General features: G+C 42.7%; 11 protein-coding genes and 3 pseudogenes across 40 annotated transcripts; 7 read left to right on the forward strand and 7 right to left on the reverse strand.

Moving 5' to 3' along the window:
- The first annotated feature begins 8,677 nt into the window (after positions 1–8,677).
- On the forward strand, positions 8,678–96,392 carry SYT6 (synaptotagmin 6). Of its 8 annotated transcripts, none has more exons than XR_008630123.1 (8): positions 8,678–9,518; positions 19,496–19,844; positions 21,955–22,513; positions 51,316–51,436; positions 55,752–55,923; positions 57,059–57,209; positions 71,740–71,987; positions 72,100–72,244. XR_008630123.1 is itself a non-coding variant. In XM_055137479.1 (7 exons), exons 1-7 carry the CDS (start codon positions 9,362–9,364, stop codon positions 71,818–71,820), a joined length of 1,590 nt encoding a protein of 529 aa, XP_054993454.1. In that variant the 5' UTR covers positions 8,678–9,361; the 3' UTR covers positions 71,821–72,244. The 8 variants fall into 8 exon arrangements, 5 of the variants coding, with proteins under 5 accessions (XP_054993454.1, XP_054993457.1, XP_054993458.1 ...); XR_008630125.1 differs by lacking the exons at positions 71,740–71,987; positions 72,100–72,244 and adding exons at positions 60,933–61,001; positions 62,793–64,049 and having other exon boundaries at positions 8,683–9,518; positions 57,059–57,188; XR_008630124.1 differs by lacking the exons at positions 71,740–71,987; positions 72,100–72,244 and adding exons at positions 60,933–61,001; positions 62,793–64,049 and having other exon boundaries at positions 8,689–9,518.
- A 53,949-nt stretch (positions 96,393–150,341) lies between these two features.
- On the reverse strand, positions 150,342–239,914 carry HIPK1 (homeodomain interacting protein kinase 1). 5 transcript variants are annotated; one of them, XM_055137478.1, is made up of 16 exons: positions 239,732–239,914; positions 219,375–220,452; positions 206,810–206,933; positions 202,331–202,450; positions 201,355–201,441; positions 198,832–199,016; positions 198,346–198,508; positions 196,143–196,368; positions 191,816–191,937; positions 190,787–190,921; positions 188,047–188,189; positions 187,527–187,709; positions 186,840–187,061; positions 181,491–181,729; positions 180,396–180,526; positions 150,342–152,479 (listed from the first exon to the last, which is right to left on the reverse strand). In XM_055137478.1, the coding sequence occupies exons 2-16, from the start codon at positions 220,448–220,450 to the stop codon at positions 152,459–152,461; spliced, it is 3,177 nt and encodes a 1,058-aa protein (XP_054993453.1). In that variant the 5' UTR covers positions 220,451–220,452; positions 239,732–239,914; the 3' UTR covers positions 150,342–152,458. The 5 variants fall into 5 exon arrangements, with proteins under 5 accessions (XP_054993453.1, XP_054993452.1, XP_054993450.1 ...); XM_055137477.1 differs by lacking the exon at positions 150,342–152,479 and adding an exon at positions 174,161–179,119 and having other exon boundaries at positions 186,840–187,046; positions 188,047–188,186; XM_055137475.1 differs by lacking the exon at positions 150,342–152,479 and adding an exon at positions 174,161–179,119 and having other exon boundaries at positions 188,047–188,186.
- On the reverse strand, positions 160,153–164,346 carry LOC129404802 (ornithine decarboxylase-like). Its single transcript, XM_055137484.1, has one exon. The coding sequence runs from the start codon at positions 161,369–161,371 to the stop codon at positions 160,730–160,732; it is 642 nt and encodes a 213-aa protein (XP_054993459.1). The 5' UTR covers positions 161,372–164,346; the 3' UTR covers positions 160,153–160,729.
- Positions 166,846–171,651, reverse strand: OLFML3 (olfactomedin like 3). The gene is made up of 3 exons (XM_004616251.2): positions 171,458–171,651; positions 170,495–170,780; positions 166,846–170,204 (listed from the first exon to the last, which is right to left on the reverse strand). Exons 1-3 carry the CDS (start codon positions 171,569–171,571, stop codon positions 169,384–169,386), a joined length of 1,221 nt encoding a protein of 406 aa, XP_004616308.1. The 5' UTR covers positions 171,572–171,651; the 3' UTR covers positions 166,846–169,383.
- A 17,468-nt stretch (positions 239,915–257,382) lies between the features above and the next one.
- On the reverse strand, positions 257,383–267,028 carry DCLRE1B (DNA cross-link repair 1B). Of its 6 annotated transcripts, none has more exons than XM_055137671.1 (5): positions 266,338–266,453; positions 265,742–266,011; positions 264,424–264,589; positions 263,362–263,544; positions 257,383–259,155 (listed from the first exon to the last, which is right to left on the reverse strand). In XM_055137671.1, exons 2-5 carry the CDS (start codon positions 265,928–265,930, stop codon positions 258,071–258,073), a joined length of 1,623 nt encoding a protein of 540 aa, XP_054993646.1. In that variant the 5' UTR covers positions 265,931–266,011; positions 266,338–266,453; the 3' UTR covers positions 257,383–258,070. The 6 variants fall into 6 exon arrangements, with proteins under 6 accessions (XP_054993646.1, XP_054993648.1, XP_054993652.1 ...); XM_055137673.1 differs by having other exon boundaries at positions 266,314–266,446; XM_055137675.1 differs by lacking the exon at positions 266,338–266,453 and adding an exon at positions 265,392–265,517 and having other exon boundaries at positions 257,384–259,155; positions 265,742–265,880.
- On the forward strand, positions 266,719–284,001 carry AP4B1 (adaptor related protein complex 4 subunit beta 1). The gene is made up of 10 exons (XM_004616253.2): positions 266,719–266,848; positions 269,259–269,483; positions 270,706–270,836; positions 273,321–273,468; positions 274,882–275,378; positions 276,973–277,056; positions 280,458–280,561; positions 281,638–281,845; positions 282,021–282,302; positions 283,346–284,001. Exons 1-10 carry the CDS (start codon positions 266,736–266,738, stop codon positions 283,771–283,773), a joined length of 2,220 nt encoding a protein of 739 aa, XP_004616310.2. The 5' UTR covers positions 266,719–266,735; the 3' UTR covers positions 283,774–284,001.
- Positions 284,002–287,450: 3,449 nt separating this feature from the next.
- BCL2L15 (BCL2 like 15) lies at positions 287,451–294,222 on the forward strand. 2 transcript variants are annotated; one of them, XM_055137678.1, is made up of 5 exons: positions 287,451–287,578; positions 289,193–289,295; positions 289,601–289,722; positions 293,009–293,227; positions 293,847–294,222. In XM_055137678.1, exons 2-5 carry the CDS (start codon positions 289,247–289,249, stop codon positions 293,862–293,864), a joined length of 408 nt encoding a protein of 135 aa, XP_054993653.1. In that variant the 5' UTR covers positions 287,451–287,578; positions 289,193–289,246; the 3' UTR covers positions 293,865–294,222. The 2 variants fall into 2 exon arrangements, with proteins under 2 accessions (XP_054993653.1, XP_004616311.1); XM_004616254.2 differs by lacking the exon at positions 287,451–287,578 and having other exon boundaries at positions 288,706–289,295.
- Positions 294,223–304,688: 10,466 nt separating this feature from the next.
- On the forward strand, positions 304,689–376,768 carry PTPN22 (protein tyrosine phosphatase non-receptor type 22). 4 transcript variants are annotated; one of them, XM_004616255.2, is made up of 21 exons: positions 304,689–304,775; positions 326,208–326,316; positions 326,636–326,712; positions 326,794–326,889; positions 327,964–328,002; positions 329,992–330,063; positions 330,173–330,232; positions 330,807–330,949; positions 331,659–331,725; positions 332,940–333,017; positions 336,564–336,650; positions 347,499–347,575; positions 347,721–348,538; positions 351,662–351,745; positions 351,903–352,033; positions 353,308–353,335; positions 356,373–356,456; positions 356,704–356,810; positions 361,098–361,128; positions 365,135–365,212; positions 376,704–376,768. In XM_004616255.2, the coding sequence occupies exons 1-21, from the start codon at positions 304,689–304,691 to the stop codon at positions 376,766–376,768; spliced, it is 2,418 nt and encodes an 805-aa protein (XP_004616312.1). The 4 variants fall into 4 exon arrangements, with proteins under 4 accessions (XP_004616312.1, XP_004616313.1, XP_012789888.1 ...); XM_004616256.2 differs by having other exon boundaries at positions 351,903–351,947; positions 353,306–353,335; XM_012934434.2 differs by lacking the exon at positions 329,992–330,063.
- Positions 376,769–379,223: 2,455 nt separating this feature from the next.
- Positions 379,224–432,149, forward strand: RSBN1 (round spermatid basic protein 1). Its single transcript, XM_055139390.1, has 7 exons — positions 379,224–379,920; positions 391,584–392,257; positions 416,530–416,667; positions 417,403–417,545; positions 424,620–424,787; positions 426,103–426,211; positions 427,143–432,149. Exons 1-7 carry the CDS (start codon positions 379,239–379,241, stop codon positions 427,614–427,616), a joined length of 2,388 nt encoding a protein of 795 aa, XP_054995365.1. The 5' UTR covers positions 379,224–379,238; the 3' UTR covers positions 427,617–432,149.
- A 2,394-nt stretch (positions 432,150–434,543) lies between these two features.
- Positions 434,544–495,084, forward strand: PHTF1 (putative homeodomain transcription factor 1). 3 transcript variants are annotated; one of them, XM_055138740.1, is made up of 19 exons: positions 434,544–434,682; positions 434,850–434,924; positions 435,545–435,601; positions 465,180–465,249; positions 465,862–466,020; positions 470,487–470,643; positions 472,702–472,836; positions 473,929–474,088; positions 475,279–475,452; positions 475,561–475,650; positions 476,410–476,631; positions 482,123–482,251; positions 482,550–482,822; positions 483,838–483,969; positions 484,562–484,648; positions 485,873–486,028; positions 492,885–492,980; positions 493,557–493,682; positions 494,560–495,084. In XM_055138740.1, the coding sequence occupies exons 2-19, from the start codon at positions 434,880–434,882 to the stop codon at positions 494,578–494,580; spliced, it is 2,289 nt and encodes a 762-aa protein (XP_054994715.1). In that variant the 5' UTR covers positions 434,544–434,682; positions 434,850–434,879; the 3' UTR covers positions 494,581–495,084. The 3 variants fall into 3 exon arrangements, with proteins under 3 accessions (XP_054994715.1, XP_054994714.1, XP_054994716.1); XM_055138739.1 differs by lacking the exon at positions 434,544–434,682 and having other exon boundaries at positions 434,785–434,924; XM_055138741.1 differs by lacking the exons at positions 434,544–434,682; positions 483,838–483,969 and having other exon boundaries at positions 434,785–434,924.
- Positions 495,085–502,566: 7,482 nt separating this feature from the next.
- On the reverse strand, positions 502,567–817,524 carry MAGI3 (membrane associated guanylate kinase, WW and PDZ domain containing 3). 8 transcript variants are annotated; one of them, XR_008630223.1, is made up of 22 exons: positions 816,811–817,524; positions 625,146–625,262; positions 604,246–604,365; positions 588,600–588,809; positions 585,258–585,435; positions 578,779–578,858; positions 567,619–567,676; positions 560,517–560,611; positions 555,454–555,642; positions 552,314–552,919; positions 550,880–550,911; positions 548,517–548,673; positions 539,555–539,646; positions 535,850–536,042; positions 534,263–534,433; positions 525,543–525,728; positions 514,273–514,378; positions 513,526–513,655; positions 512,949–513,092; positions 506,973–507,111; positions 506,159–506,277; positions 505,512–505,648 (listed from the first exon to the last, which is right to left on the reverse strand). XR_008630223.1 is itself a non-coding variant. In XM_055138736.1 (22 exons), the coding sequence occupies exons 1-21, from the start codon at positions 817,121–817,123 to the stop codon at positions 506,200–506,202; spliced, it is 3,366 nt and encodes a 1,121-aa protein (XP_054994711.1). In that variant the 5' UTR covers positions 817,124–817,524; the 3' UTR covers positions 505,512–505,648; positions 506,159–506,199. The 8 variants fall into 8 exon arrangements, 7 of the variants coding, with proteins under 7 accessions (XP_054994710.1, XP_054994708.1, XP_004616316.2 ...); XM_055138736.1 differs by having other exon boundaries at positions 506,159–506,249; XM_055138738.1 differs by having other exon boundaries at positions 506,159–506,249; positions 514,273–514,375; positions 585,258–585,432; positions 816,811–817,523.
- Positions 709,503–709,598, reverse strand: LOC129405451 (small nucleolar RNA U13; annotated as a pseudogene).
- An 801-nt stretch (positions 817,525–818,325) lies between the features above and the next one.
- Positions 818,326–837,069, forward strand: LOC129404977 (glycerol-3-phosphate acyltransferase 1, mitochondrial-like; annotated as a pseudogene).
- Positions 837,070–876,457: 39,388 nt separating this feature from the next.
- Positions 876,458–876,553, reverse strand: LOC129405163 (U2 spliceosomal RNA; annotated as a pseudogene).
- Between the last annotated feature and the right edge of the window lie 145,947 nt (positions 876,554–1,022,500).

Consider the following 1,022,500-nt stretch of genomic DNA (forward strand, 5'->3'; position numbering starts at 1 on the left):
TCCCCTTCTGCCCCACCCAGAGACTGGGAGTGCAAAACAGACAAAAAAATGGAGTGTGCACAGGGGTGAGGAGGAGCAGAGTGAGAATTGGGAAGGAAGGAGGAAAGGAGCAGGAAGGGAGCGCTGCATTCCCCATTAATGATGCTAATTGCACAGTAATGACTTTGTGTTATTATCAGAAATTTATCCTGCAAAACAGTCAGCTGCCCCAGCAGACACATGCTTGCTTCACGGCGACGCCTTGACACTTGAGAGAAATGAGCAATTTCATCCCATAAAGAAACTTTCTATGACCTAAACTGGGCTGAGTTGACAGAGGAACTGGGAGCAGTTCCTGGGGCTTCATCATCTATCAGAGCCTGGCTGGGGTGGGTCTCAGCTTCCGGGCTGCCTGGGCCAACCTGAGCTCGCCACAGAAAATCTAGTTGAGGGCCCAAAGATGATGCAAGGGCCAAGGTGTAGGCCTCATGGGCATGGGGCTCGTTTGAGCTCCCCACTCCCTGGGGCGGGTAGCAGCATTCAGTACCACCCTGGTAGCTCTGACTAGCAGCCAGGTCCTAGCACTGAGCTGCCTGAACCTCTGGCCAAGAACCAGCAGGAGTGAACCACTGGGCACCATGAGCACTGCTTGGGAGCATTTCCAGCTGACTGAGAGTGCATGCTGGAAACAGAAATAGGAAGTCACAGCACTGAGGGTCCTTTCCCACCTTGTTCCCACCTCCCCCACCTCTGTGCATGAAGTTCTTGTTTTGGGCTGAAAAATCTTATCACAGGTTGTTCTGCACCCTTGTATGATCTATTTCCTCATTCCCTCCAGTTCAAGTCTCAGATGACTAAAAGATCAAGAATAGAAAAGCCCTACTCTCCCAGAAAGTCTTCTATGCCTTGACCATCTCTACTAAGATGATTCTTGTTCTTGCTCTCCTCCTCCTCCTCCTCTTCCTCCTCCTCCTCCTCCTCCTCTTCGTCCTCCTCCTCCTCCGCCATCACCTCCTCTTCCTCCTCCACCACCTCTTCCTCATTCTCCACCTCTTTCTCCTCCTCCTCCTTCTCCTGCAAGGCAAGCACCCTATCACTCCCCCAGCTCTACTCAGATTCTTCAAGTGCTCACACTCACTTTAGTCCATTTTGCATTCACATTTCTCCCTCAAACTAAGGAGCTCACTACCTAGTCAGAGACAGCTATTGCTACACTCCATGCAAAGCTCAGCTTTGAGTGCAATAGGTTTCCAAGAAAGGGAACATCTGCATTATCCTGGGAAAAAAGGCAGGATTTGGGGCTGTATGTCTATCATCATTCATTCCAATGGCTTAGTAAACGTATGATATGGGTTCTATTATCATTTCCATTTCACAGACAAGAACGCTGAGGCACAGAGAGGTTTAATGAACTGTCCAGGGTTACATAGATACTACCTGATGGCATGAAACCAGGCAGCCAGGCTCTGAAGTCCATGCTCTTAACCTCTATGCCCTACTTCACCATGTTGGATCCAACTGGCTAATAAGGAAAAGAGAAAATGTGTTCAGGCAGGGACAAGCAACTTAAAAGTCCCAGAATCTAGAATGGAAGAAGAAAAATAACAGGAACCACACTGCACAAACTGGAAAGGTGAGGAGGGGTATGGACAGGTGATGGGGGAATTACTGACATCACAGCCCAGGCTGCTAACAGGTGGAGCAAGAGCATCTGAAGTGGGGCTGGATGGGAGGAGGATGGGGGCCAGGGGGATGGCTGGAGCGGGCAGGGTCTGAAGGGGCTCCCATGGCAGGCCCCAGGAAGTGCCCAAAGGGTTTCTAGTAGGAGGGCAACATGACCATGGTGCCGCACAAGGCGGGGCTGCCAGGGTCCAGGAAAGAGATGGTGAGCTCAGAGCTCAGGTATGGGTGGTGGTGGCCAGGACAGGGATTTCAAGAATTCAGAAATAAAAGCGAGAGGATTTGGCAAGAGATTCATGTGGGTGGGGGAGAGAGAGTGAGACAGAGACAGGGAGGGGGAAGATTCAAGGGAAGGGAGCTGAGATTTTTGGTTTGGTTTGGTTTGGTTTGGTTTGATTTAGTCATGTCCTTCTGAATGAAGGAGGCTGAGCGGTCTTAGGAAGGACAATTGGAGTTCTGTCTTGGATATACCAGATTCAGGAGGTTTGGGGCAAGGTGTTCGAACAGGCATGCAGAAGAAACTCACAGGAGAACCAGGATGAGACACGGGAGTCAGAGGCTCAGATCCAGCTTCTGAAATGAGACTTTTGGGATTCCTATTATGGCACCATCCCCTGATATCTGTGAATATTCTCACTTGATACCAGAAAATACTTGCAAGCTGCAATAAGAGAAAAGAAATAAAATCTATTTCCATATCATATATGGTAAATGCATATGAAGCAAACACAATGGATTCTAGATCTCAGTAAGTGCTCAGCTATTGTTTACCAAAATCATGACTAATATTCATGTTACATTTGATTGACCCTAGTGCAATGTGGGGATAGGGATGTACACCACCTCTGCAGTTAGAAATTTGCATTCAACAATGACTCTCCCAAACTTAATTTTTTTTCTTGAGGAGGGTCTCCCAGGGGTACTAAAGAATAGGCCCTGGGAACTCCCGGCCATTCTTGACCAGCTACACTGACTGATCAAAGCAAGGGCCTCAGGGAAGTGGTGCTACTTGGGCCTACTGGTGTTGGGCTTTCTTTCCCTGGACATATTGGTAGTGCTCAGGGTTCTCTGAGCCCTGGTTTTAGCCCATGGTACTGCTCTGGGGACCGGGGGTTGCTGTGGATCAAACCAGGGTGAATTTCATGCATCTTAACCTCTGTGCTATCTCTTCTTTCCCACAAACTTAACTGTTAGTAACCGGTTGTTGACGAGAAGCCTTACCAATAACACAGACAGCTGATTGGTATATAATGTGTATACTACATGCGTGATACTGAATTCTTACAATAAAGGTAGCTGGAAAAAAGGAAATCTTTTCTGAAAATCATCAAGAAATATAAAGGCACATTTACAGTGCTGTTCTGTATTGACTATAAGTTGATGTTATCTGTGTGCAAAAACAAAAAAAAAAATCTATCGATGGGTTTGAACACTTCAAACCCTGTTTGTTTCAAGCTCAATCCTATGTCATATTTGGAGCTCTGGGAGTGGATGAGATCCCTCAGAGAGAATGTACCAAGCCAGAAAAAAAGAACAGATTAGAGCTGACCCCAGGATAAAATGGCAGGGTCAGGAGGAGGCAAAGGAGAGAGTGAGAGTCAGGAGAGAGGCAAACCCAGAGAGAAGTGTGTCACTGAAGCTAATTGTGCAGTTGATGCAGATGTACACTTCTGGCACCAACAAGGCAAAAAACTCATTTGAAACCAATTTCAGGTGTGGCCTCTCTATGCAACCAATTATGTGCTCTCTCCAGGGATGGAACCCATGCTGGAGGCTCTGAGAACTGTGTGGCAGGGACGAACACAGCACAGAAACACTTCCCTCAGGCCTGGGACACAGCAGGTCTTAGTAGGGCCTTCACACACGTTCACAAATGAATGAATGTGTGACGCAGAAAGACAAGCTCCAGCTCTATTCCTGACGTCTGCGAGCTTGCAATTCCAAATCAGTTATTTTTATTCTCCCCAAGATTTCACCAGTGAAACTAGGATAATAATAGCTACTTCTTTGGGTTACTATGAGTATGAAATCAAGTAACATATGTGAGAATAATGTTTAAACTCTACCATGCTTCCCAAATGTACGGGAGTATTCATAGAATGGGGGTGGGGGCTGGCTTTCTAAAACCACTTACTGTGCCTTTGACAAATAGCGAAATACAGGGGCTGGGATAGAAGAGAATTTTTTATACAATTGAATTGTGGGAGCTTAAATTTGGTGAACAGCTTTGTTCTCTCCAGGGACTCTGCTTCCTCCTTCCCACAGGGGTTGCAGGTCGTACCCCAAGGCTAAGGCTCCCAGGATCCTTCCTGTCTGGATTCTATTCAAATGAAGGATTAAGATGTCCTAGTTTTGACAGGGCCTTTCACACTTGTTGTTTTAATGAGTTTTGACATTTTATCTGGTTTCTTTTCATTAGTGGAGAAGTCAGAAGTTCTGAGCTTGGACAGTCTCTGAGATCCCCAGGAAGAATTTGCATCTGGGGTTGGGGATGGGGGGGCATGGTCTTAGAAGAATCTTGACTTGGCCTTTCTGGGAAGCTGGCTCTGACCACAAAATGAGCCACGTGCAGCTCGCTCCCCACCTGCCCTCTGAGGGGCTCCCAGGCTACAATGATGAAGCAACTGTGCCTGTCTAGAGTCCTGGAGCTGCCTGGCCTGAAGCTGTGTTTATCAATGACACAATCTTTCTTCTAGAGTTGTGAGTCGGGTCAGAATGGCTAAGACAGAGGGGATACAAGGTTTACAGAGAGACATGGGAGTAGAACTTTCACTGCCCTGTAATTTGTTTCCAGATATATTTTATCTATTATCAAGTCAATTAAAATATATATCTTGTAAGCTCTCTCTTTCTTTCTCTTTTTGTTTGTGTTTGTTGGGGGCCGCACCAGGAGTGCTCAGAGAGTTACTCCTGGCTCTGAACTCAGGGTTCAGTCCAGGCAGGCTCAGGAAACCATATGCGGTGCCTGGGGGTCAAACCCAGGCTGGCTGTGTGCAAGGCAAGTTCTTTACCCACTATATTATTTATATTATTTCTCCAGCCCCCTCCCATATTTTATTTTATTTTTTAAAGAAAATGTATTCTCACTATCCCAGAGTAGCAGAAAGGGGGCAGCAGCAAGGGATTCCAAACCTCAATTTCAGTTCTCTGCTAACTGTGGGACCAAGGACTGGCCACTTGACCCTCATTCACCAAGTGGATCACTAACACCCATGTCTTCTGCCTTCTGGGTCCATGATAGAGTTGGCTGATGTCAATTTCCTTTTGACAATCTCCAGGGTCTTTATGAAAGAGCGTGGGTTATCTTGGGACAGTGTGCTATGGAGAGCCCTCTATGATCTGAGAGGAAAAAAGGGAATTGTCATTTGTTAAATACCTGCCCATGAATCATTTGCAGTATATTAGAAATTTAACCCAAAATCACTTCATCCTTCAACACTATAATGCAGGCCTTCTCTCTCCCACTTCACAGACAGGAAAGCCAAGGTTCAGAGACCAAAAGTCTAAACCAGTATTCTTGCTTCTATATAAAGTCAGTATAAAAAAAGTAGCATACTAGTTTATTCCTAGCCTGCCTTCTCTAATATCATTTTTACTTCTTAACTAATGCAGAGCCCTGGCCATGCACATCCCACCCCTAACCCAGCTCTGAAACTGTCTGGGGAATGATGCACCCTCCTGACTTTTTTTTTTTTTTTTGGCTTTTTGGGTCACACCTGGCGATGTACAAAAGTTACTTCTGGCTCATGCACTCAGAAATCACTCCTGGTGGTGCTCAGGAGACTATATGGGATGTTGGGAATCAAACCCGGGTCGGCCTTGTGCAAGGCAAATGCTCTAGCCGCTGTACTATTGCTCCAGACCCACCCTCCTGACTTTTAACCTGGTCAGCGTCCCCTCTCCCCAGACAATCTGAGCCTCTGAGCCCACATAACCAGGTTGTAAGCATCACACCCTGCCTAGTTTTCCCAATTCAGATCTGGAATATTTTCATATTTGAGCAAAAAGCATAGAACAGAGAGGAGACCTTTGAGATGCAGAAGGCGTAAGAGAGCAGTGAACAGGGCCCTGCCTCAGGAAGATGGAATTGTCCAGGATCTTTCCTAGGAGAAAAAAAAGCCAGCTTGGGCACCTGGGTCTTGTCTCAGCACTCTGCTCTGTCTTTTGCATCTTTTCAGGCAAGGAGGAATCTCAAAGTCATGTCTTATTTACTATGCTATGAAATAGCCTGGCTCACAGAAGTCGCCCAGATTTGAGGAGGGCTCTTAGGGTGGTGCAGGGGTTCAGCAGCACAGGGGTGTTTGCAGAAGACACTGTGAAACAAGTTTGGGTTGAAACTCCAGAGGGATTTCATGGCAGAGTTTGTACCAACTAATGATGCAAAGTTACTTCCATTTTCCAATATAGGATATCAACTAAATTCTTCAGCAGCCATAGAACAGATTCTAGAAATGTCTGTTTTTTAGAGTAAAATTTAAACCTTTGCAGAAATTGACCCTGGGTCTTGGTTAGCAGGAGATGGGGGCGAGGGGGAGAGAGTAGGGCCTTTTCAGGGTTGTGGGGCAGCCTTTCTGGCTCCAGTCCATTGGCAAAGCCCCGGTCTGTTAGTCACTATTTCTCTCTGTCAGACAACTCAGCTACCCACGTCAGAGGCTGTTTCCATCTCTGTGGGGGGAGGGGAAAAGAGAAGGGGGCAGGGTTCCCTATTTAGAAATGGCAATGAGATGAAAAGGCTGCATGACACATCGGTTCATGTCAAAGGAGCTCATTTCTCCCTCCTCCAACATTAGCAGTTTTCCTCCGAGGCTTAATTTTCTATTAGAAAGTATTGTTTTGTTTTTATTCCTTTTATTTGCATAGTAGCACAGCAGGACAGGCTATGTTAGTACTCAGAGCAATGTGGGAAACTGGCTGAGGACAGGCAGGCCACTGCCTGGGAGAGATGGCTAGACCGTGCAGATGAGCCCTTAGCTGCTCTCTGAGATGAGAAGGGCAAAGGCGTGGGAAGCCTTTGGTTCCTACCATGCTTCTCCTTTCAAGCTGCCTCCCACCTGCCTCCAATCCCCATGTCTGCTGCTGAGCAATCTGGCTGAGGCGTGTGTGCTGAGGGTACCAGGCCCAGGAGGCTCCAGACAAGGCTGAGGGGGAGAAGAGAATCGTGTGACAGGAGAGACCCAAGGTCTGGACACACACCAGCTTCTGCCTTGCTCCTTTAGAGCCAGCGAAGACCCCTAACTGCCTCCCTCTTTCCACCCTCTCCTCCCCCCCTGCAGCATCCTCCTTGCTGGCAGGAAAATAAAATCCTAGAGAGCAGTTAAGGACCCCAAAGACCTCAGAACATGGACTGCACTGTCCCCAGCTGGTTTCCTTCCCTGGCCCTGGAGGACAGCCTGGGGGAGGTGTGTTTGCTACTGGGCCACATGGTCTCTGCTCCCCATTCTCTTTTCTGAGAAACAGCATGAAAGGGGAGGGGTCATTCCCCTTCTCTCCTCGCCCACCCTGCTGGGCCTAGCTGTCCCCCCAGACCCCAGTGCAAACTTGAAGCTTGGGGAGTAGGGACTGTGATTACTGGTTGGTGTACTGTAAGCAGTTGAATGGGGAGTGGGTCTAGGGGAGGGAAAAAAGACAAAAGAATGGAGGTGTTTTATTTTAAGTAGGAAATTTACATAAATTTCTTTTCCATCTCTCTTTCTGAGCAAGTATTCCTTTAGGTATCCTTTTGGATCTCTGGCAGCCCCTCTACCCCTCTTTGGGCGTCTCCCACGCATCTGTGTCTTCATGGATCTGTCCCATCTTCTGCTTCTCTGTCTCTTTCTCCTCCGACCTGGTTTCTTAATCTCTGCCTCTTGTCTCTGCCAGAGTGTCTCTCTCATCATTCCCTCACACTCTAGATTCAGTGCTTATTCACTGACTGAACCCTAGCCCTTTCCCACACCCTATCAGAGCAGAACCTCCTTCTCTTGGTTCTGCTGAGAAAAACCAGGACTGGAATTGCTGCTGGGTCGCTGAGACACTGCAGAGCCACACTGCTCGTGGAGGCTGAATCTGGGAACAATGAGAAATTATCTGTTAATTCCCGGCTCCCGTCCACCACCTGCTCTGCTCTGAACAGGCTCCTTTGCCTTCCGTCTAGATGCAAATTCTCCCACTCATCCGTAAGCAAAATATTGATTTCTCTGCATCAGAGGCCCTGGCCCTTGGACTGGTCTTGTGTTTTTTCATTCTCTGCAAAGGCAAAAACAAGGCGTTTTGTTCTGCAAATTTCCCTGGGCACCGGAGAGGGGGAGGGAGAAATAGCCACGGAGTGACAGAGTTGCTACAAACATGTGCAGGAAGGCAGTTCGGCTCCATTTGTGTTTTATATAAACAGGAGCCGGTGCGAAGGGGGTGGGGGGAGGAGGGATGCTCACCCCACCCTGAAACTGCTAATGAGCTCAAACAAGGAGCCTTTAAGCTCCGTTTCTCCCAGGTGCAGAGCCGGCTCTGGGTTCCTCGGCTGGGTCTAGACGCACTAGCGGGTGTTTGGGGACTGCTCACCCCCACATTCTCTTTTTAACAGAAAAGGAACACCTCCAGCAAAAAGGCTGCCTGGATCACTTCTTGTCTCAGAATGCCTTGTACTGGGTCCCTAGCCCTCACCTATGCAGGCTCCAGAGGTCTGGGGACAGATGCCAACCCATCGCAGTAGCCACCCCCACCTCACTCCGCCCTTTTTAAATTCTTAGTCTTCAGCACCGTGGACAGAGGCAGGACTCTGGTTCCCGGAGGGACGCTAGGGTCCCCGCTGACCTGGGGCTCTCCAGCTCTGGGGCAGGCCCGAATCTCCTCCACAGGGGATGTGAGTCACCCTTCCAATTAGCCCCTCCTCCGCACCTGCCGCGGGGTGCACTCCAGTCCCGCGCTTTCCAGCTGAAGTTTCCCCCTTCTCAGCTATGGGAAGGCACAAAGACAGGGACGCGAGCCCCCAGTCTGCTAAGCAAACCGCACACTGGGAGAGTCGGGGCACCCTGGAGACGCTCCAGCAGCCGCGCCGGCGCTGTCTAGAGAAGTCCAGGGCTGCGGGAGGCCAGGTTCCCGCGCAGGGGCCAGGGTCCGGGGTCTCAGACATAATAGCTAGCCGCATCCTCCGTGCGGGCGCTGCACTGACGGGGTCCTGGCTGCAACGGAGCGCCCTCTAGAAGTGCCCCCCATCCCTATTCGCCAGAAACTTTACCCTCCCGTTGCCATGGAGAGAGACGGCCGCGGCCTCCCGTCGCCATGGCAACGTGCGGTCCGGCGGCCGCAGGATTGCGGGGATCGCAAAGTCTTTTTGCAGTTGTCCTCGCCCCGCCGTTCTTAAGGTCTTCTGCCTCCTGGAGCGAGAGTGACCAACTTCTCCGGTGGAGCGCTGGTGGCCGCTCTCCCTTCCGCAGTGCCTGTCTGGCCGCCACTTGCGCGGCGTGCGGAATGTACCCCGTGTTTTCATAACCACTGTCTCCGTGCCCCGGCCGCCCGGGGGAGCCCCGGCCGCGCACTCCCGTGACAGGAAGGAAAATTGGGGCTCACAGAGCCCAAGGTCACCGTCTGCGGGACCCCCGGGCGACAGGGGGCGGCCGGGAGGCGCCAGACCCGCCAGCGGCGGCGGGATGCCACGTGAGGGGCGGGGACCCCGCGGGGAGGGGATTAAAAGCCCCCGGAGCCGCGGGCAGCGCGGGTCCCGGGCATGAGCGCTGAGTGGGGCCCCGGAGGGCCTCGGTGCCAGGCGGCGCTCGCGGTCCTGGCTTCGCTCTGCCGGGTCCGGCCGCCCCCTCTCGGACTGGACGCGGAGACTTGTCAGAGCTTGGAGCGACCTGAGCAGAGTCCCAGTGCGGCCGACGCAGGTAACGGGGACCCCGCGCCGCCCCCCCCCGCGGGCGCCCGGGAGCGAACCCCGAGCCCAGAGCCCCTCCTGGTGCGTGGTCCACAGCCCAGAAACCAGGGAGCTGGCCCCCGAGCAGATCAGGGGCCCCAAGGCCTCAGTTTCCCTTGCGACTCGCCTCGCCTGCACACCGGGAAAGCGGCGGGCCCGGGCGCGCGTACCGGACCCTGCGTCCGCGTGTCTGTCCCCGGTCGCGTCTCTGCCGGGGGCGGGGGCACAGGGTGTCGCGGCCGCTCCCCGCCCCCCGCCCCGGCCCTATAACTCGTTCCTCGCGGTCTCCGTGACTCACTCGGACTCGGGGCCACTTTGGTAGCGGGCGCGGCCCACGCCTGCACCGCGCAGCAGCCGAGCCGGTGAGTCCCCAGCTCGCGGGGGTCGCGCTCTCCCCGCACAGCCGCGCGGCGTCTCTCGTCTAGATAGCGCGGGTGAGGGGTCCCGGGGGCGAGGGAGCGGAGCCAGCGCCAGGCCGGGGATGCGGTCGAGGTAGGGGAGACCCTGAGGAGAAAGGTCCGAGGCGCCGCAGAATGCCCCCCTCCCCTCCGCGGCGCGGAGCCTGGAGTGAGGCCCAGGGGGTCGCGTGAGACTTGGACGCGGAGAAGGGAAGCCGCTTCAGGTCGAGAGGGAGCGTCCCCCGGCGGCTTCTCCCGCAGCGGCTCTCCCGCAGGCACAGGTGGGGCGGGCTCCGGGCCCTTCCACCTGAAGTTAAAGGTTGGAGGGTGAGCTCCGTCGGGGCTGAGGAGCAGTGTCAAAGCGGCGCGGTGGGGGGCTCCAAAGGGGGCGTTTCTGAGAGAGGTGCTGAGCCCACTCCAGTGAATGGAGCCCCCTTCAGACTGATCTGTGCTTGTAGGGGGCGCTGCACGCTCTCTCCTTCTGTTTCCCCATCTCTCTGTCTGTCTCTCCATCTCTCTATCTCTGTCTGTCTCTCCATCTCTCTTTGTCTTCCTCTCTCTCTCTCTCTCTCTCTCTCTCTCTCTCTCTCTCTCTCTCTCTGAGTCTTTCTGTCTCTCATTGTGTCTGTCTCTGTGTCCGTCTGTCTCTCTCCCTCTCTGTCTCTGTCTCTCTGGTAATGCTGGTGAATTGATGGCTGTTTCAGCCTCAAAAGGTACTGAGATAGGCACAAAGAAGTCCTCTCTTAGGGTTTGGGTACTGGATGAAGTTAAGCTTGACTGACCTGCCCTCTGGAAGACTCTCTGGATTGATCAGACCCAGCAATTACTAGATTCTGCTTCACCTCGAACCTTCACCTTGGACCCCATCCAGCTACCCACCCCTCAGCAGGCACACAATGTCCAACAAGCCAGGAGCCATCCTGCCCCCTCCTGGGGGTCCCCTCCACCCTTTCCTGCAGCCATCTACTCTGTACTGCTCCTGACTCCTTAAGGGGATGGTTCAGGGTGAGAACACACCTGTTGGGTGCAGCTGGAGGTGAAGGCTGGCCCTCCTGAGACCTTGCAGGAGGCACATTCTCATTGGGGTGTGGCCCCAGGTTCTGTCTTTCCAGGGACACCCAAGCCTGGAATGACTCTTCTGAATGGAAGGCTGAGCAGAGCCAGAAGCCAATGAATCAGTTCCCTTCCCAGTTTGAGTTGTCAGCCTTGGGGAACTTTCACTTTGGCTGCTGAGTCACTCACTGGCTTTAGGAAGCCCCAAGGACCAAGCTGAGACCAGCTCAGAAGGGTTAGGGTAGGCAGAAGAAGACCCTTAATCAGAGAGACAGTGATGGAGAGTGACTCTGGGGGTCTCAGGATTTCCAGGGATCTTCAAAGAGGCAGTAGGTTTTAGGATCCACTCCCTCCCCCCAAAAAAAATAAGCCTGCAGACTGGAGGCATGACTGTCAGCATGGTGCCGACATGATGCCCAATCCTTCCTCCTGTTCCATGGGCAATGCCTGTGGCCAGAGCATGCCCAGTTCCCGCCACCATTTTAGGCTTTCTGGGATCTTCCTCCTGCTTTAAGTCTTGTGTGTTTTCTAAGAACACCCCGAGACTCAGTCATTGGGATTCACACCCACTTGCATTTTCTAAGACTCTCCCATGCACAAGATGCTAGAATGGTGCAGAAAATCTCAGCTCCCCAGCTTTCAGCTCCTGTTGTGGAAGCACCTCCCCTTTTCTTTCAAAACCCTAAAAGTGGGCTGGAGAGGCCAACCCGTGTTTGATTACCAGCATCCCATATGGTCTCCCATACACCGCCAGGAGTAATTCCTGAGTGCAGAGCCAGGAGTAACCCTGGAGCACCACTGGGTATGACCCCCAAAACCAAATAACTAAAACCCCAAACTCTGAAGGCAAAGCCTCTGGTCTCCTCCTTAATTAATGCACCACCCTGCCCTCAGATGGATGCAGGCAGTTCTCTACTTTTCTTTGTGTCTTTTGTGTGGTGGTGAAGAGATTTTCCCTAAGCTAACTTGGTTTCTGGACCTGGGTGGTGAGCAGAGTCTGAGTGGTGTTCCAGAGGCGACGGAAATCCACCCCACCTTCCCCAGCCGATGGCTTCTCCAGCTTACCTTGGTCCTGAGTCAGCTTGACACTTGTTCACCTCTCTAATGGTGCTGGAGATGTTCCATGTGATTCAACTGCCTGGCTTTGAAGTTGGCCTTTTGCAAACACACATTATTTTTCCTTCTCAGAGATGGCAAATTAACTGCACAACATTTCACCACAATACCCAAGTGCTGTTTGCATAACTGAATGGTCAGGTACTCTTGCCTTGCTGAGATGACTTTAAAACCTACAGCCTGACTCTAAAAGCAGGGCCCAGGATCCAGGAGGGCAGAGTCCTTGGATTTGCTGTTCTAGAAGTCTGCTTCTCTGTCTGACTGTGGAAAGTTGGTCGGATGGGGGGTGGGAGTCCAGGATGTTCCATTTTTTCAACCCTATACAAGTGTGTTCTTTCTGGGCCATTCAAATGTCACTCTGTTCTCTCTGTCTACATGTTGGAAAGAAAACATGTGGCTGCAAATAACCAGCATAGCGAATGAGATTTCTGAGCCAGATCGGGTTTCTTTGGGACTGTATAGGGCTATCTGGAGCAGAGGAAAGTGGAGTGAAAGACAGTCCAAATTGTTTGCTCAGAAAAAGGCCTCCAAGGACTGGGAGTGGACTGGGCCACTCTGGGGAGCTCAGATGCCAGTTCAGATACCCCAGATATCATGACATTTGCTCACTCCTCCCTTCTTCACAGTACCCCCTTCAGGGGTACTCTCTGTGTGCCCCAGCAAATGTCATACCGCTCATGGGCTGTGGGTATGCCCCACTTACCATCCCCCCCAACCTTGCCGTCTTTTCAAAGATGCTCTGAGAAAGTAGGCAGAAGGAAAGGTACTGTGGGACAGTCAGCATCTGCCGAAATCCTACTGCTAAGAGTTGTTATTATTGCCTCAGCTCTGTCAGCGCCCAAGCACTTCACATTAGTCTCCAATTTATCTCTGAAGCCCCAAACGATGGTGGAAGCAGGACCCAGTCAGAAAGCTCCGAGTGGCTGTAATTAGCCTGCATCCTTCTTTCTCGTGGCTTTTTATCAGGAGCATTAATTCTCTTTCTGTTTGGACTCTGCTAATTATTCCCATCGGTTGTGCAGTCTGAATCTCTGAAAAAATAAAGGAAGTGAAAGTGCTCCATTTTCCTTTCCCCAATGCTGAATTTTAATGATACCAGGTTATCCTAATAAATTCACCAGCCCTGTTAGAACTTATTATTAATGGGCCATGCGTGGGAGCCTGGGAGAATAATAATGCTACCTCCCAATACATACATGCATGCACATTTAACATGCACACACACAGTTTCACTTGCACACATGCATGCAGTCTACTCACATGGGTATTTCACAGGTATGTTCCTCAGGAGAATCCCTCATGAGAGTCTCCCAGCAGTCCTTGCCCAGTGATTGGTGGATAAACTGGCTGTCTGTGCCCTTTGCAGGGAGCAAGAGATGGAGCAAGGAGGCAGCCATAACCCATGGTTCATGAGGTCAGACACAGGCAGCCCACAATGGGGGTGCAGAGCTGACCATCTGGAAATAAAGAACAAACTGCATGGCTGTTGGTTCTGCTCTGCCTCTCCGCATGCCTAACTGGGTCTTGCCTTGTCCAGCCTGTGTGGTGATCTCTATTTCAGTGGGTGTCTGAGTGAGAGCACTTCTCAGCACAGCCAGGCCCTCATTGGCACACCTGGCTCTGAAGTCAGCCTTTGCAGAGAGCAGAGGGATGGGTAATTTCTTTTCTTTTTTCTTTCTTTTTTTTTTTTTTTGCTTTTTGGGTCACACCTGGCGATGCACAGGGGTTACTCCTGGCTCATGCACTCAGGAATCACTCCTGGCAGTGCTCAGGGGACCATATGGGATGCTGGGTATCGAACCCAGGTCGACCGCGTGCAAGGCAAACGCCCTACCCGCTATGCTATAGCTCCAGCCCCATGGGATGGGTCATTTCTTGTAACTGCCTCTCTCCAGTTTATCTTTTCAACGGCCTTTGATGAAGGAGCAGGACTCGGTCTGTCTGGATGGATTTTCCCCACCTGAAAGCCCATTAGGAAGGAGAGCAGGAGACAAAAATGTGGATGATCCTAATGCAGCAGTGAGAAAAGTGGAGGGGAGTGGGGCTCTGTCTTTGGTTGGAGGTGTCCGTGGGGAGATATCAAAGCCCTGGAAGCTAATTAATAACCCAGCATCTTCGAGGGACCAAGGGCAGCTGTGACCCATTGCTTTTGCCTGAAGGTCCCACCTAGTAACAAGTAGGTACTGCCTACTTGCTTCTGGGGAATCCTAACTTTCTGGAGGAAGAAAAGGTCCTGAGGTCCCCCAAAAAGTTTTCTATCTAGTCTCCTGACCCTATTCCTGCCCCAGAGGGTTCAATAGATTGTTAGATATTATTGTCAGAAAGAGCAAAAGTCAAAAAGGAAACCTGAAAAGCAATGCAGCCAGAATAGCAGTTCCTATCTGGGGTACACTTACACCTTCCAGGCACTATGCCCCAAATATCAGCTTATTTTTTATTCCCAGTGGTAGTGTTATTTCTGCAGTGGAGACAGGAGATGCCCCCTGAAACAAAGATAGGACCATGATTAAGAGAAGTCAAGTCACTGTTCAAAGTCACACACAAATGGGAGTACAGAACTGAGACCACCAGGGATTGCTTCCTGTGAAATCAGGACTCCCCGATGGCCTGAAGCTCCCTCTGGCCGTCCTGTCCCTGGCCACTGGGAGTTTCTGTGTCCAGTTCCATAGCACTGTGTTCTCTCACACCTGGTGGGTAATTGGCCAAGAGGGGTTCTCACACCAGGTACCTGTGAAATGCAGGACAACACAGATCTAAGTGAAGGTGCCTTGCACCGCATTTTCGATGATGGGTCCCTTCCCCCCAGTTTTCAAGAAAACTTGGCCAAAGCACAGCTTCATCGAACCGTAGGGTTTTCTATCCCTGGTTTTCTTTTTACTCCTCTGATGCTCACTCAGCTGGCAGAGGACAAAAACAGCAAAATAACTGGATAAATAGTAAACAAATCAGCAGAAAAAGTTCAGATGCAAGATCTTTAATCAACTGTGAAAGATCGAGGTATATGTGAAATTCCAATATTATTCAAGCTGTTTTATGATAAAGTTAAGCCACATTTACTTATTAGTTTTTTTGACTTGCAGAAGTTCTGCCTGTTAAACAAATTTCAGAGCTACATGGGGCTGGAGGGAGGACTCTGGCCTTGCATGCTGCTAACCCTAGTTCCTTACCACTGCATAAGATGCTCTAAACACTGTCAGAGGTAACTCTTGTCCAAAAAGCCAGGAATAGCCACTGGTCACCATGAAGTGCATCTCACAGCCCCACTACCAAAATGAAAAGAACTAGAAGATTTAAAACTAGAATCGCAGGGGCTGTAGTGACGGTATAGCAGGTCAGGCACTTGTATTGTGTGTGGCTGACCTCGGTTTGATTCCTGGCATCTCATATGGTCCCTGGAGCCTGCCAGAAGTAATTCCTGAGTGCAGAGTCAGGACTAACCAATGAGCATCTCCATGGGTAGCCCCCCCAAAAAAACACACCAAAATTAGAGTGGTAAGCAAGGCAATTCTAATAAAGATAGCTAATATTATTGTGCTTATTATTCTTGGTATTTCATTCAAACCTCACAATGATCCCAAGGAGGAAAACACTATTATTGTGCTCATTTTCTAGTGATGAGACTGAGGTATGAGCCAGTAAGTAGATTTTCAAAGTTATTCAGTTTAAAGTCAGTGGAGATGGGGCCAGAAATATAGTAAGAGAGGTTAAGGTGCTCGCCTTGTACGTCGCTAACCCAGGTTCCATCCCCAGCACCACATGATCCCCCCAGCACCACTGAGAACAGCAACCAAGCACAGATCTGGAAAACTGTGGGGTGTAGACTAACCCTCCCTCCCCCAGACAATAATAATGCCAGTAGAGAGGGGCAGGGAATAGCCCAGTCTGACTCTAGGGCAATGCAGCTTTTGCTCCAGAGAAGGAAAAAGAAAACATTCTTAGAAAGTACTTTCTCAGTGCTTGGCTCAGGAGAGTTACCTCTCTCTGTATTGCCACAAGGAGCCCTGGATGCATACTCAAACACTGGCTGGGTTATTCTTGGAAATGTTATGTGCCTCACAGGGTGGGGTTCAAGTCAGGTGTGAGTGGGGACAAGGCTCCAAAAGATCCTTGCGGCCTGGGATTCGCTTGAAGGTGATGTGCCTACAGCCTGGGTTAGGAGGAGAGTTATCGTAGGTGACCTGGGCCTCTGCAAGGCCCTTTGGTCACAATGGGTCCTTGGTGTACCTTCAACCAGGCTGTGTGGGCTGGCTGAGTCCAATGTGCTAATTCTCGCAGCCCCATTCTAATTCTGCTCTAACCAACTTTGCTCACTGCCTTGTATCCCTGTGGGTCTAAACCCACTGGACCTTCAGAATCCAGTACTTGCATCTCCAGACTGTGTGGTGGGTATTTGGGAAGATGATAATCCAGGCAGAAGTACCTCTGGTCTTATATAAGCAGTATCGAGCGCTAGTACTAATTCCCAATAACCTATACTCTGCCTTCCCTAATCTCTGCTCCAAGGGAATAACAGCAGGGTCACATGGAAAAGCATTCAAAATAGCAACCACTGAGGAAAAATTTATTCCCCTGCCCACCCCTTCTCCCCACCTTTCCTTTCATCTATGAATTCTGTTTTTTTGTCAGGTTGAACATTTAAATGCACTGTATGCTTGCTAGATTCCCCCTTAAGTCTCCCCCTTTCTCATTAAAATTCTAATTATTACCAGAACAAGTAAGATGTACGATCAAAGGCAACCACAGCTCTAGAAGTACCTTTTGTTTTAAGGTGACTCATAATGCAGAGAATACAACCAGAACTGCTGTACTGGAGAGCAGGGGTGAAGGTTCTGGAAGAATACACAGAGGGGTGATTTGTTTCCTGGTGACCCCCAGAAGGATCAGGGCCCTAGGACAGTCTCTAACCATTTAGATCAGGAGCTGATAGCAGCAAAAATGATTTTGATTTAGTGTCTTCGGTACACGATTACTTGTTCCCCCATTATTTATGTGTCTGCAGATGCCAGTGCAAGCTGAGATGCCTGGCTTGTATCCCTCACCCATTAACTCTATGACCCTGGATAATTGACATAACCCACTGTGCCTCAGTTTCCTCATCTGAAAAACGAGGAAAGTAATCATCCATCTTGCTAGAGAAAATTTAATCAGCGAGTAAGTAAAGCACTTCATACCTTGGACATAATTCTCCATCAATGAATAATAAAATACTCTCATTTCTTTTGCTCTCTGCCAGTATATTAAAATTTTGATTCTTTGCTTTTAAGAGAATATACATTAAATAACTAGAAAGTAATGGGGGTGAATACAGTCCCTGGAGACCTTTAGTTCACCAAGAATCCATTTTCCTGTGTCTGGCAGTACCTGGGTGAAAGACTCGCCTCAGCTAGGCCCCAGGGTGGGCTAAGTGGCCCAGGGAGGAAGAGTTGCTGCTCACGTCCTTATTTGTGGAGAGGGAGGCTGGCCAAGGCCAGTGCCTGCCGGCGAGCGGGTGGGAAAGCAGTGAGTACACCCCGAGAGGATAGCTGACCCCCTCACCTCCTCAGGGTTTTCCTGGCCTCTCTGCACATGAAGCCCCCAGAAGGGACCTGCAGGGGCTGGTCTAGCTAAGAACCAGGAATGCATGCGGCAAGAGCTGAGGAAATGGTGGAGTGATTACTGCAGCCCTGTGTGAGTCCCCTGTTCATTCACTCATTTTTTCTGTGCAAGTTTCTATGCGAGGCCAGTGTCAGAAAACAGAAAACACAGAGTGACAGCAGCCACCGTTTCATGTCATTCAATCGTATGATGCTGGAGACGGGACCTCATGTCTCACACACTACCCATCTGGACCACCACCCTAAGTGGAATCTGGGATAGACAGGCTGAGAGGTAGGACCTCTCACTGAGTGCTGGACAGCTGGACTCCTGTTCAGGTGCTACCTCCAACCCATACAAATTACTTTTCTGTCCGCCACCCCCGTGGTCAAGCTCACAGGCTGGTCTCAGCACTGGGTCGGGGGTGGGGGGAGCTATTCCTCAGCGTAAATCTGGAAAGTTTTATTGGTTGGTTGGTTTTCGGGCCACACCCAGTGATAGTCTGGGCTTACTCCTGACTTAGTGCTCTGCAGTACTTGGAGGACCCCCTGGGGACAGGATGGAATCTGGAGCCTCCTGCATGTGAAGCATTGACTCCAGCCCTGTGAGCCACCTCCCTGACCTCCTTTCCTTCCTCAGACACAGGCGAGGCTCTCTCAGAGGCTGTAGGGCCCAGGCTGGGCAGAGGGAGAGGAGCTGTGAGGACTCCCCCCAGTAGGAGGAGGTGCAGCCACCCGGCAGGACCACAGATCCGGTGACCTCTGGCCAGAAAAGTGTGGTGTGAAGGTGATGATGAGGATGGAATGTCCCAACTCTGAAATCATTGCACAGGAGGCCACAGAGCCTGTGAGCACGTGAACTTGGTGCTGATGCCTCCACGTGTGATGGGGCAGAGCCCTGCCACCTCTCAGGGGGAGGAGACAAGAAGCCGTGGCCATAAGGGGTCATTTATAAGGGGGAGGGGCATCCGTTTCATCCTTGCCCTGAAAGGAAGGCAGCCCTCAATCTCTCCTGGATTCTAGCTGTCTTTCCAGGGGAGTATTGGGGTAGGATCCCTCACACCACACCCCCCCCCACCTTCAGAGCTACCATTGTCCCAGCAACCTTGAAGGCAGGTAGCAGGACAGGAAGCACCGGGGAGGAAATCCCTGCTCTGACGGGCATGGTGGTCAGATTCCGACCTTAGACAAGCTCTTCTGGTGCATGTGCAGGATTGGGGGGGGGGGGGAACAAGCAAGCCCTGGCAGTGATCAGGCTCAGCCCACAAGCTCCCTTGAGCTCGGTTTTGTACCCCCTGGGGGCCATTCGGGAAGAGGATGAGTAAGCCAAGCCTTTCTGTCCCCTGGTCTCTTGGCCTACCGAGGAGGGGATCTGGACACCCCCAACACTCCACACTCGGCCTGCTACTCTGGGCAGTGTTGACCACCATGCAGACAGCATCGGGATGGGAACGCATCACACATTTGCACAGTTGCTGCTTACAGGACTGGATCCTGCCTATTCAAATGCCAGCTGAATGCTGGGGCAGCCTCTGGGGTGCTCCTGAGCTGGTAGGGTGGGGAGTGGGTGACCTGGAGACCAGTGTGAGGCAGTCATGAGACTGCAGATATTTCTCTTTGGTGGACTCCGGTGGGTCACTCTCACAGCCCCTTCCTGACTGGGAACCTTTCTCATGACCCTTCTTCTCTCTTCTTCCGTCTCTGTGCCTTATGTGTGTGCCCTGTCCAATGCCCTGGCTGCTGCTCACACCTCTGTTGTCTCCGTTCACCTTTGTCTGTCTGTCCCTCTGTGCCTGGCCCCTGGGCAGGTGCTGCTGGCAGCTTCCTCGCTGTGGTGGTGATTGTGTGTGGCGTGGCCCTGGTGGCACTTTTTCTCTTTCTCTTTTGGAAGCTGTGCTGGCTGCCCTGGCGGAGCAAGGAAGCCTCCAGCCCCTCTTGTGCTGACTTCCCCCTGGAGGCCTTCCCGAGCCCCCACTCCCGGAACACCATGGCTGACAAGCTGAAGGACCCGAGCGTCCTGGGCTTCCTGGAGACAGCAGTGAAGATCAGTCACACGTCCCCCGACATCCCGGCCGAGGTACAGATGTCAGTCAAGGAGCACATCATGCGCCACACGCGGCTGCAGCGCCAGACCACTGAGCCTGCCTCATCCACCAGGTGAGGGTCTCTGGCCCTGACCTCACTGCCCTGTCATCCATGCAGGGATGAGGTGTCAGCCTGGGGATGCTGGAGGAGCAGATGACATAGTTCAGTTGCTTTGGGGCAGGCAGTCCTGCTATGCTTCACCATGGGGACACATTCTGAGAAAACTATGGAGTGGGGGTTTTGGGGTGCAAACATCAGAGAATGTGCTTACCTGCACCCCACCATCACTAGCTGCCATATTGTTAGGACACATGTGGCTAGGTAACAGAGTGCATGTTACGTGGTGGGTGATCAAGCTGGAGATGGGCACCAAGGAAAGCATCAGGGGCTGGTCTTTGAGGTTGTACATGTTGTGAGCAGGGGAATGTGAAGTGCCGGGGGTGGCAGGCAAGATTCAATCCCTAGCATCGTGTATGAGTCCCCCCAGTCTAGCCATGAATGATCCTGAGCGCAGAGCCAGGAGTAAGCTCTGAACACTGCTGGATATTGTTCAAAAATCAAAACAAGAGAAAGAAAAATCTTCAAGTCTGAAGTGTAGGGTAGAAATAAGGTGCTATTTGATGCCTAACATTTGGAAAATGAGAATTCCTTTATATCCCTGACACAGCTCCCCACACAGCGGGTGTGTACAAGCTTTCTTTACCAGAACAGAAAAACCCAGAAACAATCATAGGAAATAGTCACCACATAATGATGGAAACCTACTCTAAATTAAGGAACACTTTGAGAAGATGGGGTGTGGGCCAGAGGGAGAGCTCAGAGAGAGGCTGAGTGCATGCTTTGCATTCAGAAGGCCCAGGAACCATTCCTGGTACCGCATGTGCCTAGAGCACTGCCAGGATGACCCATCCAGAACGAAGCTGGGAATAGCCCCTGAGCATTGCTCAAACCAAACAAAAGGCAGAGGTGCATGCAGGTGTGCAGCCTTGTATTGACTTGAAACATAGGACTCTGGAGGCTCCCTGGGTCCCTACCTCACTCTGGTGTTCAAATTGGATGTCAGAAATAAAATTCTGTGGGCTCTATTTCCAGGCTTTAGGAGATGATGACCTTGCAGAAGTCGCTCACCTTTTCTGTGCCTCATTTTCTCCAACTGAAAAACTGGTTCAAGACTCTCATAGGGTTATCTGAAGGTGCTTGAGCAAGAATTGGGGGTAGGGGGTTGTTTGCTGTTTGCGAGCGCTAACAGTCATCACTCATGCTCCTGCCCCCATTCTGAGTACCTCTTCTCTGTGAATTCCCCCTCTCTCCCTTTGGCCCCCTACCTCATGCGACTGCTTCTTCCTGGTCTCCCATTTGATATCCGGAACAGTTACTAGATCACAGTAGAAAGTTGCAGAGCCAAAGCGAGTCACTGGGCTCCAAAGGCAGGTCAGAGGTGGTCCTGGGGGTAGTGTGTAGTGGAGGTGAAGGGAGCGTCCAGAGAAGGCATGTACCTTCTCTTAGATTTCATAGTTTAATGGGGTTCAGGGTTAGATACATTTGATAGGAAAAGTTAGGAGAAGGGAACTGAAAGACAGGGGAGTGACAATAGCAGTGTCTGCCATGCACCAAGTCCCCTTTCACTCACAACTATTTCACTCACAACTATGAATTTGAGCACATTTTTTCTCTCTCAAGGTTTTTATCCTCAAGTGCCCATAATTTCAAACAAGCCCTGGAGTGTCTGAAGCGGGGCTGCGGGAACTTGAAGACAGGAAGGCAGACTCTAAATTCTACCAGATCTGGAGTGCTGGTGGTGGTCAGGAGGTCTGAGGGATGCATTGCTGATTGGTTCAGTGTCAGGCCTGAGGATGTAGTGCAGCTCAGGCCCTGTAGTGCTGGGGATTCCCGGGACACCCCGGCAGTGCTGTGGGCCTCTGAGGCTGCTTGGGGGATCAGGCGGTGCTGGAAATTGAACCTAGGTTCAGCAGCGGTAGCCATGCACCCTAACTGTGTCTTAACTCCTGGCCATTGTACTAGATGCTTGACTGAGTGGGGTTGAGGGTGCTTGTAAGCCCTGCTGTTCATCGGTCCACTGAGATGCCATACAGTGAGGCGTGTGATATGCCTGGTCACAGGAAAGGAGCTGGTGAGGGCCCCTGAGCCCTGATGCACCCCCTTGTTCTTCCCTGGTCTCCAGGCACACTTCCTTCAAGCGCCACCTGCCCCGGCAGATGCACGTCTCCAGCGTGGACTACGGTAACGAGCTGCCGCCCGCTGCGGAGCAGCCCACCAGCATCGGCCGCATCAAGCCTGAGCTCTACAAGCAGAAATCTGTGGACGGGGATGACGCCAAGTCCGAGACGGCTAAGAACTGTGGGAAGATCAACTTCAGTCTGCGCTACGACTATGAGAGCGAGACCCTGACCGTGCGCATCCTGAAGGCCTTCGACCTCCCTGCCAAGGACTTCTGTGGCAGCTCCGACCCTTATGTCAAGATCTACCTCCTGCCCGACCGCAAGTGCAAGCTGCAGACCCGGGTGCACCGAAAGACCCTGAACCCCACCTTCGATGAGAACTTCCACTTCCCCGTGCCCTACGAAGAGCTGGCTGACCGCAAGCTGCATCTCAGCGTCTTTGACTTCGATCGCTTCTCCCGCCATGACATGATCGGGGAAGTCATCCTGGACAACCTCTTTGAGGCCTCTGACCTGTCACGGGAAACCTCCATCTGGAAGGACATCCAGTACGCCACCAGCGTGAGTACAGTCCTGCCCCTGGGCTTCCTGTCCACCCCTTCCCTGTGTCTCTGGCCCTGGTGCCTTCAGCATGTGGGGGGAGAATCTGGAGGCTTCTACCTGGGGATTCCTTGCCCTTTAGCACAGGTTGGGGATGATGGTGTCCCTGAGTGGGAGAGACCGGGGGAAGATTTGGCGTGCTCTGGAGGTGGCTCTCTGTAGGTGGGGCTGCTGGTTTACCATAGCCGATAGAATAGTGCTGTGCATTTCTTGGGTCATGGGTCAAGCTTGGAACAGGCTCAGAGATGGAAATGGCAGCACCTGACATGGGCTTTGACAGGTGGCAGCAGCTGGAAAAGGCCGTGACAACTGGCTATATTAGCAAGGAAGAACCAGATTTAGCTGCAACAACAAATATCCCTAGGTTGGCTTGGTTTTATTTTTCAGTGCAGGGGTTTGGGCCATACCTGGATCACTCCTGTAGGGCTCAGAGGACTGTATGGGATACGGAGGGACCCAGGTCAATCACATGCAAGACAAAGGCCCAACCTGCCGTATGATACTTTTGGTCCCTCAGTTGTTTAAAAAAACCAAGGCTTAGTTCTCATTCATATCACATGTGCTCTGTCACCTGGTGGGGGTTCCCCTCAATCTTGTTACCCATGAAAACAGGCTGAAAGAGGTGCCTTCTCCCCATGGGTTCCGAGTTAGCACATATGGAGGAAGAGAGTGTGGCAAATCAAGCATTATTTCATTCAGCTTTCAAGAAGTGTCACTTCTGCTCACAAATTTCATGAACCAAAGCAAGACCCTTGGCAACTCCTGATACAAAGAGGGCAGTCATGTGCTCAGAACTGGGACTACTTCCTGAGAGACAGTGATGGCTACTACACAGTGGGGGCCTCTCTTAGGCATGGTCTGGGGTGTGGGGGAGTGAAGGAGACGTGGCAAAACCTTACCTGGAAGCTATACACTGCCCACTGGAATTGACCAGGGAATGTTCGAGCTGCTGAGGCTCAGGCTGCCTTTTAGGAGGAGGAAGGGAAGGTCTGACGTAGAAGTTGGAGAGGCCCATTCAGAGCCCTGGCGTCTGTGCACGTGCCCTGCTACATCTGCCAGGCAGTTGTGCAGGAAACTGGGGTCTCAGCTCCTATGGGTGCAGGTGGTGTGAGTCACCTAAGTGCCCCAGGCAGCAGAGACCCCTCCAGGGATTTCCTACCAAGCCCCAGTGGTCTGGTCAATCTCCAGCATCTTGAGTTGAGTGAGTGTCATTCTGGGTATTGTTGGCACCATTTCTCTGGAGTAGGGGACAGCCCCACTCTTTAGCTGCAGCCTCATTTCAGTCTCACCTGCTGAGTGTGTGAGAGAGTGACTGCAAAAATCAGTCCCTCTCAGGTGAGCATCTTGATCTGTTCAGCTCGAGGGAGCTCTGGGAAACCCCCTCCTATACGAGCAGACTTTGAGCCTTCCTCACTTTCCTCTGCAAGAGCAGCACAGGCAACAGACCAGCAACGGAGGCGGCTGGAGCAGCAGCTGTGTGGCAGCCCCAGCCCAGAAGCTCGGCTCCATAAATCACTTGGAAGTTTTCATCTGCTCTGCTCTTCCTGGGGGTCTCAGAAGGCAACTGCTCCAGTATGGCAGTCACACAGGTGAAAGCTGCAACTCAGCTCCTTGTCTTCTGGGGCCAAGGTCCTGGTATCTAAGAGTTAACAGTGGGGAGCAAGGCTATGGTGAGGTGGGGGCCTCTCCTCTCCTTACCGTGCTCCCTCCCTCTCCTGTGATGTCGCACAGAGCAGGAGTGGAAACTGGTCCCAGAGTACAAGTACACATCTCTCCTGCATGCCAGCAGGAGACCTTAGCCCCTGCACCTAGAGTTGAGAGATAATGAGAAATCAAGGCGCTAGCCTTGCATGCAGCTGCTCCATGTTCAATCCCTGACACCACATATGGTCCTCTGAGCACTGCCAGGAGTGATCGCTGAGCAGAGCCTGGAGTAAGCCCTGAGCATAACTAGGTGTGGCCCGAACCACTGCCCTCCCACAAACACGCCCACCCCCCCCCACACACACACACACACACCATCCCACAACCCTTCACTTGTTCTGCCTGCTCTAATCCCTTCCCTCTCCACTTATAGCTCACAGGACTGGAGTGCAGGAGCTCTGGGGTCAATTCCAGGACTGCGTATTCTCTGAGCACCACACCAGGAGCAGCCCCTAAACACTGCCAGGTGTGGCCCCACACCCCCAAAACCCATCCTCCAGCTTAATATTAGGGAAAAGGCAGATTGTCCCCCGGACAATGGACAAGTTATTGCCATCTTCTTCATCCCTGGTCGGTGCCGTTCTAGTCCTCTTGTAGCTCATCCTGTCAGAACACAATGCCTGCCACTAGGGTGGGGGTGGGGGATGTTGACAAATGACAACACCCTTGGACCTCAGAAATTTAGAATCTAATCTCAGAAACAAAAGGGAATGTCCATGCAGTGTCTAGGGATGCTAAAACTATCCAAAGCACAATTCTTTATACCCTCAGCAACATATGGTGTGAGGTTGCAAGCCCAGGGCCAGGTCAGCAAGGGCAGACCTTGTGGATGAGGGAGGAGAAAGGGCAGCACCTAAGTTGGAGCAGAGAGAGTCCAGCCCAGCAGCTCCCAAGGCTGACGAGTGGCCACTACATTCCCATCCCGCCAGCCTTAGACTGTCTCTAAGCAGGAGGTGGGGAGTACCCTGGACTCTCCCATCACAACCTCTAGGGCAACCCTGCTCTCAGGGGCAGGCAAAGGTGACCCAGACATGGGCACAAATGGCTGGTGCTTCCTCCTATTCTTCAATACGGGCTGTAAAATGCATTTCTTGGGGGGCAGGAGCGATAGGACAGCAGTTCAGACGTTTGCACTGCACACGGCTAACCCAGGTTCCATCCCTGGTACCCCATATAGTCCCTTGAGCCTGTGAGGAGTGATTCCTGAGTGCTGAGCCAGGAGGAACCTAAGCACCACCGGGTGTGGACCAAAAATCTAAAAGTAAAATAAAATGCATTTGTTTGGGGACAGAGAGGCCTAAGCCACAGTCACCAGAGACGACTGTGCCATCATGAGGATAAGACCCTGCAGTGGGTGAGGGCCAGGTGCTGTCACCTCCCCTCCAGAACCTGTCCCTACATTTTAGCCCCTGAGCTTGGAACTCTAGCAGCCACTGTACCGCTACCTGGTCCTCAGCCCATCACCCTGCCTCTTACCTAACTCTCCAGCTTCTCTAGCTGCAGGTGAGGCATTCCCCCTCTCCTTCACCTCCCCAGCCCAGCACAGATGAATCCTTCTCCTAGCTCTGAAGTCCTGCTTCATGGCTGCTGTTTGTCCAGATTTATTCTCTGGATTCACCACCCACCCAGCCAACATACCCCAAATCACATTCTGCCTCATAAAGTTCTCCCAATGGTTCTGAAACAGCCTGTTTTCTGCATTTGACTTTCTCTTGTATGTTCCCTCCTGACTGAGTATCTCATTTTATGCAAATGTCAGGACTTGGCACATTCTTATTGAATGGCCAGTGGCTTAGTGAATTCCGTTGAAATATGTTCTGGTGTACAGGGAAAGGATTATAAAAGAAGTGATGAGAACTGGGTCAACAGGAACCGAGGAAGGCTTCCTAGAGGAAGAAGACCAGCCATGTTTGGAAAATAGCAGAGCCAGGCTGTGTGGGGAGAGAGCTAGTCCACACATACCCTTAGAGAAACGGTTCCTGGAGAGGACTAAAGTCCAGAGTGGCAAAAAGAGGAAAGAGGGGGATGGGGGCAGTTTGGAGTGAAACAGAGCACAGAGGATCCAGGGAGCTGTGCTGGAGGTTGCAAGCCTGAGTGCTGTGCTCTTGTTGCTCTTTGACCGTCCAGAGAAGAATCTTTCTTTCTTTCTTTCTTTCTTTCTTTCTTTCTTTCTTTCTTTCTTTCTTTCTTTCTTTCTTTCTTTCTTTCTTTCTTTCTTTCTTTCTTTCTTTCTTTCTTTCTTTCTTTTCTTTCTTCCTGCTTTGGGGCCACATTCAGTGGTTCTCAGGACTTACTCCTGGCTCTGTGCTCAGAGATTCTTTGCAGTTCTCAGAGGATGTGGTGCCAGGCTCACCATATGAAAGGCATTCTCCTTAACACTGTACTCTCAGGCCCCGTGGTTTTCTTTTCTATGTGTTATTAGATACTTTGGGTTTGATTATACTGCACCAGGCCCAGGCTAGTTTGGGATATACCACTTCAGCCTAGTCCAGCCTAAATTGAGGAGGCAGGGAATCAGCTTTGGTGTCCTAAGGGACATGAGTTCCCCATGGGCCCAAATGCTAAAGGAAGTCTGACTTCCTAGATTGATGCCAGAGAAGGCCACCTGCATTCTCTTCTCAGCCCCACAGATGCATGTAGAATGAGATCCAAGGGTAGACATAAAGGGCCTTTCAAATCAAGCCGAAAACTGTTCTAAGTCAGTCCACTTGAGTGGAGGCTCCCACAGGGTCACTGAGCAGGAGGTTGGTGCAGCCATCTCAGAGAACCTGCCCTGAACAGCAGCCCCCATCTGTTCTGCTCAAATGTGGACAGGAGGGAGAGGGAGAGACATAAAGAATCTCTATCCACACAATGCATTATCATTAGTGCCTCACAGAGCATGGGTGAGTGCTAGAAGAGCTAGTTATTAAGGGAGAAACAAGTCTTGCTTTCTAGGAGCAGTAAGCTGAACAGAGGTATCAGAGCAAGTAAAAGGTTATTAAAATAGGGCCCCGAATATAGCTCAGAGGTATAGCCCATGCCTTGCATGTGTGAGTCCCTAAGCTTGATCCCAGGCACGTGTATGCGTGCGCGCGCGTGTGCACACACACACACATCCACATCATCAAAATAACATAATTATTTCAGTTGCATTAAAAGAAAAGGAGCCACACAGAGGTGGTTATCAGAGCAAGGAGACTGGGTGAGTGGACTGGAGATGTAGAGAGTAGGGAGAGAATTTGGGAATAAAAACTAAGCTTTGGGGGCACTGGAGCAATAGCACACCTGGTAGGGTGTTTGCCTTGCACGCAGCCAACTGGATTCAATTCCCAGAATCCCATATGGTCCCCGAGCACTGCCAGGAGTAATTCCTGAGTGCATGAGCCAGGAGTAACTCCTGTGCATCGCTGGGTGACCCAAAAAGCAAATAAACAAAAACAAAAAAACCCCTAAGCTTTGGGGAAGAACCTCTATGATCAAAAAGAAAGAAGAGAAGTCAGCAGTGGATACTTAGCAGGAGATAGAGAAAAAAACAAGTTTTTCAGCCCAAAACACTCAGGAGCTATCCCTAGTCACTGAGCTGGGAAATGCAAGAGGAAGGTACATTTGGGGAGGAAGGTTGGGGGCTCAGAGGTGGGTATGATCTGTGTAGATATCTCTGACATATCCAAGACAAATTGGAACTTGGGGATGGAAGGCAGAACCCAGAAAAGAGGCCCTAGCTAAAGAAATTAATGTATGACGTATGAAAATGCATGAGAACCCAGGTTTAGAGACAATAAGAGGCCCCAAAACTGATCGAACAGTGGGTGCCTCTTATGTCTAAACATGGGGAGCACAGGAGACTGAGAAGCAGGAGCAAGTGAAATGAGAGGGAGATGGCGAAAGTGGTGCATCCTGGGAAAGAAACAAAGTGTTCCTGGTAAGGGGAGAGAGATCTTACATGAGAAGCTATGACACATCATGTAAGACAGACCAGACTAACCTTTTTGTTCCAAAATAACCTTGACTAGAGCCTAGTTGGTGGAGCCAGTTGGGGAAAAGATCATTCGGGAATATGGGGCCTGGATTAAGTCCCTTTAGGGTAACTTTCTGGAATGGGCAGCTATAGGAATGAGATTTAAACTTTCGGGTAGGCTTCCTAGGTGGCTTGGGGCTGGAGGGAGTGAGGAGCAAGACCCTGGCACTCAGACCAAGAATTCTGGTCTGAACCCTAGAATTCTGCTGTAAATCTCTGAGTGTCTGACTTCCTGCCTGCAGGACCCAGGTAGGACAGGCCAGAAGACCCCAGGAAAGGAGGCTGCAGGAGCTCCAGGTCGCAGGGAAGCCTCAGGAGACAGGAAGGGAGCAAGGCCGGGTCCTGTGCCGCCTGCCCAAATCCCCTGTGACTGTTCCTCTGAGTAATGCGCCAAGGCAGCCAACACTTCCCTGTCCTGGCGCAGCCCAGTCCACCCTGCCTCTGCCTGGCCCACTGCCTGAGTCAGGAGCTGCCAGGTCACCTCAGGGCTCCCTTGTTTACTTGCTGCTCAGTGGGAGCTGCCTGTGGCCTGCTTGTGCCTGCTGTTCACTTGCCCCCATCTCCCCGGGCCCGGACTATCCTCATCACTAGCTAACCTCTCCCACACCTGCAGCCTTGAGCCCAGAGTCATGTGCAGAGTCTGTGCCCCTGCCCTTGTGTCCCTGCAGCCCCACGAGCAGAGGGCATCAGCCATGCAGGGCTCAGTGCGACTCTTCCTAAAGCAGAAGGGTCTGGTTGCCCCTCTGGCAGGGGCTTAAATATGAGGGAACTTGAAAGCTGGGAGCCACTTTTCTACTTCAGAGTAATAAGAACTACAGTCCTGTTCTGCAACTTACAGCCTGTGAGGAAGGGAGACAACTAGGGCTGCAGGGCACCTGGGGGCTCTCTCTGCTCAAGGCGCAGAGCCTGGGTCTGCAGCTCATCTCATCCTGCCCAGGTCTTGCAGTCAGTGGCCTCTGTGGGAACTGTCCACAGGCCATGTCTCCTCAAGAGATTGCTGAGCAGCCAGAAAGAGGGAGAAGCAGCATGTGGGGTCTGAGCGCCAGCCTCCAGCACACGGTGTTTAGAGACCCCCTCACTTGAATATTTCCTGCCTTGTAGGGTCTGCAGAGTTCAAGGTTCCCCATGCAATGCTGGAAATCCAAGCTATGGGCCCAGATACAGTGCTCAGACCCAGATGTAAGCAGTTGGCTTAAGTTCCAGCCTTAAGTCCCTTTAAATTCCCCTTTCACTGTAGATCCTTTCTGCTGTAAGGAAGGAAAGAGCTGTAAGAGGCTGCTGGAGGCTCAGAACAGTGGAGCCAGTTCCATTCTTCCCCTTGAGAGAGTCCTAGCCCCAGACAGCCCTGCTGCCCCCTCCAGCCAGCTTCCTGCAGAGCACAGAACCCACAGCCACCAAGCAACTGCCCAGCGCTGCCTCCAGCCTCTGAGCCGGCAGCACTGCTGACCTAGCCCCAGCCCGAGGGCCCCTGATTGGTATGCAGTGCATCTCCGCAGCATAAATATCTAATCTTCCCCTTACACGAGAATGAATGGCAAATCATTAAGCAACAAGCTCAGGCATCAACCAAAACCTGTTTGCTCTTCTCTGGCTGGGAGGAGCAGACACTTGCCTTCAAGCAATCACCAGATGCCTCTCAGTGGCCTCTCCTCCCCTGGGAGAGATTTGGCCCTGATGCTGGCACTCACTGGGAAGGAGGCTTCCCCAAACCAGCAGCAATCTGAAGAGATGGGATGTAACTCTGGCTCTCTCAGAGAACTAGGACCATTCCCAGGGGCGTTCCAGTTTCCTGCAGAGCAAAGTGTATAGACCTCAAGTGCTGTGCTTTGGGGAGGTCAGCACTGGAAAGGGATTGATCGGAGTCTTCATCCTCCTGCTGCAGGAGAGTAGGGAGCCCAGAGAAGGTACAACCACGTTCCTGGGGTGATCCAGTACGTCTGTGAACACCTGTATCCCAAACTCAGATCTCATGAGACATAACCGTAGGGAATTTCTGTTGCTCCTGTGTCTGTGCTGCTGGGAGTCTGCCCTAGCTTTGCTTTTCCTCTCTCCTTCATGCTTCCTGCACCACTGCCTGTTCATGCTCTTCCCTGCCCACCACTGAGCCCGTCCCTCCAGTGGACATGAAGTGTCCAAGGGCACAGAGCTGAGGCCACATTCTCTCCCTCAACAGTTAGTCTCTTCCCTACATGAGAGTGGGAATAAGCAAACCAACTAGTGACATCAGCAGGAAAATTAAAGAAGAGAGAGAAGGGAATGACCCAAGTTCATGGGGCCCTCAGCTGACCTCCGCGTGCCTGGGGGGGGGGGCGCCACACACACACCTCAAGCATTTTAATATGCACATGCATAATGACACTCTGGAGCAGGAGGGGGAAGCCAGGCTGGCAGCAGGGCTCTGGGGAAATATACCCAATTGCAACCCTGTTTTTCTTTTCTGGTGCCCAATATACCCAGTTCCTGGCATATTTTTCCTGGTGCCCAACCTACCAGTTGCTGGCATAATTTTTTCCAGTGCCTCAATGTCCATGATGATGGAAGGAAACGTGGTTTCTCTAGGCGCAGCTGCTCCCTCTTCAACCCCGCCACCCCTGGGCCCATCTCATCCCATTCATCCTCCCCCAGCACCCCTGGAGCCACGTTTTCCTTTTGGGTCACTATGGAACATGGGAGGGAGGTTTTTCACGGAGTCCACCTGGCCTCGAGACCAAGAATTCCCTGGATAAGGATGTTGCCCATTCAGGGTGCCTCAGTCTTGACGGCCTGGAAAGGTCAATGAGCCACATCTGGCAGAGCTCAGGGCTTATTCCGGCATCTGTCATCAGTCATCACTCCTGGAAGTGCTGGTGATCACACTGAGTCGGCCATTGCAAGACAAGAGCATCCCCGTGTCCTATCTCTCTTACTCCCAGCAGCTGTTTTGTTTGATTTGAGGTCACATGGGGCAGTGATTAGGGACTGCTCCCAACTCATTGCTGAGTTGCTCCTGATGGTGCTTGCACAGGGTGGAGGGGAGGGGAGGGAGATGCATATGCAGTGCCAGGACCCACCTGGACCTCCTACATACACTTGGCCTTTCTGTCTTTCTGTTGAGGAAAGGATGGAACCTCCAGGAATTCTGGTACTGTATTGTGTGTTGAGTGCAGGGGAAGAAGAGATCTGAGAACCAGACTCAGATCGCAGCCTTCGGGCCGAGTCTCTGTTGCAGGTGAAGGAGGGCGGGGTGGGGACTGAGACATCTCTGCCACCTACAGGACCAGGCCCTGAGTAACCTTCCTGTCTCAGCCTCACTACTCAGACTGTCCTTAGGGCCACCTAGCAGTGAACAACGGGGCCAGGGGTCAGTCTGCGCTCCCATGCTCCCCTCTGAGACCCCTGGGATGTCTGTCCCAGCTGTCCCACGAGTCTCCTTGGGCCCCATTATCCTGCCTTATTGGAAAGGTTTTTCTCTGCTGGCCTCAGAGATGCAGCCACAGAACATAAGTCCAGTTCCATCACCCTGAGCCTCAGACTGCAAAGTGACGATCTTGAGAATAGAGTCAGTCCAAGGATGGCCTTACCTGGCCTGAAGCACATTGGTGGGCCTGACCTGGGGCTTCTCCCACCAAACCTCCTGTCAAGTGCTCACTGCGATGGTCTTAGAAACACAGACTGGCACTGCCTGGCTGGTAGAACCCTCCTCAGTTACTCCTGGCACCTTCTCTGTGGCTGGGGTACATCATAGAGGCACTGCAGTGCTCACACGTGTTTTGTAATACCAGCCACCACCACCCCCCCGCCCCCAGGTCTCCAAGACACATCCACCAGCGACACATCTTTAAAGTCCAATTTAGTTCTCTTGAACCCCTCTAATCACCATTGGTGCCTGTGACCCCTTTGAGGTCCTTGTATAAGCTGAGAAGCCTCTCTTTAGGGGGGAAAGTGAGGCTGCCCTGAGGGAGGAAGGGGTCCCTGCTCCCATCCCACCTCCCATCTCTGCCTATAGGGTAAGATGATCAGCTCCACCCCCGCCCTGCAGTGAAGGTTGAGGGGGGTTGGGAGGTGGGAGGGGTGAGAGGGCACCAGGGACAGGAACAGGTTGAGAAATGAGAGAGGACCCAGTCCCCAGAAAAGAGTAGGGGTGAGTGAAGCCACCTCCACCCTCCCAGGGCTGGGGCACAAATGACTCAGGTCTAAGATGAGTCTCCTGAGTGCCATTCGCATCGCCTAGTTCTTTCCTTCTCTTTGCCTTTTGTATTTAGAAAAGTTCTATTTTTTCACACATTGCTGTTTCAAGAACCAGGAAGGAGGGAATAGGGAGCAGGTCTGGGCTTGGGATGCTTTAAAGCAAGCCCAGGGCTAGACAGAAGGGGCAGCTGGGGCCAGAGATGACCCAGAAGGGCCGTACAGAGATACTCATGGCTGAGGGACAGAGGGCCAATGGCACCCGCCATCCCTGCTGCCCGACTTCTCGGAGGGAAGGAGCCTCTTTCTGGTGTGTGGGGGCAGAGGAGGCCAGGCAAAGCCCCAGGTGCTTGAGTAGCATCACCCCTTCCCCACTGTCTGTTCCCTTCGTGTCCGTGTTGACACATTGGACCATTTGTGCAGTCTGACTCCCCAGGAGAAGAACAGCTCTGCTGGCGCCTCCTGGAAACATGAGAAGCATCTCCCCTCTGGAGAAGCCCTGGACAGACCAGCTTGAGCCTTAAGGCACCTGGTCAAAACTGCTCCCTGACTCAGTCCCAGCTGAGTCACCCCAAGGGCTGTGCTGGAGTGACATCACACTCCCCACCTCCTGGCTCTGTCAGCCAGGGGAAGGGGGAGAAGAGGGGATGATGCCACAATAGCCCCAAGTGACTCCCTGAGGAGAGTGGGGACAATGGGGACATTCTGGAAAATTCTGGGGAAGCCCACCCGTTGTGGACTGTTCAGGCTGGGGTTGGCACATTAGAAGGGTATTTTTAAGATAAAATTTTCTTCTTGCTTCTGCTCTTTGGTATGTTTGAGAAGAAAAGAGACCAGAGGAAAAGTTAGACAGTGAGAATCTTTGTAATCCAATTTCCTGTGACAGGGCTGTGTGTATGTGCGTGAGAGAGAAAATCCTATCTAAACTAGGGCATGCAGTCAAGGCCCCTAGGGAGGAAGCTCTTGTTCTCTAAGGAAAATTACTCCCAACCCTCCTTGGGATGTTTACTAGAGAAAGTCTGACTGTTTCTTCTTGCATGAGATAAGAAAAAAGAATCAGCCTGGAGAGACAGTCGAGAGGGTAGGATGCTTGCATTGCACGGGTTGACACAAATTAGATCCCTGGCACCCCATACGGCCCCCCTGGTCCTGCCCAAACGAAAGGAGAATCTTAGCAGTGTCACTGGCCAAAGCCTTGGCAGGGCTTATGTTTCTGCACACACACATATGCACACTCATACCTCACACACATGTATGCACACACATACCTGCACATGATGTTTACTCACACATGCACTCATGTGAGTATATACATAGGCGTACTTACACCTACACACACATGCACACCCACACATACACTTATGCGCACCTACACACCTTCACATACATGTACATACACATGCATGCACACACATGCACTCACACATACATGCACAATGCTCATCTTTGCATGCTCAGACATGAACACACACACTCATGAACTTATACACATACTGGGTCCCTCAACCCAGGACAAAGTGAGTTGCTTGTTCCCATCTTGGCTTGCAGCTTCTTGTCACTCCCTTCTGAGATGTCTCTGGTCTCCTGGACTCCCTTTGGCTACTCTAGGGAACAGTCTGGAAAGGAATCTGAGAGTTCTTGCCAGACTCGTGCAGGCGTCGGTGGCCCTGGGCCCTCTAGTCTGTTCACTGTGGCCTCTGCCTGAGAAAGGACCGAGAAGTGAGCCAGGCACTTGCCTAGCCTGAGCATCACCCTGAGATCAGTCCCGGCACCACAGGCCTCTGCCCCAGCACAGCTGGGTGAGGTCCTGGGGGCCTCCAGCATCGGACCACGACACCGGGCCTGAGCCATTTACAAGAGACTCTAAGCATGCTGAGGACCACCAGGCACCCCCCACTCCAAATTCTGCACATTGCTCATGTGGAGACTGAGGCACCAGTAAGAGATTGGGCCTGCCCTCCGGAAGGGAGGACTGGGCGTCAGAGACCAGGGCTTTAGTCCTGTCTCCACTGTCTGACCTCAGACAAAACCCTTTGCCTCTGTTTCTAACTGGGTAGCACTGTAGCACTGTTGTCCCGTTCATTGATTTGCTCGAGCGGACACCAGTAACGTCTCCATTGTGAGACTTGTTGTAACTATTTTTGGCATATGGAATACACCATGAGGAGCTTGCCAGGCTCTGCCGTGGGGGTGGGATACTCTCAGTAGCTTGCAGGCTCTCCGAGAGGGACGGAGGAATCAAACCTGGGTCAGCTGCATGCAAGGCAAATGCCCTACCCGCTATGCTATCATTCCAGTCCAGTAGAATTGGAAAATAACCTGTTCACAAATTTTCCAGGAGGTGGCCATAGGACCTTGACAAGAAGGGGCCTTCTGAGGTTCTAGCCAATTTATTCTCCTGAACCTAACTCTAACACCTAGCATGTCTATAAACACTTTCCAAATATGTTACTCTCATTTAACTTCTTCGATGTAGTAAGAAAATAGAATTACTTTGGAGGAGGAGGAAAAATATCAGAGGAGGAAAACTGAAGAAATTCCCCAGAGTCACAGAGTTTTAAAGTGATAGAACAGAGAGCTAAAATGGAGATAATTTTCACTCAAAGCTGTGTGGCTATCTAGAGTTTACCTTGCCTTGCCTCAAGGCAAAGTATTACATTCTTGTTTTGGATGTTGGAAAATGCAGCAAGTCACAATAAAAGAAATACAATGCTCTATAAACCCAGTACCTGCCATAACCACTACTAACATCTCTGAAATCCAAAGTCCTCCCAGGCCGGGAAAGTCATGTGAGCACCTCGAGAGACAGAACCACTGAAGAATGAGAGTGGGGACTGATATGGTGACAAGGTTAGGCCTGGACATTTCTGGAACACATTGACTCCAGAAACAAGCTGGGGAAAAGGGAAAGGTGAAGGATGGAGAACAGCAGAAAGGCTTGTGAGGGTTTGTAAAATCCCAGGGGCTGATAGCTTTTGAGTGAGCCCTCCACTCTCAGAGTCCCTCAGCAACCTCCGGTGGCCCTGGGGACATCAGGTGGCCCTCTTCAGTCTGTCTCTCCAGGGGGGCAAATAAAAGCAGAGGTGGCTAGGAATGAGGCCTTACCGCAGGTGAGAAAAGCATGTCCAGCTCTGTCCCAGCTCTGTCATCCCAGGAACCTCAGTATCCTCTTGGGCCATTTTCCCAGGCAGCACAGGGTCCAGAGCCTCCCTGTCCATCCTGTATCCACAGTGATACAGGTCTTGCTACTAATGATATTCTGAACAAGTCCCTGTCATGGAGAACTGTGGGTGCTCCAGACCACTTTCGTGCTTCCCGCGTCATTACTCTTCAGCCAGTCTTTGGAAGACCTTCATCCCAGTTCCACAGAAAGAGAAAAGTAAACTTGGAGAGGGGCCGGAGTGATAGCACAGCGGGTAGGGCATTTGCCTTGCATGCGGCCGACCTGGGTTCGATCCCTGGCATCCCATATGGTCCCCCCAAGAACTGCCAGGAGCAATTCCTGAGTGCAAAGCCAGGAGTAACCCCTGAGCATTGCTGGGTGTGACCCAAAAAGCAAAAAAAAAAAAAAAAGTAAACTTGGAGAGACTTAGTGAATCGACTAAAATTATACAGCAAAGGCTAAAAACATTAAAAGATTTTTCTTTTCACAGCCGGAGAGATAGCACAGTAGGTAGGATACTTGCCTTGCATGCAGCCAGCCTGTATTCAATCCCCAGCATCTCATATGGTCTCCCAAATACCACCAGGAGTGATTTCTGAGTGCAGAGCAAGGACTAACCCCTGAGCATCATTGGATATAACACCCCCCTCCTCCAATTTTTGTCAATGCCATCAAACTCTTGACCTCACATATACAAGGCCACATCCTTCCTCCCCAAAACATCTACTTGGGGTTGGAGACCTAATTCAGTGGAGCTGAACACATACTTTGCACATAGGATACCTGAGTTCAAGCCCCAGCACCACATCATCACCCCCAGGAAAGGCCCCTGAACACAGCCAGGCCCTGAGCACTGCTAGGTGTGGTCCCCAAGCAAAAACAAAACAAAACAAAACACAATAACAACAAACCCTCTCATTTTTGTCTTTAATTTTTACCTTGTTTCTAAAAAGATTTAGCTAGGTCACAAGACCTATTGTGTGGTTAAAAAGAAGTTTAACACATCATAAAAATGTCACAAAAGGATGAATAAGAGAATGTAATCAGGGTTCAAAGAAGGCAAACATGACTGGGGCTTCTGCCCTTCCCCCATGGCTACTGCTCCAACCCACCTCCCCAACCACCACACACCGGAAGGTTTGACACCCTACCCACGTGCAAAGGGGGAGCAGTGGTGAAAGACCATGAGCAAGAAACAAAGATAAATAGATGCCAAGGGAAAACAAAGCTGTTCTGCTCTGCAGGAAGGCTCTTCAGGCTCCCGCCCAGGGCAGTCCATTTAGGAGAGGGAAGGAAGGAGCAGGGAGTTGTTGCATTCTCACATTGGGCTGTGCGCACCCTCCCAGCTCCACGCCCTGAATCCCACCATACCCTGCCCCTGGGGCTGTCTCTCACCTCACGAGCTCTGTTTCTGCCGCTCAGCATTTGGGGGCCCTGGGAGGGAGGAAATAACCATTAGTGTCACCTGCTCACCAATGGGAGCCATTAGCCTGTGCTGGCAGAACATGCAGCCTATAATTTTTGGAGGAGTTACAATAATGGAGCTAATTTGGTGGTTCATCATCATGCTCCAGGCAAGTAGGAGGGGCGGGAGGCCCAGGGCCCGGCTCTGAAGAGCCTCCTGGTGTGGAGCCTGCAGTTCTGCTGGCAGCAGGGCTCCTGCCACCCTCTGCTTTTTCCCAGGAGGCATTTCTGAACGTCACTTGCAGATGTCCATCCTGGCCCAGCAGGACAAAGCTGTAGGGGCCTCGAGGCTCAGCATTTCCCCATGCAGGGAAATTCAGGTTCACTCCTCACCCCATGAACTGCGGCTTCTGAGAGAGGAGCTGGCCTGCACGGTGCATTTGCACCGACACTGGGGGACCCTGCAGCTCAGGAACTGTGGGACTTGCCTTGGTCACTGTTCAGCAGCAGGGCTGGGCAGAGGGCAGGCCTCCTGGCCTTCGGTTCAGTTCTGTTGAGCATAGTCTCTTCTGCTCCATGTGAGCTGGGGCCGGCACTCAGAGCAGATCTAATACTCTATCTGTTAAAGGTGCTACCTGGGTGGGCCGTGCAGAGTACCAAGGTGAAAGCATCTTCCTAGCATGTGGCTGTGGTTGCAACAATGGTTCAAATACTGACACCACATCTGGTCATTCAAGCACTGCCAGGCATGATCCTGAGCACATACCCAGGTGTGACCCCTAAATTAAGACCCAAGTGTGGCCCCTGAGCACCACCAGATCTGGCCTACAAATAAAACCCTAAACAAGCAAAGTCCTGATGGTGGGCTGGAGAGATAGTACAAGGATCAAGACATTGACCTTGCAGGTGGCCAACACCAGTCCTATCCCCAGAATCCTGAGCACTTCCTGGAATGATCCCTGAGCATAGAGTCAGGAGTAAGCCTTGAGCACCACTGAATGTGATCCAAATCTCCCACCTCCCAAAAATATGTGCTGCTGATGGGAAAACCCGGAGCTGCAGGGAAGGAAGAAGCAGCTCACACACACACACACACACACACACACACACACACACACACACACACACATGCGCGCGCATGCACGCGCCAGAGCCAGAGGGAAGTCCAGGCTAGATGCCATCGGGGTCCTCTCTTCCATCTCTGTCATCGTCTTCCTCCTCCTCCTCCTCTTCATGCTCATCATCATCGTTGTTGTTCCCATCCCACGGAGCTGCCCCATCCTTCCCCCTGACTCTGGCCTCGTGGGCCTACTTGGTCTTTGCACAAGTGCGCAGTGGGCGCAGGGATGCTGAAGGCAGCGTTTGCAGCAGGCAGCCTTCATGCACTTTCCTCAAGCTTTCAAGCGAGAGGTGCACCACTGTGGGCATGGGGGCGGGGGTGTGCTGCTCAGTGATAGGGAAGGATCCGATCAATTCAATGGCATTAGCAACCATGCCACTGAAAAGCAGGGGCTCAGACCCTTGACTTCTTGGTTTTGGAGAAAGGGAGATGGAGGGTGTTTTGTCTGTGCACACGTCATGTCTAGGATAGGAGGTAACAGCCACTGAGAAGTGGGAGGCAGTGGAGAGTTCCCTGAGCTGGGCTGTGTGGCTCTGAGCCCCAAAGCACCCCCACCACAGACATAAACCCTGAGATGCAGCTATAAATTTCCCAGGGGCCCACAGGGACCCACCCACGTAAGGATCTAAGCTGCAGGAAAGAGGGGGAAGAGTGCAACCCTGTAGGAGACAGCAGAAAATGCTTCACCTGCTCAAACTGATGTCGGTGGGCCCCACAGTTGGCTTATGTGAAGCAGGAAGGAGTGGAAGGACAGTCACCTTCTCCCCATCTGCCTCCACCCCTCGGGACCCGCAGGAAGACTAGGACTGGCAAGTCTGTGATGAGACCCTGCTCGACTAGGGCCTGAGCTCCACCAGCCCCACCAGGTGGCGGAGGCCATACCTGAAGTCCGCTTGGTCTGCAAGGCACGGGAGTCGATCCCCACCACTTGATTTCTTGGGAAGCCATGGACTCAGGCTGGAGCGAGGATTTACTCTTTGCAGGAAAGGAGAGGCCAGTCCCAGGCCTGACCCAGGGTTTCAGGGTTCTTGTCTCGCCTCGAAGAAAAGAATTTCAGGAGTAGACAAGTAGTGAATTAAAACAGATTTTATTTGGAAGTTTTAAAGGGGAGGAGAAAGAGAGAGAGAGAGAGAGAGAGAGAGAGAGAGAGAGAGAGAGAGAGAGAGAGAGAGAGAGTAATGCATTCAGCACTCAAGGGAGAATGCTAAGGGATTCCCCAAAAGAAGCCTTGAAATGGCCTTTAGGACTGGCTTTTGTATGCATATTCCTAAGGATGCCTTAGTCTGGAGTTTTCTGACAGAGGTGGAGGTCGATCAGGAATTGTATCAAAGGAACAGCTTTGAAGTTTCTGGTGAATCTCTTTCAAGCCCTTAACTGTGCCATCATCTATGCTGAAGTTCATCATTTCTGTAGGGGTCCAGCCTCCACAGGGTCTGTTCCTGTCTTTTCCTGTTTTTTTTTTTTTTCCTGGTTTCTGCTGAGGGTCTTATCAGGCTCTGGCACCTTCGGAGCTATTTCTTCCCAGGAAATTTTTGCCATTGCCTTGGAGGGGCCTCCCTGCCTGCCTATATCAAACCTCCCCAGGAATAGTTTCCTCTTGCAGTCCAGGAGCTGCAGTCAAGAGTCGCTGAGGTGGAAACTGCAGGGGAAGACCAGGGTCCTTCCTCTGCACTCCTGGCCCAGGGCTTCTGTGCCCGATGGCCTGACTTCCTCCACTCCAGCTCCCAGCTCAGCAGTGTCAATTTGTTTTACTTGTTGTTGTTGTTCTTTTGTGGTTTTTTTGGCTTTGGGGGTTGTTAGAATTGAGACCACCCTTCAATATTCAGAGACAAAGAGTCTAGCAGGATTGCAAAACACATACTGAGACTTAATTATTCCAGCTAGCTGGGGCCGAGCTGTCCTGCCGAAGAGGAGGTCAGAGCTCGACCCCAAGGGCTTACAGCCAAGGGTTTATGTAGCCATTCTGGGCACACAGGCCTTAGAAGAAGGCACAAAGATAAACAATTCCAAAGGCAGAAATAACTTCAGACATTTCATAAATAAACAAAAGCATACAGGAACAATATATCAAGAAAACATTCCCAATTAGGGAGTCATTCCCGATTCCCATACATCAAGAAAGCAAGGCATTCCCATACATCAAGAAAGCATCTTCACAATGGAATACTATGCAGCTGTTAGAGAAGATGAAGTCATGAAATTTGCATATAAGTAGATCAACATGGAAAGTATCATGTTGAGTGAAATGAGTCAGAGAGAGACATACATAGAAAGATCTCACTCATCTGTGTAATATAAAGTAACAGAGTGGGAGACTAACACCCAAGAGTAGTAGAGATAAGAACCAGGAGGTCTGCCCCACAGCTTGGAAACTGGCCTCACATGCTGGGGGTAAAAGGCAGCTGAGATAGGAAGGGAACACCTAGTAGAGGATGTTGGGAGGACCCATTCGGGTTGAAAGACGCGTGCCAAAAATAGACTATAGACCGAATATGAAGGCCACTCAATACCTCTATTGCAAACTACAACACCCAACAGGAAAGAGAACAAAAGGGAATGCCCTGCCACAGAGGCAGGGTGAGGTTGTGGGGGTTGGGATGGGGGTGGTGAGAGGGATACTGGGAACATTGGTGGAGGAGAATGGGCACTGGTGGAGGGATGTAAACAATCACTGTATGACTGAAATGCAAACATGAAAGTTCATAAGTTTGTAACTGTACCTCACGGTGGTTCACTAATAAAAATTTTTTTAAAAAAGAAAGCATCTTATCAGTTAGACACTTACCAGTTAGACACAGGTTACAAGACACGGGTGCATCGACTCCTGACTTTTCAGCTCTATGTCTGTGTAAACACCAGTTAGTACCTTTAGTCCATTAGCTCAGTCATATATCCTTCATGGCCAGAGCTGCTTCCCACCAAGTGGTACTGTTAACCAATTCGTTCGGTTAAGTTATATATCCTTCCTGGCCTGAGCTGTCTCCTACAAACTTTATAGCCAGAGTGAGAAGAGGCGTCACACCCAGCAATGCTCAGTGGTTACTCCTGGCTTTGCACTCAGGAATTACTCCTGGCAGTGCTCAGGGGACCATATGGGATGCCGGGGATTAAACCCAGGTTGGCTGAGTGCAAGGCAAATGCCCTCTCCACCATGCTATTTCTCCAGCCCCTGTTTTGTTTTGTTTAAGGGTCACATTCAGCTCTGCTCAGGGCTTACTCCTGGCTCTGCACTTACTCCTGGTGGGCTCCTGAGACCATAGGGTCAGTTGCATGCAAGGCAAATGCCCTACCCCACTGTACTGTTGCTCTGGGTCCCATTAGCAGTCTTAACCCTTCAGGTAATAACAATGGCCAGATGCTTCTGGTGAGGACTATTAGTCCTGAATGCCAGCACTAGCTGCCTTCAGGCCAGGAGACCTGTCCACTCGAATCTGTAGTGGAGGCCCTTTAGCAGAGCAGAAGGATCAGGGGGAGCCTCAGAGGTACCCTCTCCACTGCCTCTCACTCTCAGAACATTAAACAATTCTTTTGCCTTCCAAACCAAAGTCTCAACATTCCCTGATCCTCAATACACAAGGCTGAGGGTGGGGGTGGAGAGGGGAGAACATGTCCAGTTCCCATGGAGGCTGCTGGGATGGTGGAGAACAGCAAGGTTTCAGGACCCAGAAACTGGATCTGGTTCCAGACTCCAGCCACCATGTGGAGGTCATAGACAAGTCACTCAATCTACACACAGCCATGTAGCAAGTCATTCTCGTCGGACATCTGCTTGAATGAAATGAGGTGAATAGTTGTCAAGTTCCCCACAAGGCCACTTCAAACCAGCAGACACTTCCTATCAGACAGCTCCCCTTCCCTCTCTTTTTTTTTTCTTTTTTTGCTTTTCAGGTCACACCCAGTGATGCACAGGGGTTATTCCTGGCTCTACACTCAGGAATTACTCCTGGCGGTGCTGAGGGACCATATGAGATGCTGGGAATCGAACCCGGGTCAGCCGCATGCAAGGCAAACGCCCTACCCACTGTGCTATCACTCCAGCACCGCCCCCCCCCCCCTCTTGACTGTAGCTCTGATCACCAAATAAGTAGGTTACACGAAATAGACCTCAAAATTCAGGTCAAAATGGACATGCTCAATTGATTTTTTAAATTCAATTAGGTAACAGTTTTTGGTTCCTAAGCTTCCCCTCGAGAGCTTGTTGGATCACTGATGATTGGTGCCATGGTCTGGAGGTGATGGAGGCAAGAATCTGTTTCTGGCGAGTGGTCAGGCAGCCACATGTGGAGGGGAGTCTTTACAGGACGGTGCTGGCAGAACGAATACGCTGACTCCTAAATGCTCTACTTTGAACAGGCCCCTTCTTTCTAACACTTAGCAGTCAGTGTAGCAGTGGTCATAGGTGAAAGGTGATTGTGAGGCTTCCCCAGCCCCCTCCATGGCTTGATATGTTAGAACGTAAGCATGAGGAGCCTGTGGATGACCTTGGCTTCCCGGGGTATCACTGCTCTGCGTGGCTCTGGGCCTGTTCCTTGAGGACACATGAGACTGTAGCAACACGGGCTGCAGGGTAGCCTTGGGAGCTACTTTTTTGCAAGGTTATTATGTAGTGAGGAAACAGAAGAAGGCCCTGGAAGGTCGACAGTCACCCCCACATCCAGGCCCCCTCCAGAGATGCCAATTTACTAGACTGTGGATGCAGCCCAGGAATCAAATCCGCAGCTCCCAAGTGAGCCCAGTGAGTGGGTCCCCTGAGACTCTACCTCCAGGTGGTCACACTGGGCCTTGTGCAGACCAGAGGCGGCAGCTGAGCCGACCGCCAAGGTCAATCTTATCACCACCTTCATAGGTGACCTCCACAAAGCTGAGTTCTTTTAACTCAACTAAGATTTGTTGCTTGTGTGCACAGTACTAGGATGCAGTGGTGAGGAAACGGGGGAAGCGGATTAAGGTAAGATCAGCTGGGCGCTGGGAGCCAGTGTTTTTAGTAGGAGTTGGGTGGGGAGAGGCGATGGGCTCTTCCCAGGAGTTCTGGGGCAGTTCCTGACTCCATCCCTGGAAGTTTCTCCCAGCAGTGCTCAGAGGACATGTGGTGTTGGGGATCAACCTGGGCCTCCCGCTAGCAAAGTATCTCTAGCCCTCTAAGCTCCCTCCAGCCTCTCTGGGGGTGTGTCTGAAGCTCAGCATGACGCAGCGAGCCTCACTCTTGCACCCCATTCATGTGGCTTGTCCCCCTCTTCTTGTCCTGAGTGAAACAGCCCTGGTCCCCAACCTTTGGGAATGCAGGGTCAGTCATGCTTTGCAGGAGTCCATCTAGGCTGAAGGGACATCGAGAATGTTGGACCAAGAATGGGGGCGGGGCAACATGTGGGGATCATGGGGGCGGGGGCTGAGATGCCAGTCTCATGAAGGGAGCTGAGAGCCAGTCGTGGGGCTGTCTGCAGGTAATGGAGGTGGGGGGGCGGCACCAAGAAGGCTGGAGGGCAGGGCCTGATCTAATGGTGGGGGGTTTGGATTTTATCCTTATTATAGAAGAAACCTTTGGGAGATCTTATCCACCTACTTATGTATTTATCCATTTATTTGCCCCTTATATAGTGACATTTGTGTTGTCTCTCTCATCCCTTTGGAGAGTTTTGAAGGACAGTGTGCCAGGAATTAAAAGCTGCCAGGAGGCAGATGAGGCCAGAGCAGGAACAAGCAGGGAGGGCTTTCAGGAGACGGTGAGAGAGGCGTTTGTCCATGTAACTCAGGAGGCGGAGAAATGGGGTCGAGGGTAGGCTTGAGATGGGACTGGAAGGAGCTGGGTGATGAGTAAAATGCCCAGGAAGAAGATGAGAGGGCATGATGTAATGATGTCTTGATTCCACCTCCAGCTGCTGGGTGGATGAAGAGTTGGGAAAACCAGAGTATGCAAACAGAAGGTTCTAGTTCATCTGAGAAACCTCTAGACTTCAGGGAGAGGTCGACCTGTACAGCTTGGGTTGATGAGTCTGGAGGCTGCAGGCTAGTAACAGCCATGGTAATAAAGTCGTGAGCTGCAGTGGGCGGGCACATGGGCGAGGAGCCCTGACCGGAGAGGAGACTCCTGCAACTGGGGAGGAGGAAGTAAGGAGTTCGGGGAGGGAGGTACAGAGCGTGGTGCCCAGTTTTGTGGAAGGCTGGAAAGGGCTCTTGGGGGTCTGAAGTTTCTGAAGGAAGGAGGGAAGCCCGCCAGTGCAGCCAGCAAAGCCATTAAGTTGCCCAGCCCTAGGAGGGCTGTGCCTGCCCGTTTGGGATCTCAGGACACCCATCAGTGGGCCCTTCCCGGGCTGCTCCCAGCACCCACCCAGGACTGGGGACCTTCCCTGCCACCCAGAGCTCCTTCCACCATGGCCCAGCATGGGCCAAGATCAGGCCTGCTCAGCCCTCTCAGTCATGTCCGCCGACTCAGGGAACTGACAGCTTCTTGGTGGCCACACGGGACTTCTTGAAGCAGAGGCCCATGGAGACGGATTCTCATCATTGACTGCATTGACGTGACACTTAATTCCTCACTGTCACTAGCGACAGTGTCAGTGGACGGAATGAGGCAAGAGCAGAGGTGAGGCCTCCCCAGCCTGTCACTCACAGGCTCCACATGGCCCACTCCCACCCAGGCCAGACTTCCCCTCACCTCTTATAGGCGGTCCCCAAACTCGCTTCCCTCCAGCTCCTCCTGCCCCCTCCTGGCCCATCTCCCTTTCCTCCCACCCTGTCCAAAGTCCCTTTGAGGAGCAGTCACCTCCCAGAGTGAGTCTGACTCACTGCTGTTTGCCCCAGGAAATGGTGCCTCTCTAGGCAGGTTGGGAAAACAAGGCTGAAAAAACGGTTCCAGACTCCAACCATCTGCTTCCCTGAGGATGCTCAGAGACAGACACATCCCAGGTCTCTCCATAGAACAAACACTTCTCAAGATTCACCCCCACTGCCCTGCATCCCCACCCCCTCCACTCCCGACGTCCAGGTGCCCTCCAGCTCTCTGTCCACACCACAGTTGCAGTTCAATCTGCTGGAGACACTTGGATGCTGCAGGATTGCTGCCCAGAGAGAGAACCCAGAGGACTCCCCGCAGCAGCCAGCAGGTGCCCTGAGTGGCACAATTGCCACCCCTACCCTCTCCTGGAGCCCTGGCCAGAGCGGAGCGGGGAACCACCCCCCATCAGCCCAATGAGGTGCTCACAGCCGGGAGCCCATCAGTACCCAGGGAAGGAGTGCCCACTGCTTAGGCTTCCCTCAGAGCCAGCACAGAGCCAGCTCTGGGGCGTGGGGCGGGCAAGTGTCAGCCTCACCACACCTCTGCACGCCCACCTCGACAGAGGTCACAGCGTGGGCAGTGGGGCTGTGCAATGGGAGTAGGAATGGGAGGGCAGTGACCCCATGCCAGGAAGGAGCAGGACTGTCAGAGGTGGGGAGAGGCTCCTGTGGGGTCAGGAGAGTGGGTGAATGAAGGCAGGGGAGCGGGGAGTGGGGGCCTTGGGGCCGGGGAGGTAGACTCTGCTGGAGGGAGCTGTGTGTGCCTGGCCAGGCACAGACTCTGACCTCCCTATGCCCAAGGCCCCTGGCCCCAGAGCCTGACAGGACAAGATTGCACTCTTCCAGGACAAGGCAGAGGGACACAAATGAGCTCCACAGAGGCCTTTGTCTTTGTGGAGGAAATACTTGAAGGAAGAGACAGTGACCAGGGAGAGGGAGAGGGTACTCTAAGGGGAAAGGACCCATGGGGCTGTGGGGTGGTAAAAGTCATGCCGGCTTAGGATTTTCGAGCATGTCAACTAAGGCGTGAAATAGTCCTGCACTAGCGTGGGGAGGCTGAACTGTGCGTGCTGGGACTGCAGGGTTCTCATACGTCACACTCTCATTAGCGTCTCACTCCACAGTGGGGGATGCAGCTTCCCGGTGAAGGGACTGTGACAGACACTAGCTCCTCGGAGTTCCCTTATGAATGCCAATTCTAAGTATTTTCATCTTCTCTCTTATTTATTCGCTGGGGGAGGGGAGTCACCTTTGGCAGTGCTGGAGGTTGCTCACTCGTGACAGTGCTTAGAGGACCACACGGTGCTGGGGATTGACTCTGGGCCTCCTGCGTGCAAGGCCTGTGCCCAGCCAGTTAAGCAGTCCTTGGCTCAGTCTGGGGAATCGTGAAGACCAGAGCTGAGGAAGTAAAGTGGGATGGAGAAGGCAGGGGGAGAGGGGGAGGGATAGTTCAGAGTGTTTGGGACTGTGTGAGTACCAGCAGACCGGATGGAGGAGAGATTGACTTTACCTCCTCCCCTACCCCATGCTTCATAAGCCTGCAGTCACAGGCTCGCCTCCAGGACCGGACAGCTTTCAAGAGCGCTGGCCTTGCCTCCCCACATGTGTGTGCCCATTCCTCTTGATTGGCAGCCCAGGGCTCCCCTCATACCGCCCCCCCCACCCCCGCGCTGCATTCTCAGCTTCACCCTGCATCCCTGCCCTGCCGTGCTCTGGTGTGTCGCTTACCTTTGCCTCCATCCCCGAGCCCCTTCCAGACCCATCCCTGAACACTGTGTAAGTGCTTCACGAGAGAATGAACCATTTGAGACACGTGATGTGGAGGGTGTCTGGAGGGAAGAGGACACTGGTCAGAATGGAAGATAGAGGTGAAAGCACGTGGACAGCGGTGGTGACCCCCAGGATGGCCGGGAGTCAGTCAAGGCAGGCAGGCCCGTCCTTCCCCATTGTCACCCTCAGATGCACACCCCCCCACCCTCTCCCCCAGTGCTTTGTGCTGCCTCCACCCCCACTCTGCTGTTCTCACCCCTGGTCCTGCATCCCTCCCTCTTTGTGGGAAGCCCTGCCCTCACCCCCTGTCTCTGCCCAGTTCCCCTGTCCCTTTCCTGGAACTCATGTGGCCAGATGGAATCTGAGAAGCCTGCCCCAAATCCCTGGCACAGTTTCTTTTTTAAAAAAATTTTATTTAATGTCGGAAAAAAAGTGGCAACTCTTGATACAGTTCTAGGATTAAAACTGAAGAGATAACTAAGTTGCAATATTAATATCAATAGAAAGTAAATTTATGTGAAGTTATATCAGATTGCAAAATTGGTAGGTCCTTATTAAGCTTTACGTTGCTTCAGGGGTGCATATGCTGTCACATGTTACAGACATTTTCAGATCTATGGTCTGGAAAGAGAGTCTACAAGGTGGCAGATGTGGGTGGTGGGTGGGACTACCGGGGCTTCCAGAAGTATGGGGCATGGTGGAGATATAGCCCACCAACTCCAAAGAAATAATCCCAGAGTTTTTAGCCCAGGCACCAGTGCCTGGAATTATTTGGAGACTGGTCCCCCAAGCCTCTGTTTCCCCATGGGCCACCTTAAAGGCAGACCAGGTAGACCCTGTGCCACTCACTGAAGCTCAGAGGCTGAAATGCTGAGCCACGGCCACTCCATGGTGACAGAAGCCCAAAGCTGGGGGCTCCTGCCTTGTGGCTCATGCTCTTTCTGTGCAGTCCGTGAGAGGAATTCCTCCCCGTGTCTCAAATTCTGAGTGCACCCAGGTGAACATTCTTGAAGGAGCGGTTGAGAGCAGCTCTGTGGCGCTGAGGGAGTCTGCCACCAGCCCCGGCACTGCAGCTGAGGGAGCAGTGGCAGTCAGTGGTGGGTGGGGGTGTGTGTAGCAACAGATTCTCCGTGTAGCGACAGATTCTCCGGGACCCCCAGCCTGACCCCCCATTCCCAACCACTGGTCAAGCAAGACTTTCACCTGCTGCTCCCTGACTGTGGGACCCCGACGGCCTTGGGTCAGGAGTCGAGGGTAGGGTCTGGGGGCCCCGGGAGCTCTTTATCACCCAGATTCCCAAGGCAGCCGCCTCGGAGAGCCCATGCAGATGAGAGCAATAAGGCCGCCCCTACTCATCCCGTTTTTATTAAAGCCAAAGTCTCAGCATATTTAATGAGGGCAGAAGGTGGGAAGCACTGGGCCTGAGCCCTCCTGAGAAAGGGCGCAAGGCAAGGAGAGAGCTAGCCGGAGGGTTGCAAACTGCAGGAGAGGCTTCCTGCTTGCTTACCTCCCTTGTCCTTTTTACTCAAAATTAACCTATTTGTTTTCCTTAATCAAATAAGCCGGTTCTCTGCTATCTGCATGCAGGGTAATGACATTCCCGGAAATAGTGAGCCCAGAGCAGCCAATTTGCCAACAAGCCCTGTGCAGGCCAGTCACACGAGTAGCTGGTCCCCGCCAGGACTCGGCTCCAGTTTGTGGATGGGGTTTCTGAGCTCGGTCCCTTGCCTGTCCAGGACCACTGGTGGGAGCGAAGTTCAGTATTGGGATGGGGAAAGGAGTTCTAACTCACACTGCCAACTCAGCACATCCCCGTGCCCCAGCTGCCCCCTGCTATTAGGAAAGGCACCCCTGCAGGACAAAAGGTCTCCTGCTGGATCTGCTCCCTCCCCAGAGAAACCATTCTTGTTTTGTTTGGGGGCCACACCTGGTGGTGATCAGGGTTTACTCCTTGCTCTGTGCTCAGGGATCACACCTCGTGGGCACCAGGAGAACATATGGGATGCCAGGGATTGAACCCAGGTCGGCTGCATACAAGGCAAAGGCCCTACCTGCTGCACTATTGCTCCAGCCCTAGAAAACCATTCCTGAGAGAAGTTCCTAAGCCCCGGGCAATCCTGGTTACCCTGCAATATACCCCCACCCAGATCCATCTCCCAGTCCCAAACAAGACTGCCTCCCCGAACCCACTCCTGCACTGGAGTGGAAGCCAGCGGGCAGGGAGAAGGAGAGCAGTGGGACTTTTTCTCCTCCTTCTCAGGACCATGGAAGCTTCCAGATTGTTCCCCGGAGCCTTATTTTGTCCAGAGATCTGAAAGGAGTATGCTGTGTGGGTTCTTCTGTCCATCCTGTCCATGGGGATGTGTGTGGTCCCTCTCATGTGGCACCTCAGATGCACTAGCTAGTGAAGCGCAAAGTTTTGGCCCTGGGGTCTCCATTCACCCACCCACCAGAGCTCAGATGGGACTTGGTGTCATCTGTGAGTGGCTCAGGGGCTACAGCTTGGGCCAGAGGTGCGTGTAGCACTGGGTGCCACACACACTGGGTGCCTCAGATTGACCAGGCATTTGGGAAGCAAAGTAACCCCAATCCTGTTAAACAAAGACATGGAGAGACAGTGGGTGAGGTGGTGAGGCAGGGCCTGGCCCAGGAGGGTCCTGAGTGAGAGCTCATAAAGGCCTTGAATCCAGAAGCCAAATGAGGGGAGCCAGAGAGGGTTTTGGGGCATCGGCCTTGAGCTGTGAAAGCCCTGCACCACCAGTTTCCAACCTCAGGTGAATCCTCAGGGGAGGCATCTCATGGAGACTCGCAAGCCTGGCAGAGGTGGACACGGTGACCACCATCCCTGCCATATGAGGGGCTGGTCATGCACCCACCAAACCATGTCTCTTTTCCATTTTCTTGCTCTTGGGGACTTGGAAGATAAGAGCCAGTCACAGTGGGGACTGGCGGGGATCCTGACACCCTTCTAACTGGCCAGACCCCAGGGGATTGTGTGTGTGTGTGTGTGTGTGTGTGTGTGTGTGTGTGTGTGTGTGTGTGTGTGTGTGTGTGTGTGTAGGAATGGGTGCCCCCTCGGCAGAGACGGTGCCTCTGGCAGCCTCTGTGGAGACAAGTAGATGAAGAAGAGGATGGGGTTGCAGTCTGAAGTCAGAGCGGTCAGGGTCATCGGTCCTGCTCCTGGAAACAGCTGGAAGAGTGAAAACTCTCTGTCCAGCTGCGTCTCTAGCCCATTGCACATGCCTGGGCCAGGCTCTGCCACATGCTTTTCTCCAGTGCAGGGAGGGAAGACAGCAGTCTTCCCAACAGCCCTGAGCTCCCAGCTGAAATGGAGCTTGTGGGGGTTGGTTTCTGATCCTTGGCCCTACAGCGACAGGGTGGGACTTTCTCCACAGTGAGTCCAGCTCTGTCCGCCTTCAGAAGCTGCAGAGATTCATCCTGAGCTCCCCTGGGATAGACTGGAGCTGGGGCAGTTAAAAAAGAACAAACTCAAGAGGAGGGAAACATGAGAGTGTCTGCGCCACCTAGAGGAAAGTACCGGAACTACACACTCTGGGCATACAGAGTTTGGGTTATTCTATATGGAGTCTCCAGTCCAGATTGGTTCACTGTGAGAAGAGACATAATCCTTGGGATTCCCCTGTGAAAGCCCCCTGGCTTTCTCAGACACCACTTTCTCTAGGATACTGACGAAAACCCCAGAAGCAAGGAAAGCCTCTTGTTTCCTGGCCTTGTCTTACCTTTTTCCCCTGAGGTTTTACTATCTAGCTTTATCTTTCGCTCCGGAAATGCATATCCTCCATGAGAGCAGGGATTTCCATTTTATTCTGTCCATACTCTAGCACCCGGAGTAATGCTGAGTTCACAATTTATGTTGAAGGAATGATCACTATTTGCTGAATGGATGAATAAACACAGGAATGAAAGAACACAGAAATGAATGGACAGATGATGGTCCCCTGTAAAATCCAAGCCCCAACCTCATCCTTTCCCACTCCAGATCAAGGTTCCTTCAGAATGAAACCTCTCTGTCCTTGGTAAGGAGCAGAAAGCAGAGGCTGCCCGGTCAGTTGCATGTCTTCTTGGGGGTTCTCCTGTTCTTTGTTGCTCAGAAACTTGCCAGAATAGGCTTTCATAGCTCTGGTGGTTCCAGGGCCGGGAGAAGCCACAGCATCCACATCATGTGGGGTGCACGGTTACAGCTTTAAGGAGGAAGAACCAACTGGAGTGGCTGTGTCCTTGGCCTGCAGCATGTCACTAGCAGGGTCCTCACTTCTCATCTTTCCACTGCAGACTGGAACTGCTAAGGCCCAGAGATTGACAAAGACTGACTGAGCCAATGACAGGGAGCTAGTGTTGGGTCAGGGTGTGTACAGAACTCTGGCACCCAGGTAAGGCAGGTTGGGAGGTCAAAAGGACAGGGACAGAAAGGGTCAGCAGGGAGCTGGTGGTCTGGAGCAGTGAGGAGTCAGCAGCTGGCAGTCAGACTAAGAGACACAATATCAATCGAAAAGTAATGCTGCCATCATTGCCTTTTATACCCAGCAAGACCATGGTTCTGTCTCAGAGACCCCACATACTTCTTCCCTGCCCCGCCACCCAGTGGACCCCCAGAGACTGCATGGGGATGCCACCCCTCATCTGCCCTCCCCTCTGCTTTTTTGCAGGAGAGCGTTGATTTGGGAGAGATCATGTTTTCCCTCTGCTATCTGCCCACAGCCGGCAGGCTCACGCTCACAGTGATCAAATGTCGGAACCTCAAGGCGATGGACATCACAGGCTATTCAGGTATGTCATTCCTTAGTGCCTTCCCTGCACAGGCATCAGGAGTGGGAAATGTGTCCAGAGAGAAGAGGGAGGCATCCGCCCTGCTGAGAACAGAAAGCATGGCACTAAAGGTCTATGTCTTGGTTTTGAGTTCTAGCTGGGAGACCTCCTTGTGATGCTTCAGTTTCCTAATTTGAAGGAATGCTTTCATCAGTAGCATTCAGGATAAACAAGTTCCTTCATGCGAATGCTTCGAGCTGTGCCAGAGACATAATAAGCACTCAGTCCCCGTTAGCTATTGCAATCATTCTTTCTTGTGGAGGGAGAGTAGAAGAAGTCAACATAGAAAAGGAAAATAGTTAAGGATCTTTTTTTCTCTAGTTTATCAGAGGCCTGAAAACCTGCAAATGTTATATTGAATTTGAGGGTGTGAATGTTTGTAGCCCATTCAACCCCATGACAGTCCTGCAGACAGTCAGAGGGCCAAAGTTACAGAAGAGGCAAGCATGTTTGTCTTTGAATCTTCCTGCAGGGCTCGGCACCAAGAGAGGTATAGCAGGAGAGACAAGTCCTACTCTAGTAACCAGGGAGCTGCTTGTCTGTGGTCGCAGCAGAGTCTGCAGGCAGGCTTGGTGTCAGAATTCTGCTCCTCTTTGTCTGAGAAGGTAGTGGAGCCTGGAAATAACTGAGGAAGAACTCGGGCCCTAGGGTCCTCCTGTCAGCCCAAATTAGCCTGACGAGTGAAATGGGGGTGAAACTTCTTCCCCCAGAGCAGATTGACCAGAGCTGTGCTCAGAATCTGCTTTTCCCTGGCACTCACCTCACTCTTGAGGTGCCTCTGTGTGAGGGTGGAAGTAGCTGGAAGACATTTTTCCCCTTTTTGCTCATTCATCATTGATTTTCTGCAAACCCTCTCCATACAGAGACAGTTGCCACACAGAAGTGACCACCCAGAGGGGTGAAAAAAAGACATCTAGTGCAATTGGAAAGAAGCAGTAATGGGCATGAGAAAGGAAGGTTTCCGGGAAAGGTGTTTGGGCAACGCCAATATCATGCATGTTCGTTGCTTTGCTCCCCGGCCCCACCCAAGCCTCTGCCCCCAGCCTTCAACCCCAGCTCTCTGCAGTGCCCAGGCTCCAGCATCAAGGCTTCCCAGCCAGTGTGTCCCTAAACTCTCGGCTTCAACAGAGGCAACACACTCAATTGGGACGTGATGAGCTTAAAGGGCTTCGTTCAACCTGGGCAAATCTCTTCAGCTACAGTCAGCCTCTTCCCCAAATAACGCCAATGTGGATTTAATTTTAATATAAAAATAAGTGTGTGCTAGGGGCACAAATTCAATGAGGACTCTTGAGGCTGCCAAGGGAAATGGGATTTTACTGCCCTCATCCCTGCACTATCTCCTCTGGTATAATTAAACGGATGTTCTGGAGAGAGCTTATGGGAGGCTTGGGGGTAAGCCTCAAGGCAGCTGCACAGGGGAGTTTTAGGGGGGAGAGAGCTTCCTCCTACTCATTTCCAACCCCAGCTGACCCTCTTTCCTACCTGAGTTGGAATCCAAAATTAATCTCAGCTTGATTCTGAAAATGTGGGGTCCTCTTATGAGGAGTTCCTGTGTTTTGTTTTGTTAGTTTTTGGTTTTTGTTTTGGGGCCACACCTGGCAGTGCTCAGGTGTTACTTCTGGCTCTGCATTCAGGAATCACTCCTGGTAGTGCTCAGTTATGGTCCATATGGTCGATATGATCCATATTGGATGCTGGGTATCAAACTCTGGTGGGCTGCAAGCAAGGTAAATATCCTACCTGCTATGCTATCACTCAGGCTCATTTTATTAATTTTTTAACCAATGTAAACAAGTGTCTGCAATAATACATGAAACAAAAGAAGAATTATTTAATAAATGCATTTTGAGTGAGTGGAGAAATGAATGAATGATGACTGGACATATTGTACTATGCAGCGACAGTGTATATTGGAAAGGTCTCCCAAACTCCATCTGGGTTTTGTTGTTGTTGTTTTTTGAAGTGGGGGTGGAGGATGGGCCACCTTCAGCTGTTCTCAGAACTGACTCCTGGCTCTGTGCTCAGGGATCACTCCTAGCAATACTCAGGGGACGATCCACAGCGCTAGGGATGGAACCAGAGCTGGTCATGTACAAGGCAAGCATCGAAGCCCTTGAACTATCCGGTTCAAACTAGATCTGGTTCTGAGGCTGAGACTGGGGTTGAGGTTGCCTTCAGTCCAGACTGCTCTGGTACAGAACTAATTCAGGTAGTAGAAGGAGTTGGTAAGTTGTCAATTCAGGTTCACATGACATGGACCTCTAAAACCATGGGATCTTCCTATTCTTGATCAAGTCAGGAACCAACCCACTCTCTACATGTGTCTACTAGAACCATGACGATGAAAAGAAAAGAAAACAACAGTAGAAGGCTCAGCGAGCCGCCAAGGTGGGAGATCTGTTCTGCTATACCTGCTCTCTTCTACTCTGAGTAAAACTGGCTTTGGGGTCAGACAGACCTGAGTTCAAATCTTAGGCAAGACAATCTCACTAAAACTCCATTTCCCCAACCTCTAAAGAAGAGATTGGAAATTGGAAGAGAGGGGGGATTTTTTTTAATTTTTGGTTTTATTTTTGTTTTGCTTTGCTTTTTGTTTTTGAATCACAGTGAGACACAGTTACAAAGGTGTTCACAATCAGGTTTTAGTCATCTAGTGTCCCAACTCCATGCCTTCACCAGTGTATGTTTCCCACCAGCAGGGTTCCCAGTTTGAGGGGAAATATTTTGAGGGGCAAATGTGAAGTTTAAACAACATAGTGCACATGAATCCCTTCACACAGGGTTGGCACATGTTAAACCTGAATCACGCAGGTGCCCCGGGCCTCTGAGGCTGCTCATCAGCTCTAGGCAGCTGCTCCCACCATCATAGGCTCTGAGGGTGGAGCAGACATCTAGGCTTTCTGGAGCTTTCCTACTGCAAGCCACAGACTTTTGCCCCAGAGTCCCCCTCAGGATCCATCTGCTTATCCATGTTGAACATCGACAAAGTGGCTGTTTCAGACCAGGAAAAGGTGTGCAGAGTCTGATGAACTGGATGTGCTTCGTGGGGGTGAGGAGATTTCGGGAAGGAAACTAAAAATCTCTGAGTCAGAATGAAAGCATTTGCTCTAAGTCAGGATCAACGTATTCCCACAGGGGATCAGACCCAATGTGGTGGTTTAACACACCATGGTCTGGCCTGCCCGTTCCCCCACAAACCCAAGTCCTCTGTGGTTGGGACCCACACTATCACATTGGCTCACTCATGTCTTCTGCACATGCTTACAAAATGCCTTTCAGATTGGGGGTTCCAGCCAGAGTTCCCAGTTCGCTCTAGCCTCTCTGTGGCCTGGTGGGAGACAGAGCCCTGTGCCCAGGCAGCTCTGCCCCTCCTAGGGCCGCTTCCAGGCTGCTATTACCTATGTGCCACCTGCCCTCCCAGAGTTGGATAGCCTAAATAGCAATTATAATAGCATCCAAGACACCTGCCCCAAGACACAATAGCAGTCACTTCCCTCAGATGAGGAGAAAATTTCAGGGTGGAAAGATGACCCTGAGCTACCCATTCAGATTATAATAAAAAAAGGCATGTCCAGGAGACACAGGGGAGCTGAGTAAAAAGAGGCTCTCAGGAGGCATGGAGAGAGTCCGGACCTCACTGAGATATGAAATGCCAGCAGCTGCCCTGATCTCAGGGGCCACCCCGAAGGGGGCAGGTGCAGCCCCCAGAGAAGCAGAGAGCAACCTTCTGAGAGCTGGGCGGGAGAATGAGACAATGGGCCTGCCAGCTTGCTGTCAGGTAGTGAGGACGCAGGGGCCGCGATTGTCGCTGTTCACTCGACTCGACACACTGCAACGCCTTGGGCATTATGGAGTTCTATTTTTACTCCCCTTATCCTCTGGTTAATCATTCTGACAAAAGCCCCAGAGAAAAGAACTCCACGTAACTGAAAGAAATAAAGTGCCTTGGTTGAGCCTTGGCACTCTTTGGAGCCAGCTGGCCATCACAGTTTGCCGTGGATAGCAGAGCCACGGCAGGTGTCTGGGGGATGGAGGCCATTAGTGAAAGCCCATTAAAGGCTCTCAGGGACACTGAGGTCACTAACGAGTCTGTTTACCAAGCAGAGTGTCCTTAGAGACAGGTGTAGGTGTGCTACATAAATACAAGATGGGTTAATTACTTTGACAAACACCGATGATCTGATGAGCCACAGTGGGTTGAAGGCTGCCAGTGATGTGCACGGATGTGAGTTTCACATGCTTCCTTCCCTCCCCACCACCCCCGGTGACACAGATCCATATGTCAAAGTGTCACTGCTCTGTGATGGGCGGAGGCTGAAGAAGAAGAAAACCACCATAAAGAAGAACACACTCAACCCTGTCTACAATGAGGCCATCATCTTTGACATCCCTCCCGAGAACATGGATCAAGTCAGCCTGCTCATTTCAGTGATGGATTACGATCGGTAGGTATGGATGCCCTTGGCCCTAAGCCCACCTCCAGGGCAGCTCCTTGACCTGTGTGCCAGGACTTGGCTACCCAGTCACCTGAAATATGTTCCCATCCAAGAAGGATACAGTGTTTGAGGTCAAGCATGAGTTGTCCCAGGCAAATGCTCTGACTTTGTTTCCCAGATGATGCATTGCCACCAAGAACCACCTGAATCAACTTCTGCCCCTTCTTGGAACTGTATCTAGCACTAAGTGCTGTTGTCTACCTAAAATGACCCTCTCTAGGGGCTGGGGAGGTAACTCAGTGGCAGAGTTCTAGGCTTGCATATCCTGGGTTGATCCCTGGCACCACAAAACAAAATAAAATGCCTCCCTATTCTCTCCTTTTCTGCTGTTGCTCCTGTCTCCTGGGATGTTGTGAGTGTCCTTCACCCTGACCCTCACCTTAATCCACCTTCATCACCTCTGGTGATGCCTGGACCCAGTCAATATACCAAATATACCAACTATGCTGGATGTACAAAGACCTGGACCAACCCTAAGAACCCATGGTGCCAGTTCTTCCTCTGGATTCTCAGGCTTCCAGAATCCAGACCCAGCATTCCCATTCTGCTCAGCTTCCCTGTCCTCTCTCCAGACTAGCTCAGAAGCCCAGCCAGGATGGGTCCTTCTCTGCTACCCTATAGAAGAAGGAAGCAGTAGCCAAGCATAAAGGCAGCGAGGTGGGATTGTTAGGCATCCACAGTCCTAGTAGGTGTGGGTATATGTATCTGAGTGATGATTGATGGTCTTGCTGAGTGAATAAATCACCTTTCAGTCACTAGGGGTATAAGGAAATTCTGCTCCAAAATGGGTGACTTATTACCAAAGGCTGATGTCTCAAGTCAGAGTCTGATGCCCACAAAGACAGATCTGGGAACAAACTGAAACTCTCCCCTCCTCAGAGCCAGACCATCTACCTCCAAGCAACTTTCCAGTCTATGGGTCATCTGCCTGTGACCACCCTCTGCCCAGGCAGGCTGAGCAGAGCTTCCCTGCCCCTAATGCCCAGGGGATCTACTGTTTCTTTTTCTGAGCTCTGTGTTCTGAGTCCTGGACCCCTGAACCACGTGTGTGTCACCAGTGCCATGGCCTTTCTTTCTCCCACAGAGTGGGCCATAATGAGATCATAGGAGTCTGCCGGGTGGGGATCCACGCCGAGGGGCTGGGCAGGGACCACTGGAACGAGATGCTGGCATACCCGCGGAAGCCCATCGCTCACTGGCACTCCTTGGTGGAGGTAAAGAAATCCTTCAAAGAGGTGGGTGAGGTCACACTTGGCCTCTGGCATGCTTGTTGCATGACAGCGTGGGCTGGAGAATGGCAGGCACTGCTTCAAGACCCTGGCTTTTGTGGGTCCTCCCCGAGGCAGATTTGGGGGCTTCTCACCTGGCTAAGGACCGGCAGGAAGGAAATAAGGTGAGGGAAGGAAAGGACCTGGCCAATAGCCTTTGAGGTTGGGTGTGTTGAGAGCAATGTTGATTTCTAAATGGAAAACACAAAGAGGAAGGAACCCTTCCCAGAAGTGCCACCTCGACAAACCAGAAAGCTTTCACAAGGTCCCCGGAGACAAAGTCAGCCCTTTAGGAGAAGCCCCAAAGGAATGAGATCAGAACTGGCAAGAAATTCGACCACTGTGGAAGCAGGAAATTCCCTGAGGCTGAAGCCAGACAGTCTGTAGTTGTTCTCACTGCAGGACTGTAGAGTGCCAAGAGCAGGCCCTGCTTGCTGGCATGGCGTCCCATGGTGAGCCTCAGCTTTGCTGAAGAAGAGAGCATGATCGGAGGGTGTCCTGCTCTCTGGCCGGGTCTTAGCAGACACAATGGACAGTGCATTGCCTGGAAATCTCAACACTAGCTTCTAATGTTGGCCCTGCCTGATTTCCTTAAAAAACCTGAACTGGTCCCCCCCCCCCCCCCTCTCTCTCTCTCTCTCTCTCTCTCTCTCTCTCTCTCTCTCTCTCTCTCTCTCTCTCTCTCTCTCTCTCTCTCTCTGTCCCTGTCTCTCCATCTCTCATTTTTGGGGTATATCCAGTAGTGTTCACAGCTTACCCTTGGTTCTGTGCTCAGGCATCATTGCTGACAGGGTCCCAGGACCATATGGGGTGCCGAAGATCAAACTTGGGTCATCCATGTGCAAGCCCTACCCCACTATATTATCACTTCAGCCCACCAGCCATTTCTCTTCTAGCTACAAAGAAAATGTCCCTCCTGAGAAGTCTCCCCAGATCCACCAAACCCTCTGGCCTTCAGGTCCTACCATTGGTCACTGTGTTGGTTCCCCAGACCTGCCCTTTCTCAAATGAATAGAGACTTGAGGACATTCCAGTAATTTCAAAGTTTGTTTTCTGTCCCTTATATACTAGTCTCTAGGTTGGAAAGCTGGGGAAATGAGCTGGAAATCCTTCACTCATCTTCACAGGGTTATGTAAGCATAGAGTGTTGTATAAAACTGAAATGTCTACCAACATGAAACAAAAAAATTCAACGCCTTCCATTACATCCCTGCACTTAAAAAGAAGAGTCAGCTTAGAAGGAAAGTCCTCCCTCCCCCAAGCTCTATGACACAAAAAGTGTGGGTGACAAGTGGGATTCCACGCCTAAGAGCGGGTATGCTCAGTCCTGTCTCCTTCCAGGAGAGTGAGGTCTGAGAAGGGTCTTAAGGGACCAACCATGTGGGATCCTGTGAGACTGAGGCCACCAGGGAGCTGGGCTAATTGATTTCCTGCCCCAGGTAGACATGTGCTCAGTGCAGCCCCTGGCCTGCGCCTTTGAGGTCAATGTGAAGGAAAAAGGTGTGGACGCCAAATTTCTGTCAGCTGGAGGCCTCACATCTCTGTCTGGTGCTCACTTTAGTTTTACCTCAGCTGTGGTGTATTAATGAGGGAGGTGAGTGCTTGGTCTCTCTGACTCTCCTCCTCAGGAGAAACCCCCATCTCCAGGCAGCCTTCTCTGAGAGACTGTAGGTATGTACCATCCCACCAGCACTTCTACCCGCCCAAGAGGCAGTAACAGGTAGGACTGAAGAGGCCCTGGAGCCATTGGGTCTCTCACTGAGCACAGGATTGGTTCAGCCCAGGAGTCCTCCTCTCCTGTTTCAAATCCTTTCAAGATATTTAAGAACAGAAAAAAGCATCTTAAAATGCTCAGGATAGTTCAGGAGCAGGAGTAGGGGGTGGGACTAAGAGGCATGGGGAAGCCTCTGGAGCCGCAGCCACACTCTGCTTACTTGGGCTTCAGTTTCCTGGTTGCTAAGATGAGAGGCAGGCTCCTCTCATCCCCACTTTTCTAGAAAACTCTGAGCCCAAATTATGACTCAGTTTGAGTGAGCCTCATCTTGGAGTGCCTTTCTAGACTTGAATCCATCGTCACCCCTTTCTGCTGCTGCACTGCTGTCCATGCAAACTGGCAGCAGGTCGAGTTGGGGTAGGAGGGGGTGTGGCACAGAGAGCACAGAGGGACTGGGACTGGGTCCCAGAGTCACCCTCCGTGGTGAATCCAAGCTAATTCAACCAAGAACTGATTCCAACTCAACTCTCCAATCCAGACTACTGAAGAAAGATAAAGTAGAATCAGCCCTTGGAAATGAATATTTGATAAAAAGTAGAGGGAAAGTAACAGGATATGGAAAGTAAAAAGTGAATAAATTGATTCCAAACTTCTGACCTAACGCACTCTACTTGGAGGCTCCTCCTCTCCTGGGCTGGGTGGCCCCTTTCTCCCCTGAGAAAGCTTAAGGAAGTTTAAGATGACTTTGGTCTTGGCACCTCAGGATCTCATCAATACAAATCTGTAGACAATTTGTTCCTATCCTTTTAGCACCCACAGTTTAAGCATCTTTATTAAAAATGCATCAAAAAAAGCATGGGGCTAATAGTAAGTAACTCTCTCTGTGCTTCCATGATGCATTATCCTTTCAGCTCAGTCATCCTCAGAGTTTACATCTTGCCTTTCTGGTTCCTGTTCTGGACACAAAGCTAAAGGCTTGTCCCAGGAACTTGATTCTGCCCTTTGTATAATGCATGAAGAAATCTTTCTTTTTAACTCCTGCAAGATAAATGGCACAGGCTCTGCAAAGGATGCAGAGTTTGTATTACACTTCTCTTAGAGGAGTTTCAAGTGCTATGATTATTTCCTTTTTATTAATGAGAACAAAGAGGACCACAGTTGCTTGCTTGTTTGGGGTTTGAAATAAGGTTAAGGGGAACAAGCAGCATTTTGCCCTGCCAGGAATTTTTTTTAATGAATAAAAATGGATTAAACCACCACCGGCATCTTTGCCTGTGAATGCAGCTGAACCTCTCCCTCACAGCTCTTCTGCTGGGCGGGGGTTGTCCCCACATACAGCCCCAGTGGACCAGCAGCCTCCTCCAAGGTGTTTTATGACAAAGGGCCAAGTTCAGATCATCTGCAGAGGATTTCAGATCTCTGTGGAACAGGCCCCATTTCAAAACAATGAAGATCATTCTGGAACACAGCCACCCTCTAACGATTCTCTTCCTGTGGTGGGGGCCAGTCTCTGCTATTTCGGAGCCACCAGAAAAGCCTCTTTCACCTTCACTTTGTACATGAACCCCACCTCTTCCCTTTGTTTATCTTTATAGAAAAAAAAAGCAGGGCTACCTGGGGAGCCAATGCGCCTTTTCCATTTGTCCTGGATAAGCCACTATGCCCCTAGTTACTTCTCTTGGGTTGTTACATAAAGAGGAAAACTGTGCTCTTTGTGGTCACCGCTTTCTCCCTCTAAACTGGCCCATCAGTCAGGTTACTGAAGCATCATGCTTACCCAAGGGAGAAGCGGGTAATTGCCACTTACTTTTTACCAATCTGAAATGTTGTAACTGAAAAAGTAAAGCTTCCCAAATGAAGGACTGGTCCATGAGAGCTAGTTGTCTTATGTCACCTTCCTTCTGGTGAGGAAACAGGAGTCAGCACTCACAGGAGCTCAACAAGCAGGCATTTATTTATCTAAACTATTTCACCAGGGAAACCCTCGGTTGTGATTTCATTCACGTGGATGCTGCGAGCAGAGAGACTGGCACCCGGAGTTAGGAGTAAGTACCTGGTGTGACCCAATGAGGTTAAGTTTTTTTCTTATATTTTGTGTCTCCTCCTTCCCCGAGGGTGGACAGCTGGTAAGATGACAGCAGGAGTGAGTGGATGGAGCACTGAGTTACAGTTAGGAAAACTGGTTTTGGATTCTGGCCCTGCCCTGTTAGCTGTGATTGACTTCTCGGTGGTTTTTTCCCCTTCTGTGCACATAAGTGAGCACATTAGTAGGGATGAGCCTTCAGCCTATTTAGGCGTCAGCATGCCAAGGTCGCTTAGGGCTAGGGCCCCTCCATCTTCACTAGGATGGCCAGCACTCTGTTAGTTGTAAGGATCTCCTGGTTAGTCCATAAAAGACATAGTAAAGGTCATGGGAAATGAAGCCTAGAGATTAGTGAGAAGGGTAACTTGGAACAGAGAGCCAGGTCTCTCCTCAGCATCTACTTCAGAGCAGAAGCTGGATGGCAAATGGTCTGTTTCTTTCTCTGCTGGTTCTATTCTGGAAATGGCTGTGTTAAGGGGGTAACTGGGTCCTTCCCCATCCCACCCCATAATACACAAACTCAACATTGCAGCTTCTACCCTGCTCTCCTCCCTGCACAAGAACCCTAAGACCCAAGAGAAGCAGGCGTCCCCTCCGGCTCAGAAGGGCCATCCTGCCCTATCTTCAGGGAGCCTGTCCTTGAAGGCACCTGAGAGAATCTGGGGTCTCCTCAGCTCACAAAAGGAGAGAGCAAGCAGAGAACACCAGCTCGTACCAAATGGGTCAAGAATCTTCACAGGGTTAGTTCGGGGCTCAGTTCTAACTGGTCTCTTAGTTTAGAGGATTGCTGGGCTCCAGCGCTGGCCTTCCCAGTCATCAGCCCTCTCCATTGCTCTTACCACATCACACACTTTCACACAAAGGTTCCCCTGTGAGACAGGGGAGCTGAGGTGAAAAGAAAATGGAAAGGGCTGCCCCGACCCCAGCCCTCTGCCTCCGACAGCCTGTGTAAATGCCCTTGGGAAGTGTTAGAACTGGAGAAGAGAGCCCAAAGCCAAAGCAACATCAGGGCTTTTGCTGTGCTAACAGCTCCAGACAAACTGCTAATAATTCATGATCTTGGATTCTTGGCAGTAAAAGTGCATTCTACTGACAACCTCTCTGCCTCATGGAATCCGATTTTCAGTGTGAAAAATGGCTGAAGCCCTCTGAAACAGTTCAGTCAGAGCACCTCATTAAAACCAAGAGAAGAAAGCGTTAATTAGCCCTGCAGTTGGCCTCGCTGTATGTTTGTATGGAAGCAGCTCTCTTCCATACTAGGGGCACTAGCTGTTTGTTCTTGTTCTCCTCCCATCTTTGTCTCTGCATGGCTGATGGCACAGTTCATGGAAGCTTATGAAGACCCTGGAAAGGTTAATTCAGTGCATGGTCAGAAAAGTCTTACAAGTTGCTGGCTCTATTCCCTGGACAGGTTGCTCGTTGATATCTCTGTCTTTCTCTCTCCCTCCCTCCCTCTCCCCCTCTGTCTCTCTCTCCCTCCCTCCCTCCCTCTCTCTATCTCTCCCTCTCCCTCTCCCTCTGTCTCTCTCTGTTTCTCTCTCTCTGTTTCTCTCTCTCTGTTTCTCTCTCTCTGTTTCTCTCTCTCTGTTTCTCTCTCTCTGTTTCTCTCTCTCTGTTTCTCTCTCTCTCTCTCTCTCTCTCTCTCTCTCTCTCTCTCTCTCTCTCTCTCTCTCTCTCTCTCTCTCTCTCTCTCTCTCTCTCTCTCTCTCTCTCTCTCTCTCTCTCCCCCCCCATCACTCCCTCCCCCTGACAGTGGCAGGGCCGAGCCGCCAGCTTTGACAGCGAGAGCTCGTGTCCATCTCCGAAACCACCTCCGACACCATGAGTCGCCTGACCAAGCGACACACACCAGACTCTGAAACGCTCACTTTGCACTTGTTCAACCGTCTAAACAGTGTTGTAAGGTGGTGGCAGTAGTCGCGGTGTTCTCAGCGCTCTTTCTCCAGATTCTTCACTGCGCCCTGTGTAGGTCAAGGCCGAGACACTTGTCATGTGTTCAGATGTCTTAGTCCTGTCTGTCTCCCCAGGTGATGTTTTATGTGGTTTTTCACTTCTTATGAATCCATGATCCAAGAGAAGGGGGGGGGGGTTAAAACAGGGGCAAAATGGCAAGAGTTGAGAACTCAGAAGTTTGTTCCACCTGAGACAATGTACAATATTAGCTCAGAGAGGTGACCAGAGCCTCTGAATTTTGCCTCTCTCAAGATGGTGAAGAAGCAAGTGGCATGGGGCAAGCGTTGCTTTTTCTGGGCTCTGCTGGAATGGGCTGGATGGATTGAAGAAGCTTCCCAGCAGTTCTGACTCTTTGTCTCCTGGAGCCTGTTACTTGGACAGGAGTACCTGGCCCTGGTCTCATGCCAACCAGGAGTGCCATCGGCAGGAGCTGCAGGGCCCAGTCCTCATTTCCACTCCTCATGAATTGAATGTGGCTCCATTCCTCCTGTGAACTTGATCCCTTTCTTTAGGAATGATTCTGCAAAATAAACCTTGCCATATGTTCCCCAACACTCCACAGTCAGTGACCACATTTGTTTGAAAATAAGATCATTGCTCTCAAAAATAACCTGCATTGTAAAGGAAAGGTGGCACCTAGGCCCCCAGAGTGATTTCTGCATTATATATAGCTTTATAATTCTCCGAAGTACCAAGCTGTTGTATCAAATGCTTAAACAGATCAAAGAAAATTCGAGATGAAATGTTCCTTTCTGAGTTGGAAGGATTGATTGAAGGGGGTAGGGAGTGAGGACGAAATCCAAGTTGCAGCTGGGGTCCATCTTTCTATGAAATTGTCTTCTAGATTATCACTGAGTCAGCTTAAACCTATTCCAGCCCGCCTGACTCCAGCACAATATTCATCTTAACCTTTAATTCTAGAAATTACTAAGTATTTCAATGTTGTTCATTTTAGTAGTAGTGAAGAGTTGTTTGTTTTGCTCTGTTCTCTTTTGATCTCTACCTTAGGTCAAATTCAGTTTAGGAAGAAAAATTAAACTTCTGTATTGAAACCATGTTTCTGTTGAATTCCTAGTGGTCTTCTCACCAATCCTTGCATCATTAGATCAATCAGCTCAGCCTGCCTAGCCCTGGTGTGTGTGCTCTCCAACCTGTACCTACTCAATGCTGACTCCCTGAGTTGTGCGTGTGCTAGCAAAAGGCCAGCCTGTTGAAGAAGGCCTTCTCAAATACCGCAAGATCAAGAACTAAACACCACTCACACTTCTTGTGTCTTATTCTTGTTACATATATGTCACTTGCTTTGGGGAAAACAACCCAAAACAGCCTCTTCTTAAGCCCAGTTATTAGATTTCTCTGCTGATAGAACTCTTGGGTTTTCTCTAATTTTAGATAGGAGGTCTCTGGATATGAAGGTAAAAGAAGTTTCTAGCTTGAAAAAGAAGTAACTGTATGGACTGGAGAGATAGCTCGGTGGATAGCGTGCTTGCCTTGCACATGACTGACCAGGTGTTGACCCTGGCATTCCATATGGTCCCCTGGGCTCACCAGGAATGATTTCTGAGGACAGAGCCAGGAGTAACCCCTGGGCATCACTGGGTGTGGCTCAAAAACAAAAAAGCAAGCAAAAGTCTACAAACCCACACTCCCCTCTAGGGACCCTTACACTAGCACTGGGTTAATGTATCATTAGTAGAAAAGTCATTTCTCCATAACGGCTCGTGGCTGGGGGTGCTGTCAGAAAATCCCAGTTCTCACTCCACTCTGACTCTTGCCTTTGGATGGATACCCTTAAAACACCCTGTTTGATCACCACGCAGATCCGTGGGGTCTGCAACTCTGGAGAGGACAGTTGAGCTCCTGGGGCGTCAGGACTGCAGCAAGGTGTGTGAGTGGGCCTTTCTGGAAATGAGCTCTGAATGCATGCCAGCGTCGGGAATGTGGCCAGTGGCAGAGCATACCTCTGTCCTAGGCGAGATGCTGGGCTTGATCCCCAGCACAGAAAAACATGAAAAAAAAATTAAAAGCCTGGTTAGCTGTGGTCACCTCCAGACCCCAGGCAGAGCAGGATAGCTACTCTCCCCTTTTGCAGACAGGACTGTGCTTAGCGAGGCTCCTAATCAGATTCCTTTGAGCCCAGTAAGCTGCCCCACATGCTTGAGGACCCACTGGAAAATTATATCCTGAGCAAACTGCGGAGCCCAGCCCCACTCCCACCTGACCTCAGCCTTGCAATGGCAGCCTCTCCTGCTCCACTGGAGCAACCAGTTTCTACAAACTCTGGAGCACACCCTGTGGGAGATCTCAGGTCCTGGAACCCACCTTTAGTGCTCTCAGGGGAGACTGGTTCTCTACCTGAGACGTGAAGGAACCCAACCGTCAGCCAGCTCCATTATCAACCCCATTCCTCTCCCTCTCAGACCAGAAGATTTAGAATAAATGTAAAATGAAATCCAGAGTTGATTCATTCATTAGCATCCTCAGCCTTGAGAAGCCTCCCAGGCAGCTGTGAAGTTGTGCTAACCAAAACATTTGACATGTAGATCTTTTTTTCCTTCTTAATGCAAAGTTCCCTTCTCCTTTATTTAGCAGTGTTCCTGGGCTGAAAGCTGCCTCTCCCCCACCTTGCATACTAGTTGTTAATTAATAGCCTCATCATTAAAAAAATTATGTTGCTAATTACTGCTTTGTGTCTTCCCACCCCTGGTCACAGCCTGGAGTTTTTATTCAATTAAATCTGTCTCTTGCCCATTCTCCTGTCATTGTGTGTTCCTGAGCTTCCGCAGTCGGCACACACCCCCGAGACAAGGCAAAGCTTCTGTTCCTAAGCTTCGGTTCCCAGCGCTAACCCTTTCCCTTCAGTGGGTGGCTTTCTGGATTTCTGTTCCTGCCACGAGGCTGTTGGGGGAGGCTCCCGTCTCAGGGGGAGGTGGGTGCATGGGCTCAGACGGGTCCCCGGCCCTTCTTCCGACACACCATTCCTCCAGCGGCCTCCGGGGGCAGTAGAGAGCAGAGGTGTGCCGCCCACCTACCAAGGAATCCTGCAGAAAAAGCAACGCGGCGTAAAGATGAGAAAATCTGAGAGTGGGACTCAAAATTAAAACAGAGCGATCTCACTCCATGGAAGACCCTCTCTGCTTGCCCCTAGTATTTGTGATTAATTTAGAAGGCAGCTCCGAGAGAGGAGAGTGAAGGGACTATCCTACATGCTACATCACGTCTGTATCAGCGGTGGCCGGTGGGAGGCCCGGAGGGAACAGAGCTGATGAGAGAAGCTTGACTTCCTCATGCTTCTGCATTCCCGCAAGCAGGATTGGGGAGGGGTCGGACTGATCTGGGGCTCATCAATTTTCAGGTCCACGTGGCTAGCTAGGCTGGGCAGCAGGAAAAACCTTCAGGTGGGGACTGGAGAAATAGAGATGGTAGAACATTTATCTTGTATGCAGCCCAGCTGGGTTCATATCCTGGACACTGCAACTGGTCCTGCAAGCACTGCCAGGAGCGGACCCTGAGTACAGAGTGAGGAGTAAGCCCTCACGTTCCCCATGTACCATTGGTAGCAACCACCAAGTGTGGAGCCAAGAGTAGCTCCTGAATACTAAGGGATGAAGCATGAGGTCTACCCGCCACTCCTTCCTTGGACATAAAGGAAGGGAGGGAGGGAAGGAGAAAGGGAAGAGGGAAGGGAGGGAGAGGGAGGGAGGGAGGGAAAGGAAAGAAAGAGAAAGAAAGAAAGAAAGAGAGAGAAAGAAAGAAAGAAAGAAAGAAAGAAAGAAAGAAAGAAAGAAAGAAAGAAAGAAAGAAAGAAAGAAAGAAAGAAAGAAAGAAAGAAAGAAAGAAAGAAAGAAAGAAAGAAAGAAAGAAAGAAGAGAGAGAAGAGAGAGAAAGAGGGGTAGCAAAATCCTTCTCATTCTTTGCTCATGTCGGAAGAACTGGATGGGGGGCTCTGCTCATGGGAGCCAGAGGCTGTAAAAAACTAAAGCTCGCCGATGGGCATGTGCACTCGTGGGCTCTCTGGGCGGCTCTGTCTCACGGCCCGCATTCGGTGCCCAGGAACTGCTGTGTGTGCTGTCGGTCAAGGACAGGCAACTGAAGAAAGAAGGCCAAACTGGTTGCTCAATCAGTTTATTTCATTCTCTCTCTCTGCTTCTCTCCCGGCTCTCAATCGCTCTCAGGATCTGTGGATCTGCCCCCCCCACACACACACACTCTCACAGACTAGTTAAATCCCCCCAGCATGAGGGGGTTGGGGCGTACACATAGGTGTGGTCACAATCAATAGGGTAAGGTTCCTTTCCCTCAAGGGATGCTTCTCCTAGGACTGATTCTCTTTCAGCAGGAGGATCCACCCAAGGGCGGAGTCCCATGAGTGTGTTTCTCCTCTCCTCATCCAGCAAACATATAAGCATTCATAATATTAATCATTTTGTATGGACACAATAAGAAATGCATTAAAGCTTATAGAATTGCTCTCCTGGGGCCATCTCGATCTCAGACTACAGTGCTCAGGCCAGATCAGTCTTTCCTATCCCTAGTAAGGTCCTAGTCTTGTCATTACTTTTGGATCATGACAGCATTTGTCTATGATCAAGCTCTTAACTTATAGTTAAGAATTAGGCACTTTGGCCAGACCCATCTCAATGCCAGGGTAGCACATAACTCACCACTTGCCCTGGATCCGTCCCGTCCCTCGTCAGGACCCTGCTTTTGGGGTGCTAGGAACTGAGGGCAACTGAGGCTTAAGTGGAGAAAGTAGATGCCCGGGAATGAATAATATTCGAAGCCAATTAAGTCCCAAGTTACAAAAGCATAATACTGTCTTCTTGTGTATATACAAAAAGGACATTGCTTCAAAGTAAATTAATCAAAAGGCATAAGGAGAGGAGAAAGGTAATATTAATTTATAATATAAGTTCAGTATCCTAGGAAGGTCTAACCTTACAAATTAGCAGAGTCAGATTAAGGGGAGAAGCTGATTAACTCTTTTTGGGGAAGAGAGCATAGAGAAGTGATTATAGCTAAACAAAGAGATGGGAGAGATTTGGGAACACCTTGATGGGTGAGACTGGGGTAAGCCTAAACTCCGGGGAAATCCGGGACAAGCTCCTCGTGGCAAGGTGGGAAGAGGACAAAATAATGTCATCCTAAAGGTCTGGGAGTGATGATCGCCCATATCTGCGGCATTGCTGTCAGGCCCTAAGGACAGTCTCCCACCAACCTAAAGGCACTGGTCCAGCAGGAAATACATCTCTTCCCCTCATAGCTCATTCCCCCCCCCCCCACATCAGCCTGCCAAACCTAGAGGGTTTGAACAACCGGAGGAAGAGAAACTGGGAATATTTAGAATTGATCTCCAGAAACCATGGGGTCTTAGCTCTGTAGAGCTGACAGTGCCTGCATAGCTGGTCCAGAGAAATAAGGAAAGAGGAGCTGTTCCCTCACAGGGCGGGGAAACCAAAGACACGTGATAGAGCTGTGCAGGCAGTCTCCCTGTGTCCTGCCCCACCCCACTCCACACCCCTCCCCCCACACACACAAATATTTTCAGTCTTGTGAATTGGCAACTCAAGTAATCTCTGTCCATGGGAGAATATGGGAAATGCAGTAAGGAAAGTGCATCTTATATCAGCCTTTGAAGCAGGGGAAATATTTCAAATGTGCAGGTTAGGAGGAGGAGGGGACGTTCTAAGCCAAAGGCTGCCTACAAGTGAGGTCTCAGTACCAGGAGCTGCCAAGTACTCTGAATCTGCAACAACAGTCGCACCTGTTGTTCGCACCCACCTGTTTGTACTGATCAGCCCAGGCCAGAACCTGGACTTCTGCCCCAGGAGCCCTCCTTTCCTTTGCTGGAACCCGGCTTGCTCCTCACGTGCACACTCGGGCTCTGCCCATGCTGATTCTGACACTTCTAACCAGCCAATGTGTCACCCACTTACTCTGCCTCAGCTCTTGGGACCGTTCTTCAGCCAGAAGCCAGCTGGGTGGTTCTGATGTGTGCAGGACCCCTCCCCTCAGGGCAAACGTGCCCAGATAGTCTGCCACAGGGGGCAGGAGTGGCCTCAGGCTGGTTCCTGCCCACAGCTCTACAGGAAGCGAGAAGGTGAGGTGACCAGCCTGCAGTGGTCTGCTGGAGAGGCCCAGAAGCTGAGCTCAAGATAAGGGCACCCAGGATGCGGAGTGAGTGGAGAGAAATGGGACAGGGCTCGTCGCTAGGCAGCTGGGAGATGTGGAGCAGAAAGAGTGATTCAAAATCATATATTTCTCCCCTTGAGGCACTTGAGATAGGGTAGTTGCGCCGGTAGAAAGCAGGAACTCAAGGTCCAGAGTGATAGTATAGCACAGAAGGTGCTTGCTTGCCTTGCATGCACTGACCGAGGTTCGATCCCCAGCACCACATAAAGTCCCCCAGACACTGCCAAAGTGATCCTTGAGTATAGAGCCAGAAATAATCCCTGATCACAGTCAGGTGTGACCCCAAAACAAAACTAAGTGAATAAAGGCAAAAACTCAGAGGAATTAGGGAAAACAGTGCCTCTTGCTCGGGCCCAGGTGAGTTGCACGAGATGTCGAGAAGCCAGCTCCTGTTTCACGTGCAGTTGGGCAGAGATGTTGGCATGAGATATTTGTTTATGGAACCAAAATGAGCTGTGAAGACAGACACTGCCTCGGCCACACGGGATCAGGCAGAGAAGGAGAGACTCTGAGAGGGTGTTCTTGAGAGATCCATCAGCTGGGCTGGGGGAGGTGAGAAGGAAAGCTGTGTGAATAATAATGAAGAGGAGCCCAAGCCAAGATGATAATAAAAGCACTGAATGAACAAAAGCAGATAAATGAAAGCCTTCAGAAAATCATGCATCATGACAGGCTGATCCAAAGTACTTAAAAGTAACTTGATTCACACATTTATTTTCTCCCACACAATGCAGGAGCCCAGATCTTAACCCATACCCCCTACTTGGTTCTTCTCTCAACTTGTTTTTTTTTTTTTTTTAAAGAGGCAGAGTAAGGACTGAAATGGAAAAGAAGGGGATAATGAGGATATTGGTGATGGAAGGTTTGCACTGGTGGAGGGATGGGTGATCGATCATTGTATTGCTGAATATCAAACATGCGGCTTTTGGCAGAAATGTGTCTGGAATACGCATTAAGTTTCCAGCACCGGACCACCCCAGGTGGAAATGGGTTTCATGCCTTGGCCTGTTTCCCCTGGTGGCTCGGTTGCTGCTGCCATCTTCCAGAGGCCTAGGGACAGCCATGGAGGGGCCCGCAGTGATGAGGACCTCGGGGTTTTTTGGGGTGGGGGGGTCAGAGCAGGCCCTTTCCCCCCAGCCCTATGAGACCCCCAAGTTGCAGCTCACAATGAGCCCTCTGGCTGCTGATTGAGCTGCTTATCAGCCATGATCCCAGAGACTCAGAAACAAAGCTTTGGAACCCAGCAGCTTTTGGCAAAAATGCGTTCCAGACTATGTATTAGGTTTCCGGCACTGGACCACCCCAGGTGGGAATGGGTTTTGTGCCTTGGCCTGTTTCCCCTGGTGGCTCGGTGAGGAATGTGGGGGCCTCATGGGATGGGGAGGAGCCAGCCCTGTGCTGCCCCTGCCCCCGCTCCTACGAGCCCCCAAGACCCAAGTTGCTGCCCATGAACGAGCCCTTTGGCTGCTGATTGAGCTGCTTAAAGGCCATGACCTCAGAAACAAAGCTCGGAACACAGCGGCTTTTGGCAGAAATCCCTCTAGATTTAATTATTAAAACTTCAGAATTCCAAAACTGTGTAGCTGCAATAGCGGCCGCGCATCATCATATGCAATTCAAAATCATCAATAGAAAACAAATTGTCTAATGTTGCCTTTTCGGCAAAAGAGTCTCTTGCCTGCATGCCTGGCTATCTTCCTGGGGGCCTCAGAGGGGATGGGCTCCAGCTTCCCTCCCTGCCCTGAGCAGAGCTCCCGGTGGCCGAAGACCACCAGAACCTAGCCACAGCCATGCTCAAGGCCCCTCTCCACACATTCAGACAAGCCTCACGCATGAAGGTACCAGCAGAGAAACCCAGGTGTGTAATCCCATCAATGGCCAACATCCAGAGACTTAAAAGCAAGCTTCCAGAAGTGATATTTTATAACCTAGTTATCCCTGTGGGAGAAACTAACAAGCTACTGAGAGTTTCCTGCCCACATGGGACAGCCTTGCAAGCTTCCCATGGTGTATCCATAAGCCAAAGCCAAGCTGGATCTCATTCCCCTGACCCTGAAAGAGCCTCCAATGCGGCACCGTTCGGAAGGCCGAGTAGAGAGAGGCTTCTAAAATCTCAGGGATAGGATGAATGGAGAGGTTACTAGACCACTCGAGCAATTCGACAATCAATGGGATTTTGTGATCGTGATCGTGATCATGCCTTTTAGGCAGATCTGAGTGTTGGGGTAAAATCCCAAATAATAATGGTGAGTTTTGTGTCAAAATATTGAATGTAATCAAAGTAGAGAGAGAGTAACGTGGAAATTGTCTGCCACACAGGTAGGGGGAAGGTTCAGGATGAGGGGGATACTGGAGTTTTTGGTGGTGGAAAATGTGCCCTGGAGAAGGGTCAGGTGTTTCATCATTGTGTAACTGAGACTTAAACCAAAAACTTTGTTAACTGCTCTCACAGTGTTTCAATCACTTGTCACTTGTCATCACTTATCACCCCGTTAATCGTCGATTTGCTTGAGCGGGTGCCACTGATGTCTCCATTTGTCCCTGTTGTGTGCTAGTGTCGCCCAATGATATCTGCTCGCTCCAGGAACAGGAAGAGGCTCAAACCATTCATTCGGGTTTTTGATGAAGAAGTCTGACCATCTCGTAGTGGGCAGCCATGCAGTCTTTTGACGAACTGTGGAATCCAGTCGGTAACAGCTCCAGTCCAGCGGTGGTTTCTGAATCGCATTATGTGTCTGGCCCATCTGATTTTTAACGCCGTGGCAAACAAGACAGCGTCCCTGATTCTTGACCATAGACGGAGGTTGGAACTCCAGATTTTTTCTCTCACTTGAGTGAAACATGATAACTCCAAACATAGCTCTTTGGATTCCTCTTTGGGATACCCAAATAGCGTTCTCATCCTGTTTTCGTAGGGCCCAGGTCTCTGAGGCATATGTTAGTGCAGGAAAAATGGTGGAGTCAAAAAGATGTGCCTGGCTCTCCGCAGCTGCTCGAGCGTGAATCCAGACTCTGCAAAACCTCTTTCGGCATGGGCAACTCCTCGCAGAATGTCTCCAGCCTGAGAACTAAGCCTCGGCCCCGTGCCTGCCCAGGAGAGGAAAGGTATTTCTCTCTCTCTCTCTCTCTCTCTCTGGGGATGAAGGGCACGGTGTCCGCCATATTAAGACAACCACAGATGGGATTTATGACAAAATCTGCAGCAAAAGGACACGAGGGTGCTCTTGGGAAGGTGGGAGGCACCGGCCCCTCCCACCGCCAAGATGTGATCCCGGGGGCCGCACACATGTGCGGCCTCTCCGCAGCTGCTCGAGCATGAATCCAGACCCTGCAAAACCTCTTTCGGCATGGGCAACTCCTCGCAGAATGTCTCCAGCCTGAGAACTAAGCCTCGGCCCCGTGCCCGCCCAGGAGAGGAAAGATATTTCTCTCTCTCTCGCCTCTTTCTCTCCGGGTTGAAGGGTGCGGTGTCCACCATATTAAGATGACCACAGATTGGGTTTTGAAGCCTGCAATGATCCAATATCTGGAAGAAATCTCCCTGGACTTAGTTGTTAAAGTACAGAAATTCAAAACCGCGCGGCCTCATTTGTCTTCACAGTAGGTCTGACTCTAGTGGGGTACTCCTAACAACAATAGTGAGGTTTGTGTTGAAATATTGAATGTAACCAAAGTAAACAGAAAGTAAAATGAAACTTATCAGTTACAAGGCGGGGGGTGGGGGTGCGGGTGCGGGATGGGAGGTGTACTGTGTGTGTGTGTGTTTTTTTTTTTGGTGGTGGTATATGGACACTGGTGAAGGGATGGTTGTTTCAGCATTGTATAACTGAGACCTAAGCCTGAAAGCATTGTAATCCTCCAAATGGTGATTTAATAAAATAAAAATTAAAAAAAAAAAGATGTGCCTGGAGCTGGAGGTTCTTTGTCCTCTTAACCACTTCTTTGATGCTCTTGAAGGCGTTCCATGCTGCTCTCTTCCTCCTGCACAGTTCTGGTGCCAACTTGTTCCTCATGTTGAGTTCTCGACCCAGGTAAACATAGCTGCTGCATTCGGAGATGTTCGCTCCATTGAGAGCAAATGGAACATCAGGGACTAGTTTTGTTTTTCATGAACATTGTTTTGGTGAGATTCAGCTGCAGTTCGACCTTTCCACACTCATGGTCAAAGTCAGCCAGCATTTGTGCCACATGGTGTTTGATGTTATGAGAACGATGTCATCAGCAAAGCGGAGGTGGTATAATTGCCGACCGTCTGTCTTCACTCCCATTCCTTCCCATTCCAGTTGTCGCATGACTTCTTGAGGGTGGCACTGAAGAGTTTCGGTGAAATGGTACCCCCCTGCCAAATACCTCTCTTTATGTCAATGATCACTTCCTTGTAGAATGGTGAGATCCTGGTGGTGAATCCGTAATACAGCTCGAGGAGGATCTTGATGTACTGAGTTTGAACGCCCTGTTTGGCTAGGGCTTCGATGACCACTTCAGTCTCAACAGAATCAAAGGCCTTCTTTAAATCAATGAACGTTAGACAAGTTAGATCTCTTGCAAAACTTCAATGAGCTTGGTCACTGTGTGGATATGGTCAATCATGCTGAATCCTTTTCAGAACCCGGCTTGCTTGTTTGGACACCTTCATCTAGTGTTCTGCCTATTCTACTCAGGATGACTTGAGTGAACAACTTGTAGACGATGGACAACAGGCAAATTGGGCGATAGTTGCCAATGTTGTGGATGTCTCCCTTCTTGTACAACAGAATGGTCCTGCTGGTTTTCCATTGGGACGGAACCTTACATACGGACAGGTAGCGTGTGAAGAGCCGAGCCGGTGTATTGATGAGTACTGGCAGCAGATTCTTCAGGTATTCTGGTCTGACCTTGTCTGGACTGGGTGCTGTAAGCGTGTTTACTGACGAAATGGTGTGTCGGATTTCAGAAAGGAGGATGTTGGGAACGACATCCATCCTGTGGAATTTGGTATGTGGGCAGGTGGACGTGACTGTCAAAGAGATCCGAATAGAAGTCGTAAATAATCTTCTCCATTGCCCTTCTGGAAAATGTGATAGATCCATCAGGACGTCAGAGGGCAGTCATCTGGTCTTGTAGTTGGCGAAGGACAGGCAAGCGTTGCAAATACTTTCCCGGCTTCTGCCGCATCAGCCAACACTGCTGCTCTTCTCTCTTTGAAATCTTCCTTTATGGCTTCTCTGCACAGCTTTGCAAGCTCAGACATTAGCTTGTGGTTGCCTGAGGCTCGTGCCAAACCACGTTGGTGAATGAGCTTGAGAGTTTCTGAAGACAGGCGTCTGTGGCTTTCCCACTCTTGGCATTTTTTGCACAGTCATGGAGGTGCTGAACCAGTCAATCGTATTCCTCATCAATGTTGTCAACAACAGCATCTTCCCACATTGCCGCAATAGTGCCAAGAGTTCCCAGTTGGTGGTCATTCTGGGAGTTCTCTTTTTAAACTTAAACTTTGAAGACCTTTCTCCCTGCTCTGTGAATTAGAATTTTGCATGAAGGAGACAGTGGTCGGATCCTGTTTGGAATTTTGGAACAACAGCGACATCGGTCAGGCAAAACCTTTGATTGAATATGATGTGGTCAATTTCATTGTGGAACTGTCCACCAGGAGACTCTCATGTCCAACGTTTAGATTCAGCCTTCTGGAACTGAGAGCTACCATGGATGGTCTTGGTCGACATAATGAACTCAGATAGTCTCTCATCCTGTTCATTCCATTCTAGGCCATGGGTCCCAATGTGGAATTCTTCAGCCAACTTTTTCAGTCCTATCGTGGCATTAAAATCACCAACTATGATCTTGTAGAAGGTGTGGTCTTCTTTATAAAACTTCTCCAGCTCCATGTAGAACTCCTCAATTTCTTCTTCATAGTAGTTGGATGTTGATGCGTAGACGATGAAGATAGAAACTTCAGGCAGTAAGCCACATCTATTCAAGTGTAATAACCTGATTCACGTTGTTAGGCATTCGAATGAATCAATGCTCATGGTCAAGTTTGTGTTGACAAGGACACTGATGCCACTGACGCCTCTGTTGTCGCATGTTCCGAGGAACAGTTCTTCTCCAGTGTCAAAAATGGCGTGATGTGATCGATGCCTTCTCGTTTTGGTCAGACCTATGATGTTGTACTTGATCTTCTGCACTTGCACCATCAGGTCCTCAATGGAAACTTCCAATGCCAGTGTACATGCGTTGAAAGTACAGTCATTTTAGTCTTTCTTTGTTTTGGCAGTCTAGTTTGTCCCTGAGAAAAATCTCAGCCTCTCCTTGCTGTTATCCTTCTTAACACTACTGTATAGATTGCTCTTTCAGTGTCAGGAGGATGAGGCCCATTGTTGTTACTGTTTTTGGCATATCAAATATTTGATATTTGGTGTTTCAACAAAAAAAATTAAAAAGTGTAATTAGTAAGATATACATGTTCTAGAATTTCTCTTTGGGACCGTTTTGCAAGTGTCCAAATCAGTGACGTCAGTGACATTCACATTGTGCCATTGGTGGTGGCCGACATTCACCCGGAGAAGTTCTGTAGAGCCCCAGCCCCAACCCCTGCCTCTGGCTGCCATCCCTCTTCTCCAGACTTTGGGGAATGCAGATGAGTGAACTTACCCATTGTCCTTTTGTTGAGATGATTTCATTGAGCATGATGTCTTCAGCGTTCATCCAGGTCAGATTTGCCTTTTAAAGTTTGAGTAATATTCCAGTATCTGTGTATTTTACATTTGTCGTCTCTTCATCCATCAGTGGCTATATGGGTTGCTTCCTCCTTTAGGCTGTTGCAGAGAATGCTGCTATGAAAGTGGGTGTACTCTTGTCACACACCTTGTACCTTTGTGTATCCTTGAAAGATGACATTGCTTTCAGGTCTTCTGTGGGTTCCAGAAATGGAACGACTGTGTCATGCAGTTATTCTACTATTTTTAAATTTTTCTTTTATTTTTATAAAGTTGTTCACAATAATTGATTACATCTACTATTCCAACACCAATTCCACCACCATTACACCTTCCCATTACCATATTTTGAATATTTCCACCCTAATCTCAAAGCCTACTTTGAAAGAAAGACCTAAATAATTTATTTTGTATTGCTTGTTATGAATATTCTGCTAAAAATGATCCAAAAATGTCCTTAGAGGAAAGTGCATGAAGATTGTTGTATTTCACCCTAGAGCCATCAAGTCCTTATCTTGGTACAGACACCCTTGTCTTGGTATAGAGTATGAAATGATTCAGGAATTCTAAAATTTTAAATACAGTGATACAACTGAGGTAAATTTAATATTTTTTACTAGATATTGACTTTGGAGTCTGGAGGCATCTCTGTGGCATGTTGCTCTTGTGTTACTCTCTCCCAAGATATTTATTTGTTATTCTCTGGATCATGGCTGTTAATGAGCTTTTATGGTCCCACAGGCAGTTTGTGAGAATGACTGCCAGGCTTCCAGAAGCACAGCGAAATGGGGAAGGTCGCCCATTCCCTACTCTGCGACTCTGGAGATTTCGGTCACAAGTCACCGATACCTGGGTTTTTCAGAAGATTCATTCATGGATGAGGCTTGTCTTACCTGTGGAAATTGGCCATCAGCATGGTGGGAATTGAGTTCTGCAGATCTTCAGCTGCTGGGGCTAGTTGGGGTGGATGGGGGAACTCACCGTCCCCCTCCAGGTTGCCCGGGAGTCATTCTACTTTTAATATTTTGAGGAGCCTCCATACAGCTTTGCCTAAGGCTACACCATTTTACATGCCCATAAATGTGCGTAGATGGTCCATTGTTTCTAAATCCTCACCTGTGCTGATGTGTTGAAGGCAAGAAGCCTAGTGGGTGGAGAGTGGTAGCTGATGGCTTTGATTGTATTTTCTTAATAATCATGTGCTTATTGGCCATTTGATTACCTTTTGGGGAGAAAGGCTTACTCAAGTCTTTTGCTCTTTTTTATTTGGGTTGTAGCTGTGTTCTAGAATTTTTCCATATATTTTAGGTATAGCTTCTTATCAGATAATGATTTATAAGCATTGTCCCCCATTTGGTGGTATACCCTCATAATCTTTTTTTTTTATCATGTCTCTTGGTAGTGTGGAAGTGGTAGATAAGGTCATACCAGCAGTTCTCAGGACTTACTACTTGTTCTATGCTCAGGTGTCACTCTCAACAGGTGCGAAGGGGATCCTATGTGTGCCAGGTGCAAGGAACTGAATCTGGCAAGGCTTATCTCTTATCTCTTGTGATATCTCTCTGGCCCCTCATTCACATTCTACGATGCACAAATATTTTAAATTTTGATGAGGTTCAAGTTATCTAAATTTTTCCTTTTTATTTCCTATGGTTTTCTTTTATTGCTAGGAAATCACTGCCACATCCCAAACCATGAATCTTTCCCCATATCTTTTTTTTCTAAAAATTTTAATTTCTTAAGGGTTTTCCCCCTCTATTTCCCCTCTTTTTTTTGTTACTTGTCTGTTCCTCTTGCAATAACCAATAACTGGGATCACACACTTGAATGCAGTGATCCCTGAGGGATGCCCATTTAGCTGCGATGTCAGCACACTAAAGTTGAAGTTGCATCGAATCTGTAGATTGCACAGGGTAGCACTGCCAGGGACCCAGATATCGAAGATGTTATAATCACGTGTGGCTGACATTCTGTCCACAAATTTCCAGTGTCCCTCCTGTGTTGTGCTCATTGGCACAGAACTCAACACAGTCATGGAGATCCAACCAACCAACAAGATCTTTTATACCAAAATCAACTCTTCCCTTGGGGCTGGGGGGTAGGGTATTTGCCTTACACATGGCAGACCCGGGTTCGATTCCCAGCATCCCATATGGTCCCCTGAGCACTGCCAGGGGTTATTCCTGAGTGCAAAGCCAGGAGTAACCCCTGAGCATCGCCAGGTGTGACCCAAAAAGAAAAAAAATCAACTCTTCCAAGTTTCCTGTGGAATTTGCCCCCCACAATCACAAATGTCTTAACTCAACTTCCAAGCTGCTAATGAGACTCAACTGTAAGGCCTAATTTCTCTCTTCTGTCCTACTTCAGCCCCAGAACACTCAAAAATCTCTTCTGGACTTAGTCCATTTGATGAAGACACATCTCATTTTATACACACATCTAAGCATTCACTTATTCACTCAGCATGCGTGAGCAGTGTAGATTAAGTGATATACTAAGACTGAAGGCACAAAAATTAGTAATGACTACCATCTTTGAGGCACTTATTACATGCCAAGCACTGTTCTAAGTGCTTTACATGCATTTTCTCACGTAATACTACCTCTAACTCTTACCCAAGATTACACTTTTGAACCAAGATGACCAAATCCCAGAGCTCTCTTGCTTAAGCATAATGCACAGCTGCTTTCTAACAAAATACAGCTTTTTAAGAAAGCCATTATTCAGGAAAGAATAATGACACATAAATTGGAAACTATAAAATATTGCCTACAATAGTAGTGATAGGCCAGAGAGTTAAAGCACTCTAGAGCAGGATTGCCTAGCTTAGTCATCTATGCACAGAACTTCCATGAGGATCCACAAACACACAGTCTGAGGCCCCCACATCCTTCCTAGAGAGACCTCTGGGTTGACCATTGGGTGAAACATTGGTTATTCCTGCTCCTGCGACTCCCCTATATCCATTACTCCTCCAGGAACAGCTGAAGAACTGTGAAGCCCACCATCACCCCAACCCCAGTTAGTCACCTTAGAATCAGATTCTAGGTTGAACATCCAAGAGTGAAGTCTTAGTGGGACTCAACAGCTCCACTAGAAAGCAGTGGTGGTGTTGAGTGCAGAAAGGATGGAAGGAATTTGAGGGCTGGGGTACTCATCACCCTTCAGCAAGTAACCCCAAACAAAGCCTCTGACAGGGCCATCAATGAGGAGCCGCCATGGAAAAGAACAAGAGGAAGAATGCAGAGGGCTCCAAAGAAGCCTGTCAGCTCTCTGCTCACCCTCCTTTCAGAACCCGACATTGCATTTTCCCTGGTTAAGAATGTCACTGAGAGTGCCTCACTCACTGGAAGTGAATTTTAGGGGGAGAAGCAGAGACATGTGTGACTCTGCATCCCGAGGTAAATCTTTCTGCTGCAGACCAGAGTCGTGTGGGGACACATCACGGATTATCCAGAGAGACAGAGGGTGGCGCAGGCAGGGGCCTCTGGCTTTCCCGAGACATATGGAGTCTCTTCTTCCTGCCACATCTCTTCTCTGTGGCTTCACAGAATTGTCTGGAGGGGGGGCAGACTATTGGGGACCCTCAGGAATGAAAACCTGGGGCAATATTTTACAAGTGTTGGAAACATACATTCCTGAGATGACAGAGGACTTGCTCATGGCTGTTGAAAGGGCAGTGACCCTTTGTCCTTCATGTCCTGGAGGAATTACTGACACATCACCGTGACAATGGTCTTTAAAAGCAAAGGAGCAGACAGATTTTCTCAGATGGCCCAAGGACATCTGAGTTCCTGAACAGAGAATCCTTCCCACCCTCTACTTTTGAACCAGCAGTTTCCTCTCTCCCTGACAATGAAGCTGGTCATTGTCAGGAAGACAGGGGTGGCAGAAGTGTGTTCAACCTACCAGTGGCCCCTATGTCAAATCCTGCTTCATGCCAGGTTGGGATGGCTCTATCACTGGAATGCTAATATTTGGAAACCTCAAGGGTCGAAGTCAGAAGCTCTGGGATAACATCTGAGAATATCTTGCGACACAGCTGCCTGAACCATCTCATCAGTTTGGGGGTCTGGTTCACCCTTCACAACCAGAGCCCCGGAGACTACAGGGAGTCGAGCCTTTCTGGAGAGAGAGGGTGGGAAGGAGCAGCAGGGAAGGCATGAAGAATACATCAAGTGTCTGTAATTAATTTGGAATAACTTTAGCAATGATCACTGAAGAGAAACAAAAGTGGTGACATATAATGAATGTGTCAGCCTATATCTCACTCATTCCAGCTGTCTTTTTAAATGTCAAGCAGCTCACAATGCTTTTAATTTTTTTGCTTTTTGGGTCACACCTGGCAGCGCACAGGGGTTACTCCTGGCTCTGCACTCAGGAATTACCCCTGGCTGTGCTCAGGGGACCATATGGGATGCTGGGATTTGAACCCGGGTCAGCTGCGTGCAAGGCAAACGCCCTACCCGCTGTGCTATCTCTCCAGCCCCTCACAATGCCTTTTCCTTGATGTTCTTGTTTCTGCCCAGTAGGCTAGCATTTCAGAAGCAGGAGGTTCCGAGGCTGCAAGAACCGGACAAAGCCCATTACCCCAGAAAGCCAGTGCTGCAGCTGCTCCCCCAAACTCCCCACCAACCCACTCTTACCCTCCATCTTTTCTTTTCATAAGCTGTGAAACACACAGAATCCAGATCAAGGGCCGTCAGTGTGTTTTTGTGTCGATGCCCCTCTGTCCCCATTTTGCCTCTTCAAACTTCGCAGAGTTTGAAAGTTTTCAAACAACACTTTAGCTAAGCTTCAGAGAATGCCAGAGAGTCAAGAGCCACTTGTTCCAGAGAAGGAAAAGAGGCTCTGGAATATTGTCAGTCCTGACTGGTGAGGGTTGAGAAGGAGTGGGGGCTGAGGGAGTGGGAGGTTGATCTTGAGTTTTATTTCCTCCAGGGATGTAGCAAAACTAAGAAATTGTCTAGTACCTAGAATGATTGCACTCATCTGTGGAATATAGAAAAACAGTATGAGATTAATTCCCAAGGGCAGTAGAAATGAGGGCCTGGAGGACTGGTTCATTGCTAGAAGCTTGCATAAGTGGCGGGGAGCAGGGGAGGAAGGACATTTAAGATAGAGAAGGGACCACTGTGACAATGATAGTTGGAAATGATCACTCTGGACAAGAACTGAATGCTGAAAGGAGATAAAGGAACAAAACCTTTCAGTACCAGTCTTGCAAACCACAATCTCTAAAAGGAGAGAGAGACAGAGACAGAGAGACAGAGAAGTATCTGCCATGGAGGCAGACTGGGAATAGGTGGCGGTGAGAGGGAAACTGGGGACATTGGTGTGGTGGGAAATGTACATTGGTGAGGGGACAGTGTTGGAACACCGTATGACTGAAACCCAATCATGAACAACTTTATTTTTTAATGTAGGAGTACTGCTATTTATTCAGCCATTAATTAAGCAGATTGAGTTGGGCATTGTGTAATCATAAAATAAAAAGGGGGCACGTGCTATCTCTCCACATGTGTTCAGTGGTTAGGCTGTTCCTCCCCCCAACCCCACCATGGCCAAAGGCGATGGGTGAAAGAAGGATAAAGCAGGAGTCAGGCTGATTGGTGATCGGTTGCTGTTTATTCTTCCTCCGCCTCCTTTCAGTCTCACTCACTGCCCATATCCTTCTCCTTAGCCTAGTTTCTCCCACAGCCTAGTTATTCCCCCTCTCAAGGGTTGAGGATAGTAATTACACACAGTGAGGCAGCACAATCAAAAATGTAAAGGCCCTTCCTTCCGGGGAAGCTCTTCTAAGATAAGAGCCAAATACCATCTAGAGTGTGTTTCTCCTTTCCCTAGTCCAACAACCATTTAAACATTCATCTTAATTCTACTTCTTAGTATTAGTCACTATATATGGACACAGTAAGAGATATATTAAGTTTACAGGGTGGCTCTCCCGGGGACATCTCACTGTAGATCTCAGACTACAGTGCTCAGGCCAGATTAGTCTTTCCTAACCCTAGCAGGGTCCTAATCCAGTTGTTCTCTTTGGATCATAACAGAATTTGTCCACGATCATGCCCTTAACTTATAGTTAAGTATTTTGGTGCTTGGCCTGACCTGTTTCAATGTCAGGGTAGCTTAGAGCTCACCCTGGATCCATCCAGTCCCTCCTTGGGACCCTGCTTTGAAGTGGTAGGAACTAAGGGCAACTGAGGCTTAAGTTGAGAAAACAGATGCTCAGGAGTGAATATTACTTGGAGTCAGTTAACTCCCAAGTTACAAAAGCATAGCATTAACAGTCTTCCTGTGTCTATACAAAAAGACATTGCTCTGAAGTCAACTATGCAAAGAACATAAGGGAAGGAGAAATGCAATATTTCACTACAAATACAAAAACAGATTTCTGAGGAATTTGGCTTTACAAGTCACTTTACAAGTCACTGCTTAGGGGAAATGAGTGACTCACAGACTGGGGAAGCATAACAAAGGAGAAGTTAAAGATGAATACTGAGGAAATGGGAATGCTTCAGGAGCGTTGTAATGGGTGTTACTCAGTAAAACTAAGTTCCTTGTTGTGAAGGAGAAAGGCCAGAGGAGAAATGGCAAACAAATGTTAAGCCTAAAATGTTTAGAACCATAATCCAACAGGGCATGAACTCCACATTACTTTGTAAAAAAAATTTTAATTGCATATACATGAGATAGACCATTATAAAACGGTTCTTAATTGGGTTTCAGTCATACAGTGGTCCAGCACTCATCCCTCCACCAGTGTACATTTCCCACCACCAATGTCCCCCCGTTTCCCTACCACCATCTCATAACTCCCCACCCCCTACCCATAGTCTTTCTCTATGGAAGGTACTTTCCTTCTTGCTCTCTCTCTCCTTTTCCTTTTGTGAATTATGGTTTGCAATACAGGTGCTAAGAGGTCATGGTGTTTGTTCAGGGCATTCGGTATTTTTATTGGGTCGGCAAGGCTGGAGTAACTTTTAAATTGGGTGACAGCTTTGAGGTGTGGATGTGACTTGCTGAGGCTTTGGAAATACAGGGAGGTGGGGGGAGGTAGCCCATCCCATCCCAGATAAAGTCTGGAGATTTCAGTCCCTAAAAAAAAAAACCCAAATACCCAAATTTTCAGCAGATTATGTCTCAGTGAGATTCATCCGGTCGAGTCGGGCCAGGAGTATGGCAATGATTTTGGATTGTGGGAGCAAGCAGCTGCCGGGGGCTCTGCTTGGGCAGGCACCAGGCCAACCCGCCCCCCCCCCCCTCTGATTTACTCCAGTCTGTTCAGTCATGCTCGGGTCTGAGATTAACTCCAGCTTTTGATCTCTTTTGAGATTTATCTATCGGTCTTTGAAATCACTGTATCACTGTCATCCCATTGTTTATCGATTTACTTGAGCAGGTGCCAGTAATGTCTGCATTCGTCCCAGCCCTGAGATTTTTAGCAGCTCTCCTTACTCATCATCCCCAATGATTGGAGGCTCTTTTCGGGTCAGGGGAGTGAGACCTACTATTGTTACTGTATTTGGCATATCCAATACGTCAGGGGGAGCTTGCCAGTCTCTTCCGTGCAGGGTCGTTGAAATAAGGCCAATGAATGAGCTTATATAACTGAGCCGGAGGTGGTTTGTTGACATGGCTCCCACATACCTAACTTTTGGCCATTTAATTTATTGTTAAACTTGGTCCCTAGTTGTTGGGGACCAGCCAGAAGCACAGCAGCAATTTTGGGGTATCAGGAAGTCTGAAGGCACCATCAGGCTGCTGATGCACTTGCCCCGTAGGTACAGGTTGACCTGCTGGCAGCACCAGACCCCCTCATGAACAACTTTTATAACTATCTCACAGTGATTCAATTTAAAACAATAATAATAATAATGATAATAATAACAATACAATTGTCTAGTACCAGCCCACATTCTTTTGTGATGCAAATACTGAGTTCTTGGAGCTGAAGAAAATAAGGCCCCACCTGGATGCAGAAATGGAAGTGCCAGCCAGAGAAGAGTTCATGCCTCAGAAAAAGAGAAACTCCAAGAGATTCTAAAGGTCCTGGTGAGGATATGAAAAAGACCATATCAGGAATCCAAGGCTTTTCTGACAGCACCCAACAACAGACTCTTTCCCTGGTGGAGTTAGTTTGTGAGCTACTCAACTATAAGGCCAGGGGTGGGGTGTTAGAATAATGGACATGGACCCACACCTCAATCTGGGATGTGTACTCTTGGCTTTTCACCTCTGGAAAGAGAAAGAGAGAGAGAGAGAGAGAGAGAGAGAGAGAGAGAGAGAGAGAGAGAGAGAGAGAGAGAGAGAGAGAGAGAGAGAGAGAGAGAGAGAAAGAGAGAAAGAGAAAGAGAGAAAGAGAGAGAGAGAGATGTGAGCACATGTGCATGCACGTGCGCGTGCACGCGCACACACACACACACACACACACACACAGAGAAAGAGGGTGGGGTAGTGCTCAGCAGGTAGCACACAGTCAACCTGGGTCAGTACTCAGCATCTCATATGGTCCCTTGAGCACCATCAGGACTAATTTCTATGGGTAGATCCAGTAGTAATTCCTGAGCATTGCCAGGTATGGCCCAACACCCTCAGAGTTCCCCCCCCCCAAAAAAAAAGCTTTAGGGCAGAGAGACAGCATGAAAATAAGGTACCTGCCTTCCAAGTGGCTGGTCCAGGTTTGAGCCACATCACCCCATATAGTCCCCCAAGCCCCATGAGGACTGATCCCTGAGCACAGAGCCTGGAGTAACACTGATGAGTGTGGTCCAGAAATCAAATAAAACAAAAATGCTCTTTTACTTCACTATTCACTGTATCACTGTCATCTAGTTGCTCATCGATTTGCTCAAGCGGGCACCAGTAACGTCTCCATTGTGAGACTTGCTGTTACTGTTTTTGGCATATCCAATATGCCACAGGTAGCTTGCTAGGCTCTGCCATGTGGGAGGGATACTCTCGGTAGCTTGCCGGGCTCTCCAAAGGGGGCAGAGGAATTGAACCCCGGTCGGCTGCATGTAAGGCAAACACCCTACTGGCTGTGTTATCGCTCCAGCCCTACTTCACTATTCATCTTCCAAAATTATTTTCTGGAAAGGAAGATGATGTTCCTGAGTACACAGCTCCCCCAAAGATGTCTGGTGGTGGGGACAATTCCCATGTTGTGCAGACCAGGTGGATTTCAGATGCAGCTTGATAGTTGCCTCATGGTGCTGGTGGGACACTAGTTTCCATGCCATGTAGGTGCTCAAAGCTGACTTTACCAGTCCTAAGACATTCCAGGCATTCCATCGGGGGCTGAGGTGGGCCAGGCTGGATATGGAAGCCCTCTCTTCTCTAAGCTACCTCCCTTCCTCCCCAGCTGACTCCAGCCACCTTTCATAGAATTGGTGATATTTCAAGGAGTCAAGGGACCACCAAGATAATCTGTGATCCAGTAGTTTTCTCTTCAAGCATGTAATCTCCCTTGAACACATTGTTTGCTTGTTTCTCTGTTTATTCACTTGCCTCTTTCACTCTGAAGAAGCCTGTGTTTTCTCTTGAATACATATCTTTCTCTCCCCTCACATCTTTCTAAATAAGTTTCAGTTAAGACTATGTTGCTTCAGGGGCCTGAGACATAGTACCAATTGTTGTATGGGACCTACCCACGTTCCATCCCTGGCATCCCATATGGTCCCCCAGGCACCACCAGGAGTGATTTCTGAGTACAGAGCCAGGAGTAACCTCAGAACATTGCCAGATGTGGCCCCCAAAAGATCAAAACAAAAAACTATCTTGTTTCACCATTTGCCTCTTTCAGAAATTCTTTTCTGTAAGGGAAAGTGAGAGGCCCACAATGCCTGTGCTGAGGTTGGGACTGGCCTGCTCTACGCCAGGCATTTTTCCAAGGTTGGTAGCTGAGGTGGGTCAAGAGGAAAGGTGGGACACTCTTTCCTTGGGTCTGTCTCTGATGCTCCCCATCTTACTGAGTCACCAGCAACGTAACCAGGATCTTGGCTCAGGCACTCAGCCTTCACAGGCCACTCCACTGGGCTGTGCTGGTGCTAAAAAAATAATTAGCTTGTTATTCCGAGTGTGTGTCTTTGTCTCTCCCCTTTGCCAGAAAATTCTGCAACAAGTGCAAAGCACTGTACTTTGAACTGTCTCTCCCTTGGCCCTTATATTTGATTTCTGAACAACAGATTAAATTCAACTTCTGAGAAAAGGCTGGTCCCTATGAGCCAGCTCTCTAGGGACTAGTGTGAGAAACCTTTAATTGCCTGTGAAATCACATTTTTAAATCGATTGATAGGTTTAAGGGTGACCCTCATTAACATAAAAGGGATCAATATTGACTTATGTTTCTTCTTATTTTTAATGGGGTGGGAGGAGCTCAAGGACAACGTATAAGTGAAGATGTTCATTTCAAACTTATCAAAAATAAGCTTTGTGAAATTAAAAAAAAATATTTTTTTGAATCAGGAAACCTGCCTCTTTCTGTGGGGATGCTTCTCCTGCTCACGTGACAGGGAGGAACAAGGGAGTCAACCAACTGGACTTGGGGGGACCATGAAGCCAAGAGTACTGGGTAGTTTTTATAACAGACTCTATCCCTATGCCCCGCTGCCCCCAAAGAGCACTTCCCTGCTTCCAGCCAGAGCTAAGTGGTCAATCTCTGCAGCCAGATAGGCCCCCAGGGGCACTGTGGAAAAAGGGCAACCCCATGCCCAGTGGAAACCTGGCAGGCATCCAGCCAACCTGGGGTCGAAGCCACTTCCCTATCCAGGCAAGCTGAGGCCCCGGATCCCTGAGCCTCGCTAAGGGCGACTTCTGGCTGGGGCAACAGGAAAGCGAGGGGCTGGAGCCAAGCCAGGCCAGATGGCAGATGGCTCAGCCAAGGCCAAGCTTAACTGCTCAAGGAGATTGTAGAGCTGTGTCTGGACTGAGACCACCTGCCCTGTCCAGCCATGAGGGGTGTGCGTGCCAACCCCCCAGGCACACCCCCTTAAGAGCAGAGCCAGCCCCTTCCTGCCCATCTGCAAAGGCCATTGCTTACTCAAGTGAGTTCTTGTGGGGTTTCTTCCCACCTCCTATGGCACTTTCTGTACTTTCTCCCTTCTTGAGTTTCTCTCCTTACCTGTGTGGAATTGAGTTTGGACAGAGGGGAAAAAAAAAAAATCCTTTGGACTCTGAAACCTCCAACCCAAACCCCCAGCCTCTGGCTGAGATGTTTCTAGTAAGACTATTGAATACTGGGGTGTATCTTTCTAAAAACATTCCTTCTCAACAAGGAAACCTCTTACATTGCATTTCTTTCTCCACCTACAAAGCTTCAGCATCAGATCTCAGAGGCCAGAGACATTCTCTCTTCAGTAAGAAAGCTGGAAATTGCCTTGAGGCACTTAGAGAAGTGCTTCCTAAGTCTTTTTCTGTGTTCTGCTTCCCATGTAAAATTCTCTTCTGTTGAGAATGTCCCACTTGTCAAAATGGTAAGGAAGTGAAGTGTGTGCAGACAGCAGTGGAGAGTCACTTTAAACTGACTTTGAGACCCATAAATAAATCTCGAAAGAGATCAGAAGCCAGAGACACAGCAGAGAGTCCCAGAAGATACAAGACTGGAGATCTTTCCAGGCCCCATTCCTAGCTAGTTTCACAGAGGTACCCCAGATAGAGCAGGTACAGTCTCCCCACCTATTCCAGATAGAATCCCGGCAACCAAGAGCTTCCACAAGCAAGGCTCAGGTATGCGGGTTCCAGGATTAAATCTCTATGACACATGGTGGCAGAGGTCCCGCCCCAGGTCCCTGCCTGCTCATCAGTCTGGCTGTCACACCCACAATGTGCCTCTGGGAGCCATCTTAGCGCACCAAACAGCCCTGGTTCAGAGATGCCCAGTTGAATCCCAAATGGTTGGTGCCCTACAGAAATGTCTCTGGAGCCCAACCACTTACAATCTAGGATTCCAGAAGTGCTCAGCCTCAGCACCTAAGATTTTCAAAATGAGCAATGGACAATAATGTAGCATCCGCCCTTGGCAGGCAGGCTTGAACGGTGGTGGGAAAATTCAAGCAAAACATAATGCCCAAAAGTAGAGAGAGTATTGGGGAAATTGCTTGCCATGGAGGCAGGGTGAGGACTGGGATGGGGGGGAGATATACTGGGGACACTGTGGTGGAAAGTGTGCACTGGTGGAGGGATGGGTGTTCAATCATTGTAGGGCTGAATCTAGGACATGAAAGCTTTATAACTATCTTACAGTGATTTGAAAAAAAAAAAAAAAGGTAATGTGGCAGAGTCTCTTGCCCCCATGCCTAGGGTCCATCAGACGGGGGCGGATTGAGTTTCCCTCCCTGCCCTGAGCAGAGCCCCAGCAGCCGAAGACCTCTGGAACCAAGCCACAGCCATGCTCAAGGCCCCTCTCCACACATTCGGATGAGCCTCACGCATGAAAGAACTGGCAGAGGAACCTAGGTGTGTGGGACCCGGGGCTGAGATCTCCAAGCCTGCTTGGATCGGAGCTGGGCATCCTCCACCCAGATCCCCCATTTTCCAGTAGCTTGGCAGCCACACTCACAAACTACCCCTGGCACTGTGTAATTCCATCAACGGCAAAGATCCAGAGACTATAAAACAACGACCTCTTATAGCCTAGTTCTTTCAGAGAACCTGGCAAGGTACCGAGAGCATCCTGCCTGCATGGCAGAGCCTGGCAAGCTCTCTGTGGCTATTTGATATGCCAAATACAGTAACAATGGGCCTCATTCCCCTTACCCTGAAAGAGCTTCCAATGAGGCACTGCTGGGAAGAACGAGTAAAGAGAGGCTGCTAAAATCTCAGGGCTAGGATGAATGGAGACATTACTGTGTTAGGGCGCGGATCGAGATCTCCCTATAACGACAAAGAGACTCCAGAGACTGCAAACAGCAAGCAGGGTTTATTGTAAGACTGGCTAGCCAGGGTCCGGCCGCCTACACGGACACGCAGGTCCAGCAGGTTGGGCCAAAGACCCCGAGCTTCTTCAAAGGAGATCTTATATAGGCCTTCCCCGGCCGTTACAGCAGAGCCCGCGCATTTCATAGCCAATAGATTTGTAATATTGCAAACTTTCTTAACCAATCCATTTAAAAGGACATCACTCCTTAGCCTATGGTTTTAGAGATCAGTATTCGCGCCAATATTCAGCAATGTCCCAGTTCTGGGGGCAGTTCTGGGTCTTGTGATATGGGTCATGTGATATGGGTCTGGTTATCTGGTCTGACCACCACCCTTCTTGCGAACCGGGGTGCCTGTATCTGAATTCCTTGCTCAGGGGCAGAAAATCAAGTTATTCTAGAATGCGGGCTCCTGTAAAAAGAGTCTTAAGAAAGCTAAATAGATTCCTGTGGTCTGTCCTGGGCCAGATCCTCACAACTGACACCCACTAGAGCAAATTGATGATCAACGGGAGGACAGTGACAGTGATATAATGAATGTGGAGTTCATGCCCAATTCAATTAGTTTAATCAATGGCTGAATAAATAGCAGTACTCCTACACTAATAATAATAATAATAATAATAATAATAATAATAAACAACTGACTCTGAGATCCTTCCTCAAGTTCAAAGCTCTCAAGTTCAAACTCTGTAAAAATCAAGTTCTCTTTCACCCCTCCAGAAATACTGCTTAGTTTTAATTAACACCAATCTCTGATGCCTTCATGAGTTCTTTTTTGCCTTCATGATGTCCCACCCTATTCACATGCCTTTAAAAGCAAGAAACTCCCCCACTCCGTGCCTGAAATGACCACTGGTTTCCAGTGATACAAGTCAGAGTGGTTTCATCGATGGAAGAAGGATGTTCCAGCCGAGGTGCCAGGATCTTTCTGTGTATAGGGACTAACACATTGTACTATTTAGATCAGGGCACAGTTGGAGAAGTGGAGTCATTTGCCCAAATTCAAAGATTCACATCTAGATGAGTGTCACCCAACTAGCTCTATTCTACTCCATGGAGGACCAGAGCATCACCACAGTCTGTACCCCCATTTGCCCTCCTTGAACCATCAGCACTGACAACAGATCCAGATCTTGGCTACCTGCCCTTCTGCCCAAAGCGAAGGGCCACCACATACACCCTAGGAAATATCTACCCTTTTTCCCAAGAAACTTGAGCCATGTTACTGAAGGCTTCCAGGTTGGAAGTGCAGCTTGCACTCCATGCTAACTTTCTCCCTTCCACGAGGCCAACCTGGGATGAGCTTCTCCAATCAGGAATGCTTTCAGTATTTTGGCCAGTGGCCATGAAGAAAGTTTGAGCAGAAACTGGGCCGGTAAGAATGGTCATTAGGCAATGTTTCCTGATGAGATGGGAAATCAGTGGGGGTGAGGTCAGGGATCAGAGTCCTGGTATACATTTAATTAAATATCTCAGCTCTGTTCATATCCTGGATGATCAGGCTCAAACAGAATCCTAACCCATCTCCTTCCTAGTCCAGGCAGGGCAGGAGAGGAAGGAGGCCAGTGAGGGGGAAGGGGGAAATCAATCAAACAAAACTCCCAAAAGCAGAAGAAAGTGTGAAAGACAGCCCATTCCTTTGAGAAAAACAAACTGCTTATTTTTGGCCTTGGCATCTAGAATGGATGCGCTCAAAATGCAAAACTCAGGTGAATCCCTAAAGAGTGAGTATAGTTCACCATGTTAAAGAAAGTAACTAACCATTTTTAGTTTTAGAAAAGAAAAACTATTTTCTTTTCCATTTTTTTCTCGCACCAATAAGTTGATTGTTTATCTTATTGCTGTTTAACCATTTTATTCTTTGTTTAACTATCATATTTCTTGTTTACTTAACTTTTTGTTTAACCACTTAACCATTTAACTCTTAGTTTATTAACCACTCAATTACTTGACTCTTTGTTTAACTACTTACATTTTAGTTCTAGTTTGACTATTTTATTTTTGGTTTCTGTGTCTTATTTAGCTAACCACGTTTTGGCTTCAGTAAATTTGTTTGAGTTAGTGAAAATCCAAGAAAGTGGTTGTGCCCTTAAAAACTCTTGCTGTTTGCACTCAGGGCTGCCTTCAAACCCGGGCTGGGATAGAGAGCAGTTGCTGGCCAGCTAACACAGACTCCTTGATTTGAGACAAAATTCTGACTTTGTGGAGCATGTTGGGGTGCCTAGTCTGTAGCAGAAAGCAGCTAGGATCTTGAATCTTCTACAAGCTCAGCCCTTGATGATGAAAAGAAGAACCCAAAGGAAAAGGGTCAAAGACTGGGAAGGAAGGAAGGTTTGGATTCTGGGCACCAGCAGTATCCCCATTTACATCCTAACAAGATAGAACTTCCAGATAACAAAGGCCACTGTGTTTAATTAAGGGTATAAATGGAAGAAATATGAGACAGGAGTTCTTACGAGCTGTTAATGAGGTGGATGGAGAACCTCTAAAAATAAACTGAGGCAAGTTGAAAGGGTAGTTAGGGATGTAAAAATAAACAGAGATTGTTGATCTGAGAGAAGTTTGCAGCCAAGTCTCCTCCAATATGCCTGGGTGGCTAGGGCAAGCCCCAGGGAGCACACAGGGGTGCGGACCCACTACTCAGGCCTCCCTACCTGTCTTTTCTCCTCTCTCCTTCGAAGAATGATCATGAGATCCACACCTCAATCCTCTGGAGGCCTGTGAGCAGATGGCAGATACTGCATCATTTAACACAAAGTCCCCAAAGAGGCCTGAGCAAATATTAGGAGTTGAGAGACTTTCCCAGCTAAGTGATCCAAACCAGTGTTGTTCCTGCCTTTGAGTGGACTGCCAAGAATTGTGTCTACGTGCATGAGAGAGTGGACATGCAAATTCACGGCACACACACACACACACACACACACACACACACACACACACAACAGAGCAAGCCTCTGGGGAAGCTCCAAGATGCTCTGGTAAGCCCCCACCCCCACAGTCCTCACCCCTCCTCTCCACCCACCACTGCCTTCCATTAAGGCTGCAGTCAAGCAAGTTAGGGAGATTCTTTCCCTAATTCTTTCCCTAATCTCAGGGAGATGCTCCAAGAACCATGGCAGAGAATCCCCTTGGCTTTTATTTAACTCATTATGTCCCAGCTCATGTAACCATGTAATCCTTTTCTACAAAACGCTCTTTACCCCACTCCCCACCCTCAACTACTAACGTTGGGGGACATTAAACACAACCCTGAAGGTCTGGGCATTGGCCTGATGGGGGTTAACTTGGAGGACACAGGCCCTTCCTTCCCTGCTCTGAGGAGGGGGCCAGTCTGTGATCTCCCCAAAGACACTATATGGGGGTGGGGCATAAACGCCATGGGAGGGGGGATGGGAGAAAGGAGGGTAAACACACACAGGGACGCCAGATGGGTAAACACAAAAAGGGGAGCAGCTCTATCTCTCTCCCGCCACTTACCCATGCTGCAGCCTTACCCTTGAGGCTTTTAGTTAGATAGAAAATTCTTATTTTTGGGGCAAAGCAGAGTGAGAGATATTTGAGAGGGGCTTGTTGGGGGGGTGCTCTGTTCCCCCACAATTTCTTCTCCTAAGATCTACCCTTGTTGACCATAAGTTTAACTTTGGCACTAATGATTCAGTGAAACAGAAAATTAGCAGCAGACCACAGTTTGGCAAGCCCTGTTGGTCTGGGCTTGGCCCTAAGGAACCTGTAAACGTCAGTTACCAGCATGATGAGCAGCTTCCCTGCATTACATAATCACTCTGCTTTCTCTCTGTTTTCCTTATTAATCGAGAGACAACCTTTCTGGGCAGAAACCTGTGTTGGTAGTGCAGGCTTTTATCCAAGACTATAGCAAGAAACAATCTGTTTTTTGAAACTCCTCACTGTCTGCCCTCAAGCCTTCCTGAGCCCCGTCTTAGTGTGCGTGGTCTGGATCCAAGGGAGAGTAAGCCCTGACTTAGTTGTTTTTGCACCAAAATGACAGACTGTACTGCTAGTATCCTACAATGGTACATTATTTTGCTACATCTCATACCTATGATATTATGGCTAGTTTCATTTATTTCCTAGGTTTTTATTAATTATTATTATTATTATTATTTTGGTTTTTGGACCATACACAACAGTGCTCAGGGCTTACTTCTGGCTCTGAAGTAAGAACCTTATCTACTATACTATCTCTCCGATCCCTGGTCTCATATTTTAATACTTTAGGCTTGAAATCCCACTCCTGATTCCAATTTCTATTCTAATTATGACCTTTATGGTTGCGCACTTAAAAGAGCTTTAAAGTAAAAGGGCAGGAGCAATTATACAGTGGGTAGGGCATTTGTCTTGCACATAGCTGACCCAGGTTTGATCCCCAGCATCCCATATGGTCCCCCAAGCACTGCTAGGAGTAATTCCTGAGTACAGAGCCAGGAGTACACACCCTGAGCATTGCTGGGTGTGACCCAAAGAGCCAAACAGTTTATTAAAAAATTAAAATAAGGGGGCTGGAGTGATAGCACAGTGGGTAGGGCGTTTGCCTTGCACGCGGCTGACCTGGGTTCGATCCCCGGCATCCCATATGGTCCCCCGAGCACTGCCAGGAGTAATTCCTGAGTGCAAAGCCAGGAGTAACCCCTGAGCATCGCTGGGTGTGACCCATAAAGCAAAAAAATAACAATAAATAAATAAATTAATTAATTAAAAAAAATTAAAATAAAAGAAGTAAAGTATTAGACATGAGCATAATTAATATTCAAGTGCATATATAACATAAATGTATTTATGTTCTATAATATTTAATATTATTTTATATATTTAGTAGTGTAGCTACATAGCATAATTTTTGCTAAATGGTTATCTATAGAAACGTAGTCATATATGAAATACATAGCTGGATTTATATATTAATAGAGATTTATATTACATAAAAGTTACTTGTATACACATATATTTTTACATGTTTGTATATATACAGAGAGAGAAGGAAAAAATAAGAGAACAAAAATATCCAGGCCCAAGGTAATCAAAACTGGAAAATATGGGCCAGAGAGATGATAAGACATGGGAATAGGCTCCCTTAGCACACACAGTTGATGATATGATCCTGCATTTTCCTGCCTCCTCTGGTTTGATAATCCTATTCTTTTGTTTCTTGCACAAAGATCTAACTGCAAAAATGGTCTGGTAATGCGAGCTGTCATTCACTGGCCATCTTTCCCCATGCTCTACCTTATATGCAGGCCATATGGTGTTGCAAAAGCCAGCAATAACCTAAGAAAAGAGATGAAAACCTAAAACAGGATGGTTTCTTAGCAAAACTTTTCTCCAGAGTTCTCACCTTGGATGGCAGGGGCTGAATAGGGAGATTAGTAGGCTCAGCGGAACAAAGGCTTGTCCTCAGGGGTGTCAGCTTTCAGAGAGCTGTTCTCTGGGGATCCGCTAAGTCTCAAGACTGAGAGTGTAAGATCTCTCACAGGTTGTTTAGAAAGAGAGAGTCCTTGATAGCTCCCTTGGTACAACCATGGGAGGAAGTGGGTGGGGTGGGGGGAGGGATAGGCAACTCTCTAGTACTCCCCCAACCTGACCGTTTGCGGGATCTTAAGGTTCCCTTGACATTGAAGCACAGGAATTCCCCACCCCCAACCCCCGCCAGTCTCCTTCAGCTGTTACCAGATCCATGGAACCGTGGGTTGGAGTCCATTCAGACCCCATAGCCAAAGCTGTGGGGCCTTATTCACTCACTATCCAGACACTCATTGGCACCCCTCACTCACATTCAGAATTCAAACCAAAGATGAGGGAAAAGAGGCTGTGCCAGCACTGTGCTGGCATGAGCTGGGAATGAACAGAGAGAGACAGCTTGAGATTGTGAATACACAGCCATTATACATACAAGTGTATGAGAAAGGTAGAGAGAAGGGCCAGATGACACTTGTTGCGTCCTTAAGGACCGAAAGAGCAGGAGAAAAATGAGACAAGGAAACAGATCGGGTCAGGGAAACTCCCCCATCTGAAACTCCTGGATCTGGTGTACAATGTGCCCAGGCACCTGGGGAAAAACTGTTTCCCAACATCCAAGGTCATCAAAACTGGGAAACATGGGCCAGAGAGATAGTACAGCAGGTAGGGTGCTTGCCTGGCATGTAGCTGATCTGGGTTTGATCCCCAGTGCCCCCCTATGGTCTCTGAAGCCCACCAAGAATGATCCCTGAGTGCAGAGACAGGAGGAAGCTCTGAGTATTACCAGTGTGGCCCCCAAACCAAACAGAAAACCATGCTGGTATCTCTCTTTGTCTCGGTCTGTCTCAGTCCCTTTCAAGGGAACAGTGATGGGATCACCCAGTTCGTCCCTAGTCTGAGTCTGACACATCCTCTTTCAGGACCTTTAGGAAAACAAGAGAGACAATCTGCCGCCATCTTTCCGCTCCCGCTGCAGCTAGCTTAGCTCCTGATGAAGACATCCCAGCGCCAGTGTCTGCTGGACAGAGACTAGCCAGCAGTGTTCAGTGGCGTGACTGAAACTCCCCCGAGAGAAACTTGGATTAACATCGTTCATTTGCTTCAAGCAGATCACACCTGAGAAGTCATCGCTCAGCCACTGCCTTGCACCTGTCACCTGAGCCTGGAAAGTGAGGGAAGGAGAGCCTCTGGGCAGTCGTCCATAGCACCTGAAAGTGAGCCACGAATTAAGGGAAATTACTGCTCTGTATACGTCAGCCCTCTTCCCCTTTGTCCCCCTGAGCAGAAATTAAAGGCCCACCTCCCACAAGTTCCCCAAATAGGAACTGAGGGTGATGTCCTTTAATGTCTTCTCCACACCTATGCCATAACTGACTATACATCATCTTTGATTAAGTTTTGCTTCCCAAATAGCTCTTGAAGCCATTCATTTTTTTCAACCTTCTGGCATTCTCTCAGATCCTGCAATTATTCCCTCTTAACTTAGTTATCCCAGCATCCTTCTAACTCATCTTCCTTCATCTTTCCTCCTCCAAAATATTCCCACTTGGTTTTCAGACACATCTGTTCCTGTCCCTGTTGGCTTAAAATCTTCCAACAGTGGCTGCTGTTCCAAACCCTCCAGAACCTGTTTCTGCCACCTCATCAGGTCCCCTCCTGCCCCCCGAAAGCTGAACTGAGCTAATTACTGTTCCCATCTCTCTCCTGCCTCAACCTTGCACATGCCCTTCACCTTTTCCAGGAGCCCCTCCCAACTTCTCCTAGCCTAGGTAAGATCGTTTTATTTGTGCTTTCATACAAGCCTAAAATGATTGGAGTTCTTATCAAGTCATATTGTGACTTAATTCCTTACCTGTCTGTGTCATAACACTTTAAAGTTCCTTAAGGCAGAGCTTACCTCCCACTGCTGTGTGTGGTGTGTCCAGCTAGGTGAAATAAAGAAAGGATGAGCTCTGACATGTACAGACATTCATATACTTGCACCTCCCACAGCCTCTTCTTTGCTATTATGATGACCACCAACTCTTGCTCAGAGTCTTGTTATTTTGTCAAGGGCATCCACGAATTGTGTTTTATTGTCTCAATCCCCGCAAACCTCCTCCAGGCTTCCCAGTGTTGGCATGATAACAAGAAAGAAGAAAGGGAGGGATATTACTCTTGTTTGAACACAGCAAGGTGCCTAATGGCAGTGGGCAAAGCTGCTTCTCCTTGGGGAAATCCATTGGGTGGGAGCAAGTGCCAACCTCCAGGAGCACTGAAGTACATGGATGAGCAACATCCGAAGGAAAAGTTTGCTGTGGGTAGTGATATTTGAGACCCTAACCCAGAAAACACTAATGTTTCCAGGAAGACAGTGAGTGACCTGTCCTCAGATGTTTGCAGCTGCCACTTTGTCCTGCCACAGGACATGTGGAAAATTCTGTTGCAGCCATTGGAGTGGATGTTGTGGTCCCAAAGCCATGAAGATGTGTTCTCTTGTGGAAACACAGAGCGGTGCTGAGCAAAGATCAGATACAGTATGAAAATCTCAGTGAGGATCAAAAATCAGTGGTCAGAGAATGGCAGAGACAGGGGTGAAAATGTTTGTAAGATTTTCAACCTAACAAAGCAGAGGGAGGAAATCAAGGGCCAGGGAAGGTGGCCGAACACTGACCAGGTTAAACAAATGTTGACCCAAGCTGGGTGAGGTCAGCTTAGTCTCACCAGGCTATGTCCCTGCTGTGTCCCCATGCCACTGAGAGCCTCCTCCCTCAATGACCAATAAGAGCTCTTTGTAGTGTGTGTGTGTGTGTGTGTGATTTAATTTTTTTAATTTTTAATGGGGGGGGGCACACTTGGCTGTGCTTAAGGCTTACTCCTGGCTCTGTGCTCAGTGATCACTCTGGACTAGACTTGGAGGACCATATGCATTGTTGGGAATCAAACCCAGATCAGCTACATGCAAGACTAGTGTCGTACCCACTCTTATCTTTCCTGCCCAGTGTCCAGTGTGTATGTAATTTGGAGCTAGCACTTTCATTTTTAAAGTAATACTTTAGTAACTGAAAAAAAAAGGCTTTACAGAGGTAAAACTCAGAAGAAAAAAATAGATCTTGGCACAGGAGAGAGTACAGGGAGTAAAGCAGTCAGCCTAGGTTAGGTTCTCAAACCCTTCCTGGCTTGATCCCTTAGCATAGAGCCAGGAGTAAATCCTGAGCACTGTCAGGTGTGGCCCCCAACCAAGACAAAATAAGAGACCTGGGTCTGGTAAGCAGGATCACACCCAGAAACACAAGTGATCCACAGATCTAGTACTGTGTGCACACCTCCATTTGTCTTCCAGTTCTGAAAGGCCAACAAAAGAGTGGGACCAAACCCAAACAGCTATGCACAAAAGCTTTGCCTCTGGGCTGACAGCAGGTGGTTGGAAGGTCCTTTGTTGGGCACAGGAATTGGGGCTGCATGAATGCTCCCTAAAGGCAGGGTGAATGGTTCTCACGGCTAACAGGGCCTCTGCACCACTGGATCTGTCAAGAGTAAACTTATCTGTATTTCTGGGTTCCACTGCTGAAACAGACTATTAGGATCTCGTGTGGGGAAAAGCAACTTATTCCAGAAAAACCAAGAACTAGACCCCTACATTGAGAACCATAACTACTACTGAGAAGATGCTTCTTTTAGTAGTTGTCCACCTTGTAGAATTAAAAAGTGTCCAGTTAGTGGCCAGAGAGAGTGTGCACTGTTTTGAACACATCCCACATCAATTTGAGCCCCAGTGGCCCATTTGGTCCCCTGAACACCTCCAGAAGTGACCCCGGAGCACAGAATCAGGAGTAAGCCCTATGCACCACTGACTGTGGCCCCCAAACAGCAGTAAACCCACCCCCAAAGCAACAAACTGTCCATCTATTTCAAAGCCTTTTTTAATTCTCTAATTGCTTGGTTAGTTTGGCCTCTGCCCGAGTCCAAACACCTGATTTGCTAGGACACACCCACCAGCCAAGGAGTCTTCATTTCCCCTTTCTCCTTTTCATTGTCTCCAAAGTCCGGCCCAGTTGGGAGTGCCAGGCTCTTGCCAGACCTCGGGGATGTTTCCAGGGGCACAGTGAGAGCCTCCCTGTGCACAGAGGCCCCACAGCAGCACAGGAATCAAGCCCTGGCCAGACCACTCTTCCCCTCAGACCACTTCTGAACCGCCACTGGTGCAGGCCATCACCTCTGCTAACCCCCTGGAACACCCGGTGTTCACTCCCACTGAGGTGGCATTGTCCCAATGGCCCGGAAGCCCCTCCAGGGCTTCTCCCTCAGCCACTCCTGCTGCACATGCAGAGCAGACCACGGGTTCTCCTCAGGCCTCACATGCACCTCAGCTGGAGAAGGTCAGGGAAGGGGCCTTTAACGACTGCGTTTACTGCTTCTCCCTTCTCTCTCTCTCTCTCTCTCTCTCTCTCTCTCTCTCTGCTTCTCCTCTCTCTCTCTCTCTCTCTCTCTCTCTCTCTCTCTCTCTCTCTCTCTCTCTCTCTCTCTCTCTCTCTCTCTCTCTCCCCCCCTCCCGCCCCCTCCCAGCCGCCCCACCCTGGTGGATGAGGAGCCCTCGGCTCGAAGGGCCTTGGAGTCCTGGAGTCACTGTGGCACAGTTGGAAGGAAACAGAGGCCGCCTGCCTTTCCAGCAGTGTCTGCGGTCAGAGGTCAGACCCTCTGTCCAGTCGTCAGCAGCCTGGGCTCTCTACCTTGATCAGGGGAAGCAGAAGATGCTGGGGAGCTAGTCTTCAGCCAATCGATAAACTTTCAGCCTGAGAGAAAAGGGAACTTTCCCTTCCATCTGACAGGAGCTCTGAGGGTCCTGTCCCTCAGCTTCATAAGCAGTGCCAAGCCATCAGGTCACCCACCTGAGCATGCCCCTTTGTGCCCCCCATACCCTGCTCCCCTCCCTCTCCCTCTCCTTCTCCCTCCCACTCTCTGCTCCCCATTTTAATAAAATCCTTGTGTCCAAGTCTTTGTGTCTGGCCCTTCCATCTGGGGACAGAGTGAGTCCCCTGAGGACTGCCAGCAGCACAGAAAGAAGCACTGAGCAGTGACAGTCATGGATGGCCCGCCCTTCTCTCATTGCTTGGTTCAGGAACTTCATTCATTCAGACTCCATTAGGGACCTCCTCCAAAGGATAGTTTCTATTCCCCAAACTCCCCCCATATGAAAGAGGTGGACAGGCAGGCCCTCTGCAGAGGACTGCAGAGCATCACCCAACACACTTCTCCCTGGAGGCGCCTCAGAGACCAGCGCCTTTCTGAGAAAGTAGCAATGGCCTGAACACACGTCTTAGTCAAGAGGGCCTCATCACAGAAGTAGACTTCCCGAGGCCATCTGATCTGCTTAGCCAAGTGCATCTCTTCCTAAATAGACTGGCCCCATCACATCCTCACTTTATGCCTCTCTATCATTGCTATTTTTTCCCATTGTTATTATTGTTGTCATAAAAGAGCAATTCTTTGAAATTTATTAATGTGTATCTCTCTTGCTTTTTAGAAGATATCACCCTCCCCTTGGATGGTGATATGGTGATGACCCCAAGCATCCATCTGCCTGAGGAGAGATTAAATTGTTACAGAAAAAGCCAAAAGAGATAAAGAATTACTATTCTGCTATTGACATTTAAAATGAAATTTTCTTGCAAGACACTAATCATTAAAGATTAAGGCAATTGTCGTGAGAGAGGCAGAATTTTCCGTTTCTAACATGACAGACTCAGAAGCACAGGATCTGGGCTCAAATCCAGGCCCCACCATTTATCGGTTGTGTGACCTTGATCGAGTATCTGGATTTCTCTAAATCTTACTTTCCTTATCTAGCAAATGGGGGCAATCAGACTGCCTATCTCAGGGGATTTTAAAGAACTTAATCAGCTCAAATCCATAAAGCATGCATCCAACAAACTGAGTTCCTTTAGATGCCACGCACTATAATGCTACACAACCATTAGAAGTGACTGAAACTTAGTGAGTGCTCAATAAATAGAAATGATCATTTTCAAAGGTCCTTTTTCTTGCTCTGGAGTGCACCAAGAAGCAAGAGGCAACTCTTCGAGGTTCCAGTGAAGCCATCAAATTCCCTTTGAGGTCAGTGAAGGGAAGTGAAGAAGCCTTTCCTGTCTGGCCCAAGGGATTATGGATGGGAAGTGGAAGAGAGAAAAAGGAGGAACACTTCACTCCTCCCTTCCTCCCTTCCTCCCCTCCACTTCTCCCATTTTTCTCTCTCTCTCTCTCTCTCCCCCCACCATACTTGCCCACAAATGCGCATCACTAAGCATCTGTAATCCCCTCAGAAAGCAAAAAGCATTAAGAATATAGAGACTCCATTTGGCAAAGCCTAAGTAATGGGGACCAAGTAGCTATTTGAGAAGGCATCAGATTCAAAAGACCTTGAGCAAGTTATCTAGGTTGCAGAGCATTGAAACACTACAGATCTTTCCCCGGGCAGCAACTTTAAATAGAGATTGAGATAACAGGTGGTCCTGTGGGGTTCTAAACGGGCTGAGACCAAATTCCCATCCTTCTAGCTGCTGGCTTTCACAGTGCGGGCAGAGATCAGGATCAGAGACAGAACTCCATGGCTGCAGGAATCCAGGAGACCTCCAGAGGAGGACGCGGGGTGCGGTGACAGATGCCCCCCAAGACTGGAAGACCACACAAATTAGCAGAGAGAGATGAGAGGTTTCCTAATGGTGGTATTTACACGTTTGTCTTGGATTTCATTGAATCCTAATTTTTTTTCCAGTTACCCGAGGCCTGAGGCAAAATAAAGACTCCAATTTCTCCTGCAGGTCCAAGTTACTGAATAAGCCTTCAAGCCCACATTTTCATCTTCTTGTTACTCCAGTGGATGCTGTCATCTGTGAGGTGGTCTTCTGTGGTATTTCTTTCCCTCCACAGGGCAGTCCCAACACACAACACATTCTAAAGGAATCCTTCTTGAGGCAGAACGATAGTACTATAGACATGGGGAGTTGCCCAGGGTCTGATCCCTGGCATCCCGTATTGTCCCCTGAGCCCTCAAGGAGTGATCGCTGAGCACAGAGCCAGGAGTTAGCCCAGAGCATTAGCAGGTTGCCCCCCACCCTCACCCAAGCCAAAACAAATAAATAAATAAATAAATAAATAAGAAAAAAAGAAAAAAGAAAAAAGGAGAGGTCTTCTCACTCTCTTTTCATCCCTACCCCTGACCATTGGCCTCAAGTAAAGTCAATTAGATGGTATCTGCTGGGAATTTGGAGATTTGGGAAGAAAATGTTGTTTGTTTGTTCTAGTTTTTATTTGGGGGCCACACCTGGTGGTGCTCAGAAGCTACTCCTGGCTCAGTGCTCAGAATAACTTCTGGTCATGCTCTGGGAACTAGCAGTGCCTAGGATCAAACCTGGGGCGTTCCACATGCAAAGCATGTGCTCCAGTCCTGAGCTAATTCTCTGGCCCTCAAATATTTTGATCTAAGGAAGATAAACTGGTAGTTGATGGAAATCATGACTGAAGAGCTCTTTGATGAGCCACGAAGCAATGGGAGGAAATAAGCAAAAAGAAAAAAATCCTTCTTTCTATTTTTGTTTGTTTGAGGGCTATACCCAGAGATGTCCAGGACTTAGTACTTGCTCTGCACTCAAATATAACACCTGGTGGTGCTCAGGAGACCGTATGGGATGACAGGGATCAAACTTGGGTTTGGCCACATGCAAGGCAAGCACCTTCCCCATTACACTATCTCTCAAGCCCCACTTTTTTCTATTCTTATTTTCAGATGATTTTTCTATGCAATGCCCTCAATGTTTACATATAACAAGAGGGCAATTTCCTAATAAGCTACTGAGTAGGTCATTATGAGTTGCCAAAATTTAGGTTCACATTCCAAAGTGGTGATTCCAAGTGTGTTCTGAGAACTCCAATTTGATTTTCTGCTGAGGAGGCTGTATGGGGCCAACTTGGCAACAACATGATGCTGTTACAAGGTGGCAGGAAAGACAGCTGGAATTCCCATGTTTGAGGGGAATGGCCCTGTATTGCCAGCGCTTCATCAGGGGTGTTTTGAATTGTGAAAACTGAGTTTTGATGGCTTAATGACTTTTGTCATTAATTATAAATTACATTAATTATAAATTATGTAAATGTGTCTTCTTGATGATTTCACTTCGTGCTGGTCCATTTAGTTCCATGTGGTGGTGTGTGCCATGATCATCTGCGTCTATGGCTTTCAATCATTAGTCTTTTAAACTATGCACACAGTTCAGAGAATACTCATTGTGCCCTGTAATATGCATTACTATGCATATTTCTCTCGTAATTTTATTAGCCATGATATCGCATCATCGTGCTGACTTTCAGCCTCTGGGAATTGACAGTGGTTGAATGATTTGTTTTCGATTTTCTGAAAATAATTTCTTTTGCTCTCCTCCAGGAAGCCACAGTAAAAGATCTGAGACTTTTCCTGAGGAGACAAGACTCACAAATATCCACCCTGCAGCCCCTTGAACTACCCCTTTTAGGTTCTGCCTCAATCTACGCTTTTTTATTTTAATTCCATGAACATATACAATGCAATCTTCTCCAAATTTAAACTAGTTTGAGTTGGCTTGAGTTGCTTAGCAGAGCAATTTTAGATAACACTAAATAACAATGTTTCCATAATTCTTCCTCTGCACTGCAGGGGAAATCCATTGCTTTTCCACTCCCTTCCTTTCCCTCCAGTGTTGTGTGATGCCTGAGCACCACACCCATGCCTGCTGTGGCATGCGCACACTTGGCTGTAGTACCAGAGGTGAACACCAGGCTGTCATGCTCACTTGCCCTTACCTCGGAGCCCATGGAGGCTGTGTTCCTTCTCTAGTGCACACACACATCCTGGGAGTGGTGCTCGCCCATGCACTCACCAGGTTGCACTTCCTAGCTTGGGTGCTTGTATATCTTTACATCATGGGTGCTAGCCAGGGTCATACCCCTTATCTACTTTGCTGGCACTCACAGGGCTGCAGTGTGGCGAATAATCACCTCCAGTGCAAAGAGATCATAGAGGAGAACCACCAGGATCTCACTCAGCAAGTGAGGGGCTTGGGGCTGAAGTCTAACCATTGAGCATTCTCACCTGCCCACATCTCTCTCTCTGCCTCTCTCTCTCTCTCTCTCTCTCTCTCTCTCTCTCTCTCTCTCTCTCTCTCTCTCTCGGTAAAAGTTGATCATATTTATGTGACAAGAGGATGGGCAGGAGTGAGAAGGTAAGAGAAAGATGAAACAAAGGCAGTAAAGGAGTGAGATGGCTAGGCAGATTCTTCCCTACTGAAGCCCTGGCCCCAGGTGCCTGGATTCAGCTCTAAGGAGATGATGAGGTGAAATGACGTTATCCAGTTTTTTTTCTTGAAATGGGAGCGATAATCAGAACCAGGTCACTCCATCTCTCCTCACTCAGGGACATCACAGTCCAGTCTGGGATGGACTGTCAGTGTCTCAGGATGTGAGAGAGAGCATCAATACTGTGGGGGTTGGAGGATTGCAGGTAGTGTAGGAACCAAGCCTCAGTGAGGGAGAGACAGGCCCATGGAGACAGTGTCAGCATCTAAGGAGGGACAAGAGAGACCCAGGTGATAGTACAGTGGGTGGGCACTTATCTTGCAAGCAGCAGACTTCATTTCAATCCCTGGCATCCCATATGGTCCCCTGAGCCAGGAATGATTCCTGAGTGCAGAGCCAGGAGTTAGCTCTGACACCGCAGGGTGTGGGCACAAATGTGTGTGCGTGTGTGTGTGTGTGTGTGTGTGTGTGTGTGTGTGTGTGTGTGTGAGAGAGAGAGAGAGAGAGAGAGAGAGAGAGAGAGAGAGAGAGAGAGAATGCACCAAAGGTAGAGTTGCAACATTGGGGAGCAAGGAAGCATTTGCATAAGGGAAGCTTAGGAAGAGATCAGGGCATGTGAGGACAGAGAAGAGGATTCATGTGGGGTGAGGCCGACCACCAGGAGCACTGGAGCTGGAGAGGAACTTGGCGGGGGGCCCCTGATGCAGGCAGGGGTGGCCCAGTGCTTGGAGTTGGTGTCCTGGCTCAACCTCATGGAATCAGAACCCAGAAGGGGTGAAGGAGGGACCCTCAGTGAGGAGGAGGCAACACGGAGGCTGATGACATAGAAGGGAACTAATTAAATGAATAAATAAATACGATGCATAGTGGAGCAAGGTCACTGTCTCTCAGATCCAAGGATTATAAATGTGGAAAAGGAACAAACTAAATTAATACTGTGGTTTGGGACTTCACTTGGTGCAAGGTATTGGTGCAAGTTCCTGGTTTTCTGCACAAAGAGAGGAATAAATCCAAATGTAACTGTATGTACATGCGCACACACACATGAGTCTATGCAGGGACTCGTACCCCAGCTCCGTCCCCAGGGCTGCATAAATTCCCTGAGCATCTATAGGAGTCAGTCACGAGTACAGAGCCAGGAAGAGACCCTGAGTACCACTGTGTATATATGTTTGAGGCCACACACAGTGGTATGAGGTCATGCAGCCGCAATTTATTCTGTATTTAAAATACAGAAATTTTTGGATTTCTGTATTTTAGCAACTAAGTCCAGGAAAATTTCATTCAGATATTGGATCACTGCAAGCTTGTAACTCTCATTTGTGGTCATCATAATATGGCGGTCGCCACACCCTTCACTCCTGGCAAGGAAAAAGGCTAGAGAGAGAAAGAGAAATACCTTTCCCCTCCTGGGCAGGCATGGAGCTGCAGCTTAGTTCTCAGTCTGGAGACATTCTGCAAGGAGCTGCCCATACCAAAAGTAATTTAGCTGGCCTCTGGAATCATGCTCATGCAGCTGTGGAGAGGCCGCACACAAGCGGTCCCCAGGGTCACATCTCGGCGGCGAGCGGGGCCAGTGCCACCCCTCCATGTTATAGTTCTTATAACATGAAAAAGAAAATGAGTTTTCTCTGATAAATATAATTGAAAATTTGATAAGGAAAGGCATAGTATTGTACCCCCCTTACAAAATACTTTTGGGTTACAAAAGTGATAAACTACTTTATAGAGGATACGGTAAGTAGGCTTCAGTTTTTCCTCTCTTTGACTTTTGAGCCATGTCCAGCCATGCTCAGGGCTGCTCAAAGTTTGGTGCCTGCGGGCCATCCCATGCGGTGCTCAGAATCCGACTTAGGCCCTGTGTGCACAGTGTGCTCCCCAGACCTCACTTTAGCTCAGTTAAGGTCACCACTACAGGGGCAAATACAAAAAATTGCCACCCAGTAAGATGCAGTGAGAATATGACTCTGGTGACGTCCAAACCAATGATTCATAACTGAGATGAAAGAAGAACAAGCTCACCAAGTTTAGAAAAAATTGACAGAAAAATGACCTAACTCTTCAAAAAATGTCAGTACCATAAAAATCAAGGCAGGAGTGAGAAAATTTTTCAGGTTAAAAAGAGAGTAAAGAGGAACAGAAAGGTGGTATAGCACACAAGACGCTTGCTGTGCATGCAGCAGACCCAGGGTTAATCCTCAGCACTAAAGACGGTCCCCTGAGCCCTGCCAAGAGTGATCCCTGACACAGAGTCAGGAATAAGGCCTGAGTACAGCTGGATGTGTCCCACAGACAAGGTCCCACAAATGAGAGAGAGAGAGAGAGACTAAAAGGACATGGTGACGGGGGCTGAGAGATAAGTACTGCAGGTAAGATGCCTGCCTTGCTTGATACTGACCCTTGTTCAATTCCTGGCCCTCCAAATATCCCCCCAAGTCGGCCAGGAATGATTCCTGAGTGCAGAGCCAGAAATAACACCGGAGCAGAGCTGGGTGTGGCCCCAAGACCAAAAAAGTAAACAAAATAAAATACAGCACAATAAAGTAAAATAAAGGGACATGACAAACAATACAAAGCCTGATTCTAACCTGAATCCTTTCCTCTGTTGAGTATTACTGGAACAATGTCTGACAGGACTGAAAATTTTATGGCAGCAATACACCTACCTCAGTTTCTGTATTTTAGTAATTGTGTTGTCATTTTATTGGAGAATATTCTTTTCTGTAGGAAATGCATACTAAAGTACTTAGTGGTGGTGAGACTTCCTGTTGACTGCTTGCTCTCACATGTACTTTGAGCTCCATAAGTGACTTTTTTAAAAAAGATTTTTTTAAAAAGAGATTTTTTTTAAAAGAGAGATGTGTTTCAAAAAAATTTTAAGAAACTTTTAAGACTTGGAAACAGTAGCCTAACTAACATGTCTCCACCCCTGAAAGGACCTCTCTTTTGACTCACAGGACCACAAACTTCCTCCACAGAGATTATGGAGGCCATCAAGCTGGACTTCCATCCTAGATCCCATTGACTTTCTCTTCCTTCTCCTTCTCCTCAAAATGTCCTTTGATTATAAAATCCCTTCTGTGTGGACACATTAAAGTCAGAACCGAACCTTGAACTCACCACTAGGGCTAGAAGACTGAAGCTCTGACCAGTGTTGTTGATGTGGGAGAGCCACATATTCCCAATTGAGTTCTGACAGAGAGAAGAGGAAAGGATACAAGGGAGCTAATTTGGATAATTATCACACGTCCAGCTCTGAACCCAGATGTGAACTCAGAAACTCAAAAGTTATTATTGTCCCCTCTTTGACTCTCAGTCCTTTTGTTTCTCTCTTAGAACAGCTGTCCATCCTACTTCCTCCCCCCCATTGCCAGTACAATGTGCTTTGTTTCAGGCACTCATTATTTTTCTTCTGGATAATGACAAGTCTGTGGATGGATGGTCTTGCTTCATTGTGGATTCTTTTCATTTATTTAATGACTATATACAAAACAGCCACTGCACACCAGATGCCCTCCTGGATCTCTTTGACCAGAAGAGAGGAAGAAAATAAGCAAGTAGAGAAAAATAAGAGAAAAAGGATAGCTTGATCTAAGTACTAATCAGTACTTGAATAAGTTCATGAGGGAACGAACGGGTTTCCTCCTAGAACAGGGTGGTTGATCAAGTCTTTCCATGAGGTGACATTTACCTGAGACCTGAAATCTGAGGACGAGGCAGTGACATAAAAAGAAGCAAACAAGATAATGAGAATATCTAGGCAGAGAGAAGAGCCTTGCCAATGCCCGGAGTGTTTTAGCAACTGAAGAGTGATGGGATGGATAAAGCTGGGGAAGAGGAAGGCAGGATCAGAAGGGGGGGAAACCAGAAGGAGACAAATATGCTGACATATTGGGCATGGTGAAGAATCTACATCATGGGGCCTGGAGCAATAGCACAGCAGGTAGGGCGTTTGCCTTGCATGTGGCCGACCCAGGTTTGATTCCCAGCATCCCATATGGTCCCCTGAGCACCGCCAGGAGTAATTCCTGAGTGCAGAGCCAGGAGTAACCTCTGTGCATCACCGGGTGTGACCCAAAAAGAAAAAAAAAAAGAATCTACACCATGGACTGTATCCAAAGTAATAATAAAAAAAAAAAGTCCCTCTAGACTGTTCCTCAAGACCGCCATTTGTCCCTAAATCAGGAAGTCCCCAAAGCGGAGGGGGAAGTGGCATACTACTAGATGCCCAGCTGGCTCCTTCCAACCCCAGTCCCGAAAAAGCAGCGTGGCACCAGGGCACTCTTTTTTCCTCAAAATAGCCGTTTGACCCCCAGGTTGAGAAATCCCTCTCAAAGTCTCTTCACATCTCACTGAGCAGACAAGACATCCTAACTCCAATCACCTAGCCATGCAACACACACAAGTAAAACCCTAGCTGCAAAGGTCACAATGGGAAAGCAACACAGAAGCCCACAGGCTTAGTGACCAAAAGTGGTCACCCTGAAGGCTCAGTGAGTAAAAACAAGCTATATAATCTCTCTGATAAGGACTTTAGAGAGGAAATTTGAGAATGTTTAAGAAGCTCAAATAATGTAATGAGCTGCCAATATGGACATGGAGAGTATCATGCTGAGTGAAATGAATCAGAAGGAGAGGGACAGACATATATATATATATGTATATATATATATATATATATATATATATATATCCACTGTCATCCCATTGCTCATCGATTTGTTTGAGCGGGTACCAGTAACAGCTCTCATTGTGAGACTTATTGTTACTGTTTTTGGCATATCCAATACACCACGGGTAGCTTGCCAGGCTCTGCCGTGCGGGCGGGATACTCTCAGTAGCTTGCCCAGCTCTCTGAGAAGGGCAGAGGAATAGAACCTGGGTCGGCCGCATGAAAGGCGAACACCCTATCTCTATATATAAAAAACATACTATGAAACTAATACCCAAGGACATCAGAAAAAGGACAGGAAGATTGGTTCATGCTTGGAAGCCTGCCTCAAGTGCTGGGGGGAAAGGCAGCTGGGATAGAAAAGGGGGACCACTATGACAAATTGGTTGGAAATGATCACTCTGGATAAAAACTGCATGCTTAAAACAGGTAAAGGAACAAACATGACAACCTCTCAGTATCTGCATTGCAAACCATAATGCCCAAAAGAAGAGAAAGAAGAAAAGTGCCTACAATAGAGCCAGGCAGGGATGGAGGTGGATAGGGGTAGTGATGGGGAGGGAAAGTGGGGACATTGGCGGTGGGAAATGTACACTGGTGGAGGGATGGCTGATGGAACATTGTATGACTGAAACCTAATCATAAACAGCTTTGTAACTGTGTGTCTCTTGGTGATTCAATTTAAAAACAAAACAAGAGAATATGAGAGAAGAGATGAGAAAACTACAAACAGAAATGACAGAACTGAAAAACCTGGTGGGTGAAATCAGAAGTTCACTAGAAGGCCTCAGCAGTAGAAAAACAGCTGCTGAGGACAGAATCAGTGAGATCCAAGATGAGGTGCAGAAAACCTCTAGACAACAACAGATGATGGGTCAGGGGGAAGCCTCAAAAATAAATGAACAGCTGACAAGATAATTTTGAGGTGAATTAAAGAGGAACAACACAAGACATCAGAGTTCTAGAGAGCCAGAAAGGCAACCTTGATGAAGAAGCAAGTCAAAAGCATCATTGCTGAAAAGTTCCCGGAGCTAGACCCAGAAGGCCAGCAAGTGCCAGCTAACGGAGACCCAAATGAAAAAGGGCCATCAAAGAATTATATTTGCTTACCTTATTAAAGCATATCTGACATGGAATAAACTGTATGTTTTGAAATATACAGTTTTATATTTTATAAAGGGGAAATATTTTATCCCCATTATCAGCAAGGAATATATTCCAAGATTCCCAGTGGATTCCTGAAACTATGCATGATACCAAACCCTGTACATGCTGTCTTTTCCTACACATGCAAAATCTATGATGCAGTTTAATATATAAATTATATGAGAGATTAGCATAGATAGATAATAGCAGAGTAGAATAACCAAAATGACGTACTGTAATGAAGGTTGTGGTGTGCTCTCTCTCTCTCTCTCTCTCTCTCTCTCTCTCTCTCTCTCTCACTCTCTCTCTCTCTCTCTCATTCTCTTTGTAAATATCTATTTCAAGGAATATCTTCAGACCACTGGTAGGCAGACCACCAATTACTTAAGATAGATCCCCAGTCCCATAAATAAATTTTTGTATGTGATAAGAGATTTGGCTCAGTTTATTTTCTTTAGTGTGAATATCAAAAAGTGCCAGTCCCGTTTTCTAGAAAGACCACCCATTCTCTACTGAACTGCCTTTGTGTCTTTGTCAAATATTAGTTTTCCTTATATGTCTGGGTCTATTTCTGAACTCCCTATTCTGTTCCATTAATCTGTCTAGATTCACATTGATATCACATTGTTTTGATTATAGTACATTTATAAGAAGACAAAATTAGATAGCATTAGACCTCTAACTTTTTTCTTTTTCAAAGTCATTATAGCTATTCTAGTTCTTTTTTTCCCCTCTAAGTGAATTTTGGAACTCACTTTCTATTTTCTGAAAAAAAGGGGGAAAAAAAGAAAGTACTTTATAAAACATCTTTTGATTGACTGAATCAATTTGGGGAGAATTAACACCATAACCATACTGTGTTTTATTGCCATAAAAAAGGCAATACTTAGGCCTCTAGTTCCCTTTGGCCATAGCTTATAGTTTAAAGTATACAGTTCTTTCACATCTATTATCATATTTATCTCTAATTCACTTTCTATTTTTTATGCTTTTTCAAATTGTATTGTCTCTGTACGTTTTTTTTTTTCTTTTTGGGTCACAGCCGGTGACGCACAAGGGTTACTCCCGGCTCATGCACTCAGGAATTACTGCTGGCAGTGCTTGGGGGACTATATGGGATGCCAGGAAATCGAACCAGGTCGACCACGTGCAAGGCAAACACCCTACCCGCTGTGCTATCACTCCAGCCCGTCTCTGTAAATTTTATCTTCTGATTCTTCATTGCTTGTGTACAATTGATTTTTTTATCCTCACATCCTACAACTTTGTTAAACTCACTTACTAATTCTTGTAGCTATTTTGTTTTCTAGCATAACATCACTGACCAACAATTACAGCACAACATGGAATAGAAGTGGCAAGAGAATATGAGAACATCATGATCTACAGATGCAATTGATAAAGTCATTTAATGGTATTGTCAAGTTTGCTGAATCCTAATCTGAGTAGGAAAGCACTTTGGTTTTTCATCACTGGGATTCCACTCGAAACCTATGTTTTAAGAATTTTCCTACATCTATTACTAGACACTCATGATGATGATTTTTTAACTTATTAATGCAGTGAATTACATGGACTGATCTTTGGTAGGTATAATGTAGGGTCCCTGGGTTACTATTAAACAAGGGCTTTGTACAAGTGAATCCTTGCCACTGAGTTACACGACCCCCCTGGTTGGATTGATTTTTCAGTACTAAACAAGTCCTGAATTCCTGCAATCAAATCTATTTGGTCATGGGGCTGGAGTGATAGCACAGCGGATAGGGCGTTTGCCTTGCACGAGGCAGACCCAGGTTTGAATCCCAACATCCCATATGGTCCCCTGAGCACCGCCAGGAATAATTCCTGAGTGCATGAGCCAGGAGTAACCCCTGTGCATCGCCGGGTGTGACCCCCCCCAAAAAAAAAAACAAATATATTTGGTCATGATTTGAATATTATTGAATATTGATGAACCAGATTTACTAGGGAGCCAGAGTGATAATACATTGGGTAGGGTACTCGCCTTGCATGCAGCCCATCTGGGTGTGATCCCCAGCATCCTACATAGTTCCTGAGCCCCACCAGGAGTAATTCCTGAATGCAGAGCCAGGAGTAACTCCTGAGCATGCTGGGTGTGGCCCAAATAAACAAACAAAAGGAAGTTTTGCATTTTTATTCATGAGGAAGAGTGGCCTGTAATTTTCTTTTCCTCATTATCTATGATTTTGGCATCAGGTACTACTGGTCTCAAAGAACCGCTCCTCCTCTTGGAGCTAATGAAAGTTCATATTGACTTGAGATTGTTTCTTAACTATTTATATGACTTATTAGTCAAGTCGTTGGGCATTTGTAGAAAGATTTTAAGCTATAACTTCATAGTATTTAGTAGATAAAGAAATAATTTCTTCCTAAAATAACTTTTTTAACTTAATTTTATTTTTATAAAGTAGTTCACAATATTTGATTACATTTAATATTTGAACACCAATCCCACTACCACTACACCTTCCCATCTTGAACCCCAAACCCTGTCCCAAAGCAGAACCAAAATAATTTATTTTGTATTGCTTGCTATGAATAATCCGCTAAAAATTATCCAAAAAAGTTTTATTACTACTACTACTAATTAGAAAAAAAAAGTTTTCTTAGAGGAAAGTGTGTGAAGATTGTTGTACTTCACCCAGGAGCCATTATGCCCTCCTATAAGAAATTACTAACATGTTGTTAAAGGTTGAGCCTTGTGTGCTTATATAAAATAAAATTTTTATATAAATATATAAAATTATATTTCTCCCTAAGATTGGTTGCCTTCTACTTGTTGCCAGTTCTCCTCAAGATTTTCTAGGAAATTGAAAAGACAGGAACCCTTCCAAACACTTTCTATGAGGCACATATCTCCCTAATACCAAAAGCAAACAAAGACACCACTAAGAAAGAAAACTATAGACCAATATCCCTGATGAACACCGATGCAAAGATCCTCAACAAAATACTAGCAAATGGAATCCAACAACTCATCAAAAAGATCATACAGCATGACCAAGTGGGATTCATCCCGGGGATGCAAGGATGGTTTAACATTCGGAAATCAACCAACATAATCCATCATATCAACAAAAATAAAGATAAAAACCATATGATCATATCAATAAATGCAGAGAAAGCATTTGACAAGATCCAACATCCATTCATGATAAAAACTCTCACCAAAATGGGTTTTGGAGGAACTTTCCTCAAGATAGTCAAAGCCATCTACCACGAACCTATGGCAAGCATTATCATCAATGGGGAAAAACTAAGGGCCTTTCCTCTAAGATCAGGGACAAGACAAGGATGCCCACTCTCACCACTTCTCTTTAATATAGTACTGGAAGTACTAGCAATAGCCAGTAGTCAAGAAAAAGATATTAAGGGGATTCAGATAGGAAAGGAAGAAATCAAGCTCTCACTATTCGCAGATGATATGATACTATATCTAGAGAAGCCTAAAAGCTCTAGTAAGAAACTCTTAGAAACAATTGACCTGTACAGTAAAGTTGCAGGCTACAAAATCAATACCTAAAAATCCATGGCCTTCCTATATGCAAACAATGAGACAGAGGAAAGGGACATGAAAAAAGCAATCCTGTTCACAATCGTGTCCCAGAAAATCAAATACCTTGGAATCAGCTTAACTAAAGAAGTAAAGGACCTCTACAAAGAAAACTATAAAACGCTACTCCATGAAATAAAAGAGGACATGAGGAAATGGAAAGTATCCCCTGCTCACGGATAGGGAGAATCAACATTGTCAAAATGGCAATACTCCCCAAAGCATTGATCCCTATAAGGATACCCATGACATTCTTCAAAGAAATGGATCAAGAAATCCTGAAATTCATATGGAACAATAAACACCCACGAATAGCTAAAACAATTCTTGGGAAAAAGATGATGAGAGGCATCACCCTCCCCAACCTTAAACTTTACTACAAAGTGGTAACAATTAAAACAGCATGGTACTGGAACAAAGGCAGAGCCGCAGACCAATGGAACAGAACGGAATATCCCTACACACAACCCCAAACGTATGATCATCTAATCTTTTATAAGGGGGCAAGAAATGTGAAGTGGAGCAAGGAAAGTCTCTTCAACAAATGGTGCTGGCATAACTGGACAACCACATGCAAAAGAATGGACTTAGACCTTGACCTGACACCATGCACAAAAATCAGATCAAAATGGATTAAAGACCTCAACATTAGACCACAATCCAAAAGGTACATCGAAGACAAGGTCGGCAAAACCCTTCACGATATTGAATATAAAGGTATCTTCAAAGATGACACGGAACTAAGCAATCAAGTAGAAACAGAAATAAACAAATGGGACTATATTAAACTAAAAAGCTTCTGCACCACAAAGACACAGTGACCAGAATTCAAAGGCAATCTACAGAATGGGAAAGGATATTCACCCAATACCCATCCGATAAGGGGTTGATATCAAGGGTATATAAAGCACTGGTTGAACTCTACAAGAAGAAAACATCCAACTCCATCAGAAAATAGGCTGAAGAAATGAACAGAAACTTTTCCAAGGAAGAGATACGAATGGCCAAAAGTCACATGAAAAAATGCTCCTCATCACTAATCATCAGGGAGTGCAAATCAAAACAACCATGAGATACCACCTCACAATACAGAGATTGGCGCACATCCAAAAGAACAAAAGCAATCGCTGTTGGAGAGGATGTGGAGAGAAGGGGACCCTTCTACACTGCTGGTGGGAATGCCGACTGGTCCAGCCCCTTTGGAAAACAATATGGACACTTCTCAAAAAATTAGAAATTAAGATTCCATTTGATCCAGCAATACCACTTCTGGGAATATATCCTGGAGAAACAAAAAAGTATAGTCGAAATGACATCTGCACTTACATGTTCATCGCAGCACTGTTTACAATAGCCAGAATCTGGAAAAAACCCAAGTGCCCAAGAACAGATGACTGGTTAAAGAAACTTTGGCACATCTATAGAATGGAATACTATGCAGCAGCTAGAAAGGATGAAGTCAAGTCATGAACTTTGCATATAAGTGAATCAACATGGAAAGTATCATGCTAAATGAAATGAGCCAGAAAGAGAGGGACATACATAGAAACATTGCACTCATCTGTGGAATATAGAACAACAGAGTAGGAGACTAATACCCAAGAATAGTAGTATATAATACCAGGTGGTTGGCTCCGTAGCTTGGAAGCTGGCCTCACACGCTGGGGGAAAGTCATCCCAGATAGAGAGGGGGACAGCAAGTAATATGTGATTGGAGATCCTGCGCGGGAAGGGAGATGCGTGCTGAAAGTAGACTAGAGACTGAACAGGATGACCACTCAATATCCCTATTTGGAACCACAACACCCAAAAGGAAAGAGAGATATCAAATTGGAATGCCCCGCTACAGAGGCGGGGTGGGGTGGGGGATGGGATTGGGGGGTGGGAGGGATACTGGGTTCATGGGTGGTGGAGAATGGACACTGGTGGAGGGATGGGCTCTTAAACATTGCATGAGGGAAAAACAAGCACGAAAAGGTGTGAATCTGTAACTGCACCCTCACTGTGACTCACTAATTAAAAAATAAATTAATTTTAAAAAAAGATTGGTTGCCTTCTGTTTAAACCCCATCAAATGTGGTGCACTACTCTTGGAAGATTAGTAGTGTGAGGTATGACATGTTGTGCAAATGTGGCCACGTGGTCCAGGAATAGGTTTACTCATGGGTGAGGCTAGACCTGAGCATGTGGGAAGTGGCCATGAGCATGGTGACAGTTGAATTCTGGAGGTTTTAGACTGCTCGGGCTGGCTCCATTGGGGTGGAAATTGGCCTTACCCATCCTCCTTCAGGTTGCCCCAAATGAAACAGCTTGGTGAGGGATCTGGCAGCCATGGCTATGGCTTATCATTGTATGCTCTCTTCCAAGAGATTTATAATGAGTCTCTGGATCATGGCTGTTGATGATGCCAGTCAGAGGTGGCTTGTGGGGGTGACTGCCAAGTTGCTGGAAACGGGGGGGAAATAGGGGGAGGTCACCCATTCCCAGTTCCATTGAGCCTGGAGTCTGAAAGAGCTCTAATAGCTATTGGTTTCCAAGGAATTTATCTATTTCACCTATGTTGTCAAACTGGAGTTGAGAGAACTCTCAAGGAGTGCTCATGAGGTCAGTAATGCTTGTTCAGTTGTATGAAGACTCGCCATGATAACACAAATCAGATTGGCACCTTTGACCTCCACCCTGCAGGGTCAGTCATAAAGAATGAGAGAGACAAATTCTGGGCTGGGCCCACGTTGCAAGCTAGCCTCAGCAGCCAGGAGCAAGGGGATAGGCTATCCACTAATTGAATACAGTTTCTCTTCGCTCACCCTGGTTCTGTGGCTGCAGACACTGAGCCACTGTGTACTGTTAGGAGCAGTTAGCCTCAAGAGCAAAGGCTGGAGTGTGTACATAGCTGAGGATGATAAACAACTCAGCACATACACATTTAATGTATAGCATTTAGATCATGGTAATGTCCTATTTATTCCTGCCTGAGTGCAGATTTTCAGCCCTCATTGTCTAAACTAATATTAATTTGTTTAACCCAGGAACTATCCTGACCTTGGGGTTTTAAAAGGGGATGATTTTCACAGAATTGTACCAGATATTTCAATGCTAGGCCCCAAGGATATGGAGCTGCTGCATAGGCCTGGGGTTGCTGAGGGCCCCTAGAATGACCCCAGCAGGAGTCAGGGTCCTCCAGGGCCACAACTGATAGTAATAGGGTAGGTAAATAGTTGGCATTGAAATTCAAGTTCCAGCGCATGCCAGCTGCACACCCCTGACTGCTAAACTGGACCTAAGTTGGTCAGTTTGGGGATATAATAACATTCAAAGCATTCCCTGGTAATCTGCTAAAATCTATTACTTGTCGTTTCTGAGACCTAATTTTGTTTTTTCTGGAAACAATAGACTAGTAAGGGATGTCAGGGCTTGAAAGAGGAAAATGTCATAGCGAACGCTTCTCCAGGTAGGTTCAGAATTAGGGGAAAGTCTCTGGAATGGTCCATAAACTTGGAAATCAAGATACTATTTGTGTTCTCCACCAAAAAGCTGAACTGGATCATGGTACTAAGTATGTCAATAATGACCTTTCCAGGACTTAACCCCAGAATTAGTCTTCTGTCCTGTCCCATTCGGAACAGGCCACCCTGAAAGGCCATAGTCAGCCTGGGGGAACTTCACTGACTCCTTCCCATGATGCTGATTGTGTGGAAACCCTCAATTTTGGGCTCAGGCAGATCCTGTGGTCTGCTTTGACTCAAAAGGTGGCACAATGTCACTTGATTGCTCAGGTTGCCTGACACGCCAAGGGGATGGACTATTGCCTTCCGCAACACTCTATCATGGCAGACTGTTCAAGAAATCTTTTTTAGTTTTCTTTTTGCTCTGCTTTGTTTTACAGTCAGATGCTGCGGTTCTCAGGACTTCTCCTGGCCCTATGCTCAAGGGAATACGACTGGGGTGCTGGGGTCAGAGGGTACACCGTAGCACTTCCAAACTCAGACCTGTGCTCCAGACCCTTGAGCTCTCTTCAGCCCTGGAATCAAGAAATCATGCTGAGTGAAATTACCCAGAGGGAGAGGAACAGACTCAGAATGATCGCTCTCCCACATAGGATAAAAAGAACGCTACTGGAGGGATATCAAATGCTTAATGCAATGGAAATGCAGAATGCAAGAACTGGTCTTCAGTAGGAAGCATGGCACTGGGGAAAAGGGGCAGAGAGGGATGATAAGTTAAGGAAGGGATCACCTAGACTATGGGTGAGGAGGAATGGGTGGGGGGCAGAAGGGAAACTGAGGACATTGGTGGCGTGTAGTAGTGGGCTACTGGTGAAGGGATAGGTATTGGAACAATATGCGCCTGAAATTCAAGCATAGCTATTTTCAAAACTTTGTAATACATGACAATTCAATAAAAGGGGGCCAAGAAATATGGGTGAGGGCTGGAGCCATAGTACAGTAGGCAGGGCACTTGCCTTGCACATGGCAGACCCAGGTTTAATCATCAGTATTCCTTATGGGCCCTTAAGCCCTGCCAGGCCAGGTGGAAGCCCCAAGCACAGCTGGGTGTGCCCCCACACACACCAAAAAAAGGAATATGGATGAAGAATAAGAATATATTCTACATGGCAAGGAACCACGGGCAACGGGCAGCCCTTGAGGTCTGGAGCAGCCTCAGTCACTGAATTACTCAGCCTGAGTAGACGCATTCATCTGAGCAGCTGAAGAAACAGTTCTTCCCTCTCTGCCCATAGAGCAGCTGCAGTTCCATGTTCAGATACCATCAGGTGAGGCTGTGGCTGGACTCACCCCTTAGGTACAGTCATGAGAGAGAGAATTCGGTTCAACCATGCCTGGATCTGCAGAGTCTCTTGCCCAAGCACCTGGCTGTCTTTCCTGGGGCCCCTCGGAGGAGATGGGCTCCAGCTTCCCTCCCCACCCCGAGCAGAGCTCCCAGTGGCGAAGACCTCCGGAGCCTAGCCACAGCCATGCTCAAGGCCCTCTCCACACATTCGGACGAGTCTCACACATGAAGGTACCAGCAGAGGAACCCAGGTGTGTGGGACCCGGGACTGAGACCTCCAAGCCTGCTCGAATTGGGACTGGGCCTCCTCTGCCCAGATTTCCCATTTTCCAGTAGCTAGGCAGTCACACCCAGGGACTGCCCCTGGCACCGTGGAATCCCATCAATGGTCAACATCCAGAGACTTAAAAGCAAACTCCCAGAAGCGCACAGCCGCTTTGCAGCCACATAATATCTTATAGCCTACTTCTCCCTTCTGGGAGAAACTGGCAAGCTACCAAGAGTTTCCTGCCCACATGGGAGAGCCCTGCAAAATCCCCATGGTGTATTCATATGCCCAAACCTACTGGTTTTGGCATAAGATGGGTCTCATTCCCCTGACCCAGAAAGAGCCTCCAATGTGGCATCGTTGGGAAGGAGGAGTAGAGAGAGTCTTCTAAAATCTCAGAGCTAGGACGAATGGAGACGTTACTGAGACCACTCGAGAAATTTGATGATCAACAGGATGATGATGATGATGATGATGACACCTGGATCTGGCCCATGGGAGCTAAGAGAACAACTGAAATTCCCAGATGTGTAGTGATGTGGTGCACTGCATTAGGAAACAAGTAAATACGGCCTCCTTAAGATAAGTAGACCATTGGAAGAAAAGCTCAGCCACATAACCTAGTCCATCTCCTAAACTTACCTCCCAGACACTGAGTGGGGGCAGGGCTCAGCCTCTGGAAGCATAAGGCCAATGAGAAGAGAAATCTCCCACTGCACCCCTCCCACCCAGGCCTGTCTTAGTGGGAAGAAAGGAAGAAGAGAAAACTGTTTAGTAATGACCACCTTAGTCTAGGCAGTGAATGATGGCAGTTAGGACCAAGAGATATAGACAGATTTGCAACATACTTGGGAAATACATAGATTATCACGTTGCTAACTGAAGGCAAGAGAAAAGGAGCTAAGATAACTGGAAGCCTTGGGGTTACAGTGACGTCATATACCAAGACAGAAAGAGGGGCAATTTTTACAAAAAGTGGAAATCAAGAATTTCTTTTGGACATGTGAAGTCTGGGTGTCTGAGAGACATCCAAGTGGAGATGGCAGATAGGGGGCTGGATACGCCAATCTGGAGCTCAGAAAAGAAGCAGGGACTAGAGATCTATGTGTGTGAATCATCAGCACGAAGATACTATTTTAAGCCAGGGAAAGGGACAAAGCACTGAGAGAAGCAGATTCCCGCCTTTCACCTCTCTTTCACACGGCCCCCAGACTCATCTCTCAAAAGTGCAAATCCAACCTTCTTCTGATTCCAATTATGCAATGGCAGAAAAAGATTGGGTTTTTTCCCCTTCTTCTTTTAGGTTTCTATTTTACCAAAATGTTGCTTAAACTGTAAAAAGAAAGTTATGGTAAGGTGTTGTTCATTGACCTAGTTTCAAAAAAGAAATCATATAGCACTGATTAAAAGTCAGTACAATATTTGGAGAGTCAAGGAGAGACAAAGAATGCAAAGAATATATAATAAAGGCAACCAAATAATTAAATTAGAGAAAATGGGCTGCTTTTAACATTGCCTCCTATGAGCAACTATGATAATTTATATGCCCAAGAATTTTAATTGCTTGAAAAGGCCACTTGATAACTGTGTGACCTTGTAAACTGCTTTAACCTCTTTTTCTTTTCCTGTAAGGTAGGAATAATGCTCACTTAAAATGGTGGCTACTAGGGTCAAATAAGAACACTGGAAAGTTTGCAAAAGGAGGAGTTAGAGGTTAAAAAGTTCATGTACTGTGATTTCTTGTACTTGTAACCTGTCTGTCTCACCACAGTTCCTGCAGTTTATTGAAAGGATATTTTCAGAAAGGAGAAACATGCTTCAAAGACTCCTGATTGCCTTCATAATAAATTTCACTGGAGTTCCCCATCTGAAAGCAGAAAATACATTTAAGACTTGGGTGCAAAGTTTTTAAAAATTATCCAAGAAACCAAGAGTATGGAAGCAGAGACAGGCAAAGAGAAGAAGTGAATGTGGGTATGTACCTAAGCATACCAGTGCTGAAAGAAATACCATTGCCAAAGTGCAATAGAGCACACTAGGAAAGAGAATAGTCACAGACATGGAAGGTAGAAGCAACCTACATTTGCAAGACATGCACAATCTAGAGAATAGCTCAGAGAGAGTGGGAGGGTCTGGGCCCATGCCCAGGAAAGTCAGCACAACATTACAATCTATATAGATCCTAGTAGGTTTTCAGAAAACTCAGAGAGAAAAAGGTGGTCATGAACAGCTGAGGAACATGCAGTGTATCTGTATCACATGCACAGGAAATGGTGGGGGGACTAACATGAGCAAGTGTGTCCCATCTTGTAATGAAGAGAAAGGGGTCAAGGTGGAGAGACTGAGTGCATAGGCTCTACTGAAGGTACTCTCAGGCCCAGGGACTGGGTTCCTAATCAATACAGAAGTGTTCTGGCAATTCTGCTTTGGCACAATCAGAAGCAAAAAATGGTTAGGAGGCAGCTTCTCCCAGGAAGAAGTTGACACACCGTCTAAACTACAGAACCCAGCTGTCCAGAAAAATAGTGCAGCGCATAAGGTGTTTGCCAAGCACTAGGTGACCCAGATTCGATCCCCAGTGTCCTATGTGGTCCCCCTGAGCAGCCAGGAGTAACCCCTGAGCATTGTTGGGTGTGGCCAAAAAACAAAAACCAAAAAATATAAACCCAGTCTGCTTTAGTTATTTTTCCTCTCCCCAGAGAGTCCTAAGTTTTCTCCATCTAAAAAGAAAAAGGATAAAGTTGCAACAACAAAAGCTTTTCTTACATTTTTCCAAAAGACAATGGGGCTAAGCTCTAAGAAGATTCAGATGAAATGTGGGCTAGAGCAATCAGAGCTGCGCTCAGGAGAAGCTGGCAGTTTCCCTGCCAGTGGACCAGTGCAAGGGACAGTCCACTGGCACAGGGTTTTGAATTGCCGGCTCTGCCTCGCTATATCACAGCTTACTGCACTAAGGACAGACACTCATCCTGCCAGTCTTCTCATGTGACCATAACAGAACATTACTGGCTGAGTGGAACTCTGTCATTCTTTTTTTTTTTTTTTTTTTATTTTTGGGTCACATCTGGCAATGCTCAGGGGTGTGTTAAGGGTATGCTAAGGGAAGCGCTGTGCCCAATGTACTATCTCTCCAGCCCCTATACTTTTTTTAAAATTTATTTTTAAATTTATTTATTTATTTTTTGCTTTTTGGCTCACACCTGGCAATGCACAGGGGTCATTCCTGGTTCTGCACTCAGGAATTACCCCTGACGGTGCTCAGGGGACCATATGGGATACTGGAAATTGAACCCAGGTTGGCCGCATGCAAGGCAAACACCCTACCCGCTGTGCTATCTCTCCAGCCCCCAGCCCCTATACTTTTAAAACTGGAAAGTTTATTTCCTGTAGTTCTGGAGTCTCAGATAGTTAAGACAAAGGAGCCAGTCAATTCAGTTTCTGATAAGGTCTTTCTTCCTGGATTACAGATCTTTTCATTAAACCTCAAATAGTTGGGGTTGAGAGAGAGAGAGAGAGAGAGAGAGAGAGAGAGAGAGAGAGAGAGAGAGAGAGAGAGAGAGCTCCATTTTCTCTATTCATGTAAGAACACTGGTCCATTATAAGGGTTCCTTCCCCATGACCCCATGACCGTATTTAATCCTAATCACCTCCCAAAGCCCCACATCCAGTTATTATTACATTGGGATTTAGGGTTTCAACATATGAATTCTGAAGAGACACAAATAGTCTCAGTTTATAACAAGTTAAAGTTGAAAATCATAACAAATTCAATTCATGACAAGTTCCAAGGTGGCAACCACACTTCAGACCAGCTAATCACCAACAGTCAAGTAAGCCTGACCAACCAGGTTCTCACTCTAGGAGAACTGGTCCCAAACCAGGAATGAGGGAACAGGAAGTCCTTCCCAGTGGGTATTGAGGCTTGTAAGATGGAAGGGAAAGATGGGGTTGGGGGTGAATGGGCTGAGATGTGACTCACAGCTTTGAATTACATGAGTCCAGGCATAAAAACTGCAGGTAGGTGATCAGGAAAGTTTATTACACACACACACACACACACACACACACACACACACAACACACAAGTGCATGGGCTAAAGCACTTGTCTTGCACCCCCACAGACCCCTTTCTGAATCTCTGGAACTATATATGTATCCCCAGCAAGATCAGGGGTCACTCCTGAGCACAGAGCACCATTGGGTGTGGCCCCCAACCAAAACTAATATATGACTGAATATAAAAAGTGACCATATGTTTGTTAGTTGTGCATTCAAAATGAATTATGATGGGACCATAGGGATAGTAGGGTGGGTAAAGCCTTGCATGTGCCAAACCAATTCAAACCCCAGCACCACATTTTGTCCCCAAGCCCCTCCAGGAGTGGTCTCTGATCACTGTAAGAACTGCCAACTGTTGCCCAAAATTAAACAAGCAATAAACCTTATGAGCAGACCAAGATTGGGAAGAAATCAAAAGTATAGTAGAGAAAAGGTAGGTTAGGGTAAGGACAAGGCAGCCTTGGCCTTACTCTTGTGCATGTTCTAAGTACATGGATTGAAGAAGCCCAAAGAGCTAGAACTTCCTAAAAGGCCCAGCACAGTTCTGAACAGGGTGTTCCTGCTGATCTGGGGCACAACCAGGAACTTCCCCATCCTGGTATTCTGATCACCCCTCACTCCTTCAAGGAAATGGTCCAGGAAGCTCCAGGCACAGACACATCTGCTTCTATTACATGGTCTCTCCTGGCGACTCTAACACCCTGAGCAACTTTGTTCATCCTTCAAAACTCAACTCACTTCTCAGTGTTTCCTGGATCCATTATAACCCTACTACCCCAAGTTACCAGCCTCCATAACACCTCATTTTAATCTGGGTTCCAGCTCTCATGAAGTTCCAGTGATATTTTGTCTGCTGCCATTCCATTGAGAGCCCCCAGAGGAGAGGAACAATTATCTTCATTATATTAATTAATTAATATATCCCAGTGTAATGACTGAGGAAATGTTCCCTATATTGAGAGCTGATGCTATGTCAAGGGACTCTTTTAGACACTGGGAGTATGAAAATGAGTAAGCCAGGGCCAGATAGAGGTAAGGCACCCACAAAAGGGTTGTGACCTGATTGTAATTCCCGGCACCACCTCCCATAAAAAAGAAAGGAAATTAATAAGGCAGCCAGAGTTTCATCTCACAGGGAATTTATACTCTGAATGGATTACGGATATATGTATAATATGTATATAACACACACCCCCTGCCCCTGCCCCAGTGCCAAGCTCCTACTGAAGACCAATTCTCCCACTGAATGTGCAAGATAGGTGATGGATAAGCGGATGAAGGGAAGAATGGGTGGATAGAAAGATAAATGGGTGGATAATAGGATAAATGAATGAATGAGTACATGGATAAAAAGGTGAATGAAAACCCTGGTTCAATCCCAAGCACCTCATATGGTCCCCAAGACCATGACCTTCCAAATCTCCAGGTGGAGGCCAGAGTGATAACCCAGTAGATAGGGGGCTTGCTTTGCATGTGGTCAACCAGGTTTGGTCCCTGGCAACCCATATGGTCCCCCAAGGTCACCAAGAGTAATTTCTGAGCACAAAACCAGAAAAAACTCTGAACACCACCAGGTGTGGCTCTAAAACAAAAACAAACAAACAAACAAACAAAAATAGCATCTCCAAGTATTTCCTGTCAAAAATCATTCTCTTTGCTCAAGGAAGCAAAGCTATGGACCTTGGGAGTCAACTGGCCACTGAATGTAGATGCCCCTTAGACTCTGCTCTTCACCAACTTGTACCGGTACATTTCTAATGGTCCTGGCACAATTATAAACAAACATCCGGTTACACTGCTGGTCAAGGGCCAGTCAACCAACTGACAGTGATGGATGGAGAAAGAGCCCTAGTGGCAACCAGCCAACAGGACATTGCCTCAGGGAATTTGCTGGGGTTTTCACTTTGAATATGGCCATTCCTTAGGGCCAAGATCAACAGGAATAGGTCTATAGCAAAGTGTCGAAAGGATGGACAGTTCCATTGTGCTTTCCTCACCTTATACCTGGACAGTTGTAAGGTTGGAGAACTCAACTGCAGACTCACACAGCTCAAGATGGTTTCACCCTTCATGAGATGACCTGGAACAAGTCTTGTGGACTTTGAATCTTTTTCTTTATAATTGAAGACATAACAATCATCCCTTCTCATAGGATTATAATGAGCATCATGTGAGATGACCCACATGCAAGAACTTGTCATGGACTAGTTTCCTAAATAAATGATGACCGCTATTGTCTACACAGTAGGAGGGATAGAGCAAGGATTAAAGAGCTTGCCTTGCATGCCACCAACTCAGATTTGATTCCCACCATTACATATGGTCCCCAAGCATAAAGTCAGGAGTAGTCCCTGAGCACCACCAGGTATGACCCAAACCTTACATCCCCCAATAATTTTTTTAATATGAAGAGACAAACTAGCTGGAGCGATAGCACAGCGGGTAGGGCATTATTTGCCTTGCACATGGCCGACCTGGGTTTGATTTCTCTGTCCCTCTTGGAGAGCCCGGCAAGTTACCGAGAGTATCCTACTCGCACGGCAGAACTTGGCAAGCTAGCCATGGCATATTTGATATGCAAAAACAGTAACAACAAGTCTCATAATGGAGATGTTACTGGTGCCCACTTGAGCAAATCGATGAACAATGGAACAACAGTGCTACAGAGGAGATGAAGTTTGTATAGAATCTTGCTCATTCTCTAATTTATTCCTTGTCCTTGTTACCTCTTCTCCTCCTCTGCAGACCCCATTATCTTTCCTTTAAATTTCTTCTCTGCCTAGACATTCTTCCCTTCCTGGGGATGCCAAAAGACCTCTGAAAGCAGCTCTATCTTCTTGGCTTCAGCTCCCTAAGCTCAATAACAGTGTGATTCCTCTGCAGCATTCTGCAGCTTGGGGACTCGTGTGTGTGTGTGTGTGTGTGTGTGCACGCACGCGCATGTGCCAATGTGTTAAGGAGGCTGACCAGCAGACAAGGATGTTCTAAATCCATTTTAGCTTTTCCTTTGCAGCAAATGCTACAGCCGCTCTTCTCTGAATGACCTCAAAGCAAACACCTCTGGCTATAGCCATAGTTAATTTTCTTCCAAAGAATTAAAAAATGAATATAATTCTTCCTGTTGAGGAGACAGAAAGAGCACACCTTCTACCCATTCATTTAGCTCTGATCCCACTCTCTGGGAAGCAATTATCCAGCCTGAGGCTTTCAAAAGACCCTTTACCCACTTCCTGGCCTGGTTTTCATTCCAAAGACTCTCCCTAAAAACATAAAGACTTCTAACTGAATCCCAAGACTAATAGCACCATCTCCTCTGAATAATCTTGCCAATTCCCAGATTTCTCATTTAATAATCACTCATTTAATAATCACTGTTTGGCTTTCTGCTCATCCTAGCATTGACGTCCATCTTCCAGTTTTGGAGCTCCAGTCCCCTGTGGAAACTCCCCCTCAGTCACAGTCACTGTTCTCAGACTTTGGGGCACTTTTGGTCCCATCTCACTGAAGAGATGACTAATACATCTGAAACTCAAAGATGAGTCACTGAGCTACCAGCTTCAACTAATTCTCTCATTCCTGGCACCTACCAGGTCTCCTACTCATTCCCCTGAAACCCCCCGAAATTTCATGCATCCCTCTTAGCACTTGAACATATATTCCTTACACCAGGGCACCCCTGGGTGCTCTGCTTCTTGACTGGAGGTAATGCTCAATCCCCAGTGGTGACTTTAACTGTAAATCTCCCCACAATAGACCCGCTCTTCCCACATCCCATGGACACCCTCAGTTCTACCGTCTACTTGTGCTGTGATGTCTATGAACGTCCTCAACATACAACAACAGCAAACATAATTCCTTTCAGGATACAAGAAAGGCCTCTCTTCCCCAAGTTCCCCCAAAACCAAGGAGGGTTCATTCCACTTAAATCCTAGGCCCACACTCCCACAGCCCATTATGGTTGCTCCAGCTCATCCTTCTTCCCCAGCCTACTCCCCAAAGTTCTAAATTGGCTCAGCAACCAGAGCTATTAAATCCAGAAACTAATTTGTAAGAAAACAATGCAAAGAGTAATCAGGTTTCTCTGTAGGATTCCAAAGGAGTGCCCCTATGGAACTGGTACTCTGTAAAGAATGGAAAAGGTGCCCAGAGAGAAATGCCTATTAATGCTCACAACCACTGTGGAAAGGAGGCTGACCCACTACAACATGGAAATCGGAAATCGGTGCCAAGCCTCTATGAGTCAGTCCTCAGGTTCATATTATTTATCCTGCAAATAGAGTTGCTAATAGGAAGCAATTATGAGGCTGATCCGGCCAGCTCCCGGGCAGCCTACAGAGCTGGTCCCCAGTGCATGTGCAATTTGTAAGCAGAGAAAAAGAAAGTGGGGGAGTGGGTGGGAGAAGAGAGTGTCAGAAATGCAGAGAGCCAGTGGGAGGATAAAGAGGACAGACTGGAGGTCTTCATAGGGCCTCCAGAAAGATCCTTCCTCGATTAGGGGAGACACTGCTTGTGGTCTTGTGTTCTTCACAGCCAAGAGCCCAGCAGTTGCAGAAAGGTAGACATTCCCATTGGGTCATCCATGACTCATAGACAGGAAGCATAAATAGATCTCTGACCCACTATCCCTTATCACAGCTGTCTGGTAGAATCTTTAACCAGGACTTTTGCATGGAAGAGATTCCTGGGGCTCCTGTAAGCCAGGTTGGCCCAGGTAATAAGATACCTACCCTTGTCCATTTCAAAGGCAAGAAGAACCAGGACTTCCCTGGCCCAGGTTGTCAATCTGTCAACCCACATCAGGAGACTCTGTTCCCATCCTGTTTCTTCTTTGACCCTATTGCTTTCTCCCTCCCACATACCATACACACCAAAGCCATATAAGGACTTCTAGATCTTACCAGAAGCTAGCTCTTGCATTCCAGCAAGTTTTGTGATGAGACTGACCAAATTGTAATGTTTTTCTCTTACATGTATTCCCTTAGGGTTCATGATGATGCTGCAGACTGCATAGCCCACAGCCAAGTTCCCATCACTTCAAGTGAGTTCTGCTAACACTCTCCCCATGTGTCCCAGGAAATTTTTCCTTCTCATGACTACACATGTTTTTGTATAGATTTAAAGTACAGGCTTAAGAGGGCTGCAGTGGTAGGACAGCAGGTAGGGTACTTGCCTTGCACACATCCAACCTACATTTGATCCTCGGAACCACATGGAATTGTCCCCTAAAATCAGCAGGAGTGAGCAGTGACTTCAGAACCAGGAGTAAGCCCTGAACACAAAAATAAACAAAAAATTGTTGTGGTACTAGAATAAAAGCAGACATCTGGATCAATAGGATGGAGAGTCCAGCAATAAACCCTCAGATATATGGATGGACAAAGGAACAAGACCATAAAATAGGAAATAGAGCCTCTTCAACAAATGAATGCTGGGAAAACTGTTTAGCCACATGAAAAAGAATGAAACTGAATCCCTATACCACACCATTAGAAGCGCTATCTCATGGTTAATCCATAAAATACATAGAAGGAAACAGAAAAATTACTCGATGATATAGGCTCTGAGTTACCTTCAGTAATTAAACTCCACTGGCAGAGAAAACAAGACCAAAAATAAGCAAATAGGATTCTATTGAAATAAAAAAGTCTGCACTGAAAAGAAATACATTTCTAAAGCAAAAAATACATGACACTGAATGGGAGAAAATATCTATGCACCACACAAGATATATAAAGAGCTCACAGAACTCTACAATAAACAATTACCTCATAAAAAGATTGGGGGACATGAAGATGGCTAACAGGCACATGAAAAAAATTCATCATTATTAATCATCAGGGAAATACAAACCTAAATAACTCTGAGATATCATCTCACACCAGTGAAAATAGCCTATACCAAAAAACCAAGTAATAAATGCCGACAAGGTTGGGAATCCAAAGGATCCCCCATTCATTATTGGTGGGAATATAAACTGGCTAAAACTCTGGGGAAAATGGTATAGCAATTTCTCAAAAAAATTAAAAACATAACTACCATATTGTTAACAGAATTTAATCACACCAAAACCATCTTTAGGTAAAACAACAAGAGTTTTAATGATTTAACATCAAGGCTGACTGCAACTAGGCAATCACCTGAAACTGCAGTTCTAAACAAGGGTAGAGAACATTTTTATAGGAGCTTTTATGGCAATCACAGAAATGGTGAAATAAAGAGAAGAAGGACACAAGAAAAGAGTTTTGTAGCATACTTCACCACAATATCTGAGGAACATTGAGGCAGAAGGGAAACAACATGGGTCTTAGAGGGACCCTTTGTTGCTGGGAAACCGTATGGTGGAGACCTTCTGCTTTAAGTCCTTAGAGACATTTATTAATTTGCTAATTGCTTTGGTGACCCCACTTCGCTTCCCACCTAACAGGTGGGGTTGGGTTCTGTTCTGTTCTGTTCTGGTCAGCATTATGATCGACGACCTAATCATCTCTGCCCAGTTCCCAGAATGGGTCACTCAGAGCACTCACCTCTGGCTGCCTCCCTTGTTACCTGGGCTTAGCTCCCTGCTTATGTTTCTAACTTTCCTCTCAATATAACAATACATGAAGATAAGACATTTCTTCATTCAAAAGGTAAAAGCAGAGCAGAGCAAAACTTGCAATTTAACCTTTCCATATTGATGGAAGGCTATCACAATATTAATTGTAATAACAATTTTTTATTACAATAACTTTTTATTATTTTTTACAATATTAATTGGAAACAGAGGGCATGCTATAGACAGAAATAAGTCAGCAGAAAGGCAAATACCAGGGTGCAGAGCAATAGCACAGCAGGTAAGGCATTTGCCTTGCATGTGGACAATCTTTATTGCTGCCATTTCTGCAGGTCAGAACAGCCAAGTGAGATAAGCAGGAATTGGGTTGGCTAGTTTAAATATGTCTGGGGCCTCTGGAGCTAAGGGGCTGCCATCTGGTTAGCCCTGAGATAACATGGGTAGGTGGACGTGGACCAGCGGGTGAGAGTCTTAGGAGAAGTTGACAAAGGAGGGGCTAGGCTGGGCTACCCTAGCCTCTAGGCTAGGCTGGTTTGTAAAAGTGAGGCCTGTTTACAAGTAGTTGACTGTCACTAGAAATCATCTCAACCCAGGAAGGCCCATTTCCCCCAGGGTTAACAAGAGTTCAAGAGGTAAAAGCATCGGGCATGCCAGAAATTAAAATGTACATGATACCATTATTCTTGCAGCTAGTGCAGCCATCCAGTAAAAAGAAAAGGCAGAGGAATCCAGAAAAGCCACCTCAGGCCTCTAGAACTTGTTGAACTCCCAAGCATCCATGGATCCTTGAATTGCCTCTCTTTGACACACTTTTATTATTTCTCATTTTATGTTCAGTTTGTTTTATTTTGATTTTTTAAATTTTATTTTGGTTACCAGGACTGGAGCGATAGCACAGAGGGTAGGGCATTTGCCTTGTATTCGGCCAACCCGGGTTCAATTCCTCCGTCCCTCTCAGAGAGCCGGCAAGCCACTGAGAGTGTCCCACCCACACGGCACAGCCTGGCAAGCTACCCATGGCATATTTGATATGCCAAAAACAGTAACAAGTCTCACAATGGAGACGTTACTAGTGCCCGTTTGAGTAAATCGATGAACAATGGGACAACAGTGCAACAGTGCTATTTTGGCTACCATGATTTGCAATACTGTTGATGGTAGGGCTTCACACATATAATGCTCCAACACCACATCCCTACCAGAGTGCCCATTTCCCTTCATCATTGTTTCATAGTTCCCTTGGCATCCCCTTTGCCTACCATGGTAAATCAGTTCTGGGGATCAGTGCACAGTTTCTACTGGTTTGGGCCTTTTGTTATTACCTTCCTGTGCTTCATTATATCCCACATAAGAGAGATGTCATTCTGTATCTGTCCCTCTCCTGGCTGATTCCACTCAGCATAAATATCCTCTAGTTCCTTCCACATAGCAAAAAATTGTGTGATTTCATCATTGTGTATAGCCAAGTAGTATTCCATTGTGTGTGTACTATAGTTTCCTTTCCCAGTCATCTGTTCTCAGACATGAATTGTTTCTAGATTTGAGCTGTTGTGAGTAGTGCTTGAATGAACATCACAGCACAAAGCTGAAGGGAATGTGGCCTGGTTCAATCCTTTCAGAAAACAATACAGGAACTTCTCAAAAAAAATAATAATAACTGAGAATTGAGCTACCATATGACCTAGCAATTCTCCTTTTTGGCATTTACCCCAGGGTCCTCAAAATATTTGATGTTGGTGCTGGAGCAGTAGCACACTGGGTAGGGCATTTCCCTTGCACACGACCAACCCAGGTTCAATTCCCAGCATCCCATATGGTCCCCCGAACACTACCAGGAGTAATTCCTGAGTGCAGACCCAGGAGTAACCCTGAGCATCATCAGGTGTGACCCAAAAAGCAAAAATAAATAAATATACATACATATATAGCTTGCCAGGCTATATATATATATACATACATATATATATTTGATGTTGATGTTACTGTTGCATGAGATAAAGTCATGACATTTCATTCACTTTCCCTCAACTATTGTAACTTGCAGTTACAAGTTACAACTATTGTAACTGAAAGTACCCTTAGTCTACCCTTCAGTACCCTTCAATCTACTGTCAAGGCAGAACTCCTAACTCAACTTTGTTTAATTGCCCTAGAATTGCTTTCTAAAGAATGAGTAACTTGAAATATCAGGATTTACAAACTCTCACTATTTGCAGACGATATGATACTATATCTAGAGAAGCCTAAAGCCTCTACTAAGAAACTCTTAGAAACAATAGACTTAGACAGTAAAGTTGCAGGCTACAAAATCAATACCCAAAAATCCATGGCCTTCCTATACACAAACAATGAGGCAGAGGAAAGGGACATGAAAAAAGCAATCCTGTTCACAATCGTGCCCCAGAAAATCAAGTACCTCGGAATCAGCTTAACCAAGGAAGTAAAAGACCTCTTCAAAGAAAACTATAAAACGCTACTCCATGAAATAAAAGAGGACATGAGGAAATGGAAACATATACCCTGCTCGTGGATAGGGAGAATCAATGTCATCAAAATGGCAATACTCCCCAAGGCATTATACAGATTCAACGCGATCCCTATAAGGATACCCATGACATTCTTCAAAGAAATGGATCGAGCAATCCTAAAATTCATATGGAACAACAAACGCCCACGGATAGCTAAAACAATTCTTGGGAAAAAGACGATGGGAGGCATCACCCTCCCCAACCTCAAACTTTACTACAAAGCAGTAACAATTAAAACAGCATGGTACTGGAACAAAGGCAGAGCCATAGACCGATGGAACAGGGTGGAATATCCCTACACACAACCCCAAATGTATGATCATCTAATCTTTGATAAGGGAGCAAGAGATGTGAAGTGGAGCAAGGAAAGCCTCTTTAACAAATGGTGCTGGCACAACTGGACAACCACATGCAAAAAAATGGGCTTAGACCTTGACCTGACACCATGCACAAAAGTCAGATCAAAATGGATTAAAGACCTCAACATTAGACCACAAACCATAGGGTACATTGAAGACAAGGTCAGCAAAACCCTGAACAATATTGAAGATAAAGGTATCTTCAAAGATGACACACAACGGATCAACCAAATGGAAACAGAGATAAACAAATGGGACTATTTTAAACTAAGAAGCTTCTGCACTGCAAAAGATACAGTGACCAGAATACAAAGACAATCTACAGAATGGGAAAGGATATTCACTCAATACCCATCAGATAAGGGGTTGATATCAATGGTATATAAAGCACTGGTTGAACTCTACAAGAAGAAAACATCCAACCCCATCAAAAAATGGGGTGAAGAAATGAACAGAAACTTTACCAAGGAAGAAATACGAACGGCCAAAAGGCACATGAAAAAGTGCTCTACACCACTAATCATCAGAGAGATGCAGATCAAAACAACCATGAGATACCACCTCACACCACAGAGACTAGCACACATCCAAAAGAACAAAAGCAACCGCTGTTGGAGAGGATGTGGGGAGAAAGGGACCCTTCTACACTGCTGGTGGGAATGCCGACTGGTTCAGCCCTTCTGGAAAACAATATGGACGATTCTCAAAAAATTAGATATTGAGCTCCCATTTGACCCAGCAATACCACTGCTGGGAATATATCCCAGAGAGGCAAAAAAGTATAATTGAAATGACATCTGCACATGTATGTTCATCGCAGCACTGTTTACAATAGCCAGAATCTGGAAAAAACCCGAATGCCCTAGAACGGATGACTGGTTGAGGAAACTTTGGTACATCTATACAATGGAATACTATGCAGCTGTTAGAAAAAAGGAGGTCATGAATTTTGTACTTAAGTGGATCGGCATGAAAAGTTTCATGCTAAGTGAAATGAGTCAGAAAGAGAGAGACAGACATAGAAAGATTGCACTCATCTATGGCATATAGAATAACAGAGTGGGAGACTAACACCCAAGAATTGTAGAAATAAGTACCAGGAGGTTGACTCCATGGCTTGGAGGCTGACCTCACATTCTGGGGAAAGGGCAACTCAGAGAAGGGATCATCAACTATAATGTAGTCGAAGGCCATGTGGGGGAAGGGAGTTGTGGGCTGAATGAGGGCTAGAGACTGAGCACAGTGGCCACTCAACACTTTTCTTGCAAACCTCAACAGCTAATTAGAGAGAGAGAACAGAAGGGAATGCCCTGCCACAGTGGCAGGGTGGGGTGGGGGGAGATGGGATTGGGGAGGGTGGGAGGGATGCTGGGTTTACTGGTGGTGGAGAATGGGCACTGGTGAAAGGATGGGTTCCCGAACTTTGTATGAGGGAAGCATAAGCACAAAGGTGTATAAATCTGTAACTGTACCCTCACGGTGGTTCACTAATTAAAAATAAATAAATTTAAAAAAAAAAGAAATAACAGGATTTACAGGTTGCAGCAGCCACAAAGAAAGTCACACTCGGGGCTGGAGTGATGATAGCACAGCGGGGAGGGCATTTGCCTTGCATGCGGCCAACCCGGGTTCGATTCCCAGCGTCCCATATGGTCCCCTGAGCACAGCCAGGGGTGGTTCCTGAGTGCAGAGCCAGGAGTGACCCCTGAGCATCGCTAGGTGTGACCCAAAAAGCAAAAAAAAAAAAAAGTCACACTAATCTGTTCAGTTTTTATTGTTATTTTTTTTAATACAATCTTTCAACTACTATCTAACCTTTTCTGGGTTAAATAGAAAGTGAAAAATAAGTGTTCTGAATCTAACTGAAGGGAAAAAAAGGGCATTTTTAAACTCTAGGGACTTCTGGATCTTCTGAAATGGTATTTCGTCCTAGAGATAGGTTTGGGCTTTAGGTAGGTGAGACAGATGAAAGGGCAAGAATGATTCAGAAGATGTAAAGGTAGTAAAATCCAATTCCTGTTTGACTATAGGTCCAAATAAGCATAGCAGGTAATGCACTAACTTAGAAGTAAAATGATAAACTTAGGTTTTGCTTCACTGTGTCCAGATATGCACAGATCTGTGCCCTTTACCTAAACACATCATATTTTCAGGTTTCCATTTTCTCAACTACAAAGTAAAGGCATTGGACTTAGTTCATCCCAGTGACATCAAACTCTGATATTCCATGATTCTAAATACATATAAATCAGATCAACTCTCTATTAAAATGCCAACCACATACAATAAAAGCCCTCGTGAGAGAGACAGACACGATAACATGAATTGGAAGAACTGGTTGCAAGCAACTTGGTTTGCTTGAGCCTTTTACCAAGACATGGAAAAACTGGGAAAAAAATACTAGTGATACTATACTTGGAACATACTTGCAGAACCGAGGACTGTAGAGAGCAGACTTGCCAGGATTACACTTGACCCATTTATCAGCGGGGGGGGATCAAATTCATGATCTGATACAAGCAAGACAGTTACTTAAGCCTGTGAGTCTTCTCCTAGTTCAATTTTGGTTGTTTTAAGTTACCTAGTTTGAGGTACTTCACTACAACAGCCATATCAACTTAATGCAATTACAAATTGCTAGTATTTATGGAATATTTACCATTCCTGAAGAGTTCTGTTAAAAATAAAAGAAAGCTTAACAAATTGAAATATCTAAGTGAACTGCACTGTATCTTTTTTATAGCTTTGGGTAAGTTAAATTGTGTCCACATTCTCAGCAGACCCACATCCACAGCTCAGCCCCTCTGCTTGCCTACTCAGCTTTCCAGGGGAGCATAACTTCCTGACTGACATCCATGAAACCAATGGTAGATTCTTTTCCTTCATCCTGGGTCCTGGCATCCTTCATACCTGATCGTCACCATTTCAGCAGGCCCACAACCACATCTCTAACCCTCTCTTTGCTCATTCAACCTGTCAGGTCCACAGCCACACCCTACACCCATAACTCCACTCACTGTTGACTGAACTGCACGATCACTTACATGACCATATTTATACCTCCATCACTGGATGAGGACCAGCTGGGAAGGAGGAGAGAAATACTCAACCTAATCCCTTAGAGACTAGCAGTGGGCAAACTACAAAGGTTCACCCTGAGAGCACAGCAAACATGATGCAAGCTGTGTAGAAGCACATCAAGTTTAACAAGTGAAAAATAATGGCACAGAAGGCCTTATATTACCAACCAGCTCTGTAATTTCCAGTAACTATAGAGATACCATGCTGGGAATGTTTAATGATCTCAAAGAAATGATGGTACTGATGGTCAGCAAAGCACAAGAAAAGTATTAGAGTGGAAATGAGAAAAACTATAATCAAGTGATGAACTGAAGAGCACGTGAGTGAAATTAAAAAACTTAACAGAAGGTCTGAGCAGCAGAATAACAGCAACTGAGGAAACAATAAGTTCCAAGACTAGATGCAGGAAACCACTAGAAAATAGCAGAATTGAGGGAAAGTCTGAAAAGAAATAAATGGTGCACCAGAGAACTATGGGATGAGTTCACAAGGAACAATATAAAAATCATCCCTTAGGAACTTGAGGGCAAATTCAATGAAGAACCACTAGTAGTCAAAAAAATCTTAGATAAGAATGTCCCTAAGTTAGGTAGAACAGGCACTCAGATTTAAGAGGTCAAAACATCCCAGCCAAAATAGATCCATATAGAAAAACTTCAAGACACATTGCAATCAGAGGCCAAAGATAGAAATAGAATATTGAAAACAGCAAGATCAAAAAAGGAGGGCTGGAGCAATAGCACAGCGGGTAGGGCATTTGCCTTGCACGCGGCCAACCCGGGTTCGATTCCCAGCATCCCATATGGTCCCCTGAGCACCGCCGGGAGTGATTCCTGAGTGCAGAGCCAGGAATGACCCCTGTGCATCGCCAGGTGTGACCCCCCCCAAAAAAAAAAGATCAAAGAAGGAACTTTCATACAGAGAACTCCAGTAAGATTCACAGCAGATCTAGCAAATGAGAATCTAACAGACCAAAAGATAATAAACAGTGGTGGATATAAACAGTCTTAAAAACAAACAAACAAACAAACAAACAAACAAACAAACAAAAAAACAGACACTCCATAATCACCACCATGCTCCTGACTGGACTCCACTGCGTAGTTCAAGCTCCACCCAGAAATTAATTTGCTGAAAACCTCAGGTATGAGGGGTTTTGTGACTGAAATCTTTAGGTTTTCAGGGAGTCGAGAATGGGCTACCTCCCGCCATCTCCGGGTACTTCCAGAGGCCCTGGCAGTTACACACATGCACCAAAGCTGCCACCCAGTTAAAAATTTAACTCCAACTGTATCACCCCCTTAAAAATTCTGGACTTCCTAGAGTGACCTGTCAAACTCTACAGTACTAATAGACCAGGAGGAGAACACAAGATTGCATGGTGTATAAGGACATAATGCAGAAGGCAGCCAATCTTGATTATCAAAATAAAACACAGAAGGCTTTTTAATTTTATTCATTTATTTTTCTTTTTGGGTCACACCCGACAATGCACAAGGGTTACCCCTGGCTTATGCACTCAGGAATTAATCCTGGCAGTGCTCGGAGGACCATATGGGATGCTGGGAATCGAACCCAGGTTGGCAGAGTGTAAGGCAAACGCCCTACCAGCTGTGCTATCATTCCAGCCCCACAGAAGGCTTTTTAATCTCTTTTACAAGTACTCAATGGCTCCGTTCTTCACTAACTTTCTTCTAAGGAAAAATTTTTTGATAATTCTGTTAACAACTTATTGATAACAAGCAACTTAAAATAAATTATTCAGGGCCTGCTATAAGGGCAGGCTTAAGGGGTGGTTGGAAAAATTGGAGACAATGGTTGAGGTAAATTGTAATGGTGGTGATACTGGTGTTGGAATATTGAATGCCTGCAACAAATCATTATGAACAACTTTATAAACCACAGTGTTTATTTAAAGTGCAAGGGGAAAATAAAATTTAAATAAATAAATAAAAGTAAGAGACAAAAAATTCAATGAATGAATGTGTTACTAAGAACATTCTATCCAGCTAGGTTGATCATTCAGTTTCGAAGGAGTGCTACAAATTCTCATAGACAAGTAACAGCTTAGAAAATTCATAGTTGGGGATGGAGTGATAGCACAGTGGGTAGGGTGTTTGCCTTGCATGCTACCGATCCAGATTCGATTCCCAGCATCCCATATGGTCCCTCAAGTCCCGCCAGGAGTAATTCCTGAGTGCAGAGCCAGGAGTAACCCCTGAGCTAGTCTTGAAGCCAGTTTTGTCAAAAAACATTAAATGAGCTTCTTTAAAAGATAAGACAAAATTGGGGCTGGAGTGATAGCACAGCGGGTAGGGCGTTTGCCTTGCACGCGGCAGACCCGGGTTCTAATCCCAGCATCCCATATGGTCCCCTGAGCACCGCCAGGTGTAATTCCTGAGTGCAGAGCCAGGAGTAACCCCTGTGCATCGCCAGGTGTGACCCAAAAACCAAAATAAAATAAAATAAGATAAAATTATAAAAAAAAAAAAAAAAAGAAAAAAAAAAAAAAAAGATAAGACAAAATTTACAAACACACATACCTTCTACAAAATTATGGTAATAGATTTCTTCATCTCAGTAATCTCCCTCAAAATCAATGGTCTGAACTCACCAGTCAAGAAACAGGATGGATAAGAAACCAACTTTCTGCTACCTATAAAAGAGACACATCTGAACTCTCAGGGTAAACATATATTCAAAGTCGAAGGCTGGAAAACAATCTTACAGGCAAACAATTCCATTAAAAAATCTGAGGTATCTGGACTAATATCAGGCCACAGAGTTCTATTTTTAAAAAGATGGAAGGATCATGGATGGTCATTTCTCAATAATCAAGGAATAAATACATCAAGAACTCCTAAACAGAAATGCATCTCATGATGAACTATCAAAATATTTTTAAACAACTATGTTGGAGCTAGAGAGATGGTACAGCAGGCAGGATGCTTTCCTTTCCTCTGGCCAGCCCAGATTTAATTCCCAGTATACCCCATATGGTCCCTCAAACACCACTAGGAGTGGTCCCTTAGCATAGAGACAGTAATTAGCCTCTCAATAGCACAGAGTGTGACCCAAAATGAAACAAAATATAAAATCTGCTAATAGACCTGAGGAAGATATTGACAGTAATGCAGTAGTAGCAGGAGACTTTACCACTAGTTCATAACTCTGGGTAGGGGCTGGAGCAATAGCACAGCGGGTAGGGCGTTTGCCTTGCATGTGGCCGACCCGGGTTCGAATCCCAGCATCCCATATGGTCCCCTGAGCACCACCGGGAGTAATTCCTGAGTGTAGAACCAGGAGTAACCCCTGTGCATCGCCGGGTGTGACCCAAAAAGAAAAAAAAAAAAACATAACTCTGGGTAGATCAACAAGGCAAAAATATCAACAAAGAAACACTAGACCTGTTTTTTGTTTATTTGTTTTGCTTGGGAGTGGGGGGGTCACACCTAACAGTGCTCAGGGCTTACTCTTGACTCTGAACTTAGGAGTCAGTTCCTAGGAGAAATGCCAGGAATAGAACTTTGGTGAACCACATACAAGGCAAGTGCTCTACCCATAATACTATCTCTCTGTTCCTGGAAACACTAGTTTTGAAGGGGAAAATGGAAGAGATGAACGTAGAAAACATAAAGGGCCCTTAATTCCCCAAAAGATAAGTACACATTATTCTCCAGTGCACACAGGACATTCTCCAAGATAAATTAAAACAGCCTGGGTCACAAAATCAAGAAGATAGAAATAAAATCATAAAATCAAGAAGATAGAAATCATATCAACTATCCTGTGAGATCATGATGTTTTGGAAATCAAAATTAATCACACACATAAATTGAGAGAAGGGAACTCAAATACTAGGAAATTAAACAATAAATAAATATGAATTTTTTAAATTTATTTTTAAAAGGTTATGTCCACAATCATCCAGGAAAATGATAGAACTGGGGCTGTGAGATGTAGGAATCTTAGGTATCGAGTGTATTTTACATATCTTCTTGTAAATGACAAGTCGTCTTATCTATTTGTGATGTGTTTGTCTAACCTAGCACTTCAAATGTAACAATACTAAAATACATTCATCATATGCCCCCTACCCAACCTCTTCTTCAATTTCTTGCTAAAATATTTCCTTCAGCCTCACTTCAGTCTTATTTGGTGATTCTGAGCATTAGTTCATGTCAAAATCCTGCGAGTCATTCTCTGTTCCTCCTATCTTCCCAACAGGTACCTGTTCCCTTGGGCATATATTCAGTCCTTCACTTCCCCTTCCTCCACTTACCCTAACCACCAATAGTATCCTCCAAACGTACTGCTTCAAGCTTCACTAGTCTCCCTTCTAGAAGTTTCCACTTCTACCCTCCTGGAGTTCATTTGGTCTGAGTGACTTTCTCATTTTAAAACAGCCAGGTGTGGCTCAAATACCACCCCCTCTCCCACACACACAACCCAACTCTCTATCCTTTATTCTCTGAAAATTAGCAGCACTATTGGTGTTTTTTATTTATTTATTTTTATTGATTCACCGTGAGGTACAGTAACAGAACTTTCATGTTTGAGCTTCAATCACATAGTCATCAATCATCCATCCCTTCACTAATGCATGTTTTCCACCACCAAAGTCCCCAGTATTCCCCACCCACCCCCATTCCACACCTCCCCCTGCCTGTGTGGCAGACAATTTGCACAATACTCTCTTTTTCTACTTTAGTTACCTTTGATATTTTGAGAACAGTCCCACCACCCCTCATACCAGGCAAAAGGCAATGCTAGACAATGTGTTTTGCATTGCTTGTTATGGATACAATATAATGTCACGCAGCCACGTGCTCTAGGAATTCGAAAATTTTTTTTTAATTTTTATTTTTTTTGCTTTTGGGGTCACACCCAGCGATTCTCAGGGGTTACTCCTGGCTTTGCACTCAGGAATTGCTCCTGGCAGTGCTTGGGGGACCATATGGGATGCTGGGGATCGAACCTGGGTCGGTCGCGTGCAAGGCAAATGCCCTACCCGCTGTGCTATCGCTCCGGCCCCGGAATTCGAAAATTTTAATAATTTTAATAATTAGGGTCTTAAGAGATCGCTGCAGCAAGGTGCTCAGGTCTGAGATTCGTCTGTGTGTCTCTGGATCATGGCCGTATGAGAGCTTAAGTAGATGGTGGCTGGATGTGGTATCATCTCGGAGTCCCACTGGGGTGGGGGGGAGGAGAAGGGCCACTCCTCCCCTGTCCCAAGAGGCCCGGCATTTGCCACCACCACCTCTTGTACCTGGAGCTTGTCACTGACTTCTAGAAAATGGTGGCCACCGGGGCTCCTAGAGGGCAGACGGAGGGATGGCACCTGCCCCCGTCTAGTGCAGCCCAGTGGAAATGGCTTATTGCAAAGTCCAGGGCCATCTCTGCAGCAAGTTTCTCAGGTCCAAGATTCGTTTGTGTGTCTCTGGATCATGGCGGTGTGAGAGCTTAAGTAGATGGTGGCTAGATGTGGCATCATCTTAGAGTCCCCTCGGGGCATGGGAGAAGGAGATATTGGTGTTTTAACTTACTTTTCCTGCTTGGCTTTTGTCCTGCATTGAACATTAAACTCCATGAACTCAAGAGCCTCCTCTTCCCTAGAAGTGGTTAAAGTCTCATGGGGCTCACAATAGGACTTCAGATATGCATGAATTACCCAAAAAGAAAAAAGAAAAAATCTGGGGCTGGGGTTACAACTCAGGAAGCAGAGCACTTTCCTTGTAACTGCAAGGTCCTGGGTTCCACTCCCGAACACACACAAACACAGTTAAGTTTGGGCTTTCAGCAATTCCCCAGTTCAGTGTTGCGACTCAAACAGGTCTTCAGTGAACACTCAATGGGGTGACCAGAAATATGGGTCTTGAATTTCTGACATTGATCATATAAGATCTTGGATTTTCAAGATTTTGCATTCAGAAATTCACCATCCAGTAAGTAGAGATGCAACTGAGAAATTTGTTCTCATTTCTCCTCTAGAGTATTCTGTGTTCTAGGAGACATCCTCACCCACCCCCACCACAAACTCACACCCAGACATACATACACACTCTCTCACTTGCATGTACATACACACTGAATGCACTTGCCCATATACATGCAAACACATGGGCATGACCTGTTCCAAACCCTGCACCTTGCAATCCTCACTGAGCTCACATGTGTCAGTATTTTCTGGGCTTGTGATTACTTCCAGCACACAGAATACATTTGGAGCCCCTTGCCAGGCATTCTGCCTCTCTTATCACTCTAAACTGCTGTGGGAAATGAGTTTTTCTGCCACAGGAGACACAGAAGATGAAAACTAGGAAATTTTTTTAAATTAAGTTCAGATTTGGTGCCATTCTCAGATGCATTGCATCTATTTGTAATAAATGGAATGGTCTTGTGGTTCTTGGAAATGGATTCTTCTGCTCCCTTAATATATTAATATTCTATTTTTGTTGGTCCATCGACTTTGGCACCCTACAAAGCTGTTCTTAACTCTGACCCCACTAGGGAATCCCCCTTATTCCCTGGGACTGCAGCTTCCTTGGGAGCCTTGGAACATTGGCAGGAAGAAGAGTCAGGGGAGAAACTGAGTTTTAGATGAGTCCTGGACAAGTGATGGCCTTTCCCGGAAAAATCACCCAGACCCAGTGGCTCTACTTGGTCCTGCCCCTGCTCCACATCCATCTCTGCCCATTCTAATACCCTCATTCCATATCAAAGAGAGAGGAGGGCCTCAGACCTCACATACCGCCCACCTGAGATCCTTCCCAGCCCCCAGCATTGCTGTGCATCCTGGAGGCCCCCAGAACCACAGAGCTTGAGTAGCCACAATATTCTCAGACCCTCACACTGACCCACAGTCCCAGAATCCCTGGAAGGGGCACCCAGGGGCCTCTTGACTGGGAGATGCCACGCCCCAAAATGAAGGAAAGGAGCAAATGCATTTACAGAAAGTTAAGTAATCTTGACATTAACCTCTAAGAAAGCACTAGTGGTGTTTTTTGAATTATATTATGGGTAATGCTGTTCAGTTCGAGGGCTATTAAATTTGGGTAAACTGTTTTAATTCCCCCTACTTTTGGTGAAAGGAACTGGGAAATCAGTACAGAAACGCATTGTGTTTTGGGTAAGAGTCTATAATTACAAGTACTAAAACTCCATTTAAGCTAGTTTAAACAAACCAGATTCTGGGTTCTATGATCATAAGAGCATTTCAATCCAAGATGCAGGCAAGGATAATGGGTTTCAGGAGAGATCGGCACCAGAAGCTGCAAACTGCACATGAACCAGAAAAGCCCAATTTACCTGCCCCACACCACCATGGGATCACATAGACCTTCATCTCTGTTCTCTGTGTGGTTCTATTCTCTCTCTCTCTCTCTCTCTCTCTCTCTCTCTCTCTCTCTCTCTCTCTCTCTCTCTCTCTCTCTCTCTCATCTCTGTTCTCCATGTGGTTCTATCTTCTCTCTCATTTTTATTCTCTGTGTGGTTCTTTCTCTGTCTCCTCCTCTCTCCTTGTCTCACTCCCTCTCTCCTCTGTACATGACTAGCCTTCATTTGATGCCCAAAGTTCCATTTCCATGCCCACAGAGAGCACTCAGCATCCCTGAATTCGAGTCATAAGTTCCTGAATGAGTCAATGGGCTTAATTGCAGTCAAGCACCCATTGCCAAGTCTCTCCAGTCATGCCAAGTGAAGATGGTCTCGGCAAAAACATCTTGGTATTAGGACAAGCAGGGAAGATGCTGAGATAAAGAGTCCCTGAGGGCAAGGAAGCAATCCTTCCTAATTTCTATTCCATGTGATCAGTCAATGTGGACAGAGCCATTTTTCATCATTTCACATGTGCACTTCTGTTCCTTTCACTTTGGTAACCCCAGAGAATTAAAAACAATCATAAGGGCCAGAGTGGACATCACAGTGAGTTGGGCATCTGACTTGCATGCAGTTGACGGGTTTACTCCCCAGCATCTTTATGGTCCTCTGAGTCCCACCAGGAGTGATCCCTGAGCACGGCCTAGGAATAATCCCTGAGAACCATCAAAAAATAAAATAAATTAATTAAAATGACCACAAGCTGGCTCTCTACTTACTGCTTATCTGATCTGAGAAAATACAATTTGTTAGTAGAACTTCCCATTGAACCCTAATATCATTTTAGAGGAGTAGCCCCCCTCCTTTCTGACTTCTGAATGAGGGTCTTTAAGTCACTAGATCCTAATCACCTATCCTCAGACACTGTGTAATAAAGGAGTGCTTTAGGACCATTTTCGTTCATGCTAAAAAATACTAATGACAATCATAATGGAAAGAGGAGGAGAGGGGCCAGAGTGTTAGTCAAGGGATTAAGGTCCTTGCCTGGCACACAGCAAGGGAACGCAGCATCTGGTCCCCTGTGCACAACCAAGAATTATCCTTGAGGGACCAAAGACACAGTACAGTGGGAAAGGTGCTTGTCTTGCACATGGCCAACCTGGGTTCCATCCCTGACATCCCTCATCCCACAAACGATTCCTGAGTGCAGAGTCAGGTGCAATCCCTGAGCATCACCTGGTGTGTCAAAAAAAAAAAAAAGGAGTGATTTCTGAGCACAGAACCATGAGGAAGCCCGAGAACTGCTGAGTATTGCCCCCCCCCCAAATAAAGAAGAATTATAGGACGAGCAGGAGGAAGAAATGGACAGAAGTTACTCTCCACTTAACCCATAGAACTTCTAGGCATGGAGTCCACATCTCAGAGCCTCAGTGGACAATGTTCTCCTCGTAAGTTAGACTCCCTGAGAGTTAGTATTAGATTACCACCCACAGTAAAGATTACTGCTCCCCCCAGTTACCCCTAGAAACACTTGGTTTGATTTCCCAAAATATTACTACTTTCATTTATACAAAATAGCTTTAATTTACATCTAATCACCTTGTTGCACAAAGATGATTATGTGTTGATTAACTTTGCTTGAAGATTAATTTCAACATTAAACTCTGGGTGCTATTTTCAGTCTTCCTCCTAAATTATTGTTTGTAGAAGATTGATTGTTTCCTTGCACTTAAAAAGAGAGGAAACCACAAGCCCCAGGACTCTAGACAGATGGTACACTGGGTCTTCTCCACGTGGCAGAGAACTGATCAGAACTGGTCCCCACATGGGGTGGGGGAGACAGCTCAGGGGCTGAAGTGTGTGTTAGAGCCCCGACTCAACCCTTGGTACTGAATGAACCCCCAAGTACAGCTGGGGGCAAGCCCTGAGCTGGGAGTGGTCCCCAAGACCCACTCAGAGTTGCTCAACAACAAACAAACAGGGCCAAAGAGTTAGTGCTTGGGTTTAGATGCTTGCCTCACAGCCTGTGGACCACACATGCTTCGAGGACCAGGCATCACCAGGAATCACTCGTGAGCACAGAGCGGGGAATAGTTCCTGAGCACCACTGGTGTGTCTTATAAAAACAAAACAATCCAAAAAGAACACTGGATATTCTTTTTAAAATGGAAAAATATATATGTGGTCTAGTTGCATTTTTTTGTTTATTGGGGGTTCCATCAAGCAGTGTTAGAGGAGTGGATATGAGGTGTCTCACATGTCAAACCCAAGGTCTCACACATGCATGTATCCTACTGGCACTTAAACTATTATCAGCCTTCTAGTTGCCTAAATAAAGAAGAGGGAGGTGAGATGATGTGTATTGATACAGTATGAGGAGTATTGGTACTAACATCAAAGTCAAGGCAATTAGTTTCTGTGGTGCCACAGGAATAGGGATGTGGGCCTGAGGAGGAGGAAATAAGCATCTGTTGAACGTATATTATTATAATAGTATTGCCAGTTTGCTTAGCAATGACAATGGGAATAAGAGAGTATCCACTGAGCTCTTCCTGAGTGGTACAACAATCATGCAATCGCCAGAATGCCCTGAAAGGATCGACATCTTCCTCCTTTGATACAGGCACCTAAAGCTCACAGATGCTAAGTCAACAGAGACTAGGCTGGTAATTCATCAGCAGCTGACATCTGAATCCAGGTCAGCTGGGCATCAAGACCCAGAGTTCTTTCTGGCTATCTCCATGGTTCTCTGGTTAAACTGCTCAGTGCACTCAGTTCTGAGTGCTCAGGCAGAGGACAGAAAGGAGAAGACTGGATTCCATAGAAACTTTATTTGAAGAAAGGGAAGGACATGGAGGCTGGGCTGCAGAGTCTCCTTGAGCAGGATGCCCTGGAAAAATGAAAAGTCTCCTGTTATAGCTTCCTCACTAGGGCATTAGTGAGCACCTTGCCCTGGGTTTAAAGCATGCAGTATGGTAAAGCAAAGGGGTGAGAAGGGCAGGATGTCTGAGACAGCTGACCTCTTCATATCCTGGTTGCATATACTGTGCCCATTCTCCTGGCATTCTCTTTGAGACTATTCTCTTTCAAATCTCACTCCACATAGTCTCCTCCTGTCTCTACCTCACTACGTCAAAACAACTCTAATCTCCAAGGATCTGTCTGTTTCCTCATTTGAGAGTCGGATAATCATACATTTTGCCTAAAAGACACAATCTTGATGATGGTTCATAGGCTCACATATCTGATGACACATTGCAAAATAACACTGGTATAAATTTGCTAGAGGCATAGAAAGTTTGCCTGTTCTTCTTTTGAAGAAAATAGGCAAGAAAATAGGTCCTCCTCTCTCCCTTCCTTCAATCTCCCATTGCTTCTCTCCTTCCCTCCTGTGCCAATCCCTTGAGTCCCTCTTTTGTTCTTCTGCTTTCTTCCCATCTTGCACCTACCCTACCCTCACCCTGACTCCTGCCTAGTCCAGGAGTGTGGGAAGTGTGTGCTTGCATGCATCATCTCAGATTCCCTGGGAAGTGGCTTTGTTACTCTGCAGACAGCAGACCTGAGTGTTTCTCACTTATGGAGCTGACTGGTCACACAACCAGCAGGGGTGAGACATGGTTGCTGAATGATGAATGACACTGTTCCCCCCGTTAGAGTACCCACTAGATATATGTGAGCAATTACCCTTTAGAGAATCATCTTCATGCTGAGCTTCAGGTACTGACTTAGGATTCTCCTAGTGAAAAAATGAGATGTCTGCCCTTGACAAGAGCGATAGCAAAGCGGGTATGGCATTTGCCTTGCATGCGGCTGACCAGGTTCGATTCCTCTGTTTCTGTCCAAGAGCCCAGCAAGCTACCGAGAGTATCTTGCCCACACACAGAGCCTGGCAAGCTACCCGTGGTGTATTCAATATGCCAAAAACAGTAAGAACAAGTCTCACAATGGAGATGTTACTGGTGCCCGCTGGAGCAAATCGATGAACAATGGGATGACAGTGCCACAGCGCTACAGTGCCCTTGACAGGGTGGATAAAGCAAAACCCCTGTGGCTGGAACATCTAGAACAGAGTCCCAGTTGTGTTCCATTTCTGCTGTGTGACCTTGGGAATGTTATTTTCCCTCTCTGAGTCTTGAGTTTCTCTTCTGTGCTAAAAGGATGGTGGTAATATCTGTTGGGGACGTATTAGAAGAGGAAATGGGTCCTTCAAACACAGTATGTTTGTGATTGATCACAAAGAGAAGTTGTGATGATTGGTTTTCCATTAGAGGCAGAGACCTAGAGCTTGGAAACTCTCCCTCCCAGGTATAACCTACAGAGAGTTCATCCAGCTTCAGGGTCGTTCATTTCTAGCCTATTCAAATGTTCATTACTTAGAAAAATAAGCACAGACGGCACTTGTGGAATTTGCTGAGCAGACATCAGCACCTGAGACCAAGCTGTGGTGAGGGGAGCATGTGGGTGAGTTCCTAGAACAGGCTGGGGTGCAGGTGTATGGGATGGGGACCCCACAGTGGCTCAGAGAGATAAGGAAGTGGAGGGAGCCAGGATCTCTGCACACAGTGATCACACCCTAAGCATACTCCACAGAGATCCCAGACCCCAATGTTTGAGCTTTTCAGAGTGTCTCCTCCTTCTCTTCACTCCAATTGCCCAGAACTTCCTTTAACCCAGTCTGGGGGAGGCAGGAGGAAGTTGGGTGGGAGCACAGACCTCCCACCTCTCGCACTGCTCAGCACTTCTCTCACCTCCTTTTCTTATCTCCAGCCATCATTCATGTCTGCGCCAAGGGAGCACACTGAAGACCAACTTGCTTCCCCTCTTGGTAATCACAGCACTCAGAGCAATCCCAGCATGAGGGCGCAATGCTGTCAAGTTGCATTCATTCATTTTGTTTTGAGGTTTTGGTTTGATTGTGCTGTGCTAGGGGGTCAAGCCCAAGGCCTTGACATGTGAGACTTTGCTCTAACCCTGAACCACAGTCCTGGTCCTCAAATAATTTTAGTTTGAAAATGAATGATGGAACTGGGCAATCATTCAAAGGACTGGCATGCCTGTATGTGAGCCTTGCATTCAGAAGTCCTGAGGTATATCCCTGACACCATATGATTACCTGAGCACTGAAACTTCTGGGCTTCACAGCCAGGCAGAGAGAGTGTCATCAGGAGTGGTCCCAGGGTCCTCTAAACATTGTTCGGAGGCCCAATAAATAAGTAGGAGTCAGATAGCACAAGGGCTAAGGCTCTTGCCTTGCATGTGACCAACCCAATTTCAATCCCCAGCAATACATATGAGGTGATCCCTAAGCACAGAGCCAGGAGTAAGCCCTGAGCACCACCAAGTGTGGCCCCAAACCCAAATTAATTCATTCATTTTGAAATATAAGGGCAATCTCTTTTCTATCTTCTTCAAACTCAATCCTTTATGCTCACAATCTTTCCTCCTCTCTTAAACATTTCCTTGCATTTAAATTTTAGCAGTACTAGGCTGGAGAAATAGTAGCAGGTAGGGCATTAGCCTTGCATGCAGCCAACCAAGGTTGGATACCCAGCATCCCATATGGTACCCCGAGCACTGCCAGGAGCGATTCTTGAGTGCAGAGCCAGGAGTAAGCCCTGAGAATTGCTGGGTGAGATACAAAAAAGCCAAAAAATAGTTAGCAGTACCAAAGTCCTACCTATAGCAGTGGTGAGTGTTATAAGCCACTGTAAGATGATAAACTGACCAGGGACTGAGATGTGATACTGAGACCCACATTCCATCCTCATCTCTGTGTCTCCAGGAAAGAAGGCTTGCAGGGGAACATCCTCCTAAAGTAAAGGCTATAGGCTTTGGGAGCAGATTGACTTTGGCATTGGGGCTTTCTGGCCCATTAGAACTGATTGGCCAATTTCCCACTCAGCTTAACTCTGCTGTTTTTAGAAATGAGGGTGGCAATGCCCATTTCACAGCACTATAAAATGAGAAATGCCCTTGGTCACTCCTGATTAAAGCCTCAGCAAAGACAGCTCTAATCTGTGAGTAGTGTTTCACAAGCTTGCGTACAGTTCAGTTTTTGTATGGGTTTGGGTTTGTTTTCTTTTGTGTTGTTTTGGGTCACCCCCAACAGTGCTCAGGGGCTACTCCTAGCTCTGTGATCAGGAGGAATCATGTGAAATACAAGGGAGTGAACTGAGAGTGGCTGCAAGGCAAGTTCCCTAAGCCCAGTACTATCTCTCCAACCCAAGTTCAGTACCTTTACAAAAAGATCTTTAAAAAAATTTGTTGTTTTCCTGGGGCTGGAGCGATAGCACAGCAGGTAGGGCATTTGCCTTGCACGCAGCTGATCCAGGTTCGATTCCTCCGTCCCTCTCAGAGAGCCCAGTAAGCTACCGAGAGTATCCCACCTGCACACAGAGACTGGCAAGCTACCCGTGGCGTATTCGATATGACAGAAACAGTAACAACAAGTCTCCCAATGGAGATGTTACTGGTGCCCAGTCGAACAAATCAATGAACAATGGAATGACAGTGCTACAGTGCTACAGTTGCTACAGTTGCTGAATGGCCAAGATCCCAGAGGCACACAAACCAATCTCGGAACTCAGTGACTTTTGGCAGATATGTATCTGGATTGTGTATTAAACTACGGTACCGTACCACCCCAGGTGGAGAGAGTCCAAGGTCCCAGACCAAGATTGCCTTTTCTGTCACTTTTTTCTTTCTCTTCCAACTGCCTTCAACTTCCCTGTGGTCAATCAGAACCATTTTCAGGGGGCAATTTGGCAATGTTTGCCTTTGAGGAATCTATCCCAAGAAAATCATCTGTTTTATTTTATTTAAAACCTGTGGCAGGCAGGTAGCTAGGGTGCCTCTGGCAATGAGTTTTCCAGGGAAGTAATAAAACCAAGATGTAATTTAAAGAAGTTGCCTTGTCACCAGTCCTAAGGTAGCCCAAAGGCACAAAGGCAAATCTCCCAAGAGCTGCAGAAAGAGGTTTGAAAACACCGAACAGCACCCTGAGAAGAGTAGACTCTTCTAGAAAGGAAAATCTTCCAGAGAAACAGAGGCCATGATAAGAGTATGAAGAACAGTGAGAGTCCTAAGCTCTTTTCCTGTGACAACACCCTGATTTAACTTTATCTTATGCAGACAAGTCCAACCAAAGCAATTTAGAAGACATCCATTTATTACCAAGTCCCAGAACCTTTCATGGCTCTCTCCCTTCTTCTTTTCTTTTTGGGTCACACCTGGCAATCTACAGGGGTTACTCCTGGCTAATTCACTCAGGAATTACTCCTGGCGGTGCCCGGGGGACCATATGGGATGCTGGGAATCGAACCCAGGTCGGCTGCGTGCAAGGTAATGCCCTACCCGCTGTGCTATCACTCCAGCCCTGGCTCTCTCCCTTCTTAAGAAGCTGTGTTCTGTCTTGAATGAGTCTCTCTCCTCTCTCCTCTCTCCTCTCTCTCTCTCCCCACCCCACCCCCATCTTCCTAAAAACTATTTCACATCACTATTTTCCTCTTCCCAAAATTATTTTCTGTGAAGGAAGATGTGGTGCTGGGAGGACTATTTTCCTACAAAGAGCAATTCCTCACTCCAAGCGAGGCCCAGGCTCACCTAGAGCTCAGCTGGTGGAGACCAGTTCTTACACCAGCAAGATCAAGAGGACCTCAGGGGCAGCCTGACAGCTGCACAGTGCACCTGATGGGACCCAAGCATCCACTCTGGTCTGGTTTCCCTAGTCCTCACTCTCCCAGGGAGGCCAAGGTGGGTGGGCAGGAAGGGGTAGCATCCCCTTTTAGGCTGGCTTCTACCTCCGTCAAATCCTTGGATAGTTATTTGGAATAAGAGCAAATGACACAACAGCCAGAGATTGAGAAAATGTTGGTATTTTTGTACATCAGAAGACCCTAAATATTTGGGAGGGATAAGTATGAAGAAAAGCACACAATGTGCTGATATTTTTGTTGTTTTAAAGTACCAATGGTGCTTTGGGGCTACTCCTGGATTGATACTTAGGGGTCCCATGGGAGAATTCCAGGATCATGCCGTGCAGGGGAACAAACCTTTGCCTCCTACATGCAAAGCTTTCACTCCAGTCCATTGAGCTCTCTGAACTCTATGCTAGAAATTTAAAAAATTCCTTTCAACCTTATTTCTACATTTTTAGTATTATGTAAATAAAGAAAAACAACAACAAAAAGTTTCAAAAATGAGATCAGTGTGTGTTAGATACATAGATGATTTTTTTATTGGTGAATCATCATGAGGGTACAGTTACAGATTTACACATTTTCGTGCTTGTTTTCCCATCATACAATGTTCGAGAACCCATCCCTCCACCAGTGCCCATTCTCCAACACCGATAAACCCAGTATCCCTCCCACCCCCCAATCCCATCCTCCCACCCCACCCCTTTTGTTCTCTCTCTCCTTTTGGGTGTTGTGGTTTGCAATAGGGGTATTGAGTGGCCATCGTGTTCAATTTATAGTCTACTTTCAGCACACATCTCCCTTCCCGAGCGGGTCCTCCAACCACATTTTACTTGGTGTTCCCCTCTTTATCTGAGCTGCCTTTTACCCCAGCATGTGAGGCCGGCTTCCAAGCCATGGAGCCAACCTCCCAGTACTTATTTCTACTATTCTGGGTGTTAGTCTCCTATTCTGTTATTTTATATTCCACAGATGAGTGCAATCTTTCTATGTCTGTCTCTCTCTTTCTGACTCATTTCACTTAACATGATACTTTCCATGTTGATCCACTTATATGAAAAGTTCATGACTTCATCTTTTCTAACAGCTGCATAGTATTCCATTGTATAGATGTGCCAAAGTTTCTTTAAACAGTCATCTGTTCTTGGGCTCTTGGGATTTTTCCAGATTCTGGCTATTGTAAACAGTGCCGCGATGAATATATAAGTGCAGATGTCATTTCGACTATACTTTTTTGCTTCTCCGGGATATGTTCCCAGAAGTGGTATTGCTGGGTCAAATGGGAGCTCAGTTTCTAATTTTTTGAGAATCCTCCCTGTTGTTTTCCAAAAGGGCTGAACCAGTTGGCATTCCCACCAGCAGTGTAGAAGGGTCCCTTTCTCCCCACATCCACGCCAACAGCGGTTACTTTTGTTCTTTTGGATGTGTGCCACTCTCTGTGGTGTGAGGTGGTATCTCATGGTTGTTTTGATCTGCATCTCCCTGATGATTAGTGATGAAGAACATTTTTTCATGTGCCTTTTGGCCATTCATATGTCTTCCTTGAGAAAGTTTCTGCTCATTTCTTTGGCCCACTTTCTGATGGGGTTGGATGTTTTCTTCTTGTAGAGTTCAACCAGTGCCTGATTAACCCTTGATATTAACCCCTTATCGATGGGTATTGAGTGAATATCCTTTCCCATTCTGTAGATTGTCTTTGTATTCTGGTCACTGTATCTTTTGCAGTGCAGAAGCTTCTTAGTTTAAAATAGTCCCATTTGTTTATCTCTGTTTCCATTTGGTTGATCCGTTGTGTGTCATCTTTGAAGATACCTTTAGCTTCAATATCGTGGAGGGTTTTACCGACCTTGTCTTCAATGTACCTTATGGATTCTGGTCTGATGTTGAGGTCTTTAATCCATTCTGATTTGACTTTTGTGCATGGTGTCAGATCAAGGTCTAAACCCGTTCTTTTGCATGTGGCTGCCCAGTTATGCCAGCACCATTTGTTAAAGAGGCTTTCCTTGCTCTCTTATCAAAGATTAGATGATCATACATTTGGGGCTCTGTGTAGGGATATTCCACCCTGCTCCATTTGTCTACAGCTCTGCCTTTGTTCCAGTACCATGCTGTTATAATTGTTACCACTTTGTAGTAAAGTTTAAGGTTGGGAAGGGTGATGCCTCCCATCATCTTTTCCCCAAGAATTGTTTTAGCTATCTGTGGGTGTTTGTTGTTCCAGGCCATAAAATCAATACCCAAAAGTCCATGGCCTTCCTATACACAAACAATGACACTTAGGAAAGGGACATGAAAAAAGCAATCCCGTTCACAACCGTGCCCCAGAAAATCAAGTACCTCAGAATCAGCTTAACTAAGGAAGCAAAGGACCTCTACAAAGAAAACTATAAAACGCTACTCCATGAAATAAAAGAGGACATGAGGAAATGGGAACATATGCCCCATGGATAGGGAGAATCAACATTGTCAAAATAGCAATACTCCTCAAAGCATTATACAGATTCAACGCCATCCCTATAAGGACACCCATGAAATTCTTCAAAGAAATGGATCAAGCAATCCTGAAATTCATATGGAACATGGATGATTTTTTTTCTTTTGTGCTTTTCAAATTTTCCACAATTGACATATATTTTTTTTAGAAGAGGGTACAAAAAGCAATAAATTACCTTCTCCCAAAGACATCACTGTCACTGTCACTGTCATCCCATTGCTCATAGATTTGCTCAAGCAGGCACCAGTAACATCTCCATTGTGAGACTTGTTGTTACTGTTTTTGGCATATCGAATATGCCACAGGTAGCTTGCAAGGCTCTGCTGTGCAGGTGGGATACTCTCAGTAGCTTGCTGGGCTCTCCTAGAGGGCAGAGGAATTGAACATGGGTTAGCTGCATGCAAGGCAAAGCCCTGCCCGCTGCACCCAAAGACATACACATATTTTTATCCAATACATACATTTTAAAGGGCAAACCTCATACCACTTTGCCTCCTGAGAAAAGTCAAATGTTTTCACCTGCTGTGAACAGATTTTATATTTTTGCTTGTTTGTTTTGGGGCCACACCTGATGGAGCTCAGGATCACTCCTAAGGACACTATGCAGAACCAGGCATGGACCCAGGGTCAGCCCCAGTCAAGGCCAAGTGCCTTCACCCCTGTCCTCTCTCTCCAACCCCTACAGAACATATTTTCATTCTTCCCGAGTTCCTCTTCCTGGCAATCAGCATTTGGAAGAACAGCATATTTTATCATGTATATGCAAATCAGAAGCCAGTCAAGATTACTTACACCCTAGATCATAACCTCCCTTCCCACCCCATTAGAATGACTGCTTATTTATTCTATTTTAAGAATATCAGAAAAATGCCAAGCCATCTTTTCCACAAAACTAATGACTTTCAACAGAGAATAGAATGTTGTGGGATTTTTTCTTAAGTAAATTCTGATTGTTTTTGTTCTGGAATCACCTAGAATCCCCTGATTTTACTACTCATGATCCTTTTCCTGGTCAGAGAATGTTTGTTTCCTCCAGTCCCACCCCCACCTCTTTCTTTGAGGTGGAAATTCATTAACAAATTCACTCCAGAACACTCTTCCTTCCTACAGTTCCCGCAGAGGTTTTCAATATCAGGCATTACAGTAAATCACCCTGTATTGTGATCAGATGAATCTAACAAGGTGCCCCCAACCGCATCCTTGCTAATGACCCAAGGAAGCCAAGGTTGGAGGAAGACGTAAATTGCCTGGGTCTGCAGGGAGCACACTCATTAACTAACGCTTGGATTAAATTACGTGCAGAGCAAATCTCTCCCTTTGCAACCAATCACAGAGGCTTCCCACCAACTGAAATGCAAACAAATCAGAGTCAAACCACAGCAGACACTTGCCAGGGCCAGAGCGTGAAACAAAAGTACACAGGGTTGCAGGAACAAAATACAAGCAGCAATTCTACCTCCAACAGCTCATGTGTTCCCCGAGGCCAGGTGGAGGGGGGCAGGGCCTCCATTCCAACCCGGACCCAAGGCCCAGAAGAACCCTGTCATCTCCTCAAAGGCCACGCTTGAGGACTGGCCCACGTCAGTCATTCCACTTTTCCTCTTCAATATTTTGTTGAAAAATGAAACCGAGTTCTCAAGTGGAAAATCTTGTGAGACTACCTCTAGTTTCCTTCTCTAACATTTGCACAGCTCTGTAAACCACCTGCCTCCTGCCCCCCACTCCCCACCCCAACATTTACCCCCCACCTCGCCTTTACATGAGCAATACCCCAAAAGGCAATGCAAACCGTTCTGGCACACACTGCTAATGGTTATGTGTAATTTCCTCTCATTCTGAGACCTTACCTTGGTTTTGAGAACCAGTGCCTGTACTTTGGGGCTTGAAAAAAACAAATATGGGGACTGGAAAGATAATCCAAGAGTTAAGGCCCCAGAACACAGCAATGCCGGTTCCATTCCCCCCGCCACCTCCCCGCAGTGCTTGGTCCCCTGAGCACCTCCTGGATTGCTCTCTGAGCACAGGGCCAGGAAAAAGCCCCCGTCCCCCAGCAAGGCCTTCATCTTGCAGTGCCAAGCTATCAGTAGCTACTTAGAACCTCAGAGCAGCCAAAACCCTTCAGGCATTTTGGATTAAACCTGTCCTGCCACTCTAAGGACATACAGTAAAGGCTCCCTAATGCAAGCCAGCCAGGAAAAGCTCCAGCAAGGGCTGCGCCAGGCCTCAAGCTCAATCTCCTGAACCCTATGGTCCCCCCTCCCACCCCACCCCGCTGTGGATGGCTCCAGTGTTCCCCACCTGCAGAGCTGGATATGGCCCCAACCACAAAATTGAGAAGCTGCAGACGGCTCCCAGCTGCCAAGGAGGCCTGGAGAAGCTGCTGGACTTTCTCAGGGGGCTCTGCAGGGCGCTCTTCCAAACTCCCCCCAAGGACCCCCGTGGTCGATCCATGCTCCCCCTTCTCTTAGGCTCAGCCCCACAAGCTGTTTGCCTCCTTCCCCAGCAACCCGGGAATGCTCTGACCAGCCAAGACATCATGTCCCCCGAGCTGATACCTCACTCACCTCCACCCTCCTCAGTGCCTGGCTCTGCTCCTTCCATTCCTTCTCTTATCATGTACCTGGGGAGGGTCTCCCTACCCCTCAAGCCCCTTCTCTCAGCGGCTAATGAAGGCAGTACCGAGACCCACAGGGTGGCTCCACGGCCCACAGGCAGTGGGAGGAGGCAACTCTGGTCAGGGAGGGTCCATGGCAGAGCCCTGTGGTGGGGATGCACGCGCAGGGCAGACGGCAGCTCTTCCTCCCCGGGAAGTGGAGGAACTCGCCCATAGGCACAGGCCATGCAAGCCAGGATGTCTCTACAGCTCTGTCCCTCCGTGAGAAAAGGAGGACCCTGATGCCCAGCAGCCTGGGAAGGACACGGCTCTTTACCTCAAGGGCTGTTCAAGTGAAGACCCCTTGTGGCAGACTCAAAACAATGCCCAGATTGCATTTAGAAAAAAAAAAGTAATTGGGGCCAGACCTATAAGTACATGAGAGAGGCACTTACCTTGCATATGGCACACCCAAGTTCAATTCCCAGCACCCCAGTGGTCCCCTGAGCCTACCAAGAGTGATCCCGGAGACCACTATGACAATGACATTTGGAAATGATCACTCTGGACAAGAACTGGGCACTGAAAATAGGTAAGAGATATGCATGATAATCTGTCAGTACCTGCATTGCAAACCATAATGCCCAAAAGGAGAGGGGAAGAGAGGGAGGAAGAGGGGAGGAAAAGGAAAACCATAGTGGCAGGTTTAGGGGGGGCAAGGGAGGTGGGCAGGAAGGAAACTGGGGGCATGGGTAGTGGGAAACATCCACTGATGAAGTGACGTGCTGGAACATTGTGTGACTGAAACTCTGAACAACTTTGCAACAGTGTATCTCACTATGATTAAATAAAAAAAAATTCATCCCTGAGTGCAGAGTCGAGAGTAAGCCCTGAGTACCACTGAGTGTGGCCCCAAAACCAAAAAGTAAGAGGGAGGCAATTTTAGGGTCCATACCCCTGCAGCAGGAGGAACAGCCCTGCCCTCAGGGCTGGTGCGCAGTCCCCCGCCTCACCCATGTGGAGAAATGTGCCCACAAAGGAAGCATGAGGTCTCCTCAGGGACACCTATGGGAAGGGGCTGAGGCCAGGAGAGCGGCTGGGCAGGGAGGTCAGTGGCCGCCTCTTGCTATAGCCGGAATGCTTGTCCTCCCTCAGGAGAGGTGGAGGCCCTTCCTTCCCCCCCCACTCCACACTGCTCCACACTGCAGTGTAGATATCTGTTTACTCAGCTCTTTGGTGGGGTGGTCAGGGCCAAACCCAGTAGTGCTCAGGCTCTGAGCTCCGGGATCACTCCTGGCAGTGCTCAGGGACCCTATGGGGTGCCGGAGATCAAACCTAAGTTGGCATATGGAAGGCAAATGCTCTACCTAATGTACAATCAACTCCTCCCAGCACTGCACCTGCTGTGAAAGCAAGTCCGCATCTGTCTTGTTTTTGTGAATAAACACAGAGTAAACATTTATCAATATTCATGACATTTTTTTATTAGTTTATTTTTAATTAGAGAGTCATCGTGAGGGTACAGTTACAGATCCTTACATCTTTGTGCTCATGTTTCCCCCATACAAAGTTCGATAACCCATCCCTTCACCAGTGCCCATTCTCCACCACCAGTAAACCCAACATCCCTCCCCCCCTCCCCAGTCCCGTCTCCCCCCACCCCACCCTGCCACTATGGCAGGGAATTCCCTTTTGTTCTCTCTCTCTGATTAGGTGTTGTGGTTTGCAATAAAGGTGTTGAGTGGCCATTGTGTTCAGTCTCTAGTCTGTATTCAGCCCGCCTCACCCTTCCCCCACATGACCTCCAACCACATTTTACTTGGTGGTCCCTTCCCTGAATTACCCAGAATGAGAGACCAGCCTCCAAGCCATGGAAACAATCTCCTGGTACTTATTTCTACTATTCTTGGGCGTTAGTCTTATAGTCTATTATTCTATATTCCACAGATGAGTGCAATCTTTCTATGTCTGTCTCTTTCTTTCTGACTCATTTCACTTAGCATGATACTTTCCATGTTGATCCACTTATATGCAAACGTATTCATGACATTTTAATGAATCAATTATCTGCCTCAGTTGGACCTGCCACTGACGCTTGACTTAGATGCCACCATGTCCATGTCCACAATGCCTGCACACTGGACGCCTCCCACAGCCTCTGCAACCTCCTTTCGGCCCTGCCCCAGAACCAGGAGTCAGGCCTCATTCTACACCACCGTGGGGCTACACCACTGTGCAGCTGGACTCCAGCTTCCGCTTTGACTCCTCTGGCCCCCATCACACCTGTCCAACCCCACTACTGGGGTCTAAGTCAGAAGAACTCCACCTCCCCACCCCCTTTAATGGTCTGGGAGTCAATAAGCTTCTTCTGTTTAGGACCATCAAGTCTTCTCGCCTTCTTGGCATTTGTACACAGGATCCTTTTGCTTTTTTTTTTTTTCCTTTTTGGGTCACAGCTTGCGATGCACAGGGGTTATTCCTGGCTTTGCACTGAGAAATTACTCCTGGAGGTGCTCTGGGGACCAAACAGAATGCTGAAAATCGAACCCAGGTCAGCCGCGTGCAAGGTAAATGCCCTACCCGTTGTGCTATTGCTCCAGCCCCAATAATAATGATTTTTTTCTTTTTGGGTCACACCTGGAGATGCACAGGAGTTACTCTTTGCTCTGCACTCAGGAATTACTCCTAGGGGTGCTTGGGGGAACATATGAGATGCTGAGAATCCAACCCGGGTCAGCCATGTGCAAGGCAAACACCCTACCCGCTGTGCTATCACTCCAGCCGCTCCTTTTGCTCCTTCTGCTCCTTCTTACAAGATCCCCAGCCTGTCCCAGGTCTTCAGTGCATGAAACCCAGCACAGCACCATATGAGGACAGGTATTAAATGAGGAACAAAGCAGGCACAGGTGGGGCTTTCAATGAGTCACAAAACACTTCACACCAACTAATACCCTTTAGTCATCACCTCATCTTCTCTGAGAGGAGGGTGCTAATGCTGTCGAGACCGCAGCCTGCAATGAGCTGAACCCAGATGTCTGCTCCCTGCCCTCAGCTAAGGGGGGCCCAGGGCCAACCTTCTTGGCCCATGAATCAATAGCATATTGAGCTGCCTCACTTGCCTTCATTAAGAAACCCAGAGAACATAAATCTCAATGTATGGCTGCTAATTTGTCAGCCATTTAAAAGCTTGCGAATGCATCCTGAAGTTTAGTTTAAATGAGATTACTCCTATCTCAATTTAAAATCTGGTGCTACAAAATGAACTTTTCTTTTTTCTTCCCTTACTGGCTTTTCAGGTCTGTCTCTAGTTTACATCCTTAAATTTGCCCTCAGTATCTAAGCAATGTAATGACAGTGACAGTATTTCACCTCTCTCCAGACTAAGAAGGGCTGGAAGGGCCAGAGAGGGAGGAGAGGGGGATCTGCAGGTCAGAATCAGGAATGAAGAAAGAATCCTCTGTGCTTAGGGCTGCAGTAAGAGAACAGTGAGAAACGCTTGCATGCATCTGACCTCGGTTTGATCCTTGGCACCCTATACGATCTCCAGAGATCAGCAAGAATGATCGCTGAGCACCACCGAGTAACATAAACAACAACAGCTGCAATAACAATAAAATCCTGTGTCCATTGACCTTTCCTGTGAAGGAAGAAATAATGCTTAAGAATACAGGTTCGGGGGGCCGGAGCGATAGCACAGCGGGTAGGGCGTTTGCCTTGCACGCGGCCGACCCAGGTTTGATCCCCGGCATCCCATATGGTCCCCCAAGCACTGCCAGGAGTAATTCCTGAGTGCAAAGCCAGGAGTAACCCCTGAGCATCGCTGGGTGTGACCCAGAAAGCAAAAAAAAAAAAGAATACAGGTTCGGTGGGCTGGAGTTCTAGTACAGCAGGTAGAGCATTTTGCCGTGCATGGGTGCAGCTGACCAAGTTCAATCCCTGGCAACCCTAATGGTTCAAGCACTGCCAGGACTGATTCCTGAGCACAGAGCCAGGAGTAACTCCTGAGCATCGCTGGGTGTGACCCCAATACACCCAAACACACACACACACACACACACACACACACACACACAGAGGTTATGGGGCTGGAACAATAGTATAGCAAGTAGGGCACTTTCCTTGGACACAGCTAAACTGGATTCGATTCCTGGCATCCCATATGGTCCCCAAAGCACTGCCAGGAGTAATTCCTAAGTGCAAAGCCAGGAGTAATCCCTGAGCATCTCCTGGTGTGGCCCCAAAACAAAACAAACAAAATGAATACAGGGCGGGTGGTGGTGGGAAGGCAGTGGGAACATGCAACACTGGAGGAAGGAAGTTGACATTGGTGTCAGAATAGTATAGGACTAAGACTCACCTGTCGGTAACTTTGTAGATCCTGGCACTTTAATTAAAGTTAATTTTTTTAAAGATTTTTTTAAAATATAAGTTATTGGATAAGAACATTGATCAAAAGATCTTAGATGCTTTGGTGTCATCAAAACCATAATTGTTAACACATTATAAACATGTAACGCAAACTGTAGTAGTTTTTTAGATATGTTTGCACTGGGGGTAGTTTAGGGTGGGAGGGGGCCTTAAGACAGGGGTAAGGGAATCTGGCACTGATGGATATGGTGGTGGAAGATTTTTAGCCTGAAATCCTACTATTAACGTATTGTAGTGGATAGACAGTGGGCCTCTGGAATCTGCTGAAAGTCGAAGCAGCAGCAACTGTGTAAGCACCCATGTTTTCTTTTTTTTTTTTCTTTTAAAAGATGTTTTATTAGAGAATCATTGTGATGTAGTTACAAACTTATGAACTTTTGTGTTTGCATTTCACTCATACAGTGATCGTTTACCCATCCCTCCACCAGTGCCCATTCACCTCCACCAATGATCCCAGTATCCCTTTCACCACCCCCACCCCCACCCCACCACCCCACCCTGCCTCTGTAACAGGGCATTCCCTTTCGTTCTCTCTCCTTTTGGGTGTTGTAGTTTGCAATAGAGGTATTGAGTGGCCATCATGTTCAGTCTACTCTACTTTTAGTTTGCATTTTCCAACCCGAATGGGTCCTCACAACATCCTTTACTTGGTGTTCCCTTCTCTATCTGACCTGCCGTTCCCCCCAACATGTGAGGCCAGTTTTCAAGCTCTGAGGCAGACCTCCTGGTGGTTAAAGAAACTTTGGTAACTTTATTTTTTTTTTAAATTTATTTATTTTTAATTAGAGAATCACCGTGAGGGTACAGTTACAGATTTATACACTTTTGTGCTTATACTTCCCTCATACAAAGTTTGGAACCCATCCCTTCACCAGTGCCCATTCTCCACCACCCGTAAACCCAGTGTCCCTCCCACCCTCCCCAATCCCATCTCCCCCCCACCCCACCCTGCCACTGTGGCAAGGCATTCCCTTCTGTTTTCTCTCTCTAATTAGCTGTTGTGGTTTGCAATAAAGGTGTTGAGTGGCCGCTGTGCTCAGTCTCTAGCCCTCATTCAGCCCGCAACTCCCTTCCCCCACATGGCCTTCGACTACAATGTAGTTGGTGATCGCTTCTCTGAGTTGACCTTTCCCCGGAACGTGAGGCCAGCCTCGAAGCCATGGAGTCAACCTCCTGGTACTTATTTCTACAGTTCTTGGGTGTTAGTCTCCCACTCTGTTATTCTATATACCATAGATGAGTGCAATCTTTCTATGTCTGTCTCTCTCTTTCTGACTCATTTCACTCAGCATGGAACTTTTCATGCCCATCCACTTGACTACAAAATTCTTGACCTCCTTTTTTCTAACAGCTGCATAGTATTCCATTGTATAGATGTACCAAAGTTTCCTCAACCAGTCATCCGTTCTGGGGCATTCGGGTTTTTTCCAGATTCTGGCTATTGTAAACAGTGCTGCGATGAACATACATGAAGCACCCATGTTTTCAAAGAGCATCTAATCATTCTCATGCATCTCGGGCAGGTCACAGCGTTCAGCTATACCATCCAGGCCATCACATGTTGGCCCCCATATGCTAGAGGAGTAATAGTCTCATCTGGTTTGGGTCTCTTGCAGAAGAGGCTTCACGTGTGCATGATCACAAAGGATGCAATTAAATGATCCATATACTCCATCATTCGCATAATACGTAAAGGTCTGTTCACTCGGCTCATCTTCATCACCAGAGCCCATCTGTTCCTTTATAACAAGTTTTTTAGCAATTATATTAACTGCAAGTGTAAATGCTGAGGCAACACAGTATCTTCCCGGCTCAGCTATAATTCTCACTCCCGAGTCAGAGAGAAAATACTTGTCAAGTGCTGGGTTGACTACACTGGTGATCTCTCCAAATTTAAGCTTTATATCCTCAGATGCAGGAAAACCAACATCAATATCAAGCAGATACATACTGAAGCCAACCTCAGCCACCATGTCAAAGGTACAGCAAGCATCAGAAGTGGCCTGCACAAAGGTCTCAGTGTCAGGACAGCCACTGCCCACATGGAAGCTGACACCAAGGACATCAATGTTCAGTTCTTTTGCCCCTTCCAAGAGCAGCCTGCTGGTGCCAAATTTAACACTAAGGTGACAAATTGCTTTGGAATCATCTGTGGCAATCCGCAAAACCAACTTTGCCTTGGGATGTGCCCTGGCAACTTTCATCAGCTCAACTTCACTATCAAATGTCATCATTTGGACTCCATTATTGGCACATACTTAATTTGAGACACTTGTTTACAAGGATTTGCATAGATAATCCTTTCTGGAGGCACCCCAAGACTCTGCACCAATTGTATTTAATTCTTACTGGCACAATTAAACCCTGCCCCGATAGCAGCAAGGGTCTTCAATATGGTTCTGCTATCATTGCATTCATCATCATCATCCTGTTGATCATCGAATTTCTTGAGCAGTCTCAGTAAGGTCTCCATTCGCCCTAGCCCTGAGAGTTTAGAAGCCTCTCTTTATTTATCCTTCCCAATGGTGCTGAATTGGAGGCTCTTTCAGGGTCAGGGGAATGAGACCCATCATTGTTACTGGTTTTGGCATATGAATACACCATGGGGAGTTTGCGAGACTCTCCCATGTGGGCAGGAAATTCTTGGTAGCTTACCAGGTTCTCCCAGAAGAACTAGACTATAAGATGCCTGGGTGTTTGGTTTTTATAGTCTCTGGATGTTGGCTGTTGGTGGGATTACATGGCGCCGGGAACAGTCCCTGGGTGTGACTGCCTAGTTACTGGACATTAGACAGCATAAAAGGAGGTGTAGGCAGAGTCTCTTGCCCCCGCGCCTGGCTGTCTTCACCAGGGCCCCTCGGAGCAGGGCAGGTTGAGTTTCCCTCCCCACCCTGAGCAGAGCCCCGGCAGCTGAAGACCTCTGGAACCCAGCCACAGCCATGCTCAAGGCCCCTCTCCACACGTTCGGACGAGCCTCACACATGAAGGAATCGGCAGAGGAACCCAGGTGTGCAGGACTCGGGGCTGAGATGTCCAAGCCTGCTCAAATCGGGACTGGGCCTCCTCCACCCAGACCCCCCATTTTCCAGTAGTTTGGCAGCTACACCCACAAACTGCCCCCAGCACCGTGTAATCCCATCAACGGCCAAGATCCAGAGACTATAAAACAATGCTCCAGGACCACTTATAGCCTAGTTCTCCCTCTCAGAGAACCTGGCAAGGTACCAAGAGCATCCTGCCTGCACACAGAGCCTGGCAAGCTCTCCGTGGTGTATTTGATATGCCAAATACAGTAACAATGATAGGTATCATTCCCCTTACCCTGAAAGAGCCTCCAATGTGGCACCACTGGGAAGAATGAGTAAAGAGAGGCTGCTAAAATCTCAGGGCTAGGATGAATGGAGACATTACTGGCACCCGCTTGAGCAAATCAATGATCAACGGGATGACCGTGATACATGATACAGTGAATGTATTGTAAATTACAGGGCCTCAATACAAAAAGAATGCAGGTTACTGGACAGGGATTGCAGGGGTGGAAACCACCCATTGTCAGCGGACAGTGGCCATAAACCAAGACCTGCTTCCTCGGCACCAGTTAAGGCACAGCATTCATGGAGCATCACTAGAGGGAGTGTGAGGCTGTTCTAGGGATTCCTGTGGTTCCAGTGCAGGGCATAGTTGCAAAGCTGAAGCTACGGGCCCACCTGTCTGTGCAGGGCTGCAGTGATTCCCTCCGGACGGGATGTTAGACAAGAAATGAACCCTCTCATGCTAATCTGAGTCTACCAGATCCCCAACACCAATGGGGAGGGCCCCCAAATAAACAAACAGGAATAAACTAAGTGATCTGAGAGCTAGAACAGTTGGTAAGGCCCTGTAGATGGTCCCAGTACCACGTAGGATCCTTCAAACACTACCAGGAGTGACTCCTGAGCAGTCAGGAGAAAGTCCTGAGCACCGCCAAAATCAAATTAATGCAATGAAATAAAATGAATAAGCAAAGAGAGTTATTCAGCTAAGGATTCAGCATTCTGCAGAATCTGCAGACCAACATGGAGTATGCCCGGGGGAGACTGGAAGACAGGACCGTCTGCCCCACCCTGCTGCCCGTCTCTTCTATCCAGTGCCCGATTCATTCTCTGTTGGGTGGAGAGGCAGGATGCAGGGGGTTCAGTTGTACCCAGCTGTTAAGAGACTACTCCCAGCTCTGTGCTCAGGGATCATTCCTGGTTGTGTTGCAGGGGTGAAACGAGGGTCGCTGCTGTCCTGGGGCCCTCTCCCCCAGCAAGCCTGCCTTCCCCAGAGCAGGTGAGCATGCTGTAGAAATTCCTAGAAGAACGGGTTTGCTGGCCTGGGGTGTGCAGCGTAAGTCAGGGGCAGCCTTAGAGGCAGTTAGAGCTGAGACCCCAAGGCCACCCTCGGGCTTCTCTCTAGACCTGCCTCCCCTCTATGTGGAGAGGAGACGCAGGAGGCCTTTGTTTTTATTTTCTCACTCTGCCCTTTGAAGGAATACACTGGCCTCCGCATGAATAATTCTCCAGCAGTTATTAAATCCATAAATACAGATTTCGTCGTTTAAGCACGGCCTTATGAGAGCAACCGTCAGGGAGCAGCAGAGCTCACTAGGAGCATGGCCAGGGCAGTGCAGGAGTGTCCAGGCCCGGCTGCAGCCACAGACAGGCCTGTATGATGGAGGAAAGGTGCAGTCATCAGCCCTGGGACAGTGCCCAGGGTGCCCAGGAGACCCAGGGGGAGACCAGAGCGGGGTGGAGAAGGGACACAGATGCCCGCAGCTGGCTTAGCTCAGCACCCGAGGAAAGGGGTCACAGATGGACCCACAACTTCACTTCTGAGACCTTCGCTGCCAACCCCCAGGGACCATTTAGTGTTAATTCAGTCTCCTCCTGGGAAGGACACATGAAGCAGGGACCAAGGGATAGCTCAGCAGGGGATACTGAGGCCAACATCAGGGCCCCAGAAGCAAAGAGCAGAGCCTCGAGTTCTGATTTCTACCCCCCACCACACACAGAACCTTTTCTTAATTCTTTTTACTCTTACTAAAAGTTGCATTTGCAAGATTTATCTATTTCATATCATTTTTATTGTGTGTGTGTTTTATTTTATTGAATCACCATGTGGAAAGTTACAAAGTTCTCAGGCTTATGTCTCAGTTATACAATACTCAAACACCCATCCCTTCACCAGTGCCCATATTCCACCACCAAAAACCCCAGTATACCTCCCACCCCCCGCCCCTCCACCCCCACCTGCGTAACTGATGAATTTCACTTCATTTTCTCTTTACCTTGATTACATTCCATATTTCAACACAAAACTCACTATTGTTGTTGGAGTTTCTCCCCAACAAAGACAGCCCTACTACCAAGGAAGCATTTGATAATTAGTTTTCCATTGCTAAGAATGAAGAGATATGAAGTCCCACTGTTCCGAGTACATAACTCTTTTTTTTTTCTCTTCCCCCTTCCCATGCCGCCCAGTTCGTACCTGCTTAATAGACCTCATAATATGGTGGATGCCATGCCTGTTTCTCCCCAAAAATGGGAAACAACCAGGAAAGACGGATATTTCCTTTCCTCGGCCAGCGTGGGGCTATGGCTTAGTTCACAGTCTAGAAAAATGGCTGCTACTTTGATTACCTTCAATATTTCAACAAAAAACTCAGTTATTGTTTGGAGTTTCCCCACAAAGTCAGACCTGCTAAAAAGGAACCGTTTCACATTGCTCACAATTAAGAGATGTTAATTGTCATCTTAATGACAACTGGTTAATTGGTTTTGGATTTCTGTATAAAGTCCAGGGAAAATTCTGCCAGAAACTGCATCGCTGCGAGCTTTTACTTCCCTTTTGTGGTGCTCATAAGATGGAAAAGCCTGGAGGGGGGGGACAAGAAAAAAAAAAGATGGAAAAGCCTGCACCGCATGGAGCAGTGGCTCCGTTCACAGTCCAGAGGCCTCTCTGCGAGCTGCTAGTGTCCAAAGTTGGCCTCTGGGATCATGCTCGTGCGGCAGCTGAAAGTATTTCATATCATTTTTGATGTGCTAGCACAGAATTCTTCCTAAATGACATATTAGGACTGTCATATGTCATTTTAAAATTTACATAGTTGTAAGATTTCTTGAAGGAATTTTACCTGATCAACTTTTGATTTATAATTTTGCAGAATCTCAGGAACTTAGATCTGTTCATCTATAGGTGCATGCATGACATCAAGTACACCAAAAAAAACCCCAAAATTCCCATATGTGGGATGAAAAGAAATAAACAATATACAGTCAAAGCACCAGTACTGGGGCTGGAGCGATAGCACAGCGGGTAGGGCGTTTGCCTTGCACGCGGCCGACCCGGGTTCGATTCCCAGCATCCCATATGGTCCCCTGAGCACCGCCAGGGAGTGATTCCTGAGTGCAGAGCCAGGAGTAACCCCTGTGCACCGCCAGGTGTGACCCAAAAAGCAAAAACAACAACAACAACAACAACAACAACAACAAAAAACCAAAGCACCAGTACTGAAAACTTTATCTAGGACTGAGCTTACATGGGAGTGAGGGTGGTTGGGAGGGACCTTGGAACCCAGGTGGAGTGATGGATGTGGGTTGGAATGACAGACCTATGCACGAAAAGTGTAATTAACAGGGGCTGAGATAGTACGGTAGGTAGGGCACTTGCCTTGCATGTGACCAACCTGACATCCCACATGGACCCCCAGGCCCACTTGGAGTGATCCCTGAGCACAGAGCAAGGAGTAAGCCCTGAGACCCACATGTGTGCCCCCCCCACCCCTGCACACACTCACACACATACACCAACCAAAAAAGTGTGATCAACAGAATTTTAAATCTCAGTACCTTAATAAAAAGTGAAAAAGAAAACAAAGATCAGAGCCTATAAGTTAAGGGCAGACCCTGACAAGTCCCCTTGCCTGGAGCCACGCCTTCCTCAGACAGAGAAGCACCTAGGGCAGATACCGAGACCAGCTGGCTCCACAGCAGGAAAGCCCTCCTGTTTCCGGGGATTCCCCAGCACCCCCATTCCCAGGCTGCTCACTCCCTAGAGCCCGGTGTGCAGATGGCCACTTCTCTCTGGGGTTTCAGCTTCCGACTCCCCCAGGCCTCAAGGTGGCCTTGGCTTATCTTCTGGTCTCCTGGTCGACCTTCTGTTCTACCCAAGTCAGAGTTCCTACGTCGAGCCATGGCCGAGCTCAGAAGGCTGTTGTGGGAGGCAGGTTGGCCCAAGGTTGTCCTTGGGTTGTCTAGGCTAATGCGTGCAGAGAGTTCACAGGATCTGCCCACACTTCACTCACCTTCCAAAATGCTCCCAGCACAGCACCTGCAACTGGAATCTAGCCCCAGAGCTTTCTGCCCTTTCAGAGAAGTCCAAGTGACCTTTTCCAAAAATGCTGTATGCCTCCTTCTGCCAAAAGAATTGGGAGCCACACTCAATAGTGCTCAGAGATCACTCCTGATGGTGTTCAGGGAACTCTGTGTGGTGTCAGGATTGAACTTAGGTCAGCTGCATACAAGGCAAACACCCTACCAACTGTATTAGCTCCCTACTCCCTGCCACCACCCACACCCCCACCCCAAATTTTAAGCTTGCTTTCCTCTTCCTTCCCACCTTCCAACCCCGCCCCCCACCATCCCTGATTTCTCCAGACTTTCTCCTAGAGGAATCAGGCCCCAAAAAGATGCCACCAAGGCAGGCACACATAGTAGAAGCAGATGACCAGGTTTGGGGACTGGAATGATGGTAGAGCCCTTGCCTTACACACGGCTGATTGGGTCTGCTCTCTGATAGCACACGATGCAGAAGCTGTGAGGGCGAACCTCTGTGCTTGTCCACAGTTCCCGGGTTCTTGATAATACTGAGTAATAAAGATGCTCAGACCCAGAGTTATAAAATTACAGTACAGTTTATTGGAAAATAGAAACTTGCCGTGCAGGGAGGAAATTAGTATAGGACTAAGTATGGCTCATTTTTCTGATTTTATTGAAAAACTAGGTCTTTGTGCTACTTATCCAAGTGTGACAGGATTTCCATTTCTTTCCCAGAGATATTTTGTTAATTTAGGGCCCATCCGTGTCTTTGAGATAAGATTAACACCCTATATGTGTTTGGGGTCTTTTAGGTTATTTATTCCACCAGCTCCCTGGCTACTATCTATATTTCTTGGTCTCCTGTGAGAATTTACGGTCTTGGGAAAGCGTGAACTACCCAGTGCCCAAGAGTCCAGGAATTTACAGGGGAACTAAACTATAGACTTGAATCAGCTAGAGAGGAGCTGCAACAGCAGTGGGCAAGGGGGACTGGGCTGCCCCTTCCCGGTGAAGGGAAGTACTTTCACACACATGGCCCCTGAGCCCACAGGAGTGATCCCTGAGCACAGAGCCAGACAGATGTCCTGAGCACAGCTGAGTGTAGCCCAAAAACAAACTAAAAAAAAAAAAAAAAAAGCAAGCAGGCTGTGGGTTTTGCTGGCAGGGCAGGGATGGAGCCAGGGGCGTCACAGTGCAAAGCACACATTCTCCCAGTCACATCCTGGGCACTTATACTTGCTCCTGTCTGGCTGTGTCAATGACACATCCCTGATGTTCATCTCTCCTCAGCCACCAGAAGAAGGTTGCTCCCGATGTGCCACGCTGTCAGGCAGCGGCCCAGACGAGCCAGCCCAAGTCACTTACCTGACGCCGACGCGGTGTCAGTGGGAAAGAGCAGAGCATGTGCCCACGTTCCCAGGGCACGCCCCCCCCCCGGGGGGCCCTCGCCCTCTTCTCTCCAGGCCTCCAGGAAGGGGGGGGGGCGGGAGACTCCTGCTCCTCACACCAGATGTTCCGTGGGCAGACCCCAGCACAGCTGACAGGCAGTGATTACTGCTGCCAACCCCACATTAGGAGAGAGTCGAGGGGAGTGGCCCAGCCCTCCGCTTTGTGAGGGGCCTTTCTCTTCCCCCATCACCCTACTGTCAGGAGCAGCTCTGCTGAGGAAAGGAAGACAAAAGGCGCATCACAGGGCCTGACTGCTTCACTCCATCCTGGCTGGGGTGCTGGGCGGGGAGGACCCAATTCCTTTCCCCTCCCCCTAGGGGAAAAGCATCCTGAGGGCTCCTGCCGCCTGAGGACCCTAGGCCATCCGTGCTCCTGAGTACGGGGGTTTAAGTCAGGAGAGACTCGCCTCTCGGGGTCCATGTCCCTGCCCAGGATGGTCCTGCAATTTAGACCCTGGGGCTCAGAAAGCAGGCCAGAAAGGGTTAAATCGCCAGGAGCCAGGACTGGGGTAGGGAGCTAGAGGCTGTGAGAGAGGAGAAAGGACAGGGCCTCTGGGAAGCTGGTCAGAGCATCTGGGGCGGGTCAGGGCCCCTCCTCCTGGCCGAGCCACAGACACTGGCAGCAGAAAGCCACAGCAGCCCAGACAACAGTTGTGCAACCTGGCCCTGGAGAGCCGGGCTGGACCCAGAGCCGGGGGCAGGGAGCAGGGAGAAGGGCAGGGGGCTTGGTGAGAAGGAAGATTGTCCTGACATGAGCCTGAAAGCCCTGGATCCCACACAGCAGAAACAGGCTGAAACTGGTTGCTGCTTGCAACTCTCCAGGCGCCGGGTTGGAACTGAAGGCTCAGCCCAGGGCCTGAGGCCTGAGGCAATGTGCCAGGAGCAAGGCGGGACCCAGGGCTTCCCTAGGCGCCTCACAGCCTGGACACATTCCCTCTCCCTGCCAAGGCCTAACGGGGCTCAGGGCTGAGGGTGGAGGAGTGAGATGAGGGTTAAGGGGAGAAACCTGACCTGAGGGCTGCCCCCCAACACACAGGGAAGAGAGGAGCCATGGATTTCTGTTTAATGTGAAATGTTACCGTACAAAATGACGTGGGCAGCGTTCCGCTCCTCAGGGCTCTGCAGGGAGGTGAGGGCAGAGCTCAAAGTCGCCTTCTTTCTACCTCCTGGGACCCACAAGACAAGACATACTCTGTTCCATTCCCTGGGGTCACCCCCATCCGGGGCTCTATCTCAGGCCTGAACTGCACTGGCCTGGGGTGGAACAGGAAGCAGCATCTCAGATTTGTTCCCTTTCAAAGTCCCCAGGAGATGAAGGGAGATGAGGATCTTGGCTTCCACTGACTAGAACCAGGGGGCTGGAAGCACAGGTGGCCCTCATTTAAAGGAAGCAGAGCAGGCACTTGAGTGGGGCTGGAGACCAGGGCGGACAAGAAAGCCCTAAAGCTCAAGGCTTGCTCTTCAAACCTCTTCCTCCTTCTTTGTCATCTCCAGCTTGTAGAGGATCTGGTAGCCATCATCCCAAGCATACAGCTGCCGCTCACGGGGGTTATAGCGGAGGCTGGCATGGGCACCGTACCGCCGGGGGAAATAAGGCTGAGCTGCCCTTTCCAGGCTCAGGGTGCCACTGGCATCAAAGGAGCACTGGACTCGGGCCCGACTGGCAGGGCGAGTGTTGTAGACGACATAGAGAGTCCCACAGATGACAAAGGCCGCCTCTGCGTTCTCTCGGGGACAGGGTGTGTCCCACTGCTGCTCTGTGTCCAGCGTCTGTGGGTCTAACTTGGCCAGACACAGATGCCTGTCATCCTCCTGGGTGGCATAGACAGCCCACAGGCCCTCCTCGTCGGCTGCCAGGTCAATGTAGGTGTTGGCTGTGAGCCCGTAGGGGGGGATCAGGCCCTCAGCCGGGAACACCGAGCTATCCACCACCGTGCGGTTGGCCAGATGGAATTTGATGAGCTGCAGTGTGTTCTCCGACTCTCCACCCCCACCAGGCCCCCCGGGGGGCCTCCGGGCATAGTACAGAAAGCCACCATAGACCAGCTGGCCCGTGCCCACCCAGGGGAAGGGCACACGCACTCGGGCAGCCTTCCGGGCAGCCATGGCCAGGGTGAAGTCACGCAGCCTCGGGAAGATGAAAGCTGTGTCATTGTGGGTCCCGTCCAACACGAAGATCTTCTCTGTCGGGCCCAGGGGATCCTTGGTCCACAGACCCGTGGGGCCACCAAACCGCTTTAGGATCTTCATGGATCTCACCTGAGAGATGGTGTAGCCACAGTCTGGTGGGGAGGGAGGAAAGCACAAGCCAGCCCAGCTGAGTTAGGGGCCTACCCGGAACCCCTGCCCACAGCAAGAACATGCCACTGGGGACCAGAAGGTGGGAGGGGCAGGAGGAAGGTACGACAAAGGCCTGGCTCCCCAGAAACTCCTGCATGAACCTGTCTGACAGCAACTTCCCCCCAACAGACCCTAAAAGCTAGAGCCCACATGGACTGGGATGAGGAGGGGAAAGGAGGAGGGCGAGGAGCCACCGGGCGTGGAGTCTGAGGCTGCTCTCATATCCCATTACCTGTCATCATGTCATACTTCTCATTTCTTCGGCCCTTGCTTTTGGTCCCTGTGCCCCCAGTCCCCTTCTCGTCCACCTCGACACAGGGGAGCGTGGGGTTCTGGGTCTCCAGATAGTCCACCTCCCGCTCCAGACGGTCCACCCGGCCCGAGATGGAGTCGGCTTCGGTGCGGAGTGCCTCCCGCTCCTTCTCTGCCACCTCCAGCAGCGGGAGCATCTTGTTCTTGAAGTCCCGCAGCTCGGCTGCATGCCGACTACTCTGGTCGTGGCACTGCGCCAGACGCTCCTGCAGGGATGAGGGGGGTAGGGGAGGCCTGAGGCCTCCAACACCCCAGCAGGAGAGGCCTGGCTAGGGAGTACCATTCAGCCGCGCTTCCCTGTTACGTCCACCCCCACCACATGTCCAGGGATGCAAAGTGTGCCAAGAGCCCAGCTGAGTCCCCCAGGCCTCTTGTCCTAAGATGCAGGCCCCGCATGTTCTCGGTGAGCCTTTGGCACTTCTCAGGGACCTGAGGGGAAGAGGGTGTAGGAAGGGGATCTCTGCTCCATGAGACAGTTCGCCTCCTGGGCATCTGAGAGGCTCTGGAGGGCTAAGCATGAAGAAGGATGGGATGTGGCACAAGGGTCAAGAGCATACCCTGCACACAGGGGCCTGAGTTTGACTCCCAGCACTACTTAAAATATCTAAATTTTAAAAAAGAAGAAAGTTGCACTCTCTGGGAACTTCCAACTTCAAGAGAATCATCAGCTCATTTCAAGATGCATCCTCCCCACCTGAGCTCTCATTTCCACTGTTCCCTTCTTTCATGCCACTCCCAGGGGTGCCCCAAACACATGCCTGTTTGCTTTGGAATGCCTTGATCGGTCTGAGTAGGGAGAAAGGAGGGCTTGGCCAGGTTTGGGGGTGAAGCAAGAGGAGATGGCGAATCCTTCCACGCTGACCTGGAAGCAGCCGTCACTCACCTCTAAGGCAGCCAGCCGGCGTTCCATGTACTCCACAAGGTGGTGCTGCTGTCCCCGAAGGGGACCAGTCCAGGACAAAAGGAACCAGAGCAGGAGAGGAGTGCCAGGCCCCATGGCAGCGGAGAGTAGGGCCAGAGTATGAGGAGCGAGCCCTGGCTCCGCGACTTGGGCCCCCGGTTAGCTTCGGAGGCGGAGTCTCCTCTGGATCTCTGGGCTCTCTCACTACTCTGGAATGCCTTTCCTCTCCTCCCCCCACCCCCACCCCTTTCCGCCTGGACTGATCAAACACAGATGGCCTAGTGCAGAGCAGTCAGAAGCCTTAACCACCTCCTGCCTAAGCTACAGGCTCCCCAGAGAAGGGAAGGAGATGCAAACGCCAGGGCAGTCATGCAGAAAAGGAGTGAGCTGCGAGACGGAAACCAGAGAAATCTCAGTAAACTCTTCTCTATTTTAGGTTTCTTGGACTGAGTTAAGAAATAACCTGTTAGTCTGTCCTTTCCCCAGCAATAATATCACAAACTGCTTTGTGTCCAGCCCAGTGGAAGCAGAAAGCAGGGGAAAAGAGAGGAACGAAAAGAGGTGGGCAAAGGCCACAGTGGCTGTGGGAAACACGTTCTACAGCTCACTGGCGCCACCTCGTGCTAAGTACCAGTACCTCTGTGCTCTCAGGGTTAACTGGGAAATGCAGGCCTCGACTCTTGCCTGAAAAAAAAAGAACTTTCCTCACTGCAAATGGAGCAGATTAAATTTACAAAGGTTCTTCCCATCATTAAAAGATTCCCCAAGAAAGGGATCCTTCTACACTGCTGGTGGGAATGCCGACTAGTTCAGCCCTTTTGGAAAACAATATGGACGATTCTCAAAAACTAGAGGTTGAGCTCCCATTTGAAGTTTGCATATAAGTGGATCAGCATGGAAAGTATCATGCTAAGTGAAATGAGTCAGAAAGAGAGAGACAGACATAGAAAGATTGCACTCACCTGTGGAATATAGAATAATAGACTAGGAGTCTAACACCCAAGAATAGTAGAAATAAGTACTAGGAGGTTGACTCTATGGCTTGGAGGCTGGTCTCTCATTCTGGGCAACTCAGAGAAGGGAACACCAAGTAAAATGTGGTCAGAGGTCATGCGGGGGAGGGGTGACGCGTGCTGAATGTAAACTAGAGACTGAACACAATGGCCTCTCAACACCTTTATTGCAAACCACAACACCTAATCAGAGAGAGAACAAAAGGGAATACCCTGCCATAGTGGCAGGGTGGGGTGGGGGGAGACGGGACTGGGGAGGGTGGGAGGGATGCTGGGTTTACTGGTGGTGGAGAATGGGCACTGGTGAAGGGATGGGTTCTCGAACTTTGTATGGGGGAAACATGAGCACAAAAATGTATAAATCTGTAACTGTACCCTCACAGTGATTCACTAATTAAAAAGAAAAAAAAAAAGAAAAAAAAAGAAAAAAAAATTCTGAGCCTTAAATTTTAACCATTCTCTGTGCAAAGTTCGTCTTAATAAAAAAAAAAAAAAAGATTCCCCAGATGATCCAATTCCTTTAGGGAATATCTCATTCTTTTTCTGTTTAGTGTCCAAGAAAATACTTAATTGAGATAACAATATTAAAAATCCTTGAGAAGTTAGAAAATAAATCCCGTATTACTAGGAACTATGATTGACAGCAGAGCCTTTCTCTGTCGCTTTCCTTTGCCAGAAAAACTTTTAGGGATATTCTCTTACACGTTTTATTTGGGGGGAAAAAAAAAACAAGGAAAGTGTTTGCCATAGTCTTAAACAAATTAATGTATCTTGACTTCCCCACTAATGGAAGAAAAGAGGCATTTCTCTTGGTCCAACAGATGTTTCTAAATGTTCCTCATTTTTCTTTTTCAGCTGCTACTGCAATGAGTAAACTGCCTGAAACATGTCAAAAGAAGCCAAGTAAATTTATTTAGAGGCCTGTAGTCATCAATCTAAACCACCATTTCTCACCTAGGAGCTCTGAGGTTCCCTGTAGGCCCCAGTACACATCCCAAAAGGGTCAGGGTTAAATCATATAAATGGGGAGCTGAGCATGAGACTGGGATGGGAGGTTTAGTCTGAGGGGTCAAAGAAAGGAACAAGATCAGAAAGAGGGGATGATCAGAAAAAGGCTGAGAAACACTCATTTAGACAGATCTTTTGTTTTTTGGTTTTTGGCAGTGCTGAGACTGAACCCAGGGCAAGGCTAGTGCTCTACCACTGAGCTACACTCCCAGTCCAAATCGCAAATTCTACACTGGGAAAGTGTATTCATTTTAGAATTGAGAGAAATCTGACCAGAAGCACTCCCATAAACAGAAGTTTATGCCTCTGTGTGATTTTTTTTCTTTCTGAGAGGAAGGACAAAAGCATTGTCTTGTGATTACTTTTATTCTGCTACCTTTGATGTATGACTGAACATACAAGAAAGCAAAGTTCACTAGCATGTCAAAAGTGCCTGCATCTTTTCAAGACCAGACCCAAATGGTAATAAGTTAGGACCCTGGTAATTCATTCCATTTTTGGAAAGTTTCTACCAAGCCCCATTTATTTCTGCTATAGAGATCTGTAAGAACAAACTGTCTCTAATCTACTGATGTTCGGCTGCAATGTATTTAATTGCTCCCTAAATGCCAGTAAGCCGACCCTGTTAACACCCTATAACAGAAGTCAGAAACAGGCACACGAATCAGAAAATTTACCCATTTTATTGATGCATTGCAATTGCTCTACATTTTACCATATTATGTAGAAAATACTGAAAATACAAGCTACTTTGTAAAACCAAAGACAAACATTGAATCCAAAGATAAACTATGTTTTACACAATGGACCCTTTTCCCATAGTTAGTATTAAATTTTAAATATCTATTATTTTTTGTTAAAATGATTATTTTACATACTCCCTAAGTACATCTGCATTACAAACATAGCTCAGTAATTCTCAGAAACTGTTTCTAGAGGCTTGTTGTAAAAGGAAGCGCACAACCAGAAAAGGAAAAAAGGAAAATTTTTAAAAAAGTTTAAATCACACACATTAACTAGCATATCAAATTACATTTAATCAAGTTGGAACTTCACTGCAATATCAAGGGTTCAAAGCAGAAATACTAACATTACATATAATGTACTGCTACATGTAGTGAATTATTCTTCAAGCTGAATCAAAAGCACACATTATATAAAGTTCAGCAAAAAAAACCCATCTAGACATGCTGCACCATCCATCAGTTAAAAAAAAAAAAAGAAAGAAAATCAAAACAGGAAGCAGGCTTGGGCCATTCCAGTCACTGAGAGGCAATTTCATTTCCTATCTGAAAACAAACCATCCAGTGGGTTTTGCATAATAATGCTGAATAAAACACACATTATGATGCTGGCCTGGTTAAGGACAGTCAAGCTTAGCCCCTGTAGTGGAGGATGAAGGACGATGAATGGCTAGAGTTGTTTGGAAATCTTATTCCTGGGCTTTGTCGAAATGTATCACCTCCCGGGAATAATTCCGAACTCTGGAGGATAAAGTGTCCTGATGAGCCTGGAGTGGCTGTACTTTACCCTTCCCCACTCTCTCACTCTCAAAGGGAGAAGGTGGAAATGCAAGTTCAGAGAGGACTTAAAGCCTTAAGTCCTCACTGTGATCAGGACCGGCTCACTAAATTCACAGAGCTTCTCCCATTTGGTCATGCCGACAATGTTCAATGTTCCAGAGACAGCATCGAAAGCCACACTGAGCTCGTACACATTCAGCAGACACGGGAGGATTTTTATCACGGTAAACCTTAAATGTCAATTTCCAAGCCAAAACAGAAAAATTTCTAAACTCTCGAATGCTACTAGTAAGGTGATAGCTCTTGGTTTTGTCTTTTCAGTGTGTGGAAGTTAAAATTACTATCAAAAAAGACACTGGATTAGGGGGCAAGTGGAATGTTCAATTTTTTTTTTTCTTCCTGCATCTCATTTCTTACAAAAAACAAATCTTATTCCTTGTAGAGGAATGATAAGGAACAAAATATGTTTTCTTTAAAAAATCAGATCTGCCTTTGAGCAAGGAAATCTGAATGTGCTTCATAAAAAGGAGACAGATCACACATGCTGACTAGTGACAAAAACCATACAAACTTCGTGGGGATCTTGACCAATAGAGTACTGCAAACCAATTCAATATGATTGAAAAAGAAAAGTATCTTGAAAACACCAACAGGTCCCTGGCAGGCTGTACTGACCACCCCCCCCCCCCCCCCCGCAGTCCTTACTGCTTTCAAAGAAGAAACTCCAAACCCTTGACAGCTCCTTGAGGTTCCACCTGGTGCAGTGCTGACCAGGCTCCAGGAAATCTCCCATCTCCATCCTGCACCTCCTTGACACCATCTCCACAAAGAACCAGTCCTAGACTTACCCCTCAAAGACGACATTTTCAATTCTGATGGAACACACCAGTATCTTAGGGTTTACCTTCTTCCTGAAAGTCTCTTAGTGGCAGGGACATACATCCCAACCCCCAGTACCCTCTATTGGACCCAGATCCATGCAGGAGCCGAGAGTACAAGGACAATTTCACAGCTGAAGGGCCCCAAGAATATCGTTGTTAAAGAGAAACCACAAATGCCCAATGCCTCAGTGGGCTTTGGGTCCTTCTCATCTTCTTCGCTGGCAGAGAAACTTTTCTGTGAGTTCCCTGTCACTAGCGGATTACCAAATAACTCTGTAGCATGGGGACGTGGTAAGCAATACAACAGGCTCTTTGGTATAAACACATCTGTTTATCTTTTTTCAACAAGTATTTCACTAGGAATGTCAACTATTTGCAGGAAGGACTACCACACGGGAAAAGGGAGAGAGAAAGAAAAAAAACCCTCTCATTCTAAATGATTGCACATACTTAAAAAAAAAAATTGCAGACATACTATTGGCTTGACTCCTCTCACCTGCTTTCTGAATTCTCACAGAAGCAAGGTAGCAACGCACAGTGAGAGAGCCGCAAGGGGGAGATGCTTCTGTGAGAACTTCTGCTGGGATTCCAAAATGGAAAGGGGCAATAAAGGAGAAAAATGCTGTTTTTCTTTTCCAATGCCAGCAGGGAAACTGAGAACAATATATTTACACAACACAGCTACTAATCCTGCTCTGGTAAATCCCAGTGAACAGCACAGGGTCCACGGGGGCTTGCTGTCCATCCTAAGGCAAGCTCACTGTAAACTCTATTAACCACTACGTTATCATATAAGGCACTACAATAAGGGAAGGGAGAGAGGGAAGGAAGAGACACACGAACAACTCCTCACCAGACACACCTGTGCAAAACAAGCCCAAGGGTCTGCTCTCCTGGCAAGCAATGCCCCTGCTCACTCAGCACTACAGTAACAATGCGCTAATATAACTGCAATTAGTTCACATACATTCCAACGAGTATCAGTTCATTTTGGTTTAAATACAATGGAGACATCAATTCTATCTCCCGGGTAACACTGGAGGATCAAATACACACTAAATACACAATTCAAGTGTAATCACTACACATTTGATTACAAATAACATTTGGGGTTAGCAGGAAAAAAATTGCTGTTATAGTTTCTAATCAATATGTACATATTTAATTATGCAAAATATTAAAACACCACCATTACAAAACTTCTAAAATATTTTAAATTCAGTAATAAATTTTTAAAATATTTTTTTCCAATTCCTACATGCACTTATTGTATGAGTCTTAATAAGAGAGCATTCAATTTGCTGCTGGCATACAAAGGAAGCTACTTTAAAGTATAAAAGCTATACACAATAACGTTCTTATCTGGTTTCAGATTCTTTAGCTTTCTCCCCAAATAAATCACACAGAACAGAGAGAGGTGATGCAGAGAAAGGCGAGGAGAAAGAGATAAAGAGAAAGAGAGCGAGAGAGGTGTATTACTGAAATTTCATACTAATTTGTAGGCAAAGCTCATCGATGCCGATATCACATAATACAGAGATGTTGCATATAATAAAACCACCACCACCACCACACAATAATAACCACCTTGATGGCTTTTCCAATAATAAAATTTAAACTGAATCAGAGAGAAGGGTCTTTAAAATATAATCTTAAAAGACTGCACTGGTGCTTCATCTAACAAGAATACCTGACACATTCAATCTCTCACACTAAGAATATCAGCCACTGGTGAGCTGCCTTTTCAACACCACTTAGATTAAAAATGAGAGAATCCCAACAGCAATACAGAGTAGTATGTAACCAGTTTACAACAATAACAATTTCCCATTAAGTTTAATGTGACATGAAAACAAAATAAACACACTGAAAGTTTAAATGTCCTATAAACAAAGGTAAAATTTTGAGGAGAAATGCCTGATAGTAAATACAGACTTGCTCAAGAGGCCTGTAAAACAAAATGGCAAATTTTTAACATTTTAATTTAAAAGAAGAGTGGGCTGGAGCAATAGCACAGCGGTAGGGCGTTCACCCTGCACACGGCTGACCCGGGTTCGATTCCTCCGCCCCTCTCAGAGAGCCTGGCAAGCTACCAGAGAGTATCTCGCCTACACGGCAGAGCCTGGCAAGCTACCCGTGGCGTATTCAACATGCCAAAAACAGTAACAGACAAGTCTCAAATGGAGACGTTACTGGTGCCTGCTCGAGCAAATCGGTGAGCAACGGGATGACAGTGACAGTGACAGTAAAAAGAAAAGAGTAATTCTTGCTTGTTAACCAGATTTCAAGTCCAATTTCTATCGGCATTTTCCCTCTGACCAGCAATTCTAAGAAACAAAAGTTAAATTTTCAAAAGAGCTCGTTTTTTAAAAGCAGTTATAGAAATCAAGTCAGAGACACAAAATATTTTTCAATGTTATTATTTTTCAGAGGGTAACTTCAGAACCATTTATCTTCCTTAGCAACTGCAGAAGATGGACATCTGAATCCAAATATCAAAAACGCTATCACAAAAATAAAGAATTAAAAAACAGGACAGACTTCTGTAGACTACAACAATCAGTCAGCATCGACATGGCTCCCTAGAGAAAGATCTGCATCGGCGGGCCCTGCAGACGGAGCTGCTGGGGTTTCCAAACAGGGCCAGGGAGGAGCGCGGCCGAGGCGTTTATCACGACTCAGGCCAGGGCAGGGCAGGCAACCAGGGCCTTCCTTCCTCACACGCGCCAACTACAAGTAGGAATATTGGCTGATCTTGGTGGGACTCAGAGGGTATCCAGTGTAAATTGTCGAGCCTCGGGAAGACCCAATGTAGGACTGGGTGGCAAACTGGTGTTGGTACTGAGCGGGGGCCACGCTGGCAGAAGTGAGGAGGCTGGGCCCAACACTGACGGGGACCTGGTGCACTAGAGTGCTGGGGTGTGTGGTATAAGCTGCAGCATGCCGTGAGGAACCCTGGGGGGAGAAGAGATGAGCAATGGAGCTGGTGGAGCCCAGTGCCGCTGCAGAGGTAGGAGCAGCGTACGTGTACAGGTGAGGCTGGCTGGACAGGTGAGCAGGGGCCGGGGCCAGGTGTGGGTGGCCTGTTGAGTGCAGGGGGCTGCCGTGCTGGAAGGCATAGGGGGCCTGGGAGAGCGGGGCGACAAACGCCTGCTGCCTGCGGGGAGCAGGGTTGCTGCTTCTCTCCTGGGAGGTGGGAGCTGCCGATGACTGCTGGTTCTGGAAGAAGGAAGAAGGGAGTGAGGAATTCTAAGGCCACTCTAAGCCTGGAGCACCAAACACCAACTTGAGAGCAGAGGTTCAAATGTGTCCTACTTCTGGGCTGCCATAGCACACAACCTGCCGGGACTGGAAATGCTGTCAGAAATCAGCCAGCCAGCCTTCTGCCCCCTGGTAGAATGGATCCTAACCCCGTCCTCACCCAGATATCGCCAGTCTGCAGTCTGGTCTGTGCCAGAGGTACAACAAGAGCAGGGCGGGGAGCGGGAATACAGTCTTCATAGGTTTACCCACACCTGCAATTTAGGACCCTTGACTCAACTTCATCCTGTTACGGCAGTCAGTGACTAGGGATCTGTCCTACCCTTTCTTGCCTGCCAATGCTTTCTTCATACCCTCTGCAAATGTTGAGCCTGAAACACATGTGTTAACTTGAACTTCCATTTGCACTTGCATGCTCTCTCGTTCTTGTTCTCTCTTTTGCACGATACAGGTTCTCTTTCTCTGTCCATACACACACACACACACACACACACACACACACACACACACACACCTCCTCACATTTACATTTTCTAAATACTGGAGGTCAGATAAGCCAAACTCAGTTGAGGGGAAAAAAATGAACACAAAAAACAGTAACCTTGGGGCTGGAGCAATAGTGTAGCAGGTCTGGCAAGCAGCCGGCCCAGGTTCAATCCCTTGCAATCCATATGGTCCCCTAAGTACTACCAGGTGTGATTCCTGAGCGCCAAGCCAGGAGCAAGCCCGGGTGTGGCCCCAAAACAAAAACAAAACACAGTGACCCTCCACAGTTCATCAAAAGATTAGATGAAGGGAAAAGCTCCAGACTCAAGCAACATGGAGAACTACAACCAGTTAAGTGGCCACAAAGTTTTTCACTGTCTCTTGAATCAAGTAAACATTTAGGTTCAGATTATTTATGACCTGGGAGATAAAGGAAGAGAATCTAGTCTCAAAAGTACACTGAGAGCCAGGTACAGATGTAAGCATCCTAGGTTCTTTCCAAATTCCAGACGTTCTCTCATCTTCCAAAATAGATCAGAACATTCTGGCAGAAAACATGGGAAGTCAATACTAACTAAACATACTCAGTAGAGGGAAATAAAATATGCAGATATGACGCAGGCTACAAAAACTGCTTGATACAAAGGCTTCATCTGACTTTATTCAGCTGTCCGACCAGAAGCAGGGTTCTCCAGAGAGGAACAACAGGGGGGACCCCAATTGGAAGGCAGCAGCCCCTAGCTCTTACCTGGCTAAGGTTGAGTGGCTGTGCTGTGCTGGTCCCCCCACGTTGCATTCGGTACCCTGTGGGGGTGATACAACATCCAGATGACTGTCCACTCACTGAGGCCACTGGCTTGGTCTTACTGCTCAGGAGGCCTATACAAGGGCAAAGGCTTAATCAGTGATGAGTAGCTATCTGGACATAGGAAATCTCAAGTGGAATCCATCACATTTTCATGTGGTACACAAGACTTAAGATTTCATGAGAATCTTATTTTTTTCAATCACATTTATGCTAGAAGAATAGAAAATGCATTATATATTATTTTTCTGTCTTCACACAAAGCTCCATAAAGAAACCTCAGAAGTTCCATTTCAATGAATATTATCATAATCTGTCAAGTGTGAAGGAACTACTCGAAACACAAATTCTATACACTTAAGACAGCCCATATTCTCATAGAGCCTAGACTTTTATGTAGGAAAAGAACTTATGACAATAAGTTCTGACCCACACATGGCAAACCCCCCACGCAGGAGCATTGCACTGTAAGTCACTGAAGAAGTCAGCTTCACTTGTTGACTTCTTCAGTGACTTGCTGGGAATCAGAGGCCTGCTGCTGCAGTGAATGTTGTCCACCCAGTAATAGTGACTGAGCCTGGGAGTCTAGTCTACCACACAAAAAAGGTGGCATTATTTAGTCTGATAATAAGATGAACAAAAGACACAGATGCATTGATGTTGGGTGAAAAGAGATGCAAACTATATGTCTTTTCCCAAAAATACTACTTTCTGAAAAATTACTGTTATGTCCACATCTGCAATGTGAAATCTGAATCAGTGGCAAATGCAGCATATTAATTCTCCCTCTATATAAAGTATAAACCATCAGCTACCACAAACATGAATATATCTAAGAAAAAATTTTTATGCCAATTCAAGTTAGATGAACACAGGAAGATAAACTGATGGCCAAACATAACTTCCTATCACACAAAATTAATTTCTGAATGAATTAAAATAGCGGTTCCACAGGATGCTGCCATACATAAGCAGATCCCAGCAAAGCAGGAAGCACACACACATCCAAGGATTCCACTGTCGCTACGCAAACATCACCTGAGGCCTGGGTTGCTACAGTGCAGTCGCCAAGCTGAGTTTTCAGTGGAGGCACGATGATGGTGCGGGTACTAGTGCCATCCCCGACTTTGCTGGGCCCCTCCGCTACCGGGCCATTGTTGCCCCGGAGCGCACTCAGGTTATCCGTGGAATAAGGGCTGCTCAAGGAAGAGTCAGAGTCCGGAGAATCATTGACAGTGACATAACTGATGACATTGGACCTTGGCTTCAGGCCAGAGCTGAAAAGAAAATACAGGAAAATTCAGTACCCTTTCAGAAGTGTTTCTTTAACAGTCTCTAGTCCTCCCCATGGTAACAATGACTGATAAAAAATGTTTTTATGAAAAAATGCTTATCATCACTATCAGTGAAATGCAAATTAAAATAACAATGAGTTATCAGTCACACCAGTAGAATAGTCTATTTCTCAAAGACTGGAAACAACAAGTTCTAGTGGAAGTGTGAATAGGAACCCTCACTCGCTTTTGCTGGGACTGCTGCATGGTTTAACCTCTTAAACCAAACATCTGGAGACTCCGCACAACACATGACGGAACTTCCATAGGAGCCAGAGCGATAGTACTGTGGGTAGGACCTTGCACATGGTCAACCCAGGTTTGATTCCCAGCATCCCATACAGTCCCCCGAGCACCACCAGGAGTAATTCCTGAGTGCAGAGCCAGGAAGAACCAACCCCTAAGCATCGCTGGGTGTGACCCAAAAAGCAAAAAACAAAAAAAGAACTTCCATATATGACTCCACTCCTTGAAATCTACCCCAAGAATGCAAAAACACTAATCTGAAAAGACACAAGCACACCAAAGTTCACTGATGCTCAAGATCTAAAACAATCCAAGTGCCCAACAACAGATGAGTGGAATGGAGAGCCTGCACTACAGACACAAGGGAATACTATTTAGCTATGAGTAGAGATGAGACTTTGCAGTCTGCTGAAACTGGGATGGAACTGGAGAACCAGAAAGTAAAAGATAAGAATCTGGTGATCTCATATATGGACTTTAAAGAAACAAGGGAAAGGATTAGACAATTTTCTAATGGAAAGGAATTCTGAGGCATGACCAATAGAACTGGAGGCTAAGGAGGTCCTGGGGGAGAGCGGGGAGGGACAGTGGGACAATGGTGAAGGGGTCTGAAAAACTAGCGGAGTGGCAGTAATTCTGCAACTATAAAATTAACAACGTGAATACTACTGTACAGTAGGTCACCGCATAAGTTAATTTTTAAAAAAGAAACTCAAAATGTTTTGAATTTAAAATTAATTAACAGTAACAAATGTCTGAGTTCTTATTACAAACAAGGTTTTCTTTTGGGAAAGGTGGGGGAGTGACCTGACCCACACCCAGAGGTATCAAGGCTTTCTTCTGGCTGTGTTCAGGAATCACTCCTGGCAGGGCTCAGGGGACCATATGAGGTACAGGGGATCAAATATGGGTCAAAGATGTCCTATCTCTCTGGCCCAAAGGCACTATTCTTTTTTTTGTTATTTGTTTGCTTGGGAAGGGGAGCTACAACTGGTGGTTCTAAGGGATTATTCCTGGTGGGATCAGAGGATGATCTGGGGTGCTGGGGACTAAACCCAGGTCGGCTATGTGTAAGGCAAGCACCTGACCCACCCACTGTAGTATCACTCCCACCCCAGGTACTGTTCTTTAAAAAAACTGTTTTCTTTTAATTTAGTCACCATGAACTTAGAAAGTTATTCATGATTATGTTTCAGGTAAACAATGTTTCAACACAACCCCTTCCTCAGTGTCCAAGTCCCTCCACCAATGCCCTGTACCCCATTTGCCCCCGATCCATCAGTCTGCTTTTAAAAAAGGTGCTTTATTTTTTCAGTTCGTTTTTATCCTGTGTTTTACAGTACTGTGCTGCTATGAAACTATTCTTGTGCTCTACACATACCTCAGGAATCTCGTTAACACTTCTACGAAGTGGGTACTACTTATTCTTCCTCTTCTGCAGATGCGACTACTAAAGCACCAGGAGACTAAGGTACCTGCCCAAAGTCACACAGGTACTAAGCAGTTAAGACAGGATTCAAACCCAGGAAAAATGACTCCAGGCACACCTCTATTCTCTACTGCCTCTTAGCTACTGCCATTCAGTTATTTCACTGACATTCTTTACCACCCCTGAAGCAGAGTGGAGGGGGAGGGCAGCACACCTAGTAGGGCCTAGGGTGCCAAGTGGTGCTGAAGATAGAACCTAAGTCCTTGACTATGCAAGGCTAGTGCTCTACTATTTGAGGCTTATCTCCTGCCCGCAAGTACCATATATTCTTCATATTGCCCCACTGGGCTATAAATAGTTCTTAATATAAATAGTAATATAAAATATTAATATAAATATAAATAGTTATATTAAAATATCAATATTAATATAAATATAAATAGTTCTTATACCTATTCAAACTTCTGTTTTGTTTCAAATTTCCTTCATGCAAAAAAAAAAAATGTAGTCAGAGAGTACAGGGGTAAGGCTTCGCATATGGGTGACACTGATTCAAGAACCAGCACCCACGTACAGCCAGGAGTGACTCCTGAGCATACAGTCAAGAGCAGTCCTCAAGCACCAGTGGATATGGTCCCCAAAATGGAAATTTAAAATAAATTTTATTCATGATACATAAACAATTATTGCTTTAAAATAAATTAAATCAGGGCAGCAACATGGCTCAAAGGGCTGGAATGAATGCTGGGTTTGATCCCCATCACAGCAGGCCTCCCTGATGACTGGCAGGAACAGTCCTGGACCATGGGTGCATGTGGCCCAAGTTGGGGGAAGGGATGAAATCAGACCTTCTGAGACAGAAGTAGATAGAACTTGAGGCGATTATGAGAAGTGAAATGAGAAAGGAAGTTACCAATGATTTCAGTCACATGCACAACATAACTAAAAACTGACAATGGTCACCAAAGAACTCAAGACTCAGTGAAACAGAAAATGAGCACCAGCTACAAGAGACATGAGTATCACGGGCTTTTGAATGGGGGGTAGGTAGTACTGCAATTTTGGTAAAGTGTGATATTATAGGGAAATAGTGAAAAGAGCCAGAACAAACAGCTAGCCAACCCAAAGTATAATTCCCAAGAAAAACAAACACATACAACATATGTGCTAAACCCCCGAAAATCTCTCTCTCTCTCTCTCTCTCTCTCTCTCTCTCACACACACACACACACACACACACACACACACCCCTAACCCCTGAAAATCTGTAATATTAAAAAAAATAGTAATTTTAAAAAGTATTCTCAGGTGCCAGAATATAGGAGTAAAGGCACATGGCCTGCATGCAGCAACCCAAGTTCAATTCCTGACATCACATGGTACCCGGAGCATGATTAAGTGCAGCCCTGGAGACCTCCAAGCCCTGCCAAGGAGGCCCAGGTAACTTCCAACATCTTCTGGATCTCCAATTAAAACACTAGCCTAATTGGACAAGATTCACTGATCCCCACCTTACTAATTTTGTAAATTTTTTAAAAATTATTTTTCTTCCTTTTGGCCCTGCTGCGGATCGAGCATGATGGAAGAGCCCAAAAGAGCGCCCTTGGACTCCAAGCAGCCCACTGAACTAATTCCAGCACGGGATCGGAGATCCCACAGCGGGCTGTGACAGTGGAAACAGGCATTCCCCAATTCTTTTAGCCTCTCTCTCTCAACCCCTTCCTCCCGAGCACAGCACAGGGTCCACGGCTTTCTGAGCACAAAATGGAGACGCCGAGCCAGCTGAAACAGGACACGCGCTCGGGAGACCCCAGGGGGGCGGGGACGGTGACCCCCGCCCACCGCAGATAGATACTTAAACCCACCTCCCCAACGTGTGCGTTCCTTTTGGCCCTGCTGCGGATCGAGCATGATGGAAAAGCCCAAAAGAGCGCCCTTGTACTCCAAGCAGCCCACTGAACTAATTCCGGCACAGGATTGGAGAACCCACGGCGGGCTGCGACAGTGCAACGGGCATTCCCCAATTCTATTAACCTCTCTCTCAACCCCTTCCTCCCGAGCACAGCGCAGGGTCCACGGCTTTCTGAGCACAAAATGGAGACGTTGAGCCTCTCTCTAGGTTTCTCCATCTTATGAGCACCATAAAAGGGTAAAAGTTTGTAGTGATGTTATTTCTGGTTGTACTTTCCCTGGACTTTATACAGAAACCCAAAACCTAATGTCATCTTAGCATCAGCAATATGTAATGGTTCCTTTTTAATGGGTCGGACTTTTGTGGGAGATCCTAACAAGAATAGTAAGTCTTTTGCTGAAATATTGAAGGCAATCAAAGTGGTAGCCATCTCTCTAGACTGAACTAAGCTATATCCCCACGCCGGCTGAGAAGAAATATCCTTCTTTCTCGGGAAGAAACACGGCGTGGCGTCAACCATAGTGTGATGTCCATTAAGCAAACAGACCTGGTGGCGTGGGAATGGGATATAAGGGGAAAAATTATGTACATGGAACAGCGGGACGCTGGTGGAATCTTGAGCCGGAGCCAATACCAGCGCAAGACCTTTGGTTCCAGAAACTGCTTGCAGACACTCTACTAGACTATCAACTAAGCCAGAGCCCCACGCCTGCTGATGACGGGAAATAACCATCCTTTTTGGTTTTTTCCCCTTTGTCAGACAGCGTGGCGATTACTAAACAGGTGTGAACTCGGTGGCGCGGGGCAAGGGGGAAAAAGAAAAGTTATGTAACAAACAGCGGGACTTAATATCTCTATATTCTTAGCAATGGAGAACTATCAAATGCTTCCTTGGCAATAGGACTGTCTTTTTCTTTTGGGGGGGAAACCCCAGCAACGGTAGTGAGTTGTGTGTTGAAACATGGAATGTAATCGAGATAAAGCGTAAACGAAGTGAAACTTATCACTTACAAGGGTGGGGACTGGGGAGGTGGGAGGGGGCGGCAGGTATACTGGGGGGGTTGGTGATGGAAGATGGGCACTGGTGAAGGGAAGGGTGTTTGAGTATTATGTAACCCTCCACATGGTGATTCAATAAAATTTTTAAAAAAAAATTATTTTTCTTTTTTTAGTTTTGGGACCATACCTGGGAGAATTTCAAAGACCATGCATTACCAGGAATTAAATCCAGGCCTCCTACATGAAAAGCATGTTCACCCTCAATGGCAGAATTTTATTCTACTTTTTAACAGACATTGCTCTAATCAAAACAATCCTAATGATTATATGTTTCACTCTTTTTTGGGAGGTCCACACCCAGTGACATGTAGGGGTTACTCAAGGTCAATTATGCTCAAGGGTTAAAGTCTACTATCTAAAATCAAGGATAGGGTTCTCTAAGGCAAGAAACCACACACTTGTCTTACCTATTAGGCTTGTATTTGTTGTCCTCTTCCTCATCAGTGTCACTACGGATAGTAATAACACTTACAGGAGGGCTGGGAGTATCCGGAATGATGATTGGCTGATGCTGATCTTGGACAGGGACTAAGGAATTGTATGAAGATGTAGACCGGAGGGGACTGCTTCCAACCAAAGAATAGACTTGAGAAGGCAGAACATCCAGAGAGGACCTGGAAGGAAAAGTCCTAAGAAAGACTATTCAAAGAATGCTGTTTCCCCACCCCCATTCCTACATGCCTGCCCAACTACCCAAAACTCTTTCCAATGTGCTCTCTCTTTTGTTTTTCACTTAATTACTGTAGCAAGCTACAGTAGCTAACTATAATACTTCAATAAAATATAAGCTCCTCTAGTCAAGGTCTCAAGAAATAAAGAGCACCAAAGGCCAACATCAATTTCATTTTGTATGCCTTGGTTGGATTTCCAGATTCAAAGTGGGAGCAAGAACCAGGTTCAAAGTGGAAGCAAGCAGCAAGGACTTAGCATGACCAGGACAAATCTGATATGCAAGTCTAAGTGGAAAGGTGAGGTTATATACCTAAGTTTAGCTGTTACTTATTCTGCCTCTACTGAACATATCCAAACCATGACATTCTAAACGCCAGCAACACCTCCCTCCATACAGTACAGTCGTTATGGCAGAGACTTACTTAGAAGAAATTGGAGCAGACTGCTTGTTCTTCTTGGAAGGGAGGGAGCTGGACTGCTGCTGTCTGACCACATGGGCAACACCAACATTCAAGGGCTGAGCAGTGGCCAGTGTCACGTGGTTCGTGAGCAAGGACGGCTGCTGCATGATAGTGCTATACTGGTTCCCATGAGAGTGGGCATTCCTACAGCAACAGGAAGAACAGAGAAGGAATGAAGGAATGCCACAAAACACTAGGAAATCTGGACCAAACATAAATTTATAATTACAACAACCAACCAAAAACAGTTTCTTTTTATCTTCACAAGTGGTCATCGGATATCAAGTTTTCAGGTTTTCACTACATACTCCTTTTAATTGCCTGGGGCTTTCCTTAAAAAACATTTAAGCCTGATAGGGTTTCAAACAAAGATAAATTCCATGTTCTTCCCAGTCTCACCAAACCACCATGAGCTCCTACCGTAAGGGACCTTATGCAAAAATCCTTGCAAATCTCCCTCAGAGGGACATAGGGCACTTGCCTCCAGTCTGTGAGCTGCTGGCCACTGCCCATGGCCTCTGGAATCACTGCTGTAGGCTGGACAGAGTTGTGCAGAGCTACTCCAGGCAACTGTTGCCAAGTTGAAGGCAGGAGAATTTGCTGGGTTCCCCCAGGCCAAGCCTGCTGTAAGGAAACACACAAAAAAGGACCAGGACTTGACTCATTCTTGGTTTTTTCTTCAGTATTCCAGATGAACAAAATTTCGTATCTTAAAAGAAGTTTCTTGTAGATTGTTAACTTGCAGAGATTGAAAAAGAAAGGTCAGAGGGGCTCAAGGTTAAAGTCTCATGAATAAGGAAACGACCACAGTGCTTTTTCTTGGCCACCTTTCATAACCTGACCACCAGGATAGTAAAGAGAAGAAGATCCTAGTGGTTAAGAGTGCCTATCATACTATACAGGAAAGCAGCTTAAAAGTTCAGAGGTAAGCTCTTGTTAAGTGCTGGAATGTCATTTTTGCAAAGACTCTAAAATAAATCCCTGCAAACAGTTAAGAACGCTCCATGTTAAAAATAGGAACCTTTAAACTTGAATGCCAATCAGATATGACACCAGGTCAATCCAGTCATTAAACAAAGGGGAGAACAGTTCCATTTTAAGAGAGTAATGCTTGGAACATAGTGCCAGATATGGATGACCAAGGCCAAAACCATTTGGCAAACAAGCTTATGCCAGCAAGAGAAAGCAAACTAACGTCATTCTTTATAGTCATCACAAAATTTTAAAATATGCCAATGAGTAAAACATTAGACAACAAAAGGCATATTTTATTATCTAAAATATATTGCCCTATGTGTTATTTATAAAAACATAACAGGTTAATTACTATGAGAAAAAATTTTAATTTAAGTCTTTGAAAGCCATGTCACTTGAAAAAAACAACTAATGTTTTCTGTACTTTTTAAAGAAATTCTGTTTTTTTCTGAAAAAATGGGAACAGATTTGAAAGTTTCCTTTTAAAACTTGAATTCTACAGTACAACCACCTAAAATGTGTGGGTACATATGGTTCTGTTTCCAAGGCCATCAACAACACACTGTTTTAAAAACATTTCTGCAAGTAACAGATCCACTTGTTACAATACTGGTTCCAAACAAGAAGCCTTCAAAAGCAGAGAAACTGCAAACACGTCTGCTACCATAAGCAGAATTGAAAACAAAACAAAACAAAAATAAGAGAAGTATGTTAAGTCACACCATGCGTCTTTCCATAAGCCAACACCTGCACAAGACAAAGCATATAGTTTAATGCAGAGCAAGAAATAACATTCCAATGTGAGGCAGAAATCTGGCGTTCCAAGCGACGAACTGTTTTGACAGAAGAAGAACAAAATATGCAAAGCTTAGCAAATGGCTAGTGCAAACTGAGGAACAGCAGCAGAGGAGGAGGGCCAACTACCATTCCAACCTCGGAACTACAGGCGAGCAGTGACCACTAACTTGGGTCGGTCAAGGCAGGAGTATATCTGACTCCCTTGTATGGAGGTTCTGAGTTTAAGATGCAATTAATGTGGAAATGACAAAGACTTTTAAACTGAAAATGAATACATTCCAACAACCAAAGTATGTTTCTGCACGTGTTTTCACCACATGAGCCTTTAAGAAACAATAAAAGATTTTAAAGTCTCTTTAAAAGATGTAGAAATATCAGGATTCAATAGGATACTGGGTTTCCAAAATGCTTACCTAATTTTAAATTTCAAATAATAAAATGCTGGATGTCTAATAAATAATTCAAGCCCTCCCAAATAAACTAAAACACATCCAACATCACTCAAGATTATATAATCCTAAAATATACTTCAAAATTCTGTTGTTTTTCCTATCTTTAAGCCCCATAAAAATACACCTACTGCCTTATTTGGTAATCTTACTTTGTTACCATGACATTTAGTAATGAAAATAACTACATTTGCATCAAGTTTTTCCATCTTATTTTCACCTCTGTATAAAGACTATCTGTAATTAATTTCTCCATAATCTTCTACAAATGAATTAGCCTTTAATTTCAACCAACAAATGAAATATGGCCTAAAAGCATTCTAAAGGGAACATTCTTTAAATGGAAGATACCATTTAAATTACCAGTGACTACAAGTGGCAAAAAGAGTTATCTTTATGTGTTCATGAAAGAAAAGTTACTATCAACTGATAGAGCAATAAAATAAGAGCATCTTAAACATTTTGACATGCAATTTTAGAAACTAAAAAGAACAAAATATGGAAGCTAACTTGCCAATGAGTTCAAATTTTGGCCAACTGAGAAGTGCCAGGAACAGAGCCCAAACAGGCACTTCCTTCACTCTCAAAGATCAGAGAGGGTAAAGATAGGGCAGAAAACAGGCAACAGTGCAGAAGCTCTTCTCAGGCTATACCAAGAGCTTTTATCACACTAAGCTGGCAAAGAATCAAGGAATCTGGCTCCTTACAGAACCACACTGAACATCAGAATCAAACAGTGCTTTAGCAAATGTTGGGGAGGAAAACAATGAGACATTAAAGATGTAGCAAGAACACAGCCACAAGACGGCACATGCTTCCATGCCCTCTGTAAAGACTAAGTATTTTTTTTAAAAAACGAAAAAAGAAAAAGAAAAAGGAAAAAAAACTTTTTTGGCAAAATGAGAAAACCAGAATAAAAGAAAACAAAAACAAACAGGGAAAAATAAAAAAGAAACCAAAGAAACTCCGTTAGTAACACAATCAAGTGAGGGGCATTACCAGTACAGCGGCAGTCTGTTCAACCAGCGCCGGCCGGCCGGCTGCGCAGCTCAGAGTAAAGGGCACCGCATACTGCGGTGTGATGGTGGCTACTTGAGGGTGGAGAGTTGCTACCATTAGTGGTGTACAGCTTCCCTGAAACGTAGATTAGGCAGGTGAGTGAAACAAACACGGAGGCAGCTTATCTGGATTCAGAAGGGTTCTCATTCCCCCCAAGTTATGGCCAATAGTAAACATATTTCTTTTCACCTAAAACACAACTTCCCTTTTATACTCTGCACAGCACAAACCCATTAGGTCAAGTGTCAATAACCTAAAGCAAAAACACAAAACAAAACAAAAAACCAGGAATCCTTCTTGGACCAGATTCAGAAGATCAGTTCTATAAAAAATAGTCAATAGGGTATGTATCAAGAATTTTTCCTCTTCCTACTCACAGAAGTGGGTTTTAGGATTTTAAAATTTCCTATCCAGACATATTTTTATGTAAACTAAAAAGATAGTATATATCACTTATATAAATATGTCATGATTTTGACCACTTTAGTTTTTTGTTTTATATAATAAGTATAAGCCTTTAAAGCTTCCCTACTGCTTGGCTGAACGCAATGAAAAATAACCTCTAATACTTGAAGAGACCATGATTAATAACTTTTGAAAGGGTAAGCAAAAGGAGTCAAAAGGGGAACCTTTTATTTTAGAAATGAAATGTTATTATATGTGTATTGGATCCTTATGAACACCGAAATAAATTAACTTTATCCCACAAAAGACCATACTGACTCAGAAAACAATTTCTCAGTGTTTGCAGATTTTTTTTTAATACCTGCAAGTCTGAAAAAGATACTGGCAGTTGTGTTAGTATTAGGAACAAGTACACTGTTCCATGTAGATGTTTCATTTTAAGTCCACTGAATCATAACCAAGAAAGACCTTAGAATTAAAGCAAACAGCACTTGCTAGGACAAAATATCTGATTCTCAATAGTGCTTCAGCAGTACTGAGTACCCCAGTTGCTCTGGCGTTTACCTGTGTAAGAACTCCTGACTGTATCTGCAGTGGCTGAGCCGCCGGTGCCTGGGGGACAATTGGCACAGCATTATCCATCCTCACAGGGAATCCAGAATGTTTTGTGGTTGCTTGTAGTCCAGCTATAGAAAATAACAGTTAAAGTTGCTTGGCTAGGACTGAGGGTACTATTTTTGTGTTGCGTTATTGCTGTTGATTTTAGCTTTTCTGTTTAAATAATCTACTACTCAGGTTTTAGTTCTAAACACTTAAGAAAAAGGTATTTTATAGAAATCATGAGAGTTAAGAAAATAGAAACTTGGTTTCCCTAGAAGTTAGATAAATGGAGATATATTTGGTTAAAGGGAATTCTAATTTCCTTTTTATCCCATAAAACTTAAAACACAACATATATCCCATTTCCATTAATAGCACAGTAGTAGGTCAAGAGCAACTGAAAAAACATTCGCTTACTATGTTACATTCACCCTTTAATCTACTGGGGACGGAGAGGGAAAAAACCTCAAATATTTTTTACATGCAAAACACTAATAGCATAATTTTGAATATAACCATTAACTTTTGACTCATTAGATAAGTTTAAAAGGAAATTTTCATCAAAATTATACTTGTTAGGAATATTTTTAGAAAATACTTTATTCCTCAAAATAAAATTTAACTCACAAATTAGTCATATGTTTTATCCATAAATAGCATAGCAAATCAAATTATGCCCAGGATCAAAGATTTAAAAGATATTTTTGGTTTACAAAAATCACTTTTCCTACTTAGATATTTTTCTTTTTATCATTGAAAGCTAAAAAAAAAACTCGTGTGGGCTACTGGACATTCAAGTCATAAAAACCAATACCTTATTGCTGTCTTTAAAACAGTGACCACGTCAATTTATTATGCTCTGTGCACAAATGTTGAATGTGTCCTACAAATATAAACATTTCATTCTGGAGAAAAGAGAAGACTCTGCAGAGCTTTCTCTTTAAAAAAAAAAGTTATTGTTTTATACTATATCACTAATACCTATAATTTTTTTTTTCTTTTTGGGTTACACCAGGCGATGCACAGGGGTTACTCCTGGCTCTGCACTCAGGAATTACTCCTGGCAGTGCTCAGAGGACCATATGGGATGCTGGGGATCGAACCCGGGTCGGCCACGTGTAAGGCAAACACCCTACCAGCTATACTATAGCTCCAGCCTCCCTATAGTTTTTTTCTAAGTAAGTATATATTTATTTCTTTGACTATATTTTGTTTGTATGGCCCAGGGAATTGAATCCAGGGCCTCACATACAAGACCAACTATATTGCTGTGTGAGGGTACAAACATTTCAATTGGGTTACTTCTTTGGTAACCTTTCCTAAGCTCTAATTTCTCAGTATTACTAAATAGCTATAAGTAAATAAACTCAAAATTCTAAACAATACTGTTTTTATTAAATGTTCTAATTTTCCATTTCTATCACTTAATGTACATTAGTAGCAAACTCATATAGGACACCGCAATCCAGGAAAATTTTACAAAGTAACAGGGACTAGAAAAGGAATTAAAACATTTAAACTCTTTTCTTTTTTAAGTGATACTTAAGTAGCAGCTTAAGTATTACATAAAAGGTAACAAATTCAGATACCAGATTTTAAATTTTGTTTCTAATAGGAGAGTCAGATAACATTAAAATTTCTGTCTATAATACCAGGCTAACAAATGGTAAATTCAAATTAATCACATCCTCATCCTCCTTCCATTATTAGGAAATAAAGGGGCAACATTCAGGGGAAAAAAAAACACCTCATTCACTATAAAGGCTTATTATGAGGTCCAAGATGAGGAAGTACAAGGAGACAAAAGTATACAATAGTTACAACTAAGCAAAATGTGTATCCATTTTAGTTAAGTGGAATAGAATGAAAAGGAGTACTTTTAGAACTGACCTACAAATGTAACTCCTCTAAATAGGTACTGCTACAGTAACTTAGAACTAAGTCTATGCAATCAAGCTTCTTTAAAACAGCGTTGAGGGGACCACAATTGAAAGACTTAACAAAAACAAAACTTTTAGAAGGTTCTCCCTAACTCTAGTTTTGCTTTGATTCTTTTCTTAAACACAGCCACTTACATTCTAACAAATCACAGAATTATGGGAAGAAAACTAAACCTGTCTAGCTTGAGGGTCTATCCTCTTCTCAGAACTGGCATTTTGTAGAAGAGCAGGTGGTGAAAGGAAAGAGGTGGCTGTTGGGCAAAGAACACCACATGGCTGTGGCTGGCAAATCAATGACCAGCTCTCTGCAACCATCTGAGTTTAAATACTGAGAAGTAGTACTAAAAATACCTAACACACAGGTCATAAAAACCACTACCTGAGTTCAAATCGCATTCCTACTAATTAATCCTAAAGACTGTGGACAGATAGGGGAATTGTGATCCATTTTTAATTGGGGCTAATCAAATTACCCACTTTGTAGCATTGGTTGTGAATTAATACATACAAAAGCATTAAGAACATTATCTGGCATACAGTTAATACCTATTAGTTATCACTATCATTACTGCCTTAATTTCAAAACTCCTTTCCAGGTAGAAATTTTTGTATTGTTTTGGGGCCACACCTGGCAGTGCTCAGGGCTCACTCCCAGCTTTGCACTCAGGAATTACTCCTGGCAGCGCTCAAGGGACCGTATGGGATGCTGGGGATCCAACTTGGGTCAATGGCACACAAGGAAATGTCCTACAGCCACATGCTGTACTTTCACTCCAGTCCCTCAATTGGATATTTTTTAATTTGTTCTCCTTATCTCCAAGTTATTTAGACTTCCTGGATAGGAAAAAATTTTTCCAAAACTTATACTTACCTAATTACACCAAACAAGTTTTTTAATCTCTTCCCCCTCTACCTCTTCAGTTTATTTTGTTAAAGCAGAGGCAGGGGTGGGAACCATTTTCCTGCCATGGGCCATTTCGATATTTAAAACATCATTCACAATACAGTAGACAGGTCATGGGCAACCGACTGAAAGCATACATGTCTGCCCTGCTGTGTACCACAGTCAGACTGCATGATCTTGCAGGCCTCATACAGCGCAGAGGCTAGACATTCCCCACTCCTGTTAAATTAGGAACTCAAGCTTTTCTGTCTCATCTCTTGGATGTTGCCAGAGAAAAATCAGAGAACTTCAGAATTCCACATTCAAAAATTGTTCTAATTAAAGTCACCTTAAAAGACAAGGGGGAAGGAATGTCTAGTCTTCCAAATTCAGCAGAAAACCCCTCAACATATGTAATCCAAAGTACAAAATTTACGACTATGAAGTATACATAATAAATAAGTTGTTATGTTAGGCTACATTTGCATTTACAGGTTTTGAATCTGCTCCTCCGCTCTCCCTGCGGGTCCTCCCTGGTTTACATGGCTATCGCTCTCCTGTCCTCCCGGGAATCTCTCAGTCTCCCCTAGCCCCTGTTTTCCTTCTGCATGCTCCGACTCTGTCAGAAACCAAACAAACAAAAGAGTCACAGTCAATCAGTAACTGAAATAAAAAATTAAAAATGCTACCTACTTCTATGTAAAGGGATAGAAAGAGCCAGACTCCTCCCATTTTAGTCCACAGGTTATTGATCTTGACTTTGGGAAAGTCAAGGATTTTAAAACATCCCTAAAATAATGTAGTCTTTTAAATGCCTCACCAGATCAATAAACACACATTTCCCAGATTTCAGAGGAAAAAAAGAACTGGGACAAAATGGATTATAGGATAAAGAGAAAATGATAAAGGATGGGATTGTGAAAACTAAAATCTTAGAGCAATACAAAGGCCTCCTTCTTCCAACTATTCTATTCCTCTGTTTAGAAAAGTATGTAGGAAGTATAAGATGCATAAGCTAAAGAAATAATCTTAATGCCTTCCCATACAAGCACCTTAACATATTGAATTTTTTCAGATCAATATAAAGTGATCTTGATTTTTTTTAACTTGAGGTTTAAAAGGCCCACATGATTTTTACATTTAGAATAAAATTACCAGTTATTTGGAAACTAATTTTATTTTAAAATATGATACAATGTAAATAAGGTTTAGTATTCAGCAATATGCTCCAAACTTTTTTCAAGCTGTATATAATTTACATATTCTAAGACATGCTCATGAAAGAAATGTGGTATCAGTTCAAGATCTCAATGGGCAAGAAACCTGATTACCAAACAGTTCAAGAAAGCATTAATTAATAATTTCTGTTATCTCAGAATTAAAATTTAAACATGTCAAAGGTCAAACAAATAGATATACATTGAAAAAAAAGCATAATACGAAACAAAACAGAAGTTTCCCCACTTACTTTGAAAAGCAGGTGGACATACTATAAACGTTTGTTGGAAAGGGTCTGTCTGTGTGCAAATCTGGGTGGTCCCAGGCTGCAAGGAAACACCCTGTTGGGCAACTCCAGGAACTGGCGCTGCGGATGACGGGTACAGAGCTGACTGGTAGTTGAGCAGGGAAACATCTGAATTGGCCAAAGAAAGCGTAGCAGCTGCTGCCGTAGAACTGGAAGCTAGAACACTAGCCTAAAGATGAAAGAATGATAGCTGTATACCAGCCTAGTGTGAAGATACCAATATTTTTCACACAGAGAACCTATCCAGGCAAACTTTTAGAATACTTTAAAATGTAATGTTAGCTGTTTTAGAAAGAATTAAAAAATATTTTGAATCTCTCAATTCAAGACACAGTATAAGTTGAGGAAGAACATAAACTGAAAATCAGCCTTGCGTTGGTTGAGGCTGTATAAACATCTATACTTCTTTCTGTTCAGAAAGCTATGGATATTCAATCCCACTAAAATCTCATATACTCTTCCATTTAAAAAGCAGATCTTTCCAAAAAGCAGCGTAGGTGGCAACTGTATTAAGGACAAAGAAGGGGGGTGAGGGTGGGGAAATGACTTGGCAAAAAAATTAGAAAGCTTAAGTCATCCCACTGTTCATCGATCCGCTCAAGTGGACACCAGTAACATCTCCATTGTGAGACTTGTTGTTACTGTTTTTGGCATATTGAATACACCACGGGTAGCTTGCTAGGCTCTGCCATGCGGGCAGGATACTCTCGGTAGCTTGCTGGGCTCTCCAAGACGGATGGAGGAATTCAATAGGCATTTGCAAGGCAAACACCCTATCCGCTGTGCTCCAGTCCAAGGTCTTCAGAAACAAAGGTAAATGTAAATATCACCATTTAGCAAATAAACTGCAAAACCCTTAAGGTTAATTATTGGGAACACCTGACCATTGTCAAAGACAGAGGAGACTGGCAGCTGGTACACGAAGAGGATGGGAGAAGGGGTTTAAAGAGTGAAAAACATTTAACTATGATAATACAAGTACAGGAAAAAAAGGACGGGAGCGATAGTGCAGGGGGTAGGGCATTTGTCTTGCATGAGGCCGACCTGGGTTGGATTCCTCCGTCCCTCTCAGAGAGTCCGGCAAGCAACTGAGAGCATCCCGCCCACACAGCAAACCTGGCAAGCTACCCGCGGCGTATTCAATATGCCAAAAACAGTAGCAACAAGTCTCACAATGGAGACATTACTGGTGCCCGCTCGAGCAAATCGATGAACAGGGCCAACAGTGCTTTTTTATAGTGCTACAGGAAAAAAAAAAACACTGGACATATCTTCAAAAATATGAGATACAATACAGATGAAACATTTACAAAAGTCAGCATATATCTTTTTCAAAATAAGAAACATTATTATACAAGATCACTGACACAAGTATTAGGTCTCAGTGGGATGAGGATCTCTATTGGGTAGTTTAATAAAGAGAACATTAACTGAACCCCTATAACATCACAGGTAGATTCATAATTAGGTAAGTAACAAATGTAAGAAAGGTAAATCCAACTAACTGCAATAAAGACCATAATCAGGTTTCACTTATTTCACTATACTAAGGGCTATAAAGGCAAAGATGTAGCTTTTATGTTTAATTTAGTCAGCACATGACTGGTAGCTACTACCTACCCTATCCACTGTTCTAGCAAAGTAGAATATTCTTCTTGATGAGATAGACTTCCTTTGCACGTAGCAAATTCTGGTTTAAGAATTCATGACCTGCTGCAATGCATGGCCCCCCCACCCCGCAAGCAAAACCAGAAGTGAAGCCAACACACTGATGGGTGTGTCCCCAAAACCTATCAAACCCGTACCCCCCCCCCCAAATAAATTCTTTCCCCAAATAACTGCTGGGTGCAGCACTGGCAGCCCACAGACATTGCTGAGCTTAACAGCATATCACTGGGTCCAGGCCCTGAATTGCTTGCCCTGGGTAACCGAGGACCACTGGGAGAGGCCCAAGGACTTCCTAAGCACTCCTTGGAAGACATATTTCCCTTCCTCCACAATAACCCCAATTTCTTTAATTTTTTCCAAAAAAAAAAAAAATTCTTACAAAACAACAAAACCACCAAAACAAGCCTAGCCTCGCCCTAGGCTTTTACTAACATCTACCCCACCTGGTCTGAAGATTCCGAAATCATTTACTGAATACCTGATTGTGCACTGTGTTGAGCTGGTTGCTGAAGCTCATGGTTAGATTTGTGCTTGTATTGGGGGCAACATGTGTAGTGAACGGACTCTTGATCTGACTCACTGTATCATACATGTGAACCCTCCGCTTGCAGATCTCCATGTTCTGAAAACAAGACTTAACACTGAAAAAAAGATATTAAAAATTTATTAAAATAAATGAGAATACATAACTTGTAACTCAAAATGAATCAACAACTATCAACATTCAACAACAAATCAACATCCTTTTTTTTAACGTACTTTTAAATATAATCCAAGTCTTTTTATAACCAAAAAGAAAAATACAGATCTAATTTTTAATCTTGTGATTCTTTTCAATGATAAACAAAATCATAAGTGAACAAAAAATGCAAGCACTAAAATGACTGCTTAGCAATAGTTCCAAGATGGTAACTGAACAGAAAACTAGGTCATAGCAAAATGCCCCAGACCATATCGTACTCACTGATTGCTATGTGGAAAATCCAGAAGGTGAGTCATTGTCACAAACTGATGATTGAGAGTTTTCAGAGGAGTAATTCTCTTATCTGCATCAATTGTTAGCATTTTTTTTAACAGATCTATGTATTCTCTTCGATCTGCCTTCTCGGCCAACATATCTGTTCCCTCTAAGTCTGTAGACATATTCACCTTGCAAAGAAAATTCAGAAGTATTATACACTTAACTCTTAATGCTGACACTAAATATTCATTTTCTTTTCAAACTATATATGTGTTCAAGAGAAAAATCTGAAACAATCCTTTCTATTTCAGAATAATCATCCAGGGTAGAATCTCTTACACCATCTAATGAAGAATTTTATTTTAATAACATTTGTGGTAGAATAAAGTTGAATACAAAATTTTCTATGTTCAATATTTGGTTTAAACAAGTTAAAAAAAAGTAACAGCTATTATAAGTTACTATTACTAAAAAGATTAACAACATGCAAGGTTTTTAAAGAATTTAAAACATAAAAAATAAACTTATGTGGTTATGCATTTAGTCCAGAAAATGAATAAGAAAGTATTCCTTAAGCAGAGGTGCTTCGGAACCAACCCCCTGAGCCAGGCTGAGTCTCATTCAGGGCACCCCAGGGCACCCCAATAGAGCCCCAACAGCTGAAAACCTTCACACTCCACAATCGCCACCATGCAGAAGGCTGGACTCCTCCACAGCTCAGGATAAACCTCATCCAGAAATTGATCTGTTGAGAAACTCGGGTATGTGGGTTTTGTGACCAAAATTTCCAGGTTCTCAGAGAGTCAGGAATGGGCTACCTCACCCCATAACCCTGTTCTTTCTGGAGCCTGGTAGTCATGCCCATGAACTGCCTCTAGTGCCATATAAGTTCATTAACTTGGCCATGACCCAGAGACTCAAGAGATTAACAAGCTGCAGAGATGCTTCCAGACCCCAAAGTCACCATCCAGTTAAAAATTTAACTCTGGCTGTATTACCCCATTCAAAATTTTAGAATTTCTGGAGTCCGTGACTGTGAAATGCTACACTACTAATATACCAGGAATCATATTGCATGGGATGTAAAGTAGAAGGCAACCAATCTCTATTAAGAAAATATTACACACAAGTCTTAACCTATAACAACATGTTAGTAATCTCTTATACAAGGGCTTAATGGCTCCATGACACGCTTTCTTCTAAGGATACCTTTTTTGATCACTTTTAGCAAATTATAAAACAAAACTCCCAGAAGAGAGTGATGTAGAATCTCCTGCCCCCGTGCAGACTGTCTTCAATGGGGCCCCTCAGAGGGGGGTGGGCTGAGTCTCCCTCCCCGCCCCAAGCAGAGCCCTGGCAGCCGAAACACTCCAGAACCCAACTACAGCCATGCTCAAGGCCACTTTCCACACGCTCAAACAAGCCTCACGCATGTAGGAACCAGCAGAGGACCCAGGTATGCGGGACCCATGGCTGAGATCTCCAAGCCTGCTCAGATCGGGACTGGGACTCCTCCACCCAGGTCCCCAGTTTTCCAGTAGCTGGGCAGTCACAACCACAAACTGCCCCCTTCGCCCCCCTCCATGCCATGTAATCACATCAACAGCCAAGATTTAGACACTATAAAACAAAGCTCCCAAAAGAGAGCAATGCAGTTTTTCTCTGGCCCTCTCCGAGAGCCCAACAAGCTACTGAGAGTATCCCACCCTCATGGCAGAGCCTGGCAAGCTACCTGTGGCATATTTGATATGCCAAACACAGTAGCAATAACGGGCCTCTCTTCATGTTCCTGGAGCAAGCAGATGCCATTAGGCTACACTAGCACACGACAGACGAATGGAGGCACTACTGGCACCCATTCAAGCAAATCAATGAACAACAGGACGACAGTGCTACAGTGCTTTTAGCAAATTATTCATAACAAGCAATAAAAAATAAATTATTTAGGGTCAGCTATTGGGGCGAGCTTGGATGGTGGTTGAAAAAGTGGAAAATAATAGTGGTAGAAAAGTGCAATAGTGTTGGGATTGGTGTTGGTATACTGAATGGAACAAATCATTATGAACAACTTTATAAAAATAATTTTTAAAAATTCATTATGTAATATTTCAAAATATTCAAACAAAACCAGATAAGCAAAAGCAAAGGAAAAGACATAAAATCCCAAAAGTATTCTTTCTTCAACCAATTTGTTGAACCAATAGTAAATAATTGGTTAGTACATTTTTTCCTATAAAAAATAAAAACATGGAAGATAAGAGATTAAATCTAAAATATAAACCAAAGGGTGTCTCTGATTAAAGAAAGAAATCTCTGGCTTCACAAAACTGCCTATTTTTGTGGTTTTTAGGTCAAACCCAGCAGTTTCAGGTTTTACTCCTGTCTCTGTGCTCAAGGATCACTCCTGGCAGTGCACAGCAGACCATATGCAGTACCAAGGGTGAAAGCCATCAGCCTCATGCAAGACAAGCAAGCACTCTGGCCCCTCTACTATTTTTCTAGCCCCTGAAACTTTCTTATACTTACCTGAGCCATGTCATCTAAACAATTAAAAATGTACTTTCGAGCTTCTTTTGATTTGATTCCAGTCTCCATTTCATGTTCTTCAGGTGTCTATAAAAAAAACATTTTTTCAAATTTCATTTGAATGTTATTTTCATATTTTATTCTAAATTTAAGAATACCAAAAAACAAGTATCACCACCAAATAGCCAGAAAAGCTTTTAGTAAAGAGATATGACCTTACTATATAGTCACCCCTTCAACAATGATAATGTAAACATGGAAGCAATGATGCAGCGTATTTCCCAAAGAATAGGTAAGAAAAGACTACCATTCTTCTCTTAGAGCAACTTTCCAATAAAATGATAATGCAAATACTGATAATCAACCAGCTCAGAGGCAGTATATCAAATTATTCAGATTTACTTCTGATGTTCAGTAGTAAAAAAGTATTTATTTGTAGAAAACCACATGGTTTTATCATACTAAGAATTCTCTTGGGGTCTGAAAGACAGTACAGCAACCAATCAGGATCAATCCCCAGCATCCCATATGGTTCCCTCGAGCACTACTAGGAGTAATTCCTAAATGCAGAACCAGGAGTAACTCCTGAGAATTGCCAGGTATGGCTCAAAAAGCAAAAAACAAAAAGAAAAGAATTTTCTTTAAAATATCCATTACTGGAAAGATAGTACAGTGAGTAGTCTGCCTTGCACGAAGCCAAATGGGTTCAATTCCCAGCACCCATACAGTCACCAGAGCCTGCCAGAAGTGATTCCAGAGTCAGGAGTAACCCCTGAGCACTCCTGGGTATGGTCCAAAAACAAAAGAGAAAAAGAGAGACAGACAGACACGACTTTTCAAAGTATCCCTCCTCTAAACAAACATCTTCTCTTTCGTTTCCCTCATAAGCCTCCAGAATTTCATAACTGGATTCTAAGTTCAAAGCTAGGAGAGGAATACAAGAAACAGCAGAGACAGCATAACAAGGGAGATATACCTTAAGCCTCCACAGTGGGTATCCCAAATTAGGATCTCTGTTGAAAAACCTGGTGGTTTTTGTCCCAGCACTGAGAAGATATTCAGCTGGCAAGCCCTGGGTTTGTGAAATGTAACGGATCTGAAAAATCAAAATACTGATTTGAAGTAAAAAGCAAAATTATTCAAGAAATATTTACACTAAAACATTATTAGCTACTCATCAATGTATGGCTAAAAATATCTGCAAATATATGCACAAGCTAATTCCCAAATATTAATTCACTAAATTCATTGTTACTGTTATCTGCAATTTACAAGGAAAACTCACTTGGAAAAATGCTATGTGTGTCCTCTTTTGCTTATAATTTCAGACTTTTCAATACTAAATCCAGAAAACTAGGTCATTTCCAGGACAAAATGGTTTCCAACAACAACAAAAAAAATCTCATGCATTACCAATGTTTGTTTTGATTTTTGATACAATATCACTTTAAAAGATCATAAAAGGGGCTGGAGCAATAGCACAGCGGGTAAGGTGTTTGCCTTGCACATGGCCGACCCGGGTTTGATTCCCAGCATCCCATATGGTCCCCTGAGCACCGCCAGGAGTAATTCCTGAGTGCAAAACCAGGAGGAACCCCTGTGCATCGCCAGGTGTGACCCCCCCAAAAAAAAATTTTTTTTAAAAAAGATCATAAAAACTGGGGCTGGAGAGATAGCACAGCGGGTAGGGCGTTTGCCTTGCACGCGGCCGACCCGGGTTCAAATCCCAGCATCCCATATGGTCCCCTGAGCACGGCCAGGGGTAATTCCTGAGTGCAAAGCCAGGAGTAACCCCTGTGCATCGCCAGGTGTGACCCAAAAAGCAAAAAAAAAAAAAAAAAAAAAGATCATAAAAACTTCCATCAACTATTTTTTTCCCTTTGATTACTCCAGCTGTTGTCAATTATCCCTTTTCTAAACTGTTACAAACTTAACTTCTCATGCCAAAAAATGAAGCACTTTTCCTTTAATTCTACTGTTAAAAGGCAGGTACTACATTCAGCTTTTGTGGAACATCTAATATTAATGAGGCCAGCAGTTTCCAAAGTGTAGTCCTGGGAAACCAAAGGTCCCTATCATCCACTCCAGGTCTATGAAGAAAAAACTAATTCCCTGATAACATTAAGAAGTGAACTGCCTTGCTTTTCATTCTCTTCTCAGGAGTGTACAGATTTCCAGAGGTGATAGGTTTTAACATCACTCCACTAACAGCTAAGTTAACATCTGCTTGTGTATTCTTGTATCTTAAAAATGTCCTAGTTTTGGGGCTGGAGCAACAGCACAGCAGGTAGGGCGTTTGCCTTGCACACGGCCGACCCAGGTTCGGTTCCCAGCATCCCATATGGTCCCCCGAGCACCGCCAGGAGTAATTCCTGAGTGCATGAGCCAGGAGTAACCCCTGTGTGTCGCCGGGTGTGACCCAAAAAGCAAAAAAAAAAAATGTCCTAGTTTTACTGTTCATATACCTGCTTGCTTCTGCAACTCTCTCCACCCATAAAATGAACAAAGGAGGTGGTGTGTTTCTCTCCCTCAATACAAGGGACCTTTTCTCTCTCTCCTTCTTTCCTCCCTTCCTCCCTCCCTCCCTTCCTTCCTCCCTCCCTCCCTTCCTCCCTCCCTCCCTCCCTTCCCTCCTCCCTTCCTCCCTTCCTTCCTTCCTCCCTTCCTTCCTTCCTTCCTTCCTTCCTTCCTTCCTTCCTTCCTTCCTTCCTTCCTTCTTTCCCTTCCTTTCTCCCTCCCTTCTTTCCCTTCCTTTCTCCCTCCCTTCCTCCCTCCCTTCCTTCCTCTCCTTTTCCTTTTTCTTTTACTATTCTCCTTCCATATATAAATGGTTCTAATTACAATGAAATTGGAAACTTCTAAGTATGAAAACATCTGAAGTCCCATCTCTCCTCCCTACACAGTCTTTCAATTCTGGAGCCATACCTAGTGCTACTGGAGGTTATTCCCAGCTCAATGCTCAGGAGTGAATCCTGGTGGTGCAGAGGGAACATGTGATGCCAAGGGTCAAACCTGGGCCTCCTGGTTGCAAAGCATGAGCTCTGACCAGCTGGGTTTTCTCTCTGGGCCCTTCAGTCTTATTTCTAATGTGATATATATTAATAGACATAAGCTGTATGTACAGAGCTCTTTGGGGTCAACACCTAAGAGTGTAAAACAAAGATTACAAGCCAACTCCTGGCCTATGAGACAATTTTAGCTAACAGTAGATCATTACTCCAAATCTTTGGGAGCTACTTAAATGACAATTACACAGCAGCAAAACAAAAAAAGTCATTAAAATCTTTGAAATATAAGCATCGTTTTCAAATAACAGACGTGAACTATTTTTTTAATCAAGGATGAAATCGGGGGCTGGAATAACAGTACAGCAGGTAAGGTGTTTGTCTGCACAAAGTCAACCCACCAATCCCCCAGCATTCCATATGGTCCCCTGAACATCACCAGGAATAATTTCTGAGTACAGAGCCAGAAGTAAGCCCTGGGCATCACCATGTGTGGTCCAACCTCACTGCCCCCGACTCAAAAAAAGAATGAAATCTATACTTTCATTACAGTCTGTACAGGTTCGTGTGTCCAAGAACAAGACTGAAAGCATAGGACAGGAGACTTAGATGGCTGAAGTCCACAGAAACCTTACTTGAAGAAAGGAAAAGAAGGATAGGGTGGTTGGGAAATAGGATTGCCGTTAAGTAGGATGGATACCCCGAAAAAGTGAAAAAACTCCTTCCGCATTTTCCTAACTAGGGGAAAGAGTGAGCACATTGCACTGAGTTTAAGGAACAAAGATGGTGAGACAAAGGAGTTGGGGAAGAGCAAGGTAACTGAGAGAACTGTTATCTGCATAACCTGGACACACCTCCCAGACCCATACCAGGAATTTTCTTTGGGGCCAATCTCTATTTTCCCTCCTGTCCCTATACTAGTATATCACTATGAAATACTTTGTATATAACTGAAACAATAAGCTAAGGTTTGGGAGATAGCCAAAGAAGTAGAGCACATGCCTCTCATGCCCTGACTTCGATTCCTGCCACCGACCTTCCCTCCCTCCCGCAGCATAACGGAGTGGTGGTCCTCTGCCAGGCCCAAATACCTGGCACCTTTCAATCAATGGGGTCTGAGATTTCATAAAAACTTCATAAAATATGATACACATGCTCTCAACAACCTTCTTTTTATATTTAAAACATAACTACATACACATTCACTCTAATTTTCTACATTGATGCATTTATGGAATTGAAAGTTAATATTTTTAATAGGACAGGTGGAAAGTAGCTAGCAGAAACTGCCTTTCACATATATGCAAACAAAAAGTATTAGAGAAGTTGTTATTTAACAGCTAAGGGCCTGCCTAGAAGAGGAGCACCGGGGCTGAGAATTCCCTGTGCAAATGGGTTATCATGCACTCGGGCCTTCCTGTGCTATATGCACTGACCATGCACTCACGCCTTCCTGCCCTGGATACAACCATCATGCACTTGCACCTTTCTGCCCTGGATACACCCATCATGCACTCTCGCCTTCCTGTGCTATATACACTGATCATGCGCCTGCGCATTCCTACCCTGGATGCACCCATCATGCACTCACATTCCTGTACTAGATGCACTAAGACCCCAGCAGCTCTGCCACTGGAGTCTCACAGCACGCAGTCTGTGATTCCAGATGCTGAGATTTCTAGCCACATGTGTCCATGCAACACACACAAAAAATTGAGTTCAAGCAGCATCACTAAAATCTGTGCAAGTGCCATTGCCATAAGGTACAATCATCAGTGAGAAGCCCCAATGAGTATGAAGGCAAACACTACAAGGACAGAGTGCAGACCTCAGCGAGCACCTCTGCAATGTGCAAACACAACAACCTAATGTGGGAACACTAGCAAGCACGACAGCTCAAAAAGATGTGAGCCCAGAAGCCAGGTGTGTGTGTGACCCCCAGTCACTGCAACAGTAACTACACCAACAGCAACAACACTGGAGGTAAAGGGGAAATGGAAAGGGAAAAAAAGAATACAAATTAAATATGAATCTTGTACAACAAATCTGAAATCTAATTATCTAGAGAATACACACATTTAACTTAAAATTCACAAGTATCTGCCATAAGTCTAGCTATAAGGCTGGAGAGAGAGCACAGTGGGTAGGATGTTTGCCTTGCACGCAGCCTGCCAGGTTCTAACCCAGCGCTGTCAGAAGTGATCCCTGAACAGAGCTGGGAGTAAGTCCAGATCACTGGCAGGTGTGGCCCCAATCTCCCCCAAAGCAAATCAAATTTTTTTAAAATCATTTTTAATTGCAGGATTTCAAAGACAATTTTATAAAGCAGGCAGAGAAATTTCAATTCATTTCTTACTATTTAAATGCTTCACTAGTATAATCCTCTTCATCTCAAACTACTTCACTAGTAACTTCTTGCTTTCTATTTCTATTCACGTGAACACACTTACCTGATCATACTCTGAAGCACCAGGATAAAGTGGCCATCCCAGAAACAGCTCGGCTATCACACAGCCCAGTGACCACATATCAATAGCTTCACAAAACGGCAATCCAAGAACAATTTCAGGTGCTCTAGCAAAAACAAAAGTAGAAGATTTAAAAATAAGCATTTGGAAAAACTAGGCTTACTGAAGTTTTTTAGTATCAAGTTCACTGATTTATGAGACCAAAAAATTTTCGGTATAAAATCTATCAACCAGAACTCTTGGGACAAGAGAAGCTTTAGAATTCAGAATTTTTCCCATTTCCATATACATTAATAATTCTTAAACATTTACAACTCTAAAACATTATAAATACAATAATTCTGAATAATTTCAGAATAATAATTTTGGAACAAAACATAAGATTCATATATGCTACAATCGAAATAAAGGTTTAAATACTTAGATCAGTTCCGGTCTTGCCAATAAATTAGTTTATATCGAACTCAAAAAACAATTTTTATTTTTAGAGATTTATGAATTTTGAAATCATGGATAATGGTTCACAGGCTGACTCTCTTACAGTATGGATGAATTAATTAAATGGCCTGGTCAACAAATTACCTTTTGTGACTGAACTGCTTTCTGCAGAGACAGCAGTTGACAATACAAATATAGATCCAATCTATTAACTAGGATTCAACCCTAGTTCCATCATTTAAGAGCTAAAGTAGTTACTTAATCTTAGTGCCTCAGGTTCTTAGTAAGAATTCCTACTGCCAGAAATTGCCCTGCTTGCATGAAACTGACCCAGGTTTCATCCCCAGCACTGCATATGACCCCCAAAAGTCAGATGGCAGTGATCTCTGGGCACACAGCAGAAGTAGCCCCTGAATACAGCTGGGTGTGGCCCAAAAGAATGCCTATTGCACAGATTTTTGTTTTATTTTGGGGTCACACCTGGTGATGCACAGGGGTACTCCTGGTAGTGCTCTCAGGGGACCATATGGGATGATGGCAATCGAACCCAGGTCGGCCACCTGCAAGGCAAATGCCCTACCCGCTGTGCTATTGTTCCAGCCCCCAGCACAGATTTTTTTTTTAAGGTGTAAAAAGGTTAATAGCAATGGCAGTTATCATGTTAATGATGTTCAAATATTAAGGTCCCAACTAGTGCTTAGTTTATAGTAAACCCTATTACAACTTTTTTTTTTTTTTTTTTTGCTTTTTGGGTCATACCCAGCGATGCACAGGGGTTACTCTGGCTCTGTACTCAGGAATTACTCCTAGTGGTGCTGGGGCAGCCATATGAGATGCCAGGGATTGAACCCAGGTCGGCTGCGTGCAAGGCAAATGCCCTAACCACTGTACTCTGGCCCCTAAAATTACAACTATTATACCAAAACTTTGAACTCTAACACTGGAGAGAGAGAGAGAGAGAGAGCAATTTACATGCAGGAGACCCAGGGTTCAATCCCCAAACACAGAGCAAGAAGTAACCCCTGAGTACCCCAAAACAAAAACATATGGAAAAAAACCTTGAACTCTGTTATTTATTCATTTTCATTAGTGTTCCAAGTGAGGTGCCTAATCCTGGGGATCTGTATATAGTATTTAGTCTGTATATCTGTCTCTAGACAGTATTTAGACAGATATAATATATAACATATATATGTATATATTTAAACAAATCTAAGGCAAAATTACAATTTCCACTTATAGAAGAGGAAAACAAAGAAAGATTGAATAACTTGTCCAAAGTCAAGGTTAACAAATGGAAAATTAGAACCTGAAACTGGCAGACTGGTGGCAAAGCTAAGTATACTAACTAGCCATTAAAGGCAAAAGGATATATCTATGTGGTATGGTGTATATAAATAGCATCTTCATAACTAAAATTGAGATGAGTTCAAAAAAGTATTAACAGCACCACTAATATTAATGATCATATGCCATTTTAGCAGACTATGCGCAACAGACCACACAGTCCAAGACCACCACAAGGAACAACCCCAATCACAGAACCAGAAATAGCCCTCAAGTGGGAGGAGGTGATGCTGAGAGATGGTCAAGTGTTTTATATGAGACCCTATCAGAAACAGTAATGTGAACCACAGCACAGTAACTTAAAAAAAAAAGAGCTTCTCATAGTAGACTGGCCATTGGAAGGCAAATGGGGAGAGGGGGCATTGGTAGAGGGAAGTGGACACTGGTGAGGGATCTGTAATTGAAACAGTGTATGACTGAAACCCAACCACGAATACTTTGTGGTTTCGTGATGACTACATTTTTTTAAAAATCTCCCTCAAACACCAGCTGCTGTGGCACAAACTACCTCACCACTCCTAAAAAGTAATAGTGGAGCCATTTAATCCTTACAATAATCCAATGAAAGTAAACATTACTATTAAATCAATTTTAAGATGTATATTTTTTCACATTTAGCATCTCCAAAAATAAGATTCTTGCAAATGGTAGTAAATTTTAGTTTTAATGGCATTGCTTCTACTTGGTGTGTAATGTTCCTCTTATCTGTGGTATCTTATACTTTATCTAATTAATTTTATTTTACAGGTAAAGAAACTTGGAACTAAGAGATTAATTTGTGCATGGTCACAGAATACTAAATGATGGAGCCCAGGCAAGTCTGGCTCCAACACCTATGTTCTTAAACACTTTATCATGTCAGGTAGAGAGAAGGCTCACATGCCAAGTGCTTGATCTGCGGGAGGCCCAGGTTTGATACCTGGCACTGCATGGTGCTCAGAGCACTACCAAGTGCACTCCCCCCAAAACAATGTCCCTTTCCCAAAATTATTTCTCCTTTTCTTCTAACATAAGAATCTGAATCCATAAAGACACTCCAATCAAACTCCCTCACTTAATACAGAGCTGAATGGAAAAGATCTCTTCATAAAGAGATCTCTTTGTAAACAGGCCAGGTCTCCTCAGGGAGTGCTCAGTTTCCCAAATTATACTTCAAGCAGTGTGTGCTTACATTGATTTGTGTATGCCCTGAAGTGGAAAGTAAATAAAGGATAGGTAGACAGAGAAGAAGCAAAGGAGGATGAAAGATAGCTTTCTAATAAGAGTCTCCAGAGAAACAGCAAAGTGGCTTAAGAGCACTGGCCTTGCAAGCATATAGTCATGAGCTCAAATGCCACATGTGCTAAAGGTAGTTCCCGAAGCTCTGCTACTGAGCCTCACAGCCCAACTATGATCCCTGGCCCCACCACAATTTCCTATCACACACAGACAGGCATGGGTGAGTACCACAAAGAGGGGTGTGACATCCCCTCTCGCCCAGAAAACACAACTAAAAAGATGCATGAGTGACATGGCCAGGAAGTTCACTCTCTGGCAAGCACTTGTCTGAATACTGCAGAGATCCCCAAGGAGAGGTGTGGGGGTGAGGAGAGTGGGAGAGGCACACCATTGTATGCCTCAGTAGGTGAATAAGCCACATATTACTGATGAAGTTTCAGAGTTCATTACTAGTATACCCTAACTAAGTGTGTTCACCCAGCAAGTAAGTGTGCAAGCACTGCAACAAAAGAATGCAGACCTCAATGAGCACTGAGTTAAATGTGAGGGTATCTCAATCTGGTATGCAACTCCCAGTGCAACTCCCACCATAGCAGAGGATGAGCACCTCCACAGCCAAGTGAATGTGAGATCCAAGACAACAGCAACAAAGAAGTCTGGAAGTGGGTGAGGGGTCAGAAATAAAGTTAAGTAATGGTTTGGGGCTTTGGGGTGATTGGGGGGAAGGGATGTGGATTTTGGTTTCGGGGTTACACCTGTTCAGGGGACCATATGTGGTGCCAGAGATCAAACCTAAGTTGGCCATGTGTGAGGTACACATACACTATCTGCTGTACTGCTGCCCTGGCCCCAAAATTTAAATACTGTTTTTTTTATTGAGGCTATAAAACTAGAGTATCTGTTTCTTTTAAGGAAATAGACTCCCCCAAGTAATTACAGTAGCTAGATCTTAGAAAACAGGGCTCAGAAAATAGAAGACTCCACCAGGTCCAAAAACTTCCCCAGTGCTTGGCTAAAAGTACAGCAGAAAGCTTGCTGAAACTTACACTGCTTGGCACCAGTGAGGGAAGTCATTAATACCTTCAGTACTAGCTGATGAGGACTTGGGGCTTTGTTAGCTAAAGAAACAGCCTTCAAAAGTGGGATCCTGTTGCAGGTGACTAAGCCACACATTACTGATGGAATTTCAGAATTCAATTAAACCCAAACCACTGTAGCATGTTTCTGTAACAGCATAAGTTTGATAGCAATAAGAAATGGGATGAGTAGGAGTACCAAAAAACACAAAAGCTCTTCTAAAATTGAAAGGGAATAAAAATGTTTACTTTTAAGTAAGCAGAAGAATCATTCACTTCCAAAATCACAACAGTGCCAAAACTTAGCTAGCAGGAAGAACGCAAATGGCTTTGTGCCAAAATAAAAACTGGGTTTAGAACATTCCTAAGCATCAACTGAAAAGCAGCTGATTGATTTTGTCATTCCCCCACTACAGAGAGAATTAAGCCCAAAAGGCAGGGTCACAGGAAGGGGTCAAGCCTCTAACAATTTACTTCTTTTAAAGGGAGCAATAATATGTGATCAGTGTGAAGCTTCTAAAACCTAGTTTCCAATCACTGAGCACATGCCATTCCTAAAGAACACTAAATAGGACATAATCAGTATAGCTATATGGAACAAAAAGCAATCAATGTCATTTGATATTACTGTAGCACTGTCACTGTCACCCCATTGTTCATCAATTCGCTCAAGCAGGCGCCAGTAACGTCTCCATTTGTCCCTGTCACATGCTAGTGTAGCCCGATGGAGTATTGAGGGCCCTTTCAGGATCAGGAGAACGAGGACCATCATTATTACTGTTTTTGGCATATCGAGTATGCCATGGGTAGCTTGCCAGGCTCTGCCGTGCAGGAGATACTTTCGGTAGCTTGCTGGGCTCTCCAAGAAGGACAGAGGCTTTTGGGGCAGCCTCTAATTGCCTTTACAGGTGTTCCCAGACTACCGAATATAAGCTTTTGGTCGACAGGCATGCTGTAATGATCTGCATATAGACAAACACGCACCTGCCTGTGTCTCTGGGCAGCACCTGGGACATCTGCGGCCTCAGGCTGATCTCCTTGAGGTTGATGGAGTGCGCCCGGAGGTTGCTGAGCAGCTGGCAGAGCAGGACCTATCTAGGAGGGTCTGTGCCAGGTCGAACACTTGTGCCAAGTCCCAGGTCACCCAGTGGTTGGCTGACAGCAGCCCACAGTGGATGAGCCACTGAGCACATTTGATATCACTGTAACACTGTCGTCCCATTGATCATCAATTTGCTCGAGCGGGCGCCAGTAACATCTCCATTCATCCTAGCCCTGAAATTTTAGCAGCCTCTCTTTACTTGTTCTTCCCAGCAGTGCCACATTGGAGGCTCTTTCAGGGTAAAGGGAATGAGATCCATCAATGTCACTGTATCTGGCATATCAAATATGCCACGGAGTTTGCCAGGCTCTGCACATTTGATATGCCAACTTAAAATTTCTTTAAACTGAAAAATTTCGAACCCAGAGCAAACCAATGTAAAATGACTTTACAAATGATTCTCCAACCATTTTCACCACTTTACTCTCTTTCTGCCCATCTCAAAGCATAAAATCTACCTACTAGATGTTCTGTCCATCTCCAAGCATCAAATCTATCACAGTCTAGCTTTCTGCATCTGTAGGTTAGGTGAAACTACAATTTCAGTCACACAAAATTAGACTGCTTTCCTAAAATTAATTTGAAATATGGTTTTCTTCTCTAAGCCCTACCTTTCTATGTATAATAAAGTGAGCTCAGCTTTAAATAAAGACCAGGAATTTTGTTCAGAATGAAGATGCATTAATTTGTAAGTATGGCAAACCTCTGTCCCCAAAGCACAAGCCCCAAAGAGAGCAACTTTTCTTGGAAGCAGTCTTCATTTACATTTATGCCAAGTTTAATGTGAAGTCCATTATTTCCACGACCTGGGTCATTTAGACATGGCCATGGCCAATCAGTGCAGGATGATAGAAAAAACTTAAATCAGCTCTTCTGGCATGTTATCAGCAAAATGAATCAGTATAAATTAAAAAGGTAAGAGGAAAGCTAGCTTCAAAATCAGAAGTAACTAGCTAAGAAGTTTGCACAAAGGGTTTCTAAAAGGCAAAAAGGATAAAAATTTAACAGACTCTCGCTAGAGTGACAGTGAGTAGAGCATTTGCCTTCCACGTGGCCAACTCGGGTTTGATCCCTAGCACCCTAAGGCGAGATCCCTGAGCACAGCCAGAAGTAAGCTAGAGTAATACCTGGTCTTGGCCCAAACATACATGGGCATGGCTCAACCCCTTCACCCCCAAAAAGTAATTTCATAATATCTTATTTCTATTGCTCTGCTGTTTTTCAATGTTTTCTTTCTTTCCTTTTACATTTTTTCTTGGTTCCATACCTGGCAGTACTCAGGGGTTAGTTACTCCTGGCTAGCTCAGGGGACCATATGGGTCACCAGGGATCGAACCTTAGTTGGACATGTGCAAGCAAGCACATGGTACTATCTCTCCAGCCAGTTTTAATTATTTCTGGTGCCACAAGAAAATGTAATTTGTCTTTGACAGGGTGGACAGAAAGTTATGAACACCTGCAAGAACTGAATAAAGAAAACCTCAGCTTCTGAACCCTCCACTGCAATCACCTTCTTACTTCCCCAATGCTCAGAGCCGTGCACAAATTTCAGTGCACCTGTGGAAGGGCTGTCTGTATATGCATGCAGCGGGGTGTTGTGGGGGCTCAATGGAGAGCATCAGAAGCAAAAAGTAATTACAATAAAATTTCCAGACCGTGAATAAGTAAATGGAGGTGAAATTCTCAAAATTAGCCAAGATACATAGGGCAGCAGAAAACCAAAATCTAAATGCTTTCAGTTTTATTATTCCATCTCACTGAAGTCTTATAAAACTATATAAAGATGTATAAAAAGAGTAGATTAGAAGACTTACCATTATGATAACAATATTACCCAAAAAAAATTCAGTGCAATCCCTATCAAAAGCCAATGAGATTTTTTCACAGTCATTTATATGGGATCCCAAGGAATCACAAATAGCTAAATAACTCTGGCAAGCTACCTGTGGCATATTCAATATGCCAAAAACTGTAGCAACAAGTCTCACAATGGAGACATTACTGGTGCCTGCTCGAGTAAATCGATGAACAACAAGACGACAGTGCTACAGTGCTACAGTGCTACAGCTAGAATTAAATTTTTAACTGGATGGTGACTTTGGGGTCCAGAGGCATCTTTGTGGCATGTTGCTCTCTTCCTCTTCAAAGGTTTATTTGTGAGTCTCTAGTTCATGGCTGCTAACAAGCTTAATGGTGCCAGAGGTAGTTTGTGGGTGTGACTGTCAGGCTACCAGAAGCCCAGGGAGATGGGCAAGGTCACCCATTCCCAACTCTGTGCAAACCTGGAGTCACAAGTCCTACGTGTGATTTTTTTTCAGCAGATTCCCTCATGGATAAGACTCGCCTGAGCCCATGGAGATCGGCCATGAGCATGGTGGCAACTGAGTTCTGGAGGTTTTTGGTTGCTGGGGCTCTGTTGGGATTCACCCGCCCCACTCCCACCCCCATGAGCTGACCAAGATGAGACAGCCTGGCACAGGGTCTAGTGGCATCTCTATGGCTGTTGCTCTCTTCCTCATCTGAGGTTTATTTCTTCTGAGTTCTTTTATAGGCTAAATGCGTTATTTTGGGACAGGGGTCACAACTAGCAATGCTCACTATGCAGATCTCAGAGGACCTTATGTGGTACCAGGGATTGAACCCAAGTGGGTGGCCTACTAGGCAAGCACTCGACCTGCTCTCTCTGGCCCTGAAATATGTTACCATGTTATTTTCACATACAAAAATTTTAGTTCAAATTTCCATCTCCTCCAAATCTATCCATGGCATTGTACATGTGAGACATAACTCCTGAAAAGTACAGTTTTTTGGATTATGTTTCTTTTGTCTAATGTTTCATTGTTTTTCATTGCCCTAAGATTATTATACTTATTATTGCACTGATTTAATACTAAATTTTTTTATTCAATCACCTTGAAATAGAGCACTACAAAGCAGTTCATGATTGGATTTCAATAAATGTTCCAACACCAATCCCTCCACCAGGATAATTTCCCAGCACCAATGTCCCCAGTTTCTCTCCCACTCTCCCACCCAGCCAAGCCACCCTCTACCCTAGCCTGCCTGCCTCTAAACTGCGCATCTCTCCTCTCTTTCTTCTCACTCATTTTAGGCAGTATGCATTTGTAATACAGATGCTGAAAGGTAATCATGCATATCCCTTTACCTACTTTCAACACTCATTTCTTGTCCACAGTGATCATTTCCAACTAATGTTGTCATAATGGACCCTCCTCTACCTTGACTACCCTTCACTACTCGAACCCTTGTGGTAATTTCCAACCACTGACCAGTCCTCCTGGCCCATTTTCCCTGGTCTTGGATATTAGTTTCATTTTTCCTAACAGCTGTGTAGTATTCCTTTGTGTAGATGTACCATAGTTTCCTTTATCCAGTCATCTGTTCTATGGACATTTCTCAAAAAACTAGAAATTAAGCTCCCATTTGACTCAGTAATGTTTCATTTCTTGATTGGGTAAGAGTAAGCCTTGTATTTCATGCTTGACTACCAAATTCCTTTAAGTTCCTTAAAAGGAACTGATAAATAAGGGCTTAGAAAGTCTTTCCCAGGTCAGAGATATAATACAGTGGGTAAAGTGCTTGTATTGCATTGGGCCAACCAAGGCTTGATCCCCAGCATCCCATATAGTCCACCAAGCACCACAAGGACTGATTCCTGAGTGCAGAGCCAGGAGTAACCCCTGAGCATCACCAGGTATGGCTCCAAAACAAAACAAACAAAAAAGCCTTTCCCCTCTTTTTCCAGTAAAGCTTAATTACGAATAGTCAAAACTTTATATAATCACCATTTAAGCACTGTCACAATAATTAGTTTATGTTAAGAAAAGTAGTCATGTCGATATGATACTATACCTAGAGAAACTTAAAAGCTCTAGTAAGAAACTCTTAGAAACAATTGACCTATACAGTAAAGTCGCAGGCTATAAAATCAATACCCAAAAATCCATGGCCTTCCTATATGCAAACAATGAGACAGAGGAAAGGGACATGAAAAAAGCAATCCCGTTCATAATTGTGCCCCAGAAAATCAAATACCTTGGAATGAGCTTAACTAAAGAAGTAAAGGACCTCTACAAAGAAAACTATAAAACGCTACTCCATGAAATAAAAGAGGACATGAGGAAATGGAAACATATACCCTGCTCATGGATAGGGAAAATAAACATTGTCAAAATGGCAATACGCCCAAAAGCATTATACAGATTTAACGCGATCCCTATAGGGATACCCATGGCATTCTTCAAAGAAACGGAGCAAGCAATCCTGAAATTTATATGGAACAATAAACGCCCACGGATAGCTAAAACAATTCTTGGGAAAAAGATGATGGGAGGCATCACCCTCCCCAACCTTAAACTCTACTACAAAGCGGTAACAATTAAAAAAACATGGTACTGGAACAAAGGCAGAGCTGTAGACCAATGGAACAGGGTGGAATATCCCCACACACAACCTCAAATGTATGATCATCTAATCTTTGATAAAGGTGCAAGAGATGTGAAGTGGAGCAAGGAAAGTCTCTTTAACAAATGGTGCTGGCACAACTGGACAACCACATGCAAAAGAATGGGCTTAGAACTCGACCTGACACCATGCACAAAAGTCAGATCAAAATGGATTAAAGACCTCAACATCAGACCACAAACCATAAGGTACATTGAAGACAAGGTAGGCAAAACCCTCCACGATATTGAAGATAAAGGTATCTTCAAAGATGACACGGAACTAAGCAATCTAGTAAAAACAGAGATCAACAAATGGGACTACATTAAACTAAAAAGCTTCTGCACCGCAAAAAATACAGTGACCAGAATACAAAGACTATCTACAGAATGGGAAAGTGTTAGGGACTGCTCAGGACCCTGAACTAAAGAGGACCCCGAAACCTTTACCCTGGACAAACCGGAAAATTCCATTACCAGCTTTGCATAACCTGAGGCACAGGTGCCCTTGTGACAAAGGAAATAGCTAAACTCAAGAGGTAAAAGTAGCCCAGGGCAGTTAACTAAGAGACCCCAAAAAGCCCGTAAAGTAGAATGCCTTCCTCTACACTAAAAGCCTTGTGCATTCCTCCTGACAGATGCTCCTGCCAGATAAACCCTTGCCTTCCTCTCCCCACTATTTCTCAACCTACTCTTGGAGAATGTTGTAGGCCCACTAAAGTACGCCCCGAACCTTTCCTTATTTGGTCTGAGAAGACACTTCCCTGATGATTGACAACTTATGTACCAACCCCCTGCTAAGAAAAGTCTAAAACCAGCATGGCTGTTAATAAAGTTGCCCTTGATTGGCATGTGTCGTCTTGGGCCCCCTATTTATTATCCTCACTAGTTTTATTTCAGATCGGGACCGCTCTTAGAATCCACCCAATTAGGAGCGCTTTCCACTGTTGTCTCTCCGCGGGCCGGAGAGATCTCCGGGGGAACGCGCAGGAAAGGATATTTACACAATACCTATCAGATAAGGGGTTGATATCAATGGTATATAAAGCACTGGTTGAACTCTACAAGAAGAAAACATCCAACCCCATCAAAAAATGGGGCGAAGAAATGAACAGAAACTTTACCAAGGAAGAGATACGAATGGCCAAAAGGCACATGAAAAAGTGCTCTACATCACTAATCATCAGAGATGCAGATCAAAACAACCATGAGATACCACCTCACACCACAGAGACTAGCACACATCCAAAAGAACAAAAAGAACAAAAGCAACCGCTGTTGGAGAGGATGTGGGGAGAAAGGGACCCTTCTACACTGCTGGTGGGAATGCCGCTAGTTCAGCCCTTTTGGAAAACAATATGGACGATTCTCAAAAAACTAGAGGTTGAGCTCCCACTTGACCCAGCAATACCACTGCTGGGAATATATCCCAGAAAAGCCAAAAAGTATAGTCGAAATGACATCTGCACTTATATGTTCATCGCAGCACTGTTTACAATAGCCAGAATCTGGAAAAAACCCGAGTGCCCTAGAACAGATGACTGGTTGAAGAAACTCTGGTACATCTATACAATGGAATACTATGCAGCTGTTAGAAAGAATGAGGTCATGACGTTTGCATATAAGTGGATCAGCATGGAAAGTATCATGCTAAGTGAAATGAGTCAGAAAGAGAGAGACAGACATAGAAAGATTGCACTCATCTGTGGAATATAGAATAATAGACTATAAGACTAACACCCAAGAATAGTAGAAATAAGTACCAGGAGGTTGTCTCCATGGCTTGGAGGCTGGTCTCTCATTCTGGGCAACTCAGAGAAGGGAACACCAAGTAAAATGTGGTTGGAGGTCAAGTGGGGGAAAGATGATGCGGGCCGAATATAGACTAGAGACTGAACACAATGGCCACTCAACACCTTTATTGCAAACCACAACACCTAATCAGAGAGAGAGAACAAAAGGGAATACCCTGCCATAGTGGCAGTGTGGGGTGGGGGGAGACGAGACTGGGGAGGGTGGGAGGAATGTTGGGTTTACTGGTGGTGGAGAACGGGCACTGGTGAAGGGATAGGTTATCGAACTTTGTATGGGGGAAACATGAGCACAAAAATGTATAAATCTGTAACTGTACCCTCACGTTGACTCACTAATTAAAAATAAACTATTAATTTAAAAAAAAGCAGTCATGTTAGAAGTATCAATCTTGGGGCTGGAGTGATAGCACAGCGGGTAGGGCGTTTGCCTTGCACCCGGCCGACCCGGGTTCAAATCCCAGCGTCCCATATGGTCCCCTGAGCACCGCCAGGGGTGATTCCTGAGTGCATGAGCCAGGAGTGATCCCTGTGTGTTGCTGGGTGTGACCCAAAAAATTAAAAAAAAAAAAAAAAAAAGAAGTATTGATCTGGATGTATACAATATCTGGATGAATCAAGGTTATTCTGAAAAAACTAAACTAATCAAGTGAGTTCAAAATATATCGTGAATGTTAAGACAGAAAGACGTTTCTCACAGTCATTTTATCAAACTCTATTATGCAAGAAAGAAAATACAAAAGAAGAAAATATTGCTAGAGTTAGATCTGGCATTATTCCCAAGCACTTTACCTGCCAAGATTAAGAACTTGGGAAAAACAACAGCATATGCCCAAATTCATTACAAATAAGCAAACATCTCTACATATTTAGAACAAGAGCATTTTCAGTAGGAACTAGAAGTAGAAACAGCCTTCAGATTCAGACTGAATTATATTTTCTAAGGGTAAAGAACCAAACATATTGTCCTATTTCTACCTTATTATCTATAAATCAATTATTACATAGAACCCAAAATATGCTATGTAACATATGTAAAATACAAGGACAGCTTTCCAAACAAAGATATGCTTTTCAGCACTTACCACTTACCTATAGTAACGGGACTGTAAGTAGGTTGAGCACACAGCTTTGGAAACATGACTGGCAGAACCAAAGTCAATGACCTTCACTCGGTAGGGCTGGCGCACAGGATCAACCAACATAATATTTTCAGGTTTAAGGTCAGCGTGAATTAGCCCGAGACTCTTGAGCTTCATCAGGGCAGTGGCCACCTGCTGTAAGATTGGTCTAATGTACTTGAGTGGCAGTGGACTGAACTTGTTCTGCTTTAGGAAGTCATATAAATTCTGCTCCAGCATCTCGAACACAAGGCAGGTGTGATTCTTATGCTGAAAGCACTCGTAAGAACGCACAAAATTATACTCATCGGCATTTTCACTGCTTAAGCGGGAAAGGATGCTCACTTCAATCTGTCCTTGTCTGGCATAGGAAGGATGGTTCTTCAAAATTTTAATCGCCACAATTTCCTTGGTGCTCCGCTTCCAGCACTTAGCCACTTGTCCAAAAGTCCCCCTGCCTAGAAACTCCAAGACTTCATAGCTATTGGTCATAGAGCAAAGGATCTCGTGCTGGACAAGCTGGTAATCCCCTTCTCCGCTGGAACTGCTACTCTTCGTGGTCACAGTGGTGGTTGTGGCAGCAGCACCCACCACAGTCCTGTTTTGCAGCATGAGAGGGGGATGTTCTTCTATGATCTGCACGCTACCGTTGCTGTCAACTTCCTCACTTTTTCTTTTCAGTCCACATTTTTGATATGGCTCAAGTAAAGAAACGTTGCTTCTGTGAGTCAGAGTTTGGCTGCTCTGAAAGGTCGAAGTAGCAGCACTGGCGGAGCTGTCGGCGGCTGTCACAACAATGTGCTCCACTGCGGGAGCTGGGAGGAGGAGACCCTGGTCGTAACCAGGAAGGTTGAAATTTGCTACCTGGTGAGAGGAGTTTGCTTGTCCTTGAGTGGCTGGGAGGGTTTTGCTGTGGGTATAATATTTGTCGTTGCTGCTCTGTCCTGAAACATCCCAGCCAGAGGGTTCTATTTTCAATTTCTTTGCACTGCAGAAGGCACTCGACGACACTGATGGGGGGGAAAACACCTGCAGCTGTGATGCCATACCTACAATGAGAGAAAGGAAGAATTAGACCCTCAATTGAGAGAAGAAACTCTTAGCTTGCAGAGGAGCCAGGAGTAACCTCTGAGCATCACTGGTTGTGACCCAAAAAAAGGAGGGAAGGAGGAAGGAAAGTGGGGGAGAGAGACAGAGACAGAGAGATAGAGAGAATGAACATGAGGCCAAAGAAGAGCTGAACAGGCTGAGTATGGTCACCCAAGCACCACCAGAAAGGTACCCCAAGCACTGAGCTCAGAGCAGACCCTGAGCAACATAGGATGTGGTCTCAAAACAAAAACAATAGGAATGACCATCTAAAATGATTCCAAAAACAGTAACAGTACCAAAAATAACTTGGATGACTGATCACTTACAATATGGGAAATAAAGAGTCTAAGCACTTCATCTGCATTATTCTTTAATCCTTACTACAGTCATTTGGAAAACATACTACCATTATTTCCATTTTACAGATGAAGGAACTGAAGCTCAGAGAGGTTAAAGTAATTTGCCCAAAATATCATAACGATTAAGTGGTATCACTGGAATTCAAATCCAGGCTCTTTGGCACCAGAACTCATTCTACAGCTGTCTTCATTCCTGCCCTGATCAACTTTTTAATTATTTAAATTATTTACTTTTAGACACAGAGGGCCTAGTAGAGTAGCTTAGGGGCTTAGAGTGTCTGCCTGAGGTGTAAGAGCATGGCTGCTCTGTCGTCTGTGATCACCAGCACGTGTGTGTGCGCGCGCACACACACACACACACACACACACACACACACACACACACACACACACACACACACACACACACACACATGAGCCCCACTACAGCCAGGCATGTGTGCACCTTCCAAAGAGATGTGTACTCTGGCAGTTAAAAAGATGTGCAGGTGTCACAGCCACAAAGTTCAACCAGGGGTTGAAAAAAACAGTCCAGCAGGTAAGGCATTTGTCTTGCAAGCGGACAGACCGGCGTGAATACCAAATACCCCATATGGTCCCACAAGCCCGCAGGAATGATTCCTGGGTGCAGAACCAGTAATAAACAATAAACCCTGAGCAGGGCCGGATGTGACCCAAAAATCAAAAAAGAAAGTATGATCTCTTGTGAGCACATGTGCAAGCACCACAACGAAAGGAGTACAAAATCCAGAGAAACGTGAGAGTGTGCAAGTACACAGCCCAATGTGTGACCACCCTGCCACCTCCACAGGCACCACATCATTTAAAAAATACATGTATACTCAAGAACAACAATTCGGTGTATGTGCAATCCCAAGTTATAGCATATCAATCACCATGAAAAGAAGTGGGAAGAGGACGAAAAATAAGTTAATAAAACGGGGGCCTCCTACGCAATACTCAGGGGCCCAAAGACCCCCCGTCAGCCATTCTAGTCAACCCTGTTGGTAGTTCAATTACCAGGACCTGAGGAAGCAATACTACTTGGGCCTGACAGAGATTGCCTGGGCCACCTCAGCAGGGCTGGAAGTCTCCAGGGTCATACTCAGCAGTGAGGGGGGAGAGGAGGGTGGGGTGGTCCACCTGTTACCAGGGCTACACTAGGTAACAACTGGAGGACCAAGTGGTTCCATGGATAGAACCAGTATTGGCTACATGTAAGGCATGTACCTTTACCCCTGTATTATCTCTCCAGCCTTAAGAATTTTTAATAAAAAACTGTGAGAAATAGCTCAGCAAGTTGAGCACATTCTTTCATGCAGGAGGGCTGAGCTGAAACTAAGACACGATCCCCGATCACCCCAAGCACCCCATTATCTCAGAGCCAACAAGTATCCTCCAGGTATGTAGAAGTCAGCAAGCAGTATCAGGTATAGTCCGAAAATCTAACTTAGACATGATGGAATACTGATAAAACGAACAAATGATCCAAATGTGGGGATGATATTCAATATCATTAAGTAATGTCCAAAAAGATAATGGATAGAAATAAGATGATAAATATAACAGACAGGGTCAGAAAGATGATAGAGAGGTAGAGGTGCTTGTCTTGCACAGTTGACCCCAGCACCGAATGTGCCTAAAGCATCACCACGAGTATCCGCTAGCCCCACAATCAGGAGTGAGCCCTGAGCACCACCAGGTATGGGACAAAATAATAGTAACAAAAATAAAGACTCCTGCTTAGATACAAAATATGAGAAGCACAAAGCACAAAAATAAAAGAGGCAGGGCTTAGCAGTAAGTCCGGCTGGTATAAAAGGCATGATATTATTCTTTCAAAAGTTAATTCAATCTTAAGCTATATCCATAAAAATGTCTGGAATGCAGTGGGAAAATTAAAAGTCATGCCCAACTCCTAAGGCTGAACCAAGAAGACCTGGAATACCTGAACAGCCTATCATCATCAAGGAAATTGAAACGGTAATAAAAAGTCTCCCCAAACAAAAGTCCTGGCCCAGATGGATTCACTAGTGAATTCTTCGAATCTTTAAAGAGGATTTGCTCCCAATCCTCTTTAAGCTTTTCCAGGAAACTGAAGAATCTGAAATATTCCCAAACAGTTTCTATGAAGTAAATATCACTCTGATACCAAAAGCAGACAGAGACAGAGATACCACAAAGAAAGAGAATTACAGGCCAATATACCTGATGAACACAGACACAAAGATCCTCAACAAAATCCTAGCAAACAGAATCCAACAACTCATTAAAAAGATGGCACACCATGACCAAGTAGGATTCATGTTGGGGACTGGCCTTGGTAGCCCCTGCTTGTTTCCTCTGAGAAGGAAATGAGCAGAGGGGAAACTGGGCCTGTGGGAGTGCCATGCCCTGGCGGCTGACCCTGTAAAGCGGGGCAGAAGGGAAAGCTGCACCTGATCAGCCTTAGCTGGGCCAAGGAGCCAGCCACATTCTCGTCCCTCAGAGTTCAAGGAACTGCCCGCATACACAGCTGCAAAGCAGAATAACAGATAATATAGCTTGCTTAACTTGTAACCCTTGGCTTTCCCATGGAGTGTTCACTGTATATTATAACAGAAAATGAGCTTTGGAATAAAGTTGCTGAATGTTTCATACAGTCCTCCCTTGTCCAGCCTTCAACTCTCATTCCCTCTCTCTGGCCGAAGTTCAAGTTGGCTGCACAGGAGGCAGCAGATTCATCCCGGGGATGCAAGGATGGTTTAACAATCGAAAGCCAATCAACATAATCCATCAAATCTGTAGCACTGTAGCACTGTCATCCCGTTGTTCATCAATTTGCTCGAGCGGGCACCAGTAGCATCTCCACTGTGAGACTTGTTGTTACTGTTTTTGGTATATCGAATATGCCACGGGTAGCTTGCCAGGCTCTGCCATGCGGGCGGGATATTCTCGGTAGCTTACCGGGCTCTCCGAGAGGGACAGAGGAGTCAAACCCGGGGCGGCTGCATGCAAGGCAAATGCCCTACCCACTGTGCTATCACTCCAGTCCATCCATCATATCAATAAAAGAAATGACAAAAACCATATGATCATATCAATAGATGCAGAGAAAGCATTTGACAAGATCCAGCAGCCATTTATGATGAAAATTCTCAGCAAAATGGGCATCAAAGAAACTTTCCTCGATATAGTCAAAGCCATCTACCACAAGCCCACGGCAAGCATCATTCTCAATGGGGAGAAAGTAAAAGCCTTCCCTCTAATATTGGGCACAAGACAAGGTCGCCCACTCTCACCACTCCTATTCAAATAGTACTGGTAGTACTTGCCATAGCAGTTAGGCAAGAAAAAGATATCAAGGGCATACAGATAGGAAAGAAAGAGGGCAAGCAGACAATATACTATACTTAGAAAATCCTAAAGACTCTACAAAGTCTTTATTGTTTAGCTCCTAGAAACTATTGTTTCTAGCTCCTAGAAACAATAAGTTTGTAAAGTGGCAGGCTATAAAATTAACACCCAAATATCCATGGCTTTCCTATACACAAATAATGAAAGAGAGGGGCTGGAGTGATAGCACAGCGGGTAGGGCGTTTGCCTTGCACGCGGCCGACCCGGGTTCAAATCCCAGCATCCCATATGGTCCCTGAGCACCGCCAGGGGTGATTCCTGAGTGAAGAGCCAGGAGTGACCCCTGTGCACTGCTGGGTGTGACACACACACAAAAAAAAACCAAATAATGAAAGAGAAGAGACATTAAAAAAAAAAGAATCCTGTTCATAACAGTGCCTCAGAAAATCAAGTACCTCGGAATCAGCTTAACTAAAGAGGTGAAGGACATTTACTAGGAAAATTTCAAAACACTACTTAATAAAAGAAGACACTAGGAAATGGAGACATATCCTTTGCTCATGGATAGGGAGGATTAACATTATCAAAATGGCAATACGCCCCAAAGCACTATACAGATTTAATGCAGTCCGTATCAGGATACCCATGACACTTTTCAAAGAAATAGACAAAACACTCCTGAAATTCATATGGAACAATAAACCCCCACCAATAGCTAAAGCAATCCTTGGAAAGAAGATGGGTGGCATCACCCTCCCCAACCTCAAACTGTACTACAAAGCAGTAGTAATCAAAACAGTATGATATTGGGCTAGAAACAGACCCGTAGACCAATGGAACAGAACTGAATATTCTGCCACAGACCTCAAATATATAATCACTTAATCTTTGACAAAGGAGTAAGAAATGTGAAGTGGAACAAGGAAAGCCTCTTCAACAAGTGGTGCTGGGAAAACTGAATAGCTACCTGCAAAAAGATGAACTCTGACCTCTGTCTAACATTAGACAGAAAATTCAGGTCAAAGTGGATTAAAGATATCAATATCAGACATGAATCCATAAGGTACACGGAGGAAAATGTAAGCAGAACCCTCCATGACACGGAAGCTAAAAGCATCTTTAAGGATGAAACACCACTGATCAAGCAAGTGGAAACAAACATAAACAAATGGGACTGTAGCTTCTGTACTTTAAAAGAAAAAGTAACCAATATACAGAGTGCCCAGAGAATGGGAAAGAATATTTACCCAATACCCATCTGCTAAGGGATTAATATCCAAGATATACACGACACTAGTAGAATTGTACAAGAAAAAAAACCTCCAACCCATCAAAAACTGGGGAGAAGAAATGAACAGAAGCTTCCTCAAAAAAGAAATACAAATGGCCAAAAGGCACATGAAAAATGCTCCGTATTGCTAATCATCAAGGAAACGCAAATCAAAACAACAATGAGATATCATCTCACACAACAGAGACTGGCACACATTCAAAAGAACAAAAGCAACCAGTGCTGGCATGGATGTGGGGAAAAAGGGACGCTCTTTCACTGTTGGTGGAATACCGACTGGTTCAGTCCTTCTGAAAAACAACATGGACATTCCTTAAAAAACTAGATATTGAGGGGCTGGAGTGATAGCCCAGCAGGTAGGGCGTTTGCCTCACACGCGGCCAACCGGGGTCCAATTCCCAGCATCTCATATGGTCCCCCAAGCACCAGCAGTAATTCCTGAGTGCATGAGCCAGGAGTAACCCCTGTGCATCACCGGATGTGACCCAAAAACAAAACAAAAAACTAGAAATTGAGCTTCCATAGGTCCCCACAATACCACTTCTGTGAATATATCCCGAGGGTATACAAAAATACACAGTAGAAATGACATCTGCACCTATATATTCATTGCAGCACTGTTCACAATAGCCAGAATCTGGAAACAACCCGAGTGCCCGAGAACAGAAGACTAGTTAAAGAAACTTTGGTACATCTATGCAATGGAATACTATGCAGCTGTTAGAAAACATGAAGTCATGAAATTTGCCTGTAAGTGGATGGACATGGAAAGTATCAGGCTAAATGAAATGAGTCAGGAAGAGAGGGACAGACATAGAAGGACTGCACTCATTTCTGGAATATAAAATAACATAATATGGACACCCAAAGACAGTAGACACAAGGGGTAGGAATACTGCCCCATAGTTGTAAGTTTTTCTCATGAGCTGGGGGAGAAGGCAGCTGGAATAAAGAAGGGATCACTAAGTCAATGATGATTGGAGGAATCGTTTGGGATAGGAGATGTGTGCTGAAAGTAGATAAAGGACCAAACATGATAACCTCTCAGTATGTATTATAGACCATAATGCCTAAAAGTAGAGAGACAGTATGGGGGGAAATTGTCTGCCATGGCGGCACAGGGAGGAATGGAAAGGGGGAGTATACTGGGGACATTGGTGGTGGAGAATGTGCACTGGTGGCAGGATGGGTGTTTGATCATTTTATGATTAAAACTCAAACATGAAGCTTGTAACTGTAACTCACAATGATTCAATAAAATAAATAAAAACAAAAAGCCATGCCCAAATCACATAAATTAGTGTCTAGTTTTATCTACTACATTATAAGAGGACTGTGAATAAAATGAACAAAAAAACACTAATCGAGATGCAAAGCCTGGAAAAGATCTTCTGAAGAATTACTGGTTAGCCCTTTGGATCCGGCTGCGGAGCGAGCATGATGGAAGAGCCCGAGGGAGCGCCCTTGGACTCCAGGCAGCCCACCGAACTAATGCCGGCATGGGACCAGAGACCCCACGGTGCGCTGAAACAGTGGGAACCGGGCATCCCCCAATTCTTTTAACCTGTCTCTCTCTCTCAACTCCTCCCTCCTGAGCACAGCGCAGGATCCGCGGTTTTCCTGAGCGCAAAATGGAGCCGGCGATCCAGCTGAAACAGGACGCTTTCGCGCGCTTGCGGGAGACCCCAGGGGGCGGGGGCGGCGACCCCCGCCCACCGCAGATAGATATTTAAACCCACCTCCCCCACGTGTGCTTCCCTTTGGATCCGGCTGCGGAGCGAGCATGATGGAAGAGCCCGAGGGAGCGCCCTTGGACTCCAGGCAGCCCACTGAACTAATGCCGGCATGGGACCAGAGACCCCACGGTGCGCTGAAACAGTGGGAACCGGGCATCCCCCAATTCTTTTAACCTGTCTCTCTCTCTCAACTCCTCCCTCCTGAACACAGCGCAGGACTTCTCCATCTTATGAGCACCATAAAAGGGTAAAAGTTTGTAGTGATGTTATTTTTGGTTGTACTTTCCCTGGACTTTATACAGAAACCCAAAACCTAATGTCATCTTAGCATCAGCAATATGTAATGGTTCGCTTTTAATGGGTCGGACTTTTGTGGGAGATCCTAACAAGAATAGTAAGTCTGTTGCTGAAATATTGAAGGCAATCAAAACGGTAGCCATCTCTCTAGACTAAACTAAGCTATATCCCCATGCCAGCTGAGAAGAAATTTTCTTCTTTCTCGGGAAGAAACGCGGCGTGTCGTCAACTACAGTGTGATGTCCATTAAGCAAACAGACCTGGTGGCGTGGGAATGGGATATAAGGGGAAAAATTATGTACATGGAACAGTGGGACGCTGGTGGAATCTTGAGCCGGAGCCGATACCAGCGCAAGACCTTCGGTTCCAGAAACTGCTTGCAGACACTCTACTAGTCTATCAACTAAGCCAGAGCCCCACGTCTGCTGATGACGGGAAATAACCATCCTTTTCGTTTTTTTTTTTCCCTTGTCAGGCAGCGTGGCGATTACTAAACAGGCGTGAACTCGGTGGCGCGGGGCAAGGGGGAAAAAGAAAAGTTATATAACAAACAGCGGGACTTAATATCTCTATATTCTTAGCAGTGGAGAACTATCAAATGCCTCCTTGGCAATAGGACTGCTTTTCTTTTTGGGGGGAAACCCCAACAACGGTAGGGAGTTGTGTGTTGAAACATGGAATGTAATCGAGATAAGGCATAAACGAAGTGAAACTTATCAAGTACAAGGGTGGGGACTGGGGAGGTGGGAGGGGGCGGCAGGTATACTGGGGGGGTTGGTGATGGAGGATGGGCACTGGTGAAGGGAAGGGTGTTTGAGAATTGTATAACCGACATAATCCTGAGAACTATGTAACCCTCCACATGGTGATTCAATAAAATTAAAAAAATATAAAAAAAAAAATAAAAATAAAAAAATAAAATAGTTAACAAACTCAAAAAAAAAAAAGAATTACTGGTTAATTAATCTTAGAAAAAATAAAGGGAAAACAACTGAGAAGGGCCCAAGGTTCTGTCACTGAATGTCCCGCTGACACCTCAATAAACCCAGTTATTACCTTCAGAATAAAGATCACTATGTCAGAGCAAGTCACTTCATATTTGTCTTCTCCCCTGCCAAACATAAAAACCTCAGATACTCTGGGCTCTATGCCATCTTACTTTTCATGTAAGTCTATAAGTATACTTCCCAGGATTAGACATTTGAAAAAAGATTCCCTAATCTTTCTAATCCACTCTTCTCTCTCTTGAATTTTAAATCTTTCTATTCATACTGCAATTTAGTTTGATATCTTACAAACACTCAAATTCAGCATGTACAAAAAGAAAGGCAGCAGTCTCCAGCCCACCCTAGTTTCTCAGTTATGAGATATAGCCATATATATGCCCAACAACTCAAGGCAAAATTCGGGTGAACAAGTCAGTTTCCTCATCTAAAAAAATTCAGATATTAAAACCTACACTTCACCTCATAGGATTGTTCTAAAAACAAAATGACTAAGTACCTGGAAAGTGCTCTGTGCCTGAAAATTACTGATTTTTATTTTGCTGGGCCACCCCAGCATTGCTGGAGTCACCAGAACTACAGCCAGTCAAGATCATGCAGTGCTGAGTGTTGGACCTGGGGTTCTGTGTGCAGCAAGATTATGCTGTCTAATCATTTGAATTCCTAGCCCTTATTATTATTACTCTCCTAACCCACTGCTCTCCCTTGTTCACCCATATCTAATACCTCCTAAGCTTAAGTCAAAGCGCTCACAGTCTCTAATCTTGAATGCACTCAGAGATCTTTACTTTGAATTTGTTTTTTATTCTTAAGTATTAATCTATTGTTTTCCTTTACTTACTTCTCCCCCCCCCCGTCTTTTCTTCCCCTTTTTTGCCCTTTGGGGTCACATCCGGCAATGTTCAGGGATCACTCTTGGCTCTACACTCCGGAATCACTCCTGGCAGGGCTGGGGGACCATATGGGATGCTGAGGATAGAACTTGGGTTCAGCCATGTGCAAGGCAAATGCCCTACCTGCTGTACTATTGCTCCAGCCCCCAAGAGATCTTTACTTTCAAACTACACAAATCTTGGGCCAGAGATTTGGGCATAGTGGGGAGGGAGCTTGCTCCACACACATCTGACCCAGGTTCAATCCTTAGCAACCCAGATGGTTCCCCCAGTCCTGCCTGGAGTGATCCCTAACCGGAGAGCCAGGAGTAAGCATGAACACAGCTGGGTGTAGGCACCCCACCACACAAAAAAAATCTAAGTCTTCTTCCTCCCCTCTCCCAGTCCCCCGCACCCCTCTCCCCACACACACACTTTGGGTTCAGGGTTACTTCCTCTTTCTTAATCACCTCTCTAGCCCTGCACACCCTGACCCCGGGGTTTTCCAACACTTTGGGGAGAGAGTCCAAAATCTTCAACAGCCTCAAAAAGTTCTCCCAAAACCTGATTGCTGCCTTCCCAAATCCCTCAATCTGATTTCGCTACTCCAATGATACTGCTCCTGTCAGTTCTTGGAAAGCAACTCCATTTCTTTTACCTCCAGGTCCTAACATGCTCAAGATTTTCTGCTAGAAAACTCATCCATTACAGAAAATACACAAACTCTTTCCCTCCTCTCCACACAATCATTACCATCAAAACTGTCTCCCCTCACTGTAAACTCCCCATAGCGCCCTGACCTTCTCTTATAACTTGAATTGATTTCAACTACATTCCAAACTACAGTTATCCTATCTGTCCTGTTCTGAGGGTGAGTCACCAGGGCCTACCAGACAATGTGACGGTAAAAACATTCTCTTTGCAGGATGCACTGACCTGCCTGCCAATCTTGTATCTACCCGCCAACATTCTATTATACAAGATTTTCATAGCTGGGCTTTATTTTTTAGTGTTCCTTCCTTTATCTGTGTGGTCCTAAAGATATGGGATCACCACTCCAATACACAGTGTTAATTTTATTTGTCACAAGAGAATAAACACACACAACTAGAAAGGAAGGAAGCATGACAAAGGATGTTACAAAACATGAAAAACAATATGTACATTTCTTTGGGCCTGAAAGCAACTAAAAACAATCTGCACTGAACTAGTCGGCTGGAAAGAACAAACCCTCAGCCTTTAATTTCTAAAATGAGGTCTGGATATACTTTAAGCAAGAGTTCCTGTGATTTATTTCTCCTTGAGGAGAAAATGTGTAAATTAAAAGCTAAAGTCAGTACAATTTAATTCTGAGGCTTCTAATTTACAAATCATTTTGTTCTACCTATACCACTGACATAAAACCAAATAGTAAAAGAAAAACTGGTGTCTTTATAAAATTTACCTATTAAGAGTATTTCTTGCCACCATAAAAGTTAGCCTAATTCTGAACAATGAAAGGAAGCATTTTTTTTCTTCTTCTTGTTTTGTTTTTTTGGGCCACACCTGGCTGGGTGCTCAGGAACTACTCCCAGCTGGGTGCTGGGTGGGGGTCGGGGGCTACAATACAAATTATGCACACCAACCCCTTGAGCTATCTCTCTGGTCCTGAAATAAACTTTCTAAATTTGTTTTCCATTGCATATTAGCTTACTAGTTTTATCTATTTATCAAAGAACATAACCACAACCTTATAGACCTAAAAGCATTTAGTTAAAACAGGAATACAAAATTCGGTTTGTAAGCAAATCTGGAAATATATCTAAGAATACAGGGGCTTAAAGTAATAATATTGGAACAAGTCCATGATAATCTAATATGAAATATTTTCCATTAAGTTTACAAGTAGAATAAATACTTTTTAAAAGACTGCATTAGCCAGAATAGTATTTTTAAGCACTTTCCATATAAGCAGTCGGGGTGCCAAACAACAAGACCCTGGTTGATAAGGCATGGCCTTTCTTGCACACCCACATGGTCCTTCCCCCACACCCCGTAGCCAGCCAAGAGTGATCCCTGAGCAGAGTAAGTAATCCTGTGCACTCGGGTGTGGTTTAACTCCTCCCCCATCCCACTCCACCACCCCCCCAAAAAAAACAAAAGCAAGCAGGCACTTAAGTAGGGCAGTCCATTGGCAATGAATCTCAAGTAAACTACATCAAGTCAGACCAGTTTAGTCCATCAAACGCTCAACAAGAACCCATAGAGGAACACCTAGCAATCAACCCCAAAGCTGGGTAGCTTGGAAAAATCCCTGCAAAGCTAAGCTTTGAAAAAACAGGCTGCATACTCCAGCTGTCTCAGAGGCAACGGTACTGTCCACTTTTGGCAAGACAGACATAAGTGAACAGACAACTACAACTCTTATTTAGTAAGACAAACTTACATGCGTCCATCATGTCTAGGGTCCTGAGTTCAATTCCCAGCAAGGGGGCTGAAGGTGGAGGAGCAAACCTAAAACAATTCATAGTTCACAGGAACAACCCAAAACTCACTGGTCTTCCCCACTGCCAGGGCATACTGCTCTAAAGTCGATTCAGGTATCAGGACCCTCACAGTGTGAGTCACATCTGACCTCAATGAGCCAAAGTTAAAAGCACAGACTCATAAACTAATGAGAAAAACCACCATTCTTATTTTTATACCCCTTTGAAATTCAGATAGAGGTACTATGTTTCACAAAATTAGCAAATGAAGGAAATTCTTTTCCTGGCTGAGCCTCCTAAATAAAAACATGAAACAGAATTAACATCTGCTAAAAACTTATTAGACAGTAGGCTCTGTTAAGCAAATTAGAAACATTTTAACTTACAGGAAAACTCTCCCAGTAAACTAACTTCCTGAAAATGGTACAACTCTGGACTCCAGCAATAAAACTGCCTTTTTGACTCAAACCTGGCTTTCCAAGGATTAAATCAAATACCACAAATTTCACTGCCTTAATCTCAAACTAGTACTTACAGGTAAGAGGCCACTGGTACTGGTACTTGTTGCTAAAAGAAAAATGTGAGCCTTACTAGAATCCAAGGCTTTCACCCAAACTATCTCCCCAGCCCTTTTACAACAAAACTATTTCCAGTCCCTGCCAGTCGTCTGTTTAACGTTTGCTGAATGTCCCTACACAATGAAGACTAAAGTTAAGTGATCAATAATATACAACTATATGATTAGATGATCTCAGAGTTGGATATGAAAAACCAAGATAGTAATTTTTCAATATTTTATCCTTAACCAGTAACTTCTACCTTTTCCCTAATGTGCCAGTAATAATCACCTACTCCTACAGTCAGTGTCATCTTTGCCCCTCTGGTTCAATTTAGCAACTGGTAATCTAAATAACCTAAAATCAGTAGTGAACAGTGATTTGCTCCTCCAACCTGTTTTTTTAGTTGACATGTACTGATATGGACATATTCAGCAACACATGGATATACAGGGTTTTCACATCATTAAAGAAGGTAACACATATTCTACAAAAATAAAGTAAAAAGGCTAAGAAAGTTTTCACCTCAATGCCAAATAATAAATCTCTAATGCACCCATTTTTCTACACCCCTGAACAATCTTGGACTACTTTCACTTTCTTCAACATAGTAAGTTGTCCCTCAAAAAAAATGCTCTGGATCCCTTTTTTCCCCCCTAATTTGTTGCTGTTTGTTGTGGGAACCACAACAATGGTGCTAAGTGTGCCACAGGGTCATGTCTGGTAAATGCCTTGCAATGCACTCTACCACTTGGGCCATCCCAGCGCCTCAAGTCCCCTTCTTTCTCTTAAGCTCCCTTCTTCTCTCACTCAATCTTATAACTGAAACCTTCAAAAATGTGTTTCCCATTCCCTTGCTTAAAATCTTAGGATAAAGGGGCTGGAGCAATAGCACAGTGGGTCGGGCGTCTGCCTTGCACGCGGTCGACCCGGGTTCGATTCCCAGCATCCCATATGGTCCCCCAAGCACCGCCAGGAGTAATTCCTGAGTGCAAAGCCAGGAGTAACCCCTGAACATTGCTGGGTGTGACCCAAAAAGCAAAAAAAAAAAAAAAATCTTAGGATAAAATTAAAAAACTCCAAATTGGATCTCTAGACTGTGGAAGATCTGGACCCTGGTAATATCTGTTGCCTCGGTTCATCCCATCTTTTCCCAGGAGCACTCACTCTTCCTGTTTTACAAATGCCTCTGGATTCTCCTGCCCTAATCCCTTCATATATTACATTCATTCTTCTGAAATTCATTTTTAGTTTTTGTTAGGGAAAGGAAGTTCATTTTAGTCTCTGTCTAAATCTCATCTGTTTCAGTGTGGGGAGAAGCTACTGGTTTAGATCATCATCAGCTCTCATTTTCCCCAGCATACAGCTAGACCATGTCTCCCAGTCCCTCTCCAAGAGCAAAGTGGTACGTGGGTGAGCCTCTCGGGTTTCTTTCTGTTTCCACGAGGAGGCAGTCATGGATAGCTACCTTCCATCACATCCAAGGCATAGAAGAGCCACAGGAATAGAGCAGAGATTTCCTAAAAGATTGTGTAGGGCAGCTTCCTGTTTAGCAGGAATGTTCATCTTAACCTAGAACATTTTCTTCAGGAGATTACACAATAATTATTTTCCCTCGGCCAGGTTATAGTTTTAGCAACATTACGCTGACAAATATAACAATCAATCCAAAAGCCCACTGGCCACTTACAACATGTGTTGGGTCTGGGAGGTGTGGGGAAAGGGGTTCAGCTGCTTGTCCTGCCATTAAGTGGGGTTTGGGAGGAGTCACATCACCTGGTTAAGAACAGATCAGATTCTCTTCAGTGATCCAATATCTGGACCATTTCATACATATTAGGATGTCCACTACTACTTTTTAGCACTTGACATACTTGTACTTATTTATTTAGCTATTCATTTACCAAATATTAAGCACCCACTATATGTGCCAGGCATGGTTTTAGACAGTAGGTTAACAGCTGTTCAAGACGAACAAGAGCCCTTAACTCCTGGAGTTTACTTTCTCGTGGGGAACAGGCACATTTTGCATGTTTCCATACACATAAACACACATACGAATACAAGCAGAAAGTGCTGAACACTATGATGAGAAAACACAAATTACAAGACAGATGAGAAAGGAGAGAAAATACTCTAAATTTAGCATCAGAGAAGGCTTTGTAAGGAGGGGACACTAAAACTAATTGACCAAAAGGAACCACATTCCAGTGAAAATAAACAGCACAAAGGCAAACTCTTGGCCTATCTGAAGAAAAGACCAATATGGATGAACAGGAAGCAAATACTCAAAACAAAACCCAAAAAAGCAGACACAGGTCAGATCACATACCGACTTCTGAGTTTCTCTGGACTTTATTAATTATAATTATTTATTTGAAAGTTGACTTCTAAGCCGAGAGAGAGTACTTTGGGAAGGCACTTGCCTTGCATGTGACTGACCCTGATTTGATCCCTGGCATTGAGTCCCCAGTACAGTGTAAGGAGTGAACCCTGAGTACAGAGCCATGAGCACTGCCGGTGTGAACCAAAAACAAAAAGCTGGCTTATCAGGCTGGAGCCATAGTACAGTGGGTAGGCCATTTGTCTTGCATATGGCCCACCTGGGTTTGATCCATTATCCCATATGGCTCCCCAAAGGCACCACCAGGAGTAATTCCTGAGTGCAGAGCGATGAGTAACCCTGAGTGCAGAGCCAGGAATAACCCTGAGCATCAACAGGTATGCATCCACCGCTGCCAAAAAAATTAGTTGATTTATCTGCTAAGTTCTATGGGAGCAATTTCAAGAGCAGAGTTAGGCATGTTTGGTTTGGTCTTTGGTTTGTTTTTCCTTTTTCTTTTTTTTGGGGGGGGGGGTGGAGAAGGGGTATCAACAGCATCAATCTATTGATAATGACTGGCATATAATATGTATGCCAAATGTTTGCTAAAATAAGTGGTTACAAAAACATATTACTTATGCATACGTAAATATAAGGAAGAAGTGGGCCTGAGTGATATTACAGCAGAGAGAATGCTTGCCTTGCAACTAATTTGGGTCCAATCCCCAGCACCCCCTATGGTCCCCCTAAGCACCGCCTGAGTGCAGAGCCAGGTTACCCCTGAGCATTGGCAGGTGTGACCCTCAAAAAAAAACCAATAAATATAAGGAAGACTCGAGCATCATTTGATTAAATTAGTATTTACAAGAAAATGTTATAGTCCTACTTATAAGTGAATATGAGTATTCATTTTCTGAGACACAGAATTAAAAAATGAACTTGACAGTGTGAAAGAGACCAACAGGCTGGGCATGTGCTCTGCATGCAGGGAGGCTGGGTTCGATCCCGGTACTACATATCCCCTAAACATCGTCAGTAGTCCCTTAGCATCTACCTGGGAGTAGCCCAAGCACTGTACCCCCGCCCCCCAAACCCTACTCAGCCTTCAATTCTAAGAATCTGAATCCAAGCTCTCCATACGAAACATGTCAGGCAAGCATGGTGAATGAACTATACCAATTTCCCAGCTAGAAAAATAGGGGGTGGAAAATGTATAATGGGCCTTGTATTAGTCCACAGATGAGGTATTTAGTACTCTATAATTCTCTGTGATTTTCAATCATTGAAACTAATTTTCTAAGACAGGAAAAGACAGCATAGTGTGTAAGACTTTGCATGTGGCTGACCTGGATTCAATCCCTGGTAGCACATATCCCTGGTCTCAACCCTGCCGGATGAGAGTGACCCCAGAGCACAGAGCCAGGAGAAAGCTCTTAGCACAGACAAATGTGGCCCCAAACAGCAAAAACAAACACAAATGTATAATATTTTGGCAATCTGGTTAAAGTGTCCTTTCCTTCTAGGCAGAGCTTTTTGACCCCAATTTTAATGGTTCATTTAGTCAACAGTGCATAATAAGTGTATTAGGCATGATAAAACTATAGCAACAGAAGAAGGTGCTTTAAGGCTGTTAAAAAAAAAAACCTATATCCTGAGGAGTTTCTAACACAACATCAAAGTAAAGCAAGATAAAAGGACCAATTTAGATGAACAAGCAAAGGCCCAAAAAATAGAACTTAAGTAAGGTAAAAATAGTTTGACAGATGGAAAGTGGAAAAGCTCCTTCAGATGAATGAGAAAACTTCTGCCAATTTTTTTTTTTTTTGCTTTTTGGGTCACACCCAGCGATGCTCAGGGGTTACTCCTGGCTTTGCACTCAGGAATTACTCCTGGCGGTGCTTGGGGGACCATATGGGATGCCGGGGATCGAACCTGGGTCGGCCGCGTGCAAGGCAAATGCCCTACCCGCTGTGCTATCGCTCCGGCCCCAACTTCTGCCAATTTGACAGGGAATATGGAAGAATTTAAAAAAAAAAAACAAAAAACCTGAGTAAAAGAGATGTGTTTCATTGGAAAAGACACTGACAAAGAAAAAAAGTATGTGGAGATAGAACGGGCTTAAGGAACTTGATTTACACATAACCTAGCCTGGTTTGATGCACGGTACAACATATAGTCCCCTGAGCACTGTCAATGCTCTCTGAGCACAGAATGAGGAATAAGTCCTGATACCACCACATGTGGCCAAAAACTGAGGGGGGATGCAGGCAGGGGATTCTTACCAAAAAAAAAAAAATTCTTACATTCTTAATACCTAAAAATCCCAAATTCCAACATGAGAAAAAAGGAATTCAAGAATTCCAAGCAAGTTTTCTATTTTCTTTTTGGAGGGAGCTGGGCCTTGCTCAACAGTGCTCAAGGCATACTCCAACCTCTATATGCTCAGGGCTCACTCCTAAAAGGACTCAGGGGATCAAAATGTGGTACTGAGGATCATACTGAGGTCAAAGGCATGCAAAATAAGCATATCACCCACAAAACTATCTCCCATCCCAAATAAATTTTCAATAGCATTCTTAAATAGCCTTGCTAGTAAAGAACCCTTGTATTTGGATTCTTTCTCAGTAAGCACTCTGAAAAAGCACTATACCAGGTGTACTTCAAGACTTCAAAAGAAATACACATTGTTTCTTTATCTTCCAAGTACTAATAATGTTGCTTCCAGGGTAAGATATACAAAATATATACGTATATATGTACATATATACATATAAATACAGGATATAAAAATATTTGAGTAAATATAATATAAATAAGGTCGCCAGGATGCATGCAGCTCATCAGCACAGCACCTGCCTTGCATATGTGAGGTACTGGGTTCAATCCCTAGCTCCACACACTAAAAGAGTAAGGTTATCCAGAGGGTTAATAACTACATAGAAATGGAGTAACTAAGATATAAAAGCAAAGCTAACCTAAGAAATTAGCAGCCAGAATGATAACACGGCAGGCAGGGCACTCACCTTGCAGGCAGAGGACCCAGATTGGATCTCCCGCATCCCATATGGTGCCCTGAGCCTCCATGGAGCAATTCTTGAGTGCCAAGCCAGGAGTAACCCCTGAGCACTGCCAGTGTAGCCCCTCCCCCCAAAAATTAATTCATATAAATGAATCTGCAAAGTAATTGATAAGCTTGCTTATCCTTAATTTGTTGCTCATATAATACTTTTTTTGGGCTAGAGCGAAAGCACAGCAGATAGGGCATTTGCCTTGCATACGGCTGACCCAGGTTCGATTCCCAGCATCCCATATGGTACCCTGAGCACTGCCAGGAGTAATTCCTGAGTGCACGAGCCAGGAGTAACCTCTGTGCATCACCGGTGTGACCCAAAAAGCAAAAAATAATAATAATAATAATAATACTTTTTTAAAGTTTCACTTGGCTATATATTTTTTTAAAGACCATAAGTACCCAAAAACTCATCAGTGATTACAGAAGCAGTGGATGAGAGAAAATTTTACTTTGATGTCCAGAATGGCAATAAAAGTGAGGAAAACAAATGGAGAGGCCAGAGAGATAATACAAGGGGCACGGGGTTTGCCAATCAGTATTCAATTCCTGTACCCCAAAAGGTGTACCCCCAAACCCTGCTAGGAGTGATTCTGAGCAGAGTCAAGAGTAAGCCCTGAGCACCCCTGGGTGTGTTACCCCCACCAAAAAAAAGAAATTGAGATGGAATCAATGACTTTCAACAAAATTACCAAAAAATGATTGTTTTACATAGCCAAGAAATAAGAAAGAGAGCAGATCAGTAAGCTTTTATTTGCAAAATTCAAACCACAAAAAGACTAGTTACAGTACAGAACAAGTTGCATGAGTTCCGAGTATTTGAAGTTTATAGGGCAGGCTCAGCTCACTGATTTCCACCAACACCACTAACTGAGAAAGGCTTATGAAAACAAAACCACAGAATGAAAGAATTCTGTTTTCTACAGAATAGTGAACTTTGAGCTTACCTTTTTTCCTTTAGGAGGTAACTGGTTTAGTTTTAAAATCTCAAGTTACCAATCAACTACATAAAATTACAATGCCCAAAGATGGGATTAAGTACTCTGAAAACATGACCAGCAAAAATCCTACTTGTCAATCAGAACCAGTAATGTTTACAAAATTTCATTCACCATTTTACTCCTCCAATGCCTTATTTCTGGCCTGACTGCCTCCAGTTTAGCACTTTACCAAAATATTATTTGGGAAAACAATAGTCTCTTAACAGTCAATGATATCCTTCATCAAACTAGTAAAATAAGAGTGGGGGAGATTAATTACATACTAAGATCCAAAAATCACCAGCCAAGTAACGATTTGGGAAAATGACTCATTAGTAAATTTCCAATCTTTAGCCATGTATCTAAGTCTACACACAAACATTTTTTACACGGTTGATGCTTTGCCTTCTCTAAAAAAAAAAAAATCGACAGACCAGGAATCCAAAATAGCTTCACACAAACAGCAAAATTGCAGGTTTTGCTGAGGGCTCGAGCCACTTCCCTCTAGCCCGTCTTCGCGGGGCGCAGGAAGCCACAGCGCTTGTTTCCATCAGTTTCTAAGAAACCCACAGATAAAAAAGGACTGACGGACAGCAGCGTCCGGAGAGTGGAAAGGAGGCGGAGAGGCAACCGCGGGGAACGCCCGGGGTCAGCGGGGCCCGCGGGGCGCGTGCGGGACGCGGCCCGGCGCAGGGAGGCGGCCGCCCGGACAGCGCCGCGCCCGGGTCCGCTGGTCCGCGCCGGTCCTCCCCCCTGCCCCTTCCTAGCGAAAGCCGCTACGGGCAAAAGTTTCCCGCCCCCGGCCCGCGGCCCCGCCGCCCGTCCGAGCGCGCCGGGCCGCGTCCACACCCACCCGAGCGCCCGGTCTCTCCCCCGTGACAGACGCGCAGCGCGGCCGGCGCGGCCCGTCCCCGAAGAGCCCCGTCCCCCGGGCGGGCCCACTCACCGCCGGCGTGTTTGGGTCTCAGCCGCGCGCGGGGGCTGCCGTGCCGAGGCGGCGTAGGAGACGAGATCCGGGGCCCCGCCGCCGGGTCATCATAGCCCCCGCGCCAGCCGGCCCGGGCCCCGGCTCCCGCCCCCCGGAGCGGCGCCCCCTCAGCCCCGCGCCGCCCGGGCCCCCGCCGCCGCCCCCGCCGCCACCGCCGCCGCCGCCCCGCGCGCTCCCGCCTCGGCCTCCCGCCGCCGTCCGGGGCCGCCGCCGGGGCCCTCGCGCCGCGGCCGCCGTTGTCGCCAGACCCGACCAGCCGAGTGCCGAGCCGTCGCCCCATCCGGCCGGCCCCGCCTCGCGGGAACCGTTCAGCCGCTCGGCGCCATGACACCTACTGAGGCGGAAGTGCCCGAGCGCGGCGGGTCACGGCGACTCCATGGTGGGCGTGCGGACGGGGGGGCCTCCGTGCGGCGCCAGCGTGGACGGAGCGCGCGGATCGGATGCCCGCCCCCTCGGCATCGAGTGCTCGGCTGTGCGGAGCGCAGGTGTTGAAGGGTGGCCGCTGAGGCTGCCGCTGCCCGGTGTGATCCCAGCCTGTGTGACATCACCGGGCCAGTGTGACCGCCCGGGGACGGGGCAGCGCCTCCCTGCTGCGGAGGAGTTCCCACCGCTTAGGCTTTGAAGTTTCATCACCCCCCTCCCACCATCGTGCTAGCAGTAAGCCCTGACATCTGGGGCACCGACGCTGCGAGCACCCGCGAGCAGACCCCGCCGCGGCCTCGGAACCGGGGTTGGCATCCGTTAAGGAAAAATAGACTGCTCCGGAGCGAACGTCCGCGAAACGCAAAGCATGCCCGGGGCCGGTGCTAGCGCGGCTGTGTTGCCTCAGCCGGGAGCCTGAAAAGGACAGGTGCTAGGGAAATGGAACGTCGGGAGCACGCAACGTTCTGTAGAATTGGACGCTGTGAAAACGAAGTGGCCCTCAGACAGCTGCCGTCTCCCAGCAGTGAGAGATTCCTTGGGACTTCAGATATACCCGGGTTTGCTCCGGCTCTACACTGGCCATCTGTCCTGCCTGTCCTCGGGCAGATCATATTTGAATCAGGGGATCGAGCCCTCATCGCCCACCGTGTGCAAAAGAAGCACCTTACCTACCCTGTACTCTCTCCATTCCCCACCATTTTTTGTTTGTTTGTTTGTTTGTTTGCTTGCTTTTTGGGTTACACCTGGCGATGCACAGGGGTTACTCCTGGCTCTGCACTCAGGAATTACCCCTGGCAGTGCTTAGGGGACCATATGGGATGCTAGGAATCCCAGGTCGGCCGAGTGCAAGGCAAACGCCCTACCCGCTGTGCTATCGCTCCAGCCCCTCTCCACCATTTCTTTATTCTCATTCTATTTTGTTTCGTCTGATTTCTCTTAAACACTCTGAGCCATCTTCTTAGCCCCTCAGATAGTTTGAAGGAAATAGGTGCTTTCAGGAGAAAACCGGTAGTAGTGAGAAGGTTGGCTGAAGGAACAGAAGGGACTTTCAGAGCATTTAATTAGGAAAACACAATGAGGGTGTGATCAAGCACAACACTAGAGAAGGGACAGTGTCGGGTCAGCAGCAGAAAGAGAAAGAACTCTTGTTTGTTGCAGTCCGAAGAACAGAAGGGGTCAGCGGGATAGTGCAACAGGTAGAAGGCACTTGCTTTGCACATGGCAGTCCCAGGTTTGATCTGACATCCCATAGGGTCCCAAGCCCACCGGGAATGGTCTCTGAATGCAGAGCCAGGAGTAAACCCTGAGCACCACAGGATGTGGCCCCCAAACAGAAACAAAGCAGCAAAAAAATTAAAAAATCTCATCTAGTATATTCTATGCCAAGGGCCAAGGGCCTAGACTCAAAGTTGCAGGTAAGAACCACTGGCTTAGGAGCTGCAGTCAAGTCTGACCAGCTGAAGCAGAGGCAGGCAAACCATCCACACAAAAAATCAAATCAGCAAGGAAAAAAAGGAACTTTAAGCAGAGCCCACTTGTAAGACAGAAAAAAAAAAAAAAGATGAGGGGCTGGAGAGATAGTACTTCAGACATTCCCTCTCACCTGATTTTTTGGGTTTTGGGGCCACACACGCAGTGCTCAGGGCTTACTTCTGGCTCTGCACTCAGGATTCATTCCTGGAAGCCCTACCTATCTGCCTGGCCCATCTATTAATGATTCTTGACTGTATATTTCTTCCTTATCTATTAATTATTATTTGTCTATTTAATAATTAGAGGCTCGGGGCTGGAGCGATAGCACAGCCGGTAGGGCGTTTGCCTTGCACGCGGCCGACCCGGGTTCGATCCCCAGCATCCCATATGGTCCCCTGAGCACCGCCAGGAGTAACTCCTGAGTGCAAAGCCAGGAGTAACCCCTGTGCATCGCCGGGTGAGACCCAAAAAGAAAAAAAATAATAATAATAGTAATTAGAGGCTCATTTATATTACTGTTTCAATGGTTTTATAATTACTATTTTGATGGTTTATAATTCCTTATAAACCTTAATTTATTTTGGTGCTAAAATTGTTCAGATTTAGTCAGTGTGTACCCATTCAAAGCCCTGGGCCATTTTTATAATGTCCCTGTACTAGCGTGGTTCAGCTTCATCTACCCTTTCTCTTCCCAAGCCCTAGAACCAGTCATTTCTCTGCAAAGCCCTGCCTTCTTTTATGAGTATATAAGAAAGCAAGACCTAGACACTAGGTCCATATTGATCTCTTTTGTTGTTGTTGTTGTTGTTGTTTTAACTTTGGTTTGTAGGCCACACCCAGGAGTGCTTAAAGCTTATTCCTGGCTCTGTGCTCAGGGACTATTTCTGCTGGGACTCAGGCAACCCGATGGAGTACTAGGTTTTACACTTATGTTGACTGTACAAGGCAAGTGCAAGCAACCTATTGGCTGTATTATCTCTCCTGCTTCCATATTGATTTCTTATGACCAAGCTTGTGACCTTGGGAGTGAAAGCCAACCTTGAATGGGCAATTTCCCCACCCACCCCTTTCCTGCAGTTACAAGAATGGGATGTGCCCAGACCTTTTCCTTTCCATGGTTTCTTCAAAATGTCTTTAGTAGGGGCCAGAGCGATAGCACAGCGGGTAGGGCGTTTGCCTTGCACACGGCCGACCCGGGTTCGATCCCCGGCATCCCATATGGTCCCCCAAGCACTGCCAGGAGTAATTCCTGAGTGCAAAGCCAGGAGTAACCCCTGAGCATCGCTGGGTGTGACCCAAAAAGCAAAAAAAAAAAAAAAAAAAAAAAAAAAAAACGTCTTTAGTAAAGGAAACTCAGGAGGGGAGCGTGACATTTGTTCTTTGTCTATTCAGTTAATACTTAGGGTTAACCAGCTGCTATAGAAAACAACTCCATGTCAATGATTTAACATACTTTGGGGTATTTGTGGGGGGGGAGTGAGGAGGTTGTAAGAGCTATGCTTGGCAGTCCTTTGGGAGCTACTCCTGGCCCCCTGTGCTCGGGTGTTGGTGGGGAGGGAACCTAAATTGGTCACAACCCCTGTACTATCTCTCCAAACCCTTAACACAACTTCTATTGCCTGCTCATATTGCCCATATATTGCAATTAACTAGAGCAAAGTCCCAGGATGAAAGGATTGCTCTGTTCCATGGAGTCATTTAGAGGCTCAGGCACCTTCCATCTAGATTCTTATGTCTTGGCCCCATCCCCTGGAGCCTTGGATTTCTCCACTGGGTTCTTTGCATTTGGCCAGAAAAAAAAGAGAAAGATCAAAAGAAAGAAAGAAAAGGAAAGGAAGGAAAGAAGGAAGGAAGGAAGGAAGGAAGGAAGGAAGGAAGGAAGGAAGGAAGGAAGGAAGGAAGGAAGGAAGGGAGGGAGGGAGGGAGGGAGGGAGGGAGGGAGGGAGGGAGGGAGGGAGGGAGGGAGGAAGGAAAAATGTGCAGAGAAAAAAAGTTTTTTAATCCAAACTCATACTTACACTCTGCATACATGACATTCATTAGTGGGAGTTCAGGACAATGGATACAGATAACTATTGGGAGATTAAGAGTCAATGCGATCAAACCAGTACCCAGGATAAAGGAGATTTGATTTAGTAGAAATTTTACCAGTCTGCCACTCTTTTTAAAGAGCCATTTCCTATATTACTTCTTCCCTAGTAATAGCATCTCAGTTTTATTCACAAAGGAAGATCTTTTGATTGGAGACGAGGAAAATCCCTCTGCCCCAAATCATAGGATAAATCACTTCTAAACAATTCTAATAATTCTTTCTCTTCTCGTCCTCCTGTTTATGTTCCATCAATATTATTTCCTTATTGGTTTAAATCACACCCAGCAGTACTTAGGGCTCACTCCTGGATCTGCACTCAGGAATCACTCCCTGTGTTTGGGGACCATATGTGGTGCTAGGAACTGAACCCAGGTCAGCCCTGTGCAAGGCTATGTACTGTACTATCCACTGTACTATCTCTCTAGCCCCATTGTTCTTATGTTTTAATCCACCTCTCAGACAAATGGCCTATTCCTTGGCACTCAAGACAGTTTTAATTCATACAGAAGAAAACCAAGAACTTTTCTGAAAGTTCTCATCTATGGCAGACACAGTCTGCAAAGCAAAGGAGAATAAGGAGTGAAGCTTGTGAACTGGGTAATTCAGATGTTATTGGTGGTCTTGGTGAAAGTGGTTGTATTTTTTATTATATTAATTTATTTTGTTTTGGGGCCACACCTGGTGATACTCAGCCTTTACTCCTACCTCTGTACTATGGGATCACTCCTGGTGGGCTCAAGAATACATATGGGATGCTGGGGATTAAAACCAGGTCACAAGACAAGCAGCCCCCTCCCCCAGGATATTATTGCTCTGGCAGGTATATATATAATATATATACATATGTATATATATACACACACACACACACACACACATATATAAAGAGAAAGAGAGATTTTAAAGTGAAGCAAGATAGGTTTATCGAAACTTACTTAGAAAATATGTGTTGGGGAGAGAAAAAGATAATACGTGTTCAAGAGAGAACACAGGCTTGCAGAGCAAGCAGAGTGGGGTTTTAGTGGTATGGCACAGGCCTGAGCTACTTGCTTTTCCATTCACAGTACAAAGGGAGACTGAAAAGCTGGGGAAATGGTTTCATACAGCTGGGTGAAGCAGTCTCTTCTGGCCAATTCTCACCTCCTTATCTCTAGCTGCAAGGGAGCTGTGTGGCTCTGTGCTGTTCACTTCCCCTGCATCTGAGAAATCATGAGCTGACTCATTCTTTCTTCATTTGACTCATCTGTATGAGGTCTTAATTTTGATCCCCATCACCATTAAATATATAAATAAGTAATTCACTATTTTTTTCTGTGGTCAGAGAAATAATTATGGGAGTTCAAATTCTGGCCTTGAATGCAACTGACCCCGGTTTGATCTCTTGTACCACATAAGGGTTCCCAATCCCTTCAGGAGTCAGCCACCAGTACAGAGCCAGGAGTTAGCCCTAAGCACTGCTGGGTGTGGCCCAACAGTCCCAAATACCACAAGGGGAAGGGCAATTAAGACAGGAGCTTGAAATCTGCTGATCAAACATTATTTGTGTGGCGTTGTGTTGTACTTCCTACAAACTCAGAAATGATGAAGACCTGAGTGAAGTACCAATTTCTAACACAATTTCTCATATGTAGCTGTGCTAATGACTTGTGCTAAATTAATGGCTGCTTATTCCCAGTGCTGAAAGCATCAGAATTCAGTTAACTATGGAATGAAATGCATTAAATCTCAGATAACAATCTTTATCTTTGGCTGTGAACGTAACTTTTTTGTTTATTACTTTTAGAATCATTTGCCACACTGTCATCGGTTAGTTCTTTCCATCGTTTAGTTCTGCACCATTGGGGGGTGCAGGAGAAAGAGGAGTGACACTCAATCCCTGTCTGGCAGACTGTGTAATGTGAAAATAAATTTCTTGCCATTTGAGCTAACTCAGTACTCCCAGAATGTTCAGGGCAAAAAAAGACAGAACACACACCTGGACTTTGTTTGGGGTATGGGTAGGGATCCAGACTATCTATAGAGTTTGACAAAAGGCATGCTCCTGCACCCCACTATCATCATGCTTTAAAAAGGAATGATACCTTTCCTCACACAATCAGAAAACTGTCCACCAGGAAAGTTTTTCTGTTACTCCACTCAAGTACTCTGACTCCACTTTCATTCTTTTTCTCTGGTACTATACCACTCCAAGGTGTGGCCTAAGAAACAACAACAAAATAAAACAAAGCAAAAAACATTCCCACTTTCTTCTAAGTTCCAGAGAGAGAATAACACCCAAGAAGGCAATTACCTTGCACATGGCCAACCCTGATTTGATTCCTAGCTGCGTATGGTTCCCTAAGCCCCAAAAGGAGTGGTCCCCCCCCACACACACACACAAAAAAAAACTTCATTATATTTGAAATAACTTGGGCAAAGAAGGCTGCACAGCTATGCTTATGGGTCATGGGATCTCTCCTCACCATATCAGCCAACTAGTTGGACTGTTTAGTGGTTCAATGCTCAGCCCAAGCGTGTGAGGTGGCACTGTTCAAGCCCAGTGGTGCCAGGGACCCCCGCCAGAGCCATACTCAGAAGTGTTTAGGGGGGCCTCCAGGCTTACACCAAATGATACTGGTTGCAGGGCATGCAGTGCCAGGGATTGAACTGGGTCCTGCACAGAAAAAGCATTCACTTGGGATAATTTTAAAACTATTCACTGATAAATGAGTTTTTTTCTACAGAAGAGCCTAGTCTCTCAGGAAATGCAACTTTAACCTAATGGCTTTGTTGACTCCAAAGCAAGTAAAACATGTTTTTCCTCTTAAGTGCACAGTTAGAAAACATGTCTATTATAAGAAATAGTGTTAATTCCTAAAACATTCCAGTTATTTGTATTGTGAACAAACTCACTCATTTTTTTCTTCTCCCTTTTTTCATTTTACCAAGTATGTAACTAAGTGCTACATATACTTTTTCCTTTGTGAAAATGTTGAAGGGAAAGTTTTGCCATCCTCTCTGTAACTGCGTGTACTAAAGAAGTAACCAAAAAACATAATGCAGAGCCTCATTCTCCAAAATTCCACCATCTTTCACTGCAAGGACTTCCTAACTCAGATTCTTGTCTTCAATTTTGCCCCATTAGTCATGTGTTACTTTTTGCTTTCTTTCTGGTTGTTTTGTTTTGGGGGACCACACCCAACAGTGCTTAGTGCTCTAATTGCACTCAGGCATCACTCCTGGTGACTCTTGGGGGACCATATGGGGTGTCAGGGATCAAATGCAGGTCTACTGAGTGCAAGAAAAGTGTCTTAGCCACTGCCCTATCCCTCTAGCCGTTTTCCTTCCCACTCTCTCCCTCCCTCCCTCCCTCCCTCCCTCCCTCCCTCCCTCCCTCCCTCCCTCCCTTCCTTCCTTCCTTCCTTCCTTCCTTCCTTCCTTCCTTCCTTCCTTCCTTCCTTCCTTCCTTCCTTCCTTCCTTCCTTCCTTCCTTCCTTCCTGTCCAGTGGCCATACCCAGTTCTCAGAGGCTACTCTGGCACTGTGCCTAGGGATCACTCCTGTTGATGCTCAAAAGGATCATGCAGTGCAGGGGCTCAAACCCAGGGCCTCCTTGCATGCAGAGCACGTGTTCAGCCTGTTGAGCCCTCTCTCCAGCATCATCTGTTACTCTAAGAATATGTATCAGGAGGCCATAGAGATAGTACAGGGCTAAGGCACTTGTCTGGCATGTGGGCAATCCCACTCAGATAGATCCCCAGCACTTTTTATGATACATGAGCACCACTAGGTGTGGCCCCAAAAGTGTAAGAAAAAAAGGAAAGAATGGAGGGAAGGGAAGGGAAGAAGAAGGGAAGAGAGAAGGAAAGGAGGTAAAAAGATATGTTCAAGGTAGAGTCAACAGAATTCAGTGATGAAGAGTAGTGTGCATGGGAGAGGGAAGCAGAGAAGTGAGAACAGGGAACCAAGCCTCCTAGAAAAGCAACAGGCTTATTAGCTGTGTGGAAGGCCACTTTGATGGATGAGATCATGGATTTAAAATTAAGCCAGTCATGGGGCTGGAGTAATAGCACAGCGGGTAGCAATAGCACATTGGCCTTGCACACAGCCGACCCGGGTTCGATTCCCAGCATCCCATATGGTCCCCCAGCACCACCAGGAGTAATTCCTGAGTGCAGAGCCAGAAGTAACCCCTGTGTATCACTGGGTGTGACCCGAAAAGCAAAAAACAATAATAATAATAAAATAAATAAAATTAAATTAAATTAGATTAAACCAGTCGGCTTGGTTGAGTCATTTCTCCAACATCCTAGCTATCCCAGTGCATGCACAGAGTAGATAGAATGAGTTATACTGATTAAAATTTTTCAAGGCAAGAATGTCTATGTTAGAGAGAATGATACACTGCTACAGAATCACAGTTAGTATACATACGGCTTCCTTAGGGGAGAAGGTGAAGCATGGAGAGAACTGACAAAATGTCAGACACAGACACTAGAGGTACTTGGGCAAATAAGCTGGGAGAAATAAAGAGGTTTTATTTTGTTTTGGTTTGGGGGATACAGCCCACTATGCTCAGGGCTTCCTCCTGGCTCTGAGCTCAGGTGCTCAAGGGACCACATGCAGTGCTAGAGATGGCTACAGTGAGGCAAGTTACTTCCCTTGAACTGTTCCTCCCATCCCAAAGAAATGGAGGGAGGGTTTTAATTAAGTTTGAAGAGGAAGACACTTTCTGGCAACGGGATTGCTGGCAGTGGGTGGTGAGGAAGAGGGAAATGAGAGCTCTGAAGACCAGGAGGTGAAGGAGCCTGGGAGGTCAGAGTGCTGAAATGACCCAGGGAAGAGCAGGAGTCTGCAAGAGGAGAAGGCCGAGAGTGAGTGGCTGCCGGTCCTGCTAAGTGAAACCGGGAGAAGACAGGGTCGCCAAAGGCACGCCCTGCCAGGGAGAGACCTTCCCAGGAGTGCATGGGGATAATGCCAGAGAACAGCGAGGCTGGCAAGAGGACCAACTCTGGATCTCCTCACTTGTGAGCGACAGTGGGGGTTGGGGGGAAGAGGGCAGAGAAAAACAAGTTGGCTTGAGAGACTGGTCCGCAAGCTCATCTTCAGTTGAGGAAAGGGCCTTCCAGATGTTGAGAGCAGAGAAGGAAACTTACAGCCCTGAAAGGAGGATGGTGAAGAGAGAAAACTAGGTGGTGAGGACCCAGACTTCTGACAATGTCTGAGGTTGGTTCTGCTATCTCTGCTGTCAAGCTGCACGGCCAGATTTATCACTATGGGACAGGGAAGTCACCTCAAGGCAAGGGACTTGGTACCTTTGATGCTCAGAGATATCTTCCTAACCCTTTCAAAGCTGTAAGAGACGGGAGTCATGAAGGTTTGGAAAAGCCATCAAGGTGCATGGGTAACTGAATACGGAAATGAGAAGTAGCACCCAAGTAACTTGTCAGGTATGTAGTAGTGTTCAGGGGAGCAATGCTGCAGAGCTCATCTCTGCTTGCTGAATACACCAATTGGAGCTCCCCAGGCTTCTGATCCACCATTCTGCTGTGTTTGGGCCTTGTCTCACAATTAAGCTTCTAAGCATAGTATTCAAAATTCACTGTGATTTGCAACTCCACTCTTTTCCCATCTTGAAATATCTATCTATCTATCTATCTATCTATCTATCTATCTATCTATCTATCTATTTAGTTGTTCAGCCTGATTTCAGGCTAGACCTCATTCTAGGATGCTCCCTCCTAGGAAATACCTTAATCAACCCATTTCAGTCCCATTTCTAGGTCTGGAAACAGAATTAGCCAGGACCTTTATGCAGGAGTAGAACCTGAGCACCGCCCAAACCTCCACATCCTGCCTATATTTTGTCTCTATTGGATCTTTTCATTTGTTATTGTCATTAGATTTTTTGTTTTTGTTTTAACGTTTGGTCCACACATGGCAGTGACTGGGGGTGGTTGAAGGGTGCTGGGTAACTGTGCAGCACTAGAGAGAATCCAGGCTCCACCCCCTCCCCCCCATGCTCTCTAGCCCTTGGAGCTATCTCCTTGGTCTTATTAAGTAACGATTTTAAAAAGTACCCATGTGTTCCTTCCTCCTTGGGTGTGGGCAGGGCTAAATCCGGAATGACATGTTTACTGAGGCAACTGAAAATTAAATCTGCACAACATGAAAATGAATACCGGCACATTTTTCCTCTCATTTTTGAATTACTCTATTAGCTAATGATTGATGTTGAAATCACAAGCTTGATGCAGGAAAAAAATGACAAATTTTTGGAAAATCAACAAAGATTTAAAAAGATTTAAAAATACAAAATTATAGCACTGGGGACAAACTCTTTATCCACCATTCATCAAAGTTACTGTAAGTTAATGGGAAGGGTCAGGACACTGGTAAGACAGCTAATATAACAACTTTGGGGGGACACTCAGGGGTTACTCCTGACCCTGTGCCCAAAGATCACTCTTGGTGCTGCTTGAGGAAACCTGTGTTCTGTGGGCATGAGACCTGGGTCATCAGAATGCAAGGCAAGAACCTAACCCCCACTGTGCCAGCTCTCTGACCCTGATATAATCCTTCCTTCCTTCCTCCCTTCCTTCCTTTCTATCCTCCTTCCCTCCCTCCCTCCCTCCCTCCCTTTGTGCTGGGAACTGAATTCAGTGATTCACAACTGTGAAACAAAGGGTTCTACCACATAGGGCTGGAGCAATAGTGAAGCAGGTAGGGCATCTGCCTTGCATGTGGCTAACCAGGTTCCATCTCTGGCACCCCTTATGTTCCTCCAATCACTTCCAGGAATAATTCCTGAGTGCAGAGCCAGGAGTAACCCCTGCCAGTGATGACACAAAGAAGAAAAAAGGGGGGAGCGGATTCTACCACTGAGAGGCCCCCTGTATGCTCCCTGCTAAGCCCCACCGCCAAAGAAAGTTATGGAAAAACAAAAAACTCCATATCTCCAGATCATTTGTCTTCTCTTATGGGGATTCAACCTGATTCTCTATCTCAAGTCCACTCAAAGAGTGTGAGTGAAACTCTGTATCAGAGTGGTTCTTAAACAGAAGAAATTCCATTCAGGGTTCAGTGCACACAGACACACAGACATACACACACTCACATAGGTTTTGGGGACACACTTAGCAGTGCTCAGGACTCCTGGTTCTACACTCAGGGAACACTCTGGCAGGCTCAGGAGACTATATGGGGTACTGGGGATCAAACCCAGGGCAGCCAATTGTAAGACAAGGTGCTACCTACTGTACTGTTTCTCCAGCTCCCAGTGCACATAGTTTTGTTTGTACTTAATTTTTGGATCACACCTCACAGAATTCAGGACCTATTCTTGGCTCTATGCTCAGGGATTACTCCTGGTAGTACTTAGAAGACCATATATGGTGCCAGGAGTTAAACCCAGTTCTGCTGCATGCAAGACAAGTTACTTAATCTCAGTAATATTTCTCTGGTCCCTAGTAGACACACACTTGCACGGGGCCAACCTGGGTTCAATCCCCAGCACCCTATATGGTGCACTGAGCACAGAGCCAGGAGTAATCCCTGAATACTATGAGGTGTTCCTTCCATTTTTGCCCTCCTTTGTGTGACTGAGTGGCTTTCTGAGACCCCTACTTGGCAGTCAGGTTTTCCAGCTTTTCTTAGTGATTGGTTGGTTATCTCTATTTCAAGGGAGGAAAAACATCAGGTGATGAAACTTTCTTCTAATTCTGCTTATGAGATTCTTGCTCCCCACTAGATCTATCTATAACTGTCTTTTGGCCGACAAACAAGGTTGAGAAGTGGTTGGTTACATTTGCTCACCGACATACAGAATTTTCTTTTCTTCTTTTCTTTTTTTGCCACACCCAGTGGTGTTCAGGGCTTACTTCTGACTCTGCACTTAGGAATTTCTCCTTGGCTGTCTTGGGGGACCATATATGATGCTGGGGATAGAATCTGAGTCAGCTGTGTGCAAGGCAAGCACCTTACCTGCTGTATGATCACTCTGGCCCCAGACTTGGATTTTTCTGCGCAACTTCTTAAAGAAGCAAGGCAAGCCTAAACTCCATGCCAGGCTCATACACTTTCTTCTTAAAAAAAAAAAAAAAAGTTGTTTTTTTTTTTCCGCTTATTCCTGGCTCTGCACTCAAGGATCAATCCTAGCAGGGCTTCCGGACTGTATGTGGTCCTAGGGATCAACCCCAGGTTGGTCACATGCAAGGCAACACGCTGTACTCCCTACATGCTGTACTATCACTCTGACCGAACTCTGACATTTTCTTTCAGCCTGTCAGAGTCCAGAATGACAAAATCTCAGTCTTCACTACCACTGGAGAGTAGCTGTTGCCAATTACTGGCCTCTTACCCCTCGGTCTCCCCAGACACCACCACCACAGCGAGCTGTTTTATCTCTGGTTGGTGGCACTTCCCTGTTCTTTCCAAGGATACCTCATCCTTTCCTTCTGCTCACCCTTATAAAAGTATACTTGCTCTGGAATTCTCAGAATGATTAAGTTCATTTCAATCATGCGGGAAGTCTATGTTCAATTCCCAGCTTTGCAGGATCCCCCTGAAACTGACAGCTGCCCCCCAAGCACAGAGCCAGGAGCAGCTCCCTAACACTGTGAGGTGTAGAGGCAAAGTGAAGGGAGGAGAGAGAAGGAGAGAGGAGAAAAAGGGAGATAGGACAGAAAGGAAACAGACTCCCTATTACCTAGAATAAAGGACAGACTGGGTCATGAGTGAGAAATGGTCCCCAAAATCTGCCAGGCAGGTATTTTTTCCCTAAAGGGACTTAAGTCACTTTCAGTGTCCTTGTGGAAAAGTACAAGTTTTCCCACTGATCATGAGACAAATAAATAATTAATCCCCAGGGAACTTCTTTTCTCCCAGCACCTTCACATCTAGAAGCAAGATCTTCCTAGATCTCTGGAGTCATGCTGAGTTTCGAAAAACAAACTGACTTCTCAGAAACAGATGCAAAGCAGTACTGTTCTATGAATGTGGAGAAGCCAAATCAGAAAACTAGCAACCCCCCTCTAGAAACTGGACACATGTTCTTAGACTAGTATGGAATTTTCCCATTACTACAAGACAAAACATACCTCCAATATGCAAAGCATGCCCTTGGCTGTGACCCCGCCTGGGCCATCTCGATTTCCATGCTGCTAAGAGATAACAGCAGTCTGGGGCCCCGGCCCGGAACACCTCCTATCTCTCCCAGCCACGGCCCACAGCACTGAAATGTCAGCGGCTCTTAGAAGAAATCGGCTTCAGCCTGGCTCACACTTCAGTAAATATTTACTAAGAGATGAGCTTGTGTGCGTACGCTTTCGAGACCATTTGAATAGAATGAAACTTGGTTATTTTAATATCATATCCTTCAGTGAATAGGACGGGAAGGAACTCCTATTTCAAGAAAGCAGGTAGGGTATTATGCAACTATTAAACATAGTTTTTGTTTTGGGTGGTTCCCAGCTGGGGGCCACAAGGGCTCCATCCAGGAGTGCTAGGGAGGTTGTGCCACGCCAGACCTCAAACCCAATCCTTGTGTATGTCAGGCGGCCCTTTGAACTGTTTCCTTGGCCCCTTAAGATTATTGTTAGGGGGCTAGAGAGATAATATAGAGGTTAAGGCACTTGTCTGCATGTCATCAACCCCGGCAGCCTATATGGTTCTCTGAACCCCACCAGGAGTGGTCCTTGAGTTCGAAGTCCTGAACACTGCCTGGTATGGCCCAAGCCCCAAAACATATAAATATATATAATAAACAAAATATACATATTATTTTGAATAATATTTAGTGATAGGACAAAATGCTTAAAATATTAAGTAAAATGCAGGATCTAAACTATATAATTACCCAAGTTAAAAAAAATCAAATTGTACACATAATTGCTCTATATGGAGTGCTACAATTTTTATGTATGACTTCAAAGTCTATTTTTTTTTCTCTTTTGGGTCACACCTGTTGATGCACAGGGGTTACTCCTGGCTCTGCACTCAGGAATTACCCCTGGCAGTGCTCATAGGGCCATATGGGATACTGGGAATCGAACCTGGGTCGGTCGCGTGCAAGGCAAATGCCCTACCCACTGTGCTATCATTCCAGCCCCTCAAAGTCTATTTAACACATAGAATGCTTATATTATTGGGGGTTGGGTTGTGGTGGGGCTACTCCAGGCATAGTGCTTAGGGGGTTGCTCCCTAGTTGAGCTCAGCCAAATGTTCAGCATCGAGACTGGAAACTCCCGCATGCAAAACCTGTGCTCCAGTCCTTTGAGCATTTCCCCAGCCCCGAGTAGTATTTGGGCGTGTGTGTACTGGGCGTGAATCACACCTAGCAGTGCTTGGGTGATCAAACTCGGGCCTCCCAGATGCACAGCAGCTCTTTGAGTCATCTTCCCTGCTACAGAATGTTTTTTTTTTTTTTTATCTTTAAAGACTCAAGCTAGAGAGACAGTACAGAGGGTAAGGCCTTAGCCTTGCATGCCGCTGACCCAGTTTGATCCTGACATACCATATGGTCCTCCAAGTATGGCCAGGAGGAATTCCTCAGTGCAGAGCCCTGAGCATCTCTGGTTATGAACTCCCCTCCCAGCCAAAAAAAATCAAGAAACCAGTATTTGAGATGCCCACCATGTGACAGGCACTGAGCTAGGAACTTAGCAATTGTGTGAGCTCTGGGTCAGTGGGGATGACAGGGCCATTATCGGGCCATCATCGGGACATCTCTCCCCTGCCCAGGGAGACCATATGGGATGCTGAGAATCGAATCCAGATTGGCTGTGTGCAAGGCAAAGGCCCTACCGGCTGTGCTCCAGGCACCCTCCTCCCCCCCCCCCCCCAGCCCACTGGAGGTTTCTAGGGAAAGTTACTGAGAAACAGACCTGTGTACGACTTTCCCCAGAGTCCGGCCTTATCTTGCTTCTTACACTCTGTACATCTGTGGGTTAGAGAGATAGTACAGCAGGTAGGGTGCTTGTCTTACACACAACCAGGGTTTGAATACCAGCACCCCATATGGTCTCCAGGACACCACCAGGGGTGATGCTTCAGCACCAGATAAGGAGTAAGCCCTTAGCACCACCTGCTGTGGCTCTCTTCCCCTAAAATAAACAAATTCACATCTCTAAGCATAGAATAACCCCTCCCCAAACCTCTTCCCGCCCTGGAAACAGCCTGCTTTATTGCAAAGGCTCTGGATCCATTTGAAATCGGTTCTTACCCCTGTGTCCGATCCCCCAGGCTGGTGCCCTCTGACCTTGCTTACTCTTTGGCATTTTGTTAGGCTGTGAGCAGGACAGGTCAGGGCAGAATCACACCCTCCCTCCTTGTCCCAGCTGGTCTCAGCCCTGGGCACTACCACATATAGGCTGTGAGCTCTGGAGCCCCAGTCAGACCCAGAGGGGACACAGGACAGCAAGCATCTCAGCGATGTGCACAGTGGGCAGTCTGGCAGCACATTTGATCTTTTGTAACTGTATTTCACCCAAAGTCAGGGATTCTGGGCAGTTGGGAGACCACTGGTATCCTAAGACTTCATGTCTACTTGGGTTCCAGGTACTGCCTTGGGGGGGGTGCCCAACCCCACAATGGGCTGTTCCAGAGAGGTCCCCAGTGACAGGACAAACTCTCAGAGGAAGTGGTGGAATTTTTCTCACTGTTCCTAGGCTTTTTATGGCTTCCTGTTCCCTCCCAGAGATAGAGACAGTAAGTCACTTGAATGGGGTCATTGCAAGTCACTGGCATTCAGGATCTGGAACGTGCTGCCTGGATTACCACTTAGCCTTCAGTAGCACAGTTCACAGTTCCTAACTGTGTTTTGTTGTTGTTTCTGGGCCACAGCTGCTCAGTGCTGCAAGGTGTATGTGTTTGTTCATGTGTGTACTTACCTACTTTGGCTCTTTGAATCATCTCCCCAGCTATTTTCTAACATTATTCTTTTTTTGTGGGGGCCACATGCAGTGGTGCTCAGGGATTACTCCTGGTTCTGAACTCCTGAATTACTCTTGGCAGTGCTCAGGGGACCATATGGGATGCTGAGGATCGAACCTGGGTCGGATGCATGCAAGGCAAGTGCCCTACCTGCCATGCTATTTCTCCAGCCCCTTTAAAAGCAGCACTACCTAGGGACTTTAATCTGGGAAGAGAGAAGGGACTTGAGGAATGGCACTTGGCACACCTAGGAACTTGGTTCTATTTTTGCTTTATGGGTCACACCTGGCAATGCATAGGGGTTACTCCTGGCTCTGCACTCAGGAATTACTCCTGGCGGTGCTCAGGGGACCATAAGGGATGCTGGGAATTGAACCCGGGATGGCTGCGCACAAGGAAAATACCCTACCTACTGTACTATCGCTCCAGCCCTAGAACTTGGTTCTTTCTGAATCAGGCTCTTAACCTTTTCTTTATCCAAGTAAGAGGACTGCCTGGGGCTAGGGCTAAGGACCAGTGGGAAGCATGTCTCACAGGCATGAGGCCCTGATCCCTGGTACCACCAAACCAAACCAAACCATGCCATCTCCCCAATACTCCCTTCCCTTAGCTCCAGTATGTTGGGGACTGCTCAGGATCCTGAACAAAAGAGGACCCCGAAAACTTTACCCTGGACAAACCGGAAAATTCTATTACCAGATTTGCATAACCTGAGGCACAGGTGCCCTTGTGACAAAGGAAATAGCTAAACTCAAGAGGTAAAAGTAGCCCAGGGCAGTTAACTAAGAGACCCCAAAAAGCCCGTAAAGTAGAATGCCTTCCTCTACACTAAAAGCCTTGTGCATTCCTCCTGACAGATGCTCCTGCCAGATAAACCCTTGCCTTCCTCTCCCCACTATTTCTCAACCTACTCTTGGAGAATGTTGTAAGCCCACCAAAGTACGCCCCGAACCTTTCCTTATTTGGTCTGAGAAGACACTTCCCTGATGATTGACAACTTATGTACCAACTCCCTGCTAAGAAAAGTCTAATACCAGCATGGCTGTTAATAAAGTTGCCCTTGATCGGCATGTGTCGTCTTGGGCCCCCTGTTTACTAACCTCACTAGTCTTATTTCAGGTCGGGACCCTCACAGAATCCACTCAATTAGGAGCACTTTCCACTGTTGTCTCTCCGCGGGCAGGAGAGATCTCCAGGGGAACGCGCACCAGTAACCAAGTAAAAAGTTGGGGTATGTTGGAGTTGGAGCTCCAACAGCAGGTAGGGCGTTTGCCTGGCACACCGTCCACCCAGGTTCGGACCCCTGGCATCCCATATGGTCCTCTGAGCACCACCAGGAGGAATTCCTGAGTTCAGGATGAGGAGTAACCCCTGAGCATTGCGAGGTATGACCCAAAAAAGACTGTCACTGTTACGTCATCCCATTGCTCATCTATTTGCTCAAGCAGGCACCAGTAATGTCTCCATTTTTTTTTTTTTTGAGACTTGCTGTTACTGTTTTTGGCATATCGAATATGCCACGGGCAGCTTGCCAGGCTCTGCTGTTTGGGCGAGATACTCTCGGTAGCTTGCTGGGATCTCCGAGAGGGGTGGAGGAATCGAACCTGGGTTGGCTGCGTGCAAGGCAAATACCCTACCGCTGTGCTATTGCTCCAGCCCCCAAAAAAGACAAAAAAACAAAAATAAAAACAAAAACAAACAGCTGATAAGTCTATGAGAGAAAAATAATTAAACACCACACACACACAAATTGTACATTCAAAAGTTGATGATATATAGGGTTAAACAGCTAACAGATTGTTATTTCAAGTTTATTGAAACCATTTCTGGGGGGTGGTACTAGGGGCCACACAGTGCTGAAGACTGAGCCTAAGGCAATGCTCCGGCCAAGAATGCTTGTTTACTATGGGGTACACCCTCTGGTACTCAAGGGACTGTAACTGGCACTCCAGCACGCAGAGCATGGGTGGATTCACCCCCTGCATGATCTCCCCAGCCTCCTGCATGGTATTGATATACCACTAGGGCCAAATCTCCAGCCAGTATCAGATCCACACCCCAGACCCAGCCCTCTACCCCTTTCTGTCCATGTTAGGGATGGAGCCCAGGGCACCCACAGGCAAAAGCCTTGCTGCCGAATATCATCCTGGGGCCAGGCAGGGCACACCTTTACTGTGCCTGAGAATGCTGGGCAGAGGCTATACCAAAAAGTGTCTCCTAAACATAGTAAGACACTGAGGATTCCATCGCACTAAGTTGTCATATTAAGGGTTGGGGCCAGCCCATGAAAATCTTGTGAAGACAGAAATGTAAGGCTCCCAACAAAACCATCGATCAGCCATTAGCAACTCTTTCCCAAAGTGCAGTGTTGGGCCAAAAAGGTGTCCATTCTGTCCTCTACTACCTGTCCTTTGGCAAATGTTTATGGTACTTTTGTACTTGCTGGTCAAACTGCCTGGAAGAGAACCTTGCCTGGAACTCACTCACTGGAATCAGGAGATATTTTAATGCCAGGTCTTGGGACCCAGGAGTCAGAATACTGTTCCCCTTGTCATGAAGCAGGTGAGAGTTCAGCCCCAGGAAAGCACTCTGGCTCCCTGTGGCTTTGGGTGCATCTGTGTGTCCCTTGAGTACCAAGTGGGGTTCAACAATGTCCTCTTTGGTCTCCAGAGAGACTGCAGACCTTAAGTGTTCTGAAACACCCCATACCAGGGGGGAAATTTGTATCAGACCTCTTTTCTGGGGGGAAGTCTGTACAGGACCTCTTTTCTGGGACTTGGAAAAAGGGGATGCCCCATCCCACTGTCTGCCACAGCAGCTGGGGAACACCAGCTTCTGGATTTGCACGGGACGGAGGCAAAGCTGCTTCTCCAGGTGCTCAGGGACAGCCTCGTGTGCAGCCTTGACCTTCTCTGGGGTGCTGCTAGCTCGAGACTGCTCGGCAGTTTCGAGGGGCTCAAACATGACTCCTAGAGTCCTTGGTCTCTTCAGTCTCTTTTCTAACCAGAACCAGAGAAAGTCTGCTTTCTGTGAGGACCTCCTGAGTGGCTGCAGAGCGCGGGGGACCGGGGGCGCTAGGGGCTCAGGGCTTAGGCTGTCCTGAAAGCAGTCCTGGTAGGGTTGCCGCTGCACGATGGGCACCACCCGGCAGGGTCTCAGCGCCGCCACAAAGGTGCGCAGCTCTGAGTAGGAGGAATGGTCGGAGTACGGGATGACGTGGATGTCAGGGTGTGACCTGTGGACCCTCCGGCTGGTGGGCAGGATGGCGATGGTCGGGTGGATGTGGTTCCAGCAAAGCATGGCCGAGTGGCAGATCTCCATGTGGTCCACAGCATGGATACGGCCGGCCTCCTCCTCCACCGTGAACACATCTGCCAGGCCCAGCAGCTGGACCAACTCTAGGCGCTGGGGACTCAGCACCACCCAGGTCTGGAACTCGAAGGCCAGGCGCTCCAGCAGAACCTCCTTCCCCAAGCTGTAGAGTCCTGAAAAGGGCATTGGAAGAAGTGAGTGGAGGAAGCTACTGGGGAATCCTGACACACCGACTAAAACGAATTAGGACCTGAAAGTACAGGGGTTAGGTGCTTGCTTTGCAGGCAGCTGAATATGATGCAGGCAGGCCGGCAGGCAGGGAAGGCCCCTCCCCAGGCCAAGGCAGTTAATTTCCTGAGAACAAATAGCTCTGAAGTTGCAAAGGCCAACCTTGGAGAAAACAGGAACTAAGAAGACCCTCACCTATTTCCAGCAACAGACCCAGAGAAGCTCCTGCAGAAACAAAAGGCCAGGAAAAGAATCTCAAAGAAGACCATCACCACTCCCAACTCTACCTCCTTGACAACCTCCTTAGCAACGGACTTTTACCTTGGTAAAAGTAGAAGTACCTATCTTTCACCTAGGTAGAAGCCCCACATGGGGGCTGGTTGGAGAAACCCTATAAAGGCCACCTTGAACAAAGGAAGCGCTTGCGTACGCTGCCAAAGTCCATGTGGCGGAACATGTGTCGCCTGAATCTCCCCTCTTGAGATGTGTACTTTTATGCTTTTGTGTCTAAAGCTGGGGTGTGTAGGGGCTCTCTCCGCCCTTGGAGAAGCCCAAGTTTTCTCTCTCTCTCTCTTTTTTTTGCTTTTTGGGTCACACCGAGCAATGCATAGGGGTTACTCTTGGCTCATGCACTCAGAAATTACTCCTGGCGGTGCTCGTGGGACCATATGGGATGCTAGGAATAGAACCCGGGTCGGCTGCATGCAAGGCAAACACCCTACCCGCTGTTCTATCGCTCCAGCCCCCTGGGTTCTCTCTTGAGCATATTATTCTCCACTCTCTCCCACTTTCTCTTCCTCCCTTCAAAAAACCTCCAAATAGAATCTGTTTTACTTCACTGCATGGCTACTTCTGAAATTCTTTTCTGTGAGGTGAGACAAGAACCCAGTAACCGTGGGTCCCAAGTGGCAGAGGCGGAAGGGGAAAAAGTGACCATCTTTCTTCTCTCTGCTTCACAGAAGTCACCAGTGGGGCTCACCGACATCACACCCAATTCAATCATCGGCATCACATGTGGTTTCCAGAGCCCACCAGGAAAGATTCCTGAGCACAGAGCCAGGAGTCAACCCTGGGCACTGCTGGGTGTGGCCCCAAACCTAAACAAGAAAATAGAATTTCCAGGAGGAGGTGGCAATTGAGAAGAGATTTAGGGAGAAAGAGGGGAGATAACACACAATCCATTAATTCATTCACTTATTCAGCACAACAGAAAGACCACCTCCCAATCCTTGCGCACTGGGAAAACAAAGTCTTACACCTTAGGAAATATAATCTATAAGAGATGTTAGAGATGATCACAGCAAAGGATCTCTCAGTTGAAGGAATTAGGGCCACATCCTCTGGTGCTTGGAGTTTACTCCTGGCCCTGCACCCTGGGATCACTCCTGGTGATGGGTTGGATTAGCCCAGGTTGATAAAGAGTAAGGCAAAAGCCCTACCAGCTTTACTATCTCTCAGGCTTTCCTCAATCCTTTCCACTTATCCTGTTCTTCCACCCTCCCCAGGTCCTTTTCTGTAGGATAACATAGCCTCAGGTAGTTTAGGTTTATTGGGTTACTCCCATCACAGTGCTCTCATTCATCTTTGTTTATTTGTACCTTCTTTTTTTGTGTTTTGTTGACTTGTAAATATTGTTTTTCTCTTCTCTTTGAGTCCTTTGCATAGTTTATTCAGGGCCATGTCCTTTTGTATGGGCACAGGAAGACTGTAGCAAATGCTAAGCTTTGTAACCTGGGAGTCATTTGACGCTACATGATAGTTTCCTCCTGGGCATCTGTTCTCTAAGCCTCAGCTGCCCTTACTTCCTAGCACCCCCAAAAGCAGGGTCCAGACGAGGGACCCAGGGCAAGTGGTGAGTTATGTGCTACCCTGGCATCAAGATGGGCCTGGCCAAAGTGCCTAATGCTTAACTATAAGTTAAGAGCTTGGTCATGGACAAATGCTGTCATGATCCAAAAAGTAATAACTAGATTTGGACCCTGCTAGGGTTAGGAATGATTAATCTGGCCTGAGTGCTACAGTCTGAGTCTGTGGCAAGATGTTGCCAGGAGAGCTGCCCTACAAGCCTCAATGTATTTCTTACTGTGTCCATACAAAAATAACTAGTATTAAGATGTTAATGAGTTCTTGGGCTAAGGAAAGGAGAAAAACCTTAAGAGGTATTTTGCCTGCTGGCAGTCAGGAAGGGCTTTGGAAAGCCTGGCCCTCAGGAAGGGCTTTCTTGTGCTGATTTTGCTACCTGGCTGCCTGTATAGCCTAGAGGGCAAGGTGGAGAGAGAAGCAGGGGAGAGAGGGGTGACGGAAGCGGAATCCAGAGTGAAGAAGAGAAACCAGAGAGCGGGGATGGAGGAGTGAGGTGCTAGGAAGGAAGAGTGCTGGGGGAGAGAGAGGAGAGAGGAGAAATGGGGAGCTCAGAGAGACTGGAACAGGCGTGTGGAGAGAATGGAATAAACAGCATCTGATCAATCAACTGGCTTGGTCCTCCCTCATTTCCTCCTCCTTCCTCCTCCATCTGCCCCATGGCCTGGGAACGACCCCCCCCCAACCTGGGTGAGGGGGGCCGGGCGGCCAACGGAGAGAGCTGCTGGGTATTCAGGGCCTGATCTTGACTCTGCACTTGGGGATCCCTTGTCTCCCCATAATTGCTGTGGTTCATTTAGCAGAATCTGCGGAATCACTGCCCCTCAATTTACCAGCAGCTCAGGCTAGATTTGGGGTGACTTTCCTCCCTCGAAGAGAGCTTATGTTAACTGAATTACAAATCACAATTGCTACCATTGTTTCACCCCCTGCAATGCTTCCGAGGCACATGCAACTCTCAGGAGCACTCCAAGTCTCCATGCTCATGCTCAACTTGTCCTTTGTGATAGGTTGTTTCCCATTCTATCCCTGTCACTGCCCCCCTTTTTATTGATTACTCACTGTAGGTACAGTAACAAAACTTTCATGTTTGAGCTCCGATCATACAGTCATCAAACACCTGTCCCTTCACCAGTGCATGTTTTCCACCACCAAAATCCCCCACACCCAATTCCATACCTTCCCCTACCTGTGTGGCAGGCAATTTGCACAATACTCTCTTTCTCCACTTTAGTTACCTCCGATATTTCGAGCCCAGTCCCACTACCACTCATACCTGCCGAAAAGGCAATGCTAGACAATGAGTTTTGTACTGCTTATTATGGATACAATATGTTTTGCGGCCGCTCTTGCGGATTTCTTGCTCTAGGAATTCTAAAATTTTAATAATTAGGTCTGGAGAGATCGCTGCAGCAAGTTGCTTGGGTCCAAGATTTGTTTGTGTGTCTCTAGATCATAGCCGTGTGGTAGCTTAAGTAGACGGTGGACAGATGTGGCATCATCATCCTCCTTCCCCCACTGGGGCGGGGGGAAGGTGGAGGGCCCACTCCTCCCCTGTGAGGCCTGGCATTTGCCGCCACCGCCACTCATACCTGGAACTTGTCGCTGACTTCTAGAAAATGACAGCTGCTGGGGCTCCTAGAGGGCAGGCAGAGGGACAGCACCTGCCCCCATCTGGAGCAGCCCAGCGGAAATGGCTTATTGCAAAGTCCAGGGCCATCTCTGCAGCAAGTTTCTTGGGCCCGAGATTCGTTTGTATGTCCTCCCCCCATTTTTGAAGCAGCTCCTCTTTCCCTGTGTCAGCCCAGTTTAATTTCAATGTAAGCGTTGCCAGCCACCAGCTTCCATCCATCAGTTGGGGGAACACACCAGGGAACCCTGTCACCACAAGAGCAGCAGTGAAAACACTGAAGCAGTATTCAGGGGACCACGAGGTCATTACGAGGGTTTAACAAGGGGTCTGGCATCAAAGCATGCACTTGAATCCTCTGTGCATATCCCCACCACAACCGACATTTTGTATTTCCTTTCCACTTGAGCCGCTCCTAGGGGTGCCCAGGGATACTCCCAGACCGTGCTTTGTGCTGGGGGACCGTGTGCCAAGGACCAAGCCTTGACCCCCTACATACAATACCCACATGGGCAGCCCTTTGTCCCCAGATCCAGAGTGCAGCTTTAAATAGATCAGTAAGAGTAAATTTCACAAGAAGAGGAGAAATATACAAAGACATAAAGATGTGAGGCATCTAAACTCATTTGCTACAAGAGAAAAAGGAGACACAGCTACTCACCAATCTTCACAGTATGTTGAGGGTGCTTTCGAATGAGCTCAACAATCTGGTGAGCAGCTTCTTGCCGGGACGGCAAAACCAGAGCTGGGTTGCAGTTGGTATTATCGAGGTATAAGGTGTCAATCTGTTTCCCCACTGCCAGGGCTGGTTCCTTGAGCATGGATGGTGTGTATCGAAAATCACCTAGAAAAACAATGTTTGGGAAGGTACAGAGGGTCAGAGCCAAAGGGATAGCAGGAGAACTCGCCCGTCTTCAGCAACAGATGGCCACACCCTCACTGGACACAGGTAAAAGAATCATGGAGTCTGGCATGAAACTAAGATAGCAATCCTGCTTCCCTGTAGAAATGTCTGCATCCTGTCTCAGCTTTTCTGGATCAATTCTTTTTCTGGGGGGAGGGCTGGTAGTATTGGGCCATACCTGGTGGTGCTCAGGACTTACTCCTTGCTCTGCATTCAGGATCACTCCTGGTGGGCTTGGGGAACCATCTGGGGTGATAGGGATCGAACCAGGTTGGTCCTGAGCAAGGCAAATGCCCTACTCCGTACTATCACTTCTAGCCCCAGGGTCATTCTTCATAAGAGGCTTGCAAAGGAGGAACGGAGCTGAGAGAGTATTGCTGAGCTCACCTCAGCAAGCAGAGTTCCAGACTTCCAGGATCAGTTAAGGCTGCTCAAGAGAGTGTCTGGTGGGGCTGGAGCAATAGCACAGTGGGTAGGGCATTTGCCTTGCACGTGGCCAACCTGGGATCGATTCCCAGCATCCTGTATGGTCCCCAGAGCACTGCCAGGGAGTAATTCCTGAGTGAGCCAGGAGTAATCCCTGTGCATCGCTGTGACCCAAAAAGCAAAAAAAAAAAAAAAAAAGAGAGAGAGAGTGTCTGGAGGGCCAAGAAAGATAGCACAATGGTTACGGCACTTGTAGTTGCAAGCAACTGGCCTGAGTCTGATTCCGGCACCCCATATGGTCCCTGGGCACCATCAGGTATGGCCCAAAACCAAATAAGGAAAAAAAAAATAGTGTGTGGGCTAAGAAAATGGGAGGAAGCATGAAAGGCCCACCTGTATAGAGGATGGTCCCAAAGTAGCCTTCAAAGAGAAACATGACAGAGCCCGGGCAGTGATTGGCATCCATGAGGGTGACGGTCATGGTCTCTCGTCCAAATTCATCTAAAGGTAGCACATGACTCTCACCAACCTCCAGGGCGTGGATCCACTGCTTGGATACCTGGAGAAACAACCAGTTAGTTCACAGGAACTAGGCTCCTGCCCAGGTGCCCCTTCCACAGCAGGGGACAAAGGCCAAAACTCTCCTGCAACTGCTGCCAAATGGGGATCCCCAAACAACTACGCATCTTAAATGAAGAGCCCAGAAAAGCCTAGTGGGCCAGTATCAAACTTCCCTGGATCAGGGTAATGGGGGAGAGAAGTGTGTGCGGATGTGGTGGGGGGTGAATAGTAGTTCAGTTAAAAACATTCTGACCAAGAAAAGAAAAAAACCAACATTAAAAACCCAAGAAAAACATGATGTCCACATGAACTGGTCACTGGCAATATTGTAGATTACAGCTCATTATTCAAAACCGGTGGGGGAGGTGATAAAACAAAACCAAATTCCAACCAGTTTCAAGACCCCGTACCCACTAATTAGATGAGAGCTAGGGTAGTGAACCATCACTTTCTACTCAGCATATTGGGTAGCTTTCTTTTCTTTTTTGGGTTTTGGGCCATATCCCATCAGTACTCAGGGCTCACTCCTGTGGCAGTGCTCGGGGAAACATATAGGTCGCAGGGGACTAAACTCGAATGGCTGTCTGCAAAGCAAGTGCTTTACCAGCTGTACTATATCTCTTTAGTCTTCTTTCTTTTTGGTTTCTTTTTTGGTTTTGGAGCCACAGCCGGTGACGCTCAGGATTACTCCTGGCTGTGCTCAGCGGACCATATGGGACAGAACCAGGGTCGGCCGCAAGGCAAACACCCCACCCTCCATACCATCGCATGGGCCCCTCTCTCGGGGTTTTGACCCGCACCTGGTGGTGCTCAGTTGGCTACTCCTGGCGTTGCTAGGGTACGCTCCACGGGGTACAGGGGATGAACCCCGCACGGTGAGCCCGCTGAGCCCTCTGGGCGCCCTCCAGGTGGGGGCTCAAGGCAGTCTATGGGCAAAAGAACAGAGTCCTAGGTGGGCTCACAGATTTCCCCATTCACACAGGAAACACGGCCCCGGTGGGCCAGCTGGACGCCACAGTGCTGCTGTGGACCGAGACTAGATAATTTTTGGTAGATCGCCGATGCTGGCCACTCTGGTCCGAGGCCGTTACCGAGCAGACGCCCCCACCCAGATGGGCCAGCACTCAGAGGCCGACTCGGGTCCCCATACCTTTAGGTGCCGGTTCAAGAGGTGGGCAGTGATGGGGGAGCAGTAGAGGGGCCGGGTCCAGGTGCTGGACAGACCCACGGTGTGGTCCGAGTGCATATGGGTCAAGAAGAAGAGCCGCGCCGAACCTGCCCGGCGCAGACTCCAAAAGTCCACGGCGATGGGCGTATGGGGGATCACGACCCCGTTCATGGTGGCGAGGCTGGAAAAATCCCCAGGCTGCGGGGGTGGGGAGGGTCTACATGCGCATCCGGCGACCCCACAGCAGACAGGCTAGGACGGGAGAGGAGTCAGCAACAGCCAGCCCGATCGCGGAAGCGCCCCGAGAACGGGCGGGAAAAAGGGCTCGCTCGAAAGTGCGGGGCCGGCGCCGAGGCCCAAGCAACCGGCCGCCCCGCCCCGAGCGCCGAGCGCCCCCGGTCCACGCGCCCCCGCCCCCAAGCGCCGAGCGCCCCGCCCCGCGCGCAGAGTATCCCCGCCCCGCGCGCCCTCACTCCCGCGCGCCGAGGGCCACGCCCACTCGCGCGCCGCGCGTCCCCCACCCCCACTCACCGAACGCCCCCGGCCCCACCCACCCGCGCGCTGAGCGCCCCGCCCACCCGCTCAGAGTCATCCAGGTCCTGGAAGCGCGCTCCGTGGGGCGGGGCCAGGCCCGAGCAGCCGAGGCCGGAGCGCGCAGCGCGCGGCACCCGGGCGGGCCGCGCGGGGGCGCTGGGCGGTGCGAGATTGGGGGAAGCGCACGAAGGTGGGCCCGGGCTCCGCTCGGCGCTTGTCTGAGGAGAGTGAGTGGCAGCCGCTCTCTCCGGGAGACGGGACTTCCGGCGAGCGTGTTCTCCGGCCTGTCGGTGACGGCCGCCGCGGGGAGGCGTCCGGAGGCTGCGAGGCGGGGCGGGAGGGCGCCGGCCCGGGGCTCGCTGCGGCTCGGAGTCTCTGGGCGGGGGAGCGGCCTCCGTCAGCCTAGCCGGCGGGCTTCCCCACGGGCCCCGCGGCCGGAGGCATGCCGTACCTCGGCTCCGACGACGCGGTGAAAGAGCTGAAGAAGGCCCTGTGCAACCCGCACGTCCAGGCCGACCGGCTGCGCTACCGGAGCGTCATCCAGCGCGTGATTAGGTACCCGCCGCTCGCCGCCACCCCCTCCCCCGGGCCGGGGAGCCGCGTAGCTGCCGGCACAGACGCCCTCAGTCCTGCCGCCAGGGGCGTGGCCGCCCGGGACTCCGGGCGCGCAGAGGCGTCTTCGCCGCCTGCTCCCCGACCTTCGCTTCTGCTCGTGTTGTGCCCGTGATTGTCACCCGGCCGACCCAGCTGCGTGGCAGCCCTGGAGTCAGCTGACCGTCACTCAAGTCACAGTTCTACCAAATCCGTCCTCTTTTTAACTTGTTTTAAAGTTTTCACTGATGGGAGACTGGAATTTGAGCCACCCCTGGCAGTGCTCATGGCCTGCTCCCGACTCTGTGCTCAGGAATCACTCCTGGAGGGGCTTAGGGGACTGTGGTGTTGACAGAACCAGGGTGAAAAAATATAAAAATATATTTTCACTGCTTGTCTGCCCGCCATCCTCTTTGGAAAATACCATTTTATTTCATTTGGAGCTACACTAGTGAAGCCCACTCCGGGCTCAGTAGTAGGGGGCTGCTGGGGTGCTGTGGAACCCTATGGTACTGGGGTCAGACCAGGGCTCCAGCCCACTGACTTAGCTCTCTGTTCTCCATCTTTTTTTTTTTTTTAAACTTTGTACTACCTTTTGTTCTTATTTCATTACCAAAGCAATTGCAGTAACTTATTAGCTTATTAGTAGATCACTTTTCCTCCCATTTTTCGGTCAGAATTTTTCCAGTATGTAAATTTGAAAGTAATTTGTTTTTGGTTTGGCTTCTGAACACACGAGGATGTTCAGAAGTCATTCTCTGTGGTGCTCTCAGACCGTGTCCTGCCTGGGGTCGCACCCAGGGCTTCTGCACATAGGCGTGCGCTCCAGCTCTGGGAACCATCTCTCTGACACACCTGGGCTCACAAATTATAGAATGCACAAAATTTGTTTGGGTTGCTTTTTTTAAAATGCAAATTTTTCATGAAATCTAGTACTGATTTCAGTAGAGTGGGATAGAAGCCAATATCCACGTCCTTTAGAAGACCACAGTTAAGCAATAATCTACAAAATGAAGTCCAAATTTCTTATAGAACCCCAAAAAATAACCTTTTAACTCAGCCAATTGCAGACTCTCAAAGGAATGTTCCATTCTTGCTAATGTCTGCATGCATTGCAGCATGTATTAAGACCTATTCACCATACCTGTGAGCTGAATTCCTGCTCACTTAGCTCGTTTTACTATTTCCCCATAGAAATACCTTGACTTCTAGGCAGTATTAGACATCTGGATTCCCACAGTACCTTGCCCATCACTTCCCTCTGTTACCCTATAATTAATGTTGATCTTTTCTGGCTCCTTAATAGACATCTCTTTTTTTTGCTGGGGGGGGTGTGGAGGGACACCCACTGATGTTCAGGGGTTACACCTGGCTCTGCTCTCAGGGATACTCCTGGTGTTCGAGGACCCTATGGGAAGCAGGGGATCAAATCCAGGTCGGTCATGTGCTGGGCAAGGGCTCTATCTGCCATACTATCACTCTAGCCCCCTTAATAGACTTGAGTTATGCATATCTTAAGGCATGACTTTTTTTTTTTTTTGCAGTGGATGGGCCACATCCTCAGTACTCAGGGGCTGTTCTTAGCTTTTTTCTCAGGAGTGACCCCTGGAGGTATTGGCAGGGCTGGGGTGGGTTGGAAGAGGAAGGACAGCAGTGAAGACACCATATGTTTATGCTGGGGATTGAACCAGGGTCTGCTGCATGCCAGGCAGGTGTCTCCCCTCTGTGCCATCTCTCCTGCCTCAAGCCAGGACTTCTGTAAGATTATGTCTTAAGAGCACGTGGTCACGTGACATGTTATTCATAACAAACAATACAAAAGAGCATGGGGGAGACCGTTTGCCATAGAGGCAGGGGGAGGGGTGGGTTGGGGGCGCCATACTGGGGATTTTGGTGGTAGAACATGTGCACTGGTGGAGGGTTGGGTGATCGATCATTGAATGAAATTCAAGCAGGAAAGGTTTGTAACTATCGCACGGTGATTTAAAAAAATAATAAAATGAAACTAACATACTGAATAAAAAAAATGTAATGTGGAGTTCATGCCCAGTTCAATCAGCTTAATCAATGGCTGGATAAATAGAAGTACTCCTACATTAAAAAAAAAAAAGATTATGTCCTAAGGTCCTATTCTGAAATGTAGAAGCTGAATTTTCCTAGCATGAACTTGAGATTCTATGAGTATGTGTTGAATGAGTGGAAGAACAGCATCGATTGCAGGTGCAGCACAGGGCAAACTGTGTTGTCATGTGCTAGACAAGGCAGGTCTTCACTCAGAGGTCCTAGTCTGGTTGGCCACGTGGATGTGATGTGCCCTCTTTGATGAGTAGGGGGGTAGATGTTTACTTCTTCCTGCTCTGTGTATTGGTTTCAGGCACATGACTCAGGGATTGGACATGTCTGCCGTTTTCATGGAGATGGTGAAGGCCAGTGCCACCATGGATATTGTTCAAAAGAAGTTGGTTTATCTGTATATGTGCACCTATGCCCCTCTGAAACCAGACTTGGCTCTCCTGGCCATCAACACTCTGTGCAAAGACTGCTCGGACCCCAACCCGATGGTGCGAGGGCTGGCACTACGGAGCATGAGCAGCCTCAGGTTAGCCCTGCCCTGCCCACTTCTCAGTGACTGGGGAGGCTGAGGAGGTTAGGGGAACCTTTTTATTTTGGGGAAGGGATGGTAGAGGGGGGTACATTTTTCAGTGCACAGGGATCACTCCTAATAGTTCCCAGGGAACTACAAGTGGTGCTGGGGATTTAACCCAGGTTGACCACATGCAAGGCAAGGCAAGCCTTAGAACCTGCTGTACTATGGCTTAGGCCCATGGGGCACCTTTTTAAGGATAACAATTTATTTAATCTCCTCAGTACTGGGAACACACTGTTGCAACTCTTAGGTTTTCTGCGTTGCTTCAGAGTTCTATTTTCTTATTTGTTAATTTTTAGACCACCCTTAACTGTGCTCAGGACATACTTTTGGCTCTGCACTCAGCCTCACTCCTGGCTCATTCAGGAGACCATATAGGATACCTGGGATTGGACCTGGGTCAACCACCTGCAAGGAAAGTGCTGTACCCACTGTACTTTCTGTCTGGCCCCTGTTTCAGCTTTCTAAACTATGTCCAGTGGGGTCACTGTCACTGTCATCCCGTTGCTCATCGATTTGCTTGAGCGAGCACCAGTAACGTCTCATTGTGAGACTTATTGTTACTGTTTTTGGCATATCCAATACACCACGGGTAGCTTGCCATGCTCTGCCATGTGGCGCAGTACTCTCGGTAGCTTGCCGGACTCTCCGAGAGGGGTGGAGGAATCGAACACAGGTCGGCCGTGTCAAAGGCTAACGCCCTCCAATGGGGTGCTTGATGAAAAGTACAGCAGGTATGGAGGGCACTTGCCTTGCATGTTGCACACCTGGGTTTAATCCCTTGCACTCTGTGTGGTCCCCCAGCACTGCCACAAGTGCTCCCTGAGGGCTAGGAGAAAGCCCTGAGCTTAACTGGTATGGCTTCAAAACAAAATAAAACAAATTCATGAGCAGTGGTTTCATTAAGGGGAGTCTTCCCTCTCTATGAATTAATTCTGGGTTTGGGTCATAGATTTCTAAACAATTCCATATGCATAATTTTCTTTGCTATCTGTGCAACATTTTTCTGAGTGAAAGAGTCAAACACAGCTTAAATTCGGCAGCTTGTCTCTTAGTTTCTAATGATCTGATAGATGTACATTCAAACATATACTCAACTCTTTGTTAACTGTGTAGAGGCTAAATGATGTTAAAACTAGTAACTCAGGATTGGCTGACTCTCTGTATTTCTTAGGATGCCTGGTGTACAGGAATATATCCAGCAGCCCATTCTCAATGGTCTGCGGGATAAGGCTTCATATGTTAGAAGAGTGGCTGTTCTTGGATGTGCCAAAATGCACAATCTTCATGAAGACTCTGAAGTGGGTAAGTTTCCATGTCGTAGTGATATTTGCCTCTCCATTTTATAAATATATATATATATATATATATATATATATATATATATATATATATATATATGCAGTAGGGCGTTTGCCTTGCATGCGGCCGACCTGGGTTGGATTCCTCTGTCCCTTTCGAAGAGCCCGGCAAGCGACCGAGGGTATCCCACCCACACAGCAGAGCCTGGCAGCTACCTGTTTCGTATTCGATATGCCAAAAACAGTAACAAGAAGTCTCACAATAGAAACGTTACTGGTGCCTGCTCGAGCAAATCGATGAACAACGGGATGACAAGTGCTACAGATATATATATATATATATATATATATATATATATATATACATATATATATATATCAGAGAGTTTCTTGCCCACACGCCTGGCTGTCTTCCCCACGGCCCCTCGGAGGGGATGGGCTCCAGCTTCCCTCCCCACCCTGAATAGAGCTCCCGGTGGCAGAAGACTACCAGAACCTAACTACAACCATGCTCGAGGCTAGAGGCCCCTCTCCACACATTCGGACAGGCCTCACGCAGAGGAACCCAGGTGTGTGTAATCCCATCAACGGCCAACATCCAGAGACTTAAAAGCAAGATCCCAGAAGCGATATCTTGTATCCTGCTTCTTCCTCTGGGAGAAATTGGCAAGCTTCTGAGAGTTTCCTGCCCACATGGGACAGCCTTGCAAACTTCCCATGGTGTATTCATATGCTAAATCCAGTAACAAGCTGGATCTCATTCCCCTGACCCTGAAAGAGCCTCCAATGTTGAGTCGAGAGAGACTTCTAAGATCTCAGGGAAAGGACAAATGAGAGGTTACTGAGCCCGATCAAGAAATCTGCCCTTTGGACCCTGCTGTGGAGCGAGCATGATGGAAGAGCCCAAGGAAGCGCCCTTGGACTCCAAGCAGCCCACTGAACTAATTCCGGCACGGGATTGGAGAACCCACGGCGGGCTGAAACAGTGGAAACCGGGCATCCCCCAATTCTTTTAACCTCTCTCTCTCAACCCCTTCCTCCCGAGCACAGCGCAGGGTCCTCGGCTTTCTGAGCGCAAAATGGAGACGCCGAGCCTCTCTCTAGGTTTCTCCATCTTATGAGCACCATAAAAGGGTAAAAGTTTGTAGTGATGTTATTTCTGGTTGTACTTTCCCTGGACTTTATACAGAAACCCAAAACCTAATGTCATCTTAGCATCAGCAATATGTAATGGTTCCTTTTTAATGGGTCGGACTTTTGTGGGAGATCCTAACAAGAATAGTAAGTCTGTTGCTGAAATATTGAAGGCAATCAAAGTGGTAGCCATCTCTCTAGACTGAACTAAGCTATATCCCCACGCCGGCTGAGAAGAAATTTTCTTCTTTCTCGGGAAGAAACGCGGCGTGGCGTCAACCATAGTGTGATGTCCATTAAGCAAACAGACCTGGTGGCGTGGGAATGGGATATAAGGGGAAAAATTATGTACATGGAACAGTGGGACGCTGGTGGAATCTCGAGCCGGAGCCAATACCAGCGCAAGACCTTCGGTTCCAGAAACTGCTTGTAGACACTCTACTAGTCTATCAACTAAGCCAGAGCCCCACGCCTGCTGATGACGGGAAATAACCATCCTTTTCGGTTTTTTTTCCCTTGTCAGGCAGCGTGGCGATTACTAAACAGGCGTAAACTCGGTGGCGTGGGGCAAGGGGGAAAAAGAAAAGTTATGTAACAAACAGCGGGACTTAATATCTCTATATTCTTAGCAATGGAGAACTATCAAATGCCTCCTTGGCAATAGGACTGTCTTTTTCTTTTTTGGGGGAAACCCCAACAACGGTAGTGAGTTGTGTGTTGAAACATGGAATGTAATCGAGATAAAGCGTAAACGAAGTGAAACTTATCACTTACAAGGGTGGGGACTGGGGAGGTGGGAGGGGGCGGCAGGTATACTGGGGGGGTTGGTGATGGAAGATGGGCACTGGTGAAGGGAAGGGTGTTTGAGTATTGTACAACTGACATAATCCTGAAAACTATGTAACCCTCCACATGGTGATTCAATAAAATTTAAAAAAAAAAGACTGAATAGGAAAAAGAAAGAATGAATAGGTACACACACACACGAATAAAAAGAAAAGAAATCTATGATTAGTGGGATTTCGTGATTCGTGATATATATATTTATATATATACATATATTTTTTTTTTGTAAAAGATGATGTGATCTTAAGAGAAGAATAATTTGGACTGACTTTTGTACATAGCTCTTTAGGGTATGGGGGCTTGGTGTTTTTTGAAATTAGAGAAGTCCATTCTTTAGGGTCCAAGCGTGAGTGTTTGTATGGTTATTTTAAATCATCTGGAAGGGACTCTTTCTTTTTTTTTTTTCTTATAGCAGAGAAGTTAAACTTTGTGTGTCTGGAGCAATTCCTTTAGTTTGCTCTCTCAACCTCTGAAGATTAGCTCCTTTATCTGTGATCTCTTTTTCTAGATGGTGCCCTGGTGAATGAATTATACAGCCTGCTGCGTGACCAAGATCCAATTGTGGTTGTGAATTGCCTGAGGTCGCTCGAGGAAATTCTGAAACAGGAAGGCGGTGTGGTCATCAATAAGCCCATTGCTCACCATCTCTTAAATCGGTTTGGCCCAGCTCAGTTCTCTTTTTATTGTGATGAACTTGTTGCATCCAACAAGTGAGAGCTTGTTGGAGCAGTGAATTAAGGAGAGGTCTGCTGCACCTTCTGTAGGGCAGAAAGGGAAGTTAATCATGATTAACATCCTCATCTTCTATTGAATTTCTTTCATTTGCATTAGTGTCTTTTGGTGAGATGATAGAACCAGCCTCTGGGGATAAATTCTGTCCTCCTAAAGGAATCTCCCAAGCCCAAATGATGCATTTTTATTTATTTATTTATTTTTTTTTTATTTTATTGAATCACCATGTGGAAAGTTACAAAGTTCTCAGGCTTATGTCTCAGTTATACAATGCTCAAACACCTGTCCCTTCACCAGTGCTCATATTTCACCATCAAAAACCCCAGTATAGGGGGCTGGAGCAATAGCACAGCGGGTAGGGCGTTTGCCTTGCACGCGGCCGACCCGGGTTCGATTCCCAGCATCCCATATGGTCCCCCGAGCACCGCCAGGGGTAATTCCTGAGTGTAGAGCCAGGAGAAACCCCTGTGCATCGCCGGGTGTGACCCAAAAAGCAAAAAAAAAAAAAAAAAACCCAGTATACCTCCCACACCCACCCCCACCTGCATAACTGATAAATTTCACTTCATTTTCTTTTACTTTGATTACATTCCATATTTCAACACAAAACTCACTATTGTTCTTGGAGTTTCCCCCCCCCAAAAAAAAACCAGCCCTACTGAGAAGGAAGCATTTGATAATTAGTTTTCCATTGCTGAGAATGAAGAGATATGGAGTCGTGAGGCCGCAGTAGCGGCCTTGCGGTTTCAGATTTCTGTATTTTAGTATTTCAGTAATTAAGTCCAGGGAGATTTATGTTAGAAATTGCATTATTTCCCTTCCTGGGGCAGCATGGGGCAATAGCTTGGTTCACCGTCTAGAGACATGGCTGCAAGCACTTGCTGAGACCAAAAGTAGTCTAGCTGGCCTCCGGATCTTGGTCGAGCATTTTATTTGTTCTTAACTTTACAGTGGGTAGGGGGCTTGTCTTGCACACCCAGGTTCTATCCCAGGCATCCGTTATGGGCTCTCAGACACTGCCAGGAATAGTCTCTGAGTGCAGAGCCAAGAAGAGTAAGCCCTGAGTTACCACTGAATATGCCCAAACACCAACCAACAAACAAAAAATGTAAGCTCTAAATCTAGGGTGTCTTATCAAGTCCACATTTGTCCTGTAATCAAGAATTTAAATCCTATTTTATGAAACCTTTAACTAGTATGAAAAAGGAGTGGTCTAATTTATTGCCCAACCTATTTTCATTCCTTGTGCACTTATCTTTTGGCAACATGGTACTTAGCTAGGGGTGGGTTGAATTTCTAAAATGACATCTTTGTTTTCTTTTGGGGTGGGGGGCTAGCATGTCAAAACTGGACCAGTGGGGCCAAGCTGAAGTACTGCACTTCCTTCTGCGCTACCAGCCCCGCAGCGAGGAAGAGCTGTTCGACATCCTCAACCTCTTGGATGGCTCCCTCAAGAGCGGGAGCCCCGCTGTGGTGATGGCAGCCACGAAGCTCTTCCTGATCCTGGCCCAGAAGTTCCCTCATGTCCAGACAGACGTGCTGGTGCGAGTCAAGGGGCCCTTGCTGGCTGCTTGCTCCTCAGAGAGCCGTGAACTCTGCTTTGCTGCTCTTTGTCATGTGCGCCAAATCCTGCGGAGTTTGCCCGGCCATTTCAGCAGCCACTACAAGAAGTTCTTTTGCTCCTACTCGGAACCCCACTATATCAAGCTCCAAAAGGTGGAGGTGTTGTGTGAGTTGGTGAATGACGAGAATGTGCAGCAGGTGCTGGAGGAGCTTCGAGGGTACTGTACCGACGTGTCCGCCGACTTTGCCCAGGCTGCCATCTTTGCCATAGGTACGTGTCTGCCACACAGCTGCAAAGCCATGGGGAGGAAAAGGAAGTGTGCACGGGAATACTTCAGCCAGAAAATGTAAGTGCCTAAGAGCTGGGTCACTGATTCCATACAGGGCAGTGACATGGCTGAGCTGGGTTTGCTTTTGTCCTAGGGACATATCTACTGGTACTGGGGGCTACTCCCAGTGGAGCCTGGTGGACTACTAAGCTGAGGATCAGACTGGGGCCTCCCACATGCAAAACCTGTGCTCTGGCCCTTTGGGCTCTCTCCCTGGCCCTACTTTTGCTTGGTGTTTGTATTTTTGTTGTTGTTATTGTTGGATTTTGTTTTGTTTTGCCACACCTAGCAGTCCTCAGGGCTACTCCTGGCTCTACATTCAGGAATCACTCCTGGTGGGGCTCCATAGAGATAGAGCATCAGGGATAAAACTCTGGTTTGCTACATGCCAGGCAAGCTTCCTGCTAGTGTGTATTAGCTCCCCATCCCCTTTTGTTGTTGTTTGTTTTATCCCCATCAACATTAGTTTTCCCTATTTTCCAGGAGAGGAAATACAGGTAACTCAAACTATTACTTAAAATGTGTGTCACCTTTTGCTGCCTATTTACAAAAATACTTACCCGGCGCCAGAGAGATAATACAGGGGTTGAGACACGAGCCCTGGTTTGATCCTCTCCTCCTACCCCCCTCATACCTCAGTCTCCAGAGCACCACTAGGAGTGATCCCTGAGCACAGAGCCAGGAGTAAACTCTAAGTACTGTAGGGTGTGGCCCCAAACAAAACAAAAAAAATGCCTACCATAGTTCTGTGAGGTATCAGGAAGTACATAAGTTATTAATTTGTTTGAAATATGAAGAAACTAAAGCAAAAAAAAAAAGGAAAAATATTATTTACTTTTGCCTGGCGATGCACAGGGGTTACTCCTGTCTCTTGCACTCAGGAATTACTCCTGGTGGTGCTTGGGGGACCATATGGGATGCTGGGAATCGAACCAGGGTCGGCCACATGCAAGGCAAACGCCCTACCTGCTGTGCTATTGATCCAGCCCTGCAAAAATGTTACTGCTGAAAGCTTGCCTCGTTTCCAGCCTGAATCTGGAATCGACTTTCCTGAGTCAGAGTCTTCTGTCAGCTCACCGTTCCTTCTGACCTCTGAGCTATGTGCAGTAACGAGTACAGACAATACAGGATAAGTCTCAGCAATTTTGTCACATTACCATGGCAGGAGTTCACTTCATAAAACGAAAGCAGTCAGGTTGTGGTGGAGGAGAAGGAGCAGCTCAAATTGGAGAAGGAACCATCATGTTAGACTCAATTATGGTTCTTTTTTTGAGGCAGAAAAGAGGGATAAAAGAGGAAGGCAGAAATCATAACCAGGAGCTGGCTATAAAGTGTTCCTCTGAAATTTTTTCCCCATGACATTTCAGCTTTCTACTGAACAATGAAAGAAAAAAAAGACTTCTTTTGTTAACCAAACTTCCATTAGAATAAAATTACAGTATCTGATTAGAATGTCTCTGCCTTTGGCTGGTGAGAAAGTGTATTAGAAGGACATGGTATTTGACTCCACACCTTCTGCTTTCCTGTCTTCCATAGGTGGCATTGCCAGGACCTACACAGATGAGTGTGTACAGATCCTCACAGAGTTGGTTGGTCTTCGACAGGAGCACATCACCACTGGTACTGGCTACCTTTCTTTCTTTGTTGTTTGTGTTTGCTTTTTGGGCCACATCCAGAAGTGCTCAGGGGTTCCTGGAGATTCAGCTGGCCAGTGCAGGGCAGGAATGCTACCTGCTGCATAATGCTCTGGCCCCATGTTTTGTTTTGTTTTCTGTTGTCTGACTTATAGAAGTTGTTCCACTATTTATTGTTGAATAACATAGAGGCATAAACTTTTCTTTGTTTCCTTACATTGTCATCAGAAAATCATCAAGTTTTTGAGATCCAAGAGTCCAGGTTGCCATGAGTTTCTGAGACTCTATGTGAAGAGTACTTGCTTGTCATCACCCCACTTTATTCCCCTTTTGGTTGGCGGAAGCCATCAACAGTGTTTTCCTGGGCTGGAGCTGAGGTGAAGCAAGCAAGGTACTTAGGATGCAGAGATAGAAAGAGACACTCCCTCTTGGGTTTGTGTCAGTGCTAACCTGGCATGTCTTAAGTTTTACATGGTCATACTTTCTCCTCACCAAATCCCTGCCCGAGGTCCTGCGGGGTATCTCCATTCATACTGCCTGGCTAGTATGAATCAAGAGCACTTCCCACAGTTGCATACAGTGTTACAAAATTGTCCCAAGTGCTTTTGCTTTCTGTAGCTCCTTTATCTGTGCAGCCATCCTACAGGAGTAACCTTCACTGAGGAAAGTATGTTTTTGTTGACAGCAACAATACTTTTCTGTCATTAACAAATATAGTTATTTTAAAATTGAAAGAAAGAGGGAAGAAGCAGTAGTACAGTGGTTTGGAATCTTGCTTACATACAGACATCTACATATTCCATATTTATGGTTCCCAGGAATGATCCCTGAGCCTGAGAGAGAAAGGGGGAAAGGGGGAGAGAGAAAGAGAGAAAGAGACAGAGAGGGAGGGGGAGAGAGAGAAAGAAAAGAAAAAAGAAAGAAAGGAAGAAAGAAAGAAAGAAAGAAAGAAAGAAAGAAAGAAAGAAAGAAAGAAAGAAAGAAAGAAAGAAAAAGTCACTGTCATCCCGTTGCTTATCCATTTGTTCGAGCGGGCACCAGTAACGTCTCTCATTGAGAGACTTATTGTTACTGTTTTTGGCATATCCAATATGCACGGGTAGCTTGCCAGGCTCTGCTGCGCGGGCTTGATACTCTCAGTAGCTTGCTGGGCTCTCTGAGAGGGGCGGAGGAATCGAACTCGGGTCAGCCATGTGAAAACCCAACCGCTTTGCTATCGCTCCAGCCCCAAGAAAGAAAGAAAATATATATTAGGGCAGAATATACTTCTGCCCTGAGAAAGGAAAGGCATCTTATATCAGCCTTTGAAGCAGGGGAAATATTTCAGATGTGCAGGTTAGGAGAAGGAGGAGGGGACATTCTAAGCCAAAGGCTGCCTACAAGTAAGGGCTCAGAACAGGAGGATTCCTGGAGTTGCCAAGTACTCTGAATCTGGAACAACAGTTGCACCTGTTGTTCAAACCCACCTGTTTGTACCGATCAGCCCAGGCCAGAACCTGGACTTCTGCCCCAGGAGCCCTCCTTTCCTTTGCCTGAACCCGGCTCGCTCCTCACGTGCACACTTGGGCTCTGCCCATGCTGATTCTGACACTTCTAACCAGCCACGTGTCACCCACTTACTCTGCCTCAGCTCCTGGGACCGTTCCTCAGCCAGAAGCCAGTTGGGTGGTTCTATGCGTGTAGGGCCCCTCCCCTCAGGGAGAGTGTGCCCAGATAGTCTCTGCCACAGGGGCCAGGAGAGGCCTCGGGCTGGTTCCTGCCCACAGCCCTACCAGAAGCCAGGAGGCCAGGTGACTGGCTGGCAGTGGTCTGCTGGAGAGGCCCAGAAGCTGAGCTCAAGATAAGGGCACCTAGGATGCAGAGCGAGTGGAGAGAAATGGGACAGGACTCATCGCTAGGCAGCTGGGAGATGGGGAGCAGAAAGAGTGATTCAAAATCATATACTAATCCACTTGAAGCACTCGAGGTAGGGTAGTTCCGCCGGTGGAAAGCAGGAACTCAAGGTCCAGAGCAATAGTATAGCACAGAAGGTGCTTGCTTGCTTGCCTTGCATGCACTGATCAAGGTTTGATCCCCAGCACCACATAAAGTCCCCCAGACACTGCCAAAGTGATCCTTGAGTATAGAGCCAGAAATAATCCCTGATCACAGTCAGGTGTGACCCCAAAACAAAACTAAATGAATAAAGGCAGAAACTCAGAGGAATTAGGGAAAACAGTGCCTCTTGCTCGGGCCCAGGTGAGTTGCAGGAGATGTCAAGAAGCCAGCTCCTGTTCTACGTGCAGTTGGGCAGAGATTTTGGCATGAGACATGTTTATAGAACCAAAATGAGCTGTGAAGACAGACACTGCTTTGGCCACACGGGATCAGGCAGAGAAGGAGAGACTCCGAGAGGGTGTTCTTGAGAGATCCATCAGCTGGGCTGGGGGAGGTGAGAAGGAAAGCTGTGTGAATAATAATGAAGAGGAGCCCAAGCCGAGATGATAATAAAAACACTGACTGAACAAAAGCAGATAAATGAAAGGCTTCAGAAAATCATGCACCATGACAGGCTGACCCAAAGTGCTTAAAAGTAACTTGAATCACACGTTTATTTTCTCCCTCACATGCAGGAGCCCAGCTCTTACTCCACACCCCCTACTTGGTTCATCTCTCAACTGGTTTTTAAAAGAAGTGTAATTAGTAAAATATACAGGTTCTAGGATTTATCTTTGGAACCGTTTTGCAAGTGTCCAAATCAGTGACACTAGTGACACTCACTTTGTGCCATTGGTGATGACCAACATGAGAGAGAGAGAGAGAGAGAGAGAGAGAGAGAGAGAGAGAGAGAGAGAGAGAGAGAGAGAGAGAGAGAGAGAGAGAGAGAGAGAAGAGAGAGAGAGAAGAGAGAGAGAGAGAAGAGAGACATTGCGCATGTCAGATGCTTAGAGATGGGGCAGGGGGAGAGAGAAATTACCCATGTCAGATGCTTTGAAAGAGGGAGGGAGAGGGGCTGGAGCAATAGCACAGCGGGTAGGGCGCTTGCCTTGCACGCAGCCAGACAAGGCTGACCCAGGTTCGATTCCCAGCATCCCATATGGTCCCCTGAGCACCGCCAGGGGTAATTCCTGAGTACAGAGCCAGGAGTAACCCCTGTGCATCGCTGGGTGTGACCCAAAAATGCAAAATCAAAAAAAAAAAAAAAGGAAAGAGGGAGGGAGAGAGAGAGTACCCTTGTCAGATGTTTAGAGAGAGACAGAGACAGCCCATGTCAGTGCTTCCTTGAAGTGCCTTTCCAGCAGTTCTGTGGCAGGAACTCTGAGCAACGTGGTGTGGGTCTGTGGCTTTGCTTCACACTCCTCTGTGGCAGTGCTAACCTGGGCTCTTGTCTCCCATGTGGTGCTGTAGCTGTGGTGCAGACCTTTCGAGACCTGGTCTGGCTGTGTCCTCAGTGCACGGAAGCCGTGTGTCAGGCCCTGCCCGGCTGTGAGGAGAGCATTCAAGATAGTGAGGTAGGCTGGCATTCTTCTGTTGTTTCTTTGTTTGGGAGCCACACCCAGAGGTGCTCAGGGGCTGCTCCTGACTCTGTGCTCAGGGATCACTCCTGGCCATGATCAGGGCACTATATGCCGTTCCGGTGATTTGAACTGGAGTCAACAGGGTACAAAGTAAGTGCTTTAACCCCTATGCCTTCCCTCTGACACCTAGACTGTAATTGTTTACTGACAGGGAGTAGGGGAATGCTTGGGACTCTGCTGTCTGAAATGGAATCTCTTCTTCTTACCCAATATCTAAACTAAATTTTTTAATTTGTAATTATTTGTAATGATTTTTATTATAATTTCATGTATCATAATTTCCAAAACTGTTCATGGTAATTTTGGAAATTATTACATTGTCAGCTTGGATACCCTTCAGGGTCTAGCTGGCATATAGATGATTACCAAAACTACAGACTTAGTCTAGAAGCTTTGATACTGTTATTCTCTTGAATAGTTTTAAGCTTGAGCCCTGGAGTTGTCAGCTGGAATGAAAATCAGAATCATTTGTGGAATTTTGCAAATAGTTGGTCTTCACCCAGGTCTCCTGACTCAGATCTCCAGATGTGGAGTAGTTGGGCCCTTCTGTATGTTCTCCCCTCTTTTTCTCTTGGTTGCTGTTGGGTGCACACTTTGGGTTGTACTTGTCCACTGGGTTGCTGTGCCAGGGGTCTCAGCATGTGGAGTGGTGCTAGGAACAGAACTCAGAGCCTTACAGATGAGTCTGATGTACAGTTTAGGTTTGTTCCCACTCTCCTGAAGTAATTTGGGGCCATTTTTGAGTTACTAAAACATGAACTCCATGCAGGGGGGCAGAGGCGACCAATGTGAGGGAACCTGTTGTTCCATTAGCATTGCCTGTGGAAGTCCTGCAAATCTCGGGAGACTCAGGAGTGGGGTGGTGTGGGGTGTGATAACAGTACAAACTGAAGGGAGGAGAAGAGGATGGCTGGGGGGAGAAGTGGACCCCGTGCCAGCCTGCGGTTTCTGGGATCTCATGGCCCCACTGTGAGCTCCTGCTCCAACCCCTTCATTTTTCCATTCTTCAGGGGAAGCAAGCGCTGATTTGGCTCCTGGGCATCCATGGGGAAAGAATTCCCAACGCACCTTATGTGTTGGAAGAGTTTGTGGAGAATGTGAAGTCAGAGACGTTCCCTGCTGTCAAGATGGAACTCCTCTCAGGCCTGCTGCGCCTCTTCCTCTGTCGTCCTGCCGAGTGCCAGGACACGCTGGGCCGCTTGCTGTGTTACTGCATAGGTGGGTTCCTCGCTGACACGCTGCCTGCAGCTTTCCTTGTTTGGTGAGCACTGGGCGCCAAGAGGAAGAACAGGAGTATCAGCACATCCTCCCTCCTGTGTTCATCGGCAGCGAGGTTGGAGGATAGTGTGTGGGCGATGGTTTTCCTTCACAGTCTCTTGCCTTCTTCCCTCAGAGGAAGAGAAAAACATGGCAGTTCGGGACCGAGGGCTCTTCTATTATCGCCTCCTCTTGGCGGGTATTGATGAGGTGAAGCGGATCCTGTGTAGCCCTAAATCTGACCCTTCTCTTCGGCTTTTGGAGGATCAGGCAGAAAGACCGGTGAATAGCTGGGCCTCTGACTTCAACACTCTGGTGCCCGTGTATGGCAAAGCCCGCTGGGCAACCATCTCCAAGTGCCAGGGGCCAGAGCATCGTGGCCCAGAGCCTGCCAACCCTGCATCTTTTGCCACGTCAGGTAAAAATGGCCCTTATTGACTGTCAGCCATAAAAAAAATGTTCACCTTGTGCAGTGACTGGCAAAAAGCGGAGTACTGCAGCAAAGTCTCACATAGTTGCCTGAACTTGAACTCTGCACAAGAAAATTTTCCATTGTGTTTTCCACTGCTCTTTATTGTTGTTATTGTTGCTCCAGTGTAGAGGGGTTCATTGAACTCAGCTGCAGTACTCACACACTTGGTTGGAGTGTTCCCTGGGGACTGCACACTTGATGGTAGAACTGGGACCTCAAACCTCAGGACCACCTGGGCTCATACTTGGGCATGTGGAGGAATGCCAGGGATCAAACCTGCAGTCTCTGGGACCTTGAGCTTGGAAGATAGGCTGTTACCACTGAGTAACTCTGGGCCTTCTTTGTGTTGTTTTTGTTCATTTTTGGGCTATTACTTGCTCCATGCTAGGAGATGTTTACAGCAATGCTCAGGGAACCACATGGTGACAGGATTTGAGCCTGGGCCTCCCTTATGTGGAGCATGGTTCTCTCTTCAGTGCTTCATTGTTTTTTATTTATTATTTATTTTTGTTTGTTTGGGGGACACACTGAGAAGTGCTCAGGACTTACTCCTGGCTGTGTACTTAGGGATCAGTTTTAACAGTGCTTGGGGGACCATATGGGGTGCTGGGGATTGATCTCACACTGGCCATATGCAAGGCAAACACCCTCCCTGCTGTACTGTCATTCCAGCCCCTCATTATTATTATTATTATTATTTTTCTTTTTGTGTCACACCTAAAAATGCTCAGGGGTTGTTCCTAGTTCTGCACTCAGGAATTATTCCTGGTGGTGCTTGGGGGACCATATGGGATGCTGGGAATCAAACCCAGGTCCCTCCGTGTGCAAGGCAAATGCCCTACCCGCTGTGCTATTACTCCAGCCCCTCATCATTGTTTTTTAATGCCATTTATCCAAAGAGGAAAACCCAGTTGTGCAACTTTGGTTGTCAGGGTGTTGTTTCTTAGTGACTAAGAACATGACTTTCACAAGCTTTCTGACCCTTTCAGGACCTTTGATTCTTGAAGAGAACCAGGAGAGGGGGCAGGAACTCCCTGACTCTGGAGCCCTCATGCTCATCCCCAATCGACAGCTGACGGCTGAGTGTTTCGAGAAAACATGGCTAAGCCTGGAAGTTGCTCGGCAACAGGTGATCCCCTGGCAGGGAGCAGTTCATGCTGATACCCTCCAGATGGCTCTGCAAGTAGTGAACATCCAGACCATCGCAATGAGCAAGCCTGGTGCCCAGCCATGGAAAGCCTACCTCAGTGCGCAGGATGAGGTGGGCTGTCTATTCTTGACAGAACTCTTGGTGGAGCCCGAGAACATGGAAGTGCAGATCTCTGTCAAACAAAGTAAGGCGAGGATGGAGACCCTGAACGGTTTCATGTCAGTCTTAGAGATGGTGATCGGGACCGTCGGAAACATAAAGTCCTAACCAGACCTCGCAGCTCTCCGAAGCTTCTTCCTAGAGGAGTTGCTTACAACCTGGATAATGTCAAGTGCAGTGAAGAATGGGGAAGGCAAGAATCAGGATTTTTATGTTTTTGCCTAAAGACCATTGACTTACTCCTTTCATTCTTACGATCAAGTGAATGCTTCTCCCAGGCCCTCTCTCCCCCATATAGTTTTTTAAATAAAAGTTTATGTGGGTAAGGTATAGAAATGGATGATGAGAGGATTTGGATTCAGTCTTAGGGGCTGGTTTACTGATGTGTGATATGTGTTGAAACTGGAATTGTCACTTGCGGAGGGTCAGCTTTTCTGCCTTGAATCATTGTAGTGAGTTCTGGGCTATTCTCGTAGTGCTACTCCTGCTTTGGAAGCCAGAAACCAAAGTCCCTGGAGCATTGTGCGCAGAAGCTCTTCAGTGTCCTTCCTCACCGTTCTCCGAACACCTTCTGTTCTGGGAAGGCACGCTGTCCTGGTCCTTCCCTAGGCATGCCCTTTCACCTTGGGCCTCTTGGACTTTGATTTCTTGCCTAGGACATTTCCTCACCTGCCTGTCTTCTTTGTTTATTAAGTAACACCAAGGCTATCTCATTGCTCAGCTCAATCATGGGCTCTTTCTGGAAGTTTCCTGGGGCACAGCTTTCACAGAGGCTCTCAGTCAAGCAGAGCCTATGTCTCACAGTAACTGTCTAAGTTGTGTTTTTTTATCACTCCACCTCACTTTAAATTTTATTCATACCGAAGGGGAGATTGGAGAGATAGTACAGTGGGCAGGGTACTTGCCTTGCACATAGCTGGCCTGGGTTTGACCCCATATAGTCCCAGAGCACTGCCAGGTGTGGATCCCCAAAACAAAACAACAACAAATTTTTATTTATATTTGACTGCACTTTATATGTTTAGTTAAGGCAATGTATATGTGAAGGAAAAACAGATGTAATTAAAATGAGGATTAAAGTATATCTAACTAGATAGGCCAGATCAGGGAGAAGGAAATACCAATGAAGACCAGCTGGCCTAGGGAGTGATTTAGGTCCATAAAGCTGAGCCTTGGATTTAACTCTAAACGTTCTGATAAAGAAAAATAATTATATAGTTGTCATCAGAAAAGAATAAACCATGGGCCGGATCTATGGTACAGTGGTTAGGGCGTTTGCTTTGTACATGATTGATCCGGGTTGATCTCCAGCATCCCATATGGTCCCCCAACCACCACCAGGAGTATTCCTGAGTGCAGAGCCAGGAGTAGCCCCTGAGCATCACTGGGTGTTACCCAAAAAGAAAAAGGAATAGACTATCTGATTCTAATTTCTAGAAGGAATTTTTTACTTATGGTTTCACTTTGGTGGCATTATTAAATTATAAAGGGTTCCCTTGGTTTTCCAGGACTGTTTATTTTCTGTGTGTCCATGAAAACAGAGACTAAAGCTTGAACATAGAGCTTCTTAAGGCCTGTTGTTCAAAGACTTAAGATACATAATTCAGATATCATGCCACTTAATTTGAGGCCAGGGATGTGCTCAGTGATAGAATTCATGACTTGCAGTGGAGGATCTGGATTCAATCTTTGACATCACATTTTAAAAAAAAATGTGTGGGACCAAGAGATGTAGAGTGCTTGGCTTCACATGACAACCTGGTTCCATCTCTGGGCCCCAGCACTGCCAGGAGTGATCCATGAGTGCAGATCCCTGAGCTCTGCTGGGTGTGGCCCAAACAAAACAAAATGGATTGAGTAAATTGAGTTTTAAAACTAAAGACTGAGCGTAGACATAAGAGATACTAAGTATCATTCAGTAATTGGAAAAATAAGTGACCTAACTCTTAGAGTGTTTAGGAGATTAAATTCTGGGTCTGGGAGGTGAATCAGTGGTAGATCACATACCTTGCATGTATGAATCCTTGGATTCAATTTCCAGCAACATGCACTTTAAAAAAATTAAATTATACTTTCTTTTGTATAATGAGAAGAGAAGAGCATGACAGCATAAGAAACTTGCTTTTGGAAAGTGTAAAGTTAAAATGATTCAATAATTTCTTTTGGGGGGCCGGAACGATGGCACAGCGGGTAGGGTGTTTGCCTTGCACGCGGCCAACCCGGGTTCGATCCCTGGCATCCCATATGGTCCCCCAAGCACTGCCAGGAGTAATTCCTGAGTGCAAAACCAGGAGTAACCCCTGAGCATCACTGGGTGTGACCCAAAAAGCAAAAAAAAAAAAATTATTTTGGAACAAAATAATTTCTATTGTTGGGAGGCGGGGGGCCATGTCTGGCAATGCTTGGGGGAATGCTCCAGGTGCCATGGATCAAACCCAGCCTCTCACTTGCAGAGATTTCTTTCAGCCCTTTCAGCTATCTTTCTGACTCCAGAACTTTATTTCTCTTGATTCCAATCTTAGAAATTCACAAGCAAACTGACAAAAGCTTATGCAAACCCAAGGCTGATTACTTAACATTCCTTCTCCCAGGAGCTCTCTCTAGGCTCAGTAAGCTCTGGTTTAAAGCTGTGACAGGACTAACTAGGTGCTCATCCTGGAAATGCATAAGGATCACTGTACTGTCTTGTGTGTCTTGGTGAGTTGTAGGTGGCATGTGCAGTGACGGTAGTGTTTTTTTTTTTCTTTCTCTCCAGTGAAGTAAACCAGCTTTATTGGAGAAGGATAATAATTTTCTAAAGGGGAATGTGCAGAGAGAGAGAGAGAGAAAGCTAAAAGGAGAGGACATCCAGCCAGGGAGATGGCTCAGAGGACTGGACCCAGGCTTTGCATGCAGGAGGCCATGTTTGAATCCTGGCTGCCCAGTTCCCTGAGCAGCACTGGAGATCACCCCAAGCACTGACTCAGAGTAGCCCCAGAGTCCTGCTAGGTGTGGCTCCCAAATGAAACCAGAAATGTCCCCCCAACAAGGTGGAGTGTTACAATGTAAAGGTTGCACTCCCAGAGTAGTGGGTTGAGTGGCCCAGATGGAGTGCCAGTAGCGTGCAGAAGCCAGGGTTTGCAGAGCTCTTGAGCTTAAGTTTGTTGCCATGGACTAGCACAGGAGGAACTGTGGGGCCTGGGGGCAGTATATGGCTTGCAGATGGAACTCAAAATTCAATCAATCTAGTATTTTCCACAACAACACAAATATGTCAAGTGAATCATACATTTTTGTTTTGTTTTGGGGCCACACCAGGCAGTGCTCAGGGCTTATTCCTGGCTCTGCACTCGAGGATCTCTCCAGGTGCTGCTCTTGGAGACCATATTGGGGGGTCTCCCAAAAAGGCACAATGCCACCTATAACTCACCAAGACAGACACAAGACAGTACAATGATTCTCCTGCATTTCCAGTCATGTCACAGCTTTAAACCAGCGCTTACAGAGGCTATAGAGAGCTCCTGGGAGAATTTATTTAAATAACCTAAATAAACCAGGTTATTCCTATGCAAGGCTAGCACCATTCTCACTGTATTGTCATTCTGGCCCCTAGGTATAAAAGTATATGTTATAAGTGTATTTTTTGGAATCATTAAATGGGCAATGGTTCATTCTAGCAGAAAGGAGATTGGCTTAGAATTCTCTATGTGGGACCTTCTGCTATTAGAGACCTACAGTCAGCAGAATGTCCTGACCCCGGCACCAGGCTGTCTTCACTGGCGCACTCGGAGGGGGCAGGTTGAGTTTCCCTCCCAGCCCCAGGCAGAACCCCGGAAGCCAAAAACTTCTAGAACCCAACTGCCGCCATGCTCAAGGCCACCCTCCACATGCTCGGACGAGCCTTACTCAAGTGGGAACCAGCAGAAAAACGCAGGTATGCGGGCCCTGTGACTGAGACCTCTAAGCCCACCCGGATCAGGACTGGGCCTCCTCTCCCAGCTCCCCAGTTTTCCAGTAGCTTGGTAGTCACACCCACAAACTGCCCTCTGGCACCATGTAATCACATCAATGGCCAAGGTCCAGAGACTATAAACTAAAGCTCCCGGAAGAGAGTGATGCAGAATTTCCTGGAGTATAACAGAATGGGAAAGGAGTACGCTGCTGCAAATGCAGCTACTCAACCTCATACACTCTAGCCCACTTACGTACCAAAAGTAGCATACATTTGTTCGGTTTTAATATATTTGCTTGTATTCTCTTATATATGGGCTTAAATATCCTTCCCCATTTGTATTTTGGTCACTGTTTCTTTTGAGGTGCAGAAGCTTCTTAGTTTGAGATAGTCCCATTTATTTATCTCTGTTTTCACTTGCTTGGCCAGTCAGCCCTGAGATTTTAGCAGCCTCTCCTTACTCATCTTTCCCAATGATAGAGGCTCTTTCAGGGTCAGGGGAATGAGACCTATCGTTACTGTTTTTGGCATATTGAATATGCCACGGGTAGCTTGCCAGACTCTGCCCGTGTGGGCGGGATACTCTCGGTAGCTTGCTGGGCTCTCCGAGAGATGTATGTATATATATTTCTCTATGATTTGTTGCCTACTGTTTGAACTCCATCAAACATGGTGTGGTAATTATGGAAAATGGGTAGGAAGTGTCTTATAATGTTATAAGATGTTACTATTTCATGGAAACCTTCCTAAGCCCTAGGTTTACTTTTCCACTACACACTAAGATCACGTATTTTCCTCTCAATCAGCACCAGAAATAAGGTGATTAAATATTTACACTGTTATTCTTGAGGGCAGGAACTGTGTCTGTGGACTTTTTCTGTTATTTATACTGCTGCATATAATCTTATACATAGGTATTTAGTCACTAATCACTATATGATTATGGTAAATAAATGTCATCATCAGGAGTTCAATATCTCTCTTTAGAAAATGTCAAAACCTTCCTTTTTTAAAAAAATTACACCATACACAGAACCTAACAGAAAGCATTTTCTTTGTTTTGTTTATCGTTTTATTTGTGGGCCACCCCCAAGCAGTGTTGTGAGGAAGGGCTGCTCCTGGCTTGTTCTGTGCTTGAGGGTCCCTCCTGGGTACAGCGCATGGATAGAAACTAGACCTCCTACATGTAGAACATGCCCTTAGTTCGTTGAGCTATTTCTCCAACCCAGGAAATTTCTTAACAAAATTACCCAAGATATTCTTCCTCAATTCTATTCTAGACAGACGAACTATAAAAGTTATTCATTGACTTAGATACTGACTAGGGTGTGGTTCAGAGATAAGGAACTGAAAGTCTTCTACAAGTTTAGTGTGGGTGAACTCTTTCAGAGAAGTTCCACCTGTCATGTAGCTGTTTTTCAAGAAAGGGGTGGAAAACTTCGCTCAGGAACTATCTGTTCCATTAAGGCACATTACAGAAGGTGGACACCTCTGCTAGTCTACCAGTGTTTTTGGCTTCCTGTTGAGCTGAAAACAGATTGTTTTGTGCAAAAGCCAAGCCAAGCATTTGAAATGAAGAATCCCCCATCTTTTAAGGAACAAACAGAATGCATTGTGAACTTTCTGATTGAAGAATTCAGCGGGAGCAGAATGCAGTGTGCTGCTAATCGAATGTCTTTTGGAGATGAAACAGATTCAGGTAAATTTCCTGACCTGCGGTGGTGATTACAAGTCAATGAAAGAATCTGGGTATGTTTTCTAATTTCCACTCACATTTCAGAAGGGAAAGTAAGCTTTCAGCAATACAGCCCCTCCCCCCAAAAGAAACTTCGTGGAATGGTCTCTATGATGAAAAAATTTTCTAATGGGGTTGGCAGAACATTGGAGACATACTTGGGAAAGAATGATGCCAACATTGTCTCAAAGTCTAAAGAAATTTCTTCAATACCCAGACTACATCTTGTCCAGCGTTGTGACATGTACGATATATGTTCCCTGTCTTAGGAGGCGCTCACTCTTTTGATGTGGCCATCATTGCTGGTCGCCTTCGGGAACTGGGTGACAAGTTCAATGAGGATTTGGAAGCTCCTGCCCGAAGCATTGCAGAAAGCAGTCTAAGACAGGAGGTCACGTTTCTACTTACTTTATGCCCCCACACCCCCTCCCTATTTGCTGATTTCATTTTGTTTTCCTATTTCAGAGATACTTTTTCTTATTACTCCTCTATGATCACTAGAAATGTTAAGAGACTTAGGGGCTTATATTCATACAATGAAATACAGCAGGACTCCTCTCTAACTGCCAATTCCTTAGGTGTTAATCAAAACCCAAGTGGTATTGGATGGTAAGATTTTGGCATATGCTGTTCAACCTTCAGATTCTTTCAGTTTGAGTTTTAGCAGCACTATAATTAGTGATATAGGGCATACATATTGCTCTTGATTCGTTGTTTGTTTTTTTCTTGGTTTTGATTTGGGGGCTAGACTCGTCAGTCTTAGGGCTTACTCCTGGCTCTGTGCTCAGGGATTACTCTTAGAGGGGTGAGGAGAACCATATGAGATGCCACAGATTGAACCTGGGTCGGTCACATGTAAGACCAGCGTCCTACCCACTGTACTATTGCACTGCCCCTCTTTGTTGCTACTGTTGAACCAAAATGGAATTTTATTAAATAATTCAAAAAGTAAAAACAATTTTTCTAGGTCTTCTTTAATGCTTCATTTTAATAATATCTGGTTTTTGTAAATTATTTTCTATTTAACAATTTTCCAGTATAGAACACCAAATTCAATTTAAAAATCCAAACAGTCAGCGAGGTTTGAAACAGTTGTGGAACTATAGATATTTTAGTACCTATTCTTGATAAAGCAACTTATTATCTTATATGATTGCTTATGTGATACCAGTACTTACTTTTCTGGGAGTGGGCATCACTGTGTTTCCCCCCCCCCAATGTCAGTAATGAAAATATATACAGGAAGGAGGATGTGCCATTGCTGTCTCTGATGCAAAGAGGAATAAGTTCTTTTTTTTTAATTTAAAAATTTTTTTAATTGAATCACCATGAGAAAAGTTACAAGGCTTTCAGGTTTAAGTCTCAGTAATACTATGATCAAACACCCATCCCTTCACCAGTGCACATGTTCTATCACCAAGAACCCCAGTATACCCCCAATCCCACCCCACTCCCCGCCTGTGTGGCTGATGATTTTCACATTAATCTCTCTTTACTTTGATTACATTCAATATTTCAACAGAAAACTCGGCTATGATTATTTGGAATTTTCCCCCAACAATCAGATCTGCCGAAAAGGCATCATTTGATAATATGTTTTCCATTGCTGAGAATGAAGAGCATATGAGGTTTTGGATTTCTGGTATTTAGTAATTAAGTCCAGAGAAATTTCTGCCAGAATATTGCATCACTGCACTCGTACCTCTGTTTAGTGGGATATACAAGATGGCAGTTGCCACGCTGTGGGCGAAAGGAAAAGCCGAGAGAAAAACCTTTTCCTCCCGGGGCGGCATGGGGCTGTAGCTTAGTTCACAGTCTAGAGGCATTTCTGCAAGAAGCCGCTGGGTGTGTAAAGTAGTCATTTGGTCTCCGGGACCATGGTCGCTCAGAAATGGAGGGGCCATTCGTGTGTGGCCAAGAGGGATAACTTTTTTCAGCAGCTCACTAGTGCATATCTGGCTTTCATCAGAACGTTGATCATTGGATTTTTGGATTTTTATTGGACATAAATACCACAGAAAGTGTTCTAGATGTTGCTGATAAATAATGTACTCACAGCAAAAATCAGTGTATCACTATATGCCAGATAGTATTCTAAATGCTTTATATCCATGATCACATTTGATTTTTTAAAATTTTTTGGCTTTCTGGGTCACACCCAGCGATGAGGGGTTCCTTCTGGCTCTACACTCAGGAATTTCTCCTGAGAGTTGCTCAGGGGACCATATGGGATACTGGGGATGGAATCTGATCGGTCATATGCAAGGCAAACGCCCAACCCACATACTACCGCTCCGGCCCTCACATTTGATTCTTATACTTAAACTATACTCTATAGTGCAACCTCTCCTCAGCTACATATAACACTGATTTTTATTTTGTTTTGGGACCACACTGGACTGTGCTCAGGCCTTACTCTTCAGGTATCACTCCTGGTAGACTCAGGAGACTATATGGGGTGTTGATGATAGAACCTAGGTCAGCCATGTGCAAGGCAAGCACCTTACCCACTGTACTATCTCTTGGTCCCCTTCTACATATAACATTAAGAGCAAACACTTAGCCAGTTTTGTTCACTGCTATATTAATACAGCCTAGAACTGTGCCTGGTACAAAGTAAATCCTCAGTATTTACTGACTTAACATCCACATAAGTGGATAAGGAAACTGAGAAAGAGGGAACCAAAGTAATTTGATTACACAGTAAGGTTAGAATTTGAGCCTTATTCTAAACTCTTCCCTGACCACTTACCATTGTGAGCCCCTATAGTACATCACAACAGATTTTTTAATGGATCATTGTAATGTTTATTACTAGCAGTATTTCTATTTAAAAAAATTTTTAATTGAATCACAGTGACATACACAGTTACAAAGTTGTTCATATAATATTATTATATAATAGGATTTCAGTCATACAATATATAATTGGGTTTCAGTCATATAATATATAATTGGGTTTCAGTCATATAATATTCCAGCACCCATCCCTTCACCAGTCACAGCTGATCTTTCTTAGCCCCATTTTACAGTGGGTCTATTAGGGAAGTAATGTAATTACTTTACATTAAATATGTAAAACTATTTACATTTTACATTTACAGTTTGTAGCCCAAAGTTTTGGGGAAAGAAAGAGGAAGAGGAGAAGTGAATCTATCTTTTTAGCTTAGAGTGTCCCAGACTTTGGCTACTCAGGCAGTACCTTCACAAATTGACATTTTCCCCCTATCGTGTCCTTCATAGTTTTTTTCAATCATCTTATCTTTCTTTTATTTTGTTCATCCTAATCAATGGTGTCTGAGGTCACAGATTTGATGAGTACAAGTTTTTTTTTTTCTAATACCCATTATAATACCTAGAGAGTCATACAGGGTAGGCACTTGCCTTGTACACAGCTGATCCCCTGCTTCACTTTGAATCCCCAGCACCACCAGAATTGATTTCTGAGCTCAGAGCTAGCACTAGCCTAGGAGCACCACTACATGTGGCCCAATCCCCTTTTAAAAATGTTGCCAAAGATGATCTGAGATACAGCTGGTGATAGGTACATTTTCTGCTTTTGGGGAACGCTTGCTTTCTGGATTCCTGTCCTTAAGTCACAGTATCCTGTGTGATATTTTTTGTTTTATTTTGTTTTTTGCTGATACTCCACTGATATATCTGATGTCTCTCCCCAGGCAGGAACTAAATTCCAGGAAGTAGTGGAATCTCTCAGCAAGACCTGGTGTGCTCAGGATTCTAGCTTAGTTTATGAAAGAGTTTTCTTGGCAGTGTCAGTGAAACTTCTGGAATATGTGGTCCACAAAGCTCCTCAAATATCAAGGCAACTGGCTACCTCCATGACAAATATGATCATTCATGGCCTCCAGGAGTACATCCAGGGCCAGGGAGGTTGGGTAAGTGTGCAGGGGCCCCTGACTTTGTTCATCATTTGCCTTATTTTGAGATTCATACTTGGGTCTCCTAATCATGACTCCTTTTGTAGGCTAGAAACCTAGCAGGAAAACAGTCCCCCAGACTCTGTTGAAAATGCTGGAATTTCTTGCCACGGATGAAGGGAACAGTCAGAAGTTTAGGCTATAGATTGATTGGAACCCAGAGTCAGGCCACCTAAAATGTTGATTGCCAGTTTTGTAAAACTAATTTATACCTCCAACGTATATACCTCCAACATATATTAGCCATGGAGTTCTAATCTCATCGTGGCTTCATTCTGTTTGCCTGGTAAAATTCTGGGTCTTTCTTCCCTAATGTCTTTAGTTATGTGTTGAGGAAGGTCAGAACCATTCTACTATTATGCACAGGGATAAAAAGTGTCATCTACTGTAATGATAATGACAAATGACCCCTCATTTGAAGCCCATGCCTTAATACTAAACTGCACTCCAGGGGCGGGGCAGTGGGTGTCTTAGCAGAGCTGCACTCCCTGGAGGGATCTGCAGATTGGCCCTGGTTTCTTTAGAGAGCTCATGAAGTGCATCCCATTGATTGTAGGATATTCACTGTCCTTTCTAGGAAAATCTGGAGAGCTGAAGAAGAGGTCATGCTGATTCCCAGCTAAGCATTGCTTCCTCGTGGATCAGGAATTGATTTCTAGCGACCAAAATGATGCCCAATGATGATCTCACTCAACTGCAGTGTACAGAGAAATCAACCATTGGTTTTGGATTGCAAAACTCAGATTAATGAGCCCCCGGTGCTGAGTCAGGGAGGGCATGGGAGACTATGATGCTGCAGTCTTGGACACTCTGGTGCTGGTCACAGTGCAGCAACCCTGTACATTGAGCATTTTACACGTGGTACAGGATTCCCAATGTACAATCCAGAAGCAAAACCGAAACAAATGTGTAAAGAGACATAAATAAAATGGCAACCCAGTCAGAAAAACACATTCTTTGAGACAGCACTGAACTTAATGGGGTCAGTTTCTTTGTCTGTCCTTCCTTCTCTGTCTGTCTCTGTCTTTGTCTCTCTCCTTTCTTTCTTCCATTTTCCTTACCTTTCTCTCCCATTTCTTCTTCCCTCCCACCCTTCCATCCTCATACCCGGCAGTGCTCAGAACTTACTCCTAGCACTTCGCTGAAGGATCACTTCTGGCAGGCTCAGGGGACTGTATGGACTGCCAGGGATTGAACCCTCGTCAACCATGTGCAAGAAAATTGTCTTTTCTGTTGTACTGTTTCTCCAGCTGTTAATGTATTCTTAATAAATTTATTTGAGTAGCCCCCAGAGATCTACAGCAATTTTATACTTTATATGTGAGTTTGAATGAGGTTTTGTGGAGGGAGTTACAAAGCAATGACTTGTTAGTAGTGAAATTCCAGGTAGTAGGACAGGTCTTTGCTGGAGCTGTTTTGAAGGAAAGGAAATGCAGTCGGCTATTCCCTCAGCCTTAGAGATCTCCATCCAATGTGCAGGCTTAAGAATTTTAGAGATTTTAAGTTGGAAAGACTTGTTATTTTTATTTATTTATTTATTTACTTTTTGGGTCACACACAGGGGTCACTCCTGTCTCTGCCCTCAGGAATTACCCCTAGCGGTGCTCAGGGGACCATATGGGATGTTGGGAATCGAGCCTGGATCGGCCGCGTGCAAGGCAAACGCCCTACCCGCTATGCTATCGCTCCAGCCCCAAGACTTGTTATTTTAATCATACCTAAAGCAGGATTATTGTATGCATTGTTAAGGTTGGAGGCAAAAATAGAAATTAGCCTGTGTTCAGTTGCCCTTCACAGAAAAGGTCAAAGAACAACAAACCAGTTCCTGTGCTTTTAGGATCCCAGGATGCAGGAAGTCCTGACCCACAATTAGAACAGTGCGGGCTCCCTCAGCTGCAGACAGTGTGTTTAAAAGTGTGGTTCACCTGTCCTTTGTGAATATCTAAATTGCTGATTTCCAGGCCATATCCATAGAGTTTTGATTCTGTAGAGGTTTACTTTCAACTTAAACTACTGTTAAAACCTGTTCCATGGGGAGCCTAGTTTTGAGAACTTTCACCTTAGAGCAGAGTTGCAAATGACTGCCCAGAGGCCAGATCCAGCCTTCTGTGCTTTAGTAAATAAAGTTTTATTGGAATGCAGCTACACTCACTTGTTGGCATATCATCTGTGGCTGTTTTTGTAACAGCAGAATTGAGTGGTGAGGGCAGAGACCAGAGACCATATGGCTCAAAATATCTATTTGAACTATTGGGCCTCTGAGACTCAAAATAGCTATTTAATCCTTTGAAGAAAAATTTATAGGCTCCCTGCTCTAAACTAAGTGAACATTTCTCCTTAAGAATTTAAATTCTGCTGCAGTCTGGCTTATTTCCTGAAAAACACTGTTGTAGATGCTGTTTTCACTACAGAATTTAGTTTAAGAATGTTTGTGAGCTTTTGGCATAGTCCAGTCTTCCCTACCTGTGGCGCAGTCAGAACTGTCTCCTGAGGAACCGAAAGACAAATCATTAGAAGCTAAGCATGTGGGGTTTATGTCTGTGTATCTCAAAACAGTCAGTAATAACCTCATAGACTAGGAAGCAATCATCAAGAAACTCTTTCAAACATAAGTATGTTTCAAACATAAAGATAGTTTACCTGAATGTTGAGAAGAAAGGCAATGCTATGCTTATTCTTAAAGAGCAACATCAAAGGCTTTGATTAAAATAAAGTTTTTTGTTTTGGGGCCACGTGTGGCTCGACTCAGGGCTGACTCCTGGCGGGCTCCAGCAGGCAATATGAGGCGCAGAGGATCCAGCCTGCGTCGGCAGCCCTGCCCATTCAAGCACCTTCCTTACTTGCGGTACTATCTTTCTGGCCCCAGAATTTAGAAAATTTAATCACAATTTCACCCTACCTTCAGCCTTCCAACTATCTAGTTCACCTAAATACACAGAAATAAAGATGTAGCTAATATATTTTGACATTTTAAGCAATGTCATTTACTTTATTCTTGAATAAATCACAATAGGTTAGTAATCCAGAAATAACATTCCATGTTTTCTTTGGCACAGGTTTTTTCCCTCCACCACTATATGACACTTGTATTTCTTTCCCTTTTTTTTTTTGTACAGCACTTTTAGTTTTTATATTCCACAGTGTTAAAAGGCTCGTGAAACATAAAAAAATTTATAAACACAATTGAATACACACAGTTTACTAGGGATCACAGACTTGGTTATGGTGCCGACACTTCATTACGGTATGCTAGAGATCACAATTATTATTGATGTCGAGATCAGGAAAATAGTCATCACGAACTAGGTCTTTTTGTGTCATATTTTCCCACACTGCCTCTCCTACAACAGTATGAGAGCCCCTTTAAGACCAAACCATTAAAAACCCCAACCCCCTGTTTTCAAGTTCATAAAGTTCTCACCCGACTTTCTTCTCTCCAGTAACTCTGCCTTTCCAAGCCAATATGTGGCTTTACCTTTCACCTTGAAGTGGGTGGATCCAAATCTGAGCTATTTCCCTTCTTGGCAAGTCTATTTTGTTTGTTTGCCCAGCAGAGCCTGGCAAGCTCCCCGTGGTGTATTCGATATGCCAACAACAGTACCAACAAGTCTCACAATGAAGACATTACTGGTCAAATCGATACTCAAGCAAATCATTACTCAAGCAAATCGATGAACAATGGAACAACAGCGCTACAGTGCTACAGTGCTACTTCCATATACCTTTATTATTCCCACCCTTTTCCCCGGCTTCAGTCCAGCCACTTGAGAACCTGTCATTTTTTTCCTTTTCTCTTCCCCTGTCCTACTTACTGAGTTTCTCCCAACATAGTTCTTCCTCTTTTTGCCTTTTTTATCATGATTTTTCCCTATAAGAGTCATTACCACCTGCCTGGACTCTTGGGGAAGTTTCCTAGCTGTGTTCAATGTTCCCGTTCCATTCTGTCTTCTACATTGCCACCACATTAGCCTGGTGAGTTGTCTGCTTATTTTTTTGATTAACTTTTTATTTTTGATTGGACAATACCCACTTGTACTCAGACCTTACTTCTGGTCTGCACTCAGGAATTACTCCTGGCAGTACTTGGGGAACTATATGGGATGCCACGGATCAAACCTGGATTGGTTGTGTGCAGGACAAGGGCCCTCCCCACTGTGCTCTCTCTCTAGCCGCAGTTTTGATTAACTTTTAGATATGGCATGTATGGTATTTTTTGAGAATTTACGTAACAATTAAGATCATGAAAATCTTTTTAAACTATGTACTAGAAGGGAGTTTTGTTTTTGTTTCTTAGATTCTGGGCCAGTCAGCAGTGCTTAGTGCACCATATGACACAGAGGCCCAAACCTGGCATCCCACATTATCTCATTAAGCTATCTCCCCAGCTCCTGAAAAATTATTAGAAGTTTTTTTTAAATCCCCGAAGAATTGCTTTGGTTGCCATTCACTTAAAACCTTTTGGTGGAACTATTGAAGGTGATTAGATATGCTTGTTATCTTGACTGTTTCATGGGTGATGGTTTCAATGGTGTATCCAAGTAGCCAAATTTAAACCACACACTTTGAAATGCATAGTTTACTATAGGTCAACACTATTTTAACAAAAGATTTTTCTAAAATACAAAAACAAACCTTCAGTGTTTTTTCCATTGCCCATGAAATAAAGTCTGACTTTCCCGCCTAGAATTCAAATCTGGAGGCCCCCCCCTCTCCCGCCCCCTCCAAGTCTGTTCTCAACTGGTCTTTCCAACCTCCATGAAGACTCTCTTATCCTTCACAAATGTTCCAGTCACAATGAGCTCCAATCATGACTCACAAAACTCTCTTCCTCCTACCTTCTCTGTGTCATACTGTTTTCTGGTAGGTTCTGGAGACTTCTTCGAAAACCCAACTTAAATACCATTACCTACGTGACGGCTATTCACATAACTCATATGATCTTTGTCTTCTCAAAATTATTTATGGCCTTAGATCATAAATGGCCATAAATCTTTTCCACTCTAAGAAATGATCCTTGAATGAAGTCGCTTTGTTGTTTACTGTCTTAGCCCTCCTCCCTGTTCTCTGACCTGTATGTGGATTTCAGAAACATTTATTAAATGAGTAGCTAATGAGTCAATATTGAATGAACAATCAAATGAAAGATGAACCTTTAGACTTGTTATGTTTTTTTGGAGGGGGCCACACCCAGCAGTGTTCAGGCTTATTCCTGGCTCTGCACTCAGTAATCACTCCTGGTGGGACTTGAGGACCAAATGGGTGCTGGGATTCAACCTGGGTAGGCCACATGCAAGGAAAGAGCCCAACACACTGTACTATTGCTCAGGCCAGAAGCTAGTTTTGAAACAGAATGCCAAGTTTTATCAGGATTCTTCCTTCCTTTTGCATTTCCTTTCTTTTTCTCTTCTTCCCTCCCTCCCTCCCTCCCTCCCTCCCTCCCTCCCTCCCTCCCTCCCTCCCTCCCTCCCTCCCTCCCTCCCTCCCTCCCTCCCTTCCTTCCTTCCTTCCTTCCTTCCTTCCTTCCTTCCTTCCTTCCTTCCTTCCTTCCTTCCTTCCTTCCTTCCTCTCTCCCTGTCCCTCTTTCTTTCTCTCTTTCTCAATTTCACTGAAAGCTATCAGTGGACCTTTGCTTCTTGATGATTTGGTTTCTGTGGAACAGGCAGAGTGTGGGTCCTTGGGTGGAATGTGGGAAGCTGGCTAGGAAGTTCACAGCAGGTGGACTAAGAGTTGCTAGATTGGTTTCTGCAGGTTAGAAAATGAGTATAGAGTTGCATGCCATTGGTGATATGAAAATACAAGTGAAACACTTCTTGGGTGTGCTTTATCATCATCATCATTACTACTACTGCCACTATTAGTATTAGTTTGGGGGCCACACCAGGTTGTGTTTGGGGCTTACTTCTGGCTCTGTGCTCAGGGATCCTGGTAGGCTCAGGAGACCATATGAGGTACCAGGATCGAACCCTGGTTGGCCACATGCAAAGCAAACACCCACCTGCTGTGCTTTGACCCCCCACAAGCCTCTTCCTTTTGTGCCTATTTGTAAAGGGAGAACACAACAGGTGTCTTCAGAGATAGAGGCCTTTACCACCTTCCTGGCTGCACTCTATGGCTGAGCAGGGCTGTGTTCTTTGCAGGATAGGGCCTGCTGCTATGGTGTGGTGCTGAGGCAGTGCTCTGCCAGGTTCCTGGACTCCCCAGAGGAAAGGCCCATTTGTTCTTGGCCAAATTTGTATGCCTGGCAGGAGGCTGGCATGGACTCGGGAGGAGAGAGCTGGAGGAGCTGATGCAGTGAGAGACCAAGTTAGAATGGCTTTCCACTGAAACCTGACCATGTGTGATGGTCCTCCATGGACTTATTTCAGGTCTCGTCAAGAGCAGATGAAGGGCATTTTATGTTTTCCTCTGAATAAACTTTTATTTCTTCTTTTGCAGTGCTAGGGCTCAAACACAGGGTTTCACCCAGTCATGGAAATGCTTCACTACTGAGGTACACAACCTTGGCCTTGTTTGGAATCAATGTTGACATAAACTTATGTGATACAAGGAATATGCACAGGAATTCACATCTCTATGGGCTGAGAGAAAGTGTATGGGTTAAGAAGCCTTGCCTGTGACTGACCCCAGTCTGATCCCTGGCACTGCCTATGGTCCCAAAGTACTGCCAAGAGTAATATCCAGGCACAGATGTGAGAATAACCCTTGAGTGCTGCCAGGGGTGGCCCAAAAGTAACAATTTAAAAAGTGTGCATCCCTTGCTGAGTGTTATAACTGAAAAAGTTATGTGAGTGCTAGAGCTTGGAAGTGACTCACTGGTGCACATTACAACCAGAACACAGCTGCCACAATTAAAGAGTTGGTTCCCAGGCTGGAGAGAGAGTGTAGTGGGCAGGATGTTTGTCTTGCCTGCGGCTGACCAGGGTTTGATTCCTCAGGTTCCCATTTGGTCTTCCAAGTCTTCCAGTAGTAATTCCTGAGTGTAGGGCCAGGAGTAACCCCTGAGCATCTCTATGTGTGGCACAAAAGCAAAACAAAACAAAACAAAAAATGGTCCCCTGGTAAGAGCATACACAGGAGCACAGCCAAAAGTACAATGCACAGGGGAAGCCACCAGTGTTGAAACATTCTGTGACTGAAACCCAATCATGAACAATTTTGTAACTGTGTATATCACTGTGATTCAATGAAAAAAAAATGAAGGGGTATAGTGCTCAGGGAGGACCTGGGAAGAGTGTGTGCAAACCCAGAACCTTGCCGTACGGCTCTGGCGAGCACTACTAGCAAATGGAAAGTGCCAGCCCAGTAGCCAGGCCTGGGTGTGACTCTCAGGCCTCACAGCATCAGTGATGGGGGCTGGGGAAGAGGGCGGGAGTGATAAATGCCTCCAAAATCAGTGAAATAAAGGGATTCAGCCTAAGAGAAACTCAGGGTGAAAGGCAGGAAAAAGTAACTGAAGTCTATTTTTATCTGTGTGATATTTAGGGGCAAAGGTGAGAAACAGCAGAAGGAGTGGCGGTAGAATGAAGAGAGTCTGTGGTCAGACAAGTTGGGTGGGTGCAGGAGAGGGGGGATGTCGCTGGAACTGGACTTGCTGCTGTGGACAATGTTAAGCATTGTGGCTCCTAAATACTAAGAGCTTTTGCAAAATTTCGTCCAGCCACGCTTACCTGGAGAGAGCAGAATGGAAGTCACAGAGTTAGGAGAAAACCAAAGAAAAACCAGCTTACTGAAAACGGGAATGGTGACAAACTGGGAATGGAAAACACAGATTTAAGTGAATAGACACGGAGGAGAAAGAAGCTCCTAGGGATCAAAGGGATGTGTACAAGGACTGAGTGCCACATGGACAGCACACTCACACTCATCAGTGACTCTGGGCTGGAGGGGAAAACACTAATGTGTAGAGTGGTGACTGCCCTTCCAGGCGTAGAGCATGCTCCCCTGGAGAGAAAGAGGAAGGCACTGAAAGACCCAAACATTTTTTCTTCTGATTTGATTTTTCTTGTCCTAATAACCTTCTTGGACTTTCTTTTAGCTTAGTTATTTGCATTTATTTTGGTTCTTTTCTATTTGTCAACCCATTCCCCAAATCCTCAGTGCTGTGTCCCAAAAATGGCACACTCCCCTCTTGCTACAGCCAGTGATGGGGTGAGCAGCTGTCACCATCCTTCCGAACAAACACCAGAGCCACAGGTGGCAGCAGAAAGAAGTTCCTTACTCTTCTTCAAGTGCTCATTCACAATTTCTCTTTCCGTTACATGCCCGTATTGGTACTGACAACAGATTGGTAAGTCTTTGACAGCATGGAATACCTGTGTTCACTTGGGGTTAATACCAGAGTGGTTTTAATGTCTCATCAAAATGTTTTAGTTCTTTTAGGTATTTGCCAGTTTCGGCTTCACATGACTTCCTTGTGTGCTGTGTGCAGCACTTGATCTTCCCACACGTTATAAATGAGTCAACAGATTCTTCATTAAAAAAGCACTCTCTTCCTATTACCCTCCATTTCTGAAGAAGGAAGTGTGAACATTTGAAGTAGTGGCTTAGATTTTCAAAAATAAAGCAGAAGTTTTTGTTTTTTCCTACCGTTTGCTTTTTCTGCTTGTTTGAGAGGTCTGCTCAGGAAATGGCCTTTTAACTAAGTGGGTTTTTGAGGTTTGGTTATTTCACAATGTTTTTATATCTTTGGTTTTAGAATAAAACAGACTCCCATAAATTGTAGCCTCCTTTGAGAACTATATCTGAAGTTCTGCTAAAATAATATTTTCAGATCTTTATATTTTAGCTAAAAGAATTCTGGATGACTTATGAGTGTGTTTATTTCTGGTTTCTTGTCTCCTCCCCATACCGCAAGGAGATAATGACAGTCAAAAAGAGATTGTTCTGAATTATGGGTCTGAGAAAAATAGATTCACATTCTATTTCATTAGGAATCTTTTTCTCCATTAATTAGTAAAATTCTGGCTTCAATGGAACTAAAGCTATTCTAAGGCACAGAGAGATGATAAGACTATATTTCTAATTGTCCAAATACAGAAAATCACTTGCCCTTTATGGTTTGCTATTCTGCAAATAAGGAAGTTATTCTGGAATGTTTTAATTTTTTAACCATTAGCTGAGCTTGAATCTTTCATTCTGAGATACCTTTTACCTTTAACCTGCTAACCATGGTTGTTTTGTTTGCTTGTTTGTTTTTCCATATTTTGACTTTTGCTTATTGTTGAATACATGCATCCATGATGTATAACTGGTCTCTAATTTAGGGGTGATTTGATCTATTTGTTGAAAAAATATTAATCAATTTTGTGGAGTTTTTGCTTTGTTTCATTTTGTTTTATGGGGCTAGGAATTAAACCCAGGGCCTCACATATGCAAGTACTCTGCACTGAGCCACATCCCTGGCCCTATAGTGCTGTGCTTTTTAAAATTAGTTTTTAAAAATTATTTAATTTTATTTATTTATTTTTAATCTAATTTATTATTTATTTGTTTAATTTTGCTTTTTGGGTCACACCTAGTGATGCTTAGGGGTTACTCCTGGCTCTGCACTTAGAAATTACCCCAAGCCGTGCATGGGGGACCATATGGGATGCTAGGGATTGAACCTGGGTCAGCCACGTGCAAATGCCCTACCCAGTGTACTATCGCTCCGGCCCCTATTTTGTTTTATTTTTAATAATAAAGGAAGATTATAAAATGAAAATTTTAATTTAAAAATAAAAATTTTTTCAAGTAACCTTAATAACAGTGCTTACAAAGATTCTCTTCACTTAAACATATGCATGCATTCATGGCTACCTGGTTCTAGTTACTGTAAACTTGAGATTTTGTGTGGTTTTAAAATTTTGGTTTTGTTTTTGGCCACACCCAGGGCTACTTCTGATCCAGTGCTAGGGGGTCACTCTGGCAATGTAGGGATGGGTTGTGATGCTGAGACTTGAAACCCACCTTCTGCAAGCAAAGTAGGAGTTCCAGATTTTTTTTTTACCTATTTCTATAACCCTTACACATTTGTTTAAAAAGAAAAACTAGTCAAACTAAGGGTCCTGAGTGTTAGTACAGTGGGTAGAGTGCTTGTCTTGCACATAGCCAACCCAGGTTTGATCCCTGGCACTACATCTGGTCCCGTGAGCATAGAAGGAATGATTTCTGAGTACAGTCAGGAGTAAGCTCTGAGCACTGCTGGGTGTGGCTGAAAAAACAAACAAACAAACAAACAAACAATAGTAGCCACGTTAAATATTGCATTATTTAAAATAGCAAGAAGAGTTCTTTACACTGAATGAGAATAATTTTAGCAATACCGTCAAATTCTCAACGTATACTGTTGAAGAATTATGGTGTACTTATATTGACAATGTGGGACTGAAACTTCTCATGCACTCCACATTGCCTAGATCCAGGTACCTTAATTACTGTTCCTTTTGTCTTCTAGGGGTCGAGAACTTGGATGCAGGAGGTCTGCCCCACAGCTTGGAAACTGGCCTCACATATTTGGGGAAAAGGCAGCTGAGATAGAGAAGGGAATGCCAAGTAGAAGATATTGGGAGGACCCAATCGGGTTGAAAGATGTGTGCTGAAAGTAGACTACAGACCGAACATGATGGCCACTTAATACCTCTATTGCAAACTGCAACACCCAAAATGAGAGAGAACAAAAGGGAATGCCTTGCTGCAGAGGCAGGGTAGGGTGGTGGGGAATGGGGTGGGAGTGGTGGGAAGGATACTGGGAACATTGGTGGAGGAGAATGGGCACTGGTGGAGGGATGGGTAAACAATCACTGTATGACTGAAATGCAAACACGAAAGTTCATAAGTTTGTAACTGTACTTCATGGTAATTCACTAATAAAAAATAAAAAAAAAGAATTTGGATGCAGCCTAACAGTATTCGGAATCATGACAATGCTAGGGGGGGGGGGACATATTTCTGGGCCTTAGTGGCTTCTGAAGTTCATTTGGGACCAGAGGAAACAAGTGTCAACAGGCCTTGCGCCTGCTGAGTGAGAAGAGGCAGAATTTACTCACTGGTTCTATAATTCTGTCTTATCTCTTGGAAGCAAGAAAAAATGGTGAAATTTTCTCAAGAGCGATGAGGTGGAACATTTCAGCGCTTAGAAGACCACAAGCTATATTCTGGTTAGCCTTTTGTTTGCTAAGAACTTGAGTTGTAACTGGTTGCTTGGCTGAGAAGGAAGGCGCTAGGGCCCAGGAGAGAGGTGATAGCTTCGTTGTGTGACCACAGAGGCTGGTTACATACTAATTTCCTATAGGGCTTGTGATGAAGTCAGTAAACCACAGCCTTCGTTGCTGCTCCGGCTTGCAGTGGGGACTTGACTTCTCCGTGGTGTCTTGGCCATGACACACAGTTGATATGCTTCCCTGTAGCCCACTGGGAACAGTCTCTCTTGTCCTGCAGCATGGACCAAAGAGAAATTCTGCAAAAGTTCCTGGAAGAGGCCCAGAACAAGAAAATCCACAAAGAGGAATTTGCCAGTGAATTTCTGGTGAGTCTTACCAGTGACCCTCTCAGGGCGGTTGGAGAAAAGGTTTAACTGATGAGGATGGTCCCAGTCTACTGGTCCAAGTTACTCTTGGGATAAAGTGAACAGAAGAGCTTTCAGGGGAGGGAGGAGCAAAGCAAACCAAGAGTCTGATTTGGGTGAGTGAGTGTGTTTTAGATATTGTCTCCAAACTACTGTTTTCACTCTTGGGTTTGCCAGTTCTGTGACTTTGCTGAGGGATTCTGCAGAAGACAGATGTGATTGCAGGTGTCTAAAAACAATGTGAGTTGAGCAGCCAAGTTCTCGGATACCAGTGCTGGGAGTTCTGCTGTTTCATTTAAATTGAAACGAAGAGGAGAGAGACCCAGATGCACTTCTTATGGTCTCTAGTTCTCTTGCAGGAAGACAAAGGCTCATGAATAGCACCCAAAAGTCCCCGCTGCCATATTTCTTGACTCCCCCTCCTTTTATTATTTGCTTTTAAAGAAGAAAAAAAAATTTTTTTTATCTATTTGTGTGTATAAAGCGATAAGGGGCTGGAGCGATAGCACAATGGGTAGGGCATTTGGCCAACCCGGGTTCAATTCCTCCGCACCTCTCGGAGAGCCTGACAAGCTACCAAGAGTATCTCGACCGCACGGCAGAGCCTGGCAAGCTACCCGTGGCATATTCGATATGTCAAAAACAGTAACAAGTCTCACAATGGAGATGTTACTGATGCCCGCTCAAGCAAATCGATGAGCAATGGGATGACAGTGACAGTGACAGTGATTTGTGTGTGTGTTTGTGTGTGTGTGTTTGTGTGTGTGTGTGTAATAACAAGGGTTCCTTCATCTTCTTTGGCTTGGGGAGGTGAAAGGGTGAAGATAGGAAGGAAGCATAGATAGGGAGAGCCTTGATGTGAGACACGGGTCTGGAGTCTCTTATCTCCAGACCCTTAGGACACCAGGGTCCATGGAACACAACTGACCTCCAGGGGAGAGAAGTCACTGGGACACTGCAGGGGAGCTTCATTTGTCCTCACACCGGTGGCGTGGAATGTCCGAGGGGACTGTTCTAGGGTTTGGACCACTCTCAGTGGGATTTCAGAGTTAAAAAACACTTCAAAGAAGTGGCAAAGCAAGAAAACTGAAGTATAAATCCTGATTAGATTATGATTTGGGGGCGGGGGTGCGGGTGGGAGTTGAGGGGAAGAGATAACAGGCTCAGTGCCTACTTGGCATGCAGAAGGCCCAGGTTCAATCCCAGCACCACGTGGTCCCTTGAGCCCTGCCAGGAGTAATCCTTAAGCACAGAGCCTGAGAAACCCCTATTCCTCAGTGCTGTCGGCTATGACTCTGAAACAATCAAATTTTATCAACTATTCTCCACGCTCCTTAATCTCCCCAGTCTCTGCTATCTTTGAAACAGTGATGCTAACACTTGTCTTTCCCACCCTCACAGGAACTGTTGTGAAAATTAAGTATCAGTAGGCATAGGTCACTGTGGTCATTTGTTCAGTGACAGTTACTGAGCACCAAGTGTTTGTGCCAGGCAGTAGCAGGCACTGTTCTGAGATGCAGCCGTGAATACAGCAAAGCCCTGTACTCTTGTGGAGCTGACATACTGTGACCAGTCAGGTGTGAAAGCACCGCAGAATCTTGAGGGATTAGATATTAGGGTGAAATGATGACACATCCAGCATAAAGCCCTGTGTTAGCTCACCTTGGATAATATGCCATCATCATAAATATACTCTTGTCACCACTAACTAGGCAGGCTGGGTTCTGGGTTGAATTGCTAGGGAGGGGTCCCGGTTCAAGAGTGGACTCAGACACACCTGTCCAGGAGGCTCTCACACCTGTTCAGGCTTAGTTTCCATGCACAGGGCAAAGGGCACCGAAATGTTCATTTGGATATTCTTTGGGAGCCGAGAGGAAGCACACCCAGGGGTGCTCAGGGCATACTCCTGGCACTGCACTTAGGGACCATTCCTGGTGGGGCTCTGGAGAACTATCTGGGGTGCTGGGAATTGAACCTGGATCAACTATGTGGATAGTAACTGCCATAGCTGCTGTAGTATTGCTCTGGCCCCTGGAATGTTTTTTCTTTTAAAAAATTTTTTTCACTTGAATCACCATAATATACACAATTACAAAGTTCATGATCGGATTTAAGTCATACAAATGTTCCAAAACCCATCTTTTACCAGTGTACATTTCCCACCACCAATGTCCGAAGTTTCCCTCCCACCGTCCCCCCGGCCCCAACTCCTGCTTGCCTCTTTGACAGACTTTTTTCTCTCTCTCTGTCTCTTATTCTCTCTCTCTCTCTCTCTCTCTCTCTCTCTCTCTCTCTCTCTCTCTCTCTCTCTCTCTCTCCTCTCTCTTTTTGGACATTATGGTTTGCTATACAAATAATGAAAGGTTATCATGCATATCCCTTCACATCCTTTCAGCACTCAGTTCTTGTCCAGAGTTATCTTTCCAACTATTATTGTCATCGTGGTCTCTTCTCTATCCTGTCTTCACTCTTCCCCTGCCAACTTGTGGCAAGCTTCCAACCATGGGCCAGTTCTCCTGGCCCCTGTTTCTTATGTCTTTGGATATTAGTCTCGTTCTGGTTTTTTTTTTTAATGGCCTGAATTGTTTTTAAAAAATGGTGTGTGTGTGTGGGGGGGGGGGTTGGAGTCATAGTACAATGGGTAGGGCATTTGCCTTGCAGGCAACCAATCTGGGTTCAATCCCCAACATCTCATATACCCTCTGAGCCTTCAAAGGAAAAAAAATATTATGTAGAGGATGGAGGATACTCAGTAGCAGAGCACATGCCTGGGTTTGATGGTCTGCATCATCACACAATTTTAAAAAAGGATTGAGGTCGACTGCACCCATTATAATGTAACAAATATGATGTTTATAATTATTGTAGGGGCCACACCCAGAAGTGCCAGGGCTTGAAACCCAGACCAGGCTCACACACACAAGGTTGTACCACCTGAAGCCAGCCCCAGCCCCTGGAGCCCTAATATTTGACCTTTTGTTTTACTTAGTTATTTAGCTCAGTCATTATTACCACTCACCAAATCATAGCAGTCACCTTGCCTATTTTTTTTTTACCTCACTTTCCATTTATTTAAATTCAAAGTGATCTTTAACATAAATCTGGTCCCTTCTACTTCCCCACCTTGCTTTTAAAATAAAGTCGTGTAATATCTGTAGATTTTCCCCAACAAGTTTAAAGTTGGGAAAGCTAATGCTTTTAGAAAATCACGCAAATGGCATCAACTGGGAAAGCAGCACACACAGGCCCAGAAGCGCCCCCCTCCCCCCCCCCCCCGCGCCATGCCTAGACCCCTGGCCCACCTCTGCACCATGTCCCACGCTGGAGAGGGATCATCAGCCTGACTTGCCTATGAATCACTTCCTCACTATTTAAGCTCCTGATTTGGAGGAGCTAGTTTTGGGGGATGATTAAGTGGAACCTCACTTTTAACTGAGTCATATCCTCCAGTGGGAAAGCAGAATCTTGTCCTGCCTTTCCTTCGGAAAGAGCAGAGAGGAGGAAGAGCTTTAAGAGAATCAGGATCAGGGTAAAGTGGTTGGGGGCAGGCTTGGAGGGACCTCCCTTTCTTGCCTCACACTCTGCACTGAGCCTAGAACCCTTGAACTGGGTCCTTGAAGCAGCTGATGTTTCTGAGGTTTGAGGACAGATTCTTTTTTTTTTTTTTTGCAAATTTTATACATTTTATTTTCGTAAAGTAGTTCACAATAGTTCATTACAGATAATATTCAAACACCCACCCCACCAGCAAGCACCTTCTCACCACAATGAGATAAATGTGTGAAGGTTGTTGTCTTTCATTCTGGGGCCATTTAAGCCCACATATATATATGCTAAAACCAAACAAATGTGTACTACTTTAGATGCATCAATGGACTAGAGTATAAGAGGTCCAGGAAATAGTGCATGTCTTCAGGGAATTTTGTTTTATAGTCTCTGAATCTTGGCCGTTGATGAGATTACATGCATGGTGCCAGGGGTAGTGTGTGGGTGTGGCTGTCTAGCTACTGGAAAACTGGGGATCTGGGTGGAGGAGGCCCAGGCCTGATCCAAGTAGGCTGGGAGATCTCAGCACTGGTCCTGCATACCTGGGTTTCTCTGTTGGTTCCTTCATGTGTGAGGCTCGTCTGAGTGTGTGAAGGGTGACCTTGAGCATGGTTGTGGCTGGGTTCTGGAGGTTTTTGGCTGCCGGGGCTCTGCTTAGGGTAGGGAGGAAAACTCAACCTACCCCCCTTCGAGGTGCCCCGGTGAAGATAGCGTGGCATGGGGGCAAGAGATTCTGCGGTTGAGGACAGATTCAATGCCACAGGGGTACTGCTCCCATCTGGGTTTTTGAGATTTTGGCGGGCATGATCAATGGGGCGGGTTGGGGGGTTGGTGGTGCTCTATTTCCAGGTAAGCACTCTATTTTTTTTTTTTGTAAGCACTCTATTGACTCAGCTCCCTACTGCCAAGCTCAGGTTCTCCCCAGATTTTGTGCAGAGCTTATGGTCTGCTCTGTGGAAAACCCTGCTGGAGTCTTTCCCTGGGTGTGAGTTCCATAAACTTCCCATAGTTCTTGTGCCACTCCTAGAAGTGTTCCACTTTCAGGTGCTGGCTGCGTGCTTGTCTCTGCAAAGTCTTATGCTAGATTCTCAATAAGCCAAGCCAGGCTCCACTCTTTGGTGGAGATTATTTTCTAAAATATCCAAATGCCTCTGAGATGCAGGTGTTAAGCAACTCATTGCTCTTTTCAATATTAACTGTAATTGTGATAGTCTTGGTTAAGCTGGGGTGTCGAGGAAGCATAGCATTCTTTTGTGTTTGTTTGTTTGAGGCACACCTGGTGATGCTCAGAGCTTACTACTGGTGCTGCACTTGGGGATCACGCCTGTGGACTTGGGGGTGCTGGGAATCGAACATGATTTAGTTGCATGCAAGGCAAGAGCCCTCCCTGCTATACTATTTCTCCCTCCAGACTCCAGCAGAGCACTCTTTATCTAACTTATTCTTCATTAGCAATGCCCTCTGGGCTGCCTCTTCAAGTCCAGGTTCCAGACCAGGTTCCCCGTGAACACGCATCTTGCTTGCTTGTCTCTGTTTCTTTCCACTCTGTGAAACCTGTGTTCTTTCTTGAGCCTGTACTTCTCTCTTTCTCTCCCCTCATATCTTTCTAAATAAGCTTCAGTAAAAACTATCTTCCTTTCGTGTTTTGTCTCCCCCTGAAATTGTTTTCTGTGAGGAGAAGGTGACAGACCCAGAACCCCCATGCTGAGGCTGGGACTGACCCGATCCAGGCCAGCACTTCCCAGAGTGCTGGAGACCTCTTAGGGGGGTCTAGCTGAGTGGAGGAAACATTTTGTTCTTGAGTCAGTCTTCCTAGCTCCCCACTTAGCCAAGCCACCGGCAGTCAGACCACCTCAGCACCGTACCCCACCTTCCTTCTGCCTAGTGTCCCGGTGGCCCCCACACTGCCAGGACTCAGGAGCGCTGGGTCATAAGACTGAAACACTGAATAATTTAAGCCTATAGAGTGGGGCTGAGTAGTGGCTGGGGTGGCTCTGGGTCCCATAAACATCACTTGGGGCCTGTCTCCCTTAAATACATAAAGTTTCAAAAAGAAAAACAAATTAAAAAGAATTTTTTCAGTGCTCTCTGTGGGCCAGAGTGATAGCCCAGCAGGCAGTGCGCTTCTCCTGCACATGCAGACCTGGGCTCAGTCCCCAGCCCTCATATGGTCCCTCGAGCCCCACTGGGAGTGATTCCTGAGCATCACCAGTTGTGCCTCTCCCCTCTGCCCCCCGCAAATAAGTACAATTTTAAGATATATAAAATGAAATTTTCCTCTGTGAGAGCACATGCTGGGTGCAAGCTTTGATCCTCACCTGCACGGCCTCTGAGCAGTGTACAGAGCAGCCCCCATCCCAGCAGGGCCGCATGTGTGCCCCAAATGCACAGCAACGACCACAACAGAACAGAGAGATTCTTCCCTGTCTGATTTTAGACTGGAAGAGTCAGATAGAGAGCAGAGGATGCTGAGGCACTGAGAAGGGAAGTTATTGGCTGAAACTGGGCTGCAGGGCCAGACATGAAACAAGCCTAGATCTGTTATATCAGAGCTTGACATTGATAATTAATTGCAGAATTGATCCTTATGCAAAAGTGTCTTACTTGAGCCAATAGCAAAGTCCCTCAAGTCAGAAGATAATATCCCTTCCCCCACCAGCTAAAACAGAAATGCAAAGAAAATAAAACCAGTAATGCAGCCAAAATAATTGTATACAGACATACTGTTAAAATTTTTATAATTAGAAGTAAAAGAATAGGTGAGAGAAACTGGGGGAGGAAACATACACTAGTGAAGGGAAGGGTCTGGGAACTGCGTTTGACTAAAACCCAATCATGAACAACTTTGTAATTGTGTATATCATGGTGATTCAATTAAGGAAAAGAAAAAGAAAAAAATGGGAATCACACTCAGCAGTTCCTGGTTGTTCTCTAAAGCTTTGCATCGGATTAAGTGCCTCCCAGGGGCTCCAGGGATACACCTAGTGATTCTGGGGAGGGGAAGGGCCCTGCCATGCTGGGGAGCTAACTCAGGGTCTCACATATGCAAAGTATATGCTCTCTCCCGTCAGCCATCTGCCCACTTCTTACAGTCGCATTTTATAAACCCCCTTATTGTTATTTTTATAAAATAATATTATTCAATTTAAACAAAATAAGCTCACCAAAGTACCAACATTTCAGAAAATACAATTTGAGGTGGAGGGTGTTTAGGGCCACACTTGGTAGTACTTGGAGCTTAGAGTCACACCTGGGCTCAGACAGTCATACCTGGGATAAAACCTAGGTTCCTGCTTGCAGAGCTGTGCTTAGTCCTTTGAGCTATCTCGCTGAATACACTTTTGATGTTGTATGTAGTTCTTACCTATTTAGAGGGTCTTCTGTAATATTGTAATCATAGCTATAATTTTGCATGCTCATATTTTCATTTAATACTATACCAAAATTATTTATCATAGTTAAAATCTGTAAAGCTACCATGGTGTATTTGATATGTCAAAAACAGTTGCAACAAGTCTCACAATGGAGACATAACTGGTGCCTGCTCGAGCTTATCGATGAACAATGGGACCACAGTGCTACAGTGCTACAGTTAAAATCTGCATTAGAGGCCAGGGAGTTGGCGTAAAGGATTGGAGCGCATACTTTGCATCTGGGAGTCTTGGGTTCAATCCTTGGCACTAGGAGTGCTGTCTGGAGCAGCCCCTGAGCAGTAGGCAAGGAGTAGCCCCAAGCACCACTAGCTGCTCCCCTCCCAATAAATGTTTTATTAAAATCTTCACTAAAGGCTCTCGATAAAAGAATAAGTCATAATATAAGCTAATACTTCTATACCTCTTACAGAATCTGCTCTGGTTTTATTTTTCCACACCTATTAGTGCTTAGGGGCTACTGCTAGCTCAGAACTCAGGATCAAAATTGGGCCTCCAGCATGCAAAACAGGGGTTCATTGAATTGAACTATCCTCTGGTCTGCTGATATCAAAGCTTCTTCCCCTCTATATATTAAGGTCAGTTAACCTTTGACCTTTTTCAATTAACTAATATAATTATTGTTGTTAATTTCAAGTATTGAATTTCTGAGTCTGAATTTCTTTTTGGGGGGGTCACACCTGATGATGCATAGAGGTTACTCCTGGCTCTGCACTCAGGAATTACTCCTGGCTGTGCTCGGGGGACCATATGGGATGCTGGGAATTGAACCCGGATTGGCTGCATGCAAGGCAAATGCCCTACCCACTGTACTACTGCTCCAGCTCCCTGAAAATTTTTTTCATGATTTTTTTCCCCTTTTGCAGTTTGGGGACCACACCTTGTAGTCCTGGGTGCAGCTACTCCTGCTCAGAGCTCGGGTCACTCCCTGCAGTACTGGGGGACCACATGGCACTAGAGATCGAACCCAGGGCTCCTGCATGCAAAGCATGTGCTCCAGTCCTCTGATCCATCTCCCTAGTCCCTTCATAGCCAACATTCTATCTGTGGTTCCTCAATACATTCTCTGTCCATCTCATTTTTATAACAGCGAATACATGGAACTATATTCTAGGCTTCTAGCTTGATATCAGAACCTGACTTTCCGAAGAACCCTTTCCAATAAGTTACAAAGCCCTGCATGGATTAGCCCTCAAGTACTTCTGAGGTTCCCTTTCCCCTCCCCACTCCCTCTCTCCCTTCCTCCCCTCTTCATTCCTTCTTCTCCCAAGCAGTGCTTAGGGGTCCAGGGTTCCCTCTGACCTAGCATGTTGGAGATTCAGTGCTAGGGTGTGAGAATGCTGTGCTGCTCTGGTGGTGCTCAATGTACCACACCACACCATGTCTGGCAAGCAGCCAGGGTCACACGTATGCAAAGCATGCACCCCTAGCCCTGTACCATCTCCCCGGCCCTCTAGTCTCTAGCAGATGCACACTGTCTTGTCCTCTTCCTCATGCTTCCTCCTCTGTCCTGGCCTTTGTACACCAGCTGCTATGTCTGCTTGAGGTCCCTAACCTCCTTCCCTTTAGCACTCCATAGTTCTTGGCTGCTTCCTCAAAAAGCCTTAACCTTCCTTGAGAGAGAGCAAAAGACAATGCCCTGCCACAGAGGCAAGGTGGGGTGGGAGGGGGTGGGGTGTTGGTTGTGGGAGTGACTGGGATCATTTGTGGTGGAGAATGGGCACTGGTGGAGGGATGGTTACTCGATCATTGTACAACTGAAACGCAAGCACGAAAATTTATAAGTCTACAACTGTACCTCACAGGGATTCACTAAAATAAAAGAAGCCTTAATCTTCCTTAATAGTTCAAATATACTCTTCTAGGTTCTCATCTGCCATTTTAAAATCTTCTTTCCTACCACTTCTTGGCCTTATAAATGTAGACACAGCATGAACTGCAGCTCCAAATTACATTTACTTGTGGGGTTGATTTATGCTTACTTTCCTATCAGATAGATTAAAGTTCCGTAGAGGCAAATCTCAGAGTTCTGCTTGTCAGCAGCTCGCATGGTGTTTGGCATGTGAAAACTGGTGAAGGCCGGAGAGGTTAAACCATCTACCACAGGCTGTGCAGTGCATAAGTGGTCAACCTTGGATTGGAAATAAAGTTGATATGCACTAAAGCGTGAGGCTTGTCCGAACATGTGAAGAGGGGCCTTGAGCATGGCTGTGGCTAGGCTCCGGAGGTCTTCGGCAGCCGGGAGCTCTGCTCGGGGCAGGGAGGGAAGCTGGAGCCCATTCCCTCCGAGAGGCCCCAGGGAAGACAGCCAGGTACGTGGACAAGAGACTCTCTTCAGATGAGCCTCATGCATGAAGGTACCGGCAGAGGAACCTATGTGTGTGGGACCCGGGGCTGAGACCTCCAAGCCTGCTCGGATCGGGACTGGGCCTCTTCCGCCCAGATTTCCCATTTCCCAGTAGTTAGGCGGTCACATACAGGGACTGCCCCTTGGTGCCGTGCAATCCCATCAATTGCCAGCAACCAGAGACTTAAAAGCAAGCTCCTAGAAGCTGTATCTTATAGCCTACTTCTCCCTCTGGGAGAAACTGGCAATCTACCGAGTTTCCTGCCCACATGGGAGAGCCTCGCAAACTCCCTATGGTGTATTCACATGCCAAAACCAGTAACAATTTGGGTCTCATTCCCCTGACCCTGAAAGAGCCTCCAATGCGGCATTGTTGGGAAGGACGAATAGAGAGAGGCTTCTAAAATCTCAGGGCTGGGATGAATGGAGACATTACTGAGACCGCTTGAGAAATTCGATGATCAATGGGATGATGATGATGATGATGATGATGATGATGATGATGATGATGATGATGATGATGAACTAAAGCAAATTTTCATAGTCCTTCTCTCCTTCTCCCACTCGACATCTTCCAGTTCATTCAGTTTTGCTTTTTTTTTGGATCATACCTGGCTAAGCTCAGGGCTTACTCCTGGCTCTGCACTCTCAGTGTGGCACAGGGATCAAATGGAGTGTAGAAGGTCAAGCTGAGGTCAACTGTGTACAAGTCAAGCATCCTACCTACTGTCCTACTCTTCAGCTCCACTCAACTCAACTCCTTAAGCATATACACAGAGAAGTGTTTTGAGTACATATATAGGACTTAATAATTAATTTAAAAGCAAGTATCTAGGGCTGAAGCTATAGTACGGTAAGGCCTTGCATATGGCCAACCTGACACTCCCTATAATTCCCCCAAGCACTTCTAGGAGTGATTCCTGAGCAAGAGTCAGGAGTAAGCCACAAGCACTGAAAGATGTGGCCCCACACACAAAAACAGAACAAAACAGGCAGAAATCCATATAAGCGCCAACCAGACTGAGAAATCGAGCACATGGTATAGGGTGCGGCTCAGTGGCAGAGCATGTGACTTTCCTGGGTGAGGCTCTGGGTTTGAGCCCCACCACTGCATGGCCCTGAGCACTCCTAGGTATGACCTCCACTGCAACAGGGAAAAAACTAAAAGGAAAGAAAAGGAGAAAAAAAGAGAAGAAAAGGGAAGGGAAGGAAAGAAAAGAAGAGTACATTGCCCTGAAAACCCCCTTGGTGTCCTCCTGAATCACAGCCCCCCCAAACACTACCAGACTCCAGGGAAGAATTATCTCGAGATTATTTTCCTCTTCTGAAATCGTTCAAAACTTATGACTTACTACTACACAGTGGCCATTAAGTTTACCATTTTTTCAAATCTATGCAAATAAAATGAGTTTTTACATGTATTCTTTTTTTTTAATTTATTGTCCCACATTTATTCCTGAATGAATATTTATTCCATATTCATTTTGTATGTAGCTAGCTGGGTCTTCATTTTTTTTCTAATCATGTTGATGAAATCCAGCAAGGTTCAATAGAAGCTATTGTTCCTTTGATCCTTGAGAGAGATCAGGGGTCACTTAGAGTGGTAGGATCTATTTAGAGCTTCATATATCCTGTCTTAGCTTTATCTTTGCAGGTATGTGAAAGAAAGTGTTTCTGTCAGTGTGGTCACCCTCTTACTGCATAGTGTTTGGGGCACAGTGACGAATGTTTTATTTGTCTGCTAAGCTTGGTAAAAAAATAGGCTTCTAAGCTTAATGAGCTTTGCTCTCTAAAAGTACATCTTTATCACAGAGATCCCAACTTACCAAGGACTTAGCATTTCGGAGGCCCGGTTACAAGCGATTGTAACTTCTGATCAGTTCATTTTAGTTCTTTTGCTAAATGGGGGTTGGAACTTGGTATTGTACCATATATTGGTGAATTTGCTGCACATCTTCATATTTAAAACTTTTGGATTCAGTGTAATAGTGCAGTGTGTCGGGCACTCGCCTTGCATGCAGATGACCTGGATTCAATACTTAGTATACCAGGTGGTCCCCCCGTATCACCAGGAGTAATCCCTGAGTGCAGAGCCAGAAGTAAGCCCTGAGCAACAAGACTTTTAATGTATTTTTTTCTTTTACCTTGGAGGCAATTGAAGCTCTTAATTTAGAAAGCATTTGTCACTGTCACTGTCATCCCGTTGCTCATCGATTTGCTTGAGTGGGTGCCAGTAACGTCTCCATTGTGAGATTTGTTGTTACTGGTTTTGGCATATCAAATATGCCACAGGTAGCTTGCCAGGCTCTGCCATGTGGGCTAGATACTCTTGGTAGCTTGCCGGGATCTCAGAGAGGGGTGAAGGAATCGAACCTGGGTCAGCCGCGTGCAAGGCAAGCACCCTACTTGCTATGCTATCGCTCCAGCCCAGAAAGCATACGTCAAAAGAGGAAATTTAGAAAAGTGAGAGCCTTGGGCTCAGGAGAGCTGCCAATAGTAGAGCACTTGCCTTGCATGTCTGAGACCCTGGGCTCAATTCCTACAGACCCCACAGTCTCCTGAGCACTTCAGAGAGTGATCTACAGAAAAAAGCAGGGAAAGCCCCAAGCACAGCCCTGTGTGGCACCAAACAAAAACATGCTCAAATTTTATTACTTACTTAGGTTTGGGGGCAGTGCTCAGAGCTTACTCCTGGCTCTGCACTCAAAGATCACCTAGTGATGCTCTAGGGATTTTATCTGGTGCTGGGGATTGAATCCTGGTCAACCGGGTGTAAAGCAAGCATCCTACATGCTATACTATTGCTCCAGCCCAAAACAAAAATTCAAAAGTGAGAACTTGGCAACCTTCAAGTACTGTGCAAATATGTCCATGTGAACTCACTGAATGTCTCTCTATATATTTGTACATACATGACTATATATTATTGTACATATATATGCATATATACATATTATATATATACACACTTGTAGTCTGAACAGGAATACAGAAGTAGGAGCACTGTGTAAGTAGCACTGTTGTCCTGTTGTTCATCGATTTGCTAGAATGGGCACCAGTAACGTCTCCATTGCGAGACTTGTTGTTACTGTTTTTGGCATATCGAGTATGCCATGGGTAGCTTGCCAGGCTCTGCCTTGTGGGTGAGATACTCTCGGTAGCTTGCAGGGCTCTCAGAGAGGGGCAGAGGAATCAAACCCGGGTCGGCCGCATGCAAGGCAAACGCCCTACCTGCTGTGCTATCGCTCCAGTCCAAGTAGGAAACAACTTTATTGTATATAGGATCATTCGATGATTATGCTGTATCTTCTGAAAAAATGTTTTGGAGTGAATACTACAAATAACAAAAATACTGTTAATGACATTTTTATCAAATAGACCTCTACACTTGTATCGGTCAGAGTTCAAAACTATGCAGTCTCAGACATTGCTTTTATTGCGTTTCTGGATGCTAAATTTGTACAATTCTGATAGATACTTGGATCAAAAGTCTCTATGTTGGAAGAAATTCTTTAATCACTCCTAAGAATTCACCTAAATTTAATAATAAATTTTATGTATATAGATTTTGGCTATGTATTATATTGTTTATAATTATTTGTTGAGAAAAATTAAATTAACTTAAGTGTCTTAACAAACAGGTTAAGTCACTTAGGTCACATGCCACCCAATGGAATACTCTGTGACAAGTGTTTAAAAATACTGCAGCAGCAGCACTGCCATCCCATTGTTCATCAATTTACTCGAGCGGACACCAGTAACGTCTCCATTTTGAGACTTCTTGTTACTGTTTTTGGCATATTGAATACGCCACGGGTATCTTTCCAGGCCCTGGTGTGCGGGCGGGATACTCTCGGTAGCTTGCCGGGCTCTCTGAGAGGGACAGAGGAATTGAACCCAGGTTGGCCTCATACAAGGCAAATGCCCTACCCATTGTGCTATCGCTCCAGACAAAAAAGGTTGTCTGGCTAAAAATACTAATTATTAAAAATATTAGACACCAATCCCTGAAACATATAAACATTTTTTAAATTTTAAATTTTTATTTTTTTATTAATTCACTGTGAGATACAGTAACAAAAATTTCATGTTTGGATTTCAATCATAAGATCATCCAACACCCATCCCTTCACCAGTGCACATTTTCCGCCACTAAAATCTCCAGTATTCTACCCGCCTCCCCCATTCCATACCTTCTCCTGCTTGTGTGGCAGACACATTTGCAAGGTATTCTTTCTCTACTTTAGTTACCTTCGATATTTCAAGACCAGTCCTACCTCCCCTCATAGCTGCCAAAAATACAATTGCTAGACAATGTATTTTGTATTGCTTGTTATGGATATCGTGCGCTTTAGGAATTCTAAGATTTTAATAATTAGGGTCTGAAGAAATTGCTACTGCAGGTTGCTCGTGTGCGAGATTCCTGTGTGTGTCTCTGGATTGTGGCCACGTGGGAGCTGGTGCTCCTTGCTGGCTTCTAGAAAATGGTGACCACTGGAGCTCTTAGAGGGCAGGTGGCGGGAGGCACCTGCCCCCGTCTGGAGCAGCTCAGTGAAGAAGGCCTATTGCAAAGTCCTGGGCCAGCTCTGCCGCAAGTTGCTAGGGTCTGAGATTTCTGTGTGTGTCTCTGGATTGTGGCCACATGGGAGCTCAAATAGATGGTGGGCAGATGTGGCATCATGTCTGCATCCCATGGAGTGAGGGGAAGGCCAGCACACTCCTCCCCTGTCCTACGAGACGGGATTTAAAGTCACCGCTGCTCATACCTGATGCTTCTTGCTGACTTCTAGGAAATGGCGACCGCTGGAGCTCTTAGAGGGCAGGCGGAGGGACAACACCCGCCACCGTCTGGAGTGCCCAGTGGAGAAGGCCTATTGCAAAGTCCCAGGCCATCTCTGCCGAAAGTTGCTCGGGTCCGAGATTTCTGTGTGTATCCTAAATATTATTTTGAAAGGATTTATGCACACTATCATTACTAGGGCTTAAACATAATGTTTTATTGTCAATCAATCACAATATCCCGTTTATCACCGATTTCTTGGGCGGGCTCAGTAACATCTCATTTCGTCCTTTCCCTGAGATCTTAGAAGTCCATCTAGACTTGGCCCTCCTAACGATGTTGCACTGGGGGCTCTTCAGGGTCAGGGGAATGAGATCCAGCTTGTTACTGGATTTTGCATATGAATACACCTTGGGGAGCTTGCAAGGCTGTCCCATGGGGGCAGGAAACTCTCAGAAGATTGCCAGTTTCTCCTAGAGGGAAAGGTAGGCTATATGATATTGTGCGGCCACAAAGCAGCCCCATGCTTCTGAGAGCCTGCTTTTAAGTCTCTGGATGTTGACCGTTGATGGGATTACACACATTGGGTTCCTCTGCCGGTACCTTCATGCATGAGGCCTGTCCGAACGTGTAGAGAGGAGCCTCCAGCATGGCTGCAGCTAGGTTCTGGTGGTCTTCGGCCGCCAGGAGCTCTGCTTGGGGTGGGGAGGGAAGCTGGAGCTCATCCCCTCTGAGGGGCCCTGGGGAAGACAGCCAGGCGTGCGGGCAAGAGACTCTCTGCCCATTTATTGCTAATGTTTTATTGGTACTGACTAAAACAGCCAGGATATGGAAACAACCAAAATGTCCTACAATAGATGGATTGAAAAGAAGTTGTGGCATATATACACAATGGAATACGATGCATCAGTAAGAAACATGGAATTTTGAAGTTTACTGCAACTTGGTTGGAAATTTGAGGTTATCCTGTCAGGCAAAATAAGTCAGAGGGAAAGGACAAATACAAGATGATCTCATTCATTTGTGTTTTATAGAGCAACAAAACAAGGAAATAGTACAGAATGGTGAAAAGCCCTTGTCCTTGCATTACAAAAGCAGGACTATCAAAGGTGGGGGGGCAGTTTGGGGGTTGGGAAAGGATAGGAATGAGGAGGTGGCCTAGATATAACATAAGAACATTGGTGGAGGGCTCTTGAACACTCTGGTGGTGAGTTAGAACAAAACCATAAATGTTAACACTATTGCAAACTTGTTATCTAAACTCTAAAGAAAAAACAGACCACAATAGAGGCCAGGGAAGTAGTTCAATAGGCTGGACATAAGTTTTGAATGGTTCGTTCAGACCCACACAACTCCCAAGCACAGCAGAGAACTCTAAAGACCCATGGATCACTGAGAGGGTGGCCCTGGTGGTCCTCAGCACTTCAGGGCTAGCGAAGTGCCACATTCATGGGACCTGGCATTAAACAGCACAGTCCTGTTGGCTGAGAATTGCTGGAAGTGCCCCCTGGATGCCTGAGCACACTTGGGGGTTCTGCCACAATGTACTAAAGTTGGATACAAAGTGGTCAGTCATAGAACAAGTTACAAGTTCACACATGCAGTGTGGTTCCATCTTTTTTTACACAGAGATAAAACATGGAAAGGTAATAAAACATATTAAGAATAATTAACCCTGAGTAATGGGATTATAAGTTTTTTAGATTCTTTGCTGATTTTTGGACCACCATCTGAGGGGCTGAGGGCTACACTGGGCTCTGTACCCTGATGTTCATGGGACCACACAATGTCGTGGGCCTAGCCTGGCCCTCCCTCCCTGGCCTTTCCCTGGAAAGCCTATGATCAGCCCCACAGCCCAGCTCTGATTGCCCTCTCCTGACTGGCAGGACGCCAAGTTGGACGGCTGCCACCCCTGACTATCATTCATGCTACTCTATGGCCCAGCTTTTTGGACTTTTTACTACTTGTAGCGCATTCATTTCTGAGAAATGCAATTGAGGGTAATTGCTTTTAGAAACACCTTAGATTTATGACGCATTTGATTTTTAGATTAAGTTTTGGTCTTTGGGCTTCAGAAACCTTCTACAGTTGCCATCATCTTTTTGCAAATCTCTCGCATTCAGCTACGTGACCCTGTATGAGAACACAGGCCGAGGTTTCAGAAACTCGTCTCTGTACAATAGCGTCATCTTCCAAAGCAAAGTTAACTGTGGTCTTGGGTTTTCTTATCCTTTCTGTTTTCTCTGGGGGGGTAACTAAATAGATTACTCATACAGTAGGTCCTCAAACAACATAGTTCTGTCCAGTGTTGTTCTGTTATAATGTTGATGAGAAGAAAAAAGGGGGGAAAAGCCAGCTAACCTTGAAGGAAACAACAAGATTGAAGAATTCATGTTTTCCTTATACCTTGTTTCACTTAAAGTCACAATTTCCAAGAACCTTCTCATGAAAATAAGGACTTACTATAATTTGCTAGTCAATAAGAAAACATGCAAAAGACTTAATCCTGGGCCTAGAAAGGTAGCTCAAAGGGTTGAAGCACCGGCTTTCTTGTGGGAGCCCCAGATTCAAGCCCTTGCATCACATGGTCGCTTGAGCATTGCTGGGTGGGACCCAGAAACAGCAGTGAAACTCAGTCCTGAGGCCAGGTACTCAGTTCTGTTTTTCCTGACTTGAAATGAAAAGTAGTGTGAAGCTACGAAGCAAAACTTCCTAGCTCAGCAAGCACACAGAAACTGGCTTCTACCTTCTACTCACTCAGAGTGCAGGAAGGTCCTGCCTGCCTCTTTTCTTGTTCTCTCTCTCAGCAACTCTCCTGATTTCTGTTGCTGGTGCTGGCTCCAAGGAACTTGGAACCACGTATCCTTGGGGTAGCAGAGTGGTGCCTTCCCCTTTGATAGAACTTCCCCCCTATCCCAATTCACACTTACAATCCTGCTTTCTCTGTTGTCTTTTGTATCATACCACTGTTTTTTCTTTTAATATTTTAAAAAAAATTGTTGATTTGGGCATAACTTCCCATATTGTTTAAGGGATATTCCTGGTTTTGTGCTTGGGTGTGTGTGTGGTGGGGGTGGAAGTACTTTCGTGATATCAGTGTTGGAGATTTTCTGTGTTGGAGATAGAACAGGTCTCCTATATATAAAGCACATGCTCCAGGCCATTGAGTTATCTCAGACCTCAAACCTTATTTATTTGTTTTTAGTTACTTTTCAAGCAGCTCAGATAGAGAAGGGACCAACAAGTAAAAGATGCATGGAGGACCCGCTCGAGAGGGGAGATGTGTGCTGAAAGTAGACTATAGACCAAACGTGATGGCCACTTAATACCTGCATTGCAGACCACAACACCCTAAAGGAGAGAGAGTGTAAAAGGGAATGTGCCTGCCACAGAGGTGGGGGGAGGGGGGTAAGGGGGTGAGAGAGATACTGGGAACATTTGTGGTGGAGAATGGGCACTGGTGGAGGGATGGGTACTTGATCATTGTATGACTGAAACATAAGCACTACAGTTTGTAAATCTGTAACTATCTCACAATGATTCACTAAAAAATAAATTTAAAAAAAACACCAAAAAAGAAATAGAGTTACTTTTCTGTTTTTTGCTTTTTTGTTCCTTTTTGGGTCACACTCCACAATGCCCTGGAGTTACTCCTGGCTCTGCACTCAGGAATTACTCCCAACGGTGTTCAGGGAGCACCATACGAGATGCTGGGGATCAAACACAGAGTGAATGCATGCAAGGCAAAATACCCTGCCTGCTGTACTATCACTACAGTCCCCTTTTCTGGATTTTGGAGTCACTCCCATTGGTGCTTAGAGGGACTATGTGGTATGAGGAGTTGAGCCCTGGCCTCCTGCATGTGAAGCATCTTCTCCAGTTCTTTAAGGGCACTCTCTGGGCCCACACAATGCCTGACGTAACTATTATAGGGTTAGGACTAGGATATTGGGATCAAACTCAGTGTTTAGTATTTGAATTATCTCCCTGGCACTCAGGTACACTTTTGTTTTTTGGAACTCAGGCCTCATGCAGCAAAGTACATATGTTGTTGTTAAACTTAATCTCTCACCTTCAACTATGCTTTTATGAATAAAGGAAAGCTATTTTTCTGTTTTTTGTTTGTTTTTGTTTGGGGCCACATCCAGAGGTGCTCAGGCTTACTCCTTGCTCTGCACTCAGAGATCACTCCTGGTGGGGCTTGCGGGACCAAACCCAGGTTGGCTGCATGTAAGGCAAGTTTCCTACCTGCTATACTATCTCTCCAGCTCAGCAAAGCCACAGTTTTACTTTTATTATTTTTTTTGGTAAAAAATGGAAAAATCTCACTTATTCAATTACATAAATACTAAATGAAGACACAGGTTGTTTTTTTTTTAATTTTTGGGTCACACCCAGCGATGCATAGGAGTTATTCCTGGCTCTGCACTCAGGAATTACTTTTGGCAGTGCTTGGGGAACCATATGGGATGCTGGGAATTGAACCCGGGTTGGCTGTACTCTTGCTCCAGCCCGGAAGCCACAGTTTAAAAAATACATTTTTACACATGATTTTCAGTAACATTGATTTCTGTGAATTTGAAAGAACCTGGGTTCTTTAGAATGCTCATTATTTTCAGACAGTGTTAAATAGGGGGCAAATGCTTAAAGGTCCAACTGTAGAGATTCATGAGTATGTGGCGAGAGAATTTGGACATTTTCTTAGTGGCCAGAGGATTCAGCTAAGATGATTTGAGTGTGAGCAAGAGAAGGGAAGCAGTCTTTTAGAAAGATTAATATGACATCTTTATGCTAATGGATTTGAATGGGAAAAAAATAGAAGAATGTGAAGATGAGGTAAGAAGCAACTGAGAGTCTAGACGAAGGTAAAGATAGCTCTTGGGGGCCCTGGAAGGAAAGTGGATGCAAAGTTTATTGATGTGTGAGGAGAATCAGTTGAACTCTCTGACTCAATAAAATGGGAGCTATGGAAAGGAGAGATCAGTAGTTATGCTCACTTTCTAGAATATGGTTGTCTGGAATAAAGATAGTGCCACAGGTATAGGCAGCATGTAATATGGGTTATGAATGTACTGTGTTTCAGTCTATAAAGAAGATACCCAACTAGAAATGTCTTGAACATGTTTAGGAATTCAAGACTAGTATTAAGTCACTGGATCTTAATATAGGAATTTGAGTTTTCTACTAAAGGTTGAAATTATAATTCAACTTGAATCAGCTGAATGTTTTATTGGGGGGGGACTCACTTGGAGATGCTCAGGGGTTACTCCTGGCTCTTCACTAAGGAATTACTCCTGGTGGTGCTCAGGGGACCATATGGGATGTTGGGGATAGAACCCAGGCCGTCTGCATGCAAGGTAAACACCTACCCACTGTACTATTGCTCTGGCGCTAGTTGAAGGTTTTTTAATCCCAGGGCTATGTCTTTGAGAAGAATAAATAATATTCCTTGAGCACTGGCCTTATGACAAACAAATAGTCTGTGATGATACCTCTGAACAAACGCATCTGGTGAGAGAAGAGCAGAGTTGAAGAGTTAACCCTGGGATTTAGCATAGCTCAGTTAGAGGATAGAAACAGGCAGAGGGAAACCCTTCCTTCAGAATAGGAAGTGGGAAAAAGAGATCAGGGAAAAAAGAAGAAAACCAAGGTAGCACAGACTAATAAGTCCCTAAAGAGAAGGAAATGTCAAAAAGGAAGTTGAGGACCATGAACACACAGTAGAGTTTAAGGAATATGACCCAGAGGAAGTAATTAGTGTTCAAGTGGCCAAGAGTGGGCAAATAACAAAAGTTATTTTCTGAAATTCAACTCAACAAATATGTATCACTGTCATCCCGTTGTTTGTTGATTTACTCGAGTGGGTACCAGTAATGTCTCTATTACACTCAGCCTTGAGATTTTAACAGCCTCTCTTTACTCGTCTTTCCCAACGATTGGAGGCTCTTTCAGGGTCAGGGGAATGAGACCTATCGTTAGTGTTTTTGGCATATGGAATACTCCATGGGGTAGCTTACCAGACTCTGCATGACTCAACATGTTGAATCAACAAATATGACTCTCACAAAATGTTTTTCCCTTATCATTCTCAAATTGAATAATACCACATTGTTTCTTTGAGGGATCAGAAAATGAAACAAAATTTGGAACACTGTTGGGTTGGTTTTTTTTCAGGGGGACAGGGGCGCACCCAGCAGTACTTGGGGCTTAATTCTGGCTCTGAGCTCAGGGATCACTCCTGGTGGGCTTTGGGGACAGTGTGGGGTGTCAGGGATCGAATCTGGGTTTGCTACATGCAAGGCAAATGCCCTACCTGTTCTATTATCTCTCTGGCCCTGGTGCATTGTTGATTCCTAAAAAGGAATTGAAGAAAGGGTTATCATTTTTCTGATCTGAAATGTTGTCATGGTAGAGTATAATCCAGTATAGTTGGTATAATAGTAGCAAATGGGGATAATTTAAAGTAGTTACTTCTCTATCCTGACTAATCTATTCAGCCCTATCATGCTAATCTCAGCTGGCCCAGCTCACGTTCTACCAACAGAATCAATTTCATGATTGTTTGATTGGAGAGCGGGTTTGAAGTTTGTCATTAGAAAAAAGTTTTTTTTTTTTTGATGTTTTAAAATATGGCCGGCATAGATTTTATTTATGTATTTGTATTTAAATTAGAGAGAAAGAGGTGAACAGGGCAACAAGTTGAAATGAGTGGGGAAAAGAGAGAGCAACAGTTTACATCGAGCATGAAAAATGTACATATTCTGTGTGGCTCTGCCACAAATTTGCTGTATGAGGCACAAAACATATTACCCAAGCTCTCACAACCCCTGTCTCTGCATGTGCAAAAGGATGCAATGAGTTAAACTTGAAGATAGAAAAAAGTTTTTTGCAAGCTCTGAGAGTTTGCTAGATGGAAAGGAATGTTTTTCAGCTTGAACTCCAGCTCCTCTTCAAATAGTTCTAGAGCCACTGAAGAGAAAGCAAATTAAATTTGTAATATTGTAATATTGTATTTCTCTTACTTCAGGGTGGTTTGCTTTCAGAAGATGTTATTTTTTAATATTCACCAGTTTTACCTCTAAATTTTAGCTATTTGTATATCAGCTACACAGTGTGATCTTCTCATTACTCCAAATGTCACTGAACTTTGAGTAGGATTAGACTTTAAGGTTTCTCCTAAATGAAAGCAGCCCTGGTGATGCTAAAAGGGCTGACCACAGGTGTTCTTGAGAGAATGCCTTTCTTCTTTTTTCTATGAAGATTTTATTGTTGTGGAAATTTTATTACAGAAGCTGAAAAGGCAATCCACCAAATACAAGACAGACAGAATCTTTCCCACCACAGTGGCTGAGAAGCCCAGGAATATCAAGAAAAACCGATATAAGGATATCTTGCCCTGTAAGTTTTATTCCTCCATGTTAACTTGTACTTATACGATTGATCATGCCAATGAAAATTCACTCATTTGTGCATCAGACACTGATAAGTATCCACTACATACAATGGTATTTTCTCAATTATAGAAAACTCAGTAAATCCTCTTTATTTCTCTTTATCATCTGTCTTTCTTTTTGGTAATTTTATTATTATTTTTGGTTTGGGGACTATACCTGGTGGTGCTCAGGACTTAGTCCTGGCTCTGAGTTCAGGGGCCACATGCAAGGCAAAAGCCCTACCTGCTGAACATTTGCTCCAGTCCTCTATGTCTTTCTTCTAGATGATCATAGCCTGGTTGAACTGTCACTGATTACCTCTGATGAAGATTCCAGCTACATCAATGCTAACTTCATTAAGGTACACTCCATAGTCCTTACTGTACTAAGTTTCTAAAAAGAGGGAGGAAATCACTGCAAGTCATTTTCTCTTTTTCTTTAGGGAGTTTATGGATCTAGGGCATATATTGCCACCCAGGGCCCTTTGCCTACAACTCTCCTAGACTTCTGGAGGATGATTTGGGAATATAGTGTCCTGGTAAGTGCAGAGCTATGGTTGTTGCTATATCCTCTAGTTTTGGGTTTTTTTGTTGGAGGGAGGAGGGAGAAGGTGGAATTTTAAGGGATGGAGTGAGTAGGAGGTCAGACAATGTGACTGAAGTTTCCTATGGATTAAAATGAGCACTTCTTCGAGGCCGCTATTGTGGCCACACGACCTCATATCTCTTCATTCTCAGCAATGGAAAACAAATTATCAAATGCTTCCTTTCCAGCAGGTCTGACTTTGGGAGGGGGGAAAGTCCAAACAATAATAGTGAGTTTTTTGTTGAAATATTGAATGTAATCAAAGTAAAGAGGAAGTAAAGTGAAATTTATCAGCTACACAGGCGGGGTGGGAGGCTGGGGGGTAGGGGAGTTGGGGGGAGGTTTACTGTGGTTCTTGGTGGTGGAATATGTGCACTGGTGAAGGGATGGTTGTTTGAGTATCGTGTAACTGAGGCTTAAGCCTGAAAGATTTGTAACTTTCCACATGGTGATTCAATTTAAAAAAATGAGCGCTTCTTTTGGTTCCTGGCTAGATTTTCAATATTCAGGCACCTTTGAAACAAAATTCAATGTTATTCTTGTTGAAGGAAATGAAAGTTCTCCTGACAGCCTCATTTGTTAGTAAGAATGTGATGATTTGACTAGAGAAAAGGGAAGTGTGGACAGAAAGAAAGAACGTTGGGAGCAACATTTTGTCATTTACCAGGATTTGAAGGACAGATTACAAACTAAGGGGCTGGGGGAGAGCTCTAAGGCTGAGAGCAAATGCCTGGTGGGCAGAATCCCCAGGTTTGAGGTCAGGGGATCCCTACAACTGCAGGCCTAAGAGGCACAGGCTGAGATCCTGAGAACCTCCGCATCCTCCCAAAAGGCCAGTGATACAGTTCAGGGCAGAGTGTGTGCTTTGTATGTAGGCGGCTCTGGGTTTGATTCCTGGTATAACACACACACACACACACACACACACACACGAGAAATAGTTGTTTCTAGCCCTGGGGCTCCTGTAAATGCTGCTGCTGATTGTTGATGCTATATGGATATCTAAGTTCCTATTTGTACCCCGCAGATCATTGTAATGGCATGCATGGAATTTGAAATGGGGAAGGTGAGTTGCTTTCTCATATACATAAAGGTAAAGGAAAGAAGAAAAAAGGTGGGACAAGAAGTCAGAGTAAACTTATCCTTAAGTGCACCTAGGGAAAAATTATTTGCATCTTTCTGATGTTCCATTTGGGGATATGAGATAACTCCAAAGGTTTTTTTTTTTTAACTCTGAAAGGACTTGTGTTCATTTCCTATGGATGAAAAAGATAAGTAATACAGCTATTTATTTTCACAATATTTAATCATTCATCTTTAATGGCTAGTCTGAATTTCTAACTGCTGTCCAATGGGGCAGTATCCTGTAGCCACTGACAGGCCAAGGTAACCAAGGAATTCAATGAGTTTATTCTACTCTAATTAAAAAATTTAATACAAATGTCAGCAATCAATTCAGCTACTGCATGCTGTTCAGTATGTTTGGAACAACTTGAGCCTGCTGTTTTAAGTTTTCAAATTTTATAAAATCTAAATGGAAACAAGATCAACCCAGTGTAAAGTCACAGTACAAATTGGGGCTCTGTGCAAACACAAATAAACACTGAGTCTAGATTTTAAAATGTCAAATGTTTAGGGGCCAGAGAGAAAATTAAGGGGTGAAGACATTTCCCCGAGCACCACCAGGACTCACTTCTAAGCTCAAAACCAGGAATAGACCCTGCACAACACTTGTGTCCCCAAACACAACAAACAATCAGAAGTCTAGTATCTAATAACTTCTATAAAAATTGCATGCATTGGGGCTGGAGTGATAGCATAGTGGGTAGGGCGTTTGCCTTGCACTCGGCCGACCCGGGTTCGATTCCCAGCATCCCATATGGTCCCCTGAGCAGCACCAGGGGTAATTCCTGAGTGCAGAGCCAGGAGTGACCCCTGTGCATCGCCAGGTGTGACCCAAAAAGCAAAAAAAAAAATTGCATGCATTGGGTTAGGTAAGACATGTTATATTTATCCCCTTTTCAGTTTTAAATGTGGTTATTTAAAAATTTTTAGTTATGTGGCTCATGTTTTATTTCCACTAATCATCACTCTTATCTACAGATGTCATTCTGAATTACACATTGAAGTTTAACATCCATATTACGTTTAGTGTAAATTAAGAATGACTAGATTTAATTAAAAGTGTGGGCTTTTGGGGTTTGTTTTTGGTTTGGGGGCCACATATGCAGTGCTTTAGACTTACTTTCTCTTGGTGGTGCTCAGGGGACCATATGTGGTGCCAGGGATTGAACCTAGCTCCACTGTGTGCAAGTAAAGCACCCAACCCACAATACTATCTCTCCAGTCCCTGAAATTTAGTGTTCAAATTAGCTTGTGCACTTTTGTTATTGTAGCAAACAGGATTTTTTTTTAAAGTTTTTTTGGAGGGTCACACTCAGAGATGCTCAGGGGTTACTCTCGGCTCTGCACTCAGGAATTACTCCTGGCAGTGCTTGGAGGACCATATGGGATGCTGGGAATCAAATCCAGGTTGGCCGCGTGCAAGGCAAACGTCCTACCGGCTATGCTATCACTCCAACCCCGCAAACATGATTTCTTTTCATCCTTTTGAAGTATGGAATGTCTGAAATGTCAAAGATCCTCGTTTCTACTTTTCCATACTTCTAGGAAGTTTCTAACTTAATTATTCTTTACCATTTAGTTTCTCATTCTTGAAAATTTCATGGTGGGAATCATGCTATTGGAGTTCAAGTTCAAGGGGGATTGGAAGGAACTAATCTAAGATGGAGGGAGCAGAGTGGAGGGAGGCCCAGAGAGGAAAGCTCAGTGGAGTGAGCATGTGCCCTGTGTGCGGAGGTCCAAGTGTGATCCTTGGGCACTTCTCGGGATGACTCCCCACCACTGCTGGCTATAGCCCCCAAATATAAAATAGCCACCACCACTGCAAAAGGCAACAGAGCTGAATTTGCTTCCAAACGAGGCAGTGAATCTCATTACACAGAAGAGAGGAGACTACATGAAGAAACTCATTCTATTTTGCTTTGTGCAACAGAAAAAGTGTGAGCGTTATTGGACTGAACCAGGAGAGATGCAACTCCAATTGGGTCCGTTTTCCATATCTTGTGTAAGTATCATGCCTGTGTCCATTAGGACTGAGCAAGTGTTCTAGAACCTGCTTAGGAGAGAGTTGTCACTAATCTCTGAAATAACCAAAAGTTTAATCTACTTCTTAGGAGGCTGAAAAAAGAAAATCTGATTACACAATCAGGATTCTAAAAGCCAAGTTCAATAGCGTAAGTACAGAACAGGGACTGTGAGAACTTGACAGTGTGGAGATCCAGCAGGTTATTTGGGTTGTGTCTGAGACAAAGGGGAGTGATGGGGCCTTTGATGTCTGAAATAAATCTTCACATTCAAAAGAGAGTTGTGGTCTAATCTGGGCTCCCCGATCTGTTCCACCCCATGACACACCTATGAAATGAGAATACTCATAGGGTAAATAGAGACTCCACAGTGAACAGAAGTTGGGAACTGATCTGAGGCTCAGGCTGCACATTCTCTAGAAGCAGAGGGATTTAATGTCTCGCTGTGTCTGTGACCCATTTGAAGCACACCAGTTGGAAAGCTTGGTTTGGATTATTTTCCTAGACCTCCTCTTGTGAGAGAGACAAAGCCTGGCAATAGTTAAGTGACCTGAAATGACTTTTTTTGTGTTCCCAGAGGGCACCAGAGGTCTTTAGGGAGGAAAGCAGCATCAATTGCAAAAAGAAAAAAGTAAAAATAAAAAAATGTTGATGCTAATTGGTAAAATCAGAGGCACTGGAAGTAAAATGACCTCTGAACTGTGCTTTCTCCTACCTTTTATAGGAAACTCGAACCATATACCAGTTTCATTACAAGAATTGGCCTGATCATGATGTACCTTCATCAATAGATCCCATTCTTGAGCTCATTTGGGATGTGCGCTGCTACCAAGAGGACGATGAGGCTCCCCTTTGCATTCATTGCAGGTATGATGCTGGTGTGTGAACCTTCCTCTCAGGCTTCAGAATGAACAATGTCAGTCTGGCCAGGATTTCCAACTTAACTGAAGGAAGACCGAGTTGTTTGGAATGGAAGGTGGTTTAATTTCATAGAATATAGATTACTGTTACTTAGTTTTGCTTTTCCCAGCTAATTAGAGAGGAATCATGCCTAGACAAAAGTGAAACATAAATAGTAGCACTGTAGCACTGTGGTCCTGTTGTTCATCGATTTGCTAGAGTGAGCACCAGTAATGTCTCCATTGTGAGACTTTTTGCTACTGTTCTTGGCATATTGAATATGCCACGGGTAGCTTGCCAGGCTCTGCCATGTGGGCTGGATACTCTCTGTAGCTTGCCGGGCTCTCTGAGAGGGATGGAGGAATCGAACCCGGGTAACATAAATAGTAGAACTTAAATACAATAACCTGAACATTAAGTCAATATTGTTCTGATAAGTAAGCTATTTGTGAACTGGACAGTTTGGGATACACAGGCTGGGAGAAGTGACTTAGGATCTGTCCTGAGGTTTAGTGGGACTGGTCACCATTGACAAATATATTCAGGGAAATACTAAGATTTAAGAAGTTTCACTGCCTCCAGGTGTTTCTCCCCTTACGCCTGCTGGCTTATTCCCAGTTGCAATGACCCACTCTCCTCGTCTATACATACATTCTACTCTGGTCTTTCATTTCAGCGCCGGCTGTGGAAGGACGGGTGTTATTTGTGCTATTGATTACACATGGATGTTGCTAAAAGATGGGGTGAGTTTCAGTGAGCACTTGTCATCTGTCTACTTCATGGTTTTCACACTTAGAAATTGCTTGGTTCTTCCAAATATTTATCTCCATGCTCTTTTCTAGAGCATTTATTGGGAGATCTGCTTTATCAGATGATTAAATTAATTACTCAGTTGGTGGTTCCCAGACAAACAGCATCTGCACAGCTGAGAACTTGTTATGAATGCAAAATCTTGAGGCTCACCAGATAAATCGAAACAAAATTTGTGCGGTCAAGGTCGGGGGCTTCCAGAAAAATTTCCTGGTGCTTTCCAATGCCTTCTAGAATTTGCGAAGCACTCCCTTAAATTAGTACTTTGGTGGGGAGATTTGGGTCCCACATGACAGTACTCCGGGATTCCTCCTGGCTCTGTGTTCAGGGATCACTTCTGGCAGGCTCAGGAAACTGCTCTGGTTCTGCTCAGTAATAGAACACAACCCCTTTCATGCATGCAGGCCCTGGCTAGTAATGCAGCGCTTCCAAATTTAAGAAGGGGGGATGTTTAAAATATGGGCTCTAACCACTAACTGATTTCATAAATGATTGTTTTCTCAGTGTTGAAGCTTCTCCTTTATTATCTTTAACTCCAGACACTATCACCCCATGTGAAATAATTCTGCACAATTTCTTCATTCGTTACCAGGAAAAGTACCAGGTTTTGTTTGTTTGTTGCATATGCTCAGGGGTGACTCCTGGCAGTGCCCAGGGAACTGGTGCCAGAGATTGAACCTGGGTCTACCTCATGCAAGGCAAATGCCTCACTCCTGTCCTATCTCTCTGGCCCTGAAAAATAGCAGGTTCTAAATCATAGTGCAAATATTGAGATATGTCACTGATTTTTAAGATGCAATTTGAGATGGACAGAGAGCTCAGTGGGCTGAGTGCGTGTTCTCCATGCAGGAGAACTGGGTTGAATTCCCCCCAGTGCATGTCTAGGAGAAAGTGTAAGCAGAGATATGCACAGCCTCTGATACTTTGAGGTGCAGCCCCATAACCAAAGAATAGGTAAATAAAAATGCGTCCTCTGGACTGGGGTCGTGACTCAGTGGTAGAGTGCTTGTCCTGACACTGGAAATAAAAAAAAAGCTTCCTTTTCCTGATATTCCTAGTGAAGACAGTAGATGACAAGTAGCAAGACTACAACAGTTTATGAACAAAGATAGAATCAATTACATTCTGTCTTCTTTCTTTTTGATAGATAATTCCTGAGAATTTCAGTGTTTTAAACTTGATCCAGGAGATGCGAACCCAGAGACCTACATTAGTTCAAACTCAGGTACGGACTATGGCAAATAGATCTTGAATCCTGACCCCTCTCTCTGTTAACAGTAAGGATCCCTAATCAGCTCACAGTTCAACAATCTATACCACTTTATTATTAAAGTGTATTGGCTGCTTTCTGTTAATTCTGAATATCTTAGTATTTCCATATCCATTGTCCTGAGTCCAATTTCTTTCATTCTCATATTTCACTCTGTTCAGAAAATCAGAGACTAATATAGTATCTTTTAAATTGAGATACAGTGACCTATAATTTTTTTATTTTTAATTAGTGAATCACTGTGAGGGTACAGTTACAGATTTATACATTTTTGTGCTCATGTTTCCCTCATACAAAGTTCGAGAAACCATCCCTTCACCAGTGCCCATTCTCCACCACAAATAAACCCAGCATCCCTCCTACCCTCCCCAATCCCATCTCCCCCCACCCCACCCTGCCACTGTGGCAGGGTATTCCCTTTTGTAGTGACCTATAATATTGTTAATAATGGTTTTCCAAATACATAATTCCAACACCACACCCACAACCAGTTCAATATAGTATTTCTTAGAAAGGATGTTGAACATACTCTACAAGTTTGATGGGTTTGATCCCCATCATTACATGATCCCCTAAGCAGTGCTAGGATGCCCCAAGCTCCCAGTACTAAGCTACTAGCCCATGAGTACTGCTGGGTATAGCCTCCCCACAAAGCCTGTAACTGAAAAATAAATTAAAAATAAATAAAATCAGAGATGTGTGATTCAGGAGAAGCAGAATTTAGAAAATTTAATTTATGTGTGCATTTTAGGAAATGCTGAAAAATAATAAGTAAAGTCAATCATAATCCTATTACCCAGAGATAAACACTGTTACTATTTCTCTGTAACCTCTTCTGGTATGTTATTTATACTTTAAGAAGCATAATAGTGGGGCTGGAGCTATAGCACAGTGGGTAGGGCGTTTGCCTTGCACGAGGCCGACCCGGGTTCGATTCTCAGCATCCCATATGGTCCCCTGAGCACTGCCAGGAGTAATTTCTGAGTGCAGAGCCAGGAGTAACCCCTGTGCATCGCCAGGTGTGACCCAAAAAGCAAAAAAAAAAAAAAGAAGCATAATAGTGTCAGAGCGACAGTATATCAGGCTGGGCACTTGCCCTGTATGTGGGCAACCCGGGTTCAATCCCTTTAATTTCATATGGTCCCTCGAGCACAGCCAGAAGTTATTCCCAAGTGCAGAGCAACCCCTGAGCATTGCCTGGTGTGACCCCAAAACAAAAACAAAACAAAACAAAAAAAAGGAGAAGCTAATTACAATAGACTATAGAGTTATATGTGCCTCTTGAGTGGCTATAGTATTGAGGGTACTACAACCACTCAAGATGTTTCATACTTGTTTCTTCCATTAGAAAAGTTCTCTGTTTTCCCCTTTTTTTTCTAGTTCAAGTTTTATCTCCTGGGTAAACTCTTCCCAAATATCTCACTATCTACAAGATTAATTTCACTATTATTTCTAGACCAGAAATGTAACCCAAATTGTAAAATGGTCTTCATCTTTAAGATAATTAAGTATTTACTTACTCATTTGTTTCTCATCAAACATTATTAATACTCATTATATAATACTCACACAAAATGTGTTGTGACTACACATTTTTACTTAAACAGCAAGGTTTTTTTTTTGTTAGTAAATCACCGTGAGTACAGTTACAAACTTGTGAACTTTCATGTTTGTATTTGGTTTACATCCCTCCACCAGTGCCCATTCTCCTCCACCAATGTTCCCAGTATCCCTCCTACCACCCCCACCCCAACACCCATCGCCCCACACTGCCTCTGTGGCAGGGCACTCCCTTTTGTTCTCTCTCCTGTTGGATGTTGTAGTTTGCAATAGAGGTATTGAGTGGCCATCATGTTCTGTCTACAGTCCATTTTTGGTACATAGCTTTCAACCCAAGTGGGTCCTCCCAACATTCTTTACTAGGTGTTCCCTTCTCTGTCTCTGCTGCCTTTTGCCCCAGCATGTGAGACCAGTTTCCAAGCTTAAACAGCAAGTTTTTAAGGTGTTTAAAACACTCCGGAATGACTTTGCTCATGACTTAAGAGGTAAAACAGTTGACAAATGGTAGTTCAGATACATTCATCTTGAAGTTGTGAATTGAGGGGAAAAAATGAAGAGCTTTTATCATATAAAAATATTTTTGACCACAGGTTTTCCACTAATAGCTACTGGAAAAAGAAGAGCTTTTTTTCATGTGTGTTGACTGTAGGTGTTTTATCTATATTCAACTCAGCAAAGGAAAGTTTGTGTGACACGAGAGCATTGGTTGGTTTAGCGCTTAGATTTAAAAGAAGGCTGATCCATGTAAACATATCAAGGCTCCAAGAAAGATGCCAAGTAATTGTCTAACATTAAATTGAAATATTGAATTCTTAAAACCTCATTCCAAATCAGAAGTTCATTTCAGACCTCCTTTGAAGAGTTGGGAGACAGGTGAAACAATCTGGCATTATCAATTAAAGACTAGCTGAATAAATATTTCATTCATTGCAGCTGCTTTTTCTGGCACCCTTCAAACCAGGAAATAACTCTGTAACCAGATAAGTGCTTCCTGTCTGATTTTTCCTTTCCTCTAAATGAAACTAAAAAAAATTTCAATGCTATGTGAGTTATTTAGACTCTACCCATTTTTCCTGCTTAAACTATCTTTGGAAAAGTTGTACTTTATTTGTACAAATGGGGAAAGACTTGTTTAAGTCCATTCACATGCAAGGCAAAGCAGAACAGTAAAACCCCATTAGCCTTGTCATTGTAGAGGTCTATATAACTTCTTTATGTGAAATCCTTTTTAATAACCACACATTTCCAAATTCCATTTAGCAATCTATCTTTACTTTGGAATTTTATTAGGCAAATGTTCAAGAACCTGACTTAAGGCACCCAGTTTAGAGTCAGAGAGCTTCAAGTTCTAACCCAAGTCCTGAAGATTACTTAGGAATTTCCTTGGGGAAATTGTGTATGAACAGGAGTACTCGTCTAGCTACTTTGTAGATTAGTTGTGAGGATCAAGTTAAGTAATACACACTGAAGCTATCTGTCTCCCTACCAAACACAATCTACCTATCTTTTTCTAGAAAAGATGAATATGTATTAATAAAAAACAAACCCACCATGAAATAACTTTTTTTCCAAGTGTGAACAAGAAAACAGAATTAGAGGGATGATGGAAGAAGGAAAAGTAAGATCGTGGGCTTAGAACATAAAAAAAAAAACCCAAAACTAAAACAGACTACAGAAAGGTCTTGTACATTAGTTAGAGGTAGATCCAATATTTATATGTTTTAGCAGGAAATTTGAAATCTGAAATGGCTATTCAAACAGAAAACAGAACACAAATAAAACAGGAGTTAAACTATGTCTTTATCTCTTTATCTGTACTGCCTAGATATATACTAGTATACACACAATATCTATAACATAGAAACTTGGCATTCTTCCTCCTGAAATATGATTCTGTCAAAGAATCATATTTTTGTTTATTTTCATTTCTAATACTTTCAGGAACAGTATGAACTGGTCTACAAAGCTGTATTAGAGCTATTTAAGAGACAGTTGGAAATTATCAGTGATAACCATTCTGGAATGGAGGTAAGCCTTTTTTATTCTTAATTTTTTTCCTTTTCTAATAATTTTTTAAATTTTTTTATATGAATCACCGTGAGGTAGTTACAGACTTACAACTTACGTGCTTACGTTTCAGTCATACACTGATCAAGTACTCATTCCTCCATCAGTGCCTATTCTCCACCACCAATGATCCCAGTATCAATTCCCACCATCACCACCCTTCCTACCCACCCCGCCCCGCCTCTGTAGTAGGGCATTCACTTTTGCTCTCACTCTCTCTCCTTTTGGGTGTTGTGGTTTGCAATATAGGTATTGAGTGGCCATCTTGTTCGGTCTATAGTATACTTTTAGCTCGCATCTCCCATCCCAAGCAAGTCCTCCAAGCACCCTTTACTTGGTGATCCTTTCTCTATCTGAGCTGCCTTTTCCCCCAGCATATGAGACCAGCTTCCAAGCTGTGGAGCAATCCTCCTAGTACACATCTCTACTATTCTTGGGTGTAAGTTTCACATTCTGTTACTTTATATTCCACAAATGAGTACTATCTTTCTATGTCTCTCCCTCTCTTTCGGACTCATTTCACTCAACATGATACTTTCCATGTTGATCCACCTATATGAAAATTTCATGACTTCATCTTTTCTAACAGCTGCATAGTATTCCATGTATAGATGTACCAAAGTTTCTTTAACCAGTCTGTTCTGTTCTGAGGCACTTGGGTCTTTTCCAGATTCTGGCTATTGTAAACAGTACTGCAATGAACATACAAGTGTAGATGTCATTTCTACTATATGTTTTTGCCTCTCTGAGATATATTCCCAGAAGTGGTATCGCTGGGTCAAATGGGAGCTCAATTTCTAATTTTTTGAGAAGTGTCCATATTGTTTTCCAAAAGGGTTGAGCCAGTCAGCATTCCCACCAGCAGTGAAGGAGGGTCCCTTTCTCTCCACATCCTTGCCAACACTGGTTGCTTTTGTTCTTTTGGAAGTGGGCTAGTCTCTGTGAGTTGAGATGATATTTCATTGTTGTTTTGATCTGCATTTCTCTGATGATTAGTGATGAGGAGCATTTTTTCATGTGCCTTTTGGTCACTCGGATTTCTTTGAGAAAGTTTCTGTTCATTTCATCACCCCATTTTCTGATGGGGTTGGATGTTTTCTTCTTGTAGAGTTCAACCAGTGCCTTGTATTTCCTTGATATCAGCCTCTTATCAGATGGGTATTGGATGAATATACTTTCCCATTCTGTAGATTGTTTTTGTATTCTGGTCACGGTATCTTTTGATGTGCAGAAGCTTCTTAGTTTAGATAGTCCCATTTGTTGATCTCTGTTTCAACTTGTTTGGTCAGTGTTGTGTCATCTTCGCAGATACCGTTAGCTTCAATTTCAATGTCATGGAGGGTTTTGCTGACCTTGTCTTCAATGTACCTTATGGATTCTGGTCTGATGTTGAGGTCTTTAATCCATTTTGATCTGAGTTTTGTGCATGGTGTTTGGTAGAGGTCTGAGCCCATTTTTTTTTTTTTGCATGTAGTTGTCCAGTTTTGTTAGCACCATTTGTTAAAGAGACTTTCCTTCCTGAACTTCACATTTCTTGCTCTCTTATCAAAGATTAAATGATCATATATTTGAGGGTGTGTGTATGGGTATTCCACCCTGTTCCATTGGTCTGAGACTCTGCCTTTATTCCAGTACCATGCTGTTTTAATTGTTACCACTTTGTAGTAAAGTTTAAGGTTGGGGAGGGTGATGGAGCGATAGCACAGCGGGGAGGGCGTTTGCCTTGCACTCAGCTGACCCGAGTTCAAATCCCAGCATCCCATATGGTCCCCTGAGCACCGCCAGGAGTAATTCCTGAGTGCAGATCCAGGAGTAACCCCTGTGCATTGCTGGGTGTGATCCAAAAAGCAAAAAAAAAAAAAGTGATAAGGGGGTGTTGAAGCCTCCAACTACTATTGTGTGGCTAGTAACAGTCCTCCTTAAAATCTGTTAGCAGTTGTTTTAAGAATTTAGGTGATCCCTCATTAGGTGCATATACGTTTAGGAGTGTGATTTCTTCCTGCTGTATATATCCCTTGATTAATAGAAAATGGCTTTTTCTGTCCCTTCTAATCTTTTCAACCTGAAATATATGTTGTCAGATACTAGTATGACCACCCTGGCTTTTTTGAGGGAGTTGTTTGCTTGTAAAATTGTTTTCCGTCCTTTGACTTTGAGTCTGTGTTTGCTCTGACTGTTCAGATGTGTTTCTTGTAGGCATGTGAGACCAGCTTCCAAGCCATGGAGCCAACCTACTGGGTACTTATTTCTACTATTCTTGGATATTAGTCTCCTATTCTGTTATTTTATATTCCACAGATGAGTGCCGACCGGAGTTCGATTCTTCCGCCCCTCTCGCAGAGACCGGCAAGCTACCGAGAGTATCAAGCCCGCGCGGCAGAGCCTGGCAAGCTACCTGTATGTATTGCATATGCCAAAAACAGTAACAATAAGTCTCTCAATGAGAGACGTTACTGATGCCCGCTCAAACAAATCGATGAGCAACGGGATGACAGTGACAGTGACAGTGACAGATGAGTGCAATCTTTCTATGTCTGTCTCTCTCTTCCTGACTCATTTCACTTAGCATGATACTTTCCATGTTGATCCACTTATATGCAAAGTTCATGACTTCAATTTTTCTAACAGCTGCATAGCATTCCATTGTATAGATGTACCAGGGTTTCTTTAACCAGTCATCTGTTCTCGGGCACTCGGGTTTTTTCCAGATTCTGGCTATTGTAAACAGTGCTGTGATGAACATATAAGTGCAGATATCATTTCAACTATACTTTTTTGCTTCTCTGGGGAATATTCCCAGTAGTGGTATTGCTGGGTCAAATGGGAGCTCAATTTCTAATTTTTTGAGAAGCGTCCATATTGTTTTCCAGAAGGGCTGAACCAGTCAGCATTCCCACCAGCAGTGTAGAAGGGTCCCTTTCTCCCCATATCCTCTACAACAATGGTTGCTTTTGTTCTTTTGGATGTGTGCCAGTCTCTGTGGTATGAAGTGGTATCTCATGGTTGTTTTGATCTGCATCTCCCTGATGATTAGTGATGTAGAATTAGGTAATGGAGGTTGAGCTGTAAGTCCAATGTGCTGGGAAAGGGGAAAATAACTGCGGCCGGAGGCTACGCCCAGCACGCGGGCCTACCTGTCAGTGGGAGGGTGGGAGGGGCCACTTATGTTCCTGCTGCTGCTTTCCTCCAATTCTCTCTGCTTCGATCCTGAGGCTTGGTGGGCGGGTGGGGGGGGGTGCCTTTTGGTGGCGCTCCTCAGGAGCCTCTGCTGGGGCTGGGGTCTTGCAGTTTCCGGGGGTCGGGGGGGGGCTTACTTTATTTTTTAACTGAATCACAGTTACAAAGTGTTCATGTAACTTATGTTCATGGTTACAGTCATAGACTGCTCCACACCCATCCTTTCACCATTGTACATTTCCCATCATCAGTGTCCCCAGTTTCCATCCTGCCCCCACCCACTGCCTGTCTCTATGGCAGACACCTTCCTCCCTCCCTCCTTCCCTCCCTCCCCCGCCCCTTTCTCTGCTTTCTTTTAGGCAAATTGTGGTTTGCAACACAGATACTGAAAGGTTATCAGGTATATCCCTTCATCTACTTTCAACATTCAGTTCTTGTCCAAAATGATCATTTCCAATTATTAATGTCATACTGATCCCTTCTCTGTTCTAACTGCTCTTAGCCCCCAGACACTCTTGTGGCAAGCTTCCAACCACTGACCAGTCCTCCTGGACCCTGTTTTTCTTGGTCTGGGATATTAGCCTCATTATACACACACACACACACACACACACACACACACACACACACACACATATATATAATAGAGGTAAACCATTAGCTTGTTGCTACTTTTTTTTTTTTTTTTTGCTTTTTGGGTCACACCCAGTGATGCTCAGGGGTTACTCCTGGCTTTGCACTCAGGAATTACTCCTGGTGGTGCTTGGGGGATTATATGGGATGCCGGGGATTGAACCCGGGTTGGCTGCGTGCAAGGCGAACACCCTACCCGCTGTGCTATCACTCCGGCCCCCAGGTTGTTGCTACTTTTTTCCCCCTCTCATATTTGATTTTGAGGGATCGCAAAAACAAGGGATCTCAGATTAGATGGATGATACAACTTTTTTACTATTTTGGGGATAGTAAAACGTTTTGGGGATCACCAGGGGAGCTCCAGAATACTCCCAGCTCTTGTGTTGAGGGTCACACTGGTGGTGCTGGGAACCATGGGGTGAGAGACACATGTATGATAACTATCTTAACCACCATACTACCTCTCTGGCTCCAACTTTTTACAGTTTATGATATTGAAATGGAGACACAGATGTTCAACTTGGACTGCATTTATAAACTTGCAGAGAACAGATGGATGGTGGCACTTTAATTTAGAAATATTATCTCTTAGTTATCTATAGTTTCCAGCCATATTTAGGAACAATGAGAGTGAATGAAAGGGCGAGTGTATATTCTGATCCCATGTTTTAGATGTGTTGTGAGTTAGAAAAGAGACTGACAGAAAGCGAAATCATGGTTGAGTCCTGATGTCCTAACTGCTCTTCATCTCCAGACACTTATTTGTGATGTGTGTGTGTGTACTAAAATAGTTTTGTTTAAAGAAAGTTTTCTAAATAGGGGACCAGAGTAATAGAGCAACAGTACAGCGGGTAGGGTGTTTGCCTTGCACATAGCCAACCTAGGTTCTATCCCCAGCATCCCATATGGTTCCCCAAGAACCACTAGGAGTAATTCCTGAGTCAGAGCCAGGGGTAACCCCTGAGGATCATTGGGTGTGACCCCCAAAGAAAAAGAAATAATAATAAATATAATTTTCTAAACAGAAAGGAAATGGTGGAGGAAGGACATAGTAAGCAATGATGTAGGTAAATATAATAAGCTCTCCTTTCCCTTGAGTTTTCTAAATTGATGATTAGAGCAAATTTAACACTGATGTGGTTGGTGGGAAGGTATTTAAGATATTATAAACAGGGTAGGCTTAAGGACTTAAAGCAAAGTAAGTTTTCTATACTTAAAATAATAATACCTGTTTAATCAGATGTTACAAATATATATTGATTGTGTATAAAGTCTATAGGTACATATAAGTGTTTGTCCAATGGACCACTACTGAATAAGACATAGAGACATTCAGAAACACTATAGGTAAATAAAAATGAAATTTTAGGAGCCAGTGAGATAGTACCTTGTGTGAACATATTCCAGTTTGATCCTGAATAGTAGCAAGAGTGATGTTGAGCCAAGAGTACGATTGCTTGTGGCCATCAATTAAAAAAAATTCTAAAAATTTAGGAAAAGGGTGTAAAATAAAGAAAAATAATGCTCCAGGGGTCAAGGTTTTTGCCTTGCATGCGTCTTACTTGGGGTCCATTACTGGCACCTATATGGTCCCCTAAGGAGTGATCCCTAAGAGTAGAGCAAGGAGTAAGCCCCGAACACCACCAGGTATGACCCCCAAAGCAAAAAGTAAATAAATTAAATAAAAATATGATTGAACTTGATGCTGTCTATAAGAAACACACTTCAAATAGATCAGTTGGCTTAAAGAATTGGAAAAAAGATGTATCTGAAAACATAAATTAAAAAAAACAGGAATATCTTTAGTAACATCAGTTAAAATAGACTTCAGAGAATAGAAAATAATCACAGACAGGGAGATTATATATTGATAAAGAGCCAAACTATCAATTAAATATAGTAGTCCTAATTGTGCAAAACCAAACAGCACTGCAAAATATGTGAGGCAAAATGGAAGAATTGAAAGGAAGAACAAATAACTGCTATGATATAAGAGACACCAATGCTTTCTTCCAACAACTGCTATAAATCCAAAGAAAATTATCAAGAATATATAACTCTACTGCTTCAGCAACCATCAGGATCAAGTCCATAATCAGGAAACTTCACACCCAAGCTCATCCTTCCACCTAGGGAAGTGCTGGAAGGAACCCACTTACCCATCTGACACATCCCATCAACTCCAGCCCACAGCCGAGGTCCTGAAAGGAAAAACAAATCCTCAAGCCAAGAACAGCACTTCCTGAGTCAGAAAGAGAGAGACCGACATACAAAGATCGAGCTCATCTGTGGAATATAAAATAATAGAATAGGAGACTAACACCCAAGAATAGTAGAAATTTGTACCGGGAGGTTGGCTCCATGATTTGGAAGCTGGCCTCACATGCTGGGGGAAAAGGCAGCTCAGGGAGACAAGGGAATAACAAGTAAAATGTGGTTGGAGAACATGCTCAGGAAGGGAGATGTGTGCTGAAAGTAGACTATAGATTGAACACAATGGCCACCCAATACCCCTATTGCAAACCACAACACCTAAAAGGAGAGATAGAACAAAAGGGAATGCCCTACCACAGAGGCAGGATGGGGTGGGGAGGATGGGATTGGGGAGTGGGAGGGGTATTGGGTTCATTGGTGGTGGAGAATGGGCACTGGTGGAGGGATGGGTTCTTGAACATTGAATGACAGAAACACAAGCACGAAAATGTGTAAATCTGTAACTGTACCCTCATGATAATTCACTAATTAAAAAATAAAAAAGGAACAGCATTTTCTAGGATAAAAACAGGGGAAAGGCTAGCAACAGAATGAATGAGAAAGAAATCTCTTCAGAAATAAATCTGAATGTCACAGAAGTGGGGAGTCTTCTAGACAATGAATTTTAAGTATCTTTCATGAAGAAAATCAATGAAAAGCATCATCTGAACACTAACACAGAATGAAACATGAATGAAATGAAACAGAGAGAGTTTCTCATAAGAGATCAGAGAAAAAAACCCAAAAAACTTCAAGCAATGATATGAAAAGCAAATGAAGACACCCATTGGGAAATACTAGAGTCTTTAAAGCCTTAAGAGATTGATAGAAATCAAAGTCTTTTAAGTACATTAGAAAAATTAATGTTGGGCTGGAGCACAGCAGGCATGGCATTTGCCTTGCACGTGGCTAACCCAGGTTCAATTCCCAGTGTCCCATATGGTCCCCTGGGCATCACCAGGGGTAATTCCTGAGTGCAGAGCCAGGAGTAACCCCTGTGTATCACCAGGTGTGACACAAAAAGCAAAAAAAAAAAAAAAAAGAAGAATGTTAGAATAACGAGAATACCAGAAGATGAGAGAGAGAAGGGAAGAGTGTCCAGTTAAGGAGATAAATAGCTAAAAACTTCCCAAAGTTAAAGAAAGATCTAACCACAGAAGGTCAAGAAGCTGAGAGAACACTCACATTTCTAAATGCAAAAGTATATACCCAAGACATATCATTATTCAATTCTCAAAAGTCAGCAAAAAATGCAGAAAAAATATTTAAAGCATCTAGTGGGGGGAAGGAAAACATACAAAGGCACCCTGATCAAACTTTCACCAGACTTCTCAGCAGAAGCGCTGTAGCATATGAGAGAGTGGAATGATTATTCACAGTTCCAAAAGATCTTCCAAAAATATTTTACCTTGGGGCTGGAGAGTTACTACGCAGGTAAGCATTTGCCTCACATGCAGCCAACCTGGGTTCGATTCCTGGAACCCCCTATGATACCCTGAGTCCACCAGGAGTAATTCCTGAATGCAGAGTCAGGAATTCCTGAGCATTTCTGGATGTGGCCCTCAAACAAACAAGCAACAACAAAAGAATATTCTACTCTCTAACCCTGCAAAATCATCATTTAAATATGATGGAGAAATAAAAATTTTCCTACATGAACAAAGAGCTAACAGAGTTTAGCATCATCAGATCTGAAAATGCTAACTACAGTCCTTGAAAAGAAAAAAAAATTCAATACAGCACTAAATTTTGAGCATGGTGATAAATAGGAACACAGAGTTACAAACATAGCCAAGAATCAGATGAGTGAACAGAACATCAGAGGGAAGGAAGACAGTGTCTGTTGTCTGAATCTGACCAGTTGGTACTGCACAGCAAAGTCCCTCCTTGTTAGAGGGATATACAGTTCCCATAGCACCACAAAACAAAAATCTGGAGCAGAGATACTTAGAAGAAAAAAAGGATCAATATGGTGGAATCACCAGGAAAAATAACATCAACAGCCAAATGGAAAGACAAATATTAACAAATGGCGGGGCGGGGGAACAGATATAGAAAACTGTCACTGTCACTGTTATCCCGTTGCTCATCGATTTGTTCTAGTGGGCATCAGTAACGACTCTCATTGAGGGACTTATTGTTACTGTTTTTGGCATATCCAATAAGCACGGGTTGCTTGCCAGGCTCTGCCATTCAGGCTCCATATTCTCGGTAGCTTGCCAGGCTCTCTGAGAGGGGCGGAGGAATAGAACACAGGTCGGCCTCGTGAAAGGCAAACGCCCAACCGCTGTGCTATATCGCTTCAGCCCAGATATAGAAAACAACTAGAAAAAAATAGAATGGTAGTTAGCCACCAAATATCAATAATCACTCTAAGCTCAGCTTTAAGGGGTGTGAACAGAAGTTATTTGTGCACATATATATACCAGTCCTCTGTTTTATTGTTCTGGGTCCTGTTTTTCCATTACTGAAAGTGGAGCACTAAAGTCTTTGTATCAGTTTCCTAGGCCTGCTGTAACAAGTACTACTGTGAGGTTGCATTAAATTTAAAGCAAACTTACTTTCTCACAGATCTGGAGTCGGGAAGCCTGAAGCCAAGGGGTCAGCAGAGCCAGGCTCTGTGACGGCACTAACTTTGCTGGCCTCCTGCAGTTTCTGGACATAGCCAGCAATCCTCGGGTTCAATGGCTGACAGATCCATTACTCCCATCTCCCGTTCAGCATCATATCACATTCTCCCATGTGTTCCTGGGTCTCTATTTCCTCTTCTAAGGACACAAATCATTGTACTGGATCCCACTCTAATCCAGCATGACTGACCTTAACCAATTACATCTGAAAAGACCTATTTCCCCTAGTATCAGAAGTTAGATTTCAGGGTATCCTGCTGAAATAGATGCTTAACAGGTGGAATGTTACAATTGTCTATGTTTTCAGCCTTTGCACATCTCTGGAATCAGAATATATTTTACAATTGACAATTATCTTTGATTTCATGAGCCACAGCATCAAATGTCATAATGTGATGTGCTACGAAAAAAAATCAAGATTAAGGGCTGCTAGGAAGGCATGTAGAATGTGATTTTAGGTTGAGTGCTTAGGGATAAATTTCTTATGCAGGTGATAATTAAACAGATTAATTATTTGAAAGAAACTGGCTATGCAAAGTTGGAAGCAATACTATTTTGATCTGAGGGAGTAGTAGCTATAAAAGCCTTGAGTTGGAAATAAATTTGGCATGCTTATGGAATGGCAAGAAAACCCAATAGCAAGAATGTAATGATGATAAGGGTAAACTAAGACCAAATTAGATGAAGAACCTAAGAACTTAATAAGAAACTACTGGAACTTTATAAGATATAATACAGGGGTTAAATTTCTTGCCTTGCAAGCTACCATTACTAGTTTGATCCCCAACACTACTTATGGTCCCCGAACCATCACCGAGAGAGATCCTTGAGCACAGAGGCAGAAATAAGCCCTAAGCCCTGCTGAGTGTGGCCCCCAAACAGAACAAAACCAAAAAAGTACCTATTAGCTTTAACTTGATAAATTCCTAAAGGTTATCTTGCAAAACAGAAAGATCCCCACATTTGTAAGGATACTACAAAGCAAATTCCTTCTAGTTTCTAACACAATTAATCATTTATTCTGACCCTTTTGTTCTACATATGTGAACAAGCTCTTACTAAGTTTAATATTTTGGGGTTTTATAAAACTTAAACGTGGTAAGAGAGAGTCCACCAAATAGTGCTCAGAGGCTACGTGTGGCTCTGTACTTGAAGATTGCTCCCAGTTGTTCTTGGGAAACTGTGGAACCAAGAATCTTTAAAAAATTTAGGGGAGGAAGAGATGGTATAGCCAGGAAGGTGCTTGCCTTGCATACAGCTGACCCCAGTTCAACCCCCAGCACCACATATGGTTCCCCAAATGCCACCAGAAGTGATTCCTGAGCACAGAGCCAGGAGTAATTTTTGAGAGCCTCTAGGTGTGTTCCCCCATTAATGAAAACATTTTTTCTCTCCACTCATACTTCCCTTTGTTACAGCTGCTTTGCTGCAGTGACAGAGAACCTGGGCGGTGTAGGGGTGGTGTTCACGTTCTCAGATGCAGTGCTCTGGGCGGGTGTGCATATCAGATTGCAGTGCTCCCATTCCCACACCTGTGCTCACTAAGGTTTGCATTCCTTTAGTGATGGTGCTGGTACACATGCCTACTGTGGCCACACACCCCTTTTTTGTTTAGTTTTCAGACCACACCCAAAAGTACTGAGGGCTTACTCCTGGTTCTGTACACAGGGATCACTCCTGGTGGGGTTTGGGGGACCATATAGGGTGCTAGGGGCCAAACCCAGGTAGGCTGCATGCAAGGCAAACACCCTACCCACTATACCACACCAGCTCTCACACCAGCTCTCACCCCATCCCTTTGGTGCTACTTACACTCCTGGCGGTGGTGACAAAGAGCTCAGACAACAGAGTTGCCAGATTCAAAGACTCAAGTTGCTAGGATTCTAGTTAGTGCATGTGGGACACCAGGGATTTTAACTTGTGACCATGTGTGCAAGGCAGTGCTCAAGCCCCTGAACTATTCCTCTGGGTCCTGGATTTAATATTTTGGAAAGACATTTAACCCAAATTTTAAGAAATCTTTATATTTTCTTAAAAAGTACTTCTCAGTAACATATGTGTTGAAATATCTCATTGTCATTGATTTATAAAAATAAATCTCTTGTTTCTCTTGAAGTTTCCTGCAAAATATTCAATTCCTCAGCAAAACCCTACTCTACAACAAGACTATTACTCTTCAAATTTACCAAGCATGTGAGTATAATTTTATACATGTCAATATTGTCTAATTCTGTCTGGGAGTGCCAGCTCAAGCTCCTACTTCACTGAGATGCTGGGTTGAAGATACGGACAAGGGTTCAGTGGGTGTGATACCATTATTCCTTTATTTTTATTTTAGCAGCATGAAAGAAACAAAGATGAATCCACAGACAAAACAAAGAATAGAGGGGACAAAAGCCAAAGCTTCTTCCACTGATCTCAGGACTTCTGAATTTAGTGAAAAAGAAGGGTTACCTCTGTACCATATGAAAGAGAGCAATTCTTTGGAGTTTGGGGAGCTTAATAGTGGGTCTACCAAAAATGCTGACACCACCATAAAACAGGAGCCAAGGGCGTTTCCAATGACTGGAGAGCTTCGTCAGAAGCATCAGAGTGTGGACTTGAGTTCCATTTTGCTGGAGGTGCATGCTCATTCTAAATCTGCAAAGGCCGCAGCAGGATGCTTTCCTTCAAAGGGTTCAATCACAAGGACCAAATCCACTCCCTTTGAATTTACTCATCAGAGAGACACAAAAGACTTGAACAGAAAGGAAAATTTTCCTTGTTTGGACTCTCAACCACATTCTTGTTTCAAACAGGATCAAAAAATGACGCGTCTTTCTTCAGCAGAACTGAATTATTCACTGTCACATGACTCTAAGCACCAAATATGTAATGCCTCTGTAGAAGAATGGCATGAGTCCCATGCTTTCAACGAGTATTTCTACATGTCTTTAGTGGAAGATCCTTATTTTTCATCATTGTCTCCAAGTAGTACTGGCTCTAAGATGTCGCTGGATTTACCTGAGAAGCAAACTGAGACTGTCTTACCTTGTTCTCTGTTGTCAACATCTGCTACAACTCTCTTTTCTCATCACAACAGTTCACAGGATTCTTTAGCATTGACACATCCAACTAATTTCCCCCTTTCATTGAACCAAGAGATAGCAGTTGTAGGTAAGTTAAAAAAGAAAAATTGTAGGAAAATTTCTCTTTCATTTGTTGTGTTATTTTGCTAGGAAAGTTAGGGGTCAAATTACTGTTCTGGGGAGCAGACAAATTAGGGCTGCATCCAACGCAGGACCTCACACATGAAAAGCAAGGGTTCTGCCACTAAGTCATGCTCCAGATTCCTCAATTTCACTTTATTTCTATAAGGAGATTTGTGCCTCTTCTCATTCTTCTGTCCTTGCTTTTCTCTGTCTCTTTCTTGTTTTCCTTTCCTCTGCTCAGAAAAATGCTTCAGGAGTTTTACTGATGTAATAATTTGAAAACAGCAATAGAGAAATAGGCAGTATTCCATAAAACAGGCAACCATGGAGGCAGTCAGATGTGGAACAATAACCATGCCATCAGACGTGCGTCCAGGGGGATCATCCTCGCTCTTAGAAATGTGTGTCAGAAGTCAGAAGTCATATCAACTCTCAATGTGTAGGAAACAACTTCAAAAATAAAGAGCCAAAAAGATCTGATGAAGAGCATCACATGGTTACTCAGAATTTTAATTATATAATCATATGGCTATAATGAGTTGAACAAATTCCTAAGAATTTAATTTTCTTCCTGAAGAAGGCTGAGGATCTGATTTCTCGTGCATTTGTAGTATCTATGTAGAATGAGATTGCATTTAGCATTCTGTGTGAGATTTTAATCCTACATACACCATATTTCCATACTTTTTTTTTTTTTTTTGCTTTTTGGGTCACACCTGGTGATGCACAGGGGTTACTCCTGGCTCTGCACTCAGGAATCACTCCTGGCGGTGCTCAGGGGACCATATGGGATGCTGGGAATCAAACCCGGGATATTTCCATACTTTTAAAAGTTTGGGGTTTTGCCTATGACATATATTATTTTTGCTTTATGAGTGGTTTGAAATAATTCAGGTAGAGCTCATTATATTAGTTTGATGTGGAAGATAGTATAGAAAGTAAAAAGCTGGGGTCAGCAGGGAAAGAGCCCCTGAGCACATCAGGAGCAAGTCCTGAGCAGAGAGCCAGGAGAAGCCCTGCGTAAAGCAGGGTGTTCCCCAACCCCCCACCGGCTACCCCTCCCCTCCTGAATATAAAGGAAAACAAAAAGCAAGTTTGGCTTTTGTTTTCGCAGAATTGAAAGGGAGTGACACCCCAGTGGGGCTGTGAACCTAGACACTCAGTCCTAGGGTGCAAGGCTGGAGTTTCATGTCTGGTCCAACAATATGGTGCTGTTCGGACCCCAGTGAGCTGGGACCACCAGGACCATATTTGGCAGTACTTTGGGAACTGTGTGTGCCTCCTCTGAGCGATTGCCCCAACCCCAACTTCAGTTTTCCTATGTATACTATCAGAAATCTAAACATTTCACCTGGATAGTGTTATAATTTTTGCCCAATAACATTATTTGTGCAGTGTTTTATTTTATTTTATTTTATTTGTGACTTTGGAGCCACAGCTGGCGATGCTCAAAGGTTACTCCTAGGTCTGTGCTCAGGAATCACTCCTGGTGGTGCATGGAGACCATATGGGATGCTGGGAATCAAACTCTGGTGTCCACATGCAAGGCAAGTGTCTCACCAGCTGTACTATCGCTCCAGCCCCGCCATACAGTGTTTTAATACAGATGCATAGTTTTGTTACTAAAATATCCTATATTATTTTAGCATGTTATCTTATTTTGCAGCTTACAGGAATTTTATTTTTCTCGATATCTTTTTCTAAGCATCATCATTAAAAAGCATCCTATTTAAGATTAATAACATCGACACCTCTGCCATCTGGTGGCACTTTCTTATAATAACATTTAAAATTTTCTACGAAAAAAATCAAAATACTCTTAAAAAGTGATAGAAATAGAAAACCCTGCAAATACCCATGTCATTAATATTTGTAAAATGAGAGTGGGAGCCATAGTACAGTGGGTGGGGTTCTTTCTTTGCTCCAGGCCGACTTAAGTTCAATTCCTGGCATCCAACAGGGTCTCCCCAAGCATTGTCAGGACTAATTCCTGAGTGCAGAGTCAGGAGTAACCCGTAAGCATTGCCAGGTGTGTTCCCCCACCTCAAAACATTTTTTAAAAAAGCTAAGAATGTGTTTGTAAAATAAAGAAGAGAGCGGTACTAGGGAGATGACTCAATGGACTGGAGCACGTGCTCTGCGCGCAGGAGTCCTAACTTGGACCTCAGGCACAGTGTCGTGCCCGAGCACTGCTGGGAGTGACCCCAACCACAGAGCCAGAACTATCTCCAGCTCTGGCCCCCAAATCAAGACATAAATTACTTTTTTTAATTCAAAGGACAAATAAAGTGATAAAAAGAGGGCTGGTGCTTTGTATATAGAAAGTCCTTGATTTGACTCATAGCACTGCCAGAAAAAGAGAAAAAAAAACTATTAAGATCTTTGTAGTTTTACTTAGTAAAATGAATCTGGTGTCTCAACATATTTTAGGATGTGTTATTCTGTGTAAAATTAAAGTTATATAGAAACAACCTACTGCCTCCAAAATTAATGTTTTATATTGTCCGAGCTGATACTAGGCAATACTCGATAAAATACTTTTGAGCTCCTAAAGGAAAAAGAAAAATCCTGCTAAGTTCACCACTGAAAATAAAGTTTATTTTGTCTTTTTCTTGAGCAGATGTTTTCTTTGGAATTAAAGGAGAGTCCTGGGTATTCCTTCTAATCCCGCACTCTGCTCAGCGCTAGGAGGCTAAGGACGGTGGCCCTGGTGCTGAGACCCAGGCGATGAGAATTGAATGTGGGTTCTCTACATGCAGGCATTTGCTCCAACCCCTGAGCTATCTCCCAAATTCTAGATTAAATATTGTAACAATTCTTTACATCAAGATTACCATGTAAGAATTTTCTTTGGGGGGCTGGAGAGATAGAACAGCGGGTAGGGAGTTTGCCTTGCACGCAACTGACCCAGGTTCAATTCTCAACATCCCATATGATCTTCTGAGCACCACCAGGGGTAATTCCTGAGTGCAGAGCCAGGAGTGACCCCTGTGCATCACTAGGTGTGACCAAAAAAGCAAGAGAAAAAAAAGAATTTTCTTTGGATTTTTCTAATTGAAAAATGTTATATTTCTGGCATCTTGGACAGTAACTTCTCCACGGACAGATGAAGAAATACCCCCGCCCCTTCCTGCACGGACACCTGAGTCTTTCATCGTGGTAGAGGAGGACAGTGAGTATGAGTCAGTGAATGTAAAATAAAGTGTGAATTATTCCAGTTCTTTCTCTTTGTGTCATATATTCTGTATGCTGAGTTGCAGTAGTTTTCTAGAAGAATCACTACCTTCGTAGTGAAGTGTTTTGTTTTTTTTTTTCAAATGTTTTTCCAGGGGAAATCTTACCAAGTATTCCCAAATCCTTACCTTCAACTCTGAACACAAAAATTGGAATATCCCTGGAATGGAGTGGAACAACTGAATCAATGAAATTTGATGATACTGTGAGACTTAGGCCAAGCAAGGTCAGTAGCTTTTTTTTTCTGATACTACTCATCTTAATTCAACAGGCGATGGTCCCGCTCCTTGTTTTGGTTGGTTTTTGACCAAACATTTTGACCAAACATTTGACAAAACATTACCATACCTGATAATGTTCCGAAGTCACCAGGCTATGCTCCAGATTAGATCCCTGGCACAGCATGGCCTCCCAGTTATGCTGTGTCAGGCCTTGGTGGCTGGCTCCCTGAACTCCTGGGCTCAGGGAGCAACGCTTTGTCAGGTAACATAAGAGAGTGTCACTGTCTGCATAGCCAGGAGTGGCCCAGATTCTGGGAGTTTCCCCAGAAAATAAATAAGTTTAGAAATTAGAAAAATTATTAGGGACCAGAGAGATAGTTAAGGTGCTTGCTTGCCTTGCACATGGCTAACCTAGGTTCGATCCCCAGCATTGCCCTCAAACCTGCCACTCAAATGATCCCTGAGTGCAGAGCCAAGAGCAAGTCCTGAGTACTGCTGAGGTGTGGCCTCAAATCAAAGGAAACCCAAACAAAAAAGTTTTTACCTAAGCAAACATTGAAAGGTGCCTGTAGTTGTAATACTACAGGCAAATGTGTATGTATTTGATTGAATCAATGGTCTCATACATACAAAGTAGGTCACGCTGAATCACATCGCTGATCCTGTACCTTTTTAGTCATACTTTAAATTTATGAGTAGTAATTATTACTACTAATAATATGCATACAGGTAATTGTTTTAAATCAGCATCTCTCAGAGCAAAGAACATTAGAGAGGTAATGGGACTAAGTCCAATGTCATGAAATAATTTCAATTTTAAAAACTTACTCCCAATCAAAATTTCAAAAAAATGTTCTGAGTAGGAAAAAGTCAAAAAGGACCAATTTAGGATCAACTTTCATGCCATATAAAAATCACTGTAAGAGTTGCCAGAGAGATAATACAGTGAGTAAGGAGCTTGCCTTGCATGTGGTGACCCACCCAAGTTTGATCCCTGGCATCCCATATGGTCTCCTGAGCACTGCTACGAGTGATTCCTGAGTGCAGAACCAGGAGTAATCCTTGAGCACTGCCAGGTGTGCTCCTCATGCCTCCCCAAAATTCACTGTAAAAGTTAAGAATATCTTTTCACAATTCAGCACACTTATAACCTCAGGAAAAATAGGGTCAACATTTTATATCGGACTATATAGTAATATGAAAAATAATTTTATACATGTTTACTTGAGTTCATACATTTTAGAATATATTCCTTTTTCATTTCTCTCTCTCTTTTTAGAGTGTAAAACTTCGAAGTCCCAAATCAGGTAAAAAAAACTTTTGTTTGGTTTTGTGACATTTAGTCACATTTTGTGACATTTAAGTTTTTCAGGTTTTGCCATTGTGTTCAGTGTGATTTTAAAAACTTTTTTGGGGCCACTTTGATCTTTAACTTGTCATTGCTTCTTTACTTTCCTAAGCTTTGTTTTATACATTCAATAGCAGCATTAGTAGCTAATATTTATTGGGCACAAATAGGTGCTTTACAAGCATTACAGCAGATGATGGCTCTCATAATAGAATATTATTCAATGCATAGATTGGTACATGAAATGAAGTTTAAAAAGCATAGCTCTAAAGTCCACAGCCTACCAATAGTTATTGAAATTCTTGATTCAATTCAATGCCAATTTTTTTCATTCATAAGTTGAGGGTAGTAGAACATCTTTCTTAGAAGAGTTTTGTGAGAATCCTGATAGCACATTAAAGGTTTTAGCATAATAGTTGTCAAATAATAATAATCTCTCATTCAATGTAATCCATTATACTTTTCATTAAACTTATTATTCAGTCTTGCCCTCTTCAAGCCCATATTCTTCCTTGAGCACGCATCTCACTTGCTTACCCCTACTAGCTTCCTTTGCTTGCTTCTTTACTTGCTCTTTCAAGCTTGTGTTCTCTCTCTTTGGGGGGGGGCACACCAGGCAGTGCTCAGGGTTTACTCCTGGCTCTGACTCAGGGATCAGTCCTGGTGGGTGGGGGTGCAGGTGTATTAACGAGCTGACCTCATGCCAGGCAAGTGCTATGCTATCATTCCAACCCCAGTTCCTGCTCTCTTGAACACACATTCCTTTTCTTCTTCACTCACATCTTTCTGAATAAGTTTTATTCAATAAAAACTATCTTCACCCAAAAAAAGTCATTCAATGAGCTTCCTATGCAAATTATATGTGCCTTATACATGTTAGAATGGACAGGATACATATAATACTCATTTTTCATCAATAAGCAGTTTTCTGTTGATGATCAACATCAGAAGCCTGAGGCAAAAGATGCTGTCACTGAAGTGGGTAGGAAAGGCTTCCTTGGGGAGAAGAAATAATTCAAGGATAGGCATAGAGGAAAAGATATTTCCGGGTCAGGGATCAGAGAAATAGTGACTCAAAGGTAGAGGAAATAGGCATGATAAATAGAGCACTACGGTGAGCAAGTTAATTTGTGAGAATTAATTTTGGAAATATAGAAACTAAGTTTGAGAAAATGTGGGTAGCATAAATGTACTAAATGTCATTTATGCATGCTGGGGCTGGAGCGATAGCACAGCGGGTCGGGCGTTTGCCTTGCACTCCGATGACCTGGGTTCAATCCCCGGCATCCCATATGGTCCCCACTCAGGAGTGGTTCCTGAGTGCAAAGTCAGGAGTAACCCCTGAGCATTGCTGGGTGTGACCCAAAAAGCAAAAAAAAAAGTCATTTATGCAATTTTATGTGTATTTTATCACACACAAAGTGAGGCAGAAAAATTTAGACTTAATGCAGTAATAATTACCATTGCTTTTTTTCTGTCAACAGAGTATTAAGGTTAAAGTAGCATTTTAGGAAGATATATATGGCTGTTTGTTAACCAAATGTGAGCTTTAGTTCCTAGAATACTCCCTTACAGCAAAATAGAAGATAATAAGCTACTTCAGAGTAGTAATTAAATATTTATTAAGAGCCAGCAGATTATTCTAGTTATTGCATTCATTTCTGGAAATAAGTATTATGCTTTGCACGTTACCTAGCAGATAAGGTATAAACTAGAGAATTTGCTGTATAGAAAAATTCTATGACCTAAAATCCTAATGACCAAAGACAACTAAAATTAGCATTTAATCCAGTTTTTGTTTTCAAGATAAAAAAGTATACTAATAAGTTATGTAGTTTATACTCAGCAGTGTGTAATGGGGCACGTATATAAGCAGAACATCATTTGTGTCTTTAGAACTTACATCTTGGGGAAATAGGTTCATTAAAGTTATTTACTATGGAAAATTTTAAAACATTATAAACCTACCAAAATAGAATTACTAGACCAATAAAATTGGCAATAATGCCTTAGTATGTTTTAATAGACAGCCTTTGTTCCAGTGTAGAAAATTCTTTTCAAAATGCTTTTTCATAAAAGTTTATTTTTTCAATCTGTAGTTGGGCTTATTATTCTTCAAGCCTGTGTTCTCCCTTGGACACATCTCTCATCTGCTATCTTTATATCTCTCTGCTTGTTTCATTGCTCGTGTTTTCTCTTGACAAGTACTTCCTCTTTCTCCTCCCCTAACGCCCTCACTTGCTAAGTTTCGTAAGTTTCAATTAATACTATCTTTCTTCACTTCCCCTACTCAAAAAATAAATTACACTAGGTTTATATGTTTTTTACATTAAAAAAAATTAGTAACATTTCTCCTTTTTTTTAAAAAAGACATTTGTTTGTTGAAGAGAATGGGTTCTTGGTCCTAAAGACAGCTGGTATTTTAGATTTGGATGCTTATATTTTTATGGTTTTATTTAATCTGTTCCTCTAGTCTCAGGACTCTATATAAAATGGTATTTAAAACTAGAAGCTTAGGGGCTGGAGCGATAGCACAGCGGGTAGGGCGTTTGCCTTGCACGCGGCCGACCCCGGTTCTAATCCCAGCATCCCATATGGTCCCCTGAGCACCGCCAGGGGTAATTCCTGAGTGAAGTGCCAGGCGTAACCCCTGTGCATCGCCGGTGTGACCCAAAAACCAATAAATAAATAAATAAATAAAACTAGAAGCTTAATTTTATTGAGGTTCAATTTCTTTGTAGGTATACTTTAAATGAGCTTCAAGTGTTTGATGAATCATTTAGGCTTATTGGCTATGAGCTAGAAGAATTAAGTTCTTGAAGTCCTAGTCATTGTTCAGAAACTTAAAATAATTTTTTTGATTGTTACAGGTTAATACTGAAAAATCATACAATTTTATAGTAAAATAAAAGTTATACCAAACAAAAAATAGGTCATGACTTATGACTTACAATAGCTGGATTTCCCCCCCACTTGTTAATATACATTTATTACAGATGTCCAGGAAGAGCGCTCTTCTCCCCCACCTCCTCCACTCCCAGAAAGAACCCGTGAGTCTTTCCTTCTTGCTGATGAAGATGGTAAGAGAAAATACTTTCTCTCAGTGAAATTACAGAAATGACACCGTTAAAAGTAAATATAAAGAACTTAGATAGAAAAGGAACGGAGTGTCTAAGTGAAAAGTAATACACTACAAAGCCCATACCATATTATAAAAGTAATGTGAAAAAAAGACAACTAAAAATGATTGCATATATACCTATACATCACCCAAAGACTTAAGAAAACTATGCAACAAAACTAACAAAACTTTTTTTTTTCTTTCAGAAATGCAGGCTCAATCTATCGAGATTCATTCTACCTACCACACGGAAAATTCAACCTCTTCCAAACAGACATTGAAGACACCTGGAAAAAATTTCACAAGGAGTAGGGTAAAGAGTCTCAGGAAACTTGCTAGAGGCTTTCCTGTTCCCAGCTGCCTCAACCCCAGTTGCCAGCTTTAATCTGTAAAACTGGGCTAAATGTCTCCATTACAATTGATTGTTGATCTCAAATAAAAATAGAAGGGTAGGGGGCTGGAGCAAGCACAGCAGGTAGGGTGTTTGCCTTGCACGAGGCCAACCCGGGTTCGATTCCCAGCATCCCGTATGGTCCCCTGAGCACCGCCAGGAGTAATTCCTGAGTGCAGAGCCAGGAGTAACCCCTGTGCATTGCCAGGTGTAAGCCAAAAAAGAAAAAAAAATAGAAGGGTGGCAAGGATGGAATTCAACTTGGAGGACATTCTTTGCAGGCTGGAGCTCTGACTTCAACCCTTTGTCTCTACTTGGTCCTCAAACAAAATTAAATTAATAGGAAAAACCAGGGCCAGAGCAATAGTATAGCAGGTAGGGTGCTTACCTTTCACATAGTCTACTTGGGGGTAGGTCTCCAGCACCCCATATAGTCTCCTGAACCCGCCAGGAGAGACCCCTGAGAACAGAGTCAGGAGTAAGCCCTGAGCCTTGTCAGGTATGGCCCCAAAATAAATCAAAAAATGCAACTTAGTTTGAAGCATGGCTTCATATCTACTACCCTTACCCAAAAACCAGATTAAGTGACTCCAAAGTTCATATGGTTGAAAAGAGCAAGAATATTTACTAGGACTAGAGAGATAGTACAGGGAGTAAGGAACTTTCTTGATCTGCATGCTGTCTACTGTCCTTTAGGTTCCTGACACTGCATATGGTCCTCAGAGCACTGCCTAGAGTGAGCCCTAAGCACAGAAACAGGAGTAAGCTCTGAGCATCACCCATGTGACAAAAAACAAAATCAAGCAAACACGCAAACACAAAATAGGAGAGAGAATAGTTAATAACTGCAAAATACAAATAATAGTAGTAAGGCAAGGTAGCCATATCAGATATTAAAACATTAAGGCTGCAATTATATCAAAATGGTATGATTATTGGTATGTTAAGAGAAACATACCAATGAAGAAGGTCAAGCTCAATAATAGACCCAAATAAAGTATAAACACTGTATGATGATGAAGCAGCATCTCAAATCAAAGGATAAAAAATGGGTTTCAATAATTATTTGGTCAACTGGACCAAAAATTAAAGTAGAATCCGTACTCAGAATTATCTCACTGTATTTTTGATGCTGGAAAGATTTAAGTATGGAAAAAAAAATAAGAGAAATGGGGCGAGGTGGGGGGAAAGACCCACAAAGTGCTTAGAAAAAGACAAAACTAGCAGGCCATGGAGGCGCCTGGCGGCAGAGGGGAAGATCTTGGTGAAGAATCTGAAGGGTAACCTGTAGCTTCCAGGGCTGAACCCAGTGACACCCCTGGAATGTCAAAACCAAACCCAAGACAAGCATGACGTCCCTCCAGACCAGCGGCTGCTGCTTCCATCTGACAATCCCCTGGCATGTGCCACACTCGAATTACACAGTATCAAGAAAGTGTGCAGCCTGCATTTGAATAGTGCATCTGTGGCTGGCACCATGCGGCCTGCCCTCTGCCAGCTTGCCCTGAACTATGACTGCGAAAGGTGATGTGCCTCAAGTTGCCTCAGTCTGCAACATCAACTGCCATAAGAAGAAATGGGGCAACACACATTAATTTTTTTAATGTGTTAATTTTTTGAAGCCAAAAAGAAGGTGGAACTGGGTAAAGTGGACTCCCTCCACATCCTTGCCCTGCAGACAGTCTTCTGCCAATGTGCCAAGGCCTTCATACCTCACTCTGCAAAGTTTCCCTTTTTTGTTTGTTGACAAAGCAGTCAACAAAATTTAGGAATGGTTACTTGACTACCTGGGAGTGAAAATGACTTTAAAACTCACAAGCCAGAAGCTGTTAGACCAGAGATTTATAAATTTGGCTGAACAAATAGCACATTTCTTCATGACAAAAAAGCCGTATTAAAAATCAAAAGACAAAAATTAAAAACCATATTGGAGAAAAAAATGTGAAACTCACATCATAACTCCTAGAAGTTACAGAAAATATTATCTGAAAGAAAAATGGTCCAAAACACATCATCAGACAATTCAAAGTTAATGCCGTTTAAATATTTATATGTTCAGCCTCTCAGAATGACAGAAATATGAATTAAAACCAGGGTGACATGCAATTGTACACCTGTTCAAATGTCAAATTTCAAAAGTATGATTACACCCTGATAAGGAAACTCTGGGAATCAGCACATTCCTGGCATTTTGGGGAGGACTAACTGATATAACTTGCATACAGGACAATTTAGTTATGCCTATCAAAATTACAAATGTGTATTTCCTTTGACACAATAACTACCTCTAGGAATTTATCCTACAAATATGCTATGAAATTATTTATAAAAACAAATGATTTGGATCATAAATATTAGTTATTAGGGTAACTGATTAAAATAAATTCTAAGTCATGCATGCTATGGAATGTCACACTGTTTAATTAAAAATAAATAAACACATTAACATTTTAATGTGTTATATATTATTTATTAATTTTTCTTAAAAGGGATTTTAAAAATATTTCTATATATATTCATTTATACTGTATAAGTGACTGTGGAAGGATATGTAGAAACTAATGACCAGGGAAGTAAATCAGAACACATGTTTTGCATATATGAACCCCTAGGCTCATTCTTGGGACCAAACCAAGCAACCAAGTAATAGTGATTATCTTCTGGGAGAAGTGTTAGAAATGAGTAGATGGAGGACAAGAATGAGGATTTATACTGGAATATTTTGCATTAAAAATAAATAATCCAATATAAATATTAAAGAATAAACGACCCATTAGAAAAAATTTAAAATAGTTTATTAATGATGCCTCATATAGATTACATTTAATAAAGAATACCAACCAAACTTTGAAAGAGTACTACAGTTAAATTAGAATGAATATAATGAATTGATTGTCTTTATGAGAAACAAAATGGAAATCACCAAGAAGACTATTGTGGGGGACTGGAGGAATATCTCAGTGGCTTAGCATGTACGCCTTCATGCATTTCTCAGTTCAATCCCCTTGTTCCATGAGACTATTTCAGTTCTAGCAGTTCTGCTGGGTAGTTCTGCTATCTATGATCTCCCATGCAGCAAGTGATTTCCGGCCAGACCACAGACCACAAGTGCAATTCATGATAGATGTATGTGAGCACAGCAACAAACCCTAGCAAGCAATAAAACCAGGACATATATGCCACTAGCGTGCAAGCCCCAGGAAGCATGTGCAAGTTCAGCCACTAAAGGAGTGCAAACCTGTGAGCATGAGGAGTGTACAAGCACCACAATCTCAGGTTCGATCCCCTGGTGGGTACCTGGGCTCAGCTTGTGTTCATCACCTCTGGTCATCACAACATCAACAACAAGGAAGAGAAGGAGAAGCGGTAAAGAACAAGAAAAGAAAGAGAATGCAATATCACGGAGGAGATGAAAAACATACGTGTGGGGGGGAAGGGGGGAGGTATAAGAAAAAAAAAACTGTAGCACTGCACTGTAGCACTGTCAAAAAAAAAAAAAAGAAAAACATACGTGCTGTAGAAATGAATTAAATGTAGACATCTGGATTAGCTCCTGGAATTAAATCCATTAGACACTCCATTGTAAAGAAGGTAGAGAACAGGGATCTGCTGAAAAGAGGAGAAAAGAAGTAGCAGAGCTAATAGCAGGGCACGGACCATCCTGCTTTCAGATCTAAATGTGATTGGCAGAAAGTATTGGTGATAATGGGAATGACTGTGTATTAGAGCTAACAGAATGAAGTTAATGGCATTCGGAGTTCTAGAATGGACTGACCAGAAAGAACTTCCTCACTTCCTCTAATATTCTTATAGCATTGTTTCTAAACATATATTTTGATTCTTACATGGTGGGGTAAATCTCAAGATAAAATCAAATGGAAATTTTGTACTGAATTAAAAATGGCAAGATAGGTGTTCATTTCTATGGCTTATTTATTTATTTATTTGGCTTTTAGGCCATTCTCAGCAGTGCTCAGGGTTTACTTCTGGTTCTGAACTCAGGGATCACTCCTAGTGGGATCTGGGGACCATGTGTGGTGCCAGGGATCAACCCAGGTTGGTTGTATGCAAGGCATGTGCCCTGCCCGCTCCACGTACTTTATGGCTATTTTAAAAGAAACTAGTCCTTTAAATCAAAGTCTGTATTTTCACTTAGTTATCTTGGGTTTCAAAGGAAAACTAACATTTTTCTTTTTTCCATTTTTGTAGAGTATGAAAATTTTGCAAAATATGAAAAAGAGTAAGTTTAAAACATTTTTAAAAATTTATATGCCACTTTCACAATTATGTAATTTATCCTTACATAATCACTCTCTGGAAAAATTGAACAATATTCTTTCCAAACAGAGCTTCCTGAGGGCTCTGTGGATTTGAGTAATCATCCTCAAGACCTATACTTTTCTGGGTTCCACAATGCCAATATCAGATAGGGGAGTGTGGGGAGGATGACTTGATAGGAATAATAAGGCACTTTCTACCCATCCTAAATTATATCCTGTGTTATTTTAAATTCTCAGTAGTCTTTAACCTCAGATTAATTTTCTTTGCAAATAGTTACAGCAAAGCATATTGTCAAACAAATGTGGTGATTTAATGAAATAAGCAAAGAATTTACACAATTCCATTTTTATGTATTGTTAGCAATAAAAGTCTGCTGCTTACTATTTTGCTAATTTGTAATAAAAATAAATATCAAAAGACTCCCCAAACCATGGGAAACTGATTAACTTATAAATCTTTATTTATAATTATGAAGTATATAAAACAGTGATATATGATATACACATGTATATAGCTGTACATATAATATATACATATATATACCAAAGCATTAAGATAGCTGAAAAACAGAAATTAGCCTAGATCTAATTCGTCTTAAATGAAGAACAATATCTAATCCTCAAACACTGATTATGAAACTCTAGGTTTGTGTCTACATTTACATGTATGTTCTTTTCATTTTCCAGATGGTTTGTAACTCCTAAATTCTATGTATTCTCCCTTTACGGGTTTATAGTTTAAGCTGGTCCTGGGGTTGGGGAAAGAGTACATGGGTTAAGGCACTTTCATTGCATCTCACTAACTCTATCAGAATCCTGGCATAATATATGGTTCCCCAAGCACTGCCAGGTGTCACCCCTAAGTACTGAGTCAGGAATAGTTCCTGAGTATGCCAGTTGTGGCCCAACACCCTAGCCAGGGTTTGCTGACTGGCCACATGCAAGTGCCTGTCCCATCTCTCTTCCTTCTTCCTGCAATCACACTCCCTGCACTCTTTTAAAGTGAGTGACTTCAGAGGAGATCCTCTCACAGAAAATGAAAATCCTGAGACTTGCACAAGCAATCAGATGAGTAGCATGGTATCCAATTAGAGGGAACAGCATATACTCAAGCGCCTGGGTATAAGTTTGCTTATTGTGAGAACACAAAGAAGTCACCAAAGTTGCCAGGGATTCTTAAGAGGAAAGTGAGAAAAGTGTGACTGAAAATATGGTGGAAGTGGGGCAGGAATTGGATAGATCTTGTGTTAAGTAGTTTAGAATTAATTCTATGTGCAACCACTGGGAAGGAACAGAAGAAGAGTTTTAGGCACAGATGTTACAGGATCTGTTTTTTTCAAAAGATCATCTGGTTGCCTTAAAGAGAATGAATTATAGGGTGACAAGAATTGAAGCTATCAGTATATGGTATATGATTTTTACTGTTGGTGGGAAACTTTACTTGCTCAGAAATTCTTCAGTTGCAAGTGACAGAAAACCCAACTTCACTGGTTTAAACAGCAATGGAAGATTAATTGGCCAAAAATTTTAGTGACATAATTAGAACCAAATCTCCTTGTTTTTTAACTCCTAGATTTGTCATACTTTGCATTATTTTGCTTATATGCGGACAAACATTTGCCATGTTAGTTTCAGGCTTACAATGGGAAGAAAAAATAATTGGTTGCTCAAGAAACAGATTGATCACTAGTGAGAATTGGGCCAGAATGTCTTGCCTTAGTTCATTTATACATCCCTGAAGCATTCAGTTTTGATTAAGCATTTGTTCACTTGCTTTTGGGTTACACCTGGCAAGGCTAAGTGTGGCTTTTGGAGCTTCCCCCACCCAATGATATGATGTGAGAGATTGAGTTGGTGCTTGGAATCAAGCTGAGGCTCCTACAGGCAAGCATATAATCTCCGATTATATGCTCCAGGCCATTGAGTTATCTCCTGAGACTTATTTTCATTGATCAATAAAGAGTGAGATCAGAGTTAAACTGGTGTGAATATGAAAATATACTAATTGAAAAATCAGCCTTGTTATTTATTCATAAGGTTTGATTGATCTAAGGGTTTGAGTAGATACTAAATTCAAGATTAGAATCAGCTCTACCAAAGTATGGGAAAATTGGGGAAAGGTGATTTCCTAAAAGAAAATCAAATGCTATTATGAGAAGAGGTAAATTTTAGACAGCATAAATTTTTGACAAGTCAATATGTAAAGCAACAGTTCTCTATAGTACATATTTGCACAGTCTTTGTCACTTGCTATAAAAAAAATTGGGACAATTCCTTAAATGAAGTATAAAGCTGTATAAGGATGATTAATATTTCCTGAAATTTCTCAGTTCACCCAATTCTTTCACCCATTTCTTATTTTTGTCCTTGGTTCCCAGCACATTATAGGTATTAAGTTTTATTTTTCAGCCACACCTGGTGGTGGTCAGGGCTTACTCCTGGATCTGTAAGGGATCATTCCTGACAGGCTCAGGGGACCCTATGGTGTGCCAGGGATCAAATCTGGGTCTGCCACCAGCAAGGCAAGTGTCTTACCCACTGTAATACCACTCTAGCCTCCAGGAATCAAATACTTGGGACCTCCTGTGTGCAAGGCATGCTCTCCATTCTTGTGTGTTATCTCCCAAGAAATACATATGTAAAGAAACCTGACTGAAACTCAACTGTGTTCTGTTGTGATTCATGTTGGAGTACCCCGTGAGAGGGGAAGGTGGTTTTAGAATCCTAAGTTTAAGCATGTGTGCATAGACATATAAAAAGGCTCCCGACATTCTGAAAATGTTACAACAGACAAAAAGTAGAAACTTAACAATTTCTCTCCAATTATATGCTGTTTCTTAGCAAAGTTTATGCAAACTTGAAATTATCTTTTTCTTTTTTCTTTCACTGCTAGACAGTGTACACAAAAATGTGGAGGAGAATTGTTAACAGACCTGAGCAGAACAGATATAAAGTGTATTAAAGTTCTGGGAAGAGAACTACATTTTAAATCTACGTATATGTCATTAGGGCTGGAGCTATAGTGCAGCGGGTAGGGTGTTTGCCTTGTACACGGCCAACCCAGGTTAGATTCTTTCTGCCCCTCTCAGAGAGCCTGGCAAGCTATGGAGAGAATCTCGACCGCACGGCAGAGCCTGGCAAGCTACCCGTGGTGTATTGATATGCCAAAAACAGTAACAACAAGTCTCGAAATGGAGACGTTACCGGTGCTCGCTCAAGCAAATTGACGAGCAATGGGATGATAGTGAGTGATATATTTCATTAAAATAGCAAAACAAACAATATAATAATGCTTTTGGGAGAATCTGAGCCTGACCAGCATCATCTGTGATGGGAAAGGGAAGAAAGAAAAATACCAGACTTGCCAAGGATGAACTAATGTCGAGAATAAAATGATGAAAAATGGTCAGAGTGCAAAGTCAGATGAAGTTCAAAGCCCAAATGTGCATACCCCTAAAGTTGATTCACAATGTAATGAATTTTTTTCCTGAATCATTTGGTGATTCTCTTTAGTGTTTTTTTTTTTTTTTTTTTGGTTCACACCCAGCGATGCACAGGGGTTACTCCTGGCTCATGCACTCAGGAATTACTCCTGGCGGTGCTCGGGGGACCATATGGGATGCTGGGATTCGAACTCGGGTCGGCCGCGTGCAAGGCAAACGCCCTACCCACTGTGCTATTGCTCCAGCCCCATAGTGTTGTTTTTTTAACTGGACAACCTGTTTGTAAAAAGAAGAACTCTTAAAAAAAAATACTCACACCATGAGATTAGTTTTAACCTACTTTTTATTTTTATTTTGTTACATTTTATTTTATTTTGTAACATTTTATTGTGTTCTATTTATCTGGGGTTATTAATATCTTAGGGGGAAGTGTTTAACCTCAATAATGATGTGGTTTGATAAACAGTAATGTGTTTGCCTGCATTCTTCCACTTACATGTTTTTTTTGTTTGTTTGTTTCCAGCTCTCTGTAATTCTTCCCCACAGAACAAGCCTGCAGACTCTGTTCAGTCAAGTAGCTCCATCTCTTTTCTGAATTTTGGTATGTGTACTACTTCCCAGAAGAATTAAATATATTAATCTAAATGTAGTATAAGAATAAAACTTTCAATGTTATTTAAGGTTGCATGTATAGGACCTTATATTTGAGGTACAATCATATTTCTATTCTTTTCTATAAATTTTGTCTTTTTCTATTTGACCTAAGTTACTTATCTTAATTAGAAATGAATTGCCTAGAATTTGCAGAAAATAAAACTTGGTAGTCAAATTATTATATTGGCATGCAGTAAGAAATGTGACTGACCAAATAAGGAAATCCTGAGATACTATGAACCCCTCTCTAGATGCTAGAAACTAGACCCTCTAGGGAGCCTTGCCCTGCGCCTTGATAGTTTCTCGGGCGTGGATCAGGGAGGATCACAGTCACGGGCCCCCGCTGCCTCTGCCGGTCAGCCCCGAACCCTTTGCCCCTTAGGAGAGGTATTTGGTCATAGATGTTTACTTCAGTTCTTGTCACTGAAGAAACAATAGCAAAAAAGAAAAAAAAAAGTAGTAACACCGTAGATGTGAAGACTTAGAGTACAAAACACATAAAAACACAGCCTCCCGGCGCTGCGGTCCTGCTGTGTCCCACCCGCTGCAGGGACATCCCCGACCTTGTCCCAGCCCCTGTTCCCCCCTCACTACCCCTATCCATCGGTGCTTCCCAGAAGCAGCTGAGCTGACCTATGGGGCGTGGGGGAGCCTCCTGGATGGGGCCAGGGCCAAGGTTCCAAGAGGGCTTCCCACCAGGCCCACCAAGCAGCACCCCAATCTGCCTGTGAGCCCTGCTGCATGGGGGGCATGATCTCCAAACCCGCTCAGGCCCGGGGCTGTGGGGGACCTACTCCTGTACTACCCCCCAACCTGTGTCTGTAAAAACTTTGGCATCCTTTGGCCCTGAGAAGGTTTTTAAATGTTATTTACTTCTCTAATCATGACAATTGTTTATAAAATAAACAAAAGTTTAGAAAAATGAAAAAAGTTCATAATAATTATTAAGAAATCTACACCAGTTGCTGCTCTCTAATCTTGTGACATATTCAAAAATAGGAGTTGAAGCACAAATTGAAAATTTAAAGGAGCTATTTGCCCAACTGCACCCAAGTATAAACTAGCAACTTAAGAATAATATTATGTATTATAATCAATGATTCTATATGGCATAAGTTACCAATACCAGCTAAGATAATATAATGTAATTATTTGTAAAAAATGTAAAATTATTACTAAACATATTATTGTGGGTTTTCGCTTTGTTTTGTTTTGTTTTTATTTATTTTGGGGGCTGGAGCTATAGTATAGCGGGTAGAGCCTTTGCCTTGCATACGGCCGACTCAGGTTTGATCCCCAGCATCCCATATGGTCCCCTGAGCACTGCCAGGAGTAATTCCTGAGTGCAAAGCCAGGAGTAACCCCTGTGCATTGCCGGGTGTGACTCAAAAAGTCAATATATATATATATATATAAATTTTATTTTTAAAATTTATTTTATTTTATTTTTTGAATCACCATGAGAACAGTTACAAAGCTTTCCAGTTTAAGTTTCAGTCATACAATGATCAAACACCCATCCCTTTCCCAGTGAACATTTTCCACCACCAAGAACCCCAGTATACCCCCCATCCCACCACTCACCCTGCCTATGTGGCAGATGATTTCCACTTTACTCTCTCTCCACTTTGATCACATTCAGTATTTCGACAAAAGACCCACCATTATTATTTGAAATTTTCCCCAACAATCAGACCTGCAGAAAAGGCATCATTAGATAAACTGTTTTCTATTGCTGATATGAAAAGCATTTTGGATTTCTGATATTTTAGTAATAAGTCAGGAGGGATTTCTGCCAAAAGCCTCTGGGTTCCAAGATTGGTTTGTGTGCCTCTGGGATCATGACCTTTCAGGAGCCAGGAGCCATTCATGGGCAGCAACTAGGGGCCTCATCGGGGTGGGGAGAGGGCCTGGTTCCAACCCCCATCCAGTGAAGCTCTGAGTGTCACATCACTGCAGTCTCATACAGGCTGTCAAACAGGTTTTAAAAAAGTGGTGGCCACCGTAAAGGAAGTAAGGACAAATGTCTTTCCCCACCAGGGGTGGCATGGTGCTGTAGTTTAATGCTCAGTCCAGATGCATTTCTGCTAAAAGCTGCTGGGTTCTCAGGTTGGTCTGTGTGTCTCTGGGATCATGGCTGTTCAGGAGCCAGGAGTCATTCGTGGGTGGCAACTCGGGGCTTTGTCGGGGTGGGGAGAGGGGCCAGTTCCACCCCCATCCTGCGAGGCCCCGCATGTCGCCACTCTCTCTCTAGTTTGGGCAGGGGCAGATGCTAGATCATTTATTTTCCATTGCTCACTCTGCATATCAGGAGAGGTCATGCGGCCACGCACTTTGGAGGAATAGTGCTGATAGCCACATACCGGAGCCATGTTTGTAGAAGGTCACGGTCACCTGGATTCCATCTGGAGAAGGTGGGGAGACTGTACCTGCTCCATCTGGGGCATCCCGGAGTATGGGGCCCAGAGAATTCTCTGGTGTTGTGGTGCCCGTCGAGTTTCTTCACTGCTGAGTGTGGCCTTTGTTTTGTTTTGGTTTTTCATTTATTATTATTATTTTTTTTTATTGAATCACCATGTGGAAAATTACAATGCTTTCAGGCTTAAGTCTCAGTTATACAATGCTGAAACAACCATCCCTTCACCAGTGCCCATATCCTACCACCAAAAGAAAAAAACACAGTACACCTCCCATCCCGCCCCCCCACACACCCCCGCCTTGTAACTGATAAATTTCACTTTACTTTCTATTTACTTTCGTTACATTCGATATTTCAACACAAACCTCACTACTATTGTTAGGAGTACCCCACTAGAGTCAGACCTGTTGTGAAGAGATATGAGGTCTTGGATTTCTGTACTTTAGCAACTAAGTCCAGGGAGATTTCTTCCAGGTATTGGATCATTGCAAGCTTGTAAACCCCATCTGTGGTTGTCATAATATAGTGGTCACCACGCCCTTCACCCCTGGCAAGGAAGAGGCGAGAAAGAGAAATACCTTTCCCTCCTGGGCGGGCATGGGGCTGCGGCTTAGTTCTCAGTCTGGAGACATTCTGCGAGGAGCTGCCCATGCCAAAAACTTTAGCTGGCGTCTGGAGTCACGCTCGTGCAGCTTCGGAGAGGCCACACATACACACGTGTGGCCCCCGGGATCACATCTTGGCGGCAGAGCCTTTGTTTTGTTTTTATGGGCCACTCCTGGCAGTGCTCAGGGCTTACTCCTGGCTGGACTGAGGGGGACCATTTGGGGTGCAAGGAATTGAAGCTGAGCTCACCGTGTGTAAGGCAAGCACCCTACGGCACCTTATCTGCTGCATTATCTCTCTGTTTGTCCCCCTACTACATGTATTATTAACAGAAAAGTAGATCTTGTGAGAAAATCCTGGAGACTCTGGGTCCCTGGATCTCATCTTGAGAACTACAACTCTATGGTTTTGTCCTTCTCTGTAAGGTCAAAATTGGATTATTGTAACATCCATATGACAGATGCCAAAAATGAGAAAGAAATGCCATCTTTTGCTGACCTTAAGACATTGGTCTAGAAGTGACAACATTATCTCATCTCACAGTCCTTGAACGTAATTCAGATATAATCTGTACCTAAACTGCAAGAGAGCTGGGAAGTGTAGCAACATACAGGTACTTGTCACTGTCATCCTGCTGCAGTTTAGGTATAGCACATATCTGAATTACCTTCAAGGGACTGTGAGATGAGATGTTGTTACTTCTAGGTCAGCAAAAGACGGCATGCCTCTTTCACATTTCTTTCTCACAGGTACTTTTATGTATAGGGCTAGAGTGATAGTACAGTGGGTAGGGCATTTGCCTTGCACGTGGCTGACCTGGGCTCGATTCCTGCATCCCTCTCGGAGAGCCTGGCAAAAGCTACCAGAGTATCTTGCCCACAGGGCAGAGCCTGGCAAACTACCTGTGGTGCATTCCATATGCCAAAAACAGTAACAAGTCTCACAATGGAGATGTTACTGGTGCCCGCTTTAGTAAATCAATGAGCAACGGGATGAAAGTGACAGTGACTTATTATATAGAAATATTTTCTCACTGAAGCAAGGAAAGATTTTAATTAAACAGTAACATTCTTTGTCACTTAAGATCTGGCTTTTATCCCACCTTGATCCAGCAAAATCAATACCATTTTATTGGGATGACAGTTACTGGGTCTTACATTATGACTTGTAAGAGCTTATTAGAGTGGGGCTGGAGAGATACTGTCTGTGACCTACCCAGGTTTGATGCTGGCCCTCACATGGTTCCCTAAGCATCATTATGTGTGGCTCTGGAGGCTCTGAGCACTGCCGGATGGCCACGATACCCCTGGCATTGTCCAAGCACAATGTACGCTTGGTTTCCTGGTATTGAACAACCAGTTCAGTTGGCTGAGAATTGCCTGGAAAGGCCTAGGGCCGCCTCTGCACCTCCCAGGAGTCCTTACCCTCAAGGTATTTTTGTCTTGTTTTGTTTTGGGACCACTCCTGGCAGTATTCAAGACTTGCTCCAAATTCTGTGCTCAGGGGTCTCCATGTGGTGCTGGGGATTGAACCCGGGTCAGTTGTGTACAAGGCAGGCTTTATACCTTGGTACTACCTTTCTGCCCAAAAGTTATTCTTGTTTTGTTTTGAGGGCAATACCGAGCGGTGATCAGGCCTTACTCCTGGCTCTGTGCTCAGGGATTACTCCTGGTTGTGCATGGGGACAATATGCAGTACTTGGAATCAAGCTGGGGCAGACAGCATGCAAACACTTTTCTGCTGTATTATCTCTCTGGCACCTCTTTTATTCTTCAGCCTTCCTTTTATTGTTGCTGGAGGCTGCGCTGTTTGGTTGTGGAGCACCAATGTCACATGCTTTGTTGTGGTCCTGGGGATTGTGCTCAGTGCACTTAGGCTAACAGGATTGAATCTGTGGCCTTGCATTGCAAAGCAGGCACTTTTGAGCTACTGGTACTCCTTTTATTTTTCAACTGAGAAATAATTGATATACATTAGTTTCAGGTCTACATGATTTGCAATTTGTGTATATTGATAAACGGTCATCTACTTAGGTCTAGTTTTTGTAACTATGTCTGTCCATAGTTACAAAACAATTATTTTTGTGAAAAGATTTTGGTAGGACAGAAGCAACGGTTTGGGTCATACCCAGCAGTACTTAGGACTTACTACTGGTTCTGTGCTCAAGAATCACTCCTAGTGGGGCTGGGGATGCCAGATATCAAACCCTGGACAGCTGCGTGCAAGGCAAGACCCCTGCCTATATACTTGCCCACTCAACCTTCTCTTATGGTAACCATGAATCTATTTTCTGTATCTATAAGCTTGGTTTTGGGTTTTTTTTAGAATTACACAAATGAGATCACACAGTATTTTTCCTTCACTTGTCATAATGTCCCCAATATTTTTCCTTCACTTGTCATAACATCCCCAAGATTCATTTATATTGACACAGTAGAGGAGTGTGTGTGTGTGTGTGTGTGTGTGTGTGTGTGTGTGTGAGAGAGAGAGAGAGAGAGAGAGAGAGAGAGAGAGAGAGAGAGAGAGAGAGAGAGAGAGAGATCTTCATCATTGTTTCCATATCTTGGGCATTGTAAAGAAAGTTGCAAAGAACAGAGAGGTCCATATTCTTCAAGTTAGTGTTTTTCACTTTCTTTAGATACTCAGAAGTGGAATTCCTGGATTATATGGTAACTCTAATGGAAAAAACTATTTTTGGGGCTATATCTGTCAGTACATATTCTTCAAGTTAGTGTTTTTCACTTTATTTAGATACTCAGAAGTGGAATTGCTAGATTATATGGTAACTCTAATGGAAAAAACGACTTTTTGAGCTATATCTGCCAGTAAGTACTTGGGGGCTGTAACTGGCTCTCTGCTCAGTGGCTATACTTCAAGGTGCCAAGGGTCCACATGCAGTGCTAGGATTAAAACCAGGGGTGTGGCTGTGAGCTATGCAAGCTCGCTCTTTTCTTTCTCTTCTTCCTCCCTCCCTCCCTCCCTCCCTCCCTTCCTTCCTTCCTTCCTTCCTTCCTTCCTTCCTTCCTTCCTTCCTTTCCTTCTTTCCTTTTTTCTTTCTTTCTCTCTTTCTTACTAAAATTTATTATATCTCAAAAAAATCTATTTCACTTTCCCAGAGTAAGCATTAACACAACCCCAAACAAATCCAAACAAAACTTTCTATTTCTCTCACATACACTAGATCAACGTTTCTCACCTGGGGTCCGTGTGCCCCCCGCAACTTGTGGACCTCAGGATTACCTTAGATGGTCACAGGTCAAAATCTGGTAAATGGTGGGGAGGGGCGCAGTGTGAAACAAAATGGCAAACCAATAGGTTATGGGGGTCAGAGGAAGGAAGTGAGGCTGGAAGGGGCCAATGGTTGATAAAAGGTTGAGGAACGTCACACTAGATGACTCAGATCCCAAACTTAGATTGTCTCCCCTTCCCTCATACCTCATTATCAATGTTGTATTGGTTCTAATTGTAAAAATGCACATTAAATTGATCTCATTGTCTAAATTGCCTCACATTACTACACTGAGGTGTCCGAGTCATATTCTTGCCTTCGTTCTCCACTCTATTCTTCATGGATCCATTAGTAAAAATGAGTCTCTCATTAAAACTTTACAACAATTTTGGGTTCTATTTTGAAAAAACACCAGCTGCATTTCAAGTTCCGACAGCACTGTTTACGCTGCCCATCTCCACTATTGCCTTACAGCCAAGTTTTCCAGCCCTCAACCCACCCTTCAAGTGGCTGACTCATTCACTTGCATTATTTGTACTATTGTTTCACTTGCTAAGAGAGTTTCTATATTCCATTAAATGGACTATTTTTACTTAATGAATTCTTTCTAACAAGAATTTATTTTGTTTGCTATATTTCAGCTCTTTCTAAAATCTTTAATTACCTTCTTTTTCGGGGGGCTTGTTTATTAGGTAATTTATCTGTCCATAAAAGATAATTTAAAAAAATACTTTATTATTGAATCACTGTGAGATAGACCCTTACAAAGCTGTTCATGATCAGGTTTCAGACATACTGTGTTCCCACATCCATCTCTCCACCAGTGTACATTTCCCAGCACTCGAGTCCCTAGGTTCCGTCCCATCAACCCCCAACCCCCTGCTCTCCTCCTTCCCTCCCTCCCCCTTCCGCCCCTTTCTCTCCCCCCCTCTTCATTTTTGGGCATTGTGGTTTGCAATACTGATACTGAAAAGTTATGCAGCATATTCCTTTACCTACTCGTTAAATTCAGTTCTTGTCCATTACTGTCATCCTGGTCCCTTCTCTATCTTACCTACCCTCTGCCCTACACACGTGTGGTTGATTCCAACCATTGACCAGTTCTCTTAGTCCCAAGCTCCTTTTTAACCTTTGTGTTTTCACTGGCCTCTATTTGTAATTTTTATAAGAAACCTCCCTTTTCTCATAGTGATTAGGACAAGTTTTTACAGTCCCAACAATGCAAAAGTATTTCTATTTCTCCATTTTCTTGTCAGTGCTTATTTCTTGTTTACTTGATATTACCTGCTAACCATTCTAAAAGGAAAGAGGTTTTGTGGTTTTGATTTATATTTTCCTGATTAGTGCTGCTGAACATTATTTTATGCACCTATTAGATATCAACCTCCGTTATCCAAAAGCCTCTGTCCCTCTTGGAGAGCCCAGCAAGCTACCAAGAGTATCCCGCCCACATGGCAGAGCCTGGCAAGCTACCTGTGGCATACTCAGTATGCCAAAAACAGTAACAATGGTCCTCATTCCCCTGATCCTGAAAGAGCCCGTAATACACCATCAGGCTACACTAGCATGTGACAGGGATAAATGGAGACGTTACTGGAGCAAATTGCATGAGCAAATTGATGAACAAGGGGATGACAGTGACAGAGTGATTAGATATCAGAAAACCTTCTTAGGGAAAATGTCAATTTATATCCTTTATCCATTATGTAATCAGATGATTTTACTTTTTTTGGCTTCTGATGAGCATTAGCCCCTCATTAGACACATGCTTGCCAAGTTTTGTCTCATTAAGTTGGATTGTCCTTTCATTTTGTTTACAGTTTCCTTCTGGTTTTACTTTTTTGACCACCAAAAGGGGAAAAAGTTGTGTAAACTAGGCTATCTGCCCCTTTCCCCAACTTTTATAAAAAGTATCATCATTAGGGGCTGCAACTAATGACAGCAGGTAAGGCATCTGCCTTTCATGCAGCTGACCTAGGTTTGATCCCTGGTACACCATATGATTGCCTGAGCACAGCAAGGAGTAAGCCTGGAGCATAGTTGGGTATGGTCCAAAACCCAGTCTCCCCAAGGTATTACCATTAATAAACTTAATTACAGTGTTTTAATTTTGTTTTGGTTTTTGGGTTACACCCGGCGATGCACAGGGGTTACTCCTGGTTCTGCACTCAGGAATTACTCCTGGCGGTGCTCAGGCCCATAGGGGATGCTGGGAATCAAACTCAGGTTGGCTGCGTGTAAGGCAAATGCCCTACCTGCTGTGCTATTACTCCAGCCCATCAGTGTTTTAATTTTTTAAAATAACTTTATTAAATCATTAGTTACATTCAATATTCCAGCACCAATCCCACCACCATTGTACCTTTCTACCACCATTATTTCTAATTTTCCAACCACCCCTTGAGCCTGTCCCATTAGCAGGTCCTCAGTAATTTATTTTACATTGTTATAATTTGCTAAAAAGATAATCAAAAAATGTTTCCTTAGAAGAAAGTTAGTGCAGATTGTTGTATCTCACCATGAAGTCCTTAAGCTCTTGTAAGAGATTATAAAATATTATTACAGGTTAAGCCTTCTATGTTCACATTTTGTTAATCGAGATTGGTTACCTTCTACACTACATCCCATCCCATCTGATGTGCTGCTCCTGGCTTACCAGTGTTTAGAGTTTGAGATGAGGTATGGCCAAAATTGTGGACTGCACTCGAGTGTACAAAATTAACAGGGTGATACAGCTGGAGTTACATTCTTAACTGACTGGTGGCTTTGGGCTGTATTCGTGATTTGGGCTTCCAGAGGCACAGGGAGATGGGGGAGGTAGCCCATCACTGACCTTGTGAAAGCTGGAGATTTCAGTCACAAAACCTGCATATCTGAGTGTTTCAACAAATTAATTTCTGTATGAGGCTCATCTGAATAGTGGGATCTGGCTGGGAGCATGGCAGTGATTGTGGAGTGTGGAGGTTTTCTATTGCCAGAGTTCTGTTGGGTGGGAGGTAGGCTCACCTGTCCCACTCTGGGTGCCTCGGGATGAGTCAGTCTTGTGCAGGACTGGGAAAAATTCTGCCACTTGTAGATTTCTTTTGAGATTTGTTTTTGAGTCTCTGGATCATTACAGGTGAAAGGTGCCAAAAGTGCCCCATTCATTATTTAAAGAAAATATTTAAAGAAAAGTATTTTTTCTTTTCTTTTTGGGCCACACCCAGCAATGCTCACGGGTTAGTCCTGGCTCTGCACTCAGGAATTACTCCTGTTGGTGCTTGGGGGACCATGTGGGATCGAACCCAGGTCGGCCATGTGCAAGGCAAATGCCCTACCCTCTGTACTACTGCTCTGGCCCTCAACATTCTTATATTAATTTCCATGTCCATCTTCAAATAGAAGATTCATCAATATCTTGCATTGATTCACATTTTGAAATAAAATCCAAATCAATAATTCCTGACAATTCCATCAGAACCAACTGCTCCTCCTCATCCATGGCGCTAATCTCCCTCTGTATGTTTGTTTTCAATCTTCTTTTCTTCCCCTCAGTTCTAAAAGGATATTTTTCTTTTTTTTTTTTAAGGATGGTGGTGATGGTTCAGATTTAATCAACACTTGAGCAGTCACTTTTTAAATATATTTTTGTTTTTTGGGCCATGCCTGGTGGTGTTCAGGGCTTACTCCTGGCTCTGTGTTCAAAGATCACTCCTGGGAGGGCTCATGGGACTATATATGGTGCCGTGTTCTGAACCTAGTTCCCACTTGCAAATACCTTATTGGATATATATCTGACTCTTGTCTACTTTTATGCCAGAAATTGTGACTGATGCTATTCATTATTTATTTTTATAGCACCATAATTTACTGAGTTCCTCATACAAGTTGTTTCAGGCATTAAATGTTCCAACACCAATCCCACCACCAGTGTGACCTTCCATCCACCAATATCCCACTTTCTACCCACCACTTCTGCCTGCCCTCTTGGCAGGCACAAAAATTTGACTTCACATTGTTCATTACAAAATAAAGGCAAATGAAATTATCAAAACTGAGATCAATAAAAGTAAATTTGTGGTAATTATTATACCTCACAATGGTGTTACTGAAGTTATCTGAAGATTTGATTTACTGGACTGGTGTGTTGGTGCTAGTTGAGCCTTCTATGTTGTTTTCGCTCACTGAGCTTGGTGAGTGAAATTTTCCCATCAGATTTGCTGTGATCCTACTGAGCTGACAGTACTATGAAATTTGTAGGTGTTGCATGGCCAAGTATGTGACCACTTGGTTCAGGGTCTATGGAGCTGGAACAACTTGGTGGCTTAGCAGCTTGGTGAGGTTCAGTTGAGGAGCTGGGCCAGTTCTATGTCAGAGGGTATCCGGTGTGGCTGCAGGCTGCTATGTCTTCAGGCAGGAGGGGGAATCTGCCCACCTCCATTCCTAGAGGGCCAAGAATTGTCAGCCTGGACCAGTCTACCTGGAAAGATCTGATGGAATCATGTTCTTTTCGAGATTAACTGTGGAGCCGGGCAATTTCTCTGCTAGCAAGATCAATACTCTATTTTTAGCAAAAATGAAATTAATCCTGAGGCCACTATGTTAAATTAAGTCAGAGAAAGACAAATACTACAGGTCCCAATTATATGTGAAATTGAAAAAATCCCAAATCATAGAAATATCAGCATGGTATTTGTTATGGGTGAGGGATGAAAGGGATAAAGAGGATGAATGATAAACTGTAACATATATACTATAACAATTGTGCATTACACTTAGAAATCTGAAATGTAATCACACATAAAGAAGATAATTATGAGGTGAATTCATGAAGATATGAATTAATTTTGTTGTGGCTATCATTTTGCAATGTATATGTATAAAATTAACTTAAACTGATGTTTTATTTATCAGTAATATCTCAATATAGGTGGATAAGAATATGTTGATTGCTAAATGCTATGAATGGGTTCTTCACAAAGTAATAAATTTACAAATTTAAAAATGTTATTAGGTTCTGTTATAATTTAAGTTTGAACTTCCTCAATCAATGCTTTTATAACCTATTACCAAACTAATACAAAATATTGCCTACCTTTTTGAAAAATAAATCATTCATTTGCACGTTACTATATACTCTAAAATTCAAATATTCTTTTCTAGGTAAAGCCTCTCATTTTCATTCAAATTTACTTTTGTTTCCAGGTTTTGCAAATCGTTTTTCAAAACCCAAAGGACCAAGAAGCCCACCCCCTACTTGGAATATTTAAGGCAATTTGGAATATGACTGCGAAGCATCTGTGAACTTCTAGAATTCTGCTAAAATGTAAAAAATAGGGGGCTGGAGCGATAGCACAGCGGGTAGGGTGTTTGCCTTGCACGCGGCCGACCCGGGTTTGATTCCCAGCATCCCATATGGTCCCCTGAGCACGTCCAGGAGTAATTCCTGAGTGCAGAGCCAGGAGTGAACCCTTAGCATCGCCAGGTGTGACCCAAAAACCAAAAAAAAAAAAAAAAAAAAAAAAGTTAAAAATATACTCATAACATCAGCAATAAACATATGCTAATGTGCTAATAGTTTTTAAAAGAAAATTAAGTGTACAATTAAGGCTCAAGTTTTTACATTTTCATCTAATTTTCATTAGGTTGCAAACTGAAAATAAAATTCTATCACTTCAGCTTATGTAGAAAATCCTGCATGGAAAACAATTTTCAGGTGGACTCATTTTTCATTTTTGAATTTTTGGTGGGTTTTTTTTTTTTCGCTTTTGGGTCCTAGGCAGCGATGTTCAGGGGTTACTCCTGGCACTGCAGTCAGAAATTACTCCTGGACGTAATTTCTCCTGGGGCTCAGGAGAATTATGGGATGCTGGAAATTGAGCCCTTGTCTGCTGCATTCAAGGCAAGTGCCCTGCGGGCTGTACTACTGCTCCAGCCCCTCATTTTTCTTTTTGGAAATGGAATAAAAAATTTTGTTTTTCTGGCAGTGCTCAGGGCTAACTCCTGGCAGGGCTTGAGGTTCAGCTCACACAAGGCAAGCTCCCTACCGACTATACTATCTCTCTGGTCCCTTAAATAAATTTTTATTCTAAATTTCTCCAGACACACAGACTTTAAAGAATTTGGAAAAATTGGATACCAATGTCTACCTTGCTAGAATTTACTCTTAAAAATGGGTTAAAAAAATCTTAGCTTGTAATTGTAGTACAAGATTGCTGCTTTTGATAATGACATTTCCCCTTCAGTTATTTTTTTTTCTAGAAGATTGTATCTTGTCTAGTTCCCCAAAGGTTGTGGGTTGTGGGAAACTAGCGTTGACAAATGAATATTTTAGAGTATGTAAAGAGAAATTAGTATTACATTTTATTCGTATGTACCAACGAACAATGTTTCCAACTACATTCCTGAGAAATGTTGGTGGTTTTATTTTGTGTTTGTTTTTGGTCAACCCTGGCGATGATCAGGGCTTGCTCAGTACTCAGGAATCACTCCGAGTGGGAGACCGTATATTGTGCTGGGAACGAAATCTAGGTCAGCTGCGTGCAAAGCAAGAGCCCAGCCGGCTGTACTATCGCGCTGGTCCAGACACTGCGGAGAAGTTTAAACCAATTATTCAACTGCCCATTCGGGTTAGAGAGAATGCAAGGGCTGGAGCAGGAGCTTGGCACGCAGTAAAGGCAGGCACCCGAGCAGCACGCTGGGGAGCAGCCTTGAGCATCTCAGGGTGTGGTCCCCAAACTCCAAAATCCACGAACCATGGGTCTGTCTTAAGAAAAGCTGATTATTTCAAGTCAAACTTTGTGTCATAAATGCCAGTGTATAATTACTACAAAAGAGTTACCTAAGTTCCACTGAGGACTATTTGTAAAAATCATCTGTGTCTCTTTCTCTCTCTCTCACACACACAGAGCATTTGTTTCGTATTTTTCACCAGGAAGGCTGACAGGGTACATTGAATGCAATGTTTATTGTGTGTCATATACACGGCAGGTGCTCAATAAGCCTTCCAGTTTCCCACTGTCTTCCATTCGGCCCGACGCCTCCTAGCACCGCGATCTACCTAGTCCTCCGCCACAGTCCCCAGGGCTTCTCCCCAGGCTGCAGCAGCGCCCGCGGCGGGGGTGGCTCCGAGCTGGAAGAGAAGGGAGCGGCCACCTCGGGGCTCGAGGCACGCGTCGGGAGCTTCTGCCCGATACTTACCGTTCGATCAAAAACTCGGAATACTTTGCAGCAAGGCTTCCCGCCCACCATCTCTCCGTCACTGGGGAGCTCAGCCGACCGGGCGGCAGAGGCGGCCGACGCCGTCACCATAGCGACGGCCGGAGCGCGGATTTAGCAGCCACCCCGACCCTACGCACGGTTCGCGCGCTCCCTTCCCTCGCGTTCCAGGCGCGTCCGCGGCGGCGAGGCGAGAAAGGGCACCTCTGACCTCACAAAGGGGGCAGGGGCACGCGCGCTTTCCCCCAGTAGCCATGGAGACGGCCGGCTCCGGGTAAACTGACGGCGGGCCCGAGCTAGCCGCGGCCGAAGGGCCCACACGGCGCCCGGAAGCCCTCGACATTGTCCCGGCCGTTAGGGCGGTTGGCGGCAACTCTCCGCCCCGCGGCCGTTGCGTCTCCGCCCGCGCGTGCCGCGGCGCACGCGCTCTGCACTCCGGCGCCCCAGGACTACGGACTACGGCTCCCAGGAGGCCTTGCGCGGCGCGGCCTGCGGACGGGCGCAGCCACAGCCGCTTCCGGCATGTTCGGCTCCGGACACAGAGGCGCCGCGGAGTGGAGGGACGCGGCGGAGGCCGAGAGACTCCAATGCCCAGCGGGCCGTGCGCGGGTGGCGCTTGCGCGCTGCGCCGACGGGGGGGCGGTCGGGCCATTTAAATGTGTGTTTGTGGGTGAAATGGCTGCGCAGGTCGGAGCGGTGCGCGTCGTGCGGGCGGTGGCGGCGCAGGAGGAGCCGGACAAAGAGGGCAAGGAGAAGCCCCACGCGGGGGTCTCGCCGCGGGGCGTGAAGCGGCAGCGCCGAGCGAGCAGCGGGGGATCCCAGGAGAAGCGGGGGCGACCCAGCCAGGACCCCCCGCTCGCCCCGCACCGGCGGCGCCGCAGCCGCCAGCCCCCCGGGCCGCCGCCGCCGCCGCCGGCGGCCGCCGCCAGCCTGCCGGGCCCGGGGGAGCCGCTGCTGCTGCCGCCGCCGCCGCCGCCGCCTGCGCCCGTGGCCGCCCCGCTGCCGGCGCCGGGCGCCGCGGCCCTCTTCACCTTCTCGCCGCTGACGGTGAGCGCGGCCGGGCCCAAGCCCAAGGGCCACAAGGAGCGGCACCGGCACCACCACCACCGCGCCGCCGAGGCAGAGCCCGGCGCCGGGCACCAGGACCAGCAGGAGAACGGCGAGCGGGCTGCCGGGGCGCCCCCGACCAAGGCCCCCAAGAGAGGTGAGGGCGGCGGGGCCCGGCCCGCATCCCGCCCCTTCCCCCGCAGCGCCGCCCCCTTGCCGCTCCTGCAGCTGCGGGGCCGGACGGGCCGCAGCTTCGGGTCGCGGCCGCCGGCTGACCTACTTGAGGCTCCTCGTCGCAGGCCGAGCTGTCAGTGCCCACCCTGCCCGCGCCCGAAGCCTGGCCCACGTTCTTTGCAAACCGGGCCACAGCCCCAGCTTGAGTCCGGCCCACGGAGGTTGGAAAACCGCCTTCCGAGCGGGAGATTTTCTTGCTCCCAGTTGCCCTGGGTGGAAAGCGTCTCACGCGCTTTTTCCTCGGCTGCGCCCCAAATTGTCCCGGGTATCGCAATGTTCAGGGCTTTTGGAACAGTTTGTATTTTTAATGGAGGTTCCTCCGGGGGTTGCTTTGCCTTCTTTATAGCTCCTTAAAAAAAAAAATGCTGGGTGAAGGAAGAATGATTTTATTTTTACATTTAAATCTCCATGACCAGAGAAGGGATTGGGGAGCTGGTAGGCTTTCTTTACTGTAGGTAATTATTGGGTCCACTTGTCCGCTGAAAAGTGAGAAGTGTGCAGTAGATAGTAGACACGACAATTCCATTTACATTTGATTCTGTCTTGCGCAACAAGATTGAGAATTAATTTAATTTCCAGGACCCCCACTAAAACCAAGAATATTCAACCATAAAACATAGGCTTACCTAATTAAGTGTGGGCCCCAGGGAAATTAGATTAGCCAAAACTGGTGACTGCTACTCCCAAGTATTTATCATTTGTTTATATTTGCCATAGCTTGGATTGACATATTTGTATTTTGTATATGATTCTACATTGTTCTTTGTAAAATCTTAAGAAAAGTTTAATATACTTATGTTTCCTAGTAGGAGACCGAGTTAGATTATTACATGAATTAACTAATCTTTTGATAGGACTTCTTGTGAGTCTGGGATTCCTTCCACATACTTGGTTTTTTTTTTTTTTTTCTTTTTTGGGTCACACCTGGCGATGCACAGGGGTTACTCCTGGCTCTGCACTCAGGAATTACCCCTGGCTGTGCTCAGGGGACCATATGGGATGCTGGGATTTGAACCCGGGTCGGCGGCGTGCAAGGCAAATGCCCTACCTGCTGTGCTATCTATCCAGCCCCTGGTTTGGTTTTAACTTAGGGCTAATCTTTTCCTTTCTTTCAGTGCACTTTGTTACAAATCATTGCCTAATGAGTGTTTGTTTATTGAATTAAATATTTCTTTGGTAATATCCCCATCTTTTCAGCCTTAGAACTTTTGCCAGACAGACAGGAAAAGTAGTTTCCACCAGCAATCTGCCAGGTTTTGCAGTCATGCTTTTACTTTTTTCACCTTACTTTGTGTGTGTGGTGTGTTTTGGTGGAGGGGGATGGCCCGTGCCCAGCTGTGCTCAGGAGTCACACCTTGTTCTTTGCTGGGTATCACTCCCACCATAGCTCCGGGGGACAATATGCTGTGCCCTATTCGAACTCGGTATACTGCATGCAAAGAATGTGCCCGGCCCATTGAGCTGTCTCTGTGTGTATTAAGTTCACAGAGCTAGATGAAATGTTAGACATCAGCCAGTTTAAAATTGTGTTGTATATGTGGAAACCAAGGCCCAAAGAAGTGAAGATACTTAAGTTACAATTTATTAGTACTGAGTACACGTTAAAGAAAAGTTAAGTAGATTTTTGGCATAATAGACAAGTACAGGCTCTGTACTTTTACAGATCTACGAAGTTTTACTTCAAACTTCATCCCTACTCCCGTTCCACTTCACGTTGCTCTAGTTTTGATATGTTTTCCACTTTTTCGCTTACCTTTTCCTTATGCTTTGGTGCTAGAGTAGTTACAGTAGCCAACTCCATTAAGATTTATTTTTTCTTTTTTAGGGGGACTTGGGGGTACACTCGCCTGGCTGTGCTCACAGCTAATTCCTGGCTCTATGTTTAAGGATCAGCCTGGCTGGCTTGGGGGACCATATGGGGTGCTGGGAATTGAACTTGTATCAGCCATGTGCACGGCAAGCATCTTGCCCTCAGTACTATCTCTGGCCCCTAAACATTTCTGACCCATTGCCTCTTTTTGAGCCAGAGATTATTGGCAATACAATGTGCAGTAGTAGTTCACAAGGTGCTTCCGAAGATTGCATAGTTCTTAAGTTCTTTAAAAAAAACAGAAAGCTTTTACCCAGTGCTGTGGACACAGCTTTCCGTGATGATGGAAATGTGGCTAAGGTGACCAAGGAGCTAATTGTTAAAATTTGTGAATAGTTCTTTTGGCCAGTGAGTATCTCCTTGGACAGCACAGCTTCAAGGTTTTGAAGTTTGTTAATATGTGGTGAAGAGAAGTGGTTTAATCTAGGAAATCTTGAATCTTAGTATTTGGGAGGGAAAGGGCTCCCTGCCCAAATGCGTTCAGAAAAAACTGTGCTGTAGACTTTAAGGTACATGACACATTTTAAGTGTTTGGCAACCTTATTTTGTTTCCTCTATTTTTGAACAAACTCAGATCCTTCTCTTTCTCTGAGCATCATTTGCCTTGTCAGTGGTATGGCAGGAGACATGCTTGTGGCTGTGCCGTAAGCTAAAGACTCGAACCTTTAGCTTTAGTTTTCCTGTCTGTAAAAGGGAATTGTGATATTTATGTTTTATAAGACTGCTGTGAGGGTTAAGTGGGGACATACGCAGAAAGCACTTAGCACGGTTTCTGACAGATAGTTGGCACTGTTAAAACTGCCTTTTGTTGCCTTATTATGTTGTTCCTTGAAACAGCTCAAAGACAATTGAGAGTGACTAGATCTTGTTATTTACAGAGGTTTATCTTTCCTTGTCCACGGATTTTCAAAATAATTATATATTCATAGGAAATGACAAATACAATGTAGAGAGGTTCTTACCTTTCACTTGCTTCCCCTACTGGTTACATCTTACATAACAGCTGTATAATATCAACACCAGGAAATTGGCATTGGTACAACGTGCATATGTATTTTGGTGCCATTTAATCACTTGCAGATTATTTTAACTCCCACTGCAATCCAAATACACAGCATTCTCACCACAAAGGTCCCCTTCTGCTATCCCTTATAGTTTTAGACACCTGCTGTCTCCCTACCTTTCCTAACAGCTATATAATGTAACACAGTATGAGATCTTCTAAATGTGACTTTTTTACTCACTCTAATGTCCTTGAAATTCAGTTAATTTTTATGTATCAATAGCTCACTCCTTTTTATTGCCAAATAGTATTCTGTGTTATGACTGTACTACATTTTAGCCATTTGCCTATTGAAAGACTTCTTGGTTGATTACAATTTGCCTATTAGGAATAAAACCATAAATATTCATATTCAGGTTTTTGTGTGGATGTCTATTTTCAATTTGTTTTGTTTGGGGGCCACAGCTAATGGTGCTCAGGGCTTACTCCTGACTGTACTCAGGAATCACTCCCGCCTGAGAGACCATATGGGGTACTGGGGATTAAACCCAGCTTGGCCATATGCAAGGAAGTTACCCACTGTACTACCCCTCTGACCCCCATTTTCATTTTCTTTTGAAATGTAATTGCTGGATCACTTAAGTGTATATTTAATTTTTTCTTAGACGATATTGCCATGCTGTTTTCTAGAATATTTGTCCCTTGTTGCATATCTTCCAGTCGTGTGTTAGACCCATTCTCTACCTGCCCTTGTCAGTATGTGGTGTTACAACTATTTTAATTTTAGCTGTGTTAATAGATGGGTTGGTGCTATTTCATCATGGATTTACTTTACATTTCCCCAATGGCTTATAATATTGAAAGCTTTTATTTGCTGTTCTTATAGCTGCATTTACAAAACGTCTATCTTTTGTCTATGTTCCAGTTAGGATTTTTTACTTAAGCATTTTTATACTTTTTATATACTATAGAGTTTTGTCCCTTGTTAGATATATGGTTTAGAATATTTTTCTCCACTCTCATTATCTTTTCTGTCCTCTTAAATGGATAGGGTCTTTCTCACAGCAAAAGTTCTAAATTTTGTTTAAATACAGTTTTTTTTTTTTTTTGCTTTTTGGGTCACACCCTGTGATGCACAGGCGTTACTCCTGGCTCTGCACTCAGGAATTAACCCCTGGCGGTGCTCAGAGGACAATAGGGGATGCTGGGAATTGAACCTGGGTCTGCTGCGTGCAAGGCAAACATCCTACCCGCTGTGCTATTTCTCCAGCCCCACAATTTTTTTTTTTTTTAGTGGTTCATTCATTTGGTGGTGTTTCTAAGGTCTCAAGACCAAATGATTTTCTCTTTTTTTCTTAATAGGTTTCAGTTTTAACAATTGAGTATCATCCATTTGAGTTAATCTTGTGAAACATTTATGGCGGAGGTTCCTTTTTTGAGGCCTTTGGGGTATCTTATCACTCCAGTACCATTTGGGGGGAAAGACTATTCTTCCCATAAGATTGTGAATTGTTTTTGCATCTTGTAAAAACTTAGTTTCATTCTTTTTCTATTTTTGTAGCACCCATGAGGTAATAGTGGTGTTTAAATTTTGAAAGAAAAAAAAACCCAAAATAAAAATGGTATGTTAAATCTTATGAAACTTAGTGTTCCCATTAACTTTTTTTTTAGCATACTACTGCTTATTCAAAATCTATGTTCTCTTTCTATCCTTCTCAGCAACTGAGATAGAGACCTTATGTCCTGCAAAGGTCATTAGATATCTCTTTACGAAGTTTGCGGATTCCTGAGATAGTATGTTCCCACATACCAGCTCTAGATTATGCAGTTCAAAGTTATGCATAGGTAACCACAATTTAGAAATTAGTAAGAGAGAAACTGAATGTAGGGCCCAGTACTTTTGGTTTAGTGGTCCACATGTCTTTCATTTCTTATGGAACACATTTGAATTGTTAATAGAGATATTAAAATTTGTTTTATATATATCTTATAAATATTAGTTCCTGAATCTAAACTGACAGTTGCTTGTCTCTTGGAATCTTGATTTTTTTCCCTCTCCCTTTTGTTCAAGAAAATCGTGGAACATACTTCCCCCCAGAAGACAATGAAAGTAATGCTTTTTAAATAATTCTTGTTTAGTAAGTATGGTTTTTAGCAGTATTTTAGTATTTTTTGAAAGTGAAGAAGGAATTTGATTCCTGTGATTCTCTCTTCAGTGTCAAGAGAAGAGAGATGTGCTCCTAGCCATTTCCTTCAGAGTTAACCTTCTTTCTCTCGTTTTTTCATCTTTGAACACCACCCAACTGCTATTACAGAGTAGGTGTCTGTAAGCCAGATACTTACGAAAAATTTTTGTGATGTCAAAGAAAATTTTAATTCGAAAACAGTTGATCATTTTTGGTGATAGGAATTGGTAATTACTTGGGAGTATCTTGAAATAAACAGGTGATTCTTTTAGTAGAGCAACAACTTTAGGGACTCATAGTTGTTCCAGATTTACCCAGAAAGGCCAAAAGAAAAAAAGAAAAATGAATTACCCTTTAGTGAACAGTAAAAATAAATTAAGTGGTGCTTCTTTTTATTGGAGGGGTCTTCTAACCCTGCAAGTCCATTAACTAGGAAATTTTAGTTGTTTGTTGGATGTGAGTATTGTAGGGAAGTGTTAGCTGAGTTAGAAGAGAATGAAATATATAATGCATTGGGAATGTTTGAATTCTAGAATCAGACAAGAGAAAGTTTGAATGTTGGTTATTATCTGCTAACTTTGTGACAATATAGGTGATTCTTGATTTTACACTGTTTTCTTCTTTGACCTGATTTTATGTATACTTCCCTGGTTAGAAGCTTAAAATGAGATTGGACACATCTCCAAACATTGGACCTTAGGAGACTGTGAAGCATAGTTTTATTCTGTTTTGGAATTTTTTTCCTTTTTGCATGATTTCTCGTGGTAAATCACATGATGCTTTGGGTTGGTAGTTTCTTTTTCCTTTAATTTTTTTTTTTTTAAAGGAGGATGGTGGCTTGAGCAACAGTACAGCAGGTAGGGCACTTACCTCAGATGCCGCTGAGCTGGATTCTATCCCTGGCATCCCATATGCCCTGCCCCCCAGCATCACCAGGACTAATTGCTGAGTGCAGGGCCAGAAGTAACTCCAGAGCATTTTTAGATGTGGCCCAAAAACAAAACCAAAATTTTTTTTTTTTTATTTGTTTTTGGGTCACACCCAGCGATGCACAGATGCACAGGGGTTACTCCTGGCTCTGCACTCAGGAATTACTTCTGACGGTGCTCAGAGGACCATATGGGATTGCTGGGAATTGAACCCAGGTCGGCCGTATGCAAGGCAAACGCCCTTCCTGCTGTGCTATTGCTCCAGCTCCCAAAACCAAAAATTTTTGAAGCAAAAATTTGTGCTCCTAGCAGTGCTCAGGACCTGCTTCTTTGCATTACTTACTCCTCTGTGTTCAGGGATCACTCCAGGCAGTGCTTAGGGAACCATATAGGGATCAACCCAAGGAGGCCGTGTGCAAAGCAAACGCCTTAATTCCTGCACTGTATCTTTGGTCCCTGGATTGGTAGTTTCTTACTCTAAGTTTTGATATTCCAGAATTGTTGCCAATTATTTCAATGATTTTTATCAAATATTATTATAAAAATGATGATATAATGGCACCGTTAGATACTGCAATGAGGGCCTTCTAGTCATTGTCTCATTTAAACCTTACAGTAACTGTGAGATACTGGTGTTAATATTTTAAGATGATGAGTGTTTAACGATTTACAAGCTTACACAGATTTTTAAAAAAGGTAGAGCTGAGAAATTAACCTACTTTGGTCACCTGAAAGGTTCTCTTCTTACGTAGTTTACTATGTTGCCTCCAGTACTAATTTTGGGGCAGGAGTAGTAGTTAACATGCATTGAGTATTGGGGCTGGAGAGATAGCACAGCGGGTAGGGCGTTTGCCTTGCACGCGGCCGACCCGGGTTCAAATCCCAGCATCCCATATGGTCCCCTGAGCACGGCAGGGGTAATTCCTGAGTGCAAAGCCAGGAGTAACCCCTGTGCATCGCCAGGTGTGACCCAAAAAGCAAAAAAAGAAAAACAAAAAAAAACATGCATTGAGTATTATGTTCTAGGACTTTTTTGGAGTACTTTGCATACATCGTTATCCTGCACATTATTTTAGGAGGAATTACTATAATTTTCCAATGAGAAACAAGGTGGAAAGAAATTAACTTGGATAAGATTACACTGCTAGGAAGTAGATGGACAGGAATTCAGATCCATCATTCTAATGGATGTGGGGATGCAGAGGAAGGGATGCTGGCTCCTGTGTGTGGTAGGGCAATCTCTAGTGCCGCAGCTGCTAATGGTTGGGGGCCATGTTGTGCCAAATTATAACTTGGGTACCTGCTCATGCAAAGCCTGTGTCTGCAACCACTGGGCAATCTGCCTGAGCCCTGTAGTAACTGTACTCTGTGTGTGTGTGCTTGCGTGCGTGCGTGCATATATGTGTGTGTGTGTGTGTGTGTGTGTGTGTGTGTGTGTGTGTGTGTGTGTGTGTATGTGTGTATGTCCGCATGCGCGTGCGGATTCTGTGTGGGTGCTCAAGCATCCTAGCCTACATAATTGAGGAGGTAGGTAGGTAGTGTCTCCCTATAATGACTGGTAATTTTTAAAGATAGCTAGCAAATTGTCTCAGGTGAATGTATCTCTCTTTGTACAGTAACATACTTCCTTTGTCCTTAATCATAGTTTGTTATGTGCAGACTTTGCTTAATCATGGAGTATATCTTGGCTCTTTTTCTGTAAAAAAAAAAAAAAAAAACTGATGTCAGTAAATCTTAGCTTTTGCACTAAATTTTACTTCCTGCATACATTTTGTTGGGAAGCTTAGGCCCATGTCACCAGAAATGGAAATACTGTGAAGATATGACCTTTACAACATTTTCTTTCTTTTTTTTTTTTTTTGGCGGGATGTGGGGCCAGGCACCAAAGGTGCTCAGGGCTTATTCCTGGCTCTGTGCTCTTGGATCACTCCTAGAGGGTATTGGGGAACCACATGGGACTCTTGAGATCGAATCTGGGTTAGCTATGTGCAAGGCAAACACACTATCTGCTATACAATCACTCTGACTCCCTTTACAAATTCTTTGAGTATAATTAACACATAATATTGTGTAAATTTAGTGATCTGCTACATTCATTTTGCAAAGTGGCTTAGTTGTCAAACCAGGTAACTTAGACATCATCTCATAAGGCAAGGGCGACCAGCTGTACCTTTAACAAGGTTCTATCTGTAGGCTGTTCTCAGTGCTGCCACAGTAATTCAAAAATATATTTTGATTATTCGTGGAAATGTAATCACTAACAAATTTATAAACAAAGATAAATATTGTATTTTAGCCTTAGATAAAAACTAAAATTTGAAAAACAAGATTAGTAAGTAGATTGAAATTCACATCTTATACTTTCATGTTTATGTGTGAGATTACAATTTAGGATCCTCCTTATTTTCCTGTACAGTGTTTACTTTTTGATATAGACCATGTTGAATTAGCTGAATAGTTCTCCTATAAGTGAGTTTTTGAATAAAACTCACAGAAACTCCACCCTGTTAGAAATAGACCCTGTTAGAAATACCTTTGGTAAGTTAATAGTAATAGAGGAAATATGTTACAGTCAAGGTAGCACCTTCGTAGTGTTAATTTCAGTGGCAGATCTAGGTCATAATTCATTTTCTGCATGCCAAATAATCTGCATACCTCTTCTGAAGCTTAAAATAATAGCATCTATTCAGAGATAATGTTTTTCTGTGAAATTGCAAAAATAATTGTAAAAATTAGCAGAGGCTAATTAGATAACTTTAAATATTGTTCTGATTTTTTTATTTAATGGTATTTACAGATAGTTGCTTGAAGAATTGCTTATATTAATTTTAATATGGGATGGTGTTTAGATTAGTTTTATTGCTAAGAAATAAATGACTTACTAATATCAACAAGTTGTACATAGAGAAAAAGATTGCTTTTTCTCTTGCCAATATATTGGTATGAGATTTTATTTTAATTAATTAATTAATTTATTTATTTTTGCTTTTTGGGTCACACCCAGTGATGCACAGGGGTTACTCTTGGCTCTGCACTCAGGAATTACCCAGGCAGTGCTCAGGGGACCATATGGGATGCTGGGAATCAAACCCAGTTTGGCCACGTGCAAGGCAAACGCCTTACCTGCTGTGCTATTGCTCTAGCCTTGATTTTAGTTTAATTTTAAGTGCTGTTAGAAAATTTTGTGTTTAAAAGCAGAATGAAGGTCATTTGTATTTGTACACTTTAAAATCCTTGATATAAGCTTAAAAAAAAGAAAAACTAGGAGCTGGAGATGTAGCTTGGTAGTAGAGCACTATATCAATTTTTTTTTTTTTTTCTTTTTGGGTCACACGTGGTGATGCTCAGAGTTTACTCCTGACTTTGCACTCAGGAATCACTCCTGGTGCTGGTGCTGCTCATGGGACCATATAGGATGCTGGGAATTGAACCTGGGTTGGCCGCGTGCAAGGCAAATGGCTTACCTGATCCAGCCCCTACATATCAAATTTTTAGTTCCCTTGTTCTATTCCCAGCAGCCACCTGACCCCCAACACATAGGTATATTAATATAATATCCTCTTTAAAAACTGGATAATCTGATTATTTGAAATAATTTTGTACAGGATACTGGAATCATAAATTTACATATTATGCAATTAAAAGTTTTATTTTGGGCCCATGCCTGGCGGTGCTCAGGACTTCTTCCTGGCTTTGTGCTCAGGGGGCACTCCTGGAGGTGCTCAGGAAACCTTACATGATACTGGGGATGGAACGATTGTCTGCTGTGTGCATGGCAAGCAAAATTTTAATTATAATATATTTATTTTGGAAACTTGAAAATTGTAGATAAGGAAAAAAGAAAGTTAAACATTTGTATTCCTCTAACCTAGATAACTGAATACCCTGGCATCTATTTCTCCAGGTATTTTTCTCTGTGGTGTTTATACAAAGCGCATATAGGTCATTTAGAAATTTTTTAAAGTTCTTTGCTTCTCCGTGGAATATACCTCCTAAACAGTGACATACCTAGCTTGTCAGGATTTACAGCTCAGCCTAAATTCATCTTTCACTGAGAGCTTCCTCAACATTGTAGTCTACTAATACTTTTTCTTGTCCAAGTAGACCGTAAAGTTTAAGATAGTAGCTATTGCTTGTCTTAGCATCATATTCCTAGTGTCCGGAAGTGTCCTTGGCATAGAGTATGCATTTATTGGTTTTATTTATTTTGCTTTTTTTGGGTCACACTTGGCAATGCTCGGGTTATTCCTGGCTCTGCACTCAGGAATTATTCTGGCGGTGCTGATGGGGTTGGGGAGAGATAGATGGACCATATGGGATGCTGGGGATTGGACCCTGGTTGGCCAGGTGCGAGGTAAATGCCTACCCCCTGTACTGTGGCTCCGACCCCCAGAGCAAGCATTTAATGTTTGAGTGAGTGGATGTTTGACATTACAAAAATAGGATTAGATTGTGCATATGTTAGATGCTTGTGGAAATAAAGTGTTCTAAGATTACTTACAGTCCAGAGGAAGTATCTGTTAACTATGTTAATTTCTGTGGTAGGGGAAAATATAGTGCTCAAGGAACACATGACAGAAATAGCTATCCAGATTGGGTGCAAGAGGATGGTTAAGACTATTTAGAAGAGGGACAGTGTATTTTTGTGACCTTGTCTTTGTTCATTCTTTTTATCTGTAATAGTAGTTGGGTATTAGTCTGTAAGTGCTAGAGTTTCATCGATATCTTATCATTAGACAAGTTGGGGATTCCCTTAAATTTTTTTGAGGGGGTATATGAAACATACTTACCAGTTTTAGGAGGCTACTCTGGACTCAGTGCTTGGGGATCTTTTTGGCATTGTTCAGGGAAGTCATGTGGTGCCAGGAGTCTGACCCAGGACTCTATTATGCTGAACGTGTGCTCCAGCCTTTGGAGCTCTCTCCCTGCCACCCTCATACCTTTTTATTTTAAATAACACTGTCACAATATTTTTAAGTATTTCAGTCATTTTCATAGGTACATTTTTTGTTGTTGTTGAGTATGGAATTTTTGAGTCCGAGAATTGTAAATATCTTCAAGGGCCCCATGAAAGTTGTCCCGGTTTATACTTTTAGCAACAGTATATCAGAAGGCTAAAAAAAATTTTTTTTCCAATTTGTTAGGCAAAATTATATTTATATTTGTTTGGTCTTGTTTGATTTGCCAATATATTTTGTGATAACCTTAACCTATAAATTGACAAAATGTGATAGGCTTTATTTTAGATTTCACAGTGATTATTGAGATATTCCCTATTACAGGCATATTTACATTACATACATGTATATTATATAATTTCATGTATAATTACATACATGAAATTATTTGGATATTTGCTTTAGTTTTGATTGTGAAGTCACATTAAATCTTAATGCTTACCTTTCTATTGTTATCATAGCCTTCAATCTCATAAAAATGATTATTTCAGTATTTTGTGTCATTCATTTTATAAACATTTAAGTGTATTGATAAATTTAGACAAATTTAAGAATTATTTATTATGTCATTTGGGATCAGATATCTTGTATGCTACTTCTTAGTCCTAGCTACTAACTTCTTTTTAATTATTGTGGCCAGAAACACCAGATGAAAATGGTAAAACCCAGAGAGCTGATGATTTTGTCTTGAAGAAAATAAAGAAGAAAAAGAAAAAGAAACACCGAGAAGATATGCGAGGAAGACGCCTTAAAATGTACAATAAGGAAGTACAAACCGTCTGTGCTGGTCTGACCCGTATCAGTAAGGAAATTCTCACCCAAGGACAAATAAATAGCACTTCAGGAGTTAATAAGGAGTCCTTCAGGTATCTGAAAGATGAACAGCTGTGCCGGTTAAATTTGGGAATGCAAGAATATCGGGTACCCCAGGGAGTACAGACACCTTTTATGACTCACCAGGAACATTCTATTCGTAGAAATTTCTTAAAAACAGGTACTAAATTTAGCAATTTTATTCATGAGGAACACCAGTCCAATGGTGGTGCTCTTGTCCTTCATGCTTACATGGATGAACTCTCATTTTTGTCTCCAATGGAGATGGAGAGATTTTCTGAGGAGTTTCTTGCTTTGACATTCAGTGAAAATGAGAAAAATGCTGCTTACTATGCTTTAGCAATAGTGCATGGAGCAGCTGCTTATCTCCCAGACTTCTTGGATTACTTTGCTTTTAATTTCCCCAACACTCCAGTGAAAATGGAAATTCTGGGCAAGAAAGATATTGAAACAACCACCATTTCAAATTTTCACACTCAGGTAAGGTGAATTGTTAAATGATGTAGTAAATGCAGTTACAATATCTTGACAATGTTAACCCGATTTTGTTGTATAGCATATACCAGCATACTTTTGATACTGAATTCATGGTTGTAAAAGTTCCTCTAATTGAAGGATCTCCGTTGTTGAATTCTTAGGGATATGGCTTGTTTTTTGTTTGGTCTGAGAAGGACTTTGTACATGGTTTCAAGTCTTTATGAAAAACTAGCTTGAAAAGTAATCCAGTCTTTCACATATCTAGTAGTGTTCCTAAGAAGGATATAATTTAGATCTGGTAGTCTCAAGATAACTTTATTAAGACTTACCTTTTACAACATAATAAAACACATGAAGACTTTGACCTTTTCATTTTCCAGGTTTTTGCTGTTTTTATTTCTCTTCTTTCAGTAACTTGTTGGCAGTCTATCCCACAAACATACCTCATTTATGTGACTGAGAAGTGTCACTAGGAAGACCGCCATAGCCTCTGCTCCTTTTGCCTATGCTCTATTGTGGATAAAGATGTTTTTCTGAAGCCTTGCTTGGGCAGCTAGGCTTAAGTCAGCAGGGAAATTACGCCTTCCTAATTGGTGATTTTTAACCAAATTTTTTTTATGAATATTATTAGGGCATGTGAGTTGGTAATGTGTCCTAGGTTTTTTTTTGCTTGCATTTCTCATAAGAATCATGAGTATGAATGGTCAGCTATAAGTTTGTATTATAGTTATAAGGTCTACTTAAAGCTAATGAAGAATTTGATTATATAACCAATATTTTTTCAGGTTATCTTAATAATTGCTGCCATTCTTTCCTTGAGTTTTCTTTTTTATTTTTTAGGTAAATAGAATGTTGCATAAGACTCTCAGCTGCCTGTGTTATAGTGGTTTCAAGCCACTTAGATTTACTTGAAACCTATAACATGAGTCTTTTTAGTGATTCTTACCTTCCTTGCCTCCAATGAGGGGAGTATCCATTCTAGATTTATGGGCATCAGAATTTCTCTAATTGAAGTTCTCTCTGCAGTAGAGAGAGCAGGAGCAGCCAATCTGGAGAGGTCGCAAGATGGGGCTGCCCACGATGTTGGAACACGATGTGCAATAAAGGGCTTCGTCTTGGATTTTGGCCTTGTTACCACAATCAGGTACCGAAGTGCTGACTTTTGTAGTAGATTTTGGTTTTTCTTTTTTCTTTTTTTTTAAAAAGGAATTTGGCCCTTTGCAGGTTAAGAAGTCCTATTTTTATTACTATTGCAGAAGAGACTGAAAACAGTTCTCCCTAATACAGCTCATAACCTCTATAATTTCCACATAACAAACATATTGCTGAGAGCAGAACTAACATGCTCTATTCCTTTTTTAGTTTAGAAAAATGGAGCAAAATTTCTCTTCTGATTAATAAACCCGCAAGCATAAATGGGAAATAAGCTAGAAATTTTGGTGGTGGTGGTGGGGGAAATCTTGGTTTGTAATGGTGACTTTTTAACTTTCACATTAGTTCATAGTGAACCAAAGTTTATCAGTAGTCAGTATTCAATCTAAATAGCGAAAAGAAATTCTCTAGATATTCCCTGCTGATTTTTGTCCTCCAGTTAATTAAAAATTTTTTAATGGAGCTGAAATTTAAATGACTGTACCAACAACTTACCTTGAGAGTTACTTTGAAATTTATAAAATAACCAATTTTTAAGTACTTAACAGATTATTAATAAATTAGATATCATTAAACACCTCAACCACATACTAAATGTCTTGTGCCCCAGTGATTCTGGAACTTAATTTTATTTATGAGAAGTCATTGGATAGATATGAAAGGCTGGATTAATCCATGAAATTTAATTAAAATATACACTACAAAAGTCTTTGGCAGAAGTTGGAATAAAAGCTAACACAATAATTTATATGCATTTAGCATTTTCTGGTTTATCGAAATGCTGTCACAGTCATAGCCGAATATTTAAAACAGTCTATGAGGGATAAGCAATTTCATGTTTTCCACTGAAGAAACTGAGGCTTGGAAACTCACTGGTATTCAAGGTCATGTAGTAGTAAGTAGAAGAGTGCAAACCAAGATCTCCTGAACACTGTATATCATTTTACATTATTTTTTCCTTCTTTTAGCCCTTGGATAAGAGTAATGCTTATATTTGTTTAACACACTACTCAATGAAATCAAACTATCTTGATTTAAAACAAGATTTAGAAGTGTTTGTAATATTTTTAACAAATACCTTTGGATTTTGGGTAATTAAGTGAAAACCTTGGATATTTTGAACTTCTGTGTTCTGTGAAATTTTATGAAGTTCTGTTAGATCTAGAGAATTGTTTTTAATTACCTTAGAGACAGTTATTGGAAATTGTTTATTGTTTAATTTGTAGCCATAATAATTATTCATGACTATTTCAAGATACTCACAAAATATTGAGGACCTACCATATATTGGACTTTCTGTTCTTAATAGTGCTAATTGATGAGCTCAATTGAATGGAGGAGATGAATAATCCAGCAAGTATAATACAGTCTTTTAAGTGCTAGAATAGAGATATGCATAGGAAAAACACTAATAGGCACACAATTTGTGGTGTTACCTGACTTGAGGTGATTAGAAAAGACATTTTAAAGTTTGTGTTGCATGACTAGAATATTAAAGCAGCTTAGTACTTAGCTTAGGAAGGGCATTTTATTTTAAGTTTTATTTTATTGAATCACTGTGAGATAGTTACAAAGTTTTCATGTTTGAGATTCAGCCATACAATGATTAAACACCCATCCCTCCACCGGTGCACATTTTCCACTACCAGTGTCCCCAGTATCCCTCCCTCTCCCATCCCAGTCCTCACCCTGCCTTTACGGCAGACAGTTTCCCCAATACTCTCTGTCTACTTTTGGGCATTATGTTCCGCTTGAATTTTCTCACCACCATTCAAGCCTACCTGCCAGGGGCTGACACTAGATAATGCGTTTTCCATTACTCATTTTGAATATCATGAGAGCTCACATCGCTGCTGCGTGCTTCTGGAATTCTAGACTGTAAATGGTTGGGTTCCAGAGACATCTCTGTAGGGCACTTGAGATTCAACTGGGCGTCTCTGGGCCAGGGCTGTTGATGTGCTAAGATGGCGCCCGGAGGCAAATTATGGGCCTGACAGGCCAGTCTGCTGAGTGGGTGGGGACCCGGGGAGGGATAGCCCGGGTCCTCTGCCCCACACAGCCTGGAGATTCAGTCCTGGAACCCGCATACCTGGGCCTAGCTTGTGGAAGCTCATGGTCACTGGGATTCCGTCTGGAGTAGGTGGGGAGACTGCACCTGCTCCATCAGGGGTGCCCTGGTGACATTGGCTCAGTATGGCGCCCAGAGAGCTCGGTGGCACTGTGGTGTCAGGAAGGGCATTTTAAGCAAAGGGAATTATTGTCTATGCAAACACACAGAGGCTTTGGAGACTGTGACTCTGTCAGGGAGCTTCAGATAGCTTAACAGGGCAAGTGTCCATGCTGACTGATAAGGGGTAGTTGGAATTAAGATCAGAGAGACAAAATTATATGATATGCTTAAAAATAAAAAAGGTTAAGGGATCAAGAGGTAGAGCACATATCTTACATGTGTGAGTCCCTCGGTCTGATCCCTGGCACCATATGATTCCTGCAACAGATGATGATAATAGAGAGATGAAAAAGAAATGAATAAAAACTTGTTTTCTTGAAAGATATGGAGACTTGGTGGTGAATTTTAGTAGAGGAGTGGTATTAAGCCATGCTTGCAGAGATTATACTATTGTGTGGAGGATAGACTTAGGGGGAAAATGTGATTGGAAGCAAGACTGATTAGTTAGTGCGGAAATCAGATCAGCATCTATGTTCAAATAGTATTGATATTGGAAAGGAAGGAAATAAAACAAGGAATAATTAAAAGATGAGATTAAATGTCCTTAATGACATGGATATAGGTGTGATTTGGGAAAACAGGTAGCTTGTACTGGTAACAAGATGCATGTGAGATGAGAAAGCTGATTAGAGATGTCTATTAGGTAGTTGAATATTTAAATTTAAGATTGGGTGACATGATTAGGCTGTTGGCTCCATTAATGTGTAGGTGATTCAGAGACAGCATTAGGATGGAAGAGCAGTGAAGATAAGAATTGACTCCTGGGTTGAAGAGAGCGCAAAGGACTGAAACATGCTTTGCATGCAGGAGGCCTAGGTTCAGTGTCCAGCACTGCATGGTCCTCTGAACAGAGTCAGGACCAGCCCTTGAGCACCACTGTCTGTAGCCCACAAACATTGAAAGATTGAAAAGGTGGAAGAATGATTAGGATACACATTTTCTAAGTTTTAAGGATGATGGGAGTGATCAGTTATCTTCATATGAAGAATGAAGGCTAGAGATGGGCTGGGGAGGAGGTTCAGAGATTTGGACACATGCCTGGCACCAAGTTCTGTTTCCAGTTCTCAGCATCCTCTGGCTCCCATCACCTCCTGAGCAGTGTCAGGGAGACCTCCAGTCTGCTGCGTCTGAGCAGAACTGCACCACTGGACTGAAACATTGAACCATCAAGAATAATTAGAAATAGTTACTATGAATAGAATAATAATTAGTATTACAGGGCGTGGCCCTTGAGCCCCCTGAGCAATGCTTGGTAGCTTGTCTCCTTTCTTCCTGAGATGAATGGAAAATACTGGATCATTCAGTTGGATTTTTTTTTTCTTTTTGGGTCACACATGGTGATGCACAGGGGTTACACATGGTGATGCACAGGAATTACTCGTGGAGGTGCTCGGGGGACCATATGGGATGCTGGGAATTGAACCCGGTCGGCCACGTGCAAGGCAAATGCCCTACCCACTGTACTATCGCTCCAGCCCCTGTAGTTAAATTTTTAACTGGGTGGCTTTTTGGTCGTGTGCATGACTGACAGGACTTCTGGAAGTGCAGGGTGGTGGGGGAGATAGCCCATCCAACTTTGTGAAAGCCTGGGGATTTTAGTTACAAAACGAGCATACCTGAATTTTTTAACAGATTAATTTTTGGATGAGGCGTTTCCAGAACAATGGAATCTAGCTAGTAGCATGGTGGCCTATTCTCCGAATAGGTCTATTCTCTGAACAATCAATTCAGTAGATACCTTCCAGAACAGTGTCATTACCCTCCAGTGTTCCCTAAATATTTTTCTAGTTCATCAGATTGTTGTTTTGGGGTCACACATAGCTGTGCTTAGGACTTCTGACTTTCTGCTGTGGTTGTGCTGAGGACTGAGCCCAGATCAGCTGCGTGCAAGGCAGGCACCTTACCCTTTGTCTTACCTCTCCACCATGTGCTTGCCCATTCTTCAGAGAGAAGAGAGTGATAGCTTTGTGGCCCCAATTCTCCCCTCCAATTGGAAATTTGCATATTAGTTGATTGGATCCTAAATGTGGAACCCACTGAAGGGGAAAATTTTAGTATCTTTGTTGGAACAATTAAACAATTACAGTTCAAATCCCAGTTGTTCACAAGTCAATTATTTATCTTTATACACTCTGTTTTAATTGGGGTAATATCCTACCTCTTTCTCTGAAACTGATCCTTTTACTTAATGTTCTGATTCTGCCCCTCACCCTACTTAGGTTATTTTGGGGGTCAGAAAATTTACCTTAACTGGCCAGAGTGATAGTACAGTGGGTGAGTCATGTTTGCCTTGCACTCGACTGTCCTATCTTCAATCCCTAGTATCCTGTAAGGTCCCATGAGACCACCAGGAACAGTTCCTGAGTGCAGAGCCAGGAGTGCCCCCAGAGCATCACTGAGAGTGGCCCCAAAACACCGGCAAAAAGGAAATATACCTCAAAAAGGTACTGTTTAAATTATTTTAAGTAATTCAGTGGCATATAAGTACTTTCATAGTATTATGCAACCATTATCACTATCCCATTTCTACAAAATTTTTGTCACTCAAAATAGAAATTATGTACACTTATTGAGGATCTTTAGCTACCTCTATTGCCTTGACCATCCTGTCTTCATTCTCATATAAAGAGAAGTGCAGATTATATGAAGTGAATTCCTGTTTTATGTATTTCCTTTCCTTACTAAAAAATGTTATATATTTTTTGCCAATTTAAATCTTTTAAAAAAATTTATTGAATTTTTTTATAGATAGTTACAAAGCTTTCATGTTTGAGTTTTAGTCACACAATGATTGAACACCCATCCCTCCACCAATGCACATTTTCCAGCCTTGTTCTCCCCGCTTCCCCATCCCAGTCTTCCCCTGCCTCTATGGCAGACAATTTCCTCCATACTCGCTCTACTTTTGGGCATTATGATTTGCTCACATTTCACCACCATTCAAGCCTGCCTGCCAGGGGGAGATGCTAGATCTTTTGTTTTCTATTGCTTATTATGAACATCATGAGAAGTCGGCCAGTTTCTGAAATTCTAAAATTGTAAATGGTTGGGGTCCAGAGACATCTCTGTAGGGAGCTAATCTGTTTTGAGATTCATTTGGGAGTCTCTGGAGCAAGGCTGTTGATGGCTCAGTGATGGCGCCCAGAGGCAGTTCATGGGTGTGACAGCCACGACCCCGAGTGGGCGGGAGAGGGACTGCCAGTCTCTGCTGCTGCCATATGGCCTGAGTCTTAAGTTCTGGAACCCGTATACTGGGTTTTACTTCTGGAAGCTCATGGCCACCGGGGTTTCATCTGCAGCGGGTGGAGAGGGCACACCCGCCCCATCTTAGGTGCGCCGGTGGTGGAATTGGCTCAATATGGTCCGTTGAGATCTCCTCAAGCTGCTGTGTTCTGGGATTCACTGCTGTGTCTCTGGATCAAGGCCATCGTACTGAGGTGGCGCCCGGAGGCAGATCATGGGCTGCCAGTGTAAATCTTTATGCTCAATTTATAGTTTTACTGTGTTGCACTATGAAAATATGTAAATGTTTTTTTCTGAGACACATTTCTGTATATGCATCCCCAGTGTCCTTTGCATGCATAATCCTGAGATTTCTGCTTTCCTTTTCTTCCCTCTTAATGACTAATCTGTTGCCTGAATTCAGAGTCTCAGATGACACCACTTATGTCTTTAAAGTCTTCTATCATTACATTTGATTGATAGATAGGTGGGTATTGTGTCTTAAGGTAGGTGTTTTTTGGGAGGAGGCAGGGGGTTTTGTTTTTTTGAGCCAGAGATGCAATAGGCCTCATATACTTTTATCTCAGAGCTACATCTTTTTTTTTTTACTGAAATATATACATACAAAGTGGTATAAAGAATAATAAAAAATTTGTGTTACTGTCTGGTCAAGTTTTGTTACAGTTGAAGACTATAGTCTACCCCACCCTGTAATTTTCTTAGACTCTCTTTCTCAGACTCTTAGCTGTATATTCAGTGAGGAGCACAAGGCCTTTTCCAATATCGATATACGTATTCTTCTGTTAAAAGAGTAAAAGTTCTTTTTTTGGGGGGTAGAGTGTTGGTTTGGGCCATTGGTTGTGCTCAGGGGTGACTTCTTTTTTTAAAAATTTTATTTTAAATTTTATTTATTTTTAATTTATATAAAATTGTTCACAGTGACTTATTACAGTCAATATTCCAATGCCAATCCCACCACCATTACATCTTGAGAGCACCATTATTGCCAATTTCCCCAACCATCACCCAAGCCTGCCCCAATAGCAGGCCCTAGATAATTTTTTTTGTATAGCTTGTTATGATTAATTCACTAGAAATGGTCAAAAAAGATTTCCTTAAAAGAAAGTTTGTGAAGATTGTTGTATCTCACCCTGGAGCCACTAGGCTCTTGTGTAAGGGATAACTAATGTGTTGTTACAGGTTAAGTCTGTGTGCTAATGTATTTTTAATTGAGATTGGTTGCCTTCGACTCTATATCCCATCCAATGTGGTGTGCTACTCCTGATATATCAATGATGTAGAGTATTAGATGTCAGGCAGCTGCTCCAGGAATTCTAAAATTTTGATGGGGATACAGCTGGTGTTAAATTTTTAATTGGATGGTTGACTTTGGGGTCTGGAGGCATCTCTGCAGCCAGCTGATTTCTTTTGAGATTTATATGAATCTCTGGATCATGGCTAGTTAGTGAACATATTTGGCCAGCCAGAGGCATGACTGCCAGGCTCTGGAGGATCAGGGGAATGGGGTGAGGTCATCCATCGCAGGTGCTACTTCTGAGTGTTCTCAGGGGTTGGCTAAACCCAGTGGTGCTCTGGGAGTCATGTGGTGCTGGGGATCAAACGTGGGTTGCTGCATGCAAGAAAAGGACCTTAAATCCTGTACTCTCCTGCACTATGTAAATGTTTTTGTATTGTTGTTAATTTCTTTATCTTAGTTTTCATTGTTCCTTTTTTTGTTTGTTTTGTCATGGTGTTGCTTGGGATCTACTTCTGGTTCTGTGGTCTTTGGTTTGTGTGTGTGTGTGTGTGTGTGTGTGTGTGTGTGTGTACTGTGCAATGCTAGGGATCAAACCTTGCCCCCCCACCCCCCAAAAAAAAGCATATGTTCCTTGTGAGCCATCTCTCCATCACTAAAACCTTTTTTAGGTGAATGTTACGCTTTTTGATTCCATCTCTGGTCTTTCCTTTCGTTTCTGTTTTTTTCTTCTTTCTTGGGGAGTTCAGTTAGTTTTTCTCCTATCAGTTATTTGAGTTGTGTATTTAGTTTGTTCTGTTTTATTTTTACTTTAAAAATGTATATAATTGATACAGTGTCTCTGATATTAATAATACTTGTTTTGAATTTTTTCTCTTGTCTGTTTAATCAATTGTTTTTTGTTTTAACCTTCTGTTTATGTTACATATTTTCAAATGTCTGATGATTTGTTTGCATGTTTATTTAATTTGGGGGTTTATGCCTACAGTGCCCAGGGGAGTTATTCTTAGCATCATGCTATGGGGTGGCTCCTAGTTTGGTTCTTGGGGGACTCCTGCAGGTGAAGTATGAGCTCAGGTCTGAGTTCTCTTTCCCAGCCTAATCTAGTTACATGAAACTGGTTAGAAACTCCTTGAACGTTTAGGTGGAACTTAATCATTTGATGAGTGGATGAGGAAGCTTGCCACATCATGTGGTAAAAACTTCAGACATCATTGTTAGAAATCTTTGAGACTTTTATTGTTTTTTTTCCTGTTTTGTTTTTGGGTTTTGGGCCCTATCCGGTAGTGCTCAGGGCTTACTACTGGCTCTTTGCCTAGGGCTTATTCCTGGTGGTGCTTGGGAATGTAGCTGGCGCAGCTGCTTACAAAGCAGGCACCCTATCTGCTTGAGTTTCTACCCTATCAGCTTTGAATTTCTACAGTTAAGAATTCATCACTGTGGGGGATGGAGGTGAGGTGGGAAGCCATAGTACAGTGGGTTGTGCATTTGAAGGCATCCCATATGGTCCCCCAAAGCCTCCGGTAATAAATCCTGACTCCAGAGCCAGGAGTATTGCTGGTTGTGACCCAAAATATGCCAAAACAAAGAAGTATTCATCATGGGGCCTGAGGGATAGTACAGCTGGTAGGGTGCTTGCCTTGCATGTGGCCAGTGTGGATTTGATCCCCGGCACCCTGTATGGGTCCCCTGACACTGCTGGGTGTGACCTCCCCCCCAGAAAATTACCATATACTTTTAGGATTCTTCTCCTGTCTGCCTGAAATCAGTCAGTTGACTGATTAGCACATATTTGTGCTAATATTCTGGAATGTTTTAACTCTAATGGGCTCATCCGTACTGTGCAGTATCTTTGTTTCTGTTGACTCTCAGTTCACTTTCTTCACAGAAAGATAGGTTAAGGAATCTGAGAAGAGTGGTAAGTGGAGAGTCTAATTCATTCTTTATACGTACTTTAAACCCCTATTCTTCAATTTTGGTATATGCTCTATTTTCCACCCCTGTGATACTTAGAATTTTTTTTTTTTAAATGATTCTGTAGCTCAAACTATGTCATATAAATAGATGTGTGTTATTCAGAGTTCTCAGACTGTTGATTTCCCTGTATACATTTTATCCTCTTAACATGTTTAGAAGGACTGGGGAGATAGTGCAGGGTTTTTGGTCCCTGTCACCAGTGGTCCCCAGTACTGTCATTCTGAGTCCTTTCAGCTCCCAATGATATTTGATGTTGCATCCTTGGATCCTGGCATCGGTCAAGTGACCCAGTTGGCTAGGAGTTGAGAATTGGGAGGGGGGGCGTGGCCCCTGGACTCTCTGAGCACTGTTCCTCTCCCGAATGTTTTGAGAGGTCATAGTGATCTAGTACCTGTTGTGCAGGTGTGAGACCATGACTGATCCTCAGTAGCACTTCACGTGTGTGAGTGCCATCCTGGCAGCGCTGTCTCTCACGACCGAGTGTGTGTAAGCACCACAACTAAAAGTGTATGAAAAGCAGCATTCAGCCCCTGAGGAGCACCACAATGTTGAGTGTGAACACTGCCACCAGGTGTATGAGCCCTGGGAAAAGCCTCAGCCAAATGAATATGACCCCAGATCATCTCAGCAGCAGAGCAGCAGCAAAGGGAAGGGAGTATAAAGTTTAAAACGAATTTGGGGGGCTGGAGCAATAGCGCAGCATGTAGGGCGTTTGCCTTGCACGTGGCCAACCCAACCCGGGTTCAAATCCCAGCATCCCATATGGTCCCCTGAACACCGCCAGGAGTAATGCCTGAGTTCATGAGCCAGGAGTGACCCCTGTGCATCACCAGGTGTACCCAAAAAGAAAAAAAAAATAAAAAGAATTAGGGCGATACAGATGCTGTACGGTTATCATGTATATCCCTTTATCTACTTTCAACACTCAGTTATTGTTCAGAGTGATCATTTCCAACTAATAGTGTCATAATGGAGCCTCCTCTATCTTAACTACCCTCCATCTCCCAAACCATAATGACGAATATGAGGCGGGTGGAGAGAGGGGAAGGGAAGGGGAGAGCAGAGAGGGGGAGAGATGCACGCTATAGAGGCAGGCTGGGGTTGGGGGGGCGGTGGCTTGAAGGGGTGGGAGGGAAACTGGGGACACTGGTGTTGGAAAATTACACTGGTGAAGGAGTGGGGGATGGATGTTGGAACAGTGTATTACTGTATCACTGTCATCTCGTTGCTCATTCATTGATTTTCTCGAATGGGCACCAGTAACATCTCCATTGTGAGACTTGTTACTGTTTTTGGCATATCGAATACGCCACAGGTAGCTTGCCAGGCTCTGCCATGCAGGCAAGATACTCTTTGTAGCTTGCTGGGCTCTCCGAGAGGGACAGAGGAATCGAACCCGGGTCGGCCGTGTGCAAGGCAGATGCCCTACCCGCGGTGCTATTGCTCAGCCCTGGAACAGTGTATGACTGAAAAGTAATCATGAACAATTTTGCTCTATCTCATGGTGATTCAATAAAAAAAAATAAAAAATGCTTTGTACAGTGGGTAGGGTGCTTGTCTTGTAGGTAATTAACTTGGGTTCAATTCTTGCCACTCATATGGTCCCCTGAGACCTGCCAGGAATGACTACTGAGAGCAGAATCAGAAGTAAGTCCTTAGCACCATCGTGTGTGGCCCAGAAGAACAACAGCAATAACTAAAAACGTTTCTTGATAACCTTTGTTTTTCATTTTTACATCAGCCCTTTGAGCTGGGATTTATAGCCTTTTGATTTTAATTCTCACTTGAGTGTGGGGTTTTTTTTTTTTTTTTTTTGCCTTTTGGGTCACACTCGGTGATGCACAGGGGTCACTCCTGGCTCATCACTCAGGAATTACCCCTGGTGGTGCTCAGGGATGGGATGCTGGGATTCAAACCTGGGTCGGCTGTGTGCAAGGCAAACGCCCTACCCACTGTGCTATCATACTCCAGCCCCTTGAGTGTGGTTTTGACAGTAGAAATAGATTACATGTTGCTTCTGCCTTTAAAATTAGTCCTCTTTTGGGGCTGGAGCAATAGCACAGCGGGTAGGGCATTTGCCTTGCATGCAGCCAACCAGGGTTCGATAACCACCATCCCATATGGTCCCCTGAGCACCGCCAGGGGTAATTCCTGAGTGCAGAGCCAGGAATGACCCCTGTGCATGGCCGGGTGTAACCCAAAAAAAAGAGAAAAAAAAACTAGTCTTCTTTTTAAAAAAAACCCACAAACTAGCTCTCCATGCAATTCATTTCTGGGATCTCTTGCATCATTTTTTTAAAAAAATGGTAGCTTCTCTCATGTCTTCCTTCCCTTTTCTTCCACTTCATCTTTCTTCCTCCTTAAGTAAATTTTTTTAAAACACAGATCCACACACATAAAAAATTCTCCCAAATGAGTGGTCCGCTCTACCTTTGTTACTTTTACCAATTTCTTCCCATTGACTTTAAAACGTCACACAAAGGAAAACTAAATGAATTAAAAAGTCAGCATTGAGAAGATGATTTTGCCTACATTATAAATTAAGCACAGTTTTAATAAACATTCCAGTGTTGTTTTTTCTGGAACAGGTTAGCAGATTCTGAAGTTCATATGAAAAAAAAAAAAAGCAGACAAAAACAGCCAGGAAAACTTTGAGAAAGGAAAACAATGATGGGGCCTGGGACTGTAGAGAGGATGGAAGTTACGCGCTTGCTTGCTCCTGCCCAGTGAGCCTGGGCCTGTTCCGGAGCCTTTGCAGAAAGTCTCCAGGACCCAGCTGGCAGTAGGCTCGGAATGCTGGCTCAAACAGAACTAAGGTACAAGAAGCAGTGATGAGTGTCTCATATGATTCCTGTACATCCTAAGGATTTACATGTTAATTAGACATTAGTTTTCATTTAGTCATTAAATTAAGTTACACATGAAACAGGAAAGTAAATATAGAATTAGACCTGGGGACTGGAAATGTGACTTTGTGATACCTCATGTGAGGTCCTGGAGTTAATCTCCTTAACTGGGGTGGAAGTGGGGGAGGGGAGATTTCTAGAATTAGGCTCAAATGCACAGTCTTTTGAATTATACCAAAAAAGATAGTATTTCAAAATGGGAGGAAAGGTATTGTTGGGACAACAGGCTATCTAGAATTTATCTTGATATTCCTATCACTGTATATTTGTCAAAATGAGTTTCAAATGGGATCAAAGTTTAGGAATGTAGGAAAGCAGACAAAAATGTAATAGAAGAAACCGTTGAAGAGCTCTTTGATTAAGTTTGGGATGGGAAAGATCTTTATTTTAAAACCACTGTAAAATGACAAACTGAAAAACTGTTTGCAGATCACATTACTGAGTGATGGTTAACCTTTTTCTGTTTGTTTGGGGGCCACACCCAGTGGTGCTCAGGGCTTCGCCCTGTGCTCAGGGATCAATCCTGTCTATGCTGGGGTGACCATATGCAGGACCAGTCATCAGACATGGGTTTACCACATGCAAGAAAGTACCTTAATCTTTGTACTCACTCTCTTTGGCCCAAACTCTCTTAAACTATAAATGCTTTAAAAATATTAAGAGCTATGCTAAGAATTCAATAAAAAAAATGCAGGCATTGCTGGTGGGCAGTTGACAGAAGAAAATATAAATGACCTTCTAAACCTCTCACTGGAAAGGATGCAACTTGATTCCTGAGCAAATAAAAACTACTTATGATCCTAGTTTTAACTTAACAGTTTATTAATACCCACAGGTTTGATAACTATTAATAAGGTTGCGGGCAAGAAAGTTTATGCAGTCTTCTGAGAATTGTATTTTCATCCTAAATTTCTCTCTTGGATCCTCCTCTGACTCCTGTCTTTCTTATTTTTACACCCACATTTCCTGAGAGAATTGTTCACCCTTGCTGTCCTCATTTTGTTACCTCTTCTCAGCACTGATTTGTTCTGAGACATCTGTTGTTAGAGTCAGCAGAGGGCATCTCTCATCTTTTATCTCAAGAGTCTCAATAGCATTTTCATCAGTCACTTGACCCAGTACTTCCTTTGACTTTCAGGAATCCTACTATGTTTTTTTCCTTTTCATTTGGTGGTGTGAGGACTGAGTCCGTGGCCTTACACACACCAGCCAAGTACGCAACTACTGAGTCAAACCCTAGACTTAGGGCGTTTGCTCTGCATATGGCCGATCCAGGTTTGATCCCTGACATCCCCATACTGTCCCCTGAGCACCACTAGGAGTGATTCCTGATTGCAGAGCCAGAAGTACCCACACCCCCTCCCCCACTCAATCCCACTCTTAGTCTTAGTTTTCTTTATTATTACTGAGGTTGTTGTTGTTTTTTGTGCTCTTGCCCCATGCTCAGGGACTGGGGGTCTGTAGTGCAGGCTTGAAGATTGTGTTTGATCCTGCAGTGTAGGGCCCAGTGACTCTCAGGGACCACTCAGGGTATACCCAGTAGTAATAGGGTCCTTGTCATTGCCAGGGTTCTAAGAGCCTCACATTTATGCATTTGCTCCACCACTTGGAGCTATCTCCTTGGCCTTTGATTTTTTTCATAACCTTTGAAGCACTTGACAGCTTTCTAACTTAAAATCAATTTTTTTTTATTCTAACACCGTGATTTGCCAGGTTGTTCATAATACAGTTGTTTTAGGCATTAAATGTTCAACACCAATCTTATAATTAGTGTGACCTCCTCTCCACCGGTGTTGCAATTTCCCACTTACCACCTCAACTTGCCCTCCTGTAGGCACAAAAAAAATTTGTTTGTTAAATGAAGGCAAGTGGAGTTATGAAAACTTAGGTCAATAAGTGTCAATTTGTGTTAATAGTTATATTTCACTATGATGTTACTAAAGTCATTGTTTGAGGATCTAATATGCTGGTTAGAGCTAGTTGAGCCTCTGTTATTTAGTCTCTCCGAGCTTGCTAGGTTGATCTGCAACTTTCCAGTCAGGTTTGCTGTGATACTTACTACTGAGCTAACAGTACTATGAAGTTTTGAGGTTTCTAGGAGCTATAGAATTGGAAGGATTTGGTAACTTGGCAGTTTGATGAGGTTCAAGTTGTGGAACTGGGCTGTTTCTTTGTTGGACAGTGTCCCATATGACTGTGGGCTGCTGTGCCTTCAGGCAGAAAGAGGAATCTGCCACTCCCATTCTGAGAAGCCCCCAGAGTTTTCAGCCCGGACCAGTCCACCTGGGAATAAGATTGAGCAGCATTCTGTTCTTTCAGAGATATGATGCTGGGTTGTCTCTCTGGCAAGGTGGTGGGTGTGCAACAATTGTTTTTATGAACTTTTTTTGGTCAGCTTTTCTGTTTCTCTTGTGATTTAAATTGGAGCATCCCCAAAATCCTGTTCTTTGATTCTATTTTTCTCTGTTCAAGTCCCTTTAAGTCTGTAGTTCCAATTTCCTGTCAGTGACTGGGCTCTAAGTCTCAGTCCAAACATCATCTTCGTTCAGGTCCAACTGGTTTCTTGACCAATCCACTTGGCTGTTGCAAGGAAGCCTTGTGTTATTTCTTACCACTTGGACTGGAGCAATAGCACAGTGGGTAGGGCATTTCCCCCTTGCACACGGCCGACCCGGGTTCAATTCCTCCACCCCTCTCGGAGAGCCTGGCAAGCTACCGAGAGTATCTTGCCCGAACGGCAGAGCCTGGCAAGCTACCCGTGGCGTATTTGATATGCCCAAAACAGTAACAAGTCTCACTATGCAGACGTTACTGGTGCCTGCTCGCTGCTCGAGTAAATCGATGAGCAACTATTGGGATAACAGTGACAGTGTAACAGCACATCATGGCATAATAGTGTATACTGAGGCTCTCACTGAGTTCTGAAGGCTGACCACTCATTTTTTAACCTTGTTTGTAGGATAACATAGCCTCAGGTAGTTTAGGTTTATTGGGTTACTTCTGTCACAATGCTCCCATTCCTCTGTGTTTATTTGTAGCTTCTTTCTTAGTGTTCTGTTGACTTGTGAATATTGTTTTTCTCCTCATTGAGTCCTTTGCATAGTTTATTCAGAGCAATGTCCTTTTTGTATGGATGGAGGAAGACTTAGCAAATGTTATGCTTTTGTAACCTGGGAGTCATTTGACTCTACATGGTATTTTCCTCCTGGGCATCTGTTCTCTTGACCTAAGCCTCAGCTGCCCTTACTTCCTAGCACCCCAAAAGCAGGGTCCCGACGAGGGATGGGATGGATCCAGGGCAAGCAGTGAATTATGTGTTATCCTGGCATCGAGATGGGCCTGGCCAAAGTGCCTAATTCTTAACTATAAGTTAAAAGCTTGGTCATAGACAAATGCTGTCATGATCCAAAAGTAATGACGAGACTAGGACCCTGCTAGGGATAGGAAAGACTGATCTGGCCTGAGCACTGTAGTCTGAGATCGAGATGGCCCCAGGAGAGCAATTCTGTAAGCCTTAATGCATTTCTTATTGTGTCCATACAAAATGATTAATATTATGAATGCTTATATGTTTGCTGGATGAGGAGAGGAGAAACACACTCATAGGACTCAGCCCTTGGGTGGATCCTCCTGCTGAAAGAGAATCAGTCCTAGGAGAAGCATCCCCTGAGGGAAAGGAACCTTACCCCTATTGATTGTGACCACACCTACGTGTATGCCCCCAAACCCCTCATGCTGGAGGTATTTAACTAGGCTGGAAGAGTGGGTTGGGGGGCCAGATCCACAGATCCAGGGAGAGATCCAGAGCCGGGAGAGAAGCAGAGAGAGAGAATGAAATAAACTGATCGAGCAACCAGTTTGGCCTTCTTCCTTCCATCGCCTGCCCTTGACTAACAGCCACACACAGCGCTGTGTTCCAGAGCACCGAACGCGGGCGGTGAGACAGAGCCACCCGGAGAGCTGAGAGTGCACATGCCCTTCGGCGTGCTTTAGTTTTTTACACTTGTTGAAAGTTGTACCAGCCATCTGTATTTCCTGACTTGGGGCTCTTCCACTTTCAGAGTACCTCATACTAGCTTCTGCTTCTGTCATCCTGTTTTCTTTCTCTGTAGTCACATTTTCTTCACTCCCTTTTAGAAGGAGATCTGAGATTATGTGTAGGGTTTACTTCCGTCTCAGGATTTAATTTGTGAATTTATTCACAGCAGCAGATTTCTTTCTGTCACATCCGGTAGCAATCATAGGTCCCAGGGATTAGGATCTGGGTAGTTTTATGAACTATTATTCAGTTTTCCACACATTTCAGTCTCATATCCAAAATGGAAGATGCCATCACTTTAGCCAGGTCTGCCCTCATCCAGTCGAAAGAGTGCTTCCTCCGTTTAGTTCCATGGTCAGAATACAGGCAGCATCCTTGAAAAGTCCTTTCTCTTTTCTGTCATATCCATTTCCCCCACAAGTCCTAACAATTTTTTCTCCTGGATTTTTTAATTAATTTATTTTTTAATGTTTTACTGCTGTTAGCTTTAGTCTTTCTTACTTGCAGTATTATACAAACCATCTGTTTTTCTTTATGTGTTTTTCAGGGCTCTACGTAATTTAGCCACAATTGTTTTCTCCAGTCTCAGTTTTATTTTCCTTTATTAGCATCATTAACTTTCTTGTAGAACCTGGAAATGGTGATTCTTAAGGAATTTTGTTTCCTTTAATCTTGTTCTACAGATTTTAGCTTAACTTTACTCTAAGAGCACTTTGTCTGCCTAGATCAGATGTCCATCTTTTCTTTCATCCTGTCTTATGGTTCATTCTGAAGACTTGTCACAGTTTATTATTCAACAGTTTAATCTGCTTTTTCTTATTATAATCATCAAGGAACCAAGAATGGATCTGGTTTGTTCTGTCTGTATTTAAGACAATTCCTGCTAATAGTATATAATGAACTTTGAATGAATTAATAAAATCTGCTTTCCTGTAACTTTTTAAAAGTAATGTAAGTCTAAGGACCGGGTCTTTCAGGTTGGGTGCTGCTGACCCGGGTTCCTTCCCTGGCACCACATATGGTTCCTATCTAGCACCGCCAGAAGTGATCCCTGAGTGCACAGCCAGGAGTAAGTTCTAAGCACTGCTGGGTGTGGTCCCAAAACAAGTGTCAACAACAAAATTTAAGGTTACATAAGTCTACTCTTTGATATGCCCTCCAAATGTTTGAAGACTATTATTTTCTTTTCTTTAATGCAAGTTAAATATGTTTACTTTTACCTGTGTGTGATCCTGGGGAATCTTCTAATCCATGACCTCACGTGTGCAAAGCAGATGCTCTGTGAGTGACCTGCACCTTCAGCCCTTAAGTTAAATATTGCTGGAATACTTTTTATTTATTTTAGAAATACCTTGTTTGTTTTGGTATTTGGAAGTATCCTGCACATGGCTGGGGATACTCCCAGTTCAGTGCTTGGGGTTCATTCATGAGATGTCGGGGAACACAGTTCTGTGCTAGGGATTGAAGCCATACCTTCCACATATGATGCATGCGCTGCAGCCTTTTGAGCCATCTTCCCGGGCTTGAAATAGTGTTTTCTTCAGTCTTCAGGTAATCTTTTGTTTTATTTTTTGGACCATACCTGTTGGTGCTCAGGGCTTCCTTGAGACTCTGAACTTAAGGATCACTCCTGGCTGTGTGTGGGGACCATATGGGATGTTGGGGATGGAACCTGGGTTGGCTGCATGCAAGGCAAGAACTCTTCCTTTTATACGTCTCTGGCCCCTTCCAAGTAGTTATCTTAATGATTGTCTTTGGGGGTGTGCGCTAGTGATAGATTTTCTATAGCAGATTTCCTATTTTTCCTAAAGCAGGAAATATTACTTGGTGTCATCTGTGCCATACAGAATGTTGCCTGCTTTAGTGAAAAATAGATATAGGCTAAATGGCTATAACAGATTATTCATATAGTGACTAGATTAAATAGAAAGTTTCAAGAATGATTCAAGAGATATAAGCAACTCTTATTCTGTATAACTCTCATTATCCAGAATTTCACTCTGTTAAGTTTTGCTATTCTCTTTGGTATTGCCATATGCATGACGTTTGAAACTGGTCTTCAGAAGAGAGAAAGAAGAAGTGGAGAGCACACTACTTCCTTATAAAGGCATGCTCTGGAAATTGCATATGTAATATGTGCTAACATCTTATTTTCTAGAACTTAGTCATGAACCACACGTAGCTGCTAGGGACCATAACTCATTGGCTCTATGCCCAGGAAGTTCTTTCACTAAATGGAAGGATAGAATAGATACTGGGGGATAATAAATAGTTTGTTGGGTATTAGCTTCACACTATCTGCACATTTTGAATTTCAGGTCATATATGCTGTCTCTTCCAAATTATATTGTTAATTATTTAAATACATAAAAATTAACATTTTTGCTGACATTTTAATGCAAGTGTTAGTCACTCTGTTAATCAGCTTTATTACTCTCACAACTTTTTTGGCCACAGTTTAATTGCTTATTTAATTTCTAGCATCAGCAGACAAATGGAGCAATTCCCTTTTTTGGGTGTATTTTCTTATACTTTCCAAATAAGAAAGTATGCTTTGTATTAATTTGTGTGATATTATTTTAGGTGTTCGCACTTTTAAAGTCATCTTCAAGTTCAGTGCTGTTGAAATTTTTGGTATTTTAATTAGGTTAAACTTGGAATCTTATGATGAAAATATTCAATCTTAAAAAATGTACAAAATTTAGAGTACTGTGAATTCCTTCAAATTAATAATGTGTTAAGAGTTGCATAATTTCAAAGCCAGCAAGCCAAGTAAATGAAATTTTTCTACATAGAGGTGTGCTTCTTCAGGATTAGTCTTGAGTTAGGTGAGCTTTAAACTGTAATCATAAAATGTTACTGTTCTGTACAGTTTTAAACTTTTTCCTGATAAAGGAGTAATTGGTATGGTTATGTTGTGCAGGATAGCTGATTTTTTTCTTCTTTTTTTTTGGGGGGGGGGTTCATACCCGGCAATGCACAGGGGTTACTTCTGGTTCATGCACTCAGGAATTCCTCCTGGAGGTACTCAGGGGACCATATGGGATGCTGGGAATTGAACCTGGATCGGCCGTGTGCAAGGCAAGCGCCCTACCCCCTGTGCTACCATCCCAGCCCCTTTTTCTTCTTAAAAACATCCTTGTGGGGGCTGGAACAATAGCACAGTGGGTAGGGCGTTTGGCACATAGCCAACCCGGGTTCAATTCCCAGCACCGCCAGGAGTAATTCCTGTGTGCACAGCGAGGAATTGTACCCTGTGTACAACATCGGGTGTGACCCAAAAAGGAAAAAAAAATCCTTGAACTGAAAATTAATCTGCTTTAATATTTAAATTAAATATAGGGAGTTTCCTATTTCCTCTGCTTATCTTTATATCCACGGTTTTAAGTTTTCTCTAATTATATCATATTCATGGTAGGTCCAGTCTTTCCCATTTTGTCTCCCTCAGTATTTTATAAAACGATGATCAAACAAATGAATGGAAGTTGTGTAAATATGTGCAAGAAAATACTGGCCTCAGTGGTTGCTGCTTAGGGATTATCTAAGTTATCTAGAGGGAAATATTTATAAGGAAACAAGTTCCTGCTGTTTGAAAACAAGATTTAAGATCTGTTTATGTGTGTAAGTGATGTTTAAAAATAATGAATTGATTTTGAAAATGTTGCTGAAGAATTAATAATAAAAAGCAGTAAAATACTTGATAGTCATTTATGCTTCCTACTTATCATGTAAGTGGCATTAAAAGTAATAATGGGCCAGGAATGTGTGTGAGAACTGTGGATTTGATACAAAACAGACCCACACACAAAACAGAATTGTATGCTTCCTACTGATTATGTAAGTGGCATTAAAAGTAATAACACACACACACACACAAAACAGAAGTATATGCTTTCTTCTGATCATGTAAGTGGCATTAAAAGTAATAATGGGCCAGGAATGTGTGTGAGAACTTTGGATTTGGTAATTGGGAACACACACACACACACACACACACACACACACACACTAAACAGAAGTGTCTAGTAACAATAAAACTTAATTCTGAAAGTTTGTTTTTGAATGTTTAACCGAGGTATACCTTACAATGGTATATCATCATTTAAAAATTAGTTTACATCTTAAGATAGAAAATAGTATGTTACTGATTTGAGGTAGAAATATTGGTGAGAATTCACCATGCAATGATCTGTCTCTGCTCTTGAGAAATATTCTGAATTGAAGGTAGTAGAATAAGAATATGCATACAAAAAATATGCATACAATGACAGAAATGATATTAGATTGTTGTGGAATCTTTTGGGAGATGACATTTGGGTTCTCTGGGTTTCAGAAAGTATGTCTAGAAAGTAAGCCCTTCCCGGGGATGTTTCAGTGGTTCAAAGTACCTGCTTTTCCAGTTCTGGAAGCCATGAATTTGACCCCTTAGTTTTGCCCCTATGCAGTGAGTCTGGTCTCAGGCTGGGATCCTTGAGCTGCCACATAGTGTGGCTCTCTGACCCACAGTTTGTGTCGGTCACTGTATAAAGCATAGCAGCCAAAGTGTGAGTACCATAGCCAAGCATGTGTGACCCTGAAGTCATTGAAGCAGAAGGAAGGTAAGGAAAGGGGAAAGAAAAGAATCAGAAAAGAAAACCAGAGCCAGGAGTAACCTCTGAGCATTACCAGGTGTGGCCCCCAAACCAAAAATAAATAAAAAAGAAAATATGCTAAAAATTCACTGCAGAGTTGAGTACTTGTGTTTGGGGGTAGACTTCAGAAAAGAGAAAGTGCATGGAGGGTGATCAGAGAAAACTCCACAAGAAAAAAATCCTTTTGTTTTAAAGATTATTTTAAGTTGTTTACTACTTTCCTTTTCTTGTTACTGCAGTGTCTGTACATTTTTTGGGGGAGGATGAGTGTGGGGTTGGGGGTGGAGGGTTTGGGCCACGTCCAGTGGCAGAGCTTGGGGGAATGTGTATGGAGCCAGCTAGAACTCAGATCTGCTGCGTGCGAGGTGCGTGCTTCACTGTTGTGCTGTAGCTCTGGCCCCCAGTCCACTTGAACTGGCGCTTACACATACTTGGTTGTGATGTGCTGGGAGTCATCCTCAGCATGTGGGGCCATGCTGGGCATGGACTCATAACATCTTGCCTGTCGTCCTAAAAAGCTTTGAGTTGATATTTAAATGATAAAATCTGGAGCTGGAGAGATAGTACAGTGGGTAGGGCATTTGCCTTGTACATGGTTGACCCAGTTTGATCCCTGGCAATCATAAGGTCCCCCAGGTCCCACCAGTAGTGATTCCTGAGCACAGAGCCAGGAGTAAGCCCTGAGCACCACCAGTGTGGCCCAAAACCAGCATAAGATTTGAGTTGACAAGAAAGAGAACATTCCGCCTTCCTTTCTGCCGCGGCACGAGCTCGACCCCGGAGGCAACTGAACTATTTTGTACACGAGCAGCTCCCCCAAAATGCCTTCAGACTGTGTGATCGGAGCTACTGGCCCACGTGCTGCCAGCGGGGCAGGGTCTCTTCTCTCTCAACTCTTTCTCATTAAACGCAGCGAGGCGACTGCCGGTTTTTAGAGAATGCAGGTACCCGCGGGAAGCCCGGGAGAGTCCAGGGGGCGGGATTTCCGGATCCGCCCCGTGCCGATATTTAAGCACAGCGCCATGTGGGTACGTTCCCTTTCTGCTGCTCACGAGCTCGACCCCGGAGACAACTGAACTACTTTGGACACAAGCAGCTCCCCAAAAATGCCTTCAAACTGTGTGATCGGAGCTACTGGCCCACATGCCGCCAGCGGGGCAGGGTTTTTCTCTTCAGGCTTTTCCATCATATGAGCACCACAAAAGGGAAGTAAAAGATTGCAGTGATGTAGTTGCCAGCAGAATTTTCCCTGGACTTCATATAGAAATCCAAAACAGCGCGGCTGCGATAGCAGCCGCGCGACATAATATCTCTTGATTGTCAGCAACGTGAAAAGGTTCCTTTTTAGCAGGTCTTACTGTGGGGGGAGACTCCAAACAATAGTACTGAGTTTTTTGTTGAAATGTTGAAGGTAATCAAAGTAGCAGCTATTTCTTTAGACTGTGAACTAAGCCAAAGCCCCACGCCGGCCGAGGTGAGGAAATATCCTTCTTTCTTGGTTCTTTTCCCTTTTCTGGGAGAAACACGGTGTGGTGTCCACCATATTATGAGGTCTATTAAGCAGGCACGAACTTAGAGGCTCGGGAATGGGAGGGGGGAAAAAATATGTACTTGTAACAGCAGGACACTTGGGAAGTCTCGGGCCGATACCAGCGCATGCTCTGCCGAGACTCAAACCGGGTGGCCACACTTTTGTGTGGCCGCGTTGCTGCTGATCAACCAGAATCCGGAGCCTAACTAGACTACTTCCAGCTCCAGAAACTACTTGCAACCATGTTCCTATACTGAACTAAGCCACAGCCCCATGCCGGCCGAGGAAGGGAAATATCCTTTTTTCTGGTCGGGCGGCGTGGTGTCAGCCATAATATGAGGACTATTCATTAAGCAGGCATGAACTTGGTGGCGTGGGAAGGGGGGGGGGAAATTCTATATACTTGAAACAATGGGACTTCATATCTCTCCAGTCTCAGCAATGGAAAACTAATTATCAAATGCTGCATTGGCAGTAGGGCTATCTTTCTTGGGGGAAAACTCCAATAATAGTGAATGTTGTGTTGAAATATGGAATGTAATCAAGGTAAAGTGAAAATGAAGTGAAATTTATCAACTAAGCAGGGGGGGTGGGGGGTGGGGGGTGGGGGGTGGGAGGTATACTGGGGTCTTTGGTGGTGGAATATGGGCACGGGTGAAGGGATGGGTGTTTGAGTATTGTATAACTGAGACATAAACCTGAGAACTTTGTAACTTTTCACATGGTGATTCAATAAAATAACATAAAATAAAATTTAAAAAAAAAAGAAAGAAAGAGAACATTCCAAGAAGGGTAAATTCAAGACAATAGTCACTGCAAAATAGAAGTGAGTTTCATGAGAAAAAAAGGTTGGTATGCTGAGGGTGACAGATCGTTTATGGGAGTTGCGGGCAGTTGAGTTTGCTTAGAGTCAGCCTGGCCTCAGGCCTGCTGTGAAGACTTTGAAGCTAGGTAGGGAGAGTGCTGACTGTGGGCTTCCCCCTTCGCTGCCAGTTTCACTGCTTATAACTCATTTGTGTTTTCTTAAACAAGGACCACCTTAAAATGTTGACAAAGATCAAAAATCATCCTGAAAGAAGTTTTAAGTATGTTAAATGGGTTCAGTATTTCTTTGTGATGATGGTACCTTAGACTAACTTCCACTTGAAATTCCATTTTGTAGCACAGTAGTATCTAGCATGTTTTTTAGTGACTGTTGACTTCATCCCTAGGTACTGACCAGTGAGTTCTTAGTATATAGAAGAAATAGCAACATTGGAGACAATACCCTTTTCTACCTTTAAAATGACAGTGTATCTTTGTTCTTTCTCCCTCTCTTTCCTGTCATCTCAGGTCAACAGGACGTACTGCTGTGGCACCTACCGAGCAGGCCCAATGCGGCAGATAAGTCTTGTTGGAGCAGTAGATGAAGAAGTTGGGGATTACTTCCCAGAGTTCCTTGATATGCTAGAAGAATCACCATTTCTGAAAGTGAGTGTTTATTTAGAGTTTTAAAACTTTTTTCTCCAGGGTTTTTTTTTTTGTGTGTGTGTGTGTCATACCCTGCGATGCTCAGGGCTCCTGGCTCTGCACTGAGGAATCACTCCTGGCAATGCTGGGGGACCATATGGGATGCTGGGGATTGCACCCAGGTTGGCTACATGCAAGGCAAATGCCAAACCTTTTCTCTGTACTATTGCTCCCTGCCCCTCAGGTTGTTACTAAGGGATCACTTTGCATTAAAAAATACTAAGCTAGGGGAGAGGGGGTGGGAAAAAAAGATACTAAGCTAATCTTTTCATTTATAATGAAAATGTAGGGGCTGCAGAGATAGCACAGCGGGTAGGGCATTTGCCTTGCATGCGGCCGACCCGGGTTCAAATCCCAGCATCCCATATGGTCCCCTGAGCACGGCCAGGGGTAATTCCTGAGTGCAGAGCCAGGAGTAGCCCCTGTGCATTGCCAGGTGTGACCCAAAAAGCAAAAAAAAAAAAAAAAAAGGAAAAAAAAGAAAATGTACTCAGTGTTACAAAAATTGAATGTTGAGAAAATTTTGGCATAAAATTCATTCATTGTTCTTTTCTTTCAGTATAAATGACTATGTAATACAGTTTTATGTCATATGTATACAATATTAACTTCCACAAGCTTACTTTCGGGTGGGAGGTTAACTGGTAAATAGTGTAAAAATATTTTTGTTGATGTGCCACATTTGTCTCCTCGTAGATGACTTTGCCCTGGGGAACGCTTTCCAGCCTCCGACTCCAGTGTAGGTCCCAGAGTGACGATGGGCCTATTATGTGGGTGCGGCCTGGGGAGCAGATGATCCCCACAGCAGATATGCCAAAGTCACCCTTCAAAAGACGACGGTAAGCATTTCTTCCTTAGATAAGCAAAAGCACATTTTAAAAATACAAATTACTTTTAAAAATGATTAGACAGTGCAGTTTGAAAATCATTTGTGTTTATTTAAGAACTCTCAAATATTCTAGTGGTCATTTCCTTAGTCCAGTCTATTCATTACACAGGTCATCAAACTGAGGTATTCTTCTAAAACATAAACTTCCCTCAATATCTGAGTTGAAAGTAGGTAAAGGAAAGGAATATTCTTGATAACCTTTCAGTATCAGTATTGCAAACTGTGCCCAAGGGTGGGGCAGGGAGAGGGAGGAAGAAAGGGAGAGAGAAAGAGGGAGGGAGGGAGAGAAGAGAGAAAAGGAGAGAAGGAGAAAAGCGCCTGCTGTAGTGGGGGGTGGGGGCACTGGTGCTGGGAAAAGTACACTGGTGGAGGGATGGGTGTTGGAACACTGTAATACTGTATGACTGACCATTAACTGCTTTGTAAGGGTCTGTCTCACAGTGATTCAATTAAAAAGTAAAACAAAAAAAAAAACAAAACTGTCCCTCCCTTTTTCCTTTCCTCCCTCCCTCACATATGACTTACTTTTAAAAAGTATAAGTCCTAACTAAAATTCACACTCCAAAAGTCCAAACTCCTTTGTATGGTCCACAAGGATCTCATAGTGCTCCAACAGGGCTTCTTCTAGATGGAGCTGCTTCTACTTCTAAATCAATTCCCAAAAGTGTGTCATGACCTTGCGTTTACACTGTTCTTGCACTTGGCATGTCATCCTCCAATTTCTTCTCTGCCTGGTGAACGCTTAGTACATTTTCAAAAATTTCCATGGTTATCAATTCTTTTGTGAGTTTTTCCTTTGTTCCGCTAAGTAATGAATTTTCTTTCATGTAATTCTTGTGTTGCGGGGAGGTGGGGGGATAGGGGGAGGTATACTGTGAATCTTGGTGGTGGAATATGTTCACTGGTGAAGGGATGGGTGTTCGAGCATTGTATAACTGGGACTTAAACCTGAAAGCTTTGTAACTTTCCACATGGTGATTCAATAAAAGAATAAAGTAAAAAAAAATTCTTGTGTTGCTTTCAGATAATTCTGTTCGTTAATGGTCAGTACACATGTTTTTGTATTTTACAAGATTTTGAGTTTCTTGATGACAAGGACTATGTTTTATTCTCTGAGCTAGTATGATGCATAGCAGGTGATAAGTGCTTGCTAATGAAACCATAAAGTATTCTCCTATAATAGCTTTTTTTTTTTTTTTTTTTGCTTTTTGGGTCACACCTGGCGATGCACAGGGGTTACTCCTGGCTCTGCACTCAGGAATTACCCCTGGCCGTGCTCAGGGGACCATATGGGATGCTGGGATTTGAACCCGGGTCGGCCGCGTGCAAGGCAAACGCCCTACCCGCTGTGCTATCTCTCCAGCCCCAATTCTCCTATAATAGCTTATTGAATAGCTTATTCATATTGTGCTGTTTGTGTTTCAGACACTTATAGGAAATGTGGACTAACTGTAATACTACCCAATTATATGTGCCTAGGTTTTATAAATAGGTTTTTATAAACACAATAAGTGCTCAGGTATATTTATAAGGACTAGATTAGAATTTAACTTAAAGCTCACGAATGATGCTTAAGCTCAGTTTGAAAAAGCTTAGGCATCTGAGATAATGCGTGAAAATACTTAAGAAAAAAAAAACAATATAAATGCAGGATGCTGGCTTGGTAAAACCAGGTAGTAAACTACAGACCAACCCCAGATGAACAGGCCTGAAGTAGGAATGCTGCAAGGATTAAGAAAAGGGACAGAAAAAGTCAGGGTCCTCACAGCCTCACAGCCAATATTTATTGCTTAGAACCAATAATCATCCAGTAATCATCAGAAGGAGAAATGCCTGTGGTCAAACGCCTATCTTAAGCTCTTCGGGCTAGACTTTCACACATCCTGGATATGGGGGACAGCCATCTTTGGAACTGGCTTTCTCAAGGGAGATTCTTTTGGGAGTAGAGCTCTAGGACCCCTGCTGGGGCAGCATTCCACCAGGGGTGTGAGAGGTGCCAGCAGTCTGAGTTTGAAGGTTCATACACTGCCCCTCTTATTCTCCTTTATCTCTCTTAGTCCCCAGCAGTAAGACCATGATAATGAATCTCTTGATGTGCTAAATTCTTCAGTACTGTATTTTTTGTTGTTGTTCTGTTATCTTTCCAATAAGGAAATAACCATGGTCTCCTAATTATTATAAACTTAAAGAATAATAAAAAGGGACAACATAGTCATAATTCCACCCATTTACTAGCCTTTTTTAGTCCATATGAAGTTCTCATACATTTTCATTGTACACACAAGAACTCATTCTTTACATGATGCTCACTTGATTCTCTTGCTCTTTTAGGCTTATGCATTATGTTGTAGCCATACCATTTTTTAGGGGGTGGGGAGAGCATGGCTCTATGCACAGGGATCACTTTGGCAGAGCTTGGGATTTAACCCAGGTTGGTCATGTTCACGGCTTGCGCTTTATCCACTGTACTATTGCTCTAGCCCCACATCCATATCACTTTTGCCTGTCTTCCGCCTGTTGCCTTAATTCATTAGGCATAATATTTTCTAGGTCAGTGTTCTTAAGCTCACTTGGCCTACCCAACCCCTTTTAAGGGAAAAAAAAATTACTCAATGGGGGCTGGTAGCGTGTTTGCCTTGCATGTGGCTGACCCGGGTTCGAATCCCACCATCCCATATGGTCCCCTGAGCACCGCCAGGGGTGATTCCTGAGTGCAGAGTCAGGAGTAACCCCTGTGCATCGCCGGGTGTGACCCAAAAAGCAAAAAAAAAAAAAAAAAATTTACTCAATGCTCCCCTGGAAATTTACCTTCTTTAAGGGTACAAACACATTAAAATGTCCTGTAGTTGCACTGGAGGCCAACGTATTGCTTCAGTGCCCAGTGCCCATTTTGGGAAATGCTGCTCTTCAGGTCCACCATGGTGTTGCAAAGGGTTATATATTTTAAAAATTTTTTTAAATTTAAAATATTTTTAATTCACCAGGAGGTACAGTAACAAAAATTTCATGTTTGAACTTCGATCATACGGTCATCCAACACCAATCCCTTCACCAGTGCGCATTTTCCACCACCAAAATCCCCAGTATCCCCCTCGCCCCTTCCACAGCTCCCCCTGCCTATATGGCAGACAATTTGCAAAATATTCTTTCTCTACTTTAGTTACCTTTGATATTTCGAGACCAGTTCTATCACCCCTCATACCTGCCAAAAACACAATTGCTAGACAATGTGTTTTGTATTGCTTGTTATGGATATAATCAACTGCGCGCTCTAGGAATTATAAGATTTTAATAATTAGGGTCTGAAGAAATCGCTGCCACAAATTGCTGGGGTTCGAGATTTGTTTGTGTGTCTCTGGATCGTGACCACGTGGGAGCTTAAGTAGATGGTGGGCAGATGTGGCATCATCTCGGTGTCCCATGGTGAGGGGAAGGCCAGCCCACTCCTTCCCTGTCCATGAGACTTGGGATTTGCTGTCAACGCCACTCCTCCTGGTGCTTCTCGCTGGCTTCTATAAAATGGCAACCGCTAGAGCTCTGAAAGGGCAGGCTGGGACAATACCCCCGTCTGGAGTGCCCAGCAGAGAAGGCCTATTGCAAAGTCCCGGGCCATCTCTGTGCGAGATTTATTTTGTCTGTCAAAGGACTCTATTTCATCTCGTGTTTTTAATAGCTGAGTAGCTGTGCATGTACTTACATACCTGCCAGTAATCTATTTAAAATTTTTTAAAAAATTTTTATTTATTTATTTATTATTATTTTTTTTAATTTTTATTTTTTTAATTGAATCACCATGTGGAAAGTTACAAAGCTTTCAGGCTTAGGTCTCAGTTTTACAATGCTCAAACAGCCATCCCTTCACCAGTGCACATATTCCACCACCAAAAAAACCCCAGTATACCTCCCACACTCCCACCCCCCCAGCCCCCCCCTCCTGTGTAACTGATAAATTTCACTTTACTTTGGTTACATTCAATATTTCAACAAAAAACTCAGCATTATTGTTTGGAGTTGCCCCCCCCCCCCCCCCGAATCAGACCTGCTGAAAAGGAAGCATTTGATAATTTATTTTCTATTGCTGAGAATGAAGAGATATGAGGTTGCGCTGCTATGATAGCTTTTGGATAGTTTTGGATTTCTGTATTTTAGTAACTAAGACCAGGGAAATTTCTGGCAGAAATTGGATCATTGCAAGCTTGTACCTCTGTACCTCTCATTAGTGGTCCTCATAAGCTGGTGAAAAAACCTTTCCCCTCCTGGGCAGGCATGGGGCTGAGGCTTAGTTCACAGTCTAGAGACATTTCTGCAAGAAGCTGCCGGTACCAAAAGTAGTTTAGCTGGCCTCTGGAATCATGCTCGTGCAGCTGCGGAGAGGCTGCACATGTGTGGCCGCCAGGACACATGTGTGGCCGCCGGGGTCACATATCGGCAGAGACTGATGGGCGCTACTTAGATTGTTTCAGACTCTTGGCTCGTGCTGTGATGATATTAGGATGCATGGTGTTTTTATCTATTATAAACAACTGGCTTATGTGGAATTTTTTCACTTGTTTTGAGACATCACAGTACCATTGTCCACAGTGACTACATCTCACTGTACACAAGGATTCTCTTCTCCCCATTTCCTCTTCAGTACTTGTTTCTTGCATTTTGGATGGTAGCCATTCTTACAGGTATGAGGTCTTTTGTATTTTTCTAATTAGTGGTATCATTCGTTAAACCTGATGGTCATCGGTATTTCTTCTTTGGGGAAGTATCTTTTCAGATCTTCTGCCCATTTTAAAATTTGATTTTGTTGGTTGTTGAGTTGTATGAGTTCTTTGTATATTTTATTATTAACCCCTTGTCAGATGTATGGCTTATAAGTGTCTGCTCCCATTTTATAGGATACCTTGTCATTTCAATGATAGTTTCTTTTGCTGTAAGGAAGCTGTTTAGTTTGAGGTAATCTCATTAGTTACTTTGTTCTTGTTTCTTGCTATTGGAATCAGATCTCTGAAGATAACTCTAAGGTCATTGTTTCAGAGCATAGGGCCTGTGTTTTATTTTATTTTATGGTTTCAGGTCATACATTCAAGACTAGATAATTTTGAATTAAATTTTGTGATTGGTGTTAAAAAGTACACTAGTTTTATTCTTTTGTATGTATTTTTCAAGCATCACTTGCTGACTTTCGTGACTACATTATGTGCTCCTGGTTCCTTTGTTGCATATTAGTTATTCAGATATATGTAGACTTATTAGTAAACTGTTTCCTTTTAAGTTTCAAAATGATAACTCAGTTTGTTTTTTCTTTTCATTCTTTTTTGGTTATTGTTTTTTGATAGGGTCCTCAAACTTAAAGATTCTTGTCTTTCATTTTTGTTCATTTTTCTTTAGGGTTTTTTCCCCTATTTTTTTTCTACTCTTTTTAAAACAACTATTGGTTGTATAATAGAGCTCCAAGTCAGATTATCATTATATTTTCTATTTTTACTTTTGATCCATAGACATTTACTTGACATTTTTGTTTTCTGGCCTTTTATTTTGAATTTTAAAGTTTTAGTTACGGTTTTTTGCTCTTTGGCTATTACAAACTATCCCACATAGTGAGTGATTCTTGATTGACACAGCCCTATTTAGAAATAAAGTGTTGAGCTTACTGGACATTCTATTTATATTTCAGTGAAGAGTGTCAGTAGATAAGCTTTGTTTTAAAGTTAACTGGCATAAACTGGATATTAAAGAATATGTCCAAAATTTGAGTTCATGGCATAAATATTCTATTTGTATGATTAGTTCAAAGTATTTAGAAACACTTATGATTCTTTGAAGTTTATGAAGGTGCCTTTGGCTATAAACAGCAAAAATCTTGAATAAAAATTGGTTCATAAAACAAAATGTTACCCTGCATATCAGAAAATCCAGAGAGATTGACTCTAGATACCATGTGTATCCTGTGATTCACTGCTGTCCTTGAAGAGAACCAGGTCTTTTTCTTCTTCCTTCTGGCATTTTCTTTGGCTAGACTCTGTACTCAAGATGCTTCCTTTATGGTTGCTGGGTAGTTGACCATGGCAGCCAAGGCTTCACATCTAGATCTGCTTATGTCTAAGAGATGATCTTTCTTGTAGTTTTTGTGTGTATGATTATGGGGATCAGACCTTTTGCAAGTGAACCACATTCCTGGTGCCATTCCTTAACTTCTCTCCGAGGAGCTGAGAACCCCTTAGAATTCCTCTAGTGGTTGGTGCCCATGCTCAAATGTCACGGGTGAGGGAAAAGGAGGCTTACCACTGTTTGCCAAGATTTATCACTGTCTAGCAATGAATGAATTCATACGTGGATATGGAGCAGATACCTAATGAAAATCAGGGTTCAGTGAGGAGAGGAATGGAGATAGGTTACCCATATATTTCTATGTGGCATAGTTGCCCAACTATCTATATTTGTATCCATAGAGTTGGTAGGTTACTGGGCTTCTTGGGAAATTTCACTTCTCTGTTTCACAGTCATACTTCTTTTTAATTTATTTGGATTATTTATTATTTTGAAGCTCAGGCTGACTGGTCTACTGCTTTTTTAGCTATAGTACCTGTCTCGTGTATTCTATACCTGTGGTTTTAGGTAGTTTAATCAATCCAAAACAGTTTTAATCATTTTCCATTGGTCTGTGAGTCCGTTTTTACTCTTAATACCATGCTGTTTTAATTACTACTGCTTTGTAGTACAGTTTGAAGTTGGGGAAGGTGATTTTATTTTTCCCAGGGATTGCTTTAGCTATTCATGAGGGTTTATTGTTCCATATGAATTTTAGTAGTGTTTTATCTATTTCTTTGAAAAATTTCATGGGTAATTCTTATAGGGACTGCATTGAATCTGTAAAATGCTTTGGGGAGAATTGCCATTTTGATAATGTTAATTCTCCCGATCCATGAGCAAGGGTTGTGTCTCCATGAAAATATGCAGACGTCCCCCCCCCCCCTTACTGCTATTAACACTGTGTGCTAACCCTCTTTTTACTTCACTATCAAATAAACTCTAGATCAATGAATGAAATAAAAAACCTTCAGTACCTACCTCGGACCAGTGAGCCCCGTGAAGTCCTCTTTGAAGACAGGACGAGAGCGCACGCTGATCATGTGGGTCAGGGGTTTGACTGGCAGAGTACGGCTGCTGTTGGGGTTTTGAAAGCTGTACAGTTTGGTGAATGGTAAGTCCATCAAATTCAACTGTGGGGTTGGTTAATGTCTTACAAATATGCCTTCAGTTAAAAGATTGGAGAGGGGCCAGGGCCATATGGGCTCCGATGGTCTGAGCGTATGCTTTGCCCAGCACCGTGTATTTCCATGTGATCCTGAGTACCACCAGACTGGCCCCCAAACAAAAACCAAAAAATTAAAGATTTGGGGTCTTTTTTTTTTGATGAGTAGTCACACCCGACGATGCATAGGGGTTACTCCTGGCTCTGCACTCAGGAATTACTCCTGGCTGTGGTCGGGGGACTATATGGGATGCTGGGAATTGAACCCCAGACCGGCTGCATGCAAAGGCAAATGCCCTACCCACCGTACTATCACTCCAGCCCCATATTTGGGATCAGTTTTAAAAATTGTGGTAAAATACTCATAACAAAGTAAGAAATGTAAATTCTACCATTTAAGTGTACTATTCAGAGGTAGTAAATAGATTCACATTATTGCAAAACAGATGTCCAGAAATTTTTCAAATATTATATAAAATATGATTTAGGCTGAGACTGTAACTCACTGATCCTGTATGTTTCACAACTTTAAGATTTGTTTCAGTCTCAGACATTCTTCAAACATAATGAAGCTTTAGCTCTGTGTCCATTAAAAGCCAGCTTCTCTGTTTATTCTTTCTTTGCTACTCATAATGTTATTTCTTTACTGTTTCTATGAATTTGACCATTTAAAATACTTCATATAAATGGGGTCTAGTGTTTGTCTTTTTGTGACACTCAATTTAGTTAGCATAATGTCTTCAAGGCTTTTTTATTATTATACCTTGTATCATTTCCTTTATTTTAATGCTAAAGATTATTCAGTTATGTGCTCCACATTTTGATGCTAAATAAGTAATGTTAAAGATGAGGTTTTTTTTTTTTTTTTTTTTCTTTTTTGGTTCACACCCGGCAATGCACAGGGGTTACTCCCGGCTCTGCACTCAGGAATCACTCCTGGCGGTGCTCAGGGGACTATATGGATGCTGAGAATCGAACCCAGGTTGGCTGCGTGCAAGGCAAATGCCCTACCCTCTGTGCTATCACTCCAGCCCCCAAGATGAGTTTTTCTTGAGCTGCTCAAGCTCCTTGAGCCATCTCCCTGACCTGAATTTTTATTTCTTAAACAGCTTTTCGGAGATGTTTTGTTTACTTTTAAGTTAAAGAAGCAAATAACAAAATAGCTATTTGTGCTAGTAGCATTTCCAAGAATAGGAAAAGTGAAATTTGTTACTATATTCCATTGTGAGATGCCACTTGTTTACATTTCATTTTGTTATTTTAGGAGTGACCAGCCTCGCATAACCAAAGATGTGATTTGTTTTCATGCTGAGGATTTTACAGATGTTGTACAGAGACTTCAATTAGACCTTCATGAACCTCCAGTTTCCCAGGTAATAATCTCATGCTTTTTCAAAATTGCACTCTTAAAAGATACAGAAAATAAGAATCTCTCTCAGTTTTGTTTTATGTTATATTTTAACTTGAATACGTATAATAAAATTCTAACATTTCTAATTGAAGACTTTGTATGGAGGGTGTTGAAAGTATTTAAAATATAAATCTTCTGGCTGAAGAGATAGCTAAGTTGGTTGAGTGCAGTGCTTTGCATGCTGGAGCCCCAAGTTAATTCTGTGCCATCAAATGATCTCCCTTGATCCGAGCCAAGAATAGCCCTAAATACCACAGAGTGTGACCCCCAAAACAAAATATGTTAAACAAAACAGACCTTCCCATGCCGAATGCTTAATATATATATTTTAATCTTGGAGATGCCAGGAGGACCAGGCTTGCTCAGAGAGCCCTCATTGCTTAGGTCTGTTTCTGAGCTGTCTCAGTTAACCCCAATGCACTGTGTGTGCAAACCTGAAAAAGACTGAAAAACATTAATGAGGAAGATAAAAGTGTTGCCCTTGACTGGGGAACATGGCTCAGAGGTAGAGCACTTCCTTTGCCTGTTAGAGGTCCTGGGTTTGATCCCTGGTACTGTGAGAAAGCGTAAAAGGTTGCTCTTCCTTTTGTAGAGCTATGGGTATTGATGTTTAGCTGCATTTTTGAAAGATATAGATGCTATCTTTGACCTCTTGTCTGTCTCTAGAGAGGTAATCCAGAAAGAACATTTCTCAAGCATTAGAGCTGATTTTAAAGTAGTGGATCACTTATTGATATTGCTTAGCTTTATTTTGAGCCCCCCTGTTGTTGTAATTAATCTTGGAATTTGGATGTCCTAAATATAATATTGCTGATTATATATCCTAATGATATATATATTGACTAAATTATTACATATTTTAAAGTCTAATGCAACTCTTGTCTTCTCCTCAGTGTGTGCAGTGGGTGGATGAAGCTAAACTAAACCAAATGAGGCGGGAAGGCATTCGTTATGCTAAAATTCAGCTATGCGACAATGATATTTACTTCATCCCTAGAAATGTCATTCATCAGTTCAAAACAGTGTCTGCAGTGTGCAGCTTAGCGTGGCATATACGACTCAAACAGTATCACCCTGTGGTGGAAGCCGCTCCGAACTCAGAGAGCAATTCTAGCACGGACTGTAATTTCATTGGAAAGCGAGAATTAGAAGTTGACTCTCAATGTGTGAGGATAAAAACTGAATCTGAAGAAACCTGCACAGAGATGAAGCTATTGACAGCTGCTTCATCCTCCTTCCCACCTTCATCAGAACTTAACCTACAGAAAGACCAGATGACTCAGCCTATTCCCATTCTAAAGGTGGAAAGTAGACTGGACTCCGACCAGCAACACAATCTACAGGAACATTCCAGCACGCCTGTGTGATTTGTACATATCCAAACACATTTTTTAACTTTTTTAAATTTTGATGTGAAGTTATAGTTTTATAACTGGCTTAAGTTAAGTTTTATTGGAGAAATCTTGCCTATAATTCTATAAAGAGAAATGACATTCCACAAATGTCAAGCATATCTTTTTTACACAGATTATGCAAAGTTAAGAGTTGTATCTTATCCCGTTAGTACAGTATGTAATAGTGGGTCTGCTGCTACTTTCTGTTTTAAGGTGTGAGGTAACAATTCAATCTCTTCTTCAAATCAAAATGAGAATTCTCTGGAATAACAGATTCTTATTTGGTAAATTATTCAGGTCCCTTAACTTTATCTTGCCCTGTCTCTTGCCATATTTGCTGTTTTCTGAAGACCAGATTTATGATTTAGTACTTGTGTCTTTATAGCATAGACTGAATTTCTACGTAAAAATGGCTTAAGATGGCAGAGAGAATACTTGCATCTTTATATATGGGCAGATAAGTTAATTTACTTCCAAACATGAAAAAAAAAAACCCGCAAAACCCGAAAACAAATAGTTTCTAAGGAAAATTCAGTGGCTCTCTGGTTTCTTAACAAAAGAGAAAGCATAGCACTTTCTGATTCAAACTGTCTTTTTTTTTGTATCTGTTGTTTAAAGCCCAGTGAATATTTCAATTAAAAATATCTAAAGATGAATAGTCCTTGTTCATTCATTATCTACGGTTCATGAATCTCTTCTATACATGGTAACTATGGAAGATATTTTGGGTCAAAGAGCTGAATGATACTCTGTTGTTCTGCTTCCTAGCATCCTCACATATATGTGTGGATCCTTACGCTTCCTCTAGTGATCATGAGTATCAAACTTAAAAAATGATATCTTTCTCATGAGGCTGCCATATTTTGTGCATAAAACTTAGGAAAAGCTACTTTTGTCACCTGACATCAGCATCTGTGATAAAGACCTACTGTTGATACATTTCAGTTCACAGTTTTAACTGGTAAATACACAGATTTACTAATTTTATTATTTACTACTGCTTTGTGTTGCTATTTTCTGACAAAGAATATAGCACTAGACTCATCTAGAGTTTCAAGGTAGCCTCAGGTTTAGTGCCTGAGTATTAAAAAAAAATTGTTTTTCTTGAACAGGCACAGTTCATATAGCTAGTGTATTCTTATTATTTTAGAATGTTAGTACACACTTTCACTTTCTCTTAGTTAAAAATACAGTAGGCCTTTTGGTTTATTAATGGAAGAGTATTCCCCACACCTAAGACCTGTATCTACCTGGTTATAGTGCAATTTGGAGATTTTCTTTCCTGGAGGGTGAGATTTGGAATATTTACATTAACATAGGCAAAAAAAAAATGCTGATTTACTATGTCTGTCACCATGAAAACTTGGCTGCATCTTTTGAAATATCAAATATGAATTTTCTCTAAAATATTCTGAAATAGGTTAAATATTATATAAATATTACTTTGTGCAATATTGTTGTGTAGTTAAATGCATATTAGCAAAGTATAGGGGTCACTGTGTAAACCGATAGAAAAGTAAACATCAGCAAATACTGCAGTGATAGTTAGAATCTGTATTATTCCTTATATATATGTATATGTATGTATTCTCTGTTACAAAGGATGAAGACAAATAGAGAAACATTTCAATGTAAACCATTTATGAATTGGAAGTGATGTTGGTTTTAGTTCTCTTTGTAAATAAGGTAATTAGGATGGTATGAAAAGTAATGTGATTATTGCAGGGGTGTTTTTAAATCTTGGGTATAAATTCTAGGTAAATTCTAGTTTATCAAGACTAATTTTTAAGGAATCCGCCTTCAGGGGTGGTGGTGTCTTTTTTAATTATTTTGGGAGGGAGAGGATTAAACACAAAGTATATGGACTTGGGTTTTTCTCTTGGGGTTTTCTTTTTCTTTTTCTTTTTCCTGTCCAGAAGAATTTCATAGAGCTTTACTCAGCTGTGCAAAGTAAAATTCTTCTCAGGCAACAATTGCTTTTTCAAATAATCATGAATAAGATTGTTAAAGCAAAAACTTTAAATTTTCCTTGTCTTCCAAGATCCAATTTTCCCATTTCCCACTTGCCATCCAGCAGATGCCATCTGTCATCTAAGCTGGTCATTGCTAATAAACAAGGAGACTGTCTCCTGACAGCCAGCACTATGTTTAACCACTCAGGAACCAGCGGATCTGCAAAGACCTACAATAAAAAATAAATCCCCATTTTCCTTTTATAAAACATTCACCCTCACGTCCAATATAAACATATAAAAGAGTATAAAAATGTTTAAGATCATGTACTAATGAATTCATTGTATATTAGGATTGCAATAGAATGAAGAGAGAAACATTTAGCTAGTAATGTATCTGAAAACTGAATGTCCTATGTGAGTATTAGATTTTAATAGCATGCTTTAAAGACTGATGACTATAAAAGCAGCTTTCAAAGTTGTATCCTAGTTTAGTGATACAAATGATTGCAACTTTTCTAAATCATTAAATTACTTGGTTTTGGTGGAGTGAGGCATGGAGCAATCGGGCGTCTTCTGATTTGTAAAGTAGTGATGGCAGTGAAGTTGTAACTGAAATTGAAACTAAACTTCCTTTTTGGTATATTATTTGTTGTGCCAACTCTTTGAGATTACTTGCAGAATGTGGCTATAAGTTTTAGTATTTTGTGGAGCAGAGGGATCTTTTAAAAATGTATTGATGCAAAGGACCCAAGAAATGAATATTCCTAATTTAGTAAGTAGAATACTTTTTCTGAAAAGAGTCTTCCTCCTACCCCGGCAGTCATTCTGTAATTACCAAGATATGTTAGGAGTTAGGATTATGGCTCAAAGAGGTATTCCAAATTCATAAAGCAATAATAAAATCCTACATACTAGTTTTCCCCTCAAGAGTTTTATCTCTAAAAATGAATTCCTGTGCTTAATTGTACTTGTAATATGCTTGTTCAGTAGTCAATTTGTTTTATGGGTACAAATTTTATTTGTATAATTATCTTTTATTTTTAAAGACTTTTTTGCAAGATGCCCGTTCTCCTTAGAGACACTTGGCATATCAGTTGATTAATAAAACAAACTCATGTAGGAAAAGTGCTTGTTAAAGAAATTTACTTCCTACATCTTAGGAGAAGCATCAGTCTTAATAGACTTAACATTCAGACTAACTGATCAGAGAAATTTGTTTAATTTCCCTCTATAAATGTTTAGAATGAAAGTTTGGACTCTTTGGAACAAGAGTCCAAAATTCAAGAAAGTCCTTAAGAATATTCTTGATCATTGTTTTCATCTGTATCTGCCGTTACAAACTTTCTTGCATTTTTACCTATAGAATAATTGAGTTTGCGTCTAATCTGTTTTATCATTGCTACAGATTTTAAAAAAGAACCTTTCACAAATACTTGCCCGAGGTTCATATTTCTGCTTTGTGTCTTGTCTTTTCAAAACAGGTAATAACTATATTTATTGGTCATGAAGTAAAAGGAGAAAATGTAAAGACAGAATTTTTCCTTTAGCATATAAGGGACCTATCCTCATTTTGAAAGTTTGTTGCTTTAAAAGCAAGTATCTCTCCATAAATGACCTTCCATTTTCTTCATACACTTTTTAGGATCCACTTGTGCATGTAGTTGAGACCATTGTCTCTTAATATAGCACTTTTCAATTTTCTCGAAAGAAATACGTACTGCTTCTATCACGTTGTAAATTTTCATGTAATAGTGTTTTCTGTGACTAAACTCCATTTTGATTGGCAGCTAAGACTTTTTTTTTTCCCTGTGGCTTTAATTTATCTAAGAGGTCTTTACATATAGATGAAATGTATAATTTGCCTGGCGGACTATTTGCGTTATGTGGCCTTAGTTTATTGACATTAACAAGTGTTTTAAAAGGTTTTTAATGAATAGTCTTAATCTAAATTTGTGTGAATAATAATCCTTTTAACAGTGCTTTTTTGTAGCTGTCTAAGTGTGTTAAATTGTTAAGCTATTTCTTTGTAAAATAGGACAATGGAATGCATAGATTTTTTTTTCCTGTAAAGTATTTTTTTAATAAACAAAGTTTGATTTGTCCTTTACTGATGTTTCATGAAAAAAAAAGTGCAGATGAATTTTAGCTACAAGAAACATGCTTTTAAAGTATGACATAACACTCAGCTTTTGTTTTCCTCTTTTACTTATTTTTTATTATTTCTAAGAATATGTTTTCTACCGCATTGCACTCCTGGCATTGCTCAGGGCAGCAGTGCAGGACTGCTGCTTCAGGGAATCAGGGCCGCGCCTGTGAGGCGGGGGTGCTGATGTGCATTGCAAGGGCTAGAACTCAGGGCCCCACACATTTTAGCGCATAGCATGTACCGCTGGAACCATACTTCCTGTCAAATGGGTTTTTATCTACTTGTGAGAACTCACATTTTTAATCTGGTGACGTGGAGACTTTTGTAAGTGCATGCATGAAGTGTTTGTTTACAGAGTGTAGAGACTTCGATGCCATTATTGTATTAAAATTATTTTTTTCTTTATTGGTTTTTATATGGATTTCTTTATAATTGAGGTAACTGTCCTAAATTATGAGATTTTAGTTCTCATTAGCAAAAGGAAAGAAGGGGATGGGAAGGGAACTAATGTTCTTAATTGCCATGTACCAGACACTTAGGCAAGGTTATCATTTAATTCACACAGGAAGGTAATAAAATGTCCATAATAACAAGACAAAGCACTTATTTCAGGTTAGGTTAAAGGAATGGCCCAAAATGACATTGTGGAGCCGGATTTGAATGCAGTTCTGGCTTTAGAGTGCATGCTTTGGGGCTGGGCAGAGCATTCAAAGGCCAAGTGTGTGTGTTTTTGCTCGAGACCTGAGATTGATCCCCAGCCCCCTCAGAGCACTGTGAGGGTGACAGCCCCAGGGTGACAGCCACAGTACTGCCATGAGTGTGGCCCCGAAACTAAGCCCAATCTTAACAGTGACTACTTCAGGAAGCCCTGGAAAGTTGTAAAGGGGCTCCAACACTGGTTTGTAACTTTATTACTCCCTGGATGTGACTGATTTACCTGACTTGTTTTTCCACAAAATTCTCTAAAAAGACTTCCTGGGGTGAGCAATGGAGTAAAATGATAATGTTAGATCTTAAGGTTTAGACACCTACCTTTGTCATCCAGTATTTTAAAGTTGGTAATCTTAAAACCCAATTGAGAAAGAAGCTGTCATAAACCGTTGCTAACAACAACAGCAAAAAATCAAGCCTGGGTGAAATCTAAATTCTGTAGGCTTTATTTTCATCTCTTTATTTTTCTCATCAGTTAAGTGGGGTTAAACCTCCACCTACCATTGGGTATGAGGGGGTCATAGGAAACAAGGTCTAAAACCCTTAGTACAGTTGGTAGGATGCTTGCCTTGCACGTGGCCTGCTGGGTTTGGATCCTTGGCATCTCATATGTCCCTCCCCGCCCTCACTGCCAGGAGTAACCTCTGAGCAACCCAGTTGTGACCTAAAAACCAAAATAAAATTAAAATCCCACAAAAGCCCTACATAGAACATAACCATATCTCATTGAATTTGCTAAAGTGAAGCTTTATTTTTTTAAAAGGCTATGAAATTTGGGGCTGGAGTGATAGTAGAGCCGGTAGGGCGCTTGCCTTGCATGTATGATTCCCCAGGAGTGATGACTGCGCAGAGCCAGGTGTAAGCCATGAGCAAGCGCAGTTGGGTGTGGCCCAAAAGCAAACAACAAAAATGGCTATAAACCAGTGTTTGGACTTAACTAGACTGTACGATGATTACAGGTGGGCTGGAGTGAGAGCACAGCGGTGAGGCGGTCGCCTTTCAGGAGGCCAACGCGACTTTGATTCCTCCGCCCCTCTCTGAGAGCCGGGCAAGCTATGGAGAGTATCGAGCCCGCGCAGCAGGGCCTGGCAAGCTACCCGTGTGTATTGGATATGCCAAAAATAGGAACAATAAGTCATCTCAATGAGAATCGTTACTGGTGCCCGCTCGAACAAATCCAGCTAAGGGATGACAGTGACAGTGATTACAGGTGGTGGTTATGTTGTGAAATACTGAGAATTTCTTAAATGGTAATCCAACCATAACTTGTTAGTTTTAGCAGACCCAAATACTGCCTTCTTCATATTGAAGGGTCAGTGTTCCATAGGTTCCATATATATATATGCATACATATGTATACACACATACATAAATTCCATTTCAAGTATTCGATATGGCAAAAACAGTTACAAGTCTCACAATGGAGACGTTATTATTGGTGCCCGCTCGAGCAAATCGATGAACAACGGGCAACAGTGCTACAGTGATATATATATATGTATATATATATATGAAACGATGTAAAACCTCAACGCTAGCCATCCGTATTACAGGGGGCAGCTAAGCTGCCCTTTCTCCTGGTCCTGTTCTCAAGCAGTTTGAATTAGAAGCGCGCATTTCCAAGGAGCGCGCCCGCGCTGGGGCTGCGGTGGGCGAGGAGGTAGCCCCCGGCGGCCGCCTCCGAGTCCCGACTGTGGCTCTTCCCGGCGCGGACCGAGCGGGCACGGAGCCCGGGAGGGAGGGGGACGGCGGGGACCGAGCGGGCACGGAGCCCGAGGGGACGGCGGGGACTGAGCGGGCGCACAGCCCGGGAAACGGCGGGGGATTTATCGCAGCACAGCTGACGCCGCGGACGACAGACCAGGCTGGCGAGGGCCAGCCGGGCGGGGCGGGGCGGGGCCAGGAGGGCCGGGGCGGGGCCAAGCCCGGAAAGCGGAAGTGGCGGCGGCGGGTCGGGGGCTGCGGCTTGAGAGCGACCCTCCTGAGCTCCGGCCTCCCTCAGGAGCAGCTTCCCGGGCGCGGCCCGTGGCCAGATACCCCTGGCGCCCGCGCTCGGCTCTCGGGGGCTGGTTTCGGCGGGGCCCGCGAGCCGGCAGGTCGGCGGCCTCCGCCGTCTCCATGGTGACGGCCGCGCCGGCGGCGGCTCGGCCTCGGGGGAGGATGCGGCGTGCGGGGCCCGGCCCGGGCCTCTGAGGAGGGTGGCGGCCCGGGCTGCGGGTGGCAGCAGGTGAGGCGGGGCCCCCTGCCCGCTCCCCGGGGGCCCGAGCGCCGGGCGGGGCGGGGGCCGGTGCCCGCCGGACCAGGCGGACGGAAGCGGCGTTTCGAGTCCGACCCGCTCCGGGCCAGGAAAGACCTTCGGGTAACCGACTCAGCCGGCTCCGCCGTCCCTTGCAGTGACATCCCATTCTCGGGCCGGAGACGCAGATGGCCTCCAATGAGAACGATGCCATATCGTGGTACCAGAAGAAGGTAAGACTCCTGTTCCTCCGGGTAGAGCCCCCTTCCTACCCCGAGCGCCGGAGCCTTGGCCGTGCCCCCCCGCCCCAGTCCGCGCACCGGCGTGGCGACGTCTGATCCCAGCGCCACCCGTGCACAAGGCCTGTTGAGGTGCAGTTCCAGAGTCCCTCTGAGCAAGGTTTCTCCCAGACACCTCTGCTGGTCACTGCTGCAAATCCAATGCCCCGAGGAAGCTTTGGAACTTGGCTCCTGCTCAAACTGCCTTTGTTTTTGTTATTAGTAGGAATGCTTTAAAGCTCGAAAACTGCCTGCCCTGTTCAGTGCCCACAGGAGGCCTGGACCCTTTATTCTTCTCTTGTTTTCCTACTGACTTTTCCCTTAAGAATAGGAAATATCTGGGAAGGTCTTTTTTTTTTTTTTTTTTTTTTAACGTGATGTATTTGGGATGTTGCTTTTAAATTTGCTTTTTAATCTACCTATTTTAGAGTGTTGAAGGAATAGTCCATTGGAAATATTGATTTATTGTAACGGAGAAACAAACATTTTCCGTGTGGCTTATTGATACTTTATAATTATGTGACTTTTGTGAGATTTGAGTTAAATACAAGGATTTCCTGACTTCAATATTTCAGATTGGAGCATATGATCAGCAGATATGGGAAAAATCAATCGAACAGACTCAGATTAAGGTAAATTGATTTATTTACTTCTAGTTTTGTTGTACTGTATTAGTGTGAAGAGTAAGCTGTGTTTACCTTTGGAAAAATGTTCTGTAGTTAACTGAAAAGAATACCAGCTGGAGCTTGCTTTATTTATTGAAGTTTATAGAGAAGACAACGCTGTTGTTATAAATGACAATTGAATGTTCCCTATAAGTAGGACTGTAGCTATTTTGTCAGTTTTACTTAGGGGCATTGTGTACCTAGTATTTCTGGAGCTTCATAGTTTTCACGAGAACCTGGATTATGCATTTTATTTTATTTATTTATTTATTGCTTTTTGGGTCACACCCGGCGATGCTCAGGGGTTACTCCTGGCTCTGTACTCAGGAATTACTTCTGGCGGTGCTCGGGGGACCATATGGGATGCTGGGGACCGAACCCGGGTCGACCGCATGCAAGGCAAACACCCTCCCTGCTCTGCTATCGCTCCAGCCCCTGGATTATGCATTTTATATGGACTTTATATATGGATTTTAGCGCACTCAGTCCTCTTCCTATTTTTCTCTATTTCTTCTTCCTTCATTGTAATTCAAATAAAAATACACCTATGGCCTGAAACACTTTTACAGTTATTGATATAGAATATGATCTTAATTTTCTTAGGTTCTAGAACTTTCTTTCCCTTTGCTCGTAAAACCAAGCAGACTCTTGAGTGATGATTCCTTTTTTTTTTTTTTTTGAGTGATGGCTGACCTGTGTTCAATTCCTCCGCCCCTCTCGGAAGCCCGGCAAGCTACCGAGAGTATGGAGCCTGCACGGCAGAGCCTGGCAAGCTACCCGTGCGTATTGGATATGTCAAAAACAGTAACAATAAGTCTCTCAATGAGAGACGTTACTGGTACCCCCTCAAGCAAATTGATGAGCAGCGGGATGACAGTGACAGTGACAGTGATGATTTCATGCTAACCAAGTGATCCAGACAAATGTGCAATTCAGAATGTCAGTTTATTACTTTAAGGAAAGTGGAGAGTTAAATAATCTAATGTTCTATATTCAGGTCAACGAGTATTGGTGTGGGAGGAATTAGGTTGGTGTAAATTAATCATACTAACGTTACTTGGTAAACAAAAGTAATTTGATTGTTTTGGAGACAAGGAAACATTATAAGAACATGCCTTCCTCTAAAAAAAAAAAGCCTTTGGATTGACTTGAATACTTAGATCTATTTAGGATTCAGGATCTTTCTTACTTTGGAAAGTGCTGAAGAATGGCTGGTAGATTCTTGTTTCTGGATCTTTTTTAGGGATGGAGCGATAGCTCAGCGGATAGGGCGTTTGTCTTGCACATGGCTGACCGGGGTTCGATTTCTTCGCCCCTCTCGGAGACCCTGACAAGCTACTGAGAATATCTTGCCCCACGGCAAAGCCTGGCAAGCTACCCTTGGCCTATTCGATATGCCAAAAACAGTAACAAGAAGTCTCACTATGGAGACATTACTGGTGCCCGCTCGAACACAACGATGAGCAATGAGGATCTTTTTTGGGGAGGGAGTTTTGGAGCACATTGGAAGTGCTAAGAGGCTACTCCTTACTCTGTACTTGGGCGGCAGTGGTGGGGAGCTGCTCCTGGTGATGCCTGCTGCTGATGTTGCTCAGGGGACCATGTTGTGCTGGGGATTGAACCTGGGCCTGGGCCTCCTACATGCAGAGCATTCACTTAGTCTATTGAGCCATCTCTTCAGCCTTTTGTCCTTGGATTTTTTAAAGATTTGCTACAGACTGAATATTTTCCTTTCTGGGTTTTTTTTTGGGGGGGCGGTCACACCGGCGTTGCACAAGGGTTACTCTTGGTTCATGCACTCAGGAATTACTTCTGATGGTGCTGGGAATCGAACACGGTTCGGGCAGATGCCCTACCCGCTGTGCTATGGCTCCAGCCCCATATTTTCCTTTCTGTATATATCTAGGTTCAGTTGTATAGTTCAGTTTATTCCTAAGTCACATCGTTCATACTGACACATTTAAATCTAGTAAAAATACATTTAACTAGTTCTTTTTTTGGTGAGGGTCACAGTGTTGCTCAGGGATTACTCCTGGCTCTGTGCTTAGGAATCACTCCTATCGGTTCTTGGTGGGGGGGGGCAGGAAAGGAACGACCATATGTGGGTTGTGGGGGATCGAACCCTGGTTACCCTGCACTATCTCCAGCACTCAGTGCATGCCTTTTAATTCAGCAGCAGCAGTAAAAAAGGAAATGAAGAGGCCAGAGCGATAGTACAGCGGGTAGGATGTTTGGTGCTTTGCACATAGCTGACCCAGGTTCGATCTTCCGTATCTCATATGGTCCTCCCCCTGTCCCCCCCTACCCCAGCCCCAGTACTGCCAGGAGTAATTTTTGAGTGCAGAGCCAGGAGTAAACCCTGAGCATCGCAGGTATGATCCAAAAAGCAAAAATTTATAGAACTAATAAACCAACATACTGTAGTATTAAGAATGTAATAAAAAGAACAATGTAGGGAGTTAAAGGTATCTTTTTAATTATATTTGGATCTTAGATAAAAATCATTAGTGCATGTGGGGGGAATGAACGTACCAAAGTAATGTGATTTAAAGATTGATTGCAAATATTTTTCATACAAATAAAAGCAAAATGTAAAAAGTAAATGCTAAAATCGGATCATAATATAATACAATTAGAAAATATATACCGTTAAGTATTATTAAAAGACATACAATTTATACATCTTCACATCATTGTGAAAAGTAGTACGAATACTTCCAAAACCATTTATTGAGTTACAGTATTTAAGGCATTTAGCTAAGTTTTGAACACAAGAGGATTAAGTATCAACAAATGTAAGTACAGGAACTTTTTTAAGGGATGAAAAAACTGCTCCTTCAATTAGATGATAAGGTATAGAAAGCCCCGAGAGATGTAAATCAGTTTAGTCCTTGTTTGACTGCTTTCTTAAGAATGATTAGATATGGAATTTTTTGGTGCGTTTTTAGTCAAAGGGCCACATGTTTGTTTCTGAAGGATAGAAATAAGTAAAAATAGGGACATTGTAACAAAAACTGAAATGCTTCTAAAATACTATTTGATAAAATTGTATCATTCTAAGTGTATTAGCAAAAATGCTTAAGTTGTCTAAGAAAGTCATAGTAAATCAAATTAGTATGTGAATAAGCTAGAAAATTAAAATAAGTTAAAGTAGAGCAAGGGAATAAAGGAAAATAGGCATTCTTTCTTTAACAAGGAAGAACTCCTAAGAGGGATGTGTCAGGTAGTAGACTGTCTACAAAATAATGAGCAAAAACACCAATTTTCCTTTTTAGTGCAGATTAGTAGCTTTATCGTTGTTTATCGATTTGCTCGAGCGGGCACCAGTAACATCTCCATTGTGAGATTTGTTATTGTTTTTGACATATCAAATAGCCACGGGTAGCTTGCCAGGCTCTGCTGTGCAAGCGGGATACTCTCAGTAGTTTTCCGGGCTCTCCGAGAGGGATGAAGGAATCGAACCCGTGCTGGCCACGTTTAAGGCAAATACCCTACCTGCTGTGCTCCAGTCCCAGATTATAGATAGAAAAAAAAAACAGTAATAAAGGTAATCCTACCAATGGGCTGGAGCGAATATATTCATAGGAATATTCTTATGAATGTAACCAAATTCAATAATATAAAAGATGAATTGCCTATCGTAAAACCATGTGATCGTCTCAGTAGGTAGAGAAAAATAAACTTAGAAAATTCAGTGCCCTGTCAAGAGGTCTCTGTTAAAAACAACCTATAGCTAACATCACACTTAATAATTAAAAGGTTGAGTGCTTTGTCCTTAAAACCATGAACAAAACAAGATGTATGCTCCAGTTAATGTGTTAAACATCTTGTGGGGTGGGGGTGAGGTGCATGCCACCAGTGAAATAAGGCAAACAAAAGGAGTAACAGGCACTACGATGGAAAATAAATTGACCTATAAAGTATGATGATATGATCCCTTATGTTGAAAATTCTATGCCATGAGTAAGACCTTGCCACCAGGGAGCACTTGTTGGTATCTCAGCAGTGGAGCACTTGCTTTGCACCTGTGATTCCATACGTTCGATTCCCAGCCTAATGCAGCATGCCTCCCCACCCTAGGAAATTAGTAAATTCTTTTTTTTTTCTTTTTGAGCCACACCTAGCTATGCTCAGGGGTTACTCCTGGGTTTTGCACTCAGGAATCACTCCTGGCGGTGCTCAGGCGACCATATGGGATGCTGGGAATCGAACCTGGGTTGGCTGTGTGCAGGGCAAACGCCTTACCTGCTGTGCTAACATTTTAGCCCCCAGTAAATTCTTAAAAATGAAAAGACTTTCTTTTATCATAAACACGATCAATTTTAATACATTAGTGCTATTAAATGTCTTTCTGGATGATACATTCAAGAGTATTTCTTTCAGTCCTATAATATTTGTGGCCTTCATTCATTATTAGGCAGATGCAGACATTGGAGTGTGTAAAAACAAAAAAAGGAAAAGATGAGAGGGCCATGCAGGGCACACCGCACCGTGGGCACTGGGCACAGGGCAGTGGCGCTGTCTCTCCTGCCGCCTCGTTCAGTAGTCTCCAGCCACTTCCCCCACCCCGGGGAGGGTGATGGCGATGATGAGGCAGGCGAAGGAAGGAACAGAGCTAAGCTGGTTGGTCTCAATTGCAGTTTATTCCAGTCTCCTTTCTATACACTCCCGTCTCTCTCTGCTTCTTCCTCCCCCATCCTACTTCATTCTCTTTCTCCTCTGGGTCTGGATCTCAATCTGGCTTCTCCAGATCTGGCTCTGGGACTCTCCGGCACTCGCCCACTCTCAGAGCCTAGTTAAATCCCCCAGCATGAGGGTTTGGGGCTTACCATCAATAGGAGTAGTCACCAGTAGTCACCAGTAGGTGTGGTCACCATCAATAGGAGTAAAGTTCTTTCCCTCAGGGGATGCTTCTTCTAGGACAGATTCTCTTTCAGCAGGACACCTACCCAAGAGTGGAATCCCATGGATGTTTCTCCTCTCCTTGTCCAACTAACATATAAGTGCGCGTTCCCCTGCAGATCTCTCCGGCCTGCGGAGAGACAACAGTGGAAAGCGCTCCTAATTGGGTGGATTCTGTGAGTGTCCCGACCTGAAATAAGACTAGTGAGGTTAGTAAACAGGGGGCCCAAGACGACACATGCCGATCAAGGGCAACTTTATAAACTGCCACACTGGTTTTATACTTTTCTTAGCAGGGGGTTGGTGCATAAGTTGTCAATCATCAGGGAAGTGTCTTCTCAGACCAAATAAGGAAAGGTTCGGGGTGTATTAGGTGGGCTTACAACATTCTTCAAGAGTAGATTGAGAAATAGTGGGGAGGGGAAGGCAAGGGTTTATCTGGCAGGAGCATCTGGCAGGAGGAATGCACAAGGTAGAGGAAGGTATTCTACTTCAGGGCTTTATGGCGGTTCTTAGTTAACTGCCCTGGGCTACTTTTACCTCTTGAGTTTGGCTATTTCCTTTGTCACAAGGGCACCTTTGCCTCAGGTCATGCAAAGCTGGTAATGGAATTTCCTGGTTTGTCCAGGGTGAAGGTTTCGGGGTCCTCTTTTGTTCAGGGTCCTGAGCAATCCCCAACATATAAGTAACCATAATATTAATCATTTTGCATGGACATAGCAAGAGGTGCATTAAGCTTATAGAATTGCTTTCCTGGGGTCACCTTGATCTCAGACTGCAGTACTCAGACCAGATTAATCTTTCCTATCCCTAGCAGGGTCCTAGTCTCGTTGTTGCTTTTGGATCATGACATGACATGTCCATGACCAAGCTCTTAACATATAGTTAAGCATTAGGCACTTGGCCAGGCCCATCTCGATGCCAGGGTAGCACATAACTCACCGCTTGCCCTGGGTCCATCCTGTCCCTCGTCGGGACCCTGCTTTTGGGGGTGCTAGGAAGTAAGGGCAGCTGAGGCTTAAGCTGAGAAAGCAGATGCCCGGGAGTGAATAATATTTGAAGCCAATTAAATTCCATGTTACCAAAGCATATTAACAACTGTCTTTCTTTGTCCATACAAAAAGGACATTGTTTTAAAGTAAACTATCCAAAAGACATAAGGAGAGGAGAAAGGCAATATTAACTTACAATACAAGTTCACTGGCAAGGTCTGACCTTACAGATTAATAGTCTGATTAGGGGAAGAGCTGATTAACTAGTAGAAGTGGTTACAGATAAACAAAGGAATGGAAGTGACTCGGAGCACTTTGATGGGTGTGACTGATATACCTAAGCTCCTAGTGGCAAGGGGAGCAGGACATACCAATGTAGTCTAGAATTGTTTAGAGATTATTACCAGATAAGCCCAAACTCTGTAGCAAGGGAAAAAGGACAAACCAATGATATCCTACAATGAGAACTGAAAAAGCTTCCATTTCCCTGCATTACTCTAAGAAGAGATGATATATAACCTCCTGGTATTATCTCGCTTTCTCTTCAAATATCCATTTTCTGCTGGAGAGAGCATCATAGCAATGGGTCAGGAGCCTCTTAGAATATTTCATTGCCATTCCTTAAGCCTCACTTGACGTCAGTGATCACCCAAGCTTCGCTAAATCACTGTGGGCCCATATCATTATCTTTTTTTTTTAATTTATTCTTTTATTGAATCACTATGTGGAAAGTTACAAAGCTTTCAGGTTTAAGTCTCAGTTAAACAATGCTCGAACACCCATCCCTTCACCAGTGCACATATTCCACCACCAAGAATCACAGTATACCTCCCCCCTCCCCCCCACCTCCCCAGCCCTCCACCCCGCATGTGTAACTGGTAAATTTTACTTTACTTTCACTTTACTTTGATTACATTCAATATTTCAACAAAAACCTCACTATTATTGATTTGGAGTTTCTCCCCGCTAAAGTCGACCTGCTGAAAAGAAAGCATTTGATAATAATTTGTTTTCCATTGCTGAGGTCATATCATTATCTTATGCCCATATCAAACTCCCTTTCAAAGAAGCCCCACCATACTTCCTCCTTTTCCTTCAGCCATCATCTCGACCAGGGTTTCCCAGATCTACCAGATCTAGTACAACTAACATTTGGGCTTGGGCTCTCTTGATTCTTTTAGTTTGGTTTTGTTTTCAATGTATTTTTTTGTCTAGTCATCAGGAACTCACAAAATTATTCATGATTGGGCTTCAGGTATTCAATGTTTCAACATGGATCCCTTCACCAGTGCCCACTTCCCTCCACCAGTGCCCCTCACCCAAGCCCACTTGCCTCCCACTGACCAGTCTGCCTCTACCAAGGGATCCTTTTTTTAATTTTTTCTAAGTACTTCCTTGTGGTTAACAGTACTATAACACTGTAACACTTTACCACTTTTCCGCACTCCCTCCTTGTTGATTGTTTCCCTCCACTATAGATGTTGCCATGTCCTGTCCCCCAGCCCCCTGGAGTGGCACTGTGCGTACTGAATACCAGTTCTCATGTTCTTTGTTTTCATTGTCTTTGGGTATTCGTTTTAATGAATATTATTTTAACAAAGTCTCTAGATTCAAGTTCAAATGTCAGAAGTCATTTGTATTTTTATATATCAGAAATAAGTAATCAAAAAATGAAATTAAAACAATATATCATAATTTATGTGCATCAAAAGCACACTTAAGTTTAACATAGAAAGCATAGTACTTGTATGCTAAAATATAAAAATGCTGAGCAACTAAAGAAGTAATAAATGAAGTAAATAAATGAAGTAACATTACATATTGATGATCTGAAGATTCAAATTAACATAGCCTTTCTCCAAATATATTTATAAATTCAGCATAATCCCTTCCAAATTCCAGGAGACTTTTGAAAAATAAAACTTGATAAATAATTCTAAAATTTATATGGAATGTAAAGGATGCAGAACATTTAAAACAAAGTTTAAAAGAATAGAGTTGGAAGTTCTTTTGTTGGTGGGTCTAAAAATGTACTCAAGAACTACAGTAATCCAGATAGTGGACTGTTGGTAGGAGTAACAGACCAGTAAGAATGAACAGGAAATCTAGAAATAAAGTCTTCCAGTTTTGATGATTTATTTTTTGGAGGGGCATATACTGGCAGTGCTCATGGCTTACTCCTGGCTTTGCCCTCAGGGATCATTTTTGTGGGATTGGAAGAACCATTTGGGGTGCTGAGAATTAACCCGGGTTGGACATGTGCAAGGTGGGCACCCTCCTACTGCACTCTCTCCAGCTGTGATGAGTTGATTCTTGACAAAGGTATTAAACCCATCCCATGAAGAAAAGATAGCCTTATGAACAAGCAGTACTGCAACTGTTGAATTGAATGTGTGAATGTATGAAAACAACTTAGGTCTTTACCTCAAGCCATACACAAAAATCACTTAAAATGTATCGAAAACTTAAATATAAGAACTAAAAGAATAGATTATTCTAGACCAAAAAAAAAAAAGTGTACTCTTTGCAAGCACAGCTACAGAATAAAAAAATACATTGGGCTTTGTCAAAAAAGAAAAATAAGACAACACCTTTCTTAAAAATAGACTGGAAGGCCTGGAGAGATAGCGCAGGGGTTAAGCCTGGTGCCTGCTTGCCCTGGTTTTACTGGCAGGAGTGACTCCTGAACACAGATATTGTGGCCCAAAGCACACCTGCCCCCAAATCTCTCACCCCTCACCAAAAAAAAAAAAAAAAGATCTGAAGATTGAAGAGATGATGTAGTAGAAGTTAAGGTACTTGCCGTAAATGCTGCCACTTTTGTCATTCCTGGTTTGATCCCGAGCATATCTGGAGTCACTCCTGAGCACAGCAGCAGCCATAGCCCCGCAGCACCTCCAAGTATAACTTACCCCACCCCCCCCAGAGATAGATAATTCTGTAATAGAACTCCTTGCTAGAATTTCTGCCTTGTATGTGTGAAGCTCCTCACACATCATCAGTTATAGTCATCTGTCCGGGCCCTTACTGCAGAAAACAAAACTCAAAAATTTTGAGGTAGGGTGTGGGTGGGAATGGTGAACATTGGTGGAGGGAAGTAGAAGCTGGTAGAGGGATTGGTGGAGAGCATTTTGTGTTAAAAATAGAATTGTTGGGACCGGAGCGATAGCACAGCGGGTAGGGTGTTTGCCTTGCACAAGGCCGACCCGGGTTCGATCCCCGGCATCCCATATGGTCCCCCAAGCACCGCCAGGAGTAATTCCTGAGTGCAAAGCCAGGAGTAACCCCTGAGCATCACTGGGTATGACCCAAAAAGCAAAAAAAAAAAAAAAAAAAATAGAATTGTCAGTAACTTTGTAAGTCCTGGTTCTTTAATAAGCTAAAAATATTAAAAAATATATAACCATATTTTTAAAAAAGAAAAAAGTTTCATTTTTGACTGCAGTGGTTTGGGCCATGTTTGGCTGTGCTCAGGTCTTACTGCTGTCTCTGTGCCAAGGGATCATTCCTGGTAGAGTTTGGGATACCTACACAGTGCCAGGGATTGAACTTGACTTGGCCACATGCAAGGCAAGTGCTTTATTCCCTGTACTGTCTATCTAGCCTTTGTATTCCACTGTAACTCCCCAGAACCCCCCCGCACACACACACACACACACACACACACACACACACACACACACACACACACACAGTGCTGGGAATTCTGGCATGTTTCATGAATTGCATTTTGCTGCTGAGCCATATTCCTGACCCAGAATATGCCCCTTAATTTAATTTGTTGGGGTTTATTTTTTTCCTCCTAAGTGGTATTCAGGAGGCCTGGGGACCTTCCTAGCAAATCTCCACCAACTGGCCAGAGGTTCCATGTGAGGGCCTGAGAATGTGGTGCTGCAGACTCCCATAGGAGGGGATCACACAGCCCACTCAATAGTGCTTAGAGTCTACAGGGTGCCCTTGATGAAGAGTCGGCTGCATGCAAGGCATACCTCTTTACCCCTGGACTGTTTCTTCAACCCAAAATACTCCATTTGAAAAATGAGAAAAGGGCCAGTGGGATAGTACAGCAGGTAGGGCATTGCCCTTCATGTGGCTCAGCCAGGTTCTGTCCCTCACATCCATTTGGTTCCCTGAGCCTGCCAGGAATAACTCCTGATCACCGCCAGGTGTAGGCCAAAAACCAGAATAAAAGGGAAAAGATTAGCTACAGATTGGGAAAAATTATTTTTGAGTCATAAATATATTCAAATACTATATTGGAATATTTATATGTAGCTATAAAGATAGTAGTAAGAAGACAAAATCATTTAACAATGGGCAAGGGTCTTGGAGTGTTGGAGCATGTGCATTTACAGGGGCTTGGGTGAGATCCTGGCATCACAAGGTCCCCCAAGCACCACTGAGGGTGATTTCCTAGGCATCATCCAGTGTAGCTCAAAAACAAAAAACAGAAGAAATGGCAGAAATTAATTTTTTTAATTTAAATTTATTTATTTTTTAATTAGTTAGTCACAGTGAGGGTACAGTTACAGATTCACACATTTTCGTGCTTGTTTTTTCCCTCATGCAATGTTTGAGAGCACATCCCTCCACCAGTGTCCATTCTCCACCATCAATGAGCCCAGTATCCCTCCCACCCCCCCATCCCATCCCCCCTACTCCACCCCGCCTCTGTCGAGGGGCATTCCAATTTGATATCTCTCTTAACTTTTGGGTGTTGTGGTTTGCAATAGGAGTATTGAGTGGTTATCCTGTTCAGTCTCTAGTCTACTTTCAGCACGCATCTCCTTTCCTGAGTGGGATCTCCAATCACATCTTACTTGGTGTTCCCTTCTCTATCTGGGATGACTTTCCCCAGAAATGGCAGAATTTTTTAAATATGTGTCTAAATTAAAAATACAGAGAATTTTTGAATATGTGTCTACCGCAAAATTAGTGACTAATGGACACATGGAAAAATTCTCAGCATTTTTATATTAGTCATTAGGAAAGCGCAAATTAAAACACCAGTAGAAACTTTAGAATGGCTAAAATTAAAAAGTGTAATTAAAAAGACCTGGAGGAACTAAGTCTGAGGAATTGCTGGTGGAAATGGAAAATGGAAACTGCTTTGGCCATGTCTTAAATTTAAATATATATTTCCTGTATTATCCAGCATTCTTATTTCTGGGTATGTACTCTCAGAAATAAAAATGTGAGCACACGTAGAATTTCATGACAACAGTATTTATAATAACCAAAGCTGATAAAAAAGACCCAACAACTCAAATATCTTATGAGCTGGCAAATGGAAAACAGATGTCTTAAACCTGTACCATGGAATATGACTCAGCAATAAAGCAATTACATGTGTTAAAATGTGGATGAAGTGTTAGGCTGAGTTAAAAAGCCAGATAATACACCTGTGTATTATGTTATTCAGTTTACATAAAATTTCTAGAAAAGACATATCTTTAGGAAAAAAATATAAATCTGTGGTTGCCAGTGGCTGGGTAGGTTAGTGATTTATCAACTTTATTATTTTGAAGTGACACAAATGCTCTAAAATGTGCATATGATGATGGTTGGCACATCTATATAAATTTACTATAATTCTTTTAAAGTAGTGACAGATTGTACACTGATGAGTGTTTTAAGTATGTAAAAATAATAGTTCAATAAAGCTATTTTCTCCCCTCTTTGGTTTTTAGGCAACACCTAGAGGCGTTTAGGAATTACTCCTGGCTCTGCAACCAGGAATTACTCCTGGTGGTGCTCAGGAAACCATATGGAATGCTAGGGATTGAACCCCAGGCTGGCTGCACACAAGGCAAAAACCCTACTACCCATTGTACTATTTTTCTAGCCCTATTTTCTTTTCTTTGTTCTGGGCCATACTTGGTGGTGCTCAGGGATCACTCCTGGAAGGACTCAGGGAACGTTCTTTCTAGGGTGTTGGGGATTGATCCAAGGTCAGCCACATGAAGCAAGTGCCCTACCACTATACGATACCATACTATACCATACTATACTATACTATACTGTACTATTTCTCTGGACTCTCAATAAAGCTATTTAAAAAAATTTACGCCAATAGAAATAAATCATAATAAGTACTCAACTCACAAATTCCCAGTGAAACTGTCATTTAATATTTTTTTGAGGAAATACATTAAATATAGTCCTAATATTTTCAGTGATAAAACTCATCTGAGTCTCAAAGAATACTAATTAACATGTTTGAGATACACTCATGATCACAATCACGAAATCCCCTTAATGATTGATTTCTCGAGCGGTCTTAGTAACTTCTCATTTCCTCCTTTCCTTGAGATCTTAGAAGTCTACCTTGACTAGGCCCTTCCAAGGATGATGTCGCACTGGGGGCTCTTTCAGGGTCAGGGGAATGAGATCCAGCTTGTTACTGGATTTAGCATATGAATACACCATGGGAAGCTTGCAAGGCTGTCCCATGTGGGCAGGAAACTCTCAGAAACTTGCCAGTTTCTCCCAGAGGGAGAAGTAGGCTACAAGATAGCTGCTTCTGGGAGCTTGCTTTTAAGTCTCTGGATGTTGGCCGTTGATGGGATTACACACACCTGGGTTCCTCTGCTGGTACCTTCATGTCTGAGGCCTGTCCAAACGTGTGGAGAGGGGCCTCAAGCATGGCTGTAGCTAGTTTCTGGTGGTCTTCGGCCACCGGGAGCTCTGCTTGGGGTGGGGAGGGAAGCTGGAGCCCATCCCCTCCGAGAGGCCCTGGGGAAAACAGCCAGGCGTGCGGGCAAGAGACTCTCTGCATCACTCTCTTCTGAGAGCTTGCTTTTAAGTCTCTCTCTGGATGGTGGCCATTGATGGGATTACACACACCTGGGTTCCTCTGCCACTACCTTCATGCGTGAGGCCTGTCCGAATGTGTGGAGAGGTGCCTCGAGCATGGCTGTAGCTATGTTCTGGTGGTCTTCGGCCGCCGGGAGCTCTGCTCGGGGTGGGGAGGGAAGCTGGAGCCCATCCCCTCCGAGAGGCCCTGGGGAAAACAGCCAAGCGTGCGGGCAAGAGACTCTCTGCCTGAGATAACTAAAATGTGCAAATTAATAGGTTTATTTTTTGCTTTTTAAAAATTAAATTAAAATATTTTTTTCCATAACATTGTTCACATTAATTGATTACATTCAATATTTCAACCCCAATCCCACCACTGTTACACCTTCCCACCACCATTATTTCTTTGTGTCCCACCACCATTCAAGCCTGCCCCACAGGGAGATGCAAGATAATTTATTTTGTATTGCTTGTTATGAATAGTATAAGATATCTATAAGGGTCTATCTTGCAGTGATTCAACAAAAGCGGCTATGTGCTCTGTCTGAATTTCTAAAAATTAATATAATTGGCATCTGAAGCCATCTCTGCAGCGAGCTGCTTGGTTCCGAGATTCATTTGTGAGTCTCTGGATCATGGCCGTTAATGCACTTAAATGACACCTGGAGGCAGTTTGTGGGTGTGATAGCCAGAGCCTCAGAAGGGCAGGGAGATGGGAAGGGATGGTTCAGTCCCGACCCACGAGGCCTGGTTCGTTGGTGGCCGCTCGAGGTCTCGAATGGGCAGGGAGCAGTGCCAGTACCGCCCCCCCCCCCCCATCCTGAGATTTTTCCATGCGTCCCATCATTGCAAACTAGTACCTCCATCCAAGGAGCTCTGAAAGATGGTGGTCACCAGGCCGCTGCCGCCAAAAGGAAAGGCTGAGAGACAAAAACCTTTCCCCTCCCGGGGCGGCATGGGGCCATAGCTTGGTTCACAGTCTAGAGGCATTTCTGCAAAAAGTCACCATTTTCTGAACTTGGTTTGTGTGCCTCTGGGGCTGTCTCTATAGTTTTGGGCATTATATTTTGCTTGGATATTCAACAGCACCATTCAAGCCTGCCTTCTATGGACATATGCTAGAGCATCTATATTCCATTGCTCACTTCATATATCAAGAAAGGTCTTATGCGGCTGCGCGGTTCTGAGAAATAGTCCTGGTCCCTACATACCGGAGCCATGTTTGTAGGAGCTCAGTGTCTCTGGGATTCCATCTGGAGAAGGTGGGGAGACTGCACCTCCTCCATCTGGGCCACCTCGGTGTTATTGGCTCGGTTTGGGGCCCGGAGCATTCTCCAGTGTTGCGTTGCCTGCCAACCAGGGTTCTTCACTCTTGAAAGGATCTTTTGAGTGATTGAATGACCATACAAAGAAACATGAAATTTCAGAACATTTGGGATTAGAGTATGGATTATGCTAAAGGGAAAATAAAAAATAATACTACATTGGGAGTCAGTGACATTGGGCTTCTTTGGAGCAACTTTTAACTCATTTGGAAGGTAGAAATACTTAAAAATACTTTTCAAGCTAAAGTTTTATATACAACTTCTTTACCAAAGGCAAAAATGCCACATAAAGATATATTCAAACCTTTAAAATAATAACAAACAAACAAACAAAACAACTATCACCCGTGGCCCTTCTCTCAGAAAGTGTAGAGGACACTAAGGAGTAGACAAATGAAAATCCATAGCATCAAACAGGATGGTGAACAGAGAGGAAAAATATGTTCTGGTACTATGTATCTCAAGAGGCAATTTATTTTCAGACCCAGAAAATTAACAGACCAAAAGGCGTGGAAGAATAGAACACTGGTGAAAATGTCTTTAGGAGGGAAAAATAAACTGACATCAGTGTGATTGAGCACACCTGGAGATTTGTAATCCTTGCAGAGAGGTTTAAGGTGAGTTAGATATAGATAGGAAACAAAATCAGAATTTATAATAAAAGAGTCTTTTATTACATGGCATACTCAAAATGTTTATGAAACCATAACATTTGAAACACCAAATACTGATAATTAAAATTGTGATAAAACGGTATGGGGAAACTAGTTTAGGAAAGCATTTGTCTGTGTGTTTGATGGAATAAAAAAATAAGTATTAGGCCCAGAGCAGTACAGCAGGTAGGAAGCTTGCCTTGCATGTGACTGACTCAGGTTTGATTCCTGGCATCCCATATCGTCCCCTAAGCCTGCCAGGAGTGATCCCTGGGCACCGAGCAAGGAGTATGCCCTGAGCATCATTGAGTGTCCCCCAGCCCCCGAAATGATTATTAAGATTTAACACTGTGTTTCTTGCATTATTCTAAGCACTGTGCACATACTGTTCATACTGTTTATTTTTGCTGGGGCTGAAAGGGGAGAGTTGCAAGGATTGAGTCTAAAGCCTCATAGGAAGAATGTATGATATCACTTAGCTATATCCTGGCCCCCCACCCTCCCTTTCTTGATTGATCCTTAAAACACCTATGAGGTAGGTATATCATCATTTCCATTTTACAGGTGAAGGAACTGAGGTACAGAAATGCTAAGTAAGAAAGTTACCTTCTCATCATCAACTGTACGAAATGAATGAATAGCATCTAAAATTGAAGAAAGCCCTGTACACATCTTATTTAGAAATAAGAAAGAAGAAATAGCTAGGAAGTAGGAATCAAGGGTAAGGAAGGGTGAGGCTAGAAAGAGTTATTTTTTGTTACTAGTTTTATAATGGTATTATTTGAATAAAAATTAAGATTAGACTAAAAGTTGCCCCTACCCCCTAAAAGAAATTATACTGCTACTTGAATATAAGTAATATATGTATGTGTATACAGATATATTATATGATCTATAAGAGCTAGATGGGTTGAATGGTAGATATTGAAGTATATGAATATATAGGTATATAACTATAATCTTACTCATTCCAGTAACAAAAATAATAAATCTCACCATTTATGTATGAGCATTAGAGTCAGACTTAATGTGTATTGTAATAATTCTCACGCCCCTGTGAGATTTAGTGCTCCTTGCAACTTGCAGTACTTACTTGTAGGTGGAGAATCTGCCCCCACCTCAGATGGGTGGTGCCTAGTGAGTGGAGTGTGAGAGGATTGAGGTCCCTTTTCTGACACAGTGCCGTGTGTACTCTCTCTAGCCTTTCTTCTTGAGCAGCTAGAGTGCTAACGTTGAGGTTTAGTTTCTGTGGCTTCATCTTCAGGTTTTCAGCTACCAAGACCTACGGATTCTGACTTCTCATAGCTTTTCTGGGTGGTGAGTGGGGAGATGCTGGGATTTGCACATAGGCTTAAACTCTGCTGTTGGATTACATTTATAGCCAATTATCTTTGGAATATGAATGCTTTTCCCATTTCTGTTTGTATAGCTGGTCTCTCCTATTGTCTACACCTGATTGTTTTCAACCGTTTTACTCTTGTAGACTGAGCCAGCATTAGGTTCTTGCAGAAATTAAAAACCACTGATCTACACCCATTTGGTCTGAAAACTGCCTGCTGGCCAGATGCCCTTTAACCTCATGTTTTACTTTTTTTTTAAAGTCTGTTTTAGACTTTAGTGCGAAGGTGGTTGAGTTGAGTTGCTGGAACCCATTGATGCGAAATGCTGTCTGGCTCTTCTCAGAGAACATTTGCCTACTCTACTGGAGTAGCTTTCTAAATTTTTATATTTTATGGCTTCCACTCTTTGCTTAGCACTGTCATCATCGCTGAAGATCGCTCATTTCTGTCTTTAATACAAATGAGATTATTTCTTTCATCGTTAAAATTTATTTATATGTATCATGTTGAATGATTTGATTGTAAGTAATATTCAGGGTCTGGAGAGAGAGATGGTAAAGGGGTTAAGACATTTATCTTGCACACAAAAAGCTGACCCCAGTCTAACCCCAGCACCGTATATGGTCCCCTGAGCCCTGCTGGGAGTAAGCCCAGAGCATGGCTGGCTGTACTCGCCACCACACACCCAAATACATCCTTATAGTAGATTTACTCTTCGCATCATTATGGTCTTCACTACCTGCCTTCTATTTACTTGTCCTGTTCTCTCATATTCATACTTAACCCCTTACCACTTTTACTCTGCTACAGGCCTTTGGAGCTTTTATCTTTAGTTTTTGTCATAATTGTCTCTAATTTCTGGTTTTAGCCACATCTCTCTTTGAAAATACTCATATGTCTCTCATTGCACTTGTTACATATTAATTGCCTTTGGGAATCTATCTTGGTTTCTTAAGCCTGATTTAGGTGCCCTTTACAATGTTCCTATGGTATGGTACTTGCTTTGCAGTTTTTCTGCTCTGTTATCTTCTCTAAATCAGGGATGAAATCCCTCTTTGTACCATATTAGTAGTAATTTGATCTCTTTTAGTAACAATTAAATGGAAATTTCTGCACCTGATGAGAACTGTGTTACAGTTTCTCTTTTACTCTCAGTTAAATTCAGAATCTGAAAGTACTGCAGCAAACTTTTCCAGGGCTTTTGTATGTCAAAGCAGGAACTTCATTCTGAGCTGTAATGGTGGTGGCCAGTTCTGTTGGGGGACCAGTCATTCAAGAAGGTTGAGACTGACCTGTGTGTGGGGCTCAGCAGCATATTCTAGACCTCTATTCTGGCAACTGTGCAGGGTTATCTTCATTCTATGCTATAATTTTCTTCTGTTCTGTTTGGGGATCACACCTGGCAGTGCCCAGAGCTTACTCCAGGCTCCATGCTGCATGCAAGGCAGATGCCCCTTATATTGCACTGTCTCCCCGGCCCCTCTCTCCTATCATCTTTCCTTGGGTTCACAAGTAATTCCTGTGGCCAGTAATGAATTCTGTCACAGCTCCCAGGACTTATTTATGTTCAGTCTTTCTAAAGCTAAGACTCTTTAAGCCAAGAAAGCTATCTTTAGTTGGAACAGTATTAATGCAAGTATCCACAAAACCTGTATTTTTTGTGGACACAAAATATACAGACTGCAATGCAGATGTATTTCCTTATTACTGACTTACAGTGAGATAGAATAGCTTCTAATTTTGAATACTGTTACTGAAAACAGAATTTGAGCTCCTTGATCTAATTTTGAATATAGCACAAATAATGGTTATTCCAATGAATATTGTATATTTTAAATATGGGTGTTTATTTTTCTTCAAAGGCATATTTTAGTTTAGTTTTTGTTGTTGTTAATATGCCTGGGCTACTTTTGGTGCAGTGCTTGGGGGACTGGGTGGTACTGGAACTCAAACCTGAGTTTCTTGAATGGAGAGCATGCACTCCAGCCCTTTGAACTATCTCCTTGGGTCCTAATGGAGGCTCCCTCCACCACCCCAGTTTTAAAGATTTAATTACTTCTTGGATTTAAATTGATTACATTTAAGGTTTAAGAACATTTTTCTTAAAATTTACAGTTTGTAGTAAATTTTTAGTTGTATTGACTGGAAATATGATTTACTTCACTTAAGAAAAACTATTCACCTTTGGACCCGGCTGTGGAGCGAGCATGATGGAAGAGCCCAAGGAAGCGCCCTTGGACTCCAAGCAGCCCACTGAACTAATTCCGGCATGGGACCAGAGACCCCACGGTGCACTGAAACAGTGGGAACCGGGCATCCCCCAATTCTTTTAACCCCTCTCTCTCTCAACTCCTTCCTCCTGAGCACAGCGCAGGGGCCTCGGTTTTCCTGAGCGCAAAATGGAGATGCCGATCCAGCCGAAACAGGATGCGCGCGCGCTTGCGGGAGACCCCAGGGGGCGGGGGCGGCGACCCCCGCCCACCGCAGATAGATACTTAAACCCACCTCCCCCACGTGTGCTTCCCTTTGGACCCGGCTGTGGAGCGAGCATGATGGAAGAGCCCAAGGAAGTGCCCTTGGACTCCAAGCAGCCCACTGAACTAATTCCGGCATGGGACCAGAGACCCCACGGTGCACTGAAACAGTGGGAACCGGGCATCCCCCAATTCTTTTAACCTCTCTCTCTCTCAACTCCTTCCTCCTGAGCACAGCGCAGGGGCCTCGGTTTTCCTGAGCGCAAAATGGAGACGCCGAGCCTCTCTCTAGGTTTCTCCATCTTATGAGCACCATAAAAGGGTAAAAGTTTGTAGTGATGTTATTTCTGGTTGTACTTTCCCTGGACTTTATACAGAAACCCAAAACCTAATGTCATCTTAGCATCAGCAATATGTAATGGTTCCTTTTTAATGGGTCGGACTTTTGTGGGAGATCCTAACAAGAATAGTAAGTCTGTTGCTGAAATATTGAAGGCAATCAAAGTGGTAGCCATCTCTCTAGACTGAACTAAGCTATATCCCCACGCCGGCTGAGAAGAAATTTTCTTCTTTCTCGGGAAGAAACGCGGCGTGGCGTCAACCATAGTGTGATGTCCATTAAGCAAACAGACCTGGTGGCGTGGGAATGGGATATAAGGGGAAAAATTATGTACATGGAACAGTGGGACGCTGGTGGAATCTCGAGCTGGAGCCGATACCAGCGCAAGACCTTCGGTTCCAGAGACTGCTTGCAGACACTCTACTAGTCTATCAACTAAGCCAGAGCCCCACGCCTGCTGATGACGGGAAATAACCATCCTTTTTGGTTTTTTTTCCCTTGTCAGGCAGCGTGGTGATTACTAAACAGGCGTGAACTCGGTGGCGCGGGGCAAGGGGGAAAAAGAAAAGTTATGTAACAAACAGCGGGACTTAATATCTCTATATTCTTAGCAGTGGAGAACTATCAAATGCCTCCTTGGCAATAGGACTGCTTTTCTTTTTTGGGGGAAACCCCAACAACGGTAGTGAGTTGTGTGTTGAAACATGGAATGTAATCAAGATAAGGCGTAAACGAAGTGAAACTTATCATGTACAAGGGTGGGGACTGGGGAGGTGGGAGGGAGCGGCAGGTATACTGGGGGGGTTGGTGATGGAAGATGGGCACTGGTGAAGGGAAGGGTGTTTGAGAATTGTATAACCGACATAATCCTGAGAACTATGTAACCCTCCACATGGTGATTCAATAAAATTAAAAAAAAAAAAGAAAAAGAAAAACTATTCAGCTGTCTTTAGTAAATTAGATCTAGCTAGCAACACTGACTCAGTGTCTGAGATAGGAAGTAGCAAATAACAATCTTTACTTTTAATCTAAATTTTAATCATTAAATGTCTAAATTTTATTTTATTTTACTTTTATTATTTAATCACCATGTGGAAAGTTACAAAGAATTCAGGCTTAAGTCTCAGTTATACAGTGATCGAACACCCATCCCTTCACCAGTGCATATTCCACCACCAAGAACCCCAGTATACCTTCCCTCCCTTCCCCCTCCTCCCACCTGTGTGGCTGATAGTTTTCACTTTACTTTCTCTTTACTTTGATTACGTTCAATATTTCCACAAACAACTCACTATTATTGCTTGGAGTTTTTCCCCAAAAATCAGACCTGCTGAAAAGGAAGCATTTGATAATTTGTTTTCCATTGCTGAGAATGAAGCGATATGATTTTGGATTTCTGTGTTTTAGTATTTTAGTAACTAAGTTCAGGGTAAATTCTGTCAGAAGTTGCATCATTGCAAGCTCGTACCTCTCTTTAGTGTTCCTTATAATGTGGCGGCCTTCCTCCCCGGAAAGAAAAAGCCGAGAGAGAAAAACCTTTCCCCTCCTGGTGTGGCATAGGGCCGTGGCTTAGTTCACAGTATAGAGACATTTCTGCAAGAAGCCGCTGGTACCAAAAGTAGTTTAGCTGGCCTCCCGGATCATGTTCATCCAGCAACGGAGAGGCAGCACATGTGCAGCCACTCGGGTTACCTTTCAGCAGAGAGCGGGAAATGTCTAAATTTTAAACTTGATCAACAATTACTATTTGTTAGTTGAACTTTAAATTTATATTTAAATGTAATATAGCATTGAAACAAAGCTGTTAGGTAAGCCAGGTATTTACTTTCTATTCATGATAATACAAATTATACCTTTCAAATCCTATTACATATATATTTTTGCATATTAGTGAAAGTGAATACCAGCCTTTTGGAGCAGTACAGTTGAGTTTAAGAGGCATTAGAAACTTTGAGATATAACAAGATCTCTGTAAAAAGTGCCTGCATTTGTATTGTAAGAGGAATTAATACAGTATGTGATAACATTATAAATTAAGCTAATTTAATAATATCACCGACAAATGGTTAAAGATAAAAGCACTGAAAGGATTCTCCTTTCATCCTTTGAAAGAAAGTTCATACCTGGATTTCTGGTTACATAGTAGACTGGTGATACATATTTCTAGTCTCTTTCTCTGAATTACATCAAAGTAATACTTAAAGTGACACATCCACAGAGTCAAGTAATAAGACTAAGGAGGGAAATTGAGAGCAGTGGGTGGGAAATCACATTTTTCTGAAAGATGAGAAACGAATAGGAGAATGTTGGGAAGCAGAGCAGAAAGCCGCAAAGAAGAAAGCCAGCTGAGCCTGTCCAGAGAGGTGAAAACTTGAGAGCTTCAGGTTCTGAGTGAGGCAGAAGTGAGGGACTAGAAATAAGGAATTGAATGAACTTTATATACAGAGAGGTGGGACTTCTTGATTCTCTCTTTAACCTCTCAAAGACAGGCAAGGCAAGGATACTTGGGATATTTCTTGAAAAGTTCTCAGGTGGTTTGCTGTTGGCTTGGTGGTAAGCACATGCCTTGCCGCATGAAGCCTCAACTTTGATGCCGGGCATTGCACCATATGTGATATGTGATTCTACCAGTGCAGTTGTTCGTTATCCATGGTACCACAATAGTTGTGTGGTCTCTGATATACCACAGCCAAGTATGTGCAAGTACTGTAACTACTGTGCTAGTGTGTCTCTTAGCAAGCTCTGCAGTTGACATGTGCAAGCAGAACTAAATTCATGAGCCATCACCAGAATCATAGCCGGGAAGGTGAGGAGGACTGGGAGGAAGTTCTTTGGAAAGCCTTTGGAGACACAGAGGGTGGAGCTGTCGCTTGATACTGAAAACAGAATTTGAGCTCCTTGATCTAATTTTCAAAACCTACAGAAAATGTCAGCTTCCTTTGTCATTAGTCAAGTAGAGTACAGGAGGATTCTTTTTGTACTCCTCAAATGATCCCAGAAAAAGTAATGCCTGCAGGTAATTGACATTTGGTGATTTTCTAAACTTTCTGCTTGCTTACCCCACAGTGAAGCTCTAACTTTGTAATTTATACCCAGGCAGATCTTACTGTTAGTTTATTTGGGATGGGTGATTCCCCAGTGGTGTAGACAGGGTCCAGGGGCCCCTCCAAGCAATATTCAGCCTAGCCCTGTGGGCCTGATGGTTCAGTTCTAGGGCCTGTGCATTACTGCTCAGGGAACTATGAGTGTGTGTGTGTATTTTTATATGTATATAAAATGTGTATATATATATATGTATTTATCATTGTCACTTTCTTCCCGTTGCTCATCGATTTGCTCGAGCAGGCACCAGTAACGTCTCTCATTGTGAGACTTATTGTTACTGTGTTTGTCATATCCAATATGCCACGGGTAGTTTGCCAGGCTCTGCCGTGGGGGCGCAATACTCTTGGTAGCTTGCCAGGCTCTCCGAGAGGGGCGGAGGAATAGAACACGGGTTGGCCGCGTGAAAGGTAAACGCCCTACCTCTGTGCTATTGCTCCAGCCCATATATATTTATATTCATATAAAATGTATATACATAATGTATATTTATTGTTACTATATTTGGCATATTGAATGCGCCACGAGGAGCTTGCCAAGCTCATTCAGGTCTCATTCCCCTGGCCCTGAAAGAGCCTCCAATCATTGGGAAAAATGAGTGAGGAGAAGCTGCTAAAATCTCAGGGCTGGGACGAATGGAGACGTTACTGACACTCACTGAAGTGAATTGGTGAACAACGGGATGACAGTGACAGTGATATTTAAGGGGAGCAATATATATATATATATATATATATAGGCACACAGACACACGTTTTTAGGCCACACCTGCCAGTGCTTAGGACTTACTCCTGGCTTTGCACTCAGGAATCACTCCTGGCAGGCTCCGGGGACCATGTGGGATGCCAGGGAATGAATCTGGGTTGGCAGCATGCAAGGCAACTGCCCTACTTGTTGTACTAAGCAATAGATATTTTATTGAAACTTAGAAAGTATGTGGCTGGAGCTATAGCACAGCAGGTAGGGTGTTTGCCTTGCATTCGGCCAACCCAGGTTCGATTCCTTCACTCCTGTCAGAGATCCTGGCAAGCTACTGAGAGTATCTTGCCCGCACGGCAGAGCCTGACAAGCTACCCGTGGCGTATTCGATATGCCCAAAACAGTAACAACAAGACTCACAATGGAGATGTTACTAGTGCCTGCTCGAGCAAATTGATGAGCAACGGGATGACAGTGACAGTGATACAGTGATAGAAAGTATGAGGGAAGAGAAGGAGAGAAATATGTCTTGAAGATGGAGCACAGGCTTCTCCAGAATGGAAATAAGAAAGCAAAGAAACATAGAAACAAGCAGGCGAGTTCCATGTTAAAGGGAGAACATAGACTTGAGGACCAAATCCAGCGAGGGAAGTCTTCAGAAGCTAAACAATCATGTCTTCAGAAGCTAAACAATCATGTAACCAGAAGTGGAGATTTAATACTACCAGAGGTGCTTTCCTCACATTTCCCTGTCACTCCCACCAGAAAAGTTACTAGTATCATGACTACTGGTACCATCGGTTAATTTTGCCATTTAAAACTTTTATGTAAATGAAATTTGATACAAATACATTTAGAGTCCAGATTCTTTTGTTTAATATGTGAGGTATTCATTCATACTGTTCCATAATTATAGTGTATTTAATACTGTATCATGGTAATTTATCTATTTTGCCTCTTTTTGGCGGGGGCAGGATCCTCCCAGGTGATGCTCAGGGGTCACCAGTTACCGAGGACGGATGCTGCTTGAGCCCCGAGGCAGCCCAGCAATATTTGGGACCATGAGGTGGTGTGGGTATCACACTGGGGGCTGCTTCGTGCAAGGCAATGCTTTAGCCCCTGCACTTTCTCTAACCCTTTCCATTCGACTCTTCAGGCACAATTTGCCATTGTTCTTGGTGGGCAGTTTCTGATTCGGGGCTCTGAGTAATTTTTCTATGAACATTCTGTATACTTATTAGTGAAAACATACGTTTATTTAAGTCAATACCTAGAAGTAGAATATTGGGTCCATTGTTTTTTGTTCTTCATTCTAGTAGATAATTTGTAAGCTAATTATTTTTAGGTACGCGAAGTCATCCTCAAATATAGAAGAGAATTGAGAAAAATAATTAAGTACAATTTCTGAAAACTTAAGAAAGTAGTACAGGGGTGGAGAGATAGTACAGAGCAGAAGATGTTTGCCTTCCATGCAGTCAACCTGGATTAGATCCCCCAGCACCCCTATGATTCCTTGAGCCTGCCGGGAGTGATCCCTGAAAACAGAGCCAGGAAAAAAAATTTGAAAACAGCTAGGTGAAGCCTAAAGACCATTAAAAAGGGGGGTGGGGTGGGGAAGAAAGCAAAACAGAAAGAAAATAGGAGTAAAAAGTTAATAACCTTAGATGAATAGAAATAGAAAAATAAATTATTAATAGCTCTCCCTAAAATAGAAATTCATGAGTTCCTATGTGGAAGAGATTCTCAGGAAAATAGAGCAATAAAAACCTCATAAATTATGAATTTCTGGACACTTTAAGATTTCAGAAGAAACAATTCATGTTCAAAGCATCAGGAATCAGAGTGACATCAGAGGTTGTACTAGCAACATTTAAGAGCTTGAAAATAAGTGAATACTGTCTTAATTCCTAAGGAAAGTAATTACTTAGAACTTTGAATATGGCATAAGTTTATCTAGGGTGATTTCCAGTCAGGTATGAGGGTGGAATGAATCTTTGTTACCCTTTGTCAGGAAGCTGCAGAGGATGAACTCTGAGAAGACAAGGGCCATAGTTCCTCGTGGTTCCCAGAAAGGAAGTTGTCAAGATGCCAGTGCAGAGAAATTCTGGAATTTCAGCTGTGCCCAGAGAGTGACTTGTATTTTTAGAGCAGAAGGATAGAGGTTTTGGGAAGGATGTTTCCAGCAATTTTTTTTTTTCTTCTGGGGGCACACCAAGCAGTGCTCAGGGCTTGCTTCTAGTTCTGTTTTCAGGGATTTTTTTGTGTGTGTGTGTTCTTTTTTTTTTTTTTTTTAAGAAATATTTTATTGAACCACCGTGAAAAAAAAGAAAAAAAATACAAAGCTTTCAGGTTTAAGTCACAGTCAAATACTGATTAAACCACCATCCCTTCACCAGTGCACCCGTTCCACTACCAAGAATGCCAATACACCCCCCTCCCACCCCACCCCCCATCTAAGTAGCTAATGATATTCCCATTATTCTCTATATATATTGAGTACATTCCATATTTCCATACAGAACTCATTATTATTGATTGGAAATTTTCCCCAACAATCAGGCCTGCTGAATAGACATCATCTAATAATTTCTCTTCATTGCTAAGAGTGAAGACTTTAAGTCCGTGCGGCCGTGATAGCGGCCGCGCGGTTTTGGGTTTCTAATATTTTAGCTCAGTTCACAGTCAAAATGCATGGCTGCAAGAATCCGCTCTGGTGCCAAAATGGGTTAGGAGACCTCAGGATCACAGTCAATAGGCACGGAGGGTCTGTTTCTCGTGCCGCGGTTCCCGGTTCATCTCTGGGCAGAAGGCGCGCCGGGAACGCCCCCCCTCCCAGGACCACCTACAGGCTACGTCACTAAAGAAAGTCCTACCTCCTGGTGGAGGGGTCTTAGAGGGTGGCTCTTACCACGTGGCTGCTACCGCTGCCACCATTTTCACTCAGAAAAATGGGGTGGAGAGGGGAAAAAAATCCCTCCCCGGGCTGCACGAGGTTGTAGCTCAGTTCACAGTCAAAATGCATGGCTGCAAGAATCCGCTCTGGTGCCAAAATGGGTTAGGAGACCTCAGGATCACAGTCAATAGGTGCGGAGGGTCTAGGGATTTTTTTTTTTTTTTTTAGATAAAAGTGACTTTTGATTAATTTTCTGGCATTAAGTATTTAAAAAATGTTTTTGACTAAACTGTAAATGAAAGATTATAACATAACTTATAGAAATAGTGTTTTGTGTAATCAGTTAAGTTGGTAGAGCATTAGTAACCACTAATTACAGATTTATCAAAAATATAATTACATAGTGAAGACATAGTTTTTTTTTAAATTTATTTTATTGAATCACCATGTGGAAAGTTACAAAGTTCTCAGACTTATGTCTCGGTTATACAGTACTCAAACACCCGTCCCCTCACCCGTGCTCATATTCCACCACCAAAGACCCCAGTGTACCTCCCAACACTCGCCCCCCCATCCCTGCCTGCATAATTGATAAATTGATAAATTTCTCTTTACCTTGATTACTTTCCATAATTCAACACAAAACTCACTATTGTTGGAGTTTTCCCCCAAGAAAGACAGCCCTACTGCCAGTGAAGCATTTGATAATTAGTTTTCCATTTCTGAGACTGGAGAGATATGAAGTTCCACTGTCAAGTACATAGAATTTTTTTCCCCCTCCTTCCCACGCCACCAAGTTCATGCCTGCTTAATAAATAGTCCTCATACAACCACATGCAAAAAAATGGGTTTAGACCTTGACCTGACACCATGCACAAAAGTCAGATCAAAATGGATTAAAGACCTCAACATTAGACCACAAACCATAAGGTACATTGAAGACAAGGTCGGCAAAACCCTCCACGATATTGAAGATAAAGGTATCTTCAAAGGTGACACGGAACTAAGCAATCTAGTAAAAACAGAGATCAACAAATGGGACTACATTAAACTAAAAAGCTTCTGCACCGCAAAAGATACAGTGACCAGAATCCAAAGACTATCCACAGAATGGGAAAGGATATTTACACAATACCCATCAGATAAGGGGTTGATATCAATGGTATATAAAGCACTGGTTGAACTCTACAAGAAGAAAACATCCAACCCCATCAAAAAATGGGGCGAAGAAATGAACAGAAACTTTACCAAGGAAGAAATACGAATGGCCAAAAGGCACATGAAAAAGTGCTCTACATCACTAATCATCAGAGAGATGCAGATCAAAACAACCATGAGATACCACCTCACACCACAGAGACTAGCACACATCCAAAAGAACAAAAGCAACCGCTGTTGGAGAGGATGTGGGGAGAAAGGGACCCTTCTTCACTGCTGGTAGGAATGCCGACTGGTTCAGCCCTTCTGGAAAACAATTTGGACAATTCTCAAAAAATTGGATATTGAATTCCCATTTGACCCAGCAATACCACTGCTGGGAATATATCCCAGAGAGGCAAAAAAGTACAATCGAAACAACATCTGCACATGTATGTTCATCGCAGCACTGTTTACAATAGCCAGAATCTGGAAAAAACCCGAATGCCCCAGAACGGATGACTGGTTGAGGAAACTTTGGTACATCTATACAATGGAGTACTATGCAGCTGTTAGAAAAAAGGAGGTCAAGAATTTTGTAGTTAAGTGGATGGGCATGAAAAGTTTCATGCTGAGTGAAATGAGTCAGAAAGAGAGAGACAGACATAGAAAGATTGCACTCATCTATGGTATATAGAATAACAGAGTGGGAGACTAACACCCAAGAACTGTAGAAATAAGTACCAGGAGGTTGACTCCATGGCTTCGAGGCTGGCCTCACGTTCCGGGGAAAGGGCAACTCAGAGAAGCGATCACCAACTACATTGTAGTCGAAGGCCATGTGGGGGAAGGGAGTTGCGGGCTGAATGAGGGCTAGAGACTGAGCACAGCGGCCACTCAACACTTTTATTGCAAACCACAACAGCTAATTAGAGAGAGAGAACAGAAGGGAATGCCCTGCCACAGTGGCAGGGTGGGGTGGGGGGGGGAGATGTGATTGGGGAGGGTGGGAGGGACGCTGGGTTTACGGGTGGTGGAGAATGGGCACTGGTGAAGGGATGGGTTCCCGAACTTTGTATGAGGGAAGTATAAGCACAAAAGTGTATAGATCTGTAACTGTACCCTCACGGTGATTCTCTAATTAAAAATAAATAAATTAAAAAAAATTAAATAGTCCTTATATTATGGCTGACACCACACTGCCCGACGAGAAAAAGAGATATTTCCTGTCCTCGGCCAGCATGGGGCTATGGCTTAGTTCACAGTCTAGAGACATGGCTGCAAGCAGTTTCTGGAACCAAAAGTAGTTCCACCGCATTCTGGTTGATCTGCAGCAACGCAGCCACACAAGAGTGTGGCCACCCGGGTCGAATCTTGGCGGAGCATGCACTAGTATTGGCCCGAGACTCCCCAAGTGTCCCGCTGTTCCAAGTGCATAATTTTTTTAAATTTTAATTCCACCCCCCATTCCCGCGCCTCTAAGTTTGTGCCTGCTTCATAGACCTCATAATATGGTGGATGCCACACCGCATTTCTCCCAAAAAAGGGAAAAGAACCAAGAAAGGAGGATATTTCCTCTCGTCGGCTGGCGTGGGGCTATGGCTTAGTTTACAGTCTAGAGAAATGGTTGCTACTTTGATTACTTTCTATATTTCAACAAAAAACTCAGTATTATTGTTTGGGGTTAACCCCCACAGTCAGACCTGCTAAAAAGGAACCCTTTCACATTGCTGACAATAAAGATTGTGGCCGCGTGGTTTTTGTTTTTTTTTTTGTATGAAGTCCAGGGAAAATACTGCCAGTATTTGCATCCCTGCAAGCTTTTACTTCACTTTTATGGTGCTCATATGGAGAAGCCTGGAGAGAAAAACCCTGCCCCGCTGGCGGCGAATGGGCCAGGGGCTCCCATCCCAGTCTGGGGGCCTCTCCGGGAGCTGCTCGTGTCCAAAGTAGCTCAGTTGCCGCCGGGGTCGAGCTTGTAGGGCAGCAGAAAGGACCGGGCCCTCGTGGTGCTGTGCTTATATATCAGTAAAGGGCGGGACCGGCAAACCCGCCCTCTGGGATCACCTGGACGTCCCACTGGTACCTGCATTCTGTGTTCTAAAACTGGCTGTTGCCTTGCTGCACCCAATAAGGAAGAGTTGAGAGAGAAAGCCCTGCCCCGCTGGCGGCGAGTGGGCCAGGGGCTCCCATCCCAGTCTGGGGGCCTCTCCGGGAGCTGCTGGTGTCCAAAGTAGCTCAGTTGCTGCCGGGGTCGCGCTCGCAGGGCAGCAGAAAGGTGAATACATAGTTTTTGGTGTGACATAATTATGTCAGGATTAGGGGTGTAAGAAGACTAAGTTGTTATGTTCTACATTAAGTTAGCAGGTGATTTCTAAAGTAGTACATTAAGAAATAGCTAAACAAATAAAACAAGGCAGGTAATAAGAGTACATGTCCAATATTTAGAAGTACAGAAGCAACAACCAAAGTAACAGCTACTAAAAACAATAGAGTGTATTTGATTTAAATAATTGAAATTGGACTGTGAACTTTTAATGCCCTTTGGTATTTGATTATTTTTAAGTGATGCAACTGTATATGCATGCATTACTTGATAAAACTGTAGATAGATATTAATAACAAGTTCCTTTAAGGAATTTTAGAAGTAGAGGGTCTATAGTCGAGTGTGGGTATCTATCTATTTGTATAGATATAGATATATACAACTCGGTATATTCCATAAGTCTACCTTTTAACAGGACCACCTCCCCCTCCTCCTCGTCCTCCTCCTCCCCCCCTCCTCCCCCCCACTCCCCCCTCCCCCTCCCTCCTCCCCCCTCATCTTCCTCCTCCTCATTATTGTTATTATTATCATTATTTGAGTTTGTTTTATTTTGTTTTATTCTAGGGCTTCAAAAACAAACCAAAAAAGATGGGTCATATAAAGCCAGACTTGATTGATGTTGACCTAATCAGAGGTGAGTGATAAAGCTGGCTTGTTTCTTGTGTGTATATTACTTTATTATTACATGGTGGTACTGTACTAAAAATTGTTTTTAGATCTCTTTCCAGTGTGATAGTATAATTTCCAAAAGTACTGTCCTTCTCTCATATAAGTGTTAGCATTTTATCTCCCTTTATACTCCCTAATACTGTGTGAGAAACTTCATAGTTTCTGTAAGACTGAAAGAGGGGTAAACATGGAGACTCTGTTATGTAATTGAGAAAAATATATATATTCAGGTGAGCCTAATTTATTTTGGCCTGTCCTAGTGATTGGCAAGTCGTTAACTGCATTTAATGAATGTGCTGGAAAATTGTTCTTAACTGAGTAAGTTTATGTTGATATAATGTAGGACAATTTCTAGGCTTATTTGGCCAATAGCTCCTTGTCAGGAAAAAAATTACTCAGTGTCCCATAGAAATCTCTCTCCTTTATTCAGATAGAGCACCGCACCCCTGCCTTGCTCCACCGCCAAGTAGTCTTGCACCCAGGATACAACTGCCCCCTTGGGTGCTCCAGTGTCATGGATGCGCATTAGTACAATATAGAGGAATGTTTGATGTTTTGTTCTGTTACATATTTAAAGGTTCAACATTTGCCAAAGCCAAACCTGAAATTCCGTGGACCTCACTCACTCGGAAGGGACTTGTTCGAGTTGTATTTTTCCCCTTTTTCAGCAATTGGTGGATTCAGGTCACCTCTTTAAGGATCTTTGTTTGGCTGCTACTGCTTTACCTCATGCAAGGTAATTGGCAAAGCTAAGCTTTTTCTTTTTTTCTGCTTTTGCTATTAGTTGATATGACCTTTATTATTCTAATGTTTGCCTTTTCAAATATTAAGAATTGGAAGAAGGGGCTAGGAAAGGAGCTCACTGGTACAGCATATACCCTGCATGGGTTTGATCTTCAGATGTTGGGAACCAGAATCCAGGATGCTGGAATCCAGCTTTGGAATGCTGTTCTCAGTGGGGGTCCTGTCTGCTCTCTCTCTGTTCCCTAGGAAATTCTCCTGGGGCAATTTCCTGAAGAAAGCCCTTTACATTTCTTTTTATCCCAATAAACTAATGCCTGCGGATATGTAATAGTGTAACTTGGATAGATCAGAATTATTTGGCACCTGACCAAAGAATGCTGTTCACCTCCATTTAATGATATTGGTTCTGAGCAATAAATACTGTTCATGGAGGACAGTTGATGCTCTCATTTTCTGAGGCTGTTAGCTCCCTGATCTATGCGTTTTCTCTCTTCTTCTGTCTCTAATCCTCATGGTGCCCTTGCTTCAGGCCTCTTCATCCAGGGCTGGTCCCAGTCTCATGCACACACAAAAATAACAATAAAATAAAGAATAAAATAAAATAAAACAACAAAAATAAACAATAAAAACAAGAAGAAAAGAAATGAAGGAACATACCAGTTAGAGACCATCTTAAAAATCTTTGCTCAGGGACATTAAATATGATTGTTAAACTCTCTTCTTGGATATTTTTCCCCACCTGCCTTACTGGCCAGGCCATTTACTCCTGTGTCGGTGCTGGGGACTATAAGATGCAGGGGATGGACCTGGAGTGATAGCAGAGCTGGTAGGGCGTTTGTCTTGCACATGGCCAACCCGGGTTCGATTCCCAGCATCTCCCATATGGTCCCCTGAGCACTGCAAGGAGTAATTCCTGAGTGCAAAGCCAGGAGTAACCCCTGTGCATCGCCGGGTGTGACCCAAAAAGGAAAAAAAAAAATGCAGGGGATCAAACCAAAGTTGGCTGCATGCAAGGCAAGTGCCTTACCTGCTATACTATCTTTGGCCTTCTATCTTTTCTTATGGCTGACCTTGTCTGCTTCAAGATTGCAACCTTCAGGTTGCATTCAGATTCTTTTCTTCTCTAGGTACTGCTATCAAACCTCTGTGCTTAAAATATTATTGACACATTCTTGATTCTCAAAGTTATATCTTTAGGCCAGATCTTTTTGCTGACCTTCATACTTGCAAATGCCTGTTTAACATTTCAATGTGGAGATTCTGTAGGTATCTAGAATTTAATCATATCTAAATGGGTCTCTTGTTTTAAAACTTTTCACTGGTACACATCTTTTCCTCTTTAGTTCTTTCCCTATTTTATTAAATGTTGTCACAGCCATTGGTTTTCAACACTCACACCCAGTCTGTTATCAAGTTCAACCTCAAAATTTCTTGACTAACTCTACTACCACTATCACAGCTCATATTGCCAACATTTAATTTTTTTTTCTTTTCTTTTTGGGTCACACCCAGCGATGCCCAGGCTTTACTCCTTGCTCTGCACTCAGGAATTACTCCTGGCAGTGCTCGGGGGACCATATGGGATGCCAGGGATCTAACCTGGGCCTGTCGCGTGCAAGGCAAACACCTTACCTGATGTACTGTTGCTCCGGCCCCACATTGCTAACATTTTTCAGTTCTTTTTCCAGTCACTAGAGCTATCTTTTTAAAAGGGAAAACCCATGTCATGTTTCTGTTTAAAACACTAGTGACTTCTCATTGTGCTTTGTATGAAAATCCTTACTCTTGGGGGTTGGAGAGATAAGGACTATGGGTAGCCTGTCTGTCTGTGTTCTATCTTTGGTCCCACAAGCACCCCCAGGAATGATCTCTCAGTGCAGAGCCCCTAGGAGTAAGCCCAAGCACCATTAGGTGTGGCCCCAAAACAAAACAAAAAAATCCAGGCTCCTTATCCGGTGTCCTTGACCTAGAAGGCCATAGATCTGTTCCTGGCTAACTCCCAGAGGTCCTTTCTCACCACTGGCCAGCTTGCCTGCTTTAGGCATGATCCCTTTTTGATTGTTTACTTATTTCTCACACAGAGCTTTTCTTTTTGTTTGAAAATATCCTGACTTTCCACATCATTAAATCTTCGTTTTGGTAGAACTTATTATTTAATGAATCTGTCTACAAATCTGTGTTTAATTCTGTGTGTGTGTTGCCAGGGAATTGAATCCAGATGGCAAGTGCTGTACCACTGAGCTATATTCTTGGCCCCTAAGTTACATTTTTAAAGGTTGTAAGAGTACTATTGAATAGAATTTCTGCCTTTTCTATAGATATTTCTAGATTTTCTTAATCTGTACTGCCCATTACAGTTAGTTATTAGTCATATGTAGCAGTTCAATTGATTCCCTAAGATTCAGTCTGCCTGCATATGAGCTGAATCTCCAGATCAGCAAGTAAAAGGTGCATGGGACCCTCCCAGCAGTCCTTGGGGAAGTATGTCATGACGAGCATCAAACTTGGGGCTTCCACACACAAAGCATGCACACAAGCCCTGTTTCCTATGTTATACATATTTTACCACAATAAAACTTGAGTTAAACAGGATGTAAAAAAGAAAAATAACAATCCTGAGGCAGAGAGGTAGTACAGCAGGTTGGGCCTTGCACGAGGCTGATCCGGTTCAGTCCCCTGGAATCCCACATTATCCCTGAACACCACCTGGAGTGAGTCCAAAGTGTAGAGCCAGGAATAACCCCTCAGTATATTTGGTAGGTCCCCAAAACAGAACAATAAAAACAAAAATGACAATCCTAAAAAGCTTTTTATGCAGATATAAACAACAAAAGACTTGATTATAAAGAGAGGGGGCTGGAGTGTTAGCACAGCAGGTAGGGTGTTTGCCTTGCATGTGACCAATCCGAGTTTCATTCCTCTGTCCCTCTCAAAGAGCACGGCATGCTACCAAGAGTATCCCACCCACACGGCAGAGCCTGGCAAGTTATCCATGGCATATTCAGTATGCCAAAAACAGTAACAAGTCTCACAATGGAGACGTTACTGGTGTGCACTCGAGCAAATTGATGAACAACATGACAACAGTGCTATAGTGCATTTCCCTTCAATATATCTGTATGTCAAGAGACTTGGGGAGAGAGAGGATTCCACTCCAAATTCCAAATTTGTTTCAGTTCTGATTAAATAATTTTAACAAAGTATTCTGCAATGAATACACATGTAAGAACACTTAAAAGAAAAGAGTTAAAATGCAACAGAGAAATTTATCCTGCTCAATGTCACCACATTTAATAACCTACAGGAAGCGAAGAAACGTGGCCCAGTATAGCAGTGTGTCGATGCAGCCCTGTTTGGGCACCATACCACATGCCAGATGTGGTTTCGGAAGCTCTGATGGTAAAGATCTCTGGCCCCTCAGCAAAGTGTGTGACCTCCAGTGCACTCAACCAAGTGTGTGTGATCCCCAGTTACAACAGAAGGGAAGGAAAGGCCAGGAAGAAATACACAACAGATGAGACTAACCAGACAAATTGATAGTGCACAATATGTATTTCAGAATTAGCCCATGGTATATAGGAAACAGTGTGCATATTGTGAACCAGGAAAAAAAATCAGCTCTTTAATAACAAACATGAGGAAAAATATTTAATTTCAACTCTACATGACCAGAGAAAAGCCCTATTATTTATGTATCAGATTAAGTAACAACTTGTAAGATTGCAATAATTAAATTGCAATAATCTGTTAAGACTATGGTAATACAGGTACTGCTGCACGATTTATTTTCCAATAGAATTGCACCACCAGCAAATATTAAACATTTGATATATATATGTATATATATACTTGTTATATACTTTCACTATAAACACTAAAAACCTTAATATGTATATATTCTTTGATTTATTAATCCTATTTAGATAATTCTAAAACATAAAATGTAAAGATTTTGTTCATTTCATATATCAATAATGGTGCCATTAGTAGCAAAAAAGCTTACATATGTGAGCAGTTATGGAAATTACTGTACTTCAAAGAATGGAAACTTGCAAAGGTATAAGAAAGCAGTTAAGACAGAGCACTGTCAGGGCAGCCAGATGATACCCTGCACCCCAGGATATGAGCAGCAGCTCTGGCCCTAATATTCAACCCAGTGTCCTGGTTGGCAGAAATAACTGCTAGGAGGGACCCCCAGGCCTTCTGTGGTGTTGGAATGTCAAAAAAAAGGGGGGGGTTGTTTTTTTATTTTATTTTGGTGTGGGAGGGCATGCCTCTTTCTGTGTCCTAGAGTCACTCCTGGCAGTGCTGGGATCACATCTGGACAGGCTGTTCTCTCTCTCTCCGTCCCCATGTGTGCCTTTTCAAATCTGGGCTTTTATAGAAATAGTGATTAGACTTGCTAGCATTAGTTCTGGAGACTCGGCCTGATGCTTTGCATTCTGAAACCTCTTTCAGTTATAGCGCTCGTGTTATATTATGTGATGCCTCTTGTGAATGTAAGTGAAGTACTTGGACCCTTATGCCTTATGTTACTCATGGGAACTGTCCACTGTCAGATTGTGTCCACTCAGATAACAAGATCATCAGGAAACAATGGTAATCGAAGAAGAAGGTAAAATGAGAATTTATTCTTGTAGTTGTATGTTTTCTGGAAGGGAGAATTTATAGAAATTTATATATACATATATATATGTGTATATATATATATATATATATATATATATGTATGTATGTATACTTTCCACACCTGGTGGTGCTCAGAGCTTTCTCCTGGTTCTGCACTCAGGAATTATTCCTGGTGGTGCTCTGGGGATTTGATGGGATTGGACCCAGGTCAGCTACTTGAAGGCATGTGCCCTACCCTCTGTACTATTACTGCTTTGTAAAATCTTCGAATTAATTTATTCAAAAAACCCTTCCTTTTTGAGTAGATATGTTTGTCTTTTAAAAAGTTAATTTTCCACTTCTCACTTATCTATTTATTCATTTTTGGTTTGGGGCCTCCTTCTGGCTTGATGCTTGGGAGCAGCTCTTGGCAGGCTGGGGCTGGCGGGGTTGACGAGGGGCAAGCCCTGCTCTGCCCTCCTCGCGGGCTCCTCCGCTCTTACCAGAAGCTTTCAGGGAGCTTTTTGTCATCTGTTTAGTTGTTTATAAAAGAGAAATTCCCATTCTTCCTTATAATTTACCTCAGTGATTCTGAAAAAACATTCTTCTATCTCATTCTTAGACAAAATTTATTGGAACTTCATTATAAATAAGGATCTTAATAGATGGAGTGAGTGCTATTTACATTTTTATAATTTTTTGGTTTGTATTTATGTTTTAAACTTTTGTAAAAATTGCTTTAACTGTCTACAAATGTAATTCATGTCTTTCTTTTTTTGTTGTGCAATGTGTAGGTTTATGACTCTCAAGATTTTTAGGGGGGCCCCTCAGACCAGCACTCAGTGAGTCTAGCACTTCCTAGGGATGATGGGCCCAGTCATGCATGTCGGATGGTTCACTGCCCAGCTAGCAGTGCAGTCTTGCTGAGACCACCAAGGTTTTCTGGCATTTCCTCAGGTTTATGGATGTCAGGAACTGAACTCCAAGTTTCCACAGGCAGAGCATGTTTCTATGCACAGCCCCTGTTGGAAGGTTTCATTGCATATGTGGTAATATCTTCCAAAATTTATATTTTCTTGCCTCAGAATATCTGTATATTTTTGTTCACATAAGCAGTAGTTAAATTTTCTCATTTGCTATGATGAATTTTAATGTTTATATTCTTATTTTTTAATGTTATTTTAAAAACTTTATTCTGGGGCTGGAGCACATGGCAAACCCTACCCAGGTTCAATCCCTGGCATCCCATGTGGTCCCCAGAACCCACTAGGAGTAATTTCTGAGCACAGAGCCAGGAGTAACTGTGAACATTGTTGGATGTACCTCCCCTCCCCCAACAAAAAGCAAAAAACAACTTTATCCTGGGTACCAAGAGATAGTCCAGGAGGTAGAGTGCTTGTCTTGCGCACACCTGACTTGGGTTGGGCCTTGAGCCCCACCCATCAGGAGTGATCCCTGAGCACAGAGCCAGCAGGTGTGGCCCAAAAAACCCAAATCTAAACCTATTTTTTCTCCGTAAGGAAGAATCTGAAGGGGATAATATTAGCTCTGATAGAATATATGCTTTGATTACTGGTACCCTTTTCTTAATGTTTTTCTAAAGAATTTAAATGTTGTGGCTGTATATTTTTGTATTGATAGGATCGTTAAAGAGTGTATGGGACATCAATGAAAATTATTTTATGTGCCCCTGATTAGGTGTGCCAAATGAGTAGATAGCCACATCTATATTTAAAGTATTTATTTCCTTTGCTGGTGGTAAAGGAAAGACTGTTGGCTACACCTGCAAAATTTTTTTTTCTAGTAGTGTTTTGAATCAGTGCTTAAGACTGAACAGAATGATTTAATGATTGAACTTATAATATTATAAAACTTTCGCTTACAATCTGCTTTTGTCACTTAATCAGAAGTTTTCTTACATAATTTATTCTCATGAAGTTCACTATATTTAATTTCAGGTAGTAAACAGTTGGTATAATTTTCTATAATGATATTTTGGGCAGAAATAGAAGAGGTCTTAAATAATTTAAAGTTTTTGAAAAAAATTTCTTTTTTTTTTTTGTAGAAAATTACGAAAAACTGTAAATGGTGATGGGAGCCGAGAAAATGGAAATAATTCCTCTGATAAAGTCAGAGGAATAGAAACTTTGGAACCTGCACCATTTATTGGTGGTTTTTGGGGGACTCTTTTTGGTAACAGGTGGGAAGACTTACATTGGAATTTTTATTTGATCTTCTATTCACATTAGTGTTTACATAGTATATAATTTGTCTAATCAGGTCATAGGAATACACAGTATGGGCATATTATTGTTGCATAAGTTTTAAGGTTTCTAAACAAATCTGCTTAATCAAAATGTCTCCATTGTCTTACCATCTATGGTTCTAGTAATCTGCTGTTAATGTCTTATTCTGCTTTTTCATTAATGAGGTTTTAGATCTCAAAATTACAAAAATATGAACCGAAAAGGTAAATGTGGTAAGTTCTATCAATGAATATCTTAAGAAAGGATTTTTACAAAATCGGTCTTTTTTAGCATGAGATAAGATACTTTAGAAATGGGATGTAGGGTAGGAAGTTGGTGTGGATAAGATTTAGTACACAAAGTGGACTCAAGGCGAATTCTATCATTATGATTTTACAGGTCATGGGGGCCCTAAATGTGGCTTAGATACTTTCCTTGCTGTATATTTGTGATTGTGACCCAGAAATTAAGTTCTTCCGTGTTTATTTTTGAAAGTGAAGTATATTTTTCTAAGGACATTTACATCCCTCCCCCCTTTTTTTTTAAAAAAAAAAATTGAGTTCTTTGTGCAGAATATCATCATGGTGGACACTGGGCTTTCCTCAGATTTTTTCTTAGTATTTTGCTATCAAACAAGGAAGGTAAATATTGCAAATCTGATGCAGTTTCAGCTGTGTGACATTATTATAAATGATGCCTACTGGCCGTTAATTAGTGACAGTGATTTTTCTGGGGCGAAGTGACAGCAGTCATGAGAGAATTGAGAGTTGCTGGGCTTTGAAGGGGGCACTGGCCTGGTGTGCCAGCTGCAGAGTGTGAGATGGTGGGGGTGGCACTGTATGAGAGGGAAGTGAGTGGGGGTCTCAGCTACTCTGCACGAGGCCTGAGAGCCTGAAGGTGAGTCTATTACGTTCTGCTTTTCTACACCCTTTGCAAGTGGGAAGACTGGACAGTATATTTTCCAGACTGATCTACTTCTTAGAAAAAATTGATTTATTGAACGATACTGCTTTCCAAAAATGATTTTTATCTTTTTTAAAATATAGAATTAAAAGAATGAAATTAATATGTAACAAAGGGACTGAAACACAGAATGACAAAAGCTGTTTACATCCCATCATTAAGAAGAGACAATGTCGACCAGAGATTAAAATGTGGCAAACAAGAGAAAAAGCAAAAATTTCAGATGGAGAAAACTATCAAAGGGTAAGATTTAGATAGTAATAAATAAAGCAAAAAAAAAAAGTGTGTGTGGGGGTGTTGTGCCTACTTCCAGCAGTGCTCAGGGTTTACTCCTGGCTGTGTGCTCAGGAATCACAGCTGAAGGGGCTTGTGACTACTTGTGGTGCCAGGGATTGAACCCAGGTCAGGTGCATGCAAGGCAAATGCCTCACTTGCTGAACTAGTTCTCCAGCCCCTAAAACAAAATTTTTCCTGTGTAAAATTCTCTTATTGTTAGGCTGTCAGAAGAAGAAAACAGGTTTGTTTGATTTGTTTTAATAAAGAAATGAAGTGTAAAACAAGCGACTGTGAAGAGAGCTTTCCATGAAGACTACAGTTGATGCCTCTGATTTGTAGGACTGAAACTGGTGGCAAGTTGACTGCAACCTAGCAGAGTTCAGAGTCAGATTGTGTAGAGGCTACTGTGTCATGTCCCAGAGAGGCCATGGCACTGGGGAAGGTTCGGGAAAACAGCCTCAGTTAGAGACAGGTTTCTGCTCTGTGTGAAGCTAACCACACTCAGGTTTACGTCTTGAAATACCTTAACATTTTATGCACAGTGGCATTTAGTAATTACAGAAAATTAAATGTCTACTGTTTTTCACACTGCTGCTCAACCCGGCATTATTCTAAATACTTTATAGGTAGTAACTTATTTAAATTCTTCAACAAATCTGTGAGGTGGGTTTTTTTTTTAACTCATTGATTTTTCAGATGAGGAAACAAGAATTTCGGAAAGATGTAATAACTTGCCTAAGGCTACATAACTAGTAAGAAACTGTCATTGAGTTATAGTGTGGCTCAAAAACATCTGAATCACTATCAGGGTTTCCCACACTGGATGATACTACCCCCAGGGATGCAGGAACAGTTTTGTGGGGGTCGGTGATGCCAGAGGAGTGATACCAGTCTGGGGTGCTATTGTTTGTTTTAAGAAGGTGTATTCCCATGGGCTTCCCAGTGAAGAGGAGGCAGCAGGACAAATCTGTCTGGGAACCGCCGTACTACAAAATATTGTTTCTTTAGTTGGACCGCTTAGTTTCATGGTCAGTACTTTTTTCTTTTCATTTCTGGTTTAGTTTATTTTTATTGCTTAGTTTTCCCATGCTCTTTTGTTGTGGCATATGAAGATATCTTGATTCTCTCCAGTGAAGAAATCGCTGTTTTCTTTGTAGGAGGAGACTTTTAGGTATTTGGGTAATGGCGTTTCAGATGATCTTTCAAGTGACGAAGATGGCGAAACCCAGACACAGATGATGTTATTGCGGAGGAGCGTGGAAGGGGCCTCCAGTGACAATGGCTGTGAGATTAATAGAAGATCAGTACTTTCAAGACACCCGAACCCTCAGGTAGCTTTAATTTCAGTTTATCAAGTTTGAGGACTAGCTTCTTACGTCACTTAAAACTATCAGAAGATACTTCAGGTTTTCATCTTTAGTTGGTTTGATTTTTGACAGGTAAAGAAAACCTCCCCCAGGTGGTGCCATATTATGCGGGATTCAGATAGTCTTGCTGAATCCGAGTTTGAATCAGCAGTCTTCAGCCAGGTAATGTATCCTTGTGAAAGGGAAGTAAGTACTAGAGCAAATTCTCTAGCATTGTATTTCATTCCTCTTTTCTATTTCTTTGTTAGTTTCTCTTTGTTAATTTTTGCCTGCTCCTCCCCCAAATAAGGGAAGATTATTCATATTACTTGGGATGTTGAGTTAATTTTTAAGCATTGTACTATCTCAGTGGAATTGACATTGATGAAGACAGAATTTTGAAAAAGGACCTCTGAAAGATGGAGTAGTAAATCTCATCATGAAAGTTTATGGGCATATTGTTCATTTAGAATAGTATATTTCACACGTGAGCAGAGTAGATCATGGTGTGAATTTTGTTTTGATTGACAAGGCATTCGGGCTTGTGGAGCAGCTCCATGTTTGTCCAGCGTTGCAGGACTGCCCTCTCTAGCCTTCTCTTGGCTTGCTTGTCTGGGCCCTTAAAATGAGTAGATCTCTACAAGCCTCCCACTGCCGGGGGTCCTCTCACTGTGCTTTCCCATCGCAGGGATGCTGAGTTGAGCAATCCTTTTACTTGGCACCGAGTTTTTAAGGGAAGTCCTTTTAAGGCTTGTTGAGGAGTTATCAGAGCTCAGCATTTCATTATTGAAATAATGTTCTGTTATGTGTAGTTCTATGAACAGATGAATACAGGGCAAACAACTTGAGAAAGCTGTGCGCTGTCATCATTGCCTGTTTGCATTTGATTGTAGGTATATACTTTTTTTTTTTTTTAATGAGCAGGACTTTTTCTCTTTAAAGGGCTCTAGATCTGGTGTGAACGGCAGCTCCCGAAGCCTGCATATGTCCAGAAGAGACTCCGAGAGCACTCGCCATGACTCTGAGACAGAGGACATGTTGTGGGATGACCTGCTGCATGGCCCAGAGTGTCGGTCGTCAGTCACCAGTGACAGTGAGGGGGCTCATGTGCACACGCTTCATTCGGGGGCCAAACGCGACCCCACAGAGGATGTTTTCCAACAGGTCTGTGTATTGCCATTGAAATAACAGTTCATGTTTTCTGTATGATTATCATGTGCCAGTGTTTATTATCTTGTTTAACTTTATCATCAGGTAGATGCAGTTATTGTCTCTGATTTTTTTCTTTTCTTTTTTAAATGTTTTTTGGGCCATAACCAATAATGCTCAGGGATTTCTCCTGGCTCTGCACTCAGGAATCATTTCTGGCAGTGTGTGTGGGTCCTTATGGGATGCTGGTGATTTAACCCAGGTCGGCAGCATGCACGGCAGCACCCTACCCACCCTACTATCTCTCTAGCCCCTGTCCCTGAGTTAGAGATGAGGAAACTGAGTGTAGTGTGTAAATAAGCAAAAACTTAGTATTAGGATAGTTAGCTCAAAGGTTGAGCATATGCTTTGAGTGCTGGAAGCCCAGGCTCACTTCCTGGTATCCTAAGACTGGGAGTGACTCTTGAGCACAGGGCTAGAGTTGTCCTGAGCATTATCAGGTGTGGCCCTAAAACAAAAAATAATAACAGATAGCAGATATTCGATTCAGGGAGAAGTACTAGAACCTAAGGTTTTGGTTCTTCTTTTAATTTTATATTCTTCCTTCGTGTTTTTAACCTAAATTATATTTTCTGTAATGCTTCTCATATTCTTTTGCTTAGAATTATCCTTTCTGCTCATTTTAAAAGTTATTTGCAAAATATGCCAGATTTGTGAGCTTTACTCACCAGTGAGATGGTTCAAATGCATCAGTTTTTAAAGACTCCACATAGAGGTCAAGGAAAATGGCTCAAGTGATAGAGCCCTTGCTTAGCTAGCATACACACCCAGAGTTTGATTCTCAGCACTGCTGTTTGTGACCCTTGTCTGTCCAACAAGAACTGCTTGGTGGAGACTCTGGGCAGCACCCCTGTGAGAGATTTGCTTAGAGAAGAACCTTGAAGATGAGGGATTTTAGCAATGACAAGGGAACAAAGCAATCGCCTTGTTTGCTTTAATCATGTGATTAAAATAACTATCCTCATGAAATGTTAAATAAAAAAATCATAATTATTTCTCATTGTAATCAGAAAGGTAACTTTATTGGAAATTTATAGAACATGGTCAGGAAAATATTGGATACCTTGAGGAAGAACTTTCCTGTTTTAGCAAAAGAATACTAGAGTCTAGATCCTTTTTGGACAGTATATAATTTTATTTTATCTAATCCATATTTATGATTTGATAAATTTTTCTACATATAGCTAAGTAAAACCTTCATCATTAGATTATTCTGCCTATGATGACATTAGACAGAGTACACTGGAGGATACTTAAGGAGAGACTTTGTTTGGGAAAATACTATGCAAAGTGAAATATAGTAACTATGACTGTCGTGATCTTATGTCTTCTTCTACCTTTAGTTATCATGCTGATATGTTACGGTAAAATACATCTCTTAATGACATAAGAAAAAGTTTCCATGTTCATTTAGTATTAACAAGGTTGTTAATTATGGTTTTTTGAACAGTGGGTATATCAACATGATATTTCCATAAACATGTCTGTATTATATATGAACTGCTAGGAAATGACATGGTTTGCTCTTCTAGTGATATATAAGTCAAGTGATACTATTTTTTCCTTTTGGTTTTTTTTGGAGGGAAATGATGCTGGGAATTGCTGTGATGCTTAGCAGGGAACCATATGCTGGTGATCAAATCAAATCTAGAACTTCCACAAGCAAAATACATGCTTCAGCTCTTGGGATCATCTTTGCAGCCCTATAAAAACTACTATATTGATTTTAGTTTTATGTTAATATCATAGCATCAGGCAGCCTAGAATTGGAGAAGGTATTTAAATCTTCCAAACCTGAGGGAAATTAGTTCTGTATTGGTGAAAATTTTTATCACTCATCACATTGTGATAGTAATTTTTACTTCTGAGGACTTTTTTGTTTTTAATATTCTGATATTTTCTGATACTTTTTTTGATATTTTCTTTCAGTGTTTTTCTTTTACTATTATTATCATTATCATTATTATTTTGATTGAATTACCATAAGATACACTGTTATAAAGTTGCTCATGATTGAGTTTCAGTAATACAGTGTTCCAATAACTCTCCTTTCACCAGGTACATTTCCCACCACCAATGTCCTGTTTCCGTCTTACCACTAACCCAACCCCAGCCTGCAGATTATCATATGTCTGCCTTTAACCTACTTCCAGCACTCAGTTCTTGTCCAAAGCGATCATTTCTAACTCTCATCGTCATGATGGTCCTTCTCAGGACTGTTGTAATAAAATTGATGAGATAATACAGTGTGCTCAACACAGTGCTGACAAAGACAAAACACCGGTGACTTCGTTATTGGTGTTTCCCTCAGATGGTCAGTCAGCCTCTGTCAGTACTTCTGGAATGATTAAGAAATGGTCCTGTTTTGTTCTCTAGGCTACAATATCTCCACAGTGACTTACAAATAGTGAATGATAGATATACAGTATTTTGAATGACTGAGTTTTTTTGGATCTAAGATATCACAAATTCAGGTTATACATTCTTATGCTCAGTCTATTGAATGGTCTTATTAATTAGCCATCACTTCCTCTAGTCTGTTGTCCACCTGGTCTGCCCTGCTACTTACTGGCCATCATTTGCTCTCGTCTGAATCATGTTGACAGTTTCTCTGGGCTTTTTCCCTCTTATTTTCTTTTCCACATTGCAGCCAGGACCGTGCTTCTAAAATTTAAAGTGGCGCCTCTTTCCTTTAAGTCCTCTAGCTGTTTTACCCCTTCTGCATCAGTCCTCTTCTTTCTTTTTTTAATTTTGTCTGTTTGTTGGTTTGGTTCTTAGTTTTGACTATCCCGTTTCTCCTTATGTGATCTACTGAAACTCACTTTTCATTTTTTCTAGTTTCTAAAATGTACCTTTCTTTACTATACCTCTAGGCCTTTCCACATATATATTCTTGGCTTTGACTGGAACGTGTTTCTCTAATACCCATTCCTTTTGGTTTTTCTTTCTTTCCTTCTTTTTTTTTTTTTTTTTAAATTGAGTCACTGTGAGGTAGATCTTTGCAAAGCTATTCATGATTAGGCTTCACTCATAGAATGTTCCAACACCATCCCTTCCACCAGTGTTCATTTCTCAGTGCCATTGTCCCCAGTTTCCCAGTTTCCCTCCTGTTACCCCCATGCTCCCCAGCCTGCCCCTATGGAATTTCGCCCCATCTCTCTCTCTCTGTCTGTCTCCTTCTCTCTCCCTCTCTCTCTTCCTTCCTCTCCCCTTTTGGACAATGTGGTTTGCAATACAGATACTGCAAGGTTATAGGTTATTGTGTATATCCCTTTACCTACTTTAAACACTCAGTTCTTGTCTACTATGACCATTTCCAGCTATTTTTGCCATACTGGTCCCTTCTCTATCTTATCTACACTCCACCCCACACACACTTGTAGTAAATGCCAACCATTGACCAGTCCTCTTAACCCCTGTTTTCCCTGGCTTTGGATATTAGTTTTGAACTATAAATATTTTTATATCCCACAAATAAGTGCAGTCATTCTATATTTGTTCCTCTTTTCTCTCATTTCACTCAGCATGATACTGTCCATGTCCATCCATTTATAGGCAGATTTCATGACTTCATTTTTCCTAACAGCTGGCATAGTAATCCATTGTATAGATGTGCCGTAGTTTCTTTATCCATTTGTCTGTTCTTGGCCAATCAGGTTGTTTGCAGATTCTGGTAATTGTGAATAATGCTGCAATGAACACAGGAGTGCAGACGGTATTTCTGCTTTGTGTTTTGGGGGCCCCAGGGTATATTCCCAGAAGCTGGGTAAAATGGGAGCTCAGCTTCTAGTTTTCTGAGAAATGTCCATGTTGTTTTCCAAAAAGGCTGGACCACTTGGCATTCCCACCAGCAATGGATGATAGCCCCTTTGTCCCCGCATCTGCACTAGCACTGGTTGTTCTTGTTCTTTTGGATGTGTGCCAGTCTCTGTGGTCCTTTTGATTTTTCAAGTCTTGTCTTGAGTTGTAACTGTGTGCGTGTGTATGTGTGTGTTTATATATAAATGTATATATTATACTAATATATTTTATAATTAACATGGGTGATTAATATATAAAGTATGTATTTATGTATAGTATATAAATATGTAGTGATACTATATATTTCTGTAGCACTCTTTCCTTTTCTTGTCATGCTGTGTAGTAACATTATTTGTGTCTCCTTCATATGTCTGTAATCTCTTGATGTCAAGGAACACATCTGTCTTATTCTTCAGTGTATCCTCACTATATGTTACATAGTAAGTGCTTAATATTTTTTTTAATAAAACAATGAATAGAGCTGGAGCAATAGTACAGTGGGTAGGGCATTTGCTATGCATAAAGCTGACCCAGGTTCAATCCCTGGCACCCTGTATGGTCCCCCAAGCTTGCCAGCAGTGATCCCCGAGCACAGAGCCAGGAATATGTCCTGAACACTTCTGGGTATGGCACAAAAACAGATCAATGAACATTCAACTTCTTATCAGTATTATGTTAAGCATTGTGTAAAAGAAAAGAAGTATGTCATATGATTCTTTTTTAGAAGCATATCTTAGGGCCAGAAAGTAGTATAAACGTTAAGTATAAGTATAAGGTGCTTTGCAAGTGACTGACCCTGATTCAGTTCCCTGCATCACACTTGGTTTCTCGAGCACTACAAAGAGTGACCCTGGACCAGGAGTTAGCACTGAGCACAGCCAGGTGTGATCTAAACCCTCCCTCATCCTCCCCACCAAAAAGAGTTAAATTGGGGTCGAAGGTGACTGATGACTGGCTCATAAAAGTATAGCATATGACCGTATGCCAATTTTTCTGAAAGAGGCTAATTAGGGTTTTTAATTTCAGAGAAGGACAAAATTAGGGTTTTAGCAGTAAGGGAGGATCTTGTTGGTAACATGGAACTTGATCTGACACTTGAATAAGATATGACAGAGAAAATGGGGGGCTGTTTTCACTGTGAGCTTTTCTTGAGATTTCTCTGTGTGACATGGTTAGAACAGAGAAACGTTTAACTCTTCAGTCATTCAAGTAATACTTGAGGCCCATTAACACTTTCTATCTAATTTTCTTCTACCACCACCACCATCACTACTACTACTGTATTACTTCTAGTTGTATTGCTCTGGAAATGCATTCATCTTTAATATCCGATGAGTACACCAAACTTAGCTTCATTTCAGATGTTCAGAGAGGAAAGCAGTCTTACAAATCAGGAATCCTATTCCCTCTCAAAATAGAAGATATTTAGTCTCTTTCCATATAAGAAAATGGCTTCGTTTAAAAAAAAAAAAAGCATCAGAGGAAGTCAGCAGCTAGAGGTGGTAATTCAGTGTTGAGTTTTGCAAGGGAGAAAACAGAAGTGAGACTAAACATTGGTGAACAACATAGCCTGTTCAAGGGGGGAAACTACCTAATGGAAGTAAGAGAGGACTTGATGGAAATAGTTTGATATTTCTTTTTTCAGAACCATTTATTCTGGCTTCAGAACTCAAGTCCAGCCTCTGATCGAGTCAGTGCAATAATCTGGGAAGGGACTGAGTGCAAAAAGATGGAGATGTCGGTGTTGGAGATGAGCGGCGTCATCATGGGCAGGGTGAGGGCTAATGTGTTTCCAGGTCAAATAAAAAGTAATTTAGTGACCAGCAGCTGTTACTTGAGGCCTGTTCAGGATAGAAAACTTCAAACATAGCATATTTTCAATTTTCTAGTTTTCTCTTTATTTCGTATTTTTTTGCATACTCTGCTTCTTAAACTTAATATTGAATAGTATTCAAAGTCATAATGTGTCTATCACTTGTATTTCTTTTAAAATATACTTTTTGTTTGATAATTGTCACCTTCTGATTTCTTTATCTATGCCATAATAATGGACATTTTAAATTGATTCCCAGGTTAATGCATATCAGCAAGGAGCTGGTTATCAGATGCTGGGAAACGTTGTCACCATTGGATTAGCATTTTTTCCTTTTGTATATCGACTTTTCCGTGAGAAGAACTTTGACCAGCTAATGAACATTTCAGCTGTGGAGATCTTGACACTCTTTTGTGGAGCACCACCTGTTATGCCTGTTATTGTTTTGTCTTTAATTAATTTTTTTGAACGATTGTGTCTTACTTGGATGTTTTTTTTCATGATGTGTGTGGCTGAGAGAACATATAAACAGGTTGGTAGTAAATGAATTAAAATTGCTTCCCACTGGTGGGGATGTAGTTGAGTTTGGTAGAGCACTTCTCCTGCAAGGGAAGGCCTGGGTGGGTTCCTGACTCCCAAGTCATTCCCTCAGCACCATCAGTTGTCAACCCAGAACAAAAGCAGACAAGCCAAAAATTGCTTATCTCTGTTTTGGTATGCAATATTCAGTTGAGTTTGTTTTTGTACTCTCTCCAAAAGTTGATGTAGGTAATGCAGGATTAATAAGTGTACTTCTGGTATCTGTGGTTTCAAACACTTTATTGATTATTCACAAAGTTGGTTGTAATCTAAACTGGACCAGTGTGTGGGAGTTTGTCTTTGCTAGCACGAAAACTTGCTGTTAGTTCTTCTACCTCAGTGTGACTTCACTGTTACCTATAATATATGTGGTAATTCTTAAAGTAATATTTTCTGTGAACAATGGCCATGTGAGGAATAATGAAGTTTGACAAGAGGATTGAGAATATAATATATTGATTGATACATATAAGAAATAAGACTTTGAATGAAGACAAAATTTATAAATAAGTCAGAATCCTGCATATACAAATTTGGAAATTTGTGAAGTTTGGGATTCACAAAGGTCTACAAAGAATATTCCCTGAAAATGTCATGAGTGAACAATTATGTGGAGAATTATCACTATCATCCCGTTGCTCATCGATTTGTTCGAGCGGGCACCAGTAATGTCTCGCATTGAGAGACTTACTGTTTTTGGCATATCCAATACACACGGGTAGCTTGCCAGGCTCTGCTGTGCTTGCTCCATACTCTCAGTAGCTTGCTGGGCTCTCCGAGATTTATATTAGTATATAATGTTTTTGGGGAACAGAGTAGCGAGCTACGAATGACATTTTCCATGGTCTCTCAAGTGACTAAAATTTCATTGTCTGACATCTTTTATATGCTTGGGGATGTTGTTTGTGAGTACCCATTTGGAAACACATAGATACATTTCACTTTGTATTTTTTTTAATCTCTTTTAGAGATTTTTATTTGCAAAACTTTTCAGCCATATTACTTCTGCCAGGAAAGCTAGGAAATATGAAATACCTCATTTCAGACTCAAAAAGGTGGAGAACATTAAGATATGGTTATCACTGCGTTCCTATCTCAAGGTCAGTTTGTCTAATTAACAACAGAATAGATGTAAGAATTTGCAGAGAATGTGCTCATTGGAATTTCTGGCAGCACATAGACGATAATAGTATAGTTCTGGGTATTGGACAGTTCACCGGTTTGCTGGGTCCCAAACTGTAGCTATGTGCAGAGCAGGCAAGAGCTGAGAAAGTGAAAAAATATTCTGGGACAGACTGATAATAGACTCTTTCTTATATATAAAAAACTGACATGACAAATGGAACATTATATTTATTGGTTTTAGCCCTGACTGTACTCGGGGCTACTCCTGGCTAAGCTCCTTTGAATTCTCTCTCTGGCCCCAGAATATTATTTTTTCTGATCTTGGGAAAAGTATTTCAGCTGAAAATATACTGAATCAGTGACCTCAGTCTGGAGCAACATGGATTTCCTAACTTTAAGTTAAAGCTGTTACAAATATGTCAGAAAATTTTGGTAAATGATTATTTTCATGGTAGTAAAATTCAGATTATTACTGATGAGAGGGCTGTGCTGTTTCTGATCTTAATCTGTTAGCCTTAGTCTAATATATTGACATAATCTGACATTAAAATGTGTATCTCTCCACAGAGACGAGGCCCACAACGTTCAGTAGATGTGGTTGTATCTTCAATTTTCTTACTGACACTTTCTATTGCTTTCATTTGTTGTGCCCAGGTAAAAGTTTCATATCTGGTTTAATGGGCAATAAAAATTCTTTTATAGAGTTGTTTTTCTTTATTATTTTGAATACCTGTTAATTTTTCCTTTTGAAAATAGAACCAAGGTAATTGTGAAATGCTTTGAAATGCCAGTTTTAATAGTTAAATTGGTGGGGGCAAAGGTGTAGTCACTCCCACCAGTGCTCAGGGGCTATTCAGGAATTAGTGTTTGGGGGACCAGATGTGGTGTTAGGGCTTGAACCATGGTTCAGTCTGGAAAAAAGAAAGAAATAAAGGAAGCCTATTTCGCATCTATTATGATACCATGGAACTATCACCAAAATTTAGCTATTATATAATAGTATAAGAGGCAAGGCCTCTTGCCTTGCATGCAGCTGAACTGGCTCAGTCCCTGACACCATGTAGATCACACCAGTGTGTTTGAGAGAGTGGGTTTCTGTCAGCCTCTTTGCGCTTGTGGACAGGCCGAGGGCTGCAGGCTGGCAGCTGAAAGCTGCTGTTCCAGAGCAGCATAAATAGCTTCACCCCATGAGAAATTTATATGTGACACCTAGGGTGTACAGGTATTTAAAATAGGTATATAAATCAAATATTTACTGATAATAAATCAGAAAGATATTTGTAAACAACTTTTAAAGATGTTTTACCATCTCCACCTTCAGTTACATAACTCTTCATGGGGTTGGCAACCCACAGTTTAAGAAACTAGATTCTGGGGCCCCTATAGTGCCCGACCTGGGGGTTCATCCTCGACATCCCCCCTGGAGCCCACCTGGTGTATTTCCTGAGTGCAGAGCCAGGAGTAACCCCTAAACATTGCTGGGTGTGGCCTCCAAACAAAACAAAACAAAACAAAACAATAACAACAAAAAAGGAAACTAGATTCTGGGGAGCCAGAGATACTGGTCACATTGCAAATTTAATACTGGAAAAAATCAGTCATCATAAAATTGTAAATACACACATTGGTTTAAGGAGACAGGTGATGTGTTTTCTTATTTCACTACTCTTTTCATGCTGTTTTTCATGAAAAGAAGAAAATATAGGAAACTTAGGTAATACTTAATGACTAGTGGAACCAAGTAATACTTTGAATATGAAGACTTCCCTGCTTTAAATATTACTGCTTTTTCATAAATGTTTTTTAAATTGCTAAATGAGTAATTACAGATTTTAAGACAGATGGAGAATTCAGATTTATTTTGGTGCTTTTCTATAGGTTCTCCAAGGACATAAAACTTTCCTGAATGATGCTTATAATTGGGAGTTTTTGATCTGGGAATCAGCTTTATTACTTTTTTTGCTGCGGCTGGCCTCATTGGGATCTGAAACCAACAAGAAATACAGCAATGTTTCAATATTACTTACTGAACAGGTATTGATTTGTTCTTGGAATTTTTTTAGAGTATGATATACTGTAGGATAGTGTATGGGTTTCGATAAATTCTGTCACTTGCTATCTTTGTGACTTTACAAGTTACTTTGCCACTCTGAAATGATTTCCTTCTTGTAAAATGAGGAGGTCTCTTTCCCATTTGCTCTTCAAAGAATTAAGATCTAATAGATTGAAAAGACTTTGTATGCTATCCAGTTACATTTACTATAGTAATGAAGCATGGTTTTCACCTCATTTTGATATCAAGTATTAGCCCTGTAGGGAACTTGTCAATTAAATAGGTTTAATACTCCTTTTGAATTTCTTCTACATCATCCATAGAATAGTGTTCAGTAAATGCTTGCTTTTATTATGTAAATGAATACTAATATATTTTTAAATTTTTTTATTATAGAATCACTGTGATGTGCAGTTACAAACTTATGAACTTTTGTGTTTGCATTTTACTCATACAGTGATCATTTACCCATCCCTCCACCAGTGCCCATTCACCTCCACCAATGATCCCAGTATCCCTTTCACCAGCCCCACCCCATCCCTACCACCCCACCCTGCCTCTGTGGCAGGGTATTTCCCTTTGTTCTCTCTCCTTTTGGGTGTTGTAGTTTGCAATAGAGGTATTGAGTGGCCATCATGTTCGGTCTATAGTCTACTTTTAGCTCGATCTTCCAACTTGAATGGGTCCTCCCGACATCCTTTACTTGGTGTTCCCTTCTCTATCTGAGCTGCCTTTCCCCTAGCATGTGAAGCCAGTTTTCAAGCTGTGGAGCAGACCTCCTAATCCTTATCTCTATAACTCTTGGGTGTTAGTCTCACTGTTATTTTATATTCCACAGATGAGTGCAGTCTTTCTATGTCTGTCCCTCTCTTTCTGACTCATTTCACTTAACATGATACTTTCCATGTAGAAACACTTATATCCAAATTTCATGACTTCATCTTTTCTAACAGCTGCATAGTATTCCATTGTATAGATGTACCAGAGTTTCTTTAACCAGTCATCTGTTTTTGGGCACTCTGGTTTTTTCCAGATTTTGGCTATTGTAAACAGTGCTGCAATGAACATAGAACTGCAGATGTCATTTCTACTATACCTTTTTGCCTCTCCAGGATATATTCCCAGGAGTGGTATTGCTGGATCAAATGAGAGCTCAATTTCTAATTTTTTGAGAATTGTCCATATTGTTTTCCAAAAGGGCTGAATGAGTCGGCATTCCCACCAGCAGTGAAGGAGAGTCCCTTTCTCCCCACATCCATGCCAACACCGGTTGCTTTTGTTCTTATGGATGTGGGCCAGTCACTGTGGTGTGAAATGATATCTCATTGTTGTTTTAATCTGCATCTCCCTGATGATTAGTGACATAGAGCATTTTCTCATGTGTCTTTTAGCCAGTCGAATTTCTTCTTTGAGAAAATTTCTGTCAATTTCCACCCCCCATTTTTTGATGGGGTTGGGAGTTTTCTTCTTGTAGAGTTCAACCAGTGCCTTGTATATCCTTGATATCAGCCCCTTATCAGATGTGTATTGGATGAATATCCTTTCCCATTCTGTAGACTGTCTTTGTATTTTGGTCACTGTTTCTTTTGAGGTGCAGAAGCTTCTTAGTTTAAGGTAGTCCCATTTGTTTATCTCTGTTTTCAGTTGCTTGACCAGTGGTGTGTTATCTTTGAAAATGCCTTTAGCTTCAAAGTCATGGAGGGTTTTGCCAAACTTGTTTTCCATGTACCTTATGGATTCTGGTCTGATGTTGAGATCTTTTTTTTTTTTTTTTTTTTTGCTTTTTGGGTCACACCTGGAGATGCACAGGGGTTACTCCTGGCACTCAGGAACCACTCCTGGCGGTGCTCAGGGGACCATATGGGATGCTGGCAATTGAACCCAGGTTGGCCGAGTGCAAGGCAAATGCCCTCCCCACTGTGCTATCACTCCAGCCCCATGATGTTGAGATCTTTAATCCACTTTGACCTGACTTTTGTACATAGTGCTAAGTAGAGATCTAAGCCCATTTTTTTGCATGTTGCTGTCCAGTTTTGCCAGCACCATTTGTTGAAGAGGCTTTCCTTGTTCCAATTCACATTTTTTGCTCTCTTATCAAAGATTAGATGATCATATATTTGAGGGTGTGTGTCAGGATATTCAACCTTGTTCCATTAGTCTGTGGCTTTGCCTTTGTTCCAGTACCATGCTGTTTTAATTATTACCACTTTGTAGTATAGATTGAGGTTGGGGAGGGTGATTCCTCCCATATTCTTTTCCCTAAGAGTTGCTTTAGCTATTCGTGGAGCCCCCATATTGTTCCATAAGAATTTCAGGATTGTTCGCTCCATTTCTTTGAAGAATGTTATGGGTATCCTTATAGGGATCGCATTGAATGTGTACAGTGCTTTGGGGAGTATTGCCATTTTGACAATGTTAATTCTCCCAATCCATGAGCATGGCATATCTTTCCATTTCCTCGTGTCCTCTATAATTTCTTGAAGTAGCGTTTCGTAGTTTTCTTTGTACAAGTCCTTTACCTCCTTAGTTAAGCTGATTCCGAGGTACTTGATTTTTGGGGCATGATTGTGAATGGGATTGCTTTTTTCATGTCACTTTCTTCTCTCTCGTTATTTGCGTATAGGAAAACCATGGACTTTCGGGTATTGATTTTATAGCCTGCAACGTTACTATATGAGTCTATTGTTTCTAAGAGTTTCTTGGTAGAGGTTTTTGGGTTCTCATATCATCTGCAAATAGTGAGAGCTTGATTTCTTCCTTTCCTACTTGAATGCCCTTAATATCCTTTTCTTGTCTAACTGCTATTGCAAGTACTTCCAGTACTATATTGAACGCAAGTGAAGAGAGTGATCATCCTTGTCTCATCCCTGATCTTAGAGGGAAGGCTCCTAGTTTTTCCCCATTGAGGATGATCCTTGCCGTAGGCTTGTAGTAGATGGCTTTGACTATATTGAGGAAAGTCCCTTCTTATACCCATTTTGGTGAGAATTTTCATCATAAATGGGTGCTGGATCTTGTCAAATGCTTTCTCTGCATCTATTGATATGATCATATGGTTCTTTTCTTTTGATGGATTATGTTGATTTATTTTTTCTTATGATGGATTATGTTTATTTATTTCCAAATGTTAAACCAACCTTGCATCTCTGGGATGAATCCCACTTGGTCGTGATGTATGATCTTTTTGACAAGTTGTTGAATTCTGTTGGCTAATATTTTGTTGAGAATCTTTGCATCTGTGTTCATCAGGGATATTGGCCTGTAGTTTTCTTTTTTTGTGGTGTCTTTGTTTGCTTTTGGTATTAGGGAGATATGAGCCTCATAGAAACTGTTTGGGAGGGTTTCTGTTTCTTCAATTTCCTGGAAAATCTTGAGGAGAACTGGCAATAGGCCCTCTTTAAATGTTTGGAAGAATTCGCTAGTGAATCCATCTGGACCCGGGCTTTTCTTTTTGGGAAGACTTTTGATTACCGTTTCAATTTCCTTTATATTAATAGGACTGTTCAGGTATTTCAGGTCTTCTTGATTCAGCCTTGGGAGATTATAGGAATCCAGGAACTTATCCATTTCTTCTAGGTTCTCTTGTTTGGTAATGTACAGATTTTCAAAGTAGTCTCTGATAATCTTTTGAATTTCTTTGGTTTCTGTTGTGATATCCCCTTTTCATTTCCGATTTGGTTTATAAGTGTTCTCTCTCTCTTCTTTCTTTGTGAGTTTTGCTAGTGGTTTATCAATCTTATTTATTGTCTCGAAGAACCAGCTTTTGGTTTCATTGATCTTTTGGATTGTTTTCTGGGTTTCCATGTCATTGATTTCTGCTCTAAGTTTTATTGTCTTTTTCCTTCTGCCTGGCTTGGGCTCGTGTCTTCATTATCATTTGTTTCCAAGTACTTTTTGATTTCTTCCTTGCTTTCCTTCCTGATCCACTCATTGTTCAATATAGAGTTGTTTAATTTCCAGGTGTTTGATTTGTTTTTCTGCATCTGAACATGATTCACTTCTATCTTCAGTGCATCATGGTCTGAAAAGATAGCTGATACAATGTCTATCTTCCTGATTCTGTTGAGGTATGTTGTGTGGCCCAGCGCATGGTCTATTCTGGAAAATGTTCCATTCACTGGAAAAGAATGTGTACTCTTTTTTTGGGGGATATAACACCCTGTGTAAATCTATTAGCCCTCTGTTTTCTATTTCTTCCTTCAAAGCCAGTATTTCCTTGGTGAGTTTTAATCTTCTTGATCTATCCAGAGGTGATAGGGTGGTATTGAAATCTCCAACTACTATTGTGTTGTTCACAATGTCCTTCTTAAGGTCTGTTAGCAGTTGTTGTAGGTATTTAGCTGGTTCCCCATTGGGTGCATACACGTTTAGGATTGTGATTTCCTCCTGATGTACATATCCCTTGATTAATAAAAAATGGCCTTCACTATCCCTCCTAACCTTTTTCAACCTGAAATCTATGTTATCTGATACTAGTAATGCCACCCCAGCTTTTTTGAGGGAGTTGTTTGCTTGCAGGATTGTTTTCCATCCTTTGACTTTGAGTCTGTGTTCTGGCTATTCAGATGTGTTTCTTGCAGGCAGCAGAATGTTGGGTTCAGTCTCTGAATCCATTTTGCCACTCTGTGTCTCTTAATTGGTGAATTTAGACCATTGACATTGATAGAGATTAGTGTTATTGGATTTTGTGCCATTTTTCTGTAAGGGTTTGTTGTGCTTGTAGGGGTTTTCTTGTTTTACAATAGACCTTTTAGTCCTTTTAGGTTTGGTTTTGAGTCAATGAAGTTCCTGAGCTGTTATTTATCCACAAAATAGTGTATTGTTCCTTCGAGTTTGAATGAGAGTTCAGCCAGATAAAGTGTTCTTGGTGAAGCATTCATTTCATTGAGTTTTTTCACTATAGCCCACCACTGTCTTCGGGCTTGGAGGGTTTCCTCTGATAGGTCTGCTGTGAATGTAAGGGGTGTTCCTTTGTATGTGATTTCCTTCTTTGACCTTGCTGCTTGCAGTATTGTGTCTCTATCCATGATGTCCATCATTCTAACTATGATATGTCTCGGAGTTTTTCTGTTAGGGTCTCTTTTATCTGGCAGCCTTCGTGCTCCTTGAATCTGGATGCCTGCATTCTCCAGCTCTGGGAACTTTTCAGCAATAATTTCTTTGACTGTGGCTTTTTCATTGGGGTTGGTTCCCTGTCCTTCTGGTACTCCAATGATTCTAATGTTGTTCCTCTTGAGATCATCCCCTAGGACTCTGATTCATTCTAGAACTATTTTGAGGTCTCTTCCCATTGTTTGTTGTTGCCTGTAGACTGCCTGCAGCTCATCTTCAAGCTCACTGATTCTGTCTTCTGCTGCAGTCATTCTATTGTTGAGGGCACCCACTGAGTTTTTAATTTCATCTACCGAATCCTTCATTCGTGACATTTCTTTTTGTAGCTTTTTTATTTCTGCTCTCATTTCTTCCCATATTTTCTCGGCTGTCTGTTGTATTGTTTCTGTCAGGTCCTCCTTTAATTTAATGGATACCTTTTCAATCTTTACGTTGAGTTCATTGAACATCTTCAGCACTTCAACTCTGAATTCTTTATCGGAGAGCTCAAGTTTGTAGGAAATAACTATTGAGGCTTCTGGACTCCTTTCATTGTCCTGTCCTTGTGGTGGGGATTTGCGCTGTTTCTTCATGTTGTAGTAGTATGAAAGAGGGACTTTCAGGTTCACTATCCCTGTTCCCTCTTGTTGCGAAACAGGAATCTGGATGGTATCGGTCAATTGTAGTAACCTTTTTATTATCCCCTTCTAGAACATGTCCTTCCTCTCACATGTTCCTCTAATTCTTTGGTAAGGACTAAGATGATGCTTTTGGAGAATGTGCTCTTCTACATTGGGCTTTGATGGGTACTTATACTTATTGGTATTTGGGTGAAATTAGGATAGACTACTGGCTTATTATCTTACTGTTCTTTGGATAGTTAGGATGTTACTCATGCACATAGGTAATAAAGGCTGAGATGTAACAACAGATTGCTTGATGCTGGAAAATAACTGCGACCGCAGACCCAAAAGAGGCCACGCCCACCTTTGCTTAGATCACGCCCCCTGACGTTTAGGCCACGCCCCTCCCCCCCCCCCCCCCCCCCCCGCAATAGCACATACTTGTGCCGGAAGAGAGAACAATAGAGAACGGGAAAGGCTGCCGTGGTTGGGGGCGGCATGCCGGCCACTAGGGCGGCAGTCCGGAGGTGGGATGGCTGCGGTGCTCGGGGTCTGAGGAGCAGGCTGGGACGCAGGAAGGGTGGGGCGAGGGACGTCACACACCTGTACTGGAAGAGAGAAAAGGCTGTGGTGCTTGGGGGCAGCGTGCTGGCCACTAGGGCGGCAGTTCGGAGGGGGAGATGGCTAGAGTGCTCGGGGTCCAAGGAGCAGGCTGAGACACCTAAATGAATACTAATATTGAGAAAAATATAATGTTGCTTTTTATTTTAATTTCATGATTATTACAAAACTTAAAAAAATTGGTATCAGGGGGCTGGAGCAATAGCACAGCGGGTAGGGCGTTTGCCTTGCACGTGGCCGACCCGGGTTCAATTCCCAGCATCCCATATGGTCCTCTGAGTACCGCCAGGAGTGATTCCTGAGTGTAGAGCCAGGAGTAACCCCTGTGCAGAGCCAGGTGTGACCCAAAAAGAAAAAAAAAAATTGGTATCAGATTATTTTTTGCCTTAGAATTATTGATGAATTAGTGGGGAACTCTTACTATAATATATGCACATATATAATGTATATTCTTTATATATTTTTCTTTGACATTTGCCATAATCACTGTTTCTTCCCTTAGATTAATTTATATCTTAAAATGGAAAAAAAGCCAAATAAGAAAGAACAACTTACTTTAGTAAACAATGTATTAAAGCTGTCTACCAAGTTGTTGAAAGTAAGTAGCATCTGTATGATACACATTTTTACTACCAGTTAAAATTAAAGCATTGTTAACACTTCTTGGAAAAGATCCTAGTAACAACTAGACATTGCAAATTCAAATGTTGGTAGTTTGCGGTTAACCATATAAGAAAAATTTCTCATCTTGATACTTCTGTTCTGATGACCATTTTATAAATTGCATTTTAAAATCACACTGAGTAAGAGAGTATAGGGAGGAGTCAAGGTGTTTATGTTGCTGCAGCTGCCTGTAGTTTATCCTAAGCACTGATCTTCACAGTTGTAACCTAGTACACCAGGAGTAGCCCCTAGCACTACCAACCCCTGCCCAGTACCTCCGGCCCTCTTGTTCCCCAGATTCACAGATAGCATATTCCTTGGCTCCACCTAAAAATTTTGCTAATAGAAAAGTAGGTGAGAATCTCTTATAGGTTTTTTGAAAATAGAAATTGGTCATTAAGGAAAGAAAGCCTTAAGCAGTCATTCTCATGCAGTTCTTAAGTAGCCCAGAAATCACTGAAAGCTATTGTGAAATCATGTATTTCATCTCAGTTCTTTCATGTGTTTGTAGGAACTGGACACACCATTTAGACTCTATGGATTAACAATGAATCCCTTAATCTACAATATCACACGAGTCGTTATCCTTTCTGCTGTCTCAGGTGTTATTAGTGATCTTCTAGGATTTAATATAAGAGTAAGTAAGACTTCTGGAGCATCTGCCTTAGTCTTCAAAATGTATAGTTGTCTCTGCTCTTTATGTGTATTTGTGTGTGTGCATGTGTGTGAGACATAAGAGTAACTCTTGAAATCAAGAAGTAGAGTTTGTTGGGCCCACGGACTTTTGGGCTTCAATTTGTTTGTGTGGTTTGATTTTTTGGCCACATCTGGCTATGCTAGGAACTTACTCCTGGCTCTGTGCTCAGAAATCACTCCTGGTAGTGCTTGTGGGGACCATTTGGGATGCCGGGGATCAAACCTGGGTCAGCTGTGTGCAAGGCAAACGCCCTACCTATCCCTCTGGCCATCTAAATTTTTAACGTACTGGCTTTTTGGACCATGGGTTTTGGGCTGTGCTTAGGGGACCATGTGGTGCTAGAATCAGTTGAACCCTCGCAAAGAATGTGCTAAACTCACTGAGTTGTCTCTCCAGGTCAGGTCTCTGGCTTTTATTATTTGAAGGTCTAGGGATTGCGATCCATAGCCCCGCATGGGCAGGGCAAGTGCTTCAGAGCCGAGCTGCATCTCCAACCCTGCCTTCACTTTCTTTTTGTAGTGCCAGAGTACAATAAACTTTACTAGTGGATTAGACTAAAAACTTATTTGAATCTCAGTTCAGTTTAATGGATTAGCTATGGATCCTTAGATCCAGGGAGATAGACAAGGATAGAATGAAAGAAAACCTAAAAGACATGATGTGCAGTGTAATTTTTACCTGGAAATCAAAAAGTTTTTTCCTTTATCTCTGTGGTTGCAATTGCCAGAGTCTATCCTTTTTCTTCTTTATGTAAATGAATGGGTTCATAGTCATGTAAATGGACCTATTGTCTTAAAACTTTTCTTTTTTCCCTTAGTTGTGGAAAATTAAGCCATAAGCTGAGCCATGTGCCTGGACGCTCTCACCTTGCTGGCCTCAGTGATGACCAAGGGTGGGGTAGCCGCGGAGCCCCTGAGATGCTGCTTGTTCACACAGAGCTGCCTTGGCTCTGCTTGATCTGATGGATGGTGTTTTCACAGGAACAGTTTCCCAACTGGGTGTGCATGCAAACTAAAAGCCTGTACTTTTCTATTTTCATGGTTTTCAAACAATGTGAATAGTCAGGAGGTAAGATTGTGTTATGGTAACTCAAGGACAGCTTTCTAAGTTAGAAAGTTTACTCTGGGCATTTCAGTATGTGACACTTATATTTCCTGGAAATAGACTTTTGGGTAACTATAGTAGATGCCCAGAGCATGAAGCAAATATCCTTTATTAGAGATATGCAAATTTAGTACTTTTCTATTACAGACTATAGAATTGGAGATTTCATTAACCTAACAAAAAGATCAAATTAAATTATTTTTAAGTTAAATCCAAATAAAGGAATATTACTGGAGAATTTCAGTTTCTGTTTTTTTTTTTTTTTTAATTGGTGAAAGAAAAATGTTTTGGACTGGGGGTCTGTAAAACTGTGGAGAAAACTTTGACTGCTTACAGTTTTAGAGTTAGTCCTAATAACTAGTTGGTGAGTCATGTGTATACTGTGCCATGTAACCTTACAGGAGAAATATAAGAATAAGCACTCTCACCCAGTACATTGTTTTTTTTATTGTTGTTTAATAAATTGTCTGAGTTGTTTTTCCTATTAGAACACTAAGTGATACATTGATGATAATTTATCTTCTGTGCAACTTAATGTAGCCAACCCTCAGTACTGTTTCAGGTTCTCAGTGTCTGTAGGTAGCCAAACAATGTCTGTTGATTTCAGGTGTTTTACATGTTGTTCCCTGTGTGTATGCACATATAACTAGATGTAGTCACTACTAGATATAGCCCCTAACCATGTATATACACTGAATAGTTTACTTGTAATATACTTATATATATACATCTAGTAGTCTTCTTGTAATCTTCTATTTAGTTACTTGCTTTGAGGAATCTCTTGAGGCAGATTGAAAGCCTGAATATTTGAGTGATAAGATTTTGTGAAATTTTAAATGGGAATAATTTAGAAACTTAGTTATTACTTGCAAAGCATGTATTCATACAAAATCAGTTATATATCCTAATCTGCAGGAAACCCTGGGTTGGGGGCGGTGGTTAGCCTTTCTGGGTCCAAGTCCTTAGCTTTGCCACTTACTAACTTTGTAATCTGGTGCAAGTTTCTTTCCATCTCAGTTTTCTTACCATTTTAGAGGAAAAGACCACTAGGTTTGTTAAGGTTGAGATTATCGAATATGACACTTACCTCAACAGTATTTTTTGTTACCTAGTAAATTCACGATGAACATTTGTTATTACTGTTTAAGACTTTTTAAGTCTCATGGATAGATGCCATACTGTGAAGAAGGAACATAGGAAGTTTCTGAACTAGAAGTACATTTCCAAAAATATGCGACCATTCTAAATGCTGCACGAGAGTTACAACTTTTTTAAAGATAAAAACCTATAATAGTGGGGCTGGAGCAATAGCACAGCGGGTAGGGTGTTTGCCTTGCACGCGGTCGACCTGGGCTCTATTCCCAGCATCCCATATAGTCCCCTGAGCACCGCCAGGAGTAATTCCTGAGTGCAGAGCCAGGAGTAACCCTTGTGCATTTTTTTTCTTTTTGGATCACACCCGGCGATGCTCAGGGGTTACTCCTGTCTCTGCACTCAGAAATTATTCCTGGCGGTGCTCAGGGATGCTGGGAATCAAACCCTGGGCGCTGCATGCAAGGCAAACGCCCCACCTGCTGTTCTGTGGCTCCTGCCCCTAGTGATTATGTTTTGAAGGAACTGTTTGTTGTCTGAACAAATGGTACAGGAGAAATTATGCTTTTACTGTTTTCCATAAGCAGCAATAGTAGACCCAAGATTGAGCACAGTAAATATTTCAGATAAAACAAGCTGATGCCTTTGTTTTGTTTTTGTTTAGTTTTCTAAAAAACTGGCTAGTGCTAGTATCCAGGATCCCTTTGAGCTCTGCAGCTGTGCCCTTGGGGCCTTTATCCTTTGATACTATTCAGAAATGGGGCCAGCAGCTGCTCAGGGGCTATTATTCGTGCTTTGCATCTGAGAGACCTGGATTGGACTCCTGCAGGCCATGTCCTTTCCACCTCTAAGTGTGGTGTGCTCGGAATAGTAGCTCCTGCAGTGTAGGTGTGGCCCCAAAAGAAAAATCAAGAAATTTTTTTTAAACCTCTTTTGCTCACTAAGTTCTCTAGTTTAAAAGCAGTATTTAGTTTAGTTTTATTCCTTGAGGGTTGTGCAGTTATGATTTTATGTATAGCTATTTTTTTGAGCTGGGTAAAATTATATGTAAGTTTTTCAAGTTCAAAACTTGGGGATTATTCTTTACTTTGGTTTTGGGGTCATACTTGACTGTGCTCAGAGATCACTCCTGGCGGGCTCAGGAGACAACATTTGGGGCACAGGAGATTTAACCTGGTCAGCTGCATGCAAGGTAAGTGTCGTCCCCACTGTAGTAGCTCTCTGACCCAATTTGAGAATCATTCTTGATTTCTTCCTTCTAGCATCTCACACCTAGTCACCAGGTATTTGAATTATTAACTTACATTTTTGTGTTTCTTTATTCCTCTTATTCCTCATTTCCTTCACTTCCTCCACTCTAGTCCAAGTCAGCATCCTTGGTTTTTTCTTTTTGGAGGGGTGACACCTGGTTGTTCTGGGTTTTACTCTTGGCTTTGTGCTCTGGGATCATTCTTGGCAGTACTCAGGAGGGGACCTACCATATCTGGTGCCAGAGATGGACTGGTCACGTGCAAGGCGAGCACCTTATCCGCTCTGCTTCCTGCCCTTCCCCATTTTAAAACAAATTTCTCCTCTTTGTTTCTGCATGCCTTGCCCTGCTTCTTCCTCTGAGCTCTAGTCTGTTCTCGACAAGGTAATCTGTCTTTTCTGAATTAGGAGTTTTGTTTAGAATCTGATACATATTTTTAGTGGTGTGTAAAGGTTACAGAATCTGCATTTGAAACATTTTTGCTGGATATGAAATTTTACAGATGTCGCTTACTGCCTCCTGTCATGCATTGTTTCTGTCAAGAAGTTGGCTGTCTTTGTTCTTCTGTATGTTTAATGTTTGTTGTATGTGCTTAAACTCTAGCCTTCCTGTTGAATTTGTACTACTAATTATAATGTGCATTTGGTACATTTTTCTTCCTTGTTTTTGTGCTTGTGGGTTTATTGATTTCATTGAATTTGGGATTTGTTGCCTATTGGTGGGGAAGGGAGGCCCAGGGCTCCCCAGGGGCTCCAGGGACATTCCTAATTATACTCAATAGTGTGGTCCTGGTGCCACCAGGACTACACCTGGATGCTTTCAGGGGGCCACGTGGTGCCATGATGGAACTTGAGGTCTTTTTTTTTTCCTTCTCTGTTTTGGGTCACACCTGGCAATGCTCAGGGGTTACTCCTGGCTCTGCACTCAGGAATTACTCCTGGCAGTGCTCGGGGGACCATATGGGATGCTGGGAATCGAACTCGGGTTGGCCGCGTGCAAGGCAAACGCCCTACCCGCTGTGCTATCACTCCAGCCCCTGGAGATCTTGTTGCTTCAGCCCTTTGAATTAGCTCCATGATATAACTTTTCCTAAATTTTTTTTTTTTTTTTGGAGGGGGTGTGTGTCTGCACCTGGTGGTGCTTGGGGCTTATTCCTGGCTCTGCACTCAGGAATTACTCCTGGATCCCTCAGGGAATCATATCGGGAGCAGGGGATCAAGCTTGGGTCAGCTGCATCCAAGGCAAGTGCCCTACCTGCTGTACTACCAGCCCGCATCCCAGTTCTCATTATGGATTTTTCTAATTTAGATATGGAAACATGACTGTTCCCAGTTGAGAATTGTTCAGTCTCTTTGGTGGTGGACTTGTTTATTGCTCAGGCAACGTCCTTGTCTTATCTGTTCCCTATTTTCATATGTTGGTTTATTTTTTTTCACTTTCAAATATTTTGCCTGCTATAATTGGTTTTTCAGAGCCATAAGATAACTTAAAAATATGAATTTATTTCTTTATTTTTTATGTGTAGTGGCAGGGGGTATTGGGTTCACATCCAGAGGGTGCTCAGGGCTTTTTCCTGGTGGTGACTCAAGGATCACTTGTGGCAGTGCTGAAGTGACCATATCTGGTGCCCTGGATCAAACCTGGGTCAGCCGCAGGCAAGACAAATGCCTTCCCATTGTACTATCTCTCTGGTCCGTTTTAATTTTGACTTCCCCTGGAGTGCAGGGCTGTCTCCATCTCCTCAGTCCCTCCTGGCTGGCCTCTCTAGGTTCCGTTATGTCATGGTCTTCCTCCCGGTAGGCTTGTGCTTAAATGTTTCCTTGGTTTCTTCCCAGTGGCGGCTTTTTTTCCCTTCAAGGGCCTTCTGATGAGTGTTTGTAGCAGCTCATCTTATTCTTGTTACCACTGAGAGGATCCTGGGTCATTTCTTCCTCCTGACACAGCCTATTTTCCCCACTAGTGGGAATGTACACCCCATGGGCAATGCCTTTGTTACTATTCACTGCTGATCCCCAGAATGCAGATAAGTACCTAACCCCATAGTGGGTATCTAGAATAAATGGACTGGAGATTACATTTCAGTTCACTTACCATTTGTGCAGTTCCTCCTCTATGATATGTTTCATATCTTGATGGTTATAAACTCAGTGCTTCATTTTCTAGGATGTTAGGGTTTTACTTTTAGGCCACACTCAGCGGTACTCAGGGCTTACCCTTCCTCTACACTTGGGTCACTCCTGGAGAGAGTTGGAGGACCATGTGTGCTGCCGGGGATCAAACCTGGATCCGCATCATGAAGGCAAGCAAGTGCCTTACCCAACCTCTGGGGTTTTATTTGGATCCCCAGAAGAGTGAGAAATAAAATGCTTTTAGTATTTATCTGTTACTAGGAAATTAAACCCAGATATAAAAACAAAAGTAGAAAAATAAAAACAACTAGATCAGGTAATTTGCATTTAGCTAGAATAACCATAGAAGAAACATAGCTGTTCATTTGGTTTTATGATTTGTTATAGTATATGGAAAAATTACCCCTCAAATAGCTGTAGCGGTGTAATTTCAATTTTTAAGATATGCATTATGTATAACCTAAAATAAAAACTGAATATCCTAATACTTGCTTAATAGGGGTGTGATCATCATAGAAAAATTCTATTTACCAGGCTCTCTTATAAACTTAGGTATTTATGTTTTTATTTTCAGCTCGTTATATGCAGAGAAAGATAGGTGGATCTGTGGACTGAAAAATTACCTTCTTTGAAATTAATGAAATTGATGTTATGAACTTTTTAGGTCTTTACATTCAGATAGGGCCAGTAGGGCCTGCCTCCCAAATGCAGCGTATGACTTGGGGTTATTAATCTCTACATTTGTTGACTTGTTTGTCATTATAAGTAATCCTTTGTTCTTTGCCCATCTTGAAAAATGAAGTTGAAATTTCTAAAATGTATATTCTTCCTAAAATGTACATTCCTTATATACCTTTTCTATAGTCTATCCTGAGCCAGAAGCTGTAAGTAGGTACTACTCAAGGCACTTGTTAAGGACACAACTCTTAATAGTTCTGCCTGGCTTTAGATACAAGCATTGTAAATCAGATAAATATGCACAGGATTCTTAGAATGTAATTTTAGGCTATGTTTTCATATTTTAATATATATCTGAGACGGTTTTTAGCAGGTAAGATTCTTAAGGCTGTTCCACATAGCAGCACTGAAAACTGATGAAAATCAGTGAAGCTGTTAAACCAGTTAAAGCAAAAATGATCGATGTCAAAATGTAAGCAAGTTGTCGTATTGCAAACTTTTAACAGCAGTAAAAAAGTTCGCCGAGAGGGGCTGGAGTGATAGCATAGCGGGTAGGGCGTTTGCCTTGCACGAGGCCGACCCGGGTTCAAATCCCAGCATCCCATATGGTCCCCTGAGCACCGCCAGGAGTAATTCCTGAGTGCAGAGCCAGGAGTAACCCCTGTGCATTGCCAGGTGTGACCCAAAAAAAAAAAAAAAAAAGTTCGCCGAGATGTGATCCTGGGGGCCGCACATGTGCGGCCTCACTGCAGCTGCACGAGCATGATTCCAGAGGCCAGCTAAACTACTTTTGATACCGGCAGCTCCTTGCAAAATGTCTCCAGACTGAGAACTAAGCCACGGCCCCATGCCTGCCCAGGAGGGGAAAGGTTTTTCTCTTTCACCTTTTCCGTGCCGGGGGTGGGGGGGGGTGGCAACCGCCATATTATGAGGACCACAGATGACAGTTACAAGCTTGCAATGATCCAATTTCTGGAAGAAATTTCCCTGGACTTAGTTGCTAAAATACAGAAATCCAAAACCTCATTTCTCTTCACAGCAGGTCTGACTCTAGTGGGAAACTCCTAACAATAATAATGAGTTTTTTGTTGAGATATTGAATGTAACCAAAGTAAAGAGAAAGTAAAGTAAAAGTTATCAGTTACACAGGCAGGGGGTGGGGGAAATGGGAGGTATACTGGTTTTTTTTTTTTTTGTGGTGGAATATGTGCACTGGTGAAGGGATGGTTGTTTCAGCATTGTATAACTGAGACTTAAGCCTGAAAGCATTGTTATTTTCCACAAGGTGATTCAATTAAAAAAAAAAAGTTGCTCCCTAAGTCAACTTTACTGTCTAAAAGTACAGATGATTCTGAGGCACTGGTGTGTGCCAGGAAGCAAGAGCTGCTCCCAAGCAGCCTCATACAGGCTGGGGGATGACTTTCGTGACTCTCTCTCAGCATTCCTTGTTCAGGAGCCAGCGATGCACCAGACTTCAGTCTGGGCCACTCACTGTCCTATAAGCACTGACTGCAACTAATTGAAATATTCCTTGCCTTCCTAACACTGATTCTCTTTGAATGTTTAATTTTCTTTTTTTGTTACTTTTTCTCTTTTAAAAATGTATTTTTACTAGTTAACAATATTATTTGACATCATTAGCGTAATGTATCTGTTTGCACAGGATTCCCCACATCTACCCCCTTCAGTCCAGAGACCCTCTACCCTTTGCTCCCCACAAATGCAAGGTAAATAGATCTAAAAATAATGTGAGAGAATCTAGGCGTTCTGGTAAGCGGTGCAGCAGGCCGGAGACTGCTCTGGACTCAAAACCGGGCCAGCAACACCAGGGAGCTAGCAACACCGGAGGAGGCACAGCCAGTACGCCTTCTCCAGACGGAGCCCCGGCGACAATGAGCAACCACTAACACGGCTCCGGGATGCGGGACTGGGACAACTCTGAATCGCGCGCCTGCTAACGTGGCCATGCGACCTCTTCTGAAAAATGAAAACGTACAATCTATTGATGCCATCCAACATGTCTGACTGGTGGAGGAAAACCTCCAAATAATGATAGTGAGATCGTTGAAAATTGAATGTAATCAAAGTAAGGAAAGAGTAAAGTGAAAAATGTCTGCCACACAGGCAGAGGGGGAGTGGGAGGGGAGTATGCAGGGTTTGGTGGTGGATCAAATATGAAAACTTCGTAACTGTATCTCACATTGATTCAATAAAAAATAAAATTAAAAAAAAAATAATGTGAAATGCCAGAGTTTTGTCAGCATCTGATGAAGTAAATGACCGTGATATGCCTAGTGTAATGTCTTACATTTCCAGTAAGACAAGAATTTTGGGGGCAGCAAATTAATTATAATGAGAGATATAAAATGGGTATAATATTTAATGCAAGCTAATTCCAAGCTTTCTATACAAATAAAGGTAAAGGTATTGCTATGTAAGAAAAATCACCATTAGAAGAATCTTCCTTGTTGGACTCAAATTTTGTTCCTTGAATAGAATGTAACCATGATGGAAATTAGCGCCACAAAGGAAAAAACAATATCAACACCTAACAGTTTGTAAAAGAAAGGCAGACAATGAACTTTTTTTTTAATATCTATATAAAAAATAGCGAGCGATTTACAGATCTCTTTCTCTAATCAGAACCTCAAGTGTATATATAAAGGTACTGTACAATATATAAACATTTACAACCAGTACATCCATACTTTGCTTAGCATTCCAAGGCCACATTGCTAAGTCAGTATAATAATCAGTACAGTGACAGGTTACTTAGGAAAAGAGGAAAAAGCCACATCAGACTGACAACGTATGACAGAGTTATGTCACAGTTAACAATACCAGTAAAAATAGGATTTTTATCACTAATTGTGGACTACAGGGAAAATATGTCATTTCTGTGATACTAAATTCTTAGCATTTATCAAGCTTCCTAATTTTGCTATATTCAAGTAGTTAAAATAGGTGGGTGAAAAGGAATTTCATAATTTTCACTCTGGAAAGCATGTCTTATACTACAGGGGCTGATTCCGATGTTAGAGTAATTTATAATCAGACTTTGAAAGGACTGACATAATGAGTTTCACAATAACAAGAGGAACCCAGGGTGACAGAACCAGTATGTTTAAATACTCCATTAGATGGTTTTAGTCTGAGGATGCCCCCTTACTTATAGATGCTACTGAATGTGACGTCAGTGGACGGAAAAACCTGGGTCTGTTTCATAGAGTAAAAATACCATCTCCACCTGCCAACAAACATCTTTCCTTAGACTTTTAAAAAGAACTCATGATGTAAATGACCTACTCAGATGCTTAGTTATCCTTTCTAGTTTTTAAACAAACTAGGCAGCAACTCAAGAGAAGTCAGATCTAACAGTCCCTGTCTCCCACCTCGTCTGCCATTACTACTGAGCAGGTCTTGCTTGGCTGTGCTGTTTCCAAACAGCCCCACTTGTACGACTGCTCTGGGATGAGCTGGTGCTCTTCCTGGCACTGGGCTGTGAAACGTGATTAAGTCCTTCACACAACAAGTATGATATTCTGACTCTTTTAAGTCTGTACTAATGGGCCAGAGTGATAATATAGTAGACAGGGCACACAGCCCTGCACACAACCAAACTGAGTTGGATCCCTGGCACCCCATATGATCCTCGAGCCTGCCAGAAACAACCCCTGAGCATCGTTAGGTGTGGCCCCTCTCCACCCCCACCCCCCAGGATATATTAAAAAAAATGTTTGGTAGTAAGTGCAAACAAAAAACATCCAGAAATCAAAGTTGTTTCTTTGAACAGCAATAAGCAATATCTCTATCTGCTTCTTTGTGTTTTCATACTGGAATAAAAGACCTGAGCGGCAAGAACTACATCAGTGCTGGGTAACAGCAAGAGGTGAACTTTTCATTCTAAAAACAGTTCCTCATTCTGGACATTCAACTGTAAGTTATTTGAAGTATTTTATCCTGACAAAATACTAAGCCACAGGAAAAACAATACTTGACTATTTTTTCCCCCACCCCCCCTTTAAAGTAGTGATATTTGGAAATTTAGCTTTTGACCGGGGCCATCGTCAGAAGAGGCAGCTGCCATGGCTAATGCTGAGCGAAGTCTCCTGCACGAACTCAGTCTCTCTGTACACATGCAACATGCTATTGAGAATATGAGCTTCAGGCCAAACCTATGTTTTCATCACTGTGGGAATATCTGAGAAGGGTAAACTCGACATGATACAGCAGATTAACTTGGCACAAATACAAAGTGAGCTGTGAACACACTGTTACTCTTCACAGATGTCAGTTGTCGGGATGCTCATGAGATGGCTGGGCTGCCTCAGGGGAGGCTGGCATGTGAGGCGAGCGAGCGAGGAAGGCGGCCAGCGGCAGACCAGCCTTGAGCAATCCGAGGCCCTTCATGCAACCTGGTCACTTAAAGCTCAAAATGTATTGACATTTATTTCAGAACTCCCGTTAAACAGAAGACACTTTGGGGGAAAATGCTGCTTTTCAGTAAGGAGAGATTACCTTTTCTTCTGTTTTCACTAAAGGTCACAGCCGCTTCTCTGCCACCCCAGCAGTACCCGCCGCTTTATTTGCACTCGGCACCTTCCAGGGCCCAGGGGTAATTGGTGTTTTCTTAGCCAGGGGAGCGCTTTCTGGTTTGAGCCCTCCGTTCTCTCTGTTTTTGTCCACGGCCTCTGCTTCTTTGCCTCTGTGAGCTTCTGTTGGGGTTAATACCATTTTTCCTTCAGGTTCCTGCCTCAGCTTCTTTTCTGACACCTGGACATTTTCTCCCGTTCTCTCTTTACCGGAACTCATTTCTCCCGAGGTTGCTTTCCTCCCCTTCTCATTCTCCGGCACTGCTCTAGCAGTACTCATCTTTTTGTGTGGGAGAGACTTCTCATCTGTTCTCTTGGGTCTTTTCTCTGGAGACCTTGTCCTGTTTTTCCCAGGGTGGCTCTGCTTCCCCTCTTTCCCGATAATGCCTGCCTTTTCTTTCCCAGCCAGGCCCTGCTCGGCTCTGTCACTGGCACAGGCCTCCACTCTTTGCCTCTCGAGCTCTGATAGTTTGGTGTCAGCATTTGCTCTGTCTTTGCTTCCTTCCATTTTTTGCTGCTTCTTGGGGCTTGAAGAACGTCCTCTGCCTTTTCTGCAGTGATCTTGGCCGGAACCTGCGTGGGTGCCAACCCCAGAACTTTTACTCTCCCCTTTCCTAGGACTGAGGGACTGCTCTCTGGGTTTTCTTTTTGGCTCATTTTGAAGCTGACAGGGACTCTTTTCTAAATGACCCTCCAAAGAGTGACTGACTGGATTTGGGGGACTAGCAGATCGACCTCTATGTGTAAGACTATTCTCGGCTTGCAAGAGATGTTTTTTGTCACTGTGTCCATGACTGTGGGGTGGGTCCCTTTTATTCATGTTTTTCTGGAGAAGAGACTGATGCTTTTCATCATGCTGTTTTTCATTTAAAATGCTTTTCTTTTCAGGCACAATGTCCTTTAATTCTTCTGCTTTTTCACATATCTGAACTCTTGTTAAAGATTCCTCAGTTACTGGTACATGAGATTCTTCAAATGTGGAAGCAGAATGTGAAAATGGGGAAAATGGTGACTGTTCATCATAAATCACATTTGGAGATGAAGGATTACTATCCCAAACACCTAAAAAAAAGGGATTTGAGTGGAACAGTGTTAAATTTTAGAATTAAAATAGAAACAGTACGTTTTGAACTCTTGACAGCCATTTGTTTGTATTGTACAAACTGCTTAAACAACCTGAGTATTTAATAAAATCTATATATATCTCTGTAAAGGCAGATGTATAAGAGACAGCTGTTTCAGTGATATGTAACTCAATAATATATGTGTAAATTTTTTAAAAGCAGTAAAGCCCAATTAAAAAACAGAAATAACAAAGTTGGTCCAAGTTTTCTTGTCCACTCAGCCATTAGTGGATTTAGTTTACAGAGATGTCAAAATAAATGAAGCCAAACTGTAGTAACCAAAATAAGGTTCATGGGCATTTGTAAATAGTTTTTTTTACACTAAGCTGTCAAATTGTCGAAAGGAACTGAAAAGTGCAGAAGATAGAATTAGATGTACTTAATAGTATCATTTTTAACCAAAGAGAAAAAAAGAGAAGGAAGTGATTTACAAGACATGCAAATTTACCAAGTCTTTTTAAGGAAAGACCAAGAAAAGCCCTGAAAGCCTTAATGTTGTTCAGGTTTCACGTAGGAGCACAGACCGGAAGGAGCCAAACCTGAAGAAGGAAGAGAAAAAGCCTAGGACTACGTGAAAAAAAAAAAAAGAAGAAAATCACAGAGCAGTTAGCAAAGATGTCACCGGGAATGCATGACTTACAAGCAGATGGTGGAAGATACAAAACACAGTGTGAGTGTCACAGGCTGGAAGTGGGTCTGGGAGGGCGTGTTTCCCGTTACCTCAGCTCTCCCAGGCAAGAGTAGCCGAAGGCAGGCACTGAGTGGTGTGGTGCTCTGCTCAGACTAGGGCACTTACTTAAAAACATCTTGCAAGCACTGTGACACCAAAAAGGCTCGATCAGTGCAGCAGTGCAGATAATGCCAGAGTCTAGCTCTGCTCTGAGTAAGGTGCTGGCAGCTTGTTTCTCAGGACTAGAGAAGTCGGGCATTCTGACTGTACTCACTGAAAGACTAGTTCACTATTAGGAAACAACTAATGTCTGAAGAGATCTCAAATACCTCATATATGTCCTTTTACCCCCCTTTTGTAAGCATATTTCTTTACCAAACTATGGTTGAACTTAGTTTAATGTATATTAAATTCCTACAGTAGTCCTGCCTGAAGCCACTTATATTGTGATATTATGATGATGCTATATGATGGTTGTGGTGTTTTACCTTTGAACGTAAAATAGCTGTCTCCCTCGAAACCCTTCTTTCCTCCCACCTTTCTTTTCCTCACACACTCAACGTTTTAGGTGCAGATAAGTCACTGTACTTACCATGATCAGGTATCAAGCCAGTTCCTGGCCTCAAAAGAAGAAGAACTTTATTTCCACCGGCCTGAATGAGCTCGATTGCGCGCGTATGTGTGATGCCTTGTGTAGGTTCCCCATTGATTTCAACAATCTGGTCACCAACCTAGACAGGAAAGCATCACAGGGATAGCATGAAGCAATGCATCATCCTGCAGTTCAGCTCTTATCACTAGAGCACTCACCTTGATACCTACCTTTCACCTGTAAGATACCTGAATTGAATAGTATCACCTGTAAAATACATGGCTGAACTGTGTGAGTATGTGGACCTAGGGCACATAGTAACAATAGTCAAAGACAAAAATCCCCCCAAATCGTACCTGGCAAAGTTACATACTAGCAATCTGGATCTGGGCCTCTTGAAATCAAGGTTCAAATCTGAAGTTTCCCAAAGGTTAAGCACAGGAGAGGGGAGGTCTTGGCACCCCACAGGGTAGCAGAGAGCTGTACCTGAGCCACACCTTTCACCTCCTAAAACCTGGGTAGGTTCCCTCGAGCACCACCAGGAATAAGTCCTGAGTGCAGAGACAGGAGTAACCCCTGTAATCGCCAGGTGTGACCCAAAAAGAAAAACTCAGAAAAACCTGAACAATGGAAAATTATTGAAACCCTGAAAAGTAGTTCATATATTTATAAGAGCTTATTAAAAACAAGTCTTCAAGCAAAATTCTCAAGCAAAATCTAGCACGAACCCAACAGAGAGGGTCTCGGGTGATACTCAGCAGAGGTCGGCGGGGCAGCTGGCACCACCTTGCAGCACCTGTGCCTCCCTGGAACAGCCCTCTCTAGCGGCATCCTGGTTTCCCAGTGTTCCCAGGGGCCCATTCATTAGTACAGACCTTCTAAGAATTTCGGGGGACAATGTATATTTTTCCAAGTTACCTATTTTCTGAACTGGAGCGATAGCATGGTGGGTAGGGTGTTCTGCATATTTATGAAAACAGTCTTGATGCAAGAGGTCATCAAAAATGAAGTAAATGGATTTAATATAAAGTAAGGGAATATTTAAAACATAGCCAACAAACAACATCAGACAATAATAAGCCTAACAGATGGATTAAAAATAAAAATAATAGAGATTATATAAGTGAGAAATTCCCTTAAAAAGAGAACTCAACTTCATGACAAATACAGATGATAAATTACCAATACATACATAATTCTGATGAAGAAAAAAAATTAAAATACATGGAGCTTGCTTTTTGGGTATTACATCTTGTAATACATAACTGAGGTTAAAATGACTTTTATTCATATTATTTGATTTAATTCACTGTCCAAACATGAATTTCTTACTCTTGCGTTACAATGAATAAATTGCAGTGAAGGCTGTAATTGACTATTTCTGCCACCAGGTGTCACTTTTGCTTAACCGGAGGGAGGAAAGAGTCAGGGCATTAGGATTACAGTTGAAAGTAGGGAAGTTCTATTAGAAGACACAAGCTCAAAAATGAAAAAGCAGCAGTGTGATAGAGCAATGTAAAGGCTTTTTTCTTTCTAGTATCATATATTTAAATAATGAAGAATTTTAACAAAACAGGAAATAAATCTTTTAGTAAATAAAGACTCAAGTTCAGGTTTGTATTGAAAAATTACAGAAGATAGAGGAAAGAAATGACCCAAGAGGAAATGAAACGGGAGCAAGAAAGGAGAGAGAAAAATTCTGTTTTTTTTTTTTTCAAATTAAAAACTCTTAAATTGAATATCCGTGAGGTATTATATTACATTTTATAGTTACCATTACAAAACTGCTCATAATTGGGTTTCAATCATACAGTGGCCTAGCACCCATCCTTCCACTAGTGTACATTTCCTACCACCAATGTTCCCTGTTTCTCTACCACCCACCCCGCGCCCCAGCCTCCTCTATGAGAAGCACTTCATGTTCTTCTTGTTCTTCTCTCCCCTTTTCCTTTTGTGCATTATGGTTTGCTAAGAGGTCATGTATTTGTTCACGGCATTCAGTATTTTTATTGGACGGTAAGGCTGTAGTAGCTTTTCAATTTGGTGGCAGCTTTGGGATAAGGATGCGACTGGGATAAGGATGTGATAAGGCTTTCAGAAGTACAGGGAGGTGGGGAGAAGTAGCCCATCCTGACCCCGAGAAATCCTGGGGATTTCAGTCACAAAACCTGCATACTTGAATTTTCAGCAGATTATATCTTGGGGAGGTCAGTCCTGAGATGGTGAAGTCAGGCAGGAGGTATGGCAGTGACTTTGGATTGTGGAAGCAAGTGGCTGCCGGGGTCTCTGCTTGAACAGGCACCAGCCTAACCCACCCCTCTCCGATTTACCCCGGTCTGTTCAGCCATGCGCAGGTCCCAGAGTAACTGTGGCTTTTGATCTCTTTCAAGATTTTTCTATGGGTCTCTGAAATAAGGCCAAAAAATGAGCTTGTATAGTTGTGCCAGAGGTGGTTTGTGGGTGTGTCTCCCACATACCTAACTTTTGGCTGCTTAATATTCTGGTAAACTTGGCCCCAAGTTGTTGGGGACCAGCCTAAGGCACAGCAGCAATTTTGGGGTATCAGAAAGCCTGAAGGCACCATCAGGCTGCTGATGCACTCACCCTGCAGGTACAAGTTGACCTGCTGGCAGCACCATACCCCCAAATTCTGTTTCTTTGAAAAAGAAAATTCATCTTTTTTAGGTAGTCTCCCAGGTTTTAAAACAACATGCCCTAAAAATATATTGCAAACCACAGTGCCTAAAAGGAAAATGTGGGAGAGAGGGGAGAGAGAGCACGCACACAAGAGAGAGAGAGAGAGAGAGAGAGAGAGAGAGAGAGAGAGGAGGGGGGGGAGTCAAGTGCTGAAGATAGTGGAAATGCCCAGAGGACACTCAGCGCAGGTGCCCACTTAGCAGGAGAGCAGAGAAGAAGCAGAGAAGCAAGAGGAGACTCAGGTGGTTGTAGGTGCGAGAGCTGGAGGGAATCTCAGCTCTGGGCAGTGGCCCCAAGCTGTCAACACACTCTTCATGGCCCTTAGCAAGGTAAGATTTTGATAGTTTTATAGCAGAGAAGAAGCCTTCTCTGAAGAGCTGATTAGAATGACTTGCTTTATTTGCAAATTTCACAGCCTATTTTTGCAATTAATGTTGATTTACTCAATGGAGTTGTAAGTTTCTGCTCACTGTGTAAAGAATGGCATGTTTTGGGAAGTCTGTGGAGGCCTACTGAACTTTTAAAGAGGAAGACAGGCTTTGGGGGCTATGTAAGAACCCCAAGGGCTAGTGCACATGCTCTGCATGCAAGAGGCCCAGGCTTGACCCCCACACTGCAAGTGCCCAGAGCCCAGAGCTGGAGTAGCTCCTGAGTGCCTTTGGGTGTGGCCCCCAAATAAGAGAATTGCATGTTTTAAAACAGACTTTGCTTAAAGGCCTTTATTTTGGTGAAATTAGTGCATCTGAGGGTGATATTTGGAATTGGTACATATTTTATAATTATAATTAAAGTTTGGGCTTAATTGCATTTTTTGTATGACACTGTAAACGAGAGTCTAAAAAATATCTCACAAGACTTGGGGCCGGAGCGATAGCATAGCGGGTAGGGCGTTTGCCTTGTATGCGGCTGACCCGGGTTCGATCCCCGGCATCCCATATGGTCCCCCAAGCACCGCCAGGAGTATTCCTGAGTGCAAAGCCAGGAGTAACCCCTGAGCATCGCTGGGTGTGACCCAAAAAGCAAAATAAAATAAAATAAAATAAAATAAAATAAATAAAAAATATCTCACAAGACTTAAAAGTGCAGAAATATTTTAGGAAATAGAGGGTGGGGGGAAGAAAAAGGTGTCAGTGATGTGCAGAAGCTAGTACAGGGGTTAAGGCGCATGTCTGCACATGGCCAGTACTGGTTTGATCCCCATCCTGGGCCATTTGATCCCCCAAGCATACTGGGTGTGACCCAGGAGGCTCCCCTGAGTACAACAGTGGTGACCACTTGGGCCCTAGCACCAAACCACTGACTGGGCTGGCTGAGAATCACTGGAAGGGTCCCGGGCTTCCTAAGCACTGTTTGGGGGATACTTCCTCCCCATCCCACCACCCCCTGCCACACACACAAAAAAAAAAGCTTTAAGAAAACCAAGAAAGGGGCCGGAGCGATAGCATAGCGGGTAGGGTGTTTGCCTTGCACACAGCCGACCCGGGTTCGATCCCTGGCATCCCATATGGTCCTCCAAGCACCGCCAGGAGTAATTCCTGAGTGCAGAGCCAGGAGTAACCCCTAAGCATCGCTGGGTATGACCCAAAAAGAAAAAAAAACCAAAAGAAAAGAAAGCCAGGAAAAAAATATGCCTTCCCTATGTGTGCAATGCCTCAATTTTCTCTTACTAAAACTTTAAATTTGCTTGGGCTGTGCCTTTCACTATCTATCTACGTTTTTCAGACAAGATATTGGGTTCAGAGAAGCTACTCAGCTGTAGACAGCTGTAGGGGGCAGGGCTGGAGATCACATCCTTGGGGTCCTTCCTCCTCCACCACTGGCTGCCTCAGTCTCCCTCGCCCACTCATGCGCAACAGAACCACTTGATGGGTGTGCAGCTCCAATGGGAGCTTGCTGAGGCCTCTGCATCTCCATTTGGACCTGGCTAATGGCACCTGGGCTGCCGCTGTGGTGCTCTAGGCCCTGTGCAGTGCAGGGGCTCAAACCCAGGGCTCCAACATGCAAAGCCTGTTCTCTAGCCCTTTGCACTAGCTCTCTATCCTGGACCCGTCCTGCTTTGGAATTCTCATTTTTTTCTACTCTCCCTTCTACTTTCCAAGTACACTCCAGGGAAATTTAACCACTTAGGGTTCCCTGTATCTCTGGCAAACTCCCTTTGGGCTTGTCCTCATTTCTTTAGTCCAGACTATGTTCTCTCCTCAATCTCTTCCTACTGAAAATGAACTTATCTTTTTATCACTATTTTCATGAGTGGTAGGAAAATAAATTAAAAGTAAAAAGGATAAAAAACAAACAAAAAACATGAACTCTTCCCCTGACCTGAATACCTGGCAGTAGAGGAAGCACTTTTAGAGTTCTTGTACGTGAGCTGCTTAGAGTTAAAAAATTCTAAGTAAACACCAGTGAATTAATTGGCCATTAAGCTTTAAGGCCAGTAAATGTCATTCATATAAAATTTCTCTTGTCTAGGCGGTGGTATGTACCCAGTAGGGCTCGGAGGCTAGTCCCAGCTTGGTGCTCAGGCATCGCTGGGGGCACTGGGGCCTGGAGCTGGGCCACCTGCATGCACAGCAGTGCTCAGCCCTCTGACCGATCTCTCATGAGCTGCTGCTTTTAAGAAGCATCCAAAGATGAAGCATAAGTCTGCTGTGTGAGGAGGCCCTGTACAATTCAGGATTTGAGTGCTTCAAGGTTGCATGGCTGGCCTGAATCTAACACTCAATAACAGTGAATGGTGGCGATCACTTGTTCCCGACTGTCTACCTATAAAGGTAGCTAAAGGAAAAAGACTTGGGCTATTCTTGGGGGGAATCTAAAGATTCCATTTTATCCTCGATTTTTCAGATTTTATTTTATTGTATTTTTTTGTTCTTGGGCCATATTTGGTCACGCACAGAGCATACTCCTGCTTCTGTGCTCAGAGATCACTTAGGGGACCATATGTGGTGCTGAACCAAGGTTGGTCACGAACAAGGTGAGTGCCTTGGCCTTCGTCCTCTTTCTTCAGCCCTCAGAGACTTTGAAAGGGTGAAAGTATATTTGAGGGACATTTTGGAATGCCCAGTGTTATGCAGGCCATGAGTAGCTCAGCTCAGAGGCAAGAAGCCGCAGAAAACGCCCAGAGGAAGGGGTGTGACCTGCGTTTGCCTATGTGGGGCTGTAGCAAATAAGTGCTGCCCGCATGCAATCGGGTTCCTCACATTCATTCCTTTTAAGCAACTCTTTCCAGAAGTTTTGTTTGCAGCCAGAACAGAAGGCAGCAGAAGGAAGTCAACTCACATGAATCCTGCCATCCTTGATGGCCGGGCCATCCTCAGCCAGCCGCAGGATGAAGAGCCCCATGTTGTACTCCTTTCCGCCTCGGAGGCTGAATCCAAAGCCCCGGGGGCCTCGCTCCAGTTCCACCGGGTAACAGCCGAGGCTCTGCAGGGAGAAGAGCAACATGAACGAGTTTCCTTTCAGGGAGCAGAAGCACTGCCTCACACTGTGGCCCAGTGATCCACATGGAGCTCCTGAGGCAAAAATGTGAGTTTTGACGGAGGGGCAGCTTCATATTTATCAAAGCAGCTGAACTTAATCTGTAGGCCATGTGACTTTTCCAAATAGAATTTTGCAAAATGCTTTCGTGAAGGAGATTTAGATTCAGTTTTCCTGAAAGAGGAAAATGGGAAAAAAGCAAAGGCAGACCACTACAATGAGCTAGAACTCCCTTGGCCTGAAGCCCACATTTCTGCAACAAGTTGTGACTTCCTCTGTGCTCTCTTTCCTCCTTGGGCGAGAACAGGAGGCACAGCAAGCAGGGCTCAGGGAGGACATGGTGAGACACACAGAAGCGCCTTCTCACATCTGCTCATACCTGCCCGTGCCAGCCGCCCACCACTGAGATCACCGCCGTGTCGGGCTGTGCGAGCTGCCGATGGTCGGACCACGAGTGTCTGTATGTCACCGAGGCATCACCTTTTCCACTGTCCCCTTCTAGGGTGCTTCTACAAGACAAAGACAAGTCACTCTAAATCGAGAACATAAACGCTAGCACTGAGGGCAGAGAGCTGGCCTTGCCCTCTGCTGATCAGAGTTTGATCTGGTATTCCCATATAGTCCCCTGAGCACACCAGGAGTAAGCCCTGAGCACTGCTGAGTGTGGCCCAAAACATAAAACCAAAAACCAAAAAGAAAGCCTTCAATTAGGAACATAAAACTGCACGTCATGAACTGGCCTGGAGGGCAGAGGAGTGATCTTGTCACCAGGTAAACGCATCAAGACCTCTCCAGATGTGAAATTTCAGAGAACACAGTTTTTGTTCCCGGGTTAATCTTCCCAACAGGAGAGTAAAGAAACCCACGCCACTGTACTCAGCAAGGACATGGCCTGGGGTTCCCCTCCACAAATCCCGACTCTCTCCCCACACTGCAGGCACATGGGATCATTCACAGGGGCTGCTGGGGCAGGGGAGAGCCAGGAAGAAGCCACGGAGGGCCTGTCTGGGGCACAGGGCAGCTCTCTGGTAGCCACATGCTGGCTCTGTCTGACCGCGCGGAATGGGCAGGGAGGAAGGTGGGGAGACAAGAGCACAAAACTCACACCCCAGGCGAGCAGCCTCACCTGTCCCCAGGTAAGTGGTTGACCTGGGACTGTCCCACAGGCCTATGTGGCAGGGCTGGGCTTTGCCGGGCTGAGTTTGTTCCTGATGACGGACCATGATGCTCTGTTGAAATGAGAGAACAGCAATTAAAGGTACATCTGAGCCGGCTAGGAGAGCGAGGCCAACAGCAGCCGTCACTGCTTTTCTGACGGCAGCCACCGCACTGGGACATCAACACCCATCACTGTGGCTCTGGAGGCATGTTTGTGTTAGAGACGAGGAATCATGTTCTGATCACACACACCCTTTTACCTCTGTCAATACAACATGAAACAAAACATACTCGATAACGGTGTTTGGGGTCTTGGAGTCAAGGGCGGGGCTGAGGGGCACAGGAGTGCAACTCCCCGCTGAGACTCGAGTCTGCTTCTGAACCTGCACCTTTAATCCAGGAGACATTTAGGAGAGCATCTGGCTGGGACAGCCAGGGAAAGGCTTGGCTGCTCTGGAAGAGAACTAACACTGCCGCCCAGCCCCGCCCCCGATTCCTGAGCTGAGGGCAGAACCTTTTCCCTCACTGCAGTGCTTGGCAATGAGCAAAGGAGCAAAGAGCAGGAGTGTGACTTTAGTACAGTGAGTCTCACCATCATCCACAGACCCAGGAGGACCGTCTGGTATGAAAAAGTGAAATGAGTGTTACCTGCTGTACTATCTCCCCAGCCCTGAAATATTCTTATTATATTAATAACTTGTTATTGTCATAATGAAGAGCTCAGTTCTTATCTGGAACAGTATTTCTTCGAAGTTCTATCTTCTATTCAATAGAGGTAATTTTCAGGTTAAAACATTTGGAAACAAATAAATGAAAGCTTGGGAAATAAAGGTGGTAAAGACTAATGCTTAAAATAATCATTTTGTGAGTGCCTACCTAAGGAAGCAATTTCTACTAAAAAAGCTTAAATTTCAGCTTTTGGTGATAGTTTCTTCTAAAAAATGGTTTAATTAATGTTTTGGTTTTGGGGTCACTTCGGGTGGTGCTCAGGGTTTACTCCTGGCTTGGTGCTCAGGGATCACTCCTGATGATGCTTGGGGGGGGGGACCATAAGGCATGCCAGGGATCAAACCCAGGTTGGCTATGTGCAAGGTAAGTGCCCTCCCAGTTGTACTGTTGCCCTGCTCTGGCCTCTAGTTATTTATTTGGGGCCACACCCAGCAGTGCCCAGGGACTGCTCTAGGCTCCGCGCTCAGGGACCACTCCTCTGGGGAACTATAAGGTGCCTGGGATAGAACTAGCATCAGCTGTGTGCAAGGCCAGCGCTCTAACCACTGAACTATACCTCCAGCCCTGAAATTTTAGGCTTTAAGGCAGGTACCACTATTATTTGGGGCCGGGGGCGCCCAAGTGCTCCTCTGGGATTGCACAGGTCACCTACTTCATCAACCAGACCAGCAGTTAAGTGCTTGGCCCCGTGGCGCTGGGGACCACCAGGACCACCCCAGCACTGCTCAGGGGACCATGTGTCCCTCGACCTCTTGCTATGTTCCCAGCCCACCTATCATTATTGAGTGGCTAGGGCTGATATGTTTCTCTTAACATGCTGACACCTGTAGCACCGGTGGCTCACTCCTGAATATGGTTAACGCAATTAATATAAACTATAGCACCAGAGTCAGTGTGTTAATGGTCTTGGGGCTAAAAGCCGAGAGAGACCATTTCCCAGCTGCTGCACTGGTGGGCGATCTCAGCACTGCGTATCAGACAGTGACAGGACCAGCCTGTGCAGAACCCAGCAGAGGGGCGAGTTTACCATTTTGGTTTGTTTGCTTTGTTTTGGGGTCATGCCCTGGCAATGCTCTAAGGATACTTCTGGCTCTGCACTCAGAAATCACCCCTGGCAGGCTCGGGAGACCATATGGGGTGCTGGGGATTCAACCTGGGTCGCTGCATGCAAGGCAAACACCCTCCTCACTGTACTATCGCTCTGGCCCTGGGCGAGTTTACTCTTTAAAAGTCAGAGTTCCAGGGCAGGGGGGCTGGGTGGGGGTAAGGCATTTGCCATGCACGAGAGATGCTGGTTCGATCCCCAGTAGAACAGGCCCCACGCAGCTGTGATCTTCATAATCTGGGGGTCACCTGGACATTTTTTGGTTGTTTTTTTTTTAATAAAACAATCATGAATTTTACTTTCTTAATTAACTTAAGTTCTGAAGAATGTTGAAATAAATGCTGGCCTCCTAGCTGGTCTATTAATCTTGTCTTTATTAGGGTTCCAGTGTTAACACAGAATGAAATATGCCATGTCATTAAAAATGGGTCTTAGGGGCCACGTGGCTATACAGCAGGTAGGGTCTTTGCCTTGCTTGGAGCCAGCCAGGGTCTGATCCCAGGCACCCCAAACGATCCCCAGAGCATTGCCAGGAATGATCTCTCAGCACAGTGCCAGGAGAAAGCCAACCCCTGGGTATGGCCCCTCAATACGAACAAAACAAAACAAAGAAGAGAAAGCAGTTTGGCAGTTTTCAACAGGTTAAACATTGTTACTATAGAACCCAATAGCTACAGACACACCTACAAGGAAAATGAAACCACATCCACACAAAAAACATGTAAACCAATCTGATAACAGCATTATTCAAAATATAAAAAAAAACCCACCCCAGTGTCTATCAAATGACGAGGTAAGTAAAATATACGTGTGCTTAATGGATCATTATTCACTAGTCATAAACAATCTACAGCATGAATGAACTTTGAAAACATTCTGCTAAGTGAAAGAAGTCAAACATAAACAAACATATGTTGTATAATTCCATTTATGGGAGATGTGCAGCAGATCTGTAAATACAAAAGTGGTGGACGGTGTCTTGGAGAAATGGCAGGAATGTCCTGGTGAGTGTCAAGGTGCCCTACCCACTGTGCTATCTCTCTGGCTTCTCAGTGTAGAACATATCTTACTTACAAAGAAAAACAAATATACAATAACTGTTATTTAAGAGCCTGAATTAGATCGTGGGATGAGAAAGTGACATTGAAAAAAAACAGTGTATGTTTTGGGGGGGTGGGATGTATAAAATTATAAGACTTTATCTCTAACTCAGAAATGAATGCCAACACACATGAATGTATTTTAAAAGACACACAAAAATACGAGGCACATAAAATACACTGAATTGGTGGCTAGTAAAAGTAGGGAGAAAAAAATAGGTGAGAAATGGAGGGTCTGAATAAGCAGGAATTAGGAAACAAAACTAAACAAAAATTATTGCATCAAAACCAGAACCTTCTCACACAGCTTCGAACAGCCTCTGAGAACTCATGCTCATTCTAAAAAATTGAGTAGACAAGATCTGAAAGAAGAAATCAATCTTGAAAAACAACACAACTTAAGGATGTCTTTGCCAGGCTGGGGGTACAAACTGATATCCAATGTGTGTTGCCCCTGAGAATGCTCTGTGTGCGGGAGCGGGGGCCGGTCGGGGACAGGGACATCCTGATCAGAAATTCCCCTGAGCGCTCCTACCTCACACGCCACTTGGTAGCCGAGTGTGTGGCACGGTCAGCACAAATGTTACCCAGCCCGCAAAGGGGGCGGGAGCACGCGCTTGCCTCACTCCTATCAGCACTCAGGGTGGGGGGGGGGGCAGCAGCAGTCACTGCTGACACTGGCTGCACTGTATGACACACTTGGAAGTCTTGAAACTGCCACTACAGAACTTTTGGGACTCAAGGGACACTTTTTGTCCCTAGAGGTAATGAGATTTTGTTTGTGCTCAAGGCTCTGTGCTTGGAGATCGTTCCTGGAAGTGCTGGGGAGCTAACCAGGGTCAGCCACAGGCAAGGCAAGTGCCCTAATGCCTATGCTATCCTTCTGACCCTTGAGTGAGTGGTATCTTTTTTGGGGGATTGGCAGGGGCACAGGCTGGGCGATGCTCAGGGGTTACTCCTGGCTCTTCACTCAAGAATCACTGCTGGCAGTGATGGGGAACAGTGTGGGATGCTGCAGATGAAATCTGGGTTGGGTGAGTGCTAGGTAAGTGCCCTACCCACTGTACTATCTTTCTGACCCTAATTAAGAGATTCTGAAAGGTTCCTAGTTAATTAAAATATTAAGTATAGTAATATAATACATACCTATGAAATGTGATTTCGAATGTGACTGTGCCAACGGGAGGAATCTACTTTAGTGGCAGAACAGGCAGCACTGCACTTGCCTAACACAGAGCTGACTCTGGTCTGATCGTGGCACCCTATAAGCTCCCCTGAATCCTACAAAGAGTGAACCCCTGAGCACAGTCAGCAATGGCTGAATACAACCTTTAAAAGGATGGCTTTCAATTTCATTCCACATGCAAGCCAGTACAATCAGGAACAGTATTTCACAGGCTACCAAGGCAGAAATAAGACCATGAGCTGAGCTGGAAGATTCATTGGCAGACTCCTACGAGAGCATCCCTGGCAGCAGCACCACACACATGCCAAGATAAGAGGCGGTAACTTCTGGGCCCAGCAGGAACTTTCTTTCCTAAGTTCATGAAAAATGGCTGGAAAACCAGTGGTTCAAAGTATGTACTCGCGAGGTAGTTTCCTTCTATCCTTATGTTCTGTAATGAAAACATTTTTGGTATGTTCAGAAGTCTTTGGATCAAAATGTCAAAATTAACTATTACCTTAAGAAAAATGACACATTTTGGAAAACCTCTCAGAAATGTACCATTAACGTAAAGGGCAATTTTGGAAAAATTAATTATTCTAGTGGAGAGCAGAAAGTGAATTTTTCTTTTAGGGGGGTGAGGTGGAGGAGGGGTTTTTGACCACATCCCCAATGCTCAGGCTATTCCTGGCTCTGTGCTCAGGGTATCACTCCTGGCATATGCTCAAAATGAACTGGGGTTGGGTGCAAGCGCCTCCTATAGGATTTCTTTTTTTTTTTTTTTTTTTTTTTGCAATTTTTGGGTCATGCCCAGCGATGCTCAGGAGTTACTCCTGGCTCTGCACTAAGGAATTACTCCTGACAGTGCTTGGGAGACCATATGAGATGCCGAGAATCAAACCCAGTTCGGCTGCGTGCAAGGCAAATGCCCTACCTGCTGTGCTATTGCTCCAGCTCCCTTCTGTCACTGTCACTGTCATCCTGACATCATTGACATAGATGTTAAATGCTCATCGATTTGCTCGAGTGGGCACCAGTAACATCTCTAAGTGAGACTTGTTGTTACTAGCATATTCAATACGCCACGGGTAGCTTGCCAGGCTCAGATGTGGAAGCGAGACATTCTCGGTAGATTGCCGGGCTCTCCGAGAGGGGTGGAGGAATTGAACCCGGGTCGGCCGCGTGCAAGACGAATGCCGTACCCACTGTGCTATCACTCCAGCCAGCCCCCTTATAGGATTTTTTTTGCCCAACAGAAAATGATTTTCTTGAACTGAATTAATATGGTTTGTGGAACATCCAGCATTATGATATATATAGATACTGAGAGTAAATATTGAGAAAATCCTACAACAATTTGTGTTTTTTATCACTGTCACTGTCATCCCGTTGCTCATCGATTTGCTCGAGCAGGCACCAGTAATGTCTCCATCATGAGACTTGTTGTTACTGTTTTTGGCATATCAAATACGCCACGGGTAGCTTGCCAGGCTCTGCTGTGCGGGCGAGATACACTTGGTAGTTTGCCGGGCTCTCCGAGAGGGGCGGAGGAATCGAACCCAGGTCAGCCACGTGCAAGGCAAATGCCCTACCGCTGTGCTATCGCTCCTGCTTTATTTTTCACTTAGCTTTTATGGTATTTTACTAAAGTGCTGACCTGTGATGAATTATGAAAAACACACACTGGCTATTCTCTATATTAAAAAGCCCCACTGATTTAGCCTATTCTTAGTTCCACTAGGAATAGTTCTAGCAACTTTGATCACTACTACATGCCAAGTATGGTGACATCAGCATAGTGACATCAGTATTTTCACATCAGTGCACTATGTCATTTTTCAGAGCAACTTTCAGGAGTCAGAGAGAGAGCACAGTGGATAGGTTGCTTGCCTTGCACACGGCCACCCTGGATTCGATCCCCAGCATCCCCTATGGTCCCCAGAGTACTGCCAAGAGTAGTTTCTGAGTGAAGAGTCCAGAGTTACCCCTAAGCATCACTGGGTGTGGCCTAAGAAGCAAAATAGATAATTTTTAAAATATTAAAAATTAAAAGAATAACCCTGAAATATTATTTCCTGTGGGTCTGTTTTTCTTGGTGGGTCACAAAAATAAGCATAAGGCTAAGATGCAAGCTGCAGGTATATGGGTGAAGACACAAATGAAGAAATCTGATCCAAACCATGATAACAGTAGTTTGACCACTTACAGTGAGGAGATTCACCTCAGACCCACATACTAGGTGCCTGACATTGTTTGACTTGGGATTTAGCACTGAACAGACAAATTTCTTGAACTCTGTGAATCTGATGACTCTGCATTGTAGCTGGGATTGGACAGTCCAGAAGAGCTTATGGATGTCAGGGAGCAACAGGGGCAATGAGGCAATGAGGCAGGATAAGGCTCATCTGAGGAGGTCTGGGCAGGCCGGAGGGCAGGAGGCACAGCCCTGCTGCCTCTTGGACTGATGCATACATGCTTTCTGATGACAAGCCGAGACCCAGAAAGGGCCGTGGGGAGCAGCCAGGGAAACTCATGTCTTGGGAAGGGCCCCCTCCAGGGCTGGGGGCAGTGAGGAGGCTCACCTCAGACCCATGCTACAAGCAGACCCCACTTTACTCTTCACACAAACACAATTCACAGGTGGCAGGCGAGTGTCCACCAGTGTCCAACAAGTGTTCTGGGGCTGCTGTCCAAGGGCATGTGCTTCTCTTGTGTCTGCGTCACATGCTACATTCTCACAGGATCCAAACTTTTCTTTATTTTATTATTGTTTTTGTTTTATTTCTTAACTCTTTTTGCTTTTCATTATTACTATTATTTCTGTTACCATGATCCATTATCATGAACTATTGCAGTTCTGGGGTACTCCAAAATGGACCCACTAAAGAGTGTGACCTGAGTAAGTGTGTTCTGACCGCCCCACAGACGCACAGGTGCCCATTTCCTGACATTCTCCTGAGATTCCCTAATCCCTGAGACACCACACAAGTGCCCCACAATGGTCCTGGACCACCCACGTGAAAGGGAGAGCATTGAGCCTCACTCTAGATCTAGACATGATGAAGCTCAATGAGAAACGCATGTCAAAAGTCAGGGGCGGAGAGAGCACAGTGGGGAGGGCACTTACCTTGCATGCTGCTGCCCCGGGTTTGATCCTCAGCACCATATATGGTCCCCCAAGTTCTGCCAGGGGTGATTCCTGAGCTCAGAGCTAGGAGTAAACCCTGAGCACTGTTGGGTGTGGTCCAACCCTCCCCTTCCCTCAAACAAAAACAAAAACAAAAACAAAGCCAGCTCCACAGGAAGCCAGGCAAGCCTCTTGTGCCAGTAAGCCAACTGTGAACAGAAAGGCAGTTAGAGAAGGAAATGAAAGCACGGCTCCAGTGAACACACAGATGCTAAGAGGCGGAAAGAGCCTTATTGTTGACATGGATGAAGTTTTTCTGGTCTCATACAACATCAGTCCAGTCACAAAGTTCCCGTTAGCCAAGGCCCAGTGTCAGGCATGAATTCTCTCCAGAGCTATGAAGATGGAGTGGTGAGAAAGATGTAGAAGGAAGGTTTGAAGCTTGCAGAAACTGGCTGGTGAGGGCTCAGGAAAGAAGCATCTCTGGAACACTATGGGCGCTGTGAAAGCCCTGTAGCTGCAGAAGCTGCACCGAGTCATCACACGGAAGAGGTGAGATCACTGCCGGGCAACTCCACGAAGCAACACGGTATCCTTGGAGATGAATCGCAAGAAGGGGTCATCTTGGGCTTCACAGAGCACAAAGACATCTTGAATGCAGCCTTCAAAGGACCTAACTCTGGTTAAAACTGATACAGCTGGGGACTACAGTGAAGCCCATGCATAGCTGCTTCCCCCCAGTGCCAGGGCTCTTAAAAATTAAGCTGTCAGGGCCAGAGGCTTGCGGGCACCTACAGCGGGCAGGTGCTTGCCTAGCACATGGTTTCAATCTCCAGCATCCCATATAGTCCCCTGAGTCCCATCAGGAGTAATTCCTGACTGTAAAACCAGGAATATGCTCCAAGCACTACTGGGGCCCCCAAACAAACAAACAAACAAACAAAAGACTTAAGCTTAGTCGACTCCATTGTTTAAGCAGAACAAAGAGCCCAGATGACAGCATATCTGTCTATGCCATGGTTTCTTGGGGGGTGAGGGACGCACCCCACAATAGTTGGGTTTACTCCTGGCTCTGCACTCTGGCAGTGCTCAGTGACCACATGAAATCCTGGAGGCTGAACCTGGGTTGGCCATCTGTAAGGCAAGTGCCCTACCCACTGCACTATTGCTCTGGCCCCTGCTCAGGCTTTTACTTTATTTTTAATTTCTTGTACATTTTATTTTATTGTATTGAATCACAGTGAGATACACAGTTACAAAACTTTCATGATCAGATTTCAGTCATGCAATGTTCCAACACTCATCCCTCTACCAGTGCACATTTCCCACCAATACTGTTCCCAATATCTCTCCAGTCCCCTCCGTTCCCCCCCGCCCCCCCCCGCCGGTCTCCCCAACCAGTCTCTCTCTCTCTCTCTCTCTCTCTCTCTCTCTCTCTCTCTCTCTCTTGGGCATCATGGTCTGAGGCTTTTAAGCCCACCCGTGGTCCACCTTTCAGAATACTGATGTTCACTGACAAATGCACCCAGGTCCCCAAGAGCTTTGATGGAGATGCGGCCCAGGAACCAGGGGGGCTCTTCCAGCTCAAGCTGAAATGCCTTTCTTAGTAAGAGACTCATTTTGTAAGGCTACAGCTGCTGTAGACAGTGATTTCTCCTGATGGACCAGGGAAATGTCCATGGAAAAACTTTTGGAAAGGATTTGCCATCTGAGATGCCTTTCATGATTCATGGGAGGAGGTGAAAAATCAAAATTCAAAACTTGCTGAGAGGAAAAATCGTCACTGTTAGAGATGATGTTGAAGGTTCAACACTTGAGTGGAGGAAATTACAGCAGGTGTAGGGAAACATCAAGGGAACTAAAATGAAAGGTGGAGCTGAAATGTGGCTGATTTTGGTCTTACAGCCTCAAAACCAAACTTTATCAAGTGTGGAATTGCTTTTTTGTTTTGGGGGAGTTGGGGGGGTTGGGGCCACATTTGGTAGTGCTCAGGGTTTATTCCCGACTGTATACTGTGGACCATATGTGGTAGAAGGGATTGAACTGGGTCAGCTTCCTGTACGACTTCTCCAGGCCTGGAATTACATCTTATCAATAAGCTATCTCTTCAGATGATATTGTCTAATAAAGCTGCTATAATAGCACAGCGGGTAGGGCGTTTGCCTTGCATGCAGGCCAACCCGGGTTCGATTCCTCCGCCCCTCTTGGAGAGCCCAGCAAGCTACCAAGAGTATCCCGCCCCCACAGCAGAGCCTGGCAGCTACCTGTGGCGTATTCGATATGCCAAAAACAGTAACAAGTCTCACAATGGAGACATTACTGGTGCCCGTTCGAGCAAATCGATGAGCAACAGGATGACAGTGACAGTGACAGTGATATCAAAGAATTTAGGTTAATACATGAGAGTAGCTGCGAGGCAGCAGCAGAGTGTAGAGGGTCAACATCAATGGCCTGTTGCTGGGTAATTGCTTAGAAAGGAAACACTGATGGAGGCAACAAATTTCACAGTTGTCAAATTTTAAGGAACTGCCACAGCCACTGTGACCCTCTGCAACCTCTAGCCCAGTCAAGCAGCCACCAAAACCTTCCCCAGTAAAGAAATTTGGATGACTCAAGGCTCACTTGCGTTTAGCTTTAATAGTATTTTTCTTTGTTTTGTTTTGGGGCCACACCTGGCAGTGCTTAGGACTTACTCCTGGCTCTGTACTCGGGGGAACACTATGGCGAACTGGGAGGGTGCTCTAAGTGTTTTTATTACTGTCAGGGCCAATCTTGAAGTTGTGATGCTGTGGGGCTACCAAGTGATACCCAAAAAACAGTACTGTTAGAGGAGTCACCTCAGGGCCTCCCCCAGGTAAGGCGCATACTCTGCCACATGGGCTATATCTCCAGGCCCTATTCCCAGCCCCTAAAATTCTTTTTTTTTTTTGTGGGGGGGGCCCACACCTGGTGATACTCAGGGGGTTACTCCTGGCTTTGGCTCTGCACTCAGGACTCAGGAATCAGGAAACCATATGAAATACTGGGGATTGAAACCGGGAAGAAAATGCCCTACCCACTGTACTATCACCTTGCCACCAAGCCCCTAAAATTCTTAAGCATGATGTGTGAATTGTTTCTCAGATGCAACAGTACTGCACACTTAGCAGAGCACACTCTAGTGCAAACATATCTTTCACATGCACTGGAAAATCAGAAGGCTGGTGTGACTCACTAAATTGCAACCCTTGCCCTATGACAGCAGGCTGTAGCCCAACCCCAGGTGTGCCTCAACAAACAAACAGAATAGCAGAAATAAGAGAAAGAATTAAGGAGCAAGGGACTTGCACACTGGCCAGGGAGAGAAATACCCATTAAACGACAAGGATGCTGAGTGTCAAAACCCCGCCCTTTGTAACTTGCTGTTTTTGTCTTCTAACAGGTTTTGCAAAATCAGGGGGGGGGGGAAAGGCATTATGTAATGGTTACCTTGTAGCTCATAAGCAAAGAACATGAACACATTCTATTCCAAATGGTTCCTAATTAGAAATTCTTAATGATCAAAAGGCAGCTTTCAAGAGAGGCAAGATGCCCAATGTGTTTCATGTCCTATTTCCTGTACCCCCTCCCCCTCATTTTCCTGCAGCAGCTGCCTGGGACAGAGCCTGCCCTGAAGAAAGGCACTCAGGCACGGCCCCCACCAAGGGCTTGGGTTCAAAAGTGACTTGCTTTGAACTTGCCAGAGGATTCCTCTTGCACTCAAGTAGAGACGTAAGCCACGACTTTAAGAAAAGAAGACCTGAAAGTACGAGCAGTCTTTTCCACTTCCGGGTGCCTGTTCTGCCACTACTGCCGAACAAGCCACTACTCAGCCTGTTTTTCCTGAAGTGTTAACAACTTTTCTGATAGACTGTCATGTCGCTGAGGTTCACTTGGTGAGAAAGGGGAGATGGGTCTGGAGGGTCTAAGGGTCCCCTGCTGTGAGGCTCATGCAGGGCAAGGCCTACACTCTGCAGCAGGGGTGGTGCCTTACCGTCCTCTGGAATGACCGTCAGTGTGACGCTGACGCCGGCGTCTTTGATCAGCTGGACTATGTTGTCATGGGACAGCTCAACGATGGACTGCCCATTCACTGCTGAGATATGATCGCCGACTTTTAACCTGCCACAGCGATCCGCGGGACTTCCTTCTATGACTCGGCCAATTTTATGAGGAATAACTTTGGGGGTAAAAAAAAACAGGTTAAAAATTATTTACAATGTGCGGCTGGAGAGATAGTACAGCAGGTAAGGCACTTGCTTTGCACATGTCTGACCCAGGTTCAATCCTTGGCACCACACACAGGGTACCCTGTGCACATCTCCCATCCCCCAAAGTGATCCTAAGTGCAGAGCCAGGAGTAAGCCCTGAGTAGCTTCTGGAGTGGCTCAGAAACCAAAGTATAAGCAAAATTATCTACAGTGTTATACACCAATAATCTGTTATAGTCTGCTATAATATTGAATTGGTAAAGGAAATTTCATCCACATACTGTTGGGTCAAGCAAAGGCTTAAAAGTTAATCTCTGGAATTTATGGGCACCCACCTGTGCTAACTCTGGAAATATCTGAGAGACCTAGGAATTTGTGGGCAATCATTTATGCAGAGTCCCTTATCAGTGACGGGGATATGTACCCTGGCTCTGATAGGGTCAGAAACAGTCTCCCTCTTGAAGAGCGACTGTGACCACACCATGTTCCCCTCGCATTTCAGATGTGGAAAATGCTTTGTTTGACTCCAGATTGTAGTTAATCTTGCACGCTCCTAACTGACACTCCAAAATGCAGTTTTAGGGGATAAATGTGACTACAGTCATCGAGTCATTTCTCACAGGTTTGAGGCCCAGGCTCACCGCTGTGAACTGGGAGTAAAACTTCTCTTTCATCTCTCCCATGTTCTGGTCTCAGTAGTTCTCATAGAGTTTGGGTGGACTCGGGTGTCAAAAGGATATAGTGAATACTTGTGAGTTATCATCATCATTTTAAAATTCAACATAAAACATCAAAAAAATTCTTGAAAAATGTAGGGTCCCAGGAGATGTCTCAAAGGGTCAATGTGCATGCTTTGGTGCGGGGGCCTAGGGCTCGAACCACATGGCTGCCTAAGGAACACTGGGAGCAACCCGAGTACAGAGCGAGGAGTAGCCTCTAGGCAGTCCTAGGGTCGCCCCAAAACAAAACAAAACAGAGTAGCAAGAATGACTGGCATATGATGACTAACCAATTGCAATGAGTTCCCTATTATCTTCCATAATGGGCAGAGGTGCTCTTTATACATCTGGAGTCATGGCATACAACCAATGTTATTTTTTAATTACCATAAACCTTGCTCCCATTTTTATATTGTCACCCTCAAACTTGTGTTGGAGGCACCCCACTGAAACTTCTGGTAGTAGCTCCTAAATCAGACATGTCTGATTTGCTCTCAGCAATTGAGACTTTCCCAGGTTTGAACTCTCTTAGGAGCACATGAACCCAATTCATGCCTGGGGCTCACAGGTTACAGTCGGAAATCCAAGGGTACCGAGAGGACGGATTAAGTCAAAGGCAACTTCATTTCTCTTCTTTTGAAATGCTTCCAGATCTTTTTAAGAGTCAAAAAACAGAGTGAAACTGGAACATTAAATGCGTAAGATCATTTGGCCTGTGGATAAAATCCCACCCTGCATGAAGCTGAGCCTAACACATCTGCCAACAATACATGGGCTCTTTGCTCTTTCAAGCCTAAAATGCTAAAGGCGTCCTCAGACTAAATAACTGAGACACTCTGCTCTTATTACTGTGCGCGCTTTATTTTTACAAAGTTGGGAGATACTGTCAAGTGCGTTTTACCTTTTAATAATGGGCCCTGTAATGGTTCTTCCTACTGAGAAAGCAAATGTTCTTTCTATATTCTGAGAACATTCTTTTTTTTTTTCAAATTTTAAATTTCTTTATTTTTTAATTAGTGAGTCACAGTGAGGGTACAGTTACAGATTCACACATTTTTGTTCTTGTTTTTCCCTCATGTAATGTTTAAAAGCCCATCCCTCCACCAGTGTCCATTCTCCACCACCAATGAACCCAGTATCCCTCCCACCCCCCAGTCACATCCCCCCCCCCCCCCGCCTCACCCAGCCTCTGAGGTAAGGCATTCCAATTTGATATCTCTCTTTCCTTTTGGGTGTTGTGGCCTGAAATAGGGGTATTGAGTGGTCATCCTGTTCAGTCTCTAGTTTACTTTCAGCACGCATCTCCCTTCCTGTGCAGGATCTCCAGTCAATATAACTTGGTGTTCCCTTCTCTGTCTGGGATGACTTTCCCCTAGCATGTGAGGCCACCTTTCAAGCTATGGAGCCAACATCCTGGTAATATATGCTACCATTCTTGGGTATTAGTCTTGTACTCTGTTGTTCTATATTCCACAGATGAGTGCGATCTTTCTATGTGTGTCCCTCTCTTTGTGACTCATTTCACTTAGCATGATACTTTCCATGTTGATCCACTTATATGCAAAGTTCATGACTTCATCCTTTCTGACAGCTGCTTAGTATTCCATTGTATATATGTACCAAAGTTTCTTTAACCAGTCATCTGTTCTTGGGCACTCAGGTTTTTTCCAGATTCTGGCTACTGTAAACAGTGCTGCGATGAATATATAAGTGCAGATGTCATTTCGACTATACTTTTTTGTTTCTCCTAGATATATTCCCAGAAGTGGTATTGCTGGATCAAATGGAAGCTCAATTTCTAATTTTTTTAGAAGTGTCCATATTGTTTTCCAAAGGGGCTGGACCATTTGGCATTCCCACCAGCAGTGTAGAAGGGTCCCCTTCTCCCCACATCCTCTCCAACAGCGATTGCTTTTGTTCTTTTGGATGTGTGCCATTCTCTGTGGTGTGAGGTGGTATCTCATGGTTGTTTTGATTTGCATCTCCCTGATGATTAGTGATGCAGAGCATTTTTTCATATGCCTTTTGGCCATTCGTATCTCTTCCTTGGAAAAGTTTCTGTTCATTTCTTTGGCCCATTTTCTGATGGGGTTGGATGTTTTCTTCTTGTAGAGTTCAACCAGTGCTTTATATACCATTGATATCAACCCTTTATCAGATGGTATTGGGTGAATATCCTTTCCCATTCTGTAGATTACCTTTGAATTCTGGTCACTGTGTCTTTTGCGATGCAGAAGCTTTTTAGTTTAATATAGTCCCATTTGTTTATCTCTGTTTCTACTTGATTGCTTAGTTCCGTGTCATCTTTGAAGATACCTTTAGCTTCAATATCGTGAAGGGTTTTGCTGACCTTGTCTTCGAGGTACCTTATGGATTGTGGTCTGATGTTGAGGTCTTTAATCCATTTTGATCTGATTTTTGTGCATGATGTCAGGTCGAGGTCTAAGTCCATTCTTTTGCATGTGGTTGTCCAGTTATACCAGCACCATTTGTTGAAGAGACTTTCCTTGCTCCATTTCACATTTCTTGCCCCCTTATAAAAGATTAGATGATCATACATTTGGGGTTGTGTGTAGGGATATTCCGTTCTGTTCCATTGGTCTGTGGCTCTGCCTTTGTTCCAGTACCATGCTGTTTTAATTGTTACCGCTTTGTAGTAGAGTTTAAGGTTGGGGAGGGTGATGCCTCCCATCATCTTTTTCCCAAGAATTGTTTTAGCTATCCGTGGACATTTATTGTTCCATATAAATTTCAGGATTGCTTGATCCATTTCTTTGAAGAATGACATGGGTATCCTTATAGGGATCACATTGAATCTGTATAATGCTTTGGGGAGTATTGCCATTTTGACAATGTTGATTCTCCCTATCCATGAGCAGGGGATATGTTTCCATTTCCTCATGTCCTCTTTTATTTCATGGAGTAGCGTTTTATAGTTTTATTTGTAAAGGTCCTTTTCTTCTTTAGTTAAGCTGATTCCAAGATATTTGATTTTCTGGGGCACGATTGTGAATGGGATTGCTCTTTTCATGTCCCTTTCCTCTGAGAACATTCTTACCTTATGTCAGTAAACTTGTCAAGCAACTTGGGCCCAGGAAACCACTGAATAGACAGGGACAATATCTTTTGTTTTGGGGCCACGCCCAGGGGTGCTCAAGGCTTACTGCTGGCTCTGCACTCAGGTATCACTCCTGGTAGGCTCGAAGGAACATATGGGAGGGTGGGGTAGAACCTGGGCTGGCCGAGTCAGGGCAAGCACATACTGAATGTACTGCAGTGCCATGACCTGGGCAGGGTCAGTATCTTACACGGCCTATGACTGTTCTTTTTCCGGAGTGCAATGGGCTCCTTGGTGAGAATTATGAGTTGGATCTAGAGGGAGGGCAGGACATTTAATGGCTCTTCATCTGGATGGTGAGTGAGTCTCTACCTTGGCTTAGCAGCCCCCCAGAGCAGCACGGTCCCCAGGCAGTCCTAGGATTACGCAGTCAGAGATTTTATCTTCAGAAAGTCAGTCAGTGTCAGAAGACAGTGGCCCTTTGCTCTGAATTCCATCAGGCACATGTCAGGCCATTTTCCTTACAAGCAAAATAGCTAGAAAAGCACCAGAGCTGTGCTGGGCCAGGCTGTGTGAATTACCAGCAGCACAGCGGAGCTGCTGGTGACTCAGACGGGAACTGAGGCCCCTTCTTAATCAATACTTAAGTTATTCCTCTGGAGAAAAGATCCATAAGCTGTGTTCATGCTGGATCCCCCAAGAAGAGAAAGGGTATACGCTGTCTAGAAAAAGCCTCTAACATAAATAATCTCTGATGTCCCGGGGTCTCGTCTCATGGTATATGCGGCATGGTCAAAAGGCCGAGTCTCAGTACAGGACTTCTGAAGGCTTAAGTAACAGCAAGATCGCTACTAAAAGTAGCTGAAGGGCAGAAAGTCCTTGACAAGACAGCACATACTTTAGATGCATGAAGCCCTGAGTGCAGAAACAAAAGCATGAACCGACCAGAACAGGGAAAGCCAGGTAGATGGAGCGGCTGAGGAAACCTCTGAGCATCTTGGCACATCCAGGAGGCTGTCAGGTAAGTGGCCCAGTCCTCATGGTGGCTGCCAGGTCTACAGGCATTTACCATATTTGTTCATCTTCACTCATCCTGGGCCTAAATCTGTCTCACAGGGGCTCACACCACTTTTGTGTTCTTAAGACAGTTCTTTCATGGAGAAGTAAGGACAAAGTCCTCTTCTCAAAGAAATCTCTTGCGACCAGAATTGAAGAATATATGATAGAAGAAAAACTAAAAGCTCGAAAGTGCCAGCAGAGAAAACACTGGCCAAGTCTTTTGCATATGAGTTGAAGTCTTTTCTAAGTACTCCGTTCATTCATCCTGCATGCAATCTAGGTCCAGGGCCGAATGGATGCTGGCTAGAGTCATAGTATTTGACAAAATCAGACAGAGTCTCAGAATTTTATATCTGGTAGAAAGATATTACTGGGAACACTTCTTGTGATAAATATCACCAGAAAACAATATCAATTTATGCCAACAATCTGTCTTCTTAACCTGGACCAATAAACTTCCTTCCTTCCTCCCTCCCTCCTTCCTCGGTGTGTTCAGGGTTTACTTTGCTGGGTTCCTGGGAGAGCCAGGGATAGAACCCAGGAAGGCTGCAGTGTGCAAGGCAAATGCCCTCCTGCAAACATCCTCCCTGTTGTATTGTTTTGGCACCTCCACCATAGCTTTCTATCTTTTCTTTTTGGGCCACACCCTGCAGTGCTTAGGGGTTACTCCTGGCTGCATACTCAGGAATCACTCCTGGCAGTGCTCAGGGATCCATATGGTCTCCTGGGGGTTGAACATGGCTCAGTTGGCTGAGTGCTAGTCAAGTGCCCTCCCCTCTGTATTCTCTCTCCATCCCCTCCTGCAATAGCTTTCTGAACCAAACCTTCTCTCTGAGGCACTTTCTAGCAAGTCACTCAGTCTCTGTGAGTGAAAACTTCCAGCGAACTTACTGCAGGGTCCCAGAAGGCCCCTTCATCTCTGAGATAAAGGTGGGCCACGAAGGATTCCTGCAGAGCTCAGCATTTTGTGAGGCGATTAGCAAGCGTTTCAGTGACATTGCCAGCTCTGGTTTTGCACTGTGAATAAAAATCTTGAGTCCTCTACATAAAATGCATTGACAACCAAAAGTCTAATTTACCGTTCAGGCGGATAATTAATGAGCTGCAAACACTCATTTCCTGCCACACATGAACTGTTACCTCAATCTTACATTTTAATTGGGCTTTCTTTCCCATCTCATTACTCAAATATTGATAAACTTTTTCAAGTTCCTTATTTAAAAAGTGAAGATAGTGACAAATAAATTTAATAAATAACAATGATGATAATGGGAGCAGAAGTCAGCAGCAGCAACAATAGAAGCTAACATTTCTGAAGGGGCCAAGCTATGGTTTTATCTTCACAGCCTTTATCTCCTTTGTCCTCAGCCTCAGATGAGACAGAAATGTCATTTGTCCAGGATGAGCCAGTTATGAAAAAGTATAAAGAGGGCTTGAATTCAAATCTATCTGCTTGCATGGCCCAACTCTAAATCATACTTATGCAGACATCTAACCATATTATGGCAGGCAAAGCCACAGAAAAGTAAGGAAAAAAACAAGCAACTCTAAAAGTATCATAAAAACTTAAATGTAAATGAAAGGTTTGGAGTTGGCTTATAATCTGTGGCCCCTAGTGCCTCCCAAGAACCGCGGGGTGTAGTCTGTGGCCTAAAGCACCACTAGACCCCAAATGCTGTGCTGGACCATCCTATTGGCTGAATAGGGCCATTCTAGGAGTGGCCCCAATTCCCTGAGCCCTGCTTGGAAAAATCATGCAAAAATTAATTTAAAACATGCCTGAGAAATAGTACAGCAGTTAATGTGCTTGCCTTGCACATAGCTGACCTGGATTTAATCCCTGGGACTGCAGATGTCCCCAGAACACTGCCAGGAGGAATCCCTGAGCACAGAGCCAGGAGTAATCCCAAAGCACTCCCAGGAGTGCTCCCTGACTTAGAGCCAGAAGTAAGCCCTAAGCACTGCTGGGTGTAGCCCAAACACATCTCTTCACAAACAAATCTAAAAATTGAAATATAAATGAATATTGTGACACATTAGATATTACAACATATTAAGTTGTAGCATACAATTTAATTCTAATCAAAAATATATAAATAGCTCTATTTAGGAACTGTAACTTACTTAACTGAACCACTCTAAATTGATTTTTTTTTTTTTTTTTATTTTGGGCCATGCCTGGTAATGCTCAGTGGTTACTCCTGGCTCTGAACTCAGGAATTATTCCTGGTGGTGCTGGATACTGGGGATCAAACTTGGGTTGGCCACATGCAAGGCAAATGTTCTGCCTGCTCTTATCACTCTGGCCTCCAAATTGCTTTATTTTTATGAACACCAAACTCTTCCCTAATTTTTGTGGTATAAGAAAAGGAATATCCTTAGTATTAAAAGGGGGTATGGTGAATACCCTGGGCAATAGTGATTTTTTCCCTTGGGTTCAGGTGAATGCCTTGGATTCTACTATGCAGGAGGAAGGGAATTTGAATGTACAAATGGTTATTTCTAATGAGACAACATAATACACATCTACAAGCAGCTCCTTTCCTTTTTCTGACACAATTGTCCTCACAGCATCGGTGGCAGTTCTAGTTCCAAGTGTTACCATGACAACTGCTTTTGGAAAATGGAAACTTATAGCAGTGAGCAGTGACCTGATACTGTAGTATAACTCATCCATGTCACAGAAGCTTCTTCCTTTGCATACTTGCATTATTTTTAGTAAGACTTTTGCAAATTGAATTTTTCCCCCACTAGACTTCTTTTGAAAGTGCTTTCTTTTTTAAACTATGTTTTTAAAACCACCTAGCTTAAAAGGTTCTTAGTATCCCACATATGATAAATTCCTACTGGCAATGGCAAAGGCACATTTTCCTGGGGCTGAAGATTTTTACCATTTGGCTTGAAAAACTAAAGTGATCAGATAAGCAGAAAGCAGAAATATCAACTAAGCTGCTCCCATCTTACATACAAATGGACTTTATACTTAAAGGCGGTTATTTCTTTTTTATATAATTTTTTTCTTCTTAGAAACAAAGACAAGACAAATATTTAATTTAGTAAATCATAACAACCCCGAACACACAAGAGATAATCCCTCTTTTGTGGAGAGAATCAATATATACATTCATTCTTGCCAGATAAGGCTATTCTGCTAAACTTGGTTCAGGATATTAAGATTAATTTTTAAAGATTTTGACAAAAATTTTTATATTTCAATGAAGCATAAGTGAATGGCAGAAATGCTTTTATCCCTTGAAAAGGCTGCTTTTAGAACTAGATGGCAAAGAACTACTTAGGGCACATCTGGGTAATGTGCCTTACGGTCATCTGTTTTGCTTCTTAACCACCCCTAGCATTCAGTTCATCTACCTACAATTTCTCCTAATTAAAAAAAAATCTGCGATCCCACTTATAAATATATAGCATTGTCCTCTAAATAAATTCTGTAGGTCATGTCCATGATCTATCACACAATATACTTGATGCAAACCAGGCTGAGACTGTGTCACGGGCTCTGACATGAGGGTCACACCACCTGTGAGATTGAGTTCCGGTCACCTGACTTGGCAAAGATAAAAAATGTAAGCTGAGTCTAAAGGCAATTTAAATGTGATTCCCAACACTTTCATATTCTCAAGGGGGCAGGCAAGGACCCTGAGAGCCTTACCTCCGGGAGGGGGCTTGCTCTTAGAGGTGAGGATAACAAAGCCAAATCCCTCGTTTTCTTTTCGTTGCAAGACCACATCGTAGGCATCGTGCGGAGCCGGCCGGGCCAGGCGGGGAGACCCACTCTGCGATAGTGTGACAGGGGCTGCTCTCTCATCCTCGGCTGCTTTCTCTAGGAAAAACACCACCTTGGTTACGATTTCTGGGGTGTTATCATTACAACAAACCTCGGTATTGTTTCTTGTTGGCGTGCAGAGTTTACAATCAGAGTGAAGTTGTGTTTTAGGGCTGCAGGACTGCCATACCAACCCCTCACCAGCCAACACCCCCCACCATTGTCCCATGGCACCGTGATTTTTGAAAACTCAAGTGCTTTTGTGCTGAGTTGCACAAGAAAAATTTAGTTTCTAATAACCTGAAGATCAGGAAACCAGTGACCCCTCCTTTGCCCCTGGCTTTGCACACAATCTGAATTATGCCTCAAGTTTATCATTGGAAAAATATGCAGCATTATCTCACTTCAAGGGAAAATTTTCAAAGCATTCATGAAATTCTGTAGTTAAAAAAAAATCTTGAAATACTTTTTAAACCTCCATTGAGGATTTTACTTAAAAAATTATTTTCAATATTTGGGGGGGGGGGAATGTGTGTCATGCCTGGTGGTGCTCAGGGCTTACTCCCAGCTTTGCACTCAGGGATCACTCCTGGCTGTGCTTAGGGGACCATATGGAATAGCAAGGGTTGAACCTGGTTTGGCTGTACGCAAGGCAAACACCCTACCTGCTGTACTGTAGAATTCTGCTTTTGAACCTTGGCAAGCAATTTTTAACAGAACTTTGAATGAGATCCTGAAAACCAACACAGCAAATATTCATTTGGAAGCAACTTTCAGTAAAACTTAGTGGCAGGGACGTACTCTAAAGGGTGAGAGCACATGCCATGTGAGCAGAAGGCTGGGGGTCTAGGCCAACACCACCTAGCCCTAAGCACTGCTGTGTGTGAGCCCAGAGCACTGAGCCAGGAGCAGCCCCTGAGTTTAGCCCAGTGTGGCTCCCGAACTGAAAAATATGATGATAAATCTAAAGGCAGTAACTGCTGTGCACCGCTCTGGAGTGGCCATGGCATCAGGACTAAGAAGCTGCCGGGGAGCCAATTGAGAATGATTTGCCACCTATACAAGATCAGCCTGATGCAATGACCTTTTACCACTGCAGTTTCAGATGGATTTCTCAGATGGGTAAACTGCTCTACTCGCCCCCAGCACTGCCAGCTGTGGCCCCTATTACAAACAGATTCAACCTTATACTGTCATCTACAAAATTCACCAGTTTTCATACAAGCCCAAGTCAGTAGTCTGCTCATCCCTTTTTTGATTGTGGTATAACTTTGTAGTATGACTATTTCAGGATTCTTTGACCTTATATGACCATCCACAATGGGGCCTTGGATCACACCAAAGAGATCCTCTATTAGGTATAATCAACTAAAAAAATATATAAAATCATATTAAGAAAGAATAAGATACCCAGCAAAGCCTTAGAGAAAAACTAATTCTAAGTCTCTGTTTCCGCTTTAGCTTCTGACATACCCGCAGAGAAGATCTTTCTCCTCACGGTCAGTAGCACATGGCCATTCCGAGCAGCAGTTGTCATGAGGTCGAGGACTTGCTTGTGGGATTTCCCCTTGACAGGAATCCCGTCAATGCACATCAGCTCATCTGCCGCTCGCAGCCGACCATCCTTCTCAGCAGCCCCCAGAGGAATGATAGCGCCAATATATATCTGAAAGGATAGGAGAGTGGCTCGTATACAGCCTACTACTGACAGCAGCAGAAGCGGGAAGGACTCCTGAATGGTGAGGGACATACCACACCACTGTTTGTCGCTTAACAAGGGAAAGAGCCACACTTCAGAAAGACTCGAAATACAGAGTAGGAGACTAACACCCAAGTTGGGAGACTAACACCCAAGAATAGCAGTATTTTACCAGGAGGTTGGCTCCATGGCTTGGAAGCTGGCCTCACATCCTGGGGGAAAGGCAGCCCGGATACAGTAGGGAACACCAAGTAAAATGTGGTTGGGGACCCCGTGCGAGAAGAGAGAAGCGTACTGAAAGTAGACTAGAGACTGAACACGATGGCCACTTAATACCCCTATCGCAAACCACAACACCCAAAAGGAGAGAGAACAAAATGGAATGTCCTGCCACAGAGGCAGGTTGGGGTGGGGGTGGGGGACGGGAGTGGAGGGTGGGAGGGATACTGGGTTCACTGGTGGTGGAGAATGGACACTGGTGGAGGGATGGGTTCTCGAACATTGTATGAGGGAAACAGAAGGACAAAGATGGGTAAATTTGTAACTGTCCCCTCATGGTGACTCACTTATTAAAAAATAAAATTAAAAAAATAAAATAATAAAAAAAAGAAAAGACTCGATCAGAAGGTGCCACTTTCCCACATGCAAGTGCAAATAAGCACATATGTGATCCCTTGAGGATCTAAGAAAGACAGAAAGAAAAGGAAGAAAGAAGGAAATAAGGAAGGAGGGAGGGAGGAAAGGAGGAAAGAAAGGAGAAAGGAGAGGAGGAAGGAAGTGAGAGAGATAAGGGGAAGGGACGAAGGAGGGAGGAGGGAGGGAAGAGGAAGGAAGCAAAGGAAGGAGGGAAGAAGGGAGGGAGGGAGTGAGGGAGGGAAAGAGGGGGAGGAAGGAAGAAAGGAAGGAAAAGGGAGGAAAAGAGAGAAGGGGAAGGGATGAAAGGAGAGAGAGGGAAAGAGGAAGGAAGGAAGGAAGGAGGGAGGGAAGGAAGGAAGGAAGGAAGGAAGGAAGGAAGGAAGGAAGGAAGGAAGGAAGGAAGGAAGGAAGAAATAAAGGGAGGAAGGGAAGGAGGGAAGGGAGGGTGGAGGAAGGGAAGCAGAATGGAAGACACCATCACCTGCATCACCGGCACAAGGGAATAAAGCAATTAGACTTTGGAAATGCAGTTCCATGGAGCCACTACTTAAAGTGAGAGCCTACTTAAGCCATCAGGAAACATGCTCATTTTCCAGACTGTCACAGTTGGGGGGTCTCTCCACACTCCCACCAGAAGCTCAGGGCAAAGTGGTTTGCTGCAAAATGGTTTGCACCCAAATCCCAACGTGGTAAACAATGAATAGGGATGCAGGAGCCTGAGGGTTACTGGCATCTGGTGACACAGAGCCAGGCAGCCAGGTGGGTGAACAGTCTCCCATCCCCCAGAGTCCTGAATGTTGGATGTCATTCCTGTTGCTAACACTTGGCATCAGGAGACAGGCAAATTCTGAGAAATACCAAGCTGTTTGAGGTACGTTTGCAAAATACCAAAGCGAATGCTATCAAGTATCAACAAAACAGGAAGCAATGAAACAAAAACACAGGTGTCACCAGGAACCACTTAGCCCAAGATCCACCTCGAGATCTTATATTTGTCCTTTGCAGAACAACCTGCTTTAAGCTTTGTGTCTGATTGTTCTAATTGCTACCGATAAGACTAATTAGAGTACATTTAATGCTAGCTAAATCAGATGTTTCATACAGAAATAGAAAGAAGGTTATCATTTTAAGAGATAATTGTTATTTACCTAACTTCCAAGCATGACAATAGTAAAATCTTTTTTGACATTATACAAAGAAAATTTAAATATGTTCTTGAAATTCTATAAAGTACATAGCTTCTTTGTCTATACCAATAGAGAACAAAGCTTAAAAATAAAACCTTTTTCATTTGTTCTCTAAATTAACTTTATGTGAGACTCACATATAAATAAAATTCTAGATTTTAAATACTTTGCAAACACAGTCCTTCTGCTTCTGGATGGAAACTCTAGTTTCAAAGGTAAGGATGAGATGGCATACAAAGTACTGAGCATGAAAATGTCAGCCCATGAATAAGATTACATGCCATCAAATGCACAGGCTCACACCAACTGTCTATGGGATATATGGGGGCTAGAGGGACTCCTACATTGGACTCTGAATTACATTTCTCTTAGAGAAGAGAGTGTCTTAAGACCAGTTTAGCAGGGAGTGACAGAACAGGGTTCAGTGGCTAAGGCACTTGTCTTTCACAACGCTGGTCCAAGTTTGATCCTGGAATCCATATGGTCCCCCAAGCACTGCCAGGAGTGACCCCTGAGCACAGGAGTATGCTCCAAGCACAGCCAGGTGTGGTCCCAAATCCAAAACCAAACCAACACCCTGTGTCATCCTGTTGCTCATCGATTTGCTCGAGTGTGCACTAGTAACGTCTCCATTGTGAGACTTGTTGCTGTTTTTGGCATATCGAATCGCCATGGGGAGTTTGCCAGGCTCTGCTGCGCAGGCGAGATACTCTCGGTAGCTTGCCGGGCTCTCCGAGAGGGACGGAAGAATCAAACCCAGGTCGGCCATGTGCAAGGCAAACACACTACCTGCTGTGCTATGGCTCTCTACCCCCGGCAAAATAACAGTTTGGCAAAGTCAAAGAAATACTTATGCACAAATAGAAGTAAAAAAATTGTTGTGTAATTTTTAGCTGACTTTCTCACTTCTTACCTTCAGTTTTCATGCTCAGCTGGGACAAGAAAACTAAGAACCCTGGTAACTAATAGAATGCAGTTTCTCCTAATATAATAATTCTTAGATAAAACGGCCTTTTGAAAAAGTTTTGCAGACAGGGCTGGAGAGATAAGGCAGTGACTGTTCCTACTGTGGCTGGCCCTGCTTGGTCCCTGCCACCACATGGGTACCTAAGTTCACCCAAGAACAATCCCTTGACACTCAGAAGTCCCTGAGCACTGCTGGGTGTGGCACCCGGCCCCAACAAGCACAAATACAGGCACAAACCACACAATATATTTCTAACAAAAGGCTACTTCATTTTTGTCTGTTTGTTTTGGGCCACAACTGGCAATGCTCGGGGCTTACTCCTGGCTCTGCACTTAGGAATTACTCCTGGTGGTGCTTAGGGGACCATATGGGATGCCAGGAATGAAATCTGGGTCAGCTACATGCAAGGTAAACACCCTCCCACTGTACTATCTCTCCGGCTCCCAAGCTGCCAAAGTCAAAGTGTTCGCAAGTATAGGGGCTGTGCTGATCGCTCTGGTGTGAAGCATGAGTCAGGAATGCAGGGGGGCCTGAGCCAGGCACCAGTACTGCAACACCAAGATTAGCACTGATTAGCCAGCCACACAGAGCATCACCGGAAGAGGCCCTCTGACCACCCACTCCAGGTGCGGCCCATGTAAGAAAATGTTTCAACAGGAATAACCAGGTTCCCAAGAATTCAAACTTACAGATTGATCAGGCCCATCTCCTCCAAGCACCCTGAAGCCAAACCCTGATTCCTGCTTTCGAAGAAAGACATCCAGGTCTTTGGTGTTTGGAGCTACCAAAAAAGTCAGAACATATGAAAATGAATACTTTGGTATATCATGAAAGGCTTAAAATAAAACAAAGTTCAATAGTAGGATAACTTTACAGAGCACTATAACCCAAGAACTCCTAATATATGAAAACTTACACCTGAATATAGCCCTACCACAAATTTACAGTAAATCCTTCTTGAGAAACCTACGCAGAACTTTATATTAAGATTAATTAGGGATAATTATTACCTGCCCCCCTCATGTGTTTGGTATTAGGTTTTACCACTACCCCCTAATGCTTTCAAATCAATACTATAGTATTAACTACAGTATTATACTTAAAGTCCTAAGAACAGATAGCCCATAGAAGGCCTTAGTTCTATTCCTAAGCTTTATCTCTGAATATCATTCCTTATGAACGGACAACTTAGCTGAATTCTACAAAATGACACTATTAGGCACATCCTGTGATGCTCAGGGCTTACTCCTGGCTCTGTGCTCAGGGCTCTCTCATGGCGGTGCTCAGGGGGAGAATATGAAATGCAGGGAATCCCACTTGGGTCAGCTGTGTGCAAGGTAAATGTCCTGTCTTCTGTACTATTGATCTGACCCCACAAAATGACATTATTTAAAATTAACTTCTGCAGTGCTGTTGATCAAACCCAGGGCCTCACACCTGGCAGACCAGCACTCTACAGATGGGCTACTTCTCTGGCCAATATTACTCTTAGAGAAAATATGTAACATGGTTGGAGAGAGAGTACAGCGGGTGGGCCCCTTGCCTTGCACCAACACATCTGTGTCCTACCAGACTCCTCAGCACCATATACAGTCCCCTGAACACTACCAGGAGTTATCCTTGAATGCAGAGCCAGGAGAAAGCCCAGAGCACTGCCACATGTAGCTCAAAAGAAGACAAACAAGAAACTAAGTCTGTAAGAGACAATGAGGTCTGAATCATTTGTTTATCTCACAAAGCAAGTCAATGGCAGAGTGAAGGTTTAAACTCCCTCCCCTTAATATCCACAGACCAACTTCCTCTGCTGAAAAACAGGTAGCATTAATCAGAATATTAAGTCAGGGAAACCTACTTCATGGTGAAAACTTTATTTCTTGGAAAATATTATTGTTACCTGCAAGTACAAAGTAGTTGTTATTTCTAAGAAAGCAAAAGAGAACAGCAAGGGAGTATAGGAAAAGGGGGCTATGGATGAGTCAAGCCTAATAATGTTCTCAAAAGCAGGGTCTATTGATGAATTTTCCTATTAGAACTATAGAACCTTAGAAATAAAAGAGACTCATGAGGCCCACACACATGAGATAAAAGCAGTGAATAGTTTACCAGTAGCTAAAAATTTACCAGGAAACATCAAGAAAGGAATCTTTACAATTACCCTAAAAACTAAATGATGGCTTTGCTGTGCTCATACCTGGTTTTTTTTTTTTTTTTTTAAATTTATTTATTTTTAATTAGAGAATCACCGTGAGGGTACAGTTACAGATTTATACACTTTTGTGCTTATACTTCCCTCATACAAAGTTTGGAACCCATCCCTTCACCAGTGCCCGTTCTCCACCACCCGTAAACCCAGTGTCCCTCCCACCCTCCCCAATCCCATCTCCCCCCCACCCCACCCTGCCACTGTGGCAAGGCATTCCCTTCTGTTTTCTCTCTCTAATTAGCTGTTGTGGTTTGCAATAAAGGTGTTGAGTGGCCGCTGTGCTCAGTCTCTAGCCCTCATTCAGCCCGCAACTCCCTTCCCCCACATGGCCTTCGACTACAATGTAGTTGGTGATCGCTTCTCTGAGTTGACCTTTCCCCGGAACGTGAGGCCAGCCTCGAAGCCATGGAGTCAACCTCCTGGTACTTATTTCTACAGTTCTTGGGTGTTAGTCTCCCACTCTGTTATTCTATATACCATAGATGAGTGCAATCTTTCTATGTCTGTCTCTCTCCTTCTGACTCATTTCACTCAGCATGAAACTTTTCATGCCCATCCACTTGACTACAAAATTCTTGACCTCCTTTTTTCTAACAGCTGCATAGTATTCCATTGTATAGATGTACCAAAGTTTCCTCAACCAGTCATCCGTTCTGGGGCATTCGGGTTTTTTCCAGATTCTGGCTATTGTAAACAGTGCTGCGATGAACATACATGTGCAGATGCCATTTCGATTGTACTTTTTTGCCTCTCTGGGATATATTCCCAGCAGTGGTATTGCTGGGTCAAATGGGAATTCAATATCTAATTTTTTGAGAGTCGTCCATATTGTTTTCCAGAAGGGCTGAACCAGTCGGCATTCCCACCAGCAGTGAAGAAGGGTCCCTTTCTCCCCACATCCTCTCCAACAGCGGTTGCTTTTGTTCTTTTGGATGTGTGCTAGTCTCTGTGGTGTGAGGTGGTATCTCAAAGTTGTTTTGATCTGCATCTCTCTGATGATTAGTGATGCAGAGCACTTTTTCATGTGCCTTTTGGCCATTCGTATTTCTTCCTTGGTAAAGTTTCTGTTCATTTCTTCGCCCCATTTTTTGATGGGGTTGGATGTTTTCTTCTTGTAGAGTTCAACCAGTGCTTTATATACCATTGATATCAACCCCTTATCTGATGGGTATTGTGTAAATATCCTTTCCCATTCTGTGGATAGTCTTTGGATTCTGGTCACTGTATCTCTTGCGGTGCAGAAGCTTTTTAGTTTAATGTAGTCCCATTTGTTGATCTCTGTTTTTACTAGATTGCTTAGTTCCGTGTCACGTTTGAAGATACCTTTATCTTCAATATCGTGGAGGGTTTCGCCGACCTTGTCTTCAATGTACCTTATGGTTTGTGGTCTAATGTTGAGGTCTTTAATCCATTTTGATCTGACTTTTGTGCATGGTGTCAGGTCAAGGTCTAAACCCATTTTTTTGCATGTGGTTGTCCAGTTGTGCCAGCACCATTTGTTAAAGAGGCTTTCCTTGCTCCACTTCACATCTCTTGCTCCCTTATCAAAGATTAGATGGTCATACATTTGGGGTTGTGTGTAGGGATATTCCACCCTGTTCCATTGGTCTACGGCTCTGCCTTTGTTCCAGTACCATGCTGTTTTAATTGTTACTGCTTTGTAGTAAAGTTTGAGGTTGGGGATGGTGATGCCTCCCATCATCTTTTTCCCAAGAATTGTTTTAGCTATCCTTGGACGTTTGTTATTCCATATGAATTTTAGGATTGCTTGATCCATTTCTTTGAAGAATGTCATGGGTATACTTATAGGGATCGCATTGAATCTGTATAATGCTTTAGGGAGTATTGCCATTTTGACAACATTGATTCTCCCTATCCACGAGCAGGGTATATGTTTCCATTTCCTCATGTCCTCTTTGATTTCATGGAGTAGCGTTATGTAGTTTTCTTTGTAAAGGTCTTTTACTTCCTTGGTTAAGCTGATTCCGAGGTACCTGATTTTCTGGGGCACGATTGTGAATGGGATTGCTTTTTTCATGTCCCTTTCCTCTGCCTCATTGTTTGCATATATGAAGGCCATGGATTTTTGGGTATTGATTTTGTAGCCTGCAACTTTACTGTATAAGTCTATTGTTTCTAAGAGTTTCTTAGTAGAGGTTTTAGGCTTCTCTAGATATAGTATCATGTCGTCTGCAAATAGTGAGAGTTTGATTTCTTCCCTTCCTATCTGGATGCCCTTAATCTCTTTTTCTTGTCTAATAGCTATTGCAAGTACTTCCAGTACTATATTGAAGAGCAGTGGTGAGAGTGGGCATCCTTGTCTTGTGCCCGATCTCAGAGGAAAGGCCCTTAGTTTTTCCCCGTTGAGGATAATGCTTGCCGTAGGCTTGTGATAGATGGCTTCGACTATCTTGAGGAAAGTTCCTCCAAACCCCATTTTGGCGAGGGTTTTCATCATGAAAGGATGTTGGATCTTGTCAAATGCTTTCTCTGCATCTATTGATATGATCATATGGTTTTTATCTTTACTTTTGTTGATATGCTGGATTATGTTGATTGATTTCCGAATGTTAAACCATCCTTGCATCCCTGGGATGAATCCCACTTGGTCGTGATGTATGATCTTTTTGATGAGTTGTTGGATCCTATTTGCTAGTATTTTGTTGAGGATCTTCGCATCGGTGTTCATCAGGGAAATTGGTCTGTAATTTTCTTTCTTAGTGGTGTCTTTGTTTGCTTTGGGTATTAGGGAGATATGTGCTTCATAGAAACTGTTTGGGAGAGTTCCTGTTTTTTCAATTTCCTGGAAAAGTTTGAGGAAAACAGGCAATAGGTCTTCTTTAAATGTTTGGAAGAATTCGCCAGTGAAACCATCTGGGCCTGGGCTTTTGTTTTTGGGGAGGTTTTTGATTACCGTTTCAATTTCCTTAACATTGATGGGTCTATTCAGGTATTCCAGGTCTTCTTTCTTCAGTGTTGGGAGATTATAGGAATCAAGGAATCCATCCATTTCTTTTAGGTTCTCCTTTTTTGTGGCGTAAAGACTTTCAAAGTAGTCTCTAATGATCTTTTGAATCTCACTGGTTTCTGTTATGATGTCCCCCTTTTCATTTCTGATTCGATTTATTAGAGTTTTCTCTCTTTCTTTCTTTGTGAGACTTGCTAGCGGTTTATCAATCTTATTTATTTTCTCAAAGAACCAACTCTTTGTTTCATTGATCTTTCGGATTGTTTTTTTGGTTTCGATGTCATTAATTTCTGCTCTAATTTTTATTATTTCTTTCCTTCGGTCTGGTTTGGGGTCCTTTCTCTGGTCCTTTTCTAGGGTCTTGAGTCCTGAAGTCAAACTATCTATGTGGATCCTTTCTTCCTTCCTGAGGAATGCTTGGAGAGCTATAAATTTTCCCCTTAACACGGCTTTAGCTGCGTCCCATAGGTTTTGGTAGCTCGTGTCTTCATTCTCATTTGTTTCTAAGTATCTTTTGATTTCTTCCTTGATTTCCTTCTTGACCCACTCATTGTTCAACATGGAATTGTTTAATTTCCAGGTGTTTGATTTGATTTTCCGTATTTGTGGGTGGTTAGCTTCTATCTTCAGCGCATCGTGGTCTGAAAAGATGGTTGATACAATTTCTATTTTTCCGATTCTATTGAGGTATGTTCTGGGGCCCAGTACATGGTCTATTTTTGAAAATGTTCCATGTGCACTGGAAAAGAATGTGTATTCTTTCTTTTTGGGGTGTAAGGCCCTGTATAGGTCTATTAGGCCTCTCTCTTCAATTTCTTCATTCAGAGTCAGTGTTTCCTTGTTGAGTTTTGTTCTTGTGGATCTATCTAGAGGTGATAAGGCCATATTGAAGTCTCCGACTACAATTGTGCTATTAGTGATGTCCTCTTTGAAGTCTGTTAGGAGTCGTTTTAAATATTTAGCCGGTCGTTTGTTAGGAGCATATACGTTTAAGAGTGTGATTTCTTCCTGTTGTATATATCCCTTGATAAACAGAAAATGACCTTCGCTGTCCCTTTTGATCTTTTTCATCCTGAAATCTATGTTGTCGGATACCAGGATGGCCACTCCAGCTTTTTTAAGGGGGTTGTTTGCTTGGAGGATTGTTTTCCATCCTTTGACTTTGAGTCTATGTTTACTCTGTTTGTTCAGGTGTGTTTCTTGCAGGCAACAGAATGTTGGGTTTAATTTCCGGATCCATTTAGCCACTCTGTGTCTTTTGATAGGTGCATTTAGGCCATTGACATTGAGAGAGATTATTGTGATGTGGTTTTGTGTCATCTTTCTGTGGGATTTGTTGTTCTTATGGGGCTCCTCCTTGTCTTACAGTAGCCCCTTTAGACCTTCTTTCAAGATTGGTTTTGAGTCTATGAAGTTCCTGAGCTGTTGTTTATCCGAGAAATAGTGTATGGTTCCTTCGAGTTTGAGTGAGAGTTTAGCTGGATAAAGTATTCTTGGTGAGGCATTCATTTCGTTGAGTTTTTTCACTATGTCCCACCATTGTCTTCGGGCTCGGAGGGTTTCTTCTGACAGATCGGCCGTAAATCTGAGGGGTGCTCCTTTGTATGTGATTTCCCTCTTTGACCTTGCTACTTGTAGAATTGTGTCTCTATCTACAGCATCCGCCATTCTGACTATGATATGCCTTGGAGTCTTTTTATTTGGGTCTCTTTTTGCTGGCACTCTTCGGACTTCTTGTATCTGGACGCCTGCCTTCTCCAGCTCTGGGAATTTCTTGGTGATGATGTCTTTGACTATGTTTTTTTCATTGGGGTTACTTCCCTGTGGTTCTGGTACTCCAATGATTCTTATGTTGTTCCTCTTGAAGTCATCCCCCAGGGCTCTGATTCGCTCTATAGCCATTTTGAGGTCTTTGGCCATTATTTGTTGCTGTCTGTAAGCTTTCTGCAGCTCATCCTCAAGCTCGCTGATTCTGTCTTCGGCTGTAGTCATTCTGCTGTTGAGGGCATCTAGTGAGATTTTTATTTCATCTACCGATTGCTTTATTTGTGAGACTTCGGTTCGAAGGTTTGAAATTTCTGCTCTCATTTCTGCTCTCATTTCTTCCTGTATTTTCTTGGTAGACCGTTCCAGCGCTTGATTCATCTCCTCCCTTAATTTATTGGATGTCTGTTCCATAGTTGCTTGGAGTAGGTCGACTCTCCTCCATATTTCCTCTCTGAATTGTTTATCTGAGAGGTCGTAGATGTTGGGAGACTCTTTTGAGGTTTCTAGTATCTTTTCTTCTCCCTCTCTTGGTGGAGGGGATTTTCGCTGTTTCTTCATATTGTCACGGAAGTGCAGAGTTGGAACCTTGTAGTTATTTATTCCTCTTCGTTTTTGTGGGAAGAAGGGGCTCTGATTGTGCTAAACTTCCCTTATTCACTGATAGCTTTTCTACTGTCAGCCTAAGCTAATGGCTATTTTGCGTAAATGTTTGAGATCGCAAAAGTGAGTTTTCAAAGGAATCCACAGTACGGATTGAGCTGAGGTAGCCAAGAATAACTGCGGCCGCGTTAGCGTTGGCCGCTCTGAGAGGAGGCCACGCCCACTTTAGACCACGCCCACTAAGACACAGATAGAATGAATTCTATCAATTGTGGCCAAAGGAGAAGGCATGGAATGTTAAAAAAAAAAAAAAAATAACTGCGGCCGCGTTAGCGTTGGCCGCTCTGGAAAGAGGCCACGCCCACTTTTTAGGCCACGCCCCCTGAGATGAGGACACACCCCTAAGCAGCAGAGTGGGGATTGGTCAGGATCGGACGGCGGCGGCGGAAAGGTGCCAGGCAGGGGCTTCAGGAGAAGCCCCGAGCCGCGGCGGGCAGGGGGCGGGGAGGGGGGCTTCTCCGCGCTGAGGCAGGCTCTCCAAGGGATTGCCTGTTTACCTGCAGGATGGAGATTGGTCAGGATCCGACGGCGGCGGCGGAAAGGTGCCAGGCAGGGGCTTCAGGAGAAGCCCCGAGCCGCGGCGGGCAGGGGGCGGGGAGGGGGGCTTCTCCGCGCTGAGGCAGGCTCTCCAAGGGATTGCCTGTTTACCTGCAGGATGGAGATTGGTCAGGATCCGACGGCGGCGGCGGAAAGGTGCCAGGCAGGGGCTTCAGGAGAAGCCCCGAGCCGCGGCGGGCAGGGGGCGGGGAGGGGGGCCTCATACCTGGTTTTTATCTTTCCAATTATGGTCAGGGACTTAACAAGATAAAGCTCTGCAATTGGTTCAATATGTATGAAGTCAATGACATAAAACGTTTATGAAGTCAATGACATAAAACATTTCCACCTAGATTCATCTTTTCCAATGTAGACTTCAATTTTTTAAGAATAAATGGAAAAAAACCCCATCCTACTTAGAGCTGCTTTCTGACTGTGGAAACTGTAGCAGTAGGTGATTTTGACTCTGGTCATCTGCTTTGGCAATGCCCTCTCCTCACCACTCAGCTGCATGCTGGCACCCGCCTCATGCTGCATGCACTTTCTCCACAGCACAGCTCCCTGACTCATCCTAAGACTCTTTCTAAGGCACAAGTCCAGTAACATTGTCCTAGGAGACAAAACAAGAGCATGGCTCTCTGCGTTATGTGACTAAGTCAGCTTCCTGAGGATGGTGGAACGGGGGTTCACACTCTGACCTTGGTTCCTCGTGCCAGTCACAGCCAGTCACACAGAACTAACATGCAAGTCACTATGCAGATGAGGGTCCTTCTTTCAGTCTTTTTCATCTGTTTCATAAATGCTTCTTACCTATGAACACTGGGTTGAATCTTAATGTCCTACATGAATCGTATCAGATACTTCTTAACCCCTACACTGGTAAAATCGACCATTTCCTATTTTGATCCAAATTAATACAAAACTCCCTTCTCTCACAGCCTATTAAGCTTGTTTGTCCTTCTTCCATTACATTATGTCTTTTCCACCAAGGGTCAATCATTTTTTTGGATGCAGTGCCTATGTCTGATAGTATCAGGTAGATAATAGGGACAAAATAAAAGGTTTTGAATAACAAATACTTAATATAAATCCAAGAAGCCTAGAATTACAACAAAATGGGAAGAAAAGGATCAAATGACAGATGGGATAGTCCTAGGTGTTTTCCTTCCTTTAAAATTGTATTTTTCTATTTTTCTTCTTTTCTTGAAAGATTTTTTAAAATTCCTTTAAAAATTAGGACTATACCTAAGTTTTAAAGGAATCCTCCATGGGCCAGAGAGATCGCACAGTGGGTGGTAGGGTACCTGCCATACACACAGCTAAACTGGGTTCGATCTCTGGCACCCCACATGGTCCCCCAAATCCCACCAGGAATGATCCCTGAGCTTAGGGCCAGGAGTAAGCCCTGAGCACCGACTGGTTGTGCCCTCACCCCCCAAAATAAATCAAAACACCAAAACAAATATTATAATTAATTTTAGTGCATGTTCTCTTTAACTACCCCACAACTACTTACGTTTATCTTCATATAAAGTTTTGGACTTCAAGTAGACCTCAGAAGGATCCAGTTTGGGGGATCCTGACCTGACGATGCTGGGTGGGAAAGGCATAGGCTGGGGAAGAGGCTCATTTGTGGCCTCCAAACATTCAGAATTTTCTTTCTTATCCGTTTTCTGAAATGGAAAAGGCCTTTACTTAGTATTTTAGAGGTGACTTACTAGTGACTAACTAGTTCATAAATGACCTAAACCAGGTGCACAGACATATTACAGCTGTGTGGGTGGTGGGGTCAAGGTCATGAGAAGTTTCCATTCTTAGAGGAATTCATATGCAGAGCCAGGTATATCTGGTTAAAAGATACTTAACTTAAATCAGAGAAAAGTGTGTGATGATTTCAACTGAAGGAAAGCACTCTTACCCTTTCTCCCAACAAGACCCAAATCGACATTGAGAAGATGGACAGGGCACTGTGTTAGGCAACAAATAAACAGAAGGACTCCACAGGGATCCATCAGGACATTCTTTATTTTTAATTTTAATTTAAAAAATTTTATTTTTTTATGAAATTCTTGGTATGTCCTACCCTTCTTACTCACTGAATTTAATTCCCAGTGAAGATGTTTAACATCATATTTTTTAAAGAAATGAAACTAGGAAGTGTTTAAATAATAAGGATGGCACTGTGAAAATCCTATATTGCCAATTCCAACTTATTATGGGAAAAATGCACCAGCAAGGTAATCAAACAAGGAAAGAGAATGACATCTTTTCATAATTTTTCTTCTCAGCTAGAACTTACTGCAAATAACAGTCGAGCAAAATGACTTTAATTAAAATATTTTCATGAAATCCAATCAATATTTTAAGAAAACAATAGATGGTTTTGAGGACTGTCTGCTACTCTGAATTACTGCTAGAGACATCAGTGATGCTAACTAGATTAGAGGAGCAGCAGTTTCTCAGGGAGTGGTGAGGGACAGTGCTGTGGCAGAGGTGACCCTTCACTGCCCCACATCCTATCCAGTCACAGGGAAGACCACATCAGCCTTCACTCCACGGGCCCTGAGGTTCTGTCAGAAACAGGGACAGTCCATCAGGTCCCCCAAGAGGAAACGTGGCAATACAGACCTGGAAACTGTTTACCACAGAAAGCAGAGAGACATGGGCAAACAATGTGACTTTCACTGAAAAGGAAGAAATGGTTTCCGTTCTCGCAGGAACTAAATGGCATAGACTGGGTGTCCTACCTGGTGGCCTAAAAGGATGAGCCCCTTTCTATCCAAGTGTCTTTGAGAGCCTATAGTTGATAGCTTTGGAGGTGGCCATCTTTCTCTTGTGAGAAGACAGGTAAGTGGTAACTATACAAGAATTCTGTACACAACTGTCTTTATTTACATTTAATGGTGGATATTTAAGCAGGTACACATGTGTACCTCACAGTTTTCTTCCAAATAGTAGGGATGGGTGCACCCATTCTCTTTAGCTCTCATTCTCTAGGGTAATAGGCTACTGGGATAAAGAATGCCAATGAAAACTCTGCCCAGTGGCCTTGGATAACAATCAAATTGAACCCAGGACCCAATTGTTCTAGAACACAAGTTTTCACCACCAATCCATGGACCCACATTGCTGCTCCACAAAAAATTTCTTGTCTGTCCACCAAAAATGTACTGCTACTAATACCTGGTGCACCTGGACCACACAGCAGTGCTGATACATAAACATGCCTATGATCAGTAATGGTTTTTATTTCTGCCTCAGCAGACTGTGAAATATTTCTCTTATTTCCCTGGTCCACAAGTGGAAAGGAGTGAAAAACTACTATTCTGGGTGTTCCTGTGTCTTTGGGCACCAAGAAGATGGAAGTTTATTATCTGCCCAAACATTCAGCTTCTTACCCTTGTTCCTCTGAAACATCAAGAAAGTAAAAGAACCTCTAAAGGGGGCTGGAGCAATAGCACAGTGGGTAGTTGCATGCGGCCGACCCGGGTTTGATTCCCAGCATTCCATATGGTCCCCTGAGCACCGCCAGAGGTGATTCCTGAGTGCAGAGCCAGGAGTAACCCCTGTGCATTGCCAGGTGTGACCCAAAAAGAAAAAAAAAAGAACCTCTAAGTAGGTCCTCTGCCATCTCTACTTGTACTAATCAGAGGACAGAATCCTGTCAGGTCAGGCTGCAAGCAGTACAGCAGTAGAGTTATAGAGGCAAGCACACCACTTCTTATCTCTCATACTTCCAGGATTTCTGACACCAGCCCAGAAAATTTGCGTTGGCTTCTCCCAGCTGAGAATCATTATCACCACCTCCTACAGAGGATGATGTGGCAGCACCTCTCTGCTGTGTTTGGAAGAAGAATGTGAGGGCCACGATATACTCACCATTTTGGTAGTTTTTGTTGGTGAAGGAGGACCTTCAAAAAAAAAATAGAGTCATATTTTTAAAAGCAGAGGAAGCATTCCCAGATCACACATACTGCTAATATTTATGCTATAACTAGCTTCAACTTTTCAGTGGCTAGTAGATTCTATATCTTCTAGTAATAGGCTTTAAACATCTAAGATCTCATCTGTATGATATATGAAAGCATAAGTGTTACTGCCATTTCATAGATCAGGAAAACAAATGACCCACAGATTCACTTCCTGTCTTATACTTTGGAAGTTCAAAACAGCAAGGTAAGAAATGGACATCAAACCCGTGTGATACCAAACCCTGGTGTCCTTGTTAACTCTTGCTGCAAGCTGGGATAACTCTCCATTACTTACAGAAAGATGACCACTGAGTCTACCATATGACCCGGAGGTAAAACAAAAATGGCGGAAAGAAATGAGAATGATGGAAATACTCCAAAGAAGTTAACTTGCTCAACAGTCTCCAAAATGAAAATGAAATGTCAGAGATTAAAAAAAGAAAGTGAAGGGGGGAGGTAAATCGTGATACTTGGTGGTGGAATATGTGCACTGGTGAAGGGATGGGTGTTTGAGCATTGTATAACTGAGACTTTAACCTGAAAGCTTTGTAACTTTCCACATGGTGAATCAATAAAAGAATTAAAAAAAAAAAGAAAGTGAAGGGTCCACTTTATTCTTTAAACTATGAATCTTCATAGGTATGGATTTAAGAAAGCCTATTAAAACACAACTTTGTGATTAATCCGTGAACTAATTTTTTGGAAGTGAATTTTTAATGTCTGGGGAGCAGTTCATGTCAGCTGATGACCTTGAAAATAAAAACTATCTCTTTCACATGAGCAGTATGGGGCTTAATTAACATTTCCAGACAGATCCTAACGCTTAAGATAAAAGCTTTATGAGCACCAGCTATCATGACTGCTTTTACGGAACAGATTAACACCCCATCCAACATTTTTCTTATTCACAGAGCTGTTAGCTCTTTGAAAACATCTTTAGTACATTACAGAGTACAGATGAAGTATCCCTGGTTGAAAAAGTCAATTTCTATTACTGTCATCAACAGAAAAAAATTAAATTCAGAGGCTTTTTTTTTTTGGCTTGAAGTAGCAAAATGCTGTAACTCTCTCTAATCAGGAAAGTCATAAATCAGGTTTTAAAAGGAACTGAAATGAGTGGAAAAGAAACCCATAATGAACATGGCTAAAACCACTAATAGCTAAGAAAAAGTGCCGCAAAAGATAGTGCTTACTGAAACAGTCAGAAACTGAAAGGAAAATATGCATTTATAATACAAGTTAATTCTACTGGGAAGAGAGGCATTTTGACCCTAAGAAAGGACAGTTAACAGGCAGACACGAATATACAATGGCGAGTTTGCCTTGACGGGCTATTACTCACCTCCTCTCAGGATCAGCAACGGCACGTCTGCTCCTACTGGGAACTGCTTCAGCACCTCTACCACCTGGAGGTGCGTCAGATTCTGCACATTTTGGTGGTAAATTTCTTTAATGATATCCCCCTTCTGTAGGCCTTGGCACCACTGACTATCCAAGATCATTTTCACCTTCTGTCCTGTGGGGCTGTCAGCAATTGCAAACCCAAAGCCTTTTGGGCCCTTCACCAGAGGGATAGTCACGAGCTCAGGCTGGGAGCCTCCTGAGGAGGCCATGGAGGCTCTCTGCTCACTGGGATCTGAGGGTCCATTGAGACGATCACTGAGCAAGATGTGTCCTGATTTTCCATTCTGGTCCAGAGCCACTGTCCCTGATTTACACTCCTGAGGATTCATGCAAGTCTCTCCCTTGGTTAATGGCTGCCCATTGATGGCTGGAGTGGCAGTGATAACTTCTGCCACTGTGTCTTCACTGTCATCAGGAAGTGGATATCCACGGCACAGAGTGAGGTTTACATACTGATTGACAGGTACCAACTGAAACATCTGCACAACATCTGCATGGGTGTGACCCAGAACACAGCTGCCATTGATATCTACGATAACATCACCTGGTGAAACAATCACATTCAGAAATATTAAAATGATCAAATGAGCTAATCTTGTTTGGGGAAGGGGATAACTTATGTATAACATCCAAATTTAAATTATGTAATGAAACTCTTTCCTGGGTCTGGGGCTCAGCTATAGAGCACATGCACTGCATGTATGACTCCCTGGGTTCAGCCCCAGTCCCACCTCCTACTCCTAAATCCGTCTCTGGAAAATGTCTTACTACTCCTTAACTGCTAAAAAGGTAGATTTCAAATGCCTGTCACTTTCCCTTTTGGGTTTCCTCTCTTAAAAAAAAAAAGAATATACAAATGTATAAAATCCTTGAAAAATTAAAATAATTTATTTTTTGGTTTGGTTTTGGAGCTATGCCCAACAGTACTCAGGGGCTAGTCGTGGTTTTGTGCTCAGGAGTGACCCCTGGAGGTACCTGGGAGACAGCGGCATGTGAGGCAAGCACGTTAATTCCAGGACCATCTCTCTGGCCGAAAAACTTGTATTGGTGGCAAAAGGTTATGATGCCAAGATCAAGCAATTAATAAAAAATGTAACTGAAAACTTCACATTATTATTGTCAGGACATCCTATGAGTCCATACCTAGGGGGTCATACACTGGGCATGTTTTGCAGGTAACAAAGAACTCCATTGGCTACTACTACAAATAGATAATTTTTAAACATCAACTAATTATTTGAATTTCAAAAGGCAATAACTTCAATGTAAATAAAATTTCATTCTGGCTTGGAAAATGTAGGATTGATAATTAGAACGTTTAACATTATGAATGGGTTTTCTTTTCATCTCGTTTTTCCTATAAAGGCTGCCAACTTACTGAAATGATGATTTCAAGAAATTCAAACTTCAAAAAGAAAAACAAGTGACAAAAAAGTCTCCATAAGCAAAGAATAGATTACTCAAGACACTGAAAAGTCAACTGCCTCCCTCCTTGCAGTGCTTGGCTTTGCACCTTTCAATGCTACTCTCCTAACTTTGGTTGCAAAGTTCTGACTGCTTGACATTCATTAGCTATGAATTTTCTAGTGCGGCTTTAGCTTTTAAAAATTGTCCCGTAATGTCTTGTACATTTGGATATGATTATTTCAAAGGTTATTGCCAAAAAAAGTGTGCTGATTGCAGGTAAGCTAAAAAAAATCAACATGAATGGTATTCAAAACAAATGTTAGTCTTTGGAAATTTCTCCCACAATCTAGAAGAAGATAGAGGAATTAGGACAAAGCTCTGATTTGCTTCCTCTGATTAATGTTGCCCAGATGTTCATGGAAGTGCAGCATTGCTATCCAGATTAGATATTAGTTTTTGCTAAATTTATATTTCCATTATGAAATCTTAATAGAATATGCAATAGTTAAGAGACATGTTTCACAGACAAAATGTTGAAAAGCCAAAGGACTGAAAGATAAATCCTTGCTACTTATTTTAATCTCTAGAATCTTGTAAATTATAAATACACACACTGTTACTGTTTGTATTTAAATTATAAATAAAATCTAAAATTAATCTCATTTATAAATATAACTCTTGGTTCTTTTAATTCCTCTTGTTCTGAGTCTCTAACAATATGTGTGAAGCACAGTATGAGAGATTGCAAACCCTCATTAAATATAAATCAATACTGTAGCAATGATCAAAAGTACTGTGGTAAACTGGAAAATCTAGCAAGCTGAGTAAAAAGCAAACTCAAAATCTTTCTGGAAAAAAGAAATGCTCACTCCCCCACCCCCCAATCAGAGCTAGTCTTGAATTCCATTTAGTTCCTTTGTCATAAACACTGTCTGTCACATAAACATGTCTAATGATTACCGAGTAAAGACTTTGGGAAAACTATAGTAGCCTACACATAACCAGACAGAATCAAAAAAATAAGTTGATTGCTTTTGTTTGTTTTTGGGTCATATCCAACAGTACTCAGGGTTTACTCCTGGCTCTATACTCAGGAAGCCCTCCTTGCAGTGCTCAGGGGACCATTTGAGGTACTAGGGATTGAATCCAGGTCTGCCAGGTTCAAAACTCTACCCACTGTACTATTACTCTGGCCCCAACTAATATAATTTCTCTCAACTTAATGAGAAATCTTTGGCTTGGTAATGCAAAAGGGTTCATTTTCTACACTTTTTGAACCTTTTATTATTTTTTCTTCTATTTTGGGAAGGGGAGATATATCTGGCAGTGATCAAGCACTGCTTGGGAGTTGACCCCTCGTGGTGCTCAGGGGACAAATGTGAATCTCTATTATTAGATCCTAACAGTATATGCAATAGCTAAGAGATACGTGTCATCAAGAGGTACCTGGTATGGAACCAGGGTGTCCTGCATGCCAAGCAAGGGCTTGGCTGATACTTATAACCTGCTCTCTCTCAAAATCAGTATGCACTTTATATTAGTAGCCTGAACTATTTGACTACAGGAATCTGCCACTTCAGCTGTATAGTTCATGCCTCTCTTTAGAAATAATTTCACAGTCAATTTTGGATGGGGTGACAGGGCTGCTGGCAGTCGTAGAGCGAGGGTCACCTGGAGCCATCTTCCCGTCCTGAGCCGCAGGCCCATCCTTCAGCACATTCTTCACCTGCAGAAACTCATCGGGCCGATCCCCACCGATGATGGTGAAGCCGAATCCCATTGTGCTTTTTTTTAAAGATGCTCGAACAAGCACACCTTTCAGCTGAGAGGGATCTCGAGTGAAGTGTGACTTTTCTGTATCTGTGCCAGAACAAGAATGAATTTGGGGACAAACAAAATGAAACACCCCTGAAAGCCAAGCTCCCAGGCAATTTATAGACCTTAAATACAACCAACTAAAAAGGAATGAAAATGAGACACACAAACTGTAGGAATGATTCTAATTTAAAAACATAATGAAATCACTGAAAATTCTAATTAAGGAATCCTTTCTCTTTTATTGTACCCTTTTGCTTAATCTGAAAGATTAGAAGCACCTGCTAACCTCTTCCTCATTGCCCTGCTCATTCATACCTACTTTCTCTCATCCCAGAGTCCATTAGATGAAGTCCAAATGATGCACCTACAGGATTCATTATTAAGTGTCCAAAAGTCTTGAACAGACACTCAACTGTGCTGTGCTTTCTTCCTTTCCTCCAACAATTTTTTACTTTTTTCTTGGGAGGGGGGGTGGTGTTGCACCTGCTAGTGCTTGGGGCATACTCCTGGTTCTGTGCTGGAACCTTAAGGTGTTGGGGACTGAATCTGGGCCTCCAGCATGCAAAGCAGGAACTCAGCCACTCTGCCCACTGGACTCTCTCGCTGGCCTGGGACACTGGCCATTTCATTTAAATTATCGCACCACTAACTTTGGTGAAGAAAACACTACATGAGCAGATCAAGGCAACTGTCACAGTTGTGAAGATGTTCGTGATGAAAAGGAGTGAAGCTGTGCGTGCTGAGCGAGTGGCTTCATGCTTCCTTTCCTTTCACTCGGGTGTAGTAGATTCTTGAGGAAGGAAAAACTCCACAGCCATGTTGAAAAGTCTAGCTTTAGAGATTTCCCTAGGAAATCCTAGAACTAAAAGTAATCCACAGTGCCAAATACGAGCAGACCCATCTCCCCCCCATCCTACTGCCTCTTTATCCCACAAGAACACTGATGAACACCATACATAAGCAGATCATGAAGCTTTATACTTTGCAAACCAAGACTTTGAATTATTTTTAAAACGATAAACTTATTTTTTTTATTTTAGGCACATTGTAAATTTTATGGTAGGGCTTCACGCATGCAATATTCACACCTCCTCACCCCCCAAGTGTTTTCTTTCCTCTTTCACTGTCTCACACCCCCCAGCCTTCTCATGGCAAGCTCGGTTCTGCAGGTTCCGCTGCCATTGGCCACTTGCTATTCCCTTACTGTGTTTCTCTACCTCCCACATAGGAGAGATCATTCTGTGTCTGTCCCTCTCCTTCTGGACTGATTTTACTCAGCACAATATCCTCCAAAATCTCCAACTATTTTAAAGTCTTATTGATATAAAATTCACACCTGATAGAATTTAACCAGTTACAGTATAAAATTCAATGTTACACAATCTGCTCATAGTAGAATTTTAGAAAAGTTTTTTCCCCCACCAACAGAAATGACATTACAGCTGTCACCACGACACCTGCCTCACCACTCCCTCATCTTACATGATCTCTTAAATATCTTCTTTCACTGTGCATTTTTGAGGGTTAGCTGTGCTTATAGCAGGTGTTACTTTCTCCCCTTTTGTCATGTGACACTTCACCTTGTGGTTACAAACCATTATAAATTGAGATTTTCACTGTTTCCACTATTTGCTATCATGAATAACATTGCTATAAATGTTGCATCCAAAGTTCTGTGTGGGCCTGTGTTTTCATTTCTTTTAGGTACTGCAAGAACGGAGCTGCAACAATTACCATAAACATGTTGTGACTACACTGAACATTGAAAGCTTGCCAAATGTTCCCCAAGGGGCTGCACCCTTTTATAGTCCTAGAAACATAGGTGGGTTCCAATTTCTCTCCCTCCTTGCCAGCACTTGTTACTATCTGTCTTCTTGGTTACAGCCGCTTTCATGGACATGGCTGGACAGTTCTCCTTTAGTTCCCTAAGAACTGGAATGAACTAGGACTGCTTTTCAGTGTGTAGCCCGCTGCCTGCGGATTAAGCTCAGCATTAGTTGTTAAGAGCTAAACATTAAAGTTCACTATCTGTGAGACAAAAGCAACCCTTTGAGTGGCTGGACCAGTGGGACAGATCATGTAGAATATAAACAGCACAGGTAGGGAAGGCTGACTAAGCCGCTTTATAATTCCTCCCAGACTGGCAGATCTCTTACAAATGAAAGCATTGGGTAACTTTAAAAATAAGGTATTTGGGGCTTTTCAAAGAGGACGGCACCTCACCACAGTAAAGTACTATTTCTGAGGCTGCTCAGAGTTTGGCCCACCTGTGTGCACTGGGTGGGGGTGGGCGGGGGTAGATGTGTCCGTGAGCAGTCAGACAGACTAGCAACCTGAATGCAAGTAATTCAATTGGCATATTCAAAGCCCATTAAGTCATCTATAACTGTCCACCAGGGTGGCTTTCCAGAGTGCAGACAAGACTATTTGTTAGTTAGAAAGGCACTGAGAACAGAATGTTAGATGAAATGTACCTTTCTTATTTTAATGTCAAATCTTGACATATCTCTGTTTACCAATCCCATGCTCTATGCTCTAGACCACATCAAAACTGAAGGAAGAATGGTTACCGAGGGCTAGAACATCCGTATCTATGGGCTGGAGAGATAGTACAGTGGTTATGGCACATGTCTTGCACATAACTAACCCAGGTTAAAGTGTGGATACAATAATCAAAGCCAATCAGATGTTCATCAGAACATAAAAGTTCTTCTCACATAAAAGTTAGAAGAGGAAGAAGAAAAGCACAAAGAAAAGCCTGAGTCTAGTAACTTGGGCATCTCTTACTCTGCTGCTGGAACTTGAAAGCTCTGTGGTTTGGGACAAGTTATGAGGCAGGTGTGTGGACACCACAATGCAAGGAGAAGACTCTTGGGGAGCACCGCAGAACAGAACAGAGGCATGAACACCATCTCAGGAAGTAGCCCCTGGTGAGCACGTGGGAGCAGCGCTCTCTCTCTCTCTCTCTCTCTCTCTCTGTCTCTCTGTGTGTGTCTCTCTATCTCACACACACACCTGCAACCTGAATGGACATAAGACCCACAACTTAAAAGTGTGGCTTCAGCAAGCACCATGGCCATCTGTGTAAGTGTCACACCTTGGGGCCGACCACACCCAAATGAGCTAGCAACACAGCCATGGCACATGTGTGAGCACTGGTCATCGTGACACTGCAGGGCTGGGGAGAGGGTAAGGCAGAGAAAGAAAATGAAAATGTTATCCGCCTGACTCTTAAGAACCATTCAACGTGTCCCCACTTTGAAAGTTCCTACACTTTCTGATTTTTGGAGACTCTTCCTTTATGCCAGCCCTGCACCATGTATGTTTCTATAACAACAGTGGTGGCCATTTCTGGGTCATAATGCTAGATGTCACTGTAAGTACTTTACATTATTCCTCAGCATATTCAGGACCACCTCAAGAGGTAGTTCCTATTTTAGGCACAGGGCACTGTGCAGGAACATACCCAAGGCTGTGCAGCTGGGATTCCAGCCTGCTTCCCATGAACATTTAATTCTGATTCTAAGTGGCACCTACCCCCACTTTGAAAACACCAGGTCTTCATATTAAAATGCATAGGGCTGGGCTAAGGATGTGCTCAACATTCAAATATATAATTCACAGATAGGAGGACATGAGTTTGAGCCCTAGCACTGCGAAAATAGACCAAAAATATATCAACTGTGACCTTTTCAAGGGAAGATCTGTCTTACTCTAAGTTATTTTTGATACCAAGTGCCTAGCAAAGCACTAGAATACAGAAGATGCTCAAAAATATTTATTCAACTAAAAATACTTGCAAGATTAGAGATATAGTATAGTAGGCTTGCCTTGCATGCCACTGACATGAGTTTGGTCCCTGGCATCCCATATAGTCCCCTGAACCCACTGGGAGTGATCCCTGAGTGCGGAGTCAGGAGTAATCTATGAATCCACACCTCCAGGTGTGGCCCAAAACCCAAAAATAAAATAAAAAAATATTTGCTGCACCAAATGCAAAAATGAAGGGAAAAGTCTATGTTTTTGAAAAATCCAAGCAAGAGATCTATGGGCTGGAGAAAGTATAGCATATAGGGGATTGGCCGTGCATACTATTTGATCCAGCTTGATCCCCAGCATCATGTATGGTCCCCTAAACTCCACCAGGAGTGGTCCCTGAGTAGAGAGCCAGGAGTAAGCCCAAGGGGAAAAAGTGTTTGTCTCAGGCAACATAAATGGGGAAGCTGCAATATGACCACAAAGACCTCTGGTTGTTAGTAATGATCATGGAGGAGAAAGAAATGGCAAGTGATGAGTTCAATGGAAGAAATTTCTGGGCAGCATTCAATACACATATGGTTAGCTAATCAAAGTCTCAAGACCCATGATTTTTAAAACCATCCCCTAAATGGAACTGGGAATTGTCTCTGGTGCCACTAGTATGTTAGAGGTGACCTCTATATAAAGAATTCTTCTAAATGAGCCTGATGATACCAATAATCAAGCATCCCAGGTGAAAATCAATAACACAGGCAGAGAGCATGGTGGGAGCATGCAGTGCTTGTACAGAACAGTTGATGAAGAATCCTTAATGGTTACTGATTTTTAGACCGAAGCAATTAACTTGGAGAAAGCTCATAATTATTTGAAATCTAATATTGACCTTAAACATCAATTCAGTCTTTAAATCATAACTTCAGATCCATAATGAAGCTCTTAAACCCCTTTCCCCATCAAGCTCCTACACGCTGAGCAGTCTGAGAAAAATCTGTCTTCTCAACATTTTCAATGTTTATTAAGATTATTCCCAACTTTACAGTAATGAAAATTAGATATTCTCTGTTAAATTTCAAAGCCCCGAAAATTAATTTTTATTTATTCAGCATACACATTTTAGAAGTTATTATCAGAAGAAAATGATTAAGAAAAAGTTGTACCTGGTTTTGAAGACCCAGTATCAGCCTGTCCTAATTGCTTTTTCCTTTTGGCTTCCTCCACAGGGTTTTCAAATTGGGTTTTTTGGTTAAGGTGACTATGAAAGAAAGAAAAACAAATTTTGGCTTAGAACAAAGAGAAACATATTTAAAATAGTCCATTATGCCATCTTATCACCATAGTATATGGGACAAATATGTATGTATAGGCTATGGAAACTGAAAGATCACAGTGGGAAAAACTGACAACTATGGGAAGGTCCAGAGAGATGTCTGAAAGTCAAACTGTCGAAGCACTCATTAGAGCTTTTACATACATGCCTGCAATAAGTCAATGACAGCTTTCTGAAACAGAAGCCAGATTCATATCTACTGAATTCACAACTGTTGATAACATATAAAAGTATCAGTAAGATACTTTTTTGTTTTTGTTTTAGTGGTAGGGCGTTCGCCTTTCCGACCCAAGTTCGATTCCTCCGCCCCTCTCGGAGAGCCCGGCAAGCTACCAAGAGTATCGCGCCCGCACAGCAGAGCCTGGCAAGCTACCCGTGGCATATTGGATATGCCAAAAACAGTAACAATAAATCTCACAATGAGAGACGTTACTGGTGCCCGCTGAACCAATCGATGAGCAAAGGGATGACAGGTTTTTTTTTTTACACACACTTGGAGTGCACAGAGATTATTTCTGGCTCTGTGCTCAGGGAGTACTCCTGTGGTCTCCAGGGACCATATGTGATGCTGGGGATTGAACACAACAAGGCAAATGCCCTATCTGCTATACTATCTCTCTGGCCTGGTGGGTTTATTTTTTAAAGGCAGCCAATTTAGAGAGGGAGATTCTAAACTGAACTTTCTCTAAAATGAAACAGCTGTAAAGACACTTTTGAAGAAATCTGAGTACAGAAGTCTTGGATCATTTTACTATTACTCTTCCTGCTGACTCATCCACATCAATTTAGCATCAGCTAAGAAAGTAATTTATTTTATCTCCTATCTCAGAATAATCTTTCACACTTAAAGTTCTTCATAATTATATAATTGTTAAATGAATGATATAATTGCAACATAAGTTGAACTGGTATTTATAGTTGGAGAAAATTCACAACTGACTCTCGGGAAAAGTACAGCCGAGAATGAGGACAGCCAGAGGACTTGGGACTAGCCACTGTCCATCCTGATACCTTGTCTTAGGGAACAGAGTGTGGGTTACTCTGGCTGCTTGGGTAAGAACGCACCTATTGTACAAAGATACTCAAGTGAACACACAGGTCTACCACAGAAGCAATGGGAATTATGCTCCAGTGATTGCCTGGCATGTGATTCCATCTCTGGCCCCCAAATGGTCCCCTTGGCCCTGTTAGGGCGTGATCCTTGGCAGAGCCAGGAGTAAGCCCTGAGCAAAACTGGGCATGGCCCCAAGCCCCGGACAAATAAAAGAACACCCCCACCGCCCCCCCTTCCCCAATAAAAAGAAAATAGGTATTTTAGGGCTGGAGATAGAACAGGAGGTAAGGCACTTGCCTTGCATGCAGCTGAACCTGATTCTAATCCCTGGCACTGCATATGTACCCCCAGCATATGGCCAGGGGTCCTACCTAAGCAAAGAGCCAGGAAGACCCCGAAGCAGGGTCAACTACGGACTCAAAGCTCAGACTTCTTCTCAGTGTCTGTGTTCCAAGCCATAATGCCCCAAAGTAGAGAGTATGGGGAATATGGTCTGCCATGGAGGCAGGGGGAGGGTGAGAAAGGGGGATATACCGGGGATATTGGTGGTGGGGAATGTGCACGGGTGGAAGGATGGGTGTTTGATCATTGTATGACTGTAACCCAAACATGGAAGTTTGTAACTATCTCACAGTGATTCAATAAAATTTTTAAAAAACTAAAGCTCACACTTCCCTCTCCACAACAAGGAACAAAGGTGATTCAGCACCAATCTAAAGCATTTTAACAAGAAGTAACAGTGACTTCCAGCTATTAAACAGCAGATCTTTACTTATGTAAATGAAGAGACCAGCTTCAAAAAACAAAAGCTTCCCAGAGACAGGAATTCTAGCTTTCTGCCTGACTTTGTAGGCTGTAGGCTTTTAGTACAAATGAACTCTGCAACAGAAGTGGCCGTATCAGAACTCAAAAATAAGGCAAGCTCTACTTGACACATTTAGGTTCTGATTTCTATGAAACTGAGCATGTGTCTCTTATTATGGAGCAGCACCTTCTATGTGAGTGGAGAGAGAGAGAGAGAGAGAGAGAGAGAGAGAGACAGAGGGGGAGAGAGAGGGAGGAGAGAGAGAAGTGTTATGCTAGGTTATGCTAGGTATTACTTTGGAAAAATGATTTATTAGCCACAGACATTAAAATGTTTATTTCTCTTAAAAATATCTATGTAGAAAAGGACACTTGGAGAAGAATAAAGCAGTTTAGAATCTTGGTTTACTTTAATGTCACTGACTAGAATGACTCACACATTCCTCCCAGGCATTGGAACATAGAAAGTAGCAATCTGGAGTTATATACTATGTGTAAGGAGTGGGACAAGAGAGTAGAAGCATGCAAATGAGCAAGAGTGTTCCTGAAAATTGTTTGACAAAAGAAAGTAAGATTTTAGATAAGAAAGTAATTGCATATGTTATCTTAGACAACCTAGATTAAAATGCCCCCCACCGCCCAAAAAAAAACCAAAAAAACCCAAAAGAAAGCAAGAACACTTTCCTTTGCACAGAGCACTTATGTGCATGATATTATTAAGATGTAATATTTTGTTTTCTATACAGCTAAGTGTGGGAAAGGAAATATTATAGTTTCTCAATAAAATTAAACCAGAGTAGTAAATGTAGAGATAGTATATGATAAGAAATTTGGAATCTCAGTTGTATTAACATTTTGTATATATGTGGATTTGTTTGTTTTCAATTTTATCTTGGAGCCGCACCCAGCTGTGCTCAGGGCTCACTCCTGGAGGATGCTCAGGGCTTCACTCTTGGCTCTGTGCTCAGGGATCACTCCTCATAGTGCTTGAGAGACCACATGGGGGCTCAGACATGAGAGTGCAAAACACCTTAACCCTTGTACCATCTCTTTGGCTCCAAAATGTGGATTTAAAAATTCATTTCAACAAACAGAATCTTTTTTTTTTTAATTTCTGCTTCCCCAGCAATAATTCAAGGGCCCGGTGGTCACTTCCTGTGATTCTTGGCCAGACTAGTGGACAGGTGAATGAATGCACCCGGTGCATTGCTGCTTAGACTTAGAGCCACTGGGGAAGACACAGGTGCAACCAGGGTCACACACATGATGTGGGGGAGGGGAGATGCCAGGGCTATTCCTCATGGTGTTCAGGGTGCCGTGTGGCACTGCAGATACATGCAAGGGGTCAGGTACATGCAAGACATGAGCCCTACCCCTGGACTATCACTCTGGACTTCCAAAACCATTTAAAGAAGAAACCCAGAGACTAAATCAGATGTGTATGTGCTGCCTTGTCACGCAGCTGCATTGACAGTGGAGCCCATTGAGATGGCCTTTGTGAGAGTATGGGGAGCACCCCCAAGGGCAAAAGCTGAGAGTTTGGTCTTAGTCTACAGGTACTTGGTGGCGACCAGAGATTTATATGGTGGTGCCAGGGGGACCAAGTGATGCCAGTGAGCAAACTCCGGAACTAGGACATGTCAGTTAAATGCTCTCCCACTTGAGCCATTTGCCAGGCCTTAAAAGTACTTTATGGAAAGTCTGTAATTCAACCTTTGGAATATTTTTTTAAAAAAAATCAACATTTTCAAAATCTCATCTTCTATAATAAGACACAGAAAAAATGCCATTGTAATTAGTGGTGCTAGTATAAGGCTTCTGTCAAAAGCAATCATTGAGCCATTGGTTTGACAAATGAAGGAAGCCAAAGAGTAGCCCGCGAGTGTTGGTCGCCACTGGTGCTCTGCAGATGCCTGTGGTTGCGATTCCATACCTAACTAACCCAGAAGTAAAGCCACACCACATAGCTCAGCCGACTCCATGCTTAACGTGTATCTTGAGCACAGCCTGTTCATTCTAAATCTAATAAATCACCCTCCTGTAAAAGCAAACCATCTGAGAACAATCAAACAATTCCGTTGCTGTTTGTAATCCAGGCTCACGCACACACCTCTGTCATACTTGTGAGCAGGTTGCATCCACAATACACTCTCGATTAATGAGGGCTGGATGATTTGGCCTAAGACTCTTATAACAAGAAAATGACTTGCCTCTCTAGACCATGAATTCAAACACACTTGGAGAACTGGGGCAATAGTATAGTATAGTGGGGGGATGCTTGCCTTGTATACAGTTGATGTGGGTTTGTCTCCAGCACCCCATATGATCCCCCAACCCCACCAAGGGTGATCCTTGTGTGCTGACCCAGGAGTAAGCCCTGAATATCACCAGGTGTACACTCCCCACACCCACCTGCCCCCCCAATACCAAAATCAAATTCGCTTGGAGTGGGCAATAGGACAATGATAATCATTATCTCAGAAGTGTTTGGCAGTGTCAAAACACAGTTGACTGATGCTCAATTTAAACAGAACAAACTACTAGCAGAACAATGCCACAAAACTGCTCCATATTTGGATTTCAAAGTTCCACTGACCTGGAAAATGGCTGTTTCTTGATTTTAACTAAATATGCTTAGGAAAAATAAACTAACAAAAGAGCTGCTGCATACTTTTAAAAATCACAGTATCAGAAAAATGTTAAATAACATGATAAAAATAAAATCAGCACAGCCTTCTGAAGGAACCAAAATCCTGACACTGCAATCAGAGCTAAAGGTCAAACAAACTGAGTTGTTCCCATAGGGTCCACATTTGAGTTTAAGAAAGCATTCCAGGAGCTTGGAGAGATAGCAGAGTGAGTAGGACACCTGCCTTGTACGTGGCCCACCAGGGTTCCATTCCTGACATCCCATATGATCCCCTGAACACTGCCAGAAGTAATTCCTGAGTGCAGACCCAGGAGTAAGCCCAGAGCACAACCAGGTGTGGCCCAAAAAAACCAAACAAACAAAGAGAAAACACTCCAAAAATCACTATATTATATTAGAATAATGGCAGAGTTAAAATAGGAATAACAGGTAACTTTAGGGATCAATACCAGAAAGTGTTACTGATTTATGCAACATGTTTCTGTGTATTCTTTTTCTCTCTAAAGACTGATATTATCTATTTTCTCTGTATATAAATGAAATGTGCTTAATCTTTCATTATGGGGAATTAATTTCTGGGAGTCGGGTCGCGCCTGGCTGTGCTCAGGACTTACTCCTGGCTCTGTGATCAGGAGTGGCAACCTGATGGATCATATGTGAGTTCTCAGGTTGTCAGACTGGAGGCAGCCAGCATGCAAGGTAAAGCACCTTACTCCCTGCACAATCTCTTCATCCTATGGGGAATATTTTTAAAACAAAATCAAGCAAAAAGAAAATATAAAAAGAAAAGATTCTCATTCTTGCTATTTTTTAAAGGTAATATCACTTTGTCACCATATCTCAGATATAGATTCAGATCTTTAACTTCTATATAAATAGCAACATTTTTTTTTAAAATTTTTTTTATTGAGTCACCATGAGGAAAGTTACAAAGTTTTCAGGTTTAAGTCTCAGTTATACAAAGCTCGAACACCCATCCCTTTACCAGTGCACATATTCCATCACCAAGAATCACAGTATAGCTCCATCCTGTCCCCCCACACCCTGAGCTCCCCCCAACACCCCCGCCTGTGTAACTGATAAATTTCGCTTTACTTTCACTTTGACTGCATTCAATATTTCAACAAAACTCACTATTATTGTTTGGAGAATCTCCCCCCTAAAGTCGGATCTGCTGAAAAGGAAGCATTTGATAATTTGTTTTCCATTGAATAGCAACTTTTTTTTTTTTTTTTTTTGCTTTTTGGGTCACACCTGGCGATGCACAGGGGTTACTCCTGGCTCTGCACTCAGGAATCACCCCTGGCCGTGCTCAGGGGACCATATGGGATGCTGGGATTCGAACCCGGGTCTGCCGCGTGCAAGGCAAACGCCCTACCCGCTGTGCTATCGCTCCAGCCCCGAATAGCAACATTTTTATTGCAATTATATAGCGGGTCAAATTAGATGCCTCAGCTCAAAATTCTAGCTAAAGAATCTGAAAAGATTCAGTGGTTATAATAGTACTGAAATTTGATAAACAAAAAGAAAGAAATATAGATGATATCCTAAGTTCTCTGGCTAACACAGGCAGGTATCTGGTACTCCACTAAGAAAAGGGACAAACATTTATGTTTAAATGTAAACATGGGAGGTGGGGGTGAGAGAAAGTATAAAGGATAAGGAATTTGTCTGGCTTAAAACCCCAGTTCCATCTCCAGCACCTCAAATGATTATCCTTAAGCACAGAGCCAGGATTAGTCTTGAGTAATATGGAGCCTAATCTAACTCCTCCTTCCCAAGATATATAAATAAAGAAATGTAACCAGAATAGCTTGTAAGAAGCAATTCTCATACCCCCAAAGAATACCAATTTCCTTAAAAACAGAATACTGTTAGTCATCTATTCAAAACTTTGGATTTTTACAGTATACTGTCCTTCAAGTCTTTTTATTGCTGTCAGAACTGCACAGAGGTTGTGACTGGAAAGAACTTTAATACAATTATCTACCAACTGCCCTAAACTAGCTTTCTCTAAAGGTAGTGGCAGGCCAGCATAGGGGTAAGGTATTTGCCTTGCCGGAGGCCAATCCTGGTTTGATCCCCAGCGCTCCCTAAGGTCTGCCAACCCCCAATAGGAGTGATCTCTGAGCACAGACCCAGAAATCAGTCGAGCACTGCCAGGGGTGGGCCCCCAAATATCAACAAACAAAATGACAGCAGTGGCACTGATAACAATCCCAGCATTAATTAGGGACACCATTGCCTTCTGGCTCTCTATACTGACTCCCAATTCTGGGGAGCCTGGATTCAGGGAAGTCGAAGCTCATGGCCTTTGTCTTCTTGTTCTGCTAATGGTAAGACTGTACAGGCTGAAGGGGAGCAAAGAGCTGTGGGATTAAAGAAAAACATCTGGGAGAGGATTAGCTGAGGTAGCTAACTTACTCAACATAGTACGTTCCATACTGAGGGTCTTCTATTTTCTCCCAGCCATAAGGAAGTTCTAGAAAGAGAAAGAAGAACAATTGAGTAAAATATCAGATTCAAAACCAACAGAAAAGAAGTCAGTACAAAGGGTGTTCAACTTCATGATGCTAATGTTGGGGAGACCGTGAGGAAGCTGAGGGTTGCTTTCAAATTAAATTTGAACTTGTGTATAGCTGTCTCAATGTCAGTGTCTAGGCAAGTAATTAGCTCACCCATACAAAAGGTGACATTGCACTCAAAGATGTGAAGCACCAGCAAGGAAGATTCTATGTATTAATCATCAGGCAAATATCTTTTCCTAAAAACACCTGGCACTGCTAATATGAGATGTTTAGTGCAATACAGGAAGCAGTTGCTGTTATAAAGTTTTACTGTTTAAGAGGCTGGTGAGACAGTACAGTGGGTATGGTGCTTGTCCTACAATGCGACTGTTCCAGGTTGGATCTCCCCAAGCACCAACAGAAGTGATCCTCAAGCGCAGAGCCCTGAGTAAGCTCTGAGCAACACTGGGTGTGGCCCCCCCAAAAAAACAAAACAAAAATTTTCACTGTTTAGATAAGATCTGTCAGTTATTTTTATACTTTTACACTGTGACCCCCTCCATCCCAAAGAGAAGTACAGCCTTGAATGTTTTCCAACTTAAATGGGCAATCTAGGTTTGCTTAACACCTAAGAATGACTTTCCCTTGCACAAACTTAAACTCAGTACATGAAGAAAAGTCCACATAATTACCACAGTGATTTCTATAGAACCAATATTTGTGCATAGTAACAAAGAAATAGTTTACCCCGAATTAAGTCTATACTATTTACCTTAAGTAACTGAGCAATAAACTAAAACCCAAAAAACTGAAGTCAATTGAGTCTCTGACAGTTAAATTCAGGTCTTTTCAACATAAGCTGATCCTGTCAGTAGAGAATTCTTTTTCCTCTCCTGCTCTGCCCATTTCCCAAGTGAAGGCTTCTAAACATAATTTAATTACCACACCTGAATTATGTTGGCAGGAATGTTCCCAGGAATGTTCCAGGTGGCTCTTTTGCTACCAATCACACGCAGATGCCCAACCAGAGAAAAAAATTAAAACCAACAATAAATCCCCCAAACTCCAGTTTTATTCTATGATAGTCACACTTTTCTAAAAAAAATTTATTTTAGAAAATTTTGTTTGCTAGGCTGAAACACGGACACAGTGCAAACATGCATATACACCCACACAAATGCAATAAATAGGATGAAAATTAAGGATATGAAGAAATTGTAAAGCATTTAGCCACAGTTATGTTTCGAAACACCATTATCATGAACCTGACAAGCTATACAAATTGTTGGACTCATAAAAATTTTTAAACATTTAGAATAAAAGTATAACAGATGACAAGCCTCTTAGCAAAAAGTTTTGAGTCCTTTCCATCTATATTCTCCTTGTGTATGTTTATCTATTGATTGGTGGTTTGGGAGCTTGGCTGGGATTTTACTGTCATGCACCTGGCTTAATGTCTGAGGTGGGAAAGAACAGAATGATTGAAAAGTCACTACTAAATGAAAACAAGAGAAAACAAATAAGAAAATATATATACTTATATTTTTCATATATATTATATTTACATATAAAATCATATAAAATCATTTATAATTATTTTCTTACAAGATGTACTTCAGTACATCCATGGCTAGAAAGCAAAGAGTAATCAACAAAAACTGTTTTATGATTAAGCAACTGCTTAATATTTAAGGGTTTTATATGCATGTATCTTAAAAAATGCTCTATGATAATATCACTAAGCATTATCATTATAAATCTTCTACAAAAGATTTTTTTGTTATTGTTGTTCTGATTTCTGGGCCAAACTCAGTGGTGTTCAGGACTGATTTCTGGCTTTTCACTCTGTGATCACTTTCAGCAGTGTTTGGGGGACTATATGCAGTGCCAGGAATCAAACATGGGTTGGATGTGGCCCTGGGATTGCTTTCAGCAGTGTTCAGGGGACCATATGTGACATCAGGGATCAAACCTGGGTTGGCTATGTGCAAGGCAAGTGTCCTACCTGCTGTACCATCTCCAGCCCTGAGATTTTCTTTTTTCTTTTTTTTGGGGGGGGGGTGGGGAACTACATCTAGTGGTGCTCAGGGGTTATGCCTAGCTCAGCACCCAGGAATTACTCCTGGTGACACTGGGGAACCCAGTGAACCCAGGTGGGCCACGTGCAAGAAAAGTGCCCTACCTGCTGTACTGTCCATCGAGATCCCAATTTAAAAAAAATTTTCTTAATGGTATGGCTAATGTTCTTTCTTTATTTTTTTAAAATTTTATTTTATTTTATTTTATTTTGCTTTTGGGTCACACCCGGCGATGCACAGGAGTTAACTCCTGGCTCTGCACTCAGGAATAACTCCTGGCCATGCTCGAGGGACTATGTGGGATGCTGGAAATTGAACCTGGGTCGGCCGCATGCAAGGCAAATGCCCTACCTGCTGTGCTATCGCTCCAACCCCAAGGGACCCCAAGTTTTTTTTTGTCTTTAATAGAAGTTTTCTTGGCAGCATGGAAGCGAATGTTGCCAAGCAGCCATACCCTCAGATCTGCGCCTCAGCCAAGCTTTTGCTTTGTCTTCGGAGAACTCTGGAGGACCAAAGTAGCTACAGAGACCTGAAACAGACTATCTGACATCTGAACAGGATGTATTACCATTTCAAAGGGATGAAAGACCAATATAAATATATTTCAATGTTATTCAGGAGGCTGAGGAGCATTTTATTTAGCACTTACAATAATTACCAACTCACACAGTGCATATTATGCTTTCTTAAGAGAATAAAATGGGTAATTTATTTTCTGGATTACATTCAGTAATCAGTTCGAACCTCTAGTATTTTTTAAAACCACATTAATTAACCAGTTTATGGGTTTTTGTGTTGTAGGGCAGATTGTATAAATAAAGAAATAGTTGCTGTTTGCCCACTTAAAACAAAGGTAAATGGGTGCATATGCTGCCTGAGCCCATGTGCTGCTTGCGCCCGCGTGGCCAAGCACATGTGTCGCCCGAGCACATGTGTCACCCGCATCTTCCCTCTTGAGATGTGTACTTTCATGCTTTCATACTTTTGTGTCTAAAGCTCGCTTATGTGTAGGGGCTTCCTCCACCCTTGGAGAAGCCCGTGTTCTCCCTTGAGCGCGTTATTCTTACTATTTCTCTCTCCCACTTATCCCTTCCTCCCTCTCTCAGAAACCTCTGAATAAAATCTATTTACTTCAAAAACAAAAACAAAAACAGGGGCTGGAGCAATAGCACAGCGGGTAGGGCATTTGCCTTGCACGTGGCCGACCCGGGTTCGATTCCCAGCATCCCATATGGTCCCCTGATGGCACTGCCAGGAGTAATTCCTGAGTGTAAAGCCAGAAGTAACCCCTGTGCATTGCCGGGTGTGACCCAAAAAGCAAAAAAAAAAAAAAAAAAAAAAAGTATGTTGGATATCATTGGTTTGTCCTTTCCCCCTTGCCACTAGGAGCTTAGGTTTATCAGTCACACCCATCAAAGTGCTCCCAAGTCACTCCCATTCCTTTGTTTATCTGTAACCATTTCTACCAGTTTATCTGCTCTTCCTCTAATCAAACTCTGTTTATTGGTAAGGTCAGAACTTCCTAGGACACTGAATATTATAACATTGCCTTTCTCTCCTCTTTATGCCTTTTGAATAATTTACCTTAAAGCTATGTCTTTTTTGTACAGACACAAGAAGACAATATTATGTTTTTATAACTTAAGACTTAATTGGCCTCGATATTCCCTCCTGGGCATCTGCTTTCTCCACTTAAGCCTCAGTTGCCCTCAGTTCCTAGCACCCCAAAGTAGGGTCCCCGACGTGGGACGGGAAGGATCCAGGGCAAGCTACCCTGGCATCGAGATGGGCCTGGCCAAAGTGCCTAATTCTTAACTATAAGTTAAGAGCTTGATCATAGACAAATGCTGTCATGATCCAATAGTAATTATGAGACTGGGACCCTGCCAGGGATAGGAAAGACTGATCTGGCCTGAGCACTGTAGTCTGAGATTGAGATGGCCCCAGGAGAGCAATTCTATAAGCTTTAATGCATCTCTTATTGTGTCCATACAAAATAATTAATATTATGAATTCTTATATGTTTGCTGGCTGAGGAGAAGAGAAACACATTCATGGGACTCTGCCCTTGGGTGGATCCTCCTGCTGAAAGAGAATTAAGTCCTAGGAGAAGCATTCCCTGAGGGAAAAGAACCTTACCCTATTGCTGACCACACCTATGTGTATGCCCCAACCCCCTCATGCTGTGGAGATTTAACTAGGCTGTAAGGGTGGGTTGGGAGCCAGATCCACGGGGCCAGATCCACGGGGGCCAGATCCACGGGGCCAGATCCACGGGGGCCAGATCCACAGATCGAGAGAGAGACCGAGAGCCGGGAGAGAGGCAGAGAGAGAGAATGAAGTAGGATGGGGGAGAAAGAAGCAGGAGGAGAATCAGAGGAGAATGGAGATGGACATGAAATAAACCGATCGAGCAACCAGTTTGGCCTTCTTCCTTCCTTCGCCTTCCTCGCCGCCTGCGCGCCCCTTTCTTTTTATTTTTGTGTTTTACACAAAGGTAAATGAAACTAACTCTAAAATACTTGACAATGTTATATGTTATATGCTACCTAGAGGATCTATTCTTTCATGGATTTCCTTTTTCAGGGTCCCTTTTCTCTTTTCCTTCTACCTCAGCCTCCGCTTTCCTTCAGTTTTATATAAAAGTAAGACTTGAGAATACAACTTCATTCTTGACCTCAAAAAATTCATCATCTACATGAGAAAGAGAAGTGATAAATGACATAATGAAGATCAATGAAGCTTCTATAAGGTGCCAGAAGAATGTCAGGAAATGTCTGGTGAAGGAGCCACCAGGAAAATCTTCTAAAGAAATGGATGTCAGAGCCTAATCTGAAGGACCCAGGGAAACTGGGACAAGAAAGGCCCTTCCCGGGATTAGAGAGCATTGATTTTGAGACTCCAGGCAGCTTCCCTAGTAACAAATAATGCAGCAGGGCTGGAGTAAATGTGATGAGAAGAGGGTGTGTCTTCTAAACAACACAGAATCATCTTCCTGGAATACACGGGAAGCAAGTGTGAGCTTTATTTTAATAATGAAACTGATTAAGGCATAGAATGAGAGTAAAGGCAAACAAATTAGAACAATCTGAAGAGCCTAGAAAGCCAGAGAGACAGTACTGGGGTTCATGAGCTTGCCTTGTATGCAGTTTATCTGAGTGAGTTCTCAGCATTTCCGGGTGTGATCCCCTCTTCCAAAGACTAAATATCTGCTTAATACCTATTATGAAAACAGATTTTGGAACTAAATGGTGATGTGAATTTGTATTTGGGGGCAATAATAAGGAAGAACATAAGTGAGGAAAGTTACTGTTCCCCACCGTGCCTGATGACTCAGGGATGAAGGATTTTTGTCAAGTCAGAATTGCCTGAACTCAAGTTAACTGTCATGAGGAGGACCCAGTAATGGAAAGCTGACCATGATAACCAGCTTGTGAGCAAGGAACTGGGAGGGTCTGATGTCCTTTGTCCTTTGAAGAGATCAGGAACAAAGATATAACTCAAACTATATCTCTTACAATTGAGGGATCTACAGAACATCCTGCTTAGAATATCCAACAAGACCTTAGAATCTAAACCTTTAGGTCCTCAAAAGGGAAATTTTGGAGAAAATCTAGTTAGAGCCATGGCAGTGAACAAGAGGATCTAGATAATGAATGGAGAGACAAAGACAAGCCCGGGAACAGCACAAGTCAGATGGCACTGAACTTGCAAGTACAAGTCAACAAAGTGTGTTGTCTCTGGCAGATGCCACAGCTAAGAGTGTGAGCACCACAACCAAGTGTGCATCCCTCAGTCATTGCGACAATAATAAAGGGAAGGGAACTTTTTTTTTTTATAAACAAAACTTATCATACCAAGCTGTTTTTTGTTTTGTTTTGTTTTTGTTCTTTAAAACCATGGCAGTTAAGACTAAGCACATCTGGGGCCGGAGCAATAGCACAGCGGGTAGGGCGTTTGCCTTGCATGCGGCCAACCCAGGTTTGATCCCCGGCATCCCATATGGTCCCCCAAGCACCGCCAGGAGTAATTCCTGAGTGCAAAGCCAGGAGTAACCACTGAGCATCGCTGGGTGTGACCCAAAAAGCAAAAAAAAAAAAAAAAAAAAGAGTAAGCACATCTGGCAAGTGCGAGGCTCTGGCTCTGTTCTGCTGCACTGCAGGCCTCCTTAGCACTGTACATCTCTTCAGCACTGCTGGCCTCAGGCACTGTACCATAAGTTTGGTGTGAAAAAGATAGTCTGAAACCCCAGGAGAAGAACAGGGTCATGAGAAAGAGTTCTTTCCTTTTGAGATAGAAGAGATCTCACACCACCGACATCATACAAACTCATCTATGGGCCTTGTTCCAGAGAGTTGTAAGTAAATCTCAGAAGAGATCAACTAGCTGCAAAAATTTTTCGGACACCCACTCCTGGCTGAGACCTCTGGGGTTATCTTGGAGTGGGGTGGGCTAGTTTCCGTCCAAGCAAAGACCGGGGAGTCATTCCCGCATCCCAGAGCTGCCACCATGCCTCCAGCCAGACTGCCTAGTTAATTACTCTGGACTTACGGGAGCAGTATCTCCAAACTCTACAATACTGATACTCCAGTAGAAGCACACCACATTGGGTGGGATGTAACACAGAAGCCAACCATCTTATCTAAATAAAACACTAACACAGAAGGCTTAATTTGCAACAGCAATTTAGCAAAACCTCAGACTAAATGGCCCCTTGTTGAGATAATTCACAAATTTTCTTCTATGGAATTTTTTAATCATTCCATTACCCACTGAATGGTAATAAGCAATATAAAATAAATCACTGTGGACCTGCTATGGGGATGGGCTTGAGAAAATGAAGACAATGGTGGAGGGAAGGTGACAGTAGTGGTGCGATTGGTGTTGGAGTGTTGAATGTCTGTAACAAATCATCATGAACAACTTTGTAAATGATGGTGTTTAAATAAAGTGGGGGAGAAAAGAAAAGATTTTGTTGGGTCATGAAGATGATTTAAGGGGGCTGGGGTGCAAGCTTTGTACCTCAATACCACAAGATCCTCTGAGCAATGCTGAAAAGCAACCCCACCACCAGTATTATCCAGGGGGAGCCCCCAAGCAGATCTGGGTATAACTGCAAAGCAGAAATTTCCAAAAACGACCTAATGAAATTTTTCTGTATCAGAAGATACAATATTCCTCCCAAAAGTTGATGCAAAAAGCAAAACTATTTCTGGCATATCAAGCAGCTGTTTAATTCTAAAACCCATGAATTTCCTTCTTTCTTTACTCTTCCCAAAATAGAATTCTTTTGATTTGAACATAGGAGCTACAATTGTTTTTCCATGTGTCACTCTATTCAGTTGATAATTTCCTTTTATCATTCTCTAAGCTCCACAATGACATCAGCATTCAGTACATTTTAGTCAAAATGCCGTTAGTGAAATTTCATCTTTCTTTCACTGTAAGAGAAGAGGGGGGGTTGAGAGTAAATTGGATTCCTGATGTTACATTTTTAAGATTACTGCTTAACCAAAACACTAATTATTTTATTTGAATGGAAGATAAATATGTACATCAATTTAAGCCATCAGATAGAGTATGAAGAGTCAGTTGGGTTCTGAAGTCTGGGGAGAAAATGGCAAGTTTTAGAAAAACAAACAAACAAAACAACCTTTAAGTGTTCAGCAGAATATAAACAATATCTTCCACCAGAGTGACTTGACTGGGAAGGCTATGTGGCCCCTCTGTCATGCCCAGGATATTCCAAAGGGGGTCACAGGTCTAAGGGGCTAGAGAGATAGTAGAGTGGGTAAGGCACTTGCCTTGCAAGCACCAACCCAGGTTCAATCCATGGCATCCCATCTGGTCTCCGAAGTACCACCATGAGTAATTCCTGAGTGGAGAGCCAGGAGTAACCCCTGAGCATCACCAGATGTGACACCTCTTCCCCTCCCCCCCCAAAAAAAAACAAAGAAGAAGAAGAGGAGGATGAGGAGGAGGAGGAAGAGAAGGAGGAGGAGGAATACTCAGGGACTATTCCTGGCTCTGATTCCAAGCATCCCTCTCCATGATGCTCAGTGGACCGTATGTGATCCCCTCCTAATTTAGATTAAGATAGGCTGATCTCATTCTAAATGATTAATCTCTGTTTTTCACAGGGAGGGGAATCTTGGGTTGGGGTCACAGCAATGGTGCTCAGGGCTTACTCCTGGCTCTGCACTCAGGGATCACTCCTGGTGGGGCTGAGGTAACCATCGGTGGTTCCAGGGATCTAATCCAGGTTGGCTACATGAAAGGCAAGCACCCTAGTCACTGTACTACCAGGCTGACCACTTTTAAGTCAGCTTGTTCTGTTGTTGTTGAATTTTTGTTTATATATAAGAGAGTAAACCCTTTTCAAAAATATGCAGGTATTTTTAATTTTTTCTTCCCTGACTGCTCTGGGTATGACTTCCACTAATTACCTTCTTGGAGAAAGTGGAGCAAAGAAATCTCTTAGACTTGTTCATGCTCTCAGTGGGAAAGATTCAAGTTTCTTACTACTGTGATGCCAGATGTGGCTGTGTCACATATTGGCTGTTGTGCTACTGAGTCCCATTTTTGTTTTGATGAGAGTTTGCTTTGGTTTTACCAGGCTTCTGAGCAGGGAACAATCTATGACTGAGCAACAGTCACTCTTGTGACATGCAGCCTGGCCGTGCAGGTCTGCAGATCTGTGTTTAGGCCCCGGCAGTGAGGTGCTGAGGGACACAAGGATCCCACCCAGTAATGGAGGGAAGGGATGCTGGGCAACTGACGCAGAAGAGGCTGGTTCATGAAAGACATGCTCTCCAGCCTTTTGAGCTACCTCTTCTGTCATTCCTGAGTTTTTTTTTTTTAAATCATGAATGGCTATTGAACTATTAAATGCTTCCTATCAGAGGATTGTGTTTTTTTCCCCTTAATTTTGTTATTTTGATGCATCAAATTGATTGATTTGAAGTGCTGAACCCTTTTAACATCCCTAGGATAAATCTCACTTGATCATGGCATATGATTCTTTTGCTGCATAGTTGAATTTGGTTTGCTGTAATTTTAATGGAACATTTTTATATCCCTGTTTGCCAGGAATGTTTGCCTATAGCTTCTTGTGGAGAAGGTCCTTATTTTGTTTTTGGTATAATCCCCTTATAAAATGAGTTTAGAGATGTTGCTAGATTCTTCTTCTTCTTCTTTTGGAAATGTATAAGGAGGATCATTATTAACTCTTTTTTACATGTCTAGTTAAAATATACCAGTATAGTTATCTGGTCCTGATTTATGTTTTTTGGAGATTTTTAAATTATCAATTCAATCTCCTCTTATCATGACTCATTTGTTCAGACTTTTTAGGCCACTCATATTTGTCTCTTTGTTTTGGGTGTGTGTGGTGGGGGAAGGGATGGTTCCAAACAGTGCTTTGGAGACACAGGGGTCTTCCTGGTGATACTCAGCTAATCAGACTTGTGATTCAGTGCTAGAGTCTGAGCATGTGGTGCTGTTCAGGCCCTACAATGCTTGGTGCTGCCAGGGCCATACCTAGAGATACCTGGAGAGGGGGTCATGTGGCATCGGGGATATCCCAGGGAGGTTGCACCCTACCTCTTATGCTATCCCCACCCCCAGATCACTTTTTGAAGGAGAGTAAATAAATTCTGGTAAGTGCTACAAGCAAAAATTTGATTCTTTTGTACCCTATAATGAAGAAGGTACAGTAAACTATTTTTGTTGAACAACTGTTTTGTTCAATTAAGTTTTTGTTAGGTCGTACAGACTATACTAATAAACAGAATCTGTAAATATACAAGAAAAGCAAGCATTATTATCGAGTTATTCCTAGACAAGTGATTTTTCTACTAGTGAATAAAAATGTGTTGAGGGGTGGGAATGAGGTAGGATTTCTCCTTCTCATTGTGCTCTAAATGGTATGGATTTGCTACAGATATGAATATATTGATTCTAGTACATACCAAGTTATTTATATATGTATGTCACTGTCACTGTCATCCTGTTGCTCATCGATTTGCTCGAGCAGGCACCAGTAATGTCTCCATTGTGAGACTTGTGTTACTTACTGTTTTTGGCATATCCAATACGTCATGGGTAGCTTGCCAGGCTCTGCCGTGCAGGCGAGATACCCTCAGTAGCTCACGGGGCTCTCCGAGAGTGGCAGAGGAATTGAACCCTGGTTGGCCGCGTGCAAGGTAAATGACCTACCTGCTGTGCTATCACTCCAGCCCTATTACATACATACATACTGGAGGGAGGTATTGGGGTACACCCAGTAGTGCTCAGAACTTACTCTTGCTTCTGATCCCTAGGCTGTAAGTGGCACCAGGATCAAACCTAGATGGGCCACATGTAAGGCTTAATGTTGGTGCTATCTTGTAGCTCTAAATTAAATATATTTTGATGGCTTAGCAGATTTGATAAGGCTATACATGGTTGAAAATGTACCTGACAAATTAAAAGATGCATAATTTAAAAATTTTTTCTTTGAAACATTTTTTAAAAAATGCATTATTTTTATCTTTACTTATATTCATCTGAATACTTTTTTTATAATAGGGTCCACACCCAGAGTTGCTGGGAGTGGGGCAGAGGGCCATCTTAGTGGTGGCACTAAACCCTGGTGCTGGCTCAAATTTGGTGTTCATGGTCTACTGTGTTCTCCCCGGGGAATGGGAGAGAGGGGTTGTGTTTGGGCGAGGTGGGGGGGGAGGGCAAGGATTTCACACATGCTGGGCATGTACTTCACCACTTAAGCCATATTCTAAGCAACTTAAAGGTTTAATTTTTATAATCCTCGAAATGAGAAGGATGAAATTCCTCACTAAATTTGATGTAATGGCATAATTAGCAGGCAGTCAATTATTTCCAGCTTATGTGTTACGCACATCAGGGTTTGTTTAGGGCTTTTGGAAAACTCATGATCTAAGCATGAAGAGTACAAAGGTATTAAGAGAACAGGGTGAAATGAAAGGTTTCTCAATCTCTACCTCCATCTTCACAGTCTTCGGGGGCTTTGGCTTTCTTACAAAGGCGAGGATCCAGCCAGGTGGTTGTCTTGGTATTATGGCTGTAGAATAAAGATTTCAATTAGAAAGTGTACAGTCAAGGAGAGAGGATTTTAAAAACAGAGGTTCAAAGGGACTAATAGGTATATATAAATGATGTCTGGACTGTCAGTTCCTCCTGGCTCTGTGTGTAGCCCTCTGTTTTAGTACCCCACTATTCTCTATCTGTTACTTCAGAACTGCCAAATGAAAAAGCAAAGATAGAGGCACTCATTTGAGAACGGAGACTAAAGGCAAGCTAAAGCACCCATGACAGAACAACAGACATGGATTTAAACAGTCAAAACATTTTTTATTCTATTTTTCTTAGTTGAATCACTGTGAGATACAGTTACAAAGCTTTCATGTTTGAATTTCAGTCATACAATGGTCAAACACCCATCCCTCCACCAGTGCACACCCTCCACCACCAATGTTCCCAATATCCTTGCCCCCCCACCCCCCCTTCACCCCTATGGCAGACAATTTCCCCCATACTCTCTACTTTTGGGCATTATGGAACCCTTATTTTAAAAAGAGAAAGAAGAGAGAGAGAGAGGAAGAAAAGGAAGGGAAATGTGAGAGAGGAAGGGAGGGAGGAAGGAAGGAAGGAAGGAAGGAAGGAAGGAAGGAAGGAAGGAAGGAAGGAAGGAAGGAAGGAAGGAAAGAAGGAAGGAAGGAAGGAGGGAGGGAGGGAGGGAGGGAGGGAGGAAGGAAGGAAGGAAGAAAGGGAAGAGGAAGGAAAAGAGGGAGGGAAAAAGAAACCCTGTTTGCTTGCTGGTTAAGTTCCTTCCTCCCTTGCTTCAAAAAATACTGTATTTCTGAGTGCCTGTGTGGTGTGGGCTGGGAGAGTAATCAGGCAACACCTGCCCTCATTTTTTAGAACAAAATTAAAGTTTGCACATATGCTTCTGCAACATGCAAATAAAAATGAGAGCATAGTTCAACTCACCTTTACAAAACTAAGCTTTCATTTGTAGATATATTAAACAAGAAAAAAATGAAAGATGGAACAGAAAAATTCTTCCTTATACCCCTTTTTATGAAGTAGGGCACAGAGGCTTTCTGATGATCAGTATTGTTTGATTTCATTATCATCACAGTTACCATCAGGCCAAGTTAGCACGTAGCAGGTACTGAGTCTCAAAACTATCACACAATCAAATAGGCAAAGAATCTGAAATGTGAGACTATTAAGGAAAAAAGTTACGGAGAAAATGGACGTAGGAAGTACATGTAGGAATAGATAATGAAATGTTTTATCAAAGTGATGCGAGAATAATAATGTGAAGAGTTTGGTGTCTTTAAACTCATAAATCTCTACCTAGATTTCTCTTCAGCCCTGAAGCTAATGGTTTCATTTCTTCTAAACTTTTTTGAGCTACTCATAGATAGAACTATTCAGTCCCTTCTTATATAGATAAGTTGGAAGACTGTGCTAACACATTTTTATTTATTTATTTAAATTCTTTTATTGATTCACCATGTGGAAAGTTACAAAGCTTTCAGGTTAAAGTCTCAGTTATACAATGCTCAAACACCCATCCCTTCACCAGTGCACATATTCCACCACCAAGAATCACGATATACCTCCCCGCTTCCCCCCACCTCCCCAGCCCCCCACCCCGCATGTGTAACTGGTAAATTTCACTTTACTTTCGCTTTACTTTGATTACATTAAATATTTAAACAAAAAATTCACTATTATTGATTTGTAGTTTCTCCCCCCTAAAGTCGATCTGCTGAAAAGAAAGCATTTGGTAATTTGTTTTCCATTGCTGAGAATGAAGAGATATGAGGTCAGGAGGCCGCACCAGCAGCAGCATAGTTTTGGATTTCTGTATTTTAGTATTTTAGTAACTAAGTCCAGAAAAATGTCTGTCAGGAATTGCAACATTGTAAGCTTGTACCTCTCAGCTACTATTTATATTCCACATATGAGTGCATTTTTGTATGCTAAATAGTGGCCAATCAAAGTGGGAGAAATCAGAATTGTTTTTAAGAAGGTCTGTGTTATTCCTTTTATCACAGAGATAATTTTCCCAAACTAAAACTATTAAATCAATTTTAGTAAAATGAAAAGGATCAGGACTTTAAAGAGGCACAGAACCATGCAGGCTGTTAGAAAAAAAATCATGGAACTATCTTTCTAAACTAAGTACAAAGTTAATTCTTAAAAAAATCTTAACTTTGGCCCCACTGACTCAAACTGCTATTGCTAAAATAGGGAATCTACTAGGATTTTACTCATTGTTTCTTAAGGTAAAGAAATATTATACCAAAGCACAACAACTAAGCCTACAGATGTCTCTGACCATTCTTGTCTTAAGAATGTGAGTTAATAGCAGCAGTAACAGATCAAATACATTAGCTAAACATTCAACAATAATGTTCAACATTAGCTAGAGGCAACATTAGATACTAGAACTTTAGTAGCAAATGATGTTTAACTATATTCAGGATATTCATCCCTTATTAGATATAGTTTGCAAATATTTTTTAAAATATTTTGCAGTATGCTTTTTACTCTATTATTTCCCCTTTCTACACAGTTGGAAGTTTGTTTTTCTTTTCTTTTTCCTTTTGTTTTGTTTTGTTTAGGAGCCATACTCAGTGATGCTCAGGAGGGCTTTCTCTGGTTCATGCTCAGTGAATGAACCAGATCACTTCTGACGGTGCTCAGAGCATCATACATGGTTCCAGGGATCAAGGCCAGGGTCAGGCAATCTTTTAGGCCCACCTTTTATTTGTGTGGGGTGAGGGGGGGATCAAATACAGGGACATGGCATGTAGTATATGTCCCTGTAGCTCAGCAGGTGCCCTACTGCTGAGCTACATCCTCACTCTTGCTCCTGCTTCTTTGAAAGTTTCTCACTTTCAGGTCTTCATTTATTAACATTTTTTATTACTTCTTTTGTTTTTAGGCCATTCCCAGTGGTGCTCAGGGATCACTCCTAGCAGGGACCAGAGATGCTGGGGATCAAACCCAGGTCAGCTGTGTGCAAGGCTGTGTGCCTTACCCCTGTACTATCAGCCCTTCAGGTCTTTTATTAAATCTGTAATCCATTATAATAATGTTCAACAATAAAACTTAAAAAAATTCCTTCTCTATAGTTTATTACTTTATCCCTATTTATAGGATGATGTACTATCAGATTCAATATCTCATAATTTGCTTCTAAAGACATTCTTCTGGTCATTTCTAGTAACTTGGGAACGTAGTTCTCAAGTTACCATGAAAATCAAAATTCTAAAAATCCACGAAAAGACTCTTAAGGGCTGTACAGACAATACAGGTATTAAGACATGGTTCAGCACATGGTTAAACCTGGCCTGAATCCCAGCACTAGAAATGGTCCTTTGAGCAACAGCAGGAGTGAACCCTGAGCACAGAGCAGGAGTAAGCCCTGAGCACTGCTGGATATGGGCCCCCACCCCACCCCCCAAAAAGAAATGTTCTTTAAATTGTCCACAGAAGGTACCAATTTTATCTATTTGCTTAATCCTGGTCATTAATAAGTAAATAAATGTGTAGCCTAATTAATAATCTACTGTGAATCTATGGTAAAAAGTATACCTAGTCTATAATAGAAAGTGTACCATGAACATAAAATCTTTGTTGTTTAAGCACCAGAATATTTCTTGAAACAGCAAAATGCTTACTTTATGGGAAGGAGTGAGTGTGTCTTGGAGAACCAACTGAGGAAACAAATTCAAATTTTTCCATCCCTAATTCAATTGATTAATTACTGATGCAACGTTGGCTTACAAGACCATACATTTAAAAAGCATATTTCTCCCCCCCCTTTACCAATATTTAAGCACAATGCCACGCGGGTCCAGTCCTTTCTGCTGCTCTATGAGCTTGACCCCGGCAGCAACTGAACTACTTTGGACACGAGCAGCTCCCAGAGAGGCCCCCAGACTGGGATGGGAGCCCCTGGCCCATTCGCCGCCAGCGGGGCAGGGTTTTTCTCTCCAGGCTTCTCCATATGAGCACCACAAAAGGGAAGTAAAAGCTTGCAGGGAAGCAAATACTGGCAGAATTTTCCCTGGACTTCATACAAAAAAAAAAAAAAAAAAAAAAACCACACGGCCACAATCTTTATTGTCAGCAATGTGAAAGGGTTCCTTTTTAGCAGGTCTGACTGTGGGGGTTAACTCCAAACAATAATACTGAGTTTTTTGTTGAAATAGTGAAGGTAATCAAAGTAGCAGCCATTTCTCTAGACTGTAAACTAAGCCATAGCCCCACGCCAGCTGACGAGAGGAAATATCCTCCTTTCTCGGTTCTTTTCCCTTTTCTGGGAGAAACGCGGTGTGGCGTCCACCATATTATGAGGTCTATGGAGCAGGCACGAACTTAGAGGCGCGGGAATGAGAGGGGAAAAAATTAAAATTAAAAAAAATTATGTACTGGAACAGCAGGACACTTGGGGAGTCTCGGGCCGATACCAGCGCATGCTCTGCCGAGATTCAACCCGGGTGGCCACACTCTTGTGCGGCCTCATTGCTGCAGATCAACCAGAATCCGGAGGAACTACTTTTGGTTCCAGAAACTGCTTGCAGCCACGTCTCTAGACTGTGAACTAAGCCACAGCCCCATGCTGGCCGAGGATGGGAAATATCTCTTTTTCTCATTGGGCGGTGTGGTGTCAGCCATAATATGAGGACTATTTATTAAGCAGGCATGAACTTGGTGGCACGGGAAGGTGGGGAAAAAAATTCTATGTACTTGACAGTGGAACTTCATATCTCTCCAGTCTCAGCAATGGAAAACTAATTATCAAATGCCTCATTGGCAGTAGGGCTGTCTTTCTTGGGGGAAAACTCCAACAATAGTGAATTTTGTGTTGAATTATGGAAAGTAATCAAGGTAAAGAGAAAACGAAGTGAAATTTATCAATTACGCAGGCGGGAATGGGGGTGGGGGGGCGGGTGTTGGGAGGTAGACTGGGGTCTTTGGTGGTGGAATATGGGCACGGGTGAAGGGACGGGGGTTTGAATATTGTATAACTGAGACATAAGCCTGAGAACTTTGTAACTTTCCACATGGTGATTCAATAAAATAAATTAAAAAAAAATAAAGAACACCACACAGAAAAAAAAATTTAAAAAAAGCATATTTCTTCAAATATGTTGTCTTTAGCTCATATCTGAATTCTATAAGTACAGTATATAACCCTCAATATTTTAATATATTTTAATTATAATTATAACATTATAATTAAAAATATTTTAATTGTAATTATAATATTTTAATTATAATTTGTTAAATTCTTTAGCTTCATTATATTCATATCCTCTTGCAGAATAAAATTACTTGAAAGATGAAATCACCTGATGAATGAAGACCACAGCTGCACGAGCATATAAAAATACCTCAGAATAAAACTTCCAGTTTCTTGCATAATGTTATCCTCTGGTGCAAACCATACGAAATTCTAGGTTGACCGAACAATGTGGTATTCCATCTCAATAAATTTATTGTATCAGTATGATTATATAATAAATAAATATATTACTGTGGTCCTAATTCCCCATGAAATAGACTTGGATTTTGCGAATTTTATAGTGTACCAATTATAAAGTCCACTGATAATTTCCTCCTAAATTATACTGTCTAAATACATCAGATTTAAACACTAGCACCTAAAATATTTCATTCTGTTAACAAACATATCCTCTTCCAAAAAACTATAATCCCTAAGATGCTGTTTAAGTTGGATGATCCACCAAAAAGTGATTTAAAAAAGCAAAGTGAAATATCCTTTATTCTTTACATTTCTTTATCATTAGTGATAGACCTGTTTTTAAATATTCCTGTTTTTCTAAGACTAGAGTTTTAATAATATATCATTCAGAGACATAATAAGATTAAGAATCTCCTGGTGCCAGAATAATAGTAGAGTGGCTAGGGAGTTTGTCTTGCATGTGGCTAACCAGGATTCGATCCCAGCATCCCATATAGTCAGTCCCCGGAGCACTACCAGGACTAATTCCTCAGTGCAGAGCTGGGAGTAATCCTGGAGTATCACTGGATGTGCCCCTCCCCCCTAAAAAATCAACTATAATGTGCAATTAAAATATTTTTAAGGGAAAAAAGGAGCTGGAGCGATAGCACAGCGGGTAGGGCATTTGCCTTTCATATGGCCGACCTGGGTTTGATTCCCAGCATCCCATATGGTCCCTTGAGCATCGCTAGGAGTAATTCCTGAGTGCATGAGCCAGGAGTAACTGGGTGTGACCCCAAAGAGCAAATACTAATACTAATACTAATACTAATACTAATACTAATAATAATAATAATAATAATTTTTTAAGGGAAAAAGAAGAGAGCTTTGTGAAACAAGGAAAAGATGTTTGAAAGATCAGCCTTACAGTGATGGGGCACACTAGAAGAGATAGAAACATTTGCTTACTCAATGAAGTAGATCATCCCCGTATCGGTATAGGCCATTTCCCAATTTGGGGGCAGTGGTTCCAGATTCTCATCTCTCATCATATAATTTCTAAAGTCCATGGAGCTGCTGGTTTGGTTGTAACTTGGGATCGTCTTCATCCAGTCAGATGGCTCAGAAAGCCTCTCTCTAGTTTCTGCTGTTCAAAATACAACAGTTTGAGGACAGGTAGAATGATGCTCCACTCACACAATTCCCTTCATTCTAACAACATGCCAATAGCTGATTGCAAATCTCCTTCTCTCTTATGTTCACTATTTGCTATCATTTTTGAAACAGCAACTAGACATACTTTTTTTTTCCTCATCTGCTTGGTAGCATTGGCCCTTTACAACACTTCTGATGCTTGTCGGTAAATAAGCAAAAATCAACAACAGAATCAAATCAGTAAATACTGAATATAATACCAACAGCCACTGCAACAGATGCACTTAAAGTTCTTTATGTGCCAAGGGCTGTTTTAAGCATTTTACTTATATGAACTCGTTACCCTCATACCAAGGATATATATTTCAATATTATAGTTCCCATTGTGCAGATGAGGAAGCTAAGGTACAATGATGTTAAATGTACTCAGTTAACAATACAAAGCTAATAAACAGGATTGGAATCTAACTGGCTCATGCTCTTAACTACTATGACCAAAAGCAATACAAAATGCTTTTTTTTCAATTTGGAATTAGTTAACAACTATAATTATTGCTTATTCAGAAAAGGCAGAGTTCTTTTGACCATGTCTTCTAATATTTTATAATAAAAAATATTCTTCATCTTTTATCTTACAGAGAAAATAGAATCCAACAGAAGTGTGCTAAACTACTGAATGCAAGAGATAGGATACAAAATTGCCTCCCACACATTCTTGGATATATACTTAAATATTAGCATCAAAGAATATGTAACATCTGGTATAACAACATACTATGCATGACAAGCATAAACTACAGAGATTATAGAGTTACTTCTAAGGGAATTGCAGTCATCTCAAAAACTCTACATGAGATAAAAAAAAGAAACGGTAAATAATTTTCCTTCAAGTTAAGAACATGTAAACTCCCATATTAGAAAAGATTCGTGACCTCTAATCCCAATCTTAACCATTTAAAAATTTTAACAGACAACTCTGTAGAATAACAAAGTTGACATCACGAAAAGGTTCTATGATTTGATGATCTCTTTAGTAGTCCCTAAAGAATTCGGTGTGACTGTACCTAAACCTTTCCATTTGGGCAAGGGGGAGGCAGAAGGATGTATTCCTGGTGGTGACAAGGAGACCAGGCAGTGCTGAGGGTCAAAGTCAAACCTGGGACTCCCACAAAGCACATGCTCCAGCCCATTGAATGATCTCTGCAGGCTTCACCTAATCTATTTAGATCTGTTCTTGGTCTCCCAACACCTCCAGGGCTTAGTCTTGACTCTGCACTCAGGGATCACTCCTGGTAGAGTTCAGGCGACTATCTATGGGGTGGTGGTGTGGATACGGAACCCAAGTCAGCCGCTGGCAGGGCAAGTAACTTACCCTGTATTATCTCCAATCTTGTACTCAGTCTTTACACCCAAATACTTTGGGTCCTTTCATTCAACACTAGATAAATGTGTCATAATTATCCGAGATGTTGTTTATAAAACCAGACTTATACTCCAGAAAGGAAATATACACATTAAATGTACTGAAGCAATTAACACAGAATGTATAGCAAATTTTAATAACTGATGAAGAAAAACCACTAGGATGCTTTTAAAAGAACATGGTATGACTACTATAAATATGAGGATATGATCAAATTTCATTAATTTACTGAGTACCAATAAAATATTTCACATCTTACTATAGTAGTGCAAGACAGTGATTAAAATGCAAAGAACACAAGAATGAACAAAACAAGCAAAGCTTCAGCTCAAGTGAAGCTCCTTTCTAGTGTCTTGAATGGAATTATTATAATAATTATAATAATGAAATTACAATTAGAATGAAAATTAGTTCTGCTATGACTTCTGAGTTCCTGACACTCAGAAATAGAAGTCCAGGAATCTTCTAAGCCATAACCTCACCATTTAGGCAAACTCAAAAAAGAGAAGATTCCCTACCACCAAATTGTTGGTTTGGAATTTAATGAAAAAACACAAGCCAAGTTTGGAAAAAAATTTTTTTAGGATTTAAATTTAAAACATTGCTAAGAAGGCAAAGGAGAGAGCAAAAAGTGCTGAAGGGCATGATGGAGGACCAGGTTCAGTCCTGAGCACTCTATGGTCTCCCCCCAAAAATAGCAGCAGAGTAGCCGGATTGATAGGACATCGGGTAGGGTGTTTGTCTTGCACGAATGCACGCATCCCATACTGCCCCCCAACACCACGAGGAATAATTCCTGAATGCAGAGCCAGAAGTGACTGAGCATGACTGGGTGTGACTCAAAAAGAAAAAAAAAAAACACCAAAAAATACCCCACAAGCATGACTGACTGCTCCAACCACTGTGGAGCTCCTGAACACCACCAGGTATGGCCCCAAGCAAACTTTGCCCACAAATCTTTCAGAGAATCTTGACTTGAATATTTCCAACTCCATGTAATTAATTTTGGTCAAAGGCTGTATCTTGCAACATCTACATTTGGTTCACATTCTACAAAGTGGCATGTTAGCCAAAAAAAGATTTCTGCATTTCAGCAACAGATATAAATGCCTATCAAGCTGCAAGTTCATGGCATATGCATTACTATCAACAATAGTTTATTGTTGATTTATCAAAATTGCCATTTGGGGCAACTTACTTCAGATGATCAACAAGATGGCAACAGAGAAGGTTTGGTTTCACAGACATTCTTTTAAAGTCAGAGTCTGTAGAGAAAACATAACAAGCAAGGCACTTGCCTTCCATGAGGCTGACCCAGGTCCAATTCCAGATACCCAGGAGGGAATTGGGGAGCATAGCTGAGTCCCACCAGGAATGATCCCTGAGTATAGAACCAAAAGTAAGCCCTGAATACTGCCAGGTATGGTCCAAAAACAAAGACAAAACCCATCGGAGGCTGAAGAGGTTAAGGTGCTTGCCTTGCAAGTACTGACCCAGGTCAGTTTTCTAAGTGCTGCCAGGACCTCTGAACACAGAGCCAGTAGTTGGTCCTCAGCACAGCTGGGTATGGCCTAACAATCATGTTCTATCCCCTACACACAATAAAATAAAAAACTTAAAATTTAAATCTCATCACTTGTTCTGCATATACCTGTGAACATTTTTACTACTTCTAATTCAGCATCATGTCAAAATGGACCTAAAAGGTTGGCAAAAATTCATCATTTACTAACCCGCATTTCCACTGCCATTAACAGCTTCCTTTTCCTCATCTTCTTCCTCTTCAGGAAGAGAACTGTCCATTCTTTCCATTTTGCTGACAGATGTAGTTCGTTTTCTTTGGGATTCAGTGTCAAACTCATTATCAAAAAGGACCTGGTCAACTGGGTCAGGCTGGAAAGGGCTGGGCTCTGCTGGAGGTTTAGGAGTCCCATAGAAGTTTCCTGCAGTGGGGAAAACAGTATATAATAAAGCACTAATGTTGAATCAAGAATCAGAACAATATGATTTCATCCAGTATCTCTGCTTTGTTACCTGAGGCTTCGCTAAATACCAACCAGAGGCCAAAGAGATGCCATAACCCTGCTGGGGTGAGGGCAGGTGAAAGAACAGGACTGTGTCTCAAGCCCTTTGCTGCCTGATTATGTAACATCTAACATTTGAATATGATTTGTGATTTGTACCCAGGCCAGGAAGTTATTTTATATATGTAGATTATTTATTCCTACAAGGCTTGCTATGCAGCGGTTCTAAATTTGGGTCTAATTTGTGAATTTAAATGCATCACTGCTCTCATGTTAAGACTAACTGGCATAAAAAGTGGGAGCAAAGGAAGAAAAAAATGAACTCATAATTTTTCTCTGATGTGTAACTGATGTATAATATAATGAACTATTTTGGTAAAATGAAGAAATATGTGGGCAAAAGATAGAGCTAAGAATAAAGTCTGTTGAAATGTAGGCTGTTTATATAAAAGCAATTTCTAAAAGTTTTCCCGAGCATTCTAATTATATTATTATATCTGACAATTTATTGAATAATGACATTAGCATAATTCAATATTGACTTGCTTTCAGGAAAGCAAGAAATACTTTAAAAGGTTAAATCTTGGGAAGCAGTAACTGTTTCAGAATAGAATGAAAACAACTGGATATCTTCTCAATTTGTTATGCAAGTCCCACAAGGAAGACAAATACACTGAGAAAGCATTCAATAGAGTTAGTTAAACTAATAACTTCTGGCCCTTGCTACTTCTTATCTTATTATCAATTACCATGCTAATGTTGTAGAAGGAAAAATATGACTAGGCAATAAAATATTTATGATTTTCTCCCCTGTAAATTACACCTTCTAATAAAATCCCTTGGTTCCTAATGAGGTAATTAAGATGTTCCTTCATTAAGATAACAGGGTATACAATGAATTATTTTTTCCAGATTAAAAAAAAAAAAGAAAAAGAAGCACTGGTTTGGGCCAAGAGACAGCTCAATGGGCTGGGCACATGATTTGCATGAAGTTTGCTCCCTGGAACCACATGGTCCCCCAGTGCCTCCAGAACAATCCCCAATCGATCCAGGAATAGTCCCTGAACACTGCTAAGTGTGGCATAAAATTCAAAACAAAACAAAAACCACAACATAGGTTGGTTTACTGAGGCAAGTCTACAAATAACAGGGTTACATAAAGCCAAGAACGGTGTGGCGGGGAGCATTAACACAAACAACTCGGGTATCTGGCTTTGAGCTGTCATTGACATTAAAATAATGAAGAGAAAATAATTTAGTTAAACTAAAAAACTTTCAACTACTTTTATAAAATTTTTTTATTAGAGAATCACTGTGATGTACAGTTACAAACTTATGAACTTTTGTGTTTGCATTTTACTCACACAGTGATCGTTTTCCCATCCCTCCACCAGTGCCCATTCTCCTCCACCAAAGATCCCAGTATTCCTCTCACCACTCCCACCTCTTCCCCCACCACCCCACCCTGCCTCTGCGGCAGGGCATTCCCTTTTGTTATATCTCCTTTGGGGTGTTGTAGTTTGCAATAGAGGTATTGATTGGCCTTCATGTTCGGTCTCTAGTCTACCTTCAGCTCACATCTTCCAACTACTTTTTTTCAGGGGAGGGAGGCACATCTGGTGGTATCCAATGCTTACTCTTGACTCTGTGCTCATATGGGGTGCCAGGAATTGAACCCAGGTCAGCCGCATGCAAGGCAAGACTCACTATATTGTTTCTCCAGTCTCCTCAACTACATGTTGGCCCTGCCCACGCCTTTGCTGATGTTCCATGTCTGAAATGGAATTATTCCTGTTGTGCTTTAAAATACTATTCAGAAGAGCTTTGCTGGGCTCTGACTCAGGCTAGTGCACTTGCCTTACTTGTGTGAGGTCTTGTGTATAGTTACTGTCAACACATGACCCCTTAAGACACACTGGGTATGCCCCCAAAATACAAAAGAAAAAACTCTTAAAAAACTTTTAGTTAATTATATATAATTTACTAAAGCTGGATGGGCTCCAGCTTTCCTCCCCACCCCGAGCAGAGCTCCCGGCGGCCGAAGACCACCAGAACCTAGCTATAGCCATGCTCAAGGCCCCTCTCCACAAGTTCGGACAGGCCTCATGCATGAAGTTACTGGCAGAGGAACCCAGGTGTGTGTAATCCCATCACAACATCCAGAGAGAGACTTAAAAGCAAGCTCTCAGAAGAGAGTGATGCAGAGGCTCTTGCCCGAATGCCTGGCTGTCTTCCCCGGGCCCCTCGGAGGGGATGGGCTCCAGCTTCCCTCCCCACCCTAAGCAGAGCTCCCGGGGGCCGAAGACCACCGGAACCTAGCTACAGCCATGCTCAAGGCCCCTCTCCACACGTTCAGACAGGCCTCATGCATGAAGGTACCGGTAGAGGAACCCAGGTGTGTGTAATCCCATCAACGGCCAACATCCAGAGACTTAAAAGCAAGCTCCCAGAAGCAGATATCTTGTAGCCTACTTCTCCCTCTGGGAGAAACTGGCAATCTTCTGAGAGTTTCCTGCCCACATGGGACAGCCTTGCAAGCTTCCCATGGTGTATTCATATGCTAAATCCAGTAACAAGCTGGATGTCATTCCCCTGACCCTGAAAGAGCCCCCAGTGCAACATCATTGGGAGAGTCGAGAGGAGACAGACTTCTAAGATCTCAGGGAAAGGACGAAATGAGAGATTACTGAGCCCACCCGAGAAATCAATGATTAACAGGATTTTGTGATTCGTGATATATAATTTGGATTGGAGCGATAGCAGAGCGGGTAGGGCGTTTGCCTTGCATGTGGCCGACCTGGGTTCGATTCCTCCATCCCTCTTGGAGAGCTTGGCAAGCTACTGAGAATATCCCGCCCGAAAGGCCACAGCCTGGCAAGCTCCCTGTGGCGTATTCAATATGCCAAAAACAGTAACAAGTTTCACAATAGAGATGTTACTGGTGCCCGCTCATGCAAATCGATGAACAACGGGACGACAGTGCTATGACAGTGTGACAGTGCTACAGTGCAAATGGATGCAAAGATTCATCTACAGACTGAAAAGATCTGAGCAAACTTTCTGGCTCAGAGGTAAAGCAAGAAAACAATCAGTTCACACTTACCTGGAATAGAGGACAAAGAAATGCTTCTGAATTTGGGATGGAGTATGCTTTAGGTTTTACTCTGTCCTGCAGCATGTCCAATAATCATTCTATGAGGAACCAGGACATACTGCGACAAAATGTAAAGTCTGGGATTTTGTGGTTTTTCTTTTTTTTTTTTTTTTAAGGATGGCAGTTTCACTAGAAAACTCTAGAAACACATTTTACTTTTACTGTTTACTTTTTTGATTTTTTTTTTTGAGGGGGGTGAGTGGGGTAGGGCCACCGGGCAGTGCTCAGGGCTTTGTGCCCAGGGATACTCCTGATGTTGCACAGAGGGCCAGAGAGGTTCTGGGGATTAAACCCAGGTTGAGCCCATGCAAGAAAAGCACCTTAACTGCTGTGCTATCTCTCCAATCCCTTATGCTGCAGTCTTAATAATAATCACCTACTATAGGGCCCTTATCTTTTTTCTAAGGGGGAGATCAAAAGAATTCGATTATTATAACTGTCATCCTTAATCACCAATAAGCCTTTCCGGCCCCGCGAGAGATAGACCCCAGAGGCAACTGAACCACTTTGGACATGAGCGGCGCCCCCAAAATGCCTCCAAACTGTGTACTCGGAGCTTCTGGCCCAGGCGCTGCCAGCGAGTGATGCAATTACCAAAAGAATTTTCCCTGGACTTCATATAGAAATCCAAAACCGAGCGCCTGCGATAGCAGCCACGCGACCTAATATCTCTTGATTGTCAGCAACGTGTAAATGTTCCTTTTTGGCAGGGCTTACCGTGGGGGGAAACTCCAAACAATAGTACTGAGTTTTTTGTTGAAGGGTAAAAGATTGTAGTGATAGAACTTTAGGCAGAATTTTCCCTGGACTTTATATAGAAACCCAAAACTGCGCGGCCGCAGCAGCCTAATGTCATCTAATCATCAGCAGTATGAAATGGTTCCTTTGTAATGGGTTGGACTTTGGGGGGACCATAATAGGGTTAAAGTTTGTAGCGACGTGTAATTTCTGGCTGTACTTTCCCTGGACTTTATACAGAAATTCAAAGCCGCGAGGCCGCTGCCATGGCCGCGCAACCTATTGTTATTTAATCATCACCAATATGAAATGGTTCCTTTTTAACGGGTCGGACTTTGGTGGGAAATCCTAACAAGAATAGTAAATCTTGTGCTGAAATATTGAAGGCTACCAAAGTGGTAGCCATCTCTATAGACTGAACTAAGCCATATCCCCACGCCGGCTGAGAAGAAATATCCTTCTTTCGCGGGAAGAAACGCAGCGTGGTGTTAACCATAGTATGATGTCCATTAAGCTGACACGGACCTGGTGGTGTGGGAATGGGATACAAGGGAATAAATTATTATGTACTTGGAACAGTGGGACGCTGGTGGAATCTCGAGCCGGGGCCGATACCAGCGTATTACTTTTGGTTCCAGAAACTGCTTGCAGACATTCTACCAGACTATCAACTAAGCCAGAGCCCCACGCCGGCTGATGACGGGAAATAACCATCTTTTTTGGTTTGTTTTCCCTTTGTCAGGCAGCGTGGTGATTACTAAACAGGTGTGATCTCGGTGGCGCGGGACGAGGGGGGGAAAAAAATAGAAAAGTTATGTAACAAACAGCGGGACTTAATATCTCTACATTCTCAGCAATGGAGAGCCATCAAATGCTTCCTTGACAGTGGGACTGTCTTCTCTTTTTTGGGGGGAAACCCTAGCAACAATAGTGAGTTATGTGTTGAAACATGGACTGTAACCAAGATAAAGCGTAAACGAAGTGAAACTTATCACGTACAAGGGCGGGGACGGGGGTGGGTGGGAGGGGGCGGGAGGTATAATGGGGTGGTTGGTGATGGAATATGGGCACGGGTGAAGGGAAGGGTGTTTGAGTATTGTATAACTGACATAATCCTGAGAACTATGTAACCCTCCACAAGGTGATTCAATAAAATTTAAATTAAAAAAAATCACCAATAAGATTCAGAAGAAACTTTATAAACTGACATAAACTGACGGTTTCCTTACTTAAAAAAAATATGTGTCTTGAAAAAGTGCTCTGCATCACTAATCATCAGAGAGATGCAGATCAAAACAACCATGAGATACCACCTCACACCACAGAGACTAGCACACATCCAAAAGAACAAAAGCAACCGCTGTTGGAGAGGATGTGGGGAGAAAGGGACCCTTCTTCACTGCTGGTGGGAATGCCGACTGGTTCAGCCCTTCTGGAAAACAATTTGGACGATTCTCAAAAAATTAGATATTGAATTCCCATTTGACCCAGCAATACCACTGCTGGGAATATATCCCAGAGAGGCAAAAAAGTACAATCGAAACAACATCTGCACATGTATGTTCATCGCAGCACTGTTTACAATAGCCAGAATCTGGAAAAAACCCGAATGCCCCAGAACGGATGACTGGTTGAGGAAACTTTGGTACATCTATACAATGGAATACTATGCAGCTGTTAGAAAAAAGGAGGTCAAGAATTTTGTAGTTAAGTGGATGGGCATGAAAAGTTTCATGCTGAGTGAAATGAGTCAGAAAGAGAGAGACAGACATAGAAAGATTGCACTCATCTATGGTATATAGAATAACAGAGTGGGAGACTATCACCCAAGAACTGTAGAAATAAGTACCAGGAGGTTGACTCCATGGCTTCGAGGCTGGCCTCACGTTCCGGGGAAAGGTCAACTCAGAGAAGCGATCACCAACTACATTGTAGTCGAAGGCCATGTGGGGGAAGGGAGTTGCGGGCTGAATGAGGGCTAAAGACTGAGCACAGCGGCCACTCAACACCTTTATTGCAAACCACAACAGCTAATTAGAGAGAGAGAACAGAAGGGAATGCCTTGCCACAGTGGCAGGGTGGAGTGGGGGGGAGATGGGATTGGGGAGGGTGGGAGGGACGCTGGGTTTACGGGTGGTGGAGAATGGGCACTGGTGAAGGGATGGGTTCCCGAACTTTGTATGAGGGAAGTATAAGCACAAAAGTGTATAAATCTGTAACTGTACCCTCACGGTGATTCTCTAATTAAAAATAAATAAATTTAAAAAAAAATATGTGTCTTAGATTCAAAATGACAACTGAGAATTGTTTACAAGTAGATCTATTGTCCTTAAGTTATTGGTAAGTACCAAGATTTTCACATACAGCAGGGAATAAAATGACAAAGTTTGTGAACCCAGACTTTTGTTCATGAACAGAAAAAGGCTTTCATCTTTTGAAGCTGTTTGGAGGTTTTGCTTTATTCCCTTCCTTTTTTGAGGGGTTATTATATTTTTACAATACAACTACTAAATATTTTAAGCATGTATATTAATTTCCAAAAATAGCTTTAACACATCTCATTTGTGCACCTGGTTACAGATCACCCAGATAATAGCTCTTGCCTGATTACTCTCAACTCTCTCCTTTGCTTCTTTAAGGACATACATACAGGCATATCTTATTTCAGTGCATTCCACAATAAAAATAACACATCCTTTACAGGACTCTCCTCCAGCAGGAATAATCTGAAGATGATGATTAGTCCAGGTGATGACTGAGCATTTCAAATTTATGCGTATTTAAAAATGTATTTATTTGTGGAAGTCGGAGTGGGGCCACATCCAATGGTGCTCCAGATCTAATGTCCGGGGACACTCCTGGCAGTGCTTGAGGGGCAATATATGGTGTCTGGAACGAAGCAGGGTTGACTGATGGAAGGAAGCACATTAGCCTCTATTCTATCTTTCCAGTCCTGTGCAAGCTTTTTAAATGACAACTGTTATTGCAAATTTAACAGACTATAGCACAATCTGAATATAACTTTTATGTGACTGGGAAACTAAAAAAAAAATGCAAGTGACCATATTGCATATCACTTTATTATGGTGGTCTGGTACCAAACTATCAGTATATCTAAGGTAAGCCCACTCTCTTCCTGTGCTGTGCCAAAGTTGGTATGTGATATCTCCCTACAAACAGTATACATTTAGGACATGCAGATATGCACCTGTAACACATGCATAAAATCTTCATTAAGTGTTTTTATAACATTTATCATTTTTCTGAACTATATGAATGCATATCCTATTGAAAATTTTGATTTTTATAAATTAGGACTTTGTTCGAAATTTTATTTCTAAAATTTATTTCTGTTGATACAGGTAGATTCAAATTCACTTAACTGCTATGTAAAAGTCATTTTAATAAACACATTAATTTTATTTCCTAATTTGTTTTTTTTTTAATTTTTGGTGGGGGGCACACCCAGCAATGCTCAGGTGTTTACTCCTGGCTCTGAACTCAGGAATCACTCCTGGTGGTGCTTGAGAGACTCTATGGGGAGGATAGGATTGAACCTTGGTTAGCTGAGTGCAAGGCAAATGCCATACTATCTATATAGTCCTTTAATGAACACATTTAAAACTTGTTATATTCATTCCTCCACAAAAAAAGAGAACTGTTTCCAATCCCTGCTTCAATAGTACTATAATGAATATTTTGGTATGTGTTTGCATATGCATATAAATAAAGCTTTGTCTAGAACAGGCATCTAGAGGGGGCACTGCAGAGTAATGTATATCTTTTAATTACTAGGTACTATAACATGCTCTTTTGATAGCTATATGGAATCTCCAGTTCCCACAATTATCATTGTATCACTGTCATCCCGTTGTTCATTGTTCATCGATTTACTTGAGCGGGCACCAGTAATGTCTCCATTATACTCAGCCCTGAGATTTTATCAGCTTCTCTTTACTCGTATTTCCCAACGATTGGAGGTTCTTTCAGGGTCAGGGGAATGAGACCTTTCATTACTGGTTTTGGCATATCAAATACACCACAGGTAGCTTGCCAGGCTCTGCTGTGCGGGTGGGATACTCTTAGTAGCTTGTCGGGCTCTCCGAGAGGTATGTATATATCTTTACTGTATTTGGGATATGACTATGCCATGGGGAGCTTGCAAGGCTCTCCCGCGTGGGCAACAGATTCTTGGTAGCTTGTCAGGTTCTCCAAGAGGGAGAATAATGCTATTAGATGTCGTGTGGTCACAAAGCGGCTGCACGCTTCAGGGAGCTTGGTCTTCATGCTTGAGGCTCATCTGAATGTGTGGAGAGTGGCCTTGAGCATGGCTGTGGCTGGGTTCTAGAGGTCTTCAACTGTCAAGGCTCTGCTTGGAGTGAGGAGGGAAAGGTAACCCGTTCCCTCTGAAGGGCCCCGGTGAAGACAGCCAGGCGCGGGAGGTAAGAGACTCTGCATTGCTCTCTTCCTGGAGCTTGGTCTTATAGTCTCTGGATGTTGGCCGATGGTGGGATTACAAGGCACCAGGAGCAGTTTGTGAGTGTGGCTACCAAACCACTGGAAAATGGGGGGTCTGGCTGGGGAAGGCCCAGTCCCAGATCAAGCAGGCTTGGAGATTTCAGCCCCGGGTCCCGCACCCCTGGGTTCCTCTGCCAGTCCTTTCAAGCTTGAGTCTCATCCGAATGTGTGGAGAGTTGAGCATGGCTTTTATCACAATTGTCAGACATCAAAATTTTTGTTAATTCAATGGGTGCATAAAAAGGTGTATGGCGTGTTTTGTTTTGGGGCCATACCAAGCAGTGCTTTGGGGTTATTCCTTTGGGGATTCTCAGCAGTCAAGAATCACTCCTCACAGGCCTTGGAGAACATGTGGGATGCTAGGGATTGAACCCAAGCCAGCAATGTGAAAACCAAGAACCTTATTCGCTCAGGCCCATGGTGTATAATTCTTTTTTTTTTTATTGTTATTATTTTCTGTACTTAAATACAGAAAAAAATCTAATTCCCCACTGTACTGACCAATGAATTAATACACACAATTCTGTATACATACCAATGATTTCCAACTCAGCTATAATAAAGATTAAATTCTGCTATTTGTAATAGCATTTATTGGCCAAGAGGATATTATGGTTAGTTAACTGGTAGTTAGATGAAGAAAGATAGTTTATTTCACTCATATGTGGTATATGCACTGTAGCACTATAGCACTGTTATCCTGTTGTTAATCGATTTGCTCAAGCGGGCACCAGTAACATCTCCATTGTGAGACTTGTTACTGTTTTTGGCATATCAAATATGTCACAGGTAGCTTGCCAGGCTCTGCCATGCGGACGGGATACTCTCAGTAGCTTGCTGGGCTCTCTTTTTTAAAGAATTTATTTATTTATTTATTTATTTTTAAATTTTATTCTTTTATTAAATCACCATGTGGAAAGTTACAAAGCTTTCAGGTTTAAGTCTCATTAAATAATGCTCGAACACCCATCCCTTTACCAGTGCACATATTCCACCAAGAATCACAGTATACCTCCACCTTCCCCCCTACCTCCCCAGCCCCCCAACCCGCATGTTAACTGGTCACTTTACTTTGATTACATTCAATATTTCAACAAAAAACTCACTATTATTGATTTGTAGTTTCTCCCCCCTAAAGTCGACCTGCTGAAAAGAGATATGAGGTCAAGAGGCCACACTAGCAGCTGCACGGGTTTGGATTTCTGTATTTTAGTATTTCAGTAACTAAGTCCAGAGAAATATCTGCCAGAAATTGCAACATTGTAAGCTTATACCTCTCAGCTACTTTATATTCCACATATGAGTGCAATCTTTCTATGTCTGTCTCTTTCTTTCTGACTCATTTCACTCAGCATGATACTTTCCATGTTGATCCACTTATATGCAAATTTCATGACTTCATGTTTTCTGATTGCTACGTAGTATTCCATTGTATAGATATACCAGAGTTTCTTTAACCAGTCATCTGTTTTTGGGCACTCTGGTTTTTTCCGTATTGTGGCTACTGTAAACAGTGCGGCAATGAACATAGAAATGCAGATGTCATCTCTACTATACCTTTTTGCATCTCCGGGATATATTCCCAGGAGTGGTATTGCTGGGTCAAATGGAAGGTCAATTTCTAACTTTTTGAGAATCGTCCATATTGTTTTCCAAAAGAGCTGAACCAGTCGGCATTCCCACCAGCAGTGAAGGAGAGTCCCTTTCTCCCCACATCCACGACAACACCGGTTGCGACTGTTTTTTGGGATGTGGGCCAGTCTCTGTGGTGTGAGATGATATCTCATGGTTGTTTTGATCTGCATCTCCCTGATGATTAGTGATGTGGAACATTTTCTCATGTGCCTCTCAGACATTCAGATTTCTTCTTTGGGAAAGTTTCTGTTCATTTCATCACCCCATTTTTTGATCGGGTTGGCAGTTTTCTTCTTGAGGAGTTCAACCAGTGCATTGTTTATCCTTGATATCAACCCTTTATCGGATGGGTACTGCGTAAATATCCTTTCCCATTCTGTAGATTGTCTTTGTATTTTGGTCACTGTTTCTTTTGAGGTGCAGAAGCTTCTTAGTTTGAGATAGTCCCATTTATTTATCTCTGCTTGGCCAGTGGCGTGTCAGCTTTGAAGATACCTTTGGCTTCAATGTCGTGGAGGGTTTTGCCAACCTTGTCTTCAATGTACCTTAGGGATTCTGGTCTGATGTTGAGGTCTTTAATCCATTTTGATCTGACTTTTGTACAGGGTGATAGGTGGAGGTCTAAGCCCATTTTTTTGCATGTAGCTGTCCAGTTTTGCCAGCACAATTTGTTAAACATGCTTTCCTTGCTCCACTTCACATTTCTTGCCCACTCTCTCCACTTCTGTTCAGTATAGTACTGGAAGTACTTGCAACAGCGATTAGGCAATAAAAAGATATTAAGGGTATTCAGGTAGGAAAGGAAGAAATCAAGCTCTCACTATTCGCAGATGATATGATACTATACCTAGAGGACCCTAAAACCTCTACCAAGAAACTCCTAGAAACAATAGACTCGTACAGTAAAGTTGCAGGCTATAGAATCAATACCCAAAAGTCCATGGCTTTCCTATATGCAAATAATGAGAAAGAAGAAATTGACATGAGAAAAGCAATCCCGTTCACAATTGCGCCTCAAAAAATCAAGTACCTCGGAATCAGCTTAACAAAGGAGGTAAAGGACTTGTATAATGAAAACTACAAAACGCTACTTCAGGAAATAAAAGAGGACACGAGGAAATGGAGAGATATCCCCTGCTCATGGATTGGAAGAATTAATATTGTCAAGATGGCAATACTCCCCAAAGCATTGTACAAATTCAATGCGATCCCTATAGAGATACCCTTGACATTCTTCAAAGAAATGGAGCAAGCGCTCCTGAAATTCATATGGAACAATAAGCCCCCACGAATAGCTAAAGCAATTCTTGGGGAAAAGAAAATGGGAGGAATCAACCTCCCCAACTTCCAAATCTACTAAAAAGCGGTAGTCATTAAAACAGCATGGTACTGGAACAAAGGCAGAGCTGCAGACCAATGGAACAGGGTTGAATACTCTGACACATACCCCCAAGTATATGATCATGGTGTATAATTCTTATCTCTGCATTTCGTTTTCAAAAATGAGATGCAATAGCTAATTACTTGTAATATGTCTGTTACATATCATATTCTAATAAACAGAAGGAATGCAAAGATTTTTATGATATAAGGGTAGAGAGGATTTATTTTTAAAAAAAAATTGGGGTTGGAGAGATAGTACTAAGAATAGGTTGTTTCCCTGCGTACGCCACCCCAGGTTCAATCCCTGGCACCCCATTTTATTTCCTGAGCCCTTCCAGGAATGATCCCTGAGGATGAGACCAGGATCAAGCTATGAGCACTGCTAAGTGGGGCCAAAAGCAACTTGAAAAGCAAAATAATAAGGAAAACAGTAACAGACAAAAATCACTGTCATCCCGTAGCTCATCAATTTGTTTGAGCAGGCACCAGTAATGTCTCTCATTGAGAGACTTATTGTTACTGTTTTTGGCATATCCAATGCGCATGGGGAGCTTGCCAGGCTCTGCTGTGTGGGTTCGATACTCTCGGTAGCTTGCTGGGCTCTCCAAGAGAGGGGTGGAGGAATCGAACTCTGGTCAGCCGCGTGAAAGGCGAAAGCTCAACCACTGTGCTATCATTCCAGCCCAGACAAAAATCAAGGACAAAAATCAAGAATTAAAAATTTAAAAATGTACAAAAATGTGATCGGAATCTCACTTTAACAAATATGCAGGTGAGGGATATAATGGTAGAGCACTTGTCCTGCATGTGTGACCTCCTGGGTTTGATCTCTAACACCTCAAAATAAGTCAATGAATAATTAGAAAACAAGTGGAAGAAGTTCAAACAACAAATTTGGCTGAAGAGATAGTACAGTGTTCAGGGCACTTTCCTTGCCAATGGTTGATGAGGGTTGAGTCCCTGTACCTCATATAGGCCCCCGAGCACTGTCAGGAGTGATCCCTGAACACAGAGCCAGGAGTAAACCCTAAGCACAGCTGTGTATGTCTCAATCCTGCCCCTCCCACCCACCAAATAAAGTAAGATGCTTAAACTCTCCAAGTAGTGGAGAAATTAAAATGAGACACAATATCTTCAGTCAATAGAATGGCAGGATTATAAAGCTAGAAGACCTCTCGTGGTGATGGTGAGGATATGGAGTGTTGCTATAGCTACTGCAGGTCCCAAACCCTGCTGGTCAGAATACAGACTGCAGTGCTTCCAAAGCTCTGCATCAGAGGACAGATAGAAAGATAACCCAACAAATTCATCTCTTCTTTGTATTCCACACTCTCACACAGGTCTATAAGACAACATGTACCAGAATAAAGTTGTTGCAGTTTTATCTATGGAGCTGAGGAGTTGGAGGTAGTTAGGAAGTCCAACACTAGGAGAATAATTATGGGAAGTGCATTGAATTCCCAATAAGGAGGTTTGTACAGCTATTAAAAAGCAGTGAATTATATGTAACTGCAATGCAACTATATGGATGTCTCTAAAGAATAGTAAAAAAGGAAAACAGCTAAGAACAAAATGAGAATGAGAATTCAATGTAGAAGTAAACAACACGCACATACATCAGATTTAAGATATTTTGCAAAAACACATGCAAACAAAAACATAAATATGAAACACATCAGAATGGTTACCTGTAAGAAAGATGAGTCAGGGTAGGCTACTGACAGTAAAACAAATAAGCAGGGCTAGAGATGTGGCTCAAAGGCAGAATACATGCCTCCCATGTGTGGGTTCACGGTTGAACCCTGGGACCACTAAATACTTATAATAAGTATATTAAATGCATGTGTCATTTCCTCCGAGATATATTCACTAGAAATCTCATGTAAGACATTTCTACTGTTTTCTTTAAATTTTTTTTATTGTTAGAAAAATAACAGTTTATGGTTGTTTGCTGTCTTTCTTACCACTCTAAGAATGTATTAGGCAGTATTACTTCAGTATCACAAACTACAGTATCCATAGGACTGATAATGATGACAGAGAAGACAATAGATGAGTTGCTGAGTGAATGAAAGGATAAATGAAGGAATGAAAGAATGAACTGGGGTTAAACTAGCCTGTACAAGTAAATCACTGAAGCATCTGGACAGGAGAGGCATACTCAGAGCAGAAAGACAAGCACAAGAGCAATGAGTGGCGTGGACTGGAGCAAAGGAAGAAAATAAAACAAATAATATCCACTTCAACATCCCAAGCAGGAGAGAGCCCAGTCGGTCTCCAAAGAGGAGATGAAAGTCAGAAGGCTGTGAATGCCACAGCTGGTGACAAACAGAGGAAGTGGGTGCTGTCAGCATCTCTAAGCTCATGGTTCATTGAAAGAAACTATGAGAATTCCTCCCTTGTTTTTTGGTTTGTCTGTTTCTTTGGGGGATACACCTAGAGATGCTCAGGGCTTACTCCTGGCGCTGCACTCAGAAATCACTCCTGGCAGTGCTCTGGGGACCACATGGGATGCCAGGGATCGAAGCTGGCCTTGTGCAGAGCAAGCGCCCTACTCCCTGTACTATGGCTCCAGTCCAAGGATTCTCTTGGATGGAATACATATGCACTTTTGGAGATATTAAATTCAAGGTCAGATATTTACAGAACATCATCTCCAGGCACTGAGAATAATACTCTGTAACAAAGACATGTTATCTGTCTTCAAAGACTTTGTGATAAAAAAAGAAAACAACAATTAAAGGGGTTGGAGAGACGGTACAAGGAGTTGGTCTCTTGTATGCCACCGACACCAGTTCAATCCCAAGTGTGGCCTATGGCCCTGGGTTCATTCCTGAGTAGAGAAATAAATAATCCCTGAGCAAGCATAGGAGTAGCCCAAACACCAAAATAAAAAGAAAACAATTATAATATGATACAGCAATAATGGAAAAGTACAGAGTGCTATCAGAGTAGACAAACTCACCAGTGAAGACCGTTTCAATTAGAAGAATTAACATACATCACTTAAAAATTGAAACTATAGAAACTATAGGAGGTTTGACAGAAACTATAGGAGATAAAGCACTTGACTTGCTTGAAGCTATGTCAACTGTGACCCAGATTCAAATCTCCAGCACCACACATAGTCTCCCAAGCATCATCAGGGGTCACTCCTGAGCAAAGTGACAGAAACAGCCTCTGAGCATTGCTGGTATGATTCCCAAAACAAAAGTATTATTATTTAAAAAATGAAAATAGAAACTTTTGAAAAAATAAAAATTAAATCTCTGCTCTCTGGAATCAAGGAAGTAGGTAAAGAAATTCAATTCTATTTTCATTATCTTACCCACTCCCTCCATTTAATCTATATTTTGTTTCTCTAAGAGAATAAAAGGTAAAAATAAGTTTTTCACAATTCAGAGTATTTTTTATTTTTTGTTTTTGCTTTTTGGGTCACACCTGGCGATGCACAGGGGTTACTCCTGGCTCTGCACTCAGGAATTACTCCTGGCGGTGCTCAGGGGACTATATTGGATGCTGGGAATTGAATCCAGGTCGGCCATGTGCAAGGCAAACACCCCACCCACTGTGCTATCGCTCCAGCCCCCCCAGTTCAGAGTATTCAGATACACAACCACAAACAGAAAGCAATCAGCAAACACTTGCTGAGTTCATATAATGACTGAATTACTGTAAAATATGTAAATTAACCAGTGTGAATGATTTTACACTGTTCCCAACAGATCTGATGGTCTGAGAGAATGATTTCACTAATCATCTAATACCACCTTAATTAGTAAACTACAAATATCACAATGAAAAGATGATTTTTTTTTCAATGACCACCAGAAAGTACATTTTAAAAATGGTATTTTACTGATAAAGTACTCCAGCCATTTAGGTAGTTTTCAGGGTTTCTGCAGTTGTTGATACTGGGGGACATACCATCATATGTTCCACTTTCTAATAGTGCTCCACTCTCCTCCAGTGCTTTAAACTGTTCAACAGAAATAAAGTTATAGTCGATTCCTGGGACTTCACCATCCCTGGGAGCCCTGGTAGTGCCTAAAAGAAAAAGAAAAAGAAAATTTTGAAAGTATTTTAAAAAACAGTGCTGATAAAAATTCAATTTATGGAGAAGACACAAGAGAAATAGACTATCAAATCTTCTGTACCTTTAGAATAAGCTTCAGAACATCTTAGGCAAGTTACAGTAATAGGTAAAGGTAGCACAACAATAATGCAAGATGATTAAATATTCTTTAATAAAAAATATAGATAAATAAATTCAAACAACAAATAAAATAATTTTATCATCCAAGCAAAGTTACCTTTCTAAGACACAACACAGAATTCTTTTAAGCTTCAATGTTCATTACTTAACATTTAGTGGAAACAAAAATCCACCGGTGATAAACTTCATTTTTTATGCAGTTATTTTAAATACATCTTCCTTCTCTATCATAAATGCAAATTAAGTTCCCACATACAAGAGTAGCAAAGAATAATAAAGGGGAAATTTTTGAGTTCTTTTAATGAATACCACTTTAAAATCTTGACAAATACTAAATTTGAAATTCTTTTAGGCCAAAAAAAAAAAAAAGCTCGTGATAAGTATTTCCATGATGCATTTTTTTTTTTTTTGCTTTTTTGGGTCACACCCAGTGATGCACAGGGGTCACTCCTGGCTCTGCACTCAGGAATTACCCATGGCGGGACCATATGGGATGCTGGGAATCGAACCCGGGTCGGCCTCGTGCAAGGCAAACGCCCTACCTGCTGTGCTATCACTCCAGCCCCTCCATGATGCATCTTAATCATTAATCTTTTCAAGCTATTTTTTAAAGTTAAGAATTAAATAAACTACTTAAAAAATTTCACAATAGCCACATCAATTTATACTAAGATATTCATGCTAAAGTTCAATATTTTCTTAAGATCCAGACCTCAGCAACACTGTTATATTTGATGAAGTTTTACTGAACAAGAAGTGGCACACTTGGGGGATGGGAGAAGGCTGGGTTTAGGGGCTACACCCATTGTGGTGTTCAGTGCTTGGGGTCCATATGTGGTATTGAGGATTGAACCAGGTTGGCTGCAGGCAAGGCAAGTGACTTAACCACTATACTGTCTCTTCAATCCCAGGAATCAAATACTTTAATGAGCAGATATTAAAAATGTCTTCTCAGGGGCTGAAGCAATAGCACAGCGGGGAGGGCATTTGCCTTGCACGCGGCCGACCCGGGTTCGATTCCCAGCATCCCATATGGTCCCCTGAGCACTGCTAGGGGTGATTCCTGAGTGCAGAGCCAGGAATAACCCCTGTGCATCGCCAGGTGTGACCCAAAAAGAAAAAAAAATGTCTTCCCAAATATATCATACAAAACAACCACTGTTTAGCCTGGGAAGAGAGTTAGTGTGGCAATCTCTGTGCAAGAGTTCCTTCCCAGCCTGTTCCTCTACCCATTCTCCTTTTCCACAGCTATTCTTTTCCCTGCCTAAAACCACCCCCCAGCCACCAAATTTAACTGGTTCTAACTCCTAAAAATCTCTAGGATCTTAATACTTTTCTTTCTTCTCACACTTACCAAATTTATATCATTACCTATGGCCTGAATTTCTGGTTTCCTGGGCCAAAACTTCCCTCTCCTTTACCAAAACTGTAGCCAATCAATTTTCAAAATAATAATCTGAGCAGAAAGCACTTTCTGAACTCAATGACCTTCTATGATCCCTTGCACAAAAAATCCAGATTCTACCACTCCCCGTTCTTCTTTGCCGATCTTTAGTTCCATTCGAAGCTTTAGCCACATTTGATTTTTTTTCAACTTGTAAAATAGTTTTTGGCACTTACCCTCCAAGACCTTTGTTAAGCAATACCTTTCCCTGGAAGATTTCTGCTTCCCTTTCCCATTGCTACTTACCTAACTCCTATTCACCTTTGGGTTTAGGCTTAGAAAGTATTTGTAAAAATCCTTCTATTTCGAGGCCAGCGAAAGTGGCACTTGCTTCACACACAACTGAATGTGTATAATCCCCTGCTCCCCATATGGTCCCCTGAGCACTTCCAGGAGCAATCCCTGGGTGTAGAGCCAGAAGTAACCCCTGAGCACCACTGGGTGTGGCCTAAAAACAAAAAAAAAAAAAGGAAAGAAGAAAAAGAAAATCTTCCTGTTTTCCATACAGGTATGGCAATCCGCAGCTGCCATGCTGACTTGGTTCAATGGCACAGGGGGCCAGAGCAATAGCACGGCAGGTAGGGTATTTGCCTTACATGCAGTCTACCTGAGTTCAACCAGGAGTGATTCCTGAGTGAAGAGGCAGGAATTAACCCCTGAGCATTGCCAGTTGTGACTAAAAAAGCTGAAACGCCAAAAAAGAAAAAAAGAGAGAAATTGCACAGTTCAATATGGTCATTAGGTAAGTTAAGTTAAACTTTACAAAAATATGAATAATATGATACTTCAAAATGTACAATTATTATTAAAACTGTCACCAGAATTAATCAACAAAAAACATGAATTGTTCTTTCCTTTTAAATGCATTACATTTAATTCTATTCTACAATTTGGGGAAAAATTCACAAACAAGGTAACACAACCTGAAATGCAACAAGCTAAGAAAATAATGGGAAAAATGATTAAGTTAACATTCTAAGTTACAAAGAAAATATAATGAATATTCCCTTTTTTTACATAAACTTGCTCTTAATATAAACACCAATTTATGCTTTTAGTCACAGAGGATAGAAAAATCAATGTTTTTTTCTTAACATTCTTTATTGTCAATCTGTTTCTCAAATACTGCCTATGCATGCATTGATTGCTAAGTCCCCTAATCAAGTTTTCAACTCTGTATTAAACAGAAACCTAACATTAGAAAACAAATACAATGGTCAAATGTACAGTCATCCATGACAGATGGAAAACAAGGCCATGATAGTTTGCATCTTCTCCTCTCATAGGGGTGCCTATGGCCAAAATTCCTGAATCTAGGCTGGACTTAAAATAAGATTTAAATAAGTTGAGGTAGAGCTTGTGTCCTTTTGTTGTTGTTGCTTTTTAAAATTTGTAAATTTTATAAAGTAGCTCACAATATTTGATTACATTTAATATTCAAACACCAATCCCACCACAATATTTCAGATGTTTCCATCCCAAACCCCAACCCCTGCCCAAAGCAGAACCGAAATAATATATTTTTTATTGTTTGTTATGAAAAACTGCTGGAAATGCTACAAAAAGTTTCCTTAGAAGAGTGTGAAGATTGTTGTATTTCGCCCAGGGGCCATTAAGCCTGTCTATATGAGGCCATTAAGCCTGTCTACAACATGCTGTTAAAGGTTGAGCCTTTTGTACTTATATCTATATACGTATATACATATCTATCTATATATAGATATGTCTATCTGTAAAACAAAAATATTTCCCTCTAAGATTGGTTGCCTCCTACTTTTTAAAATTTTTTTCATTTTCATTTTTTTTTAATTAGTGAATCACCGTGAGGCACAGTTACAAACTTACGAACTTTTGTGTTTGCATTTCAGTCATACAATGATAGTTTACCTATCCCTCCACCAGTGCCCATTCTCCTCCACCAATGTTCCCAGTATCCCTCCCACCACCCCTATCCCATCCCCAACACCCCCACCCCATCCCCCACCACTCCACGCCACCTCTGCAACAGGGCATTCCCTTTTGTTCTCTCTCCTTTTGGGTGTTGTGGTTTGCAACAAAGGTATTGAGTAGCCATTGTGTTCGGTCTATAGTCTACTTTCTGCCTGCCTCCTACTTTGAACCCCATCAAATATGGTGCTCTTGGAGTATGGGTAGGGTGTATGGTATGAAGTATAACAGGAATAGCTTCACTCATGGGTAAGGCTTGGAAAGCAGCCATGTTCATGGCAGTGGTTGAGTTCCGGAGGTTTTCGGCTTCAGGGACTGGGTCCATTGGGACATGTATCTTAAATTTTTTTTTTTTTCTTTTTGGGTCCCACCCAGCGATGCACAGGGGCTACTCCTGGTTCATGCACTCAGGAATCACTCCTGGCGGTGCTCAAGGAACCATATGGGATGCTGGAATCAAACCCGGGTCGACCGCATGCAAGGCAAACGTCCTACCCGCTGTGCTATCGCTCCAGCCCCTGGGACATGTATCTTAAGCAAGTCTAAGAATCCAGACTTTTGTCACTGCCTTCCTAATACTCCCACCAGCATGCATGGAAATCCAGGTGAGATTTCTGGACAATGAGACAGCCTCTGGTAAGGACAAAAAGAAAAAAATGCCAAAGGATGAAAATGGAAGGCCATCTTCATCCTTTCAGCCCCAGCCGAGCCACTAGAAGTAATTCCGGTTAAGCATAGTCAATTCAGATTATTATGAAAAATAATACATGATCATTTTTTTCTCAGGTCTGTTCTTGGCTCTGCTCAGGTGTGACCCCTGGTAGTGATTGGGGGACCATATGACGTGCTAAGGACTGAACCCTGGATGGCATGCAAGTCAAGTGCCTTTACCCCTATATCTCTCTGGTCCTATCTGAGAGTATTTTAAACTATTAAAGTCTGTGGTGGTCTATTAAGTAGCAAAGGCCAACTTAAATATTATACAAATTAAGTTGCCTTTAAAATATAGTGAACATATAAGACACAGCTTAAGAACAAATCACATTATAGCTAATATTGTGAAAAACAACATCAAGCCAAGGGGCAGAGAAACTCTGCAGGCTTTAGTCTGGATTTTTATTAACGGTTCAATTTTGAGCATACACCAAATCCTTTGGGTTCCGTTCCCTTTTGGAAAGTGGTTTTGAGCAAGATGGTGTTCATGATTCTTTCCATTAACAGATATGAAATGTTATGTATGACCTCAACATACATATTTCTAATATCCCTGTAACTATATTAACTCCCTCTACAAATGTATTAGAAATGGCTAGATATAAAATGTCATTTGTGGTTCCAACATATAAATTTTTCCAAGACTTACAAAATAGTTCATTCTCTCTAAATACACACAGCAAATATTCAATCCTATTTTATTTAAAAATCTAAATAAATTCAAGTCTTATAAATTTTTACTTTCTTCCCGTCCCCCAGTATTTATAGCCCTCAAACCTCCCCCTACTTTAGAGTCTTTCCACATTCTAGAGTACTTATCTTTAAAGTCTTTAAAATTTTCTCTCTTTATACAATGGTAATATTACTTCTTTTGCTTGTTTGTTTTGGGGCCACACCCAGCTGCTCCAGGGCTACTCCTGGCTCCGCACTCAGGAATTATGCCTGGTGATGCTCAGGGGGCCACATGGGATACCAGGGATCAAACCCAGGTGGGCAGCATGCATGGCAAGCACTGTACCCACTATACTATCTCTCCAGCCCATGTAATATTCACATTTACCTGTCCTATCACCACGATGACTCATTTTTACAGAATAATGTACTGGCAATCTTCAAGCCTCCAATGTGGGTAGAGAGGGAAGGAAGCCTCCTCTCATTCTCTTGAATCCTTTCTAACCAGATCACTCCCCACTGTTCTGAGGCCGTTAGCTCTGCTGGCCAAGCAGTCTTCTAGTTTTATGCCATGGTGAAATCTCAATCCATATTATCTGACCTAGCAGCACTGGCCAAAGCTTAGCATTCGTTCTTTGAAACAGGATTCTGAACTATGTAGAAAACCATACAAAACACATGGAAGTTTAACAAGTCATAACAAAACTATCCATCCAGGTGAAGAAGAAAATACTGTGAAAAGCCCAGTCTGCAAACCTCTGACTATAAATCTGCTGCCCCCTCCTCCCTCAAAGATAAGCACCCTCTTGACAGATGTTATGATTTTCTTTCCTTGAAAATAAATGTTTCACCATTTAAAAAGTACATTTCCAAGCACCATAACTTAACCTGTTTCTTAAGTTCATAGGAATGGAATTAGACCATGTATAACCTTTTCTTTGGTACATCAGTAACTGTTATGAAGTGTTTAAGCTTCTGGCAACATGCTAAGCATGTAGAAGAATCTCGCTGTGCACTTGAAGTGCAGCTGTCTTATGAGATTAAAGATTCTGTTTTATGTATTGTGGCAGACACGCAGATTTCTTCTGTTGTGAAGTGGCTGCTCAAATCTTCCCACTCTGTTCTATTGGATTTACAACACTTTAAAGATTGATTTGTAGTTCTTTACATTCTGGCTTCAACCATCCTAAATTATTAACAGCTTCTAAAATACACCAAAAATAAAGGCAAGGAGAACTGAAAAGTTTAGTTACTTTAACGTGTGTTTCAACTGCAGAGATGTTAAAAAAAATCACATATTTCCAAATGAAGTGATTCTGCTAAAACATAAAATATATTTTCCTTAAGCAGTGCTTTCTGAAAAACTGTGCACCAAAAATAAGAAGAGATGATGCGAAAATAGAATCCGGGTCTGGATTCTCATACTGACTGATGCATATAGTAATCAAAAGCATGAACTAAAGTATGAAAAAAAATAATGATTTTAAATAGTATTAGATTAAAAAATAAACTGAATTTCTTTTTTTTTCCTTTTTGGGTCACACCCGGCGATATACAGGGGTTACTCCTGGCTCTGCACTCAGGAATTACTCCTGGCAGTGCTCAGGAATTGAACCTGGGTCGGCCACGTGCAAGGCAAACGCCCTACCCACTGTGCTATCGCTCCAACCCCAAAACTGAATTTCTAATACAAATAATGGAATAACAAAATGATTTTGGCATGTAAATAAAAAATTCAAAACAATTTGAGAAAAGAAGCCCAAATGAAGTGAAGGGATAGTCCCATGGAGTTTATGCAACATTTAGCTATGTTTGCAGTCCTTGTTTCTCTGCTGCTACTTGGTGATACAAAAATGAGCTTGACGGGAAAGTGTAATAAGAACCAATATTCAGTTAAGTTGACATCTCTCTCCTCCCTGTTTACCAATCTTAGATATACTACAGGAAACAAAAAAATTGTAGCAAAACAGACTATTTTCTCCCACTCTGTGATTTTCTTTTTATCATTTTTTTCCTTTAAGAAACAATGCACTGCTTCTACATTTTTAATGTTTGTTTTTTATTTTTTTGTGACAGAGTTTTTCATTTTAATGTAGTAAAATGTATCAGTCCTTACCTTTATAGCTCCCCCCTTCCTGTCATGGAAAGCCACAAAGCTATTCTCTTTTTCTTAAAGTACTAGAGCTTAACTTTTCACACATACCATTAAAATAGACTTTATTCCTTGCCTAATAGGAGGTAATGGATAATTTCCATTTTTTTTTCAAATGGCTACACAATAAGATACATTGAAAGGCCAATTATTTCTCTTTTCAATGAGTCACAGCACTTCAGTGATAAGAATATTATCAAGGCCTCTGGGAGAGCCCGGCTGGCCGGCACTGAGCTTTCTGTGACACTTCCCAGGCATGGGCCATTCCTGCACAATTACTCCAGTGTTACAGTACGGGACACAGCTCAGCAAATTCTCCACGCTCGCATCTTTTCTAATCAGATCCTTCCCATGTAAATTCAGGAATCAGGTTAGCACTGCTGCAATTTTTATGGTGATAGATGCAATCTATTAATCAACTCGAAGAGAACTTGTATCTAGACCAGACTGTCTTTACTCCATCAATTTGTTTTTTAAATTCCTTAATGCAGCTTAATTTTACCATAGAGAGGTTTTTACACTTCTTTAGAGATTAACTGTAGTATTTCAAGTATTTTCTGCTATTATCAAAGTTCTTTTGTGTAAACTTTCATTTTCTAATTGTTAATGGTATAAAACACAATAGTGGGAATTATTTTGGTTACTTTATTTGGATCTAATTTACCTACAACAAAATTCACTTACTTTAGCAATACAATCTGATAGGTACTGAAAACTATCACCTCTCAAAAAGTTTGATTCTGCACTTTCCTGTGTTCCATCTATTGGATATCAGGGGGCTGTCTTCGCTACAGTTTTGCCTTTAATACAATCTCATAAAATAAACACACAGTAATTTGAATCTGATAATAGCTCCTCCCTCCCTCCCTCCCTCCCTCCCTCCCTCCCTCCCTCCCTCCCTCAATTCCTTCCTTCCTTCCTTCCTTCCTTCCTTCCTTCCTTCCTTCCTTCCTTCCTTCCTTCCTTCCTTCCTTCCTTCCTTCCTTCCTTCCTTCCTTCCTTCTCTACCCTCCCTTCCCTCCCTCCCTTCCTCCCTCTCTCCTTCCCTCCCTCCCTTCCTTCCTCTTCCTGTTTTGGATTGACACACAAAAGTGCTCAGGGCTAACTACTGGCTCTGTGCTGAGAGATCACTCCTGGAGGGGCTTCCAGGACCATATGTGCTACCAAGAATCAAATCAAGCTCTCTCTCTCTCTCTCTCTCTCTCTCTCTCTCTCTCTCTCTCTCTCTCTCTCTCTCTCTCTCTCTCTCTCTCTCTCTCCTATATCTGGTTTCTTTCAACTAGCATGAAACTTCTGAGATTTATCCATTTTTCACATTCAAACACTTTTACTGTTGACAGTTATTCTATTAAATGGATATATAATAAATTTGATTGTGCCTTTATCACTAATGGACAGTTGGTTATACTCAAATTTTAAATATATTAAATCAAACTGCCATAAACTTTGAGATCTTTGGGTAAACAAATATCTAAACCTATGTTATATCTAGAAGTGAAATCTATGGTTTCTATGTTAGTGCATGTTTGATTTTATATGAAAACATCCCGAACCTGATATATTTTGCATCCCCACCAGTGATATACAAGTTTACAGCTGATTCACATTAGTGTTTCCATGTAGGAATTCCTCCTAAAGTTTCTCAATAAATTAGTTTTTCTAAATCCCAAGAAAAATTAGGTGATAAGGAAAATGAGGGTGAAAAAAAAGTAACTCTGCAAGAATTAAAGCTTGACAATTTGATGTGGAGATATTACTAGACTAATTTTGCAATCCATTGTTAGCAACTGAAAGTAATGTAGCAAATATTGTAAAGTATAATCAATGTTAAATTGACATTTCCTGATACCAGGACAGAAACATGTGGGAAAGAAGCAGTCATAGACTGCTCAGTTCTATGCTGCAAGTGTGTGTTTGGCCTTGTCTGCTAACGGTGGGGCTTTCTTGAAATAAAGTATTAGTAAGACTACATAATTTATAATTTATATAAATACTGTAAGTGGTGTTCCCCCAAATGAACAAGTTCCAGAGGCACAGCAAGTTCTTAAATTGTCCTAGATTCCTATAGCCTCCCAAGGCTGAACCAAGACACCTGGAATACCTGAACAGCCTATCACATCAAGGAAATTGAAATGGTAATAAAAAGTCTCCCCAAGCACAAAAGTCCTGGCCCAGATGGATTCACTAGTGAATTCTTCCAAACCTTTAAAGCGGACTTAATCCCAATCCTCTTTAAGCTTTTCCAGGAAATTGAAGTATCAAAAACACTTCCAGTTTCTATGAAGCAAATATCATCCTGATACCAAAAGCAGACAGAGATACCACAAAGAAAGAGAATTACAGACCGATATTCCTGATGAACAGAGATGCAAAGATCCTCAACAAAATATTAGCAAATAGAATCCAACGATTCATCAAAAAGATTATACACCATGACCAAGTAGGATTCATCCCAGGGATGCAAGGATGGTTTAATATTCGCAAGTCAATCAACATAATTCATCATAGCAATAAAAGAAATAATAAAAACCATAATATCATATTAACTGATGCAGAGAAAGCATTTGACAAGATCCAGCACCCGTTTATGATGAAAACTCTCAGCAAAATGGGCATCGAAGGAACTTTCCTCAATATAGTCAAAGCCATCTACCATAAGCCCACAGCAAACATCATTCTCAATGGGGGAAAACTAAAAGCCTTCCCTCTAAGATCCATGGCAAGGTTGCCCACTTTCGCCACTCCTATTCAATATAGTACTGGAAGTCCTGGCCATAGCAGTTAGATAAGAAAAAGATATCAAGGGCATACAGATAGGAAAGAAAGAGGTCAAGCTATCACTATTTGCAGACGATATGATACTATACTTAGAAAACCCTAAGGACTCTATGGAAAAGCTCCTAGAAACAATAGGTCGATATAATAAAGTGGCAGGCTACAAAATCAACACCAGAAAGTTTATGGCTTCCTTATATACAAATAATGAAAGAGAAGAAAGAGACATTAAAAAAACAATCCCATTCACAATAGTACCTCAGAAAATCAAGTACCTTGGAATCAGCTTAACCAAAGAGGTGGAGGATCTATACAAGGAAAATTATAAAACACTACTTCAAGAAATAAGACACTAGGAAAAGGAGACACATCCCCTGCTCATGAATAGGGAGAATTAACATGATCAAAATGGCAATACTGCCCAAAGCACTGTACAAATTTAATGCAGTCCCTATCAGGATACCCATGACATTTTTCAAAGAAATAGATAAAACACTCCTGAAATTCATATGGAACAATATACCCTCATTAATAGCTAAAGGAATCCTTGGGGAAAAGAAGATGGGTGGCATCACCTTCCCGAACTTCAAACTCTACTACAAAGCAGTAGTAATTAAAATAGCATGGTATTGGGCTAGAAACAGACTTGCAGACCAATGGAACAGAGTTGAATATCCTATTACAGACCCCCAAATATATGGCCCCTTAATCTTTGATAAAGGAGCATGAAATATGAAGTGGAACAAGGAAAGCCTCTTCAACAAGTGGTGTTGGGAAAACTGGATAGCTACCTACAAAAAAAATGAACTCTGACCTCTGTCTAATGCCAGGCACAAAAGTCAGATCAAAGTGGATTAAAGACCTCAACATCAGATATGAATCTATAAGGTATATAGAAAGAATGTAGGCAGAACTCTCCATGACATTGAAGCTAAAAGCATCTTTTAAAAAAATTATTTATTTTTTAATTAGTGAGTCACCGTGAGGGTACAGTTACAGATTTATACATTTTCGTACTCATGTTTCCCTCATACAAAGTTCGAGAACCCATCCCTTCACCAGTTCCCATTCTCCACCACAAATAAACCCAGCATTCCTCCCACCCACCCCCAATCCCATCTCCCCCCACCCCACCCTGCCACTGTGGCAGGGTATTCCCTTTTGTTCTCTCTCTCTAATTAGGTGTTGTGGTGAAGCTAAAAGCATTTTTAAGGATGAAACAGTACTGACCATGCAAGTGGAAGCAAACATAAACAAATGAGACTACATCAAACTAAGAAGCTTCTGCACTTCAAAAGAAACAGTGACCAAAGTACAGAAAGAGTCCACAGAATGGAAAAGAATATTTACCACCCAACTGATAAGATATTAATATCTAGGATATACAAGACACTAGTAGAATTGTATAAGAAAAAAAACCTCTAACGCCATCAAAAAATGGGGAGAAGAAATGAACAGAAGTTTCCTCAAAAAAGAAATGCAAATGGCCAAAAGGCACATGAAAAAATGCTCCACATAGCTAGTCATCAGGGAGATGCAAATCAAAACAACAATGAGATATCATTTCACATCACACCACAGAAACTGGCACACATTCAAAAGAACAAAAGCAACCAGTGCTGGCATGGATGTGGGGAAAAAGGATACTCTTTCACTGTTGGTGGGAATGCCGACTGGTCCAGCCTTTCTGGAAAACAATATGGACAGTCCTTCAAAAACTAGAAATTGAGCTTCCATATGACCCCGCAATACCACTTCTGGGAATATATCCTGAGGATACAAAAAAGTACAGTTGAAATGACATCTGTACCTGTATGCTAATTGCAGCACTGTTCACAATAGCCAAAATCTAGAAGTAACCCAATTGCCCGAGAATAGATGACTGGTTAAAGAAACTTTGATACATCTACAAAATGGAATACTATGCATCGTTAGGAGAGATGAAATCATGAAATTTCCTTATAAATGATAGACATGGAGAGTATCATGTTAAGTGAAATGAGTCAGAAAGAGAGGGACAGATATAGAAGAACTGCATTCATTTGTGGCATATAGAATAATATCACATGAGGCTGACACCCAAGGACAGTAGATACAAGGGCCAAGAGGATCGCCCCATAGCTGGAAGCCTGCTTTATGAGCCGTGGGGAAAAGGCAGATGGAATAGAGAAGGGATCACTAAGAAAATGATGGCTGGAGGAATCAGTCGGGATGGGAGATGTGTGCCCAAAGTAGATAATGGACCAAACATGATGATCTCTCAGTGTCTGTGTTGCAAGCCATAATACCCCAAAGTAGAGAAAGAGTATGGGGAATATTGTCTGCCATAGAGGCAGGGGGATGGTGGGAAAAGGGGGGGGGTATACTGGGGATATTGGTGGTGGGGAATGTGACTGGTGGAGGGATAAGTGTTTGATCATTGTGAGATTGTGACCCAAACATGAAAGCTTGTAACTATCTCACAGTGATTCAATAAAACTTAAAAAAAAAAAAAGGTCCTTAAATTGGCAGTTTCGACATGTGATTCTTGGTAATGCAGTTAGAAAATCCTTTTTAGACCTCTGAATGCTACCCAACAATATTCTCTGATGTTCCCAATATTTCCACTTTAGTGCTCTGTAAATACTTCAATAGAAGACATGCAAAGAGGAGTGAATGGAGGGGAATGCTACCACTTGGAATTGGAAACTAGTCAAAATCAGAAGCAGAAGGAAGGAGGGAGGAGAGGGAGGGCCAGGAAGGAGGGAGAGAGAGGTCACATAAATGACCACTGACTACTGTTCTAATTTGAAAATACTTTTTGACAGGCTTCATTTGATGAGTCTGATTTTCAACTCATGCAAAACAAGTTTGCTTTCTTATGTCAGGAATATCTGTTACCAAAGATCCAACACAATTGACATGTTATACATAGAAGTTCATTTGCAGAACGAAAAATTCAAATATGAAATGTGTGTGGTTATCATTTTTCAATTTCTAAATGGTCTTTAATATGTTTTTATACAAAAGCCCCTTCTTTTAAGATTTTCTGCTCACAAATGTCTACATAAAGTTGGGATCACTTGAAATCATTGTAAAATCATGTTATAGCTCATAATAATCTAAAATATTTCATTTTATGTTCTCATTTTTTTTCCTCTTTTAAGTGCTTGATGTTCGGGAGAATACAAACACAACTGGTATTTGTAATCAACTCTACCACCAAAATGACCCAGTGCAGCAGTTATCTTGGTTCCCAAGGGGTCTGGATTCAGTAGCACCAAGCTATACTGTGATGAAGCAGTGATGTCATTTCTTGTCATCTACGAGCATCCATATTTGCTGGAAAGAACTTCACACTGTGATCAAGCCCAAGAAGATAAGATGAATGATTACCTGCTGAAATCCTCTGGGAGAGCCTCTGGGGTATCCACAGAATACCCATCAGGATACAGTGAGGAAGTCAGCTGGAGCTCTGGTGGACTGCATATAAGGGTGTCTGTTCATTTTCTTTAAGTTCTGTCAGTCTGATATTTCTTACAGTGCAAGTCTGCACTATAAGAAGAAAAAATTGCTAATGTTTTTGTCAGAAAAGTTCTCTCTCTCTCTCAACAGGGTTGGGCTACATCTGACTATACATAAGGGTTTTATTCTTCACTCTGTGCTCAGGGATCCTCCTGGTGCTGCTTAGGGAACCACATGTGGTGGTGGGGACTAAACTGGGGTTGGTCAAGTGCAAGGCAAGCACCTTAATGCTGGAGTTTTTCTCTTTATGTCTGAGGATACGTCTGCTACACATAAAAATCTAGGTTGGCATTTTTTTCTGCTAGCATATTAAAGATGCAGTTTGATTTCTAGCTTTTTCTTAATCTATTTTTTTCTGATAATTCAGCACTCTTTGTTTCTATGTATATGTGATATCTTTTTTCCCCTGACATTTTTTCCTTTTTATTACTGGTTTTCAGAAATGAGGCTGTTTTCCTTTTTGCTTCTTTAGGTGAAGGTTGTGAGCATCTTATATCTGTGAATTTACAGCTTGTGGCAAATTTAGAAACGTTTTAGCCACATCTTCCATATATTTTCTGATTCCCTTATTCTGACATGATAATGAGTATCAACAAGTTAAAGTCCTGTGTGCTTCCTCTTCAATACCTGACATTTTAGGACTGTTACATACATTTACCAATTTAAGCTATTCACAGTAAGAGGATAGACCTACTACAAATTAGTGCTTTCTGGTAGTAGAATGTATATTGCTTTCATTTCTTAAAAAAAAAATTTACCTTTTCAGTCTTTTCCTTCTCATTTCCAGACTGACTAGTTTTATATGGTGATGTCTTCAAGTTAACTACTCTTTTCTTCTAGATCTAACTAGATTAATATCAATAATATTATCCATTGCTATATTTGATTAATTAATAATATAATAATATTTTTAATACTAAGCTAAGGCCAGGCAGTGGAATTTTGAAGTTCTATTTAGTTTCTGGACATTCTAAATTTGTGTTATTCAGTTTCTAGACTCTGTTGCTCTCCTTTCGTTGCTAAGTCCTCCATCCCTTCCTCCCTTTCATAGTTTCTTTCTTTTATACTAACAAGTTATGTTAAATGCCTATTTTCTTGATCACTTTGGGAGTCGTTTAATTAAGCTCTGCTAAAGCAGGCCTCAAGAAACGTACTTATTCAATGACCATTGTGTCTTATAATAATGCATGAGCCTTTGAGATCCTTCCACTTAGGTTGGTTAGAACTCAAATTCCTTTCAGTCCTGGGTAAGCTCTGGGAATTGTTAACTTTAATATTCTCTAGTGAGTTTTTTCCCAATCTTGTGTCTCATTCAATTCTCAGCTTAACTGAACACTAAAGCAACAGCCTGAACACGGCTCATGCAGCTTATTTAAACTTCCTTTCCCCCTAGCTCTCTCCTGATACGCAATCCTGCCTTCTAGACATCTAGGACTTCACTTAAGCTAAATTTTTCCCAACTCAGTCTACTTCATTCTTCCTAGTCCAGCAAATATGCCCAAGCAGAAAGTTGAGGAAATCACAGGATACTCTGTGTGTGTGTGTGTGTGTGTGTGTGTTGGGGGCATGGGTGGGGGGTGGGAGGGGTGGGAGGGAGGGTCTCCTTACTCTGCTTCTCTCAGGAATTACTCATATAACAAAAGACATCTCTCTCAGACTTTGTCAGTGGGCAACATTTCAAGATGCTTGGAGAAAAATGTTTTTCTATTCTGTCTCCTTAATTTTTAAGCAGGTAAGATATGATCTTTACCATAATGAGATCTAAGTACAAAATGAAATTTAATGCAATATTTTAGATTTCAGAGTTGAAAACTTTCTTATATAAATGAGAATAGGCATTTTTATTATATTGTATTAAATAGTTTTAATTTCCTTATTTACATAGGTAAGTAATCATAAATAGACTTTTACTGATTTGTTTTCTAAAATAGAATTATTTGCCATTTCCTTAAGTTTGTTGGAGTAAACAATATTAAGTAAATGTTATAGGCTTCAGTTGGGATGGAAACTGGGGACTTTGGTGGAGGGCAGGTCACACTGGTGGTGTTGGAACACTAAATGTCTAAGACAACAGTATTATGAACAACTCTGTAAGTCATGGTGTTTTAATAAAAATAGATTTTTTTTTAAAAAAGAGAAGAAAATATGAGTTATAGATTTCCCATCCAGCAAAACAATTTTTTAAAGCATAAAGTACATTGCTTGGATAAGTTTGTGAACTTTACCTGGAAAATCAAGTAAGGAGAAAGCATTAGATAATCCCAATTGCTGAAGAAATAACATAAGGATTGAGAGATACATTGTTAGGGGGTACGGTGTCACCAGCAGGTTATACCTGCACCCCCAGAACAAGTTCATCAGCACCCCAAAATTCCACAATGTTGCCCCCAGCAACTCAGGATCAAGTTTCTGAAGAAATTAAACAGACAAAAGTTAGATGTATGGAAGCCATGCCCACAACCACTTTTGGCTCAGCTATTCAAACTCACTTATTGCCCTTGCTTCAGAGACCTACAAGTAAATCTCAAAAGACATCAAAAGCCACTGATAATCTCAGACCTGGGCAAGGATGAATAGACTGGGGAGTAAATTGGAGGAGGTGGGTCAGCCTAGTGTCCACCCAAGCAGAAACAGGCCACCACTCTCCACAGCCACGTGCTTCCACAATCCAAAATTGCTGCCATGTCCCTGGTCAGACTCTACCATCTGGGGAGATATATTTAGGAGACAAAATCTGCTGAAAATTCAGGTATGTGGTTTTGTGACAGAAATTTCCAGACTTTCTTGGGATCCCACCTCCCTGTACTTCCAGAAGCCTCAGCAGTCATGTTCACACCCCAAAGCTGCCACCAGTTAAAAAAACTACTCCAGCCTTACCTACCTGATAAAAATACTAATGCCTTAAACAAACACGATGAACTCTTAGTACCTGTATCGTAAACCATAATGACAAAACAAAAGAGAAAGAAGAAAAGTGCCTGCCATACAGGCAGGCTGAGGAGAGTGGGGGATGGTGGGAAGGAAATGGGGGACATTGGTGGTGGGAAATGTATACTGTTGAAGAGATGGGTGTTGGATCATTTATGACTAAAGCCCAATCATGAACAGTTTTGTAATGGTCTATCTGATGGATATTCAATTTAAAAAATTTTTAAAAGAGATTCATTATTTTTATCCATAAGAAGAAGAGTGAATAAATTATGGCTTTAAAGGGAAGTTTGCTTAACCATACAGATACAGCTTAACAATCAAAAAAGAGTGAGAATGAGGAAAGCCTATGCAAAGAATAAGGTTGGTGATTCCTTTTTTATTTGTTGGGAGTAAAATGACATTACTTCAAGATAAATGAAAGGAAAGAAAGAATGAATGGAAATAATTTTAACTGTTTATAGTAGGGATGAAAACAAAGGGAGGACATTATCATATAACATCATAAAGGAGGACATTAGAATGAACATGAATTCTTTCTTAGAAAGAGAGTAAATAAAATTTCACATAAAAAGACGGTGTGGGTAAAATGAAAACATGGCAATATCTAAAGGAAGAAGCTGATTCTTCCAACAGAAGTAAAGAAAACTGCAAGGTAATTGTTAAATAATGGCCAGCACTATTTGTAAAGCAAGAGACTTAGAGAGATTTAGAAAGATAAAGAGAACAAAAAGACACAAAGAGTTATCAAGCAAAAGCAAGGAAAAGAAGGCAAGTGTTGCAATGATGAAATCTAAAAAAGTGTATTTATGGAAGGAACACACAGATAAGGAGTCAGATTTAAAAACAAAAATTGGGGGCCGGAGCGATAGCACAGCGGGTAGGGCGTTTGCCTTGCACGCGGCCGGCCGACATGGGTTCGATCCCCGGCATCCCATATGGTTCCCCAAGCACTGCCAGGAGCAATTCCTGAGTGCAAAGCCAGGAGTAACCCCTGAGCATTGCTGGGTGTGACCCAAAAAGAAAAAAAAAACACAAAAATTGAGTCTAGAGAGATAAAGACAGCAGGTAGGGTCTTATCTTACACACAGCTAGTCTGGGTTTGATCCCCAGCACCCACTGTGTCCTCCAAACCCCACCAGGAGTGAACCCTAAATGCAGACTAGGAATAAACCTTGACCACTGCTATGTGGTGGTCCAAAACAAAAGAATAAAAGCAAAAGCTACTTTATACCTGTTAAGAAGTCAAGTCTTGTCAATGGGAGTGTCTGAGGATAAACGATAGATGGACAGGGATCAGATGCGGCCATCTTGACAGAGAAAACATAAGGCAGTGATGCAGGAGGCAGCGGAGTGTCTGGTAGGAACCAATTCTGTCCCAGTACCACTCAGCCAGTGGTTCATATCCATGCTCTCATTTTAATGCCAATAGCAACTATATAAACTGAATGTTGTTCATCTCACTTCGTCTGTGGAGATTCTGAAGTCAAGGTGAACTCACCTACATGAAAGCAACTAGTAAGATGCTAGAAACATGATGCTGAAGTTGCTTGTTACCTAACCCTTTACCTCTCCAGAATGCTATCTATCTGTTGTTTCAAAGCAGCAGAGCTCAGGGGATAGGATGCATGCCTTTCATGTGGCCAGCCCTGGTTCGACTGCCAACACCACATCATCTCCCGATTATCACATCTTCTGGTACAGCTCTGGAGCTCTCGAGCAATGCTGGGTGACTGGGGTAATCCTAGACATCATGAATCCACGGACTCTACCACTGAACTACTGGACTGGTTCCAGGTATACCTGGCACTGCTCAGGAGCCTCTGCTGCCAGCCTCCCAATGATATGCCAAAAACAGTAACAAGTCCCGAAAGAAAATGGTTCATGCAAAAGAGGGTGAGGTTAAAGTGCAGAGACCGCTATTTAAGAAGCTATCTAGAAAGTCTTAGTGAGAAATGGAACATTGTGTAAAACTAGATATCAGGAAAAAAGTCAAGAATTACAGATCTATCTTAAAAGCTAGTATCTAGAGTTACAAATATATAAAAAAGAAAAACAAGCCATAATGTTCTTCTCTGCATTTTACTGTTTTTCAAGAGTTCCCTGGACCTCCACTGATTAAGCCAACACTTAAAACACCTAACTTCAGGCTATATATTTAATTTTAAATTAAATTTGAAAAAGTATCAGGAATTGGAAAAAGGGCATAGCAGGTAAAGCATGGCTTGCCTGAAGCTGATTCAGGCCCTATCCCCAGCACCCCATACGCTCCCCCAAGCCCTGCCATGAGGGATTCCTGAGCAACAGAGCCAGGAGTAAGCCCCGAAACCACCTCGTGGGGCCCAAACACAAAATAAATAAAACTTATTATGACAACAATCAGGTCTCTAGGAACACTATTAATATTGGAATATACAGGAAAAAAACATTTAGATAAAAATTCAAAATGGAGGGGGCTGGAGAGATAGTACAGAGGGTAAGGTGCTTTGCCCTACAGTGGCCAACCTAGGTTTGATCCTGAGCACCACTAGGGGTGATTTCTGAGTGCAGAGCAGGAATAACCCCTGAGCATTGTCAGGTGTAGCCCAAAAAGCCATCCAAAAAAAGAGAAAATGGATTGTAATAGAGAAGGCAGAGAAGGCACTGCATGCTTCTTACCTACAAAACAGGAATACATTTAAAAATTTAATATTGTCTTAAATAATTAATACAATTTTTTTTTTAAATCTCAGGGAACCAAAAATATAATGGAAAAAAAAGAGAAGTGTCTTCAATAAACAGTGCTGGGAAAACTGCAGTCACTGGAAAAGAAAGAAATTTGATCAATATATCACACAGGCTCAAAATTTCCCTTAAAAGCAATTAAACATATGTGAGGCCCTAAGTTTGATTCCCAGTCTGAGAGAGAGAGAGAGAGAGCAAGAGAGAGAGAGAGAGAGAGAATTCAAAACTTGAAAATTAGACCCTCAATGGGAAGGAAAACAAAGTATTTTAAAAATGATTATATAAACTAAAAAGCTTCTGCACTAGGAAAGAAACTTCCATTAAAACAATAGATATTTCACTGAAAGGAAGAAAATATTTACACACAGTGCATCTGACAGAGGTTAATATCCAAGGTATATGAAAACTCACAGATTCAATAAAAAACTAGCAGGGATTCCTAGTTAGAGCACACGTCTTGCATGCTTGAGACCCTGGATTCCACACGGAGCACTGTGTGCCCAGCCTCCCATACTAGCCCCCAGAATGATCTCCACAATAAATTAAAAAAAGAGAGAAAATTAATAAATGGGTCAAAAATGGGTAGAAGTGATAGACAGACACTACACCAAAGATGAAATCCAGATGGCCAATAGGCTCATGAAAAAAGTGTTCAGTATCATTTATTACCACAGTAACACTTATCAAAGAGACAACGAGATCTCACCTCAAACTACTGCGAATGTCTGATATCAAAGAGGCCAGAAACACCAGTGCTGGTGGGAATGTGGAGAAAAAGAAGCCCCTGCTCACCACTGGTACAACATAAAATGGCTTCTCTGGAATCCAGCACAACAAAAACAGAACTACTAAATGAGTCAACAATTCTACTTCTGGATATTTATGCAAGGAATATGAAAACAACATGTGATGTATGTTCACCTATGTTCATTTCACACTAGTTTAATGACCAAGATCTAGAAAGATTCCAAGTATCCAAAGACAGATGAGTGAATAAAGAGGTGGTGTATATACAAAATGAAATTAGAAAAATGAAATCTATTAGAAAAATCTATTAGAAAAAAGAAATCTTGCCTTTTGAAACTAATGTGAATAGAACTGGAGAGGGTCAATGCTTAGTGAAATAAATCAAGATAAAAATCAATACTGGGTGATTTCACTCACATGTAAGGTTTAGGGATGGAAATCAAAAGGACTAACAAAGCCAAAGTAAAACAAACTTTCTGATCATAGAACTGAATGAATGGGTGAGGCAGGTGTCAAAGGATTAAGGGCCTTTAATAAGCTATAGTGGAGAATATTGGTACTTGGATGTTAAGTGTGGTGTGCTAGCATATATTGAGTAAAACTGTACCTCTAAAACATATAGTCTTATAAATCAATGCATCTTCAACTAAAAAAATTTAACGCTTGCTCTCAGTGTCTAATGGACTATGTTCAGGAAAGGTTTTTTTGTTTTTTTTTTTTTTACCGTATAGGCTTAAAAATCTGACTTGCAGGAATCAAATTCAGTTAGTAATAAATACATGTGCATTGCCTTTATAAGCAGTCACAAGGTGGAACTTTCTAGATTTTCTACTTTTAAAAACAAAACCCCTGAAAAGTCTCTGAAAATTTTCCCCCTTATACAACATTTGTTTGACGCTAGTGGCTAATTACATAACTCATAAGCTACCCTACTGAATTATTTCTAGGTGATCAATGAAACAGTAATGGAAGAGAGACACTCTGTTATTCCATCTCATACTTACATGGAATGGTTCTCAAATAAAGATTGTCTCTGATCACTTGCTGCAGCTTGTGGTCAATTGAGCCTTTCTGAAACTGAAGACTCAGGTAATGTCTTAAGTCTTTATTGATGACTTTTCCTACAAAAAATAAAAAGCAGAAAATAATTATTAGATGGTCAATTAAATACACATGTGTGATTACACCTCTTCAAACTATTTAGCTATCAAGAAGGTAAAAAAAATTAGACTATCTTACTGAAACAAGATAATATCAAATTATCACAGGTAGTATAATTAAACACGGTATTTTACTGTATAATCATCACTGCCGCCTAATTGTCGCACCCTGCTTTTAAGTAATACTGGCATATTTTTTTTTTAAATTTCACATAATGATCACACTCCAATTTTTGTGGAAAAAAAACAGAAAAAGAAAAGGAAAGAAGATTGGCATAAAACCTGCAACAGGAACCAGGGAGATAGTACAGGGGTTCAATCCCTGGCACTGCATGTGGTCCCCTGGGTAATGCCAGGAGTGATCCCTAAGCATAGAGCCAGAAGTAACCTCCGAGCACTGCTGGGCATGGCCCCAAATCCAAAACCAAAAATAAAAACAGTATATGTGATGATTGTTTTGAAATGCAGGACAGACCTGAAATATATAACCTGAGCATAATTTTACATGACAGGAGAGAGGGAAGAAAATATGACAGCTATTCGAAGTAACTCATTCAATCCCAAGGCTTTTAAGTACCATCCATATACTGATGACTTTCTAATTCTTATGTCTTTTTCCCTAAACAATTGCCACCAAGCTCCAAACTCATTATCCCCATCCATATAGATTGCAGATATATTTGGATGTCAAATAAGCACCTCAAATTCCAGACAGCCCAAAATTCTTTCTCCCATCTTTCCCTGATTTTCCCTAACTCAAGAATAACAGCACCAAGGATACAGTAGAATAAGCCCCAAAGCTAGAAGTTATCCCTAATATCACCTTTTCTCTTTTTAATCTGCAGGTCCAATTCATTCCCCATCATTGCCAGCTCTGTCTCTAAAACATGCCCCCCTACCCTGTCCCCCTCTCTCCACTTCCATTGCCACAGCTCTAAGTCGCCATCATCTCTCATCTGGAACTTGGAGACAGTCTTACATACTTGTTTCTGTCTAGTGATCATTATTCACAGAGACACAAGGTGAGACTGGAAGGGAGGCAGCAGGCATTCAGTGTTTGTACAGGGCTCCCAACTGCACAGCATGCCCTGTAGCCCTTTGAACTATTCTCTTTAAGCCATGAGTGACACTTAGAACAGAAATCAGGGCTGGAGGGATAGTGCGGAGGTTAAAGTGCTTGCCTGGTCTGCAGCCAAGCCTGATTCAATCCCAGCACTCATGGTACCCCAGTAATGCAGGGAATGAGCCCTTAGTACACAGTCCAGAGAATTCCATGAGAACCACCTACAGTGGCCTAACTCCCCCCACCCCTGCAATTACCCACTAAACTATCAATCAGATCACCATTTCTCTGTTTAGAGTCTCCTAATCACTCCTTACTGCATTTGTATTAAAACCCAAACTTCTGTACAGGATCCATAAAGTTCTGAATGCTGTAGTTTTAGTGATCTCCAACCCAAACACATTCACTCTGTGCTGTCTCAAATCATATTTCCCACCCATACTGATCCAGGAAGCTACCTAAACAAATCCCCAGAGCCTCTACCCAGCCCTAGACTAAAGAGGTAATTTTTATCTATAAATGTGGATTCAAGATTCCATGAGAATAGATGAGTGAAATATTGGGGGTTGTGGGTGGGTAGAGAAAATGGGAGTTAAAAAGAAATACTAGGGTACAACGGATGTTAAGCAGAAAAATATGGGGAGAGCAGAAATATGATTTCAATGACTTTTTAGTAAGGGCTGAACATGAAATGAAAATCAGAGCAATCCAAATACTGTTGATTAGACAAGACTTCAGACAACTGGCAAAGAGCAATGCCAAGACAAAATAGCTTTTTTTACCGAATAAGAAATAACTAGTTGCAATGCTTTCTTTCATTAGGAGCAGCAGAGTCATAACTAAGTTAGATAAATCATAAGGTTACCTTAGATCAGTTCATTCTTTTAAGTATGACTCCACAATAGGGACCATTTCTAATCCCCTCTTTTGTTCTTTTCTCATATATAAACACCAATTGTATGAGGGGATGCTAATAAAAGCAAGAAATGAGAGCACTACTAAAGTTAAAGTTAAATAAGTTAATTAAAGAGATAATCCTCAGATCTTAAACTAATAAACTAGGGGCTGGAGCAATAGCATAGCGGGTAGGGCGTTTGCCTTGCACGCGGCCAACCGGGGTTCGAATCCCAGCATCCCATATGGTCCCCTGAGCACCGCCAGGAGTAATTCCTGAGTGCAAAGCCAGGAATAACCCCTGTGCATCACCGGGTGTGACCCAAAAAGCAAAAAAACAAAAAAAAAAAAAACAAAAAAACTAACAAACTAAAGAGTCTGCTTTGCCTTGCCAGAAATAGATGGCAAGGAAAGGGTATGCTCAAAAATGAAAACCTGAAAGCTCTTTACAAGGATAACACATAAGCACCCCAAGGCTGCTTCTCACAAAAGTCTCACACACCTGTCCATTTCTAAGAAAATAATTTTTCCTGATCTTTTTCATTTATAAGACAATAATCTTTCCTCAGAAGAATAAAAATAGTATTCATGATCAATACTGACTATTCTCATTGTTTATTGAATAAAAAGATACCCAATACTGCATTCTGTTTTATTTGGGGGAGGTATGCCCACAATCAATCAGGGAGACTGCCAGCATTGTGCTGGAGGAGGCAGGAAGGCTGCTACTGGCATTGTCCAGGGAGCCATTCAGTGCTGGGGCTTGAAGCCAGGGCTCTCTCACGTAAAGCATGTATGCCAGTCCTTCAAGGGATCTCTCCAGTCCAAAATTAAAGCATTTAAAAAGTTATATAAGGAATGCTTCAATTTTTTGCAATAAATATTACACAAAACTTTGTTGAGTTTCTACCTAGGTATTTGAAGATATTTTAGTGATATCTGAAAAAGATTGGTTTTTGAAGAGACAGAGAATGTATCTTTCTTTTTTTCCCCATTTGAAATATAATATAGGTTGCAATATCCAAAAAATCTGCTAGTAAACATATTTTCAGGAACAGATTTAGTTTTGGATAAAAAATAATGCCAATATGATTAAAGAAGAAATATAAATAAGAAAAAATATGAGCTTTTTCAAACTCAAGGTTTTCTCTTTTCTTGTTTTATAATCTCAAGCTTTACTTAAGATGCATTAGAAGTTAAGGGTAACTATAAGATGGTAAGAACTCAGCTGCATTTTAATAATAAAAGTAGCCATTAGGGGTAAGAGAGGTAGCTCAGTGGTCTAAGCATATGCTTTGCATGTAGAAGGCCTGGGGTTGATCTCCAGCATCATACATTCCCCCAAAAACGAGGCTAAAAAAAACCCTGTGCACTGCCAGGCATGGTCTCAAACAAAAGAAACATTAAATAAAATACAATCAAAGACAAAGTCAGGGACTGTAGTGATAGCACAGTGGGTAGGGCGTTTGCCTTGCACGCGGCCGACCCGAGTTCGAATCCCAGCATCCCATATGGTCCCCTGAGCACCGCCAGGGGTAATTCCTGAGTGCAGAGCCAGGAGTAACCCCTGTGCATTGCCAGGTGTGACCCAAAAAGCAAAAAAACAAACAAACAAACAAACAAAAGACAAAGTCATAATTAAAAGCACAGATCACAAATTACATCAAGGGGATAACCTTTTAAAAAAAATGTCAGGGGCTGGAGCTATAGCACAGCGGGTAGGGCGTTTGCCTTGCACGCGGCCGACCCGGGTTCGAATCCCAGCATCCCATATGGTCCCCTGAGCACCGCCAGGAGTGATTCCTGAGTGCATGAGCCAGGAGTGACCCCTGTGCATCACCGGGTGTGACCCAAAAAGCAAAAAATAAATAAATAAATAAATAAAAATAAAAAATAAAAAAAAATAAAAAAAATGTCAATTCCTGGCTTAGTGGCCTGCAAGATCTCAAGATTAAGACAGTTAAATTCAGCTAGTTTTAAAGGAAGCTACCAAGAGTATCCCGCCCACACGGCAGAGCCTGGCAAGCTACCCTTGGTGGCGTATTCGATATGCCAAAAATAGTAACAATAAGTCTCAAAATGGAGGCATTACTGGTGCCCGCTTGAGCAAATTGATGAGCAACGGGATGACAGTGACAGTGGCAGTTTTAAAGGAAAACCCCTATAATTGAACTGGATTACACTCACTTTTCATCCTCGAGTTCTAGTTCGAGTCTAGATGCAATGCGAATGGAACAGCTGCTAGGAAAAGGGTGAGGTACAATTTCATAAATCTATGTGTTAAGATCGTTCCTTGACTTCTAAGTGATTTGTGAGTCAGGTTGATTTATGAACCTTAAAAGTAAATCTATATATTTTACACATATAGCTCAATTGAGAAAAAGTCTGTAATTAAAATTTCAATCATGTAAGTTCTGACACTAGAGTTTCAACATATAAATCCTTATTCAAAAGATCTCATAATGAAGATAATGTTGAAGTTCTGGATCTATGGAGAATTCTAAAAAGGCTTCTAAGAATGAAGCAAACTGAACTGAGTCAACTTCTGAAGAATATAAAACTTGAAGAAGTTACTGGAAGCTGCTATTTTATATTGTAACTGCTTTTTAGAATGTTGTGTAAGATCTAATAAGATCTAGGTCTAATATTTTTAAGCTCAAGTCCCTTGGACACTGTAACTCTTTTCAGTTTCTGCTTAGATGCAACTCATTCTTTGTACCTAATTAAGCTGAAGAAGCCTGAAAATAGTTTGAAACAAAACAAAGCAAAAAAAGAAATCATAACTAAAAATCCATACTTGTATAAATAATACTTCCTAGCAATTCTCTTTAAGCATCAGTGTATCAAGTCACTGGTTATTATTCAGATGAACCCTATGGCTTGCTGGTACAGGTGTGGTTATGTAAGCAGTGATTAATTTAACTGCCAGCATCTCACTGTCTATTCTAGAAGGGTGACCTCAGAGACTTCATCACCATTTGCTAAAGTCAAGATACAACATGTCGTTACTAATTTATTAGCAACTCTAAAGAAGAAAAAAAATAAAATGAGGTCAATTTGGTATGTATTTTTCTTACATATTCATACTGATTGATGATTATCTTTACTAAACACTCAGAATATTCTGGTTTACGTTCTCTTCAACGTTGTCATAAATTAAATAAAGGTCAGGGAATTGGGGCCTTGAGTTCTCACAATCGATGTCATCTTTTTGGAAACTGGGGTGTTTTTTCCTTTAGTTTCTTGGTACTTCCCATATGATACATGGTTTCACAATGAGCACTGGCAGTAACCCTGAGATTCTATCTAAGAGTCCCATCAAGCCATCCAAAATAATCCCTTTACTGTCTTCTCATGATCTTAAATTTTAACTTCCCCATTTGGGGTGGTTTTACCTTTTACTGTTGATAGAGTATTTCTGTTAGCTCAGGATTATGGAAGCATATATCTGATTTCTGCCTACAAATAGCTAACGTTAATAACAGCTTCAGAAAGTAAGTGTAACTCTTCTCTTCTGTTCCAAACACAACCTGAAAAGCTCTTTGAGCTCTGAATTCTCTTAGCTCATAATAAGCTTTGCCCCATAGAAAAGAAAACTCTCCCAACCACCTCCCACCCCCTAAATACTAAATATGCAAGTATGTGCTCTACCACTTATGCCATATTCCTGGCCCTTAAATGTTTCTTACTTAGCATTGATAATATGATTTTACCCTCCTACCATCTATCAGGTACATCTTTTAAAAAATTCGAGCTGCTCAGAGCATTCTGTGTGACCACAGTAATATCTTTTCAATAACCATATTTTTACAGATGCTATAAGACTTTTGAAAAAATCATGCTCCAGTTTTCTTCCTTATTGTGATGAAAGTCTGATGACATTCCCCAATAAATAGTTCAATATAACTAGGTCAACAGAAGTCATCTCATGAACCTGTTCCTTCCCATTAGCTCTAGACTCAGAATAGAAGTCTACTTTATTCTTTCCTCCACCTCCTGAGTCCAGGACTCTAAGAGAAATCACCAGAATGTTGGAAAAGATACAGCCTATCTCTATACTGGCTCCCTGGTTCTGGAGAGGATCTATAAAGTAAAACTGATCAGACTTCTACCCACTCAAGCTGCAATGACAGTTCTTGAGTATAGCTACTTGGGGCCGAAGTGATAGTACAGCAGGTAAGGCTGCACTTATATGCAGCTGGCTCCAGTTCCATCCCCAGTACCTCACATGGTTCCCTGAGCCCACAGGAGTGACCCCTGTGAGCACAAAACCAGAAAAAAGCTCTGAGCACAGCAAGGTGTGCCCCCTCCCTTCCAAGCAAACAAATAAAAAAGATTGGCTATTTATTTGAGAGAACTTTGGTCAAGATAGTTAAGTTCTATACCTCGGTTCCTTATTTGTAAAACAGGAATAGTAATTCCACCCACCCACTTCAAAGGTTTTCATAATTAAGAAAAAATAATGCAGCATGTAAATTAATATGCATAATATAATAGTTCTAAAATAATAGTTCTAGTCATCCATGTTCTCATTTTCATTCTCTTCTCATCCTTGCACCTTACTCCAGAATACACAAAAGGATTGTGGGAGGATTTTTCTGCTCTGTACTTGTCATCCCCAATGGATTAAAGTGGAAGTGATAAATGAGCAAGACATTACTAGAGAGTCAGTGTTTATACATTTCATAGTTAAATATATCCTATGGAACAATATCTATTCAAATATAGCTGGAGAGTTGTTAAACATAAAACAGTCAACTAAAGGTCAAGGTCATGGTTTATTTTTATTTATATTTGTTTATTTATTTATTTACACAATCTATAGGTTTATTAAAAGTTTTAAAAAATATTTTAGAGGGCTTTTCCTTTCTAAGAGACATGAAAACAGTGCAATAGTAGAAAGCAAATGCAAACACACAACAACAAAAACCCATGTGTGTTTTTGACCTATGTATGTTTTTGACCCATCCTCTCAATGGTTTGAGAGGATGTTTACAGATTGGTCTTACAAGAAATATATAGTTAACCCATTTTTTCCTACTTTTCTTTGAATCCACATAATAAAATGTTGTCCCCTTTGATTACCATGAACTCTGCAAAATCCTTAATGACCTAGACATAAGTAAAACACAATTGCTATGCTCTTTGAAGGATGCAGATTTTATTTTATGAAATTAAATTTTATGGTTTTAGTTTTAGAGTTATGCTCAGCAAGGTTTAAGGTCTTTGGCGCTTGCTCTATACTTTGGGATAACTTCCATGGCTACTTGGAGGACAATGTGGTGATTGGGATCAAACCAGGTCTTTGTGCATACCAAGCATATGCTTAAACCATTAAACCATCTCTCAGTCCCAGGGAGATTTGGAACTTAGACAAATTAAAAAAGCTTTAATATCAGCAAATATTTTCTGGTTAACAATCACATAATGGAAAATAAAATTATTTGAAATCTTCAAGATATGATCAGTCAGATACTGAAGGTTTTGTAGTTTATACAATGACATTTATTGAAGTAGTTATTTTTTTTAAAGTTATTGTTAAATACATTGTAGAAACCTTTATCATGATTCATGAGTTTTGAAGCATTAGGCCTATTCCAGTGTCTCAAAAAACTGTCCTCTTTTGAACTTGGGCCTCTCTGTCGCATATTTGTTATTTTTGAAAATATGTATTCTTTTATTGAATCACCATGTGGAAAGTTACAAAGCTTTCAGGTTTAAGTCTCGTTAAATAATGCTCGAACACCCATCCCTTTACCAGTGCACATATTCCACCACCAAGAATCACAGTATACCTCCACCTTCCCCCCTACCTCCCCAGCCCCCCAACCCGCATGTTAACTGGTCACTTTACTTTGATTACATTCAATATTTCAACAAAAAACTCACTATTATTGATTTGTAGTTTCTCCCCCCTAAAGTCGACCTGCTGAAAAGAGATATGAGGTCAAGAGGCCACACTAGCAGCTGCACGGGTTTGGATTTCTGTATTTTAGTATTTCAGTAACTAAGTCCAGAGAAATATCTGCCAGAAATTGCAACATTGTAAGCTTATACCTCTCAGCTACTTTATATTCCACATATGAGTGCAATCTTTCTATGTCTGTCTCTTTCTTTCTGACTCATTTCACTCAGCATGATACTTTCCATGTTGATCCACTTATATACAAATTTCATGACTTCATGTTTTCTGATTGCTACGTAGTATTCCATTGTATAGATATACCAGAGTTTCTTTAACCAGTCATCTGTTTTTGGGCACTCTGGTTTTTTCCGTATTGTGGCTACTGTAAACAGTGCGGCAATGAACATAGAAATGCAGATGTCATCTCTACTATACCTTTTTGCATCTCCGGGATATATTCCCAGGAGTGGTATTGCTGGGTCAAATGGAAGGTCAATTTCTAACTTTTTGAGAATCGTCCATATTGTTTTCCAAAAGAGCTGAACCAGTCGGCATTCCCACCAGCAGTGAAGGAGAGTCCCTTTCTCCCCACATCCACGACAACACCGGTTGCGACTGTTTTTTGGGATGTGGGCCAGTCTCTGTGGTGTGAGATGATATCTCATGGTTGTTTTGATCTGCATCTCCCTGATGATTAGTGATGTGGAACATTTTCTCATGTGCCTCTCAGACATTCAGATTTCTTCTTTGGGAAAGTTTCTGTTCATTTCATCACCCCATTTTTTGATCGGGTTGGCAGTTTTCTTCTTGAGGAGTTCAACCAGTGCATTGTTTATCCTTGATATCAACCCTTTATCGGATGGGTACTGCGTAAATATCCTTTCCCATTCTGTAGATTGTCTTTGTATTTTGGTCACTGTTTCTTTTGAGGTGCAGAAGCTTCTTAGTTTGAGATAGTCCCATTTATTTATCTCTGCTTGGCCAGTGGCGTGTCAGCTTTGAAGATACCTTTGGCTTCAATGTCGTGGAGGGTTTTGCCAACCTTGTCTTCAATGTACCTTAGGGATTCTGGTCTGATGTTGAGGTCTTTAATCCATTTTGATCTGACTTTTGTACAGGGTGATAGGTGGAGGTCTAAGCCCATTTTTTTGCATGTAGCTGTCCAGTTTTGCCAGCACAATTTGTTAAACATGCTTTCCTTGCTCCACTTCACATTTCTTGCCCACTCTCTCCACTTCTGTTCAGTATAGTACTGGAAGTACTTGCAACAGCGATTAGGCAATAAAAAGATATTAAGGGTATTCAGGTAGGAAAGGAAGAAATCAAGCTCTCACTATTCGCAGATGATATGATACTATACCTAGAGGACCCTAAAACCTCTACCAAGAAACTCCTAGAAACAATAGACTCGTACAGTAAAGTTGCAGGCTATAGAATCAATACCCAAAAGTCCATGGCTTTCCTATATGCAAATAATGAGAGAGAAGAAAGTGACATGAGAAAAGCAATCCCGTTCACAATTGCGCCTCAAAAAATCAAGTACCTCGGAATCAGCTTAACAAAGGAGGTAAAGGACTTGTATAATGAAAACTACAAAACGCTACTTCAGGAAATAAAAGAGGACACGAGGAAATGGAGAGACATCCCCTGCTCATGGATTGGAAGAATTAATATTGTCAAGATGGCAATACTCCCCAAAGCATTGTACAAATTCAATGCGATCCCTATAGAGATACCCTTGACATTCTTCAAAGAAATGGAGCAAGCGCTCCTGAAATTCATATGGAACAATAAGCCCCCACGAATAGCTAAAGCAATTCTTGGGGAAAAGAAAATGGGAGGAATCAACCTCCCCAACTTCCAAATCTACTAAAAAGCGGTAGTCATTAAAACAGCATGGTACTGGAACAAAGGCAGAGCTGCAGACCAATGGAACAGGGTTGAATACTCTGACACACACCCCCAAATATATGATCTAATCTTTGATAAGGGAGCAATAAATGTGAAGTGGAGCAAGGAAAGCATGTTTAACAAATTGTGCTGGCAAAACTGGACAGCTACATGCAAAAAAATGGGCTTAGACCTCCATCTATCACCCTGTACAAAAGCCACATCAAAATGGATTAAAGACCTCAACATCAGACCAGAATCCCTAAGGTACATTGAAGACAAGGTTGGCAAAACCCTCCACGACATTGAAGCCAAAGGTATCTTCAAAGCTGACACGCCACTGGCCAAGCAAGTGAAAACAGAGATAAATAAATGGGACTATCTCAAACTAAGAAGCTTCTGCACCTCAAAAGAAACAGTGACCAAAATACAAAGACAATCTACAGAATGGGAAAGGATATTTACGCAGTACCCATCCGATAAAGGGTTGATATCAAGGATAAACAATGCATTGGTTGAACTCCTCAAGAAGAAAACTGCCAACCCGATCAAAAAATGGGGTGATGAAATGAACAGAAACTTTCCCAAAGAAGAAATCTGAATGTCTGAGAGGCACATGAGAAAATGTTCCACATCACTAATCATCAGGGAGATGCAGATCAAAACATGGTTTATTTTTAGAGTTCTGGTTCTAGTAGCTAGCACACAGAACAAGTAAATCTGCTTTTGTATTTTCAATTGTTCATTTGATCCTCTCCTCAAATACATTAAATCTTAGAAGACAATATTTATTTAACTCTTTAATAATCTATACATATTTCTAAATTAAACTGCTTCTGAAAAAATTAATTTTTGCCTATTTGGGGACCATACCTGATGGTCCTCAGGGCTTACTCCTGGTTCTGTGCTCAGGGATCAATCACTCCTGGTGGGGTAGGGGACCATATGGGGAGCAGGGGATCAAATTCAAGTTAGCTGCATACAAGGCAAGAGCCCTACTTGCTGTACTATCACACCAGTCCTATAACATATATTTTAATTTGCATCTGTAAAACTACTAAAATATTTCAGTCAAGCATAAACTATATAAACTTTTAAAGTTTTTCATTTATATTTTATATACCAAGTCCTCAAATTTCATTTTATTCCTTATTTGCTGCTGTTGTTATGGGGCCACACCATATGTGGTATTGGGGATTGAATCCAAGTTGGCTGTGTGCAAAGGAAGTGCTTTACCTACCGTACTATCTCCCCAGCTCTTCACTACTATTTTTTTTTTGCTTTTTTTTTGGGGGGGGGGTCACACCCGGCAATGCACAGGGGTCATTCCTGGCTCATGCACTCAGGAATCACCCCTGGCTGTGCTCAGGGGACCATATGGGATGCTGGGATTCGAACCCGGGTTGGCCACGTGCAAGGCAAACACCCTACCCACTGTGCTATCACTCCAGCCCCTCTTCACTAATATTTTTAATGTATACACAAAATGGCATGTGACTATCCTTAGATAAAAAATAAGTCTAAATTTTCCATTCTGATACAGGAAAATCTCCCCAGTCCTTCAGTTTATTCTGGGTTTAAGAAACAGAGATGAGAAGAGAATGAAAATAAGGAACACAGATGATTAGAACTATTATTTTAGAATTACTATAATATTATACTTATTACTTTATGTACTATATAGCTGATTCTTAGAGAGTGGAAGAGCTCACACAAGCTAAGACAAGAGTTCCAGAGAGCAGAGTTGACTACAGTCTTCTAACCATAACTTAAAAAAATGGCACTAAACTCAGGTCTGACTCCAAAGCCATGATAACTGCTACAACTAAGTGTGGTTGTATTCTTTCTGACAATCTCTACAATCCATAGATCCATTCCAAAGAAATTTCATTATTTATCTTGTTTTCTACATATAAAAATGAATATGTATGTATATATATTAAAGATTGTCAATTTGAAAGACCCACATCTGCATAGTTCTTTAAGTAAGTCACTCTCATCAGAGGTAAGTAGAAACAATCGCTGGGTGGGAGAGGGTCGGGTCACACCTGGTGGTACTCAGGGGACCATATGTAGCACCAGGGATTGAACTGGAGCCAGAAGCATGCAAGGCAAGCATCTCAACGCTTGCACTATCTCTCCCACCTGAGTTGAATGATCTTTCAAAAGTAACTGATATCAGGGAGCATCAAATTCTTGTTCAGTACCAAACCTTAAAAGCATTACATACTCTGGATTCTCTTAAATCTTTTCAGTGTTTAAAATGCATCAGTTTTCAATACTCTTCTGAGTTACCGTCTGGAGAAACACAGGCAGAAGCCTTCTGCAGAACTCTCCTACCCCGCAATAATCAGGGCATCTCTTTCGAATAGGGTTACACTCATTTCTGCCCCTCTACCTCCCTGCAGAGGGAGGCTCTACTGACAGCTAGCAGATGGAAATCGATACAGTGAGATGCTACCCACAAAAATTTTACTATACACTCTCCATTCCCACATGTAATTATTATTTTGTGTGTGGGTGGCGATTTACAATGTACTTTCTTAATTGCTTTCAAGTATTTAATATAGTGGTCTGGAGTGATAGCACAGCAGTAGGGGGTTCACCTTGCACGCGGATGACCCGGGTTCAATTCCTCCACTCCTCTTGGAGAGCCCGGCAAGCTACCGAGAGTATCACACCCATAGAGCAAAGCCTGGCAAGCTACCTGTGGTGTATTCAATATGCCAAAAACAGTAACAATAAGTCTCACAATGAAATGTTACCACTCAAGCAAATTGATGAGCAATGGGATGACTGTGACTGACTGTTAATTATAGATACAATGCTGCACATTAAATCTTTAGAATTCATTCAACTTATAGATGAAAGTTTATATCCTTTTTTGGTTTGTTTAGGGGCTCTACCCAGTAATGCTAAGGCTTACTTCTGGATCTGTGCTCGGGAATTACTCCTGTGAGTGCTTGGGGGGCAATATGTGGTGCCAGGAGTCAAAATAGGATCAACTGTGTGCAAAGCAAGTGTGTCAATGCCTAGACTATTCTCCAGCTCCAAAGTTTTTATCCTTTTAACTAACATCTCAGCTCCCAATTTCCCTTGTCCCCCATGGCCTGGCACTGATATTCTACTTTCATTTCCTAGTTTGGCATTTTTTAGATTCTGCATAAAAACACCACAGTTATTCACCTTTCTCTATCAGAGGCCATGTTCTTTGTTGATTTACTAATTATGGCAAGAGTACATACTAAAATGGAAAGGGATCCCCTTCTCCACTATTCCTGGAAAAGACATTTTAAACAAGTGTTAGATTTCATCTCCTGCCTTGGATTCTACATTGTTGTGATTAAAGGCCAAGTCCACTGCTGCATGCCTGATTCCTGCCCGGAAGAACCTAAATAGTTTTCTCCCTATTTTTCCTCCTTCCCCTTTTCCTTCTCTCTTTCCCTCTCTTTGCTTTTATAACTTGCACGCATTTACAATCAGAAGCAATAGACTCATAGCAAAAGAAATAAATCTTTGGTTGATATAATCTCTACATCTGAAAAAATACAAACTCCATTCCTAAAAGTTTAAACCTTCTTACATCAATGCAGCACTGAATTAGTGTCATTAGATCCCAAGTAAGTATAAATAAATTCCTTACCCTATTATATACTTTCTTAAAGGTATAGGTTATAGCTTTTATTAGTTTAAATAAAGCAAGTACTGTGTGAACATACTTATAAATAGCAATTATTTTTCTAAAAGCCTCCAACACATGACCAAGGGCCCAAGTTATACAAAATGTTGCTGCTCCAGAGGAAAGTGCTGTTGATAGTATGTACGTGCCTCCTTCTGAGCAGGAGGCCAGCCACACCCTCCCAACTCTTCACACCTCCGTACCCAATGATTTCTCTGCATGTTTCAGTTTGTCTACTCTCTCGGGTTCCTCATGGTACTGTCTACAGATAAATCTCTTTGGCATCAAAGGCCTGCAACTGATCACCTGTCTACTTGCTCTTTAAAGAAAAGATCCAGAGAACTAAGGTCAACATTAAGAAACTCCAACTAGTTGCAAAAATTTCTTGGGACACTTGCTCCTGGCTGAGATCTCTGGGGCAATCTCAGGGGGGTGGGCCAGTGCCCACCCAAATAATGCTCCAGCAGCCACTCCCACATCTCAAAGCTGCTGTCATGCCTCACCAACTCAGGACTAAGTGCCACAGAGAACCTAACCTGCCAAAAACTCCAGGGGCATGGGTCTTTGTGGCTGAAAACTCCAGGCCTTCTTGTTGTCGGGGTGGGCAACCTCCCCCCACTTCCCTATACTTCCAGAAGACCCAGCAGTCATGCCCAGTTAAATATTTAAGTACCCTATTAAAGGTCTATTTAAATACTCTGGACTTCTGGAGCATGAGGCTGCAACCTTGGCCACCTGACATGTCTAAACTCTACAGTGCTGATGTCCCTATAGTAACATATCAAATTGGATGAGATGTAATACAGAAAACAACCAATGTTGGCTCACAAAAACATTAACACAGAAGCAACAGCTTAACTTTCAGAACAGCTTAGTAAAACCTCCAACACTGACTCAATGTCCCCAGAGTAAGATACAACAATTTTCACAATTTTTTTCTACAGGAATAATTTTTGATCATTCCTTAGCCATTGAATAGCAACAAGCAATATTAATTAAATTACTGTGGGCCTACTATGGGGACAGACTTGATGAGTGGTTGGGAAAATTGAGACAGTGGTGAAGATAAAGTGACAGTGGTATTGGCACAGGTGATGGGATACTGAATGCCTGTAATATATCATCACGAACAACTTTGTAGATTGTGTTGCTTAAATAAAGTGTGTGTGGGGGGGAGGGAATCCTCACCTCTGCCTGCCACTCCTCTTCCTGTCTCAGACAGGGCGCCTGACTCAGCCCCAGCTCTCAATCTTTGGCCTGCACAAACTTCAGTTGGGTTCAATCTGGTATCTTTGAAAGAACTAGGGAATAGGCAACCTCCCCCCATCTCCCTGTTCTTCTGGGAGCCTGGTGGTCACATCCATCAACTGCATTTGGAACCAGATAAACTCATTAATTGCCATGATCCAGAGACTCACAAATTAATCTCGGAAGGGAAAGAGAGCAACACTCCACAGAGATGCCTCCACACCCTGCTCCAGGCTTTCTCATCAAGGACACCCTGGAGGGGGTCGGGTGAGTTCACCACCTGCCCCAGCAGAGGCCCGGCAGTCAAAAACCTCCAGAACCAAATCACCACTATGCTCATGGCTGATTTCCATAGGCTCCAGATGAATCTCATTCATGAGAATGAATCCACTGAAAAACTCAGGTATGTGGCTTTTATGACGGAAATCTCCAGGCTCTCAGGGAGTTGATATGGGCAACCTCCCCCCATTTCCCCATTCTTCCAGAAGCTGGTGACCACGCCCATAAACTGCCTCTGGTGCCAAATAAGCTCATTAATGGCCATGATCCAGAAACTCACAAATCAATCTCAGAAGAGAAAGAACAACATTCCACATAGATGCCTCTGCACCCCAAAGTTACCACCCAGTTAAAAATTTAACTCTATCTGTATTACCCTATTTAAAATTTTAGAATTTCTGGAGAGTGACATCTCATACTCAACCCACTGATGTATCAAGAGTAGCACACCACATTTGATGGGTTGTAAAGTAGACGGCAACAAATATATATATATACACATATACACACATATACTAATATATATGCTATATATATTAGTGTATATACATGTATATACACATATAGTAAAATATATTCCATATATTTGTGCATATACATGTGTGTATACACTATATACACACATATACATATATAGCCCATATATATATATATCCCACAAGGTTCAACCTGCAACAATATCTTAGTAATCTCTTATACAAGGGCTTAATGGCTCCAAGGTGAGATACCAATCTTCACACACTTCAAGGATCATTTTTTGGATCAATGATCAATTTTTTGGATCATTTTTACTGGATTATTCATAACAAGCAATACAATATAACTTATTTAGTACCTGTTTTGGGGCAAGTTTGGGTGGTATGGGGAAATTCAAAATAAAGATGGTGAGAGGATATAAATGGTGTTGGGATTGGTATTGGAATATTGAATACAATAAATTATTGTGAACAACAGCAACAAAATTATAATTAAAGAAAGAACCAGAAAAGTTCCATGGTCGTAGCTGACTATCCGCTTTGCCTGCATATCACCCTGAGTTCTATCCCTAGGCACACCAACTAGTAAAACATACAATAGTGCTAAGTAGATGCTTCTCATAAACATACAAAGGCAACATACTGAAGTAAGGAATGACATTGCTATGCTGAGAGAATATTCAACAAGAGAATCTGTCTCAAAAAGACATAGAAATTCTTTCATTTATCCAGCATCATTACAAAGTAATGTTTTGATTTGAACAATGTGGTTAATGTTCAGGATATATTCTAAATGAAAAATAAGAATATTCAGTTTGACATTCCATTGAAACATAATTGACATTCCATTGAAACATAATTGAGGATAAGGTGGAGGAAAATGTCAGAGCTGCAGACCAATGAGAATATAGGATACGCTCTGCATATACAGTCCACTGTACGACATAACCTTCCTAGATAGTCCCCAGTACCATAGAGAGACCCCAAAATAAAACCAAAAAATCCTGTAAGGTACATACGTCAAAATATCTGGGGGAAGGGCACTCCTTGCAGCATCTGGGGGGAATATGTGGGGTCAAGGACCAAACTTGGGGCTCCCACATGGTCCAATAGACACTCCAGTCCTTTGAGCTATCTCCCTGGTCTTTCCAGACTTAAGTGGTCTTAAGGCACTTACTGGTGCCTGCTCAAGCAAATACAGACTTAAATATTTAATAATATTTAGGGTGTTGCTGCTGAATATAATTGCTGGGGAACTTTAATAACTTTCTTCTGGGGCCAGAGGCTGACCTGGTTCAAGCCCCAACATCCCACATAGTCCCCCAAGCATTGCCAGGAGTAGTTCCTGAGTGCAGAGCCAGGAGTAAGCCCAGTGCATCACTGTGTATGGCTCCTCCAAACCCATTAAAAAACCAAAAAACAAGAAACAAAAACATACACTTTCTTCTTTATAGACTTTTTTTTAGTTTTTGTATTTTCCAGTGTTCAACAGCGAGAATCTAGTAAAAAAGTGTGGGAGAGAAAAAAGAAACCAACCTAAAAATCATATTTTTGAATACTGTGTTCAACATAGGGCATTAATGGAAAAGGAAGTCTGAGCAGATGATGATGACAAACACTTGCCAAAGTTCCACATGAAAGTGAAGATGATGTGTAGGCTTTCCTTTACTCATTTGTTTTTAGAAGAAATACTTTCACCCTACCTAGGTCAAATCATAATAACTCTGCTTTTATTTATTTTTTTAATTAAAAAAATTTTAATAGTGGGACTGGAGCGATAGCACAGCAGCTAGACCTTGCATGAGGCTGACCTGTGTTCGATTTCTCCATCCCTCTCAGAGAGTCTGGCAAGCTATCCAGAGTATCCCGCCCACATGGCAAGCTACCTGTGACATATTCGATATGCCCAAAACAGTAACAAGTCTCACAATGGAGACGTTACTGGTGCCTGCTCGAGCAAATCGATGAACAACAGGATGACAGTGCTACAGTTTAATAATGAATCACCGTGAGGTACAGTTAAATACTTACAAACTTTTATGTCTGCATTTCAGGCATGCAATGATCAATTACCATCCCTCCACCAGTGCCCGTTCTCCACCTCCAATGATCCCAGTATCCCTCCCACCACCCTCTCACCCACCTCCCCTCTGTGGCAAGGCATTCCCTTTTGTTTTCCCTCTCCTTTTGGGTGTTGTGGTTTGCATTAGAGGCACTGAATGGCCATTGTGTTCAATCTATAGTCTACATTCCGCACGCATCCCCAACCAAATGGGTCCTCCAAACACCCTTTACTTGGTGTTCCCTTCTCTATCTGAATAACTGCTTTTAATAAGAGTGCTCATTGGATAAATGACAGAACAAAAATCAACACCTGAAAATAAAGATGAAAACCACATTCTAGAAAAGAAATTAAAAAATCCCAATATCCCTTTAAAAAGTCATGGATTAGGACTTAATAGGAAGAACCTATTAAGATGACTCTTACTAGCAAGGCAGAAGGGGAAAAAAAGAAACAAAATTTTCTTTATTTTTTTACAAAATTGGGCCTTCCTCTTTTCAAAGCTTTTATTTCATAAGAACAAGTAGAATTCATACTTAAAGGGGGAGAAATGGTACTGTTAAAGCACTGTCCTGAGGCTATTTACAATTTTTCCTTTGTGACATACATCAGAAATCATTAGCAAACGCATCACGATGACTGATCACCAGAGCTTGGTAGGCACACTGATAACTGAATCATAGTGTTAATGTTCCATCCTTCCGACAAGAGGGTACAAAGTCATCTATTGTGCCCTGTCATTTTCCCTAAAAACAGAATAACTGGGTTCAGCAGCCTTTGAAAATCAAGTTATGCACTTCAACGGAATGTCTAGGGCTTGGGTGAGAGAGCTGTTACTCATGTTTCATTATAGCAGCTTCAAAAGGGATGGCTTGAAGGGAATGCTAATATACTCAATTAGAAGTTCTGAACAGGGAAAAATGACTATTAGAAAACTCAGACTGCATTTTAGAAGGCATAACACCCTGTAAACAAACTCAACCTCTGAGTTCAGGCAGTAGGTTGACAGATTTAATCACTATTACAAAAGCAATGTAATAGTTGCTTTTTCTCTGATAGCTTCTACAAGCAGGAATTGTACTAATCCTTAGAAATGTCCTAAAGTAGATGATTCAGAGGTTAAAACTGTATTACAGTTTTATAACTGTAATACAGGTCTTAAAACTGTATTACACAACCAAAGTAAACTGATATCAGAGAAAATAAATGTTCAAACAAAATTAATTTGCTTAGCTTCTCACTTTTATTTCTAATTCCCTTGTTTAATTGGTAATATATCTGAACAGTATAATATATCTAAACTATCTTTATAAAGTTATAAGCCATACAAAAAACTTCAAACAGGGGACTAAAGAGACAATACAGTGAGTAAGGCCCTTGCTTTGCATGCAGCCAACCCAGATTCCCTGGAGCCCCATGTAGCCCCATGAACCCTGCCAGAAATGACCCCTGAGCACAGAGCTAGGAGTAAGCCCTAAGCATAATTGGTGTGAATGAAAACCAAAAATAATAACAAAAAATCAAACATTTTTGGGAATGGTCACTTCCATGTATACCCCCACTAAGATACTAGGGCCAGGGTTATGGCTCAGTAGTGGAGCATGTCTTGCACACGCAAGGGCAGAGTTTTATTCCCAACACTACATGGACTCCGAAGCACTGAAACACCTGGTCTCACTGCGAGTCAAGAATCACCAGGAATAATCCCTATTAAGAAAAAAAAATTAAGGTAACTAGGAGCTGGAGAGATTATACACGGGTTAAGGCGCTTGCCTTGCATGTTGTTAACTCAGATTTGATTCTTGGTACCATAGCTGGTACCCAGTACCTCAGGAGTAATCCTTGAGCTACAGAGTCAGGAGTAAGCTCTGAGAATCACTGAGTTTGACCCAACTTCCACCCTCACTGCCCCTACTTTCAAATAATAGCTACACTGAAAATGCTGCTTCCTCCACTTACCACCGCAATTAGGCTGAGCGAAATCAGGGCCTTCCAGAAAGTATCAACAGAAATGACAGCTCCAGAAGATCTCCAATTTGCCATGTTCCATTAAAGAATTTTAACAAATGAAGACTTCTATAGCCTTCAGCTAAAACAAGGTCAAGGAACTGACCTATTCCAAAAGACAGCAGGTTTTTTCTCTAAATTTCAACATCAAGTCAGAACTCAGAAACCTCAGTGTGAATGTAAAACAATCAAAGGGATTCACTGGTCTTCATCAGCTTTGTTGGTGCTGAATTTAGGTTCAAGATCTCAAGAGTCTTTCATACAACCAAGCACTATAAGTTTAGAAGTCATTTAGTTTAGTTTTTGGGCCACACAGGGCTGTGTTCAAGGATCATTCCTGGCATATGGGGTGTCGGGGATCAAACCTGGACCAGCTACATGCAAGGCAAATGCCCTACTTACTGGAATACTGCTCTGGCCCCTAGAAGTCATTTTAAAGCTGTCGTTACAAGACAGAAAAAAAAAAAAAGAAGAAAAAAGAAAAATGAGCAGAAATAACCAAAAACAGAAGGAAAAAAAGTTCATCTCTGCCCAGACAAATGTCAACTCCAAAGAATACAAAGCAATTGGCACCACACTGTGAAAATGCCAGAGTTGACATATACCCCTCTGGCTCCTAAGCACAACAGATTTTGCAGACTGAGTACAGAAGGGTGCCCCTGACGTCCCCCATTTACATGGGCAAAGGAGGGCTTTGAAGGATTGAAGTCAAAACTCCCAGCCCAAGGATGGCCATTTTTCTTCTCCCAAGGTTCGACCAAGCTCCCCAAATATAAATGCCTGTCACTCTTTTTCCTCCTCATTCCCTATACCTCCTTAGATACTTTATTTATTTGTTTGTTTATTATTTTATTGAATTACCGTGACAAGTTACAAAGCTTTCAGGTTTAAGTCTCAGTCATATAATGATCAAACCCCCATTCTTTCACCAATGCACCTGTTCCCCCACCAAGAACCCCAATATACCCCCCTCCAACCCCCCACCCCTCCGCACCTGAGTGGTCAATGATCTTCACTTTATTCTCTCTATACTTTGGATACATTCAATATTTCAACAGAGAACTGACTATTATTATTTGGAATTTTCCCCCAACAATCAAACCTGCTGAAAAGGTTAGTTTCTTTTCCATTGCTGAGAATGAAGATTATAGGAGCTTACACGGCCGCGACAGCAGCCATGCAGTTTTGGATTTCTGTTGTTTTAGCTCAGCTTACAGTCTAGATGCATTTCTGTAAGTGTCTGGGTGCCAAAATGGGTTAGTAGACCTCCTGGATCATAGTCTCTAAGGAGTAGAGGGGCCGTGTCGTGTGCGGCTGCTCCGGATCTCATCTGGGCAGAGGGCGTGCCGGTAACACCCCCATCCCATGATCTTTTGTGACACCTACTACAAGACACGTCAAGATACGTGCCACGTCAAGACAAGTTAGTACCTCGACCTCAGATACTTTAAAGAGCAAAAAGGGGGTATATGCCTCAACTACAAGGTGGTGAGTTAATGTACCAATAGTAACAACCCCAGGAAAGGTAAGTCAAGAAAGAACATAGGTGACCTGTAAGGTAAAAAAAAAAGGTAACAGAGTAGAGAGCAAATAGAGAAGGAGGGCGAGAATAGCTCTGGGGCCAGAGAGAATACAGCAGGGACAGCATTTGTTATCACCTTAAGGGACTCTGACAGTAGCCCACTGCCCCCAAACACAGAGCAAGCATTGCTGGTTGTGGGCCCCCAAACAAATAAAATTGAAAAAAAAAAAAAAAAGGATGGGACTGCAGTGATGGGACTGTAGTTCAAACACGAGGACTAATGTCAAGGTGAGAGATGACTCAGATTACTCATGGTGATGGAGAAGAAAAGTAGAGAGACTTGAGATTACTGGGGTACACCCATATGCATGGAACCCAAACACTGACCTTAGATGAGAGGAACCATCTTATTGAATGATCTGTAAGTGGCTTTATTTCAAGAAAACAGAAAGTGCTACTGAGAGAAAACACAATTCAAGTGATAATCTGATACAACTTCTAGGAGAGAGGGGAAGCTAAGGGGGAGTAAACAAGGAAAATGATTTTTTTTCCTTTCTTAAATTTTTTAAAAAAATTTACTGGATCACCTTGACTTGCAGAGTTACAAAGTTACTCATGATGAAGTTTTAGTCAGACAATGTTCTAACAACATTCTCACCAGTATCCACTTCCTTCCACTAATGTCCCCAGAAAAAGAAACACATTCAGTACCCACGTGTAGTAGATGTCACTATCAGGCAAGCTTTCTGTGCGCACTTTAAATGATGACTCAGTCCATGCTTAGGTTATGAGATCATGAATCTCTAATAACAAAAGAAGGGAGAAATTTGCCCTACTTGTACTTGTGGCTGGGAGAGTATTATACTAATTCAAATAATACAGCACCTCCAACCTCTGAGATGAAAAGGAAGAGGAGGTGATCAGAAAACTGTGTTTGATGACTCATAGCTGTGTTGACAAAATAACACAGATGTCTGTTGAAGAGTCTGAACAAATTTTTACACAAAATAAGAAATAATAGAATTTCTATGTTTCATTTTAAATATGCATAATTAAATTAAGTTACTTGAGGTAGACAATTGTTCCCTAAAAGTTTAGATTGAGTCTGTCTAATGAAAAGAATTTTTAAAAATGTGTAGGGCTGGAGCGATAGCACAGAGGTTGGGCATTCACCTTTCACGAGGCTGATACCCGTGTTCGATTCCTCCACCCCTCTCGAAGAGCCTAGCAAGCTACCACAAATATGGAGCCCGCACGGCAGAACCTGGCAAGCTACTCGTGCGTATTAGATATGCCAAAAACAGTAACAATAAGTCTCAATGCGAGACATTACTGGTGCCCGCTCGAACAAATTGATGAGCAATGGGATGACAGGCTACCTTAGCTAGGGTCTCTTTCTATTTGTATATATATGAATATTATGAATAGGAACAATATGCTTTCAGATGTACCTGCAGGAAAATTCTAGGGAAAAGAGACACAAAAAGATCAAGACAAGTTTCTAACCATATTTTAGGTTCCAGTAAAATAAAAGAAACAGATAAAATAAAGAAAAGGGTTGGAGTTAAGGTAAGAAGTCAGGTCATAATTTGGACAAATTACTTGAAATGCTAGTTTGATAGATAATGTGAAAATAACAATAATGAAGAATTGAGAGATGTAAATTACAACTCTTTAAATTACAGATAATAATTGACAAAAATCTGGCCTTTGTAGTGAAATATTTTCATGTACTACTGGTAGGAATATAAATTGAATTACAAATGTTGAAACACATCTTCAATACACAGGTGTATATTGGAGTCTATTAAACATATTGGTGAATTTGAAAAAAGGCAACTTGGACCAGCATTCAGAGAAAAGTGGCATGTATAAATTGGGTACACATTCCTTTTGTTATGCAGACAAATCATACATTCTAAAATGTGTTTCTCTTGGAGTGGCAAGATATTGAAGAGTTTTTACCCTCATCTTTATAGCTTTCCAAGTGTTTTCAGGATTTAAAAACATGTATCATTTTCAGAAAATATAAAAATCTTCAATCACCAGCACCCCCTCCCATTTTCTTAAAAAATTGGAACACAGCATAATCCGGGAAAACCATCCCAGATGAATGTAGCTGACATCAGAGCAGAGATGTATAAGAAGGAACATTTGGTCAAATTGGACCACTCCTGATTGTCCTATGGCTGTAACTTGATTCCTGAAATGAATAAGGGATTGGATGTTTAATGGGTCACTCACAGATCTAGTTTCCTGAACCTGGGTGGGGGGATGTAGGGCAAAGTACTGTAAAACCACATCTGAGCAAGGAGCAAATCATGCCTAAGAAAACATGGGAAGGGGTGAGGAAGGGGGAGGGGAAAGGAGGGAGAGGGAAGTGAAGGGAGAGGGAGAGGGAGAGACTGAGTACAGGAGTGTTACCTAGAGAAAAAAACACATAATTGCATTTATTGGGAAAACCATTTATTATAGGGTACGTATGGGGACCTTTGGGTGGGGGGGAAAAAGCTTTTCACACTGGCATGGGAGTAAAAAGCCAACTGACAGCAGATTACAAGACTAGATGACTGCATGGGAAACTCAGATAATAGAGAATTTTACGTAGGACTCCAAACACTGCTGGCTGAGAACATTACTCTGCAGTAAAGAAGTCACTAAAAATGATCAGGAGAGCACATGGGTGCAGGGTTACAGATGTATCATTCCAGGGACAATAAGGAAAAACAGCTGAGAGCACTAAGACCAAAACAGAGCGAATGTAGCCCCAAACCCATCAATCCTGGCAACAGAAGGAGTAATAGAAGAATCACCGCAGCAGAAAATTGGATTGGTGAAATAGGAGGACGATTTAAGAAACATACACTGAACATCAAAATTAACGGATACAGGAAGGGAACACAAAGATTCCATGAGTGCAGTGATTCAAACTTTAGATTGCAGGAGATCGTGAAGGAAAAAGAAAATGAACTAAACAACCAACAACAAGGAGGATATTTTTGAAATTTTTAACATTGTTGTAACCATGTGATCTCAGTAATAATACTTTTATACACAGTTTTGGTTTTGGGTCACACCTACTAGTTTTCACAGGGGACAATATATAACAGGGATCAAACCTAGCTCTCACATATCCAAGGCATGTGCTCTACCACTGAGCCATATCCCTGGGCCCCCAAAAGCAAATTTTTTAGTTCTGGGTAGAGAGTGAGGAGGTGGGGTGGAGAGGGGTATCTGTAAGTACCACAAAATAAAGAACAGATACTTTCAGAAGTGTGAAAAGCAAGTGATTAAAATTACAGCTTTAGGGCAGGGATGTAGTGCAGTGGGAAAGCACTTGCCTTGCATGTGTGAGGTCCTGGGTTCCATCACTGGCACCAAAAGATCCCCCAAGGGGAGGGAGAGGGGAGTGGGGAGGGAGAGGAAGAGAGGGAGAAGGAAGGAGAGGGAGAGAGGGAGGGAAGAAAAGTGCCTACCATAATAAAAATTAAATAAAATTTAAAAAATTTAAAAAGAAAAGTGCCTGCCATAGAGGCAAGTTGGGGTGGGAGGGAACCTGGGGACACTGGTGGTGGGAAATGTACACTGGTGAAGGGATGGATGTTGGAACAGTGTATGACTGCAACCTGATCATGAATAACCTTGTAACTGTGTATCTCACTGTGATTCAATAAGAAATTTTTTTAAAAAACGAAAAGAAGTAGCCCCTGAATATGGCCAGGTGTGGCCCAAAACCCCAAAGTGAAAAACCAGGTGAGGGGTTGGAGTGATAGCACAGCGGGTAGGGCGCTTGCCTTGCACATGGCCGACCGGGGTTCAATTCCCAGCATCCCATATGGTCCCCTGAGTATAGCCAGGAGTAATTCTTGAGTGCATGAGCCAGGAGTAACCCCTGTGCATTGCCGGGTGTGACCCAAAAAGAAAAAAAAAGAAACAAAAAAACCCCCACAAAATTCGGTAAGAATTTTGTGGTGACATCCCAAAAAACAAAAGCAACCGGTGTTGGCGTGGATGTGGGGAGAAAGGGACTCTCCTTCACTGCTGGTGGGAATGCCGACTGGTTCAGCCCTTTTGGAAAACAATATGGACGATTCTCAAAAAGTTAGAAATTGAGCTCCCATTTGACCCAGCAATACCACTCCTGGGAATATATCCCAGAGAGGCAAAAAAGGCATAGTAGAGATGACATCTGCATTTCCATGTTCATTGCCGCTCTGTTTACAATAGCCACAATATGGAAAAAACCAGAGTGCCCGAAAACAGATGATTGGCTAAAGAAACTCTGGTATATTTACACAATGGAATACTATGTAGCTGTCAGAAAACATGAAGTCATGAAATTTGCATATAAGTGGATCAACATGGAAAGTATCATGCTGAGTGAAATGAGTCAGAAAGAAAGAGACAGATATAGAAAGATCACACTCATATGTGGAATATAAAGTAGCTGAGAGGTACAAGCTTACAATGTTTCGATTCCTGGCAGACATTTCTCTGGACTTAGTTACTAAAATACTAAAATACAGAAATCCAAAACTATGCTGCTGCTAGTGCGGCCTCCTGACCTCATATCTCTTCATTCTCAGCAATGGAAAACAAATTACCAAATGCTTTCTTTTCAGCAGATCGACTTTAGGGGGGAGAAACTACAAATCAATAATAGTGAATTTTTTTTGTTGAAATATTGAATGTAATCAAAGTAAAGTGAAAGTAAAGTGAAATTTACCAGTTACACATGCGGGGTGGGGGGCTGGGGGGTGGGGGAAGGGGGGAGGTATATCGTGATTCTTGGTGGTGGAATATGTGCACTGGTGAAGGGATGGGTGTTTGAGCATTGTATAGCTGAGACTTAAACCTGAAAGCTTTGTAACTTTCCACATGGTGAATCAATAAAATAATTAAAAAAAGAATTTTGTGGTGAAAGATGAGATCACTCCACTTCAGCTGCCCTTTCAGAATTAAGATAGCTAAAAATAATTTTTTCAAACCTTTTTTATAGAAAGCAATAAAAGAAGTAATCTAATAATGTAGTGGCTTAAAAAACCTTTTAATTCAAAGCTTCTGTAAGCAAATACTATATATTACAACTCTGATTTTAAAAAAATAAGCAGATGACAGAAAGACACTAGAAACCAAGGCAATAAGACCAAGACACATGGAAATGAGCACAATTTACAAGCTGAGCAGGGGTGGGATCTGAGGCCATACCCAGAGATGTTCAGGGCTTACTCCCTGCATGTCTTATAAACATAATTTCCCAGAAACAGAACATTAAACTTTATTTCTGCTATTTTTATAATAAAAAATTGAAACAAGGGTTCAGGTGGGTTTGGTATGCATGCCTCCCCAGTGTCCTGGGTTTGATTCCCAAGCTCCACAAACCTGCACACAAACATAAAAACAACAGAAAACAAAAGTAGGAAGGGTCCACACACAGATATGTAGGTATATTTTGTTTTTGACTCTGAAGATTAGGGTATATTGACTGAAAAAAGAATTTGCAGCACAGAAATAAAGTTTAATGTTCTGTTTCTGGGAAATTATGTTTACAATACGTTGAATTAAAAACTAAACTATGAAAAGATTCCCAGTTGACTCTAAAAATGAAACAGCATTTCGGGGGCCGGAGCGATAGCACAGCGGGTAGAGCGTTTGCCTTGCACGTGGCCGACCTGGGTTCGATCCCCGGCATCCCATATGGTCCCCCAAGCACTGCCAGGAGCAATTCCTGAGTGCAGAGCCAGGAGTAACCCCTGAGCATCGCTGGGTGTGACCCAAAAAGCAAAAAAAAAAAAAAAGAAACAGCATTTCTTCTTACTAAGTATGAATACTCTTTAGGTAATATGGTACATTTATGCAGTATTATTTTAAATATGTATCCTAGACAATTCACTGAAATTGTTTGTTAAATTAATAAATTCTAATTGTTTTGGTCACATTACCCACTGTATTATCTCTCTGGCTCAGCATTGTCAATTTAATCAAGGATGGTGCCCTGCCTTCCCCCTCCCCCACCACCCCTGCCTATAGCTGCTGCTTAAACATGGAACTCTTATAAATTAAGGGGTGGGGGGCATTAGTTTTTCTTTTTTAAAATTTTCTTGAAGGCAAAGTAAATGAGTCTGAAGAGGTAGCACAATGGATAGGGATCTTGTCCTTGTGTCCGAGCCAGGTTCAATCTGCACTATCCTATACAATCCCCTAAGTCTGCCAGGAGTGATCCCTGAGTGTAAAACCATGAGTCTGCTCCTAGAACAGCTGGGTATGTCTCCAAAACCAAAATGAATAAATTAAAATAAAAGACAAAGTAATTGACCAGATAGGTCTCAGCAAAAGAAAATGCAAGGCCTTTAGATTTTATATATATAATTTCAACTTCACTCCTAATAAAATCCATGCTAATTCAAACCAACTAAAATGGCATGTTTCATCCATTAGACTGATTAAATATTTAATACCATTGAATAAGGTTGTGAAATAGGAGGCATTTCAACAGGATGTGGCTCAATGGTAGAGCAATTGCCTTGCAAGTGTGAGATCCTAGACTTGATCCCCAGCTCTGCATGGTCCCTTAGCACTGCTGGGAGCCACCCTCCATCACCAAGCTTGGGAAAAGCTGCCAATACTACTCTAAGCAGAATACAACAGGCATTTTGACACATTGCAGGTGGAACAGTGGTTTGCCAAGGGTGGGGCTATGGAAGTTGACCACACCAGGCGAGGACCATTGTCCATAGTGAATTTATAAATAAAAACTGAAAGCTGTAGGCTAGAGATGTGCATGTGTGGGAGCTGGGTTTGAAGACCAGAAGAAATAAAAATGAAGGAAAGAAACTAAAAGTTGTTCTGCCTTTCAACATCATGCAGCAATGTTAAATATGTCTGTGATAAAATACTCCCTGAAAAAGATTTCCTGTTGCTTTGAAATTCTAAATAATTGTTGCAGATACCCATTAAGTGTTTATACCATAGATGTGAGCTTCAAATGAGAAATTTTTCATTACGTTTTTCTTAAGCAATGACTTGTATGTGAGGTTGATTTGGAGAACTCCCAATTTGGCCTCTGCTATACGCAGACTCAGTTCCACACATTCATTTCTAAAGTTGTCTGTAATGTTTTGAAATGGTTCATGATCATTTTGAGCACAGTTTGTCCCAACTCCCTGCCATACTCTACATATTACTGCACTGAAAACAATAGATCTGAAATAAACAAAGACAGCTGTGTGCTATTTCTCTTTTCTAGATTATCTCTCACCCCCCCTCCCCTTTTTAGGAAGTTTTAGATGAGATAATCAGACACAAAAATATTTGCAGACAGCAGGAATCAGCCTCAAACAATAAATAGTGAAACACAAAGCTTTAAAGTGCTCATTTAAAGAACAGTGCACGGAAACTGTGGTTAAGGTCATTAACTCCAGAACAATACAACATAAGGAAATGGACATTTACACAGATAAAATATCAAATTTTGAGGACTACCAGGAGACAATAAAAGATGCTAAAATAACAAAAAGGGGTTTGTTTACTTAAGGGTTTGGGTAAGAAAGGACTGGATCAATAGCATCAATGTTTACTATCATTCTGGGGTTTTAGCTCAATCTTGCAGAAAACTGCAGGGGAAAAAAATTGCCGAATAAAACAGAAATTTAACAATTTTTCCGAGGGGGCAATTTTAGAGTTAATATTTTCTACAATATGTTGTTTATTCATTATTTTTTACTAGAATATTTCATTTTTGGGGACATTTAAGATGAGATAATCAGTCACAAAAATGTTTTTAAAGGTCCCTATTTATTTTTATCATATTTCACGTTTATTACTGAAAATAATATTGTCATACAGAAGAGAGATATACTAAAAAGATTGCCTGCTGCAAATATCCAAATTACCACGTGGAGAACAAAATGATACATCCAATACCAAAAAGAAAACAAGTGGTGAGAGAGAGAGAAAGAGGGGGGGGGAGAGAGTGGGGGGAAAGAGAGTAGGGGGAGGAAGAGAAAGGGGAGAGGGAGGAAGGGAGGAAGGGAGGGAGGAAGGGAGGAGGGAGGGAGGGAGGGAAGAAGGAAGGAAGGAAGGAAGGAAGGAAGGAAGGAAGGAAGGAAGGAAGGAAGGAAGGAAGGAAGGAAGGAAGGAAGGAAGGAAGGAAGAAGGAAGGAAGGAAAAGCATATAACCACCTAAGCACAAGCTTTGCATACAAGAGGCCTGAGTCCCCTGTATCACATGGTACTCACCCACCCACTCAACTGATGGTGCCCCTATGCATGCCCCCCAAACTCCCTGCAGCCCCCCAAAATAGGCCCATTAAAGTTATGTAACTGCAGACAGAAGCACTGAGAAGTCAAATCAGTAATGAACAAAAGATGGTTATCAGCTGGTAAAAGAATGAAGCAGGGGACAGAAGTAGAGAAAAGAACAGGAGCTAAACACTAAGTATTCTTTATTATTTTTTCCTCACATGAACTTTTAAAATAGTAGACTTCTGTACTATAGAGATGTTTACATAATCAAGATAATAAAATGAAATTAAATAGATGAATAATCAAACTTCAACAACGGAAACAAATGGAATAAATGATCTAAACTGTCTACCAAGTTGGTAATATGAAGAAAAGAATATTTTAAGTCACTTTTCATTAAACAAAGTTCTTTTGACCTACATCCTTACTGGGGGACATATCCTAAGGGTAATACAAACGATAAAGAAATCTTAATGGTTAAAGTATTTAACATAAGGTTTTGTAATTTGGGACCTCCTTTATTTATCCTGTAGGATAAAGCAAGTATGTAATTATGTAAATGTTATTAAGAACCACTGTGTCAAGTGGAAGGCAAAAAATACAATATTAGAATTGGATTGAATCTGCATTGGTATGAAATATACAGATGCAATAATAAACATCATAGAAACATATGCTATAAATAAATACTTAAAGAAATGGAGAGAGAAAAATATAGAGAGAGAAATATAAATATTTCCTAATTAGAAGTAATCATTCCTAGTAGCAATGAATATCTCTAAGGCTCAGAGCTTGCTTTCTAAATGCCGTTCCACATGACAAAGAACCAGGGCTCAACTGAGAAATGACTGGTTCCAGTCCAAGGTAGGAAAATGTAGGCAAAGCCTAAATCTTCAGCTTGTTTTTTTCTACAAAGTAGAAACGGTTAATGAAAGTCTGTAACAAAGGTACACTAATGACAACTTTGACAGACTCTCCACCAGTCACCTGAGAAAATTTCAGTATCAAAAGAATAATGATTACAACTGATTGTAACAAATCAAATACATAAAAACCATGAGCCCAAAATAGTCTAAAAAGAGGTGGGTTAAAAAGAAGCTCATCAGTAACCAGTTGAGGTGACTCTCACACCACGCTTTTTCAAAATTTCTCATTAAAAGTAAAGCATTAAGCATGCATTCTGCCTTTGAGGGAGAGAACTTGTTCCCTGTGGGCAAAAAAAAGGAAAAAGAATGTCAGTTATCAAATGCAGAAGGCATTTATTTAATTGTTTGCACCCCCTGTATGTACAGACAATAATAAAGCACACTACATCATCAGTGACAAACATTTCATAGTTCTATTTTGTTTGTCTACAGCATTTTTGAACCTTCATCAACCAGTTATCTTTCAATACAGGAAAAGATATTACTGTGTTGAAAGTATTTTAGGAAATACTACCAGTATTTCCTGTATACATATTTTAAAATTTTGGGTAAGTTTATTCTATTTTAATTTGCCAGTGTCAGTCAATAAAAAAATTCGAAAATTTTTCAAAAAAAGAAGGAAACTTATTCAGGGTAAAGTCCTCTATAAATCATAGTCATTATTAGTCACAGGTTATGTACTCATTTCAAACGAGGAAAGTATTAATACAGTGAACTCCAAGCTTCTAATAATTCAATAATCTGACACCTTTCTGATGCAGTACTACCCTTAATATGCGTTTAGAAAAAAATTCACTATAAATAGAATCACACCTTTAAGTTTGTTACAGGAATTACAAAGGCTAAAGGAACAAGATAAATGACACTATATGGGAAAGATTAGGTAAATACAATATTTGCCAGGATCCAGCCTAGGGCTTCACAAAGTCTCTATCATTTAACAACATCCCCTTAAAACTATACTCTATATCACCTTTAAAGTTACCACAGGGCTAAAGAGATAGAATAGGGGTTAAGGCACTTGCCTTGCATGTAGCTGTCCCAGTTGGAATCCTTGGCTCTATACATGGTCCCCGAGCATGGCCAGGGATCACTCCCGAACACAGAGCCAGGCATTAACCCCACTCCCCTCCTAAATAAAGTTAATACGGTCCCGCTCCCTCCCTACCAAATATGTCTTCACTGGGGAGTTCATCTGCTCCCACATCTTCTCTCATTATCAATGAAGTTCTAAAAACTACCCAAATGATTTCCTAGCTTACTTAATTCCCCTATTTCCAACTCCACTGTCTACCCAATGAATGCTTTCATCTAGTATCCCCCAGGTTCCTCAGAACTGCAAATACAAATTATTCACTTCTCTTTCTGGGGAAACAATAACAACAAAAACCACCAAAATCTACCATATTTTTAAAATTATAATAATAATTATTATAACAACTAAAATTCATTAGATACTTAGTATACACCTGGAAGCAGTTTAAGTTCTGTACAAAGCATTATTTCATCCAACCCTCACAACAATCCTAAAAGTACTCTGTTTCTTTTCATAGTCTAAGGAACACAGAGAGGTTTAGTAAATTGCTACAGTAGCAAAGATACAAAATGGCAGAGTTAAGTAGCACTGCACTAGAGCAGTGGTCCTCCTGTTGTTCATGGATTTGCTCCAGCGGGCACCAGTAATGTCTCCATTGTGAGACTTGTTACTGTTTTTGGCATATCGAATACTCCACGGTAGCTTGCCAGGCTCTGCTGTGGGGGCGGGATACTCTCAGTAGCTTGCCTGGCTCTCCAAGAGGGATGGAGGCAACCACCATACCCGCTGTGCTATCGCTCCAGTCCATGCCACAGTTAAGTATAAAAGGTAATTAATTTTAAAGATTTGAAAGCTGCAGTTTATACTATAGTCTATTTCCTTTAATGTATCATACCTCCTACTCAATCACCAAAGAGTATTCAGTTCTCCAGCTCATTTTGCTCTTTCCATTTAAAGACCCCTGCCCCCATCCACAGCACCATCATCTTTTTTCCTGGTTAAGCCAACAGCTTCCTAACTCAGCTCTCAGCCTTGTTCTCCAGCATAGCCAAAGTACTTTACCTCCTCAAGTACAAATCTACTTTTGATAGAAACCTTCCAGAGACTGGGGCCACAAAAATAGTATAGCAGGTAGGGAGCTTGTCTTAGACCCAGCTGACCTCAGTTCAATCCCCAGCATCCCACCTGGATAACCAAGCCTGCCAGGAGTGATTCCTGAATAAGCTCTGAGCTTTGCAGAGTGTGGACCCTTCCTGCTCCCCTGCAAAATAATAATAATAGTAATAATAATTATAATAACAAACAAAAACCTTTTAAAGATTTTTGGAAGCTGCCTTGGTACACAATTCTTCAAAGGTTTTCTAACACTTTAAGGTTTCTTAGTGTCCTCTTATGCTTCTCTGCAGAGCTCTCTCCATGATCCATAACACTATAAATTCTTCCACTTCACAGTGGGTTTTCTCTAGGGTTTTGGACATGTGCTATGGACACTGACAATCTTCCTCCAACACCTGGTCTGGAGCTTTCTTACATACTCCTGTCTACACCAGGATGTCATTTCTTGAAATAAGTTCCACAATCTCTCAGACCCAATTTAGCTGCCTCTCTTCTTTCATTCTCTAGAATCCTGTAGTCACCTTATCAAATATGTACATCCACATATTTTATCACTATTATTTACGTAATTATCTCACTTCCTGGAACCTGAGAACAACTGACTCAATGATGAAAGAATAAATGAAATACAAGAAAACAAAAAAATAAACAAACAAGTGAAAAACCTACCAAACCTACCCGATCTAATTTTTTCTTATTGTCACTGTCACTGTCATCCCGTTGCTCATCGATTTGTTCAAGCGGGCACCAGTAATGTCTCTCATTGAGAGACTTATTGTTACTGGTTTTTTTTTTTTTGGCATATCCAATACACACGGGTAGCTTGCCAGGCTCTGCCGTGTGGGCTCCATACTCTCAGTAGCTTGCCGGGCTCTCCAAGAGGGGCAAGGAATTGAATACGGGTCAGCCGCGTGAAAGGTGAAAGCCCAACCGCTGTGCTACTGCTCTAGCTTAAATCTAATAATTTTAAATAATTTTTTCTCATTAAAAATATTTAATATGTTTCTATTGTAAAACATTAAATATTTAAAATTAATCAGAAAAATTTGATATGCCAAAAACAATAACAGCAAATCTCACAATGGAGACGTTAATGGTACCCGCTCAAGCAAATCGATGAGCAATGGGATGACAATGATACAGTGAATATTTTTCCTTACTAAATATAACAAATCTAACTAGAAATATTCCACTCAAACCTTTATTTTTAATGCCCTCCTCATACAATACCAAACTCTCCATTATTCACTTATGGTATCAAAGCTTTGAACTATAATAGTTAATTAACTATAATAGTTTAACTTTGTTGAAACACTAGTTTAACAAAGTCCGCTATCTTTTAATCTCCATATATGGTTTTCAAAAGAGCATTTTACAAAGCAATAGCCTTAGACTCTTCAAAAATGCCAGTGTTATGAAAGAGAAAAAAAATAAGAAAGTTAGGAATACTGGTATAAAAATTTACAGACTAATAATATTCAGGACAAGTGAAGCACTGTGATTCTCATTTTAAAAAGCACCCTAGCTTTTTAAACAGAGAAAAGAGAGAAAAAAGAAAAGAAAAACTATAAGGGCATTTTTGGAACTGGAAACATCTGAACATGACCTGTACATTAAACACTTTGATTGTTTTGTTCTTACATTTCTTGAATGTGAAATGGGATTGTGGTTTTGCAGGAATATCTTTTTTCTTAGAACTATGTGGTGGAAGTATTAAAATGTGGGCAACTCACTTTCAAGTATTTTACTTTCAAAAAGGCATATCATGCTTATTCCTACACATGATCAGGTAAGCCCAAAGAACAGTGCAGGGGCTGAGCAACAGCTATCTTGCTAATAATAAGGTCTACATGTCTACGTGTCTACATGAGTTGAGGATGATCCTGGCATGGCTGCCTCTGGTCTCTGGTGCCATACTGATTTCCAGCCACACCAGAGCACCAGAGGGGTATAAGCCCCAGCAAGCTCCACAACTAAAAAGATAGGTAAGTGCCACTGCTAGGAAATGCAGGCCGTGGAAAGCATGTGGAAAGCAGCAGTTCATCCACAGAGGTGCCAACAGTTAACAGTGGTTTGGGAAAACGAATATGTGGGCAAGGCAATGTCTCAGAATATTCACATGGATCAAGTCACTCAACCTTTGTTGGAATATAGCTCTAAACATTTTAGGTTTAACACTGGTATGTCCATTCTCCCTTGCCACAGGAAGTATACGTTTACTGGGTTATACCCATCACAATGTTCCGGAGGCACCCACATTCCTCTGTTTATGGGAATATAGCTTTCAACATTTTAGGATAACATTGGTATGTCCTGTCTCCCTTGCCACAGGGAGCTTAGGGTTATCACAGTGCTCCTGAGGCATTTCCATTCCTCTGTGTGTAACTTCCTTCTCTGTGCTCTGCTTCCCAAACTGGTCTATCACCTTTTTCCCCTAATCAGACTTTGTTAACTTGTAAGGTCAGATTCCTCAGAAATCTATGATTTTATATTCGTGAGTGAGATATTGCTTTTCTCTTCTCCTTATGTCCTTTGCACAGCTACTTTAGAGCAATGTCCTTTTTGTATAGACACAGGAAGGCAGTTAATGCTACGCTTTTGTAACTTGGGAATTAACTGACTCCAAATAATATTCACTCCTAGGCATTTTCTCAACTTAAGCCTCAGTTGCCCTTAGTTCCTACCACCCCAAAAGCAGGGTCCTGACGAGGGACTGGATGGACCCAGGGCAAGCTGTGAGCTACCCTGGCATCAAAATGGGCCAGGCCAAAGTGCCATAATACTTAACTATAAGTTAAGAGCATGGTCATGGACAAACTCTGTAATGATCCAAAAAGTAACAACTGGATTAGGACCCTGCTAGGGTTAGGAAAGACTAATCTGGCCTGAGCACTGTAGTCTGAGATCTATAGCAAGATGTCCTCAGGAGAGCCACTCTAAGCTTAATGTATCTCTTACTGTGTCCATACAAAATGACTAATATTAAGGAGTAGAATTAAGATGAATGTTAATATGGTTATTGGACTAACGAATGGAGAAATGCACCCATAGATGGTATTTTGCCCTTAGGCGGGTCTTCTTGCTGGATGAGTTTGTCCTGAAAAACGCTTCCCCCTGAGGGAGGGACCTTACATCCATTGATGGTATGATGATATCTATGTGAAATTGTTATCCAACCCCTCATGATTCGGGATATAATGAAGGCTGTAAGAGTGGGCACTGGCAGTGAGGGGGAAGGAAAAGAGATTCGGGGAAGGAGAATCAAGAGAGAGTGGAGACAAGATGGGAATAAGTTGCAACTGATCACCAACCAGCCTGGTGCTCATTGCCTCCTTCGTTGCCTTGGCCATCCCAGGTGTGGGAAGTGGGAAGTGGTGTGAGACAGAGACTCTATCTCACACGCAGGCAGTGAGACAGAGAGCCACCGGGGCTTTGTATTCGTTTTTTGAATACACAAACCTTCACAAGATTCCTAGAAGTTTGACCATGTTATTTACTACCCCAAGTTTATAGACAAATAACCTGAAGTATAGAGAGTAACTTCCCCCAGAGACACAGAGTCACTTACACTACTCAATTTTTTCTATTTTTCTTTTTGTTTTGGGGCCACACCAAGTGGTGCTCAGGACTTACTCCTGGAAGGTTCAGAGAACCAAATGGGGTGTCGGGGATCAAACCTGGATCTGCCACATCCAAGTCAAGCACCTGATGATTACAGGTTCTAAGCAATAAGTACTGTGTGTGGAGATCAGTTGAGGCTCTCAGTCTATGAGGCTGTTAGTCTCCTGACCCCGTGCTTTTTCTTTCTTGTTTCTGTCTCTTAATCCTCATGACATCCCTGCTTCAAGTCTGTTCACCTAGGGCCACTCTCCAGCAGATGTTGGCCTGTAACATTGTTTTCCCAGTCTGAGTCTATATTTGTCTAATTTAGATGTGTTTCCTGTAGGCAGCACAAAGTTGAGTTTTCTGCTTCATCCCGACACAGTGTCCCTTGATTGGTGAGTTCAGGCCATTGATGTTGAGTGAGATAATTAAGACAAAGGAATTTACTGCCATCATATTACAAAAGTTATGCATGTTTGTGAAGTTTATCTCATCTTTTAAAGAAGCTCCTTTAAAGCTTCTTGCAAAACTGGCTGCAACTTTCTAAACTAATTTTTGTCCATGAAGTTTTGTATCACTCACTTAAATCTATCAATCCCAATATAAAAACAGCATCAGATTCAAAAGCTTAAAGTGCTAGAATATGAAATGATCAGGTTTTATATTTATTTCAAACCACAGAGCTACAATAAAACAGGCACAAATTTATTACCATCTTTCAAAGCTCTACCAATAGCAATAGATCCTGCCAACCCCAGTTGGGTCCCAGGCACTGAGAGGGGTCACTCCTGAGAAAAGCCACAAATGCTCCCTGAATGTGGCCCAAATCATGAGCCCCCCCACCCCCCCGGCTAAAAGATGTCTCAATCTCTAAATAGCCTACTTGCTCTCTCTGAGTATATGCTGTCTCTGAAGGGTCCGGGGATCTGCTATGTGATCATAGCAGGCCCCATAAAAGCACAGGGCGATGAGTCTCAAATGAGTTTTCCTTGTATAGGAGATGCTGATGGAATCAGGTAGCCTGTATGAGTCTGAAGTTCTTGAACTGGTGCCCTCAGACTGTGTCAGCTGCCTTTCATTCTGCAATAATCAACTCCGAATGTGAACAGAGTTGTACCTAAAACCTTGTGCCTACCACTGAACCTGTGAGTGATCCTGGAGACTCTGGCACAGATATGCTATAGCAGATTGTGGCCCCATTATTTTAGAATAATGGACATTATAAAACATTTAACACATTTCCACAGAAAGCCATATTAAAAAGAAAGCTAATAGGCACCACTAAAATTTTTGATTTACAAAGAATTACCTTTATCCAAGAGTTAATATAGACTTCCCTCATGGAATAAGAAAGCAAAAAGATAATTAAATTATGAGAAATTCAATTAAACTTTAAACTATAAGCCAGGCCTCAAGTCTCCAAAGTAATAGAGTTATTCTTAAGAAATCTTATTTCTAGGACCAGAGAGATAGATCAACAGGCTAGAGTGCATGCTTTACATGTGGGAGGACTAGGGTTAATCCCTGACACAACATGGTTCCCCAAACAGCAGAGTCATCCCTGAACATCAAGTCAGAAGCACCTCCTGAATACCAATTAGTTTGGGAAGTAAGGAAGGAAGAAAAAAAGGAAAGAAGGGAGGAAAGGAAGGAGAGAAGGGGGGGAGGAGGGAGGGAGGGAGGGAAAGAATTTACTTCTGTACAATCCCATGTTCCAAAAGTTCATGTACACTTCAAAAGAACAACCTCTAGGTTTATAGAGCTGAGACTGTATACAAGAAAAACTCCTGAGGCCTTCATTTGTGTTTGTAAAGACAGGATTAGGCTAATTTCAGAAAGCACCAATGCTCCTAAGATGTTACAAAAACAGAGGGAATTGTTATTCCTTCTTATGAAGAAGTAAAATATGGAGGGAGTATATATTCAAATCTTGCCCAGCAGCTTTCCATTACATTATTTCCATTTACAAATAAGCACTGACAAAAACTCTTAGACATTCATTCTCTTAGACTAAGTTTATTTTACAGAAAATATTAAGTAATGTTCTGAATAAGTATAATTACTTTTTAAATTAAACCAGTTAGACTTAAGGTCCCTTTACAGATAATACACAATACACTTTATCATCTATCTCAGAAAAATGCATTTGACTTAACAAGCTCCATAACAATTTCACTTTGAAATAATTCTTCTAGCTACTAAAAGATTATGTGCTTTGTCAAAACTTAAAATCACAGTATGAATGAAAGCAAGAGACTGCTATCCCGTTTATAGTTGAACTGCTTCAAAATCTAATCAAACAGTCAAGATTAAGATATAACTACTCTGCTTTCCCCAACCACTAAACTGGAATTATGAGGCAGCCATAATGTTGAGCAGAAAGTCACTTGCTTATATACACAAAATAGGACTCATTGGTACCAGAGCAATAGGTTGGGCAAGTTCATGTTATAGCAATGCCTGAAGAACTGCCTAGATAAACCAGAGGTTCCCATGACCACCCCTGACCCCTTCAGATTTGATGAATTTGCTGGAGAACTCTGATCACCTGTTTACTCCATAGATCACCAATTAATTACAAAGGCTATTACTACTCTGGAATGATTAGCTGAGACCAGGGAAGGTGGAAGGAAGAGGGCTTTTCCTGTCATTTCCAAACTCCACAATGCTCATCAGTCCAGAAGCTGTGAAGTTTGTCCTTTGGGAGCTTATGGAGGTTTCATAGCACAGGCATGGCTGATGAACGCACTGGCTATTAGGGACTGGTTCCCTCTCCAAGGCGCTACCCCTCCCTGGAGATGTGGTAGGGGAGGGGTGCAGTAACTGACATTCTAAACTCTGGTCTTCAGATTGATTCCAGCAAACCATACCAAATCTTGGTGCTATAGGAAAAAGTCACCTTGTTAACCAAAGATGCCTTTGTCACTCTTAATACTGAGGAAATTCAAAACATTTGAGGAACTTGAGCTTAAGAAGAATGAACAAAGGCCAGACGTCATTGTATGTATACTGTGGTCATCTGAATGAACAAATTCTATCCCTAAACATTTGTGTCCCTCAGAAATCACAATATCATATCAACCACATGGGAGGACTAGGAGTTATTTTCTATACATTGAGGATGAGTACTTACAGAAATTATTGATTCGAAAGAACTATATCTATTTTACCCTATGTGTATTATTTAATACAATTAAATGTGTATTATTTAATTTATAAAAACAAGCTCCCAGAAGAGAGCGGATGCAGAGTCTCTTGCCCCCGCCCCTGGCTGTCTTCACTGGGGCCCCTCTGAGGGAGCCGGTTGAGTTTCCCTCCCCGCCCTGAGCAGAGCTCTGGCACTTGAAGACCTCTGGAACCCAGCCACAGCCATGCTCAAGGCCGCTCTCCACACGTTCAGATGAGCTTCACACATGAAGGAACCAGCAGAGGAACCCAGGTGTGTGGGACCCGGGGCCAAGATCTCCAAGGCTGCTCGGATCAGGACTGGGACTCTTCCACCCAGACTCCCCATTTTCCAGTAGCTAGGCAGTCACACCCAGAAACTGCCCCGGCACTGTGTAATCACATCAATGGCCAACATCCAGAGACTATAAAACCAAGCTCCCGGATAGCCTAGTTCTCCCTCTTGGAGAACCTGGCAAACTACCAAGAGTTTACTGCCCATAAGGGAGAGACTGGCAAGCTCCTCGTGGCATATTCATATGCCAAATACAGTAACATGATGGGTCTCATTCCCCTGACCCTGAAGAGCCTCTAATGCGGCACCATTGGGAAGGACAAGTAAAGAGAGGCTGCTAAAATCTCAGGGCTAGGATGAATGGAGACATTACTGGGCCTGCTTGAGCAAATCGTTGATCAACAGGATGACAATATATACATACTTCTCGGAGAGCCTGACAAGCTACCAAGAGTATCCTGCCCGCACAGCCAGAACATGGCAACCTACCCGTGGCATATTCAATATGCCAAAAACAGTAATGACAGGTCTCATTCTCCTGACCCTGAGAGAGCCTCCAATCATTGAGAAAGATGAGTAAGGAGAAGCTACTAAAATCTCAGGGCTGAGAGGAATAGAGATGTTACTGGTGCCCACTTGAGTAAATCAATGAACAACAGGATGACAGTGATACAGTGATACAGTGTATTATTTATGCAACCCTTTAAATAAATCAGTATGAACTCCTGGATAGAAACCATATATTCTGAGTTATTACCCACTTCTGCTTTATTCTGTTGCTCAAATTATGGCAGCTCTGACCACTGGCAGTCTGCAGTGGGCACTTCTGTTCACACACTCCCCTAACTATGAGGTGTTTGTCTTCTGAGTTTTTGTTTTGCACTGGGCACTTCTGGACTTTCTGGCACCCCAAGATGCTCTAGGGTCATTTTGGAGTTTTCCTGACCAGTGCCTAGACTCTGTCATTTCTCCAAGGAGTCCTGGTATCTCTTTTTGGTCAATGGTTTTAGAAACCCAGATGAAGTGAGTGCATGCTCACTGCTACATGGGTGTTGTTCAGCCCTGCTCAGCTAAGAGAGCAAGGAGCTATCTGGACCGAATGCACTTGTGTGAACATACACATCTCGAGGGATATATGTGCACAGAGCTATCAGTATTTACAGTAAACTAAACATAAACTGATATGGACATCAACTTTAATTTACAGCTTGAGGGTGCCAGAGGGCAGGGGTGAGGTTCCATATACTATCATGCACAGGAAGGAGAGCCTACCACAACAACTCCCTAGTCCCAAATGTGAACAGCGGGCGAAGGAGACAGCTCACCAGGCTGCAGTGAGGCTCTTTTACATGCAGGAGGCTGAGATTTGCTGTCTGGAACCACAGGTGAGCATTGCTAGGAATCACCATCCACCAACAATGCCTACAGCAGTAAAAAGCTGATGAACACTGCCAGGTGTGCTCCCCCAGTCCCAGCAAAAAATAGTCATCAGTCCTGAAGGTGAGAATCTCTTATCTAAAACATCATAATGTAAACACACTTCACATCTCCATCAGTGAGAAACCATTCAAATAAATATGATCATACTGCATTATCATATTTACTTATATGAAAACTTGGTAGAAATGTTTACTATGAATCATACTTAAAATATTGTTCTGTTGTGACTTCATAATGTAAAAAATATGGGGTTAAAGAGGTAGCACCATGGGTAGGGCACCTGGCTTATATACAGCCGACCTGAGTTTGATCCCTGGCACCCATATAGTCTCCTGAATGCTACCAGGCATGATTCCTGAGTGCAGAGCCAGGAGTAAGCTCTGAGCATTTCTGGGTAAGACGCTGAAAATAAATTATATATTTATTTATTTAGATATATAATAGGAAGAGTGGTTAAAAGTGCCTTAAATTTTTATTAATATTATTGTCTCAGACTTTTTCAATATACAGTGTATATGACTTAAACTTCAAATAATTTTCAAGAACTAAGACTTTGTGGGGGTCAGAGAACCAGTAGAGTGGATAGGGAGTTTGCCTTGCATGCAGTCAACATGGGTTTGATCCACGACATCCCAAATGGTTCCTCAGCTAGCCAGGAGAGATTCCTGAGTGCACAAACAAAAAGAGCTAAGATTTTGTTCTTTGTGTTCATAAAAACTTCCCCACCCTTCTCTCCCTTCTCCCTCCTACCTTCCCTCCCTCCCTCCTTTTCACTTAGTGGCTGAGTAGGTGGCCGGCTGGGTGCTGCAATTTAGTTATCTCTTGGTCCCTGTTTTCCTTATCTGCAAGTAAAGATAACACCTATTCTTTGGGATTGTTTTAGGATTAACTGAGATAATGAGATAACCATATAAAAGGCTTGGCACAGAATGTACACTCCAAACATGTCTGATCACTTCTGGAGATAAGACAAATTAAAAAACAAAAAATTTCAGTTGTAAGATTTAATTGCTTTTTAATGTAACGAAGTACTTACCTAATTTTAGATAAGCCACGCCATTGAAAACAGTAATTTTTTTCCTAGTCTTCATTCTCATTCCTCATCAAGGCAAGCAAGTCACATTATTGTTGCTTTACAGATTTCACAACACAGCCCACGTCACCCAAACCGAATAATGCCAAACAATCTCAGTCAAATGTTACCAGAAAATAACAAACTTTGGGATTTGCTTGCAGTGGGATCACAATGGAAGAACTGTCTTGACTGAAGAATTGGTGTTCTCCCTCCACTAGTAAATTTTGTCATGGTATAGTTCCCCAGAAGGTTGACTTTTATTTAAAATATTTATTTAGATTGCCATCTATTGGTCTAGCATGCACAGCAGATTTACTTTTTTGATTTCTTTGTGTTCGAGTCCACATGCAGCTGTATTTAGTGGCTACTCACAGGAGCTGGTGGGATGGGAGTAGAGCGGGTGGCAGTCCTGTGGTGTCAGGGGCCCAGATGGTGCCGGGGAGCCAGGGAATGAATCCAGGGCTCCTACATGCAAAAATTGTGCTCCAGCCCTTGGGGCTGCCTCATAGATCAGATTTACTTAGAATATACATAACTCATGCTTTAAAATATCAATCAGGCATAGGTTGGCAATTAGGGTACTGGCCAGAATTAATAGATGATGCAGTTTATGGGAAAAAAAATGTGTATGAAAAAGATCTTCTGACTTGTTCTTCAAACTTTACAGTTTCTCATTCTTCCTTTCTATCTTTCTTAACCATGGGGTACAGTCTGTGTCTGGAATTCAGAACGCGTGGTTTGAGAAAGCTACAAGGGTATAAGTGCATTTTGCACAGCCACACTGCTGAAAAAGACAATAAAAGGAAGAGGCTTTTAAACTCTTACAAAGTATGCCCTTCAAGCATGTTTTTATTCTTTTCTTTCTAATGTAATGATTTTCTGAGACTATAAAAAAGAACAACACAAGCTATGGATAGCTCAGTACAGAGTAGTTCTCCTCTTAATTTCCAAATAGAACTCTGAAAAATATTTAGATCTTTAAGTAGCTGCAGTAATAGTGTTAATTATGCTCTCTTTAAGGCCTACAATTAACAATTAAAGCTAAATAGCAATCTTAATGTGTCATTTTTAAATCTTTTCATTTTCAAAATAGATGATTAATATGTGTATACAGCTGCTGATTTAAAAATCTCCCACTTGACACATAGGAAAAGGCATTTTCCCCCTTTATGTTGAATCCCTTTTCCCCACAAATACATGTGAATAACTTTTAGCTACTTTGCCCTAATCTATGAATAATTATTTTATTGATTTTAAATGCAGAAAATTGCTTTGCCATTAATGTTTTCAAGTTAATGTCTTCCCCCACCCCTGCCACCTTGGAGTACTAAATAGCCTCTAAGTTTAAAAAGAAATAAATCAGACTAAAAAGAAAACTGAAATTTTAAAAATACACAGCCCTCACCAATGCAAAACAAAGCCAGGAAATTTTGGCTAAGATTTCCAGCCCCTCCAACAGTTCTGAGCTGGGACTGGGAGTATGTGTAATGACAACTGCAATGAGGCCAGTACGGTCTGAATAGCCACACTTTGCAAAGTCACCCCAAATCCTGCAATAAACTTCAAATCATGAAAATTTCTTCCCATACCTATAGTTGATTAATTCTAACTAGCATGAAAAAAACTGATTCTGACGACTCATTGTAGTTCCAATTTGCTGACCCCTATGAGAGCAAATAACTTGAAAGGTGACTTTATTCCTCAATTATTAGGCTTTCTGAAAGGTCAAAGGTCATTTAAGTTCTAAGCCAATATCCACCTGACTAAATTTTCCTTTTTATAAATTAGATTTCACAAAGCTACTACCTAGCCTCTTATAACTAACTATCCCAAAATTTGTGATTCAATTCTTTTGTTGTACAAAGAAACTCAGAAGCTAAAGGACACAACGTGGCCTAGGAAGTTAATACACCATTTTTTTACGAAATTATTTTCTTTTTTTTCTTTTTATGGTGCACTTGTGCATTTTATTTATTTAATTTTTTAATTTTTTATTGAGTCACCATGTGGAAAGTTACAAAGTTTTCAGGTTTAAATCTTAGTTATACAATGCTCGAATACCCATCCCTTCACCAGTGCTCATATTCCACCACCAAGAATCCCAGTATAGCTCTACCCCGCCCCCTTACACCCCAAACCCCCCCACGCCCCTAGCCCCCCACACTAAGCCCCCCCCCTGTGTAACTAATAAATTTCACTTTACTTTCATTTTGATTGCATACAATATTTCAACAAAACTCACTATTATTGTTTGGAGAGTCTCTCCCCTAAAGTCAGACCTGCTGAAAAGGAAGCATTAGATAATTTGTTTTCCATTGCTGAGGATGAAGAGGTATGAGGTCGAGTGACCACACTTAGCGGCCTCTCAGTTTTGGGTTTCTGTAATTTAGTATTTTAGTAACTAAGTCCAGAGAGATATCTGCCAGAAGTTGCATCGTTGCCAGCTTGTACTTCTCAGTTCCATTATATTCCACATATGAGTGCAATCTTTCTATGTCTGTCTCTTTCTTTCTGACTCATTTCACTCAACATGATGCTTTCCATGTTGATCCACTTATATGCAAATTTCATGACTTCATGTTTTCTGACAGCTACATAGTATTCCATTGTGTAAATATACCAGAGTTTCTTTAGCCAATCATCTGTTTTTGGGCACTCTGGTTTTTTCCATATTGTGGCTATTGTGAACAGAGCGGCAATGAACATGGAAATGCAGATGTCATTTCTACTATGCCTTTTTTGCCTCTCTGGGATATATTCCCAGGAGTGGTATTGCTGGGTCAAATGGGAGCTCAATTTCTAACTTTTTGAGAATCGTCCATATTGTTTTCCAAAAGAGCTGAACCAGTCGGCATTCCCACCAGCAGTGAAGGAGAGTCCCTTTCTCCCCACATCCACGCCAACACCGGTTGCTTTTGTTTTTGGGGATGTGGGCCAGTCTCTGCGGTGTGAGATACCTCATTGTTGTTTTGATCTGCATCTCCCTGATGATTAGTGATGTTGAACATTTTCTCATGTGTCTCTTAGCAATTCGGATTTCTTCTTTGGAAAAGTTTCTGTTCATCAGCCCATTTTTTGATCGGGTTGGCAGTTTTCTTCTTGTGGAGTTCAACCAGTGCATTGTATATCCTTGTTATCAACCCTTTATCGGATGGGTACTGCATAAATATCCTTTCCCATTCTGTAGATTGTCTTTGTATTTTGGTCACTGTTTCTTTTGAGTTGCAGAAGCTTCTTAGTTTGAGATAGTCACATTTATTTATCTTTGTTTTCACTAGCATAGCCAGTGGCGTGTCAGCTTTGAAGATACCTTTGGCTTCAATGTCGTGGAGGGTTTTGCCGACCTTATCTTCAATGTACCTTAGGGATTCTGGTCTGATGTTGAGGTCTTTAATCCATTTTGATCTGATTTTTGTACATGGTGATAGATGGAGGTCTAAGCCCATTTTTTTGCATGTAGCCGTCCAGTTTTGCCAGCACAATTTGTTAAACATGCTTTCCTTGCTCCACTTCACATTTCTTGCTCCCTTATCAAAGATTAGATGATCATATATTTGGGGGTGTATGTCAGAGTATTCAACCCTGTTCCATTGGTCTGCCGCTCTGGCTTTGTTCCAGTACCATGCTGTTTTAATGACTACCGCTTTGTAGTAGAGTTGGAAGTTGGGGTGGTTGATTCCTCCCATTTTCTTTTTCCCAAGGATTGCTTTAGCTATTCGTGGGGGCTTATTATTCCATATGAATTTCAGGAGTGCTTGCTCCATTTCTTTGAAGAATGTCAAGGGTATCCCTATAGGGATCGCATTGAATTTGTACAATGCTTTGGGGAGAATTGCCATTTTGACAATATTAATTCTTCCAATCCATGAGCAGGGGATGTCTTTCCATTTCCTCGTGTCCTCTTTTATTTCCTGAAGTAGTGTTTTATAGTTTTCATTATACAAGTCCTTTACCTCCTTTGTTAAGCTGATTCCGAGGTATTTGATTTTTTGAGGCGCAATTGTGAACGGGATTGCTTTTCTCAGGTCACTTTCTTCTTTCTCATTATTTGCATATAGGAAAGCCATGGACTTTTGGGTATTGATTCTATAGCCTGCAACTTTGCTGTACGAGTCTATTGTTTCTAGGAGTTTCTTGGTAGAGGTTTTAGGTTTCTCTAAGTATAGTATCATATCATCTGCAAATAGTGAGAGCTAGATTTCTTCCTTTCCTACCTGAATGCCCTTAATGTCTTTTTCTTGCCTAATCACTATTGCAAGTACTTCCAGTACTATATTGAACAGAAGTGGAGAGAGTGGGCATCCTTGTCTCGTCCCTGTTCTCTGAGGGAAGGTTCTTAGCTTTTCCCCATTGAGGACAATGCTTGCCATAGGCTTGTGATAAATGGCTTTGACTATATTGAGGAAGGTCCCTTCTATACCCATTTTGGCTAGTGTTTTCATCATAAACGGATGCTGGATCTTGTCAAATGCTTTCTCTGCATCTATTGATATGATTATATGATTTTTATCTTTTCTTTGTTGATATGGTGGATTATGTTGATTGATTTCTGGATGTTAAACCATCCTTGCATCCCCGGGATGAATCCCACTTGGTCGTGGTGTATGATCTTTTTGATGAGTTGTTGAATTCTATTTGCTAATATTTTGTTGAGAATTTTTGCATCTGTGTTCATCAGGGATATTGGCCTGTAGTTTTCTTTTTTTGTGGTGTCTTTGTTTGCTTTTGGTATTAGGGAGATATGAGCCTCATAGAAACTGTTTGGGAGGGTTTCTGTTTCTTCAATTTCCTGGAAAAGCTTGAGAAGGACTGGCAAAAGGTCCTCTTTAAATGTTTGGAAGAACTTGCTAGTGAATCCGTCTGGACCAGGGCTTTTGTTTTTGGGAAGACTTTTGATTACCATTTCAATTTCCTTGATGTTAATTGGACTATTCAGGTACTCCAGGTCTTCTTGGTTCAGCCTTGGGAGATTATAGGAGTCGAGGAATTTATCCATTTCTTCTAGGTTCTCTTGTTTCGTGGCATAGAGATTTTCAAAGTAGTCTCTGATGATCTTTTGAATTTCATTGGTTTCTGTTGTGATGTCCCCCTTTTCATTTCTGATTCGGCTTATAAGGGTTCTCTCTCTCTCTTTCTTTGTGAGTCTTGCTAGTGGTTTATCAATCTTGTTTATTTTCTCGAAGAACCAGCTCTTGGTTTCATTGATCTTCCGGATTATCTTTTGGGTTTCCATGTCATTAATTTCTGCTCTAAGTTTTATTATCTCTTTCCTTCTGCCTGGTTTTGGCTCCTTTTGTTGGTCCTTTTCTAAGGTCTTGAGCTGTGAAGTCAAGTTATTTATGTGGGCCCTTTCTTCCTTCCTGAGATATGCTTGCAGAGCTATAAATTTTCCCCTTAAAATGGCTTTAGCTGTGTCCCACAGGTTCTGGTAGTTCGTGTCTTCATTCTCATTTGTTTCTAGGTACCTTTTGATTTCTTCCTTGATTTCCTTCCTGACCCACTCATTGTTCAATATCGAGCTATTTAATTTCCAGGTGTTTGATTTGGTTCTCTGCATCTGTCCACAATTATGTTTTATCTTCAGTGCATCATGGTCTGAAAAGATAGCTGGTACAATGTCTATCTTGTTGATTCTGTTGAGGTATGTTGTGTGGCCCAGCGCATGGTCTATTCTGGAAAATGTTCCATGTGCACTGGAAAAGAATGTGTATTCCTTTTTTGGGGGATATAAAGCCCTGTATAGATCTATTAGCCCTCTCTCTTCTATTTCTTCCTTCAAAGCCAGTATTTCATTGGTGAGTTTTAATCTTCTTGATCTGTCCAGAGGAGACAGTGCAGTGTTGAAGTCTCCAACTACTATTGTGTTGCTCGAGATGTCCTTCTCGAGGTCTCTTAGCAGCTGTTGTAGGTATTTAGCTGGTCCCTCATTGGGTGCGTAGACATTTAGGAGTGTGATTTCTTCCTGATGTACACATCCCTTGATTAATAAAAAGTGGCCTTCACTATCCCTTCTAATCTTTTTCAACCTGAAGTCTATGTTATCCGATACTAGTAAAGCCACCCTGGCTTTCTTGAGGGAGTTGTTTGCTTGCAGGATTGTTTTCCATCCTTTGACTTTGAGTCTGTGTTTGTTCTGGCTATTCAGATGTGTTTCTTGCAGGCAACAGAATGTTGGGTTCAGTCTCTGAATCCATTTTGCCAGTCTGTGTCTCTTAATTGGTGAATTCAGACCATTGACATTAAGGGAGATTATTGTTATGGGATTTTGTGCCGTCTTTGTGCAAGGATTTGTTGTGCTTGTAGGGGTTGTTCTTGTCTTACAATAGCCCCTTTAGTGCTTCTTTTAGGTTTGGTTTTGAGTCTATGAAATTCCTGAGCTGTTGTTTATCCCCAAAGTAGTGTATGATTCCTTCTAGTTTGAATGAGAGTTTAGCCGGATAAAGTATTCTTGGTGAAGCGTTGATTTCATTGAGTTTTTTCACTATATCCCACCATTGCCTTCGAGCTTGGAGGGTTTCCTCTGATAGATCTGCTGTGAGCCTAAGGGGTGCTCCTTTGTATGCGATTTCCTTCTTGGACCTTGCTGCTTGCAGTATTGTGTCTCTCTGGAAGACGTCCATCATTGTAAGTATGATATGTCTTGGGGTTTTTCTGTTAGGATCTCTTTTAGCTGGCACTCTTCGGGCGCCTTGAATCTGGATGCCCGCATTGTCCAGCTGTGGGAAGTTTTCCGCAATGATTTGTTTTACTGTGTCTTTTTCGTTGGGGTTGGTTCCCTGTGGTTCTGGTAGTCCAATGATTCTAATGTTGTTCCTCTTGAAGTCATCCCCTAGGACTCTGATTCTGGCTAGAGCTATTTTGAGGTCTCTTGCCATGGTTTGTTGTTGCCTGTAGGACTCTTGCAGCTCATCTTCAAGCATACTGATTCTGTCTTCGGCTGCAGTCATCCTATTGTTGAGGGCAGCCAGAGAGTTTTTGATTTCATGTATGGAATCCTTCATTTCTTTTTGAAGGTTTTTTATTTCTGCTCTCATTTCTTCCCGTATTTTGTCGGCTGTCTGTTGTATTGTTTCCGCCAGGTCTTCCTTGAAGTTGTCCATCTTTGCATTGAGTTCATTGAACATGTTGAGGATTTCAACTCTGAATTCTTTCTCAGAGAGGTCAAGTTTGTAGGAAGCGCCCATTGAGGTTTCCGGACTCCTTTGATCGTCCTCTGGTTGCAATGGGGATTTTCGCTGTTTCTTCATGTTGTTTGTGGTGATATGAAAGAGGGCCCTTGAAGATGAGTGTCCCTGTCTCCTTTGCTGGAAGACAGGACGGCGTGGTGCTTGGGGTCGGCGTGCCGGCCACTCGGCCGGCAGTCCGGAGGGGAAGGAAGCCACGAAATTATTTTCATTCCCCTTCCTATTACTAATTACTGTAGCACTGTCGTCCCTTTGTTCATTGATTTGCTCGAGTGGGCACCAGTAATGTCTCATTGTGAGACTTGTTGTTACTGTTTTTGGCTTATCGAATACACCACGGGTAGCTTGCTGGGCTCTCTGAGAGGGATGGAGGAATCGAACCCGGGTCGGCCGCGTGCAAGGCAAACACCCTACCTGCTGTGCTATATCGCTCCAGCCCCTTACTAATTACAAATTCTATTTTTTTTTTCTTTTTGGGTCATACCCAGAGATGCTCGGGGGTTACTCCTGGCTCTGCACTCAGGAGTTACTCCTGGTGGTACTTGGGGAACCATATGGAATGCCGGGGAATTAACCTAGGTCAGCCGTGTGCAAGGCAAACACCCTACCTGCTGTACTATCACTCTGGCCCCTAATTACAAAGTCTTACATGAGGATTTAAAAAAAATATATTAAGAGCAAAACAATAACAAATATAACTGCCTTAACCTGACTTCAGGTAAGAGAACATTAGGTGACAGGGAGGAAATTCAAAGGGCCCCCCAATCCCCAGCTTGATTCCCTGTACCAATAACACATGCTCATCCCCTCTGTCCCCCCAGAACTGATGTGTGTAGCCCTGGTGGTCGCCAGAATATTCATCCCTATAGGTTACCACTTTACTATTAAAATAATCTGAACTCAGGTCAGAACATGACCCAGTGTAAGAGCACTTGCCTTGCATGTGCGAGGTCCAGGTCTGTCCCCAGCACAGCATGGTCCCCTGAATACCACAGGGAGCGAGCCAAGCCCCATGCTGAGCAACAAGCTGGGAGGAGTTCTTGACCACAGCCAGATGTTGCCCCGAATGCAAAAATAAATAAAATAATCTAAACTCTTGGTCATGCATTCATTTAAACACACCTAATACCCAGTCTGTGCCAAAACCAATAATGGGTGGTGGAGACAAGTAGTTTTCAGTTTAGGACAAAAAGGATAAAACTGGCCCCAGAGTCTTAAACACACACCCTTCAGGTTAAATGCTGCAGATGACTTTCTTCTACTGTAATATTTGTGACATTCGATTTAACTAGATTTGACTTTAACAAAGATGCTTTGGTCTTTTCTTGAGGATTAGGGTAGGATAAATACTTGATTAATGAACGTAATTATTCAATCTAGTGATATGCCTAATTTTTAAGCAGGGCTGGGCAAATCTTTACGCAGACAGCAAAAACAATAAAATGTAACCAACTGGTAATTATCTTGTGGAAGCAGAGAGACACCTGCCATTTGATGAACTAAATTCTCCAAATTAATCACCCAGAGACTCAAAAATGAAAAGCACATACCTATGATATTTGCATAGCAAATACATTAAGTCCACCACACTTATGTTAAATTTTAAACTGATTTGTTGCTGAGTAAAAGAAAGCAAACCAGATTAAATAAAGCAAAACTGGTTCTTCCACCTCTAAGCAGGGAACTATTCAAATTCCACTGACAATATCTCAAGTAGTCAATATTGGGTGCTCTGAATTAATCACTACCTTCTATTGAAGAGAAAGAAAACATACAAATAAGTCAAATAAGCACAGATTTAGCTAAATGTAAGTACAAAGCACAACTAAACTCATGATTATTCCTTTATTATTTTCCAACTTGTGCTAGTTTATAACCATACTCCTGGAATAGTACTGAAGTCAGTTTTAAATATTTATTATCAGGTAAATTTTAACAAGGTTTTCTTGATCATGCATTAAGAGTGCCTCTTCCCCTCTAAGTTACCTAAATATGCTTTATAGGTACTACCTTGGAAGATTGTGATATAAAGATATATTTTGGTGAATGGGGAAGGTGGAACATACCCAGTCATGGTCAAGGACTGTTTCTAGTTCTGTGTTCAAGGGCGATTGCTGTTCCTGGTAGTGCCTGGGGACCACGTTAGGGATTTAAACCAGGATCATGGCTGCCATAGCTGCATGTTTGCCTCTGGGGCAGGGATAGGGGGAAATATATACATACATACATACATATACACATGCATATATACGTATGTATATATAAATGTATATATATATACATACACACACACACATATATATATGTATATATATATATATAAATATGTTCGCCAAGCCTCACGAATAAAGGGACCAGCAGAGGAACCATCTCCAAGCCTGCTCAAATTGGGATTGAGCCTTCTCCATCCAGAAGACCCATTTTCCAGTAGCTTGGTAGCCACACTCACAAACTGCCCCCAGCGCCATGTAATCCCACCAATGGCCAACATCCAGAGACTATAAAACCAAGCTCCTGGAAGAGAGTGACAGTCTCTTGCCCCCTGCGCCCGGCTGTCTTCACTGGGACCCCTCAGAGGGGACAGGTTTCCTTTCCCTCCCCGCCCCAAGCAGAGCCTTGACAGTTGAAGACCTCCGGAACCCAGTCATAGCCATGCTCAAGGCTACTCTCTACATGTCCGGACAAGCCTCAGGCATGAAGGGACCAACAGAGGAACCCAGGTGTTTGGAACCTGGAGCTGAGATCTCCAAGCCTGCTCGAATTGGGACTGAGCCTTCTACATCCAGAACTCCCGTTTTCCAGTAGCTTGGCAGCCACACTCACAAACTGCCCCAGAGACTATACGACCAAGTTCTCGGAAGCGCACGGCCGCAAAGCAGCTGCGCAACATCTAAAGGCCTTGTTCTCCTTCTTTGAGAACCTGACAAGAGTCTATTGCCCGTGCAGGAGAGCCTTGCAAGCTCCCCATGGCGTATTCATATCCCAAATACAGTAAAAGATATATACATATCTCTCAGAGAGCCCAACAAGTTACTGAGAGTATTCCGTCCTCATGGCAGAGCCTGGCAAACTACCCATGACATATTCAATATGCCAAAAACAGTAAGGATAGGTCTTTTCTCTTGACCTTGAAAGAGCCTCCAATTGTTGGGAAAGACGAGTAAGGAGAGGCACCTAAAATCTCGGGGCTGAGTGTAATAGAGATGTCACTGGTGCCTGTTCGATTAAAACAACGAACAATGGGATGACAGTGATACAGTGATGTATATATATGTATATATGATTTTTATGGTGGTGTTCAGGTCTTACTCCTGGCTCTGCATTCAGGGATCACTCCTGGAGGGCTCAGAAAGACCATATATAGTGCTGGGGATTGAAGCTGGGTAAGCCACATGCAAGGCAAATTCTCTACCCACTATACTATCACTCTGGCCCTGGGAAGATATATTTTAACTTTCACTACAATTACTTTCAAGGGACAATTGTTCAACTGGAGCTATAGCATAGCGGGTAAGGTGATTACCCTGCACATGGTTGACCCAGGTTTGATTCCTCTATCCTTCTTGGAGAGCCTGGCAAGCTACTCAGAGTATCCCGCCCACACAGCAGAGTCTTGCAAGCTACCCGTGGCATATTCACTGTCACTGTCACTGTCACCCCCTTGCTCATCGATTTGTTCGAGCGGGTACCAGTAACATCCCTCATTGAGAGACTTATTATTACTGTTTTTGGCATATCCAATATGCACGGGTAGCTTGCCAGGTTCAGCCATGCGGGTGTGATACTCTCGGTAGCTTGCCGGGCTCTCCGAGAGAGGCGGAGGAATCGAACACAGGTCGGCCGAGTGAAAGGTGAATGCCCTACCGCTGGGCTATTGCTCCAGCCCGTGGCATATTCAATATGCCAAAAACAGTAACAGCAAGTCTCACAATGGAGACATTACTGGTGCCCACTCGAGCGAACTGATGAACAACGGGATGCAGTGCTACAGTGACAGTGCTATGGTGCTGCATCTATACCTAATTTAATGTCCAAAGGTATCTGAAACAGCAGTTACATGCTGATACCACTATGAGCACAGGAGAGGGGATTTATAAAAACAACGACCAGGGCCAAGAGGAATGGCACAGAGTAAGTATCTTGAAAGCATGAGTTCAGGTTCCTGGTGTTTCATATACACCACCCAGACTGCTGTTCGATTTCAGCCTGACATCTGTGAAAGCATCACAAAAAAGTGATACAGCACTTGGCAAACTATACAACCAGAAAGATGTGCCAGTGCAGGTGCCACAGCCAGGAATGAGAATCCCAGTGAACACCACAACTACAAACTGGGAGCCTCAAGTAAGAAAGGCAGCCCCAGAAAGCATGCACACAAGAACTTCAACACAGGAGTGCAAATCTCAGAGAACACTGTGGCTGAGTCTAGTCAGTACTGTAATCTGCTGAGTGACCCTCCACACCGCTGCTGCAAAAACAGGGAGCAGCTAGCCAGGGACATGTGTAAGACTCCCCATGCATGTCATGGAACCAGCATCAGCAATGATAGGAGGAAGAGAGGGAATCAAAAAATAAATAGGAATTTAAAAAATAATAATAATGACTAGACCACATCTTCCGAGACTCCTTAATAGAGATTGAGATGGTCATAAAGTTATGCATTAGTGCCGTAACGGATATCTTGGCCTGTATTACAAGGACACAGCGTCCCAAAGAAATCAGCATAGCTGGAAGCAGTAAAATAAAAGGGGATGCCTAAGGCAAACCATGCTCTGTAGATGGGATCATGAAGAAGGCTTAGAAACAGCAAGAGGTTCTGTATGGCTTCATGAATGTCAGTGTGGGGAGACTCCAGGACAGATGACCAAACTACTAAATTAGGCAGAAGTCAGAATATGATGCAGCTTAAGTATTAGGGTAGAATTCAGAGATTTTCCTCTACATAAGTCAAGATGTACAAACTATGGAAACAAGACTATAACATCATCAAGAATTTGTATTCAGAAAGGCCAGGAGCCCGAGAGAGTACAGTAGGTAAGGTGCTTACTTTGCACCTGGATGACCCAGGTTTGATCCCCGGCACAATAAATCGTCCATGAGTACTGACAGGAGTTATCACTGAGTAACACCGTGTGAAGCCCCAAAATAAAAATAATTGTTTAAAAAGGAGGAAGAAGAAAAAGGAGGAAGAGGAGGAGGAAAACCTGGAGGAAGAGAAGTGGGAGAAGGAGGAGATGGTGAATGAGCAGAAGAAGGTGGAGGAGAAGGAAAAGGAAAAAGCGGAGAAGAAAGAGGAGAGGAGGCAGAGGAACAGGAGGAGGATAAAGGTGACCTTGGTAATCTGCTGGGTACCACACTTGGGGTGGAGGGGAAGGTAGAGATGAAATGGAAATAGCATAAGGGCATTGGGGAAGGGTCTTAGGCACTTCAGTGGTTTGGAAGTAAAGTCATCATATACACTAAAACCATGGCATTAACCCTACTGTAATCATGTGAACACACACACACATATACATATATATAATTTTTAAAAATGAAAGATAACCTGTCAGCAGTGTGAAAGAGAAAGAATAGAGTAGAACTATGGGAATACTTCAAGGAGAGATGTCCAGTAAAATTTAGTTGTTATCTTGAGGCAAATAAAGTTATCAGCAGAGGGGATAGAAAACAGAAAGAAAGAACATATTTAGTGATCTGAATCATGTATGCACTACACATTTGAAATTTCGTGGGAATACATAATATTCTAAATATAAAAGAAAATAAGCTGGTCAAGGCCTGGGATTAAGTTTATTTTACAACCCTGTTTATTTTTGAAGCTACTGTTCTTCTGTAAAATGTTTATAGAGAATCTTATCAAATACATATTAAGTTTCTGTAACCTGGGTAATGTGGTACCAACAATGTGCAAATTATGGTTGAGATGTTTCTTTTTTAAAAAAAACTTCATTTCATTTTCTAATTTATTGAGGAAAAATAGAGACTATAACTTTAATATACAATGAAACAGAAAATACTATTTATAGGCGACCTTTAAGAATTATTTAATGGCGGCATGCTGGTATCACAGACATGGCAATGTAGAGCAACAGTGAAATCGTTTCCATGGAAAGCTATAGCATACATTAGTGACAGCTCACATGAACACTGCCTCATAATTTCAGCTAAGAGAATTCACATTAAGAAGGTGAAAATAGCAGTGCTAGTGGTATAGCTGTCTTCCAAAAAGGTGAAAATCACCACGGACTTGCTCATTTCAGAGCTGAAACTGTATAGGGCCCAGGGCAATAGTACAGCAGGGAGAGCATTTGCTCTGCACAAGGCTGACCCAGGTTTGATCCTCGGCATCTCATATAGTACCCCAAATCTGCCAGAAATGCTCCCTGAGTGCAGAGCCAGCAGCAACCCCTGCCTGAGCATCATCTGGTATAGCCCCAAACAAAATAAAACAAACACACAAGACAATGGAGACAGAGTTGAGATAGTATGGTGTGTTTTTTTTTTTTTTAACCACCACCTCCCTTTTTTTTTTTGGTTCTGGGACCACAGCTAGATGTGCTCAGGGCTTACACTCTCGGCTCTGCGCTCAGAGTTCACATCCAGGGCTGTTAAAGAAACCATATGCAGTGCTGGGGATTGTACCAGGATCAGTCACATGCAAGGCTGAGCCCTGTGCTATCTCCCCAACCCTGTTGCTTTTTAATATAAGGATTTTTGTGTTATTGTCCTTTTTTTTCCCTTCATACTGTATCTCTCCACTATATGTATATGATTTTTATTTGAGGCTGGGAAAAACTTCTAGACCTCAAAATAGAATTTAAGAACAACAACAAAAATTCCCTAATACCAAAAGTTCTAGTAAATATGAAATGTTTACTAGTAAATATGAAAGGACATGAACTAAATCCTTATGACAATCTTCTTGTTTAAGTTTTAGTAATACCATCATTTACTCACTTTGTGTGATTTCCTACCACTCTTTTTAAGGAGACAAAAAAAATCACGGAAAAAAATGTCTCTCTATATAATGTACGCATAATTGCCTTCTCTTTATCAACCAACCAAGATTCATGAAGGTTATTTTACATCATCACTCATTTTTACAGTGGAAAGGAGTGTGAAGGATTAAGCACAGATCAATATGTTCAGATGTTTCCATTCTTTCATTAAAGAAGACTTTGGGCAGAGAGCACACTGATAAGGGTACAATTAAAGGAGTAACAGGCAGCTCTCAGCCATCTTCTGATGATGAAAGCGCTGATAAAGGAAGGTCTATCAGCCATCACTCACTCATGTCCCAAAGGGTCCTCTCCCAGTTCTCTATCTCTCTCACACCTTTTCCCCCAAGAGCAGAAACAGGCCTGGCTGATTAAGTCCAGGAAAACTTCCTCCAAACAAGTTTAGGTAAACAAGGTGAGCTGTGAGAACTACAAAGGGCATTTATCTATCACTTCAGTGAACCTTTGAATCTGTGAGAAAAACTGTGGGAAATGAGCCAGAACCACAAAAGCAAGTTAGATTCCAGTCCTTTGATAAAGAGACTAAGAGAGTCCTTAAGGAACCTGAAAAGAGGGGTAAATCGTCCTGAAGATCTTTCAATCTTTCCCTCTTTCAATCACTTCAAGTTTCTCTCTCCCTCTCAACAAAAATACTATTGGATACATTTTCATGGCTAGAGACATGTTGCATTTTCTTAACTTGCACTTCATAAATGAACAGGATTAATGAAAAGAGATAAGACTGAATTGGACGTTGTGATTCTATATATCTCTCTGGGGTGGACAATGATAGCTGTGGTCTTGGTTTGCTTCTAATAAGAGATAAATGTCTTTCCGTGGGCATTAGAAGAGAAATGTGACCTAGACTTGGTAAGTCATAATAACTCATACCAGTGATTGATCCAAAGTGGGCAAGTGACCCCGAAAGGGACCAATATTCTTCAATAAGGCTGATGCACAAATATTTGGAGATGGAACCCTGGTCTTTTCATGAGGGTGGCTGAAATGGTGCAATCAGCAATCATATTTTCCTGTATCACAGAGCAAATCTCTTTAGCAGAGAAAAATAATAATTTCTTTACCAAAAAATGGGTTTTTTTACATGCAGTAATTTAGTTAGCATTTACTAAACATTGGCTGTGTCTAAGTACTGTGATGGGCATTGGGAATAGAAAAAGCTTTACTATTTTTTTCTATTTTATGAATGAAAATGCAAGACACTATCTGATGAAAGATTTCTATATAGCTTCAAGATGTGAGATGCCATCTGTGAGATTCTTAGTTTTTTTAAAAAATGGCAATTTCAAAGACATTGTGGGTCAGGGGAATCAACAGCACAAAGTCAGAGGTATAACAGCAAAAGGCTAATTTAGCTGCTATATTAAGATCTCCAAACCCCTCAAACCTTTAATGTACAGCTTTTTAAATACTATGTAAGATTTAAAAACTTTTAAAAGATTGCTTAGTAAAAAACATAAATGCTATCCCTTCACAAACAGGCTTGGGATGCCATAAAATGTAACAGGACATGCCAAGAAAGCTTGATTATGGAGATTAATGCCACTTACAGTACAAATATGCTAGCAGTTTCATCACAGGTAGGATGGGAATGATAATAGTGACCTCCCAGGGCTGTATGAAAATGAAGGGACTTAATACATAAAAAGCACTTTAATCAATACCTTGCACGTAATATGTACTTTAACTCTTAGTACCATTAGAACATAGGCAGCCAAAGCAAGCTCTGAAAAGAGGAAAGGCAAAACACTGGAAAGATCACAACTGCTACCCAAAAGCAGATGGCAATTTAAACGGGGCTTACCATTGTTTTGAATGTGCAAGACAGAGAAGTTTTAATCTACTTTTAATCTACTACTTTCCTTTAAAAGTATCCAGTCTACTTTTAAATCCCCTAAAGTGTTCTGCATTATTAAGACAGAGCTGGTCAGGAACCTGAAATCTGATCCTTTCTCATCTTTAGGATCACTATAATAGATCATCTTCACCGAAGGTCCACACCAGTGCACCAGAGTTCCTTATTCTTCCTTTTACTCAATAGGGACCTTTTTCCACTCAGCAGCCAGTGACTGTTTCTAAATCCAAACAAAATAGCAAATATTCTTGATCCTCCATCACTTTCCATGACAAGTGGGTTAAAATCCAAACTCACAGCATGTGAAAGTCTATGCAAACTCATATAGTCACACTTTCCTCTCACTCACTCTGCTTTCTTTACTTCAACCATTTGTTTTCTACAATGTGCCAAGCTAGCTCAAGTCAGAGTGAACAATACTTCTCCCATACATCTACTTGGCTTTATTTTTCATTTCAATCAGATCTTTTGCTTCATATCCTCATAGAAAAATCCTTCCAATCTACCTTCTCTAAAGCAGTCCCTTACCCTGTCTTCCCTTCTCTGCCTCTTTTTATGTCCTCAAAATGCAATGTCTGCACGGTGGTTATGTGATTTGTATTTATCAGGTACGAATCATGGATATCTTATTTATCATTAGAGGACCTAGAATACAAAGTTCCATAAATATCTCTCAAATAAATAAAAGTTCTAAAAGCACCAATTAGTATATTTTATATGCCAATTAGGTAGAAAATATAAAACCAATTGTTGTGTTCCCATTATGGTGATAGACACAATAAAATATATCACAAAAAATACAGATAAATGCTAAGGGGTTAGTCGTGGTTTTCACTGGAATCTAATACTGCCATTAGAGTGACTATAAAATTTACATCTTGAATCTTGATTTCTTGCATTTTCACATGTAACTGCCTGGTGTCTTGTTATCAATATTCCCAAAGACAACCTTCCAGAATGTTGTTTGCAATGTTGCTGCTGTAAATAGTGCTATATGAACACATAATTCATAGGGTACATAATAAGCTCACCTCAATTTTTGGTCACAGCAGGATATATTTTTGGAGCTAGTAGGAGAGGTTCGATTCGTACCTAAGAGTACTCTAGGGCCACCCCAGCTTGGTGCCAGGGGACATGTGGTGCTGAGGAATGAGCAAGGCAGGTGCTCCAGCACTTGGAGCCACATCACCAGGCCAGAATAAAATGTATTAAAAAATATCTTATGTATACAGTTCTCTCTTCATTCAACAATACCTCATTTAGTCAACAATACCTAAGTTTGTTCATATAATGCTGGTTTTGATGGCAACACAATATTCTATTTGTGACATATACCATAATTTATTAAAAATTTCATTACTTATACCCATGCTGCCAGACCCCACACCAGGATATTTCACTCAGGGCACCCCAGAGAGGGACAAGGGAGAGTCCAAGGGACCCAGCCCCGGCAGTCAAAATCCTCCAGAACTCAACCACCGTCATGCTCAAAGCCACTCCCCACATGCCCAGGCCGAGCCTCTCCCATGAGTGAACCTTTTCCTGGTTCATGCGGCCGCACTTCATAGGACACACCCTACCCATACTTCAAGAATACCGTACCACATTTGATGGGATTCAAATTAGGAGGCAACCAACCTTAGAGGTAAATATTATATTATTTCGGTTCTGCCTTGGGGCAGGAACTGGGGTTCGGGATGAAAACACCCAAAATACGGTGATGGGAAGGTGTAATGGTGGTGGGATTAGTGTTTGAATATTAAATATAATATGATATTGTGAAATACCTTCTAAAATTTAAGAAATTTTAAAATTCATTACTTATAGAAATTAGTTTCTTATAGATAGTGTTGAAATAAACATCCTTTTACATATACAATAGTCCTTTTATTTCTTAGGAATAGATTCCCTGAAGTTCAATTATTAGGCCATAGAATGTGTGCATTTTCAATTTTAATACACCTTGACAGACTGCTTTATAAAAAAGGCAATGACAACCAACATATTTCTGTATACAATGTATTGAAATAACTTTTGAAGTTATAACAATGTATTTTTATATACAATGCATATAAAACAGTTTGAAATACTACAAACCATCTGATTGTACTTTTTGGAAAATTACCTGTTCCTATCCTTTACACATTTTCTTATTTAGTTGTTTGTTTTCATACCAGATTATGAGCTCTTTGCAAATCATTTGCTGTGGACTGTCACTGTCACTGTCATCCCATCGCTCATTGATTTGCTCGAGTGGGCACCAGTAACGTCTCCATCATGAGACTTGTTATTGTTTTTAGCATATTGAATATGCCTGGGTAGCTTGCCAGGCTCTGGTGGATTGTAAATTTTGTTTATATTCTATTTTGCCAGCTAAGGTTTAACTTTCCTGTAAGTCAAAAATTTTCTCCCCTTTCCTGATCCAGTATCTATATTTTCTATTTTAAAGGGGCCATATGGCCTCTAGTGAACCCCTAGCATATTCCAAAGGAGCCACAGGTGAACATCACATACATAGGGGGCCATGGCACAAGACTAGGAGAGAAACAGATAGGATGGTGGGGGTGGGGAGGCAACAATAAAAAGCAAACATGGTTATAAAGGGAATACAGTCAGAAAAAGATTGAGAAATAGTGCTCTCAGGGATAACTTTCACTTAAATATGACAGCTTCTTCCTTCTACATCAAATATGATAAATCCTCTTTAAATTATATTTTATGAACCCCGACCTGATTTTTGTTCCTTTCAGTTCTAATTCCTTTGACAACTCAGTCATTCCCCCTGTAAAATCTTATCATCTAATTATCAAAGTAATTAGACTCCATAGAAATCTGAAGCGAGAAAAGAGACGCCATCTTGGCAGGAGCTGAAAGGATTGAAGCACATACTTAGCATGCAGGAGTCCCAGGTTCAGTACTTGGCACCACATGGTTTCATATGCATCAGTGAGAGAGAAAGAGAGAAAGAGAGAGAGAGAGAGAGAGAGAGAGAGAGAGAGAGAGAGAGAGTTAACTTCTTTATCCATTCATCTGTTACTAGACATCCAGGTTGTTTGTATTAAGCACTGCAATAAATATAGGTGTACAAATAATTTCAAATTAATGTTTTTATATTTGGGAGGTAGATGCCAAGATGTAGCTGGATCATATGGAAATTCTATTCTTTTTCTTTTTTCCCAGAAATCTTCATACTGTTTTTCATAAAAGCTGGGCCAAATAATAGTCCCACCAATAATGAATGAGGGTTTCTTTTTCACCACATTCCCACCTACACTGGTCATGAGATACAAATCCAGTTTCACTTTTTTACAGGTGGCTATCTAGATTTCCTTGTTACAGTTCATACTCCTTTAATATATTAACTGTCCATAAATCTCAGTTTATGTGATCTCTGTGATCTCTGTTCTATTCCACTGGTCTGAGGTTTTTATTCAGATACCACCTCATTTTGATTACTATATAAAAAAAATTTTTTTAAACGGGGTTATTGCATCTCTGCCTTTAAATTTTACCATAAAGCAGCAGTTATTTTAAACTTTCTCCGGACTATTAAGAACTAATCTCTTTAGCATCACTATCAAAGAACAATCTCTGTTTTCTTATCTCTACTTGTAATAATATACTAAGTACTTCTCCAGAATACACATTCTGTTTTCTCAAACAGAAAACAACTTTATGTAAATAAAATGTAAAAATTAGAAAAAAAGGAAAACACAAATTCTGGCCTAAAGATCCTGGAAAAGTGGAATATATGAGGTACATACATAATTGTGAATATATAAATATATTGTATACAGAGAGAAAATAGCTACACAAAATTACCTGTACTTAATTCTACTGCATACTTCAGGATAATCAATAAGAAAAGTTAATCAAGTTAAAGATTTAAAAAGATAGTTACAGTACTGAAAGAATTAAAAGTACTATTTTCTTAAAACTGGTTCCATCAACTAAGCTATAATTATGTTTCACTTAGACAACAGAATATTCAGTTAGGCAATGTAACACATTTATAAGTGATCTAAGAGGCCTCAAACAATATATCATACATCTTGGAGGATAATCTGACCTAGATAAAAATTAGTTATGAAAACAAAGCATGTTCACTATTGTGAACTAACTTACATGCCCATTAATAGTTAGGTCTGTCTGGTAATAAGTATTGTCCCAACTGAGCAAAAATACAAAAATATAAAAATGTAAACAACTGAAAATTAGTTCAGTTTAAAAAAGGATTTTTTATTTTGCCAATAATATGCAACTATAATTAAGACATTATACATCAGTAAACAGATTAAAGTGAAATACATAAGAAACATTATCGATCCTCATTCCATCAAGGTAGAGATTTGTTCCTTTTGTAAAATTCTAAAACTTGGGGGCCAAAGTGATAGTACTGCAGGTAGGGTGATTTCTTGTACATGATTGACCTGGCTTGAACCCCAGCAGCCCATATAGTCCCCCAAGGCTGCCAGGTGTAAGACCTGCATACTGCTGAGTATAACCTCAAAAACAAACCAAAAATTCTAAGACTGTAGGCCAGTGTTTCCAAAGTAGGTAAAAATGTCCCCTCAGTCCTAGGGCAGGAGGGTGGGGATGCTGGAATGATGATTACTGGGGGTGGGGGTGGGAGTATCTCTGTAATGCCTCTGTGTAACTGGAGAACTTGTTTTCTTAAAGAGGGTAGATTACCAGGAAACAGTGAATGATTAGTTTTAGGAAAGGAAGGTGGTAAGCCAAATCAGGGTGGGAACCTTTGCTATAGAGCCTTACTTGAGGCTTGAGAATACTCAGCCTCTATTTTAAAATATTCTATTTTACTCAGAGCTGACTTCATGTTTAACAGATTCAAGTAGGACTTCATAAACAGTGAGCTATTGCAAGTATTAGCTGGCACACATTCAAACCACAAAGTCAAAAACACACTTTCTGGGAGAAGGAAGACATCTCTATTTCTATGGGCCAGCATTTTCACTTGGGGAAGATGAGTTTTCAGCAACTAGTAATTAGAGCCAGGAGAAAGTTCAAAGGTCTGGAGTGGCTGCTAGATTGCTCTGTATGCAGAAATCCATGGTTCAATCCCCAGCACCAGATGGTCTCCCTGACTGAACCAAGTATGGTGCACAAAAGTAAAAACTATACATACTATCTACCTAAAGATGTATCTATTGTTCAACATTCAAGCTGATAAATTTGAAAATCACAAAAAAACATTTACAACAGATAGGAAAAAAACAGCAATTCCTTTACCAGAGTATCAAGTTAAAATAAGTATCAGGTTTCAATCCCCAGCTTCTTCATCAAAACCGTATTTTATATATATATATATATATGTATATATACACATACACATATATGTGTACATATACACACATATTTGAACATATACAAAAACATATATAACATATACCATATATAAAATATATATATAGTAAGTATCAGGTAAAGGTAAATAAATTAAAAGTCACAAAAAGATTTTAACTATCAACGCTTTGAAACTATTAGGCAGTTTATTAGTTCATCTAGCATATTAAAGAAAACTGGGGCCGGAGCTACGGTACAGCGGATAGGGCGTTTGCCTTGCATGTAGCCAACCTAGGTTTGGTCCCCCAAGCACTGCCAGGAGTAACCCCTGGCATACCAGGAGTAACCCCTGAATGTGACCCAAAAACAAACACAAAAAAAACACCCTAGGAAAGTCTTAAGAGCACGTCAAAATTGTTTGCCAAAGGAAAAACCCCTCTGTGACTCCCAGCAGCCTACTGATGCTAGCGATTCTGATTCATGCCATCACAGTATAGCTCTGACAGCTCCAGTTTAACAATGGCAGGACTGGTGGAGCTCTGCTGTTCTTGTATTTCCAAGAGGCTTAAGGGTAGATGCTCTATCCTCTGTCTTTTCTACTACTCTCTAAACTCCTAGAAAGTAACACATTTACTATCATTATTATTATTTTTAAAATAAAGGCCCCATCCAGAGATGCCAGGAATGGCAGGGGAAGCCAGCGGTACAACCAGCAGCGCTCCAATCTGATCAGCCATGCAGTGCAGATCAAAATCAGAGCCCCACACGTTAGGCGTGTGCTCTACCACTTAAACTGTCTCCTCAGACACAGGTAACACAGGTGAAATATTAGGTTGGAGTGATGGTACAGCAGGTAGGGCACTTGCCTTGCATGCGGCCAACTGGGGTTCAATCTCCAGCAGCCCCTGAGGACCCCAGAGTCCCGCCAGGAGTGATCCCTGAGCACAACCAGGTATGACCTCAAAACAAAACAAAGTGTCCAAAGATATTTATGTCCAATGACAAACATAAATTTTAAAGCCCTAAAAGCACTATCCATGTTTTTTTAATTACATAAATAGGATGCTCTTAATCAGGTTTAATTCCTACTACATACTGCTCACTTCTATGGATTTAGAAAGTTATGAGTTCAAATATGCCTTATACCTAGCATTAAGTGAAAGGTCAAAGCAAACAAAAAGCCAACATTCTTCAGATGTTTACAAGCTAAATACATATCCTCTCAAATTCTTAAAAAGAAAAATAAAAGCACGTGGAAGATGCTCTGCTGAATGACACAGTTATATGAGAACCTGACAAATGGGTTAAAAAAAAATTCGACCCTTTTCCGGCCCCGCGCGAGATCGACCCCGGAGGCAACTGAACCACTTTGGACACGAGCGGCGCCCCCAAAATGCCTCCAAACTGTGTGCTCGGAGCTTCTGGCCCAGGCGCTGCCGGCAGGGTATGGTCTTTTCTCTCTCAACTCTTTCTTTTTGAATGCAGCGAGGCAATAGCCGGTTTTTAGACTCTACAGGAAGCCCAGGAAAGCCGATGGGTGGGACTTCCGGATCCGCCCTATGCCGGCCGACATTTAAGCACAGAGCCATGTGGGGACGCTCCTTTCCGGCCCCGCGGGAGATCGACCCCGGAGGCAACTGAACCACTTTGGACACGAGCGGCGCCCCCAAAATGCCTCCAAACTGTGTGCTTGGAGCTTCTGGCCCAGGTGCTGCCAGCGAGTGATGCAATTACCAAAAGAATTTTCCTTGGACTTCATATAGAAATCCAAAACCGCGCGGCTGCGATAGCAGCAGCGCGACCTAATATCTCTTGATTGTCAGCAACGTGTAAATGTTCCTTTTTGGCAGGGCTTACCGTGGGGGGAAACTCCAAACAATAGTACTGAGTTTTTTGTTGAAGGGTAAAAGATTGTAGTGATAGAACTTTAGGCAGAATTTTCACTTACAAGGGTGGGGACTGGGGGGGCGGGAGGTATAATGGGGTGGTTGGTGATGGAATATGGGCACGGGTGAAGGGAAGGGTGTTTGAGTATTGTATAACTGACATAATCCTGAGAACTATGTAACCCTCCACATGGTGATTCAATAAAAATTTATAAAAATAAAAAAAATTCGACCCACTCTCATTTTCCAAATCCTTGTATTTATTTTTGTTTCTAATCATCTACCATTATGCTGGTTCCAATTATTTTGGATCTCTTGAAACAAAGAGCATCTATCTGCCTGCACACAATGTAACATAGAGAGACTTTATAATAATTAATTCCTATGAGAACTGAGAATTAAAGTACTAACAGAAAGAAGGTTCTTTACCTACATAATAACTGTTTTGGTTCTCGTTCTTTTTTTTTTTAATGTGTAGCCTTTAATTTGAGGGTCTATTTAAGCTAACATAGCAGATCTGCACAAGAATCACTAGGTCTTTCAAAAATTACAAAAACAAGTAAATAAAACTGAGCTAGTTTCAACCATTAGTAACACATTCACTGAAGTTGTGCTTTCACTAAACAGCCTTTTACTGAACAACCAAAGTTCAAGCAAAAAGACCCCTCATTACTACAGGGCTGCTGTGAGCATGTTGAGTTGTCAGTGATACAGGCATAAAATATCAACAATAAAAATCCTCCCTCTTGAAATACTCTAATACTAGACAATGACTTGAATTTCTGCCAAATTTTGTATTTTGGAAAGAGAGAGATACAGATTCATCATTTACCATGTATTACTAATTTAGAAATTTCTGGTGATCATTTTAACCTTTTACTTGCTTTTTTTGTGGTTCCAAGAATCAAATCTAGATTTTTATACATGCATGGCACATGCTTTACTGTTGGGCCTCTTCCCCAACACTAACAATTTTTACTTTTTGTTTGTTTGTTTGTGAGCCACACTTGGTGGCACTCACATCTTACTCCTGATCTGTGCTCAGGGATCACTCCTGGTGGTGCCCAGGAACCATATTTGGTGCCAAGAATTGAACAGGTATCAGCCACATGCACTTTCCTTACCTCTGTACCATTACTTTTTTACTTTAACCAAATTATAAAACGTAAGCTCACAAATAATGAGACAAAATGACATCAAGATTTCCTAGTATGTTCTTGCCAAAATGTTCAATTAAAATTGATCATGAGGAAACAATCGGACAAATCCAAATCAAGGAACATTCCTTGAAATGAATAACCTAGAATCTAAACATATTAAGGCCGAAGAAGACTTTGTTGTCCTTCCCCTCAAAAAAGGACTGGAAAAATATTCAATATAAAAGAGACCAGTGATAGAACAGCTCAGGAAGGACTCTAGATTCCCATGTGGTTGACCCGAGTTTGATTCTCTAGCATCCTAGTTGGTCCCCCAAGTTTAGCAGGGAGTGACCCCTGAGTGAAAATTCCAGGGAGTAACCCCTGGGCACTGGTAGGTGTGGCCCAAAAGAGCAAAATAAAGAAATATAAATAAATAAATAAATGAGACCAATAAGATGCCTAAATGCAATGTGTGCTCCTTGACAAAAAGTAGTCATCTATAAAAAATTTTGTTTAAGGAAAGAAAATTTTGTTTGGCTATTTAGGAAATTTTACATATGAACTATAGTTTTAAATATTTCATTCCTAGTAAGTTACTATATGTTTTACTACTCATAAATGTATTTCTTATAAAGTTCTATTAGAAAATATATAATAAATTTGTGTGATGTTTGGGTGTGGTCATTGTTTATAGAGGAGAAATCCTTGTTTCTAGGAAATACATGCTAAGTTATGAAGTATTTAGGAAAGAAAAATCACAAAGTCTTTGATCTATTCTCTAATGGTGTGAGAGAGATAAATGTGGCAAAATTAATTCACTCTTACAAACTAATATGGAACAAAGAAAAAAGTAAAATTTATAATTACTGGACTGAGTTTACAAATAAGAGTCTACATAATGGGGGAGCAGGGGACTAGTAAATTGAAAGGAAAAGAACAGAGAGGAAAGGTTAGGAAATAAAGCAAAGAATGCACAAATATGCAAGACATGACAACAAGGTCGAACAGATATATCTTTAGTCCCAGAGAAATGATAAAGAGATTGTAGCAGAAGCAATATATGAAGAAAAATTGGCTGAGAATTTAGCAAAACTGATCACCATAGGTTCAACAAGTAATATGGATACCACGAACGATAAAAAAAAAAAATACACGGGAAACCGGACTTAGGTTATCACAGTAAAAACCGATTTGTTTTTTAAAAAGGCAAAACTTAAAGATGGTAAAACATGATATTCAAAAGACCTTCATGTTTTAACAGAAAGTGGAATCAAAGGCATAGTGATAAAATCTTTAAAGAGCTGGAGGGAAAATGCCCAATCTAAAATTAATTCCCAGTGAAAAAGCTTTTTAAAAAATGGAAGTGAAAATAAGACATTTCTGCACAAATAAAAGTCAAGGAAGTTTACCAACAGCAGAACTGCACTGATAGAAATATTAAGAAAAAACTATCAGACTGAAGCAACAAAACACAACATAAGTAGATTAATGGACAGAATGAAAACTAAATCCCAATGATTATACAAAATAAAAATCATGCCTAGCAAAGTTTAAAATGTAGCGGATATAAATCATACAAAGACAGAAGGTAATAGATGGAGTTAAGTACTCTAAGTTCTTACATTTTCCAGAAGTGAAAAAACCATCATTTATAATAAACTTTCATAACTCAAAAATGAATGCTAGGGCTGGAGCAATAGCACAGCGGGTAGGGCATTTGCCTTGGACGCAGCCGACCCGGGTTCAAATCCCAGCATCCCATATAGTTCCCTGAGCACCACCAGAAGTAATTCCTGAGTGCAGAGCCAGGAGTAACTCCTGTGCATGGCCAAGTGTGACCCAAAAAGGAAAAAAAAAAAGAATGCTGACATCTTCACAAAATCACTAAAATAGCACTAAAAGAACTTATAACTAACAAGTTAAAAAAATGAAATAAAATAAAAACAATCAACCCAGGGCTAGCACAAATAGTACAGCGGATAAGGCACTTGCCTTGAACACAGCTGACCTGGGTTTGATCCCCAGCACTGCATATGGTCTCCAAGCCTGCTAGACGTGATCTCTAAGCACAGAGCCAGGAATAAGCCTGAGTGCTGCTGAGTGTGGCCTAAAAATAGGGGGAAAAATGTAATCCAAAAGACAGAAGAGAAAGGTACAAACCAAGTAAAACATTTTTAAATTTAAAGCAAAATATACCAGCTATTGCTATATTAAATGCAAGTGATTTAATAATACTCAAAAGAAAAATTAATTAAATGTAAAAGTATATTTTCTTAACAAAATGATGCAAATGAATCCACAAGTATGCAGTGCACAAGACCACTTTAAATAGAAGGATACAGCAAAGCTGAAAATGAAAGGACAGAAGGATACAAACACATCAACTCAAGACGAGTTGGATCTTATGCCTCTGAGCATTCAACTCTATTTCCTTAGTGCATATTGTAATAATAGCAAAATATCTGTAAATCAGTATAAAGATTTGGCTTCTACCTTGCTGTCTCTGGAATCACTTGTTCAGAGATGCCCTACGGGGAGAAGAAGCAAATAAATAAAAACAAACTAGTTCTTTACTAGTCTCCTGCCACCAATATATCCGTTTGCCAGCCACGGATGAATGAGTGAGTCACCTAAAATACAGATTCACTCAGCTGAGGGCTACATCCTAACTCAGGAGAGACCATGAGCCAGTGAGACACTCTTAAATTTCTCACCCATGGAAACAATGCGACATAAAATTATTTGTTCAGATAAATTCACTATCTTTTGGGGTATGTTATGCAACAATAGCTAACTAAGGCATGTAGTATGTAGTGAGAACTTGCACTTCAGTTTGATGAACTCATTTTACCTCTAATAATCCTGAGGCAGATACTGTTGTCATCATCACTTAACAGATAAAGTGTATACAAAAGCTCAGACACCTGCTCAAGCTCATAGTAGAGGAGGAAGCATCTGTATGCAATCAATCTTCTACCAGAATGTGTTTTTTTTTTTTAATTTCTTCATTATTTCCTTTTTTGAAGTGAGGTGTGTGAAGGGTCCACAGTGCTCTGGTGCTATTCCTGGCTCTGCTCAGGAGTGACCCCTGACAGTGCTCAAAGAACCATTATCTGGTACTAGGGACTTGAATCATAGTTGCAGGTCTATGCAAGGCCATACCTCCTATATAATCTCTCTAGTCCAGGTTTTAGCTTTCTTACTGTGTTGTACTATACACTGTACTACAAGCACTGCTATACTATGCTGCTTTCTAGGTGTCAAGCTTGGTTGGACACAGAGCAAACAGACAGACAACAAGTCCCATAGGGGCAGGCAGACTAAAAACAAACAGCAATGTAAATGATGATGCCTGAAAGAGAGATAACTGCTAAGAATTGAGAGTAAGGTAAGAAAAGAAATAAGCATGATGGGAGAAAATGTGGGTACTAAGTAGATAAGGTGGCCAAGTGAGATCTGAAGAGATGACATTTGCTTGTGGAGGAAGTGAGAGGAAGGAGTTATATGGACACCTGGAGCTAGAGAAGCCCTAAGGCTGGAGTATTTTTAGTATGCTCAAGGAAATGAAAGCTGAGATTCAGAAAGTAAGGGAGAAAGTGGAACTGCTACCCTGGAGGCTTTGTAAACCTCCCAGGGATTAGGAGAGGTCACTGGAGAGCTCTACTCAGGAGAAGTGAAAAATATCAGTGTTTTAAAGAGTTTGAAAGTCTCTATGGGGAAAAGATTCTAAACAGACAAGAGCAGATATGAGAAAAAATGACTAGGAAATCATTATAATGGGGAAAATAGGGAGAAAGTATGAAGTCAGAAAATAAGTTAATTTTGACTAGGGTAGATGGAAGTGGTGAAAAGTTGTGAGATGCAAATTTTCTGAAGTTATGTCCTTAGAATTTGCTGGAAGATGTGAAATATGAGAGAATGAAAGGAATAAAAGACAATACCAGGAATTTTGACCTCAACAACTGAACAAGTGCCCTGTAGAATGAGAAGAGTCACACAGGAGTAGGTTGGGCACAAAGTTTATGTTTTAGACACGTTATGGAGAGATGCCATAAAACCACCAGCTAGAGATAGCTAGCTTGGAGGGTACCCAAGGAGGGATAAAATCTGGAGATACAAATTTGAGAATCTCAATGAAAATTCCAAAACCAATATCTTGCATATCATTCAATAACTGTAGATTTTTTTAATGTGAGATTTAGGGCTAGAGAGATAGTATAGGCATTAAGGTGCTTGGCGACCCAGGTACAATTTCCAGCATCCCATACTGTTCTCTGAGCCCACCAGGAGTGATCCTTGAGAACAGAGGCAAGAGTAAGACCTGAACACCACTGGGTGTGGCCCCAAAACAAAATAAAGGAAATAAAAACGTGAAAATTACCATATTGTTGATTCTTTTCATTTTACCCAATTTTTTAAAAGCTTTTGTGGGCAGACACAGTAGGTAGTGTTTGATGACCACTCTCAGGTTTGTGCTCAGAGAAATGTGTGCAAGCAACGTGGTATCAGGGAATGAATCTGGGCCTCTAGTATGCAAAGTAAGCACTCACTCCACTGAGCTGTCTGGCCCCTAAATTCTAGGAAAAAGACAAAGAATTTGGGCTATACCCAGTGGTGCTGGGGCTACTTAGCTCCATGTCTGGGCTTACTCCCCTGGCAGTGCTCAGGGAGCCATGTGGTGCTGCGGAACAAATCTAGACCTGCCACATTCAAAGCCATATTTTTTTTCACTTTAAATGTTTGTTTAAGAGAAGTAATGCATGTTATTTTCTTCTTTCCTTTTAAAGATCGTTTTTTGCTTCTGCAATTTTTTTTCTTACTAATGTATATACTTTCAAAACCATAAATGTTCATACATTGAAGTCTCTCACCCACTTAAATTCCCACTGCAAAATTCATGGCAGAGTTGATAATATTTCAATTTCTAATGTGTCTTACAGAGGTATAAATAGGCACATACAGCAAATGGATTTTCTTTCCCTTTGTGTGGTGATTTGGAGGGGGGGCAGAACAGTCTTTTTCATTCAAAACAATGTTGATGTTCTTCTTTTATTTTTTTTTAATTACTGAAGTATAATTGACATTTAGACTCAGGTGTCTAAGATTATGGCTCAGTCTTTGTATATGTTGTGAAATGATTGCCACAAGTCTATTAGCTTATACATTCTTAGATGTGTATGTCCGTAAATGTTAAATAAATTCACAGTACTGTGAAACAGATCTCCAGAACATGTTTTCATCTTAATAAACTGAAATCCATTAAAGAACAATTTATTTTCCCCTCCCCAAAGTCCTTGAAACCATCAGCCTACTTTCTATTTCTAGGAATTTGGCTATTTAGATACCCCGTGCAAGGAAAATCGCATCAATTGTCTTTATGTCACGGGCTTACTTGACATGATGTCCTTGAGGTTCATCCATGTCGTGACATGTACTAAAATTTCTTCCTTTTCAAGGTTTCATAATACTGAATTATCAGGCTGAGAGATGGTACAGGGGGTATGTGCCCGCCTTCCATGCTGCCAATCCCAATTTGATCCCCAGCACCGCATAAGGTCCCCAGAGTATAGCCCCCAAACAAAATAAAATAAATACCACATTGAATACACTACACCGAGTTAATTCACTTATCCACTGATGTGCATCTGTGCTGCTGCCACGTCCTGGCTATTGTAAATAACTCTGCTAAGAATATGGTTGCAAATATCTCTTTGAGAGGGTGCTTTCAATTCTATGTGACACAGATACAGAACAAGACCTGTGTTTGTACAGCATTTCTAAACTGAATTTTTTAAGAACCCAGCATGACTGCTTTTCCACAGTGGCCCCAGAATGTGACACTCAGAGTTCTGGTGTACAGAGAGTTCCTGCATCTCATCTCCGAGCCAGCACTGGTCCTTTCCTGGGTTTATTTGCTGCGTGTTATCTTTATACTAACCATCCAGATGAACAGGAGGCATCAACTTCATGTGCCTCTATATAGGTATGTGAAAATGCATTGCATTTGCACCAAATACCCTATAACGAAACACAAGAACCCAGTAGCAGTAGTGCCAACTAGAAAGGGGTCTGGGAATTAATGGCAGTTTTTAAAAAAGTACTTTTTTCTGTTATTTCCTTCACATTCTTTGAATTTAGTACCATGTACATGAATGACCAATGAAGAACAAAACAAAAATCACATTTTTCTAGACATTTATTGGTTATATAAAGTTCTAATTTCCAGTGCCAATTCTTTAACTTCTTTTGTCCGCTTACTTTAATAGGTACTTTTAAAAATGGAGTTGCAAGGCGGGAGAAATAGTACAGCAGGTAAGGCACTTGCCTTGCACCCAATCAACCTAGGTTTGATCCCCAGCATCCCATGTGTCCCTTTAGTCTGCCAGGAGTGATCCCTGAGTGGAGAGCCAGGAGTAACCCCTGAGCACTGCTGGCCCCAAAACAAAAGAAAAAACTACGTTGAATTTATATATCTAGATTAGGCTTCCCAACAAGCCATGAAGCACTAAGTTTCCAGGCCTTATCTTATTAGATAAACGTTTGTTTGGTTATTTGGGTTCACTGCTTGGAGCTGTCTCTGGTTGGGGCGGGGGGAGGCAGATGGTGCTGGAGATCAAAACCAGGACTCCGACAAGCAAAGTACACACTCCAACCCTTTGAGCCATCTCCCAGCTCAGGATTAGAAATTTTATTGTCAATTAAAATGTCTGCCAAAACTCAACAAGAGAAATAGGAAATAATAAAACCACTCTGTGTAATGAATTATTAGCATAAAACTTCAGGTGGATCTTTTCCACAAAAATAACTGTTCTTAATGGTATCTTCAAAGATGACATGCAACTGACCAACCAAGAGGAAACAGAGATAAACAAATGGGACTACATTAAACTAAGAAGCTTCTGCACCGCAAAAGATACAGTGACCAGAATACAAAGACAATCTACAGAATGGGAAAGGATATTCACCCAATACCCATCAGATAAGGGGTTGATATCAAGGGTATATAAGGCACTGGTTGAACTCTACAAGAAGAAAACATCCAACCCCATCAGAAAATGGGCTGAAGAAATTAACAGAAACTTTCCCAAGGAAGAGATACGAATGGCCAAAAGACACATGAAAAAGTGCTCTACATCACTAATCATCAGGAAGATGCAGATCAAAACAGCCATGAGATACCACCTCACACCACAGAGAATGGCACACATCCAAAAGAACAAAAGCAACCGCTGTTGGAAAGGATGTGGGGAGAAAGGGACTCTTCTACACTGCGGTGGGAATGCCGACTGGTACAGTCCTTTTGGAAAACAATATGGACGATTCTCAAAAAATTAGAAATTGAGCTCCCATTTGACCCAGCAATACCACTGCTGGGAATATACCCCGGAGAAGCAAAAAAGTATAGTCGAAATGACATCTGCACTTCTATGTTCATTGCAGCACTGTTTACAATAGACAGAATCTGGAAAAAACCTGAGTGCCCGAGAACAGATGACTGGTTAAAGAAACTCTGGTACATCTATACAATGGAATACTATGCAGCTGTTAGAAAAAATGAAGTCATGAACTTTACATATAAGTGGATCAACATGGAAAGTATCATGCTAAGTGAAATGAGTCAGAAAGAAAGAGACAGACATAGAAAGATTGCATTCATCTGTGGAATATGAAATAACAGAGTAGGAGACTAACACCCAGGAATAGTAGAAATAAGTACCAGTAGGTTGGTTCCATGGCTTGGAAGCTGGTCTCACATGCTGGTGAAAAAGGCAGCTCAGATAGAGAAGGGAATACCAAGTAAAATGTGGTTGGAGATCCCTCGTGGGAAGGGAGATGCATGCTGAAAGTAGACTAGAGACTGAACACAATGGCCACTCAATACCCCTATTGCAAACCACAACACCCAATTGAAGAGAAAGAGATCAAAAGAGAATACCCTGCCACAGAGGCAGGGTGGGGTGGCGGGGAGATGGGATTTGGGGGTGGAAGGGAAACTGGGTTTATTGGTGGTGGAGAATGGGCACTGGTGGAGGGTTGTGTTTGTGAACATTGTATGAGGGAAAAACAAGCTCGAAAATGTGTGAATCTGTATTTTTACCCTCATGGTGACTCACTAGTTAAAGAATTAAAAAAAAAAGATATGTGACTTTACCTAAACATCATGATTTACGAAGTTGTTCATGATACAGTTGCTCTGGGCATTCTATATCTCAACACTAATCCCTCCCAATGTTACCTTCCCCCACCATTGTAGCAGTTTCCCATCCCACTCCCCCAAGGCTCTCCCCTTAGCAACAAGAATAATTCATTTTATATTACTGTTATTAAAAATAACTAATGGAACTATTAAAAAAGAAAAGAAAATTTGTGAAAATTGTTATATCACATGATGGGTCATTAAAGTTTGAGGGTTTACTGAAAAAAATGAATTAATGAAGATAAAAGCAGAAGTACTTGAAAAAAAACCTGTTCTTTATTGTAACTTTTTCTTATTACTGAGATGAAACAAAGCACTGCATAAGTTTAAAGCATAATTTTACCTTTTTTACAACTGTTTACTTACCAAAAATTATTTGTTCAATAGGAGAATGTTTTAGCAAATCATGCAATATTTATATAACACTATATAGCCATTTAAAGTTATGTTTACAAATTTGCTTCACATTACTTGGTCCAAAAATCTTAAGGCAATTTTTCAGAATAAATAATATGAAATAAACTTGTTATATATGCCTGCCAAGAGGGGTTGGGGAGAAAGTCTCAGTTATGACAGGAAAGATATGATAGTTGTCTCAATAAGGTTCAAGTATAAAATAAAATTTAATACAATATGTTTTAGATGACACAGTTAAAAAAACTTAGTTATGTAAATGAGAATAGGCAGTATACAATATTCTATTAACATAGGCTGGAGCGATAGCACAGTGGGTAAGGCGTTTGCCTTGCATGCCAACCCAGGTTCAATTCCTCCGTCCCTCTTGGAGAGCCCGGCAAGCTACTGAGAGTATTCCGCCTGCACGGCAGAGCCTGGCAAGCTACCCATGGCGTATTCGGTATGCCAAAAACAGTAACAAGTTTCAAAATGGAGATGTTACTGGTACCCACTCGAACAAATAGATGAACAATGGGATGACAGTACTACAGTGCTACATAGGTTAAAATTATATAGCAATTAATCATTACAAATTGACTTCTGTTGATTTATCTTTTGATAATTCCATTTGCTATTTCTTTAAAATTTTTTGGAGCAAGCAATATTAAATAAATTTGTTATATGCCTGGGGATGGCAGGGACGACTCTGGGACACTGGTGATGGGACTGGTGTTGCAACATTGTATGCTTGAAACAATTCTATTATGAACAGCTTTGTAAATCACCATCTTTATTTTTTATAAAAGATTTAAAAGAAAAAAAATGATGTTAACAAAAACCGTGATGCTAAAAGTTTGGTTTTGGTTTTTTGGGGGATAAGATCAAATATAAGTACACGGTCAATACAGAAAAAAATGATAAAAAAAATAGTAGGTAATTTTAGTAGATAATACCTTTGCGAAGTAGCAATAAATAAGTTTTCATACAAAGAAAATCAATAAAGTTGCAGTAAACAAAATCAACATAGAAAAATAGGTAATGGTTCAATATACTAACAAGACAGTATCTGAAAAAGAAAAAGTTCCACTTGTGGTAACCTCAAAATAACAAAATATTTAGGAATGAATTTCACTGTATCACTGTCATCCTGTTGATCACTGATTTTTCTCCAGCATGAACCAGAAACTTCTTCATTCATCCTACCCCTGAGATTTTAGCAGCCTCTCTACTTTTTTTTTCCCCCAGTGGTGCCACATTGGACGCTCTTTCAGGGTAAGAGGAATGAGACCCATCATTGTTACTGTATTTGGCATATCGAATACACCATGGAGAGCTTGCCAGGCTCTGCCGTGCTGGCAGGATGCTCTTGATACCTTGCCAGGTTCTCTGAGAGGGAGAACTAGGCTATAAGAGGTCTCTCGTGCTTCCAGGAGTGTTGTTTTATAGTCTCTGAATCTTGGCCTTTAATGGGATTACACAACCAATGCCAAGGGCAGTTTGTGGGTGTGGCTGCAAAGCTGCTGGAGAATGGGGACTCTGGATAGAAGAGGCCCAGTCCCAATCTGAGTAAGCTTGGAGATCTCAGCCCCGGGTCCCACACACCTGGGTTCCTCTGCCAGTTCCTTCATGCGAGAGAATCGTCTGGATATGTGGAGAGGGGCCTTGAGCATTGGCTGTGGCTAAGTTACAGAGGTCTTCGGCATATGTATATTCTTATTACACTGAAGATAAGTGAACCCAGAGTCATAGAAAGCAATGACCCTAATCTGATTAGTATTCTCAGCCATGATTTGAAAAGCCAGAAGCATCAGAAACATCTGAAAACTTATTCAAAAAACAGAAGTTTGATATAGCAGACCTCTGAATCAACAAAGTGGTGGGGTGGACAGCAATCTGTGTTTTAACAAACCCTCCAGATAGTTCTGATTGCACAGAGAAGTTTGGCAGAGAGGCCTTAAGAATGAGTGGCCTCATCCACTTAGTGAAGGATGTTACACTTTTTCACTGTCCTCAGTGTTTACATCACTTGTAGGAACGTAAATTTGCAGCTCCTTCCACCAGCACTGCAGTCTGTTTTTCCACCTCCCCATGGATTTGGTTTGGTTTTATAATCTCATTAAGGTCAATAAAACAGTGTGTCGGAGCTGAAGCAACACGGCAAGTAGGGCGTTTGCCTTGCACATGGCCAATTCCCAGCATCCCATACGGTCCCCAGAGCACCACCAGGAGTTAATTCCTGAGTGCATGAGCCAGGAGTAACCATTGTGCATCACCGGGTGTGACCCAAAAAGCCAAAAATAATAATAATAATAAAATAAAACAGTGTGTCAATCCTGAGCCCAGACTTTAATAAACTTCACACTTTTGTAGGAATAAATTTAAAGAAGTAAAATATATCTGGTGAAAGCAAATAATTGAGGGAAAAATTGAAGGAATCAAAGATAAATGGAAAAATATCATGTTTATGAATTATCATCATTAAACTCTTACATGGACTGGAGCGATAGCACAGTTGGTAGGGCGTTTGCCTTGCATGCGGCCGACCTGGGTTCGATTCCTCCGTCGTTCTCGGAGTGCTCGGCAAGCTACTGAGAGTACAGTGCTACTTTTCTCACTTGAATCTACTATATTTTTAATTAAAATATATAGGTTGTCTTAATTTTCACATATAATTATGACTTTTACTCATTTTGATCAGTTAATAATATTGAGTTATATACGTTTATTAATAGCTAACTTCCATTTATGGATAGCTACCTGCAAAAAAATGAACGCTGACCTAATGCCAGGCAGAAAAGTCAGATCAAAGTGCATTAAAGACCTCAATATCAGACACGAATCTATAAGGTTCATAGAAGAAAATGTAGGCAGAACTCTCCATGACATTGAAGCTAAAAGCATCTTTAAGGATGAAACAGCACTGACATGCAAGTGGAAGCAAACATAAACAAATGGGACTACATCAAACTAAGAAGTTCCTGCACTTCAAAAGAAACAGTAACCAAAATACAGAAAGAGCCCACAGAATGGGAAAGCATATTTACCCAAAACTCATCTGATAAGGGATTAATATCCAGGATATAAAAGACACTAGTAGAACTGTTTAAGTAAAAAACCTCCAACCCCATCAAAAAATGGGGAGAAGAAATGAACAGAAGTTTCCTCAAAAAAGAAATACAAATGGCCATAAGGCACGTGAAAAAATGCTCCACATAGCTAGTCATCAGGGAGATGCAAATCAAAACAAGAATGAGATATCATCTCACACCACAAAGACTGGCACGCATTCAAAAGAACAAAAGCAACCAGTGGTGTGGATGTGGGGGAAAAGGGGCACTCCTTTACTTTTGGTGGGAATGCCGACTGGTCCAGCCTTTCTGGAAAACAATATGGACAGTCCTTCAAAAACTAGAAATTGAGACCGCTGCCGAGATGTGACCCTGGGGTCCGCACGCGTGTGCGGCTCCTCTGCAGCTGCACCCGCGTGAATCCAGACCCAGCTGAACCAACTACAACATGGACTGCTCCTTGCAGATTGCCTCCAGCCAGAGAACTAAGCCGCGACCCCATGCCCGCCCAGGAGGGGAAAGGTATTTCTCTCTCTCACCTGTCCCTTTCCGGGGATGAAGGGCGTGGGGACCGCCATATTATGACGACCACAGATGGGGTTTACAAGCTTGCAATGATCAAATATCCGGAAGAAATCTCCCTGGACTTAGTTGTTAAAGTACAGAAATACAAAACCGCGCGGCCGCTACTGCGGCTGTGCGACCTCATTTCTCTTCACAATAGGTCTGACTCTAGTGGGGTGCTCCTAATAATGGTGAGGTTTGTGTTGAAATATTGAATGTAACCAAAGTAAATAGAAAGTAAAGTGAAATTTATCAGTTACAAGGCGGGGGGATGCGGGGGTGGGCGGGATGGAAGGTGTACTGTGGTTTGTTTTTTTTTTGTCTTCGGTGGTGGGATATGGGCACTGGTGAAGGGATGGTTTTTTCAGCATTGTATGACTAAGACTTAAGCCTGAAAGCATTGTAATTTTCCACATGGTGATTCGATAAAATAAAATTAAAAAAAAAAAACTAGAAATTGAGCTTCCATATGACCCCGCAATACCACTTCTGGGAATATATCCCGAGGATGCAAAAAAGCACAGTCGAAACGACATCTTCACCTATATATTCATTGCAGCACTGTACACAATAGCCAAAATCTGGAAACAACCCAAGTGCCCTAAAACAAATGACTGGTTAAAGAAACTTTGATACATCTACACAATGGAATACTATGCAGTTAGGAGAGATGAAGTCATGAAATTTTCTTATAAATGGATAAACAGAGAGAGTATCATGCTTACTGAAATGAGTCAGAAAGAGAGGGACAGACATAGAAGGATTGCACTCATTTGTGGAGTATAAAATAACATCACATGAGGCTGACACCCAAGGACAGTAGATACAAGGGCCAGGGGGATTGCCCCATAGCTAGAAGACTGCTTCATGAGCGGAGGGGAGGGGAGGGGAGGGGAGGGGAGGGGAGGGGTGGGAGCGGAGGGGAGAAAGGAGCACTAAGAAAATGATGGCTAGAGGAACCAGTTGGGATGGGAGATGCATGCTGAAAGTAGATAATAGACCAAACATGATGACCTCTCAGTGTCTGCGTTGCAAGCCATAATGCCCAAAAGTAGAGAGAGAGTATGGGGAATATTGTCTACAGGGATGCAGGGGGAGGGTGGGAGAGAGGGGCTATACCCGAGATATTGGTGGTGGGGAATGTGCACTGGTGGAGGGATGGGTGTTTGATCATTGTTAGATTGTAACCCAAACATGAGAGCTTGTAACTATCTCACGGTGATTCAATAAAATTAAAAAAAAAAATTTAAGAGTTAAAAAAAATAGTTAATTTCAGTTTAAAATGTTACATAAACAGAAACAGTAAAGTCAAAGAACATGGACTTCTATTAGCAAACATTTACATCTCAATAACCCAGCTTATTCTACCTATAAACCTTCAATACATTTTGTTAACATTTTACAATTTTTCGGGAAACTGATTTTCACTAATTTCTTTGTGTGTAAGTTATTATTCTTTAAAAAAGAATGAAGATTGAGGGGCCAGGAGCTAGTTCAAAGTGCCATAGCTTAGGCATGGAATGCAGGAGTTCCCTAGTTAGATTCCCAGCACTCATGCACTCCCCCTAGTCCTAACACATGCGGCTTCGTTGGCCCGGGCACCACAGGACTTTGATGGCTCCCAGCTCCTTATTGTGGTCCAAGCATTGACCTACACAGTGGGTCTCTGTCTACACGGTGGGGTTGAGGATCTCCAGAAGTAGCCACTGTGCTCCTTGAGAGTCATTTGGGGCCCACCCCTCCCCACCCAAAACTGTTTTTGAATAAAAAGTTATAAAATTCAAATATCTAAATATTAAACTCAAATATCTAAATGACTGAGATAATTTTCCACAGATAACAGGAATTTTATGCATATGAAATAAGAAGCAGACCCTCATAGATTTAGTATGATAATCATCAGTATGACTGTGATCATCAAATTTATTTCCCGACTACTGAGAAATAGCAAATCATTGATCAATGGGATGACAGTATATACATCCCTCTCAGAGAGCCTGGCAAGCTACCAAGAGTATTACGCTCGCACAGGCAGAACCTGGCAAGCTACCTGTGGCATATTCGATACACCAAAAACAGTAAAGATAGGTAGGTCTCGTTCCCCTGACGCTGAAAGAGCCTCCAATCGTTGGGAAAGACGAGTAAGGAGAGGCTGCTAAAATCTCAGGGCTGGGATGAATAGAGAAATTACTGGTGCCCGCTCGAGTAAATCGATGAACAACGGGATGACAGTGATACGTAATACTGAGAATTACAGGTAATAGAGATTCTCTGTACATGTCTTAGGATGAAATAATTTTCTGTCGAGGTTAATTCACCCCATCCATGCACAGGGACTTTCTTAATGTCTCATTCTATTTGTTTTACAAATCTTTCACTTCCTTTGATAAATGTTTTGCAGGTATCTGATTCTTTTGGGCACAACTATAAATGGGAATTCTTAATTTCTTCTTCTTCTCATTTGTTTTTTGCATCCACGAATGCAGCAGATTATTGTATGTTGATTTTCTAACCAGCTGTTTTGTTGTACTCATTAATTGTTTCTAATAGCTTTTTAATAGCATCTTTAGGGTTTTCTAGATATGTTGTTCTATAACCTGCAAATAATGATAGTTCATTTCTATTCTGATTCCTTCTATTTCTTGTTGTCTAATTGCTCTGGTGAAGACCACTGTGAGAAACTTAAAAAATGGTGACAGTAGACAGCCTTATTCTGCTCCTAATTTTAAAGGAAAAAATTAAGGTTTTCACCCTTGGGCATCATAAAAACTGTGGATGTGCATATGTGGCATTTATTAAATGCTAACATGTTATTCTATCCCAGTTTCCTTTCTTTGAGAACAGCAATTCTATCTGAGCACTTTAGATATATGGGGATATATTTACATAGAAAAATGCAAAGGCAGAAAAATTGAGATCTTAAGTTTTAGGGGATAAAGTAAAGCTGAGATCATATATTGTTTGCAGAGTTGCATACTTCTAGAAAAGCGAAACTAAATAGCCAAAAAAAGTATTCAAGGGAAAAATTAAAGCAAAAACAAACAATTAAAACACTGCCCCAAAAAGACTGTCATCCCGTTGCTCTTCAATTTGTTCAGAGCGGGCACCAGTAACGTCTCTCACTGTGAGAGTTATTGTTACTGTTTTTGGCATATCCAATATGCCACGGGTAGCTTGTCAGGCTCTGCCCGTGCAGGCACAATACTCTCGGTAGCTTGCTGGGCTCTCCAAGAAGGGCGGAGGAATCGAACATGGGTCGGCTGTGTGAAAGGCGAACACCCTTCAGCTGTGCTATCAAGGTTTATTATTACTTAGGTAATGTGAGGGGAATGATAATATTAAAAAAAAGGAATCAGCATATGAAAAATGCACTTTCAGGTTACAGCTTTGGGACAGAGAAGAGATCAATGATGCTCTGAATGGGAGATGTGTGCTAAAAGTGGGTATAGAACCAAACATGATGGCCTCTCAGTATCTGTATTACAAATCATAATTCCCAAAAGGTGGGGAGGGAGGGAGGGGGGAGGAGAGAGGAGAGAGAGAGGGAAAGAGGAAGGGAGAGGGAGAGAGGAAAAGTGCCTGCCACAGAGTCATTCTGGGTGGGGTGATGACAGAAGGGATATGGGGGATATTGGTGCTGGGAAATGTATTCTGGTGGAGGGACGGATGGGTGTTGAAACATTGTATGACTGAAACCCAATTATGAAAGCTTTGCACCTGTATTTCATGGTGATTCAATAAAAAAATAAATGTTAAAAAAGGAATCAAAATTCATCTCTGCTAGCAGTCTCTTTTAATTGCTCTACCTCCCAGAACTTTTTAAAGACAGAATGTCCAAAGGCAGTCTTTGAACTTATTCTCTTAACACAGGCTCACTCCTTTAACAACCTCATTCAACACACTGTTTCATATGCCATTTATAAACCAGTAGCTATCAAATTAACATCTCAGTCCAAACATTTGCTCTGACCTCAAGACACATACACAGCAGCTTACTCTACATATTCATTTAGATATAAATTTAAAATACCCTGAAGTAAATTCTTGATCATTCCTTGCAAAATTGTTTAATTTTCTCCTGGTCATTGTAAATGATATTTTTCCACTTTCTCTGGGTTCCTTCTGGGCTGGAGGGATAGTACAGCATTTGTCTTGCCTGCAGTCCACCCAGGCTTGATTCCTGGCATCCCATATAGTTCCCTGAGCATCACCAGAAATAATTCCTGAGTGCAAAGCCATGGTGTGGCCCTAAAAACAAAATAAAACAAGCCCCACCAGGAGTAATTTCTGAATACAGAGTCAGAATGCATCCATGGCCATCTCTAGATGTGACCCTCAAAAAAAAGGAGGAGGAGGGGGAGGGGAAGGGGGAGGAGGAGGAGAAGGAGGAGGAGGAGGAGGAGGAGGAGGAGGAGGAGGAGGAGGAGGAGGAGGAGGAGAATCTTGATTACTTTTTCCAATTAACCTAGTTAATCTCCCAGACATGATCTCTAGAGAGACCAGGAGACCTTGATTTCCAATTCCATCTCTTCCATTTATATTCTAGATGACCTAGCCGGAGATTCCCAACCTCTGGTGCACCTAGAAAAATGTCTAACAGAGCAAGTGATGAATAAAATGGAATTATCCATTGCTTCTCGGCCTTTTGGCTAAGATCAAGTGTAAAATGAAATTATCCACATGGAAGAATGATAACATTCCAATACTCATTTTTTTTCCTTTAACAATATAGCTCCTACATTTCTTGGCCTCATTTGCAGAGATGTGTCCATGTGACTAAGTTCTGGCCAATGGCATGTGAGCATCAAGTTTTGGGAATTCTGAAAAGCTTGTTTGCTCCCTTCTACAGACTAGAATGAGGATTTGATGTTGGTGATTGAGATTTATAATAATTATAAACAAGAGCAAAGGGTGAGAAAAAAATAAAAAGATCAAAAGTCCCTGGGTGGCATCTACATAGACCAGAGGTGCCCAAGTCTCAAAACTGTCAACTTGATGCCAGCCAACTCAGATTCAAGCATGCAAGAGAAATAAACATGCTTTCTGAATAAAAAATGATAATACCTACAAGTAAATTCATTTTGCTACCAAGAATCCATCTGCATCTTTTGACAGCATATTTTTTGAGCTAAGTTTCCAGATTATCCTTACAAATGTATGAATTCTCCAAAGATATGTCACTACTGAAAAGATTCATATGAACAGGGGAAAAAGAAAAACCCAAACATCAGCATATATGGGAATTTGTGACAGCACATTAAAAATGAGAAAAGAATGTATCTTTTCCCTTGAACATTATACCCTACTGCTTCATGACTATTCATTTGATAACATTTATTCAGAATAGCATACTGTATTTTTCAATTAGATAAGAAATAAAACTTTTAGTGGGAAATGCTAATATAAAGCTGAGGGAAAATAAACATACCCATGCCTTTTTTGCTTCCCACCAGAAGTACTTTAGCATTAAGTGGAAATTTACCCATCAAAGCTGTGAACTGTGCTGACAACAATTACATACCTATCAACACCTATCTTCAATAAAAATTTTAAATTCAGTATCTAGATCAAAGTAGCCACATTTTAGTTGCTTTTCTGGACACTGTAAGTCTAGAGAAAACACAAATGTACTACAACTACATTTAGATCATTTTTTCTCTTTTTTCACATCAGATAGATAATATGCCAAATACGTAAGAAGATTTAAGGGAGGCACATGTCACACAAGCATATAACCATCATGCTTATGAACCAGAAAAGGTCCTATTTAGATCATTTCTACAATAGAAACATCTACAAGGTATAGCAGGATTACAGAAGAAACAGCATAGAAAGCTGCCCATGAGATACACATTAGGTAGTGCTCTGCCCGAAAAATATTGAAAGGGTGGGAATTTCTGTGACTGGCAAGTTGAGTGACTGTATGTATTACTGGTAATAAGAAAAAAAACTGAAGAAGAAAAAAAAGGCCCAGAAACTTCAGAGAATTTATTAACAAAACTAAAAATAGCTTAATATAACTAAAGATATGAAAGTAGTCTTGGCCAATGACCAAACCATAAAGTGTTCCATAGCCTCTGTGATGCAACATTATAGATCCCATGAGATTTATTGGGAGAAGTCTTTTTTCCCTAAACTCGTAGAAAATTTAAGAAGAGAGGAAGAGATCATTTAAAAGGCTGAGAGCAAGACTTGCATGTGGGAGACCTGATCTAACAACCCCATACACAGCCCCAAAAGTACTGCCAGGAGCAATACCAATACCAATACCCCATACCCAAGCACCATGAGATATGGCTCAAAAGTAAACAATCAAAAATCTTCTTTATTAGGAACACGTCAATATTGAAATGAAAGAAGGGGGAGGATGAATTAAAAAAAAAACTATCCTCAGCTCAAGAGATTAAATACATGCTCCATTACAAAATTTATGAGTAGAAACATGTAAATTAGCAGTTTAGCAAATATTACCCCAAACACATTCAACTGACCACATTAGTTTTTTTCCAAATCAAAGAACTTTAAATAATTAACTTTTAGAAGTTTTGAGATCTTGCTTCCATGAAGAACTCTAGATATTATGCTGTGAGAATTAGTCAGAAGGGACTTTTGACAATGATACTAAATTTCTACATCCAACAATCCTATTTAGTGGAGGTCAACCATGAAAATTTCAAAAGCCAAAAAGACATCTGCATTGTTTAACTGCCACTGGGTTCCTGGAACATGACTTAGAATTGTTCCAGAAAGTCTTACTATCTAATCAAGTTTATAATATTTAGTTATCAAATAACAGACCAAATAAAAATTTTAATAAAAAATAAGTAAAATAAAAGAATTAAAAAGTGGTAAAGAAGATATTTTGGTACTGTTAAATCATAGGATAATAAAGCTCACAATATTGTATAGAGCCTAGTTTTCAGGATGCATTTAATACTTTATATGCAACTATTATATAAAAAAATTAACCCAAATTAATTTGTGAGGGGGCCTACACCTAGCAGTTCTTAGAGGCTACATCTGGTATTGAGCCCAGGGACCACTCCTGAAGGGGCTCAGGTGACCATATGTGGTGCTGGAGATGGAACTACAAATTTTGTAACATAAAAGGCAAGAGCCCCACCTACTGTACTATCACATGGGCTCTCAATTATACATTTTTAAATCAAATTCCAAATCTAAAGCAGATAAACAATATTTCTCAAGTGATCACAGTCAACTTTACTGGATATAATCTTTTTTTTTTAACTATCTCAAGAAACATCTTTTAGTAAACAGTACTTAAAAGGTGCAAGTTCTCACTGTTCAATATTTAGTATTTAACAAATCAGTGGGCTGGAGTGATAACACAGCGGTAGGGCGTTTGCCTTTCACGTGGCCGACCTGTGTTCGATTCCTCTGCCCCTCTCGGAGAGCCTGGCAAGCTACCGAGAGTATCTCGCCCACATGGCAGAGCCTGGCAAGCTACCCGTGGCATATTGGATATGCCAAAAACAGTAACATAAGTCTCTCAATGAGAGATGTTACTGGTGCCCGCTCGAACAAATCGATGACAGTGACAGTGAAAAATCAGTAAATCTTTTTCTACAGTATTTTTAAGACTTTTCCATTTCAATTACACATAACTCAAAATACCAAATAATTTTCAGAACCTTTGTTCTTTATAATCCTAAGAAACATTCCCCAAACTTGCTATATTCAAGATTACTCTAAATCAAATGTTACTTCATGATCATTTAAATAATATTTATTAAAGTTACAAATATTACAATATTCATACAAGTTCCCAAAGACAAAATCTAGCTAATATTACCTATAAAGTATTCAACCCATCCTGAAAACTAAATTCAATATAACAAAGATTGTTTTTATTTTCCTATTGATTTCCACCAAAAGTCAGGCAGGCCGGATAGGTCAATGGTTTTGCCTCTAATTGGAAAAAGGCAAGAGACAATCCTAGAAGTTGTATTTATCTTTAATTTTAAAAAGTTTCTATTGACTGAGGTTCTCTGATTGACAATACTATTTATGATGGCTTCTCACGCATATAACGCCAACACCACATGCATCATCAAAATTAGCTTTCAATGTCAATAAAGAAAGTTAGGAGGGAGAAATTTAAGAATGGACAGTCCCGCTCCTTTCTGGAGAGTATCCATGTAGAACACAAACTCAGAGCTTTAGTGTACTAATTTAAGGTACCAATATCTAACTCTCTAGTTCAAAGTCCTACCTTTGTATTCTACCAATTCAAAGTTCAAAGTCCAACCTCCCAGTATTCTACCAATTCTGTTCAATCCTTAAAACGGATTTAAAAATTTAAAAAACCCTCAGACTGAGCTGGAGAAATAGTACAGCAGACACAATACATGCAGCTAATCTGAGTTTGATACTGGGCACCCAATAGGTTCCCCAAACCCCTCGAGCACTGCTCCCTGAGCACAGCTGGGTATGCAGAGAAAGAGAGAAAGAAAAAGAGAGAGAGAGAGAGAGAGAGAGAGAAACATCAGGCAACCACTATTTCTCTGTTACTTCTTCACAACACACACACACACACACACACACACCACACCCTCTTCGTCTGATTGGTTTTGGACCATACCCGGCAGTAACCAGGGCTTATGCCTGGCTCAGCAATCAGGGATCATTCATTCCTGGAGGTGCTCAAGGGACCATGTGGGATGTCAGAGTTTGATTTAAATCAGACATCTGCAAAGCAAGTACCCCGCCCAGTCTGGCCTCACACCTTTTTAAAGCCAATGGTCAAACTTCTCTGACACACTCCAAGAGGGGTAAAAAAATACCTCTTCTCAGCACTTTTTGATCCAAATAGTTCCTTCCTTTATAAATCCCTTGTTTCTGCATGGTGGCATAGATTTCTTCCTTCAGGTTAGATGCTCACAGCAGCTTTTCCCTTTTCCAGACTCCTAAAGAACACAGCAAGCTCAGGGCTCTCCTCTTGACTATTCTCTTTTCAATTTATATTATCTTCCTGGGTAATCCCTTCTAGATCTAAGACTTCAAAATGTTGGTAACTCTCACAAGAAATCTCTTGCCAGGATCTCTGTCCTGAATTCCTGACCCATGAAGACACTAACTGCTCTACATAAGCACTCAATGTCTAGTAAGACTTCAAACTCAGCCCCTGCTAATAACACCATCCGTATCTACTTGATCCAAGGTTGTTCTCAAACATTTTTTAGCAATTATATTTGGCATGGCTAGTGTTTCATGATTCTCCCAACCCACATAGAGGTCTTCAAAAAAGTAAAAAGAAATTTTAATATTTTTTAAGAAAATATCTCCCTCCCACCCACTTTAGGGCCATATCCGGTGATGCTTAAGGGGTCACATGGTCCCAAGAATGGGACTTTATCATGCAATGCACACACTTCAGCCCTTCAAACATCTCTCAGCCCAGCAAAACTCATTTTTACAGTGCAGATACCATATGACCCATTCAATCCTTTTATAACACTAAGCCATATTATTATACCTCGTGAACACTATTGTTCCTGTTTCTTGAAGTATCTTATTCATGAGTCATCCTGGAAATTATTTCATCATTACTTATAAATTATTTACAACTATGCTAAAAACAAAATAATAAAATTTTAAAGTTGAATTGCTTTAAGAGGATAATATCTTCACCTTTCTCAGGGCATGCAGTTCCAAAGTACTGTCTAATTTTTCAAAAGAAGTCTGAAGATACTAATCTTATTTTCTTTTTGGGTTTTGGTGAACAGAACTGAAAATTCAGAATATTTCATTACACACACATAATGCCAAGGAGAGAAAAGTTATAATGACATTTTACTAAGTGTGAAGAGACACAGCAATAAAGTTTCAGATTATGAATCTCCAGCTGGAAATATATTAGATCAATCTTGTCAGATCTTAAGAAGTTATGAATATATAATAAGTTTTTTTTAAGGAGAAAGGAATGCAGGGTTCACAGACCTTCATTGTGAGGCTATCATCAACTTTACCTAAAAGAAGACTGGGCATTATTCTTCCATCTTTTATGATTATGCGGTAAAATATGCTACTAACTTCCTAAGTGGATAAATGCTGAAAGCAGGTTTTATACCAGATGATATAGAAATCAAAAGGAAAACTCAATGGATTGATAATTATAATGCACTCATAAATCTAAAAAAAGAAAGTTATTTTCAATTGAAAAGTCATCTTTTCTTCAACAAACTATTAGCCATCAGAGTTTTCAAAGCACAGCTATTTGACATTATTTTATTTTATTTCTTGGGATTTGGGGTTGTACCAAACCAGTAGCATTACTCAGGGCTACTGCTCAGAGGTAATTCCTGGCAGTGCTCAGGGGACCATGCAGTGCTGGGAATTGAAGCCGGAACTCTTACATGCAAAGTATGAGCTCCTGGCAAGCTTGGGGGACCACATAGGGTGCAGGAGATCAAACCCAGGTTGGCTGCGTGCAAGGCAAACTCCCTACCCACTCTTCTATCTCTCCAGCCCCAAGTACAAGGAACTTTTAAACTCAGTGTTAAGAAAACATTCAATTACCAAATGAATCAAAGCCTTAGTAGACATTTAACCAAAGATTCATTCATTGCTGGTGAAACTGCAATATGTCAGTCACTTTTGAAAGAGTTTAAAGATTTCCTACAAGTGGCCAAAGATAACTCAATGGGCTCGAGTGCATTCCTTGCATGTAGGAGAACCTGGTTCAATCCCCAACACCGCTGGGCCAGTAGAACTCCATGAGCAAAAAACTAAGTAGACCCTCAGCACTACCAGATGTGGCCTAAACAAACAAATTTTTACAAAATTAAAAATCTGCTACTACAGGACCCAGCAACCACATGTCTCTGATATTTCCCTAAAGGAATTAAAAACTTATGCCAACAAAAAAACCTGTACACAGGTTTCGATTTTTACACTTGGGCTCCCAGGGACTCACGGGAAGGGGGTGTAACCAGCATGCCCTCGGCCCAGATAAATCCAGAGCTGCTGAGCGTGAAGCAGACCCTCTGCGCCTAAAGACTTTGATTTCAGAGACTTCTTACAGCAATGCACTGGGACTGTGAGCTGGACCATGCAATTTCTGGCAGAATTTTCCCTGGACTTTATACAGAAATCCATAACCGCGCAGACACTGCTGCGTCCACGTGACTTAACATTTATAATTGTCAGCAATGTGAAACGGTTCCTTTTGAACAGGTCTGACTTGGGGGGGGGAACTCCAAATAATAACAGTAAGTTTTTGTTGAAATATTGAAAGTTATTAATGTAGCAGCCACCTCTCTGGACTGTGAACTAAGCAAAAGCCCCACGCTGGCCGACGCGGTGTGGCATACACCATACTATGAGGCGCGGGAAGGGGGATGAGGGGGGAAAAAAAGGGGAAAAGAAAATAGAAAAAAAAGAGTTATGTACTTGTAGCAATGGGGCTACATATCTCTCCATTCTCAGCAATGGAAAACAAATTATCAAATGCTTCCTTTGTAGTAGGTCTGTCTCTCTTGGGTGGAAACTCCAACAACTATAGTGAGTTTTGTGTTAAAATATGGAATGTAATCAAGGTAAAGAGAAAATGAAGTGAAATTCATTAGTTATACAGTAAGGGGTAGGGGGTGGGGGCGGGGGGTATACTGGGGTTTTTGGTGGTGGAATATGGGCACTGGTGAAGGGATGGGTGTTTGAATATTGTATAACTGAGACATAAACCTGAGAACTTTGTAACTTTCCACATGGTGATTTAATAAAAAGTTTAAAAAAAAAACCTGTACACAGATGTTCAGAGTAGCTTTTTCCTAATTCCCAAGTTTGAAAGCAACGGCTATTCCAATAAGCAAATGAATAAACTGCAGCTCATCCAGATAATAGACTGATTCAGCACAAAAAAGAAATGAGCTGTCCATCCATAAAAATACATGGAGGAAACTTAATTACATGCTATTAAGAGTGGTAAATCAAAAAAGACTGCATACTATATGATTTCAGTTATATGACATTCTGGAGGAGACAAAACTATGTAAAAATTGGCTCCCAGAGATAATGGGGAAGGGAGATATGAATAGGCACAGCACAGGTGTATGGTAAGTCATAGATTCCCTTTTGGTGATTAAAAAGCCAGTATCTGTACACAACTTGCCAAGGACAAGATGAAAAGACCAGCACATATATGATGTCCACTCCACACCTCATCATTTAATAATCAAAAGTCAACTCCATATTACACTTATTATCAATAGTACCCTTATTAGTGAATAAGGAATAGATCTAGATGCTGGTAAGTTAATCATCCTTGGCATATAGTAAGTCTCAAAACTCCAACTATTAGTATTAATATGTTGCTTCTGTATGGGCAGAAAAAAAGAATTAAAGATGTAATTAGTGGTATTGGTGGGGGGGTGAGGGTGTGTGTGTGTAGGGAGCCCTGCAGCGCTCAGGGGCTATTCTTATCTCTGTGCTCATGAGTGATCTCTGATAGCACTCCAGGAAACATATATGGTGGAGGGGACTGACTCAGAGTCAGCTGCATGCAAGGCAAATGTCTAACACCTTCAAGATGCATTTCTTTTCAGAGAACAGCATCTTTGCCTTCCTCCAAATCCTTTTTTTTTTTAAAGAAAAAAAGGTACTATCTCTGTGTAAACATAAAGCAAAAACCTACCCAATTCTGTTCTTCAACTTATATGCACGTTCAGTCCCATTCTCCCAAGTTTTTGGAACTTACCCCTGGAGGAAAGTGGAATGCTACAATGGGGAGGCAGTAGCCTTGAGTGTGTAATTGAGGGTGGGAGTCAGTGTGGGAAAGGGGGGGTCTTTCTGTTTATACCCTTGAAGATAGTACTCCAGGAGGAGCACCAAGTGTTGATTTTTGCTTTTTTTTTTCTTGAAAAGGGAGTAGTAAGCCATATAAGTTTGGTAACCTCTGGTATAGTTATATGGAAATGAAATATAGCCCAGCACAATCCAGGGGATGGCCAGGGTCTCCTCCCCTAATTCATGATGTCATGCTGCCATAAGCAGAGCCCAGCAGGTAAATGGGACTTGGAAAGATTGTAAATGATTCAGTTCAAAAACATATTTACTGCCAGGACAATAACCTATAGCATATGTTCTTCTGACTGTGAATAAGTAGGACTGTCATTATTACTGTTATAACTTTCAACATAGTAGCCATCACAAATATTTAGGTATTTCTTCTTCCTTTTTTTTTTTGGTGGGGGGATCACACCCGGTGATGCATAGGGGTTACTCCTGGTGGTGCTCGGGGAACCATATGGGATGCTGGGAGTCAAACCCGAGCTAGTTGCATGCAAGGCAAATGCCCTACTCGCTGTAGTATCACTCCAGCCCCATAAGGATGTTAAAGAACTGAAAATATTTGAGACAGCTGATTCTTTTGAACTCATGATGAAAAGGCAATTAAAAAAAGCCTTTAAATGATATTCGTTTATAAAAATATGCATTCAGCAAAATCCATCAGTTGGTACAAGCATTTTATGCTTCCCAAATTAGTGAAATAAGAACTGATAAAAGTATAAAACTAATTCTATCCTCAAAAGCAAGGGTAAATGCGGTTAAGAACATCTGTAACCCAACTATCAATAATAATACCTTGAAATTTAAAACCAGGAAAGAACTGCATTTTAGACAATGAAAATAATTCAACATACCTTTTTATTTATTTATTTTTTATTGAATCACCATGTGGAAAGTTACAAAGCTTTCAGGTTTAAGTCTCAGTTATACAATGCTCAAACACCCATCCCTTCACCAGTGCACATATTCCATCACCAAGAATTACAGTATACCTCCTCCCAACCTCCCACCTCCCTAGGCCCCCACCCCGCCTGTGTGACTTCATCATACCTTTTCTTGTACCCCTCACTTTTTGGTAAAATCTGCTTGACTCTTAGATCGGGCACAAATGAGTAAGAGTTGTTTCTTTGGTACTCTCTTTTGTATTTTCAAATGTTTTTAAGTTCATTTATATAAGGGACAGAGCTACCACTATTTATAAAATGTAATATGTCAAATTCTACTTTCTTTTCTGACTTACATTCATCATTTGAAACCACTTTCTGGGCCATAACCCCCATTAAATTCATCCATCAATGAGCAAAGAAAAGAAAATTTTCAGATTCCTACTCAGATTCTATCACTGTCACCATGTGAAATTGTTTTCTCCCTCCCAACACAGATGCTGAAATAAACTCTGGTCCCCTGAATGAGCATCCTTTCCTGTTCATTATTTCTTTTTTAAAAAATAATTTTTATAAAGTTGTTCATGATGATTTATTACATTCAATATTCCAACACCAATCCCACCACTATGTACACTGTCTCACCACCATTACTTCCAATTTTCCCAACCACCACTCAAGTCTGCCTCAATAGCAAGCCCCAAATGATTTATTTTGTATTGCTTGTTATGATTAATTTAAGATTTCCTTAGAAGAAAATGTGTGAAGATTGTCGTATCTTACCCTGGGGCCATTAAGTCCTTCTATAAGAGATTACTAACATGTTTTACAGGTTAAGTCTTGTGTATTTATATTTTCTTAATCGAGATTGGCTGCCTTCTACATTATATCCCATCCCATGTGGTATGTTACTCCTAGTATATCTGTGGTGTAGAGTATGAGATATGGTGACTCTATGAATTCTAAAATTTTGATGGAGCAATACAACTGGAATTAAATTTTTAACTGAATGGTGACTTTGGGGTCCAGAAGCATCTCTGCAGCTTGTATCTCTTTTTAGATTAATTTATGAGTCACTGGATCATGGCCGGTTAATGAGCTTATTTGGCGCCAGAGGCAGTGCACGGGCATGACTGCCATGTTCCTGAAAGAACAGAGGAATAGGGTTGCCCATGAGAGCCTGGAGATTTCATTCACAGAGCCCGAATTCCTGAGTTTTTTTTTAACAGATTCATTCCTGGGCAAGGCTTGTCTGAGCCTGTGGAGTCCAGCTGTGAACAGGCAGAGATTGGGTTATGAGGGTTTTTCACTACGTAGGCCCTTTGGCATGTGGAGGGCCCACCTGCCCCTCTCCAGGGTGCCCCAGATATGAGACTCAGCCTGGTGCAGGGACGGGAGGCATCTCTGCAGCTTAGATCTCTTCTGAGATTTATTTCTGAGTCTCTGGATCACAGCTGGTTAATGAGTCTATATGGCGCCAAAGGCAGTTCATGGGTGTGGCTGCCAGGCTTCTGAAAGAACAGGGATAGGATCGGGGAGGTCGCCAATCCCAACTCCATGATAGCCAGGAGATTTCTTATAACTTCTTTCTTGCCTAACTCTGGTGACAGAGCTCTAGAGATTTCTTAAAAAGGAATAAGAAAACACACTGATCAAGAAGTAACATGGTTTCTCAGCATCCCAATACCAGCATCCCTTGGAAAATTAAAAGAAGAGCCAGGGAACAATCTATCTCCTTTCACAAAAAAAGAAACAATGCATACTACAAATCAAATTAACTACTTAAATTAATAATCTTTCAAAATCTTTTTATGTTGGGGGGCATGTGGAGGGAGTTAGCCAGAACCCCTGAACTGACTCCTAGCTCCATGCACAAGGATCAATCCTACCTGGCAAGGCTCAGGGACTATATGCAATGGTGGGGATCAAACACACATCGACCACATGAAAGGCAAGCACCCTACCCCCACTGTAATCTCTGTCTCTCCTATAATTTAATTTTAAATGAAACATATCTACTGGACAAGTCTTCTTTTAGAAACTTCTCTCCTTAGTCCAATAACTTAATTAACATCTCAATTCTACTTCTTAATATTAGTCATTTTGTATGGACTCAGTAAGAGATACAGTGAGCTTGTAGGGTAGCTCTCCTGGGGAAATCTCGCTATAGGTCTCAGACGACAGTGCTCAGGCCAGATTAATATTTCCTAACCCTAGCAGGTCCTAATCCAATTCCTTTTTGGATCATGACAGAATTTGCCCATGACCATGCTCTTAACTTATAGTTAAGTATTACAGCGCTTTGGCCTGGCCCATTTTGATGTCAGGGTAGCTCACAGCTTGCCCTGGGTCCACCCAGTCCCTTATCAGGACCCTGCTTTTGGGGTGCTAGGAACTAAGGGCAACTGAGGCATAAGTTGAGAGAACAGATGTCCCAGGACCCAGTAGCGAATATCATTCGGAGTTAATTATGGGAGTTACAAAAGCATGGCATTAACTGTCTTCTTGTGTCTATACAAAAAGTATATTACTCTGAATTAACTATGCAAAAGACTCAAGGAGAGAGAAAAAGCAATATTTACAAGTTAACAGAATCTGATTAGGAGATAAAGGTAACTGACCAGTTGGGGAAACAGAGCACAAAGAAAGAGGTGACAAGTAAACACAGGAATGGGACCACTGTGATGGAAGTAACCCAATAAGCCTAAGCTCCCTGTGGCAAGGCAAAAGGACAAACCAATGCTATCCTACAGGGTGAGTACAGGGCTAAGATACACCCCAAAATGTATCTTTCTCCTGGCTCTGTACTCAAGGGACATTCCTTGCAGTGCTTGGGAGATCATTTGTAGTGCCTGAGCAAGAACTGGGGCCAGATGTATGCAAGGCAAGTATACAGTTAGCACAAAGGTGCTACTTCTCTGGCCCAAAACCTAGCCAATTTTTGCAAGTTCAAATAATTTCAGTTTTCCTTTAGATTTATAGGAGTAACCATTCTGTGTGCAGGAAAAAAAAGAATATGAATGATCTATTTCTATAGTACTACTTCCAATTTCTGTTATGTTTTATTACATTGTCAGGAACTTGAAGGAAACAAAGGAGATAGCTCAAGAGGCAGAGTGCATGATTTCAGCACATGCAAGGTGCTATGTTCAATTTCTGGTGCAGTTTGCAGCCCTCCCCTGCTCCAGCCCTTTCTTTCAGGTGTAACCCCATGACCTGGAGCACCACAGGACTGACAATCCCTAAGAGAGTGCCCTACTTAAAGGGGAAAAAGTATTTTTGTAAGTGAAGAGAGGGAGAATGGAACTAAAGGTGATATTAATGGGTCTTTGTCTATCCTGTTTTTACAGATCTGTCTCTAGCATGTCATCATACAGTATATAATTTATTGGCTTGGCTAGAAATTCTTCTTTTTTAATTACACGAAGAGGTCTTTGTGTTATTAAAACTTAATCAAGAATGAGTATTATATTTAAACAACTATTTTTGGCTTCAGCTACCTAGGTTTTTTTTATGTTTGATCTAATATCCACTCACACCACCCCCCAATAGATACATTCTGATTGTTATGTTCCTTTAATATCCTGTAGATCAGATTTAACAGAATCTTATACTGGCTTTTTGCATGACTATACTGGGTCTATAACACCACTCAGTACTCTGTCAAATATGAGATAAGGACAAAATGAACTGAATAGCCTACGTTATGTGTACAGTTTATAAAACTGAAGCAGGCGTACTACAAAAACTTATTTCCTATAAAGCTTGGAAGAACATGTCTAAGAAAACATTTAGCATCTTAGTTTTTGTTTTGTTTTTGACTAAATAAGCTTCTAATTCTTGTTACTGAAGAAGCAGAAAAGTGAGTTGACTCTGCAGAAATTTATTCATTCTGCCAGTATGTACTGAGTACACATCTATGTTCAAGGTAGTGAGTCAGAGTTCAATGGTACAAAACAGTCATCAATGCTCCCTTCAATGAGACTTTAGCTGGGTGAAAAGAGAAGCACATTATCAGAAATCATTGTTATTAACTTAGAAATCAAGTTAATTTTAATTTCTTTAGTTAAGTTTTTAATTTATATTGCTGGGAAATTTTAATTTTTATTTGCTGGGAAATCTAGCTTTCATCAAGATATCCATCATGATATTATAAGAGGGATATTTCATCAAGATATTACAGGAGTAATTCCCTGAGCACCACCGGTATGGCCACAAAAGAAATTCCACATGGAAGTTTCATATTTTTTAAGATCTTTTCCCAATTTACAGTGTTCCTTATTCATTTTTTAAGCCAGTTCTCCTTTCTTTCACAACCATATTTTTTGCTGCAGGTGTCTGTATTTCATTGGATCCCTAAAGGTCCATGCTGAGCAGCAGATGTAGATAGAACAGGGAGAAGCATGTCAAATTACACAAAGTTTTAACTAATCCAGGTGAGTCAATTCCAGAAATCAAACATGCAGCATAGAACCTATAAGATGTGGGGTCCCCCCTGCGGGCATCATCCTGTCCCACAGGGAGGACCTTACATCTGGCGCCCAGCGTGGGACACTAGGGGACCACCGAACACCTGGTCAAGTTCACGTCGGCCGACGAATTCACGGAAAAGTGAGTGTCTCTGAGGGTCGCCTCTCTCTTGGCACACATCCTGGTATGGGACCAGGCTCGAATACAGTCTCGTGTTAAGGACGAGACGGTCACTGGTGGAAGGCTTGAATTCTCTTGTCTTGTATGTATGTGTGAGTAATTGTGCAGTCTTGGGCGTCCTCGTCCTTGTACTGAGTCTGTGGCTCCATGACTTGGCATCCTTAAGATCCCTTTAAGGTTACGGAGTCCGATTGGGCTGTCTGCAATTCCACGAGGAACATATGGTCTAGGGTAGTGCTGGTTTAGACACCGGCCGCAAGTCACCTCTCAGGCTGATCCACTATGGCTAAGTTCCTCACCGGCCAGACATGCATCTGAGTGGTTTGTTATGAGTGTCCCCGTCCCCCCCACACCCTTCCTGTGCCTTTTGTGGTTTCATTTCTGTCGAGTTGGCAGAAACAGCCTCCCAGTGAAGAAGACAGTCACTGGTGGAAGGTTGAATCCCTTTGTCCTGTGTTTTCATTTCTGTCGAGTTGGCAGAAACAGCCTCCCAGTGAAGACAGTCACTGGTGGAAGGCTTGAATCCCTTTGTCCTGTGTTTTCATTTCTGTCGAGTTGGCAGAAACAGCCTCCCAGTGAAGACATTCACTGGTAGAAGGTTGAATCCCTTTGTCCTGTGTTTTCATTTCTGTTGAGTTGGCAGAAACAGCCTACCAGTGACCCTCTCTTTTCTCTTCTTGCTTTATGGCCTGCTTATCCTCTGTTTCCAAGGCTCCCTCAGTCTGTGGGGATGAGGCCACCCCCATGCACGGGGCTGACTCCTCAAATTCTACTACTATAGACTCTGACCATCCTGCTCCCCTACCTGAGCCCTCCCGTGCGGAGGCGCCTCTGAGACTTTATCCTGTGATTTCTGGCATCTCTGATCCCTCTCCTACAGAACCCGAATCCCTGCCCCCGGAGGATGGGGCTATCCAGGAAGATGAGGTAGCAAGGAATCAGCCCTCAGCCCCTTGGCCCTCATTGGAAACACAGTCACCCCCTTATCTGTTCCATGCCACTGCCTTTTTTAATTCCCCATATGACGCCAGTGAGGCAGTCCACCAGCTTGCCCGGGACACTGTCGCCTTATGTGCAGTTCTCCAACAGAAGCGGGAACATGTCCAACTTTCGACTCAAATAAGGCAGCTGGATAAGGAACTAGTGAGTGCCCTACAGCCTTCTACCCTCTCTCGAGGACCTAGCGTCTCTCAAGGACCTAGTAAGAAAAGCTTGGTCTCTCCTTCACCCCACCAAACTATAGCTTCATATGTCGATCCCACCACCCAAAATACAGGGCTTGCTATAGGGGCTGATTTCAAACAGCTTGCCATTCAACCAGCGAACAGCCAGAACAAGCTGTGCTTTGGCTATCAACAGCCTGGACATCTTTTAAAAAACTGTCCCAATAAAAAACCGCGGCCCAGACCTAAAACTCCTTGCCCTGTGTGCAAAAAGGGCGTCCACTGGGCGTCAGAGTGCCGCTGGAAGGCCAGGCCAGGAAACTTGATTCGGGGCCAGCCCCGGGGCCCCCAATCTGCTCCCACTCAGAGTCTGACACCAGCAGCCCGAGAATCCCTAGTTCTCATAGAAAAGGCAATTGAAAATCATTTTGTTTGCTCTCTAGATTACCAGCAACCCCATTGTCAGGGGGATAAGACCAAAGATAATATGGCCGCCCGTAGGGCAGGTTCAGGAATCTCAGTGTGAATGTGGTGAGTGGGGTGCGCACCCGCGTGAAAGAAGGACCAGTCCAAGCGAGTGCAGGAGTGTGCTTTGTGCGTGTGCCTTTAGTGTGTGTGTATTTGTCTCATTATCTTTCTCTTAGTTCTGCTTATTATTATCAGCAGAGAAGGAAGGAAAATGCAAGATCATGTGGTTAAGTGTTTAATAATATCAGGAACGAAAAAGTATATCACTAAGGTAGCCCATCCCCAAATCTGGTAAAAAGATACTAGCTCCCTGCCTCAGTACTAGTCTTGACCAAGAAAGAAAAATGCTAGCATCTAACCACCTTAGATTTCAACAATTTTGAAAAGATTTTGCCAGCTTATATCAACAAAAGTGCTTTCTTGATCCATTTTTAACAGGCAGGAAACTGGCTGGTCAGGCAGGGAAATGGGGAGCAATGTTCCCAATCGGCCGAAAGGGCTCACTTTGCCCTGGGCTCACTTTGCCCTGGGGACTGCCCCCCCCCCACCCGTTCTCAGTCTGTCAGTTTTCTCCCTGCCATTTCCGAAGGATCAGATCGATAGATCAACTGCAGATGTGTGCACATGTACGTGTGGTGTTTTTAGTGAACTTATTGTCTGTCTGTCTGTCTGTCTGTGGAACACTCGAGTGTTAGAGCTAGTCTAAAGTCAGTAATTCTTAGACCTGGACAAACAAAATCAAGGGAGATTAGAGTGATATGAAGCCCAGCAATTTAAAAGATCTAGGTATCTTTGGAACTTGTTAGATCAGGTTTAAACAAAGATTTCTAATTAGAATGTGGCGCCTACAACGAAATTGAAATTTTTAGTCTAAATTTCTTATTGGAAGAACATTGATAGTTATTAACAGTTGAAATTCTTTTGAATTTCAGTATCTGTACTATCTAGAAAAAGCTACAGAGCTAGAGCCAGAAAACTAAAAGTGAAATAAGAATTCAGAGAGTGTAAGGTTTATCTTATAAGCCTCAGCCAATTTTAATGAGGAATTTAACTGTTTTTCAAGCAACAGAGGTACAGAAACCCTCAAAATAAACAAAGTTTACTTGTGTTTCGATACACATTTGACAGTCCAAATGTTTTTTCTTCTATGCTATTGTCAAAGTTTGGTCAAATATATATATACCCAAAGGGCTCTTTCTGTGTTTGAAAGCATGTTTGTATTGTGGAATTGATAAAGTTAGAAAGCTCATGATTTGAACTAACTAAGGTACAAGAACTATTGAACTTAAGCCAAAGAAGGTTAACTCATGTTTCATAAAAATTGATGGTTTAAAGGTCTTATGCTGTTGTGTCAATGTACATATACATCTGCATTGGATTATTAGAATGTGAGCTGAAATAATTGTAGTAAAAACAGGTTCAAAGAGTAATGATTTAGTTAAAAAAATGAGTTTCTAGAGTTATAAAATTGGTTGCAAAATTTATTCTACAAGTGTTTTATTTGATCTGAGACTTTCAGTAACTAAAACTTCTAGAGTTACTTAGTAAAGAATTATAACAGATTAATCTCAGGTGTTAGTCTAATTGTCTGAAGCCATAGCCTTGCGCCTTGGTTAAAGTTTGTGATAAGAATGGACAATTTCATGGAAAATGTGGGAAATTTTACTGACTATTGTTAAATCAGTCTGTCCAGTACATGAAAATGCATGATATTATTCTGATAACTTTATTCATTGCAAAGCTTTGTCACCAGGTATCATACCTAGCTTGGACCATCACAGAGAGCTTTGTACACAAGTGTGAGATCCTTAATGTTTTATGGTAATCTATGAGTGTTTTAATCTTTATATTTGTGGTTTCCTAGAAATCAGAATTCTAAGATGTCTCCTGGTTAATTTCTAATGTGAAGTGAACTTTTGACAAGTGATATATGTTGTAAGAACTTTCTAAACCTTTTTGAATATCTACAGAACTGATAATGCTTTTGAAATGGTATGGCAGAGTAGTTTTGTCATGTTAAATGAGATGATTGATAACTAGTGTCCAAATTTGGGAAATCATGTTGTACTGAGTTCAGTAAAATAAGAGTTTAAATTTGTGAGACAACTATAAGGAATATAGATGTATGTCTTAAGTCAGAAAGATAATGGATGCAGATATCATCAGTTGGAAAAAGGAAAGTAATCCTGTTAAAGTGAAGTTGATTTTGAAATGGGTTGAAGGAAAGTTACAGGACAGAATGAATGTAAAAGAATGTGTAGAAGGTTTGAGGTTGTGTTTGAAGGAAGGAAAGTGATCACTGTTCTAAGAAACTCTTTAAATCACATGCAGAATTGTTCTAGTATGTTTTTTTGTAGGATCTATGGAAAAGATATTGAATGGATTGTCTGGACTCCTGTTACAATGCTCTTAGATAATTGAATTCTTCAAAAGTTGCGGAAAATCAAGGGTTTTTCAAATGAGATTAAATGAATTAGACATGTTTAACTGTACACTGGACTCCCAGTACAGTGCTCTTATTAATGGGAAGTCAAGGTTTTCAACATGGGATTGAATGGGTTAAATATGATGTTAAATTGTACACCTTTTTCTCTACAGATTTTAGCTTCTTTGACTAGGACCCACAACAAATGAGTGTCTTGCATCTCACTGTGAGTAAAGTGAAATGTTTTTTCTCTTCTTTTGTACCTTCAGTATGTTTTTGATGCTTCATGGCACTATGTTGGTTTGCATAAACCCAGATAAAAGTCTTTCCTCTCTGTAATAGGGCCTACCCCTCATGCAGACAGGAAAATCAATTATGGGACCCCAAAGCCCTCTTTCAGGGAAAGAGTCAAGGGATTGGTCTAAATGACAGGAGCAGGTATTTAACAGGTACTGTTTCAAGTACCCTACAAACCTCAGGGAGACCCTAGAGGCCAGTTGGCTTAAGGAAAGAATGGAAATCATCACTGCTATGGAAAATGAGAAATCCGGGAATCTGTGTGACTGACACAATCTGGGCCTACTCAGCATCAAGAAAAACCCTGGAAACCAGGATCTCTCTCAGCCCTGAAAAAGGGAGGGGATGGACTCCTTTCTGCCAGGATGCATCTACGGAAAAGGCCACCTCCAGTTCAACCTAAAAGCTCGAGACCATCCAGTTCATCATGGGACATTTATGGCCAGGCCTGGGTAACTCTGACGTGCCACATAAGATTAATGCTGTTATTGGTGTGCCTCCTGTCTTTAGCCCAACCCCCAGGAGTTCTCAGTAAATAATGGGGTACCCCAAAATGGAGAGTTCTCCAATCTTGCTGTGTTTATGCAAAAGAACAAGTCAGATTTGTTAAGCCATCAGGCAAATTTTAAAATGAAGGTGGAGAGAAAACCATGTTTCTGTAACTTGCCTTTTAAAGAATTAGATTCAAATTCTACAGAGTGATCTAGTAAATATATTCTAATCTTGATCTAAAAGGTATCCCTTCTGGGTAATTCAGGTAAAATGTGTTTTGCTGACTGTAAAGTAAGCAGCCTAGTCTTTGGGACTCAATGTTGAACTTGCTATCACTAGTCTGAAAGCCATCTTTCATGGGAAGGAACTCAGAACTGTGTTTTGTGTTTCATTAATGAACCTAGTGGAAATTCTGGGCTTCCTTTCCTAACACTTGTTCAGCATCAAGGAACTCACCAAGGAAAGGATTGGCAGCTTGACATGCAAATGATCAAACACTCATTCAAGGTATAAATATCTATTGGTTCCAATTGATAGCTTCAGTGGATGGATAGCTTTTCCAACCTGAGAAGTGGTGTGGTGCTTCTAGGCCACTAGAAAAATCTGGACATAGGAAGTCATTTTCTATCAACCATGGGTGAAGCAGTTATTCTTTTCCATTGTTTTTATGATGTTGCTTTGGTTTCTGTTGCTTTAACTCTTATGTTTTCAAAGACAGCAAACTATTTTGTCCTTACTAGGTCAGAAAGGACCTTCCACATCTCCAAGGTCTAATCATTTCAAAGTGACATTCCTCAGTCTAACTGATCTGATCTTTTCTTTCAGATAACTTCAGGAACCCAACCTGTTCATTGCCTGGGGTCCACTAAACTAAGGTAGCATGAGGTTTCACCCCTTGTGCAGGCAAGGTCTGTGCCCCTCTGTCAACATGAAGCAGTTTCAGAAGATGGATCACCGACCATATTCCCCTTTAAGATTTAAGGTGGTGATTAAGGTTTAATTACTTACAATGTACTCTTTTCTGAGAAATAAACTAGAATAATGATTGTTCAAAAAAAAAATTAAGGTGGTGAAATCTCTAGGGGGAATATGATGTAGGCAGGTAGATAGGGAAAGGCCCTTGGCAATGAAACAGATTAACAAAGTCTCTGGGAAGGAGAATCCTGAGACTGGCCCACCCTGTGGATACAGAAAACAGAGCTGATGAGACCGTCAGCAGACCCTGAGGAGGTTGGACCCCTCCCCACGAAGTTCCTCGAATTTCCTTGACCTCTCCCTTAATCTGATTAAAATGTGATCCAGCCTAAAGAAGACCATCACCACTCCCAACTTCCCTGGTAACCTCCTTAGCAACGGACTTTTACCTGGGAAGAAGCCCCACTAGGGGGCAGGTTGAAGAAACCCTATAAAGGCCACCTTGAACAAAGGAAGCGCGTGCATATGCTGCCTGAGTCCATGTGCTGCTTGTGCCCATGTGGCCGAGCACATGTGGTGCCCGAGCACATGTGTCGCCCGCATCTCCCCCCTTGAGATGTGTACTTTCATGCTTTCGTGTTTGTGTCACAAGGGATACCGGACAATGCCTCCCCTGACCACATTTAATTTAAAACAAAACAGGGGGAGATGTAGGGAGCCATTTTACAAGCCCGCCTCTTATCCTGTAATCAAGCAGAGGCTTACCTGGGATTCCTGTAACAAGGTCACCACTGCTGACCTTACTGATCTTATCAGTTCGCCATTCCCCTCTCACTAGCCAATGCCCATGCCTGATCTGCATTTTACTATGGGTGTCCTATGGGTGTCCAAGCATGCATACCACCCCCTCCCACCAAGAGGTATAAGTATTGTAACTGCTGCGAATAAACTCTCTCTCTTTCTCTCTTCCTCCTTCTGCGTCTGTTCATTCGGCTGCGTCCCCTCCTTAGCCCCACGGAGGGTCCTCCCTGTGGGACAGGACGGGACCCCACAATAAGAAATATTATACAGATAGTACAGTGAGTAGGGTGCTTGCCTTGCACATGACAAATTTGGGTTCAAGTCCCCTAGATCCCAAGGGTCCCCTGAGCATAGTCAGAAGTAATTCCTGAGAATACAGCCAGAATTAACCCCTGAGCATTATGGGGTATGACCCCAAAACAAAAATAAGTACATAAATAAGCATTAGACTATATACTAGAAATTTGCCGAGAAAAGCTTTAGCGTGTTTTCACTACAAACAGACACTAAATGCTAACTATGTGACAAGATGGGTATGTTCACTAGTTTGTTTGTATAATCATTCCACAATGCATATATGTATTAAAACATCGTATTGTATATGATGCATGTAAACAATTTTGTCAATTTTACTTCAATAAACCTGGGAGAGAAGGTTTAATGTGTACATTCACAATTAAGTACACTGTATTTCTATTCATAAATTTACCCAATTCTCATCATTTCCTTTGTTAGCTGGTTTTCTTATTTCTACTTCAGCTTGTATTTACCTTGTAACAAACAAGAAGCACAGTGCAGACAATGACAATAACTATGAACTCCATACACATCCTTCTCTTGCCCCCTCACAGGGGCCCTGCCCGAGGAATGATGTCTGGACCCGCTCTCACTGTTGAGCCTCTCAAGATCATTGCTCAGGGCACAATCTCAGCACAGCCTCCCCACTTTCCTTTTCAACAAAATGACAGTCATTCCCACTAATGGAGCCCTTGCTGTGTACCAGGTAGTGTTCTGAGCATATTATATGAATGAATTAATTTAATCCTCATAGAAATTCTATGTGGCAGTTACTAATCCCTAATTTGATACTGCGGTTACAGAAGCAGGAAAGGTTTGGTAATTTGCCAGCACTCGCAAAGCCAAGCTACTTAGTAAAATAAAATATATGTGAGCTGGATGTAACTGTGATTCTGACTTCAGAAACTAAGAAATCTCTGGGTAAACAGAAACTTATATTTTTAGTTTAAGTCACCTAGAGAATATATTTTAAAATTACATGATTTTCAGGGCATTCCTTCGTTCTTACTCGCGGTTAACAGGACAGAGAGGAGTATGCTAATACATTCCACCAGAGGAAGCTATGGAGAACACAGTGGTTGAGTCCACAAGCTAGGAAACCAGATCTCTTGCTGTTTCCTCCTGTAAACTGACAGAATAATTCAGCTCCTTAACAACTCACCTCACCAAGAATTACTGTGAATAGTTTGGCCAATAAAGGCCTATCGTAGCTACATGTCTCTGAAGAAAAAGACAGAGATCCACTAAACAAACAGAAGAAAGCGCATGGATCTCCACTCTATTTGGGGGCTAGCTCTACACTTAGGTTTTAAAATAGGCAGAAAGCAGTCCACAGAAGGCTAAGGCTTGAGTCAAATAGCACATTAGCAATATGCTGTTACTTTCTGTTTTCTCAAGTTAAAATATATGCTTATGATTGTTCTCATCCCTTTTATGGAAGTCTGCAATGAAATAATTTAATATTAAATTAAATTCTGTGAAATGCAATTACAAAAAAAGGATATTTCTATCAAAATTAAATTAATGTTTTGGGAAATCAATGAAGTCTTTGAAGAGGGAAATCTACCAAAGTCTTTGTTCTACATAACAGAAACTAGAATGAGAAACACTGGACAAACTATGGATTGTTTATTTAGGAAGATGACAAAAATCTTCAGTTAATGGTATTTTTACATTAACTTTGAATTTTTAATCAATGTATAATGTGTTATAAATAAAAAACAAGTATTTTTATAGAATGCACATATCAATTTTTGTAATTCTCGATCTTAGCTAGCAGTTTCAATAATTCAATAAGATGTTGATCCCATTTATGTTTTATAGAAAAGCAACAAAATATATCTATACAACAGCCTGGTTAGGCTGCCAACTTATTCTTATATTTATGCTTATATATTTATAATTTATAACACACAACTTCCAATATATAAGGTCCTGTCATTTGCATGCAAGAGAGACGGTATAAATTTGCCAACTATCTACTGATTTCATTTTTGCTTTCTTAGGAACAAATCAAAGAATCCTGTCATATTAATTTGGCAGCAGTGAGAAAGAAAGCTGCTTTGTGTCAGTGAGTCAAATTTCTTCACTGAATCTTTCAAATAGCGGATTTTCCTTTGTCCTATTTTCAGTGTTTCACCCTCATCTTGATTTAGCTTTTGTACTTTTCAGTCTGCACCATTTTGCTAAGTAAGCAAATAATCCTGGAGTTCGTGTAATCCTACTCGAATCAATAGTGTGTGTGTGTATGTGTGTTTCTTTTGTTACTAAAAAATACTAGTAAAGCAGTTGCTTCTGAACAATTATCTTGAATAAGGCAAAAGGGTCTGGTGCACATGAGCTTAAAGATTAAAGGGACAGGGGTATGGTGCCGCCAGCAAGTCAACCTGTACCTTTTGGGTGAGTGCATCAGCAACCTGATGGTGCCTTCAGGCCTTCTGATGCCCCAAAATCGTCACTGTATCTTTGGCGGGACCCCAACATCTTGGGGCCAAGTTTATAAAGAAATTAAACAGCCAAAAATTAGGTATGTGGGAGTCATGCCCATAAACCACCTCCAGCTCATCTATTAACCTTATTTCAGAGACCCATAAATAAATCTCAAACGACATCAAAAGCTGCAGTTAATCTCGACCCCACACATGGTTGAACAGACGGGAGTAAATCGGAGGGAGGTGGGTTGGTCTGGTGATCACCCAAACAGAGCCCTTGGCAGCTGCTGCTTCCACAATCCAAAATCACCACCATACCCCTGGCCTGACTCCACCGTCTCGGGATTGACCTCACCAAGATATAATCTGCTGAAAAATCTGATATACAGGTTTTGCTACAGAAATCTCCAGGCTTTCTCGGAGTTGGGATGGGCTACCTTCCCCCACTTCCCAATACTCCTAGAAGCACTGGCAGTCACCCCCACAAACCAACTCCAGTGCCACCATGTAAGCTCTACAATTGGCGTTGCTTCAGAGACCATAAATAAATCTCAAAAGAGATCAAAATCCGCAATTAATCTTGGACCTGCACAAGGCTGAACAGACTGGGGTAAATTGGAATGGGTGGGTCATCCTGGTGCCTGCCTAAGCAGAGACCCTGGCAGCTGCTTGTTCCCACAATCCAAAATCACCACCATGCCCCTGTCCTGACTCCACCATCTCAGGATAGATCTCATTGAGACATAATCTGCTAAAAATTCTGGTATGCGGGTTTTGTGACTGAAATCTCCAGGCTTTCTCAGGGTCGGGTTGGCTACCTCCCCCCATCTCTCTATACTTCTGGAAGCCTCGGCAGTCACATCCATACCCCAAGCAGCCACCCAATTGAAAGCTAGTCCAGTCTTACCATCCCAACAAAAATACCAAATGCTCTGAACAAACACCATGACCTCTTGGCATTTGTATAGCAAACCGAAATGCACAAAAGGAAAAGGAGAAAGAGGGGACAGAGAGAGAGAGAGAGGGGAGAGAGAGAGAGAGAGAGAGAGAGAGAGAGAGAGAGAGAGAGAGAGAGAGCAAGAAGGAAAGTGCCTCCCAAGACGGAGGCTGGGGATAAGGGGGTGGGTGTTGGGGTATAGTAGTAGGAAGATGGACGTTGGCGGTGGGAAATATACACTGCTGGAGGGATGGATGCTGGATCACTATGACTGAAACCCATTTATGAGCTTTGTAATGGTCTATCTCACGGATATTCAATTTTAAAAAAATTTCAAAAAAGTAACATGGAGTTCATGCCCAATTTAATCAGCTTAATCAATGGCTGAATAAATAGCAGTACTCCTACATTAAAAAAAGATTAAAGGGAAAGGAGAGCACCTTTACAGCTGGTACAAACACACAGCATTTCTACTATAACTGTCCTTAAGAGCATAAGAAAATAGGTCAAAAATTAAATGTTACTATACCCAGGGAACAATGATATTTCAGTGTATGTGAGTGGATAGGAACTAAAATCCAATAGAATTAACATGTCACAATGATCAAACACCCATCCCTCCACCAGTGCACATTCCCCACTACCAATATCCCTGGTATCCAAATATGAAAGCTTGCAACTCTCTCACTGTGATTTAATAAAATTTTTAAAATAACAATAATAATAATTTTTTTAAAGAATTAACATGTCAATTTATGACTAAACCAATGTCCTAATGGAATAGTTAGAGAACTTTTAGGGAAATTGTCAATCTTCAGAAAGATTTCAGATTTTTGCAGTGAGGAAGTCATTTATCTCAAATTTCCAAAATTGAATGAATGCCAAATAACTTCACTGCACCTTAATCCCCAGATAAAATACCCATGGTTACATATCATGACTTCTTAAAAATAATCCTCAGTATACAGGACAGAGGAACATACTGTAATTAATACTCACTATACTCCATTTCTCTCCTGTATCTTTCATTATTTCCCATACCTGAAAAGGGAAGTTGAGAACCAAAGTCTTGTCTTTGCAGAAAAAACAGAGATCAAGAATTTACAATTTTTCTCAAAAGACACTATGAGTTCTCCTCACTATAGGCAAGAAGCAAAAAGTGGGCACTTTATTATGTCTGTAATTGGCTCATCTTAAAATATTTCAGAACTCCTGTTAAAGAGTTTTGGAAGTAATCAAAAATCATAAAGATTTATTATCCATACATCCACATTTTGCTTCATCCATTGGGGGACTGGTGATGAAAGGTGTGTGGGCAATATGTGTGTTGACACATTGCCTTGGCAATAAAAATCAGGCTTATTTCTGTTATATGTTTAGCTTCACTGTATAAGAGGAACAAAAGCAGAGAAGAAATTGACAGAGACTAAAAGACCTGAAGAGAGAAAAACAATCCCTTTAACAGAGGAAAGTATTAATGTTTTAAATAATTTTCTTCTGTTCATTCTACATACATATTCTCCAAGGAAATCTACTTGTCTCACTACAACACTCACCACTCCTTTAGAAAAAAATTCTTTAATCAATGTCTATTCTTCATGAAGGAAAAAAACTTCAATATAATACCTGCCCTGTGGTTATCTTCATTATAAAATTTTCAAGAACACTTCATACCAAAAAGGGAGTCTTAGGAAGTATCACAAATAAAAGGAATGATATATTTAACTGCATATGTAGATATCTTAAATACACAGATGTAATATATGTACTACTATATACATTTTTAATTATGAAAATGGCAAAAAAATAATTTTAAAAGATAAAGATTCTCGGGACTAGAGTGATAGTACACTAAGTAGGGCACTTGCTTGCATGCAATTAACCAAAGACCAATCTCTGGCACCACATGTAGTCCCAGGACTATGCCACAAAATCCTTATAGAACATTTATTAACTTGTTCTATAGACTTACATAATCCTGATTATTCAATAATAATAGTCTCTTGATGTGTTATAATAATTTCACTTTGGCAGATGCATTTATTTATTTTCTGAAAAAAAAAAAGCCAACTGAATATTGATACTCACTAAGCCAACTGAAGATAATGTACTTACAAATAACTTACCCAGAATTTCCAAAATGTTCTGGGTGTATATCCTTCCTAATGGTACAGAAATATAATCCCAAAATGAAACCATGAATATAAATGAAGAGATAGATAGCCTCAAAATCTCCTAGGTAAATATTTTCTCCTTTTTTCCCATTACTAAAGGCTGTATGACTTATTAACAATTAAGTTTTACATACACACTGTCGCTGTCACTGTCATCCCGTTGCTCATCAATTTGTTTGAGCGGGCACCAGTAACGTCTCTGAGAGACTTATTGTTACTGTTTTTGGCATATCCGATACGCACGGGTAGCTTGCCAGGCTCTGCCGCGCAGACTCGATACTCTTGGTGGCTTGCCGGGCTCTCCGAGAAGGGCGGAGGAATTGAACTCGGGTCGGCCGCTAAAATTAATATAAAGTTAAAGGGCTCATTTTATGCACTGAGACTGAATGAGGGAATATACAACTCACACATTATGTGTTGCACCACTTGAAGCCACTCTCAGTTATGCTCTGTTCCTTATTCATTTATTTAACATTTGACATCTATGTTACCACTGATCCTTTACTAGCTGGTACATCACATTATTGACTGATATTCCAAGATGGCACTGGTGTTTTTTTTTTCATTCTAAGCAACTAATGTAACTCTTTTTAAAAATGTATTTAGATCATAATTATAATACCAAAATTCATTTCATTAAGGAAATCAAGGGGTCAGGAATATAGCTCAAAGGAGGAGAAACAATACCTAACTTACACATGGCCCTGAGCTGCATCCCCAGCACTGATGGCCCACCCAAGCATTGCAACTCTGTGGCACTGGTGGCCCCTCATGGCTGATAGTCACAAGCACCAAAATACCAGGAGTGGCACCTGGGCTTCCGTAATACTGGATTTGTTGTTGCTGTTACTTGTTTGGTTTTTTTCTGAATCACACTCAGGCGATGCTCAGGGTAACTCCTGGCTCTGTGCTGAGGAATCACTTCTGGCAGTATACAGGGGACATATGAGATGTTGGGGATGAAATCCGGATCAGTCATGTGCAAGGCCAGATTCCCATTCACTGTACTATCGCTCCAGCCCCTGGATTTTTTTTTTTAAAGAAGAAATTACACGGGTCTTATCCCCAGCACTCCATATAGTCCCCAGAACCCTGCCAGACAGAGGGAGGAAGGAGGGAGGATGGGAGGGAGATAGGAATATCACTATTTTCATGAGCAGGCAAGTCACAACTAACAAAGGGCTATGATGTCCATTTACAGTGTCCCAACACTGCATGCAACACCCCCTCTCCCTGCATCCTTTGGTAAGTCCACAATAGTACTGACAAAGCTTTTTTTTTTAAGTTAAGTATCTGTTAAGAGTAATCCTGTTAGAGAAGTCACTGTCACTGTCACCCCATTGCTCGAGTGGCACCAGTAATATCTTCATTGTGAGACTTGTTACTGTTTTTGGCATATCGAATATGCCACAGGTAGCTTGCCAGACTTTGCTGTGCAGGCGGGATACTCTCAGTAGCTTGCCGGCCTCTCTGAGAGTGGTGGAGGAATTGAACTGTGGCTGTGTGCAAGGGAAATGCCCTACCGCTGTGCTATCGCTCCAGCTCAGTATTATTACAAGGAAAACACTCTTCCTGAGTTTCCACAAGCAACTAGATTGCCATGAAGAGACAGGACAAAGAGTCTACCAGTTTGGGTTTGGTTTGGTTTTGGAAGAGATGAAGTCATGAAATTTGCTTATAAGTGGACAGACATGGAGAGCATCATGCTAAGTGAAATGAGTCAGAGAGGGACAGACATAGGAGGACTGCACCCATTTGTGGAATATAAAATAACATAATATGAGACTGACACACAAGGACAGTAGTCACAAGGGCCAGGAATATTACTCCATAGTTGGAAGCCTGTCTCATGAGCTGGGGTAGAAGGCAGCTGGAATAAAGAAGAGATCACTAAGTCAATGATGATTGGAGGAATCGTTCAGGAGATGTGTGCTGAAAGTAGATAAAGGACCAAACATGATAACCTCTCAGTACCTGTATTGCAAACCATAATGCCCAAAAGTAGAGAGAGAGTATGAGGGAAATTGTCTGCCATGGAAGCAGGGGCAGGGTTGGAAAGAGGGGGTATACTGGGGACATTGTGGTAGAGAATGTGCACTGGTGGAGGTATGGGTATTTGATCATTGCATGATTGATACTCAAACATGAAAGCTTGCAACTGTATCTCATGGTTATTCAATAATAAAAAAATTTTTAAAAAAGAGTAATCCTATTGCCTACTTGCAGGGATACCCATTAAAACTTAATCTTTATAATTATATACCTTCAAGAAATATTTCTTGAAGTATTTGAAGCCCTGAGCACCCCGGGCTTCCCTCCCCTCCGGACTGCCGGCCGAGTGCCCGGCACGCCGACCCCAAGCGCCGCCGCCGTCCTGTCTTCCGGCAAAGGTCTGTGACGCTCCCTCGACCCGCCCTTCCAGACACAGCCTGCTCCGCGGCCCTGAGCACCCCGGGCTTCCCTCCCCTCCGGACTACCGGCCGAGTGCCCGGCACGCCACCGCCAGCACGTTGACCACTGTCAGGTTGTGGGAAAGGGGCGTGGCCTAACCACCAGGGGGTGTGGCCTAAGAAAAGTGGGCGTGGCCTCATTTCCGGCCGGCCGCCGGGTAATTTCCTCAACATCCTATCTAAGACTAACATCCTAGCTATTCGCAAGCAGTAGGACAATAATGCACAAGACCTCACATAAGGGTTGAAGGAAACATCTCAGTAGATCAGGTTCTACAAACAGCAAGTTAAAAGGTAACCACTATTACCTGAGCCTATCCACAATCCTTTTTCACAACAAAAGGAGACAGGGATACTCATCTTCAAGGGCCCTCTTTCATATCACCAAAAACAACATGAAGAAACAGCGAAAAATCCCATTGCAACCAGAGGACGATCAAAGGAGTCCGGAAACCTCAATGGGCGCTTCCTACAAACTTGACCTCTCTGAGAAAGAATTCAGACTTGAAATCCTCAACATGTTCAATGAACTCAATGCAAAGATGGACAACTTCAAGGAAGACCTGGCGGAAACAATACAACAGACAGCCGACAAAATACGGAAAGAAATGAGAGCAGAAATAAAAAACCTTCAAAAAGAAATGAAGGATTCCATACATGAAATCAAAAACTCTCTGGCTGCCCTCAACAATAGGATGACTGCAGCCGAAGACAGAATCAGTATCCTTGAAGATGAGCTGCAAGAGGCCTACAGGCAACAACAAACCATGGCAAGAGACCTCAAAATAGCTCTAGCCAGAATCAGCGTCCTAGGGGATGACTTCAAGAGGAACAACATTAGAATCATTGGACTACCAGAACCACAGGGAACCAACCCCAACGAAAAAGACACAGTCAAAAAAATCATTGCGGAAGACTTCCCACAGCTGGACAATGCGGGCATCCAGATTCAAGGCGCCCGAAGAGTGCCAGCTAAAAGAGATCCTAACAGAAAAACCCCAAGACATATCATACTTACAATGATGGACGTCTTCCAGAGAGACACAATACTGCAAGCAGCAAGGTCCAAGAAGGAAATCGCATACAAAGGAGCACCCCTTAGGCTCACAGCAGATTTATCAGAGGAAACCCTCCAAGCTCGAAGGCAATAGTGGGATATAGTGAAGAAAATACTCAATGAAATCAACGCTTCACCAAGAATACTTTATCCGGCTAAACTCTCATTCAAACTAGAAGGAATCATACACTACTTTGGGGATAAACAACAGCTCAGGAACTTCATAGACTCAAAACCAAACCTAAAAGAAGCACTAAAGGGGCTATTGTAAGACAAGAACAACCCCTACAAGCACAACAAACCCTTGCACAAAGACGACACAAAATCCCATAACAATAATCTCCCTTAATGTCAATGGTCTGAATTCACCAATTAAGAGACACAGACTGGCAAAATGGATTCAGAGACTCAACCCAACATTCTGTTGCCTGCAAGAAACACATCTGAATAGCCAGAACAAACACAGACTCAAAGTCAAAGGATGGAAAACAATCCTGCAAGCAAACAACTCCCTCAAGAAAGCCGGGGTGGCTTTACTAGTATCGGACAACACAGACTTCAGGTTGAAAAAGATTAGAAGGGATAGTGAAGGCCACTTTTTATTAATCAAGGGATATGTACATCAGGAAGAAATCACACTCCTAAATGTCTACGCACCCAATGAGGGACCAGCTAAATACCTACAACAGCTGCTAAGAGACCTCGAAAAGGACATCTCGAGCAACACAATAGTACTTGGAGACTTCAACACCGCACTGTCTCCTCTGGACAGATCTAGAAGATTAAAACTCACCAATGAAATACTGGCTTTGAGGGAAGAAATAGAAGAGAGAGGGCTAATAGATCTATACAGGGCTTTATATCCCCAAAAAAGGAATACACATTCTTTTCCAGTGCACATGGAACATTTTCCAGAATAGACCATGCGCTGGGCCACACAACATACCTCAACAGAATCAACAAGATAGACATTGTACCAGCTATCTTTTCAGACCATGATGCACTGAAGATAAAACTTAATTGTGGACAGGTGCAGAAAACCAAATCAAACACCTGGAAATTAAATAGCTCGATATTGAACAATGAGTGGGTCGGAAGGAAATCAAGGAAGAAATCAAAAGGTACCTAGAAACAAATGAGAATGAAGACACGAGCTACCAGAACCTGTGGGACGCAGCTAAACCCGTTTTAAGGGGAAAATTTATAGCTCTGCAAGCATATCTCAGGAAGGAAGAAAGGGCCCATATAAATAACTTGACTTCACAGCTCAAGACCTTAGAAAAGGACCAACAAAAGGAGCCAAAACCAGGCAGAAGGAAAGAGACAATAAAACTTAGAGCTGAAATAAATGACATGGAAACCCAAAAGACAATCCGGAAGATCAATGAAACCAAGAGCTGGTTCTTCGAGAAAATAAACAAGATTGATAAACCACTAGCAAGACTCACAAAGAAAGAGAGAGAGAGAACCCTTATAAGCCGAATCAGAAATGAAAAGGGGGACATCACAACAGAAACCAATGAAATTCAAAAGATCATCAGAGACTACTTTGAAAATCTCTATGCCACGAAACAAGAGAACCTAGAAGAAATGGATAAATTCCTTGACTCCTATAATCTCCCAAGGCTGAACCAAGAAGACCTGGAGTACCTGAATAGTCCAATTAACATCAAGGAAATTGAAATGGTAATCAAAAGTCTTCCCAAAAACAAAAGCCCTGGTCCAGATGGATTCACTAGCAAGTTCTTCCAAACATTTAAAGAGGACCTTTTGCCAGTCCTTCTCAAGCTCTTCCAGGAAATTGAAGAAACAGAAACCCTCCCTAACAGTTTCTATGAGGCTCATATCTCCCTAATACCAAAAGCAAACAAAGACACCACAAAAAAAGAAAACTACAGGCCAATATCCCTGATGAACACAGATGCAAAAATTCTCAACAAAATATTAGCAAATAGAATTCAACAACTCATCAAAAAGATCATACACCACGACCAAGTGGGATTCATCCCGGGGATGCAAGGATGGTTTAACATCCAGAAATCAATCAACATAATCCACCATATCAACAAAAGAAAAGATAAAAATCATATAATCATATCAATAGATGCAGAGAAAGCATTTGACAAGATCCAGCATCCGTTTATGATGAAAACACTAGCCAAAATGGGTATAGAAGGGACCTTCCTCAATGTAGTCAAAGCCATTTATCACAAGCCTATGGCAAGCATTGTCCTCAATGGGGAAAAACTAAGAGCCTTCCCTCTGAGAACAGGGACGAGACAAGGATGCCCACTCTCTCCACTTCTGTTCAATATAGTACTGGAAGTACTTGCAATAGTGATTAGGCAAGAAAAAGACATTAAGGGCATTCAGGTAGGAAAGGAAGAAATCAAGCTCTCACTATTCGCAGATGATATGATACTATACTTAGAGAACCCTAAAACCTCTACCAAGAAACTCCTAGAAACAATAGACTAGTACAGTAAAGTTGCAGGCTATAGAATCAATACCCAAAAGTCCATGGCTTTCCTATACGCAAATAATGAGAGAGAAGAAAGTGACCTGAGAAAAGCAATCCCATTCACAATTGTGCCTCAAAAAATCAAATACCTCGGAATCAGTTTAACAAAGGAGGTAAAGGACTTGTATAATGAAAACTATAAAACACTACTTCAGGAAATAAAAGAGGACACGAGGAAATGGAAAGACATCCCCTGCTCATGGATTGGAAGAATTAATATTGTCAAAATGGCAATTCTCCCCAAAGCATTGTACAAATTCAATGCGATCCCTATAGGGATACCCTTGACATTCTTCAAAGAAATGGAGCAAGCACTCCTGAAATTCATATGGAATAATAAGCCCCCACGAATAGCTAAAGCAATCCTTGGGAAAAAGAAAATGGGAGGAATCAACCTCCCCAACTTCCAACTCTACTACAAAGCGGTAGTCATTAAAACAGCATGGTACTGGAACAAAGGCAGAGCGGCAGACCAATGGAACAGGGTTGAATACTCTGACATACACCCCCAAATATATGATCATCTAATCTTTGATAAGGGAGCAAGAAATGTGAAGTGGAGCAAGGAAAGCATGTTTAACAAATTGTGCTGGCAAAACTGGACGGCTACATGCAAAAAAATGGGCTTAGACCTCCATCTATCACCTTGTACAAAAATCAGATCAAAATGGATTAAAGACCTCAACATCAGACCAGAATCCCTAAGGTACATTGAAGATAAGGTCGGCAAAACCCTCCACGACATTGAAGCCAAAGGTATCTTCAAAGCTGACACGCCACTGGCTAAGCTAGTGAAAACAAAGATAAATAAATGGGACTATCTCAAACTAAGAAGCTTCTGCAACTCAAAAGAAACAGTGACCAAAATACAAAGACAATCTACAGAATGGGAAAGGATATTTATGCAGTACCCATCCGATAAAGGGTTGATAACAAGGATATACAATGCACTGGTTGAACTCCACAAGAAGAAAACTGCCAACCCGATCAAAAAATGGGCTGATGAAATGAACAGAAACTTTTCCAAAGAAGAAATCCGAATGGCTAAGAGGCACATGAGAAAATGTTCCACATCACTAATCATCAGGGAGATGCAGATCAAAACAACAATGAGATATCATCTCACACCGCAGAGACTGGCCCACATCCCCAAAAACAAAAGCAACCGGTGTTGGCGTGGATGTGGGGAGAAAGGGACTCTCCTTCACTGCTGGTGGGAATGCCGACTGGTTCAGCCCTTTTGGAAAACAATATGGACGATTCTCAAAAAGTTAGAAATTGAGCTCCCATTTGACCCAGCAATACCACTCCTGGGAATATATCCCAGAGAGGCAAAAAAGGCATAGTAGAAATGACATCTGCATTTCCATGTTCATTGCCGCTCTGTTTACAATAGCCACAATATGGAAAAAACCAGAGTGCCCAAAAACAGATGATTGGCTAAAGAAACTCTGGTATATTTACACAATGGAATACTATGTAGCTGTCAGAAAACATGAAGTCATGAAATTTGCATATAAGTGGATCAACATGGAAAGTATCATGTTGAGTGAAATGAGTCAGAAAGAAAGAGACAGACATAGAAAGATTGCACTCATATGTGGAATATAATGGAACTGAGAAGTACAAGCTGGCAACGATGCAACTTCTGGCAGATATCTCTCTGGACTTAGTTACTAAAATACTAAATTACAGAAACCCAAAACTGAGAGGCCGCTAAGTGTGGTCACTCGACCTCATACCTCTTCATCCTCAGCAATGGAAAACAAATTATCTAACGCTTCCTTTTCAGCAGGTCTGACTTTAGGGGAGAGACTCTCCAAACAATAATAGTGAGTTTTGTTGAAATATTGTATGCAATTAAAATGAAAGTAAAAAAAAAAGAAATATTTGCAAAAAAAACAGTAAAATAGCTCCACAGAATCACATGGGGAGAAAAATCAATAAAAACCCAATTACCACTTTCATTACAGGTAATAAGTAATGGATTTCATTTCATTACTTGAGAAATTCTAATAGCCTACTCCAAGTCCTACTGCATTGAAAAACTTTACCTGGCTTTAAGAAAGCCCAACTGATAAAAAAGGATTAAAAGTATTATTTGCTCATTCTTTCCAAGTATCTGTTACTTAAAAATACAACAAATTCTATTAAAACTAACATAAGATACATATTCCAATTACAACTTGTTTTCATTTTTTTTAGTCACTTAAACTTCCTCTATTCACTTATGCAATCTGGTTATAAAGTAACATTTGAACACTTTTCAAAGTAAAGACTCAAAATGCTATTTAAATTACACTAATAGTTTCTAAATTATTAGTCAATGTGAATACATTGACTAGAGAATTGTTCTTTTATAATCAACGTGAACAATATAAGAAACCATTTTTTTATTATCATGGGGACATATGCCTAAGGCATATTAAAATAATTCTCAAATATATTTAGGTGATGCAGTATCAGACACATTTCTGAAACAAAGTGCAGTTTTTAAAGATATAAATATGTATTTGTGTATCTAGAACAGAAGATTTCAATTATTTAAGAATTGTTATAAAAGAAAATTTTTATTTGTTTCTGTAAATTGACAATAATTATTACTTCATCTATTTTAATACTAATTTACAAGAAAACTCATTCAACTTAGGGGCTGGAGAGAGAGTACAATGGTATGACTCTTGCTTGTATGCAGCCAACCTGGTTCAATCTCCAGCATCCCATGTAATCCCCTGATCCCCTCCAGGAGTGGCCCCTAGGCACACAACCAGGAGTAAGCCTGAGCACTTTCAGGTGTGCCCCTGCCCCCAACAAAATAAAAACTGAGTCACTGTGAGAGAGACAGTAAAAGAACTGTTTATGGTCGGTCAGCTTTCAGTCATACAATGTTCCAGCGCCATTCCTCCACCAAGGTACATTTCCTACCACGAATGACAAATTTGCGAGATAATTTCTCACCACTAAAATGAACATAATCAAATAGTTAATAACCAGTGTTGTGAGGATGTGAAGAAATTAGACTTCCAAACCATACTGGTGGGAATGCAAAATGTTACAGCAATTTAGGTATATTTTGGCAATTTTTCAAATCACTAAATAAAGTTAAATATTATTCAGTAATTCTATTCCAAAGTATATACTCAAAAGAACAGAAAACATAGATCTTATTTAAGACTTTCAAACATTACTCTAACAATGTTATTCACAGTAGTCAAAAAGTGGAAAACAACTCAAATGTCCATCAGCTAATGAACAGACTAACACAATGTAGTGTGTGTATACAATGAAATATTGTCTCATTGTAAAAAGGAAGGAAGAACTATATATAAGTAGATGAAGTTTGAAAACATGCTGAGTGAAAGAAGCAAAGACACAAAAAACATATATTGTCTGACTTCTCATGAATTGTCTAGCTAGTCAAATCCATAGAGACAGAAGGGAGATAAGTGGTTGCCAGGAGCTGGGTACAGAGGAAAATAAAGCGAGTGTTAGTGGACACAGGTTTCTTTGGGGATATAAAATATCCTGGAATTATATAATAGTGAGAATTGCACAATTTTGTGAGTAGATTAGAAGCCAATGAAAACTGCAGAGCATATCGTATGTAAATTATATCTCAATTTTAAATAGAATGAATATCTAAAAGGTACAGTGACAGCTACTAAACATCAGATGAAACCAATTTCAAATGTTTTCTCTATCATAAAACCTTATCTATCTCTAGATCGCTTTTAAAAACTTGTCTTTGGGACTGGAGCAACAGTACAATGGGTAGGGCATTTGCTTTGCACACGGCCAACCCGGGTTCAATTCCCAGCATCCCATGTGTCCCCCAAGCACCACACCAGGAGTAATTCCTGAGTGCAAAGCCAGGAGTAACTCCTGTGCATTGCCGGGTGTGATCCAAAAAGAAAAAAAAATCTTGTCTTTGTGCAAGTTGACTAAAATATATAGGTTTAAAATTTTTTATGATGGAAATATTTTTATTGAAAATATTGAAACTTGCAGCCAATATTTTTTATTGAGATTCTGTGGCTGACAATACTTTTAATAAAGGTTTCTCATGCACACAATGAAAGCACCACAACCACTCCCTCTCCCAAGGACCCTAACATCTCTCCATCTCAAACTTTCCCCCACCAATTTAATTGTGTGGATCAATTCTTCCATTATGTTGCCTTTGGACCTTGTTGCTACCTTTCTGTGTATCTTTAAGCCCCACATATGAGATACATCACTCTATATCCCTTTCCTTCATACTGACTTCACTCAATATAATATCCTCTGATTTCCATCCATGTTGCTGCAAACTACATGATTTTGTTCTTTCTTAGAGCTGCAGAGTATTCTATTGTGTATATTTAGCACAACTTTTTAAAATTAATTTATTTTTAAATTTTATTTAATTTTTATAAAGTAGTTCACAATATTTGATTATATTTAATATTTGAACACCAATCCCACTACCATTACACCTTCCCACCATCATATTTTGGATGTTCCTATCCCTAACCCCAATCCCTGCCCCAAAGCAGAACTGAAATAATTTATTCTGTATTGTTTGTTATGAATAAACTGATGAAAATGCTCCCAAAAACTTTCCTTAGAGAAGAGCATATGAAGATTGTTGTATTCCACCCAGGTGCCATTAAGCCCTTCTATAAGAGATTACTGATATGTTGCTAAGGGTTGAGCCTTATGTGCTTATATATGTATGTATATACATATGTATATATATACACTCATATATATCTGTAAAAATATATTTCCCTCTAAGAATGGTTGCCTTCTACTTTAAACCCCATCAAATATGGTGTGCTACTCTTGGAGTACCAGTGGTGCGAAGTATGAGATGTCAAGCAGCAGCAGCAAATGCAGCCATGTGGTCCAGGGATAGGTTTTACTCATCGGTGAGGGTTGGCCTGAGCATGTGAAGATCAGCTGTGAGTATGGCAGTGGCTGAGTTCTGGGGGTTTTCAGCTCTTGGAGCTGCGTCTCTTGGGGTGGTGGACCCACCCGTCCCCCTCTGGGGTGCTCCAATTAAAGCAGCCTGGGGCAGAGCCTAGCCGCATGGCTATGGTGAGTCATTTTATGCTCTCTTCAGAGAGAGAAGAACAATAAATCCCTGGATGATGGCCATTGATGAGATTATCTGGTGTCAGCCATAGGTGACTTGTGAGCATGACTGCCAAGTTTCCGGAAACAGGGGGACATGGGAAGAGGTCACCCATTCCCAGTTTTGTTGAACCAAGAGTTTCAGTCACAAGTCCCGCATACCTAGGTTTTGTATAGCACAATTTCTTGATCCATTCATTTGTAGCTGAGTATATGGGTTGTTTCCAATCTTGGCTACTGTACTAAGTGCAGTGGTGAACACAAGGGTATAGATATCCTTCAAAGTAATGTTTTTGTGTTTGGGCATAGATGCCAAGAAGTGATATAGCTGGGTTGTATGATATTCCTATTCCTATTTTTTTGATAGATCTCCACATTGCTTACCATAATGGTAGCCAATAATTTTGATCAAGTTTTGATCATTCATCAAAACTTTAGATTAAAAATTATTTTAAAAGAAAAAGTTTTCAGGAACTCTCAGAACAAATGCATGCAACAGCTAAAATTTTCATTCAAGTTAGTATTACTAGAGGACCATATAAATTATTACATTAAAATAATATTATATGAATTATTAGTACACTAAAATTACCTTATACGGAATTGCCAAGCTAAGAATCTTACATAAGTCTGTCTAATTAAGTCAATAGCTATTCACTGAGTGGTGATAACCACAATATTCTGAAGAACACAAAGATATTCACCTCCTTACTCTAATAATTTATAATAGAATGCATGATGATTGTGAACAGGCACTAGGAATTGAAGACAGATTATAACGTTGAGGATCTTACATTTCAACCCAGAAGCAATGAGGAAACCATTATCTGAAACAATCTGCTTGTTAGACAAAACATGGACAAGAGCTGGGAGAGTAGCACAATGGATGTGATGAGGCTGAAAAAGAATCAAAATTACAGGCTGGAGAGATAGTACTGGAGTAAAAGTGCCTACATTGCATATGATGCAGTTCAAGACCCCGCACTGCATATGGTCCCTCAAGCACCACCAGGAGTGTTCCCTGAGAACCTCCAAGTATGGCCAAATAAACAAAAACAAATTATGTAATGTTAGGGGAAAGACAGGTAAGCACAGATGTCCGAGTCTATTTTTTAGGAGGTAGAATCAATAAGGAATTGGTCAATGCATAGAGAGGAGTGAACTTCACTTAGAAGGTCAGGTTTGTACAGGCTGTGAAAACACTGCTGAGTCATTTTATCTGTATGTTAGGCAATGACTTAATCTCCAGTCTACAGGCTTCCATTGCCTGTAGAAAATGGCAATAATCACAATGCCTACATAATACAGGGTTGCCATAAGGGCAGGATTAGGAAAGAGCACATCTGAAGCATTTAGTACAGCGTCTGTTATACAGGATAAAGTGAAACATTGTCCCACTAACCATCATAGGAAATAAAAGCTGTCAATGCAAATAAGAAAGATTAATCAACTACTTCAACATGAGGCTTACACATGGAATTTCTAAGTTCAGAGAACAAACAGTACAAAAAAATTCATGAAAGGAGTCAGGAAATCAGCATACAAGGAAGGGCTTGCACTGCCTGTGGACAACCTGGCACAGTCTTTGGCTCCTGAGCACTGCCAGGAGGGGCCCCTGCGCACAGGCAGGGCTGAGTGTAAGCCCTGAGAACAGATGGGTGTGACCCAAATTTTCCCCTGTCAAAAATTAAAGATTTATGCAAGCAAATTAAATAAAATATGACTCCAAGGTTTCTAGTTATGAAAGGTCTTAAATACTATGCTACAGGATTCCAAATAAATAATAAATTATTATTCTCTTCTAAGTACAGAGTTTTAAGTTCATTGTTCTAGCTGACCCTTCACTAGATGAGGAAACTAAGATCACCCAGAATGAAGAGAAAGTCACACCATCCACTGACATACACAATATGAACTCATCAATTAGTTAAATGGTTCCTTATTTCACTAACAAGGTAAAGACTAACCATGAAGATTTTTTAAAAAGGTTCTCAAAAAACATAATTAAAACTCTTCCTTAAAAAGTAATACTACTCCGCTGAGATGTGATCCCGGGGGCCGCACGTGTGCGGCCTCACAGCAGCTGCACGAGCATGATTCCAGAGGCCAGCTAAACTACTTTTGATACCAGCAGCTCCTTGCAAAATGTCTCCAGACTGAAACCTAAGCCACGGCCCCATGCCTGCCCAGGAGGGGAAAGATTTTTCTCTCTCAGCTTTGCCTTGCAGGGTGGGGGGATGGGGGGGCATGGCAGCCGCCACATTATGAGGACCACAGATGAGAGTTACAAGCTTGCGATGATCCAATTTCTGGAAGAAATTTCCCTGGACTTAGCTGCTAAAATACAGAAATCCAAAACCACGCAGCTGACCTCATTTCTCTTCACAGCAGGTCTGACTCTAGTGGGGAATTCCTAACAATAATAGTGAGTTTTTTGTTGAAATATTGGATGTAACCAAAGTAAAGAGAAAGTAAAGTAAAATTTATCAGTTACACAGACCGGAGCGATAGCACAACAGTAGGGTGTTCACCTTTCACGCAGCCGACCCGTGTTCAATTCCTCCGCCCCTCTCGGAGAGCCTCACAAGCTACCGAGAGTATCGTGCCCACACGGAAGAGCCTGGCAAGCTACCCATGGCATATTGGATATGCCAAAAATAGTAACAATAAGTCTCACAATGAGAGACGTTACTGGTGCCCGCTCGAACAAATCAATGAGCAACGGGATGACAGTGACAGTGACACAGGCAGGGGGGGTTGGGAGGTATACTGGGGGTTCTTTTGGTGGTGGAATATGTGCACTGGTGAAGGGATGGTTGTTTCAGCATTGTATAACTGAGACTTAAGCCTGAAAGCATTGTTATTTTCCACATGGTGATTCAATAAAAAAGTAATACTACTACTAATAAAAATAATAATAATATGCATGAGAAACCATTAACAGTACTATAAACCATAGAATCTTAATTTAAAAAAATTAAATCAGTAAACCACACAATTTTTTAAAAATTTATTTTATTTTATATATTTTTTGCTTTTTGGGTCATACCCAGCAATGCTCAGGTGTTACTCCTGGCTCTGCACTCAGGAGATGCTTGGGTAACCATATGGGATGCCAGGGATCGAACCCAAGTCAGCCACGTGCAAAGCAAACAAGCTACCCATTGTACTATTGCTCCGGCACCTAAACCACAAACTTTTATCAAAACTCAAACATCTTCCATGTGATATGACTGCCTCTTCCACTGATGATACTATAGCTCTGAAACACAAAAATGTGTTTACAGTCATAATTTTTACTTATATTTTAAATCAAGAACCATAACTCCTAGAATCTTATATATACACATGTGTTTTCTTCCTTCAGATAAATGAATTACACACAACAGCCACTTTTTCCCCACTTCCCCCCCACCCCACCTACACACAACCACCACTTTAAGAAACTTCCTTTTCATAGTCCTTTCAGACCAAAGATACTTATGAATTAAGTGTCTAGAAAGCTTTGTAGAAAGTTTCCAAATACCAATAATAACTATTTCCCTCCCACCTCCCCCCATTTTTTCCCTAACTGACATCTGTCATGGCACGTGGTTGCCCTCTCTATCTTCCTCTCTGTACTCAACTAAAACCAAGGGGCTGCTGCTCCCTCAATACTCATCAAAATAGACAGAACTTCAATCTGTACATAAAACATTTGTAACAGCAATCAAAAGCAAATATATATGTGTGTGTGTGTGTGTGTGTGTGTGTGTGTGTATACACAGGCAAAAATAAGGCCGAAATGTCAGTCAAAAATTCGAGATTTTCACAGACATCATTACTATATATTGTGGAATGTCAAGACCCTCAGATTTTTGTTTAAAAATATGGGCTGGAGAAAAAGCAAAGTTTTAGGTGCTTGCCTTTTATGTGACCAACCCCACTACAGTCCCCAGCACTGCATATGGTACCTTGAGCACCCCCAGAAGTGACCCTGGTGCACAGAGTGAGGGTGTGTCCTCAGCACTGCCAGGTGTGGCCCAAAATTCTCTAAAAATGAAGTGAAATAAAATTCTTTAGTTACATTTAAAAAATTAATAAATAAGCTCAAGTGAAGAAATCTGAAATTAACCTCTATCCAAATCCATGACATTATAAGAACTTGAATTCTTTAGTTTTTGAATCAGAGTAAAGATCTTTTCATCTTAATGCAGATTACAAATATAGTAATAGTGAATTCCCATCAGTTTTTGTGTAACTTCATTTAATCAGAACACATTAATATTTAGTTATATTTTTCATTATCATACAAATCATATTGTCCTTGATTTCTATAAAGTTTTAAGGTATTTTATAACATCTCTAAGAAAATTTCATGTTCTTAGATTTTCTTAAATCTAAGCAACATCTCGGGACTGGAGTGACAGCACAGCAGGTAGGGCGTTTGCCTTGCACACGGCCAACCTGGGTTTGATTCCCAGCATCCCATATGGTCCCTTGAGCACCACCAGGAGTAATTCCTGAGTACATGAGCTAGCAGTAACCCCTGTTACTGCGCCAGGTGTGACCCCCCCAAAAAAAATAATCTAAGCAACATCTCTAAATTCTGAGGAAACATCTCATACAATTATGCCACTGATATACCAAGAGTAGCACACCACATTTGATGGGGTGTAGGTTAAAAACAACCAATTTTGACTAAAAAAATATGTATGTACACATATAAGCACACAAGACTCAAACTTTAACAACATGTTAATGATCTCTAATACAGGGGCTTAATGGCTCCAAGATGTGATATAACAATTTTCACACACTTTCCTCTAAGGAAACCTTTTTGATCATTTTTAGTCAATTATCCATAACAAGCAATACAAAATAAATTACTTAGCATCTGCCTTTTGGGAAGACTTGGGTGCTGGTGGTAGGTAAACTCGAAATAATGGTGGTGGGATGGTGTAATAGTGGTGGGACTGGTATTGAAATATTGAATGTAATCAATTACTGTGAACAACTTCTTGAAAATAAAATTTTAAAAATAAATTAATTTTAAAAAAGAAATGATTCCTGAGTGCCGAGCCAGGAGTAACCCCTAAGTACCACCAGATGTGGCCCCCAAACAAAGAAAAATAATAAACGCTATTCTCTATTCAATAAAAGGGTAAAGACTGGGTGGGGATGTGATTCAGCTGTAGAGTACATGTCTCGCGTATGTGAGGCCCTGAGTTTGAGTGCCAGCACCACAAAACAAAACAAAACAAAAAAGGGATACTTTTAGGATGAGAAATTCCTGCCCATTCCTATAGAAGAATCAATAGCAGTATACTTTCAGTTAAATGGTGATACATCTAAATTGGGCAAAGAAGTATTTCAGTAGGGAAAAACTAATGAATAGATTTGAAGTGAAAGAATTCACAGGAGTTTTCCGCTGCTGCACGAGCATGATCCCAGAGGCCAACTAAACTACTTTGGACACCAGCAGCTCGCAGAAATGCCTCTAGACTGTGAACTGAGCCACTGCCCCATGCGGCGCCAGGGGGGAAGGGTTTCTCTCTCTCAACCCTTCCTTTCCAGGCACAGCATGGCAATCACTGCTTTCTGAGCACAAAATGGAGGTACCAGCCAGCTGCTAAGGGACGCGCAAGAGATCCCAGGGGGCGGGGGGTACCGGCCACGCCTCTAGACTGTGAACTGAGCCACTGCCCCATGCGGGACCAGGGGGGAAGGGTTTCTCTCTCCAGGCTTTTCCATCTTATGAGCACCACAAAAGGGAAGTAAAAGCTTGCAGTGATGCAATTTCTGGAAGAATTTTCCCTGGACTTTATACAGAAATTCAAAACCACGCAGCCGCGACAGCCGCACGACCTATCATCTCTTATCAGCAATGTGAAATGGTTCCTTTTTATTTAGCAGGTCTGACTTTGGTGGGAAACTCCAAACAATAATAGTGAGTTTTTTTTTTGAAATATTGAAGGTAATCAAAGTAGCAGCCATGTCTCTAGACTGTGAACTAAGCCATAGCCCCACGCCAGCTGAGGAGAGGAAATATCCTTCTTTCTCGGTTTTTTTTTTCCTTTTCGGGGAGAAGCAGTGTGGCATCCACCATATTATGAGGTCTATAAAGCAGGTACAAACTTGGTGGTGCGGGAAGGAGAAAAAAAGAAAGAAAGAAAAAAATTATGTACTTGGAACAGTGGGATGCTTGGGCAGTCTCGGGCCGGAGCCATACCAGCGCGCGCTCCGCTGAGATTTGACCCAGGTGGCCACACTTTTGTGCGGCCACTTTGCTGCTGATTGACCAGGATCCAGAGGCCAACTAGACTACTTTTGGCCCCAGAAACTGCTTGCAGCCATGTCTCTAGACTGTGAACTAAGCCATAGCCCCATGTCGGCTGAGGAGGGAAAATATTCTTCTTTTTGGTTTTTATTTTCCTTTTGGGGAGAAGCGGCATGGCGTCTGCCATATTATAAGAACTATTAAGCAGGCATGAACTTGGTGGCGCGGGAAGGAGAAAAAAAAAGAGCTATGTGCTTGGAACAGCGGGACTTCATATGTCTTCATTCTCAGCAATGAAAAACTAATTATCAAATGCTTCCTTGGCAGTAGGGCTGTCTTTTTTGGAGGGAAACTCCAACAACAATAGTGAGTTTTGTGTTGAAATATGGAATGTAATCAAGGTAAAGAGAAAATGAAGTGAAATTTATCAGTTATGCAGGCGGGGGTGGGGGGAGTGGTAGGTATACTGGGGGTTTTGGTGGTGGAATATGGGCACTGGTGAAGGGATGGGTGTTTGAGTATTGTATAACTGAGACATAAGCCTGAGAACTTTGTAACTTTCCACATGGTGATTCAATAAAATAAATAACTTTTAAAAAAAGAAAGAATTCACAGAATACTGAACAAGACAAAACCAAAATAAATCTGCTGCATAACAAAGTGGAAATACAAAATGACTTAAATGTCTATACACCATGTAGAATTCTTTTCCTGAAATAAAGTTTTCACTAAGTTAAATTGCCAAGATGTATAATTCCAATATTTGAGAAGGAAAACTTGAAGGGGTTAACCAATTTTATTTTTGGGAAGTGACCTTGGTATGACTTCTCCACAACAAAATCAACTTTTAGGTAACACAGATGGTAGACCAGACACTGCCAATGTTTTAAGCTCAGAATGCTTTAATTTTTTTTTATTTCCCCATGCTGTGTTTACTGCTTTACATATGTCTGTGACTGCCAAAAAATTGTTAACTAATCGGCATGAGATTCATTTTGTTAGTATACAGCTGGGTACTTTAGTCATACAACATCTGCTTGTCAACTTATCTTGTGCCTTTTCTTTTATGTACCTTACTTCAAAACAGTTCCTAAAAGTTTTCACAGTAAAATACAATGCTTTTAATATTTGAAAGTTGAACATGACAATCATGTTACATTTGTTTTTATCCTACTGAATTATCGGCGGCTACTGAATAACTAAAAAAATCCAGTTCATCCAAATTCTAGAAAATTTAGCATTAACTTCAATTTGCAAAATGTAATTGAATCAAAGAATGAAAGTCTTGTAAAAAAGAGTTGTTCAATTATCAGATATAACAATTTACATAGATCCTTTTAATCTTGTCCTGAGTGAAAAATCTAATGGGAAAATAACTGAAGTTTCAAAATATGATGTTTTAACAATGTATGCAGGGGCTACAAGGACATAAAACAAGAAAAAAAAGAAAGAAAAAGATAAAAACAAGAAAGCAGTCAAGGTTCAAAAAACAGTTTTATTTCTGTACACTTTAGTGTACACTATAGAAGGACTAATTATCCAGTCAGTCGATAAATTTTTCATGCCTTTCACTTCTCTCCTGCATTTAAATTTTGGGTGAGATATGACAGTCCATTCTCCTATACGAAGGTATGGAAAGTCAAAACCCAAACAGAACGTTCAGCCCATTATATTCTATTCCAAACATTTGTTTCCAAATTGATTAGAAGTGATTTAATATTTCCCCATAAGAATGCTTATAACATTAGATCATAGGTAAAATTGTAATTATACTTCCAAAGCAAAAATATAATTGAACCTAAAACTGGTAAACAGTACAGAACCCAACCACACTTCATACCATTTCATAGCAAAATTCCATCCAGCATCCAAATGGGCATTTCAGTAACATGTTCTCTCAGTTACAAGTTAGAAGAGGCTCAGAATTCAGCTTCCCTTTTCTCTCCCAGTCAGCCCAAAATCAACAGGGTAAGCAGGAGAAAAGGCTAATAACTGTGGAATACTGATAAAAGGAAACTGGATGGTGGGAAGCAGAACCATGGAAGATTCCACTCTTCTCAATGAGATTGATGAGGGAGGCAGAACAAGTCCCATGCATGAACTGCTTTGGGATAAGTAGTAGGTAGCTTAAAAAACACCATCAACTTTGATTATTTGATACTGAAGCTTTAGTTTACTCTCCAAAAAAGCAGCAGTAGAGGGGACTGAAGCAACAGTATAACTGGTAGAGTCCTCACCTTGCACACAGACAACCCAGGTTCAATACCTAGTAGTCCATATGGCTCCCTGCGGGATCCCTGACCACAGAGCCAGGAGTAATTCCAGAGCACTTTTGGGAGTAACCCCCCCCCAAAAAAAAAAGAAAGTAAAAAGAAAAAAGCAGCAGCCCTTAAACTATCAGGACTCCAATGATGTCATCAGGCCTTGCAGATGTAGAGAAACTGGACTTCATCATCCATCAGTAGTTGGGGGTCAGGTGGGGTAATCTGGAGTGGTAACAATTTCATCATTCTTAGAAGTCAACGAGATAGGGAAATGACTGAAATGTCAGTTTTGCAAAATGTCAGCACCTAAACAATGATAAAATAACTTCAATGGATTGACTCAGTCATTTTGTGCTTTAATTCAAACAATGAACACTTCAGGCTAGTGAAGGGATAAAAGAAGACTGCAACAGTATGCAGCACCATATCCTCACTATCACCGTCAGCACAACTACTGGGGATAATACTTCCCCATTTTGTATCTGAGAGAACAATGTGCTCAGCTCTAGAGGAAGAATGACTGTTGGTCTTATCACAGTGATCACCACTGGCCAGTTTCTCTCACAGCTTATAAAAGAATATAGTTAGAAGAGTAGTGAAACTTTTTTTAAAATTTATTTATTTTTTAATTGCAGGTTGACTTTAGGTTGACCTTGCAACCACTCACTACTTTCGGACTAGCCAGAAAAAGACTCTCTTGCCTGCACGCCTGGCTGTCTTCCCCAGGGCCCTTCGGAGGGGATGGGCTCCAGCTTCCCTCCCCACCTCAAGCAGAGCTCCCGGCGTCCGAAGACCACCAGAACCTAGCTACAGCCATGCTGGAGGCCCCTCTCTACACATTCAGACAGGCCTCATGCAGGAAGGTGCAGGCAGAGGAACCCAGGTGTGTGTAATCCCATCAACGGCCAAAATCCAGAGAGAGACTTAAAAGCAATCTCTCAGAAGCGCGCGGCGGCTTTGCGGCCATGTGATATCTTTAGCCTACTTCTTCCTCTGAGAGAAACTGGCAAGCTTCTGAGAGTTTTCTGCCCACATGGGATAGCCTTGCAAGACTCTCATGGTGTATTCATATGCAAAATCCAGTAACAAGCTGGATCTCATTCCCCTGACCCTGAAGAGCCCCCAGTGCAACATCCTTAGGAGGGCCGAGTTGAGATAGACTTCTAAGATCTCAGGGAAAGGACAAAATGAGATGTTTCTGAACCTGCTCGAGAAATCGGTGATTAACGGGATTTCGTGATTTTTTTAATTAGTGAATCACCGTGAGGGTACAGTTACAGATTTATACATTTTCGTGCTCGTGTTTCCCTCATACAATATTCGAGAACCCATCCCTTCACCAGTGCCCATTCTCTACCACCAATAAACCCAGCATCCCTCCTCCTCCCAATCCCATCTCCCCCCACCCCACCCTGCCTCTGTGGCAGGGTATTCCCTTTTGTTCTCTCTCTCCAATTGGGTGTTGTGGTTTGCAATAGGGGTGTTGAGTGGCCATCTGTTAAGTCTCTAGTCTACTTTCAGCATGCATCACCTTCACCCACGTGGCCTCCAACTACAGGTTACTTGGTGTTCCCTTCTCTTATCTGAGCTGCCTTTTCCCCAGAATGTGAGGCCAGCTTCCAAGCCATAGAGTCAACCATCTGGTACTTATTTTTACTATTCCTGGGTGTTAGTCTCCTAATCTGTTATTTTATATTCCACAGATGAGTGCAATCTTTCTATGTCTGTCTCTCTCTTTCTGACTCATTTCACTTAGCATGATACTTTCCATGTTGATCCACTTATATGCAAAGTTCATGACTTCATTTTTTCTAACAGCTGCATAATATTCCATTGTATAGATGTACCAAAGTTTCTTTAACCAGTCATGTGTTCTAGGGCACTCGGGTTTTTTCCAGATTCTGGCTATTGTAAACAGTGCTGCGATGAACATAGAAGTGCAGATATAATTTCTACTATACTTTTTTGCTTCTCCGGGATATATTCCCAGCAGTGGTATTGCTGGGTCAAATGGGAGTTCAATTTCTAATTTTTTTGAGAAGCGTTCATGTTGTTTTCCAAAAGGATGAACCAGTTGGCATTCCTACCAGCAGTGTAGAAGGGTACCTTTCTCACCACATCCTCTCCAACAGTGGTTGCTTTTGTTCTTTTGGATGTGTGCCAGTCTCTGTAGGGTAAGGTGGTATCTCATGATTGTTTTGATCTGCATCTCCCTGATGATTAGTGATGTAGAGCACTTTTTCATGTGTCTTTTGGCCATTTGTATCTCTTCCTTGGGAAAGTTTCTGTTAATTTCTTCAGCCCATTTTCTGATGGGGTTGGATGTTTTCTTCTTGTAGAGTTCAACCAGTGCCTTATATACCCTTGATATCAACCCCTTATCTGATGAGTATTGGGTGAATATCCTTTCCCATTTTGTAGATTGTCTTTGTATTCTGGTCACTATATCTTTTGTGGTGCAGAAGCCTTTTAGTTTAATGTAGTCCCATTTGTTGATCTCTGTTTCCACTTGATTGGCCAGTTGCATGTCATCTTTGAAGATACCTTTATCTTCAATATCATGGAGGATTTTGCCGACCTTGTCCTCAATGTACCTTATGGTTTGTGGTCTGATGTTGAGGTCTTTAATCCATTTTGATCTGACTTTTGTGCATGGTGTCAGGTCAAGGTCTAAGCCCATTCTTTTGCATGTGGTTGTCCAGTTGTGCAAGCACCATTTGTTAAAGAGGTTTTCCTTGCTCCACTTCACATTTCTTGCTCCCTTATCAAATATTAGATGATCATACATTTGGGGTTGTGTGTAGGGAAATTCCACCCTGTTCCATTGGTCTGCGGCTCTGCCTTTGTTCCAGTACCATGCTGTTTTAATTGTTACCACATTGTAGTCAAGTTTAAGGTTGGGGAGGATGATGCCTCCCATCATCTTTTTCCCAAGAACTGTTTTAGCTATCCGTGGGCATTTGTTGTTCCATATGAATTTTAGGATTGCTTGATCCATTTCTTTGAAGAATGTCATGGGTATCCTTATAGGGATCGCGTCGAATCTGTATAATGCTTTGGGGAGTATTGCCATTTTGACGATATTGATTCTCTCTATCCATAAGCAGGGTATATGTTTCCATTTCCTCATGTCCTCTTTTATTTCATGGAGTAGCGTTTTATAGTTTTCTTTGTAGAGGTCTTTTACTTCCTTTGTTAAGCTGATTCTGAGGTACTTGATTTTCTGGGGCATGACTGTGAATGGGACTGCTTTTTTCATGTCCCTTTCCTCTCTCTCATTTTTTGCATATAGGAAGGCCATGGATTTTTGGGTATTGATTTTATAGCCTGCAACTTTACTGTATAAGTCTATTGTTTCCAAGAGTTTCTTAGTAGAGGCTTTAGGCTTCTCTAGATATAGTATCATATCATCTGCAAATAGTGAGAGTTTGATTTCTTCCTTTCCTATCTGGATGCCCTTAATCTCTTTTTCTTGTCTAACAGCTTGTCTAACAGTATCGCAAGTACTTCCAGTACTATATTGAAGAGAAGTGGTGAGAGTGGGCATCCTTGTCTCATTCCTGATCTTAGAGGGAAGTCCCTTAGTTTTTCCCCATTGAGGATTATGCTTGCCGTAGGCTTGTGGTAGATGGCTTTGACTATCTTGAGAAAAGTTCCTCCAAAACCCATTTTGGTGAGGGTTTTCATCATGAACGGATGTTGGATCTTATCAAATGCTTTCTCTGCATCTACTGATATGATCAAATGGTTTTTATCTTTACTTCTCTTGATATGATGGATTATGTTGATTGATTTCCGAATGTTAAACCATCCTTGCATCCCTGGGATGAATCCCATTTGGTCATGGTGTATGATCTTTTTGATGAATTGTTGGATCATATTTGCTATTATTTTGTTGAGGATCTTCGCATTGGTGTTCACCAGGGATATTGGTCTATAATTTTCTTTCTTAGTGGTTTCTTTGTTTGCTTTTGGTATTAGGGAGATGTGTGCTTCATAGAAACTGTTTGGGAGAGTTCCTGTTTTTTCAATTTTCTGGAAAAGCTTGAGGAGAACTGGCAACAGGTCTTCTTTAAATGTTTGGACAAATTCACCAGTGAATCCATCTGGACATGGGCTTTTTTTGGGGGGAGATTTTTGATTACAGTTTCAATTTCCTTGACACTAATGGGTTTATTCAGGTATTCCAAGTCTTCTTGGTTCAGTCTTGGGAGATTGTAGGAATCAAGGAATTCATCCATTTATTTTAGGTTCTCATGTTTTGTGGCATACAGACTTTTGAAGTAGTCTCTGACAATCTTTTGAATTTCGTTGGTTTCTGTTGTGATGTCCCCCCTTTTCATTCCTGATTCAGTTTATTAGGGTTCTCTCTCTCTCTCTCTCTCTCTCTTTTTTTGTGAGTCTTGCTAGTGGTTTATCAATCTTGTTTATTTTCTCAAAAAACCAGCTCTTGGTTTCATTGACCTTTCGGATTGTTTTCTGCATTTCCATGTTATTAATGTCTGCTCTAATTTTTATTATTTCTTTCCTTCCGTCTGGTTTTGGTTCCTTTTTTTTGTCCTTTCCTAAGGCCTTGAGCTGTGAAGTCAAGCTATCTATGTAGGCCCTTTCTTCCTTCCTAAGGAATGCTTGCAGAGCTATAAATTTTCCCCTTAACACAGCTTTAGCTGCGTCCCATAGGTTTTGGTAGGTCGTGTCTTCATTCTCGTTTGTTTCGAGGTATCTCTTGATTTCTTCCTTGATTTCTTTCCTGACCCAGAAGAGTAGTGAAACTGTTACTGTACTTTCTACCATCTCACTTTCCCCAACTTCTGACATAATACCAGAAACTTCACAGATTCCCTGCAATCATGAGAAAGAAATCTAAGTTACTGGGAACTAGCTCCAGGTTTTCTATTAAGTGAATCCATTTACAATCTTTTTTATCTTGTTTTTCTTAAGTTTTCATCAATCTTTCTTGTACTTGCGTCTATGTATAGTTGTATCTGTGACATTATCTAAAAATCATATTTACATGGTATTTTATTTTCACAGCAATGCCAGTGGCACTTTTTTTTTTTACAAAGGAAAAAGTGATTTGGAGAGATCATAAAATTTGCCAGTTGGATGTTTGACAAACTCAAAGTCTCAGTCCATGTTCTTGATGGTATAAGATATTATCACTCGTCATCACACATCACATTTGTGTAACAGAATAAGTTGCAAGAAAAAAAAAGAAATAATTAGACTTTGGAAGAGAACTAAATCTGAATTCCAATCCTGGTTCCAATACTTAATAACTATATCACTTGGCAAATCTACTTCAATTTTCTGAACATAAAAGGCAGATGATAACATATTCTTGCAAAATTACCGTGGCAACTGAATTTACTGAATTTTGTCTGATACAGCTAAGTACATTCCCTGGCATATGTGGCACTAGGGCTTTCGTTTCCTTTCCCCTTTGCATTCCAACATGTGAGTGTTCTGTGCAAAGTGTGGAGACACAGAGAGATTCAAGTATCCATCTGTGTTCACAGTCAAGTGAGGAGGCAAGCTATAGTATCCAGTCATCTTAGAGGCTTACAACAAAGATGAAATACAGTCATGGCTCCAGACAGTGACCTTTGAAAGGCTTAAAGAAGCTGGTGAAGGGATGAGCAAGGGAAGGAGCTATGGCAGGAGAAAGCTGCAAGCAGAGGGAACAGGATGCTCAAAGCAATAGAGGAAAGGGAAAACATTCATTTAGGGAACACAAAAGAATTCAGTATATCTGGGGCTCACACACAAGGAATGATAAGAAAGGGGCTAGACAAGAAGATTATTACATTAAGGAATAAATTGCAGAAGGATAACAAAAACAAAAGAAAAATTATTTAAGTTTTAATGCAAATAGAGAAAAAAGGAAACAAATCTCAGAACTTCGTTATTATTAACCATAGGGCTCCAAACACTCCAAACAGGAAAAAAATTAATTCTATGCTTTTGAATCTGAAAGAGTAACTAATATATGTAGTTTAACATACTATGTAATACATTTTAAAAGGCTGGGAGCACAGAAATATTTGTGCCACTGGCAGGCACAGTTTAATGGTAAATAAGTGGGACTGTTGAGACGGCTCAAAGGGGAAAGTGTATACTTGATCTCTATAAGGCTCCAGACTCAATTCCTGACACTAAATCATTTATAATTTTTACAAAAATAGTAAAATAGTGAATGAAAATCCAATCAATCTTCCTTAGCTTTACCTGTCTTCCATCTACTATCTAGGGAAATACTAAAGGAACTATAGGAACTATAGACAAAGTAAATACTAAAGGAACTAAAGGAACTAAAGGAACTATAGACAAAGTAATGACAAGACAAAATCATGAAAGAAAAAAACAAAGGACAGGTTTAGAAGAACCAAGATAGCTAATTAAGAATGATGAAAGTAACAATTTAAAAGATAACACATGCCTGCTCTACTTCAATTTCACTATTGAACATTAATGGATTAATGGATGACAAGTTTCTGGGCCTGTTCTGGGCCTGTTTTGGTAAGTTAAAAAAAAAAAGACTAAAATGGATGAATATTAAAATTTAAATAATGCTATTATTAAATAATGTTTAATAATAAGTCAGCTAGGCTAAGCAAGGTGAAAGAAAAACCAAAACAGGTTTTCAGATCTGTAGCTTTTGATTAATTACTTCATTTAAAAACAACCTTCATATAAGGGTACAGTATTGATTTTATTCTTTCTTTCAGTGCCAGGAATCAAACCCAGGCCTTCATATATGTAAAAATAGTTTCCTACAGCTGGCTATTTTATTCTTATTTGACAAGTTTTCTATTAATATGATGTTTAGGTGCCGGAGAGATAACACAGGGGATTAATGTGCTTGTCTTGCATAGTGTCAACCCTGGTTCAATTACCACTACCACATGGCCCTCCTTGTACATAGACAAATTAATATACTACGTAGATTCAAATAAAAAATAAATAAAAGTCACTTAAACTTATAAATCTATAAGCTGCTTTGTAACATCTTATAAACCAACTGGCCATTTAAGGAAGTTTCTGTATATTTGGTTTTTTGAGTTTGGGGCAGGCAGAGAGAAGAGAGGGCTTGTTTGGTGTGGAGGACACACCAGCAATTCTCTGGGCTTACTCCAGGCTCTGTGCTCAGGGATTACTCCTGGCGGTGTTCAAGAAACCATGTGGGTTGCCAACTCAAGTCAGGCAAGCACCCTACCTGGTGGACTATTTCTCCAGTCCCTGGAAGCTGCTTTTTTTGTTTTTGCTTTTCAATGAAGTTAGTTTTTATTGAACAAAACTTGCTTAGAAAGAGATGGGAGAAGAGATGGAGAGAAAAAAATGTGTTCAAAAGAGAACAAGGGCTTTTCCACTGTGAAAAAAAATCAAAGCAAGCAAGGTTCATGTTCAAGGGAGAACATGGGCTTGAGGAGCAAACTTGGAAACTGATTTTAATGATCCCCAATGTTCTCCATAACATAATTTGGTCTTCCACACATGACAAAATACAACTTAGCAATGCTGTACATGACACAACAGATTTAGAAAAAATTTACAAAAGAATAATGACTGTTTTTTAAGTCCTTTGCTGATCTAATGATAACGTCTCTAAATCTTCTATCAAGACAAGGGGTGTTTTTGTTGTCTGCTGGTAGATTGGTCTGATTTGGTTTGGGGGCCACACCCGGTGTACTCAGGAATCACTTCTGGCTTTGGACTCAGGGATCACTCCTGGCAAGACTCAGGAGACCATATGGGGTATAGGGTTTGAACTGTTCAAATATTAATAAATTCATCCAGCATCAGCTGTCATAAGATGTACATCAGTATGCATTCTTGTTTCAAATAATTCCCTCTATCATTGTCATGGTGGTCCCTTCTCTGACCTAATCACCCTCCTCCCATTATGCCATGCTTCCTACTCAAGCAGCCCTCCCAGACTTCGTTTCTAAAATGTCAGTATTTTAGACTTCTGGAATATGCTTCAGATCCTAAAGATCTAAATATAAAATAAAGACTTCCTTCCTTGAACAGTGATTACCTTATATTAAGCAGTCAAATGTTTCCTAAGTGGATGAATGAACAAGTCAAGAATAAAGGAATAAATACTATTACCACCTAGTAGCATGTTAAGAACTGTGCTACTAGTTATTTTCAAGGTAATAAATTACTTCTTTGAATTTCATATCACAGGCATCAATTTATAAAATTCATATGCACATTTTCAAAATGCTTCAAATAGGCTGGGAATTGTGAAAATGAGACACTTCCAATTTCAGATATTAATATTTTTAAAGAGTCAATGAGGAAGAAAGAAAGTAGGTTGTTGTCTTTCTTCAAGACCAATCTACCAGCAGACAACAAAAGACTTGCCAGTGAGTGATAATGAAAAAAAGTAATTACAATTACTATACTGAGAGTCAAGAATTTGTAGAGGCATTTAAAAGTCAGTCAAGAATAATCATCCTGGGTGAAATTCAATGAAACAGAAAACCAAAGAGGCTATTACCATGAAAAAAATACCTATTAAGTGCCCATTACATATTTGGCAATACAGTAAACACTAAAATCTAATTTTCCTTTAGGAAAAAGAATTTAGGCACTCAACCCTGTCTTCTCAAATGCTTAGGACACATGTCTTTGGAGAGCAAGGTTTTTTTAAAAAGTAAATAACCAAGAAGAGAATGAACTGCTAAATAAAATAGTACTAAATTTCGATATAAAAGTTTAATATGTTTAGCTTTCAAAACACACATTATAGAACTAAAGGTGCACCTAAAAGAAAAAAAAAATGAAAAGTGATGCATTTAATGCAATAAAGCTACATTCCCCAAGAGTAAAACAGAAAGGAAAAAGTTTACAGATAAGAAATAGTTTGAGGCCATAATGATGAAACAAAACCTAATACACTAATTTTGCTAAGAAGCAGTATTAATAAAAGTACTACTTACTGTTACAAAAGCAAGAACCTTGCCTGTCTCTTTTGTTTATTTCTAGCACTTAGCTGATATTCTCACACACAGTAGGTAGAGCACAAGCATTTGTTGAATGGAACTGGAAAGAGATAAATAAGAACCTGACTCATCTTCAAAAACTTTCCTAAGGAGATTCAAAACTACTTCTGGCAATTCCACATTAACCAGTAACAGCAGAGCATGAAGGAGCACACAAGGAAATGGAGTATAGAGAATTCAGTAAGGAAATGCCTCCATGAGGTGATGGATTTGAAGGAAAATGGAGTTAGCCAAGCAAGTGAGGAAAAAAAAGAGCCATACTATTCTTTCATTCCAGATGCACTTACAAAGCACAGATGAGAGAAATCAGAGTATTTGGGGACATGCGACTGGGGCAGTATGTTCATTCATAAATGAACAAAAGGTATTATTTGAGGGACATGATAATTGATATTAGAATATACATTCCATAATGGCAGGGAGTTTTTGGTCTATCTTTTTCAGTACTTCAGATAGCTGACAAAAATGACCACCACTTTTTATCCAGTCCTAATGAAATGGGATTTTTTTCAACAATTCCTCCTGAACATCCCCCCATTAAGTTCTGACTCACTCTGTCACTAGCTTTTGCCAATAGGACACAGCAGAAAGAAATGTACTAGTTCTAAATCTAATCCTCAAAAGTCTTGCATGCTTCTGCTCCTTCTTGAAACCTTGTTGCTGCCATGCAGCAATCTGAACAATCCTGCCTCTGACCAAGAATCAGCAAGGTCTTTCTGGAACTGGGCAGAAATACTTAGGCTTTGAGGCCCACTTATGATCACATTATCAATTCTTCTTTGATCTTTCCCTTCACCATTTGTAAAAATTTAAAGAGCATGGTGCTGGAGAGATAGCACAACAGGAAATGCACACAGCTTGCACACAGCTGACTCAGGTTCAATCCCCTTACCATATAAGGTCAACTGCTAACAGTGACTCCTAAGCACAGGGTTAGGAATAAGCCCTGAGCACAGCCATGTGTGGGCTAATTGCACACATATAATTTTTGATTACATGATGATTATGATACATGATGTATAAAATCAATCCTATATAGATACACTACTGGGTACTATAAAAAAAAAGGGGAGGGTCATAAATTTTTTTGATCCCTGCCTGAGGTGATGGCCAACTCAACCCCAGAAGCAAACAGAACTATCTCACAGCCCAGCCAGCATCAAAACAAATGCACACTGAACATAATATGAGCGGTCAACTCACAAATCTTGAGCTAAATAACTGGTTGCTTCGTTCAGTTACTATATTTGAAGTAGTGAGTTAGTCATCAAAGGCTTACAGATATTTCACTTGTTCTTGAGTGTCTGGAACAGAGCTGTCACTAAGTAGATACTTACTAACACTTAGTGAATAAACTACAAATAAAAAGAATTACAGGAGCAAGAACATGGCATTTTATGGCAGGGCCTACCAACTCAGAGATCCACAGGCAAGTAAACTAACTGAGTGGAATATTAGTATAGAGATCAGCTTTGAAAAGACTGAAATGGAATACATGCTTTAAAGCTAGGAAATCCCCAAAGAGGGCACCAACGATCCAAGCAAAGACTAAGACAAGAGGATTATTAGAAAACAAGGAACAAAGTCAAAGGTTTCTGAAGATGAATCAAAGGATTTTGGGTAGACAATGCCAGACTAGACAGAAACTTAAGATCCAACTATGTGGTGTGTACCAGCATCACACTTTACATTCGGACAAATATTCTTTTCAATTATCATTGACTATTCAAATGAAACAAGTTGTATTTGGCTCTCTAGCTCACACAAATATAAAAACTAACACAGAAGGATCTGCAAACCTAAATAGGAGTGAAATTACAAATTTTAAAAGAATCTAAGAGTAAGCTTTTGTGATCTTGCGTCAGGCAATTTTTTTTATCCAGAAACAAAAACTTAAGATAAAACAATATATATTGACAAATTGAACTGAATCAAAAATTAAACAGCTTTGTGCTTCAAAAGACAGACACTCTTCAAGAAAACAAAAAGACAGATGAGGTGAATCCTAGAGATAGAATGAAGATAAATGCATGCCAAGGCTTTAGGGAGTCAACAATGGGGAGTAACTCTAATGGTTTTTGGACTTCTTTGGGGAGTAATGAAATTATTCTGGAATTGCACCATGAATATGATTGCCCAATCCTTGAACAAACTGAAAACCACTAAATGGTGCATTTTAAAGGAGTAAAAACATTGGGTTATATCTCAGTTTTTGTTTTGTTTTGTTTTAGTACTGGGGATCAAACCCAGGGTCTTACACATAGGAGGCAAATGCTCAACTAGTGAGTCACATCCCTGGCCTGTCTCAATTTTTAAAAAGAAGAAAAATGAGAGTGAAGAAACAACCCACACACAGAGAAAATATTAGAAAACCATCTATATGATCATAGATTTAGCTCAGTAATAAAAAGACAAGGTAATTTATAAATGGGGAAGGAGGGGGTCTAGGGATTGGGTTCAGTGGCTGTCACTGCCTTGCAAGGCATGAAGTCACAACTGGGGCCCCCAGTAGCTGGTGGTATTGCCATTTGAAGTCCCTGGGACAACAACAAAAGTGTGTGTGATCTCCAGTACAACATGGCCAACGATGCAAAGTACCATAAGCAAGTGCGTGTGCACAGCCAAGCATATGACTCTATGCCCCAGTGTATGTGTTCCCAAACCCTGTCATTGTAATAAGGGGAAGGGAAGAGGTAACTGAGTAAAGAAAGACAAATGGCCAAAAAAGCACATAAAAAGGAGGTTGGTCATTAGGGAAATACAAACAAAAACCAATGGATGCTATTTCTCCACCCACCAGAATGACCATAAACATAAAAAGAAACTACTAGGCCAGAAATATGAGTAGTGTCACCAAAATAAAAATACCAACACCAAGGGGGAAAAACAGCTTATCAAGTATAAATGGAATGAAAGACATTGGAAGTACCATATATTGCTGGTGGGTACATAAAAGTATACAGTCTTGGAAATTACTTAGGTATGTTCCTTTAAAAGTCCAAGATTTACCCTCATGCTCTAGCAACTTGACTGGACTATTCACCCAAGAGAAATAGAAACATACATCCACTCAAAGACCCACACACAACTGCTCACAGCATCATTATTCATAAGTCCTTGGGATCAGAACTAGCCAAACACAACCAATGGATGACTGAAACAGCAATGTCTGACATTGTCAAACAGAGGGCTACTCAACAGTGTAAAAGAACCAAGTACTGATACATTCCACAAATGGGAATAAATACAAAATCCAATATGCTCATTGAATGAAAGCTGCAAAAGAAAAAGAAATGCTGTATGGTTCTATTCATATAAGGTTTCCGAAGAAAAAAACAACTATATAAAGAGACAAAAAGCAGATTAATGGTTCTCTATGGCTGGTATGAGATTTCATTCCAAGGTGATGGAACTGTTACAAAATTAGATGAGTGGGTGGGGGTGGGGAGAGGATAGTTGCTTGATTCTGTAACTACACTCCAACTTACTAAATGGAACATTTAAAACGTGGTTGATAGTATGAAAATCATACCAAAATAAAACTGCTGAATAGTAAAGAATCTAGAGGATCTGGATGATGGATCATCTGGGGTCAAAAAGCAAGAGAAATGCCCAAACAATGCCCAAGTATGTGGCATTAATGACAAGAGGAGCTGGGTGCCCCTTCAGTGTAAGGACCAGGCATAAAACGAGGAGGAGTAGATTTACCAGTAGGGAATAATGAACTTACTGTTTGGGGTATACTGACGATTATGTGTTGATATACACGCAGTAAGGCAAAATGTGGTCTAATGCTACATATTCCAGAGGGCCCAGGATGGTCCTTTCCAGCCCAAGCTGAATTTCAAACCTCCTCAGAGATGATATACCACAGCCCTATGGGTAGTAGAGGTGCCATAGGTTCTGTCTGGCAAGCAAGAAATCACCCACAAAGGTACCAACAAAATTCACCCCCAAAACTGCCTGTGCCATAGCAGAGAAACTATCTGGCTATGAGGTCACCTATGGGATGCTGCTAAATCTCATCCCAAGAGAGTTTCCCTGTGGTACCCTGTATGTCAGGCTGAGGGCCAAAGAGCAAGGAGGAGGAAAGCACAGCAGGCCCAGGAGAGAAAAGGCCTTCCTCCCATAACACTCCCTCCGGCTCTGCCACAAGGACAGAACTTCCCATTAAGCAGCTGGCACGGGAGAGATGTGAAGGGCACAGTTCCAGCATGACAAACCAGTGCGACGAAGGGCTGGCTCCGAGTTAAGAGGCAAGAAACTGTTCCCTGGCACAGAATCACAATTCATTTCTCAGACGGATTCAGAGCAGTCGTAACTTTTCAAGGGAGGTTTCAGAACAAAAAAATAGAACGTTAATGCCCAGGAACTAGAAGATAATCAAAGTTGGACCATGCATTTATTTTGGGCAGGGGGTCACAGCCAACAGTGCTCAGGGCTTAGTCCTGGCTCTGCACTACAGGATCACTCCTGACAGTGCTCAAGGACCATATGGGATACTGGGGATCAAATCCAGGTCAGCCATATGCAAGGCAAGTACCCACCCACTGTCATATCTCTCCAGTCCCAAAGACCATGCATTTTGGACTAAATTTCGGACTCTAGGTGATTAAATGTCCAAGTTATTATGTATTAGTAAGAAATCCAGTAAGTTCTTCTCTTTTTTTTTATGACAAAGGGGACTGAACCCAAAGGTGTCCCACCCACAGGGCAAACAGGTCTGGAGTTAAACACTGTCTGTGGGGGGGCTTGGGTCAGTCCCTAGTACCACATGTCTCCCTGAGCACTGCCAAAAACAACCCCTGAATGCTGTTATGTGTGCACCCTCACCTCACCCCAAATTTTTCTTTTAAAAGCATGATTGTCATTCTCAATCATGTACAAAGAGACAGAATGAAAAAAGCAACAGATCACAAGGAAAACTGTGCTGGGTATTAACTTAGAGTCCTCTAAATATTTTGTTCCCATCTTCATGTTTACATCTTCCAAATATTTTTCTGGGTATGCATTACTTTAAAAATTGGGGAAACTTCAAAACTTTCTTTTGAAGTATGGCTGATCATTAAACAACAATACACAGGATTAAGGTTGTATAGCCTCTTACATAACAGGATTCTGATTCCTCTGAGAGAGAGATAATGCAAAGGAAATCATGACTGCAAAAAAAAAATCCTAGCACATTTGGGTTTTTTTTTTTAATAGCTGCAGATTTAGAGAAAATAATTCAAATGTTTCTTTCAAATGCCATGAACTGTGCCGGCAAATTTGCAATGTTCTATTAAATGATTTACGAGTATAGTCCAAAATGAAGATAAACCAAAAAACCTCCAAACCCATAATCACCCAGAGAATCAGAGCCAACAACGTATGCTTCTATGATAAAATGGACAGAATCAAGAATGACTGGAAGCAAAAACCACCGCCTGCCCCACAAACAGCCACTGCCCAGCCCCATGTCCTAGCTCCCACAGCTTCATTAAGAAAAAACAAAGTGCCATGACTACAGGACATGTTCATTATCCTCACTGCAAATCAAGGATGCACATTAAACCTGGAGATATACCACTTTATGGCCACCAGGATCAGAGAAATTTAAAGGTCTAACAATTCCAGAACCAGAGAGATAGTAGAGGTAGGGCACTTGCTTTGCACAAGGCCAAGCCAGGTTCACTCCTCAGCATCCCACATGGTCCTCCGAGCACTACCAGGATTAATTCCTGAGTGCAGAGCCAGGAGTAATGTCTGAGCACTTCCAGATGTGGCCCCAAAACAAAACCAACCAAAATATAAAAAAATCTAACAATTCAAATCAGAGAAGCCCACACAGAGTGGCAAAATTCTCCTGTTAACAGAAACCTAGAGATGCTTTTTACTTCTGATGGTCATCCTTGCTTGTTAATAAGTACTACAGTTTCTGACTTGCCTTTTACTGTCTTCCCATGAACTAAAGTTCTTGGGAAAAGAAATCTATGGATTTTCTTTTCATTCACCTTACCCCGTCCCTTTGTTGCTACTGACATTGTGGATGCGATCACCAGGGGTCCCACATGTGCCTGGCTGTGGGGATTGCTGGGGGATCTCACCCCAGGCTGTGATGCTGAGACTGTCCCTGTGATACCTGCAGAGGGCTGTGTATTACTTTACTGGCGGTGCTCACCAGGGCTCAGGCGTGCTGGCCACGCACTCACACATCATTCAGTCCTGCTGCCAGCCAAGGACCCCACCTCCTGCTGATGCTGCTTATATATACCTGCTGCTGAAGGCTAGAAAACTACAGTTCAAGGGAGCACACAGAGCTGAGCAACCAGCAATGCCAGGCATATGTGGGGGGCACCAAGAATTGACTTGCAAGAGGATGCTTGCAAAGAAACCATTGAAAGCCTCTGAGCCATCTTCCGGGCCCCTAGGTTCTGCCATCCTCCTTGTATGTGTCTTTTATCATCAGAATGGAATCTCAGGGTTGGAGCGATGGTATAGAGGGTAGGGCACTTGCCTTGCACTAGGCCAACTGACATTTGATGCCCAGCATCCTATATGGCCTCCCAGGTAACACAGGAGTAATTTCTGAGTACAGAACCACAATTAACCCCTGAGCATCACGCCTGCACCCAATGTGTGTGTGGGGCGGGGGAAGTAAAAGAATAGAATCTAGAGGCCAGAGAGAGAGTACAGGAGTCGAGGCACTTGCACTGCATGTGGCTGTGATCGCCCTGAACCTGGTTCAGATCTCCAGCAACATACATGGTTCCCCGAACACAACCCATCAGTCCTGAGCACAGTACCAGGAAAAGCCCTAAGCACAGTGGGTGTGATCCAGACTACACCCCACAACCTTCCCCAAAGCACAGGCTCTGTTCATTCTCACAGAGTCTGAAATACTTACTGTTTGGTCCTTTATATGAAAAGATGATCAAAGCCTGTTTTAGAGAGTTTGTCACATATATTTTTACTTTCATGATTGCCATAATAAAATATTTAATTATTTGGTGCTAGACTATGACCTCTAGTTAAAGTACCAATAATATAAAGAAAAAGAATAAAATTCATTAAAACACAATTTGATTGCTCATATTTGTTTATCCCTAGCATTATATTTTACACCTCTTTTGCCAATATTTTCAGTTTTCCTTTGTTATCTTTCATTGTCCTCATTTCATATTTTTTCTGCCTTTATTTAGAAGTTACTATTCAGCCCTGCCACAGAGGCGGGGTGGGGTTGGGGGGATGGGACTGGGGGTGGGAGGGATACTGGGTTCATTGGTGGTGGAGAATGGACACTGCTCCCGAACACTGCATGAGGGAAAAACAAGCACGGAATGTATAAATCTGTAACTGTACCCTCACTGTGACTCACTAAATAAAAATAAGAACAAAAAAAGAAGTTACTATTCAGTGTTCCCTTGTTTGATGTTAAGCTTCAGTTTTAACAGTTACAAAAATCTATTTTCAACTTAGTCCCAAATAATATAAGGGCCTTAAGGAGTTAATTTAAATCTAGCTATCTCCTTCCCACTCACCTCAAATTGTAGTATAATATTTTAAGACTACCCTAATATCATGGCCTTTCAAGCACCCCAAATTATCTTTGCTTTACATTATTAATATATGCTTGGACATAACTTCACCAATGATTTGATGATGAGTTAACTTCATCATGTTCCTTCTTACATATAAACTCTTCTAAGACTAGAAGTAAATCATCCAAAATACCTTACAAAGGGGGAAGCCTGAGGCGAAGACAAAAAAAAAAAAAACTATTCTGTTTTATCTGAAAACATCTTTATGTACCTATCTTGTTTGAAAGGCTTACTCAATCACTTGTCCCCACAATATAAAGGAGAATGACAAACTGGTAAAGAAACTCAAGGGCTGAGGGCATATCAGAGGTGCAGATGAGTGGCATAGCTATATCCAAGCCACAGAGTGAATGACACTAAAAGCAGAAGATCCAAATCACAACAACCAAACTTTAAAAATGCGCTTGTCCAAGGAAAGCCTCTTTAACAAATGGTACTGGCAAAACTGGACAGCTACATGCAAAAATATGGGCTCAGACCTCTAACACCATGCACAAAAGTCAGGTCAAAATGAATTAAAGACCTCAACATCAGACCAGAATCCATCAGGTACACTGAAGACAAGGATGGCAAAACCCTCCAAGACATTAAAGCTAAAGATATCTTCAAAGATGACACGCCACTGGTCAAGCAAGTGGAAACAGAGATAAACAAATGGGACTATCTTAAACTAAGAAGCTTTTGCACCTCAAAAGAAACAGTGGCCAAAATACAAAGTCAGTCTATAGAATGGGAAAGGATATTTACCCATCCGATAAGGGGTTGATATCAAGGATATACAAGGCACTTGCTGAACTCTACAAAAAGAAGACATCCAATCCCATCAGAAAATGGGGAGGCGAAATGAATAGAAACTTTCTCAAAGAAGATATCCAAATGGCCAAAAGGCACATGACAAAATTATCTTCATCACTAATCATTAGGGAGATGCAGATCAAAACAACAATGAGATATCATCTCACACCACAAAGACTGACCCACATCCAAAAGAACAAAAGCAACCAGTGTTGGCCTGTATGTGGGGAGAAAGGGACTCTCCTTCACTGCTGGTGGGAATGCCAACTAGTTCAGCCCTTTTGGAAAACAGTACGGATGATTCTCAAAAAAATTAGATATTGAGCTCCCATTTGACACAGCAATAGCACTTCTGGGAATATATCCCGGAGAGGCAAAAAAGTATAGTAGAAATGACATCTGCACTTGTATGTTCATTGCTTTACTGTTTACAATAGCCAAAATCTGGAAAAAACCCGAGTGCCCAAGAACAGATGACTGGTTAAAGAAACTCTGGTACATAATGGAACAGGTATGAAGCTGTTAAAAAAGATGAAGTCATGAAATTTGCATATAAGTGGATCAACATAGAAAGTATCATGTTAAGTGAAATGAGTCAGAAAAAGAGGGACAGACATAGAAAGACTGCACTCATCTGTGGAATATAAAGTATCAGAATGGGAGACTAACACCCAAGAATAGCAGAGATAAGAACCAGGAAGTTTACTCCAAGGCTTGGAAGCCTGCCTCAAATGCTAGGGGAAAAGGCAGCTCAGATAGAGAAGGGAACACCAAGTAAAGGGTATTTAGAGGACCCATTTTGGTTGGGAGATGCATGACAAAGGTAGACTATAGATCAAACATAATGGCCACTGAATGCCTCTATTGCAAACTACAACATTCAAAAGGAGAGAGAGAACAAAAGGGAATGCCCTGCCACATAGGCGGGGTGGGGAGGGGGGAAGGATGGGGTGGGAGTGGTGGGAGAGATACTAGGATCATTGGTGGTGGAAAATGGGTACTGGTGGAGGGTACTTGATCATTGTGTGACTGAAACGCAAGCACGGGGGTGGGAGTGGGCAGGGGACCTGGGGACACAGGTGGAGGGAAATTAACACTAGTGGTGGGATCAGAGCTGAAACATTGTTTTGTATAAAATTCAACTATAAACAACTTTGTAAATCATGGTATCTTAAAAAAAAAAGAAAAGAAACAAATATAATTCCAAATTGGTTCTTATTTCATTTGCTGTACTTTGATTATTCCAAATAACTATTTTAAGATCTTCATCTTGATTGTCTGCATTTCAGTTCAGTGAGTTCAGCTACCTGCCCAGGTACAAATTTCTTTGCATTTCCTGGACTCCCCATATGTGAAGATTATGATTTTTTTTTCAGGAGCAATTTTAGCCATTAATCACTTCAAACAGTCTCTTTCCGCATTCCATACTCTCTCCTCCATACATATTTTAACTCAGACCCCTCTGCCTTTGCTGTATTAGTTTCAAACCTGCATTCTACTAATTTCCCCTCCTACTGTGTCCAATCTGCCATCTAACACTTGCATTGATTTTTTTTTAATTTGCTTTTTGTTTTGCATTTCTATTTGGTTCACTGCATGGCCAACAGTCACCTCCTCCTCATTCAGGCTTCCATTTCTTCTTTTAGGCCTTCAACAATATCAAAAGACCTCCCTAAGTGAAAGATATTCTGTAATGCGTGGAGTTTGATTGAGTTTGATTGCTTGTTATGCTTGCTGCTGCTCCTACTGACCTTCCTCCTTCTGTCTTGGTAAACTTGGACCTGGGTCTGTAAAGCTCCAGGTGATTGGCAGAACCATCCTCAGATTCTGTGCAGAAGAAAACATCTTTAAGCAGGTTGCAAAGATTGTTGCAGAGCCACATAAAACAAAGTACACATTAAGAATCTACTGTTATCACAGGTAGGTACCTATATGTTCATTGCAGCACTGTTCACAATAACCAAGATCTGGAAATAACCCGAGTGTCCTAAAACAGATGACTGGTTAAAGAAACTTTGATACATCTACACAATGGAATACTATGCAGCTGTTAGGAGAGATGAAGTCATGAAATTTACTTATAAAAAGATAGACATGGAGAGTATCATGCTAAGTGAAATGAGTCAGAAAGAGAGGGGCAGACATAGAAGGACTGCACTCATTTGTGGAGTATAGAATAACATAACATGAGGCTGACACCCAAGGACAATAGATAGATACAAGGGCCAGGAGGATTGCCCCATAGCTGGAAGCCTGCTTCATGAGCGGAGGGGAGAAAGCAGACGGAATAGAGAAGGGAGCACTAAGAAAATGATGGCTGGAGGAATCAGTCGGGATGGGAGATGTGTGCCGAAAGTAGATAATGGACCAAACATGATGATCTCTCAGTGTCTGTGTTGCAAGCCAGAATGCCCCAAAGTAGAGAGAGAGTATGGAGAATATTGTCTGCCATGGAGGCAGGGGGAGGGTGGGAAAGGGGAGGTATACTGGGGATATTGGTAGTGGGGAATGTGCACTGGTGGAGGGATGGATGTTTGATCACTGTGTGATTATAACCCAAACATGAAAGCCTGTAACTATCTCACATTGATTCAATAAAAATTTTTTAAAAAAAGAAAGAAAATTCTATTCCAGTAGGAAAATTCCTTTGGAAAAAGAATTTAACAAGTCAGTTCACTTAGGTGGTGACAAAATCAGATTTCAAAGCAGCAATGTCTGCATTAGAACAATTAACCAGGTAACTGGTCTTGTGTGAATACAATTTGGGAACTATTTTAAAAACATGAGATGTTTTACTTTAATAGTGTTCCAGTCAAATTGGGGCAATTTGCTTTCTAATCATATATAATGCATCATGAGCTCTGCCAAATTATACAGTCATTCTATTATAATTATGTCCCCCAAGCACCTCTCTTAATATTTTCAAATGCCACATATTGCTTTATAGAATATTATTCACCATATTAACCAAAAAGTCTCAGTTTACAGTAATAATGGCTCCATATCTGATCAGAGAGTTCTACTCAGTATATTTTACCTTCATTTCCTTATTCAAATATTTGAATACGTATTAAGAGTGTAAGGCTCTGTACTATGTATTAGAATCAGTATAGGACAGTATACAATTTCCAAAACAAAGGCTACTCCAACCTTTTCTCTGGTTCTAACACTACTCTAATAAGGTAAGAGAAAAAATAAGTGTATGTATGTACCCCTTCTTTCTTAGTATTTTGGTGGGGGAGACTTGGCCATACCCAAAGATGCTCAGGGCTTACTCCTTGCTCTGTGTTCTTGGATCACTCCAGGTGGTCCTCAAGGAACAATATGTAGTGGTAGGAACTGAACTAGTCAGATGCATGCAAGGCAAGTGCTTTAACCCCTGTATTATTTCTCCAGTCCCAAATACTGTATTTTTTAAAAATCATCCTTGTCTTCTGGTTTACATTTGTGACTTGAATAATTGATATCCACAATGATCCTGACAGGTTCTATACCACTTCATATAATAAATATCATATAATGTTGCAGAAGTACAAATAATGGATGGCAGGAATTAAGATAAGGCTCATGTCTCCAGAAACAACTGTTGAAGTTGAAAAAGAACCAGGACAATGAACTAGCCAACTTTCCTATCCTTATTTGGCTTTTCTGGCTATTGGAAGTATGCAACCAACAATGGAAAAGACTAGCAGGCTACTAAAAAAAAAAAAAAAAACCTGTTAGTTGACTAAGTTCCAAAATTTATAAACAAATTCACTTCTTTTGTTTGCCTTTTGGGTTTTGTGGGCCATATGCAATGATACTTGGGGCTACCGCCAGCTGCTCAGGGACTGCTGCTGGCAGTGCTCAAGGGACCATGTGGTGATGGGAATTGCACTCAGGACTCGTGCAAGTAAAGCATGCTCTCAGCCTCTTCAACTCCCTCTCTGGTGTCTATATACAAATTTAAGGATAAAAACAAAGCCAAGAATAAACTTGACGGTACTACCATTTATCAGGACTTATTGCAAAAGATACACAGTAATTAAGACATTAGAGCAAGGACAACAGAGCAACGTAACAGAATTCAGCAGCCCTGTCAGTCCAGCAGCTAACAGACACATATAGCAGCTACTTAGCTCATGCAATATAGTGGCTGTAATTCAGGAATGAAATTTTTTTGAAAAATAATTGTCAGGGGAGAGCGGTTGGGCCACACCTACCTGGTCATACTCAAGGATCATTTCTGATAGTGCCTGGGGGACCATTTGTGATTCTGGGGATCAAACCCAGGTCTTATGCAGGGCAAGGACATTATATCATCTCTCTGGCCCTGGAATTTAAATTGTTGTAATTGCAATCAATTTTAAGATTGAAAATTGATTCAGTTATTGGAAAACATTTCAGAGCAGCTTAAGTATGTGAATCTACCTTTTCAATGGTAGTTGTCATAAAATCTAAGTAACAGATCAGTGTTTCTGGTGACAATTTTATGTCTGAAGTAAGATGTACTATAAATGAAAAAAAATCAATGCCACATTTTAAAAACATAGTACTTAAAAATAATATGACATTGCAACAATGTCATAGTAATTGTATGCTAATATTATTCATAGTAGAATCAAAATGTTATTTAAAAAGTTTCACAGGTTTCTTTTACAAAATGATTCTACTAGAAAATTTTCAGTTACACATATGGTTCATCATCTGCCTTGCACATACTTCTAGGGCAAATTTCCCAAAGTGGGTGATATCACCCTCCTGGGTGGAGTTAGAAAGACCCAAAGGGGAAGTTTCTGACTTAAAGAAGACAGATTGACAGAGTGTGCCAAATGACTTTTTTTTAAGGTGGGGGCGGGTAGGGCCAGAGAGATAACACAACCGGTAAGGCACTTGCCTGGAACATGGTTAAATCGGGTTCACTCCTCAGCAGCATATATTGTACCCTTAGCCCTGCCAGGGGTCATCCCTGAGCACAGGACCAGTTGTAAGCCTTGGGAACCACTAGGTGTGGTCCAAGAGAATAAAGAGGAGAGGGAGCAGTGGTAACACCAAGTAGATTTGGGAAACTCTATTCTAGGAGATTGTTCTGATACAGTGTGTTCATAAAATGACCCATTCATGCACACACTTTATTTTTTAAGAAATCGGATACTGCAAGTGCAATGGGGAAGGGATTAGATCTCCAACTAAAGGTACTGACTGGGTCCAATCCCTAACACCAAAACATAAAAAAAAATAATAATATTTGAAAGCTTCCCTCCTCTAAGTATAACTATGCCCCCTAGAAATAATGCAAGACATAGCAAAAGCAGCACTTCATAAGCAGGGGTAAAAGAAGGCAAACTGGTTTAGGATTGTAGGATTACAGGAACAGTAGTGCACCAACTGTGCCCTACCCAGTCCCCAGGCCAGCAGAGAAAACAGTCCAGGGAGGCTCATTCCTCTCCAGAATGGAGCAAGAGTATCTTCAACAATACCTGGCAAGTCCACCACTAAAGACAAGGGACTATAACACAGTTTGGCCAACAAGAAGCAATTAAGGATCAATCGTCTTCTCTGCATGAACTAAGATTTCCTGCCCAACTGAAAGATATGGGACAGTCATCCAACAATTCTGCCACAAATGACAAACATCAGGAGCACCTGGGACCACACAAGCCTGAAACTACTAAGCAGCAGAGACACACAATGTTTATACTGGATAAAGACCCTAACTCCCCCCTAACTCTCCCCAACATAAACAACACCAACAGGGAACACGAGCAGTCATGGTGGCACCAGATTAATTAACAGACCAAAAACATACCACAAAGGTATGAAAATTAAGCAAGCCATCATAGGAATCATGTCCGACTAAGAAGTCAAAGTGTGCTAAGCTTTAGCAGGATAGCAATCTGTTAAAATATTTCACTAGGGGGGCCGGAGCGATAGCACAGCGGGTAGGGCGTTTGTCTTGCACGCGGCCGACCCGGGTTCAATCCCCGGCACCCCATATGGTCCCCGAAGCACCGCCAGGGGTAATTCCTGAGTGTAAAGCCAGGAGTAACCCCTGAGCATCGCTGGGTTGTGACCCAAAAAGCAAAAAAAAAAAAAAAAAATTCACTAGGACTCAGTGCCCAATAAAAAAATTCCAGAATTCAATTTTATTTATTTGAATTTATTTATTTATTTATTTGAATACACATACCTAGTAGTGTTCAGGGCTTACTCTTGGCTGTGTTTGGAGATCACCCCTGGCAATGCTCAGAGGCCCATATGGGAACCAGGATCAAACTCAGGATGGCTGCATGGAAGACAGGGGCCTTACCCACTATGTCTCCCCAGCCCCAGGATTCAATGTTTTAAATCACCTATTATACCGAGAAGCCTGAGTAACACAACTTGAATGAGAAAAGCAAATGAGATGCCATCAACATAAAGATGAATTAGCTACTGAAATTTTCAGACAGGGATAGCAAAGCAGAGATTATAAAAATGCTTCAACAATTTCACATTTTCTTCAAACAAATAAAACAATTAAATACCAGCTTCAAACTAGAAATTACAGAGAGAAACAAAAAGGAAATTACAAAACTGAAAAATAGATTAAAAGGAATAAGAAACACTGACTGGAGGCTGAAGACTGTGATTCATAGTATAGCATGTTTTGTATGAGCATGCTTTGTATGTGCGCAGCTCTGGGTTCAATGCCTGGAACACTCACGTGGAAACAGGGAAGGGAAGGGACACTCAACAAAACAAAAGAATTGTTAATTACAAATTCTGTATCGAGTGAAATCATCCTTCAGGAACAAAACAAAAAGGACACTAGCAAACAAAAATATCTGAAATTAACTTGGCTCTGCACTCAGGAATTACTCCTGGTAGCGCTGGGGGGACCATACAGAATGCCAGGGATCAAACCAGGGTTGGCCACATGCCAGGCATATGTCCTACTGAGTGTATTATCTCTCCAGCCCCTGAAATTAACTCTTAAGGAAAACAAACACAAAATCCAGGGGTCCAGATTGCCAAATCCCATATCAGATAGTCAGTAAGCAAAGTAAAATACAGATGTTGAAAAATAAAATACTGAAATATTTTTAAAATCACTGTCACTGTCATCCCGTTGCTCATCGATTTGTTCGAGCAGGCACCAGTAACCTCTCTCATTGAGAGACTTATTGTTACTGTTTTTGGCATATCCGATATGCATGGGTAGCTTGCCAGGCTCTGCTGTGCAGGCTCCATACTCTCAGTAGCTTGCCGGGCTCTCCGAGAGGGGCGGAGGAATCGAACACGGGTTGGCCGCATATCTTTTAAAAATACTGAAATATTTTTCTCCCTCTCGAGAGAGAAAAAAGCTACAGTCATTACAGGTAAGAGTATAATAAGACAAGACCACAAATATGCACACCAAAAAGTCAAGGATAGGAGCAATTGCAGAGTGAGCCATCATACCTCAAATATGGCTTACTGCACACAGATGCTGTCCACTTCTAAGAGCCTTCCTAAAATAATTGGAACATTTTGTGAGCTCCACTTAACTGGAGAAATAACTAGATTATAATATCAACAGTTCCCTGTTTTAAGGTTGGTTACTACCTATAATATAAATCAAAAAATCAAGTGTATCAAAAAATATACATTACATTACAGTATTATACAAATGTGGGGAACAGGCTTGACACAAAATTTTTATTTCAGAAAAAAAGAGAGAAAATAACTCATGAAGGACTTAATAGGAATCAATTGGCCCTTGTCTGCAAAACAGATACATTCATAGAAATTTTTCACAGATCCTTTAAAATCCTAAAGCCCAAATTTTATATAAAGCCTGATTTAGATTCTGCACCTAACAGAGCATGCTCCAGAAATGTAAGTCATTTTCCTCTATAAAGGTTAGAAAAGATAGTTTCTCAAAGTCCTTTCCAAAGCTATTTAATGACTGGTCATTATGCTAATAAAATAGCACTAAATTTTGTTTTGTTTTTTTTTAATTTATTTATTTTTAATTAGTGAATCACCATGAGGGTACAGTTACAGATTTATACATTTTTGTGCTCATGTTTCCCCCATACAAAGTTTGAGAACCCATCCCTTCACCAGTGCCCATTCTCCACCACCGGTACACCCAACATCCCTCCTACCCTCCCCAATCCCATCTTCCCCCACCCCACCCTGCCACTGTGGTAGGGCATTTCCTTTTGTTCTCTCTCTCATTAGGTGTTGTGGTTCGCAATAGAGGTCTTGAGTGGCCACTGTGTTCAGTCTCTAGACCACATTTAGCCCGCATCAGCCTTCCCCCGCATGGCCTCCGACCGCATTATGTTTGGTGATCCCTTCTCTGAGTTGCCCTCTCCTAAATTTTGTTTTTTTGAGGGAATTTGGGGACACACCCATAAGTGCTCAAGGGCTATTCCTGGCTATCTGTTCAGGAGTGAAGCCCTGACAGTGCTTAGGGAACCATAGTTGGTTCCAGGAATCAAATCAGGGTCAGATGCATGCAGAGCAAGTGCCTTAATCCCTGTACTATTTCTCTGACCCCTCAAAATAGCCCAGAATTTGATTAATCTAGAGGATCCTGAAGTATATTTACTATCTGAGCCAGATTTGAAATATAAAGAGAAAGCTAGAGAGACCATGAAGACCTTTTGTGCATAGTCCATCAAGTTAGAATATCATTAAGGCCCAAAAGAACATGAGGCGCAGTAGCCTCAGGGGAAAAAAACAAATGCCAGAGTGCTGTACTTTGCTAGCCAAGTTAGAAAGCAGGCTCAATTTAGCTCAGTTTCAGCAAAAATGCTTCTCAAAACAATAGCAGTAATCCTCACCCCCCAAAAAATATGTAATCTATAAAATTCAAAAAACTGTATTTCCTTAACAAATTTGGTTTACAATATATTATGAGAAGACTAAAATGGGCAAACTACTTCAACCATAGAAAAAATAAAATATTCAACAGATAAATTGAATCTATCTCACTGTATATTCCTCACCAAAAGTTTTCACCTTGGCTCACTGAATTCAAAAAAATTAGTAGCTCTTAAAAAAATACAGGATTAAATATTTAAACTCCTTTTCAGGTAAGTTTTTTAGAATGTCATCTATTTTGTTGTTGCTGTTTTTTTAAAGGGTTTTTTGTGTATTGGTGTTGTTGTTTCTACCGAAAAGAACTTGAATCATTAAAAATAAGTGAAAACCAACATTGTGTGATTGTAACCCAAACATAAAAGCTTGTAACTATCTCACAGTGATTCAATAAAATTTTAAAAAAAGAATTTTATGAAATGAAATCAAGTAAATGAGTCTTAGAAATGAACTCTTAAATCTACAGCCCTTGGCTTTAATCTCTGAGATCTTTTTTTGCAGCAGGATTGGAGGGGTGATGAGAAAGTAATGAATGGAGTCAAAGTTGAATTCTTCTAGGCAGGGGGAAAGTTTTGTACCCAAATACTAACAGCATTGGGTTAGGCACAGAGAATCACTCCATCTCAGGGCTAGCAAGACTTTTTAAAGCTTGTCCAGGTCCAGATTTCATCTGCACCAATGCTAGCAAAGGTCTTCCATCCTCTGCTCTTTCCTAAGTGTCTAGGACATGCTGCTACTAGCTGAAACTGCCCACTCCATCCTCACAGCTCTGTTAGAAAGTTCTTTTAGAGTGGGTACAAATCTGTCTCTGTAATTTCCACCCACATGTTCTAATTCTATCCCTTGCGACCACACAAAAAGTCAAATTCTTCTCCTGTCTTCCACAGCCAACTTGTCCAATACTTGAAAAGCATTATCGGGTCTCCTACAACTAGGATGGTCAGGTGAATAACAGTCCCTCAAAAAATGACCATATCCCCCAAATCATTGAGAGTACTACTTCCTATGGCAAAAAGGACCTTGCAGATGTAACAGAGTTAAGGATTAGACTGCATTACACAGAGCCCCTTGCATGAATAAAGGTCTTCATAAGGAGGGAGTAAGGAGAGTCAGAGTGAGAGGAGACGTGGCAATGGGGTAGAGGCTGAAGAGAAAAACTATAAAGATAATGAAGGCAGCAGGAAGATGCGAATGCAAATAGTCAATAAAAGCTGTTACTGACCAGGCAGCAGATTCCGTCCAAGGAACTCCCAGCTTTCCACGCTCACTTAGACTTCTGACCTCCAGAACTGTATAAAATAATCTCTTTTTCTTTTACACCAACAAACTTGTAATGATTCACAATAGCAGCAACAAGCAATGAATATATTCATTCCCTGCAACTGAGAGAGGACATCAAACACACTTCAAATGATTTTCCTGTGCCATACCTAAAATGGGAGAATTTTACTATATGTAAAATTATATATTTAACATTTTGAAAATAGATCACTGTCACTGTCATCCCATTGCTTATCGATTTGCTTGAGTGGGCACCAGTAACGTCTCCATTTTGAGACTTGTTGTTACTGTTTTTGGCATATCGAATACACCACTGGTAGCTTGCCAGGCTCTCCAAGAGAGGAGAAATCAAACTTGGGTCGGAACGCCCTACCACTGTGCTACCGCTCCAGCCCCTTGTAAATAGACCACCAATATTTTATTATTGCTAATAATATTTATTATTGCTATTATTGAATTGCTCAATTCAATAGCAATTAATCAAAGGAAATTCAATAGCTAATATTATATTAAAAAACAAAGTATCGGACACAAGGGTGCTCTCGGGAAGGTGAGCAGCACTGGCCCCACTCGCCACCGAGATGTGATCCCAGGAGCCGCACGTCTGCAGCTTCACAGCAGCTGCACAAGCATGATTCCAGAGGCCAGCTAAACTACTTTTGATACTGGCAGCTCCTTGCAGAATGTCTCCAGACTGAGAACTAAGCCTCGGCCCCATGCCTGCCCAGGAGGGGAAAGGTTTTTTTTTTCCCTCTCTCTTTCTCCTTTTCCTGGGGTGAGGTGGCGGGGAGACAGACAGGGCATGGCGACAGCCATACTATGAGGACCACTAAAGAGAGATACAAGCTTGCAATGATCCAATTTCTGGAAGAAATTTCCCTGGACTTAGTTGCTAAAATACAGAAATCCAAAACCTCATTTCTCTTCACAGTGGGTCTGACTCTATTGGGGAACTCCTAATAATAATAGTGAGTTTTTTGTTGAAATGTTGAATGTAACCAAAGTAAAGAGAAAGTAAAGTGAAATTTATCACTTACCCCGGTTTGGGGGGGGGAAGCAGGGAGGGATGGGAAGTATACTGGGTTTTTTTTTTTGTGGTGGTGGTGGTGGAATATGGGCACTGGTGAAGGGATGGTTGTTTCAGCATTATATAACTGAGACTTAAGCCTGAAAGCATTGTAATTTTCCACATGGTGATTCAATAAAAAAAAAAAAATTAGAAAAAAAAAGTATCTGCCAGTGGAGTGGAGTCGGGGTGGAGATATTGGTACTTTGGTAATTGCTGTGGTGTGACATTGTACTCCTGAAAATATACAGTCAATAAAGAAAAAGTATACACCAGTATACTTTAGTATCCACTTAAGAAGTGTATGTTTTGTAACTATCCCCTCAGCAATACACACTTTCTTCATCATTTAACATTTTTGAGTGGAATGCTATACATCTCATCCTTAATTTGAGGAACAACTATTAATATTCAAACTCAGGATCTAACCTGAAGTTCCTGTTCATTTTTCATCATCAGGTTAGCAAATTTAATAGCGCCACTATTTTCCCCATTAAACTAGCTTTCCTTCACATCTGGCTTTCTTCTGCAGTCCTCTGGACGTCAAGACTTGTTGGCTTTGACAGAGATATTTCTTCCTCATACCAATATCAGTTCTACCTATCTTGAGAAATAAAAACTCTTCCTTTAAAGGCTTCCATACTAATCTCTACCCCTTCTAATCTGTTCTACACATCAATGCCAGATAAATGATAGGATCTTTTACTAATTATATAAACCTCTGCTCAAAATAATTTGGCTATTCTCACTAGTTTTATGATAAAAGGCAAAGCCATTATCTCTGGACTAGTTCTCAAATTTTCCATTATCTGACCTACTCCTACATATAAATACAGATTTATCTAGACAATATCAAATGAAATGATTTTAATATTCCAGAGAAGGAAGATACTGGGAGAGAGGTAATAAGAATATGGAAAGTTTTAAAACTTTAAAGAATGATATAATGAAATTGAGAGATAGCTTAAGGGGTAAGAACTTTACGTACAAAAGGCCCAGGTTCAATCATCAGCACCAAATAATCTCCTGAGCACTATCAGTAGTGAACCCCACCACCATCAACACTCCAAATACAGAGCTGGAAGTAGCCCTGAGTACCTCAGGGTGTGACCCAAAAATAGACATAGTACAAAATAAGGATGTGAGCAATTTCTTCGGTCTAGATAAGATAAACTAAAGCATATCCATGCTTAATCTTAGGGTTTAACCTGAGGATTTTAATGACAATGTGAGAAATCATCGAAAACACTTGAACTAAGAAATGACAATGCAAAAATAATGCTCAAGGAAAATTATTCTGAGAATAAAGTATAAATATAAAGGTAAGGGGATAAAACAACAAATAAAGACAAAGGAGGATACAATCAAAGCATAAATTTACAAGGATCTGAATTTATTCTTTTCAGAAAGAATTTCCCAAAAGCAAGAACTTTCAAAACCATACTTATTCTCAATTTTTGCTCCCACACCAATCAATAACTAATCAGTATTAATTTCATCAGATGTCTGCATGAGAGTAAGCACGATGCCTATATAATTCACTCAGACAGTAGCACTGTAGCACTGTTCTCCCGTTGTTCATTGATTTGCTTGAGCGGGCACCAGTAACGTCTCCATTATGAGATTTATTACTGTTTTTGGCATATCAAATATGCCACAGGGAGCTTGTCAGGCCCTGCCGTGCAGGCGAGATACTCTCAGTAGCTTCCTGGGCTCTCTGAGAGGGACAGAAGAATCGAACCCGGGTCGGCCGTGCACAAGGTAAATGCCCTACCCACTGTGCTATCACTCCAGTCCACTCATACAGTATTTAAAGATATGGTTCATTTTAATCAAACTGAAAGAGTTTCATGGATAATTAAAGAATACCCAAATTTCTCTCAATTAAAGTGGACTGGAATAATAACTTCTAACACTGGCTAGGAGTACTACTGGCATTCCTAAAGAGACTATTAGCTAAGCACTAAGAATGCTTCTAAAAACATGAAAGTGTAGAAGAACTGAAATTAAATATTAATCTAATTTCTGCAAACACAAATTTGCTTCGGTTTGTATTCTATAGTCTACTAACACATTTACACACATACTAGAAACAAAATAATAATAATAATGTTATCTTATTAAGAAATTATAAGACTGGGGGCAGAGAGATAGTACAACAGGCAGGGTACTTGCCTCATGTGTGGCCAACCCATGTCTTGCAATCTCCAGCACCCCATACGGTTCCCTGAGCACCACCAGCAGTGATCTCTGAGTGCAGAGCCAGAAGCAAGCCCTGAGCACAGTCAGGTGTAGCCCCCCAAAAAAATTTTTATAACTAAGTTTACATAACAGTTGGATTAAGTGTGAGAAGTGTAAGACTCTCAAGTCTTCACTATGTGTCTAGTACACGACATCGTTTCTTTATGTTTGCTTTTCTTAACTTGGATGAAAATAAAATTCATAGGATTATTTTATGACTAAGTGGTAAATAAGTTGATTTTTATTACATAGGTAATATAGAAGGCAGTTCAACTTCATATTTTTGTTACATAGGTAATATAAAAGGAAGTTCAATTTTCATCAATAAAAATGTTACTACATTCAAAAGTAAACCAAGAGAAAAATCAACTCCCTTTGAAGACATCATCATTGGACTTTTTTTTAATATAGCTCATTTAATTATCAGTTGTTCAAGAGTCATTGTGACTTAAAATACCACTTTAGGATACCTACTCAGGGTTGGAACACATTATTCGAAAAATAATCAGGTGGTAACTCACAAACATAATGAGAAAGATCTGAAAGCCAGCCTATATTTGTGAATTAGCTTTCTGACAGAAGATAGAACAAAAAGGCCTAGACTGACCCCAGTAGTGAAAACATAGGGCTTAAAAACAGTAATTTAAAAATAAGGCACTTTATGGATAATCAGAATGAGATTGCTGCATGAAAAGCCTATTTACAGTTTCCACCTGATTAGGGTTAAAGGGTACACACAGCTCAGCATCCTGCTGAAACAATGCTACTCAATAATGAGATTAACTTTCTGAGAACAAGTTACCCGCCATAATTTTCATTTGTCAGTTTGTGTTTTTAAACATTTTATTTTGTCTTGATTCACTTAGACTCAAAATTTAAGACTGATTCAGGGACTGGAGCAATAGCACATCGGGTAGGGCATTTGCCTTGCACACGGCCGACCCGGGTTCCATTCCCAGCATCCCATATGGTACCCTGAGCACTACCAGGGGTAATTCCTGAGTGCAGAGCCAGGAGTAACCCCTGTGCATCGCCAGGTGTGACCCAAAAAGCAATAAATAAATAAATAAACAAAATTTAAGACTGATTTAACTTGTCGGGGGCCAACTCCAAGCAGTACTCAGGAGGCCTGGTGGCCCCTCCTTGAGATTCTCTGCAACTAAGGCCTATAGCAGTGCTGGAGGACATACCACCAATGCCCGCAGACTATGTGGTACCAGAGACAGAGCCAGATTCAGCTGTCTAAAGGCATGCATCTTAACCCCTATACTATATCTCCAGTCCTTAATTCAATTTTGTTTTTTCATATTTTGGGGGCTTGGGAGTCACACCCAAAGGCCTTACTACTGGCTCTGTGCTGAGGAATCACTTTTGTTGAAATGCAGGGAACCATACATGGTGCTGGGCATTAGACACACACAAGGCAAACTACGGCCCTGATTCAATTTTTTTTTTCATGGAAAACGAACAATTTCATTATATGGCCAAGACCCTATTTGCTTAAACGAAACAAGATCCATCTAAATGAGAGAGAAGAAACTTAGCCAGGAGGAGCAAAGTTCCAGAGAGCAAAATCAGAGAAAGCATTTACCTATAAAAATAAAAGATCTGGGGCTGGAGTGATAGCACAGCGGGCAGGGCGTTTGCCTTGCACGCAGCCGACCCGGGTTCGATTCCCAGCATCCCATATGGTCCCCTGAGCACTGCCAGGAGTGATTCCTGAGTGCATGAGCCAGGAGTAACCCCTGTGCATCGCCGGGTGTGGCCCAAAAAGCAAAAAAATAAAAATAAATAAAAATAAAAAATAAAATAAAAGATCTGTGCTGATCAAAGCAGTTACCTAAGGCAAAATTTTAGGTAGAGAAGACAGAATACAAACTACTCACCAATATAATTACTTAATAGACTTAACACCCTGATATATCATCATCATTTATTACCCTGACAATTACGATTCTAAGGTGAGTGGTGTTTTTCTATGTAGTTAACAATCTAGTAAATAGTCCAAAATATGGATAATTTCTGGCATTGCAAGAGAGAAAAGAATCTTGGGGCAAAGGATCTTGACTGACAATGCCTGAAAAAAAATGAAAATAAAACTTCAAGATATTGAGACAATGATGTCGGATGAAAAATTAGTAGTTCCTGAGGGGCCTGAGGGTAGTTCAGTGCTAGAGGGGTTGCCAAGCAGGCATGAAATCGCTCCCCAGTCCTACCCCATTCCACATGTCGAGTGCAATCCCAGCAGTTCTGCTGCTGGGGATGCTATGTGCACCCCCAAGTGTGCAATCTTCAGCACAATCAAGCATGAGCCCCCAGCAAGCACCCAAATAAAGTGTTTGCACACAGCAACTCAGTGTAGGAAACTAAGCCCTTATCTCAACAAAACAAAAGGGAAGGGTAGAGAGGATAAGAATTAGCTCCCAAACAGGAAAGATCCACTGCAACGATTATCAAGAGCCCCCAAATTGCTCAGAATTTTTTGCTAATTAAGAGCTTCCCTAGGAATAGCACAGCCAAAATGAGCTAAAACAGTAAAAGAAAAAGACATTGGAGACGGGGGGGGGGGGGGGGGTAGAGCCATAGTACAGTGCATTGGGCACCTGCCTTGCATGCAACCAACGCAGCTTTGATCCATAGCATCCCGTATGGTCCCTGGAGTCCCACTAGAAATGATTCCTGAGTGAGCACAACCAGATGATGTGACCCAAAATTTTTTTTTTAAAAAAAAAGGAGTTATGATGATTGCTTCTTGGTGGTAAATACAAAGTAATTTTGTCCTGATTTTTTATGGAACTTCTGTGTAGAGAACTGTGGTAAAGCTGGAATTCAAGTGTAAGTATAATAACCAAAGTCTAGGCTCTAAACCTCTTTGGAATCGAAAGAGAGGTCTGCCAACCCCATAAAAGGTTGTTACTCAAATGAGATGAAGCAAATGAATGAAGCAAACTTCATTTCATCTCAGTACTTACAAAGAACCTCAAAATGACAGGATACTCCCTCCGTTAATCTATTTCAAACAACAAAATACTCTTACAAGTAAAAGCAATCTGGGAAAAGGTAAACCCCAGGTAAGAGAAGTAAAACTGCCTACAGATATAGAATGATAAAAAGAATGAGATACTTTCCTTATATTTTCCAGAATCAGATAAATGAAGAAAAAATAAACTTCTTTGAAGGAAAGTTTTTATAGCATTGCTTGGAGTTCTGTTATTCTGTGTGAAAGGGACAATAGTGCTGTATTGTACAGCATAAAAACTATAATTAACAACAGCATCTGAAAGTTGCTAAGAGCATAACAAAGTATTCATCCTAAGAGGTGAAAGTGCAACTCTGTGAAGTGACAGAGCCAGGAATAATCCCTGAGCACAGAGCCAGGAGTAAGTCCTGAACAATGCTGGGAATGGCTCCAAACTAAAAATAAATCAATTTTATTTTATTTTAAAAATAAATCAATTTTATTTTATTTTAAAATAAAATTCAGGAATATTTCATAGGGGAAATCAGAGATATCAAAGAAGAAAATTTATATATGACCATTTTAACACAAAACAAATTTCATTTAAAATGTTTCTTTATTAAAAATAAATGAATATTCAGACAGAAAACAAAAAAAGAACAGTCTCTGTAACAGTCTTATAACAAAGAACATTATAAACAAGATGTAAGAACATGAAATTCTCCACCCATCAGCAGCATGCCCCAGTACTGGATTTTAAAGCAGTAAGGCAAATTCATCAGTCTGGTAGTAATGAGAATATTAACCTAGGGCACTAATGAGAAGTGAGTTTGGAAAGATAAGAGTTAAGAGAGTTGGAGGATATTGAATGCTTGAACAATGTTAGCAATGTAAGAACCTAAAGCTCAATCTGGTTAGTTTCCTTAAAATACCAATTATCATAAGTCTAAAAATAAGAATTGTTGAGACAGTTCAATTTCTTGTGTTTTTTTTTTATTTTATTGAATCACCGTGAGATAGTTACAGGCTTTCATGTTTGATTTACAATCACACAATGATCAAACATCCATCCCTCCACCAGCGCACATTCCCCACTACCAATATCCCCAGTATACCCCCCTTTCCCACCCTCCCCCTGCCTCCATGGCAGATAATATTCCCCATACTCTCTCTCTACTTTGGGGCATTCTGGCTTACAACACAGACACTGAGAGGTCATCATGTTTGGTCCATTATCTACTTTCGGCACACATCTCCCAATCAACTGATTCCTCCAGCCATCATTTTCTTAGTGCTCCCTTCTCTATTCCATCTGCCTTCACCCCTCTGCTTTGTTTGGGGGTCACATCCAGCTTTGCTCAGGGCTTACACTTGGCTCTGTGCTCAGCGATCACTCCTGGTGGGCTCCAGTCAGCCTTGTGCAAGATGAGCACCTTAACCACTATACTTTCTCGCCACCCCCCACAGTTTGATTTCTGAAAACAAATATGCCTCATTTTTCTATACAGATTTAAATCATTACTACTTGCAGATCTGATACTGACTTATCTGATAATCTGTCTGGCTGATTTCATTCAACAGAAACTAAAATGGAGTGTTTTCAGTCCTTAAAAAAAATAAAAGGACTCACACAAAGTAAATGTAAAATCTGTAGCCTATTTTCAAGGCATAAATTTTCAATGGTCGAACTTTTAGCCTAAATTGAACAAGCTTCTCTATTTCCTTAAACTTCAAGTTTTATTACATTTTAAAACAAGCATAGAGAAAAAGATGTGGAGAACTTAGAAAATTGAAGCAAAAGTCAAAGGCTAACTTCCTTGAAAGAAAGGAAATGAGTGATTACCTTTTGAATCTCACTTTACATGGGGCTTAGGACATTGGTAAGCATGCAAAGAACATGTGTTAATTAAATGCAAAGGCCTTGCCAGTCAGAGGATTAATTCTTGGAAGAATCCCAAATTACCTTTCTTGACCAAATATCTTAAAATGTTCTCAATTTTACAACATTATATTATACTTTCCAATAACAAGTCCAAAGTGCAATGCTAACTGTAATCCAATCAAATGCAACAGTAGTACTAGAGTCTTTGCATTTTGTCTTTGGAACCGTGATTCAAGAGATTTTCAGCACATAAACCAGTTGGCAGCAAAATTTGACCCATATCCAAAATTCTTATTTATTCTTACTTAGAAGTTAAAATAAAGTCAAATTAGAGTCTTAGACTAAATATAACTTGCATACTAATCCTAGATCCATCCATAACGAGTTATATGACCTTGAGCATAATCACTTTTTGTCTCTCTGCTTCCTCATTTTTAAAATAAGAAAAATTTGCATTAAAAAATCTTTGGGGCACAATTGCATTGATGACTGATATTGACTTTGAAATGCACAAAAAAATGGGAGATTGATAGATGAAGAATGACAAATTGAGAGATGGATTAATATATGATAGGGTGAAAACTAAAGTAAATGATTTAGGTGGTAAATAAACCTCCTCTGCACACAGACCCTGACCGCTCCTGCCCACCTCCCATTTTTCCTATTTCTGGAAATGGTGCCACCACTCCACTACTCAACAAACCACCTGACATAATCTCCCGCATTCCTCTTTTCTCACCTGCCCCCAATCAGCAAATCCAGGTAGTTCCTCTTCCAAAATCAGCCCAAATATATCCACTTTATTTAAGGAACTCACTCCTATAACTAGCACAAGGCATCTTCCTCCTAAAGAAAAGGTTTCCCTTCATCCATTCTCCATTCCCAGCAAGTTACCGAGAATATCCCACCCGCACCGCAGAGCCTGGCAAGCCTGGAGAATAACAAGAGAAATTTCAGTCTTTGCAGCTATACTACAATAACATAAGTTTATTGTCTTATATATTAACTATACCCCTAACTGGAATCTCTCCCTAAGAATTCTTTGCCTTACTGCAATATCCCCTGTCAGATAACATTGGGTTGTCTTTGCTCCTCCCACAGGGAGCTTAAGGTTTACTGAGCTGAGTTATATGACCTAAGGTGCAACTGAACCACACCCAATTTCATCAGGTACTAATAAACCTATATTGCTTTTCTCTTTCCTTCATATCATTTGCATGGTTAATCTAGTAATGTCCTCTTTGTATAGAAACAGGAAGACAATTGATGCTATGCTTTGTAATATGGGAGTTAACTGACTTCAATGTAGGATAACATGGGGTTTGTCCTTTCAGCCTTGCCACAGGGAACTTAGTTTATCTTAAAGCAATGTCCTTTCTGTATGGACACAGGAAGACAGTTAATGATATGCTTTGTAACTTGGGAGCTGACTGACTCCAATAATATTTACTCCCGGGCATCTGCTTTCTCAACTCAGTTGCCCTTAGTTCCTAGTACCCCAAAAGCAGGGTCCCAAGGAGGGATGGAATGGACCCAGGGCAAGCTGTGAGCTACCCTGGCATCGAAATGAGCCAGGCCAAAGTGCCACAATACTCAATTATAAATTGAGAGTATGGTCATAGAAAAATGCTGTCATGATCCAAAAGTAACGACGAGACTAGGACCCTGCTGGGATTAGGAAGACTAACCTGGCCTGAGGACTGTAGTCTGAAATATATAGTGAATGTCCTCAGGAAGAACCAAACTTTAAGTCTGATATATCTCTTACTATGCTAATACAGAATGACACTGCTAGAAATATTAGAAGTAAATTTACTATAACTATTTAAGCGGATTACTAGCTGAGGAAGAAAGAAAGGGACACACCCTGACACTCCCTTGAGAGGATCTCCTAGTAATTTCATCAAAATCCTTAGATGAGATTTTGTTAATCTCCTCAAGAAATGGTCTTACCCTTCTTTGTTGATTTGTTAATGTTCAACCCACCTTTGTGTCACCACCCTGTATAATTTGCTATGTAAACTAAGACCGGAGGGCACTGACGGGAGACAGAAGAAGAAGACAGAAGAGCCAGAGAAGGAGACACATGAGAGGACATGGGAGAGGAACAGAGAAGACAAAGAAGCAGAGACAGAGAGGTTGGAAGAGACCAGACGAGAGACTACAGAGACAGAGACAGAGACAGAGAGACAGAAGAGAGCACAGCGGCACACACAGAAGCAGGGCACAAGGAGGAGTCCTCCCGATCCAGTTCATACACAGCGATCCAGTTCATACACAGTGGCTCGAGAACACCCAACTCGAGCACACCCAACGCAACACGTGCGAGAGAGAACTGCCTGGAGTGCCTGCGGACAGCAGAACGACATGACGCATCACTGTGTCTCCTCCTCCTGCACACACGTGCCGCCTTTGTGATATTTTTACACTCCAAAATAATATTTACTCCTGGGCATCCATATTTACTTGACTTGAGCCTCAGTTGCCCTTAGTTCCTAGCACTCCAAGAGCAGGGTCCCGACAAGGGACTGCATGGACCCAGAGCAAACTGTAAGCTACCCTGGCATCAAAATGGGCAGGGTCAAGTGCCATAATACTTAACTATAAGACCACGGTCATGGACAAACTCTGTCATGACCCAAAACGAAATAACTGAAAAAGGACCCTGCTAGAGTTAGGAAAGTCTAATCTGGCCTGTGGTCTGGAATATATAGCCAGATGACCGTTTAAGTGGACTAATATCAGAGGAAAGGAGAAAGCAATACACCCTGCATGGAATCCAACCCTTGAGCGGATCTCCTAGTAATCTGGAGTAATCTCCTCAAATGAGATTTTTGTCCTTGAGTTAATCCCCTGTAGGATTGACTTTACCTCTCCTTGTTGTTAAGATAATGTTCAACCCCACCTTTGTGAATCCTCACCCTTCATTATTTCTATATAACATGCTCTAAGGGGTAAGAGGGGATGAGACTAGATGTCAGGGACCAGATGTTGAAGATGTTGGGGACCAGATGTTAAGGACGAGAAGGTCAATGACGAGACATTGAAGACGAGGAGGAGAACTGAGACTTCGGAGACTTTGGGACTAGGAGAACCAGATGACAATGATGACTGGAAGCAGAGGACTTTGAGGTCTACGAGAGGAGACTAGGATGATGAAACTCTGATGACTAGGACTACAACCCAAATGATGACTACAACTGACTCGTGAGGGGAAAGACCAAAGTACGCCAGGGAAGAGAGAGAAATAAATGGACTACCACTGTACAGTCCTGGGCCGGGTTCTTGCTTCGCAGTTCCCCTGGTCCTTCACCTGTCACCCGTCACCACTGTGGACTGGCCTGGGGAGACGGCTCTTGGCCACCGAACACTCGAGTGCCCCATGTGTGAGCACAGGCCCTTGCCCACTTTTCTCTTTGGAAATTTACAATCTCCTTGGCAAATGCTCAATCAAAATCTGCTGAATAAAATTACTATGGTCCTATGTCTGATTGTAACACTATTTCATTTGATTTCAGTAAACATTTACTTCCAATGCAGAATTTTTTTCCTTTTACTTACGTTGAGGAAACTATTTAGAAGAAACAAAGTCAGCAAGGAATATAAAGAATGCATCTTAAGACTATTAATTTCTTGTAATTTAAATTTTTCTCCTCATTCTAAAAAAAATAATGAAAGTCAACTGTCAATAAGCAAAAGGATTCATCTCATTTCCTATCATAGAAAAACAAGTAGCTTTAACTTTCACCTACAGTTCAAACATAACATCAGTGTATCACAACACTATCTTAGTATACTAAGCGAAGCTGGGGCAAGAGAACAACAAATCCACTACCTTTAATTTATCTATCCAGTCAAAAATACCACTCCTAAAGGCACAAGTTAATGAACTGATGCAACTGGGAACGACCCAAGCCGAAAACGTATCCCCTACTCTATAAAAATGGAGCCCTAGAGACTTGGGGCTTTTATATAGTAATATACTATTGCTATTTAGCATATTCATGACTGAAAGAATAAAAAGCATTTGGCAACTCATAGCATAGCACTGACTGTCGCACTGTTGTCCAGTTGTTCATTGATTTGCCTGAGCGGGCACCAGTAACATCTCCATTGTGAGACTTGTTATTACTTTTTTTGATATATCGAATACGCCACAGGGAGCTTGCCAGGCTCTGCCGTGTGGGCGGGATATTCTCAGTAGCTTGCCAGGCTCTCCAAGAGGGACAGAGGGACAGAGGAATTGAACCCGGGTCGGCCGTGTGCAAGGCAAACACCCTACCTGCTGTGCTATCGCTCCAGCCCTATCATAGCATATTAATCTATAATTATATAGGTTACAAAGAAGGTGGTAACTTTAATGCACTGAGATATTTTGTGAACAGGGAAACCACCGAGATATTTTTCCTATAAAATATGCATTAATATTTATGCATTAGTTGTATAGATATATGTATTAATATTTCCTGGAGTCAATCTAACAAGGTACTAGGTAGCTACTATAAACTAGGTAGCTTAAAACAACAATTCTGGGAAAAGATGCCAAGCCACTGAATTGTCTGAGAACTCTGAGCTTTTTGAAATGGTTGCAGGCAGATTCCCCTCCATTCTACATAAGCCCAGCAAATGTATTATGAACAACTGTCAATCACAATTGTAAGCTAAAAATAAATAAATAGAAACGATTTCTATAACATGAAATATAAAACAATTGAAAAAGAAAAAAAGATCTCTGGATATCTGGTTACCAGAATTCCAAATCAAGGTGTCTGCAGGCTCACAAAGCTGGGACTTAGGTGAATCCTTTTCACCTCCTAATAGTTTCTGGGAACCATGATGGACCACTGGCATGTAGCACAGCACTTCGCACTGCCTCCTTTTCTTCCTCTTTGAAATTTTTGGGTCACACCTAACATTGCTAGGGGCCACTCCTGATATACAGTCTGTGGTCATTCCCAGCCATGCACAGGGACTATGTGGTACTGGGGACCAAACCTGGGGCTCCCACCTGCAAAGTACATGCTCCAGCTTTTTGAGTCGTCTCCCTAGCTCTCCTTCACATCTAAGAGAAGCACTCCTGGATCTACACTTTATCAGTAAGACTTCATCTTAACTAATTACACTGCATTAAACCCTATTTCCAAACTCTGGTGCTCGGGGTCAAGGTTTCAACGTGCCTTTGAGAAGAGATATCCAATTCAACCCAAAAACACTTATCTTGGTGTACTGCATTATTATTTGCAACTGAAAACCCCTAGACTTCTCCTTATTCATTCATTGAAGTTTATTTCTTCTGAAGTTTGCTACACTTGCAGACCCAGTTTTCGAGGACCAGGTTACTTCTATGGCTGAATTAACACCTTTATTCATGAGAAGTATAATTAGATCAGAGATCTAAAATAGTAATTAATACAGCAAACATTGTGAACTCATTACAAACAAGTGTCATGAAACATAAAATAATGATTGGGGGTAGGGACTCATAGTATAACACTATCTAACTGGTTCTAATACAGATTATTTTAGTGACCCTACATGATAAAAAGTATTATGCCCAGATGAGGAACATGGGCTTAGCAATTTCCCCAAGATTACTAGCTGATGCATGGGAATAGAACTGAGATGCCACCAAATTGACCTGACTCCAAACACATTTTGATTCTGAAGCCACACTCAGCAGTTTTCAGGGCTTACTCCTGGCTCTGTGCTCAAGGATTCTCCTGGCAGGGCAAAGGAGACTATGTACTATGCCAGGGATCAAACCAGGGAGCAGCAAGAGCTACCTGCTGCATTATCTCTCCAGCTTCAAACACACATTAAGAATCATACAATGATACCGTGTTTTGCCAGTTTTATATAAACTCCATTAAACTTTACTTAAAAACTTATTTAGATTAATTTGGCTAAAAGATAGGTGGGAAGCTAAACTTTCACATCTATTAAGATAATAAACACAATTAGTCTTTATTATGTGACATATAAATATATATAGAAAGACTACATGTATCAAATCCTTTGTTTCTACTGTTTTATTATTTTTAAATGACTGAGAAATTCTTGTTCCTCCAGTGTGAAGATTCCTACAAGAGCCTGATGGAAAAAACAAAACTCTTGGCAAAGAAAAGGACTTGGTCAAATGACAATCCTTCACAGACAATGGCTCCTTCCAGAATGATCACTCTGAAGGACTGGGGAGACAGCTAGAGCACATGCTCACATGGAGGAGCCCCAGGTTTAATTCCCAGTATCTCAAAATCCCTGAGGAAACAAACTTCAAGCACCTGGCCAGGAGCAGGCCCAGAACACTGTCAGTGTAACCCCAAAACAAAACAAGCTCATTCTGAGCAAGAAATTTCTGAATTGCTCTGCAAGACTGTTATACTGCTGACAGAAAGGGTTTCCACACACGCACCCAGAAGAAACTCTGATCCAGCCTGGTCCAGTTCCAAAAGCTCACAAACGGCTGCTGAAACACAGCTTCCAATACCATTTGCATGGATGCTTTCTCAAAACACCACAGGCAGTAAGGAAGAGAAACAATATCTCAGGAGGTGAAAAGTTCACAAGTTTCACATTATACCTATCCCCAGGTCATTATTTCTCATGTAATGATAAAATTTTCTATAGTGTGTTTATATTAAGAGGCTCTTGACTACATTACAAGTGCTGATGAAATTCTCATGGGCCTCATACCACTTTGACAGTGAATTAATTTGCCAGAAGCAGATTATTTTTATTCTTTCATACAGCAAGAAATTATCTGAATAGATTATCTATTGGCCTTTCAAAGATTTATTTTCAATCATTATTTCTTTAAAATATATACATATATGCATGTGTATATATATATATATGCCTTTAAAATACACAAGCTTGATTTACTAAGTTCAGTTCAGTTGAAACCTCTAAAACAAGGATCCAAAATGAACAGTAAAATATCACCTTCTGGTAAACTAAGTTTCAAGATTCAAGATTCAAACACACACACACACACACACACACACATATTCTAGAGGTAAAGGACAGCTCCTGAACATTGAAGCAAGGGCAGTCAAGAGAAAAAAAGCACAACACCATCTTCGGCTGACATCAGCCCCTAGAGATAGGACCTTGCACCAGGGAGAAGTGAGGGTGTGCTGCAATTGGCTGGCAGCATCTCCATGAGGTCAGGGCCTCTTCTCTGGAAAGCAGAGAAGCGTGGGAGAAGGCAGTTGAGTAAAAAGAAAACAAAACTGGAGAGATGAGCAGAGAAAGCACAGCTGACCAAAGGCAGCAGAGGAGGCTGCAGCTGTGAGCCACAGACCACGGTTTAGATCTGTAGCCTGCACTCGGCGTTCAGAAGGGCACAGCAAGAGCTCCCAGAGAAAAGAGAAAGACACCTTCCTTCTTTCTGTGTACCAGCAGCTGAGGTTGAGGGCATGAATACAGATGCAAGCTACTTGGCTTGTGATGTCCATGAAGTAGGGTTGCTCAACTGTCTACAATGATTATACATGAAAGAAATTATACATGTCTCCAGCTGGACTGCTGTCTCCACCTTGCATCAGGTGACTCACATTCAATCCCAGCACTGCAAAGAATCCCTACAGCAAAGCCAAGTGTTATCCCTGTGTGATCCCTGAAACAGAGCCAGGAGAAAGCTCTTAAGCACCACTGGGTGTGCCCAACACACAAAACCAAAAGGACAGCACAGTTGAATCAACACACTTATCTTTACTTATCACAGCCACCCCTCAACAGAGGTTTCATCTTATTCTAATGTAAAATGCCTGGAGTGAGTTCCAGGGATCAGGAACCTAAACTACAAGTTGCAAATGTTCCTCTCTAGAAAGTCTCTATCATACTCCTACCTCCCTTTCTTGTCTTCTCTCCACCTCTATCCTTAAATATCTGAGCCCAAGCTTCTGTTTTTATATTTGCTTTTATTTGGAGGCCATACCCAGCTGTGTGGGGAGAGGGATCCATTCCCAGCTCTGAACCCTGGTTTACCTAAGCAGTGTTTGGCGACCTGGCAGTATTGGGCAAAAGTCTTTTTTTTTTTTTTTTAATTGAATCACAGTGAGATACACAATTACAAAGCTGTTTACCAGCCCCTGAACCCAAATTTCTTTTCTTTTCTTATTCCCTTTTGGGCCACACCCAGCAATGCTCAGGGCTTACAAATGGTTCTATGTTTAAGGGTCACTTCTGGTAAACTCAGGGGACCGCACAAGGTTCTGGGGATAAAAACCAGGGTCTGCCACATGCCAGGCAAGAGATCTACCCATTGTACTACCTTTTCGGCCCCTGAACCCAAGCTCCTAATATTCTGCCTCCTCTTCATGAGTCTGAACTTTAGAAGGAGTGAGTGGCCCTCCCTCCCCAGCTCTCCTGCTAATACCCCTCAGCTGGGCACCATGCATTAATTTTCTTCTGCTGACTCGCAGTTTCCTGTTTTTTCACTCCCAGAATTTTAGTTTGTACTAATCTGTACATAGCCTACCCACCTTGGCCGTCCCTCCTCAACCCACAAAAGTAGATGTTGGTGACTGTTAACTAATCAACTAGTCCCATCTGAGGTGGCAATCGTGAGAAAAGAGTTCAGAAGAGAAGCAACCATTATATGGTATTTCCATGATATAGATACAATCAATCTATAGACAGCCCAAAGCACAGATGGTACTAACACATCGTAAAGTTATTAGGAAATGACAGGGAGTTTTAAAAAAACAAAATTCAACTTGTAGAACAGTAAAACAGTCATTGTCAAGTCTGGGGGGTGGGGGGAAATGGGGAAGAAGCAAAAGAACACTAACTTTCAATTATCAAATGATAAAGTCCAGGGGCCAGAGAGAGCCCAAAGGCTGACAGCCTTGGCGAAGGCCTGGATTTGCATGATCACCCCCAGGATCCCAGCACTGCAGGAGCAACTTAGAGCAAAAAGTAGGAAGTAGTTGGGGCCAGAAAAATAGGGCACTAGCTAACCCATGTTGATCCCTGTCGTCCCATATGGTCCCGCAAGCACTGCTAGAATGAATTCCTGAGTGCAGAGCCAGGTGTGGTCCCAAAACAAAAACAAACCCAAAAGTTGGGAGTAGCTCCCTGAGCACCACTAGGTATGACTCCAAAATAAAAATAAATTAAAAATAAAATGATATTAAAGAGTCTACAATGAACAATTGAAATTGGACTACATCTAGTATAACAGTACTGAATGACTAAAATTTCCTAAGACTGAACCAAAATTTTTTTTTGTTCTCACCAAAAAAAATCAATTGTGAAGTGATGATTATATTCATTAATTCAACCTTGGGAATCACTCAAAATCTCTATGGACCCTGATTCATCGCATTGTACATTTTAACTATTGCAAGGTTTTCAACAAAGCCTCAATAAAGCTGAGACTATTAAGAAAATGACTGATCTTTCATATTAAGTACATTTTCTTTTAATGTATGTAATTAGAATTTGATGCAACGTAATTTAACGGCTGTTCCTTAGACAACTAACTCAGAAAAATTCCTGAAAATATAACAGTCTGGCAAAAGAGTACAGCCAACTGCAGTGCCTCATTGCCAAGCCTCACAGCTGAAGTTCCCACCCCTAATTGGAAATTCTGTCCTCTTTTGTCTCAGTTCAAATCCTCAAATCCACAGGAAATATTCACACTGGTCCCATTCACCTTTCTCAGGCTGAAACCACAGGTTGCTAACAGCCTGTGAACTGGCAGCTTCCATTGCAGTGTCCTCCTGGCTCTGGACACCTGCAGTTTTCAGGGGAGGTGGAGATCAAGTGAGATGAAACACAGATATGTCAGCAGCAGAGGCAGTGCATAGGGCTACCACAAGCTAACCTGAAACAAAAAAAGTCAGTACAAACATTAAAAAAATAAGTATCCTGGAACCACTCCAACTACAGGCCACTTCCAAAAAGGAAAGCCTCTGGAAATGACAATGACTTAGCAAGGTCCTAACTGCATTTAAAACATGATATGTACAAATGGGAACAGCTGGTCCTGATGAAAGTCTTCCTGAAATGCAGAGTTTGGAAAACTAAAAATGATACTTTCCAGACTCCTCTTTGAGATGCAAACCTGAGTTTATCACTAGGCAAAAGGCCCTGACCTGTGCAAGGTGGAAGTGAAGCAAGCCCCCTCTGCCCATCAATTTGGGCTGCTTTCAGCTATTCGCCAGCTCTGAGAGTGTAGAAGGACAGTAGCAGGAGGAGCAATGCCCCATGTGGCATGCCCACCTCTTGTCACTAGTTCACAGGCATGGAGAAGTTGCCACAGGGTGGCCAGACACATCACCCAGACTTCACACTACCTGAACAGCAGCAGTGGCTGCTGTGAGCTCCTTTGAGCACAGTGATGGATAAATAGTCTTCTCTTTTGCCAGGGTCTCAGGGGGTGACTCTTTTCAGTCCTTTTCCTGATCCCAGGGTGTCCTGGAAGCCATTGTCAGAGGTCTAGCCTAGAGCCCAGCCCTAGCTTTGTCAAACACTGCCAAAGCACCCAGCTTCCTGCATCACATCACTTTCTATTTCTTGCCCGGAGCTCTGACTGCCTCAACAAGGGGTAAATAGGAGAAAGGCTACAGAAAGACTGGGGTCTTGGATTATGCTGGTCTCTCACCGATGTGCTGAGGGCCCAGCACAGGGTTGCCCTCCCAGGAGTCCTACCTAATGATCACAGTTTCCCCAGAACTGCCTTTCAATCCCTCTCAGTCTGGCCTCACACACATCAGAGCCTTTTCAGCCATAGCCAGACATCTGCTGTCCAGGTCCAGCAGGAATTCAGCCCCTCCTTTTGGCCCTCTCAGTTAGTTCAACCATCATGAGAGCTTTATGACAGGACCTGAGGCCAGCAATGCCCTTGACAGTCCATCTACCATGCACCTGAGCATCCCTCATCCAGAAACTCATCTCCCCTCCATGCTGTCCTGAGTCAGTCAGGGGCAGAAAATCAAAGCAGAGCTGACTCTCCCTCAGATGTGAGCACCCCGCCTCCAGAGAGCCACTACAGTGTCCAAGGAGTGACCCCATTTAGGAGAATTCTACTGAAAGCATTGTGAAGAAAAAGTCATTCTGAGAGAAAAGATACATTTTTTTGCAGCTTGGGGACCATACCCCGTGGTCTGTAGGATTTACTCATGGCTCTTTGCCCAGGGATCACTTCTAGTGGTGCTCTAAAGACCATGCAGGGTGCCAGGTACCAACTGGAGTTGGCCCATGGACAAGACCTTATCCTCCTATACTATCTCTCTAGCCCTAGAACAAATTGTTAAAGCTAAAACACCAAGAGCCAGTACTTAAATGTACCCAGCAGTTATACCAAATAACACTTTCCGACCCCTGAAGTCGACAGCATAATGTAAGGCTACCAAGGCCCTGAAAATCCGTGGCATATAATGATTAAAATTCTTTGCTCACCTCCCATTTCTGACTGACCACTGCCTCTGACAACACACCTAGTGCTGGTGGTCTAACAAACCTAGTCAGCAACTAAGCTGGAATTCCAAAGCCTACAAATTTCTTTAAGAGCAGAAAATACTTAATGGGTTCATTCATTTCTCTTTCCAGAATTTTGTCAAGAAATGTTCTTGCTGGAAACCAAAACAACAAATGGAACGAGAGTTCTGTGCCCTTTTCTGCCGGCTTCATGCTCTAACTCCTGAGCTAAGTCACCTGTGATGAAGCCTTGACTCTGCAGATACTGGTAGATCACTTCAGTTCCTTCCAGTACAGTGACAGACTTTTCAAGCTCCAAGAGAAAACAGTACCAGGAAAACACTTCAAGAATAGAGGAGCCAACACTCCATAACCTGCTTTAACTAACTCTTCAAAGAAAACACCTTCCCAGGCAGTACTTGAAGCCTGGAAGAATTGGAGTGTGGCATTCTTTTCTCTAGCTTAGCTAAATGTTATTTAAGCAAAGCCTGTGCTGGAGGTGGGTGGGTGGGGAAGGGCTGCATCTTTCTCCTAAGGATACTCATTCCAAGCTACACTCATTAGAACATCTTCAAGGCTGCCCCAACCCAAGACAAGTATGCTGACACCTTACTATGGGTGAATTATAGAGCCAGTACACAAGAAATATGCAAGTAAGACATTATTTCCAGCAGAAAGTAAACAATTTTTACATGCATATTAATCCTAAAAGTATTTAGGCTTTCAATTGCTGAAAAAAAACCTTACAGATGAAACAAAATATGGTCTTACAAATGAAGCAATTAATGCCAACTTTCTGTTTGATCAGTGATTCTTGGGGATAACTACATTACCATGTAGAGCACTGTAGCTCTACAGATTAAACTGTGTTTAGAAATGGAACCAAGCAATGAAGCTTTTATTTTAAGTACTTACCCAATGTTTTACTGTATTTAACACCCACTCAAGCAATTCAGAATTGTGGGGGGTTTCCTTTTTATAGAGAAAAAAGAAGAGAGATCTCTCAGATAGAATGAATTAATATTCTATTTGGAATGTGAAGGAGGATTCAAAATTGTGTCTGTTCATGGTCCTCCCTTAAGTCTGTGTGACCTTCAGCAGGTTAATCTTTCTACATCTCAGTGCTCTTGTGCTGAAAGGAAGGATAATGATACCTGACTCACTGAGAATAATAATTCAAAAGCACCTTTACAGGAATACATCTATGTCAACATACACATCCTTGTAACAAAATGAGATGGGCATGTAATACCCTGACATATGATTGTTATTCTGCAAATGGTCATTAATATCAACATGACAAGTCCTCAAGTTAAAAATTCCTGTTAGACTTACAGCAAGGTTGTCAACTTGGAGTTACCACCAACGTGAAGCTGACATCAACACGACACTGTAAGGTAGTTCAAGTGAGGGCTGGGGAGATGGCCAAAAGATTAAGAGAAAATGAAAGAACCATGGGTTTAATTCCTGGCACCACATGGTTCCCCAAGCACTGCCAGGTATGTCTCACCCCCAAATAAAGATAACTATAATTGGCAAATCTAGCTATCTTAAAAAGAAATTACATTTTTCATTAGCATGTATGTTCCAACTGAAGTCAAAAACTGAAACTACTATCTTAGCTAAAATTAACAAAGTCTGACAAAGCATTCTTTTACCAAAAGCTACCAAGGTAGAATAGGCTGTGATTCTGTGAGCCAAGGTAAGGAAAAATGCGTTACTTTCAGGTTGTATGACTCAATGAAATCAATATACGAAATTAATATTGGAAAGCTGTAATCATTAACAGACCTCAAAGCAGTGATTTTCCAACTATGGTCTAATGACTTCCCAAGGAGAACTTAACTAATCTAAAAGCACAATATCCCTTCTCTGATTCTCCCTAACAAATCACATCAACTCCATGAATGTTTTTCTGATGGACAAACATATTTTCCAACATTTATTTATTTTTCTCTTTCTTTTTAACCAACATTTAACATTCACCAAAGGGTCAACTACCATGCAACATTTGGCAAAACCTCAAAACTCTGTATGTGCCATACAGACACTAACAGATCCCAGTAAAAAAATATCCTTATGACACCAAAGTTATTAATACAGTAACCAAAACAGTGAAATAAGTGTGGAAAGTGCTGAGGACATAGTTCAGTGATAAAACACTTGCATTACATATAGGAGGCCCTGGGTTTGATCCCCATTAGCATCACCTGTGCACACACAGACAGACAGACACACATCCACACATACACACACACATTCACTCACACACACACACCAACAAACTTATGTAAAATGAAATTCAGAGAGCCAGTCTCTTTCTGTTTTTCCAGCAGTTGCAAGAAAAACATAGGTGGTCAGATTTATTCTCCGATGTCTGCCAAAACCCTTTCTTGGTGATTAAACAGAAACTACTTTATAGACTTAATGTTTCAAAGCTAAGTCTGAGAGATAGTCCCTTTATGTATAATTCTACGAGATCATGGTTTAAAGGTATTATTAGGGACCCCTCAGTAATAATATAATAACAATGCAGTCTTGATTTACATTTAAAAAGACTATTGTTTTAAAGTCAAAACATCTTGGAAAGTAATTAGGTTAGAATTTCATCTTCAAGATGGTATAATAATAATATCAGGTTAAAAAAAAAAAGCACTACCAAGGCTAATAACCATTTCTTCAATGCCAAGGATAATTAAATGATCCTCCAAAGGCTTCCATCTAGCTAAGAAGGAGCAACACTGACTTAAGAGAATCTTATTTAATATAATAAGCAAAGAAATTTGAAAAATTACAAGCAGTAATTTTCAATTATGCACATGTAAATAGTACCACTCACTTTATAAAGAAACAAATTTTAGATAAAACTATTTGGATTTTTTTAAAATCAAAATCATAATATTTTAGTGAACTGCATTCCTTAGGTTTGGTTACAGCCAACATCTTTTTTTTTTCTTACTGCTTTACGACAACTGTGTACTGTTTTTGGCAGGATAGAATAAATGTTCTCAAAACGGGTCATTTTCTGTAGTGATGTCTCTTTGGAGGCACTCCCCTGCCCTTATCTCCTGGGTTCTGGATACTGCTGTGAATCATATTGTGCTGGGTCTTCTCAGCTGCTCAGTCACATCACTCAGGGAGAGCCAGTGATGGTATTTCTCACCACAATTGGTCCAAAGATGGGCCTGGCACTAATCAAAGGCCCTGCATGAAATCAGTTACAAGAGTCCAGGAAAAAAAGATGAGACACTTTTAAGGCCTCTGCAGAACTAACAGGTTCAAAGTCACAATTCCCACTACAGTAAGCAGGAACCTTGAGAAAGAAGCCTACAAGAAGTAGAAGTGAGTCCAGTTCAAGTTTTCAGAGCATCACTAACTGGAAAACGTGTAATGATCTGTTACTGGCCTGGGTCTGAGCTCCAGGCTTGCACATCACTAATGTCCGCTGAGTTGCAGAATAGCTCAGGAAAGCTGCCACTCATCAGAGAAGCCTGACAAGCAGATTCAGATGGCTGAGAGCTGAACTGCCTCTCGCAGGCTACAGCCTGCAAAAGGGCTCCCATATCCAGTCTCTTCTCTCCAGGAAGACCCCATTCAAGTGGATGTTTCTTAAGTTGCTTTATGAGAGGGAAAAAACAAAGCCAATTTAGCGTTATCCTGCTAATTAGGTTCAGAAAGTGGCTGGAGATGATGCTCAGTGGAAGGGCCCTGGATTGCTTCCCCAGCACTCCTACTAAAGGTGATTAAGAAATCTTACCTCTTTTTGGAGCATTTTTACTTTGACAAAACAAATTCTGTTAAATGTCATCACATATAGTAAAATCTCATTTTTCACAGCAATGTAATTCTAGTCGAAACAACAGTGAGATGCAGGATAGTTGCTCACAAACTCCCTCAGCAAGAACAATAATTATATGCTTAAGATTATCTGTTGTTTTTAAAAAAATAAAAAGGAGTAGAGCCCAAGATGCCAGAAACTTCTGATTAAGCATATCAGTTACCATTATTGCTGCATTCGAAAGATTGAGAAGGAAAAGCTAAACAGAATAGATTCTAGTTATTAAGAAATTTAGGGCACCATTTTGCCACAACAGTCAGCATCAAGAACCCGGGCCGGCAGCACCGCAAGCTGGAGAATGCTCCACACCCCAGGATGGGCCAACAACACCGGGGCACCAGACAGTGATGGTAGAGCCAGCACTCCTTCTCCAGATGGAGCCCCAGCGACACTGAGCTTCTATTAACACGGCTCCAGTATGTGGGACTGAGACATCTCTCCAAAATGCATGGGGGCAATGGAATGGGGCGCGCCAGCCCAGTCTCCAGCCCACCCCTGCTGCCGGAAGTCAAGCCCTCAACCCGACCTTGGCGCCATTTTGCCACAACAGTCAGCAGCAAGAACCTGGGCCAGCAGCACCACAAGCCGGAGAATGCTCCAGATCCCAGACCAGGCCAACAACACTGGGGTGCCCGGTGGAGAAGGTGCAGAGTCCCCACCTTCTCCAGGTGGAGTCTCGGTGACACTGAGCTTCTACTAACACGCCTCTGGTTTGTGGGACTGGGATATCTCTCCAAAATGCGTGGGGGTACAGGAATGGGGCAGCGCCAACCCAGTCTCCAGCCCGCCCCTGCTGCCAGAAGTCACACCCTCAACCCATCCTCGGTGCCATTTTGCTGCAATAGTCAGCAGCAAGAACCCGGGCCGGGGCCGGTGCCGGTGAATGCTCCAGACCTCAGACCGAGCCAACAACACCGGGGTTGCCGGACGGAGAAGGGGAGAAGGTGCAGAGTCCCCACCTTCTCCAGATGGGAGTCCCAGTGACACTGAGCTACTACTAACATAGCTCTGGTTTGTGGGACTGGATATCTCTTCAAACTCTGGGGCCGCTTACGCGGCCATGCGACCTTTCCTGATATCCAAAGAGTTTTCTCTCAGCTCAGTTTTCCTGAGCTCAGGAAGGACTCCGCCACCCCTGAGCGGCCAGTATCAGAGGTACAGAAACCCAGAGACTGCTGACAGCTCCACTTGTGGACTTTGAACTAAACTACAGTCCCGTGCAGCCCTGGGAGGGAAAGGGAAAGGCTTTTTGTCCTCATCCTTTTCCCCTTTTGGCAGCATGGCGACCACCACCCTTTAGTGCCAATTGGACAGAGAGGTAGAAGCTTGCAATGATGGGACGAATGGGGAAAATCGCAATGGGGGTGGGGGGCACACAGAACCGGCCCTCCTTCCTGCCCTTATGAGACCCAGCAGCCTCCCACAAACAGCTCCCCCGCTCCTGAACAGCCATGATCCCAGAGGCACACAAACCAATCTTGGAATACAGCGGCTGCTAGCAGAAAAACCTCTAGTCTTAAGACCAAAATCCCAAAACTGGGCAGCCAATTTCACGACCGTGCAACATCATATGCTCATTGTTATCAACAACAGAAAACATACGATCTAATGATGCCATTCTGACTATTGAGGGGAAATCTCCAAATAACGATAGTGAGTTTTCGGTCAAAAATTGAATGTTATCATAGCAATGAGAGAGTTAATTGAAAATCATCTGCCACATAGGTAGAGGGGAAGAGGGAGGGAGGGTGTCTGGGGTTCTTGGGGGTGGATCATATACACTGCTGAAGGGATGGGTGTTTGATCACTGAAATACTGAGACTTGATCCTGAAAGCCCTGTAACTGTTCTCACGATGTCTCAATTAAAAAGCATAAAAAAAAATAAAATAAAATTTAAAAAAAAGAAATTTAAAGCCAATTTTTTTCTAACTGCACTCTGTTTTCTCCTGCTCTCTTTCTCACACACACATATACTCTAAACACCAAATACAGCAAGTTAACCTTCTCTCTCTCTCTCTCTATATATATGGGCTTTGAGGCCATACCCAGCAATGCTCAAGGGGTTACTCTAGGCTCTGCACTCAGGGATCATTCCTTGAACCTGGGTCAGCCATGTGCAAGGCAACCACCCAACTCACTGTACTATCTTTCCAGCTATAAAACTTAGAAATTTTAAAAGCAATCTGTGAGTATCTAAATACTTGTTCTTTCTCATATACTTAGATATGTTACAAATCAAATTATGGTTCTCAAAATTCAGTCCTTGCTTCCCCAGCCACACTGGCGTGAATGAAAACAGGGTCAGGTGGGGTAGGGGGTTGAATGGCTCCTAGGGCCACTAAAATGCAGCTACTCAGTATAAAATTGCAGGGTTGGGGGTGGGGTGGGAGGGGCTGGGGAGAGGCAAATAGAGACATGCTGGAGATAGCCTTTTTGCACTGGAAGTCACAGCAGTGTGACAAAAAGAAAAAAAATTATGGAAATAAAAAAAAAAAGAAACGAAAAGATTAAAGTAGAACTATGTTCCAGTTTCTCTTTTACTAGACCAACAAGTTGTGTTTTTCCATAAAATTGACCAGGCTTCCAAAGCAACCCAAGAAAGTCTTAACCATAAAGCCCAGCACTAATGGCAATATTTCAGTTGCATTATGGTTAACTGAAAATACTTAAGGCATTACATTCAGTACCAACTGCAGGTTAAAAATAACATGAAACACCTTACTAGCATTATTTCTAAGAGAAAAGGAGATGTAAAGTTGTGTGTGTATGTGTGTGTGTGTGTGTAGTAACAAGTCATAGGAAATAACTCAAATCTACACATTTAAACAATGATTTTCTCTTTATTTCCCAATTATTCCATAGTCTGGGTTATATGCTTTTAAACTATATACTTATGTGCACATAATACATCCCCCTCTGCCCCCAGAGGGACTATACTACAGAACTTTCCACCTGAACATTCTTGCACCAGGTTTTTCTCCTCCTCTGCTTTCTACCTCCTATAACTTCACCTTTCAAAGCCAGGTAAAGTTCAAAATTATTCAGTTCCATCCCCAACCAGCCAAGTCAGAATATCAGGGTAGATGACAAAGACTCTAACAAATAAAAAATAAAACATTGTTTTTACCTCGTGTCTACATTTAACTTCTACCAAGACATTCTCAATTGGGACAATCTCTTATAATTGAAAGATGGCATTCTTTTTTTTTTTTTTTTGGCCATAATTGGCAGGGCTTACTCCAGGCCCTGTGCTCAGAGATCATTCCGGGAAGAATCTGGGGACCGTACGTTGTGCTGCGCATGGAGTCCAAGGTCAGTGGCGTGCAAGGCCAACACTCTACCCGCTGTACTATCTCTCCTGTCCCCTTTTCCACTAATCTTTTTAATCCAAGCAAACTATATAATCTGGTGTTTAAACAAAATGCAGCAACTGTTGCCAACATGAGTGAATAAATGGCAAGTAGGCCACATCCTACAAATGCATGAAATATGTTGTAAAAAAAATGAAGATGCAGTGTATTATAAGGAAAGTATATACTGAAGAGCTTTTCAACATATATTTTTGGGGACAGGGTAGATTAGGGCCATACCAGATCGTGCTCAAAGGTTATTCCTGGTTCTGTACTCTGGGACACCCTTGGCAGTGTCCAGGGGACTACAGTGGTGCAGGGAATGAAATCAGAGCTTACAGCATGCAAGTTAAGCACTTACCCTGTACAATTCCTCTAGACCCTTAACAGATAACTCTGTATAGATTTAACTGCCCTTTTTGTCGTGACTAGAGAACCCAAACCCCTCTGAGATGCAACTCCACTCTTCATTTTTCAGTGCTGGGGACCAAACCCAGGGCTTCACACAAGTCCCACACTCTACACTGAGCCACATCTGCAGCCACCACCACCCCTTTCTAGAACTGTATGCTAGACCACTCAGTGCAGCTTCCACTAAAATTCCTACTAAGACCTAAAAAGTTCTATTTACTTAAGTATTAAAAGAAAAGTGAGACAGGTACAAGTCTCCCAATGAATCACAAGGACCCCACTAAGCTGTTTCCCAAAGACAGGAACCATTATAATTCATTCTACCTTCTAATAGTACGAGTTCTCAAGACAGACACGCCACTAAATGACTGCTGAGGGAATGAATGTGTGCCAGTAATAAGACCTGCTGTATTCATATAATATAAAGTAAAATAAGCACCTGGAGAGGGAAAATTTCTGAATAATATTTGATCGAGAGGAATAATAGAGTCGGGGCCCGTGCTCGGCTCCTGCCGGCCGGGTTTTCGGCCCCGGCGCCCATGCCCCTGCAGAGCCGGTGGATGTGGAACAAGCGGGAACCAGAGACAGCTTTAGGAATTGGGGTTCCAGCAAGTGCTTGCACCCATGTATGGAGACTGTGAACTAACTTTGGCTACTGCTGTTCCAGGAAGAGAAATGATTCATTTTCAAACTTAAATCTTCGCGGACTTAATTACTATAATACAGAAATTGTAAAGCGGTAGCGGCCGCGCGACATTTTATCTCTTCATTCTCATCAATGGAAAACTTATTATCAAATATTTCCCTATTAATAGAGCTGTATTCTTAGGGGATAAATTCCAACAAAAATAGTGAGTCTGTTTTGAAACTCTAACAATAATAGTGAGTTATGTGTTGAAATCTGGAATGTAATCAAGGTAAAGAGAAAAGGAAGTGAAATTATCACTCACCTACGGTGTGGGTTGGGGGGTGAGGGGTGGGATGTAATCTGTTTTTTTCTTTTGTTTGTTTGTTTGTCTGTTTTGTTTTTGCTTTTGTTTTTGTTTTTATTGGTAGTGGAATATGGGCACTGGTGAAGGGATGGGTGTTTGAACATTGTGTAACTGAGATATAAGCCTGAGAACTTTGTAACTTTCCACTTGGTGATTCAATAAAATAAATTAAAAAATAAATAAATAAATAAAATATTTTATTTTTTATTTAAAAAAAAAAAGAGAGGAATAATAAACTCTCTTGCCCCACAACTAAGCATTTCCCAACCCCAACCCTAAAGCCACTAAAATTCTTTTTTTTTTTTTTTAATTTATTTATTTTTAATTAGAGAATCACCGTGAGGGTACAGCTACAGATCTATACACTTTTGTGCTTATACTTCCCTCATACAAAGTTTGGGAACCCATCCCTTCACCAGTGCCCATTCTCCACCACCCGTAAACCCAGTGTCCCTCCCACCCTCCCCAAACCCATCTCCCCCCCACCCCACCCTGCCACTGTGGCAAGGCATTCCCTTCTGTTCTCTCTCTAATTAGCTGTTGTGGTTTGCAATAAAGGTGTTGAGTGGCCGCTGTGCTCAGTCTCTAGCCCTCATTCAGCCCGCAACTCCCTTCCCCCACATGGCCTTCGACTACAATGTAGTTGGTGATCGCTTCTCTGAGTTGACCTTTCCCCGGAACGTGTGGCCAGCCTCGAAGCCATGGAGTCAACCTCCTGGTACTTATTTCTACAGTTCTTGGGTGTTAGTCTCCCACTCTGTTGTTCTATATACCATAGATGAGTGCAATCTTTCTATGTCTGTCTCTCTCTTTCTGACTCATTTCACTCAGCATGAAACTTTTCATGCCCATCCACTTAACTACAAAATTCTTGACCTCCTTTTTTCTGACAGCTGCATAGTATTCCATTGTATAGATGTACCAAAGTTTCCTCAACCAGTCATCCGTTCTGGGGCATTCGGGTTTTTTCCAGATTCTGGCTATTGTAAACAGTGCTGCGATGAACATACATGTGCAGATGTTGTTTCGATTGTACTTTTTTGCCTCTCTGGGATATATTCCCAGCAGTGGTATTGCTGGGTCAAATGGGAATTCAATATCTAATTTTTTGAGAGTCGTCCAGATTGTTTTCCAGAAGGGGCCACTAAAATTCTTACCTTAACAACAGTTTCAAATCAAGTTCATTCATGCTTCCACTAAACTGAAAATTGCAAAAAAGACTATGCTTCAAATTTTCAGAAAAGAAACAACAATAACTAATGGAAGAGAAATTCTAGTCATCAATACCGAATTATACCTCTCTGTCAAATCAAACCAAAAACCGATATAGAGGGTTGAGAGAGGTAGTACAGTGGGTAAGGTACTTGCCTTACATGTAGCCAACCTGGAGTTCAATTCCGAGTACCTCATTTGGGTCCAAGCATCACCGGAGTGATCCCTGGGCAGTGCCAGATATACCCTCCTCCCCACCAAAAGAGAAAAAAAAAAAGATTTGAAAGCTGGTAGGTAATTTTTAAATGGTTCCTAAACAATAAAATTCCCTTAAACTTTCTGCAAAAACTAAGTGCCCACAAAACATACCAAACACTTAAGAATGACATAGTAAAGACTTTATTTGAAATCGTTCTCCCAGGATTATGAACTGACTTCCTAAGTGAGATAGATAATTTAAAAAACCAACTCCTTACACAAATAAGAGACAAAAGTCATGGGTGGGATATTGTGACTCTCATAACAAGACGTTTTAATAAAGCACAGGCCAGGATTTCAAAGGAAAAACCATTTCTGTTCCCACAGAACAGAGAGCTATGTTTCAGCACAGAACTGAATTAAACCAAAATAATCTGCTAAGAATGACTCTCTCTCTCATATGTGGGGCCAAAGACACACACAGCACAAGAGCAACACATGGCAAAGACTGAAGAATAGATTCACAGAACTGAACGTGTGGGGTTGGGGAGTTTGAACAGAGCTTTAGGGACCCTTTGGTGGAGGGAAATGGGATACCACAGTTGTAGATGTGGTTTTGGAATAAATGATGTATCCATTAACAGTATAGTAAAATAATCTCTCAATAAGATATAATTATAATAATAATAATTATAATAATAATAATCACGATCATGAATCCCGTTAATCATCGATTTCTGGAGTGGGCTCAGTAACCTCTCATTTTGTCCTTTACCTGAGATCTTAGAACTCTCCCAACGATGTAGATGTCCCACTGGGGGCTCTTTCAGGGTCAGAGTAATGAGATCCAGCTTGTTACTGGATTTTGCATATGAATACACCATGGGAAGCTTGCAAGGCTGTCCCATGTGGGCAGGAAACTCTCAGAAGATTGCCAATTTCTCCCAGAGGGAGAAGAAGGCTACAAGGTATCATGCAGCTGCTTTTGCAGCTGTGCCCTTCTTCTCCAGAGCTTGCTTTTAAATCTCTCTCTGGATGTTGGCCATTGATGGGATTACACACACCTGGGTTCCTCTGCCGGTACCTTCATGCATGAGGCCTGTCTGAATGTGTGGAGAGGGGCCTCTAGCATGGCTGTAGCTAGGTTCCGGTGGTCTTTGGCCGCCGGGAGCTCTGCTCGGGGTGGGGAGGGAAGCTGAAGCCCATCCCCTCCAGGGGGCCCCGGGGAAGACATCCAGGCCTGAGGGCAAGAGACTCTCTGCGAATAATAATAATAATAATAATAATAATAATAATAATAATAATATGCTCATTCAGAAGGCCAAATGCTGAGTTTGTTAGTTATAACATCTAAGCCTATTACTCATATGAACTGAAGATGGAAAATAAACAGAGCCAGCACCTGAAGTGAAGACCAACCTCAGACCTGAAAAGCTATTATCAAACTTTGAGAAAGTAAGAAAGTTCAAGGTTAAGGTTCACCGAAATGTTATGCTATCACCCCTAACAAAGGGGCTGCCTGAGCTATTCTCTAGTTCCATTTGTTTAAAATGAAAGTGAGGAGCAATTGTATTGCAACTAAGGAAACTAGGCCATCAACTCTAATTTCTCTCACCCTTCATTTCTTTCAAACACAACAACCATCTAAATAACATCACCACAAGTCCAAAGTTACCCAGTAAATGAGCAATAAAGGACTTGCAAAATGATCCAAGGTCAGAGAAGAAAAGGGGAGAGTTAGTCGATATTTGCAATAGCATAAGTATCTGCACTTAAAATTAAAATTATCTAGGAGTCACAGTGATCCAGGGCCATTCCCTGGTGGTGCTCAAATGGTGCTAAGACTCAAACCTGGAACTCTCACATACGAAACAGTCCAGCCCTTTGATCTCTCTCCCCAGCCCTCAAACTAGTTTTTGTTTCAGTAGCCGCAATACTGTTCCTCCTGAATTCCGTCCCTAGGTAGATGCCAAGTTTAAGGTAACTGAATGCCAAGTCTGCAGAGTAACGTGGAATGACAACACAGCACACACTGAAATAAAAGCAAAGAAACTATTCTTGGTCACAGGAATATCATAAAACAATTTCAACAAAGGTACAAAGTTCAACTTCCTTCACCACTTCAGAGACACAAAGTACAAACTCAGGTGAAAATTCTCTTTTGAAGAGACAGAAGTCATAGGCTGGTAAGTCAAACAGATGTCTAGGTGGGCAGGAAGCAGAAGGGACGATTCTCCTACAGCTTGTGGATTGCTGTGATTGCTAACATAACTAGGACAATGATGAGAAATTCCCATCATCTGTACAGGAAAGCCCAGGATCGGGAACCATATTTTTTAAAGTTACTTTCAATCTCCCTTCAAGATCATAACAAAAGAAAGCATAAAACCCCAAATCAAAGCTAAAGTTGTTACTGCCAGAAAGAACCTTCAAAGTCTCCCCTCTCCTCTGCTGGCTTTGGCGGGCTCCCACTCAGTACCTATTATTAGCTGCAAAGGAGCCAGCCAGGAAGCCCTTTCCTCCAGGCCTGCTCATCCTTCCACCTCAGATGCTCATCCCCAAAAATCAGAAATCATCCCCACTAATGCCACTTCCCTAGCAAGTGCAACTGACTCCTGCAGTTTGCTAGTTTCTAAATGATACATTAGGAACACAGTTTAATAAAAAATTACTAGTTGAAGCTAGAGTGGAAAAGCTAAATCCACTATACAATCAAGGTCTTATTAAGCTGAAAAAATTCATTTCTTTCACAAAGCTTTGATACAAGGGTCTTCAAGTCCCCTTTAAAATTCTCATACTCTGGGGCTGGAGTGACAACACAGCAGGTAGGGCGTTTGCCTTGCACACGGCCGACCCAGGTTCGATTCCCAGCATCCCATATGGTCCCCCGAGCACCGCTAGGAGTAATTCCTGAGTGCATGAGCCAGGAGTAACCCCTGTGCCTGGTATGACCCAAAAAGAAAAAAAATTCTCTTACTCTATTTTATGAAATGAATTCCCATAACCTAAAATCTGTCTCTGTGGCTGGAGCAATAGTACAGCAGATAGGACACTTACCAAGCATGTGGCCAGCCCAGATTCAGTCCCCACTACTCCTTATAGTCCTGAGCAGGGCCTGGAGTGATTACTGAGTACAGAGTCACTGATCACTGAGCACCACTATGTGGCCCCAAAACAAACAAACAAAAAATAATAAAATCTGTCTCCTCTGGAGATAACACTGATGGTGCTTTCTATTTTTTCTTTTCCCCTTCTTCAGTGCCATGGATCAAACCCAGGGCATCCCTTTGTGTGCATGTGTGCATGTGGAAAGTGGGGGAGGGGAGGTTAGTTGGGAGACTGGGCCACACTGAGAGGTATTCAGGGGGTCCAGGGTGCCCTGTACTATTTTTAACCATACTCAAGTTCTGTGAATAATATTGCTTCAAGTTGTTCATTTCTGATATTTGAAGTCTTGTCCACAACCTGCAGGTACCTTGCTATATACCACATGTTGTTTAATCATTTAACCATTTCAAATAATGCTTCACATGAGCATCATTATAAAACTAATAAAAGCTGTTTTAGAAAGATACAACATCTTAATTATGACTTTCTTAGAATCAATCACAAAGCAGTATCCTCTAGAAATGACTAAACAGAGAATATCTTTGACTACTAGGGATATTATCTAAACTCTTGTTATTTACAATTACAAAATGTGCTACATCCATTAATATAAAATACTCCCTTTCTTTGGACAAAACACAACAGGCCAGTGCCTGCAACTATTACAAGGAACATTTTATTATTATAAAAACTTCAACTTTTTTCTGGCAGATAATGTTTATTCAACAGTTAAGACTAGTCCTAAATATACTCCAATCTTGGGAGTTATTAAACCTGATTCAAAGGTTGCAAAAATGTGCAATAGGCAGACCAGACTAAGATTAATTAGAAATACATCTCCCCCGTTGTCTATTAAGTTGAGATTATATCAGCATCTTCACCAATCTTTCAACTTTTAAACTATTTTTGGAAATCATACTCTCATCCATGCCCCAACTAATCAAAACAAAACAATGATGCAGGTGTTCTCATTACTCCCTTACTTCTGGGATTTAAGCTCCTAGATCAGGAAGAGGCTAGAGATGGTATTATGCATATTATAGACAGTGCCTGTTTAACTGAATAACAATCCCTCCTTCACATATAGCTCCAAAAGTCTGAATTAAGAATCTTTCAATTCGAAAAACCATGTCCCACTCAAAACAAGAATGTTTAAAGACTGCCAAAGTTTTCTTTTTCTCTCAATTAACAAAAAGGAAAAAAGAAACCCTCACATAAACTCATTAACCCTCACGTAAACCCATAAGTTTAAAATACATGTTATGAAATAGACTAGATGAAGAAAATTTTGATTTAAGGTTGCAGAACATGTGAAGTGTGTCTGAATATACACCCACAATATACACAGACTGCACCACAAACCATCAGCTCTGATTAAGCCTGAGGAGATTAAGGACCTATTTCCATAGGGAAGGTCTGAGAAGGGAAAAGAAAAAAAAAAAGTGGGAGAGATAATATGTTAACTCCTTCTGCGGAATTTCCTAGCATTTTTCTGGGAAAGGACAGACTGATATCTCTCGTCACAATTAATCAGCCTGTTATATTTTAATTCAGTACAGCACATTCAGCAAAAAAAAAAAATAGTTTGATTTCTAGTAACGTTGTAATGATAATTCACTCTCCTACAAAACGTCTCCGAAAAGAGAAGCCTAGCGTACCAACGCCAAACGAGCAGCACTGAGGCCCCGAACAAACACTGCTGAGGGCCAACGACACACTGTCACCCCCCCGGACGCAGTCTGATCAATGCTCTGACACGCGGGCACGCCGTGAACGCAGCTTTGTAGCACACCCCACCAGCACCAGACGCCGCGGCCGGGACCCCTACCCACCCCTCAACAAAGCCCCGCACGACCAAAGACCTGAAACGCCCATACCATTCCCCGGCTCCCTGCCAATAACACACATTGTACACCCTGGGGCCCCAGACACCCGAACCACCTGGATCGGTAAGTTAGGGTGTCAGAGCTGGGGCGTTCGCGACTGTGCCCGAAACACCGACCAGCTGCGCCTTCGGGCACCCGAGGGGTAACCTTGGCACTCGTGCCCCCACAGTAAAGACCTTTTTCCGTAAACGAAAATGTGTAAGACCGCCCCCCGCCCCCGCAGGAAAAAAAATCCACACGAAACCGAGAAGAAGGGTAACAAGCGACACTCCTCATTCCGCAGAGCCGAGCAGAGCGAAGTGGGGTTTCGCTGTGGAACTCGGCGCAGGAGACGGCGCAGGCGTCGGGGGAGCGGCGTCCGGGCTGCCTGACAGCTGGCGGCGCAGCCCGGGCTCGGCACCGCGAGCGGCGCCGCGGGGGTCGCAGCCTCCGGTCCCCGCGCTTCCCAAGCGCCCCTGGCTCTGCCCCGGGCAGGCGCCCACCCGGCCGCCGCTTACCTGGCTTCACCGTCTTGAGGCGGACGGGCTCGCGGAAGTGGCGGATGACAGCCAGCGTGTCCCGGTGCGTGAGCCCGCTGACGGGCGTCCCGTTCACCTCCAGCAGCACGTCCCCGGGCCCCGGCGCTCGGCCCGAGACCACGCAGCAGGTGCCCCCGCCGGGCTCCTCGCGGAGCCGCCCCACGTAGGGGAACTCGCCGCGCTCCGCGCCACCCCGGATCTCGGCGCCCCAGTCCCCGGCGCCGGCGCCGGACACCGTGCACTCCTGCACCTTGCTGAGCCAGTGCTTCTTCTTCTTCAGCGTCTTCGACATCCCGAAGCCCGCCGCACCATGGGGAGAGCCCGCGCCGAGCGGGCCGCCCCCCGCTTGCCGCCGGCGGACGGTCCTCCCCGCCCGCGCCCCGCGCCCGGGCCCGGCTGCCTGCCGGGGGCCGGAGCAGTCCCCCGGTGTTCGGGCGCGGTCCCGGCCGACGGCGGGTCCGGGGTTCGGCGCCGGAGCGGCGGGAAAGGCTGAGGCAGGGGGCGGGGAGGCGAGGCGCCCGCCCGGACGCTAAAGCTCGGGCGCGGGCGCGCAGAAGCGCGCGCAGACCCCGCGCTGGATCGATCGCGGCCGCTGCGGAGCGGGAGAGCCCGGACCAACGCCTGCCCGAGCTGCCAGGAAACTGCCTCTTTCAAACCCGCCGCAACCTCCTCCTCCTCCTCCCCCGCCACCCCCTCCCCCGCCGCCCTCTTTCCTCCCTCCCGCCCTCGTCCATTTCTCAGTCAGGGCCCCGCCCCCTCCCGCCGCGCGGCGCCCGGCGCGCTGCCGTCACAGGCTGGGCGCTGGGGAGAGAGCCCCGGCTCTGGGCTTCCGCGCCGTGGATTGGCCCCCGCGGGCAGGGAGGCGGGCCCTCAGCGAGGTGATGCGCCGTCGATTGGTGGCGGGAGTGGAGGAGGCGGGCACTCGGATGACTGAAGTTGAAAGAGGCTGGGAAAAAGAAGTTTTCAAAAGTGACGGGAGCGAGAGGAGATTCGGGGGAGCGGAGCGGGCTAGCGGCCGCGGCACCCACGGAGGCTCTCGGCGTGGCTCCTGGAGTCGACGTGAAGCGCGGAGAGCGAGAGGGGCTGAGGGCCGCGCCGTGGGGGCGTGGCGGACCGGGCGAGGGGCGGAACCCGGGCGCCAGCTCCCGGCGCTGAGGAGCAGCTGAGGAGCGGGAGACGGCGACGTGCGGGGCCCACGACTGGGGATGGTGGGCCTGAGGGCGCCCACTGCTGCCCATAGCTCCCACAGAGTGGACGTGTCTTCGTTCACTCACTCAACAGACGTTAATGCAGCCTCCACAGAGGCAGGGTCTCAGAGCCCGGTTACTCGCACCGCCGCTGCCCAGTGCTGCCCATCTCCCTGGTAGAAGAGCTGCTCCACCACCCTCTGAGCTGCCGAGAAGACTACACGGGTTTTGTTTTGTTTTGTTTTGTTTTTAAATCACAAATGCGGGTGCTAATTGGTTTTATTTAAACTGTTCGTGGGTTGCACGAATGGCACTGCTGCCCTCTAAGCAGGCAGAAGGGCCTGCAGGGACTTGTACAAAATTGAGGGTTTTTATAGTCAGAAAGAGAGTGAGACTAAGTTATTAGCAAAAGAGGAGATTAATTCAGGTAAAAGCACCTTCCCTCTGGGGAAAAGGAGGGATGGGGGTGTCTTAAGGTTGTTTACTTCTAGGCTAATCAGGAAACCCCACATTGATTAGTTTGAAATTACATCCCTTTGGAGGCTGGACTTGCTATTAGGTTAGGTATTAAGTTTGGGTGCTGGTGACTGGCCTGAACTACTCCATTTTGAGACTGGTTCTTCTCTGTCTCAGTCTCTCTGTCTCTGTCTCTCTTTCTTCTTCCCCCCTCTCCCCCCCCCCACACACACACACATGCACACACAGGTGCAGGTGAAGCATCTGCTTTCTGCTTGGTTCCTTGCTGCAGAAGGTGGGTGTTTCTTAACATTTGGTGGTTGGTGAGGATGGTGATAGCTTCAATGTCAAATGGAAACTGGAAGATACTGGAATTCCAGGAAAAAAAAAAACTAATCTGAGGCTCTGCTTCCAAAGAGGCTGCATTCCAGCCTAGAGACTGGATGAGCAGACTCCCTAGAAGAGGGTAGTGGGTTCAAGTAGAAGTGGGAGGAGGAACTAGCCTAGTAGTTAGCAGGAGTTGCTGTGCCCTAGTGATTGGAGTTCTGCCTTGCTACTTGCAGTTTGACCTTGGCCAAATCTCAACTTCAAAATTCACACCTCTGAGAATAGAGGGAGATGCAATATTCAGTCAAAGACATCTTGGGTATAATCTTTTCAGAAGCTTGAGTTTTCTCTGTTCCCTGGTTTGATCCACAATCTCCTCAGTCTTGGTTTGAAAAATCCTTCATCCCCAGCCCTAAGGTTATCCACACCATGCAAAGGGTTTTGTCTGCCAGCAGATGCGTAGTGTTTCACTTTTGCAGCAGGGCGTGTATGTTCTCTCCATTCTCCCTTTAAAGGCTGGGGAGAGCCATCATTTAAATGATGAATAACTCCACAGACTCTCACCACTTCTCACGTAGTCTGGACCCAGATTAACTGCTGCCGTGATTTGGCCTAGCAGGAAGCCTGGTACTTTAGAAAGATGTGGATAGGGTATCAGAAACCACAGAGGAACTGTGATCTGGCTACAAGCATCTAGATCAGTTGAAGCAAGGAGAAGAAATGGTTACCAAGCTCACTCCAGGAAAGGCAGCCTGTGACCTTCAGTAAAAAGGGATTCAGTGAGCCTATGTAATCACTCATAGAACAAGCTGCAGGATTTATATCTTGCTCCTCTCCTCCCCCCATTTCTGCTGGCGTATCCCAATGGCCACATTCAACCATAAGCTACAGGGCAAGAAAATCTCTTCAGTGTCTGTATGAGCCCATCACTCAGAGAAGAAGAAACAGGGAAATATCCAGCACCAGACATCATGTGGGTGGCTTCAGTTTACTCAGCTCAAAGACAGAACTGGAGTATTTTTTCCCCTAAACTATTTATCTACACTAACGGATTCCTGAGTGAAATCTTGATAACCTCCACATCATCTACTTTGCAACTGCTCTCGGAAAACAATTTTTTATGCCCTGATTTAATCTATTGGGGTGCTCTGGCCACAGGAATGGCACCTCTGACTAACAGTAGCTTTATGCAGGCAGTTGTTCATTAAAGCCTAACAGGAAGTTCCAATCTAGGTAGTCTCTTGATTAGTTTGGTAGTATGATTGTCATGTGAAGAACCTAAGCTGTTTTTGTGTTTGTCCTCTACTATCATAAGCATTTTGGCTTTTGTCTCTGGCTTGTTACTCCTGGTCACAATATAGCTGCCACAGCTCCAGATATCATCCTCATAATACTTCCTCATGGAAGGGATGAAAAAGGATTTGGGGGGACAGCAGTACTACTCTTATTTTTATGAGTATAATTTTTCCCAGACTTCCCATGCCCTAGAAGAATTTCTCTTATTGGCCAGCAAATGGCCATATACCCACTACAAACCAATCATTGTCCAAAGAAAGTGAGATGCCATAATTTACTAATAGGATTGCTCATGAGTCATTTCCAAAAAAATAGAAATTCTTAGTCTGAAGAGATTGCTCAGTGAACTGAATCCATGTTTTACATGCAGAAAATCTGGGTTCAATTCTAGGCACCAGATGGTCTCCCCAGTAGCTTCTGAGCACACATACATGCACATATATTAACTCCACCCTACCCCCTATGCCCCCCCCCACACACACACATACACTAGTTCTGTCTGAGAGAAGAAATAGGGAGTAGTAGAAAAGTAGGCACCCAACCATGTCAGCCACATACTGCAACAAAAAATAAGCTAAATTGACTGACAGTCCAAAAGCTACAATGATTAGGAACTTGGGTTCTAGAGTCAGACTGTAAATCCCCACTTTTCAACCTACCTGACTTCAGTGTTCCCCACTATAAAATGGAGAGGACCACAGGGCTTTCCCAAGTTATGGTGAGGCGTGAATGGAGCTATTTGAGCCGAGTAAGCAGTTAACATAGGGTCTGACATATAAGCACACTCAGTAAATTATTAGTTTGTGCTGAATGCTAAGTAACATCTGTGACATGACTAAAAGCATTGTTAATTGCCTTTATAATTCTTCAAATATTAAATCCACCCAATTTAGTAAACTTAGGTTCTGTTTTTAAAATATTCCAGAAATAAACTGCCCAGCCCAGTGAGTTAATTCTGGTAGGATGTGATTCTGGAAATGACTACAGAATTACAAGCATCTCTCTCAAAAATGGCATCCATCCAAATATTGTATGTGTGTTTATCACTACTTCCTAAACCTAACAGTTGGCTTAATGCTGATTTTCATTGGAGAATATTAATAAGACAAACAATATGAAACCCAATATAGCAAGAACAGACAAGACAATTGGATTTAATTATCTTCAAATTTTGTATTTTTCTTTTATCTTTGCCTCAGTGAGAACTGTGTTTTGAACCATACCTGACTCTGTGCTCATAGATCAAGGTTTGTTCCTGACAGGCTCCTTGGGGGGAAACAGCAGTTTCAGGAATTGAACTGGATTAACTGCATGCAAGGCAAACACTTTAACCCCTGTACCTTCTCGACACTCCTCTCCAAGCTTTCTTTGGACTCCTTCTACCTATTTAATCTGTAGCAAAAAGTCAGTTTCAATATTCCACCCACTTGAGTTAGATGCCAAGATGGTTGCAGTAGTTCCAACTAACATATCACTGTATCACTGTCATCCCGTTGTTTATTGATTTACTCGAGCGGGTGCCAGTAATGTCTCCATTCGTCCCAGCCCTGAGATTTTTGCAGCCTCTCTCCTAACTCATTTCTTCCAACGATTAGAGGCTCTTTCAGGGTCAGGGGAATGAGACCTGTTATTGTTACTGTTTTTGGCATATCAAATATGCCACGGGGAGCTTGCCAGGCTCTGCCATGTGGGCCGGATACTCTCAGTAGCTTGCCAGGCTCTCTGAGAGGCATATATATATATATATATATATATATATACATATATATATATATATCCCTCTATGGTTTGTTGCCTATTGTCTGAACTCCATCAAATATGGTGTGGTAATTGTGTAAAATGGCTAGGGAGTGTCTTATGATGTGTTGTGAGGCTGCAAAGCAGGTCCAGGAATATGTTGGGTAGTAGAGGTCGGCTGCTGGGGCTGGGTTCCTTGGGCAGGTTCCCACCCCGCTCTGGGGCGCCCAGAGTGAAGACAGCCTGGTGCACGGAGTCTGGTGGCATGGTTATGGGGGCCTCACTTTATGCTCCTTCTGGGAGAAGCAGCTGTGAGTTCTGGAGGGTGGTCGATGAGACTATCTGGCGCTGACAGGAGATGGTTTATGGGTGTGACCCTTGGGTCTCCAGAGACTGGGAGAAGCAGGCAGAGGATCTCTGTTCCTGGGTCCCATTTGTACAAGTGTGGTTAATTAACTGCACAATGATCTGATTCCTAATGGTTCTCACCATTCCTGTAACCCAGCAACTAGGGATGCTGCTTCCTTCAAACAATCTTTAATATCACAATAATGTCCAAAAGTTAAAATGAGGGAAGTAGGTGTCTCCTTTCTTCATTTCCTCTTTGTAGTTCAAGAAAACCTTTGTGCAAAGGCCCTTCCCTGAAGTCATCAGCCCAGATTGCCCAAATGTCCTTTCTACACCAAAGATATAAAGGGTAATGAAACACCCTTATCCAGTTACATTATCTGGTGCTGGGAAGGGAATTCAGTATCTTATAAACTGCACAATATCAATATAATTTGGTGGTAGTTTCCTAGCAGAAATGAAGAGGAGATGTTGGCTTTTATGTAAACAACCCACAGTGTGTCTATTTGTTTGTTTTTGTGAGAATGTCACTTCTGACTTTACTAAGAGAGCCATGTGAGGGCCAGGATTAAACCTAACAGTTGGCTTAATACTGTTGAAGGAAATTTTGTGCTTCAACCCTTTGAGCCTTCTCCCCAGTTCCAGAAATCCACAATGCATCATGCAAGTACACAGCATTTTCTTCTAATATATTTAGGGGAGAAAGGGGGGCAAGGTAGGAAGTTTAGTTTTGGCTTATAATATTGAGTCATGTGTTCCTAATGAAAGTTAAGTCCCTCAAGTAGATAACTTCAGGCACGTATATGTTTGCACGTTTTATGAAAAAATTAAGGATTTTTGCATAGCCTGAGATTGCCCTGACAGTGGTTGTTTGTGCATTGAGCAACTTCAGGGCGTCACTCACAAAGGAGTCTATGTCAAAGCAAGACAAATGTAGGGAAGATGGTGAGATTACATTTATTTTCATTTTTCTTTAATTTGAGGGCCTCACCCCAAATCACCCAAATGTGCACACCCAAAATGTGCTTAACAGGGTCTTAGTCCTGCTCTTCACTCTCAAAGCTCACTCTTGGTGGTGCTGGGGGTCTAACCCAGGTCAGTTGCATGCAAAGCAAATGCTTTAATCACTATACTATCTCCCTGGTCCTTTATTTATGTAGCTTTGGGAACCACACCCGGCTCCACTTGAGTTTACTTCTGGCTCTTTGTTCATACCTGGTGGGACCCAAGGGACCATATGTGGTGCCAGGAACTGAACCAGGGTCTGTTGCATGCAAGGCAAGTTGCCCTACTCACTGTACTATCTATCCCATTTATTTTTATATTCTTACTAATTTCTTTCATGGAAACTGAATCTCTAGGAACCTCAAATTAAATTATTATTTAATAATTTCAAGTAGATGGAGTTATTCTCAAGTATTAAGAAAGCAATGAGCAAGGAGAAACTGAGTATTCTCAGTGATAACAAAATTTTTGCTTTCTATGCAGAATACAATAACATCTAGCTTTAATTCCTACATATTATAATAAAATCACCTTAATTTTTTGAAAATTCTGATCGCACAAAATCTTTCACTGATTTGGAAAATGCTCATAATGAACTGTATCTGAAAATGATATGTGTAATGTATTCTGATGTTAGTAGCCTAACCAAATTCAGTATTAATGTTCTATTGTATCTTTACATTTTATTAGCATTTTTATTTGCCCAGGTATATGACCTAATTTGTATGCTGATGTTAAAGTATGCACAATTACAAGAGCAATAACTTGAAATTTTTGCTTCAGTTAAACAACTAATTTATTGTCTAAAGTCTGCATTACTATATTTCATGCATAAGTGTGCATTTTTTGCACAGAGATGTACTTACCTGCAAATGACTAAATAAATCCAACCCAAATTTACAGAACAATAGAAACATTGAAAACCAAGTGCAGAACTGACCTGCTTAGAAAAGGGATTTAGTTAAACACTCAGATGTCAGGTTTATCTAACAAAGCAGGACAAAGAGATCTTTGACTAAAATCCCAAATACCAAAATTCCCATCTTTCATCTTTCATGTCAATACAACTGCCTCATCAAAGCCAACCTTGATTTTCAACAGCTGAATGTCATCTCAGCCAATAGCGTGTTCTTTATGTTTTCTTTCTCAGTAGACCTTAAGTTTTTTGAGGGCAGGGTTCCCTTCTGATACCTGTATATCTCTTCCATTGAGTTGGACAGTCTCTTTAGTTTGCACACATTCATTCACTCATTCATGCAGCCATTCAAACAACAGAGTACCCGTTGTGAATAGGCATTGATTTAAGTGCCAGTTTACCACCATAAACAGACCTTTCCTGGGGAAGAAGACAACATGGGGTGAGGGAGGGGATGTTTTATCATTATTCCCTTTACTGAAAATCTAACAATCAGCACAATAAGAGAAAAGCATACCAATTTCTTTACTGAAAAGTTTTAGGTGGCACCATTTTATTTTCAAGTTTTATGAAGACTTGAAGAAATGGTGGTTTTTACACTATTAATGAAGCCAAGTCTTGAAGGGATGAGATAGGAAAAAGACTATGAGCTAAGGGGGTGAAGCTGGCTTTCTTCTCTGAAGCCCTTCATCTAGGGGAAAAGGATGTTCCTTTCCCGGGGATTAGGAAGGGTATCTCCTACATGGGAATTTATGCTTCAGGATGACAGGGCGAAGGCAGCTGAGACAACTTCTATTTCTGCCATTTCCCCAAAGTTATTCAATTAAAAGTTTCAACATACCTTATCTGAACATGATCAGCAACAAAACCACCACATTATTGAAGGTAGGGAACTAGCCTTGTATGTGGTTGACTTGGGTTTAAACCCTGGCATCACATATGGTCACTAATCCCTGCCCAAAGTAAGCCCTGAGCACTCCCTGTGCCACCGCACCCCCAGAAACAAGTGATCAAGATAATTTCTAGTAAGAAATCATATACCAAGGAGCACCCCTTAGATTCACAGCAGACCTATCAGAAGAAACCTTCCAAGCCCGAAGACAATGGTGGGATATAGTGAAAAAACTTAATGAAATGAATACCTCTCCAAGAATACTTTACCTGGCTAAACTCTCAGTTAAACTTGAAGGAACCATACACTATTTCACAGAGGAACTTCATAGACTCAAAACCAAACCTAAAAGAAGCATTAAAGGGACTGTTATAAGACAAGAAGAACCCCTATAAGCACAACAAACCCTTACACAAAGATGGTGCAAAATCCCATAACAATAATCTCCCTTAATGTCAATGGTCTAAATTCACCAATTAAGAGACACAGACTGGCAAAATGGATTCAGAGACTGAACCCAACATTCTGCTGCCTGCAAGAAACACATCTGAATAGCCAGAACAAACACAGACTCAAAGTCAAAGGATGGAAAACAATCCTGCAAGCAAACAACTCCCTCAAGAAAGCTGGGGTGGCTGTACTAGTATCGGACAACATAGACTTCAGGTTGAAAAAGATTAGAAGGGATAGTGAAGGCCACTTTTTATTAATCAAGGGATATGTACATCAGGAAGAAATCACTCTCCTAAATGTCTATGCACCCAAAGAGGGACCAGCTAAATTCCTCCAACAGCTGCTAAGAGACCTTAAGAAGGACATCTCGAGCAACACAATAGTAGTTGGAGACTTCAACACCACCCTGTCTCCTCTGGACAGATCAAGAAGATTAAAACTCACCAAGGAAAAGTGAAATTTACCAGTTACACATGCAGGGTGGGGGGCTGGGGAGGTGGGGGAAAGGGGGGAGGTATATCATGATTCTTGGTGGTGGAATATGTGCGCTGGTGAAGGGATAGGTGTTTGAGCATTGTATAACTGAGACTTAAACCTGAAAGCTTTGTAACTTTCCACATGGTGAATCAATAAAAGAATTTAAAAAAAAGGGGGGGGAACTCACCAGGAAATACTGGCTTTGAAGGAAGAAATAGAAGAGAGAGGGCTAATAGATCTATACAGGGCTTTATATCCCCAATAAAAGGAATGCACATTCTTTTCCAGTGCACATGGAACATTTTCCAGAATAGACCATGCGCTGGGCCACATAGCATACCTCAACAGAATCAACAAGATAGACATTGTACCAGCTATCTTTTCAGACCATGATGCACTGAAGATAAAATTTAATCATGGACAGATGCAGAAAACCAAATCAAACACCTGAAAATTAAATATCTCGATGTTGAACAATGAGTGAGTCAGGAAGGAAATCAAGGAGGAAATCAAAAGGTACCTGGAAACAAATGAGAATGAAGACACGAGCTACCAGAACCTGTGGGATGCAGCTAAAGCCGTTTTAAGGGGAAAATTTATAGCTCTACCAGCGTATGTCAGGAAGGAAGAAAGGGCCTGCATAAATAACTTGACTTCACAGCTCAAGACCATAGAAAAGGACCAACAAAAGGAGCCCAAACCAGGCAGAAGGAAAGAGATAATAAAACTTAGAGCAGAAATTAACGACAGGGAAACCCAAAAGACAATTTGAAAGATCAATGAAACCAAGAGCTGGTTCTTTGAGAAAATAAGTAAGATTGATAAACCACTAGCAAGACTCACAAAGAAAGAGAGAGAGAGAGAACACTTATAAGCCGAATCAGAAATAAAAGGGGGACATCGCAACAGAAACCAATGAAATTCAAAAGATTATCAGAGACTACTTTGAAAATCTGTATGCCACGAAACAAGAGAACCTAAAAGAAATGGATGAATTCCTGGATTCCTATAATCTCCCAAGGCTGAACAAGGAAGACCTGGAGTTTCTGAATAGTCCTATTAACATCAAGGAAATTGAAATGGTAATCAAAAGTCTTCCCAAAAACAAAAGCCCAGGACCGACGGATTCACTAGCGAATTCTTCCAAACATTTAAAGAGGACCTATTGCCAGTTCTTCTCAAGCTTTTCCAGGAAATTGAAGAAACAGAAACCCTCCCAAACAGTTTCTATGAGGCTCACATCTCCCTAATACCAAAAGCAAACAAAGACACCACAAAAAAAGAAAACTACAGGCCAATATCCCTGATGAACACAGATGCAAAGATTCTCAACAAAATATTAGCAAACAGAATTCAACAACTCATCAAAAAGATCATACACCACGACCAAGTGGGATTCATCCTGGGGATGCAAGGATGGTTTAACATTCGGAAATCAATCAACATAATCCATCATATCAACAAAAGAAAAGATAAAAATCATATAATCATATCAATAGATGCAGAGAAAGCATTTGACAAGATCCAGCACCCGTTTATGATGAAAACTCTCACCAAAATGGGTATAGAAGGGACCTTCCTCAATATAGTCAAAGCCATCTACAACAAGCCTACGGCAAGCATAATCCTCAATGGGGAAAAACTAAGACCCTTCCCACTGAGAACAGGGACAAGACAAGGATGCCCACTCTCTCCTCTTCTGTTCAATATAGTATTGGAAGTTCTTGCAATAGCGATTAGGCAAGAAAAAGATATTAAGGGCATTCAGGTAGGAAAGGAAGAAATCAAGCTCTCACTATTCGCTGATGATATGATATTATACTTAGAAAACCCTAAAACCTCTACCAAGAAACTCCTAGAAACAATAGACTCATATAGTAAAGTTGCAGGCTATAAAATCAATACCCAAAAGTCCATGGCTTTCTTATATGCAAATAGTGAGAGAGAAGAAAGCAACATGATAAAAGCAATCCCGTTCACAATTGTGCCTCAAAAAATCAAATACCTCGGAATCAGCTTAACTAAGGAGGTAAAGGACTTGTGTAATGAAAACTACAAAACGCTACTTCAGGAAATAAAAGAAGACACGAGGAAATGGAAAAATATCCCCTGCTCATGGATTGGAAGAATTAATATTGTCAAAATGGCAATTCTCCCCAAAGCATTGTACAGATTCAATGCGATCCCTATAGGGATACCCTTGTCATTCTTCAAAGAAATGGAGCAGGTGCTTCTGAAATTCATATGGAACAATAAGCCCCCACGAATAGCTAAAGCAATTCTTGGGAAAAACAAAATGGGAGGAATCAACCTCCCCAACTTCAAACTCTACTACAAAGCGGTAGTCATTAAAAGTAGCTAATATGCTAAAAGTAGCGGTAACTTGGTACTGGAACAAAGGCAGAGCAACAGACCAATGGAACAGGGTTGAATACTCTGACATATTCCCCCAAATATATGACCATCTAATCTTTGATAAGGGAGCAAGAAATGTGAAGTAGAGCAAGGAAAGCATGTTTAACAAATTGTGCTGGCAAAACTGGACAGCTACATGCAAAAAAAATGGGCTTAGACCTCCACCTATCACCATGTACAAAAGTGAGATCAAAATGGATTAAAGAACTCAACATCAGACCACAAACCATAAGGTACATTGAAGACAAGGTCGGAAAAACCCTCCACAACATTGAAGATACTGGTATCTTCAAAGCTGACATGCCAGTGGCCAAGCAGGTGAAAACAGAGATAAATAAATGGGATTATATCAAACTAAGAAGCTTCTGCACCTCAAGAGAAACAGTGACCAAAGTACAAAGACAATCTACAGAATGGGAAAGGATATTTACGCAGTACCCATCCGATAAAGGGTTGATATCAAGGATATACAATGCACTGGTTGAACTCCACAAGAAGAAAACTGCCAACCCGATCAAAAAATGGGGTGATGAAATGAACAGAAATTTACCCAAAGAAGAAATCCGAATGGCTCAGAGGCACATGAGAAAATGTTCCACATCACTAATCATCAGGGAGATGCAGATCAAAACAACCATGAGATATCATCTCACACCACAGAGACTGGCCCACATCCCAAAAAACAAAAACAACCGGTGTTGGCGTGGATATGGGGAGAAAGGGACTCTTCTTCATTGCTGGTGGGAATGCCGACTCGTTCAGCCCTTTTGGAAAACAATATGAACAATTCTCAAAAAATTAGAAATTGAGCTTCCATTTGACCCAGCAATACCACTCTTGGGAATATATCCAGGAGAGGCAAAAATGTATAGTAGAGATGGCATCTGCATTTCTATGTTCATTGCAGCACTGTTTACAATAGCCAGAATCTGGAAAAAAACAGAGTGCCCCAAAACAGATGACTGGTTAAAGAAACTCTGGTACATATACACAATGGAATACTATGTAGCTGTCAGAAAACACGAAGTCATGAAATTTGCATATAAATGGATGAACTGGAAAGTATCATGTTGAGTGAAATGAGTCAGAAAGAGACAGACATAGAAAGATTGTACTCATATGTGGAATATAATATAATTGAGAAGTGCAAGTTTGCAGTGATGCAATTCCTGGCAGATATTTCTCTGGACTTAGTTACTAAAATACTAAAATACAGAAACCCAAAACCGTGAGGCCACTAGGTGCAGTCACTCGACCTCATACCTCTTCATTCTCAGCAATGGAAAACAAATTCTCAAATTCTTCCTTTTCAGCAGGTCTGACTTTAGGGGGGGAGACTCTCCAAACAATAATAGTGAGTTTTGTTGAAATATTGAATGCAATCAAAGTGAAAGTAAAGTGAAATTTATCAGTTACACATGCAAGGGAGGGGCTAGAGCTGGTGGGGGGGGGCTAGGGGTGTGGGGGGACTAGGGGTGTGGGGGGACGGGATGGAGCTATACTGTGATTCTTGGTGGTGGAATATGTGCACTGGTGAAGGGATGGGTGTTCGAGCATTGTATAACTGAGACTTAAACCTGAAAACTTTGTGACTTTCCACATGGTGACTCAATAAAAAAAAAAATAAAATAAATATAAAGCAACAGCTTCACAGCAAATAAATTGATTCAATAAATAAATAAATAAATAAATCACCTGCAAAAAAAAAGATAATTTCTAGTAGTAATCAGGCAATAATTAAAATTGGAGCTTAAACAAGATTAGGTTATGGGGTAGTTAAGGGACGAAACAGATGACATTACATGGAGGGCTTAGAGGGCTCACTGAAGAAGGGACCATTTGCTGAGACCTGATGACAAGAAAGTGGGAGTGGAGAGATAGTACAGCCAGTAGGGCACTTGCCTTGCACATAGCCAACCTAGGTTTGATCCCTGGCATCCCATAGGGTCCCCCGAGCCGACCAGAAGTGATCCCTGAGTGCAGAGCCACGAGTAAGAGTGAAGCACCACTGGGTGTGACCCAGAAAACACAAAATCAAACAATAAAGATGGAGCCAAGTGATGTCCCACGACTGGAGTTTTCCCAGCAAACATAAAGTCCTTCAATAGGTCTGTGTCCAAATATAAGGAATAGAATTGTGTGAACATGAGTGAACTATGGCATTGGAAGAGAGAAAAACAGAAAAGAAAGCCAGAGAGGTAGCCTGGAAGCAAGATCACATGGAATCTTTCACGTCACGGGAAGAAATTCCACTTTCATTCAGAGAAGGGTGAAAAAAAAGTTTTAAGGAGAGCAATGAATACTCTAATTTCTATTTTAGATCCTTGGGTCTGAGAAGGAAGGGATAGAGTTGGAGTCAGTAGCGGTTTAGGGGCAATAGAAAGTCAAAAGCTGGATAGAATCCTAATACAGGAGTCCAGTGAGAAATGTTGGAAGGAACAATGGACTTGAAAATGTGTCGAATACATTGAGGAAATCAGAAATGATAGTTTTAATTTTCTAGACTGGACATAGTTAAAGAAATATGTTACAACTGCATTTAATAAAAAGCTTTATGGAATGTAATTGCTTTGTTGCAATGTCCCTTCACAGTAGGATAAGGAGAAAGCTACAAAATAAAAGGTGTGGAAAATTCTTAAATTTAAATTTATACAGATTATTTTTATTATATTTATTGAGAACATCTAGAGAAATGGAATGTTGATTTCAAAATTTTATTTAATTTCTTAGGAAAGTAACATCTATTTTAAACCATTCTGTCATTAGACTTTATGTGAAACAACATTTTCTTTTTTTTTTAAATTTTTTATTAGTGAATCACCGTGGGGGTACAGTTACAGATTTATACATTTTTGTGCTCATGTTTCCCCCATACAAAGTTTGAGAACCCATCCGTTCACCAGTGCCCATTCTCCACCACCAGTAAACCCAGCTTCCCTCCCACCCTCCCCAGTCCCATCTCCCCCCACCCCACACTGCCACTATGTTCTCTCTCTTTTGTTCTCTCTCTCTGATTAGGTGTTGTGGTTTTCAATAAAGGTGTTGAATGGCCATTGTGTTCAGTCTCTAAAATTGGCATGCGTCACCCTTCCCCCGTATGACCTCCGACCACATTTTACTTGGTGTTCCCTTCTCTGAGTTACCCAGAATGAGGGACCAGTGTCCAAGCCATGGAGACAGCCTCCTGGTACTTATTTCTACTATTCTTGGGTGTTAGACTCCTATACTATTATTCTATATTCCACAGATGAGCGCAATCTTTCTATGTCTGTCTCTCTCTTTCTGACTCATTTCACTTAGCATGATACTTTCCATGCTGATCCACTTATATGCAAACTTCATGACCTCATTTTTTCTAACAGCTGCATAGTATTCCATTGTATAGATGTACCAATGTGAAACAACATTTTCTTAAAAATCTACTGAATGTGTTATTAGAAAAAGTGGAATTTGGGGTCAGGGTGCATATTTTGCATAGAAAGTCCCCGAAGTTGATCCCTAGCATCCGCCCTAACAGAGTTGAAACAAGGAATGAAGTTCAGGGTTAAACCATACCACCCAGGGGCCAAGTGTCTCCAGATCTATCTCCAGGCCCCCAGCACTGCTTGGGAGCCCCTGAAAATAAGTGCAATGTACTTCCTGACTTATAAAAGATCTTACAAACTTTGCATTACAAGAGCTCAAGCATGGAATTTAATTCTTTGACTAGTTAGAAAACTTCAGAACTTAGAGTCTCATTTCCTCACTGCAGACTGGAAGCAAATGAGCAGTGCCTTTAGCAGATTCCAACACAAAGCCTAACTTCAAGCTCCTTTTATTCAACAGAAGGAAAATTTTCATTTACTTGGCTAAGTAAGATTAGGGCAAGTGTTTCCAAATGCACACTCCCAAATTTCACAGCAAAAATGATTGGAAACATACCCCATTCTGGTTCTTAGTCTTAACAAAAGTACCCAAATAAAGTCTCTTTCTTTTAATTTAAAAGAAGGAGATTATCTTGTTGGATTGACTGGGGGCTGGGAAAACAAGTCCCTAGAATTTGTCTATAAATAGGGCAACATCTTAAATACTATAGGTGGGTTTCGATGAGGTGTTTCTGTGCAAAGACACTAAAGTTAATCTTGTACATTTAAATAAGTAGCTGTCCATTCAGTTGTTTTTTGTTTAGTCTGATTTGGGGGCACACCAGGAAGTACTCAGGGGTTATTCCCGTTTACTACAGGGGGTCGCTCGCAGCAATGCTTGAAGAATCTTGCAGTATCAGGGATCCACCCTGAACCTCTGCATACTAGTGTGCTCTTAATCTCATTGTTCTCGCTCTCTCTGTGTCTCTCTGTCTCTTTGTTTCTGTTTCTCTCTTTGTCTCTGTCTCTCTGTGTCTCTCTCTCTGTCTCTCTCTGTCCCCACTGCCCTTTCAATCCATTTCATAGGTTCAAGAAGGATAAAGAGAACAAAGAGACTGTATATGAACAGCAAAACGTCAGAACCCAAAATCCAGAACTCTTAACGCAAACAATACAAGATTTATTTCCAAGTTTACCTTTTCACTCTTTGTCTGTTTGAGAATATTAAGAGATTTAAAAATTCAATTTGCAAACTGCTAATGAGTTGAATCTAAATTGTGACTCTATCCCCTCTGCAATTCATACGTTAAAGCCTTAATCTCTAATGTGACTGTATCTGGAAATAAGACCTATAAGGAGATAATTAAAGTTAAACGACATCATAAGGGTAGAGCCCTAATCCAATAAGATTGGTGGCCTCTTGAGAAGAGAGATCTCCCCTACCTCTGACCCCCTCCCCAGGGGGAGACAGTTACAAGTCAAGAAGAATTGAAGAAAGCCCTTACTAATAACTGGCTTCCGGTCTCTAGAACCATGAGAAAATTTATTTCTGTTTAGACTCTCATTCTTTGGTATCTTGTCAAGGCAATCAGAGCTGGCTAAAACATAACTAGTCAAAGAAAGCTTTTCCACTCTTTGCTCAGTACTTGTATAGCTTCCTTATAAGACACAGAGTAAAACTCTTTGCTTCTGCAATGACCTATAGGCCCACCATCACCTAGTTAATTCTCTGGTCTCATTCCTTTCTTTTATAGAAGTAGAGGCCACACCATTGGAGGAGGTGGGTAGTGTATATGTGTGTGTGTGTGTGTGTGTGTGTGTGGTGTGTGCACATGTGGGGGATAGGAGGTGGGAGGAATTGATGCACTCCCTACAATGCAGCTGTACAGGCTGATGGTTCAGTGCTCTAGCCCTGCACTGCAGTACTTGAGTCCAGCAGTGTTAGGAACCACTGGAGAGATACCTGGTAGTGCTTGGGGATGGGGTACTAGGGATGTGCTATACTTGTTTGAGCCATATCTCTGGCCCTGATATCTCCCTCCCTCTCTCTCTTTCTCTCTCTCCTTCTCTCTCCCTCCCTCCCTCCCTCTCTCTCTCTCTCAACTTTTTGGTTTTTAAGCCACACCCAACAGTGTTCAAGGCTTACTCCTGGTGGTGCTTGGAAAATCATATGGAGTGCTAGAGATCAAATCTATGTGGGCTGCATGCAAGACCAGTGTCTTACCCACTGTACAATCTCTCCAGCCCCAGCCCCAAGCTTTTCTTTTTTGTTCACATATATTATCATTTTCTTTTGGAGGAGGATGGGGATAAGGGTTGGGGCCATATTCAGCAGTGCTCAGTACTAACTCCTGGGCTCTGTGTTTGGGGATCACTCCTGGTGCGCTCAAGGAACCATATATGGTACCAAGGTTAGAACAAGGGTCAGCTTCATGCAGACAAATGCTTTACCTTCTAAACTATCTCTCCAGACCATATATTTTCTGATATAAAATACAATTTGCTTATTATGTATATCATTTTTGTCTGTATTTTAGGGGTGTGAGCTTTAGGAGAGAAGAGATCTTTGTTTTATTCACTCATGTATCCCCAGTGCCTTGACTAGTACCTGACTCATACTAAGATTTTAATTAAACATTTTTCCAAATGCTACCTCTTCAATTCCTTTCAGATACCCTTTTTAATCGAAATACTTGCTCAGTTTTTATTTTAAAATGTCTGTAAAGGATCCAGAGATGTGGCTCAGTGGTAGAGAGCCTGCATTAGGTGCAGGAAGCCATGAGTTGGATCCCCAGCACTGCTCTTGTGATCCCCTAGAACTGCAGTAAGACCTCAGCACACAGCAACCAAGTGGACAAGTTCTGGAAACCACAACAACAAAAAGATGATAAAGGGGGGAAAATAGAATAAAATAAGTCTAAAAAGTCTTAAATATTCCGTTAGATAAATAATTTTTTTTTTTGCATTTTGGGTCACACCCAGCATTGCACAGGGGTTACTCCTGGCTCTGCACTCAGGAATTACTCCTTGCGGTGCTCAGGGGACCATATGGGATGCTGGGATTTGAACCCGGGTCGGCCGCATGCAAGGCAAACGCCCTACCCGCTGTGCTATCATTCCAACCCCTAGATAAATAATTTTTCAAAATTCAGATATTATTCAAGTACAAGTGAAAGTTCTTACACAACTAGAATCCACAAATGTTTAAACACACACATGCATACACATTCTTTTGGCAAATGTCACATGAATAAGTAAAATAAAAGTGTCTGCTTTTTCTGTTTCTTTTTGGGTCACACCCTGTGGTACTCAGGACTAACTCCTGGCTCTGTACTCAGAGGTGACTCCTGTAGGTGTCAGCCACATGAAAAGCAAGTGCTTTAACTCCTATCTTTCTGGCCTTCAACTAATATTTTTGTTGTTGTTTTTGTTGTTTTGGGCCACACCTGGCAATGGTCAAGGCAATGCACACTCCTGACTCTGCACTTGGGAATCACTCCTGGTGGTGTTCAGGGGACTAGTTGGGATGCTGGGGATTGAACCCCATTCAACTGTATGAAAGGCAAGTGCCTTATCCACTGTACTATCTCTCCAACACCCCTTTAGCTAATTTTTTTCCCTTAGCTAATTTTTAACTTAATATACAATTATGTGAATTCTGTAAATACATACAGAAAGTACTAATATGAAAAAGAAAGACTGCAGAAAAAGTTAAGGAATCAAAAGTTTCATTTTATGACACCTGCAGCCATAAAAACATATATAACCAATTTTAGGGGGAATATAGATTTTACATCTGGATCTTAATGTTACTTCATTTTGTTCACATTTTAGAACATTGTCTGGAGATGCAAAATTCAAAACTTTATGACTTATCACAGATACCTAATACAAAAAGTAGAACCTGTGATGTAAAGGCCACTTGTCTGGAGATGTTATTATTCTTGTATTATTCATTCCTCAACTCCACTATCATTTGTCTTTTAAACTATCATCCTGGGGAGCTGGAGTGATAGCATAGCGGGTAGGGCGTTTGCCTTGCACACGGCTGACCCGGGTTCAAATCCCAGCATCCCATATGGTCCCCTGAGCACTGCCGGGGGTGATTCCTGAGTGCAGAGCCAAGAGTAACCCCTGTGCATCGCCAGGTGTGACCCAAAAACAAAAACAAAAAAAATTAAACTCTCATCCTGTTGCTCATCGATTTGTTCGATGACTGTTACTGGTGCCCGCTCGAACAAATCGATGAGCGATGGCATGATAGTGACAGTGACCGTGATACTACAAATGAATCAGTCATTGTTATCTGTCCTTTTCCTCCTGACTCATTTCATTCAGCATGATACTCTCCATATCCAACCATTTACAGGCAAATTTCATGACTTTATTTTTCCTGAAAGCTGTATAATATTTCATTGTGTAGAGGTGCCATAGTTTCTTTATCCATTCGTCTGTTCTTGGCTATGGGGATTCTGGCTATGGAGAATAGTGCTGCAATGAACATGAGTACAGACGTGTTTCTGCTGTGTGTTTTGGGGCCCCCAGAGTATATTCCAAGAAGTGGTATTGCTGGGTCAAATGGAAGCTCAATTTCTAGTTTTTTGAGAAACGTTCATATTGTTTCACAAAAAGGCTGGACCAGTTGGCATTCCCACCAATAGCAAAGAAGAGTCCTTTTCTCCCAACATCCACGCCAACATTGATTGCTTTTGCTTTTGTTCTTTTGAATGTGTGCCAGTCTCTGTGGTGTGAGATGATATCTTATTGTTGTTTTCATCTGCATCTCCCTGATGATTAGTGTCCACTATCATTTTTCAACCCCAGTATTCCATCTTTGAGTTTGCAGGTTGTTACTTAGGTCAATGAAACTCACAGCCAAGGCATCAACCACTGCTTGCAAAGAAACTTTCTTATGTGCTTTTAATTCAAGAGAAAGCTGTTCATAAAGGCATGTTTACAACTAAAGTGACTGGAAGTGTACAGAACAGCAGTGCTGTAAAAGAGACAATTGCCATTGTGGTTGCTGAATTAAAACCCTGATGGTTCTGCTCAGCAGTACTCAAAAACCATCTAGAAAGTGAAGAAGAAAACCAAAGGGATCCTTCAAGAAATGGCTGCCATGTTTTTGTGGCAATGAGCAGTTGCCTGGGAGATGCTGAAACTTCTTCCCAGCATCTTTTGGAACATTCACATACATGGAAGTGCCCTGGAGCTGGTCATAGCTGCCACTGATATGATATGGCTACTTATACTTCTGCCAGCTCACTGATCATGACAATGTGTGGCTCACTTTCCTTCTCTTCTGCCAAACCATAAAAAGCATCATCCATTGCTTTAGGTAATATTCTCAACATCCCAATCCTTATGCTTGGGGCTTTTCCATAAAATGGAGACTAGAAGAAATGCCAACTGCGTGGGAAGGTGACCTCTAGGATCCTGGAAATATAGTTGAACCACATCAATACCAGCAGTTCTTGGAAACATTTTGTTTGTTTTTGGACCACACCATGCAGTGCTTGGGTCTTCTGTTTCTAAGATCAGGGATCACTCATAGCAATGTCTGGAATACCAACTGGGGTGCTAGTGATCAGACCCTGACAGGCTGCATGCAAGGCAAGCACCTTACCTCCTGTGCTGTAACTCCATCCTCAGGTCTTGGAAATTTTCCCAGAAGGTAAACACACTGGAAGTAGGGGGTGGGCGTTTGTGCAAAGGGAGGACTTTTATCGGTAGTGGTAGATAACTCTGTTTACTATCAATATAATCTCTGATATCTTGAAAAAAACTGTCAAAACTCTAGTGGTCTTATTATTGAAGATTACTATTATGGTAGGAAACTACAAACACCTTAGAAGAATTGAATCTAACTGGAGGCATGATTTAAATGCTACGAGTAAAATCCCTGCTTGTATCAGAATGGTTTTTTTTCTTTTTGGGTCATACCTGGCGATGCACAAGGGTTACTCCTGGCTCTGCACTCAGGAGTCACCCCTGTCGGTGCTCAGGGGACCATACGGGATGTTGGGAATCGAACCCAGATCGGCCGCGTGCAAGGAAAATGCCCTACCCACTGTGCTATTGCTCCAGTCCCCTCAGAATAGTTTTTGTACAACCATTTTCCCTAGGGGAATATTCAGAAATCCAGCATCCCTGAGTCTGCTTCATTTTCTCTGGTGCAAGCAGCATTACCAACTCTGCCTCCTTCAAAGCCTAATGATGCTGCTGATGAAGGTACAGATGCAACCACAGAGTCCAGAAATGGAACAGATGAATCTTTCCAAAGAAGACTGTATATCTGGCAGAGCACGTTCCCATCAATGCATTGCTGTTCCTCTACAATTATGTCGATGCACTTGCCTGCCTGCTCTTTCTCTCCACTTTGGTAGGAGACTTTTTTGTAAGAATGGTGAAAATCCTGATTCATCATTTGACTGGGGGTGTTGAATTGGGGTGAGGTGTGCCTTAGAAAATTTATAAGATACAGTCATACATGCCATATAGATTCTGGAAATTTGTGTCACAATCACCAGCACCAGCAGGAATATTACACCCAGCACAACTGTCTGGTCAGTCTTTAAACTTAACTGTAATAGCAATGGACATTTCCCTGTCCTTATCATGGGGCCATTATAGCCTTCAGACTTTACACATCTCCAAATGGAAAGGGGATTAGGAGAGCTCCCCAAAGGCACCCCCTAATTTGATCAGTCAGGAACAGCTGGTGTGGAAAGTCACCCAGTGGTGCGGTCTGCTCTTGAATGGGAGCACCACACACAAATGTCTGTCCTCTGCCAGACATTTGGCTAAATTGGCCATAAAACAGCAGCCAAGTTTACCCCATATGGTGTTCATGGAGAGGTGGGGCAAGATGAACAGGAAAATAACAGTTTTGGTCTTGCTGAGCCTCAGTGAGACAAGAAACTTTTCGAAACTTTATCTTGGAGAAGTGATGAGTAGATGAAGAAATAACTGCGGAAAAGCAAAATTTCTGTCTGCAACTGAGCCAGTTCAGGCAATACCCACAGTTCTATGACCTTCTTACAGCTTTGGGTCTTTGCACAAAGCCCACAGCTCTGTGCCATATTTATCTGCAAACCTTCAGCAGCTCTGTTCTGAAGCCTGAATATCTACAAACACTGACCAAATACTTTTGACCAGAACAGAAAGAGAGTTGGAATATCTGTTGAGAGTGCACATACTATCTTGTGAAGAATTCTGTGAAAATTACTAAGGGTACTAGAGTTGTCAAAGAGATTAAACAAAAGAGAGTGTTCATTTTAAAACCCAGCAGCACTTTTCCACCTCAATGTCACCAGCAACATTACCAGAATATATACATATATATGCATACATATGCTTGTATAAATATATGTACACACAAGTACATACATGTACACACACACAACGTAACCAACTTTCTGCCAATCTGGCCAGCAGTTCAATGTGAGAGACAAGGATGTAGTTCTATTTGGGAACTGTTATGCGATAGACCAGCAGGCCCCCCACCCCTCCCCCCACACACACACCAGGAGTGCTTGGGCCCTCTAGGTGCTGCAGCCCCACTCCTTGGCTTAAGAGTTGAATGTACCACCATGGGGTCAGGCCAAGCCTGTTCAGAAGTTACTTCTTAGAAAACAAGTATCTTTACCCTTCTTGCATCTGTCATCACTCCCACTCTGAGATGATGCCATAGCCTAGAAATAATACTTTGGGGGACCCACAGCTTCTATTTGTATTCCTACTCAGTATATCACAAAATTCTCATAATGTAATTTAGGCACTTATTAAAGATTTGCATTTTAAGAATTGTTTTTGTTTTTTGCAACAGAAGAGAGTTTGGGTCACACCTGGCAGGTGCTCAGGACTCTTTCATGGCTCTGTGCTCACAGATAACTCCTGACAGTGCTCAGGGGACCATATGTAGTTCTAGAGATCAAACCAAGGTCATCTGTGTGCAAGTCAAGAGCCCTACTTGCTGTACTTTCTCTCAGGTGCATGATTTTAATTTTTTTAAAAGCAAAATATGAAACACAAGCAAAAACTTGTAATCTATTCACTATCTTGATTCATCCTATATGCTTGTCACAATGTTTTACCTAGAAAAGAATGAAGCACATTCTAGACTCTGAATAGCCTAAAATTTCTAACTGAGTGCTTGAACATTCCCCAGGCTGAGAGATTTAACAATCATTATAGAAATGGTACGTTTACATGGAGAACAGTTGTTCCCATTAGCAAGCATGCGGCACCAGAAAGTCACAGTTACCAAAGAGAAGGATTCATAAACTCACCAAATTTTAGATCTAGAGGAATTAAAATCACCTATTGCTTAGTGATGCAAGGAAATGGACTGGTGCCATTTTTAGTAAGACAAATTGAAATACAAGCTTTAGGTGGATCTTTAAATAACATAAAAATTAAATATATGAAAACAATGGTTTTTTTCAATCTCTCTACTAAGACTCTTCAGTATAATGTTTTAACCACGGAGGCCTTTCTTAGGTCTTTGGGTATATAGAAGCTTAATAATTCCTTACTTTTTCTCTCCAAACTATAATTTGTATTCGAGGATAAACCTTCTATTTTTCAAAGTAATCTTTGAGAACTGTCATACATTTTGATTCAAATTATTAAGAAGCATGTGAAGTAGAAAATGGAAGAAATTTTAAGTTAGCAGATTTTCATTTAGATCCTAGACCAACTCATCCAAAACCATGCAACCTAAAATCACAAAGAAAGACTGATACTTGGGGGGAAAATAAGCAAGAGAGTAATATTCATCTATTCTGAGAAAGAATATTTTCAATTATTTAAAGAAAGACACAAAATAATTGGCACATGGAATTGTGGAAACTCAAAATCAACACCAAAAAAGTAATATTTTTTATCATCCAAAATATTCACCTTTCAGAACCAGGGCTATGGATCAGTGGTAGAGCACCTGCCTTGAAAGTGTGAAGTCTGGGTTTAATTTTTTAAGAAAAAAAAATTTTAAATAAGTAAAATGTGCAATAAGCAACAATTTTACTGTTACTGTTGCCATAGTTATTTTAACAATAAAGGTTAAAAAAAAGAGTGGGGAAAAAGTAAAAGAGTATCATCTTCCATACTGCAGAAGTACATATTGCGATCATTCCAACCTAGTTAAATGGGGGGAAAAACTATTCAAACCATTCAGTGGATTAGTACTTGAGAGATAGTGGGTAGAGTGTTTGCCTTGCACACAGCTGACCCAAATTCAATCTCTGTCATTCCATATAGTCCCCAAAGCCTGCCAAGAGAAATTCCTGAGTGCAGAACCAGGAGTACCCCTGAACACCCCTGAGCACTGTCGTTGGCCTCCAACAGAACAAACTATTCAAGGGATCAAAACTCTTATTCCTGGAAAAATGTGATTTTTAGGGCCTTCGAGAAATCTCCCAGTCTTCGAACTCAGCTAAACCAGAAACCTGGCATTGCTCCTTACAAACCTAGAAAAGCAAAGTTCACAGCAGCACTGCAACCCCCGTGGAGGCAGATTCTTCACCATTAATTTTTGTTTAGTTTTCAAACCATTCCTTCCAGCCTGAAATGAACTCTCTCCCTTTCTTTTTATGGCACTCAGCAAAAAATTCTTATGTAACTGCTTGGCCCTTTCACAAAAATTAGGCACTGTGCTAGGATAAGTTGCTAGCTTTATCAAGAGTCCTAAAATTTGAAAGCAGTCAATATATTTTAAAGGTCTTGGGAGTTCATTTAGGTTATAATTATGACATTTATACAGAAACCAATGTGGATAGAAGCATAGACTATCTAGTGTGGTTGGAGCAGAGGGGTCCAGCGATACCCAGTTACGGGTAGAATTCTGGAGTGTTAGAGGACCTTGAACAACCCCAAGGAGCTCAGCCTGTTTAGAAAACAGGGGACACACTAGCAACTAAGAAAACAGTGTAATAATATCATGGAAGATGAGCTTTTAGGTGTTGGAAGATCTAAAAATCTGAGAGAAGAAATTAGTTTAAATAAATTTCTATCTGTAGGAGCTGGAGTGATAGCAAGTGGGTAGGACATTTGCCTTGCATGCGGCCAACCCGGGTTCGAATCCCAGCATCCCATATGGTCCCCTGAGTACTGCCAGGAGTAATTCCTGAGTGCATGAGCCAGGAGTAACCTCTATGCATCGCAATAGGTCACCCAAAAAGGCAAAAAAAAAAATTATATGTGTAGTGAAGAATGTCTGGAGTGATAGCACAGTGGGTAGGGCGTTTGCCTCACTTGTGGCTGACCCAGGTTCGATTCTTTTGTCCCTCTCAGAGAGCCCGACAAGCTACCAAGAGTATCTCACCTTCACAGCAGAGCCTGGCAAGCTACCCGTGGCGTATTCAATATGCCAAAGACAGTAAGAACAAGTCTCACAATGGAGACGTTACTGGTGCCCGCTCAAGCAAATCAATGAGCAATGGGATGACAGTGATACAGTGATACAGTGAAGAATGTCAAGAAAACATGTAAGTTATTCATAGCAATTCAGTAATTATCTCTGAGAGACAGAATTCTCAATGCTTTCTATTTTATTTATCTGTTATAGAATCTTTTTGAGAAAACGTGTGTTATATAAATGCTATTTTATAATGAAGAAAGTCAGAATTATAAAATGAACCCCACACATTGATTACTTAGATTAAACAGTTATTGGGTTTTTTTTGGCCATAATTGCTCCATCTCTCCCTTCTTTCTCTGCCTTCCTGGCTTCCCCTTGTTTATTCTAGTGTTTCCCTCACCTGATTCACTAGTACTGATCATCTTCTTTCTCTCCACCCAGAAATGTCTAGGATTCTTCTTTATCTTGCCTAGAATTATCCAACCTTCCAAAGGGTTGCTCCCTTTCAGCAGGCTAAAAGGCGATCTAAGAAAGCTATGAGAAAACAGCCAGTTTTATAGAAATGATTCCTAGTCAACATGGGGACCTATTATCCTAAAAATGGTGGGAAAATATTAAAGGTAACGTTTAAAATGAAGCTTTGTGTCTGGAGACAAGAGTACAGAAGATAAGGCTCTTGCCTTGAATAGGCTGCAGAGGATGCTACCCTGGTTCAAATTCCCACCTGTGCCCTAAGTACCATCAGGGGTCATTCCTGAGAACAGAGCCAGAAATAGCCCCCAGGACCACTGGCTATGGCCCCAAAGATAAAGAAGAAAACAAGAGGATACACACATTCAAAAGTGAATCTGCATTTACCCCAAACTGAATTTGTCAGCATTGAAAATTCTCAGTGAGACCAGAAGAAGATCACAAACAATCTTGGTATTGAACAAAGGAATGGTGATAAAAACATAAAATACAAAATTGTGTGTTTTATGTGTGTGCAAAAGACAACAAAACACAAAGCAACTAGGTAATTTTTCTCCTACTGCCTTCTTTTCACGAATCATGAAATCCCCGTTAATTGTTGATTTCTCCGGCAGGCTCAGTAACCTCTCCATTCGTCCTTTCCCTGAGATCTTAGAAGTCTCTCTTAGCTTGGCGCTCTCAATGATGTTGCACCGAGGCTCTTTCAGGGTCTGGGGAATGAGATCCAGCTTGTTACTGGATTTAGCATATGAATACACCATGGGAAGCTTGCAAGGCTGTCCCACGTGGGCAGAAAACTCTTTCAGAAGCTTGCCAGTTTCTCCCAGAGGGAGAAGTAAACAAGATATTGGGCTGCATGCTTCTGAGAGCTTACTTTTAAGTCTCTCTCTGGATGTTGGCCACTGATGGGATTACACACACCTGGGTTCTTCTGCCGGTACCTTCATGCATGAAGCCTGTCCGAACGTGTGGAGAGGGGCCTCGAGCATGGCTGTAGCTAGGTTCCCGTGGTCTTTGGCTGCCGGGAGCTCTTCTCCGGGTGGGGAGGAAAGCTGGAGCCCATCCCCTCTGAGGGGCCCCTGGGAAGACAGCCAGGCGTGCGGGCAAGAGACTCTGCCTTCTCTTAGGTTAAGAAATATTCAACCTTATCAGATCTGTTAAGTAATTATTTGAAATCAGCTCTCCTTGGATGCTTTTATACTAGCATACTCAATAATATCTTTGTTTGTCTCTTTGTTTTTGTTTGGGGGCCACACCTGGCTGTTTTCTGGCCTTATTCCTGGCTCTGCTCTCAGGGATCACACCTGTTTTACTCCGGGGACTGTATGGGGTGCCAGGGATATCAAACTCAAGATTGGTCACATGTAAGGCAAGCACATTATCCCCTGTGCTATCCCTCCAGCCCCCTCTAAGTACTTCTTAAAACCTCCTTTTTGCTGTGGGGGAGTTTTCACCCTCTAATCTAAACAGAGAATGAACCACAGAAATAACAAAGACATTTTTTTTTCTTAAAGAAATATTTTATTGAACCACCGTGAAAACAAAAAAAAATACAAAGCTTTCAGGTTTAAGTCACAGTCAAATACTGATTAAACCACCATCCCTTCACCAGTGCACCCGTTCCACCACCAAGAACCCCAATACACCCCCCTCCCACACCACCCCCCATCTAAGTAGCTAATGATATTCCCATTATTCCCTATATATATTGAGTACATTTCATATTTCCATACAGAACTCACTATTATTGATTGGAAATTTTCCCCAACAATCAGGCCTGCTGAATAGGCATCATCTAATAATTTCTCTTCATTGGTAAGAGTGAAGACTTTGAGACCGCAATAGCGGCCACGCGGTTTTGGGTTTCTAATATTTTAGCTCAGTTCACAGTCAAAATGGATGGCTGCAAGCATCCGCTCTGGTGCCAAAATGGGTTAGGAGACCTCAGGATCACAGTCAATAGGCGTGGAGGCTCTGCTTCTCGTGCTGCGGCTCTCGGTTCATCTCTGGGCGGAAGCAATAACAAAGACATTTTAACCTTGAACCAGTGATTCTCCCCACCACCTCTCTCTGTCTCTGTCTCTGTCTCTGTCTCTCTCTGTCTCTGTCTCTGTCTCTCTGTCTCTGTCTCTCTGTCTCTCTCTCTCTCTCTCTCTCTCTCTCTCTCTCTCTCTCTCTCTCTCCTTTTTCCTCTTTCTCTTGTGCTTAGAGAACTGGGGGAAAGAATCATCTGCAGTCCTGGGATTCTTCAGAACTACACCCATAGGACTCTGGAGACCATGTGGTGATGTGGATCAGAGCAGAATCCCCCACATCCTGTAGGCACAATGCATCTAATCCTCACGCTACCTCGCTAACAGGAGGACAGCGATTCTTAGTTTTGACTTTCACATCACAAGGAATACTGAAGTGTGTGTGTGTGTGTGTGTGTGTGTGTTAATAATAGCTTAGCAGAAGGATATTGACCATATGTGTTAGGCACGATTCTCAGCTTATGTGCATCAGCCCTTTTACTTCTAACAGCAACTCAGTGAATTAGGCCTTGATTACTTTCTTTTTATTTCATTTTTTCAGTGCTGGGGACCAAGCCTTGTACATGTAAGGTATGTGTCCTTCCATTGGGCCACATCCCAGCCCTACCTTCATTTTTCATAAAGATGTTGAGGGATATGTATAGCCACAAGTGCTTGGAGCCAAAATCTGAATCCAGGCAGTCATAATAAATTTACTCAGACTTTTTTTATGCCATCCTAAACAGACACAAAACAAACACAAAATTTCAAATCTTAAATGCATTGCTAGAGAAAAATGTATTACTCACAGTGAAATGTAATACCAGAACCCCTCCCTTAAAAAAGACAACAAGAGGCCCACTGCAACCATTATTGTTCTGGCCCCCACAACAACAGCACACTCAGTTGGCAATCTCATTGATTTTTCTTGGTATCACTGTATCACTGTAATCCCATTGTTCATTGATTTACTCGAGCGGGTATCAGTAACATCTCTATTCTTTCCAGCCCTGAGATTTTTATCAGCCTCTCCTTACTCGTCTTTTCCAACAATTGGAGTCTCTTTCAGGGTCAGAGAAATGAGACTTATCATTACTGTTTTTGACATATCGAATACAACATGGGTAGCTTGCCAGGCTCTGCCCTTGTGGGTGGGATACTCTCAACAGCTTGCCTGACTCTCCCGAGAGGCATGTGTTGTTTACTGTCTGGTGTGGTAATTATGGAAAATGGGTAGAAAGTGTCTTATAATGTGTCCAAAAAGCAGCCTGGAGCATGTCGGTGGTTGGGTAATGGAGGTTGGCTGCTGGGGCTGGGTCCCTTGGGGCGGGGAAGGTTCTCACCCACTCCCCTCTGGGACACCCCGAGTGAAAACAGCCTGGGGAGGAGTCTGGTGGCATGGCTATGGGAGGGGGGGCCTCATTTTATACTCCCATCTGGGAGGAGCAGCCCTTGAGATCTGGAGGGTGGCCAATGAGGAGGTTATCTGGTGCTGGCAGGGTGTGGCAGGGTGTGGCTTACGGATGTGATCCCTGGGTCACTGGAGATTAGGGGATAGTAGGCAGAGGATCTCTGCTTCTGGGTCCCCTTGAGTCCAGAGTCCAAGGTCACAAAGTTCCACATTATCTGGGTTCCGTGGGACTTCATTCATGTGTGAGGCTAGGCCAGAGTATACGGAAAGCGGAAAGCGGCCTGGATCATGGCAGCGGTTGGGTAGTGGAGGTTGGCTGCTGGGGCTGGGTCCCTTGGGACGGGGAGGGTTCTCACCTGCCCCCTCCTCCCGGGGCGGGCGCCCCGAGTGAAAACAGCCTGGCATGGAGTAACATACTAAAAATGTGTTGGAAATATACTAAAAGTATGTTCATTGTAACTTCATCCTCAGTGTAGAAACAATTTTCACTACAGAAACATTTTCTACACTGTATCATACAAGATGCATTGTGTGGACCATATCTTATTCTTTGTATTCCAACGGATCATTCCTGACACATTTCTGGCAAGTAATACAAAGAGTAATTTTTTTTAATAAATGGAAGTTGATAAAGAACTCTGTTTTTTATTTTTCAAAAAACACAATATTTGTACCAAAATATCTGTAATGTCCAAAATATTACAGATACTCTCTCGACCATGAAAGAAGGTTCTAGTACCAATCATTCAAGGACAACAAAGTTTTCTATTTGGGCAGTTGTGCTGCATAAGCAACACAACTTAACTGATCCACTGAGTCCTGTGGCATGGTAATTTATAAACACATGAGTGTACTGTATTTCAGAAGAGGAAAGGTTATTTCATGGAATAAATTTGTCAGACAGACTAAGTGCCTTCCCTCTTACCTATTTTTATGACCGATAGTGGAATGTGCCCTGCTATCCTTTCTTTATGCTGCAGATCAAAGCAGAGTATCTGCAAATATCTGCAGAGTCATTGTTCTTACTCAAAGCTTTTAAATAAGCATATAAACACAATGTAGAATATTCCTGGTCAACCACCAGAAGCATTTTGATTCTATCTCCAGTATTTAGAAACTCTCAAAATTTGTATAATTTATACAGTTTAGGACTAACAAAACTGCAATCAACTCAGAAAAAGTATTTATTCTTATCAAGAAAGTGTTCAATAGTTTTCTCTTTGTTTCTACAGTCACAAAACCAGTATTTAAGATTTTGATGAACTCCTTTTGCCTTTTAGCATCTGGGGGGTAGCTGTGATGGTAAAAAATCTGATTGCTTGTGTGTCCTCATACATGATTTAGCTTCTTTTTAGCCAATTCAGCCTTTTATGTCTCCTACAAACTAGAACAAGGATATAATATAATTTGCAGCACTGTTTGCAAACATAAAAAGAAAATGACTGTGTGTGGCTCTTAAGACCCTACTTATATTCTACTGTAGACAAGGAAGAAGGAAACATAAGCACAGTAGTTATAGATTTAAATGGTTTTCCTGTTGTTCCATAAAACACTTGTTTCCTTTACTCCTTCAAGTCTGTGCAATTCAGTTCAGCTACTGTGAAGCAGAAAATATTATCAATTAAGCCACGGTATATTCGTCCTGAGTCACAGGGCTTCAGTACCCTGGTGTGTTATATACCCAGAACTACACCCTTCTCTTCTACCCTGGAACACACATCACAGCAGGACTGGTTCTAATGATCGACTCCATGTGTACTGAAAACTCAGAGAGGAAAAGCTAAAAAGACAAAAAGTTAAGAAACCAAGGTTCTTAGAAGACAAAACTCTGGAAAATTAGAGCAAGAGGAATGAAAACTGGACCCATGACCCTATCAGTGTAGGAGTATGGCTAGATATTTAAATTAGCAGCATGAAGACTGGCCAACAGGTCCACATTGCACCTAACTGCCTATAACTGAATGTCTTCTTTCCCACCCAACTTCTCCATTGATAGCAAGAGTCCTGGTAAAGGCTAGAGAAGCAAGTTATTTTAACTGTGGTCCAATAATCCTTTTTTGTTTGCAAGATAATCAGTTGGTAAACACTATGAATGGTCTTTGCTCTAAAGTATTTCTTGTATCCAGTGTTCATTTCTCATTCTACAGGTCCTCTCTGGTTAATCTGGGGACCGTTACAATCAGGCTGGTTGCTCTAACAGTACATGTTCCTCTATTTTCAATCCATCATTTACAATTTGTAAGTGGAAAATTGCTCTTCACAAAACATCACTTTCTTATTTTCTCGATAGACTCAACCTTCCAAAGTCAAGGTTCCATCTGTCCCACTCAATCTTATTGCATTGGTCATGAATATTTGTTCTCACACATGGTCATGTTCTTTGTACAATCCCACAAACTACAATATTCCCAACTCTTCATTGGCCTTCTTGCCTGGCATGATTACCTTTTTCCCTGAGACCATTGAAATTCCATAGCAGGATCAAACCTAACTTCCAACCCTTGTTTTATCTGACTTATGCTCTTTGGCCAACATTGGATTCCTTTCAACAAGTGAAGCAGTGTGCTGTCACTGTGGGTGGTTTATTCAACCTTGAATAGTGGATGCAAAAGGTTAATAGCTTGAGCAGTACTGTGATCTACTTAACCAGATATGAAGATGCTGGATAAACTCTTCTTACCAGCCACAGTCCCAGCTACAGCTCTCACTCCATCCCTGCCTGCAAATACCCAGTGTCCATTCCACCTGATTCTCCCCACAGCTCCATTTCCCTCTACGTGGAGGGAATTGCAGACTTAAGAATTTTTTCAGTCTCCTGACGGCAAACATAAAATCCACCTATCTGTGTGTCTACCCTCTTCTTCCGTGGGCTGAGTATAGGAAACACTTTCCCACTCTCCTATGCTATCTTTCATCTTCACTTAGCACCCCATCTCCACTCCACTTTCTCAGAACCTGCATGGGGTGTTGATCCTCTGCTTCTCTCTTTTTTTTTCTTTTTGGGTCACACCCGGCAATGCACAGGGGTTACTCCTGGCTCTGCACTCAGGAATTACTCCTGGCAGTGCTCAGGGGACCATATGGGATGCTGGGAATCGAACCCGGGCCAGCCGCGTGCAAGGCAAATGCCCTACCCGCTGTGCTATCGCTCCAGCCCCTCTGCTTCTCTCTTGTATGTTACACTTTCCCTTGAAACTGAACCATGTGCAAACCCCACAACTTCTCTCTCCAGTTTGAACCTTTCCTGTTCTCCAGAACCAAACTTCTTTGGAGAATTATCTATAGTCAGAGTTTATATTTTTCTATCTGCTACTCCTCAGTCCCAGCCCAGTCCCTTCCAACCTATTCGCTCCCGTTAATTCACCCAGACTTCTTGCATTAAGTTGCCAATGATAGTCAGGTCTTTGCTAAGGTCAAACACAGGTGAATTTGCACATCAGTCTGCCTTTTTTAAAATTTGTTTTTTGAGCCACACCTCTTGAACTGAGGGGTCATTCCTGGTGTTGCTTGAGGGATCATGTGGAGCAAGGAATGGAACAGGGACTCCAGCATGCAAAACATGTGCTCAGTTCACTGACTAGCTCTCAGTCCCTCAATTGTGGTCATAATTTACTTCTCAGCGATACTTAGCACTTTTTAGCATGCTCTTCTCTTTGGAAATACCTCCTTTAATGAACCAGTCACTGTCATTCTGTTGCTCATCAATTTGTTCAAGCAGGCACCAGTAACGTCTCTCATTGTGAGACTTATTGTTACTGTTTTTGGCATATCAGATACGCCACGGGTAGCTTGCCAGGCTCTGCCATGTGGGCACGATACTCTCCGTAGCTTGCCAGGCTCTCCAAGAGGGGCGGAGGATTCGAACACGGGTCGACTGCATGAAAGGCGAACGCCCTACCGCTGTGCTATCGCTCCAGCAATGAACCAGTACTCTTCTGAATTTCCTTTAATTTCCTTTTACACTTCTGGTTATTTATTCTACATATGACAGAAATCATTCCTATTCTACATTTAAGCATTTAAAAAAATAGAGTCTGAAGTAGAGTGAGGTGAGAGAGACAGACTCAGGACCAAAATTGAAGAGAGAGCTAAATAGCTCCCCCTATATAGAGAATTTTCTATATAAAGGATTTCATTCAGTAGAGTTACCACTGCTAATCTGAGAGCCTATATTGTTTTCCCAAAAGGATGAACCAGTTCGTTTTCCCACCAGCAATGAATGAGTGTCCCTTTCTGCCAGCATCTGCGCCAGCACTGGTTTTTCTTCTTCTTTTGGATATGTGTCAGCTTCTATGGTGTGAGATGATATCTCATTGTTGCTCTGATTTGCGTCTTCCTGATGATTAGTAACATAGAACATTTTTTCATGTGCCTTTTGGGCATCTGGAATTTTTTTTAAAAGGAAGCTTCTGCTCATTTCTTCTCCCCCTTTTCTTTTTCCTTTCTTTTTTTTATTGAATCACTGTGAAGTAAAGCTTTCATGATTAAGTTTCAGTCATACAATGATCAAACACCTATCCCTCCACCAGTATATACATTTCCCACCACTGATGACCCAGTATCCCTTTTGTCACCCCCACCCCACCCCACCCCCTGTCTTTATGGCAGGCACTTTCCTTTTTATTGTCTCTTTCTACTTTAGGGAATTACGTTTGCAATACAGATACTGAGAGACCATCATATTTGGTCCTTTGTCTACTTTCAGCACACGTTTCCCTCCTGAGAGATCCCTCCAACCATCTTTGACTTAGTGGGACCTTTTTTTTAATGCTGGGGAATCTCTGTTACTTGCTGTCACTCCAGTAGACCCGAGAGCCCTGTGCTTATCTGTCTTTGGTTCTCACTATTGCCAGAATATTTTCAGCTGGCCCAATTGGGGTTTTTATGCTGGAGTTCTGCTGTTTTGGAGTCTCTGAAAGACCTTGGGGTCTTTGCACAGCTTGGGGCTGGACTTTGGTTTTTGAAGACACTCAGCCCATTTCCCTTGCCCCATAGCTTTTGTCTTCTGGACATTTACCATAAACCATGGGAGGTATTAATATTAGGATCCTTTTACTTGAGGCCTTGCCAAGATGCTTGAAGCCAGGAATAATAAAATGAGGCCATCAGCTTAAAATGGGAGGAAAAGGGGAAAGTAAGAGCAAGAGAAAATACAAGATGATATTTCCACAAACAATTCTGCGGCATCAGCTTCTTCTGCATGTCCACATTCCTTCCTGTGGTCGTCCAGAGGCCTCCCAAGTCTTCACTATGTTCTCTCCATGTCATCTCATTCACATTTCTGTTCAGAAGCTAGAGGTTCCCCACATTTGCTTCTTTGGCCTGGACCTTACACTGCGCTTCAGAACAGTATGTCCTCCTTGCTCAGCATCTCCACTTGGACATGTCTCAGTGACATCAGACTAAATATACCCAAGTCACATTACAAGAGTCCTCCAACATGATCTTTCCCCCATGTAGATAAAATCAAGGGACTCACTCTAGACTCCCCTATACCCTTTATTCTCATTTTTGATTCATTTCTCAATCACAGCCTCTTTCTACCAAACAATTTCCACATTCTAAATTGTTTCATTTTTGTTGCCTCCACTCTGACCTCAGTTATCTTGAACCTTGACAATTGGGAAAACCTCCCGAATGGTCTTTCTTACACCGTGCTGGGTCTCTGCCTTTTTCCAATCCATGAGACCATTGAGCAACTTTCAAAAGAGAAATTTAAATGGGTCACCTTCTGGCTTAAATTATTCAAAGGAAGCTCTCTCTTCTGTGGAAACACCAGAGCAGGTTGACCATTCTTGGTCTGAGCTCTTTTTCCCTCACCTCACACCATTCTCCATCTTCCTTCTCTTTGCTCTCCGAGCTCCAGTCACACAAACTGTTCTTTCTGACACACTTCCATTTTTCTCATTACGTGCTCATTTGCATGATTATGTGATTAATGTCTGCTTTTCTCTCTAGACTATGCACTCCATGAGAAGCAGGACTGTGTTTCCAAAGCCTTACAGGGATCCCAGGACAATCTATACAGGTAGCTTGTTGAAAAATCAATAACTAGATCACATATTTTCTTTCAGAGCTACCCCCTCTAATGTTTAGAAATCTATCTGTGAAACATGTTGCTCTTTCAACAACTTTTGAGATTTAGGAGCATGTGACTTTTTAAAAAGTGCTTTAAGTGCATATGTATTTGGGGGACTCCTTTCTTGATGCTTGGGGATCACTCCTGGTTTGGCTATAAGGATAATGTGGTACCAGGGATCAAATCTAAGGGCTCTGATATGCAAAGCATTCACCCAACCCATGGAACAATCTTACCCACTGAACTTGTATTATGACACTTAATGACCACTATTGGTAAACGCTGTTTGTCTCCCATTTTAAAGATGTGGAAGCAGGTTTTTAGAGAGGTAACCCATCCACAGTCTCATCGCTTTTAGAGAAGTCAGATAACCCATCTGCCGTCTCACAGTCTCAAAGAAGTGAGTCCTCTATAGCAATGACTCAACTCCCAAATTTTGCATTGCGTGCTGTGTTTATTCAGTATGCATCGCAAGGAAAGTGTCAGGCACCAGGGTGGATAGAGAAGGAAAGAAAGGAATTCCTAATCTGCTAGAGTGTAAGACACACGGTGTGTCATTGTGACATACTGGGCAGGCAGAGTATATTCTCCATCACACTAATACTCACCAAAGAGAGCTTGGGCATTACTCCTCCCATTTTGTATGTAAGGAAGCTAAGGCCAAGAGTTTGCCAAAGTGGTTGGAATCCACTAAGCAGAATAAAACATAGCTGGAATGTAAACCCAGATCAGTCTGGCTTTTAGTCAGTGCTCTTTGCAACATGCGAAGTTGCCTGCAGAGACAGCTGCTTGAGACTATTGCTTTCCATCTCACACTTATTTATCTATGGGTGGATGACCCACAGATGTTAGTGTGAATAAGAATCAGCTGGAGAGGCTGGGGAAATGCTTAAAGCAGTGGAGCACATGCTCTCTGCATATTGGTGTTCTGGTTTCCAACTCTGGCACCGTGTAGTTCCAGGAGTTACCCTTGGGAATCACCCCCAAACCCTGCTCCAGCAGTAAACCCTTTTGAGCATTGCCAGGTGTGATCTAAAAACCCAGAAAGACAGAAAAAACAAATGGCAAATCAATATGTTGTACATCTGACGCTAACTATATCATATGTCAGTTATCCCTCAATTTGAAAAACATTGCAAAGTAAAACAAACGGTTGGGAAATGTTGAAATCATGTATCCTTGAGTTAGAGCATTAACTATTTGGGTGTGGGATTGGACTTTTCACTCTGAATATTTTTTTAAATTGTTGTGAGGTCCATAGCTGCCAATGCTGGGGGAAGAGACATAGGGGATAAAAATAAAAGCCAGGGGGGCTGGAGCAATAGTACAGCGGGTAGGGTGTTTGCCTTGCTCGCGGCCGACCCAGGTTCGAATCCCAGCATTTCATATGGTCCCCTGAGCACCACCAGGAGTAATTCCTGAGTGCATGAGTCAGGAGTAACCACTGTGCATCACTGGGTGTGACCCAAAAGGCAAAAAATAAATAAAATAAAATAAAATAAAAGCCAGGTCCTCATACATTTCAGGCATGTGTGCCCATGTAAACCAAATCCCTAGCCCACCTTGAACATTTTAAATGCACAATAGTGGGGGGTATACCGGGGATTTTGGTGGTGGAATATGGGCACTGGTGAAGGGATGGTGTTCGAATACAGTATAAATGAGACATAAACCTGAGAACTCTGTAACTTTCCACATGGTGATAAGATTTAAAAAAAAAAAAATAAAAGGCATTGCAATAAAAAAAAATAAATGCACAATAGGTATAAGTGGTGTTTGTGTTGTCAAAATGGTTTATTGTCTCATTTTAATTTGTTGGTTTTATGACTATTGAAAAGTTCATCTAATGTTAACACAGAAATGGAAAGCATTTTGGTTCAAAAGGACTAAGTCTGAATCATGGTTAAGAGACAGGAAAACGTCATCGATGCCTATATAGAGGAAAACAGAATAGTTCTTCATTTACTTGATTCCAAATTAAAACGAGAATGCTCCTTTCTATAGAAAGTTATTACTTACTGCTAAGAAGTATTACAAATATCATAAAATGTATAATAAACACACTGCAGCTCAAATAGATCCCTTTAAACCCCTAGATTTTAGTTGTGAACAGAAGAAGCCATTACACTACTACCTTGAGACATTTGCTGAGAGAGAAGCACAATTATATAATCAAGCATAATGAATGCATATTCAATTATTTATAAAGCAACTATTCGAGAAAGGCATAGAGCTGCTGTAATGAGTGATTCATAAGAGAATATAAAGATAAGAAAATCTCAAGTAGTAGGCCAGCTCTCAAAGCATACAGAGTGCATTGTGAAAAAATGATATAAGGACATATAAACTAAAACAAAATCTCTTTTCAACATTTTTATTAATGCCACCACCATTGCCTTTCCTGAAGAATCAAAACATTGGCCCTTGGAAATAGCTCAAAAGACTGGAGCACTTGCATGCTTGATTCCTTGGCTAGGTACCACTGAGAAGGGGCCTTGAGTGCTTCCCCTCCAAAGCCAGTAAAGAATCAGGAGCAGGAGAAATAGTATAGGGGTTAAGGCACGTGATTTGCATGTGCCAAAACAGATCTGTGCCTTATCAGATCATGATTTGATCCTGGAACTACATGGTCCCCAGAGCACCACTAGGCGTAACTCTGGAGACCCAGTGCACTGCCGGTGTGTGGCCCTGGAAATTCTTGAGTATACCTGGGTGGCCCGTGTAATCTACAGCACCTCACAGACTAAACAGCAATCCCCCCTCAGGCCCTCACACAAACCTGCCTGCATAGTTGACTGAAAATCGTCACATGGAGACCCCATGTTTCTTAAGCACTGCTTAGAAGCCTCCCAACCACCCCTCAAAAAAAGAATCAAAGGTTTATTTTAATCTTGCCCAAACTTCATTTCCCACATTCACTCTGCAGTCATGACCTGCAAGTTTCCCCTTTGCTGTATTTTATGGATTCACATCTATGTTTCTACCATCAATATCCTAGTTCACATTATCTCTTTAATATGAAATTTCCTATTTCTGTGTCCATGCCCCTCCCCTCTCCATCCTTCTTCCTTCTCTTCTGCCACTATAATTCATCTACTTCAATGGTACTGAATTAATTTTTTTCTAAAGTATCTGGCCTTGTCACTTGTCTGCTGAAAAGATTTCTGTGAGTCTCATTTCCCTCTATTTTTGATGCATTTTATTGGTATCATCCAATATATTTAATTTTTCTCTTATAGAAAAATTGTAATCATTTGGAGTTGTTCACTAGAATGTAAGTTTCATGTTTTATTTCTCCAATACTTTTAGGTTGCAATGAATACTGAAAATAAAGTAAACCCTTGGAAGACAATTTAGTTGTGCTGATAGGCATTTCTAGCTACTACAATTATATCTTTGTGATGATCTAATGTAATCAGGACCAAGAGAGATATAAATCAACAAATGGGGTAAATGTAGTTAGTACCCAATTATAGATTTGTTAGTCACATAATATCTCCAAATTGAAAAAAGTGTAGTTTATCTCATTACCTGCTATGTAAAATGGCAACTTGAATATTACTGAAAGATTAAAGAAACCCAATAGGAAAAAAAATCTTGTAATTGAAGATAAAACATTTTAAAAAGTAGCATGGCATCTGAGATTGTAGTAAAAATGATAAACTAGAATGTCCATGCCTCAAAGTAGCAAATTATTTATCTGAATGTCTGGGAATACTTATAAATACATGACCACTGAAAGTGAGTAATTAATTTGTGCATTTATGATTCTGCAGACAACAGCCTTCTTAGCAATATGCATTTAAATGTTGTGTGGCCCTAGAGAACAATTATATGAAGATGAATTTTTAGTTTGTGTACAATTTTCATTAAAGCACATTCAGTCTCAGAAAAAATATTCATCTAAGATTTCATCAGGCATTAAAAAAGAGCTTAGAAAAATAGTCATTTTAATAACAACTGAGGCAAGGTAAAGCTAACCATCTCTTAGTATCTATAATTATTGTAAGGATTAAGGTTTGTGTCTTTCCATATGATGGTAATACCCATAGCTGCTTCTAAGGATTAGAATTGTTGCTGTATAAATCTCCAAAATATTTTTCTTTATGGCATCCTAAGAATTACAAACACTTTAGCATACATTCAAAATTTTGCATAGAAGGTATTTTGGGGACTCCCAAGCAATGCCCAGGGCATCCAGGCACCCCTCTGGTTGACACTCTGCCAGTTAGGCTGGACTATTCAATGTTCAGCAATGTTTGGAATCAGGAGGGTTATATCCTGGCCCCTAAGCTACTCCCTTAAAATATGGCATTTTAAGATGCTCAAGAAATAGTACAGGGGTTGAGGGGTGCCTTGCATGCACCAACCTCAGTTCAATACCCAGAACTACATGGTCTCCTGAATATTCACTGTATCACTGTCATCCCGTTGTTCATTGATTTGCTGGAGTGGGCACCAGTAATGTCTCCATTTATTCCTGTTGCGTGCTAGTATAGCCCAATGGCGTACTGGAGGGCTCTTTCAGGTCAGGGGAATGAGGGATGTCATTGTTACTGTTTTTGGCATATCAAGTATGCCACAGTAGCTTGCCAGGCTCTGCCGTGCAGGCAGGATACTCTCGGTAGCTTGCCAGACTCTCCAAAAGGGATGGAGTCTTTTGGGGCGGTCTCTAATCGCCTTTACAGGTGTTTCCAGTCAGGCATATATATATATATATATATATATATATATATATATATATATATATATATTATTATATATATATAATAATATATATATTATTTTATATAATATAATATATTATATATATATAATAATATATATATATTATTTTTTCTCTATGATTTGTTGCCTACTGTCTGAACCCCATCAAATATGGTGTGGTAATTATGGAAAATGAGTAGGGAGTGTCTTATAATGTGTCCAGGAATATGTTCACTCATATGTGAGCCTTGGCCCAAGCATGTGGAAAGCGGCCTGGAGCATGGTGGCGTTATATTTAACATATTTGATAATTACTTGAAGTATATGAGATATTAGTGAAAATAAATACTCTTTAAAAGTTCTCCTTAAGTATTTTTTTTTTTGCTTTCTAGGTCACACCTAGCAATGCACAGGGGTCACTCCTGGCTCATGCACTCAGGAATCACCCCAGCGGTGCTCAGGGGACCATATGGGATGCTGGGATTTGAACCCGGGTTGGCTGCATGCAAGGCAAATGCCCTATCCACTGTGCTATCACTCCAGCCCCAAAAGGTCTCTTGAAGTAATATAATATTATTTTATGACAATCATCTCAATATTACCAGGTATAACCCTGGGGGTCCCCTAGCATTCCCAGATAGTCTGGACAATACCCGGCACTATAGGGCACTGGAAACATTGCATCCTTAGACCTCACAAATTAGCCCAGAACAACTCAGAGAAGGGAACACCAAGTAAAATGTGGTCGGAGGTCATGCGCAGGGGGAAGGGTGACGCGTGCCGAATGTAGACTAGAGACTGAACACAATGGCCACTCAACACCTTTATTGCAAACCACAACACCTAATCAGAGAGAGAGAACTAAAGGGAATACCCTGCCACAGTGGCAGTGTGGGGTGGGGGGAGACGGGACTGGGGAGGGTGGGAGGGACGCTGGGTTTACTGGTGGTGGAGAATGGGCACTGGTGAAGGGAAGGGTTCTCGAGCTTTGTATGGGGGAAACATGAGTACAAAAATGTATAAATCTGTAACTGTACCCTCACGGTGATTCACTAATTAAAAATAAAAATTAAAAAAAACAAATTAGCCCAGAAAATCATCTGACAGAAACAAATTGAGGGCATCTATGAAAACTGAGAAATTGTGACTGAGGCAATGAAGGGAGGTAACAGTTAAGTGCATGGTGTATCCTGGGTGGGATTCTGAATCAGAAAGAGAACATGAAGAGACTACCCATGACAATCAAACCAGGCATGGAGCTGAGTTAGTAGTACCATGTTGGCATCTGCGTCTTAATTAATATATAATGGCCATGGAAGATGTTAAGAGTAGTTCACAGACTGAAGGATATGGGAACCCTGCACAGAATTTTTGTGACTTCTTGTAAATTAAAGATTTTTGCAAAACAAAATCTTTATCCAAAATATCTTCAGTTTTCCTATCTCTGACATATAGCAGACATACAGCTGTGGAGTGCCAGGGTGACTACTCTGGATTCTCTTCCCAGGGGCAATTTCACTATCTGTGATCAGTGAAATTCATTTTAGAAAACAGTTTAAAGAAAGGACATGGGAAAGCTCAAAGAGAACCAAAAGCTTTAGAGAAGCGTATCATATTTTAAGAATTAAAAGAAATGTGAAAAAACACCACACACTTTTTACAGACAGCTACAAAAGAGCCCAAGTAATAGAAATTCGCTTTCACTATATTGTGATTCCATCCAAATGACAAGTAATCTCTATGTTTATGCTTTTCTCAGGAAAGACTCTTGTCCTTCTGTTATCGCAGTATACAGTTATAAGCTGCTATTACCCTCTGGGGAGAACTATGTTTTGTTGAATTGTGTATAACAAGGTTGCAGCCTCTGGGCGAATATCTGAGCATTCCAAGTTCTTTTTGATATATTTTTAAGTAGAATTTGACTGCTGACTTCTTTAAAAAGTGAACAAAGGGAGATTCTATTTTCAAAATTGATATGAACCCTGGAGAGATTGCTCAAAGAGGTGGAGTACATGACTCATATAAGTGAGGCCCAGGGCTCAATCCCCTGCACTACATCGACCCCCATCACTGTCGCCACTAAGAGTGGCCTTTGGTGGCTCTCCATCTCACCAAACCATCAGGCACATACCACAAGTGGAATCTTGGGGAAAATGGCCTTCTGGTTTCCTGAAGAACTACCAGGAAGTTCCCCCACCAAAAAGCAAAAGTCAATACGATCCTAACATTGAGGACAAACCAAGTAAGTCATGGTATTTTCCATCCTCTGTTTTTTTGGTGGCAGATTGCCCTTGCTGAATATTCATGATGACCATGACTAGCTCTTCTTAAATATTTACAAGAATATAATTTTATTACTGCCTGTGGGAGCCTGGTTCATATTCCTACTGTAAAACTGCTTGATTATTCTTAGTAATCCTATGAGCAAGTCTGGCTCATTATTACCAGTTTACCTTTTGCCACTTCTCTTAATAGGCTTTAATTTTTGTCATACATTAGCAAATGCCAACATCATCGGTTAACCTATATTTTCCTCCCAAAGGGATCATTTCAAGAGCGGCCGCATTCTTTCCACAAACACCTGGAGGCATGGCTTTGAATGAAATCTGTGGCTGAGAGAGCCATTCCTTCCGATGCTCAGATTACAGGCATCTCTTGAAACTGTAAAACTGTGTTCTCATAGTTTGCCATTAGGTAAAATGTTGGGTCTCAAGCCTGACTTCCTTATGGATTCCAGTAACAAGGTAGCAGGGTTTTCAGGGGTTGGGTGAGAGGGGAGTCGAGGAGGAGTTAGAATGAAGGTGCAAAGTCTTGGCATAGGCAGACCAGTGAGATGGTGTTTGTTTTTCCAAGACTGTCTTCCTGTCTGATGTATCTTGAGTCCTCAAGCACAATTGAGGAGCTCGGAGGATGGGAGAGACCTCTTCTGAGAACAGGACAGAAGAAAGGATTATTGTCCTTCCTTCAGTTGGACTTAGGCCAAAGCTGCATCAGGGGATGGGGCTCAGCAGCAGAGCATCTGCTTTGCATGGGGTTTCAATCCTTGGCACTGCAAGTTTTGGAACCAAAGAGTTAGCTCAAATGGTTGAGCACCTGCTTCATATGCAGGAGATCTGGGCTTAATTCCCCACACATCATGTTCCTCAAAGACTTGAACATATTGGTGCGGCTAGCCTTGCCCTGAGAAGTTCTTGCCACTTGCTGAGCTTGCCACAGGGAACAGCAACATTTACATGGTCACAGCATAGAATAAAAAAGAATCTCACTCACATTCTGATGCTCCACATTTGAAATGCAAAATAACCACTGTCTCCAACAACATGTATGCTTTCCCTTACATCAAAACACATTTGTGTCACTGGGAAAAAATAAAAGCAGTTTTCTATCTAAATAATTCTTACATTTAAAAATGTTTCTGCAGCTGAGAGCAGCTGTGCTTCACTATGAAGCTAACTTCCCTTGATCTGGGATCTGGGTTTTTTGCAGGGCCTGGAGCTTCACTGGATTTTGGCTGCTCACTAGTCTTCTTTCCAATGCCTGAGTGGGAGCTTTGCTTATATCTGTGCAACTAGATGGCCCTCGATATGTCTTTGCTGAGAAGGCCGACCAGAATGGAAGCCACTGGAGTGAGGACAACTTCTTACTAATATATGAGTTTTCAGATACAAGACATGTCTTTTATTCCTATAATGAAAATGAGACAGAATCATTTTCTTGTCCCCTGACCCCCTTTTTGGCCACTGGTTTATTTGCTGCACACACATCAGAATTCAGGGTGCATTCTTTGCTCAGTCTGGGGATGTCAAGGACCCTGAGTCATTGACAGGTTCGGTGAGTTGTAAACAAACTTACTAAGTTTATTTATTGTTGGCTCAACATGCAGCAAATGTCTGTTACCTTTTGACATTTGTTATCCACTGACCTATTTTTCGGGGGGGGGGCACTTCTTTTATGACTTCTCATGTGATTAAGCTGGTCAGTTGCTTCTATTTCTGACCTCATTTTTCAGGAGAAGTAGAACAACTTAGAAACATATGGCAGTGAGAGAGTTGAGAAAGATGGATTTATAATTAAAAGAAAGGATTTTTTTTTTTATCTCTAGAGAAGAGATTCCCAGGGAGCATTTTAAGCAGCAGATTTTGGGATGCAGCAATCAGATCATGTCTACTATCCAAGAAAGGCATTTTGCAGGAGCTTTTTCAAATGCTTTAGTAGCAAACTTGTCGATCAACAAAGTCCCACAACAATGTCCTTCCACAGAGCTGACTGGCTCCACCTTATTCTATCCTTTGAGTTTATGCTTCACCAAGTTTTCTCCTACTAAACCATCCAGTTCCAGTTCAGCACTGTTTCTCTCCACATTTTTCTCACTGAGATCTTCCCCTTTCACCCCAAATTATTTTACCCTTTTAAAATTTTTGTTTGTTTGCACTTGACATTATACTGTTAAAAATCTGGGCTGGAGGACTGGAGAGGCAGTGCCATGGGTAAGGTCCTGATCTTGCATGTGGCAACAAAGGCTTGATCTCTGACACCATATTTCGTTCTTTGAACATGTCCAGGAGTGATCCCTGAGCACAAATCTGACATGTCCCAAACAAACAAAATCAGATTTAGAGAGATAGTACAGCGAATAAGATACGTGCCTTGCATGCAGCTGACCCCGGTTCAATCCCTGATACCGCATATAGTCCCTTGAGTAGCACCCAGAGTGATCCCTGAGAACAGAGCCAGGAGAAAGTCTTGAATACTTCCAGGTGTGTACCCTCAAAAAAGTTGACTGAGTTTTATATTCCAGAGCTTCTCTTGCCCCCTTGCCTCTCTGGATGATGCTACATCTAACTCCAGTTGCCTCAGTGGGCTGTAGGGAGGTCAGCCTGCTCTACTCCCGTTTTCTTGTCTAAACCATTTATCCTCAAACTTGTGTCTTCAGTTTTCTATTAAACACCCCATCAAGTTTAGTATTTCAGATGCTTGAAAGCAACTCCTTTTCTTTGACAGTCAGTCCACAGACTATATTGCTGCAATGACTGGGAGTTGTGGTGCTTGCGTGTTAGGCTCTGGTGCTTGCTGGGCATTGAACATTTTGTTGGTGGAGCTCAGTGATCCTAAACCACAAAGGCATAGAAATGGCACTCAGCAAATGTAAGCTGCAGGGAATTGAACACATAAACTCATGCGTGAAAGGCAGGTGCCTTTTACAACTTAGTTATCCCTAGATACCTGAAAGATAAAGGGGTTAAGGCAGTGCCATGACAGGCTCAATAAGGATCCAAGTCTAAATTTTAGTTTCTTAGGCTTAAGTTACGGTTTCCCCAAGTGATATGGCCAGCCAGGACAACCAAACAGAAACAACCAGGAAAGTCTCTGGCAACCACCTCAGCCTGCCTCCAGCCAATCAGAATTTACCAAGTAGCTGGAAAGCTCTCTAGACTGTTGCTAAAGACAATCCCCCATTATGCAATGTTGGAAGATTAAAAACCCTGCGCACCCATGGAAAAGGGCCACTTGCTCCGAGGAAGCTGCCTCTGTGTCAGTAAGCTGGACAGGGGCCCTAGTTCGAGCTAGCCATTAAAGACCCTTTGCTTGTTGCATTGCAACTTGTCTTTGTGTGGTTCCTCTGGGGAGATCTTGCCCAGTTTAATATGCCTACACCTAGAAACTGTTTTCAGGGTTGTGGCTTAGTGTTTGCCTTTTATATATGGGCCACAATTTGTGTGTGTGTGTGTGTGTGTGTGTCTTTGTTTTGGTTTTGGGCCACACCTGGCGTTGCTCAGGGGTTACTCCTGGTTTTGCACCCAGGAATCACTCCCGGTGGTGCTCCAGGAGCCACATGGGATGCTGGAGATCAAACTAGGTCGACTGTGGGCAAGGCACATGTCCTAGCCTCTATGCTATCTCTCATTCCCCCAGTGGGGGGTGGGGTATCACCACCACACATGCCATTCTTTCCTATCAGGATCCCTGCCCCACAACAAAAGCGATGAGTACTCTAAGTTAACAATAATAAAGTTTGTTGCAAGAGCAACAAAGGGAAGAAAATAAAATATAGCTTTAAAGAGTAACTCTTTTTTTTTTGTCTGAACTATTTTTAGGACATTCCAATTAAATACCTTTCCCTTAACCATTTCTTAACCCATTGCAAACTCCACATACTACTTACTTAATTTTAAAAAATCAGTTCTGTCATGATGGTTGGAAGAGAACAAACTCAAATGCAAAGATCTAAATTTAAATCCTGGTTCTAACCCTCTTTAGCTGGATAACCTTGAATGACCCTCATCTACCTGGTTCAATCTGTAGTTACAGGACAGTGATGTTTTTAAAGTCAAAATAAATCTGATTACATCACTTCCCTGTTTAAAATAAATAAATATAAAATAAATAAATAAAAAGTCAGTTCTGATACAGTAAAAAGAAAATCAAAGAACATTTTGTTTATTGGACTCAGCTCAAATTTGAGGTAGTATTAAAGTTCCATATAATATGATCCCAACATTTAACTTGCCTTCTCTTTCAGCTTCTCTCCTCCTCAACTCACATGTAATATATACCTTTACTGTGTGGTGGGTTTTCTACTTTTAACAAAATAGTAGAAATAGTTGTAGTTTATGGAGTGCTACCCCCAAGCATTGTATTAAGCACTTTTTCCCCCAACTCAACATCAATAAAAGGTAGGAACTATTATCCCAATTCAACAGATGGAAACATTATTAAAGGAGTTATAGGAATTTCCCAAATTGCATATCCATGAAGTGGTGGTCCCAAATTTGAGTCTGCCCATCAACCATTAAAATTTGTAGTTTTCTCTTTGTTTCAAAAATACAGCTATCTCATAAAAATTCTTTGCATATGACATTAAGATCTCAAGGAACTCCTTCCTAACTACAGCAATTATTCAAGAGAAAGGAAATTTAAGGGATTCAAATTGGAAAAAAAGTCAAACTATAATTCTTTCAGATGACATAATATATGTAGAAAACCCTGAAGACTTCACCAAAAAAATCCTAATAAACAATAAATCATATGGTAAATAGCATGCTACAAAATCACACAAAAGTCTTTACAAAAAATAAACTGGAAGAGAAAAATAAAAAACTATTAGCAACTAAGTCCAAAACCATCAAATACCCCAGAGTCCATTTAACTAAAAAGCTAAAAGACTAAGACACCAAAAACTATTAGTTACTGTTAAAAGAAAGAGAACAGGACTCAGGGAAATGAAAAAAACCCTTTTCATGTTTATGTTGTGAAAGAATTAACATTGTTAAAATGACCATGCTATTCAGATTGAGAGTATTATGTAGATTCAATTCAATCTTTAATTTAGTTCTTATGGCAGTTTTTAAAGACATAACAAATATTACTAAAATTTGTATAGAACCATAAAGCTTCTCAAATAGAGCAATCTTACCCTACTGAGATAAAAGGACACTCTCAGACTAATGGACTAGAACTGAGAACCTTAGTAGACCCTCTGATGTATGTAATGTGAATTGATGATAAAGGAGGTAGGTAAAATAAATGGAGGGAGGAAGAGCTTTAATAAATAGTCCTGGAAAACAACTAGATAACCCCATTTAAAAATTAAAATTTAATTCTTATCTCACTATATTAAAACATTCATACAAAATGTATCAAACATTTTTATAAACACAATAGAATACAATAAAAAATTATTGACAGAACTCTTCATAATAATGGCTGTTTCAATCATATCTTGAAAATAGCTTCAAAAATATTGTGAGGGGCTGAAGAGATGGTACATTAGTTAGAGTGCTTGTCTTGCACATGGCTGACCTGGGTTTGATCCCTGGCACCACATGTAGTCTCCCCTCACCCTATCAGAAGTTATCACCTACATGAAGCCAGAAGCAAGCCCTCAACATGCTGCTGGGTGTGGCCCCAAGACAAAAGAAAAGAAGCTTTGATGATTTGACTTCACTGACAAGGAAAACAAAAGTAAGAACAAATGGGACTACACCAAATTAAAAAGTTTCTTTATGGAGAAAAAACAAAAAAGACTTATGAACTTGAAACAGCAGGACACGTGGGCAGTCTCGGGCCAGGGGCGATACCGGCGTGCTCTCTGCTGAGATTCGACCCGAGTGGCCACACTTTTGTGTGGCTGCTCTGCTGCTGATCGACCAGGATCCAGAGGCCAGCTAGACTACTTTTGATCCCAGCAACTGCTTGCAGCCATCTCTCTAGACTGTGAACTAACCCATTGCCCCATGCTGCCCCAGGAAGAGAAATGATGCAATTTCTAACATAAATCGCCCTGGACTTAATTACTAAAATACTAAAATACAGAAATCCTAAACCGTACAGCAGCAACAGCAGCCGCGCAACTTCTTATCTCGTCATTCTCAGCAATGGAAAACTAATTATCAAATGCTTCCTTGTCAATAGGGCTGTTTTTTGGGGCGGAAACTCCAACAACAATAGTGAGTTTTGTGTTGAAATATGGAATGTAATCAAGGTAAAGAGAAAATGAAGTGAAATTTATCAGCTACGCAGGCGGGGGTGGGGGGATGGGGTGGGAGGTATACTGGGGTTTTTGGTGGTGGAATATGGGCACTGGTGAAGGGACGAGTGTTCAAGCATTGTATAACTGAGACATAAGCCTGAGAACTTTGTAACTTTCCACATGGTGACTCAATAAAATAAATAAATTTTTAAAAAGTTTCTTTACTGTGAAAGAAATAAAAGCTAAAAAAAAGACACTACTCCTTTGGACCCTGCCGCGGAGCGAGCATGATGGAAGAGCCCAAGGGAGCGCCCTTGGACTCCAAGCAGCCACTGAACTAATTCCAGCACGGGATCGGAGAACCCACGGCGGGCTGAGACAGTGGAAACTGGGCATCCCCCAATTCTTTTAACCTCTCTCTCTCAATCCCTTCCTCCCGAGCACAGCGCAGGGTCCACGGCTTTCTGAGCGCAAAATGGAGACGCCGAGCCTCTCTCTAGGTTTCTCCATCTTATGAGCACCATAAAAGGGTAAAAGTTTGTAGTGATGTTATTTCTGGTTGTACTTTCCCTGGACTTTATACAGAAACCCAAAACCACACGGCCTCTGCCGCGGCTGCGCGACCTAATGTCATCTTAGCATCAGCAATATGTAATGGTTCCTTTTTAATGGGTCGGACTTTTGTGGGAGATCCTAACAAGAATAGTAAGTCTTTTGCTGAAATATTGAAGGCAATCAAAGTGGTAGCCATCTCTCTAGACTGAACTAAGCTATATCCCCACGCTGGCTGAGAAGAAATATTCTTCTTTCTCAGGAAGAAACGCGGCGTGGCGTCAACCATAGTGTGATGTCCATTAAGCAAACAGACCTGGGGGCGTGGGAATGGGATATAAGGGGGAAAATTATGTACATGGAACAGTGGGACGCTGGTGGAATCTCGAGCCGGAGCCGATACCAGCGCAAGACCTTTGGTTCCAGAAACTGCTTGCAGACATTCTACTAGACTATCAACTAAGCCAGAGCCCCACGCCTGCTGATGACGGGAAATAACCATCCTTTTCGTTTTTTTTCCCTTTGTCAGACAGCGTGGCGATTACTAAACAGGCGTGAACTCAGTGGCGCGGGGCAAGGGGGAAAAAGAAAAGTTATGTAACAAACAGCGGGACTTAATATCTCTATATTCTTAGCAATGGAGAACTATCAAATGCCTCCTTGGCAATAGGACTGTCTTTTTCTTTTTTGGGGGAAACCCCAACAACAGTAGTCAGTTGTGTGTTGAAACATGGAATGTAACCGAGATAAAGCGTAAACGAAGTGAAACTTATCACTTACAAGGGTGGGGACTGGGGAGGTGGGAGGGGGTGGCAGGTGGGGGGGTTGGTGATGGAGGATGGGCACTGGTGAAGGGAAGGGTGTTTGAGTATTGTATAACTGACATAATCCTGAGAACTATGTAACCCTCCACATGGTGATTCAATAAAATTTAAAAAGAAAAAAAAACACTACTGAATGGGAAAGAATATTTGCACACCATACATCTAACAAAGAGCTAATGTCCAGAATATATAAAATATATAAAAAGTATTCACAAAGTTAAACAACAACAACAACCCAAAAATGGAGGGAAGAACTAAAGAGATTTTTTCAAGAAGACAGGGGAAAAAAAGGCATTAGGCAGATGAAAAATTATTTATCATCATTGATTCTGGGAAAAGTGCAAGTCAAAATGACAATGATTTGTCTCACACCAGTGAGAGTCACTTATATCAAAAAGCTTAGAAGCAACCAAAAAGAACCCTTTATTCACTGTCAGTGGGTCTATAATCTAGTTGAGTTTCTATAAAAAACATTTTGGTGTCTTGTCAAAAAATAACAAATAGAACTACCATATGACCCAGTGATTCCACTCCTTGATATTTACCCCAAGAATACAAAAGTATCTACCTGAAGAGGTACATGAACACCTATGGTCACTGCAGCACTTAATACAATAGCCAACATCTTAAAACAATTCAAATGCCCAATGAGAGATAAGTAGATATAAGAATTTTGCTAAATATACAAATAGCATAATTCTCAGTTACAGAAAAAGATAAAATCATGTCTTTTGCTACCGATTGAATGATAATAGAGGGTGTCACGTTAAGTGAAAGAAGTCAAAGAGAGGACAAATACTAGCTGACCTCATTCATACGTGTATATGGACTAAGGGCAAATGAAAGCAAATTCTTGAATTCTGGCAACAGAACTGAGATCAGCATGGGAGAGGGACAGGAGCAGCAGACAGGGAGGGATGAACCAGATAATATTAATACTTCTATAATTAATAATTTATTGATACAATAAAAGGAAAAAAGCATCTCAAATGCATCTTCCTTCATAAAACATTTTTTATTGGCCGCTATGATCACCTTTTCACTGAATCCTCTCATACTTGATTGAATTTCTCTTCTGCTACAAGAGTCTGCCTTGTTAGAAAGTTCTAGACTTTGTTTAACCTTTTCAATCAAGTGGACAAGAGAATATGATTGCTGTTCTATTAAACACTATGTTCTCTGTATTCCTTTTGATCATGGGTGGAATTTATCACAGTGTTTCTATTACCTGTTTATCTATCATCTGTCTGTATGAATACATATCATCTATCGTACAGAATGATGAATACATATATAACATCTGTAGCACTGTAGCACTGTCATCTCATTCATTGATTTGCTCAGCAGCATCAGTAATGTCTCCATTGGGAGACTGTTGTAACTGTTTTTGGCATATCGAATAGGCCAGGAGTAGCTTGCCAGGCTCTGCCATGCAGGCAGGATACTCTTGGTAGCTTGCCAGGCTCTCCGAGAGGGACAGAGGAATCAAACCCTGGTCGGCTGTGTGCAAGACAAACACCCTACTTGCTATGCTATTGCTCCAGCATCTATCTGTATGAAAATAGAATGCTTTCCTAAATTACCAAGAATACCAAATGGAGCCACAGTGGGAATTCTGGGGCCTCAGTTTTACAGCTGTCATCTGTATAAAATAGTATATGCTTGGACTGGAGAAGAGATAATACAGGAGTTAAGGCACTAGTCTGCATGCAACCAACCTTGGTGTAGTGCCCAATATCACATGTGGTCCCCTGAGCAACAACAGGAGTGGCTTCTGAGCATAGAACCAGGAATGGTCCCTCAGTACCACTGAGGGTGTGACTTCCAAATGAAAAAACAAAACAAAAATATCCTCTCATTCAAGATACTTTTTATTCAGGTGAGATAATAAGTTACGTATCTTTCTACATATAATCAAAAGATCCATATCATCAGCTGAAAGTCCCACTTCCTACGGAATCTGATCTGAAGACAGTTTCTATTTCATTCAACGGCACTGAGGAAAAATAAGAACAGAGGAATGAGAGGTAAGAGTGACAAAATCAGGATTGAAATCTAGATGCATTTGATAAAAGCTGTAGCTCTTTTTTTTTTTGCTTTTTAGGTCACACCCGGCAATGCACAGGGGTTACTCCTGGCTCTGCACTCAGGAATTACTTCTGGCGCTGCTCAGGGGACCATATGGGATGCTGGGAATCGAACCCAGGTCGGCCGCGTGCAAGGCAAACGCCCTACCCGCTGTGCTATCACTCCAGCCCCAAAGCTGTAGCTCTTAACCAATATGCTATACCATTATAAAAACTCTAGTCATTATGTTAACTACAAAATTCAATTGTGATGGTTTGATAATATAGTCGTTATTAGTCATTTTTGTTTGTTTGTTTGTTTGTTTGTTTTGTGTGGGGGCCACACCCAGTGGTACTCAGGGATCACTCTTAGTGGATTTAGGGGGCCATACGGAGTGCCACGAATTGAACCTGAGTTGGCTGCATGCAAGGGAAGTAAGTGCCCTGCCCACTGTACATTCGTTTTGGCCCTAGAATGCATGTTTTTACAAAATAATTTAGCTGCCCATTTGTCATTTAACCATTTAACAAGAAATTTCTCTTTTCCTTTCTTTCTTTCTTTCTTTCTTTCTTTCTTTCTTTCTTTCTTTCTTTCTTTCTTTCTTTCTTTCTTTCTTTCTTTCTCTCTTTCTCTCTCTCTCTCTCTCTCTTTCTTTCTTTCTTTCTTTCTTTCTCTCTTTCTTTCTCTCTCTCTTTCTCTCTCTTTCTCTCTTTCTTTCTTTCTTTCTTTCTTTCTTTCTTTCTTTCTTTCTTTCTTTCTTTCTTTCTTTCTTTCTTTCTTTCTTTCTTTCTTTCTTTCTTTCTTTCTTTCTTTCTTTCTTTCTTTCTTTCTCTCTTTCTTTCTCTCTTTCTTTCTCTCTTTCTTTCTCTCTTTCTCTCTCTCTTTCTCTCTCTCTTTCTCTCTTTCTTTCTTTCTTTCTTTCTTTCTTTCTTTCTTTCTTTCTTTCTTTCTTTCTTTCTTTCTTTCTTTCTTTCTTTCTTTCTTTCTTTCTTTCTTTCTTTCTTTCTTTCCTTCTTTCTTTCTTTCCTGTTTAGTGGGAGGAAGAAAAGATGGGTGTTGGATCACACTTGGCAATGCTTGGGAGTGCTTCTGGCTCTGTGCTCAGGAGAAACCCCAGGCAGCGCTCTGGGAATCTCATGCAGTGCCAGGGATTGATCTGGAGTTGACCACATGCAAGGCAAGTACTTTATCCCCTCTATTATCTCTCCAGCCTTTTTTTTTTTAACCTAAAGGAAATATTCTATTATTTGTTCAAGGCTGAATATATTCTACCCCTGTTTAGGAGTGATACAGTCAGTTGATCTTACTTTTTTTTCTGTCATTTTTCCTACTACATTTCAGGTTACAGTTTCAAGTTTGAGGATTATCTTGCTCTCATCAGATACCTTCTGTTCAAAGAAACTGAAGTTAGGTGTCACTGGGAAAATGAAAAATAATACTTAATTTATATGTTGTGTCTGTGCCCAAGATTTTCTGAATGGCCTCAGAATTAAATGGACTCAGTTTCCAGTTCTATATAGTACATATAGGAAGAAAAAGCAAATTTAATTAGCATAAATGACACGAAATCTATTGAAATAGGTCTTGCAATAGAACAGTACCTAAGAACAGCATGCAGAGGCCCAGAAATGGCTCACACCTCTTTTTCAAGTGTGAGGACTTGAGATTGAGTCCTTGTACCACCACACCTGTTGGATATCATTGGTTTGTCCTTTCCCCCTTGCCACTAGGAGCTTAGGTTTATCAGTCACACCCATCAAAGTGCTCCCAAGTCACTCCCATTCCTTTGTTTATCTGTAACCATTTCTACCAGTTTATCTGCTCTTCCCTTAATCAAACTCTGTTAATTGGTAAGGTCAGAACTTCCTAGGACACTGAATATTATAACATTGCCTTTCTCTCCTCTTTATGCCTTTTGAATAATTTACTTTAAAGCTATGTCTTTTTTGTATAGACACAAGAAGACAATATTATGTTTTTATAACTTAAGACTTAATTGGCCTCGATATTCCCTCCTGGGCATCTGCTTTCTCCACTTAAGCCTCAGTTGCCCTCAGTTCCTAGCACCCCAAAGTAGGGTCCCCGACGTGGGACGGGAAGGATCCAGGGCAAGCGGTGAGTTATGTGCTACCCTGGAATAGAGATGGGCCTGGCCAAAGTGCCTAATTCTTAACTATAAGTTAAGAGCTTGATCATAGACAAATGCTGTTATGATCCAATAGTAATTATGAGACTGGGACCCTGCCAGGGATAGGAAAGACTGATCTGGCCTGAGCACTGTAGTCTGAGATTGAGATGGCCCCAGGAGAGCAATTCTATAAGCTTTAATGCATCTCTTATTGTGTCCATACAAAATGATTAATATTATGAATTCTTATATGTTTGCTGGCTGAGGAGAAGAGAAACACATTCATGGGACTCTGCCCTTGGGTGGATCCTCCTGCTGAAAGAGAATTAAGTCCTAGGAGAAGCCCCTACCTTTAGCCTTCTTGCCTAACTGCTCTTGGTCCTTCAGTTCTAAACTCAGGCTACATGGTTTTCTGGACTAGATAACTCTTTCAAATAAAATCAACATGTATAGGACTATCCTGTCTATATTTCTCTCCACAAACATGTCCTACTGGTTTGCTATCCCCTGTGACCTGGTCTAGTCAGCTGGTAAACTCCCCTGAGAGCAAAACTAGTATCTCCCACTGTTAGGGTTTCAGGGCCCTGGATGCAAGATTCCAAATATATTATTACAAGAATATAATGAGTAAGTGCTTATTACAATTTTACTGGATGAATGAATAAATGGATGAAAGAATTGATTCCTTGCTAAGATGAGACAGTCAGCCTTTTATCTTATAGATCTAGTTATTATTCCTCATGACCTAACAACTCCCTGAAGGAACTGAAAGACTGAATTATAGTAGTTTAGTAGCATTCAAAATCGCTAAAATATTTGGGCAAGCGCCAGATTTCTTTTTTATAATATGCATACTTTGCATCTGGATATTTTAATTGCACAAGTAGTATTCTTCTGGGAAATAATATAGGCATTTCTAGTGAATACACCATCAAAAGAGATAGATCAGCCTAAATTAATCTAAGAAACTAAGTATAACTGAGTGGAAAAGAAATAATGTTTACTGTTATTAAGGGAAAGCATACACTTTATTTTTTCTGTAATCAATTGCAAATTTGCATTTGATAACTCTAGTTGTTGTTTAATCAGAAATGATTATCTTCCTTGATTAGAAGTATTTTTTAAGGAAAAGGAATTGCTAATTAGTTTGCTATCATTCTGTTGAAGGTGTTTGCAATTAAATTGAAGAGGTAAAGAAAGCTGCAAATAATTCAAATGCTGAGATGTAGTTACCAAATATTGAAGGAGTTCCTCTTTTAAACTATGAGGTTTTAAACTTCTTTAACAAAATTCAGAACTTCATGGGTTGGAGAGATAGTACAGGTAGAAGGTGATTACTTCACTGTTGATTGCATATGGTCCCCAGAAGTGTCAGGTGTAGCCCAATCTCTCCCCCAAATTATAAACCTTCCACTTAAGAACTATTCTTATAGAAAATGAACTCCGTTGATATTACAGAGACTGGTTATTGAACATCTATGTTATCCTCTATCTGATGAGGAAAGCAAGTTGATCTTGTGTATTTAGAGACATTTCGAGAAACTTGTGATATATAATTATTTGGAATTTTTTTTTTCAGACATGACATGACAGCTGCTTCTGATTGGGTCATTTTGGAAAGTGAATCTCTCTGAAGCTTTAAGGTTCAGACACAAAATGCTTTTTATTCTATTCATTTCAGCCTTAGAACATAATACATATGTTTTAATCTTTAGTGTTTCTAGATAATAATATTGAAGATGTTTTCTTCTTAGAAGTCACAATGCCTAAGATAATTGTTCCCTTAGAACCTAGCTTAAAGTGAATTTTAAAGGTCAGTCATGTCAACCAACATTCCCATTAATGGGTGATGGCTTTCTAAAACTTTTTAATTTCTCAAGACGGAAACTACAGTTGTTGAACAATTTCTCCCACTCCTACCATCACAGCCCCTTCCAACAATAGCCCTAAGCAATCATCATCCTACTCTCTAAGCTTTTTACCGTTTTTTAAATGTTGTGGCAAAATATTCTAATACAGCTTGCCATCTTAATTGCTTTGAAGTGTACTTTGAAGTGTACAGTGCTATTAAATACATTTATAATGTGCCGCCAACTCACAATTGGCATCTCTAGTATGCATTTCATCTTGTACAACAGAAAGTCTAGTACCATTCAACAACACCTGCTCTCTTATCCTTACAACCTCTAGAAACAACAATATCACTTTCTGTTCCTATAATTTGATTACTCCTAGTCCATGTGAACAATACTCCAATGATCATAGGTATTAAAATATCTTGCTGAAGCATTATCCTCAACGGGGAAAAACTAAGGGCCTTTCCTCTGAGATCAGGCACAAGACAAGGATGCCCACTCTCACCACTCCTCTTCAATATAGTACTGGAAGTACTTGCGATAGCTATTAGACAAGAAAAAGAGATTAAGGGCATCCAGATAGGAAAGGAAGAAATCAAACTCTCACTATTTGCAGATGATATGATACTATATCTAGAGAAGCCTAAAACCTCTACTAAGAAACTCTTAGAAACAATAGACTTATACAGTAAAGTTGCAGGCTACAAAATCAATACCCAAAAATCCATGGCCTTCATATATGCAAACAATGAGGCAGAGAAAAGGGACATAAAAAAAGCAATCCCATTCACAATCGTGCCCCAGAAAATCAAGTACCTCGGAATCAGCTTAACCAAGGAAGTAAAAGACCTCTACAAAGAAAACTACAAAACGCTGCTCCATGAAATCAAAGAGGACATGAGGAAATGGAAACATATACCCTGCTCGTGGATAGGGAGAATCAATGTTGTCAAAATGGCAATACTCCCCAAAGCATTATACAGATTCAACGCGATCCCTATAAGTATACCCATGACATTCTTCAAAGAAATGGATCAAGCAATTCTAAAATTCATATGGAACAACAGACGTCCAAGGATAGCTAAAACAATTCTTGGGAAAAAGACAATGGGAGGTATCACCCTCCCCAACCTCAATCTTTACTACAAAGCAGTAACAATTAAAACAGCATGGTACTGGAACAAACGCAGAGCTGTAGACCAATGGAACAGGGTGGAATACCCTTACACACAACCCCAAATGTATGATCATCTAATCTTTGATAAGGGAGCAAGAGATGTGAAGTGGAGCAAGGAAAGCCTCTTTAACAAATGGTGCTGGCACAACTGACAACCACATGCAAAAAAATGGGCGTAGACCTTGACCTGACACCATGCACAAAAGTCAGATCAAAATGGATTAAAGACCTCAACATTAGACCACAAACCATAAGGTACATTGAAGACAAGGTCGGCAAAACCCTCCACGATATTGAAGATAAAGGTATCTTCAAAGGTGACACAGAACTAAGCAATCTAGTAAAAACAGAGATCAACAAATGGGACTACATTAAACTAAAAAGCTTTTGCACCGCAAAAGATACAGTGACCAGAACCCAAAGACTATCTACAGAATGGGAAAGGATATTTACACAATACCCATCAGATAAGGGGTTGATATCAATGGTATATAAAGCACTGGTTGAACTCTACAAGAAGAAAACATCCAACCCCATCAAAAAATGGGGCGAAGAAATGAACAGAAACTTTACCAAAGAAGAAATACGAATGGCCAAAAGGCACATGAAAAAGTGCTCTACATCACTAATCATCAGAGAGATGCAGATCAAAACAACCACAAGATACCACCTCACACCACAGAGACTAGCGCACATCCAAAAGAACAAAAGGAACCGATGTTGGAGAGGATGTGGCGAGAAAGGGACCCTTCTACACTGCTGGTGGGAATGCCCACTGGTTCAGCCCTTCTGGAAAACAATATGGACGATTCTCAAAAAATTAGAAATTGAGCTCCCATTTGACCCAGCAATACCACTGCTGGGAATATATCCCAGAGAGGCAAAAAAGTATAATCGAAATGGCATCTGCACATGTATGTTCATCGCAGCACTGTTTACAATAGCCAGAATCTGGAAAAAACCCGAATGCCCTAGAATGGATGACTGGTTGAGGAAACTTTGGTACATCTATACAATGGAATACTATGCAGCTGTTAGAAAAAAGGAGGTCACAAATTTTTTATTTAAGTGGATCGGCATGAAAAGTTTCATGCTAAGTGAAATGAGTCAGAAAGAGAGAGACGGACATAGAAAGATTGCACTCATCTATGACATATAGAATAACAGAGTGGGAGACTAACACCCAAGAATTGTAGAAACAACTACCAGGAGGTTGACTCCATGGCTAGGAGGCTGGCCTTACATTCTGGGGAAAGGGCAACTCAGAGAAGGGATCACCAACTATAATGTAGTCGAAGGCCATGTGGGAGAAGGGAGTTGCGGGCTGAATGAGGGCTAGAGACTGAGCACAGTGGCCACTCAACACCTTTATTGCAAACCACAATAGCTAATTAGAGGGAGAGAACAGAAGGGAATGCCCTGCCACAGTGACAGGGTGGGGTGGGGGGGGGAGATGGGATTGGGGAGGATGGGAGGGATGCTGAGTTTACTGGTGGTGGAATATGGGCACTGGTGAAGGGATGGGTTCCCGAACTTTGTATGGGGGAAGCATAAGCACAGATGTGTATAAATCCGTAACTGTACCCTCATGGTGATTCATTAATTAAAAATAAATAAATTTATTAAAAAATAAAAAAATAAATAAAAAGGAAAAAAAAATATCTTGCTGATAGGGCGTTTGCCTTGCACGCGGCTGACCTGGGTTCAATTCTCAGCATCCATCCCATATGGTCCCCTGAGCACCACCAGGGGTAATTCCTGAATGCAGAGCCAGGAGTGTGCATCACCGGGTGTGACCCAAAAAGCAAGTATATATATATATATATATATATATATATATATATATGCAGACTTTCCACTTGTATCCATCCTCATCTTCTCTTATCTGTCGTCTCAACAGTAACCTTACTTAAGGGCATGGGTAGTATTGAATTATTATTTTTATTTTCATTTGTCTAGTGATTGGTGATATTAAACACCTGGTACTTATTGTCTGTTTGAATATTTTCTTTGGAAATATATCTATATGAATCTTTTGCCTACTTAAAATTGGGTTAATTGTTTCTTATTATTCAGTTTTTTACAATTTCTATATACTCTGGATATTGGACTGGAGCCATAGCACAGCAGGTAGGGCGTTTGCCTTGCATGCAGCAGACCTGGGTTCGATTCCTCTGCCCTTCTCGGAGAGCCCGGCAAGCTACCGAGAGTATCCTGCTCACATGACAGAGCCTGGCAAGCTACCCGTGGCATACTCGATATGCCAAAAACAGTAACAACAAGTCTCACAATGGAGACATTACTGGTGCCCACTTGAGCAAATCGATGAACATCAGGATGACGGTGCCACAGTGCCACAGTGCTACAGTGCTACTCTGGGTATTAATAATTTATTAAATATATGACTTTCAAATGCATTCTCCTAGTTTGTGAGTTACTTTTTACTCTTTTGGTAGACACTTTTTAATGCAAATTTTTTATTTTCATGAAATATAGTTCCTCTATTTTTCCTTTTTCCTCAAGGCTTACTACTGGTTCTTCTCTCAGGGATAGCTCCTGGTGGTGCTCAGGGGAGCATATAAGAAGACGGGAATTGAACACAGCTTGACTGGGTCCAAGGCAAGCACCCTTCCTACTGTACTATCACTCTTCTTCTACAAAGGTGTTTTTTTAAAATGTTGTATGTTAGATTTTATTATTAAACTGATAACAACAGATACTACACTTGACATTAGCCAAAAGGCCAAGAAGCGATGAAGGAACCGCCAGAGGAACCCAGGTGTGTGGGACTCAGGGCTGAGATCTCCTAGCCTGCTCGGATCGGGACTGAGCCTCTTTCACCCATACCCCCCATTTTCCAGTAGCTAGGCAGTCACACCCAGAAACTGCCCCCGGCGCTGTGTAATGCCATCAATGGCCAACATCCAGAGACTATAAAACCAAGCTCCCGGAAGCAGAGCCGCATTTGCGGCTGCATAACGTTTTATAGCCTAGTTGTCCCTTTTGGAGAACCTGGCAAGCTACCAAGAGTTTCCTGCCCGCATGGGAGAGCAAGGCAAACTCTCTATAGCATATTCATATGCCAAAACCAGTAACAATGATGGGTCTCATTCCCCTGACCCTGAAAGAGCCTCCAATGCAGCACCATTGGGAAGAATGAGTAAAGAGCGGCTTCTAAAATCTCAGGGCTAGGACAAATGGAGACGTTACTGAGACTGCTTGAGAAAATCAACGATCAATGGGATGATACTGATGATAGACTCTATTAAGGACAATAGAGTGGTCAAGTCTTGGGAAGCAAAAGTCCGCTCTCCTCTTACACTCATCAGATCACGTATACCACAATCTACTGTACTGAATTTAGTATCAGCATTCTATGAGAAGCACCATGTCTGTGAAGGCCTAGGAATTATTTCATATAAAGAACATTAGAAGAAATATAAAATATTTTAACATAAATAATTATAGTCATCCATTAATATTTAAATATAAAGAATTATAGCCATCTATTTGTTCATTTATTGTTCATTCATTTGTTCATACATTTGATCAATGAATTTCCTATTATTATCAGGAATTCTCTCCTGTGTATATCTGGCATTTTTCTTGCCTTCTCCAACCCCAACCCCAGCTCCAAGTCTTCTGGGCTAGGAAAAAAAAACTGAATCCAAATGAAGTGCTTGTAAATAACTCTTGTAACCTTAAAAAGTCTTCACAGTTAGGGGGCCAGAGTACAGCAGGTAGGGCATTTGCCTTGCATGCAGCCGACCAGGGTTCAATCCCCAGCATCCTGTATGGTCCCCCATGCACTGCCAGAAGTAATTCCTGAGTGCAGAGCCAGGAGTAACCCCTGATCATCGCTGGGTATGACCCAAAAAGCAAAAATAAAATAAGATAAAAAGTCTCCTCGGTAAGACTTTTATCTCAGTCAAAACAAAATAGTCATGTTATTTATTTATCAAAATCAAAATCAGATCAAAGTTCTGGATGGATTCAATAGATTCTATTAAGACCCTGTAAAAAAGAAGTAATAGACTTGGATAGGATGTTTGCAAATGTCTTATCTGATAAAAGACATTTTAAAAATTTTATTTTATTTTTAAAAAGTTATTCACAATGATTCACCACATTTAATATTCCAGTATCAATCCCACCACCATTAAATTTCCCATCACCATTATTTCCAACCTTTCCAACCACCATCAAACCTGCCCCAACAATAAGCCCCAAATGATTTATTTTGCATTGTCTAACATGATTAATTCGCTAAAAATGATCTCTGCAGGACAAAGTGTGTGAAGATTGCTGTATCTTACCCTGGAGCCACCAAGCCCTTGTATAAGAGACGACTACTACATTGTTACAAGCTAAACCTGTGTGTTTACATTTTCTTAATCCAGACTGGTTGTCCTCTACTCTACATCCCATCCAATATGGTGTGCTACTCCTGGAACACTAGTAGTGTGGAGAATGAGATGTCGCTTGCTCCAGAAATTCTAGAATTTTGATGGGGTGACACAGCTGGAGTTAAATTTTTAAGTGGTGACTTTGGTGCCCAGAAGGATCTCTGCAACTTAATGATCTCTTTCAAGATTTATTTTTGAGTCTCTAGATCAAGGCTGATTAATGAGCCTATATGGCACCATTGGCAGCTCATAGATGTGACTACCAGGCTTCTGGAAGAGCCTGGAGATTTCAGTGACAAACCGGAATCCTGAGTTTTTCAATAGATTCATTCCTGGATGAGGCTTATCTGAGCCTGTGGACTCCAGCTGTGAGCAAGGTAGTGAATGAATTACGGAAATTTTCGACTCCCGGGGCTCTATTTGGGTGAGTGGTGGGTTTACCACCCCCCTCCAGGGTGCCCCGGATATGAGACTCAGCCTGACATGGAGTCTGGAGGCATCTCCGCAAGTTGCTGATCTCCTTTAAGATTTATTTATAGGTCTGATAGGAGAGTTTTATCCAGAACATCAATCCACCAAAAATTTGCCAAAATAAAACTTGACTAGACACTTCACTACCAAAGAAAATACATGAATAGTTAATAAGTATGTGAAAAGATTTCAGTATCATTGGCCTTCAGGGAAAAGTGAACTAATAAAATACTATTTCACATCAATTATGTAAAATAAAAATACAATGTTAATGTAAAGGAAATAATCAGAGGGAAAATGAAACCTATGCAAGGAAGAAAATATTTGCAACTTGTGTATTTGATATGGGACTACTGTTCAGAATATATAAAAACCCCCAACAGAGACACAACAGAAAAACAAATGAGCTGATTGAAGAGCAGGCATAGGACTTGAGTAGATCTTTCTTCAAAATTATACACATGTCCAATGAAGATGCTCAACAGCACTAATCACAGGTAATTGCAAAGCAGACCCACAAATGAGATAGCACCTCACTTTGGATGACCACTTTAAAAGGAAAACCAGAAATAAAAACAAGTTGGCAAGGAAGTGGAGAAATTGTACCCCTGGGCAATGTTGATGGGATGGGAAACAGTATAGCCACTATGGAAAACTGCACAGAATCTCATCAGAAATATATTTACTATATAATATAGCAACCTCAGTTCTGGACATTTGTCAAGAGAATTAAAATGGGAGCATCCTAAAGTGGTATTTGCACACTCATATTCATTGCAGCACTCTTCATGGCAGCCAAGATGCAGAAGGAACCCAGTATCCAATGATAAGTGAATACATAAAGAAAATGCAACTTATACATTTTTGGAGGTCATTCTCTTGGTGCTAAGAGGCTGTTCCTGCTCTCCCTGGCTTTGTACTCAGGAGTGAATCTTGGTAGTAATGGGGGAACCATACGTGGAGCAGAGATTGGAACAGAGGTTAGCTATATGCAAGATCCTTACTTCCTGCTTTCTTTCTTTGGCCTCCATGGGTTTTGGTTTTGCAAGATGAAACTTGCAGGTGTGTTATACAGTCGTGTACGTATGACAAGCAATAATATAATCCACACTAAAAATGGGTAAGATAGGACTTGGGGAGATAATCTAATGCATGTGCCTTAACTTAGCATGCACTGCTGGGTATGAGCCCAGCGCACCTCATGGCCCAAGCATTCCTTATTCTCTGTTCTTCCATCAATATTCTGGCCTGGTTGGCCAACAGTTACCAGGAATGGTCCTGGGGCCTCCTCAGCACCATTTGAGAGACCCTACTGCCCAAGAAGGCCTCCACTACCCAGCCGCCACCACGCTCCAGGCTGCTTTCCGGATGCTTGGGCCAAGCCTCATGCATGAGTAAAGTCCCACAGAACCAGGTAAAGCAGAACTTTGTGACCTTGGACTCCAGGCTCAATGGGACCCGGAAACAGAGATCCTCTGCTTGCTTCCTCCAAACTCTTCCACTACCCAGTCGCTGTCACGCTCCAGGCCACTTTCAGGATGGCAGGGCCACTTCACGCCCACTTGACACATCATAAGACACTTAATACCCATTTTCCATAATTATCACATCATATTTGATGGGGTTCAAATATGGTGTGAACCATGGGAACACCTGTAAAGGCAATTAGAGGTCGCCCTAAAAGCCTCCATCCCTCTCGGAGAGCCCAGCAAGCTACTGAGTGTATTCCGCCCACATGGCAGAGCCTGGCAAGCTACCCAGGGCATATTAGATATGCCAAAAACAGTAAAAATAATGTGGTTCATTGCCCTGGCCCTGAAAGACCCCCCCCCCCAATATGGCACTGTTAAGGAGTGAGCAAGGAAAGGCTGATAAAATATCAGGGATGAACTAGGCTGCCAAAACGAAGGACTAAAATGACTGTCTGTACTTTCAACACAGTATGCTGGCATTGGAAGCATCCATCAAGGACCTGATGGTGCACATGCAGAAGATCAAGTACGACATCATTGGTCTGACCGAGACAAGAATGTCACATCATGCCATTTTTGACACTGGAGAAGAACTGTTCCTTGGAACATGCGACAATAGAGGCATCGGTGGTGTCGGTGTCTGTCAACACAAACTTGGCATTGATTCATTCGAATGCCTAACAACCCGAATCGGATGATTATGATTGAATAGATGTGGCTCACTGCTGGCAGTTTCTATCTTCATCATCTACACACCAACATCCAGCTACAATGAAAAAGAAATTGAGAAGTTCTACGTGGAGCTAGAGAAGTCCTATAGAAGAAGAAGTCCTATAAACACCTTCTACAGATCATTGTCGGTAATTTTAATGCCCAGATAGGACCGAGAAGGTCATCCAAAGAACTCCACATCGGGACCCATGGCCTAGAATGGAACGAACAGGGTGAGAGACTGTCTGAGTTCTCATGTCGACCAAGACCATCCATGGTAACTCTCAGTTCCAGAAGGCTGAATCTAAATGTTGGACATAGGAGTCTCCCGGTGGACAGTTCCACAATGAAATTGACCACATCATATTCAATCGATGGTTTTGCCTGACTGATGTCGATGCTGTCCCAAAATTCCAAATGGGATCGGACCACCGTCTCCTTCATGCAAAATTCTACTTCATGGAGCGGAGAGAAAGGTCTGCAAAGTTTAAGTTTAAGAAGAGAACTCCCAGAATGACCACCAACTGAGGTGGTCTTTGGCACTATTGCGGCATCATGGGAAGTGGGAAGATGCCATCGTTGACAGCATCAACGAGGAATACAGTTGACTGGTTCAGCACCTCCATGACTGCTCAAGGAATGCTGAGAGTGGGAAAGCCACAAACAGATGCCTGTCTTTGGAAACTCTCGAGCTCATTTGCCAACGTGGTTTGGCGCAAATCTTAGGCAGTCACAAGCTAACGTCTGAGCTTGCAAAGTTGTGCAGAGAAGCAATAAAGGAAGACCTCAAATAGAGAAGAGCAGCAGTGTTGGCCAATGCAGCAGAAGCTGGGATAAGTATTCACAACGCTCACCTGTCCTTTGTCAACTATAAGACCAAGATGACTGCCCTCCGACGTCCTGATGGATCTATCACATCTTCCAGAAGGGCAATGGAGAGGACTTCTGTTCGGATCTCTTTGACAGTCACGTCCACCTGCCCACATACCAAATTCTGCAGAATGGATATGTCGTTCCCAGCATTCTCCCTTCTGAAATCTGACACACCATTTCGTTGGTAAAGAAACGTATGGTACCCAGTCCGGACAAGGTCAGACCCAAATACCTGAAGAATCTGCCACCAGTACTCGTCAATACACTGGCTCGGTTCTTCACACGCTACCTGTCTGAATGCAAGGTTCCATCCCAGTGGAAAATCAGCAGGACCGTTCTGTTGTACAAGAAGGGAGACATCCACGACATTGGCAACTATCACTCCATTTTCTCTCAATGGAACAAACATCTCCGAATGGAGCAGTTATGTGTACTTGGGTTAAGAACTCAACACGAGGAATGACTTGGCACCAGAACTGCACAGGAGAAAGAGAATAGTATGAAATGCCTTCAAGAGTGTCGAAGAAGTTGTTAAGAGGATCAAGAACCTCTGGTTTCGGGCACATCTTTTTGACTCCACTATTCTTCCTGCACTAACATAAACCTCAGAGACCTGGGCCCTATGAAAACAGGATGAGAACGCTATTCGGGTATCCTAAAGAGTAATTGAAAGATATATGCTTGGAATATCACATTACACTCAAGTGAGAGAAAGAATCCAGAGTTTCGACCTTCATCAATGATCAAGAATCAGGGACACTGTCTCATTTGCCAAGGCATCGAAAATAAGATGGGCTAGACACGTAATGTGATTTAGAGACGACCACTGAACTAGAGCTGTTACTGACTGGATTCCATGGGATGTCAAAAGATTGTGTGGCTGCCCACCTACCAGACAGTCAGACTTCTTTGCCAAAACCCTGAACAAATGGTTTGAGAGGCTCTTCATGTTCCTGGAGTGAGCAGATGCCATTGGGCTACACTAGCATGCAACAAGGACAAATGGAGATGTTACTGGCACCTGCTCGAGCAAATCCAAGATCAACTGGATGACAAGTGATACAAGTGATACTGTCCAAGAAAACAGAGATAGTAAATCTTGTTGTTTCTGTTATCTGTTTTTGAGTCACATTCTAATGGTGCTCAGGAGAACATATGGGATGTCAGGGATCAAACTTAGGTCTGTTGCATGCAAGTTAAGCACCTTTCCCATTGTACTATCTCTCTAGACCAAGTTTTGTTTCTTTTAAAATTATGACTTTTAAAGAAACAGCATTGTTGGTTCTGGCAGTGGGCAGATGAATCCTCCAAACTTCTTAATACACAAATTACCACTAAGTCCATCTGGTTCCTATGGAATAAATTTCTCCCTCCAAAAAAGTTCACTTAAATTCTTTGTGTTTATTGCTTGAAAATTTCCCTATACGAGGTCCAGGGATATGGCTCCAAGCAATGGAGCTTATGATTGGCATGTGTAAAACCCTGAATTTTATGATTCACCCATCAATTCTTCTTGGCCATTGGGCAAAGCCTGAAGGACTGTGCTGGCCCACCATACCAGACTGAACACTGAATTACCAAGCCTGCCCCAGTAGGCTCAGTATGCCTACAAGTGCTCCCAAGTGCTCCCAAGCAGTGCTGGGTTTGGTCCTTGTAAAATGTTCAGGCCAGTGATGTGGCTTATGAAGCACATGCCTTGCATGTTTGAGATCTGCATTTGATGCCTGGCATGGAACAAGGTTTATTATCCAGGATTTATCTCCTTGTTTTGATTTCTAGTGCAATAACTCTGCATTGCCCAAACCATTGGTTTAACATGTGACATCTATCTTCTCTAAGTTGCTGAAAATAGGATCTGAGAACCAAGGTTAAGATTGACAAATGACCTTGGTCCAAGCACACTATCTATAGTTTTGTTTTGATTACATTTAATCTGTTTAACCAACTCAGGTATTTATTCACTGACACTTGTGTTGGTTATTGACCACATACTAGCATTGTGCTTGGTGTTAGTGTTACAAATCTGAACACACACAAGAACTCACAAACATATACATGCCATCATATGGTGTGTTCCTTCAAGGAGTTGATAGTTTGTACATTGTTAACACATTATTGATGCATTGTTAACTGCATCACAAAAGATTTCAGAAGTGAAGGGATTTCAGAAGTGAAGGATCATTGAATGTGATGTTAAATACTTAAAATAGCAATCGCCTAGAAAAAGCAAAGTTCTCTTCCCCTCAACTCCAACTGGTCACCATTTTTTTAAAATATCTACTACAAACTCTTCTGTGTATACATTTTTAAAAAAATATTATTTATTTATTTATTGCTTTCTGGGTTAAAGCAATAAATAAATTGCTTAGTAACCCCAGCAATGCACACAGGTTACTCCTGGCTCTGCACTCAGGAATTACTCCTGGAGGTGCTCGGGGGACCATATGGGATGTCGGGGATCGAACCTGGGTCAGCCTTATGCAAGGCAAATGCCCTACCCACTGTACCATTGCTCGGCCTCTCTGTGTATACATTTAATTTTACTTCACATTTTTATGGCCTGACTTGCCCTAAACTATTATTTTTAAATTTTAACCAATTGCTAAATGATTTTTGTACTGAACTTAAATATTGAGTAAAGAAGTAGAGATTCTTGTTTGGTTTGAATTTCTATGGTTCATTAAACCCATGGTTTTCATTACAGTAATATTTAAGGGACTAATTATCTCTGAGTAATCACAGAGTACAAACCAATTTAAATGTCATTTCATTACAGGTTAGAAGCAAATTTACTTATTAAATTATGAATGTTTTACTTTATACTGGCCATTGAATAATTTTAAAATGAGCATGACACCTTATTTCAAAGACAAAAACATAGATGTAATAGAAGTAGCTTTTCAGAACTGAATTTATTTACTTAAAATTCAGAAAGTTCTGTATTTTGGCATCATAGTCTCAAATGTGAAATCCAAGTAATTAGCTTCAACATAATTTCTCAAATGTTAGATGCATTTTGAAGCTTAAAGACATCTTAAATAGTGGGGAGATAGCTCAAAGGGGTGATGCACATATTTATGGTCACTAATCTGGCACTATGCCCCACCCCTTATGGTACCCTAGCGCTGCTGGAATGAATTTTTGAGGTAGCCAGTGAGGGGTGGCCCTGAAAAACCCTGGCACTGCTGGTCAGAGAAGACCCTATCTTAAAGGCATGGACCCCAGGTTCCCAGGTCCCCATCCCACATCTTAAATAGGAATGATCAATTTTCATTTAAAAAAAAGTCTCATCTTGTTAGTTGCACAACTGCAACAGAGTATTTGGTTAAAACATGTGTTGTTACAACCTCAAATGTATGATCATCTAATCTTTGATGAGGGAGCAAGAAATGTGAAGTGGAACAAGGAAAGTCTCTTTAACAAATGGTGCTGGCATAACTGGACAACCACCTGCAAAAGAATAGGCTTAGACCTCGACCTGACACCGTGCACAAAAATTAGATCAAAATGGATTAAAGATCTCAACATCAGACCACAATCCATAAGGTACATTGAAGACAAGGTCAGCAAAACCCTCCATGATATTGAAGCTACAGGTATCTTCAAAGATGACACGCAACTGACCAACCAAGTGGAATCAGATAAACAAATGGGACTATATTAAACTAAGAAGCTTTTGCACCGCAAAAGATACAGTGATCAAAATACAAAGGCAATCTACAGAATGGGAAAGGATATTCACCCAATACCTATCCGATAAGGGGTCGATATCAAGGGCACTAATGAACTCTACAAGAAGAAAACATCCAACCCCATCAGAAAATCATGATCACGATCACGAAATCCCGTTAATCACCGATTTCTCAGGCAGGTTCAGTAACCTCTCATTTCATCCTTTCCTGAGATCTTAGAAGTCTATCTCAACTCGGCCCTCCCAACGATGTCTCACTGGGGGCTCTTTCAGGGTCAGGAGAATGAGATCCAGCTTGTTACTGGATTTAGCATATGAATACACCATGGGAAGCTTGCAAGGCTGTCCCATGTGGACAGGAAACTCTCAGAAGCTTGCCAGTTTCTCCCAGAGGGAGAAGTAGGCTACAAGATACCGGGCCTCGCACTTCTGAGAGCTTGCTTTTAAGTCTCTCTCTGGATTTTGGCCGTTGATGGGATTACACACACCTGGGTTCCTCTGCCGGTACCTTCATGCGTGAGGTCTGTCTGAACGTGTGGAGAGGGGCTTCGAGCATGACTGTAGATAGGTTCCAGTGGTCTTCGGTTGCCGGGAGCTCTGCTCGGGGTGGGGAGGGAAGCTGGAGCCCATCCCCTCCAAGGGGCCCCGGGGAAGATAGCCAGGCATGTGGGCAAGAGACTCTCTGCATCACTCTCTTCTGAGAACTTGCTTTTAAGTCTCTCTCTGGATGTTGGCTGTTGATGGGATTACACACACCTGGGTTCTTCTGCCGGTACCTTCATGCGTGAGGCCTGTCCGAACGTGTGGAGAGGGGCCTCAAGCATGGCTGTAGCTAGGTTCTGGTGGTCTTCAGTTGCCGGGATCTCTGCTCGGGGTGGGGAGGGAAGCTGGAGCCCATCCCCTCCGAGGGGCCCTGGGGAAGACAGCCAGGCGTGCGGGCAAGAGGCTCTTGGGCAAGATCAGAAAATGGGGCGAAGAAATGAACAGAAACTTTTCTAAGGAAGAGATACGAATGGCCAAACGGCACATGAAAAAATGCTCTGCATTACTAATCATCAGGGAGATGCAGATCAAAACAACCATGAGATACCACCTCACACCACAGAGAATGGCACACATCCAAAAGAACAAAAGTAACCGCTGTTGGAGAGGATGTGGGGAGAAAGGGACCCTTCTACACTGCTGGTGGGAATGCGGACTGGTACAGCCCTTTTGGAAAACAATATGGACACTTCTCAAAAAATTAGAAATTGAGCTTCCATTTGATCCAGCAATACCACTTCTGGGTATATATCCTGGAGAAACAAAAAGGTATAGTCGAAATGACATCTGCACTTATATGTTCATCGCGGCACTGTTTACAATAGACAGAATCTGGAAAAAACCCAAGTGCCCAAGAACAGATAACTGGTTAAAGAAACTTTGGTACATCTATACAACAAATACTATGCAGCTGTTAGAAAAGATGAAGTCATGAACTTTGCATATAAGTGGATCAACCTGGAAAGTATCATGCTAAGTGAAATGAGTCAGAAAGAGACAGACATAGAAAGATTGCACTCATCTGTGGAATATAAAATAACAGAGTAGAAGACTAACACCCAAGAATAGCAGTATATAATACAAGGAGGTTGGCTCCATGGCTTGGAAGCTGGCCTCACATGCTGGGGGAAAGGCAGCCCGGATAGAGTAGGGTTGGGGACCCTGTGCGAGAAGAGAGAAGCGTGCTGAAAGTAGACTAGAGACTGAACACGATGGCCACTCAATACCCCTATCGCAAACCACAACACCCAAAAGGAGAGAGAACAAAATGGAATATCCTGCCACAGAGGCGGGGGGGTGGGGGGGGACGGGATTGGAGGGTGGGAGGGATACTGGGTTCATTGGTGGCGGAGAATGGACACTGGTGGAGGGAAGGGTTCTCGAACATTGTATGAGGGAAACACAAGGACGAAGATGGGTAAATTTGTACTGTAACTGTACCCTCACGGTGACTCACTTATTGAAAAATAAAGAAAGAAAAAAAAGAGATTTAACTTAAAATTTAAAATAAAATTAAAAAAAGTGTTGTAATTTTCATAGGTCAAAGTGATTGAACACTGAGAGTTCCATACCATTCAGTATAATGACTCTATCCTATCATATAACAAGAGAAATTAAAAAGAAATTAATTTGGGGCCAGGGAGACAACTTACTAGTGCACATGTTTTGTATGCCAGAGTCTCATATTTGCTCCCCTGTGCTGCATGGGTCCCTGAGCACAGCCTGAGTGCAAGCACCAACTAGGAGTAGCCACTGAGTACTGCCAGGTGTGGCTCTTGGCAAAATGTAGACGAATAGCAACAGGAAAAGAAAATTTTTTTAATTTTTAAAATTAATTAAAATTTTTGAAAATTTTAATATTTTTAAGTAATGTAGAAGTACTGCTATATGTTCAGTAATTGATTAAGCTGATTGAATTGGGCATGAACTCCACATTACTTTTTTATTTTATTGTATCACTGTTGGGCTGGAGCAATAGCACAGCGGGTAGGGCGTTTGCCTTGCACGCGGCCGACCCAGGTTCAATTCCTCTGCCCCTCTCAGAGAGCCCAGCAAACTACCGAGAGTATCTCGCCAGTATGGCAGAGCCTGGCAAGCTACCTGTGGCATATTAGATATGCCAAAAACAGTAACAACAAGCCTCACAACGTTACTGGTGCCTGCTCGAGCAAATCAATGAGCAACGGGATGACAGTGACAGTGACAGTGATGACAGTATCACCGTGAGCTAGAATTATGAAGCTTTTATGTTTGAGATTCAGCTATACAATGATGGAACACCTATCCCTCCACCAGTGTACATTTTCCACCACCGATGTCCCAAGTATCCCCCTCCCCCATCCCCACCCACATCTCAGTCCTCACCCTGCCTCTATGGCAATTTCCTCAATACTCTCTCTCTAATTTGGGGCATTATGTTTTGCTCGAATTTTCCCACCACCATTCAAGCCTGCCTGCAGACACTAAATAATATATTTTCCATTGCTCATTTTGAATATCATGAGAAATCGCGTGGCGGTGACTGTAAATGTAAATTTCTAGATTGTAAATGGTTGGGTTCCAGAGACATCTCTGTATGGCACTAATCCATTTTGAGGTTCAATTGGGAGTCTCTGGGCCAGGGCTGTTGGTGCGCTAAGATGGCTCCCAGAAGCAAATTTGGGGCATGACAGCCAGTCTTCTGGGCAGGCAGGGACCCAGGGAAGGACAGCCTGGGTCCTCTGCCACTATGGGCCTGGAGAGTTAGTCCTAAAACCCCCATACTGAGGGACTTGCTTGTGGAAGCTCTTGGTTACCAGGATTCCATCTGGAGTAGTCAGGGAGACTGCACCTGCTCCGTCTGGGGTGGCCCTCTGATAATGGCCCAGTATAGGGCCTGGAGAGATCTCTGGCGCTGTGATGTCTTCCGGGATTGCTGCTGTGTCTCTGGGTCAGGGCTGTTGATGTGTTAAGATGGCATCTGGAGGCAAATTGTGGGCGTGACAGCCAGTCTTCTGGGTGGACGAGAACCTGGAAAAAGACAGTCCAGGTCTTCTACCATGTGGCCTGGAGATTTAGTCCTAGAATCCTCATACCTGGGCCTTGCTTGTGGAAGCTCTTGGTCACTAGGATTCCACCTGGAGTAGTCGGGGAGACTACACCTGCTCCATCTGTGGTGCCCCAATGATATTGGCTCTGTATGGGGCCCGGAGAGAACTCTGGCACCGTGGTGTCTTCCGGGACTTGCTTCTGTGTCTCTGAACCAGGGCTGTTGGTGTGCTAAGATCCACATTACAAAATTCTCAGCAGATTATATCTCAGTGATATCCATCCTAGAGATGGTGGAGTCAGGCTGGGGGTATGGCGACGATTTTGGATTTTTAAAGCAAGTGGCTGCCGGAAACTTTGCTTGGGCCAACCTGCCCCCTCCAATTTACTTCAGTCTGTTCAGCCATGCATGGGTCTGAGCTTAACTGCAGCTTTTGATCTCTTTCGAGATTTATTTAGGGGTCTCTGAAGCAAGGCCGGTAGTAGAGCTTAGAGGGTGGCACTGGAGTTGTTTCATGAGGGTGACTGCCAGTGCTTCCATGTGTATTGGGAAGTGGGGGTAGGTAGCCCATCCCAACTCTGAGCTTGTATAGCTGAGTTGGAGGTGGTTTGTGGGTATGGCTCCTACATACCCAACTTCTGGCTGTTTAATTTCTTGGTAAACTTGGTCCCAAGTTGTTAGGGTCTGGCCAAGAGCACAGCAGCAATTTTGGGGTATCAGGAAGCCTGAAGGCATCATCAGGCTGCTGATGCACTCACCCAGCAGGTATAGGTTGACCTGTTGGTGGCACCATACCTCTGATAAAATTAATTTTTAAAAATTATAAATTTACGGGGGCTGGAGTGATAGCACAGCGAGTAGGGCATTTGCCTTGCACGCGGCCAAACTGAGTTCTATTCCCAGCATCCCATATGGTCCCCTGAGCACCGCCAGGGGCAATTCCTGAGTGCAAAGCCAGGAGTAACCCTTGTGCACTGCCAGGTGTGACCCCAAAAAGAAAAAAAATTATAAATTTACCTTTTTTTTTAACTTTTGGGTCACACCAATCAGTGCTCAGGACTTAGTTCTGGTTTTACACTCAGAGGTCATTCCTGGTGATGCTCAGGAACTACATGGGGTGCCAGAGATTGAACCCAGATTGAAAGGGTGCAAGGCAAAAGTATAGCCCTACCCAGTGTAGAATATCCCAGCCCATTTTAAATAGAATTTAAAGTTTTATATGATATCTGCTAGAACAAGAAAATTCTGTAATGTAACTGTTCAAATATAAATTCTGGAATCCTTTCTATAATTCCTTTCATGCATGCATATTTTTGAGAATTGTAGTCATAGTACAAATAAATACTTGCAAATGTAAAATTTGAAAATGTTATAACATTTATATTTTAAAATTTATAACATAATATTTATGTTTATCACTTTAAATAGTTGTATAATAAACAATATTATAATTTGCTTATTTTGTATTCTTAGTGTTTGAGTTTCTTCTAATTTTTGATATTATAATGGTGTTAGAATGAGCATCTTCTGAATGGCTAGGAAAAAGCTTTCTTATTTTTATATAATCCATTAAAAATATCTATGCCCTATATTTTTCCATTGTTTGGATTTTTTTTAATCAAGTTAATTATGATGCATACTCTTGGTACACCAGGAAATAGAAAACAGTTTCATAAGTTTTTCCCTGTAATTTACCATTACATTCAAAACTGATTTCTTTTATAGTCATTAATTCATAATGACAACATAATGATAATTTTCAGTGCTAACATTTGACTACTAAGTTTTCCATTGAGCTTGTAATTAAAATGTCAGAATTCATTCCTATCCTTGAAAACAATTTTTGCTTCTGATGATTGATTCAATATTCTATTTTATGGATTTTAATTCTTACATAGTATCTTTCAACCGTAAAAGAAATCATCAAGATAAGAAAAATAAGAGTTTAAAATTTTAAATCTGCTCTTAGTAAGTTGATAAAGAAATTCTGCTTATGGGCCAGAAACAGTTTAGTGAGTAAAGACTTTGTTTTGCATGAGGCTAATCTGGGTTCCATTCTCAGCACCCCATAGGATATCCTAAGCACCACCAGGAGTGGACCCTGAGCACTGATTGAGCTGGGAGGAAGCCCTGAGCACCACTGGGTGTGGCCACAGAACAAAAACAAGTAAAACAAAACAAAAAATGTGGCCAGAAGCTGCTCCTTTAAAAAAAAATTTTTTTTACACACTTATAAATTCTTTTTTACACACTTACACCACCAGGCTGTTTTCACTCAGGGCACCCCAGAAGGGGGTTGGTGAGAACCCACCCTGCCCCAACGGACCCAGACCTGGCAGCTGACCTCTACTACCCAACCGCTGCCACGCTCCAGGCCACTTTCTAGACACATTATAAGACACTTCCTACCCATTTTTCATAATTACCACACCATATTTGATGGAGTTCAGACAGTAGGCAACAAACCAAACCATAGAGAGTAACATATATATATACGTATATATATATGTTACTCTCTATGGTATATATATATATATATATATATATATATATATATATATACCTCTCAGAAAACCCAGAAGCTTCTGAGAGTATCCCACCCACACTGGCAGAGCCTGGCAAGCTACCCGTGGCATATTCGATATGCCAAAAACAGTAACGATAGGTCCCGACCCTGAAAGAGCCTCCAATCGTTGGGAAAAACAAGTAAGGAGAGGCTGCTAAAATCTCAGGGCTGGGGTGCTACTCGCCACTCTCTGCCCAGATGACCACACATGAATGGCTCCTCTGTTCCTGAATGCCCATGATCCCAGGGAACCACTAACTACTTTCGGCACCCAGCAGCTTCTTGCAGAAATGCCTCAAGACTGTGAACTAAGCTATGACCCCATGCCGCCGGAGAAAAGTTTTTCTCTCTTGGCCTTTCCTTTCACCAGCGGCATGGCGACTGCCATCTTATAAGGCCCACTAAAGAGAGGTACAAGCTTGCAGTGATGCGATTTCTGGCAGAAATTTCTCTGGACTTAATTACTAAAATATCAGAAATCCAAAACCTCATATGCTCTTCATTCTCAGAAATGGAAAACAAATTATCAAATGATGCCTTTTCTGATTGTTGGGGGGAAATTCCAATAATAATAGTGAGTTTTCTGTTGAAATATTGAATGTAATCAAAGTAGAGAGAAAGTAAAGTGAAAATCATCAACCACATAGGCGGGGGGTAGGTGGGTTGGGAGGCATATGGGGGTTCTTGGTTGTGGAACATGTGAAGTGGTGAAGGAATGGGTGTTTGATCATTGTATGACTGAGACTTAAACCTGAAAGCTTTGTAACTTTTCACATGGTGATTCAATACAAAATAAAAAAAAATTGTCACTGTCACTGTCATCCCGTTGTTCGTCGATGTACTCAGCAGGCACCAGTAACGTCTCTATTACACTCAGCCCTGAGATTTTAGCAGCCTCTCCCTAGTCGTCTTTGCCAACGTTTGGAGGCTCTTTCAGGGTCAGCAGAAGGAGACCTATCGTTACTCTTTTGACATATCGAATACATCATGGGTAGCTTGCCAGGCTCTGCCATGCAGGTGGGATACTCTCGGTAGCTTGCCGGGCTCTCCAAGAGGTATGTATATATCTTTTATGATATATTAAAAATTAATATATATTCATATAATATAGTATATAAATATAATATAATGAAACTATGTAAATATATTTATGATACATATAAAAAATTTAATCTCAGGGCTGGGAGGAATAGAGACATTACTGGTGCCCACCCGTGTAAATCGACAAACAACGAAATGACAGTGATACAGTGATACACATTTACAAAATATATAGGAAGAAGTGGGGAGTTGGAGGTCAGGAGATTCAGGAATATGATGTAAAGGTTGAATATCCAAACCACAGAGCCAGCAACACTTGAAATCATGATCCCAAACTATGACCACCAAATTTAGAAAGGTGCCTGTGGAGATGCAGGTGGGAGGGTAGAGGGTGGTAGGGGAGTAGGATGGGGGTAGAACCTGGAAAAGCTGGTGAAGAAAAATTAACACTGGGACAGGATCTGTGCTGAAACACTATATGTCTAAAACTCAACTATTAATTACTTTGAAAATCATGGTTATTTAATAAAATAAAATTTAAAATAATAATAGTAATAATTAAAACTATTTAAATTGTGAAACCAGGAGTTTGACTATTAGTAAGTTAGAAGTTTGGGTTTTTTTGTTTGTTTTTGTGATAGCTAGTGATCAAACCCAGGGCCTCACACATGCAAGAAAAATGCTTAACTTCTGCCAGGTTACAGATTTTAATTACATTTTTTGGTATATTTTAAGGATATTCATACAACATTGTTGTCTGCTTGGGTTTTACATCCTCATATATGAGAGCATAAAGACTGCTGAGGTGCAGTTACCTGAGACATCATCTACCTTTAGTCTTACCCGCTAACTTGCTGCTGCCAGCAAGTCAACTCTCTCTCATATTCATGTTTTATTAGCAAGAATATTCACCATTATCCTACCTCCAAAGGACTAAAACACATGGTAGGAAGTGGAAAATATTCAGTTTTCTTTATTTTGCTTCTTTAATCACATGTCATCCCTCATTCTCCAACATCTCCCCCACTTTTTTTTTTGATGCGTGAAGCTAGGAAGTTTTTACTGACACTTATTTAGAAAGATGTGAGGGGAGAGAAAGGGAGAAGTATGTATTCAAGAGAGAACACAAGCTATTCCAGAGTGGATAAAGAAACATAGACAAGTAAGGCAAGATCCGTGTTCAAGGGAAAACACGGACTTGAAGAATGAGGCTTGCTCATTCTCTTCAATTGTTCTTTTCTTTAATGAAAGATTTTTATTTGCATAAATAATTTTTCACCTGAATTGGAACAATTATACTATGTTCTATAAACATTAAAAATATTCTCCCTTACCCTAAAATGTTATAATTTTTAAAAACATTTTTATTGAATCACTGTGAGATAGACCATTACAAAACTGTTCATGATTGGATTTCAGTCATACAGTATTCCAACATCCATCCCTCCACCAGTGTACATTTCCCAGCACCAGTATCCTCAGGATTCCTCTCTCCCATAACCCCCACCCCCACCCATTGACTAACTCTTTGGCAGGCTCTTTTCTTGTTTCTCTCTCTCTCTCTCTCTCTCTCTCTCTCTCTCTCTCTCTCTCTCTCTCTCTCTCTCTCTCTCTCTCTGTCATTTTGGGCATTGTGGTTTGCAATATTGATATTGAAAGGTTATCAAGAATATCTCTCACCTACTTTTAGCCCTCAGATCTTGTCCAGCGTGATCATTCCCAGCTATTGTTGTCATACTGGTCTCTCCTCTATCTTACCTAGCCTCAGCCCCACACACACTTGTGGTTAGTTTCAACCATTGACCAGTCCTCCTAACCCCTATTTTCCCTGGCCATGGATATTATTCTTCTACTATATATATTTTTATATACCACAAGGGCTGGAGCGATACCACAGTGGGTAGGGTGTTTGCCTTGCACATGGCCGATCCGGGTTCAATTTCTCTGTCCCTCTCGGAGAGCCTGGCAAGCTACCGAGAGTATCCCACCCGCACAGCAGAGCCTGGCAAGTTACCCTGGCATAGTCAATATTGCCAAAAACAGTAACAACAAGTCTCACAATGGAGACGTTACTGGTGCCCGCTCGAGCAAACTGATGAGCAATGAGATGACAGTGATACAGTGATATACCACAAATGAATGCAGTCATTGTTATCTGTCCCTTTCCTTCTGATTCATTTCACTCAGCATGATACTCTCCATGTCCATCCATTTATAGGCAATTTTCATGACTTAACTTTTCCTGACAGCTATATAGTATTTCATTGTTTAGATGTGCCATAGTTTCTTTATCCATTCATCTGTTCTTGGATACTGAGGCTGTTTCCCGATTTTGGCTATGGGAAATAGTGCTGCAATGAACATAGGAGTGCAGATGGTGTTTCTGCTGTGTGTTTTTGGACCCCCAGGGTATATTCCAAAAAGTGGAATTCCAATAGCTGGGTCAAATGGAAGCTCAATTTCTAGTTTTTTGAGAAATGTTCATATTGTTTTTCAATAAGGCTGGACCAGTTGGCATTCCCACCAATATAGAAGGAGTGTCCCTTTCTCCTCACATCCACGCCAAAATTGGTTGCTTTTGTCCTTTTTGATGTGTTCCAGTTTCTGTGGTGTGAGATGATATCTCGTTGTTTTCATCTGCATCTCCCTGATGATTAGTGATGAACAGCAGTTTTTCATGTGCCTTTTGGCCATTTGAATTTCTTCTTTGAGAAGTTCATTCATTTCATTGCCCCATTTTCTTAAGGGGTTGAATGTTTTTTTCTTGTAGAGTTCAACCAGTGCCTTGTATATCTTTGATATTCATATCAGAAGGGTATTGAATGAATATCCTTTCCCATTCTGTGGGCTGTCTTTGTATTCTGGTCAATGTTTTTTTATTTTTAGAGGTGCAGAAACTTCTTTGTTTAAGATAGTGCCATTTGTTTATTTTTGCTTCCTCTTGCTTGGTCAGTGGCATTTTATCTTTGAAGATACCTGTAGCTTCAATATCGTGGAGGGTTTTGCTGACCTTTTCCTCAATGTACCTTATAGATTCTGGTTTAATGTTGAAGTCTTTAATCCATTTTGGTGTGAATTTTGTGCACGGTGTTAAGTAGAGGTTGGAGCTCATTTTTTGCACTTAGCTGTCCAGTTTGCCAGCACATTTGTTAAAGAGGCTTTCCTTGCTCCGCTTTATATTTCTTTTTTTCTTATCAAAGGAATATAAAGATTAGATGATCATATATTTGAGAGCATGTATAAGGATATTCAACCCTATTCCATTGGTCTTCGGATCTGACTTTATTCCAATATCATGGTATTTTAATTATTACTGCTTTGTAGAACAGTTTGAAGTTGGGGAAGGTGATGCCTCCCATCTTTTGCTTCCCAAGAATCGATTTAGTTATTCCTGAGGGCTTATTGTTTCAAATGAATTTCAGGAGTGTTTGATCAATATCTTTAAAAAATACCATGGGGGATGGGGTGGGAGGGTGGGAGGGATACTGGGAACATTGGTGGAGGGGACTGGGCACTGGTGGAGGGATATAAACAAAATGCAAACATGAAAGCTCACAAGTTTGTAACTGTAACTCATGGTGATTCACTAATACAAAAAAAAATTTTAATGCCATGGGTATCCTTATAGGGATCACATTGAATCTGTATAATGCTCTGGGGAATATTGCCATGTTGACAATGTTAATTTTCCCAATCCATGAGCAGGGAATGTGTTTCCATTTTCTCATGCCTGCTTTCATTTCTTGAAGTAGTATTTTGTAGTTTTCTTTGTATAGGTCCTTTATCTCCTTAGTTAAGCTGATTCCAAGGTTCTTGATTTTCTAAGGCATGATTGTGAACAGTATTGTTTTCTTCATATCACTTCTTCTCTCTCATTATTTGCATATAGGAAAGCCAGGGGCTTTTGGGTGTTGATTTTATAGCCTGCTACTTTACTATACAAGTCTATTGTTTCTAGGAGCTTCTTGGTAGGGGCTTTAGGGTTCTCTAAGTATAGTATCATGTCATCTGCAAATAGTAAGAGCTTGATTTCCTTTCCTATCTGGATGCCCTAAATATCTTTTTCTTTTCTAACTGCTATGGTAAGTACTTCCAGTACTATTTTGAATAGAAGTGGTGAGAGTGGGCATCCTTGTCTTGTCCCTAATCTTAGAGGGAAGAATTTTAGTTTTTCCCCATTGAGAATAATGCTTGCCAAGGGCTTGTGGTAGCTGGCTTTGACTATATTGAGGAAAGTTCCTTCAATTCCCATTTTTCTGAGAGTTTTCATCATAAACAGGCGCTGGATCTTATCAAATACTTTCTATGTCTATTGATACGATTATATGGTTTTTATCTTTCTTTTATTGATATGATGGATTATGTTGATTGACTTGTGAATTTTAAATCATGCTTGCATCCCCAGGATGAAACCCACGTGGTCATGGTGTATGATCTTTTTGATGAGCTGTTGGATTCTATTTGCTAATATTTTGTTGAGGATCTTTGCATCCATGTTCATCAGGGATATCGGCCTGTAATTTTCTTTTTCTGTCATGTCTCTGTCTGCTTTTGGTATTAAGGTGATATGTTTCTCATAGAAACTGTTTAGGAGTGTTTCTGTTTCTTCCATTTCCTGGAAAAGCTTGAAAAGGACTGGCAATAGGTCCTGTTTAAATGTTTAGAAGAATTCACTAATGAATCCTTCTGGACCTGGGCTTTTGTTTGGGAGAAGACTTTTGATTACTGTTTCAGTTTCCTTCATAGGGATAGGTCTATTCAGGTATTCCAAATCTTCTTGGTTCAGCCCTAGGAGGTTATAGGAATCCAGGATTTTATTCATTTCGTCTAGGTTCTCTTGTTTCATGGCATACAGACTTTCAAAGTAATCTCTGATGATCTTTTGAATTTCTTTCTTTTGAATTTCTGTTGTGATGTTCCCCTTTTCAATTCTGATTCGGTTTATTAGGGTTATCTCTCTCTCTTTCTTTGTGAGTCTTGCTAGTGGTTTATCAATCTTGTTTATTTTTTCAAAGAACCAGCTCTTGGTTTCACTGATCTTTTGGATTGTTTTTTTGGAATCCAGTTCATTGATTTCTGCTTTAAGTTTTATTATTTCTTTCCTCCTGCCTGGTTGGGGCTCCTTTTACTGGTTATTTTCTAAGACCTTAAGCCGTGAAGTCAAATTATTTATGTGGATCCTTTCTCTTTCCTGATAAGCGCTTGAAAAGCTATAAAATTTTCCCTTAACACTGCCTTAGCTGTGTCCCACAAGTTCTGGTAGCTCATGTCTTCATTCTCATTTGTTTCCAGGAATCTTTTGATTTCTTTCTTGATTTCTTCTCTAACCCACTGATTATTCAACATTCAGCTGTTCAATTTCCAGGTGTTTGATTTGATTCTCCATTTCTGTGCGTGATTAACTTCTCTCTTCAGTGCATCGTGGTCTGAACAGATAGTTGATACAATTTTTATCTTCCTGATTGTATTGAGGTATGTTTTGTGGCCCAGCATATGACCTATCTTAGAAAATGTTTCATGTACACTGGAAAAGAATGTGTATTTGGTTTGGGGGGGATGAAAAGCCCTGTATACATCTATTATCCCTCTCTCTTCCCCTTCCGAGTCAATACTTCCTTGTTGAGTTTTAGTCTTGTTGATCTATCAAGAGGTGATAAAGTGATGTTGATGACTCCAACTTCCATTGTGATGCTACCAATGTCCTCCTTGAAGTCTATTAGCAGTTGTTTTAAGTATTTTGCTGGTCCCTCATTGGGTGTGTTTATTTTTAAGAGTGTGATTTCTTACTGATGTGCTTATCCTTTGATTATTAAAAAATGGCCTTTGTTGTCCCTTCTAATCTTTTTCAGCCTGAAATCTATGTTGTCAGGTACTAGTATGACCACCCCAGCTTTTTTTTTTAATTAATTTATTTTTTAGTTAGTGAATCACCTTGAGGGTACAGTTACAGATTTACACATTTTCGTGCTTGTGTTTCCGTCATACAATGTTCGAGAACCCATCCCTCCACCAGTGCCCATTCTCTACCACCAATAAACCCAGTATCCCTCCCACCCCCCAATCTACCCCCCACCCCGCCCCACCTCTGTGGCAGGGTATTACCTTTTGTTCTCTCTCTCCTTTTGGGTGTTGTGGTTTGCAATAGAGGTATTGAGTGGCCATCGTGTTCAGTCTCTAGTTTACTTTCAGCACACATTTCCCTTCCCACGTGGGTTCTCCAACCACATTTTACTTAGTTGTTCCCTTCTCTATCTGAGCTGCTTTTTCCCCCCAGCATGTGATGCCAGCTTCCAAGCCATGGAGCCAACCCCCTGGTACTTATTTCTACTATTGTTGGGTGTTAGTCTCCTACTGTTATTTTACATTCCACAGATGAGTTCAATATTTCTATGTCTGTCTCTCTCTTTCTGACTCATTTCACTTAGCATGATGCTTTCCATGCTGATCCACTTATATGCAAAGTTCATGACTTCATCTTTTCTTATAGCTGCATAGTATTCCATTGTATAGATGTTTCAAAGTTTCTTTAACCAGTCATTTGTTCTTGGGCACTCGGGTTTTTTCCAGATTCTGGCTATTGTAAACAGTGCTGTGATGAATATAAAAGTGCAGATGTCATTTTGAGTATACTTTTTTGCTTCTCCAGTATATATTCCCAGAAGACCACCTCAGCTTTTTTTTGAGAAAGTTGTTTGCTTGGAGGATTGTTTTCCATCCTTTGACTTTGGGTCTGTATTTTCTCTGACTGTTCAGATGTATTTTTTGTAGGCAGCAGAATGTTGTAGTCAGGTTTTTGGTTTTTTTTTTTTTTTTTTTTTTTGCTTTTTGGGTCACACCCAGTGATGCCCAGGGGTTACTTCTGGCTTTGCACTCAGGAATTACTCCTGGTGGTGCTCAGGAGACCATATGGAATGCTGGGGATCGAACCCGGTACAGCAGTATGCAAGGCAAATGCCCTATGCACTGCGCTATCGCTCCAGCCCCTGTAATCAGTTTTTAAGTCCATTTTGCCACTCTGTTCCTCTTAATGGGTGTATTTAGACCACTAACATTGAGAGAGAGATTATTGTCATGGGGTTTTGTGCCATCTTTCTGTAGAGGTTTGTTGTGCTTGTGGGTTTTTTCTTGTCTTACGGTAGCCCCTTCAGTCCTTCTTTTAAGTTTGGTTTTGAGTCTATAAAGTTCCTGAGCCATTGTTAATCCATGAAATAGTATTTTATTCCTTTGAGTCTGAATGGGTGTCTAGCCGGATAAAGTATTCTTGGTGAGGCGTTCATTTCGTTGAGTTTTTTCACTATCTTGCACCACTATCTTTGGGCTCAGATGGCTTGTTCTGATATGTCTGCTGTAAATCTAAGTAATGTTCCTTTGCATGTAATTTCCTTCTTCGACCTTGCTTCTTGCAATATTGTGTCTCTATCAGTGATATAGAGCTATTCATCGTTCTGATTATGGTATGTCTTGGAGTCTTTTTATTATGGTCTCTTTTAACTGGTACCCTTCGGGCTTCTTGGATCTGGATGCCTGCATTCTCCAAATCTGGGAACTTCTCAGCAATATCTTTAACTCTTATTACTTCACTGGGGTTGCTTCCCTGTCCTTCTGGTACTCAGAATATTCTTATTGTTCTTTCTTTTGAATTCATCCCCCGGGTCTCTTATTTGCCCTTCAGCAATTTTGAGGTCTTTTCCTATTGTCTCTGATTGCCTGTATACTTTTTGCAGCTTATCTTCAAGCTCACTGATTCTGTCTTTGGCTGTAGTCATTTTACTGTTGAGCACTTCCATTGAGTTTTTAATTTCATCTACCAAATTCCTTATTAGTGACACTTCTGTTTGTAGCTTTCTTATTTCTGCTCTCAGTTCTTCCTGTATGTTATTGGCTGCCCATTCCGTTGTTTCTTTCATATCCTCCTTTAATTTACTGGATGTCTGTTCCACCATTTCTGTGTGAGCTCATTGTATATCCTCAACATTTCATCTCTGAATTCTTTATCAGAGATATTGTATGTGTGGGTATTCCCTGTTGAGGCTTCTGGGCTCTTTTCTTCATCCACTCCTTGTGGTGGGGATCTGCATTGTTTCTTCATGTTGCTGTGGTATGGAGGTGGATCTCTCCAGTTCACTATAGTGTCCCCCTCTTGCTGCGAGGTAGGGTTCTGGATGAGCTCAGTTGATGGTGGTCTCCTTTTCCCCTTCAATAAAACGAACTTCCTCTTTGGTACTTCTCTGTGACATATGTGGGGCCTCTAGTGCAGAGGTGGGGGAGGGGCCACATTGGTGCTGGTGCAGGATTAGAGTTCTACTTCTGGCACACTTCTAAAATTGCGGGGGTCCCCTCTGCCTAGGGCCTCATGTGGGCACCTTACTTAGCCAAGAAAGTTTCCAGTTCCCCATGTCTGCTTGCTTGGCACACTGCCCCTCTTCAATCATTCTTGATGCTGAATTGTTTTTCTTTTTTTTATTCATAAAGTAGTTCACAATATTTTATTACATTTAATATTCAAACACCAATCCTACCACCATTACACCTTCCCACTACCTTTTTCAGATGTTTCCACCCCAAACCCAACCCCTGCCCCAAAGCAGAAGCAAAATAATATATTTTGTATTGTTTGTTATGAAAAACTGCTGAAACTGCTACAAAAAAGCTTCCTTAGAGGAGAGTGTGTGAAGATTGTTGCATTTCACCCAGGGGCCATTTAGCCCTTATATAAGAGATTACTAACATGTTGTTAAAGGTTGAGTCTTGTGTGCTTATATATATATATGTATATGTATATATATATATATATACACACACTCACACACACACATGTAAAAAATATTTCTCTCTAAGATTGGTTGCCTCCTACTTTGAACCTCATCAAATGTGGTTCTCTGGGAGTATGGGTAGGGTGTCTAGTAATAGGGTCATTCGTGGGTGGGGCTCAGCCTGAACATGTGGAGAGTGGCTGTGAGCATGGGGATAGTTGAGTTCTGGAGATTTTCTGCTGCCAGGGCTGGGTCCCTTGAGTGGGGAAGGGTCCAACCCGCCCCACTCCAGGGAGCCCCGAGTGAAACAGATGCTGGATATTCTTAATAATTGACAATATATACATTGTTTATAAGAACATTGTAGCTAGAATTGGAAGGAAATCATATTTTAAAATTGTTATGGGAGCCAGTCCCAAAGAGGGATGTGTGTTGGGGGCTGGAGTGATAGCACAGCCGGGAGGCTTTGCACATGGCCGACCCGGGTTTGATTCCCAGCATCCCATATGGTCCCCTGAGCACTGCCAGGGGTATTTCCTGAGTGCAGAGCCAGAAGTAACCCCTGTGCATCGCCGGGTGTGACCCAAAAAGAAAAAAAAACCCAAAGAGGGGTGTGTGTGTGTGTGTGTGTGTGTGTGTGTGTGTGTGTGTGTGTGAGTGTGTGTGTGTTTTATCTGTGTGTGCACATGTACACAGCACTGGGAAGCAAGTAATATCCAGAATTAAACCCAGAACCACAATCATGTAAGGTATGTGTTCGACCACTTGAGCCAGACTCCCAGTCCCAAAACAAAACTATTTTTTTTGGAATGTATGAAACTAAGTGCATTCCAATCTACTCTCTACCTACCATCATACCATCATGCATTCTTTAAAGAGATACCCTTCAATTTGACAGATCTGTGAGTAAGGTAAATGGGCACCAAGGAAAGTTATACCTTTGGGTTTTACATATTTTCCAACTAATGAAGGGCTAAATTCTTCCAACACACATCCTGTGCCTGAAAATGTGTTTGTTAGCAGTTATGCAACCTTATGAAAAAGCAGTCTCTTCAAATTGGATATACTATAAATTAAAGACATTAGTCACAGCTGTTAGTTTTTATCCCCCCTTTCATTTGAAACACACACTTTAATACTCTTTTAGGTCAGAATGTTTTAAGTGTGTATTGAAATATTAGGGAAAAAAATACCACATATATTTAAAAAGTGGGATGGGTAGCATTTAGCACTGTCGTCCTGTTGTTCATCGATTTGCTCAAGAGGGCACCAGTAACATCTCCATTGTGAGACTTGTTGTTACTGTTTTTGGCATATCCAATACACCACACACAGGGAGCTCTGCTGTGCAGGCAGGATACTCTCGGTTGTTTGCTGGGCTCTCCAAGAGGTATGGAGGAATCGAACCCGATCGGCCCCGTGCAAGGCAAACGCTCTACCCGCTGTGCTATCGCTCCAAAATAGCATCAGAAGGAGGTGAAATAGTGGTGTCATTTTCTCAGTGTCATGTTTCAACCTCCAAGCACATGTGTGTAATTTACTCATTCATATTTTCAGCATGTGATTAGCAAGCACTTGTCATGGGTGTTACACTGTAATCATTGCTATAGGGAAGACATAGAAAAGGAAGGATTCACTCTTACCTGTAAACAAATTACAGCATTTTGGGGGAGATAGACCAAGCTCAAAAAGTTCACTAGCTGCTTTGAGATCTGACTCCATCACCCAGGAAATCATGCTTCAGAAATACAAGATAGAATGAATGGTCTTAGAAGAGATGTGGAGAACTCAAAAGAAGCAAAGAGGCTTGAGCTGCATCTTCAAGGAGTAGAATTCAGCTACCAGAGGAGAGCCAGGGAGGGCCTGTTAGAGGAGAACATTCAAGAGGAGGCAGAATTATCTACCTGTATCCAGGGGATGGTGAGTAAAAGAAGTTCATTGAACTGGAGACTGGGTTATGGAAAGTGAGGTGGGAATTAAAGTTGGTATTGGGGAGTAATAAGGAAGATCATTGACTCTTAATGTGGTTCTCTGTGTGCTGGGATTTATTTCCTCTTGTCAACCCTTACAACAACCCTTTTATCTCCCAGTTTTACAGAGGAGAAAAATTGAAGCTCAGATGAATTGATTTTTTTTCAAGGTCCTTGGGGTCAGGGCCAGGATTCAATCCCAAAGGATCTTACAAGAGCAGATCCTCTCTTACTCTTTCCCCTATGCCAGTTCCTTTAAATGTCTTATGGAAGAAACTGAACTTGTTTGTGTACAAGAGAAAATTGCTGAACCAACTTGCAGCCAAAAACACTTCAAGAGAATTATTTTTTGTGGTTGGAGATCCCGCCCATGAAGGGAGATGTGCGCTGAAAGTAGACTAGAGACTGAACACAATGGCCACTCAATACCCCTATTGCAAACCACAACACCCAATTGGAGAGAAAGAGATCAAAAGGGAGTACCCTGCCACAGAGGCAGGGTTGGGGGGATAGGATGGGGGGGAGGGATACTGGGTTTATTGGTGATGGAGAACGGGCACTGGTGGAGGGATGTGTTTGTGAACATTGTATGAGGGAAAAACAAGTTCTAACATGTATGAATCTGTATCTGTACCTTCATGGTGATTCACTAATTAAAGAATAAAATAAAATTTAAAAAAAAGAATTATTTTTATGCTGTGTCAGAGTGCAGTATGAATTACAAGTGCCTAAGAATGGGATCATTTTGAAAACCATTTTAAAGAGAAACTGTCCACGCTTTGGAATGCCCTTGGTATCAAGCCTCATGTAGCTGGTGTGCAGTTGTAGCTTGATAAATGTTTGTTTGGATAGAAAAGTCCACTGAGCAAGGGCCCAGAAGCTCTGTGTTTAAGTCTCTTGTGGCACCAACTAGTTTTATGAGCACAGGCAAAGAGGATAGCAGCTGGATGACTACCAGAGGGTCACTTACACTCTCGAAGGCTTAGTTTCCTCATCTGTAAACATGGGGATCGCAGGCTCAGTGATTGATACACTAGGATTAAGAGTGCCTATTAGAATAATAATAATCATTAGGGAGGAAACTGTGAATTATTTTAATGACTTCATTAAGTCATTAAGTCACTGGAAACAAACCTTTCATTTTAAGTGGACATTTGCTAAGAGAGTTTGCTAGATAAACATTTCTAAGGCAAAAGGGTGGAAAGAAGGGGGATAGAGACTTAGGATATTAAGTATCAGGCGAGAGGCAGAGGCCATGGGATTGAAGGGAGATGTGACTTGTTCTCTGAGAGCCTTAGGTTCCAGTAGTATAAGATTCTAGACAAAACTCTGGAGTCCCAAGGCTTAGGATGGTAGAAAAGTCACGTTGACATTCCAGAACTCAGGTTGTTGTATGTATTCTTCCATTTAAGATAATATTTTAGTTATTTTTCTCCCCCCTCTCCCAGACCCTCAAAAAAGACCTTTCTTTTCTTTTTTGGGTTTTTGGGCTACACCCAGTGGTGCTCAGGGTTTGCTCCTGGCTCTGTGCTCAGGTGTCACTCCTGATAGGCTTGGGAGGCTATGTGGGATGCCAGGGATTAAACCTGATTTGGCCATATGCAAGGCAAGTGCCTTTCCTGCTGTACTATGGCTCAGCACTAAGAAAGAGATACGACAGGCATTAAGGTGCTTACCTTGCCTGTGGTCGACCTCAGTTTGATCCCTGGCAGCATCTATGAGACCCTTAGCACCTCCAGTTATACCCCCACAACACAGAAAAACAACAACAACAACAACCAGAAAAACATTTCTTCTTCTAGCTGATTTATCATTAGTTTATAATACTGGGGGATTTGAGGCATCTAGCTTCACAGCTCTGTGTGTGTAGGATTCACTGCATCTGTGACTGGAGTTCCACTGTCCTCCCTGACACAAAATCTTCCTCCTTTCTCTCCTCTCCGGAGATTACAATGGGTCTAGTAGTTATTTTTCTCATAGTTGGGATCAGTTTGTTTGCTTTCCCTATTTATATTTTACATTTTCAGGAAATCAGATAACAGCTATCTGTCAAGTCTTACTTTTTTCACTGAGCCCAAATCACTTTTTGCCCTGAATGGCACCATATCACCTTTTCTGCTTTTTAAAATGGCAGAATTGGTCAGTTTCGGAGACTCTCATCTGATTAAAAACAAAAACAAAAACAAAAACACCCAAAACCCTCAGGTCCCCTATGAATGCAACCACCCTCAACTTAATGCCAATACGTTTCCCAGAAGAGGATAAATAATGGATTGGGGGGTGGAGGTGTCTGATAATCTTTATAGACATCATTTGGTTTCAGTTGCTAAAGACTGGTATTTTAAAACCCTGAGACAACACAGACCATTTTTCCTAATTAAAGAAATAGCCGGCTCTTTCCAGAAAGCAGCAGGAGAAGAACCCCTTCTTGTCTCAGGGTTTCCCAGTGCTGCTGCTTTGTGGAGCAGTGGAACAGCTGTGGGCTGCTGCAGACAGAGTGCTCTGCCTGCCTGCCTGTGCAAGGCCACTTGCTAGTCAGTGTGTGTTTGCATTATTTTTAGCAAAGAACAAACTAATGATTCATTTACCCAGTTTACAAACTTTCAGTATCTCATTTTTATTTATCACAGGCAGAGTTCAAGTGACTTTTTCTTTCCTGGGAAATAGCACAATTTGCCCTGCCTGGATATGGGCGTCAGGCCTCAGGTCCATTGGATGGTCCTGGGAGCTTAGATCTGTCAGACCTGCCATCTCAGGTCTGCGACTTAAGTCTTACATGCGGATCTGAATGCCTGGAGACAGAACCTTTGGTCTCCGAAGCATGGTCCCTTCAAAACCCAACCAGGGGTTAATTGGGTTAGAAAGGTGAGAGAAAAGCAAAACAAAACAAAAGCTATCTTCTTCTGTTTTATCATTATGCAAAGACAGCAGTTTTTTCCTAGACAATTTCCTTGGCAAAGCCAGGATATATGAATCAGATGAAGACTGGGTCATGATTCCTAACCATGCTTCCCTTCGGTGGCAGGGCAGGACTCACTTTCACAGGGTGACCTGTGGGTAATGGCAGAATTCCTGCATCCATCCAGGAAGCCTCTTGCTTGTTTGTAGGCTCTGCTATCACTGCTGAGAAATTCTGAATCAGTTTTGAACCAGGGGGTCTTGCATTTTCATTTTGCATGAGTCCCTGCATATTAGGTAGCTATTGAAATCTGCAGTGAAAAAAAATGCACATTTGGCTGTTAGCAAAAGACTTGGCTCAAGCTGGCTGCAGAAAATAAGGCAGCTTCAGGAGTCAAAGAGGTAGAGGAAGTGATGTAGTTAGGGTTAGGGTTAGGTTTATTAGATAGGGAAAGGCCCTTGGCAATGAAACAGATTAACAAAGTCTCTGGGAAAGAGAATCCTGAGACTGACCCACCTTGTGGATACAGAAAACAGACCTGATGAGACCTTCAGCAGACCCTGAGGAGGTTGGACCCCTCCCCACGAAGTTCTTCGAATTCCCTGACCTCTCCCTTAATCTGATTAAAATGTGATCCAGCCTAAAGAAGACCATCACCACTCCCAACCTCCCTGGTAACCTCCTTAGCAACGGACTTTTACCTGGGAAGAAACCCCCACGTGGGGGCAGGTTGGAGAAACCCTATAAAGGCCACCTTGAACAAAGGAAGTGCGCGCATATGCTGCCTGAGCCCACGTGCTGCTTGTGCCATGTGGCCGAGCACATGTGTTGCCCGCATCTCCCCCCTTGAGATGTGTACTTTCATGCTTTCGTGTCCAGTGCTAGGATGTGTGTAGAACTCTCTCCACCCTTGGAGAAGCCCTCGTTCTCTCTTGAGTGCGTTATTCTTACTATTCTCTCTCCCACTTATCCTTCCTCCTTCCCTCAGAAACCTCTGAATAAAATGTTACTTCACTGCTTGTCTACTCCTGAAATTCTTTTCCGCGAGCGAGACAAGAACCCAGTAACTCTGGGTCCCTGGTGTTAGAGGCGGTTGGAGAGAAAGTGACCGTCTTTCTCCTCCCCGCTTCACGTAAGTCACCCATGGGGCCCACCGACATCAGAAGGAGGGAACAAAGAAAAACACTCAAAGGAATGGGCCTTTTCATGACGAATAATGATGCATATGTCACTTGCTCTGGAGGGAAAATGGAACTAAAGTTGGAGAGGAAAATTGTATATTGGATCCATCTTCCCATGTGGTGACTTTTAGCCCAAATTCTAACTTCCTCACTTCCACCTTCCCAGTGCGGACGTGCTCTGTACCTGTACTCATTAGGACATGCTCTGGGGCTTTGTTTATGTAATCTGTAACTGCTAACATTAACAAAGGTAAAGTAGCATATATTTTGTGAGGTAAAAATGAAGAGTTTTTCTTGATTTCTGTGATTTCTCAAGTGTGCAGAGAGGTGAAGATCAACAACATGAGAAAAGCAAACCTATTAATTCTGAGCTTGCCATAAGCAAGGAATCAGCCACTGTCACAGACACCTTGGCAGAGACTCAAAGGCTGGCTGAGGAGCCAAAAGCTTTAAAATGGAGAAGTGGGGGGAGGGGCTCAATAGGATCCAGACTGGAGGCAATTGGGAGAAAGGGGGGAGGTGGGCTCGCTGGGAAAGGAGTGGCTGCTGCGGCTGGTTAGGAGAGCATATTTGGCTTTCCCTGGTTGCTCCCAAGCTGGAAGCAAAATTTAGGGATGTTGTCAGTTATTAACCATGTTCTAGAAATTTGGGGCCAATTGTGACAGAAGCCATTAGTTAGCTTTCAGGATTCTTCCTAGAGATTCTTCCAGAGAGTCTCTTGCCCGCACGCCAGGCTGTCTTTCCCGGGGCCCCTCGGAGGGGATGGGCTCCAGCTTCCCTCCCCACCTAAGCAGAGCTCCCGGTGGCCGAAGACCACCGGAACCTAGCTCGAGGCCCCTCTCCACACATTCAGATAGGCCTCATGCATGAAGGTACCGGCAGAGGAACCCAGGTGTGTGTAATTCCATCAACGGCCAACATCCAGAGAGAGACTTATAAGCAAGCTCTCAGAAAATATCTTTAGTCTACTTCTCCCTCTGGGAGAAACTGGCAAGCTTCTGAGTTTCCTGCCCACATGGGACAGCCTTGCAAGCTTCCCATGGTGTATTCATATGCTAAATCCAGTAACAAGCTGGATCTCATTCTCCTGACCCTAAAAGAGCCCCCAGTGGGACATCGACATTGTTGGGAGGGCTGAGTTGAGACAGACTTCTAAGATCTCAGGAAAGGACAAAATGAGAAGTTACTGAGCCTGCCTAAGAAATCGGTGATTAACGGGATTTCGTGATTGGTGATTCCTAGAGATAGCAATCTGGTTTCCTGCAAGTCTGACTTACAGAGGTTTCTGAGGTTGTTTATGGTAGATAAAGGATTGATTTCTGGGGCATCGTCCTGCAAACTATAGGCCAGAGTTCTACTTTTATGTAGGGTCTGGCTATTGTCTGCTTATCTATTGAGTCTCTCACACAATCCTGTTAATAATAAGACTTTGTTGAGCTTGAGCTACAAATTCCCTCTTTCAGACAAGCTGTAAACAACATGCTTTCTAACTTCCTCTGTTAGGCAGCAATCATTTTTCAAATGAAATGGACCTGATAACAATAACTCTCGCTGCTTACATAATCTTACAGAAGAGGTCTTATTAGCTGATTCATTTTTAGAGTTTATGTGTTAGGGGAAGAAAACAAAGTGATTTAAGTCTTTAACAATTCTTTTTATTCTGCTTCATTAAAATTATATGTGCCCTTCAATTTTTTTCCCCATAGCTAAACTTGAGTCTTCATCTGAATGGCCATGAAATGATTTCTGACATTCAGGGAGATGGGAGTTTCTATAGGTTGGGATATGGTACTTCTAACTCTCATACCATAAATCAATGACTGTTCACTGTTTTCCCCTGCATGGTCCTGCAGACTAAGAATATTGCATCTGACAGAGTTTGTGTTACACTTGATTCTACTTGACAGACCTGGATTTCTAGTTGATGGCTGTTATAATGGCATTTGACGAGTCTTAATGTCTTAACTGAATTATTAGAGATCCTCCCTTATTCAATCAGGGCAGAAAATGTCCATATGAATTTTATCCATAAGATAGATTAGAAGTTCAAGGTCTGGATCATAAAATAAAGTTAGTGCAAAAAAAAAATCATTCTTATTTGCTGAGAGAAGCATGGGCAAGGATTTGGTCTGGTCTCCAATACTGCCTGATGCCAAATGTAGCCCTGACGACTCCTTGAGCACCATCAAGAGTGACCCTGCTGCTCCCTGAGCACTGAGTAACCTTCCCCGCACTGCATTGCCAGGCAAGTACTCTGAGGCATTTGGAGCCATCACCCAGACCAGGTATGAAGCTACTCTGTGTGCACCATCACCCCGGGACTGAGGCCTGCATTGCTGAGAGCTAGAAATCACTACCGACAATGTTGAGCAAAACATTCAAGATATCGAAACCCAACCTCTTCTCTGACCTTTTAGGCTCTCTCAAGTATGGAAAGGGTACAGGTTCCAGACCAGTCAGGCATGGGTTCCAACTACTTCTGCTGGGTACTATGTATGCAAAACTCAACCATGTAAAACTCAACCTATATCAGTCTTCATTTTATTCCATCTACGAAATGGGAGCTGTGTTAAAAAATAAAAAAAATGGTACACACTATTCACTTTCATATTTCAAGTTTGAAAATGCATATTTGCAAGCAGCAATGCAAAAGTATTCAAGAAGAATGCATAGTCTCTAAAAATTATGGAAACAAACCTGCTACCAATACAAAGCTGAATGCCATATTGTTACTTTTGTGTAGCAAGAAGAGTTCATTTTCAAAACAGATTGAGTCTTTAGGTTTGAATGGTATGAATGCTAGTCATTTTTGTTATTTTAATTTATTAGTCATTTGGGACCCTCAGCCAGGAGACTCCACAAAGGAACTGGGTTGTCTTATGGCATCCAGTTAAACCAGAGCTGGGAATGCTTCTGGGAAAATGGGAACATGTTAGAACGTTGTGGATAGCAGTGATGAGTTTTACACCAGTCACTGAGCTCTGGAGTCTGACTCTTAGCCACCACTCAAAGTATTTTGCACTAAGAACTAAGCATCATGGGGCCTGGAAGATGGTCAGTGACTTGAAATGCATGTGCTGAATGAATCTGTCCGCTCTGTTGTTTGAGATTCCTTAAAAAGGGTGGGGAAAGCACCAAATCTGGAATAGGATGGTTGTTCAATAAATGGTGTTTACTGAGCTAAGTCCTTAAGATTCTAGGTCTCAAGATTCTCCACCACTAGATCCACCTTCCTTCTCCAAACTACTTAACCTCTCCAGGTTCACCCGCCTAAAATGTAGCTCCAGAAATCTGGTTGAAAGAGAAGGAGATCAGGCAATTGGGGAATCAATCCTGTTTTTTCTTATGAGCTGTGCGTCTGTGGCCAAGTGAATTGTCTCTGAATCATTCTTTTCTTGTTCATCAAATGAGGATTTCCTTTTCCTTGCCTCTTTCACAACAAAGTTATTTGAGGGTTCATGTGTTATCATAGGTGAAAGCCCTTGAAAGCCTATCAGAAAACATTGATCTGTTTGCTTTTGGAAAGCAAATGTGAAGATATCTTGGGAAGTGTGTGTTCCTGGAGGGGACTCAGCCAGTCTGGCAGGTCAGAGGAATCTCCCTGAGGAGTTGATGTCAGAACTTAGATATGAGTGGAAGGTTAGCAGGGCTCCAGACTGGAAAATGGAATGAATGAAATCAAGGAGGTGTGAAGTGGCGTGTGAGCTGCCTGTGAGCTCAGAGGACCGGCAACAACTTCTGTACTCTGGAAGCTGGAAGTAAGAAAGGAGAGGTAGACAGGGGTTAGTTCACTGATGAACACCTGGTAGGCTCATCAGTGAGTTCAAATTCTTATGAGTCTGGAGCTCTAAGATCTTTGGAGGGGGCTAAACTGAGAAATCATGTGGTGGATCAGTGTTGAGAAAAGTTTACTCTCCTGTAAGTTGCAGATGAAATGAAAGAAAATAAGAATGAAACTGAGGTATGGAGAGATAGTATATGGGTTAAGATTGCCTTGCTCACTGCCAGCACTGGTTGGGTCAATGGCACCATGTCTGGACCCCTGAACACAGCCAGGAGTGATCTCTGAGCACAGAGCTAGGAGTAAGCCTTGAGTACCACCTGGTGTGGCCCCCAAGTAAACAAAAAAAAAAAAATTGAAACTGAGAGAGTGGTCAAGATAAATACTTCAACCAGGCCCAGAGTTGGGGGAGAGGGTAGAAAAAGTGGGGTTATGTCAACACATATTTCACTGTTACTGTCATCTCATTGCTCATCAATTTGCTTGAGTGGGCACCAGTAACGTCTCCATTGTGAGACTTGTTATTACTGTTTTTGGCATATCAAATACGCCACAGATAGCTTGCCAGACTCAACACATATTTAGGAGACAAAATTGTTAGCACCTGGTGATAAATTAGGGCCATTGAGTAATAAGATGGAAAAGTCTAATGATTGATCCTGGGAACATTGTCATTGTCAGTTGTTATAAGTGTTAAGTGAGCATTTAATTTAGAAATAAATTGATTAGTATCAGAATAAGTTGACTATGAAGAAATTGTATAAAATGCGCCTCATTTCCTTCTTATTTTCCACTATAAAATAATATATCCTTGTTCTAAAAACCTTGAAAAAATACAGAAAACTAGGGTAAAAAAAAGTTCTGCTACCCATAAACATTTTTTTTTTTGGTATTTTTCAAACAAACATACAAATTAAGTAATATTAACTTAATACAGGTGAACTTTGGTTAATATGTTGTTAAATATTTCTGTGATAATTCAAATAATTTAATATGAGATTGATTGTTTATAAATCAATCAGTATATATGTGGGACAGCTCCCTTAAGATTAAGGTTCTCCTGACTCCATTAGAATGAAAAAAGTTACAGTGTTAATAGATATGAATATTTTAAGATTTTTAATTACATATTATCAAACAACTTCCCATAAGGATTACAACAATTTATATAATGCCATTAGTAATGTAAGAGTATCCATTTCATAACATCTTTTCTTGCATAGAGTAGTATCATTAAAAGAAAATAAACAAGCAAAATTGTTGCTATCTTGATTAGAAAAAAAATTACATTTCATTTAGTATTCTTTGTTTTTATAATATGAATAAGAACCAGAGTGATAGATAGTACAGTGGGTAGGCCATTTGCCTTGCATGTGGACAACGTAGGTTCAATCCCTCGTGCCACAGATGGTACCCTGAGCCCACCAGGAATAAGAGCAGAGTCAGGAGTAAACCCTGAGTACCACCGAGTGTGACGCCAAAACAAAAATAATAACAATACATGTATGTGGGGGAAAAGTCAGCAGCTTAGAAAGACATACAATTAAAAAGCAAATAACTCCTTGGGGCTGGAAAGAGTACAATATTAAGGCTCTTTGCCTTGCACATGGTTGACTGGGTTTCAATTCATGACACCAAGAGCCCTACCAGGAGCACAGAGCCCGGTGTAAGCCTTGTACACAGGTGTGGTCCACAAACAACAAGCCAGTAACTCCCTTTCAAGGTCATAGACACACCTGAATGGTAAAGTGCCTATTATGCACATCTGCTGTCTTAAGTTCAGGCCTCAGCACTACCTTCTCCCATTACCTCCCCTCCTTCCCCCCAAAATTTCCTCACAATATGTCTCTTTCTGAAGATCTCTATTTGCTCTCTACCTCATGAATAAATAAAATTTTATTTAATCACTTTCTTTTCATTTCTTCTCTTAATTTTTTTTTTTTTTTTTGCTTTTTGGGTCACACCCAGTGATGCACAGGGGTTACTCCTGGCTCTGCACTCAGGAATCACTCCCGGCGGTGCACAGGGGACCATATGGGATGCTGGGATTTGAACCCAGGTCGGCCACGTGCAAGGCCCTACCCGCTGTGCTATCACTCCAGCCCCTCTTCTCTTAATTTTATTTTTGCATCATACCCAGTGGCACTCAGGGGCTGCTCCTGGCCTATTGCTTAGGGTTTGCTCCTTGTGGTGCTGAGGGGAAAAATGCAGTGTCGGGGACAGAACCTGAAACTCCTACATGCAAAGCATATGCTCCAACCCACTGAGTGACCTCTCTGGCCTGAACTACTTACTTATTATTTGGAAAAGTAGGTAACTTAGAATATTTTGCTGTTGCAAATAATGCAGCAATAAACATTTAGGTTTTATTTTTCTTTCTGTTTTTCCTTTTTTTGGTTTAGCAATAAACATTGTGAACCCCAAACCTGGAGTTTCAGGTTGGGGATATAGTTCAGCAGCAGATCACTTTTATTGTTCATATAAGTACCTTGGTTTGATCATCAATGACACCCTCCCCACTCCCCGCATTTCCTGTTTATACTTCCATCATACACACACACACACACACACACACACACACACACACAGACACACATTGGTGCACCTGTGCAGGAGAAATTTTCAAATTGCGCAACAGGTAGGGTGTTTGCCTTGCACGCGGCCAACCCGGGTTCGATTCCTCCGTACCTCTCAGAGAGCCCGGGAAGCTTCTGAGAGTAACCCGCCCACATGGCAGAGCCTGGCAAGCTACCCGTGGCGTATTCAATATGCCAAAAACAATAACAACAAGTCTCACAATGGAGACGTTCCTGGTGCCTGCTCGAGCAAATTGATGAACAGTGGGACGACAGTGCTACAGTGCTACAGTGCTCAGTGTTACAGTGCTACAGTGCTAGATTGCTAGATTATATTAAATTTAGGTCTAGGACCACAGAGATAGTACAGCAGATAGGGTACTTGCCTTACACACGGCTCACCCAGATTTGATGCCCAGTACCATATATGGTCTTTTGAGTCCTTCTAGGAGTGATCCCTGAACACGAAGTAAACCCCAAGTAAACCCTGAGCACTGCTGGCTGTAGCTCAAAAACCAAACAAGTAAAAAAATAAATAAATTTAAATGTAAAGGATGTTTGAGATGATTTACAATATGCCAAAGTTTATTTTCCTTCTGTTCATAGGTAAGTCAGCCTTGAGTTACTGGATATTAATTTTTCTCAGTCTGATACATTGAAAATGGCATTTCCACATGCTTTTAATCATAAATATTTATAGAGTTCCTCTATGTGCCAAACCCATTCTAGATGCTCGGGACACACAAGTGAAAAAAGTCTGTCCTTCCAGTGCTGACATCGAATACAGTGCTTCCCAAGGGACACTGGGAACCCAGCAAGGACACCACTATAAACCCTGAGTCAGTCAGAAAGTTAAGTGGAAGATGGGCAGGCGTCTGTCTTGGCTTCTTTTGTAGAGGACTGTCAGGGCTACATGGTATAGTGGGTGCAGAAGGGGCTTGGGGAATCATTGCTTCTTAACTTCATTGGGTAGCACCCAGATATCTGACTGATGAGTGAAGCTTTGTCATGTGCTACCAATCTTGCTGTAAGGAGGGCTGGGATCACAAGACTATGAACATTTCTGATTCTGTGATAAATAGCGGGTAGGGTTTCATACTGTAGGAGGTTCCTTAAAGACAAGAAGGCACTGTCCAAAAAGAATGACAAAACCCCTCTTTTGAGGTATTTGATTCCTTTTATTCATTTATTTATTTATTTATTTATTTATTTATTTATTTATTTTATTGAATCACCGTGTGATAGTTACAAACTTTCATGTTTGGGTTAAAACCTCACAATGATCAAACACCCATCCCTCTACCAGTGCAGAAATGAAAAGGGGGACATTGATTCCTTTTCACAAGTGCCTGAACCAACCTCAGAATTCTAACTGGACCTGAAAAAGTGGTTTGCCCAAATGGTCGGGACGAGATTTATGTGATCAGATAAGCAAAGGCAGTATCAGGAACCAAGGAAAAATTTAAGGAGCCTCATGACCAGTCGTTAGGCCTAAGGGAATATGGCAAAATGCCACAGATAAGAAAATTTATAGACGTGGGGGTGGGGTAGGGGACATAGAATCTGCCTCTATGTACAGCACATTGTAGTAGTGAGGAAGGAGCATGTGGGGGTCATATGTGGGTTTGGAAGCTGCAAAGTCACCCATCCAAGTATTCAAGCATGTAGAAAGTACCTGATAAGTACCAGTGTCCAACCTAAGCATGGTAAATAGAACAGTGAATGAATAAGGTATATAACTTCCTACTGGTAAGAAACTCACATGCAGGAGGAAGTAATGGCCAAGGAGAATGTGACGATTATTTATAACTTCAAGTTAGACAGTGCTTGGTGATAGGAAAGATAAGAAAACAATATAACAAAGTAAAGTCAAGCAGAGGAAGCTGTTGGCTAAGGCCTCACTGAGATGGTGGGAGTTGAACAAAGGGAGGGAGCAAGACCCCAAAACGTTTGATTGAGGAAATTCCAGGCAAAAATAAAAACAAGAGTAGAAACCTTGAGTTGGGAACATACTGCATTTTTGGAAAACATGAAAAGCTGGCACAGTCAGAGAAAAGTGAATGATGTGAAACAAAGTGAGAGACAAAGTTTCCAAGTCACTATTCAGGGTTGGCCAAAGTCATGCATCCTGATTTAATCTGAATAATAAGAAGGCCTGGAGCTGGGGAATAACACAAATGGTTGGGTTAGGTTTTCTAAGATCTAGTCTAACGACTGCTGGGTGAAGAATAGAGCCTAAGTAGGAAGAACAAGGTAAGTCCTGAGAGACCAGTCAGAAGTTTATTGCCACGGTCTAGGTTAGATACAGAAGTGGTAACAATAGCTGGGAGTTTCAGAGTAGATGTAGAGTAGTTTTGTTTCAGAGGGGGAAAAAAATCTCCATTATTACAGATAGCTGTCCAAATAGAGTCTACATATTGTGAGAGGAGTCTTCTTTGGAAGGGTTGGGGTCTAGAAAAGGAAGCCAGAAGTCTATGGCATACGAGTCAAATCAGGCCCACCATCTAGTCTAATAAATAAAGTTTTATTACAGCACAACATTACTCATTATGGCCTATGAGTTCTTTTGCATTACAGCTGCAGTGATAAATAGCTGCAACAAAAGCCATATGATCTACAAAATCTAAAATATTTCTTGCCTCACCTTTTATTGAAAGGCTTTTCTGGTCCCTGGTCTAAAGGATTCTTCAAGTGTTTCCTCCCTGCAGTTTCAGTGGTTCCACAGGTAATCATTGACACTTTTATGTTGACTTTGTCGATTTAGTTCATAAACTCCTCATGGGTGGAAAGCCTTTTTCTGCTTCTCAAATTCGCTTTCTATTGCCTAATTACTAACACCTGAAATTTCCTTAAAATGCACTCTTGTTTGGGAACACATTGATTAGGATTACAGAAATCAGCCTCTCTTTATGAAGGGGAAAAAAAAATGTCCAAAGATCTCAAAGGGATCTTTCCTCCAGAGAAAGAATCCATGTCATGGACACACCTAATAAATTAGCTCAGTCATTTCCTAATAAAGTCAAAGTCATCTTGATAGTTTTAAGAAGTGATGTTTGGGATGAAGAACCAACTGCTTGAAGGACCAAATGCTTGAAGTTTAAGAATGAAAGTCTTCCTTCTGGTAAACTACCTAAACCAAGAGTGATGGAAACAGGTAATTCACCAGCTAGGAGAAGGTGATCCAACTCTCTGGTTCCCTACAATACAAACAGTTCAGACATTTAGAGAGCAAAAGAATTCCATATCGAAACAGTCCATTGCATATCTTTTAACAAATGAGAAAAATGCAAAAGATAGAAATCAATCTTTTTTTTTTTTTTTTTGCTTTCTGGGTCACACCCGGCGATGCACAGGGGTTACTCCTGGTTCTACACTCAGGAATTACTCCTGGCGGTGCTCAGGGGACCATATGGGATGCTGGGATTAGAACCCGGGTCGGCCGCGTGCAAGGCAAACGCCCTACCCGCTGTGCTATCGCTCCAGCCCCAAAAGATAGAAATCAATCTTAACCAGAAATTTATCTGGTAAAATAGCAAGAGTTTCATCCCAACTATGTAAACCTGGAATTTGCAACACAAACCATCCTTATTTTATTAGGTAAGGGAAAGGACACTGGAAGAAGTAAGCCAGTGGAGAACCTCTTCAAGGGATCCCTCAGAAAGGGAAGAGTTTCCTATCTAACAATAGACTTAAAATCCTGAAAATAATGCAAGAGAATGGGGCAAGGAGTAGGGCGGTCCGTCTCACCCATACATTTTTGATCTAGTGACCCAACACTAATGCTGCTGGCTCTCAAAAGTAGGTTTCCTTTTCTTCTTTGCCTTCACTTAACAAAAATACCAGATTTCTATTTTGGAAACTTTTACCATTAGGACTAAATAAGAAGGGAAAAGTTGTTTTTTTTTTTAATTTTTTATTGAGTCTCCATGTGGAAAGTTACAAAGTTTTCAGGTTTAAATCTCAGTTATACAATGCTCGAATAAGAAGGGAAAAGTTTTTAAAATGGAAATTCTATAAGTTGTTTTTTGTTCACCAAGCACTTATATAATTCAAAGAAGAAAAAAAATCCCAAATCCTGTTCCTTATAAAGGTCTTTCCCTATTCTAGCCATCAATACAGATCACATCTCTTGGGTCATTTTTTTAAAAATTTAAATAATGCAGGAGTACTGCTATCTATCCAGTCATTGATTAAGCAGATTGAATTGGGCATGAACTCCATGTTACTTTTTCTTTTTTTTATTCACTGTATCACTGTCATCCCATTGTTCATCGATTTTCTCAAGCGGGCACCAGTAACGTCTCTATTACACTCAACCCTGAGATTTTAGCTGCCTCTCCTTACTTGTCTTTCCCAACGATTGGAGGTTCTTTGAGGGTCAGTGGAATGAGACCTATTGTTACTGTTTTTGGCATATTGAATACACCACAGGTAGCTTGCCAGGCTCTGCTGTGCAGGTGGGATACTCTTGGTAGCTCGCTGGGCTCTCCGAGAGGTATGTATATATCTTTTACTGTATTTGGGATATGAATATGCCATGGGAGCTTGCAAGGCTCTCGCGTGTGGGCAATACACTCTTGGTAGCTTGTCAGGTTCTCCAAGAGAGAGAACAAGGCTATTAGATGTCACTTCCGGGAACTTGGTTTTATAGTCTCTGGATGTTGGCTGTTGGTGGGATTACACGGCATCAGGGACAGTTTGTGGGTGTGGCTGCCAAGCTACTGGAAAATGGAGGTCTGGGTGGAGAAGGCCCAGTCCCAATCTGAGCAGGCTTGGAGATCTCAGTCACGGGTTCCGGCATACCTGGGTTTCTGGGCTGATCTGCTCTCCAGTGAGGTTCATCTTGTCTTGGGTGAGGCTCGTCCCATCTTGGAAGAGGTCGTTTGAGTATGTGGAGACTGGCCTTGAGCATGGTGGTGGTTGGGTTCTGGAGGTTTTTGGCTGCCCAAGCTCTGCTTGGAGTGGGGAAGGAGACTCAACCCGTCCCCATCTGAGGTACTCTGGTGAGGACAGCCGGGAGCAGGGTCAGAAGATTCTGCGGTGCTCTATTCCGGAACTTTAGTTTATAGTCCCTGAGTCTTGGCCTTTCATGAGATTACATGGCACCAGAAGCAGTTTGTGGGTGTGACTGCCAAGCTACTGAAAAACTGGGGGTCTGGTGGGAGGAGGCCCAGTCCCAATCATAACAGGCTTAGAGATCTCAGTCACAGACTCCCACGTATCTTGGGTCATTTCTGTCTCCTTAATGTTGCCTTCTTTGTGAAGATATTAATGATTATATGGAAATACTAAGTTATGTTCACTGTTTGCTTCAGCAATTGCCCAGCACCTTTATCTAAGTGGTAGCAATCACTGCAAAAGCTATTAGCTTCCTGTATATTTTTAGTGAGATGTTACACAATCTAATCATTCTCAAATGGCTTTATGAAACCTTTTTTGGGTTTTATTTTGGGGTCACACCCAATGGCTCATGAGAGCTACTACTCCCAGTTCTGCACTTGTGAGATACTCCTAGCTGTGTTCAGGGGATCACAATGTACCAGGGATCAAACTTGGGTCTCCAGCATGCAAGGTATATGCTCAGTCCATTGAGGACTCTCTCTGGCCTGGGTTATAGAATCTTAATAGAACTGTAGCATAAAAACCTCTTCTTCTGGAATCCTGCTTAAAGAATTTGTCCTAGTGCTTCCTTCTTTAAGCATATCTAAACCAATGGCTATTTGGTATGTGTCAGTTCATTTATATATATATTTATATTTATATATATAATTTTATATTTATATTTATATATAATATATATATACGCACACCTATCCTTACTCAGTGCTGTGTATCTCTTAAGTCAGATTAACCTAGCTATCCTTCATAGACTGTATAGTAATTGATAATACAAGTGCTCCCTTATACGTGTTTGCAGAGGAGAGGCAGAACAGTGCTGAAGGAGTTTAAAACTTCACCAAACAATCTGCAACTGACCCCTAAACATCTTTGAGATTCTTTGTTCTGCCAGCTATCAACTGAAAATAGTTTTATATATTTATAAGTACATTCATTTCTAGATCAAATGATTTTAATACCCTGATTGTCGACAGACTTATTACGAATTGATGTCAGAGAAGATTATTCTTATAATAAACTATCTTGTCTTATACAAGATCCCAGACTTCCTAGGAACAATTATGTCTGGAGGAAAATGTGTCGCTAGCCAGTAATGACAGGTCTTGGTAAGAAAGTCTGAGAAGTCAATAATTACAAACATCAATATTTGCAGCAGGCCACAGTAATTGTCTTATAGCAGTTGTATTCCTCAAACTCCTTTTATTATTTCTTATATCAGTTGTATTACCAAACTCCACATTTTGAACTTGGGATTCCAGTAACCACATTTTGAAACTCCAAGGCAGCACATACAGGTTGGTATGAGATTGTTGTCCTGTATCTAAGTTTAAGAGATATTCTGTGGGATAGATTGTATACAGCATGTTACTGGAATTTCTGGAATATTTTACTTTCATGGGAAACAATTAAAGCATTTGAAATCAGAAAGTTCCTGGTAATTGAGACTTAGAACATGAGACTAATATGGACATGAGACAGACTGATAATTCAAAACACCCAATTTTGAGAAATAGAGTTCAATGGTAAAGGCAGAAAAGTCACATATAAATTTGTTAATGCCAATATTAACTAGGCCAAAGTTCTTTCTAGGAAAATAAAGCATGAAGCAGAATAAGAGGGTTGGGGGTATAGCTCAATGTAGAGCACTTACCTTGCAGTGTGAGGCCCTATTCCAGGCACTAGAAAAGTAAAAAGCAAAGAAAAAAATGGAAGGTAGAAGAACAAACATTTTTTATCAGCAAGTGTGTCTCTCATCATTGCTTTGAAAGTAAACTTTGAATCCTATGAAGGCATCATTTTCTTTCTTATTTTTTTCCCATGTTATACTTCATGGTGCTGGGGTTCATGTGATACCAGGGATTGAAAGTCTCAGACATGTGAATCATGCATTATACATATCACTGAGCCATCTCTCTGATTCAGATTTGTTATAGGGTTTTTTTAAAGTGGTCTAGGATAGAAGGGCAGGAATTATGCTAAGGTTAATTGTGCCTGCATGCCACTAAGATCAAAGAGCACAGAACATTTCATAAAAGTGGTTACTGCTATTCTTAGTTTACTTGTTATGAACTTTGAAAAATTGGGTTTCTTATAGCATTTTCTTATAGCTAATTTGGTTTCTTATAGCATCTATCCGATTCAGTTGGAACCAAGAGGAGAAAGAAAGGAAAATGATGTTTTAACACACACATGGAAGGAGCTGTAGTGCTTGCACACAAAATTTAGCTCCCCACTAAGCACAGCAAAGAGACAAATACAGTGAGTTACATAAATTCTTTTTCTAGTAGGGGCAAATGGGGCCAATTTTCAGGAGAGATTAACCTTTATTGACACTGAGCTCTGAAAATAATTTGTTACAGAGGTTGTTGAATAAAGGACCTTGAACAATTTAATGGCTGATTTTTTTTCAGTCAGTCAGGAGAATTTTGCATATGTATGAGAGCAGAGCTGTTAGGGAAATGCTTTCATGCATATTGGAAAGACAGAATATTTAACTCTCTTTCTCTGTCTTACACACCAACCCTCCAGGCAAACACCCACATCCTTGTCCATGCACACAGGTCTTCAAAGAGTTTGTGGCCCAGATGAGGCATGACCATAGGAAAACCAAACTTATGGTTGTCATTACTCACTGTGCTCCTGTCAGGTGATAAGAGGTAGACTGCCTTTGAAGCTGTCAACCATTCATCCAACCCAGAAGCTGCCATGTTGAAAGAGGGGTTTGTAGTAAGTGTTTTGGTGTGGCAGCCAGTTCTGCCACTTTTTCCTTCTATCAAGAGTTAAGGGGGAGAAAGGTGCTCTTACACTCTACTCCACCCAGGTAACTTTGTGGCTCGAGTACTTCTTGACTCAAAGGAAGTTTCTAGAATCTTTCCTTGGGATCAATACAGTGATCCTAAGAAAGCAAGAATGTCAATTAAACATGTTATGCGCTGGCAGATATAAGGAAAATAGTTGGTTCACTGAGTTCTGAATGATACAAAACATGATGCCTTCCTAGAGAGAATGATTAGAGGAGTTTTCAGAGTTTGACTACTTATTAAAGACATATCAAAACAAAACCCAAACAGACCACTAAGTGGTGCTTTGATGGATTAACACTGGGCAGGATCTTATATTCTAAGATTTCAAAGTACCTTTGAAGTTAATACATTAGGAAATCATTTCCCAGTTTTTACCACTTGCTGTAAGCTTTAGAGGTTTCCTAATAGATCTGTGATGGGAAAAAAGTTGACTCATTTTTCAGGATTTAAAAGGGAGAAGAAAAGAATTCATGACAAACACAAAAATAATAACATCCCAAAACTAATGACTAAAAGAAATGGAAGCCAACCGCATTTGCCAACGCTGATCTCCCTTCTAAGAATTCTTTTCCTTGATGAAGTTCCTCACAGTTCTGTTCCTTTCATGTGTGCTACAACTTAGGGCTTTTACTGTTAGGGTCAGTTCCCTAAAATATTAAAAGGTGACTTGCCATAAAATAACCATTATCATCCTTGATGTTAATATTACTTTAGTGACCTTTCGGTTAGGCAGATATGAAGTCTCTCTGTAGGAGGAATTAAACTGCTTTCTCTTCAGTTGACTCAGGATGGGGTCTTGAAGGACACTATGTGAGGGGCTCTGTTCTGCCCTCAAGTCCCTCAGATATTAGATCCCAACTCCTTTGGTGAATTGGAAGTTCATGTTTTCAAGGCAAGAATATAGATCGTGTACTGAGTTCCAGGAGAAGGTTTCTTCATAACATTGGTTCTTAGAAATTCTAAAAACAAATCACACAAACACACATCCACAGATTTAAAAAAAAATAACACATCACACTCATTAAAGAGTATGCAATAGAAACGCATTGCTATTTTAAGGTACTCTTGCCTTTGAACGTGAAACTAATGACTTTCCTGTTATCACATCTGTGTATATTTATAAACCTCTCTTAGCACAGAAGCATGCGTCACAACTTATCCCTTGAAAGTAGTTGAGGTTATGGTGTGGGGGATGAACATGGAATTTAACTACAAGATGAAGCTTCTTAAAAGGTCAGTGGGGTGGAGAGTAGTAATTGTTCCAGCTCAGCAGCTCTCCACAATACATTTTTGATGCAATGACTAATTATTGTGATTATTTTCATCAGCCAAGGCTCCTTTCAAGCTAAACATATTCATTTTCTCTTTTCCTCTCTGAAAAGTATCTTGCATCTTGGAGGAATTCCATATGCCTCTACCTATACTTAGGAAGCACGCTCTCATGTAAGCCCGCAAATGGTGGGCTACATTTCTTCCCACTATGCTTATGTCTAGGGTGTAATTGTTTCTCTTTTTGCAGCTCCAGAAAGCCCAGTGGAGCTGCTTTAAACTGCACGTAAGTTGATAATGTGATGCTCTGAATGTTGAATTCCCCTGTCCAATAGCTCTGTACAGAGTCTCCTGCCAATAAGCTACAGTTGAATGTGAGGGATTGAGCACTCAATTCAATAGAAGGAAGTGGTAAGTGTGGAAATTGTAGGTTTTCAAAAATGGTGTTCAGTTCCTGAAAAATTATTGTCCACTGTCTTATTGCAAAAGTGGCCCCCTTACTGAGCATTCATTCCAAAGAAGTTGCAGAAGGCTTGGGAGCTGACAAGTCAGCTACAAAGAATATAAAGTCTATAAAGAATAGAAGGGTTAAGAGGTGAATTAGGCATAAAATGACACTTATCATCATCATAAAAAGTCCTATCCATTCTATTATCACTTTATTTTTAATGTTTTTATTTATTTAAAAAATGTATTGGAGGCCCCTTGATTTACAAATACAAAAGGGTTTCATGCAAACAACTTTCTGTGGACACTACACCCTCCAACAGAGTGTCCACTTTCCTATTTGCTATTCTTCCTTTTCAACAGACTTTCTCACAAACATTTTGGTTAATTCTTTGAGAAGCTATAGGTGAAACTAACTGAATTTGAAACCAAAGGTCTATGGACACAAGCAGCATGATTCAAGATATGACCTACAAAAAGCAAACCAGTATTCCACACTGTGACCCATCTACACTGCTTAAAAAGCAATCACTCTCAGGAATCCACAGAAGCAAAAGAAGAGATTAGATTTGAGAGATAAGAACCAGAGCATCACCCTCTGCCTCCTCCCATCTCTTCCCCAAGCTCTAATAAAGGAAATTTAAAAACAAAAACAAAAACAGAAAACAAAGTTCACCTGTCATGTTGCCTGAATTCATGTGGCAGAATTTGTCTTGGTGTTCAAATTCACGGTATTATTGTCAGTTATATGCTTGGGCTACTATGGCTTCTCTGTCTTTGAACAAAATCTTTGGTAGTTTTAAATGTTTTATTGAATGAAAGATATTGTGAGAACAGCATGCACAGAAATCAAACTTTCCCCCTTAACTAGTGCCAATTTAAGTAAATCTAAGCACATTGCAATTGATTTGGTAAACACTTTTCAAAATCAGAACCCAGAATTTTGTTGGCACAAAGCACTGGGACAAGACAAAAATCAGTAACAGAAGTGTTAAGAGATGTGCTCATTCAATAAAAACATTGAAGCTAGAAGGAGAATTTGTGAGTGTAGATTTGGAAAAGTTTAGTTTAAAATGGCACTGGAACGTGATACTATCTCAGTGAAGACTATAAATGTCAGTGTATTTTATACTGTCTTCACACATAATGGTTCCCCTTACACTCAAATTATGGCTATTATTATTCAGCGAATTGTAGTTTTTGAAGGTCTTCAATCTTATCTAGAAATATTACAAGGCTCAACCATTACAAATATTCCTTTCAGGCATTTTGAACATAATCCAAAAATGGACTCATTTTTGACTGAATAGCATGTCTTAATGGAATAGTTATCACGATAATTACTCACATTTATTGTATTTTCTTTAAAGATGACTTTAATGCATATATCACAATTTATTATTCTGTGTCATAATGCAGTATCATAAACTTAGACATGAAACTACTTCTTGTTAGAAGCACAAGTACAAAATATCTCTACCAAATGGGAAATTCTCTTTAAATTGCACCTTTGGAAGAATCTACTTTTCTACATCTCTCTGTGTACTTTATTTCATAACTCAATTCATTTTCATTTTAACAGTAATTGGCTTTTCATAAAACCTTAAACTTGGGAGGTATATTTGTTAGAATTGCATTCAGCTACCGGCAGCAGAAAACTTGATAAACAGCAGCTTAAACAAGTAAGAGATTTATTGTGCCCTGACAACATTGGTTCATCCTTCTTAGCAAAGGGCCTTTATCTTCATTTTATAACATAGCTACTACACTCCAGGCTTCCCGTTTTCATTATGGGGCAGAAGCAAAGGGGGATGGATGAAAGACAATGGGCAAAAGACTTTCTTGGAAAGTCAGTGGAGTCTGCCATTTTTCTTTCATAATTGAGATATAATTCACATTCCTCTATCATAGCATGTACCTTTAAAATAGACAATTAAGTGCTATTTAGTTTGTTCACCAGATTGTGCAATCATCATCACCATCTAACTCCAGGACATTTTCATCTTTCCAAAAAGAAACCAGTTCCTACTTAGCAGGCAGCCCCTATTCCCCACTCCTTTCTCTTTAGCAACCACTATCTTCTTTCTGTCTCTATATTTATTCTGAACTTTTCATAAAAATGAATCCACACAACATATGGCCTTTTTGTCTGGCTTTTTTCATGTAGCTTTGAATATTTCAACGTTCATCCATAGAATGAAGTATCAATACTTAATGCCTTTTTATGATTGAATAATATTCCATTGTATGGACATGACACACTGATATATGGACTTTTGAGCTGCTTCCATTTTCAGGTATTTTGAACAATGTTTCTATGCATCATTTTTGCACAAGTTTTTACATGAACATATGTTCTAAATTTTCTTGACTATATCTAGGAGTGGAATTGCTAAGTTATATGGTAACTCTGTTTTAGCTTTTTGGGGTCCTGCCAAACACTTTTCCAAAGTAATATGTCATTTTACAATCCTAACAGCAGTGTATGAGGGTTCTAATGTCTGTCTCTTTTAAAACGTTTCTGAAAGTCTTCCACTTTCTTACCCCCAATCACAAACTTCTGTTAACATTGTGTTGACTTAAACTGGGTCATTTGGCTATTCCAGTCTTCAACTGATCTGGGAAAGTCTCACCTTTAAATCTCTACTGTAGGGAAGGAAAGGGAGACTTCAATCTTTTCTGCAAAAAAAAAAAAAAATGATCCTGACCATCTTTTCAAAGAAAAAAATCCCTGGGGCCAGAGCGATAGCACAGCGGGTAGGGTGTTTGCCTTGCACGCGGCTGACCTGGGTTCAATCCCCGGCATCCCATATGGTCCCCCAAGCACTGTCAGGAGTAATTCCTGAGTGCAAAGCCAGGAGTAACCCCTGAGCATCGCTGGGTGTGACCCAAAAAGCAAAAAAAAAAAAAGAAAAAAAGAAAAAAATCCCTTCTTTCAATCTCCTGACAGCAGTTGGGTTTGAACACCTCCAGGATGATGCTCAACTTTGAAGGAAATCCCACTCCACTCTTGAATCGCTCTTATGTTAGTCCACCCGTGTGCAAAGTTACATATCTCATATTTTCCTTTCAGAAATAAAAAAGTGAAAGGACATTGGGAGTGGAAACGAAATAAAGTCATTAATAATGTAAATTTTATGTTTCTACTCTTTTTGCCTGGCTCACAGGAGGATTCAGTAATTCTTTATCTTCCTCCCTCCCCACATCCCTCCCACCTCCCCGTCTTTCCCTTCTTGCTTCCATCACAGAATGGCAAGGAGGGTGCATGTTGTAGTTCTCTTAAGTTATGCATTTCTGGGGCAGCAGGGAGGTGTCATCTAATTGACTTTGACCCAAACCTGCTACAGCTTGGGCATGTGAGAGCCCTCCTGCCTTTCTCACCCCACCCTGCACCCCTATAGAATAGAGGGAAGACAACTGGTGACAGAAGAAACTGTTCACAGACATCACCATTGAATTATAAGCATGCTGAGTGCTTAATGAGTTGCTGAATAATATAACACTTCTTTAGTTCTTTGGCTGCCTCATGATTAAATGCTATAAATATTTATGATTTATTACTCATGCTTTGGATTGGGTAGGTTTTGGAAAGCTCATGGATCACAGTGATTCTAAAGAAAAATAAGAAAATAAAATTATACAAAGCTGCTTATTTATAATACTGTTACAATGAGTAATGTAATTTTTCAGAAACCAGTGAAGGTAAAGCAATTCAGCAGTATAGAAAAGAAACAAAGTTTCTTTCATAAATTATCATATACTTTGCCTACAAATATATTTGTGAAAAAAATAGGAGTCAAAATGGTCACTTTCTACTTTGAAATCACTGGTCTTTGAAGGTTTTATTTAGGCTACAAGATCAAAGACTCAGCACTGTGTTTACTGCAAGTACCTTTCCTTATGTACTTGCAGTAAACAAGTACAGGGAACAACTATGAAAACAACGACCAGGGAACAACTATGAAACCAAGGCCTGAAAATGTTTCTACCAACAACTCCAGTTGCACCAAACATCATATAACTTTTGATCTTCATTTCCTTGGTTTTCTGAGTATTAGAACCTAAGAAATGAACATGATCTTGAAGGACATAGGAGTATGTGTTGGGCAGCTATAGTATAGAGTCTGAACTTGATAACTAGGCTGATTAACTTCTTCAAGCTGCATGACCTTGAGCAGCTTATGTGATCTCTTCAGGCTTGAGAGGTTTCTGGAGTTATTTTGAGAATTGAATGAATTAATATACATAATGCATTTACCAGTAGCAAGTGGACAATTAAATGGGAGGCATTATCATCTTGTTTAGGGAAATACTCAAGCCCTAGGGGCCACTCTTGGTAATAAATGGTTAATTGTAAGGGTCTGACAATTTGGTGCTCAGTCTGGGGGTGCTGGGATCCACCAAGTTCACACCCTGCAGTGCTTTTTGGGGGTGCTATTTGGGGCTGGGAATCGAACTTGTGAGGTGGGGGTTCTTGCATATGCCTCCCAACACTTTAGTCCTTGAAGATATCTTCCTTTCTACTATCTATTTTAAGAGCTCCTACTATCCCTTTTAAGAGGAATCACTGAAAAAATTAAATTCAATAAAGGAACTGCTGAAGTGGCCCAAGGGATGGCTTGGTAGCAAAAATCATGAGACTGGGAGTTTAATTCCCAGCACCACCCACACGTACAAAGCCTGGCAGCCTGGGATCACGGGGCCACAACCAGACAAGCAATCATCAATGAACACCACAACCAAGTGTGTGTGCTACCCCAATTACCACAATAATGAAGGAGAGGGAGAATAGTTAAAGGCATTTTTATATTTTTGCTGTATGTTGATTTAGGCAATCTGATCAGTATCACAATGGGAATTCTTCCAAGTGATGAGCATCAAATGTCTTTACTTCTTTTAGCAATGTCTTATGGTTCTGGTGTACAGGCTTCTTTCATCCTTGGTTAACTTATTTTGTTTTTGATTTGGGGCCACACCTGATCATGCTTGAGTCTACTGCAAGCTCTGTGCTCAGGGGTTGCTCCCCTCTGTGCTTCTGGAGGACCATGCATTATCAGTTTCAAACTCGGACTCCTCCATGGAAAACATGTGCTAAATCCGTTTAATTGTCTCTCCAGTCCTTCTTATTAAGCATATCTATAGGTATTTTATTATCTTTTGATGTAAATTGTAAATGGTTCTTTTTCCTTCATTTCCTTTTCTGATACTTTGCTATTTACATGTAGAACTAAAACAGATTTTTAAAAAATTTAATCACCCTGAGATACAGTTTCAGTCATACAATGTTCCAACACCTATCCCTCTACCAGTGCACTTTTCCCACCACCAATGTCCCCAGTTTCCCTTCTTCCACCCTCCTCCCTGTCTGTCTCCATGGAAGGCACTTTCCTTCCCCCTTCTCTCTCCCTCTCTCTGTTCTCTCTCACTCGCTCTCTCTCTCTCTCTCTCCTGTCCTTTCGGGGTTTGCAATGCAGATACCGAGAGATTATCATGTTTGTTCCTTTACCTATTTCAGCAAACAGTTCTTACCCAAAGTGATCATTTTCAGCTATATTTGTCATAGTGATTTCTTCTCTATCCCAGCTGCCTTCTCCCCCAGCACTTGAGGCAGGCTTCCGATTGTGGACCCATCCTCCTGTCACTGGTTTCTACTGTCCTTCCGTATTAGTTTCATATTATGTATTTTTAATTGCTTTGTAGCATGCAACTTTACTATATTTACTATTGGATATTAGCCCTAAGTGTTTTGGGCTTCATCAGTGACCCTTTTTCTCCCTCCAGAAAAGTTTAGAGTGCTCTTCTGAGCACCTCTAATCCCCTGAGTTTATCTTTTTTTTTTTTCTTTTTGGGCCATACCCAGCGATGCTCAGAGATTATTCCTGGCTCTGCACTCAGGAATTACACCTGGCAGTGCTTGGGGGACCATATGGGACGCTGAGGATTGAACTCAGGTCAGCCGTGTGCAAGGCAAACGCCCTACCCACTGTACTATCTCTCCAGCCCACCTGAGTTTATTTTTAACTTTCCTTTGTGTTACTTACTAGAGTCCTCAAGTCTTCAGGTCAGTCTTGGTTACTCATACATCAAAATTTCTGGTGACTCTACACTTTGTATTTGAAGTGAATTCATTGCTTATCTATTTCCCCTTATAGTCTTTTCATAGTTTACTATAGAGCAATGTTCTTTGTTTAGACACAGAAATACCATTAATGCTATGCTCCTAGTATCTGGGAGTTGATTGACTCCGAAATATATCTACTCCTGGGCATCTGTAATAATTACTTGACTCAGGCTTCTGTTGCTGTAGTTCTTAATACCCCACAAAGGGATGTCCCACTGTGGGACTGGAATGGACCCAGGGAAACTGGCAAAGCTACCCCGGCATTGAAATAGGACAGTTTAGAAAGCAGAAAAGTGCAGTCTTGATGCAAGCCATTATAACTTATTAGACAGGACCCCCAGGAGGAAGGACAAGCTGAACCTGCCTGAGGACTTAGTCTGGGATTTGCAGTAAAAGCCTTGCTTGCCCTTGGAGCCCAGAGAATCTATATATCTCTTAGTGAGTTTATCAAAATAACTGCAAGTATTAATAAGAAGTAAACTTGCTTACTAGTAGCTAGGGAAGGAGAAAAGCTATATTATGCTTATATGGAATCTCTCCATATAGCCCCTGGGAGACAGAGCATCTCCTTGAGTTAACACCCCCTCCCTTCTCCCAAGAATTGTCTCCATTGAAACGCTTTACCTCTGTAAATGATCAATCACCTACGTGCAGTCCTATATCTCGAGCTCCCTCTGATGTCCTATAAATATGCTAACAACTCTGCATTAAACAGGCCATTTTTACCATCTACCATCTATCTGTGCCCCATCTCTTTTTTCCTCTGCTGGGAAGGCCTGGGGAGGCAGTTCTTGGCCACCAAATGTATCACATCCCCACCCCTGAACTACAATTCACCATTCCTATTTTTTATATGCTTATTTATTTATTTATTTATCTATTTATTGCTTTTTTGGGTCACACCCAGAAATGCTTAGGGATTACTCCTGGCTCTGCATTTAGAAATCACTCCTGACAGTGCTAAGGGACCATTTTGGATGCCAGGGATCAAACCCAGGTCAGTCACGTGAAAGGCAAACCCCTTCGCTGCTGTACTATCACTCTGACCCTATTCCTATTTTTTTTGTACCTTTACAGTTTTCTATGTATTTTATCATGTCATCCACAGATAGTGACAATTTTACTCCTTTACCCCACTTTGATTGCCTAACGACACAGTGTTTGGTAAGGCCATTTTATCAAACCCAATATTTGGTTTATCAAAACCCAATAACATTTTCCCCAGAAACCACCATCACGAAATCCTGTTGATCATCGAGTGCCTCGAGTGGTCTCAGTACCCTCTACTTCGTCCTATCCCTGAGACTTTAGAAGCCTCTCTCTTCTCGGCCTTCCCAACAATGCCTCAATGATTGGAGGCTCTTTCAGGGTCAGGGGAATGAGATTCAGCTGGCTACTGGCTTTGGCATATAGATACACCATGGGTAGCTTGAGAGGCTGTCCCACGTGGGCAGGAAGCTCTCAGTAGCTTTCAAGTTTCTCCCAGAGGGAGAAGTAGGTTATAAGATATCTACTGGGAGCTTGCTTTTAAGTCTCTAGATGTTGGCCGTTGATGGGATTACACACACCTGGGTTCCTCTGCCCGTACCTTCATGTGTGAGGCTTGTCTGAACGTATGGAGAGGGGCCTTGAGCATGGCTGTGGCTAGGTTCCAGTGGTCTTTAGCCGCCAGGAGTTCTGCTCGGGGCAGGGAGGGAAGCTGGAGCCCATCCCCTCCGAGGAGCCCCGGGGAAGACAGCCAGGCATTGCGGGCAAGAGACTCTCTTCCCCAGAAATAAAATAAAAAATATTAAAATTTGTATGGAACTTCAAAAGATCTCAAATAGTCAAAGATTTCAAATAGCCAAAGAAATCCTGACTAAAAAAAGAATTGAAATGCAGGCATTGATCTCCATGAATTCAATTAGTACTTACCAAGCTATAGTTATCAAAACAATATGATACTGGAATGAAAACAAACATAGAGATCAATGAAACAGAATCAGGAGCCCAAATTTACATAAATGTGGGTAACCAATTTTGGGGAAAGGAACTAAGAGTATTAGAAGGAGCATTTAATAAATGGTAATAGGAACTATATACAAAAGAATTAAATTTATCCATTCTCTTACACTGAAAACAGAAATTAACTTGAAAAGGACTAAGAACTTATGCAATATCTGAAAACACAAAACACAAAGAAGAAAATACTCTTTGACATTGCTCTTAAAACTATCTTTGCGACTTGTTTCCAATGGAAAGAAAAACAAGTAAAAAAAAAAAGTATCAAACAAAACCCAAATCAAGTAGTACTCTGTGGAACTAAATAACAATTTTTTTTTTGGTCAGGGGCCAGAGAGATAATATAGTGGTGAAGGCCTTTGCCTTGTATGTGATTTGATCCTGGCAATTCCTAGGGCTCCCTGAGTACTGCTAGGAGTGATCCTGAGCACAGAGCCAGCAGTCAAGTCCTGAGCACCGCTGGGTACAGCTCAAAGACTGGCAGGGGGTGGGGGAAAATCTGCACATGAAAGAAACCATTGCCAAAAGGAAAAGGAAACCTACCAATAGGAGAAAATAATTGGAAATCACATAGCCAACAAGGAATTTGTGGAGAGCCCCCACGGGGCCATGCTTCGTAAACAACACCTGTTTCTTGTTAATTGCACTGTGCTTTGTAAACAACTCCTAATAAGGAAACAGGATGTCTTGCCACGCCCATAAGCTGTAACCTATCAGATGCAGACACGTGGGCGTAAGCAGGCAGCGAGAGGTATATAAGGGGGGAGGTCACCTAGCTAGTCGGTTCTCCCTCATGCGTCCCCTTTTCCTCCTTACTCCCCGTCCCCGTTCCTGATTTCTTCTCTAACGCATGAGAAAGTTCCTAAATAAATCGCAGCCAAAAGGATCTCCGAGTTGCGTGTTTCTTCGCTGGACGAAGCGGCGCGCGACAGCTGGTGGCCCGTACGGGGAACCCGACCTCCAGTACCCCCCCCCCCCCGGTGGATTCAGAACTTGCTGCGATTTATTCAGGACTAAGGTTCACGAGAAATCGTGACGATGAGGTTCCTGTGGTAAGTCAGGACTAAGGTTCACGAGAAGTCGTGACGATCAAGTTCCTGTGGTGAGTCAGGACAATAATATCCATGGATGTGTATGTTTTGTTTGTTGGTTGGATGTTTGTTTGTCTTTCCCTTTGTTTTTTCGTTTTTGCTTTCTGTGGCTGTATTGAGCTGAGCCTCCCTTTCGCGTTTAGTAAGTTAGTTAGAAGTTGGTTGGAGGATCAGAAGTGCGATAAGGCCGTACAACCAGGACAAGTAGCGTTAGGAGAGACAAAGAAGGAACTGTTGAACAGAGGCAGCCGTCATGGCATTGTAGCCTCTGAGCCAGAGGAGGGTTCGGACGTGGAAAGCGAGGCCTCTAGGGGAACCCCGCTGATGGAGGGACGCGCCCCAAAAAAGAAAGGAAGGCCCCGAGAACCATCCATGACCTGTCCGTCTCTTTATCCCTCGCTACGTCAATTTCAGCAGGGACGGGCTAACGGGGATTCTGACCCCCCTATTGAGGAGGAAGCTGCGACACATGATAGTGACCGATTGGTATTCAGGACTGCTTGCAATACTTTGGAAAACTTCCAGATACTCTTATTACCCCCTATAATTCCACTCAAATAGTTTCTTTGTGTAACTTACATGATGATTGGGCGATTCTTCGATTTTCTTTTCCCAGTGTTATTGATAATCATTATCCCAAACATCCACTAATGACCTTCTTTAAAACCCATCCGGTAATTTTCCCCAAAGTTACCTCTTATGTACCCCTTCGGGATGTTCCAAACATTTATACTGATGGTTCAAGTACAGGCTGGGGGGCTTATATGATAGAGGGTCAAGATCCTATTCGTATGCAATTTCCAACTACGTCTCCTCAAGTTGTGGAACTCCGCATTGTCTTGACAGTGTTTGAGCATTGCCCCTTTGCTTTTAATTTGATATCTGATTCACGATATGTTGTAAATGCTCTTTGCTCACTTGAGGTGGCAGGACCCATAAAGGCCTCCAGCTCGATAGCCTCCTTGTTATCTGCTTTACAACAAATTCTTTGGACCCGTGAAAAAACATTTTTTGTCACACATATCCGCTCTCACACAGGCCTTCCGGGTCCCTTAGCAGAAGGCAATGCTTGTGTTGATGCACTCACTAGACCATCTTGTTTTGTTATTCAGTCTCCTTTACAATTAGCAAAAAATTTTCATGACCGTTTCCATGTTTCTTTTCGGACCCTTCAACATAGATTTCAAATCCCTCGAGCCAAAGCTCAGGCAATTGTTTTACATTGTCCACACTGTGTCCCTTTTCTTCCTGCCCCCTCCATGGGCATAAACCCTCGTGGTCTTGTGCCTTTACGCATTTGGCAAATGGATGTTACACATTTCTCGGAATTTGGCAGGCTCAAATATCTCCATGTATCTGTGGACACGTGCTCCGGTATCATTCATGCCACTCCCCTTTCTGGAGAGCAGTCCACAAATGTTATCTCTCATTGCCTTGAAGCATGGGCAGCCTGGGGCATCCCAGCCCAACTGAAAACAGATAACAGTCTGGCATACACCTCTGCTAAATTCACCGCATTTTGTGCCCAGATGGGAGTCTCTTTATCTCATGGCCTCCCGTATAACCCACAAGGACAGGGCATCGTTGAGCGTGCCCATTCCACCCTTAAAGCATGCCTAATAAAACAAAAAGGGGGAGTTGGCCTGGGACGGCTCCCTCGAGAAAGAACCTCTATTGCACTTTTTACTCTAAATTTTTTGATCATTGATGATAAGGGCACCTCCTCTGCAGACAGGCACTCTTCAAAGATCCCTGTGTGCCAAGGATATGTTAAATGGAAGGATATCCTTTCTGGTGAATGGCATGGCCCGGACCCCGTGTTAACCTGGGCCAGGGGTTCTGTTTGTGTTTTTCCACAGGACAGGGCAGAACCAGTGTGGATTCCTGAACGTCTGACACGGAAGACCGCGCCTCCAGTAGATCAAGAGGTGGAAACTGGTGCTCCTGTTCAGCCTGGTTCCTGTGATGATACGAGCTGAAGAAGCAGCTTTTTGGGCCATTGCTACACCATGGCCTGCTTTTATCCCTTCCTTACCCACCTTAATAAGACCAGAGTAGAAATTCCCTCTATTTTATCAAAGAGTGGGTGGGGGTGGGAGTAGTACTATCCTTATTGCTTCTCGCTGCTTTGGTTTTTTGCCTGGTGTCTATACAAAATGCAGTAAGAACAACTATTTACAAAGGCGTGATATTTACAGGCATTCGTGGCCCTGGAGGTAAAGCAATCCCCGCACCTTTGGCTTGCAACTTGGAAACAATAATCTCGCTTAGAACAATCAGGTCTAGCTGGACGTAGCAAAGGTATTATGCAGCTGAGAGCCCTTAACTGCAGGGGACCTCCTGTAGTTGAGGAGTTTGAAAGGGTGCACTATACCCCACCTGACCCTTGGACCAACCTAAGACAGGGACCTACAAGCGAGAGGGCTCCCAATGACGGGTAAGGCCAAGGGGGCCGAGGTCGCTACACAGATTTGTTGTTCTAAAACAAAAAGGGGGAACTGTGGAGAGCCCCCACGGGGCCATGCTTCGTAAACAACACCTGTTTCTTGTTAATTGCACTGTGCTTTGTAAACAACTCCTAATAAGGAAACAGGATGTCTTGCCACGCCCATAAGCTGTAACCTATCAGATGCAGACACGTGGGCGTAAGCAGGCAGCGAGAGGTATATAAGGGGGGAGGTCACCTAGCTAGTCGGTTCTCCCTCATGCGTCCCCTTTTCCTCCTTACTCCCCGTCCCCGTTCCTGATTTCTTCTCTAACGCATGAGAAAGTTCCTAAATAAATCGCAGCCAAAAGGATCTCCGAGTTGCGTGTTTCTTCGCTGGACGAAACGGCGCGCGACAGGAATTAATATTTAAAATTGTAAACAACTCATACAAATGAACAACAAATATAAACAACCTGATTAAAAAATTGGCCAAGTGTCTAAATAGATTTTTTTGCCAAAGAAGACATACAGATGGCTAACAGACACAGGAAAAGATGTTCATTGTTACTTATCATCAAGGGAATACAGTTAAAACTGTGGTAAGAGCTGGGGACTGGCAAGCTACACATGGCGTATTTGATATGTCAAAAACAGTAACAAGTCTCACAATGGAGACATTACTGGTGCCCGCTTGAGCAAATCGATGAACAATGGGACAATAATGCTACCATAGTGCTATAATGCTACAGTTCCCCTAAGATGTATATAATATCATAAGTCAATGTTACTTCAAAAAATTTAAACGAGCAGAATCAACAGTAAATATTCTGACTTACAATATATTTCCTTAGAACAGAGTAGACATGTCTGAACATTTTACTCACTGCCTTATTGTTGAGAAACCAGATAATTTAACACATGCAGGAAGAGACAAGTACTAACTTTTCTTCACCCAAAATAGATGCAGTGCCCTAATATATGTAGAGAATATATGCCCTAATACTATAGAGAACAACATAATTCTTGAGTTTGGCCTTTTCGTGTATGTGGCATCATGGCATCCTTATATCCACCATTAGAAGTTGTCATTTGCTTCATTTGACTAGAAATTGGTGGAAGCAAAGACTCTGAGTAACTAAATGTTTTGCCCATAAGGACAAATTAAATTGGAGGAGCTAAGATTTGACCCCGGGCCCTCCCCTGTATGGCAAAGGAGAGGATATGGTCCAGCACAGGAAACATCATCTGATTCCTTATTTGAAAAGGGATCCATCGCCCAGTGCGGAGAAGCCCTCTCCCCGCCCCCTGCCCGCAGTTTGGGGCTCGCCCTGACTCCCCCACTCCCGCCTGGCACCTTTCGGCCTCTGCACCATCGGGTCCTGACCACTCCCCACTCTGCTGGTTAGGGGCGTGTCCTCACCTTAGGTGGCGTGGCCTCAAAACTGGGCGTGGCCTCTTTCCGGAGCAGCGGCCGCAGTTGTGTTTTTTACCATTCCATGCATTGTCCTTTGGCCACAATTGATAGAATTCACTCCTCTGAAGAATTCCTTGGTCATCTTAGTCACTATATGTTAATAGTCAAGTAACCTAGCCTATCCTAATTTCACGAAAACTATCAGTGAACACATCAAGTTGCACATAAAAGTCCTTTGTAAAACGAGCATAGCCCCACATCTTCAGGTGAGGCCCCTCCCAAGAAAAGTCCATAACAACATGAAGAAACAGTGAAAATCCCCACCACCAGGAGAGATCCAAGAAAATATCTCACTATCCTCAGCAGTGACTTCCCAGAAATACAACCTCCTCTCGGATAAAGAATTCAGAGAGGAAATTGTGAGGATGGTTCACGAACTCAAAGCAACTATGGAACGAACTTCCAATAAATTAAGGGAGGATATGGATGCAGCATTGGAACGGTCCACCAAGATCATCCACGAAGAAATGAGAGCAGAAATTTCAAAGCTACAAACAGAAGTCGCACAACTAAAAGAATCAGTAGATGAAATAAAAAACTCAGTAGGAGCCCTCAATAGTAGAATGACTACAGCCGAAGACAGAATCAGTGAGCTTGAAGATGAGCTGCACAAAGCATATAGGGAACAACAAATAATGGCAAAAGACCTCAAAATGGCTCTAGAGCAAATTAGAGTCCTAGGGGATGACCTCAGTAGAAACAGCATAAGAGTCATGGGAGTACCGGAACCACACGGAACCAATCCAAATGAAAAAAACACAATTAAAGACATCATTGCTAAAAAATTCCCAGAGCTAGAGAATGCGGACATCCAGATCCAAGGAGTCCGAAGGGTGCCAGCTAAAAGGGACCCAAATAGAAAATCCCCAAGGCATATCATAGTCAGAATGATGGATGCCGTGGATAGAGACACAATACTGCAAGCAGCAAGATCAAAGAAGGAGATCATATACAAAGGAGCACCCCTTAGATTCACAGCAGACCTATCAAAAGAAACCTTCCAAGTCCGAAGACGATGGTGGGATATAGTGAAAAAACTTAATGAAATGAATGCCTCACCAAGAATACTCTACCAGGCTAAATTCTCAGTTAAACTTGAAGGAACCATACACTATTTCATGGAGAAGCAACAGCTCAGGAACTTCATAGACTCAAGACCAAATTTAAAAGAAGGACTCAAAGGGCTACTATAAGACAAGGAAAAAACCTACAAGAACAACAAAACCTACAGAAAAATGGCACAAAATCCCATGATAATAATTTCTCTTAATGTTAACAATCTAAATGCACCAATCAAGAGGCACAGAGTGGCAAAATGGATTCGGAAACTAAACACAACTTTCTGCTGCCTACAAGAAACACATCTGAATAGTCAGAACAAACACAGACTCAAAATCAAAGGATGGAAAACAATCCTGCAAGCAAACAGCTCCCTCAAAAAAAAAAAAGTGGGGGTGGCCATACTAGTATCCGACAACATAGATTTCAGGCTGAAAAAGATCAGAAGGGACAGTGAAGGTCATTTTCTATTCATCAAGGAATATGTACAACAGGAAGAAATCACACTCTTAAATGTATACGCACCTAATGAACGACCAGCTAAATGCTTAAAAGAACTCCTAACAGAATTTAAGGAGCACATAACTAGCACCACGATAGTAGTTGGAGACTTCAACACTGCCTTATCACCTCTGGATAGATCGACAAGAACAACACTCAGCAAGGAAATGATGACTCTGAAGGAAGAAATGGAGGAGACAGGGCTAATAGACCTATACAGGGCTATACACCCCAAAAAGAAAGAATGCACATTCTTTTCCAGTGCACACGGGATGTTTTCCAAAATAGACCACGTTCTGGGTCACAAATAATACCTTAATAGAATCAGGAAAATAGAAATTGTATCAACTATCTTTTCAGACCATGATGCACTGAAGATGGAAGTTAATCATGCACAGACGGGGAGAACCAAATCAAACACTTGGAAATTAAACAACTCACTATTGAACAATGAGTGGGTCACGAAGGAAATCAAGGAAGAAATCAAGAGATATCTCAAAACAAATGAGAATGAAGACACAAGCTACCAGAACCTATGGGACACAGCTAAAGCTGTGTTAAGGGGAAAATTTATAGCTCTGCAAGCTTTCCTCAGAAAGGAAGAAAGGGCCTATATAGATAGCTTGACTTCGCAACTCAAGATCTTAGAAGGGGACCAGCAAAAGGAACCCAAACCAGATCAAAGGAAAGAAATAATAAAACTTAGAGCAGAAATTAACGATATGGAAACCCGAAAAACAATCCGAAAGATCAATGAAACAAAGAGCTGGTTCTTCGAGAAAATAAATAAGATTGATAAACCGCTAGCAAGACTCAGAAAGAAAGAAAGAAAGAAAGAAAGAAAGAAAGAAAGAAAGAAAGAAAGAAAGAAAGAAAGAAAGAAAGAAAGAAAGAAGGAAGGAAGGAAGGAAGGAAGGAAGGAAGGAAGGAAGGAAAGAAAGAAAGAAAGAAAGAAAGAAAGAAAGAAAGAAAGAAAGAAAGAAAGAAAGAAAGAAAGAAAGAAAGAAAGAAAGAAAGAAAGAAAGAGGGAAAACCCTAATAAACCGAATAAGAAATGAAAAGGGGGACATCACAACAGAAACGAAGGAGATTCAAAGGATCATCAGAGACAACTTTGAAAGTCTGTATGCCATGAAACAAGAGAACCTAAAAGAAATGGACAAATTCCTTGACTCCTACAATCTCCCAAGACTGAACCAAGAAGACTTGAAATACCTGAATAGGCCCATAAATATCAAGGAAGTCGAAACTGTAATCAAAAGTCTCCCCAAAAACAAAACCCCAGGTCCAGACAGATTCACTGGCGAATTCTTCCAAACATTTAAAGAAGACTTGTTGCCAGTTCTCCTCAAGCTTTTCCACGAAATTGAAAAGACAGGAACCCTTCCAAACAGTTTCTACGAGGCACATATCTCCCTAATACAAAGATACCACTAACAAAGAAAACTATAGACCAATATCCTTGATGAACACCGATGCGAAGATCCTCAACAAAATACTAGCAAATAGAATCCCACAACTCATCAAAAAGATCATACACCATGACCAAGTGGGATTCATCCCAGGGATGCAAGGATGGTTTAACATTCAGAAATCAATCAACATAATCCATCATATCAACAAAAGTAAAGATAAAAACCATATGATCATATCAATAGATGCAGAGAAAACATTTGACAAGATCCAACACCCATTCATGATAAAAACTCTCACCAAAATGGGTTTTGGAGGAACTTTCCTCAAGATAGTCAAAGCCATCTACCACGAACCTATGGCAAGCATTATCATAAATGGGGAAAAACTAGGGGCCTTTCCTCTAAGATCGGGGACAAGACAAGAATGCCCACTCTCACCACTTTTCTTTAATATAGTACTGGAAGTATTAGCAATAGCCATCAGGCAAGAAAAAGATATTAAGGGGATTCAGATCGGAAAGGAAGAAATCAAGCTCTCACTATTCGCAGACGATATGATACTATACCTAGAGAAGCCTAAAAGCTCTAGTAAGAAACTCTTAGAAACAATTGACCTGTACAGTAAAGTCACAGGCTATAAAATCAATACCCCCAAATCCATGGCCTTCCTATATGCAAACAATGAGACAGAGGAAAGGGACTTGAAAAAAGCAATGCTGTTCACAATTGTGCCCCCCAAAATCAAATACCTTGGAATCAGCTTAAATAAAGAAGTAAAGGACCTCTACAAAGAAAACTATAAAACGCTACTCCATGAAATAAAAGAGGACATGAGGAAATGGAAACATATCCCCTGCTCATGGATAGGGAGAATAAACATTGTCAAAATGGCAATACTCTCCAAAGCATTATACAGATTTAACGCGATCCCTAAAGATACCCATGGCATTCTTCAAAGAAACGGATCAAGCAATCCTGAAATTTATATGGAACAATAAACGCCCACGGATAGCTAAGACAATTCTTGGGAAAAAGATGATGGGAGGCATCACCCTCCCCAACCTTAAACCCTACTACAAAGCGGTAACAATTAAAACAGCATGGTACTGGAACAAAGGCAGAGCAGAAGACCAATGGAACAGGGTGGAATATCCCTACACACAACCTCAAATGTACGATCATCTAATCTGTGATAAGGGAGCAAGAGATGTGAAGTGGAGCAAGGAAAGCCTCTTTAACAAATGGTGCTGGCACAACTGGACAACCACATGCAAAAGAATGGGCTTAGACCTTGACCTGACACCATGCACAAAAGTCAGATCAAAATGGATTAAAGACCTCAACATTAGACCACAAACCATAAGGTACATTGAAGACAAGGTCGGCAAAACCCTCCACGATATTGAAGATAAAGGTATCTTCAAAGGTGACACGGAACTAAGCAATCTAGTAAAAACAGAGATCAACAAATGGGACTACATTAAACTAAAAAGCTTCTGCACTGCAAAAGATACAGTGACCAGAATACAAAGACTATCCACAGAATGGGAAAGGATATTTACACAATACCCATCAGATAAGGGGTTGATATCAATGGTATATAAAGCACTGGTTGAACTCTACAAGAAGAAAACATCCAACCCCATCAAAAAATGGGGCGAAGAAATGAACAGAAACTTTACCAAGGAAGAAATACAAATGGCCAAAAGGCACATGAAAAAGTGCTCTGCATCACTAATCATCAGAGAGATGCAGATCAAAACAACCATGAGATACCACCTCACACCACAGAGACTAGCACACATCCAAAAGAACAAAAGCAACCGCTGTTAGAGAGGATGTGGGGAGAAAGGGACCCTTCTACACTGCTGGTGGGAATGCCTACTGGTTCAGCCCTTCTGGAAAACAATATGGATGATTCTCAAAAAATTAGATATTGAGCTCCCATTCGACCCAGCAATACCACTGCTGGGAATATATCCCAGAGAGGCAAAAAAGTATAATCGAAACGACATCTGCACATGTATGTTCATTGCAGCACTGTTTACAATAGCCAGAATCTGGAAAAAACCCGAATGCCCTAGAACGGATGACTGGTTGAGGAACCTTTGGTACATCTATACAATGGAATACTATGCAGCTGTTAGAAAAAAGGAGGTCATGAATTTTGTATTTAAGTGGATCAGCATGAAAAGTTTCATGCTAAGTGAAATGAGTCAGAAAGAGAGAGACAGACATAGAAAGATTGCACTCATCTATGGTATATAGAATAACAGAGTGGGAGACTAACATCCAAGAATTGTAGAAATAAGTACCAGGAGGTTGACTCCATGGCTTGGAGGCTGACCTCACATTCTGGGGAAAGGGCAACTCAGAGAAGGAATCACCAACTATAATTAGAGAGAGAGAACAGAAGTGAATGCCCTGCCACAGTGGCAGGATGTGGTGGGGGGAGATGGGATTGGGGAGGGTGGGAGGGATGCTGGGTTTACTGGTGGTGGAGAATGGGCACTGATGAAGGAATGGGTTCCCAAACTTTGTATGAGGGAAGCATAAGCACAAAAGTGTATAAATCTGTAACTATACCCTCACGGTGATTCACTAATTAAAAATAAATAAATTTTTTTTAAAAAGAAGAATTATACAAGAAACAAACAAAAAAAAAGGCACCTGATGAAAAGTTGTCACTGACTCAAAGGTGAAGGTGATGGTGCTTAATCTACCAAATACTCTCAATCTGGCTTGCTCCTGCAAACAGCACCATGAAATTAGTGTGTGTGTTGTGGGGGAGGGGTGCATTCACAAAATCTTTATGTGAGAGATGTGGAACTGACCCTAGGAGACAGAGACAAGATGGCACAGGAGGGGCTCAGAGCTGGGGCTCTGTTTTCACAGTCCATGCCTTTTGCCATGTTCTGCCCCTTCTTTCCCGGGAATTGGACCCTGCCTTTGTTACTAAGGAATGTCATCATTATCTATTGCCCTGTGCCATATGGCCACAAACTTAGAGGCCTAAAATAAAACACACTTGGGATTGAAGATATCAAACAGCAGGCGCAGTGCTTGCCTTGATGCGGACTACCTAGGTTCCATCCTCCGCAACCCATCTCACCCTTCCAACCCAGCCAGGAGTGATCCCTGAGTGCAGAATATGTAAACCGTGAGCACTGCAGAGTATGGCTCAAAACCAAAGAAGAAAATCCTAAAATAACACACACTTAACATCTGCAAGTCAGGAATTTTAGCACAATGGAGATAGAACCTCTCCTTCAGTTCCTCTCAAAGCTGCTTTCAAGGGGCCAACCCGGGCTGGGGTCTAATGTGAAGCATCGTTGAAGAAGGATCTGATTTCCACAGGCTCTTTGAGTCCACATGCATGTTGGCAGTTTGTAGTCCAAACGTGTTATTGGAGGGTCTCCAGTCCCATGGGTCTCTGTCAACCAGAAGCTGCCTTTGGTACCTTGGCTACATGGACCTCTCCAGGTGACTAGCAGGAGAATCAATAGAGACTCTGTGAAGAAGAGAGAAATTATGATGCTATGAAACACCATCAGAGTGACATTCGCCATCTTTTGCATTGTATTGCTCACAAAATAACCCAGCCAGGGGATTCCAATCATGGCTTATGAGAAACGGGTAGTGCCTCTCAGAGTTTATCAGACTCAGGAAATTCAACACAAGTGTTCTGCTTTTCCTTTGTTTCCCTGAATTCCATATACCTCTCATAAAGTTCCTTGTGCAGGATTGGAGAAAGTTTATAAATAAAAAAAGACAAAACTCTGTGAATGATTCCAAAGGGAACACTTAAAGTAGTTTGAAAAAATAATATATTTTTACTATTTCTCTTAACTTGGGCCTTAGTGCTTAGTAGTTGCATTGTCATGTTATTTCTGGAAATAAAACTCAGTTCACTAGGACCCCAGGACAATGTGCTTTCAGTGGGCTTAGCAGGGCCACAAAATAAGTGTCTGGCATCAGTTCAAATCCTGGACATGAGTTCTGGTGACCTTCTAGCCCACATCCTCTCAAGACATGCAGAGGTGACCTCTGTAAGATATGCAACTGGAGAAGTCTTCTAGAAGGCTTCTGAGACAACTAAAGGGCCAGATTTCCCAGCAAAGAAGAGAATACTTATCATGAAAAATTGGCTATAGAGGCAATGCTTTTCATTGCTCTTTAATGTCTCAAAACCTATTGTACCATTGGAATGCAGCCTGCCTGAATTATAGCAGCTTAAAAAAATCTTTTTGTCACTATCACCACATACATATGTCTGTGTGTGTGTGTGTGTGTGTGTGTGTGTGTATATATATATATATATATGTATATATATATATATATGACACCCAAAATTTAGCACCATGAATTCTCACTGCTGCTGCAACACCATGTACCTTCTCAATACTCTTGACGTACTCTGCATCCAAAAGAGGCTTTGGAAGGCTTCCAGAACACAGCTACTCTTGGGGGGGAAGGGATGGGGGAGGGATGCAAACCCACCCATCTTTCCTTTCCCTGTAATTTCTTCAATAACTTCAGCATAGAGTGACAGTGACACTGGTTTACCAAGGAAGAGCTAACAGATTTTTGTCTATAAATAACTGGTTGGCAGTGCTGTGGTGACAACTTATATAATAGAACTCATACTTAAATAATAAGGTAACAGCTCTGGACTGTGAATTTTAAAATGGTTTATTGAAATCAGACTGATTAACAGGCAAGATCCTTCTAATTATTTTAATTATTGGCTTTTAATGACAAGAAGTGGTAAAAATAAAAACACATTAAAATGACATTTTTAAATGAGGTGCCACCTGCAAGACCCAAATTCTCCAAAGCAAGAAGGAGTGATCCATTGTAACCTAGAAACAATGCATATGTACACGGGGTGGAGAGGGAGGTATGGATATTTGCTGTTGAGGGTAACAGGATTATATGTGCCTCATTATCTCTTTGTGGAAATCAAAGCTATGTCCTTTGATTTCTATGCGCTCTAGCCCTCCCTTAAACTTTTTAATTCTACAATTTAATTATTCTATTGTTTTTTAAAAAGAGAGATAAACATTCAGGGAAAACAGACTAAGCATAGCTGTCATTAAATATTAATTCATAGGTATAAGTAACATAGGACTTTGCATGGAATTTGTCCAACTTAAACTGGACAGGAACCTAATAGTGTGAAAAATACCAAGAACATGTGGGTAGATAAGGTGGACTTAGATAAAGGAGAGTGTTCCTCTTTTCATTCACCCTGTCGTTTATGTCCTCAGCAAATAAACATTTTATTCTATCAGAAAGGCCTTACTGGTCAGCTAACAATTGAGAAATCTAAAGAAAGTTGGAGAACAAGTCATGCAGATGATCCTGGGGAAAAGAATTTCAAGCAGAAAGAGCAGCTCAGAATCTGGTAGGGAAGAGTGAGCTTGTTTTGGTCAAGAATTAGCAAGGAGAAAAGGCCAGAGAGAATATGAAAGCTCAGTTGATTTAACATGGCTGACCTGGGCTCAGTTCCTGGTGCCACAAATGGTCCTCAGAGCCCTGCGAGGAGTGATGACCAGGAATAAGCACAAAGTATTGTTTGCAGTAGCACACCCCACCATTGTAATAATAATAATAATAATAATAATAATAATAATAATAATGTGCTGGAGTGATAGCACAGCAGTAGGGCATTCACCTTTCATGTGGCCGACCCGTGTTCCATTCCTCCGCCCCTCTCGGAGAGCCCAGCAAGCTACCAAGAGTATCGCGCCCTCACAGCAGAAACTGGCAAGCTACCCATGGCGTATTGGATATGCCAAAAACAGTAACAATAAGTCTCACAATGAGAGATGTTACTGGTGCCTGCTCGAACAAATCAATGAGCAACGGGATGACAGTGAATAATAATAATAATAATACATATGTGTGAGCCTGGGTTTAATCCCTAGCACCCCACCTGCCAAAAACAAAATAAATACATTTTGTTCTATTCCACCTATACACTTTGTCTTCAAGCTCAGGAAGTTATTAGCCATACTTCTATAAATATGTTGTACCTGACACTCTCATTCTCTTGTTCGAGAATTCATATTTGAGCCCTATTAGAGCTGCACCACCTATTTCTCATGATTCCTAGCAGACAACTCAGATACTTACTCTCATCATTCTATACTCACTTCTGGATGATTTTCTCAAAGCTGTCTTTTAATTTTGTACAAAAATGTTTAGCATTTATCCTATTCCTTGTGATTTTTGCTTCACTGACTATTTCTTTATTCCTAGGATTTCCAATGAATTAGTTTTAATAGCTTCCTGATCTTGATTCATGCATTATTTTGTTTCCAAATTTCTTGCTCTGAATTTTTTAATGAATGTTATTCTTTACATGATATTTTTAAGGAAACCTACTTTAAGACTATATCATATTGCACTTTTCCCCCCATTTATTCTGGAATAGATCTATTTTCTAGACAAAGACATTCTTTGTCTCAGTGTTCTCTCTAGGGTTTAGAATTTTGGTTTAAAGACAGAATGGTAGAACTTTCATTGTTTCTTACTTGTTGCTCTCCAGTATCTTGAAAGTGCTTTGTTGTTATTTGTTTGGATTTTGTTCACATTCACCAGTGCTCAGGACTTACTACTCTTGGCTGTGCTGGGGAGACCATACATGGTGCTGAGGATTTAAACCAGGGTTGACCAGTGCCTTACCTCCAGTAATATATCTCCAGCTCTGTCTTAAGAATGTTGTGACTATTTTTCCTGGTTCCACGTGATCTGGTGCAAATCTCAGCTGTTTTTGTCTTTTTTCTCCACATTCTTGCTTTAAGGTGAGATACATGCTTTCTCACCTTTTACAATTCTCAGCTTCATAATCCTACCCACTGCTATAGGGGGGGAGGAGGAAGGGGCTCTACCTTCTTTATTCATCTCCATTCATAGGTCAGGGAGCACAAAAGTATTGTTTCACCCAGTGACAATGGCTCTCTCTGATCTCTCTTGAGACCGTGTGTGGTTGCTTACTCCAGTCTCCAGGAGTATTTCACAGTCTGTGACTGTGTTGACACCTTGCCCCCAGGGCTCCAAGCTTGCTCCTGGAACTGTGATAGCCTTTGGTGGAGGGAGGAGGATTATCTATAGGGTCATGAATACATACATACATATATACCTATGTATATGTATGTATATGTGGAGTAGGGTCATTTTTGCTTGGAGTTACTTTAGAATCCCTCCCTCCCAACCTTGTCATGTATTTGGAGCCCAGAAAAAGGGAACTGACTTTAAAAATGTTCACATATACAGCATTTTTGCTAGTAAGCTCTTCAGGAAGAATTTGTGACACAGACTAGTCTTTCAAGAATGCAAGGGCAGAGGCTGGAGCGATAACACAGCGGGTAGGGCGTTTGCCTTGCATGCAGCTAACCCGGATTCAATTCCCAACATCCCATATGGTCCCCTGAGCACCACCAGGAGTAATTCCTGAGTGCAGAGCCAGGAGTAACCCCTGTGCATCACCGGGTGTGACCAAAAAAGCCAAAAAAAAAAAAAAAAGAATGCAAGGGCAGGCAGGCTGAACATAGAACCCCAGATCTGGAGTCATTGATGTGGAGCATACACAGAGATGTTGGGACTGGACTGAGCTATCAGGGCGAGCCCATGTATACTGTACCGTATTAAGGACAGGAATATAAAAATGGGCGAGATTTCTCGTGTGTCCTGACTGGTTTGGATGAAGCTGAACATTTTCCCCCTTCAAGCTGCGTTCAGAAAAATAATTTCAGTATATTGAAAACAGCAGTTTTCCTTCTCTCACAGAAACCTGGCTGGTCTTTGACATGCAGATCTCTGATGTTAGCCAGGCCTGACCTTTGCGATTGCAAAATGCAGGCTTGGGCCAGCCTAGTCTTTGGGATGTAGATTTCAGATGCCTGCCCAGTTTGTATTTGAAGTGGTAAGCTTAGTCTTTGGGATGTAAATCCAGGTGCCTGAAGCCCAAGAAAGGTTTCAGTTTTGGTTTTGTATCTTTCCTTCTCAGTTCTGTATCCTTTTCCCGAGGCTACAGGCCTACCTATACAAGGAAACAATATGTTTCCACTGTCTCAATGTTCTCCCTGTAACTTCTTTTGATGCCTTTGGTGACGTCACTGTATTGCGCCCTTTAGAGGTACCATGATCAATAAAAGGAGATCCACAAGGCCCTCTGTCTTTGCCAAGAGCCAGAGCGAGCCTTGGTCCTCCATGAGACATATTTCGTCTGCGTTCCTTATCTCAGCGCCTCCGACCGCACGAACTTTCACGCAACACAGGGAAATGGGGGAAAGCCAATTTAGCAGGAAAGGATGAGGCGACAGAGACACAAAAGATCCCAAAGTCCAGTTCGATGGTCCTTGCTGTGGTCTATAACAGAATGTCCCTGTCCTGACCCTTTGTTTCTCTGGAACTGCCTGGGGACAGAGCCCGTATATCTTATTCCCCACTGTGTCCTCAACCTAGATGTCCAGACCAGGCATGCAGTAGACAGCCCTCAAGCATGTTTGGAAGCAATGAATGGAGGCTGGAGCGATAGCACAGTGGGTAGGATGTTTGCCTGGCACGCAGCCAACCCAGGTTTGATTCTCAGCATCCCATATGGTCCCCTGAGCACTGCCAGGAGTAATTCCTGGGTGCAGAGCCAGGAGTAACCCTAAGCATTGCTGGGTGTGACCCCCCAAAATAAAATTTTAAAAAATAGAAGCAATAAATAAATGTTGTGCAGACAAATTTGGTGTGAGAAAATAGGCCCATTTACACGTGATGTCACTACACACCCAGCACACCCCGCATTTATCTTATCTCCATGTCTATGTTCTATCTTCACCCATCCTCAATATGACCATAAAAAGACTTCTGCAACAGCTTCCCTGGAACCAAATTCCAGCATCTATTTTCAATTCTCACCCTGCAACCATCTCTGTAAAGTGTTCCCTCTCCCCTAGAACTCTCTCACCTCCCATAGTGCCACACTACTTGTTCTGGAGGATTTGGGACAGCTGCTCAGACAGTCACAGACACACATGCAAACCTTTATCAAAAAGCATTTGAGCAAGATCCCGAGGCTGGCCCCCTGAAAATCTATGTGAATGTGAGTGTCTAGAAAGGGGCTGGGTTGGAGGAGAGAGAAATATGCAAAGCAGTTGTTTCTGCTCATCCTTCAAGCTCTCTCTTCCTGTCCCACAAGGCATTTCCTAGGGCAGGTTTCTTTGGTGCTCAGGTGTGTGACCTGATTTTAGCTGCTCCTCTAGAATAAAAAACTGTGGATGAATAATCCCTAGCTGCTGTCAGGTGACATGAAGACCAGATCTTGTCTCAGAGATATTCCTCCAAACCACTGACTGGGGCACTAATGCATGGGAGTCAGGAATGGCAGCCTCTCTGTTTCTGCTCCTATTGCCTCCTTCCTATTTTCCTGCTTCCTGTAATGTGGTGTGTGTGTGTGTGTGTGTGTGTGTGTGTGTGTGTGTGTGTGTGTGTGTGCGTGGTTTGTGGGCCAGACCGATGCTTACTCCTGACTGTGTGCTCTGGGATCACTTCCAGTAGGATTCCAGGGGCCATATGCAACCAGCTGAGGTTGGCTGTGCATAAGGCAAATTCCTTAACCCCGTTCTATCTCCTCAGCTGCTTCCCTGTGACTGCAGAGAAGGCTGCGTAGGCCCCATTCCTTCCCCCAGCCCTCCATACTCAGCCCAGGCATTCTCTCTCTCTGCACCTCTTCTCACCCTAAGAAGAAAGTGTCTGGCCACTGTAGCTTGATTCTGGCTCCCCGTGGCTTCTGACCATTGGCACTGAGGTGCCTTGCAGCCCACACCTGTTCGGAGTGGCCCCGAGCAGGTGAGGTGAGGCTTGCTAGTCTGTAGTCCTGGCTAAATTGGCGCAATCGGCAGCTTACCTACAGATGGTCTCAGAGAGTGAGGAAATGTGGCTTAAGTGGGAAACACGTGCCTTACATGAGCAAGACACTGGCTTTGAGCCTCAGCCCCTATGGTCTCTAAGTACTGCTAGGTATCACCCTGAAGGTATGGGTACTTCCAGGACTGACCCAATGTGGAAAAAGAAAAAGGTGGAGGGACGGAAGAATTCAGGAAGCAGGGTCCCAAGGTAGAAATTCATTAGCAAAGAGTTGATCAGGTATTTAAAATAAAGCAGATGGCTCAGTTATCCAAATGGGGTCTAAGGCCAGGGCTGGACTTACGGTCCGGTGACCTGCTAGTATGCTGAGGACCTCTACAATGGTACCCCAGAGGCCCAGTCATAGAAAGACAGGCTTCACTGGCCAGAGGGATCTAAATGGTCAGCTGTCTGGAGAGAGTCCAGCAGCAGAATTAGGAAGCAGCCTTGGTCCACGGGGTACCTTGTATACACCAGGATATATGGGCCTCAATATGTACTTAATAGAGTCATCTAGCTGGTGTATGGCTTTATAATATCAGACTGATTGTAGATACAAACACGTGATTCAGAATCTAAGGAGCCCTTCTCACTCTGCAGGTGACCTATACTTCTGACAACAGGGACCTGGGTGTTCTTTTCCCAGCCCCCCTGAATGACTTGAAAGCTTTTTGCCAAGGGCTGCCTGGGAATATCACAGGCCATTTGTGGTGAGGAGTCTAGTCAGCAAATGACTCACAGCCCCCAGGTCCTCACACTCTCACTGCATCTGACTAGTTCCTTCCTTCTTCCCTTTTCTGTCTTGGTTTGCCTTGCCCAGGCCTTGCTTACCTGAGTGACCTTTCTCTGTCTCTCTCTGTCTCTGTCTCTGTCTCTGTATCCCTCTGTCTCTGTTTCTCTCTCTCCCACTCTCCCTCCCTCCTCTAGGTTTTCTCTTATTTTTATGAATACTCTCTGTCTCTGTCTCTCTCTCTCTCTCTGTCTCTCTCTCTCTCTTACCTGAGCCCTGGCTGTCTTCCCCGGGGACCTCAAAGAGGGCTTCAGCTTCCCTCCCTGCCCTGAGCAGAGCTCCTGCAGCCGAAGACCTCTGGAGCCTAGCCACAGCCATGCTCAAGGCCCCTCTCCACACATTCAGATAAGCCTCACTCATGAAGGTACCGGCAGAGGAACTCAGGTGTGTGGGATCCAGGGCTGAGACCTCCAAGCCTGCTCGGATCGGGACTGGGCCTCTTCCGCCGAGATTTCCCATTTTCTAGTAGCTAGGCAGTCACACCCAGGGACTGCCCCCAAGCGCAGTGTAATCCCACCAACAGCCCACATCCAGAGACTTAAAACCAAGCTCCTGGAAGCACAGCTGTGAAGCGGCCATGCAACATCCTATAGCCTAGTTCTTCCTCTGGGAGAACCTGGCTAGCTATGGAGAGTTTCCTGACCACATGGGAAAGTCTCGCAAACTCCCCATGGTGTACTCACATGCCAAAACCAGTAACAATGATGAGTCTCATTCCCCTGACCCTGAAAGAGCCTCCAATGCAGCATCGTTGGGAAGGATGAGTAAAGAGAGGCTTCTAAAATCTCAGGGCTAAGACTAATGGAGACGTTACTGAGACCACTCGAGAAATTCAGCGATCAAAAGGATGATGATGATGATGATGATAATGATGATGATTTATTAATACACCTGAGAGCAATGGGTGCTAGTCCATAGCCAAGCAGTGACCTGCAGGGGCTCCCTGGTGGGCACTGGGGGGGAAGTAGGATACACTTGTCACCTGGACCTCTGTCTCAGAAACTGATGCTAGGGCATGTGCTCAGGATGCTTTTCAGTAAGACCCGTAATAGTGTTTGTGGTGTTGTTCCCCAATTCCTTCCTGGGGTCTAGGTGTTTCATCTCATTGAGGTCAGCCAGCTGCTTCAAATCCCTCATTTCCTGAGTTGATGATTCGGGCCATTAAAAAAAGGTGGGGGGAGTGCAGAAAGCTGGCTGGACTACAAGAGTCTGACAATGATTTCATGTCCTTTTAGAATGATCTCGTTATGAATTCTGAGCCCAAATTATGTCCACTCTTGCTGGCGCTGGGCTGTACCTGTCACTGTTACTTCCCTTTGGATCTGAGTTGGCTGTGCGTCCCATAGATACTGTCTCCTTGCAGATGGAAGGATGACCTTTTCCTCTTGTTCTCTCTCCCTCTCCCTCTCCCTGTTTACTCCCTGCCCCTCCCTGCCCCTCCCTGCCAGGTTAATTCAGTCCTCTAAAGAGAAGCTGGCTATTTTGGGAGGCGTTGCTCTAGAAAAAGGTGAAAGAGCCATAGAACAACTCCTTGTCTCTTTTTCAGCTAATCCTCCTAAGAGGGAGCCAGTGCCTGTGTTCCTACTAGAATCTTTTACCAATCACCACCAGCACTATGTAAGTCAATTCTTTTTTTTTTTCTGCCTTGTATAAATAAAGTGAACATTTGCAAGCCTGCTGTACTAGTTTTCCTCCTCAGGCATTCAGCAACCATTTATTTCACCTGTAATTAATTAACACAGGCCACAGCAGAGCCCTTTATTGGAAACCTGGTATCCAGGACAAGAGGTACATGGAAAAATCCCACAATAGTACCTGTGCTAATGCAGCTCAGAGCCAAGAATTCATTTGCATTGCCTAGGAGTATATTTTTGTGGAGCTCAATGATTCCCTGTGGCCCAGCTGGCGCTTTCTTCCTCGCTAACTTCTGTTTCATTATAGAATCCAGGCACTGAGTTCTTCTTCAGATGTGTCAAGGTTCTGGCCGCCCAGCTCCATGTATGTCTCAGCTGCTTCTCTTTTCTCCCTCTCACCTGCTCTCGACCCTCTTCCCTGCCACCCCTCCACGCCCCCGCAGCCTTGGGGCTTGGGGCAGGTCATGGGGGTTTTCTGGTCTCGGATATTATGATATCTGTGCTCTTGTCTCCACCTCCTGTGATACAGCACATAGAACCTTCCAGAAGAGGTTGGAGTGTGTCCCTGTTTCTTTCCCTGATGTTGGGCTGGCCTTTACGGGTCACTTGACTTTTAAGTTTGGGGCTGGGGAGTATGGGGGATGTGGTGGGGGCTGGTGACTGGGTGCAGTATGAAGCAGGTGTGCTTGCATTCACTTTCCTTTTTTCCTTGGGCCATTATCTTCCCTTGGAGATCAAACTGCCCTGGTGTCCTTCCCACAGGTCAGCAGTGCCATCTGAAATGGGTAGCTTCAGTAGAGTTGACTGTCCACTCCCACTGACACCAGGTCCCACACCCAGCACTCGTGGCACAAGGTAAACAGGACTCAGGCCTTGACCACTGGGGGCTTCCAATCTGCCTCCACCCCCTGGCAGTGCCAGGAATCAAGCCAGACCTCACACATGCAGGGCAAGTGCCCTGCCTCTCAGTCGAGTCCCAGTCCCAGACCTTTCAGGTCCTGTGTGGAAAGCAAACCTACAGATCTCAATCATGACATCAGAGTGAGAGATAAAAGCTCTGATGATGCACAGGGCCTGAGGGAACACACAGGGCCTGCAAGCTCGGAGGGAAAAATGGAAATAGAAGTTAGATTTGAAACGGGTGCTCTCAAGCTTAATGTAAACTTTGCGTGTGAGAGGGAATGGAATTGGGGGCTGGAGGAGGAACAGGAGAAGCTGCCAGAGAATGGTATTGGGGCACATTGAACAATGCGCACATGGAGTGCTGGAAGCACCCTGAACCAATATGACTTTTCCAGAGAGAATGGTTGTTACCTGGAGAAGGTCAAACCAAATATTGAAGGCACAGTTGATGCAGTGACAGGGATACATTGGGGGTGGAGGGTTGTGTGGCAGAGAGACTGGGAACTCAGGTAAGAGGGGTATGTCTTGGATCAGGCTGTTAAGAGGGTCCCCCTACCCTACCCTGGGGTGAGTGTCAGGACCAGGTGAATCTGGGCCAGCATTTACTCAGATACAAGCAGATGAGTGTGAAAGCAGCAATTTTTGTTTTTGGTTTTCCTTTTTTGTCTGTTTATTTGGTGGGGGGGGGGGCACACTCAGCAATGCTCAGGGATGAATCCTGGCTCCTCACTCAAGGATCACTCTTGGTGATGCTTGGAGATCAAACCCAGGTCAGCCACATGCAAGGCAAGTGTTCTACCCACTGTACAGTCGTTATGGCCCCCAAGGTGATATATTTTTAAGCCTTTGTACTGCGTTTCAAGCGCACATTTTTTTTAACATAGTACACCAGTATGTACACATTGAAAATTATGCCTTATTGTACAAGATTCAGTTGACACTTCCTATTTTGTGCTATTCTCTTCCTCCTCCTCCTCTTCCTCCTCCTCCTCCTCTTCCTTATACTCCTCCTCCTCTTGCTCCTCTTCTTCTTCTTCCTCTTCTTCCTCTGCTTCTTCTTCCTCTTCCTCTCTTCCTCTTCCTCTCTTCCTCTTCTTTCTCTCTTCCTCTTCTTCTTTTTCCTTTCTTCTTCTTCTTCTTCTTCTTCTTCTTCTTCTTCTTCTTCTTCTTCTTCTTCTTCTTCTTCTTCTTCTTCTTCTTCTTTTTCTTCTTCTTCTTCTTCTTCTTCTCCTTCTTCTCCTTCTCTCCTTCTTTTTCTCCTTCTTCTTTCCCTCCTCCTCCTTCTTCTACTCTTTCTACTCATTCTTTGTTTCATTCAAAAATTGCTAATCCTGATCCTAAACTCTCATGATCCAATGTGCCATGATTCAAAGAGTGGAAAACTGATCTAAAGGATGAGTGAGTGTGTGTTTGTATCGAAGAATTAAGCCAGGGTCTACTCAATTTTTAGGGAAAACAAGAAATCAAGAATTATCAGGAAAAAGAAAGCAAGGCGCCAGGGCATAATTAGTGAGCCAGACATTAGTGATGGGAGCCCATTAGTACAGTGTTAATTGTATAACACAGGTGTAGATGAGTCAGTCTCAATGGTGCTCTGGGAGATAGGAAAGGGCTTACATGTTACTAGCTTTTGTTATGTGTTATAAAGACCTTTGAGTTTGTTCTGAAGTCATTTAAAGGCAAGGAAGACTTTAAGTAGGTGTATCAGTCATCCAGTATTCAATAAAGATTAGAGACTGAAAATAATAATTTTGGATTTATCTTTTTTTTTTTGTAAGTTTGTTGAATGGTTAGGCAGCTCTGCTGTTACAGACTGTGCTTTCTCTGTATCTCTTAGCAGCAGGAAGTAGATGAGCCTGGCTCACCTAGGATGGCCTTCACTGAGATAACTCAGCCTTGTTTTCTGTCTCACTCCATCATTTACATATGTCAATATGTTTTTGTGGTTCTCCCATAAGGAGCAAACATACAAGTGCTTTTCCAAGTGTCTGTTTGGATCATGTTTGGTATTTTGTCCTTGACTCAAGCAGGTCACAGCCTACGCCCAGTGTGGGAAGGCACTCTGTGGAGGCTCGGATAGTGAGTCTTAGGCCATTGGGCTGCACTGTGGAGAAGAAATAAGGTCAGGTACATATTTAATTTATTTTTAAAGTTTTAATTTTATTAACAGTTTGGATAGCGATAGCACAGTGGGTAGGGTGTTTGCCTTGCAAGAGGCCGACCCGGGTTCAATTCCTCCGTCCCTCTTGGAGAGCCCGGCAAGCTCACTTATATCACTTGTCATCCCATTGATCTTCAGTTTGTTCAAGCGGGCACCAATAACGTCTCCATTTGTTCCTGTCATGTGCTAGTGTAGCCCAACGGCATCTGCTTGCTCCAGGAACACGAAGAGCCTCAAACCATTCATTCAGCGTCTTGACAAAGAAGTCTGACCATCTTATAGGTGGGCGGCCACATGGTCTTTTGACGTCCTGTGGAATCCAGTTGGTAACAGCTCTAGTCCAGCTCTAAATCGCATTATGTGTCCGGCTCATTTGATTTTTGACACCTTGGCAAATGAGACAACGTCCCTGATTCTTGATCATCAATGGAGGTCAGAACTCCGGATTCCTTCTCTCACTTGAGTGAAATGTAATACTCCAAGCATAGCTCTTTTGATTCCTCTTTGGGATACCTGAATAGTGTTCTCATCCTATTTTCTTAGGGACGAGGTCTCTGAGGCATATGTTAGTGCAGGAAGAATGGTGGAATTGAGGCTGCTGAGATGTGACCCCGGGGGGCCACACGCGCGTGCGGCTCCTCCGAAGCTGCACGAGCGTGAATCCAGACCCAGCTGAACCAACTTCAACATGGACTGCTCCTTGCAGATTGTCTCCAGCCAGAGAACTAAGCCGCGACCCCATGCCTGCCCAGGAGGGGAAAGGTATTTCTCTCTCTCGCCTGTCCCTTCCCGGGGATGAAGGGCGTGGGGACGCCATATTATGACGACCACAGATGGGATTTTACGACAAAAACTGCAGCAAAAGGGCGTCAGGGTGCTCTTGGGAAGGTGGGAGGCACCGGCCCCTCCCACCGCTGCCGAGATGTGACCCCGGGGACCGCACACATGTGTGGCTCCTCCGCAGCTGCACGAGCGTGAATCCAGACCCAGCTGAACCAACTTCAACATGAACTGCTCCTTGCAGATTGCCTCCAGCCAGAGAACTAAGCCGCGACCCCATGCCCGCCCAGGAGGGGAAAGGTATTTCTCTCTCTCACCTGTCCCTTCCCGGGGATGAAGGGCGTGGGGACCGCCATATTATGACGACCACAGATGGGGTTTACAAGCTTGCAATGATCCAATATCTGGAAGAAATATCCCTTGACTTAGTTGTTAAAGTACAGAAATCCAATACCTCATTTCTCTTCACAACAGGTCTGACTCTAGTGGGGTGCTCCTAATAATAATGGTGAGGTTTGTGTTGAAATATTGAATGTAACCAAAGTAAATAGAAAGTAAAGTGAAATTTATCAGTTACAAGGCAAGGGGCGTGCGGGGGTGGGCGGGATGGGAGGTGTACTGTGGGTTTTTTGTTTGTTTGTTTGTTTGTTTTGTCTTCGGTGGTGGGATATGGGCACTGGTGAAGGGATGGTTGTTTCAGCATTGTATGACTAAGACTTAAGCCTGAAAGCATTGTAATTTTCCACATGGTGATTCAATAAAATAAAATTAAAAAAAAAAAAGAAAAAAAGGAATCGAAAAGATGTGCCTGGAGCTGGAGGTTCTTCAACCTCTTAACCACTTCTTTGATGCTCTTGAAAGTGTTCCACACTCTCTTCCTCTTGCTCAGTTCAGGTGCCAGGTCATTCACCACATTGACTTCTTGACCTAGGTACACATAGCTGCTGCAATTGGGGATGTTCGTTCCATTGAGGGCAAATGGAACATCAGGAACTAGTCCGTTTCTCATGAACATTGTCTTGGTGAGATTCAGCTGCAGTCCGACCTTTCCATACTCATGGTCGAAGTCGGCCAGCATTTGGGCCACTTGGCTAATGTTTGGTGTTATTAGAATGATGTCATCAGCGAAGTGGAGGTGGTGTAGTTGCCAATTGTCTATCTTCACTCCCATTCCTTCCCATTCCAAGTCATCGCATGACATTCTTGAGAGTGGCACTGAAGAGTTTTGGTAAAATGGTATCACCTTGCCAAACCTCTCTCTTTATGTCAATGATCACTTCTTTGTAGAATGGTGAGATCCTGGTGGTGAATTCATAATACAGCTCATGGAGGATCCTGATGTCTTGAGTTTGAACACCCTGTTTGACTAGGGCTTCACTGACTGCTTCAGTCTCAACAGAATCAAAGACCTTCTTTAAATCAATGAATGTTAGCGTGGCATCTTGAACTCTTGCAAAACCTCAATGAGCTTGGTAACCATGTGGATATGCTCGCATGGTTGTCCTTCATCTAGTATTCTGCTAATCCTATTTAGAATAACTCGAGTGAATAACTTGTAGATGACGGACAACAATAGTTGCTGATGTCGTGGATGTCTCCTTTCATGTACAACAGGACAGTCCTGCTGGTTTTCCATTGGGACAGAACCTTGCATTCAGACAGGTAGCGTGTGAAGAGCCGAGCCAGTGTATTGACAAGTACTGGCAGCAGATTCTTCAGGTGTTCGGGTCTGACCTTGACTGGACTGGGTGCTATACGCTTCTTTACGGATGAAATGGTGTGTCGGATTTTGGAAGGGAGAATGCTGGGAACGACATATCCATCCTGCAGAATTTGGTATGTGGGCAGGTGGATGTGGCTATCAAAGAGATCTGAGTAGAAGTCATGGGTAACCTTTTCGATTGCCCTTGTGGAAGATGTGATAGATCCATCAGGACATCGGAGGGCAGTCATCTTGGTCTTATAGTTGGCAGAGGACAGGCGGGTGTTGCAAATACTTTTCTAGGCTTCTGCTGCATTGGCCAACACTGCTGCTCTTCTCTCTTTGATGTATTCCTTCATTGCTTCTCTAAACAGCTTTGTGAGCTTGGACAATAGCTTGTGATTGCCTGAGGCTCAAACCAGACCACGTTGGCAAATGAGCTGGAGAGTTTCCAAAGACAGGCGACTTTTTGTGACTTTCTCTCTCTCTCTGCATTTCTCGCACAATCATGGAGGTGCTGAACCAGTTGATCATATTCCTTGTCGATGTTGTCAATGACAGCATCTTCCCATATTGCCAAATAGTAATTGCCAAGTAGTGCCAAAGAGCTCCCGGTTGGTGGTCGTTCTGGGAGTTCTCTTCTTAAACTTTGCAGCCCTTTCTCCCCGCTCTGTGAAGTAGAATTTCGCATGAAGGAAACGGTGGTCTGATCCTGTTTGGAATTTTAGGACAGCAGCGACATCAGTCAGGCAAAACCATCGATTGAATATGATGTGGTCAATTTCATTGTGGAACTGTGTACTGGGAGATTCCCATGTCCAGCATAAATGGGATTCAGCCTTCTGGAACTGCAAGTTACCATGGATCATCTTGGTCGACATGATGAATTCAGACAGTCTCTCACCCTGTTTGTTCCATTCTTGGCTGTGGGTCCCGATGTGGAGTTCTTTGGGTTACCTTCTATGTCCTATCTTGGTGTTAAAATCACTGAGAATGACCTTATAGAAAGTGTGGTCTTCTTTATAGAACTTCTCCAGCTTCGTGTAGAACTTCTCAATTTCTTCTTCGTCGTAGTTGGATGTTGGTGCATAGATGACAAAGATAGAAATTGCCAGCAATGAGCTACATCTATTAAAACATAAGTATCCGATTCAGGTTGTTAGGCATTTGAACGAATCAATGCTCATGGCTAAGTTCATGTTGACAAGGACACTGACACCACCGACATCTCTACTGTCGCATGTTCCGAAGAACAGTTTTTCTCCAGTGTCAAAAATGTCATGATGTGTTCAATGCCTTCTTGTCTCAAGCTATCAAGAGTATCTTGTCCACATGGCAGAGCCTGGCAAGCTACCCGTGGTGTATTCGATATGCCAAAAATAGTAACAAATCTCACAATGGAGATGTTACTGGTGCCTACTCGAGCAAATCGATGAGCAACCGGATGACAGTGATACAGTTATACAGTGAACAGTTTGGGTAACCTATTACAAAAGTGTTAACATTTATGTGGTTGATGTTCAGTTACCTCACCTTACCACCACCAAAATGCCCAATAACCTCTACTGGTGTCCTTACATTACTTTTACTTGTGTTTTTAAAAGATCACGTGGATTCTTCTAGACTAGAAGAGTGAATACTGCAGGCATTGAGGCCTGGTAGAAGGCTATTTGGTTGATGGAGCTGATGCGGTTTCAAACAAAGGAATTGAGATCCAGAAGAAAGGAATCGTTAGAATTCTAGGAAGTCAATAAATCATTCCCCTTCCCTCTTACATTGGAAACCAATTGAGAGATGCACACGTGGATTAAACAGAGAGCCCAGTGGAGAATATAGTTTTAAATCTATGCCAAGGAGCTTTCCTAACACCCTTGGACCCTGCTTTGCTCCACCCTCTAGCTTAGGGACAGCCCTACTGACGGTAAATGAGGGCCTGGAAGGTTGACACAGTGACTCACTGGTCAAGACAGAGAAAGGGAAATGAGGCCTTCTGGTTTTTAAAAACTCTCTCTCCTCCTAACATGATTCCCCTGTCATCAGCTGTGACTGATGGGAAACAATAGTGGTGGGAAAACAATAGTGCAGGAGTCACAGAATGTTTTTCCTATACAAGGCCAGAAAATAAATATTTTTTTATATTTTGCAAATCTTAGTTTTTTTCTACTCAATTATGCCACAGCATTGTGAAAGCAGCCAAAGGCAATAAATAATCAAATGAACATGGCTCTGTTCCAGTAAAACCAAAATTTGAATTTTCATGTGTCAGAAAATATTCTTCCTTTTATTCATTTGAACCATTTTAATCATGACGCCAGGGCCAGGGAACTGGCTCAAAGGGCTGAAGCATGTGGTTCAGCATATGTAGGGGCTCAAGTTAGATCCTCAACACTGAATGTTCTCCTGAGTACTGAGCCCATGAGCAATGCTGGGTGTGACTCTAAAACCTAAAAAAAAGAAAAGGAAGGAAGGAAGGAAGGAAGGAAGGAAGGAAGGAAGGAAGGAAGGAAGGAAGGAAGGAAGGAAGGAAGGAAGGAAGGAAGGAAGGAAGGAAGGAAGGAAAAGCCTCTTCCAAATGTACACTAGTAAAACAACAAAAAGCAACAGAAAAATAAGTTAACACATGGGTAGGACAGCCTCCAAGTCCCCCATCCTTCATAAGAGCAGAATTTCTCTGGTCCAAAGATGATGAGCAAAAAAGTTCCCAAGGAACTGGTGTTTCTCTTTCTTTTTTGTCTTTACAGAACATTTGTTTAAAAAATGAAGTGAGAATCACATAAATAAAAATCAACAATTTTAAATGATACAAATCAGTAGCATTTAGTTCATTCATGTTGTTGCTATGACTGATTATGAAGTTTCAGCTGGGAGCGGTTCATTTGTCACAATGGACATGCTATTTCTTTTTTTTTTTTAATTGAATCACTGTAAGATGGACCATTACAAAGCTGTTCATGATTGGGTTTCAGTCATACAGTATTCCAACACCCATCCCTCCACCAGTGTACATTTCCCAGCACTAGAGTCCCCAGGTTCCCTCCCATCACCCCCCACACCACAGCCCCTGCCTTTCTCTACGGCAGGCATTTCTCTCTCTCTCTCTCTCTCTCTCTCTCTCTCTCTCTCTCTCTCTCTCTCTCTCTTTACTTTTGGGCATTGTGACTTGCAATATTAAAACTGAAAGGTTATCAAGAATACCCTTTACCTACTTTTAACCCTCAGATCTTGAAATACCATTTCTTAAGGTAAAAGTCTTTGCTTCAGCAGCATAATCTAATCTGAGTATCTCCTAACTGGTATGCCCTGCCAATACTGCTTGACTAGAATATAAGATACCCTCTTTCCTAATAATTAAAATTGGATTTGGCCTTAGAATTTAGGCCTTCTTCGACCATGTACCATGTACATTCATTAAATCCTTGAGCCACAATAACCAGCATCACAGTGAAACTTTATTCACTATTTGGTATTTTCTTGTTTGTTTGTTTTTTTGAGCCACACCTGTTGGTTCTCGGGGATGACTCCTAGTTTTGCGCTCAGGGATCACTCCTGGTAGGGCTTGTGGGACTGTAAGGGATGCTGGGATCAAACCTGGGTTGGTCAGGTGCAAGGCAAACACCCTACTCACTATACTATCTCTCTGGCCCCTGTCCTGCCTTCTTTGAAGACGTTTTCATCCTGTTTTCACCTGCCTGTGCATTTCCCAGGTGGACATTAGTTTGCATCAAACAATAGTTAAATTTTAAATGTGCCTCCAAATTTATATTCCACTTCTAAGCGAACATCCACGAACTACAAGTCTGAAGATTGAAACTCATTCTATAATTCTTTGAGGCTGTCTTTCAGGATGGAGAACAGCGGATTTTATAAATACATAAATATGAACTGAGATTTTGGTGATTGAAGCAGATGATCTGTGCAAATCTTGAGTGAGGAGTTAGAAAAAAATAGTACGTTATGTTTTTTAAACTATAATTTATTAGTCAAGAGGTTTACTTGAAAAAAAAAAGCAGCTAACCTATTTTGTGTTTTATAGCAATTATCAAATGAAGTGTAAACCTTTTGGTTATTGCTATGAAATGTCTTTTGTCCCTAAAATATCTATAAATTAGACCCATTCACTGTTGGTTAGTTTTGAGTTTTCTGCATTATAATTCTATACAATTTACATGTTGTGCAAATCATTCTTCGATGAATATCACCTAATACATTTATTCGTTTTCAAAATTAACTAAACATAGTCTTCTTTTTTTAATTGAGTCATCGTGAGACACAGTTACAAAACTTTCATGTTTGAGCTTCAGTCACACAATGATCAAACATCATCCCTCCTCCCTCCACCAGTGCACATTCTCCACCACCCATGTCTTCAGTATTACCCCACCTTTCCATCCCTCCCCCTGCCTCTATGGCAGACAATTTCCCCCATACTCTCTCTCAACTTTGGGGCATTATGGTTTGCAGTATAGATACTGAGAGGCTATCACTAAGCATAGTCTTCCATTCCATTTAATCACACCCCCTCCTGCCTGCAGGAAGCCAAGTGGTCTAACATGTTCTATTGTATCTTGGCTCCTTGAGGCCAAAACTTTATGACTAGATGGAGGCAAGCAAATCTGGTGGCTCTTGTTATATAAACTCTTTATTTAATGTCATTGAATCATACTCAAGTTTTTTTTTTAAGGTAGAACTGGGTAATTGGAGATAGAACATAGAGGTAGAGAGACTGAATTTACTTATGTAGCTGAGATTTTGAATAAGATGTTTATATAGGGAAGAGAGAAATATATGTGGGTAGGGAGCTTGCCTTGCATTTGACCAATCTGGGTTCAGCCCCACACCATATGTGGTATCCTGAGCTTCAACAGAAGTGATCCCAGTCCGTAGAGCTTCACAACACAGGGAAGAGAAAGGGAGGGGAGGGGAAGAAAAGGGAGAAGTGGAGGGGAAGAGAGGAAAGGGGGGAGTGGAGGGAAAGGGCAAAAAAATGATGTTTCTTGGAGAAATGGATTTCTTTTCAGAACATTTCTCATTGCATGTCTTATTCTAATCACCATCTGTACCTATTGGTATTACTGGGAAAACATTGTTACAATGTCAAGGGCAGTACTTCTAAAACTTGGAGCTTCAATTATGCTGTTTAGAGAGAAAACACAGGCATAAACTGAGAATTATTTATGCCCTTCAACCCAAATATTATGGACTCAGCAGCTAATTCACCAAGAAACATAGGCACAACCTTCCAGAGCTGAATAAAGTGAGAAATAGGTTTGACTTCTCTCAAACAATAGTTACAGCAAACTGCAAAGGCTTTCTGCAAAGGAGTAATTTAGCAGGAAAAGGGTCCCATAGTTCAATTAGAAAGCAATCAACCCCATCATCGACAATTCTTAGACTGCAAGAGCGAAGGGAGCCTTCTCCCTCCCATAAACCCTCCCAATTCCCAGTTCACAGCTTTGAAGTCCAGGGGAAGGGAGCAGTTCTGAGAAGGTTGTTCCATTTGGATTGTTGAGCCTGGAAGGGACATCATTTCTCAGAACCCATTCAATTGTCCTGTGCAATAGAAGAAGTAGCATGATTTAGGAAATCAAAATGAGGTTTATTTGTAGATAATGCTCGAATCCCAGCCTTTTTAGTTTGGCTGCCTAAGCTTGGGTAAGCTAAACTTTTAAAGCATCATTTTCCTGATTTATAAACCACCTCACATTGTTGCACAAGGCCTAAAGAAAAGAGAGGCCTGAGAGATATTACAAGGGCAAGGCACTTTCCTATCGTCCCACCAACCCCATTTCAATCCCTGGCACAATCCCACATCTACAGGGATCACTGCTAAGCATAGGGCCAGGATTGCCCCCTGAGTACTGCTGGGTGATATCCACTACCCCACAACCCCAAAATAAAAACAAAATCTTAAAAGGGAAAAGAAGGAAAGAAAACATGCACAGTGGCTGAGAATAAATGCTCATGAAAATTCTAGTTACTACGGTCAGAGTTGCCTTACATATTTATCAAATGGGGGTGACCAGTCTGATTTCTCTAACTTAGTAAATTCCTCACATTCCCTGATACCAAAATTCTTTTGGATGGGCCTTAGCTGCAGTTGAAGATTAAATATTTAGGCAGGCCCCATGCTCAGACCTAGCCTCATTTTTGAAGTCAGTTTGGTTTCTCTACCAGCATAACACATCCAATGCAACTACATTCCTTCAGTGCTAACAGGTCTAAAAGAGGCTTATATCTCTGCACTGCATCTCTGTATTTCATCTCTAACTGATATTCTTCTAGGTAATGAGTCTGCCCTGACATCTTCCCAGGTAAATCTCATTTCCCAGGTAAATCTTATTTTCAATCAAGGAAATAATGTTACAAATTCTTTTTTTTTTTTTTTTTTTGCTTTTTGGGTCACACCTGGCGATGCACAGTGGTTACTCCTGGCTCTGCACTCAGGAATTACCCCTGGCCGTGCTCAGGGGACCATATGGGATGCTGGGATTTGAACCCGGGTCGGCCGCGTGCAAGGCAAACGCCCTACCCGCTGTGCTATCTCTCCAGCCCCTACAAATTCTTATAATAATGGTTCTCAAGCAACTCCCATCTCCTTGTGTTGGGTCGTGCTCACCCAATGGATTGAAGCATTAACTAGAGGATTCATGTTGGCCTCTGAACCATGAGCAAATCTGAAACAAGCCCAAGCTTGGGACACGTCTGCACAGGAGGCTGAATCCTCTCTCATTGCCGCATCAATCCTGGCACCATGTAGAGAAACGGAAGATAGCCCGCCGGAGGAATGACTTTGCCATAGTCAACACCAGCTCCAATGTCCTTAGATTATCCAACTCCACCTGAGTTGCTGTGTGATTGTCACTCCATAAAGGGCTGTAAGCAAAATGAACTCTGGGAGACACTAGAAGAGAACAGCTGCCACCAGCTGAGTCCAATCCTAATTGTTAATCTATGAATAATAAATTTAAAAATCGGTAGTTTTTTTAAGCTACTAAGAGCGGAGATGGTGTGTTTACACTATAGATAATGGATGTAACTTAAAATTTTTAAGTACTGTGGCAGCCCTTTTTGGCCTCTTTTCTGTGTTTCTATCAAAGACAAAATAGAGTAAAGCTTTGTTTCATTTTGGGTCCAGACCCAGTGGTGGGCTTACTCCTGGCTCTGTGCTTAGGGAGCATCTCCTATCAGGGCTCAGGTAGCTCTATGGGGTGCCAGGGATCGAACCTGGGCCAGTTGTATGCAAGGCTGGTGCCTTACCCACTATACTGTCTCTCTGGTCCCTAGAATAAAGCATTTTGTAACATAATTTTAAATATTTTATTTATTTGTGCAAACCTAGAATGTACATTTATTAATTTTAGTTGATTTTATATAAACAAGAATAGAAGCAAAGTCCATATAATTTTCCAAAAGATGTGGTGACAGAAGCTTTACCTGAACAAAGTGAGAATTCCTGAATAATAGGTGAGAGATTTGCTGCCAGCAAGAACATGCCAGGCTCCTGAGAATAACTGCCTGACATCATCTTGTATGTGGCAGCTCCAATTCTTCCTCTGGCAGCCATAATGCACGATTACACAGACATTTTCAGCAGTTTTAAAATAACATCTACATTTTATCTGGCAAATAGAGATAGCCTAGTGGTCAAGTAAATCTCAGAGTGGGCAGAGTTGAGAAATAAGGCTGAGTAATTTATATTTATGACAAAGAATGAATGAGGGATTAACTCTAAGATTCAGTAATGATAAAGAACAAGAAATGAACATTCTGAGCAGAGATTTAACACTAAGTCTGACTTTCATGTGGATCTGGCCCACATCCACATCAAAAACAAACAACTGTCAAACTTCCCAGCACCACAGGACAGGGACCGGGATGTGGCTCATGTTTAAGAGTCTGGGTTCAATCGCTGATACCACCAACATAAAAACTCAACACAGGCAGAATTGGAAGGGATTTGTGTTCTTACATTAAGATTACTTCCAAATTGTCATTATTGTCAGGGAAGATGGGTTTGTAGTAAAAATACCCAGGGTTCAGTGGGGAGGCTATTACTACACTAACTCTTCACCAGGAACTGGGGCAATATTTTGTTAGGTTGTTCTGAAGAAGACATTGACGAGGGGTTTTGAGCTCATGTAACAGAGAACAGAAAGACAGAAGCAGAGACAAATATGGAGAAAACCTCCTTTAACTTTCCTCAAACAGTAAAGGGAGGAAAGATTTTCCCTAAGGGGACTCTGGTTGCTTTTGAATTTGAAGTATAACAGATGATAGGAATGACTCACTTGGAATGCAATAAGGCTCCCACATTGGCTACCTATGTCAGGCATGTGACTAGTTAAGTCATGAGCACATTCAAATCATCTTAGAGGAGCAAATGACCTTATTAGGGCCAATGAAATGTTGTAAGACCTCCATGAGGCACATATGCTGCTTTGGAGATCTCTGTGCTGGCTGCTACTGTTGCCATTTTACTTTATTTGGTGGAAGACAGTAACATAAGGTGAACCAAGCATTGCTTGAGATCTAAAGCCAGCCTGCAATTATATCTGCATCTGAAACTCATGCTTATTCCCCAGATATTTGGTTTAAAGTGGTCAATATATTCCATTTTGGCTTAACTTAATTTGTATTGGGTTTTCTGTCCCTGGCTACCAGGAAAATATAACTGTGCATCCTTCATCAGATTTTTAATCTATTAAATGTAGGGGTTCTTCTGGAAGATAACATTGATTTGCACCCTGTAATTCTGATTTCAGGAGAAGAATGAGGGAGGACAAGCTTTAAAGCAAAACAGATATTTTCAGATAAACTACCTTCCATGCTTGTAATCGATTCAGTGAAATTTATTGTGTGCCTTTCATATCTGACACACAGGTTATTTCTTCCTTTCTACATCACCATGGAAGGTCACTGTCACTGTCATCCCATTGCTCATCAATTTCTTCGAGCGGGCACCAGTAACATCTCTCATTGAGAGACTTATTGTTACTGTTTTTGGCATATCCAATAGGCACGGGTAGCTTGCCAGGCTCTGCTGTGCGAGCTCCATACTCTCAGTAGCTTGCCAGGCTCTCCAAGAGGGGCGGAGGAATCGAACATGGGTTGGCCACGTGAAAGGTGAAAGCCCAACCGCTGTGCTATCACTCCAGCCCACCATGGAAGGTAAATGTGTATAATCATATGAAGCATGATTTACATCTTGGGTCAAAATGCATTCTTGAGTATGATGTTGCTACAGTGATTTAGAATCTAGTAGCAAGAAAAGCAATTAAAAAGAGAAAAGTACATTATTGTCTTTTAAATTGCATTTGTGGATCTGTGTGAGGGTAGTACACACATTTTTATAAGCGTTGCATAATACTGTGTTTTTAAGTCAGGATAGGCAGGCAGAAAATATTTTTATCTTGAAAATTTTCTGTTAACTCAAACATACTGGGAATTCTTAGCAGCAATGAAATACTGAAATATGCCAAAGAAATAAATGTCTCCGTGTGGTACTAATATTTAAAAAGCCATGTCCACTAATATTTAAAAATCCATGTTTCAGGGTATCTCTCAGACCTGCAGACCTCAGAAGGAAGGCCTGGGTTGACCAGGCGGATTAGGCCTTGCTCAAGTCTCTCTTGAGCTTCATAATTTTGTTGTTGTTTCTGTTTCTTCCACTTCTTTTCTCCCTATTTCCATTCTCCTCCTCTACCTCACCTTTCCTGGGATTTATTGACAACGTTACTTGTAAGAGATCAGAAAAGAGTTATATACATATGGGACAGGTTATGATTTGTCAGGATGTATTTTACATCTCTGAGGGATGAGAACACCAAATGCACTAAATATCCTTGTCTAGTTTAACATATTCATGTAAAGCCAAATCTATTGGCCTGAAAATCCACATTTTCTTTGTGTCTAAGGGAAACTTCACAGGCCACGTGTGATGTGTGGTGTCTGTGTGGTGGCACATCAATGTCTCATGAGAACTGTGCCAGCAGGTCACAGATTGACCTCCTGGAGTGTCTGTGTGTCCTTTGAACAGCTTTATAGCATTCAAAGCACTAGAACATGATTCCTTCTTTGTCATTCAAAATAAAGGCCAGCTCTCACACAAACACTTGCTCTGTTCACATGTAGCTTCATGACTGCTCTGTATGCTCAAATTTCATTTCACCACACACATTTAAGTACCCACCAGGAATTAGGTGCCAAGGAGGCACTAGGAGCACCTCCCTATGGCTCCATCTCTTCGGGACAGTGTCCCACAAGTGCTTTTAACTTAAAACTGCTGCCACTAATCTTACTCCCCACCTTGGACCTGACAACAGGAAATGCAAGAGCTGAAAAGCAGTGTACCCCTTTTCAGATCAGTGTCCAACTCACACTCATCTTCCATGGTGAGAAGACTCCATCATCTAACTTCCCTGTTCTCGCCCTCACTGCCACAACCAGTGTCTACCTACCACGCCCCATTGCAGGCAGTCCTGACTTCTGGTGGTTTGGCCAAGACTTTTCAGCTTCACCCTAGTGGAAAAGCAAAGGGCCTTCAGTAGAATGTGTCCTTAACTTTTGAATTTTACTTTGTCAGGGAGAGCAATATTTGGTGGACACTACTGTTAGGGTGCCAGGTATGGCAGCTGCCATCAATCTCACAACATAATTACCAGGGTCTCTCCAGGTTATATGTGTCACATGATCTCTGAATTACAATAGTTTCAACTTACCCTGGGTCTGTCACCCACATTAAGACATTAGACAAAGGATCTGCAAGTGCCTCCTCCACTGCCCTCACATCCACTCTTCCCTTCATCTGAGCCTTTGGTTTTTTGACACCCGATGTCTCTCCCTCAGGTCTCTAGCTGCGATTTATGCACCTGCCAGAATCATTTCTCTAAAATAAAATCTGGCCATGTCACTTCTGACTTCCCCGCCTCACAGTTTCCCTCCTTTGTAGTGGGATCAGGTTAGAAGACCCAATTCTTCGTCTCACAAAGCCTGTCTGACCTGCTGCCTCTCTCCCAGCCTCCTCCCTCCAGGTTCTTCCCCAGGTTTTAGCTTTTCCTCTCATCTGACCTCACACAAAGAACCCAGCATGGGGTGCTCCTGCTCCTCTAAAGCTTTTCTCTGCCATTCCTGGTTAAGGGCCTATTTTTCTACTCAGTTTTCAAGAGTTGGCTAAAGGATCACTGCCAACAGTACTGTAAAACACAGAACCAGAAGGGAGAAAAAAAGTACCTGCTACAGAAAAAATTGGGTACATTGGTGGAGAGAAGTGGACACTGGTAAATGGATTGTTGTTAGATGTTGTCTACCTGAAACACAATCATGAGTAACTCCGTCATTCACAGTGATTCAATAATAAATACACTTTTTAGAAAGAAAAAAAAGGGTCACCGCAAGGCACTTGCTGATTTCTCTGTAGAGTTGTTGGTGCTCCTTTCCATACCCTCAGAAACACATTTATTTGAGAAACACATTTACTAATTTTCCTCATACCTGATTGGAAGGATGTTTTGTTACTTGTTGATCTGTCAGCTCCCCCAGGTAGACCATATTTCTCCAGTTGCAGGGGTGGGGTTGGGTGGTGCTGAAACAAGCCAAAGGGTGATAGTAACCTCTGATACGATAGGGGAGGAGGATGAGGGACACTTTCTGTTTGTTCACTTAAAGAGGGTCAACCGCCACCATGCTCACGGCCACTCTCCACACGTTCAGGCTGAGCCTCACCCATGAGTGAATCCTCATAAAACCCAGGGATGCAGAACTTCTGATTGAAAACTCCAGATTCAACGGAACTGGGAATGGGCAACCTCTGCATATGTCGCCCTGTTTCCAGCAACTTGGCGGTCATGCCCACAAGCCACCTCTGGCTGGTGCCAGATTATCTCATCAACAGCCATGATCCAGAGACTCATTGTCTTTCTCTCTTGGAAGAGAGCATAAAACAACTCACCATAGCCATGCCACTGGACCCTGCACCACACTGTTACATTCGGGGCAGCCCAGAGGGAGTTGGGTAAGGGCACTCCCCTCCCCAAGAGACCCAGTCTTGGCAGCCGAAAGTCTCCAGAACTCAACCACCACCACACTCACGGGTGCCTTCCACATGCTTGGGCCGAGCCTCACCCTTCAGTAAACCTATCTCTCTACCATGCGGCCACATTTGTGGCTGCTTGACATCTCATACCTCACACCACTCATACTCCAAGTGCAATGCACCACATTTGATGGGGCATAAAGTAGAAGGCTACCATTCTTTGAGGGAAATATATTTTAACATATATATATACATATATATGTATATACACACAAGGCTCAACTCTTTTTTTGTTTTTGCTTTTTGGGTCACACCCGGCGATGCACAGGGGTTACTCCTGGCTCTGCACTCAGGAATTACTTCCTGGTGGTGCTCAGGGGACCATATGGGATGCTGGGATTCAAACCTGGGTCGGCTGCATGCAAGGCAAATGCCTTACCTGCTGTGCTATCACTCCAGCCCCCACAAGGCTCAATTCTTAACTCTTATGTTAGTAATCTCTTATAGAAGGGCTTACTGGCCCCTGGGTGAAATACAACAATCTCCACACACTCTCCTCTAAGGAAAATTTTTTGGAACATTTTTAGTGTTTTTTTATAACAAACAATACAAAATCAACTATTTTGGTTCTTATTTGGGACAGGTGTTGAGGTTAGGAATGAAAACATACAAAATATGGTGGTGGGAAGGTGTAATGGTGGTGGGATTGGTGTTCAAATAATAAATGTAATCAAATATTGTAATCTACTTTATAAAAATAAAATTTTAAAAATTTTATTTTATTTTATTTTATTTATTTATTTATTTATTTTTTGCTTTTTGGGTCACACCCGGCGATGCACAGGGGTTACTCCTGGCTCTGCACTCAGGAATTACCCCTGGCCGTGCTCAGGGGACCATATGGGATGCTGGGATTTGAACCCGGGTCGGCCGCGTGCAAGACAAACGCCCTACCCGCTGTGCTATCTCTCCAGCTCCCTAATTTTAAAAATTTTAAAAGAAGGTAATTTTCCAGGGAGGGTGCTGAGTAATTTTTTTTCTGATAAAGGTTATGAGACTTATGTGATTTTTTTTTGTTAGTCTAAATAGTTTGAGGAATCTCTGAGCACCTTTTCATGCATCTCATATCTCTCACTATTCCCATGTAGTTCAAGTCTAAGATTGCAATTGATAGTCAATTGGTGCTTATGTGGGAGGTAAAGAAATATAAGCATGCCTTCTTTCTACCCCTCTTCTATCAATAATTATGATAATGTATTTACATAATTTGTAAAAAATTAACTAGCAATGTGTGATAGGAAGCAATAGTTTTGCTGATTTGGGAGAAGAGAAATATTATTTATGACTAGGAAGTCAAAGAAGGATTTGATTGGTTCTTGGAGAATTATCTGTTATTCAGTATGCAGAGAAGGAAGGAATAAAGACAGAGGAGAAAAGAGAAACATCATGAACTTAAGTGTGAAATCAAGTGTGGGACATGCTCAAGGATGAAGGGGGTACAGGTGTGTAGGATAAAATAGCCTCAGGTAGTTTAGGTTTATTGGGTTGTTCCCATCACAGTGCTCCCTTTCCTCTGTGCTTATTTGTAACTTCTTTCTTTGTGCTCCATTGACTTGTAAATATCATTTTTCTCTTCTACTTAAATTCTTTGTATAGTATATTCAGAGCAATGTCCTTTTTGTATGGGCACAGGAAGACAGTAGTAAATGCTATGCTTTTGTTATGTGGGAGTCATTTGACTCTAAATGATACTTTCCTCCTGGGCATCTGTTCTCTCCACCTAAGCCTCAGCTGCCCTTACTTCCTAGCACCCCCAAAAGCAGGGTCCCAACGAGGGACTGGATGGACCCAGGGCAAGCGGTGGGCTATGTGCTACCCTGGCATTGAGATGGGCCTGGCCAAAGTGCCTAATGCTTAACTACAAATTAAGAGCTTGGTCATGGACAGATGCTGTCATGATCCAAAAAGCAATAACTAGATTTGGACCCTGCTAGGGTTAGGAATGATTAATCTGGCCTGAGCTCTGTAGTCGGAGTCTGTGGCAAGATGTTCCCAGGAGAGCTGCCCTACAAGCTTCACTGTATCTTTTACTGTGGCCATACAAAAATAACTAAAGGAGAAAAACACCTTAAGTGGTATTTTGCCCATGGGCCTTCAGGAGGGGCTTTCTTATGTTGCTTTTGCTTCCAGACCATGTGGATCTTGGGCCCAGAGGGCAAGTTGAGAGATATAAATTGGGGTGGAGAGCGAAGTTGAGGGGGTCGAATCAGAATCTAAGAGAAGCAGCGAGGGGTCGAATCAGACTCCAGGAGAAGTAGTGAGAGGCTGAATCCAGGCCTGAATCCAGAGAGCTGGGATCCAGGAATGAGGGGCAAGGAAGAAAGAATGTGTGAGATGGAAGAAACGAGAGATTGAATAAATGGTAACTAATCAGCAACCAGCTTGGTTCTTGTTCTTGTTCTTCCTTCGCCTGCCCATCACCTACAGCCGTCCTGATCCTGTCCATACACAGTGCTAAAGAGCACCAAATGTGGGCGGTGAGAGAGGGCTGTCCAGAGAGCCCGAGAACACACATCCCAGGTGGAAGTGGAAGGAGGTAGAGGGGTCCAGGCTGAGGCTCCAGCAATGTCAGGCTCAAGAGTATGGATTCAATCCTGAAGGTAGGAGATAAAAATTTTGACCATGGAAGTCACTGTTGGAAATTATATTTTAGAAATAATTAGCAGGTAGCATGTGGAATGTACTAAAGTTGGAAAAACAATCTAGGAAGCACAGGGTGAGACCTCCTCCATGGTACTGACAAAAGGAATTTCAGAGAGAACATCAAGAGAAATCTTGAGGCTGAAATGTAATGGCCAAGCTAACCCATTAATTTCATGCCAGGATTTTAAAAAATGATTATTTTGATGTCAGGAAATTAATGAAAAGCCTAGAATTTGAGAGACGGCAGTTCATTTTGTTTGAGATTGGTTTCATTTCAGAGAACTGTGGAAAACTGAAAAAAAAGTTCCGAACAATGAGAGATTAAGATAATTGGTGGTGGTCAAGAATACAGGCCTAGCCAGACTAGACCTGAACACCCAGGTCACACCGGTAATTAGACGAGTGATGTTAGCTTTCCCTTTCCTCTGTAAGAGGCACATAATTATAGAATTTACCTCAGAGATGTTGGGAGGATGAGTGGACCTGGTCCACAAAGATACTGCACACATGCGGTAAACGTTGGCCATTATCATTCCCAATGAGCATGAATATTCTTGGAGCTGGAGCAATAGCACAGCGGGTAGGGCGTTTGCCTTGCACGCGGCCGACCCAGGTTCGATTCCCAGTATCCCATATGGTCCCCTGAGCACCGCTAGGAGCAATTCCTGAGTGCAGAGCCAGGAATAACCCCTGTGCATCGCCAGGTGTGACCCAAAAAGAAAAAAAAACCAAGCATGAATATTCTTTAAAGTACAAGACATTTTATATTGCCAATAAATTATGTAAGGTTATTATAAATAGTAGCCATAGTGTTCCATGTTATAATAGGGAAGCCACAGCTCAGGAGGGTTAAACGAACATCTAGTAAGTAGTAGGGCAATGCTCAAATTCAGGTTTTTCTTGACAAATTCCCCGCTATTCTACTGACCCTGATGGCTCTGATTCAGGCGGAGATTGGGAGTGAGAGGGGGTGTTGTTGAGAGGGCGAGGGTCAGACACCAAACCTCCAAACACTACCAAGTTTTATAACTGGGTTTTGGTGCAAAAATGGTTCTAGTAATTCACCCTAATGATAATCCTGAACAAATGAAGGTTATCAACTCTAGAAAAGACAATTGCATTCTTTGGGAAGGGGTCCTTATAGGTAATTTAGTGTCTGCCAAGTATTTGTTCAGCACTGGTACTCCTGATATCCATCTCACACCTAGAGCATTCCAAGGCTCTGGTGTATATTCAGAGCTCAGTCTTCTGTAATTTAGAAGACAGAATACTAATATCAGTATGATAGCTGTCAGCAAGACTCTCACCGGCAGAAACAGCTGCCTATAAATCTCACATTTCAAGTGATTCCTGCAGCATTCAGAAGATTGGGAAACTGGGCTGAAGATGAAATTGACAATGAGTTTCTGGTGGTAGTTGTGAAAATGGTTATTGCTAACCCCTTTCTGTCTGTGAATTACTGCTTAGCTTTCTTTCTGGACATCTGGAAAGAAGAAATCTTTGGGGACATTGCTAGATAAAGCTGGCTTACCTTAGATTCTTGAACAGACAGAATGTCTAAGAATAGACTCCAAAATGAGACACAAGAGGACTGAGAACACCATAAGAACTGGGTGTTTTGTTCACTTATTCTAATAACTCCTTTGATTCAAGAAGCAAATCAAGTCATGGCATAATGCCATACTGAATGGACAGTAAAGAGCACTGGAGAAATGATAAGCACTTTTGAAAAAACCGTATGATTCAAAAAATGTAAGGAATGAGACCAATCATATCTTTCCACCAAAGCATCAGGGTACAGGCCGGGGTATTGGTGTAATGAAAAGTGGAGACAGGAAATTTCAGATTCTAATCCTGCCTCGGAATACTGATTCCATTGTGGCCAAGGGAATTTTTTTTTAATTCTTTCTATGCCTCTTTTCCCACATCTATAAAAAGTAGTTAATCAAAGGTTTTGCTGAGATTTAATTAGTTAATACTCTAAAGAGCTTTGAAGATGAAAAGAAGATTATAAATATCTCCAGTTAAGTCCAGTTTTAAGATACAGATGGAAGTTAAGATAGAATGAATCATATAGTTCCAAAAATAGCTTGGGCAAGTGAAGGTGTTTTAGCTTTGATAAGAAGCATCCCGTCATACTCAGATGTTTCATTTGTGAGAGGAATGGCAGGACCCTCTTGGGTTTTTGAGCATTTTGTTCAGAGAAACAGAAAATATATATTTTTGTATAAAACAAGAAATTGGAAGAAACAAAAATACAAGTAATTTGGTGAGTCCTCTGCATATTGCAGGATAATCTGACCACAAACTTAAAATGAGCCTAGAGAGTGGACCTGGATCTTCCTGGCCACGCATGGGTCAAATTGCTTTTCTTGATCAGTGCTTTGAGTGTACGTGTGATGTGATGCTGTTATATGCATGACGGAGAGCAGCAGAGCACAGCATGGTGAGAGATGGGTCTCATCCCAGTCCTGCCTTAGCACTTCTAGCTGTGTGAAGATGAGCAAGTCACTTTATTGGAACCTTGGTGGGGTCATTCCCTCCTGCAAGGAGGAAGAGAAAGAAGAAATTTAAATTGTTCGCGGAATATAATAGAAGCCACTGGGATCTCTTAATTTTTATAATAATTTTCACCCTAATTATGTTCTTTGCTTGGGCATGGGGGGTTATTCCTGGTGATGTTTCAGGCTCCTTATGCAGTGTTCAGCACTGAACCCAGGTCAGCCACATGCAAAGGAAAGGAGTGCCTTAACCTTGTATCTATTTCTAACTCTGCTCTTTCTCAACCTAGATTGTCTTTCTTGAAGCTTATGAAATACCAACATGTTGGATTATAGTTTTCAATTCAGAGCTTTGGGGTTGCTGGTATCACTTTACATGTTTTCCCTGGAGACCCACAGTCTTTATTTCCAACAAGAAACAGCATTCAGTAGGGAGATGTAGGGAAGTCTCTGTTTTCAGTCAACGTTATTTCAGGGGGAAACTTGACTAGAAAAAAAAAGGCCCCAGATTGTTTTGAAGTCCCAGCTCATCATGCAGCTGTCTTTCTATTTCATTGCCTTGCAACTGACATCCTGATATTAAATTCCTGAAAATAAAGCTTTCTGAAAACATGACTTCCTGTAAAGGGGCTAAGGCCTGGGACCACATGCTTGTGCTTTGTAGATTATATCTCCCCCAAATGACTGAGGTTCTTGTGTTTGAAGTGAAGGTGCCCAAGCAGGCTTTCCTGTGGGGGCACATGGGATAGAATTGTGTTCCTCACAAATTACAGTCAAAATTCCTTCCTGAGATTCACAAGGACCTAGAATGGTTAGAAAGAATTATAGGGGAGTTTGGATATAGAGATCATGAAATTTCCCCCCAGCCCCCATTTCATTGAAAGGATGCTGAGTTCTAGGTCTTTAAAAGATGTACATACAACATGTCTCAGACCATTTCCCCAGACATACAGATACTACTCGACTACCATGCATGAGTCAATCTAGCAATGTGTCATTACTGCCTAGGAGAAACATCATTTGGATCTACAGGTCACAAAAACATGAGTGTCTAATGAGTAGATTAAGATTACCTTTAAATTAAGTGTTACTCAATAGCCAGAATATGGAAACAACCCAACTGCCCGAGAACAGACAACTGGCTAAAGAAATTTTGGTATATCCACATAATGAAATACTATGCAGCTGTTAGGAGAGATGAAGTCATGAAATTTGCTTATAAGTGGATAGACATGGAGAGTATCATGCTATGTGAAATGAGTCAGAAAGAGAGGGACAGATATAGAAGGATTGCACTCATTTGTGGAGTATAAAATAACATAACACAAGACCGACACCAAAGAACAATAGATAGAAGGGTCAGGAAGCCTGCCTCATGAGCGGGTGGGGAGAATAAAGCTGGAATAGAGAAGGGATCACTAAGAAAATGATGGTTGGAGGAATTGGTCAGGAGAGGAGATGTGTGCCGAAAGTAGAAAAAGGACCAAACATGATAGATAACCTCTCAGTGTCTATCTGCATTGCAAACCATAATGCCCAAAAGCAGAGATAGAGTATGGGGAATATTGCCCGCCATGAACGTAGTGGGAGGGTGGGAAAGGTGGGGGTATACTGGGGATATTGGTGGTGGGGAATGTGCACCGGTGGAGGGATGGGTGTTTGATAATTGTATGATTGTAACTCAGACATGACAGCTTATAACTATATCTCACGGTGAAGCAATAAAAGTTTTTTAAAAATTAAGTGTTACTGCACAACATATGCAGTCTTGTAAGTCAGAGTTACTACAATATAAATAAATATAAACTACTTAAACTTAGCATCAGAGAATATTAGTACATTGGGCAAGACATTGCTTTGTTTGTCGTGTATGCTGGTCTAGCACCAGTATGGTCTCCCACACATTGCGAGGAGTGATCCCTGAACATAGAACTAGGAGTAAGCCCTGAGCACTGCTGAGTGTGGCCCAAGCCCCTCCCCCAGCTCCCCAAAAGAGAACTTAAGCAAAACAAAAACAATTTCAAACAGACACAATGAACTGGGTGTTCTGAGGTTATAAAAGAATGCGAGGAACAAGAACATGAATGAAGGAATTTTTACATTTGGCCTGTTGGAAACAATTGGTTTGTTAGATACAAAGTTAACACCTAATTGCCACCTTCCTTCCACTTCCTTCCACTCTCCACCTTTCTTCATGGATGTCTCCAGTGCTGTCAGCAGTAGTGTCTGGGTGCAGGGGCGAGAGATGGGAAACGAAGAACCATGCTGGACAGTGCACACGTTTTAGACTTTGGCTCCACATTCCTGTTTGGTTCATACTAGTGTTGGCGATTGTAAACAGCTGCAGCTTGATTTATTTTTTATATTTATATATTATACATAATATAATATATTTATATTTTCTTTTCCTTTTTGTTTTTGGGCCACACCCAGCAGTGCTCAGGGGTCATCCCTGGTGGTGCTCAGGGGACCCTAACTGGTATCAGGGGCCACACACAAGGCAAGCATCTTTCCCCTGTGCTACTTCTCCAGCCTAGCGTGTTGATCTCCCTTGATTAAGATGTATGCAGGTGAGAAAGCACGAATAGGGTTGGTCTTGGGTAGCAAGCTTCACTCACAGGTGAATTGCAACATGATGAGAAACTCCAACTTGGACCATATCCTCTGGTGTTTCCCCACTTTCATTTAGTATTGATAGTTCGGAAATAATATGAGTTTTCATCATCTCATTTTCCTCCTGTGTTCTAGCTTATGAACCTATTTCAATTTCACTTATTATCATGAGATGCAAATTAAAATGAATTCATTTTTGTCCTTTATCAACTTGGTAAGATAAAACAATGTTCAATGTGGCTAAGGTACAGGTGAAATTGGCATTCTAATGAGTATGAAATACAATATTTCTGGATATATATTCCAGAAATCCTTAAAAGTACTTTTAAAAAATAATACTTTATCTGACTAATCCCAGTTCTAGGAAACTATTACAAAGAGGTAATTAGAAATGTTGTTAAAAACTTTTATGTACAAAAACTACATCAAAGAGGCCAGAGAGGTAAAGAGACTGCCTTGCATGAGGTCAACCCTGATTTCATTTCTGGCACAACCTTCTGAGTACTGCCGGGAGTGATCCCTGAGCATGGATCCAGGAGTAAGCCCTGAACACCACTTGGCACGGTTCAAAAAATTCAAACAAAAAATTGAACTAGAATATACAAAATATTTTAAAAAATAGTGGGGCCAGAGCAATTGTACAGTGTATAGGGCATTTGAAGGTAAGGCAGAATGGGTAGGGCACAGACCAGGGTTCAATTCCTGGCAACCCAGATGGTCCACAAAAACCACTAGGAGTGATCCTTGAGCACAGATGTTAAGACTTAAGCCCTGATCACCGCCAGGTATGTCCCAAAAACAAACCAAAAAGTGGAAATATTACACATGTCTAAAAGTAAAAGACTGTTATGGAAATTAACCCTATTTGGATCATAAAACATTATGAAAAATAATAACATGCAAAACTGTAGGGCCTGGGATGTGACTTAGTGGTTCAGATACAATTTACATATGTGAGGTCCTGGATTTGTTCTCTGGCACAACCAACATGTGCCTGCTACATTTTCATTTTTGTAAAATATAAAACTGCTGGAAAGATATATGTGGGGGCAGGGAGAAATATACATGTAAATATATACTATGTTTACTATACTTTTATCTGAGTAGAAAGTTATGGACAATTTTTATTTTCCTTTTTATAGCTTTTTAATTGTCTCTTCCCTGCATTTTTCATAATAAGTTTTTGTACTAGGAAAGAAATGAGCTTTTATGCTAAGATTAAAAATTTAAAACAGCTATAGGATATCACTACATGACTATTAAAATAGCTTAATAGCAAACATTTTAAAGGATGCAGAGAAACTGGTTCTCTCTTATATTACTGGTGGAAATTTAAAATGGTACACCCATTTGGGCACATATGCTGCCTGAGCCCATGTGCTGCTTGTGCCCACATGGCCGAGCACATGTGGTGCCCAAGCACATGTGTCGCCTGCATCTCCCCCCTTGAGATGTGTACTTTCATGCTTTCGTGTCCAGTGCTAGAATGTGTGTAGAGCTCTCTCCATCTTCGGAGGAGCCTGCGTTCTTTCTTGAGCGCGTTACTCCTACTGGTTTTTCTTTTCCACTTATCCCTTCCTCCTTCCCTAAGACCCTCTAAAATAAAATCTGCTACTTCAAAAAAATAAAATAAAATAAAAATAAAATGGTACACCCATTTGGAAGAGTACATGGCATTTTGTTTTATAAAACGTATGCTTACTGAACAGGCTAGCATCTAAACTCTTGGATCTTTATCCCAGAGAAAATAATATGCATTTTCACACAAACCTGTAAATGAATGTTTACAGAAGCTTTATTTGTAATTGATAAAAATGGGAAATAATCCTGATGTTCTTCAGTGTGAAAATGATTTTTAAAGCATGGTATATCCATTCCACAAAATACTCCTCAGCCGTAACAAAGGGATTGTTGATGCATTGAACAACTCGGATATATCTCAAGGGAATTATGCTGAGTTGGCAAGTATCTGAAAAATTCCCTACTACATGATTCTATTTAAACAGCAGTCTCGAAGTGACAAAAACGTGGGGGTGGGGAAGAGATGGATGGTTTCCCAGGATTAGGGAGAGGTTAAAAGAAAGAGGTGATTATACCTAAGGAGGTCGTGCTGGGAGCCTTTGTGGATGAAGCAGTCTGTCTCTTGACCGTGGTGATGATTGCATAAGGTGACAAAGTGACACACACAAAGTCCTCTCTCTCTCTCTCTCTCTCTCTCTCTCTCTCTCTCTCTCTCTCTCACACACACACACACACACACACACACACACACACACACACATACACATACACATAAGAGAGTGTGAGTGAAACATGAAATCTGAGGTGGGTAAATAGTGTGTTAAGATCACTATTTCAGTAGATCTATTGAGCTGCAAATGGTTGAACAAAATATTAACACAGTGGGTTACAGGTACACTGATCTTCTCTGCATTCATTTTTATAACTGCATGGGAATGTGCAAATATCCCAGAACAAAGAACTATAAAGAAATGGACAGGAACTCATGAATTAAACACAATTTAAGACACATTAAGCATCTACTACCTGATGTGTGCTACTTATCTGGAACCCAAATCAAATGATAAAACATGTAACATTGTGAGACACCACAAATATGAATGTGATAGTTAATGCCCTTAAGAAATTGTAAGTTGGGGGAGAGGAGACAGAGAGATAGCATTTGCAGTTAAGGTACTTGGCCTGTTGCAGCTGACTGTATGAGGTCCCCTGAGCACCACCAGGAGTGACCCGTAGGTGTGGCCCAGACCCTTTCCAAAGCCAAAAATGAAATTATAGGGACTTTTTATTTGCTTGTGACTTCATTTTGATGGTGCCAGGGATTACACTTGGTGTCCTAAGGTAGAAAGCGAAGCATGTGGTGTCCCTAAGGAAGGGGGATGAAGAGACTGGTAATGGGTGAGGTGTTGGATTTACATGCATGGTGAACCATCCACAGTATTGTGAATCACAGAACCTTAATCAATTTAAACAAAAGTTTAAAATAAAACAAAGTAAAATTGGGCTCTTACACATACAAAATAAGTGTTTTATTGCTGAGTTAGATCTCCAGTGCTATTTGGGTGCAATAATAGTATTGTGTGTGTTTGAAAACAATCCTATTTTTTTTAGAGATTGAAAGAAAATATTTCAGATGGAGTCATATGATACTTCCACATGCTTCAAAACATTATGAAAGCGGGGCTGGAGTGATAGCACAGTGGGTAGGACGTTTGCCTTGCACGCAAGCCGACCTGGGTTCAAATCCCAGCATCCCATATGGTTCCCTGAGCACCGCCAGGGATGATTCCTGAGTGCATGAGCCAGGAGTGACCCCTGTGCATTGCTGGGTGTGACCTGACCCAAAAATCAGAAGAAAAAAAAAACATTATGAGAGCGTAAGAGGTAGGGGTGAGTTGGTTTGACTTAGACACAAGTGGATGCATGGGTTGGCATATATTGCAATTGTCTGGGCTTGCATGCTTTGAAAATTCTTCATCATAGCATTTTCTTTTTAAGGAAAAATAAATTTTTAAGCCAACTTTTCAAGGAAACTGTGTCTTTATCGGTATAACATGTGGCTTCTATCTGAGCTGAGCACCTGCTTCCCTGCACCATAGTAGGCATTAAAGATGAGACTAAGATAATGGCTGCAGCTCCACAGGCTTCTTTTTTTTTCGGGGGAGGGGTAATCATAACACTTTAATAAAAAGGGGCAAATTGTGTTAATTTTTAAATTAATTTTATTAAAATTAATCGTGATTTACAAAGTTGTTCACTATACAGTTGTCTCAAGCATTTAGTGTTCTTAAACCACCAGTATGACCTTTGCTCCATTAATGTCCCCAGTTCCCTACCCAATCCCAACCTGCTCTCCACATACCTAAGAGGCTGGCAGGAGCGGGAGAATGCCAAGACCAGCAAGTGCATTTCAAGATGACCAGTGTTGGGGCTGGGGCAATAGCACAGCGGGTAGGGCGTTTGCCTTGCACCCGGCTGACCCGGGTTCGAATCCCAGCATCCCATATGGTCCCCTGAGCACCGCCAGGGGTAATTCCTGAGTGCAAAGCCAGGAGTAACCCCTGTGCATCGCCAGGCGTGACCCAAAAAAAGCAAAAAAAAAAAAAAAAAAAGATGACCAGTGTTTACGGTACAAATAGGTTTGTGCAATAGTTCAAGTACTGACCGTCCTTTCTGCCAGTGAATTGGGACAAATCTTCAATGACACTTCAGTCATGGTGAGGAGGAGAGTTCCTTAAACCTGACATGACTCCAGAAGAGGACCTAGAATTGCTGTTCTCCCATCAATGTTTTGCATTCCAGAGCCTCCAACCCCAGTGGTATTACATTCTCATAGTCAGCTGATGGCTCTCACCTTCCAGGAGGGGCTAGTGATGTTTGTTGAAGGCTTTTGAGCTCATATCACCACCCATCACCTTCAAGTCCTCAAACCTTTCAGCTGTGGCTCTATGATCCAAATATTGAATCAGGCAAACAGCTCAATAAGCCTTTTAGAAGGAAACTTAGCTGGGGGGAAGGGGAAACCCACAACATAATTGCATTTGATGAGGACAATGATTCATTCGCTTTGATCGGATAGAAATGCAATGAGACTGTTATTTTCTCACACACGCACGCAGTGTGTAGAGAAATAATCATATTAGTGACTGCCCAATCAGCTGGAATCATCTAAAGGATTCCATGCTGCTGACGGTATTAAGGCTATAAATTATGTTCCATAAAGTGTGGCTTCTCCGCAAAGCCACTTGGCAAGGGACTCTGTGATTAATGACACGTGAGGGAAAGTATGACAAAGGTGAGAACAAAAGGGGTAGTGGCCAACAAGGTCCAGGACAGTGGTAATAGCAGCAAGGTCCCTGGCACTTGGCCTAAGGGGTCAAGACCTTCAGTGCTGGGACCTGAGCAGCTCTCTGTGGATTGGATTTAAAAACAAAACAAAACTGCCCAACACTTCAGAAAAACAAAATCCTCTGTTCTGGATATTGCTGTTGACATGCATTATTTATCATTGCTGTGTTCAATTATTACTAAATAGAGAGTCAATAGATTAAAACATAAAAGACCTGCAGGAATAAAAATTGCCAAATAAAGGTAAATTTCCTCCCGGGATGCCTCCACAGCCTGGCCACTGGAGCAAAGGCTTTGTTTCAGGCTTCGCCATTTGTCACTATTGATTCTGCCCAGGAGAGAGGGGACGCGCTTTCTGCTGCCTTGACAGAGAGTGATGTGTCCTCCCTCCCAACGCAATTTGCAACCTTCGGGCTCATTTGAATTCTAACCTCTGGAGTCTTTGTTCTGATAGGAGAAACCCTAAAGAAATAATTTTTGTTGTGAGCCTCTGCTGAACAAATGAGTTTTGGAGAGTTACAGTGCTTTGGCCTCTGACATTAGGTTGAACACAGTGAGTGGACATGTCTAGAAGCAGAGAAAGGAGTATCCACCAGGGTTCAAATGAGACAAGCACAATGCTACCACCCAGGTCAACCTTTGTGCTTTGTCCTTATTCGAGAAACTGCTCATTCATGGTTCTCCCAGGGTCTCAAAGCCCTGTCTTCTGGTTAAGAAAGACTATTTGTTGTGCAATGGATTAATGATCCAAGCTGTCTATTATTTTGATAAAAAGGAAAAACATTCATTCTAAGCAAGTCATAATTAATGAGAAGAAAATATTTTCCAATATAATTCAACAAACACCTATAGAGTGTCTGTCGAACACTTCTGCTAGGACACTGGGGATCTTTGTTCCTTTGCCCAGTGTTTCCCGGGCTCGGCTGCTCACCAGGCAGCAATCTAGGCTGGGGGCACAGTTATGAGTCAGCTACTTCCTTCTGGGCTTTAGTCCACTCAGGCTGCTATAGCAAGATACCATCCACTGGATAGCATATAAACAATAGAAATTCATTTCTCAATTTTCTAAAGGCTCGAAGTCCTAATCGAGGTTCGTTTCAAAGGAATTGGTGTCTGCTGAGAGCTTGCCAGTTCACAGTCATTGTCTTATTGTCATCTTCATATGGCTGAAGGGATAAAGGAGAACCTGGGTGTCTTTGACAGGGGCACAGAAAGGACACTGATCCCATCTGAGAGCTCCACCTTCATACAGTCACTGCCCAAAGGCCCCACTTCCTTCACCATCACATCAGAGGATGGGATTCCAACAAATAAATTTTAAGAAGACACACAATGTCAAGTCCAAAGTACCTCCCCTCATGGTAAAGGAAATAATCATTGAACAAATCATCATCCAATTAAGTAATGCACTAAAATTGTGGACACTGATGGTGATGTACAGGCACTATGAGAAAGTATAAGGTGTTTGTTCTGAGCTGTCCATGTGTTCATGGCTTTAGATATGTGAGGAAGATGGGAACCCAGAGGTGGGAGGTAGTTTCTCCACCAGCTTACAATAGATCTGGAAGCCAGCTACATGACTGAGTTTTTCTAACCTTCTGGTAAGTCCTACAATGGAGAGGGAATGGATGGATTCTAGGAGGGTCAGCCTCCCTGAGCCTGTGATTGACCTGCTATGGTATGAGAGCGAACGGGAATGATCAAGGTGACACAATGGAACAAGAACAAGACATAGGATTATTCTTCTTAGCTTGTCTATTGAAATATTGCCAACGCACAGTAAACAGAAAGTAATATGATTGTCCTTGTTATTATTTCTGCACTCAGATAAGTACTTCCATTTTTCAATCTCTCTTTTGAAAGATGAAAGGGAGGACATGGCAAGGATGAAACATTTTTTAGATCTTAAAATTTAACATTTCTGGGGCTGGAGTGATAGCACAGTGGGTAGGGCGTTTGCCTTGCACGCGGCCGACCTGGGTTCAAATCCCAGCATCCCATATGGTCCCCTGAGCACCGCCAGGAGTAATTCCTGAGTGCAGAGCCAGGAGTAGCCCCTGAGCATCGCCAGGTGTGACCCAAAAACCAAAAAAAAAAATTAACATTTCTTCTCCTATAGCTCAAATGTAGCAAAATAAGTCTTGATGAATGCTTTGGGGGAAAATACAAAGGTTCTGGGCAATGTAATGCAGCATGTGACTGAAGAGCAAGACAAACATGTGAACTGATTCTGTGAACTTTTTCATTCTAAAACTTTCCAATTCAACATCTATTTATTGAGCATCTACTATGATCCCATAAGTGAGGCAGACAAGGTCCTTGTCTTCATGGGGTATGTGTCCTAAGAAATGAGCTGGACGCTTGGCTGATAGAGTTGAGGTGATTAGAAGTGCAGTAAGAAGATAAAGTGGATGTTAGAAGATGAGAGTAATGGAGAAAGGTAGAAATTAGGCAATGAGGCTAGAGTACCTGCTGGAATCTAGCAGTCAAGAACAACCCCTTTGCAGGACCAACTCCATGCAGGTGGCACATCCAATTATAGGAGTCATTACTGTCATGTGAAGATTCTTCCCAAAGGTTCTTCTTCCTCTGCATTCACTATCTTAAACTTTATTATTATGTTATTTCCGAGCTTGTCCTTGGGGAGTGAAGCTTGGTGGGGCATTGGAGCATGAGTCCAGGTCTTGAGGACTCAACTATAACCTGGTCCTGCCTCCTGCCATCTAATTGGATGTCTTGTCTACCTGCTCCCCAGGGTCCCAAGAATCTATGGCCATTCTCTGCCTCCGTGGGAGCCTGTGTGGACACAGGGTGAGGTCACTTACAAAGATTTGCATTTAGCCCATAAGAATACTTATACCAGACATGGCATAAATAACATCAAAACACCCCATAACAGATCAGGATAGATCATCAGAAAAAAGGGGGAAACTTTTATTCCTGCCTTTTATTTTTAGGGGTATTTAGGACCACACTCAGCAGTAAGCTACCCCTGGCTTTGTGATAGGAGGACCACGTGGTGACAGGGATCAAACTGACTTGATACGCAAGATGAGCCCCTTACTATCTCTCCAGTCCTGCTCCTGTCCTTTGAACGAGAGGCCCTGGTTAGCATTTTCCTGGTGCACTAGGTCTTGCAAATTATGTTGTTGGCATTGCCTCTCTGAGGAGGAATGTCTGAGCAGAGATGTGCAGGAAGGGGAGATGTGGGTGTCAGCACAGTGGCAGAGGGAGTCTTAAGTGCTAAGGCCGCAGGCTGGAACAAGCTTGCAAAGCTGGAGAAACAGCAGGAATGCTGGCAGGGCTGGATGGCAGCCAGCAAATGTGAGTGTATATGTATGGGGGGTGCGGGTAGCTGAGCGCCAGGGCATATGGGCCATTTTAGCTCTTAATAAGGAGGCTGGATGGAAGCTGTGGGAGCATTTTAGGCAGGGAAATGACAGCTTGGTATACAATTATAAAGGCTGACTTTCCTGAAGATGGTGAGATTTTTCTCATTTTTTGGTCTATTAACCAATTCTATTCTGGCATGTCATTGAAGGGGTTGTGGCATGAAATAGAGCCAGTGAGCAGGACATGAATGCCAATGCCATGTAGGGTGGGGGCAGATGTGAAGGGAGCCACCATGGAAGGTTGAACCCCATCTTCTGTTGGAAGCTTGGGGAAGGGGATGGACACAGGAAGGAAGGAGTTGATGAAGGGATGAGTTCAAGGCCTAAATTTTTTCTGTTTAGTGGGTAGCCAAGAGATGTGCCAAGATTAGGGGATGACTAGAGAAGGGGATCTGAAGAGTTCCCCTTGGGATAGAAAACCACCTAACTAGACCTTGTTCTTGACCATTCCTGAAGAATTTCTCACTCTGAACTCACTCTCTTTCTCACTTGCCTATGGAGTTAGTGTTCACTGACTATTCTCCTCCCTTCCACATTGTGTCTCATCAATTTTGTCCTTCAAGCTAGTATTGTGTGTCTTCCTTCCCAGTCCAACTGACTCAGTCACCAGAGACACAAACATCTGACCTTTCTTTCCCTCTGTGATTAAAATCCTATCTGCTGTCCCTAGCCAAAATGATTCACTTGTTCATTCATTCAACATGTATTTATTGAGTATCTAGTTGTAGATTGAGGAGATAGTGCTGGAGAAAGAGGACAAGGTCCCGCTCTAAAAGGGCTTATCGCCTTATCAGGTAGACAGAAAATAATCAAGTCATTTTAGGGTGAGACAACAGTAGACAGAAAATAAAACCCATTGCCATGGGGAAAGCAACTGCAATGATCAGGAAGGTCTTTTTGCAGAGTGCATCATTTCAGACTAGACCCAGATGAGCAGAAGGAGAACACTGGGCTTAAGCGCCAGGAGTCACCAGGCAGGCACATACAGCATGAAGACCCTTGGGAATAAGGCTTCCTGGCTTTGTTTGGAAAGACAGAATGCTGGTGTGGCTTAAGAGCTATGGGCTGAGCTTGGGGTGCAGAAACAGCCGTGCTGGGATATTTTACAGTAGTCAAGAACTTGGAGCTTTAGTCTAAGTTGAAAAGCTCTAGTCTAAGCCTTAGGAGGGTTTCAAGCAAGGCAACAATGTGATTTGTTCTGCGTTTGTATCACTCTGACTGAGTGACTGTCTGACTCCTGCCTGGAAAATATAAAGGGGGGAAATATGGCTGATGAGTTCTGATGAGCAAGGCAGAGGAGAGCCTACACAGGCAGTGTCAGGGCAGAGAATGGGAGGCTATTTCTCGTGGAACTTGCTGGGCCATGTGGGGAAGAGGCTTGCTTGGAATTCACTTAAATTCTGCCCGATACTGTCATCCACAGGTGTGAGGAAAAGTCCCTGAGAGAAGACGGGGCTGAGCAGAAGATGTGTTCTACCTGCATCCCAGGAAACGCTACTGGCCCTCTCCATCACAGCTTCCCAAGAACCCACAAAAGAGCCCATGCATCAGCTTTGAGACAGGCCCCAGATGCTCTGGTAAAGGTAGAGCACATGACTAGCATGTGCAAGGTCCTGAGTTTGATCAGGGCCAAGAACACTGCCAGGCACATACTGGTGGTCTCAAGTACTTCCAGGTCATGTTCTTCACCACCAGGCCCCAGTGCTGGGCCAGGCATCACTGGATGGGGCCAGGGTCCCCGAGTTCCACTGCATGTGGCCCCTTTATATAGCACTGTAGCACTGTCCTCCCGTTGTTCATCGATTTGCTCGAGCGGGCATCAGGAATGTCTCCATTGTGAGACTTGTTACTGTTTTTGGCATATTGAATATGCCACGGGTAGATTGCCAGGCTTTGCTGTGCGGGCAGGATACTCTCGGTATCTTGCTGAGCTCTCCGAGAGGGACGAAGAAGTCAAACCCAGGTCGGCTGCATGCAAGGCTAATGCCCTACCCTCAGTGCTATCGCTCCAGCCCCTTTATATAAAAATAAAATAAAATAGTCTCCAACTTGCAAAGCTATAATGGGGAATGCTGGCCAACTAGGAAACTTCTTTAGTTTAGCCATGCTCCCCTACCCTCCCACAACCTCTAAGAGTCCAGAAACCACATTTAACAGGAAGGGTGAGGAGAGTTGCATGAGGGAGATAAGCTGGAAAAAAAAAAAAGACCATCCCCCACTCTGCTCTGCAGGAAAGAGGAGGGGAGCATCCAAATATCGATAATCACATGTAAATGCTTGCTTCAATAGGCTGTGAGTCTGACTTAAAGAAACCCAGCAAGGGCAGGACTATGCCCCATTTTAAGAAAAGGAGAAAGTGAAAATAGTGCTGCTTTCTGAGCATAGTTCAGGCGTCTTTACTGTTCAACATTCTCGTGCTGCACATATGGGGAAATCTTCCCCTGTCATTCTCTTGTTTCGAGAGCTCCATTCAGTGCCTCTTTCTCACCTCTTAGAATAAATCTAGACTCCGAGCACACAGTTTGATATTCTCTATTATCTGATCTCATCCATACTTCTCAATGAAACCTCTCTCAATTTCAAATGGACGTTGGACTTCAGACAAGTGATATTCTGTGCTTTGCAATAATATTTAACATTTATTTTGCTGAGTATCCTGTCACAAGTCCTCACAACAACCTTTTGACATAGGTGTTATGATTTCCTCCTCAAGACAGGAAGTGGATGAAAGCAGCTAGTCAGTGTTGAGGTTTGATTGTAACCCAGGCGGACCAGATACCTCACAGCTGGAAAGTTTCCTCTCCACACACTTCTATTTGCTCTCTGCCTGCTTTGCTTTTGCTTCCTGTCCTCTCCTCTGCTTGAACCAGTTCAGATTTTTTTCAAAGCCTCAGCTCAGAAGCTCTTCTAGAAAGCACTCTTAATTACTTCACACTTATCTCTATTCTCTGAACTCCCCAGATGTTTAATCCATGTCAAGAGCTACAACTGCAGCTTGTGCCATTTATTTTGCTATTGTCCCCTTGGGCATGTCAGTGGGGTAAGCCCCTCTAAGTTCCTTCAAGGATAAGGCTTGTCTGTGTTCCCTGCTGTTCTTGTATTCACCAGGTCCAGGTTCTCTGGCTCTAGTGCAGAAAGAGCAATAGAGAATTCACACAGTCCAAGAAGTGTAAATGACACTTAAGTGTATGAAAAGAGGCTGGACCTCATTATAACAAGAGACATACAAAACACTCACTGACTTTATCACCTGTCAGACAAAAATGCAAAAGTGTGGCAACATATTCTAAGGACAAGACTGGAGGGAAATGCGACTTCCCAGACACAGCAAGTGGGAACGCAAAGGGAAACAATCTCCCAGAAGGGGTCTGGCACTGTCTAGGAACATCATGTGCCTTTCTTTTGACCCAGTAACCATGCTTTGGGGAATCCAATGCTAAAGATGCATAGTCAAGAGAATAGGAAATGGTGCAAAGGACTAGAGTATATGCTTTGCATGCTGGTGCCCTGGGTTTGAACCTCAGCTATCCATGGTCCCCTGAGCATTGCTGGCAGTAGTTCCTGAGCACTGTTGGACAAACTTGCCTGCTAAAAGAATACATTGACAAAAACCTGGAATGTTGTATGTTGAAATTTATCCTCTTGAGTATTATTTGTTATAATAGGAGATTCTAGGAATTAAACAGCCAATAGCAATTAATAAATTCCTGGTTCAGAAACCATGATGCATCCATATGAAGTGTTTCTGGACTGGAAAAAGAAAGGATGGCTGCACTTTGCTTCGAATGAGCTATAATATCTATCGTAACATAAATGACTAGAAGAAGAAATATGAACAGTAGAGTTTGCTTGCATAAGAAAAGTAGGAACAAGGGACTGCTACAAAGTATAGTGGTTAGGGTGCAGGTACTTGGTTCAGATCCAATCCCTGGCATGATGTGGTCCCAAGAGCAACGCAGGTGCAATCCTGGAGGCCCTGGGCACTGCCAGGGCAATCTGGAAATCCCTAGAACGGCAGGGCCTGAGTAGTACCTCATTTGGGGCCCTGTATTAATACCAGCCTAATTGGCTGAGAATCACGGGACCAATGACTCAGGCCTTCTGAGCACAGCTTGGGAGGTCTCCCATATCCAACCCCGTAGGAGTGTGACTTTATATGTTTGCTTTACTTTTTTCCAAAAGGAAACAATAGAATAAACAACAAGAATAGTACTAATTATTATCTATGTAGGGAGAAATGATGAAGCTTGGAGGAAAATATGTTTCCCTGAATTTACTTAGCCTTATAGTTTTGACTTTGGAAGCAAATATTTTACATAATTCCAAACCAGAATTAAATTCAAATAAAGCATTAGGAATGCATACATGCAAATGCACACAAACATGCACGCACATACACACTGCAATTGAACAATTAAGTAAATGAATGGGAGCCAGGTTTTTTGCTGTGGGAGTGAAATATTATAGATAGAAAAAAGGAGGAAACCAGAATAATTCATGTGGTAATGAAGTAGACTTGGACACATTAGTTTGCACTCATGTTTAGTTTAGAAATTAATGGTTAGACATAGAAGTATTTATAGACATGTGTCTAGACACAGTTTAGTATACATGCATGGATTTCTTTGGTCTGTGACCTAGAGGGCTAGGAGCAATGATATCCCAATAACTTCCATATCTTAATCTCTAATACCATCCTCCAACAAGAGAATCCAGGACTCTTGGAGAAATAACTGATTGTAGGACAAGATGAAAGAAAACCTTGGAGCAAGTTGCAGTGTCCAAAAATAAAGTAATGGGATGGGCCAGATGATCACAAATGCCACATGCAAATGTTCCCAGTGGCAAAAAAATGGACCTATTTTAGCAACACATAAACAAATTAGAACTAGATTTTAACCAAAGATACAAAATAAATCTCTGTGCATCCACATTGATACAAAGAAGTGATAAACACACACTTCTGAGATCTGAGTATAGTCAAATTTGCCATGCTAATGAATTCCAAATCATTTACATAACTAACAGTCCCAAGAAGATGGGACATAGCTCCTCGCCTCTTGTGTGAGAGCTGTATGCAGGGGTGATTTTCTTCCAAAAAGGATAAGTACAAAGAAAAGAGGAGGCACTGGAGCGATAGCACAGCGGGTAAGGCATTTGCCTTGCACACGGCTGACCCAGGTTCGTTTCCCAGCATCCCATATGGTCCCCCGAGCACTGCCAGGAGTAATTCCTGAGTGCATGAGCCAGGAATAACGCCGAGTGTGACCCAAAAAGCAAAAAAAAAAAAGAAAGAAAGAAAGAAAGAAAGAAAGAAAGAAAGAAAGAAAGAAAGAAAGAAAGAAAGAAAGAAAGAAAGAAAGAAAGAAAGAAAGAAAGAAAGAAAAGAGGAAATTCCTGACAAACACAACCTTAGTCAGGTGATCAAGGTTAGCATCCAGAGAGATAAGCCATGTCGAGAGCATGGATCCTTTTTAGGGTATGATGAATGGGACCCTTTACTTCGGTAGTCTCAAAACACATCACTCAATACATCATTCCAGTCTCATCATGAGAAAAAGTGTCAGGAAATTCCGATGGTGGAACATACTATAAAACCCCTCACCAGAAGTCTTTAGACTCTTCCAATATCCTAAACAAGGAAAGAGTCAAGAGAACCCTAAGTTCTTTCATGTCCTAATGTAATGTATCCCATGTGGGATCCCAGCACACACAAAAGGGCAATAAGTAAAAATTAAGTTGTGTGAATAAAGTGTGGACTTCAGTCATGTATTAATGATGATAAATGCACTACCACATAAATAAAAGATGTTAATAATAAGGGAGACCACATATGGAATATGAGAACTCTTTGCCCAGGGTGGGTGAGTGGTGAGCAACCCTAGAACTTGGAGTGTAATCTCTAAATACCTTTTCCCACTGAAAGGAATCAGGACTCCTTGAAGACAGAACTAATTGCAGGTCCAAGGTAGATGAGCCTGGAATATCTTATTATATCTGAGAGTAAGGACATTATGAGAGAGACTGTGGGTCATACTAAACCAAATGAATAACCCTCCAGAGCCACATTGAAGGTGGAGCCAACTTAACGTAGAGTCCCGTTGGTCAAACATGGGACAGTTGGTCATGATAAAGAGAAACAACTACCACAGATTAAACACCTCAACTATACCTCAATCTTTAAGCCCATAAGATCTTTACCTCCAACCCCAATTGATATAGAAAACTTTTGTCATTTTTGGTATGCAGATTGTAAAAAATCACAAAGGCGGTGCATGCGGGGGAGGGGGAGACGCGATGATGCGCCCTGTCGTTCTGTTGTCCGAGGGCACTCAGGGCAGTTCTCTCTCGCACATGCCGCTCACGTTCGGTGCTCTCGAGCTGCTGTGTAAGGACCGGATCGGGACGGCTCCTCCTTGTGCTCTGCTTCTGTTGTGCCACTGTGCTCTCTTCTGTCTGTCTGTCTGTCTCTCTGTCTCTGTCGTCTCTCCTCTCCTCTGGTCTCTTCCGACCTCTCTCTGTCTCTGCTTCTGTGTCTTCTCTGTTCTCCTGTGTCCTCTTGTGTGTCTCCTTCTCTGTCTCATCTGTCTTCTTCTGTCTCCCCGTGCCCCCCAGTCTTAGTTTATATAGCAAATTACATAGGGTGGTGACACAAAGGTGGGTTTAACATTAACAAATCAGCAAAGAAGGGTAAGACCATTTCTTGAGGAGATTAACAAAATCTCATCTAAGGATTTTGATGCGATTACTAGGAGATCCGCTCAAGGGTGGGTTCCAAACAAGGGTGTGTCAAGGTGTGTCTCTTTCTTCCTTGCTCAACTAGTAATCCGCTTAAATAGTTATAGTAAATTTACTTCTAATATTTCTAGCAATGTCATTCTGTATGAGCACAGTAAGACATATAAACTTAAGTTAAAGTTTGTTTCTTCCTGAGGACATTCACTATATATTCCAGACCACAGTCCTCAGGCCAGGTTAGTCTTTCTAACCCCAGCAGGGTCCTAGTCTCATCGTTACTTTTGGATCATGACAGCATTTGTCTATGACCATGCTCTCAACTTATAGTTGAGTATTGTGGTGCTTTGGCCTGGCCCATTTAGATGCCAGGGTAACTCAAAGCTTGCCCTGGGTCCATTCTGTCCCTCATTGGGACCCTGCTTTTGGGGTGCTAGGAACTAAGGGCAACTGAGTTGAGAAAGCAGATGCTCGGGAGTAAATATTATTTGAGTCAATCAGCTCCCAAGTTACAAAGCATATTATAAACTGTCTTCCTGTGTCCATACAGAAAGGCCACTGCTCTAAGGTAAACTGAGTTCCTTGCGGCAAGGCTAAAAGGACAAACCCCATGTTATCCTACAGCAGGTGACTCTGATAAATAAAATGAAATGATATAGAGAAAGAACAAAGCTTTTATCTTCTGTTTCTAGTAACAAAGATGGTTTATCAACAATGAGATATCATCTCATCCACAGAGACTGGCACACATTCAAAAGAACAAAAGCAATCAGTGCTGGTGTGAATGTGGGGAAAAAGGGACTCTCCTTCACTGTTGGTGGGAATGCCGACTGGTCCAGCCTTTCTGGAAAACAATATGGACAGTCCTTCAAAAACTAGAAATTGAGCTTCCATATGACCCTGCAATACCACTTCTGGGAATATATTCCAAGGATGCAAAAAAGCACAGTAGAGATGACATCTGTACTATATATTCATTGCAATAGCTATTGTTCACAATAGCCAAAATCTGGAAACAACCCCAGTGCCCTAAAACAAATGACTGGTTAAAGAAACTTTGGTACAACTAAACAATGGAATACTATGCAGATGTTAGGAGAGATGAAGTCATGAAATTTGTTTATAAATTGATAGACATGGAGAGGGTCATGCTAAGTGAAATGAGTTAGAAAGAGAGGGACAGACAAGAAGGACTGCACTCATTTGTGGCGTATAGAATAGTATCACATGAGGCTGACACCCAAGGACAGTAGATACAAGGGCCAGGGGGATTGCCCCATAGCTGGAAGACTGTTTCATGAGCGGAGGGGAGAAGGCAGATGGAATAGAGAAGGGATCACTAAGAAAATGATGGCTGGAGGAACCAGTTGGGATGGGAGATGCATGCCAAAAGTAAATAATCAACCAAACATGATGACCTCTCAGTGTCTGTGTTGCAAGCCATAATGCCCAAAAGTAGAGAGACAGCATGGAGAATATTGTCTGCCATAGAGGCAGGGGGAGGGTGGGAAAGGGGGGGTATGCCTGGGATATTGGTGGTAGGGAATGTGCACTAGTGGAGGGATGGGTGTTTGATCATTGTGAGATTGTAACCCAAACATGAAAGCTTGTAACTATCTCATGGTGATTCAACAAAATTAAAAAAAAAACAAAACAAAGATGGTTTATGAAAGAAATTTCTTCTATATAGAAATTCACAGCTAGTAATTGCAAGAGAAAAGATAGAATTTTTAAAAGTCACCATTTTGTGACTCCTACCCAACCAGGAGTAGGACCAGGAAATGGTCAAACTGATCACTAAAAGCATTAAATAAAATGTTAATGAAGGACTTTTCAGTGGATGGATCAGTCTGATAACACTTAGGCCCACTGATTAATTTTTTTTGTATCTGACATCTCAACGGCTGCTCCTTCCAGATGAGAGTATAAAATGAGGCCCCCATAGACATGCCACCGGACTCTGTGCCAGGCTGTTTTCACTCAGGGTGCCCCAGAGGGGGCGGGTGAGAACCCTCCCTGCCCCAAAGGACCCAGCCCAGCAGCCAACCTCCACTACCCAACTGCCGCCACGCTCCAGGCCACTTTCTGGACACATTATAAAACACTTTCTACCCATTTTCCATAATTACCACACCATGTTTGATGCAGTTCAGACAGTAGGCAGAAAATCATAGAGAGTAATATACATACATATGTATATGTATTATATATATATATATATACACACACACACACACACATATATATATATATATATATATATATATATTGAAGAGCCCGGCAAGCTACTGAAAGTATCCTGCCAGCATGGGCAGAGCCTGGAAAGCTACCCATGGCATATTCAATATGCCAAAAACATTAACGATAGGTTTCATTCCCCTGACCCTGAAAGAACCTCCAATTGTTGGGAAAGATGAGTAAGGAGAGGCTGCTAAAATCTCAGGGCTGGGACGAATGGAGACATTACTGGTGCCTGCTCCAGTAAATCGACGAACAACGGGATGACAGTGACAGTGACAGTGATCTGAAATTGGAATTTTTTTGTGAAAGATACTGATTACAGGTATGTAATATATGAATTCTTTACTTTTTAAAAATTCTTTGCATTTTAAATGTAGAATCACATTTTATTTTTTTACATTTTTTAATTTTTGATAGAAGAGTGAGTCTTATACAGACTTTTCTTTTGTTTAACTTCTATATCATAGTTTGCAGTGGTACTGAAGTCATTGTTTTATAGTTACAGAGAACTGTTCCACATGAATCAGTCTTAACTAAAAGTAAAATATAAATGTTTTACTTTTAAAATATTTAAATGTTTTTAAATAAAACGTTAATGAAGGACTTCAGAGAAAATGTTCTTACACCTGTGGGATATTCTTGCTAAAAATACCAAATCTTGCTTCTAACTTACACAAAATAAGAGAACTTATTAACAGCTCCCCGAATTGGATTTTAGGGGTGAGTAATGTAATATATATAGATGTTTATTTATAACTGCATATCTGAAGCTTAATTTTATAATATAACATTAATTCAATTTTTTTTTTTTTTTTTTTTTTTTTTTGCTTTTTGGGTCACACCCGGCAATGCACAGGGGTCATTCCTGGCTCATGCACTCAGGAATGACCCCTGGCGGTGCTCAGGGGACCATATGGGATGCTGGGATTCGAACCCAGGTCGGCCGCGTGCAAGGCAAAGGCCCCACCTGCTGTGCTATCACTCCAGCCCCTCAATTAAATTTTTGATGTAAACTGAATAAACTTTTTTTTTTAAAGCAGCACAAGGGCTAGAGAGATAGGCTAGAAGTTAAGGCACTTGCCTTGGGCCAAGCCCAGCTCCACCCCTGGCACCGAGTATGGTCCTCATAATACAGAGCCAAGAGAGGCCACAAGTCAGAAAGATAAATAAATGAAGTAAAATAAACAACACCATAAGGATACCCTTTGTCAAATCCAAAAAGCAGGAAATTCCACAGACAAGTGCTTGACAAATTTGTAACATTAAATTTGTTAAACAATAACAAATATGTAATGTTAAAATAAGAAGAGGGGCAATCAGAGAGATGGCACAAAGGATAAGGTGCTTGACTTGCACACACACCTGACCTGGGTTCCATCTCCAGCATCCCTTATGATCCCCCAGACCCTGCCAGAAGTCATCTTTGAATGCAGAGACAGGAGCAAGCTCTGAGCATGGCAAGGTGTGGCCCAAAACCCCAAAAAGTAAACAAATAAAATGAAACGAGATAATGAAGAGGAGAGGGCTAGCTCAGAGGTAGAGTGCTTGCCTTGCAGGTGTGAGGCCCTGGGTTTGATCCCTTATACTGCAGAATAAGGGGCCAGGAGGGTAATACAACAGTTAGGATGCAGGCCTAGTATGCGCCCAACTGGTGGGTTTCCAGCACTGCATGTCCCCTCCCCCCTCCCCTGCCAAAAACACCAAGTGACGGGGCCGGAGGCCCTCAGCCTGCCAGATGGTGCGTATCCCCTACACTTCAGGGTTAAAAAAGCATCACATCCCTGTGTCCTTGCACTGAATTGTACACCTAGCTGGACAAGAATTTCCCACCCCAGACCTCCTGAGCATCCTTAGGGAGGACACCCATAAATATAATTGAATAAAATAATGAAGAGACATGCCAACCAAACACAATGTGTATATCTCTATTGATCTTTTCCTGAGTAGAACAAATTCAAAAATGTATTTGAGACAACCGTGAAAATCTGATAATGTTAAAAAATTCTAGTCAATGTTGTTGAGTGTGATGATGGCATTGCAGTTAATATTATTTTTATAGAAAACAAAAAGAAATTCCTATTAGAAGAGTATACTAAACAATGAATTGAACATGGTGACTCAATAAAAAATTAAAAAAAAAAAAGAGTGAATTGATAAAAGGATGAGATGACTTGCCTGGGACTGATTTCAAATATCCAGCCCCATCTCCTCCAAAAATAGTGACATAGGATGAGAAGAATCAAAACAGTAACAGAGTGTTACTAATTGCTGAAGCTGAATGATGGGTGTAAAGTTTAGTGTATTCTCTTTGACTTTGTGTTTGTCTAAATATGCTCATGATAAATAGTTAGAGCAAGTGTTTTTAGGGCATAGAGATGTAGTTCAGTAGTTGATGTTATTACATGTTGATGTTATAGTCCATGTTATTTACGTGGACACACTAAGGATTGATCACCAATGCAAAAGAGAATTGCTGGGGACAGAGAAATAGTACAGAAGGTACTTGCAGCAGGTTTCATCCCCAGCAACATATATGAATCTCCAAACCCCATCAGGAGTAATCCCTGAGCACAGAGCCAACAGTAAGCTCTGAACAGGGCTGGGTGTGACCCGAAAACCAAAAAGAAAAAAAAATGCTAGTCAAAAAATAGATATACATTTTGTGCATCATGGAAACTTGGGTTCTAGACTTAAAAACATCAGCCCTGGGCCTGAGAGAGAATTCAATGGGCTAAACTTATGCCTTGCATGCAGGATACCTGGGTCGCATCCAAGCACTGCTGGAGTGGTAAGCACAGAACTGAGAGGAGCCCCTGAGCATCATCAGACTCGTGGCCCAAAACAAAAACTAGAAATATTCCAAGGGATTCTGGCGCATGTCAGACTGAGAGAATCAGCTGCACTGGTAGCTCTGTTCCAGCTAGGAAACACATCCTTCGTAAGTATTTATTGAGATCAGACGAAGTCTATACTTCTATTGGAAATTGAAGCTGAACTTTTTTTTTTTTCACGTAGAAAAATATGGGAACAAGCAAATATGCTGACCTCTGGGAAAAGAGCAGCATTTCAGGGGTCTGCGCGGGAAGCCCCGCTATTCCTGAAGCCCCAAGTCATCGCTGCTGTCAGGCCCATTTCATAACAGGCTGTTCTGGATTCTCATTAATTGAAGGATCAGCTGGATTCTCAGAGACACCAGAGAGGGTGCCAGATCTGGAATCCTCTTTCCTCCAGCTGTTGGGCTGAGCGTGCAGGGAGTTGCTTTTGTGTGATTTGTGTGGGCTCTGACCATCTCTGGGTCTCTTCCGCACAGCTGCAAAGAAATGCCTGTGTTCTCTGAGACTGACCCTTCCCTCCTCTCAGCTTGCTTACACACATAATCCAGCTCCCTTACGGACAGCAGTAGAGCAGGAGCTGGCGGAGCCAGTGCTTCTATACAGCACTTCCCCCCCCACCCCAGGTCTGTAAGAAGGCAGGTCTGCTTAGGTGAACCAGAAGTGAGAAGCCTCAGGAGGCACCTGAGCTGCTGAATTTAATTGGGCTGCAGCTGCTTTGCCTTCCGGAGCTCTCTCCTGGTTCAACCAGAAGACAACAGGGATTTACCAGTTAATTGGCTGTTTCTCCGAGTGTCATTCACTTAGGCACTCTCCCCTAGCCTTTGTTGCTACAAAATGTTCCTTTTTAAATAATTTGCTTGCCTATGGATCCTAAAGGAAAACGTTCCACACTGAAGTCTTCAGGATTTGCTCAAGAGCCCAGTCTATTGTGGGAGGTGTGTGTTGTGGGATATGGGTGTTGCTGAGAACAGAGAGCCAAGAGTGGCTGAGGCTGGCAACCAGGGTTATCTGTTATATAAAGGAGCTGGCCAGGATTCAAGTCTCAGAACCAGTTGGACAAGTTAAGGAAGTTTCTCTTTCTTTCTCACCACTCAGGTGAACAGAGGAAGCATTCAACTTCCATTAGGCAAATGGTTTACTTGAATTTGTTGGGAAAGACCAGCAAGCTAGGGTTTAGGTTTAGAGGCTCTCTCATCAGTTTTGATTAGCACCTAATACGACCCCCCAAAAAACAATAACAACAACAATAATAATAATAAAATCAAGAAAAATATGGTTGAGTAAGAGCTGGTCCCTCCAGGTCTCACTAAGTTGCTGGTGGGTTTCAACTTGACTGACCCATGACATTAAAAACTGATGCTGCCCAAACCAATACATCAAGTTTGTGTGTCTGCTTGCTGAAGGTTGGACCACAGTGCTGGATTTAGTTGGTCTTCCCATCTCTTCTTATCACTAACAAACCACTGCCCCCTCTTTTTGTCAAACTGGCCCACAGCCTCCCTCCATGTTCAAGTGGAAGGTTCTAAAGGAATTCTAAGTCTGCCTTCTTGGAGTCCTTTTAATTTTTTTAAATGGGAATTTTACCATTTAGGTATTATAATTGGTTCCTAGGAGATGAAATGATTCTTTTGGCTCCTGCAACCTCTACATTTATGTAAACCATTCTCTGTTTACCAAACAAAGACAGCTAGGAGTCCAGTATAAATCTATTCTGGACTCTCTTTCCTATACTTAAAGAAGGAAAGATTACTAAATGTTGCTGAAAAGGAAGATGGGATTAAATTTCAGTACAAGTCTCTTTTAACTCAGGAATTTTTTCCAATGACAGGTGAGGTCAAATGGATAAGAGTAACTATTTTACAAAAACCTAGTGTGCCCCTTGCACTCAATCAGCTTCTACCCAGAACCGTCAAAAAGTGTGTTTAAAGAGCCCAAGGGGATATGCATGATAACTTTTCAGTACCTGTGTTGCAAACCAAAATTCCCAGAGATAGAGAGAGAGGGAGAAAGAGAGAGAGAGAGAGAGAGAGAGAGAGAGAGAGAGAGAGAGAGAGAGAGAGAGAGAGAGAGAGAGAGAGAGAGAGAGAGAAGTTCCTTCCATGGAGGGGTGGGTGTGGGCTAGTGGAATGTCCACTAGTGAAGGGAAGGGTGTTGGAACATTGTATGACTGAAACCCAAGCATGACCAATTTTGTAACTGTGTATCTCACAGCAATTTAATTTAAAAGAAAAAGAAAAGTCCCAAGGGGAGCTCACTTCCCCAATTAACTCAATATTTAGGGAAAATCTTATTTTGTTAGTTTTTGCTTTAACTCCTCAAGAGATTCCAGTGGGTCAAGAACCATTGCTCCTAAGAACTGTCTACAGAACTGAGCTTATCATGGTGGGGATGGGAGATTGGGCAGGGAGGAGCTGAGGTGCAGACACTCTGCTGGAAGATGTTGGAGCATTGTATGCATGAAACCCTGTCACAAAAGGTATTGTAAATCATAGTGCCTCAAATTAAAAATTTAAAAATTCTAAGAACCATGGCTCTAGGAGGACCAATGGGCTGGTAATAAAACAATTTCAAATCCAGATGTTGCCAGCCATGATTTTGTTGCCTAGATGTTTGTGTGTGGCTCTATTTTAAGATTATCTGTGCTCTAAATTCTACGATTCTCTTTCAACTGATCTCTCTCCTAGAAACAAAAATCATGACAGTGCCAGCTATTTTCCCTAACATCTGGAATTTCTGTAAAACTGTCTACCATGTCAAAAGATCTGTCGAATCAGGTCACTGTGCAAGTGAGTCTAGATTACCTTACTTAGGTAAACAGGCAGTGTGGGTTACAAAGGAAAAGTACAAGCTCCATTGTGTTTTGGATGCTTAGGGACCTACTAACTAAGTTTTAAAAAGAGTAGTGGAATTTTTCTTAATGCATATTAAAGTCCTTGCTGTGCCGATTTCCATTCCCTCTGATAGTCAATTAATTGGAAATACATCCTTCTCAAGAATGCCTTAAAATAAAATGAATCCCCTCATTTTCCCCCTGCTGGTGGAAATTTAAATACTTAGGAAGCAATGGATTCAATGCCATCCAAAATATACATTTTTGTCTGGCCTGGACTTTAATTAGATATTAGGAATAAGCTTTAACTCTTGAACCAAGGCACAATTAGTCGAGCACAAAAGAACTCTAAAGGGATACTAATTGCTTTTAAAAAGATAAATTAAATTGAACCAGAGAAGCAGAAAATTACCTTTGTTGAGAATCATCTTAGTTGTTTAAGAAAGGGAGGGCTTGTTGAAAGTGGAACAACTAAATAAGCATGGCTGAGAGGAAGCTCTTACCATTTTCTTGGCCAAACATAAATCCCAGAGGCAGGAACTTTCAGCTTGAATGCCACCCAGTTAAAGCAAAGCTGTCTTGCTAGACTCAGGGAGCAGGGTGAGCAAGCCTTAAACGTGGGTCAGCAATTGTGACATCTCACAGCAAGGATCCCAGTGTTATTTGTAAGTGTTATCTCAAAGGGTGTGCCCTGAACCATCTCCATGAAGGTAATTGAAATTCAGTTTAATCTTTAAAACAAGCCTTGGGGCCAGAGGTGAGCCAAGTTCCTCTGCATGAACTCTGTGGCCTTGTGGGGCACTTTCCACCAGAAAGGAGTTCCTTGTTTATGCAATCAGTTGTGTTTCTAGCTCTGGAGCAAAATTGATCTAAATGTGCTGTGTCACGCCTTCGACACCATAGGGAACCACCAATGCAGAGGCAATCCTGGTCACTCTTTGGAAGAAGAGGCATTTATTTTAAAAAGTGGATCTTCTGATACCCAGAAAAATCTCAGGCAGGGAGCAGAACTGAGCATACAGTGTAACAAAATTCAGAAATAGTTATGTAATAGCATCTATTAGTGACCCACAAACACTTCAATGCCCTTATTTCCCTCTCCCTTCCCACGTTATCTTTGGCACCTACCACCAGTCCTGCCTTAACTGCCCTCTCCGTGCTTCTGTGCCTCCACTGCATCCCCAGTGGCCTTTTCTCTAACCTCCTTAGGGACCTCTAAACTGCATGAGCTCAGTCCTGGGCCCTCATCTCCTCTATGCCTCTCACCTCCTTGAAGAAGGCATCCACGCTAGGACTTTGAATGCCATTTCATCCACATCTTCAGCTCAAGTGGGAGTACCTACAGCATGGCCAAACCCTTGCAGACAGTCCCAAACCTTCCCTTCCTCCTCTCCCTCCCTTGAGTCCACCAGCAAGCTCCTTCTGTTTCATCACTAAAATATTTTGCTAATCCTCCCACTGCTCTCCATTTCCACTTTTATCTCGGCCTGGATTACTGTAATAGCCTCCTGGCTGATCTTTCTACTTCCACTCTAGCTCCCAACACAGCATTTTCTGCAACAACAGCCCAGTGAACTTTTCAAAATGTAAATCAGATCATGCTAATCGCCTGGTTAAAACCCTACAATGTTATCCCAGGAATGCAGGATATCTAGTTCTGTAAAACACATATTTACAGATTAAAGGAGAAAACCACATTATCATCTCAACTGATGCAGAAAATGCGTTCAATACAATTCCTTTAAAAAAGAAAAAATGTCAACTACTCATGACAAACTAGAAGTAGAAGAGAACTTCCTGAATCTGATAAAAGCTGCTTCTAGTCAAATATGGAAGCAAGTTTAGTTACATCTAATGGTCAAATTTTAAAACTGTTTCAAGAGTGAGAAAAAACTTGCTTCAAGTAAGCATTTTCTTAGATGTTGAAGTCAAGGTAAAAAAAGTCAATTATACAAGTATTTGTCAAGTGTTTACTACATGCTAGGAGAAACTGAGTTTCACTGGTGAATAAAACATAAACCCACACAGGCCTGGGGAAATGGCTCAAACGGTAGTCACAGACCTGGCTTGTGTGAGGCCTTGGATACAACTACCATCACAACCACTGCACTGGACATACCCTGAGTGAAGCAAGTTAAATATTGTGAAGCGCTGAATTGTGTTCCTCCAAACCTCCAGGGTCAAAACTCTCACCTAGAACTTCAGAGAAAACCTACTTGGCAACCAAGTTTTCAAAGAGATCAGGTCTTACGGAAGTCTGCAGGATGGCCCTGAGTCTAATGTGATTTGAGTTCTTCTAAGTAGAGGAGCTTAGAAGAGACTCTGGGGTGGGTTGGCACAGAACAGAGACCATGTCAGGACAGAGACCATCTGGCGGCACAGGAGAGAAGCCTGAGGAGAAGTCCAGGCAAAGACGCTTTGACCTTGGATGTCCGGCCTCCAGTCTGTGAGGAAAGCAGCTTCTTTTGCTGAGCTTTCCTGGTCTACAGCATTTGCCAACACCACAGCTCACAGATACCACAGAACAAACAGAAATGGACACAAGAAATAGTGTAGAGTATGTCAAAAGTGGCAAAATGATCTGGAGGGGGGGAGTCAAGGCAGAGATAAAAGACCAAACCAGGATTTGGGGGAAACATGAGGGGTGGGGGTGACAACATTTCCTCAGGCATCAGGGAAGCCTCAGAGAGAAGGCAAAAAGCATACCAGGAGAGAGCAGCAAAGTCAGTAGCTGAAGGAGGGGAGTAGTCATGGTCCATAAAACACTTTCATTCTTGTCTGGTGGGGTGTATGGCCTCTGCACCTTTGACTTGCCTGAAGTATTTTGTCATCATTTTTCTCAAAGATTTGACTAGTAGAGTTGGCGACTGGACACAGGCTAGCTGGATGCCATGTGGATGCTGACACAGTGGGTGTGTAGGGTCACGAGGCTAGACCCTCACCCTGGGGTTACCAGGACTAACTGTGGGGGGAGAAGAAGGAACATGTCCAGGGTGACTTGATGGACACCACACAGGGCAGCGGGAAAAGTGGGTACTTCAAAGAGGAGAAAGAGGTATAAGGGTGAGGAGCTGGCTGAGGGGAGCTGAGTTCAATCTTGGAAAAGAAGTTTTTGAGGTGATGGGTTGTTTGGTAGCCAAAGACAAGGAAAGAGATAAAGGTCTGTGTCATATCCATAGTTCCATAAGGATCAGTCTCAGTTCCTGAAGTCCTTTTTCCCAAGATGAACTTGGAATCCCACTCTAGACTAGTCCCTTGGTGCTTTGCTGATGCTCAGGGCCCAGACTCCATGTCCAGTGCTCCCCAAGGTTGCCTCTCACCCAGACGCCTCATCCAGACCCATTTCATAAACTGCTTGGGTAATGTTTGCTTTGGTAAGATTTTGGAAACCAACAAGTCAGAAGCTCCCTGCTTCTTTTTTTATTTAAATAATTAGTTAATTGATAAATCTGGTTTTGTTGGGGGACCACACCCAATAGTGCTTGGGTTTACTCCTGGTATGGTGTTTGTGGCTCATTCCTGGTTGGGTGATCTTTCATGGGCTCCTGCCCTTTGAGTCATATCCCTTACCCTCCTCCCCTTTCTTGTCTTGTGAATTAATATCTAAACTCTAGAATTGATTTAGAGTCACAGGAAGTTGCAAAGATGGTAGAGTTCTCATATTCCCTGCATCCAGACTCCCTCTAATGTAAACATCTTTTTTCAGTATATTTGTCACAATCAGTGAACTAGTATTTACATGTTATTTGAGCACAGGTCTATATTTGTCCTGATTTTCTTAGTTGTACCTTTGTTGTCCTTTGTGCCAGGTTCTCTCTAGTCACCATGTTTCCTTAGCCCCTTCTGGACTCTCTCTCTTTCCCTCTCTTTCTCTTCTCTCTCTCCTCTCTCTCTCTCTCTCTCTCTCTCTCTCTCTCTCTCTCTCTCCCTTTCTCTTCTTTCCGTGAATAATCTGGGGGAGTTTGAGGAACATTGGCCAGGCATTATTAGAATATTTGTCAACTCCTCATCGCTGTCACCCCCACCTTTTCTTTCTTTCTTTTTTCTTTTTTTTTTATTGGATCACCATGAGAAACATAAAGCTGCTCATGATTAGGTTTAAGTCATACAAAGTTCCAACATCCATTCCTCCACCAGTACACAGTTCCCACCACCAATGTCCCTAGTTTCCCTCCTGATTCCACCTTTTTTCCTTAAGTAGCAGAGATCGTCTCCCTTCCCTCATCTTTCTTCCCCATCCCACCCCCCAAATACAGGAGGGAAGACCTGGGATGAACACATGAGGTGATGGAAGGAGAACCCACTGGGTCTCAGAAACCCAGTTTAGAACAACACCCCACTGTCTCCGCCCTGCCTTTTCTTGGTCAGAATCCTCCCTATCACCCACTTCCTCCAGTTGCATCTGTTTCCCACTGGAATCCCATCCACAGCACCTACAAAGACAGTCTCTTATTGTTCTCATCCTCCCTGCCATGCACACACTTGCATTTCTCAGGTTTCAGTAGGTCCTTCAGTTCAGCCATATGGGTCTATGGGTCAAGGACTACTCTGAGAAGCTAGGCAGAAATACACAGCTTTAGAGTCTTTCTCCCCATCTCAAGTGTCAATGAACTTAGACGAAAGTAAGGATCCAAAAAAAAAAAAAAAAAGAAGCTCTAGAGGTCTTTGTGCCACACACAGTAGCCTGTAATTGGGAAGAGGGTCTCTCAGAACCGGTACATGCTTGCACTCAGTCTTGGCCTTCGGTCCCCAGAAGGATGAGAACTAAGTTTCTTTTGATTATAAGCCATGCAGGCTACAGCACCTTGCCAAAAGGGACAGGGAAAACTCTACATGGAGGCAGAGATGACAGGTTTCTCAGTCTTTTTCCAACTATGCCCCCTTCTGATCTGGTCTTCGTCCACGGGTTTCACCCATGGCCCCCTTGAAATCTTTAGAGCCCCCAGGAGACCATATGGCCCTATTAAGAAATGAGACTTTCAATGGTGGGTCTAACCAGAGTGCTCAAGTCCAACTGATGGTGGCCAGCAGACCTTGGCTAAACCCCACTTTGCTTCTTGCCATCTGTCCATTGCTTTGCAGTTCTTCTGTGCTCTTTGTCTTCTCTGAGAAGTTGGGCAAACACCCAACCCAAAGGTTGTGGTGAGCAATGGGTGAGGTCACCCCAACCCAGGGAGTGTCTGGTCAAGCTCGGTCGCTGGCATTGGAGTGGTGCTGTAACCAGGCATACCAACATGGCCTGCTCTTTTGTCCTGCGTCCTTCTCCTTCATGGTCACTCTATGGGGAGAACCATGTGCAGCTTTGATGCCTTTCTAGGAACTGTGCTGTTTGAGCAGGAGGACCAGAGAGATCGTGTAGGGTTTAAGGTACTTGCCTTGCACACAAGTAACCCAGGTCATTCCCCTGCATTTTACATGGTCTCCGGAGCATTCCCAGGAGTGATCCCTAAGCACAGAGCCAGGAATAAGCCCTGAGTACTGCCATGTACTGTGCAAAAAGAAAAAGGAAAAAATAAAACAAACAAGAAACCTGTCTGGAAGTCAGGAATTAGCTCAGAACTCAAAGCCACCCATTAAGGTAAAGGAACACTAGGTTTCATCTGAGGCTTCTATGGGAGGTTTCAGCTGGTATTCAGCTGGCCCTAGGTTCAATCCCCAGCTCCACAAAAGAAAAACCCCAATGCCTTTCAAATGGCAGCCTGCAGGGGCTGGAGCAATAGCACAGCGGGTAGGGCATTTGCCTTGCACGCGGCCAACCCCGATTCGATTCCCAGCATCCCATATGGTCCCATGAGCACCACTAGGAGTAATTCCTGAGTGCAAAGCCAGGAGTAACTCCTGTGCATCTCCAGGTGTGACCCAAAAAGCAAAAAAAAAAAAAAAAAGGCAGCCTGCAGCTCATACTGGATTTTGAGATCAACTTAATGAGTCATGATCAAGCCACCTCCATCTCACCAAAAACAGAAAATGAATAGACTGGAGTAGAATAGAAAATATCAGGAGACGTCAGTTATAAAAACTATAATATTTTGTTTTCCAAGTATAAGGCCTTGGGTTTAATACCTGGAACCAGCGGAGAAAAGGGTACTACTTTTCTAAGAGATTAATTCTACTTATGTGTGTTTGTGTGTGTATGTGTGCATATATGTATGTATGTATGTGTGTTTGTGGTGTGTGTGTGTGTGTACTGGGTCATGCTGTAAAATGTCTTTCTATGAGTAAGAGTAAAATAATTCATGAGTCACTGTTCTAAAGTGTGGGGGAGAATGTGGTCTGGAGCTGTTTGTGAGTCCACAGGGAAAAAAGAGAAGCGAGAGCTTTTATGACCAAGAGAGGCTTACTTGGAGGGGCTGTAAATGGCAGGTGCTAGAACCTTGCCATTCCATCACAGACCTCAGCCACGCCTCAGACACCATCACAGTGTCATCTTCTGGTTCCTTGTAGCAACCAGCAGTTAAAAATAATAATGCCAACCTTTCACATTGTAAGGACTTGTGTGTACATCTTTAAGTCCAGCAAGTTGATGGGAGGACTTGGCCTGTAGTGGGGTGGCATGGGAGCTCCAAGGGGGCTGAGGAGGAATGGGCAGTGTGTTGGTATACATCCCATAATCTCAGGCCTAGCTAGGCCTGGATGTAAACGTCTTCTGTTACTGTTACTGTTACTTTAACTGACTTTGATACTGTTTCCGTTGGCTAAATTAATTTGCATATTCTGCCTATGTGGCTGAATATCATTGGTTAGTACATCAACTTACTAAATAAAAGGGGGTTGAACAGGCTGCTCTCCGGCAGACCATAACAAAAAACCTCTGGAGACAGTCATGTGATCCTCCCCAAAAAAGTATATTTCTTCCGCTAGTGAAATGCCTCCGACTGACAAGTAAAACTGCAACCTTGTTGCAACAGCAGTGTTGGCCAGCAAAATCACCACAGCAGTGAGGGCACAGGACCTGCAGGGAGAGCACCTGAACCGCCAACCTTACCCAGGTGTCTGTGCTTCTCCACCCTCGTGCTGCTTGGTGTTTATGGGCCAGAATCTAACTCAAGGTTTCTCACTTGCTGGGCATAAGTTCTGTACTTCTGCTATTCCCTGGACACCTCCCCCCGCACACACACAAACACACACAACATCCCACCCCTGCCCCCCCCCCACACACACACTTATTTTTCACAGATGAGGAATAAAGAGAAGATGGACTCCTACCCTACCCCCGGACCTCAGTAGGCAGTGTCTGGATCCGGAATTTCCAGGAATCTGAGCCAGGAGTGGGGATTGGGGAGCAGCAGGAAATGCAGGTTCAGGACAGAAGTGAGTCAGAGAGGCCACAAGGCCACCTGGTGCTGGCCTTGTGGCAGGCAGAGGCGGGGCTGCGGAACAGGTTGTGGCTCTTTCCTGTCTTTTATTGTCCCGCTGCTGGGCCTGTGTGTGGGCAGCAGGGACTGGCTCTGCCCCGGGGCACCTCAAGGAACCTCTGACTGCAGGTTCAAAGGTGGGAAAGTACAGCGTGCATCTGGGGCGTGGGAAAGGGAGCAGAGATGGAATGGGGACGTAGATCTGATCCTAGGTCTCATGCAACTAGACACCAACAGCTGCCCGCACTCCATTTGGAATGCTGCTTTTCAAGAAGCCCTTCTCTTCCATCGCGCTTGGAAGCTGTTGTGACCACAGGCAATAAACAACACCCGACTCCAGGCTTGGGAAACGGGGACATGGAACTGGCAACGGTGTGCGTGGTGGAGCGAGCCCCCTCACTTCCCTGGTGGAAAAACATGTTCCATGGCAAGAGACTGTGTAAATATTTGAGATCTGACATTTGGTTGTTTAATGAGATTGCCTGCCTCTCCACGTACCACTTAGAATCCGACTTCTCTGAGGGAGGCTCCCCCCAGAACACGTCTGTGAGGGTCGCAGGCACCTCCTCGGCTCTCTGGATCGGGGCATCCTCCACCCACTCCCCACTCTTTCCCCCAGCCCTCACTGACATTGCGGGGGGCATCCAGCCTCCTCTTGCACAGCTCCTTCCAAGATGAGCTGACCTGGGGTATTTATTTATTCCTTCCACAAATATATTTTGAGCATGGACTCTGTGCAAGGCCTGGTGCCAAGGTGGTGAGTAAAACCTACACTTGAACTCAAATGAACCAACTGTGGGGATGGGAGGTGGGAGGGTGCGCAGTCAGGGGGTAGTCAGTCGTTCAAATACAAAGGTCCAGGGGAGACAGACACTAGATGGCCTGACCATCCCAGACATAAGCAGTGCTAGCAAGGCAGAGAAGGCTGCAGGTCAGACATTCCTGCCTCCCACCTCTGCACACCCCCACAATCCCGGCTTGCCTCCACTCCCCAAAGGAGTCTCACTCTGAAAACCAACCACGACAAGCCTTGGCAGGTTCTCCTCACTTCTGTCCCTTTCCTTTTGCTTTAGGAGCTGGAAGGTGCAGGTGCAAGCAGCAGATCTAAGGAAACGGGTCACCATGTTCACATTCATTACTTTGGAGAATAATGACCTTTGCCTCCCAGAGTTAGTCAGTCAGCAGCCACCTTCTCCCACCCAGACCCTTGCTGACAACTGCTTGGCTGCCCATTGAGAGGACACGCAGTCCTCCTAGGGAAGTCCCAGAGACTATGGTATTGGGGAGTGCAGGTTGACCCTTCCTTTTCTATCCTTGTCCCCTGCTGTTTGGGCACCAAGGAGTGGAGCTGCAAGGCTGGGCATGAATGAGGGAACTGTGGCATCAGGAGGAAACTCCCCATCAGTACCCCTTCCCGATCCAAGAGGAAGTGCAGAGGTGTCGGCTCCATGCAAGTGGCCACAGAGACCCATCCAAGGCTGACTTACTTGAGTGTCTCATCTCGCTCACCCGTGTTTGATCCTCCTTGCTCCAGAACCAATATTTACCCTCCCACTAGGCAGCTTGTAACTCTATACACAAGGTGTATTTTACCCCAAAACTGCATCTCCATCTCTCCCCAGGACGACACAGTCATTTTTAGGGAAACTGCCTTCCAAGAGGACCAAGCCTGTCCTTGATCTCTTCTACACTAGTGTCAGACCAGGGGTGGCACTGGGCCTTGGGTCAGAGCACTCTAGTTCAGAATGAGGGTTCTTCCTGTTCTTCCACAGCTGTCATTCAAATACTTTTCCTAAGACCAGGATTTAGTTCCCAGAAGTAGTACCATCTAGAACCACTTTAAGGGAGGCAACTGCTCAAAGGGCAGGGGCATCTGCACGGACCCTGCTGGCAACGCACAGAGCATGCGGCAGTGACCACTCCAGGGCCACGCCTGCTGCTCCCGGCCCCTGCCTGGCTTCTAGGCAGCATTGCTGGGCCCACAGAAATTGAAATAGGCTTTGCAGCATAAAAGCTGTGAAATTCCATTCTACCACCAAAGATGAAAAGACATGGATGAATGCCTCTTGTGAGATATCTTGAGTGGAGACAGAGGGCAGATAGATCGTGAGCTGTAGCACAATGCACAAGATGTGCAATGTGAGTTAGTAACCTAGAAACATGGAATGAAGAATTTCCTGGTAGATAGAAAATGATGGAATAGAGCAAGTCATAAAGGAGAACGTACGTCACTTAGAGAATGAAGTCAACCCGCCTGGTCACACTTCAGCCTCATATATGCTCTGCTTTAGAAATAGAGAGTCTGTGCTCATAGAACAGGCCCAGCTGACTACATCTGGTAGCCTGGTGCTCTTAGAGAGCCTGTACACATGAGTGTGTGTGTGTGTGTGTGTGTGTGTGTGTGTGTGTGTGTGTGGCAGGGAGAGCTCTGTTGGGGGAAGGCACTCAAGGCTGAGGTCCATGTTCAATCTTGCGTTTGGATTCTACAGACAATACCAATGTTTCAACATAGAGCTGTAAATACAGTGAGAACTAATGAGAGAGAGAGATCATGAAAGATATAAAACGTGAAACAGGGAAAGATATGGAGACAGAGATGGAGATGGAAGTAGAGATAGAGATAGGGAGAGATAGTTATTTAAAGAATTAGCTCCTATGGTTATGGAGGCTGACACGTCTAAAATCTGCATTGTAGACTGGCAGACTGTAAAGCCTGGGTCAAGTTCCAGTTTCAGATCAAAGGCCAGTTTCTGACAGAATACCTTCTTTTTTAGAAAAGTCAGTGTTTTTCCTAATGTCTTCAACTGCTCATATGAGGCCCACCATATTATGACATTCATCTATTTTACTCCAGACCTGCCAGTTCAAATGTTAATCTCATCCCTGAATTGTCTTCAAGAACTAACTCCACTAGTGTCTGATCTTCATGAGGGTCTAATCAAATAACTGTGACCTAATCAAGTTGACACATTCAATAAACCATCAGAAACCTCAGCTCTTGTTCCAACCATCCCATCAGAGATCCAGTGTGATGGGGCAGGAACAGAGGCAAAAGTATGAACCTCAAGAAGACCAGCATCCACCGAGCATGGCTCCCTTCCCAACCAAGCCCCGCCTCATTTCTTTCCCCTAGTTTCTTCTTGTCTGTTACCTGTGGACTTAATACACAATACTATTGAAGCATCTTTAATTGATCTGCCAGAATTTCCTTTCCATGGCCTCTGGGCTAGTTGACCCCGCTGTGAATGGAAAGGGCGTCATTTTATAAGGCATTTTGTCATGCTATGAAGACCTGGCATCAGCCTTGCAAGAACATTTTTATGCCCCATAGGTTGTATTTATTCTGATTCTCAAAGGGAAGTGGGGCTAGAAAGGCCAGTGACAAGGATCAAAATCCTCCATTCATCATGGAGCTAATGGGTTTCATGTTGATAAAAGCCTCCACAAGTATTTGTTTTGCAGAGATAGGAGCACTGCAGAGAAACAGACATTACTTTCTGCCCTGCACAGCTGATAATTAGGAAGAATGAGAGCACTAGTGAGAAGCTTTGGCAAAAGCTAGCCAACACAAGCAGATGCCTCACGATCCTGTCCCCTCTTTGCCTTACTAAAGGAGCCACTCCTGGGCATATTCTTCTTGGTTCTCCTGCTGTGTACAGATGTGTGCAGAACAGGTGAGTGGTACTGGCTAGGAGTTACCACAATGATGCATGCAGGTGCTATACTTGGTTAATTAAATCACATTCAAGTGTAAGACACCTGTAGTATGCTTCAGCATCAACCTGTGAAGCTCCTTAAAATAAAAAATGTGTTTTTCTTTGAATCTCCAACATCTGCATCTTGCCTGAAAGTCTGCTGAATGAAAGAGGAATTGGAGAAAGAGTCTGCTCACTGTCCCACAGAGGGAAATTGGTTTATGGATTTATTTTTTCGGGGACTGGGGATTAAGCCCAGGGACTCACACATTTAAGACTTGGGCTCTATGGCTGAGCCACATCACCAGCCCTGAGAGATTTGTTCTTGACGTGGCGTGCTGGCAGTCTGAATGCGACCTTCCATGTTTATGTTTAGTTCCAGGGCAAAGCACCAAATGAGTTAAGTCAAATGGTCGGGGGAATATATCTTGCATATGGAATGAGATTGTTCATGGGAAAGGCATTACAAATTCCAACTCAAGTTGTCCCAGAAACAACTTATTTATAAATTGAAACTGCTGTACTATCACCCTTATTGCCAGCCAAGCCTGAATTTCAAACACGTCCAGGGACCTGGTATGTATGGACAAGAGTACCAATTCCGTGGGTACCCCACCCCTGGGGTGTATGCACTGTTTTTGCATGCTCCCACCACCGTGTAGCTTAGATGCTGGAGTATTCCAAGGCAGAAACTGACTTTGCTTTCATGTCTTCTTCTCTTTGTACTTTCTCAGTTCCAGGAAATTGTGAACGTAAGAAATACATTCACATGTAAGAAATAAAATACTCCTTCCAGGAGACTCATTTTCTTCTCACACCTTCTCCCTGGAAAGTAGAAGGGATAAGTTGGCAAGGGTGGGTGATGGGGAAGTGTGTGTACAGCTGTGCACACAGCCCCCTGCCCCCAGCAGGCCCGCTCATCCCCTAGTATGCTCAGTGGGTAACATTCCCATTTCCTTTCAATGAAATCATTCTGCCTGACTTAATCCTCTGGTCCTTGTGGAGAGGAGGATTTTGGCTCTTCAGAAAAAACATTCACAGGAGGAAAAGTCTTTTTACTAAAGACTAAGTGTCTTAAATCAACAGAAAATGCTAAGTGATTGTAAACTGTATCAATCCCTACAGCATATATGTATGCAAACCTTCGAAGAGTAGGCTGGAAGCCCAGAGACAGATCAGTGACCGAAAATAACCTGCACAGTAAATGTTAGGTCAGGAACTTGTTCCTCAATACCAATCGCACTGGCCAACTACTGCCCAGTATAACTCTGTGGTGGTCTGAGACCACTACCACCACACCCAGCCAGTCACCCAGTGTTGCCACATCAGGGCTGTGAGCATGACTAAAAGATATTTGCTACTAGAGATGGGCTGGAGACATAGAACAGCAGGTTGGGCACTTGTGCGCAGTTGGCCTGGGATTGATTTCCGGCACTGCATATGGCCCTTTGAGGTCGGCCAGGAGTGATCTTAGAGCACAGAGCCAGGACCAAGTCATGAGCACCACAGGGTATGGCCCTCAAAATAACAAAACAAAATATATTTGAGCTCTGCAGTCAGAAGTGTGACCCCCGGAGAGCTTACATGTGAGCATCGCATCACAGCAACCTCTGGCAAGCAGAACATCTGGAAGGTATGTGAGAACCATAAGAAGACTCCAGGCAAGCATGTGGGCAGGTGTGCAAGCACAGTAGCCAGATGCACAGCCCCCAGTCATCACACAACAGCAACAAAAGGAAGGGGAGAGCAAGGACACCCAGAAATCAGGATCCTGGCAATATAACTCCCTGCACTCGCCTTAGATGGGCAATTATCAACTGGGCATGATTTACTCCTCCTCACTGCCCCACAGGACACTTGGAATGTTGGAACATTTTTGGTTTTCTTACTGAGGTAGGGAAAGGACAGGATAGAGGTCAAGTTGCTACTAAATATCCTACAGTGTACAGGGAAGGCAGAGAGTCTCTTGCCCACACGCCTGGCTGTCTTCCCCGGGGCCCCTCGGAGGGGATGGGCTCCAGCTTCCCTCCCCACCCCAAGCAGAGCTCCTGGCGGCCAAATACCACCGGAACCTAGCTACAGCCATGCTCGAGGCCCTCTCCACACGTTCGGACAGGCCTCATGCATGAAGGTACCGGCAAAGAAACCCAGGTGTGTGTAATCCCATCAACGGCCAACATCCAGAGAGAGACTTAAAAGCAAGCTCTCAGAAGTGCGCGGCTGCGAGATATCCTGTAGCCTGCTTCTCCCTCTGGGAGAAGATGGCGGGCTTCTGAGAGTTTGCTGCCCACATGGGACAGCCTTGCAAGCTTCCCATGGTGTATTCATATGCTAAATCCAGTAACATGCTGGATCTCATCCCCCTGACCCTGAAAGAGCCCCCAGTGCGACATCTGACATCGACATCGTTGGGAGGGCCAAGTCGAGATAGACTTCTAAGATCTCAGGGAAAGGATGAAATGAGAGGTTACTGAGCCCGCTCGAGAAATCGAAGATTAACGGGATTTTGTGATCATGATCGTACAGGGAAGTTCATGTGTGAAAAAGAATTGACTGACCTAAAACTTCAAACATGTCAAAATCAATAATTCCTGAGATAGAGGGTCTGTCACCTGGAGACTATAGCCAAATCTCATATTTATAAATATCTAAATGTATATAAAGACAAATATCTTTCTTTCTTATAACTTTCCTTATCGTTGATTTGCCGTATAGCTTTCTATAACTGAATAAATAATTTTAAGTTTTCAGGGCCAGAGGGTTAACATGATTTTCTTGCACATGACTAACCTGATTTGATACCCAGCAGCATATATGGTGCCCTGAGCATAGCCAGAAGTGATCCCTGAGTGTAGAGCCCAGAGTAAGTCCTTAGCACCACTGGGTATCAACCTAAATAAATAAATAAATAAATAAATAAATAAATAAATAAATAAAAGAATTTCAAGTTTTCCTAAAGGTTCTATCTCTTACTGATAACCCATTTTCATAAGTCAAATTTTATTACCCTAGGCAAGCAATTATTAAACATAAAATACTATTAAGTGCATTTAGAAGAAGTGACTGGTTGTTCACCAGCTAAATGACTTGGGTAAATCATGTTTTCTGAAAATAACTGGACCACTATCTCTTATGCTCCACACTCGTCTTTCTCATGTAATTTTTACACTTCTTACATTGAGTGGTGGGCCTATCTTCTCTTTGGTTGGATCGGGGACGTTTTATGCTGATGACGCAAGTTACACTACACCTTCTGCCACAAGCTTTTCGAGACAGTACAACTTCCTCTTGCTTGTCTTGAAACATAACTGCCATACTGAGAGGAAGCACGGCAGTTTTGTGTTTTGTCCAATATCCCCATGTTGAGGTCCCAATGACACTTCATTAATCGTCAGGCCTCTGAGTGAATAAGCCTATAGATAGTCTCTATTCATGGCACTGAGACACCCCCAGTCTTTCAACTTTCTAACAAGTCTTTGTGGAGTAGAGACAAACCATTTTCACGTGGCTCTTTCCAAATCCTTAATCCACAGCATAAAGAGAACACAACAGGAGACACCACAGTGGAGACAAACCTGGTAGGCCCAAGTCACCATGCTGCTGAATCATCCTAGTCCCACAAATGCTGGGGTATGTGGCCACACACACAGCCAGATGACATTTCCAAAGTTCACAGTACTGACAACCCAGTAGGAATGCAGAAAATTATATGTGAAAGTTGCATAGAAGCCCACTAAGCTCAATGAGCAAAACAATAGCACAGAAGGTTCAGCTAACACATAACGGCTCAGTAAATCCTACCAAGGACTTTAGTAACACCACTATGAGATAATAAGGTTTTACAAGCAATGCGAAGTAAATTATTTTGTGCCTGCAAGGGGGCAAGCTGGAGGTGGAAGGGTAACTTGGGACATTGATGAAGGAAAGGTCACCCTGGTGGTGGGGCTGGTAGAATATCAAAAGCCTGAAATGACTGTATTTTGAACAACTTTTTAAATCATGGTGTTCAAATAAAGTTTAAACAGAAAAAAATAAAAGACCACACAGTAAAATTCCAGCGTAATAGTAATTCTCCCTACAACATACATAGAAGGTCAGGAGAGATAGGCATTTGCCTTGCATGTGGCTTAGCCCAGATTGGACCCTGCCCCCACCTAGTCCCCTGAGGACTGCTGGAAGTGATCCTGAACACAAAGCCAAGAGTACTCCTGAGCATCATCATTTGTGTTACCCTCCTACACACACACACACACACACACACACACACATAGAACATTAGTCCAAGTTACCATAAATAATGAATGTTCAGGAAAACTGATGAAGTGTCTAAAACAGCAGATTTTAAACTTTCATGTCAAAGCTCTTCTGCCCGATGTCACATGATTAACAAATACACTATCCCACACCTGCCCTGTGCCTAAGGCAGATACCACTCATTAATTAAACAATTTTTTTTATCACCAGGAATCCAGCTTGGAAATCCTTTTCAACAAAGCACTCAGCAAAGCACCTCAAACCATTTTTATAGAATTGTCACACAAAGGAAAAGTACTTTGTAATTTTTTATTCCATTTTTTGGTTGAGGCTTGTTTCTGCTGGCTTCTTCCCAGCAGCAGATTTGATGATTATTTAATTCAATGTACCCAAAAATACATGGCTTTGCATGCACCTGTTCATCAAAATTTGGTTAAACTATCTTAGTAGATGGCTACAGAGGGGATGCTTTTATCCTATGTCTGAGAATTTGGCCATTAAAAAACTGGCATCAATCTACTAAGGCTAAGACCCATTTTATTAATAGCAAACAAATTCAAATCCCTATTCCACAAAAAAATCACTTCACTTGTATCACTTGTAGTCCCGTTGATCTTCGATTTGCTCGAGCGGGCGCCAGTAACGTCTCCATTTGTCCCTGTCGAGAGCTAGTTCAGCCCAATGATATCTGCTTGCTCCAGGAACAAGAAGAGACTCAAATTGTTCATTCAGAGATTTGACGAAGAAATCTGACTATCTAGTTGGTGGGCGGCCACAAGGTCTTCTGATGTCCTGTGGAATCCAGTCGGTAATAGCTCTAGTACAGCGGTCATCTCTGAATCACATTCCATGACTGGCCCATCTGATTTTTGATGCCTTGGCAAATGAGACAGCATCCCTGATTCTTGACCGTCGACGAAGGTCAGCACTCCAGATTGATTCCCTCTCTCACTTGAGTGAGACATGATATTCCCAGCATAGCTCTTTCGATTTCTCTTTGGGATACCCTAATAGCATTCTCACCCTGTCTGCGTAGGGCCCAGGTCTCTGAGACATATGTTAGTGCGGGAAGAATGGTGGAATCGAAAAGATGTGCCTGGAGTCGGAGGTTCTTCATTCTCTTAACCACCTCTTCGACGCTCTTGAATGCATTCCACGCTGCTCTCTTCCTCATGCGCAGTTCTGGCACCAAGTCGTTCCTCATGTTGATTTCTCGACCCAGGTACACATAGCTGCTGCATTCGAAGATTTTCTTTCCATTGAGAGCAAATGGAGCTTCAGGGACCAGTTCATTTTTCATGAACATCATCTTATTGAGATTCAGCTGCAATCTGACCTTTCTACACTCGTGGTCGAAGTCGGTCAGCATTTGTGCCGCTTGGCTAATGTTTGGTGTTATGAGAATGATGTCATCAGCAAAGCGGAGGTGGTATAATTGCCAACCGTCTATCTTCACTCCCATTCCTTCCCTTTCCAGTCGTTGCATGATGTTCTCAAGGGCGGCACTGAAGAGTTTTGGTGAAATGGTATCACCCTGCCGCACCCCTCTCTTTACATCAATGATCACTTCCTTGTAGAATGGTGAGATCCTGGGGGTGAATCCACAATACAGCTTGCGGAGGATTTTGATATACTGAATTTGAACCCCTGTTTGGCCAGGGCTTCGATAACTGCCTCAGTCTCAACAGAATCGAAGAGGCCTTCTTTAAGTCAATGAACATTAGACAGAGCGGAGTCAATGAACATTAGACAGAGCGGCATCTTGAACTCTCGCGAAACTTCAATGAGTTTGGTCACTGTGTGGATATGGTCTATCGTGCTGAATCCCCTTCGGAACCCAGCTTGCTCGCATGGTTGTCCTTTGTCTAGTGTTCTGCCTATTCTATTCAGGATGACATGACTGAACAACTTGTAGATGACAGACAGCAGGCAGATTGGGCGATAGTTGCCGATGTCGTGGATATCTCCCTTCTTGTACAACAGAACGGTCCTACTGGTTTTCCACTGGGATAGAACCTTGCATTCAGACAGGTAGCATGTGAAGAGTCGGGTCAGTGTATTGATGAGTACTGGCGGCAGATTCTTCAGGTGTTCGGGTCTGACCTTGTCCAGACCAGGTGCTGTTTGCGTCTTTACCAGCGAAATGGCGTGTCGGATTTCAGAAGGGAGAACATTGGGAATGACATATCCATCCTTCAGAATTTGGTATGTGGGCAGGTGGACATGGCTGTCAAAGAGATCCGAGTAGAAGTCGTGAATAATTTTCTCCATTGACTTTCTGGAGGATGTGATAGATCCATCGGGACGTCAGAGGGCAGTCATCTTGGTCTTCTAGTTGGCGAAGGACAGGCATACCATATTTGATAGGGTTCAAATTTGGTGTGAACCATGGTAATACCTCTAAGGGCGATTGGAGGGTGCCCCCCTAAAAGCCTCCGTCCCTCTCAGAGAGCCCGGCAAGCTGCTGAGAGTATTGAGCTCACACGGCAGAGCCTAGCAAGCTACCCGTCAAGTATTTGATATGCCAACAACAGTAACTACAATTCGCCTCATTCACCTGTCACCGAAAGAGCCCCCAATACGGCAGCATTAAGAAAGATGGGCAAAGAGAGGCTGAAAAAATCTTAGGGACAAACTAGACTGCCAAAACGAAAAAAGACTAAAATGATTGTCTGTACTTTCAATGCACAGACACTGGCATCAGAAGCATCCATCGAGGAGGACCTGATGGTGCAAGCACAGAAGATCAAGTACGACATTATTGGTCTGACCGAAACGAGGAGACATCAATCACATCATGCCATTTTCGACACTGGAGAAGAATTTTTCCTCAGAACATGAGACAACAGAGGCGTTGGTGGCATTGGTGTCCTTGTCAACATGAACTTGGCCATGAGCATCGATTCATTCAAATGCCTAACAACCCAAATTGGGCGATTACGCATGTATATGTGGCTCACTGCCTTCGGTTTCTATCTTCATCGTCTACGCACCAACTTTCAACTAAGATGAAGAAGAAATTGAGAGGTTCTACATAGAACTGGAGAAGTTCTATAAAGAAGACCACACCTTCTACAAGATCATTGTTGGTGATTTTAATGCCAAGATAGGTCCGAGAAGGTCGCCCAAAGAACTCCACATTGGGACACATGGCCTAGAATGGAATGATCAGGGTGAGAGACTGTCTGAATTCATCATGTTGACCAAGACCATCCATGGTAACTCTCAGTTCTAGAAGACCGAATCTAAACGCTGGACATGGGAGTCTCCTGGTGGACAGTTCCACAATGAAATTGACCACATCGTATTCAATCAAAGGTTTTGCCTGACCGATGTAGCTGTTGTCCCAAAATTCCAAACAAGATCAGGTCACCGTCTCCTTTGTGCGAAATTCTACTTCACAGGGCAGGGAGAAAGGTCTGCAAAATTTAAGTCTAAGAAGACAACTCCCAGAACGACCACCAACTGGGAGCTCTTTGGCACTATTGCAGCAATGTGGGAAGATGCCGTCCTTGACAACATCGACAAGGAATATGATCAACTGCTTCAGCACCTCCATGTCTGTGCGAAGAATGCCGAGAGTGAGAAAGCCACAGACGCCTGTCTTCGAAAACTCTCAGGCTCATTCATCAACGTGGTTTGGCACGAGCCTCAGGCAACCTCAAGCTAACGTCCGAGCTCACAAAGCTGTGCAGAGATGCGATAAAGGAAGACCTCAAAGAGAGAAGAGCAGCAGTGTTCGCCAGTGCAGCAGAAGCCAGGAAAAGTATTCGCAATGCTCGCCTGTCCACAAAAAAATGCAAATAAAAACTAACTGTTTTGCACATCTAGTGGAAGAATCCCTTTAAGCCACAATGCCTAAAATGAGAGAAAGAGAAAGAATGAGAGAAGAGAGATGCCTCTCACAGAGGCAGGCAGGGTGGGGGCTACTTAAAGGGGTGGGAGAGAACTTGGGGACACTGGTGCTGGGAAATTACACTGGTGGAGGGACGGGTGTTGGAACATTGCATGACTGAGACGCAAACATGAACAGTTTTATAATGCTCTCTCACAGTAATCCAATAAAATTTAAAGAATAAATAATTTTTAATACCTTTAAAAGAAAGAGAGATGGCTATCAGGAGATGGAGCTGCTAAGTCAGTGACTGAAGTCAACCAGTTGATGAGCCCATGAGAGATGGAATCTTTCTTTCAGTCTAGGAAGCCCACGCCCTGGGCAAGACGCAGGGATATGTGTTATTTTGATGTTTGTTCAATGGACATTATTATCCCGGGTTCGGAAAAGAGCCCAGAGTGAGCGTGCCCTCGCTTTTTCAATTTTCTGTTGTGAATGTGATGTCTTCGCCTTGTGGCTGACAGCTAAATTTTTCTTTCTCATCTAACAGGGATTCCGGGAAGGCAAAAGTTGTTTATTTTTTTAAAGGAATGTAATAATGGTTATTTGAAGAAAATGACCAAGGTGATTGAATTCTTGGGCAGGCAGGCTGACCATATGTCTGAAGCATTTTTTAACCCAACTGTTCAAGACTTCAGGACTACAGCTGTCCTCCTGTTCTCTCTCTCTCTCTCTCTCTCTCTCTCTCTCTCTCTCTCTCTCTCTCTCTCTCTCTCTCTCTCTCTCTCTCTGTGGTTTTCCAAACCTTGAATTAAGTCACCTATGGAAAGTAGAAAAAAAATGGCACGTCAACCAAAATTCTCCTTTTCCTCTTAGAGAATTTTTTGGTTGCTTTTTGGGCCATGAGTGGCAGTTCTGAGGGCTATTTCAAGTCCATACGACCCGTGTTCGATTCCTCCTCCCCTCTTGGAGAGCCCAGCAAGCTACCGAGAGTATGGAGCCCACACGGCAGAACCTGGCAAGCTACCCGTGGCATGTTGGATATGCCAAAAACAGTAACAATAAGTCTCTCAATGAGAGACATTATTGGTGCCTGCTCGAACAAATCAATGAGCAATGGGATGACAGTGACAGTGACTCAGGGGTCAGTCCTAGCATTGCTCAGGGAACCATGGAAGAGCTCAGGGAATTTGGGATTGACCCCAGATCTCCTGCATGCAAAGCACATACTCCAGCCATATGCGCTCTCTTGGAAAACATCTTTTAAAATCATAATTGAATCAAGACAATCACCCTGTGAATATATTGGAGATACTTAAAAAATTGTCTTTGGCACTTTTCTGCCTGCTTTGAAATCCCCTTGCTTCCTTCTGCACCCCTTTTCACGGCATCACATACACCCTGTTTCTTCATACTTTCACTTGGGTGCCACAGCTGTCTTCCCTCCTCTCTCATCCTTTCAGGGCTTCCCTCTCCTTCCCTGCCCCCTCTAGAAAGGGCGGAGCTCAAAGGGGCCAGTCCCTAAGAATCACATGGAACTCCTTGACAAATCTGATAAATTGATCTAAACTGATCTACTAATGCTGGATTGGCCCTATGCAAGGCACACACCTAAACCCCATACTAGCTCTCTGGCCTCTGGTGTGGCTTTCTGGTGGTTATTTCTGTTTGTTTGTTTGTTTGTTTGTTTTAGAGTATCTTTACTATAGGAAGCAAAATAGTTGAGAACCATATAAATTAAAGACAACTGAGTTCAATGGTTTTATTTGCACTCAAAAGAAAAATCCCAAATAAGGGACAGAAAGATAGTACAAGAATTAAGGCATTCGCCTTGCATGCAGTCAACTCTGGTTTGATCCCTGATACCACATATGGTCCTCGAGCACTGCCAGGAGTGATCCCTGAGCACAGAACCAGGAGTAAGTCCTAAGCATTGTTGAATATGAGCCACATCAAAACAATCCCAAATAAGAAAAAGTGCCTATAGACATTTAACATTAAATTCTTAGAATGTCTTGTTGTTGTATTTTTTCCACATGTATTCCCACACCCTCACTATGTTGACACTGTTGTTGTGATGACCGAGATGGCACTGTGTCTGGCACATTTAGCTGTGGTGCTCACATCAGATTTCAGTGCCCATACCCTTGAGGGCAGTGCTCACCGAGGCTCACACTCCTTCAGTCATAGTGCTCACACATGTACACATGGGGTCATGCTCTATACTTGCAGAGCTAATAATGCATATTCTGGTTGTGGTGCTCCTCCAGAGCTGGTACAGTGCTCACACTTCCTTGCATCCTTCTCCACTGCAATACTCACCAAGGCTCATGCCCCTTGGTTCTGGGGCTCACACATATCTGACTGTGGTGTGGCTGGAAGTAGTTCACGGTGCCAAGGATCAGACAGTAGAGCTGCCAGGATTAACTGGAAGAACTTTCCAGGATCAAGCTCAGAACATGGAGAAGCACCAGTGACTGACCTTAAGACCTCACATTTGCATGACAGGTGTCTAAGCCACCAGCTTATTCCTCTGGGCCCTCGTATTCTTATAATTCTTTTGTTTTGTTTTAGGGGTCACACTCATCTTTGCACAGGGCTTACTCCTAGCTTTGTATCCAGGGATGATTTCTAGTGTTGGGAGTACCATATAGGGTGCTGGGATTGAACTCCGGTCTGCTGCATGCAGAGCAAGCACCCTACCCCTGCACTACTGCTCCAGCCCCACCTACAATTCCTAAAGAGATGTGATTGTGATGTGATTGTGTCCATTTTCCTGAGGTAGAAATTGAGGCTTACGCGTGACAAGATATTGATTGCTCTAGGTCCCAGAACTCAAATCCAGACAGAGCAAGCTGCCATGGCTCATTGCCTCCTGCTATATATCTTGGCTTTGTGAGATTAAATAGCTCCTCTTTCTGGGGCAGCTTGAAGGAGCTGGTTCCTAAGGACTACATTAAAAAGAACACTTGCTTTTGACTGCTAAAACACTAAGCAAATGACTCGCTTTGGCTAACTGAAAGATTATTAATGCAAACGCCAGTTTTTAAATGTGCATAGGAGTTTTTCTTGAGTGTGTTATATAATGCCTTGCATTCTGAAGATGGAGATTCTAAACATAATTTAGCCCCTAGTCTTTCTGTCTGTATTCAAGGTTCACCAGAGTGAACATTAGCTACAGTTAACGAAGGCATAAGACAGCAGTGCCCTGGGGACTGCTGAAGTACATAGGGCTGTGTTCAACCTACGCT

The sequence above is a fragment of the Sorex araneus genome, chromosome 5 (assembly GCF_027595985.1).
Source record: "Sorex araneus isolate mSorAra2 chromosome 5, mSorAra2.pri, whole genome shotgun sequence".
Taxonomy (NCBI): domain Eukaryota; kingdom Metazoa; phylum Chordata; class Mammalia; order Eulipotyphla; family Soricidae; genus Sorex; species Sorex araneus.

Coding starts and splice junctions, on each gene's coding strand:
- SYT6 (XM_055137479.1), top strand. CDS start 9,362: ATGAGCGCTGAGTGGGGCCCCGGAGGGCCTCGGTGCCAGGCGGCGCTC. Junction 22,514..51,315: donor ACATCCAGTACGCCACCAGC/GTGAGTACAGTC, acceptor GCTTTTTTGCAG/GAGAGCGTTGATTTGGGAGA. Junction 55,924..57,058: donor TCAGTGATGGATTACGATCG/GTAGGTATGGAT, acceptor TTTCTCCCACAG/AGTGGGCCATAATGAGATCA.
- LOC129404802 (XM_055137484.1), bottom strand. CDS start 161,371: ATGATGACATTTGATAGTGAAGTTGAGCTGATGAAAGTTGCCAGGGCA.
- OLFML3 (XM_004616251.2), bottom strand. CDS start 171,571: ATGGGGCCTGGCACTCCTCTCCTGCTCTGGTTCCTTTTGTCCTGGACT. Junction 170,781..171,457: donor GCCGGCTGGCTGCCTTAGAG/GTGAGTGACGGC, acceptor TCATCCCTGCAG/GAGCGTCTGGCGCAGTGCCA. Junction 170,205..170,494: donor GAAGTATGACATGATGACAG/GTAATGGGATAT, acceptor CCTCCCCACCAG/ACTGTGGCTACACCATCTCT.
- HIPK1 (XM_055137474.1), bottom strand. CDS start 220,450: ATGGCATCACAGCTGCAGGTGTTTTCCCCCCCATCAGTGTCGTCGAGT. Junction 196,369..198,345: donor TCAACACAGTGCACAATCAG/GTATTCAGTAAA, acceptor TTTCATCTTTAG/GCTAGTGTTCTAGCTTCCAG. Junction 190,922..191,815: donor AGTCAGGAGTTCTTACACAG/GTAAACGCCAGA, acceptor TCTACGTTTCAG/GGAAGCTGTACACCACTAAT.
- DCLRE1B (XM_055137671.1), bottom strand. CDS start 265,930: ATGAACGGGGTCGTGATCCCCCATACGCCCATCGCCGTGGACTTTTGG. Junction 263,545..264,423: donor TGGGACCATCCTCTATACAG/GTGGGCCTTTCA, acceptor TTGTTTTTCTAG/GTGATTTTCGATACACACCA. Junction 259,156..263,361: donor TCAACATACTGTGAAGATTG/GTGAGTAGCTGT, acceptor TGCCCTTTTCAG/GACTCTACAGCTTGGGGAAG.
- AP4B1 (XM_004616253.2), top strand. CDS start 266,736: ATGCCGTACCTCGGCTCCGACGACGCGGTGAAAGAGCTGAAGAAGGCC. Junction 273,469..274,881: donor GCTCACCATCTCTTAAATCG/GTTTGGCCCAGC, acceptor GTGGGGGGCTAG/CATGTCAAAACTGGACCAGT. Junction 281,846..282,020: donor CTTGCTGTGTTACTGCATAG/GTGGGTTCCTCG, acceptor TTCTTCCCTCAG/AGGAAGAGAAAAACATGGCA.
- BCL2L15 (XM_004616254.2), top strand. CDS start 289,169: ATGAAGAATCCCCCATCTTTTAAGGAACAAACAGAATGCATTGTGAAC. Junction 289,296..289,600: donor TGGAGATGAAACAGATTCAG/GTAAATTTCCTG, acceptor TCCCTGTCTTAG/GAGGCGCTCACTCTTTTGAT. Junction 289,723..293,008: donor AAAGCAGTCTAAGACAGGAG/GTCACGTTTCTA, acceptor GTCTCTCCCCAG/GCAGGAACTAAATTCCAGGA.
- PTPN22 (XM_004616255.2), top strand. CDS start 304,689: ATGGACCAAAGAGAAATTCTGCAAAAGTTCCTGGAAGAGGCCCAGAAC. Junction 328,003..329,991: donor TGGAATTTGAAATGGGGAAG/GTGAGTTGCTTT, acceptor TTTGTGCAACAG/AAAAAGTGTGAGCGTTATTG. Junction 356,457..356,703: donor CCTTCTTGCTGATGAAGATG/GTAAGAGAAAAT, acceptor TTTTTCTTTCAG/AAATGCAGGCTCAATCTATC.
- RSBN1 (XM_055139390.1), top strand. CDS start 379,239: ATGTTCGGCTCCGGACACAGAGGCGCCGCGGAGTGGAGGGACGCGGCG. Junction 417,546..424,619: donor TCACCCTTCAAAAGACGACG/GTAAGCATTTCT, acceptor AATAAACTCTAG/ATCAATGAATGAAATAAAAA. Junction 426,212..427,142: donor ATGAACCTCCAGTTTCCCAG/GTAATAATCTCA, acceptor TCTTCTCCTCAG/TGTGTGCAGTGGGTGGATGA.
- PHTF1 (XM_055138740.1), top strand. CDS start 434,880: ATGGCCTCCAATGAGAACGATGCCATATCGTGGTACCAGAAGAAG. Junction 474,089..475,278: donor ATGGAGAAAACTATCAAAGG/GTAAGATTTAGA, acceptor TTTTCTTTGTAG/GAGGAGACTTTTAGGTATTT. Junction 484,649..485,872: donor CTTTCATTTGTTGTGCCCAG/GTAAAAGTTTCA, acceptor GCTTTTCTATAG/GTTCTCCAAGGACATAAAAC.
- MAGI3 (XM_055138733.1), bottom strand. CDS start 817,123: ATGTCGAAGACGCTGAAGAAGAAGAAGCACTGGCTCAGCAAGGTGCAG. Junction 548,674..550,879: donor CAACAAAAACTACCAAAATG/GTGAGTATATCG, acceptor TTTCCATTTCAG/AAAACGGATAAGAAAGAAAA. Junction 513,656..514,272: donor AACCACTTACCTGGGGACAG/GTGAGGCTGCTC, acceptor TTTGTCTTGTAG/AAGCACCCTAGAAGGGGACA.